This window comes from Lichenostomus cassidix, chromosome 15, assembly GCF_008360975.1.
Source record: "Lichenostomus cassidix isolate B80296 chromosome 15, HeHo_3.0, whole genome shotgun sequence".
Classification (NCBI taxonomy): domain Eukaryota; kingdom Metazoa; phylum Chordata; class Aves; order Passeriformes; family Meliphagidae; genus Lichenostomus; species Lichenostomus cassidix.
In genome coordinates this window covers 6,060,209-6,874,104 of record NC_139496.1, presented here as the reverse complement: position 1 = coordinate 6,874,104, position 813,896 = coordinate 6,060,209, and the positions used below count along the sequence as shown (strand labels likewise).

The following is an 813,896-nucleotide window of genomic DNA, read 5'->3' as shown; positions in this document are numbered from 1 at the left end:
TGCTGTAGTGTGCTCAGCCGCTGGTTTGCTCGCTTTCTGCGCACAGCCGGAGAGCAGCAGAGCTTGTCCGGAGCTAAAACGCGCTTTAGGGCGAGAAAGCCGCGAAGGGCTCACTTCAGCCGGGGAAGGCTGCGTGCGGAGGGGGGTACTGGAAGAAAGCCTTCTCTTCACCTGCTTCCTTCTGGGACAAGTATATCTCGTGCAGATATGCATATCTGAAGTCGTGGCAAGCTCCTTTTCGTTCCTTTTAGCTGCACCTTATGCCCCTCAGTGCAAACGCTGCCAGGAGCTTGCTGAAGCAAAATCAAGCATTGTGAGCACATTGTGGCTGAAAAGCAGCATTCTGGTGTAATTTGAACGAGTTCTGACACGAACCCTGCTGCAGTGTGCTCAGCCGCTGGTTTGCTCGCTTTCTGCGCACAGCCGGAGAGCAGCAGAGCTTGTTCGGAGCTAAAGCGCGCTTTAGGGAGAGAAAGGCGCGAAGGGCTCTCTTCAGCCCGGGAAGGCTGCTTGCGGAGGGGGGTACTGGAAGAAAGCCTTTTCTTCACCTGCTTCCTTCTGGGACAACTATATCTCCTGCAGATATGCAGTCTGAAAAGTAAATTGAATTTTTTTGTTTAACACTAATACAAAGATTGTGTTAGTGTAGAGATGAATTATAATAGTTTCCAAAATAATTATGAAAACTGGACAAACCTTGCTAAACTTTAAGACTGAGTGATGTTAACATTGGATAGCACGACCTTTTTTTCTTCATAAAGAGGCTTTTAACTCAGTCAGGTTCTGCAGTCTACTTGAGGAAAATATATTTTTTAAAGAAAATCATGTCTTTCCTCTTAGCACTGCCTTTTGATGCTACAGTGAATGAGTCTTAAATCTGGAACTGTAATTAAGGTACTCACTTCATTCAAACAAAGTAATTCCTTTGATGTTTTGCATGTTCCCCTTCAACTACAGCAGATATCAAAAGTCTGTTAATTAACAAAGATGATTGAAAGGCAAAATAAAATGCTGTTTAGTGTTTCTGGTTTGGAAATAACAAGACAAAGCTATTCTGAAGTATTTAACATTTGAATGTAAAAGCCAAATCTTTATCCATGAATCACTGTAAATGATCTGATAATGTCAGACTGTGTCTAAATTGATAGAAATGACTTTTAAAAATTTCAAAATAAACTTAAATTTTCATTTAAAGGATTTGCTTTTTATTTGAGAACTCATTGAGAATGCACTTTTGGTCTGCAGGGGCAAAGTGATGAAGGCAGCAAAATGGGTGAGTTGCATTTCACTGTCAAACATTGTACAGAAGAGGGGGGGCAGCACCTGAATGACTTAATTGTCTTAATATTAGCTATTGATGGCTGTTGTTAAATGTTATTGCCCTCTCTTCTTCCCTTCTTACTTCAGCATGCTTGAATGACTTTAAGACATTTCCATTCCTGTTTAGGTTAACTGATCTGTGTTTACAGTTGATGGATTGCAACCATTCTTGCAAGTCTGCAGTCTCAAAGAGCAAAGTTAAGAGAGAGCACTCAGTAAAATAATTTCCCTGGGTAATATTTGGCTGAAGAATTAACATAACGACGAGAGGGAAACTCACAGCAGTCTCAATATGAGATATAAAGTAAGCTCCATTTTATTTCACCAAATGAGAAACTTATATACTGTTACAGAAGTTACTATTCCTAGCTACACACACACCTGCAGTTTGTTCTCACACATTCAGGGATCCTCCTGTTAACTCCCTTATTCTTTTCTCATAACACTTCTGACTCCCTAATCTTTCTCATGACATTCTTCCCACAGAACATTCTCAGGTAAACAAGCCACTGTAGCTTGTTGGAATTTTACTGAGGCCTGAGAATGCTGAGGCCCTGCTCAGGTTTATTCAGTTAGCATAAGTTTTGCTGGAAAACTGCGTTTTCCAACAGTTTCCCTGTTTCGCTTGTGAGAACAGACGTTGTCTGTTATCAGATTAATTTGCTTTGCTATAAGTAATTCTTATAATTAGAATTGTTATAAATTTACTTAAGGGAATTTCACTAGTTATTTAGATATGTTGCCATGGTCTAGGAACTGTCATTGCTGAAAACATTCACTTCACAGGTAAAGCTTGGAGAACCTTTTCCGGACAAGGACTCCAAGTTTACTTGGAAGAAGGTTTAGCTTTTATAAACTCAATTTGGCAAGTCAAAATTATTTGATCACATTTTGATGCAGAACACTTGGGACTCATGGCATGTTTCCCAACCAATTAGAACCAAAGCTTGGCCAGAGCTTAGGTGCTAAGTGGAAGGGTTTTCTTAGAACATCTTATAAACAAGCTTTGATTAATATCAATAAGGAGAGTGTCTTAACATGTTACTATTTTTGTAGATAACTATATAAGGTGAGATGAAATATTTGAAAACAGTAGATATTATCATTTGACTTTAACTAAGGAAGATAACACTGCAAATGCTTTTTGGGAATAATAATGTAAACTAACAAATTTAAAACTTAAAATTAATATCACTAAAAATGAATAAAACTTGATCTTAATAAATCTGCTTTTAAACTAACAAATAGGACTTAACTATAATGGAATTTAAAATTGATATCACTTTAACAACTTAACTCTAACAAGATTTAAAACTTAACAGAATTTAAAATTAACATCACTTAATATTACTTAACAGAATTTTAACTTTAACAGAATTTGCAACTTAATAGAATTTAAATTCACTATTACCTAACTTTAACAGAATCTATGTTTAACCAAAAGTATTTAACAGGTAGTTTAAACTATTCAGTATAACTTCACCCACAGGTCCTCATTCACACATCAAAACTCTCAAGAAATCAAAATCACACTCTCATCAGTCACAGGCTTCATCTACATATTAAAGCATTCGAAAAGCAAACAACACTCTCACTAGGCCTACAGTATTCACACATACACACAAATGCTTTAGCAAAATTCAGCTTTCGTTTAAGGCTTTTAGTATTCAAGGTGGTTTTTTTTTTGTTTTTTTTGTTTTTTTTTTTTTGATCAGGATAATATCTTGTTACAATGCTTCTTTATTAGTAAATCTCTGGAAATAGGTTTTGGTCTCGGTGTCAGTGCAGCCAGGCTGAAGGAAGAGCCGATCTGCTCCATTCTGTATCAGACTGCTGTTTCTGCTAGCAACACTGTTGGTTAGTTCTGGGTCGCTGCTGAAGCTGTCAATCATTTCCTCATCCTTGGGGAAGAGTAGAGTTTAGAGTTTCACCACAGACGTTACAGTTGGGGCAGTGAAGGAGGCGTGGATGGCTCGCGGCTCCGCCTACCGGGGCACCCTCCGGGACCTCCGCTGTCGCCGTCATTTGACCGGAAACCACAGCTGGAGCAACTTCCGCCACAGGTCTCCTTGTGTGGCGTGCCGGCGGCGCGCAGTGAAGGGTAGGGGCCGCCGCTGCTACTCGGTCACTGGTCACTTTGTGTTTGTTCTTTTTGTTTCTACAAGCTTTTGTGCTGTGAGTATCTCTGTTGCAGCGGGAACACCAAACTTTTTTGTTACAGTTCTTTTGTATGCGTTTTTCACTCCCACTTCGATAACATCGGGATGATTTCTGGTTACTCTGTTTCTTTACCCACGATATTTGAGCTCTCTCAAACAAAGCAGCTAAGATGTTTTTCGTTGTAAAATTGCCAAGCTCTGTGATACATTGAGACAGGAACAGATTTTTCATCCAATCGGGTAACTTTGTATTCTCGGCTGTCGGCAGCGCGCAAGAGCTACTATTCTCCCCCCCCTCCCTGGCGGGGGGGGTTTCCCCGGCTGCGTGGCTGCAGAAGTTCCCCGCATAGCAAAAACAGAACAGTAACTCACAGGTTTCTCTCTGCTTCATGCAGCTGTTATGTCCTGTGCCGTGAGCCACGCAAGGTTTTGCTCTGTGGCATGTTTCTGTAAGCAGGCTACGACTTTACTCCATGGTTTGCCAAGCTTTCTTGCAATTTTATCACAGTCCAAAAGCAAAACAGCTCCGTAATTCAACCACTCTCCCACACTGAATACTGTAATAGGATTTGTAAAAAATCCATAAGCTTGTCCTACCACTATCAGGCCCATTAAGTGTGATAGGCTACTTTTACTGAGTCCGTGCTTTTCTAAAAAGCATAACAATAAAAATTGGGCTACCTCTGTCTCCATTCCGTACCAGCTGGGTTTAAAGTTACGTAGTCGCCGCCGTCCGCGCTCTGCTGGGGCGTCTCTGCTTATAACGCGGTCGCCACGGTCAGTGCAGCCTTTCCGAGGTTTATTAGCCCATCCGGAAGCGGGTCTTTTTTGGCCCAGGCTTTCATAGCCCCCCGGCGCTGCCCCGGGGCCTCTCCGGTCTCGTCGCTCTCTGGGCAGGGTCGTAAAACCCTGCTGCCAGTGTCCATGGTCGTCGGTTCTAAATCCTGCTAACTCCGTATCACGTTGGGCTCACCATTTAACATAACGACGAGAGGGAAACTCACAGCAGTCTCAATATGAGATATAAAGTAAGCTCCATTTTATTTCACCAAATGAGAAACTTATATACTGTTACAGAAGTTACTATTCCTAGCTACACACACACCTGCAGTCTGTTCTCACACATTCAGGGATCCTCCTGTTAACTCCCTTATTCTTTTCTCATAACACTTCTGACTCCCTAATCTTTCTCATGACATTCTTCCCACAGAACATTCTCAGGTAAACAAGCCACTGTAGCTTGTTGGAATTTTACTGAGGCCTGAGAATGCTGAGGCCCTGCTCAGGTTTATTCAGTTAGCATAAGTTTTGCTGGAAAACTGCATTTTCCAACAAAGAATGTTTTAGTTAAGGATGGTCAGTCAATGTTCTGGTCACTTAGAAGCCATAGGTGTGCTATTCTACACATTAAAAAACAGTAAGTATTTTTAAAATTATCTCAGTGAAATAAGACTTACTTTTTTTTGTGCAAGTCATTCAAATGATTAAACTTTCCTGTAGGTAAAGTGGACAGCCACATGAAGGTTTTTAAAAGGCTTTAACCCTTTTTTGATAAGGCAAATAGAACAGGGTTATTAAAGCACTGCCAGGTGCTAAAGTCTGCAATTTGTACAAATTTTCTGCTTGCTTCAAGTTTAGAATGATGCTCTATAGCCAGGCTTAGTGACCCAACCTTTGGTGGTACTAAAGGTTTTGTGTGTATGTGCTGGATGGATGAGTGCCTGAGGACTCCTGAGTGACGAATTCAATTTAGAAATTGTTACTACTTTGATGCTTGTCAAAATTTATCTTCTTAACAAGTAGTTTGGGTCTTAAGGAATTCTACTATTACAGAAATTCAAAATAGCTCTTTCTAAATCCCATGTTAATTATTTTGAAGACTACGCAAATATGTTGGGGTTTCTTTTCTCCAAGAATAAGTTTGTGAATGAGACATTTAGTATCACTAATACAAATTGTGAACACCCCAATTTGTTGTGTTTTAACACTGTAAATGATGGGGTTTCTTTATTCTTGTGTGATAAGGTAGCTTGTATCAATCACAAGTTCTTGGTGACAGCAAAAACTCAGAAAACTAAAATTCTTCTCAATGCTATGCAGATATGAGACTGTCGTAAATCTTTATTATTGGTGCAACATGCTCCAGTAGGAATACCTGTTTGTAAAGAGAAAAATACAAGTCTGAGCAGTTCTTTGGATTTTGTTACTAAGTGTTGTTAGCAGTTTGAGTGTTGTGTCCTCTGGTGGATGCTGTGTGTGGCTCATGGTGAGTTGTGCTGAACTCTGACATCCCTCAGCAACGCTGGGCTTCCTGCTGCTGCATCTCAGTGCATTCCTTCGCATAACTCAGAGAAACACTTTAATGTTACTGGAAACCTTTCTCCAAAGACTTTGCATCAGAGTTCAGAAAACTCTGCCTGACACTTTCTTAATATTAAATTGCACCTATTTGTGTAGAAATGGACAACTGGTGCAGATTACATTATGAACTGCCCTAATGGTTTTTGATCTGTACAAATTGCCATCGGCTATCAGTGCCAAGTCCTTAAACAGTCATTGAAACAACCCCAAACCTCTCTAGTTAACTTCCCCTTGCTGTCTTTATTTATTCCCTCCTGTTCCCAGGGCACACATCTGTCCTGGCTGCTCCAGGTTATTTCTAGCAAGCTGTATTTTCTGAGGTGTCTAGAGGAAGCCAATGTCTTAATTTTGATTAGCCAAACTAATTTCAAAGTGTTTTTACATTGCTGAAGTCTTGTCCATGTGTAAACTTCCACAAGTTCAGTGAAGGGAGGTGTGTTTAAGGGATTTTACTTTATGATGGTTTATTTGGGATCTTCTACTTTTAAGGTGTTCCTAATTCGCTTTAGCTAGAGTCACTCTTTAAAATAGAAAGAAGAGGAATTACCATTTTTTTACCAACCGTAACTAAATCTTTGACAATGTATCATTTTCAGAGTAAGGAGCTAAAGAAAACTTAACTGCAACAGATCAGAATTATTTCCCTTGATGAAGAAGTTTGAAGTAATCAGCTGTAGAGTGGATTCTACATGTAAGTGATTTCTGAGACTTTAGTTCATGTGAAAACAAGGTGCACTCTCAAGTAAGCAGCTCATGCAAGTAAGAATAAGGAAACTAATCTTGAGGTTGTGAAGACTGGCAAGAACAGATTGTAAATTTGTACTGTATTGTAGGTGAGAACTGTTGTTTCAAGATATGCAATTTACTTATGACCTAACAGACAAGCTAATGGTGTCATGAGCTCTTGCCTATTCATGTTCGGGCTGTCTTCATTTCAGGTAGTTTAAAGTTCATAATTTTCTAATGCTGTTTTTCCATAGAAGCAATTATGGCTACTGTAGACATCAACAAAGATGGATTGGGCATTAAAATGACTGAATATTTTGTATTTTTGGAGGATATTTCTCATGACTATTTTAATGGGTATAGTTCAAATTACACTGCTTCATAAAAATAGTGCTTACTTTGAAAATCTTGTTTGCTGGTTTATGAACACTGTTGGCTTTCAGAGTTCCAGCAGTATCATTTAGAGTGATATTTCAGTCTAGAGGAGGAGAATTACACTTAACTAATGGTTTTAAACAGGATGGTAAGTGATTCTTTAAAACTGTTTGGAGGCCTACCTCATTCTGATGTAAGTAGTTTTTTTGTGGGGATCATTTAGGAATCAGTCTGCAGAGTTAAATCTCATAGTAAATATAGTTTGACATGCCCAATCACTGCTGTTGGGAAATACACCAGTTCTGTTCTGAGGAAATGCCATCCCATGAAAAACATCTATTGGAATAATCTAGAAAATGTTGTGGTCTGTCTGTTAAGCCTACTGCAAAGTCATCATTAGGCAGTAATTTCTTGATTTATCTGGTAAGAAATGAACAACTAAATGAAAATTGTCATATTAAAGTTCCAGTGGGAAACTTACTAGGCCTGGCTTGTACCCAGAACTGTCTGGCCCTTGCTTGGACTTTTTGGCAGCACTGTGCAGCACAAGATGATCCAGATGTCCTCTGTTCTGAGCACTGTAAATTTGAGACAAAACCAGCTTTACTAAGCAATGAATTGGTAATCCTTAAGGGTTCTCCCAGTGACCCTGAACAGTTTGCAGGTCACTAGTACTACATGGGCTGGCAGCTACATTTATTGTAGTAAGAAAACTAAAACTATTTATTGTGGTCACTGTTTGATGGCAACAGCAAATACAAACTAGGAGCTAACTTGCAAGTGACCAATAAAATATTTCAGGGACTTTCAAGTGTGCAAAAAAAAAGAATTTTCTTAATCACGTAGCTAAGATTTCCCGCTAAAATTAGTGCCATGGTTTGATATGAAAATTGCATGGTGTTCAGGCTTTCTTGATTTTTGCTCTGTTGTGAGTTTCCTTTCATCTTACCAGCCCTGAGAGGGGTACCCTGCCATGTGGCTCCAATACAGCTTTTGTGGTTGGCCCTTCCTCCTTTGGGGTAAAACCTCAGAGTAAAATCTTGCAAGAAGACATGCAATTACCAGCCATGCTCTGCCAGATTATTTTTAGATTGTTCTTTGTAGCTGTGTTTGTTCTTTGTCATTAAATCTTTCCCTAACTCATACTGCCATTGCTGTTTACCTCAGTGCTGCCAAAATCTTCTGGCACGCTAATAAGGTAGAGTGAATCCAGAAACTGCAGTCCTTGAAATAAAGGTGTTCCAGGAGTGCAATTCTGAGACATGCCTGTTCTGCTTTAGTCAAGTCCTCCTCAGACATCCTTAGTGTTTGACAGGTAAAGTCATCTGACTGCTTTAAATATACTTGGCTTGTTATAACGAGATTGAGTGTTGCTCAGCAGTGCTTTGTGCTGCCTTGAAAACCGAGCGTTCTTGAGAACTGGAGTGTTAGTGGGAAGGAAATGAGGTGAACTGTGGGAACTGCTGGACACAAAATTAGAGAAAATTACTGCTTTCTGATAGGTAATCTACAATGTGCACCAGCAAAAAGTAATCCCAAAGCCCAATCAGCCTAACACTGTAGCCTTGTAACATGGAATGTCTCAGCCCTCTTTTGGAAATGCTGAGTCTGCACAGCACAGGTGTCGTGATCCACAGGAGGATTTGCAACCCAAACCAGGCTGACTTAGTGATCTTCAAGATCATTAAAATTGCACCTCTCCTTGTTGCTACGAAAGGTACAATTCTTTGTGTCCTGATAACTCACACTTACCTTTAGGCTCCCTCTATAGAGCCTCCTTTCGGAACAGGAATGGTTTGAAAGATTGGCCCAACAAATTAGGGTTGATACAGTGAGACTGGATCAGCATCAGTGTGTCAGAGTGATGAAGGGAAAACCACTCTGAAGGATTTTCAGGAGAAAATGAACGAGGAGAAGTGCTGAATCCTCCCCACTTGCAAAGCTGTCTTTGAGAAGCAGACTTTCTAGAGAGGAAAGAATCCTTAGGGGAAAATCCAATTGAAAGTAATGAGGTGCAGAGGAGGCATAGTCTCCTTTAGAATAACTCTTGTATTCACATGAAGGAATGTTACTGTCCCAGAAGGGCTTCATCTTTAAAAATAATGAAATTTAAATAAATCATCAAACTCCAGATATGTATCTTAAAATGAACTTGTGCCTATTGCTTCCCAGCTCATGACAGAAACTTGACAGGATGCTTCTGTGGCTCACCTAGAAAGGAAACTTGCAGGTCCCTGCTAAAAATGCAGATATGATTGTCACTTTGGTGAGAACCTTACTATTTTGCAAGACCTAAGAAATGCATTTGAGTTATTCTCATACTGTCCATTACAGGATGCTGACCAAACCTCATAAACAAGCTATAATGCTACTTAGGATAACATTTTCCAGACTAAAATAAAAATATCACTGGAAAATTAATCAGAGTTCTGTTTGCAACTAAAATTTTTCACCCAGACTGTTGCTTGAGTGGGAAGAAGGAAGATAATTAAACTGATCTAAGTGATGAAGGCTCTGTTTTTGTCAAGGAAGTGGTGCTAAATTAACTTCTGGCCCAGTGCATTAGGTGTGCTCCTGAAATGCATCTTCCAGCCCAGTTTTGTTGAAAAGGGACCCAGCTGGCTCCTTGGAGACCACTCAGCAATACACATCAAACCTGGTAAGTGATGGTGATGGAGAGATTTGCTTCCCAGGGGTGCCTTTGATCTGATTTAACATGCTCATGTAGCTGCACCTGAAGGCCTTCAGCTTAGTATGCAGAGCCTAGTTCTGTGTAAAATTGTTGACCTTTTGATTAGTTACAAGGGGTTTGAGAATAATTAATTCCAACAAGCTGGCGCAACAAGTAGTGAAGCATGGGAAACATTCAGTCCCCCAAGCATTCAAAAATAACTAACTTTAGGTAGATGTTGTCCTTCCTTTTCCTCAAAAATCTAAGTCTGGAGACCATTTTAAGTTGCCTTCTGGCTTTAGTGCCTTATGGATAAGACTTTTTTTGTTTTTTTTGAAGCAAGGCTGTTGTTAGCAAAAGCTGAGATTTCACATAGCCATATGTCCTCTGGCTGGAACTTGCTGGCTTTGCTTTTGTTAAAGCTGATGCTCACCATTTTTTGTGGCCTTTTTTTTTTGTTTTGGTTTGTTTTTTTGTTTTTTGCAAACTGCAAAGTTGAGGACCCCTAGGATTTTTTTGTTGGGTTTTAATTGTTCTATTCTTAAGACTTCTAGGACTGTGGAACGAATCAAGTATTTTAAAACGAAAAATGTACAATGATAAATGTCCTTTCAGAACAGCACTGCAGTGTATGCCTTCTAGGGCTAGCTTGCTTTTAACAACACCCAGCAGATGCTGCAAATGTGGCTTTTGTGTTAGGCAGGGGTTACTTTATCTGCATGTTGGCAGCTGCAAAAAGGGGATTAGCTGAGAAAGAAAGCAGGAGGGAGGGAGCAAGATGCATCTAGCTCCCGGTCTTGATTTCTAAACTTCCAAGTGGCCTTGAACCCTTCTTCCCATCGGAGGGTTTCCTTGTGACTAAGGCGAGCTGCTGGGTGGTGCCCCCGAGTGGGAACAGAGGAGCCATTCACACACTGCGCTGGGGAAAGCTGATTCTGTGAACTTTCTGTTGTTACCTTAAATTACCTCTTCTGTCTGCCTCCCGATGCCAATGGATAGATTTTAAACGAACAGACTATAGTGTAATTTCACTTATGTTTGCACTCAGTTATGGATCTTGGAATCAGTTAAATTTGGCAGAGTGCGGCAGTGCCATTAACACCGTGGCTCTGGGTGTAGCAGAATGGAAAGCAGGGTTTATTCCCTGAGCTGGCAAGGCAGGATTGTGTGAGCTGCGCTTCCCTGCAGGACCCCGCTGGATGCCGCGCTCCGCGGCTGCTGCTGCGGCGCTGTGTCCGCAGCCCCAGCTAGAGCCCCGCCGTACGGGGAGCTGCTACAGGAGCTTCGGCATCCCACCAGCGCCCTGCGGAGCTCAGTACATTGCCATTTTTCTTTTCCGGGGGTTTCCTGCAGAAAGGATACAACCGGATTCCCTCGGTGCAATGCAATACGGAAGCCCGAGCGGCGGTGGCTCGGCAGCACCGGGTCCGTGCCGCCCTTCGGCGGGGCCGCGCTGCCTGCGCGCCCCGCTCCCGTCTCCCTGCAGCGCTACCTTAAGGGGCTGGTTGACATCAGCCGAGTGGGCTGGGCGGTGTGGGTGGGATTTCCTGTGCTGGAGGTCAGCTGCTCCCGTCCCTCTGCCGTCCCTCCCAGCCGCCCGGGTCCCGCTCTCCCCGCGCCGGAGGGACCCGCATCCTGCCGGCTCCCTCCTCTCGGGTTGGATTTACATAGTGATGTGTAAACTACAGGATGCCCAGCAGCACTGGAAAGAGGTTTAAACCTACTAAATACATCCCGGTCTCCACAGCAGCTGCCTTATTAGTGGGTTCGACTACTTTATTTTTTGTTTTCACGTAAGTAACGCTCCGGCGGAGGGGGGGCTCGGGCTGGGGCCGCCCGACCCGGCGGGGGGAGGCGGCTGGGCTTGTCAGTCCTCCAGGCCCCACCGCTGCCGGTCCCGCTCCCCGCCTGCCTCCTGCTATCCCTGCCTGGCTCTGGTTTACAGAGGCTCACGATCTCCCCGTATCATCAAATGTGCCTGACAGTCAGATCCACCATTTCACGGCACGTAAAACCCCATCAGCCTCCCGCAGCTGCCGGCTGTGTGCATCAGAGATGCCGGAGCCCCTGTGCCCGTCTGTGCGAGCAGGGCTGGCTGGTGTACGGGAGGGAAATGCAGCCCCAGCCGCGGCGGTGCCGACAGGCGTGCATCCAGCCTGTGTCTCAGCTGGCCGGAGTCTCGGTGCTTCGGGAGGGAGAGCTGCCTTCTCCCGTCAATCTCTCGCCTGTCTCAGGGTTTATCCGGCAGAGCCTTTTGAAGTGGAAGGAATCCTATTCTAAGCATTACCGATTTTACATATTTTTATGTAACTGTTCCTGAAAGCTTGAGGAGCTAATGAACAAATTTACATTTGCTTGAAGGAAAGACGAGGAAACTTTTCCCCTCTCTGTTTCCTCTTCTCTCATTCCCTTCTCCCTTAAATGCAGAATGGAGCTGTGATTGCTGTGTCGGCTTGCAGCTCTCCTGTAGTTATATTAATATGTGAGTGCTGTAGTGCTTCGGCTGGTTCCTCTCCCTTGCCATACACGAGTTCCGTAGCTCGCTAACCCTTTCTGTGCGGGGGTAGCAGCACCTTCCCTGCAGAGGTGTCGGTGTTTCCAGAGCTGCTACAAAACTGTGCCCTGAAAGGAGCTTTCACTAAGCTGCCTTTTGGGAAGGCAAAAAGATGGCTATTGCATATTAAGGTGTATTGTTCCACTTATTTTGGAACTCTGTTTTCCTTGTTTTGCCATTGCTATTTTTTAACCGAGCTCACTGAAGCTGTTGGAAGCAGAAGGCTCTGTAAGAGTAGGAGTATGTGTCTGTGTCATTATCTTTCGTGGTTTGGCTGTGATATGATTCTTGATGTTTCAAAATGCTCATCACTGGTATGGTAATCTCAATGTAGCATTTCAGAATAAAATGTAAATGATGTTTTGTCTAACAGTTTCTTAAATCAGAACAGATTTTGACACTGAGTTTTGCTCTTGACTTAATGTGCCTTGATTTTTCATTGCTTGTTTTCAATGCATTTGATATGAAGTATGGGTAAATCAGGATATTACACTTTCAAGAACTGGTCAAGCCTCAAGAGCTAGTACAAGTATCAGCTATCATTCATCATTTGGGCATCTAATTATAGTTTGGTGCTTACAGGCAAACACAGGACAGAAGTTGGCTTTTGTGATGCACCTGGTTGATGCTGGAGTGGTCAATATTAAATGGTTAAAAAAAAAAGGAGGGGGGCCTTAATGCCAGCATTTATTTTTCTGGCTGCTTGAGAAAGGGATTTATGCTAAGCTTGTTTTGAAAGCTGTATGTTTGTTTTCATATGATACTTCCAGTGTAGAGCTACAAATTGCTTAGTGATGTAAGACTTTCCTGGTAACACAGTTGTTGTTGAAACATCCTTTTGGCAGCAGGACATCAACTGAGACGTTTGTTTTACAATTTGTACGGAAGAAGCAATTGGTTTTAATCTGTTACTGAATCTGAAACTTCACTCTGCTCTCTCTGTTATCAGTGAATAATTACATGCAAAATGAAGTATTTTAAGGTTCTCTCCATATTGTAACTTGGCCTGTGTATCTTGAAGTGTTAGTAAATTTTTTGAGGATTGTCCCAGACATACATTCTCTGCTGCTGCCAAGTCTTGTGTGTAATAAAAGTAACACATAATTGAGCAACTGTTGTCAGGCAGAATGTGAAGTCCTGTCCATTCAAAAATACTCAGATGTATTTGTATGGGATTGGTGTTTTTCATGCTGAGCAGTTTTAGTAAAATCTATCTTTGTTGTGGAATCAAAGCAAGCCATATGCATGAGATTAGTTTCTTTTGTGTGGTGGTGGGATTTTCCCCCTTTCCTATGCATTTCCATTTTTTATCTTATTCCACAGGCAGTATTCTGTCTCCTGAAGATCTTTTTGTTGTGATACATTATTAAAGGCAGAGGTAGACCTGAATTTTCAGGTGTGTTGATTTGCACAACTTGTTTGATGTTGGATAGGTCTCTGATATGCAGCAGTTGAAACACTGGCCTAAAATTGTTTTAAGCAGTGCTTTTGATACAATCCATGCTTGCTTGTCATAGCACAAGACCTTAATCAGATAAGATTTACTGGTGTGTTTATTAATTCCTTATTTGTGTCATTAATCTCGAAGGCTGCTGTATCTGTTAATGAAGTAACCTGTGTATAAATGCATGAAGCTGAAGATGGATGGGACTCCTATCAAATTTTGGTCAGATCACCTCAGTGGGATGTCAGGGATTTGAGCAAGTTCAGCACAGTGGACTTGAATAATAGAGGATAATATACATGGAAAAATTGAATAATAACTATTTTTAAACCACTTACTGAATAGAAAAAATAATCGTTTTAGGGCATTGGAAACATTTCTGAGTAACACGTATGAAAACAGAGGCTCTGACTTGGCTTTTTCCCTAGACACATTTGTGGGCTCATGCCACACATTATGAGTGTCTTCTGCTGGATGAAAAGCTCTTTGAACTTGAAGGCCAGGGTTAGCTTTTTAGCAATGTGGTTTTTATTTTTAGCTTTTTTTCCAAACACCTTTGCTAAAAAGCAGCACATAAAGAGTGTTTGAAATACACAGTGTCCGCTATTAGTTCATCATGGTGCTGATCAGTGGTAGTTATAGGAAAATTCCATTTTAGATTCTCCTTTATTCTTTCCCCTCAGCTAAGCATTTAAGATTCACTGTATCGCTGCTGTATTTCTTCTGGTTTTATGAGGGGGAACTAAACTATTTAGCTATCAAGATTATTGCTTGGAAAGGCAACTAAATATTGCAGTTGTATTATCACAGGCTTTTAGCACTCCATGTGTGTTCCTTCAGTAATAAATACAGTGTCTGAGTAGGTGGTCTAATTTGTCACAGTGGGAGAGTAAACAAGCATTAACTCTAAGCATTATGAAGAACGTATCAGTAATGTCGTATAGAATGATTAAGTTAATTTACTTATATGAGCAAATCAATCGGTGTAATGAAGGAAGAACCAATTCTTCTTAACATAGCATGAATCCAGTGATTTAGTTCTAGCAAACCTGAACTTATTTCTACCAAAATAATTTTTTCTTCATGTTTCTCATGAGGCTTTTTGTTAGAGATAACAATTTAACCTATTTCAGTGAAGTCTGTGCTCTGATGCCTTGGACTTCCAATTGCTGTGATGTAAACCTAATTGTGTTCATTCAAAGACCCTGAATTTCAAGAACTTACCACCTTATTTTAACTAGTATAACCTCAGTATTAGTAGAGAGTGCAGCTTAATTGTCAGCAAGCAGAATGTCACCTGTGAACAGTTGGAACCAATGATCTAAAAGGACTTTTTCAACCTAAATGATTCTCTAATTGTTCTGGGGCTAATAGTTCTCTTCACCTGCTTAAATTGGCTACTTACTGTAGGTTTTAATGCTGAGAACTTCTGAGGTGGTTCAGCAGCTGCAATGCCTGTGTCTGTAGATTACACAGCCAGCTGAAAGCATATGGTTTTCAGGGGAAACTGTGGCTCATTTTAGTAAGGAGAAAAAAGCTTGTCATTCTCTCACTGAATATTGTAGGCCTGAAGTTTCTGATAAAATACCCATTTTCAGACTATTTTCTGGAGCATGCAGCCTCTTGAGCATCTTTGAAATACAGCAGAAACATGTAATTCATAACAACGGTCTAGGTGCCACTACTTCTTTGATATAATGGTAGTAACACTGCTGTGTATTATTTCTTTAAAGGGGATAACAAAATGGGTAATTTTCTGGGTGAAGTGAAAGCACAAATAAGGTGAAAACTCATTCAGTCAGTTCTGAAAATGCGAACAACTTTGTTCCTAAGAGTCCTAATGGGAGATAATCGTAGATATACACCACAGACATCTGCAGTTGGCACTCTAATGCAGTCTGTGGCACACAGAATCTAATACCTTCAGAAAACAATTGTGGAGTGATAAATTGGTGTAGAAAAGCAACTGAAGTTGAAGCCTCTGTAGGGATGGAAAGAAAATAGAGAAACAGACTAAAGTTGTGCTGTTCAGATGGCAGAAGGAGGAAGAATGGCTGGTAGACTGTGCTCCATGGCAGGGCTGCTGGATTTACCTTAACAGGAAGGAAAGCTTGGCTTCAATTAATCGATATTTAAAGAAAAAATTGTGTTCCCCCCCATTTATATATCATGTTACTCTATTTCATGAACTAGAAAGATTCAGTGTTTCTGTAGTTAGACAGATATGAATTCAGATACACTTAGGATACATTCACCTCTTAAATCATAAGCACTACCCCTTCCTGCAGTTATCTGATCCTGCACTGGAACAGCCTTAACAGAAACAGGTAATAACACTTTAAAGTTTAAAACTATCATAACCATTCCGGGTGGTAGTTAATGAAAATATAATTATACATGTACCTAGAGTTCTTGAACTATCTGTTAGATCTCTTCCTCCCATGACTTGCATATGTTCACAGAGCAAAAAGGGAAAAATACTGTCTGCTGTTTTGACTTGGGTTTGTTTAGTCACTAGCAAAGGTCAAGCTAATAGAAGATCTTCTTTGCTTTAGTGAATTTGATTTGTATCCAGAGATGTTTTTCTTGCCTAAAGTATTTGGTTCCAGATGTTCAGATGTTCACTTCTGCCAGTTCAGTGTTCTGATTTCAGTTAGACCAAATGATAAAATGTGATTTAAAATGTATATTACAGATGTTACGGAGCTTCATCTGTAACACAGGTGTGTTTTGTACCAGCCTAGAGGAAATGGAACTGAATGCTGATAAGTAGATGCACAACAAAGAAAATAAAGATGAAATTGTAGCTCAGATTGTTTTATCTTGATATGCAACTGGACAGCATGAATTCTGCCTTGGAGTGTGGTCTTACATCCTTCTTATGATTTGGCTTCTGCCTAATAACTTGCCGAAGGCTGCTTGTGGATTTGGGAGAGCTCTGGTGGCAGTTGCTTGAGATACGTGATGCCAGAAGTTCCAGGTGTGCTGTGGTGTGGATGAAAGCTCATGGAAACATTGCCATTCCACAAATGTGTGTGGATGAAAGCTCATGGAAACACTGCCACTCCACATTCCCCCTCATCCTAACCAGATGGTCATATCAGATATCCTTGGCATTCTGAAAACTTCAGAGCACAAAGCTCTTCTACTTTGTCTGTTTCTAGCCATGCTAGGGGTCCATTTGATAGTGGTAGTGCTGATTATGAAAAAGAACAAATTCCTCCCTTCTTGAACTTTCTTTCCACACCATACTTCACTACTTGGAGTATCACTGTATTTCTGATTTTCTTTTATTTTTTTCTCTTTCCGCATGACAAACCAAGAAATCTCTGGAACTGGTAGGGAGGAGCTTCACTCACAGCCATGCAGGCGACACTATACAGGGGAAGAGAGTGTGCAAAAAAGCATGCATCAGTTTAATCAGGTGAATTTTAAAACTGCCTTCACAGCCTCATACTGATTTCAAGCAGTGCAGTCTGGCCTCCTGAGATACCTTAACATTTTCCATGTTAAATGCATCTTTAATGGCAGGTTTTTCCTGTCCACTCTACCTGCAGTCCAAAAGAGCTAATGCTTGCCTGGTTGACCTGAGTCATCTCAGTTGTCATGTCTGTAAACTTCTGAAAAATATTTGCTTTTGTTATGCCAAAGAAATGTCCTTTTACAGCGTGGCAATTTCATCTTGCTATAATTTTTTTGGAAATAGAATCCAGACAAACTTGTCATGCCAGATAAGATGGGCAGTCTCAATAGGAAACTATATTAACTGAAGTGTGAAAAGTTTTTTGGTTGACGTGCTTTTGTTTTCTTTTTAATGTTCTAAGAAGCCTCAGTTTTAGTGCTTTTAACTAGTTGATTTTATGATCTTTGCTTCCAAGGGGAACAGCAAAGCTGGCAATACAGGACATTTCTGAAAACTATTAAAATTCATTGTTTTAGAAAAAAGCCTGATATTTATTATCAACAGGAATATTTTTTTCTTCCTGTAGCTGGAGAAAGTAAAATAGAGAATCATCTTTGTTGAGGGCAGTAACTGGCTACACATTCAGCTGTGGATGCAGAGCTTTCTGCAGCTCACTGTACATCCAGTTTTGAAAAGGCAGAAGAGCTACTGTAATGGAAGTTTTTCCTGTACATGGGCTACAGCTGTAGTCAGTGTGTGATTTATGCCAGTAGCAACCTCCTTTCTATTTTTCTTAATAAGCAGAGATTAAGGTCATATGGAAATAGGAATGAGAGTGTCTCAATTAGATCAGGGTGGGCCTCTCAGCCTTTGTACATGAATATACGAGCAATTTTTCTTTTTTTTTCTTTTTCTCTAAAGTCCCTTTTCAGGATGCTAATTTAAATACTGTTCTTGTTTGTCCAAGTATGCCACATGTGTATCCTTTTATAAATAGAAACAATCTCTACAAGATTGTTCAAGCTCAGTTAGTTTGTCAGTAATGTAAACTAAGGAATGTTATTGCTGAAAACACAGAACTGAAATTGACAGATAAATACATGTGGTGACCTTGGAGATCTGATTTTTGAGGTTCATTACCTGGGATAGTTGCTAATTATACATATAACGTTATTGTGTAAACAACTTACTCTGCTACTACTGAACTCAGCTGTAGGACCCTGTGGTGTGGGGATCTCTGTGGGACCTGTGAGCAGTGACCTGGAACAGGTTTTCTGTGCTCGCTTAATGCATAAGCTACAAGGAAACTTTTCAAGGCCAACTCAGGGAAACCATGAGTTCTGTTCAGTTTGCATTGGAAGATGTCTGGAATACAGCAATAAAGTGGTGTAAGCCAATTTAGAGCATGAAGGAGATGCACACTGGAGTGGGGTACAAGTATTGTAAAAACGACACGAACTACACTTGTGTAATCAGTGCAGAAGTGGAACACTGATTTACTGGCCTTTGATTTGAGCCAGTAGATACAACACTTATTTCTCTATAATCCAAGAGTAATGTTCAATTTGGCTGCACAGTTACAGAGCTACCATTAATTGATCATTTGTCACTGGGAGCAACTAATGAAATTGAGAGGAAGAGGCATGGGGGTTGAGACAGAAATGCTGCAGTTTTTAATGGAAATTCTGTATTGTTCTTTTGCAAAGAATACCACTGATTGGAAAAACCTACTCAGCTTTGATCTTATTTTACCATGGAGAGGCGATTTTGGGGATCCTTGCTTCGTGATTGCAAAAATTAATTCCAATGAGTACACCACAGTGTAGTGTCTACTACATAAATCTTCAGCCAGTAATCTGTATCCAGAAAGAGGATTTAATTCGTCACTGATTGGTTTTTTGCAATTACTAATGCAGTTTTGCTAGACTTGCTTCAAAGCTGTCCAAAGTGCCTAAAATTCTACACTCTAAACCTATTATGCAAACATTAGTGAGGTACTTGATTCTTTGTTTTCCTCAGGATGGGTATTATGGAATAAACTGTACAGTAACCCATATTTAGATATTGCAGTGGTTACCATGGTTCTCTGTGAAAGTGTAAACACAGAATTTGTGCACTTCAAATGTGAAATCCTTATGAAATACCTGTACTCTGCTGCTGTGTGTTGAGATCATCCAGCAACAAAGGACAGTGGAACCAGATGCAGGAGAAATATCTCATGAATTTGAAATCTAAACAGTAAAGCAGCTGTTCCCAGAGTATGTGTGCACTATGAAAGGACTACTCTCCACAAAACCATGGTACACACTCAGACTAAACTAATTGCAGAATGTTCTTAAATGAACAAATTGCTTTTTAAGTTTGAGCCCAACAAAACAAACTTGAGACTGCTTAAATATATAAGGGCCTTCATAAATAAAGCCAGACAAAGCGTTACTCTCCCAGGATTCTTAAAACTAAATTGGCATTTACATTAGCTCTTATTCATGTCTTCAGGGAAATAATGTAATGTAATATCTATATCAACACGATTTAAGTACAGTTCTGGGAATAAAGAAAGCTTGGACATTTCTATAAACAAACATCATTTTAATTTAAACTTGGGTCAATCACAGAAATGCTTCAAAATGGAAAAGATCAGCTTAAAACTTTTCCGCTTACTCTGATCCCAGTCGGTTAGGAGAGGCAGGTATTTTCTTATGGAAAAACACTTCCTCTCCCCATTTTCAGCCAGTTTGGTTTCAAAAGTTATTTAGGATTATTTTCGTTGTGTATAACCTCCCTTTCAGTTCTTTCTCATGAGTAAGATCTTGTTTTGCATGTTTAGCTTTCTCTGAAGATTAATGCTTGCCCCAGCAGTAAGACTCTCCAGATGTGTTATGATCTAATAATGCTGTGGTTAACCCTTGTCTGCTGTCAGCAGCTTGCTGAACCACCCCCTGTGTTTTACCAAGCCCCAGCATTTGATGATGGAGTTTTCTGGCTCCAAGCAGCAGGAGACAGGCCTTGTGTAGGTGGGCAGCTCTCCCTCCGTGGGGTTTGTGTCTGGCACTGGGCTCAGGAGCCATTGCCCCGAGACTCCCCTGTGGAACCACACTGGTAACCTGGCTTATCCTCCAGCATTCCAAGGCACAGAGATGGAACAGGCTCTTGAGGAGGTCTGTATGGTCATCTTCACGTGGTCAAACCTGTGACTTTGACCCGTGACTCTAGGTCTCTAGGTTCTTGCTTCGTTTTTGGGGTGGATTATTTTTTTAATTACTGTCTCATTTCTCCATTGTATGGTGCATCAGTCTCACATCTTTCTTTTCTCTTTGAAGCTGGCTTTGCACATACTGCATCTTGTGTAAGTGGCAAGCCTTTGTGCAAGACCAATAAAAGCATCAACAGGCACTAGATTTTTTTTAATGTCTAAGTTTTGAGAGTTCTGTAGCAAAAGGTATATAAGATGGCTGCCTTCTGATAGACAGTACAAGTCAAACAGGAGATAAGAAGCCACTGAATCTGATCAAGTGACTTGTAAATCATGTATGGAAGTTGTAGCATCTGCAGCAACAAAGGGAATTAATATCTGCTACAGAAATTTCAGTGCAAAGACAATGCAGGATTAAAATAACATGGCTTGCTGGGTGTGGCCATTGAATCAATGCAATTTTTTTTTTTTCAGTTGTGAAGCAAAACTTCTAGTCCATGTCCAGATAGTTATGTTAGTTATGTATCAGAAATAAAATGCAAGGAGCACCTCAGCTCCTCTTGGCAGAGCTCTGCTGAGAATATTCCTTCACCTTACATAGTCTATTAATTTTGAAATCAAAACCTGTCTGTATGAGCAGTGCTCTCAGGAATCTGGGGGACAGTGGAGGAGGACAGGCAGATACAGGTGTTTTAGAATAGTGGCAGGGCTGGTTCCTTGAAATGAAGTGGTTCTGGTTATGTATCTGTACATTTTTAGAAAATAGCATTTGACAAATAGATTGCAATGATAATAAGATACCAGGTCTTACATGTGGCATTGAATTTGGCCTGCTGGTGATAATAAACAGGTTGGAAAATGTCTGTTTTCCTTCTCTGCTGCTTGAGTTGAGGCTTTGCTGGGGCAAAGCTGTGCTACTTCACAGGAAGTCTCCATCCCTTCTGGTCTCCAGTAGTGTAATTTGTGAATAAGGTTATTAGTGCTATAATCCCAGTTTAGGAAGTAAACTTAGGCAGAGAGGCACTGTGCAACCAGAATATTGGTGCTTAGGAAGTTTTGCACAAATGTGTCAACTCCAGACTGAAGCCCTGTCATCCCAGGACTCAATGGAGATCATTCTTTCAGAAAGGGCTTCTGAAGATTTGCTTAATTCTACAGTTTCTAGTTTTCTCTATCTACTGTCATTTTGGGCCATCAGTCATGCAGAAAGACTGTTTGTTTCTGGAACACTGCATGAACATATGAATATAGAGATAATGTACTAAAGCTTTGTTGTCTCTCTTTAAAAGTTTAATGGTAACATTGTAGTCTTTAAACTTTTATTTGTGTGTGATTCCACAATGACTAGTTACTTTTGCAAGCAATTTTTCTTGCATTGTATTACAAAGACTGGTGGGATAGAGCTAAACATGATATCTGTGGTTCAAGAACTGAAAAATTAATGATTCCTTCTCTAGCCTTCTGTTTTTTGATTTATAATTCATATCTGATAAGAGACATGCTCTTCTGAGCCAGATATCATCTCTCAATTTACATCTAAGTGGGGGCTTTTTAATTCTTCCTGTGGTGGGTGCTGGAGGGTTTGAATTTTGGGCCCCAGAGTGCTCCTGAAGAAGGTTTCCACACCTACATTTTCTCCACCTCTCATTTCCTGCAGACTCTTCACCCTCTGTAGGATCTGACCCCAGGACTTGCATTGACCCCCGACGTCACAGCTGCTGTCACAGCCCACTGCCATGGCCCTTGACTTTTAGCATAACCTAAGTACATGGTTTACCTTTCAGCGGTGCTTGGCAGCAGAAGGAAATGGAGAACTAGGGGGTTTTAAGTGTCCTGAGTAGCTGCTTCCAACCACTCTACCTCTCAGGGAGAGACATGGCCATGGACTAAGCTATGAGCCCTTTACTGAATACATCTTTCTCTTCCTATGTTTGGTCTTTTCAGTCACTCTGGGTCTTCCTGGACTTACCTGGCTGCATCTTGTCTGCCTCTTGTACTGTCTTTTTTGCTATTCTCTGTCCCTCTCAACAGGTGATCTCCAGGTCAGTCTGTTCAGGTCGATAAGGTGTTTTGCCCAATGCACACACAAAGGGTGATCCATTGCTTGTTTGTCTTCTGAAATGCCAGAGCAGAGGCCTTACAAGATGGGATTAAAAATCTAATCCCATCTGTTAAACTGGGGTAGCTCTTAGGGGTTGATGAAACAACTCTTGGATATTGAAACTGTAAGTGCTCACAGTAGGCCACTGTCTTTATTATGACTTGCACATATTTGGCACCCTCTCCAAAGAAGCTGATCGATCAACATTTCTATCTTCTTCCCTGCTAAGGAGTTCTGTATTCTTAGTCTATGAATTTATTTGCTCCAGAACAGTAAACTGTGTTGCTGGCTAGTCAAAAGGGAGAGAGATGTGTAGCAATTTGCCAGTTACATTGTCTTCCTCTGGACACAAGAGAGCCCTGTTCAGTGGAGTGAGGCACTGATCCTGCATTTTTGTGATTAATATGTTTTGTGCTTTTGTTTGCGTCTTTGAGGGTGACGTTATTTATTTTTGTTGCCTCAACTGTTTTGGAAATGAGAAAAAGCCATGTTGAGTGTAATATTGACTTGGCATCATTAAAAAAGTGTTTCTTCTTGACAATTTTTGTCTTAGTTCCCCTCGAAATACATTTCTTTTGGGCTGCTTCTGCCATTGTGTATGTTGTGATACGTCTCCAAAGCAGCATACTATGCATGTGTGATGGGTGGATGCTTGCATGTCTGATGAGGGATTGATTCCCCTGGGCATGTGAGTCCTGCCAATTCCTCAGTTAGAAAACTTGAGGTTTTAATATACATTCTGTCTTTTAGTCCCCATTTGGCCTCTTCTTTTGGAAGGCATTTCTTTTCTTTTTTAATAAAAAAAAGCTTACAGTTATATTGAGCTAGTTAATTAAACAGCCTGCATCTAATTCAGATCTCTCCCCTCAGTTTCCTTCTCACTCTTTCTTAGCCGTGCCTGCTTAAATAACCTGATGAAGCTGTGTAAGAATTACTGAGATGGGGTGAAGCCCATCTAAAGGTAGTACCTGGATTTGATCTCCTGACCTGGCTGTTAAAATCCTACTGCAAAGTGATTACTCCAAGGTGCCCAAGGGACTGCATGCTTGGCTTAGATCCCTTGGAAGGCTCTTGGTCTTCCTGGCTTGGCTGGTTGTGTTCCTTCAGCTGCCTGTTTCATGCACAGGTCCTGGGCCTTGCCCTTCTAAAAGATGACTGTGGCCCAAGGATAGGATCCTGTTCTGTAACTCTGAAGTGATGAGCTTTTCAACAGGAGAAAAGAGTAACATTCTTCAGCTTCCTCTTGGAAATGTCTGAATTATTTTAGTTAAAGCCTTAACTGGGACAAATACTTTGCTTGAAGGGCAGAGGTAGCAGAAAGATTAGCAGCCAATCAGTTAATCTGGCAAAGTGATTCAGAATGGAAAATATGCAATATTGCTCATATATACAGTCCCATCTTCTTCCATAAGGTGACAGCCTTAAAAATGTATTGTTTGCTCTTTTTGTTCTTCTGAGTTCAGAAAACAGTGATATAAACTGAATTCTCTCTTTTAGAAGACATTTCAGACAATTTACAGTCTGCACTCATTTAAGTGGTAGGGGGCAGGATGGAAAGACAGGAGAATATAAAATAGTGCTATTATGAATTACTGTGCAGTAGGCAAGGATTTATTTAATTTCTCCCCTATCTTATGTATCTGAGGAAGAAGTTGCAGGGTGAGAAGGGATATTCTGATTTCCAAGGCAGTAAGGAATTTTGTATTTTCTCCCAGGTATACAGACACTTCACTGTCACTTTCCTGACATTACCTGTGATATTTTGAAAGCTGGTGGAGAGAAGGTACATCAAGGGAGGCTTAGACTGCTGATTCTTACTCTGTATTTGCCTAGCCTTGACAGGGTCCATGTTCAGAAAGCAGAATCTGTCAAAAGTCAATACATCTGGACTGAATTTCCAAATTATTATTAGCATTCTACATGCAGATTAGCTTTCTTTTTGTGCTTATTTACCTGTATCTTGGAAAAAGCCTTCGAAAATATTAGCAATAAATGAATACAGGATGAATGCTGCGCTAGGCACGCTTAAAATGCTCTCATGTATTTGAAATCTAAAATTCTTTCTTTCAAACTAAAGAAAATAGAAAGGAAAAAAGTCAGAACCCCTAAGGGGAAAGTACTGCATGTTCAGGTCTCTTGTCATGGCCTATTTGATTTATAAATATAAAAAGTGTTTGTGTTCTAGAGCTGTGGCTGGTCCAGTGTTCTTTGTTGTTCTCCCACAACGTGACAGTCATCCAAAAAGCTCCTTTCCATGCGGATACCACGGGGTTTTAGGTGCATTATGGTGTAAATGTATATCTGGATATAAACTGTCAATCTCCATTTTTGAGTGAGTCTTAAAGGAAAGTTCAGGCACAATAAAATAGACTTGTTTAGTGACAGTTCAGCATCACTTCACTTGCCATGTATGATCACCCTATCAAGAACTGCATCCTGCTGCGATGACAGTTTGCTGGAAACTCTCCACAGATTCATTGGAAGTTGGCTGAGCCCCAGCTCCACAAATTACTGGTCAGAAGAGACTGTTTGTAGGGCACAAATCTATTTAATTTATAGTGTTGATTTGCTTCTTTTTTTAATTAACACTTTAAAAAGTGTGTCAGCAGAGTGCCAAAAAGACAAGAAATGATCAGCTAAAACATTTTATTGTAGCATATGATGCTGTTCCATATTATCATGGAAACATGGCACTTAGATATGGCAATATTTTTTTCCTTTTGCTTTTGTTCATTTTATGGTCGGCAGCAATTTCAAATAAACAGTCTTCAAAACAAATGCTGGGGTTTTGCACTTTTTTCTTTTTACTACTTCTCATTGATTCTTATCACCTTTCCCTGAATTCTCATTAAGTCCAATATCTTATTGAATCTAAGGCTAACAAGTTAAGTTTCCTCCCCCTTCTAAATTTTTTTTCTGTAAGATTGCTTTCTGTCTGGTGTTTCTGGCTCAAAGAGGTGATTGGCAGCAATTACATAAGGAGTACACTAGTCTGTAGTCCTTTGGAGATCCTGCAAGTGCAGTCAGGATTAATAAAATCTGGCTGGCTGATTTTTGATGAAATCATCTTTCTCTTTTTTTTTTTTTTTGCTTTGAAGCATAATTTTTTCCTTTTTTTCATTGTTATTTCCTCAGTGCTCTGTGTGAGATCTGTCACTCCTCCATCCATTCCTTCAGCCTTGGATTGTGAGGGTAGTGAATGTCAGGATGAAAGATCAGAACTAGTGTTGACAGCAGTTTAAATGCATCCTTGCTTATGTTTCCTATAGAGTTTATAGCTTCAGTTTCTGGAAATACTCAGTGCAGGGAGGCTGTTCAGGTGCTGGAGCCATCGCTACAAGGCAGTTAGTGCTGTGTCAGGGCTTCATGCTGCTCCAGCCCAGCATGGAGCAGCCTGGCTGAATTCCCACTCACAGTTCTCCGTGGATGAATTCCCACTCACAGCTCTCTGTGGGTGAATTCCCACTCACGGCTCTCCCTCTGCCCTGCCCTTCCCGCATGCCCACCCAGCCGCTCTGGACAGGGCAGAAAATGGGATGAAAAGCCTCCTTGAGATAAAGATAGGGATATCACTTACCAGTCACCATCAGAGACAAAACAAACTCCACTCAGGGAAAATTAATTTATTGCGAATTAAAATACATTTGGACGGTGAAAAGCAAAGATAAAACCTAAATATCCCCCCCCCCCACCCCATTCCCTCAGGAAACATCCCCTGCTCCAGCACGGAGAGCTCCTCCGCAGGCTGCACTGTGGATTTGCTCCATGCTGGCTGCCAGGGAGTCCAGCACAGCCACTCCCATGGACATTGCTCACACTTTTCCCCTCAGAGCAGGGATATTCTCACTCTTTTCCCCTCACTCTGTGCAGGTTTTGCCCTCCCGAGGTGCCGCGGCCTGGCTCAGGGCTCCCCTCACAGAGCCCCAGCAGGCCCCAGCGCCTGGGCGCAGACACCCAAACCCCCAGAAATAAATACTCCTACATAGATGTTCCAGCAGTTCTACGTTTATGTGAGTCTTTACACACAGGAGAAGGAGACTGTGACCAAAAAATGCGGGTTTGACCTTCATCGTCCCCACCTGCACCGCAAGGTCAGTCAAACAAGCTGGGAGGAAAACGGATTTGGTTACTTTTTCCTGCATGTGACCTACTTGTATTTTAACAGTGCTTAACAATCTCTCTTCAGGAAAATTGCTGAATGTCGGAGTGCAGCAATGGCTCACTCTGATTTATGAAATTCCTCAGAATTTCCACTGTGATTCTGTGAGTCACATTAATGTGGCTTCTTCGGCTGTGACTCGAGGATCCTCTGTTTGCATGTTCTGCTTCAGCTTCTCTGTCGTGGTCTGGGGGTTGTTGGAGGCCAAGCTGGGGTTTTGTTCAAGAACAGGACACAAAGTCCATCAGTTCTCCTGCTATGCAAGCTGCTGGTGAAGAGAGTTCAGTGGTGGGAGGCTGTGGCTGGCAGCAGGTAATTCTGTGTAATCTCACCAGCCAACTGCATTGCTGCTGGAAAGCTTTGTCACTCCTGCTAACCCCACAGAAAACTTGATGGGGTTAGTTTTAACTCCACTAAAATGCTGGGGTTTGGTTAGAGGGCTGAGATTTTCAGAGGAAACTTTCCAGAGAATAGCTGCCTCACCTCTGGGGACTAGAAAAGGTTTAAAGATGTGGAAACTACCCACACTAACATCCATATAGTAGAAGGACAAAATGTGAAACATTTACCACACTTTTACAGAGATATGTTTGGGTAACTTTGGCAGCTGTACCCTATTATTGGAGAGTACATAGGAAGAGACAAGGAGAAATAATCATCTGTCAATGTCAGGAAAAGTGACTAGGTCAGAAGCTTTGTGAGAAATGAAGTTTCCAGAGTAGAAACACTAAAGCTTCAGCCCAGTTTGCAGTTTTCTCTTTTCCTGTCCTGAAGCACTCCATCATAATTGCCTTTGCTCATACTACACCTGTCAAGAGATGACACTGTTATGCATTAAATTTGGTAGTGTGACAGCAATGTGTTTTGCCCTGCCAGAATGGAGGCGGCTTGTGTCCATCTTCTAGTACTTGTTCAGGTCTACCAGCTTTTTTTTCCCCTCCTAATTTAGAAATAATGCCAAACAGTAACACATTGTGTGTAAACCAAATTGACTGTCCTTCCTGGGCCCCTTTAGAAATACTGGCAAACTGCTTTTAATGCCTCTGTTTATTTTGGTACAGTATCCAGACTGCTGGAAGTATGTTTATAGCACAGTCTAACAAGCTGAGGCTCCTCTCTAAGATTTCAGTGCCTCGTGGCCAGATAGAAAAAGCTGATGCTCTCTAAATATACTTTTATGTCAGACTCTGGCTTGCAGTAATAGTTAATACTACCTAAGCTAAGTTTGAGCAGCAGTTTTTCCTCAGCACATGATATGGTGATCCTTGTTACTGTGTTGTTCATCAGTCAGACTTATCAACACCTGTGGTTGTGAACATCACCAGCTGCATTAGGTCATCTGTATTTAAGCTTGATGACTTGATGAGAAACCATTTTAATTTACTATCTACCTGTGCAGCACGAATTCCAGGTCAACTTTGAAATCTGGTTAATGTTTTAGATGCAAGAAATGCAAGTATATGAAAATAGTGTTATTTACATTGAACTGAAGTTATAAGTCTGCTGTGAGTGCCTGGAGCAAATATAAGTGAGATATAAGCTGCTCTTTACTATACTGATGTGCTTTCAATCCACTTTAATGCAGTGGGTTTAATCTCCTTCATCCTTTCTTTCCAAAAAAGAAAGCCTTTTGCTTGATGCACAAGGACTTCATTAACTGGAAGACAATTTTGGAAATGTTTTATTTTTGTTATAAATATCTTTCACATAAAGAGAAAGACTGAAACATAAAATAAATTATAAGTTTGTTTTGAAACAGAAGAATTATTCTAAACATTGAACTGATAATCCTGACAGTGCAAGATTTGAATTGTTTAAATAAAACTTGCTGCTTGAAGTCACAATTTGTTTCCAAATGGTTTAAAAAGCCTGTTTGCCACATCTACTCATCCTGCCCATGTGAATATCCCCCTTCCCTAGTTACTCGTGGCTTGCAAGGACTTGATGCTCACTCTCCCTTTCTTCTCTTGGCTCAGACCACTGAACTTGTCACCTTTTTCTCATGGAAACTAGATGATACTGAAAAGTTGTCTTCCTTCTCCCTTGCTCTCCCAAATCTTAAAGCCACTGCAAAAGCTTTACTGTGGTTGATAGTTTGCTTACGTAGAGTATGGAGAATTTTGCTTCAGTGCCTGTTGGAAGGAGCTGAACAGAAGTGTTTTCCAGTGTGCCTCTGAAAAGTGCCTCTCTTGTGTTCACTTTTGAAATCTCATGCAGTCCCAAAGCTAATATTAGCAATGAGCTCTTAAGGCTGACTGGAGAAGAGAATTGATTTGGGGTGTAGAATGGCTTTTCTGTCAGTGTTTTGGCTAGCCCTGTCTAGTGTGGGCAGTAGTTAAATCTTCCTGAATTTCAAAAGAATGTAGGCATTTAAATGATTTACAGGTTATTAAAAACGTTGTTATCATACCATGACAGCATTTTAATGAATTACTTTTTAAAATTACAACTGGAACTAATATCTGCTGGAGTAGGAGCTCCTTCAGTATGTAGCAGAGTTGTTGCCAGGAATATATTGAATATTTGAAGCCTAAATGGATGTAGTGAGTCTAGCTGGCTCATTCAGTAAGTTGTTAGCAAAGCATAAAAATCCTCCTGTAGCAAACTCATCCTGTGCTTTCAAAGAACGTTCCTGTTCTTTACTGACAGAGTGAAGATTGTTTAAGTGGTTTGGGGAGGAATGTCCTTGTGTGTGCTTTAACTGTCTGGTTGGGGTTTACAATGCTCACCTGTGTGGTGCAAAATGTTTGTGTTCCTTATTACTCCTTCCCTCTTCCTGTGCTGAAATTGCTCAGAGCAGCAGCTTGTCTGAGACACAGCCCTGGCTGGCACCTGCAGCACCTGCTGAAAGGAAGGACAGTATTGCTTAGGGATGACTCACAGGAACCTTAAACCTGCTCTGTTACAAGCAGAAACTGCAGCTTCTTGAGGCAGCCAAACATGATCCTGGTGTGCCATGTTCCACCTTGGGCTTCTGGCCTTTTCTGAGCACCTGGCAGTGCCCAAGCCTGTTGTCTCATTCTGTGGTGCACTGGATTATCCCTGCTGTTCACCTGACTGTTTTTTTGCTTGAGCAGGTGAGGCCCAAATGAATGTTTTTTGAGGAAAAGTGACTGGGATCTACTGGATATTTAATCTGTGCTCTTTCAACAGTGCTGTTCCTCACAGTAGTGTTTTTTGCTGGCTTAGGGGACCAACCTGCACAGGAGAGAGGAGGAGTGAGAGGTAAAGTGAATCTGAGTGCTTTGGTCACTGTTCTGGGCTTTCACTTGGCACTGTGAAGTTTCAGGAAGGTGCTCAGGGGGCTGGCAGGGAGATTTTACTCCCACAGTAACAAGGATCATGTGCTGAGGAATGAGGCATGAGAGACCTTCCTTTGAAGTCTTTGGGCAGGAAGAAATCAGTTCTATCCTGCTGCCTCCCATTTTGTTTCTGGGGTGAAATGTGATCCAGAGTGACCAGGGACAGGTGGGCAGTGTCAGAGGTCCAAAAGAAGAGGCTAATAAAAATTCAGATCCTAAGGCTTAAACGTTTTTTATACATGTGCCAAGCTTTATATAAAGCCTGTCCTTCATTAGCTATTTTAAAACACCTCAGAAAAATGAAGTGACTCTCATGCACCAGTTGGTGACTTAAATTCCTTCTGTATATAAGCAATTTCATTCATTTAAGGTAGTGCAAAGGAGTATCTGAGTTTTTAGTGGACCTGATGTATCTATGTGTCATATTGATAGAATTATGAATACTTGAATGAGCAAATAATGCAAAGGACTGAAGTTGTCATAGTATTTAACACAAAAAAATGAGACCTAGTTACAATACGTTGGGTTTTTTTTGCATACCTGGTCTGTCACTGAACAGCAACTATGTATGGAACAAATTAATTTTTTTTTTTTTGGCTCATTTTTTTGCATCTTTAGTACAGCAAAGAAAAGTGACAAACTGCACTACAATGATTACCAGTTTCATTTCTGTAGCTGTGTGAACAACTAATCTTCAGTGGGTGCTAGCATGGATGGAGAGCAGGACTGAGAATTCTGTGTTGTAATTTGCAACTTCTTCAATCACTGGTGTGTACTGCATGATTTTTATATTCTAGTTACAAAATTTGAAAATGCACATTCTCAAAAAGTCGTGTTCTTAATGAAAAGTGCAATTCACTTGCTGGAATTTTGTCCTCTTATCTGCTCTGTGGTGAAAGGGAGTATGTACTTGGCCCTGATAAAGTCTTGTGCCACGTGTTCTTTTGAAAACAAAAATATAATGGCCCATAGTTATTTTCAGCATAGCCTTGTTTGGAAAGCAAACAAAACTTCAAAATAAATAATTGCTCTCCTTGGATTGAAAACATGTGGGTTTTCTTCGCCCCTGTATATTGCCTACTTGTTCAGTGCTTCAGCTTATACTAAACTCTTCAGAACCAGGATGCTGTTGGGTCAATCAATGAAAATGGTTTTCATTGATTGCTGTGGAAAGAAAAGAACTAGCTGGTTTAATTAACTCAAGACTATGAATATCTAGAAGAGTGACTATTGATCTGCATGTGTTTAATTAAAATAAAGAACTTGCAATTTTTGCAGACCTTGTCTCTCAATCTCTGGCTTGGGCAGGACTTCCCAGTTTGTGTGTGTCCTTCACAGCAGCTCCATTTGCAGATGCTCAGACTGCAGCACCTGGGCATGAGGGAGCAGAGTAGGGAGATCCACAGAACTAGCAGCAAGAAGTGACACTGTAATTTCTGCTCTTTGTCCTCCGATTTGAGCAGCAAGCTTGTCTGGAAATCAGATGACTAAAGCTGTAGGAAGCCATGATTTGTGCTATGTACTACTTTTCAAATAGACACTTTCAGATGGGGAAGCCTTCTGTCTGACATTCCCAGGTTTCTCATATGTTAATGAGACAGGAGCTCCAAGGTAGTATTCAAAATCCCTTTTTACTGTTTTTTACCTTCTGTATTTATTTAGCTCTGACAGAGTAGATCAGATCACTTCTCCAAACTGGAGCTTTCTGTGTTGCCGCCAAGGCTTGCTTTGGGTTGAAAACTGCCCAGCTTTGTACTGCTGGAATAGTCCTCTTAAAAGCAAGTACTTTCAGATGCTTCTCAAGCCCTTGGTCAGTCTTGTCTCTTAAACTTGCTTTCCTGGCTTCCATCTGGAAAGCTTCCAAAAGTAAGGAAACTGAATGAATAAAATAGGTAGACTATGATTCTGGTCTTTGCTGGCCAGTTTGAGTGCTATGTGACTAGGAGGGAAAACCTTGCAAAGCAAGACTTCAAGCAATGAAATGGATTCTGGCATGAGTGTGTGGAAGACAGAAGTAACCACTGGAATTGCTAAAAGCTGGTTTGTGGGATGTTGTTTATGTTTGCAGAAGGTGACTTACCCTGTGCTGCCTCTGAGAAAGGTACCAGACCCTCTGCTGTATGGTGTCCCTTCACACCCATTGTGTGCCAGCACTGATGGTAGCTTTCATCCAGGTGTGCTGCTGTAGTTCAGTTCCTGTGTAGCCAACAGCAGAGGGTCCTGTGCTCTCTATATGCAGTTGCCACTGCTGTTGGCATCAAGTTTTCCTGAAACTGTGCCCTTAGCCTCCCTTGTGCATGAAATCACTGCTTTGAAATTTAAATTGCAGGTTGCAGTGTACCTTAATCGTAATTATCCCCAACACTTCCACTAGGAGACCTTTGGTTTAGTTCTGTGAAACTTGGCATTTGGGTGAAGAAATACACTTCACACCAAAGGATTTTTGTGTGCTTAGGCTAAACCAGAATGACTTAAAAAATGTTTTGTCTATCAGAATCTTCAAGTTCAGCGAGGATTAACTGCAGGGACTTGAAATGGGACAAGAAGATTGCTTTTGTGCTTGGACATTTTCTGTCTCTACAAGAGCAGAGGGGTTTGTGTTCAGGGGCAGACTGCTACAGTCTCTCCGTGTTCACCCTTACAGGGCATGCTCTGCTGCCCAGGGCTGTGCCCTGTCCCGAGGAGGCAGCTCTGCTCACTGAGGAGGAGACGTGGGGCTCTTTGCCCAGGCTTTGGACCTTGCAGCCAGCAGAAATGAGGGGAGAAGCAATGTTTCAGCAACAGTGGTGTGTTTTCTCAGTGTTTGTAAGGTGGGTAGTCAGGGAACTGGGCAGAGGGAAGGCAAAGAGCCTGCAGGTACCTGGGTGAGCTGGTTTCAGTCAGCTGGCAGTGACTGCAGTCTTGGTTTGTTTGAAGAGCAGTGTCATCTCAGGACTTTTAGCTCTGAGCAATACCAAATTCATGTTATGCTGGCAGTGCCCCTTTCACTGAGTGCCAAATGCCAAGGTCCCTGAAGAGTTCTGGGGGACACACAACATTTCGGATTCCCATCTGCAAAATCAGACTGAGATGGAGAGACGATAACAACTCCTGGGGTGTTAAAATGATAAATGCTGAAGTTAGCAAAACATTCATATGAAGTTAATTATAACAGAACATCCCAGAAGGAGAACAATTCTATATTGAGCACAGAATGCGCACGACATGCAGTGAGTATGGCCCGAGGCCATGTGTTGGCAGGGTACAGTGATCTTGAACAGTACCTGCTCAGCCAGCATGCAGAGCAGCAGCAGCCCTTTAGGGAATACAGGCAATAAAGAGATTAAATTTGGCCCTCTTGTTACATGCAAGTGACTTTAAAGATTCATGGACAGTTTTATTCCAGCAGTCCAATTTTCTGAGCACTTGCCTTTATGCCAGTGTTGTCACTTTAATGTATTTTAAAAATATGATGGTGAATATGAACTTGGAGTGTCAAGTTGCAAAAAGAAGTGCTGGGCTTGGGGCTGGTTTTTTTCCTCACTTGATTATTAGTCTAAGAAAGGTGAGAAATCCCATATTATATCTATAAATTGGAAAAGCGTAAAGGTTATATGCAACTTAGGTTCCCTTGGATTGATCTGGGTTGTTTCAATGCATTTTTCTTCTTTATTGTCAAAATCCTCACAGCTGATCTTGGAGCAAGTAAAAGATGTTACTGCATGCAGAAATATTCGGAAAAACGCTTGCTTCCCCAGGAATTACAGTAAAGTCTATTAATCTTAGCATACAGCCTATTTTTACAAAGAGAATTATGGGTTTAGTTTGTTGTGGTCACATTTCTGCAAGACTATCTTGGATAGTTCCATCTCTCACTTCTAAAAAGGGATTGTATGATGTATTAAGCAGTATCATAAATTTAAATCTTATATTTTAAGAACAAAACCTTAGGCCTCCTTGCATTCTCCATGATGTTTAATATTTCACAAGTTTGACTCTTTTGCAATCCTTTATGACTTTATAAGTTGTGGTTTTATGGATTAGAGTTCAAAAACTGGTGGATTTTTTATAACTTGAAATAGATTGGGTGAAAGTAATTATTATTCTTTGAAATAATTACAAGCAGGGCAACTATTTGAGGCAGAAATAACTGGGATTTCAAATTCTTCCAGGCAAAGCTATTCATCAATGAAATAAATCAGTCCCTGATGGAAAGGGGAGAAGGAGCAGTCACCATGTTTCTGTGGTACAATAAAACAAGGAAGATATTGTGTCCTAAAAGTCCAACTGCACAGATTCAAGATACCTTTTTTCTTCTAGTACTTTTAAGGATTAGGGAAAAAAAAAAAGAAAAAAGCCAAACTCTATGTCTCTCAGGTTTTGAGATAAGGATAAATAATTTCTTGTCTAAATGTAATTCCCTACTTTCCCTAAAAATCTTCAGAATGGTTTTTAGAATAAAAAATTTAGTGTGTATGAGAAGACTAAACAGGTTAAAAATCTGATAACATTTTGGTTTCCATGAAATTCCAATATTTAAAAATTACTGAGAAAGATACTTTCTTCCTACAGGAACCAAACTAGGGTTTGTAGCAGCAGTGGGAAGGGTGGAAAGGAGTAGAGTGGGAGGACTTGCTGCTGGGAAAGTGGTTACCATTCCAGTCTGGAACAGTATAATCAAAATTTCCTTATTCTATAGCAAGAAAGAGCTTGGGAAGAAAAGAAATCAAATTGTTTTATATTTAGACTTCTGTATATCCTAATGTTTGTTGGTTTGCATTATGAGAATTGTGGGTTTCTGTCTGTATTGACAGCTGTCGCCTCCGTGTCTCCTGGCTGCTTGAGCAACCAACCATCTTCTTAAAGCTTGTTCATTCCCCAGAGGGCAGGAGAAAATGTTTGGGCCATTTATTTTGAAAGATAATTATTGCTCTAAGCAACCGCTTAGAATTGACACTATTACACTGATTTGAGTATAAACATATGAAAAATGTTACGATACTGAAAAAGAACATTTAGACTGAGAATGTCTGTTGTGAAACAGTCACAAGTTTTAAATCATTCTTGCTCTTGTAGGAGTCCTGTTTCTTTTCTCTGTAGGAATATGGGTATAGAGTTCAAATTCTGATTGTTAGAACTTGAGCTAGAGGAACAGCTCAGGGAAGAGTAATTCTACTGTGGGACGTCTTTTGGAAAGAAAACTTTCAGAATGAAGCACAATATTCTATAAGATGCCAAGCCACCCCTTCCAGAGTTGTGGGATTTTTCAGTTCAACTCCTGCAAGTCAGGAGTTTACTGTTAATCTAAATTTCATATAAACTCTAAACCTGGCTTTGCTTTAGAAAGAAAAAAAAAAAAAAAAAAACCCACAAGCATAACTAGCTTTGGTCAATGTCAAGATGATCTCCAATACCAAATTAAGCATTGCCGTGACTTCAGGAGGGCTTATAATAGTTTCTCATGTTTATTGCTTGCCCTCCTCTCTCTCGTGTAATTTATTTGTTGAAATGTAAAAGCTCAGTAAATGTTGAATCATCTCACCAGAAAAAAAGCTATTCTAACCTCTTTTGACAGGGGAAGAGGAGGAAAAGGGAATAAAAAGTCTGCATATTCCACACTTAGGAAAAGATTTTTTTGACAAACGGAAATGATGCAAATGAATCCTTCTGTCTGCTTGCCTGTCTTTCCGTGTTGGGTACTGTATGTGTAGAGTTGTTTTAAAGTTCAGACTGCTTAACCCTCCCTGCCCCCAGTTACGCTTTTTTTCATTAAGTAATAATTCACAACAGGATACGATGATGTTGTCCGGTCTGGCCACACCTAATCTGTGCTGGGACACACTGACTTCATTCACTGGTAGGTGTGGTGATTATTAGACAGTTTGTCACCGCACCCTGGAGTGTTTTATTACAAGTGTAAAGTGGTTCAGCTAAAGGAAACATCCCTTTTTCTAGCAGAAAAAACCCGGCAACTTTCTACTTCTAAAAGAACTCATTCCAAGAATGTGTAGTGTAAAAATTTCACAGCCTGGAATAATCATTGAGTTAGTACCAAATATACAAAGAATTGCATGGCTTTTTCCATTGAGTAACAGCATGCTTCAATATTTTAAAATAATTATCTTGGTTTGTATGGTTCCAAATTTTCATCAGATCTTGTACAGAATGGCTGAAGGGAGGGCTCACATTTCTCTTCTTCCTCTGGCATGCAGAAAGTCTCATTTTATTGTGTGAACTTCTTTGTGGGCAATCCAGAAGGGAAACTGCAGAGCTTTAGAAGTGGAAATATTTTACTTTTTGGCTGGTAGGTTGTTCATGACACAGAGCAACATTGGAGGGTAAGAACAAATAGAGCTTGTGGCTAGCACAGGTTTTTCCCATGAGAAGTTTTCTTGTGTTTTGTAAATAAAGATAAAGTTTAGATGTTGTTGGAACAGTGTCCCAGAACTTGAGCAGTGCAGGCCTGGCCAATCAGGCCTGGGAGAAAGCTTCTGACTGACCAATCTGGGTGACTTTTGAGAACTCTATATATGTGATGAAATCAAAACAATAAAGGTCATTCCTTCTTACCACTGAAAACTAGTGCCTTCATTACTCTGCTAGCTGCTCAACAGCAACAAGAGCTTATGTGTATTTCTGGTGAATATCGATGTTAATTGGGTTTTGAACATCAGTTCAGTTTACAAAACTCTTTTGCTTGCTGTTAGAAGAAGCCTCTAACTTAATCAGAAATGATAAAAAGAAGCTGTTGTGATTTGCAGAGCAACAGAAATGCCATTGATGAATGACCAGACCGAGGTATTTTTAAATTCAGGCTTGCTGGAGGGAACTGAACTTGGAGTCACTTCCAAGTAATTAAATTAGAAGGAAAGACTTTTTTAAAAATAGTGTAAGGGATGAACCATATTAAGACGTGCTAGTTTCTTACTGTGAGTGCAGCTATACTACTGAAATGATTTCCCTCGGTTATAACTAGGGAAATTGCTTAATACTAACCAGCTGGAGGTGTGATTTCCTGTAAAAGTAGGAAAGGACATAAAATTCTGTTTAAAGCTGATTTGTGACCTTGAGGAAAACAAGATGAGACAAATGATAGAATTTCAGGAAATGATGAGCTGCTCATGCCAAGCACATGGCCACCCACAGGAGATATTTTCCTTTTTGACTCCGCACTTCATCCTGTCTTGTAAGCCAGTGCTGAGATTTCAGAAGAGTGCAGGGTAGCTGGGCAGCAAGAGCCTCAGTCTCCTTGAAGGCAACTTGCTGACCTCTACCTGAACTAAGTTTAAATCATGATAGTCAGGTAGCTGGGGGTAGGGGCACAACTAATAAAATTCAGTGCATTTGATAGTCCTGTGTTTGTAGAAGAGGAATGAGAAGGGAATGACACTGTTTCACAAAGCTGAGCTGTGATGATGATCTTCCTGTGAAATTTTGAGTCTTTGTAATAATTTTCAGAAGGGGCTAACAGCTTTGATGGCAGGGAAATCTTTCTTTTCACTTATTGCTGCTGTCAAAAATCTGCTTCTATTGATACTGTACTGAATATCCTTTTCCAAGTCCTTACATCTATGGTCTCCTTACCCAAAAAAATGTACACAGGAGAGAAAGACCATGCTGAACTGGACTACTGCTGTTTATCACGGATCAGTCCCATTTCCTCATTTTTTGCTTATAAAATGAGATGCAGAAGCCAAATATGTTTACCATGCACATTTGGCATATTGAAGAGGCTATTTTTGTTCTGAGTGGAGGAGTATTAAGAAATCGTGATGGAAAATGTAGAGAGGCAGCAACACTGGAACAGCTTTGAGGCTCACTAGTAGCATCTCTGTGCTGTTATTTCTGTGCATTTAAGGATATCTATGTTGTGATTGTGTTCTGCCCCAATCTAAAGTCTCTCTTTTCCTTGCAGTTAGTTTTTCCCAGCTGCCAAGCTATTTTGTGTGTCCCTACCAATGGGAAACCCCTTTTCCTATGAAGGGGATGTGAAAGAAGCCAAGATCTCCTCCCCTTTCTTCCAGCCACGAGGCGATGTCCAGCTCCTCTGCTGTGCTTCTTCCATCAGAAGAAGGAAGTCTCTTTCTCCATGTGAGTCTGCCAGGCAGAGTCTGAGGAGAAGCACAGCAGAGGATCCTGAGAGGCATTCTCCTGGCCAGTTTTCTTTTCAGGAATTTTGAGGCTGGAGGAATTAAGCAAAAGAGGCTTGCATACAGCTGGAAGACAAGATCTCTTGGGTGCTGTGTAGGATTTTGGATAATTGCCACTTTTTTAATGTTGGAAGTCCTGTAATATCTGAGTTTCTGGCATTTAGGTTAAAAAATGGACTCTTGGCAAAGGTGGCTCTCTCCATATCAAGTGTTTGGGCTGTAAACTACTTGTAAATCACAGACATTTCCTGACCTACCAGCATTTAGGATAATTCATAACTTTCATTTCTCTTGATTTTATTTTTTTTTTTTTAATCACTTTTAAATCTTATTTCTCCATCAGTGTAAAAATACTGTCTGGAGAGCAATAAACGAATTAGGAGCCTCACAGTGCTTGTATACAGTAAGGCAGGAAATGGACCTCCTAAATGCATGTGCAGGTGTGGCCATAAAAATGCTAGAATGCTGTTGTTAATTGGAAATGAGTTATTCTGGTGAAAACCCTGGAGTACTGGAGTGGTTTGGAACCAAGAAAAAGCTAAACTTGGCAGGGCTGTGCCCTGTAGCCCCTTGTCCCTTCTCTGGCTTGTTTCTGATCTGTGCCTTAACTGATGCAGCTTTTTTCCCCTTGAGTTACTGTGGTGGTGTGGGCCAGAGAGGCCATCTTTCCTCTCCACTTGTGTATTTGCCTTATTAGGAGGTAGTCAGACGATTTTGTACAAGTGCATTACTAACTTTGGACTCCTTTTTGTAACACTTTTGTCTGTAGAAACAATTAAGCAATTCCTTAGTCACAAAAGAACGAGAAAGATGGACATGCTGTTTTCGTTATGTCCCTTCTGGTGTGTCCCTAATAAGGGGCTTGATCAAAGCATTTTACATTGGTGTTCCACAGCCTAATTGTGAAATTATCCCCCTCAAAAGTTGGCAAAAGCAGGCACCATCTCCCATTTGGACTTGAGGATCCTCTAGAAGACACTTTCTTCTGCTGGACCTGCTTCATGTGGCTTACAGATCCAGCTGCCAGGCTGTTTCACCTTGCATCTTTCAGTGGGAGAGCTTTAACTGAGTTTAACACCTGCACAAATCACATGGGTAGGAAGCTCTCCCTCTTTTTGAGGCTAAGACTGAATATTTTATCCAAGGGAACAAGAGCTTTATAACAAGAGCATTTTCTCTGGCAGAGCTGTAGAAATAAGACAGCTTAGCAGCACTTTTTTTTAAAAAAAAGTATGCTTTATAAAACATTTTCTGGAGGGAAACTTCACATCAGCAGTGATTTATCCTCCTCTAGGGGAAGGACTAGAGGCACTGAAATACTTTGCTGTTTAATATCCAGTGGAAGAAATGGCTTCACTCTCATACTAATGATGTTGTGTTAGTATCACTGAGGTCATACACCTCTGTGCCAGCCAGTCCACTGGGCAAAGTTCATTGTGGGTTCTTATGGAGGCTAAACAGTGTTTTCCTTTTTGGGAGGATATTCTGTCTTGTCTTTGACACTTCACTGTGTGTTGGAAACATAATAGTTCCTTCCTAGTGCATTCATGATTTACAGTAATACCCTATTATTTAGGTATGGAGCACAAAGAATGTGTTTGCAGGAAAAGGTCCTGCTCTAGTAGGACTGTAAATTAAATGAAAAGATGCATTATGGGGAGGCTATTTCTTCAAGATTTCCAACAGACCATAGTTGTAAAGCTCTCTAAACAAATAAAAAGAAAGCCACTGTATATAAGTGGAGCCTTTTGTCCAAGTTACAGCTTGGAGAAATGTTTCATTGGGATATTAATTTATAAAAGGATTTTTTAAATGCTATGTTTTCAAAAAAAATTTTTTTATTAATAAGTTCTTATTTATTGCTTCAATTTAATGGCAACAGTACAGTCAGTATGCTTATCATAGTCTTAAATAACAGACACATGACGATTTTTTTAATGTATTCTCAAGCTGTAGGGAGGGGATGCCAGTGAATCAGCTAATAATTGCCTTGATTGTTGCTTTTTCAGTAGGAACTTGGAGATCTAGAAATTATCTGCCCTTATCAAGGAAAGTACATATTTTGAAAGCTCTTATTGAGCTTTGGTTTTGATCAGCAAATGGTCAGTTTGCTTTTGGCCCAATTACAGATCTGATCCAAAGCCTACTGAATGAGTTGGAGTGATTCCAAGAATTTTGAAAGAGTTCTGGATCTGGCCCATATTTCCAGCAAAGAGATGATGAAAGGCAGTACCAAAGCATCTGTCAGTTCTTTCTAGCAAGGCCACATCTGGGTTCTTTTGTAGGTTGCTTCTGTGTTATCTTGGACTTCAGTTCTGCTCCCATGGGCCAGGAGCCCAAACTTCTATTGTTTTTTATACTCCCATCTTTCTCTTCTTAAACACCCATCGTGTAGCAAGCAGGACAAAGTACTGGTGTAAAAGCCATAAGATCTTCCAGACTTTGCATGTTTTGGATTTCTTTGCCTGTTTTTCTTAAGTTGTTTTTGCCAACATCTCCCTCCTGTGTCTCTCACATATTTGCTTTTTTTCTGAGATACTGGAGGAGCCTTTCTGTTAAAGAACTCCACTGAAGTAGCTGCAAAACTGGCAATTCATTCCCTTGGTGGAAAAAAAAAGCTGTGAAATGCTCTGTCCAGATACGACGTTAAGGGACTGTTTTTTCCTTTCCCTTCATATCAGGTTGTTTTGCAAGTATATTGTAAGTGGGAGTATGTGTTTAGGATACATGTTTTAGGAACCTGTTTTCTTATCTGTGTGGGCCTGACTGACCAGGCCAATTTCATACTCTTGGTAGTTTCTTGGCAGTCAAGTAGGTTTGGGTATGAATTAATGCATGACTTCAATGTACCTCTGAAAATTACGATTTCATAAGGTTTCAGTTATATCAGAGGTGATGCTGGAACACTAGTGTATATTCTCACACATGTCATAACTCTTTATTTAAACAGTCTTGGGTGTAAAATTAGCTTACAGATGTGTTGGACTGGGGAGTCAAGAGCTGCTGATGCCTCACTCTTCTGGCAGCTCCTGAGAGCACTGTGCTTATGTAATGCTCTTAGAGGGGAGACACTGTTGCATAAACACCTCTGCATTACCTTACTGAAGGTTCCTGCTTTTGAGCCACTTGTTCTTAGTACCCTGCACAAGAGTCTATTAGGCAGCATTAAGATGTGGCTTTGTACACTTACTGTTCAGCTGCTGGGATGTTTGGAGGAGTCAGGTGAGAAGAAAGGGGACAGAATGCAGAAAAGATCAGAAAGTAACTGCAAGGAGAAATTACTGCAAATTCGTAACTGTCAAAAACTGTCAAAACCTTTAAATAGCTTGCTGGGCCAATAAAACACCAATAGAAATGCATTGCTGCAGAGCTCCCTTCCAGGCAGCCTCAGTATTACTAAGGAATGAGGAGTGATCCTGTCTCTCATGTCTCTCTGTGGCTTAAAAAAGATTGCTAGATCCATTGGTTGAGGTTTGAATGGGCTTAATTGAATAGGATCCCATTTCTCGTGGTGATGTTTCTGGAATTAAACACTTAAGAAAATGTCATTTTGGGTGCCTTTTGGCTTCCTGGGACTTGTTAAGATGCTTCAGTAAGGGTTTAAGGTCATTGGGTAGGGAGCCAGGAAAATTAACTTCTCTATATAATGCTTTCAATGGTTTATGCAGCACTAACATACATACATATGTAAATAATACATATGTATGTATAAATACAGACACTGAGGGAACCCCTAACAGAAGTAGGACAATTACACTTTGTTTAGAAGAGTCAGCAGTTCAATTTTTTCCTCATCCCATGCAGTTTCAAACCCATCAAGCAGGACCTGCATTTCTCTCTCCTTTGTTTCTCTGTTGCTGTGTTCTACCCAGCACACTTGGTTGTTTTCTCCTCCTGCTGCACCTAAATGGTTTTTTAAATAATTTGTGTATGAGGGATGTGTGAGTGAAAGCCATGTCCAAACAGGAGATAATGTTTTGAACTTCTCAGGTGTTGGACTAGCATATTGAAACCACTCCAGGATTTTGTTTGGTTTGGAAAAGGAAACTAGGGTTTTTTGCTCTTAGTAATAAAATCTCCAGGGTGAATTTTGATGGCTGAGGTCTGTTTTGCTGAATTTAAGCATCCAGCGTGCACAACTGAGATTTATGCCAAGGCAACTGGAACTACTGTGATTGATCCTATGGAAAATTGTAAAGTGAGGCTGTGCCAAACTGTTACAGGTGTATTCAGGGGCTCATCCTTTTTACTGTACTGTTTGACTTAGGTCCAAAGGGGTATAAGAAGATGTGGATGTCTGAACAATATGCTGGATAGGAATCCTGACTGAAAAAGCTCTAACAGGATCATGATGTTACTGGACATAGCCAGTAATTGTTTTTAATATTATTATTTTGGATTGTGCTACAAATCACTTGTTCTTTATGAGCTGAGCTAATTGGATCACAGAATGAGAGGGATACAGAGAGAAAGGAGGAATAATTAACAATACAAAAGTTGGCATGTGCTGTGGACTTGCTATCTGGTTGAGGAAAGGATCAAGGGATGGATGTGCACAAAGCTGTCTACCAGTGGCTGGGAGCTGGTTAACTGCTAGTCCAGGAGCTGCATACTGCTGGCTCTGAAGCTGCAGGCTTTGATTGGCAAGCGGATTTTGAAGCATTTGGAAAAGAATGGGACTCAACTCTTCATGTGTCCTTGAGGACTGACACATGCTGTTTATCATGGCTATTCTGTACCAACACTGAAAAATCAATTCTGAAGGAGTAGAAAGAAATTTGAGCTGACTTGAACATGTGGTGGAAGTGTAGGAACTCTATCTGTGTAAAAGAAAGATTAGAGGACACTGTGCACCTGGAACACCATTTGGTGCTGTTCTTGGTCAGGTAACTTAGTGCTGTCTAATCTATCAGCACATGCAGTGCCCTTGGGGTTTAATTATGCAGTACTTGGGGAAAAGGCAGGGCTTTGGCCAGACACTCAGCAGAAGCATAGTGAGAGGTCTGGGCTGTGCTGCTGGGGGAAATCCTCTCCTGCTCAGCTCTGCTCTGAAATGGGCTGCTTGTACATACAGAGGGAATCATTCATAGTGAGAGAGGGTCTGGGAAAAGATAGTTTAAACTCCTCAGCCATTCTTGTCCTATCCATGAGAAAGTGATATTCCAGCTTCTGCAAGTCTTGAAATTACCTATAAATAATGGGATAGGATGGCTTAAATCAGAACTTGTATTTCTGTGCTGACAATGCACAGCATCTGCTTCTGCTTTAAGCAGGGACTGAAGAGACTTGGCAAAAAAACAGCCTTTGGCATCACATGCAGGGGGAGCTAATAAAAGGCCATAAATCGAGCAAATATATGGGCCTCTTCACATTGACAGTTCCCTTTGAGAAAGTAATTAGGGATGGGGATGAAATTTTAAAGAAAACATATGCACTGGGAGACTTTGAGTGGATCTCAAACAACAGAAGAGCAAAGAATGTATCAGTACTTTCTTGTGGAGTATAAAATAACCAGCCTTTAGAGGTTGAGCTGGAAGTCAGAAATTTTGCCCCAGACTGCGCTGCCGACTTGACAAATGGCTTACCTATGGTATGTCTTCCATCTCTGATGAATCTTTGAAGTGAACTGTGTCGCTGGATAAAACACATGGTATTTATGTTTTAACAGCAAAACAAATACCATGTTTTCATATGCTTGGACACTAATCTTTTGAAGAGAAGAACAAAACCCAAACTCAGCCGTAATAAAGTCTTGGCAGTAAAGTAGACCCAGATGAACTGCATTTTGTATGCAGTACAAAAAAGCTTCAGTTTTTTCTTCCCCTTCTGTGGCTGACTGGCCTTAACACTTTCCAGTAGTTTGCAGTTGCTTCCAGGTTATTTCCCAGGCTGTAGTTATCTTTGTGATTACATTCAATATTTTATCGGTGATAAAATTCCCCTGATGGTTTTAAGGAGAGTCATGAATGTGAGATGCTACAGGACAACTAAGCAATGGAATTCTTAAAAGATTCACTCTTGACTGTGATTCAAATTATTTGCAATGTGTCCTAAAACACACCAAGACTGTATATGCTTCTACAGTGGCTTTCTCAAAAGGGTATTGTTTCGTGAGTAGTAATTTCAGATGGGACTGCAATGAAAGTGGTTGTACTAGACAGTTATAGTTAGAGAAAAATCTGCAAGATTGAGTTCTCTTTTCTGCTTTGGCAAGAGTGTTTTCATTCAAGCAATAACTGAACTAGTGTTGAGCAAATTTGAACTTCTCAGGATCAGCTGGAAGAAATGGTAGATAGAGTGAGAAATGGCTCAAAGCCACCATGTGTTCTTTCCTGTATATCCCTGATCCAGTCAGGGCTTTGAGCTGAAGTCTTGATTTCTAGAGGTGGGAGTTGTTCTAGAGGTCTTTTTCTGTAGTGGGCTTTTCTCAGACTGCTGTGCAACGCTGATGACATCCTAAGAAAAAAAACTGCTGCATTAAAGGAAGGCATCAGCAATACTTGTGCTTCTTTTAAAGCCTGGGTTCAGTTTGCTTAACTCTTTGCCGTGGTTTAGCCCCATTATTTCCAGTGAGATTTAAATAGACTCTTCACTGTAACACAGGGCAGGCTTGCTGGCCTTCGGTTAACAAAAAGCAGGAGTTGAATTAATATCTTTTCTGACAGTACCTCGAGAGTTTGAATAGACATTAGCAATAAATGACTGGTAATTACTCTGGCTTCCTAACCTAGCAGAGACCCTGCTGCTGTATTTATCTCCTGGCAGTGGAATGCAGCAGAAAGGTGTGAGGCTGTGAAGGCTGCCCTGTGCAAAGCTTGAAGCAAATCTCAGTCAATAGATGAGATAACCAGCTGCTGCCTTTTGATCCGGAGACATATAGGACTTAATTGACTCAATAGCAGGATGCTCTGATTAGGTACCAAGTAATGTTATTTCTTCATCAGATTTCTGTGGTTTACACTGCACAGTACTGCTCTAGGGGGAGACTCTACAGGACTGCTGTATTTTCACACAGCCTGGGGGCTATCACTCCAGAGATGTTTAAAATTGAGCTCTTTTGAAAGTGTATCTTCATTCTGCTGGCAAAGTTCTGCAGAAGAGCACAGGAAGGTGCCTTAGTGGGAAGGGTTTGGTTTAGGACTGCTGACCATCTTCCCACTGTTTCAGATCTTAAAGTGCAGGAAATCAAATGTGTGCTTTGTAAGTTAGCACAATTGAAGCTGTATATAATTTTATAGTACACCATGTAACACAGGAATGAAAGGATTTATCTACAGGGAGTGTTATACTTAAAATAAGGTGTTTTAGTCAATTTTAGTACATTGAGACATACCTGTGGATACTTTTTAAATCTGCAAGCTTCATGCAAGCAATCAGTTTTACTCTGTAGATGACTTGCTGGCTGGGGGTGTTTCAGCTAACACATTCAAGATGGATACTTGGCAGTGTTTACTTTTAACTGCCCCGATGGCTGAAAAGCCGAGTGCTTTATTACACAGCTCATAATGGGACTGCTCTCAGTGCTACCAGAGGCGTGTCAGTTTTTCTGTTGTTAAAGTTGCTAGTAAAAGTCTTGGAGCATGTTTTGGCCAACTAGAAAGTATTTGAAAATCTCATCCAAGAAACAGAATAGTGCAATCTGTTATTTTTGTGGGATGGTGGGTGGATTTACAATGCAGTTGAACAAAATAAGATCATGCATAGGCTTCTGAGTCTCTGTAGTAATTCTGCTTCCTTCAGAGCTCAGCTTCTATTTTGTCTTTTTGAAAACCTTCTCAAACACTACAGTCTTAGACTTGTTTCTGGAATTGAAATTATCAATTTAGATCTGGGAAAAGCTGATCCAACAGAAAATTGGTGTCAGTCACAGCCAGTGTGTTCAGACCAAAAGCTCTGACTTCTTTGCCTGCAGAGACCTGGACCATAGGGAATCCCAAATGTTGCAGAGCTGAATCAGTGATACGTTAGAGTCGTAACTCCAAAATTATCTCTTCCATAGGTAGCTGTACATATAAATAAAGATATTTAAACTTTTGAAGCAGATTAGAGTGAACTTTTAGGCCTCTTTTCAGTGACAGTTATCAGGATGGCTGGGCAAGATTCTACAGGATATTGTATGTGCATTTGGGTGAAAATGACAAAATCTTAGGTCTTCATACTTTTTCTCACCTTTCCCTGCTCACTGGACTTGAAATCTTGAAAAGTGCTTAGTAAATCCTCTTTAACATCTCAGATGTTCTGCAACTTAGTCCCAAATTCTGTGACTCAGCCTCGTGGAGTACCCACAGCATGCATCAGTTTCTCCAGAGAGGAACTGTATCTCTGTACTTCATTCCTAAAAGACTGTAAATCTGTTTTGAAATTCCACAAAATGCCCAGTGGACTTTCCTTGACACTAAATATCGATCATACACATAATTGAATATTCTATTTTTGGAGTTTATACTTAAACCAATAATAGAACACACCGCCTTAGTTTAAACATTCAAGTATTGAAAACTTGGCCTATATTTTTGTAGGCCTTATTTCCCTAATATTTCCCACAAAATAATGCAATAATTTGGGCTTTTGAAGCAGATGTGATGTAAGCTGTGATCAGGTGCAGTGTGCCTAGCTTTTGCGTACTTACCCCAGCTGTTTCCCTTCAGGGACAGCATGGTGAGGACTCTGGTGGACCTAATTTCTCATTCCCATGAAGTGTGCCTGCAAAATACAGAACTTCCCTCAGTAGGTGATCTGTACCGAGTCTCTTGCCAGCAATGTCTAAATGTAAAGGTAAAAATTGAGAATTTATTGGGTTTTACTAGCTGAAAGCTGAAGTTTGTTATTCTGTTAATAAAGTAGGTTATGCTGAACATAAAATTAGCTGTTGCCAAGTGTGCCACAGTGCCATTTTTGAAGGAAATTCTTGTGGTAATTGACTGTTGATGTTCTGAAACATTCTTCTGCTTGTACCCTTCTTAAAGCACAGGACAGAAAAGTCTGGAAAGGGAGGCAGCGTTTAGTCAGGTGGACAGAATTTACAGGATAGATAGTGAAAACAGCACCAAACCTGAGAGGCAAACACCTGAGAGATTTTTAGATGATTTATGTGGGTCCAGTAGGTGTTAGCAAATTGTTCTGCTAAGCACAGTTAAGTAGTAAAACCAGTTCTTTCTACTTGCTACCCATTTCTTTGGGTTTTTTCTTCCTTCCTTCCTCCCTCCACTGCAGGAAAAAAACCAACCCCTTGTTGATGGAAGTATAGCAAATAGGAAGTGTTATTACCCCAGTTTCCCAGGAGGTGATTTACTCATGAGCAGTAAAACCCCAAACTGTCTGAACTGCAGATTTACCCAGATCCCATGCTTCAGTTCAGTCCTCATCTTGAGTTGTTAAGAAAAGCAGTCTCTTATGGAGAGGTTTAAGAGACATCCTGCCCTGCATGGTCTTTCATAAGAACTGAGATGCATTTGAAATACAAAACAGATGCATTTGAAATACAAAACACTCTCTCTTCAAAGTATCTTTTCAACTATGGATAAAAGTCAGACCTGCTGGGGTGGATTAGCTTTATCTAGGGTGAGATTCACTCTTCAGCTTAAACACTGATGTTCTTCTCCTCTGGATTTCCTGGGCTTCAAACTGAACTCAGAAGCAGGAGGATTTTGTATAGATGGCTGGTGATTTATTTCACCTCCTCTTCAGAGCAAGGTGCCACCCTGCAAATTCAAGTGGATAGGAAGTGCATGGTGAATTGATTGTAAGGGGGTGTTTTTCTGCTCTCCACTCTTTCCTCTGTGCCGGTGCAATTCAACCAGGATTGCAAGTGGTTCAGAACTGTAGGTTCCTAGATTCCATGGGGCATAGGGCAGCCAAGTAGATAGTTCTTAAACCTACCCAGTGATTTTGTGCCCCCACTTTAAACTGAAATTCTCAGCATCAAGCCTTTTAGCTGGAGGTTGATCAAAACCACCTTTGTTTTCCTGTCAAGTTACAGTGTCAGTCTTATACAGCCAAGTTTTTTCACCCCTAAAATGCAGGTGCTATTCATATTGACTTACATTTGAATTAATTACTTCCATTTGTCATATACTGGCTATATAAGTCAACCAAAAAAAGCTAAAAGGACCTGTCCAAAGCCTTTAGGGAGATTATTTAATGTCTCACATAAATACTGACTTACAGAAAGGCTTATCTTTTACATTAAAGAGTGAGTATAAAAGAACCAATAAAGCATTTTCTAGATTGGTGATTCAGTGGCCAGCTAAAGAACATAAGATTTTCATAGAGTTTGACATGCTGCATCACAGAAACTAGAGATCCCAGGGGTGGGTTACATCTTTAATGTGTGAGTCTGTGCTTGGTGCTGTTGGATATTGAGAGGGTAAAACAGTAAAGGAATGCAAAAGAAATAGCACTAGCTCATGAACATTTAAAAATGGTCTAAACTTTTGAGGCCCTGAATTTTACAATGTCCCTTTTTAAATATAATCATCATTTATCCTGTGCTTAATAAGAGGTGGAATATGCTAAGCAGTACATAATCCTTGCCCTAACGAATTGTCTTATGCTCAATGGATGTAAAGCACCAAAGAGAGCCAGGAGGATACAATTATGGATATAATAGGTGCAGTAGGTGGGATTAGAAGGCGTACAAAGCACTGCAGATATAACAAAAAAATCAGTTGGAAAACTAAGCAATGCAATAAAAGTAATTTGCACCAGCAGACACCAATAGTCAGAATGTGTCTCTCCCTGTAAGGTCTGGTTTAGAGGCTCCAGAGCTGTGGTGACACTGACACAGAGAGTACCAACATTTCAAGGTTCAGGATACAAGAGGAGTGGAAGAAAGAAACCCTTTCTTTGTAGGAGGAGTAAAAGTAGCTTAGTAAGCAAAACAGCTGCCAAGACAAGATCCGTGATCATCTCCTGCATGCTTGACTGCAGGTAAAAGGCAGCTCTGAGATTCTTTCAGAGAACAGTAAGAGCTTTGTACATTTTTAGCTGTCATAAATGGTCTTCAAGGGTGGTAGAACTGAAGGGGAAGCAGCCAAAACAAAGAGGTGTTACAGACAGTTTTGAGCAATATGTAAATAGTTAAGGCTGAGGGATAGACACTTGGAGAGTCTGTAAGGAGCAAAGGCTTTGTAGTGGCTCGAGTGCTTTAAAACTGTGGGGGGAAAGAAGCAGCTGTGTGTATGTGTTGTAATTGTTTATTAAGTAGAAACTGGCTGTTTGTAGTCAGTACTACCTCTCAGTTGAACTCTGCTTCCCGAAGACCTAAAAGCCATTGGAGCTTGGAGCACATGAACTTCTGGGAGTTGGGAGCACCAGAGAGCAGCTGGAAGAGAGTTTTGTCTGGGAGCCTGGGCAGAAGGAGGTCAGACTTCTGTTAGTCCCTGTCAGTGTGATACAGCTGCAATTGCTGTCTCTGCTGCACTTTTCAAATGGATCCCGTCCCTGGGCTGTGTGGCCCAGGGTTGTGCACACAGTGCTTTTCCATTTGTGGTTCCAGGAACAGCACTCTTTTTAAAGCTGAAGGCAGAGATGAGTGAATGCTGCTCCAGATGGGAACTGACAAGTTTGAAAACATGTCAGCATGTGTATATTTTTAATTTCAAAGGCCTCACGCTAGCGTTAGAGTTGCCTTAATTCTAGAAGTAACTCTGTAGAACTATACAATTCCTAAACATCTCTACCATAGCACAAGCATGTTGGCAAAAACACAAGCCCCTGTTGGCCACTTAATATGTAATGAAATATTCTTATTCCAGTCTTTTGGACTGATCAGCTACTTAATGAGGATGTTGTTCTTTGAACTTATTCTGACATTGCATGCATCAATTGCAGAAAACTAAGAGGGAAAATTTTGTTATGGATACCTAAATAATCTTGGCTTTTGGAATTCAGTCCACAGAGTTCGGTAAGGTTGAAACTGAAGATTAATCTAAACAGATTCTATTAATAGTGGTGCTGCTAGGAGACTGAGCCTGAATTCTCTGTACAACAGCTGATGTGTGTTCTGAAATATGTTTGGTGTTGGTGCTTGAGATGTAGATTTGGAGGTGGGAAGGATTCATAATGCAAAGTTTCATCACATGGGGATTATTTTATTCCCTAGTTGACTCTACAAAATGACATTGGCCTCCAAGGCCATGTTTTTGTCAGTAGGGATGCTCAAAGGGAGTGGAGGTTGTGCCTCCACTTTTGATAATGGGAGTCAAAATACAGGGCTGTTTACAGCTGCTTCTCACTTCCACTGTGCAAGACTGACACAGTAAGCGGCAGCTCCAGAGGTCAGATTTGGTGTGCCTTGTGTGTTGGTAGGAAGGCAGTGAAAGGCAAGACTGAGGGCTCAGTGTCTTTGAGACCTTTAGGAATGCCAAAATGTAGCTTACAGTGAGATATCTAAACAAACAGACATCTGGGTTCAAACTTCCCTGCACACCTACATCTGACTTGCTGAGCTGTAAGCCAAAGTGAAATCTGAGTTCCTGATTCCTACACAATTTCTCTCCTGAGCTGGAAAATATTTGATTAAATAAATTGTTAGATAGCATCCTACTTCAGGGCAAAAAGAAGGATTTTTTAAAAAATTTTTTAAAATTTAATTTGTATGCCTAGAAAAGTGGCTGGTTGTGCTTCATCATGAGCTTCACTAACAATGATTTTTGTTTCTTTGCTATAGTATGTCACAGTCTCTGTATTACTGCTCATGTGCCATAAATCTTAGAATAATGACCTGGGATAGTAACTGGTACAAAATGTCTGTAGGCTTAATCAGGGACTCCATCAATCCCTTTCATCTCAGTGAAAAGAATAGAAGAAAAGAATGGAAATAGCATCTGCTCAAGTGATAACCTGAGGTCCTGAGGGAGCCATTGCTTTGTGACCTCCTTGCACAGTTTCCTTCACAAGGAAACCCATTTCCAGAGCTCACCTTGTTTCAGGTGGGGAGAGCCTCGAGGTGCTTAGTTAGTGGCCTCTGGCAATTGACCCTGGAGGCCTTTCCCTTTTCTGCTGGGATCATTTTATTGCCTTCCTGCCTGAGAACAATGAACTTTTAGTTCTGACACTTAGTGAGATTAGACCTTATATAAGTGGCCCTTACATAAAATGCAATAGAATGGTAAAACTGCCTAATTGGTAACATACAAAGCAGACCATATAATTGCATAAGAAGTGAAAAATCACAGATGTGAATACCTGGGCATGCTTGTGGTGTTATTGTAGAAAGCCTAGTTATGGTTTATATTTTTTCATGAAAAATGTTTCTTGAATGAGTTTTAATCTGAAGAAGACATTGAGCAAAATTGACCTTAAAAGACAACTGAAACTGTTACTATATTGTTCGGCCAGGTTTGAAATGGCTTACTAAGGTATAGCAGGCTGTGTTCAGGTGGTGCTCTTTGATGGTAAGAACTAACCTCCCAGAGATCTAGTGCTGAAAACCACTGAATGTTACAGTTAGAGCTGGCATGCTGCTTGGATGATTCAGATGTTGGTATTTCCCAGCTTCCCAAATATCTGCAAATGTTAAATTCCTAGTTTTTGCTTTTAAAAAGACATTTCTATTGAGAAACTTCTTATCTCTCCTTACTATTTTTGGTATTCAAACCAAAGATGCCCAGATTGAGTCTGAATACTGTATAGGGCTATTTCCTCTATTTAGACTGCTTCCTAAGGAAATGGCAGGCTTTTGCGGTTGCCCTGTCAGCTGAATAATTTCTGAATTCATTGGTCAGTTTTCACGTTTGAAAAGAGAGCTGGAAGCATGGAACAGCACTGCTCTTTCTGAAATGGAAGGGTGACTCAAATGAATATTTTTGCTCAGGAGGAAGCAGCAGCATTTAGCTGTTGCACAGCATTTGACAGGAGCTGACCAGTGAATTGGCCAGTGTGGACCAGCATCTCTACTTAGATTTTTCTCTTTATATGTGAACTATATACACATACATCTCTAAAACAATGGGAAGAGCTGTAAGAAATACCTGAGCATGTCAAATGAGATCAAATGAGAGGGAGAGGGGACTACCTCAAACCTGAAACAAATTTCCTCTGAAATACAGCCATGATCCTTGGGTTGTTTTTCTTTAGGGCTCATTTCACTGCTTGAAGTCAAAGAAAACCAAGTGCTGTTTGATTTGATATTATTGCAGGGAGGAACTTCATGGGTCATTAAATCCAGCCCTATGAAATACGTGCATTCAACCAAAAGCACAGTTGATAGATGTACCTGCCCTTCATCTTGTGTCTTGAACTGCTTCAAATTTCTGATAGCTCAGATGTCTTGCTTTGAATGGGAATGGAATATTTTACTGTTGGTGCTAAATTATGAGCTTACTGGCTCTGTCTGCCCTGAGCTTTTTACTGCCAGTGGCACAAGAATGCTGGAGTAGATAAGAAATGATGAATGAGTGGGGGTTCTTAGGGGTTTTTTCCTAAGCATCTGCTGTTGGCCACTGTCAGAGACAGCAGGCTGAGCCTGCTGAACTCATGATCTGGTATCAAACAAGTGTTATTTTCTTAAGAATTTTGAAAATCCTCTCTCCCTCTGAAGCGGAGGAGAGGAGGGAGGAGTGTCCTGCATGACTGGACTGCTGTAATGCGTTGTGCTTGGGCTGGGGAGGAGGAGGAGAGCTGCAATTTGCAAACAAAGCATTCATGTTCCCTCACATTGCTTCTCTTCTCCCAAGGACTGACGGCTGCACATCTTTCCTGTCTGCCACGCTCCACTATCCCTTGTGCTTTCTCAGGGAAGCAGCTTTGGCAGTTGTTTTCTTCCTCCATCGTGCTCATGTATCAGAGTATCTGTGGAAGTGGGAGGCTGCTCTGTCACACTTGTGTTTTGAATGGGAACTGGAAACTGTGCAGAGGGATGATCAGAGGTTCATATCACACCACCTTGGAAACAAAATGTTTGGTTTTAACTTTCACTTTGCGAAACTGTCTGTGCCTTAGCCAGAGAACCTGGTTTTTTATTTGAAAGGCATTACTGGAGGTGAAAAAGACTGAATTAGGACTCATGTATAGAAGGTTTAAAACTGAAAATTATTGAATCTACCATCTATCTAATATCTGAGTTTCTAGAGGAATCTCTAGCTTTCACTTGTGCAAATGTGACCAGTTTGATCATCTGAAATTGCAAATAAACAAGTTCAGCTTGGTGCTATGAATAATAATGTTTTTACCACAAATAGTTTCTGAGTTTGCTGGTTTATTGGTTCACTGCCCTTCCTCCTCCTTGATTAATTTGAATTTCTAAAATTTCCCGACTTTAACATCTATGAATTTTAAAAACTTGATCTGACAAACACTTGCACAGACACACATATGGGGTCAGTTTATCTTTTGACATTAGAGCTTTGGGAGCAGTAAAAACATTGATATAATCTTAGTGCATCTGTTTCTAACTGGATGGTGAGTCCACTTCTGATTTAATAAGGAAATAAAGGGAAGCAGTGTTTTGTGTCTGCATATCCAGGGCAGATACGAGTGAAATAATCTCTCAATTAAATTTTAAATTTTTTTCCTTTGTAAATGTTCCTGTTTAGTAGGTTTGAGTCTTAAACTTTTCCATTACTCCTTAGGGGATCATGTTGGATGAGCCTTGGACAGGGAACATGTGATGCTCTTTAATATTGACAGGTCTTGAGAGCTCCTGAATAGATTAAATGTCTTTTTGCCTTCTTAGAGATAGCCTTCTTGCCCTTTTTAGAGTTTGGATCTAATCCAAGAAAAGGCTAAGAATTAGCTCAGCTGCAAACAAAACCTGACTACTGACTCCTGAATTATGAATTGAAACTTCACATAATGGAAAGTTGAGGCCCAGTAGTCTAAACATAAAAGTTGCCTTGCAGTGTTGTTTTTGAATGAGTGCAGGTAGTTTTGCTGGGTTTTTTCTGCATGGCTTTTGCTTCCCTTCCTGTTTCATTCTTACTTGTTTTAATACCTACTTGTAGGCATACAATACATAATTGAGAGGCTATGGTACAGGAAGCTTTCCAAATGTGTGTGAAATTTGCAAAACACAGCTCTTTAACTTCATGTTTAAAGGTACAGTGTGGTTAGGGTCTAAGGGAATGACTGCAAGATTATGTAAATGTGTGTATAATACCAAACTAGCTTTAATACCTTTTTTCCCTTGTAATGTTCAGGGGAGATTGTAATATTGACTCAGTATTCCCAAGTGCTAATTTTGGCTAGAAAATGTCAATATTAATTTAATTACTTAATGTTTCTGTCACTTCCCAACAGAGTGTTTAAAATCTCCTGTAGAAACCTTTTGTTTCAACCTTCAAATTTTTTTCATGGTGGCTTCTTTTCCACCACCTGCAGTTTTCCAGTACAAATTTAAAAATACGGATACTCAGAGCTGAATGTAACACATCAGTAGTGCCATGGAATCACGTCCTGACTTTCTGTTCCCTTGCTTCAGAAAGCTGAAGGCTGTGTGAGTCATTTATTCATTGTGCTGTGGCAGTGGCAAGCTACTCCTGAGTCACTTACCTGCCAGGATGCTGAAGTTCCTCAACAAATCCTCCTTCCTGGAGCAGTTGCCTGTGCTCTGTGTTACCAGAGGTGTAGCTTTGCCTGTTTTAACTGATGTCAACTGCGTGTGTGCACACTTTTCTTTCTTCTTTATATATATATTTTTTTAATTTCATTCTGTCAATCTATGTGTTAGCAGAACATTTCTTCCAAGGAATTGCTTATATGTAGACCTCAGCATTTTTATGTATCTGGATGAGCATCTGGCTAGCTCTGATTAATGCAAAACCAAACTAAAGCAATTTCATTCCCCGGTGACTTTATGCTGTCAACTACTTTGAGATCTGTCAGTTAGCCAACCCTTAATCTGTTTAGCATGTGCTTTATTGACAGATGAGCCAAATTTGTAGTCAGAATATCATGTGGTATAAGTCACATACCTTGAAAATCTTAACTACTCAATCAACTCTACCAGCCAAACCTGGGATTTCAAGTTCTGAGATCAGATTTATTTGAAAACCGGTGTCATGATCCCCTTGAGATTGTCATTAGTTGCATTCCTGTCCTTTAATAGAAACCTATGCAAATTTTTCAGTTTCAGTCCAGCACTGGTTTTGGACTAACAAATCTCCAGTGGCCAAGGCATGAAGTTAGCAGCCATTTCTTCTGGGAACCATGGAGAATTGCATCCAGTGAGATTTACATTTAAAAAATGAACTCATTACAGGCTGAGTATCAGTTAAAGCTGTTAAAAACGGCAAACAGACTGGAAAATATGGAGCTGATACACTAAGTGTCGGGTGAGGAAAGTGTCAAATAGATCACAGGCTGCTGCCTTCCATCAAGACATTGGTAACTGTTGTAATTGTGCTTCTGTGTTCCAAGTGCCTGTCAGAGGTCAGCATCTCTGGGAACAACAGTGTTTGTACTTGATGTCACTGTTTATACTTTGATTCACAAGTCTAGTTTCTTCTTGTGTTTTCTTCCTTGGAAAGAGATGTTGTTAATAAATGTTTCCAGATAGGAATGCTCATCACAGTTTAGCTAAACTTTACGTGCATTTCTTAAATCTTTGAACACCTTGAGTGGGGAAACTGGCCTGGCCTGGTAGTCAAAAATTAAATTGAGGCCACTGCAGATATCAGCTTGATCTCTTGCTTTAGATTCTCAAGTTTAGTGGCTGTTGCAGCAGCTTCCCAGGACTCAGGATCTCAGGAAGAGGATCTCACTGTTAACATCTCACACTCTGCATGTTTGGGAGGAGAAACAGAATCGATTTGATGAGATGGCTTTTTCTGCTTGAAAGATAATATTGAGAAGGCTCCAGAATACTCAAGGGCTTCCCTTTTGCAAATTTATATCACTAAACTGTAATTTCAAAAGAAGAATCTGCTATACTGTGGGAAGAGTGTAATGGAGTTTAAAATCAAGTCTATTTTAGTTTTGCATAAATCCATCCTTACTAATCTTAATCTGCCTTTACTAATCTTGCTAGCCTTCTGCAGAATTGGAAAAGGCTGGTTTGAAATCAAAACAGTGCAAACTCAAATCAAAACCCACTTCTTGAAGCCAGCTGGTGTGCAGTCAACACCCTTTACGTGCTTCTGGTGGAGCTTCTGATAACTTGAATTATCCATGACTGATGTCTTTATCACAGTCTCCATGCTGTAAGGTGAGGGAAAGCCATCTGCTCACAGCAGGATTAATCCAATTGATGGCCCATGAGCACATGCTGCTGCTTCATGGATCTGCCTCTCTGAGTGATGGGAGAGGCCACTGCTGTCGTATCACTACAGAGACATGTGACTCACTGCTTTTGAAGAAAGTCCCCCAGCATGCCCAAGCTTTTATTTTCTACATCAGCAGCAAAGAAACATTTGTTTAGGGTGTTTTCACCTACAGCTTGTACCTCTAGAAAACAAGGCTGGAACTAAAATCCATAGTATGCTCATTAGTATCTCAAAACTTAACTATGGATTAAATTGTATTTTGCTTAAGGAGTGAAATAAATATTTATTTTGGGGAAATGGAAATGTCAGCAGAAGACTTAAATACAAAAGATAGTTTGAGATTTCTTCTTCTTCCTTTTACTTCCTTTGAGCTTTTCCTTTAGGGTTTCATTATTAACAATGAAATAGCAAACCTGCTTAAGGGCAGAATTGTGCTCTGAGAATCATAAGTGTGGTTATAAAAACAATTTTTTCTTCCACAGTATACCAGATAGCTTAAATTTTAACCCTGTAAAGCAGGATCCATGAACTGGGCCATATGAATTTTTGCTGATAAGGTTTTGAATTAATCCCATTTTGTACAGACCTGTGCTTGCAGAAGCTTAAGGAAATTCATCACAGTTGCAGATTGTTTTCCAAGTAATATCCTCATGGACTATGAAGCCTATAATTTTATGATAAATGCATGAAGGTTTTGCTTAACTTCATTTTTGAGCCACTCCACCTCTAATCTCCGTTGCTCAGTTTTTAAGTAGGCTTTGGCAGTCTGGCTGAACTACAGTACTGCTGATATTGAAATTGCACAGTACGAGGTGGGGGGAGGGATGTTAGAGGAGGTTCACTGTAGACACAGCCTGGATTTTTCCTCCCCTTTGATACAGCTGAAACCCTTACTGCCAGCCCAGACAAGCAGTCAGTGTGATTTTTGAATATTTGGGTAGAGGATAATATACAGCAAAGTAATTCAGCTGTAATCCCTTAGGATGGGATAACAAATAACATCCCTGCTGTACAGGCAGCTAGAATTAGTCAGAAGGTGTAAAGGGGCTTTAATGTTGCGAGGAGCTGCCTGTAAAGGGTGCTTTTGAGTAGGCACATCTGTAACTTTACAAATGAAATCCGTGGCAAGCACAGAGGAGGCTGCTGGCTTGTTTGCTGTGCTGAGGAGGTGACTAAGCATCTGCAGCTGCTGGCAGGTGTGCTCTGAGCTGCAGGTGTGGCTTCCAGGGCTGCTCTGCAGAACAGGCGTTTGCTCGCAGTGATCGAGGCATTGTTAGCACTGCTCCTTTCAGAACAACCATTGCTGAGAAGATTACAGCCTGAAGTAAATATTTTCCTTCATATCAGTGTTATTATTTTTTAATCTGACTGGGCAAGGGGGAATGACAGTAGCTCTGGGAAGAGCTGTAGTGGAGAATTGGCTCTCGAGTATTCGGCTCAGAGCTGTTCTGCTCTGTGGGTCTGTGCCAGGGCTAAAACAAGGGCAGCAGGGGAACATTTGGGCCAGTATTTATGCTGCCACTGCCAAAATATGGGCCAGAGCATGAATGGCTTTGAAAATCAACATTTCAATTTCAGACATGGTTCCCTCTTGCTTATTGTAGCAGCAGATACTAAAGTTTGAATTTCCGCAGGTTGAACTACTTTGAGATAACTGCAGAGGGGAAGGATTGTGAGAAGAGATACTGATACATCATTCTTGTTTGTGAGTACACCTGAATAGACAGCTATCCAGACATTTTTTGTTATCTGTGATCTGTGACGTGAACTTGTGTTACATATCTGTTTCTGAGACAGATGACAAGTTGTTACTAAAAATCCCCCTAAAACCAAATCTGAGCCTTAAAACTCACGGACTGTGGCATCCATCCAAGGCTGTGTTTGTTAAAAATTATTATTAGTTGTACAGGAGTATGTTGGCCTGTTCCTTTTTTCATAGTTTGGGTTTAACAGCCTGTGCTGTGGTGTTAAGCTGTGGCAGAAGGGGAGCTGTGGCAGCGTGGGAAGCATGCAGGGTGTTGGCACATAGTGGCTGCAGGCAGGAGCTCCATTCCCAATCCATTCAGAATCAGATGGCCCAAACCCACCCCGGGTTTATTCATATTTCTACAGGTTTCTGTCTAATTCTTTACTTCTTACTGGCATCTGAGTTACTGTGGTCACCGAATGGAGGCTTATGTGACAAATAGCAATGAAATGAAGTTATACACAAGTGGGTGCTGTTAATTTCAGTTGTAGTCATTGAAAGGCTTTGAAGACATTAAAAGGCTTGGGGTTTGTTTGGGTTTTTTTTCCCTAAGAAGGTATAAATGAAAAGTGCACCTTTTAAACAGATGGATGTGTGAATGATGAGGAGGTAATCTGATCTATAAATACAAGTGGAATTTTGTCTACTGGCTTCAGGCCAAAAAGCAATAGATTTAAAAATAATTTTAAATTAAAAAACCCTGCTTTAACTTGAAGATACATTTTCATCTGAACAGAATATTTCACAGTGGTTGACCAGAGAGGCTCTTGATGAGAATTGCTGTTCAACTTAAGAGCTCTTGTCAGGCATGCAGATCTGAAAGTTGTGGCATGCAACTACCATTGCTGCCAAAGTTCTGCAGGCCAAATTATTCCCACTCCGACACCTAAAAAACTTAATCTGTGTTGATACGTATTTCCTCTTACAGTGCTCTTTTGCAACTATGACTTCAGCCGTGCTGTGTCCACCTAGCCCTATATCATGTCTGTGACTGTACCCAGTAGCACTTGCCTGAAAAGGAGTATTGGAACAAGCCAGATGAGATGCTTGGCCAAGATACTGTCCCTGATCCCTCCAACTGCAGTGCAGAGTGCTCTTGAATCAGGAGTGGTGTCTCCCTTGCACAGTGTCAGGCAAGGCTCAGGGAGCATGTTGCATAGAGTGTCCCTACAGCACAGCTCGTGCCAGGGCTGGGTCTGACAGCATTTGGCTCCTCATGTGGAGCAGTCAGAAGATCCAGCCACAGGTGTCTCCATGGAGAAGCTGTGTTGGTGCCCAAGTTGGGAGGGACAGTCTGCTCAGGTGAGTGTGTGGCTCCTTCATCACCAGTCCCACACCACAGCCAGCTACTCGGAGCAGGCCTGGGCAGGGAATTTGCTTTCCTGAGCTCAAGCAATATTATGTTTTGGGCTTAACTGAGGAATAATGGACTCTTAGTCTAAATAATTGCTGTAATAAGGCTAAATAAGTTAACAACACCTTTTGTAGCCAAACCATTCAGCTAAAGCAGAGAGTTGAAATATGCAGAGGAAAAGCCTCCTCCAATAAAGCAAAGGGCAGCAGATGTTATTAGGATCTGTTTTGCTGTCACAGGAGTGCTGATCCCAACTCAACATTACATTTCTAGGCTGTTGCTTTTATTCCTGGGAAGGCTGTGAGGGTCATATGAACTGTGCTTCCTGCTAACAGCCCCACTGTTGAAAACTTAAGAGAGCTTTTCAATTTGCCAGACTTCTGGTGAAAGGCTCTGATCTGCGTTACACAATCGAGCCTCAGTTCGTGCTTGTCGGAGGCCACTAGCTGGTAACATGTGGGCAGCTCCAGTCTGCCTCTGAAAGGTTTTGTTCAGTGTGTGCCTCTGCTCGGCCCCATCGGGCCCTTGTATTTTTCAAAATGTTAAGTACTCAGCTTTGCTGCAGTACATTATCTCACAGATCTTGTATTGTTTGTCCCTTTTCTGAAGAGCACATTATGTGTGGTGGCACAAACCGTGGCCAAGCCGTGTCTGCAGTGCATGCTAAGGTGCTCTGGGCTGGAGCTGGTGCCACCCACCATGGGGTGGTTTGGGACTGCTTGGATCAGGGGTGCTTTGGATTTGTTCTTCTTGGCCTAAACTTGTCAATGAAAGCATAAAGTACTGTTCAATGGGGACAGGCAGTGACAGGTACATAATGTTCCTACTCTTGGAGTTGTCAGATGGAAGGGAGCTAATATGATAACCCATAATACTTTATTTTCTGTGATCTTGAGAGATGGCTGTGCTTACGCAGCTAATTTCCAGTGGAGAGTGTTGGAGGAAAGTAAAACAATCCCTGTTAAGGCTCAAATCCAGTCTAGCCAAGCGGCAGAGTTTTCATCAAAAGCAGGAAACAGATGGAGGGGCACAGCTGCAGGAGGTGCTGCAACTTCTCTGGAAAAACTACCCAGGCATGTGCTGCAGGCAGGGACGTCAGTACAGCACTCCTGTTCTGCACAGGGCCTCTGCTCTGTGCCAGTGGATTGATGGTCCAACAGCCCCCGCAGCTCAGGGAGATGCCATTGCAGGGAGGAACCTGCCTGGCATTTCTCCCAGGGCTGTATGCTTGCCTGTGTCCAGGATCTGCTCACTGTAGTAGAAGAAAAGTGCATCAAAGACTTATGTTTCCAAGTCTAACATCTCTGAAGTGTGCTGCAGGCCCTGTCCTGGGGAGCTCACCCTTACATCCTTTCCAGCAGTACCTTGTTCTGTGTCCCTGCTGAATTCTCCATTTCAGAGTGGACAGTTGTGTGATAAAGAGGTCTTGTACATTGGTGGGCTCACAGAGGCAAGCAGAGAAACCTCTGGGATACCCTGGAGTGCTGTTTCTTATGCTCCTCTCAAGGCAGGAAAGAAGGTGCAGCACTGTGTCCCTAGTGCATGCCCAGCCAGTCACCCAGAGCCAGTCTGACAGTCATTGCTCCTGTGAAAAATGAGTCAGTGCTCATTGTTTATCTGGCACCTACAATGCTTGACTCCTCCTATTTACTTGGAAGGTGCAAATATGGAGATCTCTTCCAGAACAGATCTGTGTTATTGTTATTTAGAAGGTTTCTTTTCTTAAGCAGTTTAGGGTTTTTTTCTTCTTTTGCATAGTTTTTGCGAAAATTAAAGATTTTTTTCCAAGCAAGAAGCCTATGTAAGCACAACTGGGTAGTGGGGAGAACTTTTCTCAGCTTGCTTTCCCTTTTCTAAAGACAAAAGAGCCTTATTGAAATGTGCTTCCTTTCTGACTGCTAATGGCTTTTCCTTCCTTCCTCCTTGAAATGAGCTTAACATTCTCCCATCCTGCTAGGTATAAATTTCAGCCTGGACTGTTTTCCCTGTTGAGGTGTTGAGTCACTGGCCTTGAATGGGAACCTGTGATGAGATAGGGAGAAGTGAGGCTTGGGAAGAAAGAGGTTTCCCAGCAGCTTGGTGGTACATGGGATGAATTTTTAAAAAACAAGGGTAAGGTGCTACTCATTTTAGCTTAGGGCTGCTCATCTACTCTTTTCCTAGCTTTATTTCTGCATACTTATATTGGATCTGGATAAATTCCAGGACATAATACACAAAATACTTAGAGGAAGACTGGTTCCTGCTCAATAACAATGTTCCATTTTAAGCTGTCTCAGGTTAAAGGGGAAAAAATATGATGCCATATCACTTGAATCCATTTGTCTCCTAGGGGAATGATGCTGAAATCTTGCTTCAAAGGCTCTGTGTTGGAATTATGTCCTGAAGCCTGGATATCCTCCAAGGCTTAATTAAGCTTATTCATAGAAACCCTAACCTTTATGAACTGGACAGCAGACTTCTAAATTTGGCTCTAAGTGCAGAGAGGGTATTGTTTCTACACACTCTGATTATGAGTATGGACATACACTTTGGAATAATTAGCAAAATGGACAGGAATTAAAGCAAGCTTTGCTCTGAAAACAAACCAGATGAGCTAAACAAGTCATCTTCCTATCTCCATTTTTTTCTCCTAAGTAAGGTTTCATTTTGTGTGGTGTGGGGTTGTCTCATCTGGGATGTGTCTTCTCTCTCTGTCTCCCCTCCAGAAATTCTAAAGTCCACAGTGGCAGATATGAGACAAAAATCTGCATCTCCTCCCATACCATCTTGCTCTACAAGATGAAGAAAACAAGGCTGAGCAATGGCATTAAACCAGCAAGAGTGACATTAGGTTACTGCCTCACATAGACTTTTGCCAGTCTCAGAGAAACCCAGATCCAAATATCTTTGTTACTATTATTATCTATGTTTTGGAGGTTTCTTTTGCCTTTTTTTTTCCTTCCCCAAGCAATAGGGCTGAGAAATTGACTTTTAAATTTAAGATTTGAGTTATTATTTTAATTACAGTAAGGTGTCTGAGCTTGTGTGAAAGGAAACTGGGTGAAGCAAAAAGGGTGGTTTTTTTGTTTGGTAGAAAAGTAGGTGAGACTTCAAAACCAGTTGAAACTAATGTGTGTTCCTGCCTTCATGGGTTTGTTTTGTTTGCAGTCCTCCCTCTGGAGAACCAGCAGTGCAAGAGGGCCACAAAAGTGCTTCAGAGGGCTTTTTTGTTGGCGTTTGAGGGGTTTTTTAGTTGTTCTGCTTTAATTGCAGATCAGTTTATAAGAGATAAGAGTCTTCAGTAATATTTCCGTTTTAGAAAGCTCCTGTATAAGTGAAACTGAAGAGTTTGCTTGGGTAATTTTAGAGCTCTACCTTGAAGGAATATTACCTTATTTCTGGTATTACTTAGGATTTATGTATCAGGAGATGTTTTTAATGGAGCTTTTCTCTCAGCATCTTAAATAAGTGTGCAAAAAAACTGAGCAGAAGTGTCATTTGGACAGAGCAAGTAATATGCTTTGCCGTTGTCACAGTTTTGTCGTGTTAGGGCAAATTGCAAAATGTCTTCTGTTCAGAATTTTGTCCATCCAGAATTACACTGCAGATTAGTTTTGAAATTTGCTGCTCAATGGAATTTAACAAAAAATACCCTATGTAAAATTTTAAAAAATTTTGGTAGTGTTAACAGATAGTGTTGATTGACTTAATTTTGTAATGGAAGTCATAACATTTAGACATGTAAAAATATAACTGCTTTTTAAAATGTAAAATAGCTCCATGAGACTGCTTAACTCTCTGTACATGACATCTCTAGGCTGCTTAAGTACTGTTTGCTTTGTTAGTGAGATGAAACAAGGATTTGAGAATGTAAGACAATCATGGCATGGAGAAACAATTGTTATCAGTGAACTTTCTTCCTTGGAAAATGAAGACCTGAGAGCTGGAAACCTTGACTTTGACATACTTGAGCCCATGTTTGGCACAGATGTGCAGGTCCTGTTCTGAGGGCCAAGGGTCACTGTGGATTTCAGTGTGGTATTCAACTTCCATCCTGCTTGAAATTGTGCACCTTCCTCCTGTCTGTGCTTGAATAATGAAAAAAGAACCACAGGCTGGAGAGCAGCTTAACTAATCTAATTTAAAGAGGCTGTAGTTTGGGATAGCTGAGGTCTCCTTACTATGGCAATTGCCTACCTAAGTGTGGAGTCTGAGTAAAGTGGCATCACAGCATTCACTAGTCTTGTGGCTGCTGACCTGATATTGGAAGATTCTAATCTAACACAGAACAAATATCATCATCATCTTTCATATCTCTGAAAGCAGCAATCTGCTCTGTATCTTTTATGTTTGGTTCTTGCAGGCACTCTGAATGCGTATCTTATGCCCTGTATCCTTTTGAATTTGCAGTGCAGTATCATAACACTTCATCTTTCACTGAAAGAGCCAGCTGTAGGATGAAGCCTAGTAAAAACCTCGGGGTTACACTCTCTATCTGAACTGCTTTAGAGATCAACCCAACTGAATTCTAATTTAGAGAAGAAAGCTTCCCATGCGGCATTTGCACTGTACACATTTAGGGAGGTTTGTGAGAGTTGCTCTTGAAGTGTCCTTTAGGGTGATTGTTCTGTTTTTATGAAAATTTTGCTTCTGAGGGCCCTTGAACACACAGTAGTGAGGAAAGAGGTGAATAGAAGCAACCACATAATTCTGAATCTATATTCTATCATGTATCAGGAAACTCAATTTTGTAATGAAATGCACTGAACAACTCTATCCAAGCCTCTTCACAGCTCAGATTTGAAGTTCAGTAGTGTGGTGCTAGCCCATCTTGAATACGTGTCCATCAAAAAATTCAAGGTCAAGAAGGCTCAGATCTACCAATCAGTTCCATTTTGGTTGGCAATGCGTGTAAGAAGGCTCTTATTTTTAGTATCTGACATTGGAGATTGGAGCTGGAGTGGGTGGAGGGATGGAGTACCTTGCAAAAAACATCCAACCAAGCAATAGTGCTGTTCCATTCCTGAGGAAGGATGCGGTGTTTGGCTGCCAGAGTCCTGGACAGCTGCTAGCTGAGCAGTGTCCGAGTGGAGATCAATGCAGGGGTATTCCCTTTCTGTACCTTTTTATTAAGCACAATTCTACAGACAGAAGTAATTTCAGCAAATCTAGGAAGATTTGGGAACTTTGGGAAGATTTGTCCCTTCTCTGCCCTTTGGCTTAAGGCTGTAGCTATCTGAAAACTGAAAATACCATTACAAAAAACCAAACCCACAACCCTCTGTAACAGGTCACCATAAGGAAGTGGCTGTGTGTGAGAGGGACAGGTCTGTCTCCTGGGCAGGCAGCAGGAAAGTCCCATTGACTGCTTGGTTAATCATCCTGAGCTTTCAGGCTCATTAGGGACACACTGCTAATTTGGTCAGGCAAGGGCTGCCAGGCTGCATTGTGTGGGGTTAAGCAGTGTGAATGGAGCCCGTAAGCAAAGCTGCTGGAATCTGCTTTTGTGTTCCCTTTGGACGCCTGTCCTCTGCTTTTGGCTTCCTTTCCAGTTCAAAGTGGCCACGTGGAGTTTTGGCACGGTGAGTGCTGTCTGTAGATTAGTTATAGATTGCAAAAGTGATCTAACTGCTGCTGAGAGGAGTTACCCAGCTTCTCTTCTCAGCTGTTTTTTCATACATACACTTAAGAGTGTCAATTCACTCCTTCGTGTAACTTAATTAGAAATGGATTAAGCCCTTTCTCGTTAAAACCCAATTTGAACTGCTATAGGTATTTTCCTTATCATCCCTGCTCACATGTGCTAGGCACTAGCTTTATAGCAATTAAAGTTTGCATTTCTTTTCTAATGTCAAAAGATAACTTTCCTCCCCTTCCCACAAGTCCCAGAGTCCTGCAGGTGGGTTTGGAGGTCTGACAGTTGTCTCTTCCAAATGCTCTCCAGTCTCTGGAAGAGCTGGAAGGTGAGGTTATGGACTGACTCTCTGGACACAGGAGATTGGTGGTGGGGAAAACCTGCCCTGTGCAGTCTGGCTGGGTGGGTGTGCTGGCTCTGTATGTTCCTGGCTGGAGCCATTCCTCCTGGGATTATTGGAAAAGGTTGAGCAAGGAGGAGATTGTTTTCATCTCATAAAGGGAACAACCAGATTGTCTCACTGCTGTCTCTCCCCAGCGTGCGTCAGAATATACTGTTAATTTAGGAGTTGGAACCCAGTGGAGGATTTTCTGATTCTCTACCATGTGTTTGCCTTTGTGACTCCAGTTTCTCTCTCATCCTTTGGGGATGTTTTTCCCTCATGTCTTCAGCATTACCAGAACTTATTTTTGTTTCTGCCAGAGAAAACACTGATATTAATAATTTTTGGTAACCATTTTCTACATCTTCATCTGATTGATCTGATTATGTTAAGTCTGAGTCAAATACTCCATTAAGAGTTTCAAATGCTATCAGAACTGAAGCAGAAAGAGGTTTCCCAGGAGACTGACTGTGTTTGCCTGTGTGGAACAGACTTGGCAGGGAATTGGCCTGCACAATTCCCTGGCAGAGAGCAGCACAGCTCCAGCACTGCTGTCACCAAATACCTGGCTTGATCCTGAGCTGGGAAGAGACACCTGCTGGGTCAGGCTTTTTTTGTCACACTGGGAGCTGCCCTTCCCTCTGGAAACAAGGAGAATTCATTCCTCTGCCTGTTGATGTGCAGGGATATTGATTTAATGCAGTGCCCCATTTTGGGAAGCAGTGTTTTTCCAAGGGTGGAAAAATGCTTGCTCTGTGGGAGGGAATACTTCTTACAAACAAGCAATGAATTTCCTCATTTTACTTTACTAGGGATTTCTATTAGAAAATAAGGCTGGAGGGGGAAGTTTGGAATGATTCTGGGAAGCTTTGACTCAGAAAAGAGGGAATGATTCATATTATTACTGTTATTTATTAAGGAGAACAGACCATGAACCTGATCTTTTACTTATCTTTGGAAACTTAAAGCACTTATGCAGTGACCCCAAAAGAGTTTGTGGGTTTGAACCAAGGTCTTTCAACATAAAAGCTAAATCCCAGCTGTGGGAGCTGGCCTACAACATTTTAAGAAGATTTATTCTTGTTACCTTCATCCTTGATAAGTATTTTAATATCCTCAGTGCATCCCTTCTCTGTTTGTGAAGTGGGCTGGTAAATAAGTCTTGAAATTTGGCACTTTCTGTTCTGTGACAATGGTCAGTTTATCTCTGCTTATTGCTGGAGTCTTGGTGTAAGAGGTCATTCATTTGAGAGTCAGTCTAGTTTTGATGGGGAGAATTTGATTACTGAGAAAAGCAATTTGTTTAGCAGCAGCCTTTTTTGTCTTTTTAATTTGGAAGTAAATATTTATTTCTCCAAAAATAACTTAGCTGTTAATAATCAAAATCTAAGATAGTCAAAGGTGTACACTAGAAAGAAGGTTTTAAGCTCCTTCTTAAGATAATATTGAGAACTGTGAGGTGATTTACATTTATGTTTGTATTATGCTACTATGAAAAAAAGATAAGTGCAACGTAAATGATGGTTTAATTACAATTTGGCAAGAGACTTTAAATGAGGGAAAAATCAAAACTTGACACTGTCTATGTCACACCTGTAATTTCATGCTTGTACTTCAGAAGATAGTATAACTTAATCTTTTAGCTAATTCTTTAGGCCAGTTCTTTAAAGAATCGATCAGACAAGGTTCTGTCCATTTTATGAAAATGGAAAGGCACTTGACTGTGGCCATGTGGTTTTATCTTTCCCACATTTTGTATCATACTCTATACCCTAATACTTTTGGTTGTGCTGTCAGTGGCTGAGAGTCAAAGAAGTTAAGAGAAACTTTTAACTTGTAGGTTTTAACTTTCAGAGTTAGAGACTGGAACAAATATCTCCATTATCCTCCTGAAAAATCCTGTTAGCGAAGCAGTGCCATCACATCTAAGCTACTGGCTTGAATATTGCTTGTATTGTCTGTTAAAGTATAGCAGCCTAATCTCAGCAGAGGTTGAGAAGGCATGCAAAGACTCTGCTAGCAAGAAGAAATATATAGAAAGGACAAATTGTCACAGCAAGTATAGAAACTTGAATTTATACCTGTGTTTTACTGCACTGGGGAAGGCAGAAGTCCTCACCTTCCACAGCTGTGAGTCAAGCATTTCTGACCACCTCAAAACCTATTCCAGAAGGATTTCCTTACAGGCTCAAGAAAACTGATTTATGTCAGTAGTTGGAATAAACACACTGTGCAGAGTTAAGTCTCCAAGGCTTTGGATAATCAACAGAAATCTTAATTACATTCAACCCCAGATAAGAATTTATCAGTAATTACAGACATTTAGTGGACATGTAAGTAGTCCTCTGAGGTTACCAAAAGCCATTTCTTTGTTTGTATCTATTAAGGGAGTTGAAAGTTTTCTTTGTTTTAAGGTCCAAAGTAACGTCAGCCACATGACAGTGGAAGAGATGTAAGAAGGCATCAAAAATCCATCAGTGTTTCCTTCATAAAACTGCAAAATAAACACATTGAACTCTCATGTAATCAGTTTATGCCTGAAATGAACTTGTCCTGTGTCTTGTTGGAGAATCTGAATAACTCTTGTGGCAGAAATAAGGTCCTGTGTCAGGATTGTAAATACCTTCCAAAACTGAACTCAAAATGTGAGCCATGCACTCAAACACTGGAGCCTATGGGTGAAATTACTGGGAGGGGCTGTATAAGAACAAACATATGGCAAACATATTGTATAGGTTTCCTCCTACTGGGCTTGGACTTTGTACCTCACTTAAATGCCAGAATTAAACACGATACACAGTTTGTGGCTTTTCTGTCATATTTCTTCATGCAATGCCTGATGTACAAATTGTATACTGCAGCAAAATATGGGGATCTATAGTTACCCTACCAAGTGGCCTGTCTCCTGTCCTTGATTTGACCCCTGGTGTTCTCCTTGGCTATCCTCACCTCCCTCTCCAAAGGAGCAATCTCTGCATAAAGAAAATGAGCATCAAGATCATTCCCAGAAAGAAGTATCCTCATAATGAGAGCAAAAGCTCCATTTCATGGAAACATTTTGTGAGTCAACATGCTAAAATCCGCAGTTCAGGCAGTACATCCCAGAGATCATCATTAAGTAGTGTGGTTAAAAACTGTTTTCCTGGGAGTGATTTTGCTGCTTGGACAAATCTCTCACAGGTGCAGTCTATTAGGAAACCCAGACCTCTTCCTATAAACAAGCAAGCAAGAACAATCGAAAGGATAGCAGTGATGTGTTGCCTTGCCAGCAGGGAAGGTCCAAGAGAAGACTTGGACTTCAGTGGAAGTAAAATCTCGGGGAAAATCCATAGTCTATAATGGGATTTTTGGAAGAAACAATTTTTTCTGTACAAAATTGTCCAGTCAACAGAACCGGTAGTTTAAGGAACAAGCAGAGATGCCCAAGAAAGAGCTCAGGCAACCCAGCCTGGTTCTTGAATTGAATGCTTCCCTCTCTTTGTATAGTACAGGTGGGCCTGAGAAGAGATTTAAGTCATCTGGTACACAACACGATTTGCTTTGCCGCAGCCAATTTCATCTGCAGCAGCCAACACTCAGTTGTTCAAGTTGGGTAACTCCAGTATTTGCAATCTGAGATGCAGCCCCCTTTTTTCTTTTTTTTTTTTCCTTTTTTTTTTTTTAATTGAAGATGATCAAAAGAATCCAAATTATGGGGACCTTCTTCACCTGAGAGGCACAGAGTTTGGTAAGTAGATCTTTCTGAAAATTCTCTTAATACCTCCCTTCAGCCTGGTGATGCAACACTGATATATTCCTCTTTTCTCCTAGGACTGAGAATTCAAGTACCACCAAGAAGGTAAGCTGTGCAGTGAGTTATTACAAATTTCACATCCATTCCAAAAAGATTCTTCCTAGAAATCCTTTGAATATGAAATTCAAATACCCTTTGAAGTCAGTTGTCTTGGAAAATTTTCTGGTCCTTTTTTTTTTTCTCCCAGTTCATGTCGAATGTGATAATTTATTCTTTTGTTTCCTTGACTAAGGGGAATTCAGTGTGTATTTTCACTTTACCCCACAAGTTTGAGTGATTCATCTTGCCTTCCAAAATGATTACATGTCCATCAATCCAACTGCAAACCCTTTTTGAAAACTCCTTGCTGCTGTTATATGTACTGAATAAATCCCAGCCAGACTATCTCAAATATATGTTTCTGTGACACAATAAAATGATTGCAGGGATTATAGCTCTCTGAAGCTGCAACTGAGAGCTATTTCAGCATTGAGCAAATAGACCAAACAACCTTCCCTTTCCCCACCCCACTTACTAAAACCACTGCAAAGTGTGTATAACCTGTATTTGATCTTTTTCTGCAGCATCCAGAGGAGCCTGTGGAAGCAGCTACCTGGAACAGCTCACTCACAGTTTGCCACCTGCAGCCTCATGTCTCCGAATAGCTGCGTTTGGACTTTCTCCTGGCACTGAGTACTCTGCATGTTAAACATTTTCCCATCTGGTTTTGGCTCCACAATGGATTTCTCCTGAACCCTGAAAGCAGTGAATAGTCTTGAAGAAAAATGACCCAACTGAAGCAGAATACAATTTGAAGAGTCTTCCACATGTTAGTGCTAAATCCTGGAAGCCTCCCTTCAGGATTAGTGGTTCCTCATGCTTCAACAGCCAGGGCTGGCAGTGCTCTCGCAGGCAGAGCAACTCTCAGGTGGCCACCTTGGCTCTGGTTTTGCCTCAGGTTGTTTTCACTTCTCTCCTCAGAGCTTTCTTTCCTTCTTGGCTCCTCTTCTTCCTCTTTTACTCATGGGTGTAGATCTTCAAGAGCGAATTCACATAACTTACGTCATGGTTGCTCTGGCTCCACCTTCTGCTCTTTGTATTTGAGTATTCCATTTCACTTGTTGTGGTTTATTTTTAATCAAACCATATCACATTACTTTTTGGGGCCACAGAAGCATGTTTAACATGTTTAAGTTGCCGTTGTGAGGTTCATCTCCAAACAGAATTCAAACCATTATGTTGCAATCTGTACCAGAGCCTTTCTAGCAGCTGTGTTTATACAGCTTCTAGTAAAATGGGTCCCTGATTAGGATTTTTGAATAGCTCATTCACTGAAAAAAATTGTGTTTTGAACGAGCTAAAGCTATTTAAAAAATTGGGATAATATATGATTAAAAGTTTTGGTTGGAAGAAATCAGTGGCAACACCCTGCCAAATTTTAGGCCCCAGACATCATTGCCATTAGTATCATAAAGATTAAGTTACTGCATTTTAACTGGGAAAGAAGTGGTTTTCTTTTGCTTCTTAAAAAGATTAGCTGAAAAATTCATTTGTCATAGATTGAGAATTATATATTCAGAGTAGTCACCCAAAATTGCTGAAGTTTGGTAAATCAGATGAACCTGAAGACAGATTCTTTATTTTGGAATTGTTAAGCAACAGTGATTTGAGGCCAAATTGATCTAGAATAGAAACTGAATGTTAGGCAGTTAGGGGTTGCTCCACAGCTATCAGGAGAAGCTTTTTGGAAAACCAAATCCCATCCTCAGCTGAGTGACACTGACACACACCACAGGCTCTGGGTGTTGGGCAGGTGGGTTTTCAGGAGCCTTTCTGCTCCTGCCATACCAGGAGGCTGGAGAAGCAATAGCTGCTGTGCCAGCAGCAGTGCCTTCTGCAGGGAACCCTGCAGGCTTTTCCTCCCACTCGTGAGGCTGGGGGGAAACGGTTCCTCATCTTTGCTATTCCCCACTGTGGAGGTGGCAGCTGCATTTCCAGGATTCTGCAGGTTTTGTTACTTGTGTTCATGCTGCAGATACTAGCACTGTACAAAACCAGTAAGAGCACATTAAGGCAGAGAAACACAAGTGCTGCTTCTGCTCCATTAAATTGGAACTCAGGATTAAAGGACCAAAAGCTACTTTGACTGACAAACTCCATACTTAAATGTTTTTTTAATCGTAAACTATGAGCAAAGATTTATAAGTTTGTGTCATGATCCATAAATCTAGATCTCGTCCTTTGCCTCTAGACAAATGGCTTGTAGAGGAATTTGTAGTGGTTTGGATAAGTCTAGGTTTCAGCAGTCAGCCCTCTTAAGTCAGACATGTATGAAACATCTGTGATTGTTTGAGGAATTTGGCAGACAATCTTGTACTTAAATCACATTTTCCCCTTTGAAAGTTGGAAATATCCATGTATAAATTAGACACATAAGCCACATAACTCTGCACTTACAGAATTAGAGGAGGTATCAACCTGTGTTACCTTGCAAATCCTACTGTAAGGTAAGAGCAAGTTGATACCTTGCTACAGTAAAAGAGAGCAGCTTAAAGGTCTTTAAAACTGTGTACCTTTTTTGTGCCCCAGAATAAAATCAAATAGCTTTAAGGGGAGTTGCTGTTAAATGGCAGGCTACTTTAGCGTTCAGAATTTGCCACTTAGCCAAAAGACTAAGAAATCAAAAGGTTCTTTGAGTAGAATTATACAAACCCTCCTTTCCAGGCAGAGTTGCTGCGTTACGTGCATATTTGTCACATGCTGAGCCCTTGAGTACATTCACTATGCAGTTGTGCAGAGTCTGTCTAGAATCATCTCATCCTGTAATGAGATCATGTGAATTCAAAGCATATTAAACTTAATCCTAGTCTTCAGGATTATACCCTGTAAATTTAAAATTGCAGAGTATAAAAAATGCATAATGTTCCTGTCTGCTTATTATAAAAAATAAGGCCCAGCTCGTTGTGAACCAGCTTTGGTTCTGCCACAGAAAGCAGAATTTGGTAAAGGGACTTCAGTTGGAGATTCAAGCTGATGTCTGGTGACCTTTGTCAAGCAGAACAAATGATTGCTGTGTTTGCTAGAATTGTATTAGTACTGGATGCTTCTGGTACAGCCTGAGCAAACGAAGTTTAAAAGTCTGGCTGTCTATCAGCAAACTTTGCCTTTTGATTGAGTCTACAAATGCTGCAGCATGGACCCTCCAGGCAGGAATTGAGGCTCTGCTTTATTTGATGCCAGGTCCTTTAATAGTTTCAGAAAGTGATTTTGCTTGTAATCGAAAAGCATGATGAAAACAGACATAATCATGAATAATGTGTTAAAATCAATTCCTGTGTGTCAGATTCCTGCATAGCATGTCCTTTGGTACACACAGGAATTGTCTGAGCAACTTGAGGAAGAGGCTGTCACACACATCCAGGCTGCACATTCCAGCTCTGGAATGACAAAGCAGAGCTATCAACTATTGAAGCTTAGCCCAGCTCATAGTGGACACGGAGCCAAAACTAGGCAAGAAAACTCCCCCAGTAAAGAGAGGCTAAAATTTGCAACTAGTCATTATCTTTTGTATGAATAACCTCTAAGAAATAAAGGCTACATGATTCTGGCTTGACCACTGACATGCTGTAAATTTACTATGAAGTACCCTTGGTAGCTTTGAGCTGGAGGATGTACAAGATTTCTCAGCAGCATTCAGTGACCTGTTGTGTGTGATGCTGAGCCTTTCCATGTTCAGCTCCCTGCTTTATTCTAAGGACAAGCTTAGCTGGTTGCCAGTAGTCCTTCTGAGGCAGAGATTTTTACTGTGCCTGATTGAGCATCATCACACTAGAGGGAATGAAGGTGGAAAAATTGTCTTCCCCGAAGCCATTGCTGGAGCAAAGAATACCCTCACTGGCTCCAGTATGTCCCTGCTGCAGCACTGTGGAAAACAGACCTATTGTTTTCTTGCAGCACTTTCTGCCACGTCCTTTACCCTTGCTTTCCTTTCTGTCTTCTGTACTTTCACCTTGCTGCTCTCTCCTCTACATCCAGTATCTCCCCCTGTTTTCACTTACTGTTCCTTTACACACTTAATCCAAGGCAGTCAGTTCTAACTGGGGTATTTGCCTTTACTCCCTGGGAAACATCTTCCTCTCCCCTTCCCAGGGCTCTTTTTTTATGCCAGCATTGGTGTGTCTCAACCAGCTGCAAGCTTCTCTCTCCTCCAGTCAGGCAAGAAGTTGATAGCAACAGAGTGAGTGCCTGACTGGACTCCACTGAGCATCTCCCCTGTGGGTATTCTTGGTGGCTGCTGCCATGCTTCCCACAGCATGGCCCAGTTTCTCTCTCTGGCACAGAAAGTGCAAAGCAACCTGGCATCTTCCACAACTGCATTTTTCTTACTCTTTGAAGAATATAGGTTTCCTTTTCAGGAAGGCTAACCTGTTTGGAAGATATTCTTGACATCTTAGGGGTAATGCAGTGTAGTATTTCTCTTGCCAGCCTATCTGAACCACTTCAGGAGGTTGTGGTGGGTTAGAGCTGATTGGCAGCTGTCAGTCACTGCTTGTACATTGTCAGTGTTTTTCTTAGGCAGGCTGAATTGCCTGATACAGCTCCCTGGAATGTAGCGGGAGGCAGTGCAGCATTTTCATTTAATTGCTTGTGGAGATAGCTGCAGGATTGTGGTGTCAGAAAATATTGCTAAATCTCCTGGGATTTCTTGGCATTTTGTTGCCACAATAAAGTCATGGTTGTCACAGTGGCTTAGTACAGTCACCAATATATGTACACTTATTTATGCAGCCTGAAAATGTAGTGCAATAATAAAATACTTTATTTACATTTCCGTGACTTGCATTCGAGTCTTCTAATGTCACTTTTGTCATTTGCTGTATTGTCTAAATGCATATTTCTTATATATGAAATTTATGAAGATGTGAAGAAGAGTTGTCAGTCAAGTCACATTTTGCAACCAGTCTTAGACATGATCCTACTTGTGAGTTTGTGTCTCTCTACTGTTTTTATTACCTAAGCATTTCAGTTTTGGAAATCCATATTTATAAGGAATTTGTTCCACAGTAGAACTGCCATGGCATTGTTAATACCAAGATGACAAGTGGTCTGAAAATGAAGTGTTGAGCAAACACAAGCAGTTTCCACTTGAGTTTTTTCTGACTGTCCTGAATACCAGCCAGTCCATGTTGTGGAGCATTTGCAAAGTAAGATTAATGCAGTGCAGAGCTGCCTGCTGAGTTACAGGAAGGCAGTCAGTTGACACCAAAAAATGATGTTCTTGTGTCTCCAGCTCTCCCTAGCCAGTCAAAAGTTTGCTTGCTTTGAGAATATGAAGGTATGTGCTTTTCTGTGTTATAGTTGAAATCTCCATGTTCAGGGTTATGTTCACTATATGCAAAATATTAGCCTGCAGGAGGGGTGGATTTTCTCAGTAGAAATTAGTTGCGCAAGTGTGAAAAATACTTGCTCTGTATGGTGTTTTTGAAGATCCTTTTCTCCCACTGTATTTGTGTCTGTTCCTCTTGTCTCCAGTGATATGTCTCAGAGCTTTCCTCATGCTTATCTGTGCTTTTATTACTTCCATTTGTTGTTGCCTTAATGCCTCTCATTTCTGGGTTTTTCTTTAGGAGGAGCTTTATTTCTCTGTTAGAATACATTTGCGAATTCACTGCTTTTTCTCCCAAAACTTAACCCGGAGAGAGATTTTTAGTATGTCTTACAAAACAGATGTGAAATCCAAGCTAATCAAACTAATCTGATAAAATAGGTTTTAGAATTAATCTAACATCAATCTGCTGCTCTGTAAAAAGCATGCATCAGCCGTACTTATTGTCTGCAGCCACAAGAAAGGAGAAAAAAAGCCCACATGCATTCAGCTACTGCAGCAGCAAAGAATTTCCTTCAAACAGTGGAGATGATAACCACAGTGCAGTGTGTTAGCCTAAACTTGCTAATAAGGCTTTGTGCTCAGACCCAGTCTCTCTGAGAGAGATTGAACTGAAAAACATCCCTGCAAGCCTGGCAGATTTGTGGGTAGGGAGAGGAGAAAATAAAATATGATTTTCAAGCTGTAATGAAAGATGGCTTTGGAGGATGTGTGCATGTGCAAGGAGCCGGAGGGAGGAAGTGGAAGATAGGAAAATCTGTGTCTTTGAACACTGACAAATCACCTGGCTGTGCTTAATGATCTGACAGCCTCTTCTCACCAGCTGCATCAACATTTGGGCTATTCATCACCTTTATAGATTCATAGCATTAGGTAGCACAACTTTTCTATCAACACATGATTTTTCCTGCCTGGTGAGCTGAAGAAAAGCTTCTTACAGTTCCTTCAGCAGGGAAAGCACACAGGCAGGTTGTACTCCATGTCAGATTATGGGATTTGTATCTCAGAACCATATTTGTTTGCCACAACCATTTGAAGTTTGAGACATTGATTGCAGAAACTGATATTTTGCTATTCATCATCAAATATTTGGTCAAAGTCGTCTCCTGATCAAATTATTAATGTCTTCACACCCTTCTCAGTAAGACTTCTGAATGTCCCCTTTGATGAACCAACTTGAGGGCATTTCCTCTTCCTGAGGGTCTCCCTCCTTTCCTCCAGGCTAAACAACTCAAATTCCCTCAGCCACTCCTCATAGGACTTGTGCTCTAGACCCTTCACTAGCTTCATTGCCCTGCTTTGGATTAACTTTTGGACCAGGAAGGACTGTCCAGTGCTTGTGCTGTTCAACTTTAAGAGAATATTAATGTATAAAGTGATGAGATTTTATGGTTAACTGAAGAATGTGTGGAAACAGGGAGAGTAGGACTAGAAGAGGGGAGATTCCATTTATAAATAACAAACCCAGCCCCTGCTGTTTCTCGTATGGAGTTTCTGTCCTATTCCTCTAGCACAGCAATGGTGAGAAGCCATTCAGAAGTGTATTCTGATTTGACTGTGCTTATGAGTGTTTTTGTTTTCATTAAGTATATTTGCATATGTGAATTTCCCTAAGAGAGACCTTCTAAGCAGTGTTTAAATTAAATTTTAGCATTTGCCAGAATAAATGAACATTGTATAACTGATGACAAAAACGACAGTTTATGCAAGTATTAAAGAGAACTTTGGCATAACTAACACAGTACCCTCTGCAAATATTAGAGTTGAAAAGGAATTAATCTCTTTCCAAAGGGCCAGCACAAATCTTTCAATGGCACATAAGCCTGCTTTTGAGGGAGCAGCTGCTTAGCAAGCCCTGGGGATTCAGATTTCCAGAGTGTACTCAGCATTGACACATTTGCAAATACCTTAAAAACAAATTTCCAAACTCTTACTCTCTTACAAATTTGCTGTAAATTCTATATTTTGTGAATTTAGATGTAACTTACATGGCATGCAGAAATTCTGTAGAGCAGGATCTCTTATTCTCTTACAAATTTGATGTAAATTCTATATTTTGTGAATTTAGATGTAACTTACATGGCATGCAGAAATTCTGTAGAGCAGGATCATCTCAGTCTGGAACTGGGCAATATCATCTTTAAGTTGGGGTAGAACAAGGCTGTAATTGAGGATTGGCCAGGTGCCTTTGCCAAGCTGCTCATTTTGATCATTCATAGCAAGACACTCTTATTTTGTAAAAATCTTTTTGTTGGTGAAGACAGCAGACAGGTTCTATTCTGTCCTCGGAGAAGGTGGCTTGGTGCCAGTGTCAGCAGCCAGCAATCCAAAGTGTTTTGTTTAATCACAAGATTAATTTTTCCTTTTATTGGCTTTTCCTTTCAATATCACCAAGCATGACATGTTGTAAAACAGAAACACTGGTTGAACAAGGGTTGGCGAGCATCTCTAAGCCCCCTGGCTATGTTGATAGCAAAGTGAACATTTGGCTTGATGTGCAGCCAGTAGAGATTCCCAGGAAACCAAACTGGGAAAATGCACTTGTCAATTCATGGGCCATGTGCCTGTTGAAGGAGGGAGGAGAATGCAAGATGCACCTGGGTGTAAGAGCTGTGCCGGGGCTCCTCCTTTAATATTTCAAGCATCTGCAGTCTCAGTAGCCCATCAGACAGCTGAGTTTTTGTGCTGTAGTCCATGGATGGCCTCTGGTTACATTTGAATGTATTTATTTTAGCCTTAATGTGGCCATATGCAAGTTAGCTTCTAAAAGACAATGGTAGTGGATCCAAATCAAGTTAAAGATTTGTACTCATCCCACTGAACACAAGGGCTTGTGCCTTGCATTGAATCATATAGGAAAAAAATTGCTGTTTTTTTCAGAAGGATGATGTTATATCCAAAACTTCTTTATCCTCGGAGTTTTCAGCAGTGAGCATCCCTGATGTTCTGAGCCATCAAGCAGAAATCTAGTCATGGGTGGGAATGCTTATGGTGGAGAGGTTCTGTGTGTCTGATCCTGCATCTGCAAACAACCATGTCCACTCATTTTCATTTTAGGGACTCTGGTGGTCTTGGAATGGAAAGTTTAGCAGAGTTTGGTGTGAGCACAAGAATGGATAACTCTCAGCCTGACAAAGAGTTGTGACCTTCCAGAACCCTGCATTTGGAGGGTTAATAAATAGTTTAAAACTTAAAAATTAATATACTCTTGTCTTTCTACAGTTTGTATTGTAACCTATGAATATTGTGTTCCCAATGGTCTCTGCTGCCAGAGACAGGTGATAGAACTTCACTGAGTATAGAGGAAGGTAAGTGTACTTTCAGGGCAGTGTCCCTGTCAGTTAAGATTTCTGGGTTTGGATTTGGTTTGTTTTACTGGTATCTTCAGCATAAAAGCACAGATTTGCATGTACCTTTTTCAGCTGAAGTTGATTTATTAGCTTTTCACAATCAATAGGCAGGGAAAACAATAATGTTAACCTACTCTATGAATAATACAGCTGCTAAAAGATCAGGGACCACTTCATGGTACAGTCAGATGCTAGTGGTAATTTGTCAAGGTCAGGCTCCCCTGAAAACAAAGGTTAAAGATTGTTGCCCTGACTTGCGGTTGTTCCCATGTTATAGGGGCTGCTCCTGTCAATTCTTTCTTCTGTTAGAGATCCTTCTGCAATCAAACTGTTCTGTGATTGATAATCTTGTGAAAAGATATCAATAACTCCAAAGTAAAAATCCACAAATGTCACTTTTTCAGACAGACACCATGTGGCATCTCTCAAGGAAGTGGCCTAATTTTTTGTTTCAAGGATTAAACTTCTAAGTCCCAATTTCCACCCTTTTGCCTGCTCTCTCAAGGAGCTGAGGCTTGAGCGTGGGAGGATTATGTACGGTTATGCATTTATGTAAATATAAAGCATTGACTGGAAATTGCAGGAGGAGACTGCAACCAAACAGCTGTCTTTGCAAATTTAATATTTATTGCAGAGTTAAACAAAATGCCTTATTGTTTAGAGCATTATTTGCCTTGGGCATTGGCTTAGACAGTCGCGTTGGCTGAAAAGAATTTCCTAACTCCCTTTTCCACAAAACAGAAGATTAAGTAGATAATAGCAACAATTGGCTGTTTTGATCTGGCCTTGACATATGTTCCAAGAATCTACTTCATGATTCAACTACATTATTTTTTTCTTTCATGGCTGCAGCATTTTACTCCTACTTTACCATTGCTGCCACTTATGAGCCATCAGGGGCTTCTTTCTGAGCCTTCTTTCTGGTCAGAAGTAAACAATTTTAAAAGATTCTTGCTGCATAGTATGTAAATTCTTTATGCATGGGGAGTATTCCTGACACTTTATTAGCATGCAGAGTTTTTCAGGGTTAGGAAAAAGCTCCACTGAAGGAAACAAGTTCAAATCAAAAGTTAGAGGAATTGCATGAGGAGGCTTTAGTATCCTTGGTAGTCAAAAGCCCAGAAGAGTTGTGATGCTACATGGTGACAGTAATGAAAGTTGGAGACAACGAACTGCAGAATATTTCTGTGCAGAGTTTTCCCCTGAAATTTCACTGGCTGTCCTCATGCACCATCTCACCGTCTGCTAGGAAGAGGCTTCTGATCAGCAATATAAGTGGGTCACATAAGTTTCCTGCATCTTGCCAGGCCCCCAGGCAGCTGTAATCAAACCTTTTTCAAAATGCTTACTTGGTTTCTGAACAGAATTTATCAGCTGGCACAGAGCAGTGGTTTAACTAGTTCACTCCTTGGTGCAAATGCATTTTGTAGGAAAAGCTGCAGAAGTCCTGCTTTCCTTTCTGTGTGCTGCTCTGTGGACAGGGCCAGCTGGTACAGCAGGATGTTGGTGACAGTGTTGTTGCCCATCTTCTCTAGAAGGCAAAGATTTGAGGCTGCTGTCTGTCCTTTTGACCAGGGTCGAGGTTGGCTGCAGCTGGAGATCAGTTCCAGCTGTGCTGGCAGTTTTTTGATTCCTGTACTTGTAGCACAGTCCTGTTCCTGTCAGATATTTGATCAGAAGGAAGGGATGCACTTATACCCAGGGCAAATTGTCTTCCTGCATGCTTAGGGTAGGTCTCTTAGTCTGTTTTATATTATCAATTAATTGCAAAATCCACATTGTAACTGGCTTATATGTGAATATGGAATGGACCTGGAGCCTGACACAGTGGAGTTGCAGTGAGTGGTTGCCAAAGCTTTGAGGGGCCAGAATTTGCAGCCACATTAGGACAGGGTATAACTGGAGATATCTGAAAGTTGAGGATGTATCTTTCCTTGACCCATTTTCTTCTCACTCAGCTGTAGTGGTGGGAGATGAGGGAGCACTAAATGATTATAATACCCATAGCACTGTCTTCCTTTATGCTTATTTAGTTGCTGTGTGTGAGTCTCTGGGCAGTCTGCTCACGCTGCAGGCATGACCACTGTCCCTGTTTCAAATGCCAGTTGTTTCAACACAGAGCACTCAGTGACCAAGAGTTAAGGTTGCAGAATCTGCCACAGTGTGGAAGATGCTGAGCAGCAAACTGGTAAAGTTGCTTTAGTTACTGAAATTAAAAACTTAAGCAAGCTGACTAAATAGGCTTCTACATCTGCATTGCAGATTTGCACTGACCTGGTAGATCGATGTTAGGCTTGGCTGTGCTAATACAATTTTTCTACCAGACTGCAGTTAATTACCCAATACCAGCTGGCAGCATCCACTTGTGAGGGTGTAGCCACTCTGCAGAGGTGGGATGCTCAAGGAGCAAAACATTTCAAGGTGACTCTCACAGCCTGACCTCCACTTGTGAGTGTTACAGTACAAGAAAGTCCATATAGCACTGGAGACAACAACAGTGATTGGCTAAAATGTGACTGTATGGAAACTGAAAATTGAGGGGAGGGTAAAGTAACACAGTATTGTACTGTTGGCTTTCACTGAATATATAGAAAATGCCATCATAAAAGACAAATGTAAACCAGGATTTTCCTATTCACTAGAAAACAGGCTTTGTGCCTACCAAAAAATCCACAAATTTCCAAAACTCAGAAGTTTCCAGAGAAATAATGAGCAAATTAATATGTTCTTTCTGAAAACATTTTTTGATCCAGGAGATGCTGTTCTTATTATGCCTGTTTGTCTTTGTGAACAACTGTGAAGTCACACTGCAGTTAGACTTAGGTGTCAGGCCAAACACAACTGTTTGTAATATTGTTTGCACACAAAGCAAGGTGTGGCGTTAGAAGTATATTTCAACACAAAAACAAATGACAAACAATAAATTTCACTAGTAGAAAAAAATGAGTTGGATTGTTCAGCCAACAACTTTGCTAGTTAAAAAAAAAAAAAAAAAGCCTGAACAAAACCTGTCCTTTCCGATGGAGGTTATCCAACAGATCTTTCACATTTTTATCAGTCTGCAAATCAACTTGACACAGTCATTGGTTCCTAAAATTTGAGATCAGGTGGTAATTGCTGGAATTTAAGTCACTTAGGACCCACTAGCAGAGCCCCTTGGGACTGGCACTTTCACCATTTGACATGGCTCTGGGCGGCAGCTGCAGGTCATTTACTCTGGCTTCTGAGTCACAGTGTAGGAACCCTTAATCCAAAACGAATGCTGTAAATCGTCCCCTGTGGACCTGGCAAAGTCATCCAAGCTGAAGACAGATGGGAAATTACAACAATTTGCAAGAGAGATGTTCCAGAGAGGTTCTGCTTTCGTGCTTTGTGCTCCTAACTCGGGGAGGGGGAGCTGGAGGTTTAACTCTCTTGCAGACAACTGTGAGCCTGTATGCAGAGTTTTCTGGAGCTTTCCAAACTCTGTGTGGTGCGTGTGTGTGTGTGTGCATCATGGGGTGGTGGAAAAACAAGTCACGCATTCTCTAGCCTGTCACCACGGGCTTTCTTCCTGTTTGAAGGGCGCTGAGCACTTTAAGTTCTTTTCTTTGTCACTGGCTGTGCTGTTGTAAATGAGCAACACAAGACTGTGTGTAATTTGAACAATTCAACGCCCGTTTGTTTGTGCAGGCGAGGGCTCGGAGTCGAATCAAACATGTAGGAAACAAAATCCTGGTAGAAAGGGAATCTGTTCTCCTTGCCTGCTCCTCCCCACTGCCCAGGCAGCCCTTGTGCCAGAAGTGCACGCCCAGGTTGACTTTTCCGAAGGGCGCAGCTTTGCTGGGCTGGTTTAACTGCACACATGCCGAGTGGCCCCGCAGCTGGCACAGGGGTTGAGGAGAGCACAGCCCCTGGACAGGCTCTGCTTTTTCTACATCTATTCGGATGTTCTGAATCCACTTTAACCCCTTTTTCGTTTTGCTGGCACAAATTGTGCGTAATTGAAAACATTTCCAGTTCAAGGCAGGGTTCTGCTGTCTTGGCATCTGTTCCTATTCAGAATGAGGATACTTGCATTTTCTTGCTGGCTGTGTTTACTGTATCTTTAGCATAACCATATCGTTCTCCCTAGCCTTTATTTTTTTTTCCAACATTCACGAAAAGTCCCTGGGAAACTAAGCCATGGTTACGTGAATTTGAGAGAAGCAAGGAATACCAAAGGAGCTGGTAACTGCACAGCTGCATAGCAGTTACTAAAGAAACAAGGCAGATGCATTTTCTCCTCTTGCACAGTTAAGACAACTAACATGGAGCTTTTATTTTGTTATAAATAACCTTTTTAAGGAGGGTAATGTTCTCTACAGCCTTTGCAAGCATGGAGTTTTGCAATTCAGAAATACTAACAATTCTTAAATAATTATTAATTCAGCAAAGCTGATTGCTTTTGTTCATGGCAGGAAGGGATGCAGTCGAACCACAACCTCCAGATGTCCCAGAGACTGTGGTTTGTCATGGGGAGGGAGAAGAGAGAATTTGATGCTTTAGAAGGTAAATACAGAGTTAAACTGCTGTATGGGCAGTGCTCCATTTTGAGGGAAAAGGCAGGATCCAAACAATCTTTTGTTTAATTACAAAAAATCAAAGCAAAGCACCATGAAAAGCAAGCAGATTTGTTAACTTGTCAATGACTTGATGGATGTGGTATTGCAAAAAAAATAAAACCTGCTGATATCTCTGTTTAATGTTGAACAGCAGATGTTAAAGAGCTGATAAAATGAGTGTGTCACTCATGCCCAAGGAATAAACAATGTAAGAGGCTCTTTTCCTCTCTGTAGTGCATGGAAGCAGGCCTGTAATCATGACAGAGAATTAATACTGTAAGTGAGAAGCTTTGGGAGGCTTTGTGATAGAAGATGAGGAAGAGGATGAACCCCACTCCTCATCTGCATCTCCATGCCCAACCTGCAGCAGTGTAAATCCCTTGTGTAAGGATTTACTGGTCTGTTGCTGAGAGTCACTAATTTCAGCCATTCTTTCAGTAAACATGTGTCCCTAGTTGGTGAACTTCTCTTGAGACACTTTCCAGTTAATTTTTATTGACATCTCTTTGTATTGTTTTTAATGGAAAACTTCCCAAAATTGCTGAAGCTAATGTTAAAGGTGAGGTGTTTCCAGAGCAACTCAAACTACCTGACTATGCTTCTACAGGTAAATAAACAAGAGCCTGTTTGTAGTCCAGTGGTTGAGGGAGAAGAATATTATTTGGAGGACTCAAATGTGCATCCTGGAATTAAAACATAAAAAAGTCACTCTTCTGGCTCTGAAAAAGAAATTGTTTTTCATATTCACCAAAGGGTACTTCAGGGATTTAAATTCCCAGAACATGGTTCATTTTCACCTTGTTCTTGCCCTGTGGAATCAGGTGTGCTGTACTACAATTTGAGAAATTACAAGTTTTCTTCGAAGTTTTCCTCAGAATATGAATTGCAGCTCTGTGCTTGGATTTTCTGATTACTCTGATTTGTTTTTATTTTCTCCCCCTAGTCAAAGGAGATGATGGCAAAGTTTTATCTTTGTAAGCTTTGCCTATGTCTCTGTGGCTGTTCTGTGATGTGTGGCTCTACACTTCCCCTATCCATTATGGCAGAAGGTATCCCAGAGTTAAAGAAGTTTTCTAGCATAAGCCAAAACTAGTTTGCTGGTGGTTTATGACTTTCAGGAAATATTCAAGGAAGAAAGGGCAGGAAGGATAAGGGGTTCATTCAGAAAAACTGAACAGTAAATTATTCTCATTGCAGTGTGACATCTGTTCAGCAAGAAGTAAATGTTCATTTTTTCTGAAAATCAGAATGATGGTCCCTACTCTTTAAATTAAATCAAGGGAAAAAAGCATGAATTAAGAACTTAACAAAGTTCAGGAGCAGCTGGATATTTAAAAAGTACACATACTAATGCTAGCTATTGCTACTGGAGGCAAGGACAGAACTCCACAGACAAACATCCCACAGTTCAGATCTGTATCCAAACTTCTTGCTTGAAAATTTGGCCTGGAAATTTCTCAACAGTTAAATCATAAGTTGCTTGACGCTCCTCATTCTGGTCCCAGCTGGGAATGTGGAAAGTGTAATGTTTAGGCTGAATATTCACTTCGATTCTTTGAAATGGGAACAAGTTGCATCAAGAAACTGTTTCTTTTTTTATTTTTCTTTTCTTTTCCTTCCCTGAATTGGTTTGCCTATTGCATATTGTTAGCAGATGGTGACACATATGTCATTTCCATAGTCTTCTATTTTGGTACAGGAGCTGCTAATTGTCCCATTTTGACTTGGGAGTATTAAGCTTTGTTAATGCATCTCAGGTAATTGTAATTGGCTTATGTTCCTGAAGTATGGCCACAGGGTTAAAGGAGTTTTAGTTCATGAGATCCAGTGCATAACTGTACCTTTTCTGGTCACTTTGTGATTCTTTAAAAAAAGGCACCCCAAAATGACAAAACCCATGGGCTTTTAGTGAACAGTGAGGTGTTAGTAGGGAAAACAGCTCCCCTGTGTCCACTGTAGTGTGTAAGTGAGCTACTCCTCTGCCTTTAAAAGTTCTGGGTTTGGGGGCACAGTCAATAATACAAAAGTAAAGCAGTGACACTTTCCCCCACCTTCGGGGTTGCTGGGGGGATCCTTGCCTTATGCACTTTGGAGTGAAATTGGCAAGAAACAAATCTATATACCAGGCTGAATCCCATTTCCCTGTCTCTGTAATTAAGATGCTATCACCTCATAGGATGTTTTCTGAGAAAGTAATTTTGTTTTCTGTCAGCCTGAATTGAATACCTGTGCACCAGCACAAATATTGGAAGCCTCACTTTATATTTTGTCCAAGCTGACAGAAACACTTAAACCTAAGGTGGTGATGCTAGGTTTCATCATTTAAATAATAATAAAAAAATACTGTTATTGTGACAGTCACTGTGGTCTGTTTTAGGTTTTTATTGCTCCCCAAAAGCATTTTGGTTTTTGATGGGTTCTGTAATAAGATTTTCCCTGCAGGAGAAGCTGCCTCCAGAAGCCTGCCCTAATCCTGTTAGATGGTGAGCAGAGATGTTGGCAGTCATTGATGTGCAGGCAGGGGAGTCTTGGGACAGTCGTTTCATACTTTGAGAAGGCTGTGGCTGTGCTTCTCCCTTAGTTATTCTTCTTGATATCTGTTGAGAGAATGCATGAGAACAGCCACAAGTCCTCTGCATGTGCCACCTTTGCCGTGAGCCTGGGACATGTGTGTGCAGCTCTGCCCATGGTCTTCCAGACCTGTGGAGGCAACTGAGAATGCCTTTGCATGGCCACACACCCAGATTAAAGCAGCGACTGCACTGTGCTCCTCTGCTGCAGGAGGACGTGTGTGACTGCTCAGTCATTTGATTTAGAACAGGACGATGGGAGGGAGAGAAGATGAAACAGAGCCTGAAAGTCGAGGAGATCCAAGGAAAGGAGAATAGTTCCACAGAGAGAAAGAGAAGGCAGATTTCTAGTAGAGATGTTTAGAAAAAGGCTCTTTTGACTCTGCTGCTGCCTGGGGGTGTCACTTCCCAAAATTAGAAAAGGGAATGAAGATGATGTTGTTACTGGAGAAGAGTGGAGATAATGAGAACAAGCTGAGTTTGGTGTGTTTCTTCATTTGATGAATGCAAATAGAGGAATGTGTTTAGTTTTGTAACATTTCCACCGGATTAGGCAGTGGAGGTTTGCACCCTCGGTTTTGTTTGAACTGCGTGTATCTCTTGCTTGCAATATAATCTTACACATTTGCTTGCGGGCTTGTGTGTCCCACTACCCTCTGCTGGAAGAAACGAGGATTTTTCAGCTCTGTCCTTGAGCCCCAAAACAGTCCCAGTTTTTCAGCAGAAATGGGCTGTGGAGCAGTTTGGGAGGACCCCAGTTCTGCCCTGGGGCTGGCATCCATCCTGCAGGGAAGAGATATGGGGTATAAAAAAGTGTTGCTGGGTTTCAGAGCAGTGCATGGCCAGGAGAGGTGGTGCACATGGTGTCTGTGGTAGCAGGGGGCTGAATGGGATGGTGTGTCCTGTTCTGTTTTGTTACCTTGGCCATGGTTGTTAGCACTCTTCCAGTTTATGATTAAAGGTGTTGCCAAAATAGGCTGAATCACTGATGATTCTCCTTTATGTTCTGTTTCAAAAGGTGACTGGTACCAGCTGGTGGTTTGAGAAAGGGTGAAACATCTCAAAGCAGGTGGCCACAGGGGCTTGTTCTTTCCAAATGCAAAGTTTTATATGCTGAAACATGAAGGTCTCTTATATTTTTCTTTTCTTAAATCAGCTAAAGTAATTTTGATTATTTTTTTATTTCTTGCTTAAAATCTTGGTATATTAGGTCCCTTTTATACCTGCTATGCAAATGTTCTTTTTCAGTGTAGTGAGAATGAGGCATATAAATGTCATGCTCCCAGTTCAGATTTCCATAAAACCCTTTCAGGGTGATATTCCAGAGGGAAATTAAAGATGGGATTCTAAGAGAAGCTTTTGTTTTATTATTATATATTTGCTTCAGTACTTGATAGATGAGAATGTTTACACTTTCTACCCTATCTTCTCTATCTATTTGCAATAGAGGTGCCTCTATCTCTTTGTTTTGTTCATCTTTTCTATAAAATATGACATCCCTAATAATTTTGGTTCACACAGGGGAATCTTGCAATAACTGCAGTAATTTAGCTGCACCATGTGTCTAGAAATCTTAAAACAAGAGAGTTCAGATTGGAGCTGGCTTCCTTTCCCTGCATAAGCAAGCTATTGTATAGATGAAGGACCTTGTCTAGCAGCTCTGAAGCATGTTATTCAGGCCATGGACAGGTATTGTTTCCAAATTTCAAATGCAATACAAGATCCAGACAAGTCTGCAAGAGCCTCTGGTCTCAATTAGTTGTAAATTTCCTGAACAGCTTTTTCCAGTCGTGGAAGAAATTTAACTGTTATCAGCCACCTCACAGGATTTTCCTGCCCCTTCTTTGTCCAAGTCTCTGTAGCTGCCCCAGCACTGCAAAGAGCAGCTGGCAGATCTGTCAGAGCCAGCTGGGTTTTGGGTGCATTGCTGTATTTGCCCTCCCAAACACCTGAGTTGTGGAGACAATGTCAGACCTCAGCTGCAGTGGATGGGCTGTCCTATCCTTCCTGCTCTAGTCATGCAACATCCCTGTCAGGGCTGGCTGCGTGTCACTGCCAGCTCATGGAGCAAGTGGAATGTGTGCTGGAGGGATAAGATCCTCCAAGTAGATATTCCTTGGTGGTGTCCACTACCCCAGGCAGCCCCTCCAGCTCTTTCCAGTGCAGCATTTTAACAGGGCAGCTTGCTCCTTGATGCAGCCCTGTGACTGCACCCAGACCAGGACACCCAGCCTGCCCAGGATCAGCCTCAGACACCTGGGCTGTCTCTGCTGGTGTTCCCTGCTTTTCGTCTTTTCCCCTGCATCTTTGAAAGCACATCATGTTACTCTGCTAATCCACCGAGGGCATGATCACAGAGTTCAGAGCTCACACTGAACGTTTCTTATGCATATCGGCTCATTGTTAATTTAAGTGGCACATATTTTAATCTAATAGATGCTGTCTTTTAGTTAGGTAATTGCTCCAGTAGCTGTAAAGGGATGGTATCTTGTGAAGTTTAATTTCTTTCTACTAAGCTCATGTGGAAAAGGAATACCTAAAAAATCAAATTAACTTTTCAACAAGGGTAATATAGACTGTCTTTTCACTGATGTCACCACCTCCTTCCTTATATCATAATATTTCTTCACCTGTTTCTCTCTCTCTCTCTCTCTCTCATCACCACATACTTAAAATGAGCTGCCTTGCTTTCACTACACCACTATCTCATGAATTCAAGCACTGAATTTGTACTAGAAGTTCTGCCAGTGTGTGGTTGGGGAATATAGTGAGCAAGTGGACAAATCCTTGTATGCCAGTAGCTGGTATCAGGTGTGTCTGAAATAGGCTGCTGATAATTTAAACTTGTTTTTAAACGCAGCTCTGTAGGAGCAGCCCACCTCAGCTTTCCACATTGCTGGATTCATGTGTGTATTGACAAGTCACTCAGCTATTGCAGTGTAGCAATGCTGGTGGCCAGCCATACGTAGAGTAAATGAATCTTACTGGGTAGCAGTTCCTTCTTTTTCTAACCAAATGGATTTAAAACTTTTCAGTTTGTCAGGGCGACGAGTGTCTCTCCTGCTGTGGTTATTTTGCAGTGACTTCTTATTGCTCTTCTCTTCTGTCATGATCCAAACACCACCCATACACTCAGCTCTCTTGCTGGCTGCTGGAAAAAGCAGGGTTCATTTCCAGCTGCTCAGCATGGAAATGCTGGTAAAAGGTTGGTGCACGTCTGAGAAGCCCTGGATTACACTTGTCCTTGCTTCTTCCAGCTTGTGTGACATTTTAGGCTTTGCAAACTCCAGGGCTGAGAAAGCAAACAAAAGGTGTTTGTCTCTGGATCTGTGTGCTCACCCTGTGTACCTGCACTCAGAATCTGCTCTGATTTGCCCAAGCACTGGCAATTGGCTCCTTTCCTGAGGCACCAGCGCATTTGCTGCTGCTTGGAGTGACGCTGCTCACAGCCCATTAGACACTTGAAGTGCCATGAAGACCTTCTGCCTCACTTTGCTCTGAGCATTATCCTTCTCCTCATACAAAAATGTTATTGTGCCCTCTGAAATCCAGCATGTCTATACCCCAGATCAGTGTGCAGTAAATGCTTTCCACTGAGGTGCAAACCAAGAGATAGGTGTTTTAAGTGCTGCTGCACTATTACAGCATATTCCTTTACAACTACATTGAAACCTCTGTCCTGGGCCTTCATTATGTCAGCAAGTACAAACTGACTCTGAGTAGGTCCTTAACTCCCTGCAGGACAGTGCAGATTTCAAAGCAGTGTGTGGAGCAGGATTTTGCTGTGTTGCTGTGTGTTTGCAGGTGAGCCCAACCCCTGCCTGCCCAAGCCCTGCAGTGTGGTAGTGCAGCTCCTGGCAAGCTCCCATGGCTTGGCTACAGCTGGGGGTGCTCTTGAGGCTGCTGGGCTTGCAGCAGCTACTGAGTGTGCAGAGACCATCTCTGCAAGGCCTGAGCAGTGAGTCCAGCACAGCCCAGGCCTGTCTGCTCACTGTGCACACCCTGTAAAGTCACACAGTGTCACAGCTCACCCAGCATGTCCTGCCTGCTGGCTGCAGGGTCAGCCTGTGCCTGGGTGATGGGTCTGGGGTGGCTGGACAGCTTCTGAACCCGAGGATGATGGGTGAGTTTAGCCCTATGGTGGTCTTGCTCAGATTGGGTTGGTGGTATTCTTGTTCCTTCTGTGTGTTTCTCCCACGTTAGTTCACATGACAGTACTGCCTTTTCTCAGATACTTGGACACTGTCTGAAAAGGGAGGAAGGGAACATGATCCAGATCTTTCAGGCAGCTTTGTGAACAGGGCAGATTGTATTTTACTTTGGGGGTGATGTATAGCCCAGATAAGATTTTTCACCAAGGACCATTATATCTCAAGTTGACTTTTTAATTGATTTAGCTCCTCTGACCTGTATGTTGCCAGACAAGAACCACTAGCCTTTGGATGGAGTCCAGAGTGTAATGGAAAGTTCACTGAAACTCCATCAGCTCTTGTTAAACCTGAGTGAATTCCAGCCCAGCACATTTCTTGTGAATAATTAAACACAGTTAAGCAGGTGATGGATTTGAACCTCTATCTCTAGTGTTCATCTGTATTTCAGTTAGGAAGGGACTTATGAAATTCATGAGGGCTTTGGTGGTGGGATTTGGGGTGATGTTTTGCCTCTTCTGATGGAGAGCTGCACCTGAAAACTCAGGATAGATGTTTTGGTAGCTCCCATTTATCACCAGCATGAGCTGTTCTATGTAGCACTCAGCTCTCATCATTTACTGCTTTTCAGTAATACGTTTTCCAGTATTTACTTGTCCTTTTCCCATTTTTTGGTAACACTTGGATTTGTTATCCTTTACTTTGATATCACTTTCTGTCAGTGCAACTGCCATACTCACAGTGAGACTGTAGTGCTATGGCAACGATGTATTATCTGCAGTCTTGCCAATGAGTAAGATATGGTGCAGAAATTAGTTCACTTATCAAAATCTGATGTGCAGAGCTGAGCAAAGAATCTGGCAGTCCAGAACCTCCTGCTATTTTCACAAGACCTGCTGTTCTGTTTCACATTGGTTATGACACTCACATAAATTCTCTCCTGACTGTTTCCAGTGATGCCTTGTTAAACCTACAGATGTCTCAGCACCTTGGAAAATATTTTTAGATGTACAATAATCTTCACGCTGTCTTTGATAGTGACAAAAAATGGAAAATGAGCAATTTTTTCCCTTCTGTTACTATTCCAGAAGGTACTTTTCAGTAATTTCAGGCTAAGAAAAAGCATATAAATAGAAAAATCATGCCCAGACTGGGAAATGTGAGAAATGTGTTAGATTAACACTGCTAAAGACTAAGAGAGCTCTGCCCTTCTCTGCCCTGTGGTGCAGACTGGGCCATGCACAGCCTTCAGGATGCTGTCTTGCACCTCTGTACCACATACAATGTGGTGGAATGGGCTTTAAGGTATAATATTTACATCTAATTCCAAATTCTTCTACAACGTGGGTGTTCAGAATCAGTTAGCTGATAGCCCTTTCATTTATGTTCCAGCTGGTGCAGTGCTGGTTGAGGAGGACTTTTACTCCTGTGGACCTGTTCTCCTCTGGTGTATCCTCTCAGTCATCCTGGCTGTTGTGCCTTACAGGGCAGGACAGCTTTTGGGCAGCCCAGGTTGTTGGGTCCAGCTCCCAGGGTTGATGTCAGAAATGTGAAGTCTTTAGTTAGATGATTAGAAATTGTTTATATGGATTTTACAGTGCAAACATGGTCTTAACAGTCAGGGTTTGCCTAGAAACTCTTGGAGAGGAATCGGCGACAGCCTTCTACAGTCTTTGGACATTGTTTGAAAGTTTCCAGTGAAATTAGTACTTGTGCTTAGTCAAATTATGTTTGCTTGTTGACCCTTCTTATCTAATTAGTCCCTACTTCACTGAGCTGCTTCTACTTTCATGCACTGAATCAGCTATTTCACATTACTGTTTCACCACTGTAGTGGTGACAGAAGTGCATTTGAGCTGAGATGCTTTCTTTTCCATGTTATAACCCCACGCCTTGTGATCTGAGGAGAAATAAATTGTTTTGTTGTGCATCAGCCATCTGTTGGAGGCTGAGGGGAAGGATGTGTGGTTATCTCAGACTGAATATTAGGTGCAGCTGAGCAGCCAATTAGACAATCTTTGAGGGTCTTCTTACCAGGTGTGGATAAGTATCCAAAGCTTGGATGCCCGTCTGGGCTCCTGAGGTTCCCACATGTCTGCCCTACATGAGCAGCTTCAAGAAAGGGTAATGTTGTAGCTTCCTGCTCTCTGCTCTGTCCTCTGCTCCTTGTCTGGGCTCCGTGTGCTCACATGTGCTTGTGGTGCTCCAGGCAGGGTGTGAAATGAGCCACCAGCCTTGTTTGCTGGGTGAATCACAGAGCCATCCTCACACCACAGCCCAGCAGAAGGAGCCTCAACCCTGCTCTGTTCAGGGAGGCTGGTGGGTGCCCAGAGCTGCACTGCAGGGAAGCAACACCACAGCCACCAGCCTGGCCCTAACAGAGATGCTGTAAGACTTTCAAACTCTCTGCCCTGCAGTGGGGAAGGTGGTCTGACAGGAGTTTGGTGTCATTTGTAAAATATGTAACTGGGCTGGCTGGGGGAGCTGGTGGCTTTTGGTGGCTCTGTGAGCCAATGCCAGAGCCAAGACTAAAACCTGGTTCTTGAAATCCCAGGCTCCATTCTCTATGGCCTACTGCATCTCTAAGCATGTTTTAATGAAAAACACCAAATCTTAATTCAGAGTTGGATTCAAGAAAAACGTCCTATTCAATTAATTAATTATAGGCGAACTCTAAGACACAAACATGTCTTGCTACAAAGTGCCAGTCAAAAACGCAGAAAGGATTATTTGTTGTTTAATTTAGCAGGGGAAGGCAGCTGATCATGCTAAGTCTATCTGACACCTAGCAAGTTGTGTGATCCTATTTGTTAATCTTTTTAACTTTCTGTTTTATTAGGATTGGGTTTCAAGAGCAAATAGGATAAATGAGATTAAATCTGTCGCCCTGAATTACTCTCCACTGAGTTATGAACAGAATCACTTTATGTCAGAGAAGTATAATTATGAGGGAAATGCTGCCTGTGTAATTGTGTGCTTCGTTCAGAAGAATTTGAGATCCTTAATTATCTTCAGTGTGCCATGGTGGTATTTGCTGGCTCTGAATCTCTACAGTAAACAAAGCCAAGGAAAGTTTCTCTTAGGAGCAGTTCTTGATGCAGCATGGCTGGTACCTGCAACAACAGCAACATTACCCTTCAGGTCTTCTGGTTCGAGTGAGGGATCCAAATTAAATTGGCATAGGACACACATTGTACAGTTACTTTCCCTCAGAAAAAAATCTGGTGGTGCTCTGTTAGGGGATTATACACTGATCCTGGCTCTACTTAATTCATATAGCCCTATAAAAGTTGTGGTACCCTTCCTGCTGTATAATTCCACTGTGAGGTGGGTTGAAGACACAAAACTGTAGCTTCTCGAAATTTTGGGTTCACCAGCCAAAGAAAGCTTTAAATCCTATGTGTTGTTTATCTAGATTCACAACAACTACTGTTAGGAAAAAGCAGAGGAAAAGTTCAGCTAGATTTGTCCCAATAATAGACATAATTGCTGCTGGAAGCAGACTCCTGGAGAGAGGATATGCACAAAGTAAAAAGAAACTCGCTACAGGTCCTGCTTCAACATTTCTGCAGCTTTCTTCTTGAGGCAGAGAGACAGAAATGAGACTTTTGCATGATGGGTTAGTGATAAAACAACATGCTAAGCTCAGATTGCCAAAAATTATGTGTGCATTGGTAGAGAGGGGCAGGGAGGCTGCATCATTTTGGTGAATCCTGTTGGCAATTTTATTTTCTTTTTCGACCTTTTTACAGTTATGAGCCAGGACTTGATCTCCACATCTGTTTTTATAGGCCAATCTAGTTTACAAAAGAGGCCCCTTTTGTCCCATCTAATTTTATGTAATCTGTGATGCTGCATAACAATTCTGGGAAGAAGAAATGGAAGGATTGTGAACTGACCTTGTGGCTAGTATGCACAGTGACTCACTCTATCCTTTATTTCAACTTCCGTGAAGTCTTTTCAGATACACTGTTTACCCATTAAATGAGCTGTGCCGTTTATCTTATGGCTAAAATGCTTCCTAATATTTTGATCTATTTGTTGGGAACATGGCAAAGTAAATCACAAATGAGAATGTTAAGGAATACTTACATTAATCATCTGAGACAGTTTCTCTCATTATAATCTTGTTCAGAGTAACTAGTTATCTGTAAGAAGGGGTTTCCTGTCCCTTGATTTGCCAACCTACGTGACTTTTCTGCCAAGGACATCTCTCCTCCATGCTTGACAAGCAATGGGTAACTTCATCATCTTTCTCTGTGTAGGCAGTTTCTTCATGGGAAGAAATTAAGTCAGTCATGCCCATTACTGAATCTAATTTTACTATAATTTAGAGGGAAGAAATCTTCCCTGAGCAGAATTGATTTTGTAACTGCTTATTTCAGGGTTTATTTTGCTTTCTTCCAATGGATGTGGCAGAAGCTGTTGTTAGTGACAGACCTGCAGCCTGCTTGGCAAGGTCACTGCAGCACCTTTGCTGGCAAGTGAGAAACTTGTGCCTTGCTTTGGTTTTCAGTCATCAGCAGCTGCTCTGAGGTAAACCAAGCTGGGCAGCAAGCATGACCTCACTACTTGAAATTCCACCTTTTGGGAAACACAAGGTTCTTAGAGTACCTCATGGAGTCAAGCTGTCTTTGGCTGATTTTTTTAAAATTTCCTTCTCCCTTAGTCAGCCTGGAAGTTTGGCCCTGGCCACAGACATGTCTTGCTCATGGCTTTACAATTCACTCACCCTGGGTAGGACTTGTCCACCTTTTCCTCACTCCAGGCCAGGCTGTGTGAAGAACACACAAGGACAGGTCCTTTTAAAAGCAGTTTCCAGCAGTGCAGTGTTAAAAGCCCAGCTGTGAGGAGGTGGAGGAGTGCAAAACAATCTCCTTCTGCCTGCCCACAAAGAAATAGAAGAAGAAAACATGGTGCCCTTCCAAGTGGCCACAAGAGCACGTTTGACAGTGTCCCTTCAAGGTCAATAACACCATTCTCAGCTGTTCAAAACAGCCTATCGGTAGCAAACTCAGAGCAAATTAGTGGAAGAAGGTTGCTTGCTTGTTGTTGTTTTCTCCTTCTTTGCACAGGCTTCAGCCTGGCAGACAATCAGATTCAGCTGTAGATGTAATGCAGGCAAAATACCAGAATACATGGGCCAGTGTATGATTTATGCTAATGGCAGCAGGCACTGCTGAATGCCTGCTTGCTCGGCAGCCTTGGAAGAGTCCTTGGCTGTCAAGACACGTGGAAATCTAAGGAGCAGCTCAGTGAGGGGTCTTTTTTTCAATTACATACTTCGTCCCACATTCATCCTTATTTGTATTTGCATCTATCATGAAGCTGATCAGATTTTTCTCCTCAGTGCCCCTGTAACACCAAATCTCCCCCTGCAGACAGGAGAAATACATTTGGTGTGGTGATCAGAGGTTGGGAATGGCTGAGTGAATGCACAGTGCTTTTTATTTGGTGAAGCTGCCTTTAAAGCAAGCTCTTTGCTGCCTCATCATGCCCTTCTTTGCTGGTGGGAAGTGTTCTTTGCAGTTTGAACAATTTTCCTCTAATTAGCAGGCATTTCCCCATCCTCATTCCAAAGTCTCCTACTTGTTCTCCTTTACCCTTGATCTTCAATTCCTCTCAGTTACACTCACTGGGTGAGCAACAGATCTTTCTGGTGCTTCTGAAAATTGTTCAGATGGCATATACCATCCACTTTCTTTTTGATACTGCATTTTCATATTCTGCTGACACCTGCAAAGCCCATGCTTGGTCTGACAAAACTTTCCCCCAAGGAGAGGTTTTGTAGTGTTGTTTGAGTGTTGAAAACCATGGAAGCTTAGTGAGAAGCGAGTGTGATGCTCTTTGCCTCTGCTTTGGGGATCAGTGGTTTGAATCCTATTCTGCTTTACACCAGTGAAAATTGAAAGTAACCTCAACTGCAACAAGGCTGCAGAGAAGGTAACAGAAATGCAACAATGGGATGAAGCTTTTACACACAGTAGTAAAACGCCAGGTTGCAGATTAGGCAATAGGGTGGCAAAGCCCTGTGAGCCCTGTGAACAATCCATGCTTTCTGTGCTCTGGAACAAAGCAGCTTTACAGAGGGTGCTGCAGTGATCACTGAAAATGGCTCTGTGGAAATTTCTGTTACATTGCAAATTCAGCCTTGCTGCATGGCTGGGGGGGGCCCAGAGTAGTTCTCTGGGTGATGGTGGTGATTGGGAATAGACTGTGTTAGAGCTGAAAGAGCCCTTACCCAGAACTTTTGTTCTCCACAGGTGCCCCTGGTTGACAAAAGCCATCTCCCCAGCTATTCCAGTGTACAATGGACTCGTTTTCTTGTTTGTACTGGCAAACTTCAGCATGGCAACTTTCATGGACCCTGGAGTTTTCCCACGAGGTAACAAAAATGGGACTGTTGCAGAGGTTGGAGGGAGGGAGGCATTGAAAATCCAAGCCAAAGGAGGTGCCAGGTATCCAAACACACAAGCTGCTGAGTAATCTTGTAGACTTCATTTATTTATTTCTATACTCAACTGTCAGTAGAGGTGGGATGGCAGTGAAATGCTGGGTGCCCTCCAGCTCCCTTCTGAGCTCCTGGGTGTCAGTTGCCCTTGCACTGCCTCAGACTGGCAGTCGAGGGCACAGGGTTGTGTAGAATGGTTCTCCTTGAACAGCTCTCCTGAGTGATGGGGTTTTGATTGCTATCCCCTGTGTCATGCTGGCACATTGGATTTAAGTCACTGTCTTCACAATAGGTAGCAGAGCATGGCAGAGGGGAGAGGCTAAACTTTGTGAAACAGTTTCATCAAAGTAGTCCCTCCAGAATACCTTAAAAGAAATGCAGAAGCACTGAACGCTAGAACAGATAATGATTAAGGCTTGCCTTGGAGTGTCTAAAAATGTATACATTTAGAAAGATATTCCTGCTTAAATTAGTACTGATTCACAGCTGATTAAATAGGATAGAGATCACTCAGCTTTTGTAATGAGAACCACAGTGCAACTATCTCTTTTAACACATCCTAATGAGAGAATTATCACCTCATTTTATCTGTCTTCCAATAATTATTCACATGCCGTTTGCAGCAGAGCCTGCTCTAGGCAGTCTGTCTAAACCAATGGATCTGTGCTGTCTGCAAGCTGTGCTTCTTCACCTCTATTCACCAAATTCGTTATCTGTTTTGAATTGCTACCTGACAAGAACAAGGTACCAGTCCTGCTGGCTCCCCTGAATAGCAAGGCCAGGTTTCTCCAGGTAGCAGGGTCTAATGAGCACCTCTGCTGTTCCTCTCAGCTGAAGCTTCTGAACCCCTGATGAAGTGTTGCAGCACTCCAGTTGGGAAAATGATTGTGTGTAAAGGCAAACTAAGGCAAAGACAAGATCTTGTCACTTGTTTAAGATCAGCTGGTACAGTGTATAAGTGCTTAAAGCTACAAACGCTAGTGACTTTCAAAAGAACTTATGCAGGTGGAGTTTTAAGGAGTTTCCTGGACTAGTTAGTTTCTTTATCTCAGCAGAGATAGCAGTGATTAATTAAACAGGCTTGGTATATGAGATTATTGAAAGCATCAGTGCTCTTTTCCTTCAGTAGGAGGAAAGCTGGAATAAAGTTGTTCTGTTTTGAAAATCTTGGTCTGAGAATCCAGTGTGTTTGCGCACGGCAGTTCTCTCAGAGCAGAGCTGGACATCACCAGGCCCCAGGAGGGATCAGTGCTGAGTGTATTGTCAGTTCTTACCTTCCTTTAGGCTTCTCTAACTTCCTTTTGCACACAAGTTCTTAATTTTGGACTTTGCATTTGAGGAAAAAACACACAGGGAGATCAAATAGAAACTTTCTCATCACTTTCCTTCCCATTCCCATCTCCCTTTACACAAAGGAGTCAGGAGCAAAGCAGGGAGAGGAGGAGTTCTACAGCTCACCACTCTTCTGTCTCTCACTTTATTTGTGGCCTTGGCCTTACATCTCTGTGATGTGCCTGTGCTTTGTCAGGAAGATGCTGGGAGCAAGGGGAGTGGGGAAAGAATGAGAAAAGGCATGGAATTCGTCCTGGGAGAAAGTAATGGAGTAGGAGTTTAGATGTGAGAAGGAAGCAAACTGATAAGGCAAAAGATGGAAGAGGCTATAAATACCAGTGCTGGGAGGAAAGAGGAGCAGATGTTATTTCAGATCACAAGTGTGCATGTGAAAAAAGCTTATCACCGCCCCACGCCACCCACAGAGCTGCCAGTGCAAGGAGTTCAGGAATTGTAGGAGTGATTTTAAATGAATACACAATCAATCCATTTGCTTTCTGCCATTGAAATTAGGTTTAGTCTTCTTGGTTTTCAAGCTTCTTAGCGCATTTCTCATAGTTAGGAATTTTCTTCAAAACAACAAATAAGCAATGCAAAAGCTTAGACTAATGAAATCACACAATTCCTTTAGGGAAGCCTAAAGTTTGTTATAGAAACACGAGACTTGGCTACTCTGTGTCAGTGGATCAGAGTATGAGAATTTGTGCAGTAACATAGATTCCTTGTCAATGTATTCTTCTGCTCAGGTCACTGGAAACTGGAAATAAGCACATTTCTGGCTATATCATATGAGCTTACGGGTTCTCTGGCAGATAGAACTTGGGCTTTGAGGGGAAATGATAGAACTTGGGCTTGTTGAAGAGCTTAATCAAACTCCCAGATCCATTGCTCATTTTTGAATGTTTTAAAAAATTTGTTGGCGCTCTGAATGTTTCTGGTATGAATCAGGACTGGCTCTGTGTGAGTGAATTTCTGGTAATACACCAGAATGAATGAGTAGGAAAGGAAGTATTAAGTAACTGAAATCGGGGCTGCCCTGCAAAATCTGATTTACAGTCTAGGCTGAGACTGGCAATGTTTGTTGCTAGCTAATTATACCAACCACAAACTGGCTTTCAGTATTTTTGATGTGAATCTGTTTTATACAAACTCTGTGTATGAATTCTGCAAAAGCAACATGTTTCAATGCATGTAGGGTATATATAATGTGCAGACTTTTTGTCTGCACAGTCAGGTTTTTTACAAGAGCCTTAATGGTTTGACTGTTCCAGTGTCTTGTTTTCATCTGCCCACATGTATTACACAGCATGGGCAGGTTTATAATGGTATTGGAGAACCTACAGACTGTATTTATAGAAGTGCCTAAGGGATTTAGAGTCTGGCTCTTTCCAAGAGTCCCACTGACTAGTTATGAAGGAAAATTATAGGGAATGGTGCCAGTACAGCACTCTGCTTCCATGTACAAACGTTAATCCAGAGAATACTCTTGCAAGATAAATACTGTAGCTGAGCCAGATCCCAAGCTCATCTAAGTGAAGGGAGAAATTCCCTCTGAAGTCAATGGAAATTGGATCATGATAACACATCTAGAGAAGATTTAATATAGAACAGAATGACAGTAATTGATGCTCCACTGGGACAACATTATCAAATTCCACCTAATTTGGAGCCAGTCAGCCAATGCCAGCTGCACTATAATGTTTAACCAGGTGTTAAATAGATGTGAACTTCTTAGATTTTCTGTCAGGAGGAAACAAATAAAGATCACAGGAATCTAGAATAATATTTTTTCTTCCCGATATATATTCGTCTGTTATAGACTGGCTTTTATTTTGTGCATTTATTTTTAGATGAACTCTTTTCTTAAACAGAGTGAGATTATACATGGGGGCTTAGGTGAGATGCTAAAGCATCTGCCCTCTGTGTTGTCCCCAGGAAGGGGACTGTGCAGTGCCCCTGTGTCCCAGGCACTGACAGGATTAGCTCTTTTCTCTTTGCTCTCTGCTATCTCCACTAACTTTCAGTTTTGCGTTGAGCAGCAGACGAAGATGAAGACAAAGACGACGACTTCCGAGCTCCCCTGTACAAGAACGTGGAGATCAAAGGAATCCAAGTACGGATGAAGTGGTGTGCAACCTGCCACTTCTACCGCCCGCCCCGCTGCTCCCACTGCAGCGTCTGTGACAACTGTGTGGAGGTAACAGGGCTGGCCTTAGGGCACCTCTGGGCTCTCCTCAGGGCTGGGCTTCCTGCTCCTGGAAACAGGCATTTGGGTGGCCCTGGTATTCCAGTTCTTGGAGGTTCGCAGCTCTAGCCTTGTTGGACTCCTACTGAGCAGTGCCATTTAAGCACAGCCCTCAGTTAGGTGTGGTACAAATGCAGCAATGCTTGATGTCAGTCTTGTTGCCAGTGAGAATTGGAATAAAAATTCATAATGCTGGCTGTGTCTGCCTAGAAATAGCTAAGGGATTGTGAATGTAAAAAAGGGGTGGATGGGAGAGTTGATGCAGAGTTTAGGAGAGCAAGATATTCAGGATGAACCATTTTAACTTGTCATGTGTGAGCTTAAGGTTCATCACTGAATTTGGAGCAAACTGGTACCTACATTACAAGCAGAGAAGCCAGAATGGTGTGTGAGTCCAGGAAAACCAAACTCAGAATTCAGCAAGTGGATCTCGAGTCAATGGAAGGAGCCCATGTTTGTTTCAACACCCCAGCTCAGAGCACGAACTCATTCATGTTTTGAATGTTGATTGCTGTGAATTAGGGGACTTTCATAATTCTTGATACCCTTAGGGTCTTTGTGAGTCACACAGGATTTTTCAAAAATAACCCCCAAACAGTAAGATGTGCTTTTGGGCTATAAACATCTCCCAAACGTGTAGGTACAGAGCACTATATTCACAGCAGTGAATTGCCAAGGGACACTTTTTATTGCTGAGCTAAAAATTCCACTTCTAAAGGATCATTTCTGCTGCAAGGTCTATTTTTTTTTTCAATAGAAAGATGAAATCTTTAATATGTTTAAAATATATTCAGCTGTGCCATTAAAATGAAAGGAATTACTAATCAGAAGGGGAAAAAATACCAGAGTCAGCTGGAATGCTGTATACACTACCTTTGTCCTAATCCTCTTTGCCATAAGCAAGGGAATAGTCCCAAAGAAAGCAGCACAGTTACAAGTGAGAGAAAGGCTGCCCAGATTTATCTTGTGTCAGTCATTTTCTCCTTCAGGGCAATATATGTCTAAGTTATAATTATCTGCAAGCAGTGCTGTGCCTAGTAACCATCGATAAATAGGACAAGGCTGTCCTGTTTTGGAAGGCTTTAGAAGGATGTGGGATTTCAGAGGCCTGAGAGTGAGGAGCTGCCAAGGTCCCTGGGTAGAGGGGAATAGCCACAGCTATTTGTAAGTTGTGACACACAATTTGTTTAGACTGCTGTGAATTGTTGAATAGATCTGTATTTTTTGTAGAAAACCTGAATAATACATTCCTGGTTTTAAAACATAAATGTTTTCACTAATTCTAGATCCTGAGGATTGTTTAGATGATGGTAAATTCTCAGTTGTCTGGGGTTTCTTTCTTCCACCTTCCCTGGTGGCTCAGTATACAAATTCATTTTCAATAAATGAAGTTTTCTCAGAAGAAAATTTCTCAAAACTCACTGGTATAAACACTTGAAGTTTCATGCTGATGTTAACGTCTCCATGGGAGTCAGTGCTGCAGCAGAAGTGAAAATGGGAGAGAATCCAAAAGGAACCTGCATAAAATAGCAGAAGGCAAGGTGACTCTGGCTAGCTCTCCAGAAGTTCTATTGACAGTCAGGTCAGTTGAATGTTCCCTACTGTTCTGGTGCACAAGTAAGAAGCTCTGCTTGTAATTCCTCCTGTGGAGGAATGTGGGCAAAAAGCATTAATGACTTCTGAATCAATAAATCATGGCCTAAAACATGTTTTATTGATTCTTTTGATGCTTATTTCCCACTCACCTGTCTATCCTAGAAGAGCTTTGAGACAGTGATAGGAGTGACTCTGCTGGCTTTTCGTGTAGGACCCACTCAGGATTGTAGTTCACATGTTCTCACTTTCAGTCTAGAATGTACAATAAAAATTATTTTCCCAAATATAAAACTTTTGAACTAATTTGATAAAAATGAATAAACAACAAAAGCAGACAACATTTGCAGAAATAAAACCAATTAAAACATATAGCATGCTGTTACCAGAGGGACCCAAAAGTGAATCTGTGACAAAACTAGTGAGATTTTTGCTTTCTTTATTGAAATGTTTGCGGTGAGCACTTACACAGTTTCATAATCCATAGGTATTTTGGGCTGCATACAGCCAGATTTTCATAACAGATGTTATGTCAGCATTTCACATATATTCTGAAATGATCTTAGTATTGAGTTGCCCCTGTCATTTTCTCATACGCTTTGAGAAAGCTCTAATCCGTTTTTTGGTATTTCATAAATTTTTGGTCGATACACTGGGCAAAACTTGAAAATATAAACCCCTCTGTGTCATCATTGAGCAGTGCTTAAAAATAGCATTGCCACAAAGCAAAGAATAAACAGTTCATTTGTTGATGCAGTGAATGTGTAATATCTGTTCTGAAGAACACAGATGGAAGAAGGGTTTATTTCTTGCACCTGATCTTGTCTTCATGTCAAGAATAATCCCACTGGAGACAGTGGATTTACATGCTTACAAAACTGTAAAGGTACTTGGAGGGTGTCTGTGGCTTGCCCTCATTATTAAATCTCCTGTTAAAAGGGATCTGACTTTGTGAGGGACTTTGGGCTTTTGACTGAGACAAATAGTTAGGTTTGGATTCATAACTGTCAATGAACCTGTACAGAACTTTGCCTGTGTCTGATCCAGCTGTTGCTTTTCTTTGTGGACCTGCTTGGTTAAAAGGTACTTTTGTGATGTCCATTGTTCAAAGTGGATTCATTCAGTGATGTATAAATATGAAATGTGGGACAGGGAATGTTGCAGCAGTATCGCATCTTCAAACCATTCTAGGTTATAATAACTTCATTGTAATTGACTCATGCTAAGGATGGTAAAAAATTTGGTCTTCTGCCGCTAGCAGATAAATAACCTGTCCTTTAATTTTAATATATCCTCTCTTCAAACCCTATAAACACTCAAGTACCTCTCCATCCATGGACAGAGAAACAACTTGCTCCTAAAAAGAGTCTTAAAAAAACAGTCAAGCATTTTGTAAAGCTGCAGAACTAGTCTGATGTAATTTTACGTGACAGTGGTTCAGATTCATCTCTAAGGCAATGTATTTTCTTTCACTGTTTGGATATTTTTCCCTATCTCTCCCTTTCTTTACAAGGATTTTGACCATCACTGCCCATGGGTCAACAATTGCATAGGACGGAGGAACTACCGCTATTTTTTTCTCTTCTTGCTGTCCTTAAGTACGCACATGGTTGGAGTGTTCACCTTTGGGCTCATCTTCGTACTAAACCATATGGAAAAGTTGGGAGCAGCCCACACTACCATTACGTATCCTTCTCTTTGGTCTTTCAAGACTCAAGGTGATTGAGGAAAATGTGAAAGAATGAATCTGAGTATTTGTCCTCTTGGAGCTGGTGGAGCCTCTCCTGATCCCCCTTTGCTCTCCTCCTGTAGATGCTCAGTGCAGCTTTTCCTCTGTTCCCATCGTACCTGTGTGAACGTGGATTGCTCCAGAGACTGCAGCTGACCTTTTGTCTTTGTCAGTCTTTGTTATGACAGCCCAGCAGAAGGATGAGCTGCCTCCCTGAATTTTACTTACAACCAGGTGTAACTCTGAGATGCTGTTTGCTGTATTTAAAACTCTCTTGCTGTATTTTGGAGCAGAGTTTGCTCTGGAAGCAGCATCCTGCTTGCTGGTGTAACACACTTACGGCTGGCTCTGAGGTCTCTTACTGCTCTTGATAGATTAGTGCAGAACATTCTTTACAAGGTGGTTAGAGCCAGAATCACTGAATTCACATTACTTTTTAACCATCTCAAGGGTGAGCACCTAGACTAGGAGCAGATGAACTTAGCTTTGAGATGAAATTTAGTTAGACCTTGCTAAAGGTGAGGGTCACCTTACTTTGCACTCATGAGAACCTGGAGTGCTGCACCTGCACCAGAAGGATATGGAGCTGCTGGGGCAAGTCCAGTGGAGGCCATGGAGATGCTCAGAGAGCTTGAGCCCCTCTGCTCTGGAGCTAGGCTGGGAGAATTGGTGTTGTTCAGCCTGGGGAAGAGAAGGCTCTGGGGAAACCTTAGACACCCTTCCAGTGCCTAAAGGGTTTCCAAGAGAGCTGGAGAAGGACTTTGGATAAGGGTGTGGAGTGAAAGGACAAGGGGAAACAGATTCAAGAGGGCAGGTTTAAATGAGATATTAGCACAGAATTCTTCACTATGAGGCCCTGGCACAGGTTGCCCAGAGAAGCTGTGGCTGCCCCATCCTGGGAAGTGTTCAAGGCCAGGTTGGATGGGGCTTGGAGCAACCTGGGATAGTGAAAGGTGTCCCTGGCCACAACAGTGGGGTTGGAACTAGGTGATGTTTAAGATCCTTTCCAACCCAAACCATTCTATGACACTGTGACACTCCCTATTTTTTTTTTCTCCTTTTCCTCTCCTTGTCTTTCACAGCCTTTTTTTCCCTTCACTCATCCCAGTTTCTTTAACTCTTGGATACAGAATGGCTGTCATGTGTGTGGCTGGCTTATTCTTTATTCCAGTCATTGGTCTCACTGGCTTCCATATTGTTCTAGTGGCCCGAGGGCGCACAACGAATGAACAGGTAAGAATCCTTTCTCCATGTTTCTGGCTAAGGTGTTGAGTTGGGAAGGAAAGTCAGAAAGTCAGCTTGGGTAAAGGAAAAGATGGTCCAATTCTTATCAGTAATGCTCTTATCAGAGCTTTTGTGAAGATCTAGGAAGATTGCCAATTTTTGTGTTTTCAGACTTTTTTTAATACAGTGCAGGCAAAGATTTCCCCTTTTTAGCCACAAAACATCATCCCAGGCTTATTTATTATTTAAAATCTACTGATGGCTTTGAAATAGGTTTTGTGTGGTGAGTACCATCAACCCCAGAAGTTCAAACTTTATGAGTCAGACTGAACAATCCATGACATTGAGTGAAAGAAAGAAAGGAAAAGATTAAATCATTTGCCCTGTCTCCTGGTATTTTGAACTCCCCCAGCAAGCCCACACTGCCCATTACAGGGTCTGAGTTAGCTCTTTGTCTCACTCTGTGTCTCTCTTGTTCTCATGCATATGAACACACACACAGTGCTATTGGACCCAACTTGTTTGGCTTCTCCAAACCAAGTGCCAATGTGACATCTTGTGCCAAAAAGCCTGTAAAACTTCAGTTCCCCTGCAGTTACTCAAATGTCCATGATCCACAGCCCCTGTGGTTGACCCAGACCCATATTCATGTGCACATCAATAGCATGTGTGGGTGATAGAGATCTAGCCATGGGATCAATAACAAGCTAGGGACAGTCAGCAGGTGTGGCACTGGGGCAGTTCTGTGTTCTCAGCCCTCTTGCCAAGGCTCATGAACTCTGCATTCCAGTGCTTTACCCTTTTACAGCCCCAGCTCCAAAGTGCCCCTCACATCTGGGCTTTTTTCACATTTTCTCCCCCCATCATACTTCTCTTCCTTTATGGTTTGGGTTTTTTCAGATGCATTTTTGCTGCCCTTGCACCCATGGGTGCTCTGCAGCTCCCACTGAGCTGTTTTGGTTGTCCTGGGGGCTGATGGTCCATGCTGTGGAGTTGTCTGGCTCCTGGGCAGGCTGTGAGCACTGCAAACATCTGTCTGAGGCCAGGCCTTCCTAAACTGAGATGACATTGTCTCCATCCCACAAGAGAAAATAAAAACTCTTATCCAGAAGAGTGTGGGAGGTTTACATAAGCGAGGAATCTGAAGTCATCCTGAACTGTTGCCTAACATGGCCTTTGAACAAAGCAAGCTTCCATAGCTGTCATCTTCAAATGCTTTTCTCTGTCCTGCTCAGAAGCATCTGCTCTTCATTTTAAAATTGATTTTGGCCAACCATTAGGTTTGATAGTGCTAACAACAGTAGCATGAAACACAGGGCATTTTGGTCTCACAGCCCAAATCATGGCTTGCCTTAGGCTTGTCTTTGTGCAGTGATATAAACTCTCCATGAAAATGTTAGGCTGAAGAAGAAGGAAAAATTTAACTTTAAAAAAAGCAAAATTTAACTTCATGTGTTTGTGGCTGCACTAGAAGTCAGAAAGGTTGAGAATTTTTCATTTAACTTGATTGAAATAACTGTTGGAAAATGTATCCTAGCTTGGTTTGGTTTCCTGAGCTACCAAACCACTTGAGATTTAATTCATCTTCCCATGCCATTTTGAAAATTAAATATAATCTTAATTTCTGCTTAGTCATATGTAGTGGCTATCTGTAACTGGAGGATGGATGTTCCCAGCCTTCAGGTCCCTTTCAGGGGAAGCATATCTAAGTAATTAGAGCACCAGACCAGGAGAGATGGATATGAGATCTGCTCCTGGCTTTGCCACTGTTCTAAAACATTCTCTTTTCCCCTGCAGTCTCAGTGTTGATTCTCTTTTCTCACACTGGTAATTATCTACTGTCAGCTTTCCAGTTGTAATACGCTCAGCTTATCTTGTCCTCTTTTCCCAGCACATTTTATAGGCCAGTGGTACAGACATTTTTGGGTTTTTACTGTAAATTTTTGGTATTTATTAATTCTGGAGTTTGTAAGTTCTGAGCATTCATAGTAGGCAGACTGTGATTGAAAAGTGTGTAGTGGCTGGGTTTAGATGTTTCTGAGCTTTCTGAATGCCTCTGGAATTCTTTTATGGAATCAAAATAACCCATAACTCAACATCTGCTCATATCCTGGTATTTTTAGTCTCTGAATAGAGTAAATAAATATCCTTCCTTCTTAGGCTGCTTTCTACCAGTGGATTTCAAACTACTTTAGAAACCAAATTGATATAATTAGTACTGTAATCTGTGAGTTGGAGAAATTTTATTTTCATACTATGTTTGAGAAAATGGGCACAGATATGAAATGCTTTGCCAGCATCTGGCACAAGTCAGCTTGAGCCAAGGATTGAACGCAGATGTGCCAAATGTCCCAGGCCCATGTTTTTGTCATAAGGTTGCTCTTCCAGATCTCAGAATTTGAGCCTCTCTCTCTTGGCCTCTTAAAGGGTTTCATGTTAGATCAACAAGGCCAGCATAATATATTGCAGAATCATTTATTTGTTGTTATTTTATGTGCGAGTTATTAAAGTATTTCTGGTACTCTGTAAACTTGTTGCTAGATCAGAACTATGAGCTGATTAAAATGCTTTACTTGCAAACAGCAACAGTAATGCTTTTAATGGCAACCACTATTAATCTCCCTGGCTTTATTGGTATTTATCCCCATATGGTGACTTTCAAGTATCTGCCTGTGGAGTACAAACTCTTTATAATGCTTATGAAGCCTTGAATGGATCCCGCCAGTCTAATGAGGCTTGGCTTTTATTAAACCTGCTCATTTACAAGCAAACATTGTAATCACCAGGGAGTTCCTGGCACCCTCCCACATAAGGCAGTGGTTTGTACTGATTGCTGCTCAGAATGGGATCTGAGAGAGAGGAAACATTGCTCTCATCCAGCATAGGGAACGTTGATTAGACATTGCTGTTGGTTTAAAGGGGAACTTGCCAAGGTAGAGGAATTGAAATGACGGGAATGAAAGGGACCAAAACAGGATGTGTGGCTGGGAGCAGACACAAATCCACTGCAGGAGCAGCATGGAGAGGTGAAGACATCACTCTGAAATCCAGTCACATTCAGCAGTGTCCTTTTGGGGAGGATCTTGAGCTGAGTGCCTCCTAGCTGGAATTAGCTGACATAGGTGTTAGAGCTGGGGAGAAAAAGTGCAGCAATCAAAGAAAAACCATCTGTTTGGAAGGACAGAAGGGTCAGACTTGTTTTTGGCTTTCTGAGGGTTGGATGATGACTTTTATATAACTAGAGGTTTGAGCACTGTCTGAATATGTTTCCAGGTGACAGGGAAATTCCGTGGGGGAGTGAATCCTTTTACCCGAGGATGCTGTGGAAATGTGGAACATGTGCTCTGCAGCCCCTTGGCTCCCAGGTAAGAGAAATGCTCTCAGCTGGGAATGAGGGAGGAGGAGTAGTTGTTGGGACAGAGGAAGAAAATGTGCTTGGCTGGGCTCACAAGCCAAAGAGCATGGATGGAATAAAAGGAAAGCAAAGCAAAACACTCCTGAAGGCAGAGCTCTGTGATAGCTCCTTTTCTGTTGCATGGCTGTAACCTGTCCAAGCAGTTGCTTTCTTCATGTAATTCATAACTTATCCCAGAAATATTTCCTTGGAATGAGCTTGACAAATTATGTCAAGAGCTGATGCCCTTGTCTTCATCAGCTTGTTTATCCAGTGGATTTCAGAAACAAGGTAAATATCTGTATGTTATTGTGTTGCTCACACAACTTCTTATACTGCACTGGCAATGTCCAGTGTGCTGGAGAAAAGGAAGGAAGCTAAAATCAGCCTTTCTCCTTAAGACTTAAATCTAATTTAAGGCTGCTGTGGTTTTCAATCTCACTGGCATTTCCATTATCATAAAACAGATTATCAATGAGGTCTACATCACAGAACTTGAGATTTTATTTATGGCGTTCTATTTTTGGGGAAATGGATTTATCGTTTCATATTTTGAAATCAGGATCTTAATGCAATAGATCAGATGGACTATAAATAATTCTAGGTGCTGAGATGTCTAGCCTGCAAACATGTTAATAATCTTACTACAGGATTTATTTGAACCTTTTTGGGGTGTTGAGCAATTCCAGACCCTGACGCTATTATCTGCTTTTTTTTTCCCCTTTGTTATACAACAAATAAGTTCTAAAGAACTGTTACATATGTTAAAGACACTGGAGTAGCTGCTTGTCAGACTTAGCAAATGTGAAAATCAGGTCAAGATGTATGAGAAGAGCCAGGTATTAAAAGCTGTGAGACATTTCTGTTAAGAGAGGGGTGTGAGTACGATGATCATTCACAGAATTATAGCAAGCAGAACATTTGTGTTTTGTGAAGACCTGTTCAGATTGTCCTGCACATTGAAGGTCCCTGAGCTACTACTAGAATGTCCTGTTCACTATGTAAAACAGAGAAAGCTGGTGTGTGTGTTGATATTTAGGCATTGTACAGCCACTGGCCAATTGCCAATTGAATTCTGTTCCACTGGAGAGAAATTAGATATCTAAAGTCAGCCATTTCCTCTTAGATTTGTTGCTTCCTATAGACTTGTCAGTCTCTTTTACCTCCATTTATTTGAACACTAAACATGCTACAGAAACAAGCCACCATGTGGAAAGTCAGACCTGGCAGCACATCATCTTCTCCATGGTAACTCCCCATGTGCTGGCTCTTGTTCCCCCAGTCACTGACTCCCACCACAGGGCAGCTGTTTCATGTTAACTGGGTATGATCTAGACAGTCACTTCTGCTGATGGCAGGCCTCTCTTGCTCTCCTCATCCATCAGTGCCTCAAAAATTGCTGTTTTTTTTAATGCACCCTCTCCTTTTGCTCACTAAAATAATATGATTTGAATTGCTGTTTAATTATTACATACATTGAAATAAATGGAGATTGCTTACCTAGATTCTTATGCATTCTTAAATGGTAACCTGGAAGTGGGAAGGTTTTCTTGCTCTAAGCCTTTTTCTAAGGTTACTGTTTATTTTAATGATGACTGTTGCACAATGAACCAGGTACGTGGTCGAGCCCAAGAAAAAGCAAGCTGTGAGTGTGAAGCCTCCTTTCCTGAGACCTGATTTGTCTGAGCGCCAGATCACAGTGAAGATCAGTGACAATGGCATCCAAGCCAACCTTAACCGGAGCAAGGTGAGGAAACTTCCAAGTGCTGCTTTCGAAGGGCATGGATTGAGCCTGGGAATGAGTGTGTCATTGACAAATCTCTTTGAGATGACACAGAAAATTATAGAGGTTGAGTTCTTGTTGTATACTTCATCCTCTGAAAGTAACCCAGGTTCAGTAACAGCAGCTCTTGATCCAGTAACAGGCAGTTCTAGAATGGAATCCCTCTGGGCTTCTTTTGGAAGAGTTGGCTATTCTTTGCAGTAGTTATTTTCTGTCCCAAGAGTTGTCACCTCTTCATGTTCAAATTAATTTTAATGAACCCTTGTACCACCACACCAGGTCAGCTGTTTTACTTCAAAGAATATTCTGAGCTTCCAGGCTGCAGGAAAGTTTGTGGTCCAGGGCAAGGAATACTGACCCAGAAGCTGAGTTCTCTTCTCTCCTCTTCTCTTTTCAGTTTCTCCTGGCATGAATAATAGAGAAGGATTTGTTTAGTCCTATAAAAAGCAGTGGATTCTGAGGAAGCCAGCTTACAAGATTTTTGTGGATAGTTTACTTCCTACATTCTTCGGATAGTTACTTGCTGAGAGCTACCTGGAAAGCTGCTGAAAAATGCTAGAAAACACTATTGTCTTCTACCACAAATTAGTTAGTGTGATGATAATGCTACTTAGCATGCCAAGTAGACGAGAATAGTGCATTTAAGATTCTACTGGCTGGTTATGACAATGCTAATTTTACATGTGACAGTCCTTGTCTGCAGTGGATGCTAAATGCTGTTTGTCATTATAGGTATATGTAGTTCTGGCTCTCTGATAGATGCTGTTATTTAACCAAGTTGCATGCAATGATTGATTTTTTGGATCATTTTCAGTCTAAAATCAGCCTGGAAGGCCTGGAGGATAAAAGCATGGATGTGCAACCACCTCTCCCACCCAAAGGTGATCCAAGCAAGTACTCTGAGCTAAAAGGGCAGCTGGGCACCAGTGAAGGTACAGTTGCATGATCAGTCTTTTATAATTATGAATAAGAAAATATTTTTCCTCTTTAAAAGCTTTCTTGTATTCTTTCCAAATATGGAATCTGTGTGAAGGCTTTTTTTCTATTTATAATATTTCCAGACTAGGGGAATTAACAGCAGGAAAGGGAGAGAAAAGCCAGCTTGAAGTGGTTCATTCAAGCCTAGATTGACTATTTCATGTCAGTTTTGCAGAGTTTATAAGCTCTTTTAAACTCCTTCTTAAATTTTTGATCAATTTTTAAACAAAAAATGTCATTTTAAACTAAGGAATCAGAACTATTAGCATGAAATTCTTATGCATTACAATATTATTTCATTTGGTAGAATGTGAACTTAATGCTTTGGTACTATTAAAAAAAACCCTTTTTTTTTGCAGACAGAACTAGTAGCTGAATTCAGCCCAAATTTGGCAAAATTACTGCTCACCAAAATATGTCACCCCACTCGATATATTGTGCCTTCTTCTCTGTAGATGGCTGATCTGGCAGCACTGTGCTGTTACTGCCATAGGGGCCCCATTGATTTTGGTGAAATTCTTCACAAAAGTACTGCAAGTTTTATTCTCTCCAGAAAAAATCTGTTTGCAGAAGACGATGATGGATAGCAAGGAATTATGTCTGACAGCTTTCTGTTCACATGCATTTTAATAGAAAGTCCTTATTCTTTTTCCTTTTGCAGAAGGTGGCCTCTCCCCCAAACTTATCAGCCCTCCTACTCCTGCCATGTACAAGTACCGACCAGCTTTCAGCAACAATCCCAAAGTCCACTACCACGCCACGGCCGAGCAGGTGAGTGAGCCTGGGAGTTTCTGCTCCCAGCTAACACTGGGCAACGTGGAGCTGAGGATGAATTCACTGCAGAGCTCCAGTGAAAGTCAGGGAGTAAAAGTAAATAACAACACTTGGCACTGCTGTGTGACAGTGTATTGTTTTCACTGTGCTCCTTATGGAAACATGTCTGATTTCACAGCTTTCCCCTGCTGACATGTCTGTCCCGCTGCCAGGCATGCGCTGCTGCTCTTCCAGTGTCTCAGCCTGATCCTGAGATGCTGAGAAGTGTCACCTCCCATTGGCTTCTCCTGGCAGAGGTGCCACCTCACATTCCCTTCAGAGGGAGCTGGGCATGCTGAGTGCTTCTTTGGATCAGACCCTTTAGCAAACAGTCAGTGTACTCACAGATTCCTTAAGATGTCAGCTTGCAAAATAGAAGGAACTTTTTATGCATCCCAAGAGATATTTTAGTGAAAATTAATGGAAGACTCCTCATGTATGACCTTCTTTAGCACCTGTTCAGTGCATTTGGGTTATATACAAAAAAACACCTTCCTAACCACTTGGCATCATTCTCTCCTAATAAGAAAAATTAGGTACAATTAGACAGATTTGCTCTGAAATTTTGACACTTCTCTCTTTTGTTTAGAAGTTACGAAATTTATTTCTCATGGATTTATTGCTAATATTCCTTGGCCCCCAGGACCTGAGAACAGCAGTTTGAAAATCACTGGTCTAACTTGTATATTTGCAATATGTATCCAAGTCTTCACACACCAGTGGAGACACTCTTAAAAAACACATACCACACACAGTGCAGTTTTCTCAAAATTAATTTCATCAGGTCCTTCAGTGTCACCCCTGGAATAACAAGAAGAGGGTGATAGGAAGGAGTATTATTAAAGAAGTAAGGAAAGGAAAATATGGTAGATAAAAATAATTGACTGCAGCAACACTGTAATAATGCAGAATGTTCCTTAAATGATGAGGAAAGCCTTTCATGAATCCTTCTCATTTTGAAAAGGAAGATGGTAATAGATAGTGGAACTCCAGCTATGACCAAGTTTAAGTTTTAATCTTACTACAGTAATGGTAAATCTTGCTCTCTGGATTTGTCCACTTAATGAGGAAACGATTGGTTTATGAAAGGGAACACAAGAGCAACAGTGTGTTCACTGAATCCAAAAAAGTTTAATATCCTATCATTTTCATTTTATTACATGAAAAATGGCTTGACATCCAATTCAAAATATTCTATTTATAGGCATCATCCAGCAATTATGAGCTGTGGAAACCACAGCATTCTGAGTCAGGGAGCCAAGGAAGGCAGGCTTGTTGTGTCCATTCAGTGCACAGCCAGAGATGCAATATAGATACAGGGGAGGTTCTGATTAGGCCAGGAGACTGGGCAGTGCTGTGAAATGATAACAGGGTACAGCATCTTCATTCTGAGGCTTGCTGTTTCAATCCTAACCTGAAACAGTGCTGTTGCTATGGGCTGTTTGGTGTGCAAGCTCTGGGGACTTGTTCAGTTTTATCATAGTCACAGCTCTCTAGTAGTCAGCTGGGAATATCATAAAATGGTGTTCACGTGCTGATAGGAGGGCATGGATTTGTCTGCCAAGCCTAAGCAGGAGGTACAGAGGGAAAGAGACTGGGCTGTGTGAGGAAAGCCATGGTGGCTGTTCTCTATCAATTCTTCAGCCTGTCAATGTAATTCTGCTTTTGAGCAGTGAAAGCTGCTAGGAAAGAGGCATTGGGACACAAGGATAAGTAGCACAAATATACTTAAAAGCTACGTCATTGCTCTCTTCCTCCTTTACAGGCTGTCACTTGGTCTCCTTTTTCCAGAGAAGGCCAAATTTATCACCACACTCTAGAAGAGAGTGAGCTGTTTTGCATATTTCTCTATCTTCTAGCTCAAAGGAGAAAGCTGTTTAAAAAAATCCACAATAAACCAGGGGTTTGTCATTCAGATTTTTCTTTCAATAGTTTTCCTTTATAAGAAACTAAAGAACAAGCTGTGTCAACTGCATTTCTGATTAAATATGTGACTGATAATAATTCTTTGTTTGCAGAGCCAGTGTAGCCAATTTATTGTGCATTATGGCAAACTCTTGCTTAAAAATAACAGCAAAAATTATTTGCTTAGCACGGAATGGCATTTTAAGTGAACAGAACTCTAAGCAATTTTCATAGAGTAAAACCAAGTGAAGTCCTATCTATTTTCAGAGCACATAAATAAGTTATGGAAATGATGGCCTTTGTTTCCTTCTCTGATGTGGCCACTTTCTTGTACACAGGCAATAAAAAAGAGAAAATTGCTTCATTTTGTTGTCTGAATGGTGGGAAGGAACCTCTCTGCTATAATTAAGCCTAGGTGCCTAATTTGGAAGACCCATGACCAGAAATTCAGAATAACTGAATATTCATAGTGCAGAGTAGAGTGGATAAGAGTGTGCTGGTCCCCAGCGTGTTGAAATGAAGCTGAAAGTATTTCTGTCTCAGCACACAAAACTAGACATCCCTCAGCCCAAGACCTATTTGTAGAAAACGTGAAGTGCAGTGCTTTTTCCAAGGACAGTATCATCAGATTACAATCTGATTTGACTTGAGACTTGAGTCTCAGCTTAGGTATCTCATTCAGTGTTTTCAGTGTCCATGTATTAACTTACTTTTTACTGTCAATATTATTTAGCACTTACTATGAATAACTCCTCCTTCCTTCTGAGGTGCTAATCCATATGTTGAACAGGAGTCAGGAGATTTCCTTGTAATGAACCTGGGCTGACAGGAGGAGGGAAGACCTTCAGCTCTGTCCTTCCCATGCACTCACCATGACAGCAGACCTGTGCTTACGTGTCAGTGGCTTCTGTTTCTCATATTCACCTCTGTTTTAGATCACCTTGCAGGAGGGACACAGTCAAGGGGCTTTGATAGAAGAGGATGGCAGGAGCCTTGATTACCAGTCTGAACCCAGCTTGGACATCCCCAGCTACCGGAAGAGCTCCCTCCACAAGACCTATCAGTCTTCCCCACTCCAGATAGATTCCTTTGCCATCAATTCACGATCCCTGAGCCTGAAATCCGCTGGCAGGAGAGGGACAGACAAAGTGCCCCTCCATCCAATAAAGTCTGAAGGGGCGGCTTCCACCCCTTACAAAAGCATCTTTTCTCCCAATTCCCTGTCAAACAGAAATGGGAGTCTTTCTTATGACAGTTTGCTGAACCCCATGTCTCCCTCAGGGAGGAAGTGCATTGCCCATTCTGCAGTCAGCTCTGTCGGGTACCACTCCCCATATTTGTCAGCCAAAATGTGCCACCTCCGGGGCAGCGAGCTGCAGCGCCAGCCACCGCAGAGCTTCAGCCCCGTGCTGGGGGGCCCAGCCCCGCATCAGAGAGACCCCTCCCCAGTCCGCTATGATAACCTTTCCAAGACAATTATGGCATCCATCCAAGAAAGGAAAGAGATGGAAGAGAGGGAGAAGCTCCTCCACTCGCACCCTGATTCGGTGTTTGCAGACTCAGGTGTCTATGATACCCCCAGCTCCTACAGCCTGCAGCAAGTGAGCACGCTCTCGGAAGATCCGCGCAGCATGGCCATCAGATATGGATCCAGGGACAATCTGATGGCTGCCACCAGCTTTAGCACAAGGAACCCTATACTGCAGTCCTCAGTGTCTTCACTCTCAAGTGCAATGACAAGAGCACCAAGGACTTCCACAACATCTCTGCAAGCTGATTTAGCCAATAATAATGTGCAGTCCCATCAAACACTACAGGGCAGAGTGAGCAATGGCTCCTACAAATCCCCAGGTCACCAGGTCCCATCATCCCCCACAGGGATGCCTAGGTCACCTTCTTACGGAGGCCCGAAGGCTGTGTCGTTTGTAAACACTGTGGAAATTACAGAGGTGCAATCAGTGGGATCACAGAGGTATGTACTGCTTGAGGGGCTGAGAGCAGTGGGAATCTGCTTGTGAGCAAGGGCAGAGCACTGCGCTGGAGGCACGGCCCAGATGAGGAGTTTGCTGTGGGCCATAAGGGCAGGAGGATTGTGGGTGCTCTTCAGTTCTGTCACACTCCCACAGCAACCTCGTTGTGACAAAATGTTTGCACTTTCCTGTAGCTTTAACTGCAGGTGGTGAATTATGCTGAAAATTCATAGTGATACGGTGTTGCAGCTGAACAAGGGAATTATTTGCAAGGTGCGAGGCAGATTATCCCTCCCCTTATGCACAAAAGGGTGGAGCTGTTTTAGTTTGCAGCCTAAAGGGAGGCTAGACTCAGACATTGCTTGGATACAGAGGCAGAGCTGAGATCCTGCATGTGCAACATACCCTGTGCTGAGGGAAATGGGCTGAGACCAGTCCTGGAAATGTTGCTTGGCATAGGGAGCTGTGTATTCAGCAGTGTTGAATGTCCATAGTACAGAACTGCTGATAAAAGCACTGAGCTTCATGACATTACCTTAAGGCCTTGCTGCTTTCTTCCTTTCTGTGAGAAAGCATGGAGAGAGGGGATTTGCTGTGCCAAGAGCCTCGGTAAGTGCTATCTGAGCAAGATCCTCAGCTGCAGCTTCTGCATGTGCTTCTCTTTTCCTCCTGGAAACCACAGAGCTTGCAAAGCCTGAAGAGATCATGATCCCGCTGAGGATGCAGTATTTCAGCTTAGCTGGGGCCTGGAGGGCTCTTCAGAAATATCTTAAATTTCCTTTTTATCTGGCTCTTACTGCACTGTGCTGGCCTCTGGTTAAGGTCACAGGTTTCTCTCTCCCGTTATGCAGCATTTTTGGAAAAGTTACTGAAATGTGGGAGAATCATTATTGTAGATCTCCTGAAGCTAAGTGCCAGCGAGTTGTTTCAGAAATGACCAACAAAGTTTTGTTTAACTGGGAAATGTTTTTTCTGAGTATTTTATTTCTTATTGTAAGATACAGTTTGGCTTGAGATCAGCAGTGATGACAGTTGAATCGTCCTTCATCCTGCAAATGCCTATGCAATTAGTTTGGATTGACAAAGCATTTAAGCAAGTAATTAAATGAACAAATATACTGGGGTGTGGTCCACTAACCTAATGGCCAAATTAATTCTCTCATTTCAGTGGCTTTTCATCAAGTGCATTGGCTTCAACCAGCTTGCTCCCAGGCTTGAATATTTTGCAGTGCTGGGACTCAGGGTCACAGGGGTAATTGTTTATTCTGAATGAAGCCATTCTGCCGTCACACTTTGTCACTCATATTGTATCTTTTGATGTTTTGTTTGATGCAGGGATGACATGCAGTTGAAGACACCTCACAGTAAAATAAATGGACAGCCAAAAGGAATAGCCAGGTTGGGTTCAACATCAAGTTCCCAGGGGACGCCTGTCAGCCCTGCTAGACACTCAAATGTTAAGAAGGTGTCTGGAGTTGGTGGAACAACCTATGAAATTTCAGTGTAAAATAAAATGAATTAAAAACAAAGAGCCATCCACTCAGCCAGCCATGAAGCTAGGAGCACTGTGAAGACTCAAATAACAACAAAGAAGGAGCAGCAGCAGTCGGCCACTCTCCTTTTCTTGTTTTGGGTTTGTTCTGTTTTCATCTTTCTCTTTTGGCCAACAACCAGCTGCAGCCTTATTCTTGAGGGAATAATAAAGTTGTACAGTCTATCAGACTCTTCTGAACCGACAGGCGGGAACTGGCTACCACCTAAGACCACCACAGAGCGGATTTCCTTCCTGCAAGAGAGCGCTAAAGCCATTGTGCGCGTGTCTGTCCAACCAATCTGTTATGTACCACTTGTGCTGTGAAAAAGTACAGTCAGTCCAGAATCAGTCAGTTTTTCCCATGCCCCTTCCCAGTTCTTCTGGCCAGCGATGTGCCTGGCAGGAGCCAGAGGACCAACTGCTGTTTTCCTGCCGACATGGAAAGTGGGGTTCCTCCGCTGGGCAGGAACTGCTTCGTGTCTCTCCAGCGCTGCAGCTCAGGTTCCTCCTCCTGGGAAGGAACAAGGCAAGGCCACTTGGGCTGCAGACACCATGTCGTCTTTAAAAGCCTCCCTGGTCCTGGATGGGGGCAGGAGAAAGGATAGCAACAGCTTCTCCCTGTCTGCACTGGCCTCCCCGTGTGTGAAGTTGTGTGTGTGTCTTTGTCTCCATGGAAAAGGACCGCAACACCAGGGAGGATCTGCCACTCTGACCCCCTGCTCCCTCTGGGTTTTAAAGGCTTCTCTGACTCAGAAACAAAACCAAGCAGATAAAGGAAATGTTCAGATGGAAACACATTTTAAACAGCTGTCAGCTGCTTTCCCTGCACCCTCCTCACCTGTTGGATTTAGGCAATAACACAGTTTACTGCCTTGCCCTGGTGCCGTCATTGTAATCCTGCAGCAAGGTTATCATGAGCTGTCGAATTTACAGTGTGTGTAACTGAGCCAAGCGTACATCTAAAGGATATAAATTCTCTGTCTGCCTAATTACTAGCACATTCCCTCTGGTCTTCAATACTGTTAGACAAAGGATTTTCAATTTGGGTTTTTTCCCCCTGGGGAACAACTTTTTAAAATAATATCAATCAAATCTATTTAACATTCTGAGGTTTCTTTTTCCTGTCTCCAGAAAACTACATTTACTTTGTTGGATTTAAAGACAACTTTGCTGTAAAAAAACAAGAAAGGGGTGCGTTACTTTTGTCAAAAATATGAGGACTCTGTCAAAGCTAATTTGGGACAAACGGATTTTTCTTTCTCTGTTCCTTATCTCCTTTTCCTTCCCATTCAGTTACCACCTCAGAAGTCAGAAGTACTGAGATCTGGACCAATGCTAACTAGCCAGATCATGTGTGCAATTAAGAATATCCTGAGCAACTGTTGCCAAAGTCACTAAAAATTATTATTTATCACTGAGCCAGTGAGCATACAAGACCTCGACTTCCCACCTGGTTCTCTTGGTGAATAGTTTTGACTAGAGATCTTAATCCATCATTTTTCAGGATATTTGTTTCAAGGGGTTAAATCCCTTTCAGTCCTTGACTATAATGGAAAGCTCTCCAGGTATTTGGTAGCAATTCAGAATGTGTTGAAAACATCTTATTTGTGTTCATGTATGTTGAGGTTAATTATTCCAGAAGGCAAATACTGACCTTAATTTTGCCTGGTTAAAATTTCTATTTTGATTTGATGAATCTTGACATCTGCTGCAATACATGGTTATTATGTCCCTTGTATATCACATTATTTTTTGGAGACAAAGGTTGAAGAGAACATAAGAAAGTTAATCATCTCTCTGTGTAATGCTCTATGTTGCCTGAAGGGAGAAACCTGGAAAGCAATGCATCTTGCAATAGTCCAAAGTTTTGAGAGAGTGAAGTAGAAATCAGTGTACATTTTATTGCCTCGGTGGTACTTTAAATGCCCAGTGTAGGGACATTGCAGAGCAGAGAAGCAATAGTCTTCCTATGCAGATTTGCTCACTGGCATGTGGGATATTGTCTTTAGTTGGAGGCACCCTGGTACCAGAAGGATGCTGGCAAACTGGATCAGGTACAGATGGAGCAATGTATATTAAAGAACTGGATGGGCTGGCTAATGAGAACATTTAAAGGGCTAAAACACGCCACTGGCTAAGCAATGAAGTGGAAATTGAGTAACATAATTTCACAAATATGTTGCTTAAAAGTTGTAAAACCAAAGGTAAATCAAAGGGTTGTCACTGGTTACCGATGCTCTACATTTAGAAGAGGGCAGAAAAGATGGAGGGGAAGGGGCAGTGGAATAGTCTTCCAAGCAGAATTTTGGAGATGAACTGTTTAGGCAGTCAGACTGTATTTTGAAAAGTCATTAAAAAATTTCTGTGAGAAGTGAGCCTGTAGGGACAAGGGGTAGACCAGATGGCCTTATAGATTTCTTCCATCTTTAACTGCTATTAATCTGCAGTCTACCCTGATGTGAACTCCTCAGAAAGATGCAGTACTTCTTTAAGGACTGGAATTCACTCTGGTGCATAGAGTATCACAAGAATTACTTGTTTTTAAAGTATCATGTATGCCATAGGTAAGCCCTGAAAAAGAGGGGGTATGAGACACAGGGGATTCTAGGGAGCGAGACAAGGGCACATTTTATCATGTATCTTTGAATACGTACATGAAATTCATGCAAGCAAGGCTGAAAATTTGCACCAATGTAATATTTGAGATTTGCATCCCAGTGATGCTCCACTTTGATCGTTCTTTCTCTTGCATTTATAAATGAAAAAGCTACTGAGGAACTTGAAGGGCCAAAGAGCCTTTGAAGTTAACTACATTAGTTCATGAGAGAATTTCTCAGTAAGACTAAAAACAGTATTGTGTGTATAAAGCACTAATATCCAGGGTTATTTTGGCATAGTTCACAAGGGGTAAGGGAGGGAAAAAAGGATGCACTGTGTCAGTACAGGTTTAGAAGTAAGGATTATGTATTTTGTGAGTAGTTTTGCCCACAGTTGAGAGACATTCAACTTCTTCATAGGTTTACAATGGTACCAAAGTTGTTTTTTTTCCTTTTGAGGTTTGCATTTAATTCAGTGCACATAGCCTGGAGTAAATGATTCAAATTTTCGGAAAGAATAATCTAAGCAGAACTGTTAACAGGAGATTGCATGCAGCAAATCCAGCCTCATTTCCATCCAAGGCACTGAACCTGCAGCTATTTTCTTGTAAATGTAAGTGTCTGTTTCCATAGTTCCTGTTTTGGGACTGGGGACCTATTTATTATATCTAATTTTTGAGCAGAATCCAGCCCATGTTAATAGTTCTTTAAGCAGTTTACAGATCAGCAGTAAGGTTCTTCTGCCCAAATACCCTATTTTTACAGACACTGCAGGCCAAATCTTCAGCTGGTATAAATTGGTGTGGCTCCATGAAAGCTCATTTAATTGATGCTAATTTACAGTAGGTGGGGATCAGCCATGAAAATCCAGCACGAGTTAACACATCCTGTAAAGTAGCTTCTTTATTTTTGTCATGCTTATTTCATGTTTCAGAAGTCTTAAATATTTGGAACATGTTTTTATTTGTAGCTGTGGATTGTATTACTTATTTAAAAAAGAGCAATAGGTTTTTTAGTCTATGCATCAGTGTTCATTGCATATTGCATTTTATTAGTTGTTTGTTCCCTGTTCATATGCTCCCATTTAGCCTCCAGGTTTTCATTTTAGTATTTTTCTGCCTTGAAAAGTTGGATCTCTGTATCTTTAATTGTATAATATATTGAGTATTATGGAATTAAATGTACCTTACTACATGGGTGGGAGAGAGAGGAAATATTTTTACTTGAAGCCTTAATATTTTCTTTTTTTACTACTTTGTTTGTTGACCTCATAGGAAAGTCTGAATAGCAAAGACTTTGAAACTCCGGGCCAAATACTGCACTGACAGACAACCAGCATTTGGCCCCCATGTCAAAACTGGATGCAGACATAACCTGAAGTGAACAAGGGAAAAAGCCTCAGGGTGGCATATTTTCCTGAAGATCATTAATAGAGTCTCAAAACATGTCTGTAAGCAAGTACATTAAAGAAGTCTTCAAGTCTTGAATTTTTAAGGAAGGCGATAGCAGGAACTGCCCTAATATCTTACATCTGCTTTTTTTTTTTTTTTTTTTAATTAAGCAAAACAAATGTATTTACTCAGTTTGGTTCAGCCAGCTCGGGGGGTTGCACAGAGCTCTGTGTTGGTAGCCATGTGCAGCACATGAGCTGTGGGGTGTTGCTGTTCTCATTCTAACCAAGCGTGATGTTGTGTCAACTCAGCCCTAGAGGATCCCTGCAGGGCCTTACCATGGACGTTCCTCAGATGATGCCTACTCTCCTACAAGCCTAATATGGAAATTGCAATGTGGTTTTCTTTGGACTATATCTGTGGTCCAGACTAGAGATATATAGAGAGATATATATATAGTCAATATTTTTTTGTGTGTGTGGGAAAGATGGGGTCAAGCTTTTCTGTCTCTGACAGTCTGGAAAGTTAATGTTGAACCGTTTTTATGGTCTGTATTTCACCTGTTCTGCCACCTTGAATTGTTGGAATGTATCCGTGCAGGCTTTGTGGAGCTCTGTCTGTAACCTTTTTTGTGGCTCTCGTAATACATATATATTTTTTAAACCTTTGAGTCACTTCAGTATTTTCAAGTGTCTGTTTCTGCCTCAGATGCATTCGTTTCCTGAGATGGTTCATGGTGTGCTGCCCTTTCTCACTTCCACTTGTGCAAAACCTGAACTGGAAGAGCAGAACTGGAAAGGCCAGTTCCAGTGCAAAGTAGGAAAGTGACAAAGTATTAGAAGAAATTAAATAATAATTACAGGTTAATAAGCAGGTTAAATCTTATTTTCAAGATGCTTATGGTAGAGTAGGAAATATGGTGAGTCTTTAAAAGAGTGTCTCCTAGGTGTGACCAATGAATCATGTTTGTGGTCTGTGAAACAACACTAAATTAAGTTTTCTGTACTGTTTTTTATTTAAGTTGTGGGGTTAATAAGGATCCTGTGGTCCAGCACAGTTGTGAATCATTGCCACAGAGTAACTGGAAAAAATTTTATATTGGTATTTGTTGAAATGTTCTGTCCAGGTCATCTGGGTTTATAAATCCCAAACATGCACAATTCTTAATCTGTCATCTGTCTATCTGTTTCTAGTCTTTGAAAATATGTCCATTTGATCTGTCAGACTGTCTTACAACACACACAGCTGCCAAGCCCTGCAGCTGCTGCAGGATTTCTGATGCCATAATTTGCATATATAGGCTAATTGCATTAAGCAAGGATCCATTCAAGCATGTTCATTATAAATGCCACTCATATTTGTGTGCTGTCATGTCTTCACATGGCAGAGATTACCTTTTATATAAAATGGCCCAAACTGTAATCACCAGGCTCCATTGATGTTGGCTACATCAAGCAGGATTATATAAGCCCATGATCTGTTTCAATACATTTTATTTAAAGATATCTTGGCTTACAGCAATCTCGGCTTTCCTCTCTCTTAAGTAATGGGTAAATTATCCAAGTTTGTATTTCATTTTTTCATTATTGTTATTTTTTTATTCTGCAGGACAAGTTTAGGTTCACACTTTGGAACATAATAAGGAGAGACAAAGGAAACTATACAGGTGATTATATCTGATAAGAGAGAATCAGTTTTATAATAAATAGATTAGAATTACTGTCAAAATTTGTTTTATTCATCTTGTCACAATAACTTGAAATTTAAAGTAAGGCTTATTTCTTATTTCAGCTGATGTCTTTAATCCTGAAACACTTTTAAAATGTTTTGGGTAGACATTTAAAATTATATGAAGAAATATGATCTACTTTTACAGATTAAAAGAGTCTGGAGAAGTGATGGTACATTTTACAGTGCCTTATATATATGTGTATATATTTATATGTATATATAATGCCTATATGTATATAATGTATACATAACTGTGTACATAGAGTCTAGTAAAACTAGTTACAGGTGTCCCTTGCTGATGTATTTTAAATGGAACTGATCTGTGTTGATAGAAAAAAAAAGGTTGTATCAGCAGCAAAATACAAAACTGAAATTACTTACTAAAATGTAAGCAAATAAAATAGACTGGAAAGAGTGTTTCTGCCAGTGGTTATGTTCCAAGCCATAGAAGCCTGGTAGACCCCCCATTTTAAGGGATATTCAGAGAGAAGGGAAGGCAATGCTGGAAGCTTGGAGAAAGCGGAGAATATGTAAGAGCAACTTGCATTACAAGTTACTTCATGCTGTGTTGCCATCCTGTTCACCTTTTACACATGCATCCCTTGTGTGGATTTTTCAGACAGTAGTTTTGCCATTTATTTGCAAGGAGTATAAAACACTGACATAGCCTGTTCATGTGGTATTAGACCTGGAATACACCTGTCTGGGATGGACAGTGAGCACTGTGGACAATGCTGAGGTTTAATAACATTTCTAGACTGTGTTAACATATTCTGTTAATCTGCTCCTCATTAATCAAAGTAATTTCTGCCTTTGTGGGCATGAGCCAGTTTGATCAGACTTCATGGCAGAAATGCACAACATGGCTTAGGTAGCAGATTCTGCCAGATCAGGAGCTCTTCTAGGGGTTTAATTGCATCAGAGTAAAAAGGGGTACCACAGGTAAGTTTTGTATTTTAAAAAATATCCCCTTTCTGAAATAAAATGATTTTATGAACATTAGTAATTCCAAAACCTTTATTTCAGCAGACTTTGTGAAGTGTCTGCCATGTAAAAGCCATAAGGGCCATGTACTGCCTTCTGAGCAGTACTTTATTTCACACCTTTTAACTTCCAGCTTCTGCATGGGGCTTGGACTAGCCATCTATTTCTTCAATATGGGGTAAGAACAGGATTTTCAAGGATTTATTTGAGTATTGTCTGTGTGTGAGAAACCCTCCCACTGAGCTCAGTGGTGACTGAAAGAAGTAATGGGAAGGGTATGTGTGGTTAGCCAGAGAAATGGCAATGTCTGAAACTCTCTAAGGGAAAAATAGCCTTCCATACTAGTGAAAAACTGTCCTTTAGTTAACACTTTTGTCTTGGAACTAGAGCATGCCCATGAGTTTGGCTTTAATAAATCAGATCATCATGCAGAGTCAGCCATGAGGACTCAATGTAGGGCTTTCAACACCAAAATCACAAGCTGTGATACCCTAGATGAATACCTAAAATGAGAATTCTTTTCAGAGTGGCACAATAACATATTGAGCTCATGAATGCCATGCTTAGCTCACACTGAAGTCATACTTCCCCTGAAATGAATGATAGTTTTTCCTTTATTTTTATGGTTCCTCATTATACTTGGCATGCCATTGGGAGTGGCACCCACAAGAATTTGCTCACTGCTGTAGTTCACTGACATTAGGATTTCTTCAAGCCTCTAATTTGGAGCAAATCAAATACTTCCCATCTTTTTGCTCACAACAGCAAATGGGAAAAGTGGAATTTCATAAACACATCCCATTTTGGGGGCAACTCCATTTTTAATGGAACTTCTGTCCCTGCTCCAGAGAACGGAGATAGTCTTCATGGAGGCATTTCTGAGTTGCAGGCAGCAAGGAGGAATTTGGGATTAGTATCAGAACAGAAGTGTGGGCTTTTCTGCCTTCTGCCTTATCCTTTCGTGCAGTGTGCAGGGAAGTGGCTCCTGGGCAGTGGTTTCCTCCTGCATTCACTGTTCCCATGGATATGAGGTGCATGGCTCCAGGTGTGCCAGTTGCACCCACATATAACCTGAAAGCCTCTTTCAGTTACATAGGAGCAGAGCACATGGGGATCTTTGGGTCAGAGCTGACTGTGGAAGCTCATAAAATTGCATTTTATTCTGGTTCTACTCCCAGGCACAGGTGGTTTAGCAGAGTACAGCTTTGCTGTCAGCTTTTTCTCTTGTACAGTCATGGGAACAGATGGTGAAAGGATTGTTGGGTTTTTTGGTTTGTTGTTGTTTTTTTTTTAATACAAGCCAATGCTACTTTTCCTAGGAAAAACTCATCTTGTAGAAACTGCAGTGTCTGAGTAAATTCAGTGAGTAACAGCATAATCCATTTTTTGCAGCCTGGATATTATGGATCCATCTGGCCTTGGGATCAGCCCTTATTGTCTCATTGACAGATACCTAAAACAACAGACTTAAAAACAGAGGAGTAAGTAGTACACACTTTGGAGAGCTGTTGTTGGGAGCTTCACAGCACCAAGCTGTGACTCCCAGTGACAGAGGTACCAGCCAGATGTTCTCCTCCACACGTGAGGCACAGGAATGGGCTTCAGGCATTCTGGCACCATTTCCTGACTCCACTACACATTCCTGCTGCTTCATATGTCTTTCTACGCCTCTTTCTGTGCTCCATGTTGGATGGGAATGTGACTTCCTGACTCACAAATGTGATGTGTTTGGGAGAGGCTCAAGTGCAACTGTTCTGCAGTCAGCTCGTAGCTGAAGTCAAGCAGATGCCTTCCTTAGGTATCATGGAGCAATAGGGCATATTTGGGGTACATTTAGCCTCAAATGAAAGCTTCACTCAGGTCATGTACTTGGGGAGGAAGTTTTTGGGTGTTTGTGATGGGTGTTGACAATAACCTTGGTCTTTTGCACTGACTTTGGAAAGCTGTTTTAGTAAATAGATAAAAGACATTTCTGCCTTGATCCTTCCATTGGCCTCCTGTGTATTTCCCTGTAATCCAAACCCTCTGCACAATACCCACACACCACAATCCTCATTCCAAGAGACCATATGCTTCGTTGCCTTAAGCAGTTCTGCTCTTCCCTGCCTGCTTCTTGGAGGAGTTGTACATATATATAATAATAACTAAAATGACTGAGCAGAAATTCACTCAAAGAAATGGCTGTTGGTTGAGAGTGACCTCGAAAAGGAGGAACACTGTGATGTGCTGGTGAGGCACAGAACACATCATGAGCTGAGTTCCACAGCCATTGACATGTCGTGGGCAGCTGAGGAAACCCAGCCCATCTTCTCTTGAGAGCAAGGACTGAGCTGCTGTGCTGCCATGTGAAAAATGTTATTAATTCCTGTCTTTTTTTTGGTGTCTGTTTTAGTGTTGTATAGCAGTACATATCAATTTATCTACATTGCCATATTCACAGCACAAAAAGCTTGTAAAGAAGGAATGAAATCTACTAGTGCAAAAAATTATTCCTTTGCTAGTATGGTCTTTTACTCAATATTCCCTTTCTAATAAGGGAGAGGAAGAAGATAGAAATTATTAATCCCTGAGATTTTTAACACATCCTGATTTAAGCAGTAGGAAGAATAGATGTGTCCCTGTGTAAAGAAGTCACATCAGCTTATTTAACTGTAAAGGTGAAAATATTTATACAGCCTCTCTTTATGTGTCTCTGAAGCCCTGGATGCTGCAGGATTGCATTTCAGCACTGTGACACAAATGATGGAGAGAGTCCTTTTTCAGTACAAGAGACTTGGGGTGTGCTCTCTTCTTTTGGTTCAGTTATATATGTATAAATATATATATATACACTGCTACTATTATTAGCAATCCCCTGCATGGGTTGGGAAAGCAACCCATGCTCTCCTTAGCCTGGGTTGACATTACTTGATTTTTGAAGCCAAGTTCCTTGGATGCTCCATGACGGCCTAATCCTATGCTTAAGGATAAATTCATCACTTGAATCCTTCAACTAGTGACTTGAATAACTTAAACTAATGTGGTGGTCAGACTGGCTCAATGCAGCAGGCTGATTTTTACCTGAGGGTCCTTAACATTTCTCTAGGAAATGCATGAATACATTAGCAGAAATTTGATGGAATAAGTTCAGTAACATAATTTGGAAGAGAGAAAGAGCCACAATGCCATTTTGCCTGATCTATACCTATAGTAATTTTCAAGTTGTTACACACACACACACATACATAAATACACACATACATTTACATACATATGTATGTGCCCAGATATTTATAAAACGAACCACAGCCTTTCAATTGTGTGTGCTGTGATTCATCAGCAGGAATAGTTTTTGGCAGGGACATAATTTCAAATCTTCTGCTGAGGATGCCTGCCAAAACCTTGTTGGACAGAGATAGGATGAGGAAAGTTATTTATAAATGGGGATAATTAGGTCCTGTGCTTATTAGTATTGAGAATGAGACAGAAAGACGACATGTGGAGTAATGAGTCTTGTAATATGAGAAGAAGCTTTTCATGATTTTCTAATTGTTGATAAAAACCATAAAAAAATGACCCCTCTCAGGTGAAAAAACATCATTTTGTGCTGCTCCCATCCATGAGATTCAGACTGCGGGTGTGTATGCTATTTTGTAGGACAGGTCTCAGACCAATGAAAGCTTGGAATACTTCCAGAGGATCCAGGTGTTGACTGTAATAACTGAAATTAGACTCTGTTTCCTCAGTCCTGGACTTTGCATTTTGTGTTCAGGCAAAAACAAGCACTGATCAGACACAGGAACTGCATGAACTCCTCTTATTTGGAAGCAGTGCTCACAACCACACCGTCAGGAGAGAGCACTGTGCTGTCTGGTGCTCTGCTGATCAAGGCTATTTCTGTTTTCCAGCAGTCATGTAGATGTATGTTACACCCCTTTTTTCTTCAAGAGATACTGTCACTGGGACAAATCCATCTTTCTATTGGTATTCTCCCTAGAGGTACAAATCCAGTGAGCACAGTGTGAAATTGATCCCCCAGAGTCTGAAGAGCACCTGTGCTCACACAGACTCTGCAGAGCACCCAGGACAATGCTCTCAGCCACTACTACACATGAGTCGGTAACACGGTGAGTCAAGAGAATAGCAATTAATATGAAAGATTTCTTAGCTCCTGGCTTTGTACCAAGCTTACTAGATAGTGTGACTAATGTGTAGCAGACACTTGAGTGCACATCCGTGTTGAAACAGTTGAATATCCATTAACTTCTCTTACTTCCAAGCTGTTTGGACTAGTCTCACAATGCTTTGGATTTTTAAGCCCTGAAGCTCCTGAAGTCTCAAGTAAATGGTTGCTTTGGGGGTTTCTGAATTTTTCACTAGAGGTGAGGGGAAGAAATTGTGTTCAGCATTGCAGAGAGAAGCTTGAAATACAAAAATGAAATCTCTCCAAAGGTCATTATTTCTCCTGCACAGTGTGGGGGTTTTTATGTGCTGGCACAATACTGACAAGGTCCACTGCCTTCAGGAAAGATTATTCATATATTAAAAGGTAGATGCAGTGTAAGAAAGTGCCTGGCTTGGCCTGGGCCTTGGTTTCTCTGAAGTGGGGATGGTGTTGGGAGAGCTTGTCTGGCTAAATTGGAGCCACAGTTGCTATCTCTGCCCTGTCGCCAGCAGAGAATGTCACCTGTGTGGCTGAATATCCTCCGGGTTCTCCAGACCTGGAGTTAGCATCACTTCCCCCAAAACTATTTCATCCCTGTTTTTTGCCTGCACATCCTCAATGCAGCCTGTATGTGAAAACACTGCATTTAAATGCTGTTGCCAAAAAAAAGAATCAGCGGGGTTTAGACAGCCTGTGCCAAGCTCATCCCTAGGGTGATTTTTTTGAAGTAAAGCAGGGAATATCTAAAACAGCTCCTGGCAGAGAGATAGGAAAGGGTATTTGGAAGAGCTAGAATATTGCCTTTGTATTTCTTGTAAAGCATTAAAAGGATCCTTAGAACTAGAAATCTCCTAAAGTGTGTAATTATGTACGTCATGGTGTCTCAGATGGTTCTGCAAGCAGCGCAGTCTCTTTCCTGCTAAGGGAATTTTGCAGAGAAGGTTTTTTGGTAGTTTGCAAGGGCACCCAAAAGCAGTGCTGAGTTTACAGACTGCAGTGCCTAAATATTAAATGCTCTGTAGTGACAGTTACTATCAAATGCAATAGAAGCCAACACTGTCAAGACCATAACAACTATTTATTTTTCTTTCTAAAACAGAAAAATAAAGGAAAATGGCGCAAAGGGAGATCAGTTGAACTTTGCAAAAGCAGCATATGCTGTTGCAAAAGCAAATTCTCACTTGCTAGTCAGAATTAGGAGAAATGCCTGTGTTGTTTCATTGTTGGGAGCTATCAGCAGCACCTGTGCTTCATTAGCAAATCAAAGTTTACTGTTATCTAAGACAAAAACGTTGAGGGGGGCAGGTGGTCCTCGAGGCAATGACATCAAATCCCCTTTTGTTTCCTGGAGAATGATTACAGTGAAATACTTTGCTTATGTTTCCATTCTTTAGACCATCTGTTTCAAATTAAACCCTTCTGGCATGATACATCATCATTTATTAGAGCATTACATTAGATAATGCAATGTTAGCACGGCTGTTATAAACCCTTAGTTTCATGAGTGTGACTTCAGGGACAGAACTGAGGTGTTTACTTAATGAAATGGCCAGAGACTGTAATAAAACTAGTTTTCCAGTTCAGAAATTATTTTTTATAGGTCTTTCACAATTACATTTTTGGTGTGTCTTGATTTGCAACTCTGAATGTGTTTGGTAGAGTGAAAACTTCTGGCTTTAGATGACTGAAAGCGAAGGTACTAAGAAGGACTTGTCAGTAACAAACTGTGACACCTGATGCTGGAAACACAATCCCTGCACATGATGGGACATCAATTTCCATAAGGCTCCAAAGCCCTGTAGCATTCAAGGCACACCCCATGTGATTCTGGAGCCCATGAAAATCTGGCAGGTAACACCCCCACATCTGAGGGAATTTTCCAAGTTTTCATTCTTGTCCTCTGTAGTAACTTTTTTTTTTTTTTTGCTTTCCATTAGAGGCAAAGCTTCATATGCCAATAGACAGAAGACAGACTTTGGTCCTAGAACTGCCCTGTCACAGTTTAAGAAGTACAAGACTTTGCAAGGAGACTTTTTTAAAATTCTCTGTAGTCCTGGTGTACTAAAGAGGCTCACTCCCTCCTTACTAAAGGAGTAGGGAAAGTGTTTCAGTCACAGGCAAGAAGAGCAGTTTCTTATAGCTGTATTTGAGATACTTCAGTTTACCAGTGATGCCCACTGTTACTAAAAAATTTCTTTCAATCTACTTCAGTTAGAAAGATGGTGACTGTAAGTGCAAATTTAAGAAATGGATTAATCATTCATGATATAAAGACTTTGTATGCTTTAGATAAGGCGAAGCCTACTTTTAAATATGCTTATAGAGAGTGTGCCTGGGGAAGAGGGCAAGTCTTTAATCTTAAATGAGCTTCTCTTTTTTTTTTCTGGTCAAAGGAAATCTCAGGAATCCTCTAGTAGGTGATTCACAACACCTAGATTAAATTCGAGATCTGAATCACTGCTAAAATACATATATGTAGAGTTTCTTTCATGCCAAAATCTCCCAAAATTCTGTGCTGTATTTAACCAACACAGTATTTGTGTAGTTCTGCTTACCCTTCAGCAATGCAGTCGGATACAGTCAGGAAGCCAGCATCTGCTTCAAAGTATTTTTTTTGTTTTTTATCTGATCAAATCATACTAACCAGAGTTGCTTAAAAGCAGTATTCTCTCTTGCTCTATTAAAAAAAAATGCATTAAGTGAGCTTAAGTAGCATCATTTTATAACCCAGAAGTTTAAACTAGTGTATCATTTAAATGTTGCAGGGTCTGAAGCAGGCCAGGATGACATCAATATTTCCTTGAGGAAGGCCAGCAGTAAGTCCACAGTGTATGTCTGAATACATGTGGTTCAAGTGACATAATGTTAAATTTTTTCCTCTCTCTCTCTTGCTCTTTTGAGAGTAAATTTACACTTTTTTTTTTTTAAATATTGGGAAAGTGATACATAGTAAGTAAATATTTTTGAGGTCATGGAAGAGGATTTTCAGAACCACATTTTCCTTGTTTCAAATGTCCTTTTATTACTCTGTTTTGTCTAAAAAAAATGCCTAAAAGTTCATAAATTTTGCTTGCCAGTTGTAAGCTAGAGACCTGCCCTTGCTCTCCCTGTAGCTAATGGTAAAACAGCCAAACACTGACTCATCCCTGTAGCGATCCAAGTCCTATCCAGAGATGAGCTGTTTGTATTCCTGGTGAAGTTAACCCTGGGGGCTGCTGTGGGCCTGTTTTGCCACAGGATTTTTCTGCCTGCCAGGGGAAACCATTTGTTGGGCCCCACTTGTGCTGACCTTTCTGCCAACCTTTTGCTAGCTTGCTCATTTCTCTTTTCTTTGTTGTGGTCACAGCATAGTTCAGAGGCTGTCCTAACCTTGGGTATCCTCCTTGAAGGTATCTCTGCATCTAACCACAGAAATGGGATAAGCCCCTGGGAATCATCCCTGAGGATTGGACCTATGGCATCAGTAGCACAAGCATTTACTGTTTTTGCTAACAGAATAATTCCATTAGTGGGCATCAGTAGGTTGTTATCCTCTTAGATGGATTTTCTGCTTACAGATGAAATATAACACAATAAAACTGGATTACAATAGCAGCAATATAAATACACATAAAAAGAACAAAGAGTGAGAAGCTGGGTAGTTACTGATGGAACACAGGATTGTACATTCAAGCTAATAGTAGGCTTCAACATTATTTTTAGAGATTTCTTTTTTAACCTAATTGAATTGCAAGTTTCACAAAGTGGTAAACAATCTAATTAACATCTTTTGACATACTGAGGAAAATCTAAAGTAATCTCAAAAGACTTTTGCACATAAATTGTCTAAGTGCCTTAGTACCTAATCTGTGCAAAAATAAACTGCAGAATGGAGCAGAGGCACAGGAGATTCCTGATGGTGAAGAATGACAGCCAAAAATGCAGCACTGAGGCAAACAATCACTACTATCCGTTTTCATTTTCTAGCACAATGAGGTTACCTAGATGTTCAGCAATACTTTTTTTTGTGCTGAGAATACAATTTTGACTATTGCTTAACAACAGTCTCAAACTTTTCTGGTGGAGAAAAGTTTTAGAACTCATTTGTAGGACTCTGGGAGACTGAGACCTGGGGAAAAGGGACTGTACTACTTTAGGAGGTGAGATTTTTTGAAACCAAACTTTTTTCTTCCGGGCTCTTGGTAAGAAAGAACATACACAATATGAATACACACATCTCCCTATATAATAAGATAAACTGAAGAATAAAATCAATGTTTTAAGGCTATATAAGAAGAAACAGAAAGCTGAGCGCCATATATACAGAGAATGAGCAGGCAAGAAGGATAAAAGAGGGCCTGTAGCAGATTTTCATCAGGGTCTGATTCACTAATGTGACCCCTGGGAGCCACTGTTGGTCTGTGAAATGCCCCAGGGCCAAAGGACCTGTGCTCCAGTCAGATGTGTATCTCCTCTGCACCGTATGTGTGTGAGACAGAGACACAGAGTGGTGGACAGGGGAAAGACACTCTGCTGGAAAAGCCGGAAGGTGGCTTAACTAACAGAAATACCATTTTCTTTTGGGCAAGCACAGCACCCTTGTAGCCTGTTAGCCCCAGGGCTCAGGGGAGCATATCTCTGTGAGCTCAGGGGGGACAGGCTCTGGTCTCAGTTGCTCCGGAGTCACTCACACTGGTTGAAATTTGGCAGTTGGAAACTGTTTGCCCACCTGGCATGTTAGTGGAATAACAGGAATAGTAGTATAGAATTTGTAGTGTGGGGAATGTGGGTATGGAGTTGGAGCTTGAACAGGTGGACAGGAGCGGTAAGAATGCATAATTAAATATGCAAAGACTGGATAATGGAATCTCTAAAATCTGCTGGCATCCCAAAGTCCACATTCGGCAGCAGTTCTGTCACCATTTGCAAACTACTGAATCTGCCAGGTAGAAACCAGTGCTGATTTTGGGATGTCAGCCCAGGAAAAGGGGGCTCTGTTCCGGTTCCCTTTCCCTGAGGCCTCTGTCGTGAGGTTAAGAACGGACCATTGCCTGTCTACAGGTAATTAACATTCCAGTGTGAGATAATGAACGTTCCAGTCCTTCTTCTGAAGGGAGTCTCCATATGAAGAGGGGAGCAGTTCAGGCTAGAGGCACAAGTGGTTGAACAGAAATGCCTGAGCAGATGCTGCCAGCTCTGCTCTGTTGAGTCCACCTGACTGTAACCGCTTTTATTTCCCAAAATGCAGGTTTCCAGTGCTGACTGTGAGAGATTGGTTCCTGTATCACAGAATCACAGAATTGTTGGGGTTGGAAGGGTCCTCTGGACATCATCCAGTCCAACCCCCCCAGTCCACGCAGGGTCACCTGGAGCAGGTGACACAGGAATGCATCCGGCTGGCTTTGGAATGTCTCCAGAGAAGGAGATTCCATGACCTCCCTGGGCATCTGTTCCAGCGCTCTGCCAGCCTCAACATAAAGTTCTTCCTCATGTTGAGGTGAAACTCCTGGTGTTTCAGGTTGATGCCATCGCCCCTTGTCCTGTCACTAGGCACTAGACTGAACAGGCTCAGCTCCCACAGTCTCCCCTCACAGGAGAGATGCTCCAGACCCCTCATCACCTTCACGGCCTCTGCTCGACCCTCTCTGGTAGCTCCTTGTCTTTGTTGCACTGCGGAGCAGCTGCACACAGTGATAAGGCTCAGGGCTTATCACTCAATATGACGGGCTTGGCAGCGCTCGGTTAGTGGCTGGACTCAGGGTAAGGTCTCTTCTATCCCGAAGGTCTGCTCACCGCACCGGGCGGTTACAGCAGGCCGGGCTGGCGGGGATCCCCTCCAGCCCCACACGGTGACCCGGGTTGGGACCGGCCGGGCAGGACCAGCCATGAGCCCGGCCTGAGGCGAGCACAGCTCCGCGGGCACCGCGGCCGGGGGAGAGAGGCCGGGCCCGTGAGGGTGTGCGAGGTGCGGGGGTGCCGGTGGGCTCGGTGCCGCCCCGCTCCTGCTCCCGTTCGTGAGGAATCTTGCCCCGCGCCGCGCTCCGTCCGGGGCGGGGCTGGGCGGGCTCGCTGAGGGGCACGCGGCCGCCCCGCCATGTCGGTCCGCCGCGCCTTGGCGCTCGCCGCCTGCGGGCTGGCGGGCGGCTCCGTCCTGCTCTCCGCCGTCGTCGTGGGCAAGCAGCCGGCCCGCGGCGGCGGCGACAGCGAGCCGCGCCCGGGGGGCTCCGCCGTGCCCTCCGCCGCGCCGCCCGGCTTGCTGCTGCTGCCGCCCGCCGCCTCCTGCCCGCCGACCGCCGGCTGGATCGAGAGACCCGCGGGCAGCGGCAGCTACTGGGACAGCAACTGGGACAGGTGGGCGCGGGGCCGGCGCCGCTCCTCGGCCCGCTGTGCTGGGGCCGGGGGATCCCTGCGGAGCCCGGGGGGAGCGGGCTCGGGGCGGGCCGGGCCTCGGGGGTCGGGAGGCCTGGGGTCCCCGCGGGAGCAGCCCCGGCCCGACCGGGCACCCCCCGGCCAGCGGGGATCAGGACTGGTTTCCCGGGGCAATTCCGTGTGGAGATCTGCTCAGTGCGGAACGCAGCTGAAGTTGGTAAGCACCCGTGGAGCTCTGGAGCGATCGAGTGCTCTGGAGGGATGAGGCAGCTCTCTGGGTTTTGTTGACACAGCTCGGAGACTTGCCCTGTTCAGATCCCTTTATTCTGCTGCTTTCAGCCAGCAAGACTGCAAAGCCTTAGGCTTGTGGCAGATGTAAGCACTGGGTAGAAGACGTCCCTTTTTTTTTTTTTTTTAATAATTTTTTTTTTTTAACCACGTTTCGGTGTTGTTGTGTGTCTGCACTAAGGTTTCCAGCTCGCAGCAGCTCCCGTGGGGATGCCAAGGCTCTCCCGTGCTGGGCAGGCACTGCGCCTGCTGCTCCTGCTCTGAAATCCTTGGAAAGGCAGAGCCACTTTCAGCCCGGCTCTGTCGTGTTTTTCGGCATTGAAACACATTAACGCAAGGGTTGACTATATTTTTTCTGAATCTTTAATTAGAACGTGTAGATATCTGTGTTGAGCTTTGGCTCGTTTAGCAGCTATCTGGTAGAATTATCTCCCTGGGGAGACTTATGTCAGGGTCCAGTTTAATCATAGTAAATCCAAACTTAAGCACTAACAGATTTTTATTGTATAACGCATAGTTTTGATTTTTGAGAGGCTGCAGGATCAAATGGTCATATAAATAGGGCTATGTACAGTCCAGTGATAAAAATAAAACCTTCATTTAATGAGGTTATAGCTGGTTACATAGTTATACTGAGGAACATACTAAAGCTGATTGTTTAACTGCAGCTGCAGGCCTTCCTGCTTCTGCCAAATGGTTGATTTTCTTCAGGGATTATAAAGTACTTTCAGACTCATAATTTTGTTTTTAAACCAATCCAGGAAGTAGAGATTGTGCTATAAGTTACAGAGGTGTCACCACTGCCTGAACAAACACGGCCAGATAATACTTCCTAGCAGTTCAGGATAGTATATCACCGTTTGTCATAGTGTGCAAACAGTGGGAGTGTGAATGTATTACACCAGATCCATGTGTTTTCTGCTGCTTGCTGTCTGCCAGTTGGTGTGCTGGGGCTTAGGTTGTGCCTGCTTGAAATCTTAATCTTGGCTTTTGGATGTTATTGGCAGAAGCACTTAATGTGAAAAGTTGTTAAATGGCTTATAAATCCACAGAATATCTGACCACGGCTCTTTGGGGGCAGGGAATATTTAGAAAGGTAAGTCTTGAGCACATAACGAAATACTACAGTATTTTTTAACAACTGATGGCTTTTCAAGTTTGAAACAGAAGAGAGGAAATATCAGACTTGGTATTGGTCTGATAGGATGTCACACTTGCAATGTTGGATTGAGCTGTGCTACTTGCACAGGAATTGTACAGCTGACTTACTGGAGAAGATGGATATAGTTTCATTCATGTGGAATACTTCATTTCAGGCATCAGATGAATTACTCTCTTACTGCTTTATAAATGTGCTTGAATTGATTTTAGAAATTTTTTGTTTGTTTTCCTATTGTGTCTTGCCAGCAATATAATTTCCAGTAAATCCAAAGAAGTATCTTAGGAAATGGCAATAGAACATCTTGTTACTGGACTATTGTTTCATTTTTAATGCCTTGTTGAACTTTAGCAGCTTGAGGAATGTGTTGAGCCTCATTGTTTAATGGAAATCATGTGTTCAGTAAAGCAAAATGGAGGCAGGAGAGCTTTGCACAGCCAGTCTTGCTGTGAGAAATAGGTATGGAAATCAGCAATTTTCTGTGAACAAACCACTTTGTTCAAAACTAAATAAAAACCATATTTTTGATTTAAAAAATCTATCAACGAATAAAAAAGTAAGTTTATTTATAATGATGGAAGAAGTGAGGTCTGTTATGAATGAAATACGCTCTGAGGTGGAGTGACATAGCAAAAGGATTTGTGTTAGTGGGGTGGAGGATCAGTGCAGAGAGGGGCCCAGACCAGTGTGGGGAGGGTTTGGACAGGGTTGGTTGGTGAGGATTATGCAGGTTGCTGTTGGTAGTGGGAGATCAGTGAATCTGTGATAGCAGAGAGAGAGGGGAAGATGCCAGTGTCCTCAGGAGGAACCAGGTCAGCTGTCTGGGTGATGTGCAGAGCAGGGAGCACGTGTGACAAGTGGAAGAGAGATTAAAGTGGCATGAGGGGAGAGAGTGCTGAAAAAGATGAAAGGATAAATAAAACACTTCAGGCTGAAAAATAAAAGAAAGTGTTACTGGAGAGACCTGATGTGACCTAGTTTAAACCAGAAAATAATTCTCAATGTGCACTGCAGAAGGCTGGAGTCTTTCTAGGATGTTGTTAGGGGGTGTGTTTTTTTAGTCTTTTGATGTGATTGATAAGGTGCAAATTTTGTAGGTATTATCACAGGGCCTTTTAGATATGGAGCATTTTCTTTCTTTAATGATCAAAAGTCAAGACCTTTTCCTCTTTTCCTGGATATCCTTCCTGGTTAGTTTTTCTCGTAAAAACCCTAGTATTACACCCTAGACGACTTTCTGTTGCTTGTTGCTTTTATTTCCCAAGAATTAATTCAAGTGGCAAATTTATCTGTGTCAAGTTATACCTTTTCACCTATGCCATAAACTTTTTTTAGTGCAGGCATTTAGTTATACCCCTCACACAAAGGTTTGAATCAGTTTTGTGATACAAATGGCTAAATTGTCGGTTCTTCAGCTATATCTGGAAATAAGGCAAGGCTATATATCTGTAAAATTCCTCTGCCTTTTAGTCTCCCCTATCTAAAAATGACATTTTAAATGTGTTTGTTTAGACGTGAACCACTGGCTCTTATCAACCTCAAAAAGAAAAATGAAGAAACTGGGGAAGAAGAACTTGCCTCTCGCTTAGATCACTACAAAGCAAAAGCCACCAGGCACATATTCCTTATCCGTCATTCCCAGTACAATTTGGATGGCCGTGCTGATAAAGACAGAACTCTGACCCCACTGGGTAGGTACCACTAGCAGCATCATACTTTGCATTTTGAGGAAATTATTTTTTCACGTGTGCTGTCCTGATGAATACAGGTCAGTAGCTCAGCACTGCCCCAGGTCTTGCTGCCAAACCTTAATCCACTTTCTGGATTCCTTTGTGGCACAATGGTGTCATGAATAAGTTTGTTTCCTTCAGTTTTGATCCTCTAAATCCAAACATTAAGATGTGATTTAGAGAGTTCTGAACACACTCAGTTGTAAAGAAACTTGTCAAAGGAAATTCCCAATTATCTTAAGGTTGTTTGAGCAAATTTTCATGCCAGCTGATGTAATTCCTAGGGGCTGAGGCTTTTAAACTTCACTCCATTGAGATGGATTTCTCTTAAAAAGGTGACTTGTGTTTCTCGTAATTTAATCTGCTGATTCATTAAAAAGAAAACACCACTGACTTTCAGTTGCAGTGTTTATAATTAAATACATTTCACTTTTGCTGCTGTCACTGTTTGTGGGAGTACTGCTAATCAGTTACATGAAATGAGGATAACCTCTGTCTGTGTTAATCTTACCTCATTGATCCTGTGACTAGGTCTCAAATGCTAATTAGTATTACTTTTAATAATGAACTTTAAAAGCAGTGGACACTTTCTTGATTATATATGTGTCAACACTGTTTTCAGAGGGGGAAGAATTGTTATTGTAGGCTTTCTTCCACCCACGTCATAATTACTGGTGTGCAAACAGGAGTGAAATGCTAATTTCAGGCTTCATCTGATACCTTAAACTGGTAACAAAGCATAGTCTTAATCCTGTCCCAGCCTTAGGTAAGTGACTTAACCTGTCTGTTGTCTTTTCACCTGCCTGCCTGAAAGGTGGGGTGAACCTTCCTGAGGCTGCCCAGGTGCTGTGAACTGTGCCAAGCTGGGGTTGCCTTTATGAGCAGCAACACTGTGTCAGGCCTGAGGGGTCTGTTGCTTCCCTGGGACGAGGCTAGCAGTGATACTGAATACTTCAGTGGAAGTTGCTGAATAAGTTTTGAAATTTTTTTTTCCTAATTAAAACAAACAATTTTTTTCCTGCCAATCAAAATATGACTTGAAATTGACCAATCAGTAAGCTTGGCCTGAATAAGCAAGGACTGATAAAAATGCTTTCCAGTTGCTTTTTGAAAGAAAAAAACTTGACATGGATGGAAACCTTTTATGTGTGCTGGAGAACTCTTCTGGTAGTTTGCGTGAGGCGCTTCCAGGAGTGTCACCAATTTATGTAATGAATGTGCTTTTGAAGGTCGAGAGCAGGCTGAACTGACTGGACACAGGCTGGCAAGCTTGGGATTAAAATTTGATCAGATTATCCACTCTTCCATGACTAGAGCAACTGAAACAACTGAAATTATAAGCAAGCATCTCCCAGGTAAGAGCCTTCCCTTAATTTTTCATTGTCTTCTGATCCTTAAAATTGCATTCAGTAGAATTCAAAGCTTCTCCTAAAGCTTGAGGTGTTATTTAGCCATTTTCTAGTCCTGTGTGAATATATCTGTTTATAAAGAAACCTGCAGACATAATACTGCTTGTTTCCAGTTCATCTGTAAAACACATTTTTAAAGTTACACTGTTACACTTTGTAAAAGTGTAACAGGGAAAACTCACTTGCTGTTTTTTTCATAGTTGGAATAAGTTGTCTTATTGATGGTAAAACAACTCTGTTGGAGAGATTCACATCCCTTGACAGAACTGTGTAGACTAAAATGGACTTTAGGATGGAGAGGAAGCCTTCCTTAAAGAAATACACTGAAAAATGTATTGATTGTGGAGTTGTGGGACTGTTTGTAATGGCATGTGAATAACTGCATTCTGAGTGCGTACCTAATATTTCAGGAGTCAAAAAAATCAGTACTGATCTGCTGAGAGAGGGAGCACCTATAGAACCAGACCCTCCAGTCTCCCACTGGAAACCAGAAGCTGTGGTAACTTTTTCTTTAAAGTTTTTTTTGTTTATGGTTTGGTTTTTTTCAGTATACTGTATATGGACAGTAGCAGTAACTTGCAGTGTCTGAGCTGATGTTTGTTATCACAACCCTTAGATAATTGTGTATTTCCTCCTCCCCAGTAAGTGTGCAGACCAGTTAAAATAACCTGCAGCCCCTGAGCATGAGTTGAGCCTCAGGTGTGACCCCTGTAAGCAGGAGCTCTGGAGGAGCTGAGGGCCTGGGGAGTGCAGGCAGTGGCAGCTGCTGCTCTGAGCTGTGTGTAACTGTGACCTCGGTGCCTTTAGCAGTATTACGAAGATGGAGCTCGAATTGAGGCTGCTTTTCGAAACTTCATTCATAGAGCTGATGCCAAGCAGGAGGAGGACAGCTACGAGATCTTCGTGTGCCACGCCAACGTCATCCGCTACATTGTGTGCAGGTACAGGCTGGCTGCTCCCCTGGGGCTGCGCAGGGGAGGGCTGACTGGAAAGGGTTGGCTTATGGCACCACTGAGGGGGCAGATGTGTTGAGTTGGCTATGGTTGGAGATCAGTGCCTGCATTGTGAGAAGCTGCTTCTGCAACTTCCTCAAGGTACATTTGAAAATTAGAACACTTTCATTCTTATTCTGAAGCAAAAATGGCTAAATTGGTGAGACTTAACCTTTTTTGTACACCTGAACAGTTGCTTTCATTACCATATGCTTTTGCTTCCATAAACATGAGGGCAGGGCCTGTGTGGACTGTTGGAAAAGATTACAAATAGAGCATCTGACTGGATGCATCTCATTGGGGTGACATGAATTTGATCTTACATAATTAAAGATTGATTTAGTTTTGGGAATTCTTTACTAATGGAAATTTTTGAGTTATGTCCAAGTTGCATTAGTGTTTTTGCGGTAACATCCAGTATTGGATTAAGAGGAGAGTGGAACTTTCTGGTAACATCAAAGTTGTTCATAAAGGAGAAAACAGTTCTGGATCTTTGCCTGTCTCCGTATCCAGTCAGCTGAGTCTGTTTTATTCCTCTTCCCCATCGACAAAGCACTGTCTGTAAGATAATTTGTCGTGAGCAGGACAGATGTGATTAAACTTTAATCTGATCAATACCTACAACAATTTCAGTTAGCTTTATTTAGCTGAGCTAGTTAAATGCTGGCCTGTCTGCTCTGTGGGCTGCTTCAGAGCTTTTCAAAATTGCTATACTTAAAATTATTGATCAGGTAAATAGAATATTCTTTTCTGTGCTAAAGAATATCATGTTGCTCTTGCCAAGGCTTTTTCTGAAATACATCCTTTTTCTCTTTGCTGTTGCTTTCCTCTTCATTTTAATGTTTCTTCGGTGCCTTCTATTCCAGGCAATCTGATAGCACAATTGAACACAATCTATGTAACATTCCCTTTGAATCTAGCTTGGCTGTAGCTGGTATGTAATTTCTTGGGCTTTTTACAAGACTGTCGTAAGAGCCAAAACCAAGTTATTACTCAGTGTCAGAGGCAAGAGCTGTTTGAGGCAACACGGTATTTTTTCCAGCTGTTTAATAGAATTCATGGAGCACCTGTTGACTTAGGAATTTCAGAATGGCTGCAGAATGCTGTGTTTCTGTGGAAGGCACAAGGTCTATTTTTTGCCCTTCCTGGGAATGATGGTTCTGATGGAATGTAGTTCTTGTGAACTTCTTCCCTAGGCACATGCAGACCACTGGAGTGAATCCTGTGTCACTGCCTCTGCTGTGGTGGCATGGCTGAAATGGAGTGTGACAGTCACTGTCACATCCACCTCATCCCTCTGAAGGTGGCCCTGGGCTGCTGAGCCAGCTTTGCCCTGTCTCACCTGCACAGGTTTTGTGGCACTGCAGCCTCTCAGGGCTCTCAGGGACAGCTGGAGCCTGGGCCATGCCCTGTCCTGTGTGTGACAGGGCTGCTCAGAGCACTGCATTAGAGCTGCTACCTTCTGTCCACTTGAACTAATCCCGTCAACAGTAATCACACCCATCTGCTGGACTCTGCTTATCCAAGTGCACTCTTGGCCCTGCTCCAGTTACCAACACTGCTGGTTTATATGAGTTCCACAAGGAAAGTCTTTTTTATGAGTCTGACTGGGGGCACTGGTATCCAAGCTGCACAATGCCCACCAATTTTGATTTTTCCACTTTCTCTCCCCGCCCCGTTACCTGGGACAGAAGGTGATGCTGTGAGGGCATGTTAGTCTGTTCCTGAATTAATACTACATGTGTTTTTTTCATTAGAGCACTGCAGTTCCCCCCAGAAGGCTGGCTGCGACTGTCTCTCAACAATGGCAGCATCACTCACTTGGTGATACGTCCCAACGGCAGAGTGGCCCTTCGAACACTGGGTGACACAGGTTTCATGCCTCCAGACAAAATCACACGCACCTGAATGAGCAAAATGAAAGGATGGCTGTCCAGGAGCTGCCTCTAGTCTCTTTGCACTAGCACATTCTGCTACAGTACCACTAGATTTTTATTACGTTGGGGTGTGATGCTGTCTTAAAATATCCTTTAGCCTCTTTCCTCCTTCATATCTGCCTTTCAGTCCAGAAAAGAAGAAACCTTTGTAAGTCTGAAACTGTCCAGTCCTTATGTATTCCCCAAAACTCAAAGCTGAGCTGTGGAATACAGAGATTGAATGTCTGCTCAGCAGTTGCAAGAGCACGGACTTTTCCCCCACCCCGCTGTGAATTTCTCTAACCAAAGCTTGCTCCTGTGGGTATTTTTCTTGTGCAGGAAGGCAACTGGTGTGGGAACAGCCTTGTATCACACTGCAGCTGAAATGAAAGGTGAGCCAGCTTCTCCAGCTCCTGCAGAAGTGACAAACAGGGTATTCTGCTGTTCAAAGGACAAAGGGATAAGGCTTCAGTTTTTGTAAGCTGTTGAGTGTGTATGTTGATGTTGTGTCTTTGTTCCCCTCTGCCCCCACAAAGCTCATGTAAACTGTGCCTGGAGGTTACAAGCATAAAGGAAATAGGGTAAAAAACCATTTGCCTCAGAGCTGTGGTGCTAAGAACTAACAGCTGCTTATATTAAGTGTTCCACCATCCTCAGGATGTCCTTCAAGATGTTATTGAGAATGTTCTTCAGTCTTGTAAAGCCTTTAACTAAAACATGGTCTGGAGAAGGTTGTAGCGATGAGTCTGTAGCAGGAAGATGGAAGGAAAAGAAAGCAGCAATCTTCTCGAAGTGCTTTCAGTTACTGACTCATATTCTTGAGTACTCTTTCCCATTGATCTGTATTTGTTGATACCTTACTTTCAGAGCAGAGCAATACCACTAGTGAGTTCAGGGTCGTGATGCTGCAGGTCAGAGTTTCTGCAGCACTGGAGCAAACTGCTGTTGCCCAAATGGTGAGCAAGTGGCCATGGGATGGCTGTTCCAGGCCAAGTGCATAGGACAGGCATGGGGCAGAATGCTCCAAGTGCCTCCTTTATACAGCTCTGACACTGCTGGGCTTCTGGGAGGGGAGGGCTCAGAAGCATTCTGAAGCTTGCTGGGCACCTGAACTGCTGTAGAAACTTGGCTCAGTTAACAGGTGGAAGGTGGAGGCTTGGAAAGTTTTGCCATATCCATTTTCTGCCTTGGGGAAAGAGCACAGACTGTAGGACTGCAAACATAACTAACTTGTTTGACAGGTTCTCTGATCAGTAGGCATGTTGATGAGATGCTGAGCTTACTTCTGTCAGAGCTGTATGAAGCATTATCAGAGCACACAACTTATGGAGGATTTAAGAGCCTGATACTGAACTGCTACATCAGGATAATTTCAAGGAACTGGGACTGGTAGGGAACAAACTGATGTTGTGTAGTGCAAGGTGTGGGGGGGCAAGAGGATACCATCATGATGTATCTCTCATTGATGCAATGAGAATAATTTATCAGTTTTTGTCTATTAACTTTTTAAAAGTTTTGAATAAAATGCTTGGTCTCTCTTTCTTTCCTGTCTACGCAGCTGAATGGCTGCATGGGCAGCTGTAGCAAGTGTGGCAGGAGCTCTGCAGGGATTTCCAGTGCAGGAGCTGTTGTGTCCCACACTGCTCAGGGCAACAGCTCTTTTACCAACCCTCTGAACTGTAAACTTGAGATGGGAGCCAGAGCAGTTCATTCATCAGCCACAGAGCTGCTCAAGAGAGGAACTGCTGTAGCTTGAGCACAGCCATTTGCAGGGCTGTGTCACCACCATGAGGAGCAGGAGCACCAGCACCTGTAAGATGAAAATTCTGTGCATTTTTTTGTGTGTGCACATGTACCCCTCACACACATCCCCTTCTCCACCCCATGTCAGTGACCAAGCTCCTGGTGGGCAGCCAGAGGACACAACACCTGTTTGCACAGGTACAGAAATTAACAGTAGTTTCAGTGACACCTTAATTGGGGGTACAAAGTGTGAAATTTAAAATAATGTCTTTTTACCCTAGTTTGAGTTCCTGTCTCTTCAACAGTATAAAACTGTTCTTCTAAAGTCTGTGGTGGTGTAGTCCAAGCTGCAGGTATTGTGTGAGCAAGACCTGGACTAACCAGTGAGTCAGCCTGTCATGTCATCAACCCAGCTCCTTCTCCCCACATCCCATACACTGAACACAGGGTGACAGTTTCAGCTATTCAGTTGGTTTTTAATAGAAAGAGGGATACTTCTGTATTTTTAACATGACATTTTACTAATTAAAAAACAACCAACAAAAACACAACTAATTTTTTGCACTTTTAAAAGTGAACTTTTGGCCAAGAAAACACAATTGAAGCACTATCACTCTGATTTAAAGTGTCTCCACAGGCTCAGTGTTGAAGGGCTTTCTTCACAAAATCACAAATGATCAAATCGCTACATAAATTGCTATTTGTCATAGCTGAAGTAATAATACATTGTTAGAAAAATGACCTCTTTAAGTGCAGTACAACTGGACTAATGCACATTACATAACACAGTTTAAAAAAAAAATTCTCTCCTGACTGAACCAAAACAACATTACAAAGTGAAAGGCAAGGGGTGGGGTGAGTGAGTGGGGGTGGTGGGTGTCTGGCTACATGTACATACCAGTAACACATATTTAAATATTAAAAAAAAAAATAAAGCAAAGCATAATAAAGGTAAAAAGGACAAAGAACTAAAATGTTAATATCAGTCTCCTGGCTCAGTAACAAACTTAGCAAAAGGGCAATGCTGCTGTATGACTGCTCTGAAGGAGCAGCATGGAGAACAACAGCTGCACCCACAGCAACTTACCCCAGCAGTTTGGCTTTAACATGGTATTAGGCAATTATATCAGCTGATTACTTTCTCCAGAATGACAAAGATGTGATTTACATTAAATTATTTAAAAAATCCAAAAACCAACCAACCAGCCAAAAAAAAAAAAAGCCAACCCCAAACCTTCTGGAGTAAAACTGTAGGTATGTCAGACCTTAAAATATTTTGTGACCATGGAGCCTGCTGCATAAAAACAAAAAAATTAAAACAGCAATCATTTTTTAAAAACCCTTATGAAAAAGTCAGTTAATATACTTGGTAACAGCAGATTATGTTTGTGGTTCTTTTTTCAGAGATATTTCCTAAAGTATGACACCCCCCAAGCCCCTGTTACTTGTCTGGAAAATGACTGAATGAGGTGTTTATGTAAATTAGCTCTAATGTCCAGCTCCATGGAACTAGGCTTAATTTAAACAAAAGAGCAAAATAAGCCTTTTTTTTTTTTCTTTTTTTTTTTTTTTCAGAATAATTTCTAAAAGAGGAGTCTCTCCCCCACTGGAGAGCTATCGCACCAATTAATCCATCTTAGAGACATTAAAAGACATCCTATTCAGAAAGCCCAGAGAAAAACTGTTTTATTTGCCCATAGTAAGTGGATGCCACTTTTTTTTTTCAAACTTCTAAAAGAACAAAAATTCAATTAAAAAAATATATTACAAAAGGCACTACTAAGCTTGCAAAAGCATCAAGTGCAGTGTTTTAGGTTTGTACCAATCATGAACCTATGAGGGTGCAGAGTTTGTGTACAACAGTCACTGCCGTGTGAGCAGCTGGGAGCCCTGCGAGCTCCAGGGTCTGGAATGGCCCCGGCAACGTTGGGACCCCGTGGGGAGGCTGGGCAGGTTCCTCCTGCCTCCCACCGTGCTTGCTTCCACCTGCTGCCCTTCCCTTCCAGCCCTGAGGTGGCTCTGAGCTCTCACTCTGTGGCACCAGCCCCTCCTAATCCATCCCTTCTCACCAGCACAGCCCTGCAGAGCTTCATTTTCTGATCAGATTTATCTTTTAACAATAGATAGGTCTTTTTTTTTTCTTAAAACCTAGAGAGCTCTCTTTCTGGAAGCCTTTCATGCAATATTACAACCACTAGGCTTGGTAAGGAAAACTGGAGTTTTGAAAAGCTTTCTTATTCTCAGCACCATGCTGTCAATACAAGTCATTCTTACAGAAGGCTGAAGAATAAAATTACTGACTGCTGTAACAAAAACTCATTATCATGTCAACACTAGAGACACAGTAAAAGCTCAGATTTCAAAAAAGTATTTTTAGTCCTTAGTCCTCTCTGTTTACAACTGGGAAATAGCCACCTCCTGGGCCACTGGCTGCCATGCTAATATATTACAGACTAGACCATTAAGGTAAAGTATCTTGCTGGTAAATTTGCTGAGATTATTGCTGATGTGCTTCTGTGTAATAACTATTAAAATCTAGTGTTAACAGCTTCTCTGGGGAAAAAAAAACAGCTAATTTAAAATTTTTTTTTCTTAAATCTTCACACTACCACCTAAAGGAATCCCAGTAGTTTCTATAGTGCCCCATTCCTAAAGCAGGTAGATCAGGGTGTGTGTAACAGCCTCAGAACAAGCAGAGACTGGAGGGTCTCTGTGCAAATCTGTGCACACACACGGACAGACAGGTGAGTGTGGGTGTGGCTATCAACTGCCCAGCCCAGCTGGATCTAAGTACTCTCTGCTTAGTCACAGGGCTTCACATCCCTACTCCACACTGCAAAGGTGTCCTTGCACTCCCAGGGACGTTTCAGGCTTTTCACTCTGAGCATTCCCCCTGCAAGCAGGAGAATGTTTCCCTTCCTGCCATTGATTTCCTCCCCCGTGTTCTATTTGCTGATGATGTTTCCTCGACTATCCAAGGTAAAGAAAGGCAGTTGAGGGCTGTGTGTTCATTACAATAAGGATAAGTAGTGATAGCAAATACCACCATTGCTAAGGGACAGTTCAGTTCACCATGGTGGCAACAAGGGTTAATTTGGAGCTACTGGACAACTGCACTGTCACAAACTTCTTGCATATCACCAGTAATAATCTACCTCGTATATGGCATTAAGACATATATTCCATTTTTTAAACATACAGTTGTCCTCAATTGAGGAAAAATAATTAGCCAAGTACAAACCTCATGTCACTTTAGTAACATTGTAGTTTTTCCTCCGCTTTGACAATGACAACAGAACTGAAGTCCCGCGGTGATGAGCTGTTTTAGTGGACAGGAGGCTCTGAGAAATAGCGCAGCACAGCGGCTGGGCTGTAGCGCCCAGGGCTCCCTGGCTCTGGAGGGAACGAGGAGGAGCTGCTGTGCTTTCCTGGACTTCCTGGGATGGGACTGTTCCGCCCTGAATTAGGGTACACTGGGGCATTTGAAAGGCCAGCAGCTGTGGTTTGGGACCGGAATCTTGTCTTCAGTGCTGGACTTGGCCAGCTGAAAGAAACCAGAAGTCATGGTGCACTTTTTAAAGAAAACTGCAATAATGAGAGCAGCACTTTGACTTAGAATCACTTTAGATCTCAGAATGAAAGCACCAGCTGAGAAAAATCCTATCTGGTAAGAGACAGGTCTGGGAGAAGGATCAGGAAGAGCAGGAAATATTCTATATAGACATGCTGCCTCAGTCAGTAAGACATCACTTCTTTCAAAATGGCCATGAAGGCACACCCCATCCTCACATGAACAACTCCTTTGGATTGGGACAATATAGGGTAAAAATAAAAACGGTAATAAAGAGATGCCCAAAGACACTAAATTCACCCTAACATCCCTCAGCACAATCCAAGTAGCACAAGGCAACACAACGTTCCTGCACAACAGGGATGAGTTACAAACCAACAGCACAACTACCACTGAGTCCAATGAAGGACCCAAGTACCAAATCAGCAAAGTGAGACATTGGCCAAGAGGAAAATACTCGTGTCTGATTTGTCTGCAGAGACATGCTCAAAGTTACTTGGCATGGCAGTGGAATGAAGGAATGTGACTGCAGCACCAGGAAACTCCTTACCGATACACCAGCCCAAAAGGCTTGGTGATTAACTTCAGAAAACAGTTAATACTGCTGCATATTTAAAACATGGTTTTGTGGGCAACAAGGCCTGAAATTCTGCTATTCAAGCTGACCTGCTAAAAATTTGGTTCAACTCCTGTGACTGAGTTTGCAGCAATACCTTTGCCTGTCAGAGGAGGAGTAGGACTGCACTGCATGTTTCCATCTGTAAATCATCGGGTATTTCTGGGGATCAATCTCTGCTCCTTCTATTGCTGCTAAGACATCACTATCCAGCTTCGAGGGCTGCTCCCTAGAATGGAAACAGAACTAGATGAAAAGAGAACCATGTATTTGTTCAGGCAATAAAACATATCAATTATAAACCACTTAGTTTTTGTATAAACAAAGAGATTGCCTGTTCAAGCAAGAGTTTAAAAAGGCAATTCTTACCCAAGCAGAAATAACTTTAAATTGTCATTTGTGGGTGAAGTCTTCAAAGGAAACTTCTGGGAAGAAAGCTCGTGACGTTGTTGTGCCTCCTTAGTCTGAATTGCAGATTCCCTGGACATTCTCTCTTTTTCTAATGACATTTTGTGATCTGTCCTTAACTTGGTCTCTCCAGGTTTTCCTGTAACACTCGGCTCAGAAGAACTTGCCAGTGATTCTGCATAGCAGGTGTTGTCCAGAATTCCCTCATTTTTAGTTTTCTCAGTGATTTTATGAGATACTCCTGCAGCCCTTTGTTCTTGGAATGACAAGCTTTCAAATTCTGACATTAAATTGGAAATGGGTGACATGAGGCACTCTGACCTGTCATGCAGCTGCTTTCTGTCACTGCTAATCCTTTCATTGGACACAGGACTGCAAAATCCATTTTTGCTGGAAGCAGCCTCCTTCTCGTAGTGCCGGGGGGGAGCTGAGGTCTCTATGATGTTTCCTGCACACTCCATGGATAGGATATCACACTCAGCGTCTCCAATGGCATCAATGCTGGGCTCCTTGGACACAAGAGAGGGGCTGATCTTTCGTGCTGCATTTTGTCTGTTTTTAATTTCTTCTAAACTCATGTCATCATCATCCTCATCCAAAAATGCTCCAACAGAAATGGAATTGCAGGACTTTTTACTTTTGCCTGTGAACATTTTTAACAAGAGCAACACATAAAAAGACTTTAAACAGAATGTCCAGTAAATAAACTAGGAACAAATAAACGATCTTTATGGTTTATTCTATTTCCTGAAGACCTCTCTGATTTTAGGTAATAACAGCATGAACTAACCTGACTGCAGCTACAAATACAAAATGCACACATGGCAAGCAGTGGTCTAAGGTATGAAAGCTTTCCTGGGTTTTGCTTCTTGTGTCTTTCACCCTCACAGTTGTAAAGAATTATTCTTTTATTTTTAAAAAGTTATTTATTCTATATCTGTGGATTACAAAATTCTGTAAGATGAATACCCAAATGCTCTGAGTGAAAACATACTGAAGATAGTTTTCTTACAGGGATTTCATTTGGGGGCTGCACTCAGATAAAGTACTTCACATGAAAGATAAAGATTGCACTTCTCCCTACATTCCCAGGTGGTGGTGTCTCCTTTTTTGATACTGTAATCAGACTGTTTGGGTAACAGATGAATAACAGCAACCACAGCAGGTGAATACTGCTTCCCCTGGGCACCAAGCTTTTTCTGTCCCTCTTCTCCCCAGGTACAACCTATTGTTTGCAGCATTTGCCCTTTTCTTACCAGAGGGATGTGGAGTTTTATATCTATTGCAGGTTTCATTTTCCCCTGTTTCTGGCTGAGCCTTTTCGCTCATTTCACGATGACTCAGGTACTCTTCTAATTTTCTCAGCCCCTCCTGGGAAGACAGATCAACAAAACAGCCCAGAAATTCCCAGTATTCAACCCACGGGAACCCCAGTTCATGAGCTAACTCCCTGCAATAAATAAAATAAAACGAATCATTTGTGAAGACATAATTATTAGTTTGACAATAACTTTTCTGATCACATTTTAACAGCTATGAACAGGAGCACAAATGTGCAACCAGGCAACACAATCCCACAACAATCAACAGTCTGCAAAAGCACAGACACATCCTCAGCAATCAAATTATCATCTCGTTTGTTCTAGAGCATTTTCCCCATTTAATCTACTATTTTTGCAGTTAGCAGCATAAACATTGCTATCTTTAAGCTGACTGTAGCCAGAGATCAGACAGAGATGAATTCCCACTGATGCTGCATTCAACAGCTTTTTCTATTTGGGAATGGGCGAGGTAGGAGGAAGTGAGGGATTATTTTAAAGAATGAAATGCAGTCAGCTTTTAATGAAGTGTTTTTTTTTTTTTCCACATGCTGCTGATAGAAGGTATTTTAACTGCAAGGACACACCACATACACAGAGCTTTTAAAAAGCAGCACATTTGTATTAGGATCTTTTCATTCTGCTCCCTTTTAACAATCCCTCACTTTCATAGAACACTCTATACATAATTTTAGATCTGACAATTGAGGCAAGTAAATGTCTGTGAAAAGCATTTCACACATACCATCAAAAATAGCTAAAATACCTTTATCGCCAAAGCTAAGAAAGCCAGGTCTCACATTTTAGCTATTTTGTTTATACAAAAATACAGTAAAAATCCAACTACAAAATACTTCATTAAATATTTCTGCAGTGGCTTTTGCCTCAAGATATTGTTCATTAAGTAATAACTGTACTCTCAGCACAGTCTTTTGCTTTTAATTGCTTTATTATTATTTTTTATATTGAAAATCTTTTAGATACCTTCCAACTCTTTCAACACCTCTCTCCAGATCAGATTTCCTCACATTGTGAAAAAAGCCAGCTCTCTCTCGAGGTGGAGTCTTCCAAACCCTGCGAAATTCTTCAGCCTTTAAAAAACAGAAATAAATTCAAGAACCACCCTGCACAGTATGAACTAACTCAGTGTTGGCTACATGTCCACCTATGGGTCTAGAAGATGTTTAGCTCTTTGCTGTCCACAGGTGCTGCTCAACTCCACCTATGAACATCTCACACCAGATATGAAGTTACTCCTTTCACTACTGGTGGTTATTTTAATCTCTTAACTGCTCATGGAAGAGAAGGGCCATGATGTACAACCACCTGAAAATCAACTGCACAGATGCCACACCTGCTCAATTTGTGTGCAGCAGGAAATAGAAGTGTCTTGTAATTTTGCCGTGTCATTTTATTGAATTACAAATGCTTCATGGTCACTGTTTTCTAGGGTGCAAAGGGGATATTTTTATATGCACAGACTTGCTACAATTATTAGAATAAATTCTTGCTGTCTATTTTGAACTTGGAATGCCTCAAGGAAAATTTTTTGCAAAATCCCATACTTCTTGACTTTATATGACAAAGATCGCAATGATGACTAAGACATTCAGACATTAAAAATAACTGTCAGCAAGCAAAATTATGAACTGTTTACAGCCTAGGTATTTTTCAGAGCACAGGTGATAATTAAATTTCTGTCAGTAAAACAGAAAATTGATCAAGAACATTTAGAAGAAAAAGCATTAAGCATTTTGGTAAAATTCAGTCTTGAAGAATTCAAGCATCAGATGACACAAAGTCCTCCCCTGTATTTATTCATTGTTTCTGAAGCTGTTGTACTTGCAGCATGTTCATATTAAACAAATGAGTCAAACAAACACCTGTAAGTTGAGAATATATTTAACAGATATATCTAAGTATTTATTCTAGAAACTAAAGATTTTGCTTTTCCCCTATAAAATCAATACATTTCCAAAACCATCCCAACACCTACTACTTCGTTGTCAGTTTTTCCATCTAGAAAAATGTATTAATTCAACAAGCAGAGGTTAAACTGCTTCTAACATCCAGTGGCACTTTCTAGAAATGACATAAAGACATGGTTAAGACTTTTTAAACTGATTTATAGCTGCATTGAAACCCTTTGCTTCAGATTAGAAAGTTACAGCAATTGTCCGTAACAAATGAGAGGTTTGGCAAAGGTGCTTTTGGAATAAATTCCGAGAGGAAAAAGAAAGCAATTTTTGACTGAACTTCCATTCTTCTTATTTACACCACATTTTTGTTTTCAGCAATAGAGTCACATGAAGTTCTCCCCTTACCTTTGAGGGGCTCATGGGGCCTGCAAAAGCTCTTATGGACAACACTGGGTCTTTGGGGCTGCCAGGGTATTTAGACCAAGTTCTCTGGGGACAATCGTCTGTCTGATCAGGCGACCACGGCGCCCCGATGACTGGAGCTGAGGAATTGTCTTCTGCTCTCAGGAGTGGTACATAATAGCGACCTAAAAAAAAGAATGCAAAGCTTTCTCAGGAAGTTTATCAGCCTGCTGCTTCTTCCTGGACTATCAGTGCACCTGTACACCAAACCATCTGGCTTTATTTCATTGGTAAATCTATCTGTAACTCAAACTCACTGCTTTGGTGATTACAGATTGAATTTTACTGCAGGTTCCCTTCTCTTTCAAACACAAAAGCACCTGCAATGATACATACAGCACTTCTAGAGCACTTCCCTCAGGGTCTTTAACAGATTTCACAACCTCCTTTTGCAAATGCCTGAACACACACGATGAAACAGAGAAAGTTCTATGTCAAGGAATTTACAGGACTCTCCAGCATGACAGATACATCTCTTACCCTGTACAGGGCTTTTGTTTCTTTTAGATTAAACACTGAGCTCCAGGTTTGCTGAATCAGGGCCTTGCCTAGGTTATACAGCCATGAAAGCAACCTTGTGATCCATATATTAAGAGTTCTAACTGTCATTTAGAAGACAGAAAGTTTTCTGTCCCTGCTCAGTTTTAGTTTCCCTTTTGTTTTCACAACATTGTATAGCAGCATCATTCATGAACTGAAATGCTACAGAAAGCAAACAGAAGACAAAAAGAGCCAAAATACAAGCCTGATAAAGTACAAAACTCTGCATACAGACCTTTCAAGTACTCCCTCAGTTTTTCTTTCAGTTCTGCAGATTTATTCTTGCTTCTTTCACAAACTACCTGTTAATACAATTTTTGCTGTTAGTACAGCATAAGAACCTCATTTTCAAACCAACTGCAATGAGTGTTCTTCCTGAACAATCACATTATTGGCCCCTACCCATCCCACTCAGTACTTTTAATTCACAGCAGACCAAGACACTAAAATACATCCAAATCCATAAATTCTAAAACTTTTCCACAGACACAATCAACACAAAATATTTTTAATGTTATACAAAATTTACTCTTTAATCATGACACTGGTACCTTACTGCAAGTCCTCTATCTATGGTAATCAGTAATGTCTGCATATGAAAAATACTGATCAGGGTAACATTTTTGGGATTGCTGTGGATATGGAGAGACTTACTTCTGCTGGAGTTTGATCATATTTGTTTCTTGGATTTTTTACAATGGCTGGGTGTGAGGTAAGCACGTTGACAACATCCAAATTCCCAAACTTGCAGGCAAAATGCAATGGAGTATCAAACCACTGCAGTGGGAAAAAGGGAAAAATTCACATGCACTTTAAAGATTATAAAGTCAATACCACACATTTAATTTTGAGACTGAGGAAAGTAAATGCATGTCATGACTGATTATCCCAGCTCTTAACAACTCCTTTCCCACCACAGTGCAGAATAATGATTACCAAAACCCACAGAACTCATTAACAGCTCCCCTTCTGTTCTCTTTCAGTCTCCCTTACACATCCTTAACCTTCCAGTTGTTTCCCTAATAATAATAATAATAATAATAATAATAATAATAAACAATACTAAACAATAACAATAGTAATGGTAAAAAACCAACAGGTAACCCCCCAAATCTTACCATTTTATCTGGTGTGTTCAGGTAAAGGTCAACAATATACTGGATGCGTTTCTTCAACATGACATCATTATCATCAGGGTACATCAGCCGCATGAATTCTGGATTTTCCAGAGTGTCCAGCAATAACTGGCAGATAGCAGGCTGATTCTCCTTGGCAGCAACATGCATAACGTTGTACCTACATCCTTCCTGGAAAAAAACCAGCAACATTAGAATGAACCCCAATCCAAACAGCTCCCTTACACTCCATACATGTAACTTATTCAGCTGTGAAAATACAAAGGTTTCCAAACTGAGCCTTATACCAACATTTCTGTAAAGACTTATCTTTACACCCACATTATCTTGTAATTAATAAAATTATTCTTATTCTCATATTTTCTTCAGTGAAAGAATGCTGCAAAGAAGTTGTATTAAGACATGACACAATAAAGGGAGGTAGGAAGTTCATTTTACAAAAAGAGCAGGAAAATGCGGATAAATAGATACAAAAAATTGAGCCGTGCTTTGTTGTATTACATAAAAAATTTCAACAACTTCACAAAGCTGGTCTGATACAAGCTGAAGAAAGATGTCAGTGTTTGCTACATGGCACCTAATACATGCATTTAAAATTTAATAGGGATGCTTAAGTAAGCAATGCTGTAGGAACACCTAATTACAGCCTTGGCCCTACCCTGGTCCTTAAAATTAGTCTATTTTAAAACAGATTGCAATTACTTCAAGGAGACTAAAGAATAAAAAGACAAGACTATTCTTGCACTACTGGATAAAACTACTCTTTTCCTGAAGAACTGCACATAGAGTTCCTTTACCTCTGCTGGAGCAAAGGGAACTGTCAGAGTGATTTATAGAGAACAACCCCAGCTGTTGTCAATAAACACAGAAATCCTGCACTGGGTGCACAAGATGTCTTGAAGGATCAGCAGGAAACATCATTCCTTCCACTCCTTCTTTCAGGCCCCAAAAGCTACATCACTAAACCAGAACTTGAATTTTCCTGTTCTGTTGTTGTTGTTTACCTGTACAATTGTTGGGTTGTCTCCTGACCCAATCAGATAACGAGGGTTACTCCAAATAAGGTCTGAAAACGTGGCTGTGTCTCCTTTCTCGACAGCTTTCCGAAGCTTAGCTGTGAGATCTTGAGTCCGTGGGCTTTTGTAGCTGTTGGCTCTCTCCTTATTTGCAGTCTCACTCTCAGGGGAGCACAAGCCATCTATCAAAACACAGACCACTCGTTTCTAGATACATTCTTTCCAGTGATTATCATTTTTACACACAGGCCATGAAAATTAATACATGGTTTAGATAAAAAGCACAATTTTGCATCTTTAATATACAAGAGTAAGGAAACTGAACTCAATAACAAGACATTTAAGTACACTCGTAGTTAGTAATAGGGAGGGAGAGGAAAATGATTAATCATCTTGTAAAACTGTTTCAGACTTTAATAGGGACTGGTAAACTTTATAATTAACAGTCTCCTCCCATCCAAACTGAAAAGCAAAATTCAGCAAAAACCAACAATTTTTTGAATATTAAAATTGCTTCTGCATTTCTGTGACTCCTGAATACCTTTAATCTAGCAACTGGGGACACAATGAAATATGATCAGTGCTTACCATCTTATTTCTGAACTTACAAATGTACTTAATTAAGGTCAGTTTTAATATACACTGCAATTTTATCAGCATCTTACTAAACCTGAAAATCCTGAAGTCCATGAGTAAAATCAAATCCTCACAAACATGATCATGGACTACTAAGCAAGGTATCTATGCAGACCATTACCTACATTTCAGCTTTAGAAGAGTAGCAATGTTTTTTTACATTTAAAACATTTTCCACATTTTAAACATTTTTACACTTAAAAGTTCTTTTAAACTTCAGTTTATTGAATGCTTCACTCTTTGAATTTTTTCTGTTATCAGTATATTGGTAAGGCAGTTGTTGCTTCTTCTCTCACAAAAAAAGAATGCTATTGCATCTACTGTACAGAGATGAAGTCCCCCACTTACCTCTGTTAAATGATCCCATTTTCACTGGAGACAAACATAAAGAGGACTTGCCTGGAGATGGGAAATAATCACAGATTCCTTTAGCAAATTTCTCAGCATCCTCTCTGTTTGTAAAAGCTTTAAAACGGGAACCCTTAATCATCTTAACAGCCTGGAGAGCTTCCTTTCTGTCTTCATAAACATGTATTCTTTCTGCAACAAAGAACCACCAAAGTTACATTATTTCAATACTCTGACTTCAACTCCTGGAAACAGATTACAAAATCCTTAGACTATCATTCCAGCCTTGAGCTCCAACAGTTTCTCTTCTAAACATGGCATAAGGATCAAAAGTCTTTTTAAATCTTCTCTCTTGGAACCTGAGTAGGAGCCTCCCTCACTTTCCAGGTAATGCCAGGTGAGATGTGTACAGGGCTCAGCCATTCCTATAAACCAATCCATCAACCAATACCTGAACACCCCTTTTAATGGATGGGCCACCTTCAACAACCACCTCACTTCCAGATGGAAAAGCAAACTCAGAGCTTATTCTGAGCTTATTGCATTACTTTTGATGTTCTCTCTGATGTTCAGAAAGACCTACTTTGTAACTGATCCACTGTCACAACTTTAAGATCTCTATGGAGAACCTTAGATAATAAACAAATTCTTCATTTTAATGATATTGTTCAAGTAAGGATATATTAATGTACCTTTTCTTAGTAAGAATCCTTACTACAGTCTCAGAGTAAATGATCCTTTGTGCACTACTCTACTCCTGCCAGGAACAGAAAGGAAGACATGAAAACTTTTAGAAGAGATCATTTAAGCTTCAACTGATGACAGTATAAATATTTTTTTTATTGTTTAATTACAAGATTACTTTTTATTCTTGAGGGGGATTAAAGGTACAGGAGGGGTCCAAGAGTAGCAATAGGAAATAATTTTCTTCATCTGAGCTACATCAGGTAGAGGATCCTCATGTGTAGCAACTATAATGGCAGAACACCTGGGATGTCCTATAACAGTATTTCTCAGCCTCAAGAGCAAATAAATACTACTTACAGGAACAAAGAAATACTTCAAACAATGCTCACAATACTAATGCAGTGGTGTTCACCCCACCTGCTACATAAAAGACATCTAGTCAGACATGACTGTAAAGTGCTTATCACTGGAAATAAGGGAGGTCAGTATTTACCATTCCTCGCCAATATATCATCATAAACTGGGCAAACACCATAGAATAGTGGAGGATCTTTGGATGGTGTCTGAGCAGGGATTTGTGACTCAGCACCACAGGCTGGAGCTGAACAGCTCATGTGTGTCACAGCCTCTTCTTCTGGAGGGTTCAGACCCACACAGTACCCAAAGTCTGTCTCCTCAGAAGCATTTCCGTGGCCGTTGTGATTCGCTGGGACATCTCCAGCAGCCTCCTCTGACAGAGCAGACCCTTTTTCCTCCAGTGCTCCTTGCTGCTCCAACAGTGCCTGAGCCAATTTTTTTTCAAAAATAAACCTCGTAGTTGCGGTAATGGGTCCACATTTCAGTCCTGCTCTCATAATCTCTTCTCTAAGCTCATCGTGGCTGAGCTTCTTCAATCGGGATAATATTGTATCCATTGTTACTTCACCTACAGGAAAGGCAAAAAAAGAAGAGGAGAGAAACTGTAAAAACCACAACCTTTCTTCTGCTATTTAAATGGTGTATTGAAGCCAAAGAAAAATGCGCCTCTTAACAATTTCTAGGGATTCTGAAGAGATTCTTGCAGCGTAGAGAAGACAAAATATTTCTCAATTCAATGCGTTATACACGTTTTTAAGCTACCACACCTATACCAAGTTTACTTCCTCCTCTCTCAGTGACCTAAAAGAGTATTTATAGCCCACTTGTTTTTCTTGTTTGTCCTATTTCAATTTATTCTGGAGTGAAAATTCAATCCAGAGGATTTATTCATCAAAATTGATTCCTGACAAGAAAGGCACAATCCATGTGTGCAATGCAGCACAAGGACACGAGCACCAGTCAGCCCCAAGAAAAGGGGCTGCACCTATGGCTGAAGGCACAGAAGTATTTCTAGTATTTCCTCAGGATTTTCTGGCTGTCAGAAGTCTAAAGCACATGCACAACATAGCAACCAGGGCAGGCTTCCTCTGGCTGTGATGCAAGGCTGGAATTATGTACACAACATGGTGTTTCCCAGGCCTGTTTTGAGAGCAAACAGCCAGAAGACAAAAACAACTGATCTTTTCAGATCTCCCTCTCCAGCAAGAAGCAGAAGCTGGAAGAACTTCTCCATTTCCAAAGGAGAAATCATCTCTGCTATGATACAAGACCCCCCAGCTCACGTCTCTCCATGTAACCCACACTGACAGCCTCCACACTGGTCAGCGAGAAGATACTAAATCTAACCTGATGCCAATGCAAACTCCTCACTGTGAAAAACATAACCCAAAAATACAGGATTTGGGCAGCTCAAGAACGTAAGAAGCTTGCAAGTCATTTCATCAGGTACTCCAACCATGTACCTCCACACAGGCTGTGACTCCTGCTGCACCCTGCTCAGGAAGGGAAGCTCCAGACAGAAAAGGTTCAGCTGTGCTATTTCCTCACCTTGCTTTCCCTCCTGCCTTACACTGCCCCTTCCTCCACTGCTGAGCCATTGCACAGGTTGTACTGCTTTGGATAGGGACAGGGGTGTATGGCAGTTTTAGTACATTATTTTCAATTTCAGGTTTCATCCTCAGTTAATGAACCTTAACGCTACTTTTCATATGTTAAAAACCAAAAATGCACACAGGAAATTTTTTTAACTTTCAGCAACAGTCAATATATCCAAGTAAAATTTCCACTGGAATCTGATTCAGAACAAACACATTCCTAGTATTAGGAAATATTATGAAAATGCACTTAATGCCAAACTTAAATAGTCTTTCAATTCTTAAAAGTTGACAGACATGTGAGTTTGAGGGCTGTTTCCCTGGAGGGAAATTTCCTTTGAGAGCTGTTTCTTTTTTTACGAATGTCTTATTTTGAATGTCTGTGGTTACAGAAAATACCTCAGTCCCTGAACATTTCACAAGTATTAACTGGAACCTCGCTGAAACAGTGGGAAATGAGAGTATTTCCAAGTAAAAAACCCCACCAAACAGCAGCAGAGCCACAGCTGATGCTGCTGAGCCACTTCCCCAAAGCATTGCTGTTCCCTAGTGATTCCGAAGCCTCCAAGCAACCTCATTGTTTCGATTATCTGACTTGCCCACAAGATTACAAAGAGAGACATGAAAGATCTTCTCACTTGTTTTCAATTCTTTATCCTCTGTTTTTAAAATAAATTTGGTGCCTTTGTGTTTTAATCAAGGGATGCATCCCTAAGGTCAATTAGAATATCCAAAATTGCTATTCTAAGGATCTTCCTTTTGAGACTGCTTAACTGAAAAATCACAAGATGAAAACTCAGGGGTAAGAAAGTTCATTGCAAAAACAGCTCAAAGAAAACACTTTTAAGAGTCAACAAAATTCCTTAAAGAATTAACTGGGAAATGCTCCTATTTTTAGGGTTCAGCAGCAGCACCATCATTCTGCAGAAGAACAGACCTGTACATATATATAATTCATGCACTGAGAGTAGACAGGAACACACAAAAATCCTTTTAGGCCTGTGGTTAAGCAAAAATGCCATGAAGGAGCTCTCTGCTTTCTTGTGTTTTGACAGAACCTGGCACGTAAAACTTAGTGCTCCAAATTTTTTTCATCTATTTAAAAAAAAAGTCATTTGAGTGCTTATTACAACTCTGGCACAAGTAGATCAAAATGAGATGGCAAAGCAGTCACAGTGAAGAAACAGTTTTAAGATCTGTCCTTAGGATGACGAGTTTTCTACAACTAATTTAATGTGGAAATTGGGAAAACATTGCTGGAATGACAACACAGAAGTCTCACAAAATCTGTTTGTGTTCTGACAATAAGACTTCAGCTAACTTAGATACGCATTATTGGTTTTTAACTTCATCACCGATTTTTAATCTGTCCAAAACAAATTTGTGACTTGCAAATCTGAGAAACACCAACTGCGTGGTTTCAGACAATCCTTCAAGCATTTGTTACATCCAGGTGCAAAAGCGAATTATTTGAATCTTAAAATGGATTATGTAAATACAAACGATCCAGAGCACAGCCAGCACTGATGTAGCTACCTCTTCCAGTTCTAAGGCCTTGCAAGTTACCTTTGCAAATACCACTAACTGCTTTAACAGCAACCACATCTGAGGGTTCGTCCAAACCAATTAACACCTGGATGAATGAGCAAGAGTTGTATTTTCCCTTGTCTCACTGGATCAGTATGAAACAGCAGAATCTGCTTCAAAAATAATGAAGACTAGACCCACGACGGAATGAACGACTAACTTTTAAGGACAGCAGTCCTATATAACTCCATTACTATCATTAAATCCTTCAATAAATGAGTAACGTGTAGGAAGACTGGTTTTGTTTTGTTGGTTTTTTTTTCCGAGGCAGGAATGGAGAGTCACATCCTGTGTTCGGCTGATAGGATTTGCATATGTTAGAGCAGCCGTGGCTCCGCGATGGGGATTTGCCAGTACCGCCTGTGGCCAAACGAGCCACCAGCTAAGACCTACGTGGCTGAAAGGGAGCTGCGAAACAAACTTGCAATAAGCCACGGGAAAACAAGGCGAGGAAAAAGGGACAATTTCTCAGGAAGGAGAAACGCGCATCTGTGTCTAGAGCTGGACTGGGTGGGGATGCGGGGAGCAGCAGCAGGAGCGGGGCGGGTGGAGCCGAGCCGAGCCGGGCCCGGGCCGTGATAAAGCGGGAAGGGAGCGCGGCGGCGGGGCTGGGCCCGCGGGAGATCCCCGAGCGCCGCCCGGGAGGAGCGCCGGGCCGCGCCGGGAGGCGGGAAGAAGGGCCGCGCGGCCTCCCCGGGCGGTGCCCGCTGCCCACAGCCCGCTGCCGGCCCTCTCGCGCGGCGAGGGGCAGCGCCACCCCCCCGGCCTCCCGAGTCTCTCACCTGGGCGGCTCCCGCTGCAGCGCCGGCTCCCCGCGGCCAGCGGCGCCGGGGCGGAGCTGGGAGCCGGGGAGGCCGTGGGGGTCGCGGAGGAGGTGGCGGCCGCTGCCGCCCGGCGGCCGCCCGGCCTCCTGTCCCGTAGCCGCAGCAGCCAGCCCACGGCGCCGATGACGGCGCAGGCGGCCAGGAGCTCCCAGCACGGCCATCGGCCCCAGCCGGCTCCCCACAGCGAGTCCCAGCCCCCGGCGGCCCCGACCCACCGCTCCATGCCCGGCCCGCGGCCCGCCCGCCGCACGCCGGCTGCGCCCGCACGCCCTCAGGGACGGTACCTCCGCGGCCTCGCGGCTTCCGCCTCCTCCGCCCCGCGCCCGCCCCCGCCCCGACAGACGCGGCGGCTCCGCCCGGCGCTGACGGGGCTGCACCGCCCGCCTGGGCCTCACCGCTACCGCGGCTCCGCGGCTGGGACAGGCGGGCAGGGCGGGAACTGCAGCCGCCCGTCTGCCCGCGGCCAGCGCGCCGTGTGCCGCCAGCCCTGCGGGGCGAGGGAACACGGGCACTGGGAGAGGCCGCTTGAGAAAGGGTCGGTCCGGGTATTAACCTCAAAGTGCTGCAGCAGGCTCGATAAGCCATGAGAGATGGAAAACCACGAAGAAGGAGGCCTCTAGTGCAATAGCAGGAAGCAATTCCCTGTGCAGACACAGCATTCCTACCTTAGAGGTACAGTTACCTGTGCTCTGACCAATACAGGCACTTGCTGGTGTAAGTTGCTGTCCTTACAGAAGAAAACAGTATCCCTTTAACTCACACTGTTTAGTGTGGCAAGCAAGATACAGTAATTTCTCTCCTCGTCACTGAAATTGGCTAAGTAAGAATGAAGATGTCATTTCTGCGTTGTTCCATTTTATACACTCAGACTCCAGAGGCTGCCAAATTCAGGCCAAGGAATTGCTTCTTCCCTGATGTGTTCAGCTGAGAAAAATAAAATAATGGAAATACAAACACAGTAAAGTTTAGATGTATGAAAAATCAATACATAATAATGTATTCTTTCAAAATAAGATTTTTTGCTAAAGGTGGTTATACAGCATATTCAGGATTGCAACATAAAAATTACTGCCCAAAATCAAAGAGAAGATGGTAACTCTTTTAAAGTAGAAACAACATGGGGCCCTTTAGCAAAAATAGTTTATTGCACAAAACTTTTAAAGGAATCCCTATGCACATAATTTTTACAATCAACATGCTTTGTATGATCATAAACATTAATTGTACATAGTGTAACTCCTCCAGCCCCTGGGTTATCCATTCTTCAAGAACATGGAATTATTAACTTCTGTCTTTACAAATACAGCCTAAGCAGACATCACTGAATGTCATATGAAACAGAACCATTTCATTTACAATATCCAGAACATCTTTCCCTTCCCTAGAAATCTGTGCATCTGTATTGGAAATAAGGCTGCCCAAGACTCAAGTGTTGCTCATTAGCAGGAGGCAGAGTGATCAGGTAACAGCTGAAGAGCATTAGTAATTCCTCTGGACAGCAACTGCTTTCACAGGAAAATACTTAAAGGCTCTGATTGCAGCAAGTCACATGCAACTATTCCAGCTTTCCCAGTAAAGTTAATAAAATGTGCATTACAAGCTTTTGAATCGCCAGGAGGGAATTTGTCATCTTTAAGATAAATTTATATTGATAATACTACCTCCCCCCAGCACACCTTTGATGTTGTCACAGCGAACACTAAAACAGTCATTCCACTGCAGTTCTCTCCCCTAAGGAGGAATACACAATCCATGAAAATATGAACAGTAGGACTTTCATCCTGGATATTACTTTACACATGTCAAAATCTCATAGATCTCTGCTAGGATATTGCCTGAATAAACACTATGGGATCGGAACCTCCCATTGCATGAATGGATAGGGGGCTCAGCTGATCCCAACACAGTGCACAAATATTTCCAAGAAATCTGGAAGACAACAGAATGGAGCATTATGCAATATTCAGCAATGCCAGACACTCAGTATCATTTTATTCCATTGTAGGGTTTGCTGGTCTTTGTTGTGATTTCTTTTTTTAACGCAGTTATTCAAGAGCCCTCGAAAACTCAACAGCATCTGAAAAAATAATGCTGCAGTACTTATCAGCTTTCAGCACTTGGGAACATTCTCACATTGCAGTGACATTTCTCCTTCATTAACCAGACTTGGTTTAGTAGGTAGCAACCACTGAGGAAACACAGAAAATACATTCTATTGCAGTGCTTGAAAAAGGAAAATAAATTTTTAAGAGATTATTCTTCAGATTCTCCTGATTATTTGGCAGTGCTGTGACAGGCAGAGGGGAGGCAGTTTTTACTCCTACAACTAATTTATTGCCTAGACAGCAGAGACCTGAAGCTTTTTAGACCGAGCATGCTCAGCCTCAGGGTGAGGCTTTTTAATAAAGCAACTATTTCTCTGGGTAATTAGAAAACATAGCTGATGAGCTTCAAAGAAAAGGCCTTGCTTTTATCACACAATGCATGCTCCTTCTAGAAGACTTCCCAGTGACTTCCATAACCTGATTTAGTACCTCACCAGATTTAGACCCTCTAGTCTCACTGCCTGTCCTTCATTTAAGTAAATGACATTTCTGTTTATAGAAAAAACACATGGTGAATAGAACAGGACAATACCCAGTGTCCAGGTACTTGCAGAAGCAGGTGGGTCAATGCAGGAATCTAATCCACAACAGCTCCCTCTTCTTGGAAAGGGAAACACACATCTAAGGCTACTCGATTGCAAAAGCTCAGATGTCTTCAGGAGCTAGTGAGAAACTGCAGCAGGATGCAGAATGGATACAAAAAGGAGAGCTGACATTCAGAACAACTACGAAGGTTTCTAACAATTCTGGCATCTTTGATAACAGTTAAAACCTTTATCCATACAACCATTGCCAAACTAACAGATTAAAACATAGTGGATTCTGAACTGTAGGCAATGTATTTAACAGAGTGAACAGCAACATTAATGCTGCACAAGTAGTATTTTAAATCCTGGACAGTTGGTAGTTTTTTGTACTGAATATATTATTCATTACAGTTTTTTTTTTTTCTTTAACAATACTGTGGTTTGGTTTTTTTCTTCTTTGAGCTTAATATACAGGCAACTTCAAGAACAAGACAACAGCGAGATTATCAGTACCATTTACTCTACAAAGTAGTCTGCAGCAGTGTGCAGACACGTCTAAGCTAGTCTGTAAAGCTTTTGAACTTTTTGGTAAATCCAGATGATGGGCACCTAATGCCACACCGATGCATTTCTTCCTTCACCAGTTTAAAAACCTTGACTGTCAGCATCACTTATTTTGATCCCAATAAAATGTAGGTTAAAATCCAGTAGCTGTAGGGCATGAAATCATTCAGTGTAAACACTTTAAGTGCAAAGTGTTCAACTGGACTAGAACACGAAGTGGTAGTTATGAGAAATCAGACTTTGGATAAATATAGATGGGTTTGGGGTTGTTATTTATTTATTTTTCACCTTACTGCTAAACAAAATGCAATATGCTTCCCTTTCCTCTGCAACAACCAAACCCAAAACCAGCAACAGCCTCTTGGGAAAAATATATGTAATAGATTTTTTTTTTTTACAGCCTCTTAATCCACTTGTATGTACTAGATTGGTTTCTTTTCTGTAAATACCAAACTCTGGATATAATTGAGTTGTTTTATGTTTTAGGACACAAACATTCTAGTACATGAGTTACCACTAAATCTTCCAAATTAGGTCACATGTATTTTGACTTGTGCTTTAGCACTTAGCACATTAGGCAAGGCTGCATTTCTGAGTGAGGAGAGGGCTGGTTTATCACTGCACTTTGAGCCACATGGAGCAATGGGACCAAAGATGAAGGAAACTAAAGTGAGCTGCTTTAAAAATAACTTAGTCAAGGTGTTCTCCAGAGGGGCTGCCCCAGTAGCAACACTTCCAATCATGGTGGACACCTTGTAATAGAGGGTGCAAAATGTAGAGGAAGTGTGTGGGAGAAGATAAAGCTATTAAAAATAATCATTTTATAGGCATTACAATTATGTCTTTTTAAGTAAAAATAATTACATTTCTAAAAGCTCTGGCTTTAGGGGCTAATTTCCCTAAGCCATTTGTACAGTATGTCAGAGAAAAGCAAACTTAAATGGAACATTAAAACAATGACAGTAACAAAACCCCTCACTGTAGCCTTAACTTACAGTATATAAGCATATTAAACCAGATATTCAAAGTCAGAAAATTAAGATTTTTTTCTTATATATATATACACATATATTTTACACGCATACTTTTGTAAGGGTGTCTACTTCAAAACTTGAAATAAAAAGGTGCAAAGTATTTGTGCAGTGAAGCAAAGCTCACTACTGGCCTGTGACTGTAAGAGAAAAATGTCAGCAAACATCCCAGGCAAATCTGCCAAAGATACCAACTGCTCTGCATTGCTTGTCTTTACAGTCTTGTTTCTTTTGCTATAGGTCAGAGGTCATCTTCAAAACTGGAAACGGCTTAACAATGACTTCTTTTCCTTCAAACAGATATCTATAATCTGAGCTTCAAGAATAAGAGATTATATGAGGGAAAGAGAATGCTCAGCATATCCAGTTCTCAACCACTGCTAATGGCTGAACATGAGAACTTATTTTTCCCTGTAGTTTGGCTACAACCCAAGATGGGGGAAAAAATACATCCTACTCCCACAAATTAAAAAAAACCCAAAAAACCCAAACAAGAAAACATAGCTGTTACATAATAAACAGTAATTCCTTAACAAATTCACCCAGATTGAACAACCACATACTTGGAACCAGATGCTCCTCTTGACCTCATTTTAAACCTTCATCTGAATGTCTTACTAAACCCTCAAATGAGATAGATTCACCACTTGGCAGTACCCAACATGACAGAATTGTTATGGCAAGGTTTCAAACAAACCCTTAGAATAGCACATTTTGCATTTACTATTACATCAGTTTCTCAAATCAGTGCCCTTTGCTTCTACAGGCAAAAGCACAACTCTGAACGCCATTTTAAAATATGAAATAAATAACTTTTATAAAGATTTGTTTATATACTTAAAGCAGTAGGAAGAAAGACAACTGGTAAGGAGGTTATAGTGTCAAAGCTTCCTTCTCACTAACACTACAATTCTCTTTCTTTTCATCTGCAGTAGGAATCTCCTGCTGGTCTGATGCAGCTGTAGGACTTGTAGAAGTAAGGTCCATTAACTTGCCCTCGATCTGAGTCCATGAAGACATTGATTCATGTACTGTAATGGTGTGTTCCTCCATCTGGCGCTGAAGGCTGTCCATTTCTTGCCTTGAAAATGTATTGAGAACAAAAAAGCAAATATTAACAAGCAGAAAACTAACTGCTAAATGCAAGATCAAAAAATTACAAATCTTATTCTTGATACCTACTCCAAGACTACCTAAGATATAGCTATATACAAGAGAAAGAAATCTACAAGAAGCTTAGGAATAGTCTTCTTTAAGAGCAAAACAAATACAAGATGCTTAATTTTAAAAAAAGTTGTTTCTGATTTTTTCTGCTGTGTACAATTTAGGAGGGACATTTTGTCTAGTTTATTGTAAAGTCTTCTTTCACTATGGTAATGGCCACATAAGCAAGCACTTAAAGTGACAGAACATCCTACTGTCCTAAATATAGTCCCAATAAAGAAATAATTTTACAAATCCTTTCTTCCTCATGGTGGCAGCTGGTTTCCTGAAAACATTTTTAAGATTCTTTAATGTGGTTGAAAATAACAGGCCATACTTTAATTGCCGGAGACAGCTGTTCAGATTCTTTAAAGGCTCCTTGCTCACAGCTGTTGATGGTTTCAGCAGTTCTTCCAGCAAGGCAGCAGGCACTGGACAATCAGGAATCTTGACTGGAGTCACGGGATTGGAAGAGTTATTCTCACCTTTCAGTTCTTTCCTCTGGTTAAAGGAAAAAAAAGAAGAGTCAGAAACATAATTAAGTTATCTCATGTCATTTTTCCCACCTAGAAAGAATCTCACATCACACTAGTGGTACACAGCTGCACAAGAGAGCAGGAACCACAGGCACATTCCTATTAAGTTATTTAAAAGCTTTAGCAGAGTATTTTCCTGTATTTTACAACATGTTCTTCCTATTTATTCAATACCTTCTTCATCTTGCCATGCTTCAGGTCCAACTTCAGCTGCTGGTTTTGCTGCAGCAGTGACTTCATGCTGTTCTTCAGTTCAGTCACTTTAGCCTGCAGCATAAACTTATCCTTCTGAGTTGCTAACAGGTCTTCCCTCACCATTTCCAACTCTGTCTTGATATTCTAAAAGGGAAGAGAACCAATATGATGTAGAGAAAAGAGTACAAAAATTCCAGGCAACTGATGTTTTTATAAAACTTGGGAAAGTACAGACACTGCAAACATTTAGTGGATAAGTTTTTATGGATAAAAATTTAGAAAAAAGTGTAAGTATGCTTTTAAAAAAATAAAAATATTGTTTCAATTATCCCCCTACAGCAATCAGAATTCCAATCCATCCGAATCTCCACTGGCTTGACTAAATACCTGCAAGACAACTTGTACCCCTTCTATCTCCTTGTGGCTGCGCTGTTCAGTCATGTCCAGCTGCTGCTTAAGTGTTTCAATTTCTCTTTCTTTTCGTTCTACTTCCCACTTCAGGTCTTCCACCTACCAGGGCAGAGGAAAAAAATCTTTAGCGTTATCTACAGGAACAATCAACCACAAAATCTGAAATATATTCTTATGTCTCATGAACCCTTCCCTAATAAAGCCTAGAAAAACTTGATTAAAAATGCTGAATTAAAGACAAAATCATATAATGCAATATAAATAGGGATAAACACAGCAAGTCTTCAGATTTTACCTCTTGGCTTACTAGAGGCTGTTCACTAAGCTTGTCATCCAGGTTTTTCTGCAGAACTTGGAGCTGAGATCTGGCTTCTGCCAGCTCTTGCTGAAATTGAGATACTTCCTGGGAATGTTTTTCATCCTCTACCCTGCACAGCAAGATTAACAGACAGAGTAGTTATTCCATCTCTTTTTTAAAACAAGAATTTCACTGGGTTAGCCTTGTAACTACAAATGACATGAGCTTGCACAGAACCTAGTTAATTACAACTTTCATGGAAGGCTTTGCCAACACTCATAGCAAAAGCTAAATCACAAAAAGACTTTATGGAAGAGACGTATAAATATTAAATATTGAAAAAAATTTTACAAAATTCCTTGCGCACTGGTAATAGTACAGTTACAAACAACAGACTATGAACTTAAAAAAAGAAAAAATCAAACCAAAGCCCTGTCAGCAATTTTGCTTTGTTTTTGAAGGCATAGAGTTAAGCTTATATCCATTCTCATGTAGGTCTGATAATTTCTTATCATTTAAGAAAACATCTTCTATACAAGCAAACAAATTGAATTTTAATACATTGTGGAATATAGTTAATAATCAAATTAATCCTCTATGTAGTTCCTCAGGGATGTAAACCAGAATAACAGGATATATACAAAGCATCAATCCTTCCTAGCAATGTGAAATTGTAGAAGTCTGTGTTGGAAGTGGAAAGAAAGCAGATAGTGAAACCTAAAAACAGTGTGTTTCAGGTCTAACTGAATTATAGAGAGGAAAAGGCAGGTATTTGCTTAGAGTCCAAACAAGCATCTCACAGTTAGGCTCTGCTGGGGAACATTCAACACAATCCACTGCAAAGGGGCAAACCCAAAAATTCACTAATGTATGGCTTTTTCAGAGGATTTGTTTTAATTGCTGCTCTTTTTCAGACATTTACTTACTGCAGTTTGTCCACCTCAGCCTGCAGGGCCTGGACCAGCAGTTCTTTGGCGTGGAGCTCCTTCTTGATCTCACTGAGCTCGAGCATCGCCGCCCGGTGGTGCCGACGGTTATGGGCTGCATCTGCTTTGGCTGCTGCTTCCTGACAGGACAAAAAGATGCAGTTTTACTTTGTTTTACCACTGTAGGTGAATCATAAAGGAAGCTTAACACAGGACACAACAGAGAAATCATCAACTGATCTTTCAGCCGCTGGCAATCGTGACAGAGACACTGCAGGAAGCAGTGTGCTACAAAACAGATTTCATTTTAAGATATTTTAAAAATACCTTTAAATCACTTTTTAAGTAAATAAAAGATGAGCCATTACCTGCTTCTGAAGGTCTTTAACTTTTAACTTTTCTTTCTCTAGGGAAGCCTGTAAAGCTTGAATAAGTTGTTGCATTTGCTGATCCTCTTCCTCTTTCCGCTTTAGGACTGCCTGAACCTGTAACACATCACAAAAACAACTGTGTGTTTTATGTGAGCTCACTGGAAGCAGAGGAAATACAAACACAAGCCAACGTAGGGATTGCAAAACAACTCTCTGCTTTTCACTGCTCACTCTTTCCACACAGTACCTTCAACCTTACAAGTAGCTATGGTGAAATGGTAGCTCATTGCCTATGTCCCCATGCATATATTACTGTTGGCATAAAAATTATTTCTCTCAATGAATCCTTATGTAACACAGTTTATAAGTTCCACCTACCTATACTTTCACAACTGTGGCTAGCACAGGTCTTTCTCGTGAGACCATTCCGTTGTGTTTTATACACAAAGATAAAGTTTGGATGTTTTTTAAACAGTGTCTCGAGATTTGGACAGTTCAGGCCTGGCCAATCAGGCCTAGGGGGAGGTTTCTGGCTGACCAATCTGGGCGACCTCTGAAAAGTCTATATATATTGAAATCAAAATAATAAACTTCCTCTTTCTTGCCACACTGAGAACTTGGGTCTTTTCTCTGCTAGCAGCTCAACAGCAACACACAACTGCAAATATTGTAGGGCAATTTTAATAATTTTTTTCCCATAGAAAGGTCTGCTTAGTGCTAAGTCCCATTTCTGATCTCTTGTTCAGCTCCCCATATTGCTGCTGTTATGCAACACATGGGGGACCCAGAGCTGGAGAAAATGCACCAACTTTGTATCATATAAGCTAACTCCCTTCTTAAAGTATTACACCAAAATGTCAAATACCTGTAGATTCAGTTGTACCAAGTCTGCCTCTCTTTTTGCTAATGCTGTTTCGAGGATATTATTGTGCTCCCGCAAAGCGGCGTTGGACTGACTGAGACCTGTAAGTTTCCCACGTTCGTGTTCCAGTTCAAGGGCCAACTTCTTATTAATGTCTTCTAAACGTTTTATCTTCTTCCTGAAGCCTCTAGATTCCTGAAGCTATAGTCAAAGAAAAACACAAACAAACATAACCATTCAGACTACTATCACAAAAAAATTGTGAATTAAGCTCGTTAAGTGTCTTTTCCCAGAGTGGGATTTCTTTTTTTTTGCTCTTTTTAAATGAACATTAAAAAATGAGTTCACTTTGGTAATTTTTTCATGTTGGAAGATGAAAATGCTTGCTAGAAAGAAGAATCCAGGAGTGCTGTTCAGGTGCAAATCAAGAGTAGTTGATAGGTCTAATTTTTTTGTGCCACTCTACAACTGAACACCACCACCTGGCCCTCAAAATCACTGGGGATCCACGAGTCTCAGTAGTTCCAAAAGCTAATGATTCATGCATTCTCACTGTCTCATGACCAGACACAGCTGGTATCTAATAGAGGAACCACTCCTCTCTCTCATCCTCTTTTCCTGTACGACAATGACTCATGAAACCACCAAGAACCAGCAAAAGGCAACAAAATCTGTAAGCATCACTGACATGATGTTTCCTGTACAAGATTCTGATTTTCTCCACCATTGGAATAAAATTTTGGTACTAAAATTTCTCCCTGTCTCTCGAACACTTTTTAGTGTCATATGCCCATCTACCAAGCAAATTCCATCACCTCATCCTCAAGTTCCAGCACTTTCTCTCTGTATTCTTCAAGCTCTTGGCTGGTCAGTGAAATCACTTCTTGCAACTCTTTTTCCAGCATCAACTTACTGCTGCTCACAGCTCGCAGTTCTGTCTTCAGAGCTTGAATCTTTTCCTAAGCACAAAAGGATCACATGTGATTAGTGCATCACCCATCTTCAGGAGTCACTTCTGCTTTGGTAAAAAAGCCAACTTCTCTAGCAAATATGAAATGAGATGCTGCTGTTTAATTTAAAGGTCTTGCTCAGTTTTCCACCGTTGCATCCAGCTACTGCTGCTGGCATATTTGATATCTTGCTCCATTGGTTCAAGAAATTGGAGCTTCCCTCAGTAAATTAATTTTTGTATCACAGGCATAACATGCTATAAGGTATGGCTACCTTGAAAAACTTTCAGCTGTCAATGAGAAAAAAAGAAGTAAGAGTTAGAATTTTGGAGAATCTTCAGATACTTCAAAAAAAAGAGATCAAAAAATCCCACCAAAAAACCAAACAAAACCCAAACAAATGATAAAAATTAATCAGGAAACCTAGCCTGCCAAATCACCTCTCTCAAATGTAGTTAAAGAAGTTCTCAGTGCTCAGAACACTGACACCATGTTCTCACCTAGCTTTATTTTCCAAATATTTTCATCACTTCATGGTGAAACTATTTCAAGACTTACAGCTGTCTTTGTACAATGTCAAGAGACATCGGCATACCTGAGCAATCTGGTCGTTCCCACCATCAGTAATTTGTGCTTTTAGTTTGCTCAGCTCTGTCTCAGCAGATTCCTTTGCAGTAAGAGATTCCTGCAGCTTCCGACTGAGAATGCTGACTGCATTCTCATAGGCTTTGTGTTTTGCTTTCATTTCTTTCTGAGCACTTGACAGGTCTGACCCGAGACGCTTCATTTTCTGTTTCTGCTCTGTAATGGCCCTGGGGTGAAAGGAAAAGAAAACACCAGGTAAGAACAAAAGCTGCTTGACAAATAGTACTAAAAGATTAATTTTTCATGTGGCCCAACAAAGCCCAACATTTGAAAGCCAAATAAGAAAACCAAATGCTGTAGTTCTTTTGTCTGTGTTAAAAGAACACTTACTTCTTTGCTTCTTCTTGCATTTGCTCTACTTGTTGTTTTAATGCCTGATTTGCCTCAGCAAGAGATTCCATTTGTTCCTTATCGAACTGCAACGACTTAACAGGAAGGAGAAGACCCATGAGCATAAGAACAAAAGCATTTGTTTGTAAGCAAATTTGTAAGTTTGCTGTATACGTTTGATTATAAAAGAAAAAGCATGAAATTTCAAAATTTCTTCCATCTCTAAATAAAATTGTTCTGCAGTTCTCCATGTTATCTTTCCCTGTTTAACTCTTCCCTCTGAGGTCACCACTGTTCACATATATGAACAGTGTTTGGATTTTGCTCTCAGATGGAGTTCACTTTAGGACCAAGGAAACTGCTTCCACATCAGTCTTCTACCACTCCTGTAGTGCTTCTCCCTGCTCACTTACACAAGATGTTAGTAAGCAGTCATGCATTTACAGAATTTTGGTAGGTGTATGTTGAAATGTCTAGACTATTTTAAATATCTAACCAAGAACATCAACTTGCAGGTGGTCACTCTGTTTATTTCCAAAGTCAATAGAAATAGCAGTGTATCCTGGATGTAACCTGAATGTATCCTGGATGTAACACTCTCCAAGTTCAAAGCTTTACACCTTCCATACCTGTAGGCGTGTTTCCATATCATCTCGTTCTTTCTGCACTGACTGGAGGTGATTTTCTATTTCTACCATCTGCTGGTGAACCTGAGATACTTCCTTCTGTAGTTTTGAATGCTCAGATTCGAGTGACTGTTTTTCAACTTGCATTTTCAGCAGCTCTCGTTTCATCTCCTTCAGTTCCGAGTCCAGCCGCTTCTTTGTAGCTTTCAGCTCACTGATCAGCTGGTCCTTGGAACTCGCATCTCTTCGGTAAGCTTCCACCATGACCTTGCACACAGGAGTTTCAAGAGGACAATGTCACTGCCATTTCAGCTTTGCAAATTTATGGCTAATTTACTAGAAAGTATTTACTGATATTCTTTTAGTTTGAGGGGTGTGTGTGTCATACAAACCAGCATCTGTTTCTGTAATATATTTACTCTGGTTCAAAGGCTTTTATGCATTAAAAATACCTACTTCAGTGTTCTCTGCAGTAAAGAATACTCTTCACATTCTTTATGGAACTGCATTATGTGCCACTTTTAAAAACCAAGCTAACTGTAAGAAGTTAACCATCCCATGAACACAACTAGCAATTTTTGCCATGAGAAGAGGGCTTAACTGTGATTGACAGTTTAAACAGCCTCCCCAAACTTAAATATATTAGGCTAAAACAAACTTTGGTATTAGGTTAATAAGCAATCAAGCAGCAAATTAATGGTGCCACTTTATATATGACACATATATGTGCAACACTAATGACATATCAATTTCAAATTACTGTTTCAAAACTGTGTAAATTCAGAATAAAATTTGCAGTAAAGCACTTATTAACCATGTAATTACTGAGGTAACTACCATTTTTCAAAGCTCCAAGGAAATGACAACACTTGAAGATTTACATGAGTGCTTTTGCAAAAGCAAACCTAATCAACAAACCAAAGAGAGATTTTCTGTGGTGGATCACTTGGCAAACTCCCTGAAGCCCTATCAAAGCATGAACTGGTTGGTGGATCAGCTTTTACATTAGATACAAATTCAACTGTAAGTTATACAGTTTCTATATCTTAATGTCACAAAGTTCTGTGATACAAAAAATACATTTAAATATCCTCACAACCTCCCCAGAAGTACATGCCTTCACTGTAAAAAGTGTATTCCTTGGGTTTGTGTATCTGAAATTTCTTTGCTTTTGCTTACCTTCTGCTGCAGGAACTGTTCCTTCACTTTTTGAAGCTGTTTTTTGAGGCTGGCATTTTCTTGTTGCAGATTTTCCACCTACCAGAGGGGGAAAAAGCAAACATTGCTTTATGTGCCAAATGTCATATTCTACCTGATTTCTTCAGTGAGCCTATCTGTCTGATTTGTAACAACTGCCTAATCTAACAAGGATCCTGTTTCTAAGTATCTCAATGGTTAGATAACACAATGTTTTATACAGAAAATACATTCACCAGGACACCACACTAAAAGCCAAATTATTGCACAGGAAAGACATTTGGCCCACAATGCCACAGAAAAGGAGCACACTACAAAATTACTTCCCAAACTGTAACCTGTACTCCAAATTACTGTGTTTTAAAACTGGTATGATTTCAGAAAGATCATTACCTGGCTTGACTTGACGGCCATTTCTTGCTTCAGCTGCTCCAAGACTTGTGATGTTACTTCTGTATCTTCTCCAAGGCGTGTTGTTCCTTCATCAAGTTGCTCTTTACTTGCTTTTGCTGCCTGCAGAGCAACTTCCAACACAATCTTCTCGTTCTGCAAATACTGGATCGTGTCATCTTTAGAAGTAGCATCACTCCGGAACTCTTCTAACCTGGCCTTCAGTTCATCATACTGTGTTTGCAAGTCATCCAGGGACTGCTCTTTGGTGTGCAGTGTCTCTTGGGTTTGAGTCAATTGCTTCATTAGGTCGAGGTGCTCTTGCTGCAAGGATTCAAGCTGCAGATCTCGCTGATGCAAAGTCAACTTGACCTGAGAGGAAATAATTTAAAGATTAAATTAATACAAAACAAATGTTATCTTTGCAAGTGCACTCTCATCAAAATTAGATCTTTTAATTAATATTTTAGCCTCTAGGAGAAAATAGCAGAAGGTGAAAATATTTTTTAACTCTCCTAGGCCACTTCTTCTATTTGCTGTGTTACTTGTATCAATTGTCTCCTGCAGTTATCTTGCAGGCTAAGCAATGACCAGAATGACAAACCTAACATATTCATAATATTCATTGCATTCTGAAGTTTTACTTGAAAAATGTGCCCACAGTAACTTCAGGTAAATTCAGCATTATTAATAATACCATATCATTACATGGAATGTAATACTGAGCTATCACATACTTCATCTTATTGCAGCCCTTGACGTGCTGCCTACGTCAGGTTACAAAATCACAGCAGGACTCTGGAGTGAAGTGCAGATTTGTCATGCTGTAGGTGTAAATGCACATGATATCCTGACTGCGCAAAAACTTTGAACATAGCCCTGTGGTTCTTGTCTATAACTTAGAATAATCACATACTGAATTCACTAAAAAAACCAGCATCTGAAAGGCAGTAGTTATGAAATTTTTAAAAAGTATTATTACTGACATGGTTGAAAAAAAGGCCTTTTCACCTCGAACAGAGTGACTTAAATATGCACCTCATTTTTGCAGCAATCTTTCAGGTTTTAAAAAGAAGTTTAGAGCTCAGTATCTATTTACTATTGCTTTTTCTGTCAAACAACCATTTCCTTTGGAGCCCCTGGGAAGTTGATTAACAACAGTCTACCTGTTCCAATTCTTGCTCCAATGTTGCTGCAGAATCAGCCATTTTCTGAAGCTGTTCTTTCTCATCCTCAAACTCCTCTAGTTTTCTCTGCAAGTCTTCTTCCACCATGGTTTTAGCCTCCTGGATCTGCATGAAGGCAGCTTCTTGATCTAACATGTCAGCCTGCATAGAGAAAGCATGGAATCAACTTCTACAGTTTCAATGGAAGGGGAGGAGTGGGAAAAAGAAAACTAAATTATCAAGAAACTTTGTAGAGGAAAGACACAAACAAGACTAATTCTGATGTCTGCATTACGCACCCATACGCCTTTACTGAAGTCACCCATTCATATACTTAAAACAGCTTAGAGTAACAGTGAATGTCTTACATCCTTGTGACAATCTGAATTCCTATTGAATAACACCTTGTCCTTTGTCAATTGATGAGCAAGACATGAAGAAAGAGAATCTTTACTAAAATTAAGCTGTTTGGAAAAAATCTGAAACAAAAGGGATTCCTCGGACACTGTAGCTACTCAGGAAATAGCAATTCTTGTCCTTGAAACAAGTATTAGTAACACTGGAGATGGGGTGCTTCCACCAACCTGCTGCTTCACCCTCCTTTGAGACTCAGAAGCAGGAATGTCACTGAACATCAGGGGAATTTAAGGTTCTAAGAGCTTTGGAAGTGACTATACTGCACTTCAGATTTTACCCAACTTTTCTTACTGGAGGGAAGGAAGGACAAACCTGATTACTGAGCAATTTCACACATTTAAAAAGCACATTACTGATTTTGATTAACTTCCAGTTAAGTTCTCTTGAAAAGGTTCGTAAATGGGCAAAGGGCAATTTTTACATTTGCCTTCAAAGTTAAATTAAAAACAAATACCAGAAGTGAAAATGCAAGTATCACTTTTGTATGGGAAATATATGGCCTTGTTCCCTCTTATTGTTCATAATGCCACGCAAATTTATTTGCTCTGAAATATTTACTACTTTTATAATGCAGCATTTGAACCAATTCATAAGAATTCTGTTACTTCGCCAGAACAGCCTTGAGTTTGCAAAACATAAATACACAACCTCTTCAGAAGGAAACCCATCTACAACCATACCTCAATATTTTGTAGCTGTGCTGCAATACGTTCCTTTTCTTTAATGGACCTGTGCTGGGTTTCAGTCAGCTGCTGAGACAGGGCCACATTCTCTAGCTTGAGATGTTCCAACATACCTGCTTGAGTCATTTGCCCAGCCTAAAGGAAGGGAAAGAAAAATCACAGATTAATACCAACAGAATTTAAGAGTTTCGGAAAAAAAAACCACGTTGAATCTGTGTATGCCTTATTTCAGCTACTACTTTCACAGCACTGGTGCAGTCAGGACATTGTAGAAGGCCACTAGGCTGTCCTGTGGATAAAATTGACATAAAAAGGAACAGACTCTCAGTTCTCCCATACACAAGTACATCACAATACCTGTATATTGGCCATCTCACTCTGCAGCCTGACACGGGCCTCCTGTGCCAGGACCAGCTGCTGCTGGTACCACTGCCTCACGTTTTGGAGAGATGTGATTTCTGTTTCTGATGCCTTCAGCTTGTTGGTCAGTGTGGTCCTTTCTAGCTGCACCTTCTGAAGCTGGGTCTGCAAGGAAGCCAACTGCTGCCGCAGATCATGAACTAGAAAAACAAAAATAAAGAACTTGGATTAATGCATCCCACTGTGATAGTTTTACACATACTTTTTCAAGGATTATTGCAATATTCGTTGTTTTTTCTATTTTTCCTTTATTTTTGAACAGAAGCACATATGCCTAATTACATAAAGATTGGCTTTTCCTGCAAAAGTGCTAAAATCCAAAGTATCTGGTCATAAGCAGAATAAAATTAAACTAAATGAATCACTTCTGTAAGCTTTCATAGTTCCTTAGAGGCAGAAAATATGAACTAACTAAACATCAGGAAGTAAGTGTCCTGGCACGTAGAGTCATCATTACAAATCAGTATTTGTACAATTTTCCAAAAAAACAATTAGGCCACTGTCTGGACTAAATATTTATGCCTCCCTCTCCAGGCTGGCAGTGGCAGCTTGCAAACTGTGGCACTTCTGTGACACAAAATAAAATGCAATCATTTTAAAATTCAGACCATTTTATTAATATGGTATAAAATAAACACAAATTAAATTTTCTTCTTCTTCCTGGACTTCAGAATTGAGTTGAAATAAAATGATTTATGGAACAAAAAATTTTAAAGACTGACATTTACATCATCCCACCTGTGCTGTCTCTGGTGAGAACATTTTTTTGCATATCTTCAACCTTCTGCAGGAGTCTCTGGTACTGCTCCTCTGCTAATTGCAAATCATTGTTTGAAGAAGCCAAACTGGCATTCTTTGCTTCCAAGGCATTTTGCAGGTCAGCCATGGCTCGTTCCAGATCCCAGCAAGACTGCTTTAATGTGGCCACTTCTGAGCTCAGAGATTCCTGCTTCTGCTGGCTGTTCTGGCTGTGCTCCATCTGTGCCTGAAGCTTCATGTTCAAAGCTGCAAGTTGGGCTTGTAGCTCAGTCTTCTCTTTGAGAGCCTGAATGTGCCCAGAAAATCAAAATACAGGAGGCTTATAAGAAAATACATTGATGGCTGACAAAAAAAGATGCCCAGCAAAATGGCTTTGACAAGACAAAGACCAGTTGCTTGTTAAAAATTCTTTTTAAAGCAACATCTCACCTATCAGGTGTTTCAAATAGTCAAAGAAATACAGAGAAAAGATTATACAAAATATATTGTAGGTCAGCAACCATGTCAGGTTGGGTTTAGTTTAAGATTAGTTTTTATTTCTCATTGCCCTACTCTGATTTTATGATAGTAAATTAAATTAGTTTCCCCAAGTTGAATCTCTCTTGCCTATGATGGTAACTGATGAGTGATCTCTCTGTCTTTATCTCAATCCATGAGCGTTTCATTGTCATTTCTTCTCTTCCCCATCCTGCTGAGGAGGGGAGTGACAAGCAGTTTTCTGGACACCTGGCATCCAGCCAGGCTCAGCCCACCAAGGCATCCTTGTGAAGTACCTTATTCAACACTGTTTTTACAAAACACAATTCCACAAGTAATGAGCAATTAATTAACATATTAATCTGATTTGCTGAATACAGAATTTCAATTTCATTTTCTACCTGATTAGCTTCTAGTGAGAGTGCTTCTAGTTGCCCTTCAAGTCTCATCTTCTCCTTCATAACCTGCAACATCTCATCATGAGTTCCTGCGATAGAGCTTTCCATAGAAACACTGGAGACAGAGACACATACACAGTTCCAGGGTTAGAACACAATGCTCATCTAGTTGAAGTGACACTGAAATTGAGAGGTACTCAGACTCTGTGTGATTTAGACTTTAGGACATTTTTTCTGGCTTTATGAGAGATCCAGAATATAGTGTAACAACCTCTGTTAAAAAAATTATATTCATGCTAAGGTTTTTTACTTTAGTTTCCTCTATTTGCAGCAACCAGAATCTAGTGAGGCGCCATGTATTTGTTATTTTACAGAACTGTAATGGCTGATTTCATCATATTTTGTACATACAGATTCCATTTTAAGCAGACAACTGGACATGATGAGATCACAAAACCTCCACAATTATTGTTTGTAACTGTCTGCTTTAATGTGCCTGAGAAATAGCAACAGCTACTGCAAAAGAAGAAAGAACAGGTATTTGGCATAAGGGATTCCTTATGCTGATTCCTTGCTGCACAGCCAAGGCATCTACAGAAAAAAATCTTCTCTCATTACCATAAGAAATAAATCTAAGCCAGAATAATTGTCAACAACTGATTGTACACCTCAACATCTCTGGACATGACACTTTATTCCAACAAAGCAGGGGGGGAAGTAATTTCAAAAGTAGGACATACAAAACATGCATCTGCAGACAACTGATAAAAACCATGCATTGTCAAGGGCTTCACCAGTCACGCACTTGCTTTCTGAATCACAGTTTAATACCTGTCATATACATATAAGCTTGGGAGACTAAATCTCATTCTAAAAGGGCTGAAGAGGATAAGAGTATCTAGGACAAGACTCTTGGCATTTCTTAACTATGTGAGGTCTGAAAGCTACATGCATAGTTTAGAAAAATGACAATAATAAATATCACTGAGGCAGTCAAGTCAACCCTTTCAGTCTATACAGACCAAGGCTAATTGAGTGATTCAGTGAATGAAGTCCTTCTGTAGTGATAGAAGCAACTCCTTGCAGTACATTTAACACAGTCAGTGGCAAAAATATCTTTCTCCAAAGATATACTTTGTAAGCAGGTACTCAAGTGAAGCGACCTTTACAAATTCTACCAGAATCTGAAGCTAATAACAGATTTAATCATGGTGCAAGTTAAAACTGGATGTACAGTTAGTAGGGGGTAAAAGTAATAGGCTGTCTATTCCAAGACAGAATAATTAACTAGCAATGTGATCATTCTCACCTGCTAGAAATGCTGTCTCTCCTGCTGCGCACCTCTCCATTAACTTCTTGCTCCTGAGCCTGATGCTCCACTGCCGCCGCCTGCAGCACCTCACTGATGGAGGGAAATTGCCCCATTGCTTCAGGTTGTATCTTCTGGCCATTTATTGTGTATGATGTATCCTGTTTGCCTTCTGCATTCTGTAAACTGCTGTACAGCCCTTTCCCTGACACACTGCTGTAGGTAGAGCTGTTGCTCTCATTTCCATCCAGCCTCATTCCCACTTCACTCCCATCAATCTCTGAAATGCTGTCTCCTGCTAAGGAGGAATTCTCTATTCGATCATCCATGTCTGAGGGCAGACTGATCTCAGAAACAACTGATGTTGGACCACTTCTGCTCTGTGTCAGAGCCCCACCAGATAAGTCAGCAGCCACAGAATTCCCAGTAGCATTTCGAGCGTCTGATTCTTCAGTTCTGTAGTCAGCCAAGGACCGGATCTTGCTGGCCTTAGATTTTGAGCTTCTTTTATCTTTTGAGGATGCTGGAAGTCCCAAGCTACCCAGTTTTGGCCCCCTGGGGACGCTGGTCCGCAAAAAGGAATATTCTTTTGTCATTGCTACAGTGCTGGCTCTTGGCAGGATTTCGGGATTTAACATCAGCTCAGGGTCCAGGGTGCTGGAAGGACGGTTTTTGGATGTAGACTGACTTGACTAAAAGAAGAAAAGAGTCCACAATAAATTCCAGAATCTTGACTTTGAAGTTAACGTCAAAGACTTATTTTGGTGTGACTTCAGATATAAAGCTCTACACTTCCATGCTGATATTAAATATACATCCTTTCATAAACAGGGTGAATTATATCAGCAATCAACCCTATCAAGGTTCAGTATATACATGCTGAAAATGTTCACGCGAGACTCCAAAGGTAACTGAAAAATATAGTCAAAATCATTTGGATCACTTTGTGTTTGATTTTTTCCCCCCTACTTTAAGTAGCACAAAATGGTACAATACTGATGAGGTAACAGAACCAAATTTTGCCTGTCCAGAAGAAAAAAATGCTTTTTCACATTTGAGAAAACTACAGAATGTTTTAATTCAGGGCACAGAAATGATAGTTTTCAAGCTTCTTAACAAAACACAATCTAGAAGATGTGTGGTACTCACTCTTTCTTGATGCCTCTTCACTCGGTATTGTTTGAGCTGTTCTTCCAGACGCCTTCTTGCCTGAAGTCTAATTTGTTCTTCATTCTCCAATGGGAGTGAAGACTCTACTGAGCCTGTAAGTGAAAGATAACTTCATAGTCAAACAGAACACTCCAACACAGGCAAATGGGATGCAAAAGGTAAAAGCCCCTTCTACCATCAGCAACATGCTTCATGCTCAAGCAAGGAACGAAAGGAAAGCCCACTGACATGCACCTCAAATGACCCTCTTTAGATATATCCTTGTGTAAGCACTGATAAAGCCTGTGGACTTCCACTGCTCAGTATGTGAATGCTATAATTCCAATACATATATATGACAAGAGATTATACAGCAAGAAAAAAGATATTGCTGTCATTTAATCTCACCTGTCCTGCATTTCTGACAGCTCTAAAATGATAAAACTAAGCAAGACCTACACAGTCCATTCATTCTCTACAAGTCAGGGGAAAATGCTCCTTTGATACATTTTCTTACCTTTCATTAAGTCACATTAAACCTTTCCTGTAGCAAGGCTTTCTAAAAACACTATTTCAGAAAACTCCCACAGCATTAAACGCCTTAATATAAAGGCTTTCCCCTCTCTCCCCTTCATTGTTATTCTTGCCCTTCCTTAAAGCTAAAAATGGTTCTGCTGTTCTTTTTTTTTCATGTCACTTGTTACTCCTAATAATCAAGAAGATTAGAATAGCTTCAGCCCCAGAAAGCGTGAATTCCCCTCCAGCGAAGAGCCAGTTTTAAATGGTAAGGCACATGCCTTAGCTGCAGCAGAGGGTGGTCTACTGAAAGAAAATTAATTGTATTCTAAGTAAAAGTTTACTGCAAAAATGAAGTTTAGTTCAAGCTTAAATGATGTTACAGGAGTCCAGAGCCAGGCTCAGAGTAAAAAGCTTTACGCAGCAAGAGAAAGCAGGGGCACCACCATAAACAGATGCTTACACAATTCAGTTTCTTGCATGGGAAGACTTAGTTTGAGAGACTGCAAAGCTTCTTTTCTAAGAGCTATGCCCTCAGCACTAGTTCCCTGAGACTTCCTTAGGCTGTCATGGAAACCAGTCACACCTGGGGATGACTCTTCACCCTGCTCACTGCTGCTGGGATCAAAAGACACAGGAGAGTCGGGGCAGAGTGATTCTGGCCCATTCTGGCAGGTGTCCACTTTGCTGTTTATCTCCAGACTTCCCTCTTCATTTGGCACTTCATTGATGTTATTATTGGTAGCTAGAAAAGAAAATTTTACTGAGCTACACTTTAAGCCACCCCATTTATCTTCACACCTCCACCCAAATACAATATCAGCACTATTACCTTTATATTCTACAAATATGGAAATTGCTACTGACAGCAACCAGCAGGAGAATTTCATAGAGGATTTTTGATTCTTTACTTAAAAAGAACAGAACAAGTACCTTTCATTTGCTTTATTATGTTGCTTTCAAGCAAGACCTTAGAAGTGATCATATAAAATAGCTTCAAAACTTTACATAGGTTTTATTAAATCTTGTTAGGTTTAGAAGTATGAAAGACTGAGTGTAAGGAACTCTGAGGGGCAACCTACTGCAAAAGTAAGGCTCAGCAACTGCAGGCCTGTGCTGAATGATTCAGCTCTTTGCTACACTGCTGAGCACTGGGGAGAAAGCATCCACCATACCAACTACCAGCCCAGGTCAAGCAGTTTGGCAATTTTAAACTGAATTTACATTCTTTCAAATAGGACATCTTCATCAAAAGTACAGTAGCAAAGCTCTCATGTATCAAAATAATAAACCTACCAATTAAAATGCAATTCAAGAACCACTTCAACACCAATTTACCCCCATTTACTAGTATTATATTTTTCTTTTCCATCAGGTAAAAATGCATAGTGAAAACCAGCTAAACATTTCACAGGTTTATACTCTGGATTTCTCACACATTTGTACTTCGCTTGGCTAGGGACTAACATTTATGAACTTGCTGTTACAAAAAAACTGTGCAAAAAACCTTTAAATTAATTACTGCAGATCTCAAATGAGCAGAGCACTGAAACAAACCAAACTGAAGTAACTGGAACTCACTGAGACAATATGGAAGATTTCATTATTTTTTCCTAAAAATGTCTGAAAATATTTAACGTTTATGATCACAAAATATCTGCAAGTGCAAAAATCAAGTTCCCACCTCTGCAGTGCATCTTCCCTTAAGCCAGCACAGTGTGAACCAGCACAGAGGAAACTGAATGAGGAAACTGAATTTGGGTAAAAATAAAAAGCTTTCTGTCATAGGTTGCCATAACCCATAAACTTTTTAAGATTTGAATCAAAATACTTTTAAGTGTCTTTTTTGTCATGCAGACAATATTTTCAGGCCATTGCAGCTTTAATCTTGTCTCTGATTTAGATCATCATGTCATGACAAAAACAGTTGCAGGCATGATGGAAGGGGTGTGTTCAACAAGGATGTAAAGGAGGACAGAGGACAAGACTGTTTTTTAATGATTAACATTTTAAAACTAGAATATTGGCAAAACCAAATTTAAAATAGATGTCAGTGCTAAGAATAGCCACAAGAAGCCAAAAATAAGACGATAGCTCATACATTCAGAAATATTATTTCTGCCCATCTCAGAAACTGCAGCTATTACTGCATCAGGTTTGTACTTTACTTACATATTTTTCTTAACAACACTGAGTGGCATACATATACAAAAGGGATGCTGGAGTAAAATTCTGGAGGAATGGTTTCCTGACAACTTCCTGAGGCCAGGAGACACTCAGAATCTACACACTCCTTGAACCAAGGTAATTTAATTGCAGTAGTGTCAATACAGCTGCAGTCTTTCCAGAACAGTGGGCAAGGAGATGTGATTAGAATAAAAACAGTAGAAAGACACATTATTTATTTGTAAGCCACAACTCAATTGTCCAGCACAGGCAACAACAGGAACGTGTGATCTCCAGCTTCATGAAACATGAATGAATCATCACCTAACTACACTCTGCCAGTCTGATAATGGGCAGTGTAAGAAAAGCAAATAAAGTGTCAGGCCTCCTGTCTCCTGCCTGTGACAAGGTGACAAACCTGTGGTACAAGAAGGCCCCAACCTCATCACGTCACCTCCTTTTACGTAAGCAACTGCTGTGCTTTTGTGTATCTGTGCAGCCACACACCCCTCCACCCAGCCACCCCATATCCTCTACACCAGCATATCCTCAGACTCCTGCCAGGGAAACATGGAGATTTCAATTTACTGCAGGGAAAATACTTTCACAATGAAAGCAGCTAAATACTGGAATGGGCAGGGAGGCTGCTGCACCTCCCTCTAGAGAGACTTTCAGAATTCAACAGCACAAGATCAGCCCTGAGCAACCTGATCTTGCTTCAGAACTAGGTGTGCTCTGTGCAGCAGGTTGGACTAGATAACCCACAGAGCTCCCTTCCAACTCAAGTTTGATTCTGTAATCTATTCAGTGGACTCTTAAGTTTCTTGCAAACAGCTGCATGATTATTTTATTATAGAGCTTGTCTACATATAAAAGTTACTTTGAGATAAATTGGAGAGTACGCGCTAGCATCTCTCTTCTATAAAGGGAAGCTTAGGCAGACATTTTGGCTCTTGCCTAAGCAATTTAATTTATTAGGAAGATTTCTTCTGCCAGAATGAAGTACTCCAAGTACAACAAGCTTACTCTGGAACAGTCATTTCAGAACTGCTTGTTCTAGAGGGTTTCAGGTGTACACGCTTGGAAACATTATCTGAAAACATATTAACACCCTGAACAACAAATACTCACCTGATAGCTGATAGTGTTTAAGTTTGGTTTTGCTTTCAAATGAACAAGTTCTACAGCAAAAAGAAAACAGTTTTACACACACAAAAAGCTATAGACCACTAAACTTGCTTAAAACTGCTGTACAAGAAATTCCTGACCTCAAGGAAAAACATCCTTCTGCATTATCTGAATAATAAAGTAGATAATTATATAAAGGCCTGGGTAAGACCAGGAAATTATTTGGTACATATTAAATAACTTACTGTTAATTTCGTCTGTAGTAACTAGCTGGGACTTGGCTTTACAATCCAAAAGTTCTTCAGAGCTGCTGGGAGCCCCATTACTGCTTCTGTTCTCCAAGTGAACATCCTGCTGGACAGGTGAGGAGTCCATGGTAAAAACAATCCAGATCCCTGGAAAGTTCTTCTTCTCAACAATTTGCCACCGAGTGAACTACCAAGTCCTGTTTCTCTCCATGAGCAAGAACAGCATCAAGATGTCACACAGGAGCACAGCTCTGAGCTGCAGAGCTGTTGGTGTGCAGCAGGCAGCTGCTAACTCCACATCAGGGAAACAGCTTGCAGCCACAGTTGTAATCACCAAGGAGCTGCATCCTCTAGAAACAAAATAGAGTGAATTTACTAACATTTAATACAGCTCTGGAAAGACGAGTTAAAAATAAAGTAGCGCGCACAGACAGAACCAGGACATGGGGTAACAACAGAGACACTGAAATATCGAGCTTTGGGAATAAAAAGTGTTCTGTTTATGCTCACTTTTTTTAGTAGCACTGGTACACTGCTGAATGATGCAACAGATAATATTTAGCAAGACAGCTGATTTAAAATCACTGTCCCTTTTAAGGGGAATGTCTCTTTGCCTCTGCTTTAAGAACCATGCCAGTATTCAGAGTAGCATTTTACTCTGTAAATTATGGCATACATATGAAAGCATACCATACATTTCATTTCAAGGAAATGAGTTTCAGTTTCTTTTCTTAGAATGAAGTATGGAATTCAGATTTAATTTTATAAAAAATAAATTACATCATTACTGTTTACTTGTCTGCAGAATAACAAGTATGAATCACTGTACAGAATTTGAACTACTCATTATAGCACAAGCTGGCAGTCAGAATGTGGTCTGGACTGCAACTCAACATTGCCTTCTCCTATGACCAGTCAAGAGAAGGATTGCCAGCCACAGTTTACAAAATTTGCAAATAATTCTCCAGGTATTCTGATCTAACCTTTGGGTAAAGATCCAGCCACCTAATACACTGCGATAGAAATCGTTGTATACCATCACTTCAAATAATTAAATTTTGTTCCAAATAGTTACTGACAGATGAATTCAGATTACAAAATCTTGTTCTCATTTACTAAAGAAACGTAAGAAATCCCCAGTTTAAAAAAAAAGGGGGGCGGGGCAGTTGTGGTAGAACATCAAATCAGGAATATTTTGACTGCATTTTTAATTGAACACAAACATTTTGAACAACATTCCTTCCATATCTCCAGAGAGTACTCGTGTAACTGCTACTGTGCCACACTGCCCTCGGGAATCTGTAATACCACTGCCATCTCCAAAATGTTCCTGAAGCTGCAAACAGCTCAGGGCACACAGGAAAACACAGTTATGTAGGTGACTCTTACAGAGGTGAGCTGTGAGGAGCCAGAAACCTAAAGCACCTTTCTAAACGCCAACCTCCACCAAACAAAAAGATTAGTACCTCCATTGTGATTTGTTACTGATTTTTAAAGATTTTCAGTATAGTAAAGCTTACAACAAAGCTGCTAGAACTGGCACTGTACAATAAATAGATGCTACATGACAGGTTACCATGAGGAATTACAGACAAAAGGCAAGCAAGATTCTGGCTTACGCCTTGGCAAAATCCAGCCACGAGGAGATGGTTTGTTGTACTTGTCATAAAACACGTTAAAATAATCAAGGCGATGAAGAACGACTTTCTCCTGTACAACCCATTCCCAACATTAAATGGCAAAATATTTTGGCCTCAGAGTCCTTTCCTATCGCTGACTGCGCACAAGCAGACCCACACATAGAGATGTGGGCACGCCACGGGAACGCAGTAATAACTCCACAGGGAAAGAGCTGTAGGAAACCCCCCGATTTTGCTTAAAACACCAATGATCGTGAGGCCAATGGCTCCCGGTCACAGGCCGGAGAGGGGCCGGCAGCCCCGGCCGCGGGGTGCCTGGGCCGGGCAGGTCCCTGGGCGCCGGCGGAGGGAGGCCCGGGGCCGCAGCCCACCGAGCCGAGCCGGGCCGGGCCGGGCGCTCCCCGCTCCCCGGCAGCCCCAAGCCCCGCGGCCTGAAGCACCCCCGGCTCCCCACAGCCACCCCGCCGCCCCCGTCCCGGCCAGACCCCGCAGACCTGGGGCGGCCCGCCCGGCGCTGCTCCTGCCCGAGACGTGGCGCTGCCTGCGCCGGGAAGGGGCGGGCGGGGCGGGGCGGTGCAGCGCGCTTCTCGCTCCGCCGCCGCCCGGCCAGTGTCGCCGCCGCCGAGAGCTGCCCGCTTGGGGCCCCGCGGTTCTGCCGCCCCGCTGCCGTCCCGCAGCCCCCCCGGGCACAGCCGCGGCCCAGGCCCGGGCGCTCCGAGGGGCGGCGGGGCCGCCGGGCCCGTGCCGAGGCGGCGGCTTTTCCTGACGGACCCTTCCGGCAGCGCGGAGGGACGGGCGGAGGCGGAGCGGCTCTGGGCCGGGCCGCCCTCAGCGCCCGTGAGGGGCTGTGCCGCGGCTCCCTGAGGGTGAGCGTCTGCCTGGCTTCTCCGCTCGCACCGACTTGCATAAATTAAAATTAAATTAAAAATTGTAACCTCTTTGTGAAAGCGGTGCGCCCCTCGCAGCCTGCTGTATCTGCATCATTCAGGTTCCTGCATCAGTGTTCGCTTTGACAGGGTCAGAGTCAGGAGAGTGCAGTGACATGTCCTGTAAATGTCTCGTTTTCAGCATTCCCCATGGTCCCTTCCTCATAAATCAATCGCTAGAGTTCTCAGAGTTTTTCTGGCACTGGGCATCCCACAGGTCCTCTGGGGCACTGGGAGCTGGTGCATGGGAGCACATCATTTCATCAGGAAAACTCCTGCTAACGTCGTACCGCCGCCCTAAATATAATTGCCAGGTAAACAGAGCCTGCTTCTCCAGATAGTCCTCTGTTATCAACCTTTCCCGATTATCCCTATTATGAACATGACCCCCCCAAGCTGTTTCTCTAGGAAGACAGAGGGCTGTTCCACAAGTCAGGAGGGTTGATAAACCACCAGCACACTGTTTGAACTGCAAACCTACCAACTGAGCTCCTGGATATTGGCAGCAACTAGGTGTTTTCCTGCATGCATTACACAACCCTCTAGGCATTATTTGGAAGAGAACATTACTTTACAAACTAATTCAAGAAGAGGACTATTTTCAAGTGTAAGAGAGGCTCCAGCCTGATGATCAGAGGTATCCAGGGAAAGTGTATCTGGATTCACGGGACAGCCTCCTGCTGTTCTGCTGCCCGAGCCAGATGCCTGTATAAGTGGGCAACCCCAGGCTGTGACTCAACACCAGTGTGAACTGAACTTTGTGGCTGAATGCATTTTTGGCACTGAGTTTGTAAACCATATGTGGGATCTGAATGTGTGAAGGGCAGCTGAGTGAAAGGGAGTGAGGCTCTGCTGAGATTTGAGAGGAAACCCTGAGAATCGCATGTGTGAATGAGTGTTTCAAATCTTTAGTAGTGACCTTCACTGGATACTCTTCCACAGAAGATGTCAAGAACAATATGGTGAGGAAGACTTGAATGCCTAATCTTCATTTGATCTGGTTTTGATTCTCTTTTAAGAATGTAAAAGCTTGGAGTTTTGCTTCTTGCAGAGAACTCAAAACCAGAAAACAATAACAGAAAACTCAATTTGTTGAGTTACTAAAATAGCTGTTCTCTTCAGTGGGAATATTTGTCTGTGTTTGCTTCTTGACTTTGATCCCATCTCTCTAGAACAATGTAATGCTTGGGTAAAGCTCCAAAATATCTCGTTTTTACTTGCTAGTCTGCCGCATGGCACTAAAGCCCCAGCTACAGAAATAACCACTTGTTTGGAGACTATTGCCTAAGCATCACACAAAACTGCAGCAGGCTTAAAGAGGCTGCCTGAAAAAGAAAGAGAATCCTTCATACTGAAAGATGTTTATCACCAGTAATGTAAGTTTTAGCACAACAGAGGAATGTCGTGGTAGTTGCTTAAAAAGACAGAAAAAATGTCAAACACTATCACAAATGAGGCCTTTAAGTGAAGGGATTCCTGTAAATTTGCAGATGACTTGTGTAAACTGCAGTCTCTGTCTCCAGCAGAGAAAGAGCTCATGGCTTATCCTGAAGCCTGTTAGAGTTCTTGTTGCAGAGCACTCTTTAATTCTTGAGGAAGAAGGATCAGAAGGTACCACAACAAATTCTTTAACCACAGCCAGCTGCAGCATTCTTTCACCCTGCAACTAGACTGCATACAGGAGCTGCTGTGCTGTCTTCTCTCCAAGTGAGCTCTCTCAGACCTTAATAGGAATTGTCTTTTTCAGGAACCCACAGGGCCTTGCTCCTAAAAGGGGGAGGAAAATTTATTCATCTTTTCTCTGAGGAAAAAAAAAAAGATGGCATATAATGCCAAATTAAAGAGCTGACCTAACAAAATTACCAGGGAATACAGACCATTTGTAGAGTTCCTGTCCAGCTGGCTAATTTTGTAACTTACTGTGCGAGTGAGAATTGCACTAGTGAAAGAAGAAAAGTCAGGTAAGAGAGAAAGGCTCCATACCCTGCAGGAGCAGAGGGTGGCACTCTCTGCACAGCACAAAGCCCATGCGTGGTGCTTTCCACTTACAGCTTTTATAGCTACAAACACGTTTTTCTAAATATTTCCTTAGGGAAGTTCTTGCTCTCTAACCTCTGACAACACGATGTTCCAATTTGCTGTGCTTACTGCATGTTTTTCTGCTTACATATTTCTATTATTTGGTGTCATTCAGTCTGCAAAAACTTCATCAAAAAAAGAAACTGGTGCTAACCACATATAAATAGCTCTATTACTGGCAGCTTGCAATCAGACTCAGACATCTAGCTCGCCTTTCACACTCGCCAAGGAAAAAGATAATTTGTATTAAATACAGACTATGGAACTAGAATTCACGTCTTCAGAAACATGCTTTGTTAAAGACTGCCTTAATATTTAATTTATATATTTTATTTACCCACAGATTTTATTTATGTATGTGAAGCATTTTTACAGGATTCTACCTAAGCAATTTTTAGCGTATCTGTTCTAGCATGGATAAGTGTTTAAAATGTTACTTTCCTGATTCATTTCTATAAACAGTGGAGACAGATGCAACTGTGGTGTGTCTGATATAACAACATAGCTCAGAATGGATTTAATCAACCTCAACTGTACCTTAGAGAAGGCTGGGAAAGCACAAAAAGCCACATTGTGTAACCATAAGGTTTGCAGATGAGAGCTCTTGCGTACAGAGAATAAACTAAGATTTAAGGCCTTGTTACTGAAAGACTCTTGCCAATGCCCTCCTCCTGTTTAAATCTGGATTCAGTTTGGTCACACCAGCTGTTTTGAAAAACAGAAACGGCTAAGAGCTGCATTCATTTCTGTGGGACGTTCTACAATAGTCTCCCTGGGTGAGGAGACTTACTTTTGGTATCAGGATGCCTTACATATTCCAGGAAATTAATTCAGAAAGTTCTCTTTCCATGTATCTGCGTGTGTGTGGGAGAGAGAGGGTTGATGGAAATTACTGGGTTTTAGTGGTTTCAAGCTTAGTTTTCCCACAATAAATGATTTTTGCTGCCAGTCTGGAAGCAGTAAGTTTCTAGTTATTTTTTTTTCCTGGAAATTACTTTCCCAGCCTGGGGCTACTGGTTAAGAAAGTGTTGCCATTACACACATAGTCCTATCCACTGACTTCATAAATGTCACTATTCTACTGCAATTGGTGCTTGCTTCAGCATTTCAAAAGCTCTCAAAATGGCACAGTACAATAAGAAACTCTGTCCTTGGAAGGACTTGCTAAAAGAACATGAAAACCCTGAATTTTTCAACAGGGAGTCCAACACAGAGAACAGGACATTTACTTTCTTAAAGATGTCTCAATGACTGTGGAAGAGCCTTGGTCTTTGTTCAGAGATGTGCACAGTTGTTGCCCCTGTATCTCCCCTTCCTGACTTGTGGTGGGAATGGGCTACAACCCTGATTTGGGCTGGGTGGCAACTCTGTGATGTGGGGCTGTAGAGAGGGTAAGACAGGGAATAAAGATTAGGCAGGAAGCAAAGTCCTTTTTACTCTTTGTCCCTTCTTGATCCTTCCAGTAAATCTATCCAGTAAATCTCCCTCCAGCTGCCTTGCACATCTGTTTGCTGGGCAGCTGTGGGACCCCTGGGGAAGACAGCTCACCTGGAAGAGGTTTGCAGGCACCACTTGCCAGCCTGGCTTCATGGTTGTTACCTTCAGTGGGAAGTCAGGCTCCTTTTGGGACCAGTCTTCCCTGCTGCCTGGTGTGGGAAGTTGTTCAAGCCCATACAGAGTCCTCCTGCCTGTTCATGGAAGGAGATCATAAATATAAAACATAATCCTCATTAAAAATATGGTTTGAAAGGGTCAACAACCTGAGCTGAAGATACTTTATGAGCAGACTACTGTACATTTGATCCTTAATTCTAGCTGCTAAGCCACTGCTAAGCCGCAGTGATGAAGTGTGGTGTGGACAGGTTCTGCTAGCAGAGGGATGCTGAGATAAGGGAACAAAGACATACTGACAGAATTTGTGAGGCCAAGAGCAGGGCAAACACAAACATGAGAAATCAGCACACGGTTGTGTCTGTGCTACATGCTCAAGGTCTACAGCTTGGAATGGCAGCAGGGCCCACACAGCACCCTCTTTGCCTCCAAAGGATTACGGGTGCCTGCACTCAGATGACCCCTGGAAAGGAATCCAAATAACAGGGGTGTAAGATCCTTAAGAAGAGAGCTGCTAGACTTGGACTTGTTCTCTCTCTTTCATTTAGTAATTTTTATATTATTTTTCCAGCAATGTCCAAGCAAAGAAAAAAATCTGGTTTTGAATACCCTTTTCTGCCAGCTAGTCCTTGACTTACATCCTCAACAACTGTGTGTCAACATAAGGAAACAGCAGATGGAATCTCTGCATTTACTTCTGTCACACTGAGCCTCATGTGGAAAAAAAGTAGATGTCTTGTTTCAGGGATTTTTCAAAGCTTAACACACATTTATAGTGACATCGCCCTGAGATTTAACTGTGAGTGTTGAGAAAAGCAATGCGCCACAGTGCTATGCTACAGAGCCCAGACTGCCCTTCAGGCAGAAGTGTTCTGCTTAGAAAAACCCTCCTGCCAAGGATGCCAAGTGTCCTGGGTTTTGTGTTTATTCAGAACAGATAAAATGTAGTTATAAATTCTCTGATATATGCTTTTTCTTTTGACAGGTAACTCAAAGAAATATTACCCAGGAGGAGCGAAATGTAAATTCGAACACAAGCAGTCACAGTAAATAACTGACAAGGTCAGAGCCCAGGAACACCCTTTACACAGAATTTGCCCTGAAAAAAGAAGGCTAAAATAAGAATTGGTCACACAAAGAATTATTTGCATCTTCTGCTTTCAATGCAAGAAGTATAAACAAGCCAATTGAGCTATCGAGACAGTTCTTATATGCCTTCCCATAGGAGGGCTACTTCTAAATTAGCATATGTAAATTTCCCAGGGAGGCAGCGCGGTCCCTGTGGGCGGTGAGCAGTCAGAGTTCTGTCCCTAAGCCTCCCTCAGCATTAGCTAATCACGTTGCTACTTTTTGTGGTGTCCAATCAAGGCTAACAGGCAGCTTCATCTCGCCAAGCACTGCAAGGATTAGGTGCAGATCTGTTTCCCCTCTTTGGGATTCAAGCACTATGTCCTACAGTCAGGACATCATGGAGCAGGTGAATGGGTCTGGACTAGACATGAGCTCAGTGCTAGGATGCATTCAACACAAGACTGCATTTATGAAAGAAAAAACAAAACTGTTTTCTCTGACACCAGCCCTCCAACTTCATGCTTATTGAGGCACCCACTTGGACACCAACTGAAGGTATTATCCATTTTTTCCCATTGATTAGGTTGTCATCTGACACTCACTGCAGGATGTGGTATGAATCAATGGGGGTACAGGAGTGTCTCACCTGAAAAACCAGAAAGCTGCCTCAGAAACTAGAAGTGTCCCTTGCCCTCTCATCACCTCCAGAAAGATTAAATGGGTGCTGTACCCTGACTGCTGGGTTTTGTGCAGCTCCTGCTCTTTGCCCACCCAGGATGCCCGGGAATATCCCTTCCCTGCCCTTTGCTTCGTGTTCAGATGAAGCCGGGGTATTTTTACTCCTCGGAAAGACCTGAGCCCTTTTTCTATTTCCCATTCCTCTGACCGTTCGCTCCCCTGACTGGGCTCCAGGGTCTGGCAGGGGGCTGGAGCAGCGGCCGGGTGCGCTGCCCAGGGCAGCTGCAGTGCCATCACAGCAGCCCCTCCATCTCCCACCGCACCGCAGGAGAAACTTTTCCCGCAGAGCCCGCTCCCGCCGGCTGCTCGCAGGGCTTGAGCTGCCTCCAGCCCGACGGTTCCCAAGCGCGGAGAGGACACAGCACCCCAGGGAGGGGGGCTCGTCCCAGGCTGCGCCCGCTCCCCTCCAGCCCCCTCCGCTCCCGCGGCGCCTCGCCCGGTCCCCGCCGAGCTCCGCGCCGCAGGTGACCCCCCGGGGGAGGGCAGGGGCCGGGAGCGGCCGGGGGAGGGGGCGAGGGGCGGGGAGGCCGGGCTCGGGGGGTCGCTGTCAGCGGCGCCCGCTCGGGGCACGGCTCGGCGCGGCAGCTCCGCTGGCTGTGCGCGGCGCGGCTCGGCGCGGCGCGGCTCGGCTCGGCGCGCCATGCTCCGCAGCGGCCCCGGCGCGGGGCTCGTCCTGGCGGCGGCCGCGGCGCTCTGCCTCGGCGGGGCGGGAGCCAAGGTAACCCCGGCACCGGCGGCACGGCCCCCGCCCGCACCGGGCAGGGCAGCGCGGCAGCGGAGAGCCCGACGGGGAGGGGGTGCCCCGGGAGCCCCGCCGGGAGCAGGGGAGGGACCGGGAGTCCCGGGGCGAGGGGTGCGGCAGAGCTGCCGGGAGCCCCGGGCGAGGCGTGCGGTGGTGCTCCCGGGACGAGGGATGCGCCGCGGACACCGGCAGGAGGGATGCAGCGGGGCGGGGGCGGCTGCGGGTCCCTTCGGCCCCTGCCCCTCGGGGTTTGGGGGGTAGGGCTGGCCGGGGAGTCGCCTCGGAGTCCGAAAGGTACCGGGAGCCGTGATGCTCCGGGAGTCCGGATCAGCCCCTCCGCTTCGGTACCGCCGGACGCGAAATCCGGTGAAAGCCCAGTGACAACGGATTTGCGGCAGAAATGAGAACACTTGCCCAAAAGCATCCCTACCGCGGGCACAGCCTGGCTTGGGGAGTGCAAACCAAACAACTCGTGCTGTATTACAGTCCCCACGCTCGCTCCCCCCGCTCTTGTGCACCTCGGCTGGAGCACGGAGAGCAGGTAAACTGTGCAAGTGACAGGTACAGCTCCCAGGGCAGGGATCCGATCCGAGCACAGCTGAGAGCGAGGGGGCACGGGGAGCTGAGAGAGGGCGAGCACGGGGGAACCCGAGCTCCGATGAAAGGCTGAGGAGGAAACACAGAGCACCCCGCAAGCAGCCGCTCAGAGCGTTGGGAAGGATGAGCAGTCGTGGTCCCGCTGAAGTGAGAGGGACTTTTCCTATGGACCCTGATAAAGCCAAGGTTTGACACTTCTGGTAGAGATTCTCATTCTGTGAAACGTGAGCCACTAGAGTATAAGAAAATTATATTCCATACATTTATGTCTTGTTATATATATATATGCATATATATAAAGAAAAAGAAAAAGAAAGGTCTTGGGGTTGCTTTTCATGGTGGAAAGCAACATTATAATTCTGCCTGATAAAGCAATTCCCTGCCACAGCACACAAACCCACGGCAATAACTGGGGTTGAAACGAAGATGTTTTATCTCACTTTGGTATCCTAGTGAAGATAGCTACAGTGAGAACTTAATTAAGCCACATTTCTGACACTGAAATGCTAACTTTGCCAAGATCTATTGAATCGTATGGTTGTGGGGCTTTGCATTTTGTTTCTTTTTTAAGTAAGGATTGCATTGCAGAACTCAAGCTTACCCTCATCCAGTTGCATACCTCTCTTATTAAACTACATAACTTGCTTGCTTCCCTGAATTATTGCATCCTTCCTGTGCTGTTTCTGTTCTGCCTTTGCCTGTACAGTCATGAGGAGCAAGTATTGGCTGTGTGCTGTGCCTTTGGGGGTGAAAGGCAATGGTGGGACACTGAATGCATCAGCAAGCTCTAGAATTTTTGCATTTCTTTTTTTCTGTGTTTCCTAGTCAACTTCTGCTGTTCTCTAACTCTGAAATCAAGAGTGTTCGATTTCACACCAGGCAGTAACTGAACTAAAGTATTGACCAACAGCACAACAGAAAAGAAACTGCCTCCTTAATGAAGAAGCAGCAGCCTCCCGCCTTCTTTCCCTGACTTGACTTCTTGCTATGTCAGTTATTCTTTTGATCGTGTTGTGTATAGGCTTTTAACGTACTGGACAATTTCTTTTGCAGAATGAAAAGCATTTTCTTTTGCTTATCTTCCTAAATGTGACAGGGAACTCTGTGTGTCCAAACAACATGTGTGTGTACATCTCTTGCTCCCTGTTTTTGTTATTTCTTGGAGTAAGTTGCACTTGCTCTTCACTCATCAAGGACTGCACTATGCTGCGTAGGCTTCACTATTTTTATCTTTTTTGGCTACACTGATAGTGTTGCTATGCTAGTAAAGAAATATACATCCCACTCTAAGTTAGTGGTTCAAATGTAGTTCAATTTATCAGTTGAGAAAAGGTATTCAACGATTTATGAGAAATGATTTGTCTTTTGGCTTAGATTTAACAATGTAAAAACATAACTGAAACTCCCTTGGCAAGGGTACAGTCTGCATGAGGTACAGGGAACTGAATTGTTCTTTTCATCCAGGAAGGTGGTCTTTGCCAGTAAGAGCTGAGAAAATTTGTGATGCTATGAGGTAGCGTAGATGTTTGTAACATGTTTTGTGGCAAAGTAGAGCTCTCTCTGGAATCCTTCACCGAGTACTACAGCAATTTAAAAATAGGAGTTAGATCAAATGAAAGAAAATTTGAAGATAAGGTGCATGATGTTTCCTCCTGCGTGTCTGTATCAAATGGAACAAGATGTGCAGATAAGCTGCTTGTTTATCCTGAAGGAAGAATGTAAGCCTGATGAAAGAGCAACATAGTCAAAATTATGTCTCCGTATGTCCATTAAATATTATCTGTTTAATCAAATCCCTGTGGAGGAGGTCTCTATGCCAGTGCCATCCTTCATCTGGTATTCTTCTGTTCACTTGCTGGCTTAAAGAAAAAAATCAAGCTTTTCTTGCTCCTTTTAAGAGAAGAAATCTTAGCAATCCTAGAGTCTCTAGTGAAAGTCTTAGTCCTTTACCCAGCAAGAACTATGGCAAAATTCCTGCTGGTTTCAGAGGGAGCAGGATCCTTCCCAAGATCAGTGAAAGATTAAAAAAAAAATCAACTACTAAAATATGCACCTCAATTAGCAAAGAATGTGGCCTGATTAGTAAAGTGTATGAAATTTCAGCTATTAAATTCTACAGCCCTGATCAACAAAGCACGCTGCACAGTTGGCAATGTATCCAGAATCTCAACTACTGTACTAGTCTCCTACCAGATCAACCAAGCATGCAGCTGAATCAGTAAATTATGCAACTGGAGCAGCAAAATATGCACTTCTGATTGGGGCGGGAGGATAGGGAAGTTCTCAAATGTTTTAAATTGGCACACAATCGGTCTGTCAGTGGTCAGCATCTGCCTTAAGAAAAGTAGAGGCAAAATATGTAACTTTCACTAAGTCTTTCTGGACCATTGCTGGACTGAAAAAGTCTGTCCCTCAAATGGCTCACTGTTTGTTAGCTGCAGTCCCATTCTTTACCAGATGTACTGCACATCTGGTTCCAATCCCAGCAGCTGCCAGGTGTGGGGGTGATTTTAGTAACACTTTAATGGGATTTTTAGGTCCAGGTAGCTTTTGCTTTATTTGTCACTGTAAAGCACTGGGTATGCACACCAGGCTGTATTTCTGTCTCAAGAGATGAAGCCAGTCAAGACAAATAAAGCACCTTCAAAGAACCTGAAAGTTTTGTTGGCAATGAGTTTAATACCTATCAATATCTCCACTGTTTGTGAATGTACTTTGTGCTAGAGGAGCAGAGAAATGATAGGTCTTTCTTACTTTCTTTGTATCTTGATTAATTGCCATAACAGCATCCTTTTGTGTTTACAATGTATCTTGGCAGATCAGATGTTTTCTGTGCAGAGAGTTTGGATGTTTGGCCAATTTGGGGAGCAGCTATATTCATATATTCTGGAGCAGTAGGGCTCTTTCTCCCTAGCTTCAGTGTATGTGCTTTACAAATCCAGTCATTGGTAGCTGGTTCTGATCTTCAGAAGCTGTTTTTCCTTTAAGTTATTATTTTTGCTTTATAGAGAAGACCTGCAGGTTGTCCCATTTTAATAAAGATGCAGTTTCAGGGTTTCTATAAACTGCTTTTTTTTTTTTTTAATGTCTGCAAGTAAACTGTGTTAAACTGCCTGGGCTCAAGGAAGGCGTGAGAATTGCTTTGTTTTATTGCACTGTTCACTTTAGTACCCAGGAGCCTGAAACATTATTTGAGTCTAAAAATTATCTGGCCTTGGTTTTTTTTTTTTGTTGTTTTGATGCATTTTTTCTGGTTTTGGTTTGGGTTTTTTTGTTGTTTTGTTGGGGTTTTTTAATCCACTAAATTTGGTTTGTAAAGCTGGCTTGCATTGAACTTCTTATTTACCAAATTTCTGCCTCATTTCCAAGTCAGTTCAATGAATGATCCTATTTAGTTCTTTTTCCTGTTTAAAATATTTCCTACTGAGTCCAGAGCAGTGCCCTTAAAACATAATTGATTTGGGTCATTGAACCCTTTTTTTTCATGCATGTTAGTTTACATCCCGCCACTGGTCTGACTGGTATTTAAATTAGAAAATTGCAGGCGGATTTCTTCTAGAGGCTAAAGTTCATGTGGAGTTTCTGGCAAAATAATGTCTTGGAGTACATATCCCTGGAACTGGGCAATGATTTGTAACTTTTTTTTAATTCTCTGTCTGGCCAGAGTGTTATAAATCTGGCGCTCCCTTGTTAGCTTCATGCTAAGCAGCAATAATGTCCACAGTGTTTTAGTCCTGATAATTCTAATTACTGAAGCACTGAAGAAGCTGAAAGCTGAGAAGATGGACAAGGCTGGCCTCAAGTCCTGCACAGCACAGGGAACTCCCTCTTTGTAGACATGAACCATAATTCTCTCGTTCACCAAGGCCAGCAATGGAAGCAGCAGCCAAGGTAAGAGACATGAGCAGTGGCAGAAGATTTCTGAAATACTGTGGGTAATCTTTATGCAGAAGGAGCTAAAAGACTGTAGTATCAGTAGAGATGTCAGCCATCATTGGGGTGAATACGCTGAAATAATTTTTTTTCTTTACTATCTAAGAGGTTGGAGCAAACAATCCTGTTGCACTGGTTTGAAAAGATCCAGCAAAAAAACTTTCCTGTGGTAACCAAAAATCTGCTGCTTTGTGTGGTGGTAAATTATTCAGGTGGTGGTAAATTATTCAGGTGTCTTTCTTCCTGCCTTCCTTTCTTCTTAAAAAAAAGAACTCTTGCCATATTTGGTACCAGAGAGTGGCTAGCCAGCAGTAGTGTAGCTAGTCCAGGTCTGGTAAAACAACCCTTCCCACTACACACAGTTCTTAGTATGCACTGATCTCTCAGGTCTATAAATGATAAATATTCAGCTTGGTGTTTAGATACTCCCTTGAGTATGGGAAGTACTAAATAGAAAAGTAATCCTCTTGTACAAATTCGTGGCAGGAGAAGGGTGGAGAAGGGACAGGGCATTGTAGGGTCTTGCATTAATATGGGGAACAATTTTACAGTGGTAGGGAGAAGTCTGACTGTCAGCCTTAGTTTTCAAACTCAGTGTAAGAACATTATCATTCCTCCTACAAGCTCTCAGCAGCAAATGGCCTTATGGCTCATTTTGAATATCCTTACTCACATCATTGCCAATGGAAAGGAGGTTCCAATTCTAAGAGGAGCAAAGGCTAATTTGCCTATATTTCCTTTCTAGAATTTTCAGAGCCCTACAGAAGTCATCTGAGACTTCAGGAGGATTTAAATCAGGCCATAAGTACTGCTGGCTTGGATTAGTAATGACGTACATTGAGGACAACATCTGTATTTGGGTTTGGGTGGAGCCCTTTCATGGTAGAAGAGTTGGTAATACTTTTACAGTACCTTTCATCAGAGGATTTCAGAGTTTCACAAATATCTAATTACAGAAACTATGAAACTATGTGAAATCCTTGGTTCTGGGGGAGTACAGGCAGTACCATTATGCTTCAATAGAAAGCAGGGGTGGGTGGTGTTCAAAGTGGCAAAACAAAAGCAAATTTTCACATACAAGCCATAACCTGCTCCATTATCTCATTTTCATCCAGGGTTTCTTTTTCATCCTCTTGTTTCTTTATATTAGCAGCCAGGTTTCAACACCAAATGAGCTAAATTAAATGGGCTGCCACAAGCCTCCATTCATCAGCTCTTAGGAAGGCACTTTTGGAAGTTCATTGATCTCTTACTGATCTGTTTTTGTATTTGTGTTTCTTTATTCTGTTAAGGTGTAGCAGGACTTTGCTTGGGTCAGGTGCCAAGGATGCCAATAATGCCATCTTCCTAGGTACAGGAGCTCTGGGATGACATCCTTCTGAAAGTCCAGCCTGATCCAAATCCCAGAAAGCTGGTCACTCAGCCTTTCCATGTTGGGTGTGCCTGCTCTGTACTGTACTTAATTTGGGATTAGCAGTGGGAGATCTAATCCACTTACTCTACTTAAATCCAGCTCTCTCCTGGTCTTGGTTAGTAAACATTCCACTGTTTTGAGAGACTGAGTTTTTCTTAAAGGGATTTTTGGACTGAAAATGTGGAGCCTTTACTGGTAGCACTGAGGCTTGAAGCCCAGGCTGCCCTTGCCCTTGACTTGCTCCTGTGCTCTAGATCTGCATGGGTGGGCACTTCAGGTAAATCCCAGACCTCACTATTTGAATACAAGGGCCCCAAGGAGCTGCTCATCAAGACTAACTTTAAATGCAAGCTTAGCAGGCTGAACACTTTGATTTGCCTCTAAAATCAACAGTAACTTATTCCAGGTTTCCTGGTTGAAACTTGAATGGGGAAGAAGAAAGGATGTCTGCAAAGCAGATTTATTTGGGAAAACAAACTGCTCACTGGTTGGGGCTCTGTAACAACAAACCCAGGGTTTAGTTTTTTCTTCTGTCTGCAGTATCTGTGATACTTTTTTCAGCTTTCTCCCAGTCCTCCCTGCTGTGCCCTCATGCTCTCTCCTTATGTGTAAGCAATAAAGTAAAATTTACAAGCATCCTGCTCTCTGAAATCCTGGCCAAGATGAAGCCTTGGAAATTTCCCTTTTCAGAGTGCACAGGAGGAGACTAATCCTGGAAAACAAGGTGGAGAGAAGTGCTGCTGTTTGTATAGCATCCAAAACTAAGGATGAGCACTCAGACCACAGCAGACTCCTGGATGCTCCAGCCCCAGCTGCAGCAATGGCTCACGTGGAAGCCCAGCTGAAAAGATTGTATGGAAAGGAGAGAGTTTTTCTTTGCTTGCATTTTAAAGATCACTACCCACATTTTCTGCACAAGCCCTCTCACCTGCTAGTCACATTTAGTGAGACAACAACCTGGTTCCCAAAAGGTTGGGATAACAGCTCTGCAGCAGGGTAATGGTGACACAGAATATTTGCAGGTTTTGCCTTTCACATGTGGAACATTTTCTTCTCCATATGTTTGTGCAATAGACTTCCAACATGTGAAACATCTGAAGTGTCTGAATGAAACAATGGGGTCACGTAGCTGGAAATCCAAGCACAAGCAGCTCTTCTTTTGCCAGGCCAGTTTATATGTATGTGTGCATTTTGTTTGCTTTTAAAGATCCAAATTTATTTCCCAGGAAGTGGCCAGCAAAATTTACGTAGGATTGCCTTTCAGTTTGCCTTTCTCCTGTTTCTGGTCCTTTCAAAACAAAACAAAGCAGTTTTGGGTACCTAAGCTGCATATGGATTTCATTATTTAAATCTCTGCCATGTATTTGAGAGGTGATATATATGAAGTTAATTTGGGAACATTAGTTTACAGATTCCTATGGACATACATAACTTGTTCAATGGACTTTTACACTGAACTCCACAAGTAAACTTTTACTGCAGGGCTATAGCTTTTGTTTTGTTATATATCCCATCTGGTTACCAAGCAGTAGAAAACAATCTGACCGTGTTTTTTGCTCTTTAATTTGAGCCACTTTTAACTGCTCAATTTATAGAAAATGAAAACCAGATTGATCTTCTGGAAATTGCCCCATCACCCCTGTCAGTTCCCACCAACCCTATCGTTTACTGTTAATTTTCCTATGGTGTCTTGGGTACACTTTGTTAATGGCAACTTGCTCTAGCAGAGAATAGACCTATGTGACCTATTAAAGCCCTGAAGCAAATGGCCATGGCATCTTGAACTCTTCATTACACTGCCTTACTTTTATTTACCATGGTCCCATCATATTCATGATTATTTGCCTGAGGAGGCACTCTAAATGATGCCTTTGTTTCTCTTTCTAAGGCTTTACATTTTTTTGTATGTTTGAATGAGGCTACTTTCTGAAAAAGGAACCCAACAAACTAGAACACGGAGAGCAGCTTTGTATAGACGAAGGATCTTATTTGATATGGCATCCTGCATCTTTGTTGGAGAATCTCTATATGTCTGCTGAGTGCCCAGGCACAAGAGTTAGCTTTTTTCTCCTCCCTCCCCCCGCAAGGATTAGTCTGAAAAGTCCACAAGAAAAGGCTGGTTGTTGATGGGAATTCCAGCACTCCCTGGTGGATGTTATGATAGATATGTTTTGTGCTTCCTTGGCCATAAAAGCTAATGTGATGAAAGGGGAAAGCCAAAGTTCAGACTGCTTTCATAATGACATGGCTCACATTTGGTGCATGAGCACAGCACAATGAATTTATGAGACACTTATGGGAGGTTTCTGCTTAAAACAGTTCTACTTTATGGGTGTAATGGTTATAGTCCACAAAGGAACACTGCCTAGTCAAGTGGGTCTTTCCAAGAACTGGATTTGCATATTTTAAATAAATTTTTCAAATCATTTGATAGAAAATCATTTGGGATTTTTTGGTTTGCAGACTGAAATGAGAAGAAGGAAATTAATATTGCAGTATGGGGCTGTAATCAAGATAGAGAAGAGTTCAGAGTAAGATCTGGCACTTAGTTTCTAGTAAAGGCACCTGGATGTAAATGAAATTAAAGAAAAAATGTCCTGTGCCTTGGCCTGGGTCTCTTCCAGAGTATTTCCATCTGTATTTCACACTCTTCCAACATTTTATCCGCTTCATGAGTGTGTCTGCACCTTGACATGCAACAACTACTAGTAATCAGTGAATGCCAGGGTAACTCCTGTGGTGAATAACTTCAGTCTGGGAATCAGGCAGATACCAAATGTACCCATGAGCTGCCAAGCCCACAGAAAAACTATTCATCTTAAGCACTTCTAGCCCTAAAAATCTCAGTCACAGATGAAATTTTAAGATCTTGTAGGTGAATCCAACTCCATCTTAATTAAAGAATTGAAAGGGGAGAACTAAAACTTACATCTATTTGTGATGTGGTGGAAGAGAACAAGAATTCTTTTTAGTGTTCTGAGACTTCACCTCTGAGCCCTTAGGTGAGTTAGCAATAGCCCTCCTACAGCCCCACCTTTGCTGAGAGGGGGATGTATTCTTCCAGAGGGCTGTTGAGACCATCTCTAACTACTGCTCTGAATTTCCCTCTGCAGGAAACAACTCTGCCTGCAGAGGGAAAGAGCCAAATTAGCCAGAAAAGCCTCGCACCCAGAGCTGGGTGTTCTTCATCTTACACAGAAATCTTGCATCAGGCACTCAAAATGGTCTGTGGCTGCTGCAGGAAATTCTGTCCACTCCTCAGAACTACAGTGTAGGTTGGCTTCTCTGGCCTAGTGAGGATGAACTGGTTTTCCTTCTCATCAGAACCTCCCAAAAGCAGCAGAGCATTCAGCTGCCTTTCCTCCGCGTGCTCCGAAGGCAAATACGCAATATCAGTGTATGCTCAGCCTGCATATACTGCTGATCATGCTATGGAAAGCTGGGCTGTTCCATGGGTGATTGTTCAGCAAACAGCCCCTGCCTGTGTCTCTGGGAACAAGCATTTTTTTGTTGTTTGGGGACAAGCATCTCTGGAGTTAAATGAGGAGGGCTGTTGTTCTCCACAGAGGCTGGAGTGCAGTCGCTGTGCCTCTGTGCCTCTGGTGGTTGTCGGAGTGTTTGTTTTTTTGCGATTTTCCCTTTCCCCACCTCCTGTTCTGGGCGAGGATCAAGGAGGAGGGATGGTGACCTCATGGTGCAGTTATGCAATCTGCCAGAGCCAGGTATCAAAACACAGTGCAGCTGTGGAGCTGGGACCTCGCTGGGGCTGGGGGCCCTGGCCTCCTGGCTCTAATGAGATCACTGACCTTCTCCTGCCACTTCTTCTGCAGCTGCTTTGATTCCCAGGGATTTGTTGTGGCCATGCCTGTCTAACGGTTTGGCAAGCTGCCGCAGGGAATGCTGCAGCCAGGGGCAGGCGCTAGGAGCTGGCCCTGGAGACCTGGAGCAGGTGAGCCCTGCCAGCTCCTTTCCATCCCAACAGAGCTTGTTTGCCTCCATCCAAGGGTATGCAAACATTACCACCCTCCCTGGTTATTCTTTTTCCCATAGGCAGTGAGGAGAAGGTTGCTTGTTCTCCAGTGAAATAAAGCAGTGCCTTCCCAGCAATCTTCTTGTGATGCTTGAGCTGCAGCAGAGTCACATATGGGAAGAATAAGAGAGAATAACTTGTCTGCAGTCTGAAGCATATTTGGGCCTCCAAGTCCTCAAGTCTCATTCAGACTTTGCATTCTTTGCTCTAATTGCCGAGCTGCATTCCTGCTTCCCTCACCTGCTCTTCCAGCAATATTTGTATTTTCCTTGTCTCCAGCAGTAATAGGCTTTCACAGCCTCCTTCCCTTCCTACCTGCATATTTTTCCTCTTCAAATGTCCTGCAAATCATTAAAAACAATCAAAAACTTGGAGATAAATGTGAAAACAGGGCCCTGTGAAGCCGTCTGATGTGTGCCAAGAAGGAATAGAAGACAAGTCAGTTTCCTGAAAATGGGATTTGCAGAGTGGAAATGTCACATCCATAATCACTTTCATGTGGTGGAACTGCTGCTGCCCACCACTAAAATAACAGAGCATCTGTTAAAAAATGTGGGTTTGGTTTTGCTTAAATCCAGCAGGTTCACTCACTTCAAGAAGTATTAGGTCCTCGTTTAAAAACATGAGTGCAGCTGCTCTGGTACCATGAATGTATTAAAAGCAAATGTATGCTCAGCCCAGCTTGAGTTGCACACTGAACCCTGGTCAGAGCTTTTTGTGGGAATACATGTGAGCAGATGGGTGGGTTTGTGCTGGGACATGGATATTGGCAGGGCAAGGGACACCTCTCAGGAAGCAGGGTACTCTCATAAGTGATGGGAACTCTTTTGGAGATCAACTGAAAAATAATTACAACTAAAGACTGAAAAAAGGAGATGGGAAACTAATAACTAAGCAAAGTGTCAGCAGTTTTTGTTGTCAATCCCATGTCTGACCTGCTTCTGCTAACTCTGCTACTTTCAATCATCCAGAGATACTTGAAGAGTTACTCTAATGTGGGATGAGAAAGTCTCCTTTTGCTGTTGCCTCATGCTTCAAACAGCAAAGGCAGTTTGGCAGAGAGGGAAGTGGCGATTCCAAGGCATTTCCAGGAACTCTTGTACTGCCAGGTGGAAAAAAATTAGGTTAGATGTGCTGCAGCTGTATCTAGTTCATGCTAATGGAAGAAAATAAACCTTGCATGCAAAGATGAGCTGAAAATGCAAAATTAAATAGAACACTAATTTTCCAAAGTCTGCGATTAACTTTGTCCTCTGCTTGGAAAAAGTCCTACCAGCTTTGATCTCTAGATCAGTCAGCTAGTGAAGAAAATGTGGTCACTTCTTAAACCAACAGACTGGAGTTTTCTATCTTACTCTTGGGATAGTCTTTCCTCAGATCCTGGATTTGACAAGCATCCAAAAAGCTCAGACTTCCCTAGCTTGGAAATACTGTGAGAGGAGAACTTGGGGCTTTTGCTGGGAACCACAAGAATCGTATTTCTGGTAGCTTTGCAGCAAATTCCAGCCATGTCAGCAAGTAAAGACTTGTCTGTATTTTTTTTTTTCGCCTGTAAACTGGGATTGTGGCATGAAAACTTTCCCTTTTTCCTTCTCATTTTCCTTTTAAAACCCTAAGTTTAGCACTTTGCTCTGGCTGAATGTTTGGGCCACTTCATATTTCATCCCAGGTGGCTGGCTCTGTTCAAGTGTCCTCAGGAGTCCGAGTGCTCTTTAACTTGGAATGAACTTCCTATGCTTGGAGGGGAGAAGGGAGAAGTAGCTGGGATGCCCTACCTCCCCCTCTGTGTTTTGAGCAAAGATGTTGGTGTAGCCAGAGTTTCAAAGAGGTCCCTTGGGGAGAATAAATGTGAAGGAGCTGGTGAAGGAGCCTTGAAGCATTTCCAGCTCTTTGGAAGAAACACACGTGTGTGTGCATGTGTGCACATAAGATGCTTTTAATTTTGGAGGGGTGAGGGATCCCAAATAAAGCTTGCTGGGTTTTCATCCCACTGGTGCTATGTTGAGCTCAGATGGCTAAATTTAATCATCCAGGCTGAACAACCTTGGATTCTAAGACTGCATCCATCTCTGTGCAGAAGCTATTTGCTTACCCCTGTAGCTTCTGTTGGATCAGCTGTAGGCTGGCAAGGTAAGGCTACTGTGGAATGCCCTTACACTGTCCTCTTCTGGCACCAGGCAGCTGCAGTGGATTTTGATTTTTAAATTAAGCAAAAAATTCTACCTGTAGAGGAGCCCTTTATTTTCTACTCTTGGAAGTGTTTAAGTAGTGAGGCAATTTTACAGGAAGGGACAAAACATAAAATAACTTTATGACCCAAATTGTAGGATCATAACCAAGTATTTTGACTTCAGAATGATTTTTTAAAAGGGCCTGAGGTCTGCATAAAAAGATTCTATCCTCACCTCCACTCGTTACTCCAGTATTAGATTTTTTCTAGTAGAGTCTTCAAGCAAAGACCGAAAAGCACTTTTACTTGGATAAGGAGTTAATACACATCTGTGCTTGAAAATACTAATAAATGCAGCACTTCTTAAATGTTCAGTCAGTTTGAAATATAGTGGATTATTTCTACTCTTGTTTCTAAAAAGAAGTGGAAGTGACATTTTTAAATCTGCCTGAAGCTTGAAATACATATGAGAAATGCACAGACGTTGAGATGTGCATAAAGCATTAATGAGGGCAAAGTGGGTTATGAACTTTGCACATCATTTCCTTGCAAGCCTGCAGCTGGGTATCTCTGTTAGGTGTGTGGCTTGGCCTCTGAGGATGGCATGGAAATTTCGTGGCGCAGCTGTGTGTCTCCAGTTGCCTCTGCTGAGCTTTCACTCTGACTCTGGCTATGCACCCCAAGAACTTGCTATTTCTTGGGTATTTTACAAAGGAAAACAAGCTACATTGGACAAATCCCAAACCAGAGAATCTGAGATCGTGCTCACAGAGGAATATCAAACATCAAGACAGGATGTCCTCTTTCCCCTTCTTTGAAATAAATACACTTCAAAAATAAACAGTCTTTGGGATGCAAGTGAGATGGTGTCCTCCAGGATGTTGCAGCTCCTCATAACCAGCATTGACATGAATGAAGAAAAAGAAGCAAAATCTAGGAAAACAAAGGGGCTGAGGGTTTCCCTAGCCAGGGCCTTGCATCACTTTGTTTCCAGTTCTCTTCAGCAGGGCTTGTATCTTTACAAGCTGAACCACATGGCCATGTCACCTTCTCTTAGCAGCATCCTCCCACATTCCCTCTGGGCTCCTAGCATCACCTCAGGCCAGCTGTGTGTCTCCAGTTCTGAGTGTGTCTCTGGTCTAGCTTGGTACCTTCTTTGGCAGTAATTGTGATTAAAAGATGATAATTAAATCATTAAATTAAATTATTCTTGTAGAGAGTGGGATTCCCTTAGAATGTGTTGATTCCCTGACAGTGTTCCTACAGGAATAATACAGAGTCTTCAGGCCTATATTTGTAGGTGTTGTGTGAGAGGAGAGCAGAGTTAAGAGTTGTATTACTCAGATGATGATAACTTCTCTTCCTGGTGCATGTACTTGGGTGGGCCTTATGATAAAATCCCATCTGGCCAAAACAATAATTTTCTCCTTTTTATGTATGGGAATTCTGCTTTTCATCAGTGCCTGCTGCTTCTCAAGAGCTCTTTGATGTACAGAATCCAGTTTGAAGCAAAGACACAGTGGCTTTGTGCTGCAGAATACAGCCAGGGCTTGCTCTTTCTCTGGAAGCTGCTGCTCCTCAGGAAGCAGCTGCTGGTGGCTGCACTGAGATTCCTGAACAATGTTTTCCATCACTTCTGGCCACATCTGTTCCAACCCAGCACAGCTTCATGCGTAAGAAAAACTCTCTCCAACTGCATCACAGGTGGGTTTGCTGCACATGTGGGCAGCAGAGCATTCCTACCTCCATCAGAGCACCACTTCCAGAATCACCTTTGAGGGACAAGGACAAGGTCCTCCTTGCACTCCTTAGCCCTGGGTTTCCTGGTGCAGAGGCCTTGTGGCTGCTTACATATGTGTGTCTTAAATTGCTCAGAGCTGATGTCAATATTAGCTACTCAGCCCAAACACCAGCACAGGAGGAGGTAAGTGCATGACAATGGGGCATTTTTTAGTAATGGCACAAGATTTAGGCTTCTGAGCTGCTGTGGAGTGTGAAAAGGGGAAGTGCAATGTCTTGGCATGCTCTGAAACAGCCAACCATTGTGTCCATGGCCAAGCAGCAAAAGCTGAGGTGTGAGTTACTTCTAAACCTACTAAATGCTGTTCCCCAGTTACCCTAATACAGAATGGAGGTAGGATTTGTCTGACCATGATGGACTGGAGATTTACTTCTACACAGCTGTTGGGAACATATGGGACCTCTGGCCAGAGTGGAAAGTACAGAAAAGCAGAAGAACAGGACTGGTAATCTGGTTCTCCCTGCTCATAATTCACCTAATTGGTGTGGGCATAAATCAAGTGTTGCTTTTAAAAAGACAACAACCTATCATTTGCAAAGATTAAAAATGTGCCAGGTTTTTTTTCTGCATGCATCTGTCAAAAGCCCACGAGTCCATAGCTTGCTGCAGAAGGGAACATCTGTGTCTAACTGGCAAAACTCAGGGTTCATAATGGATGATTCAAATGAACAAAACCATTTTGTCAGTTATTCAGTTGTGGATTATAAATTAATCAGAAATCCTTCCCCCTTCCCTTCCCTTCCCTTCCCTCAGATCTGTCTCACATTTCCTGTCCTTTGTGGGTTTTTTTCCCCTGATCTCAGAGCAAGTCTTGAATCTTTTTGGTCTCACAAGCCATAATAAATGAACGATTCCTGCACTGCCACAACCTTTCAGCCATATATCTGGAATTCACACACTGCACTTCCCCTTCTGCCCAGGTTTTGGGGTTCAGGGCAGGTGTTGGGGTTTGAATCCAAGACTCCTGGGATGTACACAGAGAGTGCAAGATATTCCTCCTAAAATGGTGAGAGATCTAAGTGAAAGTGAAGGCAGGAAAGAGAGCTTATCCTGAGGGTGGGGGCGAGGGATTTGTGGGGGGATGCACTTCCCCATTCAGCACTGGTGATTAATCCCACAGCATTGCTGATCTGGCGGCTGCAGCTCTCTCAGGGTGTTAACAAAGTCTCCTGGTAGTAGAGGTGGGGCTGTGGACGCCTCCAAGCGCCTTCTCAGAGTCTGAAAAAAGGCAACTGGATCAGCTCACATATTCCTCAAAACAAAATCTCAACACTCAATCAATGCTAATTTAAGTAGGCTTGAGCTGATCTGTGATCCTCCCACATCCAGGAGTGCCACCCTGCGAGAGCAGCAGTTCTGGTGCTCATTCTGCCTCCAAAACTGGGCACAGAGCTTAGTGGAAAAGTTAGGTGTTGTTTACTGCTTTTTGCTATGCAAATATCTTGTTTAAAGTGAGCTCCAAAAATTAGTGTGGAACAAAGGCGAGATGCACCGATGGGCTGGGATGGAGGGAAGAGAAGTCACAGAAAATCCCTCTATTCCTCTTCCGAGTGCAAGAGCCATCCTTTCCCTGAGGAGAGAGGAGCATATTCACTAGAAACCAGCAAGTTTTCAGTAAAATCCAAGTGGCCACAAATGTATCTATAATTCTGATGTGAATTAGTAAATGGATCTAAATGTTAGGATCTGTAGCCTCTTAAATTGACATAAAGTTTTGCTGTTTTCACCTCAGTTTTATAATGAATTAACTAATCCAGACTGATGCCCAAAATTTTACCTCCTAGGGAAGAGATCAGCAAAGTTCTACTAATATATTTTACATATATGTGGGACTCCTAAGGCATTAGAGAATAATATATGTGTGGCAATGGATGTGGTTTCTTTTCCACTTGAGACTTCCAGCCATGGTCCAGCCCAGGTGCCTTAAATGAGAAGCCTGTGGTTTATTCCACTATAATTACCATAAGCTGTGATTTAAATGACACTTTTAAAAGTCAAATATTGGATTTCAAGTTGAACACAGAACACAGTTTCCACCCACGTTACTGTTTTTGTCCTTTTCTGTGGCCATCCTGCATCCACCCCAAAATCCCTCAGAATATGAGCAGCACCTGCTGGAAAACAAAGGCTGTGCCTTGCAGAACAGGTCTGGCTTTTTGTTTCTAATTAGGGCCTTTTGGCATTGCATTTTTTTTTCTTTCCATTTCAGTATGAGCCAAGGGGAGGGACCAAGAGAAAAAAAAATCTGGAGTATTTTGATCTTTGTGGCTTTATATGGACTTCATAAGCTTCGTTTGTTCTACTGCCAAGCTTCCTTTGTGTTTAAATAGATAACAGACCAAGACGACTAATCATTTCCAATAAAAAACCACACCAAACCCAAAGCATTCCCTTTCTTTTCCAATTAATGCTTGTAAACCCATGCTCCTAGACAGGGCTTGTGACCTAAGCACTTCTGATTTTTTTTTTTCCCCTTTTCAAAAACAATTGCCCTAGGCGCAGACTGGGCTCTGTGCTCCGCAGATTTATGAAGGAATCTTGAAAAAAGGCTCTGAGAGTGGCTTTGGGAGCAGGTAGTCGTAAATATGAGGTGCAAAAGCAGCCTCATGCACCTTTAGAGAAGCACAGAATGGTGGTTAGTGCCACCATTTATGGACTTCCTTCCTCCTTGGAGGCTGGAGGCTATTTGTGGAGAAGGAAGAAATAGCAGATTTCACATGGAACTGTCGCTGTGTTATGTAAAATGCATGTTGGTTGCTGGTTTACTGGTGAGAGCTGGTATCTGCTGTCACTATTTTGAGAGGCTTTGCACTTGAAAAAGAGACAATTTGCCCAATCAAAACCGGCTAAATTTTATCGAAGTAAATAAGGCTGAATGTCCTTGAAACAGAAGATGAGTTGGTTGGATGAATCATGGGTGATCATCAATGCAAAGGTTCTTTTTTACATTAAAATGTTTTTGTAATGAAAATAACACAGAATTTGAGATGCTGTGGTGACACATTTTTCCTTTAGCTTCTCAAGATTTCTCTCATGCAACCAACTGTTTAGGGCAACACATTTTTGTGGTCAGAAAGTTGTATGTTTGCCAACAGCACAAATTATCAGTAGTAGGAAGTGAGAATTATGTGAATTACTTACGTGGGTTATATTTCTCCTGGAGGTTGACCATTCAATATACACTTCCACGGTCTCTAAGAGAGGCTTTCCATATTAGATTGATGCTCCACAAAAGTGGGAGCTAAGACTTGCACAAGCTTAATGAATTTCCCTGTCTTGAGGGTATATTAAACCAGTCTCTGCAGGGAAAGAAAAGAGCAGGAACTTCCATGGATCTGGCATATATATATATATGTATATATCTGTATCCTGCATATATATATAATATATGGCAAGATGTCAGATTCTTTGTTTTATTTCCCAGGTGTATTACTCCTGTGGTGCAGTGGTGGAATCCATGGAAAGAGGGCTGATTTTGTCTCCAGGTTTCCCGAACAACTACTACCCAGGGACACACTGTGTTTGGCAGTTTTTCATTCCCATGAGAACCCATCTCATCTTGGAAATATTTGACTTTGACATTTTTGAGAGCTCTGGTGAAACTCCAACCCCCTGGGATGGCTTTTCAGCCCCTGCTACGACAGAAAATAAGGACATGCCTTCCCTTGAGGAAAACCTGGACTTTGCTGTCCACGCCACAAAACCCTCTCTCCGAGCCACGATGTCAAAGCAGGCTCAGGATCTGAGCAGCACTGGAGACCAGTCAAAGGACCTTGCTGGTCACCTGGATGAACTTCCAGGAACCATCTCAAAAAAAGATGAAGCCAAACAAGCATCTGAAGAAAATCAGTGGAAGCAGATGAAGGAACCCAAAGCAATTACCAAGGCTCAACCCGAGGAGTTGCCATTCCCTGTGGCTGGTAGTGCCTCGGTGCAGAGGCAAAATAGCAGTGGCCTGGGAGCAGGAGAGGATTTGGAAGGGAAGATCTTGCTTGCCCACCTAACTGCTAGTGAGAGAGATGAAGCTACAGTGGAGAGCTGGACTCTTCCCTCAACAGCACTGCCTGTGGAAATCTCCTCCAGCCCTCAGTCAGCAGTGGATGTCTGTCCCCATGATGTGTTATATGTTTCTGATCTCATCACATTTTCCTCTCGCTTCTGTGGACCAAATTCACCTGTAAACAAGACCATGGTCTTTGGTTCATCTCTGGAAATGGTTGAGGTCATCATGGAGCTGATCACCACCACGGACAGGGGCCGAGGCTTTGCCATGCTCTTCGAGTACAGGAACATCTCTGACCCCAACACTGTGGATGCTGTGAGGCAGGAGAGGAAGGAGAACATGATGATGCTGGCAATTGTAACAGGGATTGTTGTCTTTGCACTTGCTTTGCTCTCTGCCATCTGTGTGGCTTGCAGGTAAGGTGATGCACACCAGAGCCCCGCAAGCAGCTGATATTATCCGTAGGGAAAAAACCAGAAGAGTTATGTTTCCTTTGCTCTGCTAACTCCTGCTGTCCTCCAAATGTAGTAAAGTGGGTACAGAGGAAACTAATGCCAGTCACTGCTCCTGCCATTGGCTCCTCAATTTTCTTTCCTACTTCTACAGCTCCTGTACTTCAGATTTATTTTCTTTTTCCTGCATAAATACCTGAAGGGTCAGGACTCTCCTGGGCATATTTTTGTTTCAATGGCAGTGGTGCCTTTGAACCTTAGCTTTTGGCTGATGGACAGAAAGATCATCCTTCCCTGAGTCTCCTGAGCAGGCTGAGCTGACAGTAACTGCATCTTTTCACAGAGATCCTGCAGTTTGACCCTTAACTAACCATCACTAACACTCTGCACACAAGTAAATAATAACCAAAGTATTACCACTTAGAATTAAGATTTAAAAATATTTTCCCATCTGTAGCATATTTTATCCAAGAGACTGTGCAGACATTTTAAACCCAATGCATTCAGCGTGTTAAGAAGTCATCTGCACATCCCTTTGATGCTGGGGAAGAGCCCAGAGCCATGCTGCAGTACCTCTTATTGTTCCCAAATGCAATCCAAAGCCATCCAGTCAAGTGAGCTGGTGGTCAGGCTGGGTTGTGGATTCCCAGCTCCTGATGCTTACTAGTTAAACAGCTAAAACCAGACACTTACACAAGCATGCCTCTCCAGTCAATTGCTTTTCTTTTATATATATTTTTTCTCTATATCTATCCAAAGAACACTTCTCCGCCCCCCAGCATATGTTTGCATTTTTCTAACTCCCTAGCGAAAACATTTTTGTAGAAACAGTGATTTATTTCTCTCCCTTCCAACAAATTCAAAACACAGCCCAAGCTCCCCAGGTTTTTGTCAAAATAATCACTATTTTTCAAGTGTTTTAACTTCAATGAAAACATCAGGTAAACTGAAACAAACACTGTCCCTTGCAGGGCTCCACGGTGGTGGCTGGGTGTTGGCAGGAGCATTCATTTCCCAGAGCCATCATGCAGCTGCTCTGCTTTCCTCCTTCCTGCATCCCCTGCCTCCTCTTGTGTGCATCCTCCAACCCCAAGGGTCTCAGGGCTGCCCAGACACTCCTAGTCACTGAGGTTGGTTTGACAGAGGAACTTGGTTTTCCTGGTCCTTCTGGAGGCTGAGTTTCTTGCTCTGGCTGAACAAACACGAAATGCAGGCCACCACCCTTGGGTATCAGAGAACGTGGGCACAGTGGTGAAGCTTAAATATAATCTCTCTGCCTGTATATATGGAAATTCCTGCTTTCAGGGTCTGAGCCTTTCGTAGCTTTAAGAGTTAAACTTGCATGAATTACATCTAACTAACCTTTTTGTTTTTAAAGAGCTTGCAGAACACTAATTTAGACCACAATTTTTTGCTAGCTCTAAAGGAAAACGTCTGGTGGAAAATGTCTTCCAGATACCAAAATACTTTATTTTTATACCCTTGCCAATCTTCAAAAGAGACAGAAACAGGCTCCCTTTGCTATGGCAGCAGTCTGGGCTGATACACATGTTGAGTAGGCTGTTCTTGCTCCAATACCCCTATTTAATTTCACTGTAACAATCCATGAAGCAGAGTATTATTCAAACCAAAAAGCACACCGGCAATCTGAGGTTCCACTGGCTGAGGTTTCCTCTTCAAAGCCTGTTTAGAAAGTCAGGCCATGCTGCTCACATTCACGGTTTGGCTTTTCGCTTGTCAGATGTTTACAAAATAATGTTCTGCTCCTGCTGATCAACAGGGAAAAAAAGTGCACAGAGTTTCAGCCCCACACACCAATGTTTCTATGTTCTGGTCGCTGGGAATACATCCTACCAGGGGTCCTATGGCATAGGGTTAGGATTGCTTCTTCTAACACTGGCATTTATGCCTTTTCATTGCTCTACAACTCTTCTTTTTTTTAAAGAAGATGTCTCTGCCTCAGTCAGCTATTGACTGGATATAAATAGAGACTCTCCCTACTCCTTTAGCCTCTTGAAAGGGTGTTTACTATCCCAGCCTCCTGTATGCCTTGCATGCTGTTCCTGGGAAGCCTTGATTGCACCACTTTATTTCTTGGCAGACTTAAAGCATTTCAGTGAGATCAGGTGGAAGTGATGCCATGACCTGTACTGAGTTACCTCACTTGTGTTGCACTGGAAGAGTCTTTTCTCCCTCTTTACTCTGGTAGCTGCTTCAAGGGTCTTGGTCTCTGGCCCCAGAACCACTGGCACTGTTTGGAGCTTGCCTTCACCTCCCAGCTGTGGGGTTTTCATGCAGCTCAGAATAAGTCTGCTGAGGCCAATAAGCACTAAGCGCTGAACTTCTTTTAGATTGAGCCCATCAAGCTCTATTTTATGCTTCTTGTCCTAAATAGGGGCTTGAAGTCAGGTGTCAAATGTGTATTAGCCACAGTCTGTCCTCACTGCAGAGCATGTCAGGGTGGCAGGGGGTGGGCTGAGGGGGGAAATGGTGTTGCTTTAGCAGTGCAGCACACTCAGAGCTGGGAGCAGCCCCCCGAGGCACAGTGACACTGTCCTGGACTGGGCATTGCAGAGGATGCCAACAGCAACCTTGAAGCTCTTGGCCTCGTAAACTTGCCTTACACTTTCTTTTCAGACTTTATTTATTCCTCTGGTACCAGGTTTAGCTGTTGATTTTTTTTTTTGCATTTCTATCTGCTGCTCTTGCTCAGCTAAAAGTAGCAGGCTCTGCCTTGCCAGGAGTAGAAATGGCCTGGGATGGGCTTGGCACCCACTGCCACTCCAATGCACCAAGTCATCAGCAGTATCTGCTCAGGCTCATTGCATTGAGCCAGGGCAAAGCTCTCTGGGGAAACTCCAAGTCTCTGCCACACTGCAGCTTTTGTTTGCTACTTGGGGAGGGAATGAAAGCTTCAGTTGTTAGTTGGCCAATAATTCTAATTACTTTTGGCCATGAGGCCTGGCTCGAGTAATGGGGGATTTTTTATTTTCTTTCCCAAGCCCCAAGAACAACAGATATGTCCACCTTATTTAATTATAATCCTGTCCCATGCAGTCAAACTTTTGCTGTCTGGTTGCAACCCATGGATTGCAACTGCATTTCACATCTGCAGAGCTTCCCAACCCTTGAGTGCACAGTGACTCCATCAAGCCTTCAGTGCTGCCATCTCTCCCCACCCAAGCTGCCCTGCCAGTCACTGCCTGCTGACCATCCTTCACCTGGGCTGAGAATTTGCTTTTGCAACAAGCTGAGTTGCATCCCATCTGTCAGTGCCTTAATGCTCCCCCGTGTCTGCACTGTCCTGTGGAGAACCATTGAACACAAACTATTCTTGTTCCAGTCACTATCACCTCCATCAGTGCCAGCCTTTCTTTGTGATACCTTTAAGGCTTATTCATCCAAAAGTTTATAACACTAGTTGTTTCATAATCCCAGTTCTAATAAAAATGTGGAAAAGTGGCTAAGAACACGCCTGTGTCTCCCTTCAGCCAAGGGGCACGTTCATCCTGTAATCATCTGCCACAGCACTGCCTTTCAGTGAAACAGTCATACAAATGAGCAGCATCTGATGCTCTCTGCTTGCTAAATATAACCCAGAATTAGCTATGCAGATGAAATATTCTGTCTCGTAGGATAAGAACGATGTCACTGCCCAGACTGAAGGATCTCAGTCCTGCTATTCAGTTACTGATGTGAAAGAGCAGCTGTCAGGGGGAGCCTGGTGGGACTTGGCAGAGGTCTGAGCTCTGTTCCTGCTTTTGCAGTGAGCATGGGAAGAAGATGACAGGTTCTTCTCTTCTTCAGCTGACTTCCCACCACATGAGCATATAATTTTCTCCCCTTGTTTACAGGCCTTGCTGCCTTGAGTCTTGACAAGTATTTTGGATGCTCATAACCTGCTGGGTTCCCCTCGCAGGGTGAGCAGAGCCGAGAACTTTCCTGCTGTGGATCTTTAACTCACTCGAGGGCTTGTTATTGTTGTTGCTGTCTCTCCTTTTCAGGCAGAGAACATGCCCCAAAAGGAGCTCATCCAACGCATGCAGTGACCAGGAGGTTAGTGCTAATGGCTTCAGCAATTTCTGTTTCTCTCTTTCATATTGGCTGTTGCACTGTTTATCTGACGATGTTTACTGGGGCATGTTCTGAGTTGTAGAACAGGATCCAGAACTCCACTGTTGATATCAATGAGCTCCAGCTGGTGGTGCCAAGCCGGGAGAATGAAAACAACAACCACTCTGTGAGCCGGGAGCAGGCGGGTAAGCACAGGGCAGTGCCCGCAGCGGGTCAGGGCACCCCGGAGCCCTGGGCCACCTCATCAGATCCTTTCTTCCCCACAGCCCTCCTCGCTGTCTCGCCCATGCACAGCTGGAGAGCTGCTCCACAGCAGAAAGCCTTTGTTGTGGGGCCTTCCCTTGCTGCTCCCCCTCCCTGGGAGGGTAATTCCCCTGGCAAGGAGCACAAGCACAGCTCCAGCACGCTGCCAGCACAAGCTGTCGCAGCACATGGCATTGCAGAGACACTGGGTTAGCAGAGCAAATGTGGTGGGTTCAGGCTGCTACAAACAACTTACACAGAGCTATAAACTGTGGAAGAGCTTCTCCTGCCCTGAGCCTAACTTTGTCCAGAAAGGATGGGTTTTAAAATGCCCAAATTGTGTTTGGTCAACTCCAGCCCCTGGAGATCACTGTTTCCATGGGTCTGTATGGATGGAGGTGCTTTGGTGACATTTACCTCACAGTGTGTTTCCAGAAAAGAGCATCCCAGCTGAACTGCAGAGAATGTCACTTGCTGCAGTTTTGAGTCACAACACATGAGCTGTCCCAGTGCCCCTTTTGGTTAGTAAAGGCCAACAGGGAGAGACTTTATGTTGTGTTGTTTCTCACCATCAGCTTCCCAGTGAACCATCAGCCACTACACACTCAGCTCTCACAAGGGTGTCACCATAAAAAGCTAATTCTGTGCTCCCAGCCATGACAGTTTCCTAAATTCTTGAGGAGGTTGTGGCCAGAATGCTCCTTGCCTGCACCAGGTGACAGGCCTTGGGGACACATGCAGGCACACCCGCACCTTTCCATGGCAGTCCCTGGAGCATTAGGCTGCCTGTAGGAGCAGCTTCACTGGGGTTTAACCAAAAAGCAAAGCTCCCAATATTAGCAGGTATGAGTAAATAAAAATAAGTAATGAGTTGAGCAAGTCTGCAAGTTTCTGATCTGCAGCCCAACCTTGTGTGTTTAACACAAGGGATCTCAGTTCATGCCTGGTTTTGTTAGAAAGCAGACCCAAGGGTGTTTCTTCTCTCCCCTTTTGTTTTGTTTTTAAAAGCTTGCAGTTTCAGGAGAGCAAACTGTTGACTTGAATTTTGTTCTGGCTGGTGCAACAGCCAGCCAAAGCCTGCTCTAGATTGTGTGGGGAGGGAGGGAGGGAGGAGAGTTTGTCATGGACGAGTTGGAAACAGATGTTCTGGACTCTTGCAAGCAGTCTTTATTGATTTTCTTCCTTTCTCAGTCACTTCCTGCAGAGGCAGCACAGAACGGTCTCCTCAGGACACTGACCCAGATGTGCCCTCCTCCATCTCTGCAGTGACCACTGAGACTGGGAGTGATGAAGTGTTTATCATTTCTGCCGGACCTGGGACCAGTGGGCTGAGCTTTACCACCTATAGGATACAGGTAGGAACACTCTCTGGCATCTCAAGCTAGCCTCTTGGACAGCACTAGTCCTACCTGTCCATTTTTGCCTACTGCCCACTTTCTGGAAAGGCAGGGGCTGAAGCAGGCAGCTCTCCTAACCCTCAAGCTGAGCTGCCATCAAATGATGTGGACTGTGATCCCCTGAGCCAGTATCTTCCCAGCTTTGGGAAGAGCAAATGCAGACCTCCACCTTGGCTGTGATAGCAGATAATGCAGCTGTTTGCCAGCAGGCAGTAGGACCAACCTGCAGAAGTGTTAATTGGCAAAGCTGAGGTTCTATTAAAATTATCACCTGCAGCAACTGGGAGTCAGATCTACTCTTGCCCACCATGCCAAGTGATTGGGGAAGTTACTCAGCTCCTCAGCTTGGCAGAAAGTGTCTCACCAGGCTGGTAGGAAAATTAACAGTGTAGGCTCAAAAATAATCAGTACTTTGAATGAAAGCACTAGGGCCCTTCCAACCTCACAGACAGAAACCTGAATCGATTCAGCAGGTTCTCTCTTATTTTAGCTCTTTCCCCATGACTCCTGGTCCTTCATTTATTTAGGAACAGATGATGGCTTAGAAGCCTCAGGTCTGGCTGTCACCTCTTCAACATCGAGTGAGAGCAGACACAACACATTCATTACAAGTGTCTGCTAAAGCCTTTCCCAGGTCAATACTCTCTTCTCCAGTGCCCTCTCTCTTTTTCCCACAAGAGGCTAAACAAGCAGCACAAGGAACTCACATGCCCAGGACAGGCTGTGTAATACTTCTGTCACAGTTTACAAAACAAAAGCATTCTGTATCCCTGCACTTGATTAGGAAATTAGCCAGGAGGCCAGGCTGGTCAGGATTTTCCACCGCTGGTGTAAGACACGTGCTGAGCTTTTGCTCCAGCTGGTCACCCTGATGAACAGAAAGAGGGAAAGAAGGGAAAACAGCTCTGGAGCCTTCCCTTTTGTGGAGCAGGGCACTGGGAGTTGTATCCAGACTGGGCACCCTTGAACACCTGCACTCCCTGGTCCTTTCCAGTGCAGAGAGCTTCACCTGGTGGCAAGTCAGCCACAGCCTCTAGGCAGGAGAAAAACCTTTTTTCCTGCCTCTTTTTCCCACTTTAGTCAGAAGGAACAAATACACATAAACCCCCCATTTGTATTCTGACATTGCTTCTGCAAGCAATCTTCAGAGGGCATTTATACATGAAAAATTAAAGGAATGATAAAACAGCAAAAGTAACCCAAAGATTAAACAAATTATTTACTCAGGAAGTACCTCCTCAGTGATGTCCATGCAGCACACAAGTGAGGCAATACTCCCAAGCAGATTCCTCAAGGAACAAAAAGCCAAGCCTAGACCCATGGCAGGGCCTTGGGAAAGCCACAGCTGAAGACCATCCTGGCCAGGGGTGTGGAAATTGAGCACAGCACACTAATTACAAACTTGCACTCAAACAGGATCTCATCAGGCCACTCGATACTCAGGGTTGCTGGATGTTAAACGTATTTCCAGCTGACTTTTTAGTTGTGTATTTTTAGGGTGTAAGATGCAGCTGGCCAGCCAGCCTGCAAGGCTCACAGAGGATATGGTGCATGGCTTTGTGGCCCAGAGCTCAGCAGAGGGATGAGATATCTGCTGGAGCCCAGCCCATTCCTTGGCAGGAGCCAAGCAGTTATCCCCATGTGAAAAGAAGTGTGAAATCCTGAGCCTTCACAGTACAGTAAATAATGCCAGCAGACTCACCTCACCCAAAATGCTTGACTAGACAAAGAGAGTTTTAAGGGGCTTTCATTAAAAAAATTATCCTGATCTTTTCCCTGAGAAATTGTGTCTGGCTGCTTGGTCCTGTGCTGCCCACCAAGTGTGAGCCTCAGCTCTGCTGGACCTGAGCCAGCCACTAACTGGCTTTTGCTGTGCAGCTTTGAAAACCTATTTGAAGACACCAGTCTTGTGCTATGAGGGAAGAGCTGGGAGAGCAAAAAAACCCTCTGTTTGTGACTGGCATGAGGAGATGAAGGGTGGCATGGCTTTTGGGGGAATTAGGGGTGTCCACCAGGAGAGTCATGGCTTTCTCAATCCCCTGTGGTTCATCATTCAGCCTTTGAACTTATAACTGTGATCTCTGGCTTCTGATCAGACATTGCAAGTTCCAGATGTCTGTTTCAAAAGTCTAGAAAATACATTGCTCATCTTCCCAGTTACTTCTAATGTTTCCTTCTCAAAACCAGTGGCTAATTTTTGCATCAGTTTGGAGGTATTTATAATAATATTAGAATAATAAATCCTAAGACAGCCTGAAGAGGCCTCTGAGGAGAAGACAGCCAGCTTAAAAACTTATAAATAAAGATTGTTCCTTTAATGAAATCTTAGACTAGGAGCTTAATATTGAAACAAACTTATCCAGAGCCTGATGCCTCTCCTGGCTTCCTACTGAGTTTCTTTTTCTGATCTAGTGCTAATTTCTTGCCTCTATGCCCATCCATTTCCAACATGACACATTCACTAAATAGTTTCTTTGATTTGCAGAAACTCAGGAGATTCAGTTACTCAGAAATAACAAATTACATGTTTCTGGTTTCTCAGGATTTTTAAATCCAGGACACTGTGGGATTTATTTCAGACACCCTTAAAGGACTGTGTAAACTTTGGGAATGTGGATTTTGCATTCTTCACATGACGGCCATATGCACACAGCTGAAAATTAAAAATACGTATAGAGTTGTGTAACAGGAGGCTTAAATTAATAACAGGTGAAGTGTTAGTAAGAATGAAAGGAGATTCATAGGCATGTCAGGGATTCTCTGACATTTCTGGCTATAAGCTCATATCAATATTAAGGACAAAAATTGTAATTTCAAATGCAACATCAGAACTTCTAAGGTATGGAAGAGATCTTTGTAGTTCATTCCCATGTCTGATTGATTCTGCTCAAACACAGGGCTGATGACAGCAGTTCAACGTGGTCTCACCTTCTGATGATGCCACCTTTACACCTGTCTGCATGTCTTGCTCCACTGCCAAAGCATGGTTTCCAACTGAAGAGCATTATTTATGTGAAACAGAAATCTCCTTGGCTCCAATCCTTCTTGTTCTATTCACCACAGATACCGAGAACAGATTATTTCCTTTCCCTTTATTTTTCATTCTTTTCTTCATTCTTTCCTCACATAGGATAAAGAGCACCACATGCTTCAGTCTTTTCTCCTGAATTGTGCATTTCTGAGGCTTCTGATTCTCTTCTTGCTTGCTTCTGGATTTCTTTCAGCAGGCTCCATCCCCCATAAGTTTTATTTTCCCAGACAGACACACCTGGAGCCTTCCAAGAGCCAAGCAGAGCGGAAGAATTCTGTTTTACACAGTGAAGTTTACTACTCTGATCTGTCAAATAATTCCAGTAAAATTAATCTGTAAATATTTCATACATTTAGTGAGAGTTGTAGGACTATTTTTTATGTAATTGAAATTTCTCACTTCAGCGTTAAACCTGAAACTGGGGAAGCAAGGTAAAACTTTACTCCAGGGAAGCCAGTGAGCTTCAGGCAGCACACTGGAAGAGCAACAAGGAGAAGCTGCACTCCTGTGTCCTCTGAGAACCACTGAATCAATCAGCCTCTTGCACTAACAGCCTGTTTTCAAAGTGTTTCAAAAATATTTCGACGGAAGATGCCTGTAAATGATCTCCATTTACTCTTTCCAGGACAAAAACCTAAAAAGAAGTGTCACAAGCCCAGCCTCTGTGTCTGACTGGCTGAGCTCCCACCCCATGGCCGCAGGGGCAGAGGCTGCTGAGAAGGGCAATGTCCAGCTGGACAATCCCTGTCCCAGGCAGCGCACATGGAGTGCCCGCACCTTCCACGACCTCCTGGCTCCAATACCACAGCTACAGAAAAAATGGTGCAGCTGGAGCACCAACAGCCCCTTCACAAAGCTGGTGGACAACAGTGTAAGTGTGGCAGGGAGGGGAGGATGTGGTGGTCAGGGTCTCAGCCCCGCTGTTCACTGATGGGACACATTTTCCCCTTGGCCTCACCTCTCTGTCCTGCAGTGCAAACACATCTCAGTCCATCTTCCTTGGTGTATGGGAAACTCTCTGGTCTAATTATATTGTAATTTAGCCAGGCTTTCCTGAAATTGTTAAGCAGCTGTGTTTTCCAGCAGTTAGCACCTGGCTAAGAAATTATCCCCAGTCTAGCAGAAGATTAAAAAATGCCTTCAGACAAGATTATCTCACTGAGTGTTCTGATGTGTGCCTCCTTCCCCCTGGTTATGCCTTGAATTTATTATAATTGATGTATTATTATTGCACTGCAAGGAATCTGTAGGTGTGGGAGGGATATCTGGGTCTTACTGGCTGTACTGATCCAATGGCTTTTTACAAAGCTAATAAAGGATGTTTCTTCCTTTTTAAGGTAAGAACATAGGTTTTTGCAAAGGAATGCATCTTACCTCTAACATTACCAGGAATTTTAACTTCTGGTTTTCTTGGGATGAAAGTTTCTCAAGAGAGCTGTTTTTCATGGCACTTCAACTAATTTTGTACTATTTTGTGCAGGGTTTTTCTACAGCTGCAAGATCCCAAGGTGTGCCAACCAGAAAGGTAATCTCAGCCACTGAGATAGAGGGAGCATCAGAGACTGTTTACTCTGATTCATCTGCCAGTAATGCCTCATACCCCCTCACTCTGTCTGCACAGAGGCAGCGGAAGCTAACCTCCTGCAATTTGAAGAAATCCAGATTTGGGAACCCTTATTTTGGATTTTTAGCCAGTTCCCCTGACAGCAAACATGTGAGGTCCTTGGATCCCTCAAGGCATCTAGGGGCAGCATCTCCAATTAACAGCCAAAGCCCCAAAAATCTTCTAGAGAGCTCCAACCCACTGAAAATCAACTTGGTCAACGGTTCAAAAACAAAGGAGCTTATGGTAGAAACAGATAAAAACAAACCAGTTTTTGTTATTTCTGAAGAAGGAGATGATCAGCAGCCTCTGGTCCTGGCAGAACACCTTAGTCAATGTGGAGATCACCTGTCAGAGCAAAATGCTGTGTACACCCAGGCCGTGCCAGAGAAACAGCCGGTGGTTCTGACTGTGGAGGGGAGCAGCTCTGCCACCTTCACGCCGAGTCTCCCCCTTTGGGCAAAATCCCCCCCTTCATACAAAGGTCCTGGGAAGGCTCCTGGCTCCTCCAGGGACCAGCAGAGCTCAGCAGGTGCAGATGCCAACACTGCTGAGACCTCACAGAACTGTGACAGCCCTGCTGCTCCTACGCTATGCCAGGCTCCAGTCCAGTGATGTCCTCGGAAAGATTGAAACCTCAGTTCCCAAACCCAGAGGGAACAGGGACATGACCAGAGCAGAAGCTGTGCCAAGCAGTTGAGGGTGGCAGTCACATGGATGCAGCTTTGTTAAAAGCTGTCTTTGCTTCCCACACGTTGGGACTGAGATTACAAGGATACAAACCATAGCACAGCACAAATGCCATCTCCCCTTATGCTCACTAACCTCATTTCTCTTCTCCTGCATGAGATTTTGATGTAGTTTGTACAAGAAAGCATCCTCTGAAAAGGTACTTCAGACTGCAGAAACCCTTTTCTGGGATAGGGGTGAAAGTAACCTGGGGTGGTTACATGCCATGGTTTATATCTGAAATGTAAATCAGTCCCCTGTCCCTGTGGTATCACTTGAGTCTTTTCTGTTGGGAGCTGTGAGTTAACTTCTGTTTATAGCTCTGCCTGTACAATCCATGCCTTGCCCAGCCAAGGGTAAGAATTCAATCATGCATGTTTGCATACAGTTTTGTAAACTTCATTTTAAGTATTTCGTAACTTCTGCAGTCTAGCACAAAGCTTACCAAGCATTAGCATCTCTACTATTAAAGACCTTGATTATCTCATCTCCTAACTCCTTAGAGAAGTGTACAGACAAGCTGAGCAACCCAATACCAGATGCTAGTTCTATTAAAGTCTGATGTAGCTTTATCTTTGTAAGGTCTACATAGGCTTAGAACACCTCAGTCCACTACATTAAGTGACTCCCCATGGCAACAGGAGCATGTGTACAAAAACACTGAAATACTAGGAATAGTCTTCAGCATCCAACACTTGGATATTTGCAGCTGCTCTGATCCTATATCCACCAGCTATTTATTGCTGGTAACGCACACTGACTAGAGAACTATTCCCCTTCCTTTAGCAGGCAAGACTTGAAAGACAAAGTTAAGGTGGGGCAAACTTTGAGTGCTCACTTTCCTTAGAAATTAATACTATGTGGCTGTGCCTCCCTGAGTACAATTCCAGGGCATTCAATGGAACACTGAACCAAAGGGAAGCCTGCTAGTCCTATTGCCTTTAATAACCCCATCAGTATTTTAATTGCCTCCTGGTGATAATTTTCATATCTTTGCAAGAGACTCCAGCATGTTTGTCCCACAATTTAGAACTGATTCTCTTTCTTAAATGAAAAAAATTCCCTCTGAAACTGCACTTTTCAGCTGACACAGCACATTGTTTTGAAGCAATAGTATACCATAAAACAGGTGCCAGAGAGAAATCTTCTACACAAGTCTCCTCCTTTATTAGCTACAGTGTCCAGTTATCTTAATCCTTCTATGTGAAGGCATTTAAGACTGATGCCTGAAATATTTAACTGAATTATTTATGATTTCACCTGCTATTACAGCTTCCATTTGCCACCTATTAATGTCTGAGATATGCAACACAAGACTATAGGTTTTGCCTTATATTTTTTCTGTGTGTGTTTACATGTCTACCTGGACATAAAAGCCTTGCAGCTGTAGCAGTGGAAGCAAAAACACATTTGCCCTTTAGCAGTTGACTCAAACATGAACAGCAAACAAGTCTCTGCATTTGTTATTACCAGACTGTGCTGAGTAGTTTTGAAGTGCCAAAGTCTGGCTCCATGTTGGTTGGTTCTTTTTTTGGTGGGGTTTTTTGTTCTTGTTGTTGTTGTTTTAAATTAATGCTACTTGATTCAAAGGGAAGAGTTAATATATTTATGACTTTAAAAGTATTTAGAAGTCTTCAGTACTCTAACAATAACTTCCACTGCATTAAATTCATATGCATCATAATTCAATGTTCTGTTACTTACTACACTTCTAAAGGTTTAAGTACTAAAATCTACTTTTGAAAAGTACTTGTGTTCAATTATTGACAATAGTTACATTTGAAGGGCTGGAAAAAGTGGCTTTTCCAATAAAAGCATGTTTAACTACTCATTTCTGCAGTGTAACAACACTTGCTTTGTTTTGCTGAAAGACTGAGTTCTATGGTCAGTGCCTCAGAGCACCAGGACAGCATGTGGGGTACCTCAGTGGTGGTAGAAGAGCAGAAAAGCCAAAAACCTGCCTTTTGAAGGTTTTTTTGTTTGTTTTTTGGGGATTTTTTTGTTTGGTTTTTGTTTTTTTGTTTTTTGGGGTTTTTTTAGGCAGATCACTAAAATTAAAAAAACCACAAATACCTTGTAAGCCGTTATTTTGTACCTTCAAGGAATGTATGTTTTCTTCCTCTTACAGCTAAAGCAACTGTTCTGAAGTTCTCATGTTTTTTTTGTTTGTTTTGTTTTTGCTTTTTTGTTTCCCCAGGAACACAAACAGCTTCTACCCAAACTCTTCCAAAAAGTCGTAGCGCAGAGTTAAATTCTGAAAGCTCTGGGTGGAATAAAGAGCTTTAATACTCTCAGCTGTAAATATTGACTGGGATTAGTTTTTAAATAGTATTACTTAGGGCATTAATTTTGTTTCTAACAGCTATTATTACTTTGGAGAGTTATGCTGCCACTTTTAATGACAGAAAACCTCATCCATCATGCATGGGCTCAGATTCAGTTTTACCCTGGTGCAGTGCAGGGTTTGCTGTGCAATTCTGTATTCTGTAACCAAGACAGCAAATGGGATAAGCACTCCAAACACTCACTGAAGAGTGGGGAAAAAAATCATTCCAACCACAATTGCATGGGGGAAAAAGTGTCAAAAAAACCATTATGGAGCTAGCAAAGAGTAGCTAGTATTCTTTTCAGCAAAACTGAGTAGTATTCACCTTTTTTTCTTTTTAAAATTAATTATTTTGGAATATACTAGTCAAACCTTCTAGCCAATGTGTTAGGTAGACTAAGTAGGACAAAAGTATGTGGGCATTCCCTGTTTTTTCACTGTTCAAACAGAACTTCAAAATAAAAGCTTGAAGCTATCCAAGCTGACAAGAATCAGGTGCACTGAGGTTCTTACTGTCTGGAGGTTTAAAGGGAAAACAACAGATTTAACATCCAGGTAATGCATCCTAACTTGGAAGATTCAGAACAACATTAAGCAAGAAAAATCCACTTAGTAGCAAAACACAAGCTGAGGTTTCCTTTCAGAACTCTTAACTTTTTTTGTTAGGAGCACTTGATTACAAAGCTTTGCTCAAAACTTTTTTTATTGGGTATTTTTCCCTCAGGAGGGTGGCACATGAGCCCTAACAAAACACATTTGACTCAAATTGTCCAGTCGGTAGATTTTATTCTAAACAATTAAAGATTAATTTGGATTGCAAAGGAAAAAACGGTAAATCCTAAGCCAACACTTACCTACCGAAAGCAAGTGAAACTCAGCAGCTCTGAAAAGAATACCCAACAGAGACTAAATACAGCTTCAACATATATTCATGGTCTGTCTAGAAATGTCTTTGATGTTAAACCTCATATGGCACACTTAGCATTTTTTATAATTCATTTCCTATGGAAACTAATGAGCTTAAGGGTGAAATTACCTCATTGAAAGTCAAAATGGAAGTGTGAAGAAAAGAAGGATGACCTGGAAAGCAGATTTAGAAGCAATCTTTGCATATTAAGCATTGCTGTGGGAAATAGTATAATTAGTTTTCTTCAGAACTTATTCCTTGGAATTGTGTAAGTGGTATTTCAGCTCCCAAACATCATGCAGAAAGAATGTTAGATAAAATAAGGGGGAAAAAATGCAAAATCCTCACATGTTCTTCTTAAAATCAAGATGTGCTTTCCCTAACTTTCAGTGACTGTCAACTTATTTTTAAGGGAGTACACCATAAAAAATAAGGCCCCTTTCCAGCAGACTTCTAAGGGATGATAAGAAACAAGATTTTCAGAGCATAATTTGGAATAAGCATTCACTTCCCAAATGCCTAACTCCTTTTACTTGAATGAACTTATTTCCCTAAGCTCTTGCTGCAGGCTAAGCCATCTGCACTACAGTTCTACTGAAGACTAGAAATTGATACCAAATGGATGTATTTTGTTTGCTGAAGGAAAGAGCCAGTGATTAACCTTGGAGTGTCAAATACCAAAGTTTTCCTGTTAAATACAATGAAAACAGTATCAGTTTAAGCAGGAATTATCCTGTAGAGCTCAAGCACCTGAGCCACTCCGAGGGCTCTGGGACTAACAGGGGTTGAGATGGGGCTGTTGCCAGCTGGCCCAGCTGCCAGTGGCTGTGGTTTTGTTCCCTCTCAGAGACAACACCAATATCTTCCTTTATTCTTTATGGAGAAAGTGCTTGGAAGAGCTTCAGCTGTGCCAGAGCTGATCTCTCGATAGTGCAAAAATCCCAAATCAGCAGCTTCCTCCAACTGAATTAGTTACAAGTCATTTGTTGACATAATGGAATATAAAACATTTAAATCCACCACTGTAAGTGCAGGGCCAGCCAGAACCACCAGTTTCAGTCTATCAGCTCTGCTTTCTGCTGCACAGAACAACACAGCATTTTCACTTTTACATTACTTAACCTGAGTTTGAGTTTCACTCAAATTTAGTCTGACAGCTGGTTTAAGAACAGCAACACAGATTAGTTACGACATTAAAGGTATCCAGCTTCAAGTATGGGAATGGCAGCAGCACCAAAATCCTGGGATGCTAAACTGCAATTTGAAGCTTAACAACTCTGGCATCACTCTCTTCCACCTCAGGTACAACAGGGTGCAGGACAAGTCCTCTCATTTACTCAGCAAGGGAAAAGGTCTATTTGGAAAAAGTTCTATTAGCAGCAGTAATTCGAAACCTTATTTATATAAATTAGATAGTAATAAACATGAACACAGTATTACAGTAATTTCCTCTAGGCTGCTATTGAATCAAGTGGTACAATACTCACCACTTAGGTGTTTATAGTATTCCAAGAAACTAAAATAGTATGTGCTTTTTAAAAAGTACCAAACTTTTTGTTAGCATCTTGAAGCCATCTTCTATTTAATAGTCCTTTGCTTATATAATTCATTATAAATCCTGTAGAGATATTGATAATCCTTTGCAATATCATCTGACACTTTTAAGGAACTTTGAGAATGACACAAAAATTTATGTCATTTTCAGTTACTGCAAGTTCAGAGATGGTATTTGCTTGTAAAATCTCAACATTCAAAAAATTAATAATTTGACCAAGCATTAGCAAGTGTTGCATACATTCATTTCTGTTGTGAGAGTATATGCCACAGAAGAAACACAGACAACCTCAGTGTTTTTGTTTTTTTTAATTAATAACTTCTTAGTTCAGGAAAAAAATAAACCACAAAAAGAGAACTGGAAGAACTACTCTCCACCTTCTTTATAAAAGAACTTTTCTCAAAGGGAGACTATATGCCTTGCTCACCACTATGTCAAATCCTATCATAATCACCTTGGTTTCCACATCTACTCTACGTTTCATGCTCAGCTTCCAAACATCTCTTATAAAGGAGGTGGGGGTGTGCTTTAGACAGGTTAAAATTATGCTGCACCTTTACAGTATTTAAACAATTACACCAAGCATAGTTCATACATTTATCACATTAACTATCACCTGGTAACCATACATTTAAAAAGGTCTAATGTAGAGTATGTAATACCCATGACAGATACTCTTACTTACTTAAGAGCATATAAAGATCAGGATTTATTCACCCTCCCCATCTGCAAGTTAATTTCTGATCTCTTCCTGGTACAATATAAATGACAAAAAAATCCCTTCATTCCATTGCACTACCGCAACCCTATATGCATAGAAAGGCAGATTAATTATCTGTGACAGGGAAAAGGAAGAGGGGTTTATAAAAAGAATTTGAAGAACATCTACTGCACAGGTAGTTTAGATGTTAAGCACATGAGTTCTGCTATTTGGGTTTTTCCCCCAATTCTTTTTTTCTATGGTCACACAACACACCCCTCCACAAACATAACTTGAGTAAGTGCAAGTTACTCCTGACCAACAAAACAACTTCAGCACAAGAGGCTTGAACACCAGCACAGTGACAAGGCTGTGCTGAAAGCCCATCTGGGGTGTGGGAGTGGTGAATGAGAATGTAAAGCACATTTCTGCATATAATGTGCAAAGGCTTGATCTCCACAACTGCACTCAATTTGCTACATGCACAGCCAGAGCTGAAAGTGAGATCAAAACCAGCTGGGAATGGTTGTCCTGAGAAGATACAATAACCATTAAAAAAAACTAAACAAAAAATACAAATACAGAAGCAACAGAACATTGTTAATAATACTAAAAGACAGAAACACACTGTTGTTAAAAGAAGTTTCAAGTAATATTCCAGATCCAATTTCAATCCTACTCACAGGAGAAAATGCCCAGAGATTAGGAAGAGAAGTCCACACCAAAGTGTATTTTAATAGCATACGAGCATGGCCAACAGACCCATCCTTGCAACAGCTATTTTCAAAAATAAAAATCTAAACAGAAAGACATCATTCTAATTAGCATTCATATTAAGATGTGCATTACTGGAAATAGTTGTTAACTCACTGCAACCAGTAGACACGATGTGCTGCATCATTTGTGCTCCATTATATCACGACATACTGTGAGTATGCTTTTTAACATCCAAGTAGAAATCCTGCTCACAAAATAAGGCATACTTAAAAACAACATGGTCTCTACAGAGGTAACTTTGTATGCTTTCTTCTCATTCTGCTTCACTCTTCCAGGTGTGATGAAAACAAAATTGGTCCCAGTTGAGGTTTGTCATCGTTAGCAACCAGATTATGATGAAGCAGATTAGATCATAACAATTTGTGGGGAAGGGGGAAAGTTGGGATTTTTTTACTTTTAATAATACTTGGAACATCTCCTGAATGAGCTCTGCAGAAGGCATGAAAATAAAATCTACATTTACTCTGTCAGTGACACCAGTGTTCCCCTTCATGATCCCTATCTCTAACCCTATCCAGAAATGCCTCCATATTGCTACAATTAGTCTAAACTCACTTATTTTCTGTAAGATTGTTCCTTCCAGTAAAGCTGCTATATTCTGTTTTAAATTATAGCTTTTTTCTACGTTTTCACCAGTGTATGCATGCTAGAGAACAGCTGCATTGAAGAGGTACATATTTAGCACATGGTATCAAACCAAAAAAGAAATACAAAAAAATGAACCAGTGTGTCCTACTGGCTGCTCTATGTCAAAAGCACTGTTTGGTCTTCTGATATAAAACACTACAGAAGTAATATTAGCAGAAATCTGTTCTGCTTCAAGTATTACCCCAACTTTAAATGTGATCTTCAAATTTTTGTGCAATTCTTCTTGTAACTTCACGTGAATAAAAACATCAACATGTCTAAACTAAGAAAGGAAGCTGTACTACCTCTACTGTAACACTGCACATATGGTAGAAGCTTTAAGTTGAAACAGCTGTTTATTGGATGGATTTTTAAAAAATTAATATTAATGTGGTTTTGAGCCCAAATGCAATGGGTAGCAACAAAATATCAGACTACCGCAAAATGCAGTTACAAATATACACTGACAATTTCCTTCTTAAATATTAATGGCTCTTGAAATACCCATCAGATACTTTTACAAAACTTCTCTATCTTACGTCTAATGATTTTTCTTAGTTTCTTCACAAGTAGTGCAAATACACTCCTTATTCTTAGGTCATCCCAAGATATGGCTGGTTTTTGTGAGTGTGATTTGTTTGTGTTTTCACTGAAGTGATGAAGGGACACTGTAGTCTTGAGCATGGAATGCAATGCTTGCTGGACTATCTTGGAAAAAAAAAAATATCTACCTTACTCATGTACAGCTGTGAAATTCTACAAATTAAAAATTTCACATCAGATTACCTGATGCAAAAGTTTTTGATTCCCTGCTATGGGGGAACTGAGCAGATCCCCTGAAACCTTAAACTGTACAAGCAGTGTAACAGGTTTTTGTCCCCCCTCTACAGACCACAAGTATTCAGTTCTTGAATCGTGTTTGTTCACAAATGTGATTGAATTTCCTGAAATAAAAAAAAAGTAAGAGTATTAAAATGTAACAAAGTTCTCAGAAGTCAGGTAAGAAAAGCAAGTGAGCATTTTTCACAGGGTACTTTAAACGTTAAACAGTCTAAAGCAGACCATTTACACACTAAAATGTCTGTTTTTCAGAACCTGTTTAAATCATACTTTACTACCATGTTACATGTAACAGGATTTTCAACATCTCTCCTGCCTAACCCTCATTAGTTTTATTATGTACACAGAAAACCTGTTATTAAAAAGCATTCCTCTATACTTCTGCATACTTTAAACCCAGAAGGCAATTAAAACACAAATCAGTGAATTAATTTTCCCCTGCAAGATATTAGTAACTTTTAGTAGACAGCATTACACAAGTCATTAACAACTAGAATTAACCAGGCTAATGATACATTTCAGCATAAACAAGTTCTCAGTGGCTCAGAATCTTCTGGAAAGAAGAGGTTTTTCTCAGCCTGTATTATGTAAGTTTTATGGGAATGGCAAGCCTGTCATCACAGATTGAACAGGTAACAATTTAGTACCAAGCACCTCTTCCCACTTCTCAAAAACATCTCACTGTTCATTCCTTGTTTTCCTCTTACTTGAGCCATGACACACAACTGAAACAGAAGTTGGGGTGTTGAGTGTGTCTATACATGTGGAGAAAATGGTGCAAAGGAGACCCAGAATTTCCCCCCCTGCTGAATTAGACCAAAGATAAGAAAAACCTTGCTTATGTAACCAAACTGCTTAGCAGAACAGTTTAACTCAATTAAGAAAATTTTAAAATTAACTGAATACAAAGAAGTTGCATGACAGGATTGTTTGCTTTTATGGATTTTAGGAACAAAGAGTAGCAGCCAGTAAAGTTCTAGGAAGTGTTAATGCTTGAAAGAAAAAGTAAGAAAAAGAAAGAAGAAGGAAAAAAAGGAAAAAAACCCTGAGTCATTTTTATTCTAGATGAAATTATCTACAACATGAACAAAGATGACTGGTGAGTACTTTGATATTGAATTAACTCTAACATTTCAAAACAAAATCTCCTCTGGGAACACAGACAGTCCTGTAATGTGAAGTTACAGATAGCAGTGGTACTTCAAATTACATCTGCAGCTTAAATCCAAAATTATTTTTGAAAGCTATTTGGTAAAACCCTTGAATTTGTAAGAGACTGCAGATTAATATTTTACAAGTCTGCCTTATGATCTGCTTGCCTGAGCTGCACACACTGGTTATTTTCAACCCACAGTACCTGAAATATTAAAGGAATTATGCTAAGTGTGTATGTACATTGCAACATTAGAAAGATACTGCAGAATCTACTATTCATTAAGGCAATTTCTCAATAAGGGGTAACAGCTTCTCTATTCTAAATTACACTGAGAATTTAGAGAATTATTCATAAGGCAAGCAGGATTTTTCAACCCTCCCTGAAACCAGTTAGCTCTTAGGGAGAAAATTTTTGTTCGGTTTTATGAGTCTTTAATATTTGTCTTACCACATGTGCATCTTTTTATAAGAATAAAATTGCATTGGTCATCAGAGGCCTTTATTTTTTATTCAAGAAACCTGATTTACTTCGGAAGGACATTTCTCATAAATGACGAGATAGCAGGAGTCCAAGGTCTCTGGACATATCAAAACTCTTGACAAGTAGAGGGTTAATCTCTTTTCAGGCTCAGTATTTAATTTTCAACACATGCCAGATTCCTTGGGTTAGAGATGTAAGACCTAGAAACTCATCCAAACCTAGGAACTCCTCAGGAACCTGTTGTGGCTTGTGTTACATGCTCCACACTGTTCTTGTTGCTAATTATTCCCAATTGATCTTTTCAATGTAAGTAGCACTTCACTAAAGGAGTCTCTCCTTCCAAGACAAAGGTGGGGGAAAAAGACTCAAGAAGTGTCAGCCATGGGCTGCATCAACTTAAAAGTGCTGGCAGTGCCCTAATGACATCCATGGAGGACTCATTTCAAAGTTGTGTGAAAAACAAAAATGACAAAAAATCCCCAAATCCCACCCAATTCTGCTTTATGCTACAAGTTCTGCCTCTTCAAAGACTGCTTTTTCGACTGCTGTTGGTTTTTTTTTTTAAGGAACACAAACCAAAACCACCTTCTAAAGTGTACAACTTACATGGCATGATGTGCTTTGACCTGAGTTCGACAGTTGCGTCCCCAGTAGCAATCAGGACGTGACGTGACAGTCACTACAAGAGGAAAAAATGAAATGCTGCATTTATTACAAAAGTCATTAAAGGTGACCTAGATTACTAAGCCACTGCTAATGGTAGTTACTCATCAGAAACAAGACATGACTGTAGAACTATATTGTTTCACCTTTCTGGAAACAAAGCAAACACTCTGTGAAGGACAAAAAAAATAATTTCAAATATTAAGTTAATGTAGACTTACATTTGGTTCTCAGTGCTGTCAACTGAAGTTTTACCATTTAGTTTAATAGAGATGGACTTGACTAGCCACTCAGCATTTGTCTAGATGTATTTCCATACAAAAGAAAAATTACTAATTTGGGTGGAGTTTGTTGCTTTCCCCCACTTTCACATACATTGCAACACAGCTGACCAGCAGCTGAACTGAAGAGCAATGCTAAGGGAAAACCAGGTACACTATTTTTGCTCATTATGCACAGCAGGATAAACAGAGGTCTCAACAGCTTAAGACTGGGAAGCTGCTAACAGCAAGAACTAAACTGACAGAAGTAGTATTTAAAAGCAAACTGTTGGAATAGCTTCTGTTCCAAACAAATTTAGGTCTGAAGGAGGCACAGTTGCTTGCATGCTATTTTATACTAAAACTGTAAATGCAAAGATTTAGAATCAGCTTATGAAAGCATTCTTGTTCCTAGTTGAGAGCTGATAAAATTGTTCAGAAGCTGCATCATTTTATATATTTAAATGGGAAAATAAATTTAATTTCAGCAACTGGTTCCTGTTGACTATATTCTGATTTTACTGAATTCCTCTTTTCACTATGCAGATATTCTACAGGTAAGAAATGATACTGAAAGAAAAGGTTCCATTAGGGAGCCTGAAAATAACTATACACAAGCTTAGCAGCTGATAAGTAAAGCAAGGAGCATCTGAGATACTAGCCCTGCAAGGAGATTTGCACTGGGCTACGTGACAGTGCCAAAAGAACACAGACACAAAGATAAAACTGATATTAACTCTTTAAATAGCTTTCCCCCTCCTTACTGTGCAAAACAATCCCCACCTGGCAATTCAGCAACAGGAATATTCTGCCTGTACTGGTAGGCAAGTTCTCGAAAGCTGCGAAGGCCACAACAGTAGCAAAGCACTGTGTTCCCAGTAATTCTGTAATCTGGGGAGAAAATCAGTGGATAAAAATGTAAGGTTTAATAATCAGATTTAACTAAAGAGCCAGGACAGCACTGGTTCTGTATACAGAACTTCAAACTTCTTAATAACATTGCAGAGTTACATATAGACAAGGAGTCATTCGCATGCAAACTGAACACAACACGTACCTGACAGCATAAAAACTCCTCTTTGAAGAGCTAAAAGACTTTCATTTAACATATTTTTCCATGTCAGACCCCTGGATGCCAGGTAATCCTAAAAAGAGCAATTAAGGTGTTTAATCTAGAAAAATCTCCAACTTCAGACAAGCAATTTATTCTCAAATATTTACAAACCTAGAAGTAACTGTTTTCAGAAGGGGTTAAAAGTAAAAATTAAATACCTATAGATTAATTAGCATACTTTCAGATCACCAATAAAACCTTCCACTAAGTACTTTTTTTTTCTCCAGAAGAAACCCACTTTTACCAAAAGTTTGCAAACAGATTCAATTCAGTCACACTCTCATTCACCTCAAATCAAGATTTCATCCAGTTTACCTAACTTAGGCAACCCTGTCATGGCATGAGCAAAATATTTTCCATATCAGTTAGTGCAAAATTTAACTTGTCTAGGACAAAATATTTAAGGAGTATTGCTTTCCCAACACATTTTAATTATTTTTCTCTTAATATTTTGGATGATTGTTTGGAGCTCATTTACTAAGCCTTTTAGAATCAGGTTCTTCAAGTGACACAATGCTGCCACTGTAACTGTTAGGCAGCACATCACTTTCATTTCATCAGTGAGTATACCTTAAAATTTGTACATTTGTTATTTACACACACAAGGATTTTTAAACATACCTTTAGGATATCTGATTCGTAGTGGTTGTTATTCAGGACGCCGTCTAAACACTTATCACCAAGATTTATTTCTAATCAGAACAAGAAGAATAAAAGTTACTATTTCTTGCCCAAACCCCGTGGCACTCACACATTTTCTGAAGATTCCTCTGTTTCCTGAAATAACATGCACAGGGCTCATGTGAGCACCAAGTACATGACTGCATTCAACATTTGCTAATGCATGTGATTCATAACTTCCAGTGGCAAAGACAAGATATGAGATTTTACAATTTCAGCTTTAGTCCACAAATGTTACCAAGCTGCAGAAATTAACAGTGCAAGCAAAGCATGTTCCATCAGCTTCCAACTGCAGCCAAGCCATCCCAACTGTTCTAATTTATTTTTTTAAAATGTCAAAACTGCTTGAGTTTCAGAAGACTGCAGGTTTAAGAGGGGAAGGCTCCTTCCCAATCGATTACCATCACATGTTCAGTGCTCTCACACTGGTGTGTATAATTCTCTTACTAGACTGAAATGCACCATGAGTTTTTATATTGGAAAGCATCATGCTCAGCAAGTTTAGTTTCCAAGCCCAGTATTGTATGAAGACACAAAGTTAAATCCTCTCAAAGTTAAGACACACAGCACTTCAACTTTTTGTGTTTGTGATGTAACAACACAGCCCTTGTTTCTTTTTGCATGACTGTGCTACAAACTAATCTATGTCTCTTAAATTAAAGCTCAAGACAGACAGACATTATTGCAAAAAGGCTCATAAGTAACAGATTATTCTGCAATACCACAGAATGGTGCCAAGCAGCCAAAACACGCCATCCGGGTGCAGCCCCAGTACAAGTGACAGAAGGGTTGCAGACAAACTGTGCCTGTAAAATGACAAAGAAAACCACTGTAAGGACCTAAACACAACAATATTGTTCTTATAGATCACTAACAACAGAGCCCTGATAAACTTAGTTTTAAAAAAGTACAACTTTCTCATTTAAAATACATTCTACAGAGGAATAATAAATTCTGTAAAGGAAGATTCTTTCATGCTGTCACTACAAGAGTCCAGATAAAGAAGATTCATATGAAAAACAGTCTTCAAAATAAATTTAAGTTTGATAATAAATAGAGACTTAGTTCTGTAGTCAACATTTAAAAAAGTAAAATAAAAGATGTACCCACACTGCTGAGGAGCAACATGAGGATTCTGTTCACGCTCTGCTCTTCGGTCAGGCATTGGCTGAAAGCAGCAGGTGCATATTACGTGACTTCCTTGAGCAGGACACACGTATTCCTGAACAGCTGGATGAATAAAAAGGATAAAAAAAGATTGAATAATGTACACAACTGCAATCTGGACTAAGAATCTTAGTGAATATTAACAACATAAAAACCTCAAAGAAACAAGCAAGAAACTTTTTCACAGAGGTGCTATACAACAGCAGAAAAACAGCATTCAGACTTCTAAACTGCACAGGTGTGTAAAATATTTCAATATGCAGAACAGTTTAAGAATTATCAATCATCAGCAACCCATTCTGGACAATCACAGAAGAGCTACAGCCAAATGCTGCATTTGCAAAGACACCAGTGTGGAGTTGCTTTCAGAGTCCTGTGAGAGGAAGCTTGCTTAGGTCTGACTTAGTCCATGGTTAAGCAATGAGCTCATTGCTCAGCTCAGGGGAGCTGCACATGATCTTTAAGGGTCTCTTCCAACCCAGGCCATTCTGACTCTGCCCTGAGTGTCTGAGCTGCAGTACTGCAGTGCTGCACTGCTGGGGCAATGTGACACTGACCTGCAGGGAAGTTGGCAGAGGTTGATGGAGCATCTCCCAGAGCCTGCACTCCTCCTGCCTCTGTCTCCTGGCCTGTGCCAGACACAGTTGGAACAGAATGTCTTCGATAGCCTGGGCACTGTCTGCATACTATATATGGTTGACTGAAATAATAAAATAAAGTTATAGGAAATGATGCCAAACAAATACAAATACAACTTATATCACTGTGCTAGATAAAGTTGGTCAGACTCTAAAAGTTTAAATTTAGGATTTCCTCATTCAGCAACAGATGGAAGTCTATGGAACTCAGTACCTTACAGCTCTGAAGACTGCTGTAGTTGTAACAGATAAAAAGTTTGGGCTTTGTAGTACTCCTCATGAAACAAGAAGAAAAGAAAGAAGAAGAACAATATGACTGAAAGAGAGAGGGACAAAGTTGGAATAGTTATCTACAAGAAGAGTTGTTCTGTTTCCCTGTAGACATTGAGCAAAAAGTGCTTGCTGTTATTTGAAATAAAAAGGAGATATTTTGGCACATGGGAATTCCTAAGTCAAGCATCAGCTGCTTTGGTACCATTCATCCAGTGAAAGCAGCATTCCAAACACATAGGAAAGCACAATCATTGCAGATGCACTCATGGGATCATGGACTGCTTTATCTCTTGACAAGATCTTAGCCAGAAACCATCTTTTTTTTGTTGCACAATTCAACATAGAATTGTTGGTCACAAACCGTATCTTGCTAGATTTCTAGGAAGTTCTAATTTTTGCTGACTGCTCAAGGTTCAGTAGGATGGTCAGCAGAAGTGCCAAGTTAATTACTGTCAAGAATGAACTAACCTGAAAACAGATTCATTCTGGCAATGATCATGGAAACACTGTCAGCAATACCAGATTTGTGAAACTAGCTCAGTTTGTGGGTCTGTGCATTCAAACACAGGTACATCTAATTCAGCACACAATCTAGACATACCTGATATCTGAAGATTCACTATCTACATCTGACAATTCCAGTAAATCTTCAGAACTTCCTTCCTCATCTGAAAAAGATCTCCGCACCTTAGGCTGCAACATGTCTTGAGTAATTTTGTTTCTGGCATCCATGCTCCGAACATCATCTTCATTGCGACATTTATCTGGCATGAGAACCAAATTCAAATTTCAAGAGAAAGGAACGCCTCACATCCCTTATCTGCACTCTACTTTATTAACACAGTTACCATTACCATGTTTTCATGTCCATAAAACTTTTGGATGAGTTCTAGATCATCTTAGTTAAATTCCCCTCTCTGTTAAGGAAGTCTAGTATGAGGCAACTGAAGTTTTGTTTTCAAGAGGCCATGATCAAGGTTAATTAACTCCACAGTCAAGTATATTTTTCAAAAGTATTCTTCTCATGATTAAGTAACAAATTAAAATTAAGCATTCTTTGCACAGTCACTTCTAGTATTAAGCCACCTTCCACAAGTCATTATGTCATGATAAATGCACTTGTTTTCTGACAAGCCATGTCAGAGAAAACAGCAGAGTAATAAAACACACAGGTATTTTACAGACAACAGTGTGTGCAGACATCAGCTATGCACCTCACATGTGAAATCCATGGGATTCTGCCACAGACACTGTTCAACTTACCTGGATGCTGAATCAGATAAGCTTCAACCAAGTTGTTCAAGATGTGATTTTTACAAATACGTTCTACTGGACAACGACAAGTTGGACATAGAGAAGATCTTTCCATCCATCCTGAGTAGCAGGCAGCACAAAAAGTATGCATACAAGGCTGCAAGCTGGAAAACAAATAAAGTCAAAACATGAATCTTTCAATTTTGCAGATACATTCGTAACACTCAAAAAACTATTTAACATTGATTTGACTATATAGATTGTGTAGGGAAAGAAAAATCAGGAGGGCTTGTGAAAATGCTAATTATCCTGACCTCCTCTAACAATTGCCACTGAATGTCTTGCATTATTACCACATGATTAGAGCTTTTGTCAGTCTTACATACCTTACACAGTCATGCAGCAGTTCTTGGCAGATAATGCAAGTTAACGTCTCTTCCATCTTATCTGGTTTCACATTTGATGTTTTTGCATCTTCAGAGCCAATTTTAATTATACATTCACTTGGAGCTGCTGCTAAAAGATTTGGACAAGTGTCTTCATCTACAAAGACAGAAGGAGATCATTTTTAAAGCTTTTTTAAACTTACTTTTATTTAAGTATTAAAAAAAAACCTTGAAAGATATGCACTGATTCACTGCTCACTGGCAACAGTCCCAAGAGAAGTTCTTGCTTTACACATTAACAGCTTCTGCTACTGAAGACATTATTTTCATGGGACCAGAAATCAAGTCAGTGAGAAACAAGAAACAAGCTGAAGGACTGATGACAGCTGCTCTAATTCAATTTGGAGGGGAGGGGGTGAGGGTTAAGTTGCAGAAACTGTAGTATACTAGCCTCCTTTTAGTTTCTTCTTAGCAGGTTCCAAACCTTCCTCCTCCCCTGTTCTTTGAGAATCTGATTCTGCATTTTCTTTGCCAGTGATTTCTGGAGTAATTGCAGAAGCTTCAGCATTCATATCCAGCTTTTCATGTTTGCTGCACAGTGCTTTTACACACGTGGATTCTACGATGGGGAAAGCAGGCACAGGAGTGATAACTGAGGACTGTGACCCTACAAAATAAAAACAGAAACATGAACATGGCAGCACACAGCTATGGGACATGTGAAAACAAGAGGTACTCAAGCACTGACAAGGCACATGCATCAACCCAAACATCTGAAAAGGAAAAAGTGGAGCAAAAAAGCAACGTCTGCATAACTCACTAAATGCATTCTGAACCAATCTGACTAATCGGAAGACCTGAGGGAAAACAGGCTATTAGTTGTGTAACCCTACTTAAAATGCCCATTTGTCTTTAACTTGTGGAGTATTTATTGTAAGACTATTATCCCCACCAGGTCTTCCTGACAAAGATGCCAAGCAGCAGTTATGCAATATTGATCACACATAACAGGCTGGGATCACAGCAAAGGGGAAAGCTTTGTTTCCATTGGAGCCAATGAAGTCCCAATGAGCTGTTGACAAATGCATAAAGGAATTCACATAATTCCTTCACTCATCCACCAGGATTTACCCTGCCTGCTCATAGAGAGAAAGTTAAAATGCACATATCCACCTGGAATTTTCACTAGAACTTTACAAAGCAAATTTTAAAGACTGAGATAGGGGTAAGAGATCAATCTGTTAAAATTCAAAACTGGAGTAACATTTGATTGAGTTGGACTCAGTGATCCTGATGGGTCCCTTAAAACTCAGCATATTCTATAATTCTGTGATCAAACTTTAAATACTTGACACAAGTCTCACCAGATGTAGATGGATTATCCTGCTGAACAGATGCAGACTCAACCGGAGAGGTAGAAGAAGCATTAAAGAGGTTAGATGTAGAAGTAGATGGCTGTGGTTCCTCATAGCAAGACTGAGTAGCTGACAGTGATGAGGTAATTTGGGTCTCATCATTACTTCTTCCTGTACTTGAGGTATCTTTGGTCACATGGCATTGGTTTTCTACATTAACTTCTACAGTTGGAAGGGGGGAAAGGAAAGAAAAATATCTGTGTGACAGTCACCATATCATGGCTTCAAAATTCCAAGGAATCAAACTCTCTCAAGAGGGTTACATTAGTCATTGGAGCTTAGCTCCTCTTCATGGATCTTGAATTACTTCCTTACCTACTGGTTCTTGAGTTGCATCATGTTTTCTGTTTAAGGATTCATAAAGATAAGCAACATCTGAAAGAGATTTTAAAATATTCATCATGAGCTTGAAACAAAAATTCACTATACTTAATCTCACATAAACAACTTCTATTCACAAGTGGCTGCCTCCCCAAAGTGTGTGGCAATGGAAGAGGCAAATGAGGGGTCACCTCAACAGTACCATGTTAATACTCCTACTTAGGAGGCAATTAGGAGCAGCATAGCAAGATCTTTTCTTCTCAGGAAACCAGGCAGAGCAGCTTTTGTGTGACGTTTAACTTGTGCCAGCCATGGAACCAGAGGCTTAATCATTTCTTAAACCTAAAATCTGCTCTGTCAGAACAGACTGTATTTTTACTGATACTTGAGTCAAAGTTCTTCGAAGAAGCTTATTATTTCTGAGCTCAACTCTCAACTTCTTCAATCAATATTATTTCATTTCTTTGTGAGATACATGAACTCTCAAAAATACAGATTAGGACATGCTGCAAGTTTCAGCCAGAACTAATTTAGAATCTATTAATAAAACCGAGTAATATCCTTTTCTTTTCCATTTTATTTCAACTTAATATTGTTCCAAAAATTCCCCTAACTTGCTACCTTTTTCTCACCTCCAACCACCTACAAGCAAATAAGAGTCTCTTAATTTACAGCAATCCTTTTTCCGAACAAAAGTTAAAATATTGTCTCCTTCAGTAGGACTTAGAATGGCCAAACAGGCATGCCAAATCTAACTGCTTCTCTGTGTTTGAAGATGAGAAAGCTGAAAAAGCAAAACTGGAGGCTTGGTAATTAAACTACTTGTTAACCCAAACAGAAATCAGTGATTCAGTTCATTGCCTGGAAAATTCACCCAAGTGATTCATCTAAGTAGCATCAAGTGCAATAGTGCCAACTTAGAAAGGTTTTGTGAGATAAATGATACAGACAGAAAAATATAGCTTATCACTGCTTCATGTAACATTTACAACAGACAGCATAAATCTGTCTGTCTGTAGATAAATTAACAGCAATTTCATACAGGAAGTATTTCAGCAGTGAGTATATATCTAGAATTTTTTAAATTAACAATTCCTATGTTTATTACCATATGGAACTTGTGCAAACAGCATTGTTCCAGGTTTACCAATTCTACTTTCACTGTAGGGCTTTCCCCATCTCGTTCCCTCCCCATTTTGCCTCTTCCCTCTTTAAAACAAAAAACCCAACATACATACACAAAAAAAAATCCTCACACACAAAACAAAAAGCTTTTGCAGCCTTTCCTACTGGTGCCTAAAACTGCTTCACTGGGATATATAAAGTATCACTAACTACCCAGCAATTTGACTTCTAAAAGAAGCCCTGGACATGTGATTAGAACCTCATTACTTACCATTCCATGCATTAGTTCTACCAAAATTACTTCTAGGCACATTTCAATTTCAGACAGTTGCTCAGATTTGTCTCTGTAAAAACTGGCACATCTATGACCTCTTCTCTAGAGACTTGTTTTTAAACATATTTCTCTTTAAAACAGAACTACTCAATTTTATTATACTGATTTCTTTTCCCTCATGACTCAAAAGAAAATGACTAAGCATGCCATTTAAAAAATACCATTCACTTACTGTTCTCTGGCTCATTTTTTCTGTAAACAACATAGATCACATCCCCAGTCTGTAATGGGTATGTCTGCTTCTTAACCACTTTCAGTTTATTAATTACTGTTCCATTAGTACTGTAAAGAGAAAGAAAACTTAGCATAAATGTTTTCATAATTACATGGGAGAAGGAAGGGAATACACAAGATACCTTTAAAGAAGAAAAACTTTGCCCCTCCCAAAATGTAAGTGAACTAAAAAAAATTTAAAAAAGAATTCCAGAAACAAACAATTTCTCTCAAAGACAGAAGTGCAGAGCTACTGGAACTTCAAAGCTCATTTGCAGCTACTGGAAAAGAGATGGCAGTTGACAGACAAAAGATCTCTGATAGTTAGCCAATGTCTCAAAATAATTAGGTGATTGTTTCTGTACAATAGTCTCCACCCTTTAAGTATAAAACCCAAAAGGACAATATGAGTTCTATTCAAAAGTTCCAGGCTGTGTTTTCCAATTAACACTGCGAATCTCGTAAGACATTCTGCGACAAAGGAACTTTTCCTGTATAGTCAGGGATGCCATGCAGCAATATTTTTTTCCCCTCTTGCTTCAAATAGGAAAAACCCTAAAACTGTGAGGTTACTTGGACTGTTTGCAACTTGAAAGTGAGAAGTTAACGATGTGGGAAAAAGATACATAATGAAAGATGAGTTGGAATGAATAATTTTGATATTGATAAAAAATTCAAGACTTGCAGAAGAAATTAAACCAGGGAAAAGGAAAATGCAGAGCATTGCTGATTAATTTCTTTATCCCTTAATTATGGGTGATGTTGTATACACAAACCATTAATGTTTTATAACCAAGGCAAGTTACTCAAGTACTGAATAATTCCAGCTCACTTGCAATAAGCCTCCTTCAGGGCTGCAGCACTCTCGAATTTCAGACTTCTGCCACTCAAAATCTCAGCAATTGGTACCAAATATGAACGAACAGAAAATATCTGTTTTTCCCTCTCTGCAGAGCAGCAGCGAGAAGTAACAGCAAAGCTGTGCTGCCACCTCCTGGAGGCATCGCCCGTGCCCAGGGCAACGCGGATTGTCGCTCACTGCTGGGGGATTATTTGGAAATCGGCACCTTCCTCCTCCTCTTGTCTCACACAAAGTCAAAAGAATGACACCGAAAGGTCAAAAGGAAAAACAATCCTGGGAGCACTGCAGCAAGTCTTGATCAAGGTATTAGTTCTTGCTCTTGGTGCTGCAGCTGCTTCCACCATCTACATGGCTGAATCAATTAATTCAACGTGAATAATGAGATAGCAAAAAAATAAAAATGCTACTTTAAACATCAAGAAATTAAAAAAATCTTTGGGTCGCACTGGTAAAACTTCAAGCTTCTCCTACAAGCAAGAACACTACTTTAAGCTTGTCTTTTTCCCCCTCAGGCACACAGATGTTTGCTAGCCTGAAAGACAGAAGCACTAAAGAACCAGCAGAACAAAGAAATCACTAAATGAAAGCCAAAGTTTAGCAATTAAGAGAAAAACACCATTTTAGTCAGTCTGTTAGAAACACTGATTTTTAACTTCGTACTGATGGTAGTGATATTAAAAAAAATTATGTTGAAGCAAAAATTGTATCTCCTTCAATTGCCAATACACCAATCCCTGAAATCTGTCAGAGGTCCTTTAACAAAATTGGGAAACATCAAATTTGACCTCCTCAGTTGTCCAGAAGGCATAACACAGCATGCATCTCCCATCTGCCCCAAGTGCTCTAAACCTTCTTTTGTAATAAATCAGCTAAATTCAAGTAACAAGACTTGTCTCTTACTGAGGTTTAGCTTCTTGAGGCAATTCCTAGACCAAACATTTCACTAAACATAGGGGGAAAAATGTCACAATAATGTATTTTATGAAGTAGCTCTGTCATGACTGCCAAGTTCCAAGATTATTCTGGGGGACAATAACTCAAGGTATTTTTGGGGAAAAGAAAAAAACCCCAAACATCACACATCTAGTAACCACTCAGGCTTGGTCTCACAAAGCAAGCTGCAGAAATAGCTATGCAAGACCCTACTTGTCAAATTGACTACAGACAGCCAAATCTTTTGAGTTCTGTAGCTACAAAGACTTCTGTCAGAGCTGACTAATGAATTAATTGGCACATACGGACCCAAATGAAGTAGAAATAAATGGATAACACATAACACATAAAATCATAAGCTCATCTTCAATGCATTAGTAAACTGAAGCAGTTGTATTTATCTCTCAGCCAATAACCAAAGGGAAAAAATTATTCAACTATCCCAGAGAATTGTATTAGTCTTTCACTTCCAATTTCAGACTTTAGCATGAAGCTTTTAACAGATATGGTGACATTCCAGATTAATGTTGTGGGTATTTTTTAACCAGACACACATGACAAATGTGTGACATTTGTACATTCCTCTGATGTTTCAAATTAAAGTCCCCATAAAATAACTAGAAAGTACAACGAGAATCCCAAATATGAAGGCCATTCATTCGGACTTCGTATTGAATTAATGCCAACTGGCTGTACAATTTTTCAAGGGGAGAAGAAAAACAGCACTATCAGATATAAATTGTCTGTATTGTGAAACTTTGTCACAAAAGGTTCCAATGTCACTTTTTTTAATGGTGCAAGAAAAAAAATTAGGCCTTGACTTAATTCCAATGTGGTTGATGACTCTACAGTTTCATTAATGAACCATAAATTCTGTTTACTTCCCAATCCCATCTGCTGTGCAGAATTGATGTGAACAGCTTCACTTTACTCAGAGTGAAGTAAAGCTTGCTTTTGAAGTAGGTGAATGACCTACCTGTTGTAAGAAACTTTGGTATTCTTACAAGAAAAATGCCAGTCTAATACTTTCTACTAATTATTTGCATCCAAACAGGAAAAGAATGTAGTTTATGTTAAAGCTTCTGGGTTAATAGTTATCTGCTATTTAAATGCATATAATCCTGAACACACTGTAAACTGAAATGAATTCTGAATTCTATTAAGGTACAGAATCCCTTCTGTACTGTAATTCTCCACCCTTTCAATGTTCATAGAAATAGTTTTGACTGGAGGATGTGGAGAATTGAGTAGCAGAAGGGAGACCAGCAGCAACTGCAGACCACCTTCTGATTTACCTACAGAAAGGGAGTATTTTCTTGCCTGCTATATGAGCACTAGCCTTGTGTAAATAGTTTCCTGATCGGAAACATCACTTACTACTTAGAATCTTAAAAGGAAAAAATTCTAGAAAATAACAAGAAATTACATTAGTTGCCTTTAAAATTTCTTTTCAAAATGGAGAATCTTACAATTGCTTTTACTGGGAGAAATCCAACTGCTGCCTCCACTCTGTTAGGTCAGCTTGTACAATTTGTTTTCTTTCAAGCAGTATAAAGCAACTAGTGCCATGGTTTGGAAAATAAAGCAGAAACATATCCCAAAAAAAGGGAGAGTCTGAGTATGTTATTGTACTATTTGCTAACTCTTGGCTTTTGTTACTTCTGAACTTTTATTTACTCAGCAATTTTGAGTGTTCTACACATTTTCTTTCACCTGCAAATTTTGGGTAATTCTTGCCAAAGTAGATGCAAGAACTCACTATGCTACCAGCAGATAAAACCTAGTGTTGGCTGCCTACATATATTTGATGGTATTCTTTGGATTAGCTACAACAGAGAAACAAAGTCCACTCAGTTTGACTGTCCCCCACTCACTGCCTCCTTCAATGCATTCCTCTTCACCAAAAAAATCCAAGCTTGACCACAGCAACGTTTCCAAACTATTTTCCACTTCAGAGAAGAAAAAGCTGACATTGCAGTATTTTTCTGTGACTCTGGGCATCTGTACGGCCAACACAAACAGTCAAGAATCATCTTCTTTCAGCCTGATTTTTTAAAACTCATCTGCTATTTGGCACAAACATTGGAAGACCCAGAAGAACCAGTGGAGTTTTTTGCAAGCAGTCATATCAAACCTGTTTGGTTTCTTGATTCAGCAAATGCCTGAACTTCAACTCACAGGAGGGAGAGCACTGCAGGCTTTTCCTACTCTTTGTTAGACACACAGAAGTGTAACAGGCACAAGCAGCTCCCTGGCAGGGCTCCATGGGTGCAGCCTTTCTGCTACACTACCTTGGAACAAGCCTCACCTCCTGATGAATATATCATACACAAAATTAACTTTAATTTGGCTGTGCTAGTTTTCTGCTGGCTGCACCTTCTGCCTCAGGGGGTGGGTAAGAGAAAAAAAAGAGGCAGGAATGTTTCTGCACCATGCACAGTTCATTTAGCTTGTTCTATCATAACACTGGTCTAAACCAATTCTGCCAGGGACAGTTTCTCAAGCTTAGATTTACAGCTATGCTCTGAGACTGCCATGATTGGCAAACATGGCTTGATTTGTTGTTTGGAACATCTTGAAATTTAGGATTATATTGGAGAATGACAGCTACAAACTTTTTCCTAGACATCCCAGCCAGGCCTGATATTTTCCCCAAAAAATAGCATTTTGGGAGTATAAACCCTTCAGGAATCTATCCAGGGACCTATCCTGGATATGCTGGGCCTACCTCTAGCTCCAGCCTTGAAGAAGAGAAGGGATACACCCATATCAGGTTTGCACATGACAACAAAGCAGGGGCAGAGTTGCCATGAGGGGCACTTTGGTAGGCCAGAAGAATTTGCCCATGATGCAGTATCAAACACCTGCTGAGCTTTTGACAAAAGCCTCACCAAGAATATTACGAGAAACCAACCTTGTATCTTCCAATGACACTTGACCAGATTCTTCATCCACTATGATTTTACAGTGATCTCCAGACACCAACTTGTTGCCAGGGAAAGATAAGTCACAGCCTTAAAAAGAAAGCAGATTTTCCAGCATGCTTAAAAATACACATTACACAGTCAGATCAGCATTCTACAAGGCTATAAATGCAACACAAACTGACTCATGTACATCTGCAATCGTTCAAAACTTCTACTGTCACACAGGCAGCAACAGTCTAGTGTGTGATACCTAAATACAAGACGTGAGATAGCCACATGTCCTGATAGAAACATTTCAACCATTTGAAGATGTTTCAGCTCTTTTTTTCCACCCAATCCTAGCTCTCAAAGATGGAAATCAAATCACAATTACTCTGAGATTTAGGGATATACATGAGAAGTGTCATGGCAATGCTGATGTGATGGAAACTCTCCTACCTACGATTCCAGGGCTCTGAGAAAATCCAGTTGTTTTGCTTCACTTTAACACTGAATATTCGAATCAACACTCAAGGTTCTCCACTGATCTCTCACAAACGACTCAAGCACTTACTTACACAAAAGCGGTAATTAACAACCATGATTCCCCTCCACCTAGTCAGACTATGGGTGCACTGATCTCAGCCTGCCCAACAATAGATCCAGAAGGACAGTAGTAGCCACTACCTCAAACAAGCAATTCTAATGCTCCTGAAGAGTCATAGGTATTGTTTATACAGTCACAATTTGGTATTCTAGTAACTATCCATTTTATTAATCCATTAGCCAAAAGCTAGGAAAGCAACCGAAGATGAAAGAACCCATTTTTTTTCTGCCAGACAACCCTCAAGGAGGAATCAGTTGGAAGAATTTACCCATAGCTTAATGATAAGCAATCTCAATAGATATCACCAAGTGTAAATTTGCAAAACATTTTTTCCTACAAGACACTATCTGCCTTTCTCACAGAGCTACAACATCTGGCGTTTGCTCACAACATTTACAGGATGTGACTGATCAGCCAAACAGCTCGAACTGACGAACAGGAAAAGAAAATTAGCACTGTCAAGGCTGAGTAAAAAAAAGTTTAAACACTTCAATCCTTGTTTCAAATACAGTTAAGCATGAAATACTTTAAAATAAAGGCAAGTAGTACAAGCCCTAGACTCTGGGAATAAAGCTTTCAAACCCACTTTCAGAGAAACTTTCAGTACTTGTTGGCAATCTTTGTGTGGCCAGAAGACTTAAGGGCTTTTATGTGGGTGTTTTCTTTTCTGCGAAGCCGAAGCATTTCGCATTGCAGTTCCAACTTATTTTAACCACAGAAACGAAAAGAGAATGTAAACAGGACCAAAGCACAAAAACTCTTCAGAATCAACAATCGTTCTTCCTTACTTGTACAAACTGCCACAGACTACCTGAAAGGCAAATTCACTTTGAAACGTGCCTGTGTCACAAGTTACCGAAAAAAGAAAAGCTCAGCATAAAACCACTTATTCACACAGCCAAGAGGTAGATTAGGAACACGGGACGGCCTGGCAAGCACTTTCAACAGCTGAAAGCACCAAACCCAAGCAGTTTCAGGCCACCTTCAATGCTGTAAAGGCCAGCAGGGGCGATGGCTGCTGTCCCCCAACACTGCCCGAGGCGTGCCTGTCCCACCTTTCTTCCGTCCGATGGTCCATTCTCTTTTCAGCAGCAGGACGTGCTCTGCCTCATCAGCACCCAACCGGATCAGCTTCCCCCAGGGCTGCGGCTGCTGCTGGCTCTGCTCGCCTCCTTCCGACTGCTCCATTTGGATTCACATCTGACAAACACAAACAAAGCGAACCCAAACCCCATCATCACACGGCACCCGGCGGGGCACAGGGTTCCCCGGCACGCCCGGGGCCGAGCCCTGCCCGCCGCCGCCCCGCAGCCCCTCGCAGCCCTGGGGGCTCCCCGGCCCGCCGCTCCCTTTTGTGCGGCGCCGCAGAGCCCTCCCTCCCGCTCGGCCCCCCGCAGCCAGCCCACCCCCTTCCCGGTGCCCCCACCCCGCAGGGCCGCTCCCCGCCCGAGCGGCACCGAGCCGTGGGAGCGAGCCGGGGCGGCCTCCGTCTGTCCGCTGCCTTCTCCGGAGCGGCGGCGGGGCGGCCGGCAAGGCCCGGGGGTGCCGCACCCCGCTCCGCGGCCCGTCAGCCCCCTCACCCCAGCGCCGCGGCCCGGGCGGCTCCTGTCAACAGACATTGCCCCATCAGCTGATGCGGCCGGGGCGGGGACAAAGAGCCCATTGGCCGGCGCACAGTAGAGGGGCGGGTCTTCCGCCGCCCACCACCGAAGCAGCGCCGTGCCGGCCGGAGCGCCCCAATTTCCGGTGAGGCTGCACCGCGCACCGCCCGTAGGGAGAAGCCGGGCTGCTGAGGGGCTGAGGCCGCAGCGAAGCCCGGGCGGACATCTTGGGTGTGGGCAGCCCGCCGGTCGGACAAGGCGCTCGCCGCCATCTTTGTTGCGGGCAGGGCGATTTTCCACCGGTAGCCGTGCGTGCCGGCAGCCGGCTGAGGTCTTTTCAGCGGTCACATCCAGTGAAAAATTGCTGTAGTTTAACTCTTGGATGTCGAGCAGCCATCGGTTTGCCAGCAGCGGCTAAATAAAGAGCATACATGCTGTTCCTGGGTCAGGCAAGGTAGGACTGAGGCAGGGTCAGTGCCTGCTGAGGGGATCACGCACGGGGCAGCCCCAGTTTTGCTCAGCAGACTCTTACAAACCACAATCTGACATTATCGGGGTAAGAGCAGGCGACAGAGCTTTCTGAACCTTCAGAAACCTCCCTTTGCTCTTTGTTGTCGCATCAGCCACCCCATTTCAATGTCCTCCATTTGGGGGTCCTTTCCCCCTTTGTGTAAAACACTATCACTGCTATCCACTTGTTGATCTGCTTGTTTATACTGGTTTTGTTTATTTTTCCTGGTATATTTGTATCACGTGCACTATAATTATTTTAGACCTATTAGCAGCCTGTATAAAGTGGCTTCTTAGCCAAACGAATCGTGGTCCTTTTGCACAGCATCAGTAGCAACCTCCTACTGATGGATTCCATTATCGTATTTACCTGAAAGAACAGTTCTGTGTTCATCAAAACAGGAGGAAGAAGAAGCTGAGCTATCCTGGATGTCCCTGCTTCTTAAATTAGTCATCTAACGCATACAGAAGCAGTGAACCCTCTTTTTCCCCTTCACTCAAATGATTTTGACATTTGGATTAAATGACAAGACACAAAAATGGAAACAAAACACTGAAAACAAAACCACTTGCGATTCTTGGCATTGATACTCCCATTTGGTTCACAGGCTTGAGCCCTCCAATTTTGATTTTTTACCTTTCCTGGAAGCCCTGCAGATCCCGTCGGCCACAGAAATCTCATGGTAACACCAGCCTGTGCAAGACAGCTGGACGGGGCCACTGATAGAAGCAAATTATTCAAATGCAGTAGTGTTTGGATCTGCAGTTTTATGCCTAACACACAGTATTGCTCCACAGTCCCAATGGTATGAGCCCCAGGTGTGGGAAAATGTATAAACACACGAGTCAAAATTGATGTGTGTGCTTAAGAGCTTTGTGTTATTGACCTTAGTCTGTAACTCTTGCCTTAGTAATAGTACTATGAAAAAATGGTTCTTTGAGACCTGAATGTCTGCATTCCTCCAAAAGGATTTGTCTGTAAAATACCCTGCTTGCTTTCAACTTTGTCCTCAGTGAGGAATAGAGCCTTTTATACGTTTGAAGAGAGGCACATCAATGGAAATTACAGTCACTCAAAAGCATTGTCATGGTGCTTCGTTTTTATTACTGCTCACAGTGACTAGTAATTGTTATCTCTGAGTGGCAGAGGAAAACCAGCACATGGGAGATGCAACTAACAGCCCAACAACCAAATCTTTTGTGTAAACTGTAGCATTAGCTGAGGGAGGAAGTTGTTTTGTTATACTGTGGCATTGAGAAAACGTATTTTCCAAATATTCCTGCCAAGAGATCCCTCTGCAATCATACCAAGGAATTACTGCACCTCGGTGATAGCACAGAGCAAGCAAACGATTGGTTCAGCTCCTGCAGCTCTCCCATAGTATCCATGTAAAAAGACAGCAAGTGAAACATACAGCTAGCTTAACGAGTCCTGTGTGGATAGGAGACTCAATTAAAATTAAATTATACAACAAATTAGGTTTTAAATGCTGCACTGCTTAGCCAGCCAGACAAATAATAGAGACGTACTGATCTGCTGCTATGTGCAGTTGACTGCTGTAACTGCTCTCCATGTACACTCACCACACTTCCCTCCCAGCTCGGGGTAGTTTTATACCACATTCCAAGTAATCCATCTCTCAACAGGCCCATTTTGTATTTGTCACCCTCCTGAGCTGGGCAGAATGGACAGGATCTCTTTCTAGAGACCACCTTTCCCATCTGTTCCCTCAGTTAATGTTTCTTTAGCAATATACCTCCCTCTTCTCTTTGTTTCTAGACTCCAGCTCATTCTAGATGGAATTAGTTTTCCAGCTCTGAACCGTGCAGGTATACATGTATTAGATTCAGGAGAAAAAGAAGCTACAAATATTGCTTCTTTTCCCCTACAAGTAGTGATGCACAGCAGTTTGAAAATACCCTGTGGTGGATCGATGGGTACAAGCTAGAAACTGTCACCTCTGATACCAGTTCTAGCAAAAGAAATTTAGGACATCCTTACAAAGTACAATATAAAAATCAGTTCAGTTGAAAAGGACCTGAAGGCAGCTACTCAAATCCTACTGTAAATTTTCCAATGCATTTGTATTGCATTAATGTTTGAAGCTCTCTATCACCCTGTTACAGATAACATTCAGAAAGACTGGTGCTATTTAATTTTCTCCTCAATTTTTTTTCACCTCTGGAGAAAGCAATATTAAATTCTTAATATCAGATCTGGCAAAAGCAACTTGGAAAACATATTTCATGATTAAACTAATAAGTATGTGTTCTGCATGGAAAATAAAGTATTTTAAATCATCCTAAGCCAGCAAGAGTAACATTATCCTACAGCCATCTTCAGCTGCGGTTTCCGACTGCTGGCTGCTTGTCTGTGGGTAATGAAAAAACAATTTTGTAGTGCAAAAGAAAACATACCAAGAACAGGCTTTAACTCAAGCATTTTTCCAAATACTGATAGCCCAGTCCTACAGATAATCTATGTTCCTGCCATCGTGTAAATGAGAATACACTAACATGAAGGGTTTTCCAAGTCAGGCAGCTGGCCCCAGATTTCTTCCTTATCATGTGGCAGAGAAAGGAAGGCAGCCAGAGACAGCATATGAAAAGGAAATAAGAAAAATGTCATTTATGTCCTTTTTCTTATACTGTTAATCCAGACGTCCATTACTGACCACTGCTAGAGTTTGGGACACTTTCAGACTAGGGGAAACCAGCATGGAATGACAAGGTTAAGCAGTGAGTTTCAGTACCTCCAAAGGAAGGATTCCCTGAGAAATGCAGAGGACCTTCCAGGAAAACAAACAAAACCAGCACACCAAAATCATGCACAGGTGAGCTAATGAAGCAGTGCAGTTCCCAGGGAGAAGATCCTCTCAGCAGGGACCATGGCTGAGCTTTGGTGCTGGGGGAGAAGAGGCAATGAGGAGAGTCTGCTCTGTGCTCAGTTGGCAAACAGAGATCAAAGATAATGCAATTATTGTTCACACTTCCCCAGTGAGCTTCACTGGATGCAGCACTGATCAGCAACATTCCCAGTTGTATTTGAAACCCCTTTGTAAATGCAGCCAGGTATTTCCCAAAGAGAGCTAATAATAATAATTTAAAAGAAACCTTACTGACATTTCTTTTTAGAAATTACTAACAACTAACTATTTTGTTACATTCAAATGGAATTTTAAAGCAGTATAAATACACCTTTTGGCATTATTTACATCCTTTTTTTCTTGCAGACTGAAGTGGGAAAGCAATTCAAATTCTTGCCTTTGGCACTTTTTAGTTTCCGAACATCAAACTCTGTAGGTAGCTTGTAAGCCCCAGCAGATGGTCTCTTCTGTCTAATAAAGAAAGCAATTCCACTTGATTAGAAAAATGAAATTATTCCTAATAGCCTTAGGTTTTCCAAGACATGAGTTTGGGTTTTTTTGTAGATCCAGGCACAGCCCTACAGTAAAGTCTTCCCCCATCTTACCTGACATGAGCCTGCTCTAGCCACGGGCATATAGACACACCCTGAGTCTCACTTTTCTTGGACCAGATTCAAACAGACCTTTTTAATGGTTCTTCTTGTCATTTATAGGTGATGGTCCAAGTTTTCTGTTCGATTGTTTAAACCTTGATGTTCAAGAAATCCTCTAGCACTTCCCCAGTCAGTCTTAGATTGACATGTTTAGTCTGAGGAAGTAAAAAACTGCATGTATTATCTCAGGATGAAAAACTGCCTACAGAAAAATTACATGAGTATTTCTGCAATGAATCCACAGAAGATTGGGAAAATGTACAGTCTGGTTAAAGAATTGATTGCATCAAAGGGGATTTTTAAAGTATTTCTTTCCTTTGCGTGTTTTGAAACGTACTTCCTCCAGGGGGTGCCAGATTAACATCACTGGAAAATAAAAGTGTGTGAATTATCCACACCAAGGACAGAACTGTCCATCCTGCACATTTCAGAGTGCCTTGTGAGTGATGCACCCTTCCAGTCTGAGCCAAAGGCTCCAGTGTCCAGAGTGAAATTTCGCAGCTGTTCACTTGTAAAACTGTTGACTTGAAGTCAGAAGCAGTGCTGACTGGTCCTACGATTAATGTCACACACATTCTCTGCCAGGTTCAGATAGGATATATCCCTCAGAAAAGAGCTTTAAGAGTGGCTGAGTGGAGAAATACATCCATCTTTGAAAAAAAGAGACCTTGGGGAGGGAAGAAGTAACAAATCCAGTGGCAGCTGTATGTAGCTTCAGCCAGCTTATGAGAAAGGACAGAAACCTGGACACAAGAACTAAAATGACACGGAAAAGCTGGAAAAAACATGGTCAGGAGTGTCATCAGGTTTTCTATAGGTCTTTAGAGAATGTCAGCTCTGAGTAGGATGTCTGTAAATGTCATTAAAGCAGAGGAGAAATTTCACTGGCTCAGAAAATATAGATCTATCACTTAAAACAGAAGCTTCGCTTTGAACAAGTGACCACTTTACTCTTAGGGAAATTGATCTGATCACTGTTCCCAGACAAAGGAGCAAGAAAAAAAGAAAATTGTTGAGAAGTTATATAATAATATCAAAACCTTTTTGACATTTCACTGCTTGTGTTTTTCTTTTATCTACACAGCAGCTGAAATAATCACACAGTCAAGCCATTCTGGATCCTGCAGAAATATTACTGAAGGAGTGCCTGGTTATCTTCTACTTGACAGTAAAATCTCCACTGGATAATTATTTAAGGAGAAAATTTCTGTGAGACTCCACTACTAAAAGACAAAATCTCTAATATATACTTAATTTGTCCTCTTGCAAATTTACTTTTCTTACTTTGAGATTAGCAACAACACTAGCAGTGAAAACCAACATAATTAATCCATAATATCATGTAAGTGTGGACATTGTCAGAATGAAAGAACACCCTGAATATTATATTAATCCATTATTAGAGTGATCTTGGACACCGGGCTGTCAGTTAACACCCTACTGAGGTGAAAAAGAGATGCTCATTATTCCAAAGAATCACCTCACTCAATTCTCAGCTACATTTAACAGCGAAGCCCCAGTGCCGTCGCTGATTGGCAACTTTGCATCAGCTTGAAATATGATCACTTGTCTAGACTTTGAATCGCTGTGGAAGCACAATGAATTCATGAACCAAAACCTTGAGTGCTGGGAGTGATTTCTGTGACCGTAGGGAGCTGTGCCTGGTGTAGGCACTGAACCAGAGACAACAGATAAGGTTTAGAAATCACTTGCAGTACATACCTAGAAGTCTAGTAATTGTTTTTGTAAATGACAACATGTCTTAAATTGCATCATCTTCAGACTAGACACTGGCATTAATGGAACATTTGACTTTATTTGTCACTCTCACTCAATGCCATATTCTAGAGACACATCAATATTTTTGTTTTGCGTTACTTTTGTAGATGCAGGCTTGCACACTAACCTGGTTTACACTGAACTGTCTCCTGAGAAAGGGAAGTGTCTGTCCTATATGTCCTGTACAGAGACAAAGGGTCCCATAACATCTTGTGTTGGCTTATTATTGGTAGGGAGTCAACACTGGGGGATGTGACAACATTTTTTATTTGTTATTTGATTTGTTAAAAATCCCTGCTGTGGATATTAAGAGGAAATCGGCCATAATTCAGGAGCAGTAGTTCTGATGGACAGTGAGATGGAAGGTTTCATATTAAAGCCTTAGGAGGCCAAAAAGAAAATTGAAAATCTGGAAGTATTGGCTGATGGGCACTATACTTTCATTATAAAGAACACCAAGCTCTATAAACCTCTTGGCGGGAGGGATAAGAGCAGAATGAAAACAGTGACCTTGAGAGCAGTGTCAGGCTAAAGAACAGTGGGTTTACAACAGAGGCCAAGTAGAGTAGAGGAAGAGGAAATGCAGGTCAAGACATCATCTTCAACTTCAACCTCGTTCCCAGCACTCCTAGTCAAAAAATGTCCACATTTATAGTTTCTTTCTGTAAACCAAACCAGGTACATGCTTTCAGTCCATCCATGAAACTGGAACCCCTAACTATGTTCTCTTTGCTTTGCATCTCTACTGCTGCATTATTCTCTTTGTTTTTGTCATTTGGTGTTTTGCCCCATTCCTTTTCCTAGGCAGTGCCTTGCTTTGAGCAGATCACTTTCTGTTTCCAACCCTCCTTTGATTCACCTCCTTTGATTCTCTAGTGCAGCAAGGAAAAAGCTATTCTATTAATTTTCCAAGACCTGTTTTGACCCAAGTCTATCCAACCTATCATTTTAATTAACACGTAAGGGTCAAAGCTCACCTCTTTCCTGCCACATTGCCAGTCTGTATCACCTCTTTGTTACATTTTCCCACATTTCCTCCTAAGCCTGGTCTCAGTCTAGAGAAGTCTTACTGTAGACCATTATTTGGAGTAGGCTTTGAGAAGCCAAAAAGCATATGTTATCTGCTGGCTAAGTCTGGAGGCAACTGGCTATGATTTATGGGGGTGTTGGAACACCCATAGCTCAGCATCCAAAGCCACTGAGAGCATGGGACAATGTGGGTGTTGGCACACCACCACCATGTGATTTTTCATATGTGAACACTGGCTACTTAAACCCCTGCATTCAGGTTCGACAGACTGTAAAATACTGAAAGTCACAATCCCAAAACATTGGTCTTGTTACTCGTTTTATGGCATTCTCATCTTTTACAGCAGTGTATATGTGGAGAGCAATGGTTCAAGGGCTCACCTAAATCATTGGTTTGCAGTTTATGGTCTGCAGAGCCTGGCAAGCCCATGAAAAACTTCTAAAGAGTCTGCAAAATGTGATTGAGAAAAAGAAAATTCATATGTGCCAGACAGCAATTTACATATGTGAAATTCCTGAAGGAGCCTGCTGTACTGCTGGAAATTTGTTTAGGGGTCCACAAATCAAAATGGTTGAAAAACCACTGACCTAAATCTTCTCCTGCAACAGCAAATGGCGTAGAACTGCAGCAATATGAGAACTTGGCACTAAGAAATGGCATGACAGCTAAGCAGCAAAAAATCTCTGCAGCTTCTCATGGATGTAAGTGGAAGCGAGTAGGACAGGCACATATCTGTTTTGCCTTTGTTGAGGGATTAGTGTTAAAACAGACACGGAGAATAAAAAGGGCAGCTCATCTCATTGCTAACTAAGTAATCTTGACTACAGATTACTGCATGCAACAAATTTGGAGATGGATGTGTTCCTTATACAGATTGGTCATTTCAAAGGGTGAACTTTCACTAATTTAAAAAAAAGAAATCCGACAAGGACAATCCCTATTAAGGCATCATGTCATTATTTCAGTAGATTCTCTGGAAATAAGCTTGTTTCTGTGCTAATTTTTCTTCTGGCAGAACCAATTCATTCTTGGCCTTTACAAGCTGGTCTTTTACATTTGATTCAAAATTGGATTTGGGCCTCTGGAGATATCTGATGTCAGCCTTCCTAATGTAGTGTCAACATGAAGACACAAAGAGATAAAAAGTCAGTTTCACTTAGAGTTTCCTTTTTCCAGGGTCTAATCTGGATTTTTCACTCTCTTTCACTTTTGCAGTCTGGACCATTGCATCTTGTCGTGAGTCACATTAGGTGAGAGGGCAAGAGAGTGCTTAGTCAACCTCCCTGGTTTATAGGCAGGGTCACTAACACAGCTGGAACACATACTTATGCCTCATGATATCACCTCATAAAACGATCACATAGCAGACAAATTTTAAGTGCATATTGGAAAAGCAGAAACTCTGGGGTCGGGGTGGCGCAGAGTGGAGGAAGGGTAAATGTAGGCTACAATGAGAAATAATGAGACTCACTTTGCTGGAGGAAATGGTCAAACATTAGCATTTCAATAGAAGAGGTCAAACCATTTCATCCAATACAGGATGTCATTCCCTGCAGACCAAGCTAATACAACCCATAACATCTGTACTCTGTACCACAGTTTTTAAATATGACATCCAAACTGAGGGTTGCTCCCCACAAAGACTTCTATTATTCTTCCTGCCTCTCTCCCTGGCCCAGCGTGCAGTCTGTGCTCATCTGGATCATATGAATTAAACAACTGAAAATGGGACACAAAGTAAAGAGAGCAAGAACACAGAATATCTCAGAGGTATTAAGGAAAACTGTAGCCACACTGCTCAGGACTTTCCTAACACACACAGAGAAAGACTGAATTACAATTCTTTGGAAAACCTTCGTTCTATCCCATCCAGGCAGGTTAATTTACTCATTTCCTGGAAGTGCAAAAATGCTGTGACCCAAAAAAACCAAAACCAGAACAACAAAAAAACCCTAGAAAACTCCCACAAAGCACAAAAAACAACACAAAGAAATGCAAGAAAACCAACACAAAACCCAAACAAACTCCCTTCCCTTCATTTCCCAATCTGCAGCACATTCACAGTCCAAACACCTAGAGGCTCAAACTTTACCACCACTGCAGAGCAGAAGGTAAAGCTGTTTTTTGCAGTGTCTTGCTTAGCATGTTATATTTCACAGAGGGAGTAGAGGAGGTATTTTGTTCCACTCATGGAACAGGTCTCACACATGGCAATTGAGACAGAATTTTAGTCTACGGATAGAACATCACCTTTCTGCCATGTTGCCTACGTTCTTAAAAATGTAAGGAACATCCTAATGTTCAAATAAGCTGTACAACTGTTCAGTTTTGTAGAAGTCTTGTGGATTTTCCTGGATGCTGTTTTCTCCTTTGCTTACACCTGTGTCTAATTTAACACCTTCTATCTCACTGTTTTCTCAGCAGTCACTGCCCAACAGCACATCCTCCCATCAGCTTAGCAGTGTAAACCAGCCAAGAGCAGATTAAACATTTGATTGGATTCAGCTGGATCTTTCTGCATTGTGGGAAGAGCAGACAAGCATTTGAATAGAGTTTCTGGGTGTTGGTCTGGACATCCACATCAATCCCTTGCCAGAAAGAGAAAAAGCAGCATCACATTTTTCACAGTGCTTTTCTTTAATGACATTTCCTTCCTTCCATTAAGCAAATGTCCAGGGGAGATAAATGAATTGCTTTGTATATCTAGAGGATCTCTGAAACCCTTGATCTAGGCTAAGTGTGGAAGAGTGAGAAAAATAGCAGGGAGCTGAATGGAGGAAGGAAATTTTAATACACAAATTCTCAGATTGAAAAAAATAATAAAGAGCTAGAAAATGGAGGTATGGCACAAGAAAATAACTCAGATATAGGGATACTCCAAAATAACGCAGCTGCTAGAGGAGAAAAAAACCAACACAAAAGGACCTCATGCAGCAAAGGAGAGTTGATGATCGGCAATGCTCAGAAATTTTAATATTGATGTGTAAAATTAAACCATGACAGCAGAACAGGCTTATCTGCAAGCGTCACGTTACTTCCCCTGGGATCACTACCTTCCCACTGGTGCTTCTGTCATCTTCTCCTCCCCCTCCAAATCTCACTTGACCTGAATTCTCATGATTTGACTCCATAATCCTCTGGTTTCCACTGTATGCACACAAAAGATTATTGTACAAAAGCGAATTCCAAGGGCCTTGGGCTTTGCTTTCCATTTAGTTAAAGAATTATCCTACAGTAGTTTAGGTGCTGGGAAACTTGTCCTGTAGATTATTGCCTACAGGGCAAATGCTGAGGAGGCTGCTAACGAGAGAACAGATGTTCAGTGGCTTATGAGCCTTGCTGAATGTAAATATCTTCAGCACAGTGCCTGTCAATAAGCCTCTGCCTGAGAATCACAAACCTTATGGACAAAATTCACCCCCCTTGTAAATGCATGGGCTTAGGCAGAATTGCACTGAGGAGGAAGCTGTTCCTTCATCTGCACCACAGAGCCAGAGTTTAAAAGCTTGTATAGACAATGAGGCTGAATGTCATGAAAAGTTAATATTTTTAAACAAAACCTTGTCTCTTTCCAAGGGAAAATGCAGCTCTTGGATCTGTTATGACACAGCAGGCTTAAAATAAACAGATTTCACTGAAAAATTGATATTAGGAATGAAAGATTTTACAGTGACTGGATTTATGAAAGTTTGCTTGTCTCCATAAAAGGATGTTCTGCTTACAGGGCTTCAGTAGGTGGTATCTTTCCAGGGAGCAGTAACTTAAGGGGCATGGGTAGCTTATCACAATCAGCTGGTGCTTCTAAGTGGCTTTTTCTTTATGAGGTTTCTTGACAGAAGACCAATTTATGTGAGGAGGACACTTGCCCTCAAGCTTTACCCCTTCCAGCCACCCTTCCCAGGACAAGAGCAGGCTGACCTTGCTCTGCACCTCATCTTTACCAGGGCAAAGCTCAGTTGTACCTACACTGCTGGAAAGCTATGAGCTCTTGCTGATCACAGATTGTCACTTCACTGTTGAAGTTTAGTAAGTTTAGTAACTGCACTCTGTCCTGAAGTTGCTTGGTATGATTTTCAGCTGAGTGTGCCAGATCTCTTTGCCTTTGCCAAGTGGTGTTTAAAGTTCCCTGTTGGGGCATGAGAAGGGAAGGCAAGTGAGCAAGGTCTCTCCTCTATCACTGAATCCATGAAACCATGAAGGGCCTGGATTTTTTCTGGGACTCTTCTATTACAAGGGCATAACAACAATCTGAAAAATAAACAAACACCACCATGTACAACATTTAACTGAAAAGACTGGCTGTCAAGCTGAAACTTGGGAGAGCTGGGTCAGCTACTGAACTGTTTTATGGTGTGGAATAAATCACCGTGCTGTGTTCACTCCTCTGTCGTGTCCTAATCAGATTGCCAGTTCTGCACAGACAAGACTAGAGTTTTACTAAACATGTATACTCTACTGAGCACACTGCAATCCTTGTCTCACCTGAGGCTTCTAGGTGTTCTTGGAGCACACATAATAACACTTAACATTTCAATCTCTTATGGTGGGAAGTCCCATGAAAAATATTTAGTATGTGCCTTTGTGTATATGAAAGTGATTGGCATGGAAAGATGCCACAGAAAATACTGTAACTACAGTCTCTTAGAGGTAGAGATTTACTGGATTTACATCCCAGACAGATCCTGACCAGGACACTAAGGTGAACACCCCAATTCTCATCAGAACTGTCACTGGTTATTGATACCTCACCAAAGTCCTCTGCAACATCTTGATGCTCCTGTGGACACTAAACCTGCACCCACCCAGCCCTGCTTGGCACCTGGGGCAGAGCAGTGCCATAGCAGCCAGGCTGAAGGGGAATAGGTAGGAGGTCCATCAGCATGTAAAGCTCCAAAAAACATAGAAATATTAAGTACTTCAAACCCTGCTGAACTTCAGTTGCTCCACGGTTAGGATGAGTTTGTTAGTAGCTGTAATGTTTTGCTCTTAAGCAAAGCTATTTGCACGTTTCTTAAGTCCTTCAGCACCCGTGGGACAAAGCAGGATCCATGGCAGGGCTGCGCACGACTTGCTGAGCTTTGGCAGAGGAGCCTGAGATTTCCAGCCGGAGAGGAGTCACGGGTTGCAGTGCTCCTGCCCGGGGCCACCTGAGCGCGGCGGCGATGCCTCCCGGCTGTCCTTGTGCTCAGGCGGCACTAGATGGCAATGTGGGTCTTCAGCAGCCCCGGGACGGCAGCCTTGGGGGAGCCCGGCGGGTTGGGTACCCCCGGGCACCCCTGAGCATCACTGTGCATCCCTGCACGCTCCTCTGCATCCCGCCTGGAACCCCCACAGCACCTCAGGCGTTCTCCTGGGCAAAACGTAGAAAGAAATGCTCCTGGGTGGCTGTCATTGTCCTGTGCCTGCAACAACTGTCTCTCTTCCCAGATTAGATTTTATCCGTCTCCGGAAATAAAAGCTGCAGCCAGCTAGCAGCAGGGCCGTTTAGTGCTGGCCACAGCCCGTGTTCCTGTGGATGGGGAGCAGCATCTCGCTGCCCAGCCTCACCTGCTGCTGCTGGACCCACAGTATCCATGGAAGACAGTGTGGGGCACAAAACCTCTTCTGCAGGCTGCCCAGGTGCCAACATGGCACTTGTGCCCAGGCTGTCGTCAGGCCACACACCCACAGCTCTGGCAGGCATTGCTGGTAGGGCACACCAGCCTGGGCACCACCAGGCACTCCATCACTGGCTGCCTTCTGCAGATTTTCTGTCTAGAAAGGGTTAACATTTCCTTTCCTGAGTCCAGAATAACATTTCTGAGAGTTGCTTTCTGGACATTTTATTAATCACCCTTAATCCAGTGATTTTTTCTTTAAAGGGGAGCATTTTTCTTAATAAAAAGTCACACAGAAAGCCTTTTCTATTGTTGCCTTTGGATGGAGTTTTATCTATCAGTCATGGGCAGGTTTTTAAGAGGAAATTTTAAGATTAATTATAAAGGACACCAACACCCTGAACTCTGGAACACAGAGATGATCTGCCACTGGGTTTCTAATTTCTGTTTAGTTTTAAAATCTGCCATGTGATGGAACATTTAATATTTCGGTTTCAGAACTAATGGGCTTATCTCCTTATCTTACTTCTCAGGGTTGCCCCCTCCCCCAAGTTCTCTCTGTGCCCATGGCACAGCTAGAATTAGCATTTCACAGCAAGAGCAGTGCTCTGCAGGAGTGAGTGGTGGTGAACACTGGGCTGTCAGTGCATGCAGACAAACTCCCCAGCCTAATTTGTGCTGCCTGTTGCACCAGGGACTTATCATTAACTCTGTTGTCATTCCTTGTCTGCTTTAACATGATTGCTTTCAAGATTTCTCTCTCCAGGAAAACATCTGTGTTTTGGATTAGTTTTCCCTAGACAGATTTACTTACAGTTTTCCACATTAAATCTCCCAATTTTGTTGCTTTCTAGTCTATCTAGATCCTTTTTTTTTGTTATTATTCCTCCAGGTGCATTGAAAAATCTCCCCATTTAGTGGAGTCAGCAGAGTGCTCTGGTATCCCAATTTACTCTTTGTATTCAGCTATGAATGAATCACACATTCCTGGATGTCCTTCTGTAACGCAGTGCATTCACTTCCTGGAGTCCTTTGTTTACAGTTCATGCTTTTGTCATCTGTATGATTGTGCCAATACCCAAAGGGATCTAAATTACTGTTTCCATCAGTCACATATGAAAAAGCTATAAAAACCAGAATAACTCCCCCAATTGTTCTGCTTATCAGCCATAATTACATTATCTTCTGAATGTGAAAAGATTTTCCTCTTAGCATCTGTATTATTTTACTAAACACAAGCTTACAGTAACTTCCAGATGACTATTGATTCCTGTTGGAAAATTCTTTGGCTATTTAATTTTCAGCGTTTTCTGCCAGTATAGTATCAGTTGTCCGTTGCTTAGTTGTAACTAGCAGAAAATTTTTTTTTGTCTTTTAATTTATGGATATAACATTATAAGTAGGTCCGTAAAAGAAATACACATTTTTGAATGGCAGCAGTCATGTCTAACAACAGAATGAAATAAGATGGTGAGTAAATTTAAAGAGTAGTTTTCCACCCTTTGTTTTGTCCATGCATTGAATTCAGGGTGAAAGCATTGGTAGACTGTGTCCCCTAAACACACTTCCCCTCGTCAGCATTCCCGTGTTTCATCCAGATATGCTTTTATTTTCAACTCTCATGCTCTGAGGTTAAATACTACACAACCTGTGTGAAAAAAGGAGCAGAGCTGGAGGCTGTGGCTGTGCCAACTGGGGCTGCCACAGTCCCTGAAGCTCTCCTTTATTAAAGCCTGTGAGAAAGCTCCCCCTGAAGGACACACAGATGGCAGAGCTGCCCAGGATGACAGTGTAGTCCAGTGCATCCCAGTGAGTGCAGAACAGCCCCTGTTCCTGGTCTGCACAGCTTCCCTTGGCCATGGGTGAGGAGAGGGAGGCACCTCAGTGCTCACTGGCCATGCTCCCTGCTGGTGAAGCAATGAGAGCTACACAGTGCTCACATTATTTTCTACTTCGTGTCCCAGCATCACTTACAGTGCGAGCTGCTTCCATTTCCCTCTGCTCGTTTCTTAATAGAGACAGATCCTTCATCTTATGCTCACTCTTGTTCCTGGTAGGTTTGCAATTTGAGTACTGCACTATGATTTTCTCCAAGGGCTTGTTCTCTCAAGGCATTTCACTGCTCTTTTCTTTTGAATGCACTTGAGAGCCAGGACACAGGTACTGTATGATTCTGATGAGTCACACTAACAGGATTTTTACCTCTACAACTGTCCTCTTGGCCTATCAGGTGCCCACAACTGGAGACTCTCCAGTTTGCAATACTTCTCCCCAGACTCACACTCCATTGCTTTAAATACCACTGAGACTTGACTCGCTTTCCCTTCTGCAGGGCTTTTAAAATGTTCCTAAGATTCCTTTGTTCATTATTATTTTAAAGCTGAGCATGGAATCAAGCAGCTCAGTTCCCTGTGTGCTTTCTGGATGATGTGGCTAAGGCACTGGTCACACTGGTGCCTTCTGCTGCCTACCATGGAGCGTGGATACATCCTTCATGTGGGGGAGGATTGCAGTGTACACCAAAAGACCTTGCTTAGCCTGATGCTGCTCTTCGAGGCCACTGTGCTTTGCCTTATGTCCATTCTCTAGACCCTCCCACTCTTTATCTTCACTGAGGATGATAGTGAAGTGTGGGCCCAGTGGGAGTTGAAGATTCACTGTGATCATTTGCAAGAGCAATTAGCAAAAGCCTGTGGTCACCTGAAGCCTCCATGGCATGACAGAGCGTAGGGCATGTCCTCCAAATCCCATCCCTGCTCTAGGCTGTGCAAAGTCCTGTAGGATCAGAACTCCCAGCTTAGCATTGCTGACAGGCAGACAAAGGCAGAGACAGACAGTCCTCCTCCCTCACCCTTATTCAGCTGTCCCTCCTCCTCCTCCTCCTCCCACCTGTGAGGCTTTTGCTGTTAGAGCTTAGTGCATTCAGCTGTCTTCCACCTCCATCATTGCTTTGATAACTGATAGCAGGGAAGGTATTACTTAAAGAATCTGGGTGACTGTTAGCAAAATAAACAGGAGATGAAAGATAAGGCAGTCTCCTTGGTGCGTAATTACCTTAAAGGAAGGACTGTTTGCTAATACTGTTGTTTTGATGTGCTAAATAGCTTGGGCTTAACGCCCCAGCAGATACTAAAACTAACTAACTAATTCCCGATGATGTCATTCCAAGATTACAGAGGCTGGGGAGGTAAGGGAGGAGTATTCACAAGGCAGTGGTGCGTGAGAAGTGCTCCCAAATCACCCCATGTGGTAGACGGGAGACTTGCCTTCAGAGACAGCCCTGGTGTCACCATAGCAAAACCCCACCAAGTGATGCCTCCAGGCAGGCGAGTGGCTCTCCCAAAGTCACCTACTCCCTTCCCACCAGCCTCCTCTTGAGCAGATGCTCTCAGGTGTGCAGCGAGGAGCTCTCTGCATTCACTCTGTAGTGCTCTGCAGGGAGCTCTTGCTCCCCAGTTCTTCCCGTGAAGGGGATTCTCTCCCTTCACTCTGAACTGGGCTGGAAGAGGTTGCAGCTGCTTTGTAGGCAGCTGGGTTACCTGTGTGTGTACAAAATCTGAGCTGTGTGTGATTGCAGGACTCCACTCTTCTATTTAATTGTCTGCCTGGAAGCATCTTCTGACCTAATTATGCCCACAGTTGTGTCACTTGGCTTGTCCTGTGTGCCCAGTGGCACTGCATGAGCAGGGCTTGCTGTGCACATGCTGGCACACAACTGAGCTAATACAGACTGACAGAGGGTATTGGCTTTTTTAAGACTAAGAAGTCTCCTGGGGTGTTTCTAATCCCCTAGAGGTGCCATTAGCTTATGATAACCACACCTTTGAAATTGTTTTATTGCTTTAATAATGTGGTGATGATGGAAAATGGGGAACATGCCACATTTATTATTTATGCTGGTAAAAGATGAAAGTTAGCAATTAGAAGCTTTAAACCACAGGTTCAGCAGAACTACATGACTTACATTTATTCATTTTTGGACTGTGTAGCCCAGCACTGGGATGCCCTTACTGTCCAGGTTTGTTATGTTGAGCTGCCTACAGAAACCATGGCAAAGTGGCAGGGCCAGCACAATTAACATTGTAAGATGGATACACATCTTACTGCAGGGATGGGTGGAGATTTCCTGGTGGGGAGCTGTTGGAACAGTGCTTTATGATATCTGAACTAATCTTGTGCTATGATAATTCTGCCTTGCTTAAGTGCTTGCAGCCTCTCTGTGCTGCGCAGTCATGCTGTGGCAGCTGCTGTGTGCATCTGATCCAAACTCGCTGCTTCCCCACACACTTAATTGGCAAAATTGCCACATGTTGTTTATAAAAAAGTGTGGAAAGAGTGAGCAGAATCTTGGTCCCCAGGACTGTAGAGCAGTGGTTCTGCTGCCACACGGCTGGGAGTCACACTCTGTCAGCTCAAGGCAACACAGAGAGGATGTGTGTTGTGCCATATGTGTCGTGACATCTACATCTAGGTGGAGCAGCTCTACTGAAGTAAAAGAGGCTGGTGCAGCTGATGGTAGAGTATAATATCAGACTCTTCAAAGCTGCCATGGTTCCAAAGTGTGGGGTTTGAACTGGGGCACCCAGAGAGAGGGACACCAACCCTACAGCAGAACTGAAGGGAAAGGTAGGAAAGTTAGGCTTGTCATAAAAGAAACATGCCAAGACAGCAACTGTCCATGCCTGGAGCTGTAATGGAAGCGATTTCACTAATCTGCCTTGCAGGCCACTTTCTCATTCTGTGTGATCCTTCAGTGAAGCTGCAAGCGTGTTTGATCGCTTCACCTTAGGATCAAATAAGCAGAGGGCTGACTGGGTGTTTTATCTGCAGTTGGCAGAAAATGGAGGTGAGAGAGAGCAAGCGAGTTTCTATTAAGAATAGAGAGATTAATGCACCCAAATTTAATTGGAATTGCACGAGCAGGCAAGAGGTGTCAAGCTCTGAGTTCATGCATAGATTGTGTGGGTGTCCTATGTACTACAATTTGAACATCTGCAGCATGACTACCTCTGCCTTGTACTTTGGTCCTTGCTATGAGCTTTCATGTTGGTTACTGGTGTCGTACATCCTTATTTCTATTGTGCCCTTTGCCTGGTTGCACTGCACCACTCCCACTGAGGGGCTGTGTGCAGACAGAGGTGAGCCAGGACCTTGTCCATGGCTTGGTTTCGCCTTGGCTCCAACTACCTCAGTGTTATCAGTGTCACACCCATGCCCTTAGCACAGCCTGGAGAGAAACCCTTTCCTGAAGCAAACCCTGAAACAAACTTAGGCCAGCTATAGGCTACATCCAGAGCCTGGTGTGAGTGAGCAACACCTGGCAGTGCAGGGCAAAGCAGGACCCCTGAAGTCATTAACATCCTTCTATTAATTAGAATCCATGTTGCTCCTCTTGAAGGCTGATTCCATGGCTTAACACACAAAGACTGCATTAACATCAGTCACTGGCACCCATGTTACGTAGGTAAGAAGAAACCACTTATGCAGCCTGGGTTCCCAGCCTGCACCCCACACCTGACAAACTCACTTTGCAGGACCTGATTCACTTTGTGGGTGTCTCTGTTTCTCCAAGCAAAGTCCTTGGGAATGCTCATCCCTTCCTAAAGAAACTACAGATGTTTGCAGCCAGGCTGGTGAGGGGTCGGAGCTGGTGCAGTCAGCGCTGTGAGTGCTGCTGCCACATACAGAAGGGAATTGGATTTAGGCCCATTTATTACCTTCTCACATGAATATCACCCTTTGACAAACCCAAGCTTTTGGTTCAGGTTATTCCTGTAAGGCTGGATCTTGGCCTGCAGACAGTTTTGTTTCTTTTCCTCAAGGCTGTTGTCAGCCTTGGCTATGCTCAGGACCTTCCCCAGCAGCACCACTGGGGCAAGGAGCCCACCCTCACTCGGAGGATTGTGCTGTGCAAGGAAAAAAATGTTTCTGGCTCTTCTCATGTGTATTTGGGGCAGAAAGAAGGTGTAGTTTAGATTAGAGCACTGCAGCTTTATCACTGTTTATCAGTGTAGGAGTTCTGCTCCGTGTAGCATAACAGCCTCAAGTCCTTTTAAACCCTGACATCAATATGTGGTGATAAGATAACACTGGTTATCCTGTACTGGTTGCTCTAGATAAGATAAACCCTTTTATGCTTTAAAGCTGGACTCAAAGTTTCTGCTATGTTTTCTTTTCCTTTTAATGTAGCAAACTCCAGAAACATTTTATTTCTAAGGGAGTTGTATTTGTTAAGAGCAGATAAAAATAGTACATATAATAAATAAGACTTTCCAAACTTGCCTGAGGAGCATGAAACATTTTCTTTCAAAGACTAAATAGAAATGAGCTAGTAGGAGGTAGATTTCAATGTCTTAGAAAATTGTTGGATTAATTAGAAGCTAAAGTTATTCCAAGTAAATGGTCATGCCTACATTTATTTTGTCAGAAGTATGTCCACACAGTGATATTTCAGCAACAGTGGATGTTAATTTTAAGGTAGTTACTTTTAATTAACATGAAATAACTTTGGTAGTATTGCTTGAGACAGCAGTAGTTCGCATTTAAATCTGGGAATGAGTATCTCTGTACAAGCCAGCATATCCATAAATCTACAGCACTGGCTCTTCAAGTAGAGACTGTATCTTCAGAGAATTTAGAGATACATCCATTCATTAGTGAGTTAAAATTAATAACTAGGTCCTCTATGAAATTTAGCACTTTAGTCTTGTTTGTCCCAAATGATTTTAACAATGGAGTAACAGACTCTTCACATTTTCTGTATAATTAAAATTAATTGAAATGATGTGCATTAGTTGTAATTAAGCTATGCAGCTAAGAGTGGTTGTGTCTAATTGCCATGATTATATAGGCTACAAATAAGCTCAAGGAATGAAAGTGGAGTTACTGTGACAGACGAACTCAGTCTCTCCACCTTCCCATGTGTGATGTCTGCACAAGGGGAAGGATGGCACTGGGACCCCATCAGGAGGGGATGCTCTGGGAGCTGAGCTGGCTCCCTGCCCCTGGTTTTAAGGTCATGCTTCAGCCTGCTCCTCCGTGAGATCCCAAGGATCCACTCTTTGCAGTGCCTTTCATAGCCCAACATTGCAATATCAGCTTTATCCTTGAAAGACTCAGCTGTCTACCCTCTGGCTTAGCAACATGATTGCAAGAAAGTATTTATTTACACGTGGGTGTAAATTAGTGGCAAGTATGGCAATCTGTCTGATTTCCCTCTTATCATTTCTTTGATAATCTGCATCCTGTGAAGTTTAGGGTACAGATTTCGACAGCCTAGGGGTAACCACATGGCCCATGTGTTCTTGCACTATCTTTATTACCATGGGGAAGCAAAGTCTTTATAAAAAAAAAAGCAACCCAAAAAACCCACTCAGGATGCACAGACCCTGATAATGGTGGTGGGGTGGGTGGAAGAGTGCAGGAAAGTGAGAGAAAACATCAACATTTTGCACCATTAGTCAGGAGCCTGGGGACCTGCTGTAGCAAATAAAAACCCCATATAATTTAGTCAAGGGAATCCAGCCAAAAAAATTAGAAGTTTCTTTTTTTTTTCTTCAATGTAATAACTTTCTACTCCATTTAATTTCCAGTTTAACCATCTGAACAGATCATAGAAAAGTACTGTGAGCTAGAGAATAATCTGAACTGAGGGAAATGAGAGGAAAAATTGCTGAGAAACTTGCAGGCATGTTCACAAACAAGAGTCATCCAAGAGACCAGAGAAACCAGGAGGCAAATAAATCAGGAGAAAATCAGATCTTCCTACCCCATCCCAAGAAACACAAGGAACCTGCTGTGCATTTCCATCTGGCAGCAGTGCAGACCAGCCCAGGATCTGTGTACACAAGGTCCCATCAGCAACCCCCTGGGCTTTCAGGTTCAGTAACTCCCAGTCTCCAGCTATTGCTGCTGGAGAGATCAAGTCACAAACTCGGCTGTGGGTTTTATTTTTATTTATTTATTCTGCTTAAAAGCTAAAATACTAGCTTTTGTACAACTTGTGGCTGTACTCCCATCATTTTTGCTCATAAATATCTTGGAATGGATAACGATATCCTCATGATACTTTCTTATCCTCCTCAAAACATTGAATACTTAAGAGTAATCAAGAAGCCACAGCAATTGCTCCTGGCAGGAAGCTGCCAAGCTGTTATCCAGAAGCCTGACCGGCATTATTTGGAACAGATGCTCTTTCAGCTTTGTAATTTTCAGCCAAAAACAATGGCAGTAAGTGAAAGTAAATCTGTGGGTCAAAGGAAGGCTAAACTGCATGAGAATCATGTGAAAATATTTTTGATTTCACACATACTCTCATACACAGCCCATGCTTCTGAAATGGTCTGTGAGCATTAACGGGCAGCTGCATGTTTGACCTTCATGCCCATGGCCTGGATTTGCCAGCAGTCGAGACTCACTGGAAGCACAGGGCCACCATCCTGTCCTGCTGGAGCCCTGGACACAGCCTGTGCCTGCCCATACTGGGCATGGGCCACACCTGAGGCTCTGCTGCCCCCTGCAACCCCTGCCAGCCCTTGGGAAGAGCCTGCTCTCCCCAGCTGGATGGAGGCTCTGCTGGGCTCATGGTGCTCCTTCCTTTGCTAGGCAAGCTCAGTTTAACAGAGCTCAAGAAACAAGCAGGTCTCAGGAAATAAATGCTTTCAGTCTCTCTTTTTTATTGCCTGTAAAATAGCAGGAGGCTTTCAAAGCAACAGCAAATCCTGTTAAAAAAAGTAGGGAAAATTAAAGAAATGTTTCTTGTCTCAGATCCAGCCCTTTTCACCTTAACTTTCCATCATGGTACATAAAATTTTGTATATTTTGGCAGAGCGGAGAAATAACTTTTCCCCATTCTCTTCCTTGCACAGCCCAGGAGCTCTGAGTGAGCTTTAAACCAGTTTTGCACACACACAGAACGGCCAAATAATAGAGCAAGAAAACAGCATTAAACTTTGTAGACAATCAACTTTATTCTGTGCACAGCAGCTAGTTTCTCCTGCTCTCAGCAGAAATAAAAAATTTACAAGTGTTCTGGGAAAGCATTAAAAACCAAACACATCCAGACAAAGTCTAGTGCAAACTACTTGGAAATAGATCTGTGCATCACCTTCTGAAAGGCTCATTCCAGCTGTGCTGGTGTAGCCAAGCTGACGGCAGCCAAAACAAATATACCCTGTGAGTTCAGGAGAGGATTGGAGGGTTGAGATTTGGGTACCAGTCATCCTTATCTCCCAGAGAGGCAGCCACAGTTCTCTGGTTGTGAGAACCTCCTCATCAAAGAGGTTTTCTGCATCATTCCTTGCACACTGGCACAGAGGAAGGATGCCTGTGTATTTGGGAGAAAGTGGAACTCCCCAGCACCAGGAGGAGAAACCCAGCTGCTGCAGAGAAGGGATCAAAGATAAGAGGGTAGGATGCATTCACACAGCCTAGCCCTTTCCACAGGGACCATATTAGGTTTGCTGTACACTCTTATTGCACTGAATGTCATCTTCCAAGCATAGCAAATAACATTTTCATAAAGCACTACTTTTAATCAAGCACAACCCTCACATCCCCAAAGGAGCTATCTGGAGTCTATCCCTTTTCTCTACTGTTCTTTTTTGCCCCCTTTTAACTCCCTCCCTTGGAGCCTTGTGCCTCCAGCAAGGAGGGCTCCATGTGGTTCCCTTCGGAGCTCATTAACACGAGTCCATCCATCAGGCCACGAGTGTGAGCAGCACAGAGCTGGGTCCCGTGGGGCTGCAGCACAGCCTGTGCACAGGGCTGTCACACTGCAGGGCTTTAATAACCCTGCTGAGCCGTGCAAGTGCAGCCTGGTACAGATTGCACAGCTCCATGCACGCTGGGACACTTCAGCAGGATGCCAGTCTTGATGCAGCACTAGCATCCAGAGAGCCTTGTACTTATGCAGTGGATTAAAAACACTAAATTCAGCCTCATCCAAACAGAGTGGGTTATTTGCATACCCAGACACTGTTGCAGCTGGGGTCTTGTTTGAAACCGTCTAAAATGCGTTTCAGAACATCAACCCAAAACAATACTCTCATTACAGCACTAATGGAGACCAGCCCTAATGGAGACCATACCCCAATGTATGACCTCCTGTGTGATCACCAGTGGCCTGGCAAGCAGTTTGCGAGAGTGAGGGTGACACCAGCTCTCCAGAGCCAGATAGTTATTTCCTGCATGGCAGATGCTTCCTATTCCACACAAAGAAAAAGTCTTCCAAATATGCCCATTTCTTTAGCAAGAACGAATGCTTGGGGTGAGGGGTTGAATCCCTTTTCATGCACAGTTTGCAGCCAGTGAGTGCTCCTGAGCAGAAAGGCAGAGCCACCCGTACAGAGCACAGGACTGATGGCTGATGAGCGTGGCCAAGCAGCACTGATGGAAGCACACTCTCACTTAAACACATGGTGCTGCTGGTCAGATTTACCTGCCCTCATGGCTGGCTCTGGGCAGAGCCCATCATCTCAGAATCTCGGAGTGTGAGGATTGATCAGGAATGTTGTATACTGAAGGCTTGTGCTCTTAGGTGCAAATTGTTCATTATGGCCTTTTTCAGACTGTGCTGATGAGAGGAATCATTCTTCATTGACGAGAAATCCTGCATTTTCTTCTCTGGGAGAACACAGCTTTGTTCCCTTCCCCCATTTAATAATGCACAATTTATCAGGCTACATTGGTGAGCCTGGTAGCAAGTGATTCAAATCAACTTCAGTGGCTATGAGCAATCATATGTACTTGAAGAAACCCACTTATACCACTTGCAGTAAAACCTGAGGAAAGCTGGCTATGAATGCACTACCATATCCTATTAATGCTCAAGAAAACCCATTTAAATGAACCTCTAATGGCTGATTGAGACTTCTATAATGAAACTCCATAAAGAGTCAGCTCCTTCCTTCAGGCTGGGCAGGCCAAGTGCCTCCATGCCTCTCTTGTTAGCAGTGGGTAGGAAAAACAAATGGATGGAAACACAGCTGTGCTGTGGGCACAGAAAGGAGGGAAAGCTCCTGGCTTTTCAAGTGTTGACCCTCTCAGCCTCACCAAGAAGGCCACAGAGTACAAAGTCTCACCTGTGTCTCCTGATACTGTGAGAAAGTTTATGAGATTGTGGGACCACTGTGCTCTGAAGAGCTGCTCAGACCTTCCCCCTACACAAAGCACAAACTGCCTCCACTCTACCAACCCCAGCCTCTGCTGGAAGAAGCAAACTTTCTATGTTTCCCCACAGTTTATGTTAGCCCAGTGTTTTAAGCCTGTCCAAAATTGGAGAGGTTGCATAGGCTGAGGGTGTGGAAGGAGAAGGAAGACAGTCCCTGCCAAGCTCTGCTTGTCTCCCCTTGCATTCTGCTCCTTCCTGTCCCTGGGAGCAGCCAGCAGGGATGGTCAGCAGGGAGCTGCTGTACCCCATAGCCTATTTCAGCATGCAGCAGGATCCCACACTCAGCAAAACATAGGAAATAAATGGCCACCTTTCAAAACATTTCAAAACCATTTACATGCCAACCACCCAACCTCCCAAGAGGACCCTAATGTGGAAACACCTCTTTGCTCTAAGAGGAAGAACTGCTGTTTCCTCCCCATCCCTATAGACCCATAAGGCTCCTGATGCCTCCCAGATGCCTTTGTTCTGGGCAGCTTGGCCCTTGCCAGCAGCTGGGAGGGTTTGGTTTGGTTTGGTTTGGTTTGGTTTGGTTTGGTTAGGTTTGGTTTGCCAGGCACTGTGCCTGGCACTGAGCAGCTGGCAGTGGGATCCAGAAAGCCTGGGCTGCAGCGTGAGCCTCCTCCAGAGCCTGGCCTGCCCAAGCCCTCCCTGGGCAACAGCTGTCAGCCCTGGTGTTCCCAAGGACTTGCATCACCCCTCTGGAGATGTGGGTGGTCATCAGGATGGAGATGGGGCATGCTGGGGCCCTCGAGCCTGGAAAGGCCAAGGGTGCCTCTGGAAAATGGGGACTGTCCTTCCATTGCTGCTTTTGTAGTAGCAACTGCTGCACTGAGATAAAAGCTTTTGTTTGCCTTTTCTCTCCTACATTCCTAATCTCCCTCTGTGCTGGTCTCCCCTATAGTCCATCAAGCACTTTTAATCTCTAATTGCATATGACTGATGAGCCTGAACTCCATACACAGCGTTGCCAAGAACCACTTTTTCGGAGCCTGCTTTAGCTCTTTAGGCCAGTCATAACACACTGCAGGACCATTAAGAGTTTATAGTTTGTATACATAACACCCTGGGAGTACCAAAGGGTGGTTTATCCAAACAGAAAAGAATTGAGATGAATGAATGCAGAAATGACTTTTGGCCAGGAAATACTTTAATTTTAATTAGGGGGGAAGGGGGCGAGAAAGGAATGAAGAGGCTTTCTTCTCTCACAAAAGACAAGACTAATGAGTTTACAGCTGCAGGCGCTGACCTTGGAGCATCCCGTATAATGCTAGTGCTGAAATGTTTGGATGTGATGTTAGACCCGATAACCTTGCTTCTAAAAGGAAGAAATAAAGGGAAATGGCTGAATGGGGAGGGATTCATTTCATGGGGATGTACAGACATATTTATTTATTTTTCCTCCTCTTGCATTCCCGTTCAACTGCCTTTGGCGACACAGCCGCTCGCCCAGCTGCTGAGCTTCACATAGGCCTCATCTCTCCTGCAGGAAAAATAAGTCATTTATGACAATTTTCCCATATTCAGGACTGTCCCTCATCCCAGAGCCTCTGTTGCAAGCCCCCACCTTTCTGGAGGCCATGGCTGGAGTGAGCAGGGTGCCAGAGCCTGGGGGAGCTGCACGCTGGGCAAGCCATGCACGAGATATGCAGCAGGGGCTCCTGATGCAGCAGCCTGTTCATTCTGGGCTGGGGATCTCAGCCATAGTCTCCCAGCAGCTTCCAGGCATCCTGGCATCTCCTTGCTCCCCCAGAGATCTTTCCATGGCCCTGTGAAGCATCCTCCGGCCCTGTGGATCCTCCCACAGGTGCTGCCATGCTACAGCCAGAGCGATTATTAAACTGTGAGTGCGAAGCTGCCGTGAGCTGCTGTGGCTGTGGAGCCAGCTTGGCCTCCAGGGAATCAGCACCCCCTGCCCTGTGAGCTGGCAGCCAGACGGGCTGGAACAATACTGCAAGTTAACAGAGCAAAACAACCATTGGTGTTTCCTATTAAAAGTATTTTTATTATGTTGATTATTATTAATATTATATAGGGGCTGTAATTTTCTCCCGACTCACTCCAACATCTCACAAAATAAACAGTTGCTGTATTATCCCCTTGTAAATGAGACCACAGGATTGTAAACTTTAATTTGTTACTTTTGGCCGCTCTCAGGTTTGGCAGACAATTAAACCAATTCATTAGTTCACAGAGGCACATTTTTGGCTATGTCTGGCTGCGTGAAGTCATCCAGTGAACACATTGGAGGCAGGGTGTGGAAAAACTGTACTGTGCCTTTGCCACAAGAACTGTCAGTAAAGGTCCAAACAGGCTGGTGGGGACTTTGAGGACCCAGCTGGGAGGGGGTTTGCTTCCTCCTGTGGCTCTGCTGTGCCTTGGGCATGGGCCATTGGCAGCCCAGTGCCCTGATATGCTGGCCAGGGAAGTGGTATTGATTCTGTATCTGACAGCAAAGTAGCTGCGTCCTGCCTGAGGCTTAACCTTTAAATTCTGCAGAGTTGGACTAGTGAAACTCCATAGGACAAGGCAGAAAATGCTGAGCTCTTGGAAAGGCTAATCTGGCCATGCATGACCTCCAAAGCCAGCCCCAGCAGCTGAATTAATTCCTTCAATAGCTGGGCTGCTTTCGATCCCTGCTTTCCCAGCTGCAGACACATGGTGAACCTGCAGAGCCCCATGACAGCAGAGCACAGCTTTCTGCCTCTTCAGGGCCACCAGTGCTATGTGCAAAGGTGGGTTTCTTTTAAATGGGAGCTGTTACAGTGTGTTTTATGGTACTACCACCTCCCCTCTCCAAAGGGGCTTAGGGCAAATCACTCCTCAGATGAGGTTCCCTTGTCAGACATTTTTCACTCTCTGTAGTTTCTCAGATGTACATTAACAAACCAAAAATACAGAGCCATCTTAGTTTTGAAAAAAGCCCCATAAAATTAATCCCTTTTCCTTTGTTTCCTCCACAGGAGGAGGCTTTTTTTATAGCACTCGAAAAGAAAGGTTTTTGAATAATGAAACCTAAAAGCTTCCCCAAACTAGTTCCTCACCACTGTGTTTTTCACTGGCCAGCACTTTGGATTTGCAGAGCTCTTTTGCTTTGCAATTTCCTCTCAGTGATCCCACCACCACCAGCATGTCTGGGGAGCAACGCTGGGCTTTGGCCCTGCATCAGCTGGAAATGCTGGAGAGAAGGGGAGGCTGTGGAAGGGAGCAGAGCATTTTTGAAAAGCTGGTCACTTCCTTCAGTGTCTTGACTGGTTTTTCCTTTTCCTGAAATAATAATATTTATTAACAAAGGGTTTTTGATGAAACAGTGAGCAAAGGCTGCAGTAGAGCTAATTATGACTTTGTATATGACAGCAACTCCTCTGGAAAGCAGAAACCTGCCCGCCCCGCTGAGCCGCAGGGGTTTTCTTCCTCCTGCCGCTGCTGTATGACCGAGGCAGGGGTGGGGGTGAGCTCGGCCCCATCTCCTTTGGGTGTCAAACACATCCTCTGCTCCTCCAACTGCATCGGGGGGAGATGAAGGGCTTCACCCTGCTGCGGGCAGCTGCACTTCGCTGCATGAATTCCAATCAGGAGCTGGAGGAGGAGGACGACGAAGCTGGCTGGGGTTTGAGTCAAAAAATAAGCCCTGTATTTTTCTCCTTTCAGCTATTTATCAAGGCTCGGTGCAAAGGGCCTGACACCCGGCCAGCAGAGCCCGGCTGCTGTGATGTGTGTGACACACGAGCCGGTAATGAGAGACCTTCTGCTGAACGGCCAATTGAGCAGCCGGGGCCGCGAACAGCTTCATCTCGGAGGGACGGCGGGTGGATCTCTATTTTGACACATCCTCGCTGAATGAGGAAGAGAACAAGCAGAAAACGGCTGATGATAAATGCAGCAATTAGGGAAGCTTAATGGAGCAGAAGGTTTTTTGTGAGAAGACAAAGAAATTGCCGTGCCGACACCTGCAAGGAGGTCCCAGCCGCTGCGCAGGGAGCCTCCAGCTGTGCTGCAGCAGCAGGGGCTGGGATGAGGGGAGCCGACCTTTCTACTTCACACACATATCCCTCAAAGGCTTTGGAAAAATATTTTCCAAGTTGAACTTCAAAACATCATTTGATTTTTCTTTTTCTCCATTATGTTCAGAAATGGGAGCCTGTAATTTAGGCCTGCTGTAGCCTTCCCCCACTCCTTGCTTTTTATTCAGTTTCACATAATGCAGCGCGCTACTGGGAAAGGCATTTTCCTGACAAAGTATTGATCTCGGTGCTATGAAAGAGCTGTGGCTCGAGCAGGAGGATGCCATCTTGCTGGACACAGGTGGACACAAAGTGAATCCCCTGGACGATGCTGCTTGTCCACAGTGATGCCCAGTTTAAGGCTGAGCCCACGACCTGCCCTGCTCTTCCCAAAGCACCATCGTGTGACTGAGCTAAGCCCTGGGCTACCAGCTCCTCAGGATTTGAGCAAAACTGCTAAATTTGTTTGCCCAAGCCCCATTTCTCTTTATTTCCTTAGCTGGACTCTCCCCAAAGCAAACTGCATGTGCAAAGGGGCACCAAGAAGCACCGGGGAGAGCTCTGCAGGGGTGCTGGCTGGTTTTGGTGACAGGCAATGCCATTTCAGCCTCTCACAAGACCATTACCAAAATCCCCCAACACTGCAACACAACTGTTTTCTCAACACTTTGGCAAAAAGGAATTTCCTGAGGGAGGTAAGAGAAAGGTTTCCTTTTTTTTTTTGCTTGGCACAAGCCAAGGAAAACACAAATCTTGTTTTCCCCACTGTTGACAGTTTCGGCTCCAGCCTGAGCTGCACACCACTCTGCTCTCATTCTGGCACTTGCTGGGCTGCCCGAAGCACAGCTGGTGTGTCTCGCGCTTCCCTAAGCTCTCAGGATATTGCATTCCTGACTAGTTGGCTTCTTATGCTTTCTTTCTCTGGGCCTGAGCGATGCTGGCATTGCAGAGCCAACAGTGGAAGCTCAGCCTGCTGCTGAGTCCTTGAGCTCCCCTGCAACAACCCTCTGTTTGTCTAACTCCAGGTCACCAACAGCTAACTAAATATTTATGGTATCTATATAGGCTGGTATGGACAACTCCCATATGCTTATTTGGGACAATAAGGCTGGCTTTTTAGGGAAGCACTAGATCTTTTTGTCAAGGAACAGTTAATATTTTTGACAAGTGATCTGAGAATTCATTACAGCTTTACAGATTGGCTTTTTCCCTCACTCCCTGATATCCTGGTTGTCTATTTTATTGACTAGGCCAAGAGTGGCCCCCACTGACTGAAGCTGGTGCACACATCCTTCAGGGAGCCCCCGTGGGCACATGGCATTTTGGACAAAAGGTAATATAAGTGCAAGTGCTGGTCTCCCTTCCCTCCTTATGGCTTCCTGACTATCTTTTTAAACACAGGTTGCCTGAGGCAAGCAATGAACCTTCCAAATCCCATCCTCTTCCTCCCACCCACTGTCATTTGTTTGCTGAATTCCACCCTTTTTCGGTGACTGAGGGAAGTCTCTAGGGAGACAGCCAAAAGTAGAATAAAAATGGTGAAAATGGCCCAAAATGAAAGCTGAACAGTGGTAGAAATGCATAAAACCCAGGAAGTCCTTCTGTACCAGTTCATTTAGCAGAAGGCAGCTCAGCTGGGGTGGCTTAAAGGAATAAGGCTGAATTAATTAGTTTCTCTGTTTAGGTAATAATACCATTAATCACGATGAACCATTTTGTGAGAAGGCTGATACTTGACACTGTGTAATTCCACAGGAATCCCACTGTAGTGCAGCATTATTGATGGGTCATCCTCTGAAGGCGTGAGAGCAATGCCTCCTAATACAGTAAATGGCAAACCGCTGACTTTCTTTTAATACTCAGACCACCACCACATCAGTCATGATGAATTCTTCCGGCACCGGGGTGGCTGCAATAAGCAATCCTTCAGGAATGCCAGGGGAGCATGGCATTGACTTAATGCACAGTTTTTAAGTTGTACACAGACCAAATGCTTCCAAAGGGTATGGTCCAGTTTTGTATTTTTTCTGAAGTCTGCAGTAACAACCTCCTTGCTCACATGTACCTGCATCAGGAACATGCAGCTATGGACTCTAACAGAGGTTAGAGGGCCTCATTTATGCAGGTCCATGTTAGAGGTGGTGTCAAGCAAGGTCCCATGTTGGACACTGGCACCAGGAGAATTACAATCCCCCTGAGCCAGCATTATGAATCTTTATGCTGAGTCCAACACGCTTTTCACATCCACCATGTGTTCTACGTTGCTCCAATTTCAGCTGGGAGAGCAGGTGCTGATTTTTAATGCCTATTTTGTTTTAAGCCTCCTTTCAACAGATTAAGGACCCTGCTATTTTATTTCATTTTATTTTTTCACGCTCGGTAATTTAGTCACACGCAAACCTAAACCCAGAAGCTGTAACACGCTGTTAAAGCTCTGTCGCCCACCGCTCGCTCCGTCAGCCGCTGAGCGCCAGGGGTTTGGGGCATGCACGGCTCCATCCCCAGCTTAGCCCCCGGGAAAGGCTGGGGAAGCACAGAGAGCAGCGCTTGAGGTGAGAACCTTCCCGTGGTGATGCTGACAGCAGGGTTCCTCCATCGAGCTGCTGCACGCAGGCTGTGCTTCCTTTTCTGTCCTTCCTTCCCTGGACAGGAGATGCTGGATCAGCCCCGGGGCTGTGGGGTGGAGATGCTGTAGGATCGGGGGCACTGCTCTGCTCTCCTCCCCAAACCCCAAATCCCTACCAAGCTACAGCCTCCAAAGCGTGTCATGGGCCGTGCTCAATCTGCTGGGAAGGATTCACAGACAGAGAGAAGCAAATCCCTGTCCCGGCAGCAGCCCCTTCCAGCTGCCTCCTCCCAGCCGTCAATAAACCATTAGCCTCGAGTCAACAGCGCTGGTTGCAACACACAAACACTCAACTGCCTTTTTCATCCAAAATCAATGTTGTATTTATCTTCATTGATCTACAAGGAAACTGAATGTTTAAAATTACAGGGGGTGCAGGGGGGAGGACGGGGAAGGGGGGGAAACAAGAGTTACAGAGCCAAGAAAATAGTAGCGGATGGCTGAATTAACTAGAGAGAAAAAGCCCAGGATATATAAAACATGGACACTGAAAAATAAAATAAGGGAAGGGGGGATGGTACAGCAAGTAAAACATGGCAAAATTTACATATGGATGAAAAGTAAAATCGGAAATAAAAAATAAATCATGCCAAAAAGCAGTTCAAGGCAGAACCACACTGAAACAAACATTTGCTTATGGTCTTCATGTACTATAGATAATATATCAGAATTTCTTTTTTTTTTTAATCAACCATTAGACTTTTTTTTTTTTGCACTCCTAAAATTCTACTTTGTCTTGTATACAGATTCCAATAAGAACACTGCACAATTAGCACAAGGGGTCCACGGAAAATTGTCCTTGCTTGCCAGCGATCCTGCCCACAACACAAAAAAAGAGAAAAAAAAAGGAAAAAAAAATAAGGAAAGGGTCTGCCGCATGGTATTGTGCCAGTTCCATCTGCTTTTGCCAGCTTGAAAAGTAGGAAACCAAATTTCCCTTCCAGGAGCGTGTGTCTTTCCTTGACGAACTGTCCCTTGTGTTTGTACAAAAAAATTCAGTCTCTCTTTTTTTTTTTTTTTTTTTTTTGTTAAACACAAGCATCCTTCTTCCTGTTCACATGCCATTGCCATTCTGTCTCCAGAGTTGCAAGTTGGTTGTTTTTGGGTTGTTTTTTTTTTAATTTTTTTTTTAAACCTTCCTCCCCCCAACATCCACTAAGACCTGCCTCCGAGTTCTTGCATAGTTGAAGTATATATGCCATACTGAGCTTTCTGAGTGTGAATTTCTGACTGTGACAAGAGTATGAGTTGTAACCATGTTAACAAATAACCAGAGTGGTTCTAGAAACCATTTTTATAAAGTCTACCTATGTTAAGAATTTAATATTGGTGTACATTTATATTAACAGAATATTTACAGTTTGTTTTCTTTTTTTTTTTTGTTTAAAACAAGAAGTCAAAAAAAATTCCTCTTAAATTTCTGCATAATATAATAAGGCAAAAAACAAACAGTTTTGTACATTATTATTATTATTAATATTTTAATATATATCTGTAACTTCGGTTCCAAAGTACCAAGGTAAGTGATCAATTGGCCTCAGAAGGGAACCTCACAGTGGACTGTAAAACTACAGTATTTCCATAAATAATACTTTTAAGAAACCCTGGGTATTTTTTTCTTAAGGATCTGAGGCCTTTAAAATGCAAATTTAACTAAAAACAAAAGCAAAATTTCTTCTTTTTTTAAGTGAATAAAGAGCACAAAATTAAAAAAAATACAAATCCATTAAAAATGTTTCTCACATTTGGGAAAAAATGTACAAACTTGATATTCTTAACTCATTTTTTTTAGCACAGAAACAAAAAACAAAACCAAAAATCAATACCTATATATTAAATTCCCATTCTCAGCAACCTTCTTGTTGGAAAGTCCCCAACCCCGTTATTTATGGAAATGTGCTTAACTTCTACAAATTTTACATTAAAAAAAAAGTTTACAGCAGTGCATTTTGTAAAAGGTTTGTTGTTGGTTTTTTTTTGTCGGTTTTTTTTTTCCTGTTTGTGGTTTTTTTTTTGTTGTTGTTTGTTTGTTTGCTTGCTTGCTTGTTTTATGTACATGTGAGTTTAAAATTCAATGTTGGGGACTATCGTGCCTCTACTTCTTTGGGGTTCCTAGAGGGGGAATAGTCCCTGGACTCTGAGTTTGTGAGTGGAGTAGTCCTGCGAGGGGAGGCAGGTCTGGTGCTGCTGGCTGGGACGAGAGGCGGCGGCGCGCTCAGCGCTGCGGTCGGCGGGTTCCTGTTCAAAATCCCGTTGTGCATGGCAGTGGATGGGCTCAGTCTAGGGTAATGCATCCCGCTCAAATGAGGCATGAAGGATGGCACGTGTGCCAGGTGGCTTTCGATGGGGGACGAGTGCAAGTGGTGCATCCTGGCACGCTCAAGTTCTTCCCGTAAGTGCAAGCGCTCGCGCTCCTCCACTTGCCGCAACCGCTCCTGCTCTCGGCGGGCTTCCAGAAGGTTCTCGTGGTTGTAGTCGTGCGGTTCCCTGTCTCTGTAGGAACGATCGTGGTCATAAAAGCCAGAGGTGGTAGGAAACCTATGGATGGGATCTGTCCGGAGCTGGAAGTCCATCCGACGGTGCAGGTCTAAGCTCCGGTAGGCGTCTCGCAACGGGTCCCTCATCGGGTCCCACGAAAATCCAGGGTGCGGCAGCCTCTCTCTTCCTGGCAAGGGGTTCATGCCGATGAGCGGGGTCATCATCCTGCTGCGGTCCAGGACATTCATGTTGTTCATCTGGTGCACGCTGCCCATGGAGATGGGCATGGAGGCAGCCATCGAGTGAGGCAATGGTAATCCGTGGAGAGTGGGCGGCGGGGGATGCTCCACTGACCGCGAGTGCTGAGAAGGCTCAGACCCAACCACCAGCACATCGCTGTCTTCCTTCCTCTCCTCCTTGACTTTGATGTCATTCTTAATCTTCTGGAGGTCGCTGGGAAGCTCTGTCTTTCTCTCCATGTCCTTGCTCATGAGATTGGTAAGCTTCAAGCTCTCACTTAGTGCAGGTTTGCTGTATGGAGATACAGACTGGATTACTGGCTTTGTGTTGTCCTCAGAGGGTCTCTTATCATGGCTTGGAGTTTCCTTCACGGGGGAACGGCTCTCTTTGATCTTGTGTTCAGCTATGGGAGGTTCTCTCAGCCGGTCAGGGTGCTCTCGCTCGGCCTCCTTGGACCTTTCCCTGTCACCGAGGCTGACCTGCCTGATGGCATCGCTGGAGCTCTGGCTGTTGCTGCGGATGAGATTGCTTATCTGGTGTGTCACTGGGGCTGATGCCGGCGAGGATCTGTTCGAATGTCTGTTTTTATCCATGAGGTCTCTGTAAAAGTACAGAAGGTACAGCCTTGGTTATGTGTGAACAAACATACACGTGATGTTGTGTCCAGTTGTACACTCTGAGATTGCTCAGGAATGGACTTGGAAAGCTCTGCAAACATCAGCTACAGCTGCAATGCTGTGCTAAGGGACATGCACTAGCTGCCTTTACATACCTCAAAGACAAAAAAAAGTTAAACATTCCCAAATGTGGGGCTAAACTGGGGATATGGTTGGAAGAATACTATATTCAGCCTAAGAGAAAGGCTATTTCACTGAGACATGTAGGGAAAGGAGAATTCTAGACAGCTTATTTTTCTCAAAAAAAAAGCTCATTGTGTGTTCGGGTTCCTTTCCCAAAACATGGATGCAGGCACACAGAACAGAAGCCTACAGAAATGTATGCAGGTCCTTCCCATATCAGCCTCCTCGACTGGAAACAGCTGTTAGGTGAGACTGATTTTCCTATGGAGCTGCAGGAGTTTTTATTGTTGGCAGCTCTTGCAGGTAAGCCAGGTGCTTCAGGAGAAACATCCTTGAATCGGCCACGAAAATCAGTAACTGAGCTGTGTTTCAAGAGGACCTGCTGTGATAAACAAGGGGTTTGATGACAACATCCACGGTTTAGAAAGAGAGGCATGAGGGTTTACATTTCCAACTGCACCTCTGCCTCTGAGCAAGCCAATTAGTCACAGTTAATCCCACCTTTTTAACAGGGGAATAAATAATGCTCACCTTTCTAAAAGCACTTTGCTCTGAATGAGAGACACTTTGAATGCAAAATATGACGGTATGATTGAGAAAACTGCATTATGCAGCTGAGAGGCTCACTGATGCCTAAGTTTTATGCTTTTGAGAGCTGTAAGACCCAAGCACTGAAAGCTGGAGGTGTTTTGGGGAGTTGCGTAAGTATTTATCCCCTATGGTTACATTTGCTAACCCAGCTTTCTTCCTCTGTGGTAGTCCTGATTGCTGGTCAAGGATGTGGTTTATTAAAACCATGTCCAAACAGGGATGCTGGGGACAGCTTAAGCTGAATTAACAGAAATGAAACAGAGCTGTTAACCCCTGTGTGAACACTCTTGAGAGTAAAGTAACCTTGGTTTGCAAATGAATTAATTCCATTAGAGCCAAGAACGGAGCTTCCTACCTTGAATGGTATCTGTGCAAGGGTGTCAGACAATTTAACATTTAAAGCAACATGATTTTCAGCCAATAGCTTCCATATAATCTTGTTCACAGGTACTGCCTGCAGATCTCGCTAGGAGCACTCCAGGCAAACTATGAACTCCTATCAGTTGTCAAGCACACACATCTAAGACTTGCAGGCTATTATTGCCTACAAAGAAGTAGCCTGTTGGAGACAACTGTGCTCTGAAGTATCAAGGGCTTCACAGCTTCAAAATCGTGTAACTGGGAGCTAATGAAGTAACTACAGCCCAGGTGATACAGGCCTGTCACCATTAATAAGGGTTTGCCCACAATGCAATTTTTTAAAATCAGTTTTGCTAATGGATTCATGCACACTGCTCCAGATACAGGCATTTGCATTTTTATCTCGTTAATGTCCAGCTAACATTTGAATTCATCAGCATATCTGTACATTAATGAGAACTGTGACTGTCTCCAAAGGACCATCACAGTGCTACTTTCATGATTTCAGAAAGCACATCAATCCTAAAGCAGCTGCATTGAAAACAGCCAAGTATACACTGACAACACAGTAGACACAATTCCTCAGCCCGGTGCTTTTTGTTAGCCTACTAGCAGGGACTGGATTACAATATTTCCACAGAAGACAAATCCTAAAAGGCAAAGAGGAATTTTTCTGGTGTTGCTAGTACTTGTGTTTATCTGAGGAAAAGGCCTATCAGCTGCTTTAAGGACAAACAACATTTCAGGAAAATTAGAAAAAATACAGAGGCAAAACAGTCCAAGAAGGAAGTGCTCAGAAGCCCACAGTGCTCACCTCTCTTTGTCTCTGTCATCTTTGCTCAGAGAAAGATCTCTCTTCTCGGGCTCCCGCTCTCTGTCCCTGTCATGGTTTGTCACCGAGGAGCTTCGCTCCGAATCCGTGGGCTTGGGCCACTGGGGAGGTGTTGGGAAGGATGGCGGGGTCCGGTGGAGTCTATTCCATGGCTCATGGGGGTTATTGAAATTCTGCAGGTTTGGGCCATCTTTGTGAGTAAAAATGTTGTTGTGAGCTAGAATAATGGCAGGGGGAGGAAGAGTTAAAAATAATTCAAACCAAATCACTATACAGACATTTTTCACAATATTAATCACAACCAGAACTGTTCTTTCAAGACTTTTTAATGGTGAGGGGGAGCTATTAGTGAGTGAACACAGATAATTCCTACACTGGCTGTTAAGATCCACCAGCTCTTTTAAGGCTGTTGTTGGAGGAAGCTTTATACATTTCAATAACTCAAGAGACTACTGAAAATGCCCAGCTTCTCTTCTCCCCCCACCCCAGGCAAGGGCTCCAGCACAAAAGCAGTATTTTTCCTCAGCTCCTCTCGCTGGCAGAAACTTTAATTTGTGGGTAGTTACAAGCAATCAGCTGCCTGCAGCTGATGCTTCAGGGATTTTTTTGTTGAAGAAACCAGACTATTTGGTGGTATGTATGTGTGTGTATAAACACAGAGCTTGGCTGCAGGCTTTTCAGAACAGTCACTCAATTTTCCTCCATCCATCTTCAGCTGATTCCTGTTGCACCATGAGATGCACGAGCATGCTCTCTTATGTGCTCTCTTATGTGTGGCTCTCAAGCATGTTTCGCCTACAGGTAACATGTTTTTGAGGTAAAATTATTTTATACAGGTAATTTAAACTTCAGACAATGGTTACAGAGGACATCTACACGAATCAGAAGTATCAATAGCTGCCCCACTGTGCATCTTCGCTGCTGAAGGGTGTTACTTTAGGTGCCCACAGGGTCCCAGAGCTCGGTGGGGTTTTCAGCTCCAGTGTCTCTGTGAGCACACAAGGTCCCAACCCTCAGCAGGGAGGAGGCACAGAGCACAGCTACTGATCTCTGGGACACGCAGAAAAGCTCCCACCGCAGAGACCTGGAAATCTTAGGTGCAGTGTTTTCAGATAGAAGAATGGAGGTTAGGAATTAAACTTCTTTAAAAACTACCACCAGCTGCTGTAAATATTAGCATGTGGCTTTTCTGGAAGGGATGTTTGTCTGCAGTAACCCAGCCAGTACTTACTCAGAGCATGACTGCCTAATCCTCCAAAGGCATTGCTGCCTAAGTTCCCAAGGCCGCTGAAGGTGCTTGACCTGCTAAATGGATCTGGAAAGGCAAACAGGGATTTAGCAGGCATTTAGCCAAGAATGTTGGAGAATGAAACGCACCCCTCCCCTTCTTAACGGTTTGAATCCAAGTAGGATTAGGCCAGACTTTAAGCTGATCCTTCTCATTGCAAGGTTCTTTGCACAGAAAATTCCCATCATGTTAAAATGGAGAGGGGATTCAGTGCTCACTCTGCAAACAGGTGCTGTAATAAACTTTTGTATGTGAGACAGAAGCGAGCTGGAAATTAAGGTCTAATAGCTGAAATTAGGGAGGCTGCTGAGCTATAACTCTCTCTCCTTATCAGTACTAATAGTAGAAGCATTGCAATTGCCTTGAAAGAAGAATCTCAGCAGGCCCCTTGGCCAGCATTGAGGAGATGCATTGTCTTGTTTCTGCACTTTTTTTCAGTAAAGGCACCCATTATCAGAAGAGGTTCCTTTCTGAGAACACATAGCCCGACTCAGGTTTTAACACTCCAGAGACAGTTATGAGTTAAATCCTACCAGTGTACTTGTTTTCTTTCCTATTGGTCATCTCCAATAGGAGACGACTCCTCCTTCTGCCCACTGGCTTTTTGACTGTCCCTTTCAAGCCCTTAACTTGCCATGTTACAGGAGGTAATGTTGCTCTCCACTTCCTCACAGATACCACATTTAAAATATCAAAGCAAATGGCACAAATAGCTCCGATCTTTAAGCAAACAGCTATTTGCTTATTTACTTATTTTAAAACAGATGTTCTTGGCCTTCCTCTTTGATATTAAGTAGCTGAGTGACTTGGTAGAGATAGTTAATTTTGACAGAATGTTCAGGAATTGATGTAAATCTCAGTATTTGCAAGAGAAAAAAAGTCTACTAGGTCACGTGGCATGCCACATTTACTGATTGGATGAATGTTACTAAAACATTAATCAACAGAGCTTGAACTTTAATTGGCAATGAGCTGCTTGTGAGCTTCTAAAATGAGGAAATTTGAGAAAATCAGGCTCTACTTACTGCCAATTAGAAAACTGAAAGGCTGGCAAAATGTGCAGAACATCTATTTGCCAGGAACTGTTCCCTGAACTCTTTTAAAGAACCTAGTCAAGAACTTTCATAGGTGGGAAATGGTATAGGAGGAGCCCACTTCAAGCTGAGGACTGTCTATCTTTGCATAAATTTCCCCCATTTCCTCAGGCACATTCAGGAGCAAAGGACTTTACGGGTCCCATTTTGGCTCCAGTGCAATGTCCCAGCAGTAGCAGATGTGACAGCTCTGTACTGCCCTCTTCTTTGTGGGACAGTGAGGGAATGTGCTGGGAGCTGGCAGGGATGATTAGCTGGCCAGCTTCTGGATCCTGAGGCAGTTTAAGCCTTTCCCTCCCCTAGTGCTACAGTGCAGGACCTGTAGAGAGCCAGAACGGGGCAGAGGTGCAGAGGTGAAGGCAGGGCTACTTACACTTACCTGCCAAGTGGTTCGTAGGCAGGAAACTGCTGTGGTGAGGTGAGGGACCAAAAGGGGTGGTGGCTGGATGTGTTGCACCTGTGAGAACAAGGTCCCTTTTTAGTTCAGGGGCAAGTGACTCCTTGTATGCACACAGCTCAGGGCCATCACATTCAAGAACAGGATTCAAAGGCCAGATTTAAACACAGCAAAGGCGGGGAAGACCCCAAACCCTGGCTGAGTGAGCGACAGGCCAGATTTCTCTGAGAGCCCCACAAAGGAGTTTGTAACAGGGCATGAAGAGGCAGGAGGAGACCTTGCACTGAGCACTGCTGCTCACCTGGAATGAAGAAACTGAGCTCTTTGTCTGACATTTTCAGTCATTACTCGTGTTTACATAAAAAAGGGTCAGCCCAGGTTGTGGGCCCAGACAGAAGGTGCTTGGAAGTGACTGACTGGAGTGTATGTGAAACACCAGTTAATGACACGCACACAGGGAACATCAATCATGCCTCTCCCATGAGAGCTCCAGCTACGCTCTCACATCTGTCTCTGCATTCACAGGCTCCCCCCTGGTATTTTTCCCTTTCCTAGACACTGCTCATTGCCATGGTACCATGCTTCCTTGTGGGAAAGAACACCGCTGCCAAGCCTGCTGGATTACACGAGGCTGAGGAGAGGGGAGGAAGGAGGTGAAACAAGCAGGTCTGCCCTGTATTTCAAGGGGGACCAGGCTCATGCAGAAAACTCTGCTCTCCTTTCAGAGCAGAAAATGAGAGATTGTCTTCCTTTGCAGGCAGGCATATGTGAACCTGAACGGGCTTGCAACCTCAGTGTGAAAAGCACTGGTGTCACTTGTCACTGGGGTACATGGTCAGCCTCTGACCTGTCCTCCCTTGATGACAGAGCCCAACCACTGATGGTCACGGTAAAACACACTCACATGTTCAAAACATGAGCAAACTCTGAAACCTGAGAGGGAAAGAGAGCTCTGTGCTCCCCACCAGCTTGGGCACCTCAAACCTAAGCAGCCAGAAAACAAGTTGAAGAAACTTAAGAGAGACCATGGCAACAAGACCTATCTAGTACCTCTCTATAAACATTCTGACTGCTCCAATGCTTCAAGACGGATGGAGACTGTCATCTTTCTAATCCTTTAAGATTTCAGAGGGTGTATAATGGATGGGAGATTTCTTCAAAGGAGACGGCTTACAAACTCAACTACATGGGCTGATAATAAAAAATCCTCTGGAGAAAGCCAGGAGGAGCATTGCAGGCTGTCAGGCAGTTATTAAATAGAGTGTCTGCCAGGCAGCCCAGCATCCGTCCTGGAGACAGGTGGCCCTAAGATAACTTATGTGTCCCCCAGTAACCAGGCAATGCAGCAGAACCAATGATTCACATCAACTGCACACGTGTTCAGTAAGGTGAAAAGAATGTCCTGGATATTCCAGAGTAAAAGATTTATTCCTCCTTGTATTCCAGCTGCAGTGTTTGTTCACGTTGACAGCACTCTTTACCTGGATTTACTGTGTGATGGCTCTTGTGATTAATATACTCACAGACAAGTTGTTGTAAGGCTGTTTCTCTCTACTGAAAGTTTTCTATTAGTTTGCCTTCTTTAATGTTTCTATTCCATACTATTTCCCCTCTCACTTTTATGAATGTAAGGCAAGCCATGCTTGCATCTTTCAAGGCAAAAAGCTCCAGGTACCAACTGGACTGGTCCTTTTCTGCCTGTTAGGGTAACTCTGTCCAGAACTACCCTCAGTAGCAAAACCAGATGTGAAAGAAGCTTTTGTACTGCCAATACAAACTGAGGACAGTGATAAGGAAATATCTGCCACAGGAAAACAGCCAGAGATTTGTAAATAAAGTGTGCTTATGCATCCAAGTAGATGCAGTAAGTATCTTGGCCTTGTACTAACAAAGTACCTTTACAGAGACCAAATTACAGGGTAGCACCCTACAATGTAGAGCTGGTACCAGCACTGATGACATGCGGTAGGAATGGGCAGCTGATGCTGAAGAATTTCCATCAGAGAGCAGAAAAACAGACTGAAGTACTGGTGGAGCTCCTGAAGGCTATTTGACACCTGCATTTGAAACTCAGTTCTCACAGAAATTTCAGCCTGATCCTCATCTGTTGCTTTTTTGTCACGTTTGGGACAGAATTCAAATCAGTTCTATCGTCATTCATTTCAACAAGCTTGAACCAAGGCTGAGTATGACCATGTCTGCACTGAGTTATGGTGATTGTGCAATATTGTACCATAAAACCGGAGTAATGTTAGGGAAGAAAATTGTATTATTTGCCAATTAATTACATACATAAAGAGCTAAGTTACATCTCATCAATTGATGCAGCTCATTCACAACGCAGACTTTGGCATCTCAAACACAGAAAGAAAATGTGAAGAAGATGAGGGGAAAGTTAAGCCTGGGAACAGAATAAAACCACCGTTTGGCACTTGGTAGACAGACATCCACATGAATCCAAAGTGGCCTCCTAAACCAGAATGGGAGAGTTGCAGTGTTTCATGGTCAGAGCCATCAAGAACAGCACAGTGAAGGTTACTGCCCTTTGGTAATTGCACAATTGTAATTACTTCTCTAACAGATTGGAAAACAATTGATCAATGTGAACTGTACTTAATTCTTTGGGGTTTTTTGTAAATTCAATATATCATTTCAAGCCCTAGACTTTGCTGAACTTGTAACACATAGGGGAATTTTCTATTCAAAAAACAAACACAACTTCTGTGATATTTTCAATGCTGTTACTGAAATTTTCTTTTTACAAAAAACTCCTTGTTTTCAGAAAACAAACAGAAACTTGGTGAGTGGAGGAGCTGAGAAGAATAACATGGCAAATATAAAAGCAAGAAAGAGACTGGGGCCACTTCCAATCCTGTGCAATGGAAACATTTTCAAGTGTTTTGTCAAAATTGCTTTTTAAAAATCACTCTATAGCCTATTAATCAGGCACATAAGAACCAGCTGCACAGACAGGACTGTGAGCCAACTGCTGCAGCTCAGTGATGTGCAGAGGATCCTGCACTGGAGGTGGTGGCAGAGCCCTGGTCACAGCAGTGTCTCTGCACCCCTTGAACCAACCTTGCTTCTATTTTGAAGGCATAGCTTTGTAGCTGTAAAGACACGCACAATATAGACTAACTTTTTTTTGTTTTAATAAATAAAGAATAATCTTCCCTTACCTGTAGTAGAAAACAGAGGCCTGGCAAGATCTTGTGGATAATGGAAGCCTGGAAACACTCCAGGGGCGGGAGGTCTGCTGAACAGGTCAAGTTTACCACCTATCTCTAGCTTGTGGGGATCCAGCTGCATTTGCTGTCAAATGATATAAAACCAATCTCATTAGACACATCCTTCTTTCATGGGAGAAAAAGAGAGGGAGTTAAGGCTCATTCCTCCTCAGCCCTGCCAGGGAGTGTTAGCGAGAGTGACAGCAGTGTCTCTGGCCACGCAGAGCAGTCGAGCTCTGCCAGGCTCTGCCCTCCCCACCCCGCAGCCTCTCGGCTGCCTGCCCCATCCCAGGGATGAGGTCTGCAGGGAGCACTCAGCCCCTCAGCACACGCTGCAGCAGCAACATGATACACAGAGTGTGTGGCACCCCAGGAGCAGTCGGTGCTCTCAGCCTGACAAAAAAATCTTCTGCAGGCACAAAGCTGCTGACAGAAGCCTTGAGAGCTGCGTGATGGACTCGTCTGTTCTGCCTCTCCAGTTTGAGGGAGATGTGCCTACACTACGCCCTTCCTCCAGCCAGTACAGCTCAGTGTGCAGGCATAAATTTGCTTGTAAAAATATATGGACATACACCCCTTTCAGAGACACCTACTCAAGCACAGAATAGCCTTCATTAATGGGACAAAAAAAACTAGTACAGGAGTTACGAAAAAAAAAATCCCACAGAAGTCCCCTAACCAGCTATTCTGCCTGCCACAGGGAGCCTCGAGGCTTCAACAGCACCCCAAGGATGTACATGCTGTTAGCTCTTGAGTGTTAAACCCTCTCCCTCTGCCCACCATCACTGCAGCACAGGAAGCCCCACAACCTCTAACACTGATGTTATCAATCTACTCTCCTGCTCTCTGCTTTGTAATGTTCTTCACTGTATCGGCCATTTCATTACCTCCTCCACAGGAGGTACTAATGCAGAAGGGAAACGACATTAAACGCGCAAGCTTTGTAAAAACGATGGACTTGGGGAAATTACTCTCCCCTTCACTTTCTTCTCCTCCTTCTGGCTGTACACCCTTCCACCCAGCTCCTCTGCCCTCAGATAAACTTTACAGTTACTATAATAAATGTTAAAGGAGTGTAAGTATTAGTTAATCAATACAGGCAAGCTTGAGAATCACCACAGTAACTGCTTCCTGCCCATTACTCACTCAAATACAATCTGTAAGCTAAAAGACTTGGCTCTGTTCCAGAAACCGTCTGAATTACCTTTATCTTTTGCTGGTGATGGTAGATCTGCCATGCAATCTGTACATGAACCGCACACCACTTCCCGGGTTTCTGCAGTGGAAAGCACAAGAATTTAGATTAATTTATACGTTAGCAATCTACATCAGATAGAACGTTTCATTTCCCTTACTGTCAACCAGGCAGCTAAGCAATGAGAAAGGCTGATTACTAAAACGGCACAATGGGTGATCAACATTTGCTTCTGTACTGCAGCAGATGATGTTTAAATTAAGAAGGAAACAGGAAGAATGTGGGATATCTTCCCCATCTCGTGGACATCTGAGATGCTGCCTTGTTCTTTCCTACTTGAGCTCCCCCCTTCCTAAATTGAAATGAATGGCAGCAAAGAGCAGTGTGCCATGCTTAAGAGAAAGCAACTAACGGTTCAGAGTTCTGTCTCTGAAAGGAGCCCTGTTCATTCACCCCTGCTGCACTGCACGCTAAGTCATGCGTGGTTATTATGGCTACTGGCTTTTGGGGAGGAAAAGGCTACAGACAAACAATCCCCAGGATGAGCAGTGCCACAGCTGAACAAGTGCCTGTTTTCAGCTGAGCTGTGGTACTCACTGTTCCACTGCTCATGTGGAACATCAGCACATTGACCTGAGCCACCATGAATCTGTTGGCTGGTGAATGTCTGCCCATGCTGACAGTCATTTACTGCTGTGACCCTCATTTCATACCGTGAACTATTAATGCACATAAATGGATGCAAAATAAGGCTGTGATTCAACGTAAATATTATTAATCAGAAGTGGCAGAGAGCTAACTGACATTTTGCTTGAAGTAAAGAATGAGCATGAAAATTTTCTACCGAACATGTTAAATTTTAAAAGCGCATGCACAATATTCCAAATGTCTGTGTATAAATATGTAAATAAAATCCCCCACAAACCTTACTTACTCTTACTGGAGGCCTATAGGGGTCTGACACCTATGGAAAAAGCAGAAATAAAACAATCAGTCTTTCTAAAACTAGCCAATATACAGAAAGGTGGGGAACTTCCTTCCTCTGAACAAGTAAAAGCATTTAGAAAGCAATGTTCCAGAGAAGTCTCCTGTGACATGGGAAACCTAAAAGGCTTAAAGAAGGCTTAAAACTTCTCTTTCATTCCTTGAACCAAACTCAGCAGAATTTTATGATAAACAAAGCAGCTTCATGCCAGCAACTGAACAGTGCCAGTGCTTTTCTAACCTTGTAATCATTCTGAAAAGGAGCACATAAAACTACTCTCCAAGCAATACTTAAGGGAAAGATACTGAAGGGGTTTCCTGCCCCATTTTCCTCTGACTTTTTTAAGAAGTCAATACATCTCTTTGAATTCGTGACTGGTGGAGGTTACCGTCTCACCAGAAAAAGAAAACTCCTGACTGCATGTTCCCCGTCTAGAAGGCCAATCTGCTCACCAGCCTGCTCTCCCTTTTTTTTTTTTTTATCAGCAATCACTGTGTTTACTGTAAATCCAGATAAGCTGAAAAGAAGGTTATGTATTTTTGCCTACCCCTGGAGTCTTCTGCAGCAGCGTATGGTGGACTGTGCCTGGTCTACCTGCTACATCAATAGGGTTTGAAGTCTGAAAGACAAGAGCAGAGCGTGAATAATACTGTATCATACCAGTGGTACATTTAACATCTCTATCTGATGTTAACAGCATTAATTAGTGCATGTTTGCACTGTGCTTTGAACACGCATATTGCTACATTAGTGCTAAATGTTATCTCTTACTGACAGCCAACAGCATTTAACCACCATGTCATTTATCATTATTGAGCAGCAGGAACAGTATTCCAGCACCCCTAAGCCCCACTGAGATCACACCCCGTTGTACTGTGCAAGTGCATGGGAAGAGACAGTCCCTGCTCCCCAAGCTTATTCTTTAGCCAAAACAGGCAGCAGGTAGGTGAGAGAATGAGAAAGGTGGTATGACTCCCTCTGTTTTTCAGGCAGCAACCAGCACAGCAGTCAGGAACAGAGTATTTCAAGCATCCTATCCCAGTCCCATATTCCACACTCTGGACCATGGCCCCTTCCTGACTGGGGCCAGGTAACACAATGCCTGAACCAGCAACAGCCCATCTATTTGCTTCGACAAGGCAAACCCAGAAACTTTAGAAGGTGCTTGTGGGTCTTTTATAGCTTTGCATTGTTTACTCCATCATTTTTCCAGGAAGAATTAAACACCTCATTGAATGAATCCCTGTTCCTCCTCCAGATCCCACCTGCTGTCCTGTCCTAGATGATCCCCAAGAACTCGTTCATCTCCTCACTCCGGCATTCATCCATCTCCCACTCCCACAGCAACTGCACCTGGTGCCTCCATGCAGCTGAGTGCAGAGGGGTTAAACCTCATTCCCCAAGAGATTATTTCACTCATGTTTTAGGTCAAATCATAGCAGATTTCAAACAGAACAAGGCATGAGTATAATCCTGGGTGTGGGAGGGAAGGTAGGTTTTAGTTTGTCTAAGGCTACGTAACTTCCAGACTCATTAAAAAGTGAATTCTCATGTGTGTGTAGGTAAGTCAATGCACTCCACAGGCAGATTGGAGCTCTCAGGGCCTCTCTGACAGCTGAGGTAGATATAAGGTGGCAAATAAGTTACAGCTTTCATACAGGCAAGAGCTTTAAGATCACAACATGTTAATAGCATGGTGTCATCCTGTCCCTTTGTCCCCTGGAGAAAGACGTGAATGCTTCCTCCAGCAAAGTAAACTGAATACTTCTGACCTTTTCAAGTTCTTAGCTTGTGAGAAATGGCCTTCGGGAAACTCGCTGAGAAATTTACCGTCAGCCTGGATTTATGTGCAGTGGACTCACACGCACAGCTGTAGGCAACTGACATGGGAAGGGGAAAAACAAAACCAAGAGCTCTGCTTTGGAGAGCAAGAAGAGCAGGAGTCAGAGTGCCAAACCCAAATCATCGGGTCTGCAGTGATTACGAAGGCTTTAGTTCAACAGCTTGGGATGGAGGGAGCAGGGAAGAACGATGCAGTAACGATGACTGGAGTGGCTTTGCCTAGAGTTCAGCTCTGCCTCCTCTGGGAAACTGGAAAGCAATGTGCCAAAGCAGCAGATCCATTTTTCAACCTATTCCTCTCTTTATCAGATGTTAGATTGTATGTAAATACTGCACTGTCCAGAGATCAAATGATGTCAGCGATTAACCATGGCACCAGAGTGTGACCTTGCACTGCTTAAACTCAAGCTAGCAAATGTTAGATGTATCTGTCATTGAAATGAATTAAAAGCCAATTATAACAGCACTAGGACCTGTTTAAAAACCTGCTTAAAGGGTCTGTGCTCACTTTTTTTTCTTGCTATGTAACTGCTCTTTGGCCTAATGGCATATTACGGTGAGATGGGATCTGTGAAGCTCTGTAGTGAAGATGGAAAGCACAAGAAGGTGCCATTGGTGTAGCAGCAGCTCCTCTTTAACAAGAAGGAGCCTTATGGCAAAACAGCCCTGGCTGCATGTGGGTAAAAACTGGACAATTCCCCATTATTTGTGCAGCTCCTTTTCTTGGAAAATCAAGTTCACACCCTGACTTACTCAGAGTCTGTAGGGACTCCCTGGCACCCCTTGCAAGAATAACAGCAATTTACACTGGCAGACAAATCCCATCAAGGGATGGTCATGTTCAGTCCCTCTTGCTCCCTTCTGCTTCCATGACCTGCTGCTTCTCTAGGCCTGCAGCTATTGTGATAATGGCTGCAAGTTCCCCACACTCCTTTCTTAACGACTGTACCTGTCACCTATTGTCCTGCCTTCCCTACTCCACACAGTCCTAGCCACTCCCCCAGTTTTCCCTATTGGTTCCTGTACCCTAACCCCACGTGTCCCTGGCCACTCCCTCGGGTTTCCCCTATTGGTTCCTGTAATCCTAACTCCGCCCCTGTACCTCCCCTATACCCAGAGGTCACTGGGCCTGTGTGCTGTCCCTGCCCCTCTCTGTTTCCCTATAAAACCCCTTACCCTCCGCCATCTTGCTGTCTATGCTCCACGTGTGTCTATGCTCCACATGTGCTGAGCATGTGAGGCCTTCGCCCTCGAGGCATCTCTGCCTCGGGGAGGTCGTTGGCCTCTGCTGCACCATGCGAATAAACATCTTCCATGGACACAACACACAGACCCTCCTCGCCTCCTTTATCATCGCCGGTCGTGGAAGCAGACGAACCAGAGCTAGCCTTATGGCTCCCCAGCCGGTGAGAGTGCAGTGTCCAGCCCTGGGACAGAGGGTTTAGAGCACTGAGGCACTGAACCGGGCTGGGTAGAGAAGCTCTAGGGTAAAGTCTGCTGCAACATCCTCTAAACCGCAACAAATGGCGCCCAACGTGAGGCAGAAGCCACCCTGGAAAGCGTCCCCCTGCAGCCGCAACTGCGGCAGGGGAGTAGTCGCATTTGGGAAGCCATTTCCCCGACGAGAAGCTTGCATTCAGCGAGAAGACCGAAGGGACGGCCGGTAGCCTCTGGAAAAAAGTCGCGCTTTTCAAGGAGGTCAGCCAAACGGCAGTGGACCATCCCGAGTGCTTTTTATTTTGATTCTCTGTGCTTGGTAAGCCCTCTGGAAAGCCCCTTGGGAGGGGAGCCGGTGAAGGCCTGGTCGGCTTAGTACGGGGGTCCCTTTTTTCTTTTTAGTTTGTTCTTTTTGCCTCGGGGTGGGTGGAGGGTTAGAGGTGGCGTCTTGTCGAGGTGAAGGGAGTCGCGCTCCATGCGAAATCTCGACAAGAAAAAACCCACTTCTAACAAGGGGAGACCTAAGTTTTGTGCCCCCATTTTGGGAGAAGTTTTTCTTATAAAATTAGACATATTTTATAAGGAATGGGGAATCAGCTGTTGTGTGGGAAGTTTTTGCGCGTGAGAGATAAAGTAAACTAATCTGTGTTTTGTTTTATTTAGTTATCTGGCAATGAAAAACCGTTGTTCTCTCCCCAATAACCACCTTCCCCTGCATGTATCCCCCAACATGGTGCCGGCCATGTGTTGGTGGCACCTCCTCCTCCACCAGCTCGTGCTCCCCCTCTGTCCCTCAGGAGACAGCTGATCGTATGTTTTTCAGCCTCTCCTGTCCCTTTCCCGGGTTAGAACTGATCACTCTAACTCGAGATCCCTGCTAACCTCCTTTCCTGTGCCCCAAACCTCAGCCGAGCTGACTCCACATGTTTTCCAATATGGCACCGGCCGCATGGTCAGGCACGCCATGTTGTCTTCTTCCCCTTGAAATTTTCCCGGGCTTGCCGAAGCCCCGCCCCCTGCATCCCTCGTGTTCCGTTGTAGCCCCTCCCCCCGCATCGGTGCGCGCTCGCTTTGGTTACAGATCCCTCCCCATCTGAGTGTTTCTCTTCAGTGCGGGCCCCTCCTCCCATCCTCTCAGGTGTTCCCTCTCAGCCAGAAGCAGCTATGGCCTGGCCGAGAGCAGAGCCGCACCTCCAGTTGCCCGCGGCAGGCTCAGAGGAGCCGGTGGGGCAGCACCTCTAGCTCCCCGCGGCAGACACTGCCCCCGGAGCCCGGTGGAGCTGCGCCAGAGCAGTCCCTGAAGCTGTGCTGCCGTCTGGCCGTGCTGGAGCCTAGTGGAACTGTTCCAGACCCAACAGAGCCACAGCAGGGAAGAGCTGTGTGTCACCCAGTGGAGCTGCGCTGCGTCCAAAGTTTTCTCCCTCTCCTAAGCTGAGAAAGACTTCGGTGACAACCCCGTTGCTGCTGCAAACCCTGCCTTCATCTTAGCAGCCCCAGCAAAAGAAAAACAGACTACAAACATGACTGCTGTCCGAAAATTCAACCTGTACTGAATTCCAACATCAAAATCAGCCAGCTGCATCATCGTTTTCCCCATACTCACAGCAAAACTAATTTTGTCATTGCTTTACATTATGTTGTTTTACCATTTTCCTCTTGTTTAAAAGTTTGCTATGAAAGTTTTTAGGAAAAGCCTTTCTCTCTTTAATTTAGTAAAAAAATGGGGAAATATTGTGATAATGGCTGCAAGTTCCCCACACTCCTTTCTTAACGACTGTACCTGTCACCTATTGTCCTGCCTTCCCTACTCCACACAGTCCTAGCCACTCCCCCAGTTTTCCCTATTGGTTCCTGTACCCTAACCCCACGTGTCCCTGGCCACTCCCTCGGGTTTCCCCTATTGGTTCCTGTAATCCTAACTCCGCCCCTGTACCTCCCCTATACCCAGAGGTCACTGGGCCTGTGTGCTGTCCCTGCCCCTCTCTGTTTCCCTATAAAACCCCTTACCCTCCGCCATCTTGCTGTCTATGCTCCACGTGTGTCTATGCTCCACATGTGCTGAGCATGTGAGGCCTTCGCCCTCGAGGCATCTCTGCCTCGGGGAGGTCGTTGGCCTCTGCTGCACCATGCGAATAAACATCTTCCATGGACACAACGCATAGACCCTCCTCGCCTCCTTTATCATCGCCGGTTGTGGAAGCAGACGAACCAGAGCTAGCCTTATGGCTCCCCGGCCGGTGAGAGTGCAGTGTCCAGCCCTGGGACAGAGGGTTTAGAGCACTGAGGCACTGAACCGGGCTGGGTAGAGAAGCTCTAGGGTAAAGTCTGCTGTAACATCCTCTAAACCGCAACATGCAGCCCCTACGTACAGAACTCCTGCTGAACAAAGCCATTTCAGAGACTGCAATGTATCCCTAAAACAAAACAATGTCAAGGATTCGATGGGCATTGAGGAAATGCTCTGGCTTCCATTAAAAGCATTAAGTTAAGGGGGAAGGTTGCAAAAGGCCTTATTTGCAGCAGTTGCTAATTACTGACTTCCACTGACATCAGCAACACTGCTGAGGGAAGCACATCCCACAGACCTGCCTTGTGTGGGTATGGAAATCACCTTCCAAATGTAAACAGGAATTGCCTGGCTACAGTGCTGGTCCTTCAAGCCTTCTTACAATGGAAATGCAGTTCAAGATAAGAAATCTCTAAAATCACAGCATGTAAGCAAGCTGAACACGTCACCTTACAAATGGAGTACGTGCTCCGTTTTCAAACAAATGCTATATAGATACAATCCATTATTTCTTGTTTGGAGAGCTTTAACACTTTTGGTACATTTAAAAATAGTTAATAAAAAGAACATGTCCGGGAGGGAAAAAAAAAGCAGTGCACACCACAGAATTTGCCAAAAACCAGGGGTTATCATGGCAACATTTCCAAACGCCAATCAGTGCTAGTTGTAATGACATGTTACAGCTGCAGTGCACCTTTCAAACACATTATCTCAAAGAAGCTTGCAGGCATTAATCAACCCTTATAAAACCCACTGCAAGATAACTTTATAGATGAGGAAGCTGAGGAACAGAAGGTTTAAGCGACTTGCCCAAGGTCAGACAGTGCTGGAGCTGGGAGTAAAAATTCAGCTCCTTCAAATTGCTCTACCCATTTACAGCAGTCTCTCCCTACTGTTCCCACACTTGTGCAGTCAAATTCTCATTGTTTTTTCTGGGAATAAACACAGCTCATCTTTTGCAATCTCAGACCATTAGATTTATGAAATGATTTGGGACTCATCGGTCTATTATGAGCTGTAAATATCTCAATCAAAATAATGCACTTCACTGTATGCTTCTCCTCCAGCTTCAGCAGACCTCCCAAGTGAACTGCTTACATCCTTTCCAAGGAAGGATCTGCAGTGCCAAGAGAAAATTTCTGCTAAAGTGTTGGCTGCTTTGTGCAGAGGATGCTCACAATTCCGCAGGGTTATCCTTTCCAACCCTGTGCTGTACTTCTGCTATTCAAATCATGTGCTACAAAATCACCAGAGACACGACTCTGAACACAGTTTCTCTCCCAGCAAAAGAACAAAGCCTTCAGAAGAAGAAGTTTGTACCTTCGGTTGAAATGCTCCCTGAAGTGACCCAAAGGGACCTGAATGTGGAAGCATGGGTGGCATTCCAGGCATTGCTGGAGGATAGGTTGGAAAGAACTACAAAAGAAAAAGAGATGCTTATGTCACAGGATGACTTGAACAATAATGGAGGTAGGTGCCAAGCCTGGCACACACAAAAATAGTACTGTGCTGAACAAGTGCCACAGTGAAAATACACGATAAATTTGCTTTCAAAAATTTTAAGAGCAAAGCCAAAACTTGAAAAATGCACTCATCTGATAAATTTTCTAGATAGTGCTGAACAAGTGTGCCTTTAAAAATTGTGGACTATTGCAGGAAGCACAGAGCTAATTTGGGGTTTATGTTCACTTTCCATTAACTTTGCATTTTTCTGCCGTTGCAAACAAATTGATCCCGTTTTGAAATGTGATCTGCTTTAATTTTTAAAGCAAAAGGAACCACAAGATGCTGCATTGCCCTCTAACCACAGGCAACATGCACACCACCTTGTAGTTGTGTAGGCTGGGTTAAATTTTGCTTAGGCCTCTCCTGAGCACACAGAGCAGTTTTACAAGTCCCAAAACATGTTGTTTTTTGTGCTTTGGAGCAGTGGGGAGCACCAGGAAGAAACCACCAGTCTGACTTACTCCTGTGACCTGAGCAAAACCTTGTGAAAGAGCCATGCACTCCGGGCTGCCGCACTGGGAGAAGCACCAGCTGCAAAGTTACTGCAATGACCACTGATTGAGCAATTCCTGCGCATTCCCTGCCATCCCAGGCACAGCGATACAGAGCCGCAGCAGCAAAAATGCAGGAGACAGAGAATTTAAAAAAAAAAAAAAAAAAAAGCCCAAAGAAAACTTTGTACCTTCAAAACATAAAAATCAAGACGGAAAAAAGAGCTTTAGAAATGAATGGATCAAAACACTACTCATCAATTCAAAACAAGCAGAAGAAGAGCAAGCAGAACCATCAACAAAGAAACCAACTAGAAAGGTGAGCACTCACGTTGGAATGTCGAAAGTAAGGGTTGTCTAATTTGGGAGCGTACTTGTCAAACTGGAAAGAAAAGAGAAAAAACAAGGAAACAGGTGAGTTTGGTTTCAGCAGTAGCAGACACATCAGGATTTCAACACAGACAAATAATCATGGCCCGTGTGTAAGTGTTTAACAGAGCAGAACTGACTGGTTATTCCATACTCGCTCATCAGGGAGATGACTGATTTCCCCAGGCTAACAGAGCAGCCCCTGGGCCATGCTGGGCACAGCCAAGGCTCACTGCAGAGCTCTGTCTCAGGCACTGCACAGACAGACTCCTGCTGTGGTCTGTGGCTCTGGGAAGACAGCAGCCCTGAGACTGCAGTGCAGAGAAACACAGGGAAGTTCAGCTCCAGGTCCCGATCTGGGATCTGCCCCTGGATTGCTGAACTAGATCACAGACTAGCAGGTAAGAAACGTTTTCCATGAGACCCCAACATCTACTGTGGGGCAGCCAATACCAATTCCCAGTTCTCTGGGTTCCTGTAAGCACCAAAATTCTTTGGGAAAGGGCCAAATTACTTTAGATACACAAATCTCGATATATTCCCCCTTCCCTGCAAAAGGGAGAGTTTCCCAGAGGAAAGGTGATTGTAAACCTTTTCCATTCCAGCATGGGGTTTTAACACCTCCATGTGTGTAGTCTGTGCCCCATTTGCCCTGTACCATCTCGGAAGCAAACCCAAATCACACACATTGCATTTCTGAACAGCAAGAACATTCTGCTGGGGAGGAGGGAGCGAGGAAGAAGGCAGGGAAGGGAGCTGTAGGACCCCATGAAAAGCTGCTTATTTGGCAAGTCAGCTGCTGTTTCACACTCCTCTATGTGCAGGAGAGTAGATTTGTAATTTCATTAATTACAGTTATTACTGGAGCCATGTCCCCTCCAGTGTAAATACCATAAATTACCAAACACATGCAGCTGTAATTTCAACACTCTTCTCTGGTGTTGGGATTAGCAGACCTGATCTAGTGGAATATAAGAAGATGTGAGTGAAATATAACAAAAGAGCCTTGCAAGTTGTTTTCAGTCTGAAGGCTGACATCAACAGGCATGGGTGGGAGAGGAGGGAGCTGTTCACAGGCTCGGATATCACAGCTCTTAAATAACACAGGAGACTTCTGAGAAGAGATTCAGGATTGTTTTACATGGACCAAGGAAAGAAAGGAAGGTGTTTACACACAAGTACATTGAGCAAACACCTGGGACTGAATTTTGGGTGGATGATATTGCTTTTAATTGTCTTGCTGCTAAGCAGATTACAACCCAAGAATGTCATCGGGCAGTCAGCAGTGGGAAAGAAAAGTGGGAAACACTATGCTCCTTGAGGCTTTGGTAGCTCTTCCCAAACGCTGCTTTTGCTAGCCTTAAACAGGGCTGTTTCTGCATTTTGGACACAGTGTGAAACTGAGAGGGGGAAAAAAGCTCAATCTTGTGCTTTCAATCTCACAAAGTAATTGCCAGAAATGGGGAGAGAGTACATTTTAAAGCACTGACAAAATCCATTTGTAGCAGATCCCTAACAATTTTGTAACAGCTGCAGCAAAGTCCCATTGTGTTACAAGCAAATTCAATGACAAAATGCTTATTACACGACCAGGAGGATCTCTCCCACCAGAACCAGCCACACACAAATTAGTGCTTGTTGAGGTAATCAAGTAATAAAATGCCTCAATCAATACAGATCAGGTCTTAGGAGGAAGAGGGACAGAACTGGTATCAGATGAGATGCTGCACTGTGGTGAGAGCTCTGGGTAAGCCAGCACGGTCTGCCCTGCACCCAGCAGTTGTGGGGACTGTGGGGCTGAGAATCACTCATCCTGTGGCATCCTGGCTTTTTTTTGGTGTGTCAAGGCAGCTGGCTCTGGGAAAGAGGGAACAGAAATACACAGCAGGACACACGGAAAGGAAACTAAAGGAGTTCTGGACTTGTCTCGTGGGTGCTCTATCTGCTCGTGGGTAACAGCACAGGGGACCAGGAGGCTTGGTGTGGGGGCTCCGGCTGGAAGGGTGGTCCCTTTGGGAGTGCTGGCCTCCAGGCTGGAAGGGCAGGGAAAGCACGCCTGGCTGAAATGAAGAGGGCTGGGTTTTGTTTGACAAGAGCGGGTTAGGCTTTTTGACCAGAGATGCTCTACTTATCCTCACATTTTGGGCTGGGGTACGCACCATGGGAGGTGCAGAGGGCGGCATGAGCGGCGTCTGGGGCAAGCTGGATGGAAAAGGAGTGAATGTGTGCTGGTGGGTGTGTTGGTGCTGATGCGTGTGTTGGTGCTGGTGAAACTCCGCTCTCAGCAGCGGCACCGGGCCAAGTGAGGCAGCGGCCCGGTCCGAACTCTGAACCAAAAACCGGTTGTTCAGCTCTTGCCTGAGCAGTTCGTGATCTAGAGGAGAGAGAAAAAAAAAAGACACAGAGGCCCGTGGGCCTGTGAGTACCACAAAGACGGAGGAGAAAGAGTCAATATTCACCTGGCATTCCCTGTTTCTGCAGGTCATGCTGTGGTGGTTTTCTACGTGAGGACTCATTGGTGGAGGTAAGAGAGATGCCTGTGACAAAGTACCAATCAGAATCCCCGAATGAGGCTGGCAATACATGATTGGTTGGTTGAATGATATCAACAGGCTGGTATCTAAAGACAAGAGAGAACACCATGAGTCATCACAGCAGAAAACATCATTGGGGCTTCGCACTCCGCCCGGCCCGCCCGCCGCGCCCCGCCCACCTCCCCGGCACCTGCTGCCACCGAGGTGTCCCTGGGACACAGCTCAGAGGCCAGCCTCACCTCTGGCACACAGCTCAGAGGCCAGCCTCACCTCTGGGATCAGCTCTCAGAGGTCCGGTCTCATGGCACGGTGGCCACGCCATCCCACACCAGAGCCCCGGAGGCCAACAGCTCGCTGTAGACCTTCGCACTCTGGGGGTGTGACAGAGGCACACACACACAGAAAATCCATGTGTGTTAAGGTTTAACATACATGTACTTCACTGGGAAGATTTTCACAAGATCTGCAGTGCAATGAGGTAACTGTGGGTTTGGGTGCTGTAAAGTACCTGCTTGGACATCCATCCATCCCCTAGGCCACCCTCCCCCTTCTCAGCCCCAGGACATGCACACAGTGACCAGAAACATCCATCCTACAAATCAAGGCCTTCTCTGCAGTAAGTTTTTTTTGAGATCTTAAATACCATGCAGTCCTTTTCTCCATTTATAACAGGCTGTAATTCTCATTTTTTGTCATTGCCTCCAGGCTTTTCTCCTCTGAGAAAATACAGAGGAGGGATCAGTGGGAAGAAGAGAAACACTGAAGTGGCTCAAGATCTCCTCAAGGTTGCAACGACTGCTGAAACAAAATGTTCCACCACGTGATGTGGCCTCTTCTCAGCATCTTCCTCTGGAATAACAACTTGCACTGAATGTGAATGTGGTTCAGGACAGAGGAAGATACCACTGCTTTAGAAATGATGTCACTGAAGACAATAAGGACCAATGTCCACTTCTCCAAAATGTCTGCTGGTGGAACAATTAAATCCATCTGTGGCTTTGCCTAAAAACTTCAAACAGGGATGAGCATCCAACATGTTATATATTTTTTTAGTGAAGACCAACCTGTGTCCCCAGCTGTGGATGACACACACCCAGTCCTGACTGATCTACTGGCTTCTGAATTTACATGAATCCCCTTCTTTCACTGTAACAACCCTTTTAAACTACAGCTCTGAATACAAAGGGGCAAAAGAACACCTGCACTTTAAAGTTTTATTTCATGTTCTGCAGGGATTTCTTTTACTTCAAGTTTTTACAGTAACATTAGAAATGTCTAAATCAATCACTTTCTGAAGTGATATGGTTAAGATCTTTAAAAACAGGCACTCTGATGGGAACTTCAAGGTCTCTACTACCACTTAGAAGCCTATAGCCTATGGAAAGTTTGAAAGTAAATTTTGGGTGCCTAAGTCATTTGCTTTTCAGTAATAATGTACTCCTAAGAGTAGGTACTGTGTACTGCTACACTCTTTATAATAATTAATACAAAACTAGAAAGTATATGTATTTGTGATACTGAAGCTAAGGCTTTAGAGCAAAAGAGGGTTCTCCTTGGATTGAGCAAATAATAAAAAACCATAGGCTGAAAGCACTTAGGTCCAAACCCTAACCTCTTTAGAGAATATGAGTATGATTTCATGTGTGTGTGTGTTTACGCTTTTAAATCTGGCATGACTTAAAGAAACTGAATCCTTCTGTTAGCATCAAGATAATCCACTTTTCTGGAGGGAGAGATAAAAGCAAGTCGGCAGCTGTAAGTGCTCTGATATCCAATTTCTTTAAGAGACTTGAAGTCAGACTGATAGATTTGCAGCTGGCTCCAGCCCATAGCCCTCTACCACAGCTTTGGCCTCCATCAGGAAAAGAAACAGCCTGGAGATGTTTGGAGAGGCTGAGTGGCACTTGGAGGAGTGGTTGCTTCATGATAAGGATGGAATTGCCAAGGAATAACCCAACCCTGTGAGGGGCTCTGAGCAATGCCTGGATCAGAACTAACTTCTTCTACCTGCCAGGGATGTCAGGTCCAGTCACACAATAACACAACCAGGAGGAAGAGTGCCTGAGCACCCTGGGGACCTGGGAACACTGTCCTGTGTGCACACAGGAGCTGGCATGGCAAACAGGTCACTCCTGCTCATGGTGCCCTCATGTTTTGGAGAGAAGAGACACAGACCACTGATTGCTCTGTGTATCCTACATCAGGGCAGCCCTGAGCAGAGGGCAGAAGCCCAGCAAGGGTTGCTCCTAAGTTAGTTGTATTAGCGTTAGCTTTCAAAAGGAAGAAATGCCACCAGAAGTGCATTCTTGTCTCGCTCTTCAGGGCTGCTCAGTAATATTGTTTGCTTTTAAGAAAGTTTTATGTGAATGACAACAGAAGCTCCTGGCTCTGCAGCACTCTGTATTGATTTTATGATGTGCCACTTTGCAGCCATTTCATATAGTGCAGACAAGAGGCATTTCACTGTCTGCAGGGTTAGACGCCCAGACCTTTCCCTCCACTAACTTAGGCTTCTCCTACTTAAATTGCAGGAGAAATCCTTTTAGTAGGAGCAAGACTGTTACTGTTTCCTGGCAAGCTGCTGAATGTGAATAGGTCACTTGATCTTGCACCTCCTGAAGTTAATGGTGAAAACATACTTGCTTTCAGTGACTGCAATATCATGCTTTTAGTGAGCGCTTTGCTATTTCCTTTCGCAGAGCTTTCAAAGTCTCCATCACAGTAGTCCTTTGCCTTAAACAGGGGAAGCAATGAATAGGTCTCCCACAGTGCTGCCAACATCTTCCCAGCCATGTGGTTGAAATTCTAGATGGTGCCAGGGCCCGTGACAGCCGCCAGCTTTGGCTTATGTGGTCCTGTCTCTGGCTGGGAACCCACAGCACTTTTGTCTATCATCGTTCTCAGAGCTCACTTTGGACCAATTCGTACTTTTTTTTTTTCACTTTAAGAAGCAGTTATAAATAATGAGACATTATTTAGCTCCTGGAAGAAAAAAAAGGGGATGCAAGACCATCAGATTTTTCCACAGCAAATCTGCCATTTCCTTATTCCTTTAACTGACTTCATAGGAAACAGAGTGGGTTTTTTGCAAAATGCTTGTCCTGTTTAATCCCTGCTGAGTTAGTTGTGGAGTCAAATGCCAGATCAAAAGGAGGCCCCAGCAAGTGAAAGTTGCTGGGAAGTCTCCAGCTGCCAGGGTCTCTTCCAGGGACAGCTGTAGGCTAATGGATAAGCTATAAACAGGGCATTTAGGGCAGAAGTGACAATAGAATGGGGGCCAGGGTGAACAAAGGAAACTTTTTAAAAGGACGCAAAGACAGTGAGAATTGAACAGCAGAGCTTGTCAGCTGAGCTGTCTCTGGCTCAGACTGAAAGGCCACAGAGCCATGGGCACAGAGCAGTTGTGCTGCTGCAGGCAGAGGATCCTGCTTTGCCAGGAAGAATCAGGGCAGGGGATTCTCTGAGATTCAAGTGCTCAGTTAGAACAATTGTAGAAACAGTATTTTCTCATCAGTTCTATCAGCAGCAGCTTTCTTTGGAGAGGGGAGAGATAAGGGGAGAATGGCGAACTGTGCATCACTACTCTGTTAATCTCAAAAAAAAGTCTGATGACTATGGAATACTCATGACTATGCACAACTCATGTCCTGAACAGGACACTTTTTGGAAGCATTTATTTTGAAGACTTCCTACAGGAAGCTACAGTGCTATGTCTACAACCTCTCATTCAGTAAAGCACGTCCAGGTCTCCTACCTGTTCCATGAGCACTGTCACAGTTCCAGCACACACTGCCTATGGAGGGGTGAAGGAACTTCACCTGCCCACCAGCCAGCCCATCTCTCAACCCCCTCCAGTGCATGCACGGCCCATCAGCCCTGGCAGAAGAAGGGAACCTACCTGCAGGGTGCCCTGGTATCACGAGGCTGTTGGTGGGTAATGCTGGTGGAGGTGGCAGCGTGGGTGGGGTGGCGAACATGGCCGGATGGTGCTGGTGTTGGGTCTGCGATCTGAGAGAGAAGTGCGAGGTAGCAAGATTAGAGATGGAGAGGGGCAGAGCTGGGCCGGAGGAATGGTGTGGAGGAATCTGGGGGGAGAGGGGCAGGTGCTTCGGGAGGCTGATGCTTGTTGCACTGCTAGCACTGCTGCTCCGGCTGCAGAGAGAGAGAGATGGGAGGGAGGGGGGAGAGACAGAAAGAGTGTGTTACAATACAGGACTGAAACAGTGCAAGAAATGCCAGAAACAGCTCAACTATGGAACACTGATCTCCCCAGGCTTATGCTTTTGCTTGTCGTAAGGGCAGTGGAGACAGTTAACGAATCTTAATGAACGTCTCCAATGGGGCAGAACAGGCCTTGGGCTCTCTGGAGGGACATCTCTGGTGCTACAATCCTCAGAGCTATCTATGAGTACTGATGAAGGCCACAGAGGCAGCTGGATTTTGCACCTTTATAAGCCTCTGGTGACCTTGCAGTGTCCATGAGGGTCCTTGTGACCAGAGGATGCAGTGACACTGATTCCTCTTTCTGTTGTTCTGGGTGTGCAGAGCTGCAGAATGAGTGACTCTGGGGCCCTGCTGGATCTGCTGCACGTGTGCTGTGCAGTTGTAGTCACACAAGCATGCACACGCACACCATGTTAATAATTTTTCTCATAACAGTTTGTATTTTACATCTTCTTCTATTATTATTACTCCATTGCAAGTGATCTAAGTTTTGTGGGCTGAAACACGTTATCACTGCAGTTATTAGTTGTGTAATTCCCACAATACTGAATATTTGTTGCAAGCTAAACCTCAGAGAGATCTTGAATAGTTTGAAATATTCTTCACCATTTATACTGTGGTGGCATTTACAAGGTAAAACCACAACAGAGCTTAAGCATGCAGGACACTGTGAAATACACATTAATGGCAGCTCTCTGTATTCATATTCTGACCTTTGTGCAGTCAAATATTATGCTTTAAATCAGTTTTCTCATCTTGTTTAAACTAGCCTAGCTCTTGCTTGGGAGGCAAGGCATGTTTTCTGTACCAGCAAAAAGACTATACACGTTCCAGTTGACTGACCAAACTCTTTTCTCTAGAAACATTTTATCCATACCATTTTCACCCACCCTCCTTACTGGATGGAGGCAATTTAAACAGCGGAGCTAAGCCTCCTGCAAGATCTGAACACATCAGATTGAAGCAGACCTATCAGCCCACACAGGAGCCCTGGTCTAAGGGACACAGCATTTTCCAATACAGATCACAGGATATTCTGAGCGGGAAGGGACCAACAAGGATCAGAGTCCAAGACAGATATCCCTCTTTTGATGCTGGTGAGCCAAAAAACCTGATAACCATGAGCAAACGCACTTCAATGGAAGTATTTCTGAATACGGAACAAAGGTCTTGCTGAAACTCAAACCTTCTTAAATATGCAAGGCAAGAACCAGCCGCCGCAGACAAGACCATGCAGAATTTTATTAAAAACTGGACTAAAAGGAACACATGCCTTTCTCCCAGAAGGTGTCCATTTATCACCTCATTTATCACATTTCAAATGCAATGATCCACCACAGCTGGGAAATCCAGCCTGTGGAGGCAGCCCATGAAGTCCAACATCCAAAGCATGGACCATCTTACCCCAGATGAGTGCTCATCTTGCCTCCCAGCAATTTCTACCCCATTTGAAACAAGCTTTAGCCCAGCCTGAAGATGATGTGAGCATCCTTTCCCCCTACCTGATATTATTGAGTCCGTTGTGGGCCACCTGGTGATGCACTTGGTAGTTGAGAGGCGGAGGGATGTGGCTCGGAGGTTGGCTCCGAAGGTCAGGGATTAACTGAGGCTGCGACTGCGGCCGAGGTTGAGGTTGTGACTGCGGCCGAGGCTGCGGCTGAGGCGTGAGCCTGGGTGGTGCTGGTGCTGAAATCACTGGCTCCTTCTTCAGCAGCGGGCTTGCTCTGGCACTTGACGTGGGCGCTGAGGAAGTCGAAGTCACAACGGCAGCGACTGGCTGGGGGCTGGGGATGGGCAGGGCGAAGGGCACGTCGGTGCTCAGCTCCCGGCTCCGCTCTAGCCCAGACACCTTGGGGACATTGGCTGCTTTCGCTTCTGGCTTGTCATTCAAGGTGGGACCTTATGGAGCAACAAGAAAAAGAACAAAGCACACGCTGAAAGGTTTGCGTTTCTTTCTCTGTTTGGTAGAACATATGCCTGGGAAAAAAACCAGTCATGTTTCAGCTGGTGGGAGCGCCGTGGGAGCACTGCTGCTGTAAGATGGATGTGTGCTTGTGGCTGTCCTTCCGCTGTCCTTGACTGGCCAGTCTACGGAACTTTTAGCATGTGTGTGCAAGAGACTTAGCTGTCATTAAATGAATGCACACTACACAGAATACACCACTTTGTGACTTCTTCAGGGGCCCAAGGTTATGTACAATAGGAGTGTGAACATGTCTCAAGTTACTGCTACAGTATTTCCTGCTCAATATAAGTTTCATGTTCATGAAACACGTGCCTGATCGTTCAGACATTTCATTTTCTCAATGCTGTTTCAAGGTAACCCACATGGGATTTAGGCTCAACTCCAGCTACAATGCACCATGACCCAAGCATCAATCCTTAATGATAACCCCACCTGTCTTCCAGGATGGAGGCTACCTGGGATCTCTGTGTAGCAAAGGCTGGGACAGCTCTGCAGCGAAGCTGTGACGCTGCTGTCCCCTGGCCACACACTTATGTGGAAGAATAGAACAGAGAACTCTGGAAAAATCCAGTCAGAAATTCAGTGAGCACCCAAGTGTAGTCCTGCTCACCCTAAACAGTGCAAACATCTGTATGCACAGCATGCCAAAACTATCAGAAACGCTGCGACCTTGCAAAATGCACCTACAGTTAGAATTCCATATGGAATCACTCCTTCTACAGTGCCAAACCTTGCCATTTTTCATAATTAAGCTAAACAAAGCATCCCAAAGAGTTAAAAGGCTGGAAAGGAAAAAGGGAGGAAAGAAGAGATATTTCAGATCAAGCAGTATCCAAAAGGTCGAAGACAACTGAAAAGACCAACATGAAAGCAATTAAACTCCCACTGTATCTCTGTTTTTGACTTCATCTGTGTATCCTTGAGTGCACACATATCCACATTTACAAGGAAAGATCTTCATGGGCTACAAGAACCAATGCTGTTGGTGTGTTTCACACACACCCCCCCACTGTGCACACATAGCACCTCTGACTTTTGGGAGATGTGCTTTTGTCACCCACCAAAACTCATCGGGGGCTGCCTGCACTTCTCTGCCTTGCAGACACGCAAGAGATGCTACCTACACCCATTAACATGCTCCCAACACCCTAACAAACAAATTCCACCTTTGAAATTCTCCCGTCTCATCAAAGGACCGAGGCAGTTCCTGATGTAGGAGGGTGTGGAAATAACACACAACACACACCACAAGCTAATTCTGGCCGTGCAGACGCTCTGACCAGCGTTTGTGCACCAGCCCATGCAAGGCCAGAGCTCCCACTGCTGCTCCCACAGCCTGAGCAGCACTCTGCTGGCACCAGATGGGAGGAGGACAGTGATGAATCAGAGCCTGCAGCTCACGTTCTGCACCCAGAATGCCCACGTGGTGATGGCATCTCCTTCCTTGAGATAAAAGGCAGCTTCCCACACTGCTTCTGGCTCGGCTTGCACTCTCACCAATACACCATTTCCTTCATCCATCAATCAATCAACTCATCACTGTATTTGTATAAATTCAGAATGTGAGGACGAATGGAAACACATGAACTATATTTATCAGTAGAAAATGTCTTGAGGTCTTGGGGCCTCAAACCCACAAGTAACAGGAACAGAAGCCTTTCCAAACACCAGTGTTTTGGCTGGCAGCAAGTACTATCAACACTGCACTTTCCAGCACCTTATATATCTTTACAGGTTTGACACAATGTCTGGAGATCCTAAATTATTCTCTACAATAAATATAAGCCTAACTTTCATTTAAGTGAATTTCTTTTTCAAATACGAATTCATGCATCACAGGTAACCTGGTTATAAGATGTAGCTAGACTTGGTTCCAATGCTACTTAGAACTTATTTATAAAGTCAAATGCTCATTGCTCTTGTTCACCATTATTTTTTACAATGCTACCTATGTTTGTAAATTTTCCTCAGATTTTACTACCAACAACTGAAAAATTGTCATTGCCTAGTCAACTCAAGGCTCCCCACATTGCATTTTGGAGCAAGTGTGTTCACAGCTGTAGATTCCACTATTTTCAGGAGCTACCCATTAAAAGCAATTGTGTCTCATTCCTGAGCATAGGTTTCCTCAGAGCACATTAGCTCTTTACATCCAACAGGCCTCCTCCTACAGAGTTAAACTTCATATTGTGTAATTATAGGCAATGTAGACTAATGGTGTATATTCAAAACACACTGGCACCACAAAAGTTAGTTGAGTAAAAAGTCAATTAGATCCAAAACAAATCAATAAAGTCCCACATTAAAAGCAGCTGTTTGACCAGTTTTATGTGCAACTATTGATTCCCTGTGGTTTCAGCATTAGTTCTCATTTGCAATTTTCTCAAAGCAAAAGCTCAGGCTCCCTTGCTGACTGAATTGACCAGCCAAGCCTGGTTGTGTTAGTTAGTACTAGGGGTACATGACGAATTCCTGCTGCCAACTTCCATCTCTCAGGATGCAGCACTGCAATGTTTTTGTGTTTTGTTCTCGACAACAATGAAAATACCCACATGCCAGTTTTCCCCTTCACCCAGAAAAGCTACAGGCATGAGTGTGAGTATCTTCTCTCCTTTTGCAGCCATGTTGCATAAAAGGGAAAGATATGATGTGAATTCATGGGCAAGGGTGGAAAAACATGTGAGAGAGCACAATGTCCAAGCCTTCTCAGCCACCACACAGGAATGGGAGAATGCTGGTGTTTGGTGACTTTGCCGTTTCTCCTCCTGATGCCTGCAATGCACACATGGAAGTCTCTGAGCTATCTTTCCTGAAACCCTTCAGACAGTTAATGATTTTAATGGGAGATGTTGCCCATTCTGATCAGGATCTCAAACTCTCCAGTTTCCCTGCAGGACTCTTGAATATCTCTCCTACACTCTTGTGCGCCGAAGCTCTGACCAGGCTGACTGCTGCTCTCATATGGAAATATCCCAAGGAAAGCAAATATTCCTTTTCTGCAAGCTGGATCAGGTTGCATTGAGATCCTTTTAGAAATTTCTGTTCTTGGGCTTCTAATCCAGCCCTCCTGAGCAGACGGACCCATGGAGCTGAGCACAACTGCCTCAACAAAAACACAGAACCACCCGACCACACCACAATGTTCTAGAGGCAAAAACGTGTTTATTTTTACCAAGTCCTAGAGTAATTTTCATGCTTAATGATAACAGGCTGAGCCAATTTGCCTAAGACTTGACAGTCAGCTCCAATAATTCAACCTTAATTAAACCTGAACGCATGTCAGTTCAGCTTGTCCCTTCACAGGAAATCTGACATTTGTAATGATTCATGTTCCAGCCATGCTACGAGAAGGCTGGATCACATCTGCCACTCTGCACCGTGCAGAGCGCTACCCCTTTTGAGCATGCCAACTTTTGTTTATTTTCTAACCAAACACCTTGGACTTCTTCCATTGAGAGGTTTTCTTAAACGAACAGACAGTGAAACATGTCTTGATCTCATGGGGATGAAGGATGACTGAGTGCGAGAGACAGGGAAGAAATGGCTGAAACCACTCTAACAAGAAAAAAAACCCCAACAACCTGGGATTAGGAATTCTTGCCTTGCTGATCGACTAATTTGTTCATTTGCAGTGTTGCAAAATGTTAACTTCCCTACGTCTTGGGTTACATCCAATTCCAATTTAAATTGGTAAAGAAGAGAACAATTTTTAAAAGCACAGAGAGCTTTAGCTACTGCTGTCTGTAGAAACCAGAGGTGAAGTTTAAGGGAAATCCCAAAGTCAACTATATCTTAAATTGCTGTATAAAGCACATTTCAGGAGGAGTTACCTGAACCTGAAAGACCATCAGCCACAACCCCATCTGAAAGTTGCCTGAATTCTGAATCTGTGCCTGGAATAACCGTGCACTGCCCATCCCCAAGGCTGCACGGGGTGACATGTCTGCCAGTGTGTAACTACATGGCACTGCAGGCTAAGCACAATACAGAAAGTCCCAGGCACAAATTAAACCTTTCTCTTACAGGAATTTGCTTTCAAGCTGATTAAGAGTAGCTCAAGTGCAAGGGATTAAACATGTAAAGGCTGCTTTGAGAACTCCAATAAGCAGTTACTGTGTTATACAAACAGGACTTAGGGCAACAGCAGTTCCAACCCTGCCTCTTGCTCTTTGCAAGCTGCTGGTTGCTGCTGAAAGGGGACTGTCAACACACGTACAATGTGATTGGAAATAATCTAATCTTGCTTGCACGCCTTTCCTTTGTCTGTTGAAAAAAAGAAAAGTGGAGACATTCAGATGTCTTTCTGCAGCCTCCCTCTGCAGTCTCCCTTGTTGCATTCAAACAGCAAAGGGTGATGGGGTGATGTGAGAAAGAAAATTCCTCTCCTACATCCATCAATGACATCTTTACCAATGGCAATTTCCCAAGAAACACAACAACCACCATCTGTAGCCCATCTATCCGCCCTGTACATATCCTTGAAAACAGACACAGGCCAGACTGGCTATGGTGAACCCTGCTCCATATTCCAGCAAGAAGTGCTGCAAAAGCACCACCGCAGGAATTATACATGGCAAGAAGCTGGGAATTTCAGAGTGAGTTGATGAGTCCCAGAGAAGAGTTTTGAGGCATCAACAAGGGGAATGAGTAAAGAGGAGCAGGACTTTACAGCAGTAGGTCAAAACAAAGAAAAAACTAAATTAACATCAGTAAACATTTTGTGGTTTCTTTATATTTTATTTTAAATTGAACTTTTAGGCTGCTGCGTAATGTATTGTGGATATGCAACCTATCATAAGCAGAAGAGAGAATAAAGCATTTTGCATTTACAGCAATAACACTGACACTAGTAGAGTGCTTACAAGTAGAGTGCTTACAAGTGAAAATCAATATTTAAGTGCTAATTCTTTATCCCTAGATGGTTTTTGCTTTTATATAGATGGCTTTTTCATTGCATTTTAGGAAGGCAGCACTACTCAAGACATTAAGTGATTAGGCTGGTTTGCAAAGGTAAGGCAAGCAGAGCTACGGCACAGAAGACCCCCAGCAAAGGGGGCACAGAGTTTCTCCACCTATTTTAATGCAAATCAGCTCAAGATAAGACATAAAGACGTGGGATTTGCATATAAAACTGCTGTCTGGAAGGGTCCATGGTGTGCAGCATGACAATTTTTAACATTACTGAGAAGCAAAGGCCAAGTTTCCATCACGACAGCAGTACTACACATTAGGTTGTGTCAAAACAATGTTCTCCTGTGCCATGGGTATCTCTGAACATCATGGGCGCCTGGTGGATTTTCCACAAATAATTTCAGTGTTTTCTCATGGAGAAGAGAGAACTGAGTGTGAGCACAGCCCCTGGTGCCTGGCTCTGAACCCCCAGTGCTGAGAGCAGCCACCCACGTGCCGAGGAGCTGACCTTTGTTCCGTGCTGCTCCCACAGCCCATTCCGACACCGAGGGGAAGCTGCTTCCCAGCCCAGTCTGGATTCGGCCCCTCTCACTCAGTTCATTTGTACAGAGCTGTCTGTCAAGTCACATCGCCCTGCTGCAATCTGAAACACCCTCCCAACAGCTGCCACTATCAATTACTCTCCCAGGCAGCCCTGACTATCAGGAAGAGAACTGGAGCGAGCACTTGCCAGTTTTAATAAACTGTGTTGCCCAAGTCATTTAACCTGCTAGATTGCTGTATGCTGGGGCTGTAACAAGCCTTCAGCTTTTCAACCTAGAAGAAAGCAACAGTGGCAAAAAGCTGTCAGCTTGGTCCTCAGAATTAACTTCCAAGGGTGTCTTCCCCCACCCTCCCTCCCAAAGAGCCCAAGTTTAAAACTGAAATATCTTCAGGTCATTTTCATAATGTCACGACACAGAAAGCAGCTCTCATTTTCATCACAGAGCCAGCAACTCTCAAGAGCAAGGAGCTGACATGCTCCACGATTTCCATGTTAGGAGAACACCTGAGCAGAGAGTTCCTCTCTCCTACACTCCCATGGGCACATCCTGTGGGCACTCAGAGCTGGCTCTGGCCATGCATTGATCACCACCACCCCAAGGGCTTCAGGCTGCCCCAACCTCCTCAAGGGCTTTGCATCCCCCACTCTCAGTATGATTAAAGTTTCTCCCCCAATCAAAAACTCAATCATGGCAAATCTCCATTTACTTTGATTCTTCCAGGACAGGTAGGAAAGACTTCTTAAAGAAATACCTATCTAAAATGAAAACATTTCCATCCAGATCAGTGTTTTCAGTCTGTGGCTCACATATATACCAAGATATTTGTGAATGGCAATGAAAAAGAAAAGGTCTACCATCACTAGGATTAATTTGAACATAGTAATCTGCTTGTCCACCAGAAAGCTTACTGGACACTGCAAATCAAAAAGAAGATTCAAACGCTCTACATGGAATGTTTTCCTCAGGCAGCCTGTAGATAAGAGCCTTTGTTGAGAAAGCTTGAAGCACAGAAAGGTTTCACCCCCTCCTGCAGAAACTGAGGAGTGACAGCATTAAGATCTATGGACTCAATGCCGATTTGCTGCTTTATGGTTCTTTAATGGGATGTTTTATTCCTAGAGATTTGGGAGCTTTCCATGCTCTATCGAGGCATGTTAGCTGTAAGCATGCATGATGACACACCAAAGCTGCAGGAGCTGAATGAAAATGGGTGCCAAACACAAGGATTGGGGCCACAGTATAAAGAAGAGGGATCACCATTCAAATCCCCCCAAAGTAAGTCACACTGCATTTTCCTAGCAATACTGCTTCTGGCAATATCTCAATGCAAAGCTGGAACTGGATTTGCAGCTAAAGCACCTACTGTGGATGCTGGCGTTGTAATGAGATTGAAAGTTTCATACAGGCTTTTTAATCCAGGGCTATAATGGTGGATCAAATGGGTTAAATCTCTTCAGCGCTGCTCCTAAGCAGGTGCTGAATGCCTGCAAACCAGTGACGTAGGAGCCACTTGACTTCCCTGGTCAGAAACCATTACTAAAGCTTTTTGTAGTTATATACTAAAGGTGTGTTTGTCTTGTTCTGTGTTTTTCATGTGTGATGGCCTATTGCACACCTAACCTGAGTGACACACAAGCAACAAGGTGAATAAGTTACTTAGAAAGACACTCTCCCAACACGAATGCAAGCAAGCACACATCTTCAACTCCAGCTGCAAGCTTTTAAACAGACAGAACAGTTATATACCAAGGAATCTTTTGATTTTAATTAGGCAAACAAGGGCAAATAATAAACCATCAACTACTACATTACCAGAGAAAATGTACTACTTCTGCTGTTTGAAATCCATATCGATTCCCATCTAGCCTGCGAGTGAGTTATTAATCACTCCAATTAAATCATGAACACAGGTCTTTACACTGAAATTGAACCCCCACCAATAGATCAATAACTCAAACCTCCAAGAGCAATTACTGCTCAGCATAATAGAGCAGCTTGTTACAGAGAGCTCCATGCAGACCACAATTCTCTCTGTCATATCCTTCACAGGCAGTGCAAACAAACTGGGAAAAGAAAGATTTTATAACTATTATTTTCAAAATAAACAGACATCTGCTTAGAGTTACCTAATCTCTCACATCACAGAGGCAGATCTGCCAAGGTCACATTGGAGACATGATTACATTTTTTCACAATTTGTTATTCTAGCAAAGCCCTGATAAGATTGAACTATTGAAGTTCACACTCTGGTTTAATTTCAGGAGGTTAAATGCCAAATCCTTTTCTTATTGCTACAAGGAAGGGATCTGCCAGGCTGCATAATACCCTGTGTGGGCTAAGACAACAATTTTGTTTCATCTGCACAGTCTTATGAAGGTTTTGATTTTTTTTTTTAAATGACATCAGAGAGCTCCAAACTCCCAAAGAATGATTTAAAGTAAAATCAGAAAGTGAGACTGTTCCAGAGGAGCGTGAATGACCTTTCGGATCTTCCAGCCTGGAGAAGTTAAGTCAACGTCTGGCTGAGAAAGCACACTTGCTAACCAAAACCAGAAAAAGGCAAGAAAGAACATTCTGAAACACCAGATCATCTCTGCTGGGAACAGATGATTGCCCTAACCAGCCAAGCGTATGCAGGGTCACAGAAATCCCCCTCTCTGCCTTGGAACACAAGTGATGCTTGTCCTGATGCAAGGAAAGAGGAACTGTCTGCACTCAAGCTCTTGGCTCTCAATCCTTTCCAGGTGAGAGACGTTTTCCTGAGCATCCTTGCTCCTGACAGGCTGGTCCCGTCCCACATCCCTGGAGCCCAATCCATCATCCTTCATTAGGGGAGCTATTGGCAGCCAATTAGGTGGTGATGGACCCACACCACAGAGCTAATCAAGAGGAGTTCATACCTTACCCTTGAGCATACAGGCTCTGGCTCCTGCCTGTGATGGGTGTCACACTCCTGCTGCTTCCCATTGCTGCTGGCATGGAAAAATGGCACCAGATGAGGCAACACAAGAAAAGCAGCAGGGAGAGGGTCAGTGTTACTGCTGGAGTCTCACCATGGCTTCCCACCACCAGACACACAGGCAGCTTTTACAAAAGGAAGGCAGGGTGATTATCTGCTCCCCACTGCAGCAGAGGCAGAAAGAGCTCAAACAAGTTTTCCTCTTCTCTGAAGGGTGGCAAATGATTTGTTTAGAAACAGTCTCAGTAACTTGACCATCATGATGCTAGGGCTGGAGCTGAGAGGATGCAAAGTTGTGCTGCAAGGTGACAGAGTCTCTGCTGAGCAGGAACTGAAAGGAGAGACTGACCGTGCACAAATTAGCAAAATCCCAACTTGTTTATTTGCTATGTCCAGCCCTCACAGCTCAGTAACTGCTGTCACATTAGTGCTAATATGCTCATAATTTGTGAAAACAACACTTGAGATTGAGTGCTTGTCAAGTGGGGCCACTGCTTTCCAACCAGCAGCTCCCCATGCCCTGCATTATCCCACTGCCCTCCCTCTTCATTGCCAGGCACAAGGAGGCACCTTCCAGACAGATTCCTCCCCTCGATTTAGCAGCAGCACATTGCTACCCTAAACCAGCACGTTTAGCTACTACCAAATTGCCTCCATCTTGCTAGCAGTTGGGCAGTGGGCAGTAGCACCTCTTTCCATTAATAGGGTTGAGAATGTAGGGTCAAGATGAAGAGAAAATGGAAGAATTTTCCTACAAGCTCAAAAGCAGTAAGACCTCATTCCTCTCTGCATGGTCAAAACTCAGCTCCTGAGCTGCTGGAATGGCATCTTAAGAAAAAATTGAGATATTGAAACTAACAAACTGAACACATTCAACAGTGTTTCCAGTTGCATCATGGATAATTAAAATATTTAAGGGACAAGCTGCAAGTTGTTAATCAGGGAACATTTACTTGAATGGTGTGTGCCCTTTGGATTTGGTCCCTATGGCAACCAAATATTCACTCCAAAAGGATGTGCTGGAAGAAGCATGTCAGGAGCTGCCTCAACATTTTAATTCACAGAGTGAGCAATGAATAAATACAGCTACTGACAGCACAGCACAGGCAAAAAACGTTTGTAAACAGAAGCAGGAAGTCACAGATGGCCTTTTGCTTTTTAAGATTGAAAAAGTTCACTCTTCATTTAAGCACACCCACTATCAAGAAAACTGGACTGTGTTGTATGTGATTCACACTTATCAACTACTGATAATGAAAGTTCTAGAACAGAGGAGCTTTCCTTCATTTCAGTTCTCAATCCTTGATTTTTTGTGATTATGTTTCCACTCGCCACATTGGAAGGTGTTGTATCTTCAGAAAAATCTCTTCTGTCCCACCTGGTTCAATAGGAACCACATTTTGAAAATGCAACAGCATGTGAAGGATGGCTTTGCAGAATGCTCAGGAATAAAAATGTGAGGGATGATTGGTTTTTCCTTCTAAACAGGAAAGAGTGGTTTGGTATGCAATAAGGGAAAGAAAAGAACACTTCACTGCAGAAGGCAAACTCCTTCAGCATGATCTCAGTGTGTGAAGTGCAGCTGCAAAGCTCCTTCCAGCTTCCTCCTTTGATGAAGTGTGAATTCTTCAATGGGCAGTAGAAATTCTGGAAATATTTTAGTGCCGGATATGCTGGAGGATAATGTATGATCTGGCATCTAATAAGACCCAACAGACGAACATTGTGCCGTGCATCGCAATGGAATCACACCCTATTAATGAAAAGGTGCTCTTGAATCTCTTCTTGTGTGAGGGTTTATGGAAAAAACTCTTACAAGGCTGGAGGCTGCAAAGCAGCATGGACTGCTGTGATGCCAGCCTGGATGTGCAAAAAAGCCTGGAACAGTCACTCAGCACTTGCAAACCCAAATGTGTGCTCTACACTCCTCTTCCCGCTGACTCCTTGGGGTCCCTTTACACCCAATGCAGTGGCCCTGCAAAGCCCATCAAACACAACAATTTCCACAAGGCTGCTGGATGGAATCTGCTGCAGGTTGTCAAGGCCATGAGAAACCCTTGTGATTCTGACAGGCATGAGACAACTCACTGTCGTGAGGGAAGTCACTCAGGGAGTATTCACTGCCCTACCAACTGAGGTATTTGGCTTTCTTGGTGCCTGGGTTTGCAGGCAGCAGCACACAGCTCTGAGCTCTCCCCCTTCCCAGGCAGAGCCACAACTCTCACAATCCTCACATTACCCTGTGAGCTGGAATTGGGCAGGCACTGCCACATCTCACCTCTGTCTCAGGCAACAAACAAGTACAGGCTCAGATTTCTGCAAAGATAATCACAGGAATAGTCTCGTCTGAAACTGCTGCACATTTTCATTTCAGTATTGGGTGAAAGAAAACAGACAAGTAAGTATGTGGGCTTAGCCTGCAGATACTTTTCCAAGACAGTAATTGCTGCATAATTCATATTCTTGTTTTTACATGTTTGCCATGTGTACCAACAATCCCACTGAATTCACGCTAAGTTTTTCCTTCAAGTCCTCTCCATGTCACAGCTTTTCCAAAGTGCACAAACACAAACAAGCCTAGAGACCAGTACTAAGCAGCTACTTGGGTTTGGCACATTCCTGTATTCCTAGATTTTTGCACATTAGGAGGGACAAGTGGGGTCCAAGCTCATTCTCAAAAGTTTCTACTCCACATTAGTGCAGCAGACAACAGCATTCACTCATTACATCTGTATTTCCTTACAAACAGTTCTCTGTGAACTCAGAATTGAGCCTTTGTATCTCTACCCAAAGCCACCCGCTCCCCATCAACTCCAGATCCCACAGGCTGGAGGAATGCTGCCCTCTGCACAAGGGAAGGCTCAGAAAGAGCAAGTATTTGTAACTGATAGGAAATCGTAGCACAGTAAGAAGCAATTCATAGCTTCTGTACCGAAGAGGCTCACAGAGAAGTGCAATGATGCAGTTCCTCATCTCAGCCCTTCAGCAATGGTTTGAGGTACTTTTGCTCATATTAAACTAAGTGGAGATGACATCCTAGATCCTTGCAGGGAGGGGAAATGCATTTGTTCTAATGGACCCTGAAATGGTTAATCAATTCAACAATTTCAAATGAAATGGCTCATCTCTCCAGGGGCAGAATCCAAGTGCTGGTGCCACTGGTTTTGGTTTTGAGGACACAATATGGTTTTGTTTTTGAGGACAACACTCCGAAGTGCCAGCGGTTGGTTTCAGGGAAAACCACCTCCTCCCACATTAACATATTCATTTGCAAAATCTATCACATATGTTGCGTGCAAACTGGCTGAAAGTTGATTCAGCTCTGACAGCATGAGAGCCTCTAGCCCAAATATCTGAAAGTAATAAAATCCACGCCATCCTCCTGATTCCTCACCCTAACAGAGAAGTGACCTATATTTGCTTGGCTCTGTCAGTGCTCCCAGAAGACAGAAAACAGTAGCACTGGTCCACTCTGGGGCTGTGGACCTCACAGTGGGATCATTGTCACAAGAAAAACACAAGCAACAGTGCTTTTGTTACAGGTTATGTTCATGGCTAATGGCAACCACTGGGCTATCACATTCTACCCTATGGTCACTCCACAAACAGAAATTAGGCCAGGAGGGACAGAACACCCATTATTTTATATATAGAGATGGGAAGCAAGGGAAATCATGGAATAATCTATCAGAGACAGTAACCATTCCTGTGTTTTTAAGAGAGTTCTCCTCAGCCCTTTGTTTTGCAGCAGGCTGGCTCTGAGCTGGGCTGTTCCCAACGAGCTCTCAGGCTGCCAGAGGCTCAGAAAACCTGCTCTGAATGGGTATGTTTCTTCCTCTGAATTTGTTAAAACCAAAGCCAGATTCCCCTTATGCTGGGTGCTGCATGTTTCTGAAAAATTCTGTCCTCTTTTAAGACTGAACACAACCAAGAGTGGCAGTAAGGAAGCAAGGCTATTCCCCATCATGAAAGGAGGAAAAAGACACCAAGGGAACAGTCAGCCTCTCCAATGCCACACCACATCTCTGGGGACTAAAGCTTTGCTGCATCCACAAGATAAATCCACCTTCTCCCCCTGTTCCCACAGCAGCAGAGAACAACTCCCCAGTTATCAGTGCTGGATGCTAGTAAAGGTCTCCCTTTTCTTCCTTGTGTAAGGCATTTCCCTCCCCTTCATTTTATAAATTACCAGAACAGACATTTAAATGTTCAAGAGTAATCTGAACAGAGTATTCATGCCTTGGGCATTTTCATGCTCTACAAGGAGCGAAACAAAAGGGCCTCATTTAATACCTCCCTACAGCATTCCCTGTTCTTGCTCTTCCCTTGTGAATCTCCAAAGGCAAACTCTCAGTGGTTCAAGGCTCCTGAAATACCCCATTCCTCCCTCCTCCCTTTTTAAGATGAGCTTCTAAAGCAAATCTTGCTGGCTGACAGGAACAGGTGGTAAGAATCCTTCAAAGGAGAGAAAAACCATTTGTAACTAATAAAAGGAGAGGAAAAGTCCAATTCCTGTGGTTTTACTAAGCACCCACGGGAGCTGTTCGGATGGCAGGCACATCCTGCTGCTTTGTGTGCTCCTGTGCCCCCCTGGCACCCCAGCCCCGGAGCTGCAGGACAGGCAGGATGAATGTCCTCCCTGTGGCTACACCCGCCACCTCCTGGGATGTCAAGGAGCAGGGAGGCTCTGCCTGCTTTATGGGGGATTTCAGGAATGCTGCATCAGTTCCAGAGCCTGATGGGACAGGCTATGTCTTCTGCCCTGGATTTTGAGATCTAGCTTTACAAAACCAGCAAAAGCCTCTATCCTTTTCAATCACATAGAAACCATCCAGTGTTTGAACAAAGTTTTGTGCTAGATCAAAAAGCCAGACCTGCAAAACCCTCCTTGGGGCTTTGCTTTTATTCTTTAGCAAAACTCTACCCTACAGTAACTTTCTGATCCTCAGCCTTGGAGGGAGACATCACAATATACTGAGGTGAACAATATACCTTAATCTCTTGCCTCACACTTGACAGGTAAAGAAGTCTGACTTGGAAAGGACCCCCCAGGACAGGGTTGGCAAAAGCTGGGCTCACTGTGTGGCACTGGGAGACAGCAGCTCTCCTGGAAAGAACTGCAGGCCCGGGACAGCAGCTCACTCCCCCACCTCCCCTCTCCAGCCCTGCCATCCGCCTTTCTTCCTCCCTTATTGTCAAAACTGATGAAGGGAGAGGCGACAAGCTGGAAAGGCATGGCCAAGACTCCAGAGAGAATTCAAAGCACCCCTGCTGTGCTCCAAAGTGCTGTTATGGCTGCTCCCTGTGTGCAGGGAATTAGGATATGGTCTCAAATCCAGCTACAAGCAAAGGAGGCAGAGGAATAGACGTGTTTTCTGCAGAGACCTCAGGTATTGCTCCTTTCCTGTATTTGCTGGCAAGCACAAGGTACAAAAACATCCATGACCAGGAGCAAATGCTGGAATCCAGGTTTATCTGGATGTGATCTAAGGGATACTTCACTATGATGTGGCCAATGCAGTTGTTTGTTCAAGAGTTAAAAGGAAGGGATATTTCTTCCTATGGAGGCGGATCAGGAAATTAAACCTGGACTTGACTCAGATCTTCATTTCTCATATGGGTTTCTCTCCACAAAAAGGGGGTGGCAGTGGGTCTGAATATTCTCCAAATGTGACTGCCCTTTCCTTGACAAGAAATTAATAGAAAAATTATAAGGTCTGAAGTCCTTGCAGTCTTCTACATATATGACACACTCAGAAGCCTGGGCTTCTCCCCATTTCTTTGGCTTTCCATATCCATTTGGTGACACACCACCACTGACCAGCTTTTCAGCAGCCAGCCCCACACCAGTGCCAGAAAGTCCATTTAGTCTGTAAGCCTACAAAACCCAACACACTCCTTTACACAGCTTGGAACAGCACTGCAGTATTTCCATCCCTTCCAAAGAACCACAGGACCATTTATCACTGTATGGTCACGCTCTACTTGTCACACACCAGCACTGGCATCCCGGAGAGGACTGCATCACAAACAAGCACCCACCTCAAGGACCTTCGGGGTATTCAGCATGTTGTGGCTGCACTGAATTGGTTTCTGACCAGAAAAGAGAACACTTTCTTTAATCACCCTGTAGAAATGTTTTCCTTATGGAGAAACTTCAGAAATATTCACTGGCTGATACTGAGGTTGGTTTTTCTAAGAGCTAAGGATCGTAAAGTCGCCATGTGTTTAAACAAGAGGTCCTTATCCATCACCTCCAGGGTTCAGTGCAAGCTTCTAAGCAAGAAGCAATTTGAAAATAGAGCTGTTAAAGCACTAACAGTAATTTAGTGCAGTTTAAGTTTCTCTTTTACTGATTTTTCTGGCTAAGATTCATAGTGCTATCAAATTAGCATCTGGTTATCTTGTTGAGGGGAGTTAGGTCAATAGTCTAACAGGCCCATTTTGTTCCTCTTTACAGCTGCAATTGTGTGACTTCATCAATACTGAGACCTGAAGGCAAAGGACACAAGGACAATGCCCTGTGGCAGATGCCAAGCTCCTGTTCTGTGTGTCATACAGCACAGTCCAACAGATGAAATTTCAGACACAGCAATCAGAAGAAACCATTTCTACTCAAGATGCCATAGTACCAAAGGTTTAACACTAAACTTACTACTTACCACTCAATTATAGGAAGTGAGATTTTTCAAAGGCATGAAGTCAGCAAGACATTGAGAGTTTGACCCAAACCTTTAAAAGCTTTGTAACCACACAGTTCACCTGCACCAAAACCTGGAAGCCTTTCAGGACCAACAACAGCAGCATATAACAACACCTGTTATTTAAGCAAATATGCTCTACTGACTCTTTGCAGAGAAATCTGCTTTACCCAGTACCAACCTCCTCAGTCTCTCCAGCTTCATCTACCCAGTGTGGTAAGAAGAGAAGCTCCTCCACACCCTTCCTTCCTCTCCCTCTGCTCCACCTCTGGACAGCACATCATTGTCAGCATGGGTTTGTGCTGCTCTCGGCGTTCCACATCACCAGACTGGTCAAACCCACAGATGGAAGGAAAGATACCTTTCCAAGCCCACCTCTGGAAAGCTGCAAATGTGGTAGGAAAAGCCCTGCAAGCTCCCCTCGTTCCCTTTGAAACCCGAGGAGAACAGATGAGCAGCACATTTGAAATTAATTACAGCAAAACCTACTGCATTGTTCTCTCCTCCCCTTCCTTTTCCCCTGACCCCCTCATCGCAGAGCTTTCACTGAAACCTCTGTGGCGTGTATATTTTCCTAAAGTTGCCAGGGCCAAAATGGTACAGCTGAGACATTCACAGAAGTCAAAGAAAGTGCAGGCCCAGGTTAGTGCACAGGGGTACAATAGTTCCTTAAGAGCAAGCGTCTCCCCCGCCGCTGCCCCCCTCCTCCCAAACCTTCCGTCTCTAATGAACCTTTGGTGTCTGTCCACAAAAAACAAACATCAATCAGGCAACAGGCTGTTCCTTTTCCCCTGTTGCTAGTCTGAAATAACAGTCATCCCCCGCTGGGCTGGGAACGCCACTTCCCTCTCCAGCACACATACGGGATAATAAGGGGGAGGCGAAGGAGGGAGGAAAACCCGCTCTGAGGTGCCAGAATACACAGCGAGCCGTGCCTTTCAGAGCCAGAGAAAACTTGGGAACACAACAGCTTTTGATTCCTCCTGCCCCACTGGGTACGTTAATTATTTAATAGTTGGCTTGTGAATTGGTGGTGGTGGTAGGAACAGGGTGGAAGGGAAATCAGGCTTTTCCCCCCTCCGCCCCCAGTCCCCTCCCTGCGCTGGCAGAATCGTGTGTGCACACACGTGTGTGTGTGTGTGTGTGTGTGTGAGAGAGGCTCTGGGCACGCCTGGCAGCCTAATCTGTGCCCTGTCCTCTCTCCCACCCACACAACACCCTCCTTGTTGGCCTGTGACCACGGTGCCCATAGACAGCATGGGACAGCATCTGGATCAAATGATGCTTGGGGCAAAGAAGCCCCATCTGCTCTCCCTTTGGAGGCAGATATTTTTCACATATTATGCTTGGGGGAAGGGCACTTCGAAGTTTATATTGGATTTCGACAGAGTTGGAAATGGAGCTGCAAATCAAACAGAGATCAGCTTATGATTTGCAACCAGGGCTTTCTAGGTGTCTGAAGCAACACTTTGGAAGGAGCGTAGGGAAAAGGAGAATGTAACTACATCTCATTTGGATGGAGAGGACTCACAGATGTTAGGAATATTTTTGATCAACAGCTTTCCTGGCACCGACTGTGGTGGAATCCACAACCTTGACGGCTAGCTGAGTAAGAAAGTGCTGGCAAGCTCCTGACTGCATGCAAGCAATTTGCAATGCTGCCAGTCAATATTTCAGTGCAAACAAAATTGCAGGGATCATATTAAAAGAGGAGAAAACAGAAAATAAAACAAAACAAAATCCAGCCTCTCCTTTTAAAAGAAACTCTGACACAAAGTGATGGGAAAGTCCCTTCCAAATCAAAACGCACTCTTTGTTTGTTTAAAATTAACACACTGTGATGGGAGCCCCGCCGTGAGCACGCAAAGGCAAGCCTGCCAGCAGCAACAGAAGCAGACACAGCAAGAAGTGGCTTTACACGGGGACACCTGGGTGGCATGTTTAGTACAGGCCTGCAGGAAATGATGCAGAAAGAGGTTTATAGTTGTGTCCATTTGGTGGAGGAAATGTATGCAGCAGGCATGGGTCCGAGCCAAAAACCTAGACCCAGTCCTCTTCAATCTTTGGGAGCAGAGGAAAAGTGATGGCAGAAAAGGAGAGAGCTTCTGTGGCAGTGTTTTCAGACTCTGGCTCTGCATGTAGCCATGCTGGCTCATTAGTGTGAAGCAATGGTATTGCTGGGAGAGACTGCAAGCACTGTAGCCCAGGCAGTATTTCCCATTGCACCAGCCTTGAGATGACTGACATGGGCTCTCGGGGGCATCTGAACTCCTGGTACAGCTCACAGAGGCATCTGGACTATCTCCAGAGGTCTCTGCATTACTCTCACCTGCGTGGGCTGGCAAAAGGATGTTGTGCTGCTCACAACCACCAAGTCAGGCCCTTTTTTGTGCCCTGGCCTCAGGACTAGGCTTGGCTAACTTTGCTGCCAGTCAGTGGGGAGTCCCCAGATGTCTGCTGAAGGCAGCTTTACAGCACATTCTGCTAGAATGACAAAAAGAGTCCAGAGACTGGCCTGTAACACAAAAATATTTCAGGCCAAAAGGTACATTATGCTCAGAGAACCACTTTTGTTGATACAATGAAAGACATAAAATAATCTGCTCCACTTTGGTTATTAAATTGATCAGTACAGAATGTAATGAACATATTTTTGTTGTTGGTTGCATGTTTCTAGCTCAGTTTCAAAGACTGGTTCAGTAACAAAAATAATGACATGTTCATTACTGTATAAACATTCAATGCTCACACTGTAAATTTCTTCCTCCAGCCATTAAGCCTGGATTAAATCAGGTGTCTCTGCAGAGCTTGCACTGTGAGCACCTCTCCTGTGCCCAGAGAAGGCCAGCCATGTACAAAAGCAAATGGCTGGGGACAGCTTAGCTGTTTGGAAGCCAAATCACATAAAACTGAGAACATTAAAATGTTAGCTGCTTCATCCAACAAGGCCCTTTTCTGCCACCCTGCTTTGAACAGAGCTTCCCAGGGAGCAGGCTCTGGCTTTGCTTCTGCAGTTTAACAATCACAAGTCAACACAGCTTGAGGTGGGTTTGCAAACTCTGATGTGAACTTTGGTGATGCTGCCTGGTCCTGCACTTCCCAAGATGTCAGCAGGACTCATGGGACTGGAGGGACAAAGTCTTCTTCCACAGGTTTCACACCATGAGATGCAGAGTGTTCAGACAGATCTCTCCCAAAACTGGATCGTCAATAAATATGGAAATACAGAACAAACTTAGCAGACAGCAGCAGCAGATGCAGGTTCATAGATGTCTGCTCATTAGCAAGCCTGACTCCAGCTGAGACTTAAATAGCCTCCTTTATGCACAATGGGAGAGGGAGAGGAATTGAAGGAAACTGGCAATTACACAATTTTATTTCCCTCCTAGCCCGTTTGCTGTGCATCAGGTGGCTCTGCACTCACACACGGAAGGCGCCTGTGAGCACTAAGTGAAGCACAAAGCCAGCTTGATGCTCTGCCTTCCCTGGGAGGAAGTTTCTGTGTGCTTTTCGGGATGCACAGCAAAAGCACAGCAACCACATTATCTTGCATTATTTTGAAAGCACCACGAGTGCCTGAGACACACAGACTTCCAGGCTGCACTGGGTCTTTTCCAAGGCTGCAACCTCTCCTGAACATGATGGTGCTCAGAAACAGATGCCAGGGTCTAAGTTTAACGCCACACCACGATTTATCTGTACAGATGCATTGCAATCTTCCTCCTCACCTTTCAATACTAACAAACTACTCTTTTCTAAAATCTCCACCCAAACCCCAGTAAGTTGACTGGTAAAGCACCTACCACCACACAGTGCTTGATGATGTACTTGGGTGCAATCAGGCTCTCCCAGCTTGGCCACTCACCCTGCTGATGTTTTTCAAGAACGTATCTCCAACAGGGCAAAATGTTAATGTCCACTTCATTGGAGAGAGATCTGGAACTCGGACTATTCCCTTATGGATAAGCCTTTAAGAATTTATTAGTGATGAAACCAGTATGTTTCTTCAGAAACTTAATAGGGTTCCATAAAATTACTTCAGTAACTTTAAAAATTTAATGGCGAACAAGAACCTTTCCACAGACTTTTTGAACTGTCCGACAAAATCCCAGTGTGGGGATATAATTCTGCAATAAATTTTGCAGGATGGTTAAAAAAATATAAAAAGATTTTAATTTCCTATTACCTCCTGCAAGTCTTTGCCATCAATTTAAAACAACTACATGAACTAAAAGCACTGTAGTCACTTTTCTGTCCCAGCAATTTACAAGAAAATATTTACTGTTTGGGAAAAAAACCCAACAAACTAGAACAAGTATCCTTTTCAGAAACACAGACATGCAAACACAAACACTTTGCCAAGTCCTGCTCTTATACATTGGTGTGTAAACCCAAATAAACAGAGGGAAGTCAATGGAATCAGTATGGCTTTACCTGGCTGAACCGAGCCCGGGAGTCGGGGCCGAGTGCCCGGAGCAGCAGAGATGGAAGGAAAGCCTCATGCTGTGAGTCCCCAGGCAGCTCGGCAGCAACATTAACAGGCTCCACGGGGAATGTGTTCAGCCCTTGTTAGCAGGAAGGATGGCCAGCGGAGCACGGAGGTGAGGGAAGCAGTGAGCACATGCGTGCACGGCTCACACGGTTATTAAGGAAGAAAACGGCAGGAACCCCATGGCTGAAAGCCCCAAACCTGGCCTCCCTCCTCCCCTCCCACAGGACAGCCCTCCATCACTTACAGCACTGCTTTCACATGAAGCTAATACAGAAACACCAAGCCCAAACCAGAAACAGCATCAACTGCTATAGACTGATTGGGACAGCGGGGTCCTGTCATCAGCACTGTACCTGTCCCGGGAGGAAGGCTCAGTCTCTGGAGGGGCGGTGAGAGGAGCAGGAGAGACATGCTGACAGCATCCTCTTTTTCTGAAGCCTCTTGCTGGGACTTACAGACCTTGCCAGCATTGCACACAAAAGAGTAGCCAGATCCATTTGCAATTAAACAGCATGCCCTGGTCTCATTGATCACTCCCACTGATTGCCCAGAAGGAAACACCAGCTGACCCGGGGTCAGCTCCAGCTCCCCTGACCAGCACCGCCTTGTCAAATCCCTTGTGGATGGCCAGGCCCCTGTTTTGTGCCCATGACCTGCACTGTGAGGGGTTGCTGTGTCTGCAGGAGTCCCTAATGGGCTATTACAGAGCACAGCACAGCTGCCCACGTTGGGTACCATGAACAACTGCCCCACTGACACAGAACCACAGAGCTCAGGGTGGAGAGAATCTCAGAAAGGGGTAGTGGAGAGTTCAGAAAACCAGCACAAGCCTGGGCTGAGCAGAGTCTCAGGTCAGGGGCTGCAGAGAACAGGGACTCTCCTGCACAAGGAGCAAGGCTGATTGAAATCCCAGGGATGTAGCAGACACCCAGACACCTCCCCTCATCCCCTGCTGCAGTGCTCGCCCAGAGGAAGAAGGAATCAGGTTTATACCCAGCGTTTAATTTTGCTCAGAAACTGAAGCTTTACAAAATCTTCCATGAATAAAACATGTCTCTGAGGTATTTTAAAAGCAGAATTGAGAAGACCCAACAGTTTTGTGGGGGTTGCAACTGCTGCTCTTAACATCACCACCCTACAGCATCCTTCTGTGCTGAGCTGCAGCTAGGGACAGCAGCTGGAGACAGCACTGAGACTTTACCCGTTGGCTTTTGCTACTCAAGAAAAAAGAAAAACAAACTATAAACAAAGAGTAAAAAGATGGTATCTTTCAAACGTCCTTTAAAAGCCCAGGCAATGTAAACTACTACAAGCATTTGAAAGGAATTTCTGTTTTTTTCTTCTGATTTACAGTTTGATGGTCCTTTTATCTACTTTTACATGGACTGAGAAAAGCTAGAATGTGCCTACTCAATCAATATGAGTTTGTGCTGGCCCATTCAGGATATATAATATTTTGCTTTTATAGTTTATTTTAAATAAAAAGTATAATTAAAGAAAACAAACCACCCACTTCATAACATTTATACAACGAAGACTTTATTTATTTTATTTACGTTTTGGTGGGCAAGGCACAGCATGCTGTTAGCTTTCTGTGATACTTAACAAAGCTGCATTTGAAATTTAAAATCTTTAAGGAAATGAACAAATTCTGTGGAGAAAGGGCAGTTGAGCAAAGAGACTTCTTACATTACCCTAGATAATTGGGCATATATATGTTTCTGTGAGTCTCTCTCTACTCCAAAAACATATCCATGACTTGGAAGCTTTAAATCAAAAAGCAATTTCAGTCTGTAATTCTCAAATAAATAATTAAACACATTTTATCTCCTACAGTATTGCTTCTATTCATTCTAATCCCACTGACAGGAATGCAGCAACATACCCCACATCCTTAAAATAACAAAACAAACACAAGATACCCACCAGAAGGCCTGGAAATGTTTATAATTCAACTTTTCAACTCTCCTGGCTGCAGCCTGAAGCTACAAAGAAAGCTCTATGCTGGCTCACTGGAAGGGGAGAAGCCTGGAGTTGGCTGTGCAAACCACACAGCCACTGGTGCAAGCAAATCCTGCTGGCCTGCACCAGGCAGCTCTCACTTTGGGAGGCACACAACACTCAGTTTGTGTCAAAGTTAATAAATTATCCACTTTTGCAGTCTGAGTTTTACCAAACTAACCGGACAGTGTGGTTAAGGTGAACGGTGTCTTGCTTGTCCATCATAATTTCACAGACAGCTGCTGCAGATAGGGATGGCTAAAGCCTGAACTAATAAATACATATGAAATAGCTGACAGGGGAGACAGGGAGTGCATTCCCATTCCCAAAGAGAAGGCTGGACTTTCCAGAGCCTAGCTTGCAAAATTAGAAAACTACAAGACTAAAAAACTGCACTTACTGCACTATTTTCTGTGTTGGACTTTGATTTAAAAGGTGGGTAACTGGCTGTGACTTGGGTGATTGTCTTGGTTACCCACCCTGTTTGAAAATCAAAGTCCTCCTCCTTCTCAGACCACTGTATAATTATGTATGTGCATATGCAAGAAAGCTAATGCACTCATCCTGGCAGTGGCACAATTAGATAGAATTTTTCAAAAAGAGGATGCTGGGATGGCATCACACCCTGGATTTAGCGTTAAGCTCAGGGTATCTAGTACTGCCAACCCCAGAAGTGTTTACAAATCACAAACTCTGAAACAAGGTTAAAACCAAAGTATTTGGGCTTCTTGATGACTGCCTGCTGGCTTTGAAGCACAGAAGAATCAAAAGTTCCAAGCTCTTCTCTTTAGTCAGGAAGACTAAAGTCTTGCCTTAATAATGAAATTAAAGCTTATATTTTGGTACAATCCTCTGAGGGCTCGGGTTTCATGAAAAACACAGAGCCTTGTAAGCTTGTGATAAAATCACAGGAGATGCAGCATGGGGAGCAGAGCAGCTGCAGAGCATCCTGAGCACTGTATAAATCATAGCAATATGGTTGCTATATAAATAAATGCACTACTTATTTTATTTATTATTACAGATGCTGCTGTGGAAATTTTTGCATGCCTGTAATCATGGCGGACTCTTGTCCAAAGATCCAGCTGTAAATTATCATCCCCCTCAAGTTCCCTGGCTGTGCAGGTAATCAAGCACAAGATGGAGACCTCATCAAAATGAGATGGGGATAAAACGGAGATGAAGAGACAGGATGCATCTCAGATCCCACTGTGGACCCCACACAAGAAAACTGGGGAAGTTTATGACATATCCCCTGACCTAAACTCATGTAAAACACAGCTAATTGCCTGACCGGTGCAGTGAGACTTGTTTGCTCTGTCTGTGCAGACCTTCCAGTGATGGAAAGCTCTCTCTCCTGGCACAGTGAAAGCCCTGAAGGAGAGGTGGACTTGATTACAGGAGATGCAGTCCCAGCCCAGACAGGGAGTCTCTGACCCTGACAACTGCAGACAGAGCCCCGGGGGACAGGACCAAGGCAGCGTGGCAAGCCCGGGAGACACTGGGCTCCTGATTCCCCTGTCAGTGCTGAGCATCCTTTCAGCTGTGCTGCTGCTGCAAACCTGTGCCAAGCACGGTATTTTGAGCTCAGCTGCATTCAGGTTGTTTTCTGCTTCACCGGGCACTCACAGGTTCCTCCCGGAGAGCTGACTTGCTGCTCTCCCATCCTGCCCCTGCCCCCCTGCCCCTCCTTTCCCCTCTCACCTCATCTCACAGTAATAACCATCAGTTTTTAACAGCATGTCCTACACTGGAGGTTTTGTAGTTGCAGCTTTTAAAATGATTTAGTGTGACAGTTTAGTGCTGAATTAAAAAAAAAAAAAAGAAAAAGAAAAAGGAAGAGAAGAAGCATAGAGAAAAAGGAGAGATAGTCCCCTTAAGGCAACAACATTATGGAGCAGTGATCTCAGAGGAACAAGGGTTCTTCTCTGGTTCAGATGTGCTTGTCAGAGCTCAGTGTCGTCTCTGAACAAGAAATCTCTCTTGCTGGCCCAAGGCATAGTTTTGTGGTCAAGAGGACAGGAAATAAAGGGAGGGAACTTCAAAGAAGCATAAGCTGCATTAGCCCGCTGGGGCGGGTGGCTGCGGCACATCCCATGGCTGACAATTACGACCTGCATGCCGAGAAAGCTTGCCTCCCTCTTGTCAGAGGGATAAGACACAGGCTGTGAGCTTTAGAGCTTTGAGGATGTGTACAGTTCATGATGAAAGATAGCACTTCAAAGCCCTCTGCCTGGAAACCCAGGGAGAAGTAAGAGCGGAGGGTAAGCAATCTTTTTTCCTGGGGGGGTGCATATGCGGGGGAAGGATAAGACTTACTTTCACTGTCATTTATTATTGCCATGAAAATGAAGCCTTGCGCTGTTTATGGAATCTCTCATTAAAAGGATCTCTTGATAAATCGCTTGACAAACATTCATTAATTAAGTCTCTGAGCGCACTTGGCTGACAAGCATTAGTCTTCATTTTGCAGGAGGGGGAAATCGAGGTATGGAGCTCAGCAAGCCCCCAACAGCCAGGGCAGGGCTGGGTCCTGGCCAGCCACTGTGCCACCAGACAGATGGACCCCACTGCTCCCTCCATGCCCAGCTTGATTCTGATCCAAAGATAAGAGCAACATACTGCCTTCAACAAACTTCAAAGCTCTTTTATCCCCACTGCTGCCCAGTGCCTCCCAGGGCTGCAGGGCAGACCTGGCTGTGCAGGTTTGGCTCTTCCATGGGCATCTCATGCCATGGGGGCTGCTGGACACCTCTTTCATCTCCCAGGCACCTCCCCACCCACAGACTGCCTGGGGTTATGAATGGAGAAACCCTGGCTGCTGCCCAGGCTCTGCTTTTTGATGGAGGTTTTCCTCCTCGGGGCTTTTGACCTATCAAACCAAGCAAGAGAAACAGCTCCTTTAAGACATCCATTTCACCCTCACTCCCCCAGTTGCCTTGGGTTCAAACACTGGGGACTCACCAGGTCACCTAGGCTAGAGCTGCAAGGCTACTGTTCTACAAAAGGCACCACCTCTCTCACTTTCCCTGGCATACAGCAGATCTGGGGCAAGGAGTGGTGAGAAAAAGATCAACTGCCTCCAGCCAGACCCACCAGGGAAGCCCACAGCTGGAGGGAGCCAGCAGTGAGGACCCAACACCCAAATCCTTAAAACACAAACTATCCTACCCCACACACTTCAAAATATGATCACAGCAAGCTTGAGGAGGTCCTTGCAGTGACATAGAGGTGACTGTCTCTATCACCTCGTCAGCTCCACATCTGCCTTCCTATCCCTCACTGTCACCCCTCTGCCTCATCCTCCCACCTGGAGACAGAGGGAAGGATTTGGCTTTTGCCTATGCTTCCTCTGCCCTTCCTGTACTCGCCCTTCAGAAAATGGAAGGGCTGGCTGGCAGATTCCTGTGAGAGAGGAGCTGCATGAGAGAGCAAACAGACCTTTATTATTTGTTTATTGATTTATTCTCCAGGAGGATGTAACACCCGGCCCTCGGCAGCAAATGCCCTTGTAACTCTGTACTGCAGTGACAAGTTGGCCAAACAAACACTTTTCTGCGTCAGAAAACAAAGACTGTCAGCAGAGCAGATCAGGGCTTCTCTGCTCTTACTTTTAATTATTATTTCCTCACACAGAGGATTTAATCTCCTCTTCTGCTGGAAGCTCAAAGTGCCCCATTCAGCCTATTTCACAGCTGTGACTGGCGAGGTCACCCCGGGTCAGGACACCTCTCTCTGCAGCATAATAGTGACTGCTCCCCGAAGTGGACATGCTCGCCGTGCATCTGCTGCTGCAGATGAACTGGTGTCAGGAGGAGGAGCACGGCCACCACCGAGGCCCCGCCGGGGAGGGGGCAAAGGCAAATGTCACCCAGAGAGCTCCAGACAATAGATGCTGCTCCTCTGGCCCTTTGTGGAGCTCTCAAATGCGGTCAAAGGTTACATTTTACAGCTGTTCCAGCCTCAAATAAGCGTAACCCGCCTATCTTAATACTTAATTGCATTGCTAAGCTGCTGATAAACTAGGACGGCATAAAACAAATACGCAGGGCCAAACACATCCCCAGGGAAAGTTTGTGGGAACAGAGGGAGTTGCACGGAACAATGAACTGGGAACAAGGGGAGTTGCACCAGACAATGAATGCACTTTATGTGTTTTAGAAGCCTGGTTACCTTCAATAAAAGCTGCAGCATGGACGCTGCACATTTGCTAGCTAATATCTCCCCAAAAAGGCCGCCAGTGTTTACAAAAGAAGGGCACAGTGCAAATGCCCACGGGAGAGGACGAGCACGTGCTGCGCCATGCGTGTGCCCATCAGGAAACTGTGTGCAGCTAATCCCCTCCCCACGGAGCCACCACGGCTCCAGCCCTGGAGAACACGGCCTTAAATCAACGCTCTTATCTCACAAAAGGAATTTAAGTGCAATGCTTTGAAAGTCACTTTCTCCCGGCCATATGGCATCCCCGAGCCTGGTCGTGTAGGAGCGGCGTTCATTTGCATGTGCAAGAGACAAATCTGGCTTTGCGTTGCGGGAGTGATAACAGGGCGAGGGGTAAAATTTAGCACTGTTTGGGTTTCTGCGCAAAATCTCTGCCCAGGCAAATCTCTCTCACCTCTCAAGCCAAGTGCCAAATGCTGAGGTAGCCCCCAGGAGAGCTTGCCCACGATGGCAGCCCATGCTTATCAGTGAGGTACAGGGACAGGGTAAAAGAGAAGTCTGAGACAAAACCCGTGATCTGAACCCAAAGCTGGCAGTGTCTACACCCACATTAAAGCAAACAGGAACAGGCTGAAATTACAGGGATATAAACAGCACTGAACACAAACTTCAAGACAGCAAATTCACAGGCATTCGCACATTTAACTTCCTGATAGGGAGGTATTTTGAAAACTCATGTTGCTGAGCTGCTCCATGATATGAAGGGGTGGGGGATCTTGGGCTTCAGCACAAGGAGGAGCCAACAAAGCTGCTAACGCTTCAACATAAGCCTCTCCAGCAGATCTCTGTGCCAGGCATTATGCAGGATGGCAAGATTTTTGTTTTGCCGAGGCAGTGCCGTATGGGCAATCTGGTTTGCCTTATCAGCGAGCCAAGCGAGAGAAGAGAAATGTTCTTCCCCACCATTTGTTTAAATTTCCCTCTTTCCTCCAGATAAAGCTGCATACTTTTGTAAAAATATCTGCAAATGTAATAACATAATGGGCTTGTCATCGGTTTCCACATTTGGCATTGAAAATCTGCAAAGCTTGGAAAGAAAGAGAATTCCTAATAGTTATTGCTGCTGAAGAGCCCAGCTAAAAACTGGGCCTGGATCCAGGTGATGGAGCACACAACCAACAAAAAGGCTTTCCATGTCCAGCACCTACTCCTACACAACTGCAAATTGTTCCTTTCTTGGCCCCACTGAAATAATGCAAGAAGGTTATTTCACCACTTCTTATTGATGGGCCTCATCTCCCCTCTTTGGGGTATTTGCATGCCCCTAACATCCATTACAGCTGCGAACTGATTTTATTTTGCAGCTCAGTGCAGAGGATGCTGCAGACAGCCACAAGCCCTGGCAGCTCATTCAGAGCTACACAAACCGCCTCGCATGGCAAGGTGGAAGCATTCCCAGCACAACGCTTTCCACCACACACCACAGCTCGCCCTCTCCAAGCCTGTTGTTTCTTCAGTGTATCTGCCCAGTACCCATCTCAGAGAGATTATCCCCGGGAACACATGAAACCACAGCAGCCTGGCTTTATGGCTGTGCTGAGCCCTCAGAGGAGGGCTTGGCGTATTTAGAGATCTGTGGCTGTGCCCCCTAAGGGGATGTGAAGCGAGGCAGTCTCTTAGCAACACCCAGTGCCTATCACAGGTAGCTGTCATTAACAGCAACAGTGGAGCTGTGCCGTGCCCAGCACCTTCCAGCGTGTCCTGGAGAACTGAGATGTGCAGGCACAAATGCTCCGTGGGCACTGGCAGGGGAGGGATGTGCAAGCCCTTGTCAGGATGGCACAGACAGCACCGAAATATGGATTTGTTTAAAAGAAATGAGGGTTTCATTGTATTAGAGGGAGAAGCATATCCCCTACAGTAAGGACTGACTTCTCCTTTGTCAGTAATCCCTCTCTCCAAGACACTTCATACAAATATTACTGGAAGGGAAGAAGTCCCACCCCACACCAAGACAATGCAGTTCTAAATTTTAACTTAAAACATCACAAGGCTGTAAAGCTGATCTTTATGGCAATGTGTGTGGCCAAGCTACAAATTCTGGCAAAACGGATGTCCTGCTATTCGCACGATACCAATTCACAACCCCAATCTCTCGCTGTAAGATAAGGAAAACATTTCTCCAGATCACTTACCTTTATTTGCTGCAGGAGAGAACAGCTTCTCAGAGCCTACAGAAGCCTGAAAAAGGAAGAGAAAGAGAGGGTGAATAATCCTGAAGGAGAAATTCGGAAGGCTTGCTCACAAAAACACAGCTCATAAAACAAGTGGGTTATCTGGAGACCTGCAGTTGCGCATTGCACCTGGAGGGTGCAATGTTGTGCCATTAAAGAACGAGCATGCATCCTGAGGAGATGAAAGCCAAGCAAGAGGACTGTCCTGATCTCACCCAACTATATCCTCCTGTCTCGTTTATTTAGGCAGCCATGCAATGCACAGCTATTTTATCCATGATTCCTCGTATAAAAACAAAAACCAGTGAAACTGCTATCAAGCTGAAGAAAAGAAAAACAAACCAAAACGCATTTCAAAGGCTCTCTCACTGAAAATAAGCTTGTTTCTTGCTGAACATGCAAAATGTAATTTGTGTACTGGAAACACAAGTTGCAACTGAACACATCTGTATGAAGGAGGGTGTTATTCAATATTATGCCAAATGATAGGTACATGCTGCTATGCACTTAGTTGAGTATGAAATAAAACGACTTCCTCTTGGAAGAAGCCCGTATCCTTGCAGACTGGATTGCACTATGCTGTCTGAACTCCACAGCAGTGTATTTGTGCTCCTCACAGCTCTGGGAAATAGTTAAAGAAATCCAATTAACCTAAACCTTGTAAACAGCTTCATGATAATCAGGGTCACTGGGTTACAGACAAGATGATAATGACAGACAGGGAAAAAAAGTCCATTCATCGTAAATAAAGCTTTTATGAGTTAATTTGATGGCTTCCTTTCCTCCCCCCACTGATATCAAACAGTCAACCTATTTCAGCATACGCTTTTCCTCCTCGCTATCTGATAAAATAGCAAGCAGCCTCTCCAGAATCAAAGCTGGTCTGGGAGCAGGAGCACGATCAACATTACTACCATCTACAAGAAAGTATCATCAACGTGTTGGCACTGACTGCTGCATGAATAAAATGGGGTGAAGAACAAAGCTGACGAGCAAAAGATACTGAAAGTGAAAAAAGCCTTTTTCCCCTGGCTCTGCTTTAAAAACAATGAATTAATTCAACACATGGCTGAACTAAGTTGATTTTATTTTTGATTTTATTGATTTTATTCTAAGGTGCCTTGGGAGATTTGCATGATAAAGAGCACTACAAATTGTATTACATTGCTATATATTTTAAATACTCAGAAGGAAAAAAACAAATAGTAAAATGCAAGAAGTTCTGCATGAGATATAGTAAGAAGCAAGAGTGATCTATTAATGTTATTTCTAAGAAAAGTGGCACTGCAAGCACTGAATGTCTTACTTAATGCAAATGTATAAAAAAGAGAGGGAAAACAACATGAAAAATAGGTTGAGGCTGAGACACATAAGAAAAAAATTCTGAATTATGTCCACAACAAAGCTGCACGTGTAGCTGTGGCATGTATGATCATTACACAGCTCAGCAAAAGGATCCTAAAATCTTAGGGAAAATCAGTTACCTGCACGATCCCTTCACTGCATGGATTAAAAAGAGGAAGAACCAGGATTAAACAAGGCTTTGCCTAGGCTGGTTTGCAAAGAAAGTGTAACAGCGTCACACAGCAGCAACAACAGTGGTGCATAAAACGTTTGACAGCCAACTCTGAATTTACAACCCATTGTTAGGAGATTTTTCACTTATAATCAACACCAAGTCACCACGGGCGCAGAACACATCTGCAGGCTCTGGGAACTCACCCATGCTCAGAGCTCACACAAAGCCAGGTCCTACTCTCAAAGCTCTCCACAAGCACTTGGACACGTGGCAGATGGATAAATAAGATACCCCCTTTTTACAGGCAATGAAACTTCAGCGTGGCTTGCACTAAAGGCCAAGCAGTAAATCGGTGCTCAGGCACTGCTGAGCCACCGATCCTCAGTGCTGGCTCTGCATGCAACCCTCGAGAGGAGCCTGCCAGGGACAGCCCTTGCTGGGAGCCATCTGAGCAAACCACGGCTGCAGGACCTGCTCTGGCACTGGCAGCCACCCCAGCTGGGGGAAGCTTTGTGCTTCCCCTGCTCTGGACAGCCTGGTCTCACCAACACTGCTTTATGGCAGCCACCAGCTCGCCCCATTCTGTGGTACCGAGGGTTCAGTACAGGCTGGCAGTGCTCAGGCATGAGCTGAAGATCTCAGTGCTACAGGTCCAGACTGTATAAAAACAATGTTTGAGGAAGTCAAGCCAGAAAATTCACTTTAAAGACAAAGTAAAACACCCGGATTATTGCTCAGTCTTCTGCTATCAGCATGTGCCACCGCCTTCCACAATCAGAGTCAACATTTACAGAGCAGCGTTTTCAACATCGCAGCTTCAGTTCACAGACACAAACCTTCACACCTAGAGTTTACAGTAACTTTTGCTCTCACTTCTGGTGATTTCTAGCTCCAGATCTGAGCAGTTTTTGGCACGAGCACCATTCTGAAACAGTGAATGTCTGTGCTATAGGATATTCTGCGAGCTGCTGTAAAGGCAGGAGGGAAGCTGGGGGAGGAAGAGCCTGAATACATCATTCAACCCTATCAGTCACCCTTTAAAGAAAGCGTACAATAAAACCTATGTGTCTGAGGGAGCCCACTAATGAGTGAAAAAACCCAGCAAACCGACACATCTGCTAAACCAAGTCCCCTCCCAAATTTTCCGCTGTTCCAAGCAAATCATTTGCATATGTTTAGAGAAGGGATTTAAAAATAATACTAATAAAAAAAAAGGTGGAATTCTTCCCTTGCGAACAAAACCAGGCATTTGAAGTCTTTTATGCAGAAGTTCAAGCCATCCCAGGAAATCACACATTCTTTGACTGCAAAATGGAACTAGAAATTTCCTTTCCTCCCCCTCTCATTGCCTCCTGCCTATCTCCATCTGAAGGACCATCTCACAGACCCCTCAAATTCCTTTTTGTTGCTGCACAAGGCAGCGAGACCTGCCCAGCCTGAAGTGCCCAGACAGAAGACACCTCCACCCTTCCTTGTTCACTTGCTGCTCATCTGCCTTGCCCCGGAGCACAGCCCACAGCCACAGAACCCACCACAGGCTTGTGCTCACAAAAATGCTGCTTGCACAGTCCCACCCTCGTCCCCAGTAAAAACTTTGGCATTTTAAGCATATCTGACATCTGTCCCCAGAGCAGCAGTTTCTGAGGTAGCTTCATGCTGCTGAAACTTTTAAGACCCAGCACCCTTTCGATGACACCAAGCCTTCCAGGTCCCCTTTGCAGCTTATTCATTTAAGTTACCAATCCTTTGTCACCTTTTGATTTTTCTTTTCTATGCCAGACCTTAAGGGGAAAATGCCTCCACCCAGTTCTGTGACAGCGTGAAACCAGGCTGAATACACTGCAGAGGAAAATAACATTTCTGCCCTTTTCTGCTTTGCGGAGAGCAAGCAGAGGAGTGGTGCTCCAGTCCCTCCCCCTTCCTCCCCTTGAACCCAGCATATATAAACACTGATTCAATTTTCAGCGCTAAAAGCTCAGCAAAAAGGCAGCTTTTTCGTCAAATGTGAGGTGGTAACCACAAAGGATGTAGCACACCCTCTCCTCTGAAGGTGAGCAGTGAGGCGTAATGAAGACCATGCCTCATCCATCCTGGTTCCCAGTAACCCAAGGCAGCTGAAAGGTGCAAGAGCTCTTACAGATTAATTATTTAATGATTATATATAACGGAACAACATCATCTGACAAAGACAGCATTATAAACTATGTCAGGCCTCACAGTAATTACTTCTTTTTCCCCTCCTTTATCCGTAGCCTATAAATGGCTAACAGGGAATAGAACTGCTCCTTATCACCAACAACAGAGGCTCTGTGGACCTTCATGCTGTCTCCTGGAGCACCGAATGCCAGATCCAAGCCTGATACTTCAGGAGCCTGATAGCAAGACATTGGGAAATTGCTAACAAGGCTGCAGCTCTGGTTCACAAGGAAGAAGCTCAGTAGTGTTAGGGAGCTGGTATGAATGTCATGTACAGGGCAAAAGCCAAATATTCCCTCCAAGCAAGTCCAGTACAGTAGGCAGAAGAAAAAGGAGACAGTAAAATGCAGTTCAAATTTTATTTCTGGATGGCTGCCTATCTACCAGACAGCCAAGAGGCAGTCTCAAGAGAGACTGTGTGCACAATTACTGAACTTAGCAAGCACTAAAAAGCTCACAAGAAAACCCTTCTCTGGGAGATTTCCAAACTAGAAATGCTGGATACACTCAGAGAAACTTTCAGCATAAAGCACGGACACCACCTGAAAATTCTGGATCAGTTTTCATTCTTTCCTTTGATCTGTCTCCCCTGCTTTTACCAACCACTCCAATGCCACTTGATTGCTTGTCCAGCAGAGAATTTCAGCACGTCAGTACTGCTTTACTGCTTTCCAGCTCACCCTGCAAGTCATTCATACCAGACCTTTCATCCAGTAATATGAGAACAATAACTAAAACAGGAAGGTATTGTTTGGGTTGTGATTCTTCTATAGGAAATGGAAATTGATACATATGGAAAGGTGCAAGAGACACCTAGAAATAGCACACATGCACACAAAAACCCAAAGTAAAAATCCCCCTTAAGACCAACAAAGTGTTCTACACATTTCAGGATACAGAAGCAGCCCGTGGGTAACACTACCTGCATTGTGAGGGGATGTTTCAAGGCAGCCTGCAGTCTTTCCAAAAGCTGCATTACTTTTGGAGGGAAACCACAGCTCAGTCAGGGAGACAAAAGCAAAGTTAAACCTGTAACTCAGTCATTTTTGAGAACCTTCTAGGAATATACAGCTTTCTGGTACACGGCACAGCCCAGCTGTGTAAGGGATTAAGCAGGAGGGAACAGGACTTCTACAAATCCATACTGTGATTATCTTCCCACAGGATTTGTAGACTGGGCTTTCAAGAGGGCTCAGCACTCAGCAGCTGCCTTTGGGGCACCAACCTGACTGGAGCTACTGGATATGGAACATTTCCAAAAATCCATTTAGAAGCTTGGTGACCAGGTTGTTCTGAAAAATCTGGTTACAGATGATCGTTGGGATCATTTACTAAATTCTGTCTGTTGACCTCCAGTGCAAATAAGGACTAATAGTAAATAATATTCCCTAAGGAAGAATGAATCTCCAGCTTTCTAGCAAAAATCCTGAAAATTCAATTGTGCCTTTAGTTACACCATGACACATCACAGTGAAACATGCAGCACAAACACCCCAAACAAGCAACTACTGATTGAAAAGGCAATGCCTTAAATGCCACAGATACTTCAATTGTGTTTCAGATAGTTCAATTATGATTCAAGGCCATCTCAAGAGGTATTGATGGGTCTTCTGTATCTTGTATGAGTTTACTCTATAGAATGCTCACTAGAAACAAAATGTTTCTTGGACTGTACTTCCATTCAGCAACACCCTTGTTTAGGTTCCCACCTCACATTCATTTAGCACACACATATTCAGCACTGCTCTGCTCCTGGAAGGGACTGTCACCATGCACTTCACTCTTTGTCACTTTTTCCTCCAAGAATGCTCATTTCTCTCAGCAGTTTATATAACCATGACTGTTTTTTGCACCAGCCCCTATGAGAAGCTAGCACCAGCCTGGGAACACAGAATTAAATTAGGCCACAGAGAGCCTAGAAGCAGAGATCACTGGTTCTAATTCACCACTGAATTATGCTGACTCTACACAATGGCAAATGGAGTGTGAGGCAAAGTGGATGAGGACTGGAGTCTGACTCAGTTAATGCAGGGCAGTGAGGAACCAAGCTCACTGCTTCTCCACATGTTCCACATCTTGTTTGGGTCATTTCTTTTGGCAAGACAGTGATAAGCTTAAATTAACAGTTTTGAATCCTGAGCATGTTCCTCATCATTTTACAACCATTGTGGGACTGAACAAACTAGTTTAAATCAGGCAGCAACAATAATTCTTAAACATACGCTGCTGTGGTGTGTTGCTTATTGCACAGATGTGCCTGTTCCCATGACAAAGGGTGACAGCAGAGGGACATCTGACCTACGGCATGTCTGCCACCAGAGCCTCGGGGCACAGGCCTGCTAACTCGTCTTCCCTCTCTCCTCAAACCATCCCCCATCCCCTGGGGAATGGCTATAGCCCAGAGTTCTCCCCTTCCCATCCCCTCCATTAGCGATGCTTTATGATTCATCTTTCTCTGAGCAGTTGCTGTCTCCCAAAGGAAAAGATCAAACTCCCTCTCCTTCCCAGCTCAGCTCCAATAAATAAATAAATACATGAACTGAAAAAAAATTTAGTGAAGGAGGAGAAGGGAGGAAGCTAGGGAGTTCCTGGACCTCACCAAGGCTCGTCAGACAGCTGCAGAAGGTTCCTCAGCTGCTCCCAGAGACACCAACGAGCAAAGAAAATTTCCAGCTGTCCCTCATTAAAACTGGCCAAAATACTTGCTTAACTAGTGTGCCTGTGTGTCCTAATTTAAATTAAGATGCACTTGGTCCTTACCTCAGTATCGTCCTCCTTCAAACCTCAGCTCCCCAACAACTACCAAATCTACCTTCATGTTCCACTCCTGCTATTTTCCACTCTAATCAGCACTGATTTCCCTGTACCACATGTTCATGTGCTCCTGGGCATTCTGGTCTGTGAATGGAATCCAGAGCCACTGGATGAGGCTGCAGCTCTCACTGTAGGCTGGAGGCAGTGATGTGTCCATGTTAAAGGGAACTGATCCCACAGTCAGGGAAACACAGTTCTTCAGGATACACTGAAAAAAGGGCTTTGTGTGGTCTGGTTTTAAACATCCTGAACATCGGAACCCTCATGCCTTTGCCTGAGAGCTGACCCCCTCCCAAAACAGACTTTTCAGCCTACACTTCCACATTCAGAACTTTTTCACTGCCCAGACACTGACTTAGGCAAGCAGAGATTTGATTACTGATTTAGCTTTTGCTACAAATGTCAGGGAGAACCTATCTACAAGCAGGAAAGGTTGGGAATGCTGTGCAACACACCACTACAGCAGTTTGTATTATTGTCATTACAGCTTGATCCTATCTAGTCAGCCCATCTATTTGGCTGGGATATGGCTTTTTATTTGCACTAAATCAAAGGGAATGGCAAGTGCTCTTTGCAGAACTATCTAAAACTTCTTATAATTCAAAGGCTGCACTGTAGGAAGAGTGATGGGGGAGAGCAGGGACTGTGCTGCGAATGACAGGTGGCAGACTGTTGTTTGGTACCTACCAAATTACTCTGCTGCTCCCAGGGCTGCCTTGGCATTTCATTATCCCAACTCTCTCCTGGAAGGATGCGGACATAAATTCACACCTCATGTCCTGGTTTCCGTCAAACTGAGTAAGAGTGCAAATGCTGGCACCAACCGGGAATGCCAAGCAGGGCTTGGCATGCTAGAACAAACTCTCAGCTGTGGTCTTTGCCAGCTACCTGCATTTATCATTGTAATGGCCTGCCAGACAGGACTTGGCAAGCGATGGAGGAGGGCGGGAGGAGGAGGGCCAGGCTCTGCACTGCCAAGCAATTCATTCCTGGAGCTCCTGCCATCACTGTACCAGCAGGGCAACCTTCATTTTATTTTATCTTTTAACCAATTATGTGTCGCCCAAATCCCACCTGCAGCTTTCTCCAACGCAAATGGCTATAAATCACAGTTCAGAGACCAAGAGGGTTTTGCAAGACATTTGATTTCATAAAAAGGTCACTGTCTGTCTGAGGACTGCTGCAGTTCAAAAATGAACTGAGTAACAACCTGCATTGGCAGACAGGGAAGGAACTGCTTCCATCGTCTGTTGCATGTTGTCAGATAATATTAGAACAATTAGGGAGGCCAACAATGGCAGGATCATTAGGATTCAGTTGAGCCAAAGTGCTGATACAAATTCAGTGAAATATCTCCTTCTCTCAATTTTTGAAGAAAACGTAATCAAATCAATAAAAAAGGGAAATTGCATGAGCACACCAGAAACATTCAACATAACCACCTTCAGCAGACAAACAGAATACATGCCTGTCATCACTGCAGCCCACTCCAATCTGCCTAAGTATTCCAGAGCTTAACCCCAAGCTTTGCTATTTCTCAGAGCACTACTCTGAGGTCTCAGATCACTCAGGATGGCTTCTTTAGGGAAAATGCTGTATTCTTGTTTTTAATCCATATGCTGGACACATAGTAGACCCTGTATAGCATTTTATGTGAACCATATCATAGAGCAAACATTTAAGGGTGCTCAAAAATCATTTGACACTGATGCTGTACTGGATGCCCTTAGTGTCCATCCCTTTCTTTCAGGTGACATGTCATGCCAGACAGCCCTCACAAACCAGCATCAAAGTCTCTGAAAAGCATCAAGTGAACTGCAGTGAGTTCATGAGACACAGAGAAGATTGCATCGTCCTCCTAGCCCAGCGCAAGACATGTGACACACAGACATCCCTGCGACAGATTTTTCCCGGTTATGGATGCAATCCTGGTGTGCCCTTTCCTGGGCCTGGGGGGTCAGGGAGCTTATCAGGAAGGCGACTCTTGTCTGCTGCCATTGAAACTTGCTGTCTTACCCGCAGCAACCTCAAAGGAGTGCCTCTGCAGAAGGCTCTTTTGTTGTTGTTGTTTCTAATTCACTGCTCCAAAATATTTCTTGGCTGCATCCCAGGGCTGAAGCCTTATCTGCCCATCCCCCCGGCAGACACACAGCAGCTGCAGAGGCTTATCACGGTTGCCTGTCCACCGAGTTTACAAATTAACACCCTATCGAGGCTGCACGAGGGCTGATTAATCAGAGAGAGGCAGTCTGAGGGCCTTTATCACCATAAGCGGCTGCTGGGAGAGAAGTCACAAATCTCTCAGGAGGCCAGAGATGCCTTACAAATGAAAGAGCAGGAGGCCAGAGAGGAGGAGGGCACAGTGTAGGGGAAGCAGATATTTTAGAGATAGTGGTGCTGGAGGTAATGGAGCGGTGGGAGGGGGGAGCTGCAGGCAAACACCAGTACATTATGACAGCTAAAAAAAAAAAAAAAAGATAATTAACAGCCTATACCTCATGATTCTAGCTTTCCCTCCCCGGGCTATAATTTAGCCTATTGCTCCTTTGCTCCAGAGGACAATAAACATTTATTATGTTAAACACATAACTGTGCTGCACAAAAGCACTGTTCTTTCCCAGGTCCACTCCTTGCACAGCTGTGCAACCCAGGAGGATGGGGCTGCTGAAGTGGGCTCCCCTTTCATGCAGAAGATTACTCGGTTCAGACACAAAGCACATCCCTGCCTTCCCCCAGAGCTGCAGCATGCTGGATGTGCTCATAGTGAATGTGAAGGCAAATCCCAAGAGGCTGAGAGCTCCTGGACAGGTCCACTGGCCCAGCAGCATCTGACAAGCAGCATCAGGATGTGCCCGGGTGTGGGAGCAGCTCCTGCAGAGATCCTGTGATTCAGGCAGGTTTCACCACCTAAGAAGTATCTCCTCTTTTTAATTCAGCAGCCTCGCTAAGAGGTTTACTGGGAAATTTTCAATCCCACCAGAATTACGTGTGGGAGAGATTCTTATTACAAGATGAATATTACAGTCATGTGAGCTGTACTGGAGCAGCGCTGGCCCTGCCCCCTCTGAGCACTTCAGCTGCTGTAAAAGCACAGAGATTTAGGAGATTTGCCTCTGCTAACAGACTGCTTCAGACACTGCTCTCCTCTGCTTCAGAGCTAGTACTTCCTGCAGCCCTCCACCTTTGTGCTTGTGGCAGGACAATGCAAAGTAATTATAAAGACCAAGGGAACTCACACTAAAAAGATTTCAAATCTAATACATCTTTAAAAGAAACCAATTTGGACATCTGTCTACGTTTGTCAACATTCATTTCTAATTTTAAGTTTTCAAGTTTAATCCTTGAGACCATGAAACACAGCTGGATTTTTCCTTTGAAGTGTAATATATATATGTAAGCTGAGATTTCCATGCTCCTTCCATGACTCCAGAAGGTAAAACTTTAATAAAAATGTTACCAACATGAAGACATTCATAAGCAAACACTGCAACCACCTCCTGTCCAATGCTTTCAGTTAACACATCAGTAAAGAATTTAACAAATAACCTCTGGATAAAAGTGTCATTCACTGCAGCTTTCCCACCAACAGCGCTGGGTGTGTGCACGATCTTGGGGAAAGGCTATTCCCATTCTGCCCACGGAAATTGCAGAAACACAGGGCTGCCACAGCCTAACTCAACATCTTCAGACTAGCTCTTTTCCAACAGCGCCGGGAAGCAAAATGAAACAAAAATGAATGATCATCTGCCTTCTCCTCCTCTCTTGATCCAACGAGAAAACTATTTCCTGAACCACCTGGATTATTGGTCTATGAACCATTGCAGATGCCCAGTTTTAACACTATCCATTAGGTTAATTAGAACTGGGCAAGGAGATGCTGAGTACGAGTCCAGGAAAGGAACGACAGCTTTTTTATTTGAGAACTCCCTGCCAGGCTCTGTGAAGCAGACAGCTGCCCAAGGTCTTCTCATAGCTCTCCTCCGCCAACAGCCCAGATTAATTTGAGCTGGACTGGACCCCCACTCGTTATGTTCAGCAGACCTGGGTAATCAGATGGAGAAGCTGCAGGACAATGACACCTCCCATCACCCCATCACAGAACAGCAACTCTATACACGAAGGAAACATCAAATATTCATGAGGTAAACAATACGAATGTGGTAATCCCAAAACATGGTGAAATTCTAGAAGCTGTCTCTCTGGTGTTTATTAGATTGACTCTTTTAACTTCATTATCAAGTCTGCCCATCAACCCTCTTCCCTCTGTTTCAGATCTTGTGTTTCTACATTTTAGGGAAAAAGAAGTCTCTGTTGGACTGCCTGTTCCCCACAGCTCTTTTCCCACTGAAGGACATCCTCACCCACAACAGAAGGCACACTGCAGGGTGCACGAGTATCTAAAGACACCTTAAAAAGGGACAGCTTATAAATTTCCCTACAAATGGAGGCTGAAGAGGAAAAAATATGGCAGGAAGACTATGGTTCACATCTGCAAAGCATCTGCCTTCCTATCCCTCACCCATTCAAGGGCAGTGAAGTGCACTCACCTACTTTCTACAGAAAAGGGTCACCAAGCTTTTCTCCTCTGCTATACAATAAGTCAAGAGAGAAGCTCTCATTGTTGTACCTTGATTAAATATGGCATTAACTGACCTCATCTTCTGTATAAGAAGGTGGTGAAGGGGGCAGTCCCCCATTTGCAGCCAAAATATAATCTGTCTTCTCCAATTAGATATGCTTCGCAACAAGTGTGGTGGATCCATTTATTTCCATACTGCAATAATGCAGATAAATCCAACTTTGGCTCCAGTCCCACTCCTTTCAAAGCTGGGGCTCTGCATTTCCAATCGTTGTCCCTTTTTTTTTTTCTCCCCTATCCCCCCCCCCCTTTCTGCTGCAAAATGTCACCAATTTACTTTAGCCTGGGGGCCCATTTTGAGTTTTACCACTAATATACGAGAAATGCATTTTTCAAGCTGTTACCACTTAACTGTACTGATATCAGCCACTCAGGGGACACAATATTGTTTACACATCCTGCTCTATGGAATAAGCACGGATGCCAAAACTCTGCCTGGGTTGTGAAGGAGACGTTTACTCTCTGTTTTATGAGATTTCCTCGATTTGTGGCTGCCTCAATGGTCGTAAAAACAGCTGTAAATCAAAAGAGCACCACAAAATTGCAATAACAACTGTCGAACTCGGCTCTAAAAAGCATAACTCCCAGCACCAGAAGGTGGAAGGCTTTTTTCTGATTTAATACCAGGTGTGGGGGAGCCTTAGCAAGCCTACGTGCAGCACAGTGTCTGCCCACAGCCAGCCCCACAGGAGCTCAGCCAAACCCCTCTATTTTGGCTGCTCCCCTATCGCTCACCCCTGCTCTGCCCCATGGAGTTCCTTCCGGCCCCTTTCCTCCTCTTTTCTGGAAAACAGAAGTCTTTTTCAAATGCCTGGAGAACGCTTATACAAATAACTGCTGAATGCACAGCCCTGTTTAAAGCATTAAAACGGCCAGAAAGCGAGGCCAGTGTTGAACAGGGCTGAGCTCTGAATTGTGGCTGCTCTGCAGGACGGCGATGGCTTTAGCAGATGACCTCAGCCTGTCACCTTGCTGCTGGCCTGCCTGGGAGAGCCCAGATTCCTGCACAGCCTTTCAGCCCAGTTTGTAGGGAGTGGAGAGAAGGAGGAGAGGCGCTGGTGAGACATGAGTTATTAACAACCGTCTTCTGGGAGCTGATTCGAGCTAAAATGGTTCCAGAACAGGCAGCTCCATTTGAGCCTCCAGCGAGGACTGGCCAAGCAGCAGATGCATGAATTCAAAAGTTTCTGTTACTCTGTGCCACTGGCTATAGTCCAAACCAAAGAGAGAGTTTCACCCGTGGGTAAAACAGCCTTCCTGGATTTTTCCATGCCCCATTCCAGTTGCTTTCACAAACAATCTTCTCATCCTTGTCTCCAAAAATCCTAAAAGACTCTCAGTTCCTGCATCTCGCCACCCCCCCCTGCAATCTAAGACTAACTTGGCCAACAACAAACTCCCTTCAGCACCTCCCAGCTCTGAGAAACCAGCTGTGGCACCAACAGCCACACTATAAACCCTGGGCCAACAGAGTTACCCAGGCTCTTTGTGCCCTCTGTCCAAAGCACGAAGAGCTTTCCTGGCCTCACCAGCCAGGCCTTCATTCTCTTTTCAAACTTCCTCTTAAATCAAACTTCTTTCATGGCATTTATATAACCCAATTTTCTCCATTACAGAGAGAGGTCTGTATGCGAGTAAGCCAAAGTATGTGAAGAAATGATGAAGGAAAGTTCATGGGAAGTAAGTTCAGTCAGTGCTCATCTCAGTTTTCCTATCATCTGCTGCAGACTGAAATACACTTGAGTTCCAGTGTGTTACTGTATCTGTGTCTGGCGGTGTGTTTTTCCAGTTGCACATCCTAATTATGCTCTTCAAGTAAATGCCCCGTGGAGCAGGGTAGTAGAAGAGAAAACCTCTTTACAGTCACTACCATGCTGTGATTCATTCTGGACAGGAACTCCCCCCTGCATTGAGAGGACAATTTAATTTCCATGGACCACTTGATGCGAAGGGAAAAGGATCTATATTCTTTTGTCTAAACCCCACAAAGTGTCAGCCCTTCTTGTCCCATTCTTCTCGTAGACATGTACATTCACATTCTTGAGAAAATCCCCAATAGACAGGAACAGTCTTTCACTTCCAATACATTATGCCTCTCTGCTATAATCTTTTCCTTCTTGTACAATGCCTCTTGACTTTCCTTTGGCTCTTTTCTTTGCAGTTTTTCCTTTATGAATACAATCAGAGAGACAAAACAAAAAATCCCCCAAACCCAAATGGACAAAAAATTTCATTCAGAGCATTTGCCAGTGATGTTACTCGCAATTCCAGTTGAGAAACCATCTGTACAGACATGAACTGATCTGACAAAGGGAACAGCTAGTTTTATTTCAAAAAGCTCCGTGTTCTCAATGTTCTGGGTACAGGAACTCTACAGGCCAGCTGAAGCTAATAGGGTGAATATGTGATCAGTTACACCCAAGCAGCTCTTCCAAATTTATTTCTTTTGTACTAGAGCGACTATTTGGGTGGGGTTGCAAAAACTATTAAAGCAGTCAAATGCATACCATGCCAACTGCTGACCACAAAAACAAGCCATTTCCTCACGCACAAACTATAAGAAACATCTCCAGTAATTGGCTTGTATCAGTAACCAACTATTTGCAACAAAAACACGGTTCTGCTCCATTTGGAGTCTGGTGGTTCTCAAGAAGGATGGAAGGCTGTAAGTGCAGATGCATGACTTGTACTGGGAAGGTGGTGTAGTAGGACAGGCTATCTAACAGCAGTTGCTTTGATGAGGCATAATTGCAGGGCAATTACTAGGTTAATTTTCCATATATATCACTACAATTTCACCCATAAAGTTTCGTTTGCCTGTGGTGAATGATAGATGTCTGTCTGTTTTGTGTTCTAAAACTCTGCTGTGTTTGCCCATGGACCTGTGAATATGCAGAGCACCACTGATCTGGCTTTGCTCCTCTCCCTTCGTGGTGATGTCTGAGGGGGAAATGTTTTTTCAGCTACTGACTAATGGTTGCCACGCTCAGCCACCAACTGGAGAGTTTCCAGCACACTCACAGACACGGCTTGCCTTGTTGTTGCCACAGGCATGGCCATGGCTCTGGGCAGGAAAGCTGTCCAGCTGGAGGAGGAACATCACTGGTGTGTGTTCAGCCACCAGCTTTGCACCGGAGATGCTTTTGGAAGGAACAGGAGAGCAAGCTGTACTCGACCTTTCTTTGGCTGACCATCTGCTCACTGGCCAAGGCATCAACAGCTCCATTCAGCTGTCAGGTCATTTACCCCTCCACACAACTGCACCTCCAGGAGGGCTGGGCTCCTGGGGCTTGGCCCTGGCTCATCTCCCTTTGGACTCTTTGTGGCAGGAGTGGCTGAAGCCACTGCCCTTTCCCTGCCTCTCTTCCAAAGCCCCACAACAGCTAACAGCTCATTTCACCGGAGTTTATTTCTAACTGGAAGCACAAATGGAGCATTGTAAGAAACCTTTGTGATTTCAGCCCAGACATGACTGTGCCTGCTTAGTAAGGAGATGAAAAGCTTACAGTGAAGAAAGAGGCAGAATAATCCTGCATGTTAATACACAGTGACTAACACTTTCCTGGTGACAATCTCCTTGTAGTCTCTGCAGAGGGATGTGTGTAATGATCCTCCAGAGACACTATCTTGAAAATGCACAAAAGGCTCTGATCAGACCTCAGCATCTCCCGATTAGCTTAGCAAGAGCAGTAGAAGGGACATCAATTTTCTAGAAAGTGCATTCAGAAAAGCACTTGATCAAATGCTTAGCTCCATGTATGTGCTTAATCTCACTATAGCTGAAGCACTTTCCTTAACCAACTCCTTGTTTATTCCTTCTGTGAAAAATAAAATGGTGGAAAGTCCTCTAAAAGCAAAAATGTAGACCTGAACAGTCAACAGTGTAGGAAAATTCTGAATTTCTGAGGCTTTCAGCTCATCTGTAAAACAATTTGGAAGGCCTGATTCTGGCAAGTAAGAACAGGAAATAAATAGAAAATAAAGAAAAATAGCCAGAGTGGATGAAGTTATCTTATCATAAACGTAGCTTATGTTAGTGCAAAGCAAATGGTTGTAACTGTTGTTGGGTATACTCTTCCTAGGATTTTATTGCATTTTTTCCCTTCCTAAAACAATACCAGATACACCTTGACAAACCTGGCATGCTGCAGCCAATCCATCAGCTTCTCTACATCGAGCAGACTGCAGAAAATGGAATTTTTCTTTCCCATTTGCCTCCTGGTCTCACTGCTGCTACTGCTCCCCACTAACACACTTGCAAGCCCTTCCCCTTGCCCTGGCTGGTTGCTGCTCCTGGACTCAGAGCAGATGGCTGATGGAGCTGGGACTGCTGTTTCCTACGCACTTCAGCGCTTCCAATCAGACCTTGCTGTCTCCTGCCTAGCTCTGCAAGAACACAAAGCAAAAGGTGCAGCAGTTCTGTACTCAATGAGCCAAAGCCACTTTTTAAGCTCATTTAAAATATCTATTTGACTAGATATTTCTTAAAATAGGCACATGCAAGCACAAGCTAAATAAGACCAGCAAGAAATAATCTAAGGCACCTGAATAGTTTGGATTTTTAATTTTCCCCCCAAACATGTCTATGCCAACTTAATAATTTTGGACAACACGATTTTGTGCAAGACCATAAGCACAATTCTACCAGACTGACTAAGCTCCCCTCTAGCACAACCAAGCAAATGTTTGGTTTTCTACATCCAGTCCAAAGTTTCAGGTCCCAAGACTTACTGCTGTATGCAAGTAATGCAAAGAAGTCAATCCCTATGCCTCTGCCTGAATCTCCAGACATGTAATTCCAGAGCTCCAAGTCCTCCAGCAACAGAGAGCAGCCTGAAGCATGTTCTGAGCTAGGTACTCACAAAGAACCACTGTGGGTTTTGTTGTCTTTATTATGAGCACTTCAGGGCAATGACCACCTTTAATTTGTGCCTTCCATAACATCAAACACGATATTAAAACCTCAGAAATAGTTGTGCTTGTGCATGATATCCTGAAGGCTTTTTTTCTCTAAACCACTTCCAGCATGTACAGACAAAAGAAATAATGTCATCCTGCCTCCAACACTCCCAGCCATCAGAGGCAACGTTAACCATAACTTTGCTTCTGCTCCACATGAGCGTTTCTGTGCATTACAAATAAGCACCTTATTCAAAGCTCTCTCCCCAATTTATTTCACTCCAAAAAGGAGACAGATGGTAGAAGACAGAGGGTTTTACAGTAAGAGGGGCAGGATTTTTTTTTTCCCTCTTCATTTGTTCCCTGTGCTGTTTCTTATCCTTGGGGACCTGGAGTTTCTTTTGATAGCACTGTGCTGCCTAATAAACACGCATACAAGCACAGTCACAAGTATACATCTATCATCAAAGAGCCCTTCTTGTCTCCACTCCCCACAAAGTTGATTAATGATTACGTGTTTAACACATACATTATACATGGGAGGGGGAGACGAAGAGGGTAAATCCAAGCCCCTGTATACATTTACATATATTTACATACTCACATATAAAAAGCAGAGGAAAGCAGAAGAGGGTCATTCCCATTGGAACAAAAATGCATTTTGGTAAACATACCTCCTAGCTCTCATTTTTAAAAATACAAAGGCAAAGGGAAGGCTCTACCTGGCCTGAGGAAGAAACTGAAGCATGAGCAAGCAGCCTTGTTTGGTTGCTGCAGTTCAATCCTCACATGGAAGTGGTAACTCTGGTATCAGCAGTCACATTACTTATGGTTTGTAAATCGGATCTAACAGCTGCAAGCCAGTTTGAGAGAAAGGAAAGGGGTTTAAGTTTTAAGGTTTGTATTATTATTTCATACAGCTAGAATCCCAGTTCATCTAGCAATAAATCAGGTAATTAATTCAATTAAATGGCACCTTTATGTACAAGGAAAAAAAAACAGTCCATCCTGTCAGATCAGTCAATACCCAGAGGCACTGGGAGCATTGAATGGACTGCAACATGGGGTGACTACAGAAGAACCCCAAAGCCAGGCCTGATCCTTAACCACAGATGAAGAAGAGAGGTGGAAGGGCACAACATGGCAAACTTCCTTCTCCATCCTTCCAGGCTGAGCCAACCCTTGGACCTGGATAGCTGCCCACATAAAATAAAGCTGCCTGAAGGCTGCTTTAATCATGCTGACTGCCAGTGGTCTTGAGCAATTGTTCCAGCAGCTGGGGGAGCAGCGCCATGGTGAAGGACTCCCCTGACAAAGTCCCTCTGGCAGATGGAACAAAGCTGGCACTGAAACTGCTATTGTGGCTCTGTGCTCTCCAAAGTGTCCCTGTGCAGAGTTAATCTTCCAGCCGCCCGCCCTGCCGGGTTTCAAACATCTCTGCAAGGTTCAGATTTAATATGGCGCTCTTGTGGCACACCAGTGGCATTAACCTCTGCTGAACTGATCCACACCAGCTTCCTGCTGGTCCTGAGCCACCAGCTGCAGCCACAGCACCAGTGCTGGTGTAGACAAGGTGACAGCAGTGGCCACTGACGATGTTTGCAGAAGATCTTTGCCTATTATCAATCCCAAAGAGTGGAAGGGGTAAGTTGAGGGATCAACTGATGAAATGTTAGGAAAGAAAACCTTCCATACACAGGGCTGGTTGCAATCTTCAGGCTGTGGCAGCTGGCCAGACAGAAAGCTCAACTACCTAGAGGGCACAAATGAGGAACTCTAGTTTTTTTCACTTCTTTTTTACCATGTAATCTTTTAACTCTGAATCATGACCACTGACCCTATGACTCTACACTTTCTATTACAGTAAGGCTCAGGGCTGGCACTAAAGAAGTCACTTTCTTCCACCTGCTCATCCCTTATTTAAAATATAAACATTTCTTTAGCTTTACAAGAGTGGAAGAGATTTGTCTTGAGTTTTTCAAACAGAAAATTCCACAACTGTTCAGGAAGCCTCAGCTAAGACATTTAATTGAAATTCAGACTACTGCCAACATTCACTGTCTCACCTGTATCCCTTCCTTTGCTCTCTGATCTCTCCAAGCCCTTGCAGACCAGGTTCTTTCAATACACTTCACCATACCACAGACTGAAGTGGATGTAGGCAATTGCCACAAACACATTATAACATAAATCTGCAGCAGCCACTGTATTCAGCTCTTTAGTGCTGAAATGGGAGGCCAGGGTGGAATTGGAGTCATAATCCATGGCAGCACATCCTTCTGGTGTGTGAGGTCACTATGTATCAACAGCAGCTGTAGGCCCAGGGCTTGCATCAGCTCAGCACACATGTTTTATGGGCACATTTTATCACTGCCTCATATAAACCCAAGAGTATTTCTTTCTCATGGCTACTGTAGGGTTTTGGGGTGGATACTTCAGACCTACCAGGGCTACAGCCAGGAGATCTAGGCTTTATAACAGGGAAGTAATTAATAAAAAAATACACCTCTATCAAAGCACTCTTTGTTCACCTCCACTAGTACAAACATATACCTGATCTCAGCCAGTCCTTATCTGTTTCCCAAAACCATCTTCACACAATGGAAATACAAGCATGGTAAAATATAAAAAATACTAAGCTATCCTTTCCCAGCCTAGAGGGAATGAGCCACACCTGGCTTGTCTGACTTTGTATCTAGTTGGCCTCTGAACCAGAGCCAGATCTCTGAGATGAGAGGTTAAGAGCTTGGACACTTTTGATTCTGAGACTGGGAAAATGATCACGTTCAAGGTGTCATGGCTCAAGCGAGGTATCAGTGTAAGGCTCCCTCCACCCCTCCCTGGCAGATATCCCAATGAAGTCAGAGTGCTGTGTCCCAAAAGCAGTAGGGGCTCATGCCTGTGTTTATGAGCACAGTGAAATGGGCTGTGGTGTCAAATGTAGGCTAAGTGACCTATGGTTGAACATGCTGCCTGCTTCATTATCTTGCCTATGTCCAGGAGTTTGAAAAGCGCTATAATCACATTCACTTTCATCTTCCCTCCTTCTAGATTTCAAGTTCTTTTACTTCAAACTGACACTCACTCTGGAGACTGTTCAGCAATGCACGGCTGAAGCCTCAAGACTCTCTGGTGTCTCCTGAGGCAAACCTCTTGTACAATTCTGGCAGCAGAAAAATGACTCAACTTGCAGACTCTGGAGACTTTGGGGTTGAAGAGACTACAAACCATGCATGAAAACACTGTGATCGCTCTTTGCACCTTTTAAAGCAGGGAGATATCACAGAACAAAAACTGAAAAGCCAACAAGAGACTCTCACTAACTGGAGAGTGTGTAAGACAGCCACTAAACAGGTACCAGCACTCCTGCACCTGGCCTGAAGACAAGGCTACAGTTCCAGCTCAAATGAGATGACATTTTTAAATCAGAGAGACTTTGAACTATCTCAAGACACAGATGCCATGAAAATATGAGGCATGACTAGAAGATGTCCAAATACCATTTGAAACAAAGATTTTGCTCTCTGGAGGAATTTTAAGGCAGCTGGTATCTTTGTTGTGCCATCTTGCCAAAACAAAAAAGCCACATAAAGCTGCAGGTGGGATAAGGGTAATCTTCAACCTGATGTTGGGTAGGTAGCCAGGAATGATGCCCCACAGGAACCAACATAAGACATATTTCAAGGGGCAGCAATGAAAAGTAGGGCATGAGAGAGCAAAATGGGTACGTCAAGTTGATGCACAGAGAAAAATCTGGCTTATCAGATTCAAGGTTTGGGATTATTTCACACTGTACTCAGAGAGAGGCTTGTGAGTTCACAATAAACACAAACACACTGAAGTGATCCTTCAATAGCTTGGGATCTTGTCTCGGAGTGAGCACAAGGTGACCAAGAGAAGGGCATTCAGCCCTTCCCTGGTGCCTGAGCCAAGCCTTTGGAGGGAATGAAAACAAATGCATGGAAATAACATGCTGTGCTGCCAGCATGGCTGCACCACTGCTCTCTTCAGCCATGTGAACCAGAGCCCCAGAGATTGCTGCAGGGACCTTCCTCACTACACAAACCGAACACATGGAAACATGGGTGGGGAAAATAAAAATCTCATGAGACAGGAGTGGCAGAAGTTTCCCTGCTGTTAGTGCCTTGGGTGGGCAGCAAATCCAGTGCTCTGCACCAGAATAAAACTAAGGCAAACTAGTAAGAAACAAGGAGCATACAATGGAGCACTGCTCCTAAGATATCCAAGAGACTGAGCAAGGTTTAAAGCTCACAGATTACAGCACAGTATAACATGACAGTCGGCAAGGTACTCCAGTGCAGAAGTGACTCAAACCTTGACATTTTGACTTTAAAATTCCTGTTCAAATATGAGTTTCTCTACAGGTACAAAAGCAATGAAAAAATTTCACAGCCACATCTCAAAAAAACCCTGTCTGCAGCACAGAATCCTTTTTACCCCTCCATGTTTGTACAGCACCTATGGTGGTGAAATCCTGGTCTGGTATTCAGGCTTTCAGGTATGACTGAAATGCAGAGAGTAATAAAAACACCCATCCTTGAAATAACGATCTTGAAAAAAAAAAATTGCCCTTGGTACTGTGGATACTCCTGTAATAATCTCCACCTTAAACTGAAAATGTTACCAATGCACCAGGAAGTGTTGGAAATATTTAGTGCTACTGTTATCAACCTGGGCTTAGTTTCATTAGTAGTCCAGACATGTGGTAATGAAGAACCCATTCAATTCTCTACCTCTGCTAGTGGTACACTTCATGGGCTCGTGGAGAGCACACATAAACCCGTTATCTCTGACAGGGATGGACACATGTGTGCATGTCCCAGATTTGGAAATTGCATTGCAGCGAATGCAGCCTTCACGTCACTCAACTGCATAGCTTAGAATTCTACATTTTAATTTTTTTGATGTCTGGGGAGATTAAAATGAGAACTGGCAGCATGTGCAAGGGATACTGCACTTTGAATGTCTTATCTATAGTGATTCAGGCTTCCCAGAGCTCCAGATGAAGCAGGTTTTTCACGATGGAAGAAACCACATTACATTGCTCCCTAGGAAGTGAAACAAAACAATAAAGGACGGTTAATCTCTTCTCTAATTCTGCTCTGTGGGACAACTCCTTCAGCAAGCAGCGCCTGGCTGTATCTACCTGGGAGGGGGTCATTTCACTTCGGCTTCCTCTTCTGCTTCCCTCTGTCCCTGGGAGCGCTCTGTCTCCCTGCTGCATCTTTCAATGGCTTTATCAGAGCTTGCACCAACTCAAGCGTGAGAAGTTGCTCTGGGCCCAGCAGGGAGAGGTGGGGGAGTGTGTCTGTGTGTGCCGCGGGTGGGGGGAGAGAGAGGGGAAGACGAGGGAGGAAATGTTATTCTGTCCTTTGTCTTTTCAACAATTTCTTTTTAATGCAACTTGCAGAGCAGCATATAATTAGGGGTCTTGCGGAGCAGGCTTAAACTCAGGAGTAACCCTTCTAACGACCTCAGCAACGGATAATCAGGTGCGCGGCTGTGGGGCTCAGCACGGCTCCCCACCCGCCGCGCCGCTCGGCCTCGTAATTAGAAGCCTCCACACTCCGCTGCATAAAGGCAGATTGCAAGGACAGCGTGAAGCCCTTGTTTGAAGCTGGGGGCACAAAGATTGCAGTGCCTCTGATGGATGGAGACAAAGACTCCGATACTGGAACGCTTCCAGCAGCCTCCGAATGCTCGCTGCGTTTCTGATGGACATTTTCAGGATTTCTTAGAGCGGCAAGGTTTATTCTGCTGCTCTCCCCCCTCCCTGCCCCCTGCCTCAGAATTCCTCCACAGCTCCCTAAGAAAGGGATGTGGATGTGTGTGCACTGTGTGTGCACGTCTGCAGACATGCTTCCAGGGTTGTATTATGAAAAAAATGCATTGCCCCCTTTCCTCCATCTATTTTTTTTAGTTCTTATTCCTGACTGGGAGGAACATGGTGACACTCAAAAAATGCTTGGCATGTGGGGCTCCATCCAGCCCCCTCCAGAAACTCCCAAGCTAGAATAGTGTCTTAGCTAAGTTCACGCTGATTTGAAACTGTGGTAGCAAGTACTGTGTTTAGGTTGTAGCTGATGTTAGAGTAATTCCCCTCAACGCTTTAGCATGAATAAAAAAAAAAAATCCCCTTAAAATCACATCTCTCTTTGCTGATCACAACTTGCTTTTCTCTATTTACATAACTTTAGGCACAGGACAGGACTAAATGAAAATTGACACTGCAGTGTATCCTAGCTACAGAACGGAAAGGGGAGGAGGAAGAAAAGGATGGAGGACAGGACCTTTGGGTGAGAAAAACGTAAGAGAATGAGGGGAGTGTCAATTTGTGTCATGCAGCCTATTATAAAACAGTTGCTGACTTCTATTTTACCCCAATTTCACCACCTTTTTGCAAGTGAGCTGCTGCCATGGCTTGTTTGTGGGTTCCTCTGCACCTGACCCTCCCCAGCAATGCTGCAGCTTCTCATCCCACTGCAGCCACAGAAGCAGCAAAGCGAATGGGAGAAAACCAAACAGCTCAGGCAACTTGAACACAGCACAGGAACAGTCTGACAAAAAGCAGCAAAGCCAAAAGTGCTTGAATAATAAAACTGAGGAAGAAAAAGCACTAGAGCCACTCAGAAGCTGTCAATTGCCAGACAAGCTCCCTTGGAAAGAGCACAGGAGGCAGGTCCAAGGAAGAGCAACATCCACAAGGCAACACAGTGCCAGTGGCTTTTTTCCTCGATTTATAATGACAAGTTAACAGGGTCTGGAAGAGAAAAAAAACATGGAAGATTTTCATAGGAAAAATCAGGACACTCTGCCAAGGACGGCTGCCCTGAACTCAAGTTATCCGTGAACTCACATTTGTAGGCACTTAAAACCTAGCAAGATCATTAACAAGCTAATAGGAACCACCAGCAAAAGGAACATAACCTGGACTCGCTAATGTGTTTCATTCTGAATGATGAAAGGGCAAAAGCATCCAGACACTGAGTTGCTGCAGCTAAAAAATACTAACAAAAGATGCTGTGATTCACTTTGTCTACTACCCTACCCTTTCCATACCAGTACAAATGCTGCTATATGAAATTGGTCTCTATCCTACTCCCAGTTTGTCTTGTGCTCTCCCCCCTGTTCAAAAATCAGAGCAATTTTTTAAGTGCTACATCCTCCAGAAAAAGGGAATGGAACAAATGCTGTACAGCTCAGCTTCAGAATTTCCTTTGTCTCTCTGCACAGACCCACTGAACCACTGAGCTCCATGACCAGCCCGCTGCTCTTTGGAAATCAGCAGCTGCAAGGGAGCAAGGCAACCTTACCGTGCTGGATCTGCAAGGGCATTATCCCTCAACCCATGACTACTGCTCATTCACCAGATCCACTATGGGTAGTCCTGATTCTACAGTTCATGCCAGCTTTGAACTCTGCAGTGGTTTTGCTTTGGTTGGCTGTGTAGAGGGACAAACCTGTTTATGCCTTCCCTCTGAAATGATTTTACAAGCTTCAGATCCACTTTTATGGTGGTTGTATCACATATTTCAGCAAAGAGGAGCATGGTTTCATCACAAGGCAGATCTGCTCTACTTTTCCTGCAATGAGACGTGTAGTCACCTGAACAAATCTTTTCACCAGATCTTTCTGGGGAACTGATGATGAATACAAATTTGGGGAACTACAAAGAGGTAAGCTGTAGAGAGCTTTTGCATGTTTAAAAGCTGATCCAAATCTGTGACATTCAGAAACTACGTAAAACCACCTTCACTTCTTTCAACTTCCCATGCAACACGCTTGCTACAAATAGTTCACACAAACTACTTCATAGCTCTTAAATTTAAGAAAGCACCTCTGCCAGCACCTTTCTTCCAACCCAGTTCACTCCCTGCAGCTCTGTTCCCAAGAGGACATGCACTAAATCCTGTCAAAGCAGTGGGAGAGACCAGCCTGGCCATGGCGGACACAGCCCATTTCAGCACTGTCAGAAGAAAGGCTCCTGCCCATTGTGGAGGAGGAGAAATCCCTGTCTCCTAAGCCCTGGCTTGTGGTGTCCCAGCCTCTCAGGAGAGCAGGCCTTCCCATGTCTGTGCCTGTGCTGCCAGCAGTGAAGCCATGCAGACAGAGCTGGCACAGCTCCTGATGACCTTGGAGATGTGGCTCCTCGCTGAGAACAGCATCAGGCAGAGCTGTACGAGATCAGACAAGGAGAACAGAAAGGGAACAAGAGATTCCAGAGGGCTCTTCTGCCTCTGAGTCTTGTTACTGTTGACTCCTTTATTGTGATTAACTCCTTGACATCCTCCTTCTGTGACAAGTGGGGGAGGACAGGCTGAACTTGGTGATTAATTTATCAGTGAATTGCCTCCTTGCCTTTCAAACCTCGCCCCCACTGATGATCTTTATGGCTTAGCTCTACTTTATGAGAGGGTTTACAGCCTGACACAGATTTGGCAGTTGTCACTGCATCACCGAGAAACTCCACTTGGGACATTCTATGTTCCTTCGACAGACCAGGTGGTAATAGAGTTTGCAAGCTTCAGCCCACCCTACAAGCTCTGTACGAGGAAAAGAAATCCTCTCGTCCTCAACCTCTTGCTCAAATGACAGTAATTAGGGAATCTCATCACTCTAGACCTGGAGAGGGAGGGATATTCACGGTAATTGGAGATATTACATGAAGCCACACTGTGCTTATAAAAAAAAAAAAAAAAAAAAAAGAAGAGAAAAACCACACACAGAAGAAGCCAGCAGCCCCCTTCCCCTCAGCCTGGTTAGCATTTCCTGAATAAACTGCCTTTTTTCAGGCACATCGTGTGCTTCATACTGGAGACTACTGGAAGGACTCCTGCAGCCCGATTAAGTGTAATGCAGTGTAAAAAAAAAATAGGAAGGAGGGGGAAAACCCTCGGAAAGGCAATCGAAGTGAAAAATCTATCAAGAGCACAGGGGCTCCAGTGGAGCCAGGAGTCCTGTTCTGAACATGCTCCGACTTCCCAGTCGTTTGCTCTGCCGGACACTCCGGGGACCCCAGCACAGCAAACTACAATTTCTAGTAAATATATCCCAGGGACACAATTAGTTTTTCAGCTGGGGGCATGATAAATTGGTCATGCATAATTCAAGGCCAGCACAGGCTGGAGTATAAACTGCTCGGTGGCAGCTTCCAGCTCCCTGACAGGAGAATGCAAATGTGCTGCTGGCGCAGGGGCTGCTGGACGGACGTGCTGCTGGCTGCACCTCCCTGCCTGCCCCCTGCCCAAAGACCACTCCAGCCCTTCCTCTGGGCATCTCTGGGTGATTTTAATTTCACAGTGATGTATCCATCACTGTCCGATGGCCTTTTGGGACCCAACGCACATTGTTATCACAACAAATACCACTCTCCGCTCGATCTACTCTGTTTTTTCCATATGCAGACGCAAGAGAATGGTTTTGGCACAGAAAGAGGCCAAGGGACTGTGTGGTCTATTGTCAGCATTAGATGGCCTGGGGCAAGTAATTTCCAATCTGCTTCAGCGTTCCCATCTACACAATGGAGATAATTCCAACCACACAACTGCAGAGTTAGCAAGACACACTCAGTTTGCAGTCTGATAAAGGTCTGAGAGGTGGCTGAGGATGTGCAGCCAGCCTAAACAACAGTGTCAAGCTCTCTGAGCTTATTTGAGATATCTAAATAAATACATCTACCTGCTCAAAGCAGGAGAACAAGAGAATTTGCTGTTTCACAAAGTTGGCTTAGTGATACATGAAGAGAAAACTCCAAAGAAACTTTGGGAGCGTTCAAAATGCTGTCCTCAAGCTTCTCAGTGCATTTCAGTACACCCTGGAAAATTCTGCTAGAAAAATCGTTACACATACACTCTCAGATACAGCCATGAAACTGAAGGCTGATAGACACATTTCGCAAGCTGCCGTTTTCCTATCTTCCAAAATCCTGGAACCACTTCTCTGGATGTGTTGCCATTTTCTGGCATTTTATGTCCAGTCTGTGGGAAATATCCTCAAAAAGCAGGGCTGAAATGGAACAGGCATTAATAAAGGAAATTTTTTTTTAATTTTGGCAGTGTTTCTGCAGATACAACAGCCCTTTAATTTCCTGGTCAGTTCCACACACCAAAATAGGTGAGTTTGGTTTGCCTAATACTGAAAATAATCCAGGTCTGTCTATTTTAATAAAAATACTGTTTGTTTTTTATTTTTTTAACATGATTTTCTTGCATAGAGCTGGGTTTTCCTTGAATGAGACCAAATAAAATCCAAGCAGAGATACAGGGGGTACAAATCCAGGAAGCACAGATGTTAACCATGGTTAAGACTGAACATCCTCACCAACTTCAGTCACACCATACTGCCAGTACTCAGAGTAACCCTGTTATTGAGTCCAGGAAAAAAAACAGCTAGTAACAGCAAGGATACTTTTTTTTTACCTAAACAAGTACTTCTTAACCGGGTAGTCTGGACCCTTTTGGCAAGACCACCACAGAAATCTCAATGCTCAGTTCACTGCAACCCTGCTTTGAAAAGGCCAACTCCCTCTGTCATCCTCTGCAACAGATGCCCTCCGAGCTCTGTCTGTCCTTTGTGACCAAACATGCCACCTTCTGACATCCTGTATGGACAAGGTAAGAAGTCTAAATGTTTAGTCTAGCTAAACTGTCACAAGAGTAAGCAGGCCAGTCTGAATTTCCTTTTGGATTGGATTATCTGAATTAGTGCCTCAAAAAGAAACCACTTATTGAACTGAACTTGCACAGTTTTGTATGATTCAGTGAGTCTGTCTTGTGTGGACACCTTCACCCCAGAAAGAGATCCTGGAATGACAAACCATTCTATAGGGCTCAGTAACAGAGATGAGGGTGATGGTGCTCCTGAGGCTGACACATCTGCAGGACTGAATCTGAAGACTGCATTTTGGTCCCAGGAGGTTTTTTAGTCAGAAAGAATATGAAACTCTGACAGCTCTGATGTTTGTCAGCAGAATTTTGAGGAGCTGGTGAGTGCTGCAGCAACAATTTCACCGTCAACTTCAAGTGATGCCAAACTAAATTCTGGGCTGGAGCATAAGCCATTACAGAGCAGGAGCTGAGGGTGAACTGAAGGATCAAATCACTCACTCTTGGCAAGAATTACACTTCCTCCAAGACACCAAGCCCCTTCCTTTCCCAATTAAACAAAAAAATACACAAACTTTTTAAAATTTAAGTAGGGTTTCAAAGGTCAGCTCTGTTCACATCAGCCCACAGGGATTACATTAAAAAAAACTCCACTATGAACAAAATTTTTTAACTTAGTGAAAACAGCAGGGACAAAACAACGCTAATGAGGATTATTCTTTTTATGCACATTGGTAGGCTTTTTATCTTCACACATGAAAGTCTTCTCCATCAAGACAAAATTTCCTGGCACACATGGTGCACTAATTGTTGCGCCAGCTATAAAGGCTATCCATCCTCACAACTACTCACAGAAACAGAATGGTTTGGGTTGGAAGGGACTTGAAAGCTCATTTAGTTCTACCCCCTTTGCCATGGGCAGGTACACCTTCCACTAGACCATACTGTTCAAAGCCCCATCCAGCCTGGCCTTGAACACTTAACTCCACCTGTGGAAAAGATTTGTGCTCTCAGCTGGGCAATGCCAAAAGGGGAGCAAGGAGGAAGCTTCAAGATGCCACAGCAACACAACACTCCTCTGGGATATCCATTGCAGAAGGCTTTCCATAAATATGGTGATGTGTGGAGAAGCAATACCTGTGTAGTCACCATCCTGCAGACAGAATTCTGCATTTTATTTACACAGCTCATATCTACAACACACTGTAAGCAGAGCCTCCCAGGCATTTACAAGGCTAGAAAATTAAAATTGCAGTTTGGTCAGAAATACTAAAAACCCTTGGTGGTTTCATGGAGCCAAGAGCCTCTGAGAGAGGCTGAACCAGCAATTCCTTCCTGAGCTTCCACTGAAAAAAGATTAGAAGAACATTACATATAATATACCCATATGCTTTGTTTTGCTTGCTTTTTGTTTTGCCTTTTAAGAAACTTCCCCTCCAGAATATTAAAAGTAACAAATTTTAAAATTTTTTTAACAAACACTAACCTCAGATCATTAGCCAACCTGGCAACAGACCAGAGAAAATTTATAGCCAACGTGCAACATCAGCTTTCATCCAGAAATGCTAATTTCAGTAAAATGAATAGTGTGTGGGCTTTTCATACTGCTTTGCATTTGGCTCCTCACAGCCCTGCTTAAAGCCTGGGAACCGGCCATATAGTTAAACTGCACAGATGTTCAACAATCTGTACTTGTGTTAATTACCCTAATGTGAGCAGAAACTCAACAGATCCCTGCTAATGAAGGAGAAAGTTTTCCAGTGTGACTACCGTATGTTTCATTGTCACTGTATTACCAAGCTTCTCCCCCTCCTTCCCCTGCCCCCCCAGCTCCCATTCTCTCCAGCTCCTTTGCATTCACATCACCCTCCTACCTCAGCATGCATGAATTGGACCAACTAATGACTGTGTATTCGCAACATGGCAGACACCATTAGGCTGATCGGAGGTGCGGCTGCTGAATTTTAACAGCCAATTTTAAACAAGGTAAGAAAAACAGATTCATCACGCTCCTGATTCTCTCATCCCCACCCATCTGCCATTCTTCTGCCCTTGCCACAGCTCAAAAACACTCGCGAAGTGCAAACACACTTCCCCCTCCATAAAACACGGCAGCGTAAAAAGCAACGCAAATAGATGTTGCTGGGCAATTGCTGGGGATGGGAGCCCAGAGCAGGGAGCATCCGGGAGGACAGGGGGGGAAGGCTGGCAGGGTGGGCTGCGGAGGGAGCAGAACGCTCTGCCTCGGTGGGCACACAGCAGCCAGAATGGGCTGTGGCTCATCCCAGTGGCTGCTCCCTATCGAGGAGTGAGGGAGGCTGGATTTCACTGCAGCAGCCACAGGAGCAGCAAGCAGGATGTTCAGCTGCACTCAGGAGGTAAGGCAGGGTTCTAAAGGGCACGATGGGAAGGGTAAGGCGGCGCTCAAGTGATCAGTGCTGCCAGTAGCAATGAGCCAATACTGCTGTGCAACTTAACCCAGCATTAAAACATACTCGACCTCCGAAGAACTGCCTTTCCCACTGAGGATCTCACTTTCTCTTCCAGTGTCTGTCTGCTCCGTTCCCTGCTGCCAATCATAACCTTCAGCCACTTCTCTCAAAGCAATCTGCTCAGCAAGCAGCACGCAAAGGGGGACAGGGAAGGGCAACTGACTTGCCCCAGTAAGCCCCAGGTGACCTCTGAATGATACCAGCCCTGGCCTGAGCCAGAGTTCACATCTCCCAGGTGCCACCACTTCACAGTCAGGCCAGTCTGCACCAGCAAATTGTATTACAATGACCCTCATGGGAACAAATGTACTCGCCGTGCTTGGCTTGACTGGCAGACTCCCCTCACCGAGGAAGGGGGGGAGGCAGTCAACTTTGCTCATTTATTAGATCCACCCTGCTAGGTCAGCCTCTTTGTTGTTCAGTGAGCCAACAACTTGCAAACTCAGAGATGGGGCAGCAGCTGCCCATCCAGGGAACTCAGCATGTCTCACACACCGTTCCACCCCTCAGCTCAGCACTGGGCACTTGCTGCCAGCTCTCCACCCGACAAAGCTTGAGCTCCCCCTCAAAAACCTTGTTCTTCATGAATCGAGGAGAGATGGAGGAGAAACGTCACACAAAAAGGTGGGGAGGGGATCCAGCGTAACCCAGAAAGAGTTGGAAATTATTTAGAGAGCACTTGGCTCTTTTCTCCTACCTCTTCATCATTAGCACTGGAAGCAACACAGCTGTCTAATGGCAACTTCAGACACCCATGGGCCAGCAAAGCAACATTTTCCACACTTAAATAACACTGAGCTGATTTAATTACTGCACTTAATAGTAACAAAAGATGTCTCAATTTAATCTTCAAATGGCCCTCCAAGATCAAAACACAGCTGGCTGGATAACAAGATGGCCTAGGCCAGCAAACAAGTAGGTCCAATTTGTTCAAGAGCCGCATCCACTCCTCGGTATGAAAGGCCAAGGAACACTTGTGTGTCAAACGAATCAAAGGAAGCAGCTCTCCCATCGCCCCCTCCCTCCCCGCCCGACTTTTGTTATGGAGAGAAAAAATAAAAAGGCAGCTGATTCATGGGTAAAGAAATGCAACATGATAAAAGAACAAATGATGATGTTTGGGAGAGAAAGAGGTAAGAACCAAGACTTAACAGGTTTTACTTTTATAATCCTTCAAGATGATTAGGAATGAATGAATCAGATTAAAATCACATGGAGACAAAGGAAGGTCTCTAACTCTTTTGGGTTTTTTTCCATACTGGACAGAAGGAGACGGCTCATTAAGGAAAGCCCTCAAGACACAGCTACAGTGAGGAACAACCAAGCTTCTTTTTTGGGCAAGAAAAGTTGGGAAAAATTAACCATTTACTTCTAACATTCTCTAATTGTCCATAGCGGGCTGTGATTTTTGCAAACTGTTATTTTTTGCAAACTATTCTGAAAAATGTCCCTCTCTTGAGCAGCTTTCGATTGCATACTCCTGCTGACACAATGACCAGGCCTATCCAGGAACCTTCAAGAAATTTTCAAGGTTTTACACGTTCCATTACAGCTAAACGTGGAAAAATTATAGCCAATCTTTCAGCCATGGCAACATTTCTAGGATCCCCTGAGTGGCAGGGAAGGCTAAATAAGCTTCTGTGATATACCTGGGATATAGCTTTCCAAATGTCCCTTCCAGCTTTTGAGAGGAAAACGAGTGACACGCAGCTCACATTTCTGACCTCATTTCTATTAGCATTAATTAAAACCAAGTTTGCTATAAATCAGGTTGTTGAGCTTCGTGGGGTTACTTTGGATGAACAACAGTCTGTGGGATAGTGTTGCTGAAAAATTAGAAGGTTCTCACTAGTGATTTTTCCTTCACTTTTTCCCTTGATGGAGAACTAGATGAGGTAACTAAAGTGTGCCGATTTTCTTGCAGCCCTGGATCATGTTTTTGGGAAATATGGTTTCTTTGGGTTTTGTTTTTCATTATATACAGAGCTTACTCCATCAACAGCAGTTCTTAAGCATCAGATGATGTCACTGGCCACTGCACCATGAATGTGGAAGACTGAGGACACAAGGGAATTCACTGCAACTCTGGTAACGCCCCCCTCCTCTCCCTGGACTGTGACATGACAGAGGAAGATATGTCCATATTCTCAATAATCAGAGCCAGACAAACCAGTGGTTTACTCAAATACCCTGGCAGGGATGAGACACCTGAGCAGTCACTGAAATGGGAGGGGCTGGGAGAGGGCCTGTGGCTCTGTCTCCTCCTCAACAAGGCTAAATCTATGTTCAAGGGGGTTTCAGAGTGCTCTGGTTATCTGAGTTTGCTTGCAAATTTCAGACTAATTCCCTCATTGTTTATTTAAGTACCTTTCTTTCCCAGTGACTTCGACCCTGGATAGACCTGTATTTTCAAACCTCCATTATTTTGCAATGAACTGCTGAAGAAATACTCACTGCTTCAATTCACAACCTCCCTACTGATCTGTGTTCAAGCTCAGGGACTGAACCTTCATACTTCAAACTAGCTGGGTTCAGACATCTGAATGGCAAGTATGAATAAAATCTCTCATCTCTGTGCCCAATTGGTTTCATTTAAGCACGACTGAACCTCATCTTAAAGCCACTTTCCCATCAGTTTAAGTTCTAGATCAGTAACAAGAGATCTCGAGGAGGCACTCACTGCTGAAGCTCGAGCAAGTGCATGTTTCCAGTTTGCATGTTTGTTTAAGTAAGTGACAAAGATGGAGGGACCAAAAGCAATTCCCTTAACTAGAATTCACAAGTGCAACCGAGTGGAAAATCTCCCGCCTGCCTGTGAGGAGGGAGTCAGACTTTCTCAAAGGCTGAAAGACGGCTCAGCTCAATGCCCGGCAGAGCGTACAAAGCGCCAAGTGTGGAATCCTGACCCCGCTGAAGTCAGAGGCAAAATTCCCAGAGATTTCCTCAGGGCCAGGATGTTCAAACCTGTTCAGACAACTCATAAACCACCATTTCAAGGGCACACCTTTGCATGAGATTCCCAAGGGCCTTCTGAGTTTTGACTTAAATGCCTGGATTATTTTTACAATTCCAGTTATGGGTTCTTTGTTCGCGGGGAGTTAAGCAATACAAAGAACACAGAGAGAGAACAATGAAGGTATTACCATGCATGATTTGTCTTTAAAAAAATTATTTTTCTTTTCATGAAGTTATAGATCCAATTTCAGTCTTTATTATCACTTCGCCATGTGAGAAAGTGGTTCTTAATTTTAATAAAGGAAGGGAGCTTCATATTTCAACAAGAGCTCAAATGCTTCCTGCAATACAGGAGGTGGAAAGCTCTTTTGCTAACAGTTACCGCAGGCCAGATTCAGGGAGGGAAAGGGAAATAATCTGCCCACACCGAGTAAATAAACCCTGTCTAGGACATACCTAACAGTGGGCAGTAGCCCAAAGACATCTTGTCTGATGAGATCATTTCTGCCCCCTCCATTTTAAGGGAAATTAAGAGCTTGCTCTGCCAAGCACATATTAACATTTCACTTATCACTAAACTCAGGGTCCAAGCAAGTACATATGCTACTGCAGTCTGTGGTGCACGACTGGATTGATAAAAATCTTTCCACCATGTTAACCCATCTGGGAAAGAATCGTGTATGCAGCTTTCACTGAGATTACTAGATAATTTTCTCCCTCAAGTCTATTTTGCCCTAAAAATGAGGTATATCTAAGGAGGTTCTCATCTAAGACTTAACTGTATTCTATTTTATGTGAAGAATGACAAGTTTAACCCAATCCACCAAAGTAAGTGCCCCAATTCACACAGGCTTGTACAGTTTACCTTTGAAAAAATGCTACTAGCAGCCACCATCCCACTGCATGCTACTATAGCAATTTTAAATCAGAAATGCTAGTTGGGTTTGGCCAGCCAAACCTTCAGAGCTATTCCAGTTTGAAATGTATTATGGAAATTTCTTTTTCCCCAAACATGACCAATAGCTCTATTATTTTACAGTCTTTCTCATCAGACCCTGTTTACATTAGTGCTGGAGCTGTAATACCAAAATCCATCTTTAAATATGGTCCTTGCTGGTAAAAAGTAAACAGAGTTTTGCAAAATCGTTTTCTAATATTGTTCCCTCTCTGTTCTGGCAAAGGAAATGAAGCCAGTTGTAAGCTCAACACCAAGAATCTGGTTTAAATTTGGGCTGTGACCAGAAGACCTGACTTGGGCTGCAGCTCCACGCTCATCCAAACAAACAGGACTGTGCACAGTGCCAATACTCTCATTTTCCACTGGAAAACCTCAAGATGCACATCCAGGTGACCTGGCCACTGGGACATGCCACCGGGGTGCTTTACAGACTGCATCAGTACAGAGGGGAAATGTGTTATTTGTTGCATGTGTTATTTATTGTTATTAATTCCACACTCTGAATCTCAGTGCAAGGGGAAAAAAATAACCCTAAGAAATTGAGAGCCATGTGTGGAACACACTCCTACTGAGTGAGGACCAACAACAAAGTCAGTAAGACACCTCCTAACAAGTTTCAAGCCAGAGCCAAAGAGAGAAATGGAGAAAACAAAGCAGTAGTAGCAACTAGAATTTTTATCTTCCAACTCTCTTGCATTTAGCTTTAGTGATAAACAGGGCTGCAAGACACTGAAGTGAGATACGGTGGTTTTGTGATTCTTTTCAGGTAGCTGAGTACAAAATCCCTGCGCCTCTTTCTCCTCAGGCCATTCATCTTCCCCAGGTGATGGAAAGCCACTCTCCCAGCGGGTGGTCCTGCAGACACTAATGCTTAATTGCCACAAATCAATCCCAACCTTGATGCTCAGGCTGCTGCTACGCCATCCCCCTTCCACCCTCTTCCCCTCACAGTGACTGAGGCCCAGGATCCTCTCATGTCACTAAATCCATCTTTGGACAGAGCACCCAGGAAAAGCAAAGCACCAGCTCCAGACACTGCTAGCTGGGGTCAGCGCCGTGAGCTGACCTTACACAAGAACAGCCTCAAAAAAACCCTCAGCTCTGTGTCCCTGTGCACACACACATGCCTTCTATTTTACTTTTTTGTTCAACTGGAATTAATCAGGAACGATAAACACTGTTTGTTTCCTGAAAGCAGCAGTGGGGGGATGAAATATGCCTCTTAAGCTTATCAGCTTCAGCGCCACTGAAGAGAAAGCTGGCTTCTAAGCCCAGGGATAATGGGCTGTCCTTTCAGGAAGGTATCAGAGGTCTCAGGAGAGGGAGACAGCACAATGGTGTGACCTTCAGCTAATAAAGCCCACCCTAGAGTCCAAAGAAGCTTGGGGAATATTGACAAAAGTTCATATTTACAACAGCCTGGACCCTTTCCAGAAACCATTACCAGTCTAGAGAGCTGCAGCCTCTGTACATACACTTACACAGGCTTTTATTCTGCCTCCTCTCTTTCTTTGTTCCCATGCTGGCAAAAAAAAAAAAAAAATTAGTCAGAAAATGGCAATTCTTCTGCTAACAAGGCTCCACCAGCATCTTTCTTAATGAAGAGAGTTATTTAAAATTTCAATTTCAACCTCAGCCCTATCCTCTACTTGAAGGAGACTCAAGGCCCCTTGCAAGGATTCTTGGTGCGTCATCGTGCTCATCAGGAAGAAAGCATATGTGTTTTTGTGGAAAATCTGCTGATTTATTTATAATTCTTTAAACAAAAAGGCAGCCAACATATTGTAAAATGAGAATGTTGCTGGGTTTTTCTTCAAATAGGCACTGGCAATCAACGCAGCCCGTCAGAAATACACACCCAAAGCATTTTCAGGCAGAAACTGATCCCCCCCAGTCTGCGTTGTGGTTGGCAAAATGACGTGCAGCCCATAACTGGAGTGCACAGGCATGACTGGAATACAAATAACAATAATATTTTAAAAATTGTTCATACAGTGAAAAAAACCAATTTCAAAACATAAAACCCGTTTGAAGCTGGAGTTTCATTTCTCTGCCTCCTAAAATAGTTCCAAAACAAATATATAAAAATAAAGGTTTGAAGGAAATCTGTTTTCAAGGATAATTTCACTGAAATCAATATTAAATCTCAAAACATTTAATGGAAATAACATCTTCAGTGACAGAACTATTTTGACCGCACTTTCCAGTCCAGCTATGCCAGTCTGCCATTTTTATTTATCTGCTTCATAATTCATCTTTGCCATCCTGAAACTAATCCTGTTGGGGCTCAAAAGGGATCAAAAAACTGGAATAGGTTAGAACTTTTCCCAACAACATCTTCTAAAAGATGCCTCTGTATCATGGTGGTCTCGCTTACTGTGCCAGCATTTGACAGGCAGGAAGAAAGCTGAACAAACCTCTACAAAGACCACACATTTCTCACTTTTGCAGCTTTTCTTTCCAGTGAAGAACATACTCCCACCAAGTGCTACAGTTACATCAGCTACACAAGCAGTTTTCCAATTTCCTAGAGTTTTGGCCCGAGCTGGCATTTTATTCTTTCTCCTTAATCCCATCCTGCAATATTCGCTGTCAGGAGAGTTCAGGTGATTGATTGCAGCCTGTCTGAATCCAAAGTAGTCAAATTAGCTATTAATGTTGTGCTTAATGTGCTCACACAAACAAGGTCATTGGCTGCATTGAGACTAATAGAAGATGACACACACTGGGACTGCACAGCCCAGGGGACTGCAAACAGGATGAAAAAGCCTTCAGTTCATGGCCACTACTTCAAAAGCAAGCCTGATGCTACAGAAATCCTATCCATGCTCAGCAGTCCACCTGGGATCCACTCACAGCACAAACCCTGGGTAGGAGCACTCAGTCCTCCCTCACCTCTGACAGAGGTGCTGTTAGCTCAGCTGCAGCCACATTTTGAACACCATCAAGGTTAACCATCCTTCGTCCTTGCTCCCAAATATTGCTCCAAATTATATCCATCCTCCCTCTTGAGGGGAGCTAACAAAATAAATCAGCAGCAGCACTGAATTCAGGAAGTGGTGTAACATATCCGAAGAAAAATATAAAGAGTTAATAGTGCCCTCAGAGAGATGGAACCAAGTTCATCTTGGAAAAATATCAACTCATCTGTGGGGAAATACTCCACAGGACGAGCTGGAAAAGTGAAAGGCATTGGGTTCCTCCAGTAGGAACATGGAGTTCTGCTTGGAAAGCTGGAGTCCAGTAGGACCAAACACCCACTGCTAGCCCACCTGAGGGCATAGGGACACTGCTCAAGCAAATTAACCATTATTTTCTATGCATAAAAAGACACTACAAATGATACAATGAAACCATTGGAATCACTGAAACTATTTCTCCACACACTGTTTCAAGGAGGAGAGGTGATGTCTCCTGGCTGCCACCAGGGCCCTTGCTAAGGGCTTTTCATGAACTAAACCTTTAAACTAGCACTGTTTTATTAACAATAACAGTGAGTTCCTACTGAGAAGCTCCAGAAACAACTGTGTCTGGTAGTAATTTTATACCTGTTTTCCATGGCAGAGCCCTCTGGCTCTCAGGAAACCATGGGATATTAAGTGTATCCCAGAGAAACAGGCAGATCCAGGACAAGTCTTCTGCAGCGGTGGATGGGCAACTGCTCCAAACTGCTGCCCTCCCTACTTCCAAACCACAAACACTCAGAAAAAGCCTTGCTTTTAGGGTACAATTTTAATCATGAATACCGGAGTTATAAGGCTGAAAAAGCAAGCTCCATGCTGAGAGGGAGTAATAATCCCACCTGTGGCTGTTGCCAGCACGCTCTCCTGCACCCTGTCTTTGAGCACAAAAATAGGAAGCCTAAGCAGCCTGCTTGTGGTGTTACAAGATATGGCACAAGGCTTTGTCTTTCTTGAGTGAAGAGGTGAAAAAAAGAAAAAAAAGAAAAGAAAAATCAGGGCTTAAAACTGCAAAGAATTAAGACTTAATATCAGCCAAGCTGGTGACTGGATCTCGGAGGTCTGTTTCCCTCTGAATTTCTCCTTGCTGCTGTGACGTGCTCACACTGAAAATTTTCCCTTGAGCAACTGCCTGACTAAAATACAGCACACCCTTACCATAAAGCCCTTTGTTAAAACATCTTTGCCATAAAGCTGCAAAACCTTGGCTCCCAAGTACATTAAATCCTTATAAACCTGCCTTCATTTTAACCACGCAGTATTTCAAAACACAAAGCGCTTCTTCCGAGAGATAGCACTTTAATGAGGAGAGGGGCAAAATATATAAACCAAACCTCATTACAGCATAATTTCCAGGAGACAAGCATGCTGTTATAAAAGAAAGCCATGGCAATAGCATTTCACAGAGCTTGAAGATTTAATACTTTTAAAAAGCTACTGCTACTTTCAGCCTTTGGTGGTGTTTTGTTTTGAACGTAACAGAAACAACCAAAATTATGGGTCCACCGTCAGCTATGTATTTTATATTCTGTAAATTGTTGCAAATGGTGGATTCAACTCTAAGGCATGCTCACAAAATGTAATGGAGTCAGTAAGAGACTAACTACAAGTTACTGTGTATACTTTTTCCTTCAAAGCCCTGCATTCTTAAAGGTTGTTGCTTTAAACATGATGATGCAGCATGGACATGGTAAATTACCCAAACCAAATCCAATTCATACTGGAGTGAAAGTGCTTATAATGATCCAGTTTGTTCATGTGTTAACAGTGAAGCTAAAGAAACCTATCAAAAACCAGACTAGAAGAAAAATCTAGAGTATTAACAGACAAATGAAAGTAATGGATATAACCCCGTTTAATACCACCTGTCAGATAAATCAGGGTAACTGGCACATCAAAGGGACTGCAATTAGTTTCCAAAAATGAGAATACTTATTTTTCTTTAAATCTGAAACTCGATTGCTTTCTACAAAATGACAAGTGGATCAGCCTCCCCCAGCCAACAAGAAAAATGTTACTGGAAAAAACTGTTCTCCCTAAGAACAAATTATCTATCAAAGGAGCATCCTGAATTACATTGGTCTACAAGACTTTTAAACTTAATCTAATAAGAATTGCCATTATTGATTATAGTTCTTCCACATTAGTCTTCCAGTTGTAACCTCTGAAATGAAAGCTTAGCAATGATTAGGTATTTACTACAACCAGTAGCAAAAAATAGTGAAAAAAAAGATGAGCATAAAGGCCACCAAAGAAACAACTTTTTTTTTTTTTTTTTAAAGAGGAGGGAAACCAAACAAGCAAAAAACCCCAACCCCCCGCCAAATAAGCCCACCCCAAACCCAACAACAGCAAGGGGAGATGCACTTCATGGCAGCTTTGACTTGAAGCACATGTAACACTGATTGATGGATACTGAAAGCAGAGACACCAGTGGAAAATTAAACCCAACCAAGCACCAAAATTGGGACAGGGTTTTTTGCGTTTCTTGGTCCTACTTTAGAAAATTACACAAGAAGGGTCAGAATTTCAGGAAATTATTGTTCTAGCTACTGTCACAGATTTGGGTCAACAGCAGGGTAGAAGTTGACCTGTAATTGATGCCTATAACCAGGTTAGGATAAGCATTTCCTCTTATCGCTTCGGTGCGGCTTATAACTGATGGTATTCTGGACTGAAGGGTGCTTATGCTCCCTGATTACCAGGAGGTTCAACACTCACTACACAGCTACAGCATGGAGTGGCACTTCTCACTGCAGTTCTCAGAGAGGACATCTGAAGAGAACACAACACACCAACCCTTTTCCTAAATACACCATCCATGATTTTGCCTTTGAGGTCCAGTTTCTGAGGTACTTTTTGCAATTTTCATTTTTACTTATGTGACTCATTTACAAGTTTAGAGCAAAAGGATAACTGGTTCCTCCTTCATCATCATCACTCCCTTCTAAGTCACAGGAGATTTTTCCAGCTCTTACCAACTTTAGCAGGGGAGAAGACAGCAGGCTGGACACGGTGGAGGCAGCATGTCAGCACACAAATTATCACAGGATGTCTGCTGTTAAGGTAACCCACCTTAGCACATGCCTTCCCTTAGCTCAGCTTTAATATTTTTCTGCTTGGCTGTGCAACTATACCTCGAGGAAGAAGGCAGCTGCAAGCAAGTGCACATGCTACTTCTGTTTTACAGTCTTCCCACTTACTCCATTAATAACTGAGGGCTTGGGGTGCTAGAAACAAGAAGCCTTATCACAAATGTGCAATGAGACCCTGAGCTAACAGGTTAGCTGACATGGAACCGTTAACAGTGAATTGGCTTGGAGACAGTGGAGGAAAAAAAAAAAAAGGGGGGAGGGAAGGGAGACAGAGTGAGAGAGACAGAGACAGCAACCAATTCAGCTGCAAGAAATCAAGCTAAATCAGTCCCAAGTGCCCATGTTGGAGAGACTTGATCTCATACCTTGCTTGTTATCAAGGCACTCCTGATACGAGTCAGCTCCAGTTCCGTTGCGGTCTACAGACAAAACAAAAAGTTTCATTCATATCAAATGTAAATATTAGAAACTTCTCAAATGGCAGCCCTGCTGGAGCAACACGTTAGGTGCAAACAGCACTACTTCTCTTGGAGTCCACGCTGGTGTGCTGACAGAACCTGTGAGTGGTTACAAACAAGATACAACAGCCTGACACCAACCCACTGTGAGAAACTTATTTTAGTCCTGGGCAGGAGGTGCTCCACACTGCTGAGGGCATATGGGAGAGGATTACAGCTCCAGCTGCCCTGAGTAAGCTCCTGAAGCACATGGAAGATGGAATACTTGGAGTTAAATCTGTCGTTGCAATGCTTTCTGTAGACCGTATGAAACTACTGGTTTGAAGCAGCAGAACTGAAACTGCAGTTTGGAATAGACTTCTCTGTGGCTTGTGGTGCTGCCGTCCCTTTTGGGTTTTGGCTGCAACACTGTACTAAAGACAACAGAAAATACAAGAACATGCTTTCCAAACGTCACTTTTCCACAGAAGCAATGTTACTGTAGTTACCACTGGGGTTATCTGATCCAGCAGCAGCAGAGGAGCTGCCATGAAAATGGGGAGAAGATGAGACTCCTGTGTACAAGTGTGCTCCACACAAGGAAGAAAACAGACAGCTCCCAAACACAGGTGGGGTCACACAAGTGGTCTCTCACATCCAGCATGGATATCACCTAACAGAAACCTTCATCTGCATTAGAGGTTCAATTAGATCTCATCACCTGGGTGTAAAAATGGTTTCACCTGCAGGTTAGCAGAAGCAGGTTACAACATGGATTGGACCTCAAATGCAAACCAAAGAATCTTCCAGCATGGCTTCTGCTCCTGCTGTACAATTCAGTTCAACCACAAAAAATGCCTGGATGGTCACTGAGAAAAAATGTTAAATATATCTATAAATCCTGGGTAAACTGATGTTCTTTCAACAGCTTACATGTACTTCACACCATGCTATGTACGAAGACTGAAGCAATTGAGCCCTTGAGGTGTTTGCACAACCCCAAAAAGTGAGGTTTTGCACATCACTACATCTAAGAACACACATGGGGCTAAAAATCAGTCCTGTTGTGTAACTACCAAGCCATCTGATCAGGTCACTCACGGCACTGGAGACAGCTCCTCTACTAGAATACAACCATGTGGTGATCTCAATTAATGAAGGAGCTACTCCACTTGGCTGAGCTGGGAGTCACCATTGAGAGAACCAGCAAAACAGCTGTGTGTTTATTTCTTTCTGAAGATGCTGTTCAGGGCCAAGTTTATAAATATTATTCACAACAGAAAAAAAAGACACTAAGGAGAATGCTGCTACCCAGGTACCTGCAAACAAGTGCATTTCTGTACCTCCAGCAAGCAACTGGTCCCTTACTATGAGGGCTTGCTGGCATTGCTCCCGGGTGGCAAACGCATTCCCACATCAGCTGCCCTTTCATCTTTGCTCAACCATCAGCTGGTGATGGCTCCTCCAAGAGGAAGAGATCCAGATCCAAGTTAAAAGGCTTCACATTCAGCAATAGTATTTAACGAACAAAGAAGCAAAAATTGAAGTTGCCCCACTGTTTGTGTTGTGTAAATCGCAGATAATAGATCTCCCTAATCCTAATGAGACCTTCCTATTAAAATCTTTATTAGCTTTCAGCTCTGCAGATTGCCCAAAGGCTCATCAGTTTCCCTATCTCTCAGTACCAAGATCTGCTTTAACTTTTACAAATAGCTCTAAGATATTTCTCAGCTTATCAGCATTGCCAAGCAGTCTGTCTTATCATTACTATTGCAGATAAAATAAATGAGCTCACGATGATATGAATAATGGCATTTTCTGTATGCTGGTTTCCCATTACATTTTCAACAGATTGTAAACTTAAGCACAAAAGAGAAAAAAATAAAAAAGAAGCCAGTGTAGGGTGAGAGAGAGGCTTTTTTTCTACCTTCAGTGCCTCAGAGCACAGGCTACATTTTTAAGCTCACCTGATGAGAGCCAGTAATTAATTCTGAAAGGGAGCAGAAATACCTCAGCTCTGCTTTCTCTGAAGACCAAAAGCCCAGTTACTTCTGGGATGTTTTTTCAGCTGCATTTGGTGGTGAGAAGCAAGGGCTAAACCACGCTCTGCCTAATGAAGCCATCTTCATTAGTTTGCTCCTTTCCCTCGCAGCCTAGGAATACCAGTCAGATTGGGAATTGAAATCATGAAAAGCAACAGAACTGCATTTGAATTAAAAGACTAAGCTACAAAGGTCTCCGACGGCTGCTCGGGGCTGATTAGCACGAGGCGCGTGTGGCACCATTGCGGCACAGAGCGAATTTTACAGCTCACGTTCGCCGATAAAGGCAAAGCGTCCGCGGGAGACAGGGGAGCTGAAAGCCTGGTGCTCCCTGCCTTTCTGTGACAGCGAGCAGGGAGGTCATGTTCTGGCAACCATTTTCTGCCTGGTCCCTGCAGCAATCACTACAGGGTTAAACACTTTTCCGCTCCCCAAATTCCTCGCCCTGTCACTGTATCAAGGTTATCTATTATTGGCAGTGACAGGTGAAAATTAATCTCCTAATTATTTCTTGCTGCGTAATCTGCACTGAAGGAGTAACGTAAAAGGATTACAGTACACCCTCTACGGAAGGCTTTGCTAGAAAGCCAATCATCCAGGGAGATAGAGGGGATGTGGGAAAGAGATATTTATGACGGATTTCCAACCATTTTGAAGGCAGACTACACTATAACTTTATAACCGACAGCTCTGGAGTAAGGATATTCTTGTAGGTATCTTAATAGCCTAAACACTTTTTATTGTTGATTCCTCCAGGAAAAAAAAAACCCAAGATTTATATCCATTATTGTCCCTGATTCTCCTCTGGAAGAGCAGTTACTGCAGGAACACCATCCACGTACAGATGTTCTTTACCCCCCACAGAAACATTATGGCAAACAATGTACCCAGCCTGCTTCAGCTCAATATTAAAAATCTTGCAGCCACCTTCCACAGCAATTTAACTGTAACACTTTTTCCACAAGAACATAAGCTAGACTGAGTACTTCCAAAAATAAGAATATTTTTTTTAAAAGCCTCATTTTGTAAGCAAGCTAGAAGTATGTTTGGTAACAACACAAACAGCCACCTTGAAATGCTGCCTTCATGTAAACTCTAGCTCTCTTACCACCCACCAGAAAATAAGGCTTATTTTTATAGTATTAAAGAACACACATTTATCTTTAACCCTTTCTATGTAAGGTACAAATGGGTGTTTTCAAGAATCCATTTTTCTATGTCCATGTCAACCGCACCATTCTAGTTGAAGTTTACAAGAACAATCAATCACAGGTTGTGTTCAAAATGACATTAGCTACCTTGAGAGATGCTGTCACTACCCATGCCTGTGACACAGTTAATGCAGGGGTCCCTGTTGGTGAAGCCCTGGCAGGTAACAGGACAGGGCAGCAAGGAAGATCACCACCTGCAATCAAGTCCTGCCACCAGTATTGCTCACATGTATCTTCCATTTCCTTGATGGGAACCTTTCCTACACGGTGCAGAAACATCACTAATTCCTTTATGCAAACTCTCGGTGCTTAGATCCATCACCACGTTCCTAATTTTTTGGAAAGCCAAGCCCTAACACGAACTCGGACAACAACACAGCGGTCAGCAGCGAGCGCCCACCACTCCGCTTTGCGTTTCCATCGGCCAGGATCGCGCAGCTGGTCGGGGAAGAGGAACAGGTAAGCCTCAGCGCCCCGAGGCACGGCCAGAGCCGGGCAGAGCCGAGCAGCCCCGCGCCGGGCGGTGCTGAGCGCACCTGTGCGCAATGCGCGCCCGCAGCCACACGGTGGCGCACGCAGCGCTGCCCAGCGTCCCCGAGGCGCGGGCCGGGAGCGCTCCGACCCAAACCCAAAATCCCAAATCCCAAATCCCAAACCCCGCCGGGGCTGCGCCAGCCCGAGACCAACACCGCCGTCGTCAGGGGTCCCTGCGCCCCCGCCAAGCCGACCGGCAGAGGAAGCCGCCAAGCTGGAACACATTTGCAACTCCAGGGACAGAAGCTGGCCGAGCCATGTGAAACGCTGCTAAAATCACCAGCACTCAGGGTTTTAAATGAGCGGCTCAAATTAGGCAAATTCCCCAGCAGTGACAGAGGTGTTAAGGTTGTTCACCTTCTCCTGTGTTGGTTTTAACACCTCTGGGCCAGGCTGCGGCTCCTGCAGCCTCAGCGCTCCCTGGACTCTGAGCATCAACAGTGCTGAAGGGCAGGTGTGGGCAAAAGGATTATTTTTCTCCTTAAGGCAACTGCTACTAAAAAAGTAAGTATTTTACTGTATTTAAGTAATTTTAGCAAGAGCTTGCGTCTCCATCTGAAAGACAACTCCCAGGTGATTTTTGGGCTATCACAAGGACTCAGAAAACATGTATCCAGCTACCAAGTTTTGCTGAATCCACACATTACCTATATGTTTCTATAGATTTCATTTTCACCAGCACGAGGGTAAGGCAATTTGTGTTTACATCATTAAGGCTAGCGATTTACTTCTCCTCAGGACCTATTTTCAATAGATAAAGAGAAATAATTTAACAAAGCCTAGAACAGAACACAAGCCCTTAATGGTTTACCCTTGGTGTTAAGTAAACGAGGAAATTATTCACCAGCATCTCGTATTTTGCGGGTGTTTCAATCTTACAGTTACCTAATCTCTTACACAGTAGTTACGAGAACAAAAGAAATGTGAATAGAGGCAAAGCACCCACCTACTAACATATCAGTACTACTTCTAACAAGCCTGTTTTCCAGTAATATGTTTTCCTGATGGAAATCTGAAGAACAAATTCCTATCCATAGGCATTTTCCCCAAATGTTCCATCATCAACCTCATTATGCGATACAGAAATTCTCCCAAGGGATATTATGTAATGGCAATCCCTCCTTCCTCCCCCTAAGGAGTATATTTCTCATTACATCTCCTAGTAATTGATCAGTCTAGGAAATCATTTCTGGTAAAACCATATGTTTCTTTACCTAGTTTAGAATTTCCATCTTTATTCAGAAGGGTAAAAAAAGACTTACAGGAGACCCTCAAATTTCCATTTCTGATGCACGATGCCAATCTGTACTCAAACATGCTATTAAACAAGGAGTAACACATTCTTATACCTTCCTGACCTCAGATCTTGCAAACTCATGAAGTCATTAAAATTAACCAGCTTACATTTCCTATCCTGATGATACAAATAATTTTACCTGACTGAATCTGTAATAGATTTTAAAAGACTGCTTCATGTTCCAATATACCCAGACACCACAAGCCCTAGATATTATAGGTCATTCAACACAAGGATGCTGAGAGTCGAGGAATAAAAAAAAAATTTAAAAAAAGAAAAAAAGAGGGAAAAAAAGAAGAAGAAAGAACGAAAGAAAATATTTAAGGCAGAAAAACAACATTCACATCTGTGCTTTCCAAAAGTACTGTACACCACGGGCCAGCTGAAGAATGCAGCCCTTTTCACTGCCACTTCTGTCAACATATCACCACTAAACATCCCGGGAGGCTATAGTTTAAAAAGCAGCAACAGCAAACACTAATATTTGTACCCCTTGCTCAAAATTAACACTTCAGATTGCACATTCTAGAAAATCAGAGGAAAATAAGTATCAACTACTGCTAAATATCTGTAGTTTGTCACTGGAACTTGAGACATTCTCCAATCCCTTTTTTAACTTCAAAATACCAGAGCTATGTGTGACACTGCTATTTGACTTAGCCTGCCCAGGCCACAAGGTCCAACAGATGACTGCATGTCCTGATAGAATAACACTGGGATATATTTCGCTCCTTCGTTTGTTTATGAGAACAGACTGCCCCTCTCAGATAAACAAGGCTTAAGGTTTCACTCAGAATAGCCCACCTTCCAAACAAAATAAAATAAAATAAATCACTGTGTACTAGTGAAAACTTGGTATCCAGCTAAATAAAATACTGCCTGCCTTGTCTTATAGCATTAATCTCCACTAGAAAAGAAAATCAGGCATCTCAAGCTACTGCCTTTTGGCTTTAGCACAGGGCAGTTTTAGGGAACTGCTGTCAACAAAGAAAAAAATTCTTGAAGAGAGCATTAGGAGTCTGCCACTTGTGGGAAGTTAATGCCGTGTGTATAATTCAAGCAGCTCACCCTTGTAAGTCTGTATGTGGGGAAAATCGGATTTATACATAAACATAAACCTCTGAAGTAAATTCTGATCAGGGATGACCAGAGATTTAACTCTCTAGAAAGAAGAATGGGAAGACTCTATTTTCCTGTAATACCTTGGCAGCCTTTTCCAGTTGAGCAAGGCTTTCTTTCAAGAATTGATAACGAAGTAAATAATTCCAGTTCCTGCGGCACAGGGGAGACCAGTTAAGGACGCTCTCCAAGACCCAAAGCAATCATTCAGAACAGTAACTTACATAACAAGAAATTATCTTTGTTACAAAATTAGGTTAAAAGGACCTCAGATACTGTAATGTTACAAAAAATCAGGACATGCCTTGAGAAGATTAGCTGGCAAGCAGCCTCCTGAGATAAATGCGCAACTTCAAGAAGATTTTACAAGCCTAAAAAGCAGTTTAAATTCCAGAGAGACACACAAGCCTTTGCCATTTAAAAAGGTCCTTCTTGCCTCCCCTCTGCCCTCACCTTATTCCCGAGCTCTTTTTCCAAACCATCTTTAGTTAACCAGTGACCTGAAAATCTTATTTCGCCTCCCCCTCCCCTTTTCAAATTTGTCACTTTAAACACACAAGGTTTAATTTCTTAATTGGATTAAATTTTTCATTCAGGCTAAGCAGAGGGGCCCCGCAGCAGGCGCGGGGAGGGGAGCAGAGCCCGGCAGCCCCGCACCCCACGATCCACAACCTGCCCGGCCGGGGAGCGGCGGTGATTTATTTCTCTGGCCAAACAAACACACGGGAAAAAAAAAAAAAATCCGCGACGACCATTTTCAGACTTGCTATTCCTTGTGGCCGCACCGAAGGGGTTAAACCGCCGGGCACGGATTTTTTGAGTTTGTTACCGTTTTCAACAGCCAGAAATCCCAGACCAACACCGGCCTCATCCGGCAGCCGGCTACAGCGCCAGGCAGCCAGCAGCACCCGACAGAGCCAAGTCGCGATATTCGGCCGAAGGGGACCACCCTAGGTGGGTGGGAGGGAGCAGCCGTGTCACCCGCGCTGCTCCGGCTCGGGAGCTGCCGCCCGGCCCCGCTCCCCGCTGCTGCCCGGGGAAGGCAGCGCTTCGATATTTATTATTCCCCCTCCCCGCTCCAGCGAGGGTGGCAAGGGGGATGCGGTCGCACTGGAGGAATGTGCGAAATGGGGTGAAGAAAAAAAAAAAAAAAAAGCAGCTCGGGAGCGCATCGCATCCAAGCAGCTCCGCGCTGCTGCGCCTCTTTCTTGTCTTCTGTTTTATTTAAACACACCCAGTTTCTCCCGCAAAAAACCTCCATAATTCTGCACAGAGCGCTCCTCGGTTCGCCTCCGAGAATGGACAACGAGCGGCTCCTGCCCCTCCGCATCCCGACCCCGCTCGGGGAACGCGGCGGGAACCATCCCGAGGAGCCACCGGGGCTGCCGGGAACACCGAACCAAGCTCTCCGGCTGCGCCGAAAACGGCGCAAGAGGCGAAGAAGAAAAAGAGAAACACACAGAGACCGCACGCACGGAGCCACCACCACACCGGCGGGAAGCACGGCGATTTCCTCCCCTCGGCTGACCGCAAAGCCGCCAGCTCCCCGGCTGGAAAACGTTTCCCCGCGGCGGAACGGAGCTCGGGAAGGGGACTAGAAGTGCCCGGGGGTTGGGGGTCCCGGGCCCGGAGGGCGCCCACCCGCCCGGCGCTACTCACCGCGCGGCGCGCAGACCATGGCGAGCCCCGCCGGCCCGCCGGGCCCCCGCGGGATGATCCTCCGGGCGCGGCCGGGCGGGCGCGGCGCGGCGCGGAGCGGAGCCGCTCGGGGCCCCCCGCAGCGGCACAGCGCGGCTCCCGGCCCGGAGGTGCCCCGGGGGTCCCGCCGGCCCCCGCCTCCTCCTCCCGCCGCGCTCCTCCGCCACTCGCTCCTTCCCTCCGCTCTTCCTGGGGCCGCAGGCACCGCGTCTCCTCGCTTTCTTTTTTTTCTTCTTTTTTTCCCCCCTTGGGTTCTTTTTTCTCCCCCCGGCCGAACCCGGGGCTCAAAGTTTGCGCCCCCGCGCCCGCTCAGCCCCGGAGCAGCCACACAGACGGCGCTACGGGTCCATCACCCGCGGGGCCACAAACACACGAGGGGGCGAAAAGCCCACAGACGTACCAAAAAAAGGCAAAAAAACCAGCAAAAAAACCCCCAGCGACCCAGGCGGCGGCTCCGGCCGGCATCCGAGGAGGGGAGCAGGGGAACGCTCAGCTCCGCAGGCAGCGCCAGCCCGGCCCCATCCAGGGGCTTCCCCCGGCGGCGGGTTTCTTTCTTTCTTTCTTTTCGTGGTTCACGCCTCGGTAGCCATTATTCCCAAGCATGGACGGGGAGGCACCGCGCCGAGCCCGCTCCGCTCCGCGGCGGCGGTGCCGCTCCCCGGGCGCTCCGCGGCGCGACTGCTCCGCGCGGCCGCGGCCGCCGCGCCCCGCCCCGCGCCCGCCCGCCCAGCCGCCGGGCCAATCCGGCCGCGAGACGCGGAGCCACGCGCCGCTCCCGCGCGCGCGCCCGCCGCGCCCTGACCCCGCCCCGCCGCGGGGGCGCGCCCGACCAGCCGTCGGGGCAGCGGGCGCGGGGTGCGCGCCTCGGGAGCGCGCGGGTGGGGGACGCGAGAGGTGCGAGAGTGAGTGTGAGTTTAGTGCGAGTGTGTGTGTGTGAGTGTGTGTGTGAATGCCAGTGCGAGTGTGAGTGTGTGTGTGAGTGAATGCCAGTGCGAGTGTGTGTGTATGCAGGAGCGCCAGGTCCGTGCCTTGGGATTGTCTGGCTGTGCACAGGTGTGCAGGGGCTGTGCGGACACGGCCCACATCCAGGTGCACAGGGTGTGTCTGCATGGCAGGTGTGTGTGACCGCGTGTGCAATCTGTGCGTGTGTGTGTGCACAGTCTCTGTGTGCACAGTCTGTGCCTGTGCGTGTGCACGGTCTGCTGCTTCGTGCAGTCTGTGTGTGCTGCGTGTGCACCGTCAGCCTGTGCGCGGCTCGTGTGTGTGTATGTGGCCCGTGTGTGCACGGCGGGTGAGGTTTCTCCGTGCACAGCCTGTGTGTGCACATGGTCGAAGGGTGGATGAAGCGTATCAGTGCTCCCTGAATGCACAGGCGTGTGCATGCCTGGTGTGCGAGTGTGTGCACGCTCCCTGCCCCCCACCAGTCCGTTGATGGGCTGAGGTTGGGCTCCTTTCCTTCTATTTTCCATGTTAGATGCAGCCTTCTGTGTCCCTGAGATGCATTTGGACCCCCAGGGGATTTGGATCCGGGCAGAGGGAGAAGAGAAAAGCAAAGGAAATGTTTCATCGTGATTTACTTTCCCCATTGCAAAACAGTTGTTAGTAGGTATATTTAAAATATAATTACTATTGCCGTGAATCATAGGTGCTTTAATAAATGGTTAATCAATGGCCACAGGGCCGACATCCCCGCTGCCTGACATGCCTGGTTAGCACCTGCCGCAGTAAACGTGATTCACGGGGACAGGGCCAGCCCCTGCCCTCCCCCCGCTGTGTGGGCTTGGGGTGTCACACACACGAGCCTTCAGCACAGACCCCTCCCCATCAGTGCCCCTGTGCACTCAGCCTGCACCCCGACATCCCGCTCTGCACCCCGACACCCTGCTCTGCACCCCAATACCCTGCTCTGCACCCCGACACTCCACTCTGCACTGCTGGCCTTCTCTCAGCAGCGTTTGGGGTGTCCCCATGTGGCCCCGGGGCACTGTGACTGCCTCTGGGGTAGGGGAAAGGAGCCGCCCAAGCTTGGTTTTCAGCTGGCCTGGAGAAATTATCTGAAAATCTTCAGGGAGAGAGGCGGTAAACATCTGTATACTATTAAATCCATTAGATGTGTTCATTATTTTATATTGATTGGTATATCACTACACAAAGTTAATATATTATGATTATTAGTATATTGTTAAATCATTAAATACGACAGCAGACGCAATAAATAATTTCCAGGGGATCTCAGCTGACATTTAGAAATTGATGGGTATGTTTTTCCCTTTGCATCCTGGCTGCAGGACTGCAGCGACGCTCTGGCTGCTCTGACTGATCTCCTTCCCCTGCTTTCCTCTGCAAGTGAAGGCAGCAGAGAGAGCCTGCTCTGCCATGCCCGAGTTTGCATTTTAAAAGATGAAGCTGAATTAATACAAGCCCCAAAGAAACCTGTTAGACGAGGATATTCAAACCACTCGCATGAAACAGGGAGCCACAAGAAGGATCTACACTGGAGGCTGCACCTTGGTGCTGCTCAGGGAGAAGAACACCCTCTTGCAACACCGACAGGATTTTCAAGTGAAAATGCAGGGATGGAGCTGCCCTTGCGTCAGGAGCACTGCCACCTGCGTCCTGCAGGTATCCACCCTGCCCAGGGAGCACAGGAGCACAAGCATCCCCAAACCCTCAGCCTAGACCGCAGGTCACGAGGGGTTGTGGATTTATGGCACAGCTCCTCATGAAACAGCAGATGTTGGGGAGTGTGCACATCTGTATCTTTACAGCAGGGGAGCTGGATGCCAATCAGGGTTAATTTGGGATAAATTTACAAGAGCGCACAGCGTGACCCAAGGTACCTCTTTATTGGCCTACTACAGGCCTGCTAAATGCATTGGCCGACTACTACACATTAAAGCCACATGAGCTTGTATGTTCAAAATGAATTTTACAGGAAGACACAGGGATAGAAATAGGAGGAGAGCCTGTGTCACAAATGACATCCAGATGTGAAAACACTGTAAATACAAACATCAAAAGGCTCACCCCTCCACATTCTGCAAAGACAACATTGGAGAAAGGACTTGCTGCATTTAAACAAATATTCTCGGCAAGGAAGCCAAGGAGCCTGCTGTCCCTGGTGCACAGCAAACCCCCACGGATCCGAGTGGGAATTAGCCATTTGTCAAGGCAAATATGCAGCAAATATTATGCCATCCTCTAGACGGTTCAACCTTGGATCAGGGGCAATGAAATGGGATGGAAGGAAAGGTGTTTTGCTAAGAAAACCAGAAGTTTAAATCTAATAACTCAAATCTGAAAACTGCACTCCAGAAAGCTGTGATTATTTAGATAAAGACTCCAGGGCTATGACATACTTCTTACTAGAATCGATACCATTCAGGGACAGGACTTAAGCCTTGCCAGTTGTATGAAATAACTAAATAAAGAGGTGCCTTTTAAAGCCTTGTTATTTGCTGCAGTGAAGACACGACTGGAGCAATATCCTAGAAAATCTGGGATATCTGGTGAACCACTCAGTAACATTGTTTTAAGAAGATGTGGGAAATAAAAGGCCATTCCTCTGAAAGGGCTGTGAAGAGCTCCAAATCTCTATTTGCATGGACCTACAGAAGAACTGGCAGCAAGTCACCACCAGTGAAGGACAAGTGCTCCTGGAGCCAAGGACTCATCCCACCAGTCACCTGCCACACAGTCCCTTTCCCTTCTTGCCTGCCTCTGACTGCAGCTGAACACAATGGGGGACAAAGGTGGTTTGAAGCAGCACAGAATAAACCTGAAGTAGCATCAATGGCAGGTGAAGCCACTTAACACCCTTGCAGAAAGGTGAGGATTGGTGGGTAAGTGCGCACACAGGGCAATATCAGATGCTCATTTTGTGTTCTGGGTTCAGCCCTTGAATGTGCAAACCATGATGACAGCATTGGGTGTTACTTGCTTGAACTCTCCCCTTAGAGCACCACGGCCAGGCACTGGGCTGGGGCAATGTGAAAGCGAAGCTCAGACCTCAGACGGGGTGTATTCCTGTTTTCTCATCTTTTCAAGATGCTATCTGACCACCAACACCTTACACACAGCATGAGCAGACCACACGAGGGACTCCATACCGAGCTGGTGCTAATCTCTTGACGGTGCTGGGATGTCAGGGTGTGGAGCCAGCGTGATTGTTCACAGAGATGAGATGAGATGAGATAGGCTAGGGCTATTGTTTTCACTCAGGCCTGACTCAAGGCTGCAGGATCACAGCCATGCACTCCACCAGCATATCTGTCCCAAGCGGAGAGCCCTCCCTCGAGACAGGATCCATCAGACCAGGCTGATGCTTGAAAAGAGCATGGAAGACTCTCCTCTCACCCTGAGACAGAGCACACTTCTTATTTTGGAGCTAAAAGCTTCAAGCAGTTTGATACCGGCAGTGCTGACAACAGACGGAAAAAGCACTTAACCATTGTGTTGCATAAAGATATCATGAGGAAATCAGGATTATACAGTAGAGAGAGTAGAAAAACACTCAGGAAGAGCTTGGATAAACTCCGGGCAAGATTCAATAACAGATGCCGCTGCCTCCTGCATCATGTGTCCCCACCTGGGCTTCTGCTGGGAGGCAGCCGGAGAGGAGTTTTATTGAATCTGTTATTGAACCTGCCCTCAGGCTGGGGCTGCGCTAGGTACCCTCACAGGGCCGAAAATAGCAATGAAGTTACACAGGAATTTGCTGTGAAACTGTTAAAATATGCTCTGATTTGCCTCAAAAGCCGGTGTGTGTGGGGCGAGGGAGTGCGGTGGGGCCAACGAGGAGTGCCAGCTCCTGCCAGGCACACGGAGCTGCCAGGGCTGCGCAGACAGCACCGGAGCAGGACTGCAGCTCTCCATCCATCCATCCATCCCAGAGTCTGCTCCAGGGCCTAACAACACTGCAAAACTATTTAGCCATCAGAGGATCACATTACATGCAAAATCTATAGCTGCTCAAGAGCTTAATTTTGACATACAATTTTCACTTGCCGAACAGAAAAGGGAGGGGAAGTCTGAAACTGTCTAAACAAAAGAATGTTTTTTCCACTGCACTTTCAAATGTTCATAAACCGAACAGAATACAGTTAGAGACGGCCCTTCGCCTCGGGGCATCCAAGGCTATGGCTCCAATTAAAGAGAACAAGGATACAGGAGGTGGTACCTCCAGTCTGATTGCTCTCGCCTGGGGCAGCTAAGCCTCATGAATAAACACTGTTGACTCTAACTCTCAACAAAACAATTACACGTTTGTTTTTAGAATACATTTTCTTAGCCTTTCCACTTGCAATTTTTGCTACTATAAACTAGCCAGGACAAGAATAAATACCTTTGTGATTCTCTAAACATCCTTGTAATTGCAGTGCTTCACTCATGAATGTGTATTTCGACATTAAAAAAGATCCTGAGCGATAAGAAGAAATGTTTCTTTGAAGTAACCTTTCAGAATTAGATGCAAAATATTTACAGCTAATTATTATTACAAGAACTCCTGCACACACCGCCAGCCACAGGAGTGAAAACCTTATGTGCAAATCCAGTTACCTTTGAAGAACAAAACCAGAAGGAGACGGGTGCGACTTGTATTTTTTTGGATTCCTGCCAGGAGTGGTGCAGCCCCCGGGGTTCCCCATCTCCCCAAGGATCTGTCAGCCCTCATGGACCTCCCTCCTGGCAAACCAGCCCCAAAGGGATGCTCCGGAGAGATGGGGGGTGCTTCCACACCTCAGAAGTGCCAGCTCAGCTACCTACTGAATGCAAATGAAAGGAGTGGCAGGATTTCTACTGCTGGGAGAGTCTAAACAGAATAGGCAGCGGATGAGTTGTCGCTTCACTTTCTCCCTACACAGCTCTTACAGCAGCTAGGAGAAAACCTGCAGCTTTCACAAGGACAGAAGACAGCTCCTGCCAACCCTTTCTGGGCTCAGGTTACTTTTAAAGATGGGTGCAGAAGTAAAGCAGAACTCTGGTTTCCTGTTGAGGATAGCAGTGGAAGGAGAATAATTACTCAACTTTTAAAGGATTTTTTCCAGAAAGGCAACCTATTGCTGCAAAGGAACAGCCAGCCACCAACCACCATTTCAAAGTGACAGGCTTTAAACTGCTTAGCACATAAGATTTTGACCAATAAATAACTTTTTTTTTCCTTAGAAATGCATCCAAACTGGATTATTATCTCCCTTCTCACTGCTAGTGTGAGGATGAGAAAACACAGAATGGGGAAAATAAGGGAGAGCCTGCTACCCTGTGGATTTGGGAGTGACTCAAGCCATCCTTGACAATGCCTGTTCCATGTTCCAAGTCAGACTACAAGAGATGCTGCCTGCTCCTATGTGTTATTTATATATTGTGTTAAGCAACAACGTGCAAATGAGCTGGAGCACAAAACGTCAGACACGGCAAGATGTTGCAGTGCAGTACAACACAGCACAGCACAACACAGGGATGTGACTCTCTGTATGGGGCCCTGTATCCTAGGAGTGTTTATACTCCATTGTATAATTGGGACCACAGCCAGCTCATCCTAAAATATACAGCATGAGTATGGTTAGGCATTGCATCTGTAACATATACAACTTTAGATGTCAAAGCATCTTTGTTTGAAGTCAACAGCAATAAAAACTGCATTTGTATGAGAGCTTAGCATGTGGGAATACATATTGCTAAACCAGGATGTTAACACATGGCTCTCCTCAGTTGGCTGCTGCCAAAAGTATGCCTTTCAAAATTGGGATGAGCATGCCAATAATCTGTAGGATATTTTAAAACTTGGAGGAATCTACAGCAATCATCCAGTATTGGAGAAAACTCTTTTTTGGGCACATTCACCTTTGGTAGAAACTGGCACAATTCCCTCTACTTGGAAAGATTTGGGTCCTTTGCATATATGGACATGTTATGTGCAAAAAACACAGAAGGATTTTTCTATCCTGTTTCATTTTGCAGAAACTTTGCTTAGTCACTCAGTGACAAATTATTCACTTGTGTGAGTGAAACTTTCAAATGTACACAAACTTTCAAATTAATACAAACCTATCTTTTAAGGTCATTATCTTGCTATTATTTCATTAAGGCACACAGAAATTACACCAGAACTGTGTTAAGCTTATGGGATTTCTATGAATTTCCTTTCTGGATATTAAACTTTAAACAAATATTATGATTGTATTCCAAAGGCTTGAATGGGCTGATGATTTTGAAAGTGCTACTTTGGCATCACTGTACAGCTCCATTCTTTCATGTATGTTTTGTTAAAACACAAAGAAGCTCTATTTATGAAAAGCCAGTCTTAAATCTATAGTTTGTGAAGCTGTAATTTGTGGTTGCAATTGTGGTTAATTTAACAAAGCAAGCCTTTTGGTTCACAGTGCACCATACTTACTATTTTTCATAAACTATCAGAGCAAAAAAACCCCTTCAACATGTCAGATATATGATGATCCAGCAATGTTGCAATTTTCCAACTCCTATTTTGTGGTATACCATATTATATGCACAGGAATGCTACATCATTTATTCTGGAGCACAGCCCTGTAATTATTGCTGGCAAACTACTAATTACATACCGCCATCAAATCTAACCATTTTCCCAATAAAAAACCCCTACTTTCGTGTGGAATACAGCAAATCCAGCCCCGAGTGTACGCATGGTTTTATTTTAACATGCATGCCATATGGTATTGATCCTCCACTTCACCTAAAATATCCGTACTGACTGCAGGATTCTGCAGGCTTTGTGCTGTGGCACAATGCCATGGGGCAGGAGAAGTCTCAGCTCTGGTTCTGCACCAGCGTTTCTGCCGTTCTGAGGGCCAAACCTCTCAGCTCACACAATTTCTGGTGTGATCTAAGTAAGATTCAGACCCTGCTACAAAATGGGGGTCTAAATCTGGAGCTCTTCAAACTCCAGGATTGGTGTGTTTGGAATTTTATCACCGGTTCATCCCTAGAAGCTACAATATGGCTCTGCTTGTGGGTCACCCCATGAGTGCAGTGGTTAGCCCTGCGGAGAGAGCCTGTCAGCTGGCCACAAACCTGCTCTCTGCATCGCCAGGAATTCTATGAGCCATGGCACATTTCAGCTGCACAACTGCACAGCTTTGAGATGCTTCTGGGGAAAACAAGGAGGGATCGTGGCGAAGAGGCAGCACGCAACAAAAATTCCCCAAACATAAAATCCTACGTACACTGGCATTTCCAGAAATTGGCCACAGATTGGACAGCCTGGAGAAGCCCCACTGTTCCCATGCAGCACAGGAGGAGCATGGGCAGGAAAGCAGCTGAGACATATTGAAATATGGATTTCAGTGTTCCCGCTTGAGGCTGTGCGTGTCCAGCACTCTCGCGGGGTTTAAGGCAGGTTCAGGGCAGCCCGGGAGGAGCAGAGCTGCAGCCTCCCAGGAAAGCACAGGGCGAGGTGGGAGCTGCCTGTGGCGCTGCAGGGAGCCAATTATGGATGTGAGGCTCCAGGCTGCTCGCCTGCAGCATCTGCCCAAGCGGCTGCGGGGCTCCTGCGCTCACAGCCGGCAGCAGCATCACCTGCAGGGATGTGGCCGAGGCCAGCACAGCTCAGCAGCGCAGGGCAGATGGGGCCGGCGGCTGCAGGAGCTGCTTTCCCCCAGCAGCATTCCCTGCAGGGCATCCCGACGGCTCTGAGCAGCTAAGGGCAGGGGGAGAAGCCCCACCAGCATCAGCTCCTACTGCATCATTTTTCTTCATTCACAGAACCCCCTCCCATGGCTATTCTGTCCCCCAACATGACTTCCCTGGACTCTATCCCCCCTGAGCAGTGCATTTCTGGCTTGGCAATCAAAACATCTGTGAGACTCGTTCCCTTTTAAAAACATGACAAACAGCATAGGTATGTGAGACAATTTCCCTAATCTTTCCCAATTTTCTACTATTTCAAAACTGCAGTCAGAATTGACTGCAGAGCAGCCCCCCCTTCTTGCTTGTCTGAAGGTCTGGAGCAATGTAAGGAGCTTGTTGCACACTTTGATGATAACGTGTGAAATGAAGCAGCCAGGGGCGCTTGTGAAGGATGTCAGAAAAATCCCACTGGAGTACAGTAACCTCAGCGCCTCCGTGGCAGCACAGGGCAGGGGCTGCCAGCACAGAGCTGCAAAGAGCTGCAAAATCTGGCCCAGTTCTGGTAAAACATGGACTATTTGCTTAAGTTTCTGGCATTTGCTCCGCAGTACCCTTAGCAGCTTTAACAAGAATAAAGCATGCTTTGCATGCCAAGCAAGTTGGCTGATCTTAGTCACGGCCTTGGTCAAACACAAGGAGCTGCTTGACAAGGAAGAACTGCCACTAAAAACATTAAAAAATGTTAACAGAACTCGCAGCTTGCAAGTTTAGTGCTGCATCTGAAGCCTGAAGGTCTTTGGGAACTACCCTCAACATTCATCTCAGCAGGAGTTTCCAGGCACCAACACTCCTTTTCCTCTTTATATCTCTGTTCTTATTTATTTCACAGCTACAGAAATGGTCTGTTAAAAAAAAAAAAATATTAAAAAAAAGAAAAAAGTGACAGGTATAAGACTCAGCTCATATGGATAACTCTGGAAAAAGAGATTTTCTTCCCTGAGACTACTTTCAGGTTTGCTGCTATCAGCCGAGGATTAGTCAGCTAACATGGCATCTCTGTTGACATACATTTTCTCCCCACAGCTAAGACAGCTTAACTACTTTATACACCAGAATACTGCAATGGTTAACCAGATATTAAAAAAAAAACCAACAACCTTTCTCCTACTTATTAAATTGTAATTCTGCTTTTAGTATTGAACTGGAATCCACAGACAAAGAAATAAGCACCCGAACACCCTTTTGCCTATAAAATATGCTCCCATGAAAAGCCTGAAATATGGTTAAATAAATAAATGAACAGAAGAAGCTATTTGGTCATTCTAGCAAGAGGACAGAATCCATTCAAAATCTTGCCTAAGTTTTCTTCTTCAGCACATACACGTTACAAGGATTAAACAGAAAGGGAAACTTACAGCTTTTAGACACACTTTGTGTCTCAGTACCAACTGCAGCACCAGCTTCTCGGTAAGGATTATCAAGGCTACAGCCCCATGCAGCTGTCAGTCCCTGGGGCTGTAATTCAGCTATCCTGCTCTCACTCTATCCATCACATTTACACAAATCCCCAAGGTGGACTGCCTTCTAAATGTCTTTACCTTGTGCATTATCCTGGGGCTTAACAATCCAATATTGGTGCAGCCAAGGATAATTACTCTCCATTGATGATAAAACACCCTGAATCCTGTCAGGCATGGCAATTTGCATCTTACAGTGCTGAGGATCAATAGATACAACAAAGGAGCGAAACCTGATTAGATACTGCTGCCTCTCAATGGAAAGGGAAGAGCTGATTGTTTTGCAGGGTTGAAGTCCTGGTTAAAAGGGAAACAGAGGTCTCCCATTACAACACAGTCCCCAAGTCTGCTGTTCTCCTAGAAACTGCTGCAAGGAGTTTGAGACTCGGGGAGAAAGTAGTTGAATGAACAACCAGGTCTTACAGACTCCTGGTAAAGAAGGAGAGTTATTTACTTGGGCCAGCATGGCTCATGCAGTTTCACTGTAACCCAGGAGAATACAGAGGATGTGAATTGTCTGGAGCTCTAAGAGGTTCTACTTTCCCCCTGGTTTTATAGATTTACAGCATAAAGAAGACAAGTAACTAGTTCACGATCACACACTGCTTCGATAATGACTCTGGAAATTGGCTACTGGCTCTGCAAATGGATCTCTTTCTGAAGCATCCTCTAGGAGTGTGGGCTCAGCCAAGAGCTCCTGCCCTGTCGAGACAACAGAAATGTCATATATATTTAAAATAAGGGACTGCAGGATTTTCCAACCACAATTAACCAGGTAAGCAGATGTATGAAGGTGGAGGTGGAATAAAAAATGATCCCAACCCATTCAAGTCTTCTGACACTAATCTAACACTGAATCTGATCGAAGATAAGAAGCGCAGTGGGTGAACTTCGGTTCCCACATTTAATCTAGAGACACACCGCAAGCTTCCGCCTCTTCAAGTCTTTATTTGGAGGCCAGCAACACATTGACAGAAACCCATGGTTTGGCTGACAGCACTGCTGGGCTGCAGGCAGGGAACGCATTCCCGTCTGGACATGATTCTCCACCACTGACACTCCCTGGGCTCAGCTGTGCCCATCTCCCACAGCCTGCCCAGATTAGTGATACCAAAGCTCAGCCCTGGGCTGTGCACCAAGAGCTCCCAGAGAGGATGTAGCTAACTGTGTTAAATATGGGGTTTTATTTAGTTTCTGGTGGCAGAGCTACATTAAACAGGGACTGCATGTCTCCGTGCTCTTGTTTGACTGAAAGAAATGCAGAGTTTTCTTCCATGGAAATTAGTCAGCAAAGGAAAAGCTGAATTTAGGGGATTCCCAACCATGTGAAGGACAAAGCTTTAAAAATGGCCTCAAAATGTGCAGAAAACAAAACAACATCAAGAAAAGAGCTAGGCACATCTTTTCAGGATGCGTGCTCTGAGGCTGATGAAGGGCTCAAAGCAAGAGAGGAGGAAAACAGAGAAAAAGAGAAAAACTCTTCAGAAACCAGCTGGGAATAGTCTGTTCTTATCAAAACACGTTGCTGACACAGACCTGTCACAGAGCCAACATCTGCTCCCAACTTGCAGAGTCAGTCCGAGGCATGCTGAGTGTCTACTGCACAGGAACACCACGAGTTGACTTGGCACGATGGACGTAAATGAGAAGAGCTTCTGAAAGCACCACTGAGCAAAACGGGAAGGAAACTTGTTCCTTTGATGAAAAATCCTTTCATTTTGACCTACAGGCAAACTTGCAGATTTTTTCTGCAGAAAGGCAGCTCTTCCAACATGGGAAATGGGAAAAAAAGCCTGATTCTGGACATCTGACGCATATGGTAGTGTCTGCTAAAGCCAACGGGGGGTTGCATATGGCAAGCCTGGAAACCTGAGGCTCATTAACATTATGGCATAGGATTATCACTATTTTATGGTCATAAGGATCTGTCTCTTTCATCCTGATGGCTGCTGAGTGATGGTGAATTCAGATGGCCAATATTAACCCCTAAGAGTAAATATAATATTGGTGGGAAGAACCAAGCCTACATCTATAATCCTTTGTCTCCTTCACTTGTGGAGTGGAGTAGAAACATGCTTTCCCACCCTGATCTCCTGAAATCTGTCCCAGCCCTTAAAGCCTTTCACTCCCCTTGCCTTCTTCAATCCCCAGCATTTTTGGGGTACTGGAGAAGACTTGCAAACAGTCTGAGACACCATCACTGTAGAACAAATGGCAACTATCCCACCTAGGGTGAGACAACATGCAACATCCACTGGATTCTCACATGAGCATCCAGCTCCTGGCACCACCTGAGCCTCTGCAGTGGCACTCAGAATCTCTCCTGTGTTGTGGGAATTCATTACTCATCATGGAGAAAGGGACATTATTATGTTTTTCCATCTGCCAGAGCAAACTGAAATGTAACTTCGTACTGGGCTCTCCACTCTGCACTCAGGCATGGAAGATTTAGAGCTTGCTGCTCTGTATTTGAAATGGGAAATTGGAGTGGAGCTGCTGAGTCATGAGAACAGGGGGTCACTATTGCCAGCCATTTGTCCCTGGGGAAAGCCACTAATCCTCTCTGATGCACCTGGGTGCGATTGATTCCTCAGGATTCCCTCACACTCACACAGTCTCTGACTGTCAGAGGTGCATTGATTTGTTCAGCAGTGGAGAACAGAATGGATATAATGGAGGTGATTTTTAAGGTGATGATTGCTATGGGGGGGTGAAAATAAAACTGTATTAAATAAGCAGCCATTAGAGCTCAAAACTGAGCAGCTCAGCTGCCTGCTCCTGCCCTCTGAAGGAAGATGATAACACTGTCACATGCTCCGAAAACAGGTGAGCAGGAGCATAATGAGTTCACAGAGTGTAATAATCCTAGTGGAAACTGGCTCAAAATGCACTTGTGATAACAATGCAGGCTCTTGCATCACAGTGCACTCAAGGACATTGTCCCCATCTGAATGACGTTATGTACGGTGGAAGAAAACAGGAGAACATAAATGTAGGAACCTCATAAACAGCCATGACCAAGTCCCAGATAAGAGCATCCTCTCAAAGACAATGATGCTGAGCCCTTGAAAACAAATGTAAACCAGCAAAACTGCAGGTCAGTTTGCCAGGAAAGTTTCTGGTCATCGTTAACTGCTCCATGCAATTGGAAGGGAGAGGAAAAGGGTCAGGATAAAGACCTATTTCCCTATAATTTCATCACATCACTCTTCATATAAGCACCCTGCTGACCAGCCTTCTCCCAGAACTTCTCAGCGATTAGCACCATGCTGTTCCTTACTGTGAATTCGAACAAGAGTAGCACAAAGCTATCAGCAGGGACTTCAGTGATCAGAAACTGCTCAGCCAATTTTCACTATCATTTTTTCTATGTCAAACAAATGCCTATTGTCACCAGGCCTGCTCCTGTGGCATGTTGAGAGCTTCTGCAAATCGCAGAGACCCCTGTCTCTGATTTGAAATCCCTAAAATGTTAGCTCCCACCTTATAGACTAACAGATGAGCAAAGGACAGGGAGCCAGGAGCTGCTGGAGGTAATTCTGGCTATTGATGTGCAGCATAAGTATGTCCTGCCCCTGCTTCAACCTTCCCTGCCTGCACAATAGGGATGGAAAATAACAGCATCTGCCCTGGCAAAGGAAACACAAGTTTTTTCAAGATGCAAAGTGCTAATTACTAGTTCAGACTAGAGGTCTTGCCAGTGGAATTAGAAACAGCAGAACTATGTGAGCTGCTGTTGCAATCACTGCATACAACAGGCCTGAAACAGAGACCTTGCTGTGATCCTGTGCTTATGAGATTCCCATCAGCTGTGAAGGGAATGTTGCACATTGATGGGATGTCATCATTCAGCCATAGGACTCAGGTGTAAGTGGAAAGAGAAGGAGCAGACAGGCTATGAAGTGTATAATCCTGATTTAATGTCATTAATGTAATTTGATAATTAGCAGAGGTATTACAGGTATTATAAGAAAATAAGGAAAATGTAAATGGATTTGGGCAAATAAAGGATATGTTTTAGAGCTTCCTTCAGCCTGCAGATTTTTTTCCAACAGCACATATATTGCAATTTTCTTACAACAGCCACTGTAGGGGCCAGGGCATTGTATAAGAAGAAGAATGGTCAAACACAATTTTAATGTGTCTAGTAAGGCAGAGTGCAATACTTATATATATCAGGACAAGCAATGTGCCAAAGTGCCTGATGATAAGGAAGAAATGTATCCTCGATCAAGAAAAACCAGTTTAATGTGCACACTGGGAACAGAGTATTACAGAGATACAGCTTTCTCCTGGCCATGTGAATTTAAGGAACCCCTGCTGGTAACTGAGATTCCTTGCAGACAATCAGACCAGAAGCAAAATGTTATAAATTCTTAAGGTACAGTATGACATCCTCATATGTGAGATACATCCTCACATTTTATACAAAACCAAAAAGGGGAAGATGCATTTAAGCATCTGAACTCCCATACAACAAATGCCATTTCAAGCATCATTTATTATGCTGCCTTTCACAGACTTTTACAATCCTCAATATGGTTAGCAATTTCAGCTGACTCGTAAAGCGGTTTAAAATTCATCACTGAAAAGAATGTTTATCTCCGCGTTTTCTCCAGTTCGGGAGTAAAATTAGACTCTTAAAACCTGGGGATGGTGTGTCTTTAATTTTGTTTAGAACAGAAAATAACTGCGATATGAAAGGTTTAATGAGGTTAGAAATCTAAAAGGAAATGGAGTGGGAATAGATTATCAAGAGAAATAAAGCCAACCGCTGGAGAGTACACTAATATTAAATATTAGGTTTCTAAACCAAATACATATAATCCATTTAGGGACTTAATGGTGGTTCTCAGAAGCACATTTATCTACAGCTTATGGTTCAACAACCAATATTATAACTCCATTTGTCATTGTTAGGCGAGGGGGATGGATGTCAGGGAGGCGAGGGTCAGCACATGAGGAGGAGCTGGGGAGACGCTGCTGCCATACCTTACAGCCAGCCCTGGAGGGGAACAGCTCACCTGCACAATTCTGCCTCCACGCTCAAGGTCTGCCCTGGAAACATCTCCTTACAAAAATACTCCCTCTTGCATTTTCCTCACGAAGAACAAAGGCAACACATTCAAGCAGGGATTTGTCTTAAATTAGGCTTTATACCCATTTTTCATTTGGAAAGATACTTACACGTGTGCCTAACTAAATGTGGGATTACGCACTTGATTAAAATTAGCGACATGCTTAAACTACTTGATGAATTGGGTCATTAGATACCTAAGTCAATACGAGATAAGGAGCTCTGAAAATCAAGACAAATTGAAAACTCAAAAATGGATTTTGGTTCTTAGCTTTTTGCACCTATACTAATGAATTTACAGTATAGGCTAAGATTTAACTAAACCTCCTGATAGCAACACCCAAAATGAAATCGCTGCTTGGGAAATGCCTGCTCCCTTTCTGGCTCTGCTGGGACACCAGGCAGGGAGGTGACCAGCTGGCAGGACAGCTCTGCCCTCTGCAACTCCACTCCAGTAGCTGCAGAAAAACACTTTTACCATTAAGAATAAGAGACCAGGAGATGGAATATTTGGGGAAAAAGTAGAGAAAAATGCATAGGTTGTCACACTTCTGTTTTAGAAAAAGCCAAAAGAGCCCTGGGTGAAGACACCAGCTACCTGGCAATATGAAGGCAGAGCTGCTGGACGACCTGCTATTACTGATCACTTTAATCCCTCTGTGCCACCACAAGCACAGGGTGAGCTTTATAGCCAGAGGTTGGTTTTTTTTATTATACTAAATAGCTGGACAGAACACCCAAATGCCAAGTGCACTGATCCTTCCCGAAGACTCCTCTGCAGTGGCCTTTTTGCAAGGGCCATGTGCCAGAACTCGTCCTTTTGCCGCAGTTCCATCTGCTGGCCAAACACCAGGCACCCTCTGCCTCCCTCCACAGCCTGCCTTGCTCTATCCCATCAAAGAACAAGGAGGCTGGTGCTCCATTTTACACTTGGGATCACTGTGCTATTTTGGTTATTCTTTGTGTTTTCCCTGTCTTTTCCTTTCTGAAAGGATGCCTGTTGTCAGGGACCCACCACTTCCAAGTGAGCACTCTGCCTGCCAGCTCCAGGCTTCTGGATGCAGCCAGCAGCTCTCTGAGGACTCCCAGACATGCTTCCTTTCTGTTTTCACAGGAGAGGAGGGAAGCTGAGCTGGGAGGATGACACAGTAGGAAACAGAAGTGTCCTCCTTTCTCTTGAAAGGCTCCAAATCTGCTCCCTCTCCAGCCCCTAAGTACTTCTTGTGCCAATTCTTGGTTGACTGAAATCTTGAAATGTCACCAAGAAGTGGAGCAAGCCAAAGGAACATGCTTGTTTGAAGTGGTCAAAATGAAGTAAAACATACTCCACTACAAACAACACTTGGCTAATTCCAGCTCGACTGCTTTTTGCTATCAATGAAATTCTGAGGAAACAGGGACTTCAGGCAGCACCATATGTTGGCTATCACTCTGCTCAGGCTGGGTATTAGTGGGTTTTTACTACTAACACCATCAATAATAGCAACTGAATTAGCTGTAAGAGTCAGAAATCCATCTTTTGAGTGGTATGACCAAATTCTTTCACATAATTTGCCTGAGTGACAGAAAAATATGTTGCTAGTGTCAAACAAGTCTGGAAACTTAAAATGTTTTTAATTCTGCAGAAAAATAATGCAGAGCTTCTTGACTCTAGAGAGCTTCGAATCAAGACCTTGCTTCAGAAAAGTGCTAATTTTGATGTTTAATTTGAACTGAAATCAGTTTTACTGAATGAAACCTGCAAACCTTTCCTTACAGCAAACACAAGGAAGCAGTTTTTCCACATGACATGTCATTAAATTGTGGAATTCACTGCCACAGGATGTTGCAGAGGCCAAAAATATAAATGAGTTCAAAAAAAGATTAGACAAATTCATGGGGGATAAGTCCACCAGTGGCAATTAAACACAATGGTCTGGATACGACCTCTGGCTCAGGAAGTTCCTGAAGTGCTGAATGCCAGACATGAGGAGGATAAGACTGGGGAAAGGTTCACCCTGAGCAATCCTGTTCCTTATACTCCTTCCCAAGCATCTCCTGCTGACCACCGATGGAGCAGGGATTTCTGTGCTAGACAAACTGTCCCCATATGGTAATTCCTCTGATCTCCACAACATTTGGATCTGAACAAAGCTCTAAAATTTGTTGCAAAGCAGGGAATTTGGTCACATGCAGAATGCTGCTTCTTTTTTTTTTTCAAATCTTGAAAGGCTTTCCATAGTTCTCAATAAAAAACAAGCTTTACTAATAATTTCAGTGACTAAGTAACTCGTGCTTCTTGCCATCCCAATTTAAAAAGAAGATCCAAAGAAGATACTAAACCAAATAAATTGTTTATTCCTATGGGTATCATGCAGCTGCACTATTACTGTGATCAAATTCTGGTGAAACAGCTGAACATATTCAGCAGAGTTTTTTGATTCTTATTCCTCTAAGTAATTTAAACAGTGCTGTGTCCAAATGTCTTGCAAAAGTAGAATTATTATGGCATTTTATGCAGGAGGAGTTTGCTTCAATAGGGTGCAGATGAACAGGGACATAACTCTGAGGTCTAGAGCTCCTTCTCAGACTTATATTCACAATGCAATTCTTAAGTCTTATGATTGTTGTTGTTTTTCTTGAAGCCTATCTCTAAGTGTAATTCTGTGGGAATCTTGGTGTTCAATGAAACAGAAAATGATAAATTTCTAGCACTGTGAAGCTTAAAAATGTGATCTAAATGCATTCCCTCATCACCCAAAGGCTGGGGTAAGGCAGAGAAAAAGACTTCATTTAAAAACCAAGACCTCCCTGTTAAAAACAAAACATTTTCTGGGAAACGTGGTATTGATGAAGTGACTCAAATCTATTTATCAAACACAAGCGAGTCCCAAATAGCAAGCACCCAGATGTAACTTAACTTTCATATTCTGTGAGCCCCAAAATTGCACAAGTGCTTAATCACATTCTTTAGTCTTATATCTCTGTCACAAAGCACAGCACAGATTTGGAATTAACCTGCAAAAGTTTGCTGCAAGACATACTGAAATGTCATGATCCAAAATCCTTGGCTAACAGTTAGTCAGAGACATCTAATTAATTAAATAGCCTAATTCACAATAACATCCTGTCTATGTACAAATTTCCACTGTTTTAAAAAACAATTTTGGTAATGCATGGTAAAACTTAGATCAGTTGTTTCAAATTCAATTTGATGTAAGCCTAGGCAAATTTAAATTAAGATCAAGATAAATCTATTTAATCCTGGTTTAAAAGGGAAGAAGAATGCCCATGTTGAGTTTTGCATAGCTCAAGCTCAATGATTTAAGTCATGTCCTTAGTGAGTAGCACAACTGTGAATACAAACAGTGCCTGGTCAGGATGTATTTTACTTCTTAGCACCTGTAAAAGTAATTCTTAGAAAAGACTTTTTTTTACAAAATGGTAATTTGTGCTTTTATTGTTACCTTGTACTGTACAAAGACCATCCAAAACATTTATTTAACAATATGTGTATATACCTACTGAGATTTTATCCCCTGTATTTCTAACACAAGAATCCTCAGCAGCAGAAAGCTTACAGCTTGAGTAAAACTATTTTATTCTTTTAAGCTTTGCATCTGATGATCCTTCATGGTCATGTAACTTCGTGGATTCCACAAATCCTTAAGAGTCAGCTGGACAATGCATGACTAGATGTCTAGCAGAAAATCACCAAGATTTACAGACCAAACAAAACCCCCACCTTCCCTAGTCAGCCTCTGGCTATCTTTATAAATCACAGGAAAACACTTAAGCCTCTTTTTTTCCTTTTTAAAGCTACCACCTATAAACAACACCACCATTTGTTTCTCTCAGTTTCTATTAGTCATAAATTTTGCAAAATTAAAGAAAAGGCATGAGCAGGGCCTGAGCATGGAAGCCAATTTGAAGACAGACATCAAGATGAATGCTAACACAGCACCAAGTTCCACACCATCAGCATATTCTTTAAGTAGATCTAAATTATTTTTCAGTGCTGTTTTTATTCAATTTGTTGCATCAAGTTTAGTTGTTTTCAGGTCAGATACCAGCAGCCATTTGGTAATTGAACACCTCCTTAATTTCAATCAGAGCCATGCTATGCGAATGCAATTCTAGCTGTTTTAGTTTCTGTTGTTTTTCCCTAATTTGCTTTCAGCCTTCTAGTCCCACAAAAAGTCTGTAAGACATTAACATTTCTTCTCAGCCCCGTCAGCTGGGAACATACTGGAAGCTGTAAGAAGTTATCCACCCTGTGCTCAAAAGCATCAGAAATCAGTGTGGTGACCCCAGCAAAAGCCAAGCAGTGGCAGTGGTCCCCAGCAAACCTCTCCCTCTGGTTTTCTCTTTTTTCTTATCCCCTTGTGGGGTACTTTTTTCCCATATATTTGGAGGCAACTGGAAGGCAGGAAGAGGGTTTTTTGGTGATTTTTTTTAGGGAAAGTTTTGTTTCCAACCCATGACAGCTTCTATTAGAAGAGAAACAAAGAGAATGAGCAGATCCTGTTGTGGTGACATAAAGCCAAAGAGATATTTCAGGGTCACCAGCTATCTTATATAGACAACATCTGGCAAAACCATCCAGCAGCAATATGGATACCATCCCCAGGAAATACTACTACACATAGCCAGAAAAAAAATATACTATTCTGGGTTTTACATTTTAAAAAAAACCCTTCTTTTTTTTTTTTTTTTGTCAAGAAGAAAAAAGTGACATATTCACAAACAGCAGCGAGACTTCCCGGCGCAGGCAGTGATAGATGAGGACTTTTGCTCGCTCTCAGATGCATGGAAGAGAATCGTTTTTTGTGTTAAGAGATCATTACAGCTTCAGCCCTCCTACTGCACTGTTTCCTCTGAAATCAGGGGCAAGATTAAATCTGTTGTAGCAGAGCGCTCCGTAATGGCTCTGACAGACGTTGTTTTTCCTCGGCCTCACATCTGGGAGTTAACCAGCAGAGCGCCTGAAACCAACCAGGTCAGCTCTTTAGTTGAGTTTCATGTCTAATCAGCCAGGAAGGCTGAGGCCTCAGGTCACACATGGAAATCACTAGAGCTATTTAAGTCGCCAGAGGTTATTAATAAATCTCCCACTATTTCCTTAAGTAAATAATTGGAGGCCCATCTTTCAAACAAGTTATGTCTGGCCATGTTATGGTACCAATTTTATCCTTCCTTTTTTCCCTTCACCAAGCAGGAAGAACAAATCTCTGGTGACAACAATGGCAAAACTGTGAATTATAAACATCCATGTGTCTCTCATTTGAATGCCTCCTCAAGTTTCCTTGACAGCTGGGGGAGAGAGAGGCTCTTAGTCTTTCCACCAGAGCCTGAGCCACTGAAACCTCTCTGGCACCAGCAGAGACTTTGGGGGAAAGCTGTGCAGCTCTGGCTGCCGGGTGAAACAGGAGCCCTGCTCTCTCCATTAGGTGCTGTTAGGTAGCTGAGTTCAGGTCCTTCTGGGCTGCCACGAGGGAAAGGAGGGGAAAAGCCTGACTGTGTAGCATGGCCAGAGGCAGAGCTCTGGGGCTTCTGGACAGGAGGAAAGGTGCTGAGGGAGATGGGGATTGCAATGCTGCATCCTCCCTTCAAGTCGTGCACAGGGAAGTGCACCCAGGCGTGACACACAGGTCCTGGGAGACCCACAGCCACTCGTCCCATGGCCAAATCCATCCATGCCACAAATGGCAAGCCCTGGCTTACCAGAGCCCCAGTCTTTCCTGGATACACTATTCTTTCAGCTTTGGAAACAACAGACTGCTTGCCCAAAGGTCAAAATGCACATTTTCAAATGCAGAGAAATTAACACCAGCCCTGACCACTGGCAATTGTTAAATGGCACCAGCAATCCTCTGCAGGACATTTCTGCAGCAGGACTCCTGCTCAGGCTAGCTCCAACAGAAAAACTCAACACGAGATGGCTCCTGCCTGCCCCTCAAGCTACTGCATCAAGCTCCTTGCAGGTCTGGGGGATATTTATGGCAGCTGAGATAACCCCAACGCATCTTCCAGCCGCCAGATCCCTTCCACCGCTGCGCTGACTTACGAGTTGTCTTTGTTTGAACTTCTTTCAGGATGATGCAGTCTCAGGCATTAGGAGTACAGAATGGGTGCTTTAAACGAAGCTGAAGTCCACATGGAGACATATATCTTGTGCATATATATGTATATACAAATATATCTGTCCCTTTACAACAAGCAGTCTCAAATTTGCCTCTGAACAAAGAACACTGGCTCCATCTTTCAAATCACTTCAACAACCAGCAGGTTAATAACCATCACAACCTTCACACATACGAAAATATTTTAAATTTGCAATTAAACCCTTTTTTTTCATTTTTTAGAAAATGGAGGATCTGCTCCCTCTCATGACAATACAGTCTTGTTGTTTTATGATCTAAAAACCATTCATACTTGAACAATGTTTTCTTTCTTTCTCCCTCTTTCTCTATTTCTTCCTCTCTTTCTTTCCCTCACTCTTGCAAAGATTAATGCTTTCAATCTAAACGCCAGCCCTTCTGAAGGAGGATTCTCCTCACGCGATCATTGCTTTGCGGCATTTCTAACAGGGGCTATCGACTTAATTAACTCTAACTTTAGGTCTGAATCTCCCAACGGAAAGCAAATGTGAGCTGGAGCTGCTTTAGCCAAGCAGTGCCTTTCAAGCAAGCGATACTGAAATATAATCCTCCCATGGCTGCAAAAAAGGTGGAGGGAAAAGCAGCCCTACCTTTGGGGTGTGCTCAGGCTGCAGGAGGGGCACGCCAGGGTTGGACCCCAGGAGTCCCCAGGCAGGCTGACAGGGATCTGGGGGCACTGGCAGCACAGCTTTGTTCCAAAAGCGACATATTGAGCCTGTGAGTGTATGAATGTGTGGGTGGAGGAACGGGGGGGAGAGGTGGAGGTAGTGCAGCGCTCTGGCACCCGGGCTGCCACCCAGGCATCACTGATGTGGGCACTGGAGGGAGTTGCTTGCCAATCCTTCTGGCAGAAGAAAAATTGCTACAGATGGCAACTGCCAGCAGGGAACGAACAGCAAAAACAGAGGAATTCATGACAGAAATTATGGAGAGAAAGAGAAAAAAGCCTTTCCAATGTACCCGTTTCGTCTTTTCAGTTAAAGGAAAACCTGTTATCGAGAGCCCAAATGAGCAGCTCCAGTAAAGCTGAGGGTGGAAATCACTGCAGAGCCATCAGAGCCATGGAATGCCTTCAATTAAAAAACTACCACGTGCTAACACAGGCGGGACACACATGTAATCTGCATATTTGCTTGTAAAGATGTGCATGCACCAAATGAGAGACAGTATTTAGGCACATACATATTTTTGTGTCTATGGCTCAGGAACTAAGTTGAAGACAAGCAGAATCTATGGAATTTGCACATCTTTCCTTTCTGTGTGACAGAAGGTGCCAGAAGAAGATATTTGCTGTCCTACTCACTTAAGATAGGAAAAGTAAGGAGCAGGAAAGGGAAAAAAAAAAAGAAGAAGAAAAAAATACAGCAAGCAGAAACACTTAAAATGAGTTACTATGTCTGGTCACTCAATCCTTTAAGCCCTGCCAACACTTTTCTGTGATTAGTTAGTAAATCTGACAAGGCCTGCGTTTGTTCACAGCTTATTGACAGAACTGTATTGATAAAGCAATATCCAAGCCTGGGGAAAGAAAGCCCACAATCTCATTTTACTTTCTCAAGTCTTTATTGCACAAAGGTGTTTTTCCTGGATGAATTCATTTTCCTGAAACTAAACTTTGAATTTTCTGAGAGTGCTGCTCTTATATCATTGCTTAATAATTATTTATTGACTGGCTAGCCATTAAACACGGGAGAGAAAAAACATGTCACACAAATTTATTTGTGCAGATTTCTGCCCTGACGATGCAGGGACGTTTGTTCAGAGATCATGAGAGACAGAACAGGGTAGCTGTGGGGGTGATAATTTTTCCATCCCCCAGAGACATCCTGTGCTTTCCTGTTCCCCATGCCCCCACTCATCCTGAAGTTCTTCCTAAAACCTGCCTCTGTCTCCCCTGGAGATTTGTGTCATGGGCATTGCATCCTGGATGAGGCTCCTGATGGGGTCCCTTGAGGAGCCATTAGTGCTGCTCATAAATTAGCCAGATGGGGTTTGCCCTGACCCAGCTGCAGCAGGTTTGGTCTGGAGGGAAACCCAGAGCTCCCACCCCACCCAGAGGGAACTACATTTCCAAAGATTCGGAGCACTGGGATATGAAATAGCAGAAATGGACACGATTAAACCAGAGATGTTTCATGTTAAAACCACATATATTACTGCAGCCTAATTGCAGCATTTCACATCCAGTTTAATTTTATGAGCTTGATGAATCCAGAGTGTCAATAAAGAAGTGGCAGTGTGGGATTGTTCAGTGGTTGCAAACCAAAATGAGGGGAAATGGGTTCAGTAACAACTACTGGACACAGACACCATTAGAGAGCAAGCAAGAACTTTGCTCCAAGAGGCAGGAGAAGACACCAAACACTTATTACTATGTGCTCCCACTGGAGACTGTTCAGTTTAAAGAGATCTAATGGCCACTGCTGGAGCTGGCAGATGAAAGAAATTGTTGAAAAAAACCCTATTTGTTGGTGTTTTATTTACTGTTTCTATTTCTCTTTTCTGTGGGTAGTGGAAACTGGCAGATATAAGCCAGCAAAGAAGTGGAACATCATCGCCGAAACACAGAGTGATAGGGAAAATCCCTTTATCATTTAAGTTAAACCATCACCAGATATCAATGAATCATATCACAAAAGCCTATTTAGGCTTCCCTGGCATTACAAATCCAGAGTGTCCTCTGGGCTCTTCTGCAATCGCTATTGATTATGACTTTAAAACCAAAAAAGCCCTCCTTGCTTACAATAAAAAAATCACTCATTTTAAACACTAAATAAAGCATTTTTCAAACATGGGTTGAAAAAAGGTGCATACATATCAAAGCCTTTTTTCACTATTGCAAGCATGCACGTAGTGAGTCTTCTAAAATTTATGAAGGAAAGAATAAGTAGGAGAAATTATAACCAGTTGAAAAATGGGCTGTGCTAGGAAGAGGCTAATAAACTATATATACTTCAAGGGGTGACATGTTTATTACTAATAATCTATAACAACATTGTCCCTTTATTCACCAGTGTTGTATTAATAAGGAAAGTAGTTAAGAACCTACAGATGTTACATGTGTTTTGAAAGGATTAGTTCATGTACCAATGACTTTCTGAAAAAATGGAAGTGTTACTACAGCTGTATTGCCCTGGGCTTCTGCAACTCCAATTCAGCAGTGAAACTGGAGAAAGGAACCTCCTCTAAGTGTGTGTTCACAGGGAGTGCTGAGATGTGGCAGAGCTCAGCACAGCTCTCCCTCCCCAGGTATTGCTTCCCCAGGAGTAGATTCCCTTCTGGCTGAGTCCTGCTGACCCTGTCCAAGGAGAAACCTCACTGAGACAAAGCCTGTCAGGAGAGAGGTCATGGCAGGCTGGAGACATGACTCGGCCATGTAGGGTCTTAGTAGTTTTCTTATTAATTCAACGCTGGTGAGATGCCACAGCTCTTGCTTAAGCCAAGCAGCCTCACAATTCTCATTTTGACTGTAGACAAAGAGCCTGACCCTCTGTGGTAAGGATCTGGGGATGACTTATTGTTAGAGCTGGATGTTGGAAATTATTGCTGTGGCAATACTTTGTGCTGCATCGAATGCCATTTCATAACATAATCATCTCAGCCCCACCACAAACATGGATTGTGCTCCATTCAGGAGAGATCTTAACAGTTTGTCAAGTGATGTTTTATAACTGAGTTATCTCCAGTCTAATCTGCTGCTTCATGCACGGTTGGACTGGACAGAAGGAAAGAGAAATTAAGCTGGTTTGCAAAAAGTCTGTAGCAGCACTGTGGCATTAAACCAGTGTGGGCCTTCACTGTAGCCATTTCTGAACAATATAAATCAGAATCCCCTCAATATCAACTTTTTAAAATGCCTTCAGATTTAGATTTCCTGAAGGACTTCTCCATTATGATACAAGACTCAACATTCTTGCTTTTTAGGAAGTTCCAAGAGTGCAGACTCTAGGAAGTGGAAAGTCTGGTTTCATCAAAGTCTCACCATATGGCTCTGGACCCAAATCTCAGAATCACTGTTTCTAAGTGAAAAAAGGCACAGTAGTTCTGTGTTCCTGTATTTCTGGATATACTTATTGAATCACCTCTGGCTCAACTTGGAGAGGAGCTGAGCACTTGCAAACCCTCCTGCAGTCAGAGCAGCATCGAGAGCTCAACAACCTCAGCACTGGGTGTTTCAGAGGACAGGTCTTGAAAATCAATCATTTTTGTTTTTTGTAAATCCCTGCCTTTCACTACATTCTTTGTTGACCCACCTGTGCCATCTTAAAACTGAAGTAGTTTAATCTCCATGCAGGGTGTATCCACACACCAGAGCAAACAGACACAGTGCACACCTGCTGCTGCAAAGCACATCTAATGAAATGTGCCAGGCCACTGTCATTATATGCTCAACTACAAGCTCTGCTTATAACAATAAATATCCACTAATTGCTAGCATAATTATTCACAATGCAGGGAGGAGAAGGGCTGCAGAGGGGAAGAATGTGCCCCTTTTATTTTCACAGTCTCTCTGAAGCCATGACATATCTACACATTTTCCTACCACATGTGCTGATCTAGAACTAAGGATGAGATGGATGCTGAAGAGAGCCATTTTCATCATCCCTGGAGAGATTTGTAAAACAAGAGAGAGGGTTTTTCATTCCCCTCTCACTGAAAGAAGCATTGGCTTCTTTCCACTTCCAATTTCACCATGGCTGCACACGACTAAACATCCATTTTGACACTAATGCAGAGTGGTGCTCTCTACTAGGTTGGGTCAGCCAGCTCTCCTGCCTGACTGGCCAAGTGATTGTAAAATCAGTAATGGTATATTTTACACCCCATATTTCTTAAAAAACATAATTACTAGGGAAATGATTCTTCTTTCACTCTAGGATTTTTTTTCTTTTCTTTTTTTTTTTTCTTTTTCCCAAAGACACATGTGCTCACTCTCTCATAACATTCAAAATGAGGTCAGAAACTTGCACATATGTGGCTGTGTGTGCTTTCTCCTCCAACCAGAAATGACAAAGCAGAGTTTGGCAAGGCAATAAAGGAATGGCCACAAATCAGCCAGGATTATCTGACTTCCTTTAAGAAAGCCATAAATTGTTTACAGCAGGATTGGTCTTTAATGGCAGAATGGGGGGTGACGGAGGGGAAACCTTTAATCTAACAATTTCAACACATTGCCAAAGTCCTTTCCTGTAGTTTACAATAAAAGAACCTCCAAAGCATCTAACTTATGTTGGCTGGACTTTTTATTTTCGGGGAAAAGATCCTTCCCATGCTCCCTTCTCCTTCAATACAGAAATAGACTGGAGTGTAATGAGGTCAAGTTTTAAAGCATTAAGCATTTGACAAAAATGCTTGCAAAGATTTTAGCACCAGAAAACCTCTAGAGAAACTGGACAGAGCCTGGGATAATACACAACAGACTCCTCCAAGCTTAATGCACTGAGAATTGGAAGTGCATTAGGATTTTGGCTGCAGCTGGGCTTTTTACGGCCACTGGATTCTCGGCACCACTGCTGCTAATAATACATAGGTGAGGGGATGTGGAGACAGACAGCTTGCTGTGATTGCTGCTCACTGGACACTGCAAAACAGCTCCAAATAGGAGAAGGCAGCAGTTTAAAAAAAAAAGCTTTGGAAATGGAGCCAATCTGCACAGTTCCTATATATGAATTTCCAACTCTTCCTCCCTCCCCCTCCAGTGCAATTCTGCATTCAAAGTTGTTTGGTTTTTATGCTTTTGTTCTTGCTTATCCTAGAGGGCAATTGTGAAATTCAGAGCCATCACTGGAATTTGGACAATGAATATTTGTAAAGTTTGAAGACGCCCACAGTGAAATTTTTAGAGATAGGGTCTATGCCTCCTGCATTTCTTTGTATGTTTTGCCCTTCAGAGCTATTTCTCAGATGGCACCATCGTGCAATGTGTATCTAGCACAAAAAATGCAAGCATCTCCACTGCCTGGTATGGAAATCCTCTAAATCCTTTCCTTCTGGGATCATCCCTAGTGTTGTAGTGTAATTCTTGGTTCACATGCCACTTTTGGAAAATGCATTTCTACTGCAAAAATGATGTAAATAAATACAGCACAGCTCACATGGTTTGAAGAGTTTGTCAACAGAAAATATCCATTCCAGACTAGTGGCTTCTGAGAACTGGAATGTTTCCAAATCTATTTATCACATCACTTTATAGAAGCTCTTTCCTCCCTCCTCTTGATATTTCAGAAATTTATTTGCCTCCCATTATAAAAATAAATACAAGTGCTCTCCCTCCCCAATGCCCAAACAGTAATTAGTTATAATGATTGTTATTTATGTTGTGGCAGTGCTGTGGAGCCCCAGACAGAGGCTGGGACCTGATATGGCTACATGTTTATAATCCCTTCTCTACATGCTACTTTAAGGATATTGCTCAAAAGCCAGTAAAAGCAAATTCTTCAAGTATCACAAAGGAGACTGCCAGCAAAGTTTCCCCAAAGCTTTGGGTAAAAAATCCCATGAAATTGAGTGGTTCCCCACACTGCAAACTCCAGCTCTAGTGAGAACCAGTCATCCAAGCTGAATTTTTTGTTTGGCTGAAAACAAACTCACAAGGCTGAAGTACAAAAAGGCAAATGTACAGTCTTTCCAGGGCAAGAGGGAAACCATTCTCCTGTTGAAAAGCTTTTATTTAATAATTAGGGCTGAAAAATTACTTGTATTTTCCCATGCACTGATGAGAAAGTTATAGGAAGGAAGGAAACACAGGAAGATCCAAACAGCACAGAAGCATAGGATGAAGTACTTTTATGGATAATTGCCATGAAGCTCTCTATTTTGTTTCTGGTGCTTAGATATTATTAAGTAAAACTAATTAGAAATGCAATAGATAAATGTACTCAGAATTCTTCATATCCTCTAAGTGGTTCCAATACCACCCATCAGGGACTCTGCGTTTGCTGGGTAGGCAAATGATTTTCTCATAAAAAGCTGGACGACTCTTACCATGGATCATTTTCTCCTTTAACCTGCTCTATTACTGCTCCTCCTCTCCTCCTCCTCCAAAATGAAATATAATATCCATCAGTGTAGTAATGATTCCTGAACTAGAGAAGCAAGTAAAAACCAAACCCCCCTCCCCAAGCCCTCAGCACAGAAGGCTTGATGAGCAGAGCTAGTTAGCCCTGTTTTTAATTAATGCATTTTGCTTTTCCTGCCAGGTGTGGCCCCATTTCTCACTCACTGGTTTCCCTCCCCAATAATTTATTTTTAAAAACAGAAACAAGCTATGGAAACAGAACCTGTAAAATACACATAATGGAGCAAATCAGTGTTGATTTTTTTTTTCTTCTTGCTGCTCAATAACTTTAAAGAGGTTTGGGGCAAAAAAAAACCCACTAACCACAAAAAACCCCAACCAAAACAAAAACCTTTCCACTAAGTAATTGAGTCTGCACTCTTGTATCAGACATTCAATGCTAATTTGGAGTCCTGTCTTATCGCATTACAGACAAACACAGGGCCCCTTACATCAAGTGCAACAAAATAGCTACACTCGGCATTATTAATGAAGTAGATGGATTAATTTCCTATTTATGAGAAGCTAACCAACTGGCTAGCTTGCTGACAGCACTATTAATGATCCTTAATGCCCCACAGGCGGTAATGGGTCCCGCTGGGAGATCTAGGAGCGCTGCAATTTGTATTGAGGATTTAGACATAACAAAAAAAAAAAAAAAAAAGAAAAAAAAAAAAGGCCCTCCTGGGAGCAGGCAGTTGATCAGCGGGCGCCCCGGCGGAACACAGCAGACAAATAATAAATGACAGCCTTGCGATTAAATCAAACCTTCTACTTTAAGTGTTAAAGCGTCTGACTGTCACTAACAATCTAGTGGTTGTTAAAGCCTCCCGGGGCCTCCAGGAACAGACGCAGTGAGCTGGAAGGTAAAAGGGGGGGCGAGCGGCCATGGCAGCAGCAGGAGCCTTGCTGGCTTGGCAAGGGGAGCTGCTGCAAGGCAGGAATTTACACAACCACCGAGCTCTGGCTCTGCTCTTTGAGGTGCCACAGACCCAGGGCACAGGACCCCCAAGAGCTTACATAAGCATTAAAGGAAGATTTTACCTGGGAATGAAACAGCCTGGAGATTCCCTACCCCCAGCTCTCCAGCCCTGCTTACAGTTGACTCACAGCCCCTGTGTGAGTCCCACACGAAAGATAACATTTTGTGTAAATGAACAAGACTTGCCTGCTGCTATCTAGGAATTTCAGTTTCCATTCATATGTCTGTACATGCAGGATTGAAAACAGAGGGCCATGTTTCAATATTCAAAAGGGACAGGTTGAGGTGTGAACAGAAGTCCTGGAGGCAACATGGATTTCGTTCACTTAGTCTTCTTGATAAATACAGCCATACACACTCTATCTTCCTTATATTTAGTCTCCTTGCTGCCCTAGACTGATCACATCCTGAGGCTGGGTGACAGCTTGGAGAAATCCCAATGCCTTCTCTTCTGGAGATCAGTGTTCAGAGATAGAGATGAAACGGGCAAGTAGGTGAGATGAAAACAAGCACTGAAATGGTCCTTTGCCCATCACCCTCTATCGAAACACCAAAGCAAGAGCCGAGGCTTAACGAGCTAAGGAGGCACAAAGCCAACGTTTTGTACTCATTGGGAGAATAGTCTCCTTTCTCTTTGTCATCCTCTTCCTGTGCCATGACCAAGCGTGTGCTTCTGTCTTCTTAGATCTTCTCCCACCCCATTTTAAAAGCCCAGTGCTACATATAATTAAGGTGAATAATGTGAAGATTTCAAACAAGGTTAATCTATCTTTTAAAAAATATCTAGAAAATCAAGGGGCTTTGGATGTTATGCACCTGCCATCAGCAGTAATAAAAATAAATTCTTGTAATCCAACTCAGTTAATGTCAAATTCAAGGATGATGAACCTTTGTACCTTGCAGGACCAACAAATACTGTTAAATCTCCTGGTAAGCTTTCTATACATGAGGATTGCATGCATCATTTGCAGATGCTCTTAGAAAAAAGAACAATAATAAACAGAGAAACAACCCAACAGGTGTATGTTTCTAAAGTCACATGTAACATTCTGCATTAAGGAAAAAAGGCAGAAACCCTTTTCAAGTATTATTTTATAATGAGAAACATCAAAATGGAAAAGAGAAAGTCATAAGGAGAAGAGTTTCAATGTATCTGGGGCTGGCAGTGCTGTACCTGATGCCCATCCTCAAATGAAAGCTCAGTGTAAGCACAGCTCTTCCATTGGAAAGGATGTCACTTGCCACTTAGTGCAGAGCACCTGCCCAAGCTACACCTCAGTCCTGTTTTACTGATGAGAAAGGTAAGAAGGGTTCATGAGTAATTTGTCTGAAGCTGTAGAACAGCCCTCAATACAGCATGTGGCTGTGAGGAACTGCAGTCCAGGAGAGGGAACTGGAATTTTGTCTCGTTGTGAGACAGACTCCCTGAGACCATTCCAACAACCCATCAAGGGTGTGGCATGATACCTGGTCTGCCGTCCTGCAAAAAACTGTCATGCAATTTATGTCATCACTGTACCGTGATACTGCAGCCTGGGAAGAGAACCATAAATAATCAGCTCACATGTATCAACTTATTCTATTACCAATCCATGTGTGTTTTCTAGCAGAATTAGTATTTTTTTTAATCATACAACTTCACAACAGGTCACTGAAGACAACCCACTGGAAAACACTGCAGCCAATTGGATTTTCTTGCCCTTATGTGAGCTTCAGTAAAGAAAATGTAATAGAAAAAAATGCAGTGCATGATGGGGAGCTCTGGTGAGCACTGGCTGCCAAGAAGGTAGCATGAACAGAACCACACTTACTTATCTATCTTTCAGTTCATACAAGATGCTCTGCTATAGCCTCTGGGTGGGGAAGCATTGATTTTTAAACATCACAAGCTAAAGAACAACGGATCTGACAAAATGTCAGTGTGGAACTGAGCTGTCCTGATGCAGGGAAGGCACTGCACTGCCTTTGCCTGCAGGCAGGAGCCTCAGTCCAAAGGGTGAGAGATGTGCCCAGAGGCACCCGAGGGCAAGGAGAGGCTGCCAGGTGCTCAAAGTGCCCATCAGACCACCATCAGGGTTTAACTATGGGGGCAGCAAGCAGGGGGGCAATCGCCATGCTTTCCTGGCTCCATATCAGATACCACCTGAATTAATGTCACACCCCAAAGGGCACAGGTAGTACTAGGCAGTGTCAGAGCAGTGAGGGGTCCCTGGGATGTGGTGGAAGCACCAGCACAGGAGGATATGGGCATCTGAGTGACTGTAGCAAGGACTCATGTTTTGGGTAATGGTCAACAACTTTAAGAGCCTAATTAGGAGATCCAGTTTCTCCTGGTAAGACCACCAAGTTTTGCTTTGGCTGGTGGTCATCACCTTTGGACACGTGGAACACAAAAGCCAGGGTTGCACATACACCAGATGACAACAAAGTCACGACGCACATAGAAAAAGCTCTTCATAAGGCACCTTCCTCCCATTCACCAAACAAAGAATTTAAGGCGTACTGGTAATTTCTTTAGCTGTCCCCTCCTGTCTTCCTCATGCTGGCATAAAACTGGATCCTGAGCCTTGTTTTTCTTGATCACGCTTCCCCTCCTCTAACCTGTCCTCACCCCTTGCACCTCCCACCAATTTGCCCCCACCATCCTCGCTTGGATGGGGAAGGCAAAAAAGAATAGTGACAGTCCCCACGGGAAAGCCAAGAGGCCCCTGCAAAGTGCACTGTGAAAAGGAGCGCGCCTGCTCACTCACATTTCGCATTCGTTCTGCCACTCGCTGTCAAATTAAAACGTGGCCAACAACTCATTTCTCCTGCTCTCACAGTTACAAATTAGTCCATTAAGCTGTCTGCAGCAAGCCTTTTTTCCTCTTCCCAGTAATGGCCTCCGAGAATTCCTTCATAATCGCCAAGTCCTCCTGGGATGCCCACCGAAAGCAGATGGAGAAGCTCCCGGGTAATACAAGGCACTTTTTAATGACACAACATGCTGTGGGTCTTTTTTTATTTGGATTTTTTTTTTTTAATGTCCCCGTTCTCCCTTCATCATCTTTCCCCCCTTCCCTGCTTTCTTCCACCAGGATGATTAGGAATTGAAAAAAATAAATAAAAGAGAAGCGGGGATAGAGGGGCACGGATGCTCCTGTGCAGAGGCTGACAGCTACAGGAAGGAGTGTGGGGGAGAAATCAGCTTCAACTCCCTAATTAAAACCTCCTAATTGAATTATCTTTATTGAAAAATTAGATCTTCCATTGGAAGCTTAGAGATCTGGGAAGACAGACGATCAAGTCCTCCTGTAGATGACTAATCTGTTTCATTTATCGTGTCTCCTCCTCCCCAGGCAGAGGCTGCACAGATGACGACCGTCTCTTCCGCGGGCCAGACCTGTCGCAGAGCGAATCGCTCCTGACAGAACAAGTTGCTTAATGCAGAATCCCCTCTCTTAAGGGATGTTTTGCAGAGCCAAAAGGACTTGAGTGTTATTAGCAAGTAAAGGGCTAGTATCTGCTGGGAGTTGTCTTTATTTATTTAAAAGAGCATCTTATAAAGTGAGGCTGTTACAGCAGCTTGTTCGTGCAGGTGGTACAGGGAAGGGACTGCCGACCCCAGCTTTGGTGAGGGCTCTGTAACCCCCACAAAGCTGCTGCGTATAGAAACATGGCATTTAAAATAAGGCAAACAACATCTTCTGTGCATTGATGATGCACAGGAAAAAAATATACCCACTAAATACAGCCAGCTGGTATCCATGCTGTACTTTCAATAATAGCAGCTCCAGAGAGATCTTTCCCGTCCACCTGTTAACCCAAAGTTAGTCCTGGAGATGCTGCTCTGCTCACCCACAGCCCATGCAGCAGATGATGGTGGTGAGCACCTGGACTGGAACATGGCTGTGCCCAGCTGGGACCAGTTCTGACCTGGCATTGGCTCCTGTTCCCAACACAGAGCTCAGAAGCCTCCTGCCCAGATCGTAGCAGCTCTGAGGGCATCACCTTCCACACCATCCTGTGGCCAGGAGGATGTGAGGCTTTAAACAATGCAACAAGAAAAATCACCATTTGGAGAACTTGGTCCTTCCTTTCCAGGTTACTGACATAAATTGATTTCAGCCTCTATTTGATGTTTACGTGATGGTCAAGAGAGGAAGAGGCTCAATCTGTCCTGCATGCAGCATTCACCTCCCAAAATTACAGGTAGCCCTTGATGGAAGCCTCTGGAGACAGAGGCAAGGTTAGTGGTGTCTGGGAAGATCCTATCCTATTTAATTTTTTTTTACTTTTTCGAAACAAGGAAGAAAAGCTCTTCTCAGTGGAAACTACCAGAGGCACATTGGCAATTCTTGTTTCCAATGAACTACCAAAAGGTAGAGAACACAAATCAATCTTTGCCCATTTGCCTACCTCCCTTCTCTTCCCAACAAATCAGAAAATTGGCTTCAAACCCAGAAGATGAAAACCTAATTAAATAAATACAGTGTGCACTCCTTCTATTTGCTCGCTGACTTTACAGTGGGGTGACTCCTATTGCCAAGTCTCCTTACTGACTGTGTGGTTTAATTCATCTTTTGTAACAAAGTCAAAATTCCTAATCTCATTGCAGATTTCCATGAGCCGTACCTTTAAGGATACATTCTGCAGAAAAAATTATAAGACTTGGTGACACTCCAGTAGTCCCTCTTCAGCCTCCTCCCACACCAAATAAAATTCAGCGACTCGGCTGTCACCCTGCCGCTCTCCTCCCCGCTCTGCCGTGAGTGACAGGCATGCTGTGCTCACACCATCCTGGGGAACAGCCAAAGTATTCATGGATCTTATTGCTAGACAGGCTGTGATAAGGCTGTTTTCATGGCTACACACCCCGCAGACAGGCATAAAGAGAAACAAGAAGGCGGCGGCGGAGAGTAAAGTCCTCTCAACATCTTTAGGAGATGCCGTGTGCTGGAGGGCGAGAGAAGGTTTTTCATGGGCAGGAGTTGTGTTATGAATGTATATATGTCGAGGTGGGGAGGGGAAGGAATAAACCAGTTTCCTGGAAGTGAAGAAAAATTGGCTGTCTTTGCAAGTCTGCGGCCAGCTGGGAAGACAGAGGCGTGATTCAACTTTTTGTTTAAAGAAAACCCACTCCAAGTGGCAGAAATATCCCAAAAACCCCACAGCCAGCCCCAGCCCCAAATGCCTAAGTCCTGTACCAGGAGAAGGAAAACCACAACTTTCTCTAAACACAGACGAGTCAATATGAATAAAAAGTGTCCTTCATGCATCATAAATTATGACTTTAGGAAGGAAACAGACAGTTTTTCTTTGAACAGTCATATACAAATATTCCCACTGGCAGAAGACAAAAAAGGAGTAAGACTGCAAGTAGATCACTGCACCCTTGGATTTTCTTACCACTATCTGCTCATTTATCCTCTTTTCACAACATAAAGACTTTCTGATTGTATTATGTTTATAGCAATTATGAGACAACATCCCTAGGCTTTTTAGTACAGTTCTTTTCTGGTTTTTACAATAAATTCTGTGAAAGGAAAGAATTCACCTTTTATCTTCCCTATTTACATATGTACTCTAGACAAAGATAACAGCTAGAAGAAATCAGCTGGTAGCAAGAAATGCCATAGTGTTTAGTAGAAGGTGAGGGAAATATGTAGGTTTGGACAAAGCAGGAGAACATCCATCCGTGTGGGCTCCGATTTTGGTGCAGATAATTAGCTAGAGAAGGCTTGGCCAGCATTAAAACAAATTCAGTGACATTTGCAAGGAAGTCTGCTAACTCTTTATTTCTGTTGCACTGTGGTCCCAAAATATAATGAGAAGGGACGTGCTACTGGAAGTGCTAGTTCAAATAAAAAAAAAACCTAAATCCTTGACACTAGGGCTGTACAGATGCTCATTTTAGTGCTCCTGCCATATTTAAAATTGCATAAAAAATCCAAGTTAATCAGCTGAAATCCCACTCACTTTCTGCAGGAGTCAAGTTAACACCTTTGCCTTGGCCGAGCAAGAAGGACTCTGGTTTTGCTGCTTGTGACAGCAATCTAACTTGCACACAACCCGACAGCAATTGTGCACACTGATCTATCTACATACACATCTTTTTAACTGGCTCACTGCTCTGTTTAAAACATTTCCTTGAAATAACCTTGAACCTACAGCACACGTGCAGCATGCATGCCCAGATATAAATGCACATGCGAGTTCAGTGTTATCATTATAAAAATATTTCAGTAGAGTAGTGCTTCAGTTAAGCATCAAAACTCCATAGCTTATGATTTTATTTCACTTCTTGTGGCAATTTCTGAGAAATACTTCAGTATTTTTAACAGTACATATACTGGAGACCATATATACCACTGCTGGCCACTTGCTTCCATAAATCTTTCAAAACCAATATTTATACTCCCATGAAGGAGTGCTGGCTGCTTATTTTCCATCTCCGTAAAAGTGGCCAGATCAATAGCTCTGTGTATGTTCCTTGGAAACATGTGACAGCAGCCTCTAAAACCTCTTTTTCCTTTGTCTGAAATCGATTTCGGTAATATGCAAATATTAAGAAAAAGGAAGCTTTAAGTTTCCTCTTAGGATCCTTTGTGAATCCTTTGGTATCCAGACACCACTACGACGGAAAATTAAAACCCTGCCAGCAGTTTACTGTCTCCCCTGAGCGCCAGCCGTGCTGTGATCCTAACACTTTGCTCCAAGCTATGAAATTCTGAAATTTGCATATTCTTCGCTTTGGGATTGTTTCGGCAAAAAGGTAAAACACCACGGAGCTGCCTGCCCGCAAAAACAACCCTCTCCTCCGACAACCTTCCTCCCTCTGAAGATGACAAAAGAGGAGCAGGAGAATTTCCTGTGCTCCTCTATGCCAGTGGAAAGATAACAGCACTCACTCTCTTACTTTAGATGTTGCTGCACACCCCATTTTTTAGTTAATATGCAGGATCAGGAAAATTAAACTTGTGTTATGGACTCTTACTTTGAGAAGGAGCAAAGAGATGTGCTATTCACTGGAGCTTTTTTGTGAGAGACTTGATCCCCCCTCCCCTTTTTTTTTTTCCAGCACAGCTTGAGCCCTGAAGCTTTTATTAAAAAAATAAAAAATAAAAAAAAAAAATCCCAAACCAAGCAGTGTACAAAAGTGGGGGGAGTAGAGAAGGTTTAACAAGCTCCAAGTCATAGATTATAAGCCTCTGCTAAAAATTTATGGCTGTTTGGATCTTTGCCACACTGAACAGATTGGCAAGCTGATCAGAATCGCAGCAGGCTGCCTAATGAGTCCCACACAATTTTTCACCCCATATTTTTCCAATAAAAAAGCAGTTAAATACCAACCGCAGCCACAGCAGAGCCTGCCATCTGGCTGCTTTTTTCTCCAGCCATCATTAAAATGGTTCTTGGCAGTTTACACCTCGCTTTTTTTCTGTACAGATGTGGAACGAATTTTCTGACAACCCTTGGATGAAACAGGGGGCTTTATTGAGCTTTACAGATTAACTGCCTAACTTCTGGTCCTAATTTTAAGTGTCTTAGCACACCGGAGGCATCATTTTAAGTGAGCTAATTGTACGTATCTGAGCCCACCGGCAACATTCGGTTAAGTTAAAGCGAAATTCAAAATCAACGTTTCGAGGAGCTGTGTAACCCACGCCACCACGGTCACCAACATCCGGCCCGTCATAGGGATTAAAAATAATAACTACAAGTGTAATGTTTGAAAGCGTCTGCAGAGGAAACCAAAGACTTATGGCTGAAACCATTTATTGCAGCCAAATGAGTATGAGCAGCTTTATTTCTCGTTCTTTGCTTTGCAGCAGTTTGGTCGGCCAGAGCCCTGTGTTTGTGGTGACTCCCCTGACCCAGCACAGCACAATGAAGCTGCAGCCCCGAGTGTCTGGTTGGATGTGTCTGAGCCACTTGAAAGCAGCTACTCTTGTCTCACTGTCACTAGAAGATGATAATGAGCAGAGGGAGAAGAAAGCTGATTTTGGGGCACAGTGTTTACACACCACATATCTATTTTTACAAGCCGTGTTTGAAAACAGAAACGCAAAGTGAAGGTCTTTTAGAAACCTAGAAAAATCAAAATATAGGCGAGAAGCACGTTTAAAAACTGCTTATGGGCCAAACAGAAGCAGGACAGGCTGGAGATGGATACGAGCGTCTGAATGTCTTTGGACAGTTTTGATTAATGCAGTCTGCAAGGCTGGGCAGGTTGGGGGATGGGAGCAGCAGGGCAGCCAGCTGAAGTGCAGTTAAGATGTTTCGAAAACAGTGTTTCAGTCTTTCCCTAATGACTTGTCAAGACCACAAAAGAAGCAGTGGAAGTGCAGGGCCTGGAGCCCAGGTCCTCTGAGGGCAAAGCTGGAGGGCTGTCAGGCCCCTCTTTCTCCCAAAAGGATGACAAACAGCAGCACAACATCAAGGAGCCTTTTCATCGTTTCGCTCTCCCTCGCATCCCTAACACAGATTATTACTTATGCCAATCATCTTATAATGACCAGTGGATTTAAAAAATGAATAATTTATAGGAATGTTGATAACATTTATTTGTTTTCAGCAAGGACTTCATAGAGTCATAGAAATGCAGCACAGAAAGGGACCTTAAAAGGTCATTCTAGACCCCCTGCTTCGAAAGAGATTATGTGCATAATAATGTAAATGACCCTATAACTGTACTCCAGAATCAACATTTTCATTAAGAAATATATTGCCCTTGTAATCCTACTGGTTGGGTAGATAACCTTCGAGCACAAGCTGACGCAACCACAGCTATCCAGGCTGGAAACAGGCAGGAACAGCGACCCTGAGACAGCACGAGTGGGCATTTATTCAGAAACCTACCAAGCACAGGCTGGAGATGAATACAACTGGCTGACTGTGTAACGATAGCTTTAATTAATTTACGCTTCTTTGGCTGTCCAAAAAGGATGGCAGTTTTGGGGGACAGGAGCGGTGGAGCAGTCAGGTGCAGCTGCAAGTTGCTGTGTTGGAGATAAAGGGCTCCACATTCATGCTCTGCTGTTGAAGTCAACCTTGGCCCCCAAACTGTGATGTGTCCTATCCCCATTACTGGAAATGGCTGTGCAAATTGCTGATGAAAAAGAGGAAAAAAATTACCTCCATCTCTTTAGTGGGTGCTGAAAGCTCCAATTTATCTCCTACCGATCGACCTAAAACACCAGTTCACCCTAAAAGCACTGATGTACTTTCAATGCACAACTCTGCAGCCTGCTGCAAACCTCATGGCAGCAATAAAAAGAATTGACTTGAGCATCAGTAGTCAGGTCAGACAGTTCTGGGGTTCCAAACTCTATAATTTGGGCCCAGTGTGCAGGCTAGGGTAAAGGACCTGGTTTTATAGCAAAGTAAATTAAAGATCAACCAAATCCATCAGAGTAACTTTTTTTTACTGTTACACTTCTGGTAAATTTTGCTTCTAAGAACTATTACTGTATGCAGAGTTATTCACATACTCACACACTGCCTTGACATTTGCACTTTTTTATATAAACATTTTTACAATATTCCATTACCACAGAACGCACCAGCTAATAGCCAAATCCCTAAAGCTGCTAACAATCAAGTCTGGCTCAGAGTCGCCTCTGAATAACTTCCATTTCTTCAATGCTTTTGCACAGCAGGATTGCTAATAAACAATTGGGCAGTAAAACTACAAGTCAGCCAGTACTGCCTCCGTCTTCTCCAGTTCAGGGAATTGCTCTAATACAATGTGGAAATATATCCTGTGACCAAGCAGCCTCTGGGAATTCTTACATTTCAGGTTGGGTTGTCTTCATTTCGGTTATTTTTGGATATCCACAAAAATGAGTCCCAATTCCCTTTCCCTTGCTCTCTACCCCCCACAGTCATACACTCCACCAAGCAAAACATTCTAGCTACTTAAAATGTGGTCAGGGAATAAACTATTTCAAGGAAAAAAAAAACCCAGTCTCATCTTAAATGGTTTCCATCCAATCAAACAATTTAGCCCAGAGGCTAAAATGATTTAGCCCTTACACAAGTCTCACACAATAGTGTTTGCATAACTTACTCGAGCTCTCTCTGTCTGCCCCATGGAGAGCTCCCAGCCCCCTGAGAAGACACAAAGGTAACTGTGCATTTGATCCAAGGCTAGTTTTCATTCTATTTAGGGCTCATCTAAATTGAAGGTCTGGTAGGCTACCTGCATACAGTGAACTGTGTTTCCATATCCATTGACTGCAACATCCTCTGTCATGCAGCCCCAGTTGCATTTTCTAGCAATGGGCCCAAGGAAAAGCCGGAGCAAGAGCTTCCAGCCAAAGCATGGGGCAAGGTGCTAAACAAAAGGTGTATCTTCATGCAGAAACCCTGCATACAGCAGCACTGGGCAACCACATCACTATGGAATGTTCCAAAATTTGCTTGTTAGACTTTCACGCTTGGTTCAGCCTTGCAGTGTGTTTTATTTTTATTGCTTATTATTGCTAAGTCAATGTACCCAACATGCAGCCTTTACAGATAATGTTCTTATGGTGAGTCTCAAAACTAGTTTTAAGGTTATTAGTAATGCTTTCCTCCTCACTATTTTTAAGGGTTTATGGGTTACATTTGAGATTTCAGCTGTAGGCAGAAATATGGTGCAAACTGATCCCAGAATTTTTCCCCTCAATCCTATTAAAAATAAATTTGTTTTATTGCAATGGTAAAAGAAAATTCACAATGAAAAAGGTAAGAAATGGATTAGGGGTATTTTCAAGTCATTCATTTTCACTCAGAAAATAATAAATTGAAACCACATTTTCTTCCTAAGAAACAAGGCTTTGCTCTTGTCGTTAAAAAATCTCAGCACTTCAAATCCATGGGATGCATGCAAAAAAAGGAAAGCAAATAAGCAGAGAGTTTAGAGTTCTGGAGTTCTAAACAGAAGAGCTGGGCTCAGAATCTTACAGCCAGCCATTTGGATGTCTTGGGGTTATATAGTTCGAGTTCCACATTTATAGGCATCAGGAGGAGTTTTGCCAATGACTTAACTGACTTTTATGCTATAAAGCTAGAATGATCCATTTTGATTAACTGCTCTGACCTCCTGCATCACACAGGCTTACAGCACAGGGCCAAGATTTCATCCCAAATCTGGACAGAAGAGAGATGCACAACATATGAGTCAGCAGGACAAGCACAACAATTTTAATTTTAAAATGCCAAATCGTGCTGGCAGGGGAAAACAGGGCGGATGATGGACAGTTCTGGATACTGAGAGGTTTCTTGAATTATTGGGAGATACTTGGCTATGTCAAGCAAGCTGTCTGAGCTAGCTTTCATCTCTTGTTTTTAATTATCTTTACTCTTTCAGAATTTCCTTGTTGTGCTAAAAGTTGTCCTGGTGCAAGCCTCCTCCCCAGATCTAATCTCTTCGCTTGAGGCAACTGGGGCAGGGTTATTTTGACACGCAAACGAAGAGGACATATGTTGTATGCAAATGAGAGGGCCACAGCTCAGAGCAGACAGATTTTTTTTTTCCCCTGCCCCAGGCACTTCTGTTGTTGCTTAACAGGATTTCCTGGGGATCTAGATCAACACTTTCACAACAGGGTCTCTAAAGTCTGGCTCCCCCACCCAGCCATCCAAGGGCAGCCTGGGGAGCAGGTCAGGCTCCCTGGGAGCTGTGCAGAGACAGCCCAGCCATGGTTCCTGCCTTTGGAGGGGGAAGGAGAGGCTGCTGCTGGTGGCTGAAATGGCTCAGCCCCACCGAGCACTGAGTTCACCTTGAGCCAGGCTGACTTGAGAGACTTGCTTGGGGAAAAGCTGGCCCGAGGCCACCAGCCTGGCCAGCCTCACTTGCGATTTGTTGTTCTCAGGTATTAACATTGGAAAATTGGCTACTGTGCGCTGGCAGTAACTTCTCAATGTTATTTAATACATGTTATTGTATTCACATTGTAAAGGGCCCACACCCTGTTCTGATTCAAGACCTAGATACAGAGTCATTATGGTGCTATAAACACCACTTTTAAAGGCCTGACTATGTATTGACACAGTTTTTAGTATGTGCAGAAAAGACTCTCAAAACCACTCTCAAACATTGTGATGACATTTTACACAGGGCTCATGTGTCCCCAGGATGGCATTAATTGAAATAGGGCTGTGGAACATATGAAACAGCAAGATCTGTGCAAAATAATCCAGTTTCAGAGATAAGAAATCAAGGCAATTTGGAGAGGAGGCCAGGTTCTGTGCTTGATCTGTCATCTTTGCTCGCCAAGATGGTAACAGACATCCAAGAGTGAATGTCACCAGGGGAAAAGTTTGAGAACTTGCCCTTTGCTACTAAGAAAGGTGCTTAAATTTCAAAATGCCAAAAAGCTAGGCTGCCCATGCCCAGACAAAAGTACTGAATACATGAATATTTAACAAAAAAAGAAAAAAAAAAAAGATAGTCTCAGAACACTTGGCACAAATCACACCATTCATTGCAAGGAATCACTTCTGGCCAAGCTATCCCCATGGGCTTCGAGGGCTGTCAGCAAACAGTACAACCAGAATGAACTTGCAGGTCCCTCCCTTTGCGGGTCTGCTCCAGCTGGGATGGGACTGCTGGCTTTCTCAGGATTAACTAATTATATCAAAATACTTGTCCACCGCCCTCAATAAGGCAGATTTGGAACAGAAGCAGAGGAAGAAAGTCTTACAGATGGTACTACCACTCGGCAGCTTACAACGAGGCTTGGGTGCCCTCTTGACCTTTGCTGGCTCTCCCCAGAGAGCAGCCCCACAGGCACAGGCAAGAGCAAGTCAGATGGGGTCAACAGATGGCTGAGAATATGGTGCACATTAACACACATTCTTCATGAGCCTGTCTCTGGCCCAGGAATAAGCAGGAGAGGGATTTGGCCCCAGAGCATTCAGCAAAGCCATGGTCAATACTGCACTGAAACCTCTACTGGCATCCATGAGGTAGACAAGAGCTTGCTGCCATATTTCATTCTTGATGTACTACGGCATTGCTTTTGTGGTTTCGAGAAAAGCATGTTAAATTCTCTTAAAATGTGCTAGGAAAACCCCTGATGCATGATTTGTGTACAAATGGATGCTGCAGTGTTGTGCATGTCAAACTGTGCATATGGGTAACTTGATAATCATATAATTTGCCTTGATGCCTCTCTAAAAAGACATCATTGTCCCTCTAATTTTGATTCCTTGTAAATAATCAATCAATTAGCTAATCTGCTCAAATGCTCCCCCCACCCCTTTATGTTTTCAATTAAAAGTGTGAAAGGCAAGTGCAGACAGATTTACATGACATTCCAGAGGCAAGAGGCAGTAATGGGTATTTTTTCTCTGATCTTATCAGGTGCCCTTTAAGTACACTTGGGGTTTCTTGTGATCTTGACTGCTAAGCAATTCTGAGCATTCATTTTTTTCCTGATGGAAAACATGTCTTTATGGAGCTGTCTTTTGGGAAACTCCTTATACAGAATATGAAGCAAACTACTTAGGAAATAGTTTCCTCTCAAAAGCCTACCTAGGTTTTCTTGAAACCCTTAGAATGTGCAAACTGATCCTTCTGTGAGTATTTTGACTTGGCAGAACTTATGCAACTTTTGTAGAGATAGCAAAAGGCTATCTGTCTTCCACAGGGCTAAGTCCACAGGCCCTGTCTTCCACAGGGCTAAGTCCTGGCCAAATTTCATGTCCTTGCTTCAAAGTATGTGAGTGTGCAAGTTTCTTAGCGAAATACTTGCAAGCACTTATAACATGACCAAACCAATTTATTTCTCCCTACCTTATTTTTTTAGGGAGCCAATTCTTTCTATTTGAACTTTCAAAGAAAAGGAAATCAGCTGCAGGCAAACACACGACATGGAAAATTTCAGCTCCAGCAGTTAGAGTTTGGCAAAGCTACAGGCAATTGTCAACAGCCCTGCAAGGGAAGTGCCAGACAATCCCCACATCGGGCTGGGCTTCCAGCTCCACCTGCAGCCTGGCCAGGAAGCCATGGACATTGTGTCAGGACCATGCCCTCTCCCAGGCAGCTCTTTTCAATGAGTCAGGAGAAGTGATTTGTGTATTGTGAGTGGATTGTTAATAACGTGGAGGCTGAAGTGTAGAAGGCACAGCCTCTCAACTGGGGAGCTTCATAGCAGGGGAAGATGGATCCATCATGGCTACTCCATAACACTTGAAAGACTCACCCATTATTCATACAGATTTGGAGTCTGCTTTAGACTTTTCATGTGACACTTGCTGCAATACAATTTTTACATATAATGTTAAATTATATCTTCAGTCAAAAGGAAATGTTAATTCCTCAAACTGCAAAATAACAAGTCACAATCTTGCCAAGATAAAAATCAAACAAAGAAAATGAATTAGAAGAACACAAAACTGGGCAGCAACTGGAAAGGCACAACCCTTCTCCCCAAGCCAAAAGCTTACTCATGTATATAGTATGAAATATTCTTTCAGGAACTAGCCAAAGATTTTTTTAAAATTGAACACAATCAAGCTTATTAATAAGTTTTATCTTTCTGTAAGTGGCAAGGATGTATTTTTTAGCATAAAGCATTCGTGATCACACTTATCTCTGTTTTTCTGATGAGAGGTGACATTGCCCCATAGACTAAAAATGGCAAAGCAGGTATGGCATTCACATCCCCATGGGATTATTAATTCCTGGGAGCACTGAGGCAATGCCACACTCACTTATGTCTGCTACATAACTACCCTAATATCCTTTCTGTGACACAATCATTGCACTGGAGCTAGAAGGTGCCACTACAACCCTCAGAGCAACAGCCATCTCAGTTATTTCAAGTGAAAATCTAGTTGCTGGGGGGGTCTGTAAGAATTTTGCTGTCAATTTTAATGCACCAAGATCTCACCTTTGGTATCATTTTCCCCTAATAGAACAGGAATGATCACACTTGCATATCTGTTAGAGTGGGACAAGGACAAGTTAATGTGTGTTCCGCATTCTGAATGTGTAGCATAATAAGTGCATGAATTATTTATGTGTATAAATTTAAACTCTTTGATTGAAATGTAAGACTGGTTGATTAGAAATAAACTTCCTTCATCTTTGATACCTAGGTGCTCTGCCACAGGAGCTGTAAACACTGTGGGCTCCCTGGTTGCATGTTATCATCTCCTCCTCAGTGCCATCAGTGGAATTCATGAAATAACACAGAAATCCAGCGCTGTCCCAGACGAAGAGAAGCCAAACAAAAGTAACTCAGACCTCCAACTTTTCAGCTAGCTGAGTTTACTGGACCAGTACACTGCACTAACACACAATGGTGCCAGAGGGAACACACGGCTGAGACTCAGGGACCACAGCAGCATCAACTTAGATCAGCCTCAGCTGCCATCAAACCTCACACCAGGTTAAACACCACTCACTACTACATCCACCTCCTCTTAGAAATGTTCTTTCTTCTTGAAAAGATGTCTCTGTATCTCTAGTTATCTCTCCCTGTAGTACAGTAGCTCAACAGAGGCCCATCAGTGATCTCCTGCACTTAATGTTTAAACCACCTCATTTAATAATGTGAAGAAAGGAAAAAGACCCAGACAATTAAGTGACATAGTGATTTGTTATCAGGGGTTCCCAAAGGTAGAGCTGCAAGAACAAGAAATCTGTATTGAGAAAACAAAGTCACACAACCAACAATACTCTGTGTAGATAAGGCCTCTCAATTAAATGTGTTCTCTTGCTGATGTGGATTTAAGTCAGAGCTTTCACTGCTCTTTCCTCCAGACACCATGTCTGGTATCAAGTAAAATGTAGCTTCCTGTAAGAAAGGCATAACCCCTAAACTGAAAAAGTGACCTCTCTTTACCCCCTGGGCAGAAAGTTTCCCTGCAATTTCAGATCCTATTGATACAATTTACCTCCTCAGTACAGCACTAAAAGCAGCACCTGAGTACTCGCCCCATCCTGCCAGAGCAGCATGCTCAGTGAGAGATTATAAGCAATTTTGTAATTTTGCCTGTTTTAGTTGTAGATGCTGAATGAGTTTGTACATAATATGAAAAGGAGTAAGCGAACATCAATTATTAATGCAGCCTCATGAAGCAATTAATTTGCTGGGTCATTAACTCACCATCTACACAGGAATTCTAAAATCCCACAGCAGAAAAACGCTGGTCTGAGTATGGCTGAAAGCATTTCTGTGTGCAGCAGTGTCTCCAAAGCCCAAGGCCAAGACCTGCAGGAGTTTGTGCTAAGCCTGGTGCTATGAACCACATGAATTGTACCACGTTTATTCCAGCAGATCTGCATGACCACTTCAGCAGAGATCATCATCCATCACTCCTCTGCTTTGCTTACAACTTTCCTCATTAATCTCAATGCATATTTAATTCCAGTTCACTCAGCCCATGCTTTACACTAACCAGAAATGCCATACTGGGTTCATCTTTTGTTTCCAAAATACATTTGGCTCACTGTTTTTAAGCAACACAAGTGGCATTTGTGCACAAGCATGCCAGACTGGACTTTTAATACATGTTAAGTCTTTCAGAACAGCTCTAGAGCACAGCCAAAGCCACCCAGAGCTCCTGGTGTCAATCTGACAGTCGAAATATTAATTTTTTAGAATTATTTTTCAAAAAAATGATTTTTACACTTTTCTTGACACAAGGTAAGACATGCTGTCTTCCCTCACCTAAGGCAGCCTTCCCTCCCAGCCATTATCAATAATCACCGTTCCAGCAGACTGATGTATATGCTGGCTGGCTTTGCCACATTAAGTCTCTCTCTGCTGGAAGAGGCATTAATTATAAGCAGGCAAGAAGAAACTTCTGCAGCATTGATGGCTGCTCTGCTGGGTGCTTTTCCTTGTACTAAGCTTGTTTTCATTAACTTTCCAAATAAATGATAAAAGGCACAGGCATGGGCAACAGAAAGACAAACCCATAATCAATGGAGTAGCTGGCTGGTTTCCTGTGTGTGTGTGAGGAAGCTTTGTTTAGATCTGTGCAAGCTCACATACACACAGGCTTTCCTGCCGAGCAGTTTAACTAATCCAACCAGGAGTATAAAATATTAGCTCACTAGGAACTCGAGCACTTGGCCACGTTCTTGGTGTCGCGGTTCCAAACTAAAACCAAACTTGCTCGGGGTGGGATGTTTCGTGTCTGTCTCCAGCCTTGGCAAAAATCAGTCAACAAAGAAGTGAATCAATGCATTCTGTTCTTACTGAAATGCAATTCTGACAACTCTCGGGATTTTAATATAAAATACCGATGACTTATATTGACTATGTTGATCAAAATTGTGGTTATTAATTGTGTTGATTAATTATCACACTTTATATACATGTTGGTGTTCAGAGCATGGTCCAGAAAAGAGACTTCCCTCCAAGTGCTGTCCAGACAGAGAGCAAGAAGAATATCTGACAAACATTCTGCTTTAAAAGTGCCAACTTTACAAGTTTTAAAGGAGTGCTGTGCTCAAGCAGGAGTCACAGCTTTCACTGGCAACTGCAAACTGATTTTCCAGACCTCAGAGATGGGTTAAAAAAAACCCTGCTGCACGCGGCAACAGAAACATTAAAAGGAAAATTAAAAAAACATACCCCCATTCCAATGCGTTGTTCTAAATAATGATTTTAAAGAAAAATCGCATTATTTTCTGGAGCCTGACTCACGACTTTTAAACATTCAGGGTTTGCCAAACTGCTGGTATAAATCTGGAACCGCTCCACTGACGCCACTGAAACTGCACCAATGTAAAAATGGCATCAGGGAGAACAGAAACAGGCTGAGAGAATTGGACAGCTGTGACCACTAACACAGGCTGCGCATTAGGAAAGATCAAAGACTAATTTTTACAAAACATTTTGGCTTGTTTTTTATTTTACTGAATTAGGGTAAAACATGGCCCACATTTGCTCTCAGTAGCTTGACAGGCTAAAAATTCTTCCCTGACTTTTGGACACAGCATAATGCCAATGGGTATTTAGACAGCTATTCTTCTGAGAGGTATTTTTATCTCCCGTTAGGAGGCTTCAGTCACTCGAAATACAAGATTATCTTTCCTCCCAACTGCATGACTGCAGTGAGGATGCCATAGCAGATAAACCCAACCTTCTGATCCAAAGTCCCATCCTGCTCCTGGACTTCATTACTCAGAAACATCCCCATCCTCTTAGCAAGGGGAACAGAGACCAACAATAATGCCTCTAAAGGTTAAACACATGAACCTTTTGTCATGTTGAAAAAGGGGAGGAAAAAAAGAGCACAGGCATTGGAGAGCACTACAAATCAGGGCAACTGACTGCTCAGCAGAAACAGAGGGCAAAGGGTGGGTACACCATTATCCAGTAGGGAATGTGCTCTCCAGAACCACTGTTCACAGCCCTCAGCAGAGAAAACAATCGTCATCCTCAAAAGCCCCTCAGAGCTGGCAATTTTTAGGCACAGGCTCTGTATCAGGAAATGCCGGATCTTGGCAGCAGGCGTGTTACTGATAGGAATGATAAACCAGCAGGGTTATGTGAACATGTCTATCTCCAAGGCCAGAAGAAAAGCAAAGCTAAAATCTCCAAGGCCCTTTTCAGGGAATAATCATAAAAGCTACAGACTGCATTTCCCGTTTTTTTTTTGTATTGTGATTAAATCTGTTTCTAGCATTACACCTTTAAGAAAGATCAAAGGGAGGCAGTGCGGGAAGGAGGTGCACACTGACTTCCACTAATTGAAGCAAGCTGAAGCCTCCAGCACCTTCTGGATTTTCCAAAGTTTCCCTCTCTATCTCAGCATTTCCTCTGCCCTCCCCTGTGGCCTCCCTGCCCCAGCCTCTGCAAAAGCATCCAGATGACTGACACAACAGAGATGCCTTTTATAGCTGTCTGGGTACAGGAGCAGGAATAAAACCACCCCAAATCCCAGTATAATCACTGGCAGAAACTCACTGCAGCTCTTCCATTGTTTCACTTCCATGCCTCCTCTTTTCTGTCTTGAAGAAAGGACATCCAGGTTTAGGAACTCTTAACAACATATGTGTATCAATGCCAGTAACAGCGACACACTGCAGGCGACTCATCCCAGTAACAAAGCCTATCAAAGCAAAGCTGTACTGGGAAAAAACCAGTTTCTCAGCATAACTGTATGTGCAGCAGGAGTTTTTGCCAATCTCCTCCTACCCCAGACCAACCTAATCGAGCTGCTAGAACTTGCAGTGTAAAGATAACCATGGTATCCCAAGTGGGGCTTTGTAATAACCTGACTGCCTCAAACGCGGTAACGCCGAGAGCATTGTGGATTCTGCACTCAGCCAAACAAGCGCGCTTGGATACTCCTATTCTTACCATTTACCTCCTCCAGTGTCTCTGCTTCCTTCTCTCATCCATCTGTGCCTTGATTGTAAGCTCTTGGGGAACTCTTGGGAGGTGCTGGCTTCACCTGAGACGCTGTGAGCCAGGGTCTGCACCAGCCTCTGCGGAGGCTGCAATTTCCATCCACTCATCCCACGGCACTTGTGCAGAGCAAGGAAGAGAGTTCCCTGTAAATGCCTCCGAGGGTCAAGCGCAACTTTGCCTTTGATGCTTAATAAAGTTTTGAAATCAAAACCACCATGTAAATGTTGTTCTTGTTATCAGGTAGGTGTGCTCTGGTTTTCTTCCAAGGGAGCTCAGCTGCTGAAAGTGGCTGGTGCTGGAAGCAGGCTTTGGATGTTCAACATTCAACTTTGCAGGGAGAAGGCTGACATAAGAGCTTGGCACACAGCAATGAAAGAGGATGCAATCTGATTTGGCAAATTAGCCCCTGGGATGATGCAGTTGCCATATGTACCTAGGTGCCAAATTTCAAATGGAGCAGAGTGACCTGACCCTGACCTTTAGCTCTGAGCACTAAATTCCCTCTCCAGGGAGCCTCTCTAGCCTGAAGTGTGTTTCAAAGCTGTGAAGAGAATAAATGTATTCACCTGGGGGATATTTACAGCAGAACATTTGTTTTCACTTATGCTGAAATCTAAGGAGAGTTTTGGTAGAGTCCCTGTATGTCATTCATTCCATCAACAGGTTTTGCAGCTCTTCTTATGCAGGTGTCTGAGGCCTGTGCAAATCTCTCTGGCTGAACACAAGTATCTGATGAAATCTCTATTCTAGACACTACTTTGCCCAATTTGGGGTTTTTCCAAACAGAAGCAAACATTGTCTTCTTTATCCCTGTTTACCAAAGACACCGCAGGACAAGGAAGCTACCAGCTACAAAAATTCTCCACTCTTAATAAATAAGAAGTTTACATGAAATGTTGTAAATAATTTAACCTACACTTTCAGAAGCCCAGTGTTTTGTTTAGTTTGAGGTTCTTTTAATCATTGCACTGCAAACTAGTAGTACACTTACTAATTAAAAACAATTGCTTAATGGGTCATCAGACAGCAAGTTAGACAGGTTATAAAGAAGAATGAATGTCAACTAGAGGTAACATTCAAAGCTTTCTGAGCACCAGACTAGTGTTACAATGCCCAAAATACAGGCACAGTAATGAAAGGCAAAGGAAGGCAAGCGAAGGTTCAAAGACAAGGCATATTAGTTAAAATAGTTATACAACCAAAACAAGTTTAGACCTTTACAGGTCAGTTCAGTAATGAAAAAATCACAAAAGACATCCTCCATGTGGACACGTTTTCACTTGGCTTTTGGCTTTATCATTTTAGTTGGCTTTCATTAATTTTTCTGAGTACCCTGGTATTGATACAAAGCCTGGGATCATCTCAAACATGCCTGCTCTTCTGGAAAGCAGTATCAGCTCTAGAAATGACTGCCTTCCTTTTTGCCAACCCACCCGAATATCAGTGGTTTGAAAACTTATCCAAACACATTTTCAGACTCAGGTTGGCATGAAAGAGATTGTGAAAGTATTCAGAGAAAAGCTGAGAGAAGAGCTGCAATGCAGTGTTATGGGCCATGCAGTTGCTTTGGGAAAGGCAGCAGTATAGATGAACCAAGCTTCCATCTAGTCAGCTAGCAGAAATATATCTTTATTTTAAGGAACTAAATCACTTCTGAAATGCACCATTTGTTTAAATTACAGGAAATAAAGGTTTACAACCAAGGATGAGCTTGGCAAACCTTGTTAAGAAAAAACAATGGTTTGTACAATCTGCAGAACCTGATCTCTGGAAGGCTGATACATCCCTAAAGCAGCAGCAAAAGGCAAGAGAAGACTGTGCTAAACTTGTGTTTCTATCCAAGTTTCACATAGAGAACATCTGTTTGCACCCTACAACATACACAGGCATTTGATAAACACTTTATTGCTTCTCACTTTAGGATGGCTCTTTGGCTCACAGAAAATCTAACACTATTTTTATATAGTCTCACTCATCTCGAGTACCATAAAACTAGGAATGAAAAAACCAAATGCTTAAAGATGCAAAGCGAAGCATTTAAAAAAATCTGGGGAAAAAATACTTAGGGTTGTCTACGCAATCTTAGTTTAGCTCTCCTTTGCACACATGCTCTAGTTGTGTTTTGTTTTCAAAACCTGGCTCCCACATTTCCTCAGCAATCCCTTCACAGGCTCTGGTTCCCCAACACCACATCAGGCCCACACCTCCACCCCACAGCACCTGTCATCTTCCTCCACACTGCTGGATGCCAGCAGGAAAAGCTGTAAGTGTAAACGGATGTGCTTTTCCATCTACCATATTCTCTGCTCCAGAACTTTGCTGGCAGCAAGGAGAACTAAGCGGAAGATCTCACTCTGCTGAAGTGTTTCAGTTGAAATTCACCCAAACAATTCAGTCTGAAGATGACTCTCAACAAGGAGATTCGCAATGACAAAATCTGGGCAGATTGCAAGCATGTAAAAGCAGGGCTTTGTAAGATAACCTTGACATCTGGCTTTCCTTCCTGTCCTGTTTACAGGAGGGTGGAAAAGACCTCTGTGTTTTGTGACTTTGAGAAGAATGAAGAGAACATGTCTCCCAAGCTATCCCAAAATAAACAAGCATAATTTGTGTATCCAGGATGACAGCAAAGCTTACCAGTGAGAAGCTTCTAGCAGAAAATGAAGTCAGCTGCACATGACAGAGACAAATGCCATTTCGAGGAAAAAAATTGTGCAGAGATTGGACAAGATTTTCCATACTCATTTTGCCTTTAGAAAATAACCCTGAACTTTAGACTTACACTGGGAGACATACATCTTTTACCTTGCCTTGGCAGCTTCAGAAGAATGCTAGGAATAAATCATAGGAACAAACAAAATACTCATAAAAACCCCTTGCTGCATGACACAGACTAGAGCAGAGGATGTACTCAGACAGTGATTCATGAGAAACACTCCTGAAACTGCTATTGTGTCATTTCCCAACACCTCCCAATTCCTACCAGCAGGCTAAAGCAGCAATTAAAGAAGTGGGAGTGCTCTGCAAGCCTTCCCTGTCTGCAACAGAACCACATCCAGCTATTTATTAGGTAATCCAATTCCTGTGACGTGACTTTCCTTCACGCATAAACGTCTAGTCAGACTACAGGATAGCCTATCAACCCCAGTGTTTTCCTTAGGATGGAAGCCTCCACTCCTCTAATAACAGAGGTTATTACAAAACACAGCTACTGCACAAAACATTGCACCTCCTTTGCATCTCCTCTCATCGTTTTCCAGTTGTCTGGAAAGCACCTACCCGCCCAACCACAAGGGGAACAGGTCGAGACCAGTCTCCTGCACCCACCTCTTGGACCATGCTTTCTTCCAGCCTCCCTGTGCACCTGGGAGGAGCTTCTCACTAACACCTACAGACCTGCCTCATTATCCTCCTCAAAATTTTCTTTTATGGCAACGCCATTGACAGCACTTAAACCTCTCAGGTCTGCCAAAGCCACTCCTTACCATGATGGCTTATGGGGCTTCTTTAGAGCCCATGTACACTCTCTACATGTAGGGGGACAGCCTTTTTGTGAACAAAGTATCCTAAAGGGGATAAGGTCCTTGGCTGGAGCTCCTGGGGGCTTTGACACAACACACAATACGTGGGTCTTTTCCAGCATCACCAGTTGAGCTTTCTTTGGAAATCAATGACAAAGTTGCAGGACTGACTATCCCAACCCAGGAAAATAAGAACTTGGATTCCTGGCCAAGTATGTGAGACAAACCCCAGTTTATACTCCATTTGAAGCAAGCTTTTTCAAGGGATGCAGGGCTTTTGCTTGGAAATTTGCCAAGGGAGAACCTTGGGCTGTATCCATTGACCTCTGATGACACAGATTAGATAACAAGTGAATGGAAGTACTTTCAGCAGTGGTGCTGTGTGCTGACAGACATAATAAAGAGCATGTATCATGGCAATACTCAGCATATATAATTCCCAGAAGAGACTACCCAGTCAGAAAAGAAGGCTTTGGTATGTCCCTGTTTGTTACACTGATTTTCCTGACTTTCCTGAAGGAGATAATACTTTACAGCTCACTCCTGCTCTGAAAAATGCCACAGCCTCTGCTAACTCCAGAAAAAACTTGCTGTTCTTGGTGCTCAAGGGTCCTTCAAAACACTCTTTATTTCCTTTGATTCAATGTTTTTCACACTATGCTTTAACATGAAATATCTGATAAAATAAGACCCAGAAGTTAAGGCACAAGAGAGGAATTTGTGCAGGTGGAAGGGCAGGTATGCCTCTGGCCAAGTGAAAATGATAAATAAAACCAAAACCAGTATGGGAGTTTCTAAATGGAAAGGCTCACAGCAGCCTGTCCAGAGGTTTAACATGAAGGGTTCACAAGCAACATCCAAGCCACAGACACAGGTGCAGAGTCTAAAGCTCCCTGCTCTGTCTCCTTCACCCTGTGCAGCTGCTATGATTAACAAGGAACGCCTCTTCCCTGTGTGAGCCCTGGACACATCACAGATGCCTTTGTGGAGCAGCTGATGTGGACAGGAATCCCAGTAATCAAATCACGGCGGTGGCTTCAATGCGATTCCCCAACCACTGTACGAAAGGCCACCGGCAAGGATTACCCAGGACAATTTAATTATGTGTGAAAGCAGCTGCAAAGCTTTATGGGGTTTTAGGGTTGTTGTTCTTTGGATAGGAGGAGGGAAAGGAGAGGGAATCAGATATGGAGCGAGCTGGCTAGGAGTGACCTGTGATGGCAGGGAAGCACCCTGTCATACACACGAGCAAAAGATTAAGGACTGATATATACAAAGCCAGTTTTTCTCAAAGGGTTTGCTTTTCATGACTTGCCACCAGGAACAGGGTCAGTGTGACCTGCTGCTCCCCCCACCCCTAGTGCCATAAGAGATGACTGCCCATTTCCTGCACACACCTTCATCCAGAGAAAAGCCTACTTTACCACTAACCTGTGCAGCCATGTTAAAAGACCATGGTGGCCTAAGGGACAGGTGTATTCTTGCTGATACTAGTTGAAATCTTGGTCATATTTAAATGAAACTGGATTTTATTACCGCCTTTGAACAGAGATTCACCCTTGAGAATACAGTGTCTGGAGAACAGAAGGTAACAAGGTCCAAGGAAAAACTACACATTGTTTTCTAGACCACCTTGTCCAAGATACTTTGCCCTCCTTGATTCCATTAAAAGGTCCCTGTGCCTTATAAAGTATGTATGGAGGAAAACAAACCACCACAGAGAATACTTCACAGGGTATTGCTTTCCTCAGGCATGATGAGAGCTCATCAATGCAGTCTGTAAGCTGTTTGATTTAAGGACTAGACCAAACATGTCTCACACAAGAATTATAATACATGTGGTATTTGTTTGTTTTTATTTCAATTTTATTTCTGGATTCTGCTTTGCTCTGTAAGTTATTTTTCTTGCATGACAAGCAATATCCAGTTATTCATGCACTGCCTTTTTTGTTTTAAGTTGATATTTTGCCCAAACTTAAGATGACAAGATGCCTACTAGAGGTTCTCCTAGCATCAAGAAGGTCTCCCATACTTCTGACTTTCAAAAATTAGTACATACTAAACCTAATACACATAAAACCAAGGCACACTGTTAGTCACATCTGCCACAATTTCCATTCCACATGTGCGTATGTTCCCTGTCTATGCACAATGGTGCTTCCAACCTGAAAACAATGCATTCAAGGAAAAAAATATGGGTTTGTGTGATGGGATTTCCAATGGAGCCTCAATGACTTTGGTATCCCCAGACTATAAAGAAAGTCCAGAGAACAGAATGCTTAACATCTCCAACCTCCTTTGAATTCCCTGCCCTACTGAATGAAGAATAAAGAAAGCAGGAATCCACTAATTAAAGAGAAATGGGGCTTATTTGTCTTGGTTTCTGAAGTCACAGTTCTCCACTTCTGAAAACACAAGTTTCTCACCAGTTCTTTTCTGCCCTAGGGCTGTGACCTAAGCAGCTTAAATGATACACAGATTTTGGTCGAAATCTGCTCCTTATTTACTGGACTTCAAATGTGCAAGCAATTACCGAATGGGTCTCGTTTATTGAATAAAAGTATTTAGGCATTATGTTTACAAAGGCCTAGAAACATTAAAATCTAGTGAAAAACAATTATTTTTACAGAATACATCTGCAAGCAATATGAAGTCATTTTGTTTTTGTAAATTTCTCCGTAATAGACTTATTGTTGATGTGGAAAATGTTCACATTGCAGCAGTGAATAATTTTGAAATGCCAAACTTAATAAAGGAGAAATTATTGCAAATAATATCACAGCCCTTAAAGAAAAAAAAAAAAAAAAATACCAGCGGTTTCCTGACTAGTCAATCCTCCTCAGATTGGCAGAACCTCTTCAGACTAATCAGGAAGAGTTAGACAAATAGTTACTTTATTATGGAGGCTGTCAAATAAATCAGAATCTGGCAAGCAACTGTTTTTGAGCCCTGCAGCCGGCCTGGCTTCTTTTCCTGCAAACCCAAGGCAGTTACAACAGACCCACGGATGTGTGTGTTTGTCTGCAGAGCAACGTGTAGGCTTCAGGCCTCTAAACAAAACTTCTTCCAAATCTGGGCCAGCATTTTTCTTGGCTTCCCCAGGTTTTGTTGTGGAACATGGCTGAGAGAAGAAATGTTTTCTAACCAATTAATTCAAGTCACTGCTGTTATTTTTAATGGAGAGCTCTGAAGCTCAGCTCACAAAGGGTAATGAGAAAATAATGTTTTAAACAACATCATCAGAGGAATTAGGCCATGGACTTGAACTCCATTATCCAGTTCTCGCCGCAGAGTTATTTTGCCCCCCCAATGTTTGCTCTTTACAATGGCACGATGAATGGGAATTTTGCCTAAGGTACAAGCCTGAGACACAGCCACAACTGAGGGTCAGAGAACAGTGAGTTTCAGCACTCAGCCACAAGAAATGTGCTCTTGTGCCGCTGCAGCCCCAGCTCCAACCAGGCCCCTAACGCCTGGGGGCTTTGTGTGTTTGGGAGGGAGTGAAAACCGAGATCTGGTTTTAGCAGGGCACTGGGGCACTCACTGCCTTAATCTGCTGTCTCACAGCACTTCAGCAAGCATTTAAACCGATGCAGAGGAGACTTAGGTACGTGATTAGCATTGCTCAGTCGTTCTGCTGAACAGAGGGAAGAAGGGTACTACATCAAGAGATAACAACCTCACCTTTTCTACCTCTATTCAATCCTTTTTGTGTTGTTTATCTGCCTTGGACAGCATTAACTTGAAAGACAAGCACAAGGCAGAGGGAAGGCAAAAGGGAGACAGGGTAGGGAGGGATAAGAAAGTTTGAAATTATAATCCAGAATGGATTTAATGATCACTGGGGCTTACAGGCCTGTTTGAAAGGTTTTCAAGCACTGCTACTGGACCAAATACATCCACTATCTGAACAGCCAAGAACTGTAGCTGGAAATTATAAGATTGCCAGGCAAGAACTGTCCTTCCTCCCACCTCCTTTACATCCATGGCAATGCAAACTGGCAGCACTGACAAATCAATTTAACACCAGTGATCATACAGACTGGCTAAGAAGGTGGGATATAATAACTTTTGAAGCTAATAAGCTGGCTTTAAAACATCTTTTTTTTTTTTTCCACTAGACCACATTAGAAGCAAGTAGCACAGACAGACTTGCACCTGCTTCCAGATGAAAGTGGTAGCTAGAGCAGTGCTATTCTTCATATGAATTAACTGCTAATACACATCTGCTTTAGTTCTAATTGACTTTGCATTGCTACTAAAAATAACTGGCAGGCATACTTCTCCCCTTCCCTGTGTCTCAATATGCCATGTCTGTGTTATGGATCCTAAAATGCAACACTTGCAGTAAATACAAACAACCACGAACTGCATACCATCCTGTATACAACATTTGGTAGGTTTTGAGGGCAAGAGCCACAGATTGGTCCTTGGAGGCAGCCTGTCTCATGGAGAAAACCACCACTGAGAGATTGGCATCTCACAGCCCAGGGCCAACAGCATGGCAGAGCAGAGGAGGTGCCATTGATGCCGTCAGACAAAAACTCAGTGATGGGAAAAGGACAAGAAATTCACGTTTCACAAATAAAAAGGAGACTAAAAATACGGGAATAGGAGGGAGACCTTTTTGGCAGGATATATGTCTTTTTATGGGAACAAGCTCAATAACCACAGTACCAAAAATCATACTTTCTTCAATTTCACCTTCTGCAGGCAGGGTGAGATTATCTACATATTTAAAGAGGGTGAAAATGGCTGCAGTCACTCAGTAACTGGGTCCATAATATATAGTGACATGTATAACACACATTGGTCACTTCAGCCACCTTTGTGGCAATTAATAAAAAGAACAGACATGTTAAAATCTTTGTTGGTCACCAAAGGTTACTCTGCACTTTTATCCTTGTATGATACCTTAATTCAGTTTATGTATGAATGGGATCCCCTTCAATTTTAGGCTAACGTTCTTTTATATTTATAATATTCAGGATAGCTACACATGCTTGATTACCTTTAAAACACTTATCATGATTCCATTTAAAAATAAATGAATCCCATTTAAAAATGACTTGTCCCAATCTTCTAGTATTTATGGACAAGGACATATGGGGCTGATTCCCATCATTATTAAGAAGCACGTCTGAGGCTTAAATAATTTAAATTATTCATTGACAGCAATTGGGTTACTCATACAAACTCCTACTTACACAAGGAGTCCCACTGATAGACCAGTCAAGTGGATGAAGATGGCTGAACAGATTTTGGGATGCACAGAGCATCCACAAACACTGCTGACTTTGATTAGGGTGAGGAGTACTTTTGAAAATGGGGCCCCACCTTCACTAATTAATATAATTTAGCTGGGACTGTCAACATGGTTGTTCTGAATGACTTTTTCTTCACAGGTCACCATGACTGAGGTCTTGAGTGGTGATCAGCAGCAGCTGAAGGAACAGGAGTGACTGTGCATCAATTACCTCAACAAAACCCCTGCCCTGTTACCAGACATTTCTAGAGCACTGGGTTACACAGGATTTTCCTTTTTGGTGTGGGTTCACAGTGACCCTGAGAGCAGCCAGACACAAGGTGGACATCTCTGCCCAAGCTGGGCTATGAAAGTTTTCATGAAGAACAAAGCTGATTCTAAGCAAATAAAGAAAAGCAGCTTCAAGCAGCAGAAAATGCCCATCTCTAGTGTGATTTTTCCTGTTCCTGCAATACTGAAGTCTGGGACAGGAGATGGATAAATCGACTGCATTGTTGAGCTTGGACTGCAACAGTCCAAATAACAAAGGCCGTAAGCATTTAAAATTCTGCTATAAAGAGACTTTCCAGCCTATCACAGACTACTGTGCCCTCTGACCACCTCTGCAGTGGAAGACCTTGAGCTAACTATTAGCGTGTTTCCAATCAGTGGAGTCTGACTGAGAGAACAGGAATCATCCTTCACGGAAAAAAGAAGTTATTGTTATTCTTTGCAATGTTTTATTGTTAATTAAAAAGACATGTTTCTTGCTCTCCTCAGAAGGAGCCAAAGGAACATTTGCAGTTGTTTTCAGGTCACATTATATTGCACATATTGCGACTGATTTCACAGCTATGTGGGCAAATTAGTATTTTTCTGCACAACTGAAGCATTATCAAGGTAGAAGCAGACAGTGAGCACCACTAACACCTACAGGTTACAAGGTATTTTAGGAAAACATGGTCTAGCTCTTGGAAGAAGACACTTTCACATTTCAGCCCTTTCTCTCTTCCCTGCTCAGCTCCAACTCCGAGCCTCAGCATATCCTGGACTTTGTTCCTATACATGATCCTGATGGTAAAGATTTTGTTTTGTTTCTGTTTCCCCTAAGAAAGGCAAAAAGGTTAGTAAGTATTTAAACCCTCAGTTCTTATGGCTGTTAATATTTCACATCGCCAGCAGGGAAAGGAATTAAAACTGCCAGTAGCTATCCAGATAGATTTTAAAATCCCCTTCCCTCCCCCTTCTCTCTGCCTCCCTCAGCTTCAGAGGATATTTTCCCCGCAAATTGGTTTTAAATTAAGGAAGGTGATGAAGGCAATGTGCCGTCTCAGCATTTTCCCAGGTGCACTTAATCTAATTTCATTAAGGAGATCAGGACAGATGATCGCTACAGTCGAAACATTAAGTCTGTCCATTTTTGTATAAAAAAACCATTAAGTCTGTCAAAGTGTCGGCGGGTGGGCTGTTTATTATTGGAGATGAAGGCGCGCTTTGCTTCCCCAATAAACTGTCAGGAGTAGTAAACCACAAATTAAGTCGGCTGCTGCCAAAGATTTAGGCAAAGATCTCCAACTAGTTTTGACACAGGTGTGGCAAAGGCCAAGGAAAGGCTTGGAAACCTTGGAAAGCAAGCTTGTTGCATATGTTTGAGATATTTCAATCTGACCATCCAAGAGTGGAAAACTGGGTGTCAGTGGGTGTGATCAAGAACTGCTGATGCTTCTGACACTCCAGATATAGAGCTGACAGGAGCTGTGCAGTGCTGTGTGCCCCAGAGCCCAACCTGCAGAGTTCACCTTATACAGACAAGAACTCATAAAAGCTTCATTCAAGCCACCGCTCTGCTTTGAGTTTATGCTCAGCGTTGACTAAAATGTAAAATCATGTTCCTCAGACAGTCATACAGGTATCAAACAAAATTAGAGGAAACTCATCAAAATGCAGAAACTTTGGAAGACCAAGAGCCATGACAGAAATCAAGTGAAGCTTTCAGATATTACAAAACCAAATGTGAGCCATTTGCTAAGGAGAATATTTTCTTTCTCAAGAAAAATAGGTAGAACTTGCTATTAAAGGCCATCAGGAAATATTAAAAAGCATAAAATATTACCTGGAATTACACAGCCTTTACAGTGCATACAGAGAAACTAGTAATGACTAATATGGAATCAGAAGTGACATTCTAACCTAATGTTGTCTAATTTTGCGACAAGGGAAAAGTATCATGCTTGCAGATAATGTGCTTTGAGCATCAGGGTGGGCAAAGCAGAGGAAAAGTTAATTTTCCCACCCCAGGTGCAGCAAGGGCAGGAACAGAGCACACTTGAGCTGAATCCTTTTCGCCTGCCCAGCGGACACAGTGCTGCACACTGTGTCCTTCTGTATTGCTTAACCTGGCACATGATTTTGGAATAGAGGAATGAGAAAATCTGCAAGCCAAATGAGGGCCTGCAATTGTGGCTACTGGAGCATGCATCCTCCAGAATTCTCATCTCCTTGGCATCTTTACGGTTAATTATATCATTCTCTTTAATTAATTGAATTGCCTAACTCAGCTGCCAATTCCTATCACCTGCCTGCTCTGTTACATTCTATCTGATCACCTTCCAAGGAGTTACCATTGCACAGGTAGCCCTTTGGAGTTCAGACTACGTTATAATGGTGTTTCTTGATGTGGGCAGACAGCTGTACAACACTGCTCTCTTCCCTGTTGCCTCAGATCTTAAAGGTTTCTTCACAAGGTCCCTGGTAAGACAAGAAAATGCTCATGGATGGGGAACTGGAACAGGGAGATGTTAAACAATGAAGAAAGCAGAGAGCCAGGGACACACTGCCACTGACAGAACTGGTATAATCCTGTTGTGCCCAAGAGCTCTCCATAATATCTCTTCAATCCTTTTATGTGAGTTAATGATGGATTTTTGTCAGCAAACTAGAGGGCTCTTCTCATTGTTTGCGCTGAAACCTTTTTTCTACATTTCCAAGAATGAATATGGGCACCACAGACTGTGATGACTCAGCTTGTTATATACAGACTAGTGTACTTAAAATTTGACTTTTTGTCTGGATAAGAGAAAAACACAAAATCTCAGTAGGAGTGGAGCACTTGGTGCTGAAGCTTTGACTGTTTCATTTTTTAAACTGCATTCTTGCTTTATTTAAATATAAAGGTCAAGAAGGGCTATTATTACTAATAATATTTACTGGAGTTGTAGCTGAGAAGCACAACTTGGAAGGCTCCTCTCCCTCTGGAATGACTTGCAGGGCTTAACTCAACTGCCCCAAGTCTCAGTGGGAACCTTTGTGTCTGCTCCACACACACGGTGGGTGGAACGATGGAAGCCCAGGGCATGCCAAGTCCCTCCCCTATCTGGCATTTCCCAAAGAGCAACTGAGTGAACTGGGTATGCAGTGGGCTTAGAGGATGCTATTTTTTCTGGTAAATCTATTTGTGGAGAAAGATGAAATAAAACAAATTCACTGAGTGGTGAATTTTTGTCTTCCTGTACTGGCAACAACATTACATTTGCCTGTTTATAGCACCCAAATCTTTCAAGGGCTACAAGGTTATTTTAAATTCAATATTTTGATATTGTTTAAAAAGCTGATCTGTTTTTAATAACAACATGCAGATTGTCTGCAAAACAGAGGCTTTCTTCCATTAGGAGAGCTAACAGTCTTTACTCAGCTATTACTATATGGGAGTCAGCTTTCTCACTGGTTTTCACTCTGTATCACCAGGTTTCCAGTCTGTAAGAATTAAACCTTAGAAGAAGCACTGATATAACATGCATATATGCAATATTACTGTATGATGCTAAGCCTGTAGCAGAGCCCAACCACACACTTCCACAAGGACATTCAGCACTGCACTCCTTAAGCCAGAGCATCTTAATGTAAAAGAACCACTTCAGTTCCATCTGAGAACCCAGCTGGGAAGTAACTGGCAAATGGAGACTTCTCATTATTAGCCACAGCTGAAAACTGTCATAGATTAGAGTGTAATGCTAACAGAAGTGCAAATACTGCCATGTGAAAAACCTCAGTTCAATTCCATGTTGATCTTTACCTTCTGCTGCAACTAGTAAGAATTGAATTTCTGGAAAAGTACCAAGCTTAATTTCTCAGAGAAAAGGACAATTGAACGATGGACAAAACCAGTTTGGGGACCTTAGTTTGGGTAGGCTTCAAAAATAGCAAATAACAGATTACCTGAAGTGGGAACTAAACTTCTAGCCTCATAAAAACAACAGACTTATCAGATGGAACCCATGTTTTCCATTGCCAGCTAAAATGTAATGAACAGAGGAAGAGAAGCTCCCAGCAACAGTGCTTGAGGGGGCTTTCCTTACTGCTGGATAATCTTATACACAAACACACATACACAGAGTGACCATTACTACTAGAGCAACTCCTAGACCTCTCTTCATTATTCCCTCCCTTTCTCCTGCTGCCTAAACTATGATTGTTCCTGTGGACTCGTGGATACCCTTTCAAAGTCAACACAGCTGAAACAACAGTGATAATTTCATCCTCCAGATCTTCCACACCATGTATTCTTCTCATGCTTCTACTCTTATCACCTCCATCTCTCATTCAAGCCCACAGTTCTCAGCACACTCTTTGACTGACAATACTCCTGACATGAAAATACTCAACCTCTGTTTTAAGTCCTGTATATCCTGGTTCTCTCTAACATAATGAGCATACTCTGTTAGTCCACACAACTAAATTCATGGTCAAGCTACCTCACCCTTCATGCACCATTTTATCTTTCCTTTGGTGACAGCAGATGGAACTGTGTCCTTATGCCAAGGAAAAGTTGCAAGATCATTTTCCTAGTGTGTGGCTTTGCTTCCTACACAGCTTCTCACTTCCCAAATGGCAAACTATCACTCTTGGTGTTTTGACTCTTTCACAGCTTACCTCTTCTTCCCAACACTGACATTCAGGATTGCTGTAAACTTTCATCTCTCACTGGTCTCATTTGATCACCCGCTTGTTAAACTTTCAAATAAGCACCTCCTTACTACTTACCACTGTGCCTCTTGCTGCAGAGAATAACTCCCCATTCATGGCAATAAAGCTACCTGACTTTCCCTCTGAAATGCCTCCTAAAACCTTAATACCTACAAACACCCCCTTTAGATTAATACCTACAAAATCAAAGCTGGACAACAACAAGGCTGCTGGCACACTGAATCAGTGCTGCGGTTGACAGTGTCCCCCATTTACTGGGGTCCCTTCTCTCTAATCTCCTCCTTAAGATGTGAGGTGTTCTGTGTTTTTACAGCATGTAGCAGGATGGGAACCCCCAGGATCCGGCAGAGGGATCACAGCACCACTGTGCTGCTTCCCTCCCATCTATCACAGGCTAAACTGCACCTGCTCTCGTGTTGCTGCGACTTCCAGGCACCTACTGGGACACAGGAATTAGCAAACTACAGCATGGCAAGGCTGATTCACATCGCTGCAAGCAGGGCCTAAGGAACTTACTGGGCTGCTGCAGAAAGTCATGTGGAAAAACTAAAACTTTTTGTCTCTACCTTAGATATAACTTTACCTGTCTCAGAGGTTGCCTGCTATAGCTAAAACACAAACTACAAATACACAGTAAATACTGACTGAACTTAGTAATACAGTTCCATTCTTTGTACATCTTACTTAGCACCACATTAAATGAAGAATGCTGATATCTAACCCCTGATTTGGAGAGCTTGCTAACATGGCAGGGCCATGTAATTAAGGTGACAACCCACAATTTTGCACACAGCAGACAGAAGTCCAAGACTGAAAGAACATGAACACTGAATTACTTTTAAAGAAAGAAAGCGGCGCTTTTTAAATGCAATTTTGAACACTGTTATTAAAAAGATGAGAGCAACATTTTGGAGTAATGAGCAGAGATTACTCATTCCCTTGTTTTACAGAAGTTGACTTTTGGCTTTCTGCAGAACGCCATTTAACAGAGCACATTACCAAGCTGCTAGCCACTTTTCACAGTGATGCTAAAGCAGGTAAGAGACAATAAGTGGAACTGTTGATGGTTTATATTACTCTATTATGTTAATGTTCACTAAAGTATGCCATAAGCTCTCTCATTACATGTGTATAAACCAATTCTCTGTGGTGTTATTCCTGTGCTAAATGCTATAACTACATAAATCTTGAATTAATGGAGACTTTATAGTTCCTGAAAATGAAGGGTAATTGCTATCTGTTAATGCTGTTGTTGCTATTAAAGGAAGTATATATTTTCAGTAACAATGTTTATGGACCGTGAGCTTCACATCACAGCTACTGCACAGAGCAGAGACAGTGTAATACAAGTATCAGACTGACTCCCTTCCCTCCCTCCTCCCTCTCAAAAAGCACAGTATCATTTCCACACCTTCAGCAAACACCACTGCAATCCTCCTCACAGCTGCAGAGTCAAAACCAGTGTCCTTCATTGAACATACAGTAAAGAAAACAGGATTTGCATTTCCATCTCTGGGAATGAATGATTTGCTAAGTTTCTCGCTTGGTTAAATGGCTGGACAGCTCACTTTATTAGTTTGGGTATCTCAAACAGTTCTGTGAGAAGCACGCGGTGACAGAATGATAGGTGTGAGAAAGTATCATCCCACATACTTCCTCTGAGATTTCAGCAGTGATGCAGAAGTGAAAGGCTATACTCGGCCAAAGACAGTTCTCAGAAAGTAGATGGGATTGACAAGTCCCCAGCCTTGAGCTCCTCTTCTCTTATTATTAAAAACAGCAGTGCAGTGTTTGGAAACTCTCACAATCTGCTGTGAAACTGTACCTTGCACTAAAGCAATGGCTCCTTGTTCTGATACACTGTACATGTGACTGACTATGCTCAATTGCTTTTGTCCCCTGGAGTCCTGCACTGCACTGCACAAGGGAAAAGCCCAAACCATCAGGAGTGTGTTTATACTTTACAATGCAGCAAGGGTAAAACCTTAATTTTACTCTAACGTCTATGTTTGAAAACATTAAGAGCTCAATAGCCCATATACCTATGAACTAAATAAATAGTGAGTAATTACTAGCATGGTACAGAGAGAGAAGTAGGAGGTGGAAAATTTCAGTTTTGCTTCTAGCTCTGTAGCTGACTCAGTTTGTACTTGTACATGAACTTCTTTTTTTGTCTGCTTTCCTCTTGAGTTTTGTGCAGACAACATTGCTCCGCTGTTTATGACTAACAAAAAATGTTATGCAAATCAACAGCACATTAGTAATTCCTGCCCTGCCCTTCCTGAGTGCCAGCATGTGTAGGTGTACCTCGAAAAAGCTGGTTCTTGCTGACCAAGCAGGAGAGCAGGATTGCTCTGTAGCAGTGGGGAATGAAGCTGACCCATCACGTAATTCGGGAAGGGTGATGCTGGGCTGGGCAATATGTTGAATACTCCATCTGGCTGCAATAGCCTGGGAGTATTATCAGGAGATACATTTTGCCTTCACATGGAAGGAGGAAAATGACTGTAGTCCCTCAGGACAGTCACACCAATATTTTTATAGCTCTGTTGCATCAGTCAGGTTAAGTTTTAGACAAACATTGACTGAGTTTCCAGGGGAGTGTATGGCAGGTATCAACAGAGCAAGCTAGGCTGCCCCTGTGTTCCCCAACTGGAAGGCAATGTTGTCCTCACATTACCCCATGAAAGATTTGAAGCATCTTCACTTCAACATTGGTGGGTTTGCATGCATGTGCCCACATCTTTGCTGACAAGAAAAACAACCCCACTTAATTCCAGAGACCTATTTAATAGAACCATGTCATGTTTCACGTCTCTACAGATCAGGCAAGAGATGGAAAGATGATGATCTTGTGCTGCTCTCCTTATGAAGAAAATAAATGTTATTATTAAGGCAGAGTCACCTTAACGAGGAGGTAGCTGGGAAATAGGTGAGCCTAGAAGGTCAAATTACAGTTAGAGAAATGTAAAGAAATGTCATATTAATGGTAAGGAACACTATAATAGCCTTTCATTTGCTGTAAAGGACAGCAAGTTACCAGCCAAACACAATGCAGCTTCCTCTGAAGGTAACCTCAGATCCCACATTCTGAAAGCTAATCAATGTTGTTCAGATTTCAATTTCTTCTCTACAAGGTGAAGTCAAACCTAATCTAACAAACGTCAGTCTCAGATGTAATGCCGCTAGCTGGGTCTACCAGTGTAATTTAGATAATCATTAATAGCATAGCTGTATAATAAAACTACATGTCACTTACAACTTCATCTGAGGTTTGACTGGCAGATCTTTAAACAGTTTTCTAAGTGATTGCTTTTACTTCCTTTGATTGGGCAGTCTGAGAAACGTTTTAACCCCGTGGTATCTAAGCTTTTAGGGAATAATATTTTACCCTCACCATCCCTTCTGTCAGCTCTGCTGCTGTGTAACCTTGTAAGGAACAGAAGTTGGGGAGAGGGGTGGTTTCAGGGAGTGACTTTATACATATATATACATATAAAATTAAAATAATATAAAATAAAATGTGTACAGGGCTTTTTTCATTCAACACACATGATTCAAATGTTTCTCTTCAAGCAAGCCTTCATCTCAAAACACAGCCTTTGCCATACTCCAAGGGTTTTTAGTATCTGATGGGATTTTAAAAAGAAGAAGTTGAAGAAACCCTTGTGTTTCAAAAGCTCTAACAATACTAACAAAAAGGAAAAGACTTAACCAGGAGAAGCTTTTCGGGTAGTCTCTTGAACTCATGGTAACCTCTGATGCACGGCTGCAGCCTGGTGTGCTGCTGAGGACACAGGGCTACCTCAAGCCAGCCTTTACTTCTGTAATGCTGATCCAGGGGAAAACTCTGTGCCACAGCTTCTCATGAATGAGTGCAAGAGACTGGACAGCCAAAATATAATAAAGGTTTGATGAAGATTTGACCTGAGACTGCCAAGTTTGATCTGCCAGAAGCTGGCAAGGAATACTCAAGTCTTTTATACATTTGATGCTTAAAAGCATGGTACAACTGGTGCTACATAGTGGGACTTGTCTGTTTTCCTTGCAAAGGTGAACAAGAAATCCCCACACACAAGCACACAACTACAGCTTTTCAATGACCAACCTCTGTATTCAAAAGAAGGTCAGAAAAATCATTGCTCTGTGATAAATATGCATGCAACAAGACAAAACACTCCTTGACAGTTACCACACTGCCTTGGAGGGCAGGTCCCATCTTCTAAACTGATTACAAAATTGACATCTTCAAAGGTTACTATATATAAAATATGGGCTCCTGACAAGTTATCAGAGGAAACTTCCTCTGAAATGGCCCTAACACTGTAACTTGGGTCTCACCAAGTGCTCACATAATAATCAAGAAAGATTATTATGCTAATAGGAATTTCTTTCCTGTAAACAGAAGCTCGTGAAGATCACAGAGTAGCTGATGTTTTTTTCATTCAATTGTAGATATTTTTAAATTTGACATGAAGACTGGAGGAAAATGTTATTTTCAAATTCCTTCTTATTTTGACTATCAGGGAATTTCCAAGCATATGAAATAAGAAAATTCAGTCTTACCTTATCGTCAATATCGCTCTCGCTGTCACACTGTGGATTAGAGAGAGAAAAAGAGATTTTGAGAAACACCTTTATGTATAGGGATCTTTTGCATTATCCTCTTAAATCTTTAGGATAGCTGTTTATGATGTTCCCAGTTCAATGAAACACACTTCTGATGTTTGCAGTAATGCCTTTTACACTGCTAGCATAAACCAGACAAAGCCAGATTCTCTCTTATAAAAATTTATGGTGTACTCTTACTTGGATGGGGGAAAGCAAACTTTAAACAAAAAAGACAATCAGCGATGCATTGTAACAACCACCATAACACGAGTACCACAACAAAAAGCATACCTTTTTATCATCCCCAATTGTGGAATATATAGTAACAGTTTTGCATTGCTTCACCTTGATAAGCACTTTGTCATCTAACAAGGAAACTGTGAAACTGGCAATCAATTTCTAGTTTAATGAGTGGCACCAAGAATAGTAATTAAAATACATCATAAATTCTGGTACATTTTTTAGTTTGAATGAGATCACGATCCCAGGAGGAAGTGTTTACTTAGAGAGTTTTGGAGTGTAATCTCTTTCAGGCTCTGAAAATGAAATGCTCTATTTTCACAGCAGAAATGATGGAAAGATAACTTGAGCACTGAACATTTCAGGACAAGCACATCTTGCTGGCTGGAGCTCAGAAAGATTTACAGTTGGGAACAGAAGTAAATCTCTTGGTGTCTGCTATGCTGACAGAAGTGGTCAGTGTGTTTAGTAGCCTTGGTGCCTAATGGGAATTTTCTCCTTCTGCCAACTGCTGATGGGGATGGCCTGGTGGGTAACTGGCAGCACCCTAAAAAGCTCACTGGGTCAACAAGAGGGGACTCTGCAAGCCAACAGTGACAAACTCCAAGTGTGGAAAGGGTCATGAGAGCCCACATGCTTCAGTGTCATGACTGTAAAGGAAGGAATAGATCTGTTTGGCCATTTTGTCCAGGTCTTCCTCCTGGAGAGGGGAAGGAGGATCTTTCTTGTCACATTCTTTTATTCTAAAGTCACACAGCAGAAATTCCAGCTATTACATTCTTAGTTTTCTGCTGATTTATGAGAGAATATTTAATCTCTTCTTCTATTTGGCACATGGAATGATTGACCCTAAATACTTGAGGAATCTTTAATTTTTAAATTCTCTGAAACACACCGAGCACATGAAAAGCCCCAATAGATTGGAGGAATCTCCCACAGTGATTCTGCAGTGAAGAGTAGTCAGCTTCCCAACTGACACCTTATTCCCATTCCCAGTGAAAATGCTTGGTTTAAGGAATCTGTTTTTCTATAGTCTTGACTGAGCAGAATTCTTTTTCTTTCAAAATGAAATCATTTTACACTGTCCCACGTGATCCACAACATGTTTTTCACAGAGAAATCCAGCTATTTAGTATGATGTGCAGGGATCTGATTGTATGTGTAACCTTTCTGGAAAAAAAAAGAACCTGAAGAAAAATGGAAGAAGTGACAGAACACTGCTTTGCAGGGGCCAGGAGCCATGGGTGGGCAAGTTCTGTGGGAATAACCAGTGTTAATACCAGAAAACTCCATGAAGTTGCAGCCAATTATTTTAAAGTAGGCAGGAACATCAGAAAGCCATGTCTTTAGTAAATACCTTGCCACAAGCCATTTGTGCCTTTTTTGGTGACTTTTATTCTGTCACTGACCTTTATGAAAATCATATGAAACACAGTTTCTGTTTCTTTCACAAACCAAAAGTAAAATCAATCCTGATAAATCATCATGAGCAGCCATCTGCTGACTTCCCCAAACCCATGTCATGCAACCACCAACAATTAGAAGTCTCTGCTCTGCTTTTGGAATGGGACTACTTGTCCATCACACCAAGACATGATGAAACAGGTTTGCTGGGCAAAGGCTGCCCCAGTACCTGCTGCATTTGTGCTTGCTCAAGACAGCGATAATTCACGCTGACAGAGCAACACATTCATCAAAACCGAGGCAGGGGGTGGGGGAAGATGCAGCCGCAGCAGTCCACTTCTTATTATTTACATGCTCCTGAGAAACACTGGCTGAGTGGAGGGGAGCCTTTCACCTCCACCCAGGGGGGGCTCAAATCAAGCCCTAATGCCACAGGGACTGTGCATTCCCCCAAATTACCAGCATAATGGAGTGGGTCACAAAGACCTTGTTATTTTACCTTTTAAAGCTGGTCTATGCAAAAGTATCCTAAGTTACCATTTTAATCATGGCGCTCATTCAATGTGAACATTGGTATTTTAGAGGCAGAAAATTCTGACAGTGTGATTCAACCTGCATGGTTCAGACTAAAGCATGTTACAGTACAGTCACACCTATCACAATAATGGCATAAATATAAGTTAGCACACTCAGGGTTGCTTCAAATTGTATGCTTAGGCTATATTGACACAAATTTTAATTCCAAAAGGGGCTTATAGAATTATACACTGCAGTAATAAAATAACCAAATAAATTAAACTCAGGAATCTCTGACTAGAAAACATTCAAAATTAGCACTAAAACTCAAATACTTTTGCCTAGGAGTCCTGGTTTAATAAAACCTCAGTACTGTAAACATTACCAAATTTAGCTTAAAAATATTTGACATGCAAACAATATTTTGGAACTTTAGTAACCATTACTTTTCAAATACAAGGTAGTATTTTAGTCTTCTCTGGTTTTGCAACAAAACTTGTCTTCCTATTTCTTATTGTATTATAATATTTTTTAAAAAAGAGGAAAGGGTTTTTCTTGTTGAAAACAGATTTGACCTCCAAAATTTGTATACCTGTAACGAGTATAAAACCGTATTACAGATCGTTTACATTACTAAAAGGTGCAGAATGGCTTTATTTAGATGCCTAATTTTGCTTTGTACCAATAGGCAACTTTGTCTCATGTAGATAAGTAGAAGTTGCAAAAAGCCAGTGAACCATCAAATCCACATGCTAAATTTTATAAACAGACATATGAATGCAGCAAACATCTGCTCTCTGAGGATACATTTTTCCCCATTCAGGATCTGTAAAGACTTCATAATTAATTGCTTTTAAAATGGAAAAGACAGCAAAGAATTTTGTTTCATTTTAGCTTACATCTTCCTTGCTTTAATCATGACTGCATCAGCCTTGCAACTGCAGAAGCCAGCAGGGCTGAGGATGCAGATCCACACGTGGATGTGTCTCTGTGTGTGCACAGAACCCTCCGTGCAGCTGTGCCTGCAAGATGTGTGCCTTAAAAACTGCATTTGTGGCAGTGAGTTGCCTAATTTTTTGTTTGCCTTGTGCAAGCAATTCCTCTGCCCCCTTCTCCAGCCATGTAGGGCCACTCGTGCACAAATTGTCCCTTGTATTGATTCCTGCCTGGCTTTAAACCACCCAAAATACCGTATCTCAATCCATGTGAGAATGTGCCAAACTGGCCTACAGGACAAGAGAGCATGAGGGAAGAATTAACACACTGTTATTTATAAAATTTGGACTTCTGCTTAACATACAAGAAAAGAGAGAGCTCGAGGCTCATGGCTACCAACCCATGCTAACCTCCCACCGACTCCTGAAGACAATACAGCCAGCTCTGGTGGAAAAGGCCCCAAGCTTCAGAACTCCCACAGGTTTTCTTCTTTTTATGTTAAAGGAAGAGGCTCCCACACTCGCATCGAGAAACAGGAACCCAGAGGCTGCTGAACGAGCAACACCACAGAAAAACCAACGACAGCAAAACCGAATGGACCCAGACAGAGCTCAGAAAAGCAGAACCACGGCTGACCCCTCTCCCTTCCCTTCCCTTCCCTTCCCTTGGCTGGGGCTGTGGATGTTGAAACCCTGGGTTTCACCAGGCTGGGTGGGATTCGGTGGAATTGCCTTCAGCCTCTGCACGCCTGCTCTCCTCCAGCCTCCTCCTCACCTCCGGCAGAGCCCTGCCTCAGCACAGACACCGAGGCAGGGACACTGCATTGCCAGGGTGTTGAAATGAATAATGGAGTCATTGGAGAAACTTGGGTTTGGCCACAGAGGATTTTCTGTGTCTTAAAAGCCAACTTATCCTGGCTTGTGAGGAGGAGGAAGGCTGAGGCCACCACCCGGCCGGGCTAACCTCCCACGCTGCTGTTGTTGAGGGACAAAAGCCCTTGTCAAAACAAAAAAAGTTAAAGAAAATGTGGAGAATGGCAACTGTTGAAAGCAACGGGGGCTCATTGAAAGACAAAAGCTTCAATTACCTGGATTTTTCTAAAGGCCTGTTAACACTCCTGGTCTATAAGCAGGACTGTAAACAGCCATTGTGCAGGGTTCATAAAGGCTCCTAAAGGGATTATTCACTGGGTTGTGCCAATTGCCTCTCAATTCCACCAAGAATGTTTGCAAAGCCGACCCCTAATTGCGCAGCTTTTTGGAAACAATTTCTTGCAGTGAGAGATTCCAGTCGGAAGGAAGCCTCCTGTGAGGTGAGATTCAGCAGGAACAACACGTAGCTCAGGAATCACAGACAGAGCATCCATATGTGAAGACTGAGCCTTGTGGCTTTTCACTTTTTTGATGACTGGGTGAAATCTTGCTTTTTAGGACCCCTCTCCATGGCTTTCCCACCAGGCAAGGAGCCGTGGTGTATTCCATGAACTGCTTCTACAAACCACCTCAACAGGGGACAAAGATGGACTTATGGCTGCTGTAAAACAGGGAATAGCATTTTTGGCAAACAATCTTTTCTTACCATTACATTGGCACTGAGCTCCTTACAACCTATATTTAAACTGTACTGTGATTCTCATTGGTTTCTCGTGAGTTTAGGAATCATGAGAACATGCTTTGACTCTTTTCTTACCCCCAATGTTTTAACTACTACATCATCCAGCTTTTCTGCACTACATTGATTAACATGACATCACATAGTTAAGTAAACTGTCTCATGCCAGAAACAAGAGCTCCAAGAAATGAAACCAAAACCAGCCAAGTCTCATAAGACTGCAGCAAGATTGACAATATCTGGATGTTATGTCATGTTGGGTGCAGAGAAATACTGTTATTTCAAATGAGGCCACTTCCTTTAAGCTTCTAAGAATTGAGAATTTTGAGAAGCCACCTCAGCTTATAGACACAAACATGGTTATCTCCTACTTCACCCAAACTCAGTGGTTTATGATTTGTGTTGTGCCTACACAGCTCCAAGGCTGTGGGCCCTGCTGTGCCAGGCACTGTACAGCACAGGAGTTACAGGTTCCTGCCCAGACAGCTGAGAGAAAGGCTTGTTTTTTTCCTCTCCACATAAACACAAATACCTATAGATATTATTTACATTATGATTAAGCAGAGGCTGATAGACATCTAAGATAGCCACATGAAGAAACAGATCCCAGCCCAGAGGGACATGTAATCTAACCAGTCTACCTGCAACTAGAACTGTCTGGGGAAGCACAAGGCTGAGAGAAGAGGAGGCAAAAATATTAAATATACTGTCTGTAATATTACAGTGAAAGTTGGCAGGGTAGAATACATATGTATAATGCTGCACAGAATGCATGAACAGCGCAGACACCTATGGAGCCTGCACACCCACTCCACAGCCATGTTACCGCTATCTTATTATTTCCAACCATATTTAGTTACTGAATTTTCTTTTCATAGCAAGGCTTGGGGCAGCACTAGGCTTAAATCCCGGGTTGTTAATGTTTCTTTGAAAGGAAGGAGGAAAATCAAGCCTATTTTTAAGAGCCCTCCCCTCTCCATGCCCTCTGAGCTAACTTCCCGGGAGCAGTGGCAGCGCGTATGGATGCGCGCTTGTGTGTGCAGGGGAGGGTGTTGTTTCCTATTAAGTCTGGCATCAGATTCATGTCTGCAGGGGCTTGCTTAAGATGATAGGAAGAGAGAGTTTTATCATGAGCCAGACTGACAGAAAAGCTTGCTAATGGGACTTGAGGCATACACAGGAAAGAAAGTGCCAAAACATTAAGCTACCGCCAAGTGTCAGAGGGCCACTGATTTATTGCAGCAATTTTGCCACTGTGTCCTTTATAAGGTCCCACAAGTCCTTCCTCCTGGCAAGAAGCTGTGAGCTGCTGCAGCTCGGGGAGAAGTTTAGATCCAGAGCACAGAAAGTGTCCAAGCAAAAGGCGGGGGCCGGGGGGAGGACGGAAATCGAATGTTGACTTGAACTTGCCCCAGGCAGCAGAGTCCTCTTAGCTCCACTGCCTCCCTGACAGCTTGATGAAATGAGTCAGGGCCTCCCCATGGCTAGACCAGCTCAGGCTTCCAAGTGCCGGGGTAGAGCTGTAAGAAACAGATTGAGCCTCAGGGCAGCAATTTTTTTTTTCCCTTTCTCTCCTCAGCATTTGGCTGGGGGAAGGGGGAGGTTATGAGCACTACAGATGTATAGGCTGAGCCTTTGTCTGCAGAGGGGGAGGGCGAGGGGGAGAGAGAAGAACAGCAAGAGAGTATTAGCTATGGCAGCCGAGAATAGCCCAGAGCACTATAACTAATTTTGAGGGGCAGTGATGCATTGTACGGGCTATGTGCTGTTTGGTCTGAGGGGGCCCCTGTTGTGAAGCAGCAATCAAGAGGACATTTTGTTAAGTGACCAACAGCTGTCATCTGCAAGCCCAGAGTGGGGAAGGAGGGAGCAATGGGAAGGGAAAAGGGGGAATAAAAGAGAGGAAAAAAAAAAAAGAGCATTTGTCCCTTGGAGGCAGAGCACATTAATCCACCAATCTGCCACAGTTTTAACTCTAAACGTGCTTGGTGCCTCCAAAGACTCGAGCTCCACTCCATCAGCCACCCGGAGAGATGGGCACCTCTCACCCTGCTCCAGCCTGCCGGATGCAGGGAGCTTCTCCACCTCTGTGGGTTGAGAAACCGACGCTAAAAATACTGTTTAAGTCTCTTTTCATTCCATAAAATTGAGTTGATCTGCTGCAGCTTAGGGTCAATCCCTCAAGGACTGTTTTTCCCCCCTTCCCTTTTCCTTAGCACTCATAAATTAATCAGGAAGACCCTGACTAAGTCATTTCATGCTGTACAACATAAAAGAAAGTCCCCTGATGATCCATGCAAGGATCTATTAAAAGCGGGAGGAGGGAGGGAAGAAGGGTTAGGGAAGAGGGAGAAAAGGGAGGGGGGAAGGAAAAAATCTCAACCTTTTTGATATTTTAGGATAAAAGCTGGAGGACTTTGTTACGAATTCTAGCCAACATCAAAACACCTTAAATAATTCAAAGAACATGTTAAAGGGAAGAAACTGAATGTTGCTCTGATGTTCAGTTGATGCAACGCAGAATATTACCCAAAACAGCACAGCCTGTTAAGGGAGACAGCAGCCTTGAGCATTTCAGTTCTTTAGAAAAATGTCAGAACCTGTAAAAATCATAATTTCCAGCAACTTTTTTTTTTCTTTTTTCCTTTTTTTTTTTTTTTTTGCATGATATAAACTCAGCGAGACTGAAATGTAGGTTTCTGACAAGCTGTTAACAAGACAACTTTAGAAATCTGTCTGGAGCTCTCAGGGAGATGGGCTGCCATTTCACTGCTTCGAAGAAGTTCATGACATGACAAGCAAAAATCAGGGAACAGAGACCTAAAAACCACGGTGTAATTTTCATTTGCTTCTGTCGTGAAAGAATTCAAGCAGAAATATTAGAAGGCTGCACAACTAAAAAAGCCAGCAACTGGAAAATCATTGCTGTGGTTTGACAAGCACATCTTTTATGCTGAAAATGGTTTCTTTATTATTATACCTATACACAGGAAAGCACTTTTGGAGAAAAAGGGATAATCACAAATTATTCCTTGAGATCTACAAAAGAAGATCTACAGCTGCCTACTTTCCAGCCAAGTCAAAAATTACCTAGTTCAAGGGAGAGAGTGACCAGCCCATCTTGAAAAAGCTGTAAGAGCCACCAGATTTCTCTTAATTTCCCACATCCCTGCCCTTCCCCCCACCCATAGAAAAGGTAGAAAGATCTTTCCATAGTGCAGTCTTTTACAGGAGCCTACACAGATGAATGTTGCTACCTAAGAGCTTAATAAAGACACACTCATTAAAAATAAAAAAGTCAGCATCCAGTGCCATCTCCACAGCAGTGTTTGGTACCACACTCAGGAAAGGCTTTCTGGCTGGTTTACCATATTATACCTCCTACTTTAGGCTTAATAGACCAGTAGAATGCTTTGCCATAATTTTTGGATGATTTAATGATGTCCTTTCCAGAATCAATCTGTTCTATTTGATGGTCAGATCGATTGATCGATTGATTGATCTATCTCCATATAATACATTTCTTTCAATATATAGTCTCTCTCTCTCATACACACACTATTTGGACTCATTCTAAGTATTTAATGGTAGGTTGATGTAGCTGCCTTGAAGTCAATTTACTGACTGTGATTGACTCATTATCTCTATGGTTGCAGAATCTCAGCACCCTTGGGAAAGCCTGGGAAACCCAACATACAATTTTATGCCTAATTTCAGCCCGTATTTGCCAGGAAAGAGAGTGACTGGACAATGCAGGAGGTAATTTTCACTTGTACTGTCTATGATAACACCGAAGAGTAATGTGAATTATGGACCCCATTTAGCCCAGCATTTGCAGGGATCACACAAATAATGAACTGAAGCTTTTTCACCTCTTTCCTATTTTACTTTGTTTCCACACATCTCCAGTGGTGCATCCACAGCCACACTTGGGTAATTGAAAGAACACTGCACACCAAGTTGAATGGTTGACACTGCATTTCACCCATTTACAAAACAGAGGAAACTCTGACAAGAAAAGAGATGCAGTCTGCTTCTCCTCTGAAGTGCTCACAAGTTCTTTTCACTCTTCCCTCACTCGGGCATTGTGTCACCTGTCACTCATTTTCTTTTCATTAGACAGACACTCTTGGAGACATTACAGCTTCAGTGCTGTATTCGGGTTTTCACTCAGAAACCAGAGAAACATTTCTTTCGTTCTAATTCTCTTGTCATCTATGACTAATGCCCTTTGCTGGCACGAGACATCTTGCCTTGCTGCCTCCCCTTTACCACGAGCCTTCTGGCTCTGAGTTACCTGGACCATCTGCCCCACCTTTGGTCCCTCACACTCTCCTGGGAGGAGCAGGAACCAAGACTGGATTCGCAGTGACTTGCTGCACAGAGCAGCTCTAATTTTGTTTAATGCAAGGATGCCTAGATGATATGTCCAACAGAAAAAAATTGGCTTAAAGCCATGATTTACAACAATGAGAGGCTGCTGCAGTTTGGAGAGGGGGTTATAAGCTTTCTCTACAATTAAGGAGGAGTTTAGGACTTAATATGGATATAGTCAAAAGCCACTTTAACCATAATGATCCGTCTAGTAATTCCCCATTTACTACAAACATCACTTTTCCTCTATTTGGATTGCAAATCTAGCCCATTACTATGCCATGTCCAAGTCACTATGGAGTCACCAAAAAATATTGGGCCAGTACAAAACAACAGAATTTGTTAAAGTACCCTCATCTAATGGAAAGCATTTAGTTATTCTCAGCTATCTGACTCCATGGTATGTGACTGTGTTTGGGAGTTCCATTTACATATTTATTTAGCAGAGAACATGCATGGCTGTCTTCCCTCTGTGCAGAACCATTATGAGCTGCAGGAAGCTGTTAGAGAGGATTTCAGCATGGAACTCAGGAGGAAAGGCATTTCCAAATACCTCCCCATCCTGCTTAATGACAGCCACCCTCTGAGATGAGGGTGACAGATTTCTGGTTATGAAACTTCCTGTGGTTTCTTACAGCTCATTCCCGTGAATGTTTACTTTATTTCATTTACACATTTGATTTTTTATGTATATATTTACACACACACTTTTTCTCATGCTGCCAACTTCCTTTTCTCCTTACTTCTCCCTGTAAGTCCCAGTAGTGCAGCAACAAAGGAACACACTAGGTTATGCATGAAGACACCCATCTGAGGACTCTAAATTTCCTCCACAGGTGTATCACAGCTTTTTCCATTCAAATTCAGGCTGAAGACCCAAAAATTTCTAACATGAGCACTCAGAAGTGCGACTAATTTTTGAATCAGAGCTGACATCACTTAGGTGTGAAGGCAAATCTCTGCTGTGCCCTGTAACCACTTATGCTGGACCTGGCAGGAGTGGCTGAAGCCAGGCTGAATTCAGGTGGGCAAAGCTGGGCTGAGCAGCTACACACCTGCAAACACAGCACTGTGATGAGGTATGGAATATTTTAGAACACAGTTCAGTTAGGCACTCTGGATATGGAAAACAATCCAAAGCACCCACTGTGTTTTCAAAATACATTAATTCAGTAAAAAGAACTTCAGCTCATTCTCCACTTAACGTTATGTGAATCAGCTGTTTTGTTTTGCTGAATGCCTTTAGCCACTAAAGTCCCTGCTGCTGTCAGGGACAAGATTAACTATACTTATATATAATTAATGTAATAATTAATGTTATTTAATTCCACTGCTATTTAACTCATAGCAAGGTTTATGTTGTTGTGGGTAAAAAGTATAAAGCTTACTATAGCTACCATTAATGTTTGCATTATTGAACATTAAAATTCAAATCTGGTAAAATATTTAGCACAAGAATGGAGACATCTACAGAATGCCTACTCCTCCAAGGAAACTCAGAGCATGTGCCTGCAGATTTCAACCACTGCTTTTAAAATAAACCTTAAGGGATGGATGCCCCCTTCACAACAGGTGAGCCACCCTGGAATAAAGAAATCCACCGAGAGAGAAATAAAAAAGATTTTAAATACGAAAACTAAAACCCACCTCTGCACACCCCCCAACCCCCCAAAAGCCAGCAGTTGTCATTAGCATTAATACAATGCAAACTAAATCTGCTTTTTTCTCTTTATTCCATTTAGATCTTAAAAATATTGAAGTAGGTAAGTTTTGGAAGTGAAGGACAGGCATTGCCTAGGGCATATATTTGGGTGTCTTCGATGCAATCTAAGGAATATAGCAGAGACTTCAAGCTAATTCAGTAAGAAAATAACACAGTTGGTTATTCACTCTTGCAGAATTATGCCCTATCAAAGATAAATATAAAAGCTTCAAGACCCATGCCAGTACCTGGAAAATACTTCTTTGGACCACAAAATTACAAACCCTTAAACACCAAGGAATTTTGAAACCACAGATATCCTACTCCAGGTAAAATTGTAAAGGCTTCCTCCTACCTTGGTACATCTGCTCCTCTTTCAGTGCCCCTAGATACTCATTTGTTCTTGTCAGCCCCCAAAATGTCCATGATTGATGGAAATGTAATGACTTACAAATGGAGCCTCCTACCTCACTGTTCTGCTTTCACACTGCCAAGGTAGTTTGACCAGCACTGACCTCAAAGACCAAGACAAGGGTTGGTTGTACATGGTGAAAGATGGGAATGCGAGTCTCCTTAGCTTAGCCATCCTGAAAATTTCTGAACAAGCCTGAGGAAATTGATGCTTACTGTTGTCACTACACTTTTTTTTTTTTTTTTTAATTTTTATTTTTCCTCCAGAGCTGATGAGGAAATGCTCAGCTGTGTGGATAGATGTCATTTATGAACAGAAGCTCCAACACGTCTAAGTGTTTCCTTGGCAGTGATGACCCCCTCTATGTCTAATCCAGACTGGAGCAATTACAGAATAAAAGAAAGAGAAAACATCGCAACAGGAGGGCATAGAAGAGAAAAAGAACAGAAGGCTGAAGAGTAAAAATGGGAAAAAACAACTTACTGCTCTGTGGACCAATAATGAGATAGGGCTACAAACACTGTTGAGAATGAACTCTATCACCTTATATTAGCACAATGAGGAAATAATTAGATGGAACAAGCTATTATGTATTTGTCACAGAGTCAGGATACACTGAATTATACAAACCTTTTATTTTCCAGTAAGTTACGATGAGCAAAGGTGAATGTGAAATCTGTTTGAAGAACTGGCAAACACCTTGACCAGGATATTTTAACCCCTCTCAGTTTGTGTGCCCTGGCACTATGAAGCACACAAGTTTTCCTGCTCCAAGGGGAGCTGTGGCACAGTCTCCTGGTCTGTTTTCACTTGTGATTTTTGCTGTATCAGCTGTGATACACCAACCAACTCACATGTGGTTTGCAGCCACACTTAGCGATAAAATGCAAAAATAACAACTCATGATACTAATACTATTATTAGTATGTGTCACTACTGCACATCCAATAACAACAGGGGTTTTCACAGAGTCATTAGGTGTCTTTAAATATGCTTTAAAGCCTTTCCATGGAGTGAGTGAGGGGAAGTTATTTTCAGAGTTTATGCAAAGTACTTGCACAGGTAAGGCTCAAGAGCTTCTGGGCAGCTTTGAGAAGCACAGGTTGAGAATGACAGTACTAATAATCAATGTAACCAATGTACAGCAAAAAATATTCTTTTAAATTCACACCTAATACTTGTTTATGAAGCAGGAACAGTATTCAAAACAAACCACTGTGTTAGCTCAGCTGGCTGATGAAAAATTGCCACAATTACAAAAACAAATCTTTGTTTTCAATTTTCAGTAAGCAGAGCTTTAGAAGAACAAACTGCTCTTGAAAGCATGATAGTTTTTTTTCCCTAAAAAAAGGAAAGAAAGAAATCCTTCCTAGCAACTGCAATTATGATACTTTCATGTCAAATGAATTATATTACTGAAAATAAATCTTTCTAAGATGCACAAGAGGGTTATCTGGCTCCAGTCAGACTTATGCATTACTGGTTTTATATGTTGTACTCTACTTGATTAATATAGGTAATCAAATTATATTGCCTTCCACTGTGCTCTCAAATTCAAGGCTATAATGTTTTCAATGACAAAGTTCATAGAGTTGTATAAAAATGTACCTCATGCTGTACCAGCCCTTTATTGCTGTAGTAAAACACCATTTTCAATTTAGTAATAAGTGATATAAAACAGAGTGTCTTGATTGGCAGGGTCGTATTCATTATGCAGTGCCCTACGACACAGCACAGTTCCCAATGAAAATTTAAGGACAGAATCTACCACAATCTCAGATGTTGATACTTAAGGGAATGAAATGATTCCTTTCTCACGAGTTCTCCAAAGGAAGGACAAGAAACTGAACACAAACATTCACACACATGTTATACACTCACACACATGTGGATGGAAAGGAGAAAGGGGCAGGAACACTCATCATAACATGCTGCTACTCCATGTAGGCTCTTTTGCACTGCAGCCAATCCTGTACTACTGCTTCCCACCTGGAATAGCAAAGGAGAAAAGAAAATAACAGAAAAAGAGGAAGCACAACACTCAGGATAGCAGCAAATACCAGGGAAGTCTTCCTGGCTCTACCACTGGCCTGACCTGTGACCAGAAGAAGCAACGCTGAGTGTTTAACTTGAGGGGCCTTAATGAAGTTGTGTTATCAAGGGCTCTTCACTTTATGAACATCAGGATTCTCTAAAGAGCTGTAAATTAGACTGTCAAACCTGGTAACATCTTAACTTTGCAGATATCTTTGAATATGTAAATTGTAACCCTTCCCTTCCTTCCTTTCCCTTCCATAAATCAGGAATAATGTTTACCTTATTCATAAACAAACCAATCAATTTGTGGATTCTACAGAGACAAAGTACTTTGGTGAGCCTTGTCATCACTATGAACATTATCTAGAGAAGCAAGAATTATAAAGCCATTTTCTGTTGAACTAAATGGCAGAGATATTGTCAGCTGGTATCTTTTCTAAGCATGTACATTGAGCAAATGATATGATCAGAAAAGACAACTTTGGAGTCAGGAATTAGTAATGTTATCTTAGTTTTGTTTCCTTGGCAACTTGACCTTCCATAATTTGCCCAAAGGCAAAATATGGGCAGCATATCCCTTTCAAATCATACCTCAATAATCTTCTGATTAAAAGCATCACCAGAATGTGGCCTTGCCGTAAGATGGAGAATTAACGACTCTCTACTAAATGATCCACTGATGTTGAATCTAATTTAAGTAGCCTTGCAAGAATATTTAACACTTAATGATAGGCTCTGTATTAGAGTAGGTTTAATCTAGGATGCAGCCACAGATGTCATAAGAAGGAATTAATCAGCATTGCTTCCACTAAAACAGAAATGCAAAATTGCTGAACAGAATGTATTAGAAACAGATTAAAGAACTGGGACTTAAAACATAAAAGAAACAGAGCTGATGCCACCCTCAGAGAGCTAATTTTAAATACAGGAAAACTTAATTCGCCTTTAACTGAAGAATTGGGGTGTTTGAAGTTACTAAAGAGAAGCTTGCCTTATCAAGAAGGAAAGAAAGGCAGATAGTCTTTTCCCTCATCAATTAAAAATGAAAGTCCAACCCAAATATTAATGCCTGCCTTAAAATCCCAGCAAAATGAAGTTATTGATGCTCTAGGGACTACTGCTGCATCCCACATGAAGCTCTGTACTCAATGGAGTGCTGTGGAAGTTTCATTGATTTGGAAAACTCCTGCCTAATTTAGGTAAGTTACTTTTCAGAAAAGCAAATTTTGGAAAAAGAGAAATAGACCCTGTGGTTATTGAAATGTGTGCAGCTGAGGGAAAGTAAGAAATATGATGTTTGAAAATTCACTCCAAATGCCCAGTACTAAGAGAACTTGTCCATCCAAAAGTTTGTGCAAAGATTTACATTACAATTTGTTTTTGCTGCATGATTCAGTTTATGTTCTCCCCTGTTGTTTGAGGACCTCATGCTGCCCACAGGATTTACACTTAAACTAAAGAAGACATACTAAAATATAAAGGCAGAAGGGACCACAGACCATCATTTCAGAGCATTCATATAGCACAAGTCATTGTATTTCAGACACCAACTCTCCTCTGTTCTTGATCTGAAGATACTGAGAGTGAATCCCCTCATCATATGAATCCTTAGAAGCACACGTCATGGTTTAAAAATTGCATTCTTAAATATTTTTACTCACAGTTAATGTTTCAGAAATGACGAGGAAAACCTCAGGTTAGCACAATTTTCTCCTGAAACTATGTAGGAGTGTGCTGAAAACTCCAATGGTCTGATTCAACAAGTCCAACTCCTGGTTTAGTATCACAGCTATTAAATGGTTTCTGGCTCAGTTAAGTGGCCGTTCCTTGAAAAATTAAGAAACAATCCAGCTTTGGTCCCAATTTTCATTGATAGCCTAATAGAACATACAAATAATCTCAGTGCTTGTTCCCAAACGAATGAAAAACTTATATAAAGCTTTGATCTCGATGGAAGAATCCATCAAGACTTCCCATTTGTCTCCCTAATTACTTGCTTTGATGCTCATGGCTCGCAATCAGTGCATAAGTTAATGTCCTGGGGTTGCCATGGCTACCATTAGTGAAGCAGAATGAGACATGGTTTTGCATATCAGCCACCTTTGCTCGAGCTTTGCTTCTTTAGCCTGGCTGTTCCTCCACCAGGGATGGTGGGAAGGTACTCTGTACTGAGCCAGAAGTTAATCAAATAGCTCCTATTCATGTTCTTGCAAACATTACTGGTGATATTCACTCATCTTTCTCTCTGCTGCTCATACGTCAGAGGTTTGGAAAGCAGTGAAGTGTTTAGAAGACAAGAGACCAAGCAAGATCTGGATTCACTTCCTAACTTGAACCACAGTTTGCCATGTGATTCTGAACCCTGATTTTCTCAACTCTTGAAGGATGACAGTGATGCATCTTTCATCACACAGTCCTGTTTTGAGAACACAGTGCTAAGAGAAAAGGAGCAGTAATATTCACTTGTCTTAAAAAAATTGCTTTAAGTGAGTTCTCTATATTTCTACAACTTTCTGGTTATCTAAAGACCTTTCATTAAACCTCTATGCTTCTTTTTTAATAAAGGACACCGAACAAGTAATGATGCATAATATACTTCATTATTACAAGTAATTGCTCATTGAAAATAAGAAATGAGAAATCACTTTCTTATTTGCTTATCTGATGACCTCTAAAGACAATGACACACCTGATAAATGCACAGTGTGATGTATTTCCTCATTTATTGTATTGATCTGATTTAATGTAATGTCCAGAAATGCAGTACTAACCCATTAAGTGTAATCAAAAGTTGTATTTTGCTCTGAAGTGTATTTGTAACTTTAGTCCACACACCAATTTTGTGTGATTGGTTCACGGAAGTTTTCAGCACAATCTGTTCTCAGAAATTTCCATTCTGAAAAGGGTGACAAACAAATGAAATGTATGAGTGGGAACCATCATCCTACCATATTTCAAATAACTAACCAGGGTTGACTGAAAAATTCCTACAGCAACAACCCAATGCTGATTATTTTACTTATTAGGAAGATATATCACTTCAATATTTTGTTCCTGCCAAAGTTTTATGCATTCTTTTAAGTGTAGGAACTCTAACTCTTTTTTGTTCTGAGTATTTTCCTCTGGGAGGTATAGTACATGGTAAGTATGAAAAGTTAACATGTAATTAGCATGGTAATGTCGAAGCAAATTACATCATGCTAGAGTTAATAGAGGTTCAGATCAGAAATAATCCTCTGAGCACAGGCAGCATGAATTACAAGTTTCTATTACGCTCAGCCACCTGAAAACCTTCAGGATCCTAAACATCCTGGCACCTCAGATGCTCTACTGCTCCTTACCAGCCTGTGGTGTTCAGCACAGCTCCTGCAGGATCTGCCCTGAAGTCTGGCAATCATTTGGACACAGCTTTTTGAGCACACAGCATTTGGACACAGCAGTGAGCAAATGGTTGGTGGGATGGTGGGAAATGACAGAACTCACATGCCATAGGACTGGGTTCTAAATATTTACCCACAGTGTGACACCAGGACACGTTGATTAGATGCTCTCTTGCTAATTTTCCTCACGATTAAATTTGCTTCTTTTACTCAGGGAGTGACTATTAAAAATAAACTCACTGTGTTTTAATTTTTGGTAGATCCTGTAGTTAAGTCACGCCTGACAAGATGTGAATCAGAACCATTGCATGAGCAACAGGGTTGCATTTGTAACAGACAGCCCAGCACAGTGCCAATGCTCTCACTGAACTACCCAGCACTGGTATCCTAACAACTTCTTATTATTTCATTTAGAAACAAATAGCAAGGAGCAAGAGGGAGATTTCAAATTAATTAAATGGGCTTAGTGAAGAAGAATCAATTTTGGCACAAACACTACAGGTTATATTTTTTAAATTAAACCAGTGCTACATGCTACTTAGCAACTCCAGGACCCACATAATGACAGAAAACACCTCAGTGAATCAACAATCAGAAGCAGCAGAAATCAGAGGGAGCAGATTAGAGAAATCATAATTGGACAATCCATAGAAACAAGGATAGAAATTTTTCAAATGACTACTGATAGTGCCAGATGCTAAAGACAAGGAAGAAAAGCAGCAGGAGCTATTTTGGAACAACTTTCTTTCTTCTAAAGAACACAACACTGAAGAGCTTGGATTAATTTCTCCAACACTATGGCTCATAGTATGATGGTTGTAACTCACAGCACATGAGAGAGAATACATAAGCCAACATAAAATTCAGCATGATTAATATATGATTAGTTCACGTTTGTACAATGCTTTGAAGATGTAAAGTGCTAATTAGAATTTCTGGGTTAGACTGGTTGATGCCCCAATGCAATCCTGATCAGTAAATAAGGAACTGTAGAAGTTTAAACTATCTGCCCAAAGATTGAAGAACCCACGAGACACAAGGAAATGCTTTAAATTTCAAGTGGATAAACAAATGTATAAAAAAGAGAGAGAGAAGGAGAATTCAATGCCCCAGTGACGATATTTAAGACAGCAAGATAGAGCTGATAGTTATTTGGAAAACACTGTTTTACCTCCCTCTACCATCACCAGAAATACTCCCATTGGCTTGTGAGATACAGAGATAGCTCAGGAATCAGTAAACATTTGCTGAACCAAAACTTCAAAATCTAATGGCCTTAGTGGAACATAAACAAATATCTTCCCAAGAGCTGCTCTGTAGTAATGAGAATGAAAAAACTATTTAGTTTGACAGGCACAAGGAAAAAAAAAATTATGTACCCTCAGAATAGTGAGTGGAAAAAGAGAAAAAGAAAAGAAGAAATTCCTGCCCAGCTCTCATCAGAAATTTTGAAACTGGACTTCAGTTCTGGTAGAGAATGAAACCTGTATCAGACATACCTGTATGTGGCAGAATAAGTAAAATCATTTACAGCAAAAAGGCCATCCCAATACATCACTCTCATGGGACCAATGCAGAGCCCAGGATCAAAAGAGAATGCCATCCAACAGAGAGATGTTGACTCTGCTACTGATCTGGCCTTTTCCTGCTTAATTAAAGCCACTGAACACACGAGCTGGAAAACTGTAATCCCCATTAAAGTGTCATTTTAGCGGTAGGTGATCAGACCTTTCAAGCTACACTAAGTAATTATGCTAGCAGGAACCACGAGTAATACAAATGTGACCACGGGAAGGCTCTTAATGCCCACTCTGGTAACCTCTGAGGATTACCAGGCAAACTAGTACTTCCAGCTCCAGCCATGTCTGAATCAAGACTGAGGTGCCAGGAGGCAGCTGTGTCCAGTGCCATGCAGGGAAGACATGTGGCTCTAATCCCATGTAAGTACTGAGTAAGACTGGGTAACCACCTCTGTGGTTTGAAATAAAATAAAGGTGAAATGTATCAAAACAGTAGGCACAAAACAAGGAAACACTGTGTGAATTCACTTTTGATCTCCACTATGATGCAGAAATAGATGTGGAGGCCTAGAGAACAAAAATTGGTTTTGTTTTCTGGAATAAGAAAGGTGACCAAGGAAAGTCCCTTACAAAAACCACGCAGATTTAAAACCACTACACATGCATCACAGTTGCACTTCAAGCCTAGCAAAATCTCTGTGAGCTGATGTCAAAAAAAGTGTTTGGGGACCAGGGAAAGTGGGGTCCCCTGGTGTTGTCCCATGGTTGGAAGACAGATTGTCATGATGCAGAAACCACACTAAATCAAATCACTCATCCTCCAGTGCCTGAGTAACTGAAAAGAACTGAGGCAGAAGAAAGACAAAACAAAGGAAACCTCCTAATTACTGTTAAAATTAAACAAAGGCACTTTCTTACTATTCAGGATGCACATTTGTTTGTAGTGGGCTCTTGTAGAGGTCTAGGACTATCACTCACATAATGTAGGAAAAGATGTAATCCCTAGGTATATACAAATCTTTGCCAAGTGTTTTTAAAGCTAGAGTCTGTAGCAACACATATTTTGCAGCAAATATTTAGAATGAAATATTTAATAAAGTACTTCAGCACTTCTTTGAGTGTTTAATTTATCTGACATAAAAGAACAAGAGTGTATAGCATTTTCCTGTAAGTGGATGTAAAATACGCATCGCATGGATCCCTATAATTAAAAAAACAGCAAATCATTGTCATTAATGCACAAGCAAGATCATAAATGAATACATTATTAAGTCCTACTGAATTAATGTTTAACTGCAATAGAGTTGAAATTGAATGAGGCAATTAATCAGAGTAAGAACTGAAAAAAAAAAAAAAAAAAAGCCACATCTGTCTCACTTTGAATACATTGAGCAAAACGACCTTCAAAACGGCACTGCCAATCACACCACGCCGCCCAGTGATTTGACAGTCTTGGTGCCACCACAGAGAGAAAGTTTAGTCAGTGTAACAGAGACAAGCTTTCCATCTGAGTCACTTCATGGGTACATCTCACCCTGAGGGAACAAAACATTATGTCTCAAGGGTCTTATTTCATAAAATCATGAATGTTCAGATGGTGAAGATCATGCTGGTTATAAATGTGAACTACATCTGCTCAAAGTCACCAGAAAATGAAACTGGGGGAGTTGACATACATTAATGATAATTTTTACAGGCTTAATGCTCTTCAACATCTAGGGGAGGCTAAAAAAAATTATGTTCAGAAGCTTTTGTTCCACGGATTGTGCTTTGATCAACTAAAATACATTCATTTAAATTTCCCCTCATCAGTTTTCAACTCTGAAGTGGAATTTTCTTTAATGGGTTAATTAAACTCCATCAGGTGCTTAACTGTTGAAAAGTCTTAGTTTAATTTATTTCAGAGTTTAAGGAGGAGTGAAATGATAATACTAATGATGATAATGACCCTTATCCTAGCTAAAGCTTTTTGCACTTCCCATGTAGAACAGTATCTATTGTTCACCAGTCCTACCTCTGACAGATCGGTAGGAATACGTACTTTTCTTCTGTGTAACATATTATGAATATTAAACAATATTTAAAAAGAAAAATCCATTGGTATTTTTGTTGCAAGTTCTTAAGCAATAATTATCTTTGAATAAAGATTTTTTCCCCCTCTCAATGCAAATGAACTGCAAATTTTCCAAACCACAATTGTTTTACTACATCGCATGGATGGAACAACTGGCATGTAGGTAAATCAGCATACTCGCTTCCCTTTCAGCAGCAATAAGACTAGATTCAGGATTTTCTGGTTAAGAAAAAGAAAAAAGGATTTCTCAGACATTCATTGATAAAGCAGCTAGTAATTAGGGGTTAGGAAAATTTGCCAGAGAGCTGAATAGTGATTAACTTGTTCCTATACTCCTGCTGTAGGAGCTCACTACCAGTGAGTGTGTTAAAGTCACTGTGCTACTTTATACACATAATTTGTCATTTATGCACAATATATTGTTTGTTACCCCCCAAAATACCCAGGTCAGGCTATACAGTTATCTTTCCATTAACATTTTGCAAGCACACTTTTTCCCACAGTGCATAAAATGGGTACTGGAGGTCAGCATGAGTGGATCTGTACAGCACCTCAGTCCATCAGGGGTAAGCTGGGCGTCTCAAAGTCACTGTCACAGGCTATGAGGAAGGTCAGGATAAGTGAAAGGTCATTTCAGCTACTGTAGAAAGCCTGAGGAATACAGAACTTGTGCCTTCTCCCTGGTCCTGTTTATTAATGAGTATGGATCAGAGAAGGCCCTGGGAAACATCAGGTCTCCTTTCCAGAGAAAAGTGACACCTGGAATGTGCCAAGGCTCTCACTGGATAAAGATTATTCCCTTAAAGGACAGGGAATAATACTCTTCTGTATTTTACAGGCATTTAGACAATTTCCCAGGATATATTTTCAGGCTGGCCATATTTTATTTGGATACCAGTGTGAGATCTAGGCATATCTGGATCCACCCCAGCATACATCAATCCATCCTACCATTCTCTGACACAAGATTTTGTCTGAATGCAACATCAAACATGAAGTTTTTAACAGAACTGTGATGCAGGGGATCAGTTTGGAGGAGCACAGCAGGATGGAGCCATCGCTACTGAAACAGGACTGTTTTTGTCTTGGCTGCCTGGGGTAAGGCACCATTGCTTATATGAAACCCATTATGACAAAACAGTTTATCAGCACCTAAATGCAAAGGAGGGCACTGATAACACCAACTACCTGCAGGGATAGTTAACCCATCCTGTTTCATGGGAAGATGCAGGATCCAAGGCTGAATCCTGATCTGATCATAGCCAATGGCATACGTTTTGTTGACTTCCATGAGACTGATATTGGGATCTGTAATAGAACCGATGAAGGAAGAAGAGAAAGAAGAGAGCACAAGTGGGGGCTTCACTGACACACAAACCCAAAAGATAAAATCAACACAGCAATTAAGCTTCAACAGAAACAAGACAGTTCTTTTTGTTTTGTTTTGTTTTTTTTTTCTAGTGTGAATGTTAATTACTGTGCGTTACAGCAGAGATAACGAGAGGGTTTTACTGCCTAGCATTTTTCAAACAAAGACATGAAAAATTCATGAGCAGGGAAGACCTTGGTGTTGAGCTTCAGTTTCCTTGTCAAATATTTCAGCTCCGGAGGTCCTTGGGAAGGTTACACAGCAATATTCAAGTCTAAAGGATGCCTGTCAGCTGGATCTAAAAGGAACAGGAGTTTTATAGGCTACATGTGACCTTGTCAACATATTTTCACTGGCCAACGGTGTCTTCCAGCATCATTCACCCCGTTTACAATAAAACTGAACACTGAAATGGCTGTTCTGCTAAGGACACAGCACTCACAACACCAACCTGTCCGTAACACAGGAACTGAGATGGTTCATCTGGTGTCACAAAATGCTGATGTCTGCACATCATTCTGAAAAAGGTCCAAATGTACCTTTGTGCTGACAATCAGATATTGGGCTCCAGGTAAACTTTGTCAGTCACAAAAAATTTATCAGGACTCTATGCAGTCCAAAATGTCACCTTTTAAATGATCCCAGTATGTCTGGCATGGCTTCTAAGAAGATCTAAACCATCTTTTCAAGTAACTGGCTTTAGATACGCGAATGCTTTGCAAGTTGGAAGCACCTTTATTAAAACTCAGCTGAGGGGTTTTTTTTTTAAGATTACAAAAGGAATTGCTGTTTGCTGACATGTAGGTCAGGCATAGATCAAGTGTGAGGAGAACAAGGCTGTTTAGTGGACTAACAAGAAACAAGTGTAACACAAAAGCTTTTGGGATCATGTGAAACTCCTTCCCTTCCCTAATCAAATTCACCATAGCAGAAGCAGGAATTTGACGAGGCCTTCAAAGTCTGAACTGCTCAATGTTTTCTTTCCTTGTTAGTTTAATAAAGAGAAGCCCCTCAGGTGAGTCACTAAGAATCACTCTTCAAATCAAAAACTTCCTTAATCCATGTTCCCATGCTTCTAAAAATTATTCTGCATCAAAATTCTCAACATGCCACCTCTTCCAGAACAGACTATTGGAAAAAGACAAGCCAAAATCCTCATCAGAGTTTGTGGGCTCTACCTGTGTTGATCTCACACAAACACCATACCTCAGCAGCATGGAACATGCTGCAAGAAGAGATGCCTGAGTTGGGAATTTGAGGTAATTTCTTAATTAATCTCACTTCCCAGAAATCTGTTTTGGCAAGTAGACAGATTTAACATATGCTTAAGTCTCTGAACTTAGGCAGGAACCTTCAGCTAAAAATATTACCAAACAAGGAAAAACCTCTCATAATCATGGCAGGGTTTAAGATCTCAGTGGAGCCAAAAGTTCACATATGCATAGTGATTCTCTCCCACAGCATCGTTTTGAAATTACACTCTTCTTCAGAACCCCAAATTTCCTGGTCTGAATGATTTGCAGGAGTTTCCTATACCAGTGTTTGGCTTTGTTTTATATCTAACACCACATTGCTGCTTGTGACTCAAGAGCCTGGGAGGTATTTCTCTTGCTAGTGTCGGTACCACTAAACCCAGAGGGTTTTGGCAGTCACAGAGGTATTTATCAGAATTTTCTAATAATGACACTGGAATTGGAAGGCAACACTTGATTAGGTTTCCCAGTACTAAGCCTTTAGGAGTAAAGCTCCAGCCTATCAGTTAAAGCAGAATACTGAACACTCATGAGCGATGCAGTCAAATCCCCAAAAGCGTCTGCTACCAAAATCAGGAAATTTTAAGTTTCCAGGAACTACAAACCCTTACAAGCAACAAACCCTTCAGTCAATATACTTTCTCCTTCACATCTGCTAAGATTTCACTCAACTCATCACGCCCCTGACCAGAAAAGAAATGGGATTCCACTTCTACTCTAAAAGCAAAATTAAAAATTAATTAAAATTAAAAAAAATTGTTATTAAGAATACAAAGTCTTAGTTTTACAATCAAGTGACAGGAAAGAATGCCAGCAGCTTCTTTCTCTTCCTTTATAAACTGTTGCTGATGAGTGCCATCCTGGTCTTTGAAAGATAATCTGTTGATGTTTAGAGGAAACATGGTAAACAAGAGATGAAAAGTCCAAGGCAAAGCAAATAAACACAGTGGTTTCATCAATTCCATATCTTAGATGGGTGATAAAGAAAGATGCAGTGCATTTAACCTCAGCGTGCTTCTCTCAAGTACTGCCACTGCTCTGTGTGCTCGTGACTGCTGCAGGCTCTCAGCTAACCACACTCAGCTCCCACACGGCTGCACCAAGGCACACAGCCTTTCCATTGCCTCAGCCAGCCCCTCTCAGCTCCTCTGGGTGCAACAAGGCACAATATTGCTCTTCCCAGCTGTTCTTTTCCGTACTTTGCTCCCTGACTGCACTTCCCTGAGCAAACAATCTTCTTCTTCTTGGGACGCAGATTTTTGCTGCAGGAAATATCTTCCAGAGATTTGCCTTCCTGGCAAAATTGTGAGGATGGATTCTCAGCTGCACTCCAAATCTGCTGGGAACAGTGAGTGGGGATAGACAGCTGATGTAAAATTACTAATTTTGCTTTTCTAAAGCTGACACTGTACTCACTGTGTCTTTTGGACAGCCCACACTTGCAAAGCCCATCCACATACGGCTGTTTCAGCTCTTGGTAGACACATGGAGAATTCAGCACTGGTGTGGAACATTTTGGAAGTTTCTGGTCCCAGCCTGAGCCTGACTCCAGCATGCCTAGCAGAATGGTACTGTGTGACTGCTAAGAAAACACTTGGCCTGTTAAGAACCAGAAGAATTCAAAATCCATTTGCTGCTCCTGTGACTTGAGCTTGCACCTCTTCATCATGCAACATTGTGGTGACCCGTAAATAAGAAGGAAAAAATAAATATACCTCCATAATAATTTCCAACTCTGCACTGGGGAGCAACAGAGCAGAGCTCAGGTGTCAATCCTGCCCTGATGCCGAGTTTCCTCCCTCTCTGAGGTTACTGAGATCCCGACCAGCTTCCTCCTGAAATGAGTGTCTGGCCTTCACCACTCACTCTCAGTATCAGTGAGCACGAATCCTTCACAAACTATTTTGTTTTAGTCTTCCCTCCTGCCAAGTGCCTTCTTTTTTCTGTTTGTTTTACATCCAACAAAGCTGTCGCTTCCCCTGCCTGTTCTTCCCTTGCACTCCTGTCTGCTCCTGCCATGGTGGGAAGTGCTGTCTTTCATTTCAGGTCACCCCAAAGTTGCAGGTGAAACCTGTTAGATCACAGAGCAGCTCATGCACAGAGGAGAAGTTCTGACTAGAGAAGTGCCCTGCAGATTTTCATAGCAGTATCTCAGCTGGACCAATTTGTAGCTGGTTTGTGCTCTGGAGCTCCTCACAAAGAACATTATGGGGCAAACCAGGGCAGGTTTTGTCCATTGTTGCCGGCCCAAAACATTTATTGAGTTCGAGCTGCAGACCCAGCAACTGCACCACTTTGCTTTGGTTTTAAATAGGAAAATGTCTCGATGTGAGTCACCAGTACTACCAGCATGACCAATTTGGTTTCTACTTTACCAGACATCCTGAAACCAAACCTGCAAGGGAGAAGACAAGCCTAATGACTGTGTATAACTTACACATTCAAACAGTGGATCCCTCATGTTTTTCCCAGACAGTCCTGGAAACAGAGAGCTTGAGTTGAAACAGTGCTGGAAATGGCTTTGCACATAATTAAAATGTACTAATATTCAAAAAGTAAATAGGGAACTTAAAGCTGGCCTATCATTTGCCACAGAAAAGGCATTTACTCTAGGTATAAAGGGAACTTCCATGGTACCAAACCACAGATACTCTGTCTCCCCGCATTCCTCCAGACATCTCTGCTTGTGTATTTTTTAGTTATTACCCAAAGCATTTATTTTTCAGGTTTGGGTCTGATCTACAAGATAAAGCCTGATTGAAGAGATACAACTTAGAAATGACATATCCTTCACCAAAGAGGAGAAGATCTAAAGCATGTCTGTTCCCAGATTTCTTTCCTCTAAGAGGTTTATCTCTGTTTATTACTTACCAATATGTTTAAACTGTGCTGATATCTTACTTTGACTTCTTAAAGATCAATGTTTAAAAATGATCTGTCTCTACTAGTAATGCAAATAAGACTCAGAATCACAGATTGGTCTCTGTGGAAGCGTGTCGGTGTCCCCAAGACACGAGACACCTCAGTCCCACTGGGGCCACAGTGGCTGCAGTTAAACCCTAAATAGCTGGGGCAGTTTCAGGTCTGAGCTGGGGCACTGAGTTATGACTGAGCGCCTCAGCAGCACCTGCACATCCCATGCTTGGCTACCGCTCGCTCTCTCGCTTTCATGAGAACCAAAATCCAGCCTCCTACACATCCACCGCAAAGAGGAAACTCGACACAGACGCAGCCAAGGCAGTTGTGGCCAGTGGGTAAGCAGAGGGGAATGCACCAGGCAAAGCCACCAGAGCAGTGACTAATCTGCTGGGTGAAACGTGGCCAACCTCCACCATCGTGATCTCTGAAATCACGGCGTCCTCCATCCCAGGCTCATTTGCCTGAGAAAACGATGCAGCTGCAGGGTCAGTTTTATCATGGCTTAAGCTCTTTTCCTGCTGAGCTTAATAAAAGATGGAGAGTACTCAAGTGATTGAGGCATCTCTTACAGAGGGTTGGTGACTCATCTGGGTTTAGAAAGAATTCAGGGTTTTTCCTTGCTCACAGGCCTATATTTCAAACAGTGTTTTCTTTTGACTATTCCTATGTTCATTTCATCTGGTTTCCATTGAGTAAAATTAGAAGCATAAAGTTTAAACTATATTGTGGACTGGTGAAACATTCAAGCACACAGAGGAGTTTATATTGAATGCTAAGCATCAACTAATGAAGGCTGCCAGATTAACTGTCCTCAGCCAAGCGACAGTAGAACATTTCCCTTGTCCCCAGCTGGCTATCCAGGATTTTTTTCATTCCTGGATGTGGCTTATAGCATAGAAACTACTAGACACAAGAGCCCAGAGTTGCAACTGGGTTGTTCTGGTTGTACTGAATGTAATCCTGAAGGAAATTTTGATACTTGCTGTTCACCAGCATCAGAAACATGGCAAGGCACAGGTAACACAAAAAGAAAGTGTATTTGATGATAAGAGTAAAGGGAATAAAGTAGATTTGTTTTCCATATACTGAAAATAAAGCAACTTTACAGAATTTACAGACAGTTCCTCTAAAATCCAAATGCTAGATCATCGTCATTGTGAGCTAAATGGTCTCAGTTCATCCCCACACTTAGATGCCAGAACTTAAACCCTAGATCCAGGTCATTCACTGGAAAAGAGTGAAAAATATTTAAACTGGAGACCCTATCCAGTATTACTGCCTTACTCATGTTAAGCATTGCTCAGTAAACTTCAATACAAACTTTCAGGCAAACTCTTCTGAGATTTTATCAAGCTGTAAAAAGTCTGCACTCATGTGCATTCTACTTAACTATTTCAGGCTCCCACTAATGGAAAAAATGGCTGAAAATTGGATTCATTTAGCCCTACAGGGTGCAGAAGACCCTTTCTGTTGAAAGAACTTTGTGCTGCTAGAGGTAGCCATGTCCCCATTTGGGAAAAGAAAAGCCAAAGAAGAAATCCAACATGATTGCTCAGATACATGTCTCAGCCATGGCAGCACTCTGCAGGATCTGCCTGGCAGTCCACAGCCTGGCAAAGCCCAAGAAAAACCTTGCAAAAGAGCACCTGAGATGGTTCGGTCATGGATTTTTTGTTCATTTTTGTCTTATAATTCAACCACAAATTTGGAACCTTCCTGCTGCTTGTAGTGGAAGTTGCTCTTTTACCAAAATATTGTATAATTTTTGACATTAGCAGCATGGGAATTCACTGTAATAAAGATCTATATTCCCAAGCTGCTTTTAGATTGGGTTAGCAAACAATGTACGAATGCTGAACTATTCCAACAGACCTACTATTCCCACTCTTCTGAGAATAACAGGAAAAAAATGTAGTTAGGCAGGAAAAATCCTATGTTTTCTATACAGAAAAAAAACCCCTGTAATGAAGAATCACTTTTTTTTTAAAGGGTCTGGATTAAGTCTCAAAAATCAGACCTATCAACACAATATAAACATTCTTTCTAATTAGGAAGAAGTTCCCATCTATTTGAAGAGAACTAAGACTGGTCCACATTATCACCCTATTAAGAAGGATGTTATGCCATGATTTCCACATGGGAATGCTTTTTTTTTTTAATAACACCACAACACTTCTTTAAAATGGTATGACAAGTGTCATGGCTCTTAATGACACTTTGTTATCTGAGCAGCTGGCTTTGAGAAGGAGATGTGGCACCAGAAACTTGGGTGGCAGAAGCAGCCTGTCAATCACAGGCACATCCCGTAGCCATCGCTCCATCTTTGTCATAACTCACCCTTGCCCTATTTTGGAAGCAGGCAAAGGACTGGAATCTGTTATTTATTCGATATCTGACAAGTCTGTTTAACATTCAAGGCGTTCTCCAGGGAATCAGCACTCTGGGATCCACCACAGCCACTGACTTCCTGGAGAGCTGTTGGGATGGCTGCTCACCAGGGTCACAGCTCTGCCTTGGTCACAGATTGAGAGGAGCCAAGTGCAGGCATACAGCTGAACTCATTATTATATTTTAAATGTTTCAGGAACCTCAAAAACACATTAAGTAATGCAATAATAAAACTCTCAGTGAACCTGTGCAATAAAATCCATCAACAGAGGAGATGGGTAATATAATCTCTTTAGGAAAAAAAAAAAATCCTCTGCTCTATGCCTGAATTACCTTGTGCACCACAAGATAGAGGATTTAGACTATGGCAACGGACTGAAATCTCTCTTCAGGGACATCCTTCTCATAATTGTACATTCATGCCTCTCTCCCCAGTAGTAGCCTAAATACAATTTACCGTTGCACACATTTTTATAGGGTTTCTGCAAATCCGCCACTTTATTACCACCCCGGTTATAAGGGGCCACACGGCAATTCCTAAGGGTTCACTAACTGAGCAAGATATTAAGCTTGAATAAAAAGAATCAAAAACGTCTATCTACAATTTATAGTTCTCTATAAAGGACCTTGGGGAACCGCAATTTGAAGGTGAAAAGTAAATGGAAAGCAGATTTCAGCTGAAAAATTCCATATGATCGATGGAAGACTTACTGAGAATTATCCAGAGAGGTTTTTAAGGTGTGCTAGAGGTAAAAACATCCAACTCCAAATTACACACAAGACACACAACATCCCGCTGTGGATACATCTGATTAATCAGGTCTATTCAGAGCTTGGTAACAGCTGCCTTCTTTATGCATATCTCATGAAAGCAACCCTATTTTACACCTTTCTTCAGAAGAAAGAAAGGTAAAAAGATTTGAAAACCCCTGAAAGGGCCCAGAGTACCTATCACTTTCCAAGTTTGTCTGAGAGATCCTGAGGTTAGATCACTGCTCTGAACCAATCTTTGGGACTTGAGCAACTGACCTAACTCAGCTGTGCCTCGCTTTCCCTCTTGGTGAGTGAGGGAGTTTCATATCAATCACCATTTCTGTGTTTCCTGAAGCTGGCATGAAGCTTTCATTTCTGTAACCTATTATTTCAGTGTTTTTTGTCTCCCTGAAGTTATAAGAACAATAATGTACAGTCACTGTGACATCTAATTATAATTAGCAAAAATGGAGAGGAAAAACTATGCTGTTAATTACAAGTATCTACAGATATTAAGGAATAAATTAAAGTATTAATATGAGCAAAAAGAAGTGAAGTGTAGATGATGTGGCAGATGTATGCTCTTGCCAGACTGAGAAGGTCTGAATGTGGCAGTCCATCACTAACACCATAATACCTTGTAACACTTGAAAATCAAGATCGGATGTTTTAGTGAGAGATAAACTGGCTCTAGTGCTCCAACATCCCTTCACGCTTGGCTGAGTGCAGACCTCCCCTCGGGCACATGAGGAACCAGGAATGGCTTCCTGATAAATGGTTCTTACTTCTGAAGAGAGGGGCCAAAAGCTCTGCTGTCTTATCCTTCAGCTGCAAAGCATCCAGTGATGTGTTTGACCAACTGAATCTATGGAATGGAATGTACCTACAGGAATGACTCTGCACTCAAAGGGTTTTTTCCCTGATCCCAGCCACTGCTCCAATACAGGATCTTGTGTGATAGAGGGATGGGATATTTCCAGGCAGTGAACTTTCTCGTTGATGAGAAGCAAAATATTTATCTCTGAATCTTTGGCAATTTTTGAATAGTGTCATAATCCCCAGAATCTGTGGAATCTGAAACACTGACATATGGTAATTAACCCTCTTTTCATCTCTTTTTGATTCAATTGCACAGGATAAGTATAGTAATGCATAACAGGTGGGAAAATCTGTATTTTATTTATTTATTTTTGCTTTGAGGTGATGGAGATAAAAATCATAGACTGTATTTGATGCAGAATCAAACAAAGACGTGGTGCATTCAGGCTGCTGTATATCCATTCTGCCATGATGTTTTTATTAGTTCTCCTCCTAAGGCTGCTGCTAGGTCCAGGAAAAATGGCTCAGAAGCTGAGCTGTGAAGGTGACACTCTTCTGCATGTGCTGTGACCTTTATGCTGCTGCTCTGGACAGGAGCACAGCTCCACCAAGTCACTTCCCATTATTTATGACATTTCAATTTGAGCCTTAATAAATCATGCTCAGAGACAGTGTGATTTCCCAGCGAAGGAAATGCATACAAGGAGGAGGTAGGTGCAAGCAAATGTCTTGGGAGTCCATGGATGATGATGGCTATTAGAGGAAGATGTGTGGGGAGGCAACCTTGGTTTTACATTGGCAGACTGTCAGTGGAGGTTTTTTCTGGAAATCACATTCCCTGTTGGCGCTTGGTTCGTCATCCAACCCGCCTTCCTCCTCCTCCTCTCCCTACTGCTTCCCCCCTCAGCTATTGAGAAGGCTCTTGGCAAAGACTGTCTCTAATATGTGCTTGCATATGGCAGAACATCTATCTCGATGGAGGCAACCACACATTAATGTATAACACAAATAATGAACAATGATTCATCTGAACAGGCTCGAGAGGAAGGGCTGCTTTTTTCGAATCTGGGCCTCAGTGAAGCTTTGAAGGATAATTTCCACTAAAAATTGGATCAAGTCCATCAAGAAGAACACAAATCCCTGTTTCCTCCAGATTGTTTCACTCGATTCACTAAAATGTTTATTCTACACTCAGAAAAAAGTTGCTGGAATTTCTAAACTGCATTAAAATTAATCCTTTGCTTCTTTACAGTTGCCTTTTTCAGTGCTTCCTTTGTTCCAAGCTGGCGCTTACAGGAGCTTTCATAACCAGCAGGCAATCACATACATCCTTCCTGTTTGCAGTTTTTACTGTACTTTACACAAACAAAAAATGTGGAACAGTCCAAAGTACATCTCAGACATCTGAGAAAGAAGAAGGTAAATGCTGCTAACAGTTCCCAGCAGAAGACAAGAAGAGGATAAAGCCACCTAAGCTTTGAAATGGAGCTGCCTTATTAACTCACGTCTGCCTTGTGAAAATAAGCACATTGGATAACCCAGCAAGACTCAGACAACCCCACAGTGCCCTTGAAGCACAGATCTGCTCTGAAGGGGCCATTCAAACACCAGGATAGTGGCCCTACAAAGGGAAGTGGAAATTAATACACAGAAAGCCCATGCCAGATCATAAAAGCATCGGTCCTGGCACCTAGGAAAGGACAGGGCTTGCCCTACAGAATCTCTAACAAATTAACATGTAAAACACCAGAAGCCTCCACTCCCTGCAGTGCTCTTGAGCTATCTGGCCCATATTAGGCTCTAATTCCAAGTGAGTTTTAATTAAGGACTCTTTCCAGTGCACACCTCCAGCAGGCTGGAATAGCTTGATTTCAAGGTATTGGCCAGCCGTGAAAAATGCTCAGTGGCCAGTGACACTTTTCTGTCCCTCTACTTAACACATGAAGGCCAGATTCAGTGAATGAGCAGCGAGTCACATGCTGGCCAACAAATGTCCTTCCCCATCAGCTGACACTGAAAACAGACACCCTCTACAGCAAGCACTCCAGGATGGTTAACAAACCCTTATTACCTTTCGTGAACCTGTGTCTCATCAAAATTTAAACAGACACATTGTCACACTTCAAAAACATCCTATTTCCTGCCAATGAAACAGTGAATTGCTGCTTAATGTTCTCCAGCGGTATTTGTTAGAGACCAAGGAGCCAGCTCTCTGCAGTCTCTGGTACACTACAAAACACACTCATTTTCCAACAGCCGTGGATCTGAAAATAGACAGGGCTCAGGTGTTTTTACTACAATGCCATGAAAAAAACCCTACAAGCAAACTGAGAAAATAGGCCTTGTTTACACGAGCACTTGATTTTTGTTAGCCCTGGTGCGGCTGTACTGCTGCTGAAAACAGGACAGAATATTCAAGGATTCATGGGCCTTTCAGGACAAAATAACTGTATGGTTTTATGCACCTATCTGATATGCATCAATGGGAAGGGACTGGCTGATTGCTGCAGCTTGAAACAGAGGAAATACTTTTAGTTGCATCCTTATCCTTCTATCTACCGGCTTGCCTATCTACCTGTCTAGTGATACTGCAGGAAAAAATACTTCTCCATCATTTGCCCAAGCTTTGCCTACATGCCACACCAATTTGCTGCTCCAAAGCTAAAGAGGCAGCAGGAAATGGTCATGTTCAGGGTTGCAGAAGCTTTGGAAGTGGAGCTGAAGTCTCTTAGTCCTGCTCTTTTAAGAGACCCACCACCACCACTTCATGGCCAAGGCTCATGCTCAGTGTTTCAGAGATGGCTGTTTATTCTTTGTGGAACAACAGGACCAACTACAGAGGGATGGAAGGAAGTTTGATCCCAGAGTGTGCTAAGCAGGTGGAGGGAAAGCAGCATCAGAGGGCAAAAATGCCTTTGCTCTCACAGAAAAGCTCTCTCTGAAGTGACTGTCCCACCAATGTACAGTGTTTGCTGTCACACAGCTACAGCTTGACCATCAGCCACTCACTGCCCGGAGAAGTGGTGCAATTGCCATCTCTGGACACTTTAAAAAAATATATGGATATGGACTTGAGCACATGGTTGAGTGGTGGACATTTGGTGGTGGGGCTACATTGATGGTTGTACTTGATGATCTTAACAATCCCATGATTTCTATGCTTTACTCTCTCTGGAGTATTTTCCCTTTAATTTACTCTCTCTGGAGTATTTTCCCCTATAATTAGGGAAAATAGTTAAAATATCTTTGGAAAAATAGGAATAATAATAAGGAATATATGTAAGAAATGTTACATAGTTGCAATGAATTAGAGACAATTCTTTGCTAAGAGGCTGCATTAGGAACAACGTGTAGTCTAGATGCACTGGTTTTTTTTTGTTTAGTGCTTAAATGAATGATGTTCATAAGATTTCCCACAGCCCCAAGGAGTACTGACTGATATCAGTGCCAGCCACACAGGTCAATAAAGAGAATTTCTCTATTACCACAATGATTCATGAAAGTCATTACTCCAAATTTGACTCGCTTCCCAAAAAAATCTGCATGTAGCAGCACACTCGCCAAATGCTCCACATGTGCTCTTGGTGAAACTGGTGCAGACACGGTTTTGTGAAACAGGACTGGAAATACTGAGAAATGTGGAAGACACACAGCACATGCAATCTTTAGAATAATTTTCATGCTGCTGGACTGAGCAGGAGCAGCTGCAGAGTAGGGTCTAAGAGCTCCCCACTCTGCCACACCTCCTGCCATGAGGAATACGGAGAGATGGGATGAAGTCAAGTGCCACTGAGGAGCTCTTGGCTCTGTCTCCAGCCCTGCTCCAGGATTTCACCAAGAAAAACCATCTCTACAGCTGGAACCCAGACCCTGCCCACCACACCCAACATCTCTCTGTGTCTCTCACTCACACTTACTTTCTTTTTTTCCTGCTGGCAGGAGACATCTTATCTAGAAGGTTATGCATTACTGTGATACATTTGCTTTTGAAGTACTGAGTGGCTTTTAGAGTCTGGCATTTTGAACTTTCAGGAGGAAGAATGTTACTCTCACAGCAAACTTTGAAGTCTGTTTCCTGAACACATTAACTGTTTACTCTCTTTTTCTCTCTCTTGGCCACTTTAAGCTCCTCTAGAGTAAACACAGCCCTCACACCCCAAAAATCTTATCATCCAGGTATCAAATAACATCCCAAACACAAGAAATTAACCCACCTATTCAAAACACATGGAGTCTGAGAGAGGAATGACACCACATCTGTAATAGAGGCCACAGTTCCCTCTTCACATACTTGTCATTTACACTCTGTGAATGGGGCATCTTTTGCCACTTTTGTACACACATCATAAGAAGCAACCAGTATCACCAAATATTCTTCCTTTTGCAAAGCTCAACACAAATAAATCTGTATCCCAACTATTCTTTCAAGGGCAAGCATTTTGGTTTCTAATTGTCACCTGTGTCTTGCAGACTTTTAACAATAGCTTAGTTGTGAAAACTACAACTGCAAAAAGAAGAAAAAAACCACATCAAAGAAATCTTTGGCTGTATTTGTGTATTCTACCACTTCCAAAAAAACTAGGTCATAATTTCATATTCAGTTACACAATCACTAAATCCAGCAATGACTACAGAAGATCCTGTAATTTATTCTATTCCAAACATAAGTTTAGGATAACAAAGATTCAGCCTGATAACTTCCCTAATTTCATGTAATTCTTTGTCATGAAAACAGAAACAAAAGCAAGTTCTTTGAGTTAGGCTGTGTTGTCAATTTAAATACCTTTGAAAAGACTTTTGTGGTTGAGTGACCTGGGCTGGCTACGTGCTCCAAACAACCAGTCCTCCATTAAAGAACAAAGAAAAGTATGCTTTACTTTTTATCTGATAAACTTACACCCTGATCTTAATTGGTAAGACCATCTTGCAAAATTTGACTTCTTTTGCATTAAAGAAATAAAATTTCTGACTAGAGGTGGGCTGTTTAATTAAAACTGTCACTTCAGAAGATACTAATGTCAACAAAATAAACCTGCAAAACTCCACCCAACATAGACAGTGGAGTTTTGTCAGTGAGTCACCCTTTCCTCCTTAGCAGCAATTAAAAGATATATTGACTCCTTAGCTTCTTTGCAGTGAAACACATTCAAAGCAAGTGTTAATAAACATTTCTCAGTTTCTGCTTGAACCTGATCATCTGCTTCTTGCTATCCAAGAAACAGAAGGAGGAAACTTGCTCAACTCACTGAAAATAAATGGCTTTTGCATAACTGTAACGTCAAGAGAAAACCAGTGACACAGCCACCCCACAGGAGCCTGGGTGATGATGTAGGCAGTTTGAAAGCACAACATTCCTCATGCTGCAGTAAATGTTTGAGCTGAAGAACACAACAAAAAGGTGCACCAGGAAGAGCACAGTAGACAAAACATAAGCCCACCTTGCTCATACTCATTCCCCTTTTTCCCTCTGCCACAAGGCAATGAGAATTAATCGAGGAAACACATCATGTACCCAAGAGCTCCCTCTCGAGTGCCTTGATCTTAAGAGTACATTCCTTCCACATGTGTATCTCCTCAATCTTACCATATTGTTTTCCCTGTGAAAGCTTATGAGAACATTCTGTGCCTTCTTTTTGCTCCCACCCTTCCCAGGAAAAGAGAGATCCAAGAATCTCAAAGCTTTTGAGTTCATACTCGCCCTCCACATTTGGGCAGAATTCCTACTGCTGATTCAGGAGCTTCAGAAGATGGAAACTAGAATTATGTATCTTTTCATATGCTGGTCACAAGGCCTTCTTTCCTTTAAGCCAAAGCTAGGGCCACAATGATTATAAGCTAATCACTGTTGTTTCAAAATTTCCTTCACTGGGTTTGAAAAGATTTATTGGTAATATAATTGTTTTTATTCCTGCATGAACAGAGAACTAAACAAGAACAAATGGTGGGATGATAACTGGCACAAGATGGTGGGTTGCTCCTGCTGCTGAAATATGACAAAGGAGAAGGAAAACCAGTGGATTTGAATCCAGAAGGCACAGCTGGACACAGCTGTGATATGCAGTATTTGTAGGAAAGGAGGCCAAGAGGTATCTGTCCAGCTATCCCCACGAAGGTGTTCCCCAGAGCACTCCCTGCCCCATTCCCTGCCTGGCTGCTGTTGTTCATCACTGCTCAGTCTTCTGATCCAGACTAGGAGAGCTGAGCATGATGTGAACCGGCCAAACACAAGTTGCCAGGTTCACTGCAAGACTGAAAGAATAAAATTACCTTTGGGTTTGGGTTATACATAAAGTGTGAAAGGAACTGGTTCCATCTGGCCCTGAAAGCTACTTTTTTATGAAAGAATATTCAGTACTTTACTATGTTGGCTTAAAACTCCCTAAAGCTTTTAGCCACCTGTATTTGATCACCTGCAGTCTGACTGCGAGGTGGCTGCTCGGCATCGTTCATCCAAACACCCTCCCTGTGCTCAGCCAGCTCTCACACCCACTCACACCCCATTTCACACCTCCACGGCTGCTCTCTGAGTCACAGGGATCACTTGTGTCCCGAAGTTTAAACATTTTCTTGAAAAATCAGGCCGTGAAAAAATGGCAAAAAGAAATAATTAAAATCCAGAATTATACACTTGCAAATGCTGCGCTGGCTTGCCTCGTTTTTCCTAATAAGTCATCCCTGCTGCCCCTAAAATGTACATTTTCTAGGAGGAGACTTGGAGGGCTCTTTCCTTTCCCAAAACCCCCTGCCACCAGAGCTGGTGGCTGCTGCTCCTTTGCAAGGTGACGGCCCTGTCCCCATCCCGACTGTCACTGCATGTCAGACGCTGCTGCGCTCAGCCTCGCTTGGCCTCTGGCCTAGAACCTGCTCTCGGCTTCCTGGCTGCCATTTGGCATGTTTGGTCTATTTTTGTTTTAACTCCTTTTCCTTTCTTAGAACATTTTCCAGGCTGGGAAATTCAATCGGAGGCTGCCCCCAGTGGCTTGGCTGCCAGTAGGGAGGTTTGCCAGCCCAGAGCTGGCGGGGTGAGAATTGGACGCTTCCGCTCCCTGGCTCCTCGTGGACCCCATGCCCTCGGCTCAGCCTGGGCACTGCCGCAGCGGCACCGAGAATATGGGGTGTCTCTGCCTCCCCATTTCCCTCGGGGAACACAGCCAGGACTCCTGGTTTTCCCTGACTTGGCTATTCCAGTCAACGACAGCAGCTCACTGACTGTGAGGCATGAAGCAAAAACGTTAAAGAAAGATGGGATTCTTTCTTCTGCCTTGAAGAGGCTGTTGAAGACTCATCACCGCTGAATAAGTCACCTCCAAGTTGCCACCACTTCAGTGGTTTTGCTGACACAGAAAGCTTGGAAACTTCATGGATTAATGTCTCTCTCTTCCTATGAAAAATTTATGTACAAAAGGTAAAAATCCAGGGTGGAATCGAGGCAGTGCCAAAGGATACAGGTCCAGAGGGAAGGTAAGCTGGACTGCAGTTTCAATGCTGCCATGTAGGTCACAGAACTCACAGCACATTAGGCATGAAGCATACAGCACTCAAAAATCCTAAGTAATATAAAATATTGGAATTTGTCCCTTTGGCAAGAGAATTTACTGTAAGAACATCAAAATCTTCGCGTTTAAAACTAGGTTTCCATACAGTTTTGAATCAAGTTCAAAGCCTTGGACCTTACTGCTACGGCACTCCCCGGCTTACATCCAAGTTATCTAAGAGATTATTGAGCACTCTGGGATGACAAAGAAAATGTTGACATATTTACAGTTAGCTTTCTATAACTTTTAAGCTATGGAATTGATGTCTGGTATCTGCAGACAATGTGCATGATGCAGAGGCTGAAAAAAGAAGGTATTTTGCTCATTTGCTCCTTAGACCTTTCACTGCAAGCATTCACGATATAAATAAAAGCTACAAATATTATTTCGCTCCCAATACAATTATTTACGTTCTCCCACACAGCTTAATAACAAACATATTTCTTTTCAGCGAAGAGAGATCTCAAGTGGTTTAAGGACTACACTGCTTTTATCAGAATGGCAAAATGACCTGCAGCCGTGTCGTAGGGCAGACCCAGCCAGGATAACCCTGTGGGTTGTTAGAAGAGTTATAAATACATTTAGACCACACAAAATCCATGTGCATGTGGATTTTTTTTGAAGAAGAGAAACCAGACTATAAGGTTTGAAGGCCCAAGATCAGAACTGAGTTTCTTTCCTGCAACTGAGACAGCACAGGAAAGTGTGTGCATCAGGAGGGTCTTGTCCTGGGGATGCTCACATGGGGACAGGGCAGGTCACCATTCCTGCTTCCAGGGTGAGACACCTGCATCTCTCCTGTGCTTCCTAACATACTCACATTTGCTGGATTTCCTTTGGCAGAACCCTGGTGTGGCACTGCTGGCCCTTCTGCTACTGTTCCCTGCAAGGGAAGTCTCCTCAACAGACAAAGGTGGCATTCCCACCTCCTGCAAGCACAGCAGGACATCTGGGACAACTGAAGTGAGGTAACTACTGCGACACAAGAGGCAAATAACACTTTTTCTGCTTAAGTCATGAGCTGTTGCCAATCTTGTTTTAACTGAATCTGTGTGAGACGCAAGAGAATTTAATAAAAATTACTAAAAAGCTTTTTACTTTTCTCATTAAAAAAAAAGAAAAATAAAAGCCAAAATAAAAGCCCCAAACACCAACAGTTTGACAGCAAGAATAACCTTCAGTTCAGTGTCAGACTTAATGGAAGAGAAAACATAAGGAAACATTTTCATTTTGAAGGTCCCAAGAGGCTCTTCCAAACAATACCAAGAAAAAACATTGCAGAAGTGCCAAGAATCAGGGGAGTGCTCCATTTACTTATTTTTATGGTCAGTCACTGATCATGCTGATATTTGACTTTGGCTCTGAAATCTTAGCTGTGTTAAAATAAAGATAATTCACAACTCAGGGTAAATCCAAAAACTGAGACACCCATAGAACTACTGCTGCCATCTCTAAATGCTCATTTGTTGTTGATTTTTTATATTTTTACCTTACTGATTTCTAGGACAGTGATATCTTTCTGTATTATGTTCCATGCAGTGGATCATTTACTGTTGGACTTCCTATGCAAGTATCAAAACCACTTTTTCTTTTACCAGAAGAACAAATCTGAATTTATATATTTAAACTATCACAATGCTTACCACAAGTTTTAAGACTCTCATAGGTGTCAAAAGGCTTTCAATAAAGTATAGAGTGCCACAAAACAGAAAAAATAAAGGGAAGTTGCCAAATAAAAAAACCTCCCAGCCTTCCACAGGGTCCTTCAGACTATGGCATTTACATACCTTCAGACACCACTGAATTACCTTTAAGATATCAGCTGTCTCACTTGCTCAAATCTCCACAAACATGGGAAAGCCACTGACTGTGGGATGGTGGCCAGTGCCCACCTGAACTGTGCAGAGCCCACGGGTGTCAGTGAGGGACAGAGGCAAAACCTGTCACAGCAAATGGGTTCTCCCACAGTACCTGGTCATGCATTATATAAAAACCACCATTTCCACTGTGCTGCTGTCCCTTGGAGCAAGGGGGAAGATCTACCAATCCTCAGATTAGTTACCACCCACTGAACAAAGCGCTCAAGGTTGCACTGCTGAATTCAGGAATAGAGCTCTATGTTAATTTTACAGTGTTCCTCAGACGAAGCACCTCATGGTATCTCAGTGACTGGATCTGGGTTTATTTGATGCTGCCAAATTTCCTCCTCCAATCCTGTCTATCTCCTCTCTCACTGGCCTCTGTATTAACGAGACAGAGCTAACAGATTGTGGCATGTCAACATGCTGAGCTGACATCCTGCTGCCCCCTCCGTGTCTGTCTGACTTTTAAGCTTTTTCTTTCCATTTCCCTTCTGGATTAAGTGTAACATGCTCTGTAGTCCAGGAATGCCTCTTGCTTTGGCTGCCTTGCCTCTCTTTTTGGCATGCTCATGGAGCCACAGGGAATCTTGCTGAGGCTGGCTAAGTCACATGTTTGCCCTTTAATGAACATTAAAAAGAAAGCAGAATCTCTGCCATTTTGATGTTTCTATTAATACTGGCCACAAGAAAGCTCAGGTTCCTGCAACAAAGATCACAAAATAAACCAAAGGCATCTGTAGCAGCTGATGCAGAAGGGCTTGATCATATTGCAAAGAAAAGATCAATTATTAGGCAGAGCAAGGCATGTGCACTTAGTTTAAATTTGTTCAGCACAGCAATTTGGTAAATTTTGCTGTCACTTCCTGGCATTTCTGAGCTTCATCTTGAATGACCTTTACTTAAGGATTTATTTTCCCTCACTGAACTAAAGATGTTCAGCACAATGGAAACATGTCTTTGGGAAGTCACCTTATGGGATACAGCTTGAGGCTGGGAGCTGAAACAGTGATGTTCTTTCATAACCCTTTCCTTGTTTCTCTTGGATCCAGCAATGGTGGAGAACACTTGGGGAATTATGACTTGTTTTTCCACAGATGCCCCCACACAGGGACATCTCTTCTGGGGAACAACAAAAGCAGGTGTGCAAAGACCAGGGGGAGGCAGGGAGAGGGAAGGACAACATCCCCAGTACCTCAGTTTCAAGTTCAGCTACAAACACATCCAGGAAACTCAACCTGCTGTCCTCAAACAGTGATTTGCTGCGCAAAAAGCAACCACCAAACCAAAAATATGACTGTGTTCAGCTGGAGTGACCTTTGCAAGAAATCTAGGGGAAAAGAAAAGAGCAGAATCTTTCCTTCCAAGGGAGGATTGTGAATTGTCTCCCAACTGCACTCCTGAGCGTGAATCAATTTTCTTCCAGTCGATAACTAGCGCAAAGGTTCTAACCTTCATTTGTGCTCCAAATACTCAATCGGGGATGTAGAACACATACCAATTAAGCAATTCAGCTAAAATAAGAAGGCCGTGAACCAACATCGTTGCTGCAGCTGCCCCTGAGGGATCGAGGGTTAGCAGCTTGGGGAAAAGGTAATTTATTGAGCTTAATACTCTGCGAAATGTTCTCATGATAATAAGATTGTAAGATCGTTTTAATATCTGAAGTCATGTTGAAAAGGTCATTTCTCACTTTTTACGCCTACCTAAGTCATGTAAATTAGAGCTACTCAAACAGAGTTGAGGATGTTTGCAGCCTAAGTTTTTCTACATTTTTGGATGACAGAGAAAAATGTCAGTAATCCCAAGTGGTGGACACAACCAGCCAGCAACCATGAGTTTTAGAATAGCAACAGTAATGGAAGCAGCTGCTTTGGCTGTGCATTAGGCCAGCATTTCATCTTTGACCTAGCATATACTATTCAGACTTTTGTCCTCCTTTTTAATGTTGTGATTTGTTAAAAAAATTATTTCAGACACACTGCATGTAATCTGAAAGGGGAGGAGAATACAGTTGATGTATTTGCCAGAAGTTTTATAACCCAGGGAAATGGGGCATTGGCAATTTCACAAAGTACTTGCCTCTTTTCCAACATGCTTTTTTCCACAAGAGAATTAACTTTGAGATTCTTTTTTGTTTCCTTTTTTTAAAATGCTTTCTAGGCAGAAACTTTGTAGACTTTGCCTCCACATCTCCCAGCCAACATTCCTAAATCACAACTTGCAGCTGCCCTTGCTATTGAGGCCTCAGAGCCTCCATTTGGCAGAGCACCAGCATCATGCCAGGATGTGATGCTTCTGTGATGTGCACAATTACCCAACAGGGATGGAGCAGAGATCCCCAAACGCATTTCACTAAGGCCCCTGAATCATATTTGAAACAACTCTTCAAAATTTATAACAGCATTAGGCTATCTAGGCCCTTAGTTTCATTTATGTTTTGAAGCTTCAAATCCATCACACAATGGAGCTAAACGAGGGCATTATTCAGAGCAGTAATGCACTTGATCCCATGGAGGCTAAATGATAGAAATCCCATCCTGCTCTCTTATTTTCCAGCATCTTCTTCCCTCCTCATCTTTCAGCCCCAACCCTTGTCCTTTACACAGCCATTATAAAAAACAACTCTCCCAGGAAAACCTCCCTTGCTGCCCCCTCACCCTCCTAATAATTTTTCCATCTCGTCTCTCCTGAACCACTGCCCCATTTGTGACTCCTCACTGCTCAGGCCACAAGCTTTTCAGAGGAAGTCGCCTGTTTTCCTCTGCTTGGCAGTGAGCTCCAGAGGTGCTATGCAAACGATTTATTATAACAGATTATGGCCCACAGTAATTTAATAGACTGGAAAGCCCAGCTGAGGAGAGCCGGCGATCCAGCATTCTCACAGCGTGCCACGCTTGTATTTTTCAATACATAATACATAAATCTCTCTGCTGTTGTGGCTCTGTTTTCAGATTTGCTGGGTTTTGTATGGGAAAATTTTCCGACTATTTATCAGCTTGATCTTCTCTGTCAGCCTTTATCATGCCTCACAGTTCTCCTAAAAACTCGCTGAAACAGAGAGATCAAGGCAGCTGCCAAACAATGTCCCAGCCTTCCAGGGGTGGGGCTCTGCAGAGGGCTGTATTCCTCCACGACAAAACTGTCACCCTTATTATGATAGCAGCACTAATAACAGTAACATTGAGCTGAATCACTCTGTCTCAGCAGAAAAGCTGGGAGGGAGAAGAAATGTCTGCCTGCTTGTCTTTTGGCTTCCTTGGTTAGGTCCAAAGGGTTGAGGGGAAGACACTTGGAAGGAAAAAGAATCCCCCTCTGTGACATTTGGGGGATTCACTGAGGACAATTCTTCCATGATAATGCTGCACCCCATTATGATCTGTTTTGTTACTAATTGGCCACATCTAATAACAATGCTGCCAGGAAGTTCTCCAGTAGCCATGAGAGCACTCAGCTGACAAAGTTCATGCCAGCTTCCAGGTAATGCCCCCCTCCCCCAGCTCTGTCAATGCTCACTCTGCTTTTCAAGCTCAGTTTTGCTAATGAACACATGGCATCCCGCTAGAAAGTTTTTCCACTATGAACTGTGCTTTCAAGGAAGGTGATTCACAAATGAAAGATGGAAAATATAATCCTGAAAAAAATGAGAAAATGGAGTAGCAACAAAGATCCTGAACAAAAGCGAGAGGATTTTTCATTTGGCCAATGGATTAAAGGTTAAACCTGAAACCCGCCTTTCACTTGGCTAGATAAATGTGCAAGAGTGTGTACTTGAATGCAAGGCAAAAAACACAAGGAGCATCAGTTTTGGACACTGTCCTCACTGAGAGATTCCAACTTGGATGTCGACTGCTCCTAGCAGACTATCACAGAAGGCACTTGAGCACCAATGCCTATGGGGTTGTCTCCCCCTTTCCCCTTCTCTTCAGCAGCTCCCGAGCAAGTGAAGTTTCCAAAACACAAGCAGAATGTGTATGACTGTGAAACAATAAATCACAAAGTTTGCCTCACTTTGGCACTCTGTCTGCTTTGCAAATTTGCACCCTGCTTGGGATGAATGTGGCTGTAGGTATTTCATGGGCAGAGCCAAGCAGTGGTTAACGGGAAACCTGCTGTCTACTCCTTCCAGCACGTGCCAGGCACTGCAGCCTGCGTGTTAATAGATGATGAATCGCTATTTGGGAGGAATATATGTTTTACATATAGCTTAATATGCGTTTATAAAGAAAGGCTGGAACTTTTTAATTCCCGGCATTTATACCTTCAGCCAATTAAAAAAATTCCAGCACAGTTTTGGAGGAGCCAATATTTCATTGTAGACTGGAAAAATCTCCGCAAAAGGGAAAAATAAACTCTCGAAGCACACGAATAGTACAAATTACAGAATACATTTTCTGCAATTCTCCAAAACTTATCTGGAATGCTACTTAAAAAAAAAAAAAAGGAGAGGGTATAAGATTACATGGAAAAAAATACACACCTTTCGCACATGTTTTTTTAAAGTCAGCATATTTGCAGGGAATTTTGCAGCATACATAATAAAAGTGCAGAGAGAGGCAATGTATTTCAAACAGCTTCAATTTTTTTATTAAGATCACTCATTCCTTTTTCCTCTAATTCTTTTCATAACAACAGCAAGTCTCTTCCTGAGTTTTTATAAGTTTTGTATGGCACAATCTCTCAAGAAGTAAAAACAATAAGTGATGGTCTAGTGGACTTACCGCAGTCAACAAAAAAAAGGTGTGTTTATTGCTCAGTTAGTGACTCCAATTAATGCCAGGTCTGTGAGAGACAATCAAGGCAGGATTCATCTGGCTATCGTAACTCCAGGCGCCTGGCTCCTAACTCTGGCCAGTCTTTCCTCTTGCTCCAGCCCTCCTCTCGATCAATAAAAGGACTAAACCACATTCAGCCAGATTCTGAGAGCTAGAAAACCACAGCCACACCACCAGCCAACCACTTTCATGCTCCAGTGTCTCACAATGCAGCACAGCTACGTGGCAAACTCCTGCACGTTACACACAGATGGGTTTTAAATAAAAGCACACACCAAACCAGATCTCAGAGAAACTCTGCTCCCAGGAGGCCATCCAGAGCCAACCTACAATGTTGGAGGGAAGAGCCTGGTGCTCTCCTTCACAGACCATTCAGCCCTTTGCTAACTGATGACTGCGCAGAGCACAGCCAAGAAAGCAACCATAGACAGTGCTGAATCTGGAAAACGTGAAGCATGAAAGAAGCGTTTAACTTCATATATTCAAGCAGATCAAAGATTTCTAACTCAAACTTTCTACGCGTCAAACTTTGCAGCTGTTCCCTTTATCAGCTCACTAGGAAAAAGTCTCTGTGGATTGGTGCCATTCTTCGTAAAACCTCAATTGCTCTGCAATAAAAGAGGTCTAATTTTTACAGTACAGTTCTGCTTATATTTAGTATCAACATCTGACCACAAGTGCCAAATATAAAAGTTACTGGGACTCACTCTAATTGCGTTTCATGCTCTCTTTGTGCACCAAATCCTTCAGCCTTACTCAGGCAGCTGACATTTGCTTCTACCAGTAAATACTTAACTTCCCTTCAATGTGGAAATCCAGCATGAACTTCCATTGCTTTAGACTGGAACCAAAATGTTCTTCGCATGTGAAATTCTACATGCAGTATAACACAACAAGAGCAATATTCTACCTCAGCTGTCATGCCTTTAAAATTTTCTCTAAAGCAAGAATAAACACAATAAAAAATGCACCAATTCCTCTCTTTCCTGCTCTCCTCCTCTTGAGGAGTTCTCAAAGCCAATTAAGACATCATTAAACAGTCAGGCCAGCAATGGAAGGCAGAGCACCGTGGAGCACCTACAGCACGACTGCAGCCGCTCGTTAGAGCAAAGGCCGTCATCCCAATTAAGAACGTTCACTGTTTAAGCAGCACAGCAATTGCAATCCTTTTGGCATTCAAGGCTGTGTGACCCTGGCAGGGATGAGGGGGCTGCAATCCTGTTTGGGAGTGCAAATTAAGCTTCCAATAGTTGGGTGCAAACAGGCTTTCCATTAACTTTTTCCTTTTCCAATATTTAGTTTAACTACCTGTGTCAAAGCCAGGGGGACATTTACTGCTAAGAACATTCATTTGCAGGCCCATCTCTTGCCCAAATACCTAAAGGAGTAGAGCAATAGTCTCATGTTAATGCACATCTTGGTTAAATAAACCAGTTTTCCAGGCTGCTGGGTTTTCATTTACATTTCTGGTAGATTAGCCTGAGCTATGGAACCGAACACCACGTATACCAGGAAATGGGAAGAGGTAAATTAGTCCTTTCTTGCACAACTTCCCACCTAAGAGCCACCTGGCTCCACCAGGTCTCAGCCACTTGAGTTGCCCATGAGGCTCTCTGCTTCTGGGGGCTTTACACAAACCCCCTAAACCATGGAATATAGCCTCAGCTAATGAGATATACTTGGGGCACCTTCCTTGGGGTTTGAACTGGGGTGTTTATCCAACCTACCTGAGGCAGCCACCAGGAGGGAAAAAAAAGGAAAAGGAATGATAATAAAAGGTTGATTAATTATGTGCAATAACTGGGACAGCATATCATGAAAATTCCATTCTTGTTTACTCAGCTAATTCACTTTTTATGAGTGTTTAGGCTTTAAAGCAAAACAAAGCACTAATTACCCAATTAACGAGCAATTAAGTTACTGCAGCCTAATAGCCTGTACAGTGGCTGCCTTTATGAGTCTGATGGTGAGTTAGAGACCCATTAAACAAATTTATACACAGCTGTAGCAAACATTACATTTCCAGAGATGTTACATTACATGCTAATATTTTCACAGCATTGAAACATCATTCACTGGTTTAGTGAATAGAGTTTGCCAGTTTACTCAGCCGAGCTCTGACAAAGGGAAGGTCTCTCACATTGTACCAGCACTTATTACCCAGGGATGGATGAGAAGTGGATCTCTGCATTTCAAAGCCTTCTTGAAAAATCCAGTGATTTTTAAGCAAGGTGAGTAACATTTACTTTAGAACTTTTTAATTTTGCCTTAATTTAGGAAGAAACCACATTCCGGTCATTTTCAACAAATAATTGTGCTTATTTGCAGGAGTCTAAGCTGCCCTCTGTAGCAGGTGACATTGTACTGAAAATTTTAGGTTGGCAAGGGGGTTGTGAAGATGAGGACATTTTACTGTGTGGAGAGACAAGATGTTTCTGTAAACTCCTGTAAGGCAGATGGGATTACCTGTGACAAAGCATGACATCCCTGAATGATGAGGCAGTATTAGCAGCAAGCTCTCCCCTCCTGCACACTGAGCAGCAACAAAGCACAGTGGCATGAAAGCTAAGGAAGAGTTTTGGTCGTAGCTCCAGTGCTCTCTTCCCCCTTCAATGACTACATCAAACCCACCATATTATATCTGTATTTCAGCGTGGTTCAATTTTCACATCAATAATGGGTGTATCTTTTAGTGCAATTTTGATTGCATGGAGAAAAGCTCTATTTGTAAAGCAACCGTTTCGTCAGAGTTTAAGAAAATATATTTTCTTCTGAGTGAGACTAAATGAAACTCAAAATAGATCAATCATTTCTTTCTGCCCATATAAGACAGGTTTCCATTTATCTACTAGCACACAATAAAAACTGAGTTCACCTCTTCCACAGGCATAGTATCACTTCAAAGCACAGGCTGCTCTATGTAAATAAGGAATGTTTCATAGACCAAAATCATGTAAGCAGTGCAGTATCTCCCTACCAGGCTGCTGCATTTCCCCAGGAACTCCATGGAAACACACTGTAAGCAGTAAAGATTATTGGGTATAGGGGTGGCCTGACTTTAACCTGATCTTAAAGACAAGCCATTATTTGGAAGTCCAGGAGCTGGAAGGATATATTTTTTCAAGTTGCACACACACATCAAACCTTCAAGCTGGTATTGTCACAGTCCCACTGAATTCCATGAACTGCTCAGGTCTGGTTCCTTCATGTTCATCAATAAATACAAAGACACACCTGTGCTAATGAATTTGAAAACATGAGGAGATCTCATCTGTCTTGTGGATAAACAGTCCTGCTCACATCCTGTCCCCAGACACTTCCCCAAGCAGAATTGCTAAGGAGACCCCATTGCCTTTGGCCTGTGCTTAGAGTTCCTTCTTGTGTAAATTCTCTGATATCTAATAAGGCATAAGCTTAAGCTTCAACATCTTCCCGAGTGGGAATACTGAAGATGTGTTATTTTCTCTTTTTTTGCCCCACAAACACTGCAAGAATTTACTGGGTTAGAGATATTTACTGTTCCGTCGAATTTGATGGACCAACTCTCTGATGGGATTAAAAAAAAAAAATTAGAATGGAGAAGTACAGCCAGACACACTAGGACATGTGACTGCACAGATTGAGCTTTCTTAGAAAACCAGGCTAAATGAGAAAAATAACCATCTTCTTTGGTAGTAGATAGCTATAGGTGTACCAAGGTAGATTTTTTAATGGTATTTAAAAGCAGCATGGAAAAAGTGTGGAAAAACATCAGGAGCAATAGCACAAAGCCAGAAAAGCCTTCATTTTGTGATCGTAAACAGTGTAGGAAGGTAAATGGTCACACAAAATGAAAAATGTGGAAAACAAACCTGAGGGCAACAAATAAGAGCCAAAGCAACTACATCTCACTTAAATAGGGACATCTTTTAATCATGTCTTAATGCTTTCTTAAAAACTTCATCACCCATCAGCCACTCAGATTGGCAACCCAGCAGCATCTGGTTTTGACTGAATAATGTCTCCCAATTTATCTTTAGTCTTCCATTTTTAAATTTTAATTTTTATTAAAGAAAAGGTCTTACCTGGCCTGTTTTGTATTGTTCTCTCTGCTCTCTTTTTTTTAATCTAAAGTAATTTCAAAGAGTGAGCGTCAGATATCAAACCCAATATCCTTTTTCTCATTAGCACTTTTCCCGTGCAGACCTTCAAATGTGGTAATAATTAATGAGTCTGTGTCAGAAAATGAATAAAAGATGGCTCAGATGCTTCACTGTTCAGGGCTGACCTTTAGCTGAGTCTACTGTATTAATATATTCTTGTGTTGTCAGACTCAAAGAGCTAACTGCCTTATGAATTATTTATCAACACAAAAAGTCTTAACCAGAAACAGTGTTAACATTAATTTCTAACCCTCTGTGTCACAGCAAAGCCTGCCTGCACTGCATAATTGAATTTTAGTTTTAGACAAGCAATCAAAGCACAAGTCGCTGTTGTTGTAAGTGTGGCTGCCTATGATAGCAAGAGGAACGGCTGCTCTTTTTGCACATCTGGTGCATTACAGGCAGCTCAGGTTTCTGTGAGCAATAAGCCTGGCTGCAGACAAATGTGGAATGGGTTTGCAGGGATGAGGAGAGCTGTGGCTCCCTCCTCTCCACAACACTTCTAGATGCTGAGCTGCTCATTGCCCTGCTATTGCTATTTCTTAGTGGGGCTGGTATGGAAATGTGTTACTTCTTCTCTGCTTCCAGCACACTGAGGGGCTGCTGCACCTGAACCACGGCAGATGAGGCTGGGAACACTCCAAAGGCTCTGGCTCTTGGTTTTGCTTTTCCACCTGGTCTCTCCCAGATGAGAGCCCATCTATCTCCTTGCTCTCCCCTGCGTGCTCCCCAAATGCATGAGCTTCTGCAACCCCATCATCTGCAGCTGCTGTAGAAATGGGTTTCTACTGCTATCCCCAGCCAATTCTGAGCAATTGTCAAATTGATTTACAGGTTACGCTTGATTTGTATCACACCAACCCTACTAAGGCCTAAGATTCAAGGACTCAGTTAGGACTTAAGGGCTGCATTCACAGCTCTTCCCTCCAGGAGAGTCTTGGGAAATGATGCTTGTGCTGGACCAAGAGCAGAGATGTAACAACACATGTGTAGGAGGGGAATGACTCTATTCCCTGGTGGAATACATCAGCCTGCACTCACAGCTCCTGGAAAAGCAGCACCAGTCTAGTACCTTTTTTTTTTTCAGTTCACACTCAGTGACTGAGGTTTGTTCATCCCTGAAGAAACAGTTCAGAGATTACCAACAGAGCATGAGTGCCTTATAGAAATGAGACATAGCTTTAGGCTCTAAATCCTGCAACAACTGAGCCAAACAGCAGCTTTGGTAGCTTTCTCCCTCTGTTCTCAGAGTCGGCAAGGGCAAAAAGAGAAGAATTAAATCCTGTTGGCTCCTTCCCATCTAAGTAACGAATGAAGAGGGAACTCTTTAGTCTTGCAAGATATCTTCTCTGACTTTTCCTGGGAGCTTAAACGCAGAGGCTGAATGAGAACCAAGAAAGCCCAGCACAGAGAGAGGCTGCTGCTGACAGACCTCCATAGGAACTCAGGACCGAAAAGGGATGATGGAGAAGCACCAAAGGCTCAGACAAGTGACAGTGCAGCTGAGGAGAGGAAGACAGACATCCTGTGAAGCACAAATGCTGCAGCTCCTTCAAGGAAGAGTAACCCTACCCAAAGAAAAAAAGGGAAAAAATCTGAGCTGTGCATTACCTCAGTGCCTGATACAGGGAATGGGTTTGACTGTGTCTTCAAAACCTGTTGTGGTCTCACAGCGACTGCAGCTCCTGCTGGGGATGTTGGCATCCAGAACAAAACCCCTGAACTACAGGTACACTGACTCTGAGGAAGGAAAGCTGTTTTGACAAAGCTACCAGCAGGATCTGGATGCTTAATTCAAAATAATGGAAACTGGGTGCCCTAATCCCCAGAGAGCTTTGAGAAATTTTAATAAAGAAGATCTCCACTGTCTCCAAAGTGAGGAATGAGCATTACCCTTTACCTAATGACTGTCTTAATAATCAAAGGTTCACTCTTCCCAGGAGCTGAGCGTATCATGCCTTTGCAACAAGAAAGCAGACGACTTTGAGCGTTTTAATCTGAGCTGAAAAGTGCTGAGCTTTGCGGGTGTTAGGCTGTGTGATTCTGGGTTTTCCATCCAAGATTGCCAGCCAAGTTTCAATGGAAAACAAGACACGACATTTTTCAACACTCTGCTAACTCTTCTTAAGACTAATCTTTTATAGGCACTGGGATCTTCAGAGCAGATTATTTTCTGTAGTTGTTTTTATTTTTACTCTGGAGCCTATGATGGAATAAATCAGTCTTTGCCAAACCAGATACTTTTCTTTGGCAGACATTTGCATATTAAATCTAAAATTGTTTGCCATGACACAGTGAAAAGCAATTCTTGAAAGCCACTTCACATCCTTCCTGCAAGATCTCACTAGCACCTCCGTAAGTAACACCAACCTGTTTTTTTGGAGGTCTGATAACCTGGCACATTCAGCTGTTCCTTGTACCATTAGTGCTCCAAGCAAAATCGATGATCAAAGGTCTGGAAGACACGCACTTCTGCAGTAAATCCCCAAGACAGCTCAGGTCTCCCTTCAATTTGGTATTTATTAGCTTTTTCCCCAAACACAGCACAAGATGGTGACGGCTAATTCCCATCTGCACACGCCTGCTCCCAAGCTATGGAAAATGACTCCACAGGCCAACTGGAAGCTGAATAGTTTATCCATGAGCCAAACAAGTGAGATTTAAGGATGAGTGATACGCTGGGATTGACTCTTTGCCCCGCCAAAGGCTCCTGCAGGGTATATCCTATGCAGCACATCACAACGTTGGCAAACAGATGGAAATAGCTCCTTGCTTTATGGCTATTGCACCAGCACGGTGACCTGCTCCGGATCCCACTGCTTCCCATGTCCCAAACTCTCTCTGTCGGTTGTGTAAAATATGTTACAATTGGGGATATATATATTTTTTTAATCTTCCACTTCAATATACCAGACTAAGCTAGTAAAAAAATGAGACGGTCATGCTCTTTTAAAATAACAAAACACCCACCCTGGCAGTTATGACATAACCCGGCAGATTTTTCTTGTTACTTTGCTGTTTTAAGTGCCTCACTCAATGTGAATCCAATTACCAAGGCCTTTGTTTTCCCTAACAAAGGGACTGTGTTTCGGGGCTCCGACTCATCTGGCTTTAATCATCTCTCATGAGGGGAGCTCACTAACAACCACCTTGGGATACCTTTTATGACAGATTTGGGAAGGCGCATGAAAGAGGGGGTGGTTTGAAGAAAGAGGAGATGAGGTAGATCCCCCTCTCCCTTTTTTTTGTTGGTTTTTTTTGACAAGTGCATAGGCTTTCCACAGTGCTCCAGTAAACTCGAGTATGACATACCCCTGGCCACGGATGGAAGTGATTTTCGAGTGGCTATTTTTTTGGACTGAACTGTGGTTTATTTTAGAAGTCTCCAAAGTATTCTGAGAGAAGGAAGGGAGGGAAAAAGGCGAGCTCTGGATCTTCCCTGGCCCATGTGGCTGAAAATTACCCATTTTACTACTACGCAGCCCTGAGCCAGTTGGCCAGCCTGGACAGACATGTTTTCTTTTCCCTTTTAGGCTTATTCTGTAACAGATTTTTCCTCATAAAAGTTACAACTGGTGCAGCTCCTCTCAAGTTTGAAAAGCAAAACTTTTGAAATCCATAGGACTCAATTAACGTGGCTCAGCACCACAGATCCTTCAAGCAGCACAAGGAATGAGACTCTGCTCTGGTAGAAAATGGGAATTTCATTCTCTCCTCTTTCATTGCAGGAGGCAATCAGGGTTGCTCAAGTCACGCTTTAAAAGTAATCATTTCAATACCAGGCTAGTAAACAAAGTCTTATTCCATCCTGAAATGTTGTATTTAAAAGGGAAAACCCTTCCCCAAAGCAATCTTTCCCTGCTAATTGCAGTGTAAAAGACCATCAAACATACTGTAAGTATTATTTTCTCAATGTTGCATGAAAAATTTATGGTGCAATTTCCATTGTATTCAATAACCAGCACAAAGACTAGTGTTAAGCCTAGAAAAGCTTGTTTTAATCACATATTAATATCAGTTATTTTGCTTTCATTCAGTTTATTAATTTTTTTTCACAGGGCCATGAGCCACAGCTACAGTAATTCCCAAATACCTGATAGGGAACAGTACTTAAGGTTTCTGGGTCAATCCTTTTTCACTGCATGTGACAAGGACAGGAATCTGCCAATTATCCCTTCTCTCAACATTTTGGTAACCCCAGCAAATGGCCCACAGTCACACAAAGTCTTCTGAAGGCTGGTCTATTGTCTCAAAGGTTCCTGGCTGTTGCAGCACTTGCTCTCAGAGCCCATTATCCCCTTGTGTATTGGGGAAAAAGAAATCCCCAGCTGCAATGACAAAAAGCTTTTTTTTTTTTTTTTTAAGAAGGAAGTACAGTAGAGAACTGTCCAACTTTGATGAGAATCCCAAATGTTTCCTGAAGGCCCACTAAATTAGAAAAATGAGGCAAACTGTGAGAAGTAGCAGAGTCTAGGGCCTGCCACCCAGCTGTGGCTTTTGCCTAGTTAAACTGGGATATTTGGGAAGAACTTCACCCTGCAGTGTTCACAGCATCTCAGCTCTGGACAGGACCACCTAATCCCTCCTTTCTCTTAGCAGGATCAACTCACCCCTGCTCTTTGCTGGAAGGATGGCAATCTACCCCAGCACCTCTGCCTTTTCCAAAAGCTTTGGAAAGCTTTTCATATGCTCAGTTTGCCTTTGAACAATCATTTTAGATGAATACAACCATCACCAAAACAGAGGAGAGAATTTCTGCTCTGGGACAGCCTATTCACAATTTCTTTTTGGGTTGGAAAACAACGCACAGACCTGTACCAGGCACAGCACTGCACTGACAACCCCACACAAATCACAAGAGCTACTGTGTTAGGCTAATGTGGGCAATGACCCAGGCAACATGATTTACCAGTACAGTAACTATCATACATTTCATGTTGATTTACTAAGTCCTTACATGAGCACTGGAACTAAAACTTACGTTGGATGTTGCAGAACTCAAATGAGAATTGTTTTGGTCTGCTCAGAGCACAGGGCCATCCCCAGGGCAGTGGCAGGTCTCCAGCTGAAGCCCCTCCACTCCAGACCCTTTCTCCTACAGATCCCAAGTGCCCCCAGTGAGTTACACACAGAACCATACAAAGGCAACCAAGTGAGTCACAGACAAAAAATTAGTGTGTTCTTCGCAGAACAGAGGAAAAGGCTTATTTAGCTATGAGCTTTCCCACCTAGCTTAAAAGGTCTGCTGAAATGAGATTGCTTGGCTAGGCTTCCAGTAAGGCAAGGGGATGTTCAAAATCAGGCCTGAAGATTCTGTGGCCATCACTCAGTTACCATGAGCTGATGGAGGCAGTGAGCATCCCTCACTCTTGGTTCTGCCCTAACCCCCTGTGCTTGTAAATAGTTGACATTAACTGGACAGGGGAACCATCTGGGCACAAGGAGGTTATGCCTTGGTTTTGTGGGTTTCTTACTATACAGAAAGATCAATGCAGTTTCCCCATAAAACACTAATCACTCTAACTCTCAGTATGAATAATTAAGAGCATTAATCATATTTCAGGCAAATATTTCCATACAGTCTATTAATATATCCCAATCAGATCAGAAAGACTCAAGCCCTGTAAAAACTGAGATTCTAAGCCCTGCTAAAAGCAGCTTTTTAAGACATACTGTGGTTCCAGATGTTTTGCACAGCTATTCATTTAGCTTGTAAACAAGCCACCAAAAACATTCCACATAATGATGGGAGAACCGCAATTACATTGTTGTGGCGATTTACAAAGAGCTCAGCATACTTTTGTGATTTAGAGAAGAGAAATCTCTCATTCTTTCTGAGAGCTGATTTCCAGATTTATGTCTGTGCTGTGAAGTGCCCTGGGAATCATTAAAATGGTGACAAAGAAAAGTGATTTTCTTTATTAGAAGAGGAATGAAAGAGGGGAGGGTGAAATAAGAGAAGCCTCCCTTCTCTCCCCCACAACAGATTACTTTCCTCCTTGTCACGGAATTTATCTGGAGTCAAATGATCATCAGGTAGCATTGATACTCCTTTGTTTCAACTTTTATGCATATTTATTAACAACAAATTGCTAGAACAGCAGCACTCCAGTCTATCCTACGACAAACTCCATCCTCTGGATCACCAAGCCCTGCTCAAGGAATGGTACCAGCAGTGTGCCCTCCCCACAGCCTGCTGCCCACATGGCACCTTTAAGGTTGTTGGTGCTAAAACTTGGAGAAGTGGCACAAAATTCACTGCATGCCATGGGAGGCACTTGCTCCCTTTGCTGCCATGTGGCCACATCCATACTGGATGAGCACAGCTGCTCCTTGCTCAACATCCACCCAACCTGGCCTTAGACACTTCCAGGGGGGAGGCAGCTGCTCTGGGCAACCTGTTCCAGTGCCTCAGCACCCTCGGAGGAAAGAATTTCCCCTGTGTATCAATGAATGCTTCAGAGTGAGAGCAGAGCCCAATTGCCCTGGGCCAGTCTCACTGCCAAAGTTTGTGGATAACACAAACCACCAGCTGGGACACACTGCGCTGTCACCCAGAGCATTTCATTTCAAGTGTTTAACAGGCACGGGCAGTTACAGTTTCAAACTGATTCTGATTTGAGCTGGCCAGTGAAAATGGAAATCTCTATATCCCACTAGCAGTTCCCTGAGCTGGGAAGACCTCATGATCACCTTATCTCATTTTGTCATTTGTAATACAAGCTAATTGCTCCAAGCCAAACTGGTTTCAGTCTTCATCTCCAGGTGCTCCCTTTGGTCCTGCAAAGGGTCACTTCAGTTCAATGTTCAAGCTTTATTCTACTTCTACAGCACAAAAAATAAAACCAGATATTCCTCTATAGAAAAAAAGACCAAAGAACCAAATCAGCATTTTCAGCACTTCATAGATTTGCTGCTTTCATTCAAATCCAGCCCAGTGGCCACAACTCCAACCTCCAGCTCCAGGAAATGCTCCTGTTTACGCTCCAAGTCACACATGGTGTGGCCACACAGCTCATCTTTGTGCCCTGACCCTGCCTGCCACTGCCAGCAAGGGGGGACAGCACGTCCTCAAACCCTGCCCCAGGGTCAGGATCTAAAGGCAGCCACCTCCAAACCAAGCACTGCTAAATTCTGCCTACAAGGACACAAAGGTGCCTTTTGGAGTCTAATTTTTTTTGAGCTATTTCAGTGAAATAGTTTTATAACTCCTGGCTGCGTGGTGATAGCTGAAGGTGAAGATTTTAATCTTGATGACAGTGCAGAGCCCCAGGGCACTGTGACTGCTGAGCTGCAGGTGACCTCCTCCCAGGGCTGGGGCTGACCTGGTGCCCTCCAGAGCATGTCCCCATGTCCCACTGCTCCCCAGCCAGCACTCGCTGCACAGGTAAATCCTGAGCCTGCTGAGGTAAATTAATGAACAAGTGACATCCTCACCATAATTTCTAGGGAGAGAGTGATGAGAGGCCTTAAACGCGATTGCTTTCCATCTGTATATGTGCTTAAAGACTGTAAAATAAATTAATGGGGAAATCTAAAACATAATGATAAGGATTCCCCACTGAACAGGTGTTTTTTCCATCCATGAAATTACAAGTTGCCGGGAAAAGACATGGGCCCAGCTCAGCTTTATTTCAGTCCCAGCTCCTTCTGTTAAAATAATAACAGGCTTTATGTTCCTGAAGCTGTAATTAAACAAGTGCTTTGCAAGGAAGACCTACAGCTTGTTGTACTGGAAATAAAAATGAAGCTACAGCAAACTGCTCGGGTTGGTCATCCCCACTTCTCCATCTCCCTGCTTCCTGATGTAATTTCCTAGATCAAGCTCTCATTTCGTGCTGCTGGGTTTATTGTTTTGCCATCATATTGTTCCCCCCAACCCCTATTTTTAATGGAAAACATGTAATTCTTGAAGTACATTCAAAATCTAGCTAGAAAACACAAACTAGAAATAAAGTAGGTCCTCCAAGAAATGCACAGACAGTCTTTGCCTGCAGTATCTGACAGGGACACCCAAACAACTTGAGCACAGTACTGAGCATCCTTCCAGTCACTGGGAGTGTAAATGATGAATTCTGTTCTCAAACATGTAACATAATGTATGGTGTGAAAAAAGAGAAAACCCACGAGTGCTGTCGCTGCATATTTATGATATAAAATAAGAATTAGCATATGGGAGAGCTCTAAAGGGAAAACAGAGCACAATTTTCTTCAGATTTAGGACAATTGAATCAGTTTTAGAATTCAGGACTTCCAAAGGAAACATGCATTTTTATGAAGTCAAAAGTCAATTAACCTGTCTATAAACCCTTTAAAAAAAAGATTCCCCCTTCACCATGCATGATAGGAAGACATTAACATAAGGTAAAGATGCAGTTTAACTCATGATTTTTAGTTTTAAAATATTGTTTAGGTAAGAAGGAGGATTTTCTGACTTCTCTGTCCATCCACTTTTCTAAGGAAATACATTCATGAAGCAATAATACAACACTTAGAGAGAACACAGGATACAGAGTGACAATAATTACTAATAAGCAGCTACAGTGAATTCTTTACTTGCATGCTGAGTGCAGAGTTGCACATCACAAAATCAGACATATTTATGACTGGAACTCTCTACTAATACGTGCAGTTGACCTACAAACATCTTGCTCAACAGAGACTCTAATTATTAAGGTTTACGTGATTTAGCAATACAACTGAAATGCAGAACAATTTAACATCGTGGGAAGAAAGCGGCTCTGGCAGGGAGCTCCTGAAATCCTGAGAGCCCATGGCTGTGGAAGGCAAAAGTTGCTCTACAGGCAGGCACCAGCCTAGATCCCCCATAAAATGAGCCCAGCCTGCCTGCTGCACCTCTCTGCTGTTTCAGAGAGCCCAGAAAAATCACTGGAAGTTTGAAAAAAATGATCTTCTGGTGCTTCCTTAAAGACCCACTGCACGAGGAATTTCCCCACCTCTGACTGTATCTTAATTGTTGCCCAAATTGTTTCCTAACAGATATCAACATGCAAATGTAATGTTTTGGGTTTATCTTTCAGCTTCAAGATAAGGCTTCAAATTAAAATGGAAGGGTTGTGTTCCAGACTTCAACAAGTGAGGTATAAATAACGTCGAGTTAATTAGCAGTGTGCTGATAGGTGTCGGCACCACAAAGAAAACCCTTCTGCATTCTGTGCTTCCTGAGAGCTCCTGGACTGCCTGAGCACTGTGCTCCTGACCAGCCCTTCAAAGAGGAACACTGATATGGGGTATTTGTGAGGGCAGCAGCAGGGCAGATGGAAACAAAGGTCCCACATCTTGATAAAGGCTCAACATCAGGGAAGAAAATGCAACCTCAGGAGGCCAACAGTGAATTTAGCAAAGGTCCAGGGGAGCTTTGCCCAGTTGGAAAGGCAGGGCAGGCTTTTGCCAGATGGGAGGAGGAGAGCTACTCCAACTCTGTAATTTAATGTTGTCTTTTTCAATAAAAGTTAAAGATACCTGGAAGCTCAGGGTACATAAATGCAGGAATTTATAGCTGTCTCAGAGACAGCTGCATGATATACAGTGCAACGGGAAGGCACCACAATTAGCCCAGCTTCCAGGATTATTTTATTGAAGGAAGGGGGTGATAGGCACTGTTTGGAAAGTGGGAAGTAACAGAGAACAAAGTCTGTGTTTAGAATAATTTTACAAGCCTATGCAAGGATAAGGTGCACATACAGGCAACTCCTTTGTGCAGAAAGGGTCCCTTGGAGAGAGTGACAAGGGAGGGAATGCAATGCAGCATTTGTCTTCCCAAAAAACACAGTTTCCTGCTGCAGGATTATCACTCTTTTCTTGTGATGTCCATGGTACAGTAAAGACCTGCACTGCACAACTCTCTCGGGAGGGTCAGACACAACACAGCACAGACATTTCTTTTCTGGTGCCTGCAGAGGGAACACAATGTGCTGCAAGGTAGTTAGGAGTCTTCAGACCACAAGAGCACGATGTACAAATAAAAACATGTGGGTCACATAAAATAATTAATTGCTGGCAAGTTGTCGTTGTAAAACTCCTCCCCCCCAAAAGCACTTTGCAAATACTGTCAGCATGTGCATAGGAGGTAAGGAGAGGCACAGACAGTGAGTACTCTGTCTGAGGTCACAATGGGAAGATTTTATAGTGTTTGCAACTGGGGAAACACAGAAGTGAACATCAAGATAACGACTGTGTATGCAGGACTGGGTGTTTGACAAGTTTGCATGTTCAACTTTATTGATTTTCATAATTCCATTAAATTAAATTTATACTCCATTGTGTAGATAGCTATACACCTTTAGGTACAATGTAGTGGAGTGCTACCTGCATCAGGTTTAGTACTCCAGTACAGATTCCACACCAGCAATAAGGGGAGGAAGAAGCTATCATGGCCAGGGAGGAGTGTGGTTGAAAGGTTTATTTTTTAAAATTTTTTTTTTAAATAGGTATTTCAGCATGCAAAGCAGGTACTTAGTGTGTCAGTTAACACTAAGCCACTTCCCTGTCCATGCTAGGATAATTATTCTGTTTTCATGAAGAGCTGATCCCTCACAGATTGAGGCCAAGTTGAGAGAGCTTTGAAACACGTGGCACACATTCTGTCTGGTGCTCGTGTGAAATACCTAATGCCCTCTGAGAACATCTAACCACCTAGCAAGGGAAAAACATGCCATGTCGTGAGCCTCCACATGATGAATTAAGCTGGATTTGCTTTTGTTTCTCCATACTTTTTTTTTTTTCCAATAAGACTGGAGGTGCTTGAAGAACACAATAATCTCATCCCATTTACCAGTTCCTAAGCTGCACTCAGCAGGAAGTTTGACACTTCTGCTCCAGACCTCAAGAAGGGCTTGTCTGTTTTCTCCAGCTACAGCAGTTTGTCCAATAAAAGATTGTCTAGGTACCTCACCTCTTCCATAACCTTTCCTGAGAAGGCTTTTTACTGACATCTCAATGGTAGGCAAAGTGAGAAAAGGATAAAGCTACAGCTACTGACTGTTAGAGGAAATAATTGCACAATCAATTTTAGGGAAAAAAAAAAAGTCAGGATTAAGCTAGCAGGGCTTCAAATCCAAGAGCCGATGTGGTTAAACATTATCATTGAGAGATGTGACAGCTCTGTCCTCTGAGTGAAGTATCATACCCTTGACCTCGTCCTCAGCTGTCCAAGGCCATCCCTGTTACACTGAACATTTTCCTTATTTTAACTCTATTTTTCATAATAATGAGCGGTATGTGATAACAACTCAATTTGTCCATAAAACAGGATTAATCTTATCATCCCTCCTTTGAATCTAATTGATCTGATAATATTTGCAGCATGTTTTGTCTCATTACCTACAAAGGTAAGTAAGAAGCCAGGCTGATTGAGAGCAGCTCCCAGCACCAATGCCTTTTGGTTTTCCCACAAAAGAAGCACCAGCAGAAATTTCACTCAGCTCATGTGAAACTTAAGGGAGGAGTAAATGAATTGCTCTTTTATCATGTCTTATTAAGAATGCTCAGTATATAATCCATTCTTCAAATTATGCTCTGTTGAAACAGTCAGATAATCATATTAAAAAGGTGAATGGAAGAGGAGAGCAGCACAGTTAGTACCTGTCACTTTAGTAAAAGCAGATGTAGGCATGCATAATACATTTGTTTCTTAACCAGGACTCTAAAATAGTGTATTTTAGAGCCTTACATTTCACTAAGTAATACCATGTACTGTGATAATACACTGTAACATTTCTCAAAGTGCTGTCACAAATGAAAACTAGAGCTCCTAAATACTGAAGAAAAAAATTGGCTACCAAATTGCAGTAGCATTTCTTCAGTCCCCCACTCCAGATCACTGCAATATGAGGGAGACAGTAAGGCACTGGGGCAGAGAAGGGAGCTCACAGAAGGTCACATGAATGCAATCCCATCATGGAGAAAGCACTTCCAGTCATTTGAAAACAGAAATTTTGAAGCTGAAATAAAATATCTTCACCTTTCGTTGATATACAAGTATCAAACAGTAAAGTACATCTACATAATATGTATTATGCAGCTTTATTTTTATCACAGGGTTCTTCAGGCTGAATGCACAAACTACTTTGCCTCTGCTGTCATGATTTATTTTATCACCCCGAAACCCCCCATAAAAGGGAACCTTTTATCTGCAGTTTGACAAGCTAGGATATCTATTTATTTCACACTACAGCACAGCACAAAGATATTGTGTTGTTCCTCCGTCCAGGAGACCCAAGCTGAGTTTTGTGACTCTCTAGGCTCTTCTGCCACTCTCATTTCTTCATTTCTCCATTGAACACTTGCCATGGTCCTGCTAGCTGCTCTTGGATGCTCAGCACAGTGGCAGCAGGAGGGTCACCAAGTGACTTCACCCTTCTTGCCTTTCCCCAACAGATGACTTCAGTCATCTGATGTGGCTTGAAATGTAGTCATCAAACGTAGCTTCTTTACCCAGCTAATCAAGAACTACATTTACTGAGGTGCTGGATCTTTTTAACAAGAAAACATATTCAAACCTTACACATTGGCTAAAACTCTACTTACTGTGCAACGCCACAGCTCTCGCTCTGTAAGTGAAGATTTTATAATGTGATTTCTCACCTACGTCCTCAAAACATCTGGTTTAGGCAGCAAGTGTACTTTCCAGTGCTTACAGGAATGTTCTGACACCAAAGGGAAAAACAACTTATAAAAGTTCCCTTATAAAAGTTAAGGACTCCTCAGATTTTTAAATTTCTCACTTAGCATGTTCCATCCAGGCTTTCCTTCTGTCTTTGCACCTTCCAACTGCAGAGTTCCCTCTCCCACACTTTGATTCTGAATGAGACAGCACTTGTTTCTTATCCTACTTCAAGAACTTTCTTTAAATGATCACTGAATCATGAAATACCCTATTTTTCCCAGTCCTGAGTACTTCACTGTACTGCTCCCACCAGATTTGCTTATCAAAGGTCATAAACCTCACACTGCTGCTAATAACAGCAGCAGCTCTGTGCTATTGTTCTGTCAAATTTCTGCACACAGCTGCTGGCTGCAGTTAAACTTCTGATCCCATTTACAGTAGATAAAAACATGATACCATTTCACCTGCAAACAGCTGTTCAAGTGCTGATGTTTCGGGGTAACTTTTTTTTTTAAGCTTTTTTCTTTCCCAAAGGAAAAAAAAAATCTTAAGTTACAGTTCCAAAGTGGGAGTCTGGAATTTTGATTCCAGTTCCAGTGCTGCTCAAATCACAGTTTTCAGTGCTAAGAACCTGTGATTGTAGCACTAAGGTTATCTACATACAAAATATATGCATTACCACGTAGAATTGACATGTGCAAATATACCTGTGTGAACACACACAGACACAAAGCTGGCAGGTTAGAAACAAAGCTATTTGGCATTTATCTTTTTTGTCTAAATCATTGACAAACCTCCTTAAGAAGTTGCCAGTAAGGCAAGTAAGCTAATCAGTCCACTGCTAGTATTAAGTCTAAAACAATCTCCAGCTGAAATGTGATTAATCCATGCATGACAGCTTAAAGGTCAAAGCTAGAATGCAGAGCTTCTTGACTGCAAAGAAAGAACTGACTTATTTTTATCTCTTCTTTAAAAATTACAGCAGCCATGAAGTGGCTCAAGGAGCAGAGTAATGAACGTCATAAACCTGCCTCATAAAAATGGCATTCATGCAGTAATACAGCAGGTCAGATGAGCAGGGAACATTTCATTAAAAATTCCCCTTCTTGCCTACCCAAGAGAGACTTAAAACTAATCATATAAAATGGCTGAGTGACACCATTAACGAGCATTAATATTTTAAAGCTTTAATAGTACAACAGAGCTAGGCTGTTATATCAAAATTATACAACCTTATTAGACAGTGCACTTGGCTGCATTGTACTTGAACTGTCACTACCCCTGATTGGAAATATTAAGGTGGCCACGAACCACAGCACAAATACCTTGTTGTCTGTCCATAGTTTGGGAGTTTCCTGACACTTGCCAAATTCTGGATGATTTTGTGAAGAACAAGCTGACTTATCTTAGCCATACCAAAGGAGGGAGACCTTTACTGCGAGAAAATGGGAATGGCTGCTTTCAGAAAGCTGTTAATTTTAAAAGGTGCTGATTAGAATTCAGATTCTTGTGATCTGGATTACAATTCTGAACAAAATTAGCACAACCATATGGGCAGAAAAACATCTAAACTTTCATGTCAGCAAGACATGAAAAGAAAGACTGGAGAAAGCAGAGAGACAAAAGTAAATGTCACCATATCACTCTTTTGGGGACAACTAAGGATGTAGTTGACAAGATCAACTAAAACCTTCACTAGGGATTACCTGTGGCCACACAGTAATCTTGTGAGTTACAACCACTCACTTCATAAACAACAGTTTCCAACTTTGCCTTTTCTCCTTGTGGCAAGATCAAATCTCAATCATAGTTTCTGGACATGAAACACATGAAAGAGAACTGGAAGAGGAGACAGAGACAGAGGGTTTGAAAGGAGCAGTTTATCAGTTTTTTATGGTAGTGTAGATCCTATCAAACCTCCCAAATGTACCAAATGCTCAGTGCCTCCACTGGTGCTCTCTTCCATGATGTTGCACTTCTAAGCACACACAGAACCGGTGGCAACCAGCACTGCTCCTCTTTTAAACTTTAATGACTTGTAGGACAGTAATTAACCAACTGTGACCAACAGTACAGCCTTACACAGCAGCCTTAACAGGCATCCTACTTTAGGAACATCCGAAAGATCAGCAAAGTTATCATTTAAGAGAACCTCTTAATTACTTTGGCATTATAATGAATGTTTCTCATAGGCACCCAGCTGTTCTGTTTCCTCTTGCATGGAAGCAGAGAAATGAATTGCTCAACAACTGCCTGAGTGGTAAGACACTGGTATTCTTAAGATTGAAGAGATAATGTTGATGACTGTGAGCTATTTCCCTCTCCTAAATGCTATAATTTTAGTGAGCAATTCAAGAAGGGATTTCTCAAACAAAAGAGAAATGGAAGAGTTGGCTCAGTGTTGGTTACTTAGGCAATGTTTATAGTAAATTGATGCTGTGATTTTCAAGGAGAAAAGAGATTTAAGAAAACTGCAGTAATCCAGTACTTGACAGCCTTGTCTTTGCTAAATACTGCACATAATTTTCATCAGCACAGCTTTCTGCATTTCATAAATGTGGAATTTGAAAGAAATACTGATATCTCACATCTATGAATGCTATAAGGCTCAGGTAACAAATTTTCTTGGCCATATGTAATGACAGATTACCAGTTCTTGAGTCTGTTGAAGGAATCACATCTAATAGCATCCCCTTCAAAATGCATGAGCATCTGACAACACGACAATTCATGGGGTCAAGTAATAAAATTATAGAAGGCCAAAGATACTGCAACAATCCTTTCCACAAAACAGAGAAGACAATAAAACCAGGAAATGGGCAGCAGTAAAAGTTGGTTAAAACGTTAAAGGGTTTATATTCAGCCCCATATTTTCAGCACACACCTGCGGCAGCCTCGCAAAATTCTATTCCTTTGCTCATCCAGAGCAGTTAAGTTGGACATATACATGTAATGCTGCAATATTTCTGTCTTCTGTTGCCAAATCACAAGCATTAACATCAGTCTTAGTTAAGACCAGCTGGCTGGGTCATACATTTTCAGCTCAATATACGGATTGAAAAAACTTACAGTAATGATGTATCACTGTGACGTGTGAGCAAGCACTACACAACAGAGAAGGAGAGAATCCATCATTTGGTGTCTAACAGCTTTGACACTGCCCAAAGACCACGGTCAGCAACAGACCTTCCTGAATTACAATGATGCTGCTCAACTGGAGAGAATCAAACAGCAAAAATAATTAGGCAACTGAAGCAACCTCTTCATGACTTATGACAGAATGAACAAGAAGGCCTTGACAGCAATAGCCATGCAAAAATGCCATGCTGGAGGGGAGGTATGTTGTCTTTAAAACCATGTTAAGAAAAACTACAACTAACAATACACTGAAATATAGACACCTAAAGAGGGAAAACATTAAATCTGTTATTTTGGCTTGTGTGCATGGAAAAATAAGAAGATTCATTAAATAAATGACAATTTAGAGCAACTGCAGGAGTTCAGCAACCTTCCCAGGGGCATGCAGAAGGGCTGCTGCTGCTTTGGCCACCAGCAGCCAGGCTACACATGCACAGCTGGGCACACTCTGATTACCTGCAACGGGACAAACTGTCTTTTCCATTTCTATTTTCCACAATCATTTGAAATTCAAATCTGACCTGCCTGTAAATAACCTCTCTCCCAGCCAGAAAATAAAAAATCATAGAAAACAGAACTTTTCATTTATGACTGCTTTAGGATTCAGACTCCCCTGGGCTTCACGTACTTGGTTACACAAGAAAGCTGCAAAAGCAAAGAGAAACTGCTGCAAAGTGAGCTGACAGTAGCTACACTCAAACGTCAAAAGGAACATAATTGATAGGACTGTTTGGAAGCATACAGGCTGAGAAGCCTCTCTGACAACTGAAACTGTGCTGGAAATATGTAGTAATTTGCCAGATAGAGTTTACAACCCATAATCATTACAGAAGTTCCTCTCTTTCAGTAGAGCTTGACTGAAAATTAGTACAAGACCCGCAGGGAGCAAACATCCGTTATTAGTAGCACATAAGTGTAGGGTAATTGTCTCAAAGCAGGTGCATGGCTGCTTTGAGCTGCAAGGGGGGATGAGGGAGGTGGGGTAGGACACCTGAATTCAGGAACCAGAGCAAAATGCCTGGCTTTAAATATGACATTTCAACCCCTGCCAGGCTTGCCCTGTGTCACTGATGGATTTGCTAAGCAGCTGCTCCTCACACTTCTCCACACCTCCAGGGTCTCTATGCCCCAAGTGGTAAAGGAGAAATGGGAAATGAAAAAGAGAGCAAATGGGCAGTGGGGAAAACAGGCAAACATAAAAATGCCAGGGCTTTCATTAAGTGTGCAGACTTTGGGAATCATGGCATCTCACAGACTGCTCTGGAGGGCAAGGGATGTGGTTTCAATCAGCCTCAGCAGATTGCTCATCACACAAATGCAGAGTAATTTCAAATGTTATCATGGGGGCACAGTCTCCCTTGATCTTCAAAATACTTACAGAATACTGGAAATCTTTCCCTATTCTCTTTTTGTTTTTTAAAGTATCCTCCAGGTTAACCGAGGAAAGCTGTACTTCAATCTGATGTACACCCTCATGAAGTGTAAAAAAAGAAGGGAGAGAAAATCATCACACCCCTCCTGCTGTTAACCAGACCCAGGTTATGTAATTTCCACCTTAAGCCTGGGGTTTATACCATATGTTCTGAAGGGCCCCTAACACCTTGACTTCCCAATTTCACCTTTGCTTCACCTGCTTTGTTCGTAAACCAAGTGACAAGAAAACACAAGGATGATTTCAGTGATAGAATCATTATGGATGGTATTGTTAAAAAAAAAAAAAAAGGGCTGAACAGTTCACTTGCCTGAATAATTACTGAGGATGAAGAATCCCCTTCGTGGGATCTGTTCTCTGTGGTGCTGAGGACGGGAGGCAGAGACAGTCTATCAATCAAGTCAGACAGAAAGCGTCTGTCCTTTTTTACTTAAAAAGGATTTTGCATTTCCAAGTGTGTTGCTCCAGTGTAATGAAACCAGCGGCTGCAAGCTCCCATGTAGCACTTCAGCTCTGTGCAAGAACATGCAAAGCCTTCCAGCCTTTTACACAATTTATTTCTTTATCTAATAAATCAAGTCAGGCCTTTTTGAGTAAAGCATCACTCCTTGTGAAGGAGTGAAGAACCGCCTCATTTGACAGTGCAAGGAAGGGGAAAAAACCTAATGGGGGAGCCAGCTTCATTTCAAGGTGACACTAAGCAGAGAAGGAGGAGAGGCAGCAGATTGGTATTCTGTGAGGCTCCACGCAGGCGTTGGACAAGAGATTCCTCTGAATTGAGGGAGTCTCACTCCATTAATTCAAAAACCGATTGAGGTGGAGGGAAAGTAGAGCAATATGCATTATGTATTTGTTACAAAACTATTGTGTCAAAGCAATATTTAGTGGTAAATTATGGCACTATCAGGAGTAGGATGCCACATACATAAATCAATTTGTCTCCTCTGCTGGCAGGAGTGTGACAAAAAGATAAGAGCTCATCAGTGCCATTATTTCCCTGGGCTGGAGGAGGAGAAGGGACGAGGGGGTGGGGAAGAGCTGCCTGAAGAGCCCAACACACCATTGATTGTAAGTGACAAAAGGAGGAAGGCCTTTAACTTTGAGAAGCAGAGTTAAGATGCTATCGCCAAGTTAAAACAAAGAAACCAAACCCCTGCTAAGGGAAGGTTGTTTAGTACAAACAAACTTGACTCTTCCCCACAGGAGAGGAAAGGGGAGGACAGAGACAGACTACTCACTCATCCTCATTTATTTTCCTAAGGTCAGCTTGAAAAATTGATAAAAATTGGAACAATAATATTTTCTGTGGCAGAAGGGTGAGAAAAAGGACTGAGGCTTTATTAGAATAAAGGGAAGCACAACTAGCGGCCTGCTAAATGGTAATTATGCCTTTATGGAAATATCCTGTTAATTACTAGGTCATTTTTTGTTTTACAATTGAGTTGTCAATTTGCAGTTAATTTAGGCCATGCCAGTCTAATAGCTATTTACAGATCACACAATTGCCTATACGGGAGGAGCATGTGGCCTCCGGGCAACAGATGCCATTTTGGGAGAGCTGGAGGTAAAGTATCATTGAACAAATGCAAACCATCAACCCAAGGCGGCTCCGGCGGGGGGAGAGGCACAATAACAATAAACACAGCGAGTGGAACCACGGAGAGGCTTCTTCACCTCGCTTAGTGCTCAGTTTATGGTAATAAGATAGAGCAGCATGTTAGAGAAGCTATTAAATAAAATCATAATTATCCCTCTCTTTAACAGCGCTAAGCAGTTGTTAGCTCTTCTCTAAACATAACACATCTGAAGTTGCAAACCCAAAATATGAGTACTAAAAGCTACTGAAACATCACCACAATCCGTGGGGATCTTTGCCTAAGCTTGGCCCTGAGACAGCTGAAAGCATCTCTGCTCCTGGCACCTTCCTGGCACAGGTGCCTTCCCACCAGGGCAATGGGCACAGCACCATAGGATGGAACACTGAAATGAGAGCCAGAGATGTAGCTGAGAGGTGACAGGTGAAATGGCTCAGAGCAGATGCCAGCCAGGCCACCATGAAATACTGGGCCAAATGACCAATTTGCCACAGTACCAGGGAGCATGGCTACCACTGAGGAGGAACACAGAGTTCTTGGCTGCAGAATAAAGTGCACATGGAGTATCTCCCAAAATTGCTTTCCCCTCTGAACATACAAAGATCCTTGAGGCATCCACAGGGATTACATCTACAAGCCATTTAGAAATGTAAAATACAAACCCAATCCTCCATGCTTTTCAACATGCTTGTTGCTCTGTTCCCAAGTACAGCTTTATGTATTTCAAAGGATAAACCACTACCCTGTGTCCATGCAATGACTGGAAACAAAAAAGCCCACAATTATTGTCTTGTCATAAACTTCAAGGAAGCCCAAGAGTTCCTCCAGAAGTTCCCTTCAGTGTCTTTGAAGGACAATGAAAACATGGAAATATGTTTTCTTGCCCAGTCCCAGCCTTCAAATTTTAGGAATTTAAGACAAGTGAAGTGGCAGGGCTTCTCGCCAACATCTGTTTGAATAAAAGGGATCTTATGCACCACATTTCACATGGAGACCTTTTCCTAAGACCTCCTGAGGTGCTGTCATGTATATTAAAAGTTAAAGCCCTGGTTTTGTTTGATAAAGTGAAGGGGCTCTATTCTTAGTAACATGTTGAGGCAACAACATGAATAGTCTTGACAAGCTGTTCTACTTCCAGCGTAGTCCAAAGCATGATATCAACTTCCCATAATAACAACAAATGGAAGTAATGAAGGGCAGAGAGGAAAAATACAAAATAAAATACAACAAACAACTCAAGCAGATTAGCAGGCACTTTATGAAATTATCAGTTTGCAACAGTATAAACAATTTTAAGTCAATTTATAAAAAATATTCCCAGAAGGCAATCAAGTAAATCAGGTAATTATATCCTGTAAAGGGAGATAACATCAGGAAAATTAGAAACACTTCTGCACATAAATCAGAGGAAGGAAAGCCTTCACACTTCATTTACTCATTATCACATTTTATGTATTTCTTTGCAGCAGACAGGGAGCTGGCATGGTTAATGTTAGCTGCTGGGTGCCCCGATTATCATCTGTACTTACAGAAATGGCTTGAGGTCAGCTTACATAATGTTGTCAATCAACAAAACATGGAAAAATCGACAGACAGATGATGGAGGAAAATGACAAGACTTTATTCCACAGGAACAGGAATTTACGCTGTGAATACTGACATGGGGAGAGAGGCTGGGAGTTCAAAATAGAGCCTTCACAAGGCAGGACTGCAGACACCCAAGGTTTTGGAGGAGCTTGGGATCTCAGATTTGGGGTCAACAAGCTCACTCATCTGTTGCTGCAGTAATTCTAATGACCAGCAAGCACACTCTAGTAAATACAGAAGTCACAGGTCTAAACCAAGGTTTCTCTGGTTTCTTCTCTAGAAGCCTAGGCTGTTTGCTGCCAAGGCTAAAGGCTTCCCAAAATCTTGGCCTGGACTGTTCTCCAAAGGATGGACCACTGACTGGTTTTTTAGATAAACTGCTCCAGCACAGTTATCTGCTGGGTGCATGCTTAGTATTACATCTACCTACCACAATTTTATCTGCCTTAGGATGGAAATGGCAAACAATCTGCAAAGGTAACATGAAAGGTGGTGTCTAATTTCACTTCAAGTCCTGTCAGCAACACCTACACTATGTCATTTTTCTCCCTTTACCTCCAGTCAATCACGGCAGGTGTCCTGTATTTTAGTAACCATATCCATGGGGAATTACTGTTTCTCCTCTCACCAGAAAAAGAACATCAGTGTCATGCATCTAAAATGTAGCTCTCCACTTGGCTGAGCTGTTAAGCATCTATTTAAAGTTAGGCACACGCTTAAATTTCATTAAAATTAACAGGACTTAAAGAAAGTGCCTGGAGCCAAGAATGTTTTAAGTGCTTTGTTGAATAAGAATGTACTTAAGCAAATGCTTAAATGCTTCCCTGAATTGGTGTCAAACTTATATTAAATCAGGGTCCTTGCTGTTTTTATACCAGTATGTCACAAGTCATGAAGAAGAGAGAGTGTTTAACCAGATCTTCCATTTTTTTTCCTTAGGATACATAAGAGTTGTCCTACCTCCTGCTGCAAGCAAAATATATAAGAAAATGTCAATGGGGAATTACTAGTTCCTGAAGCATCTCTAAGATATTATGGCAGATAAGCCTTTTAGTAGTTAATATTTGTCCCCAGCCACATCCCTGCTTTATAGATTATAATTTCTCTTTAATAAAGGAAAACCCTAAATCCCGCAGCTTCAGCTGGAGATGGATTTTCATTTATTTGGTTGCAAGAAACCAAATTAAGAAAATTACTTTCTAACTAATTTTATAGTGCTAAAGAACATCTGATCATATGCTGGGGAAAAGCTTCAAGCTTTCCGGATGAAGCCGTTAAGACATGAGTAATAATTGGAAATTTACTGTGCATAAATCTTGATGAAATTAAACTGCATTTAAGTATGTTCTATAAAAGCCAGGTCAAACGGCAAATGACGAATGCCCTGTGTCATTTGGTGTGGGGAAAGGTATTGCAGAAAACCAGAATAATTAATTCTTCCAAGTACTAAGCACAGGCAAAACTTTATTTTTCCTTGTGTACAAGAAATCTGAGCATTAAATTGCTGGATTTGTCATTCCTGACTCAGACTCAGCTGTGGAGGGAAATGGTTGGAGCTGCACATGGCACAGGAGGACAGGAGACACAGCCTCCTTAACTGCACACTCACTGTGACTACACAGTGCTCACAGACTTCAGCAGATCAGCCCAAGTGCTTTTCACGCAGAGGCAGGACTTTGTTACATCAATGTTTTTCCACATTCATTTTCATAGGTTGGTCCAGATTCTTAACTGGTGTGAAATAGAGACAATATAGCTCAGTTATGCCAGCTGCTGACCTGCTATACTCTACAAAACCCCAAATCTCCCAAGGATTCTCACTATGTGTTCTTTGCAGGTAATGCACAGGTGCAGTGCAAACCAAAACCCAGTCATTAATATCAGAGGTTTAAAGTGATGGCTAAAAATGAGAAGGTCCTGCTTGACTCCCATGGACTAGGATTTTATCAGCATCTGCAAAGCATCAGCACTACAAAACAAATATTCTGAACACAGACATCTCTCTCCTTAAGAGAACAAAAAATGGTTAAATTTTTAGAAAGGACAAAAAGATAATTCAATCATGAGCTACCATCCTTCTAAAGGCTGTCACAGTACATTAAAACAATAGAAAACTACAAATGTGATAATCAAATGTTTTTGTAAGTTAATAATTTCAGCTTACAGGACCGATTTTTCACTGGTGAAAGCTGCCACACTCAGTTGAAATCAATGGAGCTTTGACAATTTACTCCAGCTAAAGGTCTAGCCCATTGGTTTTTGAAATTTAAGCAGAACTGGAGGAAGAAAGCATAAATTTACAAGCAAAAAAAGATTGAGAGAGGCAATGAACCATCCTGACCTTTACTTTCCAAGTCACACACCAGAGAGCACAGCCCAGAATAAGGCAATGGGGAAGAAATTGTGCTCTTCATTCACTTCACTTGCACTGGTTGCATCATCAAACTCAAGCACCGTAAATTATAAATGCATCCTTCTAGAAATCCTCAGTCAGAACCATGGAAGTCGGGACATGGGAATATCAGAAAATGAAAGAGAGGGCAGAGGGAAAGAAAATCAGCTACCAGCATGAGACACCCCTGCATTTTGATGGAAAGGACAATGAAGCCCTGAACTGCACCATCTTCACCGATGGACTGTGGACAGAGGAGGGACAGCCCAAGGACTGAGCTGGGCTTTGCTTCCACGCAGCCCTGCTGCCAACTTGGGCTCAGGGCTGAGCTGCAGGGGAGGGAAGGCAGCTTGGGGAATTCCATGGACATAGCTCAGACTTCAGCATGAAACAAAAATATTGTAATTTAGCATGAAAGGCAAAGGTAATTCCCAAGGAAAACATTCATACTGTCCTTTTATGAGATTATGCAGCAAGTATCTACTTGTAGGTATGTATTAAATACTGCTAGTTCTTCCTTCACAATATGTTGCATTTATTCCTGTGCAGTTAAAAACAAAAACCCTGCTGATCCAAACCCTTTCAAGAATTGTTTGTTATGTTTCTTGTTGTTACTATTTGTCCAGAAATACTTAGCTACAGCAGTTAGGCAAACTTGCAGTGGGAAGTGTCTAAGAAACCCCACGGAGATTGGCTCAGAGCCCTGTCCCTGCTCTCACAGCAGCTCGGGTGCCCATCAAACTGCAAGGCATTATTATTTTTATTCTACAGAAAAGGAAGATAGGACTGATGCTATTGATCAGCCCAACAGACCATCAAGACCTACCAGATATGTCTGCTGCTAATCTATACTTTCTGGTTCACAGGAAGGTAACTGCACATGACGTATGTGCCATTCATCTCTGATAATGTGCTGAGAATAATTAGCTCGTGACATTTCTTTGTTCCAACTTATCTTTGTATCTCTGCCTATCTCTGTTTCCTTTTCTGAGGCATCCTTTTAGACTATCCTGTTTCTGATATTTATTTGCCATGAGCACACCATTGGCAGGCATTGTTAACTTTAAGGCACCAAGAAGAAAGAGCTCTGTGCTATCTGAATTATTTGTAGTATTTCTTGGCTGAACGTGGGTGTTTAAAAAAATATATTTCAGAGCATCAAACAGCAGAGAGAAGGATGAGTTACCTGAAAAGACTTTATAAAGGGTTTGGGATTTAGTAACATCTGCTCACGAGGAGACTGCAGATCTTTTAGGGAAAGTTGGAAAGCAGCAGCCAAGCCTGTGAATTGCACATTATACCCCCGTGAATACAGACAGCTTTGTGGAAACAGAACATCCTGTCAGCACGGCTATTTGACAGCCTTAGGTAGCACTTGCTAACAAGGATGAGCTTTATTTATTTATTTTTACAGAAACTCATTTTTATGATTACTCCAAACCAAAGTGAGCTTTTGGGATTGAGTTTGAGAACTATTATCAAGTGCTGCACAAATGCAGAGACTCTTTCTGGAAGGTCACAGCTCAGCGAAACAGGGAACCAATTATACACCTGCTCCCACAGCGTGGGCTCAGGCTGCACAGAGGTACAATGACAGTTTCTTCTTGTAAAGATTGGGGATAAATCAGATCTGGGAACAGACATCACCATCCCTTTAGACAAACAGGGCTGCAGTTCCCTAGTCTGAACTGTTCAACTCTTGCTTTCTTTAGGGGAAAGGACAAGCCCTGCAGCTTCCCAGGGGCCAGTATCGCTGCAGACCCGAGAGAGAAAAGGAATACAGAGCTCTTGCTGCACCAATGACAAAATGGCTCCGGCTTCAGACTGAAACATATCTTGGTGACATGAAACAGCAGCATTTGCTGCCTTCTGCCCAATTATTCATCAGCACCTACCACCAACCGAGCTGGTCAAAGGCTGCCTCCGACTGTTTGTTGTCCTCCACGAAGTCAGGAGCAGGACGCCGCTTTTACACACCAGGTTAGGTTTCCTCTCCCATCTGGCCTCTGCTATGTCTTCAGAGAGAAGATTTCATTTACAGGCTCTTTGCCATGAAGGAAGGAAACTGCCTGCTACTTCTGTTCTCTGCAGGGATGATGATACAGCATGCCTGCATGCCTGCTCTTCTAACTGTCTGCTACGCCTTTGTGGCACACACTGAAAAAGCCTATTGACTGCCACTGCCTAGTAAAAATACTCATGAGAAAAACAACTCTTTTTTTCTCCCATGAATATGCTGCTCTTGAATTCCCACTTGGATTAAAATTGGTATTTTCAGAGGCAGCACACTGGGATGGGCAATGAGAATGGAGAAATCCAGGACTCCCAGTTACTTGCTATTTGGCTTTGTATGGAAGAGATGAACACAAGTTTTTCCTTGTGTTTTCTTCAGTGATCAAGTCCAAGGGACTCCATCATGCTCAAGAAGACAGCAAATGCTGCTGCTCTTTCTTCTTTGTGCCTGTTTCTTATTTCCTCTGAAAAATACATTTAGTCTGCATGCTGCAACTCAGTATCCCGGATAGGAGGAAGAGGAAAGATGTCTTGCCAATGCATGTGGCACAGCCCCATCACAGAACTCCTGAGGAACTGGACAGCAGACAACTATGATCTTCTCCTTTTCAGTTCAAAGTGTGTGAAACTCTCCCCTCAGCTACAGCTTCCCATGGCTGTGATCCATGAAGCCTAATTCACACACACATCCTGCTCACATTTAAGACAAAGGGATTTTAATGATTAAAGTTGCGAGAACGTAGCAAGGGATGTTAATAATTTTCCCAAGAACCTGCGCCAGACAATCTAACATTTACGGTTCGAGTTCAGGTTTGGGCTTGTGGATTTTTTTAGCCCTCCCTCAGGCCTGAAACCCTCGAACAGTCCTGTTATCCTCAGCTGAGCTGAGGCGCCTGCCATAAGCCATCAGTTCCCTCCTCCTTCCACTTCCACTGTCTCCTTTTAATCGCACCAAATCCCCTTGGCACTTGCCTCAGGGTAGTACATAACTCTGCAGGAATTCCATTGTCATGTAGCATTAATTTAATGTCCACTTATTATAAAGTGTTATGGAGAAATAATACACTGTTCCTGGATGAATTAGAAACCTGCCTGCATAATGAAGATGCTGCTTTGCAAGGTGCTGCCTATTGTTCGGCATCTTAGGCTCTGTGGAAGGAAAGTGCTGCTTGTTTTGACAAGCAGCTGAAATTTCCGTTTGCTGCTTTAACAGCAATGTTTTAACTGTCATTCTGCAAGGATAGCAACGTTCTGTGGTTCAAAACACACTTTTCAAGGATTGATTTGGACACACTTACTTGACGGTTCATACCTATATTTTTAAATGTCAAATTAGCTTGCAAGTCTAATTTTCTTGCGCTGGTTGAGAAAGGATTTCAGAGCACAGGACCCAGCGGCACTTTAGACCAAACCTGTTACGTGACTAAAGGGCAGCCTGCAGCTCTCAGTTTGATTTTCCTTTAAAAGACAGCTCCCACCATCACATATTAATAAGCCTACTTAGGCAGAACAGGTCACTGTGAGAGTATATAGCTGAGCTACAGGATAATTATGTACTGACACAGTGGTGCACTTAAACTGAGCTGGTTCTTTCCAAAGGGGAGGATGTGGCTCAGAAAGGGCCCCTCTACCACAAAGCGAGCGGGCAGTTTGGCAGGGCTGTGACCCTGTGCCTTCCCAGCTGTGAGCCCATGGCTTTAGGAGCAGGAGAGCCTTGCCACTATCACACACCTCACCCATGGCCAGCCAGGAACACCATCCTCAGGTGCAGCTCCTCCTCCGCTGGCAGAAATGGAGCTCCGTGCTTGCACATCCACCTGGGAGGGCTGCAACAACTGCCCTGGATGATTATTTTTGAACTGGATTTGGTGTGCACTGGAGGTTTTTTGGTTCCTGAATGACACTAATTTTAACTTCTCATCTGTGCTTCATCTGCTCTGGCACAAGAAAAGCAGATGCTGGTACTTCTATAACAATAAGCACCTATGCAAACAATTATTAACAGGTACTAATGACTTTGGCAGTCAGTTTGAGAAATGACAGGATGACCAGGGGCTGAAGTTCAGCAGAACTGAGGAGGACAATGCAGTCCCAAACAACACAGGATGCAGAAGTTCATGCAATGTGATCCTTCCACACTGCCACAATCAACACAATTACTAAAAACAACAGGAACATAAAAATAACCAAATCCACAGGCAACGTCTAAATAAATACAACTGAGGGAGCACTGAAGTTGCTGGAACAATGCTCCTTCATCTCGTATTTTCCTGTTTTCATTTGCAATATTGCCAACCATGTGAATTTCACAACAACTGGCAGGAGGCTGTGATCTTGCCAGTTATAAGACTTTAATTTTTGATGCTGTGAGACATAACCAAGACACAAGCTTTCTGCATTAAGATGCCTGAATTTGAAAGCTGGAAGCGCTTTTCTAAAGCAAAGATCTTTTAGTGATCAGCATTTCAGGATGTCATGGTATGAAGAGCAATAATCACAGAGCAAACTTACCACACTGCTTCCTATGTCCCCTCTTGTGCCTATTAACTCCTTGGTTTAGTCTCAAAGCTACAGAACAGAAATGAAAAACTACGAACAGATGCAGGAACTAATTTAATGTCAATTAAATTTAACCCCATGGGTCAGTGCAGAGGACGGGAGACTGCAGGCATCACCCTCTGGGACACAGCACTGAGTAATGTAGCATCTGTCTGTCCACAGCAGGAACATGCGGCTTTGGTGGCACTCTAGCCATTTTGCTTCCAAAAAATTAGGAATAGTTATTCTCTTGTTCCAGAGATCATAATTTCACACATAATATTAAGGTGTTTTAACTTAATGAAGTCAATGGTGTGAATAATTAAAGTTACCTGATAAAAGAGAACTCAAAAAACACTTTTCTCCCAAGTCTGAAGCAGTTACAGGATATTAATTAAAAAGTAACCAGAGGAAAAAAAAATTACATTACTCGCAGATAAAACTCCCTGACTATGAAGGGCTGAAGTGTAACTAAGAAGATCCAGGCAAGACAATGCAACTGGCAAGGTAGCCCCTTCCAGTTTCTCCAGAACAGTTTTTGGACAATAAAAGGAAACGTTGGAAATGAAGTGCCTGCAGCTTTCCTGACACCGTGACAGTGACAGAGAGCTTATGTCTGTCTAGCTTGAACGAAAGCTCTGTACAGACTGATGGTAAATAGATGGTTGTCTGAACAATTAAATCAGGGGCAATCATGACCAAACCCTCTGCCAAAGTTCCAGCAGAATGAGACAGACACAGTGGCCTCTCTCAGCACTCCCCTCCTGAGCGTTTTGCTGGTTGGATGCAATTCCCCTGCACCAGAGCCACGGCAGAGAGCAGAGCAAGGAGAGATGATGGACTGACCCACAGTATGGGGACAGCCCCATGCCATGGAGCCTCTCCCTGCAACCTGCCACAGCCTCTCCTCCTGCTGGTCCACCAGCTTTCCTCTAACTTAGGCACTTGACCATGGAAATAAATTCCTGCCCAGATCCCTGCAAGGTCTGAAGGCAGCATGGTTATCCCTGCCCACCAGCTGCATCCCAGCAGCACACTGAGCCTAGGCAGAGCCTTGTCCTGGGGGAAGGCAGGGACATCTGGCTGCCTTTCAGGCTCACACAGCAGCAGGACTTGGAAAGAGTGGCTCGACTGACAGCTTCAGATGCTCACTGACAACTTACAGTGGCGTATGGCAACAATCCACCAGCACAAACCCGATGTTGCAAGTTATCACAACTATTTAAAGATGAGTGGCAGCCAGGAGAGCTCCCAGCAGAAGGGAGGAGGTAAGGGGAGGTTCTACAATGAGAGAGAAAACACAAGATGGGGAAACAGAAAAGGAACACAAAAATCTATTCCAGTCTGTTTTTCCCCTCTGTTATGACTGATATGTCTTCCTTCTAAAAATGCAGCAGGCTGTCAGAGACTCATAACTTATTGGGGCTGATGGAACTGAGGGAGATCTGTGGAAGTCATCAGGCACACCAGGGGATTTGCACACAAGCTGCTGAGGACACAACAGCTCTGCTTCCCTACTTGATCACAGCTACATGAGGGGATTCTACCACAGGGAACGAGGTACTGTCTGGGAGCTCGTTCCTGTTTTAAATGGATGAGACAGTTTCACCCTAATCTAAAGACCCACCCAAAACATTTGAGGAGTCTTTCTCCATTCAGCTTTTGCTACCACTGCGTAGAACAAACCACACAGGAGCAGGAGAGAACTGGAGAAGCAGCAAAGCTGATGGCAGTGGCTCTGGCCAGCAGCCAGGGAGACAGGAGTTCTCTGTCTCACCTTACCTTTTCTGCTGTTATTGCAGGACTCTGTACATCACACAGGCCTTGTGCTCCACCAGTTGCACCTTGGCAACACAGAATTCACACTCTTTTTAAAGGTCAGTCTCTAATGGTGCAGCTGCACAGCTGTAACTGTAATGGTGCACAGAAGGTCCACAGTGTTCTCCAATGAGAGTAAATAGCAGCCAAAACTAAATATTTCAGAGTTCAAAATAAATTATCTTCTTCCATACTCACTGGGCTACGGTCCAGTAAAGTCTTTTTCAACTTGAATTTGATACAAGACTCTGCAGTGGCTTTTTTAGCACATCTTGAAAGCACACGGGTAGTTGCCAGAATCGTCTGCTCCCCTACATTCCCTATGTAATGATTTCTTTCTAGTATAGATCACCCCATAAATGTATTTTTCAGTGCTACAAGGCAAGATTCTGATCTCAGTCACGCTGCTGTAAATCTATTATAATTCCATAATCTAGCCTTTAGCATTTTTAATTTCTAAGAATGCCACTGGGGTATATTTACTTCCTATTTTCTACAGCCTGTTAGGTGAGAATTATAGTCATGTTGTCCAAAGCACATTCTAATCTTATATGCATCCATTAGTGGCTTAAGAAAAATAATCAGACTGTCCAATCAGGCTAACAGATAACACACAAGCCATCATTTACCTGTTATCCCTTTCTGCAATATTGTGATTTCCACTTGGCCCCAGGGCAATACGCTATCGGTATTAGCAATTTTCCTTGTAAATTAATCAGACCCACCTAGCAAATAATTACAAACTTCTCTTCCAAATCTATTATATTCAAGTTTAAATGTGGGCAGATGGTAGGCCTTAGGGCATGTTTTATTCCAGGTATGGAATTAATTGATGATTTCTCACATTATAAACAGAGAACTTCAAATTATTGTTGAACCTCTAATTTTTTTCCCTCTCATCCTATTAATGTTCATCCTAGATAAATGTCTGGCAGCAATGAAATGTGCATTTTAAATACTTGGCCAATTTTGATTCAGATGTGAGAATCACAAGGCTCGTTCTTACTAGCACACTGATATTCAAAGCTTCTCTGCAACACTCATCCACTGATGGGTAAAAATTAATTTACTCCTCAGGCTGCCTGCCCTTGAGTGGAACTGGACACTTTTCTAAATAGGACTTTGACATGCACAGTAGTTTCAGAATATAAATAGTCTAAGACATTTGGGTTTGAAAATCAATTTTTTCTTCAAATTGATACCCTAGAGCTGAAAACTGATTACTTATTAATTAATTAAGCTTTCAATGAGCACAGGATCTTTGGAAGGCCAGACAAGGGGGAGGGGAACTGGTGGAATACCTGGTCCAACACACACATGAAATATCTAACCTTTATGATTTAGAGCACCTCTTCTCATTAACCAATAAACTGAGATACCACCACCCTTAAAACCAGAATATAAAGAGAGGTTCATGCAAAAGGCTTCTCTTTCCTGTTTGACAGGTTCTGAATCTCAAGCCTAGCCACCTAGGGACCTGGGAGTCTCCACTCAATTTGAACACCCACCTATTACAGAGTTGTACAATTACCAAGGTTTGCCTCAAAGGCAATAGCGTTGTTCTGCATCATTTAAAGCCACCAGATCAACTAAAACAGTTTTGTAATTAAGAATGGGTCATGCTCAATACCTTTCCCTCAGAACAGTGTTGCTATTCTTTATTGCTTATAAAATAGGGATATTCAAAACCCAGAACTATTCTTAATTATTGCCTAGACTTTGAGCATCAGTGCTATTGTCAGTTAAGAGATACCTACTGTGTCCTAAATAAAATGAATGTGAGCAGATCACAGGCAGCCAGGACCCACTATGGACACAGAAATGCTTTATTTTTAAACATTATTATTGTCTTACTCTATGCAGAGATGTAAGAAATAAATAAATACCTCTTTATAAATCATAGCCATACAACAAAGCACTGAGAGTTGAATTCATTGCTTCCTTCCTTTATTATTTTTCTTTATGACTTCCTCATTTGGAACTTCTCCTATTTCATCACTCACATGAATAAAAACGATCTTATGCAATCATACATCACATTTCCCTCTCTTTCCTGGAAGGAGGGGGAGGAAACCAGCTCAAAACAACTGAAACCATCAGAGAGATTTTCCCAGTCAAGACAAGTGGCAAATGTGTAGCCAGCACAGTGTCCCTCTCACTGTCATCTCCCTACAACAGCCTATCAGCTCTGCACATGGGAATCCTAAACTCCTGGTACAGCTAAGGAAAAACCCAGCAAAACAGCTATTAGACAGCATTTGTTCTTAGACGTTTTCAAGAGCTATGTCAGTATTAATAAAAAGCTTGGGTAATAGAGATGGTATGAATGCAAAGCTTTGTTGTGGCTTTTCACTCGAGGAATGCCTGTTCTTTGTTGGCAATTCATGATCAGCAAAACAAAATCAGAACAACTAACTGGATAAAAGACAAAAAGACAAACAGCTTTTAATAATGTAGAAAGTCGATCACAGTGCATTCCCAAGACTGAGATCCAATGCCAGTACCTAGCAAACAAACCACTGTGATTGCATTAATAGAAGATGCCTGATGTACAAGGAATGTGAATAATTCTAAACAAGTAACTTCACTGGCCAAGGTTCTCAGGAGCAAGCAGTCACAGCAGAACACCCAAGCTTTTCCTCACTCCTGTCTACAACTCAAGATGCCTTAAGAGAAACCCTAATTTTGGAGTATGAAGCTTATCTTGAAGTATCTGGAGATGTAGGTGGGAGGGAGGGGCTTTCTGGCATTCAAAATCATTCCTGGTAGCCAAAACAAGGAGCTTTCTTTGCAAACAGCAGGTACTGGGGTCAATGAGAAGGGTACTACAGAAACACTCATGTTATGCTGCTCCAAGTAAGAACCTGGAGCTGCACGACCAGACAAATCTCCCATTTCAGTGAGAGTGGTGAAGGATTCTGTGATGACAAATATGGTCTCAAATAACTGCTTATCAAGCTGACTGTGTATCCGAAGGGGCAGGAGGAAGGATGCCTAAAGAATTAAAGTTTAAGAAGCGGACAAGCAAGAAGATCAGGGTTTCCACAGACCAACTTCCTTGAACAGGAAAAAATTGATTTTGTTTATCTAAGTAATGAAGTTTATACTATCCTTCTTGTCCTTTTCACTAATCAGAATTGTTTAATGCTTGGACAGGAAACACAGATACAACAGAAACCATGAACTGCATTCTCTCAGCAACACATTAAGCTCTTTGAAGAAAAACAGAAACATTTAATAATACCTTTCTAAATTAAAAAGAAGAATGGATGCAACTTAATGCCCTAATTAAAGGGTTAATTATACGCATGATAAAAATAAGTTTTATGTTTTACTGTGCACACCCAATCCCTATAATCTGGTCATAAATAAAAGGGCTGGTGATAAGGAAAGCTGCAGGCAGGAGAGCAACTCACCATCTTTAATGGGCAGTTATATGACATGCTGCTAGTACATTGGCAGTAAATCAGCAGAAACATCTTTTATAGAGTTCTAGTTTTTATGATGTCATTAACTTTCCTCCTTATACTTAAGGGATAATGAAATAAAGTCATGAGGAGGGATCAAAGGATGAGCCCGAACTGTGTAGTTTGAAACAGCCACAGGGGAATGAATTTTGCCCACGCTTTCCTGCAGACATTTTGAGGGCAGAGAGGAGTGAAGAGTGGAGGACAGACCACAAAACTTTTGGCAAACCCTGAATATCACACATATTAATGAGCTGTTTTATGAGAAGACTTCTTTAAGCAATATTCCTGTGGCTTCAAAACACTGCAATTTAGCAATAATTTAAACACACGAGGTGTTGGGAGCCACGCCATGCTGAAAGAAATGGCAAAGCAGGCTACAACATTAGCACACCCATATTGCAGAGATCACAGGTACAACAGCACTGTCTCACCCTCTCGTGTAACCAAAAATGCTGCGCAGGTGCCATCAGTGGGGTAATGCACAGCACCCAATAACCAGAGCACACCAGGAAACTCATCAGGTAATACTGGGAAGTTGTGACAGTTGTGAAGGGTTTAGGTCGAGTCAGGCAACCATCTAACACAAATGGAACAAAATGTTGCCAGTGGATCTGCATCTAATTAAAACAATTAAAGTAAACCTCCCCCAGCTTAGCAGCAGTCGCTGTGATTAAAATCATTCCATAGGATATCCATCAGACAAGCCTTAAAAAGCAGGATAAAGGTTCTAGGTTTTGCTGATAAAATGACATCCAAATCTCAAAATTGGTAGAACAATTTCTTGACTTCCTGATCATTCCTTATTCTTATTTCTGCCCAGAAAAGAGGAAATTTAGTGTCCTCCCCCTGAAGATACCCAGTGCTGCCCGTTTCTTAACACACAAATTATATGCATCCTGGGTCTCCTCCTCCTTGCAGCCCAATGTTTTCTTTCGCTTGCTTTGCATAACTCTGTTTAGAGGATTTTGCCAAGGAAATGAAGATGGAGAAGTTAATTAGCCCATCTTAGGGATCTGCACGAGCACGTGGGAAGCTCTAGGTCAGCGCATCTGTCTGCAAACACAGTGGTCAATTAGCATGAAGAACATTTATCAACAAGTGCCGTTACATTTTCCACAAGCAACCTTCCAGCAGACTCCCAGCCATGCTGTACAGCAAGGCTCAGCCGTGTTAGTTAACATTCTGGAGACTGCTCTCCCCAAGCAGCGACTCCACTCATCTTCCCATTCAAATTGAAGCTGTCTTTTGTCTGATGCATGCACGCAGCGGGGCGATGGAAGAGTAACCCATCCTGGCTGCCATGGAATAATAATGGCTGTGTCAATGTGCCTGTCCATCTCCTGCCTGAGCATCTCTCACATGCTCCCCACCTCCCTCACCACTGCAGCTGCCATGGAAGTTCAGCCCTGACAGGGCAGTCTTAGAGATGGAGGGAAGCTCCTCTCTGGTGTTATTAAGAGGAAGGGGAGGGAATGGAGGAGCTAATTGTGCGCACTGCAACTCCTTCTGCAAATAGGAAACGGAGTTATCTTGGTGTTTCTTACAGGGCTTTATGCATTCAAACTTCTCTAAATGAGGAACTACACCATGCATTACGCAGCGCCATAGAGATGATTGTATACCATTACCCAAAATTGAACTGAGTCTGTTCAACCTACCCTGCACTCCAATTTGTCACAGAAACAGTTTCCCTGGCCCATTCACATAATGAATGTGGATATGAAGTTAATGCCAAGGAAGATAAGCACCCTCAGGGTTATTTAAGCCTACCCTTCTCTGTCATTCCCTGCAATATTTCTTAGGCAGCATTATATAGGAGTTTAAAAAAAAGAAGCAGAAGTGGAAACAGGGTAGTGACACATCATTCAGATCTGATGCCAGCATTTACATTGACCTTGCTGGATGGAAAGTATTTTACTGTTACCTATTTCAAAATCCAACAGGATCAATCTTAGAATCTGTTTTGTTTTCAGAGAAGATACTGAAGGACATAGCACACAAGTATATCTTGTCAGCCAAATATCTCTCCTGTTTCTACAGAAAACTTCTCAAATTCTTCATATAAATCACATTCATCCAGTGAAGTGTGAAATGCAGACCAGGTTCCAAAAAGCAACAAGTCATATTTCAGAAGCTCAGTGTTTTTTTAGGGCACTGTGGATAAAGTCCTGCCCAGGTGAAAGGAAAGGCTCAGCTCCCATTACTACCATTCAGGTGAGAATTTAACTCCTTTTAATTGTCCCTTTTAGCCATACAAGCAATAAGGCAAAGTAAACCACAGTAAAGTGACTGCTGCAAACTCAGAGAGGAATCACTGTTCGGCCTTTGCTGAAGTCCATGATCACATCCAACCAAGAGGTGATGCCTACACTGCAAAATTTTGCACAACTCTCTATCATTGAAGCAGCAGCAGTGCCCATGTGCTGGATAAAGCCTGTACTTGGAAGACAGCAGAAGGATTGAGGTGCCTTGAGATGCAAGGCTTGTAAGCTGGGAGGTTAAAAGCAGCATTAGAGAATTAGGTGTCCAATTCCCACTGAGAACTACTGGTAATTAGTATCTACAATAATACAAAGACCCATGCAATTAGTATGCAAAGATGCTTGCGCAGAGGGCAGGCTGGCAGAGATTTAATTTTTAGGGTTTCCACAGCAATTTTATTTGTGACCTAACACTTGATTTTTACTTTCAATATTCCACTATATCCCACCTACCCTATCCTTACAGCACCAGCCAGCAAGATTACAAAACAGGGCTTATCTACAAAGCACGTTTCCCTGCTATGGAGCCTGTGATGTCCTTCAATTTAAATTGCAATGGTTTCTTCTTTGAAGGATTGCTAAGTGGCAAGAACAAAACCTCTGACTGTCAGGCTCTAAGCATCACAATTTCTTATGGCTTTACAGCAGAACATTAGGACAGGATGAAGAATTATCTGTGTCAAGGAGAAAATTTGCTACTGTCAAATTTGTTTAGTTATTCGGAGTTACAAATATGATTTGCAGCTACCAAAAAATCAACTAGGCTGTATTAAAAGTGTAATTTGATACCCAGCTATAAATCTCTTTAATAAAGGTGTGGTGGAAATGATGTTATCCATATATAAAGATTAATCTCTATTTAAATATATATAAATTCAGGAAGCTGAACGATGCCAAAGCCGAAAGGCGTCTTCTAAAGTGCGAAGGTGCTTTGTTACTCCGGGTAAATGCTAATTCTTCTCGCTGCCGCTTGGTTGTACTTTACATTTAACCACACAGTTCTATTTATTATTCTCACTCTGAACTTTCACGGCATCCCTTTCATCAGTTAAATTCCCCCTTTCGAAACAAACATCTATTTGAACAAAAACAGTCCTTAAAAAAAAAAAAAGAAAAAAAAAAAAGAATCAAAGCATTTTTAGTGAAATGAAGTTTTCTGGACTGAATTACCCAGCCTACACCATAGCATGCTCAGCCAGTGGAAATTATTTAGGAACAAGCGAGGGATGGGGCCAAAGGCCCGAGGCCTTTATCTGGGAGGATGATTGATGTGCTGCGGGCCCCGCTGTGGCGAACAGCGATTTTTATCTGTTGCCAGCAGCAACAGGGATGGGGCGCAGCGTGAGGCCCACGGCCGGCGGGGCGCGGCACCGGCCCGCACACACGGACACACAAACGGCCTTTTCAGCCGGACAGGTCTCGTGGGGGGCTCTGACATAAAGGGCCCTTTGGAAAGGCTGGAATTGTCAGCCCTTTGATGGCCGCATGCTGCGCCATTAGCTTCTGTTACTAATTTGTGGTGCATGTGAGAGGGCAGAGCGGCGGGAACACCTGCGAGCGGCTCGGGCGCATTGTGGGATGGGTTTTGTCAGGAGAGACGAGGAATAAAGGACGAGGCATAACCCTTCCATCTAAAGGGCAGATGACACAGGCTATTATCGTTTCCAGCCATCAAAAGGACGGCTCTGAAGTAACATCAAGCCGTCTAACTCAAACCTGGAAAGGCAAAGAAACTAGGGAAATGCAGAGTTAATAAGGGGCCAGCTGTAACACAATGTGCCAGGCTTCTGCGGGAACTTTACGGGGAGAGGCGCCCTTACACACCAGGATACTGAAGAACAACACGTGAAATTCAAGGATAAACCATCATCCATGGTTGTATGGATTCTGAGAGTCTCCTCGAGCCCCTGGGTGCAAAACATGCAAGGGGGAAAATAATACTGAAGATGGAGGTGTTCATGGCAGATGCCAGCCCTGGCCAGAAGTAGAAAAAATGCCATTTTGAGCTGTTGGGGTAACTTCTAAACCCACGGATTCCTGCAGTCTGAACACAATATTCTATTTTTCCAGCAGCAATCCCATAGAGCATTAAAGCTTTCACACAACTGGGCCAGTGAACACACCCAGAAGGTCTCCCTGCCCCACGCATGAGCTAAACTGAGGCACAGCAAACAGCACGCCCCAGATCCCAGAGCAAGATTACAGGAGCGTTGGGAATACAGCACAGACCTCCTGTCTCCTCCTCCTGGCTTTGAACACAAAACCTCGCTTCCTTTGTTGGTTAATATTCAGGATGCAGAAATTATAAGCATTCAAGGCTGAAACTTTTAAGATTAATATAAAAGCAACTTTTGTATTCTGTTTGTGCAAGCAACCAGAAAAGTACATATTGTAAAATAACCCACAAGTCGTACTACTGTAGGCCACTGCAGTGACTAATGAACATGTTAACTTTCAGGCTGAGTTTTGCTGGAAAGCAATTTTTCCCACCAAATTATAAAGTCTACTTGAGTAAAAGAATAATTTACAACTCTCACAGCACCATGGTGTCACAAAAACACCACACCAGCAAAATTAAACAGGCGTCAGAGAGCGCCACAATATCCAAACAAATCCAACCCCAACTCCAGTCAGAAGGAAGAAAGTAACTTCACTGAGGTAGAAAGAGTCTGCACTGACACTGAAAGACATACTTTTATTGACCAAAATGTCAGTAAAACATGGTTTGCACAGTCTGTATTCACTCTACAGCAGAGCCAGGAACCAGACACAGGGCCCCACTGCATCAAGCTACTGGTTTTCAGCCCTGGGACATCAGACCTCCAGCTTTGTGGAGCACTTCTTAAATGAGCTGTAAAAAGGTAGCTAAGAAAAGCAAGCCTGTGGTCAAAATGGCTTTGCATTCAAAATATAGCGCTCTGCAGCTTTAGTGGTGTTTTTCTTAGGTTGTTTGCAAATTGGAAGAGGTTGAAAACCACCAGCAAGACTCCAAGTGAGGTATGAGAGAAACCTACCATTATAAAAGAGGTTTGGGTAAAATGGCAACAGACTTTGACCAAACTGAAACCCAAATAAATATTAAAAACACATTACTACATTTCTGATTCTAGAATCAGAAAATGCCATCAGCAAGGCTCCAGGAAGTTCTGAATCTGGTTCTTCACAATGCAACTTTAATGACGAGTCTTTCCTACCTGTGCTTCCAGCTTCACAGCAATTGAACACATTTAAATGTCTGAAAACCTCAAATCATGAGATCTTGATCAAACCATTGTAAGCTTATTTTCAATGACATGTTTGCCTTAGGTTTCAAAACCACTGATTAGAATTCGTTTCTTTTAAAGTAAATTCTGACAAAATCAATCAACTTGAGGAGGTACTGCTGAGTGAAAAACACCAGGCTCAGTAAAGCCACAAGTCACAGCCAGGCTGTGGCCCTGCTGAGCTGACAAAGACCACTCCCTTCTCCAGACTGTGTCTTCTTCAGATTCCTGCAACTTCCTACTGCTGTCATTGACAGAGATGAAAATCCCACTGTTCTCCCTCTCATTGTCCAAGGCCAGTGTGGTAAAGAGCTACCTGAACAGAACACCCACAGGGATGTTTGCCCAAGGCAGACAGATCAGAGATAAGATGTTGGTCAGATCAGGTGTAAACCATCCGTGATATGAAGCAGAAACCAGTCCTATTGAGGATCTTTCTTTCACACTCCATTCCTCAAGTAAAACAAAGCAAAAACCTCCAAAATGCATTTCCTTGTCCCCCCAAACCTCTAGATAAACCAGTTTGTAGTGCCAAATGTGCTGTTCAGAGGCTGAAGCATTCACACACCTCAGAGATAATGATCATCCTGTCAGCCCCACACCTCAGAGCTGGCAGGCAGCCCCCAAAGCAGCTTTGATTCTGCACGTTTTCACATTACTCAACCCCTCCACACAGCCATCTTCTGCTCACTTTCCCTGGCTGTCCAGTAGAGCATTGAAGAAAATTTATGGGAAATTGTCCTTCTAATTCTCTCTCTTTTGAGAACCTGCCCTCCCCTTTGATCTCCCTGTGAGCTTGTTTTGATAAGTGACCCAACCACCTAAACACAAACTTTAAAGCACAAGGCATTGAGGCAAGGTGTGTCAGAGCACTCTGGGCCAACAAGATGGGCACCATGCTGACACTTTAGTTAAAAACACTCCAAACTCCTCCTTTCTAAACACCAGATTAATCTAAAGTTCATTTGCATTGCTCTTCATGCATGTTTGAACACATCCTCTTCATTTAAACCACACTGCCTAAAACAACTTCCATTATCTTTCTCATTCAATGCTGCAGTAGTACTGGAAGCTTTTGAGGAACTGATTTCCTTTACATTTGCAAGACTATTAAAATTTCATTATTCAGTTCCAAAAGCCAGCTATTACATCGATTCTGCCAACCCAACAGCTCATTGGCCATCATTCAACTGAGGAACTCAACAGAAACACTTTCCAAAAATCCCTCAGTTGGGTTGCTGATTCCTCCTTTCCCCAAGATGATTTAAAACCCACCGAGGTGAGGGATGAAGTGGGGCCTGACAGGCCACTCTGCCCACACTTGTGTTCTCTGCACCAACCAGGTGCAGCCCATCAGAGCTGCAGAGGGTATGTGTCAGCTTGTGCTAACATCCACCAGATAAAACCATTATCTTTACATCATTCATTGGCCTTTATACAAATAAAGTCACTGAACTAAAACACTTCTGCAGAATCAATTCCTTTTGGTGTTGATAATGAATGCTTTGGCTTTTATTTCCCACATAAATGTGTACTTTTTTCCAGGATGGAAAGAAAAAAAAAGGAAGGGCCTTTCTTCTCAGTAACTATTGTAATTTCCTTGAAATATCAACCAATTTTTACCCTCTCTTCTCACATGGGACCAGATATATGTACCTGTGAGAACAGCCCATTTAATTCCCTCTCTGTAAATGCTCTAAATAGGATCCAGAAATAGGATTCACAGAATGAAACTGATTCTGGCATTCCTGAAAAAGTTCTACTTGTTAAGAAAAATATTTGAAGAATGATGTACTGTGAGAAGTATCATTGTTTGTGAGTTCTGAAATGCAAATATGGACACAAGTTTTTTTAAAATAAAGTCTTAAATAGCTGCCCAAAAATAATGCAGCCAAGCTTGAGAATGAAAGTCATAATTATCCAGCAGCAGGACTAATCCAAAGAGATTAGTTGGAAATGGAGAAAAAACGAAAACAAGGGAAGTGATAAACACATGAGATGCAGCATTTGGTTTCAAAGTGGGCCAGGTGGCTTCCTTGGCACTCTGGCAGCAGGGAATCCTTCAGACTCTCAGCACATTCTGAAGGCAGAGAAGCTGCCTGCTCCAGCCCCAGCCCATTGGGTGGGCACAGGTTCAGGGATCATGCTCCCTATCCTTTAAAAGCAGCTGGATTGGAATGCAAGCAGAGAGACCTTCATCCTACCCTGCTGCCTGCAAATCTGGGCAATAACTCACACCACCACAGGCTGCAAATTAATCTGAATTAGGTATCTGATCCTCTGGTTCTAGTCACCACACAATCTCCAGGAGAGCAAGACTCTTGGAGCAGGGCTATGCCTTGGGTGGGAATGAGCAGTGGGGAGTACTTGGACAGAGTCACCAGGGCACAGGGGAAATGCCAAGGGGCATTTGGTTCTGCAGCTTCACAGATGCATGTTCCATTGTCACCAGAGATGATGACTCCTGGTCCTGTCTAGTGTCAGAGCTTTGCCCTCTGAGATTCAGTTAATGCTCCACACCATCACATCCCTTAGAAGGCACTCTGGGGGTAATTTCAGATATGGTCAGTCCCTGTTGCTTCCAGCCTAAATAAACAGGAAGTGACACTGACCTAATATCTTCTAAGACAAAGAGCTGGGAAGAAGGGAAAACACAGGGAAAGGGGGAAAAAAAAAGTTCAGTTTGTGGGTGGTGTTTTAAGAACAAAATCTTTTCAGCCAGTCCCTTCAGGTGCTCTCTATTCCATAGCCTTCAAACAGGCATGTTCTGCTGCAGGAATGAGCAGCTGGTGTTCTAGGAGGGGCAGCAGCTTAGCCACCTCCTCAGTGTGCTGCACAACAATTAGTGGGAGGTTCATTGCCATACATCAAAGATGTGGCCTGGCTGTGGATAATTTTTCATAGAACTCTTAAAAGTGATGAGTTAAAAGCATTTATCAGAAAAAAACAGAGTACCAACAAAACCTGCAAAAAATAAAACACAAGAAACCAACCACTCAGGCACACACACAAGCTTCCAGACATTTAATTACAAAATAAATGCATATGACAGACATCAACAAGCCTACAGGAAGATTCCTGCTTCAGTATTCAATGCAGCCTCAATAAATATTTCAAGGTTTCAAATGGATGCTTTGCAACAGCACAGTTTCCATTTGCACAAGTGCCAGAAGGAAGAATTCAAAACAGGCTTAAAGCAAAACCAGAGTATTTTCCTGTAAAACTTTAATTGGGAAACTGACACTATATAATCTGTACATCATTGCCTTCGAGCTGTTGTTAAAAAATTAAAGCTGTATCAAAAGAACTGCTTTGTTAAATTAACACGTTATGCATACCAGACGTAATCTGCAGCAGGAAATAGCTTTGAGCCCAAAATGCACTGATTGCTGTGGTTGTCATTGACAGAGGCTGAGCCAAACAACGTCAGCAGACTAAAGCATCTCTCATCCCTTCTGTAGGGACACACACACCCTTACAAACACCCAGCCTTGATTTCAAAACCTGAACAAAAGCAGCAGATGAGCTGGATTTCATCAGGCGACTGTTACAGCTACAAATCACACCTCCCATTGTGTGAATTCACTGTCAAGTTTGGAGATGTGCAGACTCAGGGTGAGGCTGTGCTGCCAGGGCCCAGCTGCCAAGCCCACCTTTGCTTTTATTCCAAGGCCAGCAGTGAGGAAGGGGCTGGAATGCCCAGGGCTGGTGTGATGGGCATGAGCGCTCTGGACCAGCCATGGGAGCCTCTCTCCCATGGAATAAGACATCCCAGCCCCTTGGTCCAGCAGGAGGAAGGCACTGCCTTCCCCACCCTCTCCCTGAAGTCCATTCTGATCCTGAAGTCTGCTCACCAAATACAGGACAAAAACAAATTAAGTGCCCTAAGTGGGGTTCCCAGGATACGACCACCTTCTCTGTTTAACCTTTGCAAGCTCTTGTCACAGTCGCCATCACTTTGGCTTCAGATCAATCCAGGCTCATCAAACAGGCTACACTTTGAAAAGTGATTCATCACTTGGTATGCCCAAACTCCTGACAACATGACAGACCCAAGGAGGCCACGTTTTCTAAAAATACAGAGCACGCTTCCTCAGAAAAGCCCAGTTCCTCTCATATGTTTCAAGTTGTTCACCTCTGAATTTGAAGTGCCAAAGTTATTTTGGAGGATCTGAACGATCGTGTTTCCTCAGTAAGAATTTACAGCTTTGCACACGATGATCTGTACTTCATTCTGCGCACTGTGAGTCTGAGGCAGTGCTGTGGTCTGCAGTGGTGAAGGCGGGTTAACAGTTTTGAGGCTTTCAAGATAAGCAAAATTTCCCTTGACGTTGTAAACTCTTCAGGTGGTTAGAGACAACAGTTTCTGCTTTTTTGATGTCTTCTCAGAAAAGAGCTCACATAATTTTATCACTCTCTGGGGTGACCATCAGATAACCAAGCTATTCCTGTCGGAACCACTCAATGCATCTCCCCCTTCCTGTCACTGGCAATCCACAAGACGACCAGGGGATTCGAGCTAACCACACGGCTCACAGCTTAACTGATTAAGTAGGTGGGAACTGATGCCAGCTCAGCTCAAAGTGCCTCTCTCTGCTAACCAGAAGCCAGCCGCAGGCTGCGGAGGGGAATGACCACAGATAACACACTGATACTGAAACCGTTTGGTGAAGCTGCAGCTTCCTGTTCGAGTGCTCTCGCAATCTCTTCGAAATGAATCTTCAGCAGGAAACTGGCTGCAGTTAAATAGGCTGTTTGGGTTGTTGTGTGGCGTCTAGTGCTGCCTCTTGTTTTCAAGGGATCATTTATTATTCTCTCCTGCCCTCTTCCCTGGCTATTTAGAAATGAACTGAACTAGGGCTCCTCAGAGAACGAGTCTCTAGGGGAAAGGAAAGACTCTTAGGCAAAGTCTGGGAGCACCCTGCACCCATCACAGCTCGATGCCTGCCAGTTACACAGTGCTCTGGGACCTCGTCCATCTCCACTGTGACAGCCCAACCTTCATGACTCCAGCTCCTTTTCTCTTAAACCAGTGTGCTACTAGATGCTATTAAGCAGCTTAGGAAGAGACGTGAATACCTAGGGAAAACACTTTCTGTGAACTGGAAGGGGAGGTTTGATCTTACTTTGGTCATGAGCCTTACAACCATGCTTGTGTCAACCTGCTTTTATTTTGCTAGGAGGAAAGCTCGCAGAGAGCCTTTTACACAGTGAGTTTTGAGATCAAATTTTGAATCTTTGGTTTATTACAAGTATACCACTAAGTTTAACTTCTCAGCTGTTGAATGCTGCTGCTGCCCTGCAGGTGATGGCAGAATTTCATCAATCCAGTAAAACATTTATATGTTTTACCCACCTCAAATGCAACCATTTTTTCCTTTGGTGATTACCAACTGGTCTGAGAATGCTGCTGCAGGAGTTCAAAGCACACACTACACAGTCTGTACCATCCCTCATCTACAGCACTCTAATTGCTACAGGATGTCCAAAAATTGTCCTGCTTTGATGAGCTGATTTCAAGGGCAGCATGAACCATTTCAACCCCATGTCCAGAAAACCGAAGAACCACACATGATAGCTTCTTAATCAACCCAAACGTTTCTTATTGTTTACAGATAACAAAGTACCAGTCTAACAAAAAAATGAACTGAGGTTTGCAAGCACCTAGCAGCTAACATCTTCCCCAAAACTGCCAGTGTCCTGAGGCTTTCTGCTGAACACATGTGGTGAATTAATCACACAAGAAAATTCCTCAGGATACTACAGATCTAGGCCATAAGTGTTCAGGCACACACGGTCTTATCCATCATATAGCAGAGAGATGAAATGCAGACAGTAAAGGTATGAATCAGGCCACATTCCAGTAGAAGCCACTGCAGCCGTGTCCACAGTGATGTAACTGTATGCCAATTTTCCCTCAGTCTGGCTGCAAACCTCTAAATATTCACAACCAGAAGCACAGCATCTGGAAAAAATCTATAAATAAGGCAGTTAATTCCATTAAAATCTAGATGTGATACCCCTCAAGTGTGTAACTCAGCAGCACTGTGTAAGGATCACTAGTGCTTTCTGGATTTTTTATTATATTTTTGAGACACATACTAACTCCATAATCAAAAGCAATTTTGAGCTCAAAACTGACCCCAAGGTTACGCGACTCTATGGCAGACGGTTCCCTTTCATTGGAAGTACATTGTACAGCCAGGACGTCAGCACATCCACACCGGATGGGCCACAGGGCTAATTAAAAAGCAGCTTTGGTGGTTGTGTCTGTTTCAAGAGCAGGTTAGTAAACCAAACTTTATAACAAGTAATGAAACTGAAGGTGCTGCAGAAGCAGACAATTCCCACAAAACCAAAGCAGAGCTCAGAGTGACGAACAATTGTTTTACTCAACCTCAATGCCTTTGAGTTTCTGACCTGTGATGAGCTGAGAAAAGAGAATAGCTACAATTACCTGAAAACTATGCTGGAACACAGGGTATTCTGAACTGGGAGTTAAGAATTTCTCCATGAAATTAAGTATCACTTATTGAAGGATTTTAAAACAACTTTTGGATACCACAATGCTTGAATTTCAGAATTACACTATTGCCTCCCTAAAGGTATTTAATAAAACAAAGAGACAAGGAACAAGCAAAGAGTATTTGGCCTTATCACTTGCCAAATGGTATTGCAAAGACCTCCCACCCCTGTGTGATTCTTAGCTCACACCCAAGTTACAATGGATTAATTTACATTTCTGCCCTTGCTCTGCATTCCCTGGCTTTGTAGAATTGCAGTTGGTCCTTTTGCATCCCATAGGAAGTCTCATACAGTTTCATTTATTTATTTGCTATAAACACAATAAAGGACACCTTTCTAAAGCGTTACCAGGAGGTCATGGCAACTGTGGCTGATGTTGACCACAAGGAACTGTGATGCTGAAATGCTGAGGCAGCAGGAAGTGAAAACACTGACCCTGTGTACAAAACATCTCACATGGCTGACCTGGGTTTCCATCTGAATGCTCTTCCAGCAATGCAAGCACTGCAGATGAGAAAGTTGCTCTTCAGCAACTCTTTTACTGGTGCAGCAGGAGCTGAACAGTTCCTAGAAAGGCAGCCCAAAACTCCTCCCTGAACCACCTGCACAGGGACAGCAGCATGGAGTCCCTCTGCTCTCTCACCCCATAGGGAACGGAGGAGCGCTGAATTCCCACTGCAGAGGAACCACATGGCCCAGAATATTCACATTTTAGCAGCCAGCTCTATAGCATCCAGGCTGAAACACGAACTGAAGAGAGAAACCTCAGCCTACAGCAGATTTCCACCCATTTGCAGCTTTCACAGCAGAGCCCCCACACCTTCAGCATGTTACCAAAAGTTTTCTTTGGTGTGAGAGCTGACTTAGGGTTGCATCTGTTGTTTTGCTAAATTAAAGTTGCATTTTTGTCTTCTGTTAGGACAGGGAAGAAACTGAAGAGCTCTCTCGCCTATAATAACATACCCCAGTCAAAAAAAAAAAAGGTGGCAAGGAAGAAATGCAAGTGATGAAACTGAGTAAAAACCACCAACCTCCAGGAACCCTTTACTACACTCTGGATGTGCAGTGATTAGTTTTACCATCACCCAAAGAACTTACCCTCTCTAGACTACTTTATTTCAATACAGTTTAACACAGGGAAAGCCATTTTGGGACTGATAAGCAATCAGGGTATTCCACTGAGCTGCACAATTAAATATTTATGATGCTCGAAGACGACAGACAGCGTTCTCTAATACCAATAACACCTGCAAAGTTGATGCAATTGATTTCTTTTCCTTGATCTCTCTTGTTCACCAACTATCAAGGCCAACAACACATGTTCATCTTTTATTTCTACAACTGCATTTTGCAGTGGCACTGTTATTTCCTCTGCTGCTCCCCTTACACGCCGTGGTTTTGAGCGCAGTTTCTGCAAGGGCACAGCGAAATATGAGACAAAACAAGAGAGTGTAAACCCCTGTTCCACCCAACCACGTGAATTTCCTCTGAGGAACCTGCCACAGAACCCAGCACAACAAGCATCAGTGGGCAACCCTCAGAAAAATGGGCTATTTTAACCATCCCTGTAGTTATAAACCCCAGCACTGCCCATTCTCACTGCACAAGACTATCAGAGAATTAAAGAAAAATCAAAAGCAAATCCCCCAAGAGGCCCCACACTTAACCCGTGTTCACTGTGCTAGTTAGGTAAGGAGCCTTGATTCTAAACAGCTGTCTGTTTTAATCATCTTTTTGTTGGCTTTGGGAAAGGGATAGGAAAGAGGGTTAAAACAAGGCAATGGAATCTAAGGCAAGAGAGTCAGGAGAGCAAACTACAATGTGAAAACAGCTGAGATAGACAAGCAAATAGCCTGCCCTGCTACACAAAGAAAGCTACAGCACATACATGGTACAACTGCTTCAGGACAGTCTTAATCAAAAAGGTCCAGAAATAAAGACCAGATATTCTCAAAATCGTTTGCCTTTCCTCTTGAGCAGGATGTAATCCTTTCCAGGCTGGTGAATTCAAGATGGATTTAGGACAACTTTTCATTTTAGCGTGCAAGGCCAGCGACAGCGAGGCTATCCCAGCCCCAGAGCCAAGGAGCACTGGGAATTTCGGGGGATGTGTCTGTTTAACAATAGTGTCTTTCTAGTCAGATTAGAGGGCTATTCCCCCCCCCGTGCCCCAAGCAGAGGGCAGCGGCAGGGAGATTAAAAACACGGGCAAAAATCACATACAAGTCATATGACCCATCCCTCCAGGGGCTCGCAAGGGCTCCTGGTGTCAGCTGGCTGTGCCTCCCTGCAGCTGGGGGTTTATGGAAATCAGGATCATCCCATCCCACTCCAGCCACAGGGACAAAGGGGCACCACTGCTGGCTTGAGCCTCCAAGGCAGCCCCTCTGCCAAGGCCACGGCTCAGGCAGGGGAAACTCAGCCAGAGAGGGCCCTTTGTGCTTGCTTATGGCTGTAGAGATGAGTGAAAATCCATGGGACTTTTCATCCTAATTAAAAGCAGAGGTCATCTAAGAAGAAACAGACTTTCAGAAAAGGGAACTTCTAAAGGAAAATGTGTTGTAAGGAAGTTCATGGACTTCAATATTTGTAAAGCTGAAGTATGTAGTTTATTTATGTTTGTACTTCTGCTTAAGCTTTTCATGGGACATTTCAAAAACCCTCAAAAGAGCTCCCACAGATCTGGAATAATATGTGTACTAATTACTCAGCTCAATTTGAGCTCATGGCTTATGGGACAGTCCCTGGAGCCAAGGGCCCAGCTCCTCAGCTGGCTTACAGCAACCTGGCTCCATCCCACCCGGCATTAAGAGCAAACAAACTCCTTATTTATTCAGTGAACTCAGCCTGTCCAGGTGAATTCAAGCATGGGGATAGTTTTTGTGAATTGAGGCTATTTAGAAACACAAGAAAACCAGCAGAAGTTAAATGCTTTGGATGGACACCCACCATTTTATTCCTGACTGTCTAAAATTCCTGATATCTTACAGGGAAAACTCCTTTATGCTTCTATTCCATATTATTATTTTTCTATCTTTTTAAATCCTTTGTGCCGTCATTGCACTTGCAGGCAGATCACTTTATTATAGACTCTTTTTTTCCCCTCTTTCTATCTGTCTTCAAAGAAGACAGACTATTGTTCCACCTGAAGGGAACCTATCTGCCATTCTTTTTCTTGTCCAAAAGGAAAAGACAATTAGAGTCCCTCTTTTATGCTTGGCATCATGGCAAAAGGAGATTGATACTTATTTTGGAATTATTACTCCCCTATTCATAAATCTTGTCCAGAAAGTCTTGCTCACACTGCCAGCCCACAGGCACACTATTGTAGGAAATACGTATTAAATTCAGTTTTATCATTTAACTTTGGCTCCAGCTCAAGGAGTTTTAGATTCATAACAAGAGCCCTGTTTCCAATATTGATTTTTGGCACAGAAAAATGCTAATTTATCAGCAGTCCTAAAATACAATGATTTTTCCAGCCCAGCCAAGAAATGTTACCCACCTACAGAAGAGATTTTTCATTACTGTGTGACAGAGCAGCAGGTAGAGAAATCCTGTTAGTCACAATTCCAGTGTGCCTCTGGTCACTGAGCGTGTTTCCACACCATCAGGGAGTCACACTCAGGAATTCCCAAACAGAAGCATTACATGCTTCATTGCAATAATTTTATCTTTATGGAGAAATTAATCCTTCTCAAGACATCAGTTTCTCCACAGCCATCTCAAAGACATCAAGGTATACAATCATCCCTGGGCCTTGCTCCATGTAGGAAGCAGTACTGACATAGGGTCTGTACAGAAGAGATGTGTTGAAGGTACTTTTCCAAGCCATAATTTGGTCCCAGCCTAACAGCACAAGAGCATCCTTGAAGCACAGAGGGGATTGAGGAGTGCTGCTGGTGTGAACTCCAGTGAGCCTCTGTAACCATTACACCTGCCCTGCACACACTGAGGATTCCTGGCACGAGAACAGCCTCCTTAGCAGGGACCATCTGCTTCAGGGTGTCACAGAACTGCACTGAGCTGGCACCAAACCGAAAGAGGCCATGAAAAGAGCTTTCCAGGGTATATAAACCTGCAGAGTCAACAGTTCCTTGGCTGATGATTTCCCAGCACTCTGCAGCCGTTCATACCTGTCCTCCCTCCCGCTGAGGTCGCTGTGCTGGGCACTATTTCTGCGCTGCAAACCAGGGCAACTGCAGCTCAGACCTGCCTGTCCTGGCAACTGCACTCCTGAGCTAAAGAGATCTGACAGGGACAGGGTGGCTGTGGGCAGCTGTGTTGGGTGACAGCCCCACTGTACAGCAATACTGAGCACACAGCACAGTCCTGGATGGCTGTGAAGAGCTTTGCTAGCAACTGGAAAGCCAGTTCCAAAAATGAATGAGATCATTTGAGAGGAACAGGCAGGGAGGGCAGCCTGGGGTACAGGCAGACACGGCAATAGGTTCAGAGTGCTCAAAACCTACCCAGCGCTTGCCTGTGCCACCTCAGGTTCAACTTCATCCTGGGGACAAGATCACTGTTCTCAGGCTATGCCACCAAGCAGGAGGAATGAGGGTTGCAGATAGCACTGAGCTGACTCTGGATGACCCAAGAGTCTCTGCAAGCCTTATGGTGTTTTGCACATTTCTCTCTATCCATGAGCTCCAGCCCAAGTTATCTGAGACACTGGTTTCCGGCGCTCAACAAGGAAGATGTAAAATCAACAGAATTTGATCAGCTGCCAGAGATTTGACTAGGCTACAAAGACTTTGATATTTTACAGAAGCTCAGAATAAAAATCAGCTGCTGCTGTTGCCAAGTGTATGTTACTGTTTTTATTTAAAAAAAAAAAACCCTTTCAAGAACAAATAAAACCAAACAAAGACGTCTCATCCTCCTGTACTTTCGTTCCAAGGCACACTCAGACAGGTTGGCTCACTGGCTATCCATTTGCCATATGCTTTCAAGTTTATTCTTTTATTCACTCCCACATTCTAGCCCGTTCCATTTCAGAAGACGAACAGCTGCACAGATGCTCTATAAATAAACTACATAATTTATTGGAAGAGGTTTTTTGTTTATTTTTTTAAGCTACCACATATTCCCCAGCTCTATCTTTTTCCATGCTCTCCACAAAGCTCAGTCAAGTTCAACTACAGCTTGGGTTTGTCTGTACAGTGTGCTCAACCTTATAAACAGCTGCAAATTTTTAGCCATTAATAACAAACTGTATGTACTGATCTTATATTCATTGTAACTGTGTTTGGTTCTAAATTAATTACCAGAAATAAATTTGACAAATGTCCACAGGGTGGATATGTATCAGTGATATATAGAAACCTCAACTAATTCTAACTCTGATTTCTGATTCTCTGTGTACTTGTTAACAAATCAGTGCATTTTCAGGTGGACAGGCCTCTCATCCTGTTACCAAAAAGAAAATCTGTTTTGTCTGCTCAGAGGACAGACAGAGCTCTCTGACTGAGATCACTAATCTCATTTGTGCATGCAGGAAATGTGACAAATGGCTGGAGTAGTTTATCACACAACTGTAACCATCGAGTCATAGAGGGAATGAGATATTAACGTCCATAAACAAACTCATGTTCTATTTCTCAGCACAGTGGAAGTATACATTTAATGAGATAAGGATATGAAACACATGCTACTGATGAGATAAGGAACTTGCAGCAGCAGTACAGACATAGAAATGTCTCATCCTATCCAAGTAAAAGTAAACGCCATTCGAAAGTTTATTTTGGGAGATAAGGTTATAAGAAATTTTGGCTGCAGTATGCACAGATAGACTCTGAAACTACGTGCCAGGTCACTGTTAATGCTGGTGTTGAGGCTCAAATTAAATCTAAGTGCAGCTGGAGAGCACCAGAGGGTATGTGGTAACTTCAATCAGACCAGCATTTCACAGAGTTACCTCAAGCATGGTCCTTATTTAGGCACCTAATGTTCCATGGGAACCCTGAAGTCAAGGAAGTTGCTGGAATATCCAACACTCAGGGGTTAATTATTTAGACACTTGCAGTTAGTTCTCTTCCTGGCTCTTGCTCCAGTGTCTATATTTTATGGACAAGGCATTTGCTGAGGTTTCTCACCAATGAACCTGCTTTGACTGCCCAGACAGGCCTTGATGGCTCAGCTGGATGAGCCAAACCTTGGACTGAGATTTTTTCATACAAGATTCCTACTGCAGGTTTTAAGTTCTCTCTTTGCAAATGCTCACTTCCTTAAAATGTGCATTTTCTACAAATGATTCTGAAAGCAAACATCTCTGCAAGGACAGCTGACGCCAGTGCATGGCGAAGTGTGCAGATTCAGAACGAGGTAATTAAAACTGAGCACACACAGAATAGTTTGTGGTATTTAAACAGCTGCTGATGGAACCCAGTACAAGAACTTTGCCGAGTAACAATACAGATCATCCTTCCACAAGCCTTCCACAACACAAGCCATCAGCACAGCTATCAGGAAGAACACCCAACAGCAGCATCTCCACTGTGCCTCCCACTACCACTGCTTTCACCATGTCTGGGAAACAACCCATTCCATGGAAACAGGGGCAGAGCCAAAATAGTGACTTAATGCCACAGCTGCTTCCGTGAGAAAATGAAAACTGTTACAAAGGTATTATGGACAGCTCCTGGTGTGGGGCCAGTTGTCTGGATCTGGTGGCTTGAACATCTCTGTGCCACGTGGGATAATCAGCTTCCCATGTGAGTTTGGGCCAGTGAGGTCTGGCAGGGCTGGAAGTGGCAGTCTGGCTTATGATAAATCAATTTAAAGCAGCATCAGAGTCTTGGGGGAAACAGTCAGCCTCAAGAACTGGCACATGGTGGGGCAGAAGGCAGTTTAACAGGGAAAATGACAGCCCATGAAGAAAAACAATGCCAGTTCACACTACCCACAATCTCAAAATACTAACCTGGCATGCAGAAGCTCTTAGCTCCCTTCAGAAGTTATTGGTTGGCAAAATAAGAGAACCTTGTCCCCACACATGCACAGAGAAGGAGCTAGTAATTTTCTCAAAATCATTTCTCTGAGAAACAAAAGTACATTCCTGAATAGCCAGCAATGGAAGAAAACAGTCTTATGATTTATTGGCCTTGAGACTCTGAGAAGAATTCTTTGGCCTTTTTCCATTACGATTTTGCAACCTATATTATAGCCACTGGGAAATTGTTTAGTTCCCAAACCATGCCCTCAGTCATAAAATCTGTGAAGATGATTCATTATTATTTATGTGGTGCCATGGGCGTGCACAGCATTTTACAGACAAATAGAAGATAAAGCATCTGCCTTCAGAAGCTTAGGTGAATCTGACTGCTCTTGGGTATGGAAAGCAGCAGTCAATGGTCCTAGGGCAAACATTCCTCATCTCCCAATGAATTAAGCAATGATACTCACCTGGGATACTGGCAAGATTTAGACAGGAGGATACTTAGTAGACATGTAATTACCGTCTAAAAATTTGTGACATTATTTCATTAAAACTGTGAGACTTTTCAAGTCATATGTTATTTTGTAATGGTTTTACGATGAAAATATACTTAATCTTGTATTATGAATTTCTGCTAATATCCATGATAGCATGAGACAGTGTCGCTATGAAATCAGACCATAAATTTTGCACTGCCTGGCAATTTTTTCTCTTTGTGCACTGGGTAGAAGCCTGCAAGTTCCATCACACTACCCTAAACTTACAACATAAATTATTGGAAGAAAATAATTCTGGTGATTATTGTAAAAAGAAATGTGTTTCAGGCCTCCACATGAACTTCCCAAAGTACACAAAATCCACCCTTGTTCTGATCCTATAGGGAATGAGCAGCTTTAGCTCTTGGTATGAAACAGTTTGGGACCACTCACCTAGAAGGCAAAACTTTATCATGGCAGAAGTTGTGAAAACAGCAATTACTGTCAAAGGGTGTAGGCAGGAATTGTTTGCTGGACTGAGACATTCATGCTCAGATTTGCACAGACCTTCATCTATAACCTCTGCACTACACATGACTTACTGGTTGAACAACCAGGGTATCATATCTCCCCAGCATACATTTGTTTTGAGAGTCAGGTATAATGTGATTGCAGGAATTTTCATGTTGACTCTGCTAAGCCTCTCACACCCTCTCCTATTTCTCTATTACTCTACTCAGTGATGTCTGTGCTTGCCTTTCTGGACAGCTGAGCAGAAAACGTACCCAAAATAAACAAATTAATCCACCTCTACATGAAGAAATGTCATTATTGCACACACAAATAAGGTACATATGAACAGAAAAGGACAATTAAATATGTCTGGTACAGTGCATACACAGGCAGACGTGTCCTGACCCTGAAACACCACCCTAGAACATCGTGGCACTCCTGTGAAGAAAACACCAGCAGCACCCTCCTCTGAAAACAAGAGAGCTTGTTTTATAACTCAGAGCTTGTAAATAAGAGAATATTGACTTTTTTCTTGTTTGCAATGGTGAGGGTCACAATTCTTTGCAAAATGGGAGTAACTGTGTATTTAACACACAAATGAAAACCTGTGTGGGGGAGGGAGGAGAGGAGGCAAGCTTCTCCTGCTGGTATTGAAAACTCTCCCCACTCAGGTCTCGTAATTCTCCAGAGGTGTCTATCTAGCTGAAATACACCATAAACCGACAAAAAAACCCCCTCCCTATAAGTATAATATTGAAATAAGAAGCCCTCAGGCTCTTAATGCACTCTCACATGTCAGGGCTGTCCCCCTGCCAGGTGCACGACAGCCCTGTGCTCTAACCCTGTTTATGTTCTGCATTTCTTCCATGTCAGTGGCTGTGCAATAGGTACTGCAAACCTCTGCAATCAACATCAACAGAAGTGAAAGAATTAGCTGTAAAATGACTTACGGAGTAGCCTCTTCCTGAAAGCGATTGAGCAGAACTCTGTGGGAGGAAACAATATGCCACAGTAAGTAATGCAAGAGATTCTGTGTAATGTAAGATAAGAATCATTTTGTGATTCCCTCCCCCAGCCCGGTATTCCCTAGGGGAAAACTTCACAACCTCAAATGATCTCCTGATACTCCTGTGCTGCCACAGGAGTTACAGCCTAAGAGCTCTTCCAGGTGAGGGCTCTGGGGCTGTTTCAGACAGGGTTTCACGAGCCAGAGCAGTGCTCTGACAGCTCCTCCCGACCAAGGTTAAAGCCCTCAGCATGGGATATCTCTTCACAGCAGCAGGACACACACTGAGCCATCCCTTTCCAGGATGTGATGGCACCTTCCTGGGAACAGCAGGCACATGTAAGAATGCTCTCCTGAGTCAGGGCTGCGCATTTTGCCCCATCAGCTCCAACTCTCAATCACGTAACCATATATCCCACTTTCCATTCCCCTCCATGAATCCGTAAGCCTCCAGCCTTCATTGCTGCAGCCTTACCACATGACAGCTCTATCTGAAGTAACAATAGCAGCAAAGCACTAATTTATCATCTCTCAGAGCTTTAATAAGCATTCTGTCCCTTTTGAATAAGTTAAATTACATTGTTTACTCCTGCTCTTCATTTCAGCTCCTCCTGCTCCTTTCTCTACCACATCCTTACCTCTTTCACATGCTGCCAAATCATTTGGTTCTTTTCCTTCTCATTACACCAGCTCCAGTCACTTGGATCCCTCTTCCCTCTCTACAACCAAAGACTGTCGAGCTGCTGGGTTTTTGCTGGCAGTGGCTTTCTCGAAGCAGCTAAATGAATTCCACCTCTAGCTCCAGCTGCTGTTATATGCCTTCTTTTCGGAAATTAAAAAGGAGCTGGGAACACACGACACCACATAACCCAGCGAGTACTCTGCAGGCCAATTTCCAAGTGTGATTTATAATCATGATGCCCTCACTACATGATTTTATTAAACAAGATCCAGGGAGTCTTAGCAGTCCTGTTTCTAAGACTGATGTTCCAGTGAGTACCAAAAATACCAAATTGTTATAGGCTGATCTTGAAGATTGTTTTGTCTTTTTGCAGCAGTGCCAGAAGTTATCATGTTACTAAATCAGCACAGCACAATACCCCAAAGAGATTGATGCAAACTGATTTCAAATACTTGCAATTTTTCACCAGCAAGATAACAATCCCTTTGTACTAGCAGTTTGAAAACCTTTTGATCAGAGGATACCTAGATACACACAGAAACCTTTTCCAGACTCCTGCTTTCTGTGGAAGATGCAATTGTCTTGCTGCTCTGCCCATGCAAGCTCTGTGCCACTGGCTTGCAGCTGCCTGACACCACACAGGCAACCTGCCAGCCAAGTACCCATGGAGGAAAGTTCCCAAAGAAGAGACTGAAGCACAGCCCTACAACTGAGTGAGGGTGCAAGGAGGGCTCCCTGTTAACCCCCTCATCAGCTGGCACAAGAACAAGGGTGTTAGACAGAAGATGTGACCCAGCTCTTACAGCCAGGTCTGCAGCCAAGGTGTGACAGGGTGCCAGTCCCCACTCCTGGCATGCTGTGCCTGCTCCTCTGTCCTGCTGGAGCTCCAGAGACCTCTGTGCTCCTGGGAAAGGACAGCTTCCACAGGGGAGCCTGAGACAGCAGCAACACTGATAACAGCATCTGAATTCCCACCTTCTGCATATTGCATACAGATCTGGCCACTGCCTTCAAACACTACAAAAAGAGGTAGGGATTTATTTATAAACCTCTTTATTACAGACTGCCCAGAAATAAAGCTACAGACCAGTGAAATGAAGGGCAGTAGTATTTTCAGCTATACTTGAGAAACTATGACAAAATTATCCCTCTCTCAAAGTACTCATGGAATTCAGCCTTGTATCGAAAGACGTTAATAACAATATCCTGGTATCTACATAAGTATGTCAAACAGCTGAACATAATTATGTGTTCCGACACTTTGGAGAGCTCGATTAAACAGTTCACCTAAAGTAAACACAGAAATGATGAGGAGGCAAATTACCTGCTTGGAAAAGCGGGAGGAAGAAAGGAGAAAGGGTAGAAGTTCTACTCCACCCTTCCATCAACAGAGATTTAACCAAGAATGACAAGGTCTAACAAATTGGAAATAATAACCAAAAACAGAAACAAGAGGTTTCATTAGAAGCTTCTCTCTAGGGAAACAGCCTCAGAGCATTTTCACTCCCACAGTTATTTTCAATCTTTCAGTTTTGTCCACACACAAAATGTTTTCCTGGGATGGAGCAGACTCTTGGACAGCAAACTCAAACACACTAACAACAGACCTGCTTTTCTTAAGATAACTTTCAGGCATCCCAAGCTGTCCAAGGACCCCAGGAATCTGCAGACCACCGATTTAAAACCACTGAGTAGAAAACAATAAAAACAGCTGTTGAATAAAGTGTTACATCAGAAATAATTAAAACTGAATGGCAATTTACTCTGGTATTTTCCACATCCGAGAGCCTCTTCTCTCTTTAAAGTTTTAACATCAAATTTCCTGAAAATCAGCGGTGAAAAATGGTGGGTTTTTCTCCTTCCCTCAGAATTTTTATTGCATATATAAAGTTAGTAACTGGTGAATTCTTTAGAGTCAACTTGAAAAATCCTTTCCAACCATTAGGTTTATGCACAGCCATGCCCCACACTCTCCAGGGCTGTTTGCATGCATTTTTCTGCACATCTAACAAACCACTATTGCTTTCTTGGTTAGCTGGGAACACTGCAGCTCTTTAGGCAGATCCATACCAATTGCCACATGTAGCAATACTGAAAACCCTAGCTAATATCAGCTACAAGTGCCAGAGCAGAACAGTTTGCATGCAACTGTGATGGATGTTCCTAAAGAAAAAAATCTTCAGGGGTTAATATAAACATAGCTCAATCCGTATGTCTCTATGTCAAGATCAAATAATGAGAAAAGTAATCAATTGTGGCTGCAAATATAAGAAATCTTAGTGGAAGTTTAACTTGGCATCTACCCAAAGCTGAAGAAACCTCCTTTCACAGTGAATGAGTGCTTGTCTGGCAGCAGTAATTACTGGGGCAAGCCTTCAGCTGGAACAACTTACCAAGGCTCTTACCTACAAGGACAGGAGCACTTACATGGAGGGCTGTCAGAAAACTCCTACTCCCCAAAGAATCTATTTGCTATTTGGGTCAATCTTCTGCGTGTTACAAGTGCCTCAAGCAGCGGAGTACAATGGTCCCCGTGGCACCCAGCCAGCCACACTGCTGTGGGTGCTGCACCCACCAGCACAGCCCCTGCCTGGAACCTCACCTGACACAAACCCAAATCCACTTCACTCCTTCAACTCAAGAAGAAGAACCCAAGGCATCCCGAAAGGCTCAGCTGTGCCCCTCAAACACTGCCTGGGGCAACCATGGCGGGCAGGAAAGGTGCTGACCAACAGACACTGAAAAGACAGGACTGTGACCCCACCCAGCCACACACAGAATCCCAGCCCTGTGGCCAAGCCCTCCACATCCTTGCTGAGCCTGCAGCCCCTCCAGCTGCACAGCAATCCCAAGCAGACCCTCAGGAAGGGCAGAAGCTCTCCTCTGCCTGGCCTCCATACCAGCTTTGGCCTCTGCCAGTGCTGTTTGGAATACTCAGTGCTCCTAGGGGAGACTAGTATTAGTTAGGGGCAAAATGAGTATGGTCTGTACGTTTAATGATGCAGAAGTGGAGCTGCACTGCTAGGTGGCATTTGTGCATAAAGATAAATGGCTTATAATATTTTGCAGATTATGTGCTCTTTTACAACTAGAGATTTTTGGTTCGTTTTAAGCCCAAGGTTAAAAACAAAACCAGACAGCACAGACAAGACATTTCAGTTATGTCACAGCGTGAATTATATCTACCCTGGGATGGCTCTCGTGTTAATTACACTGGATATAAAAAAATACACCTTTCTGGCAGCAAAGGCAAAATCTTACTGCTGAAAGACTCTGCTATCCCCCCATTGATGTCCTTGAGAGCTACACTGCAATCTGCAACTGTATTTAGAAGATTTCTTTCTTTCTTTGTGATAAAAATGGCGATTGCAATTTAGAAAAGAAAATAATGAGAAAATCTCACCAATAACCTGCAGCGGGTTTTCCAAGATTGTCTATTAAATTGAGAGGAAAAGTTATTTCCCTTGTATAAATAAAAGCATGGCCTTCCACTACTCTCGTGATGCAAAAGAAATTAAGACACCCTCTGTTCAGCTCTTAAAGCCATTGGGTTACTTACTGAACTTGAAAGACAGCAGGAAGGGCTTTAAAATCCAGTAATAATCAAGGTAATAGGCTACCTCAAGCCAATTCCCCACTCTCAATGGATCAGGCAGGTTTCCACTTGGATCTTTTGTATCCTCGATATAAAAACTAAGTGTAAGGGGATTAGTTAAAAGCTGGTGATGGCAGCACAATCACAAAATTAGCTCATTTATAGTGCTCCCTTCCCTCCTCTTTGGCTAAAGGACACAAATTAACATATTCCAAAAATATCCATCCTGCTTTTCTGACATATACCCCTTTTGTTGGCTGAAACCAAGAGTATATCAAGTACCTCCAAGTGAGCTGTTGAAATGGCTGTTTTCAGCCAAGAGCTATTCCTGTATGGCACAGGACAGCCTCCAAAACAGCCTCCCTTAATGCCATCCTTGTATTAGTGTTGAAACCGAGGCAGGGAAAGACTCAGATGTGCCCAGTGGCACCTGAGGAGCTCCCAGCAGAGGAGGGAACTGAGGCAGAATTCCAAGCTCCTACTCAGTACCAAGTCTTGCCTTGACAAATCACAGACCCAAACTTATCCTATGGCCCAGAGCTGCAATCCTGATTTGCTTGATTAGCCCTCAGCAGAGTTAATCAGTAGTATGTACAGAGAGATCCCATTTTGAATTCTGTTTTATAGCATTGTGAGGATGAAGCTCACCTCAGCTGTACCCATCTTCCACTCTTTTCCAGACATCCCAATTCCACAGTCAGAGAGGTCTGAGGTACCAGGAATTGCATGTGTTTATCCTCCACTTGGTCATTTACAGAGCATTCCACAACAGAATATGGGTTCAGCTTTGAATACTGGAGAAGTCTCGTATTTTCTTCCCATGCAAGTCCCTTATAAAACTCAAATATCTTGGAATGAGAGGGGTAAGTGGGGAGGAGGGCAAAAAGAGTCAAGGGCAGGAGACATCCCAAACCTTAACACAGAGTCTCTTAATGCTATTAATTTCCATAGCCACACTCCTGTCTGCTGACAGAATGAGTTCAACTGATGTGGCAAAGGTCACCCAGTGCATCTGATGCTCGCTGAGATTAGAAACCTGGACCTGACAAGATAACCACAACATTCATGGTTTGTGGGATGCGTCTCAAAACTATCATGCTGCTACTCTATCTTACTAGGATGGTTTATTCCACCCTTCAAACTGGGGATCAGATCCCAGTGTGTCACACATGGGGAACAACAGACAGCACATGCCCCAAAGAGTTTGCAGCCCTCATGTTCCTATCCCAGGCCTTCCAAAACCACTTTCATTGTGCTCTGTAACAGCCCTGACCATGGCACTGAGGTCCTAGTGCCACCCTGCTGGAGCCAAAAGCAGGCATGTCACATGCACCAAAGTTTACAATGTGGATAAACAGGGAGCTGTGCTGTGACTGTGGTCCAATTCTCACTTCAGAGGCTCATCTGATTGTGCTTCTGGCAAGGTACTTCAGCCTGAGGCACACGTAAGGGACCTCCAGCTTTGTACCCTGCTGCTGCTCTAATCCCTGTGCCCCAGGAGGGGAAGCATGGTACAGAACGTAGGAGGGAAGGGGGAGACAGTGCCTGTGATGGCACACAAAGAAAAGCAGATCACAGTGAACTGCCTGAATTAGAAATCACAGAAGTTATTTTGTATTCATCTACCAGAGAGAGAATTTTATATCTAGTCTATACAATATGCTAAACACTTATCAAAGAACATTTAGAGAGAGGAAAATCTTTGCATTTCCTAAAAGACTGCTTTTCGTTTATTATGTTTAAAGAAAAACAAACATATGAGGATAGGATGATGAAAAATTAGAAAAGATAGCCTGGGGGATGAGAGGAAAAGGCTCTCAACAACTTAGTAGCAGCACTTGCTGGTTTTATGCACAGCTGAAGCCAATCCCTTGAAAAGGAGAGTTTTGACTCTTAAGTGGCCAGCATCTCTTGCAACATATTTCCTAATCAGCGAGTATTTATGGTCGATATTTTATATTTCCAATTTCCCCCTAAGGGCTCCTGAGAAAGCAGCACACCTGCCAACCTTTTCAGCTGGGCCAATAATTGCCAATTTGCTCTTTGCCTTAGTATATCACTCAATTTAGCCCTGGCTGTGCCCTGCATACATCCTCATTCATCTCTGTGCCCCCATGACAATTAGAGTGTTAGCTTCAGCTAACTAGGGCAACTATTCTACTAGGGTTGGAAGACAATTATTAGTCTATTTTCCCATCTTGTGGCAACAAAATTGAGAATCCATGACAATTACATTCAGCAATTCTGCACTCTGCCGCCTGTTCCCCCTCCTTGCCCCCACCTTCCGAATATTTCAAATTATCACAGCTCTACTACCACATTCAAATTTTCCATGTTCACAGGGAGTGAGGCTTCTATTTAAATGATAATGAGGGACGATCCATTCAATTTAGTGAGGGAGAAAATCCATTAAAAAGCAGGCAGTTCTTAAGCTGATGGGTCAAGAAAAAGATAAAACCCCTTTTTTCAAGCCATTATACAAGGCTCTGTGTGGATTTCTGGACTGTTCAGGACATCAGAAAAGATTAGGACAATTATGGAACATGGGGAAAACCAAAACAAAATGCCCAAGCTTTCCACTTTTACTTGGGTCAACACAACAAAATAGCAATATGGCTTATCTGGCTCTTAATTCTCTGGCAACTTCCAATTACCTCACTCTGAAAGACAGCAGAGGAAAATCCCATTTTGGAAAAAGGCTGTTGACTCTGTTTTGGTTGTAGGAGACCTGAGACTACATGTGTAATAGGGATGTCAGCTCTGTAGTAGATTTTAAGGGAATTTTACATCAACACTGGGAAGATAAACAAGTGGCAGATTCCCATCCCCTTTCTGCACCACAAAACCTGGGCTAGAACTTCACTGTTTTTCTGCTCTGAAGTTTCATCATCCCAAAGAAGAGCCCAGTCTCAACAAATCAAACCTCTGCAGCCAGAGATGATTTCACTAGATCATAACAAGCATTTTTTTCCCCCAATGACCCATAATAAATGGCACTCGGTGTAATGTCTGGACAGACTTACTATAGGAGCCAGACAATTACTGTCTCACTATGAAATTGTATCATTCTCTCCCCACAGAATTTTCACTTGTGGTGAGGAAGGAGCAAAATGCTCTGGGTTTTGTTATGGATGAACCAATGGCTGTTTGTGTGTGTGTGTGCACAACATAATCAATCATTTGCCTCAGTTTTCTTTAGAGTGCAATTATTTCACGACAGACCAGGCCACCTCTTGACTTCATGGTCCATTAGAGACTAATGACATGCATTAATGTAAATAAAGAACAACTTGCTGGCATCCCATTGAACAAGTCACCTCAAGAAACAAATGGCACAGAGGGGCTGAGCTGTTCAGAATAGCACCTCTGAAATGGGGACCCACAATGAAGCTGGAGGGAGGATCCAAGGTGGCATCGCTACAGCCCACACTTTGATACACACATTTCCCACCACACCTGCTGTGTGCTACCCTACAGCAGCCAGACCTGTCACTTCCTGCCTCATTTACTCCATTGTTCACCCCAGCTAACGGGGGAAGGCATGGGAGGGAAAGGCAGCACAAAAAAAAGTCCTGAAGGCCAAATGCACCGAGGAACAGCAGGAGAGTGAGAAACAGCCCAGGTGCCTCCTGCTGCAGAGCATCCATCTGCAAAGGCACTGTGGGGTGCTGGAGCCTTGGTTTGTAACCACCAGCCTCGAGGAAACACAGTCCCTGCCTTCCCTCGACATCCTGACTGCCCTGTGGTCCTGATCCTGAGGACACATAAGGAGTTGTGCCAGTCCAGGGGCACAGCAGCTATTTGAGCACTGTGCTGGGACATACAGCTCCACAGCCAACAGGGACCAGGCATGGCTGGACAGAAAATCCTGCAGGAATCGATGCTCAGTAGCATATTATCATCTCTCCCTTTCCCTGCTCCCTCTCTATGAGAGAACCAGTCTGCCTCCTCATCCCTTTGCACAGAAATGGGGAAAACCATCTGATTGCACCCGCGGGACTTCCTAAGACTTTCAGACAGTTGCTAAATAGGCTACAGAACATGTACCAGTACGCGAGGCAGCGTTATATGTAATTAAAGCTAAATTGAACTCATCAAATAACGAACCAAGAGCATTCTGTGATTCATGAACCTTACTTTTCAAACTGTTTAATTACTAATTTGAAAAATTCTCATTTGCGATGAGTCGCCAGGTCACGAGAGCAGCTTCAGCAAAGCTCTGAAGTGTGCCCCGGCCTCCAGGCACCGCCCAAGAGTCTCCACTGACTAAAAAAGAACAGAGTGCCTATTTCCCACTGAATTTCACTGGCTGCTGAACAGGCTTTGAAGATTTTGCAGGAATTAGGCACTCAGAGTCAATTCCTACAGGCTCAGCCTGCAACTTTGGGGGCAAAGGGAAAGGAGAAATACTGGAAGTGCATCGGCTTAACAAGAAAAGTCTCCAAGACCACTTAACGCTTTGACCTAAGCTAATGGCTAAGTCGGAATATGTTATTCCTTCCCTGCAGCCCCACGGTACAGTGCAGCTCCAGGCACTCCTGCTCACACACCCGTCAGGAGCGGCCGAGGGGAGAGCAAGCAGAGAATCGCACCGATGTATGTGTATATAAAATTAAGATCATTATTGACTAATAACTCAGCCAAAGGCATCCCACAGCAAGGGGATTTGTCCCAGGTTCCCCCCCGCCGGCTGCCCGGCCCCACCGCGGCGCGTGGGCTCGCAATCCTGGAAGCAGATCACAGGACACGTTATTTTTCTCTTCCTCCCACTGCGTCAGCTGTTTACAGCGCCCCATTCACACTCCAAACATGTAGAGAGAATTTTCCCCCGTCACATTTCCCTGTCAGAGCTGTCAAGCTGAATCCTGCTTTAATCTGCCAAAAGCACTTTTCTGCTGACATTTTTAATAAATACTTTCAGCTTTTAAACACATTTGTGGGAGCCATTTTTTCCCCTTTTTCTCCCTTCTCCTCCTGTAGAATGGGCTCTGAAAGCCTTAATAGCAAATACATTACACTTATCAAAGGCTTTCCCCCCCCTCTTCCTTTTGCATCCTGAAGCGGAGGTAGTGTTTTCAATTTTAAAGCTAAATTAACTGTCCAATTGAATTTAGCTGGTGTGAGCCGTTTTCTGTGACAGGTTTTAGTTATGAAGCATATTTTACATTAATAGAACTCAACATGAAAACCACTCGCTCTGGGATTTCTGTGGCTTGCCATTGAAATGGCAAATTTAATATTTCAGACATGCTCGTGCCAGCGTTTGATTATTGTTCTCCATTTAAATCTCTCCTAACGGGAAAGGTCCTAATTAGTAAAAAATCATGTTTTAATGAAGGCGAAATGCTAATTGCTAACACAAAAAGCCTTCATATAAAATTATCCCAGCACTGCCATTGATTTCTTGGTGACTCAAAAGCCCATTTGTGTGTTTACACACTAAGGCACCGTTTGCTTTTGTTTTATCATAACATTTCACTCAACGTACCATCGAATTTCCTGAGAGAAAGACAGCTTTCCCCCAAAACCCTCTCATATCTTGGCGGCAGGAAGCATAAAATTAGATGAACTAACTTTGCACCCAAACTATGTGATTACGTGCAGCAGCTAAACCCAAAGATGCTGTAAAAAGCTTTTTAACACAACTTCTTTGAAAAAAAACCAAAACAAAACATCAAGCCGTTTTTTCCCCAAGGAATAACAATTCCATTTTGTTTTCCCATCTCTGATCTTTCGCTTATCATATTATTTGCACCATGATTATAGTGTTTGCAAGGCAGCTCAACCACTTATGCCGTAACACTCAATCATGACATAAAAAAAAGTTATTACACAGTGACCTCTGGATGCCAACATTTGTTCAGCAAGATTTATGAAAAGCCATGTCAGCAGCGGGAATTGCTGCAATGAAGCGATGCTTTCTCCTGAATGGTACTTACATCACTGAGACGGTCCCTTGAGCTGCTCCGCTGAGAGCTTGTGGCCTCCCTGATGCTGTCTTCCTCGCTATTTCTGCCACTTCTGCTTGTAGGGACCTTCATCTAGAGGGAGAAGAAGGAGGGGGGAAAAAGGAGATTTTCAGGCACTGCTCTGCCACCTGTTCCCGAGGTTGCCGACAGCAGTTTAGTCAATGTTTCACTCCTACGCCCACGGCACCATGGAAAGGATGGAATGCACGGGGTTTCTCTGCAGTTGTGCTTGACCACGTGTGTCCATTTTCCTTTTCACTAACAGGAGAGGGAAGAGGTGCTTTTGGCACTCCTGGAAGCAGGCGAGGTTGTGCCAAAGTTGGGCCTGACACGGGGGAAGAGTACAGACCAACCCCCTTTGATAACTCTGCTCCCAGCACACTCAGCTGTGACACTGCTGTTGCTGCCTGACCCACTGGCCAGGTCATCAGTTCCCAGTCCAGAGAGGTGCCCTGGGGCCACCCCAGTGACTGCACTGACAGCTCACGATGGCCACTGAGGGACACTGGCCTGAAACAACTTGCTTGAGACACCACATAGAATCTGAAGCAGAGGAGGGTTAACTCTTACAGCCAAGGCTGGTGCTTTAACTGCTAAATCATTCCACTCCCATCATTTGAAGTTGTGCTTGTGTTTGGAGAGAAGTGAGAGAGCAAACGTTTGAAATCACAGCAACCTTCCTCTTACATCTCCAAAGAGTGTTACAGGGGGAGCAGAGGGGTAGGATAGATGTCATTCACGGCTTCATTCCTAGGCTCATTTACTAACAAATTATTCTGCTAATTCCCTTGTGAAATATTGGGTGGAAAGAAGTGTTTAATTTATTAATAGGTTCTATTCATATCAGTTTGGTTCCATTTAAATTACACTATTTAAAATGTCGGCTTGTACAAATTGGTATTTTTAATGGCAATAAAATCCCTTTGTTTCTTGCTGTCCTGTTTGATAGCAGTGCTGGCAGCCAGCAGGGTTTGCTGTGGTGCTGATGGAACCCCTGCAGCCCTGACCCTGTGGCACTGGGCACACTGGAACACTGTCACAATGTGAGCATGGCAATCTGAGCGCTGGGAGCACTGATCACTGCACCCTGTGGATGTTTCATAGTGCTGCCAGCTAAGTGCCCCACAGCCTATTAATACTTTAATGCAATGTTCAAGGTACTGTATAGGGAATGAGCTCCAGTTCTCATCCAGAGTGCACAGCCCTGTAGATGTCTGATTAATGTCCTTGCTCTGCATGCCTTTCTCTACCTTAAACCTCATCAATACACTTTCTTCTGCAGGATAAGACTTGTAGACATATCTAAGTGATAGAAATCAAATCTTTTTCGTGGCCACCTCATCACACAACCACCGCTCTCAGTACAGTGCCTGTCTCACTCCTTGGACACCACCCTTCCAATATGTTGCCCACCTGAAAACTTTTATCAAGACCAATATTTCATCTTTGCTCCTACATCAAAATGTTCAAAAGCACAGAACAGCAATGAGAGGTAATCCCTGCTGGGATCTGCTAGAAGCATTTCCAACAACAGTAAGTTTGCATTTGCAACCACCAGCACCACCTATTAGGGCAAGAAATAATCCACTTGAAGTTCATGATGCTCAATCCATATTGTCTGCTTCCTTAAGAAATAGGTCAACAGCATCAAGAAGAGAAATCTAATGACACTACATCAGTATTGGCCATAATCCATCAAATCTTCAATTCCACGTATAATTAAGTAAATTTGGTAAGGGTTTTTTTTTTCTAAATACATTAAATTATTATCATTCACTTATTTTATTCTTTTTTAGGTCTTTATTAAGCAATTACTACTTCAGCTATCCCATTATCTTGCCTAGGATTGATGCCAAGCCAGTAAGACAAATGGTAATACCCCATTAATTACAGCCTTTCATAACACTGGCACACCAGCTTTTTTCTGTCATCTGGGTCTTTTTACACTTAAAACCCAACTTCACTGGTTCCTAGTCATCAGCCAGCTCTTCTGAAACTCCTGGATGTAAAGTATCTGACCTGCCAATTTCAATCCTTCCAGACACAGCAGGTGCTTTGTTTCTCCCTGAAACAGGAACCACTTAACCATTACAGAGCAGAATTACAATTTCACTAATACAGTACAGAAATGCCCATTGAATTCTGCAGCTTTCTGACTTCTGATCCATAACCTTCCCTCTCCCACCCAGGAACACATCAAAGCCTGTCAAAATTATTACACTTCCGACCTAAACAACTCCAAGACAGCTGCAAATTAAAGGAAAAATAAATTATGCCATTCCAAATACTTTCACCTTCCCAAGTGCAAATGGTTGCTAGAATTAATTCAAAAGGACTAAACTGCCAGCTGTTAAAAAGTTAGCACAGACTCACCCAACCTGTTACCAGACTGGAACCTTTTGCTGCTTTTCTTGAGTTACAGTGAGCTCCAAACACCACCTGTTTCTTTTCTCCAAATTTCATTAAAGGAAAACTACACCTACACACACAGTAACAAATTGAGACAATTTGACCTGACAAGGTCTTGCACGGGCAAGCAAATTAGAAGCATCACTGCTGCCATTAACCTTTCCAAGTAAATATCAATTATTAAACTTGCTGCACTACCTCTGTCCCCAGTTTGCTGCTGTGAATTAAGAGGGTCATCAGCCTTTTTGACAGATCTTGTTCATTTACACCTGCTGCCTGCCAGCAGGGGAGCCCGCACACCCGCAGCCCCAGCGCTCAGCCAAGCTGCCTTAATTCATCAGTAATTACCCTAATGAGCCACATGCAGGACCCAACTAGGAGAACAAGTTGTTCTGCTAAATGGATGCATTGGTTTCAGGGGCACTCTCAGCAGACCTGGGTATTAGGAAACTGGTCAAAAGCTTCTTTCCCAAAGTTGCCACTGGCTCAGCTGCTTGATTTCTAGTGATTTTCTCTGGGTGTTTTTGCTTGAGTTCCAGAAATTCCTCCTGACCACGTTCCCTGATTGAGTTTTACTACAAAAAGTAGTATTCCTCTCCCTTGGAAAAAGTCTTTACTGTTCCAGAGTCTACAAAGGCTCCGTGGGCCAGAGAGGAGGTGGGCTCCTGGCCTGCTCCCAGCCTGGGAATGTCACCTCCACCTCAGCACAGACCCAAACAACCAACTCCCCAAATTCTCAGGCAAAACATGCTATGTCCTCTCACAACACACACAGCCAGGGACCTCTGGAAGCATTAGTGCAACACCAGCCACTGGGATTAAATGCCTCAGGTAGATGAACCAATATTCCACCTAAACATAACTTGACCAGCCCATATTGATTATCCTGGGTATTTATGACATACAGTGGCAGTGCCATTCAGCAGCCAGCATTACATATGCAATTCAATAATGTCCATACATATGCACTGAAACATTGAATAGGTGCTGAAGTTTTACTCCAGCAGGGCCTGTTTCACCACTGAATTAAAGGAATTCTCCAAAAGCATTGATTAAACCCAAGGCTTCTTAAAAACAAGACCAACACAGTCTCCTGCAAGATGAATAACCCCCCAGACCCACCACACACTGCAGAGCAAAGCTGGTGGCAGGCAATCCCAGCTCTCTGCAGTAGCTGCAGTCCAGCTTTTACCAGGAACAACAGATTTGTGTTTGAGAACGTGGAAGAGAGCACTTCCAGCTTGGTGGGAGCAGCCAAGGCTGCAGACGGGGCTGGCTTGGCGGGGAAGGACCTGGGTAGGCACAGAGGGTTTGTAAGGCCATGATCAATTTGCATTCTGCAGGTGCTCATGGACAGTCCCAAGCCACGTTCAGAGCCAAGAATTATGAACCTTGCGCTGTTGGACATCATGTAGCATGATTAAATATCATAACTCATCCTGGTAATAACTCCAGCTCTGCTATCCTGGAATGCTGTTGCCTTTCCATCTCTCCCATCCAACCTCCCCCTCCCTACTTCTTCCTATGGGCTGGGGGTGGAGGAATACATGAATGGGCAGAATGGGTCTTGTTTCCCTAAAAGGGCTTTTTCATTACCACTATGTTGGCTCTCAGCCCCTGCTTTTTAATCATAATAGATCAGCCTGCTCTCCATTTACTTAAGCTTTTCTGATGTCAGAGGAAAGCACGTTTTTATTTGGCACACCTATTTTCCCATCATGGGCACGCTGCCCCTGCTCATTATTAATAAATACACTTCGATTTATCACAAGCTCCATTTGAGTGCCACGGGGAGCCTGGGGCAAAAGGAGACAAATTCTTTTCTTAAGTTGTTCTGAAAGGTGCTGGGCTTGCCGACCCTCACCCCCATTAACCCAGCACAGCTAGTGCGCTCCTACTGGGAGCTGCACGGCCTGTGCAGCGGCAAACTCGGACTGATCTTGTGCCATCTCAATATATTTGTTCATTATCTTGCGCACACACAGAAGCATTTGGAAATGTACTCGGGGCACAGGCCAAATTGAATCATCTGCCTTCATTTTCCACACGATCTGAAGCTACAGCTGCTACAACAGGCTGTGGGATTTTTATTTTCCTTCCTTAACAGTTTTTTTTTTCTCACTCTTAAAGTCACAGCAGTCTCATTTCAAACCCCTTGCTGTTGCTTGGGTTTGTATCTGTTTGATACAAAATGGGTCTTACATACACACAGGGTGGGAAAAGAAATTCCCAGCAACTTCTCTCTGTGCTGTTCTGAAGACAGAAAGCAGAAGCCTCAGGGAGAGACATAATTAAAATATTCATCTCAGAGATGCCTGTTCTGGTGGCTCAGATGGGTCTATTAATCCACTAATCCTGTCACCTCTGCCAGTGGACAGGCAGCAGCAGGAACAGCACCCACCTACTTCATACTACACTCCGGAGCCAGGAATGGTCCATGAAAACTAAGCTGCCCTTCCAGGTCAGAAGGGGCAAAGAGCTCCACACAGCACTGAGCCAAGTTATCTCCTTTCAGGAACATGTTAACTTCGAGAAAAAAGTTTAATTCCTTTTTCAAGCTCTGGAAGATCTTCTTTCATTTGTCTTGAGAGAGAGGACAGACCAAAGACAACCTACAGATTTCCATGTTACTGACTTCATGGCAAATCTATTTTGGCAGAAGCCACCTGGAGATAAGTGGGTAAAGCTGAGAGGCATCCAAGTCCCAGAGTTTAGGTCCAAGCTTTCAGATCACCAGAGACAGGGATGAATCAACCTTATCATGCTCATCTATCTAAACTAATGCTGCTGAACATCACTTTACATCTCATCAGCATGTAATGATTTTATCATCAGCTCTGCCAAAGGATCCTTTTTCAACTCTTTCTACAGGGTTAATCTAAGGAAGAAAAATTTTCTGCAGGTATTGTTTCATTATAACAAAGATGATGATTTCCCATGGCTACTAGAATTGATAACACCAACTGTTACAAAAACTTATAAAAAATAATTGTATGACCTGTTCCCTTCCCAATAAACATGAAAAGGATGCTTAAACAATATTTTGGGAGACTTTTCCGCTAGCATATGCTTGCATTTTATTATCAAGTCCCAGATAAGCTCATGTTTCTCTAGTAGACTATCAGCAGCAGCAGCTTTCTGCAGCAGGAGACAGTAAACTGCCTTAATAAATACAAATGGACAATTTAATTAAAATATATTGGAGACTTGGAAAAAGTACTATTTGTGGATGAAACAGTCTGTTAAGGGATTGCACTCAAGGCTAGCTCAGTGTATTTTAGGCAGGCAACAATAAGTGGCAGTGAAACATAGTGCACAGAGCTCTACCCCAATGATTAAAGACCATGCCAAAATTATAAACATCTGTTTTCCAGAAGCGGGGGGCAGGAAAAGTCACCCAGTTGCCTCTGGTTTTAATGCTTGAAACAAAACAAACCATTTGGCATTAAAAATGTACTTCTTTAAACCTGAAAAGACCCACGTATCAAAACAAGGTGGAATCAGCTAAACACATTACTTCTGATTTGTTTCCTTGAAAATCCAGCCTTAATGCATTCTAACAAAATTTATCTATCCCAAGCATACCTCATAATGAGATCAACTGGGAAAAATATCAGGCTTGTTTGTATATTTTATACTTGCTCTAACTTGGCAGTTTGGAGATTATGTATTCCCCAGGTCCCTCCTTAAATCGTTTCACACGCTGCAATTTGATTTTCTTTGCTTGCCCTTTTCCACAATTTTTTTTGATACATTTTATTGAGTTCTGGCTCAGAGGGAAACGTTTCCTTTGAATTAAGGGTGCAATCATTTTTTTTCCCCTCTAAATAAGGACACATGGCGTAGAAAGCAATGTTATGGTCTGAGTATTTTATGATTGAAGTAGGACTCATTTTAAAAAATGACAGTAGCATCAGGTTGGATTAGAGTAGTTTTTCTAATTGGGTGGTGCTGCTGTGGATGCTGTGATGGGCTATCTTGGCCATAACTCATTTTAAATATGACACGTCCATTTTTACTTACTGTGATGAAGAAGCAAACAGCACCAGTGTTATGATACTGGAGGAAAATTGTCCTTTTTTTTTTTTTTTTTAGCAGTCACTCAGTTCCATGATGTTTTGATGGTTAGTGTTTATACATTTACCTGCTATGCAGACTACTGGTTTCTAATCCTGGCTTACCAGTTTCCTCTAACTAAATTACATCAATAACATGTATTGCAGTCAAGCATTCTGTAACACAGTGGTTCATTTTTACCTCTCTCTGGGATGCAGAGAACTTGAATTGATGTAGCAAAGGATTTCTGTGCTTAGACTGAGTCAGCTGCTAAAGCAAGGCAAATACAACAACTTACTGCAACAAAAAGTATTATCAGTGAAAAATCAAAATATTCAAAAGCTGTTGATAGTTTCTCAGTTCCTTGGGCAACATTAAGTGCTGACTAACAACCTAACTTTACATCTTAATGCTTCCAACCAGATATGAGGGTCACGTTCCATTTCTAAGAACAAATGAAACCCAAGCTCCTTTGGTACAGGCAGCTGCCTTGCAGTTTTTGGAAGTACTGCTCTCTGGTGCTGTGATTAGCCAGGGCAACATCCTGCAATGAGCTCAGCCTCAGCCCCCCAAGAGACACTTCTGCAGATCTGGTGCCACTTCTAACCAGGGAGGAACTCTGTCTGACCTCCTGGTTCTTGTGAGGTGCCATCCAACAGCAGGCCAGGGCCCTGGGGGCCTGGAGAAGCCTTTCTCCCCAGTGCCCAGCACACAGAGGCCGTATGGAGCAGCAGGCTTGGCTGTTCTGCAGCTCTGGAACCGCTGCAATGATTTGTCACAGCTTCTGGGCTGGCAGGTGGCCTCGGCTGTGGAGCAGAGCCGGCACCACTTCCCCAGCACGGCCCGCGCTCTCAGGATCAGGAGCCGCGCTGCGATCCGAGAGCTAATGCTTATTTTGGAAAAAAGCTGGTGCTTAAGCAGGCAAAACTGCTCGATTTTACAGCTGCCATCAGGCCTGCATAGCAAACTGCACTCTGCATGCCCCCAGCCGCACTTGGCAGATGGCAGCAGACAGCTGGGAAAATCTGGGTTTGACATACGTCAGTGATAAACTGTGTCAGCCTAGACCTGCTTAGGTTACAGCCAGCGAGCGCGTGTGCCGGAGTGGGACTTGGACTGCTGAAGGGGAAATAGCATTCCCAACCTATTTAACTAAAACCTGCTTTCCACAACGGGGCACGCAGACACAGATGGCACCTTCGAGCCCTCAGGGCTGGCTGCAGAGGCAGGCAAGGTAACAGAGGGGGAAGTATTGGGTTTGCGTGGCAAAGTCGTGGCAGCAGGGTGTCTGCTGTGAGAAGCTGCCAGAAGCTTCCCCCATGTCCAGTGGAGACAATGCCAGCTGGCTCCAAGATGGACTTGCTACTGGCCAAAGCCAGGCCCATCAGCAGTGGTGGCAGCACCACTGGAATAACATAGTTAAGAAGGGGAAAAATTGCACAGCAGCAACTACAGCCAGAGAAAGGAATGAAAATATGTGAGTGAAACATCCCTGCAGTCACCAAAGTCAGTGAAGGAGAAGGTGCTCTAGGAAGCAGTGCAGAGGTTCCCCTGGAGCCTGTGGTGAAGACCACAGTGAGGTGACAGGTCTCAAGGAGCAGCATCCAATAAATAGTCCATGAGAGAACTGAAAAGCTCTTACAGTTGAAAGCCGCTGTGCCTCTTGAAAATAAGATTTGTAGCTTCAAGTTTAACATAAAGATGATTCAGACCTGTGACTCTCAGTTATAAAATGTCATCCAATATGCATCAAATAGAAAATTGATTTGGCATGTGTATTTTTGGTAATGGGAAAGAAATGGATACACTGAAGATGAGCTCAGAACTCTTACAGCAGATGCATCAAGTGTTACCAATCTGGTGCAGTGGACCATGGCGAAAGGATCACTGTAAGGGAAGTAGCTCCAAGCAGGACAGAGGAATGATTGACTGAGCATCCACTTAGCAAGGAGAGAGCTGTGTTCAGCTGGAGCCAATGGACTAAATTAGGCTGAGCTTACATGATGCTTTTAAACACCACGTAGGAGGCAATCAGAATTGACAGCTTTAACATTGCTGCCATCTCTGCATACAGATACCGTCTATTAAAGGCTAATATCAACAGCTGTGATGTTCAAAGCAAAAGCAGATTTAATATACATATTAAATTGTCCAAATCTGCAGGAGATATTTCAAAATATATCAGGAAATTCAACCAAGAAAAATATCTGTGTATTACAGTAGTTCTCTTCTGGTAATACTACTCTGCAAAACCAAGGGTTTTGATTTGAATATGAAAGGTGATGATAACCTTCAAAAGTGATTTTAGTAAAAGAAGATCCCAAAAAGCAAGATAAACATATTACTAATTATGTCAGACTGGCAAAACATTCAGTGCAGTTCAGCCTTGACCTTGGGAAGAAAACAGACATTTCCCAGCCTTCTGATAGCTGAAAGAAGATATTAGACAACATTTGCTAAGAACAAAGTCCAGACCTGTTGCACAAGCTATAGAATGGGAGATCATGTCACACAGATGTTTCAACTGATCTTGGAATATCCACAGAGAAAACAGAAAAAAGACAAGTATTGGAGATATATTTCAAAAGCGCAACCAGGGCTGGCTGGGCTGCTATAGGCACAGTGCTGTGATACCAGGCTTGAGCAGCAGAAGAAAAGAAAGCCAGAACTGGAGTAAATGGACTCAGTTAAACTATTCCAACAAGGTTTTGTTGAAAAACAAAACCAAAAAACTTAATCTTCTTGAGTAAGCCTGGTTTCATTTCTTCGGTAAGTTTGGTTGAAAAGAAAACTGGATAAATGTGATACATTTAGGATTCTTGATGCACTCATACTTCAAGACATTCTGATAAAAGTTAGTGCTATATAAATATCAATAAAGCATATTTTAAGTGGAGACTATATCAGCTGAGTTCTCAGAAAGTAGTGTCAATAAATAAACATTAATGTTTGCTACAGAAGGTAAAAGGATTTAAACAACGTTTGCAGCTATTCAATAGTCCCATCAATATCTGAGAAAAATGTTATCAAAGCCACTGCAGATAAAATTCACAGATGCCAATGATACCTTTTCAGAATAAATAAAGAAGAGGGGAAGGCAGCTTTAGGCAGCAGCTTGAATTCTTTAAAAAACACACCTCAGTAGAAAAAACATATCCCATAGCAGAGCTGCACTATGGTTATGAGGAATGAAAGCAGCTGCCTGCAGCTCCTGCAGAAGAGAGACTATGCTGCCAAACAGAGCCTATTGGGAAAAGCTGGGAGGTGACAGTGGACTTGTGAATCCTTATGATCTTCCTGCATAGTGCTACACCCAGAGGGAACTAATTCAACCCTCAGCAAGGGAAGAGAAGCCACTTTCTCTTGGGTACAGCATTGACAGGAATGATTTTGAAAGGTCTTCAGCCTCCCCAGTACACCAGCAAGGCACAGCTCTACTGAACAGACAACCCACAGCAGGTACAGTCTAACCTTGGGGACAAACTTGGGGAGTTGCCCTGAATTGCTCCAAGTCCTCTTTATGGGGATCACAGAGATCAAGTGAACCACCACTAGAAAAAGCAAAAATTGCCAGCAACTCTCCAGGTGTCTCCTAGAGCTGGGCACCAAAGCTGCCCGACAGTGAAGGCAGCCTGCAAACCCCTTTGGGTTCTTTTGCATGATTCAAGGCAGAGACAAAAACACCCACATTCTTGCTCAACAATTTGCTCCAAGTGTCCCATGTGAAAAAGCTGTGCTTAGTACAGTTGGGTTTCAAATTCATTGCTAGGACTCTGAGGCACCACAATAACACAATTAAAACACCACCAGATGTGTGTCATATAATACATGTTAAAAAAAGAAAAGACATACTGTGTGCAGATACAACAACAATTTGCTGTTTAAATTAATTCAGGAATCAGTACCATCCCTATAAACTCAATATATAAAACATATGCTACTGTAGGCGTGCATAAATTGCATGCATTTTTTTCCAGATAAAGCCACACGTGCAACTAATAAACTAAAGTGAAAAAAGAAAAGAAACAAAGTAAATAAATAAATGCAAAGGCTGCCCAGGGAATAATGAATTTTGCAGAAACTGCTGTCAAAGATCACAGTGCTGAGCACAGCCCCAGCCGTGCTGGTCCCTACCCCCAGCAGGACAGTCACAGCCTGGCCTCGGGCCATCAGAACAGGCAATTCCCATGGAGTAGAAAAGGACCCCAAACCAGTTGCCTTGCCCAGCACTGGGGTGAGGTTAAGCTCCAGTGGCACAGTTCAAATCACAGGAGTGAGTCTTCCACACAGCCAGGATCTGGCCAAAGATTGCGTGTTTCCAGCCGTTCCGCAAACCAACCCACAATCACGTCCCTCTTATAGCTGATGATCCCATAAAAGCCAGGAGCAAGGCTCCAGCCTCCCAGCAGCTGGGGAAATGCTGGCATTAAAGGCAAGAAGAGAACCACCACTTCAACACAGAAGGAGCTGATGCTGGCTGGCATGAGCTGTGCTATGGTGGGAATTTAGCAAAGCAGACACAATTCCCATGCATACCACCATGACTAGTTTTATTCCAGCTTCTACCTTGCTCTAGTCAGATCTACAATTTGCTTTTATTACTAATTGAAATTCCACAAAGCCCCTCCTTGAACTCTGCCCAGACCTCCTAGGATCTGTCCTTTCCCTGGCAGAGGTCTTTGTCCCCCAGCCAGCTGTCCCTTGTCTCCCACAGGCAATGGAGAGCTAACCACAGCTGCTTCAGTTCAGCAAGAGCCAGAGCCATTTTCTCCAGGCTCCCTGCACTAGCAGATGAACCAAGCCACTCTGGCAAAAATCAGAGCAAAACTCACACCTCTGCAGGTCTGGAAAGCAGTGCCCTGGCTCTGCACTTGAAGCAGAGGCAACCTGAAACATCAGTGTGTGTCTGGTTGTGATCATCCATCATGATCAGTCAAGACTTTGGAGTTGTCAAGGAAACTTTCACTAAGGCCATGAGCTCCTACGCCACCAGGGCAGGTTTCCTGATTTGAGAAAAGTGTTGTAACTATCAGAGCAAGCACAGTGAGCTCCTCAAGGAAACACAGAAGCAATTTCCTCCAAATGCCCAGGGGACATCCTGTTTGCTGATCGACATCCTGATGAAAACAAAAATCTAAGAATAATTAGAGCCGAAGCAACTAAGGTGAAACCCTTTGGTAATTTTCAGTCCTAAGTAACTAAAAAGGAGTGACAATTATTTTAGCTAATGATCACTGAACTTTGAGATTAACTTTCACAGCTGAGGAAGGGGAAGCAGCACTGCTGTCAGGCTGAGCCCAGAGCTCCTTGAAATAGCTGGCTGATACTTGCTGCCTTCAAGGGACACAGGGCACTACCCAAACATACAAGGAACTAAAGGCAGCACTGAAAGCTCAGTGCAGATGGACTGAGATCCTGCCCTGCCTTCTTCCTACAGGTTCCAATAGTTTATAGTAGAGAAAAATCCTTGTTGTTGGCCCTGACTGTACTCTCATGATGTGCAGCACAGAGTGCCTTGGCACTAACTACACACTCCCTAAAAACAGAGGTTTTTAACATTTCTCAGTCACAAAAGGACTGGCTGACACTCTGTAGCTTTGATTCAGCTGAAAGGGCAAACTGCAGAGGTAACCACCAGCAGACACTGAGGGTTATCCAGCTGGCCTGAATTGCTCCCTGTGAGTTTAGACGGCCTCTTCTCACTGATTCTGGAGGGCAAAATGTAATTGCTACCTTCCAGAAAGAGGTCAGGCTGTGCTTAGGGATGAGCTGGGTCCAGAGGAGGGGAAGGCTGCCTAAGGCAGGCCCAGAGAAATGAGAGCCATTGCACCTGCACTGTAGAGAGCACAAAGGCTTATCAAAGCCCAAAATAAACAAGTCCACTAGTTCAACTAAAAGCCTGATTTGAAGCTGATTTAAAGCATTGTAAACGTTTGTCAAGTTTTAAGCCAAACCTTCATTTTGTTCAGGTTAAATAAGTTATCAATCAGTTTAACTTGAACTGGAACAAGAAGCTTCTAAAATGAAATTAAAGTAACAGCCCAGTTAATTGAGTCTGTTGCAGTCCTTCCCATAAGGATGCTCTTAGCTGCAGGAAATACTCATCTTCCTTGTCACATTTGGTGCAGAAAGGTATTTTAAACAGGAATAAGCATCTGCTTTCTCTACTTGTTCAGTGGGAAAGTCTAGAATTATATACACAGTACCTTAGAGGATGCCATAATAGCAAGATGCATTTATTAATGATCCTACTAATACTTCCTGAGAGCATCTCCAAATACTCTGCAAATACCCATCAAATTTAAACAGCAAGAATGTGCAGTGGGTAGTGTTATCATCCCTTCTCAGAAGGGATGAAAAGAGCAGATGACTTTGGAAACATCAAGCAATGAACCTGGAATAAGCTGGGACCACAACTACAGAGAAAACAGGATGGCTAAAAGCACTGCAGCTTTTAACAGCAACCATCTTGCATCTTAACCAAGATCATTCTCCCTGGGTGACACGCAAGCAAATATTTCTTAGAATGAAAGCATAATGTTAATAGAGTAGAGCTTGCTGAGAAAGCAAAACCAGGAATTGCTGCTTTTTTGGGTACTACATGGAAACCCTATACCTCCACAGGAAATATTTTAGTAAAAGGAGACGTAGAGTTGCAGCATGACAAAATGAGGCCATCAGATAAGGCAGGTTTTGTGAAAGAGGGATAAGGGAGCTTGCCTTTGCTACTGGGAGGATTTGGTGGGATTCAGGACTGCTTGATACACAGGTCAGTGAGGTTTTACTGTGGCACAAAGACCTCTGTCTGAGTGCTGCCCAAGGCAGGAGGCTCCCAAGCACCTTGGATACAGATTTGGGAAATGACCAGGTTCTGTCACACCATGGGATTTTTGCAAGCAGCAGCAGGGCCCAGAACCAGGGGGAACAAAACTGAAAGCCCAATCTGGAGAGCAGAAGTCAGGAAAAGGACTTCTCCAAACTGTAGCTCTTCCTGAAAGAGCAAGTGTGGGAGAAGGAACAAAGCCCAAAACAACAAAATTTACCAAGGCAGAACATTGGGTAGAGCTAAACGACCAGGTAATTATCCAGACCTTTAATGTCCTTTGTTGCTGCCTGCAGATGTGAAAAAAAAGAACAATAGAAGCAAGTAGGGATAGCCAAAGCCTCTAAAATATTGATGAAGAAATTGAACATTTCTTGCAGAGCTGTGAAACTAGTCTCACATGGAGCTTTTGCGCTAATAGTTGTCTCAGTCGACATGCAAATTCTTTGTAACAATACATGTCCAGATACCACTGCAGTATAAATATCCCTGCTCAAAACACTTCAGTCTTACTGCTGCTCACACAATACCTGGCACTTTCCTATTTAAAATGGTATTACTGCTAAAGGAAACCATTAACGGAGGGCTAAAGGAAACAATCTTATTCACTGAACCAACACTGTTGTCTCAGCAAAACAAAGCAATTAACATCTGAGTTCACAGGAAAATATATTAGCACAACAGATGCATGTGCATGTATTTCGGCCCTTTGGTAAAATGTGCTGTTTTGGGGCCAGATGTTTCTGCTCATGCCAAAGAAGAATCCAGCTGCATCAAGCTGTGAATATTTCTTCTGATCTGTCAAAATCTGCTATGAACTAGAAGAGAAAAAAACAGTACTGAAGTTTGAAATAGAAGTCTGTTTTCCACTGGGGATTTTACCACCATCTGTATTTTAAAAGCTTTAGTACAACTTGACAGAGCCTGAAAAAGTTTGCAGCACAATAGGTAAAGCACATTGAAATACCATTCAAGTAAGGTTTCTGGTAGAGTTGAAACATATGGTAAAAGGCTAGTTTTATGCATTTTTCCCCTTAAAAATCGATTTATACTTATTAGTTGGATTTACAACATGTTTAAATTGTATGGCGTTTTTGTAATGTGCTGCCATTATGAGCTGAACTCTCATTATTGAGATGATAGAGCAATATTGAATTACTGGGCAAACAAGGTCCTTTTTCAAAAACACCACAGCAATTGCTTTTCTCACGGTTTCTAAAACCAGGTGTTGTTTTTTCTTTCATTAATAGAATTACTGTGGATTTGCACTGATGCAAGAGTAAAATCATACCATTTTCCTGAAACCATAAAAAAGCAGCCAAAATGGAAACAGAACAGCTAAGCACAAAACATGAAAGCATCTCGTAACACCATTAAGCTCACAAACGACACATTTGTCAGCTCTTGGTGTTGTCCTTCCTAAAAATCATCCACCCAGCAGGACCAGCATGCTCCCACCTCCCAGGAAAAGCCCCAAACTCATCTCACAGAAACCTCTGTTGTTTCATTCCCCCAAAACCAGCTCCTTCTGCCCCAGGGAGAATGCAGTGGCAGGAGCAGGCTCAGTGACTTGCTTGAATAAGTGGCTGCACCATTATTTTCTGATGAGTCCTAAAGCTGAGTTTTCTAAAGTGCCTCCCATAATTTGACTCCTAAAGGCAATGAGATTCCAGCCTCTCCTCTTCTTTCCCCAAAATTTAAGCCTTAGCAAAAAAATTAAAACTTCTGAAACAGACAAACACATCAGGTAAAGTGCAAATGAAGCTGAATATAGCTGGATATTTCTGAACTGAGTTTCCATTCTGCTCTTCTCAGCTCTCGCCTGCTCTCCACATTCATCCTCCAGCAGGCAGGCAGCTGTGCTGCCTTCCAGGTGTGCGGCACAGCTTTGCCACTGACAGGGTTATCTATTTTACAAAGAATTATGCTGGCAGTGAAAATCACAGTAGAATTGTTTTGAAAGAAGCAAGCCTCAGATGGACAATTTAGATTTCACAGAAGTTGAAAGAGGATTTGCAGGTTCAAATTATTAATCAACACCCTGCCAGGCAGGGGCCAAGAGCAATCTGCCGGTGCTGAGTTTTCTTGGACTTAGACTGTAAAATCTGGATTTTAGATTGACTCGGTGAGGAGAAGGATTTTTGTGCCTACAGTCCTTTCCTTCAGAAGCATCCAGGCAAAATGGATCCCTGGCTTTAAAGTATGAATTTATGGATGGTGGGGTAAATTCTTTCAAGAAATTAGGGATTTGGGGGCTTTCCGAGCCAGTGGACACAGTGCACATGAAAGGGTTACTTCCCTTTTGTTAAAATCATGTTCCAGCTATAACAAGGCAGTATAAACTGCCCACGGGATCACATGGGCCTTTCTTTTGTTGCAAGAAACATGGAAAAAACTGGCCAGAAAAAAACAGGTGCTCGTGGAGAATCCAACCTATTGTTGCAACATTGTCAGCTCTCCCCTGTGCCAATCAGGATGACACAGGCTGCTGTGGGAAGGAAGAATTTAATTGTAATAAGCACCTAGCAGAGTGTAACAATGGTTAATCACAGAGAAGCACACAGTGGGTGCCTCCAGTCACATCAGGCTACCTTCAGCATCCTTTTGGCTTGACCTGTCAAGTTACATGCCTTCAAAATTCTGCAGGGCCAAACCTTAATAAAAAGGGAGGAAAAAAGGAGGGGAGTAGGAGGGGAAAAGATGGGCAAAAAGGGGAAATTATCCATTAATAGTTTTAAAGAAAATGTTAATTAATTTTCCTCCACAAACAAAAATGTAAAGCAGCATTTGCTGCCTATTTCTATAAACACCATCACTGTCTCCTGGGGAACAGTCCCTGACACAAGTGAGCAGCTCCTCCTGCTCTCACACCTGAAGCCCCTGAGTTGCAGGGTTGGAGGTTTCAGGTGAGAGCAGCAGAAGGGATGGGGAAGGTGAATGAACAAGACAGGATGTCCCAACACATGAGCCAGAGAGCTTCTCTCTCCTGTGCAATCATTTCTATTACAAAGAAGAGTTGCAAGAGGAAAACTGGGAGCTTGAAGCCAAAATCAAAATAGAAAGGATATGCTCCCACATTTTGGTTGGAAACAGTGTTTTCTTTTTTCTTTATTTTTACCTTAAGTGTGTCTTAGAGAAGCTGTCCACAGAAGCATCACACCACTGCTCTTGTTGCACTATATTATAATACTGCTTGTTTCCTCTTGCCAGCTACTCATCAAGGATTACCACCAGCACAGCCCTCCATTCTTTCAGATCTAGTCAGAAGGCAAATTAGTTGCAGCCTGATGGGGGAGTGCTAAATTTTTCATTACAATCTTTCTCCAGAGGTTTGATGTTTAATAATTTGTACTGTATAAAATTTCACATATGGGAAAACATGGCACCACACAGCCTCTCCAGATGCCTTTTTCTTTTCCTTGCTGCTAATCATGTGAGCCCCCCAGCTAAAGAAGTGGATTTAGGGCATAATTAAAGCTTTATACTTTAATAGTAATATGGGTAAAGCTCAATTTTATTTTTGAGAAGAACATGCCACATTTGTAAATTCCCATTTCACCGAAGATCAGTTTTCACACAGGCTTTGCACCCGCGTCGCTTTGTTGCTGATATACCACAGAACACAAACCATGTAAGCAGCTCATGGTGCTGTGAAAGGCACACACCCCTGCTTAGCCACTGCAGAGGCTCTTTAGTTCCTTACTATCAATCCAAGAGCAGTGGTGGCTCTGTTTGGGACATCTGTAAGGAGCCTTGACATCATCTGCTCTCATTTTCATCACGTAATTTGGCAGGGGAGTCTCTCACATTGGTCATATGAATTTCAGACTTCTGGGAGTTTTAGCCACAGCCCCAAGCAGAGTTGAAGTGATTTAAATTCTCTGCTGCTCTCCTAAACCTCCCCCCAGCCACCACCCTATTCCCTCCCCACAGAGTCCGGAAACCGCAGGGCTGCTGTCACGCGTGGGAATGCCGAGCCCTCTCCTCTCCCTCCCATCTCCCCACCCACGTTTTCTCCCCACATTTCTGATGAGAACAACAACCTGGAGCATGCTTTTGGGATTAACTACAGCTGCACACAGAGCACAAGGTTCACACACTGGCTAACAGTCCTGAAAGCCTCACTGTAAGGACTAAAGTGGGACCCAAGCAGGGGACAGAATGTGCAGCAGGTTCTTCACAGCAAGTGACCCACCGTGTCACCTGCTCACTGCTGTAACCTGCCAAGTGCCACAGCGTTCCTCAACCCAGGCCTTGCCACCCAGAACCCCTTTATCCTCTCAGTAACACGCTGAGAACTCAGTAACGTCACACTGCTGCAGTGCGGGACAGACAGCAGGGTAAGTGAAAGGGAAGAAGAGGTGCTGGCAGAAAGGCAGGAGACATTTCTTGCATGACTGAGACAGGAATAGTTGTGTGATGGTCAGCATTCTGAGGACTAATTTTAATCATTTGTTGAATTCTGGAGTACAGTGCCCTTAAAGAAAGAAGTACCCCAGGAATTACACTCTCAGGATGGCAACTTAGTATTTTAAATCCTTTCCCGCTTCTCCTAAACATCCTCCTAAGTAAATTCAGAAAACGCACAGAGGAGTACAATGATCACCTTTCACAATATGGTTTTCATTCAATCCAAGTTTCTCCCATCTGCTCAAGAGACCTACAGACTGCCTTAAAATGAAGTCCATCGGTGCTATCATGGATTTCTGATTTCCCATAGAAAAACGAGGTGAAAAAGAGCCGGTTCAAACTAGCATGGTAAAAATCTAGAGTGTTCTTTGACAAACCTCGTGCTTCAACAGAAAGCAGAGACTCCAGCTTTGCCATTCAGCATCTCTGTGCCACTACATCATGGTTGAAAGCCAGATTTTACTCTACCAATCAGCAGCAACACTGGGTAGGGTAAAGTAAAACTGTTAGCATGGATAAGCATCTACTCAGCTCTCAGAGCCTGCAGTATGCTGGCAAATAAATCAAATGACCTAGAACTGAGAAATAATGACCTTGAAAGTGAGAGCTTATTTCTGTCTTTATCCATCTTTGCTATCACAGCTTAAACTAAATCAACCATGCATTTTAAGATCTATATTGTATCCTTCCAAATCTACCTAAGAATGCTGAAGTCTTGAAATGCTCTTTGTTGAAATGAAGAGTTTATTACAGGTCAAAATTTTACTTGCTTTGTAACTGGTTACTTGTGTTACATCAGTACAACCAGTCCAGGACAGACAGCTCCCAAATCCAGTGAACCTTCTTAGTGACCATGAGACTACTGAGATAAAACTGTGGTAATGCAATTTAAATATGGGGCGGGGGGAGGAAATGTAAGAACCTAAAAGTGTTTTTAAAATGGTTTTGAGTTCCAGTTTCACTGGTATGGCTGGGTGCTGCTGGGGGAAGACTCTCAGCTCTGTGATCCTGTGTTTTTCACCACATAGCTTTAGGAAGGCTTGACCAGTGCCCAGTCCTGAGTGGCAGTGCCATGTACCTGCTGACAGAGCAAAGTGACCTTGAGGAGCCTCCCTCGTCTCAATGTCTAGCCCTCATTTCCATGAAATCCCTGGGCAGGAAAATACACATATGGAGAGATAATAGAGGCAAAGCCTCCATGTCAAAGAGCAGATTGGACTCTTGCCATCAGGCCTGTGACAGCAATCCCTAATTCTCCAGGACATCTGCTTATCCAGCAGAACACAAGCCGTCTGTCCAGCAGCCAGGACAGCACAGGGTTGGCACACATGGCAGAGTCAAGTTCTACCCCAGCTCTGACATCAGCCACATTCATCTCTGCTACAGCCCTCCCTCCCTCTTTTTTTTCCTAAATAGAAACCAGTTATACATAATGTCATTATGCTCAGCTTGGGAGGCTGAGTTTATCTGTGACTGCCAAAAGCACTGTAATCTTCAGCACGAAGTATGATTACTCTGTCATCGTGCATCTCTACAGATAGCAGTGCTCAGGATATCCTCAGAATGGGAAGAGGTCAAACCACTGATGTTAAACCCGTGAGGCCTGAGAGCTAAAGGACGAGCTGCAATATCAGTTTTTGCCAGAGGAAACTCATCCATGTTCTGATTTGTCGGGAGAAGGATTTATATCAACTTATACCAGATAAGGAACATGGGAAATAAATACCTAAGTCAGAACTTACTAATGGGTATTATTTCTCAGATAGTAGCAAGTTAATGCTATATAGCTAGGCAACAAAGCCATCCCATCCTTGATAAAGGCATAAACACATTAAAGGAATAATCCCTGTGTGACATGAGGTTACTTGTGCATTCATAAAATTTTCACTGCTTCTGCCAGCATTGCCTTTTAAAAATCACTGTTCTGTCCCAGCTTGATCAAACCCTGCAGCCCATGATCTGCTTCTCCTTCAAGATGCACAAACATGCAGAGAATCCCATTATAAGCCCTTTTTCAAAGGATAAATAGAAGTCTCTCATATCACAGACAAACCAGGAGCTTGACCTAATTTCAGTGGTTCCACATTATTTCCAGTATCAATTTATCTATCAGTTACACTCTGCCACAAAACACCAGGGTCATGCTTTGCTCCCCAGGCCCTGTTGCAGGAGAGGAAGAAACCTTTTTTCACTGCCTTAAGGACACTGAGAAAACCTGAAGAAGATCCAAACTAGAGATGCAAATTCTCATGATAAAATGGTATAGCTTACTCTTTTTCATAAAAGAATTACCACCATAACTATCTTTCATTATAGAAATACATAATTTAGCACAATAAGACCTCTTGAAGGGACAAGGTATTTTCTAAACTCTGATGTAATAAGACAATTTAAAAACTGACCATTTCCAAGGTTTAGGCACTCTCCAGATACACACATTACTTATTGCAAAATATCAAATTGCTTCATTACTGGCATGCACATTTAAAATAAACATTCTGCTTCCTTGGAAGTTCAAGGAAGTCACACTGGAGTAATAAACCAACATTCACACATCAGGATATGAGTTGTCAGAGCTCTGCTTCAATCACTGAGTGGTTCAATTATAGAGGGGCAGTAAAGAAAGGAGAAGCCAAAAAAAGTACTCATCATCACAACAGAGAGGATTATATAGAAGAGCATTATTTTGAAGCACCTTTTTCTTCTCTAAGTATGATTAATGAAAAATAAAAATAGAGAAACTAATATTATATCTGTCTGTAGGTCAAATGGAAAGGGGGAATCAGGCTGTGGCTGAAAAATATTTTGCCATCTCCATCTACAATCCTCTCACCTCCCTGAAAATTATGATATCTTGGGGCAAAAGAGAAACTTCTGTTGAAATTTCACAGCAAGTTCCATGTTGCTTTATCAACCATTAGTGAATCACTTCAATACAAGAATTTACCCCAGCTTGTATGAATTGCCTCATTTTAGGCAAACTCTGAATGATAGTGGTTTACTGAACAGAAAATGTAAGTAATCTAACATTGAATATGCCTCCCTCCTTCAATAAATAAGTTGCTAAAACCAAAACACTGATGCCAATTTATAAGATTTAATGAATATGCAGAGTGGTAAATTAATAGACTGTGCCCCAGAGCTGCTCGTTTAGAATGCTGCTGTTACAATAAAATTAGGTAAGTATCCAATGAAAGCTCAGGACCCTGGGCTGGTGCCATCTAATTGAAGTTTACAACTTTATTGGAGATTCCTCGCATCTTATATATTTGCTTTGTAGAGTTTACTAGCTGGTGGCCTTGGCTCTAACTTAATTACAAATCGGAAAGGAAGGTTGTGTCAGCATGGTAACATTTGGCTAAGCTGAAATGTCGGTTTCAGGCATATTTCACCTGTTCCCATCTTAATTTAAGTGGACTAATAGGTCCTAATCACACAGAACAAATGAGTCTTTAAGGTGCAGATACAAAAATGAGGGCCAGCTTGTGCATGTTTTGATCACCAGTGAAAGCACACGGAGTGGGTTGCACCAAGTGCCCATCAAGGAGCTGAAAATCAGGACAACATTGTCAATCATGATCAACAGACCCAAGAGGGCAACAAGCCCCAATTTAAACCTTGTGAACAACCATGTTTGAGCCTGAAGAACTCCTGAAGGGGAGAAAACATCAGGTGTAAATGGAGTGAAAGCAAAAAGGGTAAAAAGGCAGGTGAAAATGGTGATTCCAGTCAGGTGCCCACAGTTAATTCTCTCCAGGACTGAAGGAGAGCACGTCTCACCTGTTGCAAGGGAGAGGTGGGAGGCTCTCAGCAGGTTCTGAAGTGGTGCATACCCACAGCTCTCACATGTATTTTTCCACACTATAACAGTAATCTGATGGAAGGAGTTGATTGGCAGATGCCAAGTAAAACACTTCAAGAAGATAAAAAAAGCAAGACTATATAACTTTCTCAAAGATAAGAGGGAGTATGTTCATTATAAACAAACCCACCTCCACATCCCACATACACATGCACTGTGTGGCAGTCCATTAACACTCAGAGTGTTCCACTGATTAAAAAGAAAATTTAATACATCTGTTGGAACACAGAGACAGAATAAATATCCTTATCGTTCCATTTACTGTAAATAATACTTAAGTGCAAGTCAAATATTAGCTATATTCAGCACAGCATCATAACAAAACAGGCACTGCTAACATTATGGTCCCAAACTGTGTTACTTGTAATTAACATCTGACATATATCTGCTTTTGCAATCACCCATTACTGATTAAATGACAAGGCACAATGTCAGATGCATAATCTGATTGGTTAGTACTCAGTTACCAAGGTGTTACATTTGGAAATTGCCTGTGAATTGATTTCTTTTATTGAATTAATAAGTGTTATCATACAGTACAGAAGGCAAAATTGCTACTGAATGTGAGCGATAACATATAATTACAGAAAATCAAATCCTAATCTGCAGAGCCAAGCCAGGTGTCAACATTTTAATTGTAGCTGGGGAAGCACAGTAACACCACAGAGCAGGGGGAGGATGGGAAGAGATCTCTCAAGTGTAGGAAGAAATATATTGCATAAAGAACCAACTTTAGTTAGGCATGATAGCAACCTCGAGGGATGCCAACCACTTGTGTGCAGAAAAATTAGACTTAATTTTTCATTTTTGACTATAATCCCACATGCTGGGGCACCTGACTGTCACGCAGACCCAAATCTATGTCTCAGTGTCTTAAGATTTGCATTTTGGAGAAAATGTTTCTGAAAGATTTTAGGAGATACAAGCATAAAATATGGAAATCATTCACTTCCACTATTCTTTCCTTAAAAAGTAAGAAAATAATATCCCTTCTGTCCGTCCCCAGAAAGATCAAGTCCGTTTGAGATCACATCCCAAGTTTCTGCTATGAATAAAAACTCAAAGGTTTTATTAATTTTAGTAGCTTTGCATGCTTTTTTCAGTGAAAAATGCCTCTTCAGGCTATTTCCTAGTTGCTCTCCCTGTTAGCCTGCAAACACTGCACTAATGCAGCTAGTGGCATTGAAATTGATGATGTTAAATTGGCGTAACCCCCCTTGTATGGACACTCTCAAATTAGCTGGTCCCAATACATTTGATCTGTCTCAGCCACTCCTAAACCAATTTGAGCATTCGTGCTAAGGGACTGCACCAGTTCAACTCTGTATACTCAGAAAAAGATGCTGCTAAACTGCTGCCATTTCTTTGGATTAAGGAGGCCTCAGAGAGCCCTGGCTTCCTCTGAGGAATGAGCCATTCAAGCCACCAGAACCAGCCTGGCAGGCTGGGATTCTCACTCATCAGTGCATATCCAAAACCTTTTCATATCACCCCCTGTCCAGGTATGCTATGTAATTATTCCAGTTCCAAACATCTCCACCCCTTCCTCCTCTCTGCTGCTGCCTTCCCACCATTAGCACCCGAGGCACTTTCTCCCACTGATATCCTCAAGAGCTGTACTGCTGCTTCTCCCGACAGCAAAACAGAAGTGTTCAGAGTCAGGAGCAAGCTGCCAGCTTTTCCTGCCATGAATTTCTCTCTCAAGCAATCTGTGATCTCTGCTCTTTTGAAAAAGACCTGGCTGGCCACAAGATGAGGGAGAACAGACAGGAAGCACCAGGGGCAAATGACAAAGCTTGGTTCAAAGACCACACCACTTCCCTACTGCACCATGAGCCAGCTCCTAATTTGCAAAACATCTGTTCCAATCATCAGCTTTTTCTTTTGTTCAGGGATAAAGAGGAGAGGTTAAGTCATCCTGTTGGCATATGGAGAGAGAAGTTAAGCCCCATGCTACTACCACCCAGCTGGCAAGGTATCTTGGCAGCAGGATGGCATATAAACATTTTATGTGAAGCTCCTTCCAAATTAATTCTTCTTATGCTTCTGTTTTCAGGGTAGCAGTGAAAGTTTCATTCTTGAGTTACGAACCCCTGGGCTTAGCTGCAAGATGACCAGGCCAGCAAGTGTCTTCCCAGCACAATTACACTGCTGGTCATGGCTTTGTGTCTCAAGAACCACGAGTGCATCTGGCACACCCAGTTGTCCAGGGTGATGAGGAAAAACAGCAACCTAGGCAAGAATATGTAGCACAACAAGGTGAGGTGCCTGGATAAGCAGAACTGGCTGGGTACAAACAAGCCATCATTGCGTGGAAAAGAGAGAGAATGGCACCTCTCCAGCCTGAGTGCATCTTAATTCTGTACATTGGCCAGTCTTCTAGACACAAATAAAGTTGTTGGAAGAAAAAAACCCCAAACTAACTAACACTTATTACTGGAGCTGAAGTAACATATTTTTAAAAGAAAATATCTTCAACATGAGATGTATAACTTGGCTCTGCAGTGATCACTGTGGGGAAAATAACTGGTAGGAGTTGCTATATGCCTGAAGAATGTGAATTTTGGAGGGCAGGAGGAATCAGACTCACAGGAGAAGACTGAACTACTGAAACAGGTAAAAACCAGCCATAGAGAAGACATCCCTCTTTCAAATACTTTTTTTCCTACAGTTAAAGGCAGTGCTGGGGAACAGGACTGCAGGAGAGTGAAAGGCTGTATCGACTGAGATGAACTGCACAAACCTGGAGGCCTTTTGCTGTGACGAACACCAGCATGACCTCCATGCAGGAGCTCCGGAAAAATGACGAGCAGCTAATTGGGTTTCCTTTCCAGTCACTCAATTTACAGCTACTTCCTGACCTCGGCTTTACAACGTTTGGAGCCTTGGTGGTTTAATGAGCTAAAATTCATGCTTTTCCACAAAGGGAACCTGCCCAGGTACATTTCTGTATCTCTTCCAGGTTGTGGCCACCGCCGAGCAGCAGCACTTGCTTATCGCTCCCCAGCAAACCCATTTTTTTTGGAAGACCATGGGGAGGATGCTGCTTCCGATGCTCCTTTCCTGCAGCAGACCCCAGAAAGCATGTGGGGAGCAGTCAGACAGAGCAGCACCAGGCTGCCACATGCCAAAGGAATTCCTCACCCCAGCCTGATGCACTTCTTCCATTCCAAGGAGACAGAGCCACAACAGCCCAGACATGACAGTCCCGTGGCAGCTTTACGGGATGCGAGTTATAAGGTATCCAATTCCCACTCCTCTCTTTGCCCCCTGCCATATGTTCCCACCTTCTCTCTTGCACCAGTACCTTCATGACTAAGCGGTGAGACAATTCAGGAAATTAGCCCCAAAAAAAAGGTTTGCTTTTTTTTTTCATCACGTTAGCTTTTGGCTGGTTGAGCTCTCTCCAGCAGTTATGAACACACTGCTGGCTGAGGGAAAGGGCACATGTGGCCAGAGGCATCAGGGAGGGAGCTGGAGACTCTGTCCCTGTAAGCTGGGACCATGGTGGAAGCACAGCAAAGGGTAAGCTCTGCCTGCCATGTTTTACAGAGATCTTCCAAAGTTCAAAGGAGGATGAGGCTGGAACCCAACCTGGGGGTTTAGAAGGTATGATGTCAAATAGTTAGTTGTTTTCTGCAATAATTACTTCAAATTTTGCTGTGCAAAACCAGTTACAGCTACCCCAGACCTTGCTGTTCTGTGGGAGAGATTCCCAGGATGCACCTCCCTTCAATAATCTCGTGTATATTGCAGCAACTGACTTGGGCACCTACTTAATCTGTGACCTTACAGCTCCTGTCAAGCAGACTGTGACCCTCTCTAGACTTGTATTATCCATTACCAAATTTTCATTTTTATTAAGCTCAGCAGAGACTTTTTTCCTTCTCCTCTAGGAAGCATGAATTCTCCTTTGCCATTTATTCCACAAATGATTTATACCAAGAGCCTGTCAACTAGAGGAGGTACTTGCTTGTGCTTACTATACCTGCAAGTAGCTCTGTCCTTTCTGGGTCATTACTAATAAAGCACTTATCCCTCATACAAGCACAAATGCCTCCCTGTGCTCTCATAGGTATTTATCTGAGCACTTCAGAGTCCTCAGTGGATTTATCCTCACAGTGCTCTGGCGAGCTGGGCATTGACATGATTTCTGTTACACAGATAAAGAACAGGGCTTGGAGAGTGAGTTCAGCTCTTTGCTGCTTCAAGGAGACTTAATCTCCTGAATCAGGATGCTGTAACCACCGATGATTCTTCCTTACTGCCCACACCTGCTTCCTCTTGGGACAGCAGGAAACTACTCCTGGTTCATTCCACACTCTATTTTATCAGCCAGCCCCACAGCAGCAGAGTATTGCTGCTCCACTCTGCAGGCAAAAAGGCTCCAGCCTGGGGCCATTTCTTATTGTTGAAGTGCTTATGAAAGAGAGCATCAAACCCCCACATCCCAGCCTGCATGATCCAAATCATCACCCTCCGTCCTGCTCCCCATTCACAGATGACTCATGAGATAAAGTCTCCCTGCTGCTCAGCACCATCACTCCACAGCCAGCAGATTTCTTGAACAACAGTAAAACAAATATATTTGTCTTGCAATTACGGCGCCAAGACAAGCAAGGAGCAAAGCTGGGGGCCAACTGTAACACCACAGATTTTGGCAGTCAGCCCTCTTTCCAGCTCCTTATATATTTTTGTCCCAACTTTCCACCTAGGTCTCCCTCTTTTCCGTATTTCTGGGCAGATCCTAACACCCACCGAAGAGCAACAAACGCCTGCGTGGCTCAGTGCTTGCCCTTGATGAATTAAGGCATCCCCACACTCTCTCCTCTCCCACTCTTTACAGCACCACTTTATCACAGGCAAGGCTGAGAAACCTGTTGCTGCTGTGTTTCTCTTTTAAACCCTAAAGCCAACTGGCAAACTAGAATTTAACCACACAGCTGCTGAATGCAGTTAGATTAATACATGGTGGCCAAACAAAACATTGCTTTTAAAATGCAATTTGTGCTTGGCACTGAACACATTGGGAGAATTCAGAGCAATCTGCACTGCAGACCAGCTCATAACCCTATGCAAAAAGTGCTTTGATGCCCTCAGTTTACATCTGATAGGTTTAGTGCATTTTGAAAGAGGCAATAGAGTAGAAAGCCCCTGCACTAATCACGACTAATGTAAGAAAACTATTTTTTGCTTCTACTTTGCTGTAAAATTCTATGTGTGCATACACCCCATTTTCCAAAATCTAAAAAAATCACAGCAAAATGGTGGAAAAAATTAAGAAAATCTGGAAAGTTGTAATTTTTAGCCTGAAAATCCACCTTTATTGATCCAAAATACACTTGGCAGTTTTCTGATGGCATGTGGGAAAGGAAAGCGTAACAAAAAGCTTTCACCTGTGATGCTCTTGCCTGACCCCCCCATGCACCTCCATCCTACTATAGTGAGCTGCAGCTGTGCTCATCTGCACAGGTATTTATGGCCAACTTCTTGCAGACAGAATGCATATTTCCCCACCACAATAAAAGTTAGTTCAAAGCAAGCTGCTCTCATTGAAGTCCATAGGAGATTTTTTTTCTTCCATCAACTTGAGCAGGAGTTGGGTTGGGCCCACTGAGATAGTTTGCTTCAGGAAAATCCTCACTTGTTGATTGGGGCTCAGCAGGAATAAACACAAAGAATATTTTATTTTCATTGATAACGCCCATTCCCCAAATAATTTGAAAATAATCCTCCAATTTAATTTCAAGCTGCTTTTCTGCTGTGCTTGGTTGCTGAAGGAGAAAAGATTCCGGAGAAAGCAGCACAGGTGAATTACATTTGCTCAACATTTTCAGCATTAAATAATCTGCACATAACTCAGGCTCGCTCGAATGCTACACTGCACTGACCTGACATAAAATATAGCTCTGCTAAGCCAAAAAAGATAAAACAGGGATACCTTCATATTTAAAGGAGAAACAGTGAAGGATTTCAGACTTTAATGAGATACAGATGCTGACCACTGAATGAATCACTCTGCCCATAATTAAAGAGTCTTCTGATGTCTGAAGACTCTTCCTGTCATGAAAACTCTTGGATGCCATTTCATCTCCATCCTAAGCCTGATTTCAGACTGAAAGAGGGGAATCCAAATGTTGATGTCACCCCAGACACCACTTATATTCTCCATTTCCCTTTTGAAGAACTTGGTATTAATTTCTGTCTATTTGGGTTTTATGTTTTTATAGGTCTTCAGGCACCCTTAGAGCTAGACGGGAGATATGAAAAATCAACAATGAACCAAGGAATTTCCAGGCACCATGCTTCAGCATTTCATGCAAACCAGCAGTATTTAAATCAGGGCTCTCTCTCACTAACCCACAGCATAAAAATCAGAAAATTCCACTTTTGGGTACAAGAACACATTTTACAGTTTTGCTGATGCTTCAACTCTAACAATCCAAGGATCCAAGGCAACTGAAAGTCACAAGAAGTTGGAGCTTTATTACTATTACTATCCAGCTGGGCTACCTAGGGGTAAAAACAAAAAGAAAGGAAAAAGCACTGTACAGGTACAGATCCGTTTCATGAGATGCCCAAAAGCTTGAGTCTTACCTGATTACTTGTATGCCCAAAAAAACTTCCTTCTTTCCAATTAGGTTGGAATTCTCTCTTTCATTTACTTACCGCTACTACTCCCTGGGCATGAATAAATCTCTCAGCTTTTCTGCTGTGAGTTAAAAGAATGATTTAAAAAATAATAAATAAATCACTCTTATCTTGGGCTGAAATATCACCTGAGGGTGCTCTTGCTTCAGTGCAGCTGCAGCCTCCCCAGGGAAGCTGGTCCCCATGCTGAACTAGCCCTCATGCTGCAAATTTCTCCTAATGTCTCTTCTGACAGCCTGTATCCTCCCTGAACAGTGATTTTCAGAATGAAAAATACTGCACTCAGCACCAGAATCGAATAAATTGAACAAAATGCCTTGAATATTTTATAGGAAACCATATTTCTATTTCCTGATTACTTTCCCCCCTACAAAAAGATGCCATTGCAGATTCCAGAGTATTTAGTAACCCAGCTCCTGTAACCCAAACTCTTCCACTCACACTTTATTATATTATTTCTGGTAGGAGAGGTACCTGACCAGTTCTAGTCTTTTACAGTTCATTCCTTCTTTGCTTAGCACTGCTAAACTGGAGCCTACTTTTTTCAGACTTTTTGTATTCTCTCAGACCCCCTGAATCCTAGTCCTGAACTTGGCTGTGCTCACACCTGTCTCAGCTTGGCATGACCTGCAGAGTGAGTAGCTGTGCTCTCTAGAGTGTCATGCAAGTGTTAATGGAGATGGAGACTGCTGAGGGAGTTGCAGGTCTCCACCTCTTCCAGGGACTGCTGCCTTCTATGTGCTTCAAAACAACTTCATCATCTTTATCATGCTTTCCTGAAAAAAATTCTCTAGGCATTACAGGCTTCCCAGCCCACAGTTCCTCCCTTTCTCCTTTTTTGAAAGGCATCCCATTAAATTTTCTTTTTGCAGTCTTCTCAAGCCTCATTTGTCCTCCGCAGATTTTCAAAGATTATCACTAATGGCACTGAAATCACTTAAGCCAGTTTTTTAACTATCTGGAGCTGAATTCCTCCAGGGTCTCCTAAGTATTCAAACCTATTCTTTCCTTCTTTTCTGAGAACACGCTGGCTGCAGCTGACCCTCTCAGGAAGAACAGAAGGGATAAAGTCATTTGGTACTTCTGCTTTCTCACTTCCATCTTCTAAGAGCTTTTCCTTTCCACTGAGCAGTGGGCTAAACTCATTCCCTGGCCCAGCTCTTGCTGCAAACACATTCATAGAAACCCCTCTGGCTGCCCTTTTTGTCCTTTGCCAATTGTGCCTCATTTGGACCTTGGCTTCTCAATTTTCTTTGCATGTGCATGATAAAATTATTCTCAATAGTTCAACCTACTCTCCAATTTTTTTATGTTGCTTTTGAGTTTCAGGTCATTAAAGACCCTGTGATTTAGCTAAAGTAATCTCTTACTATGTTTCCCATCTGTCCTCTCCATTAAGGGAGCTCTACTTGTGCATTAAATTTGCTTCTCTAAGAAACTTTCAACTCTCCCAAACTTCCTCTTCACTCAAAGCAGCTTGCCAAGACTGCAGCTCTGAGCTGACTGAAATCCACTTCCCTGAAACCCATTGTCTTCCCCATGCTGCTCTCCCTACTTTCCTTCTTAATAATCAGCAGTCTGGCAACCCAGAAATGTTTTTGTTTCAGAATGGCTATTCTGCCCAGGTGGACTCATTCCCTAAATTTCCCAAGGACTGAATTCCAGTCACAGATCAGTTTGCATCTGTTCTGCTTTGTCTTCTGGAAATGAACAAGGGTGTACTTCAAGCACTTTGAAGAAATTCTCTTGCCAAAGTATCACAGCCAGACCTGTCCTGCTACAAAGCATCATTCCAAAATAGAGGAATTGGCAAAGAATGAAAGGAGAGGGGTAAAAAAAAAAAATTAAAAAATCTCAGATTTTTCTGGAAGGACAGACACATCCTGCAAAGCACCTGAACCTTTAGCTCAGTGTCCTTAGGAAAGGCTGCAGAATCCGCCTTGCTGCTGGCACAAGATATAATGAAGGATTTAAGTACAGGTCGTAAAATTCTATGTGCTGTCCTAGATAATTTATACCTTTCTGAATGATGCCTCTCCATTCCTCAGATACAGGAGATCACCCTGGAGGAGTCAGCCCTGACCCCAGTCCTTTCAACATCCTCTCTCTGCACAGGGGATACTTATATCCTCCAGCCGTGCTTAGCTCACTGTAGCAGTCGATAGGAAAGAGTGACTTAGAGGAGCTCAGAAAGAACAAATATTTTCATAGCAGCCCCCTAATACTTGGAGCAGGATGGGAAGACGACTGCATGTACAAGGGATCCATTGAAAACAGCACAGCTCCTAACATGTGCTTGGGAAGATATCTGTTATCTAGGGTTTGCCAGCTGGCTCCTGTGTGCACAAGATCACCCTGCCTTTAACTCTGTTTGCTTTGCCGTTCCCACAAACGCAGTCTTTGCCCTGCAGAAAAACCCCCTCAGCTGTCAGCTGTGATTAAGTGGCCCCAAAGAGTCCCCCAGGCAGGCTGCAGCAGGGCCAGTCCCAGAGGAAGCACAGCTACCCCAAACAATCCTCCAGCAGATCAACACTGCCCTGCACTGAGAAGGAAGCAAACCCTCTACCCAGGGTTTGCATTAATCCCACCATCCTTCCCAACACCAAATCTCTCAATGGCTGACTTTTACATCTTCACACTGAGCATTTCTGGAAGGACCTGCACCCCATCCCCAGCTCCACCTTGTCCTCCAGTGAAGGTGATTCTCCTGCCCCCACTCCTGAAGCCCAGTTAGCACCAAGAAGAAATCTTCCTTGACCCTTCCCGAGAAGCAGGACACGTTGGCCATAGGATTAATGGAGTGTAAGCACGGTGCAAACAATGAGTTATCCACAACCTGATATATTACCAGCTTAATCTCTGGCTGTTCCCCATTGGATCATACAGCTTTTCTGAATGTTTTAAGCTTCATCTTAAAACAATTGAGGTCCTTGCTCCCATTACGATCTTTGGCCAAATTCCACTCCTAAGAACATCTGGACTCTGTCAATATGCCCTCTTCACACAAATTAGGTCTATTACATTCCCTTACAGAAGCTGCATTTCTTTTATTAATTTGCTTTTACCCAACTATTTGCACCTCCATCAAACATCCTAAGCTGTCTGTATCAATATTTGGGTTGCTAGATTATTTTTCTTTCTAGCTTGTTTCCATTTATGGTGTGCTTCTCCATTTAATATTAAATCGACAGTGACAGATCATCACCCTTTTTCTAAATTCACTAAATGGTTTAATAATATAATTTTGAGAAACAGATTTGTGGCTCGCACGCACACACCAAGGCAAAATAAAGATGACAGCGCATTTGAACAAGGCAGCAATAAAACAGTGATAGTAATAAAGAATAAAAATGCTATATCAGGTTGCCATGGGAACCAGCATTCAAGGACTCCAGGTAACGTTGTAAAACATGCCACTGAGCATAAAGCAGCTAAGCAGGTTAAGAGGTTATTTATTAGGCTGCGACATGTTGTGCAGTGCCCTCTGGTGAGAGCGCAAGAGAGGCACAAATGGGTTCAAAATGAGGCAAAAATCCAAGTATTTGTGCCCCAGGAGCATCACCCAGGAATTGTCAGCCTGGCAGCTGCCCAGCTGAGAAGGAATGACATGAGCCAAAGGCAGCAAGCACAGGTCAGAGCTGCGCAGAGGTGACACCAGGACATGCACCCACAGCTGCTTTAATTTGCCTCCTGTCCCAGCCACGAGCACCACAATGCACACAGGGAGCCACCAAGGGCTCCAGGAAACATCTCCCTAGGTGGGATGTGCCAGCCTCTCCAAGTGCTGCTTTTCCTGCTGAGGGTAATGAGACCAGCTAGGGTAAAAGCCACAGCAGGTACAACTCAAGCCAGTAAGCACAATCCTTGGTCCCAGCATGTTTTCTTAAGGACTGAAAGTAGAACTTGTTCCATGCCCAGAAATTTCACTAAAATTAGCAGCAGTTCCCCATGTGGAGGAGTTCCAAACCCAGGCTCAGAGTCCCAGGAGCTCAGGGACATGCACCACTGCAAGAGGAGCACAGAGAAACGACTCAACGGGGTAAGGAGCCATGTGCAAACAACAAAAAACCAATTCAGTAATTCAGTTCAACTCAAGGCAAAACCAGCCCAAGGTGTCCTGTCCTACACAGGACAAAAATACATAGATACCAATCAAACACAAGATGTTCTTGAGCATCTTGACCAGGTAGAACACCCCACACACAACAGAGGATGCTGCAGAGCCTTTTGAGTGCAGTGTGCTCCACTGCACCCTGACCACAACATTCCAGGCTCATGGGGACATGTGGCTGATGGCCACATCTACCACTGCCAACAGCAGAATCCGATCCTATTTCCAGGTACCATTAGTTAACATTAAGCATTTATCTGGTGGAGCAGAGAATGTTGCTTAGGAATATCACAGCACAGGATTTTCTTTTTTCCCACAGGCCTTTCTGTAAGAAAATCAATACGAAATCTAGTTAAATGATTTTGAATAAACACTGTTAACATTTTGTATAGATTGGCTCCTTCAAAACTGAATCAGAGCTAACACCACCCTGATCCATCATCCTTCCCACTACACCTAAAATAATGGAAATCGTAACAGAGAGAGGATGATTTTTAAGCCTGCCAAAACCTGCTAAACACAAAGCATGGCTGGATTAGCTTTTTCTATTAGCAAAGCCTATTTAGCCTAATATTCTGCAGTGCTTTCCATGCAGCTTTCCTGTTGGGACGAGGGTCAGTGCATGCCCAGCCTGCCAGCACTACCCTGCCAACAGCCAACAGAACCCACCACAGCTCTGTGGCTAGCAGCAGGATTTGGATTTGTCTTTAAACTGCAGAAATACTGCTGGGAGGTGGAGGGGGGCTGGAATATGAAACCCATCTCTCCTTGTTTTCCCCTGCACCGTTAAAGCTGTCAATTCAATTCTCCTCCCACTAAGTGGCACCAATGCACCGCAAACCACAACGAAAACATCTGTACAGACAGCTTATAAATAAATATTCCCCTGTCTTCCTGAGCCTGGCCCGCAGCAGGGGAAATCAAACAAGCAGGGACTGAGTGTGGGAAGGGGCGGCAGGGCTGCCGTGGGCCAGCTCTCCCCCAGCACAGCCCTCTGGGTATGGCTCTCCTCCCTCATAAAAGCTTTAATTACCTTTCCATGAAGGAAATGCAGCTTACAGGGACACAAGGAAAAAGTCAAAGAGGCAACCTTGTGTTAATCACATACCCCATACCTGCTCTCTCTTTGAGAAGAAAAGCAGTGCATGGACAGTAGCAGATGTTGAAACCCATGGAGCGTTGAGCCAAGCCCAACCCAGAGTCCCTGCAGTTGAACTGCACATAATCCACACCACAAATCACACCCTGAATGCCAGGCATTGCTGTTTTTCTTCCAGACAGCCCTTGTGAGGCCCTTTTGTTCAGGAGAGCTGTAAGGACTGCCCTGAGTTCCTGGCTGAATCACCCGAGGCTTTGCCCAGCAAAGCCCAACACTTGTGTTACTGGAGAGCAGATATGTGGGGCAGAAACAGCTTTGCTGTAAATCAAATCTACTGTAAAAAACCAAATCTATAGCTCAAACTTACTGTATCTGCAAAAACGTTATGAAATAACAAGGCCCATTTCTCTTAACCATCAGGCAAGAGGAGAAACTAACAGGGAAAAATGTCTAACAAATGCCTTTTCACCAGTGCTCTTGAGAGAAGTGACAATTAGCCAAAAATACCAGTACAAATGCCAACAATGAGCAGTTTGGGACATCCCAGTTTCCCTTGTCATGGCCTGTCATTTGGAAGAGTGATGCTCATGGTCCCTGCTAAGTGTGGAAACAAGGCTGTGTGCTGAGCACAGAGCTGGGCAGTGCCTGGACAGGAGGAGCAGGACCCAGCAGCGATGGACGATTGCTCTCGGTGGTTTCACCAACATCTGCCTCACATTTGCTCCAGCATAAAGCTGCTAGAAGACAGCAGCTCCATAACACATTCCCATGCAGGCCAGCCAGGCCAGACACACAGATCCCAGTGCTGGAAGCTGACAGACATTGACTCCTCCAGCCTAACAGAACTGCTTGTGGCTGATGGCCACCACACTCCAGACCAGACATACCAATCTGCCCTCCTAAATTGGCAGTGGCCACAGAGGAATAACGTGCCTTTATCTAAAACAGAGCTGAACAGCCACAATCACCACCTTATTATACAGCAAGTCTGAGCAGTTATCCCTAAGGGGAGGAAGATATCCCTGAGGGGAGGAAAAAAGAGTTCATAGGCATCTCCTGAGTTTGTTTTTAAAACAGCACTCACAGATGTAGTACTGACATTAAACCTCCTGCGCACTGAAACCAAAACAGGGAATAAAAGAATCCCCTTGGTCTTGAAGCATTCCAAACACCCTGCCCTGAGCACTGGGGCATTAAGTCACTGGTCAGGGATGTTGATTTGCTTCTTTATGCTCCCTCCACCTTTCCCCATGCAACATCCAACAGCTGATTATTCTGTTGTTTGCAGTAGACTGAAGTAATTAAGCTTAACCCTAGTCCTGTGGGAGTCCCAGAGAAGGTTAGTGATCCACAGGCATGACACGCTGTTATTTATAGCTGATTAAGTTCTATTTATCTACATTTAAATGTTGCAGGAGATGGGAAGAGATCCCAAAACACATCTGTGTCTTATTAGAAACACCAGCTGTGTGTGGTAGCTTAAAGTTTGCCTTTCTTGAGAGGTTATAAGGAAAAGAAAAACCAACCCTGAATAATTCAAATTCTTCACTGTAGCTAAATAAATTGGTGTGGTTTAGTTATAATCTTCAAGATGTAAGCCTGCCATCCCATGCAACTGACCTGCTTCTGGGGTCAAACTCAAACCCAAAATTAGCCAGGCCACTTCGAAGCTGTTCTGAGCACTGTAATTGCATTTAGTTTTTACTGTAAGACTGTTCATGTCTTAAGAGACATGAGAAAGGTGACCAGGAGGTCACAAACCAGATCTTTAGAGGCATAACTTCTGGGCCTCTATGCATTTCATAACAGCACTGTGGTTTCAGTAGTTAGACTGTCTTCATATATGTGCACTATTTTCACATACACACACAGGGAGACAAGCAAACTGAGGGGATGCAGTTCTGTCACCACCATTTCCTCCAGGCAGATGTGGTGCTAGGGCCCACAGCATCAACTAAGACTGGTAAAACCTTAGTGCAATTTGAGATACTGCATTTTTGGTGGTAGAGAACAATAACAGAATTACTTCCATAAAGGAGAAACAAATACTTTCAAAACCAATATAATAATAACTCAAAGTCAGGCTCTAGAGGAAGGGACACCACTGTCCTGTCACTACTAGCACCAAATCACAAGAGGTAATGCAGAGTTTACCTCCTAATTGCTAAAGCAGAATGTATTGAAGGACACAATAAGCTGAGATCTCCTTCTGTAAGAAGTCCTAGTTGAAACATCCAGACAGCAACGGGGATAGAGTAGGAACATCTAGGTCTTGTGGCTGCAGAACTGTAACTCTCCATATGATGCTTCTTAAGGACCAGGAGAATTATGTATCATGTCCTCCTTTCTCCACTGCAAGCCATTTGTGGACTGTGAGACCTTTGTTGGTAAGTTCCAGCCTAGAAGAGCTGGCTGAGTTTCTCTTTTAGCATCCCCTGAAATGGAGCTGAGATTCAAAATGAAACTTCAAGGTAAAGAGCAAAACCTCTGAGTTTTGCAAAGAGTGCTTTGAAATGCCTCACCTTGGCTTTGCTACCTTCTTCTCGCAAAGGAATCAGTGAAACTGTGTCCACAGGAGCTCTGTGAAACTGCATCTTGAAGGGAAGACACCCCCAAGGACTACTTTCACCCAAGCCCCCAACTGCAATCTCCTGATGGACAATTAACCAGCTGTCAATCACCCCACCAGAGACCAAACTGCAGCTCACTTGGGTTTCCTTCACAATCCTCCCCTACAGTTTGACCTGGGGGTAAAAGCCACCCTGCTTTCCCTGTGCAAATCCTCTTGGAGCTCCTGGCTCTGACCAGACCCATCCAGCGCAGAGGCTGGGGACTCCTCGCTCTCTCCAGTCCCAGCCCACATCGACTCGAGTGATACAGCCGTGGGCTGATGTTAACAGAGCGTTAAACCTCAAATTAGAGCATGGCTGGAGCAAGCCTGGGATATTTCCAGTTTCCCCTAGGAAGGCAATGCTGCCAGCTCTTTGTTTTGTAGTGAGGCATGTGATAATTTGGCATCATCTTCTAAGTTCTGAAATTCGCTGGAACAAAAGAAATGTTGAGCTTTCATTAAGAGGAAAAAACAAAGTGTACAGTCTCAAGTCATAAACACAGACTTGAAAATCCAGCCCATGTGTGCCTGAACATAATTAAGAAGACTCTAAACCAGTGCTCATTAAGTATCTCGGTTGCTGGATTTGTTCATTCTTATTATTTGATTTGATAACTGAAATAGTTTGGAGATATATTTCTGCTGCAGTTCATCTGTTGTTAAATTATTCTTTCACAGGCCTTCTGTTCAACCCTAAGGAATTCAGGTGGTCACTCTGCAGTGATACTTTAAAACTGATGTTTTGAGATATAACCAATATACAGAACTACCAATCTCTTAAATTTCTCTGACTGATGCTTTCAGATGACACGTTGCAGCAGTTGCAAGCACATGTGGGTATACATTCAGTAAGTCAACTGCCAGAAAGGTTCCTCCCACATTACAGGAAAAATAGAAGCATTTCAGTTTAAAAACAAAGAAAAACCCAGCAAAAACAAAGCCAACAATGAAGCAAAGTCTGGTTATTCCAGAGTGCAGTTTCCCCTGGTACGCTGTGTTGCAATTATTGACATATCCCCAGATAGTCAAACTTATGTGGTCCAAAGTTTTGTTGTGGACTTTGTAGAACACATTGTGCCTGAGCCAACTGGAGCAGACTTAGTGTGTTATCAGGCTGACTGGTGGAACAGGGGACACACCAGATTTGCTACAAAAGGGGGAAAAAAGAAATCACTGAGCTACATAAACCACAACAAAATGCACAACCAAATTCAAACCCACTACAAGAAGTAGGTTTGAGTCGCAACCACCTTGACATCTCAAGACTCTTCGGTTGGATGAAGAGTACAAGTAACCAAGACAAAGAATCTCTAACACCTTCCACTTCTCTCTAACTTCAGCAATTGTTGAATACAACTCCTGGCAGAGCCGCACCTCATAACCACAGGACAAAAATATCATCAGGTACACACAACAGCAGCAGGAGAAATACTCATCTAACAGCAGCAGTATTTCTTCCTCATGCTTTTTCCATAATATTTTAACTTTATCCTTTGGCTGGACAGGCTAAAAACACTTAAGTATGGATGGAAAGCCTGGATGCACTGCTTTACTATTAATCCTAATAAGCACGAGCAGAAATCTGAAAACAAACACTACAAAGGGTTTTCACCACAGAAATTCAACCTCCATTTCCATTTTCTAACCATAGTCCTACCACTGCAGAATTTTCCTTGTTGTACTTATGAGTTCCACAGTTCCTCTGCTTCCTCCTTTCAAATTATATTTGCACAAAAAACAAACCAATTTGATTCTGAAAAACTAAGCAGCATATGCTTTCGGATGTGCAAGAGCTGCTGAGTGCCTAATTTATTAGAAGAAAAGCAGAACCAAAATACGGCCATACTGCCATACCATATAAATCACCTTCAATAAAAACTAGACAAAACCACCACATTGGTTTCTGTAACCCTGTTTCTGTCCCATTCATTGCATGCAGATGGGATGAGTTCAACTGGAGGCTTGCTACTAGTCTCTATCTAAAAAAACTCTCACACAAAATCAAACCCCAAAAAGATAACACAGTCAAAAACAGTATAAAGAACACAAAATGTACTGCCACAAACACAGCGTAGATTTTTAAGGGCTGGTGTTTTACATCCCCATTCAATGAACTGCTGTAAATGAATAGATTGTTACAGGGACTTTGGGGAAGTAACCAGGAGAGAACTCCCAAGCCTGCTGTGTGACCCAGCCTTTCGTATCCTCATGGCTTGTGAAACTGCACAGCTCAGAGCCTGCAATGGGATCGGAAGGCAAGAGGCGCAGCAGTACCTTGTTTTTCTTCTTCCCCTCAGCATTCATCTCCACTCCTCAGCACGGCTCCCCTTCTCTACGCACATCCACTGCTCCCCAAAAGTGCTCAGAAGAGGCTGCGTGGCTCAAAATAACAAGAATCTAAAACAAGAGCTTAAGCACTTAAACAAAAACATGAAACAAAAGAAGGGAAGGGGGGGCGGAGGAAAAAAATGTAGTGGAGTAAATCCAAGCGTAGCTCTTGCAGCTCAGAGCCCCTGGCAAGTGCCAGTAGTTTCAAAAGAGCTGTAATCTCTAAACTGTTATCAAGGTTTTATCGCACTCCAGTTCTTATCTAAACCAAACAATCACTAGAACAGCAGCTGATAAGGCATCCTGACAAGGTAATTTCAGCAATTTAAATCCACTGCTACAGCCATCATACACTGAGAATATTTTAACACCCTTTCCAGTTTAACCTCTAATCTCTCTTCCTCTGTTCTTTCCAAACACAAGGCCAATTTTTCTCTCCTGCAGCCAGGCACACTTCCTGCCATCGCCTGTGTTCCAGGCAGGTGCCCTTTGAGCTCTCCCCTTCGGCGTGTGCAGCCCAGCCACCAACGCCAGCTTCCTTAATCAAAAGGATCATTATTTTCCCTCTGAATTCAAGTGGCCATTTTCCCCGGCTTGACAAAGGTCCATCGTTAAAAGCGGTGGCTACATCTGTCACAAGCTGCTGTGTGGGAGAGGAGAGGGAAATCAAAGGCAGCAAACATGAGGCAGGACCAGCCCCGGTCCTGCTGTAATTGGGTGTAACACAATAGAAATATGTTCTTTGTAGTCCCGTGGGATTTCCACCAAGAACATCTCACCCACAAGCCACAAGGCAGGATTAGCTCAATGTCACATCTTCCAAAATCATTCACTGGCCAGAAAACCCAGTACTTCTTTCTACATTTTCTTCTTGCGACAGACTTTTCACATCAGGCCAAACTTTGCTATATGGGACATCTGAAAACACTTATTCATGCTAAATGTAGCTGGCAAATTACATACAAAACAAAACAAAACCAGCTACCTCTACTGGACAGAAGCACCAGTCCCTCTGATGCAATTTCCTCAGGTCACTAGACACTGCCTTGACACAATTCCTAATTATTTCTCTCTTTATGCTGGAGCACAGAAGTGATATTAACCTACTAAGACATTGCTATGTCTCCAATGCTAAGCAACAACTTGCCTACATCACATAATGTATATGTACATAGGACAGGGCAGCTTTAGAAATAAAGGAGTTTATCCTGGGCTTTCCACAGCCTCCACAAGGCTGGGGAGCCAAGCTCAGCTCTTGTGCAATGGTCCTGGGCACACTCAGCACCTGCAAATGCAGCAGAGAGAGCAGAGCCACTGAATATACCCAAGCAGCCAGAGGAAGGTTCCTGGAGGAACCTGTGGCCATGTCCCTTCTGTAGTGCTGTAACTGAGTGTGTCAGAGCCTTTGTCTTTACATGAACAGAAAGTGAATGGTGCAAACTAGAGAAATTGCTTAATTCCCTCAGGTTGAACTTCCCAAATCAGGAAAGGGAATTCAAGTTTTCTTGGCATATGCACACGGGGAAAAAAAAACCAAACCAAACCAGCCAGATGCTGCAAACCCCAAGAAAGACTAAAGATGGAAAATTCTTTTACACCCTATTTCAAAACCCGTCTTCAGTCACAAGTTAATGAATCAAGAGACATACCAGATGCAAACTCCCATTTTCCTCTATAAATCAGTGTCTGACATGTGAAATTCAAACCAATTTGTTTACATTAAAGACTTAAATGTGGTTATAGAAATAATAGAGTGTCTTCAATTTTAATCAGAAAAAATTTATCCTGAGTTCCAGAAAAATTACCCAGCACAGGTAGGAAAAGAACTATAAATACACCATGGTGGCCTTTGCTAGTCTGAAGAGAGATGAGTTATTTCTTTTCTCTTACACTGTGAAAGCCAATGATTTTTTCATCCCTCAATACCTCTGATTGGGAAAGCATTGGGTCTCTGACATTAAGGAAACCCAGCAGTAGTGGTCTGATTCACTGGGTATGAAAATCTGGATGTATATGAATATTGCTCTAAAGGAGATTATATCAACATCTCCATAGCATGAGTGTCTAGCACAAAGTAAAAAAGTCATCATCTAGTTGCAAAAGACATGCAGAGTTTGTATCAAAATACACACCTTTGTGTTCCCCCTCAGTGGCTTTTTTTGGGAGGTTATTTGGGCTGGATCTTGTATTCTAATGGGTTCCTATTGTTAAAATATTTTCAAGGACTGTGCATCACCCTGGCTCTAACTGCTCTGCTTCAAGAAGAAATGAACATCACAGTTCAACCTGTTTCTTCACCCAACCTGAGTGCACAGTGAGCTCCCCTGTGAAAGCACAGTTATGATACAGCCACTCAGCATTTAAGACATCCAATCCAACCCACCATAAACTGTCACTTCAGGCATTTATGGCAGACAGTAAACACATGCTTATCAGAGAACTGCACCCTGCAAGCTCAGCCAATGGAGCAGTATTTCTTATCAAATCAATGGCTTATCAGAGAATTTAACAAAAATAAAGGTTACACCATGCGGTCTCCTCCTTTTTACCTCTGCTCCACCAAGATGTACAACTTCAGTTAGAGCTGCATTGCTCAGACTTTGTAGATTTGCTTCCTCCTTGTCTGCCCTTGAAAGCAAACACCTACCTTTAGAGCAAAGCACAGGAAACAATTCCCAACCCAACTGTGCTGAGCTGGACAAACAGTGCATCGACCCAGGCCCTCAGTTGTGCCCACCTGCTCGGGGTGACAGCTGGCACTGCCTGTCCCCTGTGTGCTCCCGTGCTGCTTCCGGCACCCCAGGGACAAGCCCAAGGTCAAGAGCCATGAGGAACGAGCATGGTGTGTCTGCACAGCCACTGCAATCAAAGGGAGACCATTGCTGCTGGTGGTGCTTTGCTTAACCAAATTAACAAGTGAAAACTAACACTGCAGCACAAAATAGAAAAGAACTCAGATTCCCTTATGTCTGCCTTGTATCAGGAGCTGTCAAAAAATGTTAGGTCACGTTGCATGAACAAGGGCATTTCTGAAGCAAGCAAAAGTGAGTATTTTTGTTTGACCAATTATTAAAGCTCCTTCAAAAGCCACATTTCTCCACACAAAATGAATTATTCCTCCTTTTGTGGTTGTTCTGTCCCACACCACAGCCTTACTCTCTTACTGGCAAAGTAACAATAGCCCCTTCAAACAGAATAGGTTGGATTCAACTTACTGCCCATAACTTAAATGAACTTAATTAATGATCTTCTAATTAACTGCTGCTTAACAGTTAATATCATCATTAGATCTTCTTCCAGCTTAAGTTTACAGCAGAGGCACTGGAAAGTACCCACACACACAGCAGCCAGATGGAGGCTGAGGAGCTGGTGTCTACCCTGAGGAGCATCCTGCCACCTCAGCTCCTGGTACCACAACCTCCTGCCTCTGCTGCAGCCTGAGCTCCTCCTCTGGTGACTAGGAATGCTTTCCATCTAGAAGAGCTCTTCTATTGATTAGATATTGTTTGGGTTTTTTTCCATAAAGATCTTTAAAAATAGCTACTCATCCATTTTTCAATACTACTGACAACTTCCTTGTTGAGTAAAAAAACATTAAAGCCCTTACAATTTATTTTTTAAACTTTTTTAAACTATTACCATATAAATCTGAGCTGTCTTCATGGCTTACCTATGTGTGCTGTTGTTACCAAGCCACATTAAGTTTAGTTCTAATGTAATGTACTTACTTCTCAGTGAAGTCATAAACACAAACCCCCCTTGATAAGCAAGCAATAAAAACCTGTCCTTTACTGCCACCAAGGTAATTCAAGCTTTAATATATCTATTATTTCAGTACTAAGGTTATTTTGCTGCAGCAAATTGAATTCCTCATGAAGGAAATAAAAGAAAATGCATGAGAAATGCTGAAACAAAACTCAGGATTCTGTGAGAAACTAAAGAACAGAAAATTTCAGAGCAACTGAAATTAGTACTGATATTACAAGAAAGGATAACTTAGAATAACATTATTTCTCATAGTGTTGCTGGGATAATTTGAAGAATGTCAAGACTAAGCACTTCTACAGTGCACTTCAGCAGAGACTATCAGAGAAGAGGCATTAAACAGTTCACTTCCCCACTGCCTCAAGGACAGCATTCCCAGCTTCCAGCAAACCAACCTGCAGCAGGCAAAATGCTGCAAGTGGAACCTGAGGTCTTATTTCTGATTCACACTTTCTCACTGTTGCAAAATCCTTCCTTTTCCACCGCCTGGATCTGATTTGCAAATTACTCTTTTCCTAGCATGCAAAAAAAAAAAAAAAAATTGGGAATGGGTTGAAAGATCATGGATAGCCCTGAGAATTTACTCAATTTTTGCTAAGATTTAGAAGGCAAGCTAACCATCTGCTGTATGTTAGAACAGCTGAGACTCAGAACTCGTTCCCCTTTGTGATCTTAACTCCACAGGCTCCAGAAATGTTTTCATTAACGCCAATTTCATATTCAGAGAATCAGACACTACGAACGTCATCCTAAACCCCTGCTCAGTGCTTTGCACCACACAACAGTTTTGAATCAATACTAACATGATTCACAAATTGATAGAAGATTTGGGAATATGTGCAGAATCTCCCATCAGAGGATGTGTCTGTTGTCATTGAGCACTTCAAACTTCTTCAGAGAGAGATCTGCTGTACACAGTTAGAGGAGTCTGCACTGTAATTTCATGCTCCAGTAAGATAGCTAGAATGTTTCTTAGTAAAATAAGGACTGAAAACAGAATTGGGATCTCCAGAGTACAGCATAGCATTGCATACACCAACTACCACCCCCAACAAAAGCAAGTAAGTTGGAAAATAAGGAAAATAAAAGAAAAAAAAATCAAAGCAAATTCAAAACACTTCTATCTTCCACCATCTCACCAAACTGAAATCAAGCAGTCAAAACACGCTGGCTGCACCCACACAACAGAGAAACTGAAGGGAAAGGCAGGACCAGAACTATTTCCCTCCTACCTCCCACCTTCAGCTACAGGCAGCCACAACTCCCCAGGTCTGTTTTCCCTGACTGCCACGGAAATCCCATCTTGCCCAGACACAGCCTGGCTGAAGCTCCCATGGCCCCAGGGGCAGTGATTATTTGACAAACCCTGTGCAGTTCCCTAGAGCCAATGCAAGTTGGATCTTCACTGCAATGACAACAAGAAATGGTGGAAGTCACGAAGATGAACAACAAAAGAAAAACATAAAATTGGAGAAGTGAAAGCTACCATACAGGACACTTAGAGAGGCAGCTTAATTATTAACACTGAGGACTTACCATCCCCTAAATCTTTAAAAATGTTTAACTAGCAGAGCCACAGTAAGGAAAGTATGTGGTTGAGTCTTCTTTCCATTTTGCAGAGGTGAGGAATGAGCTCTTAATGCCACAGAGAAGGGCACAGCAACCTGAATAAAATGTGTTTGCCTTCTAATCCTGCCTGTTAGACTGGAAGTCCTCTCCTCTGGCTTATCCTCTTCTAAACCTTGATCAGGAAAGTTGCTATCAGTATCTTTTAAGTTAGCAACATTCTTGCTTGTGAATTGAAAAGCACTTGATACAAAGGACAAAATTAAAAAGCTGACCTTTGACATTTTTGGAAGCTCAATAAATGTCAATAGGAAGCAAAAATGTATCAGGCACCAATAAACAGTAAATTATTTTATGATATGAGAGGTTACTTAATCTAAAACTATAACTATTAAGGAGAGTGATAAGAGATAAGGAAGGTAAAGACTCAGGGACTTCTCAGTCTCATATCTTACCACTTCTGGTGTAATATTAACCAGCTTGATTCACAATATCCCAGTTACTTTGTGATCTTTCCACAGTTGAAAACTATTACCAAATGTGAAGTATCCAGAACTTTGGTCAGTTGTGCCACTAAAACAATACAATCTTGTTTTTGATCACACATTCAAGCCACAGTAGCACCAACACAGGGAGCTGTAAATCCTGTAGATTTTTTTTTCTTAAGCCTATGTAAACTTTATTTTGATTTTACTCTGAAATGGACAGTATGAACACTTACTACTCCTCTCCAGTCAACACACTTTTTAATCCACTTTGCAAAGATTAGTAAACTGCTCTCTAATATATTGCTTTGACATCTCTCTAACCAATTACACCAAGTTTTCCAGCAGGCATTGATTTATGTTAGATGTCCACAGGAATAGTCACATTAATAAAGCTGATTGTGTCTCTCACCACAGAAATTATTTAATGACAGAAGCACTGTCATGCACATTCACCTGAACCCAAAGGAAATCAATTTACCAGCTAAACCACCCACCCGCTGTTCAATCTTTTATTTAGCTTGCATTGTTATTGATTTTAATTGAAAAAAATCATGATTTGTCATAGCTTGTACTGCCTGAAAACTAAAAACTCTTTAATGTGCTGTTAAAATTGCAGGTTGTTTTGTCCACAGTGAAAGAGTATTGCTTAACTAAATCCCCATATCACAAACCTGCAATCACACTGCACCTATGATTGTTTTAGCTCTTGTAAACTGTTGCAGTTGGATAAGAAAGCTCCAAGCAGAATACTGGGGCTTGCTGGTTGGAGAGAGAGAGAGAGAGATGTATTATTTTATTAAATGCAATTCATCCACCCCCCCTCTAAATCCTCTATCCAGGCAAGACTTATTTGTATCAATTATCTCTCAACTTCAAGAGGTTAATGAGTGTAAAATATTGGCACATGCTGCAATCTTAGGGATGCAATTTCACACAGACTTCAATGCAATGCAAACCTACACAGAGGCCAGAAATTTGGAATCTCCTCCAGCTCACTGCTGCTCCTGCACCTCAGCAAAGGTGATAGTGCACATCAGGAAAATGGTCTGGCTAAAAAATGCCCAGAATATGGAAGGGAAAAAAAAAACCCAAACAAAAACCAAATAATCAATAAAAATTGCAGTTGAAACTGTTCCTAACCCACAGTTCTCCTGCCACAAGGGAGCAGCCAGCATTAGGGAGAAAGGCAGCTGGAAAGAGGCAGGAGTGTTTCTTTGCAGCTGTACCAACTCCACACCTATATAAAACCTTGCTCCAAAAATATATGCCATAAATGCCCTCCCCACAGCATTAAGGAGAAAACTCTTTCTGGAGGTGGCTGTTAGGTGGCTATTTTTGACCATCAAAGCAAGAATGTCTTTTTCTCTAAAGCCAGGAGCGCTGTGTTAAAAGCCAGGCAAATAAAATACAACCCAGTCTCTGCCCTGCTAGCACAGAGCTGTCTCCAACCATTTTATGTCTGGCAGCTGCTTGGCTGCTCCTCACCCGAGCTGTCCAAAATGAGGTGTTTCAACACAATGCTTATGTTGCAAATAACATTCACAAGCTCTTCCTTTTGTTGCAACATTGAACCAAAACAAACTTGGAAATCTCAGAAATTGCAACAAAACAGCTTTGTCATTCCCAGCCAGCTTTAATCCTCACCCCAGAGGAGTCTGACAGCAGAGCCACAGATACACTCAGGACTGTACGAGTTCCTTCACTCTGTGCCACCAGGAGCCTCTAACAGGAGGAGATGGGGAACCTCAAACACTTGACATTTCTCAAGGGAAAGTAATACCCTGGTATTCCCCACTGGAGGATGGACGGGGAAAAACAACCTGAGAAGGTGGTTTGTAGCCACTATTACATACACAAAGGCACAAACATTTCCCACCCAGAGAGCTCACCCTAAACCCCCCTGTCCTGAGCAACTCTCCCATTTATCTTATTGCATCTCCTCCATGAAGTTACACTGCCTATAATTATGCAGCCAATACAGAGATGGATACATTACATTGCCTCATTAGATTGACAAGAAGTATTTTATAAAAAACATTTTTAATGCAGCTGCAGAGGAGGTAGAGGGATGAGAATTGACCTGCTCAAATACTGCTGCTCCCCCAGCAGTCTCCCTGCTACCTTTAGCCCTGCACGGTAATAACCATTACATCTATCCCTCTCTCTCCCCCTCTTGGTATAAACACCAATTCAAACCCAAAAGCCTGGTCAGATTTGAGTTGTTATTATATAACTTCACATTTGACACAAATACCCCTCACTGAAGATGGGTTTTTCCTCTTGACAACAGACCTACGTGCTCTGAGTGTGGGGAATTACAGAACACCCACCTTTCATCAGCTACGCAACATCTGCAGCGTTTCAGAAAAACAATTCTCTGTCAGACATTTCACCAAGCTACCACCAGGATACTCCCCTTCTGAGCTACCAGGAGAGCAGGGAGGCTGTAACCCTGAAAAGCTCTGTCAGCTCCCAACACTTAATGCTCTCTGACAACGCCTGCCTGGAGCAAGTGGCTGTAAATAAGAGGGTATGAGACATTCTTCAGCTCGGAAAGAAACAAGGGGAAAACAGAGCTGGAAGTGTCCCTAGGCTTTCTAAAATGTAAAAAAAGACTCCAGCTCTAAAGAACTGAAAGATGGAAATCTCCCAGCATCCTGCAGCAGCAGCCAGATGGTGTTTCTTCACTTATCGAGGCCCACAAGAGCCATCTGAGCTAGAGGGCAAAGACAAACAAGCCACTGTAATCACACAACTTCCCAGCACCTGGCAGATAATAAATGCTACCACTTAACAAAACTAGAGAAAATAAGCTCCACTGGGCTCAAGAGCCTCAGTTAAAGGTAGCTAAAGGGTGCCAGCCTGTAACAGCAACTCAGGATGGTGCCCCTCTATCTTCTTTCCTGTTATCTTGGATGAGGAAACAATTGGGAGGCAAAAGTCCTCTGAAAACCACCTAAGTTAAGGATTCAGTCAGGAATCTTCTGCTTAAGAAATGTGACTAATTCAGGACAGGAAATAAATACTTCCCCTTCCTGTAAATACCCCTAGCTCTGTTTTTTTGAGCCCATGTGGCATGAATGCTATCCAGTATCAAAGCACATATGATGTCCTGCTTTTTTCATCCCTCAGTACAACCCACAGTAACCAGGAAAAGAAATAAAAATGTGGGTGGAGAAGGGAAAGACTAGGAATTAAGGGTCACATAGGAGTGAGCTGGACTAGCAGGAGACTGCAACATGATCATAATCCAAAACAAGCAGTGTGAGGGTAGAGGAGATTTGCTTCTCCTGTTCTGTCCTTCCACACCATGTAATTCCTGTTATCACCTCCCCACTTACTGCAATCTGATTTCCTTGTTCTCTAACTTTGGTTATGGGAACTCTTCCCTCTTTTTCTGTTTCTGCAGCAAAGACAAAGCCTGCATTAGAGGTGACCAACCCCATGGGCCATTCCATTGTGATTCAGGGCACCTCTGCATCCAGAGGTTTTACAGAAAGTGGCCCTGCTCTTGTGTTGGTATTCCAGGCTGCTGAAGTCACATTTACACGCAGGAAAACACAGGAGGAGACCTGAAGGTGTGAACTTTGCTAATACACCAGTGTGGGTGTCCACTCACCCAGCAGCAGCTCTTCTAAGGGTCAGACTCAGCTTCATTCCCTGCTGAATGAATCAGTGGTTTCTCAGACAGGACTGCCAGAAGCAAACTGGAGCCAAGGATTGCAGATGCTGGCACTCTGGGAGCTGGACTGGATCCACTGTCTCATTTTGTACAGTCACTGCACAGCTGTCAGACACAACAGCTATGGCCATTACCGAGCTGGGAGAAGAATGGAGCCAGATAACCACACACAAGTGTCTGTATTTTATAATCAACTTTGTAGCCATATGTTGGGATTTACTCCACAAAACCATTCAGAGATACTCTAGTGTGGAAATATAAACTAGCAAATGTAGAGACTTCTTTGTGGGGCTCATATTTCACTGAAGTTAATTGTCTACATAAACACATACCCAGCAAAATGATGCTGCAACTTCACCTAACTCCACTCAACAGGGAAGTAAATAACTTGAAGTAAGGATGAACTCATGCCTAGTCGATTTCGACAGTTACACATTTATTGATCTCTAAGTTCAATGTCCTCAAAGCTAAGATCAAAACCTGTTTTGCCCCCTAGTCCAAAAAGGGGCTCAGGGTCATGCACTGGGATGCTGGAACAGAAGTAGGGACATATTTGACTAAAATGTAGGTTTCTTTCATTAAAATATCAGCTTATAAGCACTTAGTGTTGCCAGCTCACCTCCATTCATCAATTATGCTGAATTTAGAGAACATACAGTACCAGTTGGAAGGCTTTAGACTTTTTGATTCATGCTGATATAAAGAAATCCACAGCATCCCCCCAAGTGTCCTTCACTTGTGCAGCACATTTGGTATTTTTAGTAGAAATCGTTTGCCTTGTTAGATACTGCTAGAAACAGCCCCGTGTTTTATGCTCCTAATTCAGAGGTACATTTCCTCTGGGTTCCTACATGCTCACAACTGGCAACAACTATTGATTACTGCAAACATTCTCCTCTTCTTTACCACTGCTTAAACAAATGTAGAATAAACCTACATATCATTTGTCAAAAAACAGGCTTTGCTATTTTTTTTCTCTAGAACTCTCTACACCCTCCCTGTTTTAAACTGAACGTGGGCACAGCCTCACCGTGGCTCACGCATGGCAGTAATGGAGCTTTCCTTAAAAACAAACAAACAACAATGTAAAAGCCACTGCGGAAGGATGGAAGATTACAGGTAACTGCCAGCTAAAGAGCAATGTGCTTATTTATTCAAGTTCAACACAAATACAGCAGAAGCTTAGAGACAAGACAGTTGAGACAAAATGTCTCTGCACACATTTGAAAAACCTTCTGAACTCTCTTTCTTTCTATGCAATCAGACTAATTACACTTGTGTAGAAGTCTAATTACACCTCTACATTAGCTACCAGTGAAGTGTTTCTTGGGTTATTTCTGAGCAGCCTACAATTAAACCAGCCTCATCCATTAACTGACACTATGTGTGTGTAGTCTCACTGCTCCAATTATGTACCTCGAATCAGCCCCTGAAAATCCTCCTTGCTGCCAAAGATATCCTGGTGAAAAATGAAGGACATTGGAGGTGGTTTGAAAAATACTGCCAACATTAAAACAAATGCAACATTAAAAAAATATGCAAAGCCCTGCATTTTATTTAAATTTGTGCTGCTTGAGATGCAAACAAGATTCATTTCACTACATGGTTGTGCTATCCATTTATTAACTATTCTGCATGAAATCCATTTCTAAATGATTTCACTAAAGTTCATAAGCCATTTTAAAACTCAGAAACTGATGAAAAAGAAAATGATCCAGCAGTCACAAACCTTGAACTAAAAGCCTGATGGAAATAATTTTATTTCTTAATTTAAACAGCATATGAAATTGGATTCAATCCCAAAATCATTACATGCTCTTTTTAATTAAAACTTATGAAGGTTATAGCAAGTGGTTATACTTTCAGAAGAAGGAACTGAGTTTACTGCAGTAGTAGTCCATGACTAATATTTGGCAATAGACAACAAATGAGGCACACAGAATGAAGTTTCCACGTTTTTACTTTGGCCATACACGCTTTGATAACCAAACCCTGGCATTAACAAGCTCTGTGACTTCAGCTGGTGATACCTAAGCTACTTCCTCTATTTTCCAGGCATCAGTGGTGCAACGTAAACAAGAAAAAAACCCTGCAATAGGTGCAATTTGCTCAGTGGCATCAGCTCCCATCTCTTACGGAGGATTCTGGTACACCACCAATAAATTAACACTGACATTAATGGATTTTGCAGGGTGGATGAATGGTTTCTTACACATTTATTTACTTTTTATCAACATTCCCACTCTATTCAAGCAGATTCCTAGGCAAAACAGAGTACAAATGTTCTCACATGCTCAGGCACCCGGATCTAAGGACATGCTTATAGGAACAAGTGATTCTCCAAGCTCTTCCCGGAGTGGCTGAGAGGGGAAAGCTGCATTCCTCACAGAGCTCAATGGGGCACTTCAACCACTACTTGTGGTAGAAGAGACACATTTGTGCCTCGCCTAGGTAAGCAAGAGAGCTGAATTGTGCCTCTGCAGACCTGTGTGCCTTGTATATCCAAAAGGATGACTCCAAAGTCAGCTCAGAGTACCACACAGTGCTCTTGTCCCAAAGGCTTTCTGTCTTCTGCATCCCTCCTTGTCACTCAACTCCAGCACCAGCCTGGTGCACAACCAATACACATTGCATTTCCTTAACCACATTGTTCTTAGAACACATGCTGCTTCTCTGTACTAACACCCCTCTTTTCTTTCCACACAGGTGAGCACTGGCCCAGCATTTCCCTGTGCACCCTTGGCTACATGACACCATTTATCTGCCCTCCCACTGCAGGGCTCCAGCATCCTTTCTTTCAGGCAGTCCAGCAGTCAGTGCTGTGAACCACACCAAACCTGAACAGCTTCTTTCCACTTTCAACACCTCCCCAGTCTTCCCATAGTGCCCACCACAGCTCTGTTTTCTGGCGTGGGCTTGTTCACATTGCAAAAAACCCAATTATACCAGCACCCAGCATATGTCTTGGAAAAGACCCACAGTCACAACGTGATGCATTTATTCTACATGTATTTGCACTTACTGAACAGGAGGTTGCCACAATGCTAATTCCCTCTCTCAAAGAAAGTAATGGTGAGTGAAACAGAGTAACGTTGAATTTCTGTGCTGTTCACTGAGCTGCAGCTCAGGAGGAAAGACACATCAGCCAAAAAGTAACAGAAGACTCAGCCATGTACCCCAGTTTTAAGCAAGTATTCTGTATGCAAATCAAATCCAACTGAAGATATCACTACAATGTTAATGAAACCCTAAGCACTGAAAAAATAAGTGCCAAGGGAGCGTAAATGCACATTTTGAAACCACAGTGAGCTATTACAGAAAACATCTTCTGACTACCACGGTCACCTTCGCCCAACAGACTTTGCATAGCACAGAAACATTTGCCATCTGCAGTATTACTGAACAGGCATGTTCTCACCGCTCTATTAAAAAAGACTGAAGCTTTCCTCGCCTGGGTCAATGAGACAGCTGTTTAAAATCATATCATGCTTTCAGAAATAAAGAGAGATCCTTTCAAGACCTGGTTTCTTCAAGTAACTTCTGATTCATCTGTGAGCAAGCAGCTGGCTGTAGGCCAGAACCAGTGCTGCCAGTTCCCTTTTGCAGAACACTGTGTTTCTGGACCTGCAGGGAGTAGATTTTAAAATTACCTTTATCCTACATTGGCACTTCACTTTACGTGCCATCAATAATCCCACTGAAAATACCACCTGAAAGGTAAACAGTAGAGCAACCTCTGCAAGAATTCAGCATTACACAAAAAGCTTCAATGGACAGGATTGCTGGTACACTGCCAGAAACAGCGGGACTTTCCTTCAACTCTTGGTTTGACTTAACATCCACCAAAGTCTCCACTTCTGTCAACTCTGAAGAGTGTAGGGTCATGCACCCGCCTCAAAATGCAAAAAGAGGGCCTCTCATGAGGTACTTACAGCTACCTTCCACCCAAGACATGCTTAATGACTGTATTTGAAACTTTCAGAGTGAATGTAATGGATAATCAAATCCCAGAAATGATACGCTATCCTTGTGATATAATCGTAGTATGAAGATTATTACAAGATCAAAGTCAGGGAGCTGATCAGGGTAAAATATAGAAGACAATTGTTTGCAAACTGCTTTAGCTAATGTATTTGAGGCTTTCCAACTACTGAATACATGACAATAATGCTCCTTCTACAGCTAGTTTTGCACCCTCCTATGCTTCATGATCTGCTTTCTTTATAAAGTGTCCTAAGCAGTGCTCTCCCACCTTTCCAGTGGTGCAACCTACCTTGCAAAAACCCTCAGAGAAACAGACCAGCATTTGAGCAGTTTCTTCATTCTAATGCAGCACAAAATGATCCAAAACAAACAACAGTAAATTTGCATTTCAGCGTGACAGCAGTGATCTCAACAGCAACACCACAGAGCATGAACAGGTTTGCTTTCAGGTTTGGACAAGTATTGTAAATCACCTCTGCAAAATGATGACTTTACAGGAACTTTGCTTTTAGGATAAAATCTCCATAAAATGTGCAACCCGGGTACAAATGCCAAGTGGGAACCTGCAGACTCTTCTCTCTCTTCCCTGCTTGACCTCATTATCTGCTCAGAGCCCACTTAGCAGCTCAGTCTAACCACTGAAACCTCACAAATTAATAGCACTTACAAGAGTGCATGAACCATAAGTCACCTGGGGCAACCTTCCAACGAAAAGGAGCTGCCACAAAGTCTCACAGCGGAGCCTGAAATGAGGTTATTCTAACAGCAAGGAAAAAACTCTCAGAAAGCTTTCATGATTCCTACCAGCACCAATTTAAAATAAAGTTATTCGCATTAAAATTAAGTGAGAAAACAAGGCGGGTTTAGCATACTAACAGCTTTCCTGAGCTCAGTGTTTCTGTTCAGTAATCAGCAGCTTTAGAAGGGTTTAAGCATCTTGTTTTAACACTGCCCTGACAGTGAGGATCCTGCCCGAGATGGTGCTTAAGTACTTCACCAGTGTGCGATAAGTCCAGGGCAGCAGTGTTCCCCTCTGGAGAGCAAAGCTCTGCAAATCACAACACTGCTAATCCTTGAATGTTTGCAAATACCAGTTCAACCAGCAGGAAACCAAATCCCCAGCTGGACTGGTTCTCACCAGCACTTCACATCCAACAATAAACAAGGCCCCAGAGCCACGCAAAGGCAATAAGCAGAAGATGCTCACCTATGCAGATATCAATAGGTAAAATGTTATTCCAGAAACACCTGGCTCAGTTTATGCATAGAAGGTAACTCATCAATATTTCTTAATTGGTTTCATGCTCAAGCATGCTTAAACTTAGTGATGTATTTGCTGTTTTCTTCATTTCACTTTGCAGGATTCTTTGGGTAAAGGATGATCATTCCCCAAAACATGAGCTTTCTTTAAAAGCCAACTCCAGGGCACTCCCTCAAGCTCCTGTTCCACTGACACTGGACTACAAGGTTTCATCCAGAGTAGCAGGTGGAACACCTCTGATGTTTATCAGACCCTTATTTCTCAAAGTGCTTGAGAAAGGATAAGCCAGGGAATAGAGGCAGGAGCAGCAGGGATGAGCTATAGGTAAGCACAAGGGGCAGAGAGGGTCAGGAGTGCAGAGACAGAGCAGTGTGTCTGCAAAGAGAGGTGCAGCTTAGTAGAAGGAGACCTAGAGTAAGTTTTCCAAAACCTTTCGATCTGCTCATTTTTGAATGTCCAAACCAAAAAGATCTTCATCACAGCCTTCAGGATGCTATCTCACTGTCTCCATGTCAAACAAAGCAACCAAACATTTCTATCTCCCTTCTCTCTGCCTCCCCATCTTCATGTTTTGCTGCAGACCAATGCACATGTGCTGGGATGAGAGCTCCTGAAAAGGAGTGGGAAAGTGCTGGTATTTGGAATGCTCTCTCACAAGCAAAACCTGTTATTTCACCATAAGAGGAAATTGCTAAAATTTCACTTCCTCATGAAGTTTATTTTTAATGACCAAACACTATCAAACATCATGTACACATGTACACAGCAGGACTTCTTATTAGGGAAAAAAAAAACTTTGAAAATAATCATGATCAAAATAATGAAGACTGCTCCATGAATTTTTATTTCCTTCTTAAAGTAATACTGAAATATGAAAAGAAGTTCTTGTCTTTTTAAAAAACAAACAAACCAGACACACTGAGAGTACATGGCATTCCTTTCTATCAGGATGGCCTCATTTAAGCAGAAAATGGAAAGAGAAAAAGCACTGGAAGGAAGAGGCAAGAAAATCTGACCTCAGCAAGTGCACAGCCCAGAGCTCAGGCTGCCCTCACTTCCCTGGCCAGGGGCAGGGACAGCAGCACATCCCGCTTGAGCTTTCAGAGATTTTAGAATTTGGAACTTCTTTGAGGAGGAACCCCATGCTGAAATACTGACAAAAGAGCAACAAAATATTGCTTTTTAATCTATTATTTTCTACACTGAGACAAGCAGTTGCTTCTCTGTGCAGAAATATGGGAGTGAGGCACAAAGATGAGAAACAGCAGTGGATCAGCTGTCTTCAGGGACTGCTTATGCAGAGGGAGTTTTGTTTGCTACACTTAGAAATCACCAACCTGGGGAACAGCAGAAAAGGAACACGCTGCCTCACATAGAGCCCCCCATCTTGCTAATGAGACCAATTAACAAGGAGTCATTTCACAGATCTCATTTCACAACCCATGCTGAGATGGCAAGGCAGTTCTCTCAGCTGAGCTTCCTTTCATTTGCCAACTAAACACGTACCCCAAACCACTGGATCAATCCCTTGAAATGCACCCCCTTTCACTAAGGCTTGAAGAAGGCAATGTGCTCCTTCTCCAGAGGACAGGACGTGTGCATGTCCCCATCCCCGGGTGCAGACCTTCACCTTGATACCTGTGATCAGAAGCACTCCCTGTACCTTTCCCAGGAAGCTCCGGTGTGGACTGGGAGACCAAATCCTGTTGTGGTACAGCCACATCAGCAGCCTCTGACAGGGTTTGTGCCATGTCATTGCTCTGCAGCATCACCACTTGGCTCTCTCCCCCCAGGAACACCCAATTAACCTTAATTGAGGGCACTGAGCTGCTAAAGCTCTGCTTCTGCTGGGAGGGACAGCAACTGGGGCATGAGGCTGGGGTTGCCCCTCAGGCACTGCCAGCTGCTGTTTTTCCCCTTTGCAGGCTGACATGACTCATCTGTCTTGAATGCACCAACACAGAGCTTCCAGAGTTTCCTCAGTGGAAGAGGAAAAGCAGTGTGGTGCTAGGACACCATTCCCGAGGGGCTTCCAGCATCAGGTGCCTTTTTACAGAAGCCTAACACAAGTCTCTCTCTTACAAGACAACCATATCCTGGGGCTGACATTAACACCAAATCCCTCTGAAAGTATCACTGTCACTCTTACAAATACACCAAATATTACTTAGAAATATGCATATATTATTACAATATGGGGCCTTTCCTTTTTACTATTTTTTTCTGCAATCTCAGTTTTCTGATTCATATTCACTACCTGGAAGAAGAAACATTGGTCTGTAAGTTCTGTGTTAGAAGAGTGCATGAAGAAGCAGGAAGAAACTGGAGTGGACTAAAAAGTAACTATTAGAAAGTCACTTAAATTTCCCACTTCCAAAGAAAACCAATTACAAAACCCAATTACAAAAATCCTGAATTCATGGCATTTGAATTTGTATGTTGTCTGCAGCACATTTCTCCATTCCTACAACTCCTAAAAGGACACTCCTGAACGTCTGGATCCAAAAGTCCACGACAGGATGAAGTGCCAAAAACAGACCAACACACACCCAGTAACTAAGAAAACAAATGCCATTAGGAGCATATGTATTATGTAAATATTTCCTGTTGTGGTGGTTTTGATTGGCCCAAAACATCAGCAAAGTGTTTTTGATATCTAGGAGAAATTTGGGCCCCTCAGAAGCTGTTCTAGTAGGCCTGGGGAGGTGTCTGAGGGGTGGGGTGTGGCACAAAGATGGCTCTTGTGTGTCCTGAGTGCAAGTTCTGGAAGTTTTTACATCAAGTCCAGCAGAGCCAATCTTTGATGGCTCTGAAGGTGATGGATATGCTGCCGGCCAAGTTTGGGCCAATTGGAGGTGCTGGTTACGCCTCTGTGAAAACATATTTAAGAAAAAGTCAAAACAAAGCAGGCGCGCACTTCTTGCACTTTGTAGTTGGAGGAGGAGGAGGTGCAGGTGAAAATATGTGAGGGAGAACAGCATGGAGAGTGCTAAAGTCAGTGAAGAAGGGGGGAGAAAGAGGTGCTCCAGTGCTTCCGGCACTAGAGCTGAAACTTTCTGCTAGCCGTGGTGGAAGCTATGGGGGAGCCAGAAATTCCTCCTGCAGCCCATGGAGTCCATAAGGATGCAGAAATACACTCACAGCTCTCTCCAGAGGAGGAGGTGGATGCCTGGAAAAGACTGTGAACCAGTGGGAGTCTCATCTAAGAGTTAAAACTGCAAAAAGCCTTGACTGAGAGAGATAGGCCTTGCTCCTGGCATGGAAGCAGCCTGGCCTCAGCTCGGGAGAGTCTGCACAGCACCTTATGGACAAAAGACTCATGTTGCAGCAAAAATTCGGGCGGGATGTTGCTCATGAGATTGGACCCATGCCAAAGAAGTTCCTAGAGGACTGTCTCTCGTGGGAAGGACCCCTGGCTAAGTAGAGAACCTCTTTTCCTGATTGGACTGACCAGAAGACCCCTCAACCTGCCCCCTGTCTGTGTTGCTAGTTTGCAAAGAGGGAAAAGGGGGGTGAGTGCAGAGACTGCTTCTTAAGAGGGTGGGGGTAAGAGCAGAAAACTGTCTGAAGAGAGAGAGAAACAAGTAGAGATAAAGAGTATTTGTAGTAGAAGAATTGTGATGATGAGTAAATTTGAGAATCTGCTCTGTGAACTGAAAAGAGACCCCACACCCTGCCCCCCCCCCACCTGGCTTGTGGATTGTAGAGGAGGAAAGGGGGTGAATGCTATAGGTTCGTAAGAGGGAGGGGGGGGAGTGAACAAAATAATGTATAAAAAGTATATTTTTGCCTTGCATTTATCCTCCAATTCTGTTAGGTAATTAAACACTTTTTGCAACTTTAAGCTTAAAGCCTGTTTGCCCTTTTTCGTGCGTCCTCCTGGCAAGGTCCTTGTCTCAAACCCATGACACCTGTCTAATCCATGTTTTACTCAAGTCCATGTTGCCAAGCACACAACATACTCTAACAGGCAATATGACATCTAACTGTCAGTGGGTTTCAGAGATAACAGCTCTCTACACCAAACAGAGGCATTTCACTTAGTTTAAAACTACCATTTCTTCCTGTAAATAGAAACAGAAATCACCCTGTCAATTCAATTCATAATTTGAGTTGGGCACCAAACCCCTGTTTCTGAATTCAGGTATTTTGGATGACAAGAGTTACCTCTGCATTTCTTCTAAAATCAAATCTGAAAACAGGACAAATGATTGCCCTGCACCTGAATTTACTAAGAAATCCACCCAGAGCACTGGCAGGAGTGTTAGGTGGTAATTCAATGGTACTGGGAGAAAGGAATGAACAATTCACTGGGTTTTAGACAGTCAAAACGTACCACTTTTGGTGAACTTTACCTCCGAGATTTTAGATTCATTCAAACTCAAACCACAGGTCAGCAGGTGCAAATTCATAAAAGCACAGAGTTTGCATGACTCGCTTCTAACTGAAACCACCATCTTTTTGCAAAGCAGCAGCTGTGGCAAGAGCTCTAAGAGAATAAATATTTATTCCTCCTTAAATAAAGCTGCCTTCCCACCCACGAGTGCAGGCAGAACAATCAAAGGCTTCTCAAGGACAATTATAGGAAAAACTCCTGCCTGCCAAAATCAACCAGTGCCAGCACAGTGAAACCTGGGACACTTGCTCCACAGCCGCTTTGACAAAAAAGGCTTCCATTACAAATCCCTAAAGATTTCAAGCTTGTTTCATAGCCACAAGGATTATTTCCCTCCTTTCCTGGCCAGCTCTTCTTTCAGAATTCATCAATATCACTCCTTGCTGCTATATAACATCAACATGATGCATCATACAGCAGCTTCTCTTCCCAAGGGGCACAAACAGCACACCAGTTCTAACTGTATTTTTAAGTTCAGTTTAGCTATTTGCTCTGATTTCTGCTATTTTTATATCTCTGACTATTCATCTTCTAAAACAGTCTTTCGTGATGACAAATAAAAAGATGGATCAATTCCTTTTTGCTCCAGATGTTAAGATAAATTACTTTAGATAAGAAACAGCCCTTGTCACTGAAATTGCTAAAGAAGCTCAGAGCTGAGTACTAAGAGCTGAAACCTTACACACTTAGGTTGATGGTTTTAATTGGATTTTTATTGTTCTTTGTTGATTTTTTCAATTGGATTTTATTGTTCTTTTTTGATTTTTGTTGATTTTTCTTGCTTGTGCTTTTATGCACTTACAGATTGGAACAGCAACATCCAGCTGGAGAAGGCAAGCACCTGAACTTGCAGCAAGGATCTAAGTGGTGAGAGCTGTATTTTTACAAATAGTTTAATTCACAACAGGTTCAAACCACAAGACATGCATATAGATGGAGCCTGGACTCTTCCTAAATCTGAAGGATTTCCAGGCTGCATGTAGGTTTTGCAAGAGCAGGAGGGCTGGACACCCACAAACCCCCATGAAACCTACAGTAAATGTCCAAGCTCTTACCTCCTGACTTGCTTTGTGGACACTCACACCAGTGTCCTCCCCACAGCCCTTCCTTCTCCACCCCTGAAGCCCACTCTGCACAGTCCCATGAAGGAGCCAATGGAAGATGCAGAAGAACCCCCAGCAGAGATCACAAGAATATTTCTGCTGTGACAACCAAGCCACCAGCAGGTTCAGACTGGGGCAGTGCCTGTGCCAGAGGCACAGAACAGCCTCAGAAGAACAAGGGCTCCCTGCAGGGCTGTGTAGTTTGGCACTGACACCACGTGTTTCATCAATGCTGCTCACGTAAAACAAATAAGAATTAAATCAGGGCTACTGAAGGCTCCTTCTCAGCTCCATCCCATTTTATCACTTATTTATTTGCCAAGGGTGATGTTATCTGCACAGGATTTGCATCCAGATTCTTATCCTTCATGTGGCAATATTGCAAATGCAAATTCCTGTTTTCTGTTCACGAGGAGCTGAGCAGTGACTGAGCAACCAAGCACACGTGATGTCAAGCCCTAATGAAATCACAGACTGCACCAATACCCTGTGACATGTTCAGACTGCAATCCCGACAGGGCATGTAATGGCAAAGGCAACTGCTGAGAGCATCCTGGATCACATCCAGCCTCTTCCCCAGCAAAAGAGGGTAATTAAGCTTTCGGGTACGGTCTGGAAATGCTCCTTCATGCAAGATTTTCCCAGCAGAGGGCACTTTTGATTCACAGACCACTTCAGAAGCTGCTTTTTGTTCTTCTCCATCGCCATCTCAGAGAGCTGAAGCAGAGGTGGTGCTGTCTGCTTAAAAATAAAGACATCGCTGCTTTAGCTCCACTTTCCTGCCTCCCTCTCCCCTCCAACAAGTTTTATTAAGTTCTCATCTTTAATTCATGCCTGCAGCAGAGCTGATGTCACTTTTTTTTTTTGCTATTAAAAAAGGATCCACAAAGCAGAAGCCAAGCTTGCAGTGGTATCTCACCTACTTTCCTTCTCTATTTTTATTTTCACTTCCAGTGATTTGTTAACATTCATTATCCTCAAAAACTGAAAACCTATTCCAACAGAAACACAACTGTAGCACTCGGAAAAGGAAAGCAAACAAACCACCTATTAGATTACATGCTCCATCCCCTGCAAAGGCAGGACACAACCCACCAGAGACATCTCACAAATTAAACCCTCCAGTTGTCTGCAGGAAATTGCAGGGTGTTAGGGACCAGTGAAATAAACAGCTTAGCAGCCACTAAGGTGAATTCCCCTTTGGGAAACTGTCGTTTCACAGTGGATGCAAAGTGAGAATGAGGGAGGATGTGTGATAAGACAGTGCGGGGGAAGAAATTTCCAGCAAAAGCCTTAGGAGTTGAGATGTTTTTAACTGCTAAAACAAAAAGCAATAACAACAAGAAAAAAAGGATGTCTGAATCAACTAATATACACATCTGTCCTAAGTTAAAACCCTGGGACAACCAATCACTGCAGTTTTGCCATAATTCTGCTTCATTTGCATACAGCTGGGATGTGGGGTTTAGGTTGGCAGCACCCAGAAGCTGACTGAAGGCCAGACAGCCTGTCTTAGGACAGTGCTGTCCCAGGGCTTCCTGCTATGAAATCCTCTGCCTATCAGGGCACTGCTCTGGAGACTAACAACTCAGCAGAGTCCACCAGCGTGGATTTGGACCCACCAGCCTCCACATCTGGCATTTCAGCCTCTGCCAACAGCCCTGAGGAACCTGTGGGTAACAGAGATTTTGCAGAGTTGATCAGTGTCACTCTGCAGATGAAGAGAAGCTCATTCAGTAGTAAGCAGCCCAAGTGAACAAGTCATTTCCTCTACAGTTTATGTAATTTAGAATCACTCTGGTTCCTCTTGGCTCATGGATGAACAGTTTTGTTTTTTCAGAAGTCAGAGCAGTGGGTGGTGTGGTCATGTTGTGTAAGATAATACAAAGAGCAGAACAATTACTGCCAGAGGAAAAGACACTGTATCACACGCTTTGTGTTTTTTACCGTGTTTTGTTGAGCAGGACTTGCAGAATCACTTGTTTGTTTGTGTCATGTTTTACTGGAACATACGTTATTACCAACCATCTCTCCAACCCAGGAGAAGCTGTCATAAACAGGCTTAAATAAAGAGCAAGAAAGCAAATGAGGATCAAAGGGATTGTGTAATATTTGTGTAATAGTAGACTGGGGAGGAGGGTATGAAAAAATCAAACCCCAAATCCCAGAGACTGTTGCTTTTGAAACAACAAAGAATGAACCCCAAATACGTCAATAGTTGTACTGAAGTCAACAGGGCTAAGCCACAGTAATTCCCCAAATATTTTATTCACCTGCTGCAGGGAAGAGACACATTATTCAGCCTATGCAGGGCAGTGAGCAGAGCTGTACAAGGTAGCCAAGTACAATGTTAACTGCTGAAGTTTGGGATCCAAAACAAAAAAATAAAAAAAAATAAGCTCTTTCTTTGATTCTAAACTTTGCCTTCAGGGCTTGTAGCAGGATATTTAATTACATGATTCTGAAATCTCTTTTCTATTACTTTACAGAAGCTGTAACTGTTGATAACATACTTGAAGTTACACCACACATCAATCCCATCCTGTGCAAAGCCTAGCACCAAAACATCTCCCCACATGAGTACCAGCTTGCAAATCATTAACAATTTGGGGAAAAGAGGATATTTCCCCGTTGGCTGTTAATCAGTAGCAGGCCTGAACATATATCCAGTAGCAATCATGTTAAGAAAAATACATGAAATCTGCAATAAAATGGTGTTTGGCTGGCTTCCAAATCCTACATAGTCCACAAGCACCTTTTCTGCTGCTTTCAGCATGCTCTGAAGCACACAGCACTACAGGCTATACTGTTGTCCTTACAAAAACAAAAACCACCCAAAAAATCCTCACAGCCACCAAATTCAGTTAACTCACCACAGACTATGAATATCTAAGCTATGGCCTCCAATAAGCTACAACAAAGCTTGGTGTCCATACCTGAATTATGGAATTCAGGCCAATGAGGTAACAAGGAACAAACTGGTCCCAAGATTCATGGCAGTAAGATGGATATTTTAATACAGACATAGCTGTCAGCTGCATGGTCCCATGAACTGCTCTGTCATCACCACTGAGAGCACAGCAGAAACTACCAATACTGGCACTAAGGCCAGAAGGAATTTTTATCTCACTACAGGCTTCTGGAGTAATAATAATAACAACAAATTTTGTATAAGAACAGTGAAAAGGTTTTGAGAAAAGTTTTGAACACAACCTTCTGCCCCAAGCCCAATCCTCCTGCTTCATTCTCCTTTTCCCTGAAAACATGGCATATCCCATCAGCTGACCAGTGGTGAAGATTTATCCTAATAAAAAATACATCTGACTCCCAGCTCCTCCAGGACTGCAGCAGCACAAAGATTTCAGCTGCTTCCACCTACCAGCAGCTTCCCCAGTGACGGGAGAATGAAGGGATTGTTTGCATCTCTCCACAGCCCTGAAAAGCTTCATGCCACCACTGAGCTTTTGCTGAACAGACACGGTGCCAGGAAGTCAGTGCCTGTGAGCTCCTGCTTGTTTTCAGGCCTGGCAGTGATGGATTACGTACAACCACAAGTTGGGCACAAACCAGCTGTCTATCTGTCTTTTCCAAACATCTTGCTTCAGTTTCTATATTATAGAGGTGCCAGTGCCTTGTTTCAGGATGCCTACTGCATAAAGAACACATATTTCCCTGAATATTTTACTGTCACACAGAAGGACTGGACTTTTTTCTTTTTTTTAATGCTGTTGCTCCTTCCCCAGCACATTCCCCATAATAAAAGTCTCTCTGTTCCCACAGGCCTGAAGCTGAAATGACAAACTGCTCTACAGCTTTTCTCTACCCAGAAGCCCACAGGCAGATCCTGCTGTCACATGAGAAACCTGAGCCCCACACATCCCAACCCTTCTGCCAGGGCACTGTGTCTGGATCAGCAGCACCTCTGGACTTCATGATCCTGCTGTGTTTCCATCACGGACTAGAGGGGAAAAATACAGAAAACACAGCCAGCATTCTCCTGCTGGCCTTTCACACAAACACTAAAGGGCAAAGCACTACAACAGCTTTACAAGGAGTCTAAACCTGCCCTGTCCAAGACTGTAGATAATCCTTGTGGCAATGTATACAGACACTACATGTACTAACACGCACGCAAGTCTGTGTGGGGTTCAGTTACTCCAAAGGACGTCTGGGGGAAAGGGCTATAAACAGGATCTAACTTGGGAGGGGGAAAGAAAAATTACTAGTTATTGAATTTAGGTTATCAACCACCAGGATTAAGCGCCGAAGGCACTTTGAAAATCCTTCCAGTTTTGTGGCAGAAGCTGCGGTAACACCGCCGTGCTGTCCTGCAAACTCAGAACAATTCCCAGGGAACAGCCTGGATCTGGCTGCAGCACTGCCTACATAGCAAAAATAAAACCAAAACACAGATGAAAGATGTTCCCCCTCTTCTCTCCCTGAAGGGAAAAAAAAAAAGTCTCAAAAACATCCTTCTTAGGTTGAAAAGGAGATCACAGGGAGGAAAACATGTAGGAGTCCAGACGAATGATAGAGCTGTAGACCAGGCAATGCCGCATCTGCTCCAGCTACACACAGTTGTTTAAGAAAAGCATTATGAATTTTTCTCTCTCTTTAGATGTCTTGCCTGGATGCTTTAAAGCAGCCTCAGAGGAATGTGCTCTTGGGTCTGAATCCCGTAGGAAATTATCCTTTGTGGTGGATGGTCTCCCCTTGGGGCCTGTCTGTGTGTTTTGCTTTCATGTAATCCTCCCACCTTGGTTTTCTAATGTAATGCTATCCACATTATTATAGCTCTTTGATACTCTCAAATGGTACTTACTCAGGCTGTCATATTTTTCAGCTCTCCCAGACTAGGTCTGACTGGCTTGGATGGCCTGTGGTTCATGCCATAAATATTAAGTCACCAAAAGATATCGTGGAGTGGTTTTGTACCAGCGGCAGACACCACGTACAGGACAGCCCAGGCCATTTGTGCTCTGCAAGAGTAACACAAACCTAACATATAAGCACCACTCTGTCAGGGTTACTAACCAGCCTTTAGTCCTAGTTCCCTTTTCTTTCTACAACTTCTGCTCCAAGAACGTTGAGCAGATTACATGCACATTTTTAAGATCATTCCTGTGTTTTAGCTCAGTTTTACCAACAGCCCAGCAGGTCCAGCATCCTGACCTGAGGACAGGTCTCCCTCTACATTGCCTACCACTGAAGCTTTCTCACAACACGTGAATCTTCACTGCCACTACTGCTTTCATTCGCACTGAGAGCAGGGGTTTGTGGTTTCCTTTGCAGTTCCTCTGCATCACACAACCTCAGCGCTTGGTTTGCATCACCTTCGTTGTCTCCCCGATGCACCACGGGAGTTTAACCATACAGCAAGCCTCCACTTGGAGCCTTCTCTTTTCTTCATTCTGGCATAAATTTACACCCTGACAAGTTGGATCTTTAATATCCCTCCTACACACACGCAGAGAGACAACTTCAGTACCTCCCCCGCTCACACAGCGGATACCCTTAAACACATGAATCAACGTTTACCCGCAGTTTTCCTACAGTGCTATCTAACTACCAGCAGTTATCGCCCATGTGTAGGAACAAACTCAAATACCACTGCATGGCTGACTGCTCTCCTGTGGTTTCGCTCTTGAAAGTTATCTCCACTCATAATGCAAGCTCAGAAACAGAGAGGAAATGCAGTCCCAACAGAGTAACTGAGAATAGGTGGCCTGGACTCTGCTTCTAACCCTCCCTGGTTTGCTTGCTGGATACCCACAATGAATCCAGCCCCCACCACAAGCCTGGCCTTCAGTTTTCCCACCTGCAACACTGCAATAATAACTTTCCCCAAGAAGACTAAGAAATCAATGACAAAAGGTAAATTTTGTGACTATTTGATTATTACCAAGAGTTATGTTCTGCACTCGAGCTTCAAGGTTTTCATCTAATGCAGGGCAGTATTCCATAAACATAAGGCTGATAAACCTCATGGCATATGTGAAGAGATGAGAGTAACCATGCTCATTTAATGGCACATATATGTAAATTTTGAAGGCTTCTCTGAAGAAGAAACAATCTTGGCCAAAAAAGCCTCTGATCACTTCCCAATTAAGTTGGCCCATTGCTACATAAGCTTCATTGTTTACAGATACATGAATTTCTGGTCTGAGCTGCTCTAGCATTAAAAGATGCAGAGAAGAAACACCAGGTCGCTGCATCACTGCCCACCCCACCACTTCCCTCACATATTGTATTTTAGAATATATAGTATGTTCGTGTTACATTATTATTTAGATTGTTGTTTTAATTAAATAACAGAACAATCCCCGGCAACAGAGGTTGTTAAGCAAAACTGTCCTTGTTGTTTCCTCTCTCCCCTCCTCAAGGAGGGCTGATACATGGCAGAAATGCTCAGTTCCATGTACAAGATCTGCCCTGAGCTGGTGCTCAAACCTCGTGGTGTGGCAGCTGTCCTCAGGCCATTTCACCAGAGAAGTGCTCCAAGAATGGCAGCACAGCAATTCTGCTTTGTCTTACTGTCAACTCTGCTAAAAGCAGCAAAGTAGGAAGGTTTTGCTTCATTCTCCACTGCACAGCAATAAATTGACATAGCACAGCTGCAGTCTGCTCAAGCTGAAGGAAGGAAGAAAACAATTTGGGGCTCACATCTGTGCAGCAACTATTAAGAGAAACCACCCATCTCTGTTCCACCAAAGAACTGACCTAGCTATGCAGTTCACTTCTGCTGATGACATTAGGTTTAGGAAATGCTCAGCATGTTTATTTTGCAAACAGCATTTTGCTGGGAAATTACAAAAGAATCAGAAGTGCCACTTGCTGTTAGACAACATTATAATGCAAAATGAAGCACAACCATTGTGACAGGAGAACACATTCATTAACTCAAGAGAGTTGGCAGTCTTATGATATTTAGTAGATTTTTCTCCGATTCAGCACCCCAGAGTCTTAGGATCTGAAAATCTAAATTTTCTTCCTTTCATAAAGCCTCTTAAGCAACCCTCATAAGTACAGGACTTGAAAGTTATGTAGCTAAGTGGAAAGTAAAAAGATTAAAATATTTTATGCTGAAATATCATGTGTCTTGAAATGACATTATGATTCTGAGCATCAGGTTTGGTAACTCTGAACAACCAGTATACAGGACTTTTTTATCTCCGGATCAAAACCCAAATCTTTGGTTTATCTTTTTGAGACAGTTTATGACTGATTACAAAACAATAACACAGGAATTCTCAAAGCCATGAGCCTAACTCTCATTTTTATTACGGCTGCACAGTTGTGATGACTTGCAAACAGCTGTGATTGATGTTAGAATAATGCCAAAATCATAATCAACTAGTTATTACATGATATAATGTACGATATAATTATTTTTTACTTTTTAAATCCATCTCTGATCTGAAAATACCTCTGCATTTCGAGGATGTTCATAAGGGGTGTATCTGTTTTACTGCAGAAGTATCCAGCAGTATTCTTGAAAAATTTCCTGTCTGGAAAATGAATTTTCCAAATAGGGCCCCTGAGAAGAACACAGATGGTTCTACACAAAGTCTGTTACTTGTGTAAGAAGCCAAATAGGACATGTCAAGTGGCAGAGAAACAAAAGGAGATGGTCACATCCTTGAGGGTGCACCAGCAAAAAAGACAACACAACATTGGCTATTGCTTACTGTCTTCATGCATCACTTATGCTAAGTACCAGTAGCTCAAGAGAAGTCAAAGAAAAAAGAAAAGAAAACCAAAACAAAGAGAAATAATCCAAAAGTTACTACCTTGCAGTATATTTGGAGTGCCCACCCTTTCCACTGATACCCTGGTTTTATGCAGCATATGGAATATCCTCCCTGGCCAGGCCACTGACGGGAAACATCAGCAAGTTGCCAGGACTGAGATGAATGAAACTCAGTGACAAACAGGGAAAAAACCAGAACATTGAATCTGGTTTCCTTTTGCCTTGCCCAGTTTCCCTGCACAGCCAACAGTCCATAGTTCTGTCAGTGCTGCTTGCACTAATTAGATCTGCACAGCTAGAGTGGAACGTATTAAGGTAAAAAAAAAAGAAATACCCTCTGAACCCACTAGTACATATCGAGAGGAGCTATTAATTTAAACTTCAACTTAAATATATATTTATCTTTGTACTCTGAAGTCCAATATACCTCATTTTCAATTTAACCTCTCCTCTTTTATGCTTTGTAGGAGTTGTACAAGATCATTTATGCAGAGACTTAATATTTATAAAAAATTCAAGCAATTGGAAGAGCCAACATTTCAAAGGGTCAGCAATCAATGCACACAACCCCCACTGCCCATCCAGCTGGAGAGATACAGACACAAACTGCCAAGTGCATACTAGGAAATGTTCTGAATTTCACATCCCTGGCATGCTGAGGGGAGGGAAAGCTGCAAAGAGGGGAACACAGGTCAGACCCTCCAGCAATGTAAACTGTAAAAATAACTCCTGTGGCTGCAACCAGCTCACAGTCAGTCTCAAACACTCACTGGAGTCACTGGGGCAGCCTGCAAGGCAAAGCAGCTCTCAGGAGGAGGGGGCAGATAGGAAGCCATGGTGGGGAAATATGGCATTCAAGGCTCAGAATCAGGATGGAAAACTTCCCTGGAGCTTCATCTCAGCAATACTGGAATATGTAATAGTCACAGAATATCAGCTTACAACTTCTTGTGTAATAGGAAGGTGTTATGCCTGGCTTTAGGCATAAAACAGCAGGGAGCAAAGTACCTTAAATAACCTGCTGAAGGTCATGTGTGGATCTAGAGATGAACCACACACCTTTTGCACCTCGCTCAAGAAACCACCTTTCTTCCTTCTATGATTGCATTAAGGGGATTTTTATGTAGTATAAATGAGGGTGAAACATTTCTTTCCAGTGGAAAGACCCCAAAACTACAAGTACACATAAACATCAACTTATAATCATTTCAAGAAGCCTTGTTTAGAGATAATATTGTAGCCACTTACTTACAGTAGTAAGACACAGTATAAATATGCAGTAGAACAAAATTACGGTAATTAGGGAGAAAAGCAGCACACGGCATTCAGAGTGCCTGACTCAAAATTAAAGACAAAACCATTTCAACTTGACAAACAGTACTAGAATTGTACTTTAGTAGAAGCTTTCTTAATTTCTTTGCATCCACTCTTTTGTTCCTTCTCCTTTCTTCCCCACCCTGAGTAACTTTTCGGTGCTAATATCCCCAGAGAGCTGTAAATTCTCAGTGAAAGGCCAACAAAAGAATTGGAATAAATACAACATGAAATTTCAAATACAAATTGTAAATACTAATATGTAACAGCATTTTTTTTCTTGTTTGGATTGACACTGAGTAGAAATCCATTCCCTTTCCTGAAGGGAGCCGAGTGAACTCTCAGTGTCCTGTATGACTGCAATCATAAGTTAATAAAACACAGTAAGTTTACAAAGCTTACATGCAATACTTGATCCTAAAGCTCTTTTCCAATCTGAATGGTTCTATAAGTAAAGAAAAATTAAAGAATATGGCCACTTTGTCTGAGCAAATGCCCACCCCAAAAGCTGCCTGTGCCAGGGACGTGGTGCAGCAGCTCCTGGTGCTGCGGAGCAGCGTCACAGCTGTCAGGCAGCACACATGTAGCCCAGAGCTTACTGAAGCTTTGCAGATGAGAGATAAGCAATACTTTATATTTCACTCAGATGTAGATTATGAGCCAGGGAAAAGAAAGCTTAAAAGGTGAATGGCTTCTTTTGGCATTAGCTGAAATCTCTGTATAGTCTCCAAAGAAAGCCGACAGCGAGGTCAAGCTACAGTATGGGAATTCTATAGTCAATAAAAAGCCCTGTTTTTTAAGCTCTGAGTCAGAAAATTCAATGTGGATGACCACTTATTGAAAGGGTCATCATCCAACAGAGAGAAAATTGCTAGAGCAACAAAGAGCCCAGAAGTATTGCTCAGTTTATAGAAACCACAGAGAAAGACGAATTCTAAATCCGTCTCCTCCTAGTATTAATCTAGTTTGCCTCCAAGGATCAATTTATCCAGTAGAAACTGCATTGTGATGGTGCAATCAAGTTCCTTGTTCTCTAAAATCTGAACTTGAACCATAAAACAAAACTTGTTTTATGACTGCACGCTGACATTTACATATTTATGTAGCACTGAAAGCACAGTTCCAACACTGCACTGACAGGCAAGAAGGACAGATGGGGGTTATTGTCCCAAGATGGGTTTTTTCAGTTTTTGTCCATGGAGCAACTCTAGTTTTGCTGTCCTCACATGACTGCACTGTGTGTTGGCATTCTCAGGATGTTTACAGTCAGAGCTTAGGAAGAGCATTTACAGATTTCCCCTACACCTGCATCTGCACAGCGAAACATGGATCTTAACACAGACTAACCTTGCCCAGGTACTCTCCTACTAAGAACATCAAAGCAATGCCTGAACAGGCTCCTCATGGATCCTGTAGCAGAACTTTCCATGCATTAAATGATTCACCATGAAACAAAGCCAGCTCAATGAGTCTTGCAGCAGAATGTCCCACTGCAGCGAAATAAAAACCTCTCATACCTGAAGGCAGAGATTCCTCCCCCACAAGAACAACTTTCTGCAACTGCTCCCCTTTCTGATTCTCATTCTCAAACCAGTTATATCCTTCTGCTCCTCACTGCTCACACTCACGCTCCCAAAGCAAGGAATTTGCTTTGCTAATTAGTGCCATTAGGGAAGTTGGGGAACATGAAGCACAGATTAAAAAATTGTTCAGGCTGGGTTCTTAGCACTTCACCCTTGTGATATATCCATGTTGTAAGCTCTGCACTGAACAGCACTTGACTTAGGCTCAGTTTGCAGCAGAGAGAAATTAATTGCAATCTAATAGGATTCAAATTGGTACAAGGGATCCCATCATTACAGGACAAGACACAGTAAAACCGCAGCACATTAGCAGCCAGCAAACGGCTTCGGTCAATGCAGTGGAACAGGCAACACTATGCCCAAGACATGATGAATTGATACCTCAATAATTGCAATTTATTAGTTAGTGGTGCTGAACTAGCATACGAACCAGGTGGGAACGGGCTGAACCTACATGGTGTTTGCAGAAGGAACGACATTCCTTTTGCAAGGTCTAACTTGAAATAATTTTACACTGAAGTGAAGATGTGTCATAGTTTAATTCAAGCAGCAGTTATGGGTACTGGAGGATGAAAGTGTAAATCAGCAGCAGACTGGGAAGCAGAAGGCTCCCAATATCAAATGTCAGTGGAGTTGCTCCCTGACTCTGCAACCTTTGACAAGTCACTTGAACCCCTGGTGCTCCAATGAAGACAGGTGCAGCACTGCATCAGGAGCAAGATTCCCATCATCCCCACATCCATCCCCTGCGCTTAGATCTGAGGTAAACTGCAGCCCCTTCCTCACTGTGTCTAACACTGACACTGGAGTTAGTACATGAGGCTGGCCTGTGGATATTTAAAGTCATGTGTGACAAACAGGCTTTATGTAATGAATTATGGTTAAGCTGCAAGAGTAAACCTGACAGACATGCACATGCATTCACATTCACACAAAGCCCAACTGTCCCACTTCCACATGAGCAGCTCCAAGAGAACATCTACAAAGCAAAGTGAAGGCTGGGCTGTGACATGGATGAATGCACCCACAGTGATTTCCTTCCAGGTAGCACACACAGGGTAATAGAGCCCAAGGCAGCAGAGGTTAACAAGCTGGGATCCCCTTGGGCTTGCATTCCTGTTCCTCCTCTCTGCTGAAGCCTTTGCCACTGAATAGTCATAACTTGTTGCTAAATGAGGCAATCATTCCCATGCCTAGTAATGCCACACTAACCACGGATTTTGCTGGGCAGGCAGAATTTTAAGAATTTGGAATATTTTCCAGTTGGTTTCAGCAAACAGAATGTAAGCCACCAACACCGGAGGTGCCAACACAACCCACCGGCAGCTGCTATTTCCCTCCCGTCTTCTGTTAGGGAAAATCTTTTGGATGCCAAACCCCCTGAAGCACAGATCTGCCACCCTCACACCCAGTTAGACCTTAACAACTCCTTTTGCCTCTTCCCACCTGAGGTTAGTGAGGAAAGCAAAGGGCTCCTAGGCACTCACTCCAGGAGGACCAGAGCACCACATGAGAAATGAAGGTTTAGGTCTCTGAGCTAAGGGCAATGCTTAAACAAATGCCACTTCTGGGAAGAATAAAAGATGAATTAACACTGAATTGCAGAGGTTTTTTTCTTGGCGAGCCTTTTTTAGCTCACTGCGATCAGCTCTATGTACATTTCATGCTCTAAGCTCATAATCAAGTGGGCCTATTTCAGAGCAGTAGATACCTGAGCCCCATTTCAAGCTTCCTTAAGTGAATCTATACTTTCCTAAAGCTACCTGAGAAGCCAGTCACTAAAGACAGAAAACCACAAAATTACACATTCAGAACTTCTAACCAGCTCTTCACCCTAGAAGACTTTTAGAGGGTTTATAATTAAGGAAAATAAAAAGGTTAGGCTTAAAAACTGGCCCAGCGAGTTTGCTATCAAGATCCTTGCCTGGGTTTGTACTGTGGAAACACCCTCAGTACTCACACCTAGTTCTCAATCATGAGATGATGATTAATAGCAGCATTAGATCATCCTCAGCAATTGCCAGAGCTTTCTGCGAGGTTCTTGCTGGATTAAATCATTGAATGGTGCTCAGCACCTCTAAGCAAGCTCTTGAAACCTGATGCTGGCATCCATCCTGGGCATCTGATCTGGCACATTCATCTGGCATGATGCAGGAATACTGACTTGGATGGAATCACTTCTCTCATGTGCTCCATCTGAACCAGCCCATTGTGCTCTGAGTCAGCTCTGAGCTGATGTGTCAGTGCTGCTTCCAAATCCAGACAAGCCTATGGATGCTGATGTTCCACAGCTTAAGGCTGCTCCCTTAAATCTTGCAAGACAAAGACTCCTACAGCAATGACCTTCTCCCTTCCTTCTTTAAGTTGAAAAAATAGTCTTGTATTTTCCTGCATGGTAACAAAATAACCATCATGAATCCTACTATTTTTCTTCTGTGTATTGCAATCATTTTAAGAAGAAACTAAAAATTATTTTCTCCCCATTACAGATAAACAACCACACAAAGGATGGCTAAGCAATTTACCCTCTTGCCCAATAACTAATAGTGCAACCTGGTAACATAAATCTTTTAAACTCAACAACTTCACTGACTAGTACTACTAGCAAGAACATGGCCTCGCCTCCTCCCCCACACAGAGTTATTTTTTGAGGAGGATGAGGAAGATGGTTTTTAAAATTATGCATCTACAGTTATCTGGAAACATAAAAAACCCCAGCAACTCAGCTGCTAAGTACCATCATGCTAGAGATCAAGATTCCTATTCAATACAGAAATAAAAGTCACATACAAGTTAATTCCTTACAGAGTGACTACCACGTGAAAGACACTATCTGACAATGAAAAAGAATGTATTACTTGTTTAATTTTTATTTTAACATATACAGTTCAGCACTGGAAACAGCTCATTTTCTGGATAGGTAGAAAGAAAAGGTTGACTTCTACTGATCAAATCCACATTCTGTCAGAACAAGCTTCAAGTCAACGAGTATGTCAATACTGAACCAGGAATTAACTAAGGGCTCCCATTTGTGTAGTTGTATTAACAGCCTTTGCTGCACAAAACAAGTGCAAAAGCCCTTAAGCTTTGTAGCAGGTTTAGCAGATCCACCTTAGGCCATTACAGCACATCTCCACAGGTCTCTGGACAGCAGGATACCCTCGATCAATGTGGGTCACATGCTGCTGAATGCTGCAAAAATCCCTCCTTTCTACATTCTGCAAATGAATACAGCTGAAGCAGTAGCAATTACTGTTATGACCTATGTAAGTTGCAGACATTCTGCCAAAATAAATAAATAATAACCATTAGGAAAATGAGCACATGATGCCACAGAAGGAAGCCTCTGGAATGATCAGAAATCCTATTTTGAGTCCCATTAATGGAGCACAACAAACATCTTAAAACAGCTTGTACACTTTATTTGTCTGGATCTATTAAAGTAAAAGAAACACATTTATTCTAGTGAAAGGAACTGGAATATGAAACTAGAAATCAGAGTAAACTTTGTAAGTGGGATTTGTGTAAATGCTTACGTGAACAAGGAGCACATTGCATCAACAAGTCACTGGGATTTAGGCTCTCAACTACCTGAAGCCTTATGGGGGCAATTTCACCCCCATCCAACCTAGCCTTGGACACCTCCAGGGATGGGGAAGCCACAACTTCTCAGGGCAACCTGTGCCAGGGTCTCACCACCCTCATAGTGAAGAAACTCCCAACACAGTTTATCCCCTTCTGTGGTTTTTTTTTATGTCATAGGAAGAACACAAACACGTGTTCCGACTTCACAGGCACCAACTTTCAAGCCACTGAAACACTCTCGTAGAGAAATAATGATTTGTGATGACCAGTTATCATGAGACTGTAAATAAATTCTTATTCTTTAAGTACAGTGGCAGGTATCCACTGAGATCCAGAGTGGTGATAATTGTATGACTGAAGAAAAGTGAGGTAAAAAAAAAAAAATGCAATTCAAGCAGCTAGGACTTAAAAGCTGCTGGAATAAAAAAGGGTTTTTGAAAGAAATTTTTACAAAGCTACATGATAGCTGGATGAACTCAAAGCACTATAAAAATAGCCAATTCCTGAAAATTATTATTTACCTGTTTTTTGGGTCAGTAAATCCCCTACTACCTACCAAAATGTCTGTTTTTGGCTCTGCCTTAGGCTTATGCCTATTTGAGGTGACCCAAGCCTGTCAGACAGCAATTCAATACTAAATAACACACACCCCCCCCCCCACCTCAAAAAAAACCCCACCAGCACCCACAAAAAAACCCACCACAAAACATACTGGGTTTTTTTTGTCTGGGACAATGCAGACTTTATTACATCTGCTATTACAACGTGCCTATAACAATGTTCTCTAACAAGCAGCCCTAAGGTCAAATATGTTTCTTGATCAATTTACTAGAGGTCCCTGGTGCTGCTGCGGCGGGTAGACTGTCTGGGGAAAAAAATAATCCCTTTATTCCTTTGCTTCACTATAAGGAAAAAAAAGCTGTCACAAAGACATTTTACTTCTCCCTCTGCTCTTGACAAGTCAGGTAAACAGGGAGGGAATACCCAGCTGCAAAGGGCTGTAAGAGAGCAGCATTTGTACAGGCAAATAAAACCACAGTGATTATTTACCGAGCTACTCAACACGGCAGGATGATTCAGAACAAGGCTAAGGGGATTGGGAAGATGTCTTAGCAAAACACCTGCAGGATTTTGCATGTGAACAAATAAAAGGCACTCTGGATGTGAGTGTCGTGTGGTCATCTCTGTATAGGAATTCAACAGTTCACTACATTGCTGCAGTCAAAGAACTCTGACAAGCAGTGACACTAATTCAGAGATGCTCTGAGCAGCAGAGTCATCACATTAACCTCTCCTAGTTTTCTCAGTAAAGCTGTGACTGTTTGTCTGGTTTTGCTCAACACACCAGTATCAACCATTAAGTAATAACTCTACCCAGAAAAGCAGATTTGACACTGGCAGACTTAATACAGAAATCACTTCAGGCTTGCATCAAGCAGCAGGGAAGGAGTTAATCTCATTGACCACAATGCTGAGTACCACTCTTACTCATGCCTGACTGCATGACTTTTGTTTTGTATGTTGTGATTTATTTAATTTCACTCTGCTTGAAGGTTTTAGTCACAGACTGGCACCGACATTAGCAGGAACTGTCCCATTCAGCCCCCCAGCCTGGAGTGAGTCTGCAGCTCCACGTGCCTCCAGTTATTCATAGATGATTCCAGGGATTGCCTTTGCTTATTGCCTATGGCTGATTCCCATCCCTTCTGAACAAACATGCTTAATTCCTGCAAACAGCCCCTTTAAAAGACACCACCCTCAAAAGAAAAAAAAAAAATACCCTTTGCTAATGGCCTATAATGGGTCTAAATAAAGCCTGAGCTGTTCCTTACTCATGCATAACTTCATTGCTTCTATTCCCTTCACACCCTGCCCGGTTGGCATAATTTGCAGAAGAGTTTTAGCATGGACAATTGAAACACCCACATGCTGCCTGAACTAAAAAGCTTAATCCTAGAGCTCCTTTCTTCCTGTGTGATAGCTAAACGTGGCTTTTATTTTGATAACAGAGGTCCCATCTGCACTGCCGGTTTCAACCCATGCAGGCTGAACTCCAACCACATCCCCGCACAGATTAGGGCAGCATCTCTCCCCACACAATGGCTAGAGAAGGCTTAAAATCTGGCACAACTCCAACCCTTACATTTTATATCCCCAGAATAGAATTCCCCCTAAATTAGCGGACTCCACATATAAAAACCCCTAAGTCACCACACGTGGTATTTAATTATCACACACCTTGGTGTGGTCCAAAATCAGGACAGAGATAAAGGATGAGCACGGGCCACAAAGAAAAGTTGCCAGCTCCTTCCAAGACCACGCATTCCCACCCAGGTGCCATGCCCTGAAACAATTTTAATCCATCTTTCTCTTTAAGCAGAGACAGCACTGCCACTGACGATGATACGACAGTGACAAAGGAGGGCTGAAATTCAGACCCAAATTGTTATTCCCCTCAGCTAGGCAGTTATGCACAAGAAACACTGCTTGTAAACACTTCTTTGTCAAACACTCAATTACAAGCTGCTTTATGAACAAAATGAGGCAGTCGCAAGGAAAGCGAGAGACGAAAACGGGGAAGCAATCTCCAGTGGCTCACAGCCATCACACCACCATGGCCAGGAATGCTCTGGGTCACACTGCCAGCCCCTCTTACACAGGACATGGACACATGGTGGGGAAACACCAAATCCAGAATGCAGAACAGGGCTTGGGTTTTGAGGACCTCAGCTTTGTTCTGCTGTTATGGTTATTTCTTATGCGGTAAGGAAAGAGTAACTGGTTTATTTTTATATCGTTGGTTTTTGCAGGCTGAACCAGGAAGAAAAAGAGCACATGTACAAATGTGGAACAAGTTCAAAGCCCTCAATTCAGGCAACACTTGCAATATGAGTCTCTTTCTTTGTGTCATCCCCATTTACACCTTTATACGCTGAAATTGCTCCATATGAGCTAAAAAATAACTGGAAACTGGAACATTCATTTTTTTCACATTAAAGCTGCAGATGCACTCCACACAATGTCCAGCTGAGCTACCTCCATCTTCAATCCTAAAAGGACTAAAGCCCTAACTCCAAAGAGATACTTCTGACTGACACTACAGCCAATAAATGTCATGTCAAATAATAAAATATTGCCCTATGACCACTCAAAAGTTTTGAGAAGCAACAGAAAGACAACTTTATGAGATCTAGTACCACATTCCAGGAGGCTGCAGTGTTACAGCATCACAGGGCTATTTATCATGGCACTGTTATTCAAGCTGCCCTGGACAGCACTCACTATTTGATCCATTACCTTGTTCTTGGATTCTTTTAGCAATATTATTCCAGTGGATAAGATTTCCCCTGGAAAGAGTTTTTTCCTTGTTTTTACTATTCAGTAATTTACTACTACTGTGCTCCTTTCCCTAGAGCTGAAACCCTTTAGCCAGAAGAAAGGGGAATGTGGAAGAAAGGGTGAAGATGAAAGATTTGTTTTTAAATTAAAACACCTGCATGTATTTACTTAATTGACTTTAGACACCAACATTCAGAATTCAGCAGCTACCCAAAAAATACTTTGCTTTGTAATCTCAACAATTCCAAATGCAAGAAACAAAACTGAGAGGAAGCTACCAGAAAGAGGAAAAAAAAGCCCAAACTTTTGTATGTAACAGTAGTAAGAGTTTACAAGTATAATTCCTGAACTTAATATATTCAATCTTGCTAGGACTTTTTAAAAATAAATTAATTTTAAAGCTCAACTCCAGAAAAATGTTAAAATCAATTTAGAGTGCTAGTAGCTGGAAAAACCTACACACAGACAGAACACATTTCAACTCTTGAGTTAGAAGATACATACCCAACTATATCTTAAGACTCTCTCAATCAGTAAGTTTGGAAGAGCTTTAAATCTGTCACAAACCCCTGCTGGCTTTGTTTAAGTTTCTTTTAGACAAAACATTAGAAAAAATAGATTGATTTTGCCAAAACAATTGTGCAGTGGCATTCACCTGAATAGCTACTAATAACCTGCTTGAAGGAAAAATACAAGTGCTTATTTTACCTAAGAGATGTCTTCAAACCAAAAATATGCTCACTCAAGCTGTGTATATTCTCAACAGCTCACGTAAACCATCCATCAGGCAGAAGTATGAAAATTATCTCCCTTAAGAATCCACACAGAAAGAGGCTGAGGGATGTGGATAACACTGCCCGAGGCTGCAGTTTGTGAGGCGAGAGCAACTGAGAGGTGGAAAACAGCATCATCTTTGATATGCTTCCACGAGGAGAGCCAAGTGAGCTGGACCAGTGCCACTGAATGACTTCAGGCAAAGACTGGCAGCTGCCAAAGCAATCCTGCTACAGCTCCTGGCACACTGGGTATCCCAGCAGTCTCCTGAAGAAGCTGAGATCCACGGCCAGCAGTGAGCAAGGACAAGTTTTGCATGAGGGAAGTAACAGTACTTCATGAAGAAGGTATTTATCCTGCCTCAACCACAAGTGACATTGGGATGCCATTTTGTTTGTTTTAAATCAGCTCAGATTTAGACAGGAATGGTGCAGATGGTTTAGTTATTATACTGGTAAGTGTGCTAGGAGAATATTGGCTGTCTGCATCTACTGTGCTTATTTCACACCAATAAAAATACCTGTGATCACCCCAAATATCACTGCAGACATGTGGTGCAAGCACAGGAACAGAGGCTACAATTAGGTAACAGATCCCAGCTTCTTCTGCAAAGTTAGCTAAAATATTGGGCAGCTAGTGCTAAAATCAAGATGAAATAACCATTTAGACGCTTCTTGTCCAAATCAGAACAATAACATCCAAAAAGACTGTGGCCTCTTCAGAGTTCTAGCCCCTCCTGCAGCACCCACATTGAACCCAGGAATAAGGTCTCTGTATATCCCACTGGACACCTGGAACACGTCCTGTCTCACAGCTATGAAGACACGAAAAATAAAAAACTCCAGCCAGGGCTCTGAATTTATTCAAATAGCTCACACTACTCCATTTTTCAACTTGCTAAAATCACAAGATACAGTAGAAGTGCTCTATCTTGGTACATTCTCCAAAAGAAATATACAAATAAAACAAAATAGTGAGAGGAAGTAAGAAGGAAGAGAAAGAGGACTTGGTGCATTGTGTCAACCAATTAAATTCAACAGAGAAAAAGATACAACTGGTTATAGCTTCCTGTAAATTACTTCATGTAATTAAATCCCCTTCTCTAAATTACAGACCATTTAGCTCTTCTTTTATAACAATGTAACCAGTGACCACCAACAACCTTTTTTATAGCATCTAATGTCACATAAGTTGTTAGCAATGAAATTTCCTTTTTATTTCTCCCTTTCAAAAGAAGCTGCTGTAATGAGATTCATTCACAGTTACTTACAGACTGTCACCGAGAAGAGAGGATCGCTTTGTTTCCCTTTATTTTGCTCCTGTCTGAAGCTATATTTAAGCAAATGTGACCTAAAGTCCTTATCCATCATCTAAATGCAGGCAGAGAAGTTAAAGGTGACCAGCAAGAGTTTTAAAACATGTAGCTTATAGCTGGTTTGATTCTCCACATACATACATCACTTTCATATGCTGTACCACTGTGGCTTAACCACCTTCCTTCCACTCGAATTTTCTGACCTCTCTTAACTTGGAAACCACCAGGAACATCAGCTAGAGACTTGTTTGCAAGCTGCTGTTTGCTGGGGACAAGTCCTGCCTGATGGGAGCTGCTCTGAGCTTGCTCTGACGCCCAGGAACAATTGCCGCCCAAGCAAAGCCCATGGCAGTGAAGTGCTGCCCAGGTGAGCCAGCCCTGCCCAGCCCTGCCCTGCCCAGCCGCACCACGGAGCTGCACTCAGGGGCAGCTGAGCCTCTCTGGGAGATCACAAGAGGTCCACAAAAGCAGGGACAAGTGGGGCACATGGAGCAACAAAACCGGCAAGGGAGGGTCAGCTACAAAAGGGGAACCCACTGGTCCAGACAAGCATTTCACTACTCAGTGAAAAAGACAAAGGCACATTCTCTTACATACAGCACTTTCAGCAGCCAAAACATATTTACATTACCCTGTTCAGAAAATAACATTTGCAGTGTAGTAAAATCCAGCATATGCTTCTGTTTCATTCTTCAGCATTAGTCTAAAAGTAGTTGGACACCCCACAATTCTAATAAGTATGATCTCTTCAATTTATGTTTCCCTCCCAGAACTGCAGGTTTTGAAATACATTTTTTCTGGGTTGAGCAAAGGCTGCCTCCTCTGTCACAGTTCCCGGAGGGTTTCTAGCACTATTTTGCACTACACCTGAAGCAGCGTGTTACAGGAATCTGTTATGGAACCCATGCTCTTCAAAGGTAGCTGCAATCCCATGATGAAGTTGCCTGTGCCCCAGCTATAATGCAGACTTTAATGGTCTGATGTTGGTACAGCATTCTAAACAAGCTACACACACTGCAAAGTTCTCCCTCTGCTGCAGAGCAGGCTCTGCAGCCACTTCAAGAATCTCGATGAATTCTTGGATAAATTAGCAAAAACAACAGCGCTTCTCTGTAATAGCAGGGTTTCATTTGGGAAATAAACATCCACTTTTTATTTACAAAGGATTTTTCCTCCTCCTGCCACTGCTGTGCTATGCCCACTGCTTCCCTCTACTTTGATTCGGAAAACAGAATACCAAGTGCCTAACCAGGACTTAAAGCAGATTTTTAAATTAGTTCCTGACAGTGCAAACAGATTGCTATTGATTGAAATGAGGCTGATTTTAGGCCTCGGATTAGCAAACCTAATGCCTCAATGCTGTGTTGCCCATTTCAGTACTTTGCACCGCTGCTCCCCAGTGGTTTCCCAGGCAGCTGTGGAGTCTCTGCAGTTGCAGATTAGCGTGAGAGAGCAGGGCAGGGCCATCTGTGGCTGCGCCTGCAGCCCTGCTCAGCCGGAACAAGGACCTCCTCCCGAATCCCCGGGGCCAGGACCCTGCTCTACTCCCTCGTTAGGAGCTCTGCAGCCAGCCAGGCTGTTTCTAAGTTCAGGAGGGAGCCGCGTTTGGGAAGGCTTTGCTGGAGCCCAGCACCACAACTCGCCAAGCCCAGAGACCTCCACTGCCACCAGCGGCCACGCTGGATGGAATCAAAGCACCAGGGGAAGCCAAATCCCGGCTTTCCAGACAGCCTGGCCAAAGGCTGGGGCAGAGGAGGTAAGGACACTACTTTATCAGCCCTACTCTCCCAGCCAACGCGAATGCCTACTTAAAAATAATCAGTGCAGAGCTTTCATGTCCAAATTGTATACTCTGGTACTTACAAAGGTAGAAATGGATACTGCTTTTAAGCAACATTTTGGTGATTAAAAGAAAATGGTCTTTTTTCCTTTAGCTTTGTTGTTTAGTTTCAAAGAACGTTTAAATAACAATATCTGCTAACAAAAAGGGTAACATCAATTAGAAACAAAAAGAAACTAGTTTGTATAATTTCAGTGTTCAAAAGCAGTGAAATGCAAACACCAAAGCAGCACACACCAAACCAAACCAATCCCCAAAACCCACATTAAAGGCAACATTTCTTTTTTTTTCTTGTAAGCTCACTGCCTAGAATTCATTGGGTTTTAGTAGCCTGAGATACTGAAGGTAACAGAGTAAGTTACTGTTACATCTAGACACTCCTAGACACAATTCAGCTTCCAAATGCAACATTATTAAGACATGGACGGACAGGCATATCCATGTCCTCTGACTAAAGACAAAGACTCCAAAGGTGGTTTCTCAGACTCACTCTCTTACGTGGCTGCTGAACCTCAGCTAAGAGAGGGACATTTCAGCCTCTGAACTCTGCACCACTAAGCACACACTGCCTCCAGCCCACCAGTGGCTTCAAATCCAAGCTTTCCATTTACTATTTATCATTATCTGGAAAAATACAATTAAAACTCAAGCAGCTACATGTTCCTATTGCCCAACCATCAGCATGTGCAATATGATGCCACAGGAAATTTTCCACACAAACTATTTCATTATCCAGATGACTTTCCAGACAGTTTCTCTCTATCCTGGGAAAGGTCCCACAGTCTTTCAGTACCACCACCACAAACAAATGGGGCCAAGGGTACATAAATGGTTTGAAAAGGAGCTATCAATTTTCACCTAGACATCAGAAGAAACAAAGTGCATCCTGGATGGAAAAAATGACTTAGTGTATCACCTTTAGCTCGGATCAGCAGTAACCCAGAGCACAGCTCTCCTGGCAGGGCAGGGAGGGTGTTATATCCATTAATGAATGTTGGATAACGAGATGATGAGCATCACAGAAAAACCACATGAATTGGTAATCAAACTTGTTAATGCAATTTAGCAGTTCCAGTCCAGCAAGAGCCACAGCAACAAGATACGTTAATCACCAATAGAGCTCAGCAGTTTGAGGAAGGCTGAGGAGTGAATGAGACTCAGGAATTAGCTGCGCTTTCCCTCCCTCCAGGAAGATCTGCCGAAGTCACAGAGATGTCACACCTCCAGAGCAACACGACCGTGTTAGCTTCCTTGCCCTCTCCTCCCATGCTCCAAACCCAGCACGCTATTTATGAGCACTAAATACGTGCTGCACCACCCTGTTCTCCTCAGCTTCTCTGAGACTCTTCCTCATCTCGGGTGATTTAAACAGTGGGTGAGAAAAGGAAGGAGGAGGTGTAAGACACTAATCTTCGTGACAAATGACTATTTGCAGAACAGTGTGTTATTACAGCCGCACTTAACATCTAAATATATTCAACACACCGTGATGCTCCCAAGCTGACTAAACAGAGAGCTTGAGGTTAAGCTAACTGGAAATACCAACAACACTTTCCTGCTAGCCCCAACTCTTTTCAGAAGGTGGTCATGGTACAGAAAGGGCAATGGGTCCTGAAGCCCAGAAAAAAAAAGAAAGAAAAACCAAAACCCCAACTATTCTACATCTTCAGTGCTCAGACATTCAGAGGAATTGATGATTACAAGAGGTTTTGTTGATCCCCATTGTAGGACAGCAGTTTTAAGTCAGCACCTTTCCCTGTGTACATGTGCTGAGAGCAGCCCCAAATCCTGATAAATCTTAGACCAAACCACCTACAATTATTTGAAATGCGTTTTTCTCCCTCTGCTGAGTTAGAGCAAGAGATAAATGCGTTTGAATTATTTTTATACATAGTTGGGAGTAACAGGCTGGAAAGGGCAGATTGGTTCTTGCAGCCCCTCTCCCCATAGCCTGAGGTACAGAACAACCAAATATTCAGGAGCAATAGCAATCTGGATGCTTTGTCAAATTGAGTGAAGTATAAATCTAATTTTCTAAACAAAGCAGACAACCTGGCACTGAAATCAGCTTACCACTTTGCACCTCTCTACAAGGATTAGCAGAATGCCGTAATTATAATGCCCAATTTGATTTATTAGAGGAGGCTGTGTTGAAAAGATGACAATTCAGTAGCATTGTAGAGAAAAGGGATGAGAGTATAAGGAAAGCTTCAAATTGAACAGTAATTTCTGAGCAACATTTCAATATAATTAGCATTAATTACAGTAAGCTATCCAAATCAGGTATAAACCTATGTTTAATAACCCTGAGATGCAAAAATCACCCCCCAAATTCCAGGAAATTTAATATTACAGCCAATTTGTCTAGACAGCTTGGCAGGAAATGCCAGAATTCTAGGTGTGAACTTTGTGGTTATTAAAAAGAAGGAAAAATTATTGAACTTGTCTATATTATTTGCATAATTAGTCTAAACTAAGAATAGCCTAGTTTATGTAGCTTAGATTTTGCTGCTACTTTCATCTACCTACAGAACTCCAAACCTGTCTGGTTTTCACAACTGTATCAGCTAGGATAATAGTAGGTATTTAAAAAAACCTCCCTTTCCAACAAGAGATGAATTTTAAGTGTGACTTCTTTAAAGCAGCACAGTGTATTAATGAGCCACTCATCACAGGTTTTATTTCATACTCTTTGTGCAAGCTCCTCACTCTTTTTAGAGTTTGTTACTTATCCTTGCAGGTTAAAAAAAAAAGATTAAACTATGAAAGTTGAATTCAGGTTTTATAAATGTGGCAGCAAATCCCCTATTTAATCACTGATGGCAGCCAAATACAGAAGAAAAAGATGACTATGTTCTCATTTTTAAAAGCTGAAATACCAATAAACTAAATATTTGGTAAATTAAGGCAGCAGAGTATGAGAGAAATCAGAGTCTGCCAGTGCAATAAAATCTCTTACCCCAGAGGCTTTTATTGAAGTGTCACAAAATCCTTAGTGGACACAACTATGTGAAACTGAGTTTTAAACTTCATGTAGAAGATGTCACTATTAACAACCTTTTCCTCCTGCAGGAAGAGGGAACCTCCCCACTGTCTCACACATCCACAACTATGCAAATCCCCATCATGCACTGAATTTCCCGCAGTGTAATTTTAGACATGAAGAAACAACTTTAACCAGAGCATGAGAAATTCCAACTTAAAATGCAATGAGCCCTTCTAAACCAGTATACTAAACATCATCCCAAAAGACTGTATGCAGTGGAGAAGTTACAGGGCAGGGTTACGTGAGATAACCTTCACCATTTTTTCAACTCCTAAAATCCTGCAACTCTGAAAAAACATTTCCAGTAACTGGACAATTCAATCTTTGGCTGTCTGGCACACACAGGATTAGTTTCACGGAACAGAAGGTGCGCTTGGGTTAAACAGCTCTTTTCCTGCTGGAGAAATGGAGAATAAAAACCACTTTTTCATCACAGTGTGCTTCTTAGCTTGGAACAAATGCTGGAAGGTCAAGTACACTGCTGTTTCCACTGGCTGCCACTTGGCACCCTGTTAAGGACAACTGGGAAAGTGTCCATGCAGAGATGCTGCTGTACCATGGGGATGCCAAACAATGAATGCACACTAAGTCACTAACAAATCTCCCTGCTGAGCAGCAGTTCAGTGATAAAGAGCCTGCCAGCCACAGAGCCTTTTCCTTGTCACCTGCCCCACTGTACACACTGTGGCTCAGATGGGATTCTCCACAATCAGCCCCTCCAGCATGACAACTCTTAATTCATTCATGTGCTCTCATATTTTAGAAGGGTACAGAGAAAATACTGCCCAGAACCCAACTTCCTCCAAAATGACTTTCCACTTCTAAGACACCTGAATAGTCTCTCCTCCTCAACATACTGTTTTGGGGGTAAGTGAAACTTGGTTCATGAGATGGACATATCCATGCTTGCAACTTCCAGGTGCACATTGCCCAGCACACATTCTCCAAGGGAGGTTATGATCTGATTGATGATTTCTATTTGTGTCCAAGACCCTAAGAGCCACAAATCTGTGATACAAATCACTGCACCATCTCAAAGCTGCAGGATACGAGATATCTGCTCCTTCCTTCCTACACTATGCAGTACACCTGGCTTCCACTTCAGCCTACAGAACCTGCCCTCAACACACGATCTGTGCACTTGGCTGCGAGTCTTCTAAGAGGCATCGTTTTCACCAGCACAGGTTAGCAGAGAAGCCATTTACATTGACAACCTCACCTACCAGCAAGGACAACATTTCACTAGGGCCAATGCCACAAAAGAGTCGTTTCAGAGGAGAAGGAATTTCCCTACCTGTTTGGATAGCTTCAAGGGGAGTTTCTTCTTCATCCGTTCCTTGCCTCTTTCTGCCTCTCTCTCAGAGCTCCCCGCATCATTGTTATGGCCATTTTCACTTGGCTCAGCAGATACACAGTTTTCAGATTCTCTAGGTTTCTTGCCTGGATGCCTCTCCCATTTCTCCTTCCGCTCCTGAGGCTTTAGCGACATGTCCTTCTGTAAAGGGGATAAAAAAAAAGAATGGTAAGTTCTTTAAGTTCTTTGAGGCTACCTTTAAGCATCAAGCTGTATACATATCGAATAAAAACACAAACAAGACAGTATGTTTCTTCCAGAGATGACTTAGGATGAATAATTAGACATGCACAATGCAAACAGTAATTTTAGATTAGATTAGGATGAATGCTCTCCAGGCTATGTGTTTGATTAATTTCAGTGATGCTGGAACTGGTTAAGAAAATGAGTTCACTTCAGATTAATTCAAAAACCATACGTCAACAGCATGTGAACAAATCATGATCCTGAAGGGAAGCCTTAAACCGCTCAACTGAAACAGAGGTGGATTTTATTTTGTTTCTGATCTCAGAACGCAACACATCAGACCCCCTTTGGGGCTGACAGTCTCTGATTCACAGCAGCATTCATATGGAGAAAGGCACTTCTAAAGCCCTACCATGCATTCCCTGAGCCACAGAGATCAATGGGATCCAAACACACAACAGAGGTTGAACACTTCTAAGTGTTAAGTGTCTGCCCTGAACCAGGGCTGTAACATACAATCTGAGCACAGTTTAAAAGCGGGTATGTCATGTCATAATGATTAACATTGCAAGTGAGATCAGAGAAGGGAATTACTCCTGCTATCCCTGGCATCTCTGAGGACTGAAAGCTCAATTCCCAGACAATGTACCAAACTCTCTCTCTACACACACTGCATGGAAAAGGAGTTGAAGAAATAATATGCCAAATCACTATGACATTAGGTCACTACAGCTAGATAAATTTTTCCCTTATGTCTCTTATTAACTGCTCAAGGATAAAAACTGAATTCTTGTGGGAATGTCATGCAGAATATCTATTCCAATTGTTTTTTTATGTGACGTAAATATATCAGATTAGGAAATACCTTAAAAGCACTGTTTACTATGCAAAAATTTGTCAACTTTAGCCACAGATATTTTACTAGATTTTTCACTTTTGACTCAAGAAGTTACGTCACTGATATTGGTATGCTACAAATGGAGATCACAACACAACTGCTCACATCAATGCACACACCTTCAGTACTGCAAAAGAGCTCATGAAAATCATTAGCTCTCTAGTCTCTCAAAAACTGAAGCCCAACAAAAAAAGAAAATTAGGAACTGGAATGAAATGCCCTGCTGATTGCTCCAGATTACTTCCTCCCCCTCTCCTTTAATTAGTGAATTGACTGCCTCAGTGTGCAACATCCTGATTCCACTCCAAATCACTCACTTGTTTAGAGTTACCCTTCCCTGGGAAGCGAGATGATGCACTGGCACTTTAGGGTCACAGAGGCATTGAAATCAGAACCATGGCAGTAAGAGACTTACAGCTGTTCCTAATTCCCACTCAGGCTCCCAGACAATCAACCAGCACCCAACCTCTGTACACCTTGCACAGGGGTGCTGTGGCTGGAGGCTCCTCTTAGAGCACACACAGATATAGAAAGTTGCAAAACCCCTGAAGATACAACCCTTCCACCAAAATTAAAATAACTCTCACTGTCCTGGAGACACAGAACACACCAGAACACAGCTCAGATTGCCAAGTCCATAACCAGTGAAAGAGCAAGGAAAAGACATGTTTGGCATTATTCTTCACGAATGATAAGGAATATAAATTACTGTTTAGTGTTGCTGTAGTGCTGCTAAACACTATGAATTAGTGGGTAGCTGTTTCATTTGGTTTTTAGTTTAAAGATAACACTTTAAAGCAGCAGTTCAAGATGCCAATTAAAGAAGGTCATATTGTACTGTTTACTGGGAAGCTACTGAGATAAAAATCAAAATGCTAATCTTCAGTAATTAGTCAAAAACTAGTAACATGGAATGACATCTGCTAACTGGTATTCGGCCAAACATTAGAAATAGAAATCACCACAAACGCGCAATTCTCCATAGAGCCAGACGCAGCTTGTGATGTAACAGCAGGTGCATGGAAGATGCTGCATGGGCAGGACAATGCCACCACCTGAGAGCACCAGCAAGTCATGCACTCCTGGCTTGAGGTGCAATATTCACTTCTAAGGAGGCCTTCAAAGCCAAGAAATTATCATTTTGGTTTAAACACTAACTGGTTTCGCATAGTGATTGGGCCTCTGTTAATGCTTTAGGGAAAGTCTTCCCTCAGTACCCACAGGACATTCACTGCAGGTTTTCAGATGATTCCTTTTACCACGTAACTGGTGTGGAAATCTGTGGGTTTTTTCTCCTTGCTGAATCCTGCAAAATTCCCTACTTCAAAATGCAGCCTTTTATCCCTATTTTGTCTGGAGATTTAAGGTCTGTCTCATCACTGAGCTACCAGCAAAATTAATTCAGGAAATACAGTTATAGCTGGATCAAAGCCAAGGAAATAATTCATTCATTTGTAGTGCCACTTGCATCCAAGAATCTCAAGCACTTTCCAAACAGCTGTGAATTAAACCCTAAGGCTGAGGCTGCTCCTGCCTCCAGCAGGAGGACAGCAAAGGGAGGCCTGGGGCAGCCATGGGGACACAGCCACATTTGTCAGCCCATGACAAGAAAACTCACTCCCCAGTCCTGCTCCTCACTGCTGCAGCAGAGGACACAGCTCACAGGACTGTTTTCAGGGATGGCAGGACACTGAACTCAGCATGTCCTTGCTGACAGAGGGTGACAGCAGGGTGTTCTCCAGGCTGCTAAATGCAGACCTCTGCAGCCTCAGGCAGGGAGCAGGAGGGGGCTAATGGGGTTTCTGTTCTTGCCTCCTTTGTTTCCTTTCTATTTGCTCTACTAAAAGAGCCTTCCAGTGATTGCTCTTTTACTAAAGTTTATGACCTCCAAGTTGGGGACCTCACTTAGCACAAGAGCTTACTATTTTGGGACGTGCATCTGTGCTTGTGCACAGGCAATTGCTGGAAAATTTAAGTACATCCAGAATACACACTACATCACAAGAGTGGACGTTTATTGATGCACCTTGACTGACTTCAATGCAGAAATCCCAGCCTGCAGGTGAGACTGGCCTCCTGACAAACTGCCCCACTGGAGCATTCCCTCTAGCAAGCCCAGAGCAGCAGATACTTTCACTGTCTGCACATCATGTAAAGCCTAGGGATTCACACAGTGACAGTATCTGAAGTCACACCCCAAAGTGAAAAGGTCTCCACATCAGCCTTGTGGTTTCTGCCCAAACCAGGAGTCTGCAAACCTGACCACCTTTGCTGCCACAAGTCCAGCAAATCCCATTCTCCAGGGAAGGCTGGTGGATCCAGGCCCATTCTCTCTTCTCAGCTCCAGAAAGGAGATTACTAAATCTTTTCCAGAATATAGAGAACTGTTTTGTTCCTTACCACACACATTGCTTCCAGCACTGTCTCCTACCTGTCCTCACTTTGGAATTTCTCTCACACCTTCCAGGGCAGGCTACAGCCTCTCCATCTGCAGCCCCTTGTCTGTCTGGGCTACAGACGGAGAGCAGATGGTTCTAATTGGCTGCACAGTTACAGATAAGGAAGAATTAGGCCTTTCTTCAGACCCTCTTTCCTGGCAGTTACTCCATGAAACATACAGATTCTATCTCCCTATTTGTTTATTTGGATGTACAGACACCAAAGAACACTTCAACTGAAAATGAGATTGTGGTGCCTCCTCCAGCTCCCCCTGAAATATTTCATACATCAGCAGCTGTGAGGATCCACTGACAAAGACCCTGGCAAAAGCTGGCAACCCAAGTATGTAACCAAGGCTCTGCAACAGATTTTGGGAGTCCACAATACAAACCTTTGTGTATTTTTTTCCATCACTATTCAGCCCAAGCTAGTTAAAGTTATGCAACTGCACCTCTGCTTGCAGCAGATCTGGCAGGAACCCTTAATCACTCAGAATTTTCCTTCCCAAAAAGCCATTTTTCTTCTGTCACCAAGGCACAGCTGCAATCTCCAAAGACACTCAAGGTACACACTGCTCAGTTTATAAGTAAAGCTGGGAATAATGCGAGTGCACAGCCCTCAGCTCTGGAATGAGAATGTTCTTACCCCTAAAATGCCACAGCAAGAGACTTCCACACAATGGACTCCACACATTGTCTGTTTGATCAGGAAATAATGATCAGCCCTGGAGGAGCTTGGCACAAGCTGACATCCCACAGCCATCCGCTGGCTGAAGTTATCTCTGCCTGTTTGCTCAGCCCAGCTCAAACTCAGCCTTAATCCTCTGAATTTACACAGCTCTGAGATCTCAGAGAGCATGCAGGGGAAGGCTGTGGTTGTAAATACCTTTCATACACAGGGAACACTTTAAGAACCTGAAGAAAATGTCCAAAACCCACACAGCTAGATGAAAACCCTCGAGGGTGCTGCTGGGATGCAGAGGGCAAAAATAACACCTACAGATAATAAAATAACTATCCTTAGCCCTCAAGCATCAGTTCGAAATGCAGCCCTGGTGCAAATCAAGTCCATTACAATCCCTCATCCCCAGGGCCCATCGGACACTGCAAGGCTCAACTAAGCACTGGTTACACTCCATTCCTGCCAGACTGCCTCTGCCAGCTTCAGAAGATTATATGGGCTGATTTCCCAGAAGGGAAACAGCCTCCAGCTTCTCTCTCCACAGCAGCATTTATTTTTTAAGTTGGGGAATGTGAAATATCCTCCTGAACATCAAGTAGGAGAAGGATCCACACAAAGGAAATAAAAACTCTGCTGTTTCTGAAACTGACCCTACTTGTCCCTGTTTCTGCCTCCAGTTTCTCTCAAAAAATTGCAATGGAAAAGCCCCCTGAGCACCATCTATCCTTATATCAACTTTATCATGCAATTAGCAGGAGGATTGTCAAATGGGTTTGTTTAATAGTTCAGTGAGAGGTCCTGGCTCAGAAAGTACCTGAAACAGATTTATTTTTTATTAGGGTAGTTTTAAAATATTCCTATTGACCTGATACTCAGTTTATAGAAAAAGCACCACAGAAACAATTGCTGACAATGTTCTCAAGGTTTCTAAGTGGACAAAGCACATTACAAATACAGACAAGAACACTCCTAATACAAACCTACTGTCCATTTATTTGCATAAAGGGGACACAGGAGGCAGTAATTCAAATGGAAAGATAATATTGGAGATATACATGAGAAATGCACATAAAAGACTAACTTTAAAGCATGGATTTGAAGATGGATCCATAGAGAGAGAGAAACCACTGCAAGAACAGGAGCCAGCACAAGAAGAAATGAATAGCCAACAGGCAAATGAAATTAGGTGAATAATAAGGAAAGAAAAAAAGATATAAAAAAGGACCACTGAAGGGTATCAAGCAGGACCACACCGAGGTGACTGAATTTGAACTCAGCATGGTGAAGAGGCAGCAAACAAAACTGGAGATCTCAAAAATGAGTGGAAGCACATTTAACAGTGGGAGAGGGGAGAGCTGTGGGGCAGAGTTTGCTCACAGTGAGTGCAGCCAGGGAAAGGGTGGAAGGAGGGCTGACCCACAGCTCAGCACTATGGCTCCTTGCTGGAACCCCCCTGACAAGAGGCCAGCCTGATTCACTCTCCCAGAGCCCAGGGCACTTTGGGAAGCAGTCTGCTGGCATGTCCAGCCAGACGGCTCAATTTCCACCAATGGGGAAGTTCTCACTTCTCCTGTAATAGAACACACACTTGTTTGTTTTACTTCACAGCCCTCTGTTTGCCCCCACTGCAAACATAACGCAAGCCCCCCTGCCCCTCAGCCAAAGACAGAAAAGCGGTTTTAAAAAGCAGAAACAAGAGTCTGGATTTGAAGTGACTTTCTTGCTTTGACCCTACATTCAAGCAACGCAATCAATATCAATTAAAATGATTGCAAATGAAATCCTTGCTTGTTTAACCTTGGACTGCAATTCTCCTTTCACAGCTGACATATTCCAGATGAGTTCGGGTCCTGCTTTTTAAAATGCATCACATTTGCTCTGACCCTGTCACGTGTTTAGCTCAAGAATAAGATGACTTTTTGACAAGACAGCTTTGGAAATGTTAAGACATTTGAAGCTGACACTGGTTTCCAGGTTTATGATACATGATTTAACTTAAAAATACAAGTGGATGAACCAAGAAACTCACTGTAATTGAAACACTCAAATTTATTACCAGAGGCTACGTTCCTGTCACCTATGAATAGGTGAAGAGCAAGCTGCCATACTCTGCTGAACACCCACTTGTTATGTCTCCCAAAGAATTAAGACCTTTGTTTCTAGGACCTCAAAGACATAGTACCAAGCAGAGAAAGCTTGGACAAATGTTGCTTCCACACAACACAGTCAAAAACTACCAAAAGGAAAGTCAGTTCCCTTGACTTTTAAATGCATTTCAATCCAAACTGAATTTACAAGGCTTTGATTGCGCTTTTTGCCTGCACGAGACCTGAATAAATAATGACATAGTGCTGAGCAGTAATAGTTTTTAAAAACTGGCAAGAAAGGGGGTGATACTGTTCCCTTCCTTTTCAATTACTCAAGGAAAAACCTAGTCCTCTCCCTCCACAGTAGCAGCAAATACTTGGAAACAGAGTGTTTAACAGTCATTTAGGGGACAATAAAAGGAAGAATGCACATATAGAACACATTCACTTCAGTAAGGGGTCAAGGAAATCCGCAGGAATGTGAGCATATGGCTGCCCATGTTTTTTGTATAAGCCCTTCTCCACCATCACCCGTGGGGGAGGTGGCTACACAAAATCTCCTGTTTTAAGTCACACTCCACAAGCTCCACAGGCAGCCAGCCGTGACTTTCTCCCTCTCCTCCAATTTCCTCCTCAGAGCCTGCAGGTGCCTCACTGCAGAGAACTGCACCCGTCTTCCTCGCTGCCTACTTACAGACACTGCACAGCTATTAGAACTCCCACAGGTGCTTGCTGTCCATCAGAAAGGAAATGATCGCATTTTAAGCCATCAGTATTTCCTCTAGTGATGGCAGTAAATGCCCGACGAGTGCTCACAGAATTACTGTCAGCGGAAAGTGTGTCAGAGAGCAAGGGAGCTTAAATGATTGAAGGGAAGCTGGGGCACCATTTCCAGGTAGATGAAATGAAGCATATTGCAAGCACAGCCTGCCCAGCTTTTACAGGCTGCAGGAGTGCTGAGAGTTGCTGCTGCTCATGCACCACAAGGCCACCCTGCCCATCTTTCACTGCAGATAAAAGGTACATTTTGGCTGAAGCTGCTTTCAGACAAGATTGGGAGCTCAGCCTGCCTGGTTTATGTCGTGTACAAAGGAGCTGGCAAGAGCTTGTGCCTGTCAGACAGCAGCTATCCCAGCTGATTTGATGCCTGCACTGCTGGGTGCCAATGCTGAGCACAGAGCATGTCCCTCCTGCAAACTCCCATCCTCCTGGCAGCTCCTTCCCAAGGGAATTATTAGAATGGCAGCAGCACCACAACACTGCCCAGCACCCCACAAGCAACAGACTAAGCATAAACAAGCTCATCTTGAAGAACAAGACCAGGGGCTATCAATCTCAACTAACTTCCAAAGGTAATCAGCAAGTAAGCAAGTGACACAGTCAGGCACACACTTCAGGTCCAGTGTTTTGGGAAGACATTCCTCAAGTGTGCCAATATCCAAGGACACTGCTGAGCCCAAGCTGCTGATAGCCAGCAACCACAAGCTTCTTGACAGAGCAGCCTTTAAACACTTAATCTGGACTAATTTCCTTCTCCCCAGATTATTCAAACAGGCACTCCCTGAATTCAAACAGCTCCCATCGAGTGGCAGAACTAGGACCTGAAGAAGCTTCCTCAGCCTGATGTGGCCATTTCATCACTCATTTCCAATCTTGCTAGGAAGATAACCCCCAGTACCCAGCTGGCCCAAAGCTGCTCAGGAAAAAGGCATGAGGATCCTACCAGCACAAACTGTTATGGCAGCTGGATGCTTTCATCATGACCAGTTTTCAGCTAAACTAGTCAGACAAAAACAGAAACACAGTGTAGAGTAAAAATGCCTCCAGCCTATTTATTACTATAGACAGGAATGCTTAGAAATACTACCTCTCTCTTTAAAATTAATAACAAAAGGAGAAGACACAACTGTTTGTACCTCTGCTGAGAGGGGCATGTCATGCTTCCATGAGCTGGACTCTGGAAATGGAGTAGAGCCAGGCTGAGGCTGGGCAGATGGACTGGACACATGGCTCATTTACCAAAGGCAGGGGCCTGAATTGCTCTCCTCCATCTATACTTCTGCATTTCAAGTTTTGATTGTCACAGTGTGAAATACACAACCACCACAATATGATTGTACTGATTACTGTGTTAGTAGCTTCATACTGAAACTGAAGAGATAGAGCTATAACCTTAGGTAGCTTGGTCACGACTTCAAGAACCTCAGCCTGACTTCTTAAGTAATTCAAAGCTTCCACCCACTAAATATAAAGTATTTCTCTACTTTTTAGGATTCTACCACATGCTCACTTCATGGTACACGCTTTTAAAACACAGCCATGAAAAACGTACTGCTTTTAAGGCAATAGCACCTCCAGCACGAAAGCTCCAGACGAATCTCCCACATGGTGACAGCCTCAAACACATTCATTCTACAAGTAACTGCAGACGTTTTGAGACTCTGCTTCCAGCCTACACTCTTTATTCCCACCTTGCCAGGAAGGAAGGGTGCTGTTCCCAGCGCTGCTGCAGAACAGAGGGGTGAATGTTCCTCAGCTCCAGCAGAGCAGGCTGAGAGCTCCACTTCAGCTGCAGCTTGACACAGGCTGCACAAAGCCAGCGAACGCTGCGCCAAGAGCGACGAACGCTCACAAACTCACTCCTGCCAATGGCTTCTGCAGGGGTGAGAGTCTCCAGAAATAAAAACAGCCATATCCTGATCCCTGGTGCTGTGTTATAAATTAATTTATGTTTAAACACCACGACACTAGAGGCATTTTTTACCAACTCCACAGTTGCCCTCAGTGGTAGGCAACGATTTTCAGTTCAGCTGTCATGAGCTCAAGAATGTGTATTCAATAATTAGTCCTCTGGTAGTTTCTTCTGGCTGGGAAACAAACGACGAGAAATATAAATGGTTCAACAAGAAGAAATATGTAGAAGCCAGCCTTCTCCAGAAACAGCTGCCCATAGCACATTACTGCAACCTAAGGGGGAAGCTCTGCGCAGGATGACTTCTAGCAGGAGAGAAATGCCTTTCTGAATATCTAAATGTCGCATGCACTAATGAAAAGCCCAGGATGGTGCATCTGCGCCACTCTGGCCACCCCTGCTCCTCCTCACATGCTGCTGGAGAGATGCACTGTGCAGTGCAGGCCTGCAGCTGTCAGTCTGGACAGCAGTGATCTTCTCCTACATCCAGGGCTGAGCACACCACGTGTTCCTGAGCGGCTCTTCCATAACTGGTTTGCTTGAACAAACAACAAGAAACCAAATGTTTCAGTATGTCCTCAGGGCTTCCTAGAATAGTTTCAAATATTCTGATATCTGTGGCAAGAGCAAAACATTCATCTATATCCTAGGCAATTGCTGAGAAATGGGAAACCTACACTAGAGTAGCAGGCAATTTTAATGTATTCTATGTTACAAAACATTTTCAGTCAGAGAGCTCAAAGGTCATTAATAGATTTTCATATGTTTACAGACAGCAGCAATTTCAAGCTCTGTAATTTTAAAACTGCATGTCAGTCTCTCAACTTCCAGCTGTTATTTTAACATTAGATAATGAACACAATGCAAAGGTTACACATTCACTTGAACCAGCTTATGCAGTAGGATCCAGTCACACAAATAATTATTAAATTCTAATTACACATATATTATCACTCTTATTAGAATAGCAGGGCAAATCCTCTTTTATAGAGAGATCAACAGTTTAGAAAGAGGCCAGGAAGGTTATTCTTTTAATGTTACAGAGCTGCTCTTCTCTCTGCCCCCATCACCTCAAGCACTGCTGATTTATGAGCCTCAGAAACAACACCTTGTTAACACCTCACCAGTCAGTGCACATCCAGCCACCAGCTCCTGTTTTGCTTAAGTCCTTTATAGATCCCTAACACAGACATTGATGCCTACTTAAAATATTCATCCTTGATCAGAGGGACAAAAAAGCATCCTGTCTAAATATGCTGTTTTTTCTTTACACAGCTGCTTTGAAACTGAGAAGACACCCTCCAAAACTTCAAGATTTCTCCAAAGGAGAGTGGTGTTATCTGAGCTAAAGCTTTGCAAGACATCAGGGTCCCATACTATAGATTTTTATTTTATTGTAATTTTAGAGCAGAAGAAATAATTGTAATTATCTGATCTGACTCTTTTATTAAGCAGCCAGATAAGCAAAGTCGCCCAACTGTGGTCTTAGGGAAATTTTGGATGTGCACTAGCAAACTATCCTCTTATCACATAAGAAAATCAGCAAATTATGTTTTGCTCACCTCCCTCATTTTTTTCCCCTCTCTATTCCCAGGCAGTGCAAAATGTTACTCGCTCTGGTTTATTCTGCCCCAATCCAGCTGTCAGTCACACAGCATGTAACCTCAATGGGAATTGAAGAATCTCATCCCTAAGATTTAGCTTTGAAGCAGGACAGACCAGCAATGTCCCTTTGTGCGACTGAGGTCTCCTGCAGTGACAGCAACGCTACCCTGGCAAAGTGATGTCTCTCTAATCCCCAGTGCATCCTTAGCCAGCCATGAATTTCACACTGGGAAATTCCATGCTTTGACATTAAATAATTCCAGCTGGGATTTTCAAAGGATAAGAGATAGGAGTCCAATCCCATCACATTCCAATAGGAAGCCCTTAAGGTTTGGTTTATTTTCTTTTTAAGAAGGAAACCCATATTTCATTCTCATTTCCAGCCCCATTTCCTCTGGGACATGAAATTGAAAGCAAGAAATGGAGGGCAAGTGCAGTGCTAATGGGAGGAGAGACTTCTGAGGGAGTGACAAACGACACCAGCAATTCCTGGCTACATCAGCTTGAAATGGGTGATATGAGGAGGAACAGATAAATCAGCACATCCATTACTGTTCCTGAGGAAAAAGAGACTTTGTACTTTGCCTGGTTAGTCTCTTGCCAGGAAGGAACAAGTAACCAAGCAAACACCCAACCAGGAGAGCAGACAATTAAAGGGTAAAAGCGAACAGACCCAGCAAGCTGCAGAGAGGAGAACATGTGCAGAATGGGAATGATGTGATCCACTCATCCAAGCATGTCAAATACGGCCTGAGGCAGGCAGAGCTGCCAGGACAACGACCCACTGCAGTGACAGAGCTCGGCAGAGCAGGTGCTGTCACTCACTCCACGCTCTCTCACCAAATCCAGAGCCAGTACTCCAAGTTTTCATCAGCTTTGACACCCTCTCTCCACTGTATTTAGAGGACCCCAGTCTTCCACTAAACGAGAGGCGCTACGCTGGGTCTCTTTGCAACCATTTACTCAATTCCCATGCTAAATTACAAGTTTCTCCTAATGCTTAGCTTTCAGATACAGAAACATCTACCTAAACTTCCCAGACCTGAAACTGAAGGCTGGCTGGCTTGTAGGACTATTTTCTTCCTGTTTGGAATAAGACTTTGCCAGTCAGAGACTAGAGAAAGGGGCGTTGATGCAAAGTTTTCCATTTGCTGGTAGCCCTCAACTTTGAAACACAATAGGGAATTAAAACATGACACAGAACAGCAAGTTTCATCCCTGCTGACCCATTCAAGTGCTCTTAGCTAATTTGAACATCTGATTCTTGCACATTTCTGAGAGTTCAACTTTGCCTCTAATTCACTGTTCACAGCACCTTGTCAACAGTAAACATCACAGAGCAAGAAATACAGATGCAGCACACAGCATTTATTTGTTCAAACAGGCATAACCCTTTGGCAAGAACCAAAAAACCTAGTCAATGTGAGAAGGGTTAAGACAGAACAGATGCAACCAGAGACTCTGGGGAACAGCCTGTGTGGAAGCAGGATTTCTTGTGATTACTTCTGTCTTGCAGCTCTTAATAACCCACATCACAGCTGACATCTCCACCAGCTCTCTGCCTTCCTTATGTAGATAACCAGAAACAGAAAAGCTGACATGGCAATTATATTGTTCATATACACACACACACTGCCTAACTAACAACTCTGTTGCTTGTGCTGCTGTAGGGAACAAGCACATCTCATGTGAGATACTGGTCTTAAAGTTGTTTTTAAAAGTGCTCATAAAAGTAGGCAAAAGTTGCAGCAGGACTCAAATGCACAACGACACAAAACTTTTGAGATGAGAAATATCTATAAAAGCATTTTGCATTCCTGTTTGTTAATAAAGCTCTAATTTCCATCACAGTTGTAACCCAGGGGACTCTTGCTGCCCAGCTATTCCCACAGCACATCACAGCCCAGCAGCAGCATTCAGGCATGAGTGAGGAGACTCTGGTCAGCAGAGCAGGGAGATGCTGGGGTGCAGCAGGCCAGTGTCCCCTCTGCCACCTCCATCTCGGGATGCTGTTGCTAAGAGACAAAGTGCCACGGGATGTCTGCAAAATCCTCTGGCTCTGCCCCCCAGTGCCTCAGCCCTATTCCCAAACCCGGCACCCAACGGGTCACAGCGTCTCTCCTGGAGCCTTTGATAATCTCGCTTTTGTGTGCAAAGCAGCTCTTGTCAAGGAATTCAGGGAGCCCTATGATAGTAAAAACTGCTGATAAAAAGATAATATCAAGAGTACTCCATTTCAAAAAGCTGATAGAAGGGTACAAGGGGAAATTTCACACATCAGAAGTGCTCACTAAAGCTGAAAGGGGTTTAAAAACACAGGGGTTTTGAGGTATTTGTTTCCAGTGAAGGATCTGGATTTCCTGAGTTCCCCACTGTGACCGAGCAAAACTGTAAGCATTAGTTCTCAGGTTTCAGCAGAATCTGTAAAAGCAGGTGACCAAAACACCAGCACTCTTTTTGCAATGATACCAGAGACAAGTGTATTCTTAAACCTTACAGACACAGACTGGCAACATAAAGGCTTTAAAAACCAGAAAGAGCAGCTTCAATGTGCACCCATCCCACAGAAGGCAGCAACCCGGGAAGTGAGGGGCCATGCTAATTAACACGTGCTTAATGGCACTTAATTCCCAATCTCTCTCCACACCACATCTCTCTCTCTCTTCACACGACTCTCTTATTGATACAGATGGGGTTTGCGGCTTTCACATCCCATTAGCAAAAGTCTTGCTCCAGGAAAAAAAAAAAAGGCATGCCGAGAAGGTGAGGGGAAGTTCCTTCATAATTTATAAATAACATCACTATTTAGTTTTTATCAAGCTTTTCTCATTAGCAATTCTTACAGCACAACACAAAGAAAATCAGCATTTTGACCTCTATTTTACAGAATGAGAAATTACCAAATGCAAAGCAGCTCAGCCCAAATCAAACATCAGTTCTCTGGGAAATCTACATCTCCCATCTCCTAATCATACTGTGCTGCAGGAGAACCAACAGTGAAACACCGTGGAAATCTCCTGGCACTAGAAAGGGTTTCATGGTGGTGGTAGGGAGCAGATTTTTCTAGGACACGCAGTATGTGCAAATGCAGATATTAGCTAGTGAGTTGGCAACAGGTGGTATCTGTCCAGTTTCAACCTTTCATCCCTTTTAGTGCCTTAGATGAAATCAGCTTGAGAATAGCAAGGACAACATGATCAATATATTAAGTCAAGCTGTTTGTTACCAGAAGAGCAGAACTGGCAGCACTTCTTGGCTTTTGAAATATGACACATAACCTGGCCTTTCTAATGCGCTGCTTTGGATGGCACCCAAATCCAGCACCATCTGGCCAGCATGGGCATGTGTATACAAAGAGGACAGAAGAGACTCCTGGCTGACAGATAAAGTGACATATCAGTGCAGCAACATGGACTCCAAATCTCTTCAGCCTCTGCAAAGCCAGCTCAGCATGCTGGAAACACGGGGCCAGTTAAGTGACTTCAGGGCAATAGCAGGGCTGAGAATTTCTCATGCACATAAGAAATTGTGTAAAGAAATCCAGGCGAACATTTGTTTTCTTTGTAGAAAACATTGCCAACAGTAAAAAAAAACCCAAACTAAAACAAACCCCACAAACAAATAAACCCCAAAAAATGCAAGATGTTTTTACTGGGGTAGGTTTGAAGCAGAAAGCATTGCATTTTTTTCTCCTGTCCTGAAACCAAGTTAAAAAGCCCCATTTCTCCACCTCTATTTTTACATTCACTCTTGCATGACTGTGTCCTGGCATCACAAAGCAGGCAGCACACCATCAACATGTTATTCCATGGCTTAGAACATCTTAAAGCTTGGCCTCCCAGCACAGGCCGCTCCTTCCTTCTCTCCTGCTATCAGGCTACAATGCACTGGATTCTTCTGGTTTCAGTTTCTAGCATTTCAGGGATGATTTGGCAGTAAGGAAGTGAGAATACTTAGGTAACAGCATGAATTGCAATCTGTTCAAGAGAACAAGTGGGATGTCTCATATCACATCTACCATCCAATTCTGCATTCACCTACATGGTTTTATGCAGCTGTGAACTCCACTGAGACAAGGAAAGTCACAGTGGTGGAGAAGAGAGAACAATCATGATCTCAGTTTATGCCAACTCAAAAAACCCCCAGGAATCACTGAGTAATCGGACAAAATGCCTATTACAGTATAAGAAAATACAGACAACCTATCCACCTTCCAAAAACCCAGTATTTTAGACAGAGTAGTCAAACCTTGTTCTGAGCCTGACCTGCTTTTCATTCATTGCCAGAGATCAGCTGGCTTTACAGAACAAGCCAATTATCCCTTCCTCAATTTTGCAGCGATAAAACTGCCAGCGCAGTGCCTTCTCCCAGCTCCAGCCCCTGACGCCTGGCCTCTGGTTTCAGGATCCAGCATTTGAATCAAGCCTGAAATGTGACAAGTGGCGCCAGACCCGAGGGACATGGGGACAGGGGCATAGCCTCCTGCTCCTGCAGAGCCCAGCCTGCACCCACTGCTGTCCCCATGCAAAGGCTTCACTCAGGCAACTTCCACTGGCTCTCAGCACACACTTGCTGCTTCGCCTTATCTAATCTTACTTTCTGGTACTTGACAGTATCGAAGGTCTGGCATTTAAAGCATTTGGAAGAAAAACAGCCTGCAGAAGCACCCAGGGAGATTAGAATTAAGGCGCTAATTGTCTCTGCTGGCCATCCAGGAGGTGCAAGGGTCAGTGCTTTGCAGCCACGTCAAGCTCCCATCCCTGTTACCCATCCCAGCTGTGCCTGACCTGCCGAGAATGACCTTGAGAATGCCCTTGTCCTTTATCGGGGTGACGGAGTCACCCGTGGGACAACTCAGAATTCCTTTGCCAGGCCCTGCCGCTGCACCAGCACAAACATCTGGGCAGCAGCACAGTGAACTAGACCAGTTTGCTGCCGCAGTTCTCCAGGCAGCCCGAGGCAGCAGCACTGACACCATGCAGAGACAGCTGAACTTGGCAAGTGGAGGACGAGGTGTCTGTGACTGCCCCTGTCAGCAAAGTCACTGACAAGTCTTTAAACAAATGATATCCTGAGCTTAAGTTGAAACATATTGTGTGATGAAGGAATGAAGAGACAGAAAACACAAAGACGAACTGAAAAAGAAAGGGAAAGCCCCTTGTCCCCCTAGCACACCAAAGTAAAAGTAATTAGAAAAAGAAAAGGCATTTTAAGGGGATGCAAGGGATGCACAAGGAAAGAAAAAAAAAAAAAACAAACAACCAGAAATCCCCAAACAAACAAAATAACAACAAAAACAACACAGAGACCACTAAGTTGTGTTCAGGTTTTTACACTTCAAAAACTTGGTAGGTCAGGCTACTGATACAAAAATGCATGTAAACAACGCCTGATATACTAAAATCAGACATCAGTCACAAAGCCCCTTACTTGCATGAAATCAACCTATTGCCTTCTGTACTTTTACACATCTAAAGCAAAGCACTCCATTAATAAAGAATTTTAAATCCCATCATTATCAATGAAATACTCACTCCCAGGACCCACTTTCCCTTTTAGTTTCTGTAGAACCACTAATACTTCAGGGCTCTCCCATTCTTTGCCATACCTTCCCCTCAGCTGGTTTCCCTGTCCTTTGCTATTTACTGCACTACAAACAGTCTGGAGGATTGGAAAGCACAGTATTTAACATTTTATAGAAACATCTGCCAACAGAGCTGCTAAACACTCTTGTAAGAGAGACAGAGATGTTTATTTAGACATGCTGCTGACGTTTCCTGTTGCATTTTGATCCTGAGGCATATGTAGTCCTTCCAAACAATTTAGCATGTACTGTGGAAGCACAGTTCTCAGAGAAGTGCAGTTGAAAGTAATTGAGATTGAAATTTCAGGACCGTCGCAGGAAAACCATTACCATGGCTCCTCCCAAGGCTCCAGGCAGAACAAGCACCTGGGAGAAAGGCAGGCACAAGGCATCTGGAAGCACAAAGTTTGGGGCTTGGGCAGGACAATTTAATGACTGGCTCATTCAAGGGATGCTGGCTATGCTGTCCCACAGGGCTGAGAAGTGCAGTGAGCTCCTTGCACAGCCCAGCACGCCACCTGTGAACAAAAGGTGTTCAGTTCCACAGAACACTGACACATCTGGGGCACCGCAGGTGTCCTGAACCGGGTGCTACTGCCACCAGCGAGACACTAGTCACCACCTGAGCCAGCTGGGTGATCTCTCCAGCCATCCCTCGGCACCGATGGCCTCGAAGGTGTGTCCTTAACGCGCTGCCTCTGTGACCTCGGCTAGATTTAATTACAGTGGCTGGGAGAGCTCTGATCTGACTCCTCCCTGCCCTTCTGCTGGAATTTACCACCCCGCAAGCACAGCTGACAGCAGAGAGCTTATCCAGCCCACAGCCCCTGCGGTTCATAACCTGATGGATTACTGTAAACTATAAATTGATCACAGTTAAATCACCTTCAGCTGCTGCAGCAGAAGCCCACAGGGACAATGAATCTGCATCTCTCATCTCTCTGCCCTTGCTTCTCATGTATTAAAAGAAGAGTAACCCCTCATTATGAAGTTAAAACCATTATGTTGGGCTACAGAGTTTTCAGACAGGCTGTGTAAGTACTTAAGGAAGAGAGTGGTTTATCCTACATCCAGTGAAGAAAAACCCCCACAGTTACAGCAATCTGAAGAAAAAGAGAGAATCCCAAACACTCTGCTTTTGACATCTGATCCCTAGAAGCAAAGGATAATGCTTTCAACAACAGATTATGAATCTGTGTATACAGAAAGGATTAATGCAGCTTGTTGGTTACAGAGATGAAGGAAACTTAAAAAAAAAAAAAAAACCAGAAAAGGAGAACTGTAAATTCAAGCTAACCACACAAAAATTAAGGGTTTATTACGGGTTATAGACTTAACAAGTGAGCAAAATACTGTTGTACACCAAAGGAAGAGGAAATAATCTACTCCATCTGAACTTACTCACTCAAAAGTGTGGATTTTATTCTTCCCCCAAAGAACACTTTTGCAGAAGTAGCTGATTTTACCTTGTGTTTGGGCCTAGAAAACAAGGAAACAGCATTTCGTTGTTTTAAGACCCTCATAACTTCTTCATGGGGGAAAGTGGATCTTTGCCTGCAAAGATTGATCCAGCAGAGTAATGCATGTGCCATACGCTGTCTTTTCTTCCGCTGCATGTTTTAAGTTATTTGTGTGAATAACCATGCTGGTTGCCTCCATCTGGCTTCCACAGGGAAGCATTTTAATCAGGAAGAAAATAAAAACCAAAAGCTGGAATATTGTGAAAAGTTACATTTTCTGCAATTACTTTCAACAAGAACCACCCCAGGAATTTTCTTTCACTTGAGCCTCCTTTAATAGTGCTCAGATTCTGCACGTATTTGTGTAGAGCACATTACTCCCATTAAAACAGAAATGGCACTGCTAGATCTATCTATATGCTTATAATTACTCTGAAAGAAGTAGGTTTTTTGGATTCTTCTTCTGGGTCCAGAGGTTTTAAATTCTTGATAAAGGTCAAATCATCTCATTCAGAAGTGATGATGAAGTTCCACCAGCGTTTGACTGAAAAAAAGGTCACCAAATCCAAATGCTCTCAATAATCTTTAAATAATCTCATAGGCCTTTGCTCAACTGTTAAGGATATTTAAGGACACTGCAGTAAAAATGTATTTACTTTACATCCAGTCACTTTTATCAGTCAGAGGCTGCATTAAGTGGTTAGAAATATGAATAAGAAACTCCTATCACTGCACCTTTTTCTGTTTCCTTCTACCACAAAGAACCAAAAAATCCTGATGCTCTGAATATGCCATGGTGACTTATGATTTTAGTGAATGGAAAGATGTTCATTTTAGTGGGGGGTAAAAGAACAATAAACAGAACTCCACGTCTGAATCTCTTTATAACAGATTAGAAGGATTAACTAATAGCACAAACACAGAGATTCACAGCAACAACTAAAGAGCAAACACTGTTTTAGAAGCAGCACATGCACTCACTTCACAACACCTGGTGCACTTGCCTTAACATTAATCAGTTCATATGTACTACTACATTTTCCTTTTTCTAACACAGACACCATCCCTAACAGACAAACCCAGAGTATAAATGATCTGTTAAAGAAATGAACCAGTACATATCCAAGCTCAAGAAACACAGGACTGAAATTTGTTCTGTCCAGCAACTACAAGGAAAAATCTGGGTAGGTCAGCTCCTAAAGATCCCCAACACACACCTGAAGTGAACCTTTGAGCCATAAAGACTTGCAGAGACTAAAGGCAGCAGGCACAAGTGACTAGGTCATAAACTAAGTGATATTTACAGGTTACAGATTAAACATGACTCAGCATCTGATCAGCTTCAGACCACCCTGATCCCAGTGCAGAGCACAATGGAACCAGTTGCAAAACTGCAACTTGAAGCTGCCAACAAGCAACTTCCAAAATCTGCTTTTCTTCTTCACTGCCCAGCACTAAGTGTCTGGATTCATACCACAGGGTTAATTTACAAAGTGACAGGAGTTGGGGAGTCTTGAAAATAGGTCTGTGCTCACCTCCCTGCAGCAAGTGTAGTTGTATCACAGAATTTTTGACAAGTTGCTCAGTCAATCAGTACAACACACTTTCCCTTTCTGCTTTCCTTCCCTTGCTGCTTGATCCCCAGAACATTTCATTCTGGACCTTTCCATAATATTGAAGTATATAATTTGAGGCTGCATGTACAGTCACACACACACAGAGTTAATCCCAGCCTTTAGCTAAGGTAAAAATAGGTAACTCAGTAGAAAGGAAGCGCTGAGGAGGACTGTAGATATTGGGAAGGGAATACTAAAGGAAATAAAGTTCATTCTTCAAACAGCTGGGCTAAGAATGTCATTCTTTTGAGGGCACAAAAGAAGTTTGATACACACATCCCCCTCCAGTCTTCATGTACTCCAAGGAAAACTGATCTGGACTCTTCAGCAAGTTTGCCCACACAGAAATCAGCTGCTGAGCAGACAGAAACACAGACCTCTGTGCAGGAACTGTGGCTAAGTGTCCTTCATATCACTTCTGCAATGGGAGGCACCAGCACACCCTCCCAGATTAAACATTTCTTTTCCCAAAAGCCCTTTCCGGCATGAATTATTTTAGGCACAATTCAAATGCCTTCCTCTGAAATCACTTCCAAGGACTCAGAAGCAAAAAGCCCCAAGCAGGCTCTCAGGTAAGGCACTCACTTGAAAGAGTGAGTGGAAGCACAAGGTAGCTGCCAGCTGAATTATTTAGGAGCCATGTGCATGGGATATTCAACCACTGCTTATTGCTGCTGCTGCAGTCCCTTCACCTTCAGGACAGATAACTCAGTGCTGGGCTCAGACCGACACAGAAAGAGAAAGATGCCTTTGTGGAGAACAGAGTCTCTCTCACGCAGCAAAACTCAGGAGCTGAAGGACAGAAATGCAATACTGTATATATCAAACAAGAGGGCACAAACACCATTACAGGCTCGTAATGAGAGACTGATTTCTTCCACAGGGAATTATAAATATACCACAACTAACAGTTTCTGTCCCCCTCTTTTTTAATAATTTCTGCCAAACTTAGTACTCATAAAAACAAGTGATGCAAAATTGTTTAGAGCTTCATCCAGACATATTTCCCCATTAAGCTTTATTAAAACACATTCTCTAATTCAGCCTTTACTCAGGGAAGGTTTCTGACTGCCAGATGAGCCACACATCATTTGTACCATGGACAAAAATCCACTAAGAATTAGTCTAAAATCAAACTCATTTCCTCCACAGGCTTGGGCCAAGATTTGCATCAAAGTCTCTGGAGGCAAAAATCCTAAGGAAGGTCTGTTTGCCTTCCTCACATAGTTCTACATTTACTTGAAATCCATATCTGTGAAACATTAAAAAATTAGTGGGGTATTTCAGATTCAAGGGACAAGAGCAAATGGTTGCTTTGAAGGTCTGTGAATTGAAAGTTTTGTACTGTTTGCATTCATCAGTGGATTTGTTATAAAACAAAGTCCTGAAATTAATTCATAGTCATTTAATCACAGCAGCTTTGATTCAACTCTCCGTCATAAAACACAAAGGCATGTCACGAATCTGTATTTCCAGGACTTACAACACATTGAAATCCCTGGATAATTGTTAACACCTTTTTGCTTCACTAACTGAACTAGTAATTTCACTAAGAAAATAGTCACAGGAGTAGTTTCACATCTCTATGTATTGTGTTTACAGGAGTAAGGGCACTTTCCAATACTAGCAATTCTCTTTTATTTTATTTTGCAGGTTAAAAGCTACCCCAGATATACACTAGGTAATACATTTTAATAATTTAATCACTTCATTTATAAATCTCATACCTTTCCTTTAACCTGTAACTTCTGATGGGAAAACTGAATCATACACAGACTGTATAAGAAGTCAGCAGAATCACAGTTTGCAGAGATCCTTGGGACATTCCCTCTCTGAAAATTTGGCTTACATTATAACTATCCTGTTACCTTAGGAGAGAAGGCCACCCCCAGCAACAAAATAAAGCTCAGCAGTAGAGGAACCCACTGAGATCAGGAAGATGTTCATAATAGTGCTGAGCAGATCCAAGGAAAGGCCTGAGCTGTGGCACAGGCAGCTCCCAGGGAGGATGGCAGCACCGAGGTGGGCTTCACGAGGTGGGGTGGCAAAGGAAAAAAATCAAACATCGGCAAAGGCCAAAGTCCTCGCTGCGATCTCAGCGCTTCCCAAGCTGTCAGTAACGAGGCTGCTGCTGTCACTTAGCCCTCCTTCACTCGCTGCCATCAGACACTGATAGCACGCCTGTCACAGCCATCGCAGAGCGGGAGTCAGAGATGACAAATCACAGGGAATACGTGTCAACACAATCAACTGGCCTGAAGACAGACAGCTGGTGCGCAAATTCCACCACAGACAGTATCGCTTGTGAAATCATTCCAAGGCATTTTTAGCAAGCGCAAGCTCTCAACAACAGCCCTGGCTGCTAAAAATAGCCTGCTGAAGACTGGCTCCAGCATTAATAACAGCGCTGGCTAAATTTGAGTCATGACCCACTTGGTGACATATAAGCAAAACAAGCACAAACCTCATAAAGAAGTAAGAGATTACAGTGCTTAGAGCCCCAGCAATTTTAATGCACCTATATTACAATGTTTTCTCAACATCATCAATGTCAGCTGTTAATATATTCCCCCCAAATCCTGGATAGGGAGGGAGGCAGGCTGGATCCTCTACAGAGAGGTCAAAAGCAAAAACTCAGTTAACTCTTCAGCACAAGCATTGGTGTAGTTCAGTGCAAACCCTCCTCCCTGCAAACAAAAGGGATCCGTGCACCAAAGGTGCCAGGGGCTCCTATCTCTCCCATTTCAAAAGTTCCAACTGAGCATTCATCAGTTCACAAAATATAAGTGCAATATCATGGAATAAACAGCAAACGCTGCTTCCCCAATGGTTTTGAATCTTGAGAAGCAGCAGCATGACATGGAAAGAGATCACTTCTCTCTGGTGTAGCACAACTAAGCTCAAAAATGCACTTTTCCTACCAAGACCTGTAGCAGCACCTGCAAGTTGGAATGGTTCAAGATCTTTGAGAACAATACAAAAAATGGCAAGGGCACAGAGAACTCCAAAAACTCACATACCTGGACAGCAGCATTGTCTCTTCAGGTGTAAATTAATTCCCATGCTGTTTTAACAGAAAAATCTACTGTCTCAAAACTCCTCACTGCAGGTTCACTGCCAAAATACAGGCTACCAGACTTGTCTGAATTAATTCCAGACTCAAACACAGCCTCTTGTTTAGAAAGGTTCAGTTCAGAGATATCCAGAGATGGAGTCATCACAGCCCTTGGTAAACTGCTACAGTCATTAATTATTCACCCCAGTAAAATTTTGCAGCTTATCTCTTGTCTAAAAGTATCAGTGTTAGAGCCTTCCAGCCACTGGATCTCCTTACAGTTTTGACTGCCAGACAGAAGAGCTCTCTATTATCAAATTTCTCTTCCCTGCACAGGCTGTTATAAATTGTAGCCATGTCACCCCTTGCCCTCCTACAGTAAAACAGGCAGAGCTCCTGGAGTCCTTCCCTGCCAGACAGATTTTCTCTATCTTTAACAGTCCTCATGACACTTTTCTTGAAGTTTCTCCAATTTTAACCAATGTTCTTGAACTGCAAGCATCAGGATGGAATACAGAATTCAGGTTACACTTGTGACAATGCCAAATATAGGGCTATAACCACCTTGGACCTAGTCAGCTCAGTACTTCCCTGTCTACACATTTAAAGATTTCAATCTTGGGCACAGTTAGGCTGCAAAAACTCCAGTTTAGATGGTTATCTGTCTTGACACGCCAGCCTCTTTCAGGCTGGCCATTTCCCAGGAGACAGCTATCCCTCCTCCATCTCCTCATTATACCAGAAAGGCCCTCATTTTGTCTCTAGAGTATGGCATTTTAGTGCATCAGAACACATTGTTCACAGAGCAATCCCAGTCACTCAGGCCCTGCCTTATCTTGCACTCCACCTAATCTGCAAGTTATCTCAGAGCTTTATGAGTAATGGTTTTATTTTTTTCTCCTCCAGGTCACTGATTAAAAGAAGTTAAATAGTGCTATGCTAAGAACCTAGTACAAACATACCTTCTGGAAACTGCTTTTGTCTACCTGATTTTGAAACCTTCCAGCTGGACAGTTTGGAATCCAGCTCTCATGCTGCTTCTGTTCGATATCTACATTAACAAATAATAAAGCTGGGACAAAACCCCTTAACTTCAAAATATATTGAAACAGATATTTGGGGCTTTCACAGCTGATTGCAGCAACTCTCAGAGAAAAACAGAGCTACCAGCTACCATGCAGATAGCATAAAGCTTGTTAAGTGTCCCAGGATCCACATCCATCTGCCTACACTGCCACTGTCCCTCTGGGAGAGCAGAGCTGCTCATTTGGGGGTGTCACAAGCCTGCCACATTCACAGGCCTGGGAGGAGCACTGGCAGCTCACCCAGCAGAGCAAGGGAAAGCTCTGACTCCCAGAGGAAACTCCCCAGGGTTATGTAAGGTGGCCTTCTCCAGATTAGAGCAACCAGGGCTGTACCTTTGAAGCACAGAGCAGTTGGCCCTCTTAGCTCCTCTCAGTGGGGCCCCCTAACCCCCAACACGATAGAATTTAAGTGCAATGAGAACAAGGCCATGCAAGAGGTGCCCCATTCCTTGCACAGGGCCAAGTGGCCCCAGCCAGAGCTCAGCCAGCTCCACTCTGAGCTCCCAGCCTCACCCACCCCCAGCAGCTGCACAGGACAACCACACTCTGCAGCCTCACTTGAAGAAAAGGAGGTATTTTGAGAGTAGGCTTGCTGATCCATAACATTACCAGTTATTGTATGGGGTTATTCCATAGTTTCTTCTAAATCCTAGAGCACTGGAGCAGGAGGTCATCCAGACTAGATGGTGAGGTCCACTGATGAAATGCACTCCTCTCCTTCCTCATCTCCACAAAATTACGCCTCAGGAAACCAGCCAGTGCCTCCACCTGCCACCAACTAGACCTCACACTCCCCATTTTGTGCTTAAAATAGATTTCTCTGTATCAAAACATTGCAATTGCAAACTTTTTCTGCTGCTCCACAGTCTCTTTGAAAAGCCACAACCACAGCCAACATCACGTTCTGCAAGCTCTGACGGAGATAAGTTCCTGACACACAAGCAAGAACGAGAAAACGGATGCAAGGAATGCATCTAAAAAATATCTAAACACACATAGCTGAATCCTCTGGGTCTAAGACTCAGAATTCATCCTTGTGACAGCAATGCCTGCCACTGCTGTCCTCCCAGCAGCACCACCACAGTTGCACAGGGCAGAAGTCCATGCAAATTTCTACCATTTGTCTCTTACATTGCTGCTAGTTCTCAATCAAAGCCAATTCTATTCTTTAAGAAGTGCTCCTGATGGCATAAAATCACAGGGACCTTGATCTCTCAAATGACTCTGATCTTGAGCCACTCCAAATCTAAGATCTGGAAATCACGTACTTTAAATGCTGCTAAAAAGCCTGTGCAAGAGAAAATGTGAAACATATTTTTGCTGCCTCGTGTGCCCCAAAGAAAGATGCCTATTTTCCACACTAGTGACACGTTTTTTAAAGAATTTCTGGTCTGCTGTGAAGTCTCACCTGCACACAAAGATAGGGATGACTCAAAAGTGAGGCACATCCTTTGTCTTAGTGGGGTTTGTCCTTTAACAAATCAATATAAAACCAATGAAAACAAAAGCAACTACTCCTGCAAAATAGTGAGGTTATGACTTTCTGGTCCTTGCCAGTGCTGAGATTCTGGACTAATGACAAAAATAAAAGGCATAGAATTAAATTTGAGCGTAAAGAAAACCTAAGATTAGCTGCAGAACAGGTGTTTGTAAATCCCCACATCTAAAGAAATTAAATCCATGCTTAGATTCCCCTTCCCACTTCCCAAAGTGCTTTAAAGATAGCTCTGGATAAACTTCCCAGGGGTGACAGTCTGGAATTTCTCATAAGAACAGGGTGATAAAGCTGTTAATGATAAACTCATGCAGAAGTGTAGGAAATCAATATAAAATGGCAGTTTCATGGGCAACATTGAATATTACACAGCGGCGAGAGCCTGAATAGCACCTTATCCCCAGCACCAGGCACATCCCAAGGTTGAAGGAGGGTGTTGCTTTTCCTTGTACTTGGCAGGAATAGCCTGGGGTAAGGCAGGGAGCCTGGGCAGGCAGGGACTGGGAGCTTTCCTAGAACAGCCTGGGAAAAGCTGACAGCTCTCTCCTGTCAGCCCCACACAGCTCTGCAGCAGCTTGCGTGCTCACCGGGGATTTGTCCTCCTTACGTTCTGCCCACCGAGGAAAGCAGTTGGCAAATTTGGTAGTGTCATTTTTCAGTGGCTTTTGTGTCACTAGAATTGACAAGCCCCTTATCCTGCCTGGCAGCAACAACCACGAGGACTTCTTGAAGTGAGTCTGCAATATAGACCAGGCAAAGCTCCTCGTTTTCCTTTTAGCTGCAGTAACAGCTCTGAAAGTGCCACAACTTCATGTCTTCCCCATGCAAAGTTTTTGTTTAAACACTCCTGCAATTATGATTTGACTCATCTCTGCAAAATTAGGTTCTGAATATATTCATAAGTAGAATTATCACAAAAATTATATAAATTAATTTTCTTGATGCTTGTCAGTGTTTTTAGCCATGTCAGTGCAAAGCTTTTATCTTGTCTAAAAACAACTGGCAGGTTAAACCAAACCTAGACCCTTAAGACTACACAAATTACTGCTGCCAGTCAAGTAGCCAAAGCATCAAATCATTAAGGGCAAGCATTCTCTCTCAATCATTTAATACTTCAAGGCAAACAATTAACAGCCCTCATTTCCCTGCAAGTTTTCTCCCTGAAACTTTGCTGGAATTTGACCTAGTGCCATTGTTTCATTTTCAAAGAATCTTCTTTTCACTTCCTTTGCCAACAGAATTCCCACTCCCCTCAATGTCTTTTTATTGGTAATTTGTTTCAAAACAAGAGGGGAAAAAAAACAGGTCAAAGACACCTCTCACCTCATACTACTTTATTGTGTAAGTTCACAATAAATTGAAAATTATACTGTATGGTGAGAGTAGTGTATTATCTACATAGCATAGGGAAAATCCATGAATAGAAAAACTTACTCTGAAGAGAAGCAAGTGAAAAGAGTATCAAAAGCAGATCAAGTACAGCTCAAGAAATACAGTATTTTCAAACTTTTGAATAGAATTGGAGTGGCCATAAATATCTAGCTAATGAGGGCTTTAAATGGGATCTGTGCTCCTAACTCCTTCAAACCGCTAAAAAAAAAATCTCTGAACATCAATAGTGCCAAAATCTTCGAGAATTTTATACTTTCCCTGCTTATACAAATGGCAGAAATTCTTACAACCATCCATTCCCTTTGCTCATAAATATTTATCTAGTTGGAGCCAAGTGCATAAATGAACCTTCTATCCTGCTTATGGCTGTTCTCCCTTTAATCCTTAATCCCTTTGCACTATCTTTCTTGTCTCTAACCTGCAGAGGACTCTGACTGTTTGCATTTAATTCTTCTTACACATGCCCTGGAGCACAAATGGCTTGTCAGGTTAAAGATAAAGCAAACATGTACTGCCACCGGTAGAGTAACCAGCCTTTTTGATATCAGAACACCTGCAGCCAAGGCAGGCCGGGGAATGGAAGAATGAATAAATATGTGATTTGGCTGAGATCTCCCCACTCAGCAAATGCACAGACTTTTCTAGGACAAACCTCTTGTCCACTACTCACACTCACTAATTCTGAAGTTGGTCCCCTTGCTCATTTTAATCGAATGCAGCAACACCACAGATGGCACAGCCAGAGATAAGCCTGAGAGATTGTGTCTAAATTGCATCTTGAACAACTGCACGCAGAGCAGAGAAAGGAAAGGTATAAAATCTATAAGAGGTCAGCAATGAGAGGCTTGAAGCCATCAAGAGATGAGAAGGACCTGTACAGTGTTTCATCAGCACAGGCAGAAAGGTCAAGGCAGGAGGAGCACTTGGAAGAAACATTAGTATTTAGTCTTGGAGAGGGTCAATGGAACAAAAAGACAAGGGCTTGTCAGAGTCAAGAGCTTTGGTTCCTGAACAAGTCCTTTCCATTTTCCTACTGATCTACATTTCCAACCACAAAGCCTTTCAACTTTTTGGAAGCTCCACTCAAATTAGTCCTCAATTTTAAACCAAAGGCACAAAATGAAGCCCGAACAGTTTTCTTCACTAACAACCATGTCTCATTAGTGCTGAGGATTTGAAAGCTACTCACCTTCTTCCCTTCCTGCAAAGCCTTCCCTGCACTGTAAGCAATGGCCCTGCCAGAGCTGCTGCTGCAGGCAGCACTGGAACCCTGACAGGCCACTGCCCCTGGACACCTGTGGGAAGGTGCTGCCAAAGAAAAAAGCTGCCAAGGTCCTGCCCACACTCACTCCTGGGACTGAGACACCATGGAAATTTTTAATAGATGTTTCTTTCTGTTGTTATTTCCAATCAATTTGTTACTACTGTTCCTTCAAAACAGGAAAATTTCAGATTTTGGAAAATTTATGTAAGCGTGCAAGTGCATCATCTGGCACATAAGCCATCTCAGGACAAGGATAACATTACATAGACCACTGTGATGAGTCTGGTAAAACACAATGGTTCCATCCTGCTTCTAACCTGAAATGTCAGATTGATTAAAAATATATCAGATTTTGACAATTTGGAAAATATTTATCGTTATTCCTTTCAAAAATTCTTTTTTAAATCAAAGCGCACACACACACTCACCCCTGCAGCCACAGAGGAAAAACAACCAAAACAAGATCAAAAGGGGGGGAAGTGATGATCAAAAGAGTAAGTGAAACCCCTTTAACTGCAGGGACCCCTGGATGGCAGGGCTGTATTTGCAAACAACATCTCCAGTCACAGTCTAAGAGCTCTCAAACAGAGATTTGGAGTAAATGTGCGCTCTGGATTCTTTGACAGAATTAACATTGTTTGTCTCACCATCAGTAAAAACAGGCTTTTCCCTGTTAGCAAGATTTTTAGCTATGCCCACTATTGTTTATTTGAATGGAAGGCTAAAGGGCTAACAAGCTTTTTTCCGTCTGGTGTAAGAATTTCAAATACTGTGGAAAAAGTATCACTTTATGAACAAACCTTGTGAATCGACAAATACAAACCATATCCCCTAAAAAATAAACAGAACCCCAGAAAACCAAGCCTGATCTAAATATTTTCTTCCAACATTTCTCAAAAACTTCCAAACAAAGCACACAGCTGTCATTCAACATCTACTCATAAAAGTCTTTCTGAAGCTTTTATGAAAATGCATCCACATGCCTACAACCATTACTGTACATTTACCTCCCTTCTTGGAAACCTTAACCTTGAATAAATAAATACATGAAAATGTCTCCTTTTTGCAGAAATGCTTCCAGCTGTTTGAGCCATAACAGGAAGATTAAGCTGTGATGCACCTGCTAGCAGCTTGCAGGTAGGAACAGAGAGGTGATGCCCAGAACAGGTAAGGCAGAGGCTCCAGGGAGCTCTTCAGACTAGCAAATATGTGCTAGAGCAGAAGGGGGTAATGTTCTTCTGATTGCTTCAATAAACCCACTAAAAGCTGCCAGAGGTTACCCAGTACCTCTCTGTAGTCGCCAAACTTGAGAGAACACCTACCTACAAAACTGAGTTTTACCTGACTCTTTCTTGAATTTATGCTTTAGTTTGTCTGACTGCTGCTTCTGCCTTAAATGTGCAGATTCAGGACTAGAGAAATTAGGGTGAGAAATAGATCAGTAAAGTCACCATGAGCTGAGTCAATGGGTCAAGGCCTCTGCAATGGAGAAGTTTATCAGCACTGGGGGGCAAGAGCATCAAACCCTCCCTGCAGTGGCCCCAAGGGCCCGGTTTGGAGGGTTGGCAGCCAAGTGCCAGCTTGGCTAAGTCCTGCCTCATACCTGAGACTGATGGGCAGCATTAGAACCCCAGCAGCACCCACTGGAGTGCAGGAATTGATTGGTAGGCAGAAGCACCAGGTTTATTTACTGAGGCAGGACCTGCATAGAGAGATTCAAAAAGTTGGTAATTTGCAAAAGAAAAACCACCACAGAGCATTGGGACTTTGCAGAGGCCTTTTTTCTTCTTTAATGCAGTATCTGAAGTTACCTGTAACAAACCCAAAACAAAGGACTGCCCAAACCTTCTAATAAATCCCAACTTCACACAATTAAGCAGCTGCTAAGTCACTCTAACATTTTCTAACGGGGTAAATACAAAGCACTAACTTCTCTTGCCTTTATGCCTCAGACATTTGGCACAGGAGTTCCCAGAGTTTAAACCTCCTCTCACATAGCCATGGCCCAGATTTGGGGGGTTTCTTTACATTTTTTCCTCCGCACAGAAGTACTTTTAAAAAAAACCCACATCCAGCAACCCCACTGAGCATCCTTTCACTGACACCTTATTACAGGCTGGAACAATCAGAGGATGGCCCAGTTACAAACACACAGGACAAAGCATCTGCTGCTTTAGCTACTCCCCTGAACTGGTTATTAAACCTTCCAAAAGCTGAGAAGGCAAAGGTCCCAGGACACCGTCTGCCCACAGGAGCAGCCAGCCTTTATGTGTTTAAACACCATGCTTTGCACTTCATGCCTCCACCAGCTGCTTTCATTTAGATGCAGGTCACATCCACACAGACTAGAAAGCACCACAGACCCGTACAAATTGCTAACATGGGATTTCAGGTCCTTGAAACTCCTGCACTGCAGCCAATGAACAGTCTATAATTTCTCCATTAAATATTTAAACAATACTAACAATACTGCTATTAATAAATAGAATACCTTTCTTTTTAGTACAGGTTCCTAATGTCTAGGATAACTTGGCTATAGATTTTTTTTAATACTTATTTTAAACAGACTGAAAAATCTATAAAGTGGCCATAGAATAATAAAGTTCAGCCTTCTGAGGAGACATGAATTTCCTTGTCAATCCACCAGTCTTATTTCATAGTTGCTTACAACATTCCAGGAGTGGGGGAAGGAAATTTGGGGAAGAGCATCAGTTGAAACTGGTTTCCAATAGCAGATCAGAGAGCACACAAGGCAGCAGCAGAGAAACATATGTTTGAACCCAAGCCAAAAATCTGGCTTCCTTAAGAAGTGTAGGATGACAAGCCTCTTGTAGCAGTAATAGTAGGCTGAAAAGTGGGGGTGGAAAAATTCCCTCTCTTCATGCAGAAGGCAAATTCTGTAACATCTACCTAACAGTACTTAATTTAGAACAGCTGAGGTTTGGAGAAAGCCTCCAAAATGACCCATTAAAGACAGTCAAAAGCTTCACACTTTATGCTTCGATATTGCAATATCTTCACTCACCACTGCTTTATAAGATATTTGGGGAAATGGTAAATAATACATTGGTATCAAAAACCTAAAGCACTTGGCAGAACAGACACCCTACATTACTTTGTTGAGAGCTGATAAATGTCTGTCCCTTTGCTATTCTACATTAACATTTCCATGGTGTTAGACACATGGAAATTGATGGTGATCAAAAGTTAATTACAGTGTTTATGTCAAAAATCAAAAGAGCAGAATGGTGACTTTTAGTTTGGGTGTTCCCTTCACCACGCTCACCTACTTCCAGCAAAAGAGACTCCCAGGGAATGGCATTTGCTCTTACCAGCAGGACTGATGGTCTGCTCTGTTCTATCCACGGTTCACAGGAGACTAACAGAACCAGCCTAGAGCTGAAAAATATTTTTATGATAGTCCTTCTGCTGTCACCAAGAGAAACTCTGTGTGCACCCCAGTACCGGAAAACTGCACGGTCAGGAAGATAATAAAAATAATATTCCAGAAAAAAAGGGGGGAAAAAGAAGGAAAAAAAAACCCCACAGAGACCCAAGTTCCAATGTTTCAGATGGCAGCAACTGCAATTCCCCAGAGGGCCAACACAAACTTTGGCTGAGCTCATGTCCAACATCTGTAGACTTGGTAAAAGCTACTGCTTTGCTTTTCTTTTTCTGCTGCATGCCCTCCTTCACCTTGAAATAGGCTGTGCTGATTATCAGTTTCATGCCCTTTGATGAAAAGATACTCCAGCAACTAGCTTGCATAGCTGCTTGTACAGCAGCAAATACCATATTTGTGGAGTACAAGAGAGCAGAAAGACATCTGCTTGCTTGACTCCAGTAGGTACAAGTGGCTCATTCTTCAGGACACGCTTGTGCTTTCTCTGCCTGAGCGTTCACTGCCTGAGCTGCCTTGTCTCGGATGGCTGAATCCAATCCCTTTCCTTTTTGCATATCAAAGAGCTGATTTTAGCAGGATTGCAGGCAATGCTCAGAGGCTGCTGTCCAAGGCTTGTGAGATGCTCCTTTGCACCTGCACGCAGCTTACAAACTGTTTGCTACCACAACTGAACGCAGGGAGTTTCTATGTTCCACTGCTTTTAGCTGCTTACCAGCTTTTGTACATCCACACAATTTTCTGAAGGGACTTCAGAGCAAAAATAGTCACAGCTCTTTCAAGAAAAAAAACCAGTGGATTACAGCCACCTCTCCAGTCCTGAATCCAGTTGCAGCTGTCATGATTTTTCATGGATTAGCATCCTTAAAAACAAAATAAAACAAAAAAACAACAAAAAAACCCCAAACAAACAAACAAACAACAAAAAAAAAACCAAACCAAAAAACAAAAAAAAGAAACCTCACTGAAATACTAGAGGAAGCAGCTACTCAGGTGGGAGGCAGTGTCCTGAAGACACACTGCTCCTCTGAGCAAGGGAAGGAGCCTCAGAAGCTGCTGGAGTTTGCTTCCCTGCCTTGTACCACTCCTGTTTCATCAGCCTGACCCATCTCAAATCCAGAAATATGCTCTCTAAAATGTGAACAAGTTCTCAGCTCACTGTTACCTGGAAGCTGCTGCTTTGTGTTCCTTGAAGAACAAGCAGCACTGATCCCTATCTGCAGTTCAAGATGCCCCAAAAGCAGACAAATTCTCTGGAGAGAAAGGTTCTGTTTTCATGTTAGCACTCATGGAAATAAACAAGCAAAATGGAGAGAAAATCAGAATTTTTACTTTTTTCTAGAGTAAAGCTTTCCATAAAGTGGCAGCAGTTCTGGGTTTGCAGGCTGTTGGAAAAAAAAAAAAAGGAAAAAGAAAAGCAAGCCAGCCTTAACCTGTTTCTTCATGGCCTCAGTGAAAACACACATGCAAAATGAAATGAGAACTAAGCTTGCCAGTGGTATTTCTCCATCCAAAAGATGACCATGTCAAAGCCTGAAAATTAAGTCTCCATAAAGGAGCAGTTTCTAAAACTGCCAATTCCCACTACTTCAAATGACAGCAGCTTTGACAAAGAAAACACTATTCTGCTTTAGTAGGCAGAGTTACTGCCAAAAATTAAGAGAAATCTTTTTTCTTAAATTAAAACTGTTTCAGTTCCTCGCTGTTTGTCTGGAAGTGGAAGGGAAAGCAAATACAAGACAGGCAAGGAATAAGAGCACTATTTTTTACTGGGAGGGTTTTTTCCTTGTTTTTTTCCCCTGACGTAAAGGCAATACCAATACCTTTAGTTACAAAATATACATGAACTGATTCTTAGAGGGTCCCCTTCCCCAAGAGCAGTGCAAGGAAAGCTAATTTACTCCTCATTTTTTTGGGTGTGTTTTCCTTTTTAAACAGAGTACCATTTCATCTGAATTTCAGCTTGCACAGCTAATGTGCATGCTCAACTGCTGAATAATCCATGGATTTAAGTGTCCCTAAATACACAGTGAAAAGATGGATTACCCATTAGGATAAAATAATATACACAAGCCTCTAAATACACATGTACACTGTAATACACATTTTAAATAGTCTCTGTGTGTGAATTTAAATGATAATATGCATGGTAAAAAGTTTCAAAAGACATCTTTACAAAAAAGCCATTACCACTGTGTAAATAATACATCATTTAAAATAAATTTGCTGTACTCCCATGAAAGATTCTTTTTTGGTCAACGTAAAAAGAGGAAATGAACACATACATAAAATACAAATACCACTGTGGGATCAGTTTCAATCTGTAGCAGAGCACCCATATGAGGGCAGGGGGTTATTCAGCTCCTAACTCAGCATATTTCATGTTCCTTTACTTTTGCCAAGAAATCTTAAATAAATAAATAAATAGGGCCTTATTGATTAATGAAGTAATGATTGACAGTCTTGGCAAAGTGTGGCTCCTTGCCAGTGGACATCCAAAGAATTTTCATATATATCCACTGCTCTACAGCACACACAAACTTTGTTTTTTTGATCAGCTCTCATGGACCCTCAATAATTATTCACAAATTCTAGACCAAAAGGCTAAAATGTTCCTTCCAGACATGCATGGAAGACACAACATCCCCACTGCTGCCTGGAAAGAACAAAACTCAGCACTTTGGAGGAGGGAAGCTCTGATCAGGAAGGTTTGGGAAGGTGCAATGGTTGAGAGACCAGTTTCAGGAGGATGAAAGAGCTATGCAAAACAGGAAAGTCTTATTGATCAGGTTTTACAACTTTTTAAATTCCAATTTTCAATCAAGTCTGTTTAGAGCACACAGTTTTGGCAAGTCTAAGTCTGGTATATCATACTGGAATTTGCTACTAAAACTTAGATTGCTGAGCATCAAGTAAGCAACAAGGTACTTCACAGTGACACTGCCATGTACACACCAAACACACACAGATCCCAAAGAGTTTGCACCACTAAATTCACCAGTATACCTAAAGCCATATAACTAATCCACAGAAACGTCCCAAAGGCACCTGATTTCCTTCTCAGGAATATTGATAGGCCTCACCTGTATGAACTGTCCTGGAAACACCAGATCTGTATCATTTCCTATCACATTTCATTGCTGAACAGCAAACACACTCTCTACTCACCCAAGCACATTTGGGGTTGAAGACAAACCTTCGCATGCTGATTCCTATACACATATCAAGCACTATGATTTGCCATCAAATAAAATACGACAAAATCATAGCTCAGCACTAAAAACATGCAGAAAAAGGGAAATCCACTCTCTTTCACTATGCAACAAGTGGCTGAAATAATTTCAGTCACAAGGGGTGACAGACATACGAGCACAGTGACAGATAAGCAGCTCTCCTGCCACTGAAATGGGAGCACAGTCCCTTCTGTTGTTTGGTATCATGACATGCACCCAGCTCTTTTCTCCTCACCTGGCCATCTCCCACACAGCCCACATCCGCTCTTCTTCCAAATAGGCAAGAAAACAAATCAGGTTTCCCTTTCAGAGATAGGAGAGAGACGAAAACAGGGCCCTGGAGGAAGGAAATAGATGGAGCTGTTCCAACATGACCCTGCCCAGCCCAGCTCTGGCATCAGAGGAACTTCTGTAGGGTTCAAAGTTTCAGGACTGATCGCAGGATCCTGACACAACCCCAACCAGAAGTGGCATGTGCTTTTCCAAGTCAAGATGTCACTTGCCAGGAGACATGCCTGTGGCCAGCTGTTGCTGCTGAAAGCTTAAGCCTGCAACTGTTTTGCTGCATTTTCCCGACTGCTCTTAAGTTAGTTTTTATTCCACCTTTCCAAAAGCAGTTTAAGGGAGAATAAAACCAATGCAAGCAAAGAAGAGCTTGTATACCTTCTTCAAAGGGAAGCAAGAGAGTGACAAACCCTTCATTCTACGCAATCCCTGTCTCAATCTGCACTATAAATTCTCTAGGATACCTGCCAAATCTCACCTACAGCTGTGCCCTGCACCTTCCCCTTGCTCTCAGTGCCTGCAGGTCCCACTCCCTCTGTCGCTCAACCAGAAACTGATCACATTTCCCGTTGGCTGAGGGTGGAATTAGGGGAATCCCACTCAACCCAGGATCAGCATTATTTACCTAGTGCTCCCCAAAGGGCTGCAGAACCTAAGCTTGGTGGTCAAACAGCAGGAAAGACTGTATTTCCATTGGTAACCAAGGATGCCCTCCCTGCTGAACAGGTGAGACAGATTCATGTAAAACACATACTAATTTAACTTGGCCTAATAGTTAACAGTGAATTATTTTTTTTCAGTAGCCCTAGCTTGAGTGCTCAGCCAGAGGAAGCCTTGTGTTCTCAAAAGGCAAGGAGGTTAAAAAGCAAAAAAACCAACAAAAAACACACCCAAAGACCCAGAAAATTTGGAGTGTGGCAATAGGAAAAACTGATGCTCAGTGTCTGCTCTGCAAATTATTTTCCACTTGACATTTCCCCCCGCCCCTCCCTGAAGACTCCCATCCAGTCTGTGCTATTTGGGTTACAGGAGAAGCCAGGAGCCCCGTTCAGGGACCTGCTCCTCGCCATGCTCTCTGCCACACGGCCGGGATGACGCAGCCGTCTGGGCTTCTGCAAGCAGCCCAACATGGGACAGAGCCAAGCAGCTCAGAAAACTACTTTATTCATAAAAAGCACGTATTTACATCCCTAAGCAAACTCTCTACAAGAATCCATTTGCCCACACAGCGCTGCTGAGAGGCACGAAAGAAAGCGATTTTAAGGGCTCTTTAAACTGGAATGTAGACGTATCAAAGGTGAGCTCAGGCTTTAGATTCAATAAGCTATTGCTCCACTCTTCCCTCTTGACAGTTTGGCCTGAAACAATCCCAGGCAATTCCTCTAAGCTGAGCACGATTACTTTATGACATCTTGCTTCAAACTGATTAAGGCTGAGGAAACTCAGAGCTTCACTTCGGGCTCCTTCCAGAGGAGAACTTGCCAAGTTCTTTATTTGGGGGGGTGGTGGTGGGGGTGAGCATCTCCATCATCTCTGGTGTTTCTGCAGGTGAGCTGGGAACAAACTGCTTTGCCAGCCCCAGCAGAAAGGTTAAAACTGCTGAAAGCAGACAGCACGAGGCCTCTGCCACACACGAGGCAAACTCCGTAGTTACTACTGCAACTGGCAAGGGAAAAGTGAAACCTCTCTGAGGAGTGAAAGGGCAAATGCAGAACAAGCAATTACAAGAGAGATTAGAAAGTAAAAGCTGAAACAGATGCCTTAAACCTTCACCTACATTAGGTCATGATCGTCAGCAGTATTTTTTTTTCCACTTAAAACCAAGCTAACTTTGTTTATAAACAAAACTCTCATATACATCATTCCTATCCTAGACACTAACTCACGTGTTTCTAATACTGTGACACCTCAAAAACAAAAGCTGATTTTTCTGGTAAAGCAACATCCCCTACGAAATTCACATTTTAATCAGGTTTTATTTTCTTTCTGAGCCTTCTCTTGGGGGGCAGCTGCTGTTTCTTCTTAGGAAGATGATCTGAAAAATCTATATTCCCTACCTTCTGCCTTCTATTAATGTCTTTGCAGGCAGAGCAGAAGAATAGAGTTATCTCAGTGTCATCTTCGGGATGTCACAGGGCCATTCCTCAATTCAGTTTGGTCACCAGTTTGCATTAAGAGATGACACCAAGCTGCAGTATTTCAGCCAAAATATGATTCCTGCTGCAACTCTAGAAGCACACATTGCAATGGTGAAATTACTAGTAAAATGAATAAATGAGGGGGAGTTGTCCACTGTCACACGTTTCTACAAGCAGCATTACTTTAAAATTTTTTAAAATAATACTTTAGGTATTATACACTTTTGTTATGCAAAACTTTAACAGTTTCTGCAGCCAAAACTGGTGAGTTGATAAAAGTAATAAATGATGAGCAGGATGAAACCTTAGCCTACAAGACAAAAATTATTCCTATTTGCCATGAGGACAGGAACTTGCCATCTTTCCAACAATTTTGACTTCTGTTCAGCATTGGAAAAAAAACCTCACTCAGGTTCTACTGTTGGTCTTAGGCACCAAGAATTAATTGCTGGGTTTGCTTTCTTACAGTAGCCATTTGTATGAATTCTTCCCTCTTTTGAGATGGAAAGCACATAAGAAACTCACTTGATTCAGAGCTTGTCGTGTGCTGCTTTCCTTTTATCTCTGGAGTAACGTATTGTTTTTTTAAGCAAAGCAAACAGAGAGGATTTAGTAGAATACAATTTCTTTTGTTTTATTGCTCCATTAATTTTATTTATGTTCAAATATGCTGCTTTTATCAATTTGGCATGAGGGAGAGAGATGCATCAGGAGGAAAGAACATGATTGTACTTCAGAATGAGGCATTGGGAAGAACAGGAGCAGGAGACGCCTGAACCACCTCGGATGATCAGTCATATTAATGCAGCACAGCTTTGATAGGTAGCAATTACAGGGTAATAGATAGCCCAAGCATTATTCAGAAATCCACTGCAACCATATGTTTAGACCCCTGCCTTTACATCCCTTCCTGCAGATATACAAGCAAGCTATCATTACTTAGGAAGGAAAAAAACCCAACAAAACAAAAACAGCCCAAACCTTCCTAGCAGCATATTTTGGGTTTTCTAGTCTGTGTCTCTTGAAAGTCTGCCACTGCAGAAAGTAACCTGTTTCTCCCAGTTATTTCTTTATGCTGTTAATTTCTGATCACTCAACTGTGCCCCAGTCAGCAAAGCAATAAATACTCTTAAGAAACTGTAACAATAACACCTCGACAAAACCTAATTGAAGACCAACTAAAAAAAAATTCCAGAATGAAACAGATGCTCTCACTAACTGAGCCCACAACACAGAACCCTTCTGGGTCAACATCCTGCCACAGAGGTTTTTTCTTACCTGTTACAAAGGACAAGCTGCTTTTTTAGAGCAGCATCCTTTACAGCTGAATGAATTGGATAGAAAAAGCAAAGCACTTGGCTGCAAGAAATGAATGATGATGGAGACCCTGCAAAAGGCCTTTCCTAATGACAAGATATTACTCCACAGGTTAATGAAAACCAAATACCAATTTAACATGCTAACCTTTGAGCAAATTGAGTTCAACTAATCAAGAGCCCTCCAAAAGGGTATTTTGAGCTAAGAGAAAAGACTGGAAAAATCATTTACATAAGACGGCTGGTAATGGTGCATTTAATGGCATTGGTGATAGGGAATTATAGTAAGGAAATGAACACATCATGTACGACCTATTCCCTAAAGCATTTAATAGGATGTCCCCAAAGAGCCAAATTCTGCCCATTGGTAGTGAAGCACAATTCCTGTTAACAAGGAAAGCAATAACAGACTCTTGTACAGAACAACCCCTTCCCAGAATTTTAGACAGAAATAATATCTACCGTCAAACCCAGACTGGATAAAGGGCTCTCTCCATCAATTTTGGTAACTAAAGGACAGTCCACCTCTGAACTGCAACTCCTCCAGTAGAGAAGAGTATTTATTACCCAGGATCTCCCATTTCTTTATGGGCCCTTTTTGTTAGAAGGATGTGACACCAATCTCCGAGTGCCCATGGCTGAAGACTACTGGATAAATAAATCCTCACCATTCTTTTTGAAAGGTTACCCTGACAAACACACTTGAGAAATACCCTGAGTTTGTGCAGGCACACACACAAGGTATGTACCTGCCTCTACTTTGTCCTAAATACACTCTGAAGCTATTTTTGATGGCCATTTAGCATGGCTCAAATACAAGAAAACAAACCTCCCTGATTCCTCTCTAAAACTGAAGGCAGTGCAATTCTTCGGCTCAAGCACAAAAAACCAAGCGTTCTTCATCACTCTCTAGATTTAAAGGCAGTGCAATTGCTGTTTCCCTCCTGCCCCCACTAAGTCCCATAACCCCAAAAACCAGATCTGAAAGTCTGCTTTGCATACCACCTCCACATACTCTGAAAATTACTGGAAACAATGCAGCAGTCCCCAGCTAAGCACCACACCTGTGATTTATCACTTACCACTCACACCGTGGCAACTGCAAGCTACATATTCTTGTTTGTCAAACAAAACAGCATCAAATTACATGGCTGGGAACATGTCCAGCATCTCATAACAATTCCAGGTCTTGATAGATCCAAGATGTTACATTACAATAAAATCGGGACACATCTTCAGGAAATATACTTTAGAAGAGTATTAAGATCTGCAATATATTATTTTTTATAATATCAGATAATGCAGCCCTTTTTGGGGGGGACAGAGGAGCAGGCATTTATTCCCTGAAGATTTCTAACACAGCAGGGAATAGCTGGCAACTAACAAATGCTTGCTTTGGCAAAGCACATAACGCTGCTGGTTTGTACATTTGCTAATATTTTCAAACCTCTTAGAAATGACCTAACCCAGCAGGCACCCCTGGCCTTACTGCACAGTGCTGTTTTCTTCAAGCACTCCCAGTCTGGCCAGACAACTGCCCAGGGGAAAGACAAAGAGATTGTCACCTAGATGAACATTAAGTCACCAGATTACAGGAAATAATTTGTACAAATATAAGGGAAGAAGCTCTAATTGAGCACATTTAGTAAGACAATGTGAGGCCTTTACCCAGGAAAGCATCAGTGAACAATGGGCTCTAAACCTACAACAAAAGCACTGTAGATACTTCTCCCAGCAGGAATGGTGACCACGCTCCTGGGACACTCCCAGCTCACTACATTTTAAGCCTTTAATAAATCGGACTTTTTTTTTTTTAAATTTAAAAGATGTCATCTGCTGACTTTCACTTTGGAGAAGTCCTGAACTATTGTAACAGCCATCTAATGGATGCACTTCAGAGCTTTCTTGAATTAAAGACATCCAGAGAAGTCATCAAAAAGACACTAGTCACAGGTACATTAAACGACTTAAATCACCTACTGGCATTTCAAGGTATCATGCTGTAAGTTTATGAGTCAGATACCCTCCCCCCTTTCAGTTCAGCTAAAGTTTAAGTAGTGTGATTCTTGCTGGCTGCACTGAAGGACTAAGTTAAGACTTTTGGCTAACAGCTGCCCTTCAATCTTTTCATTCTTCTCTTCATTACTCACTCCTGTCTCACTGTCTGAACAATGAGAATCACAGTACAAATCTAAAGTTTTCCAGTACTGGGAACCCTCACATTAATTTGAAAAAATATCCCATGGAAATGTGTGTACAGTTAATAAAAGACCCAAACCTTTTGTGGAACTATACCTTGCAGTTGAGGGATTCCATAATTAGAACATAATTACTGAGCCATATAATGTGTCAAATTATGGAGAATGACTATTTGTAAAGCTACAGATAAAGAGAAGAATGAATAAATCTGGAGGCAGAGATAAAACCAATTAAACTGAAGTCCTTCTTTCCCTTCAGCATTCCTCTAACACTTTGGAGACCATCTCTGTACCCAGTACTAGTTTACATGCACAATTGCTGTGATAAAACTTTTACACTATATACACAGCATAAATCCCAGTAGTAAATAATTCAGCACAAGAAACGGCTGCAAAGAGGGACAGCTGGTGCTGACAACACTATCAGCATCTTTGCTACTACATGACACACAGTCAGTTATGAGTGGAGTAAGATTATGGAGAAGACAACACAAATTTCAGGTTAAGACTGGAGTTGTTAAAGGATTTCACTTTTTAGTTGAATAAGAGCCAGCATCCTTTAAAGCAGTGCTCAAAATGAAACTACCTGTCTTCAAAATACACTGAGATGGTCTTTGCATAGAAATTCAAAGCATGCAAACAGCACATCAAAAACATGCAAAGAAAGACAACACTCATCTTTGTTTGGTGTAAATGCTAAAACTCAGTTATTGCAGAGAATAAAATTTGACTTCGGAATTCAGTCAAACCTATTCTACAATATATGGAAGAGTACAAGAGAGGATAGGAGCCCACAGAGGCACCACCCTGGTGTCCTGCAGAGTGGGCAGCACCACACACACCTCCTGCATCAGCTCAACAGCAGCTTCTCCTAAAAGCAGCTGCCTGTCCTGAAGGTCACAGGCCTTAGCAGAGTTAGGACATCAAGGGAAGCTCAGCAGAAACATTCAGGTATGATAAGAACAAAAGATTTAGAAACAGACCCAGCGGAAGCACTTATTTCACATTAAAAGCCACACACACAGTTTAAGTCATCACCTGTTAGTTATACTGCTTTTCCAATTTGCAAATTTCACCCCATAAGACAGCTTTCCCTCCTGCACACGTAGAATTAGAATTTCTTTATTGGACTCCATTGCAAGTGCACCTCTATTTTTAACTAGTCCCCCCAAAGCTCATTCAGTCACCAAAAGCAAATGTCACTTTTGCCACTTGATCATACACCAGGCAATGCTTTTCCTCACCCAGGAGAACAAAATCACCAATAGTTCTGTCAACTACTAACAAAATCAGACCTCAGGCCACCTGCTTTTTTCTGCTCCTTCAACACAACAGCACTATTCTTGCCTTGATACAGCTTCAGCAAGGCACAATCCTTTCAGAAACTGAAGGGGGGTGACCTGTAAGAACATTATAATTCCGTACAGCATAGATAAAAATCAAGAAAGGAATTACAGAAAGTACACTAAGAACAAAACTAGTGATAAATTAGGGATCCACCATCTAAATTAGTACCAATAATTACATTCTCTTTCAAAGAAACTGAGGGGTAAGAAACACTAATGTCATTTTTTCCTGTACAATAATATAATATTGACTTTTTTTTAACCAAAAGAAAGCAAACTGTCTGATCAAATCAGAAGATGAATTATGGCCACTTTAGAGGCTCTGAATATAACACCAGGCCACACTGCTCACATTGTGGCAAATTTAAATAAAGATAAATCCAGTCAATGTAATCTTTTAACTGAGCTGTGGGATTGGGAATCGATGGAAAAGGCTCCTACTCTCAGCACCTGACCCAGAGGCCTAATAGCAATATTTATCTAGCTTAAAGGAATTCCAAACGAAACAGAAATATTGTGTAAAACATATGTATGCAAAACATAAAGTTTTATTAATATCACTGCTTTGAAAAATAGTAATTCATCAGTATTTACTAGTCAGAGATTATACTGACATTTCAATTTGACAAAACCTACAGCACTCTCCCAAAATCCAAATCTGCATTATCAAAACGTTGATCTAACAGTGATACAAAGTTTCAAAGGCGCATTTAAAGTGAGTAAACAAGAACTCACTTGTGCAATAAATGTCCAAACTAGCCAGAAGAAAACAAAAACAAAAGGAAACCACTGAAAGCAAAGAGCTCCACCCTTAAATCACTATCACAGGAATGAAAATCTCCTGGTGTAGTATCCATTAGTCACAGCAGCACTGGGGGCTGACTCACAGCCCCTCCTCGGAGGCAGCAGCTGTAGGGCAAATCCCTGTGGAAAAGGCTCAGGAGCAGCTCTGGCCTTCCTTACAGACCCCACACACCACCGGGGTCACTGCCAGAACCCCACAGCTGGACAAGGTGCACTAAACCTTCACTGCTGTGGGAAACAATAGACCATTTTTAGAAGCGTTGAATCTAAAAGCTTTTTTCTTTCATCTCCTGCTAAAGAGGTATTTCAGTGTTTGCTCTGCTGACCACTGTCATCTTCCCACACTTGAAACCACCAGCAATGATTCTTGTTTTCAAAGAAGAACTGCTTCTCCAATACCTACAAACAGCATGGGACATATTAGAAAACGCTGAATAGTTTCCAGTTACTTCTAAAGGACCTCTGAAAACTCATGTATCCAGGGCCATAAAAATGCACTTCTCATCATTCTGGTTAGAATATCATCAAAACATCATTTGCCTTTTTACAAGCGCAATTAGCCCCCAGATCCCTCTCATGTCTCTAGCTTTTTCTGGCTGCTATCAGAAATCATTATATTGAAACCTGACACAGTTCAGAAGGAAACCAGAATGGCTGAATGTTAATATTTATTAATATTGAATAAAGACATCAGTACCTCAGCAGTACATAGTTATTTCAGGTTTTCTGTTATTCTTATGCAGAAAGCAAGTCTGCACTATACAAAAAGTGTACATACAATCCATTACATTGCTGCTGAAATCCACATGACATTTAGATATTTTAATTAATGTGAGAAAAGCAGTGTTACAAGCTAAAACAGTTAAATGTCTATTACACAACTTGTGCCATAATATAGTATCAAATTCAATAGCACTGAGCACACCCATCCAAGCTTGATTTATTGCAGCTAATTGCTAATTAGGGTTATTTTTGAAGCACTGCTGTTTGCATTGCACCAGATTTGCACTTGGGGAGGAAACAGGATTTACAAGGTCAGAATGAAGTTTAAACATTTGTATACAGACTGCTTCCCTCTCCTCAGTATTGCTAAAAGGTCTCAGCAATCTGAAGACAACAGTATTTACACATGTGATGTTATTAAAACCGGGCACTCCCAACTTCATATAAAGCAGTTATTAACATGCAAAAATTCAAACTAGGATTGCAATGGTTGCCCAGACAACTTTCTAATTAAATAATGGCAGCAATATCACTATGCTTCCATGTACTACATTAAAAATTGAACAGTGCTTCACTTATAATGCATTGGCCATTTGCATAATCTAAAGACCCTGGCTGCCAGTATCAGCTCTGGACCTTCACACCATTAACCATGAACACGCACATCCCACACCCCCTCCACGGCCAGCAATTCAAAAGATAAACACAGCAGTAATTCATGGGGGCTCCTACTTCACACTCCTGCCTGTTCAGGCCCATTGCTAGTAGCAGGATGATCTGTAAGATCAAAACTTGTCTGTTTCTTTTAAAAACCAAACCGCTCTGTAGACTTTCCTGGTCCCCAGTTTGAGCACCAATCTTATTCCCCTAGCAGATTTCTGACTGCTGTTTTAGGCACCACGGGAGCATGTCTGCAACCAAAATACCATCATAGTAACTACAGCCCAAGCACCAAGCCTGCTGTGCTGGATGGATTCCCCAGTGCTCCTGCAATGTCTCTGCCAATACTCAACACAGCCACATTCATCTGTACTGCAGGTGAGCTGCGCTCGGGCACAGAGCGAAGTGAAGACAACTAATCCGCCTCTCAAAACTCAACTACACCTGTCAGTAACTATAAAAGTAGACTGGCAGAGTGCTACAAAATTTAATCCCTTGAAAAATAAAGCTTCAGTTCAGTTATACTGGATACAGGACACTAAGGTGCAGGCTGTACAGAATTAACTGACTACATGAAAGTATGCAGGCTGAGTGACCTCTAATCAGGAAAACATGACGTGCCTAGACTTACCAAAGGTTCCTCTTGAATTATTACCTCAGTTCAGATTTATTTTTATGATTTGCTATAACTCTTTCTAAATCTTCTCTAATCATTAGCTGTATCAGCAGTATGAGAGCCCTATGAAAAATAGCGCAGTGTTATTTTTGGTTTCAAGAGACCAATTGCATTTCCAAATATACTGCTAGCATAATCCAGCCAGGCTGTGGTTTCATAAATCCAGAGAGTTTTCCTGGCATATTATCCCAGAGCCAAAGACAGCTAGTAGAAAACCCCAAGGGAATAGGGATTCACAGCCTTGACTTCATGAACTGTAGCACAGGGTCAGGCTTAAATGTTAGAAGAAGAAACAAAAAATGTGGTTCTTTCTATGCCTGCCCAAGGAGATGGTTCAGAGAATGTGTTTTCGGCAGGAATGAAGAACTTGACTCTGTCCCATGTCCCTGGAAATACATTCCTATTTTGGCAGCAAGCAGGAGCCTGAATGAAGGGGCTCCCAAAGTAGAGTGCTGTGGAGACAGGATAAGGACACTTTTCCAGCCCCAAAGCACATACATAAACTACAGCATCAGATCTTTCCTTAGTGTGGGTACATCGTTCCCAATTGTGTCTTAATGGAAAATATACTTGCATCAGTAGACAGCTGCTTACAGACCAGCTGCTCCTTCCTGTCCTCCACTTTGTTTTTAAAGGAAAGCCGCACTTGTCCTTCCTATCGTCCCCTGCCAGACTTCTGCAAGCACAAAGGGACTGCAGCACATGCCAAGGGTCAGACCTCTTCAGCACCAGCAGACAGGAAGGGGCTGGGATGCCACAGGAGTTGGTGTTTTCCTCTGCATTACACCACACACCATATAGATACGTTGCTGTTTTGAATAATTCTTTGCAGTCAACAGATGCTCTTAGAACTCTGCAATATAGCAAATTTGGCCTTCACACTGCTCACAAGATGTTTTGCAGCAGTTATGTTGCTCAGGATCTCAAGGCACAGAGATCCCCAAGCAACTCTGCAATAGGCCAAGCCCCACACTTGGTCTCCACCATAATCACGCTGCTCTGAGATGCCTTTGGACATGCTGTGGTCAGTGGGACCCCAGTCCTCCCCTTGAAATGCAGAGGATGGTTTCAATCCACTCACAACATGGAGAAAACTAACTCAGTGGATTACCCTGAGGACTTACAAGGAAGTGGGATAGGTAGAGAAATATATTGTAAAAGAGAGGTATTCTCTCAACTTGAGGAAAAAAAGCCAGCCTTCTTTGGAACTTTGAAGGAGATCTTAAACCTCATTCACTTTTGCTTACTCCACCCTGCTGCATAAGTTCATGCAGCATCCAGCAGCATGGATCTTTTTTAAATCTTGTGGGCTTTGCTACAACATAAATGTTCAGACTCAGAGCAATTACTTCTGACTGCACTAATGAGACAAGCATGCTGTTTCTGTACTATATATATAGATTATACACAAATTCCATTTAACAACTATCTTGGCTGTGATGTAAACCCATCCCTACTTAATTTATGTTTGCAAACATTTGGACTGAAAATTAAAATTAATAGAAAGCTAAAATAAATAAAAAAGAGCTCCTGCTGCTCTGCGTGAACATTCAAGAAAGCAAAGTGCAGAAACACTTCTCCCCCAAGCAGAGAGTTTACAGATTCCTGATTACTGAACAGCCCTGTCAGACACCACTGACTGACTTGGTGTGGGGGGTGACAGAAGGGATGCACAGAAGAGAGGAATTTTCTCCTTTCATCAGACAGTCGTCCCCTCTCCGTACAGAGTAGGGACTAATGCACGTAAATCCCTGGTTCATCAAGAAGTGAATAGACCTTTTGTCGCAGTCTATTACAGTTATAAAGATTCTGGCCACGCTTCTCTTACCACCACCATCCCCTCCACCAAAATGAAAGGTAGAGCTTAAAAAACACAGAAACAGATCAGGATTCAAAACACGCCAGAACAGCCCGGCTGCACCAAGAAGAAGAGAAAAAGCCTGCCAGCCCCCCTTTCAGGGCCTTACGACACCACTTTTGAGAAGTTTTGCTCAGGCAGCTGACATCCAGTTTTCGTCTTCTACTGCAGATGTGCGGCTTTCCTGCACAATAGGCGCCTGCAGCCCTGGCGTTCTTCCAGGTCCCACTGTGTGACAGTAACAAAAGGCGAAGCTGGAAGCCCTCAGCTACAGCACAGCTCTAAATGATTTAGTGACCACGGCACCCAGACCTTGGCAGCAGCTGCTGCTTTAAAGGGACATTACCCAAAGAGTCAGTAAACCACAGAGGCAGGCGGTTTTTCACACTAGATTTGAAAAGTTCTGTTCAAAACTGAAATGGTCCTGCCACATTGCTTAAAAAAATACAAGGCAAAGAGCAGGGAGATGGGAGAGGACAGGCAGGGATTGTCATTGGAAATTGTTCATGCAATACCAAAAAACTTAAAGACCATCCCTTATACTACCCTCTCCTTAAGGACTTCAAGGCACTCTGCAACCATTAGAGATGGCAATCTTCTACCTCCATGGCCGTGTACTATTTTTCTTTAGAGTTAGAAAAATAAATCTGAGAGATTAAATCGGCCACTAGTGACCAGGACAACTTACACTGAGGATGACACTACATGGACACCTTTTCTCCTAAGACTGCGGAGAAAACGACCTCTTGGCATTCAACATCACATCAACACATCACATTAGGAATTTCTGTTTTCTCTGGTGCACAGCAGTACACCACTATGATGCCACTGAAGGGTTTTGGCAAAGAATCTTCCACCGAATGCAATCTCTAGCTTGTGAAGAGGAGATATTTATGAACAACAGCATACTCGGCACTGAACATCAATACACACCTCAACACATAGTGCTCTTGCAGAACCATGTCGTCAGTCCCCTGCCAAACTCCACAGCTGTTTTTGAGTGCCTGTTCCAGAAGGATATGGGCTAGAAAAGCTGGGTTGGCTTTTTACAGAGTACAAGAGCCAAACAGATCGACAAATCCCTTCAAGCCCTGTTAGATATTTCACTTCCTCTCCAAGCTGGGGGATAGGTTGAGCTTTTGCTACAAAACTTCTCACATGTATCAGAGGATTAATGAACGTGCCAGTGCAAGCTTCTAAAAACACCAGCGAACACAAGGAGTGCTGTACTCAGCACTTAAGTCCTTCTGCCTATCATTTCTTTTCTACCTTCTGATAATATACAGGGTTGAGGCCCTCACACAACTTGGGTCCTTGTTTAGTTCTGCAGACATGTCCTGCCACCTTCTTTCTCCAAGCCCTCCTTGCAGCCACTCCTGGGTGCACTCACCCTGTGGTCATGACCAAGGGCTGCAGCTCCAAAACCAGGTGACCTTAGCTTATCCCCAGAGCTCAGCTCTCCCTGCAGGCACACGGAGGGCAAATGACTGACCAAAAAGAATCACCAAGGGTCTGGTGGCGAAGGGAAATCAGTAGCTGGCTGCACTAAGTCCCACCAATAACTTAGCGAAAGAAATAAACATGTAAATTCAAGATTAAAAAAAAATTATATGAACAGTAACTACTGTGCAGCAAATACTCAAAATAATTTCTGTCAACAGAGCACTAATTAAGATGGATAAACACTCCTTTCACTAATCTTCCTCCTCCCTCCAAAGCAATTTAGTTGCCCACAGGGAAAAAAAATGTGCAAGAAGAGCCTGATAAAAGAGACAAATCAAAAAGGTGCAGGTAGTTCTATATGCCAGAAGCAAGTAACAGAGCTCTGCTAGAGCTCTGCTGGAAGGGGAAAAGGTACAATTTTATATTTCTTTGTGGAGTCTGAAAGTAATTTTAAAAGGACCTTTTAAAGCCATCCTTCACCACCTGCAGTCAAGTGGTCATTAAAAAAGACACACTGTAATCAAAGCACCCACTAACTGCTGAGAAACACTATTAATTCACCAAGCAGCACTTCTCCATCCATTCCCTCAGCAGCCATTCCGAGCGAGTAAAACAAAGCTCCACTCACTCGTGGAGTTTCAGCTCCTGTGAGAGCAGAGATGGTGAGAGGGAAGTAGAGACGTTACTGTGCAAAACCACAAACAACGGCAGATTTCACCGGGGCCCCGGACGGCTCCTGTGGTTACACCTTTGGCCAGCTGTCTCGTCCCAGATTTTGGGTTGTTATGACAGCAATGCATGAGCAGTTTGGTTCTGCATCTGAGCTCTGGCGGTTTTCAATCCACAATATTAAAGTGGTGCCTTTTTCAATGACTTTAATGTGCAGGGAAGGGAAACCAGCTTGAGCTGTTACGTGTTCTGTTGGGCCTTTCCTGCTCAGAAGGGTGCGAGGGAGGGAGAAAATGCCTTTGCAAAACATATGGTTTGAGCAAGAAGGGGCAGTAAGTGCTCTGCTCTCCCAGCACACTGCTACACACCAGAAGACATCAGTGAGAGGCAGGCAGCACAGTAGCAAATCTGGTACCAGGAAATGTTGCACAATATCAAACACATAGAACAAAAGAATTATTTCCTGCCCCCGCCCCCCCAACGGAATATATCCTATCTAACCTTATACTGTGCTCTAAAACACAACAGCTGCCTGATCAACCCAGACAACATCAGCTTGGTAGGATGAGAGATATTTTTTCCACCTCACCGTAACAAAGGCCATATAAATGGGAGTAGCAAGACCAGGACTGCCAAACTGGGAATTAAGAATCAACGCATCTTCCAGCCTCCTGCTTACCAGACGCATCAGGAATGTAAGCAACTAAAAGCTGGAATGGGGGGAAGGGGAGGGTAAGGAGAGGGATTCATAGCGGTTGTTAAGCAGTAATTTGTCTTTTAAGAGTTCTGGAAAGGGTGCTGACTAACCAGTTAAAGATGTTCTCACCTAAGCTTGGAGGGAGACTAGGAACAGTGCAAGAAATCAACAGCAAGGAAAAAAAAAAAAAAAAAAAAACAACCTAGAAAGGATAAGCAATTCTACCTTGCCAAAGAAAATAATCTTTCTGTTGCATAGGTGCCTGTGACTTCAGCTGACTGGTCGGGGTAAGGATCCAGACCGAAGTGCTAAGAGGCAGTGCTAACAGCAGAAGTTTCTCTCTGCAACACTTGGCCAGATTTCCCAGTTGTTCAGAAGGGCTGGGGCCGTGGGAGGAAAACACTGCTGACCATTTGGATCACGGACACTGCCTGTCTGCTGTCAGCCCCCACTGCTGTTTGAGGGGCAGTGTGGAACAGCAGAGCCATCGCTGGTATTCCTGCCCAACATGGGGCAAGAGACAGGTTTATCCAGGATAATTTCACAGCATTCTCTTGCTCCATTTCCTGGTTGTTTTCCAGGTCCACTTTGTTATGCTGTAAAAGCATTACATGCCTGTGATCATGGTGACAAGACATACCATGACGGTAGTGCAGTTAAAGGCAGCAGGCTCTGCAAAAACAAGCAGACAGGTCTGCCTTGTTCTCAGCAGTCAGCTCCCAGTCCATGCAACCAGGAGACAAAACAGGTTTCCAGGGATGGGGTGCCAGGTATCTCGTGCCTTGCCAGTGACTCAGTTACCTTGTGGGAGAAAAACCACTATCTGCTTTGCACCACATTTATCCTTGTTTTGTAAATGCTCAGCTGGTTCTGAGCCCCTGCATGTTTACATGGACAAAGGGAGAAGAAAAGGCTTTTAAGAGACTTTGAGTTCTATCGGTAGAAGGACCATTCCTGTTCCTGGTCTACAATATTACGAAACTCTCAGATTTCCAGCATTTGCTAGGATCCCAGCCTGACTGCAACAGCTTAAACCCAGCCTGGAACACATGCAGAGACTCTCAACTCACCACCCACTCCCGGAGTTGAAAGGAGTGAGGACTCCAAAAGGTTGAACTGTAACAGGCAAATGTATTTTTAACAAATTCTGTTTCTATAAATATTACAAAGCTTTCTGCTCTTCGGAGGCTGCTCTGCTCCCAGTGCTGCTGACATTACGGTGACATTTAGGAGGCCTTCACATTGCCTTACTGCCTTTCGTATGCTGGTTTTGTTCGAGGGATCAGAGAGACATATGAAGACACAAGGGCTGCTTATTCAAACCCTGCTCACTCGCTGACCTGCTGCTCAGGAGCACAAAGGGGCTCTCCATGTCAAGTGTGCTGCCTGCCGCTGTCTCCACCGCTCTGGAATGCATATAAATGCAAAGGACACTAACCCCGAGGTGCCACCAACAAGGCACAGGGGTGAAGGGATGGGGAATCCATTTCTGAAGCCAGCTTAGTGCTTCACATAGTCCCAGCCAATACTGTACCCTGTCCACAGAACATAAAGACTCTCCATCATTTATTAATTCCTGCATTTGCCCTCTCCTCTTCTCTATTTTCAAAGCTGTTTTCTCTGCATTCTCTGTCCTCCCCCTCCATTTCTTCACTTTCTTGCACTCTCTGGAGACCGCTGCCAGCGCAGCATGAATGGCACCGAGCTGGCACGCGCCCCAGATGCTGACATCACCTCCTCTCCTGCCTCAGCCTCCAGATCCTGCTGGATCATAAACCGCTGAGCATCCAGGGCCCTGACTGCTGCCTCTCGCCAGCTGCCAGCTTCAGAGGTAGCTCTTCTGGGATTTAAAAATAGGGTCGATACAGAGAAAGATGCAACATATACAAATATATATGCATACACACCCATGTGTGTATATCTATATATATATACATATGTAAGAAGGGTCTTCCCGAATCAAGAATCACTTGGGTTAGGATCTTTTAGATATCATTTCACAGACACTCCAGCCCAAGAAACACCTCATAAATTAGAAACACCATAAATTAGAAAATTACTCCTATGCACCTGAACAGGTCCTAAGTGATCAATCACATTATGTTTATATGAAAATGTTACATATGTTTATATGTTATATAAAATGATGCAACTGTTAAAAATCCAGCTAATAAAAGAAATAGGCAAAAAAATAAATAACAGAAACTCTATTAGTTATCTCCAGGATTCAGCTGTTCAGTCTCATTCAGGGTGAGCTGCCACTGGAATATCCAGTTACACTTTCAATTAAATTTAAGACTACATGTTCTGCACATCACAAAAAATCTAGTACCATGGACACACTGTACTGTTACCTTCTGAGTATTCTGAACAGAAATTACAGGCTGATACTCAGGGTGAAGAACCCATGTTCTCACTTAAGCAAGTGCTTAATTTTAGGGATGGAGAAAGGTCTTAAACAAACACAACAGATCCAGGATTCACTGCACTGTGTGTTCCTTGGACTTTGTTTTATTTTACATGGGTATCTAATGTTTTCTTAACAGGAAACTTCAACAGACTTTCTTTTCTTATTAGAGTGCATGAAAGCCTCGACAATGGCGGTGTTGCAGCTCTAGGAGAATTCTCCCATTGGAGAATTCAAAAGGAAAAAATAACACATTTCACTTCAGTTTGCACCAGCAGAAATTATTTGAAGACTTGTTGAAACACTTAACAAGATGTTTTTGGCCTCCTATGACATTTAACATAGGTATTGTCATGCTAAGAAGATTGTGATTCCCAAGAACTGCATACTTGACTAGGATCATTCCACAAGAATTTCCACACACCTTAGAAAATTGCCCATCAGTTTTTGCAATTCAAACCCTGAGCACAACTATAGTTATTTAACCTTTCACCAAAAACTGTGAATATCTGATAATAAGTACAATCTATAAAGGCTTCAAGTCAACACTTTTTATAAGCAGATTTGTAAAGTAATAAATTTTCCATGACTTAATGATCAGCTTTGCCTATGAAAGCCAATGTTGTAATTCCCAATTGATTGTAGATGTTAATCTCGCAAGACTCTTGTTCTTATGCTGTGATTTATTAGCTGAATTAATGACAGATTGCACTGTTTAAAACAAGCTGCTGTTTTACACAATAACCCAGGAAGCTCTGTCCAACTGAGTCACTGCAAGGATAGGAGGAGGGTGGTGTGCAAGGTGAAACTGCTCACCATACCTGAGCCAATTTGTCTTATTGCCTTTGAAATGCAGCACTAATTGTTGAACAATTAACCCTATGACTGAACACCAGGAGAGCTGAATGGCAGCAGCTATTCAGGCTCTCTGCAGTTTGGGATTCAGATCCAGTCTCTGCAATTCATTTACACTGAGGCAGTTTGCTTTCTCATGGAAAACAAGAGAAGATTCCCCCAACCCCCCCTTGCCACACACTCCTTTGGGTTTGAAGACATCGGAAAAGAAAAATCCCTTGTGCTTCCTTGTGTATATATGCATGTGACCAGAAAAGGAAAACTACAGAATAAGGACAGAACCAACTCCTCAGGCCTTATCTCACTGCTACCACAAAGCATGTGACATTATGTGTAATAAAAGTTAGACCCTTCTCTCCAGATTACTCATTCTCTACCTCTTCAGCAACAATTCTGGTGTATAGAGAATGTGCTACAAACATGCGGGAAACAATGCAGTCAAACTGAGAGCCAGCATTGGAGCGGAAACGACGACAGCTTCTCGGATAGTCTGAGTCTGCAGGTTTTATCTATTATGATGTTGCAACAAAATCAGACCTTTTCCTGTCAACTTTGCCATCAAGACACAACACGGGAGATGAGAGCAGGAGTTGTGAATTGGAGGAGATGTAACACAGGTATCAAACAATATTAACTCGGGGCAAGTACTCAGAGCAATCCAATTCTGCTGCAGGAGCCCCGTGTTCTGCAGTAAATGGCTTCCCCCTTCATTTCCTTTTTAAAAGCTCGCCTCTGAAGGGATCCCTGTGTTTTGCAATGAATTTGAACTTGCTTCTGCGCTTTTTTGCAAGCGTTGCAGTGACGGGAGGCACTTCCTGAGCCGCAGAGTGCCAAGTGTTGCCAATTCCCATGGAGCCATCGCTTGCAGCTCCAGTGCCTCGCTCACTCTTCCCTGCGCCTCCCTGCCTGGCGAGAGCAGCAGCATATGCTGCTCTGTGGTGCAGCTTCGGAGGTGAGCAGGGAGTTAAAAACAAATACGGAAAACCAAATAAAGGAACCAAAAGGATGGAGCCTTGCGTGGCAGCTTTTGAACAGGTGTAACTCACAGGCAGTCACCTCTGAAGAGTCACCTCGAATCCCTGGGACCTCTGCTGCTATCCGTTTTTCAAAACTAGCCCCAGCCATCTGCTGGTGGTCAAGCTCCATGATGTGGCAATCAATTACAGCTGTTATCTTGTCCTAGCTTTGACAGATGTTCCTCTCTTTCATTGTACAGTAATTACCAGTGAGCTGCCAGCAGGCTTCACACTTTAATTGTGGCGCTAATTTGAGACAAAGAGAGGAAAAAATAGGGAGAGACAGACAGGGAAAGGCAAAAGCTAAGACAGCTGTGGAAATTGGAGCACCCATGCATTAAACGTCTCTTTACAAACAAGAGGTAAAGGCAACCAGTTACCCCAATAAGACTTGAAAACGCAACACAAGCACCATCCAACCACACCATGACCTGCAGCTCTTCTTCCTTTTCACAAGGGGAAAGAGGGACACGTCCCTTTCCTTGCCAAACAGGCTACGCTAAAAATACCTGCCAGCCTTCTGGCAACGCATGGCTTCACACTGCCATGCAGCATGGTGCCAACCACCTCAGAGGAGTGAAAACTGGATGGATAAAGACACGGTGGGGTTTTGATTTGGGAAGGGGAGGTGTATGTTAAACCTTCTTGGAGAGCAGCGAATCTACCTAAATTACAACACAGATGAATTACTACTGCAAAACACAAGCAAAAGCCTTGCTAGAGAGCGAGAGTCACAGAGCACCTGCTCTGCAATCTGGTATTCATGGAGAGCCTTTGGAGATGGGCAGGAGACAGCAAGTGCTGATGAGACCAGGAGCCAGCAAGGTAGGAAACCTGGCAACTCATTTCTTATGTAACACTGGGCTCTAAAGAAAAGAACATGATAAGGTTTATCCTTTTCTTCTTGGCTGATTTAGATGCAGCATTTCAGTACAATTTCTACAGCCGTATTTTGTTTTAGTTTCTGTACACTCCCTAATGATGCATACCATGTTTCTGTACACTCCCTAATGATGCACACCCCATACCCCCATGAAAGGACTCTACAATGATCATAACCACATGCAAAGCCCCACAGTAAAACCCTCAACAGCTGCTTTTTAATGACAATGGTTTAAGACGTGCTTACCTCCTCTGTGTAGACCGCAATAGAATCCTTTATTTTAAGGTGTTTGTTAAATAGTCAAAATCTCTCTTTAAATAGGCTCCAGAAACCAAAATATCAAACTTTCACTGGAATTTTGAACAATAAGCAGAAAAATACTCAATTGCTAAGAGCAATTCTGCAGCAAGCTACAGACACCCTCCTACCGGATGTCCAAATTTGCATTAACTATTTTCTTTACAATTTAATTCACAATGGACATATTTTTCCTGCTGAATATTTATTGAATCTTTCAGTAGCACTTAGGCTGTGGTTCTCTGATGTGACGTTTGGCAGCAACAGTGGCTAACAGCAGCTCCTGTAACGCTCTCTCCCCTCCTGCCCACCCCATGCCCGGCCTCATGCCACTGGGTGCTCCCTGCTGCAAGTTGTGGCAGCACAGCTATTTCAACATCCATTCAGACCAGGAAATGGAGAATGGCAGAAGGAATTAACACCCTCATTTAACACCAAAAAAAAAAAAAAAAAGGGCAAAAAAAATGGAGGGAGGAGAATATCTCATGCTGGCACAGCCGACACTCGGGTTTCACAAAACAGCTCATTGCCATCCAAGGATCAGCCAATTCTCTGAACTGGTGAAGGGGAGGGGAACCAAAGAGTTTCCACCAGTGTGGAAGAGCTCAGCCATCTTAGAAAGCTTCAGCTGGTACAGCACATCACATCACATCACGTGTGTAGGAACGAGAAACACAAAACCGCTCGGACCGGTATTACTGAGAACTCCTTCCCGACGAGACGTACCCCCGGTTTAATTGGACACCATCAACTGCAGGCATCTGGACTGGAGCTCAGATTTCTGTGAGCTCAAATCCACTGATGTTTTCTGTCCAGAAACTTGTTTGTTTTTATGTGCTCTCGGATTTTACATTTTAATGCCACTTACTGACCTTTTCATTACTTTGTTTTCCTGTTCTGGTCTCAAAGAGTGTTTGTTGATTTCCTATTTTATTATTACCTTGTTGTTGGGAGAATTTCTGAAATCAAGTAGTTGGAAAAATGTGTGAGGTGTCGGTGGCTGCTGAATACAACCAGCCTGGCTCCTGCCAAAAATGGCAGTGTAAGTTAAATGTCTGGGATCACCACACAGCAGCTGTCAAGGGAAGAGAGGAAAAAGGACAAAGCCGTACATTTTTAACATGTTTCTAACATTGTAAATGGCAGAAGTAGTGGTTTTACAGCAGCAGAACTATGTGGTTCACTGACCAATGATTTGAAATGGCTTCTCTACAGGAACTGCCATTTATCTGGATTACTGCTTTTGGAAAAGGGTCTTTGGGACAGCACTGTAAACATCTGCCAGACAGCAAGATGTTATGCAGATGGACAAGAAAAGTAGGTTGACCAAAACCCACTAGGGTCTTGCTACCTGATAAAGTCAGGTCAATGACTTGGAAAATACTATCACAGGCAAACTGCCCTTCCCCTTTGTTCCAATGCACTAGCCCTCTTCTTAAGAGACACATTTGGGGAAGATTTTACAAAATGTATTCCCTATCAACTGAAATTCTGGATCACATCCCCCAAGCTACCTTGCCAAACATGAACAAATACCACCTTGAAATCTCCAAGTAACCCAAGACATCAACTGATCACGATTCCACTATGATTCCTCCTGGATATGTGTCCCACGATAATGTTCTAGCCAAGCAGCCAGTTAGGATCTTGCAGAATCCCACTGCTGCCATTCTTGTCTACGACACCACACCAGTATAGCAAGTCCTACAAGTTCAGCTGCACTGCTCTCCCCCCACCGTATCCCCCAAAAGAGAGCCACATGTGCCCCAGGGAGCAGATCCCTGAAGTCAGAGGGTGCTGACCTCTGAGTTCTGTCTCCACCAGAGAGGACTTGTTAAATGCAAGGCAATCTCTCAACTGTCCTCAATGCTAAATAGGCAATTACTATGCTGATTGATTGATTACAGTTCCCTGTCTAAATTATATCAGGAGAGAAGGCAAATCACTCAGAGAACTAGAAAAATCATAGCCAAACTTCAGGCAAGTGCAGAGAAGGGTTTTTAGCAGTTTGAGTAGCAGGCAGGTGGTTTGGAGTCAAATCATTGCCCTGAGCAAACAGTTCTGAATGCCGAAAGATCCCCGAGCACGGAAAGGGATTGCAAATCAGCCATGACCATGTCAGGCCATGACCTTTTGCGGGAAATTAACTGGAAGGAAAAAAAAGAAAAGAAAAAAGGTCTCCCGAGCCTGATGATCCCCAAGTACCACAGACGTGAATCCATTCCCCGTACTTAAGTGCTGTGGAAGCAGCCTCACTCCAACAGGAACTAGACCCCCTCCCTCTCCTGGCTGCATTTCTTTTCTCTCTTCTATTTTTTCCACATAGTATCAGTGGCTCAAGGATCTTTGTGGTTTCCTTCCACCAACCATGGCCTGCAGCTGGCAGGCCGCTGCCACAGGTATGGCAGAGATAGCTGGAAATCTGCTCTCTTTTGGGAAGCAGCACAGACTCCCAAACCCACATGGGACCCCAGCAATTCCCAGACAAACTGCCCTGCTGGTTCCCTGCCAGGACACTGAGGCCACCTGCTTCAATGTTCCCAGCAGCGCTCGCCAGGGTTTCACCTCAGGCCTCACCTCACCCATCACTTTCTTTAGGCCTTCATTTCTCAGTACTACCCCACCTCCTCCTCTCCTGCTGGCACAGCCACGCTCCGAGTGTCATCCTGAAATTTAACCCTGGCAGTTTCTCCTCACAAACTCCTTATTCCATGTCACACACTGCTCCAACTCACTGCTCACTGTTGCCCTCAGCCCCTGAGGGAGGCCACAGCCCCGGGCACTGCCAGGACAGCGCTAACCTCAGGCGGCACCGGGGAGACAAAGCCCTATTCAGAGGGTTTGGGGACCAGGGACACTGCTACTGATGGGCACAGAGGGGTCAGGCTGAGCCCTCAGCCCCTTCCCCAGCCCGAACATGATGCAGAGCAGTGCAGATACTGTCCAGGAGAGGTGTCCTCTGGCCACGGGGCCACTGCCTCTCAGCCCAGCCTTTTCCATCACCTTAAACATGTTGGTCGTACTGGGTGTCCAGCCAAGCTAACCAGACCAGCACAGCCCTCCACCCACCACCAGACACAAATGTTGCAGAAAACTTGCAGTGAGAGCCAGCCTTCGAGGCCTTTCTATGACTTCTTTCTCATTCAAAGGCCAGCTCAAGGGGGCAATGACTCCCCTTGCCCAGTGCCCACCATGGCGCATCCCCCGCACTAGACCCCACAGCAGCCCGTGCCGGCTTTTGAACCATATCCACAGCAAGAAAAAGCTTTCAATTCTTATTAAGGGCTCCCTCACACACAGCAGGGAAGCCTGTTACAGCTGCTTCACCACAGGGCACTGCCATTGCCGCTCACCCCGGCTCCATTCAGTGCTGGGGACACTGCACAGTGATTATGGCCACAGCTCCCTAAGCAGTGTTTTTGGGGGAAGGGAGCAGGGGATGAAATCCAGCTGCCAAAACTTTTAATTCCTTCTCACAGGATCAAGGCTGAAATGTTTGAAACAGTTTCTTAACAAAAACAAAAGAGGCTGTTGAAAAGAATAACATTATGACAGCTGCTGGGAAAGTCACCAGTGGTTGAACACCAGTCACCTGCAATCCCCTCCCTGCACCACTGCTTACAGGAAGGAAGGGATTTTTATATCCTGAGCTGCAGTCTGCACTTTTTATTTACTTTCCCCTTTCTCCCAAAGCCACTCTGGCTCGAGCTCAGTGCTGTCCTGCTTCCAGCCTTCAGGATGGCTTTCACCAGTTGGAAAGAAGGTCAATTTGCCAGAAACTATGCTGCATTTGTACTTCAGCACTGACCATCCAGTGGGCACAGGAGACAGGCACAGTGAGCCTGACCCACAGCCCTCACCTTGCACAGGCTCTGGCAGCAAACATGAGACAGATGATCTATTTAATTCCCTTTTAAGTATTGCTGTGTGAATGGGAAGTTTGGTTGGATCAGATAAACTTCGTAACATGAAGAAATCTTTCCTGCCAAAAACATGTTATCAAGTGGAAGGTGTTTTCTTCAGAAATCTTCACCCTCTTTTCAAGGCCAAAAGCTTCGCTGTTCTTACGGTTTAGGACAGACTTGCTTGCTGTAAGTGTATTTCTAAACAAAGTTCCACCACAGAAGAGAAAACCAGCCTGTGCGTCATAACAAAAAATTAAACAGAACTTCAAATGAAATTGAGTTAATTATGTACACCTAATGACAGGTATGTGCTTTTAAAACAACAGATGTTGCACAGATGTGGTTCAAGGTAAAGATGACAACAACAGCTCTCCCGGTGCTTCAGAAAATGTTTCCACAGAGCACCCTGCACTGCACCACCTGTGCCTTTAACCAGCTGTCAGAGCTTGTTTCTTACCCAGGTACAGCAAAACCTCCCTTGGCCAGTACTTACACACCACCTTGTTTATGCCTGTTTATCTGGGAGGTAGGGGTTGTTTGCTTTTAAAAAGGCAGCACTGACAGATTTCCAGAAGATAATTTCCTGATCATCCCCACTGCTGAAGCAGCCTCCAAGGTTATTCTACAACCTTCTCCTGCCTCATCACCATCCAGCTTGTGCACAGAAAGCAGAACATGTCAGAAATCTCTGTCCTGCCTTACATTTCCCCTTGGTCAAATATTTTTCAGGAAGTAGTTGATTTGGCCTGCAGGATATGAAAACCAAGGTCAACCACATCACTAGATGGCTGGTAAGAAAAGAAAATAACAGCATGTCTGAAAGGGGGCCAAGAGAATTAATTTGAAGGGGAAGTTATTTAGGATGAAGCTTTACAAAACGGGAAAAACAGAGCTATTATGTTTCACAAGACCATTGTCAGAATGAAAGACACTGTGGCACTAAGATACACGCTAACAAGGGACATACACATTCCTAATAAACACATTTACATACTGTTGCATGTGGTAATTGCTTTTATTCTACAGTCACTGGCTGCATTTCCAGATCCTTTGATTTCTGTCCAACACAAAAACCTAGCTTGCCCTTGCTCATGAATTTTGGAAGCCAGCATGAAAATATTCCAATATGCAGAATGGGAGCTTGTACAAACGTGCCAGCAAAACGTAGCTCTGTGTGATCTGACGCATTATGAACATAATGCTTGCTTTTTTTCTTATGCACAGGAGCACACGGTCACTTCATGAATCACAGGAGAAGAAAGAATAAAGAGGAGCAAATACTGGGAGAGAGTGCCTTAAAAGCCTGTAGTTTTTAAAAAAGGATTTGAGGAACGTTGTGACATTTTAACTTGCATTTGGCAAGATCAAATTTGATTGCAGTTTATAGCAGCTCTCAGCAGTGCGCTTGGAAAAACACAGCCAACTGCTAGCAGGTGAAGAGGAGCAGAAGAACATACCAGGGCTGTAACTCTCCTCACTCTATCACAACTCTTCTCTGCCCTCTCACTGTTTGATCTCCCTACTCTGCTGGACTCAATAAATTAACCAAGCAACCATGGCTTGGATGTTGCAGCAGCTCTGGGCTCCACACATCATCTTCACCCCAGGTCACCCACACACCCAAGCAGAGCAGGCAGCACCACGTTTGGGAGCAGAATGCTGGAATGCGTGTGGGGAGGAGCTCCATCTCTGCTCAGTCTCCCACCCTGAACAGAACGAGTCTCTCGCCAGACCCTGGCTGGAATTTGGCGCCTTTGCCTCTTTGCACACAGTACAGATGGCAGGATAGACGCGCCTGCTGGTGCAGGAAAGCTGTGCCAGCTCTCAGGGGGTGGCAGGGAGGGAAGGCATTAGCAGGGAAGGGTCACCAAGATCAGTGCTTGTTTCCCTGATCTCTGCCTCCTTCCAGAGACTGCTGGAAAGACTTGGGAAGAGGGGGATCTCTACTACAGGATGCCATATCCAAGTATTTAAAAGATCTCCCCACAAATCATGTGTCTGCCTTGATGAATGATTTTTTTATCTCATCCCTGCACAGCTATTTATCTACTATTCCTTTCTTTGTCCATTTCTGTTGATTTAATCAATATTCCTCTCAATCTTGTTCAAAGAAACTACTGGCTTTGGTGGTGACTGAAAGGTGTTGAGTAATTTGCACAGCCGTTTCCGGTTCAGATTCTTTGAAACACTCAGTCAGCCTTGTTTTACAACAAATTAGCAAAGCACATAAATGTTCAGCTATTCAGACACACAGTCCAAATGTGCAATCGGAAAGAGATGATACCCTCCTCCCTCCAGCACCACTTGTACTGCACTTCCTGCAGTCCTACACCCTACTCCTGTTCCACCAGAACACAAATTAGACTGCAGTGCAAATAAACAGAAAAGCTCCACAGATTTTTCTTTGTTTATCCTCCACAACATCTGCCAGAGCCAAACGGGAAGATGAGGCTTTGGTTTCAACTGAGAGACTAGGAGTCCTCTAGAGCCTGAAAATCACACGAGGGAAAATCAGATTTTAAGGCACAATAAACATGTCTTCATGAGATATTAAAAACCTTAGCAAAATAAAAATAAATGTTCATGTAAACCAAACACAGACATCATGTATTTCATCAGCTGTAGGCCCGCATGCCCAGGAGAAAAAACATATGCAATCCTATGGAGTACCAGACTGGGTGTTCAGGCAAGACAGTTGCTATTTGTGTCTCCATTCCCCAGCCTTTTTGGAGATGAAAATTATCCCTTCTTTCTCCCTCTCCCCACTCCCACTCCTAAATAACTATTTCCCAGCTTCCTTTCTCCCCCCTCACCATCTATAAAATGGGGAAAGTTAAACCAAATCTTTAAAAAGCCTCAAAAACCAGAGACAAAACACACTGCTAAGACCCAGGTATTATCATCCAAAGTAAGCTTGTTTAGGTGCTCAAGGATGGTTTGGTTTTTTTTTTTTTTGGTGCAGATATAGTCACATATCAAAAGCAGCCTTGAGAGAGCCTTACACTGCACACACGCTGTGAACCTGTAAACTTTTCAGTAGCCATTTGCACATAAAAAAAGAGCATGTTTTAAAAATCCTTGAAGATCAAAGCACATCAGAACAGAGTTTTTAGATAAAAGCAAAGATAACATGGTGTAGAGATCCCTAGAGTCAACCCAGCGGCTTTCACATGACATTTCAGTTGCATCTTTATTCCTTTCTACCTCAAAAACCCCAAAGGTCAATTTATTTAAATTGGTCAAAGATAAGCTGGAAAGTGAGAAAGACTAGAAGTAAATAGGGATTGACACACAATGCACCTAAGACTCTTTTCACAGAAAACACTTTTTCCAGTATTTGTCAAACACATGGTACAGTTGAGGCATTAAATACTATTTCAAATAATTACCCAGGTGGGTTTGTAGAAGTCAGCTCAGATGAATCAGTGACTATGTGCTGTTTTTCCTTGCTCTGTAATAGAATGTAAAACTGCTCACATGAACCAGAACTCCCATCTCCTACAACCTTGGCTGAGACACCAGTCTTCTGGACTGGTGGTGGAACAGAGCTGGAACTGCTTAGGCCAAGGGGCAGTGATGGTAGATCAGCCCTGGAGCACCTCTAAAGACACCAGGTAAAGCTAAGCCCCTTGCTGAAAAACACTTATAGGAACAGGGTGCTCCCTCCCTCACATTAACAGTACATAAAAATCAAGTCATTTAGCCTTTGCTTTTTTCCAAAATCTGGCTCTGGACCACCATCAGGAGTGAAAAATGCTCCCAACTCTTTAATGTACAACCCCACATTCAAATTCAAAATCTTATGGACAGCTACAAACAGTCAAATAACATTACTTGCCATTAATCATACCACTGTTGACACTTGACAGCAGCAAACACGATTTGTCTAATCTGTTTTAATAGAGAACACTGTCAATTTACCAAAATTAGTTCTTGAGCTCCATAGAAAAATATGACACTCCTTAGAAACCTTCTGGATCCCTTACAATTAGTGTTCCTGCATTGTAGACAGAATTCTTACTTTAGTCCAGTAAAACAGAGAGACCTGCCCTCATTTCAAACATATTTAGCCAAGACAAAAGATACAACAGGAAAGTTCAGACAAACTGAAAGCCAGACACTCAGTGGACCCATCAGCAGAGGATGCAGTGTTTAAGAAAGCTATTTTAATACCAGGTGGCTATTTTCACTTTTAAAACACCTCTTCGTCCCTTTTTACAACCTGGGACACAATTTTCTGAAAATTCCTCCTACGTAGGTCAGCTTCCTACAATGCACCACAATTTGACCACCTAAATAAAATGCATGTGTTTATGAACCATCTGTCACAGTCACAGGTCACTTCACAGTATTGGTTAGGACTTTGGAAAGCAGATGCCTGATGATCTAGAGAAGAGCAATTTAACTGGGGCTGGGGAAAGCCCAAGACAGGGCAGCAGGTATGATCTGTGCTATATTTAGGCTTTTAAAGCTTGAGGTAGATGCAGCAGGAGAGACCCCTGTGCAGTTTGCAGAATGTGACCCACTGTATCATCAGCCATCTCCTGGCTCTGAGCCACCTTGCATTTTGGGGTTTTTTTATTGCAGTAAGTAATACTTAATTTTTACCAGATGTTCATTCATCAATATCCCCAGAGGCTGCTTCAAATACATTCACTTCTCCCTTAGCCTTTTCAAACCAATCAAGTCTATCAGCAACCCTTTGATTCCTCTCAGCCTTGTCACAAATCCAAAGTTGGAATGGATGAAAAGACAGTGGGGACAGCCTATCCCTTTTCCCAAGGGAACCAAAGCCCTGTCATTGCAGCAATCATCTCAGCCTCCTGCAGCACTCATTTCCAGGGTGCAGTATTTTAATCACTTCTAGAAGAGTCTGTAAAAGGTAACTACAAACAACACAAGCCAATCACCAAGTAAGGTTCAGTTCCCTCCACAGGGACCAGCACCTCAGTGATCTCTACTTATTTTTCTAAGGGAACTCAAGAAGAAAAATATTGAAAGCCACTATTTCTTTTGTAAAAGAACTTTCAAGAGGGCAGTTAAGCAGCCCCATGGGAGAAATGACAAAACACAGGCCACACAACCCCTTTTCCTCTCTCTTGCTTCAAAGGTAAAGTGGGTGAACACACAGTGTTTCTCTTGGAAGTAATACCAGTTGGCTCAAACTCTCCAAACACAGAATTACTGAGCTTGCTCAGGAAATGTATGTGAGCTGTACTATTACTTCAAATGCTAACAAGATGGCTGGGGTGCTGCTAGCCAAGTGTGTGGGTCATGTGGTGCTTTTATTTGCTAATGAACATTCAGGGAGGGTTGGCCCTGGGAACAAAAAAATCTGAGAAGAATCATAACTTGGCTCAGGGCATGCTCTGATAAATGCTGGGAATATGCATTTTAAAAGTCTGCTTGGAATAAAGCTCCCTCTCATACCAGCAATTCAGGCAGAGTTTTTTCCCCACTTACCAACCCTTTGAAACCAAGGTACAGTTTCTATCTGCAGCAAGGTCACTTAAGACACCACCCCTCCCCAGCAGGCATGGAAGGAGGGATCTTTGCAGTCCCTAGGAGGCAAGGGATGCACAAGAACACACAAGCTTTCTCCCAGGCAGGCATCAGGGATTGCCACAGCAGCTGAACAGCTCTGGTCAAGTCTGAAACCCCCACTCTGCTGCCCAGACTGGACACACAGCAATTCCCCACCCTGGCCTGTCAGATCTGCCTGTCTGTGCTGCTGAATTCACATTCTCACCCTCCAGCTCCCATCACTGTACCCTCCCCTCTTGCAACCTATTTTTCTTTTTAACTACAGAAGTTTGTTTAAACAAAGAGACACTCTTGGCCTCAAACACATTTTATGATTTTTTCCCAGTCCCTCCTCTTGCCCTTTTCCCAGCAGAAATCACCCTCACGTGCAGTGTTTGCTCCATGTGAAGGAACTTCCCTGTGCTCATCCCTCCCAACTAGGACTTCAAATCACAGGTTTTATGCTGCCCCTTGCACTGCAGCCAAGACTGAAGAAAGGAGGATCAAAGCAGCTGTGAATAAATAACACGAATACTAATGGTGGTGTTATGAACATTCATTATTAATACATTTTATTTCTAAACCACCATGACAGTCTAGACCACCCTGCAAAAGATGAGGTCCATCTGTTACACACTCTCTTCCCTGAAAGCAGCGTTAGAGGAGTTCATGGATTTGAGAGATTTGGATGGTGTCAGCCGACAGAAAAATCCCCTCCTTCAGATAAACTCAACAGGTTAATACCCCAGCAGCCAGTGACTGGTTCAGCAGGTAGCACAGTGAGCAGTCCAGGAAACAAAAGAGGTTCTTCTAAAGCATGGGGGTTATAGCTGCTCTCTGAACTGAGAGAATACAGTGTTTAAGAACAAAAATTTAGACTGGAGGTGTCACTAGCCTAGTTTTGATCAACTGTCATGCACAAATACACAATTCTGCTGCTCTGTTTCCACGCAATACTTAAACTGTAAGCATTAACATTTCAAAGCTTTAAAATATTCCTATAGGTAGAAGGGGCACAAAAAGCAATGAAAGGCAGGAAAGCACTGTGCTGACAAGATAGATGATTTTAAGGTCTCACTGCTCTTTCAGCAAGGTGTTAACCACAGTCAAGTCTCAGCACCGTGGTGCACCCTTTGTCAAGTTTCTGCTCTCTTGGCTGCAGCTCACAACAGTGACCAGCTTTGTGGCTAAACAGCAAAACCCAGAGTGCCTGAGGACATGCTCAGCGAGTAACACAAGCCTGCATTAAAGAAGAAAAGCAAATGGATTCAAAACCAACCAGGTGGCTCCCTGCTGCCTGGCTGGGCTCAGGGCATGCCCACCGCAGGCTCCAGAGCCCCAGGCAGGATCTGCATGCCAGAGGTTCAGCTTCCACTGCTGACTTTCAACACTTCTGGCTCTCCCATGACTAATCACCATGTGTGTGTAATTACAGACCCAAGGAAAAGGGCTATTTTGCATTTTCCTCTCCAGTGCCAGAAACTGCCTCCTCCGTTAGGGATTCCAGAACCAGAACTTAATGGCCCTGGGTTCATCACAAGTTGTATCTACTCTGGAAGGAAGGAAGTGACTCCATTCTTGCCTTTAGAGCCCAGGCAGATCTGGGCTTCCAAATCTCTTTCAGACACTCCTAAGAGGCACAAAACCCAAACAAAGGCAAGAAACTCACATGGATTTGACAGGAAAAATTACAGTTCAGAAAACAACACATTTGCTGGTATTATGAGTCTTTCACTTAAACATTTCCTCAAGTAATTTTTTCCTACCTAGTCCATATTTTTTCTGTTCGAATGAAGGCCCTAGGAATAGGCAAATATGTAAACTGTTGGGAAAAGCTGTGATGTTAGTCATCACCTTACACTTAATTTTATCAAAAGGAAAACTGACATTTAAAAATGAAATACATACACGCAGAATAAATTAGGTAGAAAATACCATAAACACTATTTAGACTAAATTTTAATGGAATGCTTTTCGACACAACTTTAAAAATACCTCTACTGCTATAGAAAAGCAATTAAGTTGTATCTTCCTTCTCTACAATACGAAGTAAAAGATTGCTAAATTGATTTTTCTGAATGTTTTTGATCCGTGACTTGTCAGTCATCAATGGGGATGCTGGAAGTCTGTATGACAAGAAGCCTTTTCTCAAGTACCAGAGACAAAACCAAGGTCCAAACAGGTCCAGTCTACAGAGCTTCAGGCCATAACTTAGTTTGGACACAGATATTCTTGGCAGGTGGAGGAGACTGAGAAGGCTTGATGCAGCCTATGGTTCCACCTACTTGAACAGAAAGGTGGGATTTTTTCAGTGACACAGTAACTAGGGGCAGGGGGGATCCAAAGTTAAATTTCCTTAATTTGGTATAACAACTGATTCCAGTGACATAATTTTCTGTCTCTTTTTGAGCAACAGGCTGTCACCAGTCGGAAAGTGAAAAATCTCTGTAGAGAACACTGGAAAGACCTATCAGACTTTTTTAAAATTGGGAACTCTGTTCACTGAAGTCCTACCTGAACTCACAAAGCTCATGCTAAGAGACCAAGTCCATACCTTGTGGAAGTGTCACTGTCGTGTCAATGGATGTTTGAAAATGATGTTACCTGAACTAAACTTTACATAATTGAATATTCAAGATTAAATCTAGTTGTTCAGCACACACACACCTCTGACTGTGCAAAAACATTTCCCTGTCCTTTCAGAGCAACTGGCCACTAAACTTATGGCCAGTTTAGTAGCTGCTTTTAATCATCTTTACCATTCTAACCAGTCCTTGCACTAATTCAAAGTACACTATCTTTTTCATTTCCTTTTCAAAGGGCTGCAAGAGGGATCCAGACAAGAATAGCTGAAATATAAAACAGATGCTTTAAAGTTTGTGATCTTTAGTGTTTGAGTTTTCACTACCATGTAATTTTAAGGGCTAATTATGAAATTACTGTCTATGCTCAAAAGAATTTCCCTCCAAACCAACATGCAAGTTCCTTTACCAACATCCAAGTCACCCACAGAGACATTTTAGCAGGGGTAACAGCCCCATGTTGAGCAAACTTCTCAGCTAAATCTCACCCCCACATTATCTCAGTCCCAAAAGCACAATGGCTTTGGGTAATTTTCAATCACTAAAGTTGAGACAAAACAGATACCAGGCTGTGTCAGTATTACAGTAAGTGTTATAACCCTAAACATAACATCGCAATAATGTGGTAGATGACATTGGCTTGTCTTCCCGATGCTTGCATTTGAAGAAACCAAACTAAATAAAAATCCTCTTTCTTCAAATTGAACTTGACAGCCTTAGTTTCCGGACTGCTCTGATCTTGCACTTGGTGGAGACACAGTTGGTGGGTTCATGCCAAGGGAGCCAGCAGTCTAATTGTGAATTAGATCTCTCCCTAATTGTCAGGAGGAGCAGAGGGAAACAAACTTCGTTTCATTTTCAAGAAAGCTGGGATATAGAAAAGCTTAGAGTGTGGTGGAGGGGACAAAAGACTTGGCCTGTACCTCCACTCTGGGCTAAAAGAAGGTTCATTTGACCTGTAGGCTCTCTTTCTCTGCTCTCAAACTCCTCACTCCCTGCCCCTGAGTTCTGATTCACTGAAGGCTTTACACCAAAATTTCTCAGCCTTCAGCTGCAGATGAACGATCCCTGTGAGAAATGCTCAAAATCAAACTGTTATGATTAGGGACCAAAATCAAACTGTTAGGATTAGGGACATATTTACTGCCTTTTTAGCCAACTTTTAGAACCACTGTGTGATCTGTAATCATAGTCTCAGCTCAAAGTTCTCACTGAAAACATTTTTAACACCTCTGTTTCAACCAGTACAGCCAGGCACCTGCTACCACAATCTTCACACTTCTAGCACTGAACCCAAGAGGCCCTTAAGGCAGGTATAGCCCAAAGACAATAATTTGAAAGCTCACAAACAAGGATCCTGTAGGGGTGTATTAGCAGCCTGCTGCTTGCATTCAGCTCCCTGACTATTGTGCTCCTCAGAGTCAATACACACTTGCCAATCCCACTAACCACATTCCATAAACCAATTGTTAGGAATCATAGGCTGCATGCACACACAAAGGACTCCACAGCTTTCACACTCAAAAAAGAAACTTCTGTTTCTCTCATGCCATGTGAACTTCATAAAACATTTCTACTGTTCTTGGAGTTTGCAAGGAAGGAGCAGGAAAGCACAGAGCTGTGCTCAGCTCCATCTCCAACCACCGGAAGTCACGGCTCCTGAGCATCTGTGACAATGATCAATTTGATCAGGAATGGAACTGGATTCTTCCCTCTGAGGATGGTGAGACACTGCAACAGGATGCCCAGGGAAACTGGAAGTGCTCGGGGCCAGGTTGGACAGGGTGGAGCAACTTGGTCTAATGGAAGGTGTCCCTGCCTGTGGCAGTGGGGCAAGAGAGGATTTGGAATGAGATGATCTGTAAGGTCCTTTCCAACCCAAACCAATCTATCATTCTAGAAATGTAACAAAGCCAACCATTCTGAATGTTCATGTAAAACAAGCTTTGGGATTGTCACAAGCACACTTATGGAGCAAAGCCCTGCAAAAATAAAGATTCCTTGGTCAACCTCACTATTACATCTTCTTCTGGGATCTGTGGCTGCTCTGTAATTACACTCCACCAGACCTGTACAGTTGCTGTCACACTCACACTATGAACCAGCTAATTGTGTCAACAAAGATAAAGCTCACTTCCAGCCCTGGAGAGCTCTCATAAATACAGACTGAGAAAAGGGTGAGGGAAGGAAAGCTTTGAAAGCTTAAAAAGTAACTGATTTTAGAAAACGCACACTTTCCCATCTCAGGATGTATGGCAACCACAGAAATGCATTTAAAAATTCAACCAAACACATTGAGGGAAGCAAAACTCACCCAGGTACAGCAACATGTCATAAAATGAGTAATGGCACCACTAAGACTCAATTGACAGCAAGACAACGACAAACAAAATATATTACTTCATTTCATCTCTCCCTCCTGCTCCCTCAATAAATCCGAGGCAGGGAAAGCAAGCTTTGAAAGCATGGAATGGTAACAGAGAACAATGAAAAACCCAGAACAATCAGAGGAAAACACACAACAAAGCAATGGAAATAAATTTCACTTTTATCTCTGCAAACCCATGATGGTGTGCACACTGCTCACTCTGGGAAAACACCACCAGCATATCCACACCACATTGCTGTGGATGTTCTCCCCAAACCCAGACTGACCCATCTCTGCAGCTGGGGGAGATGGACAGGCTTCCCATGCTCACTGCACACAGTGGTTATGGGATTAGGTTGGAAAAGACCTTTAGATATCACAGGTATTTCCCAAGTTCATGCCCTAACTTGTTCCACATTGATTTACTCACACTCCTATGTCTCAAGTTTCTTCTTGCCCTTCGCCCTGACAGGACTTTTAGAATTATTGGTCAGCTTTTGCTCCATTAGAGCCCAATATTATTTACCTTTTAAACAGACCACAGAGTATCCCTTTCCAACCCTATGCCAGTGATGAGGCTGTCCAAGAGAGGTTTTTATGTGCTGTTCTATTACATTTCTATTATAACTTTAAGGAACAGACAACAGAGTTGGGAACATGGTCACCTCTGGTTAGTCACATAACAGTATCACACTTCTCTTTGCCACTCCTGTTACTTTAAAATATTAAAAACGCTGCTCTTGCACATTCTGCTGTGTAGAATAGGGAAGAGAAAAAAACACATTGAGCTTTCAATGGAAATTGTTTCAGTGGATTTGGCACGTGATGTTTTTGAAAGAGTCACAAAACAAAGCTAATCCATTGATTTCAACTTCACTCTAAGTGTTTCTGCAGTAAACAAGTGGTCGTTGCAAATCACCATGAATTCAAAAGTTAAGAAGTCCAGCAGGAAGAGACTACAGTGTCATTTACTTCCATACCATCCCAAAGGATGTACATTCTCAACTGCTTTGGAAAGAAGTAAAAATGCCATGTATATGTTCAAGGAACAGTTAACTGAAAAGGTTTGTGTTTCTCTGTTTTCTTTCAATCTCTAGCAGCAAAGGGAAAAAATTCCAACCTTTTACCCACTCATCAATTTAATAAAATGTCAAAAACACCCAGGATCACTTGAGCATGTGGATTTGACTCCATTATTATACCATATAATTTCAACAGCCTGTGGTTTTATTGTCCACAAAAAGCAATAACTTACTGAAGTGAAAACAGCAGCAGTATTGCATTTGTGGTACAACACCACAACACCCTCACAACCTTAAAGCTAAAACTTGTTTGAATTTCCTCACGTGCAAAAGTCATCAAGGCTTTCGGACAATTTCTTTTTCCTTAAAAAAGCAAACAGGTGACAACACAGCTTTATATGTAATTAGATAAAAATGAAAAGTCATCACACACGTTACAGGAATTGCTTTATCTCAAATGACTCAGCTGTAACCCGTCAGAGGCCAGCCAGCACTGATACTGCTGCATCAAAACCAGATTTCGTTCCTTACCTTCCCTGTCCCACATATCTCTAGTATTTATAGGCAGTCTGGTAATGGAGATTAGGCTATGACTTATCAAGCTGCAATAAGACATGTTAACATGGAATTATGGTCCTTTAGCATAACCAGTAATGATGGGTAATGTTATTTACCTGAAGAAAGAAACATCACTGTCACAGCTGCAGCTCATTCTACTGAGTGTAATTTAGTTCAATCATTTATAAATGCCTGCCTTGCTTATACTTTCCATTTTAATTTCCTTGTACTCCTTTAGTACTCCTTGTACTAAATCTCACCGTATTTAGAAAGACAGTTTGGATGTCCTACATAATAACCTATGAAGGTAACAAAAAGGGAAGCTTGACACACTCTATTATTTTGCCAAAGTGAGTTCCATTAACCAGTCACATCAAGTAGAGACTCACACTGCAAACAGAGCCCACACCTGAGGCACAGCCACACCAGGACTCACATCACACCCGCTTGGCAATGTTTGCACAGCAGATGGACACCCAACGTGTGTAAATAGGGCTGAGGTCACACTTCAGGTCCCCAATGAGTTTTTTTACATCTCTTCCCCTTCCTCGATGAAGCAAAATGATGCAGTGAAAGCTGCATGGTATCCTGCAGCAGCAGTACACACAACCATGTGCACCAATTCAGACAAGTTCTGTCATTTCTTCAATCCTTCAGCTCAACTCAAGACCCCATGCCTTGCTCACCTCTCATTAAAGCAGCTAAACACCATTAACACAGAAATCATTGCCAAGCAGGTATGAGAGCTGTTGAGTCAGCCTCCCAAACCCTCCATCTCCCAGCATCTCTTCCCATCCCTCTTCCACAGGATGGCTTCCCTCAACTGGGTCTGACTGGCAAAACAAGAAAATCATAGCAAATCACAATTTAACAATTCTGCCTCTAGTAAGAATCACCATTTCCCTCCCTCCTGCGGATTTTTTCCTCTCAGGCAACACCAGCGCTTTAGAAAATCCTACTCATGCTTACATGGCAAGCATTGGGGGCTGCCCTGCAGCACTGCTGTGAGGGAGATGTGCAAATCAGGTGAGCAGGACACAGCAAATTTGTAATTATCCAGCATGATTAATACAGCACTTCTACAAACACCTCTAAAGAGTCTATTATATTTTGAGGTCCAGCACAACAGGTTTCACAGGAGGAACAAGTGGACAACAAGGAGTTCTTACATTAAAAAAGCACCTTGGCGATGAGTAAAAAGTGACAAAAATTGTAAAAATAGTCAATTGGATTTTTAAGTCTTTATGTTCTCTGGCCAATTTTGTTAGTGATTAACAAAAGAAGCCCTTCAGAAGCCTGCTCATTCACAAGCCCACTCATTTATTCTCTGTATGCATGATGTGATCTTGGCACATATGTAGACACTTGAAAAGTGATTATATTCATCCGCCAATATAGTTATGACTTTGCTAATATGTCTTTCCAGTCCAGGATATTTTTAAGCAATCTGAAGACTAATGAATCATAGTGAAGAAGAATGTTACTGGGCAGAATACATGAGGCATGAAAAAAGACGACAGACAGCTGAACAATTAATTTTCGATTACAATTAAGTGAGGACACTTTCTGAGAACATTTGCTCAGAAAAGACATCAGTGGGATTGTCGTCACTTTGTGTGACATGAGCAACATCACTCAAACTAGGCAGGTTCACACAAACAGAAAATATCTAGTGACTTTTACAGACTAAGCAAGTTAATCGTGCATATAAAATATGAACATGCAGAGAAGAAAACTTAATTCTTAAAACTGAATAAATTGCCTACCTTAAAGCACAGACTGGATAGAAGTGTCTGAGCTCGAGCTGCTCATCCCACAGGCCTATTCTGCTAAAGCATAATTATCATCATACACCATCATCTCATGGGATTGCCCTGAAATGTTCTCAAAGTGGTTAGTAGAACTCTGGCTGTGCTAAATCATTTTCAAATTGGTGCTACTCTTACTCAGTAACTTATCATCTATTCAGAGAAGGGGAAAGTTAGATGGGTCTGTGTGACAATTTCCCATTTTACTTCAATTTAGTTAATACAGGGAGAAAAGAAAGGGGAATTCAAAAGCCAAGGAATTTTAAAGAAAACAAAAACTGGATTACACCCATGAGATATTTAAAAGACAATACTGGATTTTAAGCTCAGAATTGCAACATTTAAAGAAAAGCAAGCTGGAATAGACTCGGAAAAAAGCAGCTATGAGCCATTAAGTCAGAAGTAACAAAGAAAGAAAAAGTGTGTCAGAGGCCTTTTCAATTACTTTACAAGTATTAATCCCCATTAACTATTAATTAGGGAGGTGGGATCTTTTTCTGAAGTTCAACACAGGGTATAAAATATCATCCAACAAGGCTACTCCTGGTGGGGGAGAGGAATTTTTGCATGCTTGTGGTTTCTTGGCTTTTTCAATCCCCCCAGTTCTCCCAGGCTGTTCCCCTGTTTCAATCTCCAGTCCTGGTGAACACACCTGGTGCAACAGGAGCAAAGGGAGTCACAAGTGCCTCTGATTACAAGTATACAGAAAAAAGAAGCTTTACAGAAAGGTAGTGTTTTAGCTGCAAATGAATCCTTAATAAACAAGAGAGCTGTTAACTCAGGGTGAGAGCTCTGCATTACCTAGCAATACTGCACCCAGGCTTTACAATACTGTATATGAAAGGACAAACTCTCTTTAAGGATGTACCCATTGAAATCTTAATTATACAAAATGGAGGGTAAAGGTGCTCTTCAATAGGAGGAGTAAATGCCCATAGGAGAAGGGGCATTATAGGATTTTTTTTATTATTACTGGAAGAGATTTTCAGTGACTGAGGGATTAATTCATTTGCTTCATGCATTCAATTTATTCACACACACATCATGTTTGTTCATCACACCACTCTTTCAAACCATGCACATACACACAATTCATTGGAAGCCTGAAACAACCCACCTCTGAGCAGATGCAAGACTTGTAAAAGATTAATAGGCACAACAAGCAATCTCGGCTGCAGGGGGAAAAATATCCTAGTTAAATATTTCAGCGCTTTCATCAAACATCTGTCCTCTAGGCTGTGCTTGACAGAATGGCAAGGTAGCTTCTCACTGTGCTGGGTTTGTGTGGAGAGGGTTTGGTAGTGGGAGGGGATTGGGGGTGCTACAGGTCTCTATGAGAAGCTGCCAGAAGCTTCCCCCATGGCCAGTGGAGCCAATGCCAGCTGGCTCCATGGCTGACCCACCACCAGCCAAAGCTGAGCCCATCAGTGATGGTGATAAAGCCTCTGGGATAAGGGATTTAAGAAAGTGCAAAAAAAAACTGGGCAGGTGTTTTTAAGTTTTGTGTTTATCTCTCACTACACTACTCTGATTTGATTGGTAATAAATTAAACTAATTTCCCCAAGCTGAGTCTGGTTTGCCTGTGATGGTAACTGGTGAGTGAACTCTCTGTCCACACCTTGACCCACCAACCTTTTGCTGTACCTTCTCTTCCCTGTCCAGCTGAGGAGGGGAGTGCCAGAGAGGCTTTGGTGGACCCCTGGCCCCCAGCCAGGGTCAGCCCACCACTCTCACAAGGATTAACAGTCATCTGCTCAACTCAAATCAGCTCCTTGGTGTGATGCCAGCCGAGTGCTGCATCTCAGAGCAACTCAGCATCCTGCTGTGAGCCTGAGAAGGGCTGCAGTGTGAGCTCCCATCAAAACGCCTCCCTCAGGAGATAACAGCATGGGTGGGGCTTTATGTTAATACAAAATCAGCTGGCATAATACATGTAAACTCCACTGGGAGGCTGCTTCCTAAGGGTGGGAGGCAAAGAGAGAATCCAGAACTACCTCACTTCTTCCTTCATCAGCCATTTGTGAAGGCAGCAAACTGCAAGCAGCACTAAGTCTCAGTGCCAGACAAACAAGGTTGCTTGGAAATGGCAGAGGCTTGTTTTTACTACCCTCTCTCCCAGCTCTAAAATATATAGAAAGAATAGGTGAGTTTTGAAACACTGCACACATATTCCAATAAAAGGGAGATGTGCAAGGACATTGGTACTAGGGGGAGGTGCTGCAGAATGTATTTCACACGTGAAGCAAGCACAAAGGGATCATCACTCAAGCAGTTTACCTCTGCAAGAGGTTTTTGGGCACCACTGGCTGCCACTGCAATTCATCTTTCCTCCCTCCTGTGAGGATGTTGGCTCACACCATGTCCATCTGCCCTTAGCACAGCAATGCTCTCAAACATCTCCTATTCCCATCACAGTGGGAGTGCTCAGGGCTACCCCATGCCCTAAAAATACTGACCAGCTCCTCAGGAGTAGTCCCTGGGCCACAACAACCCCACTGCCCACAGGGATAAGCTGTAGTGCAGCCAAGTGTTTCTGGAGCATGGCCCACGGCAGCTCTACTCAACTTAACTGGGAATAAACTAGGAGCAAAATAAACAAAAGCCTTGGAAAAGCTCTAATCTCTTCCACTTGAAAAACAGTTAATGTAGCACTGTGGATGTCAAATTGCCTTGGCATCTGACAGGACATCCTCAAAAAAGTCACTGGACTTGGGGTTTTTAACTCACCTCACCTGCTACAGAGCACCAGGGAAAGGCTGACTGCTCTGCAGTTGCACTCCCAAATGCAGAGAGGTCACATCTCCATTGCTGGCAAAGGACAGCAGCACCATCCTCCCCTCCAGCCACTGTCACCCCTACACACAAACCTCTTCAGCTGCTACAACCCCACACAGAATCAGGTCTTCAAAATAACCATATCTTCCAGGTTTTTTTTAAAACATGTCACAAGCTGAACTGAGATCCGAGGCACCTGCTCAGGAGAAGGAAGGGAGTAAAAGGAGACACAAGGCATACAAGCATGTAAGAGCTATTGGAAATGCCAAGGGGGATCCTTTCAAAGCACACTCTGCCACCCAGGAATTGGTCCTACCAGCCAGGGAAATAAAAGGCTGTTAAAACTTGGCAGGACCACTCATCCCTACTCCAGCGTCAAATGACTTCTTGTGGCACCGCATGATGCTTCCAGCATCTGTCACTCAGAAGCTGTGTTGTGGTACAGCTTTGGCTTTGGAGGAACATTCAAAGCCAAGGATTGTCAACACACACCTTCATCACCTGGTGCTTCTCACCAAGCACAGACTGACAGGATTCCCCTGAAGCTCTGAGCAGCACAGGAGCACAATTACCCTAACAGCAGCTTGCCTCCCAGAAGAGCGTACCTGCTTTCCAACAGGCACTAAAAATAAAAATAATTTTCAATGAGGCGCCCAATGAACAAGCTGCCTTTTTCTTAAATTAGAGCAATGAAGTACTTAGAATGTGTAACATTTAATAATATTCAAAATATAGAGGCAATAGCCAGGCTTTAACAGCTCAGAGCTGCCATTAAAATTAATAGGGCTACCTACTAATTACCTCTGAGAATCAGACCATTGGGTGCCTTAAGGATTTGCACTCCTCCAGTTTAAGAGCCCTGGCTTAATCTCTGTTTAGTCTTCCTCACCTTATTTTAAATAAGCATACAACATAATGCTCTGGTTTTGCCTTTTCTTTTTTATTTTTAAAGCAGCTATGTATTTCACACTGCCACCCACAAAACAAAGAAACCACCAGGCAGGACCACAAACGCTCACTCTAGCTGGACAAGCAGCAAGTCAGTAAGTCAATAACCCCCAGCACACCTCTCTCTTGTGCAGAGACCAATACCAAGTGACACTGAAGGCCCAAGATCACTGCCTCCCTTCAGCTCTTCCTGGGAGCTGAAGCTGTGTGAATATTCCAGCATTGCTCCCATCCCCCTGTGGGAAGCTAGAGAGCTCACATCACTAACTCAGCATCAAACCCAGAGCGTTTCCTCAACCAGCACTGCTGAACACGGCAGGTCTGATCTCCATCATGGTGAAAAAGGTGCAGTATGCTCATATAAAACAACTCCAAAACCAAAGAACATCCCTCCCCAGACCTGACAAACCACAGCACAGCTCCAGAGCACAGCTGTTGAAGGGGGAGCCTCTCAGCACAGCACAAGGCTGGTGGTGCCAGATCTCAAACTCAACGAGCATCTCACTGCCAGAGCTCTGCACCTCAAAGGGGCAGGCAGGTCCCATTCTCTGGGAACTTTCAAATGAGGTTTCATACTTCATTCTCAGCAATTTCACTGAAAATTTAATTATATCTTTACCCAGTAAAGGTCTGGCACTTCATCTACGTAGAAGCTGTATGTCAAAACACCCTGTTCAAAGTTCCCCACAGAAAGAGTATGCAAAATGGATTGCTTTCACGTCTGAGTGGCTCTCCTCCTGTTCAGGAGAGGGCTATCATGTTTTCCATAACTTGCTCGGTTTATTGTCTGCAGTCAAACAGCACTGTTAGCATTGTTACTGCCAAGTAAACCATGATATTATTATTCTCCTGAGAGTTAATCCACAACCCACTGAAGACAATGGAAAGCCGCCCCTTTGCTGCTACAGGCTGCACATCAGCTCGCTCAGCCACGCTGCTGGTTAAGTACACATTTAAGACATGAAAGCCATCACTAACACCAGGCAGAGAGGGCAGACAGACACCCCAGCACCCAGCCCCAAATGCAGCTTTGTGCTGATTCCCCAGCCCACCCATGGATTCCTGTCAGGCATGAAGATTATGAGATGCCTGTCCTCACAGCGCTAATATTCGAATATTTTAAGCTCTCACACATCAAACCAAGCCTCTCAAACAGAGGGTTCCTTGCCAGGGCTGGCCTCCAGCACTATCCAGCCCAGGGGGTGAGGACTCTGCACCCTCCTGGGGACCAAATGGCTCGGGTTGTCCCCGGGAGAGCACCACAGGCATTTAGCAGCATCACTGGATTCATTAATTAAAGCCTTTGTGGGAAGTCACAGGAGAGCAAACACAAAACCTTCCAAGTTTTGCCACTGCTTCTCACTTTTGTCCTGCTAAGAGGCCACACCAGCATGTTTTAGGGGAGCAGGGAATATGCACATTTCCACCCCAAATGCTTTCCTGGCCATGCTGCTCTCTTCAGAGCCACTTTTGTTCTACAAACCATATTAAAGCAAAGAAACACAAGCTTTCTCCTTCAAATACAAAGACCAGCTGTCCCTGAATCCAAAATACACTTCCTTCTGACTTTTCCTATTATGTAAAAAAGGTGCAAGGAAATATTTAAAAGGCAGCAAATTAAAGACTGATAAAGGGAAAACTTCATCATCCAATGCAAAGCAAAGCCCATGAGACTTGATTCAGGGCCTGGAAAGTTTAGTAAAATTCTTTAAAAGGCAGAATATTTATATCAACAAGAGCATCCAGATTTATAGCAGCAGGAAGAAAAGAAGAGGGGAAGAGTATGCAGCAAGGCTTGGAAGGGATGTAAATCTGCCTGCTTCAAGAGCAATTTAAGCTCTGAACTTATATATAAATATAACAGTTGGAAACTTTCTGTGTCAACACAGTCACTCCCTCCTCTCAGTTGGTTTTATTTCTCCTTCAAACACCATGCAGCAGAGCTGTCCCTTCCCCCCTCTGCTGCAGCTGCTCCCACCTACCCAGGGGACCCCAGTTCCAAGGCCAGGACACCCCAGGCTGTTCCAAGCTGTGTTTGCCACCAGCACATGTACATTGTACAAGGCTGTGTACCTGCAGATGCAACTTTCCAGAAAATTCAGCAGCACTGCAATGAAAGGATCATTTTCAAAGCTTCAAATCCAGGTGCTTAGAGTTAATTAAGTCCATTATTTGACTTCAAAGGGAAAAAATGCATTAAAAAAATCAAAACGAAAATAATTTTCTTTCCACAGCTAAAGCGCTACAAAATCCATTTTATCTTTACATATCCACATCCTCTTTACAATGCTTTTTGAATGCTGGGCATGAAATCCTATTAATTTATAGGTACTATTAAAGGCATCTGAATTTAATATTCAAATGGCCAAGCCTTTTTTTTCCCTTTCTGTATCTTAGCATAAAGCAAAAGCCCCTCTCATTAACTGTGCCTAGAGAAAAAAACACAGCTCAGCAAGGCCAGCATCCATCCAGCACTTGCCAGGATAATTTAAACATCTATGACAATGTTCCTTGAACCCTAAAATCTTACACCATCTCTGCCTTAACCACCTCCTTTCTTGTGCCATGCAGTTAATTATCGTCTCTGATAATTATCTTCTCTGAGCCACTTCCCAGCACCTCCTCTAAGCTCCCTAACCAAGAGGTCCACATCTGCACATCACTCTGTGGCTCAGCTCATACCATGGACCAGCCCTTCCTCCCTCCCAGGAAAAGCTGAATCTCCCCCTCCCAGCTGAGCACCATGGCTGAATTCCCCTTGTCCCAGGGATCCTAAATTCCTGTATTATCCAGTGACTGCATAATTATCGAGGGAAGATAGATGGTAGAAGGAATCCATGAATCTTTCATTTTTCTGAGGAAAATGAAAGAATGCTGCAGGCAAACTTTCCACTGCTGTTTTAGTTGCTTCATTGAAAGCAACTGTGTGTTTTCTTCAGACAGTTGTTTTGCATGATTCATTGTGAGGCCATTAAAACAACTGTACTCTTGAATTTTAACACTATTTGTGCTACCACACATAGCCTTTCCCCCTCTTCTGTCTCCTCAGCACCAACAGCCCTTTACCTTACTCATCCCTCAATAAGATGAAAGAAAACAAGGCACAGGAGAAAAAGCACCCACACTGTCCCATCCATGAATCCTGGCAGGATATAATTCTCACAAGGCAAGGAATGGGGGGAAATTCAGCTGTTGGCAAATTTTCAGCAGCCAATATTCCTTAGAAACATATAGATTTGATTAAAAACGTTTGTTTTCTGTCCAAATCTGGTAGGAGAAAATGAATGGTGCTCTTTGTTAGCCATCAATCTTCCCCACTTGTCCATGTGCCAGATGGCACCACACTTCATAGGAGGAGGAACAATAAGCAAAGAGTCAGTTGTGCAGTAAGTTTGCTTATAATCATTTCATCTCAAACAAGCAAAAGGAGAATAAGGATGGAAAGGCACAAAGAAGAATATCAACTCAGTGTTCATTCACTTTATTTCTTTTTTCATAAATAAACCCCCACTCTTGACAATGCTAATTATTGACAGTGAAAATTTTTGACTCACTCAGTGAAAAATTGACTCTGAAAATTTTATTGTCCTTCAATGGATTTTGCATTCATTTCCCTTAAAACCAAACTCAACTACAGGTTTGGTTTGTCAAGAAGGCTGTTAAAAACAAACAACCAGCATCATACACTTTTTAAGAGAGAACTTAACATGTAAGTCACCGAGCCGCCGAGGAGGAACCCTACGGTGCCATTTCACAGAGTCACACTTCAGAGCAGAGCTGCGCCTCGAGATTTGATACTGCTCAACAGCATCTGCTGGTATTGTGCCAATAGCATATGCTGGGAGCAGATATGGATTCCAATGCCAGCAACAATATATATTTCAAACCCAGCTAGAGAACAGCCGAGCAAGGGGAGCAGCAAGGCTCCTCGAGTGCGAAGCAGAGCCTGTGTGAACTCCCACAGCCACAGCTGAACCCAGAATTTAGCTGCAGGCTCATGAAGAAAGGGGAAGCAGTGCCATGGAACAGCTACATCAGATCAGAGCCCCGGGAGATCCGAGGGATTGGAAACTGAGCGGGTCTGCCCAAACACAGGCAGCAGGAGAGCAAGAAGTTTCCTGGCTCTCACCACCAGAATGCACAACTGGCTGCCTCTGCTGTTTACAGAGCTACAGAGCCCCATTCCCACTGCTGCTCCTAAATCTGCTGCAAAATACCACCAAGGAGATGGCAAAGGGCACACTGAGCTGGGGTTCAGGAACAGCTCAAGGCTCAGTGAACCACTTCTCAAGTGTGCAAAGATGCATTTTGGTTATGCTCTTTAGGTATCATAATGATAACACATGCTGAACCAGGGGCTCTTACAAGTTTGCAAAGTGTTGGACATACAGACTCTCTCTCTGAGGATCTCATTCAGTCACCCACACATTAAAGAAAAAAAATTATAATAAAATAAAATAAAGCCTTGAAAATGTTGGCCCTGTCATTCCTCACAGATGAAATAATCCTAGGGGAAACATTATTGCCTCAGCTCTAACAGATCGGATTTAGACAGCCGGGATTCATTCTTTTGACTCTGCTGTTGACCTACTGCTTGAGCCTATTCATCTCCCCCTCTGTACTTCTGTTTGCTCATCTGCAAAATGAGCAAGATACTAATCTCCTGTTCAAAGCATTTTAAAACTGTGGATGGAATAGCTAAGTGCTGCTGGTGTGAAGAATCACATCACTGGCAACCTTTTTTCCAGCTGTTAAGTAGTTAATTGCTCGATCTGAAGTGATCAGATGGTTTCCTTCTCTAACCAGTCCTTTCTATCAAACTGAGATCTTGACATATCGCTGAAAACATCTTGCGGAATAAATGGTCTAATTTCTCTACCAAATGTATTCATTCCTCATCTGACAGTTTGGTAAGGTACAAAGCCAGGCAAGGAAAGAAGCTCTGGAAAAAAAAAGAAGTAGCAGTAATAGCACAAACATCCCCCCCCAGAAAAAAAAAACCCAAACAAACCCACAGAAACCAACTCACCTGGACACCAAAATGTCAAGAGAAATTACAGCTGCCTAATACATTAAAGATAACAGCAAGAGCCCCATGGTTACTGTATTATCCAGCACCAAACAATTTCATGCTCTGCAACTACATCATGGGGAAAAAAAAAGTCACAGCGAGTCTTGGCAACATCTTAAGTGGAACAAAGTGAAAACCAGCCCAAGCCACAATACGGGAGCTGTTCCCGTTCAAAGTAACTTAATCTTCTAATACGGCTGTGTACTTTAAATGCACAGGAGGAAGGAGCTTTGAGGCATTATCTGCTGCAGGCAGAGGATCCGGGGTAAGCAATACTGGCTGGTGTTGCTCAGCTCAGTGCCGGCAACAGCTGCAGAAAGCAAACTATATACCAAGGGTCAGCATCTTGCGCTGTCTTACACGGGTTAAAATAAATTGTTCTGATTGGCACAGGCCCACATTTTAGGGATGCTTTGACCCAGCTACAAGGCTCGCTGCACAGCCCCAGCGTGTAGGTGCACTGAGTAAAAACATATATACACACAGATTCCACTGCTGGGTTTAAATGTCTCTTCAATGAAAAAGGCAGAACATATACAAGCAACAGGGGAAGTTCTTTTAGTCTTGCTGAAAAGCTTGGTAAGGGAGGCACAGGGAGATTAACCTGTGAAACATCAGAGCTGAGAAGTGTATTTAAGTGCCAATCTCACGCATGTAACCAACCTCTCTCTAGACTATTGAGTCTGAAACTGAGCACTGCTCAACTCAGATCGTGAGAGATTCAGTTTCCCCAGATACCACCTCATCTGCTATCCTCACACCAACAAAGCTGCATCATCTCAGGCTTTCACACTAGTTGCAAGCATTTCCACAAAGGAGAAACTTGTTTTCTCTTTTTGCTCTAATTTAGTTTTAATGAGCTCAGTTCCCATTTCAGTTTCTCTGCACGATACAGTTATCACAGGAGGCCTGGTAAATTATGCACCTTTAAGGATAAGGTGAACTTCAGACTTAAAAAAAAAATCTTAAACCAAGATAAAGCACTTTGCAGAGCAGAACTGCTGAAGACATTTAGTGTTACAGCAGGACCCCTCCCTCCTCCTGGAGCGTGAAAAGGAAAGTATCAAAGAGTGACAAACAGGGAAGAAAGGGAGTGTGCCTATCAGCCTGTCAATCTGCCAATAAATCCCAGCGCTCTGCTAATGCCTTCAGTTCCCCGACACGTCTCACACTGTTTAAAGACACTGTGATGTGCACTCTGAAGAATTCAAGGAGGTGGAAGCAAAGCCCAAGGCCTTTATGCTTAACTGCAGAGGAAGAAAAGAGAAGAAAACGCTCAGCTACGAGGATTTGAGAGACTGCAGTGCTGAAGTGCACCTGCAGCCTCTCCCATTTATCACCTGCCTCCATAATTTATGGATTTGCACTTGATGCTGATGCCCAGCCTGACATGGGAATATCTGTGCATGGCATGGGCTGAAGGAGTCAGAGCATCACACCTGCCTGCCCAGTATTCACCAGCTTGGGAAAAAAAAGCAGCAAATAAAGTCACCAGTGCACCATAGATTAAAAATTCAGGTTTTTTTCTTGAGTGGAACAAAACGCACCAGATCCCAAACCGCTGAGCCCTTGGGGTGAAACTGTGCCTCACCCAGCTGACAGAGCTCGAAGCTGGCTTCAAAAGCAGCACAGCAGCTCATCAGAGCAGATTTCCACCAAACCCACAGCGCAGCATTCCTGCTGTTCATCTCGATCACCACAACTGGCTCACAGTGCCCAGCCAGGTCAAGACCTCGCTGCCTTTTTTTGTTCCACAAGACTTTTCATACTTCTTCCTAAGGCTCAGCAGCCTGCTCCAGGGTGAGCTGAGCACCTGGCTCTGCAGGGGTGGATTAATAATCACAATAACATATTTGTAAGGCTGTCTGAATGAAACGTGTCCCAAAACTCCAGCCGCCTGCATTTTCCATTTCAGATTTCAGAAATATTTTAGTTCAGTCTTTCACAGCATAAGTACACCACATCCTATATTTCTTTAGTTCCTTATCCTTACTTTTAAGAAACTTCAGAAATATCTCTGATTTTTAATTAATTTTAATTAATTTTTTCTTTTTTATTTATTTTAAAGTTGCACTCATTTTTGGATAGTACTTATTTTAATTTCATTTTAAATTTTATTTGTTTTCCTTTTCAATCTATTTCCATTTTTTAAAGCTGGTCATTGACAGCCACAGGGTACAACTCAGGCTGTCTAAAACATGTAATCATGCTGTGATTTCAGCCCACTGCAGCCAGCACTGCTGGAACATTCTCCAAATACAACCCAAGTTTTCCCATGGAAAGTCTCCAGAGCAAGAAAAGCCAGGCAGCAGTCAAACACCATTACAGCCAGACCCTTTGATATTTGCACGCTGTATCAAAGCCAAAGAACAATTCATTTAAAAATACTCACCATGGGCTATTTTTAAATTAAATTCTAAATTTATAAAGCCACGGTGAGAAATTGAGATTTCTATTTTATGAGCTGTTTTTAAAATCGCACAAGCTGGGGAGGGGTGGGGAGAAGAAATTTCTCCATTTTAATAAGGATACAATTGTAACTGCCAGCAATGCATTGCATTTGTCTGATGAGTCTCAGAGCAACCCTTAACCACCCTGCCCTTCCTGACATTGATGGATTGTGCAATTCCAGGAAGTAAAATATAATTATGGAGACAGATGAACAGACACCCAAGAAACAGCATTAGAAGGCACTGCATAGCCATAAAAAGCAATATTTCATATGTAACATTATTAAAACTAAGGAAATGTTATCTAAGAAAGTGTTATCTGCATAAAGACTCTTTGCCTATTTGAGCTCACAAGGAATAGATGGAATTTTGTTTCATGTATGGTCTACCCAGAATTTACTTATACAGTCATTTTAGAGCAGTATTTTAAGATATCTGTATCATTATGTATCACACTTTATGAACTTCAAAAATATAATACCAAGCACAGCTGTTAAAATTTATCTCTTCCCCCCCCCAGCCAACCTCAGAACACCTTCTGTACCACCTGTCTGAATAGGTGATGAAGCTCTACTTTCTACAAGGACAACAATGTCTTGGGAAAGCAGGAAATCCCAGGGAGTACATCTCAAGCTACAGACACTTCCCAAAGGTAATTCCTGAACTGATTCCTAAGTGATGGCACACATTCCTTGGCAAGGCAGAGCGCAAATATTTCCTGCATGCATGAACTGCTGGGAGTCACCACCAGCCTGCTGCTGCTCACTGTGACCTATTCAGTTTGCCAACCTTTCATCCCAGACTGCGAGCACTTTTAAACAGACAGTATTTGTTGCTCTTTTCCATTCCTTAACACAAAAGGACTAATCCTTGTTGAACATTTAAGGGTGCTTCCAACAGGAATAATCTCCTCCTCAAAGCACAGCTAATTTTTACCCTAACACTGGAGTTGTTCACTGTGAGTAGAAAAAAAAAAATTTCTTACTGAACAATTCATCTATAAAGCTGAACTACAAAGCACACTTTGCTGTCTACATCTTTAATAGCCTTTAATAACTAAAGGCTGGAAGACCACTGAAGGAGAAAAAAAACTTCAAATAAAAAGACCCAAGCAGCAAACCAAGAAACATGCACATATATCTTACGTGCACAACCTCCCCCTTCAAATCGCTTAAGAAAAATGGTTTCTAGGCAGATGGTGTTTTCCCTGTCTTGACTCCAGTTCAAACCTTTTTGGAGAGACCAAGTTTTCCACTGAACTGCACATTATACACCAACAAAGAATAAATAGGCTAAATATAGCTTGCAGCCAAATCGCTGCAGTCTTGCAACGCAGCATATTCCGGAGTCCTCTGAGGACAGGCAGCACGCTGGCAATGCAGCCTGCACTATGTTTAGGTCCTGCACTCGATAAATCATTACCTCCACAGCAGTCAGTGCCATCCCTGGCAGAGCTCTCCTGAAGCACACTGCTCTCCAGAGCAGAAGCACTGGGATGTGGAGCCATCCCTCCGTGAGCTGCTGCCTGTTTTGTGATGTTCTCCCAGCCAGCAGTGACTCCAGTTCATTATCCCACCAGGGTTTTCAGGGAGCTGCATGGAGTGGCTGGGAGGGCTCTGCAGCATCAGGGGATGCCCATCCTCGATGGAGCAGACAGCCCATCCGTGGTGTGAAGGGCTGAAGGTGGGGAAGGCAGCTGCAGATGATCTCACCTCTCAAAGCATCTGAGAAGTGACAGCTGAGGCTGTCAGACACCGAGGATCAGCACTGCTGCTAAGAGCTGAAGAAAAATCCCCAAACAACCACTACACAAACTAAAAAACATTGTTCAGGGAAATGCTGAGTGTCCATGAACTTTTTGTGATTCTCCCCAAGAGGTGTGCTTTTCTTTTCTCCCCCCTTAGGAAGCACTGCCGAATTTGTGGTTTTCCAGCCCTGTCTGTCATTTAAGTCTGTGGCAGCTTGTCTAAAGCTCAGGTCACATTACACCATGCAATGCACAGCACTTCTGCTCCACAAACAGCAAACTGTGACATTCAGAGGTCTGGGCCCCTCTCAGTCCCCTCAGGACCAAGGGTCATTGTTGTTTGCTATCTGGGGGGAAGCAGTTTGTTACCTGACCCACTGGGAGCCTCCTGGCCCCAGGTGAGCTGCTGCCTGTCTACACATTTATTTATTTAGATTTTATTTCGGCAGGCGAGCTCCCTGTCGCGGTGGCAACGCAGGAAATGCTTATTGTTTTACATGTTTACAAACAGCCCCTTCAGATCTCCCTTCCCTCTCTGTCCCCCGAGGTAATATGTATTGTAATAAATTCATAATTCGCATTAGGATGATTTAAACAGCTTTGGAGTGGCATGTTTTAGTGCCTTGATTCAATTGTCTGCCTCTCACACTGACAGCCCTGCTCGCTGCAGCTCCTGCCTGCAAACGGATAAACATGCAGGGAGAGTCACACCTTGCAGGAGCGGAATTAGGAACAACCTCATGTAAGCCCTTCACCAAGGAGATGGGATAAACACTGCTGTCTCACCCCAAGCACAATGGGGATATAAAGCTTTCTGTCTGGGGCTGCTTCTGGGCACTGACATCAAGGAGCAGCTTTATATTGCATTTATTATAAATTCCCACCATCCAGGCAAAAAAATCCTAGCAGGTTTATTACCAACAAGCCTCCTTCAATCCATACACCATCTTGCAAGATGTTTGTAAAGGAAGGAAGGCTGGGTTGCCACAAGGGAGAAGGAGATAAAACTCTGTGTCAGAGGGAAATGCCCAGGAGTCCTCCTCTTTGTTTAAGGATCTTGAGCAATGAAAATCCACTGACAAAACTCCAGCACTTCTGCTGTTGTCACAACACAAGAAAATTGTCCTACAATGTGACAGCAGAAGTTAGCTTTTAAATATTATAACGACTGCCTCCAAAGGTAAACAGCTGCATGTAAATACATAATGGATCTTGGATAACTGCTCAGTGTTTTCACCTTGTACCAACCCCAAACCACTCTCCAAGTACTCACCAGCTGTTAGGCACTACCTGCTTTCCCTACAGATGCAGGAGTATGCAGATGAACCACAAAACAATAGAAATCAATGTCATAGCTTTGCTTTGATGTTTTTAAAACTGCAAAACTTAGTACACATCCTTTCTATATTCATGCTGTAACTTTTGTAAGCTATGCTGGTGGAAGTATCAAAGCATCAGCAATTACAGTTATGACAAGAAAACCACTATAAAAGGGTCACACTGTGATTAAAGCATATTTTGCTATTACAATCTGGACGTCTTTTTTTGTTGTTTTTAATTAGGTGCATTCTAGTAAAGATTAAAAAAAAAAAGTTTTGTTTCCTTTTCCTAGCACCCAACACAAGATGTTGTAAAGATTTGTTCCATATGGTTGGACTCTTATCTTGGAAGTCTTTTTCCACCTAAATAATGCTATGATACTGATTGAAGAAACCACATCACCTGTGAGGATCACTGATGCGTGGGGTCAGAAGGGCTTTTTCCAGCATCTTTTCCTATATCTGAATTCCTCAGTTTGTTTTCAGGCTCTAATCACAGTGTCTGGTGCTATTATGTTTTACCCTATTTCTGTTATACTTCTGCTGTACTCCAGATCAAACTGGAGTAATTTTAAACAGCAATAGCAACAAAATTACATATTGTACTGCAATCAGCCAACTACACAAAGATAAAACTAATCATTTGATAAGTCATCCTAAGGATTTTTTTTCCATCTGTAGCAAAGGGCAGTAAGACATGAGATCACCAATTAATCAGGCTCTAAGACATCTTCATCTTTGCCACTCTTCTTTCAACCATGGAAGTGATGTTTTCCACTGTCTCACAAATTAATTAATACACTTATTCTAAATCCAGCTGTCTTCAGAGTAATTTCAATTACAGAATTCCTCTTTTCTCCATTACGACCCTTAGAGAGTAGAAGCACATTGTGCTTCAAAACACCAAGATGTAACACCCTTGGATTACACTAATGCTGAATAAAACATGGCTTCAACTTTTTTTCCTCCCCCTGGTTCCAGAGCTGAGCCTGGTAAGCACAAGGGATTGTTCTGCCAGGGGAGCAATGCCCCTGCAGCAACCACAGCTCAGCTCCAGCCACATCCTCAACATCCCTCCAACCACTGCAGGCACCTCATGCTTCCTTCAACAAGTGAATATCTAAGAACATACAAAAGCAAATATTGAATATCTCAGGCCACAGCACTTTCAAAGCCTCAAAGTCTGGTGAAAACAACAAAAAAAAAGTCTTTAGAATAGTGACAAACTTTTCATCCCTGCATCTCAGAAAACGCAAGAGTTTAGACAGGGTAGATACTGTATTTTAGCACAATCCTCACAGCAGGCTGTCAAACCATATTAGGACAGATCTGCCTCATAACTCATTTGGGATGTACTTCTCAAAAATTCAAACCTCAGAACATATGTATCCATTGAGATAGGGCATAAAATTAAAAAAAAAATAGATCGAAAAGTCAACAACAGTTTATAAAGAAGGATTATGGATGCAAAGAGATTTGCATCTGATATATAACCAAATCCCAGTGATCTGGATTAAAGCAGGAAAGCCTCCTTCAGATACCCAGAAAGTCAGGGGGGGGAAAAAAGAACAATTAAAAATTCTACAGGGGCATAATTTAGCCCCTAATGCAAAGCACAGTTCCATTATTCCAGAATGGACATAATGCCTCCCACAGTTTGAAAAAAGGTGCCTGGAAATACCAGGAAATGAGAATCGGTTTATGCAAAGAAAATTAAGGAGATTATATGAGGTTGGGGAAAAAGGATAGGCCACACAGCCCTTTCCCCTTCCACCTTCTGGCATCTTTCATTCCCAGAAAATCAAGCCACAGCAGTGCAGAGGGTGGGGAAGAAATGGCCATAAATCATTCAGACTGGAGCACTCTGCTACAGACTTCAGCTTTTCTCAAAAGCTGCATTTTAGCCAATTTCTCCACTAATCCTTCAATTCTGGTCAAAGGCAGGAGGTGCCCAGCAGAAGGAGGGACAGGATCCACAACCCTCCAAGCCCTGGGCTGGCAGCAAAGCCCAGCCTGAGCTGAGCTCTGCTAAGGAAACACGATGGCACTCACCACCAGCAGCTCCCACAGCAAAGGGATGTTTTAATTAACACAGTGTCAGGAAATAGAGAAAAAGCATATTTCGACCCGGATTAGCATATGCTTCCCTTAACAATAATCACTACATGCACAGAGAGCCTGACAGCTAAAGTATACACTGAGCCAGGTCTGAACAAGTTCTTGACATCAGCAATAAAGGTATGAATTGAGAAAAATATTGTCTTTAGCTGACTTTAGTGACTTTTAAAATCATGTTGCTGCTCCCACATCCTAGGGAGAAAGGCTCTCCCATCCAGCTCTTGTGCAGAGCGAGACAAACCCTGCCTTCCCTTTAACAAACTGTATACGCTCTGTGGCAACTGGGGTTTCTTGTTTCCTAAGCAGAATAAAACCAGTTCCAGCTGCTCTTTAATGAAGAAAAGGCTGCAGAGTTGGCATCCAAGGATGTCAGTTGAGACTTTTTAAGGTCCTTCAGGCTCCCTCACCCTCTCCAGTACCTGAACAGGGGTGAGCTGTACAGGGCAGCTGAAACAAACCTGAGTTCTAAATGCTCCCCTCTGCTTGACCCAGTACTTGGTTACCAGTCAATTCATGAGCACACACTGAACTCACAGAAGAGAAATACACTTATTTTCTGCTTGGTCAAATAGAGGATTAGAGAAGAGTTAGAAGTTATTTGACAATGGCAGCAACCAGTGCAGTTCTTAATCACTGACAGTAAAAAGTAGCTAAGTAAGCATCTTAACCAGGGAAATTCCCAGTTCCTTGCAAAAGAGGGAGAAAGAAAAAAAAAGAGGATCAATCAAAAGCTGTCATGATAGCCCATTGTTCAGCACTGTTAGCATTAGAAAACAGTCTCAGGGGATTAAGGCAGCAGAGCACTGTAGTAGTTCCTGACTGCTAAGCAAATGCAGGCTGCCTGGTAACACATGGCACAGGGCTGTGATTAATCATTACGATGCGACAGAAGGCGAACCACGGCGAGATAATGTCAGGAACTGAACTGTGCCCTGCCTCTAATGACAAGTTGTTTATCCTAACATGCTCCACATTTGTATGACTGAGAAAGCATCCCCAGCTTGCTCACTGCCTTCTGACCCATGGCTGAAGACGGGAGGACACAGCCAGGGTGAGGGGGCAGGTGAAACACTCAGGGTTCAATCCTTGCAGGTCTAAAAGCATCTTTGATGGGACCTGGAAAGAAGTCTTTCTCCAGGAAACCACTGAAAACCATTGCCTTTCACACCACTAAAGGGGCTGCTCTGGATTTACAGCAGCAGCATTTTTCTAGATAGGCTGCAATCAGTAGCAGCCAGTGGTGAAAGCAAAGCCAGGGTTTTTTATTTCTACTTCATATCAAAAATGAACCTAAGCCTAAGAACTTCCAAGAACCAACATCCACCTCCACAAAATACCTTGCAAAACAACTTTCCCTGATATTCCCTAATGCTAAAATTCAAATGACCTCTGAAAACTGTGCAGGTGGTTTGATCTATTCCCAGAATTGATTTTTTGTTTTGTTTGGGTCTCAGGCACACAGAACAAAACAAGAAAAATTCAAAAGCTCTGTGCCATCAGCAAAGGAAGGAAGGAAAAGCTACTGCATCCTTCATTCTGCCCACTGCCATGGGCCATTAGTTTAGTTCTACTCTGCATTAAACAGTATTTCATGGGAACAATTATTTATTAAGAGTATGGACAATAGCATTGATTGTTGCAAGTTTGATTGATTAAACAGACAAATTGGCACAGTTTCTCCCTCCCTGCCTGCCATATGTTTCTCCTTAAACATCTGGCAAAGTCTTTGTTTTTCCTTGAGTAACCTAACAGGTGTTGAACCAAATCCTTACTGCTTCAGTTTTCCCATTGGAAGCAGATGGGTGGAGGAGACACAAGAATATTGCATTTCCAACATCTCTCCTTCCTTCTCCTCTGTGGTGGCCTCACTAATAGCCTGAGGCTAAAAATAGCAGAGAGAATTTCAGATTCATCATTAAAGTCATCTTTTGATGTGGAGAAGACTCTTTACATTTGGACAAGGAAGTCAGACCTTGCTCCACTGATGCATTTTCCCCTGCTCCTTTTTACAGCACAAAGGATACAAAAAAAAGACTTTATCAGCCCTTCATATTGCTGTCATGAAAAACATTTAACATTCTGCCTCCCATCTGAAGGAGGTTATTTGTACCTTGTTCCTGTCACTCTACAAGCCATGTTCTCCTCTCCTGGAAGTCACTGAGAGCCACAGTCAAGCTCTCTCCTGAAGTCCTGCATTGGGCACTGCACCAAACACGTAATTCGAGCTGACAGCACAGAAACACAGGTGCCTAACACTGAGAGGGCACTCTTTATTTTGAAAAAATGCAGCACCACTTTAGCTAATTAGGTCTTATCTGTTTAAAGCTACAGGATAGTTTGATAACAATTAGGAAGGACTCCCAACAGGCTGCTGGGATCAAAGGCCCTTTCTGCTACGACGTTTAACAAGGAAATTAACACTTTTGCCAAGTAATTTGCACATGCTGCCAAAGTTGTTTTAACTTGCTGTAATATTTTAGTTTTAAATATGTACCTGCAGAGATGCTGCTTTAATTCAAGTGTTCTGTGTGCCAGCTACAGGCTCCCTACCACACCACCAGCTCCCATTTACTGCTGGAGGGGAGCTTTCACTAACAGGATAGCGGCAGTGCTTGCTTCTAGCCACTTCAAGGGATAAAAGAGGGAACAAAAAATAAAGAGTTTGGAGGCAAAAATTCCCTCACCATTTTTTAATTCACAGGAACTAAATATTTCCAAAACACTACCTGTGGGATCTCAACCCTTAATGTCACAAAAATTAATGAGAACTCTGATGCCAAGATGCCATGCGTGCTTGGAAAATTCCAACTGGACTCTTCCAATGGGTTTTTAACATTGAGACTGGGGAGCAATCACAGCTCTGGAGAGCTGTAATGATGAATGGCTGAGGGACAGTGAATATAATGAGGGAAAACACAAATAGAACAGCTGTATTTCATAAAGAAACAATAAAACCACGCATAGCAGTTTTTCTTTTTTAATTCAGTGCAATGTTTAAAGAGACATTCTGATACCCAGTAAATTATGCTCACATATCCTCTGCTGATTACTCTTTAATAAGATCAAGCTTCCAGCAGAGCGGGGTACTTGTCTTCTGGTTCCCAGGGATGCAGGGCAGGGCTAAGCACCAGCACTCCCAGTTGGGCTCTGGTGTTCCTTGATTTAAACCCACCCTGCTGCACCCTGAACCACGAGCACACCACAGCCACTGCCCTTTGTGCTGCTAAACAAACTGCAGGATCGATCCCTGAAGGAAGCCTTTCCCCAGCTGCTGCTGTGCAGAGATGATTCATTCATTCAGCATTACTCAGCTCAGGTTAGCAGCCAAGAAGCCAGAGTTTATTGAGTGCACCAACTCAAAGCCGAAATTACATTTATTTCTGATAGTAAATCAAGAGCAGACCAAACTAAGAGAGACAACAGCTCTGTGGCTAAAGCCAAGCAGTGAAATTTGGAGGACTGGGGACAGCATGACACTGCTTTACCTCAATTTCCTTCCATGAGGAGGGCAGTGGTGGCTTTCATTGGGTGATGATGGCCAATGCTGAATACAACAGTTGCTTCCAACCTTCCCCATCCCCTCACCCATGGCTACAGCATCACCCACCCAGTTCTGCACAGACCAGGCTGCCTAGACACAAAGATTTCTGCTACCCACTGCTCCTATTTCACTGAAACATTCCCTGGGTGACCCTGAGCCAGCCCTGTGGCACCAACAGCTCAGGAGAGCAGGAGTGCAACTTCTGCAGCACATCAGTTGACAGAGGGAAGGTGAAGTGCCATCCTTGGATCTGGAGGCAAAGGACAAACTGTTTTTAAATCTGGAACCACTAAACACAGACTCTCACCATGCAAACACACCACTTTCACGGACTAGGCACTGGCAAAAAGCACTTTATTTTTGCTAGCACTCCTTTTGTTCTCTTCAGTAACTCAGCCACATCAGTCAGTGACCCACTGCAGCACCGAGCAAAAATACCCAGGTCACAGCAAGACGCCTGTGAGTCAGTGAGACACTCCCTGAACGTGCTGGTTGGGGCTGCAGAGGTAGAACCAGCACAGAACCACATCCTGCCCTGCAGCAAACCCCACCAGGCTGCCACAGCCCCAGCCCTGTGCCAGCAACCAACTCTCAAAGCCACCTCCAGCCCTTCAAAGAAAGCTTCGAGTTTTCTACTGCTTTTAATTAGAGCTCATAAAGTGCACCAGGTTCTCAAGTTTTTAATCACAGAAGCTTTGTGAATTTATTAGCACGACAGCAGACAGCATCAGACAGCATGAGAAAGGGAATTAAGAGAATTTGCAATCCTTTAGCTACTTCTGTTCAAATGTTGATCGTTACATGCTGAGAGACTCACAGGGCTCAGCACTACCATGTTACAGGAGCCACTGTTCCCTCAAATCAAAGGCTAAAGGCTTAAACCAAAATCAGAGTGCTAGGTGCTATAAAAAGCTTGGGGGAAGGGGGGAAGTAGCTTTTGACAAGTTCTAAGCAGACACAGCCAAAAAAGAATAAGGAGACATCAGTAGCTGTCACATATTTCTCATTTGACCTCAGGCAAATTGTTTACTTTTTGCCTCAACTTCCTATCTGTAAAATCTAACTGATAATACTGACTGCAGCCAGAGCTCCCAAGCTCCAAGCCTTAGCCAATACACTCAATTTCTAAAAATGAAAAATAACGTTTCAGTCAAGTTGCTGTTCGTATTTTTGGATACAAAAATATCTGCTGATTGGTCACTTCAGGATAACTCTTGAACTGTAAACCACTGTTTTATTAGAAGAATTTTCTCCTTGAAAATAATAATTAAACTGGACTCACTAATCAAGAGTAATCTTTCATTTCAGAAGCAGTATTTAATATTGCACATGAAGTGTAGGTACCTTCCCCAGTCCTCAAACACAGCGGCATCTCTGACAAAACCAGTGCACATCAATCTGCCATTACACAGGAAAAGCTGCATTCTAGATTTGGCTCGATACACACATCAGGAGACAGAGACTCAAATCACCAGAAGCCTCACTCTTCAGATGTCTCGTTGGATTTCTGAGACTGAAGAGCTTTTTCTGGCTCATACATGTACTACAAGCAATGTACAGCCAGGAAATTACTCACTTTTGAGGACAGGTCTTTTTTAACCCAAGCCAGAGAAGGTTTGGAGCCTTATTTCAGATGACAAGCAATTAAAAACCAAACCAACCCTTCCCCAACAGTTGCAAGGAGGCAATCCCAGAGCACAGTAACTGGAGCCAGTTTTGCAAGATACCTTCTGAAAGGTGAAAATTTGGCTATGTTCCCAATCTGATTTTTTCCTCAAGTGCTCACATGAAAACTGCAGGGACAGTGAGACAGGTGCTCCCACCCTTGCAGGAAAAGGTCATCTCCAACCCCTTGCACAAAGACAGTTTTATAAATTCACTCTACTCCAGTTTTCTCTCACTTCCCTCAGACAGTTCCCAACAGTTTCATCATTACAGAAAACATCTCCTGTAGCCCTTCAAAATTAAGGATGTGCAGGCATTAATTACCCTCATGGATGGCCAACAAAGGTCCAGATAACACCACCACAGGGCAGACACACAGGTCACCTGCTGAAGTGGTCACAGACCTCTCCAGAGCAAAGATTAAAGTCAGTCAGAGCAGGACAAAGGTTGTCCAAAGTTAATTTGATTGACATTCTCCTTAAAAACCCTGGCTTGGATTAACACAATAGAACTGCTCAATCAGGTACTGATGGTAACAAAAAAGTCACCAGAAACATCAGCTGAGAGTAAGAAGATAAACTTCTGGGAAACAAATCAAATTCACAAGGTTCATTCCCATTTCTAACAAAAATAATTCACAGGGTAAGGAACACTCAGGTGCAGCCAAGTCCCACTGACCTCCCAAAAGTACTGGTGGAGATTGAGCAATCAGATTCAGCAGCAGGATCTAGCACTGCAAGATTCTGAACCTCACCTTCCATTGACTGGGAAAGGCAAAAGCCATACAAAAAACAGACTTTAAGAAGAAAAAGGCAGCAGGGATCCTTCTCCCCTTACTGAGCACCTCTGCCTTCCTGGCTCACCAGAGCCATGAGCATCCCAAACAGCTCCAACTCTTGCCTGCTGCACACTCACACCATTTTAGACAAGCGCCGTTACTGCTCCAAGAAATACAAGCAAGTTTTGTGAGTATGAGAGTGGTGGCAGGCAATGGAGTAAAGTGCAAAGCTGCTGTTGTGAGCCCTGGTGGACCCCTCAGCCTTCCCAATTGTGCCAGGAAAAGCAGGAGTGTAGACAAGCAGGCTCGGTGTGGTCATTAATCACCATCAGCAGCCCAGCAGGTTCCACACCAGAGGGATGGCCAGCGAGGTGGAGAGGGAATTGCACTTGGAAAGAAAGGGACTGCCCAAACCATGAAAGATCAGCAAGGAGGTACAGGGCAATAGGAGTAATTGAAATACAAGTGCCATGTGAAAAAAGGAAGCTTAAAATGTGAAGCCCAGCAGAAAGTATAAAAGCACATTTTGAGCAGGCAAGACCACAAAATCGTGCTGAAGGACTGTGCCCCTCATTTTCTGAAAACACACAACTTGTGCCCACATCTGACCTGCACTATTACTTTAAAACCACTCTCACCAGTTAATTCTACAGCCAAAAAAAATCTCACCAGCCAGTTCTACTCCTTTTAAACAGTGGGGAATTTCTGCTGATCTTCTATATCTAGGGATCAAACCAGCAATGCAGAAACAGGAGGGGAAAAGAATTGAGTTTAGTTTGATTTAGCACTGGGATATTTTGTATTGAGCAATGAAGTAAATGTGACATAGCTTTAAAATAAAATCCATAATGGTCTTCACACCAAGCAACTTGGGAAGCCACCTCTAAGCATTAATAGGAGCAAAAGGATCTTATTTTCCAGACCCTTCACTTTATGGTTTTCTAGCTTAGGCTTACACATGCTTAGGAAATCCCCACTACAGCCTTGGATAAAATGTCTCCCTTTTCACACCATTTTCCACCTAGAAATGGTGCTAGAACATAAACAAACCCATTGCACTTCTGCTTAGAGTTCTGAACACCTCAGAAAGGGAAGCTCTGGCATAAAGAATACAATGCTGCCTGCCCAGGACTGAGGCAGACTGCAAAGGGGCAGATTCCAGCACTGGCAATGGGAGTTTCATTGTGGACATTTTAGCTCCAGATGCAGCAGTAACAAACCCAAGTCTCCCCACTTAAAACACTTCCAGATCTGTCAGTAACTTCTAGAGTGACTGGGCTTTTTTTTTTGCACAGATCTCCTGTGCACTGAAATGTCAAAATTGAAAATAATTGAGACCACATGAAATAAGTAGGATTTAATAACAACTGTCAAGAGAACAAAATTAATAGTCTTCCATTTCCACATTTCTATAGCGAAAACTTTAATTTCTGGAAGAGCAGAGCCTCCCTGGTGTATTTGATCTGCTTCATTAGTTGCCAGTTTGGAATCGATGCGATCAGCCCATGGCAGGTTCTGCTATTTAAAGATGTGAATCAACACAGCAGCCCTCAGTCCTGGGATGGCTACAAGAGCTCCAAGGTCCCAGGCACAGGAAAACACACATTAAACTGCAACTCCACACACTTGCCTCGTGGGACATTTGGGTATTGCTCGTGACGCAAGCCTGGCTGCAGCTGGACTTTGCCCAGTGACAGTTCAAAAGCTGCCTGCCAAGTCACTCCTGAGGTTTATTGACACTGCAGGCTTGACTGAAATCTGATTTAGAAACACTGCTCAGCAAGTTTGGGGATACACTTTAAAGTGATTACACAAACAACCCCACGGACTCAATCTAAAATTCAGCTCCACAGCCCAAGCAAGTTTATTTTTTTTTTAATTATATGGTTCCAAGACTATGAGGACTTTGATGCAATTCAGCTGTGGGGGACAGCATGCCAACAAAGCACATCTGTCACTAATAAAAATAACAAAATGGAGCCTGGGTAAGGCCTATCTGTCCTACTGCATCAACTTCCTACCAAGTAAGGCTATTAATAACACCATCAATGCAGCAATAAGCTAAACACTTCTAATAGCTGTACTAGAAAGTTTACCAAACAAGCAACAAACTGCACAAGGGCAGCTAATATACCAGAGCAGCAGCAAGAAGCCTTAGAAAACACACATATTGCTGTGCTACTAACTCCTCCTGTGTTTCCTGCAATTAGCACAGCTTCATTCATCACCAAAATCATCCTCATGGTCATTTGGGAAGCTCCCTCTCCCTGTTTCTGGGAGGAGCACAGGTATGAAGGCTGCAGAAAGACAGAGTGGGAGGGGACAGTGATGGGCTGAGTGAAACCAAAGCTCTGAGCCAAAATCACACCTGGCAGAAAGAGAAACACTGAGGATGTTATTGAGAACAACAAGCTTTCAAGCACTTGACTGTGGTTGGAGTCAAGAGAGCTTGATATGTCTAACCTTGGGAAAAAAGGCCAAGTTCCTCACCCACTCTCCCCTCCAGCCCCAGCTGTGGGAATCAGGACTGATACAAGAGAAACAGCAATGTGCCTTTGGAGAAGGAGGCTGGGAATGGTACATTGCAACACCATCAGGCTTTTCCTTCACTCAGCTCCCACTGCAGACTGTCACACGCGACGTGACACCACCTGAATCCGAAATCAATTTCTCATCCGCAGCTCTCCTCTGACATTTCAAATCCTTATTTTCATATCATGTGAAAAAGGCCAGTAATTGCACAAGGGAAACTCCTCAGCTGTGGGCATGGCAGGGAAATCAATTAAAATGTTCTCATTTCATTTAGGGAAAAAGGGTCATTCTGCTTTAACCACCTTAACCCCGAAGTGAATGCAGAAACCAAACTAAACCCAGCAGGACAGACCAGTGCTGACAGCACAATGGAGCTGCCATCCAAAGCACTCCTAACCAAAAGTTCTTTTCTGCTAAAGAGGTTTGGTAGCACACAAATCAACAAAACATCACTTTCTCCACCCGTAAGAATTCTTTTTTGCATCTATCAGCCAGGTTCCCAAGTTCCCACATCAGACTGATTAATTTACAGTAAACCTAAACAGACTGGGAATCATGCCTGGCAATTTCACTTGCCTTCCCAGTTTCTATCCCTAATGATATTCCTACTTAGCTAGAAATACCATGTCTCTCAGGCATACTTCTACCAATTTAGCTTCTTCCCCATAAACTGTGAGCAAAGAAGCACATTCACCCCCATCTGAAACACACTGCAAGCTGGAGGTGGTGGGGTTTTGTTTGGTTTATGTGCACACACACGTAACCAAGCCATAAACAAGAGATAGGGTTTGAACCTCTGGGAAGCCTCTCACATGGCTTCAGAAAACTGCACACTGAGGACCTGAAGCACAGCTCCTGCAGTTCAGGGTTAATCATCTTTCATTCCTTTTTGTCCATCACTTTTGCTGTGCAGACCCTTGGGACACAGCTCTTGGGGCAGTTGAATAAAACAGGACCCTGCTGAGCAGGATTTAGCACAGCACTAACCTCACTGGGACCTCCCACAGCAACTAAATACTCCAGGATTTATTTATCCACTTAAATGTACATTTTGAGCCAGCATCTGCTTTAAGAGATATACACATATGTAAGTCAGCAGCAGGAAATTGGGTCTTCTGGGAGATCATTATCTCTTGATGCTGGCAGAGAGAGGATCCCTTTGAGAAAAGCACCAGATCCTACAGCTTGATGCCAAGCACTGAGGATGCTGGTGAAGCACCTACAAGAGGTGCCTCGTTCCACCTGCACAGCTGTGACGAGGAATAACTACTGCCTGCTGCCCCCAGTCACATGCAAACACCTCCTCCTCCCCAGGCTGCAAAGGCAGGACTCAGCTGTGAGCAAACAGCTCCCTTCTCTCCCACTGCTTTGGATACAGGAACTGACTCATCCGTAGGGGTTGGTTTTTCCCCCCCCCCTTTTCCTCATTCCAACTCAGATATGAAAAATAATAGTCTTTGTTTCAATATTTAATCATATGCTTCATTTAATAATGAGTCCAAGAATAATTTAATCCTGGCTATCAACATAAAAAAAAGATACTGTTCCTTTCTCTTGATTATGTACTAAAATAAAAATCCCCTCTGCTCTTTGACTTCTCACAGGCCAGAGCTTTGCTCGTTCTGACTTACAATCCAAACACAAATAGATCTGATTGCACACACAACACCTTGACCTGCATTTGGAAAGGGGCACTGGATGCTCCTCCCAGCAGCCTCACCTGCCTAATTACAAATGCTGCCATCTCCCTGGAATGAACAAACTCACTTATGAAACAGAAAGGGAGCTGACATTTCATGGCACGTCGCCTCGTGCCTCAATGAGGAAAAACACATCACGTGCCTCGGATTTCTGGAAGCATCACCACTCCCTTATGGTACATGATCTCTTGCCAGGAATAAATAGGACAGAGTCCAGCACTGGAATCACATAACATTTGGCTCACACATCATTTTTCTGTTATCGTAGGTTATTATACCAAATGCACTGTTCAGGTATTGGCCGCTCTGGAAAAGTCTCATTAGCTGTGAAAAACCTGGACTTAAGTATGAGGTGATTAATAATCTGGAATGCCTTGCTCAGATACCCACTGAAAACTTGAAAAGAGTCCAAACCACTGGAGAGGGCAAGTGCTTCTGCATATTACCTTTATGTGATTTAAATGATCCCCCAAAACGTGCTCTTTGGAGGACAAATGGTGCCTGTTCTCTGTACATTTGTTAATGCTTTAGGAATGATCTCCAAGCATTTTGACCATCTATAAAGCACAGTAATGAAAATGCTGTTACTTTGCATTAAGATATTTCAACAAAAAAATTACTTCTATCTTGGCAATATTCATCCACTTAAACTCTCTGCTTTGTTTTTCTCTAAAGACCTTTAACTTCAGCTCCTCCATCTTTTTCCATCTAAAACATTTCTGCTCACTATTACATGTGTGCACTCCCACTCTTAAATCCTCCTTCCTCCTCAACCATACTTCCTTTGGAAACATTAAGTAGAATTTATCACTTATTTCTGGAAAAAGAAAGCATTTAAAATTTGAATACAAGTCCTTCAGAGATAAAGCATCCCAGGTTAAATCTAATGATGGCCAGGGGAATACTATGCAAGTGATGAGCTGCCTGCTAATATGCTGGTGCTTTAGGGAAGAAAAATATCAATTAAATTTCATAGCATGCAACCACACACACTGACCTTGAAAGCTATCTGTAACTTAGTTTAAACTTGAAAATTCAAAGTCTAAGTCAGAACTTCTGCCCTAATTGGTTTTAACATCACTGAAGAACGGCACAGCTCTGTAGAGACCGTGGAAATACTAAGAGAATCAATCTGGAGAAAAGAAAAATTCCCCCAAATCCTATTAAGTGTTTAACCATGACATTTGTGTGAGCATCTGGTCTCCCCCCATGTTGGGTTTTTGGCCATTGCATCAAGAGATATTAATGGTTGTTTTCTCTTTCAGCCTTCTGATAATGCTACAAAAACCCATCAGTCACCATAGCCCACGTCTGGCAGCTCCACAGCAGTGTCACCCCAGTGCCTGAGTGAGGATTCCTGGGACTGAGCAGTTTATTACCAAGAGTACAACAATCCAGCAGCATGGGCACAGCACAGGGACAGCAAGGGCCACACAGAAAGAGATCTGCTATTACCAACTGCTCCACCACTCAAAGGAAACCTCTCACCTGCAACCAGCCTTCATTTTAAAGCCTCTCCCACAGCAGTGCTCTTTTCTAAGCAAGCTGCCTAAATTCAGACTATGCCAGGTATTCCACTGTAATTCTAATAGCAGTGGGGTGTTGGGGGGATTTTAATTATTATTATTATTTTTGTCTGCACTGATCAAGCTTCCCAGTCTGAGATTTCACCATCAGGAAGAAATGAAATTAGAATATACACCTGTCTTCCCTACTACAGAGTTCAAATAAAGAAAAGATCTCTCATACTTATTCAGAATAAATATACTTCATTTCATCAAATATGTGTAAGCTGCATATACAAACCACCAAATAAAAAAATTCATACTTTGTATTTACTGAACATGTCCAAAAAAGCCCAGCTCCTTCCAACTACAATCCAACTTGCTTTCTATAGAAGTTTCCAGACCACAAGCAGCAACAGAAGGATGTAATGCATGTGTCATTGTTAGAGGACAGCCAACCATGTCTTCTCACTGAAATTCTTCTGGACTTTGTATCAGCAACAAAAGGTTTTGAAATTCCTTGGAAGGAATTTTGAAATTCCTGTCCTTGGAAGTTGAACTAAAATTTGTGATGCCTGAGCTGATGAAAAGGCACAACGTTGAAAGAGCAAAGCTCCTTCCTCCTCAGCTAACAGCACTCATTCTGGGCAGAGTCAGGTGGGATCCATTTATTTTCTGTGAGACTTAATGAGGTAACTCTTTTCAGGTGAGAAGCTCATTTACATCACGACTAGCAGCTGGTCAGAACACCAGGTCAAGTGAGCAGACAGAGCCATTAACCCTATCAGTTAACCCTTGGAAGGGTGGGTTTCCTCCCCTTGCAGCAAGTGGAATATAAAACCCTGCATAATTAACGAGTTGTCCAAGTCAGCTGTGAAATCCAGAGCCCTTTCAAATCCAGCTCACCTGATTGTGAAGTTAAAAAAAAGTGAGAAAATAAAGGGTTTCTTCTGATCATGGCCCACAGGCCTATTTATCTGGGACATTGCACTCCAGCTCAGGCTGTAGCTCAACAAACCTGTACCTGCAACCTCACCAGCACCAGGCTGTGGCTAATTCTGCAGTAGCCTGGGGCACCTGGGGCATCCACATCCCATCAGACCCACAGCTATACACACATAAATACACAGCTCTTTGCTTTGAAACATCCTGCAGAAGCCAAAGCATGAACTCTTCCTGCAGAACAGCCTGGGCTCTGTGTAACCTATGAGGTTCCCTCATCATGAAATTTGCTCTCAGACTTCTTAAAGTCTAAGTAATTATTTGAAGAGCAAAAGACAAATCAGACAGCTCCTAGCATCGTGTTAAGGATCCCAGGAGCAACAGAGCAGCTCTTTATTCATGGAGTGTGAGCACCAGGGCTCAGCTCAGAGGGAAGCCTGTGAGCACACAGAGCAGGAACCCATTAGACTGAAATGAAATGCCAGAAATCCTCATCAGAGGCTCAGGCAGATCCTGCTGGAGCAGCACTGCAGTCCAGCCCAGCTCCTGCAGCCCTCAGATGGTTGTATCTTCCTTCAGTCTCTGTGTAACAGGATAAAATGAGATGCTGAGGTTCAGTGACACAGAGTGAAGGGAATTAAGGTCTGACACGTCCCTGCTTAGAGGGGATAGAGATAAGCCTGGAGAGAACTCTTACCTAGAGCAATGCCAGCAGGCAAAGCTACCACACGGCTTTTGGACTGCTGGAGCACTTTGGAAAAGAGAATATTTCACGTGAGCAGCACTGTCTGGTGTGGACACACAGCAGAGCTCTCCTGCTGAGTCACACTTTGCTCCCGGGGCATTTTCCCTGCATTGTTCAGGCTGGAACGGCAGGAACAGACTTACTGTCACACAGGTGTTCCTCCCAAAAGTCTCTGGCAGCACAAGGAGCCCTGCTTTGCTGACCCTCCAAAGTGATTGCTGCAACAGCTCCCACCTGGGCTGACAGCAGCTGGAAACGGAGAGGAGGGTGACGCTGGGCACCAACAAGCCCAAGATTTTTTCAATATAGTATCTGATCACCTAGAGCTTTCATTTCAGGATTGTTTCCACTGCCTCTGGCTCCCCAGGGAAGTAATGTGGCTTTGCTCCACTGCATGGGCCATTAGCCTCCATGCAAAGTTCATTCCCTCATGCCCAAAACCAGGCATCAGCAGGGAATTTCACATCCTCCCCAAGGCTCCCACCAAACTGTGCATCAAAAGCAAAAGCCTCCCTTGCAGCAGGAATCCAGTGAATTACACCAGGATTTTTTTAGAGTTACTTGTGTCTGGGATCAAACATTGGCATCTCGAAGGGGGCATTTCTTTGGAAACTACTTAACCCTTTGGAAGGGTTCTGGTCCAGAATATCTGGACTGTCCTCAGCCTTAAATGTTGCTGGTCTCAATATTTTTCTGGACTCTACACAGCCCAGGAGGGGAAAAATCTGAACTCAGCTCCTCAGCAGCACATAAGTACCACTTTCACCTCAGCAACAAAACATTTAAAGTCTGGGTGCTTCTAAAACACATATTCAGGTTCCAACCCCCTTCCCTAATTTCCCCAATCACATTATCAGTTTTACCACAACAGGAAAAAAACAACCCACAAAAACAAAAACCCCTTTGAGCATTTCATAACTGGGTGGGGGTTTAGTATCACTAAAGCCTCTCACTGGTTTTCAATACAGCTTTATTTTAAGAAAGCATCTATTATATGAAGCTTGGGCTTTGGCAGGCAGAGCAGAAGCCTGGCCAGTGCAGAGAAGGAGGACAATACTCAAAGTGCACTATTATTGTGTCACTTTTTCATATTTCTTAAAATCAACTTAGTGAAAAAGTTTACTACTTGCTGGAAGTTACTTAGCATATGACTTCTGCATTATGCTGCAGCCATGATACAGCCTCTCCCTTTCTATCCTCCTACACAGACTTGGTAGAAAAAAATTTTAGCAGTTAATCTGAGCCAGCTATTTAGTTTTTGCTTGGCAATATTTTCATCTAGAGGCAGGTCCAGCCTCCAGGAAAACAAGTTATGCAGCAAGAGGGTGGGACACTAGCAGGGAACACATAATAAAGTAAATACCAAGTATGACCCGTGAAAGGAAAACTAAGATGTTGTTTCCATTATATTGTAAATTAAAAGTCATTGACACTGATGTAAAACGTGAAATTCCTTGTGGGCTGGTTTTCATTCTTTGGCCATAAAGGTTGAAGGCTAGAACCACATCCAGAAGAAAGTACATTGTGAAAGGCCAACACCAAAACAGCAGCCCAGGAGGATTAAGGAGAAGATTCTCAACCCAGCTCATAAACATTCCACCCAGTCTTTGAGGAGGAAAAACTTTACAGCCATTTTTTCCTGTGCTGCACTCGGGGTGCAGGTCCTCCATCAATCTGGGTCCTGCTGGTATGGATGGAGAGATATTGCTGTGCATTTATTGATTAACTTCCACCCAGCATTTTCCAGTTGCCTGAGAATCAATTTAATATCATTGCTGAAAGCAATAAGGATAAAAAAGCCGGATGGGTACCTTTGATGTACACAGTTTTACCAGGCACCAGCAGCTAAAGCATTGCTGAGACTCTCCCTAAGACATTTTCCCCTCCTCGGAATTATTTTGCAGTTCATTCAATAAAGCAGCAAAACAATTTCCTGACAAACTAGGAAATGACTGTTGGACTGAATCCAAGAACTTCAGAAAATCTTAGAAACAGAGATTTAACAGAAAGTGCTTGGATCCCACTGACCTTACAGACTAGTCAGACTGTCATTTCCTCAGCCATCAAACCCAACCTGCTCAAAGACTGGTGGGAGGGAAATAATTCTCATTGTGAGTCATGTTCCACTGCCTTCCACCTCAGACACACTTCCAAAATGCAAGTCTGAAGGAGTTACATACACAAAAGTCCTCATTTACTAAGACTCCACCACAATACTTCGCTTCAAAAAAAATACAATTGGTAAAAAGTTTATTTAAAAGTCTGAGTTGAGCAGGGAAGTCTCCACAGAGTAGGTGGGCAGGGGAATCACACCACCAAGTTCTGCCTGCACACCAAGAGAAAATCCCAACCAAAACCAAAACAAAACCCCCAAGAACCTGAGTGAGAGTGGTCGAAGCTTTATTTTACCTGCTGCAAATTCAAAACAACCGCTCCATTATTTCAGCTCTAACAGCTCACTCTCAATCTCCTTTTGAGTCAGAGCAGTGCCCAGACAAAGCAGTGTATCAATGCTGCTCTGAATTTAAGGCCTGATTATGTATTTGTTTTGCTCCTACTACAGCATGCAGACCTCCCTCAAAGCAAGGAAAGCTCGAGTTCATTGGGGTTCACTGCTCTGGAACTGGGATCTCTGCTTCAGGAATGAGGCAAAGTGCTCACAGAAAACCCAGAATGTCACTGTGGTTTTTCTGCCAACAAACTGCACCATTTTCAAGTCTTAATTCCACTTTGAAAAGGCCCAAGAGCTCTTTGAGCAGTGGCCAGCACAAAGCCTGCCCTCTGCTCCAAGGAGTGGGTGAAGCTCACTAAAGGGAATGAAAAGATTACACAGGCTTGTTTATAGGACATCATATTGCAGCATGGTTTATTCCTCTTCACAGAATAACTGCAATACATGACAAATTGATTTTTTTTTTTTTTTAAGGCAAACCACATTCAAAGCTGTCACTTCCTGAAGGCTGCACTATGGACTTTGTGCAGGAGGATGGGGAAACTCCTGACTCAGCCCAGACAGGAGATGAGATCTGGTACAACACCCACGTGGGGAGAACAGGCAGCTGGGCTGCCCTGGCACAGTTTGTGGTCAGCTGTCACAGGGACACCATGCTGGCCCATCCCAGCACTGGGTAAAGCAAATTCTTGTGTTCTTGTCTCACTAGCAAGGTTTGTATCAGCAGCAGAAATGACATGGGAGTCATCTCAACAGCTTAGCAGAAAATCTAAGAATTGCTCCAGGCTCTTGTGAATAAGAAAATTACTAAAAGCACTGCTGTGCAGTTTTCTTGCAAGTTTTAGGGGTTTTCGGCTAACAAAATATTAGTAGAATGAAAATTTAAAAAATTAGTATAGCACTAGCCTTGATCTAGCAGAGAGCCACAGCATGTTTCCAAGTATTTCCCCCAACCTCCCATGGGACTTCCCATTTCCTTAACTGTAAACATGTGAGAAGTCTGCACAACTGAACTAAAAGTAGTACATCTGCTTTCTCAACAGTTACACTTGCCTGTGAAAAATTAAACTCAGCTCCTAAGTACTTGAATATTCCTGTGCCCAGTCAGGAGCATTAGATTCTCTCACAAGACCTTCTTCCTGGTCAGATACTCCAAGGGGAACAAATGTAGCTGCTGGGAACTGCTCAGCATATTGTTATTTTCCAGAGATAAACAGCAACCATTTCCATCCAGAGACTCAATGTTTCCTTTAAAGAGGAAATAATTCAATATTTTTTTTTCCCCACAGTAGTAAAAAGCAATTGTTCCAATATTTAAATGCTCAAGCTGGTGCTCAGTCCCACCATTTGGTGGGTGGGACATATTTGAATTAATTGAATCAACTCAACCACCCTCCACACAAACCCTGGCTTCCTTCAGCCTGCTGAAACCCAACAGCAGTGGCTCTGAAATCTCAGAACTTCTGCTGAAGCTGAGATCTCACCCTCACCAGCCACCAAGGCCACCTCAGCAATGCAGTGACCACCCAACGACAAAAAGGAGATAATTTAAAACACCAGTTTTGCAGGAAGATGGTCATTACTGATTCTCACAGCTAGGGAGACAAAGAGAATAAATTGAGCCAAATACACCCTTAATTTTTCCCCCACTGAGATAAGATTACAATAGCCTTCCAATCTTTAGCTGCTCTCTTTTGTGAGAGTTGCACATATGTGCTTTTTATTAGCTTTGGGCTTTGCAATTAGATGGATTTTCGGTTACTTCCAGAAATGTTGCAGGATGACTGAGCTGCAGCTAATCTTCGAGTCTCACTAAATGGGAATATGAAAAATGCAGCAGGGCTCCCCAGCACTACAGCCAATGCATCTCAATTCTGCACTTGCACACAGCAATACAGCAATGCTGCATTTCACATCTGAACTCTTGCACAAAAAAGGAACCACAGTAAAAGGAGAAAACTAGTTGTAATAATTGATTTATAGGGAGGAGAAGGAAAAATAACACAGACATTGCCTGCCAGGAGATGACCAATTTTCCAATAGTTCTGCCACACAGAAACAACTCTGTAGAGATGTGAGCTTTCTTTTTTTCTTCTTTTTTTTTCTTTCTTAAAAGCCATTAAAGCAAATCAGAAGATTACAGCTTCAACAAGCTATCCCTTAACTCTAATTAGAAAGTATTTGTTGTCGGGATTTAAAACTTCCCAACTCGGTGTTAATGAACTGTAACGCTGTAGCAAAAGGTATTAATAAACACGCCAGACTGTGGGTTAGATAACAGATCTCTGCTCGCAGTTCAGAGGATGCTGGTGGGGGAATTTTCTTTGCTGCTTCAATCCAGAAACTGTAAAACAGGGAATACAAGTATTTAAAGTGGTTGCACTGGAAGACTGAGGGAAACTATTTACCTTGCAAAATTGTATTTAAACATCTACTCCATATTCTGCTTTGAGAGAAGTAAGTCTCTTCTAAACTACAAACAAACACAAATTCTGTTTTGGATTTTTTCCTCCTTGAAAGAAAACAAGCAGTGAAGCAATTGAAGGGAATGAGAACACAAAACTTAGTTTTAAAACTGTTTGGGTTTTTTGTTGTTGTTTGTGTGTGTTTGGGTTTGTTTGCCTGTGTTTGAAAGGGAGGGTGGTTATTTTTTGTTGTGGAGTTGGTTTTTTAGCATGACTTTTATCTCCTTTTAAGATTCCAGAGAGGAGCAAACAAAAAGTGACTTTGAAAGTCACAGAGGATGAGAGGCAGAAGGGCTGCAGAGTGGGAAAGGAAGGGGTTCTTCCCACCCACCAGCAAACACATCTTCCATCTTCCAGCAGCTCTCCCTATTGTTTCCTAAGGAATTCCTCTATTTATCTTCCAGCAGGGCATTTCACCCCTATCAAAAGGCTTCATTCCTACACTGGGCTGTGATCAAACCGCAGCATCACAAGACACGATCTGTTTAACACGCTGTCCGCATGCTGATGGCAACCTTGCCAGCCTGGCTCTCTGTGGCCACTGCAGCAGCTCCTGTCCCCTCTGCCAGGGCTGGACTGGCCCAGGTCACTGCACTGGCCCAGTCTGGCTGTCCCTGTAAAGTTGACTGTTTGAAATACAAGCAGCACTCTCGGTGCCAGGAGCAGCACAACAGGCGCACTCAGAGCCCTCGCCAATGTGCAGCAGCTAGCGAGCTGCTGGGTTTGCTGGAAATCATTTCACCAGCCCAGCATCTTCCTCTCGGGGCACCCAGGGCCAGAGAAGTCCTCCAAAGGTCTGTGCAAAAGCAAGAGAAGGGGAAGAAGTGAGGAGAGAGAAAAAGGAAAACCATTTACTGGTCACTGAATCCGAGCTGTAACCTGACCCTGGTTGCGTCTTGCCACCAACAGCATTAACTACAAGCAGCTTCCATTCAGCAGCTCCTGCCAAAAATAAACAGTGCTGGCTTTCCTGGCTGCTTGCTTGGGTTTGCTCTCAATGTTTTTCTTCTTGCTTCTTCTGGCTAATTGGGATACGCTATGTTTCCTCCAAGTAGATTCTTGGTTTGTTTCTACCCACTACATGACTAAAATTGGAGCAGTTTCTCACAGTAGAGAATGAAAATAAAAGCTGTTTGATCAAAGATGGCCACAGCAGGCAGCCTGGCATTTCGGGGGAGAGATGCCAGGAGGGATAAGAGGGGACAGAACAGGTACACAGCAACTGCTGAGGTGGTGAGGATGCTCTAAAGGTGTCACACATTTACCTTCTGGAAGAAACTCCAGCAACCAACAGCACACACTGGACCTGGTCTGAGCTGCAGCCGGCAGGAGGATTTAACAACAATCATGGCAAAGCAAGAATTCAGAAATACATCAGTGCTAACAGTGCTAAAGAATATTTAGGAAACACCAACAACAAACCCAAGTGATTGAAGCTTTTGAACAAGCTTGCTTATATAAAACCTCCTTTCTTGCTTCCCCTAGACCCAGCAATGCAAGCAAACAAAAGAGGAAAGAGCAGTTTTGTCAAGCTAAACAGCGTGTTTCTGACCCAGCCACTGAAAAATAAGTTCAAAGGCCCTTTAAAACTCCTATTTTAATATGCCGTAAGAAGCACTCTCTGCCTTCTAATTTGTTCAGCCCTTTGAAACACCTAATTTCCTCTGCACTGTCACTGCACAGCACTCTGAAGTCTCATGGAGCCCTGCCACTTGATTCAACACCAACAGTCACATTTCAATAGGCAATTCCACTTGAAAGGTTACAAATGAGGAGAAAAAAGATGTCTTCAAACCAGAGAATGCAATGCAACACCATTTATTTATATCCAAGTCCTCCTTTCTGTTGCTGGCTACTGTAGGCAGGCACCAGAGAAGAGGAGCTTTAAAGCTCAATAATTAATTCTAAGTGGTTTTAAAATGGCTAGAGATTTAAGGTAGACAAGATGCAACACTGGAATTAGAGTCAAGCTGCTGTGCTCTTTGCTCTGCTCTGGTATGTGCTGTTTACTCTGGCACCACATAAAATACATAATTGATTTCTCAAGGAAAAGAAATGAGAAAAAACCAGCCCCACAAGCCTCATTATTCTATAAAACAAAAGTAAAAAGGTGTGTTCCAGGCCAAATCACAATTGTATTTCAATAGGGTAGGAGAATTGGAACAGAATTATAATTTCATATTTATTAAAATTCATTTACTACAATTGCCATCAACAGGACCCCCAGGCTGCTAACAAGAACCTCCCTAGAGTCAGAAGCATCAACTTCTACAAGCATATTCATATTTAAAGAAAAATTAAATTAAAAATAAATTTAATAGTATTACTTTGGAGAACATTTATCATTCCCAACCGTGGGGATTTTTGGGTTGTGGGGATTTTTTTCCCTTTCCAAACTTCATTATTAAGATTTCGCGAAATTATAATGAAACTTGACAATAAACCACATGGTGTCTAAGTACACTCCCAAATTAGTCAGCTGGTAATTGCACCAGCTAGGGAGCAACTATTTCTGTGTTCTCAGATGGCAAATGCTGTTCTTTCCCAGACCAAGTCAGACTCCAGAGGGTTTCAGAACATCCCTGAGACAGAGCAAAACACCAAGGGCAAGAAATGCACTGTGCTGCTCAGGGCTGGACAGAAAGAGCATTTTTGGGTATTTTTTGGGACACACCAAAGCCCTGCAGCTGGAGGTCACAGACCTGTTGGGCTCCTCCAGACCCAAGAGAGGAAGGGCAGCTTATGGGGAAGGCAAGGAACCCATCTGTGCTGCACCCCACAAACTGGCCTGCAAGAAAGCTGGGACCAAACATGCTCTGCTTGCACACACAAAACAAGAAAAATCCGTGTTTGTCACTCAGCTGAGCATCAGCACTGTGAAGTCAGCCAAGGCCTTCAAATACTCAAAGAAGAAAAGAAGGCTCTGTGAAAATGCAACCAAAGAAACGCCAGCAAAACCCCTACTACAGCAAATTAAAAACCAAACAAAACCCGCAAATAAATGCAATTAAAGTAGAGAGCAAGTACAATGCCAGCAAAGGGGAGGGGTCAGGAGGAGAGGGACTTGTCACAGTCTTCATCTTTTCATATGTTCAGGAATAATAATTAAAGGCAGAAGACAATGAGATCCAATTTGTCACACAACACCTGCAATCAGCTGAGCGAAAAAAACTACATAAATAAAACTCCAATCCAAAAACCGCACTATTTTACTCATACATTGCAAAGTATACTTCATGATTGTTTAATTAAAGTCATTTTTAGCTTTGCATGGCTGCAATCACCAAACATTGTCTCCCTGTCAGCATTTGAGGGGCTAACATACTGTTGCCAACAATTAGCACAAATCTGGCTGACATTGTTTTCTCTAAAAATAAACCATGCATGTTAAGTAGCTTGAGAACAAACATGAAAACAAGATTTTAGGATAACATTTTTCTTCTCAGTGGAAACATGGTAGTGCAGGAAGCCCAAGTAATCACCCCAGGATAAAGTCAGCCACCACCACACCTTTGCTGCTGGCAAAGAGCCACCAGGGCATATATTGGGGGTTATGGACATTTGTGATTAACAAACCTTTATAAGCAGAGGGAAAACATTAAGTCCAGTCTCTTGGCCAAAATCCATGTGGGAAAATTCCCAATTTCTCTTCTTTAACAGCATTGTCTGAGCATAGGCATCATGGCAACAGAAGAGCATGCAAGAAAACATACTTTAAAGTTCTTTTCTTTTGAAAAACTGACTTGTCTCTTAACTTGAACCATCAAGAAGAACAACACTGAAATAACACCACAAGCATGCAAGTCACTGGGCTCGGGAAAGGATCAGTCCTCTGAATTAGGAGCACCTGAGAAGCAAGCATGCAAGCACTTCCAAGGGCTGCTTTGCTCACTGCCCATCTCCAATTTCGGGACCCAGCAGTTCACCCACGGCACACTCCACCCCTGATGTGGTTGCCCAACCAAGATGGTTAAAAGTGACTCAGAGAACAGAGATTACTCTAATTCTCCTGAAGAAACGCCGTACTCAAACACAGACTGAAACTGCCCGAAAGGGGAGAAAACAGTTTCTTATTGCTGTTTACAGCCAGGGCTGTTTAAACTCCTACACTGACGATGGAAATGATGAACCTAATGATCTGACTACAAGCAGATAACACATCTCCTTCCCAGTGCTCACATGACACATGGACTAGAAGTAAAGGTGGCTTTGGGTGGCAGAGGAACAGGCAGAGATCTCATCCATACTCTATTCCCTCTCACACTAAATGCACTGTGCCATTACAAAACTAATGCTGGAAACCCTTAACCAGACTGAAGAAGTTAACATTTTCTACTCAGTGGATAGTAAGTCTATAACTGCTTATTTTATACTCTGTTCTCATCTCTGAAGGCTTTTATTCTCCAGAGCAAATTAATCAGGCAGCTCACATTATATGTTCTTTCTCCAGGCCTGGCTCCTCTCGGCATCTCTATTGATCTTCACTCAGCAAGCCATTAGCAGGAGGTTTTGAAAATTTGCTGGTTTTACAGCTCCCAGAGAAAGCCAAGTCCAATTTAGGGGGCTTGCCAGGTTCAGATTTGAGAGCTCAGTCCTTCAGGGGAAAGATCACAATTTCTCAAAACACGCAGCAACACTCAGATCCTGTTCTGCTGCTCACTCTCATGTGCCTGTGCTTCCACTGCTCAGTGCTGAAGGAAGGCTCTTTTAGATGGCCAAGGAGAACAGAACTGAGAAAGAACAGACAAGCACCTCATACCCACAGTCAGCAAATAAGCCAGGGGAAAAACAATCTATGAGATTGATGCGGAAAAAACAACAGGAGAAAGATATGAGTAGTAGGAAGGTGACAACTTTTAGTATTTAACTGTAAGCTTTTGGACAAATTATTTTTCCCTTGGACTCCTCAACATACCTCCCTTGGGTTCCCATTTCCTCTCTAGTCCAATAAAGCCAGAGTGGTAAAGAAAATTCATGCAACAGCATTGTATTTTTGCCACAGAACTGTATTTTTGCCACACTTTTCAGCGTGTGCGCAAGATGACCTTTGCTCCTTCCCCTTTTGTACGTTGTTTTCTCTAGACATGCACGAAAGCAACTCAAACTAAACCAGATCCCCCATCCTTCCTATTAAATCCCATATTAGACCCTGCATCGGTGCTGGCCCCAGCAGAAGCCAGGCAGGCAGGGGGAAGTGCTGGCTGTCCCCAGGGCTCCCCGCACCACGTGTGTGTGCACACTGCAATTCTGTTGTGCCAAGTCTCCAGCTGACTTTCACACTGTGCCGACATTATCCCCTGGCAGACAATGGTGCTCATTTTCCCCCCGTTCCCGCTGTACACCGTGTGTCCTGCTGAATCCAGAGAGCACAAATGCCAGCTTGGGATAACATTATCTGCCCGCAGCCTGAGCTGCCCAAAGCCAGGCTCACAACTCAACCCACCTGGCTGGGCATCCCCACACTCCTGGAAGGAGAAAAGCACTGGAATGAGAGAAAAGTAGATTCTGCAACAAGACAAACTATAAGTTTTAAACCTGAACTTGCCCACAGTCTAGGGATATAGAGACTTAAATCAACAAATAAATTTATTTTTAATTATTTACCCTTAGAGACATCTAGGATTATCACTCTAAAGACAACCTGGATGTGTAACACTGCTCCTCTTTCCCCCATACAGCACTGTATTGAATCCCAGCCCTGAGTGCTATTTAGCCTGCAGTCAGAATGTTTTATTCAGTAGGAACCAGGGGTGAGTCAGTCCTCCTGCAAGCCACTGACCTCAGGGCGAAGGAGGCCATGGGTGTGGTGGGGTCAAGCATGGCTAGCTCTCCATTATTTCAGTATTTACTCGAATTTGCCTCCCTGCCCTTGTTTTCAGCCACAGTGGGTCCATAGGTGCCCCAGCACGCCCAGGTGTCTCTGAATCCACCCGAGCCCTGGCAGCACAGCCCTGGGGAAGGTGGCCCTGGGGGAGGCAGCAGCAGCTGGAGGAAGCACAGCCCTGCTATGTCCTGTACTTTGCAGGGGCACAATTCACGACCCACCAGCCCCACTCGGGGGAGATGTAGCTGCAGCTCCAGGAAATCCCAGCCACAGCCAAATTGTGTTTTTTCCAACCCTCCCGAGAGCAAAGGGCTGTGATGCAAGCCCGGATGGGTCTGGCCATGCCCAGGGGTGCTGACTGGCCCTGGCTGGTCAGCTCTGGACAGAGGCCGAGTGGTGTCACAACCAATTCATGTGGTTTAGAAACACCTCCACCCTGCACCTACTGCCCCACTGAAAGCAGGGAAAAAGAGAAACGAGTGAAAAAGGAATAAAGGCATAAAAAGGCAAAGTGCACCCTGTGTTCCCACTGCAGGCAGCTCCCCCAGCAGTCACCAGCTGGGAAGGAAAGGCAGAATAAATCCCCTCCACAGGGGTATCCAAACTCACTTGACATGGGAGATAAATCTGTACCCAGGAGGAAATCAAGCTCTCTCCACTACAGACCTGATATAGATTGTGTAATGAGGTGCTTCCTTGCCCACACCACCACAAACACAAGCCGCCTGCCTGCAGAAAAATAAGTATATATAGTTTGCTTTAGAAATCCACCACCCATTTCACCTCCCCCTCACTTCAAGCAGTGAAAACAGCTTCTGTCCAACTGTCACGTGAGATTTAAGCAGAAATGACAAGAAAGGCAGCTTTGTGCAACTTGCCCTGCAATTTTCCCATCTATGATGTACATGGAGAGATGGAGAACTCAACAAAATGTAGAGGAAAAAACAAAATGACCAAGTAACAATATACTAAGCTCTGACCACTGACCCACAGATCAGCTACCTGCTTCTCTGTATCTGAGTATTCTGCTGCTCTTTGTTGGAATTTATTAAAAAGATATCAGCAAAATAACAGGAATACAGTCCCAAAGGAGAGTCTTCTCCTTGATGTTCCTCTGCCACTGCAAGATTGCCTCTTCAGGCAATGATCTGGAGCTCTGGCAGGGTCTGGAGGCAATGCCCTAGCCCAGACTCAGCCTGGTTTCATGCAAACACGTTAATACCATGCTATGGGTGTAATTTGCTTGTGAGGGATGCAGACCAGCCCTGGCAGCAATTATTACAGTAGCTCCATGCGTAACTCTCCTGGTTATTCCAGCTACAACCCACTTAATGTGGCCCTCTGCTCTTTTTAAAGTAGCCTTTCACACATCTGCCTAAACTATAATTTGCTCATTTTGCAAGATCTAAGGCTTGTACTAGACAACCTCTCTTAGGTGTATTTAACCTACATGGAGGTTAAACAGTGCACCAGTGTGAATTCTGGGGAAGCAAACAGCTCACAATCTTCATTTTATGCATTACACAGTTTGGGTGGGTTTCGGTATTACTGTTTTTTTTTTTTAATTTTAGTTTAGATTTTGATCCACCATTGAAAAGCTTTCCAGGACACCTGCCCCAGCAGCCAATTATTATTAAAAAGTCCCCTAAGCAGGTATGAAAAGCCTTTGAGATTTTCTGGCTGAAAACCACAAGGGAATGATCAATGACACGAGATGATGAGCTGTGTTTGTGGATGGGGCTGGGAATGAAGAACAACCCACAGACACACATCCAGAAATATCTAAATGTACAGTCTTGAGGAGGAATGCCTTTCCCTTTTTCATCTCTCCCCATGTTAAAGATTAAATATCAGTTTTGAATCTTGTTGCCAAAAAGCTTTAAGATAGTGTATCCACTGGAGAGAAGTGAAGAGACATCTCCACATATTAGTTATAAAATCATATCCCAAGGCCACCAAGCTAATTCCCCTCCCCAAAATTCTTCATCATCCACACAAACCTCATCCCCTGTGCCAATATTCCCAATATTCCCACAATATCCAGAAGAGCTGGGGGGTGAGGGGAAAACCAAAGCCCTGTGTGTGTACAGTAGGGCTGCTACTGCATTTGTGGAGGACTAGCCAGAAATCCCAAGGGCAGGATGCAGGGGAAGGGATGAGCTCTGGGCAGCTCTGTGGGACACTCTCACACGCCTCAGCAATCCCAGTGCAATTCCAGAGCAAGGAATCCATGAGCATTTTGCAGAATCAAGCCAGGGCAGAGAACAGTGGATGGGGGAAGGATGATCATCCAGAGCAGCCTACTGCCTTGCCATGCTGCTGTCTGCACTTTCCAGCTGATTAAGCCAAAGGATTGGGGGGAATTTCACAAACTAAATCCTTAGAATATGGAGAAGGGAGGGGGAGGAGAGAACAGCAATGGCTGAAGGACATTCAGCAGCGAAAGATGCTTTTTCCTGCTAGAGTAACAAAAATTCACAGTCACTAAACAAGTGAGAGGACCTTTTAACAGGAACAGCTGAGAGACTGATTTGAGAATGAGAAAAAGACCATTTTTACAGAGTGAAAAGCTCTACCCCATGCAGCTATTTGTAGCTGGTAGAATACACTGGATTTCTTGCCTTTATCACCACAAACAAGAGGCTGTTTGTATTGTAAAGCTGCAAGTTACACGGCCAGTACCAGTGTCTGTTCCTTTATACTTCATCTCCCAATTTTATCATAAACAAACATGCAGCTTACAGTTGCCTATAAATTTCATCCTCAAACTCTTCAGAACAAAACACCGTGTACTTTAATCTTAATGTACTTCCTATCAAAAAGATCCTGCTTGCAGGGTTTACAACTACTAAGCAGTAAAGTACTGGGAGATAAGTTATCCTTGTTTTACAGGAGAAACGGAGGGACAGAGATTAAATAACTTATCTAGACAGGGGGGAAAGTGACATGCCCCAATTTTCAACTCTGATTTTTCCAGCTTTGCCCCAAGCTGTGCTGAAAGTACTTTGGAAGGGCTCTTGAGCAGCTACTGCAGAGAAAATTATTTGCAAAAATTAAATTTCACACCCAGTTTTAATATGACTTACACCCTGATATTCAATGAGCAGGACGTGAAAAAACTCACAAGTTTAAACAGCTCAGAGAATTTAAAACTAGGTGCTTGTGCACCTGCAATTATTTTAATAGAAGGCTTTATGTAAGACCAGGACACTTCACAGGAGCTGCTGTACTCTAAAAAACATACAGTGCCATCAGTGCTCAGTCCAAAAGAACAGGCAAAGGAACAAGCAGGAGGGTACAAGAAACACAGGACAGGTCCAACTGTTTTAAGCACACAGAGGAGAGAAAACACATTTGCTCACCCATGGATGTGCACCCACACACACGTTATACTATTCATATACAAGCTGGGACATGATGGAAAGCAGGGAACTCCTTCAGCTACCAAATAATCTGAGTAACACCAGGCAGGAGGATACAGCTGCCTCCCTGGAACCTTTCTTCAGTTTAACATGAAGCTGTCACAAGAAAATAAATACATCCCTTCATCAAAATACTTCCTCACATATACCATCTTCAATCCCTAAATCCTGAAGACTGAGTGATTGACAAGGCATTGTTCCACAGACCCTTGAAAAGGTTATGTTTATAAAAACCTCTCTCTCTCACCAAAAGAGGAAACGCTCAAGCAGTTTAAATTTGGCGTAGCAAGAAACTTGCATACAGATTAGCCAATTTATTTGTATGATGTTGCGAGATACTGTTTTATTAGCTTAATTTGTCTTTAGCGGCACTGGAGACCAAGGTAACTACAGCTGCATTGCTGGAGCCTATATAAAAAACCCAGCTTTTGAAAAAATATCTTCTTGTTCTTGTACTTGCTACTCGGTTTTGTTTGTTTTTTAAAAAGGCTGACTTATTTGAAGCAAATGAAGCTTTTAAAAAGCTGGCTGGCTGTTGGCAAATATTTTATACCATTTCTCCACTTCAAAGACTGTTCATATCAGAGATTCTACAAAGTCCACAGCACACTAAATTGACACAAATCCCTGACAGAAACGGAGCTTATGTGTAACCTACTAGCAAAATTCAGCTACCTGAATAATTAATATTCTTCAAATTAAGATTTCACTTAGCTCTCTAGGTGTACAGTATTAAATATACTATCCATTTGTTAATTTTCAGCTTCAGATCAAAATCAGAGAGCAGACATGGAAATTTGGCACCAGGGAGGACAGAGTTTTCACACTGGCTTCAGCGAGGGACCACTTCACCCTTGCTCACTCCAAGCTGCTTCAGTTTATTCTTCCTTCCTTCCTCCAGCTTTTTTTAAAATTTTCTCCTTTCATATCTCTTCTGAAACACACTGCAGCACCAGTGAGTTCCCAGTTCTCAAACAGTGCAGTTGAGAACACCAAAACAAATGTAATCTGTGCTGCAGCTTCTATGAAGCTGGGACCACTTTACATCGTCTCGTCTGGTATCAAAAACAACAAACAAACCAACCTACAAAAGTGAGCCATCGTGTTTCTTTCAAGTCTGGAGAAGCTTTGAGAGTGAAAAAACAAAGCAGCTAACAGTAATAAGTTACACAGAACACCTCATCCGTGTGTTTTGCTTCCAAGGGAGCAAGACGAAAACGCAACATCAGATCCACATGAAATTCTGCACCTAATCTGCAAACCAGTTACCATGACTGCACATGCAAATTGGTCAGATATAAGCCAGTCAGAGGAATAATTGGCTATTTGGATGTACAAAATGACTAATTTATCACAGCCACCACATAAGTGGGTTTTTTCCTCCGCTTCATAATTGCGCCACTTAATTCTCCGAGTCCAACCTGGTGTTTCAGATGCAATCAGGTACAGCAAACACTGAAACAGGAGAGCCAGGCTCCATCCTGAGCTCCAGCACCACTGTGACACAGGTCCAGACCTTCATCTGTGCCCCACAGCTCCTGGCAGGAAGGCAAGGCACGACTTCTAAAGGTGACTGTAAGAAACCATTCATGCCCAGGAGTCTTAATCACTGCTTCGCAGGAACTCTGTAACCTCTGAAGAAGCCTGAGAAGCCACCAGCTTCTGCTGAAACCCCAGCGTGGGCTGCATCTTTGTGGTGACACCAATGCCACTTGGGAGCCTGAATCTCCTGAACAGAAAATCTCCAAAGACTGACCTTCAGCATCATTTTCCTGATGTTGTTCAGGCAGTGCTTTCTGTAACTTTATCTCTGCACAACTCTCACATTCTCCTGCTGAGAAAAATTTAGCACAGCTATCTAACCCCATCACCACCCAGCCTTCTAGTAACTACAACCAATACAGCCTCATTCTAGGCCCTCACAGCTAAGGCAGTAGCAGAGAATTTGTCATTTCTCTCCTCATCCAGGAGGTGATGGCCATCAGTGACAAACAATGTCCCTTCCTGGCAAACACAAAGACCAGAGAGCTTCAACTTTAATGCTTCTTCTGCCTACTAAGACACCAACTACATTCCTGCTGGAATTACTGTTAATTTCCTTTTAATACCTTCTTCCTGGGGTATGAAATTAATTCAACTAGGGCAGAATTGTAAAAGAATACAGGAAGCAAAGCAGAACAGGTCTTTAAAAAAATCTGACACTCCAATGCTTAGACTTGAAGGATGCCACGGCATCAAGCTTTCTAATAAACACTTCATTCAAGCAGGAAAGCCAGCCTTAAATATTCTCTCCTTTAGGCACAGAGCAAACGGATCAGTTGCTAGTAATTATCTGTTTCCCTGTACCTCAGACATTACCATCTGTGAATTGGGCCTAATATCTTCACACAGTAATTGTGAAGTCCTACATGGGAGTTGATGTACCACTCATTTCTTCTGAGATGTAAAACAAAACATCATCCCCTGCATATTTCCAGCCTAGTAAATAAGCATATCAGCCTCCCTCCTGCATAAAACTGTACCTGCTTGTACTAATCAACAGCTGTAGGTAAGATGGAAAAGTACATTTGTATATATGAAACTGTAAGGAAAATCCAGGCAAAAAGTTCTGTGTTCAAAACCATCTAATTATGAGACTACCAAGGGAAGTTTGGGAGTTTTTATAGTTAAATTTCAATCCCACCTTCTCCTCACTAGAGCTGGGAGTCCACGGGGTAACCAAGTGTCCTTTCTCCTGCATCTGGGGCCAAGCAAGCCCCTGGCTGCTGACAGGTTCCTCCCCTGCACTTCTGGCAGGTACCTCCCCATCCTCTGGCTCCTTGCATTCTCTGGTGAGTCCATCTGTGCTGCTGGAGGTGGGATTTGGCATGCAGAAGGAAAACCCCTATGCCCAGATGTGCTAATCCCCTGTGGCAACCCACTTCACCACCCATGACCTCGGATTTGAGGGTTTGACAGGGTCAATGACTGCCGTGCCCCAGAGGTTGCTTATGCTCACTGAAGTCTCCCATGTGCACACAAGAGGGGCCCTCCCCCTCTTTTAGCACAATTAAATGCTTTTTATTTAGAAATTTGCACCATTTGCGTGCAATTTTCTCCCCACACAACCAAGCTCCATTAAAGCCATTTTCACACAGCAGAGCCAGCGTTTAGCTGGGCTCAAACACTGATCTTATCCTCCTGACACTTTCCTCAATCCCTCTGTGGGATTACAGCTGGGAAAATGACACTGATTAGAAGAGCTCCTTCTTCCCCCACTCTTTGGATTTAATATCCAATGCAGGCTTCTCTGTAATACAACACATGCACAGGATACAGTACAGAAAGAAATACAGGAGGAGAAAAAGGAACAGAGGGCTAAAAAGGAGGAATTACTGTGTGAACAGAGCTACAAATGCCATTTACAGACTGAACTGCTTTTAACTTTCTGCCATCAAGAGGGTTAGATACCTCATCCACTCCAACCAGCCAAGCACAAAAAAGCTTGTCTCTTCTTTCTCCCTGTCACATTGAAACTAATCAGTGAAAACAAGGTAGAAACTATGTCCTCAGAGCAATTAAATTGCAAGTGAGGTTTTATCTTTCCCAGTAATCCCTTCTACCCTCAACCACTCCCCACTACCCCATCTACAACTAACTCCACAAGCTCAACCCAGGCCAGAGTCACTCCAGCACAATCATCATTTTACACCACCCATTTCACCCTCGACTTAGAAGATGACCTAAAACACAGAAAGAACATGTAGCTCTAATCCTGCTCCACAGGCTCAGGCCATATTTGCAGGGTTTCTTCAATCAATACACATCTGCTCTGCATCCCCCCTCCCCTGCATCCCTGCCCCGTGCCAGAAGGGCATTTGCGTGGCTGTGCAGTGAGCCAGATCAGGGAACCAGGGAATTAGTTTTCCTGGCAGCACAAATGCTAGCGCCGGCACAAGGGAGGTAATCGGGACAAGCAGCCAGGGCAGGAAAGGACCATCCCCTTCAGCAAAAACACATACTTATGTCAGATTAAAGTGGTCACAGCCCCAGCTCCCTGCTCGCCCTCTCCCTGTTTCTGCAGGCGTGGAAATTAGCCAGCAGCGTGGAAGATCAAGTAGTTTAGCTTTGCAAAAGGGTGTCCATCTTAATACAGAGCTATTTCCACTGTTTGTTTCTTCTCTCACCAGCTTCTCCTCCCTTTAAAAGCAAGAAACAATTGAATAAAGGGATTTGGATGCCATCAGTCACCGTGTTCCTGTGCCCCACGACGCTGGGCTGCAAGGGACTGAGGACAGCAGCACTGAGCTCCTAAATGGAAGGGTGCTAACATTTTCCTCTGGCAAGGTAAACAAACCCGGCAGCACAAAGATTGAATGACTCCATGGAACAAAAGGGAAAATAAGGTCAGACCAGGAAAAAAAAAAAAAGAAAAAAAAAGGAACAAGAAGCAAGTGAGATGAGAGAGATATGACAGATACAAACACACAGACCAAAACCCCCAAGAGGCTGCTCGTTAGCTCTGAAGCCGAGCACATGGAAAAAGAGAAGAATTTACTTCTTCCTCAACTGGAATGTTTGCATAATTGTCACTTTCAATTCTACATAATTCCTTTTTCTACACATTTGTTTCATGTCTAGGCCACCATGCATGAAATAAATCCCTGTCTCAGAGCACGGCCTGTCTGTGCGACTCAGGGTGCTAAGGAGATTGGGTTTCCCGTTTATTCCTGTATTACATTCCAAGAAGGTGTGAACAATGCTCTATCAGACTTAAAATATCAACCAACCAGATATCCACCCCGGCCAGGACGACTCTGCTTCAGCAAATTTTTGTAAAACCACAAAGCAAAATGAACGTGGTACTACTGAAGTATTAATTAAACACCATTTTCCCCCTTCCCTCTCTGGGACACAAAGAAAAGTGTGCCCAAACAAGCAGTGCCCAAACAAAAAATTCAACAAATATTTCTGATGTTTTAGGGTTGTTTCTTCCCCCACCCCCAGTTAAAATTACATGCACTCACTTTGGGGATAGGTTCAATTTCCTTCCCATTTAGTGCTGATACCCAGGTGCCCTATTAAAAAAGCTGAATTATAAGCTCAGATATTGAAATATCAACACCAATTAGGTCTTTTAGACACACATTTTTAGATGCTGTTTAGAAAATCTACAGTAAAAAGAGCAGGGGCAAAGGATGAACTTTCAAAATTAAAAGGAGTAGCACTTGGTAATTAGGCACCCAAATTCTCATTCTTTTTTTAACAACAGAGACAAGCCATTTCAGTGGCCATAGTCTAAAGAGGACACAATACTACTCCTTTTTTCAAGCTGAAGGAAGTAGAAAACAAAGTTCAAATGCTGCTAAACAGAGGTGATATTTAAAGTTCATTCAACTTTAAAGCCTGGCAGTGTATCATTAGAAGAACTATAAAGTCTAAAAAAAATTTCTGCACATCACAGTAAAGGTTTCACTTTGTAATTCAGCTGCAGCCCAAATTCTGACCTTCCTGAAAGGTACATGCAGCCCACAGAAGGAGACATTCCAAAGTTTCTGGTTTGGCAGCTGCCTGGGAAGGCAGAGCAATGGGATGGGAAAAACTCCAGAGCCTATTTCTCTTCCTTTCACCAGCATCAGGAATACATTGCAAGGTACTAAAATTCACTCTTTTTGAAAAGGCTTGATCACCAAGAAGACACAAAGCCAGGTGATTTTTTCTCCCCCATGTATTTTCACTTCCAGCCCTGCTCCCAGAAGCATTCCAGTTAAAGAGCACTGCAGGAACTGTCACTCTCCCCAGAGGACACAGCTTCCCGTGGTGGGACTCCCACACTTTCTGCTCCCTCACAGCAGAAATACCAGTCTTACATCATGATTCATCTCCCCCTAACTCAAAATAAATACAAGAATGCTCCACTAAGATTGGTAAAAGAAGCTATATTTCACTTTTTTCCCCCATGTCTGTATTCTTATTGGCATGCTTTATGTGTCTGGGTTTATGCTTTAGGCACAGACTCATTATTCCTACAGTATTCAGCAGAGACTCAGTGAATAATCACATTTTGCTTATGTTCAGAACATCGTAAAGGTAATACTGGGAAAAAAACACCAGTGACTTCATCTGCTAAACATGTATAAACAGGGAATGGGAATTTTAACGCACACATGCACAAAAGGAGAAAGATGTAAAAGAACCAGAGGAATTCACTTATTGCTTGAGACAAAAATCTATTCCCCCTCTTCAGAAGCTGTTCCTTTCTGCCCAGGTAAGCACACTGAACAGTGGAAATTCACCTGCAGACAATCAGAAGTACACAAAAAGCAAACCAAGGAGCACCCCAAGGGAAGACAAGCTTTATTTGCTTGCAGGAAACACCACCAGAAGCTGCCCATTTACCAGCTCTGATGCTGACACATCTCTGCATTACAGCATCTCACCACGCTGCTCAAGCCCACCCCAGGTGCAGCCCCATCTCCTGCCACAGCAAACCAAATTAATTCAATTTTGGACAGCCAGCACATTGTACTCAACACAGATAAGCACTCACAGTTTATACTCTGTCCTTTTTTGGGTCAAATTAACATCTTTGCAGATTCTATCAGCCTTACAAGTATCATTAAACATATCCCTGATCGGGCCACACAGCTCTATGCCAAAACTCCACTGAAAACATGCCACCAGGCGTGGTGTATGATTGCAGACAACATATCAGCAAACAGCTATTTAGTAGCAGTCACAGCTAGCTGACCTTCAGGCAGAAACTCGGTAACCTGATGATGATGACATTCCTGGCCCTGGATTGTCTGCAGCATTTATTTTGGCAGCAGTAAAGAAAATCCACTGATACATTTTGGGCAGGAAGCACTGATCAGGAAAGCAGAGATCTCTCCTGCCCAAGAGGGAGGTTGGGACAGCCTAACCCACACATGCCTGCTCCACCTGAGCACACAGCACATTGCAATAACCAGGACAAATAAGATTAATAATCTCACAACACACTAGTGTGGCCTCAAAGCTGCACCATGAGAGCTGCAGCGTTTAGAGAACAGCAACTCATAACCCTGAGCTCCTCCTGGGCACAGGAGAACCAGGCAACACACTCAGAGCCTCCACAACCCATTCATGCATTTCTCAGGACACAACACAGCTGAAGGTAAGAAGCCAAAGATGCTCTCTCTGGAAACAGCTTGTGTTAACTGTGTCTTTTTTTTTTTTTTTTTTTTCCCCCAGTAATTCTTGGGAACTTACCAAGAAAACAAACTGCATATAGCTGTTTGTCTGAGGTATCACCTGGGAGCTTACATTAGTTTACATAGGCCCAGCTACAGCAGTTCATAACCTCTGGTTTGGAAACAGCCTGTGTTACACCTGCCAAAACACAAGGTCATTTGCTAACCAAGGCAAATGAGTTTGATGTTAACACGGGGCTCCTCTATCCAACAGCTGCTAAAAAGAGCATCTTTCCTTGCAAAAAGCCTAAAAGTTGTACAAATTACTTAGTAATGAGCATGGGAACCTTTTCTGATTGAGTCCTGCAAGCACTTTTGCCTAGATGCAGCTAAAATTTTAATTTCCAAGTCACAAACCCTTTGTGACTTAGCATCATCCAACGATGTGGAAGAAAAGTCATGAGCTGTATGAAATCAAGTTCCAGCCCATGTGCAGCCCAGAGGCTCTCCCTGGTGTTCCATCAACCCTCTTCCCAACACAAACAGCATGGGAAACACCACTCCTGACACGAGTTCCATGGACCCTGCACTGCAGCCACCTCCACAGCACAGACAGGACCTGGGGACACAGCTCCAAGCTGCCACCGAGCAGGGACAGGCTGACAACAAACTCCCCTCACTGTCAAACCCACCCCAGGGTCTGCCCAGGGAGTGGGAATAGAGCTCAAACAGGGTTATCAGTTTGTCTGATGTAATCAACAACAGTGCCATGTGCACAGTGCAGCGAATGTACAGATCTCTGCGGAGTTTGATGGATGAGCTGATGGCAGGCAAGTTATAAAATCCATCTGGTTGGAAAACCATTGTCATTTTCAGCTAAAAATCGCACCAGCAAACTCATGTCACAACTTTGTACTACTCAGCGTCAAACCAGAATACCAGAGTAAATGGTGGCGTTCTTTCCTGGAGATATCTTGCAAAATATTCGGTAATTCAACACTAATAGCAGTATGACATGAGTTGTTTTCCTTTTTTTTTTTTTTTTGTTTTGTTTGTGGTGGGGCATTTTTGGATTTTTTTCCTTTTTTTTTTTGTTTGTTTGTGGGTTTTTTGTTGTTTGGATTTGGCTTGTTTGGTTTTGGGTTTTTTGTTTGTTTGGTTTTGATTTTTTGTTTTTGTTAGGTTGTTTTTTTTCAATGCACCAAGTGCTTTAGTTAAACCTGAGAAAAAAACGGAAGGCGGTTTTTGCCAATCTTGCAACAAAAGCTCTCTTGAGGTATGTCTGTTCTGCATCAGAAGAGTTTCCTAGCAAATGCATGAATGAGTGCTTCTATGAGAAGCGAGATTATAAATCCAGAGCATCAGGAAGGGCTGATGAAGCTTAGGGGAACTTAAGAAGCCCTAAGTCAAGGCCTGTATTTTAACTCTGGGAGGAGAACTAAAGCTCAGGAAAACCTCAGGCTCCATTTGCACCATCAGCAGAGCATGGCACTGCTCAGGATCTGCCACACAAAAGGGATTTACACACCACACACACCTGGTGTGGGGCAGAGGAGAAACATTTCATCAGGACTCTGCACAGGGGGATTCTGGCATCAGAGGCTCTCCCATCACCTGCTGCACAAACACAGCACACACGTCAGGGTGGAGAGACTGTTCCATCATGTCAGAGGGTGACAGGAGTTTCCCTGAGCGGCAATTCCAGCCTCCCACCCCAGCAATGGAACTGGCAGCTGAGGTGACACAGGCTGATGAAAGGACTTGCCCTGAGCTCAGCGAGAGGAAACTTGTGGCAGAGGCAGAAAGAAAACCCCGTTATCTCAACTTCCGGACCCCTCTGCCTAACCGCCAGACCACAAAACGCTTTTATTGTAGGATAACATTGCAACAAATAGCTGTTTTCTCTCAGCAGAAAACCCACTCTGCAGTTTTACTTTTAAAAATCCATTTTTACTCCAACTCCGTAAGACTGCGAGCCAGCCCTGTGACTCGGCATAAACAATTTCTCCCTCCTTTGCATGCCCCAGTTTTATTAAGTAATCCCCATAAAAGCAATTACTGAGCTTTGGACTGAAAAATAACTAGGGAAAAAAAAAAGAGAGACAGCAAATTCTGCATATCTTCATTTGCATATGGATTCCCTCCCTCCCCCTTTCTAAGGTTTTTGCCATGAGGTCTTTTATGTCTCTTTCAATAATCATATAATTATATGATTCCTAAAGTACACGCTGGCAACACTTCAGGGGATTTTAGTCATTACAGGTGACAAGACTTTTCTCTCATGTCTAATGCTCGCTAGGATTTCCTTCCACTTCACTCACAGATAAGATGAAGAACCAAGTGACACCCAAAACACTCACAGACAGATTTTGGGGGAATCAGCCCTTTTCCTTCTCCATTACAGATGCAGGGAAATGGGCAGAACTGAACTGGAATGAACTTCAATCGGAATGAAGCACTTTTTCAATTAAGCAGCCAATAATTTTTCCCAGGCACCACGTCCAACTATTTTAATGGCTTTCACATTTTTTCTTTAATTTTACAATCTGAAAGAAATGCCAAGGTTCCATCAAGGACCGAGCATGCTGTAACTCCATTTCTTCCAATGGCTGCAAGTTATTAGCAAGATGTCAAAACATCATAATTATTTTATATCAAGTTTGACTGATTCCATAAACATCTCTTAGCTGCACACTGTCCTGAGTCTCACTCCCCCTGAGTGCAGGTATGTGCTCAGGCTAAATGGAGTTAAGAGGCTGCACATCCTCTTTGACAGCAGTGCAAGAGACATTTATGAGCCACCAAAACATCAGCAGCAATAATGCCTTTTATTACCTGATGCACTTGATGTCATGGCAAGGTTTGAGACATTGCTTCCCTGCAAACTCTTTGGGGTTTTTGCTCCTCTCTGCAAATAAGAGCTCCCAGGAAAGAAGCTGCAGATTCACTAACCAACAGGAGGGGTTAAAGGAATGAGCTTGGTGTCCTCCAGCAGCCACGAGCTCTGAATTACCACTTGTTTCCCAACTTGGGCTGCACACTTCCTCTTAACTCCAGCATCTCATCACTAAGTACAGGCTCAGTCAGGGACACCCTAGCATCAGAGTGAATCAATCTATATTTAAAATTGGGGGGGAAAAAAGCAAAGCACCAAACAATTACTGTCTTATTTTTACAAACCTAGAAAGAACATCTGTTGGAGAGCAAGGCAACACAGTGATATCAAACCACAAACACCATAAGCTTCACATGCAGACTACAGGCACAACTGCATCATGCATATAGATTTTCTGAATTCCTCTCTATGACAACCTGTGCAGAAGAGAGAGCCAGGCAGGCTGTGGGCAGAGGAGAGGAGCCCAAGCACAGCTCCCTTGCCCTGCCGACCATGCACGGCAGTCCTCAAAATAGAACATTTAACTTCAAATTGCCATGTTTGTGTGGCACTATAGATAGCCAGCACCAGATTAAAAAAGCTTTGCTCTGAGCACAAAGGGAGAGACAGGAATGGTGCCATAAGCCCATGTTTTGCAGCCAGTGGCGCAGGGACATAATTTTGATCCGTTCAATCCCCTTATCCATGCCAACCACTGACCTTGCAGATGCAACTTTTGTTCAAGTTCAGTCCCTTTTTGGCTCGAAGCAAGACAGAGCTACAAAGGAAACACTCTCCATTCATCCTGGATCATCCAAGCGCTGTGCACACAGCTGTCCCCCTGCTCCTGTTCGCCAGGTATTTCTGCCCTTCACATCCAGTCACTCGGTACAAAATAATTAAGCTGCCAAGGGTGCCACTCACTTCTTTGCCTGTCCCTGGGGCTCGACACATCTGCTGGCCTAGCTGGGTGCAGCTGGGAGCCCCAGTGCAGTTTGTACCTGCCCAGCTTTCACAACTCTTGCACCAGAGGAACTGGACCGACAACTACGCACAGGTCGGGTTTGCCTGGGCGGCTCGGGAGCTGTTTAACCCTCGCCTCCATTTTAAATGGTTTTGGATTAAGAACATCAAGACAGATTCTCCTTTCAGCATCAGAGCAGGATTCTTAGTAGTTCATTAGTTTTGAAAAAGAGACTATTTCTCAAGGAGATGGACCGGGGCTGGTAACACTATGCTCCAACACTTTTCTGTCTGCAGAGCGTGGCTGGAACAGTCACAGCCCCTGTTGTGCTGAACACAGTGGAGCCAGGAGATATTTAAACAGCAAGAGCCACTTCACCTACATAAAACTCTTTTATACATTTACCATGATAAACTGGAGGCATTAAAGTGCAGTGAATTGGAAATTGTTCTCACTTAGAGCTGGATGTTCACCTACAACTGATACCAAGACGCACACCCTATGCACTGTATTTCAAATCTTTATTTAGGAAAAAACCCAACAAACTGCATCAAGCAGGAAACAGCATTTCAGTTCTGCTGATACTGTTCTCTCTCGAGTACTTGCTGCAGCACCACAGACAAAAGACACAATATTCCCCCAAGCTGCATCACCAGGACAAAGCCCAGACATTGGAAAAGCTGAAGCAAAAGCACATTTTGGCAACATTCCCCCCAGCCAAAGTGCACACAGGTTTGGGATCTGGGTGCATGCAGAGCCCACCAGACCTAGTTAAGGCTGACAGGGGGGAACAGCCTGCTGTGGCTGTGCCTGGAGAATTTCACACCTCACCCAAAGAAAGCAAGAGAGCAGGAGGATACCAAAAGGGGAAAAACCAAACCACCCCAAAACCCTTCTATCAATGTGCCTTCAGCCACAGTACTGCATCTCTGCTCCTAAATGGAGTTTTACAGAAGTGCAGCTGCATGACCATCAGCCGTTCTGCAGAGCAAGCAGGGATCTACCAAAGAAACAGCGTGAAACACCAGGCTGATCTCACCCTACCCAGCTCCCTTCTTCACTGCTGCTTTCCCAGAAACTAACATTGTGATAGTCTCATTCTGTGAAATAACTGAGATAAATGATAAAAAGTGCATCTTCTTAGCATACTGAGAGGACAGGCAAGTTTTCAGTTCTTACTAGACAAGAAGAAAAATGCACTACTGCAAGTAAACACTAACTTGGATCCAATATAATTTATTATTTGGGTGAAGTGGAACACTAATTTTATTATATCCCTTTTATTAAAAAAAACCAAACCGAACTACCTGTGCAATACAGAGTACCTTATATTTAAAAATATTTTGGATTATAATTACTTTTAATACTGAATGTATCTTTTGAATTTCTCTGTGATGGCTGGTCTACTTGACATTTCAGCAAACTTCACCTCATGTGTTGCCCCAGGTTTCAGACTGCCCAACAAAGACTGAGCAGTCACACCATGGGAAACGACTTTGGAAAAACTGGTAGGATATTAAGAGATCTTTCAAAACATCCAGACAGACAGAATCAAGTGCAATTTGAGTTAAAAACAAAACCTCAGGTAGGGATGAGGGTAATGAGGGTCACTGATGAGGCAGAGAATTCCTTATCCAGAAGAAGAGCTGGATCCTTCCCTACCAAACCCCCCACTCCACCATGGTTTGCAGGGAACGTTGCTCCCCTCAGTTCCTGGCCCAACTGAGCAGATATTTCAGCATTTCCAGAGCTCTCCCCCTCTGCTTTAGCTCTGCATTAACCACCTTTGACTCCTCAACAACAACAAAGATACCTTAAGTGCCTGCTTCAGACCAAATGCAAAAAAAAAAAAAAAAAAAAAAAAAAATCAACAGCTAGGAGAACAAATCAATGGAGACTAGCAAGCCTTGAGGAAAACCAAAAGGCATTTAGAGCCTTTAGAGCATCATCCAGAAAATCATTAGCTTTCCTGGGGTTAAAAGCACTTTTTAAGAGGAATAACTGGCCATCAGAAATGCTAGCTTGATATACCATCACTTGACGATTAAGTAGAAGGAAAAAACACTTAAATATCTAGAAACTTGTTTTAAAACATAAACCTACCCATGGAAAAAACTAAGCTGCAAAGCAGGCATAGAGAGAGATGGTGACAAATCAGAAGTTACATTGCTAGGTCAGTGGAACTAGCACAAAACCTTTAGAACAGGAAGCTGCAGTTAAATACATTGGTTTTCTTATCAATGAGAGATCAGAGCAACAGTAACAGGACAGTGTACAACACACATGTGGGAACAGCCTTATCAAGATGACAGCTGGAGAACTCATGGATTTTGTCCAGAAGCCTCCTTTCACCAACAGGCTTTCTAAACTCTGCTGCACTCAGGCACAAAGAGCAGAGGAGCAGTGCCAGTCAGCACTGCCAGACCTCTGGATACAAACAGCAGTAAAAGTGGGCAAAGCATTAATCTCCTTGGGGCACAGCTGGGCCCCAACTCAGCTTGTAAGGGCAGCATCTCCACTTCAACACCACGTGCAGCAAGTCAAGGTCTGCCCCTTTTCAGCTTCTACACATCTCCCCACACACATCTGAGCACAGATTCTGCACAAGATTCCATAAATAGGTTAAACATTCCTCAAAAAATCCCTGTACACACACACCCCCCCCACCTCAAGAAAGTTAAAATTTCCATTCAGAGCTCCAAAGCTTTGCTGGAATCTGTAAAAATGATAAACAACAGCCAAAAAGAAAACACAACCCCTTGTCTTTTCAACTACTTTGGGAGAACAATTGCTCTCAAAGATCGCATTCATTAACATTCTGATGAAGTTCCCTTTTAGCGCTGTTTTTCATACTTGAAAGGAACAGCTATGATCAGAGAGAGCCCTCAACTACCGACTCACTCATTTAGATTCTCTCGCTCTGATTCACCAATCACCTTCAAGAATAATTAGCAGCTTCATCTGAACGTAATGAATATACACACATGCTCACATCCATCCCATTCATTTCGGAAGGCGGGGAGAAATCCCCCTTTCCTCAGCTCCCCAGCCTTCCTGACCCCTGGCACAACAACCATCTCCAGCACCTGACGGTTTTCCACGAGCTGCCCATCTCACTGGCCACCTCAAGCCAAGAGGTCAGAGCAAACTGCATTTCCAGGTTAAGTCCGAAGCCGTGGTGAGTGGCTGGGTGTTAAAAAACCCAAAACAAAATACCACCACAAACACACACATCAGCATGAAATCTGAGCTGGATTTATACAGGAAGATCCAGGGAAGGAAGAGCAATGAGAAGTTTTGACTTCTTATACATGGAAAGAGACTGCTGCTTGTTTGTCTGTGGGCTTTTTTTCCCCCTTTTTTACTTAATTTAAAAAATATATATATCATCAACTCTGTCTTTATTTGGAAGATGGTAGGATAGGAGATACACAAGTCAAGTCACAAGTATCACTGAAACAAAACACATGATTTTCAGGTGACAACTGCCAAAGAAAACATTGCCACATGAGTACAAATCCAAAATGCTTAAAATTCACACCAGAGAGCTAAAGGAGACCTCAAAGCCACCCCTCAGTATTAACCTTATCTGCTCATACTCCCAGGTCAACACAAAGGAATTTATTCTATGAAGCACGCTTTATTTACAGGAACACCAATGGTGAGAATTCACTTCAGTGGGGAAGGGGAATTCACAACATGGTGAGATACAAAGAAAAACAAACCGAAAACCACCTCACGTCTTCCAAATGATTCTACCTTAAGTTCTGCCTAAACACTGAGAAATGCCATTTCCAAGGGGAAACCCAAAGCTTAGTCTATTAAACATAATCACAGATCATTGTAACATCAAGAAACAGACCAACCTGGAACACCACAATGAAATACCACATATGGCACAAAAGCTCCTTTTAGGATTAAAAAACTAAATAAAATAATTTCTTCGTTCAGTACTGTCCCTAGGCCATGGACTCACTTTTCCACTTTCTTCCCCGTCATGAGCATAAAAGCACAAAAAAAAGCACAAAAAAATTTTAAAATATTTTTAAATATTTTAAAAATAGCATTACAGCAGATTTTAAGTCCTCTTGAAAAACCAATGTACACCAAAATACAGATTTCCTCCAATGCAGAAGAAAACCACCTGTTGCAGCAAAGTTCACCAGAGAACACAGCTCCACACCATGCAAAATGAATTGCCTTCTCTGTCATTTACATGGGCATATACCGCTTTAAAGTAGTTTTGCCTTAACCATCCCCTTCCCTTGCTGCTGCATCCCATCTGCCAGACACATCACCTATGGTCCACAGCAGTGCTGCATGGAAAAACCAACAAAAAGAGTGGAAAAAGTATTTTCTTCTTTCCAGTGTTACAGGGATTTAGGAAATGCACACAATCATCATGTCCAAGAATACAACTCCAAATGCAACACACCTGGTTGGTGTGAAACAGGTGAATTCTGCTCATGCTTTTCCCTCTGAGGTGTCAACCACAATGGTTGCAGAGGTGCACATGTTTTCTAACATTTTGATAAATACAGCAGAAATCAGTTAATTTCAGGAGATACTGGAGTTTTTTTGCAAGAATTTTGAAGTGAATCATTTTGTAGAGACTTTTATTTTTTTTAAGAAAAACCAGAAGTGCTTCCATGAACAGAAGTACCTTGGGGTGGCAGATATTTAAGATCACCTTCTACCCTTGTGTGCCTTATTATCAAGGTCATGGTTTGGGTGATTCAACAACAAGGCTCACCCTATCTGAAAAGCCCCGAGTTTTCCCCCGTCAGCCTGGAGGGACTGCACTATCATTTGAATTCTATTTCCTGATAATGTGCTCATCATGGTAGAAAATTTCTGCAGGAAGATGAATTTTACTTTCTTCCTTGACAGCTCAGTAGAGACTCAGGGGTTTAATTGGACCTATGTGCTGATGCATATTTGACTAAGAGCATGCCCAAGAAAAAAAAATAGGAATATACAGACAGGTCTAGGGCTTGGTTTAGAGGCACACGAAAGCAGACTGCTCGCTCATTATCAGCCCTGCATAGGCAAAGTAGTTGGCTTTCCTGTTAGGACAACACCCCACAAATGACACCACAAAAAGCCAAAGAACAGCCATCACCAAGCTAACACAAACCTTCTTCCCTCTCCAGCACCTGCACACGCAGAGCTGCTCAGGGACCACTGGGCTAAATGTCCCTGCTGAGCAGAACTGCTGGCTCCCCCAGCCAGGGTCCTGACACCAGGGCAGGTGGCCAAGGCCACCACTCACACCTCCAAGGGCACTCAGGGACCACCTCTGGGACTCTGAGAAGTTGGTTGTACAGGCAAAAAACTCCCAAGGACCACGATGCCACCAGAGGCCTGAGGGACAGGAGGGGTGAGCCGGGGAGCAGCAAAGTCCACAGACAAAATGGGACCTCAAAGTGAGCCAAAGAGATTAAGGATGCCAGGGAAAATCTGAGAGTATTCATTAGCCCGTGCAGAACTCTTCACCACTGTAAGCAGCAATAGATACACAAGTGGCAGGAAATCCAAAGCAGGGAGAGCACCCAAAACTTTGCCCACGTTTTCATCATGGTGTGTCAAAAAAAGTGGGCAAAGGCACCAGAATTGCTCATGTTCACTGGGAATTCAAGTTATTACACCCAACAAGCAACTTGTTAGGTGCTTTCTCTCGACAACTCACTTCTCCCCCTCATACACAAACAACACAAAAATCAAAAGCCAAAGTCATAGTTTGTCAATGCCCCTCTGAAAATATTAAATTTCCTGCTCTGCTTAACTTAGCTCAGACAAGGCAGGCAGTATTTGCTCAGCAAATATTGTTTGTAATAAGTTAGACAAGCAATATTTTTTGCCAGCCTATTAACACCAGAAAAATATGTACAGTCAACAAGAGATGAAGAATTTGTTCAATTACTTCAAAAATGGGAATTACAACCGAGGGATTATTATCCATTTAAACATCTCTTTTCCACAAAATGTCAAACACTAGCCATTTGCTAACAATCTCCGGAGACAGATAAAGTAACATTTTGGCAATGCAAACACAAACTCCCGAGCTGGAGGAGGGGGGAGTGGGAGGAAGGAGGGCGGGAGGGGGGGAAGCTCCACCATTCACAACAATGCCGGACCATCCCAACACGCCAGGAATATTTTGCAGCCAATTAAAAGCCCAAACAAACATCCGACTTGCCCGAAGTGATGGCGAACACCGGCCGGAGCCGTGCAGAGGAGGGACAGGGGGAGGGAATGAGCAAAGGCAGGGGGGGACAGCAAGTTGCCAGCGGAGCCGCGATCACCCGGGCTGGCCCGGCACCCTCCTGACCGCAGCCCCGGGATCCCCCCGGGCTGACACCACGATTAATGCACCTTAATCGCTATTTGCAAAATTCAGCAGCCTGAAAGCGCCGCGCTTCCTTTCTCAATTCCTTTTTTTTTTTTAATTTTTTTTTTTCCTCCTTTCCTTTTCCCTTCCCAGCCCCCGCCCCGCGGCAGGGCAGAGCCCCCCGGCGCTCTTACCTCCAGCGCTTCCAGGGTGTTGAAGCTGGCGATGGCGAAGCCATCGATCAGGTCCTCTTCCTGGGAGCTGGACTCGCGGCGGCGGCGGCGCGGGGGCCGTGCGGCGCGGGCGGCGGGCGGCGGGCCCCGCGGGGCGGTGCAGTTCTGGCCGCCGTTCTCCTTGCCGGGGCTCGGCTCCTTCTCGGAGCCCGACGAAGGGCTCTGGTTCCGCGGGTCGCGGGCCGCCGCCTCCCGCCGCCGCACGCGGTCCCGCTGCGACCTCGACCTCCGGCTCTGCCGGATTTTCCCATCCATCGCCGAAGAAGAAGCGAATTGAAAAAAATTTAAAAATAATAATAATAATAATAATAATAAAAATAATTAAAAATTAAAAATAAAAATGAGAAGGACAAGGCCGGGCGCAAGGGGGGGTGGGTGGGAGTGGGGGGGGCGCTGGGGGAGAGAAAAGTCGCCCCCCTCCAACTCACCGCTTCCCCTCTCCAAACCCCGGAGCCCTTAAAAAATAATAATAATAATAAAAAAATCAACAACAACAACAAAAAAAATCCTGCTGTTCAGAGCCTCGGATCCAGGGCGATGATAATCCACAGAGCAAGGCTGGGTGGCGGTGGCGGTGGGGCGAGCGGCACACACACACAAAAAATATTAAATCCACGGAATGACCTTGACAAATTTCCACCCCCCGCCTCCCCCCACCCCCCAAAAAAAGCAGCGACGGGAAGAGGAGGGGAGGAAAAAAAAAAAAAAAAAAAAGAGAGAAGGGGGGGGAAGATTTATCTGGATCAGGACGAGGACACCTCGGCTTCACTCGGTGCGGAGGAGAGAGGCAGATCCAGGAGGCTAGCCCCAGCTCGGGATAATCCAGGCGCGGCGCCCCCTCCCCGGGGGCAGCGCCGCTCCGGGGCCCCGCTCCGGCCGCCGCGCACCGCCGGGGGGGCCGCCGCCGCCGCCGCGCTCGCCGCCCAACTTTCTTGCCGCGGAGCGAGCGAGACAATCCCTGGGCAGCCCCCGCCGCCGCCCGCCGCCGCCCGCCGCCGCCGCCGCCGACCCCTCCTCGCCGGGCGCCGCCGGCGGCTCGCAGCCCCCCGCCGGCGCGGCACGGCGCCCCCGCCGCCGCCGCCCGCTGCCGGATGGCGCTCGCCCGCCCGCCCCAGCCCGGCCGCCCGCGGCGCGGCGTAGCCCCGGCCCCCTGAAGCCGCTCAGTCGGCGCTGCCCGGATGCCGCCCCATTCTCCCCGAGCTGGGACGCGGCGCTAGCACCGCCCGGCCGGCCGCGCATGAGCAGGGCTGCCAGCTGCGCGTCATTCCCCGGCGCAGGCCCGGCCGTGCCCCCGGCTCCCCCCCTTCCTCCTCCTCCTTCCCGCCCCGCCGCCGCCTCGCCTCCCCTCAGCGCGGGCCGGGGGCGCCGCTCCCGCCCGAGCCCCGCGAAAAGTTTCCCCCGGCTCGGCTCCCGCCCCGCGGCCCCGATCCCGCTCTGCCCCGCTCTGGCCGGGGGAGCCCCGGGCCGGGGAGGGAGAGGGGCTGGAGGGGAGCTGGGCACGGGGGACGGTCCGCGGCGAGCGGGGCTGAGCTGCGGGATGGGCTGAGGGTCAGACCGTGAGGGCAGCGGTGAGGAGTGAGCTGAGCTCGGGGAGTGAGCCAAGGACAGGGAACGGGCTGCGGGATGAGGTGAGGGTTAAACGCCGAACCGAGGGACAGGCTGAGGGATCAGTTGGGGGTTCGGGACAACTTGGGGGCACAGGAAGGGCTGAGAGACAGGGAAGGAGCTGAGGGATGAGCCAGGGAACAAGTCAAGGGACCTGTCAAGGGACAAGTTAGGGAGCAGTCAGGGAATGGGGTGGTGGTGAGGGTGCAGGACAGAGGAGCTGGGCAAGCAGAGCTGGAGGTGGGACATGGAGCAGTGTAAGGGAAGCGAGGGTTAAGACTCATGGAGGTGGAAGCAGGAGACCCTGTTCTTCAGCTCCTGCTCGCCATCCATTCGTCTTGTTGAGGTTTCATTCGGGCTCTGCAGTGCAGGAGAGGGCTTTTTCCCTTCTTGTTGCCCTTCTTGTTTCCCTGCAGTTTCAGGGCCTCTCCAGGATCACCTCGCCAAAGGCTTGGTCCTCGGGCATTCCCTTGGGACGGGGACTGGCTTGGTGGCCAGCTGAGCAGCTGGGCAGTGCCCAGTCCCCAGGACAGCCCTGGGAAGGTGTGCCTGGATCAGGGCTCCTGCTCAGGGCTGTCCTACATATCGCAATGGTAGCAGGACTTAATCCTCCTGTTATCATCTTTTATTGCATGCAGTCAGATATTACAACATGTTACCATCACTTCTGGGTACTCCCTTCCTTGTGTGGTGCTGGCTTTGCTCCGTTGGCCTGACTCGGCTTAATTCCTTACTTCTTCAGCTGCTTTCAACCTCTTCTAAAGGCTAATTGGTAGCCTTTAGGATGTGAGACATTAGGAAGATGTTGTGAAATAAAACCTAAACAAGTCCATTGAGATTCACGCATAAGGGAAAAAATCCACAAAGGAGATTCAGCATTAATGGGAGCCGTGGAAGTAAGGAAAACCAAAAAATCTGCTACCTGCTCTGACTTGTTTGGTCATTGCCAGGGATGGTGGCTTCCTCAGGCTGGTGTCCCCAGCAGTGGCAGGCTGGCAGCTGGGTGTCTTAACATACTCATCAAAGGCTTCAATGTGGGCACATCAATGCCCCTCTTTCCTCTGTATTTTTATGTTCCTGATCTAATTGTAACAACAGAGCAGCCAAAAATTAACCCCCTTCCACCTGGCTCAAGGAGGCTTTTTAGAAGCGTTTCTGGTGTCTGGCAGCAGCATTGCCCTACCTTACTTAGACAAGTGCTAAAATAAATATCATCCTCTTAAAATGTAGCATAGAAACGTCATTTAAATTTAAGCCATTTAAAACCAAAGGTAGAAATCCCATGTGTAGTGCAAAGCCTCTTAATGCAAATAGTCAGTCATGCATTGCATGCCTCAATCACACTCGTATCAGTGTCATTGGTGTCCTAATAAAATCCTATAATCTTTTGCGTGCCAATTAAAGAAGGAAGATAGCTAAATCTAGCTGCTTCCTCGGGTAATTACAGGCTAGTGGGGAGCCAGACAGTTATCTGCCCTGGGTTTTGCTGGACTGTGGATTTCCAAAGGGTATTTTCTCTCCTGTTTGATTAAGTGACAATACAGTATTTTTTTAAATGTATGGTATTTGAAGGGCACAACCATGATCCGGGAGATGGTTGTTAATGAAAGGTCTCAGTTTGGATACACCCAGTTAAGCAACGGATTGAGTTTAACAACTCCATTTGCTTTACCAGTATTTTAAGGGTCACTTTCTAGAAACAAGCATTTACACTGAATTCAGTAAGTTATTTTTACACTGGTGAGCCCGTCCTTTTATTTACAAGATAATTTCTATGTTGCTTATAAGTACATCATAAGGGTAAGTCATTAAAAAAGATAAACCGGGGCATTTTTAACAGTTTCTCTTGCTAGTGCTCATCTCACTCCCGTGGTGCTATAGGCCCTCCATCATTAATATGCATTTCTAGTTCTCTTTTTTTCATTCACTTCCAAATTTGCTGACCAACAAGGACAGTGGAAATTGCCTGTAAAGTTCCTTTCTTTATTTCCTGTCAGCAGGGTCATCAAGATTCTCATGCCGTGTTTACGTACAGGAGTTTAATGTCACTGGGAACGTAAACCAAAGGTGCCTACTGGGGAAAGTTGTGAATACCATTATTTTTTTCAATTAACTCCACAAATCCAGCAGCACTGTGGTTGTCCATCATTATTCTCATTTTTGTATATATATTTTTTCTTGTTGAAAGATGCGGCAGAAGGGTCATCCAAAGGAATTAACAAAATCAAACAGTCCACACGGGAAAGGATGCCTCTGCTTGAAACAGCATCTCTGAATCAATCATGCCTTTCCTTCCACCAAGGCAATTTCGTGTTTTCAATAGAAGGCAGACCTACAGTGGTTTTCTTTCCCCCCAGCATCAAATGGCATTCCGCACAATGATATTCATCATGTTATAACTCTAGGTGAATGATAATGGATCAGAGGGAATGAAAACAGATGGATGTTAAAACAGACAATTCCCTGCCACAAACCTGGGAGCCCTCCACTGCTGCCTAGTCCATTCATTCAGTGGATAATTGTATTAGACATTCCAACAATAGAGAGGCCTTCTTCATTAATCCTGAATTTACTGAAAAGAAGCTTTGCAGACTATAGCTCTTTCGGTGCTTAGACAACATCAGGCAAAATTTACCACAGGCTTAAATGTCTAAAACTCAACTGGATAGAAACTAGCGCAGAAAATTCCTAAAGCAAGAGAGATGGGTGAGTGGGGCCGGGGAACAGGACAACCCAGCAGCAGCACTGCAGGTGGGCAGGAGACACCTGAGTACCTTTGCAGCAGAGCTGCAGCTTGGGTGATACCAAAGAAATTTATCAGAAAGCTTTCCTCTCGCTGGAGTGCAAGCACAGCTGAATTTATCAATACTGGACCTGGGTTTGATCTGATTGTCCCTTTGCAGCAGTCAGCCTCCAGCTTGCCACATGAGCCAGTGCATGCCAATCCCTGCCATGTGATGGGGCACAACCGCTCCTAACCCCGCTCTGCATCAGGTGACTGGGGCTAAGCAATACAGATCAAGTCTCTTACCAGCTGTCCTGTGAGTCAGACCTTGATTACAATATTGACATTAACATTTTAATCACATGCACGCTGCTGCAGATTTTAATGACCGACTTGCTACGCCTTCGCCTTTTGAGGATCAGAAATTAGACCCTCGTTCGTAGCTCGAATGAATGTGGCATCAGAGCAGCAGCAACCACAGCAATAAACATGGCATTGCTCTCACCGCCAGCCTGCCCCTGGACATTAACCTTGCTGGCACTGAGCACCTCACTGGAACAGGGACTTTGTTCTCAATTACTTTGTTCCTGTGTCTGGGGCAGTACTGGAAGTTGTGAGAATGGAGAAAGGCGGTGCTTTTGTATTCTCTGTAGCCTGAGGCAATGTGAAAATCTACCCAATCCCTATGTAACTATCATTTTCGATTCACAGGTACTTTAATCAGGTCAGAGTAATCCAGAGACATTTCCTTCATTCCAGAGGTAGAAGCAGGGTTGCTACTATACTTTTTCTGCCCGGTGCCATCAGAGTAAGGTGAGGAAAATTCAATGCAAATGAGAATGATGCCCCACATCTCCATTGTTCCTCTCACCCCAAGCATGTTCCACAATCTGTTGCAAATGCTGTGAGCTGAGTCTGCGAGGCTTTGCTCTGTTAAAGACTGTCATGTTCAAGGTGGAAAGACAACCAAAAGGTCACAATAAATAAACTGAATACAAAATTGCTTAAGGCAATAAAAAGAGACCACAGGCTTTCATTACAGCTCTGACATGCACCAGAAGACACTTCAGGATGTTAAATAAGCTGGCTTTTGTGTTGATGGGCTTAGTTGTTTTCTGTTGTTTCTTTCCCTGCTACCCCAATACTTTGCCAAAATAATCAGGCCTTAACTGCTTGGTATCCGTTTCACAAACATGGGCTGCCTTTATCACTTGCTTCATCATGGTCATTTGCACTGAAAATACATAATCACTGTCAGAGTACAAAGGATCATTACGAATAATTAGTTACTTCCAATATGGCGAGTCAGTCTCATAAATCTTGAATATTTGGCTTTGGTTTTGGAAAGAGATTCCTTAATGGCTGCACTTGTGAGACTCTGTTAATTGATATAAAATTGTATTCAAAATTAAATTTGTTTTAACAGATCTAAATCACCCCAATAAATCAGCTTCAGCCTATCTGCTCTAAGGGTTCAAGTACATTTTTTTTTTTTGCCTTTGGGAGGAACTGTGAGCTTGCAATCAGTGCTTAGAGGGCTGCATCTGACCCTCCCCTCATTGACTAACCACTTCCACATGCTGACATGGGGTGATTTTTGCTGGTCGGAGGAGTCATAAAGGAGGGGGTGGAAGGGGCTGCTCCTTTTCCCAGCCCAGCCGGAGCAGCTCTGGGGCACTCAGGCTTCCTGCCAGGCAGGTGAGTGAAAAGCAGAGGGTTCTGTCCGAATTCAGCTCCCAGCCAGTGTGTGAGGAAGGTAATTGCCTGCCTGAGTGGGCAAAGGAGAGGGAATTTGAATAAGAAAGAGAAGGAGTTCAAGTCTATCTGTAATAGATAGATATTGAGGATTTATGCTATTATGGGTAATAGCAGTGTGAATGGTGGTTCTTATGATGCTTTTTTTTCTTCAGAGAAGCTGCCTTTTTCATCTGATATCATGGGTGAGAGAAGGTTAGAGTTAATAACAATAGCTTAATTTTACTTGGGTGTATACACTCTATTTAGCTCCTGAAATTGTTTCAGGACAGGATGTTATTATCTTTATCCTTGCTTTAATCCACAGAAATGGAGTTTGAGAGACAAAAGCCCAGTGTTCCTCTCCCATAACATCTTCAGCAGTCTGTCTTCCTCACCTATGCAGCCGTGAGCCCAAACGCTTCCTGAGATCCTGTGTGGTAAAAATCTGTTGGAAGAATTCCCCATTTGCATCCTGTCTGCTTTTGCTGTCTGTTATCTTAAATCTCTCTCTAAGTTTCTTTTTTTTCTTCTCCTCCAGAGATTCTTTCTCGCCTACTTCATCCCAGTAAAACTTTCCCCACCCTTTCCCTACGTGGGTCGTTGCCTGTATTCCTGCCTGTCTGATCTCCCTCGGGCTCCGACTGCTGCCCGCAGCCGTGGGAAGTGGGATGCTCGGGGTTTGGGATTTTCTCGGGTTTTGGGAGGCTCAAAGCCTCCTCTTGCCTCATCTGGGAAAAGTCTCAAAGCTTTTCTGTGGCTGCTGTCAGGCCCTGTGATCGCCAGCTAATGCTGTGTCTTGCTTGGCTAGGGATGCCTAAATCCTGTTGGGCTCAGTCATCTATTTAATGATTCTTTTGCTGGCTTTTAGAACACTGCGAGTGCACAGCCGCCGTCTGCAGTGCTCAGCGTGTCGTGTGGTGTTTAGGGGCGAGTAAAAGTGACAGTCTTTTCAGTTTTATTAGGTCCAACTCTTGCAAGAGTTAGAAATTTTCTTTGGGTGGAAGTTGCTTCTGTTTCCCAGTGTCTTGTGGGTCTAGCTCAATTCACTCTAAAATTTCTTGATATGCTTCATTTTAATCCCTCAGAGCATATTATTAATCAGCTAATATTTCAGAGAAAAAAAATTAAAATTCCCAAACAAACAACAAAAAAATCACCCACCCACCTTAGGAAACCTGAAGATTAAGACTGTAAATATGGTTTTCTGTCCTAAGCATGGGAAGTGAGGGGAAAGCTAGTAAAAACTGATTCAGGGAAGGTATATTTGGCAGTCTGCAACTTGCAGAGCTCTCCTAATAAAGGCTGGCAGGGTGTGCAAACGGAGATTAACGCATGGTCGTGATAAACAGGTGCTGAAACATTTCTGCAGTATTTCTTCCACTAATATTTTGTCTCTTTAAAGCAATCGTCAGGAAGATGTGTCATCTTAATTACAGAATCTGGGAGTAAGCAATTTACTAGTAGCTATGCAACTTGTTAATAAAGGTTTCCCTGCAGTGGGGATTTTGGCTCTTGCACTAAGGGAGGCTGGCAAAATCACAATGATACATAATTTACACTGGGTCAAGTTACCCTTTGTGGCAAGTAGATGAGCTAGACAAGTGTTACACAGGGCTTCACCTTCACTGCTGTCCGTGCCTATAATGGGAAATTTATTCCCAGAATGGACGAGGCTTAACTAATTACTGCATGGTTGGATGTCCTGATGTCTTTGGGTCATCAGACCGACTTTGCATGAGCCAAATCAGAAGAGGATTCAAAGATAGGGGAATATAATAGTCAAAAGTATTGGCTTGACTGCCTGGAATCATTTTGCAAAGAGAAGGGTAGAACTGGAAGTTAGATGAAAGGAAAACAGGAAAAATGGGAATGGCTCACTCTCTGTTAGAGTGAGTGTGTAATAAGGACTGAATTATTCTTAACACAGAATTATTTTTTACATGCACCTCATACTTTCGCTAATCTTTTGTTGTCCTTCATCTGATTCACTGATTTAATTTCACTTCTGCAAATGAAGCAAAGAGCCTCAATTTATTGTGAGGGCCTTTGGAAGGGAATGTATTGAATTTCAGAAAGCATTTTACAAGAAGGTAGCCTGCCACAGTCTTGTGCTGTAGGACTTCCTTTGGAAGCATATATTTCTCCCCCATAAGTCTTTTGAACAGTTTTATACCACACATGTTTCAAGAGAATTAAATCAATAACAATCTGTACCTTTCTAACCTGAAATGCAAGCTCTGCACGGCAGGAGATCAAGCTATGCAATTAACTGTTGTCCTTTCAAAGGAATTCTGACAGATATTTATAGTTTACTGTATTCCATTTTCCTGCCATTGGAATATAACAGTACAACTGAATGCAGCTGACTGGAACTATGAAATAATTATAGCAATAACTATTTCCTTCTCTACTGGGGAAATCTTGTAAAGTGCTGCATGTGGGAACTGCTGATATTCTTGCCCCTCGAAATCCGGTCCTTACCTTCAGTTTATCATGCATCCCTGGCTAAGCCACCCAAGAGAGAATTTTTGTTCCATTACCTTCAGCTTTTTCTGAAGTCCTGTTCTAAATCTCACGTTCATCTTGATGTGGAATGAATCAACACTGCACAAATAAATGCACTTTAAAAAGCTTTCTATATTTGTGCACGGACAGTGTATGAAGTAGAAAGACCTCTCTGTAGTAAAATAAGTCATATCTTTGTGTGGGAGTTTGGAGCAGTCTATTAAGAGGAAACTATGCAATATTACCAGAAGTGAATAGATTGGCATTTGACTGCTAAGCACTTTGCAAATTTCGATATAAAGGCACTTATTTTATACCATGAGCTGTCACTGTAACTTATGTGCTCGTGCTGGTGACTTAGTAGCATAATGACAGGCCATTGTTACTGAGCTAATTAATTTTAAGCAATCTTTCCTAACAGTATGCTTGAGGATGACATTCATTTGCTGCAAACTTATGAGAGACATTGATGCATCAGGAAAATAGGGATGCTGAATCTTTGAGCCACCTTCCTTGCTGGCTCAGTATTAGCATCTTATCAGGGGATGGTGGCTGTGTTGGACACTTTACATGCCTCTTGCCACTAATAATACTCTCAGCTACTTAGCTTACAGCTAAGGGCTGTAAACCTCCAGAGGAACACTGTAGGTTCCAGCATACTGGGGGATCTGATGGTTGCTTTGCCACATCACCATTTTCTGTCACTTTGGCTGAATGTCTGCATATGCTAACCAGGACCTTGCAAAGCAGGATCAGATACAGCTGGTGCTTTGGGAAGCTGTGTGGTAGGGGATTGAGGTGTCATTTAAAAAACCCAAAAGTTCAGAGTTGGATAAGTAGAAGTGGAAAAGTCTCTTCAAAGAAAGTGTTGGATTTATTTTCGTAGTGATGTTTGCCAAGGGGTAGCAAAGAAGTGTCCAGATCCCCTCCTCCTTTACCCACATGGACTGGGCATGAAGTTAAACCCTCCTTCCAACATGAAAAGAATGAGAATAGGGAAGAGAAACTATTCTCACTTCATTCTCACAGGTGGCACCAACAGCTTGTGGCTGTTGAGTAATACTGTATTGTGCAGCTGCCTTAGAACCTGGTGGTATTGAGTCATTCCTAGGTAATAATTTTGTTTTGGAGTCCCCCCAAGTTGTATTACCACTGGGTGGATAAGCGGTGGTACCGTAACAGGAGGAAAAATTCAACTATCAGCTTCTCCCAAGTTAGCATTTCCTGTGAGTGTTGTCACAAATGTCAAGTCCTCTAGAAGGAAAGAAGGAAATGGAGAAAGTCTTCTAAATTAACCAGGTCTGGAAGCTCCCTGTGTTTTTCCATATGGGACTCTGGAATGCAGCTGTCTGACCCTCTGGAGCAGTAAATTCTGAGTGTGCACCCCAAGCTGTGTCACTCAGCTCCTGGAAGTTTACTTCTGTGCTCAGAGGAAAGATTTGGGATTTCTGCCCAGGGAGGTGGTGTGTGTGTGCAGATCAATAGCAGAGCTGAGAACTCTCCTCCTGAGAGGCCTGCAACAAATAGTACATTATTTATGTGCTCCTCTCATGTTTCCCTGCCCGTTATGTAAATACTAATCAAGGTGAAATTGGACTCAGCCATGTCTAATTTTGACTTCGGTTTATTTTGGCAATATCGAAGCAGAAATCAGTCCAATGGATTTCTAGAGGGGTCCTGAGCTTTTCTAAGACTTTGCAGGGGTTTCAGGCAGAGTTCCTGTGTAGGCTCATCACTGGCTGCTGGAATCCCAAGAGCTGGTGCTCTGCTGTTCCCAAACCTGACTCTCTCCTTTGCTTACACTAGGAATGTGAAAATACCATGTCCTGTCCAGCCATTGCCCTTTGACTGCAGCTGATGTTACTCATTCTGATAAGCAGCAGCATGTTTTATTTCATTTATCCAACATTTTGTTAGCTTTGCAGCCTCTCCCCCACATCCTTGAGTTTTTCACTTTGTGTTTATGACTCTCTCAGTGTGTTTTCATTCCAGTTCAACAGGGAGCAGGGAATTTCTTTGGGAATGTTTCACAGCTTTCAATTTGTTTTGTGGTTTCAGGAGCCTAGTGTTGGTTGTTTGTATTTACTCCCTTCTAACAAACACTGCTATATTTTTTCACCTGTCTGTAGATCTGGGAAAAAAGGTGCTTTGCTGGCAGTGCTGCCAACCAAAACCTCTTGTGCTGTGGTGAGAGCTGGGGCACTGCAGGGCTGCATGGGTGTGCCTGCTGAGCAGGGCAGCGATTAGTTCCGTGCATGATGATGGTTTCTGTGATGTGCATGACTCTCTCTGTTGGGAAATGAACTGTGAACACCTACTCATTTTTCATAGGCCAAATTACAGTGCTGTTTCAGCTCTCTGAATTGCCTACACCTCAAAAAGAACGTCCCTAGGACCCTTTAGTGCAATGGTAATGAAATAGCTGGGGCTGAGCAGCGCTTCTGTTAGCAGGAACCACCTCTATAAATTTAGCCATTTGCTTTCTGCCTGGCAGACTTCTGATGCACTTGATGTACTTCTTCACCCTTTTATTTTTTTTTACACTTGAGGTAGCTTTTGTGTGCTTGTTTCTCAAGATTTAACTGTGATTAAACCGAAGGAAGAGATTTTGGAGTCAATGAAATTTTGCTTAGACTTCTGTGTCACTCTGGAAAGCTCAAAGGCAGCAGCTTAGAGAAAACAAATTAAAGGAGACATTACTATTTTTTCTTGAGGGAAGGGGAAAATCATTACCAGTAGCTTTGCTGCTAAAATAGATAATACAAATTCAGACCTTGGAAACAGAGGAGTCAAACTCTGAAATAATTTAGTCTAACGTTGGAATTTATATGCTTCCACACTTTGGATGATCATTAAATTCCATTTGTGCTTTCTAATCTGAGAGTTCCCCAGTGGAATTTAAGAGCTCAAATATTTGTGCATGAGATTGTTTTTTTTTTTTTTTTAATTTCTCCTCTAGTTTTGGGGTATTCCTGATTTGGTCTAGGAGGAAAAAAGATGCTTAGTGGAGTTTTGGCTCTCAAGGCAGCAGGACATGGCCAGTAATAAAGTTGTAATGGAGCAGAGCCCAGTAGATGGAGGGGACAGGGCCCTTGATGAAATGGGAGCTGTGGGATCTGTCTCATCAAGCAACTGTCAGAGCTGTCTTCCCCCTTCAGGACGTCCATGGAGAATTCATGCCAGTGCATTACCTTCTCCGAGGGAATCAGGTGTGTGTCTGCATACAAAATGGCTTCAGTCTCTCTCTGATTTTCCTAATTTTTCATCACAGCATGTATGTATACACAACTGCCTTTTGTTGTCTTCACAAAATAAAAATCCATTTTTCCTCAGTGAGGAGCTTTTGATGTTCTGAGGTTTGGACACTGTGGTCAAAACTATGAAAGGTTTTTCTTAAAATCAGGCTTCCCAATGCAGCAGGACAGAAAGAATACTGCCAGACAGTCAATTTGAGCTTCAGAGCTGTGCAGGTACTTAGAAGTGCAATCCATCAGGTCCTCTGATCTACAAGTCTGGCTGAAATCTTGCAGCCGTCAGCATGACATTACTCCCAGTCACATCAAGTGTGACGAATTGCTAATAGATGTTTTGAAAGGAGAACTTAAATTAGCTTCCCAAAATTCACCTCGAGAATGCAGGATCTGTCTACAGCTTGGCTGTTAAGGTGTGATTTTAGCCCATTTTGATGAATCACTAACACCTGGGGTTTTTGTTTCTTTTATTTCCTCCCACCCCCCCAAAAAAAGCTGCTATTTTAACTTGTGTTTAGCTGGCCGTTAAACAATCCTGTGTTCTGCTAGAGCAGACAAAATGTGTTGGCAGGTGACTAAGATCAGAAGGAATGCTAGATAAGTTTCTTTTCTTCTTGGTGGCTGTGGCTTTCAGTTCAGAGCAAAAGCAGGTGTTTAAAAGCATGTAATGAGGATGCTATAGGATGTGTGTAGGTCTCACGTCAGCTCCGATTAACTTCGCTTGTACACCGAGTTCAAAGTAAACTGCCACGTGATCAGCGAGATGAACTCAACCATTCGGCCATCCTGAGCAGTGGAAAAGAGCATGTTCTGATTCTGGACTCCTTCTGAGAGTGCAGAGGATGTTCATAATGTGTGTCCTCAAAGCAGAAAGAATTCGAGGTGGCGTTTGCTGAGTGCAGAGCTGTTCACTGAGACAAAGTTGCTCAGCTTTATCCTGAGAAGCTGCCCCTGAGAAACAAGTGAGGATGAAAAGGGTGATCATCCAAAAAGTAGAAGGAATATGGAAAAGCCTGTTTCCAGAGAAGGTGGGTGTAGGGATTTAGCTGTACCTCTGTGTTACCTATGTTGCTCATGGCCCAGACTTCTGTTCCAAGCAAGTGTGGCCAAAAGTCCGAGTGTCCATTATATGTCAGTCATTTCCTTGCCTCAGTTGTCTTTTCCCCCTCATTTGGATTGTCAGTTCAGCAGGGAGCAGCTGCAGGGGACAGCAGGATAGAGTGCTGGAACTCATTTTTAAGGACCTGTTTTATGCTTTGCGAGAGCAGCTGGAGAGAAGGGATAAATTACTATAAATTGCCAGTCTATGCAAAAAGGTGTTTGCATAAATTATTGGAGAGCCCACTTGAACTTGTTGAGCAGTGCTCCCACCAGCATTAAGAGGTCACTTAAACCTCTGTGCGGCCCTGCTGTGGAGCCCAGTCATGCATTGCAGAATTCAATGAGTTCCACCATTTTTCTTCTGAGCATTGCCCAGAACTGATGCAAAGTGACATCTGACAGCGCAGGCAATGCAGTGACAATGCTCTGAGACACTAATAATAGCTGTAGAGCTAGAGCCGTTTTCCTCTATCCTTATTTTTTATTAGATTTCCCCCCCTTTGGTGAGGAAATGTTGTCATCCCTGGCACAGTTTATCCTTGGAAACCACCTTTGCTGAGCCATTTAATCGCAAGGCTGGCTGCTCAGTGGAGTCAATGTGCTAGGAATGCTCCCACCATAATCTCTTTAAAGAACAGCTGATACCTCATTGAGAACTTTGGAAAAAAAAAACAAACCACATGCCTCTTGGGTGATCCTTGCCAGAAGTTAGGAGCAGTGAGGGGTGCTGACGGGGAGAGGCTGAATCATCTCTGGAACAGCGTGGCAGCAAACACCCCTAGGAAAGCAGGCTGCAAATCCTGTGCAGACTCCTTCTCTTCCCCCCTCCATTTCCTTTGTTACTAAGGAGATTTACATTGAAACAAGCTCTGCAGGAATCCTCAGGTTCCTTGCAAGGGGATCTTAATATTTCTACTCCTTTATAATTAGTAAAAGAGAGAAGATACTAGAAAGGCTCCCTGTGAAGGATTCTTGGGGCCAAATTACAGTAAAAAGGGAAAAATTATGAGTAGCCCTCAAAACCTCAGTTGTGTGGCTGTGGTCAGTTTGATGGGAAGCCAAAGGCAATCCCAGGGGCAGAGCAGTGATGTGAGTTGCTTCACTAGGACAGAAGTAGATCAATCTTTGTTATTGTTTTTGTATTTTTGTTTCATGGTCTCCTGCTGTAGCTGTTTGTTCCTTTCACTGTTCCCTGTTTCTGTAGGTTATTTATCTTCTTAACTATTTATCTGTTATTTATCTTCTGTTTAACTGTTGGACTCAATGGTCTTGTAGTCCTTTTCCAACCAAAACAGTTCTATGATTTTATGATATCACCCTGCTGTACTGAAGTCAGCTGCAAGAGTGCAGAGAGCAAATGAAGTTCCAGGATGCCTGGATTTATTTCAGTAGTCAGGTGTTTTTAAAGTGCTTTTAACCAGTGCTCCATGGATAGGGAAGAGAAGGGGCAGTGATTTTGGGTGGGTTTTTTTGAGTGCTGGAATTACAGGAAGGAATGGATGCCTAAGGAGGACCTTAAGGAAGAATTTAGGCACCTAAATCCTACAGGATAATCCTGACTGCTCCCGCCTACTCCTGTAAGCGGCTGAGTATCACCACCAAGAGGGTTCCTCAGGTACTTAGAGCTCCCCTCTGTATGTCTAGAATTATCCAAGTCTTGCTGATGCCCAACTGCTCAAATCTAATCTGCCTCCTAAGCCCTGTCAAGATTAACAAACGGGGCTTTCTCGTGCCTCCTGCGAGGCCATGCTGGTGGCACAGGCAGAGCACGCCTGCAGCAAGGCTCTGCACCAGCAGCACGCAGACAGCTGCTATTTACATTCCAAAGCAGGGGAAGAGTCAGGGATATCCTGCTGCTGTCAACAGTGCTGGATATTAAATGGCTAGAGAAGAGTTGCTGCATGAGCAATGGGGCTTTGTCCAGTCCTGTGTGCTCCTCTACAGCAATCTTGGCAGACTTTTGGTTTTTGCTTTGCAGTAGCCTCATCTTTCCCATCTCCCTGTTGTCATTTCTCTCTACCTCTGACATTTTTATGCATCTCTGCCATGTTCCTGTCTTCTCATAGCCCTTATATTTAATTATGTCACAGTTTCTGCTTTCTCCTGTGTCCTCTGGCTAGTGCAGGGAGGGATAAACACCAATGGCTTGAGGGTGAGTTTTTGGGAGCAGTATCTGTGCTGGGCAATGTGCTATCCTGTGTGTGTCAGTTGGAGAAGTTCTGCAGGAAAGGGAGTGCTGAGCAGTTTTCCAGTGCCATCTGTCTGAGTCCATGTGGCAATGGAAGGTCTGGAGCTTCTTTACAACTGAGCAGACTAAAGTAATTTTGATGCTGGGCATAAATTGTCAGAATTTAGTGCATACGGTGGGCAACATGGAAAATGCTTTGAGAATGGAATTGTTGGAGATTATTCAGTGTGAAGGTGAATGGAAAGAAAGCACAGAGAAGGGAAGAACTGGCAGGTTCCTGTAAAAGAGCAGTTGAAATCTTAGAATGATAGTTTCCTCCCACCTCAGCCCCCATCTCATCTGCTGGTGTCTCAGTGTGTATTCAGCAAGCTAACAGCATCAGGTCCTCTTTCACCTTGGCAGCACCACTGGTGATACTATTATACACCTCTATGGTTACTGATTCTTTTTTCCAAGTGTTCCACACCAGTATTTTTTCCCATGTTGATTATGCAGAATCTTCTGACCTTTAGAAATATGGCACTTCTGACTGCTGCAGTGGAAACCAACCTTTCCGTTTACATCTCGCCTCAATTCCCACAGCATTGCTATGGAACACTTTTTTTTTTTTCTCTTCCCCTCCCTTCCAACATATTATATTCTTGTAGATTTAACCCTCAGGAAATCAACATCTGGTAGCAATTATTGTTCTTTAGCTGAGGTGGCTGAATCTCCTGCCTCACAGCAGTGAAGGTCTAGAATTCCTTTAGCATGGGGAGTCCATCAGGAAAGGCAGAAGCTTTCTGTGAGATGAGGACATTGGCATGCTGCCCAGCACCTGTTGGTAGCACAAAATGGTTTGTTACAGGCTGGACTGTCCAGTCCCTGGGTAAAGAAACTCTGAGGCCATTAAACACCCACTTTAACTTGCACCTTTGATCAAATTCCTAACCAAAGGCAGCATCACTGTGTAGTCCTGTGTTCCTGCTTTGCAAATTACATCCCCAGATGTATGACATCTCTGGAGACCAGAGGGGAAGGAATGTCATACACACAATAGAGCTGGAAAAACCTTCTGTCTTAATGGTGTCCCATCAAATCTTATCTGATAACCTCTCCTTTTGAAAGTATGAGGAAAGCCAAAAATAAGAACAAAGCAAACCATAGACACAGACTTGCCCTGACCTGTCTTCTAGGCTGTATCTCTGTGGAGCTCTCCTTGCTTGCTGTACTTGTCTTGCTGTGACCTCTCTCTCATCTTGCTATCAAGCTCACTTGCTGGTGTGAGAAGCTCCCCCTCCCTTCCTCCTTCCCTTCTTTCCAACCTCTCCTGCTTGTAACAGCCTCCTCACACTTGTCTGCCTTATCCACTTTGTCTTATATTTTCAGCAGAGATTAGAAATATCTTTTCTTCTGAGTCTCAAAGTTCTGAATTCCTCTATCTTCCTGCCACTGCTTATCTTGCTGCTGTATTTTTAAACTCTAATACACTCCAGGATATGGTTGTCACCAGGGACACTTGAACAAAGTAAAAGTAGTGTAGCAACCTTCCAAAATTCTCAGCAAAAGTGCTTTTTCAAAAGGAGAAAGTTCAAGGCATAAAAATCTATAGCTATATTTTTTAGTTGTTGAATAGTGACAACATACGATAGCAGAATGATTTTGGAGCATGTTAACTGGATTCAACCCCTGCCTGAGATATCCACAGCTGCTTTTGTGGTAAAATCTGTTCTGTTCTGACCCATCAGGTATTCTATCACTTCTAGTTTGAGGCCTCTATGGGATGGGGAAGCTTGCAATAGCTAATTACAAGCAGTCTAGAAGGTAAAGGATTACTCTTAGCAAAACCTTTCTGAGTGCACAGATGAGATATCCAAGCAGGAGGAGGAACATGGCTTGGAGCTGGTGTCAGACCAGGAAAATGAACTCTGACTTCCTCTTCCCAGCTAACAGTGAAGGCTGTGGGCCATCCTTCCTCTCCTCTGTGCTTCCCTCCAAATTTGAGGCGTGAGATTCTTATATTGGTTGCTCACTGTCAGTGAACCCCTCGAACTCTTTGAGCTTGATGAAAAGACCCTGAATCATTTCAGTTTTCAGAGCCAGAAGAAGAGAAGTGTCAGATCTTCTGGTCATTCAGCTGGGGAGGTTGCAAACAGTTTCGTTTTACCCTAAAACCTTGGACTGACACCCGTGTGGCTTTGGAAGCTCTTGCTGAATATTGATTTGAGTGCTTTCCATCTGAACCTTTCTGGCTGGTCCATGAGATACCTTTGCATGTTTAACCTCAAACGAGGGGCTGTCAGGCATTGTGGAGGGAGTAAATAATGATTTCCTTTCTTACTGCTGCCCACTTGAGATTGTGACCTGCCATATTCTGAACAAGGTTATTTTCTTTGGTTTGCAGAGTTGTACTTACCCTGAAGACAGCCCTAAGATACATATCTAGCTTTTGAAACTATGCCCTTGCAGTCTCTGACGTTCATTTCCACATTGCAGTGCCCACAGCTGTTTTCAGGAGCCCTGTCATTTTTTCTAGGATTGGAGCATTAGCAGTGAGCAGCACACTGTCTCCACTCTTAAGTTGTTTACAACACCATCTTACTGTCTCCTCTCTAAGTCTTGTGCTCTTTGTGGGTTCATCTCTCTCCTCATTTTAGGAGGCATTATTACCTTCTTTATCGAAGTGAAACACTTCAAAATGTGAAACTTGGCTGCTGGAGAATCACAGTGAGGCTGTGGCCTCTGTGGTGTCTGGACATCTAAAAAGCACTTCCCTTCCTCAGGGGAGGAGGATGCCCAGTGCCTGCTCCAAAACTGGCAGTTCCTACTCAAACAAGGTCCAAGCTTCCACCTGATGTTAACCCTGCAGATCCAGTGGGACAATTCAACAAACTTTCTACTGCTGTGTCTATTTACTAGGAAATTAATTACATATTCTTGTTTCTAACTGGATTTATTTTAGGAATGCTAAGTTGTTGCTTTGCTATGGTGGGGGGAATCAAAAGAAGAGGCACATGATTTCTGCTGCTTCTGAAATCATGGTTTCGTTATACTGAATAGCTGCAAACTATTTGCATTACAATGCAGCGTAAATAAGAGATGCCACTAACTGAAGTGTAAACTGAGCAAAATGGGGGAGCTCTCAGCACAACCAGATTTAAATGGTTTAAGGTGAGATTGGATAGAACTCCAAGGTGAGAACACGAGGTGCTGGGTTTTGGGTCTCAGTAAAACCCTGTGGTCAGCAAAAAAACCCCCTTACCCTAAGATGCACAGATTATCTTAATTTTCACTGTAAATATCATAATGTGTGTGGTGTAGGTGCCAAAACGGTCAGGCAAAGAGGATGGGAGGGAATATGAAACCCTGTAGAACAGGATTAGGCAGGATTAAAGTCTGAAATGATCATGCTGCACTGCATAGCAGATATTGCCACAGCCAACTCAGTAAAACTCAGTGGGACACTTGACATTGCACATTTTCAAGCAGCAAGTCTTAAATCTAAATTCATGTGGTATCTTCTGCACTCAGCCTGGTGAGAAAAGAAGCACAACACAGCTTCAGGTGCTGGCTTAGGGGAATAAAGCACAGGCTGCTGCCTTGCAGGGACAGATCTCTGCTAGGAAAATGGAAAGCAACTGAATGATGTATGTAATTATGTTTGTTTGCAGGGCTATGTAATTTCTACCAACCCACTGAGAATCCCTTAAACCTGAGATTAAAACCAGCTATGGATATATTTTTAACAACAGTTGTCTATATATAATTATATGTACATACGTAGCAGTTGGTGTAATAGTGTAATAACCGCCAGTTCAACAGTCCAAAGCACATAAACATTTACCTTTATAAATTAAACCACATACTTAAGTGCTTTGCTGGACAGGGAAGCACTTAAGCATTTTGCTTAAATATTGGGCTGAGTCAGGTCGGAATGAATTTGAGTTCCTCTCCTCTCACTGTTGGTATGAAACCACTCACCTTAGAGCTGACCAGGGTCAAAGGGGTGTTCCAGATGTGTTCTTGCATCATCACTGTGTGTGATCAGCTCTGGAGCCTGTGCTGCTGGAGCTTTGGCAGTGTGGTAGGATCAGGACGTGGGATCTGCTCAGCAGAGCTGGTGGCACTCTGAAGCTCTTAACCCGCTGTTCTTCAGGCTTTGCATCAAATAAATCTTTGAACTGTTGCAGGCTCCAACCCCCAGCCATGAGGTAACCGTTTGCTAGGTCCAACGTGAGTCATAGATGGGGAGGATATTTCTGGTTTCCAATTAAAAAGGAAAGAAATGGCGAAGCTCATAATCATGAGCAAAAGGTCTCTGTGCAGTAATGGGAACCAGCTGGTGTGGCAGGCCATTGCAGACTCAAATCTGTCTTTGTTCAAAACGTGGCCCCACCATTATCACGGTTGGAAACAATCCTTGGTGCTGACACAGTAATGACAGCTTCATGTTTTAGACACATCTAATGGCACTAAGTCCTGATCTTAGCCGGCATTTATCAAGATAAGTGAGCCAGTCAGGCAAGAGCGTGGTGGGCTGACTGTACTCCTTCAGATAACGACGTGCGTGTTTCCTCCCTTGGAAGAATAATGAACAGAATCTGACTGTCAAAATATTTCTCCCTGGAGAGATTCCAAAATAACTGACACTTGCATGAGCTCGGTACCATCAGCACTGCGAGCTTCCTCACAAACCTGGAAGAAGTAGAGCTTGGGACCAAGAGATGTGAGGATTTATCCTCAAAGAAAATCAAAGCCTGGGAGAATTGTTTTCTCACAACTCCCTGTAGTTCTCACCTGCAATTGGGTCTCTCTTGGGAACAACTTGACTTTCATGGGTACTAAATGAGATGGTACAGTATGTCCTTAAAAGCTGAGGGACAATTCTGGTGATTTCAGTGAGGCTGGTTCTCATGCAGTGTTGTCTTGCTTCATCTGAAAATTTCACCAGAATTACCCAAACCGGCAGAGAATCAGGCCCTGCAAGTTCGACTTTATAATTCTGGGATTTTCCTTCCTAATCTGACTGGAAAATAGCTCAGCTAATGACTTGTCTGTGAAATGGAGTGCACACACAGACTCATGAAGAGCTTAATGTGCTTGTCTGGTGCAGACAAGCCCCTCTCCAGCTCTTTGCCTTTGAGAATTCTGGGAAGCACATTTAGCCAGCAAAGAGGCTGCTTCTAGAAGCTGTTGCTTTTTTTAGGGAGGATCCATTAAAAAGGCATGGCTGGGTATTTGAAAAGCATTACTGAGAGTGCTGGTGAGCTCCTGCCTAACCAGAAAGGAGAATGCTGGGGGTGTTTGGAGCAGCTGGTGCTGCTTTGGGCTGGGAGTGAGGTGATGGCTGTAAGCTCAGGATCTGCTGCTCCTGGGATGGAGAGTGAGCCCAGCAATGCTGCAGCACAGGGCAGGGCTGGAATGTGAACTCAAAGGGCTCTCCCTGCACAGCAGGGCAGGTCATGCTGCTGATTAAATGTGTCCTGCCAAGGTGTCATAACACTCTCCAGTCTGGGCAGCTGGGAATAAGGAGACCAGGGTTTGCAGGGCTGGATTAAGGTGAGTTTATTCACTTCCAATCCTTTCAGATGTAGCTTTCTCTCAGTTAAGCTGTGATGAACTTAGTTTTTGCTGTCAGTAAAGGGCTGACACTCATGCTGATGGAGTGACTCTTGTATTTTTGCTGACCTCTGTTCCATGCTATTCGCTGCAGTTTTCATGAATTTTCTGTATGGGCAGCCAAGAAAATGTCTTGTAGCTGGGGTTAGGGGGTGTGTTTGTGTCTGACAACTCTTCAGCTGCCAAGATCCCCCTTTTCCTGAGTGTTTCAGGGTTGTCTGAGGGATGGTAGAGATGATAATATTACTGCTTTAGCAGTAATACTTATAGAGCTATGTGTTTGTGAAAGGGACTGTGCTTTTCCAGGTAAATAGTTGCTGGATTATGCAAAATACTGTGTATGTCCATCAAAATCCCCGTGTCATGGGGAATATCTCCCTCACAGTTTCGTAGAGAGCTTCTTTTTAAATGCTGGTGGTAAACCTGTAATGCCATGTTAGGTTTTTTATAGCTTGCAAAGGTCCCTGATTGATTTTTCACACCTTTATTTCCACAGCAATAAGGTTTTACATACTGAGATGCGGGAAGGAAATAAAAAATATTCACAGGATGTTGAAAACCTGATGACGTTTCAAAACCTGAGCCTAAGCACTTCTCCTTCAAAGGCTCCCAGCCTGGGGGTGGGTAAACTAACTAGAGGAGAGATGGAAAGTTTGCACTTTCTCAAGTAAGGGATCACTTAATTTCCTCAAAGATGAGGTAATTTGAGTGAATTCCCTGCTGAGCCTCGTGCTGATTCCTGCAGGGTGGCTGTTTTCCCCGGTGGGGTTGTGGGGCAGGACTGGCTCAGCACAGTGCCTCTGTCACACGAGGAGCAGTGTGCTCTGGCAGCAGAGCTGGCTGTGCCTCGTTGCTCCATCAGCTCAAACACCAGCTGCTGCAGCACTCCCTGAATTGTCATTTCACGTCATTTCTGTGCCCTGGCACAGCACTGGGGATAACTGGGTGTGGAGGAGAAAGGATCTGGTGATGTGGGTTCAGTGCTGGTGCTCCTGCTGCCAAAGCTGGGCTGGCTCCAGCTGTGCTGCTCTGCACTGTCCACCCAGGCTGGAAACCCTCCCAGCAGAATGGGGAACACCTGATGGGATACAAGTGACAGCTGTGACCCAGAACCCACCCCAAGAATTGTCCTTTCCAGTTAAGTTTCAGAGATCTGCAGAGCCTTGACGAAGTTTAACAGGCTGTGAGCTGTTTTGCCATTTGTATAGCAGACACCATTATTGGGAATATTTCCTTCCATATCTCACAGCAGCTTGTTGGAAGGCTGCAGTCCAGCCTGGCTCTTTCAGAGCTTCCGAGTAAACAAACAAGCATGCATCCTACTTAAAAAAACAGACTGGCAATTAAAAAAGACATCTTGCACTGTGCAAACAGGAAGGGCTGTAAAACACACTTTGCAGGGAGTCGGTGGAAATGCATTCAGTCTAGTTTATAATCACAGCACAATGAAATACCCCGAACATAAATAGCAAGAAATCAATTTTCCTTAGAAAAAGTAAAATAAAGAACATTAAATGATCATTTGAGTAGATAACTGCAGTTTACTTGGTGGTATAACTGTCATCTTGCCTGTGCACAATAATGGAATTAATGCAGAGGGGGTATGGTTTAGATGTCTCCTTCTTTACAGTGACAATAACTCCCTTGTTTTCTCTAGTGAGTAGATGTTTATATTCTAATTTTGTCTCTGCAGGCTACACAGAGCCTTAAACTTGCAAAAGGGATTTGTGAGCAGTTTGCTTGTCAAGAACAAATACTAGTCAAAAGAAATGCCTGACTTGCTGACCTTTGGTTCACTGAACCTTCATTTTGATGCTTCTGCACCACTAAGGAATTGGCTTCTCCGAAAATTAAAGTTTCCAGATTAGAATAGAAGCTTCAACAAAGGACCTGCGTGGCTTTACAAATACACATCGATTAGAGGACTTTGGAAGAGCTTTGTTAGAAAAGTGGAATTATGAAAAGCAAATCTTGGTGAGGTAAGAAACCGATTGAGGTCAAAGTTGATGAAAACCAGGCTTTTGGAAATATAGAATTTGTTTGCATTTTTGGCTAAAAATCTTCACTCTTTGTCCTTACCTGTTGCATTCTTCATTTGGAGATACAGTGACAGTGTCTGGGAAGAGGTGATGACTTTCAGGAAGACTCTCTTTTGGTGTGTGCCCAGTACTTGTTTTGTGTTACCTTATTCAAATTAGTTTGCTGCATCTGTCATGTTTTTATAAGTTTTTAAGGAAGCCAACAGAAATATTTCAAATTCATACTCTTAGTATCTGTGTTTAATAACTCCAAAGCCAGGACATCTTTTTTGTTTGTTCATTTTTGGGGTTTTTTTTTTTGGTTGGTTTGTTTTGGTTTTTTTTCCTGAAGAAGCATCTCTCAAAAATCAGCTCAAAGATTTCTATGCAGTGTGAGTCTGAAGCTGCTGCACAAACGTTTTGAAGTTTTTGAAGAACTGTGCCTCTTTCCAAGACACCAAGACGAGCCTTTATGCTAAGATGAAATTTATAACAGATTAGGAGTTCCTATACAGAGCTATGCAGAGGAAGTACATTCTTCCACTGCAGAGCAGTGTAGTTGTGCACATGTGTGGCCATGATGTGGATGTGTTAAATACTTCTGCTATGTGTGTACATATCCACAAAATCAGATAGAATGTTATTTAAAAGTGTATATATATATAATAAAGCTGCATATGCTTTTCATATGCTCTGGAAACATCATCTGTGTGGACATAGTTAATTTTTAAAAATCAATTTATTACGTTGGTTCCAAGGTTTCAACTCCTATATATTTTACCTGTTTAATTACAGAGATATTTGTATTATGAGAAAACTTGGAAAACTGAGAAAACTTGTTTTGCTTACCCCATAATCTGCAGTTTGCTTTGATGATAGTATGTCATAATTCCTCCTGGGTGCCAGTCAAAACAAAGACTTTGCCCTGTACACAGGCAGTTCTTGTTTGGATGGTTTTGCTGTTTTGAAATGTGGAGTAAAATCCAACACAGACTATTTCCCTTCCCATAGCTGAATAAGGATAAGACTGAAAGTGTGAAGAATCTTCATGCTTAAAGTTACAGAGGATTCAATCCCCTTAACACAGTGCCACTGTGACTCTGTGCTGCATCATGGATAGTTTAAAAGCAAAAGTAGGAGGGGAAAAAACCCCAAAACCTTTCAAACTGTCAACTTTTCGCTGAAAGAGGATTCTTCAAATTCTCTTATCAATGAAACTGGATGGAGAAATATTTCTTTAGTATTTTGAAGCTTCTAGAGTTAGGGTACATTTTAGAAATACTCGTATTACCTGAAATATTTTCATATTTCTTTTTCTACTACCTTGCTCCACTGATTTGAATTAATAGGGCACTGTTTTTGGCCTTTTATCAGGAGTTTGTTATAATGGCACTGTTGAATTACGTGACTAAAACCACAGTTGTTGGACTTATGTACACTCACTGATACCCTTCTGGCTAGAAGAAAGCTTAAATTTTACTTTTGAAACTTAGATGGCTGGACAAAACAAAGTACTCCATGAAATCATATATCCCAAAACCTGACAGTCAATACTGTGAAATGCCATTTACATGACTTTTCATGACTCTGGTTTGCTGCCTGTCTTTGTGTTCCTGCTGGAGGATCAGTTGTCTGAGCCCGAGATTATGCTCATGTTTAAAGACAAGCTCAAGGTTTCTGATTTGGGATATCAATTAGAAGGCAAGGAGGAGGGAAATATGTTTAGCTGCAGACTTGGAGGGCAGCCATTCTCTGCTTGTGTGTTCCCAAAGCAGCCCAGGGTCAGCTGGAGCAGGCTGGGGAAAGGCAGCCAGAGCAGATTTTATCCCATGGTCTTTCTCCTCTGCCCTAGTGCAGCTTTCCTCAGCCTGTTTCACTTTTCCTCAGTGAAAGGTTCCCTGTCACACCTTCAAAGCCAGGGGTTTCATCTGTGCTTTCTTGTCTGGAAAACAGGACTGACTTTTTATTTTCTGATTTGGTTGAAAAGGCTGCACAGTTGTTGGGATTAGCTATCCTTTTAGCAGTCTGGTTTTGACATTACTGAACCCAAACTATCCAATCTCTTTCTTTGCTCTTGAGTTCAGAAATTGCTCTTGAGTTCAGAAATAATTTCTAGGCTTATACACAGTTTTACAGCCTCTTATTTTCCTTTGGGACCATTGCCAACCCCAGACTATTCATTTTTTTTTTTTCCCCGGGATTGGATTTCAAGTGAAGAACAGCTCTGTTTTAAAGATGGTGCAGTGCCCACTCGAATGATGGGGGGCACACAGAGAAACCAGCTGCAGTTTTAAACTGCCTGTGGTACCCAGGAACTGCCCTGGCTGTGAAGCTTGTAACCAACCAGGCAGGGGTGAAAAAAGGTCAGGAAGAATCTTGCTGTTCCCAGTGTCTGTCAGTAAGTAATCATGCAGATAAAAATCACACCACACCCTCAGCTCAACAAAAAATTCTTTATCTATATATCCATATAACATTACAATACAAGCCTCAGGGCATCTCTTGTCCTTATCTAAACAAAAGTCTTCTCTGCAAACCTTAGTCATGCAAGTTACGGCATGAAATCACCCTTTCAGCAGAAAAATGGTAATTTTGCATCTGGAGTCAAAGGACTGGCTTGGTGTACGAAGCTATTATGTTTCTCAGATCCAATCACCCTTAGTAATTCAGGAGCAACTCACAGATCAGTCTGTGAGGGTTTTTTCAGTGTGGGTGTGCATCCCACTGGACTGTACCTGGGTTTTTCTTGGGGTCCTGCTGACATAGGATTTCTATGTAGTGTTACACACCTTCTTTGTGGAAGGCATAAGAAAAAATTACAGTCAAAAGAAATCGAATGTGAATGACCTGGTGAACAAATGCAACACTGGATCATTGTGCTGGGAACTAAAGTAAGGAGGAGAAAAGGGGTTTTCTGGGGAAAAGCAGGAGTTTGCTTGTTGACTATGATTATCAATTCCCATTTTTTTGTTTCCCAGTTTTGGTGCAGAATGAGAGCTGTGCCTTCCCTCTGGTGTGCTGGATAACTCTTCTGCTTCACAATCCCAGTTGTCTGTGGGCAAACACAAGTGAAAAAGAGGAGGAGGGAGCTGTGTGCCCTGCTTGAGCACTGTCTGCATGGTTCTAGGGAGGCTGTGGAGGATGCAGGTAGGCAACCAGGTACAGCTATCTCCTGGGAAGCAAATCTCTCTGTTAGAATCCTTTCCCAGACAGAGAAACCTCTCTGGGATCCTCAGTGTATGCAGCATTAACTTGCAAAGTTCACACTGAAAAGGGTGTTAAAACAGCACTTGGAAATAATTACACATAATGATCCTTCTCTCTGTCTTCGTGCTTTAAAAATAATTTATTTGCCCTATCGGTGCAAGTAGGACTCAGCACTGAGCTGAACCTTCCTTTAAATCATCCTGCTCCCAGGTGGCTGTGTTGTTCACCCCAGGCTGTGCGAGAGGAGGCTCAAAGGGGCAGCTTGGTTTCCCCTTCCTGCCACAATTAAAACGAAGCCTGGAGCCTCTCCCCATGAGGGTGAGGGATGCTGGGCAGAGATGGCCATTCTCTGAGGCAAACACTGCAGGAACCCTGGGGAAGAGGGAGGAAACCCTTGTGGCAGGCTGGAAAAGAGAAGGAAAACAGAGTGTGACCTACAGGGTTGCTGTTGTCTGTAATGGCTCTGTTACTTTTTTTCCCTTCCTGATACTTGTGCAGTGTGCATTACTCCGTGGAAAAGATCCTGTAGCATCAGCTCCCTCCCTGCTCCAGACAGATGGTAACTGGTAAGCTTTGATTTCTCTCCTTAATTATAGTGTCTCAGTGCAAAACTTCAAGAAGATCTTTAAAATGCTGCTGATTATTAAGAACTGCACTCCCTGCTTGCAACATGATTTCCTGACACTGCTTCTGACTTGCCTTTTTTCCTTCTTGGAGAGGTGAAAAGCAAGCTTTTGTAGTTTTCCTCTTTAGACTTTAAATAATACTGTGTTGCTTCTGCTTTAATTTTAAATGTTTGCTTTCCCTCTCGCTGGAGACATGGTCTCCCACCTCCTTCTACAGCCCCCTAATGCAATGGGGGTTTTAAAAGTGCTGTTTGTTCTTCTCACTTCACTGTTTATGATGCTGGGCAGTGATGCATTCAGATTATCACAGCACGGGTAAAATAATACCCAGTTCTTCACTTACATCCTATTACTGCACCTCAGAGAGCTCTCTCACTTAGATTACTCAGGGGAAAGTCAATGACATACGGTCTTTTGATTTCAAATACAAATTGTTGTGTAGAGATTTAAAAGATACCCTAATTTATTTTGAAATGGACTGTAATGTGCTGGTACTTTTTTGATTGTTTTATTAGGCTGTGATTTTTCCATCTAGCTTCTATTCCCAGAGCCTACCAAATGATCATGATTTACTTAGGACATCTGTTAAATGCTGGGCTGTCTGGGGAACAAAGCGAGGGAGCTGCAGTCCTGATGGGAATATTGAAGGAAAGCAGTGAAACCGACTGTGATCTCCCAACAATAGGGCAATTTGAGCCAAGCCTTACTGCAATTCCTCTGGCTTGCACGGCTTTTGCACAGAAATGTGTGGAAATCTCTGGAAATGCTGTGATTAACTGCTGGTGTTAAATATATCTATCTCAAGACCACCTCAAGACTTTTAGATCTATTGCTCTGGTATCTTTTTTTTCCAACAAGAACAAATCTGGAGCATAAACAGGAGCACTGACAGGATGCTGGGACCTGTTTAATTCCCCCACCCACAAATGCTGAGATATTTCTGTTTTCAGCTGTCACTATTAGTGTTTTCTCAGTTCTCTTCCCCTCCACCCCCAGTTGAGACCAGTGCTGAAAAGGTTTTTTTGATTCTTTTCTAGCAGCTGAAGCAAACCCTGCTGCATTTTAGCTTCCTCCTGCAGGACAGATTTACTCTCTGTGGTTACCCTGTGGTTGCCACATGTTAGTTACATTAAAGGCACTGCTCCCATATCTAATGAAACAGAAATCCATGAGATATAGAAAAACATTCTACTATTTTCAAGAACATTTCCTGTTCTTCCCTCTCTCCCCTCACTACTTTCATGAATATGGGTTCAGTCTGTTGGAAGGCTAGGTTGTTAAAATATATCCACCCTGTTTGACTCTCAGTGGTTTCAAACCCCAGGAGCTTGGAGGTGATATTCCTGTTTGTTTAAAGAAGAGTGATGGATATTTATCTATGAAATATGACCCAGTATCTAGAGTTCTTAATTGTTTGATGGCATTGCAAAAAGCACACTGTGAGTCAATGCAAGTGTTACCTGTGCAAAGATGATTGAAATCCATACAAAAAGGGACTCTGAAGGGGATGATGCTTCATACCATAGCCAGAGATAGTGAGATCTCCTCTGTTTGTCTGTTTGCCTGAAGAACAAACTATAACCTGAATAGGGGGCTAGAAAAAAAATTCAAGACAATTTTGGCATGTGTTAAAGCATCAATCCTCACAAAGTGTTGAAGGAAATGTTTAACTTCAGCCACAAAACAAGCAGCACTGTCTCAGAGACTTGAAATGGTCTGTGCTTCTGCATTTATAAGCTTTATTGTCATCATAATAGGAAGTTTAAGAACTATTGAGAGCACACAGGGCAGGAAAAAAATCTTGGTTTTTTCTTATAATTTTTCAAGTGGATGGATCACTGTGTAGGAGGCTTCAAATGACTGTGTGAGCTGGGAGTGCTGTTTCCATCCAAGTGCTTGAACTCTCTACAGAGTCAGATCATTTTGTATCTGGACTTCAATACAAGGTTTAGTCAGAGATGACGGCAACAGAACTTCTTCATGAGTCATCTGCTTAATCCTGCTTCAGACAGAGGGCTCTTCCTTTTGCTGCATTACTCTGTCTGTGGCTTCCTTGTCTTGCTCTTAGATGTGTTGGTTGTCACTAGTTTGGGTTCTTTCTAAATTAGGTTATTTTTTCTGTGCTTCCAGTTCTTGTGGTGGTGGCATTTCCAGCCATTGCAAGGATTTTTGTTACCTCTGCAGGGTAGCCCTGTCCTGTGCCATGCTCAGGCAGATTACTTCCAGTCCTGAAGGGAAAACTGTCTGGGAGGTTTCCCATGAAGAAGCTGATCTTTTACCCTTTGAGCTGGTAAAAGATCTCTGTGAGCTTTGAAATGTGCCAGACTCTTCCTTACAAGTAATTCATGTCAATTGTGTAGCAAGGCAACAATAATTTAAAGTGAGGATGATATCTGCAGGTCTGTGACCTGAGAGAAGCCCTTCTAGGAGTCGCTGGAAATTTCTACAATGAAATCCCAACCCCTGTGAGAGGTTCCAGGCTTTGCTGCCAACCTGAAACCTGAGTTAAGGTTTGGTAAGTCCATGAAACTTTCAAGAGAACTGTGGCCAGTTTTTGATCTCAGCTGAGTTTCACAGTGGTGCCATAGGTTCATTTAAATGCTGAATATGTGCAAATGAGCTCCTCTCCTTCCATGTGAATGTTAATTTAGTACACTTTGTTTAGCTGCGATGGCAACACAGTTTTTGGAAACGTTCTGTGTGCATTAGTCATCAATATCTGAGCGATGTTTCTATTGTGCTCATCTGCCAATGGTCCTAAAAAGCATCAGCAATTCATCTATTCCAGCTGGGACAAGAAAGCCTGACAAACTGCAGTGCTGCACTGAAAAGCAACTAAAAATGGAATCATAGGGCATGTTTATTGTATTTTCATGACTGCAGCAGTCAGGGACTGATTTTCTCGCATACTGCAGCATTTGGGATTACCGCTGTGGGCTGTCCTGCTTCATCCCACAGCATGACTCAGTTGGAAGTCTCTGCAGCCCCTGTGCAGGATTGGCCTCTGGATGGTACTGAGGGGGCACAGAGCTGTATTTGAGTCCAGCTGCCTGGCATGGTGCTGCTTTTACTTTGACAGCCTGGTGCTGAGATGGCAATGCCCCATAAAGTTGGAGAGCTGGCATGTGTAGGTACTTACGGGTTCAGACTAAGAGGATTACACTGGGAGGTTCAGCTGAGGTCCTGAGCTAGAACCTCAGGAATCCAGGCTTGACTTCTGCGTGGAGAGCCTTGCCTGACCTTGTGCTCAAAGTGTTCCCAGAAGTTTAGTTCCATCCACAGGATGAAGGTGTTATTTCTCTATCTTCCTGCCCCTTGTTTCTCTAATTAAATGATGAGTTAGGATGGGCCTTAATCAATGAAAAAACAGAGGGGTCTCACAAAGCTAACTCCAGCTGACTAGTTTTTTTAGTGTCTGTATCTACTAGGCTCTTCCAGAGGCTGAATCAGAGCTGCTAAATGGCAATTCCTGCTCTGAGTGCCTTGATTAAAGCTGGTCTTTGTGAATCCCTTTTTTTCCATCACACTTACACCAAATGCCATGTCCGCTCGGGTTTGGAATGCTAGTACATTTTTGCCATCTGTTTTCAGGGCAGTCACCTTAGAGAGAGGCATCTCCACCCCACTGCAGCTTGTGCCCTGCCTGGTGCTCCATCCTGCCTGCTCTCAGATTACTTGATTTATCTGCAATTTATCAAGAGGAAAACAAGGCATAGGAAAATTCTGCAGAGCAGTGGTGCCCTGCATCTCCTCCTGGCTAGAGCTGCCCTGGCTGGCTGCTCCATCACATGCTTGTGAGGAGGGGGACTGGGACTGGAAGGTTTTTAAGGTCAGCACCATCTATTCAGAGCAAGAAGAGAAGGTGTGACCTTTTTCAAATGGTAAGCTTTGTCAGTGCTCCCATTGGGATTTTCCCCCAGGTGACTGCTTAAATGTCACTTGTGGTAAGCCAGGGGATTGGAAGCACTATGAACTTCCCTTTCCCCTTCGTGAGGCAGCACAGAGAGATTCTAATTAGCTGCAAAACATAGATCCTCCTGTGCTTTCCTGAAGTTGGAAACATCAGAGAAGTGAATAGCAATGTATTTTTCATATCGTGTCTGTTTTGTAAAAGCCATACTTCTTGGAGATGTCTGTTTCTTTAGCAATGAGAAAAAAACCTCCTGTATAGCTACAATTAACACTGCAGCAATAACTCAGTGGCATACATTCCTCGTGTTTATTGATTAGTGAACAAGCCCCCTGGGGTTTACACTGCTTCCAACATATTTGGTTCCAGCTGAATACCTGCAGCGTGCATTGATCTAAGCGTGTGATTTCTCCTCAATATCAGCCATCCTATTGCACCAGCTCTACATGTGTGGTGTAGCTGCTCCAAACAAGTGGCTGAGAATGAAAAATCACTGTGTGAGAAATGAAAGGGCGCCTGTTCCAGTCTCTGTTGACATCCACGAGCTCTCTCTGTCACATTGAGGTTACACCTGCATAACTCACTTGGCTTCAACAGCATGGCTTTTGATTTATATTTGCATGTATGAGAAGAAACTGAAGTCCCTCAGGGGCTGTGGCAGCTCAGGGCTTCAAAGAATTGGGTCCCTGCTGCAGAGAATGACCTGATATCAAAGTGGATGCTTCTTTCTTTCCAGCTCTTGTTTTCTCTGTGAGCATGAGCTACAGATCATTGCACAGGCATTTCCAGTATAGGTGTGGCTGCAGTAATTACTGCTTATTCTTTTGAAGGAACCTGTGCTTACAAAACAGAGCAGGATGTGAAAGCAGATGAACATTCTGTCCAGAAGGGCCCAGTGTGGCCAGCTGGAGTTCAAAGAGGAACAGCAGAATGAGTTGCTTGGCAAGACCAGGGGTTCATCATAAACTGTGCCTGCTGGGTCCCTGGAAGGTGCAGGTGAGCTCTGGCTGAGCAAGGGCTGTGCTCTGATGCTGAAAGGACAGGGCAGGTGGCAGAGACAGAGGCAAAAGGCACAGATGGGTGTGAAGGAGAGGAAGGCAGCAGGGAGAAATGGTGCTAGTGCTGTAGGAGTAACAAGCTGGATGTGTTTCAGCTCATCAGCCTCTCGTCTATTTTAAAGTTGATATTAAAGTATGAAATAGCATGTGGCAAGCAGGATGGAGGTACAGACAAGCTTTCAAATCAGCATGAAGGGGCAGGGTAATTCTGCATTTCTATTCATAGCTGTGCAGCAGAAAAAGCACAGGCTGCATGTGCAAGAGCAAGAGGAGCCTGATAAGCAAATGAGAGAGCATTAATATACCAGGGATGGGGAATTTCTTGTTTCTGCTCCATGTAGTGTTGGCTCCTACCAAACATGAAGATTCCATGCACACACCTGGTATGACCTCTCCCAAAACTTGCCAGGAAGGGTGATGCTGTGAGGGTCTGGACATGAAGTGGGCAGGTCCTGCTCACTGCAGAGCTGCTCCATCAGGGCTCTGGTGCTTGAGCTGCCCCTGCTCTAGCCCAGCAGGGGTGAGACCTTCACCTCTCAAGTTCACTCCCAAACCTACTTGTCTGTAATCTAAGAAAGTTTCCCTCTCCTTCTGCTCTTGGGGACATGATCTCTCCATGGCTTTCTGCAAAGGCCTGAAGAAATGTCTTTTTTCTAAAGTGTAGAGTTTTCAAATATAGCTTTTCTTTACCTTGTGCTATCTTTTATTGAACTCTGCAGCAGCAAGAGTGGGGAAGGCTGTTGCAGGACTGCAGATGAGTGTCTGAGGTGTTCTTGTTCAAAGTCAGGGCTGAGGCTTCGGTGGCAGGAGGCTTGGCTGGGGAAAACCAGGAGGACTTCACCCTGAGCTCCCTTAGCCCTGCTCACCCAGAGCAATCCCAGCTGCTGCTCTGGACTGTGTAGTAAGGAGCATCTCCCAGGTTCATTAGGCCCTTGCCTATTAAGGGCTTGAAAACCTCGGGTCAGGACCTTGAAAGAGATCTGCAGGCTGGGGGTGAGCAGAGGCTGTGCTCCATGCGTGCAGCAAGGGGAGCATCCTGGTTCAGCTCCAGGTGGATCTGTGCCTGCAGTACAAACCCACCTGCGATGAATTGGAAATGCCGGTGGCCATTTTCAGCAGAGAGGCAGAGCCAGGCCAGCAGGCTGGGATGGGAACACACTGCCCTCATCCCCCTGGGCATGCTGGAGGCACTTGAGGAGGTTTGTGCTCACACTTCCCACGCTGTGTGTGCTTTGTGAACTTTCATTTCCAGGGCTGTCAAGCAAAACTCTTTCCTCGTAATAACAGACATTTTATTTTCTTGTAGTATAGTTGTGTGCAATTGTTTTAGATATCAGGAAGAACTTTTTGTTACAATGGATTTGGTAAGGCCCTGGAATATGTTGCCCAGATTGGTGGTGGATGCTCCGTGCATGGAAACCTTCAAGGTCAGGTTGGATGGAGCTCTGAGCAACCTAATCTCA

At 43.0% G+C, this 813,896-nt stretch overlaps 7 protein-coding genes and 3 long non-coding RNA genes across 41 annotated transcripts; 6 read left to right on the top strand and 4 right to left on the bottom strand.

Moving 5' to 3' along the window:
* Nucleotides 1-11,176: 11,176 nt before the first annotated feature.
* ZDHHC8 (zDHHC palmitoyltransferase 8) lies at nucleotides 11,177-120,611 on the top strand. 3 transcript variants are annotated; one of them, XR_014855315.1, is made up of 12 exons: nucleotides 11,177-11,405; nucleotides 95,273-95,394; nucleotides 98,832-98,989; nucleotides 102,144-102,316; nucleotides 103,490-103,592; nucleotides 106,857-106,948; nucleotides 108,592-108,724; nucleotides 109,575-109,692; nucleotides 110,400-110,509; nucleotides 113,392-114,428; nucleotides 115,762-119,170; nucleotides 119,832-120,611. XR_014855315.1 is itself a non-coding variant. In XM_085075785.1 (11 exons), the coding sequence occupies exons 1-11, from the start codon at nucleotides 11,302-11,304 to the stop codon at nucleotides 115,931-115,933; spliced, it is 2,322 nt and encodes a 773-aa protein (XP_084931911.1). In that variant the 5' UTR covers nucleotides 11,177-11,301; the 3' UTR covers nucleotides 115,934-120,611. The 3 variants fall into 3 exon arrangements, 2 of the variants coding, with proteins under 2 accessions (XP_084931911.1, XP_084931912.1); XM_085075785.1 differs by having other exon boundaries at nucleotides 115,762-120,611; XM_085075786.1 differs by lacking the exons at nucleotides 102,144-102,316; nucleotides 103,490-103,592 and having other exon boundaries at nucleotides 115,762-120,611.
* On the top strand, nucleotides 56,553-74,944 carry LOC146430271 (uncharacterized). Its single transcript, XR_014855316.1, has 2 exons — nucleotides 56,553-69,038; nucleotides 69,557-74,944. It is a non-coding gene; the product is annotated as an uncharacterized LOC146430271 (long non-coding RNA).
* Nucleotides 120,612-132,834: 12,223 nt separating the features above from the next.
* Nucleotides 132,835-142,174, top strand: PGAM5 (PGAM family member 5, mitochondrial serine/threonine protein phosphatase). 2 transcript variants are annotated; one of them, XM_085075784.1, is made up of 6 exons: nucleotides 132,835-133,137; nucleotides 136,115-136,293; nucleotides 137,562-137,687; nucleotides 138,152-138,240; nucleotides 138,552-138,682; nucleotides 140,491-142,174. In XM_085075784.1, exons 1-6 carry the CDS (start codon nucleotides 132,881-132,883, stop codon nucleotides 140,639-140,641), a joined length of 933 nt encoding a protein of 310 aa, XP_084931910.1. In that variant the 5' UTR covers nucleotides 132,835-132,880; the 3' UTR covers nucleotides 140,642-142,174. The 2 variants fall into 2 exon arrangements, with proteins under 2 accessions (XP_084931910.1, XP_084931909.1); XM_085075783.1 differs by having other exon boundaries at nucleotides 132,836-133,137; nucleotides 138,549-138,682.
* A 673-nt stretch (nucleotides 142,175-142,847) lies between these two features.
* On the bottom strand, nucleotides 142,848-159,636 carry ANKLE2 (ankyrin repeat and LEM domain containing 2). The gene is made up of 13 exons (XM_085075782.1): nucleotides 159,372-159,636; nucleotides 155,544-155,975; nucleotides 154,364-154,555; nucleotides 153,368-153,561; nucleotides 152,346-152,534; nucleotides 151,882-152,004; nucleotides 151,463-151,529; nucleotides 150,631-150,812; nucleotides 149,291-149,397; nucleotides 148,244-148,437; nucleotides 146,949-147,630; nucleotides 146,677-146,808; nucleotides 142,848-145,936 (listed from the first exon to the last, which is right to left on the bottom strand). The coding sequence occupies exons 1-13, from the start codon at nucleotides 159,634-159,636 to the stop codon at nucleotides 145,717-145,719; spliced, it is 2,979 nt and encodes a 992-aa protein (XP_084931908.1). The 3' UTR covers nucleotides 142,848-145,716.
* An 899-nt stretch (nucleotides 159,637-160,535) lies between these two features.
* Nucleotides 160,536-185,831, bottom strand: GOLGA3 (golgin A3). 2 transcript variants are annotated; one of them, XM_085075779.1, is made up of 24 exons: nucleotides 185,551-185,831; nucleotides 183,414-183,766; nucleotides 180,338-180,619; nucleotides 179,359-179,471; nucleotides 178,210-178,901; nucleotides 176,904-177,015; nucleotides 176,005-176,311; nucleotides 175,204-175,406; nucleotides 174,844-174,981; nucleotides 173,747-173,908; nucleotides 172,584-172,952; nucleotides 172,173-172,250; nucleotides 170,997-171,260; nucleotides 170,368-170,462; nucleotides 169,988-170,204; nucleotides 169,258-169,401; nucleotides 168,446-168,643; nucleotides 167,578-167,694; nucleotides 167,210-167,349; nucleotides 166,281-166,413; nucleotides 165,962-166,084; nucleotides 165,554-165,718; nucleotides 165,181-165,344; nucleotides 160,536-164,721 (listed from the first exon to the last, which is right to left on the bottom strand). In XM_085075779.1, the coding sequence occupies exons 2-24, from the start codon at nucleotides 183,541-183,543 to the stop codon at nucleotides 164,514-164,516; spliced, it is 4,554 nt and encodes a 1,517-aa protein (XP_084931905.1). In that variant the 5' UTR covers nucleotides 183,544-183,766; nucleotides 185,551-185,831; the 3' UTR covers nucleotides 160,536-164,513. The 2 variants fall into 2 exon arrangements, with proteins under 2 accessions (XP_084931905.1, XP_084931906.1); XM_085075780.1 differs by having other exon boundaries at nucleotides 180,461-180,619; nucleotides 185,551-185,830.
* A 6,254-nt stretch (nucleotides 185,832-192,085) lies between these two features.
* Nucleotides 192,086-223,535, top strand: LOC146430266 (uncharacterized). Of its 2 annotated transcripts, none has more exons than XM_085075777.1 (7): nucleotides 192,086-192,199; nucleotides 209,593-210,587; nucleotides 214,628-214,679; nucleotides 214,780-214,882; nucleotides 216,132-216,295; nucleotides 219,994-220,239; nucleotides 220,849-223,535. In XM_085075777.1, exons 1-7 carry the CDS (start codon nucleotides 192,122-192,124, stop codon nucleotides 221,584-221,586), a joined length of 2,376 nt encoding a protein of 791 aa, XP_084931903.1. In that variant the 5' UTR covers nucleotides 192,086-192,121; the 3' UTR covers nucleotides 221,587-223,535. The 2 variants fall into 2 exon arrangements, with proteins under 2 accessions (XP_084931903.1, XP_084931904.1); XM_085075778.1 differs by lacking the exon at nucleotides 192,086-192,199 and adding an exon at nucleotides 196,425-196,711.
* Nucleotides 223,536-226,783: 3,248 nt separating this feature from the next.
* On the bottom strand, nucleotides 226,784-247,886 carry CHFR (checkpoint with forkhead and ring finger domains). Of its 2 annotated transcripts, none has more exons than XM_085075775.1 (18): nucleotides 247,801-247,886; nucleotides 247,276-247,420; nucleotides 245,622-245,721; nucleotides 240,872-240,981; nucleotides 239,235-239,294; nucleotides 238,869-239,081; nucleotides 237,956-238,171; nucleotides 237,505-237,661; nucleotides 237,128-237,282; nucleotides 236,466-236,628; nucleotides 235,511-235,653; nucleotides 234,897-235,016; nucleotides 234,509-234,592; nucleotides 233,727-233,797; nucleotides 233,049-233,136; nucleotides 232,775-232,882; nucleotides 231,675-231,747; nucleotides 226,784-229,536 (listed from the first exon to the last, which is right to left on the bottom strand). In XM_085075775.1, the coding sequence occupies exons 2-18, from the start codon at nucleotides 247,406-247,408 to the stop codon at nucleotides 229,494-229,496; spliced, it is 2,037 nt and encodes a 678-aa protein (XP_084931901.1). In that variant the 5' UTR covers nucleotides 247,409-247,420; nucleotides 247,801-247,886; the 3' UTR covers nucleotides 226,784-229,493. The 2 variants fall into 2 exon arrangements, with proteins under 2 accessions (XP_084931901.1, XP_084931902.1); XM_085075776.1 differs by lacking the exon at nucleotides 247,801-247,886 and adding an exon at nucleotides 247,647-247,790.
* Nucleotides 247,887-278,355: 30,469 nt separating this feature from the next.
* FBRSL1 (fibrosin like 1) lies at nucleotides 278,356-782,124 on the bottom strand. 24 transcript variants are annotated; one of them, XM_085075748.1, is made up of 20 exons: nucleotides 780,866-782,124; nucleotides 647,082-647,282; nucleotides 562,607-562,708; nucleotides 552,335-552,370; nucleotides 450,733-450,762; nucleotides 375,722-375,775; nucleotides 336,166-336,211; nucleotides 307,737-308,133; nucleotides 305,909-306,162; nucleotides 301,615-302,096; nucleotides 299,439-299,489; nucleotides 298,431-298,526; nucleotides 292,092-292,163; nucleotides 291,485-291,523; nucleotides 290,569-290,640; nucleotides 289,317-289,449; nucleotides 286,120-286,197; nucleotides 284,590-284,673; nucleotides 283,341-283,575; nucleotides 278,356-281,375 (listed from the first exon to the last, which is right to left on the bottom strand). In XM_085075748.1, the coding sequence occupies exons 1-20, from the start codon at nucleotides 781,157-781,159 to the stop codon at nucleotides 280,142-280,144; spliced, it is 3,990 nt and encodes a 1,329-aa protein (XP_084931874.1). In that variant the 5' UTR covers nucleotides 781,160-782,124; the 3' UTR covers nucleotides 278,356-280,141. The 24 variants fall into 24 exon arrangements, with proteins under 24 accessions (XP_084931874.1, XP_084931881.1, XP_084931875.1 ...); XM_085075755.1 differs by having other exon boundaries at nucleotides 301,936-302,096; nucleotides 780,866-782,123; XM_085075749.1 differs by having other exon boundaries at nucleotides 301,615-301,850; nucleotides 780,866-782,123.
* On the top strand, nucleotides 493,133-508,278 carry LOC146430264 (uncharacterized). Of its 2 annotated transcripts, none has more exons than XR_014855314.1 (3): nucleotides 493,133-493,358; nucleotides 496,712-496,884; nucleotides 507,837-508,278. It is a non-coding gene; the product is annotated as an uncharacterized LOC146430264 (long non-coding RNA). The 2 variants fall into 2 exon arrangements; XR_014855313.1 differs by lacking the exon at nucleotides 507,837-508,278 and adding an exon at nucleotides 496,982-497,427.
* A 2,202-nt stretch (nucleotides 782,125-784,326) lies between the features above and the next one.
* LOC146430262 (uncharacterized) lies at nucleotides 784,327-807,936 on the top strand. 2 transcript variants are annotated; one of them, XR_014855312.1, is made up of 4 exons: nucleotides 784,327-786,047; nucleotides 803,308-803,593; nucleotides 806,622-806,791; nucleotides 807,050-807,936. It is a non-coding gene; the product is annotated as an uncharacterized LOC146430262 (long non-coding RNA). The 2 variants fall into 2 exon arrangements; XR_014855311.1 differs by lacking the exon at nucleotides 784,327-786,047 and adding an exon at nucleotides 786,801-786,932.
* Nucleotides 807,937-813,896: the final 5,960 nt, after the last annotated feature.

What these genes read in the sequence shown, in the direction of transcription:
- PGAM5 (XM_085075783.1), top strand. Translation starts at nt 132,881, where the DNA reads ATGTCGGTCCGCCGCGCCTTGGCGCTCGCCGCCTGCGGGCTGGCGGGC. An exon ending in ACTGGAAACCAGAAGCTGTG is followed by an intron (nt 138,241 to 138,548) that starts GTAACTTTTTCT and finishes CGGTGCCTTTAG; the next exon opens with CAGTATTACGAAGATGGAGC. An exon ending in ATCCGCTACATTGTGTGCAG is followed by an intron (nt 138,683 to 140,490) that starts GTACAGGCTGGC and finishes TTTTTTCATTAG; the next exon opens with AGCACTGCAGTTCCCCCCAG.
- ZDHHC8 (XM_085075785.1), top strand. Translation starts at nt 11,302, where the DNA reads ATGCCCAGCAGCACTGGAAAGAGGTTTAAACCTACTAAATACATCCCG. An exon ending in CCCTGGAGTTTTCCCACGAG is followed by an intron (nt 95,395 to 98,831) that starts GTAACAAAAATG and finishes TGCGTTGAGCAG; the next exon opens with CAGACGAAGATGAAGACAAA. An exon ending in CCAACCTTAACCGGAGCAAG is followed by an intron (nt 108,725 to 109,574) that starts GTGAGGAAACTT and finishes GATCATTTTCAG; the next exon opens with TCTAAAATCAGCCTGGAAGG.
- LOC146430266 (XM_085075777.1), top strand. Translation starts at nt 192,122, where the DNA reads ATGCTCCGCAGCGGCCCCGGCGCGGGGCTCGTCCTGGCGGCGGCCGCG. An exon ending in GCCATCTGTGTGGCTTGCAG is followed by an intron (nt 210,588 to 214,627) that starts GTAAGGTGATGC and finishes TCTCCTTTTCAG; the next exon opens with GCAGAGAACATGCCCCAAAA. An exon ending in TGTGAGCCGGGAGCAGGCGG is followed by an intron (nt 214,883 to 216,131) that starts GTAAGCACAGGG and finishes TTCCTTTCTCAG; the next exon opens with TCACTTCCTGCAGAGGCAGC.
- CHFR (XM_085075775.1), bottom strand. Translation starts at nt 247,408, where the DNA reads ATGGAGCAGTCGGAAGGAGGCGAGCAGAGCCAGCAGCAGCCGCAGCCC. An exon ending in AAAAAATGAGCCAGAGAACA is followed by an intron (nt 239,295 to 240,871) that starts GTAAGTGAATGG and finishes AATCTCTTTCAG; the next exon opens with ATGTTGCTTATCTTTATGAA. An exon ending in GGATAATCCATCTACATCTG is followed by an intron (nt 238,172 to 238,868) that starts GTGAGACTTGTG and finishes TTTATTTTGTAG; the next exon opens with GGTCACAGTCCTCAGTTATC.
- GOLGA3 (XM_085075779.1), bottom strand. Translation starts at nt 183,543, where the DNA reads ATGGACTCCTCACCTGTCCAGCAGGATGTTCACTTGGAGAACAGAAGC. An exon ending in TTAAAGACCTTCAGAAGCAG is followed by an intron (nt 167,350 to 167,577) that starts GTAATGGCTCAT and finishes TTGTCCTGTCAG; the next exon opens with GAAGCAGCAGCCAAAGCAGA. An exon ending in AGCATGGCAAGATGAAGAAG is followed by an intron (nt 165,345 to 165,553) that starts GTATTGAATAAA and finishes TCCTTTAACCAG; the next exon opens with AGGAAAGAACTGAAAGGTGA.
- ANKLE2 (XM_085075782.1), bottom strand. Translation starts at nt 159,636, where the DNA reads ATGGAGCGGTGGGTCGGGGCCGCCGGGGGCTGGGACTCGCTGTGGGGA. An exon ending in TAAAACTCCACATCCCTCTG is followed by an intron (nt 147,631 to 148,243) that starts GTAAGAAAAGGG and finishes AAATGTTCACAG; the next exon opens with GCAAAAGTAAAAAGTCCTGC. An exon ending in TCCTCCTCTGACAGGCAAAG is followed by an intron (nt 145,937 to 146,676) that starts GTATTGCTGCAA and finishes GGTTTCTTTCAG; the next exon opens with CTGGCCAAGTCCAGCACTGA.
- FBRSL1 (XM_085075748.1), bottom strand. Translation starts at nt 781,159, where the DNA reads ATGGATGGGAAAATCCGGCAGAGCCGGAGGTCGAGGTCGCAGCGGGAC. An exon ending in ATCACCAGCAAAAGATAAAG is followed by an intron (nt 289,450 to 290,568) that starts GTAATTCAGACG and finishes ATCATTTGACAG; the next exon opens with CAAATGCAGCTGGATCCCCA. An exon ending in ATTAGGCAGTCATGCTCTGA is followed by an intron (nt 283,576 to 284,589) that starts GTAAGTACTGGC and finishes CCATTATTCTAG; the next exon opens with CTCACAACAACATTTTTACT.